Source organism: Monodelphis domestica, chromosome 3, assembly GCF_027887165.1.
Source record: "Monodelphis domestica isolate mMonDom1 chromosome 3, mMonDom1.pri, whole genome shotgun sequence".
Lineage (NCBI taxonomy): Eukaryota > Metazoa > Chordata > Mammalia > Didelphimorphia > Didelphidae > Monodelphis > Monodelphis domestica.
In genome coordinates, this window is record NC_077229.1 from 459,420,214 (window position 1) to 460,573,646 (window position 1,153,433).

At 35.0% G+C, this 1,153,433-nt stretch overlaps 1 protein-coding gene and 1 non-coding gene across 3 annotated transcripts; both read right to left on the reverse strand.

Moving 5' to 3' along the window:
* Positions 1-190,564: 190,564 nt before the first annotated feature.
* On the reverse strand, positions 190,565-894,476 carry EDIL3 (EGF like repeats and discoidin domains 3). 2 transcript variants are annotated; one of them, XM_056824616.1, is made up of 11 exons: positions 893,629-894,476; positions 745,636-745,764; positions 687,615-687,644; positions 533,472-533,600; positions 488,312-488,425; positions 419,317-419,498; positions 371,375-371,530; positions 364,174-364,318; positions 351,306-351,490; positions 229,265-229,420; positions 190,565-194,269 (listed from the first exon to the last, which is right to left on the reverse strand). In XM_056824616.1, exons 1-11 carry the CDS (start codon positions 893,693-893,695, stop codon positions 194,120-194,122), a joined length of 1,443 nt encoding a protein of 480 aa, XP_056680594.1. In that variant the 5' UTR covers positions 893,696-894,476; the 3' UTR covers positions 190,565-194,119. The 2 variants fall into 2 exon arrangements, with proteins under 2 accessions (XP_056680594.1, XP_056680595.1); XM_056824617.1 differs by lacking the exon at positions 687,615-687,644 and having other exon boundaries at positions 893,629-894,361.
* Positions 894,477-899,993: 5,517 nt separating this feature from the next.
* On the reverse strand, positions 899,994-900,095 carry LOC130458625 (U6 spliceosomal RNA). The gene has a single exon (XR_008918036.1). It is a non-coding gene; the product is annotated as a U6 spliceosomal RNA (small nuclear RNA).
* Positions 900,096-1,153,433: the final 253,338 nt, after the last annotated feature.

The window sequence follows — 1,153,433 nt, forward strand, 5'->3', positions numbered from 1 at the left end:
TTGGTATTGCATCTAGACTCAGCTACTTACTTTTGAGAGAATTCAAGACTTTTGAGGGCAAGGGACATTTTATTTTGATCATTGTATATCCAGTCATTCACAACTCTTTGTATATAATATTTGTGGAAATGAATGATCCATGTGCCATTGGCAAGCAAACATCTCTGTTCCTCACTTGTTTTCATTTTTATGGTATAAATGATGGACCTTGGAGCCAGGATGATCTATGTTCAAGTTCTGCCTTTGACACATTCTAATCTCTGCCTTTGGGATAGTAATTTAGCTTCTTGGTGTTCCAGACAATGTTCTAAATTTAAAATCCTTAGACTAGTTGTTGATTTGTATGCCAAAAAGGTTGTTCCTGCTTGGAATTCCCCACATTTCTTGAGAGAAGGTGAAGAACTAACTTCCTTAATAAAATGATAAAATAGAAGCCTTTTCCATTTCTAAAATCATGATTCTATTAAACCAGGAAATGTTTTTCTCTTAATACTTAAGATGCTTATTTACTCAATACTTTCGATTAATCATATCTTTATACAGTACTAAAAATTAATCATCTCTTTATACTAAAAACAAAGTATGCTATACCTCTCTTTATACTAATCAAATAAGAGTTATTTGGATGTTTACCATGACATTTTTTTTTGGAGGAAGTGAATGATTAAAACATGAGAATTAAGCTGTTTCAAGCAGGTAAAGGGACTATAAATGCTTTTGTAAATGGTGTAGACCTTTGTTTTAATGCTGCCCCAAATTGGTTGTGTGGACCCAGGAGGTGTCGTGGAAAACTAAAATTTACTTCTTCCTCATCTGTTAAATGATGATAATACCTTTCTTATTTCCTACATGGTTATTGTGAAAATCAAAATAGCTTTATCTAGGAATGAGAGACTCATGTTAGGGTGAACTCAGTATGGTTAGCAGAAGTTAAGAAGAGGAGGAGCAAACAGGTCCAGGTCATGGTGTGAGCTCAACCTTTACAGTAACCAGCAGAGAAATTAAAATCTGCTACATGGAACTGGGTTGATTTGGTTATGTGGTGGGGTAGATAGGGAAGCAATTTACCTCTTAGTTTCAGCCAGTGGCTTGCTATTTCAGCATTCATTTAAAAATGGAAACTCTTTTAAAAAAGAGGGAACATAGGATGGGTTGAATGAAACCCCAGAAGATTCAGGATAGGGAATGAAGGAACAAAAGGAAACAAACAAAAAGAGGAAAGATAAGATAGTAGATATCTCTCATTACCATACTTTTCTTTAGGACTAGATGTGGGGGTATACAAAGGGCAAAGTGAAAATTAGAAAACCTATGGAGCTTCTGGGAGCGAGAGAGGAAGTTAGGAGGTCTCCATTCAAGAGCTCTATTGTGATGATCTTCTGTATATAATAACTATTTCCATTACACTTCAAGGCTTACTAAAACACATTTCAAACAACTCTATGATACAGGTAGTGCAAATCTCTTATCCTCATTTTATAGGTGAAGAAACTGAGTTCAAGACACATTAATGAATACTGGGAATTAAGGAGTTTGATGTGAACTTCATGCCATTATACAAATTGGATTCAACATAGAATGTTTTTCCTCTTTGCTTTGCCACTATTTAGAAGAGCTATTGGATAGGAAAAACAACACATAAAGGTTTGCTGAATTCATAAAAAGTCTAATTCTTGTTCTCAAAAATCTATGCTGGTGAAGAGAGAGTCAAGAAGGGAAGGAAGGTTAAGTATATACCCTCCACCCCAAAAAAGTTAAAGTCAACATAGAACATGTTAGGAGTAAAGGAGAGATTTAGATTAGGTGGCCTAAGCCTGTTGAGGGAGGAGGGAGCACTACATGTGGGAAGATAAAAAAGTCATAAAGGCAACAAATAATGGAAGAACTTTATGTGTATCCCCCTCAACAATTTCAAAGTCTTAATTCATTTTCTTTAGGAATTAAATAGCAAAGAAATACTGTTACTCAGTCAAAAAGGTATTTTGATATAATGACTTGTGGTCCAGGCTTAGGACTACAAGTAAGAAATTCATTTAAACATGAAGAAAGGTTATAACTGATATTGAGACACTAGGCATGCTACAAATGTGGTCCCAAAGATCATCTAAACACAAGATGTAGTCATGAAAAGTGTCTGTTGAGTGGAGAACAGGGACACTGAAGTGTTTCCTATAAAAAGATGAATTGTGCGTGACCTTTATGATGAGAGAGGGCATCTTGGGCAAAATGTTCAACAGCTTAAAGAGAAAATAGAGGCGGGTCAACTTTGGGGCCTGGAATGAAAGAGGAAAAAAATCTTGAGCTAATAATACCTGTCCATATGAATGCAAGCAATTCTCCTAGGACTGTAAGGAAAAGAAGCAAAAGCAGTCTTCAGAAAGATATCAAAAAAATAAAGAGGGTAGATTCATATTTTAGTGGGAAGGTAAAAGAAAGAAAATAAATTACATTGCTAAGAATGGACTACATCAGGAGAACAGCAGGGAGAGGAGAAAATGAGGAGCTCTTATTTAGGAGACAGCTTTGTCTGAACTTCATAGAAGAGGAAAGGAATGGAGGGAGGCAGCAAGAACATTTGAGAAATTAATGGAGCAAGAGACCAAAGAAAACGAAAATAACAGGCAGACTCTTCATGGAATGGAAGTCCCCAAAGAAGGAGAAATAAAGGGCAAGGACAAGAATTCAGGAACACAAAAAGGAAAAAAGGAAGAGGGAGGTCAAAGGAAGCCTCAAGAGACTAAATAAAATCATATAAAAATGAATAAAGCATAACCTGAAGTAGGAAGATATAATAGAAGCAGCACATGAATACAGAAAGCTAGAGATACAGTTTCTAGAATAAGAGCTGGATATAATTTTATAACTATGAATGAGATGAAGAAATAAATGTGTGGCAAATCAAGGTACTAGGCTGGAAGCACTTTAGCTCAGTCAAAAGCTGAAGCAAGCTATCTAGGGGTCAGTTATATATTTAATCAACTTTGTGTTTGAAAGATATATGAGATCATGGTTAGAAAACCGATAATTATAGAGGTCACTTAGAAAGGTAAAGAGATTTGTGAATATATACCTACCTAAACAAATATGAATGGGAAAATCCTTTGGTACATGCCACTTTCCTTTATACAGTAGGAAATGTGATGAAAAAGGGAATTTCACCTGTAATTTTTACATATAAACCTAAAATATACACACACATACATATAATGTTATACACACAGTCACATATAAGCAGGCTTAGAGGTTATTTCAAAGATACAGGTAGATTTAGGATCTCTTCAATTTGGAAGTTCCTGCCAAAGATGCAGATGGCACCAGTCCATATCTGTCTCTTCTGAAGGTTTCTTTTCCATTTCTTCTTTAAATTTGTGATAATGACCCACCCCAATATCCTGGAGGTTTGCTTCATTTCCTGCCAACATTGCTAACAAAACAGTGAAATATTTTGCCTAAATACCTGTCCTTTCTCACCAGTGTCCTACAACCAATGAATTCATCTTGTTTTCCCATCATACAATCAATCTCTTGTTAATAGATTTTGCTCATCAGTTTTTGGATATCCTCATTGGTTATATTTCACAGCCTGCTCACTTCCATTGTGGTCAACTCTGTTGCCCTACATGTGATATCTCTTTTTAAGAATTATTCAGAGACCATTATATTCCATGTCTCAGTTCCATATAGTAATATAGGTAAAATATTGGTTTTTAAAAGAATAGAACTTTGCCTTTATGGGAAGTTTGGAGTCATTAAAGCTATGAAATTTCCAAAGGAAATCCAGCCTTCTTTTCTCATCCCCATCTGCATTCTAGATAGGGATGGACAAACTTTATCAAGAATTCTATAACTGATATTTGTAGGAGAGTAAGACAGTAAAGGTATAGAAAAAAATCTTGCATCTTATTAATATACAACAAAGATAATAATATAGAGAATAGAGCCATGGCATATAATCATAGTTAACAGTATTATCTAGCTAAAAAAGTCTAGCTAAAAATTATCTAGCTAAAATAGATAGGAGACCCAAGTGAAAACACTATTACAAAATCTTAGAGAAGAGTCTTCAGAAAAAGGTAGTGTCCAATTATTTCAGACATCAAGAAGAATGAAAATGGAGACATGGTCATCAGATTTGGCACTTCATAGGTAATATTGAAGAGAAAAGTTTCAATTTAGTAACAAGGTCAGAAGCTAGGAAGGTGCTGTGAAGTGAGACAAGAGGAAGAGAGGCATAGTTTATATGTATAAGTAGTTTAGTTTTGAGATATGATTAAGAAATGGAAGAAAAATATAGAATAATAGATAGATTGGATGGTAGTGTCTAGTGAAGGTTTTCCTTTTAAATGTGACAAAAATGTGGTCATGTTTATAAAGAGAAGCAGAGCAAGAGCAAGTAGATATAGTGAGATAATGGGGAAAATCTTCTGGAGATAATATGAGGGGATGGGCACAAAATCATGTGTAGAAGGGCTTGTCTTGGTGAAGAGATATTGCCAGTTAAAGGTGGAGGATAAGTGTATTTGTTAGAAAATAAGAATATTTAAAATAGTTCCTGTTTAAAAAAGTATATATATATATATATATATATATATATATATTTAGAGAGAGAGAGAGAGTGGCAGGGTGTTACTAATGTTAATTTCAGTTTGATAAATGAAGAAATAGAGGTTCAGAACATTTAAGTAAAACTGTCCCAGATAATTTACATATTAAGATTATATAAATTTCTATTAGAAACAAGAAAGGTCAAATACTTTAAAAAATAAATTATATAGTCTTAGAAGCAGAAAAAATTTGAAGGAGAGCATAATTAGAAAACAAATTTAAAGGTATTGGGGCAGAAACAGTAAAATCAAAGAACAAATGAGAGAATTTTACTTCAAGACAGTGATGAAGGAAGAAAGAGATAAAACAAAAAGAAAGTTACTTATTACACATAAATAGAATGCACAACAAGAAGGTGTATTTAGAAATGAACAAAATATGCAATTCTTTTCAAGAGCAATAAAGGCTACAGAAAGATGACAAATGATGTTGACTAATTGTTGCATTTCCATTAGTAAAAAATGCTTTAATTATAGCAAACACAAAATTCACAGAAGGAATTTTGGTAAAGATGGCACCATGAAAAGTCTTAGAATCTACCTGTTCTCCCACTCCAGAAAAATTCTGAAAATGAATAAGAAGGAAGACTGATGAAACCAAATAAAATTTGCTATAAGCTCTTCCATACAGTAAAGGACTGCACAAGAAGATTGCCAAGAAGCATGTAGAAAATCTGGGTAGAAACAAGTTAAGGGGACAAAAAAGCGAGCTTTTATATATGATGTCCAAAGCCAAATAGATCTGGGCCCTGGCCTGTTAGAGAAGTAGGATACATAGCTTATAACAGAATGACGTATAGTTAAGTAATATTCTGTCTCCTGGGTTCTTCTAAGAAGTCTGCTGCTATCATCTCAGCAGCCTGAACAGAAGCTATAGCAGGAAGTAAGGCTAGCATGGCACCCAAGCAGCTTTCACATTGGGATCCTTACCAGAAGCTCAATACTTGGAGATTCACATAATCTGTGACAATCCAGTAAGGATCTGTTAAGGCCCCAGAAGAGATCAGTCAATGCTAGTTGAATTCTGCTAAAGATGAAAGAGGCTGAGAAGAACCCCATAGTACCATGGTTTTTAATAAACCCAAAAACATTAATACAAGGTAAAGAACTTAATATCATACAAAAATTGTTGGGGAAATTAGAAAACAATTTGGCAGAATTGAGACAGAGCTATATCTCACATTGTAATCAGTGAAATTCTCAAGAGGCAGTACTTAATTTTAAAATAATTTATTAATTGACCTATCAAGACATTCTAATTATGATCAAAGAATTATTTCAAATTCTCTAAAAAGTCTCAAAGCTCTTGACCCAGATACCTATATGTACTTTGGAGAACTCTTTATTTAGCTCCTCCCTTGAACATCCCAAGATAGCTCTAGCTGGAAAATAGCTAATCAGGAGATGGTCCTTCAAACCCTTAGTGCTTCCTCATACCAAGAAGAGAATAACAGATGGCTTGTCACATGTGATGAGAAAGAATCATTGGAAAGCATTTCCATTAGCCAGAATTTCTTTTTTTTCTAACTTTAATTAATTAATTAATTTAGAATATTTTTCCATGATTACATGATTCATATTCTTTCCCTCCCCTCCTCCCAGCACCCTCCTGTAGCCAATGTGCAATTCCACTGGGTTTTACATGTGTCATTGATCAAGACCTATTTCCATGTTATTGATGTTTGCACTAGGATGTTCATTTAGAATCTACATTTCCAATCATATCCCCATTGACCCATGTGATCAAGCATTTGTTTTTCTTCTAGATTTCTACTCCCACAGTTCTTTCTCTGGATGTGGATAGCATCTTTCTCATAAGTTCCTCTAGATTGTCCTGGATCATTGCATTGCAGCTAGTAGAAAAGTCCATTACATTAGATTGTATCACAGTGTTATCAGTCTCTGTGTATAATGGTCTCCTGGTTCTGCTCCTTCCACTCTGCATCACTTCCTGGAGGTCACTCCAGTTTACATGGAATTCCTCCACTTCATTATTCCTTTCAGCACAATAGTATTCCATCACTAACAGTTTATTCAGCCATTCCCCAATTGGAGGGTATCCCCTCATTTTCCAATTTTTTGCCACCCCAAAGAGTGCACACTATCCAGAATTTCTGAAAGGAACACATTTCTAAGGATAAAGAAAATGCAAAAAGCAGCCAACTAGGATCTGGGACCCAGATATAGAAATATATAATAATTAATTGATTGAGGCTTTTCTAATCGAAGGTCTGGATGTAGTAATTAATGTAGAATATGAAAAACGAATTTTCACTACATCATCTATTATGTTAAATCCTAAATGGATACATGCACTAGATTTTTAAGTCATTATAAACAAATTAGAGAAATATGGAAAGAGATAAATTCACAACATAGGTCCTGAATGAATTGTTTATACATGAAAACTTCAGACCTTTGTTAATGTGGGTACTCCTTCCTGCAGGGCAGACAAAAAAGCATTCAGGCCTTCCACCTGGGCTGGATCCCTATGATGGATTCTTCTCATGGGTCCCACCCAACGTAGTGGATGCACTCTGTTAGGTCTCCTAATTGCTTGCATACTGATAAAACATGTAGACTGCTGGTCTTTTACTATAGGATTAGCTCACTTTCTTTTCCATTCATATATTTCTTGGATATCTTTTTCACTGTTTCTTGAATGGAATCTGTCATTGGTATTTTGCTGCATTTTTTAATTGTCCTTTGTATGACCAACCTCTTTGCAATGGGATAGTTTATGGTGTGTAGCCACATGACATTCCTAAAAAGATGTCAGTATTCAAACACTCTTTGACTCTAGGGGAAATGAGCTTATTGAAAGCGTGGCACAATTTCCTCAATGTCATATATCCTGCTTTCTTCTTCCTGTTCAATTCAAGGTCCAGTTCATGTTTCATCTGCAGTGTCCACACTGCATATTGTAGTATGGATATCAGCTACTGGAGTTTTTCTGAGTGGATTCTTAGGCTAAATTTTTTGAAGGACAACAGGATCTCATTGAGGGAGTTTTTCAGTGTTCTGCAGAACATACCAATCCTGAACAGGAACATCTGACATCCATCTTGTGTGGCCTTTGCTACCCATGTCTTGTGTTAGATAGTACAGACACTCTTTGATGAGCATTTCTATCCCTAGTTTATGCTTCTCTGGATATTGACAATGAGAATGTTTCCACTCAAAATTCTCTCCATTGTTGCATCTTTCACTTTATCTTAAAATATTCATAGAAGCCATCTTTTTTATGTATTGTCCTTAACTCACCATTTTGTTTTACCAAACAGAAAATGCTTTTTTAAAAATAATCAACAAGCAACTGACACTTTAGGATCTTACATTTATGTCAATTGTGTGATTCTAAATACATCACCTATATATCATTTGCAAAAGCCTGGTTTGTCCCTATTTTCATAAAATTTTCATCAAATGTCATAAATATATTTGTATATTATTTTCACAAGAGTTCTACAGACACGAGAAAGGTGTACTAGGTAAATTGTTCAAATATGAGAATATAGTATATTTGAATAGCTTTGATACACTCACAGAATAGAAGATAAAAGGACATAAAGTTAAAAAAATACAAGTAAGAACAGTTTGCCAATAGTCTTTTGTTGTAGGTAGGGTTCATAAACTCTCTCATAAGCATATATGATCAGATTCATGGGAAGCAGCATGGTAAAGGTAGAAAGAATATTGGTTCTAGAGACCTGCATACAATTTTTTCTCTTATTTTTACTACCTGTGTGACCTTGGACAAGTCACCTCAAATCTTTGGTCCTCAATTTTCTCCTCCAAAAAATTAGAAGGCTGGCCTCAATGGCCTCTGAAATGAGTTCCAGTTCTCATGAGCCTGTGAGTGGAGAGAAGCAGTTCTTAAAGATGAAAAGGAGTTCATGATATACTGAATAGTTTAAGTTCCAAGAAATAGAGGTGACCATTTGGCAATTGATGGCATTTGATGCACACTTAAAATATAAAATAGTAATGCCAGAGAAATTGGAGCAAATGCCAATAAATCAAAGTGGAATCTATAAATGGAAGACCAGAGGAGGACAATGTGATTATATGATGATGTCAAAATTGAAGCTGTCACTGAACATTTTTGCCATTTACATTGGAGATGAAGATGCAGAAAAATGGGAGAAAATAAAGTTGTAGAAATTTTAGAATCATTAGATAAAATGAGGTCGGTCAAGCAACATCTCTTACCTGTTTTATTATACATTAATTACATATAGTTCCCATCAAAAAGGCAAGTGATCTTGTTGGTGGGAACCTTTGCTGATCCCAAGGGGCAGCTGGAGCACATTTAAGAAGCAGCTTATAGATCTGCTGCTAGGTCCCTGGCAGAAATGACTTAATTTATGTGTGTGCTTCACAACTTTAAGAAGGTAAAAGAGTACCAACACTGAGGTGACAGGCTTTAAATTTCATCAGTTCATATTGAAAGATTGATGGGGAAGGAGTGTTCTGCTCAAGAGAAAAGATTAAAAATCAGAATAAAAAGGTAGCCTATGAAAACCACTGTTGAAGAAGGCAAGTGGCAGATAAAAACGGAAAAGAAAGTCATAAAAATATCAAAAGTGTCCTAAACCTAAGAAAAATAAATATTCAACACTGCATATTGACAATTGGAAATGACAAATGGTAACTTCATTTTCAAAGAAAAATAATAAAAAAAATGAAGAGAAATCCTTAACCATATTGGGGAATTTAGTGGCATCACTTTTGGTGGTGGATTTTCCAGCTCCCAAGAACTATATTTTTATACCTTCTTTTGTGTGTCAGGTTTGTCATAAATGTCTCTGTCTCTGCATGGGGAATGAGTCAGAGACAGGGAAAGAGAGGATCACACACAGAGAGCTGGAAACGGAGAGACAGAAAAAAAGAAAGATGGAAAGACAGAGACAGTCAGGGACAGACTAAGGGAGACAGAGACTTAGAGGTAAAGACAGGAAGAAGCAAAAAGTTATATAGACAGAGAGACAAATACAGGCAGCAAGACACAAACAGAAAAACAGTGATAGAAACAGCAGCATAGAGACAGAGACAGAGTCCCAGAGATGGAGTGAGACAGAAACAGAGAAAGGCAGGGGGACAAAAACAGAGAGAACAAAAGAGACAAAAAGAGAAATAGAAGCAGAGAGGAACACACAGTCAAAGACAGGTAGAGATAAAGAAAGAGATAGAGAGACAGCCTATGAAGATTTCCTCCCCACTTTATCCCTGATCATCTTAGGAAATAAACCTAATAATGGTATTGCTGAGTCTAAAGTGATACACAGTTTTATAATTTTTTGGATATGATTCCAGATTGTTATCCAAAATGGTTAGATCAGTACACAGTTCCACCAACAATGTATTAGTGGCCCATTTTTCTGCATCACCTTCAACATTTGTCATTTTGGCCAATCTGATAGGTGTGAGATGGTATCACAGAGCTGTTTTGATTTACATTTTTCTAATCAATAATGGGGTGTATGGGGTGCTCAGGGAGGAGTAATATCTTTGGTATAGCGGGCTTGTCCTGCCTTCCTAGGGCAGCTCTCCAGCCTCTGACCCTCACCTGACACCCAGCTCTCACTTGTGGTTCCCAGTAGCTGCTAGAATGCAGCAGCAGCCACACCCCAGGCAACGGCTAAACCTTGTGAGGGTAGCCATCAGGTCAACGACCCCTGGTGAACCAGGGCTTTGCTTACCCAGCATGTGAAGACTGCTTCGGCAGAACAGGCGGTAGAAACCAATAAGAAGGTTCAACGGCTGAGATGGCGACGCAGCAAAGCACTGTGGAGTGCTCAGGGCGTGTTGGAGCACAAAGGACAACACGGCCATCCAATGAAGCTGAGGAAGTCTCCAGGTGTAACGACTTTTCGTGCCACTGGACCCAGGCTTCCAACGCCGAGAGAGTGGGACTGTCTCTGTGCATCGGCTTTTCCACTTAAATCTCCTTCACGCACAAGTGTCTTTGTGCACAAAAACGCACAAAGACAATCGTCATCCTCGGTTACTGAGAGACTACCACCACAATTAATAATGATTTAGAGCATTTTTAAATATAGTTATATATAGCTCTGATTTCTTCATCCAAAATCTGTATGTTTCACATTTTCACATTTCACATTTGGGGAAGGACTCATATTATTAAATTTGACAAAGTTCTTTATATATTTTGGTTAGGTGACATCTATCTGAGAAACTTGTATTTGTTTTGGTTATCTTATCTTGGTAAATGTTGTAAAATATTAGTCTATATCTTCTTTCTGTCAGACTACTTTTCAATTTTCAACATTGATTTCATTGATCTACTTTTCTATTTCTTGTTAAATATCTGATAATTTTGATGATTTTTGATAATTTGATAATTTTACTGCTTTTAAATACAGTTTAAAATCTGGTACTGCTAGACTTTCTTCTTTTGCATTTTTTATTGAATCTTTTGATACTATTGACCTTTGATTTTCCAAAATAAATTTTGTCTTTATTTTTCCTAGTTTGATAAAATAATTTCTGGTAATGTAATTCAGATAGTATTGAACAAGTAGATTAGTTTAGGTAGGATTGTCATTTTAGTTATATTGGCTCTGCTTTCCTTTGAACATTTAATATTTCTCCAATTATTTAAACCTGACTTATATAAAAAGTGCTTTATAATTATGTTCAAGTAATTTCTGGGTTAGTAGTTACATTTTAGGAAGCTAACCAATAGATTTTCTTTTTATATGAAATTATAAATCAGCCTTAATATTGCTAAATTATTTTAATCTAATATTATAATTATTTTCAGGCAGAGGCTATATCTTATATATACTTATATCTTCCTGTAGCCTTAGCATATTGTTTTCTCATGGTAGAAAGAATGAAATTTTGTTGACTGAATAAGTGGCTGCTATTTAGCAAATATATGGGAGATTCTGAAATAGAATAGACATTTCTTGTTCCTTTTTTAATACTAAGTCATAGAATAGACAATAAATGTTTTCAGGGACTCTCAGCCAATCAAATACTGACTAGTTTCTCTCTTCCCTGAAATTTTAAACTTCAGATTTAATTTAGGTAATTCACCTAGCTACTTGTATTATCATTTACTTATTTTTTCATCATTTGATTGGTGAAATCAATCCCCATCTCTCATTATTTCTCTAAGAAAGTTGTGAGGTCTCTGTTATAAGGACAAAGGGATATAAATGCAACTTATGTCTTGTTCTGGCTTGAAAATCCATGTCACTAAATAACCAAACATGATTGATATTTTTTCCTTTACTTCTTCTGTATTTAAGATTGGAGATAGGGGCAGCTGGGTGACTCAGTGGATTGAGAGCCACACCTAGAGACCTAAGGTCCTAGGTTCAAATCTGACCTCAGACACTTCCCAGCTGTGTGATCCTGGGCAAGTCACTTGTCCCTCATTGCCTGGCCCTTACCACTCCTCTGCCTTGTAACCAATACACAGTGTTGATTCTGAGAGGGAAGGTAAGAGTTTAAAAAAAATGATGATACCATTTTCAGTGGCCAATGCACTGAAGGTTTATTTTTCTTAATTTTTTGTCACTTTTGGTATTTTTATGTATAATGCTTATTTGATTTTTAATATATGATTAAATAATATAAGTAATATGATCCAATCTATGCTTCTTACTGAGATAATTCAAGTATCTCTGATTTTGTTTCTGTAGTATATACACACAGTGTTACATATTGCAGACCCTGCTTGTTATTCATTGATGGGCTTTGAGAGCAGCTAATCACTTTGATTTAATGGATTAGGACTTGGAGCTCCAAGAATATTCACATTATTCTCAGATCCTTAGTAACCTTGTGGCCCTAGGCAAGTCACTTAATCTTTTGATTTCTCAGTTATCTTATTTGTAAAAAGGAGTTGGATTCAATGACCTCTAAAGTCCCTTCCAATTTAAAGTCCCTAATAATATGCAAATTTCTGCCAAGAGCTGTGATGCCCTGGAAGTCTTTCTCCTTTTGGAGGAGCTTCTGGTGCTTCACTGCTGCTGCCTTCAAGAGCTCAGGGTCTCTTCTATGCAATGATAAGGCATTGAATGAGGATTGACCTATCTTTCATTTTTATTTTAATGTCAAAGGAGAACACAGTAGACCTTAGTTTTATTCACAGACATGGGTCATAAATCTGACTTTTTAAACACCTCAACCAACTCAATTTTTACATCCCAACTGGCCCTTGCCTTGACAACTTCTAAGTCAAAGAGTAATAAGCCCTCTGTCAAAAGGATGATTACACAATCACATACACACATACATCCTTAAAAATGAAAATTTAAATTATTCATTGATCATGGCTAGTCTTTGTTCTTTTAGTATGTGCTTTATTTTGAATCCTCTCTGTTGTCCAAAGTTCCCACTGGCAAGAACACATGCACATTTTGATGAGAAACATACAATCAATGCAGAAGAAAATTGATCCTAGAAGCTGCTTGAACATTTCAAAAACAATTCTCTGGCACCCAAGTTTGCTTTCCTTCCTATATCCTTTATTATGATTTCGTGATTTCCTTGGGTTGTAGAAGTTTCTTTTTTCCACCTTCCAAATGAACACTAAGAATATTCAATGACCCAGACTCCATTTTGACATTTTGTTTCAAACAATTTCTCCAAAACAACTTCCTTTTTATTCTTCACTTAATCAGAAATAGATTTATTATAAGGAAATAGCTTCAGTTTGGAATCTTTAAGGTGAATTATCCATTCAGACTATATAACTACCATGGGGACATTTTATTTATATTTATATATAAATTATATTTAATTAAAATTAAATTAAATTTAATTTAATTAAAATTATATTTATATTTATATATGTATATATAAAATACATATACATAATCTCTCTGATGTTCACATACTCTCTCTTCATATTTCTCTACATACCTATCTATCTAGATTACACATATATACACACATATGTTATTATAGAGAAAATCCCATAAGGGAAACACTGTTTGGATGAGCCCTGCTCATAAAGCTTTCTCAAAAATAATGGCAATTTAGGGCATTGGCAAATACTTCACATAATTTCTGTTGGTTAGTTTATCTTCATTTTGGGAACTTAAAACCAAATCTTCTCAAAAATAGACAAGTAATTATCATACATATTTTGATAAATACATCATTAATCTGAATCTGTGATCTTTAATGATCAGCAAAACTGGAGATTTTTGCCAAGTGAAAATGAAAATGGATTATTTATTTCTATTTTTCTATTTTGTATATTTAGAAACATTTATAATTTATACTCTGAAAAGAACATGAATTATTTGCTCAGCCAGTTTCCTTCTTGTCACATTCTCTTCTCTCCCTAATAATTTTAATGACCCTCATAATTCATATATTGTTTACCAAAAGGGCTTCTGTGTCATTTAACTTCTCATTGTAGTTAATGCACTGGGAACTTGGTACAAGCCTAGTCTTTGTAGGGAGTCACCAGAATAATAAGTATTTTGACTAACCAGCATTGATTTTTAGCCAATATGATGTGAGTTATATGTGTAAACATATATTTATATATACATATAAACATACATATATTGCCATATCTGAAGGCATATAGTCTCCACTTTTTTCTCTATATATATTATGTGTGTGTGTGTGTGAGAGAGAGAGAAAGAGAGAGAGAGAGAGAGAGAGAGAGAGAGAGAGAGAGAGAGAGAGAGAGAGAGAGGAGATTAGAGAGATGGAAAACATGACAGAGAAGCAAAAGCACTTTCTAACACTCTTAAGTTGTAAAACAATTATGTTCCTTCACCCAATGCAAAACATGACAACTTTATGTATTTCTAGACCATTTGTATAAGAATTTTTCCAGGGTATACTTCAGACAATGGAGGTCTGCACCTACAGTTCATTTATAGCCTTACACGTATTCTCTCTCTCTCTCTCTCTCTCTCTCTCTCTCTCTCTCTCTCTCTCTCTCTCTCTCTCTCTCTCTCTCTCTCTCTCCATATATTGTAAAAATTAAAACTAAATCTCAATAAAATATTATATTTAGGAGATTTATTAATGATCATTATAAATAAAGGAATAAAAGGGATACAAAATAAAACCATGTGCCCATGGCTAATCAGCCTTTTTAAAACCCCTGAGTTTACCACCACTAAGGTCGCTGACAAGACTCCAAAGAGATTGAGGCCCACCAACCCATTGGCTAATACCCCCTGTCTACAGGAAGTATGTAACAACAGGAAATCAGTGGGCTCCCAGGAAATGTGGGTTTTTAGGATAACAGATTTCCAATTACACATTCCCCACTAATGATCATTCTGGGGGGCTAGTCTCTCCAATTTGATCATTTAACATAATCAACTTTTAAATTACAGCAATTTGGGGATAAAATGGAAAAAGAGCAAAACCAATGATAGGTAGGCATATTGACTAAAAGCTAGTTAGGGGGAAGTCCCCTTTGGCATAAGAGTATACATAGGAAAGAAATGCATTCAACCCCACACAGTTCAAATCACCATATCCCAAAGTTCCCTCTGGATCTTCTGGTGCGGCATACTGTCTGTGTAGGTATCTTTATGGTGTCTCCTCCAAACAGTTCACTTTCTGGATTCGGAGAGGTAGCATGTTTCTTATCCTAAAATTACTCTCAAAAAAGAATTTAAACTTTGTATTTTAGAATAACAATACATTCCCCCCTGAAGAGGGTGTTGAAAAACACAAGGATCACTTAGGAATACATGACTGAGCTATGAGGTATATGAATCAATTGGCAAGAGAAATCAAAAACATAAAAAAAGAAAAATAACTTCTGGATTAAAGTATCAAAGTCTTATGTGTCAACATTTTAAGTAAAGGAAAATAAACCTATAATAGGCCCTTGAATCAGGGCCCAATTTACCCAATCAGTAGCAAAAAGTACAGAAAGTTTGCCACACTATGAAAGTCAGAAAAGGGACTAGATTATAGGAGCCAGGTAGGAGACAAATTTGAGATACTTGGTAGAATGTGGGACAAGAAAGGCCTGCCTTTGACATATGTCAAAACAGCTGCAACCTTGAACCCCAAAACAAGTTCAAGTCCTCTTGTCTTGGCTCAAAATTTCAACAATCCCTTTGGGATTGGTTGGTCTCTATGACTTTGTGCTCAATTGGTACTATTCAGTTTAGCTTTGTGCTTCTTTGGCACTGTGCAATGGCTCTTTCCCTTCTCATGGAATCAGAAAAAATCATTAAGCAACGTTCCATAATTTTTTTTAACCATCTGTGGTATCATTTTTATAGTCTAAACATTTTTGGCTATGCATTGACATCAGTGCAAATGTATTTTAAACTTATATTACTGTAAAATCAAAAAAAGTTTCAGAACATCTTCTCAATACTGGTGGCATGTACTTCAAATACAAAAAGGAGATAAAAAATAAAACTGAAATATTATATTGCCCATGCAAGCAAAAACAATAATAAAAAGGTTTTAAAATAAAAAAATATATAGCTTACAATAATTGACATGCTGTGTCAGCTAAGGAAAGGTAGAATACAAAGGTTTCTCATCAAAAATGAGATCTATTTCCTTTTCAAACTTGGCCATCATCCACTCTGTAAGTGCAAATGATTTTCACAAAATAAGTTTTTTTTTTATAAAGAACAGTAGTACAACAGGTAATGCAAATTCAAAAGGTATCAAAATTCCCAAAGTTTTGATAGCCCATTTAATTATAATAGCATATAAACCCACTATCATTAGGATTCACATAAGTCTGCTGTATGACATTAAAAAAAAAAGCAACTTAGAAGCTAATGGACACTTGTCACAAGTTTTTTCAGGTGTAGCAATTTTTCAACTTTGGCTGAGATATATTTTAATGTATCACTGCCATCATTACAAAAATGTAGCAGAGGAGTCTAGAAAAAAAACCAAACGTCTATACTGTTGATGTTGGGTCTAAAAAGTCACCAAGAATATAGAACATTCTGGTGGAAAGGTAGAGTGAGAGGAAGAGTTTCATATGAGAGATGCTCCCTCTTGTATAAATGGAGATTTTGAACCCTAGACTTCAATTCCCAGAAGTCCTTGGTTTTTCCCAGAATTTCCTATTATCTCACCTGAGTCTCCACATGAGTGAGATCACAATTGGTATTTAACTGGCATTAACACCTCCCACGTGCTCTTCTCTGCCATTGCAATGATGTAGGAAGTATAGTGGTAAGCTAAGCTAAGAGCAGGGATTTTGAATTGGCTAATCAGGATGGGTATGTGGTTTTTATTTGTATCTTCTTTATTCCTTGATTTCTAATAATCCTTAATAAACCTCAAAAATATAATATATTTTATTATTAGAGATGTAATTTAATTTTTACAGTTAATGGCAACCACAAGATTAGATGAGAACTTCTCAATATTTTTTAAAGATAGCCTAGATATTTATACACTCTTGGGAGCCATCCAAGAGTACCATGCCCTGGGAACAACTTCCTAGCTCCTTTGGTATGAGACTGATATGTCTCATCCATTCACATTTTTATAAATGTGGAAGTGGGGATTATAACTGCACTTCATTTCAGATACTAAATGAACCCTTTACCTCTGGTTACAAATAACTCATCGACAGGCAAAATGATCAGTCAGTTTTTTTTTTAATACTTTAAGGTTTATTTATTTTTTCACTTTAAAAATTATTTTATTTGGTCATTTCCAAACATTATTCATTGGAAACAAAGATCATTTTTTTTCCCTCCCCACTCTTCCCACCACCTCCCCCATAGCCGACGCATGATTCCACTGGGTATCACATGTGTTCTTGGTTCGAACCCATTTGCATGTTGTTGGTATTTGCATTAGAGTGTTCATTTAGAGTCTCTCCTCAGTTGTATCCCCTCCCCCCCCTTTTAGTCAAGCAGTTGCTTTTCCTAGGGGTTTTACTCCCATAGTTTATCCTCTGCTTGTGGATAGTGTTTTTTAGATCCATGAAAATTGTTCAGGGACATTGCATTGTCCCTAATGGAGAAGTCCATTACCTCCATTGTACTACAGTGTATCAGTCTCTGTGTATAATGTTTTCCTGGTTCTGCTCCTTTCACTCTGCATCACTTCTTGGAGGTTGTTCCAGTCTCCATGGAATTCCTCTACTTTATTATTCCTTTTAGCACAATAGTATTCCATCACCAACATATACCACAATTTGTTCAGCCATTCCCCAATTGAAGGACATCCCCTCATTTTCCAATTTTTGGCCACCACAAAGAGTGCAGCTATGAATATTCTTGTACAAGTCTTTTTACTTATTGTCTCTTTGGGGTACAAGCCCAGCAGTGCTATAGCTGGATCAAAGGGCAGACAGTCTTTTATCACCCTTTGGCCATAGTTCCAAATTGCACTCCAGAATGGTTGTATCAATTCACAACTCCACCAGCAATGAATTAATGTCCCTACTTTGCCACATCCCCTCCAGCATTCATTACTTTCCTTTGCTGTCATGTTGAACAATCTGCTAGGTGTGAGGTGATACCTCAGGGTTATTTTGATTTGCATCTCTCTGATTATAAGAGATGTAGAACACTTTTTCATGTGCCTATTAATAGTTTTGATTTCTTTGGCTGAGAACTGCCTGTTCATGTCCCTTGCTCATTTATCAATTGGAGAATGGCTTGATTTTTTGTACAATTGATTTAGCTCTTTGTAAATTTGCCTCATCTTTCATCTCCTTTGCCTCATTTTCCAGCTGGTTGATTTTGGCTTTCAAGACACTATTTTCTCATTTTAGTTCAAGTGCCTCTGTTTCCAGATGACTTATCTTAATTTTCAAGTTCTTTTCCCAATTGTCTTCAGCCTCTCTTAGTTGTGTTTTGAGTTCTTCCACAGCCTGTATCCAATTTGCTGGGATTTCTGGTTTATCGTTTGCTCATCTCTCCCCCTCTGTTCCATTTGCTGAGTAGTAGCTGTCTATTGTAGTTTCTTTCTTCTTTTTCTGTTATTTTCTCAAATTCACCCCTTCTTTACTCCCCGTATTTGTCTGTGCTCTTGTTCCTCTCATTTTTTTTTGTTTTTTGGGGGGGAACTTCTATCAATCTCCCCTCTTGGAGCTTTAACAGAAGATCTCTTGATGTAGTCTCTGGGGGAGGGTTGTTGGGGTTTGAGCTTCCCTGTCCTCTGGAGGCTTTTGATTGGCTAAAAGTCCAGCAGTCAATGAAGATGGGTGGGGAGCCTGGGCTTCCCTGAGTTATGGAGACTTTTGATGGAATTGAGTTCAGCTTTGTTGGGCTGGGTTTACTCTGAGTTTTAAACTTCCTGGACGGCTGGAGCAAATATGGAGGATCTCCAAAGCTCTGGCCAGGCTGCCAGGTCTATGCTCCTTCTAGGCTGCCATCTTGACTCCGCCTCTAGGTTTCTGTTTTTTCAGAAGACCCTGCTCTCTAAGGGGGGAGTGGTTGTGGCCTCCCTGGGCTCTGAGGGCTCCTGATGGGATTAGGTTCAGCTGGTTTGGGCTGAAAAGAGTCCTGAAGCAAAAAAACCTCCTCCTCCACAATCTGTTTTGAATGCCTGGAGACTGGCCCAGGTTGCTTTCAAGGAATGCCCTTTGGAGCAACCCCTTTGCCCACCCTGATGTTTCTGTTCTTTCCAAAGACCCTGCTCTCTAAGTGGGGAGGGGTCCTGGCCTCCCTGGGTTCTGAGGACTCCTCATGGAATTAAGTTCAGCTGGTGTGGGCGGAATGATCCTCAAACCAAAACAAACAAATAAGCAAACAAACAAACAAAACAAAAATCTTCCTCCTCTACAGTCTGTATTGAATGCCTGGAGATAGCGCCCAGGTTACTTTCAAGGTAAGCTCTTTGGAGCAACCCCTTTGCAGGCCCAGAGTTTTATGTCCTTTCAGTAGCTCTGAGGGCTCCTGATGGGATTGGGTTCAGCTGGTGCCCTAAAGCTGGAACCTCCCTTGAGACTCAGATGAAAGGACCAAGGCAGGGGACTACAGGCTTCCCCCTTCTCTCTATGTTTCCCTACTGTCTGTGTTGGGGGCTTCAGAGACTGGCTCAGGTTGCTTTCAAGGTGAGTCCTTCAGAATAGCCAGCCCTGAGGCCCTTTTGCCGGGCCTGAGGTCCCCGCTGTTGCCATGGGCTCAGCACTCTGGGTTGGGGTGGATGGGTCCTGAGACCTTCCTTCTGCCTGCCCCTTAGATCCGAGTGATCTAGGGTTCTGGCTTTTGGGGGGGCCTTACCTTTTGATCCAGGTCTGGGAGGATGGTTCCCCGGGTCTGTCCTGTTGTTCAGCTTTCATTTCAGTGTCCTAGGAGCACACTGTTTGCGATCAGTAAGGAAGGGTTTCTGAGGTCTGAACTTTTGCTGCTTCTAAGCCTCCATCTTGACCGGAAGTCTCCCAAACTGGATAAATCTTAGAGATTGGGCAGGTATAAATGGAAAGGGTTGTAGGGAGATGAATTTCTCCCCCAAATCTCAGGCCAGATAATTGAAGGACCCAGTGAACCCAAGAATGGGTAGAAAGAAAAATCATCCTATAACTGGGAGCTGTTTAAGTATTGTCCTTCAAAGAGCATACTTGCATTTTTACTTCCTGTTTGTAAGAGTGACCTTTCTTCCCCTTCGAGCAACTTGCTTCCTCTGCCACATAGACAGGGAGTTAGGAGGCTAATTGCTGCCTAATGAAAACACATTTTACCAGCTGCCTGGAGAGCAGCTCCAAGTTTGTGATTTCTGAAGACACAGCAGTGGAGGGGCTGGGGGACTGGGGCCTGGAGTAGGAGGATAAGTGATCGGGATCAAGAAGGTCAGGAGTGGATGGCTAGGACAATGCAGGAGGCTGGATAAGCAGCAGGAGCAGGAGCAAGAGGAGCAAAAGCTCAGCAGCAGCAATGCCAGAAGCAGCAGCCAAGAATGAGGAACATGGGCTCAAGCAGATGGATGAGAGAAGTGGCTTCTCTCTTCTCCAGCAAGAGCCCTAGGCTAAGTCACTCAAACTAAAGCAGCTTGACAGGTAGGGAGGGCTACTGGGCAAAAAGTAGGGAAAGAGAAAGTAGAGAGTTTGGAGTTATTGAGGGTGAGTGAATGAAAAGCATTGAGAGGAGAGATGTGGCTTAAAATTTTTATCTAGGCTATCTTAAAAAATTGAGTTTTTTTCTCCAACTACTGGTTGCCATCAATGTAAAAATTAAAATTAGATCTCCGCAATAAAAATATTATATTTAAGAGATTTATTAAAGGATAATTAGAAATAAAGGAATAAAAAGGTGACAAAATAAAAAGACCACATGTCCCTGGCTAATCAGCCAGTTTAAACCCTTTATTACCACCACCATGCTTACTAAGAGGCCAAGACCCTCCATGCCACTGCCTAATATCCCCTGTCTACAGGAAGTATGTAATGACAGGAAGTCAGTGGGTTCCCAAGAAATATAGTTTTTTAGGGTAAGAGTTTTCCAATTACACAATATACTATAAGATTGTTAAATAAAGATAGTAATTTTTTGGAGAAAAATATAAAGACTAAATTAGCAATTGTAATCTGCACTTTTGGACGTTCTTTGTGGTTTCTAAATCTTACAAGATTTTGTATCTGTTTGTGGCTTCCCCAGTTGCCATTTCTAGCTCTTTTCTTCAGTTTATTCACATAAAACATTCATGACTGAAGGAATAATTTGAAGTATTTCTCTGTGAAGAAACTGGAGGAGCAGTTGCTTTATTTACCTATTTATTTTCACAGAAATCAAGAATCAGATTTTACTCATAAGTTATTTTTAGAGTGTGTCATGATGTAGTATATAGAAGATACATGACATGAACTGTAATTATATTTTCCAAAACTACTTTCTGGGTTATTTTGGTATAAAGAAACATTATTAAGAGTAAAGAGCCATATATTATTAAAAAAATGGCAATTTAAACTTACAATGGGTGTGCACATCTCATTTGAATGGAATAATTTAGATATGGGTCACTGTGTCCTTTTAAAAAGGATTACAACAACTGTTGATTACAGGAATTCAATAGCCATGTTGCCTCTTGAAATGAGTAGTCAATAGCTGACCACTTACTGCTCTCTTCTACATTTCAAGAAAAAAAGATCTATCTAGTGAAACATAGCCAATATCTATATTAGATGCTCATTGGCTATTTTTTGAGGTAGCTTGTTGGCTCCTTAGTGACATCTTTTTGAAAAAAAAATAATGTGGATTATGAATTAAGAGCAGGTGAAGTTTCAGATTTAATGATTTCTAGGCAGAGTGGTGGAATAATGAAATAAACATTAAATCAGTAGTCAAAGACCCTTATTGCATATATGACCATAGTCTGTTTAATTGTTCTAGGCTTTCATTTCTTCATCTAGGAAAAGAAAATTTTGGCCCAGATAATTTCCAAGGTCCATTCTTTATCCCTGTAGTGCTGAAGGCATATGTATTACGGGTGCAGCATCTCATTCATCCTGGTGGGGAAATACTCTTATATTTTGTTGGATACATTTAAAAATTCTTTAAAAAATGGAGCAAATCGGTTGACATGTAACTTCCTTTTATCCCTCTCTAACTCAAGGATGGCACAGTGAACAGAATGCTAGCCTTGAAGATATGAAGATTTATCTTCCTGGATTCAAATCTGGCTTCAGTCAGTAACTCTGTGACTCTCAGCAAGGCACTCAATCCTGTTGGCCTCAGTTTCCTCATCTGTCAATTGAGCTGGAGAAGGAAATGGCAAACCACTCCAGTATCTTTGCCAAAAAAAAAAAATCTCAAATTGAGTCACAAAGAGTTGACTATAACTGAAACAAATGAAGAACAACAAAAAACTCAAAAGCAAAAATCATTTTACTTCATGAGGACTTCACTTATATTGAGCAAGACATGTCTTGATTCAAGCATGGGCAATAGTTTTTGGAAGAATAGCCAAAAGAAGTTCTTTGTTAAATAAATATATAATTCCAAAAGCAAATATCACTTTTTGGAACTATATCTTTACAATACCTCTGAAAAACTGGGTTTCAAAAAGAAGAGTGAAAACCCATTTTTTTTCCATCATTCCAAATATTTCTGGAATTCAGGCTTTGTGCCACCACTTTCTGCTTGAGGTCAAGGAGCACCTGAGGATGAATCCTCTTGCCCCAACATGAGATGTGCCTGGGTGTTCCCTCTTAACAGCTGCATTCTGAAAGGGAATAAATGAGAACATATTCATTCATTAATTTGCCAATTGGGAGCACTCAGTGGCCCTGTTAAGTTGCTTTGATGTTATGATCCTTAAACATAACCACTAATTGTCTGGAATTGTGCCTATAATACTTAGACTGAATTGGCCATGGGCCTCCCTTGAAATCAAGTCCAGATAGGCAGCAGGAGCCCATTTACAAATCCCCACCCACAGTTGTTCCGCTATAGTTATAGATCCCAGCACACTCAGCTATTTCTCTTGAAATATACCATAGAGAAAGAAGCTACTGAAGTTAAGCTGGTGATAAAGATGTTGAGGCTCTATCACAAGAATTGTGTTTGGATAAGTGAAGTAAACATAGTAATAATCCCTTAAGGGTTATTTATAAACCAAACTAGTTTAGAGTTGGAGACATTTGAGAGGTTGGAACAAGTGACTAGAAGATGAAGTGATATGTAAATGAAGGAGAGTCACAGCCTTCTAGCTTAGACCATATTTCCTTCCCCTCTTCTTTTCATCTTCTCCCTTTGAATGAAGATTTTGCAAGTTTTTAAAGGTCTGGAAGATATTAGATATTAGATATTAGTTTTGTCATTAATGCACTCCTAGCTAGGATCAGTGACTGAATCAGCTATTTGCAGTAGCTTCATTGGAAGCTAGTCAGATTAGATGTAGATTCATGGGCTGATAAGGATTCTAACAAGGAAATATATTATTCCTAAAGGGAATTTCTTGAGTGTTCTTTTTCCATGTGTATTCCTTTAAGTTTTCTCTCACTTGTCCTTGGACTCTATCTATTTTAGAAATAATTTATCACAGATTTTTCGGGGGAATCTTTATACCAACTATTATTACTTCACCATCTCACTCAATATTCTTTTAAAAAAATTAATGAAGACTGTCTGACTAAAATGATTCTTGTTGGGGTAGAGTCAAGAGGGTAGCTTAGTAGGAGCAAAAGCCAAAGCCTATCTGACCATACCAACCTTTGAAAAGTGCTTCAAAAACACAGAAATCAAAATCCAACAAAAAGACAGTGTCATGGTACTCTCCTGATGAATACAACTTGAAAGTTGATGGAGAGAGAGAGCTAATTTCCTTGGTATAAAGAGGATAGCATAAGTAACTTGGACAGGCCAAACCACCCCCCTACCCCCAGCTAATATGCGGAGACCTGTGATTAGATGTGAGTTTAGTGTGGGATTCTGGGGCACAGGCTGAAACAAAGAAGGAACACCTCAGAAACACCTCTTGAGGTCTCCAGTTAAGACAGTGACTGGCAGGGAAGAATGTGGACCATCTGGCTAGGCACCTTGGCCTCAGTGCTACCTATGGTAAAGATTTGTTCCCAGGGCATAGCTCAACTGGCCTAGTCCAGTATACCAGCAGAGGACACTAAAGGTCAAAGATTCAGCCTCAGGGAAGAGCAGCTCCAGTAACTAGCAGAAATATAATTCATAGGAAAAGTGTGAATTTTAGATTTACTACACCCTGCTCAGTCTAACAAAACAGGAATGTCTACATCCCTACTTAAGGATTAAGTATTGAGAAGGAAGGCGAATGACAGTCGTGCTAGCAAATGACAAATCAGAAGCAATTGACAGACCCCCTGGGCTGTCCTAAGTCAAGCTTAAACTACCATTGGTACATGTGAGACACAGAAAGTGATGTAAAAATGGTCTATATATTTTGCATCTCTCTGGCCTCTTTTCGCGGAAAGGTGGTTCTGGCTCGTGTGGTGGAGAGGTGGCTGGTGGTAGCATGCTGAGCATCTTGGCATCTTGGCATGGCTGCAGCTATTTTTCAGGTTTGGCAGTGAGCGTCCTTGATACAATACTGGAAGAAGTTGAATAGCCTAGTTCAAGTGAAGCATCTTCACTGAGCTCTTTCAGAGTTTAGGCTGATTCCTTTCCTTTAATTTCCCTAAAAAAACCATCCTCCTAGGAGGCCTCTCATCTTGGAGGAGGCCTCATGGCTGGAAGGTCTCTGAACTCCCCTTGGCTCAGGCTAGGACAGAGAAATCCTATACCCTTTTCCCTCTCTCTTCTTCTTAATTCCTTCCCTCTATATTAATTAAACCACCATAAAATTTCCAAGCTGACTTGATTATTTTATTTGGGATTTGAATTAAATCCCTAGCAACCAATTAAATTTATATTCAGTCTCAACCCTAAATGTAACCTTACTATATATATATATATATATATATATATATATATATATATATATATATATATATATATATATATAGAGAGAGAGAGAGAGAGAGAGAGAGAGAGAGAGAGAGAGAGAATAAACAAAAGAGAAAAACACAGGATCAAGATAAAAGAACAGAATTAACAGTGGATGACAAGATACAGGGAACTTTAAGACAAACTTCAAAAGTTACTATGAATTGAACTTAGGCTCTGGAGGAGCTCAAAAACAAATTCACAAATGAAATGAGGCAGGATGGAGAAAAATGGGAAAAAGAAAACAGCTGTCATTTGGAAAATAGGTCATCTGGAAAAGAAGGCACATGAATATCAGGAAGAAACAGTTCCATAAAATCCAGAATTGACTTACTAGAAAAAGAGACAAAAAAGTTAAATGAAGAAAAGAATGACTTGAAAAGAAGCATGAAAATTAAAAGAAAAGAAAAGAAGCATGGACCAAATGGAAAGAGAAGATCAAAAGTTCATGGAAGAAATTCAGTCTTTAAAAATTAGAATTGATCAAATAGAAGCTAATAACTTCATGAGACATTACGAAGCAATAAAAAAAATAAAAATAATGAAAAATAGAAGAAAATATAAAATATCTCACTGAAAAAGACAACTGCTTTGGAAAATAGAGTTAGAAGAGACAATTTAAGAATTATTAGACTACCTGAAAGTCATGAAAAAAACCAAAAAGTAAAAAAAAAAACACACACCATAAAGCTTAGACATATTGTCCTGATGCTCTTGAACAAGAGGATAAAATAGAGATCAAAAGAATTCACAGATCACCTCCTGCATTAATGACAACCCCCAAATGACAACTCCCAGAAATGTTATAGGCAAATTAAAGAGCTATCAGGCCAAAGAGAAAATATTACAAGAAGCTAGAAAGAAACAATTCAGATATTGTGGAACCCTGGCCAGGATGACATAGGCTCTGGCAGCCTCCACCTTGAAGGACTAGAAGGATTGAAATATGATATTCTGGAAGGCAAGGAAACTGTATTTACAACCAAGAATCAACTACCCACCAAAACTGATTATATTCTTTCAGGGAAAAGCATGGTCATTTGATAAAATAGAAGATTTCTAAACATTTCTGAAGAAAGACCAGACTTAGACGGAAAATTTGATAGCCAAATACAAAATTCAAGAGAAGCATTAAAAATTAAGAAAGAGAACAAAATTTAAGGACTTCAATAAAGTCAAATGGTTTGTATTTCTACATAAGATGATATCTGTAAGTTAAAATTATTATTATCAGATTAGCTAGAAGAAGTATACATAGAGGGTGTGGTAGTAAACTGTTTAGGTTGACATGTCAAAAAATGAGAGGTAAAATAAGAAAGTAATACTAAGAAAAATGTGAAAAGATAAGTAGAATGCAGTAATTACATCACATAAGGAAGCATGGGGGTGGGGTGAGGGAGAAGACTAATACAATGGCAGAGTAGAAGAGATTGGCAACAGGTTATACTTAAACCTTACTCTAATTGGAATTGGCTCAGAGAAGGGAAAACAGCCAGATTCATTGAAGTATAGAATTGTATCTTACTGTATAGAGAAGTAAAAGGGGAAGAAGAAATGGGGTGGTGGGGAGGGGAGTAACACAAGGCAGGGAGAGGTTAGAGGCATAATCAAAAGCCCCTATAGTAAGAGGGGAATAAGAAAGGAGGTGGTGGGAAAGGAGTGGGAAGATTGACTAAAAGCAAAACACTGGAGGGGAGGGAAATAGTGAAAGGAGAAAGGTCAAGATTTAAGGAGGAAGCCAAAATCGTGGGGAATGCACAGATGGTAATCATAGCTGTAAATATTAATGGGACGAACTCACCCTTAAAATGGAAGCAGATAACAGAATATATTAAAAACCAGAATCCTACCATATGTTGTTTACAAGAAAAACACTTGAGGCAGGTTGGCACACACAGAGTAAAGGTAAAAGCCTAGAGCAGAATCTATTGGGCTTCAACTGAGTCAAAGAAGGCTGAAGGAGCAATCATGATCTCTGACAAAGTTAAAGTAAAAATTGATTAGATTAAAAGAGATAAAGAAAGAAATTACATCTTTCTCATGGTACCATAAACAATGAAGTAATATCAACACTAAACTTTTATGTACCAAATGGTATAGCATCCAGATTTCTAAAAGAGAAACTAAAGGAGCTTAAGAAGGAAATAGATAGTAAAACCATACAAGTGGGAGACCTCCATCTTCTTCTAGATAAATTGAATCAAAAATAAATAAGAAAGAAGTAAGAAGTTAGGGAAGTGAATGAAATGTTAGAAAAATTAGAGGTAATAGCTATCTAGAGAAAAGATGATATGATGGTATACTTAGAAATTTCTAGGAAATCAATAAAAAAGCCAATGAAAATTAATAGCTTTAGCAAAGGTACAGGATACAAAATATACCCATTTAAATCATCAGCATTTCTATATATTACCAACAAAACTCAGCAGCAAGGTTAGAAAGAGAAACTCTATTTAGAATAACAACAGACGATATAAAATATTTGGGAATCTATCTGCCAAGACAAATACAGGACACAACTACAAGACACTTTCCACACAATAAAACCTAGATCTAAATAATTGAAAAAAAAAACATTAATTGCTCATGGGTAGGATAAGCTAATATTATAAAAGTGATAATCTTACTTAAATTAATTACTTATTCATACCTATTTAACTATCAAAAAACTTTTTTATAGAAGTAGAAAAAACAATAATGAAGCTCATCTGGAAGAACAAAAGATCAAGAATATCAAGGAAACTAATGCAAAAAAATGTGAAGTATGGTGGCCTAACAGTACCAGACTTTAAACTGTACTATAAAGAAATGATCATCAAAACAATATAGTACTGGCTAAGAGACAGAAGGGTGGATCAATGGAATAGACTAGGAGTCTAACATTTCATTCACTTCTCTAACTTCAACAATCTAGTGTTTGATAAACTCAAAGGCCTACCTTTATGGATAAGAACTCATTATTTGATAAAACCTTCTTGGAAAATTAGAAGACAGTATGGCAAAAATTAGGTTTAGATCAATATCTACCTCCATATACCAACACGCATTCAAAATGGGCATATGACTTAAATATAAAAAGTATATTATAAATAAGTTAGGTGAACATGGAATAGTATATCTGTCAGATCTCTGGGAAAGGAAATAATTTAAGACCAAGCAAAAGATAGAGAACATTACAAGAAATAAAAGAAATAATTTTGATTATATTAAATTAAAAAGGTTTTGTACAAACCGATACAATGAAAATTAGAAGGAAAGAAACAAACTGTGGGAAAAATTTATAACACAATTTCCAGACAAAGGCCTAATTTCTCAAATATATAAAGAACTTAGTCAAATTTATAGGCAATCAAGTCATTCCCCAATTGACAAATAGTAGTAGTAGTAGTAGTTGTCTCTCGGTAACCGAGGATGACGATTGTCTTTGTGCGTTTTCATCTATGATAGATGAGTGTGCACAAGGACACTTGTGCATGAAGGAGATTTAAGTGGAAAAGTCGATGCACAGAGATAGTCCCACTCTCTTGGCATTGGAAGCCAGGGTCAAGGTTTATGAATAGGCAATTTTCAAATGAAGAAATCAATATTATCAATAATAATAGGAAAAAGTATTCTAAATAACTTCTGATTATATAAACACAAATGTAAACAACTCTGAGGTACAACCCCACACCTAACAGAGTAGCTGATATGACAATAAAGGAAAATAATAAATGTTGGAGGGGATGTGGAAAAATTGGGACACTAATGCATTGCTGGTGCAGTTGTGAATTGATCTAACCATTTTGGAAGGCAATTTGCAATTATGCCCAAAGATCTTTCAAAGATTGCATGCCTTTTGGTCCAGCAATACCACTGCTAAGTTTGTACACCAAAGAGATAAAAAAATGAGGATGGTAATTTTTGTACAAAAATATTTATAGCTGCGCTTTTTGTGATGGCAAAAAAATAAAAAAATGAGGGGGTGCCCTTGATCATGGAATGACTGAACAAATTGTGGTATATGATGCTGATGGAATAATATTGTGCTTTAAGGAATGATGAACTGCCTGATTTAGAAATAAGAACTGGAAAGACCTATGTGAACTGGTGAAGAATGAAATGAGTGGAACCAGGAGAACATTATACACTGTGACTGAAACTTTGTGGAATTATCTAATGTAATTGACTATACTATTAAGACCAATGCAATGATACAGTACAAGACAGAGGGACTTATGAGAAAGAATGCTATCTACATCTAGAGAAAGAATGATTGGAGACAAAATGCAGAAGGAAACATATGATTTATCACTCATTTATATGCGTATATGATTTGGGATTTTGAATTTAAGATTATTACAAAAATGAATGATATGGAAATAGATTCTGAGTGCTAGTACATGTATAACCCAATGGAATTTCATATCAACTCCAGGGGGGGGGGAGACAGGAGAAAGAGAACATGAATCATGTAAATATGTAAAAATATTTTAAAAGAAAATAAAAAAAAATATTAAAAAATAAAGTTACTCAATTTATAACCTTGAAGGAAAACATATTGATGAAAGCTTGCGCCAGTCACACTTTAGGATCTTCCCCATCTCCTCAAAGTCACCCCAATCCATTCAACTGAAATATAGTCATACCCTAAGATCTGAGTGAGATTTGTAAATGGGGGTTCAGATAAAGAACTTTATAGGAATGACACAAACATTAAGTAAAGAAACATATTATTTCAAAACTCTTCAATAAATGCGATAAGCATCAACTTTTAAAGACATTTTAAAAACAAATTCAATATGGTTGCATTGTTAGCACCCTGAAAAATATTTCAGCAGTATTTATGTAAAAGTGGAAATGACTGCTTTCAACTTATATTTTTCAGTACTTTTTGCAAAAGACAGTCTAATATTCTATCCACTTGGTAGCCTTATACTTTGTATGTAAGTTCTATTGTGATTAATTACAATTGAGTAATTAAAATTTTATAATTTCTCTCTCCTCACTTTTTGTGATGTTATATTATATTATAATATTATAGAATAATATTAATAACTAATACTTATTATTTATAATATTATTTGATAATTTTTATTAATATTTATTTCTATTTCTTAATCATGATTAATAATGTTATAGATTATTTTTTTAAAACTTGGAATAATAGAAGGAAAAGTTGTCATAAACCTCGATATTTTATTTTTATCTAGTTTTTTCTTTCCCAACTATATGTAATCAAACATTTCTCATGTTGGAAGTACTTTGGAATTGTCTTAGATCATTGTGCTGCTGACAATAGCTAAGTCATTACAAATTGATTATTTTATGATATTACTATTATTGTATATCTTTGTTTATAATTGAATTTTTTAGAACATTTTGTTTGTATACATTTTCCAGGATCTGCTCACTCATTTTGCATCAGTTCATTTACATCTTCTCATGTTTTTCTGAAATAATTTTTTTAAACCCTAACCTTCACACAGCTAGGATGTGTCTAAAGTCAGATTTTGAATTTAGGACCTCCATCTCTAGGCTTGGCTCTCAATCCACTGAGTCATCCAGCTGCTCCCCTGTTTATCATTTCCTATAGTACAATAGTATTCCATCACAATGATATACTACAACTTGTTCAGGCATTGTTTGGGGTGATTATAGGATTCCCTTTAATTTCCAATTTCATATCTTGAAATATGCTGGAGTTGTTAATTATTTCAATTAGTTTTTTATTGATTATGATTTTCCAAATATATCATCTGCTAAGAATGATAGTTTTGTTTCCTCAAGGCCTATTCTAATTTCTTTAATTTCTTTATCTTGTCTCAATACTATAGCCAGCATTTCCAGAACAATGTTGATTAATAGTACTGATAATGGTCATCCTTGCTTCACCTATGATATTTTTGGAAAAATGTCTATTGTGTCCTCATTGCATATAATACTTGTTCACAGTTTCACTTCAAAGAAAGCTTCATTTATTTCTACACTTTCTATGGTTTTTTTTAAACATTATTTTATTTGGTCATTTTCAAACATTATTCATTAGAAACAAAGATCACCTTTTTTTCCCTCACCCTCTCACCCCCCCTTCCACCCATTGGTGATGCGTGACTCCTCTGGGTATCACATGTGTCCTCAACCCAAGCCCATTTCCATGCTATTGGTTTCCGTATTCTGGTGTTCATTCAAAGTCTCTCCTCAATCATATCCCCTCCACCCCTGTAGACAAGCTGTTGTCCTTCCTCAGTGTTTTAACTCCCTCAGTTTGTCCACTGCTTGTGGGTAGTGTTGTTTTTGTTTTTTTTTCCTCCTTGATCACTGCATGTTGTTTAGGGACATTTCCTTGAGACTAATGGAGAAGTCCATTACTTTCGATTGTACCACAGTGTATCAGTCTCTGTGAACAATGTTCTCCTGGCTCTGCTTCTCTCACTCTGCATACATCCAGGGGGACATTCTAGTCTCCACGGAATTCCTCCACTTATTATTCCTTTGAGCACAATAGTATTCCATCACCAACATTTAACACAATTTGTTCAGCCATTCCCCAATTGAAGGGCATCCCCTCATTTTCCAGTTTTTTGCCACCAAAAAGAGAGTAGCTATGAATATTCTTATACAAGTCTTTTTACTTATTGTCTCTTTGGGGTGCAAAACCAGCAGTGCTATGGCTGGATCAAAGGGCAGACAGTCTTTTATAGCCCTTTGGGCATAGTTACAAATTGCCCTCCAGAATGGTTGGATCAATTCACAACTCCACCAGCAATGAATTAATGTCCCCACTTTGGCACATCCCCTCCAACATTCATTAATTTCCTTCACTGTCATGTTAGCCAATCTGCTAATTGTGAGGTGATACCTCAGAGTTGTTTTGATTTGCATCTCTGATTATCAGAGGTTTAGAGCACTTTTTCATGTGCATATTAAGTTTTGATTTCTTTGGCTGAAAACTGCCTATTTATGTCCCTTGCCCATTTATCAATTGGAGAATGGCTTGGTTTTTTTGTACAATTGCTTTAGCTCTTTATAAATTTGAGTAATTAGATCTTTGTTAGAGGTTTTTGTAATGAAGATTGTTTCCCAATTTGTTGCTTCCCTTCTAATTTTGGTTACATTGGTTTTATTTGTACAAAAACTTTTTAATTTTATGTAATCAAAATTATTTATTTTACATTTTGTGACTCTTTCTATGTCTTGCTTGGTTTTAAAGTCTTTCCATTCCCAAAGGTCTGACATGTATACTACACTATGTTCACCTAATTTATTTATAGTTTCCTTCTTTATGTTCATGTCATTCACCCATTCTGAGTTTATGTTGGTGTAGGGTGTGAGGTGTTGATACAAGCCTAATCTCTACCAAACTATCTTCCAGTTTTCCCAGCAGTTTTTGTCAAATAGTGGATTTTTGTCCCAAAAGCTAGGTCTTTGGGTTTGTCATAGACTGTCTTGCTGAGGTGACTTACCCCAAGTCTATTCCACTGATCCTCCTTACTGTCTCTTAGCCAGTACCAAATTGTTTTAATGACCACTGCTTTATAGTATAGTTTGAGATCTGGGACTGCAAGGCCCACCATCCTTTGTATTTTTTTTCATTATTTCCCTGGATATTCTTGATACTTTGTCCTTCTAAATGAACTTTGTTATTATGTTTTTTTCTAATTCAGTAAAAACGTTTTTTGGAAGTTCAATGGGTATGGCTCTAAATAGATAGATGAGTTTGGGTAGGATGTTCATTTTTATTATATTGGATCATCCTACCAATGAAAAGTTAATGTTTTTCCAATTGCTCAAGTCTCATTTTTAATTATGTGGAGAGTGTTTTGTAGTTGTGTTCATATAGTTCCTGTGTTTGTCTCAAGAGATAGATTTCTAAATATTTTATTTTGTCTAAGGTGATTTTGAATGGGGTTTCTCTTTCTAATTCTTGCTGCTGAGATGTTTTGGAAATATATAGGAACGCTGATAACTTATGTGGGTTTATTTTGTATCCTGCAACATTGCTGAAGTTGTTGATTATTTCAATTAGCTTTTTTGTTGATTTTCTAGGATTTAAGTAGACTATCGTATCATCTGCAAAGAGTGGTAACTTGGTCTCCTCATTGCCTATTTTATTGCCTTCAATTTCTTTTTCTTCTCTAATTGCTACTGCTACTGTTTCTAGTACAATGTTAAATAATAGAGGTGATAATGGGCATCCTTGTTTCACTCCTGATGTTATTGGGATTGCATCTAGTTTATCCCTATTGCACATGATGTTAGCTGGTAGTTTTAGATATATACTGTTTATTATTTTTAGGAAAGACCCTCCTATTCCTATACTTTCTAGTGTTTTTAATAGGAATGGGTGTTGTATTTTATCAAAGGCTTTTTCTGTGTTTATTGAGATAATCATGTGGTTTTTGTTGGTTTGCTTGTTGATATGGTCAGTTATGTGGATGGTTTTCCTAATATTGAACCAGCCCTGCATTCCTGGTATAAATCCTACTTGATCATAGTGAATGACCCTCCTAATCACTTGCTGAAGTCTCTGCTAATATCCTGTTTAAGGTTTTTGCATTTATGTTCATTAGGGAGATTGGTCTGTAGTTTTCTTTCTCAATTTTTGATCTACCTGGTTTTGGAATCAGTACCATGTTTGTGTCATAAAATGAATTTGGTTGAACTCCCTCTTTGCTTATTATGTCAAGTAGTTTGTATAGTATTGGGATTAGCTGTTTTTTGAATGTTTGATAGAATTCACTAGTGAATCCATCAGGCCCTGGGGATTTTTTCTTAGGGAGTTCTTTGATGGCCTGTTGGATTTCTTTTTCTGATATTGGATTATTTAAGAATTCTGTTTCTTCTTCTGTTAGTCTAGGAAATTTATATTTTTCTAAGTATTCATACATATCACCCAGATTGGCATATTTATTGTCATATAATTGGGCAAAGAAGTTTTTAATGATTGCCTTAATTTACTCTTCATTGGAGGTAAGATTCCCTTTTCATCTATGATACTGTTAATTTGATTTTCTTCTCTCTTTTTTTTAAATTCGATTGACCAGTACTTTGTCGATTTTTTTCAAAGTACCAGCTTCTTGCCTTATTTATTAGTTCAATGGTTCTATCACTTTCAATTTTATTAATTTCTCCCTTAATTTTTAGGATTTCTAATTTGGTTTTCTTCAGGGGTTTTAATTTGTTCGCTTTCAAGTTTTTTTTATTTGTATTTCCAATTCATTGATCTCTGCCCTCCCTAGTTTGTTAATATATGCACTCAGGGATATGAATTTACCTCTGATTACTGCTTTGGCTGCATCCCAAAAGGTTTGAAAGGATGTCTCACCATTGTAATTTTCTTCAATGAAATTATTAATTGTTTCTATGATTTGTTCTCTAACTGATTTTGGAGTATCATATTATTTAATTTCCAATTAATTTTTGATTTGGTTTTCCATATACCCTTACTGATTGTTATTTTTATTGCCTTGTGATCGGAAAAGGCTGCATTTATTATTTCTGCTTTTATGGATTTGTTTGCCATGTTTCTGTGACCTAGTGTATGGTCAATCTTTGTGAATGTGCCATGTGGTGCTGAGAAGAAGGTGTATTCCTTTTTGTCCCTATTTATTTTTCTCCTTATGTCTATTAACTCTAATTTTTCTAAGATTTCATTACTTCTTTTACCTCTTCCTTATTTATTTTTTGATTTGATTTATCTAAATTTGATAGTGGTTGTTTCAGATCTCCCACTAATACGGTTTTACTGTCTATTTCTTCCTTCAATGCTCCTATTTTCTCCATTAGAAATTTGGGTGCTATTCCATTTCGTACATACATGTTGATTAGTGATATTTCCTCATTGTTTATACTCACTTTTTTCAGGATATATTTGCCTTCCCTTCTCTTTTAATCAGGTTTATTTTTGCTTTGGCTTTGTCAGATATCATGATTGCTATTCTTGCCTTCTTTCTTTCAGTTGAGGCCCAATAGGTCTTATGCCAACCTTTGATTCTGACCTTGTGAATATCTGCCCATCTCATGTGTGTTTCTTGAAGACAGCATATGGTAGGGTTTTGGATTCTGATCCACTCTGCTATTCGTCTACATTTTATGGGTGAGTTCGTCCCATTCACGTTCAATGTTATGATTGTCATTTGTGAATTCCCTAGCATTTTTATATCCTCCCCTGATTCTGACCTTTCTTCTTTTGCTATAATCTTTTAGACCAGTGGTTTAGTTTAAATCAGTCCCCCTAATCCCCTCCCTTGTTATATTTCCCTTTCTGACCCCTCCTTTTTTGTTCCCTTCCCCTCCTCCCTCACCTTCCCTCCATTTCTGTACTCCCCCCCCCCCCCAGCCACCCTTAGTTTACCATTCTCCCTTACCCTGTTGGATAAGATAGAATTCAAGATCCCAATGGATCTATATGTTGTTCCCTCTCAGAGTTGATTTCACTTAGAGTAGGGTTTAAGTAATACCAATTAGCATTCTTCTCCTCTCCTTCTTATAAGAGAATTCTTCCCCTCCTCTTCCCATGTGTATCTTTGTGTGACAAAGATTATTCTATTTAATTTATTCCTGTTTCTTCAAGTATATCTTATTACCATCATAGATTCCCCCTCAGTTTTTCTTTCTTTTTCCCCTCCAAATCATGTTAATGCCCCAATCTTTCCCTGAGTTATTTTTCTGATTACTCTATTAATGCATACAATTTTTGAAAGTTACAGATAACATTTCCCCCATATGTTAGTATATATGATTGGATCTAATTGTGGCCCTTATAGAAGAGAGTTTGAGTAAGAGAAAAAAACACTTCTCTTCTTTTCCCTTTCTTTCACATGTACCTTTTCATGTTTCTCTTGCTCTTTGTGTTTGGATGTCAAACTTTCCACTGAGTTCTGGTCTTTTCTTTGCAAATACTTGGAAATCTTCTATTTTGTTGAATACCCATACTTTTCCCTGGAAGTATATAGTCAGTTTATATGGGTAGCTGATTCTTGGTTGAAGACCCAGTTCTCTTGCCTTCCTGAATATTGTAACATTTAAAAGAGTGGGAACCGTAAACTGTAATAGTTAAAATGGTTGAGGTCTTAAATTGTAGGAGATATAAGAGTGGGTGAGTAAATTTTGACCGCAGAAAATATGTTTTCACTACAGTGTCTTGTTTTAAATCAAATATAAGGTGGTCACCAGGGAAATATTCCCAATTATTAATATACCCAAGTCAACTGAGTTTTATAGAGAATTTAATTAATAATACAATGAGGAATTAAAGAAAGAGAGAAAAAGGAGATAATGAGAAAGGAATAAGCCGGCCCTGGCCAGTCCTGGCCAACCCAGGCCTAAACCCTAAGAGAAAAGATCAGTCAGTCCTTAATCATTCACCACAAGATCTGTCCAAGCAAGGATTCTAGTGACACCAGGCCAGCTCCATCTCAGCTTACTTCACCAGCTCAATCCTTAATCTGAAATGTCCCCGAGAGAGTCTTGAGAGAGACCCTTCAAGGCAGCCTTTCCCAGCTGACTGTTTCTAGAGAGAGCTTTTCGTCTCCTTTTAAAGGGCAATTTCTCCTATGTCACCTCCCCTAAGTCCTTATATCTACCAATCACAGTAGACATTTAAACGACAGACCATTCTTAGTTCACACCTGAGTAGACTAATCTTTTGAGTAATTTATACCAGGAAAGCTCTGAGTAAGTTTCCACCTCTTTGCTCCTTATAAGTTCACAAGTTGCCTGACCTTTATAAGTACTTAGCACCCCTTTGTATTAGTTATAAAAATAGGCATGGCTTAAATATAGATTTAAGTACTTTTCATTGTTCAGCAAGGAGTTTTCTCCCCTAAAGCAGGCTTAAGTACTGGTGGAGTAGAGGTCTTCACATTTCTGATCTAAGTAGAGTTCACTGCCCAAATGGGGAATGGTCTTAATCCAATCATGAAGTAGGGTCTGGGGATTTTTAAGGTTCACAACATCATGTTCCAGGCTTTGCAGTCTCTTAGTGTGTTCACTGCTAGTTCATGTGTGATCCTTATGGGGGCTCCTCTATATCTGAAGTTCCTCTTCTTAGCTTCTTGTAAGATTTTCTCTTTAGCTTGGAAGCTCTTGAATTTGGCGATTATATTCCAGGGGATTGTCTTTTGGGGATTTACTATAAAGGGTGTTCTATGAACCCTTTCTATTTCTATTTTTCCCTCTTGTTTGAGAATATCCAGGCAATTTCCTTCGATAATTTCTTATAGTATGGCATTGAAATTTTTGTTTATCTCTGGTTTTTCGGGCAGACCAATGATTATCAAGTTGTCTCTCCTTCCACTGTTTTCCTGGTCTGTCACCTTGTCAGTGAGATATTTTATGTTTTCTTCTAATTCATTAATTTTTTGACTTTGCTTTATTAATTCTTGCTGTTTTGCAAGATCATTGCCTTCCATTTGCTTAATTCTGATCTTTACGAACTGGTTTTGCTTTTCAGTTTGGTCTGCCCTTCTGTTTGAGGCTTCCAGCTCTCTCTCCAATTTTGAGTTCTTGTCTGTCAGGCTGCTGACCTCTTTCTGAAATTTTTCCCATTTTTCTTGCCAGAAGGTTTCCATCTTTTGGATAAGCTCCATTTTGAGTTCTTACAGAGCTTGTGGATAATTTCCATTTTGGGGGGCATGTTTTGATTTTGTTTGAATTTCATCCTCTTTCTCCTCTGTCACCTGCGTTTTCCCTTCATAAAAGTTTTCAATAGTCACTTTTTCCCCCCTTTCTTCTTGGAGGGTTGATCTTGGGCAATGTGAGCCATCCCTTTGGTGGTTTTCCCTTTCCTTTTAATCAGAGGTCTGGGTGATATGGGCAGGTTTTCTGTGGATTTAAGTTGCCTCAGACTAGTTCTTCCCAGCCTCCGCAGTTTGTTAGCGTGTCTGCCCCCATCCTCTGTGGTCTCTTCTCTCTGGTGTGCAGGAATCTCCTGTAAAACCACTCCGAGGGGTAGTTCCCTGGTAGCCCCTGTCAGTTTCCAAGGACCCTGGCATGCCTCCCCTCACTACAGCAAGGAGGAGAGCTCTGACTTCAGGCAGTTTCTACAGTTTCTAGAGACTCCACACTGTTAGCAGTTTGCAAGGGCCCCCGTGGTCTGCGCGTTCTCTAGTCCGCAGGGTTCTCCAGTGAAACCTCCCTGAGGGGGTAATTAACTAGCAGTCCTCCTTAGATCCCAGGGACCATGGTGTGCCCCCACCCCTAGACAGAGACATTCCTCACTCACTCGCTGTCTCTAGTGAGCTTGCTGGCCCCTACTCTGGTTCCGTGGGGGAGGTGGGGAAGGTTTAGCTCAGTTCACGTTTTTGTGCAATCTGTTCCTCCTTCTTATAGTGTGGAAATGTTTAAACCCCATGTACCTTTGTTGCTATGGCCTACTGGAGAGTCCCTCTGTTCTTCCAAGGATGATTTTTATGCTCTTTTGAGGTAGTCTATTTCGTTCAGTGCCGGGGGAGAGGAAGCAATTTGCGTTTAGATTGCAGCCATGTTTACCCAGAAGTCACTTTCTATGGTTTTAATAAGAATGAGTATTGTATTTTATCAAAGGCTTTTTTATGCACTTATTAAGATAATTATATGATTTTAAATTTTGTTATTGATATAGGCAATTATGCTGATAATTTTCCTAATATTGAACCAGCCTTGAATTCCTGGTATAAATCTCCAGCTGGTAATAGTGATCTTTGTGTTATTGCTCTCATCTTCTTGCTAATATTTTATTTAAAATTTTTGCATCAGTATTCATTTGGGAAATTGGTCTATAATTTTCTTTTTTCTGATTGCTCTCTTCTTCATTTAGTTATCATGACCATATTTGATTATGAAAGGAATTTGGTAGGACTCCTTTATCTGTTTTTTCAAAAAGTTTGTATAGTATTGGAATTAATTGTTCTTTAAATGTTTGGTAGAGATCACTTATGAATCCATATAGTCATGGGAATTTTTTCTTAGAAAACTCATTGAGGCCTGTTCAATTTATTTTTTCTAAGATACAGTAATATAAGTATTCTGTTTCCTCTTTTGACAATTTGGCCAATTTATATAGTTGAAATATTCATCCATTTCCCATGGATTGCTAGATTTATTGGCATGTAATTGGGCAAAATCACTCCTAATAGTTGCTTTAATTTCATCTTCATTGGTGGTGAATTCACTCTTTTAATTTTTGACACTAATAATTTGGTTTTCTTCTTCTTTGTTGTCTTTTTTTTAAACCCTTACCTTCTGCTTTGGGCAGAAGAGTGGTAAGGGTGAGGATGTGGGGGTTAAGTGACTTACCAGGGTCACACAGTCAGGAAGTGTCTGAGGACAGATTTGAACTGAGAACCTTTTGTCTCTAGGTCGGTCTCTCTGTCCATTGAGCTACCTGGCTGCCCCCTCTTCTTTCTTTTTTTTTTAATTAAGTTAACCAATAGTCTATCTATTTTATTTCCCCCCATAAAATCAGTTCTTAGTTTTATTTGTTAGCTTGATGGCTTTCTTGCTTTCAATTTTATTATTCTCTCCTTTTATTTTTCAGGATTTCAAATTTGAAATTTCTTATTTTTTCTTTATCTAATTTTTTTTTTAGTTTCATGCCCATTTTATTGATCTATTCTTGCTCTGTTCTATAAATATTCTATAAAGCATTTGGAGTATAAAATTTCCCCTAAGTCCTGCTTCTCATAAAATTTGGAATGTTGTCTTGTTATTGTCATTCTCTTGAGTAAAATTATTATTTCTTTGTTCTTTGACTTAAATATTCTTTAGAATTAGAATATTTAGTTTCCAATTAATTTTTAATCTATGCTTCTACATTCCTGTATTGAATATAATTTTTATTTCTTTTTTGTATGAAAAGAATGCATTTAATATTTCTGCATTTCTGCATTTGTTTGTGTCCCAATACATGATCAATTTTTTTGAAGGTGCTATGTACCATTGAGAAAAAAAAAGATATACTCTTTTCTATTCCCACTCAATTGTATACAGAGATTTTTCTTAAATTCTAGTTATCTCCTTAACTTCTTTCTTTTTTATTTTATAGTTGGATTTATCTATCTCTGAGAGGGGAAAGTTGAGGTTCTCCAGCAGTATAGTTTTATTTTTTATTTCTTCCTTTAAGAATTGGATACTATTCCATTTGGTGTATATAGGTTTAGTATTGATATTAGTTCCTTTTCTATGGTACCTTTTAGGGAAATGCATTTTCCCTGCTTATTTCTTTTCATTAGATATATTTTGACTTTTACTTTGTCTGAGATCATGATTGCTCACCTCTTTCCCGCCCCCCCCCTCAACTGGAGTATAATAAATTCTGCTCAAGCCCCTCATTTTTACTGTTTCAAATTCTTTTCCCCATATATAATACTTCTTGTTTTTAATCCCTTCTCTTATCAGCTTCTATTTTGTGAGCCAGTTCATTACATTCAAAGCCATGATTATGAACTATTTCCCTCCATTCTGCTTTTCTCATTTATCCTTCTCTGTCTGTCTCTCTTTGTTTCTCCCTATGTTGTTCTCCTGTCTCCTCTCATAATTCTGTTTTGCCTCTGACTGATACCTCCCTTAAAATGCCCTCCCTTCTATCAGCTCCCCCCTTTCTCCCCTCCCCTTCTCTTATCAATTTTCCCTTCTACTTCCTTGTATGATAGGATAGATTTCTATTCACTACTGAATTGGAATATTATTCCCTTTTTGAGTCAGTTTTGGTAAGACTAAGGTTCGAGTGCTCCCACTATTACCCTGTGTTCCCCTCTGTTGTAAAAAGGTCTTCCTTTCACATCTCTTTTTATGTGAGATATATTTTCCCAGTCTTCCTCTCCCTTCTGCCTTTTTTCCAGTCACTTCCTCTTTCTCACCCCTTAATTTTATTTTTTTGAAATCATCTCGTCACATACATCTGCTCTCTATCCGTGTATATTCCTTCGAAGAATGGTAAAGTTCTTAGGAGTTATAATCACCATATTCTCATCTAGGATTGTAACTGAGCCTGCATAATTTACTAACATGATGACCAGTTTCTGAATAACTTCACAATGATTATACCATGAATGAATGTGATCATGAGAGCTTTGCTAGGTACTTTTTCCTCTTTGACTTTTACTTTTTTAGGCATTAAAGAATTGTGATAAAAATAAGAAGGAAAGTGTGTTGGTCAATTCGGCCACAGATTAGGAATCTTATATATTCTAGCAATCAGAGGTGGCTATCAGAATAAACTTTAGTTAATTTTAGAAATATGGATTTTTATGCTCCCAAAGAAAAAGCTCCAAAGCTTGTATGGGTGGCGAGACACATAAAAAGTGATTATTCACTTCACACGGTTCAGAAACAATTTAGGGAACCATGATATGGTGGTTGTTTTTTTAAGCTCTTTATTTCTAGTCTATATGTTCCTATGTTGCTCTGCTTTTTTCCCCTCTTTAATGTTCTCATTTAGTCATTGCAATGTACTTGTAGACTGACTGGTCTTTTACCGAGCCTTTTAAATCCCTAGTCTTTGAAATATAAAGAGCTTTGTCATAAATAAGTACTTCTGGTCTGACACCTCAAGCATCATGAAATATCTAGACTACTTTCAATAATCAGGCTAAATACAAATGTAGTTTGTGAGAGGATTGCTAGTGATGTGGGCTGACAGTGGGCAGTAAGGGTCAATAATAGGAACAGAATCCTCATACTCTGAAATCTTGCATTTCTTACTATTTAGCACTAGTTAAATATCAACTGCAAAACGTATAGTTTCAGCATTAGTCAAGCATGAATTGTAGATTGTTCAATTATCCACTTAAAGTACTGAATCTGTAACATTCTAGATTAGGTACCAGCTTTATTGTTTCTCTGTTTTGTTCATTGCTTATATTATTCTTAGAAATAATTACCTCTAGAGCCTTCCAATGTACTAGCCCCCCTCCTGATGTTTCCCACTCTGGAAGGGCAGAAAGACCTTTCCCTGACCAATGATAACAAGGGGGATGATGGGGGAACATGGAACCTGTACACTGGGGACACTGTCATAGCAGAAGAAGCCCCCAGTCTTGTGCTTGCTTCTTATTCCCTATGGCAAGAAGCCCCAAAACAAGTTTGGAAAAAGGGAGACTCTAAGCAGACCCCAATAAATACGCCATCCCTGATTCACAGGGTAGGGCAGCTGTCTACTCCTAAGAGGAAGCTGCCACTCTCTAGTGGAGCTGCTCCTTCATATTATCGGCTCTAAATAGGCTACTTGACTAGCCCCTGGGCTACCTGATTAGCCCCCAGACTATTCCACTAGCTGTCATACCTCCATAAATCACCTTTCCTTCAAATGAAATTATTTTCTTCTGGACTAAACAGTTTGAGTTTCCCACTCTTGGGGAGAGACCCTGCTACAAACTTGGACGTGCTTCTCCCACGTCACTAGGATTGGGCTAACGTTCTAGATGAAAAGTAAGGAATTAGTGAAGGAATTTTAACTTAGTATAGAAGAGTTAGTTCTTTTTTTTTTTGTAGAGTTAAGAATGTTCTAGAATATATATATATATATGTCAGCTAGCAAACATTTCTTTGTCTACTGTATGACGAGCACTTGGGTAAGTGCTTTCCTTACAAAGATACAAATTGAACATAAAGTACTGTGTCAAAGAAGTTGATCCCTTCCCCCTCCTGAGCAGCTTGTCTTGCCCAAAAACATTCCCAGGTTTTGTGTCCGTGAAATGTGCTGTATATGAATAAAAAGTGAGAAGGAGGCAAGTGAAGAAAAAAGAGGAAGGGACTGGCAGGCCAGGCGACACGTGGCCAGGTTCCATAGAGGAATGAGATTTAAAATGATGATTGTACACCCTTTCTAATAAACTTTATAAAATGTATCTCTGGGTGGAAATATTAATTATTAATTAATTATTAATTAAATTATTAATGCAATATTAATTCAATTCTTACAGTACTTGTATGCTATCATGGGAGACAATAGGAATACCAAGAAACAATATGCACACATCTATGTACATGTATATGCATACAAAAGTATATATGGACATAGATGTGTATCAATTGTGTGTACGTACACAATTGATGCATGCGCACACACATAGGTATGGGTATATACATAAGATACATGAGCATGGGGGCCTGTTTTCTCTCTTTCTCTCTCTCTCTCTCTCTCTCTCTCTCTCTCTCTCACATAGTAATTGGACTGGGCAAAAAAACGAATAATGGGGAATCAAGCACAACAAGGCTGGAAAGTGCAATGGGGGCAGATGGACAAAGATTTCAATGTTCAAACCACGGGGTCTTTTGAAATTAATCTTTATGTAGCATTTTACCATTTGCAAAGTGCTTTCACCCAGATCATCTCTTTGGATCCTCACAATGATCCCCCAAAATGAGGCAGTTTTATTTGGCAGAATGTTTATTTATTTAACAAGATGTTCTAATGTTGTGATTTTCCAAAAGTCTGTAACTAATAGGCAATAGACGCAGGACTGCCACCAAGGTCTTCTGATGCATCCTCTCTTCTTTCTATTAGATCAATCAATGATTTCATTGTTTAGTTGTTGCTTTTTTAACCCCTTACCTTCTTTCTTAGAATCAATACAGTATATTGGTTCCAAGGCAGAAGAGTGGTAAGGGCTAGGCAATGGGGGTTAAGTGACTTATCCAGGGTCACACACCTGGGAAGTGTCTGAGACCACATTTGAACCCAGCACCCTCCATCTCTAGGCCTGGCTTTCCATCCACTGAGCACCCCTCTGCCCCCTCATTGTTAAGTTTTGAATGAATTCTTCAGGAGCTCAGGTAAATCCACGACGTGAAATAAAGCACATCACCTATAGCTTTTGGTATACATGAACAAACTGTGGGACTTTGGGCTCGCCTGTTTTACCTCCCAGACCTCTGTCAGTGAGGGAGTTGGGATGATGCTCTCTAAGGTTCTTCGTTGTTCTAATGTTCTGTGATTCTATATATGAGTACACATGACTGATTTACTAAAGACTCATTTCTGAATCAGGGTGCGAGCTCATCTTGGCCCTCTGTACTCTGCTCTGCTCTTAAACTCGTGCTCTCTACGGTGTCTCCTCTTGGTCTTTGTTTATTATCTCCTGTGATTAAAGTTAGTGAACATACACAAAACTGCAAGACTTTGGCTTTGGCCTTTGACCTGGGAGAGTGTATTTATAATTATTGCTCACAGGCTTCTTGTGTTGTTATGGAAACCAATAGGGTATATCGGTGGGGTGCAGACTATCTCCTCCCTCCTTTGGAGAGTAGGAAATTCAGTGAAGTGCTGTGTAATTGAAAAAAAAAAAGTCTTCCAGCTTCCAGTTTTGGAATGTGAATGTTCCTTTGAACTCATGTCCAATGGGCCTCAGGAGGCTTGACCTTCCTCAGGTGGAATGAGGGCTTCTGAGGCCTACACATGGAGGCTCCCTTAGAATGGCTGATCCTTGACTGTTACTGTGCCCTAAAAACATTTCCTTTCTCAGGGAAAAGGAGGTCATTGGTCACCAGCTATGGCTGAAAAATACAATTGGGAATTGAGAGACCACCAAAGGGATCACCCAAAGATGCTTTACCTACATTCCCAGAAGGGAGGCAGAGGCTCTGCTTTCTCAGGGCTATGTAGACAATCACCTCCTGTTCTACATGACTTTGTTATTTTAGGTGGGACCATGAATAATCACCAGTAAGTTTGGAATCCAACCTGCCCACTGGCCTTCTTACTTAAGCTCTCTGGGGGCCCCCTTTCATTTCCTTTGAAGTTCAAAGTACAACAGTAACCATGAGAGCAATTTACTTTTCAGTTATCAGGAGAGGTAAATAGCTAAGCATTGCAGAGGGGAATCATGAAGCCCATGGACCAAAGGGGAAGATGAGTTATGATGGAGCTGAGGTGGGATAATGAAGGTGGGGTTGCTCACAAGGGATACTGTTTGGTTGTAGGGAAGTAGAAACAAATTCACATACAAAAATAATAATGATAATGATAATAATAAAGTAAGGAGAATAATAATGATGTTAATAATTATTATGATAAAGATAATATAATAATAATGATGATAATGATAATAATGATAATAATAATATGTCTGAACTTAGACCTAGACAATCACATATTAACATTATCTATGAGCCCTTCTATAATTTTTATTTTGTTAATTTTTTTTTCACTTTTAAATATTATTTTTATTTGGTCAATTTGAAACACTATTCATTGGATACAAAAATCATTTTTCTATTCCTCTCTCCCCTTCCCTCCCATAGCTGACATGCGATTCCAATGGGTATCACATGTGTCCTTGATCCAAACCCATTTCCATGTTGTTGGTATTTGCACTAGGATATTCATTTAGAGTCTACATCCCCAATCATATCCCCATCCCCTGTAGTCAAGCAATTGCCTTTCCTCAGTGTTTTTACTCCCACAGCCTATCCTCCGATTGTGGATAGTGTTTTTGCTCATAGATCCCTGCAGATTGTTAAGGGTCACTGCATTGACACTAATGGAGAAGTCCATTACATTCAATTGTACCACAGTGTATCCTTCTCTGTGTACAGTGTTTTCCTGGTTCTGCTCCTCTCACTCTGCATCACTTCCTGGAGGTCGTTCCAGTTTCCATGGAATTCCTCCACTTTATTATTCCTTTGAGCACAATAGTATTCCATCACCAACATATACCACAATTTGTTCAGCCATTCCCCAATTGAAGGGCATCCCCTCATTTTTCAATGTTTTTGCCACCACAAAGAGCACAGCTATGAATATTCTTGTACAAATCTTTTTTCCTTATTATCTATTGGCTGGATCAGAGGACAGACATTATTTTAGTGCCCTTTGGGGATAGTTCCAAATTACCCTCCAGAATGGTTGGATTAATTCACAGCTCCACCAGCAATGCATTAATGTCCTGACTTTGCCACATCACCACCAGCATTCATTACTTTCCCTTGCTGTCATGTTAGCCAATCTGCTAGGTGTGAGGTGGTATCTCAGAGTATTTTTTTTTGATTTGCATCTCTCTGATTATCAGAGATTTAGAACACTTTTTCATGTGCTTATTAATAGTTTTGATTTCTTTAACTGAAAACTGCCTATTCACGTCCCTTGCCCATTTATCAATTGGAGAATAGCTTAATTTTTTGTACAATTGATTTAGCTCTTTGTAAATTTGATTAATTAAACCTTTGTCAGAGGTTTTTGTTATGAAGATTGTTCCCCAATTTGTTGCTTCCATTCTGATTTTAGTTACATTGGTTTTGTTTGTACAAAAACTTTTTTAATTTGATGTAGTCAAAATTATTTATTTTACTTTTTGTGACTCTTTCTAAGTCTTGCTTGGTTTTAAAATCTTTCCCATCCCAAAGGTTTGACATGTATATTATCCTATATTCACATAATTTACTTATTGTTTCCTTCTTTACATTCAAGTCATTTACCCATTCTGAGTTTAACTTGGTGTAGGGTGTGAGGTGTTGATACAAGCCTAATCTCTCCCATACTGTCTTCCAATTTTCCCAGTATTTTTTATCAAATAATGGATTTTTGTCCCAAAAGCTGGGGTCTTTGGGTTTGTCATAGACTGTCTTGCTGAGGTAACTTACCCCAAGTCTATTCCACTGATCCTCCCTTCTGTCTCTCAGGCAGTACCAAATTGTTTTGATGATCACTGCTTTAAAATATAGTTTGAGATCTGGGACTGTAAAGCCACCTTCCTTTGTATTTTTTTTTCATTATTTCCCTGGATAGCCTTGACCTTTTGTTCTTCCAAATGAACTTTGTTATGGTTTTCTCTAATTCAATAAAAATGGTTTTTGGAAGTGCAAGGGGTATGGCATTAAATAAATAGAAATCATTGGGTAGGATGGTCATTTTTATTATATTAGCTTTTCCTACTCATGAGCAGTTAATTTTTTTTCAATTGCTCAAATCTAGTTTTAGTTGTGTGGAAAGTGTTTTGTAGTTTTGTTCATATAATGCCTGTGTTTGTCTCGGCAGATAGATTCCTAAGTATTTTATATTGTGTAGGGTGATTTTAAATGGAATTTCTCTATCTAATTCCTGCTGCTGAGATGTGTTGGATATATATAGAAATGCTGATGACTTATGCGGATTTATTTTGTATCCTGCAACTTTGCTAAAATTGTTGATTGTTTCGACTAGCTTTTTGGTTGATTCTCTAGGGTTCTTTAAGTAGACCATCATATCATCCACAAAGAGTGATAGCTTGTTCTCCTGATTGCCAATTTTAATACCTTCAATTTCTTTTTCTTCTCTAATTGCTACTGCTAATGTTTCTAGTACAATATTGAATAATAAAGGTGATAATGGGCATTCCTGTTTCATTCCTGATCATATTGAGAATTCAACTAGTTTATCCTCATTGCAGATGATACTTGCTCATGGTTTTAGAGAGATACTGTTTATTATTTTTAGGAAAGACCCTTCTATTCCTATACTTTCTAGTGTTTTCAATAGGAATGAGTGTTTTATTTTGTCAAAAACTTTTTCTGCATCTATTAAGATAATCATGTGGTTTTTGTTGTTTTGCTTGTTGATATGGTCAATTATGTGGATGGTTTTCCTGATATTGAGCCATTCTTGCATTCCTGGTATAAATCCCACCTGATCATAATTAATAACCCTCGTGATGACTTACTGGAGTCTTTTCGCTAGTATCCTGCTTAAGATTTTTTCATCTATGTTCATTAAGGAGATTGGCCTGTAGTTTTCTTTCTCCATTTTTGGCCTGCCTGGCTTTTGGATCAGTACCATATTTGTGTCATAAAATGAATTTGGTTGAACTCCCTCTTTGCTTATTATGTCAAATAGTTTGTATAGTATTGGGATTAGCTGTTCTTTGAATGTTTGATAGAATTCACTTGTGAATCCATCAGGCCCTGGGCACTTTTTCTTGGTGAGTTCTTTGATGGCCTGTTCAATTTCTTTTTCTGATATGGTATTATTTAAGAATTCTATTTCTCCTTCTGTTAATCTAGGCAATTTATATTTTTGTAAGTATTCATCCATATCACCTAGATTGGCATATTAATTGCCATACAATTGGGCAAAATAATTTTTAATAATTGCTCAATTTCCTCTTCATTGGAAGTGAGTTTAACCTTTCCACCCCTGATACTGTTAATTTGATTTTCTTCCTCCTTTTCATTAGATTGACCAATATTTTGTCTATCTTGTTTGTTTTTTTCCAAAATACCAGCTTCTAGTCTTATTTTTTAGTTCAATCGTTCTATCACTTTTGATTTTGTTAATTTCTCCTTTAATTTTTAGGATCTCTAATTTGGTTTTCTTTTGGGGGTTTTTAATTTGTTTGCTTTCAAGTTTTTTGATTTGCATGTCTAATTCATTGAACTCTGCCCTCCCTAATTTGTTAATATATGAACTCAAGGATATAAATTTTCCCCTGAGTACTGCTTTGGCTGCATCCCATAGAGTTTGAAAGGATGCTTCATCATTGTCATTTTCTTCAATGAAATTATTAATTGTTTCTATGATTTGTTCTCTGACTAGTCAATTTTGGAGAATCATATTATTTAATTTCCAATTAATTTTTGATTTGTCTCTCCATGTAACCTTCCTGATCATTATTTTTATTGCCTTATGATCTTAAAAGGTTGCATTTATTATTTCTGTTTTTCTGCAGTTGTATGCCATGTTTTTATGACCTACTATATGGTCAGTCTTTGTGAATGTGCCATGTGCTGCTGAAAGAAGGTGTATTCCTTTTTGTCCTTATTTGTTTTTCTCCATATGTCTACTAACTATAATTTTTCTAAGATTTAATTCACCACATTTACCTCTTTCTTATTTGTTTTTTTTTATTTGATTTATCTAAATTTGAAAGTGGTAGGTTCAGGCCTCCCACAAGTATAGCTTTACTATCTATTTCTTCCTTCAATTCTTCTAGTTTCCCCATTAGAAATCTGGGTGCTATACCATTTGGTGCAAACATGTTGATTAGTGATATTTCCTCATTGTCTATACTCCCTTTTATCAGGATGTATTTACCTTCCCTATCCCTTTTAATTGGGTCTATTTTTACTTTGGCTTTGTCAGATGTCATGATTGCAACTCCTGCCTTCTTCTTTCTGTCAGTTGAGGCCCAATAGGTCTTTCTCCACCCTTTAATTCTGACCTTGTGAGTATCTACTCACCTCATGTGTGTTTATTGTAGACAACATATGGTAGGATTCTGGATTCTAATACACTCTCCTATTTGTCTATGTTTTATGGGTGAGTTCATCCCATTCACATTCAGAGTTATGATTGTCACTTTTGAATTCCCTAGATTTTTGGTATCCTCTCCTAGTTCTGACCTTTCTTCTTTTGCTATATCCTTTTAAACCAGTGGTTTACTTTTAGTTAATCCCCCTATTCCCCTCCCTTGATATGCTTCCCTTTCTGACCCCTCCCTTTTTGTTCCCTTCTTATTTTTTAGGGTCTAAGTTCCCTCCCCCCTCTCCTTCCTTCCATTTTTTTGAACTCCCTCTCCCCTACCCCCCTTAGTTTTCCCTTCTTCCTTACCCTGTAGGATAAGATAGACTTCAAGATCCCAATGGATCTAGATGCTCTTCCCTCTCAGAATTGATTTAATTGAGAGTAATATTTGAGTATTACCTACTAGCACTCTTTTCCTCTCCCTCTTATAAGATTATTTTTCCCTCCCCTTCCCATGTGTATCTTTCTGTGACAGAGATTATTCTATTCATTTTACTTCTTCAAGTATCTTAGTACCATCATAGATTCCCCCCACCCATTTTTGCATATCATTTTATAGCCTTTAATGCCCCAATCTTTTCTTACGAATGATTCTTCTACTTACTATAATAATGAAAATATTTTTGAGAGTTACAATAACATTTTCTCCATATATTAATATATATAATTTGATCTAATTGTAGCCCTTAAAGAAAAGAGTTTGAATAAAAAAAAAGATTTTTCTCCTTTCCCCTCTCTTTCATATTTACCTTTTCATGTTTTTCTTGATCTTTCTGTTTGGACATCAAACTTTCCACTTAGTTCTGGTATTTTCCTTACAAATAGTTGGAAATATTATATTTTGTTTAATGCCCATACTTTCCCCTGGAAGTATGTAGTCAGTTTTGATGGATAGGTGATTCTTGGTTGAAGACCCGGTTCTCTTGCCTTTCTGAATATCGTGTTCCAGACCTTGCAGTCCTTTGGTATGGAAGCTGCCAGGTTTTGTGTGATCCTGATTGGTGCTCCTTTGTAACTGAATTGTTTCTTTTTGGCTTTTTGTAGGATTTTCTCCTTTGCTTTAAAGCTCTGGAATTTGGCAATTACATTTCTGGGAGTTGTTTTTTAGGGGTTTAGTGTAGAGGGTGTTCTATGGACTCTTTCAATGTCTATTTTCCCCCCTTGTTCAAAAACTTCAGGGCAGTTTTCTTGGATGATGTCTTGTAGTATGGTGTCAAAGTTTCTGTTTATTTCTGGCTTCTAAGGTAGACCTGAATTCAGGTAGACAATTCTCAAATTGTCTCTCCTTCTTCTGTTTTCCTGATCAACTCACCTTGTCAGTGAGTTATTTTATGTTTTCTTCTATTTTTCAGTCTATTGACTTTTCTTGATTAATTCTTGCTCTTTTGCAAGATCATTGGTTTCTAGTTGCTCAATTCTGGTCCTTAAGACCTTGTTTTCTGTTATAATCTTTTGGTTTTTTGCTTTTACCTTTTGCTATTCAGCTATGATTTCTTCATTTTTTTGAAAAATTTCTCACTTTTCTTTCCAGAAGGCTTCCATTTTTTTGACAAGCTCCAATTGAGATTCTTCCAGTGCTTGTGGACAATTTTTTTTAAAGTTTTTCCTTTATTTGAATTTTGTACACTATTTCCTCTGTAGCCTGGGTTTTTCCTCCATAAAAATTCTTGAGGGTCACAGCCTTATTTTGGGATTTTTTAGAAGGATTTTGAGGCTCCTGTGCACAATTAGCTATTTTCCTGGACGTTTTCCCTTCCCTCATTGGACCGAAATCTGAGTCAGATGGGCAGGTTCTCTGAGTATGGAGTTAAGAAACAAGGATTTTGCCTGAAGTAAGTTCTCAAATCTCTGCAGTCCTTTGCGGCTCTTCTCAGTGCTACCTTCCCAGGGGCACTCAAGGTCTGCACTCTCCTATCTGCCTGGGTTTCTGGTTTGGATGCTTTTAGGGGTGGTCCTCTGGCTGTCCTAGTCAGATCCTAAGGACCTAGAAGTGCCCCTTGCTCACTCTAGAGGTACTCCTTGCTCACTCCCTGGTTCTGGTGGGCGTGCTGGCTCTGGGCACCTTAGGTCTGCTCTCCCTTGTGCGCTGAGGTTTCCCACCCAGCTGCTTTCATGGGTGGGTCCCCTGTGGTCTTACTCAGCCCCAAAGGACCCAGAGGTTCTCCTTGCTCACTCCAGAGGTGCCCCTTGCTTGCTCGTCTTGGCATGGGCTGGCTCTGGCTCTGGCTCTGTAGGTGGGGATGGGAGAGGGTGGATCAACTCGCATTTGGGTAGAAGCCATTTCACCCCTTATAGACTGGAAAAGCCCCAATCCCACACACCTTCAATGCTGCACCCTACTGTACAGCTCCTCCGCTCCTCTGAAAAAGATTCTTAAGGTCTTTTGGTGTAGTCCTTGTCAGTGTGTGCTGGAAAGAGGAAGTGATCCACATTTAGACTGCCTCCATGCTTACCCAGAAGTCCCCATTTAACATTTTAATATGGTTCATTGCATTTGGGAAGTGAAACATCTGTCAGCTCCTTGTTTGATGTTCTTGTTATAAAGGGATGCCCCAATGGATTAGGAACCGAAAGACCTGGATGGGGTGGAGTCTTGTTTTTTCTATTTACTAGAACAGGGTTGCCTTGTTTTTCTATTTGTATCCCCAGTCCTTAGCATAGTGGAAAACATGTAGCACACATTTAAATGCTTCATTCACCCATGTAATACGGTTTCTAATAGTCTCCTTACTGTTCTTCACACAAGATAGTCTAACATCCAACTCCAGTCATTTTTACTGGCTGCCCCTCCTATTCCTATTTGGAATACTTTCCCTCCTCAGCGCCATCTCATAGTTTCCCCGAATTTCTTCACATTCCACCTAAAATTCCATCTTTTCCTGTCTGCCCTTTGGTCCAGCCATAGCACTGATGGGTTTGTACCCCAAAGAGATAATAAGGAAAAAGACTTGTACAAGAATATTCATAGCTGCACTCTTTGTGGTGGCAAAAAAACTGGAAAATGAGGGGATGCCCTTCAATTGGGGGATGGCTGAACAAATTGTGGTATATGTTGGTGATGGAATACTATTGTACTAAATGGAATAATAAAGTGGAGGAATTCCATGGAGACTGGAACAACCTCCAGGAAGTGATTCAGAGTGAGAGGAGCAAAACCAGGAGAACATTGTACACAGACTGATACACTATGATACAATCGAATGTAATGGACTTCTCTACTAGCAGGACAATTCTGAAGGATCTATGAGAAATAACACTATCCACATCCAGAGAAAGAACTGTGGAAGTAGAAACACAGAAGATAAACAACTTCTTGATCACATAGGTTGAGGGGATATGATTGGGGATGTAGACCCTTAATGATCACCCTAGTGCAATTATTAATAATATGGAAATCAATCTTGATCAATGACACATGTACAGCTCAGTGGAATTGCACATTGACTTTTGGGGGGGGAGGGAAGAGAAAGAACATGAATCATGTAACCATGGAAAAATATTCTAAATTAACTAATTAAATAAAAAATTTCAATTCAATACAAACAAAAATAAACTCATCTCACACTCAATGGTCAAAAAAATAAAGATAATAATAAAATTTCATCTTCTAAAGAAAGCTTTTCTTAATTCTGGTGCTTTCCCTCTATTTCTGTTTCCAATTTATCCAGTGTACAGTTTGTTTGTACAAAATCATGCATATTGGACTTTCTTTTTTTTCTCATTTTTGTATTCTCAGCTCACATCACAGTCTTTGCCACAGGGTAGGTGTTCAAGAATGCTTGTTGACTCACTACTTAACAGTGGCAACACTTCCAGTAGAAAATTTCACTGTAATAGGTGACACCTAAGGTCACTTTCCCATTCTATGATTTAATGAATTTGTGAAATGGGTCACCCTACCCAAAAGAGGGGTCAATGAAGTAGCAGAAGATCCTTGGCTCCCCTTTGCAGAGAGACTTGGAAAGAGATTCCAGAACTGCTTATGTATCTAAAGGCATCATTGCATGGCAAATTATGGCCCTTTCCAAACTAACATGTCAGGTCTTCCAGGCACTTGTGGTCATTTACCCTATGTGAGTGTATCTAATTAAATATATAAATATCTTATATATACAAATATACATATGTATTATATACATATATTGAGAGACAGTTAATGGAATATGCACATATCGAGTAAATGAAATATTATATATATACATATACATATATTGGTCCAATGGTCCAATAACCATCAATACTGATCCATCTTGGATCTTGACTTTGCCACAGGAGAAGGGATGAAGGATGAAATTTTAAGGGATAAAAATGAGCTAAAGTAATGGATTCTAGTACTCTCAATTTATATTCCACATTTTAGGTGTTGATAAAATGTGATTTCAAAAAAACACACCTGCATGCATGCATGTGTACACACATATGATTCTCTAAATTAGAAATTATTTTTGTGTAGTTTTTTCATTGTTAGGGGAAAATGGTGTATATTAATATTTTAATTCAGTTTCAACTAATTGTATAAAAAGTTGATGTTTGACAAACATTTACAAATTCAATTATTTTGTATTCAGGAAATATTAGCACAAATATCATAGCATTATAGAGAAAAAATATGGAATCAGGGTCAGACAATGTAATAGTAAGTTTCAGTTTTGATCTTTATTGTATCTGTGATTTTGGGCAAATAACTTTTCTCTCTGCCTAAGTTTCCTTATATGTAAAATGGTGTTAGAGAAATATGCATTTGTTTTGTGTCTCCTATGTCTCAGGCACAGTGCAAAGTGCTTTTACAAATATATCTCATTTGATCCTCTCAACAACGTTGGAAGGTAAATGCTATTATGATCCTCATTTTACAGTTGAAGAAACTGAGGCAGACAGATATTAAATAACTTGCTTGGGTTGAACAGCTAATAAATGTCTGAGCTTAGATATACTCAGGTCTTTTTGACCCCAGATCTAGCACTCTCTCCACTAGCTGACTCTAGTGGGTGTGAAAATGCACCGAATGCCTACTGTAGAAGCTGGAATTTTCACCAATGACCAAAATCAGGCCATTTCTCTTATGTAAACTTATTATATACTCTTAAAACATCATTTGTTAATAGGGGTATGAAATTTATTAATAAAGGATGGATCAGTGGTATGCTTTAATTGCAGAGAAGGCTGACAGTCTTTTATATCAAGGTGTCTTCTGATTGATCTGATAGTCTGTCCTTTGTATTAATATTTAGTTTTTTTCTTTTCTACATTCAGGCACCGATTTTAGTAAAAGATTTTAAAAATATGTACAAAGTTCATAAATTTTGACTGCGGGTATAATTTGAAAGACTAGTAGTGCTTTTTCACAGTAAATTTTGTTTGAGGAAAATATCTACAGAGCTAATTTGGAAAGAGAATTCTCTTCATGGTTTGGTCTATGATGTTCTATTGTGTTTTTAAAGGCCTAGTCAGAAAGAAGACCTTTTTTGTAAATGAGATAAATACTTCAGATCAGCTCTGTGTGTGTGTGTATATGTGTGTGAGAGAGAGATTAAAATAAATGTAATCCAGAAGGCCTAGAGTTGTTACAAATAAATGGGCTTTTTGCCACTAAATTTGAGCTATTTTAGAATTGGTTGTTGTGCCCAAGTGATTATTCAGCTCTTTCTGGGACAACACAGTTTATTCGTTCATTGAAAATTCATTTAAAAGATGAATCCTTGCAGATATTTATAAAAATTCATGACAGAAGCAACAAATAGAATGTTTGCATTTTTCCATTTGAAATATAAATAAAAAACTATGTATTTGGGGTGGGGGTCAATAATTTCTGTAAATCTGCCCTGAGGTGTCCTTCCTTCAAAACACATATTCATTTTTCATCAGGGATTTAAATAGACTTTAAAATGTATATTCTCCAAGAATTTTTTTTTAACTTTCCTCAAAGTCCTACTCCTTTTCTTTGGGATTCCTGATGTTTATTTTGGGGAGCATGTAGTCACTGGCACTAAACCTACTCATTAAAAGATTCATTTATTTCTCCCTAGAAGAAACTATATTTAGAGTATCTTTTTCTTTCTGGCTTCTCTATTTCTGGACATATAAAGTTTTCCTCTATGTAGTTCAGTCTCGTTGCGATGGTATGTGTTATAAGGAAAGGTAATATGTTTTTGCCTTTAATAGTGTATACTCCCTCCATAGAGTATAAGTTCATGATGAAGTAAAACTTCCTTTAAGGAGAGTTTGAAGGTTTTTTGGACTGATCTGGCTTTAAAGAAATTGTAGAAATTATTTCAGGGTTGAAATTACACTTCTTCTTTGGATTCACCCTAGATTCATCCCTAGAGAGATGTCCTAAGACAGACTATTTAGGTGGAGAATTCAAAAGTGTTTCTTTGGTCTTGTCTTGGTCCAACTTTGTCTGGAATGCACCAGAATAGAACTCACATTAGAAATCTTATCTGTCAGTCAACAACTCATACATGAATGTCAAACTCCATTGAAAGCAGGCACATTTAACTTTTCTTTTGTATGTCGTGGACCTTTTGGACGACTTTAGAAGTCTCTGTGTTACTTCTCACAATAGTGTTCTTATAAACATAAAATAAAACGCATAAGATTACCAAGGAAACCAATTATGTTTGGTGAAATACAATCACCAAAATACTAAAATAATCAAAGGTATAGACCCTAGTTAAGAAATCCCTGTTGATTAAACATTATATTGACATGTAATCTGGAAAAAAAATTAAAATGAAATAAAAATGAAATCCCAGTTAAATTCCACCCAGTTAGGATGTCTAACAACTGATTCCTACTATAATTGTGCTTAATAAAATTAAAGTTAAAATCTCATAAGTCTAGAATTAAGGTGGTATAACAGAAGAGAATCTTGCCATACCAAATGAAAAGTTTGAATTGGAGACAATGCACAGGCTTATTATATTCAATTATCCTCTTTGTCATAAACTAAGATATGAAAGTTTACATAGGAGAAAAATGAGTCTAGTTAAAGAAAAATGTTAGAATTCATGATAGAGCCATGGTCATAATATCACACATTTTATAATGTATTATGCCATTTGTTTTGGATTTTTTAACTCACTAAAAATCCTTCATAATGAGGACTAAAAGAAAATGATACTGTCTTTTAGTAGTTAAAGCCCAAAGCCCTATATTTATCAATTTTTTTATTTAATTTTTTAATTTAATTTTTTTAATTTTAATTTTTTAATTTAATTTTAATTTAATTTAACCCCCACCCCAAATACATAGTTTTTTTAAATAATTGAAAGATGTAGTGTTAAATCAGAATATTATCTATTGTACATTGTTGTACTTATGAAAAGGTGAGGCTATGAATAAATGCCATCCTATTTTTGCTTTGTTTTGTTTCCCCCTCCCAGCCTTGAATTTAACCTTAAGTATGACTATTTTTCTTCATCATCAAATTATAATACCTTAGCATTGTAAACACCTTTGATAGGTCAATAACCTTCCAAATATTTAAGTTCTTAAATAGCATATAAGATAAAATTCTCTTCTTATTTTTGGATAGCTGGTGAGTATTGAAAATGCCTTTCCAGTTCCATTAGGTTTCAATTGCTTAAGTCAAAATATGTCTTTTTATTTCGGTTCATTGTAATACTTCATTTTTTCACAGCTTGACTTTTTTTTTAAGAAAAAATATAGACACCATAAAAAATTTTCCTTCACAAAATTCCTACATTAAAGAATATTTGTTATGTTAGAATTGATTTTTGTCTTATTCTTTGCCTCTGTCTCCGGGTGTTACTTGAGTTGTCAAAGATACTTCCCAGAATTATCTTAGAAACCAAAGAATTAATTTTGAAAGTTGCTACAATTTATTAGGATTGTTCATATTGTACCAGTACTAACTTTCATCTAAGAAAGTATAGAACAAGTATCATTGTCCTTCTTTATGAATATTCACAGCACTGTTACCTTGAGCTACCATTTTACTTTGCCATTTACTAAGCAGCTTGATAAACTCCAGGATTTTAGGATGTTTGATATATTGTCTTCCCTAAGGAGGGAATTGATCTCTCTATGAGAGGGATATGATTTCTTTGCTCATTCTTATGTTCCCAGCAAGACTTCTGCCACTTAAGGAACTGATGGCTGAAATAAAATTTTGAAAATATATCCATCCCTGTTCTGTTATTAATACATTCATACCAAAAAACTACAAGTAACAGTGTTTGAAAACTCAGATCCTTTACTAGCAAAAATTGGTACTGAATCTCTTTTTAAGAAATAAATTTCCCCCAGAGTATATGTTGCTATGATGTTTAATGATCATTTTCTAACATTTTGCTATCCATGTTTGCTCCCTCTCTCCCTCTCCTCCCCACTTCCTGAGACAACAGGTATATATAGTATATATTATACATGTGCTATCATGCAATACATATTTACATTTGTCATGCTGTGAAAGAAGACACATATCACACACACATATATAATATATACACATATATATTATATATAATGTCCTTGAAGGAGATAAAGAGAAAAATGGTATGCCTTAATCTGCATTAAGGCTCCATCAGTTCCATTTTGTGGGGTAGATAGTTTTCCCATCATGCATCTCTTAGAGTGTTTTTGGATCCTTTCATCACTCCTATTTGTTGTCATTCACAGATGATCATTGTACTTTATTGCATTTACTGTGTATAATATTTTCTTGGTTCTGCTCATTTCAATTTGTATCACTTCATATAAATTTTCCAGGTTTTTTTTAAGATTGTCCTGTTTTTCATTTTTATGGAACAATAGTATTCCATTACAATTATATATACAACAGCTTAATCAGTAATTCCCTAATTGGGCCTAACTGATGGACATCTCTTCAGTTTCTAATTTTGTTCCACCACAGGAAGAACTGCTATAAATATATTTGGTCAGGTAGGTCCTTTATTCCTATCTTTGATGCCTTTGGGATATAGAATAGTCGTAGTATTGCTAAGTCAAAGGGTATGGACAGTTTTATGGCCATCTGGGCATGGTTCCAAATTGTTCTCCAGAATACTTATGTCAATTCAAAACAACAATAGTTTATAATGTCCCAATTTTCCCTCTCCTACAGCATTTATAATTTTCTTTTATTGTCATATAAGCCAATCGAATGGATGTGAGGGGGTAGAGTTTTCATTTATGTTTCTCTAAGTAATAGTGAATTGGAGCATTCATTTATCATTTGGAAAATGATGTTTATTCTCATAAATTTGATTAAGTTCTCTAAATATTTGAGAAATGAATCCTTTGTCAGAGGCATTTGTTATAAATTTCCACCCCCAGTTTTTTTTTTTTTGGTATCTCTTTTAATTTTGTTTCCATGTAGTAAAATGATCTATTTTACATCTTCTATCCAATGTCTTTTAATTACATTTTAAATATCATAAACATTTATAACAGAATTTTTTGTTTTAAATTTGATTAAGTTTGACATTCTTTAAAATTGACCATTAATAATTGGGGAGAATTCATGTGTTAATAAACATCAACAATCAATTCTTATTGCAATTTGATTTTTCATATGTTTGAGATTAATTAACTACCCAGTTGGAATGTATCTAAAGAAGGAAAATGAGGACCCATGTTATAATATAAAGAATGCTAGGCTTGAAATCAGGAAGACTTGTGGTTAAAGTCTACCTTAGATATTTACAAGCTTTGTAATCCTATAAAAACCTCTAAACTTTTCCTTCAGTTCCTTATTGTAAAATGGAAGCATTCAATGGCTTCCCATGACTACTATTCACAGTGATATATTAAGATTGTTCTCAGCTTTCAAAGAGAAACTAAAAATGAATATTATACTTCCTCTAAATAATTAGCAGTATAATAGTTGTCTAGGCTATTTTATCTTATCAAGAGAAATCCATGATACTAACAATCTTATCTTTGTTAATAATACTCTTTTCACTAAGATGAGATTTATTTGGCTACTCATAAAATAGAACTTTACATATATATGTGTGTGTGTGTGTATACATATATATATATATATATATATATTTATAATATTTCTCTATTTTCCACTGTATTACATTCCTGCCCCATGCAGGAAATCTATACCTTGTAACAAAGATGGATAGATCTCTCTCTCTCGCAATCTCTCTCTTTCTCTCTCTCTCTCTCTCTCTCTCTCTCTCTCTCTCTCTCTCTCTCTCTCTCTCTCTCATTTAACTAGATCTAACTAGGCATCTCTCCACCTAACTACCAATCTATCCAACCTTTCTGAAATTTCACAATCAAAGGGTATAGACATTTCTGATACTTTGCAATATTACAAACTTTAGTTACTTCATTTAAATAATTATAAATACACATGCATGTATGCACACACATATATGGGGGAAATTGGCAAAACCAATCTACCCACTAAAAAACAAAGTTATCTGCACTGTTTCCCATTTCTTATGCAAAGAAACAAAGAGAGATATTTTTCACATTTCTTCTTTAAGCACAAATTCTGTCTTTATAATTTTGCTTTATTCCTGGTCTATGTTTTATGGTTGTTTTTTCAGTTTACATTTTTCTAGTCCATGTTATTAAGAGAAAAAAGTATGCATTTTGACCTAAGCAATTTGGAAAATACTTTAAGTCTTTTAACTCTAATGTTTCTAACAATTTATTCAATTTTGAATTTTCCCTTAAAATCACTTTTCTGTTAGATTTATTCAAAACTTGGAAGGAACATTTGTCAATCTGAGTGGTAAAGCAATAAATCTGTATATTGACTTCAGTATTATTATCATTTTTGATATATTGACATGGCCCAGACATGAGCATTGAATACTGTTCTAGCAATGTAAATGAGTCCTCAAATTGTGTTTGTGTGTGTGTATATTTATATATATACATGTATGTATGTATAAATATATATATATATATATATATATTTATATTGAGTAAGCTTTGGTACACTAACTCTCAAATATTTTATGAATGTTCCAGTTATTTTAAATGGTAATTCCATTTTGTGAATTTTGTTGTTATTATATAGAAATGTGGACTTCTATGGGTATACTTCATAGCCTGAAGCTTTGTTTAAGCTCATAATCTTCTGTTTTGTTATGAATTTCCTGAGATTTTCTTGGTAAATCATCAAGCTATCAACAAATAGTCTATATGCTAATCTTTTCTTTGCCTATCTTGATCCTTTTAACTGCTTTTTCTTGTTTCTATTGCTAGCATTTTTAGAACTATACCCTACAGTAGTAGGGAAAGGAACATCATTATTTTATTCTAGTATTTAGTAAGAGGGCTTTAAATTTCTTTTCCATTCCCTATAAAGCTTGCTTTTAGTTTTAGATAGATACTTTTTTAAAATCATATTAACAGGAGTTTCTGCAGGAGAAAAATCTTGTTGTTGTTGTTGTTGTTACTATTCTGTTGATATCATGCCTGAGTGTGGATCCTGGTCAATCCATTATTAATTCACAAGGCATTTATTTTATTGGGTTTATCAGTTTCTTCTTCTAAGAATTCAAATGGAATTGATATATCTCTGATGTAAAATTTGTCTTGTCTTGGTCTCTCTATCCTTGTCCCTGTCTCTCTTTTAGATAAGTGCAAGAGTATAGAAGAAAAACTTCCATGTTGCCATCCTGTTTTCTTTATTTTTTCAACTAATTTTTTCCCCCTGAGCAAGTGATATTTTGGATGAAGAAGGCATAATCGCAGATTTAAGGCATTTAAAGGGATTTCACTAACAATCATTTGGAATGTGGTCTTTTTAATGCACAAAAACAAAATTATGAGAAATGTGAAGGAGTTGTAAGTAAAGACTTTAGGTAAGGGTATACTTCCTAACATGCTTTGAGCTCCCCAGTAATGAAACTAGATTCTGAGAGAGAATAGAGGATCCTCCCTCCCTTTTCATATTCAAGCAAAGGCTGGATATCTCTTTTAAGTATGATGATGAGGGAGTTCTTTTTCAGTGTTCATTTAGAGTAGTTAGCCTTTAATGTCCTTTACAGCTCTTAGAGTCTATTACACAAGACCTAAATATAAGATATTACTGTTGAAAAAAATGTTGGTATTTCATTTATGGGGAGAAATAAAAGGAAATGTTTTTATTTACTCAGAAATTTTCACAGTGAAAATAGCTGTTTTATTGATCAAAATATTCTAAGACACTCTAGTGAGAAAAGATAAACTAACCAAAGGCTTTGATTTTTAAATGATTCCTGAAACAAGTTTGGTTTTTAGAAGCCAGGAATAGCATTGCTTCATGGGGAAATATTTTACTGAATGATCTGAGGTAACTTCTTTGGTGTAATGGCTTGAAAATACAAGGTAGCTGCTTTAGTGGTAATTAGTATCACATGAATGCAGAGCCATCTTTTAAGTTCATGGATGCTGAGCTTAGTGAATGGTACTCAGCTTCATCAGTGTCTTCTGGGCCTGTTATGAATAATAATGAAGAAAGAAACATCTATTTACATATCTAGGTAATGCTCTATACTGTCAGAGTCTATTGCATCCAGCAAGCCATTTCAAGCCATCTCCATCATTGCTGGCATTGTTTGATTGACATTCTAGGCTAACCTCCCCAGTAAAGTAGAGTTGCAATCAGTATGCAATGGTAAGGACCATTAGCTTTTTGACATCACTTTCGTTTCTCCTTTCTTCTAAATTTTCGCTTAGAGTAAGTTTTATTCATTCTCTATCTGTAATACATCTAAGTTTGACATTTGTTATCAGTAATTATGAAAAATCAGTAGACTGGAATTGTGGGTAATATTGTTATTATGAACTATGACTCTTGATACATCTTCTTCTATCTTCCAGATTCAGTCTTGAAAATAATAGGTAGCAATTAAACTTAACACTTTTATTATAGTATCATCCAGAGGAAACATATTTAACTGCTCTGCTGGTAGTTTGTGAAGCAAACAATTTCCCAATATAATATACTATATGGTCTAAAATGCCCTTTCTTCCTAGATCTAGCTTATCTATCTGAGATATAGTTAACCCACTTTAAATGTATTTTTGTTAAACTCAACTTAAAGACAATCTCAACCTTCTTAACTCTGGGTATATAGTCCTAGGACACATGTTTGGATTAACCCTCCCTTTTCTTTTATGTGAAAATATGGACCATTGTTACTTTAGCCAAAATTTACATAAGATTCATTGAACTGCTAGAACTTAGATATTTGACTATTAATTTCCTGCTAGACATTCCTGGAAGCCTTTTGTCATCATGGATCATTGTTCTAAATCTACAGTTAATCCTAGAGACCATCTAGTTTGACCTCTTTTTTTTTTTTAACAGAAGAGGCATCTCTCTCCAGAGACCTGTTAAGTGACAAACATTGAGACTTGAGATTTGTGATTCCAAGTTCAGTTCACTTTCTACTGCAATCTATCACAATGCTAGAATGTTTATTTAAAGTAAATATTGGAATATAAAATAAAATAAAACAAAACATAATCCATGATATTTTTCTAGTTATTTTGTTATAAATTATGTCATCAATTGAAAAATGTCAGAAAATGATTGTTAAGAATTATATATTCATGCAACCCATAAAAAATAAAAAATAAAAAAGGTTATGTCATCCTTATTTGTGCTCCTTATGAAGAAAAAGAATTCCATGAGCATTGTCATATTTCTATTTTTAAAAAGGGGAAGCCCTGACCTTCACTCTTGGATAAGAACCCAGACTTTGATTCCTAGTAATATTGTAAGCTCAGGATAGTTAGTTACCCACTTTATTTTCTCTATTCATACAATACATAAACCAGGGGTTCCTCTTTTCTCTTGGAATTACCAAAACAGGACAAATTCCCTGTCATATAATCATGATTAGTTTGAAATGGTTGGGATAAAGAGATAAAAGATCTGATACAAAAGTCCATTTTGATGAAAAATCCTAGATATTGGAAAATAGGAACTATCCAGAAACTTTAATTCACAGGGAGCAAGTGTCTTCTTTTGGAAATTGCAAGTCAAAAAAAAGATAGCTAATCAGTGTCATAGGAGTCACTGACAGTGATAGGTATAATCCCAGTACAATTGCTTCCATAGATATTGTGACTGATGAGAAGATGTTGCCAGCTTCATGTATGTGCCCTTGTCTTCTCTCTTCTATCTTGGCCAGTGGAAATGACATAATGCTTTACAGGACAGATTTTACCAGAGTACATGGTAATTTGGCTATTTCTTGCTGCGTGCCTAAGCTCTGAAGCCCCAACACATTTCTCTGTTTTCAATTGCAAGAGATCTTACACTGAGAATCGCTTCATTTACTCAGACCTAGGTTAATGTCACATTATTAGTTTCAATCAGAAAAGGGTATTTAACAAAATTCTATCAATAATGATATTGTTCTGGAAGTAAAGATATATGTCAAATGCCAAAATAATATAAAGTAATTGATTAAATTATTTTATTCTTGAGAATGTTTTTCAGATGTTACTTGAAGCATGTCATTATTGGGTCTTTAAGATATTTAGGTTATAGAGACAATTTGTTGTACTGGGATTTATATAGTGGAATTTGAGTCAGTCTTTTGAATTGATTATTTTGTAACCATAAGAGTGTTCTAGATTAGATTAGATCCCACAAAATGTGAATTAAAGATAATTAAAGAATCATAGAACATTAGTTTTGGAAGAATGTAATATGAGGCCCTCTGGTCCCACTCAAATAAATGAAAATCTCTTCTATGACATCCCTAAGAAGTAGACATTTATCCTTCACTTGAAAATACCTTGTCAAAGGGGAATTTGTTATCACTTAAGGCATTCTATTTCATTTTTGTACAGTTCTTAATTAAAGAGTTTTACTAAATTTTACATTTATACTGACAATATTCATTAGTTCCTTCTAGTTCTGGCCCCTGGGAACAAACAGAACAAGCATAATCCCTCTTTTATGTGATATATCATAAAATATTTGAAGACAGCTATCAGGCCCTCCAATATAATTTCTTTTCCAAATTAAATGCTTCCAGGTCCCCTAGTGAATTTGAAAATAAGAGGATGTCTAGTTCCCTCATTAGTTTATTTGCCCTAATCTGGATTTTGCCAATCTGTCAATTTCCTTTCTAAAAAGTAGTACTCAGTAAAGAACACCAAAGTATTTGAGGTTGGAATACAGTAAGGACCATCACCTTGGTGTGGATGCCATGCCTCTCAAGGCAGATGATGATTGCATAAATTTCCTTGGTTGTATGTAATTGTAATGACTCTTATTGAGTCATTAGCTCACTCATTATCCAACCCAAATCTTTCTCATGTGAATGGATTCTAGACTTATCTCCCTCATACGACTACTTGAGAATTTGATGTTTTAAATCATAAACATAGGGCTTTATACATATATTAAATTTATTCCTATTAGATTTGGCCTATATTGGGGTTTTCTCCTCAAACTTTGTACTTTCTTGTCTCAGGAAATTCTCTTGATATTTCTATGTATCTTATCTTTTAAAATAACCCTTCCAAGTACCGCAGAACTCTCATGCACTTGAAAAAAATTCTATCTAAATTCAACCCATGAATGATTCATGAAATCTGTGACCATAATCTGGGTAGGTTACCAAATTGCTCAGTAATAAATGAGTCTGAAGTCCATCAGAACAGACACAAAGCTCAGATCCATTAGTTCATGCAGGATGTTTATTTGCTATTGGAGCTTAGTGGAATGGATCATTCAGCTTCTTCCTGTGGAGTTAGATTATATGCTTTTTTTTTCTAATTTGACATCATTTCCTCAGAGCCATCATTACCAGGCCTATTCATAACCTTTTTAGGCATTTTCCATGGCAGGGCTTGTCACTTATCTATGAATCTTTCAAGCCCAAGTGCTGTTGTTCTCTTTGAAAACTGCTTCTCTTACCTAATCTTATTTTAATAATCATAGACTATTAGAACAGGAAGATATATTTTAGGTTATCTAGATTGTCTTTCCTATTTTAAAAAAGACAAATCTGAGACCCAGAAAGCAAAAGTAATTTATTTTAAATAAAGGAGGTAATACGTAACAGAGAAGAAAATTAAATCTAGATCTTCTGAGCTCTAATTCAGTGCCATTGCTTTCAGTTTTCTTCATCTTGTGGTTTCTAGGTTTACTGTATTGTACTTTTAATATATAGTGAAATGGACACAGTACCAATTCCAGAGATAAAAGAAGACCCAAGTTTAAATTCAGCCATAGACATTGATTAGATGTCTGATCCTTGGCAAATCACTTAACCTGTTTGTCTCAGTTTCTGCCTCTGTAAAATGAGCTTGTAAAGGAAATGACAAAGAAATACACTACAGGATCTTTTTTTCAATTTTTTGACAGAAATGGATGATGGATTTATTATTTTTTAAATTTTTATTTAATTGATTAATTTAGAGTATTCTTCCAGGATTAGAAAAATCATTTTCTTTCCTCCCCTGGCCTGAACTCCTCCGTCCCCCCCATAGTTGATGCACAATTCTACTGGGTTTTAGGTGTGTCATTGGTAAAGACCTATTTCCATATTATTGATATTTACACTAAGGTGATCATTTAGAGTTTAAATCCCAATAATATCCCCATTGACCCATGGGATCAAGCAATTGTTTTTCTTCTGTGTTTCTACTCTGACAGATCTTCTTAATGTGGATAGTGTTCTTTCTCATAAGTCCTTCAGAATTGTCCTGGATCATTGCTACTCATAGAGAAGTCCATTACATTCAATTGTACCACAGTGTACAGTGTTCTCTGGGTTCTACTACTTTCACTCTGCATCAATTCCTGGAGATCATTCCACTTCACATGGAATTCCTCCAGTTCATTGTTTCTTTGAAAACAATAGTATTTGCATCAACAACAGATACCACAATTTGTTCAGCGATTTCCCAATCAAAGAGCATTCCTTCATTTTCCAATTTTTGCCACCACAAAGAGCTCAGCTATGATTATTCTTGTACAAGTTTTTTCCTTATTATCTCTTTGGGGTACAAACCCAGCAGTGCTATGACTGGATCAAAGGGTAGGCCCTTTTAATGCCCTTTGTGCAAAGTTCCAAATTGTCTTCCAGAATGGTTGGATCAATTAACAACTCCACAAGCAATGCATTAATGACCCAATTTCGCCACATCCCCTCCAACATTCATTACTTTCCTTTGCTGTCATGTTAGCCAATCTGCTAGGTGTGAGGTGATACCTTAGAGTTGTTTTGATTTTCATTTTTCTGATTATAAGAGATTTACAACATTTTTATGTTTTTATTGATAGTTTTGATTTCTTTATCTGAAAATTGCCTATTCTTGTCCCTGGACCACTTATCAATTGGGGAATGGCTTGATTTTTTGTACAATTGATTTAGTTCTTTGTAAATTTGAATAATTAGATCTTTGTCAAAGATTTTTGTTATGAAGATTTTCCCCAAAATTTTTTGCTTCCCTTCTAATATTAAGTGCATTGGTTTTGTTTGTACAAAATGTTTTTAATTTAATGTAATCAAAATTATTTATTTTACATTATGAAATTTTTTTTCTAACTCTTGTTTGGTCTTAAAATCTTTCTTTTCCCAATGATCTGACAAGTATACTATTCTGTGTTCATCTAATTTACTTTTAGTTTCCTTCTTTATATTCAAGTCATTCACCCATTCTGAGTTTATCTTGGTGTAAGGTGTTAGATGTTGATATAAACCTAATCTTTCCCATAATGTTTTCTAATTTTCCCAGCACTTTTTGCCAAATAGTAGATTATTGTCCCAAAAGCTGGGGTCTTTGGGTTTATGATAGACTGTATTTGCTGAGGTCAATTATGCAAACTCTATTCCACTGATCCTCTTTTCTGTCTCTTAGCCAGTACCATATTGTTTTGATGACCACTGCTTTATATTATAGTTTGAGGTCTGGTAATGCTAGGCCACCTTCCTTAACATTTTTTTTTCAGTATTTCCTTTTATATTCTTGATTTTTTGTTCTTCCATGTGAACTTTGTTATAGTTTTTTTCTAATTCAGTAAAATAATTTCTTGGTTGTTTAATGGGTATGGCAGTCAACAAGTAAATTAGTTTGGGTAGGATTGTCATTTTTATTATGTTAGCTCATCTTACCAATGAGCAATTAATGTTTTCCAATTATTTAGATCTAGTTTTAATTGTATGGATATTGTTTTGTAATTGTTTTCAAATAGCTCCTGTGTTTGTCTTGTCAGATAGATTTCTAAGTATTTTATATTATCTAGGGTGATTTAAAATGGAATTTCTCTTTCTAATTCTTGATGCTGTGATGTTTTAGAAATATATTGAAATGCTGATGACTTATGTGGGTTTATTTTGTAACCTGTAACTTTACTAAAGTTATTGATTATTTCCACAAGCTTTTTGATGGATTCTCTAGGATTCTTTAAGTAGACCATCATATCATCTGCAAAGAATGATAGCTTGGTCTCCTCATTACCTATTTTAATCCCTTCAGTTTCTTTTTCTTTTCTAATTACTTCTGCTAGAAGTGATAATGAGCATCCTTGTTTCACTCCTGATCTTATTGGGAATGCTTCTAATTTATCCCCATTGCAGATGATAATTGATCATGGTTTTAGATATATACTGTTTGTTATTCTTAGGAAAGGCCCTTCCATTCCTATACTTTCTAGTGGTTTCAATAGGAATGAGTGTTGTATTTTGTCAAGGGCTTTTTCTGCATCTATTGAGATAATCATGTGATTTTTGTTGATTTGGTTGCTGATTAAAGACTATCATGTTGATGATTTTACTAATAATAAGTCATCCTTTTATTTCTGGTTTAAATCCTACCTGATCATAATGAATGATTCTTGTGATCACTTGCTGGAGTCTTTTTGTTAATATTCTATTTAAAAATTTTGCATATATGTTCATTAAGGAGATTGGTCTATAGTTTTAATTCTCTGTTTTTCAACTGCCTGGATCAGTACCATATTTGGGTCATAAAAGGCATTTGTTGAACTCCTCCTTTGTTTATTCTGTCAAATAGTTTGTATAATATTGGGATTTGTTGTTTTTTGAATGTTTAATAGAATTCACTTGTGAATCCATCAGGCTCTGGGGATTTTTTCTTAGAGAATTCTTTGATGGCTTTTTCAATTTCTTTTTCTGATACATTTAAATATTATATTTCTTCTTCTGTTAATCTAGGCAATTTATATTTTGTAAATATTCATCCATATCAGCTAGATTGCCATCTTTATTGCCATTTAATTGGGCAAAGTAGTTTTTAATGATTGCCTTAATTTCCTCTTCATTAGAGGTGAGGTCTCCCTTTTATTCTGTAATAGTGTTAATTTGGATTTCTTCTTTCCTTTTTTTAATTAAATTGACCAGTACTGTGTTTATTTTAATTGTTTTTTCAAAATACCAGCTTATAGTTTTATTTATTAATTCAATAGTTCTTTCACTTCTGATTTTTATTAATTTCTCTTTTAATATTAGGATCTCTAATTTAGTTTTCAACTGGGGATTTTTAATTTTTTCCCCTTCACATTTTTTTTTATTTGAATGGCCAATTCTTTGACCTCTGCCCTCCCTAATTTATTAATATATGAAGTCAAAGATATAAATTTCCCCCTGAGTACTACTTTGGCTGAGTCACATGGATTTTGAAAGGATGTTTCATCATTGTCTTTTTCTTCAATGAAATTATTAATTTTTTGTATAATTTGTTCTTCAACTAACAGGTTTTGGAGAATCGAATTGTTTAATTTCCAATTAACTTTTGATTTGCCTCTCCATGTACCCTTACTAATTATTATTTTTGTTGCATTATGATCTGAAAAGGTTGCATTTATTATTTTTCCTTTTTTGCCCTTGTTTGCCATGGTTTTATGCCCTAGTGCATGGTCAATCTTTGTGAATGTAATATGTGCTGCTGAAAAGAAGGTGTATTCCTTTTTGTCCCTATTTATTTTTTTCTACAGATCAATAAGTCTAATTTTTCTAAGATTTCATTCACATATATTACCTCTTTCTCATTTTTTTTGTTTTGATTTATCTAGGTCTGATAGAGGAAGGTTCGGGTCTCCCACTAGCCTAGTTTTACTATCTATTTCCTCTTTTAACTCCACTAGTTTCTCCTTTAGAAATTTGGATGCTATACCATTTGGTGCATACTTGTTGATTACTGATATTTCCTCATTGTCTCTACTGTCTTTTATAAGAATGTAATTACCTTCCCTATATCTTTTAATCAGATCTATTTTTACTTTAACTTTGTCAGATATCATGATTGTAACTCCTGCCTTCTTTTTCTCAGTTGAGGCCCAATAGATTTTGATCCAGCCTTTGCTCTTTATTGTCCGAGTGTCTACCTGCCTCATGTGTGTTTCTTGTAGGCAACATATGGTAGGATTTTGGTTTCTAATCCACTCTGCTATTTTTTTTATTTTATGGATGAGGTCATTCCATTCACATTCAGAGTTATGATAACCACCTCTGTATTCCCCAACATTTTGATGTCTTCTCCCACTTCTGCCCTTTCTTCTTTCACTGTATCTTTTTAAACCAGTGTTTTGCTTTTAATCAGTTCCCCTAATCTCCACCCTTATTATACTTCCCTTTCTTCCCCCTCTTTTTTTGTTCCCTTTTTATCATTTTTTAGTGTCTATTAAGTCCCCTCCTCCTTTTTTGTACTCCCTGCTCCACTCCCTGACTTAATTTTTCCCTTTTTACTTTCCCTGTACGGTAAGATAGAATTCTGTATCTCAATGGATGTAGATGTTCTTTCCTCTCAGAATTTATTTCATCAAGCATAAGGTTTAAGTATTTCCTATTATCACTCTCTTCCTCTCCTTCCTATAATAGTATTCTTCCCCTCCCTTTCCCATGCAATTCTTTGTGTAATATCAATTATCCTATTTTATTCCTTCAAGTTTCTTTTGGTGCCATCTTCTATTCCCCCCTCCCTTTTTATTTGTTTAGCATATCATATTAGACCACTTATTACCCCAATCTTTACCTATGAATGGTTCTTCTAATTACTATAATAGTGAATATAATTTTCAAGAGTTACAAATCACATTTTCTATATATTAATATAAACAACTTGATCTTATTGAAGTCCTTAAAGGAGAAAATTTAAATTAAAAATATTTTCCCCTTTTCCTTTCTCTTTCTTATTTACCTTTTCATGTTTCTCTTGATCTTTGTTTTTGGATATCAAACTTTCCACTCATTTCTGGTCTTTTCTTTACAAATACTTATAAATCTTCTATTTTCTTGAATGTCCATACTTTCCAATGGAAGTATATAGTCAGTTTTGATGGGCAGGTGATCCTTGGTTGAGACCCAATTCTATTGCCTTTTTGAGTATCATAATCCATGCTTTGAGGTCCTTTAGTGTGGAAGCTTCCAGATCTTGTGTGATCCTGATTCATGCTCCTTGATGTCTGAATTGTCTCTTTTTGGCTTCTTGTAAAAAATTTTCCTTAGCTTGAAAGCTCTCAATTTTGGCAATTATATTCCTGAGGGTTGTCCTTTGAGGATTTAGTGTAGAGGGTATTCTATGAACTCTTTCAATGTCTATTTTTTGCCCTCTTGTTCAAGAACATCAGGGCAGTATTCTTGTATACTTTCTTGTAGTATGATATCAAGGTTTCTCTTTATTTCTGGGTTTTCAGGTATACCAATGATTCTCAAATTCTCTCTTCTAGACCTGTTTTCTTTATCAGTCATCTCTTCAGTGACATATTTCAGATTTCCTTCTATTTTATCAATCTTTTGATTTTGCTTTATTAATTCTTGCTGTTTTGCGAGATCATTGGCTTCTTATTGCCCAATTCTGGTCTTTAAAGACTGGTTTTCTGCTATAATCTTGATTTTCCACCATAATTTTTTGCTTTTCCTTTTTTTTTGGGTTTGGTCTATCCTGCTTTTTATGGCTTCCAGCTGTTTAATTTTGGTCTTTAATTTATATATACCCTATCATTTGATTTCTGGGCTTCTTTCTCCAATTGGGAGTTTCTGTCTTTTAAATTGTTATTTTCTTTTTTGAACTATTTCCCACTTTTCTTGCCAATATTCTTCCATCTTTTTGATAAGCCCCCATTTAAATTCTTTAAGAGCTTGTGGGCAGTTTCCATTGTTTTTGGAAGGTTTGGATGCATCTATTTGTTTGTCCTCTTCTGCTATTTCCTCTGTAGACTGGATTTTTCCTCCATAAATATTATCCAAGATCAAAGCCTTCTTCTTGTTCTCTTTGGTGTTGGGAAATTATTTATCCTGGGCATTTTTTGCCATCACTATGCTAGTTTTTCCTTCCCTTTTTAGTCAGAAGTCTGAGTGAGGAGGGTAGGTTCTCTGTGTATGGAGGTAAGGAGTGGTGTTTTTGCCTGGGGCCACCTCTGGAGGCTCTGGAGCTTCTATGGTTGAGGCTCTTTGCTGCGTTATCTTTGCACCCAAGGTTTATGCTCTTCTGCCTGTTGGAGTCTCCAGTCTATCTGCTCTCAGGGGTAGGTCTTTGGTAGTCTTTGTCAGCTGCCAAGTACCTAGAGGTGTCCCTTCCTCGCTCACTCATTCTATTGCATGTTGGCTCTGAGTCTAGGGCACACTTGTTCTGAGTCTAGCACATGATTCCTTAGGTGGGGTGGGGGAGGGTAGATCAACTCAGGTTTTGGTGGAAGTTATTTCACCCCCTTATAGTGTGGAAATTTCCAAACCCCTGTACCTTCAATGCTGCATCCTAGTGTGGAGCCCCTTTGATCATATGAATTTGGTGTTTTTGTTCTTTTGAGGTAGTCTATTTTGGTAAGCATTGAGGAAAGGTAGGTTCCTGCATCTAAACTCCAGCCATGTTTATTCAGAAGACTCTACACTCCAGTATATTTGCCTGAAAACCCCAAATATGGTCATGAAGAATCATACACACCAACTTATAGTATGAGCTCACTTAAACCTACCAATCTCCTTCCCCCTTATACTCTCCTTTCCTAGCTCCCCTTTACATCTAAAAGCAAAAGCAGGAGACATGATTCACTTTAATGGTCCATATGGTCCTATTCTCGTTGTCAGTCTCAGGAAAGACACTTCTCAAAGTCAGAACTTATATTAACACTATCATCCATCACACTATTAGGGGCCTTTTTATTTCGCTTTTTAAACTTCATTTTTGAAAGTTTTCTTTTTCACTTGAATTTCTAGTGCTTTCTAAATTGGTAAATAGAAAGTTATTTTTGAAAGTTAATGGCATTCATTATAAGCTTTTTTGAATAATCTTAGTTCTTTGAAGTCATTTTATTGATCATAGCATGTGTATAACAAAGGAGTCAAAAATGTTTGAAAATGTGAAGTTGAAATTCTTATTGCAAAGAAAGAAACATCATTAATTAGGTCATTTCATATAGAGAGAAGGTAGACACAAGAAGTATCCTAAAAAGAATATTCCAATAGAATATTACAAGGAAATGAAAGATGAAAGAGAAGAAGCAGTTCCTGTATAAAGCATTATGGATACAAATACAGAAGTGAGACATAGAAAACTGTCTTCATATCTCAAATGAATATAGTAATGGTGAATGGGATACATGCTGATTCCCAGTAAAGAACTAGACCAATTAAGGATGTTTCTTTTAAGATTACTTTATTAGATATATTTTTAGGGATATGCTTTTCTTCTCTTTTTTATCATGGGAGAAGAAATTAAATGCTTATTAACTTAAAATTTCTGTATATATTTCATTAATTAAATCATTGTACTAATAGTAGGAAGGCAGAAAAGATACATGCTTGTTCATTTAAAAAGTAGGAGATTTTTTCTTTTTTTAGGATTCCATGAGTAGTATGATTTGTGTCACATTTGTGCTTATCCAGAGGAGTCAAGAGTTGCCTGTGAAAATGATATTTAAAGGGTGGAAAAGGTACCCGTGCCCTATAATATCTCCCCTAAAAGAAGAAATTACTACCATTCAAGTCAGACTGGATTAAGATAGTGATTTAAAAAATTTTTGACGACATAGTTTACTTTTAGCCAAAAAAAGTTACTATGCACTCATTTTTCATGAAGCAGACTTTATAATTTTCTTTGCTATTATATTATTCAAATATAATTTAATAAATACAAAATAAAAAATCAAGCATTATTAGAATATAGCATATTATATCCATATAATTATTGAAGTGTTAACACTCTCAGGTGACTTATCTAGAACCATTCAATTTCTTTCAATTTTTAAGTTAGAATTTTGTGGACTAATTAACAGGAGACATATATGTATATATGGATTATGTCTTTCATGTTTCCATTTTTTCAGTTAAGATCACTTGGATCACTCCCCTCCCCCTCTCTACACAGATTGAGGACATTCCTCATTTCACCCACCCCTCCACTCAGCAGTCCAATGGGAGTGCTTCCTCTCTACCTTGTGTGGGGTAATGAGGAGTAAGGGGGGGATGTGTCTGGTGCTTGGTGAGGGGGTCAGGCAAGGCACAAGATCTCTGAGAGGAGAGGGTGGACCAAGACACATAATCTCTAAAAGGTTTGTGATCTCTGTTCTATTTCTTCCTCTGATAGTCTAGGCCAGTGATGGCAAACCCTTTAGAGACCATGTTGCCATACCCTACACATGCAGTGCTCTCCCCCTCACCCTACCCCAGACAATGGATCCTATAGGGGTTGGGATGTCTACTTTTCAGGATGTGGTTGACCACCTTAGAGAGGACTTTTCAGGAAAAGCCAGGTGGGAGAGATTCCTCAGCTAGCAAGTCCTGCCACCATTCTATTGAGGGGGAGGAGAGAGAGCTTAAATATAGTTCTAGAATAAGATGAACTTGTCCTTTTATTAAAAAATAAGATCATTCAAAATGTGTGAATGACTTGAACATAAAGAAGGAAACTATAAGAAAATTAGGTGAACACCGAATAGTATACATGTCAGACCTTTGGGAAGGGAAAGATTTTAAAACCAAGCAATACTTAGGAAGTCACAAAATGCAAAATAAATAATTTGGAATACATCAAATTAAAAAGGTTTTGTACAAACAAAACCAATGTAACCAAAATCAGAAGGAAAGCAACAAATTGGGAATCAATCTTCATAAAAACCTCTGACAAAGGTTTAATTACTTAAATTTACAAAGAGCTAAATCAATTGTACAAAAAATCAAGCCATTCTCCAATTGATAAATGGGCAAGGGACATGAACAGGCAGTTCTCAGCCAAAGAAATCAAAACTATTAATAAGCACATGAAAAAGTGTTCTAAATCTCTTATAATCAGAGAGATGCAAATCAAAACAACTCTGAGGTATCACCTCACACCTAGCAGATTGGCTTACATGACAGCTATGGAAAGTAATGATTGCTGGAGGGGATGCGGCAAAGTAGGGACACTAATTCATTGCTGGTGGAGTTGTGAATTGATCCAACCATTATGGAGGGCAATTTGGAACTATGTCCAAAGGGCGATAGAAGACTGTCTGCCCTTTGATCCAGCCATAGCACTGCTGGGTTTGTACCACAAAGAGATAGTAAGGAAAAAGACTTGTACAAGAATATTCATAGCAGTGCTCTTTGTGGTGGCCAAAAATTGGAAAAGGAGGGGATGCCCTTCATTTGGGGAATGACTGAACAAATTGTGATATATGTTGGTGATGGAATACTATTGTGCTAAAAGGAATAATAAAGTGGAGGAATTCCATCGAGTCTGGAACAACCTCCAGGAAGTGATGCAGAATGAATGGAGCAGAACCAGGAAATCATTATACACAGAGACTGTGTATACACTGTGGTACAATCGAAAGTAATGGACTTCTCCGTTAGGGACAATGCAATGTCCCTGAACAATTTTCATGGATCTAAAAAACACTATCCACAAGCAGAGGATAAACTGTGGGAGTAAAAACACCTAGGAAAAGCAACTGCTTCTGCTGGGTCTGTATCCCAAAGAGATAATGGACACAAAGACTTGTACAAAAATATTCATAGCTGCGCTCTTTGTGGTGGCCCAAAACTGGAAAACGAGGGGATGCCCATCAATTGGGGAATGGCTGAACAAACTGTGGTATATGTTGGTGATGGAATACTATTGTGCTCAAAGGAATAATAAAGTGGAGAAGTTCCATGGAGACTGGAACAACCTCCAGGAAGTGATGCAGAGCGAGAGGAGCAGAACCAGGAGAACATTGTACACAGAGACTAATACACTGTGGTATAATCGAACGTAATGGACTTCTCCATTAGGGGCGGTGTAATGTCCCTGAACAACTTTCAGGGATCCAGGAGAAAAAAAAACACCATTCATAAGCAAAGGATAAACTATGGGAGTGGAAACACCGAGAAAAAGCAACTGCCTGAATACAGAGGTTGAGGGGACATGACAGAGGATAGACTTTAAATGAACACTCTAATGCAAATACTATCAACAAAGCAATGGGTTTAAATCAAGAAAACATCTAATGCCCAGTGGACTTACGCGTCGGCTATGGGGGGTGGGGGGGAGGAAAAGAAAATGATCTATGTCTTTAACGAATAATGCTTGGAAATGATCAAATAAAATATATTAAAAATAAAAAATAAAAAATAAAGGAAAAGCAACTGCTTGACTACAGGGGTTGAGGGGATATGACTGAGGAGAGACTAAATGAACACTAATGCAAATACCAACAACACAGAAATGGGTTCGAGTCAAGAACACATGTGATACCCAGTGGAATCATGCGTCAGCTATGGGAGTGGTGGTGGGAGGGAGGAGGGGAGGAAAAGAAAATGATTTTTGTTTCCAATGAAGAATGTTTGGAAATTACCAAATAAAATAATGTTTATTAAAAAAAATATAAAAAATAAGATCATCCTTTGAGGCAGCTAATCCTGATCTGAGTTCAGGTTAAGTCTGTGCTCAAGAATGGCTTTACAATGATTCTGATCTGGCCACAGTCTTCCTAGCATGAAGTCTTCTAGGTGAGGGTGGTGTTGCTGCTGATGGTGGTAGTGGTTCTCATGCTCCTCTAAGTCTTGGATGGGGAGAGTCTTCGGGTCTCCTTCCCTTCAGTGAGCCAGCACTTGCCCACTTGCTAAAACTCTCTGATGGGAGTGGGGGTCACTACAGACAGGCCCTAATAGACCCCCAGAAGTGGGGGGGTTATTGGTGCTGTAGGGGGGCCCTCCCTGGGATTTGGAGACAGTTCCTCCCAGGGAGGGTCATATCTTGAAAGCAACGAAGGAGCTCAGGGAGGGAGCAAGGAGGCTCCTAAGGCTTGGAACAGGGTTTCAGGAAGAAGTCTCCATTGCTGTTCTCTTCCTTCTTGACACCCAGTGTGGCTGCTGGCAGCCTGTGAATGGGACTTGGCCTGCTCCTCTTTGAAGGCTCTACTTCAGCCTCAGCCTCCATTCCTGAGGAAGAAGGGCCATGGAACCCAGGAGGGAGAAAGGGAGTACCTGAATGCTCCTCTTAGGGGAGGAACTAATCGCAGAGGGTAGGGGAGACATGGCAGAGAGTGGGAGGGAAGCAACTCTGCCAGAGTCCCTCTGCCTCTCTCGTAACTAACTGTACATATTTTTGGATATGACTCCCTTCTAGGTATCCATTCATTTTCTCATCCCTTGCCCTCTTCATTTACTCTTTTTTCTTAGTCCTTTAGTCACTTCAGGGGACCTAGTCCTTCCCTTATTCCACTTCTCTATACATTAAGAAGCCTTTCGCCTTTCTAGTTGTATATGTTATTCCCTTTCTAACCAGCTCTGATGAGGGCAAGTTCTAGTACTACCAGCCCTCAACCAACTCCTCCCCTTCTCTGGAGCAGGTTTCCTACTCATTCTTATTTTATAGGAGATAATTATTTGATTTTATCTCTTCCTGTTGTATTTGATGATTGTCTTTACCTCATTCTATTATATTTATCTTGACCTCAAGCCTTCTATCTATATACAGTGATAAAAGGAACCTGTGGTGGGAGTTCCCTTCCAGATACCCCCAGGACAGGTGAAAATCTGAGAAGTATCAGGAGAGGAAATAGATGGACCCTACAGTTACTGAGCCAATTAGCATCCAGGATACAGAGCCCAGCACTGGTGAGGGTCATCCATGGGTCCCCAGCTGTTGGTTAGGTGTTAGTTCAATCCCCACCCACCCCAGGAATATCATCTCTGTCTCAAGTCAGCTCAGCTTTCCAGAGGAGAACAGAAGGGATGGCTTGAGGCCAAAGGGACAGAGCCAGTTAGCCTGCTGACCAGCATGAAAAGGGCAGTGAGGGAAGCTGAGACTTTTCATCTCCTGGCTAGCTGGGCATGATAGGGAAGGACCCCTTTGTCTCTGTGCCCCACTTCTAGTGGCCCTTCCCAGCATCCTCTGTGTCCTAGGAAGTGTCTTCTTGATGTCTTCGAGAACTCATTGGCTTCAGATCCCGCTGCCCTGCTCTGTCCTACTGGCTTCTCTTCATTAGGTGTGACTCCCTGGTTTGCCAAGCCCTACCCCCTATGGCTTCTTTGCTCCCAACACTCCTGCCCACCCACATTCCAGCAGAGGCCTACCTCCCTCAGGCTCCCACTCCAGCATCTTTTCCTTCGCCCTCTTCTCCTGCTGGGGGCAGCCTCCCAGATCTCGCAAGCCCCTGCTAGGATCCCTCCACCCTTTGTTCTTGCCACAGCCTGGCTATGTGTCCATAGGCCTCATTCCTCCTCATGGCTTCTCCCTCTCCCATCCCGAATATGTGGGGAATGAACTCCAAGTGCTGGGGCTACAGGCCAGGAACCTTCAATCAGTGTTCTTCTGTCCACTGAGACCTCAATCCTGCCCCCAGCTTGTCCCCATCCCAGAGGTTTGGACAGAAAGGCAGTCTCCTTTCTTAGCCCTCCTGTGCCCCTGGATCCTGTTACTCAGCACTGCTGTCCAAAGCTCCTTGCCTGGACTTAATTGCTCTCTTGGTTGGGCCATGAGTAGGGAGGGAGTTGCTGTTGGATTTTTCATTCAATAAACTGGAGGTTTATTACCAAAAAAAAATTTCATGACATAACAAAAGCTCCACATTACAGAATTATATATATATATATATATATATATAAAACCCACAGTACAATGAAGCCATGATAAGTGAACTACAATAAAGCAAGGGGCAACTGTTTTCTCTTTCAAAGTACGCAGGTCATAATGTCATTCTTAAGGGAGATGACATTTTCCCAGATAAGAAATAAACAGTTTGCCCTTTTGTGTCTCTTATAATTGGTCTTTCATATTTACTTTATTATGTTTCTTTTTCTGGGATGGTAAGAATATTTATTTTTTATTTATTATAGTTTATTTATTATATCAGGTTTATTGTTAAGGCCGACATCATAACCAATAAAGTAATTTAGGTCTCCATGACCGTCTCTCATACCAGGGACAATCCCACATTAGTTAGGCAGTCTGATAAATAGATTTTTAGGAGCTCTTTATCTAGGCCCTCCCTTGACCATCACAAGACAACTTTAATTGGTGATAGCTAATTATGAGGTTATCCATTAACCTAATTATTCCTCCCTATAACTACATCATGGGAAATGCATATTCAGAAAAGGAATCCTTGTTCCCTTTCATTATTAAACAAATTCTATTAAAAAGCAAAATATTTTTGGATGCCTGAGGACAAGTGAATTTTTAAAAGTAGCAGAATACTTGGTCTCTCTGACAGAGAAATCCCAGACAGAGAAATACACATTAATTTTCCCTAATAAATAGGAATTAATAAAGTCTATGAACTCACAATAAGATACACCTCTTAACAAATCCCTACCTTGCCCAAAAATGTTTGGTCACTATCTATGGTGTCTAGAATAGAATACAAACTCTTTCTCCTTGCCTGGAACTCTGGGGATTTCTATAATCTTACTCAATCACACATTTCTTATAGATCAAATTTTCTATACAGATCTACATTTTCCTGAAGAATAGTCGACACTCCCTTAGTTCCTTAAATATCCATTTCCCTCCTTGTATATTATGCTCAACTTTGCTGGGTATACTATTCTTGATTATAAACCTTATAAATCCTTTGCTCTTTGAAATAGTGTTCCATGCTCTTTGTTCTTTTAGAGCTGAAGCTGCTAAGTCTTGTGTTATTCTGGCTATAGTTCCACAGTATTTATGTTGGTTTTTTTTTCCTTCTTGTTGTTTGTAGTATTTTCTCCTTAACCTGGGAGCTATAGAACTTAGCAATGATGTACATAAATGTTTTCTTCTTGGAGTCTCTTTGCATTGGTGATTGATGAATTCTTTCAATTTCCATTTTACTCTCTTTTCTTAGATTTCTAGGAAGTTTTCCTTGATTATATTTTGGAGTCTAAACTTTTTTTGATCCTTACTTTCTGGAAGCTCAACAGTTCTTTTATCATCTCTCCTTGATCTATTTTCTAAGTAAGTATTTTCGTGATAAAATATTTCTTGTTCTCTTATTTCATTTTATTCTTTTGCTTTTGCTTTGTTATTTCTTCTTGTCTTAGGAAGGCATTAGTTTCCCCAAGTCTAAGACTAGCTCTTAATGAATTCTTTTCTTCCATGTGTTTCTGGTTCTATTTTTCCATTTGTGTGACCTTTCATAATTTTCTTGACTTTCTTACATTGCTCTTAATTTTCTATAATTTTTGCTCAACTTTTCATTTAGATATTTAGGTGTTTTAAAAGTACTTTGAAAATGTCTTTTTGGGGGTGGAGACAAAATGGCAGAATAGTAGCAACAAGAGCCTCAAGTACTCTGACAATCCTTTCAAAACAATTTTTAAAAGCTACCTCATAAGGACATGACTGAAAAAGAAATGATAAGAAGGTGTGAGGGGCCTGTTCTGCTGAACACAACATGAAAGGTAAGCAGAGAGAGTTGATTTTTGTGGGTTGAGGAGGAACCAGAAGCAAAATTGCACACAGAGGAAAGCTGGATGACCTTTGCCCCCCCCCATCACACAAACCTATTATGCTAGTTTCTGTGATTGGGCATTGGTTAACTTTGGTGTCCTGCGATGGGGACTACACTAGCAAAAGAGCACCTTAGACACACCCCTTGAAGTCTCAGTCCCTGGCACCAGCCCACAGTGAGGCCCAGATGTCCATAGCACTGGGCCCTTTCAAACCTGCCCTGCCACAGTATACATATAGCCCCAAAGCAAAATATCTGAACCTGTGGAAGCCAGCAGCAAAGAAAACAGATTTAGCAAGCAGTTTTCAGAATACACAGTCCACAGGCAAAAGAAAGGCTGGGGAAAAAGAAAACCTCTTTTTTAAGCTTGTCACCATTAATCATTTTTTTTGTTGTTGTTTTAGAAGTAGGTATTTTTATTTCACTCTCTTTTGTGTTTGAACCCAGGTCTTCTCTGTCCCTATAATAGCTATCAAAAGTTAGGTTCTTGAGAGCTTTGAACACAGATGGTGGGGAAGAAGCTAGAAAGGGAGCATAGAGCTGGTATCCTGGCCAGAGCTGTGGAGATTCTCCATATTTCCTCCAGCCTTCCAGGAGGTTTTGGCCTCAGAGCACATCCAGACCAACTCAGCTGAACTTAACCCCTCAAAAGTCTTCAGAACTCAGGGAAGCCTAGGTTCCATATTGCTCCCTCATTGACAGCTGGACTTTAATCCAATCAAAAGCACCCAGAGACTGCACCAAGAGATCTTCTATCAAAGATCCAAGAGGGGAGACTGACAGAAGCCCCCAAAACCAAAAAAATGAGAGGAGCAAGAGCACAGACAAGTACAGGGAGCAAAGAAGGGGTGAATATGAACAAACAGAAAAAGAAGAAAGAAATTACAATAGACAGCTTCAATACAGTGAACAGAAGAGAGGGGGAGGGATCAGCAAATGATAAATAGGAAATCCCATAGAATTAGATACAGACTGAGGAAGAACTCAAAATGCAATTCAAAACACAATTAAGAGAGGCTAAAGACAATTGGGGAAAGAATTTAAAAACTAAGATAAGTCATCTGGAAACAGAGGCACTTGAACTAAAATGAGAAAATAGTGTCTTGAAATTCAAAATCAACCAGCTGGAAAATGAGGCAAAGGAGATGAACTATAGTAGTGGGAGACCTGAACCTTCCTCTATGAGAATTAGATAAATCAAACCAAAAAATAAATAAGAAAGAGGTAAGAGAAATGAATGAAATCTTAGAAAACTTAGAGTTAGTAGACATGTGGAGAAAAATAAATAGTGACAAAATGGAATACACCTTCTTTTCAGCAGCACATACTACATTCACAAAGATTGACCATGCACTAGGGCATAAAACCATGGCAAACAAGGGCAAAAAGGAAAAATAATAAATGCAACCTTTTCAGATCATAATGCAACAAAAATAATCATTAGTAAGGGTACATGGAGAGGTAAATAAAAAATTAATTGGAAATTAAACAGTATAATTCTCCAAAACTGGTTAAAGAACAAATTGTAGAAACAATTAATAACTTCATTGAAGAAAATGACAATGATGAGATATCCTTTCAAAACCTATGGTATGCAGCCAAAGCAGTACTCATGAGGAAATTTATATCCTTGAGTTCATATATTAACAAATTAAGAAGGGCAGAGGTCAATGAATTGGGCATGCAAATTAAAAAAAAAACTAGAAAGTGAACAAATTAAAAATCCTCAGATTAAGACTAAATTAGAGATCCTAAAAATCAAAGGAGAAATTAAGAAAGAAAATTGAAAGTCAAAGAACTATAATTTAATAAATAATTTAAGGGTTATTTATAATTTAATAAATAAGATAAGAAGCTAGTGCTTTGAAAAAAAAACAAATAAAATATAGACAAAGTACTAGTCAGTCTAATTAAAGAAAGGATAAAAAAAACAAATTGATAGTATCCAAGATGAAAAGGGAGACCTTACCTCTAATGAAGAGGAAATTAACACAATCATTAAAAACTACCATGCCCAATTATATGGTAACAAATATGGCAGTCTAGGTGATACGGATGAATATGTACAAAAGTATAAGTTGCCTAGACTAACAGAGGAAGAAATAGATTACCTAAACAACCCCATATCAGAAAAAGAAATTGAACAAGCCATCAAATAATTCCCTAAGAAAAAATTCCCCAGGTCCAGATGGATTTACAAATGAATTCTATCAAACATTCAAAGAACAACTAATCCCAATATTACACAATCTATTTGATAGAATAAGCAATTCTACCAAATTCATTTTATGACACAAAAATGGTACTGATCTTAAAGCCAGGCAGGTCAAAAACAGAGAAAGAAAACTATAGACCAATCTCCTTAATGAATATAGATGCAAAAATCTTAAATAGGATACTAGTGTAATTTTATTGGGAAAGGAAATGGGGGATTGGAAAAATGGAAGATAATCAGGGGATAATAGGAGGTTTGTTGCAGGGTATGGAGGAGTTGAGGGGAAAGAGGAAATATTGCTTGGTGAGTCAAAGGAGAGAGATACCCCCTGCTGAGAGGAAACAGCAGGGGTCTGATAAGGACTGTTTGTTGTTGAATGACTGAGCTGATATTCAGCTCCCTTTATGCCCCAAAAGATAGTCCACTTATCTGACTGTGAATTCAAATAATATAAAGATTATTAACCAGTTGGGATTAGAGAGATATCAGGAAAGAGGGGCAAGGGAGGTCCCTAAAAAAGGTTGGAGTCTGTCTCAGCTTTTGGAGGTGAGGTCAGGCCCCACAGGCTGGTGGAAAGTTTCTCCCACTCCTGTCTACTCTAATCTGTGCTAGCTTTGTCAAACTCACAATTTTAGCTGTAGATAGAAAACAACAAGAACATCTGACCTTCAGAGCTGAATGGGCCTGTGTCTTCTGGCTGAAGCAAGTAGAGGCACACCACTCCAGACTCGGAAGCCAACACTCCTCCTACCTCCAACACCAGAAAGGAACTGCAACCAGGCAGGAAGGAAGTGCTAGTTACAAGACCCAACTGCCACTCCCAGTTGCCTCTTCCCCCACCAACTGTCAGTCTTGTTTCCTTTCCATACTAGCAAAAAGACTCCAGCAAGTGATCACAAGGGTTATTCACTATGACCAGGTAGGATTCATACCAGGAATGCAAGGATGGTTTAATATTAGGAAATCCATCCACATAATTGACCATATTCACAAGTAAACTGACAAAAATCACATGACTATCTGAATAGATGCAGAAAAAGCCTTGGATAAAATACAACACCCATTCCTATTGAAAACACTAGGAAGTATAGGAATAGAAGGGTCTTTCCTAAAAATAATAAACAGTATATATGTAAAACCATCAGCAAACATCATCTGCAATAGAGATAAATTAGAAGCATTTCCAATAAGATCAGGAGTGAAACAAGGATGCCCATTATCACCTCTATTATTTGACATTGTACTAGAAACACTAGCAGTAGCAATTAGAGAAGTAAAAGAAATTGAAGATATTAAAATAGGCAATGAGGAGACCAAGCTATCACTCTTTGTGGATGATATGATGGTTTACTTAAAGAACACTAGAGAATCAACCAAAAAGTTAGTTGAAAAAATCAACAATTTTAGCAAAAGTTGCAGGATACAAAATAAACCCGCATAAGTCATCAGCATTTCTATATATCTCCCACCCACCTCAGCAACAAGAATTAGAAAGAGAAATTCCATTTTAAATCACCCTAGATAATATAAAATACTTAGGAATCTATCTGATGAGACAAACACAGGAACTATACAAACACAACTACAAAACACTCTCCACACAATTAAAACTAGATCTAAACAATTGGAAAAACATTGATTGCTCATGGGTGGGATGAGCTAACATAATAAAAATGACAATCCTACCCAAATTAATTTACTTACTTAGTGCCATACCCATTGAAATACCAAACAAAACAAAGTTCATTTGGAAGAATAAAAGATAGAGGATATCCAGTGAAATCATGAAAAAAAAAATGCAAAGGAAGGAGGACTTGCAGTCCCAGATCTCAAAGTATACTATAAGGCAGTGGTTATCAAAACAATTTGGTACTGGCTAAGAGACAGAAAAGAGGATCGGTGGAATAGACTTGGGGTAATTGACCTCAGCAAGACAGTCTATGATAAGCCCAAAGATCCCAGTTTTGGGGACCAAAACACACTTTTTGAGAAAAACTGCTGGGAAAATTGGAAGACAGTATGGGAGAGATTAGGTTTGGATCAACATCTCACACCCTACACCAAGATAAACTCATAATGGGTGAATGACTTGAATATAAAGAAGGAACCTTTAAGTAAATTAGGTGAACACAGAATAGTATACTTGTCAGATCTTTGGGAAAGGAAAGACTTTAAAACCAAGCAAGAGCTAGAAAAAAGCACAAAATATAAAATCAATAATTTTGATTATATCAAATTAAATAGTTTTTGTACAAACAAAACTAATGCATCCAAAATTAGAAGGGAAGCAACAAATTGGGAAACAATCATCATTACAAAAAGCTCTGACAAAGGTCTAATTACTCAAATTTATAAAGAGCTAAACCAGTTGTAGAAAAAATCAAGCCATTCTCTAAATGAAAAATGGGCAAGGGACATGAATAGGCAATTTTCAGTTAAAGAAATCAAAACTATTAATAAGCACATGAAAAATGTTCTAAATCTCTTGTAATCAGAGAAATGCAAATCAAAACAACTCTGAGGTATCACCTCACACCTAGCAGATTGGCTAACATGACAGCAATGGAAAGTAATGAGTGCTGGAGGGGATGTGGCAAAGTTGGGACATTAATTCATTGTTGGTAGAGTTGTGAATGGACCTAACCATTCTGGAGGGTAATTTGGAACTATGCCCAAAGGGTGATAAAAGACTGTCCATATAGCACTGCTGGGTTTGTACCCCAAAGAGATAATAAGGAAAAGGCTTGTACAAGAATATTCATAGCTGCGCTCTTTGTGGTGGCAAAAAAAAAAACGGAAAATGAGGTGATGCCCTTCATTTATGGAATGGCTGAACAAATTGTGGTATATATTGGTGATGGAATACTATTGTGCTCAAAGGAATAATAAAGTGGAGGAATTCCATGGGGACTGGAACAACCTCCAAGAAGTGATGCAGAGCGAGAGGAGCAGAACCAGACAACATTGTACACAGAGACTGATACACTGTGGTATAATTGAATGTAATGGACTTCTCCATTAGTGGCAATGCAAAGACCCTGAACAACTTGGAGGAACCTAAGAGAAAAACCACTATTCACATTAAGAGGATAAACTGTGGGAGTAGAAACATGGAAGAAAAACAACTGCTTGAATACATGGGTCAAAGAGATATGGTTGGGGATGTAGACTCTAAAGGAACATCCTAGTGCAGACATCAACAACATGGAAATAGGTTTTGATTAAGGACAAGTAATACCCAATGAAATTGCACATTGGCTGAGGGAAGAGTGGGTGGAGGGGAGGTAGGGAAATAATGTGATTATTGTAAACAAGGAATAATGTTCTAAATTAACTAAATAAACTATTCAAATAGGAAAAAAATAACAAAAACAAACAAACAAAAAAGTTAGGTTCTTTCTTCTTTGCTTACTCATTAAAAAATATATTAGTGACCAGGCCAATAAGCTTAATTAATAAGCTTTATGCTAGAGTCCCAGAGTTGATAGTGTATAGGGGATGGTGACTTAGGTTTCAGGAAATTTTGTGTTTGTTATTTCCTGGACTCTATTTAGTTCTAATTTCTATTATTCAGGGTCAGGTATAATTTTTGTACTCCACTTAAGTCTTAGGCTGTAATTCAAATCAGATGCTTCAGCCAGAGCCCTGTGGCAGTTCTACCACTACAAGCAGACAGCTCACCTCCCTATGAGATGGCAGCTAGAGACTGGGTGACCACAGCCAATATGACCCCACACTCTCAGCAACCCATCCATTAGTGTGTGTTCCCTCCTCCCTCTTTGTTTCCTGATACTACAGTCTGAAATACAGTGGATATATAGTCTACATGCTTGGACCCTGAAGTCATTCCCTGATGAGCAAGGGTAGTGAGGATCTCCAGGTAGAAGCTAAAGGCCACACAGAAACTCCCAGGCTTTGCTGCCTATTATTCCACCTATTTCTGCCACTGGAATTTAAACTCAAAGGTCCAGCAGACAGGTGAAGCTGCAGGTACTATTCTAAGTGCTTTGTGCTTATTGATTCTGTGGTGTTTGCTCAAGGCAAGGGTGAGTGATCAGTCTCCAGCTGTGGGTGAATGGAGATCTCTAAAGCTGAGGTTGCATCTGTCACAGTTGTTCCCAGGGTCTTCTCTCTGCTCACTCCACTGGCATCTGCTCCCAGGTATAGCAGACAAGGTGACACTGCCAGTTCTTCCCCTTAGGCTTTTTGCTCATTGGTTTTGTGTTCCCTGCTCTGGGACTCCACAGTGCTTGTGCTCTCTGGTGGGACTAAGGCCAGGGAATTAAAATACCTTCCTCCCTTCTTTTTCTTGTATGCTCAGCTTCACTCCTGACTCTCATATATTTTTACTGCTTTTATCATTGATTCTGAGGAATTATTTTTTGTTGCCATGGGTACTGGAGGAGCACGGAAGTTTCATAGGCTACTCTACCATCTTATCCCCAAATTAGAATTTTTTAACTGTGTTATATGTTACATTTTTACCTGCCAAAATAAATCACATTGCAAAATATATTGTGCGGTATGTATAACTTCTACCCAAAGATTGTTGAAGTTCAAGTTTATAGACCTTGTGTTCAAACAGAATGAGCAGCACAATGACCCAACTCATATCTGTCATGACCCTAGGCTGACTGATGGTTGTGGGCAATAGATCAAGACAGTTATCATCTCTACCAGCTCAATTTTTATCTTATTTGTGCATGTCTTTTAAATAATCGTTGCATGACACCCTGACTAGTACAATAAACATCTGATATTGACTCCAATGCATCATTCATACCACTGTCATAATTACCTTCTTTATGTGGAGATATAGTTATTTAATTTCTTTATTAATGTGCATTCAGTGGCTTTTCATTGCTCACAAAGTAAAGTTGACATTGCCTTGCCTGGCTTTTAAGGACCATCGCAGTTTAGTGCTACCCTATTTTTATAGTCTCATATTTCCCTTAGTAGGCACTGTTGCAGTTTAATTATGCTCTCATGTCCTGAATATGCCCATAGAATTCCTACCCAAGCTTTACAACTCAATTCAAGTGCCACTACCATGAAGCCTTCCCTGATAACTTCCCTCCATTATCACTGATTTTTCCCTTAGTTAGGACATAGTTCTATATTTCTCTAATTCACTAAGCATTTGAGGTTGATTATCTGTTTTAATCTTTTTTTCTCTAACTGTTCCATGAGATTGATGAAGACAGAAATAATTTCTTATTTAACTTCTTGACCTCCCTTAGTTCTTAACACTCAGGAAATGCTAACAAATACACATTACAAGAATAAATATATAAATTCATCAGATTGTGTAAGAATGGGACATGTGAGTGATTATGATGGAGATGCTGAAGGGAAGGATGTACTTCTTTCAAGGGGATGGCAAGTCTGGGCACTTTATTAAAATGTGTTCAGAGGGAACTATCTAGAAAAGTGAGCATACATCTAAGATAAATTTTAACTATTTCATAGTTCTGCTTAGAATCAGCCCTAATTGTTGTTTATGTTTCTGAAATCTAGCTTGGTCACTCAGCCATCAGATGTATATCTCTTTAGAGGCAACTAGATGACTCAATCAATAGAATTCTGAGCCTGCCATCAAGAAGATCTAAGCTTAAATGTGAAGACTTAACTACCTAAATGACCTTGGGCAAGTAACTTAAGTCACCTCTATTTGTCTCAGTTTTCTCAACTATAAAATGGGACTCATAATAACATCTACCTTTCAAGCTTGATGTGAGGTAAAATGAGATATTTGTAGATTACTAATAGCATAGTGCTAGACATTGTAGATATTATATAAATTCTAGCTCTCATTATCATTATTATTATTATTATTTTGGTGAATTGGATCTATGATATGCTTTTTGTGTAATTCAACTTAGCTATGTCCACAAAATTTTAGCAAATATAAAATTTTTATGCCACATTTTAATAGCCAATTTGGAATTCTTTCTTTAAATTATTTATTTATTTTTCTCAGTTACAAGTAAAACCAATTTTTGACAATTGTTTTCTGGAATTTTAACATTCAGATTTCTTCCCTCCTTCTCTTTCCCCTCTTCTCAAGGTAGTAAATAGTTTAATATAGGTTTTCTAGTGCTTTTATGTAAACATTTTTCCATATTGTTCATGTTATGGTAAAAGAAATACATAACACAAAGAATAAATAGCTCACGAACCTTTAAATGTAAGATTGTAAAAACTTGTCTACAATCAGACTCCAATATTTGTTGTTTTGGTTGTGGATAGCATTTTTCATCACAAGTTCCTTATGGTCATCTTGGAAATTTGATTTGCTGATAATGACTTATAAATCTTTTGAGGTTTTTCTGAGCTCATCTTGTTCAATATTTCTTATGGCACAATAGAATTCCATTACAACCACATATCACAACTTGTTTAGTCATCCCCAAGTGATTGACAATCTCCCATTTTCCACTTCTTCACCACTACAAAAAGAGATGCTTTTGGTACAGATACATCCTTTCATCTTATCTTTAATATCTTTGGAATATAGACTTAGTGGTTGTATTGCTGGGTCAAAGAGTAAGCATAATTTTATTAACCTTTGAGTGTGGTTCCATTTTGCTTTCCAGAATTTAGGATATTAGTTTCCCAATTTTCCCACATTACCTCCAACATTTATCATTTTATTTTTTTGGTCACATTAACCAATCTCACTGATGTGAAGTGGTATCTTAGAGTTGTTTCAATGTGAATTTATCTAATCAATATTGATTTGGAGCATTTTTCATAGAACTGCTTATTCATATACTTTAAACATTTTCCAATTGGGGAATTGTTTTTATTCTTAAAAATCTCACTCATTTCTCTATATATTTGAGAAATGATGCCTTTGTCAGAGACACTTGCTATAAATTTCCACCCCCAAATTTATTGCTTCCCTTTTGATCTTGGTCATATTGGCTTTGTTTATACAAAAGTTTCAAATTTAATCTAATAAAAGTTATCTGTTGCATTTTTCATCATTTTTTCTATGCCTAGTTTTGTCCAATACAGAATTCTTTTAGTCAGAAGAACAGAATAAATTGACCTTTTTTGGTTCTTCAAGGTTTTCCCACTTGCACAATTTCATTCCTATTTTTCTTTTTTTTTTTCTTTTTCAGTTTGCATGCAACCATTCAGGCAGTGATTTTCAAGACCCTATTTTACATATTACCTCAAAAGTTCTTTTGGGTATTCTATTTCTATTCTTCCTTCCAAAGGCCAATGCTATTTAATATTCAACCTCTCAGCTGACAGAACATGGTCATAATATCTGCATACTTTTTCATTTACCTTCATTCTGATTTACTAATGTTCCATTTTGAAAAATGCTCCTAAGAATCTTCATTTTCCAAAAGTCCAAACTTGACTTTTTGCCTTTAAATTAACATTTTTCGTTTTTGGAGTGTAAATTAGAATAGATAGATAATACATTTCCAGTGTGTTAATAATTTCTTGGCATGCTTCTTGGGCACTGAAGAGTATCTTTGTATTGCTAGAAGATAGTTCTAAATAAATTCACATTTCCCAGGAAATTCCCAGCCTCTGGTTTATCTCTTATCTAACCCATTCTTCATACTGTTATCTGAAGGATCTTATAAATGAATCTCTAGCATCAGGCCAGTCCTCTACTCAAAAAGTCTTCAGTGGTTTCTCATTTTCTATTAATAACATTTATATCTTAACCTTGCTGTTCAGGGCCCTCCACAATCTGTTTTCACATTATCTTTCATTTTGCTTTAGATCACATTCTGTATCATTTATTTAATGTTATAAACAAATTAGACTTCTGTGTTCTCATACTTGTCTTGATCTGACATGTTTTTTTTTTTCACTCAACTTTGTATTCCTGGAATAGATCTTCCCTTTCCCCATTTCTTTTTTTTTTCTTTTTAAAAATTCATTTTCCAGGTTACAGTTTTAATAAATTTTTAAACTATATTTTGTGATCCATGTTCTCACTATCCCTCCTCCTTTTTCTCCTCCCCACGGCAGCAGGTAATGTGATATAGGTTATGCATATGTTATCATACAATACATATTTCCATGTTTCTCATACTGTGCAAGAAGACATATATCACTTACACTAGAGAAAAAAATGATGAAGTAAATAAAATGAAGAATGGTATGTTTCAAACTACTTTCAAACTTCATCAGCTCCTTCATTGGTGATGGATAGGCTTTATCCTCACGAGCTCCTCATAGTTGTTCAAGATTCTTACATTGTTGAAATCTGATCTTTTTGTTGCATTTCTTTCCCTCTATCAAAGCCTAATTTAGATATTCCCTCCTCTATGCAGCCCACTCCCCACAGTGAAATTTATCTTTCCTTTGACAATTTTTTCATTGTACTTTTGCTGGGGGCTGTTCTTTGCACTTATTTTACTATCTGTAATGTCTTGGTTATTTATATGCTTTCCTTCTTACTTTGTATCTACTAATTCAGTTATACCTTCTGAGTATTCTTCAATTCCCTCTACATAGCTCAATGTTTACCTCTAATTCTATATAGTAAAGAACAGTATAGTTGGATTCTATAGATCTGAGATACGGTCTTACTATCAAACTGTAAAAGGAGGCAATTGGACTTGATAGACTCTCATTTCCTTATTACCTCCAAACCCACATTCTATTATCCCATGATAAATTTGGCCCTGAGTATAAAATGCAGGGTCCCAAAAGCAAATTTGAAACTGCAGTAAGTCTTTTGGGACACTGTAGGTATAATAATTTCCAACTCCTCTTAGATTCCTCTTTGCCTCTAATTTATAGATATTTATATTTGTGGACAAACTTTATAAACATCTACACATCAAGCAGATTCTGTCTACAGTGATTTAATCCCAATTTTACTATAGGAAGTAACTTTTAGAGGGGGAGCATTATATGAAGAGTAGAGTCCTGGGTATGGAGTCAGGAAAACTTGGGATCAAATATTGCAAACTCTACAAAATTGCAAGTCCTTGCTATGCTAAATTTTCCATTGGATAGAGTGCCAGGTTTGGAGTCAGGAAGACTTGAGTTCAAATACAACCTTAGACAAGTCACTTTAATACTATTTGTCTCAGTTTTCTCATCTGTAAAATCAAGAAATAATGGCACTTACCTCCCAGGGTTGTAAGGATCAAATGAACTAAGTATAATATGCTCAGCATAGTGCCTGGAACATAGTAAATGCTATATAAATTTTAGATATTTTTATGATACTGAATTTTAAGTGGTTTTAGATATGGAAAATAACACAATGGATTCTGATGGATCAAATGATATGGTAGTGTACCTACATTCAGAGAAGTTATTTCTTGGAAAAAAATTGGTCCTCTTTCTCAATTTCTTTTACTAGATCTTCACCAGCTCACACAAACATGCTCCTATTTATTCCATCTTCACAAACAAATAAATAAACAAACCCACTTACTTTATTCCTATTGGCTATAATCTCATGTCTCTCTTTTCATAGCTAAACCAGATAGGCTGTCTATACTGAGTGTCTCCACTATTTTCCTCACATTCTTTTCTAAATACTTTACAGTTTAGCTTTCAACATTATAATTCAATTGAAACTATTAAAACTATTAATTCCAAAGTTACCAAATGCTTTCTTAATTGCTGAATATAATTATCTTTTTTAAAATTTTCATCTTTCTTGATCTTTTTGTAGCTTTTGATACTGTGCCCCATTCTCTTCTCCTTGATTCCCTCTTCTTTCTTGGTTTTCTTTTTCTTTCTTTTTTTTAAAAACCCTTACCTTTCATCTTGGAGTCAATACTGTGTATTGGCTCCAAGGCAGAAGAGTGGTAAGGGCTAGGCAATGAGGGTCAAGTGACTTGCCCAGGGTCACACAGCTAGGAAGTGTCTGAGGCCAGATTTGAATGTAGGACCTCCCATCTCTAGGCCTGGCTCTCAATCCACTGAGCCACCCAGCTGCTCCTTTCTTGAAACTTTTCTCATACCTGTTTGATTGTTCCTTTCCATTCTCATTTGCAAACTCTTCATCCAGATTATATATGGACGTCCTCCAGGGTTGCATCATAGGCTACCTTCTCTTTTCCTTCTATACTCTCTTGCTTGGTGATCTCATCAGTTATGGAGATGATTCAGCTCTAATTTATCTCCCAAGATCTAGTCTAATGTCAGCGAATGCCTTTTTGATGTTTCAAAGGGGAAGTCCTGTAAACTTTTTAAATTCTACATGTCTATAACAGAACTCATCTCTCCTACAAAACCCTTCTGATTCCCCTATTACTGTTTGTCTTTCAATGTTGCTCTCTCCCACCTTTTCAGTCTTCTTATATCTTACACCAAATAATTTTTGATTCAGTGTCAATGACCTACTTTCTGTTCCTTGTGCAAGACACTTTATTAATCCACTCTGGGCATACTCACTGGCATTCCTCATGGCTGTTATACTCTCCTACCATATCTTTACTTCCTAAATTCCACCAAATGCCAGCTAAAATCATACCTTTTTCAATAAGATTATTTTGATATCTCTTAATGTTAGTGCCTGCTTTCTTTTAATTACCTCAAATTTATCCTATAAATAGCTGTCTTGTTCATGGTGGCTTGCATGTTTTCTCCCCCATCAGACTATAAGTTCTGTAAGAGCATAATTTTCTGCCTTTCTGTGTGTCCCCAGTGATTAGCAGAGTGCTTGGCATATTGTAGGCTCTTAATTAAATGCTTATTTACTGAGAAAATTTTCATTGCCCTCAACTACAACTGAATGCAAATTTTATTCCCTACTAAGGTTTGTTATCACTTATATTTCTTAATATAGAAAGCAAAGTGCATTCAAGTGGACCAGGCTCTTATCTGAGATGTTTCTTCCTTCCACATTGATGGCCTATGATTCAGAGCAGAGAGTTTTGCAGTTCCTACAGGTGTACTTGTCTTAGTGATCAAATAGCCTGGAGCAGGTATTCTCCAGAAGCAGACAACTGAGGTTAATTGCTGTTCACAAAGCAAATCATAAACAACAGACTAATTTTTCTGGATGAGAGAGAAATGAGTCAACAGGCTGTCAAGGTAATGGGATAGAGCTGGAAGAATATTGACTTGGCTACAACAGTTGCTGTTCAGGCATTTCAGTCTTGTCTGATTATGACTCCATATGGGGGTCGTGACACTGGTGTGGTTTATCATTTCTTTTTCTAGCTCATTTTACAGATAAAAAAAAGAAAACAGGGTGAAGTCATTTGCCCAGGGTCACATAGCTCGTAAGTATATGAGGTTGGATTTGAACTCAGGTCTTTCTTACTGACTCCAGACATGATACTCTATCCACCATGACACATTTCTGTTTCTAGTCTTAGACACTGGAGTACAAATCTTGTTTATCTTGATTGCGGAATACTGGTGTGTGTAGTTGACAATGTGAGGGGTCAGGTTGCTGTGGTGCATGCTGGCTGGTTGGACTGCAAAATGAAATCAAGCTGACACTCATTAATCTTTATTAACCGTAAGAATATAATTATTTATTCAACAATATAAATATTACCTCCTCAAGGAAAAAAAAAACGCTGACCGAATACCTCGAAGTCTTGGTAAGCATGTCTCATAGTAGTCCTCAAGGCACAGATGCTGCTTCTTACAGCTGGAGATTTTGTGTTTTCCTTAGAGCTGGTGTTCACAAAGCCCTCAAGCAAACATGGGGATACACAAGTTTCAAATGGTGGAAATACAGAAGTTTGCCCTAGTAGACATCTAGGAACAACTTGGTGACTGAGGTTTCCAGTCAGGTTTTTTGGTTCTAGCTAAGTATTATGTAGCTAACTTAAACTCTATTTAGTGGTTTATCATCTAGTTTATTCGCTAATTATTCACTACATAGTTTGATTGATAGATAGGATAGGCTAATAAAATATTTACAATAATATCTCAGTGGTAGGTTGTCCTATCTAAGGGTTTACATGTTGATCAGTTATTTAGGAACCTATGTATTTTATTTCTCATGCATATCAAATAAAGTGTTTATAATATTTTTAGAGAAAAAAAATCCACCCAGAAAAACAACTCAGTAGGGAAAACAAGTTAGTCATAACTAGACCAGAAAATAAAGTCTGTAAACAAAAGTTTTTTGCTTAGACAATAAATATTTTCACTATTGTTGGCTAATATTCAATCTTTTCTTTTCACCTTGTAATGCTGATTGGGGAGGATGTCACCGTGTAAGGTAATGTTCAACTGTTTCTCTTTCCTCCCTGCTGGTAAGGGACAGGACTAAACTCTTTCTCAGACTTTCTTAACTCATTCTTGGAGGGTTGGTTTAGTGTGATCTTTTCTATAAGTCATTGTCCTCTCCCCCACCCCCTTTTTCTCTAGAAAATTAGTTCCACCTAGGTTTGTTCTTTTATAACAATTAGTCTTTGTTTTTAAAGCAAAAGGCAATTATGATTCTTAAGTCCTATGGTCAACTACACTACCATTTCATGGAATATTTATCAGGCAAAAAATTAGTAATAAAACTAAAATGCTCATAGAGCTTAGTTAGAAAAATTCCTAATGTATAGGCAGAGGTTTGGCTCACTGATTTAAATTTAGATATATTGCTCCAGAATCCCTAATCAAAGCAAAAATCAGGATATAGGAAATACAAAAGAAGAGACAATAATGTAAAATTTAAATTATAAATGAAATTATATCTCTAATAATAAACCATTATATTTTATGAGGTTTATTAAGGATCATTAGAAATCAAGGAATAAAGAGGATACAAAATAAAAAATCACATGCCCAGAGTTGATTAGCCCATTTAAAATCCCCACACTTAGCTTACCACTATGCTTGCTAAAGGAAGAGAGCATTACTGCCAGTTAAATACCAATTGTGATCTCGCCAAGTGGACACTCAGGGGAGATTATAGGGAATTCTGGGAAATACCAAGGACTTCTGGGGAATGAAGTCTAGGGTTCAAAATCTCCATTTATACAATAACATATTATGTTTCTTACTTGATGGTTCATAGCAGCTTCTGCCTGAAATTTCCTCTTCTGAAATGTGTGTAGGGACCTGGAATAATCTTCTGGCCTTCTATCTAGTCCATTCTTTAAGTTTCTGCGTTAAGACCCTTCTTTTGGTTTCTCTCTTTTTTTTTTTTTTTGCCTAATGACTCCAAGTCTCTAATTCTTTTGGATTCTGGTTATTATGCCCTGCAAAGGACTACGGATGTTATCATCTCCCTCCAACAACTGACTTCTCATAGTGGCTACTTAGTTCCTGTAGACTCCAATCCTTTATCTACCTCTCAAGGACTTTGCATGTGTCTCTTTAAGTCCTCCTAGGAGTGATTCACGTTTGCCTTCTGGCCCAAAAAGCCTGATTTAGTTTGGAATGGGAATGAAGGAGCTCAGAGGGGAGGTACTACTATTGAAATAATAACTAGAAATGTGATTTGGGAGGATGCTAAAAAGAAAAAAAGGACCAAAGATAACCCTTTAAAACCTTTTCAAAAAATTATGTTTGAGCTAAAAAGTATATTATGTATCAACTCAGACAGACCTTGGTTTACAAAGGAGGGAAGTGAGTCCCTATGGAATAGAAATGATTTAGTCAAGGTCACAGAGTAAGGCATATTCAGTTTTTACTAAAATTAAGATAAACTGAAACAAAATAGACCCCAAATTGCAAAGATTCATAGGTCTTTGACTTTAGAGATTACTTTGTCCAATCTCCTAATTTTAATGAGGAGAAACAGAAATCTCAAATTAATGTCATATCAGGAAGTTTAATCTAGGTCTGACATCCAGGTCAGTCTTCTTTCAGTCAGATTTTTTAAATTTGACCTCCATTGGAGGCTTGGTTTTCATATGTCAACCACTGTTCTCAATCTCATGACTTAGGATATATAAATGACTAAGAATGAAAGGGCATATGTTGCTTCTTTTGTGCTTATCTTCCAAACTCAACCTCCTTTCTGTAAATCATTGGGGAAAATGTAAGCAGTTTTAAAGGTCAAACTTTATTTTGTATTCTTATTAATGGGCTCTAACTATAATGTCTTTGTGTTTCCCCTCATATATATATATATATATATATATTTTTTTTTTTTGCAAAGGTAAAGGAAAAGTCTAATTAGCTAAAGTTAAATAAGATTTAGATGGAACACCAAAATTTTAAAGGCAACCAGATGGCTTCCTAATTGATTTAGTATGTATGACTCTATTTATAGGTCAGAGAGGTTGATCATGACTTTTCAAGGTGTGAAAATCCCTAATTAGCTTGAGAATATTCTGGTGTGAAAGATATAATTCTTGTAGGTTATAATAATGGTGCACATAAGAGCATAGATTTCAGGACTAAGGAGAATCAAAATAGAACATGAGAATTTTAGTTAGAGAAATTTAGTTAGGTAAGAAGATTTAGTTAAGAGAATTTTTAGAGATTCATTAATGAGTTGTTTCTCATCTGTATGACAATGATCAAATACATTATCGAGGACTTTGACTTAAAACTTCTAATACTCCCTATTAAAAGGGGATTACCTGCAATGAATGTTCTAATCTCACCTATAATCATTAAACTTCTTTTCCACAGTGGAACATTCTTCACTTGCAGAGAAAAGTTTCATATGTTCCGAAATCACACTTTTCCTTCTCCCTTTCTTTTTTTCCTTTCCTCACTTCTGGCTTCCCCCTACCTTCCTCTTTTCCTTTTCCTTCCCTTTTTAATGTCTTTTGCATTATATATTTGCTCTCTTTGGGTATCAACTGTATACAGTTTCCAAATGTGATTGTACCTGGTGTCTTGGAAGCAGTACAAGCTTTCAAATCCAAGAATCTGGAGTGATATCCTTGCTTCTGTGATCTAGAGCAACTCTTTTAATCTTCTTAGGACTTCAAGCTTCTTTATATATGTGTGTGTGTGTGTGTGTGTGTGTGTGTGTGTGTGTGTGTGTATTTTTTTTTAAACCCTTACCTTCCGTGTTGGAGTCAATACTGCGTATTGGCTCCAAGGCAGAAGAGTGGTAAGGGCTAGGCAATAGGGGTCAAGTGACTTGCCCAGGGTCACACATCTGGGAAGTGTCTGAGGCCAAATTTGAACCTAGGACCTTCCGTGTCTAGGTCTGGCTCTCAATCCACTGAGTACCCAGCTTCCCCTAGCTTCTTCATATATTAAGTGAGAGGCTGGATTAGATAAAGATCAAGGACTTTTCTAGATCTAAATCTATGATTCTATTCCTGAATTTTTTCATTTGTTCATGACCAGGTGAGTAGAGATGTATGTTTCATTTAACCACCCACCAAAATGCCCTTATGAGAATCACATGCCTGCAGTTCCATAATACATAATTCCTACTCTGTTAGTGTGGGTGGGGCTGATGAAAATTATGTGGGCAGGTAAACATTTGAACAGAGGTAAATTTATTTTAGAACCTTTCTGCTAGGCTGTTTTACTTCTAATGATCCTTAAATATGAGAAATTGAGGTGTTAGTAGCAGGACTGAGCCAGGCACCATTTTATTCCTGCCAAGGCACAAAATTATTGCGAACTACATATTTCAGCTCTTTGCTATGGTATTTGGGATTAAGAAAAAAACACACACTAAAAGAGTTGCCTTGTTCCTCTCAGTGAGTTATTTCAATGCTATGTTTTCTTATTAATAAAATACAGAAAACCTGTCACTCATTTGTTCAGAAATTAAATGGTCCTGACAGGTTTTCTAAGACGTTGGTTCCTCATAAAGATCTACACAATAGGTTGTTCTTTAGCCAACAAGCATGGATCCCTGCTTTTATCAATTACCCAAAAACACTCAATGAGGTTGAATGGGTGAGCCAAGCCCATCAATGTTTCCTCTTCTCAGGAGAAACTAAGTGGTCATTTGAGTATAATAACAGGTGATAGTAATTGTCTAACAGGTCTGCTATGAAATGCTGGCTATAGTGCTACTGACCATTATGAATGTCAGGAAAGTGCAGGAGCACTTGGGAAAAGGGAAAGGAAAACTCTAGCAGCAAGAAATAACTTCTTTTTCAAAAGGAAAATCCTGAAGTTAATAAAAATTAAATTCCACATAAACATGTTTCCACTTGGCTGTAATGCTGAAACTAATTGTCTAGCAGTTAGGTACTCTGCTACTATTAACTCTAATGGCATTGGTATCAAATATGAGTTAATTAAAATGCTTTGCAACAATAATCTTGTGTCTATTAGTGTTAATAGAGTTCATTCTGAAAGAGGCTGTGTAGGAGTGAATTATGGGCTATTCTTTACTATGACAGGATGTCAAGAGTTGCAGAGACTAAAAGTGAGATGGAGGGGTGGTGATTCTGGTTGCCAGTGACTGAAAAGGTAGATGTGGTGGTTGAACAGAAAAATCTTCCCACTTGTGCTCTGTTAAAAAGCATTAAATACAAATCCCATCCTGAGCTACACTTCAAATGATACACTTTCAACATTACAGCACTGTTAAACGCATACTAAACATAAGTTCACACAAATACTTTTCTTACCACCATGTTATTTCAAACTCCAACACAGCTGACAATAAAAACAAATGTATCAAAACTACAAAAAGAACACCACCAACTATTTTCTTTGTCTTGAAACCATTGTCCAAAATCATGAACAATAACCTCGTATATATTTTTTTTTTAATTTTGTTTCCTTTTGTCTATTTTCCAACAGGGAGACTTTGAGGGTTTGCTATCTCACCTCTAGTACCTCAAGTAAAGACTCTATTACAAAACCCTTTGGTATGCTACAGGTTTATTTCTAGCATGTTCCCAAATGTACATGGCAAAATGTAACACACGATTTTCATTGTTACGAAAGATGTTTAAAATGGGTTCATCCTTCTCACCAGCATCAGTGCCCCGTATTAGTGCAGCTTTTTTTTTTCCAAAGGGATACTATAACATCACTTATCTTCTCTACTAGAAGGTATGCTCCCTGAATGTAGATCTTATTCATTTTTGTATGCAAGATACTATATTTTAACATGTTATAATTTCAATATATATTGAACTATGTGTGTGTATATTGGGGTGGGGAAGGTGGAAGAATGCGAGGTTGTTCTGTCTCCACTGATTAAGCTATTCTTTATTTCACACAGTAGCTTTGATGATAAAGGTCAGTAATCTTTGTTCATTCATTCATCTTACAGTTTTTAAATATTTAGGATGTAATATGCTGGATGCTTGAGGGGAGGGGAAAGGATGGAAATACATGTAAAACACAGCCTCTATCTTTAAGAAACTGTAATCAAGTCCCACTTCCAGGAATAAAGATATACTAAGTTTTTGAGCTTACTCTGTATTGCCAATTTTCTTTTGGCTTATTTAACAATAGTGTTAGAAAATATGTTTATCCTTTCTCCGCATTTGACATGGAAGGCTTATTTTTTTTTCCTCCTTAAAACTACAGTAGCACATTCTCAGAGCAACCCATTTCCCCCCAAATGCTGAACATATAACCTATTTTTAGGTTGGCTTGCTATGCCTTGCTCCCATGCAGGTTGTGGAAACTCTCCCTTTGTACAAAATAGCTTTGAGAATCAACTGTGGATATCTTTGTTTTCTGGCAGATACAAATGAAGGGGAAAAGCTCCAAACATTTAGGAAGTTGGTGGCAGTACATCCAGTTTCTCTCTGTATCTTGCTGTGTCTGTCTGTTTGTCTCTGTCTGTGTGTTTTTCATTGTGTGTCTGTGTCCTTGTGCATGCCTTCCTCTGGATGGGTCTCTCTTTCCCCCCATCTCTCTCTCTTTGTCTGTCTTAACATTTTCTTTTCTAGGTTATTTTTTGATATAATGGTAACCATGTTGAGTCCCTACATAGGAGCTAGTAAAAAATATGAGCTGAGAAAAAAAAATTGCTTATTTCCATCAAGTATTAATATTTTTTATTCTAGAGAAACAGATCCCTACAGAGGTGATGTTCAGAATCAAATAATTTAATTGATGTTTGATTGAATGAAGAGAAATATGTAATGAAGCCTTAGTAACACTGTGGCATATATTAGTGAGTAAACATTAAATATATTATATATGATATTAACCATATCAGAGCAATTAATATTTACTCATTAGCATGTAAGGAATTCATATTTACTCATAGATTCATTTAGAAGACTAGAAGTTACCTTGGGGAAAATGAGGTTATGCTATATATAAATACTCCTTGGGCAAGATCACACTTAATATCACCCCAACCAGATTAAATGATCTCCAACTTTCTAATGACCTTTGAGGAGTTTGGGCTACTTCTCTTAATATTAACAATTGTCCAGTAATTAGATATGGAAAGATTTCTGTGAATTGACATCATGTTCAAAATCAAGTCAAGTCAATGGGAATTTATTAAGCATTTTTCTGTGTCGACAGAATGCTAAGTGTAGGGGAACAAACTAAAGGAAAAAAGAAAAAAAATCCATGGACTAACTTAGATTATATTACTATACATTATAATATTAATAAAATGTCATATCATATATCATTATATATTATTAACATTATAATATATTTGTATTATATTATTATATGCCAAAGCCAGCATTCATTCACTATGAGACTGTAGCATTGGCATGTTACCTATTTACATACCCAGGAGTGAGGAAATGACTGACTTTTGGCCCTTTTTTGTGAAATAATTTTGAATACTATAATTCTGGTTAAATTCATAATAAAATTTAATGAAAAACAATTATTCTTTCCTTTTTCAAAATTGAAACTATCTTTTTTGTATTATATCTTAATTATAGATAAAAGCAAAGGAAATTACTATAATTATTTAAAATGGATTTTTGGAAGATGATGTTTTACAGAACACAATGCAATAAAAATAGTAATTAATATAAAGAACAGAAGCAAAGGCTAAAAAACCTAATTGGAGACTTTAAAAAGATATCTTAAACAAAGTCATAGAAGAAATTGCAGAAACATTAGCAAAGGAAAAGAGAATGAAAATTATAAGACTACATGTAAAAATCTTTGGTTATGATGTGACTAGTGGTCCTAGAGTAAAAAAAGAAAAACAAATGAGGATATGGATTAACAAATTAAAAAACAATATATTTATGAATGAAAATATCCTATGAATCTTTTTATGTGTTAAAGATATAATTAATACTTCAATATGGAAGGATGAGGCAAAATAAACACCTTATAACAATATCAGTGTTGAATATATGTTAAAATGTTAAATAATATCTTAGCAAAATACTAATAATATGGACAAAATATTATTTAACATAGTTGAGTCATATTTATACAAGGGTGCAAGAATGGTTCAACATTAGCAAATATATTAACTTAAAGAATTATGTTAAAAAAAAAACATTCCCTAACATGTGATTGTATGCCTAGAAGTGTAAAAATCTATAGATAAGGTATAAATTCATATAAAAATTAAATACAGGTATAGAAGGATCATTCTTTAATACAATAAATATATAATATTAAAAATAAAAGTCAACATTATTTGTAGTGGAGAAATATAGCTTCCTAATAATTATAGGAGTAAGCAAGAATGGCTCTTTGCTGGCATTTGACACTAATTCAAGATATACTAGTTTTACTGATAAAATAAGACTAAAAGATTTATCATATAAACATGGGAAAAGAAGAGACAAGATTTTCTTTATTTGCTGATCACATAAAGGTTTACTTAGGAAATCATAGTGAATCAGCAAATAAACATTCACACAATTAATAACTTTATTAGATTAGTACAACACAAATTTAGGCCAGAGTAAGCAATGGCATTTTTATATAGCAATAGGAAAATGTAGTAGGAAATAAGTGAGATTAAAAATAGCTATCTAATGCATTAAAAACTATGAAAGTTAATCTTCAGGGGTACACTAAAGACACACACACACACACATATATATATATGTACAATTTCAAAAAAGTTGTTAAATAACTACTTAAATAATTAGGGGTATATTCAAAAGTCATGATTGATCTTAATCTATATAATATAAATGCGTAGTACCTAAATCATTTTAGAGAATTAGAGCTATACAAATCAATCTCCTAAGAGAATGCCCTAGAGATATAGGCAGGATGATAACAAAATTCATTTGGGTAAAAATTCTAGTGTATCAAAATAAATGATAAGGAAACAAAGGAATGAAAGTTCATTTTTAAAAAGACCTCAAATTATACTCTAAAATGGTAGCCATTTAAACTTTTTGATACTGATTAGAAATAGAAAAGTAGAGCAGTTAACCAGAATGGAGAAGGTGGAATTGGAAACCATTGAACTCAATAACCCAATATTCAGTATAACTGAGAATATAAATTACTTGTGTAAAAAATTAATTCTTTCACTGAAACTCCTAGAAACATTAAAAAAATCAGTTTGGAAGACATTGTATTTAGTCTATAATTCACCAGAATAAGCTCATAACAGGATATCTTCTGAATATTAAAGGTAAAACTATTATAAAAATAGAAGTAGATCATATAAGGCATCTATCATAGCTCTAACTAATGTAAGGAATTAAATTAAGGGTTTGACTAAAATATGTGGGGATTCTAAAATGGTCGCAGATTTAAAATATTATAGCTCAAGTCAAAATAACTTTTAATAGTTTTTATTTACAAAAGGATGGAAAGAGTGAAAGTAGAGAAATACAAAAAGAGGGTAGAGAAGATGTCTACCCTATTACACTACATATTGGTAATGTAGTTGGTTCAGCCAGGCAGGGCTTGTTAACCCTCAACTGGAGGACCAGATGTTTCACCAAAGCCACCTCCTCCAAAAGGGGAAGGCCTCTCTGTAACTAAGGAAAGGCCAGCTACTCACTCACCCAAGAAATACTCCAAGAGCCATGGTCCAAGTTGAAACCAAGGTCCAAGTCCAAAAACACCTTCTAGAGGCAGGTCACCAGCCAGCCAAAGCTCCAAGCCCAAGATCTAAGCCAAAGTCTCGAGCAAAGCTCCCTCAAAATTTACTCCCTGAAGACTACTTCTGAAGACAACCTCCCGAAGACTATCTCCAGAAGACTGCCCCCAGCTGAAGAAATTCAGGGCTTATATAGTGGATTCTTGTCCCTCCCCCTCTTCACAGGGGCCAATCATAGCTTCCAAATTGTCTAGCACTGCCTAAAGGGGACAGTGTCTGTGGGATCCACTTCTCATCTCTGAAGGTCTTAACTCTTATCATAGGCTTCTGAAGGTACCTACTTTTTATCATAGGATTCACAAGTTTCTCACTGATTAAGGTATCATCCACTTTAGCAAATGACTTGCAAACACTCTTACTTACTGGTAAGTAGGAGTTCTTTGAGTTCTGGTGTTATCAATCATTTTAGCAAGTGACTTGTGAATTCTCTTACTTCTTCAAGTAAGTGACTTGTGAATTCTCCTACTAACAGAGTGTTAAATAGGAGTGTTTTCAGTTTTAGTTGATCAGTTTAAAAGTTGTTGATAATAGACAAAGAAAGTCTGATTCACACTATCCACTAGGAAGAGTTCTTAACTAGTCAAGGTATTGAGGTAATTACAAAGATAAAACAGGTGATTTTGATGCCATGAATTTAAAAGTTATTTCATGATAACAATGGAACTGCGTAATAAGAAGAGATGCTGTTTTGGGGAAAAAAATCTTTAAATCAGATCTCTGGTAAGCATCTTAAATTCAAGATATATACACAAGGGTATAAGAACAAGGATAAATGGTAAAAAGATATAGAAAATTTTTCAAAATAATTGCAAACCAATAACAACCAAATGAAAGGTTTTACCTCAGTGCTAATTTTTTTAAATAACATTTTTATTACTTTAATATGTAGTGTGTTGTAACATTCCATAATATTGCATACTGCTCATGTATTGGTTTAGTTACATATATTACCCTTATCTCTCCCCCACCCCCATCCCACTCCCAAATCAGGATTTAAAGATGCACTCCCCCCCCCCCTTAAAGCCCTATTAATACAGGCTTTTAAGCTTCACACATTACATAAAACAATAATGCCATGAACTAAAACAAGTAAAGGTTATTTTGCTAACAGTACCAATGTTTATTTTAATTTCATTGCTAATTGGAAAAGCTGAAAAAAAAAAGATGGGAACAATCAATGCTGGTGAAGCTGTGAAAAGAAAGGAGAATTAAGTCATTATTGGTGGAGTGGTAAATTCATATAACAATTCTGACAAGTAATTTGGAAGTATGAATATAAAATGACTGTGAAAAGATTTTGAATATGGTACCGAGAAAAGAAACAAGGACTAACAGTCAGTCATTTCCATATTCCTGGGTATGTTAATAGGTGACATGCCAATTACTCAGTCTCAGAGTGAATGAAAGGTGGCTTGGGCATATAATAGGATACATTCTCCAAATAAGAGCCCAGATCTCTTCCCTTATATTTGACTATTCTTTTTTTTTTAAACCCTTACCTTCCATCTCAGAATCATCACTGTGTATTGGTTACAAGGCAGAGGAGTGGTTGGATCATATTACTTATATTATTTAATCATATATTAAAAATCAAAGAAGCATTATGCATTAAAATACCAAAGTGACAAAAAATTAAGAAAAATAATCCTTCAGTGCATTGGCCACTGAAAATGGTATCTTCATTTTTTTAAAAACTCTTACCTTCCCTCTCAGAATCAACACTGTGTATTGGTTACAAGGCAGAGGAAAGGTAAGGGCCAGGCAATGGGGGACAAGTGACTTGCCCAGGGTCACACAGCTGGGAAGTGTCTGAAGTCAAATTCAAACCTAGGACCTCTGGTCTCTAGGCCTGGATCTCAATCCACTGAGCCACCCAGCTGCCCCCTATTTGACTATTCTTCCTGGAAAGATTCATAGAGACTGAGTTGAATGGAAGACTTAGAACAGTCAATCAATGAGTAGTCTGGACTGCACCTTTTTTCACCCTCTTATTTCCTAACATTCATTGACTACAAGGCAATTGTGATTAGAAAACCTTTGCAAATTTTGCATATGTAGATTAGATGAAATTTGCCAAACCAATTACGAGTAACAAAGCTTCATATTCCTCCCCTAAAGTGTAGTTGACCAAGCCAGTATTAGGTACAAATGAAATTAATTGATGGTTAGGCCTGGAGTCACTTTTGTTTGCTAAGCCTATCTAGTCTAACAACTGAATAATTTTTTAGTAGCTAAAATGACTATTAAATACTTTGACCTAGAGAGTCCATTCCTAGAAAATGGAGTCCACCTGACCCAGGAGGTAATTGGTGAAAAGAGAGTCTCCTTATACACCAAAATATTCATCTCAGCATTTTTCTCATAGCAAAGTCAAGTAGATGTCTATTAAATAGGGAGTAACTAAATGCATTTTACATGTAATAGTAATACAATATTAGAATATTATAAGAAATAATTGATATGAAGAACTGAAAGAGCTATATGGATTGACATAAAATAAACCAAGTAGAACCAGGAAAATACTACAAAATGGGAATAATAAAATAAATGGAAAAAAACCCTGAACTCTAAAATTATAAACATCAAGTGTGGTCTCAAAGACAAAATGAAGAAAGAAATACCCCCTTCTGCTTTGAAGAGCAGGAAGACTATGGTGTGGAACATTGCCTATATCATCATATTTGTTAACACATTAGTTAGTTTTGCTGTTTTCTTTTATCTTTTTTATTTTTGTTACAAGGGTGTTTCTTTGGGTTGGGGAGGAAGGAAATAAGTATTTGGGCATAAAGGTGATCTAAGAACAAAATTTTTCAACATATTTTTATAAAAATATATAGAGTATATCATGCCAAAGGTAAAGGACCAGTATTGTTCTGTAGGCAAAGGAAATTAACTAAAGGAAATTAATGAGAATTTATAAAAGGGAATTAATAGGAATCAAGAGTCAGAAAACATAGAACCCAGAAGTATATCTCTGACTTGAGAAGTTACCATTATCCCTATCATTCCAATTTTTCCCCTAAAAAAGAAGTTAGAGAATGATAGAAAATTAAAGAGTGGGCCTTTTGTTAGGTTACAAATAAGTTATTTGTAAATAGACTTTCATGTCTGAGTTTTTCATTTTATCTAATTTTTGTTACTGTACAAAGTCATCTGCACTAGACCAATATCTTTATAAAAGCTATCATTTATCTTCTTAAATGTGGTTTCTTTCTTCTTAATTTCTCTCACTATGATCTACTCCATCAGACTTTTTGACATTTTTAATATAATAACTAATTTAATGATAAAATGTCTTAGATTTCAAAAAAATATTCTTTTTTTTTTTGGAGGGCAGTTGGGTGGCTCAGTGGATTGAGATCCAGGCCTAGAGATGGGAGGTCCTAGGTTCAAATCTTGCCTCTAACCCTGTTTGTCTAGTCTTTACTGCTTTTCTGTCTTAGAACCAATATACAATATAAGGGTTTTTTTTTTTTAATTCTTCTTTCTTTTTAAACACATTTGCTCCTGTGGTTACAGTTCTAGAACAGATGCCATTTCTTTTTAGCTGATTACAGTTACATCATTCTTTTATTTTTTATATAACGATCATCAAGAATTAAAAAAAAAAAACAACTTACCTTTGGTCTTATGATTGACACTAACTTCCACTGTTTACCTGTCCTGATTATAGAAATTTGCTATTAAAGGTAAAAGAAAGGGCATGGTTATGAAAGATGGAGAAATTGAGACTTAGAGAAAAAGTCATTTGCCAAGGTCACCCATTAATAGAAGTAGGATTTAAATTCAGGACTCCCAATTCCTAGTTCCTCCTCTCTCAACTATATAAATTATTTCTAACATTCAATTATTTTCCATAATTAGATATTATGCAGAATATTTCAGGGGTCCATTATTTCATGAAGGTGACTATTCCTTTCCTGACTATAACTTGTCCATGATTAAACTGGTGAATTTTAAGAGCAGATGCATATTAAATATGGAGAAAAATTCATACTTTTTCCATATTTTTCCTTCTCCATGATTGACTCACCTGGCATTGACCTCATTTCCAAAATAGGATACCATCAACAAATTTTACTATTGAAATTGCTTATCAAATTTAGTAATAGAGTTTTGCTTTCTAGAGAACTTTAAAAATAAACTTTTTTCTCTGGACTGAGCATTTTCAGAAGCTTTCTCTCTATATATTATCTTAGTTGGTGACTTCATCATCTTGAACCATAGGGTTCAGTGATCACTTCTACATTTGTATTTTCTGGATCCATATTCAGAACTAGTCTCTCTTTTGAGCTCCCTATTCTCAAATTCCTTATTACTACCAAAAAGATTCTTCCTAGCACCTCAGTTTTCTATCTTAGTGCCATTATCCATTCCTCACTTTCATTTAACTAACCCACATTTCTAGATCATTACAAAATCTCATCTCCACTACCACAAAGTCTCTCATGTAAGTCCTCTTCTTTCTCACAAACTCATTACCCTAATTGAGAAGCCTCATCACTTCTCTCCTGGATCATTTAGCAGTCTTCAAATTATTTTACTCTCCTGAAGTCTAATCTAATCCTTTGCTCAGATGCTGAGATGATTTTCCTAAAATTTAGATTATGAACATGTTATGCTACTCTAAAGTTCTTTGTTCATCTAAACTTATAGCCTGGCCCTTCCCTATAGCTTTCTATTCTTATTATTTTATTCCTCAGCACACACTCATTTGATTAAGCCAAAATGCCTTGCTTGCTGTTCTCCCCACTTCATCTCCTATCTCTCTGCTTTACCTTACAGCCTTCTCCTCTAAGGTTGCCTTCTGTCTCCTCTACATCTATTTGTACACACCTACTCTTTTCCCTAATAGAATATAAACACCTTTAGAGTAGCAATTGTTTTTCCTTTCCTCTATATTCAAGCATCTACCATTTAGCTCAGTTCATTAGGTGTGTTGTCCTGCAAGTTTGGATAGCACCACTTCAAAATAAGTCAAAAATTCGAACTGGCTTTTGCAATGAAAATTCAGGGTTTTTTGAAGTGCTGTGTATATTGTATATCTTTTGGTATAGTATGAGATGTGAGGGAAGAGAGTTGGTTCATTTCTGCCTCCTTTTCTCATCTTCCACCTTGGCTCAGGCTCCAGAGTTGAAGCTCACCAAGTTTCTGTTCTCTTAGTCCTTGGCCAATGGACTTTGCCAAGTCGACATTGAGAACTGTTAAACAAAGTGTTCCAATGCACTACTTTGCATATGTAATGGTAACTGAGTTTTATCTGAGTTAAATTTGATGCAGGTGTTTTTTTTCCCAGTCATTAGCTTTCTTTCAGATCCTAATTTCATTGATTTTGTACATTATGAAATCTTTTAGTGACTTCACAATACTCCCTGAAACAAAGGTCCATCTTTCTTTTTTCTTTTAACATCGATAGCATTGATTCATGCTATCTGGTTAAGATTCATGGATATTAGTGTCCAAAGAATTAAAATCTCTTGTCACCAGAAAGCAACTTCTAACCTGGGACCCTGCATTTCTGATTGATGGCTCCCTTTCTCAGATCACTATACATTTCTTTCTAAACCCATTTTCCTCTACTTTTCCTACCTCCTTGCCTTTGCATGACTACTTTTTCTTCCCTTTCTCCCTGTCCCATTCAGGAATCTGGATCATGATCAAATCATCTGACATTGTTCCTGCATGAGATATGTTCATTCTACTTCCTTAAGTGCCTATTTACCATCATTGTAGCTTTCCCTATCAGGATACCCCAGGCTTGTCAACATTCCCCCCTGAATGTTGTCTCCCTGCCCAATAAAATATAAGGTCCCTTAGGACATGAACTGTTTTTCCTTTCTCATTTGTTTCCCAAGTGCTTAAGACAGTACTTGGTACAAAGTCAGCCCTGAATGAACATTTTTTCATTTACTCTTTCACAGGGATTTGGTCACATTTTGTTTATAAATTTATTGCATGGAAGGTGTTCTTTTGGGCCACTATGGTGACAGTCAGGGTACTTCACAATAAAGTAATACTAGAGGGCAGAGAGGTGGATCAGTGGATTGAAAGCCAGGCCTGGAGATAGTAGATCCTGGACTGAAATTTGGTTTCCAACACTCCCAGCTGTGTGACCTTGGGCAAGTCATTTTATTCCCATTACCTCACTTTTACTACTCTTCTGCTTTGGAATCAGTACACAGAAATGATTCTAAAATGGAAGGTAAAGGTTAAAAAAATAATGTTGTTGTAATGAAGGCAGTAAATATCCTTACAATAGCACCGTTATTTAGGAATTGGAGAAATTGATTTTAGATTTCTGAAGAATCTCACCTGATAAGAAAATTATTTTGATTATATTATAATGACATTGAGTTATTTTCTAGCTCTTGTTAAAACATATTCTTTCACCATTTTAATGACTGGTTAAGAACTTAAGTATCACATAATTGATAAGAAAATAGGGTATAGAAAAAGGAGTTAGATTCATGTGTCAAAAATGAAAGTGAAAAAAGGAATATTAACTAGTTTGTTCTTCTGTAAATCTAACAAAAGTGCATTTTAACCAGATTCTAACTTCTCTTTGTGTTCAACAAATATGGCTGCAACTCAGATATATTTAGCTTAACGTGAGTTTTGCTTGCATTTTGTTGGCATGCATTATTTCTTTCAGAGATGAATAGAAACCTATTTTATTTAAGGGAAGTTAAAATTCACAGAGGAGTCAATGAAAGCAAAATCTCAATCTCTTTAGGAAATATTCACTTTGAAATAGCATGACTCTCATAAAAATGGCACCCGATATGATATGCTGCAGTCCAACCAAGTTTATAGGCATGTCAGGGAACCCAACTGCATGTCTGCTCTGTTACATGCATATTTACTCCAAGAATAGTCCCAATCCTTTTTTGAGTAGGAGTGCAGAATTGTCCTCTGGTATACCTTTGAATCAGGCCCATTTTGAGGGTGTTGCTCAGCTAATTTATGCTTTTGGTCTTGTAGCAGTCATTCAGATTGGCAGCTCTACAGAGTGCAAAAGAAGTAAACCTGTGTTTCTTAAGACGGAATGGTTTGTGGGGAAATTTTGGGTCACTCTAATTACTATCACTCTAAGTTAAACATAATAGCAGGTTGCTTTTTGCTTCAAAGAATCTGACAGTGTAAAGTGATTTGAAAAATGAAATGAGCTTTCAGTTCTGTACACACAGAGAGTTGAATTGGCAGTCACCTGGGAGGGAGCTTTGAATAAAACTGACTGAAATAAAACATCTTCATTTCCATTCACCAATAATAATTATATGTGCCATGGAAGTTAATCACTGAGCATGTTTTGAGCCTCTTAAGGATTGGGAGCAAGTGAAACAAGAAGAGTTCATTTCGATCAGAAATCACAAGTTGAGGGAGTTGAACGGAACCCCTCTTCTTGGCGTGTCCCCATTTCACAGAAGTGTTTACCAGGAATTGTCACAGAATGCTCCCTTTTTGAGCTGTAACTTTGGAGGACTTGTCTACCCTGGGTCTTTACAAGAAAGGATTCTTTGAGGAGCGCCATTGTTCCCCTTCACTTTCTAATTAATCAAACTGCTTAGCCACCTCCCCTGGTCCTTCTCTGAGGGTAACATTCACTGTGCCTCCTCCAGAGATGAACCTCAGCTGGCAACTCAGCCCAGTAAGCTCAGATGAAATAAGAAAACTGAACATTTGATGTGAGAGGAGAGAAAATAGCATAAAATAAACATTTTGACACTGACAACTGTAAGTCAAAAAAATACCAGGTAAATTCATTACAACTGTATAAAACAAAATGCTGCATCAGGTACGGGTGGGAGAAGATAATTAAGGGAAGGAGTGAATGAGGGAGACCTCACAGAAGTGGTTATCAGATTAGGATTGGAGGGGGAGGCATTCTCCATTCTAGCTAGAGGGAGGGAAAGATCTAGGTCTATTTGTATGATAAAAAGCAAAGAAGAAAGTTTATTTCTAGAGTCTTGTGCATTTCCTTCAATAAGATAAAAGGGTTTAAAAGGCCAGACATGGTTAGGGGAGGACTTGGAAGGGAAGACCAAGGAGTTTGGTAATGTTAATTCGAGTAACCACAGATGCCATAGGGGATTCTCTTATTCAAAGCAGTTTCTCAGGCTAGGGACTTCCTTAGGGGAAAGAGAAAGGTCAGTTCCCTTTCTAGCTATTCCATTTCCAAGACTTTTCTCACCTCTGTTCCACAACTCACTTAGGGGTACACACATGCACAGTAATTCTAGACCTTTCCTCAGTTACCAATAAGACAATGGATGCATCTGCTAAAGACAGTTGGGAATAATCCATTTAAACTGAATGTGAACCTCAACTACAAGAATGTAGGTGGGGGTCCTCTTCTTTCTAGTAAGATTTTTTTTTTAAAGGGCAGGCTTGAATTTGGTGTATTTAAGATCCTTCTCTGCGGATGAAAACAAAATTATTCTGGAAAGCTTGAAGTGGACAAATAAACAATGTTTTTGTTTGTTTAGTTGTTTGTTTGTCGCTGTTGTCCAGATGGCATACAAATGAGAAACACTGGTTTAAGCCAGGGATACTCTTTCTTACCTGTCACATTAGGTATTAGATATGGCAGGTGCTTTCAGTTGACATTAAAACAATAGATAACAATTGAAAATGTGTTTGGCCAACCATAACACAATTATATTTGATTAGTTTGTCTGAATCAGAATAGAAATTTACACGTAGAAGGTGCCAAAAGGTAGATAATCTTCTGTGTATTTAAATTTTCCAATACATTTACAATTAGGGTGGCATGTTGTAGTAGAAATGGTAAATAAGGAAGTCCTTCAATTCAAATCCAACCTAAGAGATTTATTAATTAGGTTAACGGGGGAGTCTCTTAATCATCTTCATCCTGAGTTATCTGAATTCAATTCAGCTAGAATTATTAAATTCCCACAGTGCATCAGGTATTTTGTTAGGCTTTGTGAGTACAATACAAAAATTAAATAATCCCTACCCTTAAGGATCTTGTATTCTACTTGAGGAAAGGAGGGTAGTCAACATGTATACAGATAAATATTATAAGATATATATATATATAATTTTTCCAAATATATGCATATATGCCCATAGACTTATAATTTTGACATGGGTGTACGTGTCAATCTGGTTATATTCACACATTTATATTAAATGTAATTATTGGGGAGTGGAGAGAGCAACATTAAAACAGACTGTGTAAAGGTCTTTTTCTAGAGAGTGGCATTTGATCTGAGTCTTGAAAGGAGCTAAAGATTTTAAGAGGAAGAGGTAAATATAAAGAACATTCCAGGCATGGTGGTAGCTTGTATAAAGGTGAAGAGATAGCAAAGGGGATTTCATGTACAATTAAAATTTGGTTAGAACGCAAGGAAGTGAAAGGAAGCAATTGCAAATTAGTCAGAAAAGATATGTTAGTCAGATTATGATGACTTTTAAAATACAAATAGAGGAATTTATATTTTATTTTAGAGGTAATAGGGAGTTAGGGAAGTTTCTTGAGAAGAAGATTATGATTTAGAAGTATCCATTTGGCTGACTGTGATGGATTGAATGGGAAAGGCTGGAAATAGATAACAATTTAGGAAGGCATAGCAATGGCCCAGGAGCAAATGAGGTGTCTAAAGTATCTTATGAGTTGGAGAGAAAGGAAAGAGATTAGAACAAATCTTTCTCTTGGCAATTGAATTGAAAAAATTAGTGGTGTGTAAAAAGACTATAATATTACAAATTTCTAAGACTGTTGTGAGTGTGTGAGGTAAAATACATCCATCCTGGTGGCACCCTGATGGTGTGTGGTACAGAGTAATGTCATATCTAATGGCCTGGTGTCCCCTGGCATTAGCATGGGAACCAACATGCAACATTACCACAGAGAGGGGAGATAGCCGTGGTTTAAAATTCGAGGAAGGGAAGGAGAGTCTCTCTTTACTTTGATCTTGATCTAAAGTGAGTTGCCACCCTGCACCTGCACCGGGATAGTGTCTCAGCCATCCAAATGAAAAATCAGTTTTATTCAGGCTGATACATTAGAGGAAATCTCTCTCTCTATCATCTCTCATTCTCATTTCATTTATAAATTATTATAACTCTAGCCAGACCACCTTTTTTATTTGTTATATGAGGTATAAATAAAATAATGCATATAAAGTATATTACAAACCTTTACACTTTGATAAAAGGGTTATCTACTGAGCTTGATGGTCTGGAATGAATTTAGAACTAGGTCTATATTTTCCATAAATTTTCATCTTTCCTCTTCTCCTTCCTTCCTCTAATTGGATTACCATATATTTATCTAGATGTTGCAGTAGCTGGAAGTAGCATCTCGATTCAGAAATATCTGAGTTCAAATTCTGTTTCAAATGCATACTAGCTGAATGTCCTCTATCTGACTTAGTTTCCTCTTTTGTAAAAAAAAACAGATAATAATAACTCCAGAAATATTAACAATACCCCAACTCCTAGCATTGTTGTGAGGATTAGATGTGATATTTGCAAAGTACCTTATAAATTTTAAAATCCTATATAAATACATACAATGATATATGTGTGTGGTGTATATATGTGTTATATATGCATACATATACACATCCTTACACACATATGTGCATAAATACATATATCTCTAGCATTGTTTTTCTTTGGGGGTAAAGGGAGATCACATGGTGAACCTATGATTTAATTACATTAATGTGAAAACACTGTCCATCCAGGCAATTTAGCAGCCTTTCTGTTACTTGTTTTAGATGGTTTTCGGAGATGCTGAGAGTTTGTGACTTGCTGAGGCCATAGGCGGACCCAGAATCAAAGTGTTGACTTCATGCTTCCCTTTAAGATTCATCCTACCTTTTCCTTTTCTTTCACCATTTATTTCTGCCACAGTTACTGCTGTCATGATCACAGAGAAGATTAAACATGCAGCCATCATTCTTTCCAGTGTTGCTTTTTTACTCTACTATTTAATGATAGCCAAACTGCCCTGAACGCTCTCAACCTCATTTGATCTCAGAAGCTAAATTAAATTGAGCCTAATTAGTACTCAGGTAAAGAGAGGCTGAGAATATGAAGAGCTATATTCTTAAAATGAAAAAGTGACATGCTAAATGCAGACCTAGACCGTGGAGTCATAAAGATCTAGGTTTAAGTTTAGCTTCTGATAAATGCTAAGTATGTGCTGCTCATGGGTCACTTAATATTGTGGCAGCCCACCACAAAGTGAAATGCAGATGTCAATTTATATTATTATGGAGAGTTTCATCATTGGGAATAGTTTATGAAATCACATGCCCTGCCCAATCAAATTTCACTCTGTTTCCACAAAAAAGTCCTTTTCTAATGCTTTATCATGATCTGGAGTGGGCCCTGGGCTTATAGTAGAATAAAAGTTCTGGTATTTTTTCATTCAACAAACATATATTAAGCATTTAATATATTCAAGCATTTGAGAAAGTGAAAGCAGAAATGAAATAGTCCCTGTTCTGAAGGTTACATTCTACTAGGTGGGTGAAATAGTGCATCTAATATGTATACATTTCTATGTATATCTTAGATATCAGATTTTGATCTGAAATAATTGATACAAAGTTATTTTTTTGACAAATGACAATTTCTTTACTAACTACGCTGAATCTTGTTTTTGACATAAAACCCTTCTCATTTAATATAATTAAATTGTTTACCCCACTCCCTTGTTTGGGTAGGAATTCTTTCTTTAATTACTAAGAGAATTAGATTTTGACTTGATTAAAGAAGAAGGGGCATCTTCTTAAGTGACAGCCAAGTGGTAGAATGGATAGGGTCCTCATCCTGGAGAGAGGAAGACTAACCTTTCAGGGTTAAAATCTAGCTTCAGACACTTATTAGCTGTGACCTTGGGCAAGACACTTAACCCCATTTGCCTCAGTTTCCTCATCAATAAAATGAGCTGGAGTAGGAAATGGCAACCACTAGAGTATGTCTGCCAAGAAAACCCCAAATGGGGTCATGAAGAGCCACTCTTGACTGAAATGACTAAACAACAACAAAACCTTAAAAATTAGATTTGTAACAAAATATAACTGACTTCATTCCTGGAGAGTTTTTCTTTTTTAAATCTTGAGGATGAGTCCATTATAGCTTCCTACAAATAACTAAAAAGAGGTAATAAAGATGAATTATTTCTCATTTTATTTGGTAGAGTCTACAAAACTAAAAACATTTTATAAATTGACTCAGCAGTGTGTGTGTGTGTGTGTGTGTGTGTGTGTTTGTGTGTGTATGTGTGTATAGTCTAAGAACCAAACCAGTCACAATGGAGAACTCATTACCAAAATGTTTTGCCAGGGTAGGATGCAGGTGGGAAGGGTCACTTCAGCAAATAGTAAAGATAAGCATGAAGTCATTGAACTCAACATTTTGGGAAATAGTATTACTTTGATTAAATAATAGATTCTTGACCATGGAAATGTAGTATTGACATTTAATGTTAATATACTGAAGTAACTATTTAGCTATAAGAAGAGTCTCTTTGGAGAGGGGGGGAATATTAGCTGATTTCTAATACTTGAAAATCTGTCCTGTGTAAAAGATAACTGATTTATTTAATTCATCAATTTCTTTATTTTTATTATTGGATAGCTGCAATCCAGTGTAATTTTGTTTTGCTCATAATTCTCTGTATTTGATTTTATACATTTAAAAATATTATTCTGAGAAAGAGTCCATAGACATTATCAGACTACCGAAGTGGTCCATAACACATAAACTTTTTGGAGCTCTGGCATTAGAGAACAGAACTAGTACCAATGAATGGAAATATCAGGGAAGCAAATTCCTACTCCAAATAAAAGAGAAACTGTCTTACAATTATAGTAGTTTTCTGTTATGTTGAAAAGATCATTATACTTTTATTTTATTTTATATTACATGTTGATATAATCAATAGTAATACAGGCATCCCTCACTATATTGTGGTTAATTTATTAAGGTTTCACTGTATTGTGGGTTTAAAAATAATCTAATTCTATATTGCAGAGCTTTTGCAGTGTCACAAGATTTTGTCGACGAATACCATACTGTACCCAATGGAAATGCAGCACACCACTACTGCTTGTGCAAGTTTGCCAATGTAAGATTGTACATGTACCCTATATGCTGATGGAATGAAAGGTGACCTACCACACCTGTGTTATATATCCTAGGTGCTGATTAGCTCAGTGACTGTAGCATTGGTCTGTTTGCTCTCCTGCACTGTGCCCATATGTTCAGCATCTCTCCTTGTCACTTCACATCAATGTTTGATTGCTGTGCATAGTGTTGCTCTGTTGTATTGTGTTTTTGTGAAGTTTCCATAAAGGTTTGAATTCATTTCAAGCCCTATGCCACCCAAATGTTCTATGCCTTCTAAGGCTTCTGGCAGTGAACACAAGCGCCAGAGGAAGATGCTGCTCCTTTGTAGATTTTCACTTATCTAGGGGGTCTTTGGAATGTAACTCCAGCCATAGATGAGGGATCTCTGTATTTTCTGACATTTGGCAATCCATGTTCTTTTCCTTCCCAACCCCTTCTCAAGATTGGCAGGTAATATGATATAAATTGTACACATGCTATCATGCAATACATATTTCCACGTTCAACATGTTGGGAAAGAAGATACATATAGCTTATGCAAGGAAAAGAAAAACTCATGAAGAAGGTAAAATGAAGAATGGTATATTTCAATCTGCATTCAGACTCCCTCAGTTCTTTCTACAGCAGTGGATAGCTTTTTTTTTTGGCAAGTCCCTTAGAATTGTCTTGGATTCCTGCATTGCTGATAATAGATGTCATTCACAACTGATCATCATATATTAATGCCATCATTGTGTATGATCTTCTCCTTGTTCTACTTAGTTCACTTCATATTACTTTATGTGTCTTTCCAGTTTTTACAATTATCTCCTTTTTCATCATTTCTTATGGCATGAAAAATAAAAAGCATTTCACTTGATATGAAAGACATGAATCTGGAAAGGCAGGGACAAGATGGCGGTATAGAGGCAGTGAAAGTTCAGACCTCTGAAAACCCTTCCTTACCGATTGCAAACTCAGATCTCTAATGGACTGAAAACCAAACCTAACAACAAGACAGAGCCAAGGAACCCTCCTGCTGGACTCAACTTAAAAGGTATGACCCCCCCCCCCCCCCCCAAAGCCTGAATTTGAAATCACTCAGGTTTAAGGAGAAGGAAGAAGGAAGGTTCCAGGACTCCTCCCCCAACTAGAGTGCTAAGCCTCCAGTGGCAGCTGGAACCTCTGGGCAGGCAAGGGTGTTGGTCTTGAGGGAGTACCATGTGGGCAAAGCTGTGCCAGGCCCAGAGCATCGAACACAGATGGTGGGGAAGCAGTTAGAGAAGAAGCTCAGAGTGCAGAGCTGGCAGCCTAGTTGCAGCAGCAGAGAAACTCCATATTGCCCATCCCCCCCCTTTCTGAGGTTTTAGCCTCAGGGCACATCAAGCTCAACCCTGCTGGACTTAATCCCATCAAAGCCTTCAGAGGGCAGGGAAGCTCAAGCTCCAAGACCCCTCCTCCACAGACTACACTGAGATATTTTCTGACAAAGCTCCAAGGGATAAGGCTGATAGAAAAACCCCAAACCACACACACACACACACAAAATGAGAGGAGTAAGAGTTCAGGCAACTGCAGGGAGTAAAGAAGGGGTAAATATGAGCAAACAACAGAAAAAGAAAAAAAAGAAATTACAATTGACAGCTTCTATACAGGCAATGAACAAAGAGCAAACAACAGAGAAGGATGAGGGAATGCCTGGCAAAAAATAGAAACCCCAGTGAATTTGATACAGGCTCTGGAAGAACTCAAAATATGATTCAAAACACAATTAAGAGAGGCTGAAGACAACTGGGAAAAGAACTTAAAAAGTAAGATAAGTCATTTGGAAACAGAGGTACTTGATCTAAAACAAGAAAATAGTGTCTTGAAAGCCAAAATTAACCAGCTTGAAAATGAGACCAAGAAGATGAAAGATGACCTCCAAAGACAATCAGACCAGAAGAAGGATGACCAAAAAGCCAGAGATGAAATACAGTCTTTAAAATCCAGAATTGAACAACTAGAATTAAGTCACCTCACAAGGCAACAGAACATTATAAAGCAAAACCGAAAGAATGAAAAAAATTGAGGAAAATATGAAGCATCTCATTCACAAAACAGAGGATTTAGAAAATTGTTTGAGAAGAGACAATTTAAGAATCATTGGTCTACCAGAAGACCATGACAAAAGAAAAAGCCTGGACACAATACTACAGGAAATTATTCAAGGAAACTTCCCTGATATTCTAGAACAAGAGGGAAAAGTGGAGATTGAAAGAATCCACAGATCACCTCCTGTACTTAATCCCCAACTGACAACACCCAGAAATGTTAAAGCCAAATTCAAGAACTAGCAGACCAAAGAAAAGAAATTACAAGCTGCCAAGAGGAAGTCATTCAGATATCATGGAACCACAGTGAGGATAAAGCAGGAACTGCCTGCATCCACACTCAAGGACAGAAAGATATGGAATATGATATTCCAGAAAGCAAGGGAACTAGGTCTACAACCAAGAATCAACTACCCAGCAAAATTGACTATATTCTTACAGGAGAAAGTAAGGTCATTCAAGAAAATAGAAGAAAAAAGACCTGACCTGAACAGAAAATTTGACGCCCAAGCATAGAACTCAAGAGAATCATCAAAAGGTAATTAAGAAAGAGGGAAAAAAGAAAAACCAAACCAAAACAACAAACAAACCTTTTTTTTTGAGTCCCAATAAGTTAAAATGATATGTATCCCTATAAGAAAAAAGGTCATTGGTAACTCCTAAAAATTGTTATTATCACCAGGGCAGCTAGAAGAATTACACTTAGAGGGAACAGTGACAAACTGTTTAGGATGAAATGCCAAGACATAGATATGTATATAATATATGTATGCATAAATACATATATATGTACACACACACACACACACATATATATATATATATATATATATATATATATATATACAACTAGAGTTTAAAAAGAGGTTAATACTAAAAGAAATGGAAAAAGAAACTAAGGGGGGTAAATTTATATGTCACAAAGAAGCTCATGGCAAGAGGGAGGAGAACATTGATACACTGGAAGGGTAAAGAGGTTGGAGACAGGAAATACTCAAATCTTACATGCATTGAAATTGACCCAAAGAGGGAAGAACAATCAAATACATTGGGAGAGAGGATTGATTTGTACCCTATAGGGAACTAGAAGGGTAACAAATGGACTGGTGGGGAGGGAAGCAGTACAAGGAAGGAAAGGGTGGGGGTAGTTTAAAATACTGTAAAGAAAATAAGGGGAGAATAAGAAGGAAGGGGGGTAGAAAGGGAAGTAAAATAAGGGTGGGAATTAGGGGGACTGATTAAAAACAAAATATTGGTGTATACTATACTATACTTCTGAGACCGAAAACATGGATAAATACCTGTTTGAAATATAGAAACAAGATGCAATACAGCTTGTTCTCATCACTTAGAGCCTTTCTAGCTAATGGTCCTTGCTTTCTAAAATCAGAACTTTTATTGGGTACTATTTGTGTATCCAAGTTATATTTCTGTCCTCTACCCTTAGTGAATTCTCCTGTTCTATAGCATTCTCTTTCTCTAGCATACTTCTCCAATATCAGAGGCTGTTGAAATTTTAGGACAAGGATAGTCAAAGATTTTCTATAGTTTTAATGGTTACAGTAAGTGTTTTCCAGCAAATGTTTGGAGAAAAAAAGCAAGTACCCCTGTGGTAGGTAACTCATTCTTTATGAAGTGTTTGGTTCTTGGTAGGAGCCCCATTTTAAAAGAAAAACAGCAATTTGGCATTTTCCATCTGTACAGAAAAGTATAGAATATAAGATATGATGTTATTTCTCCCATATCAGTTTTATAGCTACTACCTAACTTAATAGAAAAAAAGGGAATGATAGCTGTACTTCATATCTTTTTATATACCAGTATCAAATATCTTAAGACAGGAAGAAGATCCAATTACCCAATAAAACTCTACATAGGGTCCACTGGGGGAAAACTTGACATTTAAATTCCCCATTCTTAATTTTCAGGGGCTTCTCATATCACAAAGAAACCACATGAATGGAAAATTCAATACCAGAAAACACCATATGAAACAAAATTCCTTCAAAATTATTTAGCATTTCTAAGTTTTCAGGCCAGGTACCTTATAAGACCTTTGTATTACCTTTGCCTCTTACTAAAACAGATGAACTATTCTAGTGTATGAATATTATATTTGCATTTGGCATAACAAGAAAAATGTAAATATAAAACTTAAGTATAACTCTTTCCTGATATGGTTTGTCTTTCTAAAAATTGTCCGCTTTTATTGATCTATGTAAGATAGAGTAAAACAAGTTCAGGGGGAAAGGAACCAAAACATTTAACTATACAATTCAGATAAAGTCACTTATGATGCAAATCCAAAAATGTTTTTTTATGCTATATTTATGTTCTGAAAGTACTAATTTATTTCCAAATTGGTTTTTAGTCTTCATTGGCACCTCATTAATTAATGAGTAAATACAAGTCCTTTAAACTGCTACTTAAGAATATCCTACCCCAAACCCTCTTTTCTAAACAGACTATATAGATCATTACTCCTGAACTTTTCCCAGCTTGACCTTTATTCTATTTATCATAACTGTAATTCCTTCCTCAGTATACCTCTCCAAATTTTGCTAACTCTTTGAGGCCATGTTGACTGGCACCTGTCTAATTTCCTTCCCCCTTTTAAAATAATTCTTCCATTGAAGGAGTCCAAATACTTGGGTGTTTAAATGTTGCAGATATTGATGGTGAAGTCTGCTTTAACATTCTATTATATCTACACATTTTCTTGCCCTCTCTATTCTTCTTTAAATACTCGAAGGTCACAGTCTTTTATAATTCCTCCTATTCCACAATTTATTTTAAAAGAAGAGGGAAAGAGTGTGAGGGAAGAAAGGAGTTCAAATGCATAAATTTTGCAAAGTATTTTACTCATTATAACATCTGTTCTTCACAACAATCTTTTGAAACAGGTGTTGTTATATCTTCATGTTACAGGTAATAAAATGAGGTTGAGAGAAATTAATTTTGTTAAGGCTTCACAGTTGTTAAATGTCTAAGGTTAGATTTAAACTCGGAACTTGGTTCATGCAAGTCTAGAACTTTACTGTATCACCTTGCTGCTTTAAGAAACTGTTGCCTACTCATGAAATCAGAAATATCGATTGAGTACCTTGACCCCTCCTTGCCTACTCCTGAGATTATGACAGAAAATAAGAACTAGATTTGGTTCCCAAGCCCTGTAAAAATCATTCGCGATGCTGGAAGGATGAACTGTGTTGTTGTGGAGCTGATGAGGCCTTAGACATCCTCCATATCAGTGAGGAGGAATGGTGAAGAGAGTTTGATTGGAATTGAATCTAGTACATTGAAGGCAGATTTTCTTTCTGGTGATTATTATTAATCCCATACTATTCTTTTGAAGTCCAATTCACCAGAGGTTCTAGTGTTTGTGTTCTTCTGATGACTGAGACTCATGTTATTTACTTTTACTTTTATTTATTTATTCATTTATTTATTTATTTATTTATTTATTTATTTATTTATTTATTTGTTTGTTTACTTTTACTCAATGTCTTCCTCATCCCTCCCATTTGACTTTCTCCCAGATGCTTCAGCTACAGGGTAGAATGCATCATAGAAAAGGACTATTACTTTATGCACCACTGACCTTTCTTAGATTTTCTCTTTTGCCCTAAGAATCTCTTTTGCCCTAAGAAAATCAATATAGCTAGCATAACTAGATTCTGTATTCTTGCATCTGTTCTTTTCTTCTTTCTCACACCTGCCTATTACATACTCTAGAATACAAAGGAAAGCTTTCTAAAGTTTACTCTCAAGGGAATCAAGAATAATACAAATTGAGAAATGATATACAAATTCAAAGTTCCACTAAGCAGCCTGGAATCAGGAAGACTCTTCTTCTTGAGTTCAAATCCAGCTTCAGACATGTACTAGCTATTTTACCCTTGGGCAAGTCAATTAGCCCCACTTGCCTCAGTTTCCTCATCTATAAAATGAACCAGGGAAGGAAATGGCAAATCATTTTAGTATCTTTGCCAAAAAAACCCCAAAAGGGGTCACAGAGAGTTGGACATGACTGAAAAATGACTCAACAGTAACAAAAAATACCAGTATAATGTAAATTAATGTGCAAATGAAAGTCTAAGACTGGTTGTCACCTATTCAATGCACCCTAGTTATTAACTAAGTTCTTCATTCCTACTTCAGTTATTGTTCTTATCATTGGGATGATCTTATATAAAATGCTTTCCTGTTACATGCAAAATGGAAGTTTATTCCTCAAGTTCACCAACAATAATCTCTTTTCTTGACCATACCACTCAATCCCTCTGTATCTCCTCAGTGCAAGATGAGTTCAGGAATTCTATTCAAATTTTTAGTGATAACACTCTATACTAGCAGTAAACATACTATATAGATTTAATGTGCATTGTATACAGTTAGGAACAAAGAATTTTAATTAGGAATGTCTAGGATCCCAATCTAGAATCACATCTTAATCAAAGTATATAGAGCTTTTTTTCCTCACTGGCCAAGCATCCCTAGTATAGCCAAGAATTTGCTTTCAAACATCAAGAAACCTGACTCTGCCCTTTGCTGATCGATGCACTCCCAGAATGCCATGGAACTAGTACTATATTCATAAGGCTCTCCAGAGAAAATGATCCCCTTTTGCAGAGCAAATGATGATTTATTGAAGGAATACTAGAGATTCAATGACAAAAAGAAAATTGGTACAATTAAATACTTAAGAAGACTAGCACGATATTAAATAAACCCATAAGAATGATTAACCTTCATATAGTTTACTAACAAAATTCAGCAAGAGAAAGGGAAAGAAAAAAACAATTAAAAAAACCATGAAATCAATGTATAATCTAACGAGACTCATTCCCAACATGTATACAACTACAAAGAATGCTTAGCAGAAATAGAGGAAGTCTTAGATAACTGGATAAAGATAAAGGAGTATGACTCTATGGCTAGAGTGGAGTTCAAAATTTAACCCACCCCCTCATTCTACAAATAAAAGAACTAAAACCCAGTAAGACTACGTGATATTAATCATTTGTGTTTGGGGCACACCATTACAAAAAAAATGTAATGATGTTATGTAAGTTAATTTAAAGATCTAGTGAAATACCAGACTTGTAGGGTTTTACTTCATAGAGCATGGTAGGTGCTTAACCAATGTCTATTAATTGGATTTTTGAGATGTATGGAAGGAAAAAATTCTCTGATAATCATCCCACTCTATTTTTCCTTTTGTATAATGTGTTGCTGGTCTACCAACTGCTTTCCTACCCTCTCCTCCCTACAAGGTCCTTGGTTGTTTTATGAAAGACCTATAGCCATCATGTTTAATTTTCTTTGGGATCCAGTTTGGAGCAGAGGAAATGAGAAAAGTTAAAGATTCATGGTTTTCTTGGTATAGCAAAGATAATAAGTTCCTGACCTTAGGTAGTAAGTTGAGTGGCAAAAAAAGATACACATACGTGAGATGTTGTGCAAAGAAAATCTTTGTTTAGTACTTACCCTCAATAATGAAGCAAATCCAGGAAGAGAAAAATAAAGGAGTCTATTGTAGTATCTGAAGCAAAGTGCTTTGTATGTGGCTCCGTGATGATTTCAAACGATTCAGTATATTTACAGACAATTTTTCACAAGGAGCAAGACAATCTTTATAGGCATGCATTTCCAAAAGGGAAACTAATAATATTCATATAATGCCTACTATTGTGCCTGTCACCATGCTGAATGCTTGACTAAAATTATCTCATTTGATCCTCACAATAACCCTTATTGGTAGGTGCTCTGATTATCCACCTTTTATAGTTGAGAAAACTGAGGTAAAAAAAGCTCAAGTGAATTATCCAGGGTCACATAGACTGCAAGTGTCTGGATTTGAGGTTGGATTTGAACTTAGGTCTTCCTGACTCCAGACCAAACCTGTTATCTGCTGCACTGCTTAGCTACACATAGGTACATTGACTCTAAAATGCTCTTAATTACCTGAACATCACCATAAATTAAATGCTTCATCTGGAGTGACACAGAGAGAATATTTTGGAGGTGAGACATAATCTGTTTTTTCCTGTCTCTCAGGCCAGGTCTCCAGCAACTACAACACAGTGGCTTTGGGGTTGGGTTACATTGTCATTTTTATTAAATGTTTGGCTTTAGAAGTACAGAAAGGTAAATGGGTTATTCATGCAACAAGGTAACAAATCTTGAATGCAATCTTTATAACAGTTCAAATTAATGCTTTAGGCTTTGTGCATAATTTCACTAACAATAATTTACATTTAAAAATTTAATACCAGCATCAGGAAAAGTCCAGCAGAGATTTCCTGTCTCATTTTCAGTTAAGCCTCAAGGTATAAAACACTAGTTGGCAACTGTAGATTGAGCATAATCAATTAGCACAGCATGCAAATTGTTCATTGTTTGATGGAAGAAAGAAAAGAGTTCTACTGGAGACTCCAACTTAGTATAATAATATTTGGTGGAAAATCATGATCAGCCCTTAGTTAAATTGTTATTTATTTTATTGTTTGTAACATTGTCATTTTTCTTCATTACCTAAATTTGTTACTCTAACAATACGGAATAACTGACACCTGAGGTTTCCCTTCTGTGACAGCAGGAAGAGATGACTTTAAGAGACAAAAGGTCTCTGTAGATTAGACGATATCAGAACGGAATATTTCAAAATGAAACTTCATATCATATCATATCATATCATATCATATCATATCATATCATATCATATCATATCATATCATGTTATGTTATGCTACATTATGTATATACTATACTATGTTATGTTATACAATACTATATTACATTACATTATATTATATAATATCACATATTATATTATAATTTCCCCAAATCCACACTGGCTTCAAAATTTGTTACTTACCACCATTCCTCATTTGTTCTTTGCCTGAACACTCTGAGAAGTAATAGAGCCCCAAATTCCATTCTAGATGCTAAGGTTTGCAACTTTGAAGTTATCATTGACTTTTCATCACTCTTCCCTACATCCTAGCCACAAATTCCATCTCTTGGCAAATCTTGCTATTTCTTTCTCTATAACAATTTCTAAATTTGTGCTGAATTGGTCTGAGTGACTTTATTGTTTGAGTCTTTCTTGTCCTTTTAGGTATATGTCAACCAATCTGTTCAGAGAGGTTGCATGTTTTGATCTCATCTCCTTATCCTGTTACATGTGATTTCCTCCCAGCCCCTTCTAGAAATGCATAACTCTCAAGATTGTCTTGCTCCTTGTGAAAAATTGTCTGTAAATGTACTGAATCGTTTGAAATCACCACTACTACGATAGTCTCCTTTAATTTTCTTTTCCTGGATTTGCTTCATTATTGAGGTTAAGTACTAAACAAAGATTTTCTTTGCACAACATCTCATGTATGTGTATCTTTTTAACCACTCAACTTACTACCTAAGGTGAGGACCTTATTACCTTTTGTTTGAACTATTACAGTAGAGTTAGAATTGATATCCCTATTTCTAGACTCTTCCTTCTCCAAATCTTGTCCTTTCCCATACAGCTACTAGAAGGATATTTCAAAGACCCAGACCTGACTCTGTCACTCTGGTTGTCATAAAGCTTCAATGATTCCTTATTGATATTAGGATCAAATATGAAATTTTCATGCTGATATTTAGAGGTCTCTCTAGTTTAGCTACCATATACCTTTTCAGGCTTATTTCTTATTTCTGCTTTTATATGTTCTCTATTCTACCCAGAGTAACTTCCCTATAACAATACTGCATTTTTTTCTGTTTTATTTCTCTGGCTTCTCACATCTACCATGCTTTCTCTCTTATAATTCCTAGTTTTCTTCAAAGCTTAGTTCAAATACTTCTTCCAAATGAAGGTCTTTCTTGATTTTTCTAGTTGCTGGTGTCCTCTCCCTCTTTGATTAAACTGCATTCACTTATCAAGCTGTATGTTACAACATGGATCCAAATCTTGAGAGCAGGAGCTGCTCCTTTCTAACCTCAGTGCTTAGAATTTAGTCTGGAATCTGAGTAGTTCATTCAGATTTGGTAGTAGTAGTAGTAGTAGTAGTAGTAGTATCATCATCACTCTCATCATTATTATTAAATTAATTTTCTTAGATCTGGATGTTGCTTCTTAGTATTTCATAGGGGGGTTTGTAAAAACTAGGCATTTTATATTGAATTTAGTTAAATATTTAAATTTGTAATCTATGTCCTGTAGAGGTCCACCCATAGGTATGTCTATATGGCATCAAAGTAACTGGGCATCTAAAGTGTTTAAAAATACATTGAGAATAAAAAAGAATACCTTCTTCTCAGCACCACATGGCACATTCACAAAGACTGACCATACATTAGGTCACAGAAACATGGCACACAGATGCAGAAAAGCAGAAATAATAAATGTAGCCTTTTCAGATCACAAGGCAATAAAAATAATGATCAGTAATGGTACATGGAAAACCAAATAAAAAACTAATTGGAAATTAAACAATATGATACTCCAAAATCGTTTAGTTAGAGAAGAAATCATAGAAACAATTAATAATTTCATCGAGGAAAATGCAATGGCGAGACATCCTTTCAAACCTTTTGGGATGCAGCCAAAGCGGTAATCAGAGGTAAATTCATATCCCTGAGTGCATATATTAACAAACTAGGGAGAGCAGAGATCAATCAATTGGAAATGCAAATAAAAAAACTCGAAAGAGATCAAATTAAAAACCCCCAGCAGAAAACCAAACTAGAAATCCTAAAAATTAAGGGAGAAATTAATAAAATCAAAAGTGATAGAACTATTGATTTAATAAATAAGACAATAAGCTGGTACTTTGAAAAAACAAACAAAATAGACAAAGTACTGGTAAATCTAATTAAGAAAAAGAAGGAAGAATAGCAAATTAACAGAATCAAAGATGAAAAGGGGGACATAACCTCCGATGAAGAGGAAATTAAGGCAATCATTAGAAATTACTTTGCCCAATTATACGGCAATAAATACACCAATTTAGGTGATATGGATGAATATATACGAAAATACAAACTGCCTAGACTAACAGAAGAAGAAATAGAATTCTTAAATAATCCCATATCAGAAAATGAAATCCAACAAGCCATCAAAGAACTTCCTAAGAAAAAATCCCAAGGGCCTGATGTATTCACCAGTGAATTCTATCAAACATTCAGAGAACAGTTAATCCCAATACTATACAAACTATTTGACATAATAAGCAAAGAGGGAGTTCTACCAAACTCCTTTTATGACACAAACATGGTACTGATTCCAAAACCAGGCAGATCAAAAACAGAGAAAGAAAACTATAGAATAATCTCCCTAATGAATATAGATGCAAAAATCTTAAATATGATACTAGCAAAAAGACTCCAGCAAGTGATCAGAAGAGTCATCCACCATGATCAAGTAGGATTTATACCAGGGATGCAGGGCTGGTTCAATATTAGGAAATGCATCCACATAATTGACCACATCAACAAGCAAACCAATAAGAACCACATGATTATCTCAATAGATGCAGAAAAAGCCTTTGATAAACTATAACACCCATTCCTATTAAAAACACTAGAAGGCATAAGAATAGAAGGGTCGTTCCTAAAAATAGTAAAGAGTATATATCTAAAACCATCAGCTAATATCATCTGCAATGGGGATAAACTAGATGCATTCCCAATAAGATCAGGAGTGAAACAAGGATGACCATTATCCCCTCTACTATTTGACATTGTACTAAAAACACTAGCAGTAGCAATTAGAGAAGAAAAAGAAATTGAAGGCATCAAAATAGGCAAGGAGGAGACCATGTTATCACGCTTTGCAGATGACATGATGGTCTACTTAAAGAATCCTAGAGATTCAACCAAAAAGCTAATCAAAATAATCAACAACTTTAGCAAAGTTGAAAGATACAAAATAAACCCACATAAGTCATCAGCATTTCTATATATCTCCAACACAGCTCAGCAGCAAAAACTAGAAAGAGAAATCCCATTCAAAATCACCTTAGACAAAATAAAATACTTAGGAATCTATCTCCCAAGACAATCACAGGAATTATATGAACACAACTACAAAACACTCTCCACACAACTAAAACTAGACTTGAGCAATTGGAAAAACATTAACTGCTCATGGATAGGATGAGCCAATATAATAAAAATGACCATCCTACCTAAACTTATTTATCTATTTAGTGCCATACCCATTGAACTACCAAAAATTTTCTTTACTGATTTAGAAAAAAACATAAAGTCCTTTTGAAATACCAAAAAATCAAGGATATCCAGGGAAATAATGAAAAAAAAAACACAAATGATGGGGGCCTTGCAGCCCCAGACCTTAAACTATTTTACAAAGCAGCAGTCATCAAAACAATTTGGTACTGGCTAAGAGACAGAAAGGAGGACCAGTGGATAGACTGGGGGAAAGCGACCTCAGCAAGACAGTATATGATAAACCCAAAGACCCCAGCTTTTGGGACAAAAATCCACTATTTGATAAAAACTGCTGGGAAAATTGGAAGACAGTGTAGGAGAGATTAGGAATTGATCAACACCTCACACCCTACACCAAGATAAATTCAAAATGGGTGAATGACTTAAAAATAAAGAAGAAAACCATAAGTAAATTGGATAAACACAGAATAGTATACATGTCAGACCTTTGGGAGGGGAAAGACTTTAAAACCAAGCAAGAAATAGAAAGAATCACAAAATGTAAAATAAATAATTTTGACTACATCAAATTAAAAAGCTTTTGTACAAACAAAACCAATGTAACTAAAATCAGAAGAGAAACAACAAATTGGGAAAAAATCTTCATAGAAACCTCTGACAAAGGTTTAATTACTCAAATTTATAAAGAGCTAAATCAATTGTACAAAAAATCAAGCCATTCTCCAATTGATAAATGGGCAAGGGACATGGATAGGCAGTTCTCAGATAAAGAAATCAAAACTATTAATAAGCACATGAAGAAGTGTTCTAAATCTCTTATAATCAGAGAGATGCAAATCAAAACAACTCTGAGGTATCACCTCACACCTAGCAGATTGGCTAACATGATAGCAAAGGAAAGTAAGAAATGCTGGAGGGGATGTGGCAAAGTAGGGACATTAATTCATTGCTGGTGGAGTTGTGAAGTGATCCAACCATTCTGGAGGGCAATTTGGAACTATGCCCAAAGGGTGACAAAAGAATGTCTGCCCTTTGATCCAGCCATACCACTGCTGGGTTTGTACCCCAAAGAGACAATAAGGAAAAAGAATTGTACAAGAATATTCATAGCTGCGCTCTTTGTGGTGGCCAAAAATTGGAAAATGAGGGGATGCCCATCAATTGGGGAATGGCTGAACAAATTGTGGTATATGTTGGTGATGGAATACTATTGTGCAAAAAGGAATAATAAAGTGGAGGAATTCCATGGAGACTGGAATGACCTCCAGGAAGTGATGCAGAGCGAGAAGAGCAGAACCAGGAGAAGAACATTGTACACAGAGACTAATACACTGTGGTATAATCAAACGTAATGGACTTCTCCATTAGGGGCAGTGTAATGTCCCTAAACAATCTGCAGGGATCTAGGAGAAAAAACACTATTCATAAGCAGAGGATAAACTGTGGGAGTAGAAACACCAAGGAAAAGCAACTGCCTAACTACAGTGGTTGAGGGGACATGACAGAGGAGAGACTCTAAATGAACACTCTAATGCAAATATTAACAACATGGCAATGGGTTTGAATCAAAAACACATGTGATACCCAGTGGAATCATGCGTCGGCTATGGGGTGTGAAGGGGAGGAAAAGAAAATGATCTTTGTCTTTAATGAATAATGCTTGGAAATGATCAAATAAAATATTATAAAATTAAAAAATATATTGAGAGAACTTTTCTTCTTTTCTTTGCATTATTTGGCTTTGAGTGGACTCAATCATGAAATATATGAGGCAACAGAATTGTTAGAACTCAGTTATGAGACTTTATAGACAATCTTTAGTCATTTTTTCACATTGATATGAATAAAAAGAATTAATAGAAGGAAGGGCACTAGAATTAAGGGGGGAGTTGCGGAAAGACTTTCTGTAAATGAAGGAATTTTAGTTAAGACTTAAAAGAAGACATAACCCAGAGATAGAGTGAGAGCATTCCAGGCATAAAGATTACTAGAGAAAATGTATCAAATCAAGAGGTGGAATGTTTTGTCCATGGAACATCCAGGAGGCCAACATCACTGGAGCAAATGGGTGTATGGTAGGGAATAAAATGTAAGAAGACTGGAAAAGTAAAAATGGGTTAGGTTATGAAGTGATTTATATGCCAAATGTAAGATTTTGTGTTTGATCCTGCAGGAAATGGGGAGACTTTGGAGTTTATTTATAGAGGCACTCCTCTATGGTGAAATATGACTTTCTTGTTACATTTTACTTGAGTTTTAGAACTATCTTCTCACTCTCCTGAAGTAAACTATCATAAGGAAAATTGTTTTTATGTATAGATTTGGTCATGTAACATGATAAAGTTCAAGGATCTCAACGCCCTTCATAACCTATCCATGTTCCTCATATTTCAATCCAAAGACACTGACTTCTTGTTGGTCCCACAAACCAGAGACTCTTATCTCTCAACTTCAGGCATTTTAATTTTCTTTCTTTGTTCTCCATGTCAGAAATGCTCTCCCTCCTCATTTCCACCTCTTGGCCTCCTTTAAGAAACAATGAAAATTCTATCTTTTCCTGGAAGCTTTTCTCATCACTTAGATCTAATGCTTTCATTGTTAATTTCCTATTTATTTTGTATATAGTCACCTGTGTGTGTGTTTAGTATGTTTGCACATTGTCTCCCTCATTAGGTTTTAATAAATAGGAAATAATTAACAGAAAGAAGGCACTAGAATAAAGGTAGGTAGAGAACAGGTTTCTGTAAAAGAAGGGATTGTAGTTGCTATTTAAAAGAAGCCAGAAGGCAGAGATGAGGAGGGAGAGCATTCTGGGTTGAAGAGGATAAGATTGGGGGTAGAAAAATTTTTGGTTGTTCATTTCTTTTTTTTTAAAATTTTGCTTCTTTTTGTATTCCTTGAGCTTAGCACTGTCTGACATGAAGTAGACATTTAATAAATGTTTGCCAATTGATAATGTCTTTCTTTCTATCTCAAGTAAAGTGAAAATCCATTGGTGTAGTTTGCAGAACATTCTGGAGCCTGCATAAGCATACCTTTTCAGGAGAATTTTATAACATTAACTTCCAAACACTAATATACAACCAAGCTAGACACCTTTTCTATCTTCCAAATAGGTACCTCTACTTAAAGTTCTGTTCTTTTACTAATGTCTATACCTATCATATACTTTACTTTATTCTGTTCTAATTTCCTCTTTCTTTTTTAAAACTCAGCTCAAATGCCAGTTCATCAGATAAGGTTTCCTTTATTTTCCCAGATGATAAGTATCTTTTCTGTCACATCTGACACGTGTCTTCATCATAGAGGTGATGCCCTTATATAGTATAGGTAATATTTGTTAGCACTTCATTCCCTTTACCAAAATGTAAGACTTTTGAGAACAGGAGGCCATGTCAGGTTTCATGTCAGCTATATATATCTCACAGTGTTTAGCAGAGTCCTTTGCACACAGAAAGCACATTATATTCATTCTATCATTTGCTCTAGAGTGTCTTTATTATGTCTAACTTCAAAATCTGCTGCAATTTATAGTCATATTTCCTAAAAAATTTTAGTGCAGAGATTGTAATGCCATGGTCCATCCTAAAGGAAAAGCTAAAGTTGTCCATAAAGTATGTTTTTAAGTTTTGGGAAAAAAAAAATGTTTTTTAGGTTCTCTATAAGGCAGTAGGTAGAATGGCAGTTATAGCACTGGACCTAGAGACCATCATAGCATCTGTTGTGTTTGTCCCAGCAAAGTAGGGATGGGCATAGCATATCACTTTTCAAGGCCATTGTGAGAATCAAGTGAAATACCTTTTGTAAAATAGCCCTTATTATAGTACCCAATACATTGTAGGTGATTATGTAAATGCTATTTCTCCCCCTTCCCTTCAGTATGTTGAGTATACCTTTGCTCCCTAGAGACATCTAACTTGCATTAATTGGAACATCCAAAAAGAAAAGTAATGCATCTTAGCAGAAAGAGTGGTGAATATTCAGTCAGAAAACCCTGGATTTATTTCTAACCTTGCAACTTAAATAGCTTTGGTTGTGACAGAGGGTCTACACTCTGGGAAGAGTGACAGACTAAAGATTTGATAGACCTGATCACCTCGATGGGGAAGGGGTCCCAGGAGGTCTGGAATGTTGAAAGAAACCAGAAGATTCTGTCTGGGATTTCAATTGAGATCTCTCTCAATCTTGAGAAGCCTAGGAGGAGAGGTCTGGCCATTCTCCTGGGATATGCCCATCTTTTTCCTCTCCTGGTGACTGGACAATTTCCCCCCACCCCCAATTCTCAACTGAAGAACTTATGAAGCAAGCATTTGAGCCTCAGTCAAAAATTTACCTCATAGCCCCTGGTTCCCTGGGTATGAACTGTTCCCAGGGCGTCAAAGACCAGGGTCAGTCAAATTATCTCTCAGGGTCCTTAGGCTACCAAGGTCTGAGTTCCCCCAAACTCAAGGAGGAAAGGAAAAGGGATAGTTAGAGAAGGGACAACTTCCCCATTTTCTCACCCATTCTTTCCCTGCCAGTCATTTTCTTTGTGTTACCCTAGTTGACTTAATTTATATTAAAGTAGTTATCCTTTCCCAAATTGACTCAAGTATGAGTGGGACAGTTTGAGGTGGGAGAGGGGAAGAGTAATCTCTTTGAGAAGAAACCTTTTAGACTCTTGTAGTGGAGGGGGACAAGAGCCAATCTGTGAGAGCAGTCATGGCTGAGGAGGGAAGGCTGAAGGGGGAAAATTAATCAAAACCCCCTTTCCTCTCTCTGAGCCAACCTTAAACCATCAGCCGTCTCTCCTGAATACTGTTTTCTTTTTACCACCAACCAACCCCTCCATTACATCCAGTCACCAGGAGAGGAAAAAGATGGGTATATCCCAGGAGAAAGGCATGGCCAGACCTCACCTCCTAGGCTTCTCAAGGTTGAGAGAGATCTTAACTGAAATACCAGCCAGAATCTTCTGGTTTCTCTCAACATTATAACCTCCTGGGACCCCTCCCCCATTGAGGTGATCAGATCCAATAACTCTTCAGCCTGTCACTCTTCCCAGAGTGTAGACCCTCTGACACAGTTATCTGAGCATTTCAATTTTCTGTATCCTATATTCTTATTGGTATGCTTCTTGAAGACATGGTTGAGTTTTACTTTTTTTTTTTAATGTAACCCAGGGCTTAAGCCCACTTATATAAAACTCTCCTTTTTGGTAGTGAATACAACGCTCTGTGTTCTGCATGCTTATGTGAGGAGTGGAATTAGTGAGAGCATGGGTGAGGAAAGATCTTAGCTTTTCTGTCTTCTAGCTTTGAAAAGAGACACACTTGGCTCTAGCTCTACTTTAGGGAGAAGTGTCTGAAGGGAGAGAAAGATTCTGGGAAGAGGCTGACATGTAGAGAGGCTCTGATGTCTCAATCATTTGCTTATCCCCAACTTATCAATTAAGATCCTTTATAGGATTTTCCTCCAGGTGAGACCTTTTCTCTCTCAGTTTCTGTCTGTTTCTTTCTCTTCTACCCATAACAAGAGAGCCCATTCACTTTGTGCATTGTCTAATGTATTCCAATATGTTTTGGAAATTTGACTTGGATAAATTGGTTTATTTTCTGTTCATAGTTTAAACTGCATTTGGTAGGCATGGAGTAAAAGCTTGGATATATAGCTTGGATCCCTCTTCCTGATTAAATGGATAGTAATCAGGAGCACAATTGGAATCTGAAAAGTATCTCCCCTTAATTAATAATATTCAACTAGGGGGGAATTGAGTGGATAGATATAATTTTAGCCTGTAATCCTTTCTCATAGTGGCCAAATTAAGTCAACAAATCTTTTGTTCCTTTCCTGACGGAAATCAAAATCTTGGGTGGAGTAAGAGATGGGTGGTCTAAGGAGGCTCTAGAGATATCTATTTATACTTTTCTTCCTATGAACCATACTCTCTTAGCTGAATTGAGACTCTGAGTGAGAGGAGTTTCAGATCTTACTTGAAGTGAAATTCTCCAAAGTCTTATTTTGGTAAGCTAGAAATACGGACATAAGAAAGATACCAGATTTTCTACATGTTGGCTTCTTTCTAGAGTTTTTCCCTTCTTTCATGGACTTCTATCAGAAAAGGATATGACACTGCATCTGTCTTCTCTCCAAATTGGAAGCTAGAAGAAAAATCAGAATCTCTCCTTTCCTAAAATTTCACCAACTCTAACCCTCACACACGCAGGGAACACTGAGTAATCATTCTTTGCCAATAAAGAATAGGCTTGAGTTCCAGATCACATTGGCCTTGCACCTTGAATAAAGTAAGTACATAATATTTTAGATGATTGGAGTGAAGGAAAATAGTTTTCTGCTAATCAACTCACTTCCTTTTCCCCATTTATGTTGGTTTCTTGGCTTCCTTTTGCCTGACCACCATTAATGGCCATTGGCATTTTATGGGAAACCTGGAGTCAGCTTCTGCATATCACTTTCAGTTTTCCATGATGCATTGAGAAAAAGTACTAGATTGTGAAGCAATAGGTCTAGGTTTAAGTATCATATCTTCTATGGCCCATGTGACTTAGTAACTCATTTTAAGTATACGCTCTCCCATCTATAGGTTAGGAGAATTGGATTAGATGATCCATCTCTAACATCTCTTAGCTCAAAGTGTAATATTTATTGGGAAAGGAAATAGGAAGATTGGAAAACAGGGGGATAATGGGAGGTTTGTATAGGGGTAAGGAGTAGTTGAGGGGAGAGAGGGGATATTGCTTGGTGAGGCAAGGGAGGGAGATGCCCCCTGCTGAGAGGAAACAGCAGGGGTCCAATAAGGACGGTTTGTCTTTGAATGACTGAAACTGAAGTTCAGCTCCCTCTATGACCAGAAAAGACAGTCCACTTATCTGACTGCGAATTTAAATAATAGAAAGTTTAATAATCCAGTTGGAATTGGAGTTTTTCCTTAGCTTCAGAGTATAGGGCCAGGCCCTAGAGGCTGGCGGAGAATTTGTCCCACTCCCGTCTGCTCTCATTGTTCTAATTCAGAATCTTAGCAGTAGACAGAAAGCGAACAAGAACAATTCTAACCTTCAGAAGCCTGTGTCTTTGGGCTGAACCAAGAAGAGCATGCCACTCCAGACTGGGCTGAACAAGCTCCTCTCCCCTCCAACCCCTGGAAGCAAGACCTCAGCCAGCAGGACGCCAGTGCTATTCACAAGACTCTACTGCCACTCCCAGCAGGAAGGAAGTGCTAGTCACAAGACCCAACTGCCACTCCCAGTTGGCCCTCCCCCACACAAACTGTTAGTCTAGTTTCCTTTCCACAATCATCCCCTTTTTTTGTTGTGACCTTCCCAAAGTCACATATTTATATTATAGTTACCAATTTACTAAATCTACTCTAAGGATTCTTTGCGGGAAATAAGGGTAAGGGTAATTTTGGGGTTTTACATTAAATTCAGTACAATAAATGTTGAACAAAACTATTAAAAAAATTTGAATCTTAGTGCTAATACTACTTACTCTACGTTAACTAAAACTAATACATTATTTACAGAAATTATTTACATATAATACAACAATATACATTGTTCCACATCATGATGTCAGTCAAATAGAAATATCTACTGATCTTTCTATTTGCCTAAGACCCAATGGAACTAACTATATACATATTTACATTTTGCATAAATACAATTTCAGACCCTTATTTATATAAACAAGGTCTCTCAATATGTTAGTAATTTTGTGTTTTGTGTCTAATAGTGTTGTGTTGAATTAATACTTATCAAGTTTCTTCAGATTTCCACTTCTCATGTTGACAGATGGATCTCTTCTTTCTTCCATGTTATGTAGTGATGCATGCTATTTCCATAATATGTGAAATTACTTTTGTTTTATTATTTCAACACATTCAGTCTTACACATAAGTCTCGTTTTCGATCTGTCCTCTTCTTATATAAACAAATTTACAATGTTCAAAGTCTTAGCTGTCTATTTCAGCTTTTCCTCTTTGTTTCTTGTCTCTAGCATCTTTTTTTGATGTTTTTTTCTCTGAGCTGGTTTAAAATCTTTTCCTCTGGGTTGCTTTTCCTCTGGGATGCTTTTCCTCTGGGTTGCTTTTCCTCTGGGATGCTTTTCCTCTGGGTTGCTTTTCCTCTGGGCTGCTTTTCCTCTGGGTTGCTTTTCCTCTATAATGCTTTTCCTCTGGGCTGCTTTTCCTCTGGGCTGGGAAGTTGTCTCGAACATTATGTGTCACTATTATTTCTTTGTGTTGTACTTTTTATGTTAATCAGTTTTTGTTTTCATTTCTCAGCCTTATCTGTTGTCTAATTATCTTCCATGTCTGTTACAGTGGTGTTGAACTTTTTCTGGTTTCATGTGGGAACAGTGAAACCATGAGTCTTTCCCTGCAACTTTTATAGCTGTTGGGGTAGTAAGCAATACTTCATGTGGTCCAGTCCATTTTATGTCTGTGGCCAATTTTCTATTGAAATTTTTTAAGTATACTATGTCTCCTGATGTTGTGCAAATTGTAATCCAGGAGTACTGTTTGTTGTATCAAGCCCATTTCATGCAATTCTGCTATTCTTGTCTGTAAAGCTTGTATATATTTTGTTAATTGACAATCTCTACCTATCATGGCAATGTAAGCTGGTTTACAAGTCCTTCCTTGCCAAATTGCGTGTCCACATAGCATCTCAAATGGAGAGATGTGCAAATCTCCGCTGGGTTGTGTTCTAAGATGTAACAGAACTAATGGCAGAATGTTTGTCCATTTTTAGTGTGTTTCTGCACAAAATTTTCCTATCAATGTTTTAATGTCTTTATTTAATCTTTCCACTTGCCCTGAACTTTGGGGATGATATGGTGTGTGGTATGTTGCTTGTATTCCTAGATTTTTATAAATTTCATTTAATATTGACTGAGTAAAGTGACTTCCACGGTCTGAGTCCAATTTTGAGGGAATCCCAAATCTAGGTATGATTTCTTTTAATAGAATTTTGACCACAAATGCTGCGTTATTCTTTTTGGAAGGAAAAAACTTCTGGTCATCTAGTCAGTCTGTCTATGATGACAAGGCAATACTTAAATCCTTTGTCTTTTGGCATATTGATAAAATCTATCTGTATGCATTCAAATGGAGTATATGCTAAGGGGCGACCTCCTAAGCCTTTGGTCTTATAAACTCCCTGATTGAATTGCATACAAATTTTACATTTTTGATAAATTCTTATGGCATATGAGGATATTCCTGGCATTCCAAAATCGTCTCACTGAATAGATCACAGCTTGGGTTCCACAGTATCCTTGTGCATGTATTGTATTGCACACGTGATAAAATAAATTTTTAGGCAGGATGGGCTTGCCTAGTTGCAAAAACATATTGCTATTCACAATACCCCACTGCCACTTCCAGCAGGAAGGAAGTGCTAGTCACAAGACCCAACTGCCACTCCCAGTTGGCCCTCCCCCACACAAACTGTTAGTCTAGTTTCCTTTCCACAAAGGGACAGACCAGTCAATTTCCTACATCCTTATGTTTGGCATAGGAATAACTCCATGAAGAAGAACTAGGCATAGACTGATAGGAAATTGGCATATTTGTTTATTTCTCAGATGAATGAAGAAAATATTTCTTTCCCTTTGTGCCCGGGGAGGACATGGCATTTTAACTTCCACATCTAAAAGGGGAAATAACTCTGAACCTAAATTTTGAGAGAAATAAAAATTAGACTTACTATTAAATTAATTATAATAATCACCTAAATGGCAGCTGTTGATTTTAATTAGGAGATCTCGGGAGATGGCACTTTGGAACTGTCCCCTGACATCGAGGCATTTTATACGGTTAGTTCTTTGACATGCTGTATTACAACTTGTGATGAGAGATGAGATGACAGATATCAAGACCAATTTTATTGTGGCTAACAGTTTTTAGCTTCTCTAGTGAAAGGTAGTTTTTCAGATTTTCTTCTCTCTTAATAAAAAAAAAAAAAGCACTCTCTCCAGATGATTTCTTATCCTTTCCTGGCTAAGTCAGAACTTGCTGTCTGGCCTTGCATTTTTGTGGCCAGAAAAAATGTCTGTGGTCAAACCAGGCAAAAAATTCTTGATTTGGGGTTGAAGAATATTTAAAATGCTTTGTGCCAGTCTTCATATAACTTCTACAGGCACAGTGAGTTCATTTCAAATTGCTTTCCAAGCAGTTTATTTTCCCCACTCTTTGTATTTTCAGGCATAAGTTACCCTCGACCTACTGGTCAAATTAAAGTTGTGGATTAATTTCCCCACATCACTGAGTCAATGAGCTTGTCCTAGCTCCTGAGTCTGCATTTAGTCTGCAGAAAATATTTAAGGAATGTGACCTTTAGAATTAAATATATCCTCAGTAAAAAGTAATATATCAGAAGATTGCTCTCCTGGCCAAACTATAATTTTCAAATATTGAAAAGAAACTTCAAGGCATTCTTAGATTCTATAGATCCTTTTTGATGAAATGATGGTAGCTGTACAGTGTATCATAGTACTTTGCTTCTTCCCAGTGCATTGAAAATCTGTTTTTTATGATAGTCATTTGTGTATATATCTCCTCAGACACAGGGACTCAATTTTAGAAGAAAGTATTATGTTTTAGAAATGTCACAGGATCACATATTTAGAGCTAAACAAGACCTTAAAGGCCATCCTGTCCAACCCTCTCATTTTACAGATGAAGGAACTAAGGCCCAGGGAGGGAATTGAATTGACTTGCTCAGTAATTTTTTTAAAAAGGCAATATTTGAAACCAGATCCTCTGATTCCAGATTCAGGGCTCTATTCACCATCGCATAGAGCTGGATTTATAGTCATATGAGGCTTTAGTTTGCATCTCCCTCTGATAATAGCTGAGAGGAGATGAGCAAGCCATCTAACCCTTTGAATCCCCAGTTCCTTATCTATCAAGTGGGGATAATTGTATTTTAGTTACTATGGTACAAGGTTGTTGTGAATGTTGAATGAAAAAGTTTATTTAGTGCTTAGTACCTTAATATTCTGTGCAAAATTATTATTATTTAGATTTATATTATATATCTCTTCATAGTTACAGTATATTCCACATATTAAGCATTTAACATGTGTTTATTCTGATCAGATATTGCACCAAAAAATGCATGATCTTAGAAAATATTAAGTTGAAAATTCAGACTTTTTAGAACTGAAAGGAACCTAGAGATTTTACAAATGAAGAAAGTGCTTGACCAAGGTCACAACATTACCAAGTGGTAGGTTTAGGATTTGAACTTTGGTCTTCTGATGCCAAATCCATTTTTAAAAGCACCTTGAAAATAACTTTGTGAATTTGGGGATGTTTTTCAAAGTCCTCCTTTCAATAGATGTTAAAAATGGAAAATGCTTAGCTTAGCCAAGATGTTGGAATGCATGAGAGGTAGGGCTGAGGTTAAAGACCAAGTGACCTGACTCTAGTCACTAAATGATACTGCTTCCATTCAGGAGGGCTCTGTGCAGAACACACCTAGAGGATTCTCTCTATAATTAAATACACTAGGATACTCCCTGTTGAGAAACAGTTCTGTTTCAAGTTCTGCTTTTTGAGGTTAAACATAATTTAGTCAACTTACTAAACTTACACTTACTCTATAATGCTTCACTTGTAGGCATTAAGAAACAACAACTAAAAATTATGGCAATACGAAAATTCCTTTTAAGGAGGATGATTGTCAGCCAGTGCTGGGATACTTAATAGGAACCAAGCCTCCTGTGGGGCATCTAAGTATGACTGGGAAAAAATGGAGCTGGGATGTTGAGTGGCTAGAGGTGAAGAATAATGACCATCATCCTCCAGTGCTTTGCTTTATTCCAGCTTGTTCTCACTTACTGAATCAGCACAGTTCCATGGAAGATACGGGGGATTTGGCAACAAAGGACCCAGGTTCAAATTTCAGATTCCTTATTTATTATACATGTAACATTGAGCAAATCACTTAGTCACTCTGGATCTCATCTTCTTCATCCATAACATTTCTAAGGTCCCAACCATCTCTAAAAGTCTTATTCTTGTCCTAAAATATTTTAAGATTTCCCAGTAAGCCATGAACACAATTATGTTTGTTTATGAAGATAGGTATTCAATAGCTTTTCAAAAAATAGCAACAAACACAGACCACTGGCAGAATGAGTACTTCCTTACTTTTTTTGAATATCATGAAAAAGAGACTTTTAGCCACTTCATATTAGCATTAATGCATAGATATGCATGCTTATTGTAGAACTGAGGAATGTTCAGAAAATTGGCTGAGGATTAGGTCTTCTTTGTCCAATAAAGAACAAAAAAAATGCAAATTAGAAGTGACATAATTCAATGTCTGCTATGTTGACCTAAAGAATAAAGGAAAGAAGAGAACCAAAATATCAATTAAGTTACTCAGTGGATTGAGAGCCAAGCTTAGAGACAGGAGATCCTGGGTTGACATCTAACTTCAAGTACTTCCTAGTTATGTGAACCTGAGGTAAGTCACTTACCTCCCACTGCCTAGCTCTTACCATTCTTCTGCCTTGGAACCAATACACAGTACTGATCCTAAGATGGAAAGTAAGGGTTTTGTTTTGTTTTGTTTTGTTTTGTTTTTTAAAGAACGAATTGAACCACTATTGAGAAGAAAATACCTGTTTTGATTGCCATTTGGGCATAACCCTCATGTCAAGAAACCAAGGTTTTCCAAGTTTAGTTCTTGAGAAGAAATAGAAGGCACCACATTCTCCTTTTTGAGAATGTCAGAGTCTAAGGGAGTGGAGAGTTTCATATAATTTTCTTCTCCTGTGTTTTGGTTAATTTTTCTGAACTGTTTGTCATCCTCTTTTTTATTCTTTATTAAAATACATGGTCCCCTTTTTCAGAAACTGGACCATTGATATAACTGATATGGGGAACTCCTAAAAAAAGAAACTCCATTTATTAATGCAGATTGGCACTTTCTTTTTAAGTTATAATCTTAAGCAGTTTTCTAGATCACATATGTTGGTTTATATATAACTTATAACACTCATGAGTGTAGCCTGAACCAGATTAAATATATAATTGAGAAATATTTAGCAAAATAAATAAAAATATAATAAAATCTAGACATAATATTTAAAAACTAAGGCAAAATGTAGCCAGTAGAGATTCTTCAATATGGATTAGTGGATCCATTTATTTATTTTGCATTTGACATCACTGGTCTAGAGCATTGAGAGATTAATTAATTTTCCCTAGGACATGCAGGTAAACTGAGACAGGATGTAAAATTCTAGATTCTAAAATCAGCTCTCTTTTTCCAAAGTATTATTGCTAATAAATATAGATGATAATTTTTTAAATTAAAATATTTTATTAAATTGAACAAAGTTAAAAAAAAAAAGAAGAAACACAGGGCTGCATTCTTTCTTTTGGGTCCATTAAGATACTACTACACAGACCTAAAGTGAGAAAAATGATATGGTACTAAGTTTACATACTATTAAAAAGATGAATACTAATCAGTCATTCAATAATTTATTAAATGCCCACTTTGTTCTAGGCCCTTTACTGAGTTCTGACAATCCAACAAAAGGCAAAAAATAGTTTCTGCCTTCAAGCAGCACAGAATTTATTGAAGGAGAAAACATGCAAACAACTATATATAAACAAGCTTTGTATAAGGAAATTAAATTAGTAGATATTAAGTGATCAACAGTGGGATGGTCCCAGAATTTAAAGGTATTAGGATGGATTTTTATAAAAGGTTAGTTTTTGTTCTTCCTTAGTTATTTGCAACCCTGTCTAACTTTTTGTGACTTGTTTAGGGATTTTCTTGGAAAAGAAACTGGAGTGGTTTGCCATTTTATTCTCCAGCTTATTGAACAGATGAGAAACTGAGACATGTTGGCTTATGTGACTTGCTATGCAATTAGTAAGTGTTTAGTAAGAATATGGATAATAAAGCCAGGTTCAAATCCCTCTAGGCCTGGTACTCTGTCCACTGTGCCATTTCTCTGAGATTTTATCTGGTACTTAAAGGAAACTCAGGACCAGGAGGCAATGATAAGGGAAGAGAACATTTCATTCAGGAGGGACAGGAAATGGAAATAATTGAAGTTGGGAGATGAAGTCCCATTCCAGCAATAGCAAGAAATCCAGAATAACTAGATTGAAGAGTATATGTGTATGGGGATTAAGAAGACTAGAACGAGTTCCAGGTAAACATGACTACAGCTTAGATGCAGGAATCTACCTTTCCTCAATGCCTACCAATATAGACTACCTCAAAAGGACAAAGAAAACATATTCATATGAATGAAGGGACACCACAGTAAGGTGCAGCATTGAAGGTATGTGGGATTTGATCATTTCCACACTATAAAGGGATGAAATAGCTTCCACCAAAAAGCAAGCTGATCTACCCTTCCCCGCCCCACCTAAAGGGGCAGTGCACTAGATTCAGAGACAGTTCAGGTGAGCAAGCCAGGGGTACCTCTAGGTCCTTGACAGCTGACCAAGACCACCAAAGGCCTACACCTAAGAGCAGCTAGACTTGAGATCCCAACAGGGGAAGAGCTCAGATCTTGGGCACAGAAATAGCACAGGGAAGGGCTGCAAACAGTAGAGGCTCCAGAGACTCCAGAGGTGGTCTCAGGCAAAACTGGCTCCTTAGATCCATACACACAGAGAGCCTTCCCTCCTCACTCAGACTTCTGACTGGATAGGGAAGGAAAAACCAGCATAGTGATGGCAAAAGATCAACTTCCCAACACCAAGAAGAGCAAGAAGAAGGGTTTTACCCTGGATAATTTTTTTTTTTTAGTTTTTAAAACATTGTTTTATTTGGTCATTTTCATACATTATTCATTGGAAACAGAGATCATTTTCTTTTCTTCCCTCCCCCCACCCCCCACCACCCCTCAGCTAGCCAACAAGCGATTCCACTGGGTATCACATGTGTCCTTGCTCCGAACCCATTTCCTTGTTGTTGGTATTTGCATTAGGGTGTTCATTTAGCGTCTCTCCTCAATCATATCCCCTCCACCCCTGTTGTCAAACAGTTGCTTTTCCTCAGTGTTTTTACTCCCTCAGTTTGTCCTCTGCCTGAGGATAGATTTTTTTTCCTTATAGATCCCTGCAGATTTTTCAGGGACATTGTAAAGCCATTAATGGAGAAGTCCATTATGTTTGATTATGCCACAGTGTTTCAGTCTCTGTGTACAATGTTCTCCTTGTTCTGCTACTCTCACTCTGCATCACTTCCTGGAGGTTGTTCCAGTCTCCATGGAATTCCTCTACTTTATTATTCCTTTTAGCACAATAGTATTCCATCACCAACATATACCACAATTTGTTCAGCCATTCCCCAATTGAAGGGCATTCCCTCATTTTCCAATTTTTGGCCACCACAAAGAGTGCAGCTATGAATATTCTTGTACAAGTCTTTTTCCTTATTATCTCTTTGGGGTACAAACCTAGCAGTGCTATGGCTGGATCAAAGGGCAGACAGTCTTTTATCGCCCTTTGGGCATAGTTCCAAATTGCCCTCCAGAATGATTGGATCAATTCACCACCCCACCAGCAATGAATTAATGTCCCTACTTTACCACATCCCCATCCAACATTCATTACTTTCCTTTGCTGTCCTGTTGGCTAATCTGCTAGGTGTGAAGTGATACCTCAGAGTTGTTTTGATTTGCATGTCTCTGACTATAAGAGATGTAGAACACTTTTTCATGTGCTTATTAATAGTTTTGATTTCTTTAACTTAAAATTGCCTATTCATGCCCCTTGCCCATTTTTTCAATTGGAGAATGGCTTGATTTTTTGTACAACTGGTTTAACTCTTTGTAAATTTGAGTAATTAGACCTTTGTCAGAGGTTTTTATTATGAAGATTGTTTCCCAATTTGTTGCTTCCCTTCTAATTTTAGTTACTTTGGTTTTGTTTGTACAAAACCTTTTAAATTTGATGTAGTCAAAATTATTTATTTTACATTCTGTGACTCTTTCTAAATCTTGCTTGGTTTTAAAATCTTTCCCTTCCCAAAGGTCTGACATATATACTATTCTGTGTTCACCTAATTTACTTATAGTTTCCTTCTTTATATTCAGGTCATTCACCCATTCTGAGTTTATCTTGGTATAGGTTATGAGGTGTTGATCCAAACCTAATCTCTCCCACACTGTCTTCCAATTTTCCCAGCAGTTTTTATCAAATAATGAATTTTTGTCCCCAAAGCTGGGATCTTTGAGTTCTTCATAGACTGTCTTGCTGAGGTCAATTACACCAAGTCTATTCCACTGATCCTCCCTTTCTGTTTTTTAGCCAGTACCAAATTGTTTTGATGACCACTGCTTTGTAATATAGATTGAAATCTGAGACTGCAAGACCACCTTCCTCTGTATTTTTTTTTCATTATTTCCCTGGGTATCCTTGATCTTTTGTTCTTCCAAATGAACTTTGTTATGGTTTTCTCTAATTCAGTAAAAAAGATTTTAGGTAGTTCAATGGGTATGGCACTAAATAGATAGATAAGTTTGGGTAGGATGGTCATATTTTTATGTTATCTTGTCCCACCCATGAGCAATCAATGTTTTTCCAATAGTTTAGATCTAGTTTTAATTGTGTGGAGAGTGTTTTGTAGTTGTGTTCATATAGTTCCTGTGTTTGTCTCAGCAGATAGATTCCCAAGTATTTTATATTGTCTCAGGTGGCTTTAAATGGAATTTCTCTTCCTAATTCTTGCTGCTGAACTGGATTGGAGATATATAGAAATGCTGATGACTTATGCGGGCTTATTTTCTATTCTGCAACTTTGCTAAAGTTGTTGATTATTTCAATTAGCTTTTTGGTTGATTCCCTAGGATTCTTTAAGTAAGTCATCATGTCATCCACAAAGAGTGACAGCTTGGTCTCCGCATTGCCAATTTTAATACCTTCAATTTCTTTTTCTTCCCTAATTGCTACTGCTAGTGTTTCTAGTAAAATATTAAATAATAAAGGTGATAATGGGTATCCTTGTTTGACTCCTGATTTTATTGGGAAGGCTTCAAGTTTATCCCCATTGCAGATGATGTTTGCTGATGGTTTTAAATATATACTGTTTATTATTTTTAGGAAAGGCCCTTCTATTCCTGTACTTTCTAGCATTTTTCTAGCAATAGGAATGAGTGCTGTATTTTGTCAAAGGCTTTTTCTGCATCTATTGAGATAATCATGTGATTTTTGTCGATTTGCTTGTTTATATGGTCAATTATGTGGATGGTTTTCCTAATATTGAATCATTCTTGCATTCCTGGTATGAATCCTACCTGATCATAGTGGATAACCCTTGTGATGAATTGCTGGAGTCTTTTTGCTAGTATCCTATTTAAGATTTTTTCATCTATATTCATTAGGGAGACGGGCCTATAGTTTTCTTTCTCTGTTTTTAACCTGCTTGGCTTTGGGATCAGTACCATGTTTGTGTCGTAAAAAGGATATGGTAGAACCCCTTCTTGGCTTATTCTGTCAAATAGTTTGTATAATATTGGGATTAGCTGTTCTTTGAATGTTTGATAGAATTCATTTGTGAATCTGTCTGGACCCAGGGATTTTTTCTTAAGGAGTTCTTTGATGGCTTGTTCAATTTCTTTTTCTGATATGGGGTTGTTTAGGTAATTTATTTCTTCTTCTTTTAGTCTAGGCAATTTATATTTTTGTATCCATATCACTTAGATTGCTGTATTTGTTGCCATACAATTGGGCATAATAGATTTTAATGATTGCCTTGATTTCCTCTTCATTAGAGGTGAGGTCTCCCTTTTCATCTTTGATACTGTCAATTTGGTTTTTTTCTTTCTTTTTTTAATTAGACTGACTAGTACTTTGTCAATTTTATTTGTTTTTTCAAAGTACCATCTTCTAGTCTTATTTATTAAATCAATAGTCTTTGACTTTCAATTTTATTAACTTCTCTTTTGATTTTTAGAATTTCTAATTTAGTCTTCATCTGAGGATTTTTATTTTGGTCACTTTCTAGTTTTTTTATTTTGCATGCCCAATTCATTGACCTCTGCCCTTCTTAATTTGTTTATATATGAACTCAAGGATATAAATTTCCCTCCGAGTACTGTTTTGGCTGCATCCCATAGGTTTTGAAAGGAGGTCTCACCATTGTCATTTTCTTCAATGAAGTTATTAATTGTTTCTACGATTTGTTCTTTAACTAGCTGGTTTTGGAGAATCATATTGTTTAATTTCCAATTAATTTTTGATTTATCTATCCATGTACCCTTACTAATTATTATTTTTATTGCATTGTGGTCTGAGAAGGTTGCATTTATTATTTCTGCTCTTTTGCACTTGTTTGTAATGATTTTTTGCCCTAATACATGGTCAGTTTTTGTGAATGTATCATGTGCTGCTGAAAAGAAGGTATATTCCTTTTTGCCCCTATTTATTTTTCTCCATATGTCTACTAATCTAATTTTCTAAGATTTCATTTGCTTCTCTCACCTCTTTCTTATTTATTTTTTGGTTTGATTTATCTAGTTTGGATAGAGGAAGGTTCAGGTCTCCCACTAGTATAGTTTTTCCATCTATTTCATCCTTGAGCTCCTCTAGTGTCTCCTTTAGAAATTTGGATGCTCTGCCATTTGGTGTATGCATATTCAGAACAGATATTTCCTCGTTGTCTATACTGCCTTTTATCAGAATGTAATTTCCTTCCCTATCTCTTTTAACTAGATTTATTTTTACTTTGGCTTTGTCAGATATTATGATTGCCACTCCTGCCTTCTTTTTATCAGTTGATGCCCAATAGATTTGGCTCCATCCTCTTACTTTCACCCTATGCATATCTATCTTCCTCATGTGTGTTTCTTGCAGACAGCATATGGTAGAGTTTTGGATTCTAATCCACTCTGCTATTCACTTGCGTTTTATGTGTGAGTTCATTCCATTCACATTCAAAATTATGATTACTAGCTGTGTCTTTCCCAGCATTTTGATTTCTACTCCTTGTCCTGCCTTTTCTTCTTTTGCTATTTCCTTCCACACCAATGTTTGTTTATATTCAGTCCCCCTAGTTCCCCCCCCTTTATTTTACTTCCATTTCTACCACCTCCCTTCTTATTACTTCCCTTATTTTCCCCTGTAGTCTTTTTAACCCCCCCACCCTCTCCCTCCTTTGTACTGCTTCCCTCCCTACCAGTCTGTTTTTACACTTCTACTCCCTTATAGGGTGCAAATCTATTCTCTTCCCCAGTGGATTGGATTGTTCTTCCCTCTTTGGGTCAGTTTCAAAGCATGTAAGAGTTGAATATTTCCTATCTCCAACCTCTTTACCCTTCCAGTGTATCAATGTTCTCCCCCCTCCTGCCATGAGCTTCTTTGTGACATATAAATTTACCCCCATTTTTTAGCTCTGGGTATACACACACACACACACACACACACACAAATACTATATACCTATTTATGTCTTGTCCCCTATACAGTTTGTCACTCTTCCCTCTAAGTGTAATTCTTCTAGCTGTCCAGGTGAAAGCAACAGTTTTTAAGAGTTACCAATGACCTCTTTTCTTATAGGGATACATGCCATTTTAACTTATTAAGTCTCTTTAAAAAATTTGTTGTTGTTTTGTTTTGTTTTCCCCCTCTTTTTAAATTACCTTTTGATGATTCTCTTGAGTTTTGTTCTTGGACATTAAATTTTTTGTTCAGGTCTGGTCTTTTCTTTATGAATGCTTGGAATTTTTCTATTGTGTTGTATGACCATACTTTCCCCGGTAAGAATATAGTCAGTTTTGATGGGTATTTTATTCTTGGTTGTAGACCTAGTTCCCTTGCTTTCCAGAATATCATATTCCATGCCTTTTGGTCCTTCAGTGTAGATGCAGCCAGGTCCTGTGTTATCCTCACTGTGTTTCCATGGTATCTGAATGACTTCTTCTTGGCAACTTGTAATATCTTTTCTTTGGTCTGATAGTTTTTGAATTTGGTTATAACATTTCTGGGTGTTGTCAGTTGGGTATTAAATACAGGATATGATCTGTGGATTCTTAAAGTCCCCACTTTCCCCTCTTGTTCTAGGATATAGAGACAGTTTTCCTGAATAATTTCCTCTAGTATCATGTCCAGGTTTTTTCTTTTGTCACAGTGTTCTGGTAGTCCAATGATTCTTAAATTGTCTTTTCTTGAATGATTTTCTAAATCTTCTATTTTGTGAATGAGATGCTTCGCATTTTCCTCAATTTTTTCATTCTTTTTGTTTTGTTTTATGGTGTCCTGCTGCTTTGTGAGGTCACTTAATTCCAGTTGTTGTATTCTGGTTCTTAAAGATTGGATTTCATCTCTGGCTTTTTGGTTCCTTTTCCTTCTGGCCTGATTTTCTTTGAAGATCTTCTTTCATCCTCTTTACCTCGTCTTTCATCTCCTTTGCCTCATCTTTCATCTCTTTTGCCTCATTTTCCAGCTGGTTGATTTTGGCTTTCAAGATACTATTTTCTCATTTTAGTTCAAGTGCCTCTGTTTCCAGATGACTTATTTTAATTTTTAAGTTCTTTTCCCAATTGTCTTCAGCCTCTCTTAGTTGTTTTTTGAGTTCTTCCACAGCCTGCATCTAATTCGCTGGGATTTCTGATTTATCTTTTGCTGATCTCTCCCCCTCTTTTCCATTTGCTGAGTAGAAGCTGTCTATTGTAGTTTCTTTCTTCTTTTTCTGTTGTTTGCTCAAATTCACCCCTTCTTTACTCCCCATATTTTTATGTGCTCTTGTTCCTCTCATTTTTTTTTTTTGCTTTTTGGGGGCTTCTATCAGTCTCCCCTCTTGGAGCTTTATCATAAGATCTCTTGGTGTAATCTCTGGGGGAGGGTTGTTGGGGGCTTGAGCTTCCCTGTCCTCTGGAGGCTTTTGATTGGTTTAAAGTCCAGCAGACAATGAGAATGGGTAGGGAACCTGGGCTTCCCTGAGTTCTGGAGACTTTTGATGGGATTAAGTTGAGCTTAGTTGGGCTGGGTGTGCTCTGAGTCCTAAACTTCGTTGAAGGCTGGAGCAAATATGGAGGATCTCCAAAGCTTTGGCCAGGCAGTCAGGTCTATGCTCCTCTAGCTCCTTCCCCGCCATTTGTGTTGGTCCCTGTAAACTTGGCCAGCCCTGCTCTCAAGCTCTGCCCTTCAGACCAGCACCTTTGACCACCCAGAAGTTCCCGCTGCTGCTAGAATCTCAGCTCTCTGAGTGGGAGGAGGTAATGGGTCCTGGGACCTTCCTTCTGTCTTCTCCTTAAACCCGAGTGTTCTCAGATTCTGGCTTTTTGGGGGGCATACCTTTTGAATTAAATCCAGCAGGAGGGTTCCTTGGCTCTGTCTTGTTGTTAAGTTTGGTTTTCAGTCCCCTAGGAGCATTCAGTTTGTGATCAGTAAGGAAGGGTTTTCAGAGGTCTGAACTTCTGCTCCTTCTCGGCTGCCATCTTGACTCCCTGGATAAATTTATGGAATGAAAATCCAGACTACAGAGGAAATAGCAGAACAGGACATTCAGATAAATGCATCCAAACCTTCCAAAAGCAATGGAAACTGGCCACAAGCTCTTGAAGAATTTAAATAGGAGTTTATCAGAAATATGGAAGAATATTGGCAATAAAAGTGGGAAATAGTTAAAAAAGAAAACAACATTTTAAAACACAGGCACTCCCAATTAGAGAAAGAAGCCCAGAAATCAAGTGAAATGATAAATAAATTAGAGACTAAAATTAAATACCTGGAAGCCATGAAAAGCAGGATAGATCAAACCAAAAAGGGAAATTGAAAGATCATAGCAGAAAATCAAAAGATTATGTCAGAAAACCAGGCTTTAAAGACCAGAATGGGCAATTAGAAGCCAATGATCTCTCAAAACAGAAATAATTAAAAAAAAAAGAAGAATCAAAAGATTGACAAAATAGAAGGAAACATGAAATATCTCACTGAGAAGAAGACTGAACACAAAAAGTGGTCAAGAAGAGAAAATTTGAGAATCATTGGTCTACCTGAAAACCCAGAAAAAAAGAAACCTTGACATCATACTAAAAGAAATTATCCAAGATAACTGCCCTGATGTTCTTGAACAAGAGGGCAAAATAGAGATTGAAAGAGTTCATAGAACAGCCACTACACTAAATCCTCAAAAGACAACCCCCAGGAATATAATTGCCAAATTTGAGAGCTTTCAAGCTAAGGAAATTTTTTTACAAGAAGTCAAAAAAGAGACAATTCAGATATCAAGACGCACCAATCAGGATCACACAAGTTCTGGCAGTTTCCACACTGAAGGACCACAAGTCTTGGAATATGATATTCAGACAGGCAAGAGAACTGGGTCTTCAACCAAGGATAACCTACTCATCAAAACTGACTATATCCTTCCAGGGGAAAGTTTGGGCATTCATCAAAATAGAAGATTTCCAAGAATTTGAAAAGAACAGACAAGAACTATGTAGAAAGTTTGATATCCAAACACAAAGGTCAAGAGAAACATGAAAAAGTAAATAAGAAAGAAAGAGGAAAGAGAGGGAAAATGTTTTCTTCTTTAAGGGTTCAATAAGATCAAATTGTTTATATTTATATCTGGAAAATATTATTTGTTACTCAAAATTATATTCACTATTTTAGAAATCAGAATTCTCATTCACAAGTAATGATTGGTGTAATAAGTGGTCTAAGATGATATGCAAAAAAAAAAGAAAGAAAAAGGGAGGGGGAGATAGAAGATGGCACCAAGAGAAACTTGAATAAATAAGATAAATACGGTAATCTATATCACAGAACAAATTGCATGGGAAGGGGAGGCGAAGAATACCATTATAAGAAGGTGAGGAAGAAAGTGGTAATAGGAAATACTTAAAACTTACTCTCAGTGAAATCAATTCTGAGAGGGAAGAGCATATAGATTGATTGAGTTATAGAAATCTATCTCACCCTACAGGGAAAGTGGGAAAGGAAAACTAGTGGGGGAGGGGAAGTACAAAAAGAGAGGGAAATATATGGGGGAGCGAACATATCAGACTCTAAAAAAATAAGAAGAAGGTAACAAAAAGGGAGGGGGAGGAAAGGAAAGTATAATAATGGTGGAGATTAGGGGAACTGGTTAAAAACAAACCACTGGTTTAAAAAGATATAGCGAAATAAGAAAGGACAGAACTAGGAGAGGATATCAAACTGTTGGGGAATACAGAGATGGTTATCATAACTCTGAATGTGAATGGAATGAACTCATCCATAAAACAAAAGCAAACAGTAGAGTAGATTAGAAACCAAAATCCTACCATATGTTGTCTACAAGAAACACACATGAGGCAGGTAGACACTCGGAGAATAAAGATCAAAGCTGGATCAAAATCTATTTGGCCTCAACTGAGAAAAAGAAGGCAGGAGTTGCAATCATGATATTTGACAAAGTTAATGTAAAAATAGATCTAATTAAAAGAGATAGAGAAGGTAATTACATTCGGATAAAAGGCAGTATAGACAATGAGGAAATATCAGTAATCAACATGTATGCCCCAAATGGTATAGCATCCAAATTTCTAAAGTAGAAATTAGTGGAGTTAAAAGAGGAAATAGATAGTAAAACTATACTAGTGGGAGACCTGAACCTTCCTCTATCAGACCTAGATAAATCAAACCAAAAAATAAATGAGAAAGAGGTAATATATGTGAATGAAATCTTAGAAAAATTAGAATTAATAGATATGTGGAGAAAAATAAATAAGGACAAAAAGGAATACACCTTCTTTTCAGGAGAACATGGTACATTCACAAAGATTGACCATGTATAGTGGTAGTCTCTCAGTGATTGAGAATGACTATTGTCTTTGTGAAGTTTCATCTACAGTGTACCCTCATGTGGCTTTGAAGTCCAAAGACTGAGGCGCAGAGTTTGTGGCACATGGGACATGGAACGCCAGTTGTTACGGGAGGTGCGGTTGTGGCCTGGTGTTGGCGTTCATGCGCAGTGGCAAGACGTCAACATCGTTCATCTTCAAAGGTGGCGGTGGCATGGTTAATGTGGGTTCGCCAGCTGCTTCTGTCAGAGGCAGCGAGTTCTAGTTGCTTTGGTGTAATGCCAGCCCACTTCAAGTTTGACTTTAGCTGATCCTTGAATCTTTTCTTTGGTTGGCCTTGTTTCCTGAGTCCAGCTGACAGTTCACCATAGAATGCCTGTCTTGGTATTCGCTGTGGGTCCATGCGGATGACGTGTCCAGACCATCATAGCTGGCTTTTGAGGACCATTACTTCGATGCTGGTGGAGTTGGCTCTGTTGAGGACTTCCTGGTTGGTGATTCGGTCTTGCCATCGGATCCTCACGATTGACCGGAGGGAGTGTTGGTGGAATTGCTCCAGCTGTTTCATGTGCTTCTGGTACAGTGTCCATGTCTCGCAACCATACAGGAGCGAGCTGAGGACCACTGCGTTATATACTTTGAGCTTCGTCGCAGTGTTTACACTGCTGTGTTGGAGGACTTTGCAGCGCAGCTGCCCGAGTGCCTGGCTGGCCTTTTGGATCCTGGCATTGATCTCATGGTCTAGGGACCCATCGTTGGTGATGGTGCTGCCCAGGTACTTGAAAGTCTTGATGTTAGAAAGCTGTGTGCCGTCGATTATAATGCAAGGCTGGTTAGTTGGCCTCCCTGGGGCAGGTTGGAACAGCACCTCTGTTTTTCTTTTCTTTTCTTTTCTTTTCTTTTTTAAATTTTAATATTATTTTATTTGGCCGTTTTCATACATTATTCACTGGAAACAAAGATCGTTTTCTTTTCCTCCCCTCCCCTCCCCCCCCCCCCCCCCGCCTTTCCCTCTCCCATAGCCGACGCATGATTCCACTGGTTATCACATGTGTTCTTGACTCGAACCCATTTCCCTGTTGTTGGAGTTTGCATTATAGTGTTCATTTAGAGTCTCTCCTCAGTCTTATCTCCTCCAACCCTGTAGTCAAGCAGTTGCTTTTCAGCGGTGTTTTTACTCCCACAGTTTATCCTCTGCTTGTGGGTAGTATTTTTTTTTAGATCCCTGCAGATTGTTCAGGGATTGCATTGATACTAATGGAGAAGTCCATCACCTTCGATTGTACCACAATGTATCAGTCTCTGTGTACAATGTTTTCCTGGTTCTGCTCCTCTCACTCTGCATTACTTCCTGGAGGTTGTTCCAGTCTCCATGGAACTTCTCCACTTTATTATTCCTTTTAGCACAATAGTATTCCATCACCAACATATACCACAATTTGTTCAGCCATTCCCCAATTGAAGGGCATCCCCTCATTTTCCAATTTTTGGCCACCACAAAGAGCGCAGCTATGAATATTTTTGTACAAGTCTTTTTGTCCATTATCTCTTTGGGGTACAAGCCCAGCAGTGCTATGGCTGGGTCAAAGGGCAGACAGTCTTTTATCGCCCTTTGGACATAGTTCCAAATTGCCCTCCAGAATGGTTGGATCAATTCACAACTCCACCAGCAATGAATTAATGTCCCCACTTTGCCACATCCCCTCCAGCATTCATTACTTTGCATAGCTGTCATGTTAGCCAATCTGCTAGGTGTGAGATGATACCTCAGAGTTGTTTTGATTTGCATCTCTCTGATTATAAGAGATGTAGAGCACTTTTTCATGTGCTTATTAATAGTTTTGATTTCTTTGGCTGAGAATTGCCTGTTCATGTCCCTTGCCCATTTGTCAATTGGAGAATGGCTTGATTTTTTGTACAATTGATTTAGTTCTTTATAAATTTTAGTAATTAAACCCTTGTCAGAGGTTTTTATGAAGATTGTTTCCCAATTTGTTGCTACCCTTCTGATTTTGGTTACATTGGTTTTGTTTGTACAAAAACTTTTTAATTTGATGTAATCCAGATTATTTATTTTGCATTTTGTAATTCTTTCTAATTCTTGCTTGGTTTTGAAGTATTTCCCTTCCCAAAGGTCTGACATGTATACTATTCTGTGTTCGCCTAATTTTCTTATAGTTTCCTTCTTTATGTTCAAGTCATTCATCCATTATGAATTTATCTTGGTGTAGGGTGTGAGGTGTTGATCTAAGCCTAATCTTTCCCACACTGTCCTCCAATTTTCCCAACAGTTTTTATGAAATAGTGGATTTTTGTCCCAAAAGCTGGGATCTTTGGGTTTGTCATATACTGTCTTGCTGAGGTTGCTTGCCCCCAGTCTATTCCACTGATCCTCCTTTCTGTCTCTTAGCCAGTACCAAATTGTTTTGATGACCGCTGCTTTATAATATAGTCTGAGATCTGGGACTGCAAGACCCCCTTCCTTTGTGTTTTTTTTCATTAATTCCCTGGATATCCTTGATCTTTTGTTCTTCCAAATGAACTTTGTTATGTTTTTTTCTAAATCAGTAAAAAAAATTTTTGGAAGTTCCATGGGTATGGCACTAAATAGATAGATGAGTTTGGGTAGGATGGTCATTTTTATTATATTGGCTCGTCCTACCCATGAGCAGTTAATGTTCTTCCAATTGTTCAAGTCTAGTTTTAGTTGTGTGGAAAGTGTTTTGTAATTAGCACCTCTGTTTTTCTGAGGCTGATAGTGAGACCAAACAGTTTTGTTGTGGTAGAGAACCTGTCCACAATGTTTTGAAGATGATTTTCTTGGTGGGCCATGAGAGCACAGTCATCTGATTGACCATTTACTAGGGCATAAAAACATGGCAAACAATTGCAAAAAAAGGAGAAATAATAAATGCAACTTTTTCAGATAATAATGCAATAGAATAATAATTAGTAAGGATACATGGAGAGGCAAATCAAAAATTAATTGGAAAGTAAATATATGATTCGTTAAAGGACAAATCATAGAAACAATTAATAATTTCATTGAAGAAAATGACAATGATGAGACATCCTTTCAAATCTGTGACTCAGCCAAGGCAGTATTCAGGGGGAAATTTATATCCTTGAGTTCATATATTAACAGATTAGAGATGGCAGAGGTCAATGAATTGGGCACGCAAATCAAAAAACTTGAAAGGTATCAAATTAAAAATCACCAGGTGAAAACTAAATCAGAGATCCAAAAAATCAAAGGAGAAATTAATAAAATTGAAAGTAAAAAAAAACTATTGAATTAATAAATAAGACTAGAAGACTAGACATATTTTGAGAAAACAAATAAAATTGACAAAGTACTGGTCATTGTAATAAAAAAAGGAAAGAAGAAAACTGAATTAACAGTATCAAAGATGAAAAGGGAGACCTCACCCCTAATGAAGAGGAAATAAAGGAAATCATTAAAAACTCCTTTGCCCAATTATATGGCAATAAGTATGTCAATCCCAAAGATATAAAGAAATAAAGAAATAACCAATAACTTTAGCAAAGTTGCAGGATACAAAATAAACCCCCATAAGTCATAAACATTTCTATATATTTCCAACACATCTCTGTAGCAAGAATTAGAAAGAGAAATTCCATTTAAAATCACTTTAGATAATATAAAATACTTGGGAATCTACTAGCCTAGATAAAAACAGGAACTATATGAACACAACTACAAAACACTTTCCACAGTATTAAAACTAGATCTAAACAATTGGAAAAACAGCAAATGCTCATGGGTAGGATGAGCTAACATATTAAAAATGACCATCCAAACCAAACTTATTCATTTATTTATTGCCATACCATTAAACTACCAAGAAACTTTTTTACTCAATTAGAAAAAAAAAACAACTATAACAAAGTTCATTTGGAAGGACAAAAAATCAAGAATATCAATGGAAATATTGGGAAAAAAATGTGAAGGAAGGTGGCCTAGCAGTACCAGACCTCAAATTATACTATAAAGCCATAGTCATCAAAACAATATGGTACTGGCTAAGAGACAGATGGGAGGTTCAGTGGAATAGACTTGGGGTAAGTGACATTAGCAAGCCAGTCTATGACAAACCAAAAGATCCCAGGTTTGGTAAAAAAAAATCCACTATTTGACAAATACTGCTGGGAAAATTGGAAGACAGCATGGAAGTAATTAGGCTTAGATCAACATCTAACATCCTAAACCAAGATAAACTGAGAATGGGTGAATGACTTGAATTAAAGAATGAAACTATGAGTAAATTAGGTGAACACAGAATAGTATATTTGTCAGGAAAGATTTTAAGTCTAAGAAAGAGTTAGAAAAAATTACAAAATATAAAATAAATAATTTTGATTACATTAAATTAAAAAATTGTACAAACAAAAGCAATGCAACTAAAATTAAAAGGAAAGCAACAAATTGGGGGAAATATTCATAACAAAAACTCTGACAAATATCTAATTAGTCAAATTTATAGAGTTAAATCAAAGATACAAAAAATCAAGCCACTCTGCAAGTGATAACTGTGCAAGGGAAATGAATAGGCAATTTTCAGATAAAGAAATCAAAACTATCAATAAACACGTAAAAAATGTTCTAAATCTCTTTATAATCAGAGAAATGCAAAACAAAACAACTCTGAGGTACCACCTCACACCTAGCAGATTGGCTAATACGACAGCAAAAGAAAATAATAAATGTTGGTGGGGATGTGGCAAAATTGGGAAATTGATGCATTGTTGGTAGAGTTGTGAATTGATCCTACCATTCTGTAAGGAAATTTGGAAGTATGCCCAAAGGGAGCTAAAAGACTGCCTACCCTTTGATTCAGCCATAGCACTACTGGGTTTGTACCCCAAAAATGAAATAAGGAAAAATACTTGAACAAGAATATTCATAGCCATGTTCTTTGTGTTGGCAAAAAATTGGAAATGAGGGGATGCCCTTTAATTGGGGAATGACTGAACAAATTGTGGTATCTGTTGGTGATGGAATACTATTTTTCTCAAAGAAACAATGAATTGGAGGAATTCCATGTGAACTCGAATGACCTCCAGGAATTGATGCAGAGTGAAAGGAGTAGAACCAGGAGAACATTGTACACAGAGACAGATACATTGTGGTATAATCAAATGTAATGGACTTCTCTATTAGCAGCAATGCAATGATACAGGAAAATCCTGAGACCTGTGAGAAAGAATGCTCTCCACATCCAGAGAAAGAACTGTGGGTATAGAAACACCAAAGAAAAACAACTGCTCAATCACATGAGTCGAGGGAGGTAAGATTGGGGTTATAAACCCTAAATGATCACCCTAGTGCAAACATCAATAATATGGAAATAGGTCTTAACCAAAGACACATGAAAAACCTAGTGTATTTGTGCATCAGATATTGGAGGAGTTTGGGGACAGGAGAGGGGAAGAACATAATTTTTGTAATCCTGGATAAATGCTCTAAATTAATCAATTAAATAAAATTTTAAAAAGAATAAAAAAGTAGACTAGAAAGGGTAGGGTAACATAAAAAGTTTTTATATTAAAGGATTTCATATTTGATCCTGGAAATGAGAGGGAGCCATTGGATTTTATCTCCTGTGTGTTGTCATGGAATGGGGATGTGGCAAAGTGTGAGGTGGTAGTGACAGTGTGTGATCTGGACTTTAGGCAAATCAATTTGTCAGTCTAGTGCAAAACAGATTTCAATGGGGAAGAGATCTGTGGTAGGCAGATCAGCTAGCACTGATGCCAACAGGTCAAGCAAGAGGAAAAGAGATTTTTAACCAGGGTGGTGGCAGTATCAGAGAAGAGAAAAAGGGAATGCTACTTATGAGATTTTATGAAGGTAAATAAAATCAAATTGATTGTGTTGGTAACATTGGATTTAGGAGATGGTCAATAGTGAATAGTCAAGGATGCTACATAGGTTCAAAGCCTGTGCAACTAGGAAGTTTGTGGTATCTTCCATAATAATAGGGGACTTTTGTGTGTGTGTGAGAAAATAAAGGAGAAAATAAAGAAGTGAAGTTTCTATCTTCTCAGGAGAATTGATTTCTCAGAATATGTCTCCTAATGGACCTTTCTAGCACTAAATTATCCTTTCTGTGGGGCTTCTAGGCAAGTAACTGGGCAAATCAGTGACTGAAGTCATAACAATTCTGCCTATGCTTTTTCTAACGTACTAACACCGGAGACTATGTTATGGTAACCAAAGGCCTACAGTGATGAACACTGGAGTAAGGATATCTTCAAGTTGAAGGAAACAAAGTTTGACAAAACACCTGGCGGCTTTCAGTGAAACTCTCATGGTTTTTCATTTGTTCCCTCCTTAACCTTTACTTGGTAGGAGACATAGCTATACTGGAAATATTGATAAATGATCATGTGGGTGAACTGGATAAAAAATGTAATAAGGAAGAATAATAGCTTTAGGTAAAGCAAAGGGAAATAATGTCTGGATACTAATACAGGTAGGAATTAAAGTTACAAACTATTTTTACTCAAAGGACAAGAGTGGATGACAGACTAGATTAAATCACTGTAGAATAATGGTAAACAACAACTAATTCAAAACATCAGGAAGACATGATTCAATGAAATCAATAGAAATATACAATAACATATGATTATAACAGGGGCAGGAGAAGACTGCAGTGTAGCTTAATGAATATAATGGCATGTTTTCAGACTTTATCAATGCACCATAAACTCATTTCCCCTAACTTCTTTGCTGTTTATTTAGCCTTTTCTATGAAACAAAGCCCGTGGGGGAAGAATGGGCATTGATGACTTCTGAGGCTCCTTCCAGCTCTAAATATATGATCTTTGGGTCCCATCTCTTTTTTTCAAAGATCATTTCGGTTCAATAAATGATTTAGATACATTCAATTTGTGTAGTTATTCTGAGACCCAAGAAAGCTATAATGGAGGAGGCAAAAATCTGATTTAGGGATGACATCGGTTTGACACAGACACTTAATAGGATGCAAAGAATGATTGCCAAATATTCTGAGTGTTTTTCTGGGTCTTCATGCCAAGTTTAGATGCAAAACCATCTCCCTACAATTATAAGGTTCCCAGAGCCTTAAAGTTCTCAAATGCAAATGAGAAGTTTCAAGGAGCTGAAACCTTCAACCTCAAAAAGAAACCCTAACCCCACTTTTATTTATTTCACTTGTACCACCAAAAGGTTCACAAATGAAATTTAAAGCTGTAAAGGATCTTAGATAGCATCTAGTCCAATGCTCTTATTTTACAGATGGAATATATGATATTGTAAGCAATAGAGGCATAATTAGAACTCTGGCCCTAAGGGTAGTGCCATTTAAAAAAATTATTTATTTATTTAATTTAGAATATTTATCCATTGTTATATGATTTATATTCTTTCACTCCACTCCTCCCTCCCTGCTCCTTGGAGCTGATGAGGAATTCCATTGGGTTTTAAATGTATCATTGTTCAGAACCTATTTTCATATTATTAATATTTGCAATAATCATTTAAAGTCAACATCTCCAATCATATCCCCATGAACCATGTGTTCAATTGTAAGTTTTTTCTTCTGCATTTCTACTCCCACAGTTCTTTCTCTGGATGTGGATAGCATTCTTTCTCATGAGTCCCTCAGAACTGACTTGGATTATTGCATTGCTACTAGTAGAGAATTACTTACATTAGATTGTACCACAGTTTATCTGTCTCTTGTATAAGGTTTTCCTGGTTCTGCTCCTTTCACTCTGCATCAATTCCTGGAGGTCATTCCAGTTCACATGGAATTCTTCCAGTTCATTATTTCTTTTAGCACAATAATATTTCATCACCAACAAATACCACAATTTGTTCAGCCATTCCCCAATTGGAGGGCATACCCTTATTTTTCTAATTTTTTTATCTCCATAAAAGGCATGGCTATAAATATTTTTGTACAAGTCTTTTTATTTTTTCTTATTATCTCTTTGAGATATAAACCCAGCAGATGCATAGCTGTATCAAAGGGTAAGCAGTCTTGTAATGCCCATTGGGCATCATTTCAAATTACCCTTCAGAATAGTTGAATTAATTCATCATTTCAAATTACCCTTCAGAATAGTTGAATTAATTCACAATTCTACCAGCAGTGTATTAGTGTCCCAATTTTGCCACATCTCCACCAACATTTGTTACTTTTCTTTGCTGTCATATTAGCCAACCTGCTAGATGTGAGGTGGTACCCCAGAGTTGCTTTGATTTGCATTTCTCTAACTTTAAGAAATTTAGACCACTTTTTATGTGCTTATTGATAGTTTTGATTTTTTTATCTGAAAAAATGCCTATTCATATTCCTTGCTCATTTGTCAATTGGGGAATGGCTTGATATTTTGCACAATTGATTTAGTTTCTGTCGCCAACCTCTTCTACCCTTCTATTATAATGGTCTTCTCCCTGACTTCCCCCATGAGCTTCTTTATGAATTATATATTTACCCCATTTCATCTCTTTTCCCATTTCTCTTAGTATATCTTCTTTTTTTACCCCTATCTTTCTATATTTTCTTGACTTGTCATCCTCTAGTGTTTGTTACTGCACCCTTTAAGTATACTTCTGATGATATACCCTGATAATAATAACAATTTTTCTTATAAGAATACAAATCATTTGAATTTACTGGTCCCATAATTGTTTTTTTTTTCCTTCTCTTAATTACCTTTTGGTGATTCTCTTGAGTTTTGTGTTTGGGCACCAAATTTTCTGTTTAATCAGGTCTTTTCTTTAGGAATGCTTAGATGTCTTCTTTAATAAAATATATTAAATCACCATACGTTTCCCTGCAAGAAGATAGTCAATATTTCTGGGTAGTTGATTCTTGGTTTTAGACTCAGTTCCCTTGCTTTCCAGAATATCATATTCCATGCCTTCCAGTCTTTCAGTGTGGATACAGCCAGGTCCTGTGTTATCCTAACTGTGGCTCCATGATATCTGAATGGTTTCTTTTTAGAAGCTTGTAGTGTCTTTTCCTTGGTCTGGAAGTTCTTGAAATTGTTTATAATATTCCTGGGTGTGGTCCATTGAAGATGTAATGCAGGAGGCAATCTGTAGATTCACTCAAACTCTATTTTACACTCTTGTTAAAAAAATCAGGGAAGTTTTCTGGGATAATTTCTTGTAGAATGATGTCCAGGTTTTTTCTTTTGTTATGATTATCTGGCAATCAATAATTTAAAATTGTCACTCCTGGATTCATTTTCCATGTCTATTGTTTTATCAATGAGGTGTTTCACATTTCCCCCAATTTTTTCATTCTTTGATTTTATTTTATAGACTCTTGCTGCCTTGTGAAGTCATTTGTTTCAGAAAGTTGTTGGAGTCTAAGTTTTAAAGACAGAATTTTATCCCTGACTTTTTGGTTATCCTTTTCATTTTGGTTTTTTTTCTTTTAGGTCATCTTTCATTTACTTTGCCTTGTTTTCAAGCTGGTCAATTCTGGCTTTTAAAACGTTATTTTTTTTTTTTTTGTTTTAGTTCATGTGTCTCTGTTTCCAGATGACCTATTTTACTTTTTAAGTTCTTTTCCCAATTGTCTTCAGCCTCTCTTAACTGTTTTTTGAGTTGTGTTTTGAGTTCTTCCAGAGCCTGTGTCCAATTCTCTGGAGTTCCTGAGTTTTCACTTAGTGTTCCTTGGTCCTCCTCTGTTTCACTTGTTCTTTGTTCATTATCTGAATAAAATCTGTCAATTGTCATTTCTTTTTTCTTTTCTGTTGTTTACTCATATTTTTTTACTTCTTTTCCCCATCATTGACTGCTTTCTTTCTCCTCTGTTTTTTTTTTTTTTGCTGGCTCTGTAGATTTGGGCTTTTCTGTCCTGAAGGAGCTTCTTCTCTGCTTTGCTGATTAACTGGATTAGGCTGATGGAGGTGGCCTGTTTTATTAATGAGTCCTAAGGACAAATCTTTCCCAGCTACCCGTAGAAGCTGAAGATGAAGGTGAAGGTGTGGAGGCTGAAGGTAGTTACCTTCATCCTCCTGTATCCATTTTCACCACCTGCCTCCTTGCCATCTGTTTTTAGAGCCCTGAGCCTTCACCCCAAGATCCCAACAATTGCTGGAGTCTCAGCATAGTAGGAACCATCCTTCTTTCTTTTCCCTAAACCTGAGAATTCAATCTTCTCTGTTTACCTTTTAAGTTAAATCAAGCAGGAGGGTCCCCAGGCTCTATCCTGTTGTTGGATTTGGTTTTGTGTACCCATCAAAGCACTTTTTAAAAATAAATAAATGGGTTTATTGAGAAATCCTGGCAGTAAGAACCCATCTGAGAGGTTAGATATTATGAATTTGTAGGGGAACCAATTAACATTGAGTTTTATGAGATTATTCTTCCTGGCAGCCTGATGTAATCCATAATGCTGCCACACTGATTTTCCTAAAACACAAATCTGATCAGATTATTCCCTCAGGAAGCTGAAGTTGCTCCCTTACCTCTAGAATAACATTCATATTGCCTTTCACAAGCTTCCCACTTTTCCAAATTGATCACACATCCTCTATCATTCATTTCACATTTCAAACAAATTGTCCTACTTACAGGTTTTCAGACATTGTATTCCATATTCTGCCTCTATATTCAGGTCGACCCCCACCATACTTGGAATGATCTGTATCCTTACTTCTTGAAACCTCTAACTCCTTTCAGGGATCACCTGGAGCATAATTTCCTAGTATGATCATCATCACTCTCAGACCATGTTGTTTTTCTTCCGTTATTATTATAGGTTGCTCAAACAAAGCTTATTCATTACTCTTGAGTAGAAAATAAACCAAGTCCCTGAGGCTGCTAGAAAGCACACAGGTGAGGGGAAATTTCTTTTTTCAAAAGTATGATTTCTTATTTTCATTTTTGTTGTTTTGCTTTTGGTTTCTTTTAATAAAACATACACACACACACACAACACAATTCGAAGAGAACAGTTGGGATAGGAAGGGGTGAAGAAAAGAAGCCTGAGGGAGCAGAAATGGGGCCTGACACAAAGTTCACCTCAGATATGGAGCAGAGGGAAGAGTGCTGGCTCTCATGGTGAAGGCTCAGGACTGGCTTTACTGGGCTCTGTGACATGCTGATTCCCCATGGCCACCTGGACCATATCATCAGTGCCTAGGAAAGCTCTTGAAAAGCACTTTGTTTTTTGATTGGTGTGCAAGGGTTTTCAATGAGGATTTGACTTTTGCTTTTAAGTCACCATCTTGACTCCTGAGTGCCAGCACTATTTTTGTTATTGATATGATTTTCAATAATCTTTTATTGACATTTTTTGATTCATGTTCTTTCCCTCCCTCCCACCTCTTCATACTTCCCAAGAGGACAGGTAATATGTTATAGGTTATACATGTGTTATCATATAATACATATTTCCATTTTTGTCATATTGTAAAAGAAGACACAAATTTACACTAGAGAAAAAAATGGAAACAAAGTTTAAAATGCTATGCTTTAATCTGCATTGTTTCCACCAGTTATTTTTATGGTAGAGGATAGCCTTTTTCATTCCAATTCTGTGGAACCTTGCATTGCTAATAGTAGCTGTCATTCATAATTGATCATCATATTTTATTGCTGTTACTGTGTGCAGTATTCTCCTGGTTCTGCTCATTTCACTTTGTGTCACTTCATGTTAAGTCTTTCCAAATTTTTTTCGTGATCATCTTGTTTGTCATATCTTACAGCTCAACAGTATTCCATTACTATTATATTCTACAACTTGTTCAGCCATTCCTCAATTGATGGACAGCCCTACAATTTCCAGTTCTTTGTCACCACAAAAAGAGATTCTATAAAGACTTTTGTATCCAGCACTCTTTAAACTATATACTATATGTGGGCTTCTATCAACATGTGAGTTTTAAAATGTCTCCATAGAGAAAGTTTATGCAGAAAAGAGGAATTATCCATATTATTCCAAACTCTTTCTATCTTTTCTTGTTAAGATTTTGACTTAGTGCTAGAAGGACTGTTGGAGGTCATTGAGGCCAATAGCCTTATTTTACATAGAGGAAACAGTCTTAGGTGAAATGACTTTTCCTTGATCAGTAACATCAAATCAGTAACAGTCAAAACTAGGATTAGAACCTGGATTCTTTGATTCTGAAGTTTTTCTATTCAAAACCCAGAAAATGAGAGTTGGATAAACTTATTTTTCTAGAGGTTAATTATTTTTCTCTTTCTTTGCAAATGGATGGCCAAAATACACTTCACCATTTCTTGAGAGATTTAATATAAATTGACAGCACTTGGCTTGCATTTCCTTCATATGAATTTCTTTCTCAGCTTCAGTAGACTTAACTTGTGGTCATTCAGTTATCATTCTGCCTACTTTAATTGAAGAAATTATAGTAGTCTCTGAAAGGGATTGATTTTCCTTTCCTTAGGTTGCTTCTCAAATCCAGTCACATTAGTCCTGCACCTTTATCATGGCTCAGTCTGAACACTTCTTCCCCCTCTTCATGTGTGACTGCTCTTAATCCTCCAACTTTTAATAGCCAGAATGCATAAAGAGATCAACTACTTCAATTCAAAACTGCATTAAACATTAGTAACCTGTCTGCTAAATCTATTTCCTTTAATGATGAATACTATTTGAAAACTACATTTATTCCTAAATGCCTTTATAAATTTATTATCTTTGATAAGTTAGTCAGAAAAAGACATGAAATTAATGGATATGTACATATCTTGTTGAAAAAGATTCTGTGGTCAAAGTGTATAAAAATATGATTACTAGTAATGGATGACTGAATAAAGTTATGGGATTTGTTTTTGAAAAGCTTGAAAATCTTTTTTTATCCTTTTGCAACAATTTAATCTTATCCTTTTGCAACAATTTAATCTGATGTCTATGAAGTGGGGAATTCAGGCAAACTCCTTCAATCTCTGTTCAAGGTAGAGAATAATTCTCTAACAGATAGAAAGCTTGATCTGACAAAGGAAAAAAAGGCTTGGTTTCACTCTTCAGAAGGTTTACTAGAAAAATCTTGCTAATGTCTAGTGGAAAGCCATTTTTTCCTGAAGAATACTGAATGGGGCTTCTTTTCAGGTTTTCTGCCACCATGATATGTCCCAGGTTATGGTATTTGTGCTAAGCTGCTATCCCACACCTCACTCATTATTCTATCAAATGGAAATATCCTCTGGATGGATCATCAATAACACTTTCCAAATACAACATTAATGAAGGGGAAAAGCCCAACATAAAACAAGGGGATAATAGTCCTTTTTCATGAGCTCATGGCCTAAGTCATAATCAGTGAATAGAATGTTTATTCTTGCCAAAGCTCAGGGTTTTCTGTAGCTTAGATCTGTGAAGTCTGGTTATTGACACAACCACTCATCAAATAAAACTGGACTTTATCTGAGGGAAAAACATTGTATCTGGAATTTGAGGCTGATTCTGAAAAAAAAAAACAACAACAAACCCTTGCAACTAGCAATAAGTATTTGATCCTTTTGTTCCTTCTCTGAGTTTTCAGCTTTGTAGTATGGGCGGAATTAGAGATGTTGATGCCTCTATAAAAGTTCATCACAGTATTGACACTAGGATAACATTTATTTCCATGAATACTATCAAAATGTATATCCCTTTTCTTGGATACCACACGGTCTATCCGTGTGGTATCCAAGAAAAGGGTTATTATATATATATATATATATATATATATATATATATGTGTATATATATATGGGATATATAAATACATAGAAGAATATGATAGTAGCATAGATTTCTATCTGAAAAGGATCTTCAAAGTTATATAGTCTAACCCTCTCATTTTATAGATCACAGAATCATAGATCTAGAGCTTCCAAGTTTGTGCAGATTAGGCACTTAATGAAACTAAGAGGGAAAGAGAAGGGAAAAGATAATGTTAATTTAGAGTGTTCTATATTATAGGCATTGTGCTTATCACTTTATTTCTTTATTTTATTCTTTAATTAATTAAAAATATTTTCCATTGCTTACATGATTCATGATCATTCCCACTTCTCTTCCATTCCCCTTTCCAGAGCCAACAAACAATTCCACTGGGTTATACATGTATCATTGTTCAAAAACTACTATTTCCATATTATTAATATTTGCAATGGAGTGATCTTTTTTTTTTAAATCCTTACCTTCCATCTTGGAGTCAATACTGTGTATTGGCTCCAAGGCAGAAGAGTGGTAAGGGCTAGGCAATGGGGGTCAAGTGACTTGCCCAGGGTCACACAGCTGGGAAGTGTCTGAGGCCAGATTTTAACCTAGGACCTCCTGTCTCCAGGTCTGACTCTCAATCCACTGAGCCACCCAGCTGCCCCCAATGGAGTGATCTTTTAATGCCAAAATTTGCAGTCATATACCCATAGAACCACATGATCAATCATATGTTTTTCTTCTGCCTTTCTACTCACAATTATTTTTTTGCATGTGGATAGCATTCTTTCTTGCAAGTTTCTCTGCTAGTAGAAAGTACATTCATTTGTGCCACAATGTATCAGTTTCTGTGGTTCTGTTCCTTTTGCTCTGCATCAATTCCTGTAGGTTTTTCTAGTTCACATGAAATTCCTCCAGTTCATCATTATTCAGCACAATAGTATTCCATCACCAATAGATACCACAATTTGTTAAGCCATTCCACAATTGAAGGGCATCCCCTCATTTTCCAATTTTTTGCCACCATAAAAAGTGTAAGTATAAATATTTTTGTACATATCTTATCCCTTATTATTTCTTTGGTGTACATTCCCAGCAGTGGCATGACTGGATCAAAGCAGTCTTTTAAAGCCCTTTGGGCATCATTTCAAATTGCCCTCCAGAATGGTTGGATTAATTCATAACTCTACCAGCAGTGTATTAGTGTCCCAATTTTGCTGCATTCCCTCCAACATTTATCACTTTCCTTTGCTGCCATATTGGCCAGTCTGCTAGGTGTGAGGTGATACACCAGAGTTGTTTTTATTTGCATCTCTCTAATCAGAAGGGATTTAGAACAGTTTTTCATGTGTTTATTGATAGTTTTTATTTCTTCATCTGAGAACTGCCTATTCATATCCCTTGTTCATTTCTTGATTGGGGAATGGCTTGATTTTTCATAAATTGTTCCTTATATATTTGGGAAAATAAATCTTTGTCAGAGAGTTTTTTTTATGAAAAAATTTTCCCAGTTTGTTGCTTTCCTTCAGATTTTGGTTGTATTGGTTTGCACAAAACCCTTTTAATTTAATAGAATCAAAATTATTCCTTTTACTTCTTGTAATGTTCTCTACCTATTGTTTGGTTTTAAATTCCTTCTTTTCCCACAGATCAGATAGTATACTATTTAATGTTCACTTAATATATTAATGATTTTACTTTTTATGTCTTTTACCCATTTTGAATTTATCTTGTTTTAGGGTACGAGATGTTGATCTAGACTTGATTTTTTTCCATACTGTTTTCCAATTTTCCTGTCCAATAGTGAGTTCTTGTCCCTAAAGCTGGGAACTTTGGGTTTATCAAATACTAGCTTGCTGAGGTTATTTACCCTTAGTCTATTCCATTGATCTACTCTTGTCTCTTAGCCAGTACCATATTGTTTTGATGACCACTGCTTTATAGTACAGTTTAAAATCCAGTACTGCTAGGCCCTTATCCTTCACATTTTTTCACTTTTTCCCCTTGATATTCTTGATCTTTTTTTACTTCCAAATGAACTTTGTTATAATTTTTTCTAATTCTATGAGAAAAAAATTTTTTGGTAGTTTGATAGGTATGGCACTAAATAAGTAGATTAATTTTCATAGCATTGTTATTTTTATTACATTAACTCATCCTATTGTAAAGGATAATTTTAGCATTGTGACCAGGAGCAATTAATGCCTTTCCATTTAATTAGATCCAGGTTTAATTATGTAAAAAGTGTTTTGTAGTTGCATTCATATAATATTGGAACAATGTTATGCATTGGTTCCAAGGCAGAAGAGTGATAAGGGTTAGGCAATGTGGGTCAAGTGACTTGCCCAGGGTCACACATCTAGGAAGTATCTGAGGCCAGATTTGAACCCAGGACCTCCCATCTCTATTCCTGGCTCTCAATCCACTGAGCCACCCAGCTGCCCTGTCTAGAGTTATTTTAAATAGAGTTACTCTTTCTAAACCCCTGTTGCTGAATTTTGTTGGAAATATAAAGAAATGCTGATAATTTATGTGGGTTTATTTTGTACTCTACAACTCTGCTAAAGTTGTTAATGATTTCCACTAACCTTTTAGTTGATTTTCTAGGATTCTTTAAGTAGACCATCATATCATCTACAAAGAGTGATAGTTTAGTTTTCTTGTTTCCTACTTTAATCACTTCAATTTCTTTTTCTTTTCTAATTGTTATGGTTGGTGTTTCTAATACAATATTAAATAACAAAAGTGATCAATGGACATCCCTTCTCTCTTGATCTTATTGGGAAGGTTTATAACTTGTCCCCATTAAAGATGAAACTTGCTGATGGTTTTAAATTTATACTATTTATTATTTGAGGTAAGGCCCAGCTATTCCTGTGCTTTCTAGTGTTTTTAATAGGAATGGGTCTTTTCTGTATCTATCTATTCTGTATCTATTTATGTATCTATGATCATGTGATTTCTCTTCCTTTGATTATTGATATGGTTAATTATGTGGATGGTTTTCCTAATACTAAGCTATCCTTACATTTCTGATATAAATTCCATCTGGTCATAGTGGATATTCCTTGTTATAACTTGCTGTAGTCTTTTTGCTAGTATTTTATTTAAGATTTTTGCATCTATGTCCATTAAGGAGATTGGTCTATAGTTTTTTTTCTCTGTTTTTGGTCAGCTTGACTTTGGAATCATTATCATATTTATGTCTTAAAAATAATTTGGTAAGAGTCCTTTGTTTATTTTGTTAAACAATTTGTATAGTATTAGGATTAGTTGTTCTTTAAATATTTGATAGAGTTCACTTGTGAATCCTTCTGGCCCTGGTAAGTTTTTCTTAGGAAATTCCTTGATGGCATTTTCAATTTATTTTTCTGAGAAGGAATTATTTAAGTATTCTATTTCCTCTTTTGTTAATCTAGGCAATTTACATTTTTGTAAACATTCACCCATTTCACCTGGATTGTCATATTTGTTGCCATATCATTGGGAAAAATAGTTCTTAATAAATACCTTAATTTCTTCATTAGAGGTGAGATCACCCTTTTCATCTTTGATAATGTTAATTTGATTCTTTTCTTTCTGTTTTAATTAAATTATCCAGTACTTGGTCTATTTTATTTATTCTTTTTTAAAGTACCAGCTCCTAGTCTTATTTCTTAGTTCAATAGTTCTTTTAATTTTAATTTTATCAATTTCTCCTTTAATTTTCAAGATTTCCAATTTAGTTTTTGTCTGGGGACTTTTAATTAGTTCTTTAAAAAAATTTTTTTTTAACTTGCAAACCCAATTCACTTAACAGAGTGTAATTTCTTTCTTTATTTCTTTTAATCAGATCAATTTTAGCTTTTTTCTGATATCATCATTACTACTCCTGCTTTTTTACTTTAGATGGTGCCCAATAAATTCTGCTCCAGACTTTTACCTTGAATCTGTGTGTATCACCCTGCCTCAAATGTGTTTCTTGTAAACAACATATTCTGTTTTTTCAATATACTCTGCTATCCATTTCCATTTAATGGGTGAGTTAATCCCATTCATATTCAGCATTATCATTACTAACTGTGCTTTGTCCTCCATAGTATTATTCCCTTTTGATCCTGCTCTATTCCCTTTCACTCTGTTCCTTCTCAGCATTTTGCTTTTTGTCACCTCCCTCACTTCCTCCTCCTTCCAATTACCTCCCTCTTCCCTTGTCTCATTCCCCTTCTACTTTTCTGTGGTATAAGATAGAATCTATACCCCACTTAGTAGGGTAAGAGAGAATTCTTGATCACTTTAGAAATACTGTTTTACTTGATAGTGAGTATCCAGATCAACTCCCTCATTTTCCAGATGAAGAAACTAAGATTTAAAGAAGTTAATGGTTTACTCCAAGTAACACATGTCTATGGTGGTTAAACTAGGATCTGAATTCAGGACTAGGTTCCTTCCTGGAAAAGACTTTAAAGTTCATCTTATCAAATGTCTTAATTTTATACATTTGGAAGATGAGACTCATAAGGTTAAAAGACTTGCTCAAAATCACACATATAGTAAATAAACTTTAGATTTGAGTCTTCATGTTTTGACTCTGAACTGGGCATTCTCCCCATTGTGCCATCTTTCCTCAATAAGAAAGAAGTTGGCCACCATTCAAAAGTGTCATACTGAGGTTATGTCCTCAGTTCTTCTAGTATATAGTAGGGATGAAGTACATGCTAAGTGAGGGGTAGAAAGAGAAAGAGTGTTACTGGGCTGACTTTTATTGAAAATAGAGACCCACAAGAAACTACCACTGGCTCACTTTCAAGTAAGAATATTCCTGGAAATTATCATGATATATCTGATACATGTTGTGAGTTTCCAGATTCTGAAATAGATTTATTATGTTTTTAAACCCTTATCTTTCTTCTTAGTATCAGTACTGTCTATTAGTTCCAAGGCAGAAGAGTGGTAACATCTAGGCATTGGGCATTAAATGTCTTGCCCAGTGTCACACAGCTAGGAAGTGTCTGCGGCCATATTTGAACCAGGAACTTCCATCTTTAGGCATGGTTCTCTTTCCTCTGAGACACCTACCTGCTCTGTGAAATGGATTTACAATCTATAATCTTCATGGCATGATTTTGAAGGACAATATGTAGTACTCCTGAGAAACCTACCTTGACACTCTAAGAATGGGATGTTTACAGCCATCACTCCTTATAATTGGAACAAACTGGCTGAAACCAGTTTCCTTCATACAGACAGAGAATCTTGCATGAGACCTGTCAATCAATACTATAGCCACCTGCATCAACAATTCACATGCAGCTATTGCAGGGAAATAGACTGACACGTACAAATTATGAAAGGCCATGTACATCTCCCAACTCATACTGAAGAGTGAGGGAATGTGATGGCAATGCCTTGATGATTTTCACCAGCCTGTCTGGTCTGTGTGGGCAGGAAGCAGCAGCTCAATCTTGAAAGCACCAGCTTTTCCTCTGTCCCTCAAAGCAAATAGCCTAAAAAAAGTTTCCTTGCTCTGAGGAAGTCTAGATAAGGGTGTGATAAAGAGGGAGAGGGCTGTCTGTTGTGTCTGTCAGTATGACACCTGAAGGAAGGCAGCTGGCTATCAGGGAGTGATAAGGCTGAGGTTACTGAGGCAAAGATAAAAAAAAATCTCAGCCTGACAAAATACATTAGAAAGCCAGAATAGGCACAGACAGCAGTGTTAGAATTGCACCCCAAGCCTTTCCCTAAAAAGTGAAAAGTCTATTCTCATTTATGAGCATATGTAAGGGGCAAATTCCATGAAGTGAAAGCACAAATCCCTGATACAGTAAAGAGACCCACACACAAATACTTGAGAAAACTACCTAGGAATTAATTTCATTAGATTTTGGAAACTAGTCCTTTTCACACCAGAATCTTGCAGAGAAAAAACAAAATTAATGAATCGTGTTTAATAAATGGATCAACCCTGTGTTTAAAGGCCCCCACAATCTGCTTTATTTCATGCTTTCCCCCTTCATGTACTCTACATTCCAGCCAAATTAGACTACTAACTCTTTCAAACTTCAGTGCTTTTTACCTGTAGAGTGCTTGGTAGGCACTAACTACTAAGGTATTCCTTGAAGATTGATTGGTGTCCATTCACCTTGTTTGTATTCCATCTTTAAATCTCTCTCAAAGAATTTCTCTTCCTCATTCACAGATGAGGAAACTGAGATTCAGTGTCTCTTTTGTAGTGAGCATTGGAGGTAGGATTTAAACCCAGCTCCTCCCACAACAAATTTAGTTCTCTACACTGATTTGGATCCTCCCTACTCTATGACATTATTGTGATCCTAATGTTATTTGTGTTTGTTTCTACCTCATTTTCTTTGCATACTTGTTGCATATTTATATGTTCTATCATGCAAATAGAATCTTAACTTTTTGTGGGAAGGGACTATTTTGCCTTTGTTTCCCTTGCATGTCATACATAGTAGGCATATATACATTTATTGGCCTTCATGGAATTCTATCAAGGCAATGAAATCTTTATTGGGCAGCTTAACAGCTAAAGTTGTACAAACCTTTCTCTAAAATATCTAAAATCTCATTAAAATTAGGAATTGTTGATTCCACTTTTTTATTCTGGTTCCCACCCAAATTCCAGCATTATTAAACATTCAGTAAGGACCAATTATGTGCCAGATACTGTGCTAAGTACTGAAGATACAAAGAAAGATTGAGGAAAACTGACTAAAATGCTAGAGAAGAAAGAGACACAACTCTTTAGTCATGTAGAATACCCATGGATGATTACTTGTTGTTTGACAAAGGCATTTCTGAATTAAAAAGCTGTTTGATAAAAGATTCAAGTGTAAAAATAATAGCAGTAGTAGGAGTGTATATGTAGAGGACTTCAAAGGCTGGAGATAAAGTATTAGAATACTTTAAAAGTGATCAGAAAGCAATGAAGGAAACTCATATTCAGGAAATTTATGTAAATTAAGACACATTGAATTACAATCCACACAAGTTCAACTCTTTTTTCTTATTTTTTGAAAGGAAATTGTAATAGGAAATTCCTATTAATTTCAGCAGTTAAATTAACCTAATTGCTTTTTGCAAGTTAGGCCAGGTAATAGCTATTATTTCATTTGTTCAACAAGGAAAAACAAAGTTCACTTCCCTTGTACCATTAGAAAACCAGTATGTTTGAAAGATGAGAACTCTGATGTGGGTTCTTTAATGCACAGATTGGCTTCCAGGGTATTGTAAATGTCAGAGGGAGCCCCTGTAGAGGTAAGAGAATTTGGTTCTCCTTTTACAAGAAGGAGCTGTCAAAAGATGTAACATGGTTAGATCTCCTAGAGCTAAAATGGGAGAATTAACCTCATTATTTGTATTTGAAATAAAAGAAATAAGACAAAAAATCTCTCTTGCTTAGATATTCTTAATAATTTTGTACCTATATATTTCTGATCACTGTTAACAGTGTCAGAATCCTTGAGGTATAGGAATAACTCACTCTCTAAAAGGGAAGGGTAGCAGAGGCAAGAATATTACTCTCAAATGTATTACTGTTTTTTATTAAAAGTTAACTCATAGTACTAGAACCACTCTAGCGGAATGAATCTATTCCAATAAACGTTTTGGGTATTAAAGCAAATTTCAACTGAAATAAAGTCATGATTTCAGGGCTCAGTTTGGTGATGGGGGCCAATTATAGTTTTATTTGTGCAATACTACATAAATTCTGAAAACACCAAAGAGCATTCCAACAGGAAGAAATATGGTTTATAGAAGGGAAAGCCTCTCTTTCTCTGTCTTGGTTGTGGATAGGGAACGTGCTAACATTAAAGGCTAGTACAAGATACAAGTGCCTTTGAAACCTTCAGGATCCTGACTGGGAATGCCATTCTTTTACTCATTTCATGTCACTATTCTACCAGTAATTTATGTTAACTTCATTAATCCCCAAGAGAACTGTGCTGCTCTTCCCTTGAATCATGGGGAAAAAAAGAAGGAATGCATTATAGTACCTTTCAATCAGTCTTCTTTTTGGTGACATGCAATTAGGCCATGTACAATTACACAACATGTAGCATGTAAAACTATTCTGATTCATTTGCATTTTGGCTATCTTTTTCTTGGGCAAGAATCCAAAATATGTGCAACAAAAGGGAAAAAAAGTAGTTAAAATGGTTAGCATATTGCAGACAAAAATATCTAGCAGTCATAGATGTTTCTGTTAGACCCCACAATTTCAGAGAAGAGTAAAAAATGGGAATATGGGCTATGCCTCTATAAGAAAACTAATTTGAGAGAGATATTTTGGTCTGTCTGGTTTGCTCTAGCAAGTACCTATGGCATCATGGTCAGAAATACCAACAACACAAGCAGCTTTTGATTTTGACAACTTGAGTAGAGATTCTCAAAAGATATGCTGTTTACACTATGGTGTCACAAGTTTCACATAGGTGTGCCATGAAACTCCTCACCATACCCCAAGAAATCCACATTCTCCAGCTCCTGGCCCCCGCTGTGGGTTGCTATTAATTTTTCCAGTTTAACAAAGAGGAGCTCTATAGCAGAAATGTCCTCCCTTTAGAGACTGGGGGCAAGTGAAGAAAGGTAAAGGAAAAAAGGAAGCAAACATTTATTATGCACCAGACACCATACAAAGTGCTGGGGAAAATTTTGCAAAAGAAAGATTTGAATAGGCAAGGACAACATACTGAAAGGAGGGAGCTAAAAAGCAGGATTTGGGTGATAAAGTTATCCCACCAGGATTTTGAAGTCCAAAATGTCAAGAACAGAATCAGAAGTGAAATAAAAACAGTCCATATTGTGTCCCATTCACAAAATGGAATCTCAGGAGGAACTCACCAATGAGGGAAGAGATTCCATCAGTTTGATCAGGTGAAACTAGTATTGGGATGTTGTGGGTGAGAAGATCCCAGGTAATGAGGAAGTTCCAGAATCTGTAGAGGTATAATTCTGAATTACAGAAAATCTGGAGGAGGGCCAGGATAGGTAAAGAGTGAAGGGGTGAGTGAAGAAAAGGAGAGGCAGAAGAATCCCAAGGCTTGGTTAATGGATTCCGAGATCCAACTACTCAGAAACTTTTCTGATTAAATTAAAATTTTTATTAATTATTATAATTATTATTCTATAATAATTATTATTTATATATAATTATATAATATAATATCTCATATATCATATAATAAAAATAATAAATAATAATAAAATAATTTAATTTAATAAAAAAATTCTGGTTAAATTAGTTGCTCAGTGTGCTATAGTTCCCTACAACAAAGAATCTGGTGCCATAAGGAAAAGGGAAAATGTAACAAAAACTTTAAGTTTAACCTCATCTGAACAGTAGACAATGGATTGTCTGTTCTATTTCAATTTATTCCCTATGTGATTGGTACTGACTGAGACTGCTTTGGCCAAGATGTTTTAAGGCACTTTTTAAAAAACCATTACATTTTATCTTAGAATCTATAATAAATATCCGTTCAAAGGCACAAGAATGGTAAAGATTCAGCAATTGGGGTTAATTGACTTGACCAGAGACACACAATTAGGAACTGTCTGAGGCCAGATTTGAACCCCAAGACCTTTCATCTCAGGGCCTGGTTCTCTATCTATTGAACTATGTAGTTTCCCCATTCAGAGCACTTTTTGAAAAGTCTACTCCTATCACTAGAGGAATCAAATAATACTTTTCTCTCATATACCTATAAACCCTGGAGTTCTAAGGAAAATAAATTTGAGGAACCCTAGTTACCCAATTCATATTAATTTCCAACTCACTCTCTAGATTTGGTTCATTCATATCAGTTATCTTGCCCCTCCCGTTTATCTCTTGTCTTCTATTATAATGAAAGGTCTTTGGGATTAAGGACTCTTGTTTCCTTATTTTTGTAGTCTTAATATATATATATGTATACATATATATATATATATATATATACACATACACACAATGGATAGAATAGTTCTTGGAAAGAGCATGGAAGGTTTATTCATGTACAAATTAACCCATGACCTGAGGAAATTAAAAAAAAATAATCATCTATATTGACTTTCTCTCATTTAGTAAAAGTAGATGAAGAAATTGTATATGTTTGCACATGTTATACATAATAAATAATGTCTGTCCTCATTGAACTTTTGCCTAATCAGTGTTTATATAGAGGGAGTCTAATCAGACATAAGACCTAGGAGTGTCTCATTTTTCTTTAATGTTTTGTTGATTTTTTTAAGCCTTTACTTCCTGTCTTAGAATCAATACTATGGATTGGTTCTAAGGCACAAGATTGGTAAAAGTTATGCATCATCGCAGGGTCCAGGATAGTGAAACATGATAGGACTGGACCAAAATGGAAGAACAGCTCACTAATAGAAGAAGGGGGCAACTTGGGTGGAAAGAGCAGTCAGATAAAGCATGGTGGCAAAATCCAGAGAGGGAAATCAAACATGATTGTAGTTTATTCATTAATATTTATTACAGAGGCTAAAGAGGTGGAGAGATTCTGGGAAAAACATGATAAGGTCACACCTATAAGGTAAACATATGATGGATTCTAAGTTTGCTTGTTTGTTTCTTTGTTTTTGAGAGGACATTGAAGACCTAAATCTATGATAGTATACCTTCAATGACAAGGTTAAGGTTTGCAATGGGGAAAGAGTGAAAACTAAATGGAAAATATAGTTTAGCATCAATGAATGTTGTATCAAAACCTTGTAGATTATTTTAAAGTATCGTGCCTATCCATCATGGGCTTTTTTGTTTCCAAAAAGAGTCATAAAACATTTGATATAGCAAATACCAAATTATATCACACACCACAAAACTGGCTGTGCTTTAATAGACAGAAAATGACAGGTTATAGATGGAACAGTATCAGTTGTCTTCATGTAACCAGATTTACTGGTTAAAGCAAAGTCAGAAATAAATACTAAATTAGAGGACACTATATGTGTTTATAGCAACACTAAACCAACATGTTTAAACAAGAAAAACAAAATAGGAAAGGAATAATCATAAAGGACCCCTATTGTAATGTTTGAGGTGTTTACTGCAAAATAATCACCAAAACAAAGAAGCTGGTCTTTTTATCAAGTAGACAGGCAAGGAGACTAAAGGAAACAATCTAATTTGCACAGCATCACGGAAAAAAAGGGGGAGAAGATTTAGGTCATCAACACATCCACTAACAATTGAAAAATAATTGAGGAGAACTGGAGCTTGCAGAGATGACATGAGTTCTAGATAAGCCCAAATCTTCTGTAAGTAATTATACATTAAGCCAAGAAATCAGTGAATAGCTGTAAGTTGAAATATATTTGCCAATCTTTTCATAATGACCAAAAACTATTATTGATAATAATGATATCATTATATTTGAACTCTATCCCAGAACTGCTGGTGAAAAAAAGCATTTTCCTGTTGATAAGTAATTGCTACACATTTCTCTCATTATATCTTGCTAAGAAGTCAGGTTATTTATTTAATTATTTAAAAAGTAAAAAAAATAAATTTATTTAGGAATAAATAATTAAAGAAAGTATATGTATTTTTTATTATGAGAATTTATCCTCATTATTTTGCCTACTTATTTAAAAAATCAATTTATTGTTTCTTTATTGTTAACATTTGTTAAAAAATGAGTTTTTAATTCTTTCCCTCTGTGGCACCCACTGAGAAGGCAAGAAATGTGTCAGCAGTCATACATATGCAATCATACAAAGCATATTTCCAAATTAGTCATATTGGAAAAAAAAAAACTAAGCAAGAAAAATAAAGAGAAACAAATATGTTTCAATTTGCATTCTGATACATAAGTTCTCTCTGGAGGTGTGGAGAATTATCTTGGATCACTGTGTTGATCAGAATAACCAACTCACAATTTGTTATTTTATAAAATTGTTGTTATTTTTTGTTATTGTATGTTCAGGTTCTATTTACCTCACATTGCATCCGAGTACATAAGAATTCAAAAGGTTTTTTTCTTTTCTTTTCTTTTTTCTTTTTTTACCATCCTATGTGGCTCAGTGGATTGAGAACCAGACCCAGAGATGGGAGGTACTTGGTTCAAATCTGACCTCAGATACTTCTTACCTATGTGACCCTGGGCAAGTCACTTAACCCCCATTGCCTAGCTTTTACCACTCTTCTTCCTTGGAACCAAACCATAGAATTGATTCTAAGACAGGAGGTAAAGGCTTTAAAAACAATCAATAAGACATTAAAGAAAAATAGGATACTCCCAGATCTTTTGTCTGATTAAGCAAAAGTTCAATGAGGACAGGCGTTATTTATTATTTTTCCACTTCTGGCAATATTTTGTTTTTCCCCCAACTACATGTAAAAATAATATTTGGCATTCATTTCCCAGTATTTTGAGTTCTAGTTTCTTTCCATCTCTCCTTTCTCTCTCTCTCTGAGATGATAAGAAATTTAGTATTGATTATATATGTTCCATTATGTAAAATATATTTTCATATTCATCATATTGTAGAAGACACATTTTTTAAAAATCATGAAGAAAATAAATGAACAATACTCTGCTTCAATCTGTTCAGACTCTATCAGTTCTTTTTATGAAGGTAGTTAGCATTGTTTCTTCTTGAACCCTTTGAGATTGTCTTGAATAATTTGCTGAGAATAGCTATCTTTCATAGTTGTTCATCATGCAGTATTGCTGTTAATATGTACAGTGCTCTTCTGGTTCTGCTCACTTCACTTTACATTAGTTTATTTAAGTGTAGATTTTTCTGTAATCCTCTTGTTCATTATTTCTTATAGCAAAATAATATTATATCATAACCATATATCACAATGTGTTCAACCATTCCCCAATTGATGGACAACTCCTCAATTTCCAATATTTTTCTACCATGGAAAGAGTTGTGTTAAATATTTTTATACAAATAGGTCCTTTTCATTTAAAAAAATCACTTTGCAATGCAGACCTGATAACAGAACATTCTTTATTCTCCCTTAATCTTATTGTAAAGGCTTCTAGCTTATCCTCTTTACCGATAATGCTTGCTGATGATTTTAGATAGTTTATATTTATCATTTTAAGAAGGGCTCCATTTTTTCCTATGATTTCTAGTGTTTTTAGTAGGAATGATTATTGTATTTTGCCAAAAGCTATTGATATAATTGTATGATTTTTGTTTTTTTTTTGTTTTTGGTCTAGTCAGCTATGTTGATAGTTTTGCTAATATTGAACCAGACCTACATTTTTGGTATAAATCTTACCTGACTACAGTCTATGATCTTTGTTACATATTTTAATAATTGCATTGCTTGTATTCTATTTTAAAATTGTTGCTTCTGTTGCAGTGGCAGCCTCTAAGACTTACTGCTGAAGTTGGTGTTGCATGTAGATTACTCTGGTCTTTACCTCAGTGTTTTAGACCTCTCTTCCTGACTTCCTGCATTGTCTTAGGCAGGAAAATATATTTTTCTTACCTGAACCTTTTCCTGCTTTGGCACTTGAGTATTAAATTTGAAGAACTATTTAAAGTTGTTTGGAAGAGAATATTGGTAGAGTTTAGCTGAATTCTTGACTCTTTGCCATCTTGGCTTAGCTGCTGTTATTTTACCTATTTTAAAAATTGTTGCTACTTAAATTACATATGTTACATAGCTATTAATTTGCTTGTTTTTACATTTTAAAATATGATTTCTTAAAGTTTTCATAAAGTTTTACTTTCTTTTGAATTTCTAGGTATAGTAGTCTTAGTGGAAAAGAGCAAATCAGAGAGGTAAATACAGAAAATGACAGGGAGCATGATAGATCTTTATCTTTATGTACACTTTCTTTTTTTCAGTGTTATCTAGAGAAAAGCATTTTTGCAAGAGTCATTATTTATTTTTTGTTGTTTCAAAATTTTATGGTCATGTTTGTGAAATATATTATGTGTATGTATTACATATGTGTATATATATATATGTATTACAGGTGTTTTTCACAATAATCTATTTCTTTAATAATGAATCAGATATTAACCTATTGTCTCTTACTCTTCCTACCTCACAAAAGATGGAAGATAAAATGGAAAAGATATCAATGATTTATATATAAATGACACGACAAGATAAATAGAGAGCAGGTATTCAACTCAGGAACACCTGGGTTCAAGTTTTGCCTTTGATACAAATTGGTTTTTATGAATATGGGCAAATCCCTTTAACTTTTAAGATTATAAAACAATGAAAATGTTTTTCTACTTTGATAAAGAATATTTCTTACTAAGAGCTTCTGACACTGTTCAAATGAGAGGTTCAGTAAAATAAGAGAAAAAATAAATTACAAATAACCATGAGGAGGTAGTATGTATATTGGGCAGGGCACTGGTTTTGGAGTCAGAATGCCTTGATGCTTTTTTTTTTTTGATGGGTCACATACTAAATGTATGACCTTCTATAGAAGTTCCTAACTTCTGTAAAAATAAGTGACATTAATTTAATTTTTAAGAATTTGATACACATTTCCTACTTGATTTTCAAGACAATTGTGTGAGGTGGTCAAGTTGTTATTTTCCCGATTTGATAGAAGAGGAAATGAGCTAAGAGGGGTTAAATGTCTTGCTGATAATCATATAGGTCTATGCATATATAACTTTATAACTATGAAACTATATAAAAGAAAGTTGTAATTATTAAATCATCATATGAAATTTTCATAGAGAGGATACTGCCTACTTATTCTCTATTTTCTTTTCTTTTTTTTTTTTTAAACCCTTACCTTCTGTCTTGGAGTCAATACTGTGTATTGGCTCCAAGGCAGAAGAGTGGTAAGGGCTAGGCAATGGGGGTCAAGTGACTTGCCTAGGGTCACACAACTGGGAAGTGTCTGAGGCTAGATTTGAACCTAGGACCTCCCGTCTTAGGCCTAGCTCTCAATCCACTGAGCTACCCAGCTGCCCCTTCTTCTTTTTTTTTTTTTCTTAAGCCCTCACCTTCTCTCTTAGAATCAATAATGTGTTTTGGTTCCAAGATAAAAGGGTGGTAAGGGCTATGCAATGGGGGCTATGTAATTTGCTTTAGTTCACATAGCTAAGAAAGGTCTGAGATCACTTTTATTCTCTATTTTCAATGATATTAAACTGCCAATAAACCTATTTTTTGCAACAAAGGAACCTTTTATATTATGGGGAAAAGCCTCTTGACCAAAACAGATATTAGGTACAGAATTGGGTAGGGTTTAATTTTTTACCTTTGCATTATTTAAGAATGAGATAGGCACAATTCATGTATAAATGGGTAGCTTAAATTCAATATTTCCTGGAAGCTAGGAAATTATGTCCCCTTATTAGGTCAAAGTAGTGTAAGAATCTTTTGAATAAATTCTGTTTTTTATATGTAAAATTAATTTCAAGTTATCACCGCATTAAGCTAAGGGATTTCTATTGATTCATTAACTGGAATTAATCAGCATTAATTAAGCTATTAGTTCTACCAATTAAAAATTTACTGGACAATACAGTAGGAAATACTGTCCATTTGTTTTCCCTGAAGTCCATTCATTGATCTTTTTTTCAGGTCCCATCTTTTATTTTCCAAGACATCACACTTTACTCAAGTTCCTTATCATGTCCAAATGTTTATAAGCCTTTAAATACCAACCTTAAGAATTTAAAACATTGTGAAATACTCTTGTTCAAGATTTTAAAATGGTTACTAAAGTAAAAGCATATCCTTGCTGTCTATCATTCCTCTAGCCCACAGAATCTTTTATTTCCATCTTTCCTTTCTTAAGTGTAATTAATTTTGATGGATGTTCTGAAGATCCCATGCTCCATTTACTTGATTCCTATATAGAACAGTCCATTTGCAGTGTCCTGAAATATTAGCATATTAAGAAATCTTGTGCTGATGCCTTTCTTTCTACAGAATTAATGGCATCAAGTAATTGATGTATCTTGACCTATACCAGGTGTTGATTCATCTGCAATTATTTTTCTTCATTTAGTCCTGTGAAGGTTGACACTATGTTTACCTAAAAAGAATGTGATGCCAATTTTGATGTGTTAATTTTGAGGCCATCAGAAGTTTCATGCCCTGAAAAGAATGAGTAGTTGGTGTGATTCTTTGTATAAGGCCATGTTTTGTGTTAGCATTGGCCCCCTAAAGATTTCAGAATAATATAATTAAAGATTTCTTAACCTTTGTCTTTTCAAGGATGCATGGCTGAAGTTGAGTTTAAATAGTGTGGGGATTAATAAAGCTAATCATGAACTAGTATGAAAGGAAGTGGGGGAGTATGGATTTGAAATTGGAATTAATGATAGAAATCTAGTGCTCCATATCCTAATGAAGGTCAAAAGTCTTGTTTCAGTCAGAATCCAAAATTTGCAATGGGACAGAGAGTTCTTCACTGAGCACTCCAACTACCAATTAAATCAGAGGTCTAGTCCTTGTCTATAATATTTTTAGTGTCTTTTATTTGTACAACCTAATCGAATTGCTTGTCTGTTCTTTGAGAAGGGAAGGAAGAGGGGAAGAAAAGAAAATAAATCATGTAAATATGGAAACAATTTCAACATTAATTAAATTAAATTAAAAAATTAAATTAAAAATATTTCTTGTGTCTTTTAACAAGTAGCTGTCAAGTAATGATTCAAATCATGAATATTCATCTTCTTTAACCAATGGAGTATGAGAAGTTTTTTTTGAAAAGAAGAAATGGATGAGAAATATTTTTTTGGTATAGAGTTGATTTTCGTAATATGGATAATTTTTAGATTGCAATTTTACTTTTCAGTGCTAAAACTGTTAGCACATGAATTCCTGATCTCTTTCATATTCATTAAAACTGGATCCTTAAATATGATTTGAAAATGCATTGAAGGAATGATCCTGTCATAAACACCTGTTAAAAATGAGTTATAGATCAAATACTCTAGAAGTGTGTAGTGAGGGATAGGAAAGGGTGGTAACTCACCAATGAATATATGGTTTGCTGTGGCTACTTGGCCTTGGCAAGTCTTGCTTGCAAATTTTGTCGGCATCAGGTATTTTGCTTAAGTATTTTTCCTTAAAAAGAAAAGAAAGCAAGTGCTTTCTTTTTTCCTCAATTACAAGAAGTAAAAAATTAGCATTTGTTTGTTTTTATGTTTTGGGTTTAAAATTCTCTCCCTCAAAACTTTCTTGAGAAGTCAAGCAATTTGATGTAGATTATACATGTGCACTCATAAAAAACATAATTTCATATTAGCCAAGTCACAAAAGAAAACATAGAACCTCCTACAAAAGATCAAGAAAAATGAAGAAAGTTTAAAAAGAGTATATGCTTGGACTGGTATTAAGACACATCAGTTCATTTTCTGGAGTTGGATAGCATTTTTCATCCCAAGTCCTTAAAATCTGCCTTTGATCATTGTATTGCTGAGAATAGTACAGCATTCTCTTGTTTCTGCCTGAATTCATTTTGCAATAATTCACATAAGTCTTCACAAGTTTTTTTCTGAAAGTATCCTTCTTGTCATATTTTTCTTCATCACTATTATATACCACAATTTGTTTAGCCCATCCCTAATAGATGAATATCTCCTCAATTTCCAATTTTTTTACTGTTTCTATAAGAGCTGCTATAAATACTTTTGTACATATAGATCCCTTTTAAAAATTTTCTTTGATTTCTTTGGGATATGGATCTAGTAATGACATTGTGTAGGTCAATACCCACTCTAACATTTTTTCATGCTTAGTACATGTAAAGAATACATTTTTCTTGTATCTGTGTTTATATTGTGTATATATTTATTTTTCATATAGCTTGTTTTCACTTAGTAGAATATGTTCCATAAATACAGATTTTTTTTATTGTGCATTCAATAGAATAGTAATTAGGAAGCTGGTGTTAGAACCAGGAAGACCTGGATTCATGTCCTACTTCTGACATGTACTGACACTGTGAGACTCTAGGGAATTTATTTAATTTCTCAGTGCTATAGGTACTTTTTAAAGTTATTGAGAAGATGCTGACCTGCATTGGTAAAGGGAGTTTCCTCGCCAGAGGGTTCCCTCTATCAGTGGGTTCTGTATTTGAGGAATTGTTTATTTGTAACCAAGGGGTCCAGTCTTTCAGTATATATAGAGTGGAGACCCCCTCTTCTCAAAGTGGGGTTCAGGGGAGACAGCTGATGTTTAAAGTTGGCTCAGAGAGAGGAGAGGGGGTTTTGAAGATTTCCCCCCTTCTGCCTTCCCTCCTTAGTTATGGGTGCTCTCCCAGATTCACTCTTGTCCCTCTTGTCCCCCCTCCACTGCTCAAGATCCTTGATCTGTTCACTCACACTTGTTCACAGCTTGGGGAACAGATAACTTTTAATATCAACTCAATCAGAGTAATACAAAGAATAACTAGCAGGGAAATAATGAGAGGAAAGTGGCAAAAGGGGGTCCCTGTCTCTATCTAAACCCTTTCCCCTCCCTCCTCGAGTTTGGGGGGAACTCAGGCCTTGGCAGCCTGAGCCCCCTGAGAGAAAGTCAGGTTGGCTCACCCTGGGTTTGGCCCCTTGGCCACAGTTCAGACTCAGGGCAACAGGAGCTGAGGTAAAGTCTGACAGATATTTAAAATGTCTTTCTCAGGTTCCCTTTTCAATAGTCTTTTCAACTGGGAAGTGTTGGGAGGAAGGGTTTCCAGTCACAAGCAGGAAAAAGTGAGTAACCCTCAGGAGAAAGTCTTTTTTCCATCTTCTCTCTTCGGCTTCTCAAGACTGAGATACCAACTCCTCTCCCATCCAGAGTCTTCTCCTCCACAAGATTCCAATCCCTTGGGGTCCCTTCCCCATCAAGGTGATCAGTTTCACACACTCTTCAGCCTGGCACTTTTTCTTCAGTGCCAGCCTCTGTCACAGTTCAGTCCATTTACATACACAGTTATGATTAGTAATTGTCTTTTGCTCCATCTTTCCCCCTTCTTTATCTTTCTTTTTCCTTTTAGACCTTCCCTGTTGGGAAATGTTTTGCAACTGACCATCACCTGCAGCTTATCCTCCCTTTATTCTCTCTTTTTCCCCCCTCCATTCCCTTTCCCTATTTCATAAGATAGATTTTTATAGACAACTGAATATGAATGTTATTCCCACTTTGAGCTGATTTTAATGTGAACAAGGTTTGAACATTGTCCATCGCTCCATTTTCTACTCTGCTGTGTCAACTCTTATATGCTTCTTTGTGTGGAATAATTTACCTCCTCACATCTCTCTTCTTTTTTTTTCTCCCAATGTGTTCCTCTTTCTTTTCCCTTAATTTTTTTTTGGATATTATTCTCTCCTATTCTACTTACTCCCTTTTTTGTATGTATATACATTATTACTGGCCTAATAATTCTTAAGTCTCTTAGTACCCTCAGTATGTTGAGTACCTTAAGTACCTTAAGCTTTTCATATATCATAGATATCTTAATTAATATCTTACCATGTGGAAATTTGACCTTGTTGAAATTCATGTTTTCACTATTTACCTTCTCTTAAATTTCAGATTTGCTCATCAAATTTTCTTTTCATATTTTTTGGTTATGGTTTTGTGATGCCTGGAAGTCCTTTGTTTTTTAAATACCATTTTTTTCCTCCTGGAAGAATATGCTCACTTTTGCTATTTCATTCTCAGTTGTAATCATAAATCCTTTCCCTTTTGGAATATCATATGCTACATCCACTGGTCCTTGAATGTGGAGGCTGCTAGGTTCTGTGTAGTTCTGACTGTGACTCCATGATAATTTATTTTCCTTTTGGCTGCTTTTCGTACTTTTTTCCCCTTAGACTTGGAATTGAAGTCCTGGGTTGCTTTATTTTGGGGTCTCTTTCAGGAAGTGATTGGTGGATTCTTTCAGTTTCTTTTTTCCCTAGGACATCAGGGTAGTTTTCTCTGATGATTTCTTATAATATGAAGTTCAGGCTCTTTTTTATCATGATTTTCTGGGAATTCAATGACTGTTAGTTGATCTCTCCTGGATCTATTTTCCAGGGCAGTATTTTTTACCCAGCAAAATATTTCAGATTTTCTTCTATTTTTTCATTATTTGGAATTTGTTTATTGTTTCATTCTTATGGAGTCATTAATTTTCATTTACCCAATTCTAATTTTTAGGGAGATATTTTATCCCTTTGTGTTTTCATTTTCATTTAGCCAATTCTACATTTTAAGTTTTGTTTTCTCCAGTGTATTTTTTAGACTCTTTTTCTACTTGGCCCATTCTAATCTTTAGAAAGTTGTTTGCTTGACTGAATTTTTCTCCAAGCTGTTGACACTCGCTGTCAATGATCTAATTACATGGTTTTTAAAACTTCTTTTCAATTTCTTCTAATGTTTCTTTTGGTGGACTTGGAATGCTTTTATACTTGGAGGCTTCATACGTTTCTGTTTTGGCATTGTTTCCCTCTTTTGAGTTTATATTCTGGTCTCTCTTGTCACTAAAATAACTAAGATCAGGTTTTTGTTGTGTTTTGCTCATTTTTCAGCTACACTGATACCTTTCCTTCAACTGTATGCAGGAGGCTAGTTCTTGCTTGGCTAGTACCCTTCCCCTGGCCTGAATGAGTTGGGCTGATTTTTGCTCTGCTGATACCTTTCCCAGGCCAAATGATGTGGGCTGGTCTCTGCAGGTACCTTTCCCCAGACAAAGTGAGGTGGGGTGGTTCCTGCTAGTACCTTTCCCCAGGTTGCATGGTTTAAACCACTCCCCATTGTGCTGGTTCTCTCAGTGTCTAATATGCTGATCTACTCTCCCTTCTCACCCCAGTGATATGGGTTCTTCCTGCTTTCCTTAGTTTTGAGGCTTTTAAAAATCTTTTTTTTTGTTTGTTTGATTATTTGGAGATGGATTTGGGTGAGTTCAAAGCATTCCTTACTTTGTCATCTTAGCAGCTTTCTTCCATAGAGCAGGAAGTATTTCTCATATTTCCTGATGTATTTATGCTCTACCCATAGCTTTTCAACTAGTTCAAACTAAAAAATGTTTATTGAATGAAAAAAAAATAAGCATCCTGTGGGATGCTCTATTCTGTTACATTTATGGTTAGGACCACAATGTAAACTCCTAAGCTTCTGGAACATTGGGAACAAATTAAAGGAATGGAATTTTACAGGGACAAAATGGGACTGCTATTAGAATGTTCTTAAAGAGAAAATCAACATGTCATCTTTCCATTTCCCCCTCATACCCATTGATAAACTACAATGGTTCTCAATTACTTCTAAGATCAACTGGAATTCCCTCTGACTTTTAAAGGCCTGAATAACCTAGCCTCTTCCTATGTTTCCACTCTTGTTACACTCTCCTCTGCTCCACATACTCTGTGATCCAGTGGCACCATTCCTCATACACATTTCATCTCTTGGGGCCAGGTCTTTTTAGTGGCTGTCCACCAGGCTCTACGCCCTCTTCTAAGTCCTGATTTCCCCTGCTTGCTTCAAAAAGTAGCTCAAATTTGACCTTGAAAGATGTATTTTCATGATCCTCACTCCCAACTCCTTTAAGTGCTGTTCTATTTGAGGTTGCCTTCCATTTATTCTGTATCAGTTTTGTATACACAGAGTTATTTATGTGTTTTCTCTCTCATTAGAAGATGAGCCCTCTGAGATCAGGTACCATATTTTTACCTTTCTTTGTGTTTTTAGTCTTTCATACAGTCTAAGGAAAATGGCAAATACTTAATAAATGCTGCTTGTTGTTATAATTTATGATGATGTTAAAACTGAAATGCATCTTGGCTATTATGTGATTTCATTTCATGGTAATGATAAGGCTGAAGTACAGGTAGACCACAACAGCTGTCACATCTGTTTTCTTTGCCCACCTTATCAGAAAATGATAATCTGCCTTGTGAGTTTCTGAGATAATGTTGAATGCTCTCAAAAAGAATTTTGTTTGTATTGATTGGACAGTTTATTTTTCATGAAAAGTAAGGATTTTTCTTCCCACATTTCTAATAATACTTCTAGCCAATATAGCTTTATGAGATTTTCAAATACTCAAAATGAATCTCTGATCTTATCCCTATGCATGTTCCCTCCAATGATAAGACTGAAATTTGTTCATGCCTATCCAAACTATTCCAATCTATTCAATGAATGGTCATGTATGTTCACAACAAGAATTTCACTTGCAGTGCCAAAGGCCTTCTTTGTAATCAGTAGAAGGCAAAATAATTACAAAAATAACTATGAATCTCTTTTGTATTGGTTTTAAGACTGAATAAGTTCAGTCATTTATCACCCAAAACTGTCAAACCATTCTTTTCTTTTTATGCATATCACCTACTGTCAGCTGTCACAGCTTTAATTCTCTAAAGTACTTTGGCCTCCAGTATTTGGACCTGTTTTCACTTTAGCCAGGTGGGATGCATTATTTCAAGCTGCCATCAATCTCCTTGCCATCACTTCCCTTACCAGTGGCAGCAGGTAGAAGGATAAGCAGCAATTAATCATCATTATTAGCTTATATGTGCAAATACGTGCCTGGCACTGTAAAGGTAATGTGAGATTTTGACAATCTATGGAAAAGATGTGAGCCATGTGTTTGAAAAGGGTGTGATTTACATTAAACTAGCTGATAAAATCATGTATATTCCCTAACTCTAGAGTATCCTGTCAATTGCCTGATACAACTATACTATATGTAACAATATGAGCATATTATGTGGCTGCTGAGAGAAGAAACTATAAAATCACCAAGGAATTTTCTTGCTTTCAATCGTCACCATGAAATTCAGCTAATAACAAAATATTATGTGGAAGCCATTTGTTTGCTATGGAGAATAACATGGTAGCAATGTTGAAATACCCATAATGAGGTACAAACATTGTCATATAATCAAGAATTTCCTTCTCATCCCACTCTCATCCGGCAAAATCAACAATGAATTGCTTCTGAAATTACCTGTCCACCTTTTGTTCAATAAGTGGTACCATATTGAATTTCATGATAGTTCAGCTACTGAAATTGTGAGAGGTGATGGTTCAAGAAAAATAACTGAAGAAAATGTTTTAATATACCATTTTTACTAAGGAGTCAGGCACTAGCTCCTCTCAAATCTCAAGGGCCAGAGGCAATATTTTTCAACATAAAATGGAATCCAAATATGAATGTTAATCTTTTTTTTAAAGGAATTAGTCTTTGGGAGCAGAGACATACAGAAAGCAATAATTTTGTGACATGAGAGTGCCCCATTACTATTATCTTTACTTAATGCCTTAGAAATCTGCATTCAATGCTGTGGTGGTAAACATGTTTCAATTTTCAGTTCTGTACTGGTTTATTTAATGTATTGTATTGGCCACACTCCCTTCAGTTTTCCTCATGTGCAGGGACAACTTGAATTTCAACCACAACCACAGTTCTCTACTTAGCATCGCCCTCCAAGCTACCTACTTAGTTTTCTTTCATTTTGAAAGTCTTATGTAAAAAGGATTTAAAGGATCTCTAGTAGAAGAACTATTTTGAATAATCATGCTTCTGTCTCCATGCATTCTTGGTCTGTGTGAATAATGTAATATGTCTCTGTGGGCTTCACTGAAAAGTATACTTATGATTAATAATATGTTGAAAAAACATTTTATGCAGAAAAATGCAAATAGCAGAATGAAGTAACAATTAAATAAGGATATGGTTTGTGCTTGTGCTTATCACAACAAGCATATTCTGAGGGTCAATGGAGTTATTGAAGCATGTTAGGCATCTTATTATGCTTTTCTTAAGATTTTGAATCTAAAGATTTGATAAACTGTTGGAAGTACTATGAAAACATTTCCTTTAGAGTCTCTCTAGTGATAACCAAAAAGCCAGAGATATCATTCCTAAAGGTGACAGACTCGAAAACATTGATTCCCTTTGAGCAATCACTTCATCCACTTTTTGAAAGAAAATGTTACATTGATAAATGCCATATTGTCTGAGGACAATCTTATGTAACTAGTGAAGAGGAAAGTCATAGCTTTATTACACCACTGAAGCCTTTACTAATTGTAAAAGCTACAAACATAGCTGACAATATTATCAGATTAATAAAATGAAAGAGAAAGCATGGCCTAATGGCTAGAGTGCTGGGTTTAGTTTCAAAAATACAGATTCAGATCCCCCTTGTGATACTAATTAGATGTGAAAGCCAAAGGAAGTCATTTGACCTCTTGGTTTCCCCAAATACTGTCTATTATTAGCTTGTAATCTACACTGAAGTAATAACAGGTAAGAAAGTATGGCACACATTTCATGATATTTGAAACCAAATATTGTACTTTAAGGCAGTTGGTAGCTCAATGGATAGAAAGCTGAGTATGGAATCAAGAAGACCTGAGTTCAAATTGAGGCTGTGTCCCTAGGCAAGACAAGTCATTTAGTCTCTATTTATCTCAGTTTCCTCAAATGTAAAATGGGCTTAATAAAAGCACCTTCATAGGTTGTTAGAATCAAGTAAAATAATATTTATTAAAAATAATTAATGCAGTGCCTGGAACACAGTAGAGACTATATAAATGCTCATTTATCACCTCTCATCTTCCCTCCTTTTCTGGATGAGAAACAGCTTTTCTAGATGAGAAATTTAGTTAATTCTAATTTCTATTACCAAAGGACCATGAGAATTCTACTGATTTTAGTATATTTGTAGTGGACCTTTTATTAATATTAATCAGTACTTGAAGGTCAGTATAATTGATTTTTACTTCCCTGTATATTCAATTATATATATGAAAAATAAATGAGCCAAAAAATGTATAATCAATAGTAATAGTCATTCATGTTCAGACAACTTGTGCATTCTTATAAATGTATTTAATTACAACTGCTTCAAAAGTATCCTAGAGTTTCAAAAGTTTTATTGTAAGTTTGAAGACTAGACAAGGTCATACTGCTTTTACATCATTCTACATGATTTAAGTATATACAAAAACATCTGAATATTACACAGCTTGAAAGGTTGCAAAAGTCATGTGTCTCAGATCGCTCTGTACTTAATGACACATCAGAAGCCAGCACTGAATATTATAGTTCATAATTTGTTGTCTAGCAAAGAAATACTCATTCATACCCTTAGGTCTTCTGAATTCATACTAATCTGTATGTAATCATTCCATGAGAGAAAGTCAGTGTAAAGATCAGATCCCAAGGCTGTGATAAAAGCTTTATTAGGACATAGATAAAACCCATGTGTGTGTCTGTGTGTATGTGTGCGTGTGTGTATTTTTGAATTTCCAAGCCACAGAATCAACTTGTATCAAGCCCTGGAGAGCTAGAGTGGAGACTTTTCTGTGTGATTTGCCTACTCAGATTTAACGGACTTAGTGTGAAGTTGAAATGAAACATTTTTGCTCCAGTTCAGGGTCATTATACAATTAACACAAAAGTTAAGCACAACTTCAGCATATTTCTCAACTTTTCTGTGGATGGAAACTCCACTGTTGCCAGCAAATAAGAAAAGGCAAGTGACACGTATGTCATATTTGCTGTTAGTGTCAGTGAACAATGTGTGTACCCAGTGAAGAAATACAAAAGCAAGATAATAGAATGCTTTCCAACATATTACTAAATTTACAGTTGTAGCTTTAACCAATGTTTCCAGCAAACGGATAATAAAAAAGAATAGTATTACTAGAAAAAAATCCCAATATAGCATCTGATGGCACTATAAGTGATGCTTTTGCCTCCATAAATCATCACAAAGCCTTAGTCATAACATTTTGAGCTCTCTCTGCAGGCTCTTAGGGATAAAGCTATGGAATACGATCCACAAAAGAGATTGGTAATAAATGCTGTGAGAAAGGAATGAGTTTGAGAGAAAAAGGACTGCAGACTTGACATTTCATTGTGTGTTTCATGAACCAAGGATTTTGTATATGAAATAAATAAAAAATAAATTCTACTTCAACTGGAAAATAACATATCTGGGCAAATACCTAATATTGAAAAATGGCAACCCAATTTTTGAAGCTAATGGGAACAAATCATCATTTGAGATATTGTAAAACAAAGCTTCACCACTAAAGCCTAATGTGATACTTTTGAGGCTACTGGTCAATAACCAACTTCTATAGTCCCTCGATACACCAATAGCTTTTGTTTTTGGAAAAAATGCCATTATGATTGACTTTCTCTTTTAAATTGTTCACTGCGATTGAAGACCACTTTGTATATATATCATTAAACAATGCTGTTAACACACTTATAGACAAGACAGTAACAGTCTAGTGGCTTTTGTTATGCAGCACAAATGAAGAAAAAAATAATTAACAGTGTTGCACAGGACTGTAACATATTTGTACACATACCATACTTTCTTTTAACCTTTAAAGGACCCTTAAATCAAGTCTTTGAAAATTCTATGTCTAAGCCTTACAAAATAAATACTTATATAAATACACTTTGAAGGACCAGTACTGTTATGGAGACATCTCTGCTTCTTCATTCTTCTTTTATTTTTTTCCCAAAATTCTGGACCTTTTTGTCCTTGGGGATATTCCTTTCCCCCTTTTCCCCAACTGAGGCTTTTGAAATTCCAATGTCAGTGATATTTTACTTTATTTTTTTGAAATGCAGTAAATAACCTACAACATGAGTATTTTGAACAAAATTCTGCTTCACCGTACTTCAATAAACATTCTTCAGAATAGCATTATTGATTTGGGGTCCTTGAACTTGGCTTTTTGAATATTTTGAATGATTTAAACAAATTACAGTATATGAACATGAAGGGATATCATTGTTTTCTAAGAAATGAGGAAAGAGACAGCTTTAAAGAGACAGGGATAAACATATATGAACTGATGCAGAGTAAAGTAAGCAGAACCAGGAGAATGATTTATAACATCAATATTAAAAAAAATGAACACATTTGAAATATTTGTGAACTCTGACCAACTAAATGACCATGATTCTAGAGGACAGATAAAGAAGGACATCATCCACCTCAACACACATACATTGATATGCAGATAGATTGATATGCAGAATAAGAAATCTATTTTAGAGCATGGCCAATGTAGGGATATGTTGGACATTGTTTTTCTTGATTGTGACTGTGGTATGAGTTCCTTCTTTCCTTCCTTTCTTCCAAGTGGGTAGAACAAGATGAGAGAGAGAAATTAATAATAGATAACAAAAATATATAATGACTTGATAAAGATTTAAATATAATTGTTTTCCTTTGTAATCCTATGTATTTTATTCTGTGCATTTAAAAATATTTGTTTTTTTCTGAGAAGGGGGTCTCTAGGCTTTTCCAATCTACCAAAGGAGTCCATAGCATATTAATGAGGTTAAACACTTCTGATGTAGCATAACAGCAAACTGGGTTTATAATTATCCTGCTAAATTAAAAAAAATCAAATGTATATTGCCAAATGATAGTATGGTGGAGGTTATTTGATTATGGCATTTGTCTTGGTAGAAAAAATAAGTGTAAAAGAGCGCAATGCCACTTTTCTAATTGTCCTTTGATAATTATATTGCCGAAAGATAGTATGATTGAGATTGATATTGGCATTTCTACTGTTATGGCTTCTTTTCAGAATAAAGCCATGGAGATCCCTGGGTCAGAATCAGGGATTTTAGAAGAGCTTTATATTGAGCATATGAACAAATATACCCCCCCCTCCTCCCACCTCCAGAAAATAAAAGAATGAGGTTTAACTGAAAAAGGTTAAGTGTATTGGGATCATACACCAATGAAAGAAAACTGAATGGAATTGTATGGGAGAGAAATTTCAATAGTTTTAGAATTAAATGAAGAATAGATTTGGAAGGTAGTTTATAATATCAAAGAGTGCACATCACAGATGTTCTTTTTTAAAAGGTACAATAAATACTGACAATGTTTGCTTGGCATAAGGAAATATTAAGAAAATGTAATTATTTCAAAGGGGGGGGGGAAGAGAACAAAGCAAAATTTATTGCTAATTTGGAGTATTCCTTTTTTTACAAGTCAGAACCCCTTTTCAATTTACTTTCTCCATCTCCACATTGAGGAAACCAGACCTTTCAGCCTTCGTTGTAAAAAAAGACACTACTTTCTTTTCCTAACACATTTCAACCAGGATGAACAACTTAGAAGAATATGAGGAAGTTACTTTCATGGCTAGAGAGAATATGCAGGTGAACAGATCTTAAAGGCAAAAATTAGGTTGGACCAATTAAAGGGCAGGCTTAGACATCCTTAGAAAAGACAATTAGCAGCCTACCATTAGTTCATGAATACAAACAAACAAAAATAAAAACAAAAAAAACATTCAATTTTCTACAGATTTTGCACAGTTTATTCTATGGAGATACTTTTTCAGAATAGAGAAAGAAGAGTTTCCAAGTATTGGGCTTTGTTAGTCCTCCTCGGTACAGCCCAACAGCTCTGACCGCAAGGTGATCCTGCCATACCAGGACCAAGGAAGGATCCTTATGTGCCGTGCATAGATGGGTGGGTCAATGACATTTTTTCGGTGTGTGTCATTATCAAAATTTCCCTGGAAAACCTAGGAAAGAAGAATGAAGAACATCAATGATGCATGTCTTTTTAACATCCATTGAGAAACGAGATAACGAGGAAGGTAGTCAAGGATTTTCTAAAAAAAACACCCCAAAATAAAACCTTCCTTAGAAATATAGGTAATATATAGAAAGTGTTTCTATGCTTTAAGAGATCCTTTATTTCAGACCTATTCTAGAAGACACATAATTCAGGAAGAATGTGGTGATTTGACAGGTCTACTTTATGATCTTAACTTCCCAAAGCAATTGTGGGGTTTCAAGAGAAAAATTCTTATATACTTTTCTTTTCCATTGAAGGATCAAATGTGTACTTTGAGTTCATAAGCAAACACTTCAGTTGAATGACCTTCTTGCTTAATACTGGGACAAAACTAGAATTGAATATTTTAAACTTCCGTCAAATCTCCATTTAATAGAATAGAGAAAAGTCTTCTATTATTCATTTTTGTGTTTCCTTATAAAGATATGAACAATTAATACATTACCAGTCCAATTTGACATGCTCAATCAAATGCCAAGTTAGCTATATATCTACCTTCACTTCCATAGAAAGAGTATGAGAGCCACAGTTGTGGTTCATAATATTTGGTCCCACTATCCATATTGACAGTATAGCCAAATATTGTGTTCTTTACTCTGGTGCAAACACACTAGCATGGCACTGTGTGGAAACTTATTTCTTGATTAGTTTGCTTATGAACTTACAGGAGTTAATATAGAGCAAATCTTTTATTCTTCAAATAGCTTTGATGTAGGATCCCAAGGCCACTCATCGGAGATGTTGTTAATATAGAAATTGGGATAAAAATTCTGATTTCATGGCTATAGGGAATTCCTTGGTGAGGAAACTCCTCTCAGTGCAAATCAGTACCTTCTCTGCTAGTGTTCTAGTTGTCTAGAAGACTGAAAGATGAGTGAAATGAAAGGATTATCAGTGAAGATACCTTTGGTATATTCTGTCCCCAAGACCTGAGGGAGTTTGCCAAAGAACATTTCTCCAGGGTCATATGAAACACAAAGTAGTATAAACAGACACAGAAAAAATCCAACCATGGACCTCCACAAGGATATGCTTGCCTACAATGACAAGATCTCACTTAGATCTCTTGTTTTTCTTCCTATTAGTGCATTCAACTCTACAGAGTGAGTTTGGGAATATTAGTCTTAAGGCCTAGCATGTACATACTTGTTTATGCTGCCCAAAGAAAGCCTCAGTGAAAGAGAAACTAATAATTCACTGAACCTCTTGCTGTTAACTGCCCTGTTCCTGATTCACCATTTAAATCGTCCTGGCTCCTAAAGCTAAATGCTATCAAAGGAAAAAACTGATAGATATCACACAAAGCATTTGGTAGAATATGGAACAGATGAAAAAAAGAATTTCTCTTTTATATTTTCTTGTGTAGGAACCAGAGAGGCATATTTAGCTCTCTTATCCCAAGTTGGAATTGTGGCATTCTATTTTCAAATTTAACTTAGGGAATGGAAAGGGAAATAAGATTTTTCAGCAGTTGTTTAAGGTTGGTTACATGATTCTTAACTGGTGTATTTGAAGAACAAATCTTCAAAGCTTGTGAACTTCAATTTGTTAAGTACCTGATGGCTGCAGAAAATTTTTTTTTAATTGGTTAGAATCAAAGTTGGCCAACAGTAGACCTGATAAAACTTTGGAGAGAAAAAGTAACACCAAGACCATATAGCAGAAAAGGCAATGTATTGCTTCACTAGGACTGAAACGAAAGGTAAAAGATAAGAAAAAAAGCCCTTTAGAAGGAATTAGTTCAGTTACACATGAACAATCAAGGTGTTCTGAAACTAGAGAAAAATAAATAAAAAGACACTGCTTCAAAGCATAAGCTAGCAGTGACACTGATTAATATAAGGAACAGAAAAGACAGGATAGGTTTGCTGCTAGCTGGTGGGGAAAATCTACTTTAAGTAGATGGTGAGAGTAAAATGTCACATCCATATCTGATAGGGGAACAAATTTCAACTTGACACAAAAACTTATCTCCAAGGCCATTTTTGTGAATTAATATTTCCTGGAGATAGTAATATTGAACTCTGGCAACTGTAGAATCTTTCCTGCATCTGGATTGAAGCTTCACTTATGGGAAATTCAAATCCCTGAAATAATGTTCTCCAGGTAGGTGATAAAAACAGGTAGAGGAGGAGCAGGGAAAGAGAAGGAAAAAAAAAGAAAGATCAAGAAGGGAAAGAGGAAGAGGAGAAGAGGGAAAATGTAGCTAGAATTGCCTCATGAAGTGAAAATGATTCTGACCTTATAAACACACATAGAAAATATTCCAATTAAGGAAACACAAATATGAAACCTCCAAAGAGAATGTATTTGTAACAAATAAAGCTTTCTTGTTTCCTGACACTTCATCTGAAACACAATGTTGTTTTCAAATGACACTTTAGGGATTATGGTGCCACCATTTAATAAACAACACTAAAATCTAATTTTGCCATATTGTTGTAGAAAAAAGTGAATAACTATGGAATTCCTGGTTTAAATTCATTCTTTGCAAGATTTGCACGTCACCCAAATAGAGTTCTGCACATTTTCCATTCCAATCCACTAGTCCCTAGCTCAGATTTCAACCAGAAACTACCAGTTCCTCAAACATTTAGTTGACATAAAATTTTAAATAATGGAGGACAAGCTTTGAGAATCAACTATGTGGAAAACTGAAAGATGTCATAATATTATCAATGTTTTGGTGTATAAATGCTGGAGATATAGTAGGATTTCAATTTTTTTTCATAGATTTAAATAACTGAGAGTGAACACAAGGAAAAAATGACAATTTATGTCGAGGAGACACAATTATAGCCAAGATGATAACAGTGAAACTAAAAACAAATGAATTTATTCTTTAGTGTCTCTCGGTAATGAAGCCAGCATTATAGAAAAGTTTAAGACTACTGATTTAAAAATGCTACCTTGCACATGTGGGGCAGATGTGCTGCATATGTAGTGCCCTCCTTGCTAGGGAAAAGGGAAAGGTACTAGGGAAAGTCTGCTGATAATGCCATTACTGTGCATTACCTGGGAGAAGATTGCTAAGTCAGCATCTTTTGCTGTGACTTCAGAGAGATCTGGGAAACTTCTTTGAAAGATGTTCTAAAGCAATAAGCACTCACATTCAATTTTTGAATGACTAAGGGGGGTATAAACACTTATCCACAAGCAAAAATCCAGTGCATGCAAGAGTTAGTCTTTTACAAATAGGTGTGCAGATGTTTCAGATTGGAGAGGCTATTAGATAATTATCCGATGACAAGTTTGCCTATATATTAAAATATGGTACTGCCTGTACTCCCAACATATGGAACCCAAGGAAGACACCCAGTGTTTTGGATATGTATCATAATTGATACCATAAAAAGAAAAGCGATATAAGTCAAAGTTAAGGACTATTAGAACACTTTGCTATCTTTTGTTGCTAGGAAGATATTGGATTCAGTTCTCTTAGATCATTTGTTTATATCATATTATAAATAATGTATGTCAAAATCCTAGTAAAGAGTTAACTCACAACATATGGTAGCAAAACATATTTTAAGGAACATATTATACATAAGAAAAAAGTAGTGATCTGAGAACTACAGATTATTTTCTTTATATATCAGTACAAATGGTGTTGTAATTCAAAGACCTGTATAATATTAAGTTTCACTAAACAGGATATTGAAAACAAGTTAGCAATCATTTGCATGCCATTAGGTAAAGTTATGATACATCTTCTGGTGCCAAAGAAGTAGCAGTAGATATAGAATCTCATGTGCGTTCAACTCCTAGCTACACTATTTATCCCATGTGTGCTTGAAAGATTCATTTCACTGGACCTCAACATCCTCCTATGTAATATTATCTAGGATTATGTTTTTATCCAGTCCTATATTCTTTTGTAAATGTTTGACCATGGCCAATTCAACAATTTGTTTTGCTGGCCTTTTCATATTTGTTACAAGGGCTTTTTATGAAGGGAATGGAGAGGGTTGGGGAGAAAAAAATAAATGCATGGTTTTTTTAAATTAACTAGCAAAATAAAATAAGGTAAATGATAGTGAAGGTCATGTCTATCCCGAGTAATGGCAACTTTAAAGTTTACTTATATGTTGTCTTCTCTTGCTGGATATTTCTGGCTCTCATATAGAAACTGCTAAAACATTTGAAACTATTTATTTATATTTTGGGGTGTTTTCATGCCATTTCTTAACCATTTTGTTCATCACTATATTACTAGTTTTGACTACCCTTTAATTTAAGGGCCTGGAATTTTGTTGATGGTTAGACTTCATCTTATCTATTTCATTTATGATTTCATGGTTTCTTATCTTATGATTTCATATCTTTTACCTTTTAAAATAAGATGAGTTCTCAGATCTATTGAGTCTGTCTTCAAAAGGCAACTGTTCCTTTCCAATGATTAGGAGAGTTAATTACATGTAACTCCAGTACAAATTTCTTGAGTTTCAATGATCAAAACTACACTTACTATTCTTTAGGGTTCTATAAGTTAGAGCTGGAAGGTATCTTAGATAGCATCTAGTACAAACTCCTATCTTTATAAATTAGGAAAATGACACCTGGGAAGATTAAATGGTTTCTTTGGGGTTATGCAACAAAGAAAACCCTAAAACCTAGATCTCTACATTGCCAGTTCAGTGTCTTTTCTAGAACACAATAAAATGTATCATTAAAAAACAGGAATTATTATATTTTCCATTTTCCATTTTCACTTCAGATTTTCTTTACTGACACTTAATCTGTATGCAAGGATCTCTGGGGTTTAGGTACAAATAATCTATGGCTCTCAGATCTCTTTTACTGGACTTTCTGTATAAGTGATGGTTTAAAAACTCTACCATATATGTTTCTGATGATTTATTCTTTGCACACATTTGTCAATTTTCTGTCCATTCAAACAGACAGATGAGACTTTTATAGAGCCTACCTCCACTCTGTTGCCTTATCACTCTCTAGGATAGATTAGTATCATTCCCAAATGTGAAGCTTTGACTGTGATCCCTTTTTTATCTAGATCAATTATAAGGTCTAGACAAGAAAGGACCTTTCTAGCAATAGACTCTCCCAACCTACCCTTTATCTATCTTTATTCAGAGGAGATTTCATTTAATGATCTTTATCATATAATAATTTCTATTGAGTTAGATCTGATGGTGATTAAAGGGACATCTTGTTGTTGGGATGAAAATTATGGAAACCTTAGAGGAAAGTTCCTATAGGAGAGATCCACATTCTATAATTTACAATAATGAAGGTGAAAAAAAAGCCAAGAATAGTCTGAAAGATATTATATTTTGGAAGAGTAGTTTTAAAGGGATTTAGAGGACGGTTGGTTTGGATTCAATGTACTGAAATCCTATAAGGGAATTCAGTATTTGGGAGAAATGGGAATTGAAAGAAAATCATTTGAGAACAACTAAAGTAAAGAAATTTTAAAAAAGGGGAAAATGAGTGTCTGAGGAGGTTTATGTGGAATACAAGGAATTCACCCATGAAACTGAATTTCTCAAAGAAATGTATATGTGGTTTATGTGGTTTCTAAGACTATAAGTTACAGAGAAGGTGCCAGACTTCATTGGTAGAGGCATCTTCCTTAGAGAGCCACCCTCTCATTATATACCTGTCTATATATATCTATAAATTGCATTATAGTGCAAGTCATAGGATGAATACAATGTTAATGAGATTGATTTTCATTACTGTAAACTTTCTTGAATGAATCATTTAAAAAGCCTAGTGAATATTAAGGAAAAGGAGCAGTGATTATAAAGAGCCAAATTGGCTTCCTTAAGAATTGATCTCTGCCTGGCCCTTGGGTAAACATTTTTGTTGATGTTTATCAATGTCTAGGTTAAAGGCATAGATGGCATGCTCATCACAATGGCAGATACTTCAAAGCTAGGATGTGGATGGAATACACTTGGTAGACTCAAGGTGTAAAAATGACATTGAAAAACTAGAATATTGGACTGAATTTAATAGATTCTAATTCTAACAATTCTTGAATGAAGATAAATGTAAAGGAAAACACAAATTACATCAAATAAAAGATAGGTGAGGCATGGTGAGATAGCCATTTAACTTAAATGATCTCAAGGTTTTAATGGATTGTGAACTTTACAGGAGTAATCAGGGTGAGACTGGTAGTAAAAAAGCTAATGCTATCTCAGGCAGCATCAAGAGAGGCATGATTACAGGCAGTCTTATTGTGGATAAAATACTAGATTTGGAGTTAGGGGCTCTGGGTTCAAAGTCTAATTCTGCCATTTGCTATTTGTGTGACCTTGAGGAAGTCATCTATCTCCTTTGTTTTTGGATAATACTGAAGGTCCCATTCAAAGATATGAGTCTATGACTACTCTTTGATTCATATCATAAAGTTGTCTATCTTAGGGGACACATTGGGAGTGGCAATTTCCCTAACATCCTTCTCAGATGCAAAAAAATAGTTTGATCCTCTTTCTGCGTCAACAATTTGTCATTTCTCAGTCATCAAAGGACACTACTTTCATGTGGTAGAGAGAATACTGGCTTTTAAGGTCAAAAGGACTGGGTTTGAACCTTGTCTCTGATACTTTGTTAACTTGGACATGTTGCTTAACATTCTTTGGCCTCCTTAAGTCTTTGCTTACAAAAATAAACTCTTCTACTTCCTGGGCTTCTCTATTACCTTCATGTAGTAGTTATATCCTTAGTTTTTCTAAGATGCTATTTTCCTTGCAAAATAACCTCTTTATCTCTGCTCAGAGAAAGTCTCCATGTAGGGACATTTCTGAGCAAGAAGCATTTTGTAAATTAATTTTTGGTGGGGGTTGTAATAAGGTGTTTTAAAAGAGTGAATTTTCTACAGAAAGGACCACATTTCACCACTATTCCACTTTGCAAAATGGAACAGTTATGATGGCTTCTGGGAGTTTTCTACCTTTCACTAGTATGTCAAAATTCATTGCCTTGAGAAAACTATTCCTGAGTATTTCTTCCACATCACTTTAGTCAGCCTTTGTTCATTAGCTAGGGACAAGTATTCTATCATTAACCTTCTCACAGGTTCATAAAACACTTGTTCTAAGAAACAGCTATTTAGCATATACAGAAACTCCACCTATTGTCTCATTCCTCTATTTTCTTCACAGGATTTTCTTCTGTTTGCTTCATTGATGTAGGTGATTTCTAAAATACTTTAGATTTTTTCCTTTTCTTTCCTTATCTTTACTTTCTTGAAGATTGGCAACTGTTTAATGGCTCTCTCTATATTGATAACTTCACTATCTATGCCACCAGTTCAGACTTATGTCACAAGTTCCACTACCATGTTTCCAGCTATGTGCTAGATAGATCTTCAGTTTCAAGATCTAAAACTGAGCTAATCATAGCATCATACTATAGTACCTTAGTAAAAACAGTTCCACTTACTAAACTGCTTGGTAAAAGTGTTTTTTCCCAGCTGGAAGGCAAGAGAGAAGTATATTTGGAGGCAAAAGTTCTGAACTTTGGAACTTCATGGAGAGAAGTGGATGTAGGGTACAGATGGGCACCAGTGAAATGATCAGATAATTGCACATGAATGGTTTTGTTATCCCACTGTGAATATAATCATGAGAAATTGGATTTTAGGGGGCTCATTGACCTACTGGTTGAGGAATAAACTACAAAATTTTGCTCTTCTGTCAAACTTTTTTTAAACCTTTAGCTTCAGTCTTAGTATCAAGTCTAAAATGAAAGAGCAGCAGAGTCTAGGCAATTGGAGTTGGTTCTCCAGTTGGTTCTGGTACTCAGAGTTGGACACTGTCTGATTTTAACCAGGTCCTTCCAACTCCAGACCTGATGCTCCATGTCTATGTTGGTGACCCCTGTGGTATGTGTGCTGAAGGGGGCTGCTCCCTTCCTTCTCTCCATGTGCCCCTGAGGCACAGCACCTGCCCCTCTGCCCAGCTGCTCAATGGGAGTGCTTCCTCCCTCCCGTCTCTGGGGTAAGTCAGGAGACTCAAATTCAGTGTGAGGGTTATGGTTTGGGCACTCAGTCTCCAAAAGGTTCAGCATCACTGCTGCATCCACTGTGCTACCTAGCTGCCCCTTCTGCTCTCTTTAGGACCTGGTGAATTTATTCCTTCATCATTATTAATATGTTGTACTCTCAGACAAGGCCAGCAATTCAGAGATGATACTGACAAACACTTCTCTTCATAGATGAAACCAAAGACTCTTGAACTGCTGGAACTCCACATTAGCTTTTTTCAAGTTTTCCATCACCCTGAAAGTCACTTATCACAACCTGAGGACCATCCTTCCAGTGTCCTCAGGGCATGGAGAGGGAGAAAGAAATCACTTCAACTTTATTTACTTCAGCTCCATCCAGAGCTATGATTCCTCAGTTCTGAGTTTATATATATATATATATTTGTGTGTATATATATATATATATACACATATATCCATACATAAGTAAATAGATAGATAGATAGATAGATAGATAGAAAGAAAGATGATAGATGCAGTGTTTTAAGAAAGTTCTTAAGCACATCAGTGGGATCTATCTCTTCTCTTATATGTTGCCAGAAATTTAAGGTGATATATATATATATATCATTATAGATATAGATAATGATATAGATGTAGATATAAATATCTTAAATTCCTGAAACCTCCTTTTTGTAATATGGAACTGAATCTCAGCAATTATAATAGAATTCAAAGATAAATTATAACTTTTACATTCATGTTTTTACCTTAACCAAGTTTTCTGAAATGTATCTAAAGCAGAAAATGTGGTCAATCTGCATCAGATGGATATGTCAACTGAATATAACCAAGGTTTCTTGTTTATTTTGTGATGATGAATCTGAAAAGATCCTTGAAAGTTTTTTATAGTTTAGTGGTTAGGTAAGGTTCAGAAACCCCTCCCAGACTTTAATGTATTTGGTTATTAATTATGCTATCTGACATTATGACAATGAGTCATCACGTTTCATGGAGTCCGGAAAATCTAAATTAAATCAAAATTCTTTTGGAGTCATAGTAACCAGAAAACTTAAATTTGGCCAATATCCTTCTGTAACATTTTCCAGAATGTTCTCTATCTAACACTCACTACACCAGCAGAATTCAGTACTAGGAAAATATCTTGTAATCAGGTTAAATCACCCTTTATTCATCTTTCTTATCTCCCTCAGATGGAATGGTTGTTTTGATTACTTATTTAGGTTTGCACATTAAAGTTACAAGTAATACTCTAAACCTTAAAGTCTTAAAGCTTGGTCATAATGGTTATTGTCATGATTAAAAAACCCTTAATTATATGAATCAAAAATCAGTAATCAATAATCAACTTCACAATTTTTAGCATATTGCTACAATCCACACATCACCACTTACTCCTTGAGTGGCTTTTGATTCATCACATCTTTCCCTGAGATACACTTTCTTTTCCTAGACAAAATGTAATTAAGATTTGTTCAGGCTTCCTCTTAGAATTATCATAAAAATCAATCAAATGATATGTTATATGGGAAGCAATCTGAAAACTATAAGATAAAACTATGAAGGTAAAACCTCATTATTGTTAATGTTAACATTATTGTTGTTATATTTACTACTACTTCTACTATTAATGAAAGAGGTAAGAGATGACCAATGGACCACCTGTGCATGCCTTTGGTACCATTCACTGTCAAGAGATCTTCAGTAAGAGCCTCAATGTACATGTGGCTTTTACCATAGGAAGATAAAGACAAGAATGGCACAGGCTAGGTAACCCTGAATAGGTTTTTATCAGTTCTATTGAAAAGAAACTTTAAAGCGATAACACAAACCTATCAAAATGTGAAATGGCTGTATAAATGGTTACTGTCTATTAAGACTTCTATTCCTACCAATATATTAGCAATTCTCATAGGAAGTTAAATACATGTTCAAGAAAATAATCATTGATTTCCATTAAGAAGTTTCTTGGGTAACAGCCTTTACATGATATACCTGAAGTGTTAAAAGTGGTTTTGACATGTGACTTATGTAAGTCATTCTTATTTGATTATTGGTATACCTAATATGTATTCATTTCCCCGAAGCTCATTTTAATTTGGTAGTTTCTCTGAAATTTTGTGTAGATTCCAGAAAAAAAGAATCTAGATATATACATTCAATTTGTTTTGAGTGATAAAATGTGGACTTTGATCTACAGAAAAATGCTCTAGCTGAATTGTTTTTGCCCCATTGAATATTATTTTGCACATGTAGGAACTACTGGCAGATTCCATGGGGAACCTTCCACACCAATAGTTTGTGGGAGGGAGCTGTAATGTTGGAGACTGATTTATTTTGAGAACATCCAGGGAAATTGATATTAATTGTAAGATTAGTCAATCCCCCCCCCCCAGATTAAAAAAAATGGCATGAGAATAATAACAAGCCAATCAGAATCATTTAATAAATATGAAGGGTGAGTTATTGAGGCCACTGCAATGATTTACCTTTCCCAGAACTCTGTGGCATGGATTATGTGTTTCTATACTGTCGAATAACAAAGAGAAGGGCAGCCTTAAAAAAAAGAAAGACTTGTATTTAAGTTGTACCTCTTACACATACTGGTTCTTTGACTAAGGACAAGTTCTTTAAATTCTCATTGCCCTAGGCAAGTTTTCAGATCATAAAAGATCTGTACAAATGGAGGGAGTTTTCATATTGGGCACTTTATAAAAAGAAGTAACCACAGGTCTGGACAATGAAAGCCTCCCTCAAAATATAAAAATATTTGCTAGCATGTATTTTTGTTAATCTTCTCTACTTGGGTTGACACAGGGGTCTAAACAAATGTACTATTTAAATGAAAGATTTCTTATTTAATTATCTGCGGATTATCAATAATGAAAACATGGTCTTCAAATTTGTTTCCACTGGATTTTTCCTTGGAGAATTTAGTACTGTAAAGATCTATTTTCTACTAATTTCTACTAATATGTTCTCAAATACTTGATTCCAAAAGTAAATGTTTTCATTTTTAAAACAATGAATTTTCCTTACACAATGACAGTTTGACATTTTGGTCATTTACATCATGACACAATTACAAAAAAGCACTGGTTGTTGAGTAGATAATCTTTGACCCCAAAGACTGGGATTTAAAACAAACAAACAAACAAACAAACAAACAAACGCAATGACCAATGGGATGATGGCTTATTAGTAGTATTATTACATATGAAGGCTCAGAGATATGATAAATAAAATAAGATCTATTATCATGGTAAATTTCTAATATTTCAAGACTACCTTTTTCATCCTAGGCTCTCAATTATTCATGAAGGAATTTATCTTGAGGAGAATAGGAAATTCATGTAAAATATCCATAATTGGAAATAGATTATGATTTTCAGCAACCACAATAGTGGACTATTTTTTTCTGAAAATAGAATGATGGATTATGGCTAAAACTTCCCAGAATCTCAGAGTTGGAAGCTACTCTCCAGGCCATATAGTCCAACACATACCATACCAACTCCTAAAAATACCAACCAAAAAAGAACTTTTCATTGGCACAAGAGAACTGAAAGCTGTCATGGAATACTGCCACCTGGACAGCCTCCTGATTAGAAACTAGAAAATGATCTGAGTCCTCATTGCAGAGCAGTTGAAGCAGTTAAAGAGCCAACAGAGGAGTTAGCAGCAGGCAAACATTCCTGTATACAAGTCAGAGTTGAGGAGACTCAATTAAAATACAGGTGTAAGGCTTCCTGTGAGACAAGCTGCAAACAAGCCCTACCAGAATACACTACATCTGTTAAAGGATAATGTATATAACTAATACATAATGAACCAAATGAAATGAAGTCTTAGTTTCAATTCCAACAGGAGACAATGTGTATCTCTTTATTTATTTTTCTTCTAGGATAATTTCAAAAGGAGTTGAATGAGCTTATTATTCCCATCTTTGATACATATTGGCTGTGTGACCCTGGGTAAGTCTCTCAACTAATTCAACTAAGTGGCAAAACAGTTTCCGTTTTACATAATTAGAGTGAGTTTTGTCAGTTTCCTTCTCTAATGAAATCACAGTTCAGTACATCATTAAAAAGTATCAAGGTATATAGCTTGATTAATGAGTTTTGTTGTCAATAAACATATTAGCTGGAATACAAGCAAAAATATGTATGGAGTCATTTTTATTCTTTTTAAAATCATGCTCACATTATGCTCTTTGACTACCTCTCTCCATTTCTGGTGCTCTCTTTTGTCATATGGAGATTACTAAGAGATTAGAATGGTGACCCTTGGATGTACCATATATGATAAGGCCAGACACAAAGAAACAGAGAGAAGCAGAGAGATGCATATATTGAGACAGAGATATTTCATCTTCTTAAAGTATTATTTAAAAAAGAAACAGAATCCTGTCCCAAATGCCAAGAAATCTCTAAACAACCTATAAAGAGGTCACATCAGACATCAGAAGATTACAACTCCAATGGTCAATCAATATGAAAATGACCACCCTTGTTTATCTTTTCAGATTTGTTTCACTCTTCCTACATTTATTATTATTATTATTAAAACCCTTACCTTCCATCTTAGAATCAATACTATGTATTGATTCCAACACGGAAGAGCAGTAAAGACTAGGCAATGGTGGTTAAGTGACTTGCCCAGGGTGACACAGCTAGGAAACGTCTGAGGCCACATTTGAACCTAGGATCTCCCATCTCTAGGTCAGTTGCTCAATCTACTGAGCCACCCAGCTGTTCCCCTCCACCCCCCCCATTTATTATTATGATTATTATTACCAAAGATTGCTACTCCTTTGGCTCCAGAGTTATAATTCCTTCTATATTCTTTTGAGTTCACAAGTGAGGGAAGGAGGCAGAGAGAAAGGGATGGGTAAATGAGACACCTCCTTTTTTCCTCATGACTTTAACATTATATTTCTAATGTAGTCCAAGAACTCTTCTTTTCCTATTGTTTTAATTGTAGCTCTCCATCTCTTTCTTAAAGGTAAGCATGCACTTTCTCCTTATACTTCATGTTTCACCCATTTAGGTTACATGCCTCAGGCTTTCATTGAATCATAGAACTTTAGATAGACAGTACTCAGAAATCATCTTGTCCAACCCCTCACGGAAAAAAGAATATACAACAACATTGATTTCATGTCCTCCAGTAGATAGAGAATTTCACTGCTTCTATTTTGGGGAATTTTTGTCAGAATGTTTTTCTGTATATTTATTTAAAATTTGCTTTTCTGGCACTTCCACCTAGTGTTCCTAGTTCTACTTTCTGGACTAACTCTCTCCTCCACTTGCCAGTCCTTCCAATACTTGAAGAAAGATCAGTTTTGCGTTGCCTTTTCTTCTCTAGGTTAAACTATCCAATCCTCTTACATGATCCTCATGTGCTATGGTCACCAATATTTCACCAACCTTCTTGACTCCTTGATTTGACTACACATGCCAATTTTAAAATGTCTTTAATATATATAGCAGAGCATTTACCACACAGACAAAGGAAACTTTCATTGGTATTAGAAAATGTCTGTGCTGTTTTTTCCCCAGAAAGCATCTTTTCTCCTGTAATAATACTGCCAAGAGACTTTTCTTGAGATCTCTATTCTGGTTAAATCTAATATGGATGCCCAAGCAAACAGCTGTGATGGAACAAGGCATTAACTAGCTTAAAGCTAAATAAGCACCAAAGGGACATTAAAAACTCAGAATCATTGTGTTTGAACCATCTCAAATAGTGTTTATTCAATTAGTAGAGTTCAATTAGATTTAGAGCTCCAGGGATTCTTAGAGGTCATGGAGTCCAATTCCTTCATTTTAAAGATAAAGAGACCTAGGCTCAGAAAAGTTAAAAGGTTTTTCTAAAGTTACACAGGTAATATGTAGAAGGGACAGGAATTTAACTCAGGGTTTCAGACTTGAGAGCCAGTTATCTTCCCACTGCATCATGTTTCCTGCCATAATAGCAAATATTGAGTTGTAACACTTCCAAAGATTAATAATGTTATTGCACTCTCTTCAGCTTGTGTGGATTGATTTTACTTTTCAGAAGCAGTAGCATTTCTATGCAATGGTTCCTGCAAATATGGCTCAAATTCTTTCTTCTTTTCAATTCCCCTTATTCTGCCCACTGTATCATATTTCTAGTTATAACTGAGGAGGAAGGGGATATTTCTACCCAAAAGTTAATATATATATATATATGTATATATATGTGTGTGTGTGTGTATGTCATGTATAATATGTCTATGTCTGTCAAAATGCAATAATTTAATTTAGTTATTTAGTCTCAACTTCTGGATTTCTCTATGTGAAGAAAAATCTCCCTCAATATCACTTATGAAAATTGATTTGCCTCTTCCCTTCATGCCTTCCTTTATGTCTTCCTGCCTTCCCTTTATAGTATAGAGTTATATTTGAAACCTCCTGAGAAACTTGACTTAAATAGGATGCAGTAGCTCATTTTCTGAAGGTTAAAGAGTTGCCTGACATACATAAATAATTCTATGCCAGCACCTATTCTGGATATCAATTTTAGCTATGCTCATTTAAAAATGTTGATTTGTCCCATAAGCCCTTTTCAAAGTCCAGGTCCTTGTTGCTTCAGAGATTTCTCTGCTCTTTAAATTCCCTCATAGCCATTGAAGTTATATGAGATGTTCATATTTCCTGTCCAAAGACATACAGTCCAACAGGTCCACATAGAACATGTTTGGTCTGTGGCAAATATGTGAAGGAAAATGGGAACACAGTTCAGTGGCCTGGAATAGACCTTCTGGAGGCAACAGTGTTTGAAAAGTTAAAGTTCACTTTAAACTATCAAAATAGTTTTGTGAGTTTTTCAGAATGAGTAATGTCCACTCCTACTACTGCTCTCAGCAGAGTGCCTGGAGCACTAAAGTTTACAACCAGTGTGAGCCAATAAAATGGGGATATTTGACTTCAGGAATTGCTGCATGTCACCGAACTATTTTAGAATGGCTTTGTATTCATTGATAAAGAAAGCTCTGACTTAAAAACATCTCCTTTTGTATGTGTACCTAAAACTTGTTGCTTATTTGAACCCCAACCCCTTCTGACTTCAGCCCAGGTGTGGATTGCACTGAGGAGAAGAGGGAATGGGAGCATCAGTGGGCTTATAGCAGAGAGCTTCCTTCACAAGTTGGGGTGATAAATTATTGTGAGAACAAAACATGATCAAGAATTGGGCAGATGATCTATGGAATCAAATGGGACAGAGGCAGGAGACAGTTTCTGAAAAAAAGCAAGTTCAAAATCAGTGATAACTCTAAGTCTAAGGTAGTAGAATGGTGACTGGATGTGGAGGTAGAAGAACTAGACTGAAATACAGCCCTGTCTGTTACTTCCTTCTACAACAAGCCATTCCTAATCTCCCAAAATGCTAGTGTCTACTCTCTGCTTGTATTTTATCTGTCTGTAATTTATCCTGTATGTAGCTTGTTTGGACAAAGTTGCTTGTCTCCTCCATTCGATTTGGAACTCCTTGGGAAGATGGTGTGTGTGTGTGTGTGTATGTGTGTGTGTGTGTGCTCGGAATTTTTTGTTTTTTTGTTTAGTTGTGTCCAACTCTTTATGGCTCTATTTAGGCATAATAGGAGTTTAAAAATTCTTATTGGCTCAAAAACATATGTGATCATGAACAAAGCACTTCATGAGACCTTGATTTTAATTATTTATAAAATGTAGTGGTGGGATAAAATGAATCCCAGAATATCTACCAGAAGATTATCCTCCATCTTTTGTATCAGTGCTCCAGTGCTTAGCATAGTGCCTGACACATAGAAGATACTTACTAAATTTTGGTGACTTATCTTTCTAGTTAGAACTGAGGAGGTAGGAAATATTTCTATAAAAAGTTAATGTTTATATGTCATGTATAATTTGTTTATATATGTCAAAATGTAATAATTTAATTTAGTTATTTATTCTCAATTTATGGATTTCTCTATGTAAAGAGAAATTTTCCTCAATATCACTTCTGAAAAGTGATTTGCCTTTTTGCCTTCATGCCTTTCTTTATTGTCTTCCTGCCTTCCCTTTACAGTTATATTTGAAATCTGAGATACAGTGAACCAATGGGAGTGCTGAGAAACAGGGGAAGGGATTGGGGGTAGGGGAGAATTCTGTAACAGGAAGCTGAAAGAGTAAAAAACAAAGTAAAGCTACATTATATTTTGTTCTGGGCCATCTTGCAAATTCTCCTCTGTGCACAGACTTATCAAAGCTCTGACAAGAGACTTTTTTGGCTTCTCCCTACTTAATGGGGATATTGAGAAAAAGTAATAGGGTGGATACAGTGGGATGCTGGAATGAATAAAAGCTGTGTCAATAAGAAATTTTCTTTGGGGAAGTTGTAGTCCATTTTTAAAATTTAAAATTTACAAAAAGAAATTGAATGATTTGAAAGTCAAGATGAAAAATGTGCCAGTGTTTGAAGATGGACTAGGGAAATAAGAATGGAGGATTGGGAGAGATTCTGATCTATGTTCAGATAATTTTCTCTGGTTATCTTTGAAAAGCTGATATCTTTCAGATTTGACTTTTGAACTATAGTAACATTTCTTATGACCTATAAAATTTAGGAGGGAATCAGTTCAAATGTATAAAATAAGGAATAACCTATATTATATTTCATAAATATTAGAATCTATCCTATGAGATATATTTCCTAATTCTTTTTAAACTTAAGGGGACTTTTACCATCAAAGAAGAGAAGATATATCAGTGAGCTTCTCCTATTGGTGTACAGGCATAAGCCACAGAAGAATGCTTGGGGGCAAACAGAATGCTGGATTTGGGGGGCTTAGACATAGAACCTTTGGCATTCCTTAACTCTTCTTACAACCTATTATATCATTATTTTAATACTATATTCTAAACAAAACTTTTTGTGATTCCCCAAATCAGTGATGGTGAACCTATGGCATGGGTGCAAAGATGGCACTCAGAGGGTTCTCTGTGGGCACTCAGCTGCCCTCCACCCCAGTTCATTACTAGCAAGCCAGAGGAAATCAGGCAGATTTGCTCCCTTCTCCCTCTCCACCATGCCTGATGACATTTTTTCACATCACCTGCCCCTCTGCTCAGCAGCCCAAAGGGAATGCAGGTAAGGTGTAAGGGGTAAGGCTCACAGGCAGCAGAACTGGAGGGAAGTAGAAAACTCAGGCCACTCCATTCCCTCCCTCTACACTTGCTGAAGACATTGCCTACTTCAATCATCCCTTTGCTCAGCAGTCCATTGGGGGCCCTTTCTCCTTCCTCTGTGTGGGTTTGGAGAGGGGTTGGGCATGCATGACACTTGTTGGGAGGGGCATGGCACTAGGTCTGGGGATGGGATGGGGTGGGGGCAGAGCCCAGCACTCCATCACTTAAAGGTTTGCCATCAAATGCCCTGGGTGCTACTGTCTTCATCAAATTAACTACCTTATGATTCTTCTATATTGTCTATAATTTTATATATGAACTTCTTCTCACCTGGATAGAATAATGTAACCTCCTTCAGGGCAGGGGATTTTTTTTTAATCTTTTTTTTTTTTTTTGTGGGAGAATGCCTGCAGCTCCTATGAGAAAGGAAAGATAGAAGATTATTCCTTGGGGGAAAGGAACTGAAGCTGGGGGTGGGGGGTGAGGGGGATGGTAAGAAATGAGTCAGACACGGAATCCTATGGGAATCCAGCCGCACAGACCTATCTCAGCCCCTCATTTCTTAAGGACATGAGACAATGAGGTGACTTTAAAACAACACCATGGGAATCAGAAATGAGTTTAGAGATTGGAGGAGGGAAAAGCCACAGTCCCTTAAAGCCATGCTGTAAGTATGGACTGTTATGGCTTGATGATAGGGGATAGGGAAGCAAAGGTGATTCACATAGACAAAGGAAGCTACATAAGAAAAGCAGAGCATGGCCAGAGGCCAGGCTCTAGGAGAGAGAGAGAAAGGTGATAGATGATAGGGGTGAGGTAAGGGTGAAAGCAAAAAGAGAAAGTGGTGGGCTGGCCCTGTGCTGCTCATCTTTATTGACTTTCATATGCAAAGATACATAATACATATTAATGGAGATACAGTGGATTGTCATTGGTTCAGATGTAAATCCTGACAAGATAGGGGCATAACTTTTCTCAGCCTGGTGAGAACAAAGAAGCCCAAGTTCCTGCCTAAACCTTTAGGAATGTTTGTATCAAAGCTTAGTGCCTTACTTGCCATGTACAGGACAGAGATTGTGCTCTCCTAAGACAATCCTTACAGATTGATTATTTCCCTTGTGCATACACAGGTGTGGACTGCTACATTTTTGGTCCTCTTAAATTCTGCATGCCATAAGAAATGTCTAACATTTCTTAGAGAGCAATAGTATTCCATTAACAACATATACCACAATTTGTTCAGCTATTCCCCAGTTGATGGAAATTCCTTTACTTTCTAATCTGTTAGCAAAACAAAAACATGCTATAAATATTCTTTGTACACATACAACCCCATCTTTGCTTTCTAGTTCTCTTACACCTAACTCTCTGCCACACACTTTTTAATTTAGTGAGACTGGCCTCTTTCCTTTCCCATAAACAAAACTGTCTCTGGTTTAGGTATTTTCTCTGGTTGTGTTCTCTAACTGGAAAGCTCTCCCTCCTTATCTCTGCAACTACTACCTTCCTTGAATTCTTTGAAGTACCAACTAAAATTCCATTTTCTCTCACAAATCTTAATTCTAGTGCCTTCCTTCTGTTAAGTGTATGTGTATATAGACACACACATATGTATATAAGCATATATAAACATTATAGACACCTATATGGATACACACATTTGTATATTTTTATTTGTTTACTTGTTCTCTCCTGCATTAAATTGTGAGCTGCTTGTACATAGGGACTATCTTTGGATTATTTGTGTCCTCAGTTTTAGGTATAATGCCATAAGATGACAGATGAAAATCCCCATGAGAGCTCAATAGGCTAAAATGAAAGACTTAGAGTTATTTTAACATCCATAGAGAGTGCACCAAAAATGTTGTGTGGATCCTTGCTAGAGGTCTTATCAAGTGATTGTGCAAGGGACTCATAGGATGAAAATGTGTTTACAGGTTGAGTATTGCAATAATATTCTTTGCACAACAGTACAATTTTGGATTACACCAATGTTTTCCAAAATATTGCTTACTCCCTTACTCTAAGCTTTCTGAAGACAAGGAATGTTATGAAACCTTAATAGGTGTCTAGAAGGATTAGAGCAGTTCTAAGTATTCTGTATGAACAAATGATCTAGCATATGTAAAATCCTTTGAAAATCTTAAACTAATGTAAAAATGCTAGCTGCTTTTTTTATTAATAGCAGCAGCAAATAAATATTATCAGACTAATTAAGGTCTGATATATAAAAGCAATATTAGCATGACTGGAAAACCACTGATAAATAGGACTTCTCAGGTTCAACAAAATATAAAACCAAAAATCACACATTTTTTTTGTCAGATATTCAAAGGAGTCTGGAAGGAGGTATTAGTATCTATTATAATTTTTCATTTAATAATTTAGCTGTTGTGTTTTAAGTAAAAATATAAGAAAATAGGAGAATTAAATCCCTTTGTGGAAAGGGCTGAACATTTAGAGGGTTTTAAGTTTAACATTCCCATGAACATGCTATATTTAGTGGTGGATATTAAATTGACACATAGCCCATAGGACAAATCTTGATTGTGAGAACAAATGCCAATTTGTCAAGATGCCATTGGCTGTTAAATTACATAGATGTGGAGAGGGCTCATGTCATTTGCTGCACCCTCTTGGAAGTTGAGCCATTATTAATAGAGTTGCTTACTTCTGAAAGCCAGTGATTAAATAACCTAAACAAAATGGAAGGAAATGTTTGGTGCCTGACTGACTTGAGAATGAACAAAATCAACAGGCTTAAGAATGAACCTTCTGCTAATGTCTGCCAGCAGGTAAGAACAATGAGTAAACTCAATAATTGAGACCCTGTTTGTAGAGACAATGCTAATAATTTTGTTTGAAACAAAGCTCTCCTGCCTTAATTAGAGCCATTAGAGCTGCTGAAACAAATGATAATGTGTTTGAATTTCGATAAGTATGTTTAATCAAAGAGCTAGAGCACACCCAGAAGAGAAACCTCATGGAGATCAGAAATCTCTATAACAGTTCCTCCCCACCATCAGCTCAGGGAGGTTTGAAAAGCCCTGAGACCAAAGACAAGGGCCTGTTCCCTAAAGCCTTGATATCTCACAAAGGAACCTCATGAAGATGTCCATGCTCAGGCATCAAGTTTCTACATTATACATTGAACTCTACAGCAGATTAACTTTGCAAATCCCTGATGTGATTAGTTCTGTTGAGAGAATATCTCATACATCTATTTCCTTCTGTGTTACTTACCGAATTCTAGCATTGTAGTGCCACCGTAAGAGGTACAAGTGGCAGGTTTTCACCAAAACCTTTGCCCTGTTAAAATCACCCATGAATCAGACATGAATCAGTTCATCTATTTTCTGGTCCATTATACAGAGACTTTTGAAATCTCCATTCTAGTTTCCAGAAATTCCTCTATAGCCTTGAAATTTTCAACCAATATTTTTCTAACTCCCCAGATTAAGAGAAACTCAAACTCTCCCCTAAGGAAACCACATCTATTCTTTAATAGTATTCTTTGGTTGTCAGTCTTTTTCCTGTTTCTATTACTCAGAAAGTAAGGCGAAGACATAGACCATTCCTTATAATATTCCATCACTCAATGACATTTCCTCTTTTGAATTCAACTAAATCTAAATGGACAAACCTCTCTTCACTTTGCTGATATCATCTCTTGAACCTCTAAGTAAAATATTCTCCCCATTTAAAAAATTTATTTAGAGATAAGCTTGTAGTCTCCTTAACTACATATTTTATAATTATCATTAGAGATTTCACATTTCATATTGCCTTGCTTCAACCAAAGTAGTCAACTGACCCATAATATTGTTTCTTGAGATCTTTGGGTATATGATAAAAGAAATTGCTCTGACTTTATTTTTTCTCCCCCTCCATGAACCTATGAGCTAAGTTTTATTTAGGTGCTTCATTTTTATGTTTTCTATTTTCATTTATAGTGAGAGTATCTCTATTGATATGGTTCAGTTCCTCTAGTGACATATGAACTCATTGGATAAGGATTCAATTATGTTTATAGAAAGTCTAGAAAACTGAGCATTTATCAGAGCACCTTGAGCTCCCTTTCCTGGTTCCATAACTATAGAAGCCAAAGCAATTGGTTTGGGAATAATTTCATATTTTCTTTGATTCATGGGTTGCCATGGCCAAAGACTTCATTAATAAGTGGCTTTATTTTTAGTATAAAGTCACTCTACATTTAGTTAGGCCTATCATAAATTGTTCTAGTTATCACATTTTATGAAGACCATTCACAAGGTAGAGAATGATAAGGGGAATTAAATCAGTAACAAGGACTGAAAGAACTGGAGATACAACTCCAAAAAGTGAGGGAAAATGATAGGAGACTTTAATTATTTGAAGAGGTACCATGTAAAAAAAAAAAAAGATATTGAACTTCTTCTTCTTGGCCTTAGAAGAAATAATTATGTAGAAATTTCAAAGAGGCAAACTGTGGAAAAATATTCACACACATATATGTATCAATACAAATATGTGTATATATGTATGTGTATACAAATGTGTGTGTATGAAGAAAAGAGAGGATTTTAAATTTTCTTAACATTTAGCATTGTCCTAAAATAGAATACACTACTGTCATCAGTAGCAAATTCTCTATCACTGGGATTGAGGTTAGAAGTCCATTTGTTAGGAATGTTATAGAGCTTATTCTTTTCTAATTACAAGTAGGCAACATGAATTTTTGAGATGCTTTCTTTCTCTGAGGTTCTAAGATGGAAGGATCAGATTGTTTGCACTACCACTAGGTGGTGCTCACACATCCTCATTAGCTAGTCCAGGGTTCACCAGCTATTGCTTTGTTCTCTGGCAAAATGTTACTAGTATACAAAATGTTTACAACTAAAGAATCTTAACTTCTTACAGTTATGTTTAACAAATTGCTTCCAACCTTCCTCCTTTAATCCTTCTCTTTGTATCCTTCCTCACTCCAAGTATCTTTCTCTCTAGTTCCTGGTTGCTGCATCTTGAATCTGTAAGCATTGGTTTGCTGAGTCTATGGAGGACAGAGTCCACCATAGAGAATTTAGACTTTTTACTATACTGCAATCTAATTTGAGCTGGGAAACAATGAATTATGTTTCCAGTCTTCTACCGATTTGAAGTTCTATAAAACTCAGTTTTAAACAAATTACATTTATCATTAAAATGGCATGCAATTTTGTAACTTTTTAACTAGGTCTCAGTATATTAAGTACCAGCAATTAAAAAAAAATCTTTGAAAAAATCTAGACAGAACTCTTAACAAAGATTAATCAGGAAACTGTGTAAGCCTTGGATTTTAAAGCATAGAAAAAGTGATGGTATTGGGAAAGAATGGAATATTAGGTCATTCTAAAGAAAGAATTGCTACCTTTCTAAGAATTTTAAAATAATCTCTCTAAACAAGTTATCTATTTCTCTTGGAGATGCAATGGTTACTTAAAACAACATTTCAGCCTTCTTTTGGACAATAATCTATAAAATGCCTAGTCCTAGGGTTTGTATCTCTCTTCCCATATTTTCTGTTACACGATTGCAGCTTAAATAGCAGCCAGCTGTTGGCATACATTAGTTAACAAATACTTGTCCTCAGCTGCTCTTAATTCTATCTGGATTTTGATTGCTGTAAAAATTCTCTCTCCCTCCCTCTCTCTCTCTCCTTCTCTCCTTCTCTCCTTCTCTCCTTCTCTCCTTCTCTCCTTCTCTCCTTCTCTCTCTCTCTCTCTCTCTCTCTCTCTCTCTCTCTCTCTCTCTCTCTCTCTCTCTCTCTCTCTCTCTCTCTCTCTCTCTCTCTCTCTCTCTCTCTCTCTCTCTCTCTCTCTCTCTCTCTCTTCCCCCCCTCTCCCCCTCTCCCCCTCTCCTCCTCTCCCCCTCTCCCCCTCTCCCCTCTCCCCCTCTCTCCTTCTTCCCCTCTCTCCCTCTCTCCCTCTCTCAACCTCTCTCTCCGTCTCTCTCCCTCTCTCTCCCTCTCTCTGCCTCTCTCTGCCTCTCTGCCTCTCTCTCCCTCTCTCTCCCTCTCTCTCCCTCTCTCTGCCTCTCTCTGCCTCTCTCTGCCTCTCTCTCCCTCTCTCCCTCTCTCTCTCCCTCTCTCCCTCTCTCTCTCTCTCTCTCCCTCCCTCCCTCTGTCTCTGTCTCTGTCTCTGTCTGTCTCTCTCTCTCTCCTTCAACCCCTTCCCTCCCATTCATCCCTTGCCAATGAGGATTTTTAAACATCCTGAGTGATATAATATGGGTGGGTCTCCACTCTCATCATACAACATCATTTCCTTTTCCCCTCTCTGAACTGATTAGTAGAAAGTAAGCTTATTTAGGGCAGGACCTAGGCTGCATTTCTCTGTATCTTCATGACTTTGCACAGTGCCTGCCATATATTAAGGGCTGAGTAACTGTTGCTGTGGTTCGCTAACTTACTCAGGTAAGAGACAGTTCAGTATTTGATTTGACTTTTAAACCAAAAGCAGAAGAAATATATACGTATTAACTTTCATTCCTATGGCTTGCCTGACCTCTGCCTCCTGGAAATGTCTCCCCTTGGAAGCCTTCAAAATTCAAATTAAGTTTAAAGTTTCTGAAAGTGAATCTTTATACAGTAATGAGAGGATTCTGCATTGCCTCTCTTGTTACTGTTGGATCACAATGAATACAAAACATGATAGTCTTGGTAAAAAGAATGTATAAATGTTCCTTCTGTTCTTAATAACTTTACATTGCTTATTGAGTGAGAGAATAAAATTGGAACTTGAAGCCAGTCATGTACTGCTGCAGATCCATTCAGATCAGGGAATCTTGTGAGCAGTTTTGTAATTAGCAATTCTCAGGACTGGGGCATGAAGGAAGAAGAGGAATATGGGATGGGACCGAGATGGGAACATCATGAAAAAAACTACTGGGGAAGTGACCTCTAAGAAAGGAGACGGAAAGGGATGAGTAGCTTGTATGTGTGGGTAGTTGTGAAGTGGAAGGGGCCATAGCGTGGGTGCAGGAGAGGAGAGGAAATTGTAGGGATGCAGGGTTGAAGGGCTGAAGAGGGTAAAATGATGCTCCCTCTAAGTTTCAGTGCTATGTAACAAAGGCCTCATTGTCTCAAAATATTTTCAGCTCTAAATGTGAGGCTGGCATCTATATATTGCTGTTTTTGTTGAGTCATTTTTTTCAGTTGTGTCTGACTCTTCATGATCACACTTGGGGTTTTCTTGTCAAAGATGCTCAAAAGTTTTTCCATTTTTTTCCTCCGGCTCATTTTATAGATGAGGCAAACAGAGGGTAAGTGACTAATCCAGGGTCACTTATCCAGTAAATGTCTGAGGCCAGATTCAAACTCAGGAAAATGAATCTTCCTGACTCCAGGTCCAGGACTATATCTATTGTATCTCCCAGCCCATGTATTTTGTCTTATTTGGTTTTAACAAATTTGCATTTGATGTATTAGTCATATGAGAATTATTCAATTCAAATGATCCAATTAATTTCTGACAAATACATTTTCCATATACACAGACTTTCTACCCCACCATTATCCTTTCTTTTTGGCTCTTTTCTCATACACTTAAATGTAATATTTTCACTTCATTGTTGTTGTCCATCCTTCCTTTTAGAAGAAGACAAATGATAATAGGATGGATTTTAATGAGGCATAGACAGCTCTTTTCTCTCTTCTAGAGTCATCAAAGTCTTGTGGCAAGATAGAAGTCAAGTGATGGCCTGGGTTGCAGTGGATAACCTTAGCATATTTAGTGTCTTACTAAGTTCTAAATGCTCCACAACATTGCTTCAGCTGAGTTTGGAACAAATTGATCTCAAAAGCCCATTCTGTTTGTGGTGGTATGAATCCCCCTAGTTCACTAATAGGTTTAAAGCTCATCGGTTACTCTCATCCTGGGTTAGCTAATCTGCAAAAATGGTTTTAATGGTGTGGGGCAGTTGCTCATGCTATCATTTCTTGGAGCCATAGGTAAGAGTTGGGTGAAAAATCCTGAACAAGTTCAATAAGCCCTCTCACCAGAGGATATAGTCCTCCTTCAAGGAGGATACCCAAATTTTATACTAAAGCACTAAGTCAATAATCATTTAAGTATGATTTTTAGTAATTAATAATATTATATAAACATAGAAACATTTTAAGGAAAAACTGATGACTAATATTTTTCATTGCCTAGTAAGATTTGGTCAGGCAATGGTCTAAATATTCAACATGCAATAAATTCATTTACAGCTCTAAAATTAGGAAACATAATTCTCTTTCAACTTCGCCTATTTTGGTGGTGAGAAAATGCTTAAGCTAATGTCTGATATTAGTATGTAATCCTTCTTACAAATCCAAGGTAGGTTTATTTAAACAATATATGTATAATACATGTTATTATAAATCAGTTATATTATATTATTAGTTAGCAATTATATAATACATCTATATGATTATATAGTGTTTTCTAATGAATGACATTTTCTCTCTATTTGAATGAAAACAAAGGGGATGGGGTAAAAACAGTTTTTTTTAAAATCGTATATAATTTGCAGTACTAACTTCCAAACTGTTTTTTAGACAAGGCAGTTGTAGAGTTTAGTTAAAGTTTAAGGAGACCCTTCTGATTAGAGAAATGCAAATTAAAACAACTCTGAGGTACCACCTCACACCTAGCAGATTAGACAAAATGACAGCAAAGGAAAGCGATAAATGTTGGAGGGGAATTGGCAAAATTGGGAAACTAATACATTGCTGGTGGAGCTGTGAATTGATCTAGCCATTCTTTAGGGCAATTTGGAATATGCCCAAAGGGCTTTAAAAGAATGCCTACCATTTGATCCAGCCATACCACTGCTGGGTTTATACCCCAAAGAGATAATAAGGAAAAAGATTTGTACAAAGCTGTGCTCTTTGTGGTGGCAAAAAACTGGAAAATGAGGGGGTGTCCATTGATTAGGGAATGGCTGAATAAATTATGGTATCTGTTGGTGATGGAATACTATTGTGCTGAAAGGAATAAAGAAATGGAGAAATTCCATAGAGACTGTTACAACCTCCAGGAAGTGATGCAGAGTGAAAGGAGCAGAACCAGGAGAACATTGTACACAGAGACTGATACACTGTAGCATAATTGAATGTAATGGACTTCTCTACTAGAGGCAATACAATGACCCAGGACAATTCTGAGAGACTTATGAAAAAGAACACTATCCACATCCAGAGAAAGAACAGGGGGAGCAGAAATACAGAAGGAAAACATATGATCAACCACATAGTGTAATAGGGATGTGATTAGGGTTTTGATGTCAAAGAATCACTATACTGCAAATATGAATAACATGGTTTTGAACATGATACATGTATAACCCAGTCGAACTGCTTGTTAGCTTTGGAAAGTGTGAGGAGAAAACGAGGGGGATGAGGGAGATCATGAATCATGTAACCATGAAAAATATTCTAAATAAAAATTAAAAAAAAAGAAAAAATAAAGTTTAGGGAGAAGAATAAAAGAAGATACTTCTGCATTGCCACTTCACACCCATACTCCCAATAGTTCTTTCTGCATATAAAGAAAATCTCTGACTTAGAGTCACAGGTTCCTTTGAAGTCCCTTACTCTCTAGGTTAATGTATCTGAAAAAAATATTGTTAATCTGGAATATTCTCTAAAATTTATTGCTTATTTACTTTGTCCTGAATCCAGAAACATATGAAAATAAACAAAGAATCATTATAGTACTTTCTACTTTTTTTAAGCATTGCTTCTGCATACTGTAAAGAAACATCTTGGGAACTAGCTTCACAGCTATTAAATAAACTTGTCTTCTCTTTTATGAGTGCTAGACACCAGGACTTTTAGTACAGGAAAAAAAATGGAATCAACATTCCAGAGAAAAACAAATATAAATGTTATGAAACACAATACATATTACAAAAAATAAATACATATGGGCTGCCCTTATATTTGATTATATGTGTTATCCCACAGGACTCTGTCACCAAAAAATAGAAAAGCCACAGTAATAAAATATTTTAAGTTGACTGTTGGAGGGATAGTGAGCTACTGACCTCTAGTTGAAGAGAACAAGATAGCTATTTTACTCCAGTCAACTTCTGAAAATATATTTTCTTGCTACATACTGGTTTCCTAACTCTTAGTCAGTTCTGACTAATGGAGGACAGAGAAACCATTCATACATTCCTGGAATCTCATTTATACCACTTATAGCAAACAAGAAAAATGTTATTTCTAAATCTATTTTTCTTTTTTATGAGAGCCCTGATATTTCAATTAATGCTGGGCTTTTATGTTACTTCTATATAAACCAATTGAGGGGTAAATTGGGTGGACACACAAAAGAATTCAGAAGACTTGTTGGCTGCTGAAAAGCATCTCAACAGAGATACATGTCCTCTTTGAGACATCTTATTTATTTATCATAGCTCCATGGAAGAAAACATTTGGCTAATGTTATATGTGTAAATAAAGCTATTTTTCCCTCTTAGGAAAGTAACCATGGAAAGTCAGTAGCAAACAATATTAAGAATTAATTGGAGTTGCCTTATTCAACCTCCAGAGTAAAACTTGCTGACATCAACTGGCAATTCAGTATACCTCCATTTATGAATTAAGAATACTTATTCCTACAGATTTAAGAATCACCTGGATTTCTAAAATAAAAGTCATCCTTAACTTTTTATTTTCTTTTACTCTCCCCACCTTTATATGCATTCAGTTGCCAAGTCTTACTAATTCTGGGGCACTAGATGGCACAGCAGAGAGATCAGTGGGCTTAGAACCAGAAAGACTCATCTTCCTGACTGCAAATCTGGCCTCAGAAACTTACTAGCTGTATATCCCTGGGCAAGCCACTTAAGCTTGTTGGCCTCAGTTTCCTGAACTGAGAAAGAAATGGCAAACTGATACACTGTGGCACAATCGACCTCCAGTACCTTCACCAAGAAAACTCCAAATGGGGTCATAATCTGGCTGAAAAAGGACCAAACAACAAAAGTCATTCTATACCCTCCATACCTTACTCATCTGTATCTGTATCTGTAACAACCTCCAATTTGGGCTCTATTACTTAAGCACTAGAAGGACCAGACATATCAATTGACACAAAATTATAATGATCATTTTTTGTGAAATTATGTACAATTTTTAAAAATGAACAAAAAGTTCTTAATCATTTAAAGTTCTTAACAATCTGACTTCAGGCTTTTAAGATGATTATATATCAGCACTTCCTTCTTCCATCCTCTACATATTTTATACAAAAGGGCAACCAGGTAGCACAGTGGATGGACCTGAGTTCAAATCCTGACTCAAACACTTACTAGTTATGTGACCCAGGGCAAAGCCCTTAAACCTGCTGTCCTCATTTTCCTCATCTGTAAAATGACTCAGAGAAGGAAATGGCAAACCATTCTAGGGTCTTGGCCAAGAAAACTCAAAGAATAATAAGTAAAACTAGACTCATAGCTGTTTCCAATACAAACTCTTACATTTCCCAGCTCAGTGTCTTTGAACAAGCTGTTGGCTATGATGAGACTATTTTTTCTCTATATCCATACTTATTATTCTGTGACTCCTTTCAAGTCTCACTCCAAGTACCACTTCCTTTAAGGAATTCTTCCTGGTGTCTTCAGCTATTCTCAGTGTTTGTGCATACATTTTATATTTATCCTAGCTTTCTGTTCTTTTGTTCTTGCATGCATTTACTTATTAATTTATCCATTGATTTATTTGTTTACTTGTTCATTTTAATTGAAGTCTCAGAACCTTCCATAGTGTCTGGCACATATTAGAGACTTAACAAATTTTTGTTGCTTGAAAATAAAAGAAAATATAATGATAAAATTATTAAGATGCCTTATGTTCGTATGTAGTTTTTCACAAGGCACTGAATATCTTTTCACAGTATATGATTATTAGTCTTTTCTAAACATCTTTCAAATTGTTATAGACTGGTATAAGCCTGTTTACAGATGGTTAGCTGGTCCTCCTCAAAGGAGGTAGATTTCACAGTGAGAATTCTATAACAGTAATGAAGTCTCAGATTTGCTTTCATGATCACCTTTATTTTCTTAACATTTAAAAAAATTAAAAATCTTAAATTCTTCCATATTGCTTTTTTGATAGCTTATATTCTTACATATGCTCTTTGGTGTTGATTCCTTTTCCCCAAAATCTAAAGGCAGCAAATGTATTCAGGGCATGAAGGTAACTGCTGATTTGTTCCTTGGCCGTTAGATTTCATGCTCTAGCTTCAATTCATTTTAACAATTTATAATGAGGCAATTTGGAATAATAAAAAATTTAAAAGCCTGGAATAAGACCCTTCTTAAAAACTATTTTAACAATAACTCAATGAACTTTGTGTGTGTATGTGTGCGTGTATACTTTTTTATTATTTGGTCAAAATTCTAATTTTAGTGAAAGGTATGAATAATAATCAAAAAGGGGACATATATTTATGCTCAAAATTAATTTCATAAGTACTGATATATCAATATAACACAATATATAATTATGATTCATAATTATATATTGTAACTATTATAAGTATAAAATTATAGAATATTTATACTGTAATATTAAATAATATATCACTTTTGAAATTAAATTTGAGAATAAGCATTTTCCCCTTATTTAGTTTTCATTCATAACTTTCTCTAAAAATTATATTTTTATTAAGTGATGGAGTAGGAAAAAAGCAATGACTCCAAAGAACCCTTGCTACAAGTCTTTTACATTAGTTATAATTTGATAGTTAATTACTTATAATTATTTTCAGTAGTTATTGTGATGACTTTCTCTAAAGGTGATAGATTTAGAGAAATCCATGTAGTGCTATGTGCCTCTAATTATCTGAAACCTGTGAGTTAATGTTCCTATTAAAGTGTCCATTATGGAATTATTGAATCTAATTGATAGAGAACAACATGAAAATAATGAGAAACTAGTGTTCAGGAGGCAAACATTGAGAAATGTATTAAATTCTTAAGACTAAATACTGATCTTTGCAGCAAAAAGGGACACCACAATGAGTTAGTTATTCTAATTTCTTAGACTTCTAAGAAAAGGTAAGTTACCCACCTACCTAGTCTTCATATAGTCATTTTTTAAAATAAATTTCAGTTGTTTCAAATGTATGTGAACATATTCATTTGTGGAATGAGTTCTGATAGATCCTAGGAGATTACAGAGCTTTATATATTAGGAACCTACCTTCTTCCATAAGACATCTGTTAGTCACTAAAAACAGATCTTTATATTCATCAAATTGAAATGACCTTGACAGCTGTGGATATGGTTGTATGTCAGATTTAATTGGCTGCCAGATGAAGAGTTCCAACATCTCACTTATTCTGAGACCATAACTAACAATGATGAAGTGTAGGAATTACCCAGATGCATGGATTTCATCCCATCTTTTCTATTAATAAATGCTTCTTGCTACAGTGCAATCAGTTCTTATTAAATAAGTATGATAATAATAATAATCAATTAGCAAAAATCATTTTAAAGAAACAGATGCTACAACATTCACAAATAAACCAATTAAAAACATTGTGTCTATGTGATCTATATCTATATCTATATCTATAATGTGTAGATTATCTATCTACTGTGAAGATTGGATTTAGCTCTCCCAATTGTAACAATAAAAAATTGTAACAATAAACTTAGCTCTTCCTTTATTGTGAAGATTAAATTGAAATGCCCTATCTATTTTTAGATCTTAATCTCCAAAGTGTAAACCCAGTACTGAAAGTAGATCTACCCATTTTAACCAAAAAAAGATATGAACTAACTACAAAAAGGTGTGAACTAACCACAAAAAGGTATGAACATCCATTTCATACACTAAGTGGGAGGTCTGTGACACACCTGTAAAAGAGTGGGCAGTCCTGGAGAGAAGCAGAGCATTGGCTGTTATTGGTAGATGTAAAATTTAGGGAAGGTGACAGGAGAAAAAGGTCTTTAAATAGTGGAAAAAGGGACACAGAGATCAATCAATCACTAGGGCTTGGAGTGAAGATCATCATTCAGTCACTCGAATTTGGACTGGAGGACAGTCACTTGGGCTTGGAGTGAAGAACAGTCACTTAGAGCTGGAGGGAAGACAAATACTTGAGGAGAGACTAGAAGACAGACACTCAGATTTGGAGTGAAGACACTTGGTTGTGGAACTGGACCCCTGGAGGAGCTCCTACAGGAGACCTCAGACTACTTTTCCTTTAGATGGTCACCTTGGTGAGTGTAAATGATGACTTAGTTCCTTGCCCTTTCTGGATGTGTGAACCTCTGAGAAAGGCCCATGGTCTTGAGATTCCTTTCCCCTGACTGGTGTCTTGGAATGTCTACCTGGCTCAGAGGAAGCCAGAACTTTCTCCTCTCTCCCATTTTCTCTCTTCCTTAATATCTTCCTTCTATTGTAAAATAAACTACAGTAAATTTCATTTACTTCAGTAACTCATTTTGGTATTTAGTAATTAAGTCCCTGGCAACAACCAATTTAATATTCAATCCAACCATAATAAATTTAGCACTAAATATTATATATATAATGTGTAGATTATCTATCGATCTAGTTATTTATCTATTTAGTAATTTACTTTTGGTCTCAGATCCCATTAGACTGTGAGCTCCTTGAGGACAAAGACTATTTTTGCTTTTCTTTGTCTCTTAGGGCTCAGCACAGTGCCTGGCATAGTTTTCATAGCAATGATTTGCTTCTGAAGATATCTTAGAAGCCTAATGGCTTCTAATGGACTAAATCAGTCCAATTTCACAACTTTATGGCAGGGGAAACGGAGGCCCATAGAGTTTATGTGATTTGTACATGGTCACTTAGCTAGTAAAGGTACATGCTTACTGCTTTTTGATTGATGACTAATGCCAACATGTACAATTATATGTTTCATAGTAGGCCAAATTCAAGTAGGTGACAATTTTCATTTACTTCTACATTATTTTATCAAATTCTTTTGAGAAGAGAGTGGTCAGTACTGATTTCAGGAACACTATTAATTTATGGAGTTCATCTATCTCCAAGGGCAGGGGCTATTATTGAAATAGTAAAATTCTAATTCATGATAATTAAACTTTCAGTATATTCGATTGCTCATTTAAAAAAGTGAAATGAACTGAAGTAATCTGTAACATTATTAAAAGTACTCTAGATTCCATGTGGTTGAAAGTAGTACAGATAAAAAACTTTAAGACCACTTTTGTTGAATGCATTTGCTTCTTACTCTAATCATTATCCTCTTTCTTAGGTAGAGTGGGCATATGTTGGTCCATCTCCTAGAATGCAGGAATGGAATTTAACTATTCCACTACCTCCTGCCCCCCCCCCCCATATAATACTCTGTCTCTTAATATGAAGGAAATCTTGTAATTCAATCAATTTCAATGTCCTCTGGTAAATAATGAAAAAATTAGTCTTTTGATTGGGAGAGTCTATTTGGGACAGCTGGTTCCAAAACCAAGCCTTTTACATGATATAGAGAGAATTTAGAAAGTAATAATGGTGCATCTTTCCTTTATCTTTGTATTTCTGGATGCTCTTCAGTAGCTAAAACTGTATAGCAAGGAAGAGTCAATACTAGAAGCTGTGGATTACATTACCTAGATTGTCTAAGATAGCTATCATTGACTTTGCTTTTGATACTCTAGTTGCCAGTAAATCTAGAGAGTTCCAGAGCATAGCATTTTAATAAGAGGTTTAGGGAATGAATCTTCAATTTCCTTGGTATGGGCAAGATTCCAGTCCAAGATTCCGGGAAGAAATCTATATCTCCCGATATAGATTGATCACTAGGCACTTCATTTAGCCATCCTCTTAGAGACTTCAAAGGTAAAGTTACTTTCACAGATTCACATGGCCAATTGTGATAGAGGCAGTACCTGAAGTCAGATCTCCCATACTCCAAGTATATGTTTTAATTCACTAGACCATGTTTTCTCAACATAAAGAATAACTACAATAAAAATATGTAAAATGTAAACTTTTGTTTTTTAGGAGATTAGCTATGAAGACACAAGATGATATAGTGGAGAGAAAGCTGGCATTATATCAGGGACACTGACTTCAAAATACAACCTTTGACCAAGTCTGGCTATGTGAGCATGTTAAAATTAATATACTTATTGGTGACTCAGCAACTAAGTTTATAATTTATAGATGAGATGCCAGTCTTCACCATTGGAAGGAGTTTCCAGTCTGGGAATTATACTCAGAGAGGAAATTACAGGTCCAGACTAACTCTCTGTATTTCTGTCTCTATCTGTCTGTCTCTCTCTCCCTGACAGAGAGAGAAATGAAAAGACAATTTAATTAAAAAAGAAAAGAAAAACATGAAGGATAGTGCTCAGCTCATGAAGGTAATATTTTTCAGAAATTTTCAAAATAATTACACACCCATATATGTTTTAAAAATAGACCTACAATTTCTAACAGAACATACAATTTTATGCAGAACTACAACTGATACAGGAGGAAGAAATTTGTGAGGAAATTCCCTCTACCAATATAGATCAGAATTCAGTCTACAAATTACATGTAAAGAGATATCTTGGGATCAGGTAGCTAAAGATTTCAAAGACAAAATTGGAATTGATTCTGAAGATATCTCTCTATCCTATATTTTACTACATTGCCTCACGTGTATGTATTAATATATATATATATACACATATATGTTTTATATGCATTGCAAACACACACACACACACATATATATATATATATATATATATAATTTGTACATAAATATAGAGGAAGGAAGAGAGAGGAGAGAGGGAGAGAGATTTACTTTCTCTTTCATACAAATACATATGCATAAGTCAATACAAAAAGACCTTATACAAATCTACTTTTGTGTGCATTTGTGAGTATATCTTTACAGCAATGTCCACAAATATACCTAGTAGTTCCTTAAATGAATTCAACCAACAATTTATATAAAACAACTGGCATTTCTATATATCCTTAAACAGTTACATATTTAACTTTCTGCTAGTGTCATGAATAAGAAAAATTATGAATGATAATGAAAATATATCAGAGAAAATACTAAAATGTGCCTAGTGATATAAAATAAATTTAGACATATTTATTTACTAAGCAAAAGACAAATATATGTTTTATCAAATGATAACATGATCACCAAAAAGCAAAAGAAGAAAACATAGCCTATTTTATCAACAAAGAAAATGTACAAAATCTATTACTATCCTTGATGGGAAGTTAGTAAAAACTAATAAGGATTCCCAAAATATGGCTTCCATATATATATACATTCCCAGACCATACCCAAGCTCAGTTTCTTTCTACTGTCACAAGAAGCACACATATTATTATAAAACCCTTTCCTTTTAATACATAACACATTAAAGAAAAATATCACAAATCAAGCAAGTACATTGATAAATCATTCACATATGTTATAGTGACAAGGTATGAAAAATATTTTTTGTGGCAAAGGAATAATAGCAGAATTCTATTTTTCACCTTAAATAAGATTTAATCTGACACAATTGCTCAACATGTATAATTCCTTATCATCTGTACATTTTAATTAATTTTGATAAAATATGTCCTAAAAGGATAACATGAGTTTTCAGACCTGTAGATTGCTATGGTTTCTTTGTTGTTTCTTTGTATATGATCTTTCTAGATCATTTTGAATAATGAATTAAAAGGCTCATTTGATCTGTTCTAACAGCTTCATAAAGGGACAACCACTTTCCTCTTTATCTCTGCAGCTTTTACAAAAGCAAATTGTTTTCTTACCTTATCTTTTCTTTGTTTTTCATCTTGGTATATAGTCCAATGTTCTCCATCATTGCTATATGCCAACTTATAGGAACCTACAAACTGTACATGACCGAAATCTTTAGCTCCCTGGGTAATGATGCCAGTCACTTTGGTAGGTACTAGAAGGTCCACCTGTAAGAAAAGAATTATAATTTAATCTTATATTATCTAGTAATGCATTTTCCTTATTGTGTCCCAAGAGCCACATAACTACTCTTGCCAGAAAATTTTAGTGGAAGTAAAATCTACTATAGTATGTTTTTAATTGATTTTAAAATATAAAAATCATCTTGGTTAATCAAGGCTAACACTACCCTGAGGTCCAATTTGAATGCTCCCTCTGTCTAACTAAATTGTTCATCAGGAGATTTCTGTGCCACTGGAATATAGAATTGCTAAAATCTATAAATCAAGTGATCAACAAGCTTTTATAGAGCACCTAATATGTGAGGCAGATATATTAGCAGCTTGGGGGAATGAGTGTTTTCATGAACATGGAGAAGTCTTAACAGACTTGAAGGAAATTTGGGAGTCTCCTGGTTGAAGTGAGAAATGAGTGAATTCCATGGAATACAGTTAATGAGAAGCAGTATGAAGGGTATTTTCCCTGTCTTACATGAAGGGAAGTTACATGTAAAAAGGTTTAAAAGGTAGTTTGGAAACAAATTATGAAGTTTTAAAAATGAATTGCATTTATATATGTAATATAAAAGCTTGTATTTTATTAATATTATTTGGATTTATCTTCACAATAACTAGAGAGGGTAAACATTATTATACTCATTTTATAGATGAGGAAACTGAGATAGATAGAAGTTAAGTGACTTGCCCAGGGCCACACAGATAAAAGTTGTCTGAGGTTAGATTTGTGCACAGGTCTTGCTGTCTTCACATCCATATTCTAGCTATTGTGCCACAAAGCTGCTGAATAGACTTTAAGAGTCAAACAGGAGTTTTTATTTGATCCTACAAGTAACATGTAGGCATGGGAGTTTATAGATTAGGGGAGCAACATAAATTTTTGGAAAAAGTTACTTTGGGTACTGTGAGGAGGATGAAATGTTTCTGTATCCCATGTTGTATCACTATCTACACATATAAATATTTATAAACATAAATTTTTGCCTTTAACTGGAAGGAGCTATTGAATTTAAGATTAGGCAATATCATCATTATCATTTCATGATAATTCATTATTTCTCTGAAATAAGATATATTACCTAATAGGACAATAATTTCTCCTCTATACTCAGATTTATAGTAGCTGACCTTTCTCTATTTAATTTTCAATTCAACTTTTCCCTCTGTTTCTAGGAGACTTTCAATTTCCATATGAGGATTCTTTGACACTATCTTTAGTTTTTTTCTTTCCCATGATCTACAGATTCTTCTCTTATCCTATATGAACAGCTTACTTCCTCTACCTATATCCTCAATCTTATCTTTACTAACTACCACTGCTCTATATGTCATCCTTGAGTATCTTCAAACACTGCAGTTGTTTACATTTCATATTCTCTATCCTGTGAGAAGCAGGATATTGGAAAACCAGTTCTAGGTTAGTTGCAGGTCAAGTATGTAGGAAAGAATAGACTTTGTAGCAGAAACATTATTGTTGTGATCTATAGATTTTTAAATCTTCCTATAATAGAAATGTGGGGAAGGTGTGCAATGTGGTTGCCCGATGTGCTAACCATCATGGTAGGAATATTGATAACTTCATAATGACCTTAACTACGTTTTATGTCAAAGGCACTGATTAAACTTTCCTTTATATACTTGGAGTATACACTTAGAAGGCAACATCTCAATAGAGAGGAGCAATGGGAATAAAAATATGTAATATGTAACTTCACTTTCCTCCACTCAGGAACTTATTTCCCTTTACCTGTCCATTGGAGTACTTTAGAACCTCTTTACCTTTGTTAGGAGACATCAAATTAAAAAACTATATTTGTTAATGAGGAAGAAACCATTTTTTCCATTATGAATTTTCTCTCTCTGTTATTAGGCTTTTTTAAAAAACTTTCTAGTATATCAAATTAGGGATTTGGAAAATGTACAGAGCTTATCTGATGCTACCCCCCCACATGAACAAAGCTCAGGAATCTGCTTTGGGGACAATCGGTGATGACTTAGCATTGAAATACTTTCAAGATACTTTGGAGAGTGGGTACACATTCTGAAACTATTTCCCAGCTTCTAACTAGATAGAAGATAGCAGCCTCTTTTATTGGCTAAAGTTGGAGAATTAAGACAGAGAATTGTGTCAAAAGCATTTAGTTGGCTTCAGTCAGTTTCTTTGAAACTTTGCTCTTAGGGATTTAGTAATATATCACAAGGATCATTCACTATGACTGGGTATGATTTATATGAGGAAAGCAGGGCTGGTTTAATATTGGGAAAACTATAAGCATAATTGACCATATAAACAACCAAACTAACATAAATGACATGATTATTTCAATAATGTAGAAAAAGCCTTCAACAAAATACAATACCCATTCTAATTAAAACACTAGAAAGCATAGGAATAAAGGGGCCATTGCTTAAATGAGATGTAGTAGTTATCTAAAGCCACCGGCCAGTATTATGTGCAATTGGGATGAGTTAGAAGCCTTTCCAATAAGATCAGGGGTGAAGCAAGGATGCCCACTATCACCTCTATTATTTAACATTAGTACAATGTTAAAAAATTCAGCAAAGAAAAAAATTCAGCAATAATAGAAGAAAAAGAAACAGAAGTAATTAAAGTAGGCAATGAGAAAACTAAATGGTCACTCTTTGCAGATGATATGATAGTATATTCAGAGAAATCTAAAGAATCAAGTATAAAACTAGTTAAAATAAATAATGTTAGCATAGTTGCAGGATACAAAATAAACCCATATAAGTCATCAACATTTTTATCTATATCTATATAAATATACATAACCAACAAAGCTCAGCATCAAGAGATAGATAAATTCCATTTAAAATAACCCTGGATAATATAAAATACCTGGGCATTTACTTGCCAAGGCAAACACAGGAATTATACAAACACAATTACAAAACACATTTTATACAAATAAAGTAATATTTAAAAATTTGGAAGAAATATAAATTGTTCATGTATAGGCTGAGATAATATAATAAAGTGACAATTCTACCTAAATTAATTTTCCTATTCAGTGTCACACTAATAAAACTACCAAAAGTATTTTATATAACTAGAAAAAATGATAACAAAATTCATCTGGAAGAACAAAAAGGTCAAGAATATCAAGGGAATTAATGAAAAAAATGTGAATGAAGGTGGCCTCACAGAACGAGAGCACAAGCTTACTTTAAAGCAGTAATCATCAAAGCAGTCTGGTACGAGCTAAGAAATAGAATGGTGAGTGGAATAGATTATATACACAAATACAGGGGTAAATGACTTTAGCAATCTAGTGTTTGATGAACCTAAAGACCCCAGATTTGTGAATAAGAACTCACTATTTGACAAAAACTACTGGGAAAACTGGAAAAAATATAGCAGAAACTAGATACAGACCAATATCTCATACTCTATACAAATATATGATCAAAATGGGTAATTAAGGGAACTGAATAGTTTACCAGCAGTTCTATGAAGAAGGGAACAATTTATGACCAATCAAAAAAGAGAAATGTCAAGAAAGAATATGCCATTCCCAAATTGAAAAATAGTCAAAGGTTATGAAGAAGCAGTTTTCAGATGAAATCAAAGCTATCAGTAATTATATGAAGAAATGTTCTAAATCACTCTTGATTAGAGAAATGCAAATTAAAACAACTCTGAGTTGTTTTGAGATTGGCCAACATGATAGTTAAGGAAAGTAATAAATGTTGGAGAGGATGTGGCAAATCAGGCAAAATCAGGATACTAATTCAATGTTGGTGAAGTTGTGAACTAATCCAACTATTTTCTAAGGAAATTTGGAACTATGCCCCAATGGCTATAAAACTATGCATATTCTTTGATCCTGTAATACCAGGTCTGTATCTCAAAGAAATCATAGAAAGGGGGAAAGGACCTACTTGCACAAAAATATTTATAGCAGTTATTTTTTGTTGTGCCAAAGAACTGGAAATCAATTGGATGTCCATCAATTGGGGAATCGCTCAATCAATTGTAGTATATGGTGATGATGGGATTATAGTATTATTGTGCTATAATAAATGATGAGCAGGATGATTTCAGAACAAGCAGGAAAGACATATTTGAACTAATGCAATGTGAGATATGCAGAATCAGAACATTGTACAAGTAATAGCAATATTGTATGATGATCAACTGTAAAAGACTTAGTTACTCTCAGCAATACAATGGTATCCGATAATTCTGACGGACTCATGAGAAAGTATGCTATCCACTTCGAGAGAAAGTACTGTTGAAACAGAAAGCAGATCAAAGCATACTATTTTTCACATTAGTTTATTTATGTTTTTACTCTGGGACAATGGTTTTAAAAAAGTGTTCTCCTTCCATTAGTATCATATGCAATTTCCCTGAACAATCTGCAGGGATCTAAAAAAAATACTACCCACAAGCAGAGGATAAACTGTGGGAGTAAAAACACAGATGAAAAGCAACTGCTTGACTACAGGGTTGGAGGAGATAAGACTGAGGAGAGACTCTAAATGAACACTATAATGCAAATTCCAACAACAGGGAAATGGGTTCGAGTCAAGAACACATGTGATAACCAGTGGAATCATGAGTCGGCTATGGGAGAGGGAAAGGCGGGGGGGGGGGGAGAAGAAAATGATCTTTGTTTCCAGTGAATAATGTATGAAAACGACCAAATAAAATGTTTAAAAAAATAAAAAAGAAAGCTCTGAAAAAAAAAGTGTTCTCTTACAATAATGACCAATATGGAAATATGTTTTGCATGATAATACATGTATACCACATCAAATTGCTTACCATCTCTGGAAGGGAAGGGGGAAGGGAGGAAATTAGGATCGTTTAATTTTGTAAAATATGTTGAAAATTGTTTACATGTTTTTAGAAAAATAAAATATCTTTAAAAAGAAGAAAGAAATTTTGCTCTTGGTTTGACTCCTTCAATAATGAAAAAAAATACCTTAGGGAAAGAAGTGTTAAACCCATTCACTACAAAGCCAATATGTGACCTGTAAATGCACTTGCTCAGTTCTTTGCTGTCCTTGGTTGCTTATTCTTTTATTTTAGATGAAGGAGAGAAATTTGAGGGCTACAGATGATTTTTGAAATATCAGGAGAATGAGATATCTAGACATCCAGGTGTCTGGAAACTGAGTCACAATGATGCCTTGAAGACCAAACTTTGGACTCAGTCCCATGCTAGTTTAGATGAAAATTCACCAGGTAGTGATACCACATTTAGATATGAGCTTGAAGATACCCACGCTTTGTAGAAACTGATTTATATTTGAACCTGTTCTCTCCAGACATCAGATGATATGTGGGATAGTGTACACCCAGCTTATTGGTTAGAAATGTTCAAATTTCTTTTTGAGCTGTATTTTTGAAATAATCATCCCTTTACAAAATTATAAGTGGTTAAGTGGTTAATTAGTTATTGGTGGCAAACTATTGAAAACACACTTTGAATGGGAGCTTCCTAGCTGCTCAGTCCTGAGCAAATTATATAACTTCTCTCTGCCTCAGTTTCTTTAACTGAAATATGGAAATAACAATAGCACCTACCACTCAGAGTTGTTATGAGCAAAAATATGACATAATATTTGTAAAGTGCTTTGCCAATATTAAAGTGCCTTTTAAATGATAGATATCATTATAATAATTACTATATCCCAATTGTTCATATAGACTCTTTGTGTCCAGCCTATTCTAAGTTCCTATTAGTCTGATCAGGCACAGCTGGATTCTATTTATTGACCCTGACATTGTGATGTAATTTTGGTCCTCTTCTGGTACAAAGGACAACAACCAATCCACCAGTTATTGCTATTATCATTTATTCCCGAATCTCTCAGCTTGGTCTAAAAATTCCTCAAAATTCACCAGTTTCTGTATCTTTGTCTCTAGTCTATATACACAGGTGAGCTGGTGAATATTTAACAATCAATTCTTCTCCAAAGTTTCCAGGGTAGTAAGCTGGAGATAGAAATCTGATTGGAGTTGTACTTCCTCTCCTTGGCTTCTTCCCAGAGATATTTTTTCTCCTTTTTAGGGTCCTCTCAGTAAAGAGAATTTAGAACCATGTGTATTCTCTCTCAAACCTGGAAACCAAAGGTCCAATCTCTCTCTTTTTTTGCAGTTCTCACTGAATCTTCTCCTCACATGGTAAACAGTGAGTAATAGATTTCCATGAACGTTCCATGGCTCTAAATATCTCCTGTCTCTTTTCTGTCTCTTGACTTCTCTGGACTCTTTGAAGTCTTGGCTAAAATCATATCTTTTACAAGAAGCCTTCCCCCCTTCCTTCTTAATGCCAGTGCCTTCCCTCTGTGATTTATTCAAATTTATTCTGTACATATCATATTCATACTTAGTCATTTGCATTCTATCTCTCTCATTAGACTGTGAGCTCTTTGAGAGCAGAGTTTTTCTTGTCACATTCTTGTGGCAAATGAGTGACTTCACATCATTCCTGAAACATAATAGCTATTTAATAAATATTTACTTACTGACTAAATCTAAACTTAGGAGAGTATGAGACACCTTTTGATGATATTCAAAAGATGGAAGATATGAACAAAAAAGAGATTTCCAAAAATTAGGGATTGCTTTAATACAGGAAGGAATACAGTATTGTACATTGATCCTAGAATTTCTTATGGCTCCAAGTATCACACAGACTCTGAATTAAGGTTTCCCTTTCGTCATGGGGTGATGATGCAATGAGGAGTTTTCCAGAGTCTCCTTTTCTGTGGTATTTCTTAACATCAGTTTGATTTCCTGTTGGGTGGAGATGTTTTCCCCCTTGCTTGTGTATTTTGGCTCTTTAAGGTATGTTTTTCGTCCCACTTCAACTGTACTTCTTCTCTAGCATATCCTTGACCTAGAAATTTTTTTTTAAGATTTTTGTTCCACTTTAGCTTAGCTCTCTACTTAAAGAGTGAGCACCCAGTTTCAAAATTAATTTGGTCTCGACAAATTTTGCATCAAACTTAGTACACCATGTCTAAGCAAAACTTCCTCCAGTATAAAAATAATCAGTTACTCACAGTGGAAGTGGTGTTTCATAGGAACTTGGGGCAATCAAGTACAGAATGCTCTCTATTCTGGTACATGGAGTTCCCTCTGTGGTAGTAGGGATTCAGACACACCCAGATACTCTCCAGGTGCACCAAAGTTGTCCTGGGATTCAGAGATTCCTGTGAAGATGCTGAGTAGACAAGTAACCACCCTGGTCTCTTGACAGCCTTCTGGCTCCCAGGTGAGACCTGACCACGATGGAAAAACTGCAGACTGTAAGCCCATTCTGTCCTAGACTCAAAGCTCCCAAAGCTTTGCTTGAACTAGAATGACCAGGCAGAATATGGATAGGTATATGTAGAAACATTTGGTCTGCTGCATTCTGTTTATATGCCTGGTTCCTAAAATCAAACTACTTCCTCACCCAATTCATAGGCAGAAGTTCAGCAAATGAAAAAAAAATATTAATAATAGAAATCTTTAATTAACAACAAACAGCTGAACTTTATAGATCCCCTTAAGATTTGGGAAAATGCTTAACATGCATATTGTCTGTAGATCTTCATAACAATCCTGTGAGAATATGCCCTAGAAGCATCATGATTTGTATTACAGATTAGAGATTTGTTCAAGCTCACACAGGTATTTCTTGACAGAGCTGAAATTCAAACACTAATCATCAGACTTTCTTCAAACTCAAATTCATTCTAATGTATCATGTAGTTTCATCAAATGTATTGCTTCTTATTTTAACCTAATTGTCCAAATTCAAACTTGAGTAATTTCAAAATCAGTGATTATGTATTGTCAATATTTGTAATATGTACTGCCTGGAGGGGTGGAACCCACATTTCTCCTGACTACTTACCCAGGAATATTCCCATTATATTTTGTTTCCTCCTTTAGCCATAGAAACAAGTGATGTAGGAGGCATTTAATTCTTCTAGTAGTGATGACTAGCTGTTTCCATGCTCATATTTGTATAAAGGTAAAGGTATTATCTCCTTTTCTCTGCTGGCTTATCGCTTTGAAAGAATTAAGGAGTCAGTCAACATCTTTTTAATTGACTGAGGAAAAACTGTAAATTTGAACTTGCTTGCGAAGGTCAAGATAAAGTACAATTTCAAATAGTTGCAGAAGACCCTGGCAGATGGCTGGATAGGCTAAGATAGGCAGTCTGAGATGCTACATTCATTTTCATGGTCAGAAATTCCCAAGCGGAGAAGAAAATGAAGAGGTATACAAAAGAAGTGAATATAGAGAACAAAGAGATCTATCATAAAAACATGTCACTTGACTGCTTCTTCCAACATACTCCTGCTTTTTGCCTTTGTGCTATGTTAATTCCTCCTTTGTTTAAATATTTTATAAAGTTCATTGTGTTTTGTAAAATGAACTCATTAAACAGAAATGTCTCAAACTAACTTGCTCCTCTGCTATTTCAAATTTTCATATATCCAGGACTAGGTGAAAACTTTGATTAACTTCTTTTTGATAAAATTAAGGAATTAAACTTGATCTTTGTTATTCCTGTTATATTAATGGTCCTCAGAGTGCCACAGTAATCCCGAGATTGTCTCTAAGTCATCATGGCCAACCTCCTCCATTAGTAGGGATGCACTGGTAAATGTTTAACACCTAGATATCTGAGAAGAAAATAAAATGTATAAATGAAATACTTTAACGCTTCATCTGCATTATTAATATTTTCTCCATCACTCTCTTGAGTCTATAAAATCAGTCGAAAATAACTCAAGTTTTTATTTGTAGCTTTTGTCCTTTTCTGTAGCATAAATGCTCACATTTCAAGTTTAACTACTTCATTACATTCATCTTGATAGTCCTTTATTTAAGCCTTCTCTTAGAAAGGAAATTTTCCTAAAGAGTTTGTCCTTTTATTATTTTAAGTATTAATTAGTGTCATGGATTTGAGAAAGAACAGACCACAGAGGTCATCTGGTTGAACCTTTTCATTTTATGAATGTAAAAGAGGTAATCTAGAGAGAATATGTGACTTGCTTAAGGTCACATAGGTACTTAATAGGGCTAAGATTCACATCGGATCATCTGATTTCAAATGCTGCTTCATTAAATGTATCCAGTTCTTTAAAAAATGCCAAATATAAAAATTAAAAACCCATTCTGGTTCATTCTGGATCCACCAAAGTATTTAAGCCTTATTTGAAAGAAATCAAATAAATGTAGTGTTGAATGATCATAATAACCACAGGTAATATTTATATAGTGTTTACTATGTTCTAGGCATTGTGCTGTGATTTATAAATTTTATATCATTTGATCCTCACAGCAGTCTTGTGTTGTAGGTGCTATTATTATGCCTATTTTAGAATTTAGAATACTGAGGCAAAAGAGGTTTAGTGATTAACTCAGGGCCACATGGATAGTATCTGAGGCCCTATTTGAACTCAGATCTTTCTGATTCGAGGTCTGACATTCTGTCTACTTCTCTTATCAAAGCCACTTACTAAAATAAAATTCTGCTTGAAGTTATAAAAATTGTTTAAAAACCTATCTAAATTGGGTTTCTAAAATAATTATTTAATTGATCATTGCTTTAAATGCACGTGAAGTCATTTGAATTAATTAAAAGAAGTCTGATATTTTGATATAACATAGAAATAGTCTCATTTAAGCAAATTTATTCTGAGACTGTTAGTATATAATGAGAATATTTAAAATGAGAACTTTTATATCAGTTTATAAGAAAACTTTTGAATGCAATCTTTAGAAAATAATTCAGAAGTAATCTGAATGTTTGCTATGTCTAATTGCTTCTCATTGATATTCTAAGTAGTAAGAATTTCACATTAAAAATTCAGAGAATTTTAAAGGAAAGTTTCTAATTAATCTTTACAATGAAACATACTGAGAGTTAATAAGAGCTGTAAGCAATGGTATAAATTTTGGCTTAATGAATCCATCTGATGTCCTTCAGTCTGGACTAAAAATTACAATGGATACATGTGAATATTTATATTTTCTGACTTATTTTCTGTCAAGCCACACTTGTTTAGAGTTATATTTTTGTGATAATTTGTTATATTATGGTGGAAAAATATTCTCAAACAATAAAAGCTATAAGTAACTAAAATTGGTGTCACTGCGCCAGAAAATTAAAAAAAAATTAGCTGTCAAATATCAAACGATGAAAATTGTAATCACTAGAAATTATGGGGGAAAAGATCTTCTATGCTTAGTTCATCAAAAATATGATTACCCTGAGGTAGTCAAATTGCTCTATCTTCTCTACATGCTTTTAAAGTATGATTTTGATCAGATTGGAAACTTTGACTTCATAATTAAGAATTATGGAGGAGGCTAATTGAATTAGGTTGTAACTTTAGGGTCATTATTAATTGGTTAAATGATGAGTAGAACCACTGCTGGGTTTATACCCCAAAGAAATAATAAGGAAAAAGACTTGTGCAAAAATATTTATAGCCATGCTCTTTGTGGTGGCAAAAAATTGAAAAATGAGGGGGTGTCCATTGATTGTGGAATGGCTGAAAAATTGTGGTATCTGATAATGATGCAATACTATTATGCTGAAAGGAATATTGAACTGGAGGAATACCATGTGAACTGGAAAGAATTCCAGGAATTGATGCAGAGTGAAAAGAGCAGAATGAGAAGAATATTGTACACAGAGACTGATACACTGTGGCACAGTTGAATGTAATGTACTTCTCTACTAGCAGCATTGCAATGATCCAGGACAATTATGAGGGACTTATGAGAAAGAACGCTATCCACATCCAGAGAAAGAACTGTGGGAGCAGAAACGCAGAAGAAAAACAACTGCTTGATCACATGGGTTGATGGGTATATCTTTGGGGATGTAGACTCTAAATGATTACCCTAGTGCAAATATCAATAATATGGAAATAGGCCTTGATCAATTACATATGTAAAACCTAGGGGAATTGCATGTTGACTGTGGGAGTGTTGTGGGAGGAGTGGAGGGAAAGGACATGAATCATGTAACCATGAAAATATTTTCTTAATTAATCAATAAAATGAAATAAAAAAAATAATGAGTAGAGAAATACCATATGATGGAGCAGTATGATTACCAATAAGGATAATCCCTGAAGATCAGATTCATAATGGGAAACACTCAAAGAAATGGATTCACCTTCAAGTCCTTTTGAACTCAATTTTCTACATGAACATTTCATATGGAATGGCAATTAAGCCATTTTTAATTATTTATGTCATGTAATTTAATTTGTTTTGATAATTTTATACACTATTTCATTTAAAATCTCTCCTCTGCATCCTATAACCTGTGTGAAACTGGGAAAGTCATTTAATCATCCTGTGCCTCAGTTTCCTAATCTTTAAAATATGAGGGAGTTGGAGTAAATGGTTTTTGTGGTCTCTTTCAGATCATGATCTATGATTTCATGACCCATCAGCTAGAGTAGAGAATTGATTCAGAATGCTTAACTAATGTGACAAATGTCAAGTCAATAATCATTGGATGAATTCCAGTATCCAATTGTTTTTAGAAGAAACAAGCTGAAACTGGTGAGCAGATTTGTTATCCATGTAGTTTTGATGTGTTATTAAGCAATGTCTTCACAGAATCTGTATCTATTATATTCATACATATAAATATCCAAATTCATTAAAATATGTATTACATCATGTGTAATAGAGTTCAGGATACATGGGTAAAACTTACTAGGATAAGGTAATATACAACCAAAAGAAGAAGCCTTTGAAAGAGGAGCAATGCTTGTATAGGCTCAAAACTATCTTGTATATTTTGTTTCCATGATAGGAAAAAATATCTACAGGATCTCCAGATAGTGGGAAGCTAGGTGGCACAGTGGATAGAGCATTAGGATTGGAATCAGGAAGACCTGAATTCAAATCTTCTCTCAGATTATTACTAGCTATGTGGCCCTTGGAAAATCACTTAATCCTGTTTGAGCTGGACAAGAAAATAACAAACCACTCCAATATTTTTGCTAAGAAAGTCCCAAATAGGTACCAAAATGTCAGAGACAACTGAAATAATCAAACATAAGCAACTTCAAGTAGGGCAGTGGACAAGGAAATGGATTTGGTGCTAGGAAGATGTTTGTTTGAATATGGCCCCAAATACATTATAGCTATGTGATGCTAGGTAAGTCACTAAACTTCTTTATGTGTCAGTTTCCTCAAATGTAAAATGGAGATAATAATAGCATCCTTCCCCCAGGATGGTTATGAGGATCAAGTGACTAAATATTGATAAGGCATCTTGAAAATCTTACAGTACTATATAAGTGGTAGCTATTATAATTATCATTATTGTTGTTCAGCGATATCTGACTTTCTGAGACATCATTTGAGGTTCTCTTGGCAAGTATACTGGAGTGGTTTGGCATTTCCTTCTCCAGCTCATTCTATAGATGAGGCACTGAGGCAAGCAGATTTAAATGATTTACCCAGAGTCATACAGAGAGTAAATGTCAGAGGCTAGATTTGAACTCACCAAGATGAGTCCTGGTACTCCATCCACTGCACCACCTAGCTGACTCATTAAGGTAATTTCTCCTTATTTTTCAGAACACAAGAGTGTGAATGCTAGGTTTTTCTATCTCAGATTTTTGTAACATTTTTTAGAATACCTGGTTATAAACTAAAAATGTGAACCATAATTCCTCCTTGGTTTCATGTACTCATGCAAGGGAAGGAAAATAGCTTTCTTGGATCAATAATGAGGTAAATGTCTCAAATTACTTTGAAGCAACACACCATCATTTTTACCAGTTGAATTAACATCAGCAGAAAACATCCCATGCTGACACTGAAGAAGGAGATCAAAAGAGAGGTTTTTTCATATAAGTAAAATTGATAATTAGGAGGTTAAAAATTATAGTTAAAATGGGTGTGTAGATAGCCATGAAGGCATAGAGAGCTTTGGATATTTAGTCCCAAAGTATATTGCTGAGAATGAAAAGGCTACGAATTCATTCTATTTAGATGTGTAGTAAGTAAATGTCAGCAGTATGAAGTGTAGGTGGCTATGCCAGGTATCTGTGTATGACCGTTGTCATAGACTCAGATTGGAATGACCTGTAAGAAATTATTTAGTTGATGTCCCAATGTAAGGAAAATTTAAACAGTAAGTGTCCTAAATTTTTATTTTCAAAGGTATTTTGCAAATGGTAAATGGTACTCCTCAAAAATTTTGATTCTACATTTCAGAGTCTTAGAACCTTTACAAACATTATACAGAAATCTAGGGTAACCTGATTTTGAACCTGGATGATCCTAACAGAAACAGCTATGTTGCTGAGTGGAGAGACCACTCTGCTACTTTATATGTGTACCTTCTCTTTGAAGAGAGCTCCCTGAGGCAGTCAAAGGTTACGTGACTTTCCCAGGGTAATAGCTTGTGTATACATGTCAGTGGTAGAAATGCGGGTTTTACTGACTGAGGCCAGATCTTTCTGTCTCTCTGCTTCTCTCTGTTTCTGTCTTCTTTTGGTCTCTTTCACTCCCTTTTGCCATGCTACAGTAAACTAGGTAAACATATTTTATGTGTATGCCCCAATTATATGAAGGAAATGCAAAGCAATATCAGGTTTGAGTGCTAACAAGCAAGAAAATTAGACCATCCTTCTCAATGAGGCAGAATTTATGCTGAGCCCTAGAAGATATTGTAAGAGTTAAAGATAAAGAAAGAAGGTAGAGAAGGAATGGTGGACAGCCTGTATATACACTGGTACAGAGATGTCAATGTATGATCCATAAGTGATGAGAAATCAATCCAGAATCATGTCAGAGTCACATTGTAAAGAATATTCGATATGAAAGAGAGTCTCCATTTTATACTAGAGGCAATAAAGAACTAGGAAAGCATCCTAAGCAGAGAAATGCCACAGTTGGGTATATACTTTTTAGCTTAGAGACATATGCACTCATAGAATTGAAGTTCAACCTCTTTGACATTCCCTTTGGACACTCTTTCCAACTCTTCAGTGAGGCTCTTTTCTCCTCTCTGCTCTGTTGATGCTCTATACATCTCATTAAGTCATGGGCGCAAATCTGGAGGTAGTATACTGGCCTGTTTTAAAATTCCCATAATTCAATATGACCTCTATATACTTGTAATGAGGTAAAAAAAAGGTGTAAAAATTTAGTGTTCTGGTCTGAATATTTGGATTACATAGCCATTAAAAGATTTTGTTCTTGGCTGAATATGAACAATAAGACTCTCGTCTTGAGAAGTGACAGTATATTTAAAAGATTTTTGTATCTGTGCTTATCTCAAAACTTACATAATGACTAATTTCTTTGTGCAATCAACTCAGAACAGCCTCATATTTTTTTAAATTTCAGTCTTTCACTATAAAACCATTCATGCACTATATCCCCTATTACTATAAAATACCTCATAAACTTCAGTCTTAAATTAGGTAGAGAATTAATAAATCACTGGAAATAAACTCATCATATTTAACTTAATTTTTTGGCATATGCATTCGAGGTAAAAAAAGAAAGCACTAAGTTACAGCTCAATTCACTTTGAGACAGTGAAAAAATGTCATTGTTTTCTGTGCTTCATTATCAATATATCATAGCATTTGCTATATACACAACATCTGGACAACTTTTTCTTCATGAGAATTCAGATATTATTTTTTTTAAGAAGAGACATTTCTTCTTGTTCTCACCTTCCCTAAATATTTCAAAACAAATGATAAAGATTTAATATAATAATAAAATAAAAATACTCAAACATCCCCCAGGAAACCTGTATATAGTCACAAGAACTTTTCTGTAATTCTTTCAAAATTTTGATGGAGCAATAAACTGGATAACAGTGCAATGATTAGGAAAATTTTTAAACTTATCCCAATTGTAAAGAAAGTCCAGAACTGGGAATTAAATGTGCCACTTACTATCTTGGATAAGTCATTTAACTTCTCTGGACCTCAATTTCCTCAAATATATGATGAGGTTGGACTAAATTCTAGCTAAGGTTCCTTTCAATTCTAGATTTATGATCTTTTTAATTGACTGCACTTAGCTATTTTGAGATTGGTCAATAGTAACTTGAAAATCAAACCAAAATTAGAAAAACAAATATTTTAAAAGTCATTGGAACTATCCCAGTCTCACAGAAGAGTCATGATTATTCTTTTCAAACTAACATAATCAGTGTAAACTGACAGGAGTTAACCCTAGAAAGAAGCAGTAGTGAGAAGAAAGTATTGTGGGCATGGGAGACAGCCTGTGCAAAGACACTGATATGTGATATAGAATATATACTGTGCACAGAAAATAGCAAAATGTAACCAGAAATGAAAGCTTTATATCATATTCTTTTTTTCTCTACTTCTCCCTCTTATTTTCCTGACAAGGAATATATGATTATTGTTATGCTGTAGTAATTAAGCGGGTGCATTAAGAACTAATGGATCCTTAAACATGATTTGCATGTGTCTGTGTGCATGTTCATGGATACATATGTGTGTGTTTGTATGGTAGGGGTGATGGCCACATTGGAAATTCAATTTCAGCAGATATTGAAAGACTTGATTTTTTTCACTTTCTTTTCAATTCAAAATTTAATCACCACATGGATGATTCCAGCAAAGCACTCTATTGCCATGCATTGCATAGAAGTTGAAATTTTGGATTTTTCCTCTGATTTTTTTAGGTGTTATATTTAAACAAAGACATATTTGAGAAATAACGTGAGTAGTAGCTCTCTAATGTGATTTTAAATATTCTCCAAGGTCCTTGTATTGCCTATTCATGGTCCTAGATCAATATCCATTGGAATAATTTAAAACATTTAAAAATATCTACCTAGACTAATTTTCTCCACTAGTTTTATGGTGATACATTTGTTTTTTAAACTTATTTTTTATTGCTATTTTGTTTTTACATCATCTAGATTGTCTCATGCTCCCTTTCTTCTCTCAAAAAGTCATCCAATGTGATATAGTTCTTCTTATAGAAAAAACAAATGAAGACAAATTCAGTGAAATTATAAAATGGATACTCATCTACCCACTCTTCTACTCCTGATACACCACTCTAATACAGCTAAAGAAAAAGGAAATCTGTGTATATATAATTGTTAGAAACCAAGTTCTTGTTTTCACTATTTTTGCATTTTTACATTACTTTTTTATAGTTCCTATAGCCAAGCCACCAAAATTCAGTTATTCTTTTAAAGAATGACTTTGCCCATCTGTCAGCTGGGATTATTATGCACAACCTGCCTTCAAAGCAGAGTAGCCAGAGTTATAAACTGAAAATGATAAAATCATGTTAACAGATCCTGAAAGCAACAACAAATTCTGATCTGACACTAGCTCACTACTAAATGATATTACAAGTTTTTGGTTTCAAAAGGATATTGCTAAAGATCACCAAATGGGATGTGGGAAGGGAGGACAGGGTAACTATACAATTATATACATTCCTTAGTAACAATAATAACTTATACAATTATATATTTACATAGGAAATTTATAACAGTTTTTAGGTTATATTTTTTCAAGTATATATTAAGAGGAGTCTTTCAAGAAAGTAAGTGGAAATGTGTTTCAGTCTTTACAGTGTGTGTGTGGTGGTATTGCCCCTACCACATAGACACTATACTCTCAATGATGACATCATAATGCAATGTACTATATAATTCAATAAACATTTATTAAGTTCCTATTATATGCCAGGCATTGTACCAGGTATTGAGGATACAATAGAAAAGTGAAACAAATTCTAACATCAAGAAGCTTATAATGTAATGGGGGAAAATAAGACATAAAAGGAAGATTAAAGGAGAGATGATGGAAATGGTGGAAGATACTTTCTTCCAGTATGGGCATATGATGCTATGATGATGGGAGAAAAGAACCCAAGAGGTGTAGCTGGTGGGTCCTGAACCCTCTTAATCTGGAGGTTGTGGGGGGTGAAGTTTTTCCTCTGCCTCTCAGCTCTCTAATTAGAGGAGCAGAGTCTACTAAGGATACTTATGAAGTGTGAGTACCAAAGCTGGTACAATCTCCATGATGATGTTTTTCTTGATGATGAGCTCTTCCAGAGTGGTGGTGGGGTGAGTGTAATTTCGACAGTAGAGTTGAATCCAAAGGATATGTATGGTGGGGGAAATGTGCAACCAGGTTACCATGAAAAAACTACATCCTTAAGGGATTTCATAACAAAAAAATTAGTTAGGTAGTTGGATATCAAAAATGAAAAGCAGGCTCTAAGCTACTAAAAACAAAAGACTTCCACCCTGTTGCATGGAGCCTCTATTAAGGATTTGTGGGAAAACCGAGGAAAGCAGTGCATGAGATGAGTGAGTATAATGGAAACATTATCTGCATCATCGAGTGAAATTACCACACCAGTAAAGTCACAGTCCTATTAAGCAAATATTGTATGTATGCCCCATCTACCCAACAAAGATTTGTGCATTCCTTAGAAGTCCATAATGTGTACTTCCTTCATATTTCTCAGTCCTAAGAATAATTAGCAAATAAATCAATAACTTTTGGCCAACAAATTATTGTTCATAGATACTATCACATTTTGTCTACTTATTTTGGCTACTAAATTAAAAATAATATTTGCATGAATATGGCAATTCAATATCTATATGAGTTTTTCAACTGACATTTTAAAAGATTACAATAACTTTTCTTAGTGATCTTTTGGTGTTTCCTCTCTATTGATTTCTTCCATCTAACTGTGGCCATACTTTCTACTGACCTCTGATTTTTTTTCTTCTCCAGTCTTTGAAAGGGCTTTGAAATCTCTACAAGGATGAATGAAATATAGTCCTCTTCTTAATTTTTTAAAATTTCTCTTCACTTTATAACATGCCACTATCATCTCAAACTTGTTATGCCTTCTTTGGAGTTTCTTCTATAACATTGTTGGAGGCACTATCAATTTCTGTCTCAAGCCTATGTTCAACATGTGGGTATCTATAGCAGAAGTTCTGTGCAAAAACAGTACATAATACATCTGGCTCACTTCATTTTTTTCTACATATTGATGAAATAAGGGAACGTTTAAGAGTATTATCTACATAATTATATAACATCAGTGGAAAAAAAGGACCAAGGATAGATCAGAATGAGATTGTGTTCTATTCCAGTGGAGACCAGATATTCCTTCAGAGATTTACTTAAAGAACCACTGTAATTCAGATATTTGTTGTATAGTTAAAATTTTAGTGGCATGAAATTGTGGTGTTAATAAAATAAATATATTCGTATGTAAACATAAATAGGGATTAAATAAACATTTATTAAGTACCTACTATTGCTAGGTACTATACTAAAGCCCTAGAGATACAAATAGAGGCAAAAGACAATCCTGACTTTATGATCTAGTGGGGGAAGCAACATGCAAACAAATTTATATTAAGTGAGCTATTTATTATTGTTCAGTAATGTTCAACTTTTCATGATACCAATTGGGGTTTTCTTGGCAAAGATACTAGAGTGGTTTGCCATTTGCTTCTCCAGCTCATTTGACAGATGAGGAGACTAAGGCAAACATAACTAAGTTTCTTGTCCAGAGACACAGCCAAGGACAGATCTGAAATCAGAAAGATGAATCTTTTTGACTACAGGCTTGGCTCTTTTATTCATTATGCCACCTGGCTATCCAAGTGAGCCATATATAGTTTAAAGAAGAAATAATTTTTAAAAAGGAATTAGAATTAAGGCAGGTTAAGTAATATTTCCTAAACAAGGTGGGATGTTAACTGGAACTTAAAAGAAGCTAGGGAGGACAGTTATTGGAGTGGAGAAGTGAAAGCATCCGAGGAATAGTGGACAGCCAGAGAAACTGCTGAGAGTCAATTAAATGGAGTGTCTTCTTTGTGGAGAGGTCAGAAGGCAAGTCTCACTGGAAGAAAAAGTACATTTTGGGATGTGGAGGCTAAGAAGATCTTAAAAGTAGGAGAGGACTAGTTATGAAGTGATTTGAATACCCATCAGATTATTCCGTATTTGCTCCTTGAGGCACTGGGAAGCTATTAGGGTTTCCTTATTATAGGAGTGATATGATCCAATCTGAGTTTTAGGAAAATCAATTTAATAGCTAGATAGAGGGTGGATTAGAGTGGAGATGTACTTGAGGCAGACAGACCCACCAAAGGGCTAATATAAAAATCTAGGTATGCAGTGATGAGGTTCTGCATTAGAGTGGCAACAGAGTTAGAGAAGAAAATGGGGTATATTTGAGAGATGTCTCAAAAGTAAAATCACAGGCCTTGACAACATATTGGGTATGAGGTATGAGAGATAGTGAGGAATTCAGGATGACTCCTATGTGTTGAACCTGAGGGATTGGGAAGATGATTTTGCCCTTTATATTTCTAGGGAATTTGGGAGATAGGGGAATAGTTTATGGAAAGCAGTTTGAGATATGTGATAGACATGGAGATACCAAATTGGAAGTCAGAAAGATGTTGAGGCAGGATAGATAGATCTGAGAAACATATAGCATAGAAATGGCAATTAAATACATATGAACTGATGAGATTATCAAGTGAGGTGTAAAGGAGGGAAAAAGAGAGTTGGGCCAGGAACAGAACCCTGAGACATATCTGTCATTAAAGACATGATCTGTAGGTGAATCCAAAAGAAGAAACAAATAAATAGCAGTCAGAGGGATAAAAGGAGAACCAGGAGAGAGTGCTGTCTAAAAAAACCCAATGAGAAGAATCTATCAAGGATGAGAGAGTGATCAACAGTGTCAAAGGCTTCAAAGGAGTCAAGGGAATAAGTTTTGAGAAAAGGCCACTGGATTTGGCAACTAAGAGATTATTAATATACAACCATTCTGGAGATCAATTTGGAACCATGCCCAAAGACCCATAAAATTGCATACTCTTTGATCTAGAAATATCTCTACTTGATCTGTATCCCAAAGAGAACAAAAATTGTGAGAAAGGATGTACTTATAGAAAAAAATATTTAATGCAGCTATTTTGGGGTGGCAAGGAAGTGGAAACTGAAGGTATGTCCAACAATGGGGAATGTTTGTTAGTCTAATGTAATGGAATACTATTAAGTCATAAGAAATGAAGAACAAGACAATCACGCATGCACACACACATCCATTTGGAATGACAAACTTGAGTGATGCAAAGTAAAGTGAGTAGAACAAGGAGAATATTGTACATAGTAACAGCAATAAGATATGATGGTCAAATGTGAGTTACAACTATTATCAGCCATTCAGGGATCTAGGGAGAGATCCCAAGAGGCTCATGAAAAAAAAAAAAGAATATCTACCACTATATAAGGAACTGATGAAGTCTGAATGCAGACTGAAGTATATCATTCTTCACATCATTTTCTCCATAAATTTTTCTGTTGTGTCAGCAATGTGTCTTCTTTCAAAATATAATGAACGTGGAAACATTCATTGTGTGATAAAACATGTACAATCTTTATAATATTACCTACCATTGAAGAGGGGGGGGGAAGATAGGGAAGAGAGTAAGAATATGGAATGCACAATGTCAGAATATGATCATTGAGAATTATATCAGCATCCAATCTGGAAGGCTATTAATGATCTCATTAATGAAATATTCAGGGTTAGAGAAGGAAAATATGTTAGAGGAGATAGGATGGAATGGAACCTCTTGAACAAGTAAAGGGGTTATCTTTGGTAAGGAGTAAGGCTGCTTCATCATGTGAGATAGCAATGAAGAAGGAGAAAGTGGCAGAATTTACCTGAGTGATAGGATATAAGAGAGAAGAGGAGGGGTATCACAGTGAATGTCCAGTGTTGTAAAGGGTAGCCGAAAGGCAATGTCATCAGAGGGAAGACAGGTTTCAGTAAGAGCTAGTAGATGGAAGGAGTGAGAGAGGAAAAGATTAAGATGAAGGGAAGTTTGTTACCTATCGATCAAGTATTCCAGAGGGCACAGTGGAAAGATTGGATGGAATTAGGCTGATTACCCTCCTGAGATTTTTTTCCAGTTAGTTATTCCTTTATAAAAACCTCAAAGGATATGGTAATGCTTATAATCACAGTGAACATTCACAAGGTCAACAAATAATTTACAGGACTACAGATGATTTAATTGATATAGTTCTTCAGTTATTTTCATTAAGAAAAGCAGATCAAAGAACTGATTCATTGCCCAAAGAATCAATGAATTTAATTACTGACCATTTTAATGTTTGGGGGAAAGTGAATTCTTGAATTAAAAAAATGTTTATCTGTATCTTATTTAGTATCTTTTATATCTGCCCATCATATTTAGGCCAAATCAAAAAGTAGTGGATAAACCAGACAATAGTTGGCACAACTAACTTTTGGAACATTTTTGATAGTATTATTAATTCAGTCAACAAATATTTTATTGAGAACTTAATAGGTGCAAAATATTGCAGAGATCCTTAGTGGAGGTGGAGTAAAGATACAGTGAAGAATAAGAGAAATTCCTGTCCTCAAGAAACTGACCTACTTGTTCCTTCCGTATAACATTCTGACATCTCTTTTTCTTGGCTATGTCTACTATGCCTGCTCTCTTTACCTCTACCTCTTAAAATATCCAACTTTATTCAAAATTCAGGTCAAATGTCATGCCCTATAATAGGGTTTTAATGATATAATTTCTAAAATACAGTATGTTGCCACTCCCCACCCCATAAAGAACTTTGTGGAAATAGTCAGAAGTGATGCTTTACCTTTGAACCTTGGAGTCTAAGAGAATAATGATGCTATTAACAAATTTACAGAAGGCAAGAAGAAGAGTATATTTGGATAAAGAGGTAATGACTTCACTTTTCGTCATGTTGTGTTGGAGTTATTTCCAGAAAACTTGAAAATATAGATCGAAGGTTCCCACAATCATTAAAATTAATATTGAAGTCACAGATATTAGAAATATGCCTTTAAAATACTGTAGAAATTAAGGAGAAAAAGAGTGATAAAATTACTTTTGGTGGCTATTTTTGGAGGAGTAAGAGAAGGAACCAAGAGACAAGAATTTCAAGTTGGGGATTTTCAATAGTGTCAAATACTGCCAAGATTTCAAAAGAGAATATGAATAAGAAGGCCTAATAGATTTGGTAAGCATGAACTGTAGATTACTAATTTTAGTAGGGTGGGGGGAAGCAGGAACAAGATTACATAGGCTTTAGTAGTGAAATGAAAAAGTAGAAGAATGGGTCATATATGACTCTCCTTAGAAGTTTGTTTAATTAAAAAAAAACTTTTTTTTCAAAGGAAGATGTCTTTAGAGAGTAATAGATTAGGCAAATTCCTTTTTATCAGAGTAGGGGGAGAGCTAAATATTTTTGTTGATAAAAGGGAAGGAAGCAATGGAGAAGAAGAGATAGGAAGTAAGAGGATAAAATTACAGAACCTAGGATCTTAAGGGCATTTGAAGGTTATCATTCTAGTTCAATTCTCTTCTTTAGGTGTAATTGGAATTAGCTTTGGTAATAAAGACTAATACCTAATAAGGATTAATACATATTCTTCTAATTAGAGGACAAAGAGATACAAATATCAAGACACTTTGACATGGAGAGAACAGTGCAGAGATTAGGTGGATCCTGAAATGGAAGTCAAAGGACCTGTGTTCAAAATCAAATTCAGAATTATTTTTCCACTTACCACCTATGAGATACCGAAAGATTACCTGCAGTGCTAAATGCCATGGACTTGTTTGGACTGGGTTCTGAGTCATAACTCTGACAAAAATTGTAACTGGATAGGTTACTTAGTCTCTTAGTGACCTAGGTGTTTCTGCTTAAGTCAAGGGAGTTCCCTCCTAGTAAATTTTCTATTTCAATGAAATCACAAGCCTAGTGCAAAAGTCTAGTATTGTGCATTAGTGTAGACAGAATACTTTTCTGTTCCTGTATAATGATTTCTATAGTTTACCAAAGTTCTAGTAAGGTATACATAGAAGGCTCAATGCCAGACATATTTTGTTCGGTAAATAATTCCCAATAGAGTCTTTTTGTTTTCCTTCCCCTCCTTAATGGGGAATTCTAGTTTTTAGCCACAGGATTTAATTTAATTTAATTGTAGTGTCTGTATTTTGGTACAATGCCCAGAAACCTTTGGGAAATAGATGCATTTTATACCAATCTAATAAATAAAGACCATATACCCTCTGCTTTGGAATTTCTTGCTTATCCATGAAGGGTTTTATAGGTTGGCCTCTGGGGTACATTGAAAAATTTAAATTTTTAAGCAAACTATCCTTGATTTTATGATAATTTGGCCTTCTGGTTACTTGTTTATGCATTCCCCCCAGCTGTTGGCATTGTTTTATACTCACATTTCTTTAAGATGCAATCTATAAATTATGCAACATTCTGTTACAAGGGAATCACTTTAAAAGACTGATATATATTAATTTAAGGTCGCCAAGGAATCAGCTATGTAATTCCTAAATGAAAAACTCAAGTCAGCCGTCAGCCCTTTTGGAGTTTAATTACAATAGGAGCAAGAAAGGAATTAGAGATATATAGAGAGAGAGAAAGGGGAGAGAAGGGAATAGGGCTTAAATACCCCTTCTGTTTAGGCTGGGCCAAAAGGCCCAAGCCCTTAGATAGCTGGGGCAAAGGAAAGAGATCAGTCCCTATCACTCACGTGACCAAAATGGAGAAACAGTCTCAGAGGCCCCCACTTTCCGCTTCCTTCAGAGCAAGCTTCCTCAGAGCCCAGGAACCACCGACCAAAAACTCAACCCCCTTCAGTCTCCAGACCCTCCTATCTTTAAGGACACCATCCAAGTTGCCTCCCCTCAGTCCTCACATCTACCAATCACTCTTCATCAATTTCCCTGTCAATGGAGGCTCTCGCTTAACCCAGGACCGCCCAGAGGTTTCTGGCTTTTTGCACATGTCTGTTGAAGGTCATATTTTCCAATGATTAAATCTATACTCCTTTGCTACAGCCCTTTCTAAATCCTGTTAACTTGAGTATGGTAGAGATTGGAATAATTAAATTTTGATCTAGGCTGCAGCCCTTACTCAATCCTATTAGGACTGAATAGGGTGGAGATTTATTCCAAGTATCTCCATTGTATCAATTCTAAATCAATCAAGACTCAAAGAAATTCCTGTTCTATGCTCAAGCATAGGTCAAAGTCCTTTCCATTGTTCAGCAAAGGGTTTCTGTCCTAAAGTAATCTTAAGAAGGGAAGAGAAGGAACCTCCCATGCCAATGGAGTTCCCATTCCAATAGACTATCAGTAAGAAATTTTCCAAGTATGAAATATCCCAATGGTGAAATTTTCAACAATTATAAGTCTAAGGAAATTTGAGGTTTACAATCCCCCCTGATGATCATTGGGAGACTAGTCTCCCCATTGATCATTTAACATAATTATTTTGTAGTTCTAAATTCACTTCTAACTAAAGATATACACAATATTCAATTTTCAAAGAGAAATTAGAATAGTGAGAGAGGAAATAGAAAAGCAAAGAAAGCAAAACCAATGTTTGCTAGGCGCATTGACAGAAAGCCAAATTAGGGGCAGTCCCTTTTGGCATAAATGTTACAATAAATGTTCAATCAAAAGTTCAGTCCAATCAATCACATCCAAAGTTCATTCTTGATCTTCTTGATGAAGTGTAGGTTTTCGGCATCTTTCTGCAACAGTTCATTCTCTGGATATAAAAGTTTCAAGCTTCTTTCTTGAAGATCTTTTCTCAAACAAAATCAAAGTCTTTGAATTTTTTATAACAGTAAAATCTTAAACAAAAGTCTTGGATTTTTATAAAAATATAATCTCAAACAAAAAAAATTCAAAAATTCTTAGATTTTAAATTAAAATACAATCCCCCCTGAAGTAAGTATTAAAAAAAAAATATCAAGTTTAGCTCAGAATGCAATGTTCAGTTATGGGGTTGTATGTGTCAATTATCAAAAGAATAGAAAAAATAATCAAAAACATAAGAAAAACTCAAAATAGACCTTGTATAGGTCCAGTTTAAAGTAATTTCTATCCCACAAGTATGTAGGACAGAATACAGTAATATTTCACTTAGCCATTTGTAGCCAAGACTACAGGAAGTTGCCATAATATAAGAAGGAAAGAATTAGAATTCTATTTTGATGGGGAAATGTCATTCCCTTGTCTGATTTTTTTCCTTCAGAGATATAGGGAGCCAGCATGATAGTCAAGCTTTGTACTTGTTTGAGTACTTCGAAAGGAGTGTAGATACAAGGAAGTCCTACGACTTAAACATAAGTTAAGCGTCGCAACCTTGAGTCTCACTTTAATATTTCATGTGTGCTCTATTGGCACTATTCAGGTTTAGTCTGTGCTCCTTGTTTTTATCCCTTTTCCTGGAATCAGACACAAACATTAATCACAGTCCTATAATATTTTATCAATAAATGGCAGGTTCCCATAGTTTAAAGCTTTTAGGCATATATTGATATTATAGCAAGAGTATATATATTAACTTGTATTACTGCAGGGAAAAAATATTAATATTAATTATGTGTACCTTCAGTACAAAAATGAGAAAAAAAATCAAATATTCTGATCAAAAAATAAAAGAAAAGAAATAAGAAAAAATAAGAAAAAATCAGTAATTCAATATATTCTTGAGAAAAAAAAAATCAGCATCCATTTGTCTATGGATTATTATCTCCAATTCTTATGATAAGATAGAGTCACAATTTATATGATAGGATAGAGTCAATCAGTCTCAGCAGAAGATGCTTTCTTCACATGTGAGCAGTGAATCCAAGAGTCTCTTTCTCCAATCTTTATAGATGTTGGAGTAGTTAATAATATTTGGAATGGTCCTTCCCATGAAGGTTCAGTTGCTCCAGTTCGCTTGAAATTCTTGATATAAACTTTATCTCCTGGGTTCAGGTCATGCAGAGAAAAGTCTAATGGTCCAGCTTGTACTGCAGCTCCGGATTCATGAAGTTCACGTAGTTTGTGCTGTAACTCCTGTATATAGGAAGCAATAGTAATATCTCCCCCTAATAGCGATGTATAAGCCGGGGAGAAAGGCTTAGCCTGTATAGGCGGATGTCCAAAAAGCATCTCAAATGGTGAAATATGTAAGTCTCCTCTAGGCCTGCTTCTAAGATAAAATAGGGCCAGAGGGAGAATTTCAGGCCATTTTAAATGGGTCTCAGTGCATATTTGCCAATCATAGTCTTAAGTTCTTTATTCATCTTTCCTACTATTTGGAGAGGAGAGAAAAAAAAACTGAAAAAGGTTAATTAATATCAACAAAATCAATACAATCTAAGAAGAATCATCTTTATTATACTGGGAAGTTCCCTGGGCACCCTCCTGAAGGGCACCTCTCTGAGGATCATTAGCACCTCGAGTAATTTTTGGACGAGCACCATTTCTCATATATTGTTGAGTATTATCATTAAAATTTTCTTCAATTTGAGCATTGTCATTAAATTCCCAATTCCTATTTCTATAATTCTGGTTTCTAAAGTTCTTATTTCTATATTCATTATAGTTATTTCCATAGTCATAATTTCTAGAATTCTGGTTTCTATAACCATTATCATAATTTCTATAGTTATTATTTCTAAAACCATTATTAAACTGTGTATTCCTTCCAAACATCTTAAGAAAGGTTCTACATTCCATCATTTTGTGGCCCTTCTTCTCACAGAAGTGGCAAGTAATGGATTGATAATTGGATTTCTGGAGAGGGGCAATTGTCGTTGGTTCATTATCATGCCCACTTTCTAATTTAGTTATCCTATCTATTACACATCTCATTTTTTTCTTCATTTCCTCCATGTCATCATTATTCTCTTTCTCCTTTTCTTCGTTTCCCTTAAAAACATATATAGCTGTTTTTCGCAATTCTTCAAGGTCCATATCTGACCATCTTGAGCATTGTGTTTTAAAATAATTTTTAATTACTTTGCAAGAATTATTTACAAAGATTCTTCTAACTTGTCTTAAACTATTCTCTTTATTTAAGTCCCAATCTAAGTATCTGTCCCCAAACTCGATAATTCTGTCCATAAATCTGGAGGGTGTTTCGTTTTCCTTTTGCTTAATTTTTTCCAGTTCCATCCACTTATCTGTACTGTCCGCACATTCCTTCATGGCCGTGAGGATGGCCTCTCTACAACGGTATAGTTGTAGATAGTCCTCAGGATTATTATAGTCCCATTCGGGATCCTGAGATGGCCAATGTGCTGCATTACGCCCCCGGGTTTTGTTGACATGAGCAATTATTTTATTTTTTTCACGTTCACTTAAAAAAGCCTGTAGTAAGCTCTCAACGTCCTTGTAAGATGGATTATATTGAAAAAATATGTCTCCCATCTTTTTTGTTACTAGAAAAGGATCTTGTTCATATGTGGGGATATTTCGTGTAAATTCATTTATTTCTTGGGGAGTAAACGGTATCCTATGTCTTAAAGTCACCACATCCCCATTTCGTCCTATTTCAGGTACTTCTCTTAGAGGAAACAGGCCTCTAGTTGAATTTTGCACCTGTGGGTCAGTTTGACAAGGACAGGTTTCTCTAGGAGGACAAGATCTCCCTTGCATTGGAATTTGGTTTTCTGTAGGAGAAGGAACATGAGAAGCTGGGATTGCAGGGGAAGGGTTTTGGGGATTAAATTCAGACAAGATTTGCACTGCACGAGAGAAGCAGTCTGTTAACTGGGCTATAGGGAAGGTGTTTTCCATCTCTATTTCAGGGAAGGAAATTTCCTCATTCAAAGGTTCAGAAACAGGTCTGTTTCTGGTAGAGTGGGTGTTTGCCCATTGATCCTGTAAGAAACATTTTAGATCTTCTAATTGGGCTTGCATTTTTTCCTCAATTTTTCCTATTTTATCTTCCATATCTCCCATTTTATCCTCAATATTTCCTATTTTATCCTCAAGTTTTTCTATTTTATTCTCAATATTTCCTATTTTATCCTCAATTTTTTCTATTGTATCCTCAATTTTTTCTATTGTATCCTCAATTTTTTCTATTTTATCCTCAACATTTTCTATTTTATCCTCAATATTTTCTATTTTATCCTCATTTTGTTTTATTTTATCCTCATTTTGTTTTATTTTATCCTCATTTTGTTTTATTTTATCCTCATTTTGTTTTATTTTATCCTCAATATTTTTTATTTTTTCATCTCTAAATATAGTATTGAGGAGTACAAAAATGACAGTACCTATTAATATAAAAATTTGGAGGTATCCTTCATTCCTCAATGCCCCTACTTCTTCAGCTGCCATATAATTGTCAAAGAATGTAGTACTCATTTTTATATGTATATTTTGTAATTTCACAAAACACGTGGGGAGCAGGGCAAAGCAACAAACTTTCCACAGGGTTTTTTTTTTTTTTTTTTAATCCAGGAAGTTGTTCCTTAAGGGAAAGGATATTTAGAAACAGTTCTTCCAGCCAGGACTTTATGCTGAGATTTAAAAACAGCTGTTTTCTGTCTATCAGAGTCACACAGCTGGGAAGTATCTGAGGTCCGATTTGAACCCAGGACCTTCTGCCTCTAGGGCTGGCTCTCAATCCGCTGAGCTACCCAGCTGTCCCTTAAGATTAAAGGGAAGAAAAAGAAAAAACTGCTGATTCCAATTTAACTTAAGGAGAAAAGAGAAAAAGTTTTTTATACTCACGTGTTCTAGCAGCTGTGTCTTTAAGCCAAGTTTTTTTTTTGTTTTTTTTTTTTAAAAAAGGACTAAGTGGTGAAACAGTATAGTAAAAAGGCAAGGAAAAAGTTTTATTGAGAGGATTCTTTAGACTCCCGTGTGGTCAGCCACAATGTTACAAGGGAATCACTTTAAAAGACTGATATATATTAATTTAAGGTCGCCAAGGAATCAGCTATGTAATTCCTAAATGAAAAACTCAAGTCAGCCGTCAGCCCTTTTGGAGTTTAATTACAATAGGAGCAAGAAAGGAATTAGAGATATATAGAGAGAGAGAAAGGGGAGAGAAGGGAATAGGGCTTAAATACCCCTTCTGTTTAGGCTGGGCCAAAAGGCCCAAGCCCTTAGATAGCTGGGGCAAAGGAAAGAGATCAGTCCCTATCACTCACGTGACCAAAATGGAGAAACAGTCTCAGAGGCCCCCACTTTCCGCTTCCTTCAGAGCAAGCTTCCTCAGAGCCCAGGAACCACCGACCAAAAACTCAACCCCCTTCAGTCTCCAGACCCTCCTATCTTTAAGGACACCATCCAAGTTGCCTCCCCTCAGTCCTCACATCTACCAATCACTCTTCATCAATTTCCCTGTCAATGGAGGCTCTCGCTTAACCCAGGACCGCCCAGAGGTTTCTGGCTTTTTGCACATGTCTGTTGAAGGTCATATTTTCCAATGATTAAATCTATACTCCTTTGCTACAGCCCTTTCTAAATCCTGTTAACTTGAGTATGGTAGAGATTGGAATAATTAAATTTTGATCTAGGCTGCAGCCCTTACTCAATCCTATTAGGACTGAATAGGGTGGAGATTTATTCCAAGTATCTCCATTGTATCAATTCTAAATCAATCAAGACTCAAAGAAATTCCTGTTCTATGCTCAAGCATAGGTCAAAGTCCTTTCCATTGTTCAGCAAAGGGTTTCTGTCCTAAAGTAATCTTAAGAAGGGAAGAGAAGGAACCTCCCATGCCAATGGAGTTCCCATTCCAATAGACTATCAGTAAGAAATTTTCCAAGTATGAAATATCCCAATGGTGAAATTTTCAACAATTATAAGTCTAAGGAAATTTGAGGTTTACAATTCTCAATCTTGGATTATAATGCCATGTACATAGAGTTAGTACTGTTTTAGTCCCCAAGCTGAATTGCAACTGGATCATCACAAACCTGGTTTCATTACTAAAAGATATAGGAGGGTTCTCACTAACAAAATTATGGAATTTTGCAGGAGGACAAGGTAGTCAAAGTAAAATATATGTTTAAAAATTCAGCCTAGAAAACAAGATTAGTTTTCATTAATCTAAATGAAGAAGCTAAGCATATTGGTAAAATAGTCACAGACAATATTCACTAAAATTAAATTTCATCTAATGAGGTTGGGAGAGAAAGACTATAATTAACCTTCAGAAATGCTGAGACATTACTTCGTAAAAATAAAATTAGGGAATATACACAAAATTTTTCCTCAAATCAGTTTCAGATAGCCTAGCCAATTTCAAATGATGCTAAAAATCCAACAAATGATATTACAAAGAAATGTTTGGTATAACAAAGTTATAAACAATTATTACTAATCCATTGGGAAATTTCTGATAACTCCCTTAAAATCTCTGGGATTTGCCCTTTCTAAACTGCAAAATGAAAGATCTGGATTAAATACTTCTCAATGTTTCTTGTAGTTCATAAATTCTGAGTCTACAGAGGTCAGTCAATAGTAATTCTTCCTTTAATCAGGTTATAGCAAATTCTATAAGGCAAATAATCATTTATAGTATTTTATTACATATTTTGTTAACTTAATTCAACTCAACTAAAGAAGTTGCAGAAAGCAATATAATTATTTTCAGAGTAGTTTATTCCCTTTGGTGAAATTGGACAAGTATGTTATTTAATGTCTAATTTCTTTTGTCCTTGTATTCTTCTTTGAAAAGAACAATACTTGCATAACCCATGTCACTTGATCTGTCAGGAAAGCATTTTTTGAAATCTAAAGCTCAGTATAAAATGGTTCATTGGGTTGGAGAATTCTTTAAAAGAATATTCTCAGACTTCCGGGCTAAGATGGCCATAGAATAGAAGGATCTTCACAACTCTCCCTACTGCCAATCACAACAAAACGTCTCAAAAGGATAAAAATCAAAATCAGATTAGTGAGGGGGCTCTTCCACAGACCACAGCCTTGAAGTTAGGCAGGGTCTGTGCATTTCCACACTATAAGGGGATAAAATTACACCTAGCAAAGTGCAAGCTTATCACCCCTCCCCCACACCACTTATTGTGCCAGAGTCAGACTGAGGGCTGGGGCAATCTCTAAATTCCTTGGGGTTGGCTGCGGGAAATTCAGTCTTACCCCAGAGAACAGTGCAAACCATTGGTAGTGGGACTTGGGACCAGATACTGAGGAATGTGGAGCACAGGAGTGGAGATAGCCCACAGAGGACACCATGGAGATTGGAAAATTAGCCTCTGTGCAGCACAACTCTGTAGCTCACTACAGAGAGAGCTGCCTACTCTCTTCACTCAGACTTCTGGCTGATGAGAAAAGATAAAACTAACATAGCAATGTCCACCAACACCTAAGAACTACAATCCACATATACCCAAAAATATTAAAAAAAAAAGATACAACAGAGAAAGCCTCTGACTTTGGATAATTTCCACGGAGAAAAGGTGCAGACTTTAGAGGTGACAGCAAAGAGAGATAAACAAGCAAATACCTTCAAAACTTACAAAAAATGGAAATTGGTCACAAGCTCTTAAGGAACTCAAAATGGAGTTCAAAAATCAATTAAGAAAAATAGAGGAAAATGGGCATAAAAGTGGGAAATAGAAATTCAAGTAATTAAAAAATAGTTTAAAAAGATAGAATCCCCCACTTGGAAAAATAAACACAGAAATCACATGAAGTAATAAGCAAATTAGAGACCAGAATTAACCTGCTAGAAGTCATGAAAAACAGGTTAGAGCAAATCAAAGAGGAATATAAAAAGATCATAGATAAAAACAGTCCTTAAAGACCAGGACTGAGCAAGTAGAAGAAAATGATCTCATAAGACAGCAAGAATTAATAAAGCAAAATCAAAAGAATGACAAAATAGATGGAAACATAATATAGCTAATTGAAAAAACAACAGACCTGGAAAACAGATCCAAGAAAGATAATTTGAAAATCATTAGTCTACCTATAAATCTAGAAAAAAACAGAAGCCTCGACATCATATTACAAGTAATTATCCAAGAAAACTGCCCTGATATTCTAGAACAAGAGGACAAAATAGACATTAAAAGAGTCCATAGATCACCCTGTATAATAAATTCTCAAAAGACAATTCCCAGCAATATAACTGCCAAATTCAAGAGCTTCCAAGCCAATAAGAAAATATTGTGAGAAGCCAGAAAGAAACAATTCAGATATCAAGGAGCCCCAGGCATGATTACTCAGGATCTTGCAGTTTCCATGCTAAAGGACTGCAAGGCTTGGAATATGATATTCAGAAAGGCAAGAGAAGTGGGTCTACGACCAAGGATCACCTACCCATCAAAACTGACTATATACTTCCAGGGGAATGTATGGGCATTTAATAAAATAGATTTCTAAGTATTTGTAAAGAAAAGACCAGAAATGATGAAAAATTTGATGTGCAAATACAAAAAATCAAGAAAAACAAATGTTGTGATAAGGATTTTATTTAGTTTACCCTGTATCATTTGGAGCAGTAGTTTTAGGTCAGAGAAAGGGTTTTTGACTTTTGATCTGGCCCCTTTAAGAGAGAGGACAGAGAGAGTTTGCTATGGTCACTTGAACAGGCCTACCATAAAAAGGAGCTGGCATAGAAGTTCCAGGTCCAGACTCTCTGACTTCTCAAGGAGCAGGTTTCTGGGTCATTCTCTGAGAGGAAAATGATCTTTAGTGACTTTGAGATTATTACTTTTAGATTTGAAATACAAATCCTGATATCAGAAAGAGTGTGTTGACTGAGAGCTTTTCCCCTCTGAACCAGCGGGGGAGCTGAAGAACAGTTTTGTCAAATGAGACAGTTGGACTGGAGAGGCCTGTTTCTTCTCTGACTTGTGGGGGGAGAGAGAGAGAGAGAGAGATAGAGAGAGAGAGAGAGAGAGAGAGAGAGAGAGAGAGAGAGAGAGAGAGAGAGAGAGAGAGACAGAGAGAGACAGAGACAGAGACAGAGAGACAGACAGAGACAGAGACAGAGAAAGAGAGAGAGACACAGAGACAGAGAGAGAGAGAGAGACAGAGAGAGAGACAGAGAGAGACACAGAGAGAGAGAGAGAGAGACAGAGAGAGAGACAGAGAGAGACAGAGACAGAGAGACAGAGAGACAGAGAGAGACCACTTCAACTTCTCTCTGAAGATTAGGAGTTTATGATGCACTTACATTTCATTGTTTTAGCATAGGTTAGTAAGTTAGATTCTAACATTTAAATAAGTGAGTGTAATTGTGTATAGTTTTCTACCTTGGTAGATAGAGAAGAAGCTAAATATAAAGCAGCCAGTTTTGGTGGCTGAATTGGGGGGTTATTTAGACATTTTAGTATTAGGGTTTAAGAGATTCCCTATCTATTTCCTATCTTATTTTTATCCTATTTACTACCTCCTATGTTCCTATCAATACTGCTCCTACATAATAAATTAGAGTTGGATTAAACTGCTTCCATCCTTCCATTCACTGCCTGCAAATAGGTTAACACTGACAACTTTAATTACTTATAACAGCTAAACTACCCAACTGGCTATAAATATTCAAACCCAATATAAGATCAATTATACCTATTACACATGAAAAGGTAAATAAGAAAGAGAGAAAAATTATCTTAAGGACTTCAGTAAGGTCAAATTGTTTATATTCCTAGATGGAAAAATGATATTCGTTACTCTCAAAAACTGTTTTCACTATCATAGTAGTTAAAAGAATTTTTCATAGGTAGAAGTTAGAGTATTAAGTGGTTTAACATGATATGTAAAAAAAGGGAGGAAGTAGGAATAGAAGATGGCACCAAGAGAAACTTGAAGGAACAAGAAAAAAATAGAATAAATTATACCACATAAAGAGGCACATGGGAGGGAGAGTAGAAGAATACTATTATAAGAAGGAGAGGGAAAGAGTGATAATAGGTAATACTTAAAACCTTACTTTCTGTGGAATCAATCCTGACAGGGAAGAGTATCTAGATCCACTTTGGTATCAAATTCAATCTGACCCTACGTGGAAGTTGAGAGGGAAAAACCAAGGAGTGGAGTGGGGCAGGGGATAGCAAAGGAGAGGGAAAGAGAGGGGGAGAAAACAAGAGGGGAATAAGAAAGGAGGGGGGTGGGAAGGGAAGTAAAATAAGGGTAGGGAATAGGGGCTTGATTAAAAGCAAAACATTGCTGTAGAAGGAAATATTTAAAGGGGATAGGGCATGTCTAGGAGAGGAAATCAGAATGATGGGGAATACAGAGTTGGTAATCATAGTTCTGAATGTGAATGGGATGAACTCACCCATAAAACAGAAGCAAAGAGCAGAGTGGATTAGAAACCAAAATCCTACAATATATTGTCTACAAGAAAAAAAAAAAAAACAAGAGACAGTTAGACACACATAGGGTAAAGTAAGAGGTTGGAGCAAAATCTATTAGGCAGCAACTGAGAAAAAAGGCAGGAGATACAATCATGATTTCTGACAAAGAGAAAGTAAAAATAGATCTGATTAAAAGAGATAGGGAAGGTAATTATATCCTGATAAAAGGCAGAATAGACAATAAGGAAATATCAGTAATCAACATGTATACACCAAATTGTATAGCATCCAAATTAAAAAAAAAAACTGCTGGAAAAACTAGAAAATATTATGGGAGAGATTAGGTTTAGATCAACATCTCACATCTTACACCGAGATAATTCAGAATGGGTGAATGAATTAAATATAAAGAATGAAACTATAACTAAATTAGGTGAGCATAGAATAATATGCCTGTCAGATCTATGGTGAAGGAAAGATTATAAGAGATAGAGAATATTAAAAAATATAAAATGAATAATTTTTATTTGTTTAAATTAAAAAGTTTTTGTTCAGACAAAACCAATGCAACAAAAATTAGAAGGGAAACAACAAATTGGGAAAAAATCTTTATAACAAAAATCTCTGACAAAGGTCTAAATTTTTAAATATATAAGGCATTAAATAAATTGTATAAAAAATCACGCCATTCCCCAACTTATAAATGGGCAAGGAACATGTATTGTCAATTTTCAGATAAAGAAATAAAAAATATCAATAAGCACATGGAAAAGTGTTCTAAATATATTATAATTAGTGAAATGCAAATTAAAACAACTCTGAGGTGCCACCTCATGCCTAGCAGACTGGATAATATGACAGAAAAGGAAAGTAAAAATGTTGGAGAGGATGCAGTAAAATTGGGACACAAATGCACTGTTGGTGGAGTTGTGAATTGATCCAATCATTCGGGAAGGCAATTTGGAACTATGCACAAAGGGCTTTAAAAATGCTGTCTGTCCTTTGAACCAACCATACCATTGTTCGGTCTGTGCCCCAAAGAGATAATAAGGAAAAATAAAACTTGTAGAAAATATTTATAACTTTGGTCTTTGTGGTATGAAAAATTGGAAAATGAGGGGATTCCCTTGAATTGGAGAATGGCTGAACAAATTGGGGTATCTATTGGTGATGGAATACTATTGTGCTAAAGGAATAATGAACTGGAAGAATTCCATGTGAACTGGAATGACCTCCAGGAATTGATGCAGAGCTAAAGGAGCAGAACCAGGAGAACATTGTAAACAGAGATATACTGTGGCACAATCAGATATAATGGACTTCTCAACTAACAACAATACAGAACAATTCTGAATGGCTTATGAAAAATTATGCTACCCACATCCAGAGAAAGAACTGTCGGAACTGAAACACAGAAGAAAAACATTTCCTTGATCACATGGTTTAATGGGGATATGATTGGGTATGTAGACTCTAAATGATCTCTCTATGGCAAATATTAACAATATGGAAATAGGTATTGATCAGTGATACATGTAAAACCCAGTTGAATTGCTTGTTTGCTATGGTAGGATTGTGCAAGGAGGGGAGGCAAAGAATATGTATCATTTAACAATGGAAAAATATTTTAAATTAATTAATTAATTAATTTAATTAATTAAAAATAAATCCAGATCCCACCAGTTCAGTAACTTGTAGTCTTAATTTTTAAGAAAGTCTTGCCTGAGAGCACTGAGAGGTTAATTGACTTCCTCAAACAGTTTGGGGTAAAGTCAGGACTTGAACTGAGATTTTCTTGCTACTATCTGTCAAAGTAGAATGTTGGACTAGATGATTATTAAAGATCTTCCTGGCCCTACAAGTTTATTTTTAAATAGTCTTTATCATTTTTCTCTGCATCTTGGCAGTTCTTGTATACTAAATTGTAGATAGACAAGACACTTTGCAAACGAACTTCTTATTTCTACTCATGGTCATTAATATGATTTAATTTTTAAACAAAACTTTACTACAAGTAGAAATGAGATTAGAGATGCTTAAATTATATTTTAATGTGTAGTCACATATAAACACCCCATATCTTAAAGCCTTAGTGAAATTTTCGGCAAAGGTTAAAGCTTCAGGAAGATATGGAACATATGGCATGTCTATTATACCTACATATCTTTGTGTGTTTTTGTCTTCTATTTTATTGTACAATTTCTTCATAAGACGCTATCATCATTTTAACTAGCTGAGTCAAAGAAACATCCCCACTCCCCAATAACTCTTGGTAAAGTTTGTATCTTAACTTTAGAACTATTAGAGGTTCATGCATACCAAGATAAAAAGAGCTTCTCCAGCACTTCTGTAGCCTCCAAAAGCCTGGAAAGGAACTTTTAAAATCACCTTTTAAATGTTCTTGAAAAATGTAGATGATAAAAATCAATTTTCCATTTCTAAAAAGTGCAGATCTTTTTGTTCCTTGGCATAAATTTGAAAAGTGTTTGCTACCTATACCTTAATCTTTTAAATAGCTTATGCAATTTTAGTTTTGTTACTCTAACAGAAGTCCAATGTGCCAAGACTCAATATTTCCCCTGAAGGCTGGGAATCCTTTTTATACTTTTTCTGCAAAGAAAGGACTTCTCAATCAACATATAGTCCATGAAGGATTTTGTAAGAAATCCTTTTTCATACTTCAGTGGTTAAAAAAATCATTTATAAGGGTGGCTCAAGGGAATAAATGTGTATCTCTAGTTTATTAGGAAAAAGCCCAAGTAAAATTTGTTCTAATATTAATCAATGTCTACTAGAAAGCAAAATGTCAGATCAACTGGCATGCTAAATTGTAAAACCGGTCAACTTCTGGAGAATTCCATTTTATTCAATCCTCTGACCACATATAATGCACTCCTGTTTGTAACCTGCTTCCCATTTCCCCCATTCACTGAAATCTGCCACCTCTCTCCTTTGATGAGGTCCAAAATTGGCCATAAAAAAGATCATAAGCTCCTTAGCAAAGATATGCAGAAAAGGGATTCAACAGCATTAACACAGCTAAGATCAACATATTTATATGCTGACATTTCAAATGATTTGTATGCTTATCAGACTGCTCAATAAAATAATTCATAATTACCAAACCCACTGACACATGAAAAGGTACTAATCTTTCTAATTTTCTGACACAGGTGAATTCTATTTTATAGGAACACATTGAACAGGAACTTTTAAATGGCTAAAAGCTAAAGGTTTTTTGAATACTTAAACTTTTAGGAAATAATCAATTTAAACAGTGATTCTACAAAGGCAAAAATGCTTTTAAAAAGTCATTTTTACTGCTCTCATGCAGTTTTTCCATCCTTCCTATATTTAGCAGAGATTACTTTACTTGGCTAGTCATTGTTCCCAACAGCTCCTCAAAATGTAGGCCTTCTTACCACCCTGATTGACAATGGGAGTTAAATTCTTATTTATGCTAGAAAGACAGCAATCATTCCCTGTGCTCTTTATTACTTTTAAAAATACACTAGGATTTGGTCTTTATCACATCCAAGTTTTACTAGCATGCATGGCCCCTTACAGAGTTCATAATGTGAGTCCTCTGGACAATAAGTTCCTTTAATGTTGGGAGAAAATATCAAATGCCTTTATTAGTTAAATTGAGGCCAAACTAGGCCTGTGATAATGTAGATAATTAATAGGGCAGGTTGAGCCCAAGTACAAAAAAGGTCAGAAGTGCCTGAAATCAAAGAGGTATAATCAGAACAAAAGCTGGCAAATTGGGATGATGTTTCTAGAAAAGGAAAATGTGAAATGTAGTTTAGAGAAGAATAATCAGAAAGGGGAACTTGAGGCAACACCATCAATTTAGGAAAGACATAGCAAATCCTGAGTTTAATAGAGAAACATCTCCAAGGTTGGCACATTAGGTGAGGGCCAGTGCATAGTAGGAGCTCTGGTGGTACACTGGGCTCAAAGAGGGAATTTGACAAATGGATTATTTGATTCTCTTAGAGCTCTCCTTTACTGAGGAAGGGTATATTTGCCACATTCCTTATTATTATCCTTAACACCTATAGCTCTTGCAGAAGGACTAGGATAAAAGATAGATATTATGTTTATTGTTGATTCTATATATCATGAAAGGCAAAACATGAAACTGGATATTGCATAATTATAATAACCATGCTTGGCCCTGGAGTTGAAAAAATGCATCTCTGTCCTTTCCCTGCAAAAGAAATAATTTACATGGATGTAAATTATTGCATATACTCTCAGACATGATTGATATTTTGGTTAATTTTGCTGCATTGATTTTAAAATTTTTATTTTGAAGTCTGATGAAAGAGAAGGTTTCTGGGGTAGGGTAGGGAGGAGGCATACATTTGGATACTAGTGATGTAGAAGTCAAATAAGAGCTATCCTTAAGGAAGTTTTAATTGAAAAATAGGTAGGAGAAAAAAGGTAAGAAGTAGATGAGAATATTTATAATACAAGTTAGGAAATGGTAAGCTGTAGACAACAGAAGGCAAACTATGAGTCTAAGAAATAGAGATCATACTGAGTCAAGGAAAGTTAGTTAAGTGTTTGTTAAGGAGTAGCCAGATGCCTAAGTGGTTAGAGGGGGACCTAGTTCAAATCTGATCCTCGATACTTCCTAGCTGTGTGACCTTGAGCAAGTCACTTAACCCCCAGTCTTTTGCCTTGTGATCAATAAGCAATACTGATTGTTAGAGAGAAGGTAAGATTTTTTTAAAGTATTTATTAAGCACTTATGTTAAATTCCAGGGGCATGAAGAAAGACAAAAAGATGCCCTTGACCTCAAGGAACTCACTTTTTTAAGGGGAAGATTACATTTACATAACCAGTTATAGATAAGAGATATACAGGGAAATTGGAGGTGATCTCAGAGGGAATAGACAAGCATGGAGTAGCAAGTAGTAGATGAGGTGTGCAATGTCTATGAAAGACCTCTTCTTCAAGAAGGTCTGAAGAGTTTTGACATGAGACTTGAAGGAAGCCAGGAGGCAGAAGTGAAGAGGGAAGGTATTCCAGGAATGGGGGATAGCCAGGGAAAAGGCTCAGAATTGTAAGATGGGGTGTCCTGCAAGGAGAGCACAAAGACCATTGTGGCAGAGTGATAGAGTAAGTGGCAGATTTCTAATGGTGTATTCTTGGAATGCCAGGTAAAAACAACCTATCTTAAATGCTAAAGTTCTGATTGTTGCCTCCTATAAACATAAGACTTGCTTTCTCTGTTAGTTTTTGCTTTGGATTCTGTATGTGTCTTTCACAGCTTTGCCTACAATCCACCTGTCAACTGGTTTAGCTCCAACATTTATAATGACACCTAGCCAGACTTCTAAAATTTCATATTTCCTATAAAAAATAAAACCTGGTGGTCATATATAATAGAGAAGTCTAAAGTTGGGAAAATGTATCATATTTAAAAGCCAAAGTATATTGAAGTAAACTTTTATTTTTAATTGGAAAAAGCTAGATGTCTATGCTGGTAACCAATTATTCTCTCTGTATCTGCATCATCGATTCTCCATCTGCTTCCAGATCTCATCCAAAAACATGTTTTTCTCCTTTGTTTATACCTCATACTTCCTCAATTTTATTTACCCTCACATGTACATTAAGTGAATTAACACTTTCATACCTACAGCTCAAAGTTATCTTTGTCTTCCTGGATCTTTCATCATGTTTTCTTCATCCCTGACTTATAGCACCTATTTTTGTTCTATATTATAGGTACTTGGATTCTGCCTTCTGTCACATAACAGTTGTAAGCTGCTGGAGTCTTACTTGATGTGCCATTCAACTGTATACTTACTCCATCACAAGCTCTAGCTCAAAACTTTACACATAGTAGGTATATAGGAAATGCTGAATTTGATAAATTTCCTATGCACAAATTTTTGTAGAAGAGATCATTTATCATGACAGATGTCTGCTATAATTTCCTCATAAATTCAGGCTAATTATTCTCAGTTGATCCTAGTTATAGACTCAGCTTGAGGCAGACATGAGAATGTTGAAAGACATGACACAAGAATGTTGAGGAAGTGTTGTCATGGCATGGTTTCAGCACTGAGATAATTTTGTTGGTTTTGAGAAGATGCCATCCCAATGTTTTTGTGCCAATCTGGCTGGCCTCAACATTGAGTCCTAGGGGTTTCCTCATTATTCACCTCATCCTTAGAATAAAGGTTTAATGGAGTAGGAAGAGGTCTGGTTTTAAAATCAGAGGAACTGGGTTCTTTTCCTGGCTCTGCTACTTATTACCTTTGTGACCTTTGGTAAGTCATTCAATAACTCTAGGACTCATTTTCCTCATATGCAAAATAATCAATTGAATTAGATGATAAGACTGACATCAAAACATAGACAAACATATAATTTATTAATTGCTTATTGTATTTCTGGTACTCTCTTAAATGCTGGGGATTTATTTTTATTTTATTTTTTAAATCTTATTTAATTAGAGTATTATTTAATTAATTTAGAGTAATTTAGAGGATTACAAAAATCATGTTCTTTCCCTCCCCTCCCACAAGCCCCTCACATAGCCAACACACAATTCCACTGGGTTTTACAGGTGTCATTGGTCAAGACCAATTTCAATATTATTGATATTTGCACTAGGGTGATCATTTAGAGTCTACATCCCCAATGATATCCCCATCAACTCATGTGATCAAGCAGTTGTTTTTCTTCTGTGTTTCTACTCCCACAGATCTTTCTCTGAATGTGGATAATGTTTTCTTCTAGTAGATCCCTCGGAGTTGTTCAGAATCACTGCATTGCCACTAATGGAGAAGTCCATTACATTCGATTGTACCACAGTGTATTAGTCTCTGTGTACAATGTTCTCCTGGTTCTGCACCTTTCACTCTGCATCAATTCCTGGAGGTCATTCCGGTTCACATGGAGTTCCTCCAGTTCATTATTCCTTTGAGCACAATAGTATTCCATCACTAACATAAACCAAAATTTGTTCAGCCATTCCCCAATTAGAGGGCATCCCCTCATTTTCCAATTTTTTGCCACAACAAAGAGCATAGCTATGAATATTCTTGTACAAGTCTTTTTCCTCATTATCTCTTTGGAGTACAAACCTAGCAGTGCAATGACTGGATCAAAGGTTAGGCAGTCTTTTAGCTCCCTTTGGGTGTAGTTCCAAATAGCCTTCCAGAATGGTTGGATCTATTCACAACTTCACCAGCAATGCATTAATGTCCCAATTTTGCCAGATACCCTCCAACATTCATTACTTTCCTTTGCTGTCATGTTAGCCAATCTGCTAGGTGTGAGGTGATACCTCAGAGTTGTTTTGATTTGCAATTCTCTGATTATAAAAGATTTAGAACATTTTTACATGTGTTTATTGATAGTTTTTATTTCTTTATTTGAAAATTGTCTATTCATGTCCCTTACCCATTTATCAATTGGGGAATGGCTTGATTCTTTTTACAAGTGATTTAGCTCTTCATAAATCTGAGTAATTAGACCTTTGACAGAGATTTTTGTAAGGAAGATCCCCCCCCCCCAATTTGTTGCTTCCCTTCTAATTTTGGATATATTGCTTTTGTTTGTACAGCCCCTTTTTAATTTAATGTAATCAAAAATATTTATTTTACATTTTGTTATTTTTTCTAGCTCTTGCTTGGTTTTAAAGTCTTTCTTTTCCCAAAGATCTGACAAGTATACTATTCTGTGTTCACCTAATTTGCTTTTAGTTTCCTTCTTTATGTTCAAGTCATTCACCTATTCTGAGTTTATCTTGGTGTATGGTGAGATGTTGACATAAACCCAATCTTTCCATACTTTCTTCCAATTTTTCCAGCACTTTTTGTCAAATAGTGGATTTTTGTCCCCAAACCTGGGATCTTTTGGTTTATCATTAACTGTTTTGCTAAGGTCACTTACCCCAAGTCTATTCAATTGATCTCCCATCTGTCTCTTAGCCATTATGATATTGTTTTAATGACAACTGCTTTATAATATAGTTTGAGGTCTCGTACTGCTAGGCCATCTTCCTTCACATTTTGTTTCAATATTTTCCTTGATATTCTTGATCTTATGTTCTTCCAAATGAACTTTGTTATAGTTTTTATAACAGTCAACCTGTGGCTGTTACATAAAAGTTTTCCTTAGTGTGTTTGGACTGGAGAAGGAGCTAGGAATCTGAGAAACCGGGTGATAATAAAGAGACACAGACAAGTTAATTTAAGTAGGGAGTGGTGCTGGCCCCTGATGACATTTTCCTTAGAAAAAGAATTAAAGGAAAATGTGAGAAATAGGATAACATGTGGAAGTAAGAATTCCTAGATAGAAAGCATGTGGCCAAGAGTGGCACTAGGAAAAATAAAGAGAGACAGCAGGGAGAATTCCAGGGTTGCAGGAAACAAGAGAGGGAACCTAGCCCCTCACCCCAGGCTTTATTGTAGATTGCAAGGATCAATGAATACGTAACAAAGCATAGTTGATTCATATTGGTTGCATAAACAATGACAAGATCAGATTAGGTGGGGATTCACCTGACATGCACTTTTCAGAGAAATGAGATTTGACAAGGTGAGAGCTAAGCCTTTGTGGCTTAGGTCCAGGAATTTTCTTGCCCTTAGAACTGCCTATACATTGATCATTAACTGCTCTGATCAAGTATTTAATACATCAACCATACTTCCATGCCTGGTGTGTTACAGTTTTTTTTTTTAATTCAGTAAAAATGTTTCTTGGTAGTTTAATGGGTATGGCACTAAATAAGTAAATTAGCTTCAGTAGGATGGTTATTTTTATTATGTTAGATTGTCCTACCTATGAGCAATTGATGTTTTTCCAATTATTAAATCTAGTTTTAATTGTGTGGAGAGCGTTTTGTAGTTGTGTTCAAATAGTTCCTGTATTTTTCTCAGCAGATAGATTCCTAAGTATTTTATATTGTCTAGGGTGATTTTAAATGTAATTTCTCTTTCTAACTCTTGATGCTGAGATGTGTTGGATATATATATATGTATATATATATATATATATATATATATATATATATATATATAGAAAAGCTGATGATTTATGTGGGTTTATTTTGTATCCTGCAGCTTTGCTAAAGTTATTGATTATTTCCACTAGCTTTTTGGTGGATTCTCTAGGATTCTTTAAGCAGACCATCATATCATTCACAAAGAGTGATAGCTTGGTCTCCTCATTGCCTATTTTAATCCCTTCAATTTCTTTTTCTTCTCTAATTGCTACTGCTAGTGTTTCTAGCAAAATGTTAAATTACAGAAGTGATAATGGGCATCTTTGTTTCACTCCTGATCTTATTGAGAAGGCTTCTAATTTATCCTCATTGCAGATGATACTTGCTGATGGTTTTAGATATACTGTTAATTATTCTTAGTAAAGGATCTTCTATTCCTATACTTTCTAGTGTTTTCAATAGGCATGAGGGTTGTATTTTGTCAAAGGCTTTTTCTGCATCTATTGAGATAATCATGTGATTTTTGTTGGTTTGCTTGTTAATATGGACTATTATGTTTATGGTTTTCAAACTATTAAAGCATCCTTGAATTCATAATATAAACACCACCTCATCATAATGAATGATTCTTGTGATCACTTGCTGGAGTCTTTTTGCTAGTATTCTATATAAAATTTTTGCATCTATGTTCATTAAGGGGATTGGTCTATAGTTTTCTTTTTCTGTTTTTAACCTGGCTGGCTTTGGAATCAGTACCATTTCTGTCATAAAAGGAATTTGGTAGAACTCCTTCTTTGCATATTATGTCAAATAGTTTGGATAGTATTGGGATTAGTTGTTCTTTGAATGTTTGATAGCATTCACTTGTGAATCTATAAGGCCCAGGGGATTTTTTCTTATGGAGTTCTTTAATAGCTTGTTCAATTTCTTTTTCTGATATTGGGTTATTTAAGTATTCTATTTCTTCTTCTGTTAATCTAGGTAATTTATATTTTTGTAAATATTCATCCACATCACCTAGATTGCCATATTTATTGCCATGTAAGTGGGCAAAATAGTTTTTAATGATTGCCTTAATTTCCTCTCCATAAGTGGGGATGTCTCTCTTTTCATTTTTGATATTGTTAATTTGGTTTTCTTCTTTCCTTTTTTTAAATTAAATTGACCAGTATTTTGTCTAGTTTATTTGTTTTCTCAAAATACTTCTAGTATTACTTATTAATTCAATAGTTCTTTCACTTTTGATTTTATTAATTTCTCATATAAGTTTTAGGATCTTTAATTTATTTTTCAACTGGGGATTTTTGGTTTGTTCCCTTAAAAGTTTTTTGATATGCATGCCTAGTTCTTTGAGCTCTGCCCTCCCTAATTTGTTAATTTATGCACTTAAGGATATAAATTTCCCTCTGAGTACTGTTTGGCTGCATCCTATAGATTTTGAAAGGATGTTTCATCATTGTAATTTTCTTCAATTAAATTATTAATTGTTTCCATGATTTGTTTTTTAACTAAATGGTTTTGGAGAATCATATTATTTAATTTCCAATTAATTTTTGATTTGGCTTTCCATGTACCCTTATTAATTATTGATTTTATTGAGTTATGATCTGAAAAGGTTGCATTTATATTTTCAGCTTTTTTACATTTGTTTGCCATGTTTTTATGCGCTAGTATATGCTCAATCTTTGTGAATGCATCATATGCAGCTGAAAAGGTGTATTCCTTTTGTTGCTATTTATTTTTCTCCATATATCTATTAACTTTAATTTTCCTAAGATTTGATTCACATCTCTTAACTCTTTCTTATTTATTTTTTGGTTTGATTTATCTACATCTGATTGAAGAAGGTTCAGACCTCCCATTCATATAGTTTTACTCTCTATTTCCTCCTTTAACATCACTAGTTTCTCTTTCAAATACTTGGATGCTATACCATTTTGTGCATACATGTTGATTACTTATATTTCTTCATTGTCTATACTGCCTTTTATCAGAATATAATTACCTTCCCTTTCTCTTTTAATCAGATCTATTTTTACTTTTGCTTTGTCAGATATCATGATTGCCACTCCTGCCTTCTTTTTCTCAGTTTGGGCCCAACAGATTTTGCATCACCTTTGACCCTTATTCTGTGAGTATCTACCAGCCTCATGTGTGTTTCTTGTAGACAACATGTGGTAGGATTTTAGTTTCTAATTCTCTCTGGCATTTGCTTTTTTTATGGATGAGTTCATTCCATTCACATTCAGAGTTATGATTAACTACCTCTATATTCCCCAACATTTTGATAACCTCTCTTAGTTCTGCCCTTTCTTCTTTCACTATATCTTTTTTAACCAGTGGTTTGCTTTTAATCAGTCCCTCTAATCCCCACTCCTATTATACTGTCCTTTATGCCCCATCCCTTTTTGTTCCCTTCTTATTTTTTTAATATCTATTAAGTTTCTTCTCCCTTTTCCCTCATTTTTTGTATTCTCTGCCCCACTCCCCCCATTATTTTTTTCCTTCTCATTTTCCCAGTAGGATTAGATAGAATTATATATGCCAGTGAATCTAGATACTCTTCTCTCTCAGAATTCATTTCACTGAGGTTAAGGTTTAAGTATTTCCTATTAGCACTCTCTTCCTCTTCTTCTTATAATAGTATTCTACCCCTCCCCTTCCTATGCTTCTCTTTGTGTGATATAGATTATCCTATTTAACTTATTCCTTCAGGTTTCTCTTCATGCCATCTTCTATTCCCCCTCCCTTTTTTTCTTTTTTTGCATATCATCTTAGATTACTTATTACCCCAATCTTTACCTATGAATGATTCTTCTAATTACTAGTAGTGAATATAAGTTTTGAGAGTTACAAATAAATTTTCCATATATTAATAGAAACAATTTGATCTTATTGAAGTCCTTAAAGAAGAAAATTAAAAAAATCATTTCCCCCCTTTCCTGTCTCTTATTTACCTTTTCGTGTTTTTCTTGATCTTTGTGTTTGAATATCAAACTTTCTGCTTAGTTCTGCTCTTTTGTTTACAAATAATTGGAAATCTTCTATTTTGTTGAATGCCCATACTTTCGTATGGAAGTATATAGTCAGTTTTGATGGGTAGGTGATTCTTGGTTGAAGACCCAATTTTCTTGCCTTTTGGAATATCATATTCCAAGCCTTGTAGTCCTTTAGTGTGGAAGCTGCCAGATCTTGTGTAATCCTTTTTGGTGCTCCTTGATATCTGATTTATCCCCATTTTGACTTTTTGTAAAAAATTTTCCTTAGCTTGGAAGCTCTTAAATTTCTCAATTACATTCCTTGAGTTTTTTTTTTTTTGTTTGTTTTTTAAGATTTAGTGTAGGGGGTGTTGGCTATCCACTCTTTCAATGTCTACTTTGCCCTCTTGTTCAAGAACATCAGGGCAGTTTTCTTGGATAATTTCTTTTAGTATGATGTCAATATTTCTTTGTTTTTCTGGGTTTTCAGGTAGAGCAATGATTCTCAAATTATCTCTTCCTTACCTGTTTTCTTTGTCAGTCATCTTCTCAGTGAGATATTTCATGTTTCCTTCTATTTTGTCAATCTTTTGATTTTGCTTTTTTTAACTCTTGCTGTTTTGTGAGATCATTGACTTCTAATTGCCTAATTCTGGTCTTTAAAGACTGTTTTTCTGCTATGATCTTTTGATTTTCCTTTTCAGTTTGGTCTATCCTGCTTTTCATGACTTCTAGTTGTTTAATTGTGGTCTCTAATTTATTTATTATTTGATTTTATTCCTGTGCTTCTTTCTTTAATTAGGAATTCCCACCTTTTAAACTGTTATTATCTTTTTGAACTATTTCCCACTTTTCTTGCCAATATTATTCCATCTTTTTCATAACTCTGATGTAATTTCTTCAAGAGCTTGTGGCAAATTTGCATTGTTTTTGGATGGATTGAATGCATTTATTTGTTTGTTCTGTTCTTCTATTTCCTCTGTAGTCTGGAGTTTTCCTCCATAAGCATTATCCAAGGTCAAAGCTTTCTTCTTGTTCTTTTTGGTGTTGGGCAGTTGTTTTTCCTGAACATTGTTTGCCATCACTATGGTGATTTTTCCTTCCCTTTCCAGTCAGAATTCTGATTGAGGAGGGTAGGCTCTCTGTGTATGGAGTTAAGGAGCGAGTTTTTTTTCCTGAGGCCACCTCTCGTGTCCCTGGAGCTTCTACTGTTTGCAGTCCTTCTCTGTGCTATCTCTGTGCTCAAGGTCTACACTCTTCAGTATGATGGGGTCTTCAGTCTAGCTGCTCTCAGGGGTAGGTCTTTGGTAGTCTTAGTCAGCTGCCAGGGACCTAGAGGTGCCCCTTACTTGCATACTGATTCTAGCGCCAGCTGGCTCTGAGTCGAGCTCACTGGCTCATTCAGTGGGGTGGAGGAGGGTAGTTCAGCTCACCTTTTGGTGTAAGCTATTTCACCCCTATTGTGGAAATGCCCATATCCCAGGTACCTTCAATGCTGTGCCCTACTGTGGAGTCTCTTTGTTCATATGAATTTGGTTTTTTTGTCCTTTTGCATCATTCTATATTGGTAGGCAATGAGGAAAGGTAGATTCCTACATCTAAACTGCAGCCATGTTTACCCTGAAGTCCCTTGCAAACAGTGCTAGGAATTTAAAAAGGAGAAAGTAAGAGAGTCCCTACCATTCAGTAGTTTACATACTAATGGAAGATGCATAATGGGAGGAATGAGTGAAAACTAATGATTTAGTGGTCAGTGTGATTAGTAGGGGAAGAAATCTGCATAGTGCAGTGTGTGAAGATTGGATTTAGCTATCTCCTGATTGTAACAATGAAGACACTCTCTTTAACTAAATCAAGAATGTCTACACCCTTAATTAAGGATTAAGTATTCAGGAGGATGACGTTTAATAGACATGTGCAGAAAGAGCTGACAGACCCCTGGGCTGTCCTAAGTCAAGCTAAGCTACCATTGGTACAAATGAGGCGCAGGAAAGTGATGTAAAACCGCCCATATATTTTGTGTTCAGCCTCTTTCCCCAGAGATGTGGCTCTGACTGGTAGTGTGCTAATCTTTCTGACATCTTGGCATGGTGGCAACTATTTGTCTGGGTTTTAGCAGTGAGTTTGCCCTTGAACTAATTCAGGTTCAGACTACTTAGCTGAGCCCTTTTGGAGTTTCCTTCCTCCTTTACTCTCCAAACTTTATCTTCCTAGAAGCCTCTAATTTTCCTCCTGGCACAGGCCAGGCAGGAGAAATCCTACACCTTTTTCCTTTCCCTTCTCCTTAATTTCTTCCCTCTATATTAATTAAAATCACCATAAATTTACAGTTATCTTGGATATTTTATTTGAGATATCCCATGGTGACCAATAATTAATATAGTTTAGGTCACAATGCTAAAATTATCCTTTATAAGCGGTGAGTGGAATATTGTCGATTCTAATTCTAGGGTTCCTATAATCCCCATAATAGCTCAGTTGCTCCAAAGATGTGTGTGTAGTTTCCTTTGTTGCCCTATGTCAGAGTTGTGAGTATTTGTATGAAGTCTCTGACCATTTTCACAGCTTTAGTCAATTGATGACTATAAAAATGAAGTGAAGTAGAGACGCCAATTTTCTAATTGATTTAGTCAATATACACAATAAAACAAGATGATTCTAGTTCAAAAACATACTTTTGAAATACCAGTTACTTGTTTTTTCATCATTATATAGATTCATAGGGAAGCAATGTATACATTAAGGAGAATAAATAAAATGTTGGAAGGGATTTTTCACAATCCCATATATTAGGGCAATGTCCATTTTCCAGCTTATTTTAATTGCTTAAAATTATAAGTCTACTTCATAAAAATCTTGCGGTTTCCACAAAGGTTATGAGATACTAGAGACTGAAAACCATTGAAGCATGAAAAATATATATTCTTAGTTGTAGTTCTTTCCTTTTACTAGCAGATCAATTTTAGAAGAAAATGCAAGGTTTTTAGATGAATTTGTTCATGTTACTCAAACATACTTTTAATGACTATATCAGAATATTATAATAGGCTACAGTACATAGGCAGTGATTAAAAGATTTCCATGAGGCCAAGGCATGACAGGAAGAGAGCATAGTAGGTGTTTAATAAATAGTTTTTTTAATTATCCATAGGACCAATCATGCTGATAGACTACCAGAATAATTCAGTCATACTCTTCAATATCAGAAGCCAGAAAAACATTAGAATATTGGGTGAATCCTCCCCCATCAATAGTGAGTTTATAGGAGTACCTGGACAAAAATTGTACAGATGTGTTTTATATATATTTTATTTCATTGAAGATATTTTTCAAATTAATGAGAATATGAATCTGAGTAGTAGGCTAAATCATCATGCAGGTGAATGAAAAAGGTGTAGATTAGTCTTAAAGTGAGATAATAGATTAATGGATACACAGCTTCAGTTCACATGGACTGTTCACAGAATTATAATTATAGAATTTGATATGGAAGAAGTGGCAGGGTATGAACTCAGGTCCTTTGAAATCTAAGGCAGCGCTGTTTCCAATCTACCAATCTGCCTTTGCTAAGGAAGCCCTTTTAATATATTGGACTTAATATATTGGACTGGTCCTATAGGGAAGGCTTATGGACATATGGAAGGGCATGGATAGATTGTGAAATACATTACTGGAAGAAATATGTACATTGATGAGATCATATTTTTTCTAGCATTTTGGAGTATATTGGTATTATACTTTATACTTGGGAAAGCATAGGGTTAAAGTATAACCAATTAATGAAGAAATGTTGATTTTAAGAAATCAATCAAGCTGGAGATACTGTCCCATGATTATGGAAATATATTTGCAACATAATATTAAATGTCTTGGATGATATTCATTCTCAGAAAATTAGGTTTTGATAAGGTCTTCAAACATCTACTAGCTCATTGTACAGTCTCCAGAGAAGGTTTTTCTCATGAGAAAATTCAAAATAATCATCCTTTCCATCAACCACAACCAGTGTTTGTTCCACTTAGACAAGATGGCCTTCCTTCGACCTCAGGAACTAACCAACTTTAAGGAGTGCTTAGTACATTTTGAAATAATCCTAACTTCATTAGGTTCAGGTTAAATTTGGCCCTCTCTACCACCAAAGCTTTTAATTCTGCCTTCTAGATTCAAGCATGTTAGGCTTCATTTTTCATGGAAACCATCTGTGACAGCTTACATCCTTGGAGATATCCAGATAAGGAAATTGAATCATCTTTTATTTGACTCTTCTCAGTTATCCTTACTTTTATAAGAAATCTCACTTGACTCACTAAATTTAGGTTATTTGGCCCCTGAAAAAGCTAATTTTAATGTTTATTGAACTGAAGAGGGAATATTTAAGTTGATCATCAGATTTTCTTCATGTACCACACACTGAAATCCCAATTCTTGAGATATGCATGCTGTTTAATTTACAAAATTTTGTCTCTTCTTGTTCTGTTAACAGTCAGTGAAAACATATTATATTCTAGGGACTGTAGTAAGAGCTGAAGTTACATAGAAAAGTAAAAACATTGTCTCTTTTCTCAAGGAACTCCCTTGTATCAGTGAGACATAAAAAAAAAAAACACCTATATATACAACTTAAACAGTATGAATAGGAGATAATACCAGAGGGAAGCACTGTGCAAATTATATCTTTCTTCACATTTTGCATTTGGGCAACTTTTGATGATGTTGCATCTTTGGGTCTCAATTTTGGTACCTTTGAATAACCTTTGCCTTACAATCTTCTAATAAACTTATGAAATATTTTACATTGTAGTTGAATGTGCATGTCATATCACCGATTATACTCTAAGTTCCATATTTTCTCTCAATTTTTAAAAATTTCTCCTCCTCATGCTTAGCACAGTGCTCTACATATACTTTTTTTTTTCAGATTGAAGTAAAAAGAAATTCTTATGTTGGACAGCTCTAGACCCCTCATTGTAGAATTAGATCTGGAGAGAAACTTAGAGGACCTTAAATGTCATCAAAGTAACATTTAATGAATGAAAAAAAATGGAGGATATGAGGAAGTAAATGATTCAGTCAAGTCAATACAGATAGTAAATAGCAGAGCCAAGTTAGGACACAGAATATATAATTCTAAATAGCACTCTCTTTGTATAATGCCACCACACACTGTCAAAGCTATTCAGATGTCTGTTCATCACTACTGATTTGGGTCAGGTAAAATTACTAAAGGACTGCATAGAGTATATCTCAAAAATACCCTGTAGAAAAAATAAACAATTTTGGGAAAAATCCTATAAACGTCAGACTGTTTTATGATTGAATAAGTTGGCCCAGCCTGGGAATGTATGAGTGATCAATCATCTGTCTTCAGTTTTCACTTTTGTCAGTTTAATCATTTGTATCCTTTTTGATAGAAATGGCTCTCAGATGATGCTCTAAAATTAAGTTAGGAATGTCAAACTTAAAAAAAAAAAAGCTTTAGACAATTGAATTGTCTTTCAATTATTACATACTTCAGTGACTTTTGCTACAATAGGTCCACAACAGGATAAACAAAACCCAAAAGGAAAGGTTCATGACTTATCCAGTCACTTCTCCAAAGCACATTTGAAAGTAAACTTGCATAAACACACTGGAGAGAATTCTACACATTTCCTTGCTTTCACTTCAGTAATTTTACAGTTGTATGAAATTTCTTATTTTGCTAAAAGAATTTGTTCAAATAGTCCTGTTTTCCTATTTGAATGACAAATATGAATGTTATTTAAAGAACTCAGTCACTGGGAAAACAGGTTTTTCCTGTTTTTATCTTTAAAACACAATTGGTGAAGCAGTGAACTAGTTCAACTATTCTTGAAAACAATTTGGAACTATGCCTCCAGAGTTATTAAACTGTTCATACCTTTTAACCCAACAATACCACTACCAGGGCTATACCCCAAAAGAGAGCAAATAAAGGGGGAGACAAATAAGAGAGAGAAGTAAGCAGAACTCGAAGAACAATCTTATAAATACAATTTTGAGAGACTTAGGAAGCCTAATCAACACCATGACCAACCATAAGTTGACTCATGATGAAACATATTATCCTCATACACACTATTAATGATAACTAATAGCTACATTTACATAGTGCTCACTGTGTGCAAGGCATTGTTCTAAACACTTTCAATTTCCCTTCATCCTTACAACTCTGGAAGGTAGGTGCTATTATTATCCCCTCCACCCCAAACAAGAGGTAAAGTGGATCCACAAACCTAAAAGCATCCTCTCAATTTTTAGCACACTGAATTTGAGATGCTACTTCTCCATCATCAGAATGAGTAATACAGAAGAAAGGGAAAAAAAATCTTAAAGCTGCTGGACTACCATTTTTAAAGACTACTTTAAAAACACTAAACTTAATCTCTTTTTAATATACACTAAAATAATTCTAATATAACAGCCACAATGAGAATCACTCTAAGGACTTTTGAAAAAAATCATAATTTTGCCTGACATATTTTAATAGCTATTGAAATTTGTATGTTATCTGTTATCTTTATTAGTGGATTTATCTTAATTCATGCCTTATTACATTTTATGGCTTTTAAAAATTTATTTTCCTGCTCAGGTTATCATATGAGAATGGAAAAACTCTGTAGCTTTCATTGGGTCCTTTCCTTTATCTCTTTCCCCCAACTACTTCACAAGAAGAGTAATAATTATTTTTAGTTTCTTGATAGATGTCATTTTTATCCATAATTAAGTTAGACAACATGAATCTTAAAGTTTATTATTGCTACTGATGTCAATCAATTAGAAGGTTAAGGTTATATCCATTTTTGCTTATATTTTCCTTTGACCTGCTACTAGTAAATTTGAGCTCATTTTAATTTACCAATAAAATAGATTCAACTTTGGTAAGTCTTCGGGTGTTTTGACAGGATCTGAGTTGACTATAGAAGGAAAAATGTTGGTTCAAGATGCTGATAAACATGCCATAACCCTTCTAGTCAATGGGATTTAAAACTACAGAGCTGTCTTCACTGTCACAACATTCTCTCATCCTACATATATGATTGCTAAATCTTATACTATATACTTTATCTCCACTATTCTCATCTAAATACTTTTCTTTTTACTCACAATGCACTTTATTTAAGCTATCATCAGTCAGTCTCCTAATTAATCTCCTTGCCTCAAGTCCTTTTCCCTCTAATTCACAGCTCAAAGTAGCTGCCAAACTGACATTCCTTAAATCCAGGCTTGACCTCCCAGATGGGTTAGTATCCGTGGTACCCTCTTTTCTTCAGGATCAAATACAAACTGATTCTGGACATTTAAAGCCCTTTACAAATTGTTTCTAACCACATTACACATTCCATTCCAACATATACCATATGGTGAATCAAACCAAACTTATTTTTGTTGCTTACATGCAATATTTCATCTCCTATTTTCTTGTTTTTGCTCATATCATGCTCTTTGTCTAGATTGCCCTCCCTCCTCACCTCTGCTTTTTCAGGTCCTTACCCATATTCTTTTCTTTTCTTTTCTTTTCTTTTCTTTTCTTTTCTTTTCTTTTCTTTTCTTTTCTTTTCTTTTCTTTTCTTTTCTTTTCTTTTCTTTTCTTTTCTTTTCTTTTCTTTTCTTTTCTTTTCTCTTCTCTTCTTTTCTTTTCTCTTCTTTTCTCTTCTTTTCTTTTCTCTTCTTTTCTCTTCTTTTCTTTTCTCTTCTTTTCTTTTCTCTTTTTAACCCTTTACCTTCCATCTTGGAATCAATACTGGGTATTGGTTCCAAGGCAGAAGAGTGATAAGGGCTCCACAATGCGGGTTAAGTGACTTGCCCAGGGTCACACAGCTGAGAAGTGTCTGGAGTCAGATTTGAACCTAGGACCTTATATCTCTAGGCCTGGCTCTCAATCCACTGAGCTACCCAGCTGCCCCCCTCCCAGCTTCTTTTAACCTGGTTACAGAAGTAGATTTCAGGAATAGAAAAGACAGAATTCACACGATTCCTAAGCTAGTCTTTCTTCAAGGCTATTCTCAATGTCATAGTATTCTTATCTAGGGAAAAGTTGGATTGAATGGCTTCAGAGTTCTATACCAGCTCTGCAATTCAGTGATTCTTTGGTTCTGTGATCATAAAATCTTTTAGCCATGAAAATTTTCAAAGATCATATACTAAGTTTTAGAGAGAACATGATCTTACTTTGTTGAAAATGTTGTCCATACAAAAAAAATAGAAATGTTAATACATTGTAAGAACTAGACATTTATATATATAGATATATAATGTATTTGCCTTTGTTATTAAATTCCAAAGTTAATTAGGAAAAAAATCATATTTACTATTTCCCTTTATTCATGTAATAAAAAGACAATGAAAGTTAGGTTTTGGGGGTTAAAATCTCGTAAGTGAAACTGTAAGATAGCAGGCAAGTCATTTGTGTTATCTGAACCATTAGTGTCCTAATCTAGTGATTCCATCAGAGGATCAAAGTCATCCTGGATGTATAGAGGTTATGCCAAGAGAGTGAAAGTTCTTGCAAGTCTCAATGTAAAGATTCCAAAAGAAAGGCCACTTAAGTTGACTGAAATATCTATTGTCTGCAAGACAGCCTAGTTATGTCTAGAAAAGTTTAACCCCAGCATATGCCTCACCAGGTGATTTGTTTTTTGACCACAGAATCTTCAATGACTTTGATCTACATGGATATGAACAATACTTGAATCTGTAATGTCCTAGATCTTTAGAAGTATTGGAGAATTAATCAGAAAGCCAATTGGATGGTTCTGAATATAATTTATTGAATGCTGTGCCAGATGATGAGACAGCTGACATTATGATGCATTAGATCACAACCTAGTCAGAATCTCCATGTATTGGTTACTTAATTTCAATGGTTAGTTGTGAATTTTCCAAATGAACTCTGCTGATAATATTTTAATACTTTGATGGTTGCCACAATTCCATTAATGCCACTATTCCCTTTCCCATTGCATGTAACAACCTTTTCACACAATCAGATCCTGGTTGATTCTAACATAAAAATTCTTCATGTAGTATCTACCTTCAAAAAGGAAGTTTTCCTCTAGGACTTTTAAAAATTTAATGAGTAGTAGTGCAGTTCAAGCGCTGTTTATCTTGTATCCTATACTTTTTCTATATAACTGACCCAACTTTTCTTATCATAAATGTCCTTTATAAACACCACATGCCAGTCATAATTGTTAATATTCTACAATCCTTTGACATTCTCTATGCATCCCTCTGATGCCTTTATGTTACCAATGATTTTGTTCATTTGGATATGATTGTGTTCATCATTCCAAGCCATATAACATCAGTGGGAAAATGACATAAAAAAAGATGAATTTTGTGTCAGAGGAGTTATTTCAGAAAACAGAATGTCTCTGCAATTTTCAGAGGCAATACATTCCATTATCCTTTTTCCTGTTTAATTCTGATCCAAACTTAATGAGGATAGTCACTGCCTATCCGAGACATATATACTGTTGTGTTAAGCCAACCAACTTCCCATCCAATTGTAAGTTGAGGTCAGGTTGTTGTTTCTTCCCTGAGGGATTTTTTTAAGCCTCTTTTCCATGGTTATGAATTTCACTGATGTGGTGGTATAATATTCTTGGACTTTTATAAGTGGGAAACAATAACATCTGGTAGATCTCACCATTTATAGTGATATAACCTGTGGCTGATTTTAACAATCTAGAAAGATTTTGAGTACTGGCCTAATGTATGTCTGCTGAAGCGTTTTTAGCTATTCTCATATTTTCATCAATAATATATTCAATATTTATGTAGACCGTTTCAAAAAGATTTTGTAAAGATAAAAAACAGAAAAAAGTGACTTGCCCAGGGTCTGAGGCCAGATTTGAACTCAAGACCTCCCATCTCTAGACCTGACTCTTAAACCACTGAGCCATCCAGCTGTCCCCTTGAGGTACTTTATAAGACTAAGTTGCAGAGAAAGTGTTGAAAAGGAGTCCCTTTATTTGGGAAATCCTTGTACCAGAGAAACCATAACTAGTGTTAGACACATAGACACACACATCCATATACAATGTGTATATACATAAATGTAAAATGTATTTTTCTCAAAGGCTTGAATAAAATGTTTCAGTAAATACAAGTGTATGCCCTTTACATAATGAATATGCTACTGAAATATCATTTCGTAATCACAAATTGCCAGTGTGTATGAGCTCATTCTTGTATTGTTTTGATATAACAGTAAAACACCTGGTCACTTGTCAGTTCAGCTATAAAAACTGCCAATCCAGTTGTTTTGTCTTATACAGAAAAGGATCAGAAAAGTCTATCAGGTGAATGAATTTTTCTGCTTTCCGGCTGGTTGCTTAACATCATGATTAAGAAGCGTCAGTGAATTTTGCTTCAAGGTCACCTTAAGAACACATTAATGAATCTTCTTTATGATGTGACTTTCCTTCCACTGGAATCGCTCAGCAGAGCTTTCAGTGTCGGAGAAATAAAATGTTGGAAGCACCTGTCTGAATACGCTGATTTCTGGAATGCTTCTTTTTATTAACATCATTTTTTTTCTAAATCTAAAATCCTTGGGTCCAAATTCCTCTCCAAAGCTTTCAATGTATATTGTATCAAAACTCGTTCTCTGATTATGCAAATGTGAATGACTCTTTTGCCACTGGCTCCAACTGTTTGACTACTTTTAGTGATAAATAGAAACCAATAGGAAATGACAGAGCTATTGTTTACTCCATGACAATTCAAATGAAGCTGTAAATTTATACTGATATTGTGCTACTCCAGGATTAGTTTTCTTTTGCCTTCAAGTCAATGTTGAATTTCTTTTGACGATATAAGTGCTTTTGTGGTTTTAGTCACTTCTAAAAGAAGTAAATATTACCGACTGACAGGATGCTATAGTGGAAAGAATTCTGGATTGGATGCCCGGGTTTGAGGCTCAGCTCTGTCCCTGGGAGCCCATGTGGTGTTCAGCAAACAATTTAACTACTCTAAACCTCAGTTTTCTCTTTTGTTAAATAAGGAACTCAAACCAGTTACTTCTAAGTGTCCTTTCAGCTGGAAATCTGATATTCATTTTTTCTACACTCACATAAAACAATAATGGAGTAGACATTTTGACAGAAATACCATGAACAAGAAACTTAAAATACCCTTAAAAATAAAAAAAAAAACAAACAAACAACATAAAAATAAAACGCTGCATGCACATTGATCTTTTTCTTAAATTCCAGGATATTTTTACATCAAGCCACACTTATTATTTACTTAGATAAAGTAAAAGACAGCCAAAAGTTGATGATGATACTAGCATTTGGCTTAAATGATTCATAATTCAGAGCTCTATAAACTGGGTAAGACTACAGGAGGAGGTAGGCTGGCAACAGGGAGCCATTGGGCTGCCCTGCACGGAGGAACAATTCTCCTATTCCACAGTGGACCTGTTCCTCCTGGTGAGGAAGAGGTACACTGTTCTCCTTTTATAGCTGAATAAACCCTTGCAAGCCTTCTGGGTACTTTTCAGTGGAGCAGAGCAGTCATTTCTAGTACAGCACATCTGAGGCCCAACTAGGTCTACAGAGTGATGAGTTTTATAAGCACTTCTCTTGATGGAGTGCAAAGCACTTCTTATGTGACTGAAGCAGCCGGTTGCGGATTCTGAAGCACAGCCAAGTCATATTCAGCTAAAAGAAAGGGCAGAGGCATTCTGATGATACAAGGATTTGTTTTATTTTTAACTTTTCTTTCTGTGTGTAGACTTCAAAGAATGCAAACAAGCATTTGGTATCAGTAAGATTAAAGTTCTGTCATATTTCATACAAAATGCATTTTCCCTGTAGAAATCCTCACATTACACAGAATATGAAAATTACTTTGTTAGGAACGAAGCAGGCTCCAGTCATTTAATCATCCTTTCATGTGGAGGGATTCCAGCACAGAGCATGGCGGGGATGGGGTCTGGCCCCATTCCCTGTTAAAGACTGGATTTGAATCTATTTGCCAGTGCCTTCAACTAAAGGACTTTTCATAAATACTTAATCTATTTAGAGTTTTTCCTCAATAAAGAAAACAGACTGGGAAACCTCAAATAAATTGTAAACATTGAAAGTATAGAAGTACTCTTAGAGAAGCTAAGGTTAAAAAATTAGGCATTTAGCTTGACAGTCATCATTTAGAATGCTCATTTCCCAGAAATGCAGTATATTCTGCCCCTTTCCTCTTCCCCAGCACAGTTTGTTATGTGTTGTCCATCTGGTAGAACACATTTGCCTTAAATAACATATGAACATATTTACCTTAAACAGTCTGTGAATGGAGAAGAGGATATTTAAGCTGAGGTAAAAAGGACTCACATTGTTCATCCTCAGGCATGGCAGAACTGACTTGACTGAATGCAGTGCAGCTACTTTATCTCACTATTTCCTATTCATCCCTGAAAACCTTATTATGACCCAAAAGACATGAAATATGCAAAAATTAATTCTCTTAATATATATTTCATTTGAAAAGTTTTTAAGATCTATTTGGTATGCATGTGATTGCAGAGGCTATGGTATGACCTTTGCTCTACCAGAGGCATTTGCAGAATGTGGAGATATTTCATGAGAACCTTCCTAGGATGAGAGAAATATCTGGATGGAATGGAAATAATAACAATAACTGACATTTGTGCAAAGCTGTCCCATTTAAGGAGTGCTTTACATATGCCATCTCATTTGAACCTCACAATAATACTGTCCTCTGAGGATCATTCTATAGATTTTAATATCCCCTATTCAAGAGAAAGAAGCTCTTTCAATTTTAAACTTTCAAACTCGTATGTAGAAATGGTAAAAGTGAAAGAGCCCCAAGACTGAGATCGAAGCCCAAATTCTGTCGCCAACTGATGGTGTGTGTAACCGGGGCCAGGCAAATATGTTGCCATTCTGAATAGGGATCTTTAATTTAGGATTTGTAAACTTTAAAAAAAACCCAAAACCACAATTTTTCAAAAGAATGAGTTTCTTTTATAATTATATGTATTTTGTTTCATATTTGATAATATAATAAATATAAGAATGTTCTGAAAAGGACTTAATAGACCCCATGAGATGGCCAAAATGGTCCATGACAACTATATATTTTTAAGAACTCATGCTTTATAAGTTTTCTCATCTATAAAATGAGAAGAACAGCCAAGATAGTCCTCAGAGTCTTTTCTAGCCCCAGTGATGTGTGGGAGTTAAGAGAAATTCAAATGTGTAGCTGAAATTATGATCTTTCTATGACATTTAGGAGGCTTCCATAAGCACATTAAGAAGCCTCCTATTCATTTTTCAGAATCTACTGTAGATTGCTATATTTGATAAACCACTATCCACGAGGCAGGTTTTATTTTGGAAAACAGTATATACATAGATGTCTGGAACAGAAACACATAGTGACATCTATATGTCACTTGGCAAGCATCTTTATGCCTATTCTACACATAGGCGCTATATGATCACACATCTATGAGTATTATCTCCAAGAGACAGGAGATGCACCATGAAAAATCACTTAATGGGTGGGTGGAGTATGACACCAGCCTACAATCATTAGGTTGAATGTTCTCTCCTGGTAGGTAATAGCAATACCATGAATGATTTAAAATCATCCTGCAGTTTTCATTTCAGCAGCTGCTTTTTCTTTCATCAGTAGGTGCTGATCACAAATTTTGTGTCTGGCAGGAAAGGCAGTAAGCAAAAACAGATAAATAAATAATGTTTTATTTCCAAGCAGGCATATGTTTGATTTTAGTACATGTCATCACAAATGTCAGCTTTCATCAATATCTGGAGGATGAGACAATTCAAAGGAGGAAATGAACATTTTAACTTATCTCATTAATTAGACAGCATGGATATTCCAGGAGGCTTTGGTTATTCTGGGTGGTTAAAGGTGGAAAAGAATCATAGGTAGTGTTTCTATTCTAGTTCAGTTATTTTTCAGTCATGTCTGACATCATGACACCATTTGGGACTTTCCTGGCAAAGATACTGGAGAGGCTTGCCATTCTTTTTAAAGCTGATTTTACAGATGAGGAAACTGAGGCAAACAGGGTTAGACTTGCCTAAGGTCACACAGGGAGTAAGTGTAAGTAAGTAAGGCCAGATTTTAATTTAGAAGGATAAGTCTTTTTGACTCCAAGCACAGAACTCTATCCATAGAATCGAGTAAAAAAGCTACCAAACACGCAATTAGATATGGGTTCTACTCCTATATTTGCCCCTAATTAGTGTGGGATGTAGTGTCTGCATTAAAAATGTAACAACATTGTTATCTATTTTCTAATACCTTGAATTCTCCATATGACAAATGAAGACACCAGACAGAATCATCTCTAACAGCTCCACCAGCTCTAAAATTCTAAAGCAGATAGATCCAAAATGTTCCAGTACTCATTTAATGATATAAAACATTTAGCAATTATGGAATTGAGAGATTTTAGTGCTTTATAAACATTTCTAATGTCACCTTCATAATTTATTTCATAGTACAATGATTGAACTCTAGAACATGTTTAGCTAGACCATGGTGCCTACTAAAAATATTCTACCTTTAGATAAAAAATATATATATATATATTATATATAATAAATATATAATATATATATATATTTGTACCTACTTACCTTCATTCTTTACTTACATTAACAAAAGAAAAACCTTAGCACTATTAACAATTCACTTTTACTGAAGGGATGTTTGGCATCCATAAGAATATGTCCTGCTGAGGGTAGCTTAGTAATTTCATATTTACATGTAAAGGACAAAATTATAAATGATATCATATTAAAATAGTAGCAATAATTTAGATTTGAGATAGCAACCTGATAGTAACCAGAATATTCTTCAAATTATGAAACTTTGCTTGCAGCTTTCATTTGAACTACTAAAGTATTTATGAACTGAATAAAAATCTTACAAAGAGTTATTGGTGATAACAATAAAGCACCCAGTGTATATTGAATGTACACACTATGTAAGACTTTGGTTATAGACACATTACAGGAAATAATGTCTTTTATTTTGGAATTTTTCATTTTAACTAATGATTCAATTGATTAACCATTTGCAACTGTGGGGGACAGTTTAAGTTGCAAAAGAAATATTGTTTATTTATTTGTTCTATTACCTGTAATACTTTAAAAAATTGCTTATCTGTCCCTGGAACATTCCTTCTTCCCTCTACCTTTGTTTGTACTGATGACTCTTCTGCTTTTTTCCCTTTCCCTTCCTATCATTATACGTACTTTTTCATGATCCAATTTTATTTTTTATATATTTATTTCTTTTTTATTTTTTTTTACCAATTACATCTACTAACAAATTTCCACACAAATTTTCCCAAGTTATAGGATTGAACTTGTCTCCCTCCCTCTCTTTCCTTCCCCCAACTGGTGCTGGTAGATAACTTGGTCTGTACAATACATGCATTATCATGCAAAACATTTCCATATTGTTAATTTTTGTGAGTAATCTTATAAAACAAACACCCTGAAGCATAAATCATTTAAGCAATTGAAAAAATCTTTTGATTTCATCTGCATTCTGACTCCAACAGTTATTTCTCTGGCGGTGGATAGCATTCTTTGTCATAATCCCTCAGAATTTTCCTAGATCATCAAGGCCCGACATTAGCTCTGATTGTTGACTATTTTCCTTTTGGAGAACTATTGTACCTTCTGGTTTTCTGCATGATTCTTTTTGTTTTTCTTGGGTTGCATTTACTCTTTTCCTCCTAAAGAATCTTGACAAGATTCTGTGCTTGGTCTTCAGTCCTTCTGGAACTACATTTCGTTTGTAATTATGGTTTCAATTGTGATTTTAACCTAAACTTCAAAATTTGCATCTCCCTTTTTCTCCTCTCTACTGAGGTTTAGTTTCCAATCTCTACCTGTGCAGTAATTTCTCCAATTGAATGTCTTGTTGTCACCTCAAAATCAATATGTTTATTTTCTTTGAAAAAAAAATTAATATCCTTTTGCTTCATAATCTAGTCCTATACTTCCTACTTTAGCAAACTTAATGTGCCATGATTCCAATTCTCTCAGTCCTTTTCATCCTTCCTCCCTTTTTCCATCATTCTACTGGAGTGCTCATTTATTATTCATAATAAATTTTGCTCTTAGCTAATTTTTTAAGGCTACCATCATGGCTTAAAGAATACATTTCAAGCTTGTGGAGGGCAGGGAGGAGGGCTTGTATCTCTTTTTGCTCCCCATAGTATTAGTGCTTATATAAGACTTACTGAATTTAAGTGTTTATAGGAAACTTAAAAGGGTGTTCAACAAATATATTTTGTTTTTATTGGATATGATGACTTCCTTGAATTTGCCCTTCTCTGAAATCCTGAAACATTTATCTGCACAGTTGAACACGATTAATTATTATCTTATATCATTCCTAGATCCTCCTGCTTAAACTTTGTTTCTCCAGGCAGTTTGAGGGCAGAGACAATAATTCACATTTCTCCAGTCTAACCCTTTCAACAATGGAGTAAGCACTCAATAGAAGATTGCTGATGGATTCATTAGAATTGGACTCTTGGTACATTTCTGTATCTGTGGGGCTATACTGCAAAGAGATTTTATCAAAATGTTTTTGCCTCCACTGCAAGAAAGCTGTATGGAACATTAAGTGTAAATATAATTTTGTCCTTTGTGAAGGTAATTGATGGTACTTTGAAAGTATAGAGTGACAAAAATAAAAACCTTCATGAGGAATCAGCCCATGATTCATGAAAAGAAGAAAACTTAAGTGTGGAAAAAAGAAAAAAATGACATTATAGTAATGGTTAATATATGCAAATCTTCCTTTAAAATGGTTCAATTAGTAAATGAAATCCATGGTAGTATTCCCTCCCTCAAAAGAAAATGTGTATAAGGGTTCATCTTTCACCTAAGACTTAAAATGTGTATAAGGGTTCATCTTTCACCTAAGAATCAGTGGATTGTAGGATTATTTGTACTATCTGTATCCATCATACATACACTAAATATTGTACATTCTACTTTTTGCAAATCAGTTGAATTTTCCTTTTAGAATATTTTTCCCCTTAGTTAGTATCTTAATCAGTGATGATGAATCAGACTTTTCACATGGAAAATGCAGACCTGTTTCATTCTAAGCAATCATTTATTCCTATTTGCATAACAAACTTATCCCCAATATGCTGCTAATATTAGATAATATTTTCTCTAAAATATGTTTCATCACTTGCCAATTTCAAAAATATGAAGTTAAAATTAATTATCAACTATTAATTTTTACTCAATATACTATGCATAAGTCATCAAAGGCTTAGTATCAAAGTGCCCCAAATGCATGCCAGTATTTGGATTCTAGTTTTAAGCTGAAAAGCTATGTTTCACCAGAAATAGTTGGGTAATATTGTGACCATTTGCTTGTGTCCTTAAGCTTTTCTTCCTTAATTTGTTGAAAAGAATTAACTCCAGCATTCACTAAAATAACACAGATCAATAAACCTTCACATTACCTATCTAAATCTCACATAGATATTTCAATTTTTAGATGAATTTTGAACTTGCAGTTCAAATGGTTAAATAGTAAGGTGGACACAGAACTTGAATCTTTTTCTAAGGCTGAAATGGAGATTAAATTTGAATAATTAATTTTAATGTTTTCAGTTATGGCCTGGCATATGAAAATTTTACTTCCTGATAGTCATAAATAGTGGACCCATTTCACAGGATTTAGAGTTTTTGTTTTTATTCCATGAATAAATTTATTCTGAGGGAAAACAACAATAAAAAACAACCACAACCAACTTCTCAGGCACTTTGTAATTGCTCCCTCGCCACTCTTTCCAATCCTAAATAGCTTAGAAAAGGTTTGGATGAAACTGGAACTTTGGTGTCATGTCCTTTCCTTAAAAGTGATACTGATCTACTCACTTAGAGTGTTTTCCACCAAGTGACATGATTATCTGTTAATTTTTTTAACTTTCTTTAAATATATTAGTTTCTCTTAAATTTACTCAAAACTTCATTGTTGTTTTCCTCCTCCCTATATGCCAGCAGCAGAGGAATCAAAATACCATATAATTAAATTAAAGGAAAACAACAACAACAACATATTGCTTTCTGAATCAATAACTTGCTTGACCCAGAAAATTGCTTTATCTATAAAATGAGATGATTTTTTTTTTGGTTTTGTCAAAACGACAAAAAATACAGCAAGTCATTTTAAGGTATGTTGCAATTTAAGCTGTACTTGGCTTTTAAAACCCTTTAAATTTGGTCCTAGCCCATCTTCCTGTCTTCTTACACCCTTATCTCCTCCATGTAATCTGAGATCCAGTAATATTGAACTTCTTGCTATTCTTTGAACTCATGAAAATCTATTTCTGTACTCACTATTTTTGCTGACTATTCTCCAGACCTGGAACCCTCCATTCCCTTGATTCTCTATATTTCTTCAAGTCTGCTAAAGATCTAAATTTTTACAAGTGTATTTTATAGTTCCACTTAATATTGGTGGCCTTCTCTTTGATATCATACCCAATCCAATATGCAAGTATGTATGTTAGTAAATATAATCTAACCTGTAAACACACACACACACATATACATATATAGGTCAATATCTGTCTGTCAGTCGTCTATCTACCTATCTATGTCTGTTTTTCTGTCTGTCTCTCCATCTATCTATCTATCTGTCTGTACATAATGTTTTTCATGTAATCTCTCCTTGAGAGAAAAATTGTTTATTGGTTTTCTTTGTCAATCCTTAGAAAAGTGCCAAGTACATAATAGGACCATAACAAATTCTTGTTGACTGACTTCAAAACAAAACATAGTAAGACATGATTATGTCCATATGTAAAAAAATGTAGTCTAGAACTCAAAAGCACATCCACACCTATGTTAGCTGACTTTTCTCAAAACTTTGAAACTGTTTTATTTCCTTTTCATTCATTCTTCTGCAAAAATTTAGTTTCATAGCCATGAGTGGATGACTTTTTTTTAAAACATACTCATCAACAAGGAAAGCTCCTTTTCTGCCCTGACCTTTTGATTCATTCAGTCATCAGATCTTTTGTAATTCCTAGCTTTCTGTCTTTTTTATGCTAGATGTTATAAGAATTCATTGTTGAATGTTTCGTGACCTCCAAAACAGTTATGCTTTAGTAGGGTAGATGTCATACATGAAAGGGTGAAGAAGAGTAATGCACTGGAAGAAGGGGGAAAGGAGAGGTAGAATAGGATAAAGTATTTCACAAAAATATGTATGAAAAAGCTTTTACAGTGGAGGGGAAAATAGGGATGGTGGGATACACTTAAACTTTATTCTCACTGCAATTGTCTCAAAGAGAAAAAAAATATACACTCAATTTGGTATACAAATCTATTTTACCCTAAAGAGAAGTAGGAGGTGTGGAGAATAAGAGAAGGATGGTGCTGAGAGAAGGAAGGGTGGATTCAGACAGATGATAGTCAGATGTAAAACAGTTTGGGATGAAAGAAAGGATGAAAAGGGGAAAGAGAGAGAGGAAGGGGGGGGGAGATGGAGAAGGAAAGAAAGAAGGTTAAACAGGGAGAAAAAATCAACTGGTGGGAAATACAGTGTAATCATAAGTGTCAATGTGAATGGATGAGCTCAGTCCCCAAAATGGAAGCAGATATGATAGTGAATTAAAAGCTAGAATCCTACAATATTATATTTAAAAGAAACACACTTAAAACAGAGAGACATGTAGAAATTAAAAAAAAAAGCAGAATCTATTATAATATAGCTGAAGTTAAAAGAAAGTATAGGTAGCAAATATGATTTGGGGCAAAAGAAAAGCAAGAAGACATCTAATTAAAAGGAATAAGCAAAGGAAATACATCTAGTTAATAGATACCATAGACAACAGAGTAATTTCAATACTACACATATATGCCCCAAATTATAAAGCATCCAATTTTAAAGGAAAATTTAAATGAGATATAGGAGGAAATAGACAATGAAATAGCTAGTGGAGGCATTCAATTTCCTGGTCTCAGAAATAGAGAAACCCAACCAAAAATAAACAAGAAAGAAATTAAGGAGTTGAATGGAATCCAGAAAAATTGGATATAATAAATCTCTGAGAAAACTGAATGGGGAATGGCATATACCTTTTCTGCAGAGGTACATGGCATCTGTGCAAAAATTGACCAAGTATAAAATAGTCATTAAAACCTCACAACCAATGAAGAAATGTAAAGATATTAAGTTTATGTTTTTTAGATCTTAATGAAAAAACTATATTAAATAAAGATCTGTGGAAATATGAAGTTTAATGAAAACTAATCTAATTCAAAAGAATGAAGTCAAAGAATAACTCATAAATAAACAATCTATTTCATTAAAGTGAAAAATAACAATGAAACAGCATACCAAAATTTATAAAATACATCCAAAGCAGTGCTTAGAGGGAAATTTATATCTCTAAATGCTTACCTCAATGAAATAAAGAGAAGATCAATCAATTTGGAATTCAATTTAAAAAGTAACTTGAAAGATAACAAATTAAAACATAAACCAAATTTGAAATTCTGAAATCAAAGGAGAGATTAATAATAAGGAAAATGATTAAACTAACACATTACAGTAGAAGCTGGTTTTGTGGGGAAAAATAATAAAATAGATCAACATTGACTAAGTTGATTTAAATAAAAAAGGAGAAAATCAAATTCCCAGCATAAAAAAATGAAATGATTTCATTATCAGTGAAGAGGAAATTAAAGCTATTATTAGGAAATATTTTGCCCAATTGTATATAGATAAATTTTACAATATAAATGAAATGAATATTTATAATAATGTAAATTGCCCAGAATGAGAATAGATAAGAGTTTGCACAAATAATACCAGCTTCGAAAAATAAATTGAACAAGCCATCAATGAGCTCCTTAAAAAAATCCAGAGGATCAGATGAACTCATGAGTGAATTCTACAAAACATTTCAATTATTCATTCCAATACTATATGAAATATTTGGACCAACAGGTAAAGAAGTTCTATCAAATTCCTGTTATGACACAAATATGGTGCTGATAACTAAACCATTAAGAGCAAAACAGATAGACAAAACTATAGATTATTTTCTCTAATGAATATTGGTACAAATATTTTAAATAAAACCCTAGCAAGTTGAATACAGCAATATATCATGAATTGTAGACCATGACCAAGTGGGACTTATACCAGAAATCTGGGTATGGTTCAAAATTAAGAAAATAATCAGAATTATTGAACATATCAATAAAGAAGAAAAATCACGTGATTATCTCAATAGATAAAGAATAAACTTTTGACAAATAATAATACTTATTTCTTTTTAAAACCACGAGGAAGCCTAGGAATAAATGGAAATTTCCCTAAAATGAAAAAGTATGTATCTAAAACCATCACCTAACATTACTTTTAATGGGAATAAGCTAGAAGCCTTCCCAATTAGATCAGTGATGAAGTAAGGATACAAGTTATCACTGCCATTATTCAATATCATATTAGAAATTCTAATTTTAGCAGTAAGAAAAGAAAAAGAAATTGAAAAGTTAAAATAGGGAATGAGGCATCAAAACTATTGCTCTGCAGACAATATGATAATATACTTGACAGATATTACTAAATATTAGTTGAAATAGTTAACAACTTTAGAAAAGTTCCAGGAAATAAAATAAGCCCACATAATCATCAGCACTTCTATATATTACCAACAAAGTCCATTAACAAGAGATAGAAAAATCCTATTTATAATAACTTCCAACAATATAAAATATTTGAGAGTGTACCTCCCAAGACAAACCCAGTAACCATATGAACACAATTACAATACTTTATACTGAAATAAAGTTGTAAGCTGAGGGAAACTTATTATTTGTTGAATAATAAGAGAGGCTGCTGCAGGAACCTAAACCTGCTTATTTGTGATGGAGGGAGAACAGAAATGCTGGGGGTTGCTGCCACACACACAGAGATGTTGGTACACAGGGGACGCTGCTCTAGATAGATACTGGAGGATACTCTGGGGTTTACTCTGGGGTTTGCCTATTGATCCCTACGGATTGCTGATTGATCAATCTACTTCCTAAACCCCTTCCTCCCTCACTCCATCCCTCACCTCCCCAATCTTCCTTGGAGCCTTTGGCTCCTTCCCTCCCGCCTGAGTTGAACTATAATGATACTCTAGTTGCTTTCTCAGTGAAGGGCTTTATTAGGATAACAGGATGGGAAACTGAGGTAAGAGGGATGAGGAATTTCCCTAATCTAAATAATATAAAATTGAGGATTTGGGGACTAAAAGATTGAGAGAGATGGAGGACAACAACAGTTCAAAATCTTCTTTCTTCTTCTTCTTCACAAATCAGCCAGATCTCTCGATTTAACCCAGAAAAATAAACAGAGTTCAATGTCTCTAAGTTTCCTCTTGGCCAGCTCAACTCTCAAATAGACCACCAACTCAATAGCTTTTCAGTGTCAATTTCAACTGCTGAGAGCCAGAGACAAAGTCCAAAAGTCTCTCAGCCAGCTTCAAACCTCCAGGGAGAAAAAGTGGCTTCCAGTCAGAGACACAGAGACCAAAAGCCTCCTCTCAGCTCCAACTGCCCAGAGCCAGAGAGCCAGAGACTAAGTTCAAAAACCAAGTTGCCCCTCCAAGGTCCTTTCAGCCAGCTTCAAACCTCCAAGGAAGAGTGGCTTCCAGTCAGAGACACAGAGACCTGAAGCCCCTCCCCCTGTCAGCTCAAACTGCCACCAACCTGGGACATTCTGTTGGAACTCTGGCTTTTGCATTCTTTGCATCTTGGTCCACAAGTCCTGCAAAACCTCTCTCTTTCTGTCTCTATAACAATACACAAATAAAATCAGATCTTAAAAATTGGAAAAATATTACTTGCTAATGGGTAGGCTAAGCATATAAAATTAATTCTACCTAAATTAATTATTCAGTGGTATAAAAATCAAACAAAAATATTAAATAGAACTAGAAAAATTATAAAGCATTTCTGAAAGAATCAAAGGTAAAAAATATCAAAGTAATTAGTTTAAAATAAAAGTTGAATAAAGATGACCTGGGAGTACCAGATCTAATATGGTACTATAAAGCAGAAATCATCACAATAATCTGGTGTAGTAATTTAGTGTTTGATAAAGGTAAGGATCCTGGGTTTTTTTTTTTTTTACAAGAACTCACTTTTTAACAAAAAACAACTGATAAAACTTCAAAGCAGTTTGACAGAAAGTATGAATAGATCAACATCTCAAACAGTATATATAGTCAAAATGAATACTTGATTTAGACATAAAAAAAAGAAAATTAAGAAAGCATGGAATAGTTTACCTCTCAGATGAATGGATAAGGAAAGAATGTATGACCAAAGAAGAGATAAAGTATTACAGGATGGAAATTATATAATTTTGATTCCATTAAATTAGAAAGTTTTTGGACAAACGAAACACAGGTCACCAAGATTAGAGGTAAAGAAGAAACCTTGAAGGAAAAAATATAGGATTTCTCTGATAAAGTCCTCGTTTCTCAAATATATAGATAACTTAGTTAAATTAATAAGATCATGAGTCATTCCCCAATTGATAAATAGTCAAAGGATATGCATAGGCAGTTTTCAGATGAAGAAATCAATATTATCTATATTCATGAAAAAATGCTCTAAATCAGTATTCATTAAAGAAATGCAAATTGATATAACTCTAAAGTACTACCTCAGTGCTATCAGATTGGCTAACATAATTCAAAAGGAAAGAGACAGATGTTGAAGGAGTTGTGAACTGATCTGACCATTCTAGAAAGCAATTTGGAACTTTTGCCAAAGAGGTATAAAACTGTGCCTACCCAGTGTCCTAGCAATACCACTACTGGTTCTATATTCCAAAGAAATCAAAGGAAGATGAAAAGAGCCCACATGTACAAAAATATTTATAGCAGTTCTTTTGTGGTAGCAAAGAACTGGAAATTGAGGGGATTCCTATCAATTGAGAAATTGTTGAAAAAAGTTGTGGTATATGATTCTGATGGAATATTCTTGTGCCATAAGAAATTATGAGCAGAATACCTTCAGGAAAAACAAAGAAAAACCAAACCAAACCAAACCTAAAAGGACTTACATAAATTGTTTCGTAGTGAAGTGAGCAGAATCAGATCATTGTTCACAGTAACAGCAATACTGTGGGATAATCATGTTTGAATAACTTCCCTATTCTTAGCAATATAATGCTTCAGACAATTTCAAAGGACTTATGATGAAAAATGCTACCACCTCCAGAAGAAGAACTGATAGTGTCTGAATGTAGATTGAAGTAGTCTATCTTTTACTTTATTTTTTTGTTTTTTGGGGTCCTTTTCTTTCACAAAATGACTAGTATTGCAAATATGTTTTGCATGACCACATAATATATAATCTATATGAAGTTGCTTAATATCTTGGGTGGAGAGAGAAGAAGAGAATTTGGAACTCAAAATTTAAAAAAAGTTAAAATTGTTTTTACATGAAGTTTGAAAAAGAAAAAAATAGGCTTATTCATGAATAACCACAATATCAGGCAACATGTATTAAACTGCTCCATAACAACATTAAACAACAGAGAAGAGGTTTTTGCTGATTTTATAATATAAAATATGATCTAAAACTAGCAAAATCAAAATTTCAACCCATGTCTTTGACAGCATTTCTTTTTTGTAAATAAATAATTTTATATTTTAATTAGTTGATGCTTAAATGCTTTGTAGAATTCACTTGTAAATCCAGCTGGTTCTGATACTTTTTTTCCTTAGGAAGTTCATTTATGTCTTGTTTTAATTACTTTTTCTAAATCAACTTTATTTAGATATTTTTTTCTTGCTGTCATGGTCTAGGCAGCTTATTTTTGTAAGTATTCTCCCATTTCTCTTGCACTGTTAAATTTGTTTTTATATAATGAACAAAATAACTCCTCATAATTGGTTTGATTTTGTCTTCATTGGTAATATATTTGCCCTTTCCAGCTTTAATGCTAGTTATTTGGTTTTCTTCTCTTTTTTTTTGTCAGATTAACCAATGATTTATCAATTTTGTTGATCTTTTCATAAAACCTCCTCCTAGATTATTTATTAATTCAATGGTTTCTTACATTCAATTTTGTTGATCTCACCTTTACTTTTTAGGTTTCCCAATTTGGTATTGGGTGGAGCATTTATAATAATTTTATATTATAACCCAGAAGAAGAAATGATACACAGAGGCAGTATTGAATTAGGCCTTGAAGTTTATTAGATAATATTTTAGCCAGAGTATAAGCCATGAAAAAAATGGGGCAGGGGATGCAAGGACATGTCCAGAGCATGGTGGATAAACACAGTTTGCCTACAATAGACAGTAACTTTAGAGGAATGGTATGAGGGAAAAAAAAAGACTTTAGTTATAACCATTTTTATCACATGGAGTATAATACTGAGAAGTATTAACTTATGTTAATAAGTTCCCAAGAAATGTGAAGGTTTCTGAGCAGTGAAGCTCAGATCCTCTTGATTCATGAGTAAAACTGTATCTTATAAAGGTTAATACAACAGCCATTTGAAAGATAGCTTACAGATTGAGGAAGCCAGAGGCAAGAAGGACAGCTAGGAACCGATTTCAAAAGTCCAGAAATGAATCAATGCAAGGATAAATTACAGTGATAGCTGTGGTAAGGGAATATAAGGGAATGAATGAATAAATTATATGAATGAATTAGCTTTTTTTTAAGCACTTAACTATGTGTCAGCAGGGGTGACTATGAGGCTCAGTGTAGAGTGCTGAGCCTGTAGTCAAGAAGACTCATTGATAAGTTCAACTATGGCCTTGGATATCTACTACTGATGGGACCCTAGGCAAGCCTCAGTTCTTTATCTCCAAAATGAGCTGAAGGAAAAGGCAAAGCATTCTACTATCTTGGCCAAAATTCCAAAATGGCATCATGAAAAGTCAGGCATTAACTGAAATAACTGCACCACAACAAAATGTGCCAGAAAGTACTCTAAATATGACTAGGTTTATGAATACACAGCTGCCCTCAAAGAGGTTATTTCCTAATAAGTAAGGCAAAAGAGAGGAATTAGAGTTGGAAAGTAAGTGGATGTACCACAATACTCCTATGAATGGAGGTCTAAATTGGAAAGGACTGGAGGAAGAGGGAAGAGGACAAGAGAACAGTTGTTATGACCAGGAAGAAACATTGTGACCTTATTTCAGATAAGAAAAAGTGAAAGCTCATTTATCAGAGGTAGAGATATGTAACAAATGTCAGACAGGAAGTTATCAGTGAATTGTCTCAGAAGACTGGACATGAAGAGAGAAGAAAATACACATAAAGAGGTCATCAAAGTCCTGCATGACTAAGAGAATGGTGGAATCATTCATAATAATGAATTCAAATGTGTTTTAATGTGCTGCTAAATAATTATAACGTGTTATATTATTGTAATAGGCCAAAGGAGATGGGGGGAAATAGTTTCAAGATGGAGTAAAAAAAATAGTATCAAATACTATAGAAGGGCCAGTGGAGATAAATTCTCAGGGTAAAAGAATAAGAAGGTAGAAACAATGAACATAGAACAACCTTTGGAAAAAATAGTGGTGAAGGAAAAATTAGGGAAAAGACATTAGCTCACAAATGCTAAGAATTATTATTTTAGGGGAATTCTAAGCATTCCTTTTGACAGAGGGGAAGGATCCAGAAGAGGGAAATGAATGAATATTCACAGGAAGATTAGAGGAAGCAAACTTTAATTGAATAAAGTCCTAAGATGAAGGGAGAAGACATAGGATAGGGGATATAGACAAAAGCAAGGAAAAAGGATATCTCTTTTGAGAGTTCTTGAAGAGAAAAAGATGCAAAGAAAATTTGGGATTAAGAAGAAAGGGAAAATTTTTGCTCAAGACAAAAGATAAATGAACTGAATGCTCTTAGTAGTCTCAGTAGAGTTGCTTGTAAAAATCTTCTACTGAAAGGTAGATATGTAGGAGGTATAATTATAATTCTGAGGAATATAGCCAGATTTACACATATACCCTTCACTTTTCTCCAAATCAACTTTGGTGGATAATTAATGAGAATTATCAAGAGCATATTTTTAAGATTTGTAGTGGCAGGATACGAATAAGTCATTTTATTGTCGTTGTAGTTCTATCCACCAAAGCAGATTGGTACTTTGTAAATTGTGGTCTTAGAGAATTGCTTGGGTCATAAAAAAGTCAAGCAACTTGCTATTGGCCACATAACATATATTTCAGAAGAATCATTTTAATTCAAGTTCAATCTTCCTGATTCCAGATCCAACCACATTTTCTCTTTTACTGAGCTACCTCTCAGTACCAGTGCATAAAGGAAGAAAATTATTAGAGCACTGAGATTAATGTGAGTCAGGGCAGACAAGATAAACATTTCTGATATTCCACAAATATCTATTGAGCATATACAATGTCAAAATACTTTGAGAAAAACAAAGACAATCAAAACCCATTTCTTGAAGAGATGTAAAGTGAAGTGATCAGACTAGGAGATTATACACAGTAACAACAATAATGCAAGGTGATCCACTGTGAATGATTTAAATATAAAAGGGTATTCACCACCATAGAAATAACTGGCAGAGTTTGAATGCAAATTGAAGCATACCATTTTCACTATATCTTCTTCAGAAAAATTTCCCTAGTGTAAGCAGTAAGTTGTTTCACAACATGATAATGAAATGTGTATTGTATGATAACATATACAACCTATATCATACTATGTGGAATCATAACATATATTGTGGAAGGTGGAAGACTGGGAGGGAGAGAATATGGATCTCAAAATGTTGGGAAACAATTATTAAAAATGTTGTCAATGTGTAATCTGGAAAGAAATAAAATTTAGTCAAAAAACACTTCTTGACCTAAAGTTATTTAGTCTACTACAGAAGGTAGGTCATTAACTAAAAAACTATAAAAGAGGATAAATGGTAAAAGAGCAAAGAAAAGGGATAGTACTTATGAATAATATTTGAATAGTACTTTAAGGATTCCAAAGTATTCCCCACCCCCCACTAATATTGTGGTATCTAGCTATCTTCTAAAGTCTCACCAGCTATTGTTACTCTAAAGGATCTTTCATTCCATTATTATTCCAAGGACCCACTTACCATCCCCCACACTTTCTGGACCATAGTGTTCCTACTTAGGGACCACTCCCCTTTGTAAGTTTTCTCCCTCATTAGAATATGAGCTTCTTTAAAAGATGAACTCTTTTTCCACCCTTCTATAGCCTCTATACTTAACAAAATCCTTGGTACATTGTAAGGCTTACATTAATTCATAGCTCAGAAATGTCACAATTTCCCTCATATGAGCACTCTTACTATTGAGGAAGATTACAATTTCTTTGTATCTTCATAGAGAGCTTCATAAATTGAGGTGGAAAATAAATCATAACCTAGAATGGAAAGTTCTTGTGAAGTGTGTTTTCCCTTTTCTTTTCTTTTTTTTCTCTTCTTTTCTTTTCTTTTTGTGTATGTGATGTGTTTCTTAATACTTCTCTAGGTTGGCTTCCAAATGATAGACTATTAATGTATTGCTAGGATCCATATTTGAAATCTTTCCAAAATATCAATCAATTCCAGCTTTATAGGAACTACGAGAGAACAATTAATCAATTATCAAATTTATAGAATATGGCAAGGACTGAAAACCGTTGCAGAATCTTTAAGGAACACATCTATTATAATGAAGAAAATGCTTTAATAGAAGAATGGTTTCAGTAGTTACTGTATCATCTCCATTTTAAAAATAAGGAAACTGATGTCATTCAACTAGTGTTACTGCTAAGACCTGAAGTCAGGTCTATCATTGTCTATATTTCCAATGCTCTTTCCTCTAGACCATACTGCCTCTCAGATATAACCTAATATGTAATTTATTGGAATATTTATAGGACATAAGTTTAGAATATGGAAAAATATGAACTTAAAATTTGATGACTGAATTTTATTTTATTTTATGCGTTTTAAAACATTATTCTGAGAAAATGTTCATAAGCTTAATCAGATTTTTTAAGAAGTCCAAGGCACAAAGATATTAAGAATCTGTCAAAGGATATATAAATTAGAATACAATATAGTTATGAAAATTGAAAATAAATTCATTTAGGACATAACATTTAAATTAACCCTTAATAGGTAGGAGCCAAACAAATTGAAACAACAACAATAAACAAACAAAGTAGGGAGTAATTATTTGCTATTCTTTTTCTATATGGATTTTCCATAGGAAAATGGAGAATTAAGGTATGATTTAATAATTCAAAGAGAATTCAAAATGAGAATTTAAAATATGATTTAGTTATATAATAAAATCCATCTTTATTTAGGGTTGAAATTCACATGCATTTTTCATAGGAAATTAATAGAAATTCCTTGTGATACAGAAGAATGACATGCAAAGAGAAAGACATTTGTAGTCAAGAGAACATTAAGTTTGAATCTTGGCTGTAGAACTTATCATATATGTGATTCTGGGAAGCCTTATTTTAAACCCCTTTAGAGCATCAATTTTATTAGTAATAAAAGAAACATAATGCTTGCACTAAGGATATGTCTATTTACACTTTAAGGTGATATACTACATATAAGTGTGTGTGACAAACATAACTACTAAGAGAAAGGAAATATATTTTTGACTTTTCTTAGACTTTTATTCTACTCTTTAGCAAATTGAACAAGGAATTAGTACTATGTAGTCTGTGAACATTAATTTACTCCCCTGACCACTTTTATATTTAATCACCAAAAATGTAAGCATCCTACTTAATCATTGAGTGGGAGTGTGATCCACGTGTGTGATAGTGGGTGACAAATAAGAATCAAACTAACTGCCCTGTGAACCATCCTAAACAAAGCTTCAATTGTAATTATTATATGTGAAAGTGTAGGAAGGCACAGGAAGTTACACCAAAGAAAGTGTCTTTAAAAGGGAGTTACAACTTCCTGGGATGATTTCAGCTTCTTCTGGAGTTCTGAGTTTAAGTTGGAGGTTGGTGAAGAATCTACTGACTGGACCTGAGACCTTTCCTGGTGACTCTGTCCTTGAATCTCTTTCTTTGGACTGACATGTGGTGAGTGAAAAGAGGTGACTCTTTCCTGGATTTTCTGAAGAGACTAGCCTCAGGAGAGACCTATCATCTTGGGAGATGCTCCCTGCATCCCCAGGTCCTCAGCTCAAACCAAGGCCACTCTGGCTAAGAACTAAACTCCCCTGCCTGGGTAGAGCCAGGGGCTGGAGGAAAATACTTAGTGCTTAGGCTAAATGTCTTACCCTATCCTCTCTCTGATTTCATGTGATCAAGAACTAGTTCCATATTATTAATATTTGCAATAGAGTGATCATTTAAAATCCACATCCCAATCTTATCTACATTGAACCATATGATCAAACAATTGCTTTTCTTCTGTGTTTCTACTCCCACAGCTCTTTCTCTGGATGTAGATAGTGTTCTTTCTTATAAGTCCCTCAGAATTGTCCTGGATCATTACATTGTTGCTAGTAGAGAAGTCCATTACAATTAATTTTGCCACAGTGCATCCGTCTCTGTGTACAATGTTTTCCTGGTTCTGTTCCTTTTGCTCTGCGTCACTTCCTGGAGGTGGTTCCAGTTCCCATGGAATTCCTCCACTTTATTATTCCTTTGAGCACAATAGTATTCCGTCCCGAACAGATACCACAATTTGTTCAGCCATTCCCCAATTGAAGGGCATCCACACATTTTCCAATTTTTTTTTGTCACCACAAAGAGCACAGCAATAAATATTTTTGTAGAAGTCTTTTTCCTTATTATTTTTTTAGGGTACAAACCCAGCAGTGTTATGGCTGGATCAAAGGGCAGATATTCTTTTAGTGCCCTTTGGGCATAGTTCCAAATTGCCTTCCAGAATGGCTGAATCAATTCACAGCTCCACCAGCAATGCATTAATGTCCCAATTTTGCCACATCCCCTCCAAAATGTATTACTTTCCTTTGTTGTCATATTAGCCAATCTGTTAGCTAAATAATATCGATGTTAAGTTTATAGAATTGATATATCAAGGGTTTATGGTCACTTGATACACCACAGTAAGGATAGGTCCAACAGATCTCTTACTGGCCTGAACACTATCTGACTCTTAGACCAAGGTTTAGATATCAAATATAAAAGACATGATATATTGTTATTCACTGTAGCAGGACTGGTGGATCAGGTATTAGGAATCCTTAAACTATGAATTGTAGATACTCCTCCCTCCTTTCCTACAGGATCTACAAAGAGGCATCTTTGTCTCTTCTGGCTATCTTTTAACTACACTCTCCATCTAGGAATTCTGGCTATTCTAAGTACCTGACTAATAATCCTCCCAAATATCTTTTGGTTAGATAGTTATAGTTCATTTCTAGATGGAGAGTAACTGTGTCCTCTCTTTATATTTTCCCCACACTCTAGTATAGGGTCTATATAGTTCCACAGCATGGAGCAAAGTCCCCCTTTGCAAACTCTCCTCTTTACTCCCTGTTTGCAAACCATTCCTTTCCTTTCCCCCTCACAATGTGCTTATTGATAGTTTTGATTTCTTTATCTGAAAATTGCCTATGTCCCTTGCCCATTTATCAATTGGGGAAGGTCCTGATTTTTTGTACAATTGGTTAAGCTCCTTATAAATTTGAGTAATAAGACCTTTGTTAGAGGTATTTGTTATAAAGATTGTTTCCCAATTTGTTGCTTCCCTTCTAATTCTGGTTGCATTGGTTTTGTTTCTATAAAATCTTTTTAATTTAATGTAATCAAAATTATTCATTTTACATTATGTATTATTCTCTATCTCTTGCTAGGTCTTAAAATTTTTCCTTTTCCAAAAATCTGACAGTTATACTATTCTAGGTTCACCTAATTTGCTTATAGATTCTTTTTTTTTATATTTAAGTCATTCACCCATTCTGAATTAATCTTAGTGTAGGGTGTGAGATGTTGACATAAACGTAATCTCTCCAATATTGTTTTCCAATTAATGCAGCAGTTTTTTCAAATAGTGGGTTTTTGTCCAAAGACTTGAGATCTTTGGGTTTATCGTACATTATCTTGCTGAGGCAATTTACCCCAAGTCTATTCCATTGATCCTCCTTTTTTCTCTTAGCCAGTATCATATTGTTTTGATGACCACCACCCTATAGTACAGTTTAAGATCTGGTACTGCTATGTCCCCATCTTTCACATTTTTTTCATTATTTCTCTTGATATTCTTGATCTTTTGTTCTTCCAAATGAACTTTGTTATATATTTTTCTAATTCAATAAAAAAGTTTCTTGATACTTTGATAGATATTGCACTGAATAAGTAAATTGATGTGGGTAAGATTGTCATTTTTATTATGTTAGCTCATCCTTTCCATGGGCAATTAATGTTTTACCAATTGTTTCAATCTAGTTTTAATTGTGTAGAACGTGTTTTATAGTCGTGTTCATATAATTCCTGTATTTGTCCTGGCAAATAGATTGCTAAGTATTTTATATTGTTTAGGGTGATTTTGAATTGAATTTCTCTTTCTAACTCTTGCTGCTGAATTGTGTTGGAAATATATAGAAATGCTGATGACTTGGGTGGGTTTATTTTGTAATATGTAACTTTGTTAAAGTTGTTGATTATTTACACTAGCTTTTAGTTGATTCTCTAGGATTCTTTAAGTAGAACATCATATCATCTTCAACGAGGGATAGTTTATTTTCCTCAATGCCTATTTTATTACCTACAATTTCTTTTTCTTCACTAATTACTAGTGCTAGTGTTTCTAATACAATGTTAAATAATAAAGGTGATAATGGGCTTCCTTGCTTCACCCCTGATCTTATTGGGAAGGCTAATAATTTATCCTCATTGCAGATGATTTTGCTGATGGTTTTAGATATATACTGTTTATTATTTTTAGGAAAGGTCCTTCTATTCCTATACTTTCTAGTGTTTTCAATAGGAACGAGTTCGTATTTTTTCAAAGGCTTTTTCTGCATCCTTTGAGATAATTATTTGATTTCTGTTGGTTTGATTGTTTACATGGTCAATTATGTGGATGGTTTTCCTGATATTAAACCATCCTTGAATTCCTGGTATAAATCCCACCTGATCATAGTGCATAATTCTTGTGATCACTTTTTGGAGTCTTTTTGCTAGTATTCTGTTTTTTAAGATTTTTGCATCTATGTTCATTAAGGAAATTGGTCTGTAGTTTTCTTCCTCTGTTTTTCATCTACCTGGCTTTGGAATTAGAACCATATACATGTCATTAAAGGAATTTGGTAGAACTCCTTCTTGGCTTAGTTTGTCAAATAGTTTGTAAAATATTGGGATTAGTTGTCCTTTAAATGTTTGATAGAATTCACTTGTGAATGCATCTGTCCCTGGTGATTTTTTCTAGAGGGGTCTTCGATGGCTTGTTTGATTTCTATTGGATTATTTCTATATTGGGTAATTTAAGTATTCTATTTCCTCTTCTGTTAATCTAGGCAGTTTATATTTTTGTAAATATTCATCCATATCACCTAGGTTACTGGATTTGTTGCCATATAATTGGGCAAAATAGTTTTTAATAATTACCTTAATTTCCTCTTCATTAGAGGTAATGTCTCCCTTTTCATCTTGGTACTATTAATTTGATTTTCTTCTTTTTTTCTTAATACAGAACTTAACTTATTTTATTTGTTTTTTTTTCAAAGCATCAGTTCCTAGTCTTATTTATTAATTCAGTAGTTCTTTTACTTTCAATGTTATTAATTTCTCCTTTAATTTTTAGGATTTCCAATTTTGTTTTTATCTCGGGATTTTTAATTTGTTCTCTGTCTAATTTTTAATTTGCATGCTGTGGAAAGGATACAAGAACAAGTTCTGAACTTTCTGCCACTGTGTTGGAACAAACAACGGTGGGAATATGCATAGAAAAGGAATTGACAAGACTGACAGATGGTGGGGAAGGGGCAACTGGGAGTGGCAGTAGGTCTTGTAACTAGAGCACTTCCTTCCTGGTGGGGGAGTGGGAGGAGTCTCAGGATTGAGGTGCCTCTATTTGCTTCAGCCAAAGAGACAGCCCAATCAGCTCGGAAATTTGGAACTGTTCTTAGTGCTTGCTGTCTACTGCTAAGATTCTGAATTGATAAAACTAGCACAGATATAGCACAGACAGGAACAGGAGAAATCTTTCACCAGCTTGTGATGCCTGGCCTCAGCTCCAAAGCTGAGAAAAGACTCCAACCTTATTTAGGGACCTCCCACTTCCCTTTTCCCTGATACCCCTCCAATCCAAACTGGTTATCAAAATTTCTCTCATTAGAATATCTCAGTCAGATAAATGGACTATCTTTTCTGGGGCATAGAGGGAGTTGAACCTTAGTTCAGTCATCAAACTACCAGCAATCCTTATTGGACCCCTGCTGGGTGACCAAAGTCAGGGGAAAGGCTTGTCCCTCAGGAGGGTCCATGTTTAGCCTGCTCTGGGGCAACTTCGGCAGCAATCCAGAAAGAAGACATCCCCACAGGCTAACATAAGTGGCTAATTTCGTGGACACCCCATTTTGTTAAAAAATAGTCTCTCAGTAGGGGGCATCTCTCTCCTTTGCCTCACCAGCAGCCACATTCCCTCACTCCCTTCAACTCCTCCATTCTCTACACAAACCTTCCATATCCCCTTTTTTTCAACCCCCCCAATCTTTCCCAATAAATATTATAATGCTCAATTCATTGAACTCTTTCCTCTCTGATTTGTTGATATGTGGACTCAGGGATACAAATTTTCCCTGAGTACTGTTTTGGATGCATCCCATAGTTTTTGATATGATGTCTACTCATTGATATTCTCCTGAATGACATTATTAATTGTTTCTATGATTTGTTCTTTAACGAATCAATTTTGGAGAATCATATTATTTAATTTACAATTAATTTTTTATTTCCCTCTCCATTTATCCTTACTAATTATTATTTTTATTGCATTATAATCTGAAAAAGTTGCATTTATTATTTCTGCTATTTTGAATTTCTTTACAATGTTTTTATGCCCTACTAAATGGTCAGTCTTTGTGACTATACCACATGCTGCTGAAAAGGTGTATTCCTATTTTCTCCCATTTATTTTTCTCTACGTAGCTATTAACTATAATTTTCCTAAGATTTCATTCACATCTCTGACATATTTTTACTTACTTTTTTCATTTGATTTATCTAGATCTGATAGAGGAAGGTTCAGGTCTCCCACTAGTATAGTTTTACTATCCTTTTCCTACTTAAGTTCCAATAGTTTCTGCTTTAAAAATTAAGATGTTATACCATTTGGTGCATACATGTTGAGTACTTACATTTCCTCACTGTCTATTCTGCCTTTTATCAGGATGTAATTACCTTCTCTATCTCTTTTAATCAGATGTATTTTTAATTTGGCTTTGTCAGATATCATGTTTGTGACTCTTGCCTTCTTTTTCACAATTGATGCCTAATAGATTTTGCTCCAGCCTCTTACCTTTACCCAATGTGTTTTTCTTGTAGAAAACATATGGTAGGATTTGGGTTTCTAATCAGCTCTGCTATTTGCTTCTGTTTTATTGGTGAGTTCATCCTATTCACATTCAGACTTATGATTACCACCTGTGTATTCCCCATCATCCTGATTTCCTCTCCTACATCTGTCCTTTCCTCTTTCATTAATTCCTTCTACAGTAATGTTTTGCTTTTAATCAGTACCCCTATTCCCCACCCTCACTTTACTTCCCTTCCTACCCCCTTCCCTTCTTATTTCCCTCTTATTCCCCTAACTTTCCCTTTCTTCTGGTATTCCCTGCCCCACTCCCCTCCTTGGTTTGTCCCTCTCAACTTCCATGTAGGGTCAGATAGAATTTGATACCTCAATGGATCTAGATGGTCTTCCCTCTCAGGACTGATTCCACTGAGAGTAAGGTTTAAGTATTGCCTATTATCACTCTCTTCCTCTTCTTCTTATAATAGTATTCTTGCACACTCCCTCCCATGTGCCTCTTTATATGGTATAATTTATCCTATTTTTCTTGTTCCTTCAAATTTCTCTTGGTGCCATCTTCTATTTCTACTTCCTTCCTATTTTTTTACATATTATATTAACTACTTAATACCCCAACCTCTACCTATGAAAAATTATTCTAACTACTAAGATAGTGAAAACAGTTTTTGAGAGTAAAAATATCATTTTTCCATCTAGGAATATAAACAATTTGACCTTACTGAAGCCCTTAAGAGAAAATTTCCCCTCTTTCTTATTTACTTTTTCATGTTTAATAGGTATAATTGATCCTATATTGGGTCTGAATATTTATAGCCAGTTGGGTTATAGCCAGAGAGTTGAAGAGAGAGAGGTTTTGCAGGACAATACAAGATGCAAGAAACAAACTGGGGACCTGAACTGCCTGTCAATCAAGAAGAAGGTTCTAAATGGGATGTTCCCAGGAGAGGCAGTTGGGGGAGCCTGATGAGAGGAGAAGAATTGGGACTTTGATTTCTCTCTCTCTGAGATTTTGACTGACCAAGAGTTGGAGGAAAGCCAGGCTGAAGGAGAGACTTTTCTTGGTGGCTGGCTGAGGGGAAGAAGCCCTGAACTAATTTTGTTAGTTCTGTCCCAGGCTGAAGGACCTGGGGGGGGGTGCTTCTGGAGTTAAGCTGAGAGACATTAGTGGCTTTGTGAAGAAGAAAGAAGATTTTAACTGTTGTTCTCCACCCATATCTCTGACTGTCTCTGAGTCACAATGGTGACTTCCCACACACTCTTATCCTCAGTATAGATTAGGGAAACCCTCATCCTTCTTACTTCAGTTTCCCATCCTGTTATCCCAACAAACCCCTTACCTGAGAAAAGAAAGGAAGAAGTTTTTTCTTATAAATATCTTAGTTCGCTCAGGAGGGAGGGAGGAAGGTAAGGGCTTCAAGAAGAAACTGGGAAGGAGAGGGTTGAAGAAGGGAGGGAGTGAAGGGAGGAGTTAGGAAATAGAATGACCTATTCTATAGGTCAGCTATCAGTAGGGATCAGTAGGCATACCCCAGAGTATTCCCCTTTATCTATCTAGAGAAATCCCCTGTGGCAGCATCTCTCTCTATCTCTGTAGCAAGTGTCCCATACCAGCAGCTGCTCTCTAGCCAAGCCAGAGTACTTTCCAGTTGGCAACAATAAGACATAGTCACAACAGATTTACACTTCTATTTCAGTAGTTTAGCTGTTATAAGTAACTAAAGTTGTCAGAGTTAACCTATTTGCAGGTGGTGGATGGAAGAATGGAAGCAGTTTAATCCAACCCTAATTTATTATGGAAGAGCAGAATTGATAGGAAAACAGGAGGTAGAAAATAGGATAGAAGTAAGATAGGAAATGGATAGGGAATCTTTTAAACCCTAATACTAAAATGTCTAAATAAAACCCTCCAAGAAAACTGGCTGCTTTCTATTCATCTTCTTCTTTGTCTGCCAAGGTAGACACTAACACTAAATTACTCACTGACTAAAATAATAAGATCTAACTTACTAACCTATGCTAAAACGATGAACTATAAATACATAATAAACTCCCAAAGTAACATATATAATCTTCAGAGAGAAGTTGAAATCATTTCTCTTTCCAGAAGTCAGAGAAGAACCAGGCCTCTGACAGTCTCCCTTCACTCCAGTCCAACTGTCACCTCATTTGACAAAACTGTTCTTTAGCTCCTCCTCTGGTTCAGAGGGAAAAAGCTCTCAGTCAGCATACTCATTTTGATATCAAGATTTGTATTTCAAATCTTTTTTTTTTTTTTTTTTTTCTGTTAAATCAATTATTTTATTTATAGTCAACAAACATTAAAATACAGCGGGATCCTGTATCCTTTGTATCCTAGTCGAATGAGTGACTATAAAGACCCAGTCTACTGTGGAGTATCATTTGGGAAAGTACCTTGTCTATCTTCATTTGACATGTAAATTTAATTCCAAAATTAGAGATTAAGTGTAGAGATCAGAATAGGCTTGTAATTACTGAGAGCCTATCAATTTTAGGGAATAATCATGTCCATGATTTCTTCCAATTTTTCAGTATCTCACACTTACAAATAAATTAGTTTCCTAACAACTCTATCATGGGATTTATAGTGCAAATATTATTTTTCCTATTTTACAGATGAAAAAAACTAAGGTTCAGAGAGTTAAGTCACAGAGAGGTAAGGCAGAGCCAGGACTTCTGTCCTTTCCACTTCATACCAGGTGGGCATCAAAGTTCTCTCAAGTGCAGCTGACAATGGCACAAAATCAGTGTTTGGTTCTCATGTACACTCTGTTCTGCACAGCCCCATGGGCCAGGCCAGACTGTTCAAAGGGGCTAGTTGATGGGAGTCCATCAAAGGTAGCCAGGGCTCCATCCAACCCTACCTTTGCTCCTTTCTGTTCTAGCCTCACTCTTGCCCTAACTCTACTTGCTCCCAGCTCCAGGTTTCTCTTGGGCATAGACTATATTAACCCTGTCATTCCCAAAGCAATTTATGAAACAAAGTGGTGGAATCAATGGATGAAAGTCACCAGTAATCACTGCTTTGTCTGCTTCTAGGATGTACACTTCAGAGAACATTGATACCCTGCCTTATATAAGACAAAGCAACACAAAGCAGCTCTTCCAAATTTGTAGAAGAAAGAGACAAATGACTTTATAAATTAAGCACTTACTTTTTTACTTTAGGGAACTATTAAATTTCAACCGAAAAAAAATCATGAACATAATTATACAGCATATCCCTGGGAGCCTGGATGCTAAAGTCTTAGTCCCAGTCTTCATCTTCATCTTCGTCCTCATCTCCATTCCCATCAGGGTTATTTTCTGTTGGAGGGTCCTGGAACTGGATGTTGGCTAGTAGGTCTCGCATGGCTGCCATCAGCCTGTTCAACCCTTGGTCAAGATCCTCCTCTGCGCCAACAGGGTCTATTTCATCTGGTGTATCTTCTCCCTGAAAGGTAAAATTTGGCAACAATGATCGAAAGAAGAGAGATAATGTGCTTTCATTGGAGTAACGGGCTGCCCTTCGTGGTCTGGTGTAGGAAGTGATGGAATCCAGGGGAGGCAGTGGGTCAAACCCCATCACAGGCTGGGATGTCACTTCCAGAGGCAGGGCTGCGGTGGCCTCCTTCATCTCAGAAAGGATCACATGGCGATAGATATTTCTGGGGGCACTCTGGTACCGGACCTTCCGCCTTCTTTCAGATTCCTCCACTGTGGGTTCACCAGCATCCACTCTCTGCAGCACCTCTCTGACGTTTGTTTCTAGCCAAGCCATGATGGTAGAATCCTTCCACAGAGAGTACGTTCTCCCAATGTATAGGGCAACCAGCTGGGTCAAGGCAGGAGGTTGGCTTATCTGAGTGTTGAGTCCAAAGAAAGGATGAGCTAAAACCACAGAGTCTGGGCGCACACTGCAGCGATCCAGCAGGGGCATGAGAACACCAGGGAACATGATGAGTGCCTGCTGGATTAGGCGAGATGCATTTGCCCTTGCTGAACTGAGTTCAAGCTCTGGAAGATCATCTTGCTGACTCAGAAAAAAATATGCCAGTGGAACAGAGAAAGCAAAATTTGGGAGCTGGGACAAGTTTCGATGATTCTCCCATTCCTGGAACATACGTATTAGGAATCCATAATCCCTGGCTCGTAATGCCAGCAAATCAATGATCAGCAACAAGCAGAGGGGGTCATTGTCTGGATCAAGACTTAGGATAAGTTTGCAGAATTCTAAAGCTGTTCGGGGACAGCCTCTTCTCTCTAGGAACATCATGTGCTTGAAGAGAACCAGATAGAAAGCCCTGTTTTCAGTTCTGCGATAATCTAGTCTGCAGGTTCCACTGGTAAGACTAAACAAAGGGTGAAATGCGCATTCCAAACTGTACAAAGCTCTCTCTATAAGATCACGAGCCATCTCTTGATCCTCCTGGAGTCGACATACATCACTGAGCTGAAGTAGTGAGTCTATGTGATAAGGATTTCCCTGGAGCAGAAGCACTATATTATTTGGGTCCATGGACTCCACTGCATTTAGGAACTGGAATTGCACCTGCTGGTACTCTCGGTGGTGTTCAAATGTGAAGTGCTGAACTCCCCTTTTCGATTCCAGCACTCGCATAGTAATACCTGTTTTGCTATAGCGGGGCCAGGTGCTCTTCGGAATTGTTAGCCATGTGCTTCGGTGGTACTGACGCTGTCTCTGCCGAGGTCTCTGATCTCCAAGGACAGCTCGAGCTCCAAAGTATCTTTTCAACTCTGTCTCTGGATTCAAATGTCTGTGTTCAACATAGAGAAGAGGCCGACTCTCCATGATGACACTGCTGTGAGACTGATTTGATAGACCATTGGTAACTTCAATTTTCTCTAAAATGCTGTCAATATCCTCCAGACCATCATCTTCCGTAGTTTCTCCTATTGTGGTTTTCTTATTTTTCTTCTTCTTCTTTTTTTTCCTTGGTTTGTTATTCAGATTAGGCTGTGAACTAGTTGCTGTCTGGTTTTCATGTAGAAGACCATCTCCATCTTGTTCTTGGTTGGCCTCTAGTTCTCCATTTTTAGTGACTTCATTATTCTCTGTGCTCTCTTGTACCTTCAGTCTGTGATCTTCTCCCCCCGCTTTAGATAAAAGTTCATCCTCAGGTTCTTCACTGGTTATCAGCTCGTACAAGTTGCTAATGGCGCTGCGCTCCCTCCTCCCCCTCCTCCGGCGAGAGTCGCTCGACAGCTGCCCCACTTCTTCCTCGTCCTCTTCGCCGCCGTCATCACGATCCTCGAGGCCTAAGCGTAGGGCCCCGGGCTCCAGGGGCTCCTGGCCCCGCTGTTCTCCCCGCAGCCTCCGGAGGGCCCGGCGCGACATTGTATTTCAAATCTAAACGTAATAGTCTCAAAGTCAATAAAGATCTTTTTTTTTTCCCCTCAGAGAATGACCTAGAAAGCTGCTCCTTAAGAAGTCAGAAAGTCTGGACATAGAAATCCTAAGCCAGCTCCTTTTTACGGTAGGCCTGTTCAAGTGATCATAGTAAATTCTCTCTGTCCTCTCTCTTAAAGGGGCCAAAGTAAAAGTAAAAAACCCTTTCTCTGACCTAAAACCAGTGCTCCAAATGAGACAGGGTAAACTCAATAAAATACTTATTACATTTACTTCTGGTCTTTTCTTTCCAAATACTTGGAAGTCTATTTTATTAAATGCCCATGCTTTCCCCTGTAAGTATATAGTCACTTTTGATGGCTAGATGAACCTTGGTTGTAGACCCACTTATCTTGTCTTTCTGAATATCATATCCCAAGTCTTACAGTCCTTTAGCATGGAAGCTGCAAGAACCTGTGTAATCATGACTGGGGCTCCTTGATATCTGAATTGTATCTTTCTGGCTTCTTGCAACATTTTCTCCTTGGCTTGGAAGCTCTGAATACATCTATCTTAGCCTGGAACTCCTGGATACATTTTTAATAATTATTTTGTGATCCAGGATCTCTCTCTCCATCCCACCTCTCCTTCCTCTCTAAGATGCCATGTAATATGCTATACATCCTGTACATGTGCTATAATGTAATAATTTTTCCATATCTGTCATGTTATGAAAGAAAATACATATTGCTCATGTGAGAGAAAAGGTCATGAAAGAAATAAAGTTAAGAATAGTAAGCTTCAATCTACATTCTGACCATCGATTCCTTCTATGGTGATGGGTTGTCTTTTTCATCATAAGTTATCTCATTTCCATGTATTTTTTGATAATACTTAAGTCATTCACAGTTGACCATTTCACAGTATTGTTGTGAGTGTCTATAACATTCTTGTGATTCTACTCATTTTACTTTCATCAATTCATATAAGTCCATGCAAGTTTTGTTTTTTGAGATTGTTCTGATCAGTTCTAATGACACAATAGTATTCCATTACAATCATAAACTACAACTTGTTTATCTATTGCTCAATTGATGGACATCCCGTAAGTATGTATTCCTTGCAAACATGAAAAGAACTGCTCTAAATTTTTTTGCACACATAGATTCTTTCCCCCTATTTTTATCTATTTGGAATAAAGAAATAGTAGTGGTATTGCTGGGTCAAAGAGTATGCATAATTTTATTGTCCTTTGAGAATGGTTATGAATGGTTGGATCAATTCAAAGCTCCACCAGCAGTACATTAGTTTTCCAGTTTTCCCATAACCCCCCCAAAATTTATCAATTTCTTTTTTTGTCATTTTGGCCAATCTGATATGTGTAAGGTAGTTCTTTAGAGTTGTTTTAATTTGTATTTATCTAATTAATAGTGACTCAGACTTGTTTTCATATGATTAAAATAGTTTTAATTTCTTTATCTGAGAACTGCATATTTATATTCTTTGGCCATTTGTCAATTGGGGGAGGAGGTTAAAGCAAATTCAATTAGAAACAACAGAATAATGGAGTAGGCAAAAAAAAGTTAATGTGCTTTATCTTGAGCTACTTCAATAGAAACACAGTTTCTGGAAAAAGGAATATTTTAACAATAGAGTATCTGGAATTTAAACAATAAATAATGAGGTGATCCTCCCTCCCCCCCAAAACCCCCCATCATTTATTAATGAGTATATGCTTTCTGTTAATAAAAAGTACACCTTTTCCATTGTCTTCATGCAGAAAAAGACCCTCAGTAAGCCCTGGCTCATGCTTTTATAGGAAGTTGTTTCCTCTTTAATGACTGGTCAGAGTTCATCCCTTGGATTTCCCGTAATAATCCCCATTAGTGGATATTTTGAAAGAGGAGGTGAACCTAAAGATCTCAATTCCTCCCTCATTAAATTGTCATAGGGAAGATGGGCCTTTACCAAATAAGGAAAACACCAACACAACCACTTTCAAATGACCTTAGAAAGGTCATTTTCTTTTAAAATAAGGGCTTAAAAAAAGACTGAGATGTGTCAAGGTCTGGGAGATTTTAAAATGGCTTGTTTTAACCTAACCTTTGAAGAAGAAGGAGAGTTGGGGAAAATAAAATTATTACAGATAGGAATATTACTAATAAATAACAGAATTCAATATTAATTTTCCTCAAATGTATTTGCATTCTTCTTGGTCAACTTTCTTAAGCCCCCTAAGCTAAAAATGACCTTTTCTTCCTGGAATCATTTCAGGTTACTCTGTTAATAATTTTTTCTCATGCCCTTAATATTTCTAATCCATATTTAATGTTCATAAACATATTTATTACCTTTTAAAAGTAGTAAATTAAATGCTATCATGTTATTATAACAAAAGTGATAAAATTGTATCTCTGTATTAGATAATTGAAGACAGATTTTGAGTAGAAAATTTGAGTATGGGTTTTAAAATATTATACTATGTTACTTCCTGGGAAATAATAAATATTTCAGTTCCACAGATGGATGAAAATTTTGGAGTATAAAAGGCCATTTTATACATGTTCTGCATTTCCTCCTGTTTTTAAATGCCTCACCATGGCTCATGAGTGACTCTGGTTCAGGAAAGGACATAGCCTTAGAGAACATGATCTAGAACATACTATTAAACTAGGGTTGGGGTAGCTAGTCCAGTGGATAGAGTGCTGAGCCTGGAATCAAGAAGACTCATCTTCTTCAGTACAAATCTTGTCTCAGATATTTACTGGCAATGTGACCCTGGGCAAGTCGCTTAATCCTATTTACCTCTGTTTCTTCTTTTGTAAAATAAGCTGAAGAACGAAATGACTAGAACACCCAAAATGAGGTAACAGAAAGTCAGACATTACTGAAACAACTCCAACAACTAAAAAAATCAAACTTGAGTAGGATTTGAGATTAGTGAATACACTAATCTCAGAGAGACTCACCATGACTTTGGCTGTGAGGTGATGAAATTTCAACAGCTGTTCTTTAAAACAGTATACTGGGAGCAGCTGGGTAGCTCAGTGGATTGAGAGCCAGGCCTAGAGATGAGAGGTCCTGGGTTCAAATCTGGCCTCAGACACTTCTCAGCTGTGTTACCCTGGGCAAGTCAATTGATCCCCATTGTGTAGCCCCTTACCACTCTTCTGTCTTGGAACCAATAGCTAGCATTGATTCCAAGAAGGAAGGTAAGGGTTTTAACAGAGCAAAACAGTATATTAAGTTAGAGGACTGTGATCTGCATTGCTTTTGTGACAACCTATACTAAGAGGATGAAGTATTTTTGAAGAATTTGAAGTAGGCAGCTGGGTTTTGTAGTTTTAGTTGACTCTAAACTACTTCATTGAAGGAGGTGGTTGGTCATTTTTTAAAATTTCTGGATCCCTAGGGTCTTGCACAATATCTTACATGTAGTAGATATTTAAAGAATATTTCTTAAATTTAATTAGACAACTTTTCTACTTGGATCTGCAGGTTTGGAGCATACACATAGGGTCACAGATTTAAAGCTAGAAAGGATCTCATAGCTCAAGTCTAACCCACACATTTTGCAATGAGTATACTGAGGACCAGAGAGGTGGTCATTTTCTAAAGAGTAAATAAATGTCTGAGTTAAAAGATTCAAACCTAAGTTTTTCTTTTACTTCAATGCCAACATTCTACCATAATATCTCCCAGCTTCCTGACTTCTGATACCTTTGGAATCTTTGATTCATTCTTCTTTGCTCATATTTAATTTCTTTTAAAATTTTTTTTACAATTTACATGTTGATATAATTTTCAATAATAGTTTTCTGATGTTTTGTGATCCACGTTCTCTCCCTCCTTCTTTTTCTCCCATCTCCAAAAGAGCAGGTAATATGATATGGGTTGTACATGTGTTATCATATAATACATATTTTGAGGTTCATCATGTTGTTAAAGAAGATATATATATTGTTTTACTGGAGAAAATATGAAGGGAATAAAATGAAGAACAGCATACTTCAATCTTCACTTAGACTCTGTCAGTTCCTTCTATGGTGTTGGATAGACTCTTCCTTCACAAGCCACTTGGAAATTTCCTGGATGGTTTTCATATTTCATGGATCAATATCATCTCATTTTATCTCTATGTCCTGTTCCATGCTCAGTCATTGTCTGGGTTGTCCCTGGTCCAAACAAGAATTCTGTTGAACTGTTATTTTATAATAATGGCTGTTGAAGGTTTGCAAAACATTTTATATGGCTAAACCTAAGACTTTCTATTTCCAATCCACTGGACCACTTAGATGTGCACATACCAGTTTTGGTAATCTATGAATACCGTTTGTAGAACTGGAAAAATTACATAGCTCTTGAAGGTTTGCAAAACATTTTACAAATATCTCATTTCATTCTTTTGTCACAGCAACACTGGGAGATAAGGTGTTATTATCTCTGTTTTGTCGATGAAGAAAGAAGGTAGAAGAGACTTGTCCCAAGTCAGATGGCTATTAAGTATCTGAGACTTGAACTTGGGTCTTCCTGACTTTAGGTACTGTTCTCTTTACACACTGCACCACTTTGCTATCTTATCTACCAGTGTGACATAAAAACAAGCTTGAATACAAAAGTAAGACAAATGAAAATGACAATTTTCCAGATTGCTTTCTAAATGTATCTTTTACTGATTTTTTCATATTTCTTTTGGTTGTGTTCGCACTTTGTAGATATAGCCAATAGAAGATTAAAAAAATAAGATAATTACTCTGATCAAACATCACCTATGTTTCAGTTCATTTTTAGGCAAAAAAGCATAGTTAATATTATTTTTGCTTGAATGATTTGGTAGTTGTTACAGTTCTATAAATGGTATTCATAGATGACCAAAACTGGTGTGTTTGCATCTAAGTGGTCCAGTGGATTGGAAATAGAAAGTCTTGGGTTCAAACCTGGCCTCAGCCATTTTCTAACTGTGTGACCATGGGGCAAGTCACTTAATATCCATTGCTAGTTCCTTACTGCTCTTTGACCTTGAAATCAATACATAATATTGATTCTACGATGGAAAGTAAGGCTATTTGAAAGTACCTTTGAATAGTTTTTTCTTCAAATGTTAAGGAAATATCATCCTTGCAATTTAGTATTTTTAGTATAAAACTCACTAAACTTAGATAAAATATCATCAGGGCTGTGATGTAAAGACAAAGAAGACTATAAAAACTATAGTCTCATTAAAAAAAACTGTCAGGATTGGTTGTGTTTGTTTTTGGTAGTGTAGATGACTTTCTTATAAAAAGTCCACATAAGATTGCTAAATGCCTTTTCCTGTTTAATTATAAAGAAAAGTTCTGTTTGAAAAGGATTAAAAACAACTACTGTTTAATTAAACTGAAAACCTTTATGAGGATCACTCTTTATGCACAAAAATCAATTAGCATTCAGTTATACATCAAACATAATTACGAAGGCAATTCTAGTAATCTACCGGCATAACCTTTAAAACATGCAATGCAGTTGCATTGTTTCCATGAGACATTATAAAAAAGAGAAACCAAAATGAAGATGGCTCTATACAACTAAACAGATAATCCACATATTATTTTGGACTTTCTTTGTGTTCCTTGCTTTTATTACAATGACTGGCACTAGTAAGTAACTAATAAATTATTTTTGACCAACAAACTTTTTAAAAATCAAAATTCATTTTAAAATTAAAATAATTCAGAAAACAGAATTACCTAACCACAATCAGGAAAACTAAAGGTTCTATCCATAAGGAAAGGTTTTTTTTTTTTTAAATGTAATAGAATAAATTCCTAAAGGTAATAGGGAACAAAAGTCTATATCTCATGTCATTGAAAAGGACAGATATCCAGAGCATTTAGATTAGGTCATTCTTGATCTACCAGGCACCAATATTTTTTACAGAGGAGAAATATTTTCTACCTAAACTATTTGAGATAATTACATCAAATTGTATGTCACTTTGGCCATGGAGATCTAACAAAAAATCAACTGATAAAAATGTTCTATAAAATAAGGAATTGAAAACAATTGACATTTGAGCCCCATATATGATTTTGTCATTTTAATTTCTCTTACTGGGCCCTCACTTTCTTTTTAAAAATTATTTCTTAGGGATATTTATTTTTATGTCACATTTAGTTGTTTGCTTTTTACATTAAAATTCCCAAGTATCTCCTTCCCCTCCTTGTATTAGAGAAGCCATCATTTGACATATATATGTATGTGGGTATGTATGTATGTATGTATGTATAAAACTTTGCTTGTTTCTATTAATCATTTCTTTCTAAGGAGGTAGATATATGCTAGATATTCTTTAAGCAATATTTCTATTGGTATACATAATGTTCTCAATTGCTTTATTCCAATGTGTGATGGTAGGGTGAAAATGATACTTAAAGGTGGATGATTCCAGGAAAATGTTAAATAATCCTTTAAGAATATAAAATTTGCTTTCATATGGTATTGCTTTGTCGATTAGTATTTTGTTGAGTGTTTTGATAGTTGCATGTCATTCATGAGGTTGATTTTGTTGATAGTACACAACCTATCTTCACCTATTCATTCTTTGTATTATTCTAAATGTTCCATATACTGTTCAATATACTGTGTACTTTCCTCCAGATCTCTTGGCATTATGTAGAAAACCAGTAGAGGACAGGAGCTGTGCCTCTACTATGCCTCTATTTTGCTTTATGATTAATCAGCCCCCAATCTGTTTATATATCTCTTTGATGATGACTTTTCTCTCATTTTGTATATGCACATGACCATGGGTAATATGTTGAAGTCCATATCTACCCACACCAAGCTTCTCTTGTATAAATGGAGATTTTGAACCTTAGACTTCATTCCCCAGAAGTCTTTTGTATTTCACAGAACTCCCTCTAATCTCTCCTGTGTCTCCACATAGGTGAGATCACATTATTGGTATTTAACAGGCAGTAATGCCTCCCATTCTCTCTCTCTTCTTGCATGATGTAGCATCAGCAGTGATGGTGGGAAAAATTTGAAAATGGCTAAGCAGTCATGGGCACATGGGTTTTATTTTGGATACTCTTTATTCCTTGATTTTTAATGATCCTTAATAAACCTCATAAAATATAATATTTTTATTATTCGAGATAAAATTTTATTTTTACAATCTCCATTGTATTCTTGGTGTCCCACAATTTGTTTCTTCTTTTTGTTAAGAAGAACAATCTAAAAGTTAAGAAGAACTTATCTAAAAAACATGAAAATATTCTGTGATGTTAAGGATTACAGCTTTTAGTGACACCCATTTAATTGCAAAAATGCAGTTTCAATCAGTTTCACCCCTTTTGTGCATATTAAGACTTGCTGGAGTGGTAGGGCTACTTTCCTTTATTTCTTTTGATTTGTGTTTATTCATTACTGATATATTTTAGACTGTTAATCATAGAGCTCCCTTTTGGAATTACCAATGAAGATATTATTTGAAAGATTCGAGTTCCTGTATTTTTAGCAGAACACTGAAATTTCATTTCCTACAAGCAGAAAATGATACCCTATCAAAGGGAAAAATCTAAAACTTGCTTTTATTTCTGGATGAAAATGGGAAAAATATTGGTTTTGGTTCATTTACAAGAGATTTTTAAACATCTCACATTAAGTACACTGCTGGTCAATTGCCTGGTGAATCTGATTAGTGTAAAGACTTTTCTTTAAAGTCTTACTCCTATGGTGTGGAGGTGGCCCTTAGTTCTCAAGGCTATGCAAGCAGAGTACAGGCACTACAAAAAGGCACCACATATTGTCTCTCAGGGTAGCCAATCTCTCAGGGTAGCCAATTTCAGAAAGGATCAATACTGAAAATTTCCAGCAGATGGCAATTATTTTTGTACCCAGTGGCTTTTGAAACAAAATTCCCCCATGCACTTACACATACCCTAATTTGAGATTTTGTGGTATAAAGCCCTTGAAAAAGAATATGTCCTCTGGGTGAAGGGAGGAACATCTGGTATCTGAAATATCAGGTATCCTCTCATACGTGTAAGAAGATCCAAAGCAGGAATTCCTTTTGAGTTTATGGAAAGGTGGGCCACCTGTGAGGATGATAGTTACTGTTGAACAGTTGGGAATAGTAAGGGGATTTATTAGATGGAGTCACACTTTGAAGATTCTCAGTGACTATCCCCTATCTAGAAATAACTTGTTTCTCTGGAGCAATCTTGTTTCAGGCCATGAATTCTCCACCTACCTATTGGGATCTTTATGTGTCTGGGTCTGCTTCCTATTCACTGATCCTTCTCCAGCTCAAATCCTTATCCCTATTTTTAGACTCAGGCTTGTTGCCAGTTTGTTTGCTTTCCTTAATACTCTGAATCACACACTCTTGACCTTAGTTTGTACCCTCTAAACCTAAAGAGAGCAGGACAAGATGGCAAGATAAGAAAGATGTTGAAGTCTGTCAACCACCCTCCAGTTGACCACCAAAGAAGAAAATCTCCTCAGAAAGAATACCAGAGTGGTAGAACCAACAGATGGAGAGATAAAGTAGTGCACTAGCCCAGAACCACAAAAAGAGACAGCAAGTACTCTTCTCACAGGGGTATGAGAAGAGAGTGCTGAACAAGCCTCAGTGGAACTTGGACACAATCCAGTGCAAGAGGCAGGGGGAAGAGCACAGCCAGCCCTCTTTAGCCTCATCAGTATAACAGCAAAAACCAATGCGATATAGAGCAAGCAGCTGTGGGAGGAACTCAGCCCAACAAGGTCTAGCCTCTGTAGGATTGTGCAGAATCTCTTTTGATCCAGCTGAACTCAACAGATGCAGTCCTCCACCCAGCAGACCAACTAATTCCCATCTGCATGGCATGGGCATTGTACCCCCCCAAAACTCAGGCAAACTCTTGTGAGGGAAATTCCTCTGCTCCCTTGGGCCCTCCTGACTCCCAACCCCAAACACCTGACCCTAGAGATCACCCTCCTTTTATTGCCCCACTGAACTGAGATGGCCAAAGAGACGCACCTCCTTCATTCATCCTCCAAATCAAGAGAACCCTTGCTCCAGAGTCAAGGCCTCACTGTTGTAAAGAAGATAAAAAACCCAGAATTAAGGCTTTGGGGAGCAGCCCCCCAGTTTGCTCCACTCATGATGTCTTGCTGGCTGAAAATTCAACATTACTAATAAATCTCTCTTTAATTTTAAGCTAAGTTTCATAGTCTTGCATTCTTGAGAAAGGTATCTTTCCTGAACCCCTGGGATACACATCTGTACCCCCATAACATGCAGAAGTCTCCATCTGAGACTAAGATAGCGGAGCTGATCCCAAAGTCCAAGCACAGGAAGGGACTCCCTCCATTCCAGGAATGTAGATAAGCTTCAGTTTATAGATAAAATCAAGGGATTACACCCTGCCTTGAATTAATGGAGGTAGAAAAAAAGATATAAATATGGAATCAAAAGAGATGGGTTCAAATTTTTTCTGTGTCAAGATCTTACCTCCAGCTAAAAGGGTTTCTAAGGTAGATGTCTCATAATTTCTCACTCTCATGTACTCCTCTAACTTCATCATGCCCCTGCAGGAGATACCTGTTCTCCACTTTCCTCTATCTCTTTTCCACTTCTTTTTAAATCCCACTGGATTGTCAATGCCTCAAAAGTAGGAACTTATGTATTTATTAAATTTTTTTTGTCTTTTCTTCATACCACCAAGGTAAGCTGTTACATAGTAGGCCCTTACATGATTTTTGATTGATTGACTGACTAAATAAATGACTGTATGACCTTGAGTAAGTCTATAGGTCTATTTTTTCACCTGTAAAATGAGGAGGTTTTGACTAGATAACAATTATGATCCCATCTAGTTATAAATCTATGATAACTTGATCTCTGCCATGTTGCCTCAGACAGAAGAGTCCCAATTCTCTCCTCTGATGATTATGTTCTAGAGTATCATATTTTGGAAAGTTATAAGCAACAGGTTATTTCTAGCTTTTCATTGTTTTGAGTGAAAGAGTGATTATTTGAGGAGGGTATATAGGATATGGAAAATATGTACTGTCCAGGCCAAAGAGATTCACTTTTCTAATTCACAAATGGGAGAAATGACAGATAGTCCTGTTGGAAATAATATATTTTGGTATTATTGGATTTATTCATTGGAAATAAACATCTAGACTCCTCTTATTCTTGAAATCCTTCTACATTGTCCTTGATTTTCTTAATCATTCTTAATTAAGCACTGGGAAAAAAACAAACAAAACTACAACTGAAGTTCAAGAGATAAAGGTTTAATTTTGACTTTACTCCTGGTCAGATTATTCATGTCTAATGTAAAGCAGAGAAGATTAAATAATTTTTAAGATCTGCTCATATTCAAACATCCCATGATTTATGATTTCCACAGGGGAATATACTTATTAACTCATAAAATAATCAATTCAATTTTTTGAGAATCCTCAATCATTACAAAGTTCTTTATACTGAGTATACTGCTTCCTTGGAACTCCTATGAATTGCTTTCAGCTGTGGTTCCTTAGAACATTCCTTAATATACTTGAATATAGCTATTTTGGCTTCCCTTTAAGTCTTCTTCTTCTTCTTCTTTCTTTTTGCAATGGCATCACATCATTTTGAAATTATTTAGCAAAAAAATTGTTTTGCTCCATCATTTGAATTTACTTCTTTTAGAAGTGTAATTTTGTTACATTTTTCAAAATAGTTTAATCAATTTTACTAAAATTAGAAATGTTACACACATTGCAGGTGCATAATTATGCTTGCCATTAAACAAAAATACAGATGCATTCAACACAATTAGATGTAATCATTCCATTGAAAAAAGAAAGGTAGTTGTTTATGGTTAAGAATTTTCTAACAAAATGTTATGGCAAGTTTTTACATCTTTCCAAAATGGAATATGCTGTGTATTTCACTGTACTTATGTCTCTTAGAATTATCCAATCTCAGAGTTAAGAGAGACATTATTGGTGATAACCATCTAATAATAATAATTAAATTTTATTTTTATGGTACTTTAAAGTGTCGAATGTATTATGCCATTTGATTTGAATGAATCTCAATACAACCCTATGGGGTATGTATGACAGACATTATTATCTCTTATGGATAAAAATGGTACTTAGAGGATTTGGTTGACTTTCTCTTGGTCATAAATATAGGAATAATAAGAAGAATTTGGACTTCTTTCTGCCTGTCTCCAAGTGCAGCATTTTATTAGGTCACATCCAGTTCCTGAAAGATTTTCATCCAACCATTGCTTGGTAAGGGGAAAGAGGACAAAAATAGAAACAAAATAGCTTAATACAAAAGGCAGATTGGTCCATTTTTGAAAAATATCAACCATTGGAAAGTTCTTCTTTCTTTCTTCCATATAAGAGTGCTCTCCCTAAATATTCTTGGTTCCCTTAGTCAAATTTTAGGAATAGTATTGACAGAGGAAGATAACTTTGACACATTGTACTTCAGATACTACTTTGGTTTTGAGCAAGTCATTTTACAATACCTGGGCTTTGCTCACTAAGATTACTCTGAGTTGTAAATTGATGATCCTTTGACTTTTGGAGGTCCTTCATTTTCTAGGGTCCTATGAATTGCCCAAGTTTTGGAGAAGGGTTCAGGTATGGAGTTGGGAGAGGTGGAAGGTAGTTTTTTTCAGTAGTTTGACTTCAAAGCAAATAGCATAAACAATAGGTGAAACAGATTTAGGAAGAAACACTACCAAGTTAGAGGTAGGACTATGAGGGTTCAAGGCACCTGGTTTTTTCCTTTTGTGACTGTGTTGCATGTACATAAGCTCATGACCTTTCGGAGGAGGTGACGTACATATGGTATGTGGTTGTTTCTTGGGTGTCTGAGTAGATCTGTGCTTCTGCTGCTCTAGAGGAAGATACCTCATATAACAAATAGGGCTTCAGCTACTATCACAGCCTAAGCCTAAGAGCTATGTAGCTGTTTTGCCCCATCAAGCTGATTCCCCTCTATTTGAAGAAGGAAGTTCAGCAGCTGGAAATACAGCTTTTTAATCAAAAGTCTGCATCACTTTGCAGCATAATATTCCATGATAACCCTGAATTTTACTGAGATAAATAGAAAAAAAATCTTTCTACAGCTAGTATGATTTTTTTAGTTAAAACTGAATATATCAAGACATTCATAAAAACTCTGAGTTAAAGCAATGTATTGTGGATATCAATAGTGAAGAAGGTATTTGCTTTACTAATATATACACATTAAGAGAGAACAGTGGGCAGAGGTTATACTAATTTTTTTTACTTATGATGTATACAATTCAATACAGGTCATGCTTAATTCTTATTTTGCATGATCATATCAGAATCTTTATTTTCTTCAACAATTTTACAGAGAAAACTTTCAAGTATCTTATTAAAAGTAAGTTTTTAAAGATTTTCTTAGACAAGGCACTAGTAAATATGAACTAGCTATATATTTTTAGAATTTGGATATTTCTTAACATTAGAGTTATTTAATTAATAATAAATATTCATGTGGACACTATTTTTGAAATGGGGTAATTAGCCTAGCCCTTTCATTAGAAAGATATAGGTTATCTTTATCTACATTTCATCATTATATTTACAAATGATATTTATAAAGGACTTTTAAGCTTCTGTCAGATCATCAGTAGGTGATAGTGTCATCCATAGAAAAGAATGGTGGGCTTTGCATGATATAATTTGATGAATAAGGCTGATGAGAATCAATTGAAACTAGTTTTGGACATATGCTTCAGTTCCTAAATATATTTACCTAATTCTTGGCTTACAGGGAAACAAGCTAAAAAAATTGGAACTTCCCATTCTTAAAGAGTAGATCAATTCATAAGATTCATAGAGGAGAATATAATGATTCAGATTACTATATACATACATCTTGATATGGTATACAGGAAGCAAATATATATTTGTATATATTTGGTATTCCTGAATTTCTCTGTGTCCCTCTCTTTCTGACTCTATCTCTGCCTTTCTATCTGTCTGTCTGTCTCTCCCTCACACACATGCACAAGCTGTGGATAACACAAAGAATTAATTGATCAAAAACCTGTTTCTGACATGTACTGGCTTGTGATCTTGGGAAAGTCACATTGTCAGTGCTCTACACCAGTTTACAAAACCACAAGTTGCCAATAAATTGTTGATATGCATTGGTAGAAGGTATTTCCTGACCATGGAGATCTATGTACCAGTGAATACACAAGTCCAGTCCCTATTCCCTATCTATATCTAACTACTAATTAATTATATCTAAATGGTTCTAACTATATCTAATAACAAATTTATATCTAACTAAATCTTCTTTCTATATCTAAGTATAATTATAGTAAATCTCTATCATCTATTATATTCATGTTTATGTCTTATCTATCTCTATTATCTGTATCTGATTATATTTTTATGTCTATCATCTATGTCTTTGGATATATGTATATGTCTGTGTAATGGAGATATATATTATCTATATATATACATACATATTCACATATATCTGTGGTATGTCTGTGTCCAAGATTTTACTGCATCTATATACTCCAGATTATCACCATAATGAAAAGCGTCAAAAAACATTTCTTTACTAGGTTCTACCCTGCAATTTGATTCTTTCCATGTAAAACTATGAAATCCACTTAAATTCTTCTGTAAAATGAGGATGATGTCAGTGGGTTAGATAGTAATTTCATTTTATTTTATTTGATTTTTTAATTTAATATTTTTTGGTTACAATAATCACTTTATTTCCTTCCCTCCCCTCTACCCACACTTCACGCAGGCGATGCACAATCTTCATTGGGTATTACTTGTGTCCTTGATCAGAACCTATTTCCATGTTGTTTGCACTAGGATATTCATTTATAGCCTACATCCCCAACCATATCCCCTTGGCCCATATATTCAAGCAGTTGTTTTTCTTCTGTGTTTCTACTCTGACAGTTTTTCCTCTGAATGTGGATAGTGGTTTTTCTTGTAGATTCATTCAAATTGTTCAGGATCACTGCATTGCCACTAAAGGAGAAGTTCATTACATTCAATTGTACCACAGTGTATCAGTCTCTGTGTACAATGTTTTCCTGGTTCTGCTCCTCTCACTCTGCATCACTTCCTGGAGGTTGTTCCAGTCCCCATGGAATTCCTCCACTTTATTATTCCTTTTAGCACAATAGTATTCCATCACCAACATATACCACAATTTGTTCAGCCATTCCCCAATTGATGGGCATCCCCTCATTTTCCAATTTTTGGCCACCACAAAGAGCGCAGCTATGAATATTCTTGTACAAGTCTTTTTCCTTATTATCTCTTTGGGGTACAAACCCAGCAGTGCTATGGCTGGATAGTACTTTAAATTTAAAATTAATAGAAACTGGATTTTTAAAAAGCTTAATTGATTTACCTGGAGTCACAAAGTAAAACCAGAATTAGAATGCTCAAGGGTGGTCTCCTTGAAAGCTTTTACTTAGATTTTCTAAGATGACAAATACCAGGCATCCTCTTTTCAAAGAAATGCTTTAGGAGTTTCACTGTTCTAAGAACCAGACCTCCCAGAGAGTTTTGTAAGAGTGAAATGTAGGCATTTGATAAAGTGAAGATTTTAATAAAAACTTTGTTTAATTTAGAAAGAAGTACAAGTGGAAAGATAGAAAAGAGAAAAAAAGATTATTAATCTTATATCCTATAAATCTACCCAAACTGTCACTAATAAATAATTCCTAATAACTACCTAAATTTCCTAATACTATCTCTAACTGTCTTTTCAGGACAGGTTCTTCTTCTTGGCACACCAGGCCTAATCTGCACTATATCTGTAAAATAAAAAAAAAAGTAACTCCCTAAAACAATAGACAGCCAACTCTCACCAGCCAACTGCCAGCAGCCCCTTGCCTGAGAGCCAGACCTCCTGCTCTCTAGAGATCATGAGGCAAAAGACCCCTCCCCTCAGTGGCTACTTCCTTTATCTCCTCACTGACCAACTGCTCTTTTACCACCTTCCTGCCAGAAAGCTGTTCCTACTTCCTCTCCTCAGTTTCCTGGTCTCTTTGATAATGGAATCTTTAGTTCTGGCTCACTGCTCACTGAACCTGGCAGTTCTCTGATCTACTGAGAAACCCTGCTCTCTCCCCTCTTAAACTAGACAGAGGGAGAGATTACGAAAATCCCTTTAACTGTTTGAAGTTTTAGGGAATCCAATTTCAAAATGGGATGTCATTAAAGGTATTAGTAGTAATCTAGGATTCTAAAGCAATGAAGCTCTCTCTATCTAATCACCATCCTAAGGCTTCCTCTGGAGCAGTGTAAGTCCTAATAGCCTGCTAGGAAAAGTCATGCATGTTTCTGCAACAGTCCCACATTTAGAGAAGCTGTTCTTAGAGAGCCATGAATCTATTTTTTGCTCTACCACTACAAACAGAATCTTATGGAAATTTATTTAAAAAATGCAACCATTTAAGGAAATAATAGGGCTCTTTGGAAGACTGCTAAATATGTTCATTAATATGTACAGATTATACATAATATATGTAGGTATGAATGTACCTATATTATATATGGTATGCAATGGAACTCATAATATGTACAAATGATTCCTCATTGAGAAAGCTTATTATATAGATGAAATTCATTCTATTCCATTTATATAAATAAATATATTCATACATACACACACTTATAGGAGCTCTGACTGTCTCTATCATCTAGAAGTCACTTTAGAAGAGGATCTTTGATCCCTCTATCCACTGGATGTAAAGAAAAGATATCTTATTTCCATTAGTTTATTCTAGGATACAAAAATAGAGGGTAACAAAAAGTTACAGATTCAATTCAGGGATACATCAAACATTTATTAAACAACTACTCTGTGCAAGGTACTCTACTAAGTTCTAGAGAAACCATAATAAAATTATCTCTGTTTTCAAGGAGTAATATTTTGCTGGAAGTAAAAATGATACTAGTGATCTGAAATATGGCAAATATTCACCTCAGATATGAACATCATCAGAGAATTGCTCTTTTTTCTATTAGATAATTCCTTGTTAAAGTACTCAAGAGATCTTTGGTCATGTTTCAAAGGATGTTTGTATTAGAGGGGAATCATTATCACTATGACTGTCCACTCTCAAGGGAATTCTCTAACAGTGATGATATATTTTATGGAAAGGGGTTCAAGTTGATTAGAATAAGTTTACAATGTCTCTGTCTCTTTTTCTCTTATCCTCTTTGTGTTTTTGTTTCTATGTGTGCCTGTTTCAGCTTCAGCTATACTGTCTTAATCTGTATATATTTTTATTTTTACTTATATTTGTATTTGTGGAATTATCTTTCCTACTCATAACCACAATAAAAGGCATGATCCTCATAGGCAGATGCGTTTTTATTTTTTTCTTCCTATATTCAGGATTTACCACTTCACAAACATATGTCAAACTTAATTGAATTGTAGTGTACGTGGCCACTATTTCTTCCACTAAATTCAGTCTGGGGCCACAATAGCTACTCAAACTCAATACAGATTTCTGGCTCTAGCTATGAATTGTTCCTTGAGCATTCTGAGTTTGAAAGGAATTAAGACAATATATTAATAACAGAAATTTGAAACAATTGAATGAAATTTAACTTACTGAGATAGGGATGGCTTTTTTTTTTTGTCCCACTAATAGTTTAGTGACATAATAGTCAAACCTTCTCTGATTGAACTTTGAAGGGATGGAATGAATTCTCTCCAAAGTAGGATTAACTGTACATGTTTGATATTTTAAGTCATTTCTTCTCTCACCATGCTTTTTTTAAATTAGTTAACAAGTAGAAAAAATAACAAGCTTGTTTTACTTGCCATTTGCTGAGAAGGAATTTTTGTCTCAATGTTTGTTTCATTTCACTTTGGTAATGGAATCTAGGAATAGAAAATCATTTCAATTTTGAAGACATATCTATATCTATATTTATCTATATATACATGTTAGATTTGGATATATTGATTTGAAAATTCTATAAATAGAAGTGATAATGGAAAATATCAAAGTGGGTAAGACCCCCACAAATGACTGGAGATAAAGGAGTGGTAAAAGGATAGAGAGGCAGACTAGGGGAGAGAAGTCTACTCATAATTAGACTACAGGAATAGGATGATGAACCAGGAAAGGAGAAGAAAACAAACAAAGAACAAACCCCAAAAGCAAAACCAAGAGAGAACAGTGTTACAGAAGTCAAGGGAGGGAAGAATTCTCCAAAGGAAGCAGATGTAAATAGTGGGAAACTTGGCCAGAAAAGGAAGAAGGCTACCGAAAGATTAATGGGTTAGCAATGATGACATCCCTGGTGAGCTAGTCCTATAAGTATTTGAAGATTGAATAAGTAAATGTAAAGTAAGAGGAAGCAATGAATAGAGATTATTTTTTTATTAAGAGTGATGGTGGGAAGAGATATAGAATTTTAGCTTGGATAGATAACACAGTGAAGTTTTCATTTTGTTTTCTTTAGGAAATGGAAGGTTGGGATTTATTTATTGTGAGAATGGAGTGGGGAGAGAAAGACAAAGACAGAAAGAAAATATGAATAATAAAGAGAATAAGCACATGAGATAAGATTAAGGGTAAAAATGAATGATTGGTTTCAGAATAAGGAATTAATAACACCTTCTCTAGTAGTAATATTTTTTTCAAATTCTTATTCAATTATATTGAGAGGATCTATGAATCTAGAAATATTTTGCAGTGTATGGGAGAGAAGATGGAGGAGCTAATGTCTGATAATTCCAATCTTCTCACGTATGTAGTTCAGATTGTAAGCTTTTTGAGGGAAGGGACTACCTTTTGCCTCTTTTTGTATCTTCATGATATAGCACGGTACCTGCAGCATAGTAGGTACTAAGTACATTTTTCTGGATTAAGGTGAGCATATATGAGAGGAAGGATGTAGAGTGGAACTAGAGACTCAGAGAAAGAACTTGAAGTTGCTATGGATACTGTGATAAAACTCAATCACAGATGAATAAAAGGATGACAGTATAGTGGCCAGATGAGAGTTTAAATACTCTGGATTGCAATCAAACAAATCAAATTAATATTATGACTTCCAATAACAGTAATCAACAATTCTAGACTCAGAGAAAAGACAACTAAGATAATCTAATTTCTTTTTTTTTTGACTGAGTGAGAGGAATGGTGGTAGATTAAGGAAATGACAAAAGCAAGTAACACCTAGCTTTCAGGAAAACATTTAACACAATCTTTTACAATACTTTTGGGGGGATAGAGAAGTACAGGCTGAGTGACAGTATTGTCAGGTTGATCTGGAATTGGTTTAGATACATACCCCAAATACTGATTAATGAATCTATATTAAAAATGAAAAGAAATGAGTCATAGAGCTTGAGAGTCATAGATCTGCATTTTGCCTCATTCCCCATCTTTATGATTGGTGGAATGAAAGAATAGACAGCTTGCTTATAAAATTTGTAGATAACAGAAACCTGGAAGGAATACCTAAAACTTTGAATGACATAATTGGTATTTAACATGATCACTAGATACTATAATAACTAAATACAAGGGATGTGAAGAAATTTAATAGGGCTAAAATGTAGAATGAGATATCTTTTTGTAAACAACAAAAATGAAAATTAAATATGAAAAATATAATGTCCTCTATTTAGACTTTTCAATATTAACTGCACAGGCACATATTGGAAGAGATATAAAAGTACATGTGACAAATTACATGTCCTCAACCCCCATCTTTACCCAGAAAAATACATTAGCCCTTTTCATTTAGAAAATTCACAACATTTATTGGCTTTTTCCTGAATTCTTTTTCCCTCTATGAATATTAAATACTATGAGTATGAGTATTTCCTCTGTGAGTATTGCAGTAATCTATGAGTATAGACTATTAAATACTCTATGAATATGAGAACTGTGATAATCTGGTATTTATATCTTTCAGGGCTTTTATCTGATTCCCACCTAAGGTAGGAAAACATTCTTAAGAATAGGTAGCAGATCCCCTAATTTAAAAAAGACAAAGATTCAGATAATTTGTTACTATTGCTTCTATAATAGTTGAGTGACAAAAGTGTCTTATCACTGAACATGCAATTATACTTGTAAGCTAAGGATTTTCAAGTCAACACATGAAGGAAACTGCATAATGAGAAAAATTGTTCCCTTCTTTTAGGGTAGGGTTGCCAGAAGAGACAAAAAAGAACTACTTCTTTGAATTAAAATATAGAAGAAGGTAGATATAGCTAAAGAGATGTTATATTCCACTGAGTTCTTTAAAGTTGCTCTCATTTTTAGAATTCTCCCATTTTTTCATCGCAGAGGTTTGAGGCAGATGTGGAAAATGCTCATAGAACTCATGGAACATTCTCAAGTATCCTTCCATACCTTCCCTATCATCAGACAGTTGCCTCATTGAACAGATGGACCCCATGGTATTCATGAAAGGTCATTAAATGCTCTAAAATTAGGTATTCAAATTCCATAATGAATGTGATTAAGGAACAATGACAGACTCATGGAGATAGTAAGAATTAAAAGGGGCAGAAGAAGAGAAAAGGAATGTAAAGATTTATTTTTATCAGTCATGTTTTTCATTTTTATTAGCTTTTTTAAAGCCTTTGAGTCACTTCCATTTTCATAGCAGGGTAGAGATAGAGCCTGGAGCTAGGACGTAATTGGTATAGGTACCTCCTTCTAGGGGAAATAACTCAGTGTTGAACATTAACTTTTTGCAAATTATAATTTTAAAGAGTTGTCTATCCCCTAGGTTAGATAGACAACAACAGTAATGATAAATAGTTCTATTATTATAATAGATACAATTTTAAATAATGCTATTTTGAAATATCCTTCATTATATTAGTTTGTGGGGATGTTTCTTACATTATAGCAGATTTAAAATGTGCAACTGATGATTAAAATTTTTTATAGTGAAATATATATATTGATTCCTGGTTCACAGCCTGATTTTCATTCACATTTTGTTTTATAAATGCTAAATATTGCATTCAAATATAGATAAAAATATTAAAATAGTACAATAGTAAAATTAAGTAATGTTTACACTAAAATGGACTGTAGACATCTAATTCATTCATTTCATTTCTACATAAAGAAATACAATTTCCTTAAATGAGGAAATAAACTTTTCCAAAGTTACACATTTTGTAAGGGTATAGTCTGGTCCTCCTTTTCCATACTCTTTCCTTTATATAATATAAAAGTTAAAGCTATTAAAGAATAGATGATTGGTTCCTTGAGTAGATCATTCCTTTAGTTTCCCTCCTCTGTGATTAACTGAATTACATGATATTGGAAACATAGGAAATGAACTGAGTACATATTAGGGATTAATATTCCAGGGGACAACAATTCTAAGAAAAAGAAGTTATAGTCAGAATTTTAAAATATGAGAAGTGCAAGGAACATATTGGTAAAATAATGGTTCTTTCATAGCTCAGAGCATCATTGCTAAGCAGTAGAAAACACTGCAATCTATCTATTGCTTATGTTTAGTATTCCATTTCCATTTAAAGCAGTGAATATCCTAATATGGATTCTACATTAAACTTTAATGCATGTCAGTTGCAAAAACTGCTCTTATTGGCATGAAGAGAGAGATCTTTACAATAAACAGTCTGTCACTATGAATACTGAGGAGTCAAGATTAAAATGGGAGTAAGGTAAAATGTCTAAATGTGACACTATATTATTTTTAAATCAAAAGAAAGCAAGTTTTAAAGGGGAAATATCACATATTCCCTTTTTCCCTATAAATGAGAAGGATATATTATAAAAGTCTGCTCAGATGCTTATTGTGTCACAAAATTCCCCAAAACAATGGTGATAGAGTTCAAGCAGGTCTTGCCAAACTAGAAGCTCTATGAATGATGGACGGATAGCTGAGGGACAAACTTCCTGCATGCTTAATTCCTCAGAAAGTCTGGAGAGACTCATCACCATAGGGTGGGCCAGCAGGTGGTGACATTTTTTGGCCATAGCAACTCACTAAACCATCTGCTATGGCTTGGCTAGATGGCAATCTGTTCTCATGGAAGGCATGCTCACATAGAAGAAATAATAGCTCCTTCATATGTTGAGATGTCTACTGCTTACAGGAGAGGGAACAAATGTTCAATATCCTGGAAGAAATTAATATATAGCAATTTTATGTCAAAGAAATAAATTCTTTCACAGATGAATCTGCATCTAACAGATGACTACGTGTGACTAGAAGCACTCCACCTATAATACATTTCCCCCTGACATGAATCTTCCATTCACTCTTAGCTCGGATACATTCAACCTATTCAGGTTTTATGGAGTAAAAAGAACCACAGAAAGAAAGAACATTTTGGACCAAATTCCTATAAGCAGTATAATTAAAAAGGTTTCCCTGATATAGACATGTTCATAGCAAATGAAGAAATTGATGAGAGTATGTCTTTACCAAAAAGAAGCAGAAAGAAAAACCTTTCATAGTGATTTATAGAAGATTTATGTATCATCTTTAAGAAGTTTCCCCTAAATTTTTACTTGTATGTGTGTAAACACATATATATGTATATTCACATGTACATATATATATATATATAAATATCAAAGCATATACATAAGCAAATCATATAGTAATTCCTTGATTTCTGTATAAAGCAAAAGAAGACTGGATTTTCTTCCCTATTCTATAACATACATAAACATTCAAATGGCTTAACAATTTCATTAATTCATATGATCCCTTCTATGATACATATCATAATTTTCATTTTTGGATATCTTTTGTGATTCTTGTGTCTGTCCTTCTATATTTTTCCAGAAGAAGCTCCCCAGTGTTCTGGAAGTCTTTCTTATTTATCTTGGGGGCTACAACAAGAACACTTGGAAGGCTTCCTCACCTTTACTACAACATCATCTCTTCCAATCATACATTCCCTTAACATTATATTATACTATATTTTTAAAAGTTTTTCATTCTTTATATCCTTGCCCACACACATGTACCATTTCAATCCCCTCTCTATGATATTCATTTTCAATTCTTTGTATTTCATTGTGTTCTATGAGTCAGAGACAGATAAAAATAATTGTTTTCTGAGAGAAATTTGGGGTTATTAAGCAAGCATTCAAGTGCCTTGAGGGCAATCCAGCCTATTCTGCTCTTCCTCTTTTCCAATTTCTTCCACATGCACAGCTCATCCAAGATTGTGTTGACATTGTGTTGTGTTTTAGTCCCCTGTCACTCCCCACTTAGTATAATAAGTTTATAAGTAGCTAGTATAAGGTAATGATTGTAGAAATTAAGACTACAAAAGAGGAACACAGAAGTCACACGCTATCCTACATATTAAGGGAGTATAATAGTTACCTGAAGACTATCTTATAAATTAGGGGACCATAGGAGTCACTGCCACCTGCCTCATAAACTCACTGAGGCCACATCCTGAGACTGTGTGCTAAATTAGAGGAACTAAGCCTTACTCTAAGGGTCCAAAGATGCTATTTTTGTCTATAAGTTGCAGAAAACCTCCAGACATGGATAGTAAAAGCAGCAACACATTATGCAAATGGACTAACCCTAAGATAGTATTGGTAATATTGAGAAAATGTTGATATATTAATTAATGAAGCAGAAGGTGGCATCTATAAGAGTTAGTGCATTCCCTACACCTAAAAATATCTAAAAATGGGACTTCAAACACTTGTCTCTTGAGAATTCTATCTGCTAAAGGTTCATGCTGCCCTAGTGCTCCCATCCCTGTTTCTTTTTGTGTACCTTCCTTCACTCAATGTCTTCTCCACTCTTATTGCCTTCCTCCACCACTCTCTTTGCCTTCCCCATGTCATCTGCCTCTGTTTGCTTTGGTTTCTCTTGGCCATTTGCTTCTATTCTCTTCATGCTTTATTAAAGTATGATTGAAGTATTACTTCCTGCTTGCTATAAACAGCATCTTTACCAGAGAACATCCAAAGAACTGGGCATGCTTACCCTGACCCAACAGGACATCCTTGTTTCCTTTTCCTTAGCTTATAAACTGGAAGCACCAGGAATGAAACTAAATTCTATCATGCAGCCAGCTCAACCCATTGTTAGAAAGGAAATGTGGCCAGATGAATTTTGTGCTTACTTTTGGGAGAGATTTCCTCACTTTTGGTTCATAATGAATCACAATAAGTAAACAATTCAATAAGTCAAAAATTATAATTAAAAATTATGTTTATATTTCTACCATCTCTATCCTGAAGGGCAACCTATACTTTGTCCATCTAACTATATATCATACTATGGATAATGAACATTCTTCATTTTTCCTACATATATGACCAGACTAAACTTTTTGAGTGGTTATAGATATCTTCAAAGAAGTCAGAAATTTATTGGCACTTGATATCATGATGTTATCCAAAAAACAGGTTCAAGTAGGGGACCATTGCAAATTATTCAACTCAGTCTCTAAACTGGAACTACATCATAAAAATGAACATCTTTGGCAAACATGGGTCTATCATTTTATGTCCAGTCTGATTATGATCACAAATTAATTGAATGAGATTATCTCTAGATATAATAGTTCTCAAGGAAATTGGTGTAAATATATATATATATATATATATATGTGTGTGTGTGTGTGTGTGTGTGTGTGTGTGTGTGTGTGTGTGTGTGTGTGTGTGTACAGAATCAAGGAATAAAAACACCAAAATACAGTAGAATCTTGAATCTTTTAAATCATTTGGTTATTTTTGTGATAGCAAAAACGTCCCTCACTTTAAAGTATTTTTTTGCAAAAGTGTATTTGTTTCCTAATAACACCCTAACTGAAAATGTCTTCAAATATAAATGTGCATACATTTACAGATTATTTTCCTAACATATTTATGTAGATCTATAAATTAATATACATTTGTTTATGTTTTCTCCCTTGCCTTTAGTATCTTTAATTTGGTGTGATGTCTTATTTATTGACTGTTAAATGCACCCACTAAAAATTTCATCTCCAGTAGAGATCTCTTCATAGATGCTTGAATCTAGCCCTTCCCCACCATTTTCTTCACTTTAGTAACATGTTGATCTCCTCTACAAACATATCTTAGAATGTTAGAATTCAAGTTTTGTGGATATATTTTGTCTGATAGTGAAAAAAATCGAGGATGACTTTTTCCCTCAAATTTCCATGTTTCTGGGGTTTTGATGTCTTTTTTTCCATTTTTATTATTATATGTCCTAGAAAAACTTCTTAATTGAATCTGTCACTAAGCTTTCTTTTACCTATTTTTACTCTCCGCTACTGTTTTTTTTTTCTTTATAAGGCAATACTACTCAAAATTAATTATATTTCTTCATGCAATTTTACAAATGATTTTATATTCTCTATGTGAAGGAATCAGATGATCTGGCTCATGATATATCATTTCAATTCTTCCACCTTTGTTTCCCATGAGACTATAGGTTCTATCGAAATCTTCAATTCCTCATAACCTTTTTATTATTCAGCAGTGCTCATTTCTTCTTTTATCCATTTATCTCTGGTTTAAGGGTGGTTCCAACACAAGAGAAGCATCTGACCAGTACAGATCTTATGTTTTTATATGCTTTTGATCTTATTTTATTTTATTTATATATTTATTTTTGAGAATAACTCAGTGGGGAAATTGGAAGAGCAGCATGAGTGAAAGTAAAAACAGATTTGATGACACCAAATGGGCTTACCTACTTAAGTGTAAAATGCACAAATGAGATGGAAGAGAGGGGAAGATTTTCTAGAGGACTGGAATGACTGCTTTTTAAATAGTCAACTGGTCTTCTCTAGAAAAAGTGCCCCATGAGGTTCTAGAGAACACCTCTCTGTAAATGGCAGGTGAATGGGTCAGGATAACAGTTTTTCTGGAGAATTCACCAAACCCCCAAAAGCTTTGCCTAATCATGACCAGAGTAGGCTTGGAATAAGAAAAGGAGGGATTGGAAACAGAGGCTGGGATTTCTCTCTAGGAATTTCTTCTCTCTTTGTCATAAGGTCCATGGTTCAATTTTCCCTTAAAAAATCAGCATATATATGTGGTAATTTAATTAATCTTTTCTTGGTAATTGTACCCATTTACCCATCTTATTCTTCTGTGTATAATGTTTATAAGTCCTTCTACTCACCTCGTGGTTGTATGGTTTGTGTGTGCATGTGTGTGTGTGTGTGTGTGTGTGTGTGTGTGTGTATGTAAATGGCTGAAATGAGTTGTTGCTTAATTTTATTTCATTTAAATGACTAATCTGAAGTTAGCAAACTAATTTGGAATTTTGTCTTAAAGCTTAGGTTCCATTGCTTTTTGAAATATTATTACATTTCATTTTCTGATGTCTTTAAGTGCAACATAATCACATGCAACTTTTATAGTTCCTTTCCTTCATATTAGAAAATATTTCTCTTAGCTACTTGAAATTTTTTTTCTGATTATAATTGTTAAATGTAACCACTTCACATCTTAAGAGTTTGATATGCTTTCTTTCACTCTCTTGTCAATCTATGGAGTATTTCAGCTCATGTTTTATTATATATGCACAAAAAATCTAGACAAATGCCCCTGTCCACCCCATCTTCTATCCCTTTGCTTTATGGTATTCAGTATTTTTTATTGAAGACCTATGATCTATTTGGTATGCCTTTATTCTTGTCTTTAATTCCAGTCACTTTGGACTTACTAGTATTTTCTTTTAATATCATATCCTTTTGCTTCCTTTTTGACAATATTTACTTCACTTCAGTATTTGTGTTATAAATCTGTCAATCTTTCTTTCAAAACCTCTATCTCTTTAGAAAGATTTCCTGTCATAGACATAATCTCTCCTATTCTGTCCATTGACTTACCATTCTTTAACCTTCTATGTTCTGCATCTAGAATCTGATTTCTGACTCAAATGCTTTCTTAGTTTTTAAATTGATTTTTGTTTTTATTTTTTGAAGATCCCATTTCTCTTCCTTTTACTTCCCCCCTCTCCACTACTGGAAAAACAAGATAAGCAAAGTCTTTTACAAGCATCTGTAATCAAGCAAAACAAATTCCCATTAGCCATGTCAAAATGAAATCTATCTCAATCTGTACTGACTCAATTGCCTCTATCTGAGAGTTTTCTGCTGGAATTTTCATGTCATTTTGTGGACCAATTTTGCTAAGTCTTTCAAAACTTAAAAATTTGTTACAAATGTGTAAATAATTCCATGAGTTTTATTCTCTTAAAATATCTGGTTTCTTGTTTTTCCATTGTTTCTGTAGACTCAATGGGATTTTCCATTTCATCAGATATTTTCCTTCATACTATAATTGTCAGTCATAATTTGTTCTCTTTGTTGTATCACAGCATATAAATTCCATTTTTAAAGAATCCTCTCTAATAATTTATATAATAGCTTACTGGGCTTTTTGGGGAGACTATTTTCTTTAATATCTTTGGTGTTTTACCAATTTCTTAGATTTTCCATTTTTAATCATGTGATAAATACACCATTTTTTGTTTTAGGGCTAACCCAGTTTCCTCTTCTGGTAGAATATGAAGGATGTTGGCCTGGGTCCCTGTTCAGAGTTACCTCTGGGCAAAGGTGTGCTGATAATTGCTTAACAATCAGCTTGGATGGGGGCGTATGGTATGCATAATTCACTTTCATGTTAAAATGCATTATTAAAAATTTCCCCATCCCTTTCTCAAATCTAGACTTCAACAAAATAAGTCAATATTTTGTCTTTGTATCACTTGCTACTTCCTGAGGTATAAATACTTTCACTGAAAATTAAATAATTGGCTCTCACAAGGCAGTATCAGCTGATTCTGGTACACCTTTGCTAGGGGTGCTAGGGCTGATTTATATGTATCTAATTCTCTTTCTTCATATCTATCTAGTTTCTTGTGTGCATCTTTTCTAATCCAGTTAATTCCTCCCTCCACTATTCTAACTTTTCTTCAGGTAGTTAGGAAAAATCCCCTTTAATTCTTTCAGAGAGCATGCACACAGAATCATTGTAGCTGCAGAGGTCCTTATGCTAAGGTTGGTGTCCCAGGCACAAGATTAGAAATTTGTTTACACTAACTACAGTAGCAGAAGGTTGGGGCTAGAGGAGAGGCAGGTGATAAGTAAATGCTCTAAGTATTAAAATTCTCTAGTTCAGTTCATTATGTTTTCACTTTTCCCAAGGCTATTCTTTTATCTTGTGCATTTATTGATAATTATTTAACATCAAAATTTAATAAACTAATTTAATATTTAATAAATATAATTTAATAAAATAAATAAATTTAAAAAGCTATATATTTACTTTTTTGGAAATTGAAGGGTTATAGAGATGTTCATTTGTCATCTTTTTGACCATGTGATCAACATTTATATTCTAAACCAATGTTACCTTTGTCTGTCATCTCCCTCCAGTTACCAAGTAAGTTTGCTAATTAATGTGATTTTTAAAGGCTCTTTTGGTCTCTTTGTTATGTCAGTTCATTTATAGTAGTTCCATTTATTTATGAAATTATTATATCTAGTATTTATATCCTTTCTACTGCATAGTACTAAGTTTTAAAATGATTAGTAACACCAGTATACCAGAATTGATGTTTCAGTTGGACATCAGGTATTTCTATTATTGCTATTTTTCCTAAATGTGTACTAATTTTGAGTTGGAATTTGACAGTAAAGAGTCAGTGTTTTAACTGTAACAGATAATTAATGTAGGAATGATTTTGGGAATCTGAAATATGAACAAGCAGGTAGGTAGCTAGAGACAACACTGTTTTTGGTCACTCTGGGCAGTTCAATTAACCTCTCTGTCTCAGTTTACTCATCTATAAAATGGGGGTAATATCACTCAATTCCCAGTGTTGTTATGGTAATAAAAGCAGATATTATTTTTAAAGCACTTTGCAAACCTTCAAGTGTTATGTATGAAGAGTGCTAGGCATTCTTATTGGTACTTTTCCTTTTCTGTTAAACTTTCACCTGTTTCATTTTTTATAAAGCTATGTAATATTTGCCATGCATAAGCCTTTTAAATTTTTTCTCAAGTGAAGCATTTCATGATGTAAATATGCAAAACAAGCTGCAGAAGGGAATGACAAACTATTCCTTTATCTTTTCTGGGAAAAACCCAAATAGGATCATGAAGAGACAGACATGACTGAAAACAATGAAGCAACAATGAACACTAGAAATTAGAGTAAAAAAAAATAAATTGATAGCAAATAGGAATTCTGTTCTAATTCAGGGCACACAGGGTTTAGAAATCAATAGAAAACAGACTAAAATGTGCGACTAGAAATAGTGAGGACACATATGGAGAGGAAGTCAAGATGATAAGTCAAAGACAAGGCAGACATTCATGGGGCTGAGGAAGTTCCCATGATCTGAAGAACAGCATAAGGCAATGTACTTTAGCAAGCAACCTGAGTACCAAGGAGTCAGAAATCCAATAGCAAAATATGGGCAATAAAGCTATAACTACACAATCAAGAAGAACTCATGTGATGAAGTTGTATTACTGAATGATTCATAGCTGGAAGATATCAGCTAGCAGGCAAGGTCCCCCAAAGTACAGCAAAGAAAAGTGAACTGTTAGGTAGAACCTCTAATTCCCCAAAGAAAAAATGTTTTGTTGAACTGCCCATCAAACCAGGAAGAGATCAGCTATTGAAACCTCCTTTTTATCATGTTGTTCCACTCAACTGATTGGAGAACTTTGCCCATGGGAATACAGTTCTAATTTTATAAAAAGATAGGAAGGAAGTATTTGCTTTGTGGAAATGTACCTAATATTCACATTTATTGGTATCCTTTTATTTAAAAAAGTAAGGAATTTGAAATATCTGACTTTTTCATGAGAGATATATGATGTGCATAATTCATAAAGCAAAAGTGAAAAATTAACTTTGATTTTAAAAACCAATATCTTTGAGATCTCTCCAAGATTATGCTATATATATTTTTTCAAGTGAAAGCACTATTTTAGAAACAAGGTTCTGGAAGGAGAATATCATTCCTCCTTTTTCTAAGCTGTCTAGAAATGAAATACAATGATATTTTGGTTCTCTGGACCTAGATACTAGGATTTTAGGTCTAAATATATCATTAAATAGCTTTGTGGCCCTAAACAAGTTGCTTAACCTCTCTTGCCTCAGTTTTGCCATCTGAGGGGGAAAAAAAGCAAAATATTCCATAGCCACATGTCATATTTGGATTTTACTAATCACTAAAATTTCTGAAATACTCAGATTGTGGTATATTATGATGTCAATCCTCTTTGCTGATGTAGTTAGCATTATTTAACTATTTCATTTCCTACATATAGACTGTTTTTTCCCTTTAAAATTATACTATTCAGTTTCTTCCACTGTTTTGGCTATCAAGTACTATTTCTTTGTAGCATAATACCTGAGTTTTCCTTCAACCTTTCCATGTATAATAATCCCTTCCAAGCTTATAGAAGACGGGATCAGATTTATTATTTAATTAGTATTGAGAATATCAAGATGTAGAAATTACTTACACTAATGCATATTATCACCTTCTCACCACTTAAATTGTAGAAAGTAGCCTAGAACATTGAGATTAAGAGACTTGTCCAAATGTTTGCCAAGACTCAGAATTTTTCAGATGAAGTCCTTGAACCCTGTTCTTCTTGGCTCTGAGGCTAACTCCCTATTTACTATCTAATGACACCTCATGTCATTCGAAACATTCAAAACACTTTCTATTTTAATTTATATACATGTAAGCTTTAAAAAATGGCATTTGCTTTATTTAGTAGTGACCATTCCAGGTCATGTTAGAGATAAGATAATATTGATTCCATTGGAAAAACAGAATATTCAGCATATTATAATTAGACCTTATAACTTTACATAGCTTACCAAGAGGCCAGCATTTCCCTTAGGATTTATATGTACATAAATATATATATTTATGTACATATAAAATGTTGGGATCAGAAGTGGAAATTAAAATATTTGTTAATACTTTGTGGGGTCCTGGAGGTCATTCATTTCTTGAAAGACTTTTCTCCACTTCTTCCCTGCATAAAGGGTGACAAAGGGCACAGCCCAAGAGAAGGCAATGCCTTTGGAGCTGCTCTGAATCTGAGAGTGAAATTACTACATTAAAAATCAGAAATAAACCTGGTGTTCTACTGCCTGACTTAAATCCAAGACAAATTAAATTATTACCATAAACATTTCCATAAAATGAATATTGAAATGAAGTTTTACAGAGTCAAATGTAATTTTGAAAAGGTCAGTACTGCACTGTACATTTTAACAACACTATTAATATCACTAATACATTTTGTCTGAAATACTATGTAGATGGTCTTTATTTAGGGAATGGTATGTGAAAAGGACCAGCAAATCATTCTCCAGGTAACAATACATTTTTTCCTCCTTTCATCAGATTTAAGATTTAAATTCTAGTAGCTTTTCTATAGAATCTAATCTTATATCAGTTTCAGATTTCAGAAAAAGGGACTATGTATAGACTTTCCTTAAAACATAGAATTATGAGGTTAAAATATAATCAATCAATAAATATGTATTAAACATCTACTATATGCTAAACATTATGCCACATTTTGCAGAAACAAAGTTAAAATTAAATGGTCATAAGATATGAACAAAGAATTTTTGGATGAATAAATTAAAGCTATATAAAACCACATAAAATTCTCTAAATTATTATTGATCAGAGAAATATACATCAAAACAACTCTGATAATATAATCTCACATCTATCAGGTTAGTTAAAATGATAAAAGGGCAAAATGAAAAATGTTGGAGGGGATGTGGAAAAACAGGGACACTAAAACTCTGTTGGCACAGCTCCAACCATTTTGGAGAGTAATCTGGAATAATGCTCAAAGAATTATAAAACTATGTCTACCTCTTCTCTCAGCAAAACCACTCTTCAATTAATTTCCTAAGATGATAAGGAAAAAAGAAAAGAACCTATATATGTTCTAAATTATTTATAATAGCTCTCTTTGTGGTTGCAAAGAACTAGAAACTGAAGGGATGCCCATCAATTAGGGAATGGCCAAACAAGTTGTGGCATAAGATTGTGATAGAAAGGCCTACATGAAGTTATGAAGAGTGGAACAAGCAGAACCAAGAAAACATGTATAGCAACAGAAATATTTTTTGAAGAACAACTTGTGTATATCCACCTCCAGAGGAAGAATGGAAAAAATAAGTAGAATATAAATTGAATAGAAATAGAAATAAGTAAAACATAGTTTCAAATATACACATATCTTTTTTTTGTAAAATTATGCCATCTCTATGAGGAAAGGTGAGAGAGTTGATTGGGTATTTTAATGTAACAAACATACAAATAAATGTAAAATTAAAAAAAAAAAACAACATTCTCTGGCCTGATGGAACTTACATTCTAATAAGGTAGTCAATATGTACATTCACATGCATATAAAGAAGCACACAAAGTCAAAAAATATAATATCAATGCATGGAAAATTATGGTGATTATTGTTAGGAAAGGTTTCTGTCACAATATTAGTCAATCCTTAGGCAGTGATGCCCTTCAGGATGGTCTCTTCTGTATTTGTTAAAATGAAAATCAGCACTAGCATAATTTTTATGTTATAATAAATATCCTTTGAATTTGGATCTGGCTCTTTTCACATATTTTTTTATTTTTTTGTGTGTGTGTGCTGTGTATTTGTGTATATGTTCATGGATTTAGTTACTAATTCTGAATTGATATGAAAAGGTAAAAGTGCTATTCATCAAATTAGTAGAGAACAAAAGGAAAGAGGGAAAACTGTTTGTAGAAAGAGATCAGCTTAGAATTCTAGTAATAAGAATATAATTTGTATCCCAAAGCCCATTGCTTTGGTACTTTCTCTTTGCTGCTGGCATAAGTAGCAGTGAATCAAGGGAGAAAATCTGTACTGATAGGAAAAAACAATACTCATAGTACAAAGAAGCCGAAAAAAAGTTCTAATGTCATTGTACATGCAAATTGGAACAGTAATTCTTGTACTATATCACATGAGTCATTGTTCTTTCAACACTTGGGAATTTATAGTGTTTTTTTTCTAAGTTATACCTAACTTGATTCTAGAAAAGTTACTTAAGTCAGAAAAAATAAAAACAGTAAAGTTATTCATCTATGTTAGAAGGTCCCATAATTAAGTTCATAGAGAGAATTTCCTGAAAGGTTCAAAGCAATGATGATGAAGTTCAAAATTTAAACATTGGATATGGCTTTCCCTTTGGACTATAAGTACAGATGGAGACTGAGCATTTAGTTCAAAAATGCAAAAGAAATTTATGAATTCAAAGGAATAAACTCAGGTTCTAAATTGACATCTGTAAAAATAATGCTCAAACTGCATTGTTTCTCCTTGTATTTTTTATGAATATAGAAGCTAATTCTGAAAAGCAAAATGTTAAATAAAAATATTATAACTTGTAATAATACTGAGCATATTATCTTTGTAGGAAAATAATTAATATATTTATAAATCCATGACATTCATAATAGTAAGGGAAAAATAAAACTAAAATACAATAGGAAGATGTCAATTTGTCCTGCCTTGAAGATTCCTTCTATGTTTTATTTACAAACAAGAAAAAATACCCATTCTTGGGGAAGCATACCCTTGTACTGAGAAAATGTGCCCTCATTCCCTTTCCCAAATGCTGGTTGGCCAGAATCCATCCTAGAACTCTGGGAGTTAAGAAGATTTATTTTCCCTCATTCCCCACAATTCCAGAATGATCTAGAACTCATCTAGGCTCTCTGACTACTCACATGCTTTAAATGAGTTGGAAGTTACCAACACCATTCCTTTCTTCTGGAAAGATTAAGGAACATTCCTCCTCTTGTAGTCTCTTGCCTGACTTCTAAAATCTTCTAGGACTAACTTTCTTTGATGTATGTATCTTCTGACTGCTTAAGGTAACATCTAGAACTTGAAAACTGCCTTGCAGATTTTCAGAGTGATGAGCTCCTGGAAAGAAGGACTGTCTTGATTTTTTTACTTTTTTACTTTTTTTCTCAAAGCTTAGCACAATGTTTGGCATATTTTTTTAATGATGCTTTTCTATTAATTAATTTATTAAATAGAATCAAGCAATGTGAGCATGAAAGTGACTAACCATCTTTAACAAAATGGGAGTTGTAAGTTTTTTGATAAAGATAATAACTTTAACAACTAGCACATAATTTAAACAAATTATTTGGGCAGTAGTCCTCCAGGTTATTGCTTTGAAGTGGGTAGCAGTTAAAATGACTTCAGATCACCAAAATTTCTTGTTTATTTGTGAGATGTGGAAGAGTTTGGTTTTATTCCAAATATCCTTATACATTAAAACAATATTCCACATACAGAATTGTTCTGGGGAAATGATTTAATATTTGGAAAATCAATTATATGCATGGATTTTACACACATTCCTATTTACCTAGCAAATGAGAGACAAAAGTAATTGACCATGAAGTTGAAACTTTCACAGAAATCTAAAATTAAACATATTTGGAAGATTCACATGAAAAGTGTCTCCCCCAAATTGGATTTCTTTTTTGAAAAGTCAAATATTTGAAGTTTGAAATTTAGAATTTTTATTGCCTAGTCTATATAGTGTATTTAGATAGGCACTTTCATTTATATATAGGAGGCAGACTAGAAAAACAGGGAAAAGTGAATAACTAGACCTTAGGCTTAAAACTGAGGACTTAAGACAGAGACATTGGACAAAACTTTTTAAAAGAAGCAGCATAGAATGCTATGAGAAGGGGTTAGACTTTTATTCACAAATACCCTAGCTCAAGTCCTATTTTTCACACATACAGTCTTGTCTTTGTAACCCTGGGAAAGTTACCTAACACATTGGGGGCCACAAGTAATTATATAAACCAATATGTCATAGAGCACTTGCTAATCTCCATTGTTAATTCTTCTTCCTGAAGTATTTTCCTCACAAGGATTTTCCTATACTAAAGAAATCTCAGGTCTAAATTCTCCTTTGAAAGGCCACAAACAAAATCTCGAATTCTACTTAAACAACAATGAATGTCACCCAAAAATACTGTTATGAGCATTATTTGTTTTAGTTGTTTTTTAAATAATAACAGAAATATCTTGAAAGTTTAGTCTCAAACCTCTCATACGTATGAAATAAAGATCAATAAACAATAAGTATAGAATTGTTAACCTTCACATACTGTATGTTCCAGAATGGGGCACAATTCTTCCTTCTTACTGTTCTGGACATAAACTAATTTATATTTCAAAATCTTCTCCATTTAAGTGAACTGCAAAGTTCTTTTAAAACCTTCACTGATTGAGTTGTCAATTTTGTTAATATTGTCAACATATTGTAAATTCTTTAAATGACAGAAAACTCAATAGTGGCCATTTTCCCCTATCTATATGAGCTCAGAGATTGGAAAGCAATCACGTTGCCACAGTACTGAGACCCAACAGTAGAGATGTATATAAAGGATTAATAGTGTGTTAGGACTCCCACACACAATAAAATATGACAGAATTCATGACTACATGTGGGTGTTCAAAAATGCAAATTCACCTTGAAGCCATGGAAAAGAGATCTCTACATAGTATTATTGTACACTTTATGAAAAAGGTCCTACAAACATCAGTGAAAACCATACAGGAGTGTTGCCATGTAATTAACCCACACTTCAAATCAGTTTTAATTGGATCTAAGAGGAAGATATATTTTCAGTTAGTTTAATTACTATAGCCTTGACTATTCAATTAATCAATATAGCCTTTGGGGGAGAGGGTAAATAGATGTCCAGAAACATCTTGAAAACATTACCTGCAGCCATTGTGACTGGTCATTGTGGCCTGACGTCCAGGCATTGACTTTTCCCTGTTTATCTAGCCGGGCTTTCCTGGGTTCCCAAGTGAACATATCCATGTTAAGAGTCCTGAAGATGCTGGAAGCAGTTATCTGGTAGTCTTGTATATGTCCTGATTTCATTCCCAGAGGCTCAGAGCAACCTTAAAGAAAGTGAGAATTCTCCATGAGAGAAATCATTTATAATTCTGGAAGTTTTCTATGCTACTTTTGGATAGGCAAGAGAAACCTAAACATAATGACATACATTTTGAAAATAGCAAGTATCAACATTCTTACAGAAAAGCTTTAATCAAAAGAGCATTTGGAGTAAAATTGAAAAACAAGATAGCCAATTGAGGCTATCTTATTCTCCTGTATTTTCAAAAAAAAATTGAAAGCAAGATAGAGAATTCAAAGTATTTTACTGTGATTGAATTTTTTTTTTTGCAAAATGATACAAAGTTGAAGTTCTTTTTCTATTTTCATTACTCAGCCTCATGATGGTTTCCTGATTTTCAGCAGCCCCCATCATTCCCTTGAAAATGAGGTATTTTCTTTTTTTTTAAAAAAAAGTGTTTTTCGTTTACACAGTACCATACTACACTATTGTAAGTGCCCATAGTACAAAGTTAGATTCCTGACAATATCACTCTTATATTGAAAACTGCCACAGTACTCAGTAGTGAGATTCATTCTTTTCAATGAATATACTCCAATGTACTTTCTTAGCAATTTCTCTTTCCCTTCTATTTTCATATTATCTCAAATAGCTACTTAGAGAATTCATCCTAGAAAAGTTGGATTTAAATGGAAGAGATAAGATAAAAGGCAGAGTAAAATGGTTTAAACTGATTTTTAATTAAAACTGTTAAGAGACAAGCAATATCTGATCTCTTTTCTGACATTCTCATGATTGGAAATTACAATTTTTTCATGTTCTCTGGCTTTGCTTGTTAAGATCCCAATACTTATTTTTGAGGTTGAAAGGTAGGAAAATGATGAAGAATTTAGTTCTGAAATTCATGAGCATTCTTTGGAGAAATATAGTAAGTCAGTAGCTCATGTCTGAATTAAGTGCAACTGGGAAAGGAATATATTTTGGCAACTTTATTATTATGATAATGGAACATATTTTAAATTATTTTCTAAATGTCTTAAATCACTAGAATAACATAATGTCATGAATAAGGAATGCTTCATAAATGTCTAGTCTGCTCATCATATAGTAGTAATTTTTCCCCTTATATTTAGGATTTCTCCTTTTTGTCTAGGAAACATCCAGGCAGGTATTGACCAGCAAGGCAGAGGAGTAGGGAGAATGGGCTCCCACATTTCCAGCAATACAACCCAACTACATAGGAGATCTTTCTTGATATTCAAATGCACACCTCAATATTTTAGTCAAGTTAATGATAGTCTGCAGTAGATTAAAATTATGTCATAAGAAATGATAAACCAGGTGATCACAAAAAACCTGGAAAAAACATATGTAGTGATGCAAAGGGAAGCGTGCAGCAATAGGAGAATGCTGCACAGTTACAATAGTGTACAATGATTGACTGTGAATGATAACTATTATCAATAATGCAAAGGTCCAGGACAACTCCAAAGAGACTCAGGATCAAATAACAGAAGGAGTTGAGAGTCTGAATGCAAATTGAAAAGGACCATTCTTTAATTTAGTCCTTTCTTTAATTCTCTGTAGAGTAAGTGATGTGACTTTTTTCACAACACAAAGTATGCAAATATGTATTGTTTGATGATGCCTGTACAACCTACATCATATTACCTTTCTCCTTGGGGAGGTGCATGACATAGGAGAGGGGAGAGAACATGGATCACACAATGTCAGAAAAGAATTGTTAATTGCATTAACATATTATCTGGAAAAATAATCACAATCCTATGTGGCAAAATTTAGTATATTTATGATGATAATTTTTGAAAAATCAACTCAAATATTTATTAAATAGTTATTATATGCTAGGCACTGTGCTAAGTCCTGAGGATTCTTTTTTCTTTCTTTTTAAAGGAAAAACAGCTCCTGCTCTCAAGGAGTCAAAAGGCAAATCACTCTGTGCATGTAAAATAGATCCAGACACAGGATGTAATCTCAGATAGAAGGGAAAAGCAGGAGCCCGAAGGTCTGGTTAGAGTCTCCTCCAGAAGCTGGGATCTAAGCAATCTTGAAAGAAGGCAGAGAAGCCAGGAGTAGGAATGAGAGGGGTGGTCACTGCAGGCACAGAGGACACACATAAGGGTGGAATGTGAGCCACAGCAAGCAGCCTAGTGAAGCTAGGTGTGTGATCTGTGGTTGGTCACAAAGTGGAAGAGACTTAATACCAATCTGATGTTTTTACATCGGATCCTGAAGGTAATAAGAAGCCGCTGTACTCTGTTCAGGAAGAGGATATGAGCAGATCTATGTTTTAGGAAAATCATGTTGGCAGTAAGATGGATTAGAGCTAGGAGTGATTCTATTTAGGGAGACCAATTAGAAAGCTCAAGGATGTATTCTCATACACTGTAAAAATAAGGGATGTATCTATATTATAGTCTTAATTGTCTGAAAGATGTGAAAGAAGTTGAGGTATAAAAGAATTCAGATAAATAAGAGACACAAGTTGCTTTTTCCTCTCACTTGAATAAGCATAACATTCTAGGTTTTAGAAAATAAAAACATATTTTAAAAGACTTTGTTTTTATTTTTTCAATCCAGTTATGGAATTGTGTTATGTTTTCCTTTCTTCTCTCTAACAATGGCAAGTGATGACAATTATTACTTATCTAATCGGCTAATACAACTTAAGTTACTTTTTTCATCTAATAAATGAGCAACATATTTGTTTTAATGACCAGTTTGAAAACCTCTATATTAGGAAGCTGAAAATGATCTCACTGTTTAGAAAGCTTGGAGAGTAGATTGAATTTAGTCCTGTGGCCCAAAGCTAAAACACTCTTTCATATAGTAAATAAGGAGTTTTATACTCTAATTCTAATTCTGCGGTAAATTGGGGAAAATAATAATTTACATAGTAGCCAATATGTATCAGATACTGTGTGAACTGCTTTACAAATATTAATTCATTTTTTTTCTTCAGTCTTGCAAAATATGAGTTGTTATCCCTATTTTACAGTTTAGGAAAATGAGGCAAGTAGAAGTTAAGTGACTCACTCGAGGTCATGCAACTAGTATGTTTCTGAGGACAGATTTGATTTGAGTCTGTCTGACTTTAGCCACCATCATACCCATGCATCACCTGGCTGCCTCATGTTAATTGAGTTCATTGAGCTTCCTAAATATTCCAGTGTGGCTCTCCTTACTAATTTCCTATCTCAGTGCCATTATTGTATGCAGGAAAAGGAATTAACCCGTTTATTCATACAGATAGGATCTGAATAAAATGATATTTAACTAAAAAAGTATTATGCCCATAGAGGTGACACCCAATGCTTTTTTAAAGCATCTGCTATAAGTTATTTCTTTATAATTGAAAGCTCAAATTCACTTTGTGTGTTTGGGGAAGGTGGCTTGGCATTTTTCTTTTTCTTTTTTTTTTTAAGGTTTAGAACCAATTAAACTTTATTTCATACAACAAGAAAAATAGTAGAGGGAATTCTGTCCTATATTATTTATTGTAGCACCTACATTGATTCTCTGCCCCATCAGAACCCTTGGGTCTTAATCTCCTGATACTTTTCTCCATTTGCCCAAAGGCCCTTTTATATCATCTCTCAGTTACAACAAATTTTTCCATTCTGGGAAAAGCTTCACAAAGCATATGCCTGGTGTAAGTTTTACCAAAAGTAACCTGAAATCAAACTTTTTAATGATAAGTTCAGCTGCAGGAGGAAACAGAAACCTCGAAATATTGGCACCCATGGGCAGAGACCATGTGATACATCAAGAGACTGCTCAGTGTGACAATGGAGTAGGAGGGTGGAGGATCTGAGGGGAAGAAGCAGGTGGCATCAAATAGCTTCTTATTTTAACAAACAATTCTTGCTAACTAGTTTCTAATATCAATTGTTTTTGTATTGCTAGGTGAATATATGTTACATCAACACCATAGGACAAAGCATGCCCTTACCCTTTCTTAGTTGCAAGTCCTATTTCTTCTTGTTCTGGACCCAAACCCTTATATGTCGTGCCTCCTTCTACTGTTGATGTTTGCTTTGGGGGAATGGCCTGTTATTTAACCAGGGTAGAGAATTCCCGGTGTGGAAACTCCCTCTTCCAATGCCTTTTGGGAACAGTTTTGTGTTGCAGTTTTAGAGACATGATTGGTTGTCTGGAATGTCACATAGCTATGTGCCAGAATTTGTAACTTGAAACTCGATCTTCTTGAATTCCTGTATCATTCTGATAAACTAAACTTTCTGGCCTTTGAATTTCCTCCTAGATTTTTGTTGTTTAGTCATTCTTCAGTTATAATCAACTTTCTATGACCCTTGGATGTATATCAGGATGTGTCTTGCCTAGGTGGGATGCTTCCCCTAGAGTTCTTGGCCCAAGCATTTTTCTTATATCAAAACAAGAGGAGAGTCTCTTTAATGATGCCCTCTTGTAAATAATAGATAGCATTTATACATATTTATAAAGCTTTTTTTTTTACTTTTTAAACATTATTTTATTTGGTTATTTACAAACATTATTCATTGGAAACAATGATCATTATCTTTTCCTCCACCCGCCCCCCTCCCAACACTTCTCCCATAGCCGACACACAATTCCACTGGGTTTCACATGTGTTCTTGGTTCGAACCCATTTCCATGTTGTTGGTATTTGCACTAGAGTGTTCATTTAGCATCTCTCCTCAGTCATTTCCTCTCAGCCCCTGTAGTCAAGCAGTTGCTTTTCATTGGTGTTTTTACTCCCACAGTTTATCCTCTGCTTGTGGATAGTGTTTTTTAGATCCCCACAGATTGTTAGGAGACATTGCATTGTCCCTAGTGGAGGAGTCCATTACCTTCGATTGTACCACAGTGTATCAGTCTCTGTGTACATTGTTTTCCTGATTCTGCTCCTTTCGCTCTGCATCACTTCCTAGAGGTTGTTCCAGTCTCCGTGGAATTCCTCCACTTTATAATTCCTTTTAGCACAATAGTATTCCATCACCAACATATACCACAATTTGTTCAGCCATTCCCCAATTGAAGGGCATCCCCTCATTTTTCAATTTTTGGCCACCACAAAGAGCGCAGCTATGAATATTTTTGTACAAGACTTTTTCCTTATTATCTCTTTGGGGTACAAACCCAGCAGTGCTATGGCTGGATCAAAGGGCAGACAGTCTTTTATCGCCCTTTGGACATAGTTCCAAATTGCCCTCCAGAATAGTTGGATCAGTTCACAACTCCACCAGCAATGAATTAATGTCCCTACTTTGCAACATCCCCTCCAGCATTCATTACTTTCAATAGCTGTCATGTTAGCCAATCTGCTAGGTGTGAGGTGATACCTTAGAGTTGTTTTGATTTGCATCTCTCTGATTATAAGAGATGTAGAGCACTTTTTCATGTGCTTATTAATAGTTTTGATTTCTTTGGCTGAGAACTGCCTGTTCATGTCCCTTGCCCATTTATCAATTGGAGAATGGCTTGGTTTTTTTGTACAATTGATTTAGCACTTTGTAAATTTGAGTAATTAAACCTTTGTCAGAGGTTTTTATGAAGATTGCTTCCCAATTTGTTGCTTTCCTTCTGATTTTAGTTATATTGGTTTTGTTTGTACAAAAGCTTTTTAATTTGATGTAGTTGAAATTATTTCTTTTATATTTTGTGACTCTTTCTAAGTCTTGCTTGGTTTTAAAGTCTTTCCCTTCCCAAAGGTCTGACATGTATACTATTCTGTGTTTACCTAATTTACTTATAGTTTCCTTCTTTATGTTCATGTCAGTCACCCATTTTGAATTTATCTTGGTGTAGGGTGTGAGGTGTTGATCTAATCCAAATCTCTTCCACACTGTCTTCCAGTTTTCTCAGCAGTTTCTAATGAATAGTGGATTTTTGACCCCAAAGCTGGGATCTTTGGGTTTATCATATAATGTCTTGCTGAGGTCACTTGCTCCAAATCTATTCCACTGATTCTCCTTTCTGTCTCTTAGCCAGTACCAAATTGTTTTGATGACAGCTGCTTTGTAATATAGTTTGAGATCTGGGACTGCAAGGTCCCCTTCCTTTGTATTTTTTTTTTCATTATTTCCCTGGATATCCTTGATTCTTTGTTATTCCAAATGAACTTTGTTATGTTTTTTTTCTAAATCAGTAAAGAAATTTTTTGAAAGTTCCATGGGTATGGCACTAAATAGATAGCTAAGTTTGGGTAGGATGTTCATTTTTATTATATTGGCTCATCCTACCCATGAGCAGTTAATGTTTTTCCAATTGCTCAAGTCTAGTTTTAGTTGTGTGGAGAGTGTTTAGTAGTTGTGTTCATATAGTTCCTGTGTTTGTCTCGGGAGATAGATTCCTAGGTATTTTATTTTGTCTAAGGTGATTTTGAATGGGATTTCCCTTTCTAGTTATTGCTCCTGAACGATGTTGGAGATGTATAGAAATGCTGATGACTTATGTGGGTTTCTTTTGTATCCTGCAACTTTGCTAAAGTTGTTGATTATTTCAATTAGCTTTTTGGTTGAATCTCTAGGATTCTTTAAGTAGACCATCATGTCATCTGCAAAGAGTGATAGCTTACTCTCCTCCTTGCCTATTTTGATGCCTTCAATTTCTTTTTCTTCTCTAATTGCTACTGCTAGTGTTTCTAGTACAATGTCAAATAGTAGAGGTGAAAATGGGCCTCCTTGTTTCACTCCTGATCTTGTTGGGAATGCATTTAGTTTATCCCCATTGTAGATGATATTAGTTGATGGTTTTAGATATATACTTTTTATTATTTTTAGGAATGACCCTCCTATTCCTATGCTTTCTAGTGTTTTCAATAGGAATGGATGTTGTATTTTATCAAAGGCTTTTTCTGTGTCTATTTAAATAATCATGTGATTTTTGTTGGTTTACTTGTTGATATGGATGATTATGTGGATGGTTTTCCTAATATTGAACCAGCCCTACATCCCTGGTATAAATCCTACTTGATCATGGTGGATGACCCTTCTGATCACTTGCTGGAGTCTTTTTGCTAGTATTTTATTTAAGATTTTTGCATCTATATTCATTAGGGAGATTGGCCTATAATTTTCTTTCTCTGTTTTTGATCTCCCTGGTTTTGGAATCAGTACCATGTTTGTGTCATAAAAGGAGTTTGTTAGAATTCCCTCTTTGCTTATTATGTCACTGGGATTAAGTACTGGGATTAACTGTTCTCTGAATGTTTGATAGAATTCACTTGTGAATCTGTTGGGCCCAGGGGATTTTTTCTTATGGAGTTCTTTGATGGCCTGTTGGATTTCATTTTCTGATATGGGATTATTTAAGAATTCTATTTCTTCTGTTAGTCTAGGCAGTTTGTATTTTTGTATATATTCATCCATATCACCTAAATTGGTGTATTTATTGCCATATAATTGGGCAAAGTAATTTTTATTGATCGCCTTGATTTCCTCTTCATTGGAGGTGATGTCCCCCTTTTCATCTTTGATGCTGTTAATATTTTTTCTTCTTTCCTTTTTTTAATTAGATTGACCAGTACTTTGTCTATTTTTTTTGTTGTTTCAAAGTACCAGCTTCTAGTATTATTTATTAAATCAATAGTTCTATCACTTTTGATTTTATTAATTTCTCCCTTAAATGTTAGGATTTCTAGTTTGATTTTCTGCTGGGGTTTTTTAATTTGATCTCTTGTGAGTTTTTTTATTTGCATTTCCAATTGATTGATTTCTGCTCTCCCTAGTTTGTTAATATATGCACTCAGGGATATGAATTTACCTCTGATTATTGCTTTGGCTACATCCCAAAATGTTTTAAAGGATGTCTCATAGTTGTCATTTTCCTTGATGAAATTATTAATTGTTTCTGTGATTTCTTCTCTAACTAAATGATTTTGGAGTATCATATTGTTTAATTTCCAATTAATTTTTGATTTGGTTTTCCACACACCGTTACTGATCATTATTTTTATTGCCTTGTGGTCTGAAAAAGCTGCATTTATTATTTCTGCTTTTCTGCATTTATATGCCATTTTTCTGTGACCTAGTGTATGGTCAATCTTTGTGAATGTGCCATGTAGTGCTGAGTAGAAGGTGTATTCCTTTTTGTCCCTATTTATTTTTCTCCATATGCCTATTAACTCTAATTTTTCTAAGATTTCATTCACTTATTTTACCTCTTTCTTATTTATTTTTTGATTTGATTTATCTAAATTTGATAATGGTTGGTTCAAATCTCCCACTAATATTGTTTTACTGTCTATTTCTTCCTTCAATTCGCCTAGTTTCTCCATTAGAAATTTGGGTGCTATATTATTTGGTGCATACATGTTGATTAGTGATATTTCCTTATTATCTAAAGTCCCTTTTAACAAAATATAATTACCTTCCCTATCCCTTTTAATCAGGTCTATTTTTGTTTTGGCTTTATCAGATATCATGATTGCCACTCCTGCCTTCTTTCTGTCAGTTGAGGCCCAGAAGGTCCTTTAATTCTGACCTTGTAGGTGTCTATCTGCCTCATGTATGTTTCTTGAAGACAACATATAGTAGGGTTTTGGATTTTAACCCATTCTGCGATTTGTCTATATTTTATGGGTGAATTCATCCCATTCATGTCCAAAGTTATGATTGTGACTTGTGAATTCTCTGGCATTTTGATATCCTTCCCTAATTCTAACCTTTCTTCTTTAGCTCTAACCTTTTAGTCCAGTGATTTACTTTAAATCAGTCCCCCTTTTCCCCTCCCTTGATATGTTTCCCTTTCTAGCCCCTCCCTTTTTGTTCCCTCCCCCTCCCCCCTCTCTTTCCCTCCCCTTTTGTTTTCCCTCCCCCCTCCCTCCCTTGGTTTTCCCTTCTCCCTACCCTTGTTGGATAAGATAGAATTCAAGATCTCAATGGATCTGGAAGTTCTTCCCTCTCAGAGTTGATTTCCCTGAGAGTAAGGTTTAAATAAAAACTCTCTTCCTCTCCTTCTTATAGGAGTTTTCTTCCCCTTCCCATGGGAATCTTTGTGTGAGAAAGATTATTCTATTTGATTTTTCTTTTCCCCCTATTTACACATTACATTTTCCATATATTAATATATATATAGATTGATATAAATGTAGTCCTTATAGAAGAGAGTTTGAATAAATGAAAAGATAACAATTTTCTCTTTTTCCCTTTCCATCATATTTACCTTTTCAAGTATTCCATGCTCTTTGTTTTTCGATATCAGACTTTCCACAGAACTCTGGTCTTTTCTTTGCAAAAAGTTGGAAATCTTCTATTTTGTTGAATGCCCATACTTTCCTTTCGAAGTATATAGTCAGTTTTGCTGGGTAGCTGATTCTTGGTTGAAGACCCAGCTCTCTTGCCTTTTTGAAAATCATGTTCCATGCCTTATGATCATTCAGAGTGGAACTTTCAAGGTCTTGTGTGACCCTGATTGACATTCCTTTATATCTAAATTGTCTTTTTCTGGCTTCTTGTAGGATTTTTTTCTTTTGCTTGAAAGCTTTGGAATTTGGCAATTACATTCCTGGGAGTTGTCTTTTCGGGATTTAGTGTAGAGGGTGTTCTGTGAACTCTTTCAGTGTCTGTATTGCCCTCTTGTTCTAGGATCTCTGGGCAATTTTCTTTGATTATATCTTGTATTACGATGTCGAGTTTGCTCTTTATTTCTGGCTTTTCTGGTAGTTCAATTATTCTTAAATTATCTCTTCTTCCTCTATTTTCCAAGTCTGTCACCTTGTCAGTGAAATATTTTATGTTCTCTTCTAATTTCTTGATCTTTTGACTTTGCTTTATTAATTCTTGCTCTTTTACCTGCTCGTTGTCTTCCAGTTGCCTAATCTTGACCTTTAAAGCCTTGTTTTCCTTTTCAGTTTGGTCAAACTGGTTTTGTAGTTGCGTGAAATTCTTTTGCATTAATTCCCACTTTTCCTGCCAGAAGGCTTCCATCTTTTTGATCATTTTCGATTCAAATTCTGCAAAAGTTTGTGGAGGGTTTCCATTTCCTTTGGAAGGTTTCAGCGCATTTGCTTGTGTTTCCTCTTCTATCTCCTCTATATTTTGTATTTTTACTCCATAAAATGTGTCCAAAGTTGCCCCCTTCTTGTTTTTCTGTTGTTTTTAGACTTTTTTGCTTCTGTGCTGTTTGCCATCTCTATCTGTGTGAGGGGGGCTGGCTCTTCTGTTATCTGTCTGGTGTTCAGTGGTTTTAGCCCCAGGCAAATTGTCTTCCCCAAGAAGCCTGGAATTGCTGGTGTTTTGGTATTACTACCCTCCTCTATTCCCTCCCGATGCTTCTCTGTTGCCTTACTTCTATGCTCTGTGCCTGGCTTGACACTCTCAGATGTATTTCATTGCCTTTGCTGGCCAGAGGAGCCTGCACTCTGAGGGAGAGGGGCCTTGGCTTCCCAGAGCTCCAAGGGCTGGTGATAGGATTAACCTCAGACTGAGTATTCCCTGAGGCAGGGACCTTTGGTGAGACTCAGATGGAAGGATCTGGTCAGGGGGCTGCAGGCTCCCGCAGTCTCTCTCTCTTTCCCTGTTGTCTGGGTGCCCCTGCGACTGGGTCAGGTTGTTTTCAGGATGTGGCCTTCAGAATAGCCGGCTCCTGAGGCCCTTTTGCCAGCCCTGAGGGTTACTGTTGTTTCAGATGACCTTGCACTCTGAGAGGGAGGGCCTGTGGCTTCCAGGAGCTCTGAGGGATGGTGATAGGATTAACCTCAGACTGAGTATGCCCTGAGGGAGGGACTTTCAATTAGACTCAGATGGAAGGATCTGGTCAGAGGGTTACAGGCTCCCCTGTCTCTCTCTGTTTCCCTGCTGTCTGGGTGCCCCCGGCGACTGGTTCAGGTTGTTTTCATGGTGTGGCCTTCAGAATAGCCTTGGCTTTTTTCTTAAGATAATAAAATTCTTAAAGGGTCATAAGTGATTTATTCTCAAGATTAAAAGTAAAATATCTTATACCTTGGGTGTGTGATTATACTATATGAGACCTCAACTCTCATAAGTTAACATATTGAATAACTAGAAGAACAAGAAAAGGAAAGTGACTATTGTATCCAAAGAATAAGCTTGTATGACAGCCTTCATGGAACTAAGGTTTTCCATTGATTGCCTTAGGGTAGATAAGTGGCATGTTGTTACCACAGGCATATCAGCAATATCTTCTGATGTAACAGAAAACAATAATTCTACCATACTTTTAAAAGTCTTTATCAAGATCTGGAAATAACTTGAGAGGTGACCTCATTTAAATTCACAGATGAAGAAACTGAGTCTCAAAAAGATAAAATGACTTGATCCTCATTACATAGGTAGTATGTATGAGAGATGGGGCTTACACTTAGGTCATCTAATTCCAAATCTAATACTCATTGTATTTAACCATCTCACATGCTCAGTTTCTACACTGTAGCTCATCGAGATGCAATGTAGTGATTCAAAAAGGTGAGGAGAAATATTATTGAAAATGAATTAATAGTCCAAAATAGTATGCCTAGTTGCTTTACAATTTTTTGAATTTAGACTATGCTCTGAAAACAGTTTGTTGTTGTAAGATGTGTTCATCTGGCTCAATTAATTGAATTCCTTTCATTAAAACATTTTCATTTTCAAAAGGAAAAGAAGATGAAGGCCTTTTAATATATTTTTTTCCATTCAGAAAAGATCCCTTTCCTTACTTCAAGAATGCATCAAAGAAAGGAAAGATGGAATATGAGGGTGGCATTTAAAACCCAGAGGCCAGTGAAAAAAAGACCAAGAACACAAATGACAGTTTTTAATGACCAAAACTAATTTTCCTAAGAACACAGTGGACTTTTTCAGTTATTTCAAAATTTCATTGAATTTTTGAAGTGATACTAACCTAGAACTGAAGGTACTAGTATCAATTCACTTGGTAACAGAGTGACCATCCAAGTTATTTGAACAAAACAATCTCAGGTTACTCAGGCAAAGACTTTTCTAGCTGAGGAAACCCACCACTGACTCCAAATTCCCATAAAGCAAAAATGCCTTGAAAAGATTTCCTATTTGTTTTCCAATCTAGTGCTATATTGAAAAGGGACTACAGCAAGATTAATGCATTAAGTTTTCATGTCTAAATCTAGTTTTGATGCCCCTGGTGAGACAAGAATTATTTAACTCAGAGTCCTTTGATAGATCATCCTTGAACTTGATAACCACTTCTTTTAACATAAGCAGGGAGCTAGCCAAGAAGGATCCCAAAATGAATTTATGGTAGCAATTCTGGTGTTGAGGAATGGCCCTCTTGGGAAGTATGATTAATTTACATGTTTCATAAAATCTAAAGAAGTGAGTTCTTGCAGTGAGAAACAGAGTTGAAACCTAAAATTTCCTCCTATATATCTTAAACCTACTTGACCTTGAGAAGTAAGATTTCAATAGTTACTTTACCTTTGTCACAAATCATCAATCATTTCTACATCTGAAAAAATGATGGAAAACAAGTTTAAATCTGTTCATGTTAAATAGTAGGAATATTTCATTTGCTTTGTACAGCCGTAATTCAATTCTTTCTTAATTCTGTGTCCCAGCATCATTCTATCATTGTTCTGATTACCCAAATACATAAAAGAAATTGAGGTAGATAACTCAATTAAACCCTTGAAATTTTGTACAAAATATGCATTGCTATACATACTGACTTTTTTTTGTAGTTTAACATTAAAGCTCTGATATAATCACTTTTCTTTAAAGAAAAATGAGCTAATGTGAATCTTACCAGATAGTTCACAACCAAGAAGCTCCATCCTCAAAGTACAGTGCCGCCGACACACTTGGGGATAGAGTCGGACATACTGAGATTTTATTGGAGGAGTAAAAGAGTTGGCATAGGGTGTATTGTTGTCCACATTTCCACGGAATACCTGTGAGAGACAAACCACAAAGATCAAAATGATGAATTGCATATATTTCTGTTTTGGTTTATTGTGGGACTTTATAAAAATACTAAATCCTTGGATCATCCCTTTATAAAAATGGATAATTTATTCAAGAATATAAAGCATTTAGGAATTTGGGGTCTTTAAATTTCCTCTTGAACTCCAGGCTAATATCAGTGAACAACAAACATATACTTATAATTTTAATTAAGGGAATATGTCATTGTCCCTTAGGATATTATCCTAATTCAATTAAGAAGATTCTAATATGTGTTGTTCCAGTTCATTCTTGGGTATAAGTCTTCAGTGTCTTTTCTTTCTTCACACTCTTGTGATATAGATTTCCTTATCCTGTCACTTAACAAACTTAGCTTGTTTCTGCATGGTGTTATTTGAAGTGTTTGCACTTCTATTAAAGCCCTCCTCCATTTGACATAGAATTGTGGTCAGTTATTTCCCCAAACTTGCTCTAATTTTTTACTTTATTTTTGTCTGTCATGCCACACTGTTCACCCTCTTTCCTATGTTTAATTGTAAAGTGTCATCAGTTCTTTCTCTATGACATCTCTTGGATCTCCTCTTCACTATTCTTACTCAGTTACGACCTTAGGTAAGCCAGGGCCATTGTGAAAAACCGTCCAATTCATTTTCCTTCTCAAGTTTTTCCTGTCCATTCTCCATACATCTACCAATAAGATTATCCTAAAGCAAAGGTCTAATGATATTGCATCCTTGTTCATAAAACACTAGAGGCTTGCTACTACCTTTAGGATCAAATATAAATTCTTTTTTTGCCATTTAAAACCCCTATGACCTGGCTCTGACTTAATTTTCTGGCCTTATTATTTATTGTGTCCTTTTACACATTCTAGTCTTTTTGACCTTTCCACAAGAGGTACCTTTCCATTGCCTGCCCTCATGTGTGGAATGTATTCCTTGGCTTTGGCTCTTAATCCCTAGTTTCCTTCAAAGCTTAGCTCAAGTACCACATTGCACCTGAATTCTTTTTTCTTCCTCTAAGCTCCTTTTGCCTCCCTCTCCCCATTATTGAAAATTGTACTGACACATAATCTGAGAAAAGAAGAAAACATTTTAAAGGTCTATATGTGAATTTGGTGGTTGACTATTACCTAAGAACATTTGGAGAGAGGGTCGTTAAGATTCTCTATTACCAAAAAAAGTTACATGATCACTGGAAACCCCCTAAAAGAAGTTTGTAAGTGATTTAGACTGTTTCAACTATATGGATATGTACAAAGTATAAGTTTTTCAAAAGTGAGCTCTGCCAAAGTGGAGTGAGTACTCTTATCAATGAAATCAAAGATCTTTGAAGTATAGAAGTAGAGGTAGATTTATGAGTCTTAATTTAGAATTATTCTTCCTTTGGGCTTCTGATGTTCATATTCATTTTACAATGGGATATGGGATTCTGAGTCATATAATGAATCTATCTATGCTACCCCAGTTCACCTGATGATAAATCATTTCTTTCTTTCTCTCTGTTATATAGATATAGGATCAAAATCATGGAATGGTTCTTTTTCTTCTTTTTATGCTATTCTGAAGCTTGCTGTTTTATTTCTCTACCATTGTCAACATCTTATTTTTTTCAATCATTACTTTACTTAAATATTAGAAAGGTTCTTCAATCCTACTCTGTTTCATGAGTGCAATTTAATGAATCCAGGAGTTTAAACCAATAGGATTGGTTACATATATATATTTAAATTTGAACATTTTTATTAAAAAAGTAAACACATGATCTGAACTGACATTTAGAAAAGGGAAATATGGTACATTTTCATCTTGAGAGATCTATGAGTATTTAAAGTGAGTATTCTCTCATGCTTTTTCATCTTGTTTTCTTACATTTAATGCATAACATGAATACCCCTTATTCATTTGTCCATCATTTTCTCTTTTAACTGGTATACCTCTTTATCTGGTCATAAAACAGAAACCTGTTAAAATATAATTTTGGGAGACATCTGCAAAGGGATGATAATTGAGTGTGTGCGAGATGATTAGGTCATCAAGTAAGATAGCATTGAAAGGAAAATGAGAGGGGCTCAGTACGCAATAATGAAATGTACTCATTGTTAGCATATTTAACTCAGAAAGAAGATCTGACCAAGAAGACTAAGAATAAATTGTTGGAAAGGAGGAAAAGGAAGAAAATCAAGAAAGAAAAGTATAATTAAAACCCAGAGAGGAAGGAAAAGTTGATTGAAAGCATCAAATATTGTATAAAGATTAAGAATAATAAGGATTTTAAAAGGCCATTAGTTGGTAATTGAGAAATCATTTATAATTTTGGAAAGAGTAGCTTTAGTTGACTTATGAGGTTGGAATCCAGGTTGCAGAATCCAGGAATCCAGGTTTAAAGAGAGTAAGAGGAGAAGAAGTGAAGATATTGCTTACATATAGGTTTTTTTTCTTAAAAATTAGATGATAAGAGGATAGATACATAATGATAGATAATTTTTTAAAATTAAAGTTTGAAATCAAGTTCTCCTCTAAAAGACTAATGAATGGAGACTTGAGAAGAGATGAGAAAATTTGGAATTACTGTCATGTGGTGAGTAGGATAGAGATTAATTAGTGGGGAGTAGAAGGATCATTTTGCTACAGTGATAGTCCAATTGACATATAAAATAAATTTGTAGTAGAATTAATCAATTGGATTGTATGACTTCCTTCAGTTCCATTGAACATAATATGAATAAAAGTTAAAGAGGCAGATAGTGGGCATAATTAAAATAGCAATTTGTCTAGGTCAGTGGAGAAGGAGATTCAGGAGAGAATACTGTAAAATTAAACTGACTCCACCAAAGGATCAAATTTGGGAAGAGAGAAGAGTTTACATAATGCAGGAGAGATGGCATGGGAAGTGGAGAGGAGTCAAAGTAATTTAATGTGACTGTAGAGACAAATAAGAGGGCTACAGGTTGTAAGGCACAGAGAAATGTGGAATGGTAAAATCATGATTTTACCATTCCACATTTCTCTGTGCCTTACAACCTGCAAAATCAAGGATATTATCATCTCTTTAGCTAAGATGGAATGGAGGATATTCTGGTAACTGAAAATATTGAGGAACTTAGTAGTAAAGTTATTTGAAAGAATATCTTTATCTTTATATCTTAAGGTCTAGTAGTAAAATGAGATAGTATTCGGATAGGAGAATAGGGAGAAAGGGGAAAAAACAGAAAGGGAGTATAGTGGCAAAGAGATAAAACCAGGCATGGTACTAAGTGAGGTGGCAAAATGTACAAAGCTCTGGAAACCATCCAGAGTTTGACTGATAAGTTTGCAGAGCATGACATTTAAAGAAATAGATTTTGCTGAGTGATGAAATTAAAGGAAGAAACTAGAAAACAGATTCAAGAAATATTTCAACTCCCCTACTACTACCAGTTAGCTGTTAAAGGAGAAAAATGAAGTCATATTGTAAAAAGATTGTCTAGAAAATGAATTGTCAGGATTGGGGCAATGCTCAGTGAATGCCAGAAGTTGGAAGAGGAAAGAAAAGAAGAGCTTTATGAGGAAAAAAAGGTGTGTTAATCATAGAGTAGGTATTCCTAAAGGACCCTGGAAGAAGCAGGTAGATCAGATGAAAAATTGGGAAGAGGAGTACTTTGAGATGGATTGAGATACAGGAGTAGAAATAGATTTAGGGTATGGGGTTTGTCCATTGATAGTCATGAGCTACTGAGCTACTGAGGATACTGATCCCTGAGATAGGGAGAGTGTAAAATGTTGGGCAAATAGCCATGAATCCAGAAGTCCATTAGCCCATTAGTGAAAAGGGATAGGTTTATTGAGAAAGGACAGGCTATTTAAAAGAGTCAAAGAACACCCTCAAAGCTTGATGTAGGTAGGTCAAAAGGTGGACTGGGAGGAAAGTCCACTCAAAAACAGTTTCCCTATATTTGAGAGTCCTAGGTGAGAAGAACCATTAGTAGATACCAGAGGGCTGATTGAAAGTTATCTTTGAAAATTAGTAAGATTTCCCTGAAATTAGGATGTTCCATGATTTTCAGTCAGATATAACCATAGAGAACTTCAGTAAGCAGAGAATAGTTCAGAATCATCAAAAGTCCTGCAGTTTTCCAAATGCAATGCATCATCAGTTGCCTCCTATTAAATTCTGAAATGAGCTCATCAATCTGCAGTGCTTGTCCAAAATACATGTGTAGCAGGCATTTCTGAGTAGGGCTGTATATCACAGAATGACTAGGCTCATAGAGTAATCACTCATAGAATAAGTTGCCAAGCTTCCATTATCCCTGAGACCAGGTGCCAGTGGTACAAGTATGCACTGGGGCAAGGAAAGGGGACAGGGTTTATATATAAGTTTATTTGTCATTAGTCAACAAAATAGAAACGATGATGTGCCTGAGATGATAATGGAAGTGTTCAGGAAACCAGAGCACCCTGAGTGTAACTAATGCCCCATGAAGCAGAGAGCAGACACATGAGCTATGGCAGCACTGATGGGATTCATTGACAGTCTTAGATGAAGTATAGAGACTAAAGTTCCTAACACCATGCTTTGATTCAAGAAAGAAGGACCTGGCGATTGCTTTCACTTTTGGAATAGAGAGTTTGGAGGGTCTCCTTCTTCAGATTACTCAAGCATATGAAATTCTACTTGCTTGGGAATATGTAATACTTTTTCTCTTTGAGTTTAATATTAATTTTGATTTGACTATGTCAATATTATTATTTTCCAAGGCCTGTTAGCAACTTAATAACTAGACCTATGGTGACTTTAGAAGTTCCCATTTTTAATTAAGGGAAATGAGCCAGATGAAATGAATAACCTTTAAAAGTTTTTACGATATGGACTTTAGAATACAAGGACTCCCACTGCAGACTTCATAAGGAAGTCATGTAAAAGTGTGTCTATTTCCTTCTTATTTTTTCCTCAAACGAATTACCAAAATGCATCTATATTATTTAAAGATGTATAGTGATGAAAAATAGATATTTTGGCCTGTAGTTATTCATATTTTCTCAAACATTTTTTTTTGTTTCTCTTATAAACTTTTACAGACAAAGACAGAAAATCCAGGTGTTTTAAGAATCTGTTTTGAGACAAATTACAAATATTAAATACTCTTATTATCTGATCTTACAACACCAAGCAATGTATTAAGACTTTTGGAGAAATTAAACAATAGTTAGATAAATGAAAAGAAAATATATGATGAGTATTTGGCAAATGGAAGGAGGCTCACATATTCTACTTGAAATGCTATTGATAAGTTAACAGATAAAAATTTTTCATCAAAAAAGTAACAGGAAACACAATTTCATGGAATATGTGTTCACCATTTTGCAGTGCTTCTAAGGCTAGCCCTCTAACCATGCTTCTTTTTAGTATTTTCATCTGAAAAAGATTAATATTAGCTCATATTTATATAGAAAAATATCTTACAAAGTGCTTTACAAAAATATTATTATTTGATCTCACAAATTTTTCATTCAGTTGTTTTTCATTTAGGCCCAATTCTCTGTGACCCTATTTTATGTTTTCCTGGAAAAGATACTAGAATAGTTTTCTGTTTCCTTCTCCAGATCATTTTACAGATGAGGAAACTGTGGCAGACAGGGTTAAGTGTCTTTTTCAAGGTCACAAAGCTAATAAGTGTCTAAGGGCAGATTGAACTCAGGAGGATGAATCTTCCTGACTCCAGCTCTTTATCTATTGTCCCATGTAGCTGCTGCTTTGATCCTAAAAAATGTGATGTAAATAGTATAAATGTTATTATTTTCCCTTGATAGTTGGAAATCAAGGTTCAGAGAGGTTAAGCATATTGTTCAAAATTGGATAGAATTTAGGATATGTCCTCTGCTTTTAAATAAAGTACCCCAGAAAAATTGCTCCCCCCTTACCCACCATCAGGGGGTTGAAGAGAGAAATTCTGTTCTGGAAGTTCAACCTAAGCAAAAGTTTTCTACATTTGCCTATACTTCACCATATGATTTTTGTTATATTTAAGTGATGATACACACACGATAGCATGTATACATTTAAAAAAATCAAAAGTAAGCCTCTGAAAATAAAATGGTGTTTGTATTATCAGTCCCAAATGTGTACATGCATAATCAAGGACAATCATAGATCAACTCTTCTCTAGAGTAGAAAAATAAAGAGTCACTACTTCTCTATTGTTAAAAAGCTAATGATGTTGGCAATAACAAAAACAATAATAATAATTCCTAGTATCCTCTGCTCCATTTTCTGTTGCTTCGTCAATGACAGAGCACAGCTGGAAAAGGGTTACAGAGAAAGAAATGCCATTTGTTGTATATTTATGTCCATTTCATGGATTACTTGGCCAAAAGAGATAATCCCTAATGTCCAATTTTCTGGTCTTAGAGATTCATGTAATTTTTTGTTTGGTTCCAGTTTAACAGGCACAGGAAGCCATTAAACTTGCCCTTCAAACTTGAAGAAAGAGTCAGAGCTTAAGTTAGGTTGCAAAGACTTCTTTGATAACCCATGGTCATTTCCCTATCATAATAAGGGTGGCCCATATTAGTACATTTTTTCCCATCAAAATCTTCATTTTTGAAAGCATTTCTTTGTTTCCATTACTCCTTAAGAAACATTTTCAACTAACATTTTGAAATATATGGTTGTAAAACATGAAATCTATATATACTATCATTGAGTACTGGGATATTAGTTTTTTAATATGTTGTTTTACTGTAGAGTTAAAAGGAACTCTGCTACTCTAATAAAACTAAATTGAAACTGAAGTAATGGGTAATTACTGGTAAACTAATTAAAATGAAAATTGGTTAAGTAAAATAATCAGGATTAGGGTAAACTTGGGACAAAGTATTTATGAATCTGTCAATTAGGCACTAAGGAAGTCATACATGAAACCATATACAAATTTATTGTTCTTATTTACAAAAGAAAATGCATTATTGGATATCAGTAACTTTAAGTTTCTTTTTGAGACATTAAATTCATTTGTCAATTGATAACAGCATATAAATTTAATATAGTTTAATCAATCTTACCATGTCTTCATTGCTTCCTTTTACTTTATACATTGCCCAACTCTTTCCATCATTACTATATGCAATTTTGTAGGATTTTATATATTCTGGACTTCCAATCCTCTTAGCTCCTTGAGTGATAACTCCAGTGACTCTCATCTTCCTTTGCAAATTTATCTGTAGGGACAATATATCATCATTAATTATTTAATAATCATATTAATTTCTCAGTTCTGAATACTTAAATTTTCTTGTAAAGATGGCAATAAGAATATATAAAAGAACTCATTTGCTCTTCTATGCTTAAAAAAAATTTATCCAGTGAACAAAATGATGCTTTAACAACTTGTAAGTATTATGATGTTGAAAAGTATGAAACACTACAGAAAGATAAGATATCCTTGCTAAGACAAGAGAGACTTAATGATTTAACACCTCACAGGGAATAAGAAGTAATGAAAATGTAGTAGAATATAATTTTCTATCATTATTTCTCATATTTCATATTCTTAGTGTGGTACTTCAGAAATACGGAGTCATCTACCAAGAATTAAAATGTTTTCTGGAACCTCCCTATGTGTCCTATTCATAAAAACTTTAACAAAAGCCTCTGTGTGACAATCTGCAGTCAAAGAAAAATCGGTACCAAAGGTAGATCATTCCATTTTGGGGTAATTTTAATTTTTAAGATTTTTTTCTCCATACTGCCTACCTACTTGCCTCAGTTATTCCTTTTATGGCAAAGTGGAATAATTCTAATTCTTCTTCTATGCAGAATAATATTCCAAATGTTAAATACGAAGATGTTTGTGCCCTTCCATGAGTCTTCTCTTCTCTAAGCTATATATATATTCAGTTCCTCTGTATGATCCTTATATGCACGATTTTGAAGTCCTGTACCCTCCCGTTCACCGACCCCCAGATGGCTTGCAATGTGTCAATAACCCTTGTACAATATGACTACTAGAACTAACCACACTGTTTCAGATGTATGCCTAGTACAAAGAGATTTGTTACTTCCCTTTTTCTAGATACTATTCATTCATTCATTCATTCATTCATTACTCTGCAAATATGAAGCACTCATACAGTATTCTTGCCCTTAAGAAATATGTCATATATCTATGGAGAGATACAATATGAACACAGATAAGTATAACACATTATAATTCAAGGTGACATGCAGCATGAGGATAGCAGGGAAGGCTCCTATGAGGTACTGATGGTATACTGAGACCAGGTTATAATCATGTTATAATGATGATTCATATGATCAATTTCATGATTCATTAGGATCAGAATTCTAGATCTATTTTCATATGAACAATTTTATAATTACATATTCCACTTCCTTGTGTTAAAGTTATAAAATTCAATTTTGGAAACTCAGTACATAGTTTTGTCTTTTCCCTCAATTTCATTTTGTCTTTTGGAATAACATTTGGGTTCTGCAACACATTAACTATCCCTACCCCCACCTTCCTGCTGTGAGTAAATTTGATCAGAAATCAGATACAAAGCCTCAAAGCCCACCAGCCCCAAATGAAACTTAGACCAATTTCCTTTTAATTTTCTTTATATTTTCTGAAATGTTTATGCCTACAGGAGCCAGCATTTCTTTTTTTTTTTTCCTTAAAAAGGGGCATAGATCAGTTCACAAGTCCAACAGTGTATTTATGTCCCAAATAAAGTAGATAAGAACAACATGAATTCAACATATACATCTTTTAAAAGGGTGCAATATCTTCTCTCTTGCTACTCCTTCCCAAAGAAGATTGGGTAAAATCATGTTATTTTAAACCATAATCTCCCTAGATAGCATGTAAAAATGAGATGTCTTCACTATCAACTTCAAAATTTTTCATTTACTCTGCTTAAATATGGTCTAAAATCTACTCATTTAAAAGGAATTAATGAATTACAAGAATTGGGGGAACAAAAGTATGAGAGCAAAAACTGCTATTGAGGAAAAAAAAGGTCCTTTTAAAGCCCTAAATCATTTTTTCGGTTGTGTTCCTTTTGTGATGATTATGATGAAAAATATTTTAAAAGGATGTAACTATTGTTAAGGCCTAATAGTAAATAACATCTATATGGGAAAAAAATTAAAGGACTCAAAGTTTGAATTTTCTCTTTTTTTTAATGTCCTTAACCCAAATAACACAATTTGCCACTTAATATAAATAAGCCCTATGTCAAAAGGTGGGAAATTATTTTTGGTTGTAATTAATATTTACAAAGAGCTTTAAGTTTTCCAAGGTTCTACATAGATATCACCTCATTTTATACTCACAACAGTCCGACGAGATAAGTGCCATTTGCTATCCTGCCCTTACAGATAAGGAAACAGATGCAGAGAGAAATTAAGTGATTTGATATAGTTAGTTTCTGGGGTTGGATTTCACCTCAAGTATCCCTCACTTCAGGTCTAGAACTTTCCTCATGTGTCCACTTAGTTATCTATTTAGTCATTCATTAAGTAAGCATCAAGCAACTACTATATACTGGATAGTGTAATGTGTTGGTTGCATAGCAAGCCAGCCTTGGCTTCAGAAAGACAGATTCAAATGCAGATTATAACAGATACTGGCTCTGTGATCCTAAGCAAATAACTTTTCCTGTCCCTTATGAATGCAACTCTCTCTTTTCTTATCTCCACCTCCTAGATTCTCTGGCTTTCTTCAAGTCTCAGCTAATGTCTCAGCTTCCCTCTATTGATTATCTTAAGTTTATCCTGTGTATAGTTTGTTTATATTGAGTTTGCATTTTATCTCTTTGGGCTATAAGCTCCTTGAGAGCAGGAAGTTTGTTTGCCTTTTTTAAAAAAGATATATATTTGTCTTTTATGAGTAAACCCCAGTAAGTTCTTAATCAATGCTAATTGACAAACTCACAATCTCCCCCATCCCTTTTTCTAAAACTATAAATTTTTAAACTAAATTGTTAGAAGTTTCCTCCTTGTTGAAATCACAAGTCCAATCCACTCCCCCTAAAAAAGTGAAAACCACTGTGCAATGCAAATGCTATAGGAAGAGAAGAGAAGAGAAAAGATAAGACAAGATAAGACAAGACTAGACAAAACCAAACAGGAGAGGAGAGAAAGAAAGAAAGAAAGAAAGAAAGGAAGGAAGAAAGAAAGGAAGAAAGAAAGAAAGGAAGGAAGGAAGAAAGAAAGAAAGAAAGAAAGAAAGAAAGAAAGAAAGAAAGAAAGAAAGAAAGAAAGAAAGAAAGAAAGAAAGAAAGAAAGAAAGAAAGAAAGAAAGAAAGAAAGAAAGAAAGAAAGAAAGAAAGAAAGAAAGAAAGAAAGAAAGAAAGAAAGAAAGAAAGAAAGAAAGAAAGAAAGGAAGGAAGAAAGGAAGGAAGAAAGGAAGGAAGAAAGGAAGAAAGAAGGAAAAAGGAAGGAAGGAAGGAAAAAGGAAAGAAGGAAGGAAGAAAAAAGGAAGGAAGGAAGGAAGAAAAAAGGAAGGAAGGAAGAAAGGAAGGAAGGAAGGAAGGAAGGAAGAAAAAAGGAAGGAAGGAAGGAACAATGCTATTTCCTTTCTGAAATGTTATTGCCTTAATTGCTGTTTCTGTAGAGGGATGGGGAAAGATAATGAACATCTGATATTTTATATATCATTTTAAATGTATATACATTATAGGAGAATGTCATGAATTATTTATTTTTCTCAAAAAAAAGTAGTGAGTATTTTTAAAATTAAGCACATAGATAACATCTCCCAAATTTTAATGTTCAACACACCCTTTCTTAAAATTTGATCTTAAAATTCAATATCATCAAGATACCTTTAAAATATCATAATTAAGGGTAAAGTATTACTTTTCTACTTTTGAAAATGTTAAAGACTTTTTAAAAAACCACAACCAATCTTTTAAATAAACATGAATAGCTTTAAGAATTCAAGGACCTATCTTCAAAGATAAATAGATAATTAAAAAATTTAGACAAGTTATTGCAATTGCAAATTTGTTGTGTAATGCCTACTTTTAAAAGAAGAGGCTTAAATTTAATAAATTAACTGAGAAAATCATTTTTCTTATGCTGTTTCATTTGCTCACCCATCAATATCATGACTCAGATTGATAGCTCTTCAATTCCTTTCTTGCTTTATAAGTAAAAGGAAGAAATATTATTTATAGCTAATTTCATTCATTACTCAAGGTAAGCTTCATGGGCATGGGGTCCATTAAAGATCTGACTTAGAATGTTGGCTGTGGGATTTGAGATGCCCTAGAAACTTGTTATAATCATGAGTAATTTGTTACAGCTGTCACTAAGCACAGAGAATATGGAGGCTTGATAGTCATCTAGAGCTTTGAGCACGTAATCCATTTTCTATTGGCAATCTTTATGCCCAAATCACTTTCTATTATGTACAGCATAAACAGTGGACAATCTGAATCATGTTTGCCCCCATTTTAGAAGCCAAGTTCCCTGTTTGATATAACTGAGCATTCCCTTTTCAATTATCTTTTATCTTGTTTCAATTATCTTGTTTATACCTTTCTCTGGATGGTCAAATTATCACTGCTAGAGTTTTTGGCTGATGAGCTGAAGACTTTTGTTTGGGAGCTTAAGTAGAAGAACTATGATTAAATCAAAAATAATTTCAAAGTTCCTGATTTTCTCAAAACCACATAAAATATGATTTAAAGCTACCAGTATTTGGAAGCCTGAAAAAATATTATAGATATATTGTTACCTAGATAATCAAGCATTTATATATCTTCCATTAGGAAGTATATCTAGTTCCTTTCTGGTTCAAGTAATATTTTTAATGTAAAATTGGGAATTTCTTTTTTTGACAATGATAAATAGTACTAACACATAATTCTTAAATACCTTGAATTTAATAGGGATTTGCTTTCATCATTCAAGGATCAATAAAAATGAATAAGACTGTGATTTCTCAAAATAAGAGTGATAGATTTGATGATCTCTATTGTCACCTCCAGTTCCCAACATTCTATGATTTTATTGTCAAGGACTGGTAGATTTATATGCTGGATTTCTATTAATATGTTATCACCAATGCTTTCTAATTCTTTCAATGTTAAAGAAAAAGAAAGCTTAAGATTCATTCATTGTTGTTCTTGACACTTCTATTATGGAGTCATTACTATCTAAGGCCTTCTGCCTCAATTACTCCGTCTTGTATTAACTCATTAGAGTATTTGTGGCTCACTTGTAATGAGAGCTTGGTGAGAGGATAAAGAACTTAAAAGAAGGTTTCTCTACATGGAGTATCTGGATATGTGTGATTATGTATAAAGGGAGTGCCTTGGAGAGTCAGACTGGCATTTGACAGCTGACCATGGGTAGAAAATGAGGCTACATGGATTTGAGACATCTAAAAGACCTGGCAACTTAAGCTCTTAACTCTTTGTGTTATTCAATTCCGGGAGACCTCAATGATTCCTTCAATCATTGTACAAGTTATTTCCTATAAAATCTTCTTGTCTCCAGTTCATAGACTCTCTTCCTTATAATCATGGATCAGGTGCCACTCAATATCTAAGGCCTCTTTTGATATCCTTCATTATTAGTATTTATTTCCTCTTGAAATAATTTGATAATTCCTTGTAAATAATTGAAAATTTACTTACCTGGGTACATATCATATCCACCCACTAGATCATAAGCTTCTCAAGGACAGATAAAATTTTATTTTGGTCTTTGTATCCCCTAAAGCTAGCATAGAGCCTTATATTGAATAGGCACTTAATGCTTGCTAAATTTTATAAAATTATATGTCCAAATTGTGACCAGATGTTATCAGTACCAATAATAATGCATTTGTGGCTTATCAATACGATGGAAAATTAGGGGTTGGATGTTCATAGAGAAAAGAAATAGTCATATAAAAATGAAAAAAAAAACTTTATTTGGATTAAAAAATTCTTTACTTTCTGTTTTAGAATTGATACTGAGGATTGTTTCTAAAGCAAAAGAGTGGTAAGACCTAAGCATTTGGCACTAAATGACTTAAACATGGTCACATAGGTAAGAAGTTGGACATATATGAGTCACTCTTCAAACAATATTTTTGTTGCTGTGTATAATGTTCACTAGGATCTCATGATTTCACTCTTCATTTTATGTAGGTCTTTTCATTTAAAAATTAACTTGTCATTTTTTACATTGTAATAGTAGTCCAGCAACAATATGTTCAGGCATTCTCTAATTCCTGGGTATTCCCTCAATTTCCAGTTCTTTGACACCACAAAGAGAGCGGCTATAAACATTTTAGAACATATTGGGTTCTTTCCTTTTTCCCTGTTCACCTTAGGAAACAAAACCAATAATGATATTGCTAAATCAAAAGGAAGATGCAGTGATATAAATCTTTGGCTCAATTAACAAATGTCAGTTATTTGTGTTTATCTGTATAATGTTGGGCTAATTGCTTCACTTTCTTTAGCTTCAGTTTCCCCATCTGGAAAATGAAGGGGGGTGAGGCAAGAGAATCTTTGAGGCTGATTCTTTCCAGGTCTACTGCTATGATCCTCTGAAGCTTAGTTACAAAGGTGAATTCCAGTCTATCCAACTAGTTCTAATTCAATTTTGAAGGATTGGGTACTTGGAATGTGTAAGCCTGTGTTTAAGCACTGTGGAGAGAAAGATTTTAAATCAACATAAAGAGGAGAAAACAAGAAAAATGATATAAGGAAGAATCTGATCAACATAAACGAGAGTAAATGATTATGTGCTCCTTTAGCAACAAGGAAGGAGAGGAAAAGGGGAAGTTAGCAGAAAAGTCAGCCATTTTCCTGCATAATTGTGGAATAAAAAGAATTATGCCTCTGATACAGGGTACTCTATGAGCCAAAATTAATCCTTTAATTAAATAAGTACACTGAGAATTTGAATGCCAGGGTTTAGACACAATAGCAACTGGCTCTACACTAGGGGTAACTATTCCTAATTACAAACTGGCATTACTCATTAGGAAGTGGGCAATGAATGGCAGTAAAGGATCCAATCAAATATTGATAATTGTTATAGTAGGGTATATGATTCTGTGAATTTTTGAATTGAGGATCTGGAAACTGGGAAATCTTGAATACAGGAGAGCTTTTGCACTGGGGATAATCTTAGACTTCTATTCCTCTTTAATCTAATATGTGATGAATTGTAATTTCTTGGAATTTTCTTTCATAGAGTTTGGCAAGTCAGATATTTGCTTTATGTATTTGTGTTGAGAATAATCATAAATGCAAAAGCAAGTACCTATTCTTTTGTTGTTGTTGTTCCTGGGTTGTAGAGAAAATGACAGAGTGGAGCCTAGACTCCTAATGTCAAAAAGGGAACCATTCTAGAGATGCAAATATCCAGGGCATTTACTAACTAGGCTTGATTGAGTTTCATAATGAAATTAAATAATTAAATTAGGAATTAAATAAGGAACCAGGAAGACAGAGACAGAAAACATCAGTGGCATTGTACTTAGTAACAATGTGACAGAAAAAGCATAGTACAATGAATAGATAAAGGTGTCAGCTTTGGAATCAGGATAATCCAGGGTTCAAATCATTTGTCACACATGAACTGTTATCACAAGCACTCACTCAACCCATAATAATTACATTTCTGATTGGCTTCCTTGAGGGGTTTTTCAGGTCTGTAAGTCACTACACAAATAAGAAGCGTAGGTCTCCACATTAAAAAATGTCTTAAAAATCAAACCTATCATCTCATTGAGTATTTCTACTTAATTTATAATTTACATTATACACATATAATGTAATTATGTAATTTATAACCTGAATAAAACAATAAAAATGAAAAAAAACATACTTTAAGGGTGAATTTAGCTTCTACACAAGACTATGCCACGTACTAAAGTTAATATTCTCATGCTATTACAATGGCTAGAATGGAGTCTTTCAGTATTATATATATCAGATTACTTTCTTCATAGAGCAACACTGAGGCTTTGCTATTCTCATTTGTTTGAGTGGTTAATTTGTTTCATTTTTCTTGATGGTATGTAGAGTTGAAAATGTCCCTTTTTATCCAAAAAGTTAATAGTAATTAGCCTCATTTTTATGGCATGTATTTTCATGAAGACGATTCTCCAGTGCCTATGGTAGAGAGCTACGAATAGAAGTCAATGCTAAATAAATAGTATGTAATTATTGAGTTGGCATGATTAGAGGGACCTCATGTCCCACCCATGCTGGAAACAGCAGATCAGAGTTTATGGGTAGATTAGAATAAGATTGGGCTCTTGAGTCACTCCTGCACTTCCAAGCTACATGAGATAGGGAGATCCAGTTAAAAACACACACACACACACACAACAAAACAAAACATAATGCAATATTATTTGTGATCATGGCCCATCAGTCTTCTTTTACTATTATACTAAATAGACTAACTAATCAGGTTAGAAAATTAACCTCTTCTTTGCTAAAGACACAAGTTATTTGTGAAACCAAATTAAAAAGCATTTATTTAGGAGCTACTATTTGCCAGGCATTATGCTAAGTACCAGGGATACAAATTCAGGCAAAAATACAGTCCCAGGCCTCAAGGAACTTTTTCTAAAAGAGTATAGAAACACACAAAAGGTAAATAATTATTTTATGTATTTGTGTCAAGAGGTGGGGAGGGGAAGGAGTTATAAGAAGTAGGAGATAGGTATAGTATATATGTACAGATATCTGACCCAGAAGGGGCCTAGGTAAAATGGATAACTTTGAATAACTACTTGAAGGAAATATTTCTTTATTCATGATTAAGACCCTTTTTCTTACAAAGGTGATTTCAGACAGTATAGAACAAAAGGAGAAGGGGAAAAAAAGCATTTATTGCATGCCAAATAAGTGCTAGATACTATGCTAAACGCTTTACCCATTACCTCATTTAATTTTCAAAATATCCATAGGCATTAGGTGCCATTTAACATTTGAGGAAATGGAGGCAGACAGAAGTTAACTAATTGCCAGGGTCAGGCTAAGGCTATTTGAACTCTAGTCTTTCTGACTCCAGACCCAGAGTTCTATCTATTATGGCCCCACCTCGCTACCTCAACATACAACTAAAAGAAGCATAGAGGTTCATTAGTAGAGATGAGAATTGTCCTGTTACTAAAAGGTAGAGGAAATTTATCATCTACCTCTTTCAATAAAGAACTCTGGAAAACAAAATGGACTGTCTTCAACTACAGTTTTGCAAGACACAGAACCATTCTTCAAATAGACATTTCATATATTGATCCTCAATAAAAGCTGAAGGTATCACATTAAATCTTAGATCAGTGAAAGCATTTCTTGAGGGAGCTGAAAAAGATGGTTCCGGTAAGTAACTTTCTGATGGCATAACTTAATTTAGATGTCAAGGTTTCAGAATGAAGAACAATGTATAGTTAGCATATCTATTAGCCCATTTCTCTCAAATGGTAGTTGCATCTACTGAGCTTTTGGCAAGATATGGATCAAATGCCCAAAGAACCAATACAGGGTTGTTGAGTAAAGAGGGAGCAATTCGTATGCTTTAGATACCAGGAAGATGTTTGGATGAGTTAGACGTGCCATGGTGCCCACTTGATATTACTGTCCAGAAAGAAGGCTGTCCTACATTGGCAGGGATGTGGGCTACAGGTGTTGTAGAGAAGGATAGAAATTTAAGGAGATAAGTGAGACATGCTTTTTTCTGATTGAACTTCTCATCCAGCAAACTGACTGAAACAGATTAAAATGTAATTGGAAAAAGTTTAATAAATAAACATAAATACAATACAACATAGGTAATGTATGTTTGTGGTTTTCTGAGTCAATATCCAGCCCACAGGGATTTTTTTCTTCTGAGTTTGACAGCATTGATCTAGACAATAATTTCAGATGAAGGCTGAAATTTAGTGTAGTATCCATGGAGCCTAATATGGTATTGAAGATACTTTGTTCTTAGCAAGCTTCCAAATCAGTAAGTTAGCTCATAAACCAAAAAAGGAAGTTCTTTCTAGTGAAGGAAGTCACATTGCTTCAGGGCAACTAGGGCTTGTGATTGAAGTGTTTGCACTGTTCCATTTTTAACTCATTTTCTCAATATGCTGGAGAAAAATGTGTAGGGCTTGCCTTGGTTATCTGTTTGCTTTGTATAATCACAATAATGGCTTCAATAAAACCTAGATGATCAAGCATCCCATCCAAAGTCACACTAGCCTCTGCCTTCTCCCTCCTGCAACCTCATCCTTGTTCTATAACCATCAGCAAATCTTATTGCAAATAGCATATCTGACATTTCGTCTATGACATCATTCATCATTCTCATCATTTTCTGAAGGAAAATATTCCTCCAAGGCTTTCATTCTGCTATATATTTTCTCTCCTGCTTTCGAATTTAAGCTTTCTGAAGTCTTTGTTTTTGTATTTATGTTGCCAGTGCTTACATGCTATGTAGTCCATAGCAGCATAAACTAAAAAAAAATTTTTTTCAAAGCATTTACTCATTCAATTACATCTGCCTATCAGAATCCCTAGATTCCTCTAAGTTTTAGTTTACATGCTACTTTCAATGGAAAACTTTCATGAATCTTATGGTTTGTAGTTCTTTCTTCTCTTTCTACCCTCCCCAATTTCCCTTCTCCCTAAATTTTCCTCCAGAATGGTTACACTAGTTCACAACCCTATCAATAGTGTATTAATGTCTCAATTTTTCCAAATCCTCTCCATCATAGATAATTGTTCCTTTCTGTCATTCACAATAGTTATGAGATAGTATCTCAGAGTTGTTTTAATGCATATTTATCTAATCAATAGTAACTTATAGCATATTTTCATGCCTTTTCACACCTCTTTTTTGTTTTTCAAAAAATTTTAAATTTTAATAACAAATTACCACATAAGTCTTCTGAAGTTATATGATTTCTGTTGTCTCCCTCACTTCTCCCCTCCCCACTCCCAGTACTGACAAGCAATTCAACCTGGGTTATATGTGTATTATCATTCAACACATATTTCCACATTATTCATTTTTGTAAGTCTTATTAAACCAAAACCCCAAATGATATGTCCAAATAAACAAGTGATAAATCTTAAGTTTTCATTTGCATTTCTACTCCAACAGTTCTTTCTCTGGAGGTAAATAGCATTCTTTGTCATAAGTCACTCAGAATTGTCCTGGATCATTGTTTGCTGTTTGTAGCAAAGTGGTACATTCACTTTTCATTTTTGAGATTAGTAATTTGGTGAATTTGGTTTTCTTTCTTTTTAAATATCATTAGAATTAAAATATCAATTAAAATTAAAATCAATAAATTAATAAAAATTTAAATAAAAATTTTTAAATCAAATTTTAAAATACTTTTCTATTTTATTGTTTTTTCCCCATAATTCCAGCTCACAGTTTACTTATGAGTTCATTTTTTTCTTCTAGTTCTATTAATGTCTCTTCTGATTTTCAGGACTTCCATTTTGATGTTTAATTAGGATTTTTAAATTTCTTCTTTTTCTACTTTTTATGTGAATGTCTAATTCATTAATTTTCTCTTTCTCTTTTTTATTGATGTATACATTTAGAGATATACATTTTCCTCTAAGTGCTGCTTTAGCTGCATCCTACAAATTTTGGAATGTTTTCTCATTGTCATCCTCTTTAATGAAATTATTTTGTCTATGATTTTTTTTGACATATTCACTGCATAATATTACATTATTTGGCTTTTAGTTAGCTTTTAAATTATGCACATGTCTCTCTATTGATTGTAATTTTTATTGTATTATGGCTTGAAAAGGGTGCATTTGAGATTTTTGCTTTTTTTGCATTTGGTTGTGAAGTTTTTATACCCTAATAAATGATCAATTTGGGTGAAGATACAGTTGCTCTTTTCTTATCCCATTTATTTTTCTCCAAAGATCTCTCAAATCTAAATTTTCTAAGATTCTGTTCATGCCCTTGACTTCTTTCTTACTTAATTATGGTAAAATTCATTAATCTCTGAGATGAGAGAGTTGAGATACACCACTGGTATATTTTTCTATCTACTTACTTATAATTTTTAAAATTTTTCTTTTTCTCTATTTATTCCTTTTTATTAGGTCTATTTTTGCTTTTGTTTTGTCTGATCACATGAATTCTACCCCTTCCTTTTTTTACTTGATTGGAAGCATAATAGATTGTTCTCCATCCACTAATATTAATTCTGTGTACCTCTCTGTTTCAAAGTGTTTATTGTTGGATATGAATTTCTAATTGTTCCTGCTCTTTACTTCTGCTTTGTGTTTGAGTTCATCCCTTTCACATTCATAGCTATGATAATTAATTGTACATTTCTTTCTATCTTGTTCTTTATTTAGCTCTTATCTCTCTTTATCTTTTACTACCAATATAATGTGTTTTGCTTCTGACCATTGCCTTCTTTTATCTGCTCTCTTCTTTTATCATATGCTTCTCTTCTCTTATCCCTTTGCCTTCTCCTTTCCAGTTGGATAAGACAGATTTCTATTACCAATTTTATATGTAATTTCCCCCAATTTGATCCAATTTAGATGTGAGTGTGGTTCAAGAATTGGCTGCCCACTGCCATTACCCTTTCACACACACACACACACACACACACACACACACACACACACACACACACACATTGCAAAAGGTTTTTCCTTCCACTCTTTCAATTCTGATCTTTCTCTCTCCCTCCTCCCAGAGCATTCCTCTTTCTTTTGTATTCATTTTTTACATCACCCCTCCAAAGATACTCACTCTCTTTCTAAATAGAATCCAACTTCCCTAATAATCTAATAATGATAAAGGACTTTGAAGATAAATATATCATATTCTTATATTTAAAGGCATACAATTTAACCTAGACTCCCTTGAGATTTAATGTTTATTTTTACTTTTATATTTTTATTGAATTTTGTATTTAAAACTCATTTTTTCCTATTAGGCTCTGTTTTTTCATCAGAAATGTTTGAAAGTCTATTACTTTAAAATATTAATTTTTAACCTCAAAGTTTTTTACTCAGTTTTGATGGGTTGTTATTCTTGGTTATAATATTAGTTCTTTTTATCTTCCACAATATCATATTCCAAAACTTGGCTCATTTAACATCATGGATGCTAAATCTTGTGTTATCCTGACTGTGGTTCCATTATATTTGAATAGTTTATTTCTTGATACTAGAAGCATTTTCTCATAGACTAAAGCTCTGGAATATGTCTGCAATATAACTTGGACTTTTCATTTAGGGATCTCTTTCAGGTAGTGATTGATTGATTTTTTTTCAATTTCTATTTTATACTACAGTTCTAGGGTATCAAGGCAGATTTCCTTGATAATTTCTTGAAATGTGATTTTTAGTCTATTTCTTAGATCCTTTCTTCCATGTAATCTAATAATTCTTAAGTTATCTCCCCTCAATCTGTTTTTGAAGTCAAATGTTTTTCCTAGAAGATATATCACACTCTCTTCTATTTATTCTTTTATTCTATTAATTGTTTCTTCATATGTCATAAGTTTCCATTAGTTGTCACTTTCCTAGTTCTAATTTTATAGAATTATTGTCTTCAATGTACTTCAGTGTGATCTAGGGAGAGGTGTAATCACTATTCTATAAATCCTCATTCTAGTCCTTAACCAGGAAGGGTCCTTGATCTCTTGAGATTATGATTCAGACTGTTCTTCAGTGTCCATCCTCTAATGGGACCAGAAATTATGCTGAGAGTTAGATTTAGGACCTTAGAGTCTCTATTCCCTTGTAGCTGGGAAGTAATACTTCTTCTCAAAACTTCTACTCCCTCATGACCAAAAGTGTTTCCCCTTAAACTGTGACCTAGAAGTAGTTAGAAGCAATGATGTTGTCAAACCATTGCCCCTCAGTCTTTTCATCTTTTTTTCATTTCCTTTTAATCAAAAGTGTCCCTTTGCCATTTCTGCCCAGAAATGAGTATAGGCAATAAAGTTCATAAACATCATTTAGTCTCCCATCCATCCTTAACAAAAAAGTACACTGTAATCTCTTTCTAACTGGTTGCCGTATCCCATATCTCTACCCTGAGCTTTCCCAAAGCTGGTATTGGTTCTATCATCAGCACTATCACCATCACTCCTGTTTCATCTAAGTAGGATCTATACCAGCATCCTCCTCTGTTAGAAATGTCTATTTTTCACCTCTTTTGATTTCATAGGTTGAAAGAATTTCTTATAATGACCTTTTGTTGACTCAGCCACTTGTGAATTTGAATTGAAATATTATTTCAAGATGTTTGGATGAGAATATTGGGGCAGTTCAGCTAAGTACTTCTCTGGTCCACTATCTTGGCTTCACCCTGAGCTATCCAAGTTTTTAAGATAGGTACCTAGCACATAGGTGCTTCATAAATACTTATTGGTTCATCTTATTCATTTTATAGATCAAAGAACTCGAAGGAACCTTAAAGGTTTAGTCTGGCCCTTCTTTTTACATACAAAGAAAGTGAATATCAGAAAAATGAAGCAATTTGCCTGAGGACACAGAGCAAATAAGTCACAGAGCATGTAATCAATCCAAATCATCTCACTGATTGCAAATCAAATAAAGTTCTTACTGCACCTTTATATTCCTACCCCTTATCACAATGATATCTCAAAACTGCCCCTAAGTCTTCTGTCTCTCCTATTCTTAAATCAAATACATATCACTTTCAAAAAATTTAATGCTTATGCAAATAGATACTAAGCAGAATACTCCATAGCATCCTCACAATAGTAGGAAAACTACAACATATATAATGGATCTTTGGCCAACTGAGCTAAACTTCAAAGGATTGCCAGTTATGAATGGTATATGGTCCCCATAATTGGTAAGTATTCCTAAATGCATGAGATCGCAGATCTTTTAAAAAGAACAGCAGTGGGATAAAGTTATACTTTCTTTGGTACCCTCCTTCTCTTTCCTTACTCAGACTTTGTTGGGGTACATAAAATACATCTATATTTTGGATAAGAATAGCCAGTCTTCCTTGAATATTGTATTATTGCAAATGACAGGGGAATGGAACTTTGAGGTGAATAATAAGTCAGGATCTAAAGGAAATCAGAAAGAATTAGAAGTTTTGCCAAATAGAACAGTGATTGGATTGTTTGAATGGAAGTAATTGTCAAGGAACCAGAAAAATGTGGAGGTATTATCTTCTCTTCTTGTCCTTCCTTTTTTTTTTCTTTGAAAGATCTTCTCTTAGGTTACCAACTTTGGAGTGATATGAAAAGTGGAAAGGATATCTAAATCCCTTAGGATGCAGAAGATAGTAGGGTAAAGGATGAAGCAAAGGCTGAATTATCCAAGGAGAGGGTTCAAGGAGGACAGATTAAGTTCTATGTTCTCTTCCCCAGCTAGGTTACTCTTTGCCCAGATCACAGTTTATATGGTAGGGACATATAAGAGTCAAGCAGATTGAAATTAGGGCTTGTTATATTAGGATCTAGCTAGCTTTCAATCTCTTGATAGGGATGGTAGAATCAAGTAGCTCTCAAAGTGATTGTGATTAGTCAATTCAAGGTCAACCAGAGCCTTCCCTAGGAAATTTCTAGTAATTTTTTTCATTACCTTGCAGGTCACTGAATTCTAGTCATGGAATTATCATTCATATTCATTGAATTAGCAGCCTACACTTTGGTAGTCTTGAAACGATACCTTATATACTTGGTCAAATAGTTTAACCAAAGAGAAAACCTCTTCTCTTTTGAATTCAGGGACAAGGAGAAGAGGAGTAGTTAGTGAAAGGGAGAATGGATTGCTAGGTTACTCATATATCATCTAATTTAATATTCTCTGACTCTTAGCTGCCTCTACATATCCATGATATTAGACAATTTTGTCAGTGGGACTCTAACAAAATTTTCTATGAGAACACTTTAACAGTTCCTTTTATTGGTAATGGCAGAGAGTGTCCTGAAATTTTAACTGCCTACGTGGGATCAATTAAACATCAAGACAGAAAATTCTCACACAATAAAAAATTAGAAGAGACTTCTGGGAAATAGAATTTTGTGAAACTCTTGATTCTGAGGACTAATAGAACAAAGGATGGGAGGAGGAGACACTACTATTTTTTTAAGAGGCCAACATTGGCAACGAAGGTATCAAGCAGCACAAAAGGTAGAAAGTTTTCAAACATTTCCATTTTTAGTGCTATAGAATTTGAATTAAGTGCCTAAAATAAATAAATAAACAAACAAACAAATAAATAAATAAATAAATAAGAGTCCTAAGTGCTGAGAGTAAGTGCCTCAGTGAAAAGCATGTAGGAAGACCATTATGAAGGAATAATCTATGGTTCCACATTCTCTGTACATTTCTGGATTTATTGTGGTTTGAACAAAGGCATACTTACATCTATGCTTCAGTTTTAAATTGCCTTTCAATATCAGAACTAGAATTAAATAAATAAATTTTAGGAGGTTTGGAAATTACCCTGCAAAGCTGGAATAGATTAGCATATACTTTGAACAGTAACAAAAAGGAATAATCTCTTGTGGATTTTGTCAAGAAATTTCTTTTATGCTTCAAAGAGTTTGCACTGTTAGACACACTAAAAAAATGCTTAATTTGCTTGTGATTATTAAGTCATTACTTTTGTCCTAAAGGTACAGGTTACAAATGTCATAAACTGGAAAAGGCTGAAGTTCATGAATAGATAATTCAAGTGATTGTCCTTAATCCTGGGCTATTTTTCCTCACACAAGTAGCTCTGTTTACATTATTTCTTTAGTGTCTATACATGTATACATGGTGTGTAGTGTATATGTATATATATATATATATATACATGTATACATATGTGTGTGTTTATAATAAGAATGTGAATTTGGATTTCCACTGCATCACCTTGGGTAGTGTATGAGATTTTAGTCAAAAGCTGAATATTTAACTTTTCACTAATAGCTTTTAGAAATCATTATCATCGTCATTATTATAAGAAATGGCGTAATGGAAATGTGACTAGCCTCACAATCAGGAAAATTAGGTTTGAAATCTTAATCTTATCAAATACTTTCTATATGACTCTGGAAAAGTAATTCCAACCCTCAGTATCTAAGGCTATTCTCAAAACTTGGAAATTGGAGAGCAATTTTTGCATTGGCAGAGGGAGTTTTCCTCAATAGGAGTTCCCTACACTTGTCAAATGATAGGCTTATCCCTACAAAATACTATACCACTACTGCTACAGCTTCTATCACCATTAATAATTCTCAATTTCTACTACTGCTGATAATAATAATAAAGATAAAGTTAAATCAATAGAAACAAGAACCTAAATAAATCCATCTTAATAGTCATTGTCAAACTTTAGGAATCAATCATGGTTCTTTTAATTGCTTTCTTAATTTTTTTTAGATCCTAGTTGCTGAAGAAAAACTTCATAGTATCTATAAGTGACACAAATATTTATTTCCTGAGCTGGTGAGATGCAGAGTGATTAGTAGTTGGATTTAGAGTCAGAGAATGCTGTTTGGAATCTTGATTCTGCCTCTAATGACCTACTTGACAATGGTTAAATGAATTAATTTTTTAGGCTTCGTTTTCATCATATGTTAAATTATGAGAGTTGGCTTAGATGGCTTGTAAGGTCATCTCCTCTGAAAATATATGAATCTATGCCAAATCTCAAAACTACATAAATGCTTTCATGGCAGAAAGAACCTTTTTTACAGAAATGTTCCAAATTAATGCTTTAACTTTTCAATCTTTAAAATTAAGAGCACAATAAAATGGATGTATGAATTGCCATTTTATGAAATAAAAAAGAATAACAAATTTCCGAATAAGGTGCTTGACTTTTGTCAAACGGATTCCATAACTGTAATTCTCATTACAACCTAGAAATTCTATGACATTATATACCTTAAAGAAACCCGAAACTGATAGATTTCAGCAAGAAGGTAATTTACTTCACATTATTTCAAACAATATAATTAACCTACTATAAAAAATATAAAAGAGTGAACTGATAAAATATTTGCAGATTACAAAAAAAAGGATTCACTATCAGAGTCTTAAGCAACTATTGTATTAATATCATAAACCTCTGTTCCATAAAAATTTATCAGAGAAAAATGGGAAAAGAAGCAGGTAGAGCTAATGCTATTGACCTATTGCTAATTCTGAAAAGGATTAGAATTATCTTCTCTAGCCTTTTGTAAAGGAGGAATACTCTTAAATCTTAAAGGATTTTTTGTTTCTTAAAGCCTCAAGGGTAGATGTTTACTGTCTGCATTCTACAGGTTTTACAATCCCTATTTTTCTATCTTTAATCCTCTGCTTTTTTGGACCAGAAACTGGAAAGGAATTGATGATTGAATTTTCATTTACCTCATAGTGAAGGAGAGAATCAGAGCCATGCCTAGCAAGTTTGGCACCTAAGGTAAGCATCACCAAATTGGGCCACAAATAAACTTTATTTCATGATATGAAAATATATACAAATCCAGTTAAATAGGACTTGCAGAATTAGCTAACGTATTGGTTGGTAGCTCTTTATTTTAACTAATTATTATTGCTACAATGTTGAGCTTAGTTGTTTCTGTGCTGGTAAAGTGCATGTGAACTTTGGTACTCAAGGTCAAATGTCCCTCTTAGTTATATATCTAGAGATAATTAACCTTAATCTTTGAAAAACTGAAGAGTGAGATAGAGGAAAAAGGGAATTTTAATAATCAAATTTCTTTTTCCTACAAATTATTAAAATGTCATATAAACTATGTGTTATTACATTTTATATCAGAACAGTTATGAGGCAGGCAAGACAATCCTGTTTTGGAGAAAGCTTAAAAAAGCAAAATAGAGTTAACCTAGAGGACATAAAGACAAAACAGATCTAGAAAGAGATATAGAGCAAGTTCAGGTAGGGAAGATGGCTGAAATTGGAGATGAGGAAAAGGATTTAAATGCTAGATCTGCTATTTTAGACATGTCAGGCTCTCTATGGCTCAGTTCCTCATTTTTAAAAATGGTGATTCTGGACTCATGAATTTAGAGATACCTTTTGACTCTACATCTATGGTTTTAAGAAAAGTTACTGACATTTGCTGATATTTTTTAAAAATTAATTAATTTTTGAGGGTACATGTAGAAACATTTTTGTCAACTATTTTCTGACTTTTTAATATTTAGATTTTTTTCTTTTTTCCCTTCCCAAATCCCTCCCCAAGATAGTAAATAGTCTGATAATAGGTTATACAAATACTTTGATGAAATATATATTTCCATATTGCTCATTTCATGATAGAAGTCACATATCACACATAAAATAAATATCTCATGAAGGAAATAAAGCAGCAGATGACATGTTTTGATTTACACTCAGACTGGAAGAGATCCTTCTTTGGCTGTGGATAGAATTTTACCCTAAATCCCTTGGGGTTATTTTGGAAACTTGCTTTGCTGATAATAGTTTACTCTTTCATAATTGCTCATCATATAATATTTCTGTTACTCTACATTGTTCCCCTGGTTCTGTTCATTTACCTTTCATCACTTCATATAAACCTTTCCAGGTTTTTCTGAACTCATCCTATTCATTATTTCTTATGATATGAGTATTCCATTAAAATCATAAACCATATCTTTGTTCGGTCATTTGCTAAATTATTAACAATCCCATAGTTTCTAATTCTTTGCTGCTACAAAAAGACTTGCTAAAACTGTTTTGGTACAGGTGGGTCCTTTCCCCTTATCTCTGAACTCTTTGGGATACATATTCAGTAGTGGTGTTGCTAGGTCAAAGGGTATGCAAAGTTTTATACTCTAAAGGTTTGGTAGAATTCACTTATGAATCTATCTGGCATGGACCTTTTCCTTAGAAAATTCATACATGATTTACTTAATTTCTTTTTTCTGTGATGGGGTTCTTTAAATATTCTATTTCCTCTTTTGTTAATGTAGGTTGTTCATATTTTTCTAGTATTCCTCTATTTCACTTTGTCAAATTCATTGGCATAGAGTTAGGCAAAATAATTTCCAATAATTTCTTTAATTTCATATTCATGGTTTAAGATTTTATCTTTCTCATTTTTGATACCAGGAATTTGGTTTTCTTCTTTGTTTTTAGGTCAAGTTAACTAATCGTTCATTTATTATATTTATTTATTCATAAAACCAACTCTGTCTTATTTATATTTCAATGGTTTTTGTACTTTCAATTTTAGAAATCTCTCCTTTGATTGTTATTTCTGATTTGGCATTTAATTGGAGATGTTTAATTTGTTCTTTTTTTCTAGGTGTTTTTTTTTTCTTTATGTTGCATGCCCAGTTCAATGATGTGCTCTTTCTCTCTTTTATTGATGTAAGCACTTAGAAATATAAATTTCTCTCTAAGTACACTTTTGGCTGCATTCTATAAATTTTGGTATGCCATGTCTTCATTGTTATTTTCTTTAGTGGAATTTTAAAAATTGTTTCTATGATGTGGGCTTTGATTCATTAATTCTTTTGGATAAGATTATTTAATTTCCAGTTAGTTTTTCATTTTTCTGTTGCCTTCTGTGGAATGTAATTTTTATTGAATTATGCTCTGAGAAGTATGCATTTATTATATCTGCTTTTCTACATTTGTTTGTACAATTCCTCTCCAACCTGAGTCAAGTGACTTAGGCTGGGTCAGTCCTCTCCCCTGCCTTCTGTGCCTTCTATAGCTATTTGAATAGCTCAGCCTAGACTACTTCCTGTTCTGCAGTTTCATAGCCTCTGGTATAGTAGCTAGTCCAAGTTCTAATGGTTCTCACAGATTATGCTGTCAGACTCTCTTCTTTTTACTCCAAGGAGAGATGTTCCTCTTGTCTTCCTTGTTTTGAAATGATTTATTCTCTCTTTCTCTTTCTCTCTCTCTCATTGAGGGGGGCTTCTTTACTTTGCCACACAAAGAGTGTTCTTTACTCTGCCATCTTAGATCACAGCAACAGTTTTTGATACTTTTAAAATGAAATCATATTCTTAGAATAATGAGGTATGAAATTCAGTTGAATGTCTATATTTCTATGCATATTAACAATCTAACTAACTGAATGGCATATTTATAAACATAATCAGTATCTAGCCAAACTGCTACATCAATGTCACTTGTAGATTTAACCAGAATAAGTTCAAATGTGGCTGACTTATAATGTAGACTCATATGTCAATAAGTGTTTGGAGGTTTGTTTGTAGGGAAAAGAGAGATACTATCAAATATGATCTAATCTTTGAGTTTGGATATGATTAACCTGATCAAGTCATTTGCCTTCTTCTCTCACATAATTAGACCTGCTTTCCAGTCACTTCCTTTGATTTCTTTCCTCTCTTGCCAAGATCTCTGTGAACTTGCATAGAAGAAAGCAATGGTGAAAGTTACCAGGTCTCTGACAGTCCAGCCTCCACCAGGGAAAAAAACCCTCACCTGGATGAAAAACACCTCAGGTACAAGTTTAATTTCCTTTTGGTCACAAATAATATTCAAAATGTTATTTTAAAAAATCAAAATCAATAACATTCACTTTCAATTACCTAAGGAGTCCACAGTTCAGTGTTGAATCCAAGCAATTTAAATTGAGTATCTAGTCATCCCCCTTTCTACCATTTCCCTTCACAAATAATAAAACACATTAGAAACTATTAGAATTAAACCTTGATCTAGCCAGCAAATTCAAAATTGTTTAGAAATGTAAGGTAAAATATTGGAGAAGAAGCTTTTGGTTTTAACATTCATTATCTCTCCAGCTAAATCTTTCCTATCTAAATCTATCCTTTCAAAGGTCTCAATTATCACATTTGCCTCCCATATTTGCCCTAGACAAGTCTCATCTGAATGCTGGTGTCTGAGGAAGCTTTAAGGGCCTCTGCTGTGTTTCAAACCTTGATACCTTCTTTTACATTACAAATCTCTCTTTCCCATTCTCTAAATCCAGATTTCACTTGAATTATCCTGGAAGCTCTTCCATTTCCCAATCAAATTAGAACACTCATTATCTACTCCCTTATTGATGCATAAGTCCTCTGATAGTTTCTCTAGAGCAATAAGAGAAGTAAACTGTGCTACCTATTTGAACTACATCTCCCCAGATACCCTTTACAGATAAGTATTGGAGACTTTTCTATGGCTTCAGAAATTTCACTCTCAATGCCTGTACAACTGAAATATATAAAAAAAATGATAGTACTTTTGAATTTCAAATTCATTATCTTCATTTTGAGACAATCTTTATTTTTAATAATTTTAAGATTCTTTTTTGTTTTTATGGAACAAACACAAAAGTTAGGTGAAGAAATGATTTTGAGAGTCTTCTGCTTTATTACTTGTGATGGTTATAATAAAAGCTTTGGATATTTCCATATGGTATTTCCATATGATGAATTTGGAAAGTTGTATGTGTTCAAGTAAATCTTAAGCTCCCCAAAGAAACTATTATTTTGAGAATGGTGTTCTGGAAACATCAGATACTCTAAAATATTTTTGGTTTTCCCTTTGTTTTTAGAAGAAATTCAAGATAAAGTTTACAAAATGTTTTTTAACATAGAAATATTTTCATGTATTGTCCTTTACTAATAACAGACACATCCACTCACTTTTATTTCCTGATCATACTCAATAAGTAACTTGGTGATTAAATTCACTTCACATGTTTTGGCAAAGGAGACTACCAGTCAAAGACTCAAGAGAAATTTTAAATAAGCTACACTCTTACACAGATACATTTTTATGTTATATTTGTGGGGTTTTTTCTATTTGGAGAAAATGTCTCCAAGCAGGGAACAGTCATTAAAACCATTAGCGATCTCATTAAGGGCCACTCAATCATCTTCTCAAGAAGCATAATTACTTATCCGCTTAAGACCTTCCTGAGAATTGTCATTATGCAAAAGTCCTGTCTGCCTGTCTGCAGGTGGGACTAGGATAATATGGGCATTCATATGCACTTGTGAAGAACCAAGGAATCTCTTAGCCAGCTGTAATTACAACAACCAACTGTGGGGCTAGTTTCAACCTCAAGAAGTGTATTGGTGAATAGTTTTCTTGTTATTCAGCTCAGAGAATAAATTAAGAAATAAAACGTTGCAGGCTGAGCTAATACATTTTGTAGATATTTGAGAGGAGCAAAGAAATGCTAAGGAAAACCTGCAAAAGTAGAAAGTTTTCTATTATTGTATAACATTAAGGCAAGATGGATGGAGAAAAGGATATCAATTTCTGATATCAAATGAAATATCTTGAAAAAAGTCTCATTTCAAAATTCTATTTACATCTATTTTTGCAGCTGAGTCATAGATACTAAGAATCTTTAGACTTTAAAAACTTTCATATGCTGGATTTGACTTTAACTTCTTTGTGACTTTTTAAAAAAGAAAATAGAGGTTTTTAATTTAATTTTTCTTTTTTACAGTTCACTTCACACAAACAGGGTCCTCTTAATGTGCAGGACAGACCCTCCTTTGAGGTCATCTGCCAATGCCTCCAATCCAGCCTTTACAGCAGGCAACCAAATGACCACTCTCTGGGGTTATCCCCCCCATCTCCCGGGGGTCCCCAGGAACTATTTCTCATCATCTCTATTAAGGTTTGCCCAAACCAGAATTTGTCAATATATTAAAAAAAAATAAATCTCCTATTGATACTTGTGCTAGCCTAGGCAGCTCAAACTTACCTTGTAAAAATAGATTCTGTATCCTTAGAAAAAGCCTTTCAGGAATTATACTCTGCCTCCTGTAAAAAATGGAGACTTGAATCCAGGACTTCAATCCCCAGGAGTCCTTGCTCACTTCCCAGAATGTCTTGTAACCTCTCCTGGGCAGAGATCGAGAAGGGGTATTTAACTTGATTGGAAAGGGTTTTGGCTCTTCTCTTCCTGTCTCAGCTGGGGAACAGACGAGTCTCATGATGTGAGTGAAATTTGGGTGGGCAGCCCACCTAGCACGTGCTTCTCTTGCTTGTATTTTCTTTAACCCTTGACCTTTAATAAACCTCATAACAATAATACTCCTTGCAGAGAGAAACAAATTTCTACCTCTCAGTTTCCCCCCTAAATTTTAATCTTTATACTCCAACTCTTCCTCCCTTCCCAGCCCCCACCCACTCACCCAAGCAAGGAATGAGGATCCAGACTTTCACTACTCCCTACACCCATATACAGGAATTACATTTTAAGAGAGAACTCAAAGTCCCCCATGCCTGTTTTTCCACCATCAATAATGCAGATCATGCACTAGGAACTATCCTCAAATCATAGATCCTAAAGGACTCTTGGGTACTGTGGGCAGGCCAAAAAATCTCTCATCCAAAGGAACACAAAATTGTCAGTCATATACAGACCCTTCCAGATTTTCACTTACAGGAAACTTTCACTTGCACCCATAATGCTGCTCAGTAGCACTCCTTATTGGACAAGCAATTATTTTTTACAATTCAAGTTAAACAAGACATTATTGAATAGTTGGCAATGTGGAGAACACATCTTTCCCATATGGCTTTTATTTATTATTAATAAAAACCCTTATCTACTCTCTTAGAATCAATATTGTGTATTGGTTTTAAGGTAGAAGATCAGTAAAGGTTATGTAATGGGGGTTAAGTGACTTGCCCAGGGTCACATAGCTAGGAAGTGTCTGGGGCTACATTTGAACCTAGGACCTGCTATTCTCTAGGCCTGGCTCTCAAACCACTGAGCAATTTAGCTGTAATTTTTTTTAAATCCTTTTTTTTTTTATGAAACCAAAAAGAAATTTCAGGATAACAGATAAAATGGTGAGGTTTTAATCAGAAATCATTCTCAATATTTCCTATTCCAGATAAGTCAAGAAAAGATATGAAACTGACAACTAGATAGCATTCCAAAGGAAAAAAAAATTAGAGCTGAAAAACCCAACAAATATAAAACATTAATAATAATCACATAATCAGTTATCTTTGTAATTGCTCTCCACCTTAGAGAGTTCTTTCTTTTGCATTATTTATAATTTCTTGAACTCTTGAGAACTTGGTTTCCTTTTGGAGACACTGCAACCATGACCTTTTTTCATTATAGGTAATGTCTTTTCTCATGACTTTTGACAAAGTGACACTTTTAGGCTGTACCTTTGCACCATCACCTTTCAACATCTCCTCTGAGAGGTCATTCCATCCTCTTGTACTGCCTAGAGCCTAGGCCAATGATCCCATACATACACACTCAAGTCTCCCACAGTTGGTCCTAAAGTTCCCATAAGCTTTCTTTCTATATCTATCCTTAGTTTCTCTTTAAAACTCCCTGGAAATGTCACATCCTCATTCAGTACCTCAAATTTTCAAGGTATTGGGTTAATAATACTTGGAAGCTGATGCTAAAGATAGAATCTAAGCAAAATTTATTTTTCCTTTCCTGCCTCTTCCCTCTACTCACCTAGACATAACTTTATACTTTCTTCCCAATATCCCCTCCCATCCCCTTTTCTTTCTTCATTGCATATCCTTCCCCCTTGGCCAAATTTCCTAGCCCAAACAAAAAGAAGTACAAAACATATTCTTTTCCTAACCAGTTTCCTGATAAAGACATGATGAACTGAGGTTAGGGATTCAGACTTAATTATTCATACTCATTGCGATTTTTTTTCTTTTTCTATTGAGAAAAGAAGGGAGAGAAGAGAGATAAAATTCATTTTCATGTGAAAAAATAAACTTAATTTAAAAAGATGTAAGCTTCTTGATGGTAGAGATTGTTTCATTCTTTTTCTCTATTCCTAGTTAAATATCACACAGTGCACAGTATATAGTGAGCATTTAATAAATGCTTTTTAGTTGGTTGATTGAATTTTAACTATGTTAAATTAAAACAAGAAAAACATTTCTATTTTAAGATGATTTTGGATTAGTTTCTACCTTGAAAATTAAGATAAAAAAGATTGGTCAAGGCCACTAAGCAATACTTTAGAATGTATCAACAAAAGACTGTTTTCAGACAGGCTTTTGAATGTAACGAATTTGTTCAGTATCTAGTGAAACATAAGAGATTAGTTCATGCCATTCTAAACATCAACAGAGTATTGTCTTGGATGTTATTAAATAAGAGTCAGACTCTTTTGGTCCATCTAGACTCTCTCTTCCTCAAACCCTCAATTCTTATATTTTCTAATGTCTAGAGTTTCTTTAAAAGCTATCAATAAAATTTACTTTGCTCTCTAATGAGTCACTTCTGTTATCTTATTAGGCATCTTTGTTGAATTAGTTTCAGTAATTTATGTTAGTTTAGAATTAGTATTTCACAAGTTTTGTCCCTGTTGGCAAAGCACCTTTCAAAGAAGACAGATGTAAGATTAAACCCAGATCATTGGTGAGTACTTATGGGACTGACCACGCCTCGGAGAAAATATTCTACAGGATATGATTATGTTTCCAAGGAACATGTGTCCTTTAAAATTTCTTAATTTATTTTTTTGCACATTGATACCTTTTTAAGTCATTTTCTGACATTTTGCAATCTATATTCTATTCTGCCTTCAAACATTCGCCCTTACCAGATAGCAAGTAATGCGATACAGATTGGATATGTGTTATCACTCAATATGTATCTACACATTCATAATATTTTGAAAGAAGATGCGTCACTTACACTAGCAAAAAATTCATGAGTCTTTTAAATTTGAAAATTAATCATGTGGAGTAATAATATAAGTCCTTGGTCTGCAATGAAATGCGAAATAGAGAATACATGCTAATTGGTAAAAAAAATAGTCACATTTTAAATGATTTTGTAAAGAGTGGTATAATGTTACAGCAAGTAAATATGAGTAATCTTCACTTTGCTGGTCTATCTTAGTCTATAAGATAATGGAAAGGTATTGGGGTATCATGGAAAAAAATGAATTTGAGGTCAGACCTGGGTTCAAGTCCCTGTTTTTCACCCTTTTACTACTTATGTAAAGTGAAGGAAATCACTCCTCTTGGTCTCAATTTTCGTAACTATAAATTATAGAATATAGACTATATCATCTATGAATTCCTTTCTGGGTTTTAGATGTATGACTAAGCTCTTTTTGACACCAAAAAGTGAAAAGGTAAAGCCTTCTAAATTTCTGGCCTTTCGACGTACATTGGAAGGCAAGATAGAATTGTGAATAATTATTGGCCTCAAAGACTAGTTGATTTAGAGTACTGGCTTTGACAATGATTAGCTGTGTGACTGGACAAGTCACTTAAACTGTCTGAGAGACTCAGAGAGTCCTTCTTCAACTGTAAAGGAGAGACAAAAAGTAGGATAACATAAAGGATAAAGCACTAATGACCAATCAGGAAGACTAGTGGGTCAGATCTCACCTTTTATAGTTATTCATTAGTCATGTGACTTTGGACAAGTCACTTCAACTATCTGAGTTTTGTGATTGTTCAGTCCTTCTGTCATATTTGACCATTCATGACTTTATTGACCATAGCACACCAGCCCCTTCTATCCTCCAGTACCTGTCTGAGTCAAACCAAGTTCATGTTCATTGCTTCCATGACATTATCTGTTCATCTCAACCTGTTTTGTTCCCTTCTCCTTTTGCCTTCAGTCTTTTCCAGCATAACATTCTTTTTTTCAATGAGTCCTTTATGTAGTTCTCAAAGTACATAAGCTTCAGCTTCAGTATTTGACACTGAAGAATCTGAATAGATTTTTTAAAACATTGACTGATTTGAACACCTTGCTGTACAAGTGACTCTCAAAAATCTTCTCAAGCACTGCAGTTCAAAAGTGTTGATTCTATAAACACTCAGTTTCCCTTCTAATACAATTCTTGTGGTCAAAAGTGTCTATGCACTGGAAAAAACATACCTCTGACTATACATCAGGCAACTAAAAGTACAAATGAGAGATAGGACTGCAATCTGTGTTGCTGATCAAGTTTCCTTACCAATAAAATCTGAGTACCTTGACATATTGATATAAAATATGGATAATACTAGTCAAACTACTTAATTAGATCCTTGTGAGGAGCATAGCATACTACCTAAATACATCATTATTACTGTAGTCAGAGATAATAATTTATAACATTTACATACCTAAGTCCTATATTATCTAAAACTTACATCAAACATAAATGGAAAGTAATTAAATACGTCTGTTTGAAAGACCCTACTTCACATAATTATTTGCATTTGAACAGAAACTAATTTGAGAGGAATTTTATAGTTCTTTTGTTAAATATATTTTTAAAAAGTATATACTTTTGCAATATTGTACTAAATTTTCAACTTTTCCATTTTTATTTCATGTTACATCCTTCTATATACTCTTTTTTATTTAAACTGGCATCTTATTTTTTCTCATATACATGTAAATCTATTTCCCACATGTGTGACTTTGATAAATATCCCTCATGTCTAGAATGTATGAATTCCTCATCTTCATTTTCTAAAACCATTAATTAACTCCTAAGCTTGGCTTAGGTGCCAATTCCTTCTTGAGTTATTTCTTGATAACTCTACTTTTTTAGCATATTCTCACTCAACATTATTGTGCATTACTTTATATATATATACATATATATATATATGTACATACTTTTATATATGTGAATGTTTTGAACCTTTCCTTCATATCCAGAAAACTACTATCTAACATATATATTTTAAGTACTATATGTATGACCTTAGTAGACAAATCATTTACTATCTCTTGGATTTATTTTTCTCATTGATAGAATAAGGGAGTTTGATGAAAATATATCTAGTTACATTCAATACTGCATCCTATGTAATAGAAAGCCCTTAAACAATAGAGTTACCAGGGTTTTTCCCTAGACATCTCAAAGTTAGAGGGTGATAACTGAACTTACAATATAAATAACAGAGCTTAGTGCTTGCTTATTGAGCAAGCAGAATTACTTAAAATAGGAATATGGCAAGTGGTTCATTAGACTCCATGCTGCATAGCTGGTACCAGAGACATTGATTCAGCTCATACTAGGGTCTTTGCCTCCCTCAAAATAGAGTGATGCTATACTCTTAGCTGAAGGCCTGTTTTATTCTATTTGCTCTAAGTGTGAATTATAGTGCTTGCCCCAGGTGAAAGATGTTCTAAATGCCTCTGGTAATAGAGGAAATAATTTGCAAAATTGATGAGAGTATTTTCAAGATTATTATGATGGAAATAATGACTATATTTTGTATATTATTTAAATAAAATGTTCCATCTCTCACTCTCTACAAAGGAGGGAGTATAATTATAGTAAACACAAAATTTATGATGTTGAATTCTCCTCCAGATAATTGCTAGATAAGTCATTTAAACTAATGCCGTAGTTTACCTATCTGTAAAAGGTATGAAATGATAGCACCTACTTCACAGAATTGTGAGAATGTTATAAAATAATGATGGTAAAAAGCTATATAAGATTTAAAGTGCTATATGTTTGTTTGTTTGTTTTTCCTTTTACTCCTCTTTACCTCTTTCTCCTCCTTATTTGGACAATAGTTTGAATGAACTTGGTGAAAGGAATCAGAACTTCCATATCTGTCCTCAAAAAGGGAAAACTAGATATGTTTTAAATATAGGGTTGACATCCTTTAAAAGAATATCTGTCATATTGAAGATAAAATAAAAGAATTATCACCTGGAAAATTTGATATTTGTTGAAAAACCAACATATGATTCATGTTCTTTTCATTTTTTGTGATTTTTCTCAAGTAAGGTAAAATAGATTTGCAAAACAATGAATGTTTGACATATTGGAACTACTTACTCAGTAAATTAGGCATATTTAGCAATATGGACTGAGGAACACAAATGTTGACCCTTCCAGATGCCAACAAATGAGTTTTCATTGCAGAGATTTTCATTTCATCATCCTATATTCTACAGATGACAAGGTCTAGAGTTAAGAGGTAAGTTGTGCACTTTTAAGCTAATAAACAAGAAAATGCATGTGTACTGACATTGGAGCAATAGAATGAATGGCCAAATAATCATAGACCATATATATTTTACTCTGGTAAAGCACTAAGTCAATGTTAACTCAATGCTGTTCTTTTTTAATGCATAATAAAATAAGCATTTATTTCTAAGATACACTGATCTAGATATAAAATATCATTTTAGAAAACCAATTCACATGAATATTTCATAAGAGATTGCTTACAAGAAAAAATACTATCAGATAAAGCAATGAGCTAACATCTAGATTTCATAACTATATTGTTGACAGAAATGCATTTATTTAAATTTTTGTTGAAATATTTTCTTTGTATTCTAAGAAATAGTTAAAATGTATTAGACTATCTGGGATCAAGGTTATACACCCAGAACATTTAAGGCATGGAGGAAAAAGAAATAGCAAGAAGCAAGACTAAGCATTAGGAAATTCAGGCACATTTCATAAATCTTAGCATATTCAACAACTCTTGTTTGATTCTCAAGAAGCTCTAGGCTTCTGTCCTTATGAAGCAAACTATTGACCTCAATTCTCAGTGGGGGACCCATCATTTCTCTGTGTCATAGAAGAAGTAGAGCTAGGTTACCTGCTCCAAGTAGACCATTAAAACTATGGGCCACTGTTGAGACATATTTGAGTTTTCTAAAGCCAGCAATTTCATTCCCTATCTCTACAGTGTTCTCTGTCCCTGACTTTCAAACAAAATAATGGGATTTAACAAGCAAAGGAATGACGTTGACATCAAAATATTTAAAACAGTTTGCTTTCTGTAATCCTCTCTACTATTTATTCAAAGAACTTGAGTTTAAGATGGAGACAATAAATATTCCACTTACAAATTATATTTTAATAGAAAAATGCTAAAGCAGTTTGCTAAGTAATTGTTAAGTAATGTAAATAATAGAAAATGAATATTAACTAATATCCTCAAAGTGTTCAAGATTTAAGAATACAAGACATATCCCTTGACTCATTGAATTGGGTTTTAAACTTTTTGTGTATCATTCATGTATCCTTTGTACCTAGTACTAGAAATAATAGGTGCCTAACAAAATATTTTTTTGACTAATTAAAGGTGAATGCCCTGTTGACAACTAAGTTCCTTACTGATATGGAACAAGATTTCATGCTTTACACATCACGACTGCCTGTAATACATCTCTTGTGTGAGAATTAAAATTAATATACAATAACTCCAAATATATTGAATAAGATTTATTAAAATAACTAAAATAAAAGCTAGAGTTAAAAAGGGAGCTAATTTAGCCACAGTCTAGAGAGAAGAGAGCAAGAGGCAGAGTTCCCATCAACTATATACAAAACTGACCATGCAAAGTTGTGGAGAGAGGAGAGGAATTCTGGGAAATACAAAAGGAATTCTGGGGAATGTACTTCAAAGGTAGTTCCATTCAGTAATATTTTTTCATCTGATAACTTTTTTCCCTTCGCCTTATCCCACTATTGCCAATAAGGAGCTTTACCTCCAAAGACTCTTGTCAATGCCTCCATCTACACCAAAACAGGATTCAGACACATTCCTAAAAGTTTTTATGCCTTTTCTAATTGCAATTTTCTACTGTTGAAGTCTGTTGAAGACGTAGGCATGATCTTTCATTGCTGCAAGATACAGTTCTATTGCTATAGTCAATATGTTAAGATTATTATTGCCACCAAACAAACCACCAGAATTGTACCAAGAAAACCCATGCCATTAGTTCAAATAATGCTACCCACAAAAGTCTTAGATGTTTAACATGTCATATTTTCACAGCCATAATCTGAAGATTTAGCTTCTCTGGAGAAAGGGCCAGCCATCCTTACCAACTACCAGTTAAGTGACAATGACAGGGCAGATAAGGCCACTTAGCTGAAGCAACAAGGCATGTTAAGGGAGAGATGAGAGGCAATACAAGCCAGGTCAACAAAGCAACCACCAACAATTTGATTATCATCTCCTCTTAGATCCTGATATAGGGACAGCTCATTGACCATGAGCCCATGAAACTTGGGAGTAGTGATGCTTCTAATCCAATTACTTTAGCCATCATCATGGGAAATCAAAGCTAATAACAACATCCTAAAAGAATGTCCTTGCCACTGTCAAATAGGTCAACACCAGAAATTGACATTATTTAATAAATGGAATTGAAATTAAAGAAGAGATATCCTCATCTGTTTTGCAGTCATACCCTAAGGATATTAGGATTTTTCCATCTGACCTGTGGCTGAATCCTTCCATTTATGTTATCTTCCTTATGAGAATGTGAGCTCCTTGAGAGTAAAATCTCTCTTACTTTCCTATTTGTATACTCAATAAATAGCACAACAGTTTGTGACTCAAATCAAGCACTTAATAATTGCTTCATTCATTTATTTATATTCATTCTATTACTTATTGAATTCCTACAACCTGGATACTGCTATCTACCCCAAACACTTAAAATGCAGACTTATATCATTGCTACCCACCAATTACCTGGAATGATAATGCTGCCTTGAGTAGATATAAACTGCCATTGTTGTAAACAACAAGAGAAAAAAATGTACTGAAATCTAAAAATGTTTCAATGGTGACATATTAATTGCTTCAATATAAAAACCCAAATAATAATTTGAAAGCATTTACATGCACAATCTCAAAGAAATTACTAGAAGAACTAAAGAGACTTTTAAAAAGTGATTTAAAGAATCAAATGAGAAGTTGTATAGAAAAAATTAGGAAAATCAATGAGAGTGAAAAACAAAGGTTAAGCATAACAAGGGAATTAATGAAAAAAATATGAAGGAAGTACACCTAGCCATACCAGATCTCAAAGTCTAATATAAAATAGAAATCATCAAAACAATCCAGCACTGGCCAAGAAATAGAGTAGCAGATCAAAGGAATAGTTTAGGAAAACAACACACAGTAGTTAGTGACAGTAGTAACCTGGTGTTTAATAAATCCAAAGGCTCAAGCTACTGGGGGAAGAATTCACTATTTGAAAAAACTGTTGGAAGATCTAGAAGACAATATGGCAGAGGCTTGGCATAGATCAACATCTTATATCCTTCACCAAGACAAAGTCAAAGTATATACTTACTCTACAAAATAAAGGAAGGTACCATAAAGAAATTAGGTCAAAAGTTTGCCTGTCAGACTTTTGGATAAGGGAAGAATTAATGACCTATGAAAAGGCATAAAGAACACAAGAAAAATGAAATGGATAATTTTATTGCCTTCAATTATTTTTTTTTTTTTTTTTTTAAATATATTTTATTTGGTCATTTCCAAGCATTATTCGTTGAAGACATAGATCATTTTCTTTCCCCCCCCCCCAACCCCCCATAGCCGACGCGTAAGTCCACTGGGCATTAGGTGTTTTCTTGATTTGAACCCATTGCTTTGTTGATAGTATTTGCATTAGAGTGTTCATTTAGAGTCTATCCTCTGTCATGTCCCCTCAATCTTTGTATTCAGGCAGTTGCTTTTTCTCGGTGTTTCCACTCCCATAGTTTATCCTTTGCTTATGAATGGTGTTTTTTTCTCCTGGGTCCCTGCAAGTTGTTCAGGGACATTACACCACCACTAATGGAGAAGTCCATTACGTTCGATGATACCACAGTGTGTTTGTCTCTGTGTACAATGTTCTCCTGGTTCTGCTCCTCTCGCTCTGCATCACTTCCTGGAGGTTGTTCCAGTCTCCATGGAACTTCTCCACTTTATTATTCCTTTTAGCGCAATAGTACTCCATCACCAACATATACCACAGTTTGTTCAGCCATTCCCCAATTGATGGGCATCCCCTCATTTTCCAGTTTTGGGCCATCACAAAGAGCGCAGCTATGAATATTTTTGTACAAGTCTTTGTGTCCATTGTCTCTTTGGGGTACAGACCCAGCAGTGCTATGGCTGGGTCAAAGGGTAGATATTCTTTTGTCGCCCTTTGGGCATAGTTCCAAATTGCCCTCCAGAATGGTTGGATCAGTTCACAGCTCCACCAGCAATGAATTAATGTCCCTACTTTGCCACATCCCCTCCAGCATTCATTACTTTCCTTTGCTGTTATGTTAGCCAATCTGCTAGGTGTGAGGTGATACCTCAGAGTTGTTTTGATTTGCATCTCTCTGATTATAAGAGATGTAGAACACTTCTTCATGTGCTTGTTAATAGTTTTGATTTCTTTATCTGAGAACTGCCTATCCATTTCCCTTGCCCATTTATCAATTGGAGAATGGCTTGATTTTGTGTACAATTGATTTAGCTCTTTATAAATATGAGTAATTAAACCTTTGTCAGAGGTTTCTATGAAGATTTTTTCCCAATTTGTTGTTTCCCTTCTGATTTTAGTTATATTGGTTTTGTTTGTACAAAAGCTTTTTAGTTTGATGTAGTCAAAATTATTTATTTTACATTTTGTGATTCTTTCTATATCTTGCTTGGTTTTAAAGCCTTTCCCCTCCCAAAGGTCTGACATGTATACTATTCTGTGTTTACCCAATTTACTTATGGTTTCCTTCTTTATGTTTAAGTCACTCACCCATTTTGAATTTATCTTGGTGTAGGGTGTGAGGTGTTGATCTATTCCTAGTCTCTCCCACACTGTCTTCCAATTTTCCCAGCAGTTTTTATGAAATAGTGGATTTTTGTCCCAAAAGCTGGGATCTTTGGGTTTATCGTATACTGTCTTGCTGAGGTCGCTTTCCCCCAGTCTATTCCACTGATCTTCCTTTCTATTTCTTAGCCAGTACCAAATTGTTTTGATGACTGCTGCTTTGTAATATAGTTTTAGGTCAGGGACTGCAAGGCCCCCATCATATGTGTTTTTTTTCATTATTTCCCTGGATATCCTTGATCTTTTGTTCTTCCAAATGAACTTTGTTATGGTTTTTTCTAAATCAGTGAAGAAGTATTTTGGTAGTTCAATGGGTATGGCACTAAATAGATAAATAAGTTTGGGTAGGATGGTCATTTTTATTATATTGGCTCGTCCTATCCATGAGCAGTTAATGTTTTTCCATTTGTTCAAGTCTAGTTTTAGTTGTGTGGCGAGTGTTTTGTAGTTGTGTTCATATAGTTCCTGTGTTTGTCTTGGGAGGTAGATTCCTAGGTATTTTATTTTGTCTAAGGTGATTTTGAATGGGATTTCTCTTTCTAGTTCTTGCTGCTGAGCTGTGTTGGAGATATATAGAAAAGCTGATGATTTATGTGGGTTTATTTTGTATCCTGCAACTTTGCTAAAGTTGTTGATTATTTCAATTAGCTTTTTGGTTGAATCTCTAGGATTCTTTAAGTAGACCATCATGTCATCCGCAAAGAGTGATAACTTGGTCTCCTCCTTGCCTATTTTGATGCCTTCAATTCCTTTATCTTCTCTAATTGCTACTGCTAGTGTTTCTAGTACAATGTCAAATAGTAGAGGTGATAATGGGCATCCTTGTTTCACTCCTGATCTTATTGGGAATGCATCTAGTTTATCCCCATTGCAGATGATATTAGCTGTTGGTTTTAGATATATACTGTTTATTATTTTTAGGAATGACCCTTCTATTCCTATGCTTTCTAGTGTTTTTAATAGGAATGGGTGTTGTATTTTATCAAAGGCTTTTTCTGCATCTATTGAAATAATCATGTGATTCTTGCTAGTTTGCTTGTTGATGTGGTCAATTATGTGGATGGTTTTCCTAATGTTGAACCAGCCCTGCATCCCTGGTATGAATCCTACTTGATCATGGTGAATGATCCTTCTGATCACTTGCTGGAGTCTTTTTGCTAGTATCCTATTTAAGATTTTTGCATCTATATTCATTAGGGAGATTGGCCTATAGTTTTCTTTCTCTGTTTTTGACCTGCCTGGTTTTGGAATCAGTACCATGTTTGTGTCGTAAAAGGAGTTTGGTAGAACTCCCTCTTTGCTTATTATGTCAAATAGTTTGTATAGTATTGGGATTAACTGTTCTCTGAATGTTTGATAGAATTCACAGGTGAATCCATCAGGCCCTGGGGACTTTTTCTTTGGAAGTTCTTTGATGGCTTGTTGGATTTCAATTTCTGATATGGGATTATTTAGGAATTCTATTTCCTCTTCTGTTAGTCTAGGCAGTTTGTATTTTTGTATATATTCATCCATTTCTCCTAAATTGGTGTATTTATTGCCATATAATTGGGCAAAGTAATTTCTAATGATTGCCTTAATTTCCTCCTCATTGGAGGTGCTGTCCCCCTTTTCATCTTTAATGCTGTGAATTTGCTTTTCTTCCTTCCTTTTTTTAACTAGATTGACCAGTACCTTGTCTATTTTGTTTGTTTTTTCAAAGTACCAGCTTCTTGTCTCATTTATTAAATCAATAGTTCTATCACTTTCGATTTTATTAATTTCTCCCTTAATTTTTAGGATTTCTAATTTGGTTTTCTGCTGGGGGTTTTTAATTTGATCGCTTTCCAGTTTTTTCATTTGCATTTCCAATTGATTGATCTCTGCTCTCCCTTGTTTGTTAATATAAGCATTCAGGGATATGAATTTACCTCTGATTACCGCTTTGGCTGCATCCCAAAAGGTTTGGAAGGATGTTTCGCCATTGTCATTTTCCTCGATGAAATTATTAATTGTTTCTATGATTTCTTCTTTAACTAAACGGTTTTGGAGTATCATATTGTTTAATTTCCAATTGGTTTTAGATTTGGTTTTCCATGTACCATTACTAATCATTATTTTTATTGCCTTGTGATCTGAGAAGGCTGCATTCATTATTTCTGCTTTTCTGCATTTGTGTGCTATGTTTCTGTGACCTAATGTATGGTCAATTTTTGTGAATGTGCCATGTGGTGCTGAGAAGAAGGTGTATTCCTTTTTATCCCTATTTATTTTTCTCCATATGTCTATTAATTCTAATTTTTCTAAGATTTCATTCACTTCTTTTACCTCTTTCTTATTTATTTTTTGATTTGATTTATCTAAATTTGATAATGGTTGGTTTAAGTCTCCCACTAGTATGGTTTTATTGTCTATTTCTTCCTTCAATTCTCCTAGTTTCTCCATTAGAAATTTGGGTGCTATATTATTTGGTGCATACATATTGATTAATGATATTTCCTCATTGTCTATAGTCCCTTTTAACAAAATATAATTACCTTCCCTATCCCTTTTGATCAGGTCTATTTTTGCATTGGCTTTATCAGATATCATGATTACCACTCCTGCCTTCTTTCTATCAGTTGAAGCCCAGAAGGTCTTACTCCATCCTTTAATTCTGACCTTGTGGGTGTCAACCCGCCTCATGTGTGTTTCTTGAAGACAACATATGGTAGGGTTTTGGATTCTAATCCATTCTGCTATTCGTCTACGTTTTATGGGTGAGTTCATCCCATTCACGTTCAAAGTTATGATTGTCATTTGTGGACTCCCTGGCATTTTGATTGCCTTCCCTAATTCTAACCTTTTCTTCTTCGGCTCTACCTTTTAGTCCAGTGATTTACTTTGAAACAGTCCCCCTTGTCCCCTCCCTTGATGTTTCCCTTTTTAGTCCCTCCCTTTTTGTTCCCTCCCCCTCCCCCCTCTCTTACCCTCCCTTTTTGTTCTCCCTCTCCCCCTCCCCCCCTTGGTTTTCCCTTCTCCTTACCCTTGTTGGGTAAGATAGAATTCAAGATCCCAATGGATCTGGAGGTTTTTCCCTCTCAGAGCTGATTTCCCTGAGATTGAGGTTTAAGTGACCCCCCCCCCCTCTCTTCCTCTCCTTCTTATAGGAGTTTTCTTCCCCTCCCCTTCCCATGTGAATCTTTGTGTGAGAATGATTATTCTATTTGGTCTTTCTTTACCCCCTATTTATACATTACATTTTCCCCACATGTTAGTATACATAGGTTGATATAAATGTAGTCCTTATAGAAGAGAGTTTGAGTAAAAGAAGAAGATAACATTTTCCCCTTTCCTTAATATTTACCTTTTCAGGTATTCCTTGCTCTTTGATTTTCGGTATCAAACTTTCCACAGAGCTCTGGTCTTTTCTTTGCAAAAAGTTGGAAGTCTTCTATTTTGTTGAATGCCCATACTTTCCCTTGGAAGTATATAGTCAGTTTTGCTGGGTAGCTGATTCTTGGTTGGAGACCCAGCTCTCTTGCCTTTCTGAAGATCATGTTCCATGACTTACGATCATTCAGAGTAGAACTTGCAAGGTCTTGGGTGACCCTGATTGGCATTCCTTTATATCTAAATTGTCTTTTTCTGGCTTCCTGTAGGATTTTTTCTTTTGTTTGATAGCTTTGGAATTTGGCAATTACATTCCTGGGAGTTGTCTTTTGGGGGTTTAGTGTAGAAGGTGTTCTGTGAGCTCTGTCAGTGGCTGTATTGCCCCCTTGTTCTAGAATCTCTGGGCAATTTTCTTTGATTATATCTTGTATCACCATGTCCAGTTTGGTGTTTATTTCTGGCTTATCTGGGAGTCCAATTATTCTTAAATTATCCCTTCTCCCCCTATTTTCCAGATCTATCACCTTGTCGGTGAGATATTTTATGTTCTCTTCTAATTTCTTGGTATTTTGGCTTTGCTTTATTGATTCTTGCTCTTTTACACGATCGTTGTCTTCCAGCTGCCTGATTCTGGCCTTTAAAGCCTGGTTTTCTTTTACAGTTTGGTCAAACTGGTTTTGTAGATGCGTGAATTTCTTTTGCATTATTTCCAACTTTTCCTCCCAGAAGGCTTCCATCTTTTTGGTCATTTCTGATTCAAATTCTTCATAGGTTTGTGGAGAGTTTCCATTTCCTTTGGAAGGTTTTGGAGCATTTTCTTTTATATTATCTTCTGTCTGCTCTGTATTTTGTATTTTGGCTCCATAGAATGTGTCCAAAGTCGCCCCTTTCTTCTTATTTTTCTTGGTATTTTGGGGCTTCTGTGGTTCTGTGGAGTTTGTCATCTCTGAATGTGGAGGATTAGTTTTTCTTGTCTCTTTCTGGTGTTCAGAGGCAGTCCTGGGCAGATAGTTCTATGGGCTTTCCCTGGGTTAAACTGAATATGCCTCACTGGAACTGGAATGGAAGGGTCGGACCACGAGGCCACACTCTCCCCCCGGCTCGCTTTCCGGAAGTTGCCTTCAGAATCGCTGGCCGTGAGGCTGTTTCGTCGGCCTGCGGGGGGATGGGCTGCCGCTTCCCCAAGCTCCGAGAGCACAGACTTTCACTGAGACTTGGATAGCAGGATCCAGCCCGTGAGGCTGTCTTGCCCGCCCTGAGGGTTGCTGTTGTTTTGACCAGCTCTCTGCAGCGGAAGCCCCAGGCAGTAACTTTCACCGGGACTGTAGAAGGCCCTGAGGGTTGTTGTTCCTCAGACCCTGCTCTCTGAGCCGGCCGGGCTGCGGCTTCCGGGAGCCTTGGACTCTGCGCTCCTACCCCTGAGGTCCGAGTGATCTCGGGTTCTGGCTTTTAAGGGGAGCCGTACCTTTTGAACCGGGTCCAGGTCCAGGAGGAGGGTTCCCAGGGTCTGTGCTGTTGATCGTTTTGAATTTCGGCGCCTTAGGAGCTTATCGTTTGAGATTGGTCGGGAAGGGTTTTCCGGAGATCTGAGCTTTAGCTTTCTCTAAGCCGCCATCTTAACCGGAAGTCCGCCTTCAATTATTTTTAAAAAAAGTATTTGCACAAACAAAACCAATATAACTAAGATTTTTAGAAGGGAAACAAGAAATTGGGGGAGAGGGGAGTTTTAGTAAGTGTGACTGACAAAGGCCTCATTTCTCAAACATACAGAGAATTGAGTCAAATTTGTAAGAATACAAAGCATTCCCCATTTGAAAAACAGTAAAAACGTTTGAACAGGCACTTCTCAGAGGAAAAATTAAAACTACCTATGGTCATATGAAAAAAATTCCAAATCACTATCTTTTAGAGAAATGCAAATTAAAACAGCTCTGAGATACCACCTCATACCTATTAGACTGGCTAATGTGACCAAATAGGTAATTGATAAATGTTGGAGGGTATGTGGGAAAATTGGGACACTGACACACTATTAATAAAACTGAACTGAAATAACCATTCTGGAGGGCAATTTGGAACGATGCCCAAAGGGCTATGAAACTATGTATTCATTTTGATCCAGCAACCCAACCAGTGGGTCTGCAATTCCTGTAGTGTCAAAAATTTGGAAAATGGGGGCAGCATGTCCATTAATTGGGGAATGGGTGAATAAGTTGTGATATATGGTTCAAATAGAATACTATTACATCACAGAAATAATGAACAGGATAAATTAAAAAAAAAGAACCCTAGAATGACTTATATGAATTAATGTGAAGAGAAGTATGCAGAACCAGGAGAAGAGTATATACAGTAACAAAATTATTATGTGTGTATCAAATGTGAAGGATTAAACTCTTATTAGCAAAACGAGGGACTCATGATAAAAATGCTATCCATAGCCAAAGAAAAAAACTGTTAGAATCTCATGGCAGAACAAAGCACAACATATTTCATTTTTTTTCTTCCTGAGTTTTTATATATATGTGCTTTGTGTCTTTTGTCATGGCATGGGAACTATGGAAATATGTATTACATGAAAGCACTGGTATAACCAATATCAGACTATTTATAGCCTTGGGGAGGAGGGAAGGGAGGGAGAAAAGAATCTGAATCACAAAATGTGAGAAAATAATTTTCAAAAATAATTTGTAAATGATTGAAAAAATTAAATTAAAAAAGATATCTGATCAATGGAAGAAAATTTAAAAAGAGAATTAAAAACTTTGTAAAAGAAAAAGCCATGAAAAATATTGAAGAAAATAATTCTTTAAAAGCTAGAATTGGCTAAATGGTAAAATAAGTAGAAAGCCTCATTGAAGAAAATACTTTTTAAAAAAATTATAAGTGACCAAATGGAAGCTAATTACTCCATGAAACATTAAGAAGCAATAAAACAAAGTGAAAAGAAAAAAAATAAATTTGAACTATTTCATAGGGAAAAACTGACCTAAAATAGAATTATGGGAGATAATTTAATAATTATCAGATTACCTGAAAGTCATGAATCAAAAAATTTTCCTACATATCATGCTTTTAATAAATTGTAAAGGAAAATTGCCTTGTTATTTTAGAATCAGAAGTCAAAATTAAAATTTAAAGTATTCACCAATCATCTCATGAAAGAAATGACAAAATAAAAAAAATTCAATAATATTATAGCCAAAGTTCAAAACTCCCATGTCAAAGGCAAAATACTGAAAGTATCAGAAAAAACCCATTCAAATACAGTAGAATCAAAGTCAGCATCAAACAAGATTTAGCAATTAATACCATAAAGGAAAAGATAACATGGAAAAATGAGGAGCTAGGATTAAAACTAAGAATAATCAACCCAACAAAACCAGGCATTTATTTATGGGCAATAGTGGCTATTCAATGAAATGGAATACTTCCAAGCATTCATGATAAAAGACCAAAGCTAAATAGAAAATTTGAAATTTACAACAATATTCAAGGGAATCATAAAAGGATAAAAATATGCAAGAAATCATAAGAAAATTCATGAGGTTGAACTAGTATGTTTCTCCAAAGGGAAGATGATACTTATAGCCTCTAAAAAGTTTTACATTATTAGAGCAGTTAGAAGGAGGTTTCTTATACAGAGGTCATGGATGTGAGTCTATTATGTTGGGATAATCTCAAAAGAAAAATGAATGGGTAAGAAAGAGGGATGTATTGGGAGAAAATGGAAGGAAGAAGTAAAGGGGACTCACATAAAAGAGGTAGCAAAAGGAACTTTTACAATAGAGAGGAAATAGGAGTTTACAGGCAGTATTTGGACCTCAATGTTAACTGAAGTTGTTCAAAGAAGGAACAATATACACATGCATACATACATACACACACATACAAAATTGAATACAGGGATATAGGAAGAGAAGACAGGAATTGTTTTCTTTCTCTCTCTCTGTTTTTTTTTTTTGCATTTATATTCCCAGAGCTTAACCTAACAAAAACTAGTTTAATGTAGAAAATTAATGAATGTGTATTTTTATTCATTTATTCCTGTATCAAGTTATGGAAGTATAGGAATTCTATGGTAATATATAGGAAACTTCCATTTCATGTAGACCAAGCCCCTCATTTTATGGATGAGGAAAATGATAGGTTAAATGACTTGTCAAATGGGGTAGGATCCAACTCCAGCTACTCTGACTCTAAATCTGGCATTCATTTTGCTCTCTCACATTATATAGATGCTAAAGTTACATGATGATTAAATTGTTATGATTTTGTAAGGATATAGCTTTACAATTAACTCAGTAATTTCTCCAATCGTGTTTAAATTATGATGCTAAGTAAGACCTGGATTTATGAAGATACATAAACCACTACTTCTAGACTAACGCTGGTATGATTAGATATGATTAAGATAAATTGAAAGTATTACATCTGAGAGGCACCTTCTAATAAAAGCAAGGGGAAATGTAGTGCAAAGAAGTTAAAAATGAAAGATAGATCAGCAATCATAACTGTACCACTTACATATTGAATAGTGGTAGCAGTTACATATTAAAAGAAACAAAAAACAGAACAGTAACAACAGAAAACCAAAAATCTATTACAAAGTCCAAACTAAATTCACCAAGAGGAGGGTAATATTAGATGTACAGAAATATATTTTAGAAGAAAAAACATTATGAGAAACTGGTTAGTCCTCTAATTTTGTGAAAAAGATACATCAAAAAATTAATTTGTAGATATTATCCATTATCTAAACAAAATGGTAGTTGTGGGGCTTAATGATCTAAACTATGATATAATTTTTTGCTACAAAATTTCCTTTTATACTTAAAAAACCCTTAGCTTCTGTTCTATAATCAGTACTGCATTTTATTTTCAAGGCAGAATTCTAGGAAAAGCTAGGCAATGGGGATTAAGTGACTTGCCCATGGTCACACATCTAAGAAGTCTAAGGACAGATTTGAACCCAAGAACTCCCATCTCTAAACCTGGCTCTAAATCCTCTGAGCCACATAACTGCCCAGTTTCCTTTTATTTTAAATGAATGTGTTGTCTAAAAAGTAAAAAACTTCAAAACCCTCTTTTTTACAGGCCTACTCATGCTTTGTTCAACAAGTTATCTATTCCATAGTTGTTATCTAGATAACCTGAAACCTCTTTTATGTACTGCCCCTTCAATGAAAACCATCTCTTCTTACCAACTTCTGGGATATCTTATTCTAGATTAAAAACTTCTAGTTTTCCTCAACTGAAAGGTGTGCTAGTAAATGTTTATAACCCGTACTATTAAAAAAAAAAGAGGCTCAACATAATTTTAAGGTAATCATAAACATTGTTTTCTTCATTTTCCTAAATGTACACAATCAATAAAACAGTAAAATCAAGGCCCAATTTGTGGCATTTGCCATGTTGTGACATGAAAATGCTCATATAAAAAAATTAACAATCAGTTCTTGAGAGTCCATTTGAATTAGCTCAAGCCCATCTTTGGGTACATTGTTAGTTATGGCCTTAAGGGTGGGAAACTAATCAACTCTGCTAAATTGTGCCACCTCCTAATCTAAAATGCTTTACTGCTTGAGCTTCCATGATCCAAAATGTCCTGAGTTGCCTCACAGCAGAAACTCAGGAGTTCTACCTCATTATGAACTCCTTATATTATTACTAAAAAAATCTTGATCTCTGAAGTTATACAGTTTCTTTGCTCCTTGAAAATGCTAAATTATAGGAGTTCTTCCTGTCACATTGTTTAGAGGTTTTTGAGCTACACTACTTTGGAGGTGTCAGTCCTGTCTTCATTCTGAAGGAGTTTTATTGTTTTTTCCAGATTTAGGACTTTGCTGATTAAAGGAACCTTCTAATCAGAACAGCCAGTGTAAATTGGCTCCTGATCTACCATTTATGATGCTTCTCTTTTGTGTCTTGTACTTCACTCCTGAGTCTAATCATACTCTCTGAATTTCTAGTAAAATGTTTACCCTAAAGATGTCTCTTCCCTACGTCCCTCTCTTCTGATTGATGTTTCCCATTTCATGAAGCATCTAGGCCATGCTTAACTTTCCCCTGGCTCTATTCCTTATTCTCTGCATCTCCCCCCACCCTGCCATAAGGTATTCACAGCTACAGTTGACTCCTTTTAGAGTATTGTCTCCCCCTAGAGAATATCAACTCTGAATATAGACTATTTTGTGTTCTTTTTGCTTGCATTGTCTAGCTCAGAGTAAGCATTTAAGAAATAGCTTGCTGTATGCATTTAGTATGTATACAAGTGTTGAATATATATATATATATATATATATATATATATATGGATCTATCTAATGTATCTGTCTGGGATAGTGAGTAAGATAAGTGTGAGAGATGATATGTGAACTTAGATATTCTCGAAATAAAAACCTAACTGCATGCACCCCCTTTATTATATTTCTCTTATATTTGCTTCCTCCTCTTGTTTCTGATATTCTTGCATGTCTCCAGTTATTCAAAAAGGCATTTTTTGTATCTTCCTTGAAGCACTACAAACAAAATGACTTAATGCTTTCAGTACTGACTGGTCAACTGGTGGGTTCATCAGTGAATCCTGACAGTGCAAAAACTTTATCCATTAGCATTTGATATTCTATAAAATATTTCTATTTAAGGAAATACATTTTTAAGTCACTGATTTTAAACCTACAAACAAATGAAAAGATTAATAGAGGATAGGGAGTATATTTGTGAATTTGTTAGTTAGGGAACTATCAGTATAGCATGGCACCACCTTTGCAGTTTATTCTAGTCATAAAGAGTTGCTAAGAGCACCAGAGGCTTAGTGATAACTTGCTCTGGAATATGTAACAGTATATAAATGTTGCCTCTTAGATTTGAACACAGAATTACCTGGTTCCAAGGCTAGTTCTTTATTCAACGTAGGAAAAAATAAAGCAATAATGAATAACAACATCCCAATTCATCTTTGAATTAAAGCAATTAGTTAGCTGACAATGCTATGTAATTTTAGCGGGGTTTTACATTTTCATATCAGATATCTAAAGCTATACACCTACAAATGTGGAAGGTTCACCATTTTAGTTGGAAATAGTTCTTGGTAGTCTGGGTCACCATAATGGACTTTCTAATAATTGAAGACATGTATGTAGTTAAAAAAGTCAAAAGCCAAGCAAACTTGAAAGAGAAAGATTATTTTTTTCTCCTTAAACTGTTTTAAAAAAACATAGTCACTGACCCCTTAAATCTCAATCCAATTATAGATATTGTAGTACCATCACTAATTACATGCTGAGAGCATTAATTTAAAATGGCAGTTTCAATTTTCATTTCATCAAGCCAAGGCAGAAAATGAAGGTGCATACTAATTAGTGCATGTGTGTCATACACCTGAAAGATTAGGAGAAAACGGTGCTCATTATAAGTGAGTTATAAGCAAAGCACTCAAACCTTTCATTTGAAGGACTGCATATAAATAAAAGAATTAAGTGACAAAGGAAATTAATAATGAGTGCTCAAACACAGAAAAGTTGAGACATGATTAGAATCTGAAGAACCCCCCTAGAACACAATGTGCCTTTTAAAAATTGGGACTATTTTCCTTATTTTTTAATTTAATTTAAAAAAAATCAAGCATTATGAATTTTTAATATTCTGCTCTCCATGACTCCTCCTTGAACAAATTTTAAGCATTAAAGATAAAAAATTAGATATATTTAAAAAAATGAATGTAAGAAAAACAAAAGTTTATATAGAATCTGCAAAACTGCCAGCATTAACATTTATTAGGGCATACTATGCATTTTCCTGTGTTTTCTTTTCACAAATATAGAACTTCTTCCAATGAGTCCAACAGTTTTTATCACTGTTTTTTTCTCCTAGAAGACATTATTATCTTTAGGCTAACAAACAAACAAAAAAAATAGAAGTATTTCTCCCATCCTATGGGGAGGAGGGATTATTTCGTTATTTTAATTCATGGAATAAAGGACTTCATTTATAGTTTATATACTTCTGGCAGTAGTAAAAAAAATCAGTCCTGAAGTGCCATAGCTATTTCAGCTTATTTTTCACATCTCCTTAATTTGGAGCCATTCATGGAAAATGCATAAATGTCAAGGTTCAAGGTACACTATATAGAAGACAATTCTTTAAAGAAGACATTTGAGCTGAAAATAAAATGGGGAAAAAAATAGAGAAAGAGTTGGGTCCTACTTTAGTTGTTGTATACATGTCTAGAATCAATCTGGGTCTTCTGGTTATGCCTATAGTTTGAATTGGGATAAGATGTTTCCAATGCAAATCTCTGAAGGAACCAACCCACCATCTGGATTCTGCAATCCATATTTATGTGCTAGGTACCACAGTAGATAGAAAAATCAAATTCAGAGAATCAAGTTCAAATATGATCTCAGACATTTCCTAGTTATAGAAATTTGAGCAAGCCATTATAGTCTTAGCCTTTGTTCCTCATCTCTAAAATTAGGGGGTGGACTCAATGGTTTCTCTGTCTCTTAAAGATCCCAAGCTATGATCCTATAATTTCGCCTTTTGCTATTGATAGAAGAGATTCTCAGTGAGATTAAAAGCAATCAGAGTAATTTGACTCAGTCTGAAAATGCTAGTTTTACTAATATTTCTATCATAAATACTATGACAGGGGGACACTACGTTGGGACTTCTCTCTTAATTAGTGAAACATGCTTCTTTTGGTTTTAATTATAACTAATTGAATTCCTCTCCACCAAACTCTGCCTGAGGATGAAGGCACACCAGGAATGCAACTAGCCTTACACTGCCATTAGCTTATAGTTTCTTTGTATATGTTCTCAGAGATGAGAATATAGTGCTAGATCTGAAAACAAGAAGACTCCTCATCCTGAGTTCAAATTTGACCTCAGACATTTACTAACTGTGTCACCCAGGTCAAGTTACTTACCCCTTTTGCCTCAGCTTCCTCATCTGTAAAATGAGCTAGAGAAGGAAATGGCAAATCACTCCAGTATCTTTGACAAGAAACTCCTAACTAGGATCAGGAACAGCTAGACAGGATTGAAGCAATTGAATAACAACTGTTGCAGCTATGTGGCTTAGGGGATAGAGTGCCTGGCTTAGAGTCAGGAAGACATCTTCAGTTCCAATCTGATCTCAGACACTTGCTAGCTGTGTGATCCTGGGAAAGTCACTTAACCTCCCATTTGTCTCAGTTTCCTCATCTGTAGAATAAACATAATAATACCCTACCTCTCAGAGCTGCTGTAAGGAATGCTTGAGATGATATTTGTACGTTACTTAGAACAGTGACTGGCATATGTATAAGTATAAATGTCATCAATTATTAAAATCTGTTGATATTATTTTATTGTTTAGTCATTTTTCAGGGGTGAATGACTTCGTGGCCATATTTTTGAGGGTTTTTTCTTGGCAAAGATACTGGAGTGGTTAATTATTTCCTTCTTCAGCTCATTTTAGAGATTAGGAAACTGAGGCAAACAAGGTTAAATGACTTTCCCAAGGTCATACAGCTAGTAAGTGTCTGAGGTCAGATTTGAACTCATCAAGAAATATAGGAACTCACCATGTCACTTTTAGCAAATCACCCCCTCCTCCAACTTGTATGTGCTATGGATGCTCACAGATGAGAATAAAAAGGATTCCACAAGTGAGACACTTATTAAGGAAGAGAGATTCTGCAAGGATTCATGTTATAGCTTTGATAATAAATCATGTAATTTTCATTTTGCATCCTATATTGCTTCATGGAGAAAGAAGGAATGGAAATAATTTGTATCCCTTTGAACTGTCAGAAATTGTCTATCAGCAAACATCAAGGTTAAGTGTTAACACAGCATTAATGAACACTAATGAGTGATTTGGATTTTTTAAAAGCTTTCTTTTTGATAACATGTCTTCAAAAATCTTATTCTAAGCCCTAAGGACTCTAATGTCTTTACATGCCTTCACTGGAATCTTACTATAGAAGGTAACTTCACACTTTCAAAAAATATTTCTGCATTAGAAAGATTAAACTTAATATCTCCTCCAAACTAAATATTCCCTTTTTATTATGACAGTGAATAAAAGTCATAATGTTAGTTTATCACATCATCATCATTCCAAAATTATTTTTGCAATTGGTTTTTGCAAGTATGTTTTTTTTCCTTCCACAATTCTGTCTGTTACCTGAATCCATGGCCACCTGTCATTTTCAGCTGCAGTCCAAGCATTTACAAGTCCCTTCTTGTTAAGTCGTGCATAGTAGGGGTACCATTTTTGCAGCCCAAAAAGTGCTCGATGTGTAGATGAAGCTGTGATTTGCTGGTTGGATATGATCCCTCCTTCAATTCCCAAAGGACCAGAACATTCTGGAAATAAAAGCCAAGTGAAAAGTAAGCTCATCTCAAACAAAACTTTATTGTCCCTTTAATAACCAACCAATCAATATTTAGTGAGTACCTATTGTGTTCCAGGCACTGTTTTAAGTATCTGGGATACAAAAAGAAGCAAAAGATAGTCTCTCAAGAAACTTGAGTTTTAATGTGGGAGACAATATGCAAACGAATATTTTCAAAACAAGCTACATATAGGATAAATAAGAAATAATCAATAGAGAGAAAACTTTCTGTAGATTGTGGGCTTTTAGATGAGACTTAGAAAGCTGGAGAAGTCAGTAGTCAGAACAGAAGTCAGAGCATCTACTGCAGGAACAGTTAGAGGGAATGATGCCTGTATTTGAATGAAAAAATATCTTAATTGTTGAACAGTCAAGAGGCCAGTGTCACGTGATAGAAGAATATGTGTTGAGGAGTAAGGCGAAAGAATACTAGAAAGGTAGGAGGTGGCTAAGTTATGAAGAGTGGTTTTGAATGCCAAACAGAGCATTTTTTATTTGCTCTTAGAGGCAACAGGAAGCCACTGGAGTTTATTGAATGGGGATTGTTTGTAACATGATCAGACCTACATTTTAGAAGTGGAAAGGGGCCATTAGTTGAATTATTCTAATTACAGGTTCTCTTAAACCCTTGAAGACTTCTTTGACTTATCCTGATCATGACAATTTTTCCTTCCCACAAATGCATAGCTTTTATTGTCTGGACTGCCTATCTTCTATGTTATAGAATCAGAGATCTAAAACTAGAAGGAATCTTGGAGATTATCTACTCCATTTCCCCTCTTTGAATCTTATTTTACTGATGAGGAAACTGAGACTCAGGAAGATTAAGATTTGTTTTAGGGTCCCACAGGCTAAGAACTATCAGAGGTGGGAAGTTGAGCTCTATTCCTTTGACTCTAGAGTCAGAGTTTTAGGCATATTGCTCATATATGGTTATTTTTTTTTCATGGCTTTTCTGTTATATTATTATTATTAAATATCCATTACATCTGATCATAGAATTGCTTTATTTATGTTTTTCTTTTTACATGCATTTAGTCATAGATTTAGATATGGAAGGGTCCTTAAAGATCATTTATTCAATACCCTCATTTTGTAAGTGAATAAACAGAGACTTAGAGAGTCTTTGTAGGCTACCAAGATTGCTCAACATCACACAGCTAGTACGGGGCAAAACCAGAATATAAATTCAGATCTTCTGACCTGAAATCCAGTATTCTTTGCACTGTATCACCATGCCTCCCTAGTAGCATGCCTTAACCACAAAAAGGGGTCAATAAATGTTTGTTTACTGTTTCTTAACACAACACTTTGGATTTTTGCATCAGCAGGCATTTTTATCATATCAAAACAAACGGACCCCACCTCTAAAGAAACCTTCAACCTAAAATTTTATACTGTTGTTAAAATTGCTAATGTTTTTCTGAGAAAGTAAGCAAGTAAAGATTTTTAGTTACTTATTCTAGGTTTTTATAAGTTTTGATTTGGGATATGTATGATAGGTAAATCAGGCACATTGATAAATGAAAATTATAATTGTGTTGCCCCCCCCAAATTAGATGCGCTATTGAACATGTGTGGCTCTTTCTTCACCCAGATTTCTTTGAGAAAAATCTTTGAGAAAAATGCTTTTTTCATCTGTATTTGCCTAATCTAAAATTTGCAACTCTCTTTCTCTATTTCCCAATTTATTTAGCCTTAAATTTGATTAAGAAATTCTGTCAGGATAATTAATGTGGAAATTTAACATAAACATTGAGAATACTAAGTGATTGTTCCTACTAGTCAAAAATAATGTTCTCAGCTAACTAACTACAGTTTTAACTCAGATATTTGAATTCCTAAATAAGTGTGAAAGGCAAAATACCACATAAAAATCAAGGTATTATATCAGAAGACACACTTGAAATTTTAAATTTTCATGAGAAATTTCAGGACAATGGTTGGATTTTTCCTTTTAAGCCATATAAGTGGAAGAAAATAAGTTTAGTTAAATGACAGATTCTAAAGATATCTGAAATGAAGAGAAGTGATGAAGAAAAGTATTGTCTATTTTTCTTCTTCCATGGAGAAACAGGTACAGAATAAATTAAATTTTTCTGACTATTTCCATAGACAATTAAAAAAGTTACTAAGATGAACCTCAAGTTTAATTACAAAAATTAGAGCTTCTTTGAGAATGCTTCATCATAACTAGTATAAAGTATTCTTGCAATGTAAAATGATTAGCAACTATTATTCAGTAGCATTGAGTTAATATCAATGAAATACATTTTTTCTAGTAATTAAGAACAAGAACAAATAGGAAGTGAAAATAATGAGGTTCAAAAGTGTCAAAATGAGGCAGGCCATCATATAGGGTATTATCATTAGGAAAAATTTTTCATTGAAAATAATGTTTCCGCTCATGGCAAAAGCAAAATAACATTGAGTATATGTCCTCTTTCTTAGTCTCAATGAGCATAGTGTTGTTAAAATTTTTCTTGTGAACTTTAACCTTCACAAACTTAAAAAGGGATGTTATGGATAGAGAGTAATAATAATTTTAATCAATATTTAAATTTCTCTGTGACCTCATTGATATGGGGATTCCCTCCAAATAGTAAAGCTCACGTCACTCATAATGGTCCTTGTGTCACTCTTGTTAACACAAACACGTACACATACACATACATGCCACACACAACCATAATCATTGGCAGGAGGTCAACACAATGCACAAGGAATAATCCTTTAGATCTCCTGGCCATTCACAGGTACCATGAGACGATGCAAGCTGCAAAATGATTGTTCCTAGTTCTCGTTTCATGATCAGCATAACTTGTTTCCTGGCTATACTTCTCTCTGATGACATCTTTTATCCATTTCCTCTTCACAATTCTTTACTGTTAGTAGTTTAAAATCTATTCGTGCCCACCATCTGTCTTTATATTATTCTTTGAGTGACATACAACTTTAATTTCTAAGTCACTTTAGGATTCTATAACTTAGAGTCAGATCTCAATATTCAAAATATAGTTGTGTCAGGGAAAAATAATAAAACAAAAAAAACAACTTGGCATCACTAAAAACACTGCACAATTTTCAAAAGGCAAGCTAACCTCCAGTCTTCCTTCTGTTTGATTATGAGATCAGCTTATTATCCAATTACAATATCTACTTAAGTTATATGTGATAAAAAATGAGAATGCCCATGTATTGTTTTAAGGAGAAATGTAATGAATTGTTCCCCAGATGTTATCCAGATTCTGATTAATTAGCAGTTTCCATCCATTTGGTATTTTCTATGTCAATAGTTAGAATAAACTCTTATGTTTGATTAAAGATTTGATTTAGGAGGCCCCATCATGCCATGGGGCTTATTTAGATCAGTACAATGCCACTGATCTTGGAGAAGCTTATTATTTATAGAGAACTCCAGTTATATTTAGATTTTGCACTGTACATACTTGATGGTGGCAAGCATCATAGCAACCATACCTTTCTGTCTTTTATAACTCATGTTGTATCAATATTCATAGGGTCTGCAAAGTTGTCTCCTTCAAAAAATCTATTTATGGTTTGACAAAAAGACATATATCCAGAAGAGAGCTTTTAAAGCAACATTTATTCCTGTGGAATCCAGCACTTTTTATAGTGGATAAAATGTAAATAGAGTGAGAACAGTGAGATTTTATGTTCTTCAATTTTTGTGGCAAACTGTAAGACATGGTCAGATATACAAGATTGTTTGTGGAAGCTTGCCTTTCTTTTATCATACTTTTATTAATGATTGGACTATCCTTATGTTACAAAGAAATGAGAAATAGCTATCTCATTCAATTATTCAAACTCTCACCCCAACCTATTTAAAGGAACTTTTCATAATGAAAAATGGATTCATGGAGAGACATCAACACAGACTATTAACATTTTCTAAGAAAGCTTAGCCATTATAATTCAATTATACAATGAGAATGAACTAGCTGAGAAACTACCTCAAAAAGCAAATTTTTTTTCCATAGCAAGCATGTAGATAAAATAATAAAGTAAAATTAATATATGAATCCATTTCTATAATATCACATAAGAAAATAGTATGATATGAATAGTATTATCTCATAAATGAGCAAGAAACAGTGAAAAACTAGAAAGATAACCTCATTAAGCCTGTTTATATTGAGAGCATTTAAGACAGGATAAGAAGGAAGCAAAAAGATAAAAAAGGAAAAAAAATATGTTAAGATTTCTATTACAAACATTTTTATATTTCAGTACCAGTGGAACCATCAATAACATCAATGGCTTTGGTATGGCGCTTCCTCATTTGCTGCATGAGGAAGTAGGAATGACACTAAAGAACACAAAAAAGAAAAGAACAGCTGAATTAGAGCAAAATAGACATAAAGGTGCTCCATGCTGGGGGCAACCCAATTTTGAGGACTTTAAGGGATCTATTATAAAGATATTCAAACAACTAGAGGACACTAAATACTTGGAGGAAACCAAGGATTTCAATATTACCATAAAAGTATTACAGAAGTCTTAAATGTACTTATTAATAAAGATGTCACAATTTCGTTTTTAAACAAACACAAATATATGTGCCAATTATTTAAATGCAAAGTTCTGCAATGAGGATAAGAAACACAAATAGTTTCTAACTTTAGAAAGCTCATTACCTAATATAGGGATATGAAATGAAACAGTCATCAAATAAATGCTCCTTATAAAATTGAAGAACTGGTTGATCATTGATTTAAGCAAGCTGTAGGACCAAAAGATGTGAGGAACAACAACTATTGTAACATGTCTATAGAGATATTGAACACTTGGGCAAAATCACTTTTGAAATCTGTGAATAAGGAATCCTCTCAAGATAAGAAAAAAAATGGGATAACTAGGAGGTTCAATGGATAGAGATCCAGGCCTGGAGATAGAAAGTCCTGAGCTCAAATCTGGCCTCAGACACTTTCTAGCTATATGACCCTGGGTAAGTCACTTGACCCTAATTGTCTAGCTCTTAACACTCTTCTGCCTTTCAATTGATATTTAGTATCAAGTCTAAGACAGAAGGTGAGTGTTTTTATGCAAAAAATAAGAAAGACAAATATATGCTGCATTTCTACATTCAAGAAAAATTAAAGTTAAAAAATTCTAATGCAGATTTTTTCCTAAAAATAGATTTTTTTTATAGATCATGTACAAGAGAATTTTACATAATGCTATGTCCCTGATATTCATGGGTCATCTTAATGGGTCCTCTGGGTATGCTTAGAGTACTTAGTAAAGTAAAAGTTCATTTATTTCAATTTTCCAAATACCCAGGGAAGTTAGTTGTCTAGACACAAGTGCAGAACTGCAAATTCTTCAAGGAAGAATAATGACAGTAGCCTCTAGCTGCAGTTTGATTGCCTACATTTTCTGCCTTAGCACAATATGAACCAAGGGATCACAAAATATTAGGGTTGGAATGAACCGCAGAGGTCATCTAGTCTAAGCCATTCCCTCTCCAATATACCCAACAACCTAAGATCCACTTTTTCTGACAAGACTTCTCTTAATAGGAAAATCCTTTCCTCTGAGTAAATACACAGCACTTTTGGATAGTTCTAGTAATGACGAAGTTTTTCCTTACATAAAGCCAAAATCTGCCTCTTTCCAATGTCCACTTTATTGCTAATTCTGCCCTCTGGTGCCAAGTAGAAGAAATTATATCATGTAATTCCTAAGACTTCATCCAAGAGAAACTCTCCAACCCCCCCCCCTTTTTTTTTCCCCAATCAGTCTTTATATGCCAACTTCTTGAATCTCTTCTTTTGGTATCTCTCTTCTGGATATTATTCTGTTAATCAAATGTCCTTCCTGAAACACAATGCCTAGAAGCATACAGAATATTCCAGTTGTGATCTCATCTGTAGTCTTGGACAATATGATATTTCTAATGCAGCCTAATATATTATTAGCATTCTGGCTGTCATATCACCTTATTTTACATTGACTTATTTTCAGCAACATCTCTATGCTTTTCCCCCCCTTCCTGTTATGTATTAGTAACAGCATAGAGGACAGGAAATCCATCTAATGACACATATCGAAATATTTAGTCTATTGTTCCTTTCTGTTTCAATTGTGTCTTTTGTAAAGAACATATTCTTGCATTTTATTTTTAAGTCCATTCTGCTATACTTTTCCAGCTTGGGGGGTTATTTTTTTTGGTGGAGTTTATCTTATTCAAAGTTAGGATTGTTGTATCTCCTCTTTTTTCCCCATCCCCTTTATTGTTGATGAGGAAACTGAGGACTTGAGAGAACAAATGATATACCTAGTTACATAGGTAGCAGAGAAAGGAATCAAGGCCTCTGACTCCTTTTTTTAGGTATATAATTAATGTCATCTTATTTCTTGCCTATTCTTTGAAAGTGGCAAATGGCCATGGGAGAATTTGGTAACTATTCTATAGGAAATAATTAAACTGATTTCCTGTAAGTTGTCACAACAATAACTATTATTCATAATCATTTGAACCTCAATAAAATGAGTGATTCAAAGTAAAGAGATTACAAATTCAATTTCCCTTTGCCTACATCATCCATTTTATAAAAAGACCCATTATGTCCACAATTAAAAAAACAGAGTTGCCTCACAGAACAAAAATGATGATAAGCCTAAGTTTATATAACCTTAACAAACAAAATATAACAAAGACATATCTACAAATATATAAATGTATATGTATTATATAAATATACATAATGTAAAGATTAAATTTAACTCTCCCCTAATTGTGAAAATGAAATTAATTCTCCCCTGATTGTGAAGATTAAATTGTACCCCCTTTTTTAGATTTAATCAACAAAAGTGTAAACACTCTATTTAAAAGTTGAATAGGGAGATATGCCCATTTTTAGATTTAATCACCAAAGGTTTAAACACCCTATTCACACTTGAGTGGGGGATGTATGTGACTCACTTGTGCAAAAGTGGGTGATGAATCAGAATTAAACTAACTGCCCCTGGGCAGTCTTAAACAGAGCTTCAACTGGGATTGGTAGACGTAAAATTAGGGGAAAGCACAGGATGTGATGCAAAAGAAAGTGTCTTTAAAAGGGAGTTACAACTTCTGTAGTCAGTTCTACTTGGAGTTCTTCTTGGAGTGAAAGCTGAAGAAGAATCTGCTGACTGGACCTGAGACCCTGTTCCTGGTGAGAATGTCCTTATATCTCTTCGTTTGGAGTGACAAGTGGTGAGTGAAAAGCTGACTCAACTGCTGGATTTTTCTGCAGAAACTAGCCTCAGGAGAGACCTATCCTCTTGAGAGAGATATCCCCAGGGCATCGGCTACAAGGGTTGAGGCCTCTCTGGTTATGGAGTAAACTCCCCTGATTGCTTTGAGCCAGGGGTCAGAGTAAATTACGTAGTGCTTAGGCTAGATATCATACCCTATGTTCTCTCTGATTTCCTACTTCATTCTTTCTATATTTTGTAAATACATTTTAAATAAATCTCTTTGAAATAAATTAAATTCCTGGTGACACTATATTTAAATGTAATCCAGTAAACTTTTTTAATATAAACAAACCTCTTTCCCCTTACAATATAAAAAGATAGAATTTAGAGGTATATTGCTGCCAAATTAATCAATGAAGAAATAATAGGGAATTATACTGATGAAAGTCACATATACACACATAAAGTCTTGACTCTCCAGGTTCTGATATTTGGTCATTAAGCTATTATAGACAGCAGAAGAGGTTAAAGCAGCAAGTGAAAGAGTAGCATAAAATGTCATCAATGACTTGGGAGAATTCCAGGAAGGAAGGTCTTATGATGGTCACCAGCTGGCATGCTAATGAAACCTGACTCACATACCATCTTTGGGCAATTATGGCAAGTGTTGGAACAACCTGACTTTGTGGTGCCTTTTTCAGTATTATTCCTGTTGACAAGCGAATGCGGTTTAAAACTCTCACATCAACTTGGCATTATCACCTATAGTACATTAATGGTATTACAGGGAGTGAAATTTATTTTATCAGCTCCTTGAGGCCAGAGACTATTTCATTTTTGCTTTTGTAATCATAGCACCTAGCATAGTGCTTGTTATATAGCTGGAATTTAATAAATGCTTCTGGATACATAAGCTTTTTTTCAAATGTTCATTGAACTTAATTTCATAGATAGATCTTGAATATGTCTTCATAGAGATAGGTATTAAAAGCTTATTTAATAAACTCCAAAAACATACTTTAAGATCTAATTGTGAGACCCTGTCTAGTAATTTGCTTGGAATGATAATTCCTTAGGTTTATCTTTGAAAGTACAGTACCTGGCTGAACAAGTTGCATTATATGGTTGTCATAGAATACCATTGTACAATAAGAAATAACAAGATGAGTTTAGAAAAATTTGGAAAGCCTTATATGAACTGATACAAAGTGAAGTGAGCAGAACTAGATGAAAAGTGTATACAATAACAGAAATATCACATGAGAATCAATTTAGAAGGACTAGACCATTATCAGCAAAAAAGCCTCCAGATAACTCCAAAGGCCTCATGGTGAAAATGCTATCCACAGCCAAAGAAGGAGCTATTAGACTCTGATTGCATATAAAAGCACAGCATCTTTCACTTTATTTTTCCTTCATGACTTTTTTTATTACATGTGTTGGCATGGAGAATATAGATCTGTGTATTGCATGAAAACACTGGTATAATCTCTATGACACTTTTTACTACATTAGGGAAGGGAAGAAGGGAGAGAATGTGAATTGCAAAATGTCAGAAAACAATTGTCAAAAGTTATTTCTACATGTAATTTAGAAAAAAAGAAATCTTCCCCACAGAAACTCTGCTATCTGTATCTTCTATAATATTAATAGAGAGGCTACATCTAGGATAGGAGTTTGAGGACTAAAAGAGACCAATTGTGGCTAAGGATAAAGGAAGGGAAGCAGTTAAAGAAGAACCAAAATAATTCCAAAAGGTCAAAATATGGGTTTGTGGTGGTGTTGATTTGTTTAATAAAGAAGGAATAATTCAATTTGCCTAGAATGTAGGGCATTCCAAGGAGTGTCCTATGAATTCGACTTGCACGTAGTCACTTTGTAGGGGGCCGTAGAGGGCTGAGAAGTCTTCAACTACTGAAAGTTTTTTTTTTTTAATAATACTGTGCAATGAAAAAGAGCATTTATGTTGGAGTCAGACATGGGTTAAATTTGTTTCTGCACTACTTATTAGACATGGACCCTCCATTAAGTTACATAGTTTTAATGAGTCTCAGTTTACTCTTCAGTAAAATGAAGATTGTAACATTTGTAATAATTGCCTTATGTGACCATTTTGAGGAAAGAACTTTATAAAGTATAAAAGTTCATATTTAGAGAATTAGAAGGTTGGAATAGATTACTGCTAAGCTCCCTTCCAGTAACAAATCTGTCCATCTGTGATGATGATTTTGAGGTGTTATTGATACAATCTAGGTAGAGGCATCTAACAGAAAGTGGGAGATGTGGCTCTAAAGAAGAAATCAGGTCTAGAGATGCAGAAATCATCTCATGGTGGCCTAAGGGCCTCCTACCATTAGATAGAGGGAGTTGGGGCTTATGATAGGAAAGGAGAGAAGGAACAATATGGACTCTGAATGATGGAAATCTTTATTAGCAATGTGATGTTTGTACTAAGAAAAAGTGAGGTAGGTGTATTTCCTAATGATAAAAAGAATTTACTAAAAAGATGGACCTTTCTTTTCTAGCTTAAGAGGGCATGATGATATCAGAAACTTCAGAAAGTTATGTAGCCCCCTCCTGGGTACAGTAACAGTTCTAATTGTGCTGAATATAGTAGGAGGGACATTTTATAGCTCCTATGTATTAAGTTCTTATGTAAGCTTCTCAATATCATGCTTCCCATTTCCTTTTTAAAAAAAATGATTGAGTTCAGCAATTACCAACACCAATGGAAAATTACATTGTGTGTGTGGGGTAGGGATGATTCTCTGTCTTAAACCATATAATGATCAGGGGGATACAGAGTTTGTTAGGAGCATTTGCTGGCAACCAATAGGAAAAGAGCATTTTTTTCTGAGTCCTTTCAAAGGAAAGGAAATAACTACAGGCTATGAGGCTATGTCTGACATCCCTGGAGTGATTTCTGTCATCAGCCTGGCTGAGATGAGCATTCGAGGTAGGTCAGGGTGAAGAGTCAAGGGCCCATAAAAGTGCCACTTGTTTTCCCTCTGCAAAGACTGATGTGAATTAAACATTTCCAAAGTGAAAGGTCACTCCTTTTCCAGGCTCACCCAGAGCATGGGGAATATGTCCTTCTCTTTTTATTGATCCTGTCTGTGCCTGACAAGTGAGTAGTGCTTTAGGATGTTTCACATTCTGTTCTAAATGGTGCTGATTAAGCCTTTCCAATAAGAAAGGTGGTGAAGCTGAGCCTGTATCAGGGACATGGAGCTTTCATCTCTTCTCTAACTCTATAATCCAGGTATCTGAAAATTTCAGTCATGTAAAGGGCAAATCTGCTTCCACCATCTTCAGTCCTTTTTTCCCCTGCACCCTTTATTTTATGGAATGAAACTGCTCTTTTGTGCTTAGCATAGCATATTAATTTTGCTGAATATAAGTCCTGTCAGGAAGACGACCCATGACTTCTGAAGTTTCATGAATTAAAACTTATTCATGTAAAAATTCCACCCTCATTGCCCACCCCCAACACTCAACTCATTCTCTCCTGTCACTTTTTCTACTATAATGAATTTTATTGTTGTTTTTCAGTGGTTATAGTTATGTACAAATTTTCATGACCCCTTTGTGGTTTTCTTGGCAAATGTAGTGGACTGGTTTGCCATTTCCCTTTCCAGATCATTTTACAGATGGAGAAACTGAGGCAAATAGGGTTAAGTAATTTGCCCAGAGTCATACAGCTATTAAGTGTTTGAGACCAACTTTGATTCTTTTGAACTTGAGGTCAAGCACTCTATCCACTGTACCCACCAAAGAGCATAGCTTATTTTATTAATTATTTAGAAATTATTCCTTTAGCAAAGGTGAGGGGAAAATGTAGATCAGCATTCATCTATATATAGAGAGCCTATAAGTAAGCAAGAACCTGAAAGAGTGCTGATGCTTTTTATCATCTGCCTCTCCTTCATTCTTTGGCTCTGCCTCCTAACATGTGCCACACATGTCCAGAGCAGGACATCTGAGACAATGGAGATGGGTAAATGAAGGGGAAAAAACAGGCAATAGCAGTGCTGACCTCAAAAAGAGAGCCTCCATATACTTATTAGATCATCATGTTTGGTATTAAAGGAGGCTGGGAGAATTATGGATACTTCCTAGAGAGAGGAGTTTGTATTGGAAAAAGGAAATATCACATTCTGGAAAGAACAGGAGAGAGCTAGTTGGGATGACTCTAGATCACAGCTTACTCTTTCAAAAAGCCTCTGAGTTGATTTACAGAACCAAAAGTACCTGTTTAGCCGTATGATAAGTATTTCATTAGACTGTATGATTTCCTGATTTATTTTGAGAAAATGGATGTGTGTTAAAAAGGAGAAAATGTGCACCCAGGGAATAGGCCATTTCTGTCTCTTCCCCTTTTGGAACTTTGCTCAAGAGCAGGGAATATTTTTCAAATATGGTTCAATTATCCCTGATGAGAGCTATAACTTGTGAATGATCTTTTGGAAAAAAACAGAAAATTGTGCAAAATCACATTTTGAAATAGAAAATTATGCAAAAATAATGTAGGAAAATGTAGATGTAAAATAAGTGGCTGTTTTAAAACAAGAAACATCTATGTGGCACTTCAAAGAATTACCTATTATTAGAGGAAACTTTTTAAACAATTTTGAGATAGGCAATCTAAATGATATAAAGAAAGCCTTCATTCCAACTTATTTTTATCTAATAGATCCTATTTTTGTTTGATGAATAAGAAACTGTTTTTTTTAAAGAATATATATGCTTCTTGTAGCATGCCTATTTCCTTTTATAACTTAACTTGGTGAATTCCTCCTTTAATAAAAATATTAACTGAAATAGTAGAAATATTTCTCCATTTGGGTTTGCGATGTTACAATTTGAAATATTCTTTCTGGAAGATATATGTTTTGGAAATATATTAGGATGAACTCCAGAGGGGAAAAAACACTATTTTTAGATTATTTTCTTCAATTTTTGCAGTTACAAATGAATTTCTCTAGAGTAAATTTTTAGAAGTTCTCAGCTTAAATTATTTCCACTACAGAAAAAAATTACATAAAAACAACCTGCACTTTGCAAGCATAATTTCCTTTTATCCACACAATGTGATGAAACATAAAGAAAGAATGTTATTGTAAAGTATCACTGTTCTTAGGATTTGCTAGATTATGGTGGAATTCTCACTAACATTTCTAGATGTTTAATTATCAAAATGTACACTCAAGGTGACTATGGTTAAGCTTATCTGTCAGGTGACACCAAATGCCATGGTACTGAAAATTCAGAATCATTCCTAAGGAAATTCAGAAAAGTTAATGACAACTAGAGAGATTATCCAATGATTCCAATCTATCATCCCACAAGAAACTAATAGAAAACTTGTGATTCCTCTATATGATGTCTTCTAACAGATAAATATTAGTTTTTAATTGCATTCATCAACTTCAAAGATGTCCATGAGCTTTTAAAGGTTTTCACCCAAATTTCATCTACCAAAAAATATACTAACCTTCCTGATGAAGCTATAATTAATATAGAACAGCTAGGATTGTTCCTCAGGTGCCAATATATAAAGGCACACTTTTACTTCTTGTAATTGGGACAGTTTTATCTCTGTTGGAGTTGAGGGAGAAGTTAGGATCAGGAGTTTAGTATTATAGACTAGTAAAGGATAAGGAAGGAGGGCAGAATGCCCTTTAACAAAAGCTTTCCCAGCCTTAGGAGACTAGTTATAGAATGGGGTGAGTATATGATGCATTGAAGTCTTGTTCACTCAGGATATTAACCTAGTTAATGGAAACAACCCTCCTACTGGACCAATGAATGCCTTATCTCCTGAGTACCCAAAAGATTAATATTCTATATCCTTAAAAAGCATCTCAATCAAGAGAAAGAATTCTCCTTCTCCCAAGAATCATGGTCCTTATTTCTGGAGTTCAAGTCTGTCTTTTAATGCCCATACTCCAAAATGAGAATGAGCTCTAGGTTTCCCTCCCTGGAGTAGCCTCACCTCATTACACAGTGGGCCCTGAAACCTGAGAGTCTTCCTAATTATTATCTTAATTCTCTGCTGCCACCCCTTCACCCTCCAGAGACTGTACTCTTAGATAAAGATAGTAATGGTCTGTGCTCTACTGATTTTGTCCCAGGTGAAAAAATTCCAAGTTATGATCCTACTCAGTGGATAGAAGAAACATGTGATACTATTTTATAGACTAAAGCTACAAATCTATTTATATTGCAAAGGTGATTTAGAGAAGACTAGGGATCTAAGGAAGAGCACTGGAGAGAGAAAAGATGGGTCTCATTAATCACTCAATCAACAAACAATTCTTAAACGCTTATTATGTTTTAGATTCTTTACTCAGATATACCACATATACCTGTACAACCTTAGGAAAAAATGACATTATCATCATGAGCATCAGATTTTTTTTTTCCTATTAAAAGAAGAGGCTGAGTTAAATGACCTTGAAGGCCCTCCCAACTATACATGACAGTAGAATACAAACTATGGATAATAGCTGATCTGCAACAGTGGAAATAGTTTCTAAGTGGGAATTCCCCCATTCTGATGAGACTATGGATTGAATTAAAAAAAAAAGGTTTTGCAAAACTATTTTAAAGACTCCAAATATTCTTTTTAAGAAATCTTAAACAATCCACAATTACAGGGACTTTTTTATCCCTCAGAGACTTTGTGGGAATGTTTTTCTACGGAATTGAGGGACAGGTGGATAGTTTGTGAATTATTCACATTTCAGATTTATTTTTAATGAATATTGAGCTTCTGAAAAGATAAGTCCCATCCAACATTTTTAAAATTAAGAAATCACAAAACCATTTATATCCTATTTTAATAAAACATTTTGGAAGAACTAATTGGAACTATTATTTTGATTTAAAAAACAAGCTAAATTACTTTCCTATATTTTATTTTTCATTCTCCAAGAAAAACATAAGTAGTCCTATATTTTTGGAGGGTCCTTTCCATTTCTAATGTGGTATGTAATAAGAACATTCATTGTAAATGTTCACAAATGCAAATAAATATTCATAATGACACTTTACACTTATTTTTATTACAGGTTTGATGAATAATAAGACATAATGCAGGCTGGTATGATGTTTGACAGTGATAGAAACAACCCAAACAAGTTTATGTAGAGTTCAGTTTTATACTCATTGCCGCTTAATAAGATGTGGAAAACAACATCTTTCAAAATTTGCATCCATGACAACTAAGGAAAATACATAATTTTTTTAGACAAGTAAAATATTTTTAAAATGTTAAGACTAGAATCAAGGCAATAGCTGCTGATTTGAAAATGAAATGATTAGCTATGTTCCATGTGACTGAAAATAGTTTTCCAGACAGTAATTGCTGATCTGTTCAAAGAGAAGAAATACGTTTTTTTCTGCTGAAGCATCAGGTTAGTCAGTATACTTTTATCACAGTAGCTACTTCCCAGTTTTACCATATATTAATTATGAGCTATAAAATAAGGATAATGATGCTTATATTACATATACTACAGGGTCGATATTAGCAAAATGTTTTGTAAAGCTTGTGTCACTTTATTAGGAGTAATATTTTTTCCTAGAAATATTTTTCTAACCATTTCTTCAGAGTATCTTTTGTAACATGGACACCCTGAAGGCATCTCACTTGTATCTCACTGCTACATTAAGCAGTACCTGTGAACTTCAACATCTGGTGATCTCTCCCAGTTCACTAGATTACAAAAGAGAAGACCATTTAAAAATTGTGTTTAAAATGGAGGATGTGGAAAAGATTTGCATCTAAATCCACAACCTTTTCCATGGACATCCTTCCCTCCACAAATCTTTACTCCCCCTATAATCAGGACATAACTATCTTGTTGGGGCAGTGTTTGTGTGTAAGAGTTTATTACTTAACAGCAGGATGCTCTGACAATATGTTTTTTTTTAATTCAATAAAAATATTTATTAAGCACCTTTTATTTGCCATTGACAATTTAGTCAGTGTGGTTACAAATTTAAAATTAAAATAATCCCTGCTTTCAAGGAGCTGATATGCCACTGATAATATATAAATATTCATAAACAAATCATGGATATATATATATATATATACATAATATATATTTTGAAAAGTGGCACTAACAACAGGTAGAACCAGTTTCTGGTTATTGTTCCCCATGTGGGACTCTATTCCTTCAGGTATTTTGTGTCTATTTTGCTGCTGCTGCTTGTATTCTGCTTTGGAGGGCAATAGTAGATACTCTTGCTGTTTTTTATTGTCCTCAGCTTTAATTTCCTTTCTTATGTACCCCCTTCTCCCTCCCCTAATTTTTGGCTCTACAAGATAGTGTCAATTACCTCCTTTCTAGGTATCATGTCTCAAGCAATCTCAGCTGACAGTATTATAGCCTTCAGTGCCTCTGATGCATGGTGCACATGCAGCCTATTTAATTCTTACAGATTTATATCTGAATCTCACAGGTCAAAACTCAGTATAAGCATGTATGTAGAGAACAATCTTATTTTAGTCTACTTTCAATGGTCAATTAAAGTATTCTAATTCAAAGCTCTACTCTATACTGGTTTAGGATGTCTGTAGCTTTCCTGTTCCCCAGTCTCTCAGTATCTGGACAACACAGTCCCTGCAAGACCCTTCCATTGAATCTTTTTACATCTGGAAATTATTCCATTTCTCTTCCTTCTCTTGTATTCTTCAGGGGCTACTGAAGTAACTTATGCAAACTTCCCCAGGCTCCTTCTTTGAAGATCTCCATAAGAGTGTGGGACTGACCAACAAGTGGCTTCTTGTGGCTCTTTATAACCATTGTATATGGCACAGAAGGATAAATGCAATCCCTTGATGCACATATTCACTGAGTATTTTCTCCACTAGAAGAGATCACAACTTCTCTAAGACTTGGTAGATGGTTTTATTGTGGTTCATGTATCACTTCATGGCCAGTAATAATGTCTAATGACATTAGTCTGAAATTACTTAGGCTAGTCCTTAAGAGGGCTAAACAATATAAATAAACCATATCTGGGGCTATGTTCCAATTTTTCCAGATTGCCAATAATTTCTAGATTTGTACTCTGCTGGCAAAGCTTTTTAGAAACCAAGGTCACTTCTGCTCTATGATGAAATATTAGAGTAGGACTTGATATACGGCTAATTTATTTCAACATTCTTCATACATGTAATAGAGAGATACTTGAGGGTGTCTCTTTATTTCAATTGGTACCCTTAAAACAGACTGAATCCCACAATCCTTAGAAACAAGAAAGAAAGAGAGAGAGAAAGAAAGATAGAGAAAGAAAGAAAGAAAGAAAGAAAGAAAGAAAGAAAGAAAGAAAGAAAGAAAGAAAGAAAGAAAGAAGAAAGAAAGAAAGAAAGAAAGAAAGAAAGAAAGAAAGAAAGAAAGAAAGAAAGAAAGAAAGAAAGAAAGAAAGAAAAGGAAGAAAGAAAGAAAGAACAATGTTTAAGTAGGTTATCTTTGGAGTTGTAGTTATAGCAGATTTTTCTGGTTTCTGGGTCTATAACATACTGTACAACAAAATGACCCATATGATCTTTGACTCTATTGATTACTTTGGCAACACAACAATGTTTATACTTCAGTTACCTTTTCAAACTGAACCAATACTCTGACAGGTTTTGGTTGAAGTATAAACCCTTGTTATGGCAACCCTTCAGACTTTGACCCAATTAAAAAAGATCCTTAGATTTCTGATTCCCCAAAAGGCAGAAAAGATACTGGTTGTTGATAATAATGATTTGGAAACTGTGATAAAGAACTTGTTTGAGGAATTGACTAAGAAAAAAGGGCTTGATAATATTAAGGGCAAGGACAATGGACAGGTAGATAGTGTACCTGAAGGAAATGAAGGTGACAATGACACCAAGCCCGACAGTGAACCAGTGAAGATTTGTCCACTGAAGGAGGTCACCAAGCTATCCAGTATAACTGGTGTACTACAGTCTAAAATTCACAGGCAATTTACCTCACAAGGACTTAAATCCCTAAAAAGACATTTCCCAAAATACAAAGAACAACCTTTCAAATCACAAGAAGAACTGAAACATGCTTTTAGGATTTTTGACCCTGATTTTGAGGGTGTAGTTTCTCCTTTCAGAACTATTTAGCCCCCATGAGCAAATGCAATTTCTTGAAAAGACCAGGACTGATAGTAACTTAACTAGCTGGCCAACTGAGGAGCAAAGAGTAGATCTAGACATTGCAAACCCCACTAGCATGTCCTACCTAAGGAAATGCAGGGAAGACCTGCTCCAAGCAATTAAACAGTGCTGCTCAATGCCAAATCCATGGGCTAGGTTTGATAAAATTATGCAGAACAAAGGGGTACATCCAGCCACATAAATTGACTGAATATCAGAGATGGAAGAATCAGTTTTGGGAATAGAAGCTGATAGTGAAAAATCTTCAAGTTATGTCCATGGACAATTTTTCAAGGGTTGCACACCTCATTTATAGAACTTCTTTAAGCACTATTTCCCTAAGTATGACTTAGTCTCTATGGTCAGTCTCACTGAACTTTGTGAAATAGAAAGTTACTTACATGATAATCAGTCAGAACAAAACAAAGAGATGCAAGACTTAAAAGACAAATTAGAAATGACAGAGAAAAATCTAAAAGAAAAGGAGATAGAAGAAATCAAGAAACTAAACATGGTTAGGACTTACACAAAATCTAGTTACACAAAACCAAAACCACTGCATAGAAAAACTAGAGAGACTAGGCAATGCTTCTTCTGTCACAAGAGAGGTCACTTGATAAAAAATTGTTTTTTTGAAGAAGAAACATGAAATTAACAACAAGAACAAACAAACTAGATACAAAAAGTCCACCTGCTATTCTCATTGCATGCTAAAGTTCACTAAGCAAGCATCTGATTTACAAGAGATACAACATGCCATAAGCTCTGGAGCTAAACCCAAGTACTCAGACATGGTTAGGAAAGGATTATGAAGCCAGGCCATTAAGGTATATAGTGTGACTCATGGAGATAGAAGAAATAGTGAAAAAGAGGCTGCTGAAAATAGTAGACAAAAGAAGAGAAACAATGAAAAATTTGTGCAAGAAAGTGAATCTGTGAGTGACAGTAAATTTAATGAATCAAGAGAAAGGCAGAAACAAGTAATAGAAATAGATGAAGAAAGTAGGATTCATACCAGGGATGCAGGGCTGGTTCAACATTAGGAAAACCATCCACATAATTGACCACATCAACAAGCAAACTAGCAAGAACCACATGATTATTTCAATAGACACAGAAAAAGCCTTTGATAAAATACAACACCCATTCCTATTAAAAACACTAGAAAGCATAGGAATAGAAGGGTCATTCCTAAAAATAATAAACAGTATATATCTAAAACCAACAGCTAATATCATTTGCAATGGGGATAAACTAGACGCATTCCCAATAAGATCAGGAGTGAAACAAGGATGCCCATTATCACCCCTACTATTTGACATTGTACTAGAAACACTAGCAGTAGCAATTAGAGAAGATAAAGGAATTGAAGGCATCAAAATAGGCAAGGAGGAGACCAAGTTATCACTCTTTGCGGATGACATGATAGTCTACTTAAAGAATCCTAGAGATTCAACCAAAAAGCTAATTGAAATAATCAACAACTTTAGCAAAGTTGCAGGATACAAAATAAACCCACATAAATCATTAGCTTTTCTATATATCTCCAACACAGCTCAGCAGCAAGAAATAGAAAGAGAAATTCCATTCAAAATCACCTTAGATAAAATAAAATACCTAGGAATCTACCTCCTAAGACAAACACAGGAACTATATGAACACAACTACAAAACACACGCCACACAACTAAAACTAGACTTGAGCAAATGGAAAAACATTAACTGCTCATGGATAGGACGAGCCAATATAATAAAAATGACCATCCTACCCAAACTTATCTATCTATTTAGTGCCATACCCATTGAACTACCAAAATACTTCTTCACTGATTTAGAAAAAACCATAACAAAGTTCATTTGGAAGAACAAAAGATCAAGGATATCCAGGGAAATAATGAAAAAAAAAACACAACTGATGGGGGCCTTGCAGTCCCTGACCTAAAACTATATTACAAAGCAGCAGTCATCAAAACAATTTGGTAGAGGCTAAGAAACAGAAAGGAAGATCAGTGGAATAGACTGGGGAAAAGCGACCTCAGCAAGACAGTATACGATAAACCCAAAGATCCCAGCTTTTGGGACAAAAATCCACTATTCGATAAAAACTGTTGGGAAAATTGGAAGACAGTGTGGGAGAGACTAGGAATAGATCAACACCTCACACCCTACACCAAGATAAATTCAAAATGGGTGAGTGACTTAAACATAAAGAAGGAAACCATAAGTAAATTGGGTAAACACAGAATAGTATACATGTCAGACCTTTGGGAGGGGAAAGGCTTTAAAACCAAGCAAGATATAGAAAGAATCACAAAATGTAAAATAAATAATTTTGACTACATCAAACTAAAAAGCTTTTGTACAAATAAAACCAATGTAACTAAAATCAGAAGGGAAACAACAAATTGGGAAAAAATCTTCATAGAAACCTCTGACAAAGGTTTAATTACTCATATTTATAATGAGCTAAATCAATTGTACAAAAAATCAAGCCATTCTCCAATTGATAAATGGGCAAGGGAAATGGATAGGCAGTTCTCAGATAAAGAAATCAAAACTATTAACAAGCACATGAAGAAGTGTTCTAAATCTCTTATAATCATAGAGATGCAAATCAAAACAACTCTGAGGTATCACCTCACACCTAGCAGATTGGCTAACATAACAGCAAAGGAAAGTAATGAATGCTGGAGGGGATGTGGCAAAGTAGGGACATTAATTCATTGCTGGTGGAGTTGTGAACTGATCCAACCATTCTGGAGGGCAATTTGGAACTATGCCCAAAGGGCGACAAAAGAATATCTACCCTTTGACCCAGCCATAGCACTGCTGGGTCTGTACCCCAAAGAGATAATGGACAAAAAGACTTGTACAAAAATATTTATAGCTGCGCTCTTTGTGGTGGCCCAAAACTGGAAAACGAGGGGATGCCCATCAATTGGGGAATGGCTGAACAAACTGTGGTATATGTTGGTGATGGAATACTATTGTGCTAAAAGGAATAATAAAGTGGAGGAGTTCCATGGAGACTGGAACAACCTCCAGGAAGTGATGCAGAGCGAGAGGAGCAGAACCAGGAAAACATTGTACACAGAGACTAATACACTGTGGTATAATCGAACGTAATGGACTTCTCCATTAGTGGCGGTGTAATGTCCCTGAACAACTTGCAGGGATCCAGGAGAAAAAAACACCATTCATAAGCAATGGATAAACTATGGGAGTGGAAACACCGAGGAAAAGCAACTGCCTGAATACAGAGGTTGAGGGGACATGACAGAGGAGAGACTCTAAATGAACACTCTAATGCAAATACTATCAACAAAGCAATGGGTTCAAATCAAGAAAACATCTAATGCCCAATGGACTTATGCGTCGGCTATGGGGGGTGGCGGGGAGGAAAAGAAAATGATCTATGTCTTTAACGAATAATGCTTGGAAATGATCAAATAAAATATAATTTAAAAAAATAAAAGAAAAAAAAAGAAATAGATGAAGAAATTAAGAAAATTTCTCAAATTGCAACTGACATTAGAGACTTTGAAAAAAGCTGCATAGTAACCACACAGGAAAAAAGTATAAATCAAATCAAATCAAATCATTGTGAAAGAACTTTTTTCAATGTAGATTGGACCAAGGGATAGAATTTTGTACAAGTAAAAGAAAAGGACAGTCACAAAAAAAACTCAAGGAGGAGTTAATGAGACATACAGAGAAACAAAATTTCAATTCCCTACTGGTTACTGTTGTTAGAGATGAAGATACTTTGAAACCATTCACAGATTTGCATGGCATCTCACCAAACTCAGTTAATTTTTCCAAAATCCAAATGGCAAAGAAACCCTTAGAAATAAAATTAACTGAAATTGGAGTTGAAATTACATTTGAAAACAATAATCCTATTCAAAGTAATGGAGGTGACTTGACAGTGAAATTAGAAAAGGGGAATGGAATGGAAGTCTTAGTAACTGGAAAGACAAACAAGGATTCAAATGAAGCCAACATTCTAAGTGACAGAGGGGAATCTAGCCAAATAAACTTATATGAGATAAACAACAGCTATGATTTAAATTCATGTTCCAATGTAGTAGAGGATATAATACATTCAACCTCAAATAAAGACTTCATGGGAAATGAATCAAATCAAAAGGAATTCACTGAGTCACATATGCAGCTGGCAGAGGGTAGTAAAGGAATGACCACTGATTCAGTGGTTATAAACACTTTAGCTACACAACTAGATACATATATATGGAGTACTGTGGGAAAGAATGAAGGCACACATCCTATTGATGATGCAGGGTAACATGCAGATATACTGAACTTATTCCCAGAAGAATATAATACCATATAGGGAAAGAGTTCTATCTCTACACAGTCAAAAGACAAGGAAAATGAACATAAACCTCAGACTGGTGATAGAGTAGTACCTATGATTAATAACAGCGTTGAATATCTGCAAAAAGAAATCGATCCCATACCATCAAGTTTACCAATTCAAAATGAAAATCTAAAGCTTAGTAATGGCAAACAATCAGAAACTGATTTGGGAAGGATAAAACCTGGTGACATAGGCCTAGATCATCACACAAAGTCAGAGTTAGCAACAAAGTCTGACATAAGTTTATATGACACTGAGAAAAATCCTAAGAACACAGTGATTGAATTCAGTGAGTCAGATTCAGATACTGAATCGGAAGGAATACTAAGGTGATTTAGAACAAATGCCTTACCAATTTTTTTTATGAAGAGGTAGACGAAGAAGGGCATGTGTGGGACACAAGTGAGAAGATTGAATACTTGAAACCAGTACAATAAAAAATCTCACCAAGATTATGATGATGAGATATTCTTTGGGCACAGAACAAGTTGCACACCATTAGAAGAACTTTATGCAAGATTAGGGAATGATAATGAAGATGACTTTATAGAGAAGTTGAATTACATGGCTTGTACTGATACAGATTTTGAATGGGAAGGTGGATATCAAGGAACATGTTGAGAACTGGAGGAGGAGAGATAGATATACAATTTCACTTCTATTCTCTAACTTCACAAATATGACAAATACCATTCATGCTGTAACAGTGAAACCAAGATTAGTTGGAGTTCCATAGGGTAACATATTACATAAAAAAACCTTATGAGAATGAAGACTAGTCTTAGGCAGAAAAGAAGAACAACTAAGTAATTCAAAAACAAGAACACTCCTAAACTTGTAGCATAAAACTCCAACTTCATAACTAGAACAGGCACAAATACCTAGAATGTTATGGAAGCATAGATTCACATTAGATGAATTTGTTAACAAAGACTTTAACATCAACTTATAGTTGAGAACTGAAAAAGTTTATCTATTTCTCTAAACCTTCACTGTGAAATAATCTCTACCAATAGGAAGGGAGAGAAGGTGGTATACCATGAAGATATTACTTCATAGTTTCAGATTACCTCACTAGACAAAACAATATGATCATGTCATCAATGAAGATACATACAGATGACATCTGAAAGGAAAAAAAAAAGCCCTAGTCATGAAGAGCAACATGAATACCAAGAAGAAATAAAAAAAAACAGTCCTGTGAATGAAAGCCTATGGAAAACAAAGGAAAGCACATGAGAATACTTGTCACCAAAGTACAGACAAGAGAGCACTGCACATGTTAAAATGATAACAGGAAAGGACCCCTGAAACAAATGGCACAGTTCGAGAAAGAAATACAGCCAGTAACACAGACAAAAAGAAATATAAATTTAAAAGTTTAGCAGCCAAAGAAAAATCTTTACATACTCTATAAAGAAACAAAGTTATTTCAAATGAATACATAATTCTCTAAATTCTATCTCCAAGAAATAATTACAGTAACCATACAATAAATGTCCTTGTGAAAAAGTCACACATCAAACATTAGAAAAAAAAAACTTTGAATCACTATTATTAATGAAATTCTAAGAACTTATGCACAATACTATACTGCTTACACCCACCCATGAAGATGCACATAAGTAAAGCTTACTTGCATGCATGAAGAATAACACATTTATGTTTACTTTCACTCATGAAAATAAACACATGTAATGCTTACTTCCACACATGAAGAATAACTGAGGTATTCTGACAAGCATTCATGAAGAACTCAGCTTACTTCCATGCATATGAGAATTTCAATCTTACATACATTTACATGTAAAAACCTTACACACATGCATGTTCTGGGTTCCAGATTATTCCTGAGTTTGTTCCTGAACTGAAGAACACAGGACTACAATCAAGACTGAAAGGAGATGACTGGCATGCTGACCAGATGACAAGAGATGAAGGACCAGTAATGAAGACAGAGTTTATACAAGCCACATGGAAGGACATGAAAGGACTTTGAAAGTTTGGACTCATGATCATGAGGATATGTAAGAATGCATCATATAGGTTAATATCACATATATGCATGCACATGCTACATAGAAATATGCTTTAGGAAGATATCTCATGGAATCGGTAAATATACAACATACAGCATAGTTACAAAGCAAAAGACACACTGATATAAATTTCTGTGGAAAATTCAAACAGACTAAGATATTTCTTATCTGCATGAGTTTGCACAGAAATCTAAAAAAATGTATCTGGATATACATATGCAAATCTGCATAGGTACAACCTAAGTACACATGTAGATACTAATGAACCAACTATATTAGAATAGTTTATTAATATTCTAATGTCTAACAATAGTGATGTCTTAGTGAATTTCTTCAAAGTCTTAGGAAAGTAGAGACAGACATAGAACTACTTAGATATAGAAGTTAAGGTTGCATTGTGATTTTAGGTTAGCAATTGTTAGTACTAAAATATTACTTAGTTAAATTTATAGACATTAGGAGAGACAGTTGCACATTCAAATTGTTGTGGAATGGTTTGGAAATTGTTACATGATTTGTTATTATGTAAAAACTAGGTTCATGTAAATCCCTATTACCTAAAACATTTTCCTATACCCAATCTTAGCATAGATCTAGGAAGACAAGAATAGCTAAGATAAGATAGGATTTTTGTTATTTTGGGAGGGTAAAGGAATATTTAAGATAATATGGAGTTAAGAATAGATAGCTAGATATATAAATAAGAGGTAAGTATCATTAAACATGCAAGGTGCATTTTTTAAAGACAAAAAAGTGAGGGATGTAGAGGAAGCATGCGTGCAAGAGAGAATTTACATGCATGCAAGACAAAAAGCTGAGGACAGAGAAGCTGTCAATTAAAAGGAACATTTTATATGGAATATTCCCTGGAAAGACAGTTGGAGCCAAGCCAGGATGAACTGGGCTGAGAAGCATCTGAATGGGACCCCATTTGGCTTCTGGAACTGGGGAGAGCTTGTGAACTAAACTTTCGGCTGCTTGTGGCTGATGGTGAAGACCCTGAAGCTTTTGCTGATTGACTGAGGTTACCTGGCTGGCTAGAAGAAAAGAAGACATACAGTTGTCCCAATATCTCTGACTGTCCCTGCTAGTGACTGATTGCCATTTCCCCAATATCCTCAAGAGCAAGGCTCCTTGTATAGACTAGGGAACCCTATCCCTCTTACATTATCCTCTATCCTTATCCTGCATCCCCAATAAACCTCCTTACTTGAGAAAGGAAGAGAAAAGAGTGTTTCCTCTGAAATCTCATAGTTTACCCTGAGTGATTTGAAGGGAAAGGGGGAGGGTAAGTTGAGGCTTCTGAAGACAGAGGTAAAGGGAGGAGGGTAGGAAAACCTTTGATCCATTAGTCATCCAGTATTGATTAACAGACACCCTCAAGTATCTGTCTATTACAGAGTATCTCTCTATTATATACATAAATTAATTAGATGCTATGATCTATTCAATCATTTCATTATAATTAATATTACATATTATAATAATAGCTAGCATTTATATCATACTTCAAGGATTGTAAAGGACTTTACAAATATTATCTCATAACCTCACACCAACTCTAGAAAATAGGTACTATTATTATCATCATTTTACAAAAGAGGAAACTGAGGAAGACAGGGTTTGTTGTTACTGAGTGGTTTTAGTCATTTCTAACTCTTTGTGACACCATTTGAGGTTTTCTTGATAAATTGGAGTGGTTTGCCATTTCCTTCTCCAGCCCATTTTATTGATTAGGAAAATGACAGGTTTGATGTACAACAGGGTTAAGTAATTTTGTTAACAACAAGATTAAGTGACTTACTCAGAGTCACATGGCTAAGTTATACAAATCACACATCCAGATTTAAAATCAGGAAGAGGAGTCTTTCTGATCTTGGGCCCTGTACTCTATCCTCTGCATCATATGACTGTCCAAGTCAGAGAGAGTTAAACAGTAAGTCTAAGGCCTGATATAATCTCAGGTCTTCTTGACTCTAAGTAGAATGCTCTCTCTAGCTACTATTATGATCTATTAGTCTAAGTTTAATAGCAAAATACTTTTTTCTTTATTTAAGGAATATTGTTATATATTTCCAAATTACATGTAAAACTAATGATTTTTTAAAAATTGATTTGAAAATTATCTCCCTCCTGCCAACCCTTCCCCCTCCTTGAAAAAGAAATCTATGTGATTTTGATTATGCATGTGATGACATGAAAAACATATTTGCACAGTAGTCATGTTATTAAAGAAAAGAAAAACAAAATTAAACATTAAAAATAAAGTTTAAAAATATGCTTCAGTATGTATCCAAAGTTCATCAATTCTTTCTCTGGAGATGGGTAATATTTTTCTTTATTGATCCTTTTGCATTGTTTCAGTCTTAAGTGAGAATAGCTAAGTCAGTTAATCACCTTATTGCTGTTACTGTGAGTAATTTTCATATAGTTCTCACTTCACTTCGCATGAAATTAAATAGTTCATCCAGATTTTTATTTTTTATGAAACCTTCCTGCTTATCATTTCTTGTAGCACAATAATATTTGAATACAATCATATACCACAATTTGTTCAATCATTCCACAACTGATGGGAATGCCCTCAATTACCAGTTGTTTTCCAACATGAAAAAGAGTTGTTATAAATATTTTTATACAAAGATATAATTTTCCTTTTCTTTTTTCTATTTTGGATTCGACATCATAATAGTACTTCTGGGTCAAAGGATATGCTCCCATCATTTTCATCTCTACTGTAAAAGCTCTTCCTTGAGTACCTCTTTTTATGTGAGATAATTTTCCCTATTCTCCCTTTTTTTCCTCAAGGAATCTCTTTCACCTATCTATTATTTCTTTACATTTTCCCAACTTAATTGACTCACTCCTACATATTCTTTCTAAAAAAATTCTTTTAACTGCCCTAATAATGATAAAATCCTTACTATATATATATATATATAAATTTCCCATATGGACAGGTAAACACTTTAACCTTATTTAGTCTCTTTTGTTTTCTTTTGCATGTTTACATTTTTACAGTTATCTTTAGTCTTGTATTTGAAAGTCAAGATTTCTATTAAGCTTTGTTCTTTTCATCAGTAATGTTTGAAATTCCTCTATTTCATTAAATATCCATTTTTTCCCTTGGAAGGAAAATATTCAGTTTTTCTAGCTGTTATTCTTGTAAACCCAACTCATTTGTCTTCCAGAAAATCACATTGCAAGACTTCTGCTCCTGTAACATAGTAGCTATTAAATTTTGTGTTAGCCTGACTATGACTCCACATCTTGGAAGAGTTTCTTATTTCCTTAAGTATTTTCTCTTTGACCTGGGAGCTATGTAATTTTGTTATAAAATTTCTGAGATTTTCATTTTGGAATCTCAGTGGTGATCAATGGATTTCTTCAGCCTCTGCTTCTCAGATATCAAAAAAGTTTTTCTTAATAATTTCTTGAATTATGATGTATAGGCTCTTTCTTGGATAATGACTTTCAGGTAATCTAGTAATTCTAAAATAAAATCTACTCATCTAATTTCCAGTTCAATTGTTTTTTCAATGAGATATTTCACATATTTTCTTCTTTTGACTTTATTTTATCTTCTTGTCTCATGGAGTCATTAGCTTCCTCTTGGACAATTTTAATTTTTAAGAAAACATTATTTTAGTGAGTGTTTGAACTTCTTTTTCCATTGAGCTAATTCTGTTTTTTAAGAACTATTTTCTTTACTAATTTTAAGCCTTTTTAAATAGTCAATTCTCTTCTCAAAATATTTTCTTATACTTTCATTTCTTTACCTAATTCCCCCTTTATTTCTCAAATTGATTAAAAAACATTTTCAACTCTTTTATGAATTTGTTAGCATGTATCCAAATATTTTTTCTTGGAATCTTTACTTGTAGGTGTTTGGCCTTTGATTGTCTTCTTCTAAGATTATGTCTTGACACTCCCACTCACCATAGTAGATTTTTATATTCTGGTTCTTCTTTTGTTGTTTTCCACTTTATTTCTTGATTTAGCACTTTAATGTTGGGCTGTGTTCCTATCATAGTGGGGAGAGGTGCTCTGCCTTAACCTGTTTTATTTTTGTACTGCTACTTTCAGAACTAGTTCTAAGGGGTTGGAAGTTTTAGGACTTCCTCGTTGGTGTGATCTGGGGAGAGGTGTGGTCACTGCTCTTTTGGTTTGTACTCTTGACCTTACCCATGAAGGGCCCTTTTACACTTCATGTTGCTTCTCAGATCCTCCATTTGAACCAAATATAATATTGTTCCTTAGGGTCCCTGATCATTTGGAGCCAGAAGTGATAATACTCCTTAGGGCTTCCTTTCCCTATTACCTGAAAAATGTTCCTCTCTGCCTTTGAACTTAGAACTCAGTACAAGACATGAAGCTTCCCAATAGCATCTGACCTTCAGTCCAGTGCTAGCACAGGGTACTCTGTAATCTCTTTCTGACCAGTTTCTAGATTTCCTTACACTCTCTGGCTTCAGAGCCCTGAAGGTTCTACTGCTTGTATCCCCATTGCCTAGTCATAAAACTGTTGTTTTATCCACCAGGACTCTCAAACCTCCTTCCCCAAATCACAGATATTTTTTTCCAATCCTCTTAAATTATCTTGGGCAAGAAGATTTTCTCACTTGGCCCACAGTTGGCTCTGCCACTCTAGAATTTGATTTGAAGCATTATTTTAAATTTATTAAGGGGTGGAGGGGTGTTAGGAGAGCATAGCTAAGGGCTTTTTATCTACTCTGTCATTTTGGCTCTGCCTCTGAAAGTCCAAGACAATAATTTTCAAAGTAATTTATTGTACTATTTGAAGTCATAGTGCCAGTTAGCTTTGTGGATAGACAGATGTCATGCAGTACAGACTGCATGACATCAACACTGCCTGCAAAATCCAATAGTTCTGTGATATTGGGCAGTCTAACTTCTCTGAGTCTTGATTTCCTACTCTGTAAATAGAAGATTGGATCGGATGCCCTATGAAGTCCCTTCAACTTCCAAATCTGTGATAGCATGAAAGTTTGATACTTAATCTATGAAACTTGCCCTAGGCAACAATGTAGAATATATACACTGTGGAGTTTTCCTTAATGGACTTCCCTGACCAGCAGGGTCCCTCAAGGGAAGGGGCTCACCTTTGTGATGGGACCCGAGGAGAGGTAGGAACCGAGAACCAGGGTGGAAATGAAAGACACAGACAAGTCAGTGGTTGGATAGGGCAGGCAAAGGAACATGAGGTGGAGGAGGAGATTAAGATAGGGAATGCAGGCCGAGATGGTTACAGCCTCGGGGAAGAAGGTTAAGAGGAGAGAGAGACATAGTCATTGAGGAGCCCAGTGGAGCTCCATGGAAGGGGAGAGAAAGCCAAGAGGAAGTTCATGGGTTTGCCTCTGAATTTAATCCTGTCCTGCTTGGGCGGTACTTCCAAGCACATAGTAACCACATCACAAAGTATAGACACTTAAGATTGGGTGGCAAGGTAGAGGGAACACCTTTGGGCGTGTAGATTGCAAACTGTGCTTTCCTGGGGAATTGAGTCCAAGCATGTTAATGAGTTCATCTTAGCCAAGGGCCCCATGGCCAGTTCAAGGTTACATTCACAAGCCTCATTGGTATAACCTTATGCTTGGAGACATGGTAACCATACAGTCATTTATATTTCATAGATGTGAATATGCTTGGGATGCTACAATACACTTGAGTTGTTGATCAGAATCAGTGGAAGGAAAGAATTTACAAACTGAGAGTCTTCTATCCCAGTCAATCATAAATATGCACCAAAACATATGAGCTAGTTTTTAAGATTTTAAAGCTTTAAAGTGCAGTAGCCTTTTGGGACATGATTTAAATAGTTGAGTAGGAATGTACTAGCATTGCATTGCCACAACTTTATATTTCAGTACATCAATACTAATCTTGATAATCATTGTTTGAGGCCAAAGGAATAAACACTTCTAGATGGTCTTTGTAATACAAGATAACCCAAGAAAGGGAATGGTTTGTTTCCTGGAGAGTTGATATATATTTTATATTAAGAAAAGATTAGACAGCCCCTTCGTAAAGTGGTTATATATTAGGCCAAAGTTTAAATGCATGTCAGAAGCCCAGATAAAACTTCTATAGCTGATAGTTTGAGATGTTCCATTAATATTCTCATATGAAAGAGATCACTATGACTTTGTGAAATGCCATTATTTTTATAGCTAATATTCAACATTAATTTCTTTGCATATTTAATAAAGGACTTCTATAGTGAGAAAAAAAGAAAAAAGCAAATTATTGAAAGAAAGGACTTGGAAACATACAAATAAGTACAATTATTAAACCTAAGCAATCACTCAACTATTCAGATTCATGTTATTTCTCAGCTCTCTTAAATTGTTATTCATCATTAGATGCTTCTGCCACCTAAGCTTCCAAACTGTCAGATACAATTTTGCTTAGGGAAAAATACAGGATGTCCCCAAAATCTTAGTACAGTTCAAAGATTTAAAAGCTTAAAATTCAATAGCTTATAACTGTACTAAGTCTTTTGGGACGCCTCTGGTATAAATAGTGGTTTCTTTTAATGAATGGAAACTAAATGATTCCCCAAAGAATGGGACCAGTTTCACTAAATGTAAGAGTAACTAACCAAAATACCCACTATAATCAGAGTTCTTTTTTTTCTTATAGCAAAGACAGAGTTGAACTTAGAATGCCCACATATTATCACATGCATAAATCAAATTATCTCTAAAGAAAGCTTTCTCAATCACATTTTCTTTTCTAATCCTTTCATCAGAATGGATGGCAATTATCTTATAGAATTTAACAAAAATTAATTTCTTGAGTTTATTAATGAAAGTAAAGTTGCAAAGCATGTTTCAATGTAAAAAGTAAAAAAAAATTCACTCCCTTCTTAAGGGAATACAACAGAATGTTTAATAATATATTTCAATCAGTGATAACAGTAATATATTAAAAATGATAACAATAATTTTCATTGATCCATATGATTATTTAAAAATTAATCAATATATATTTCAATTATCCCTGGTGAGGTCTTCATCTCTTCTTGCTAAGATTGTTGTAATGAGTTGCTGAATGGGCTTGTCACAAATCTCATCTTTTTCAATACATCTTCCATAATACTGACCATATTATTTTCTTAATGAACTGTTGTATTCATGTTGTTGCTTTACCTATCTCCCACCAAATTTTGTTGTTTTGTTGCTGAGTAATATCTGATCCTTCTTGACCCCATGTAGGGTTTTCTAGGCAAAGATACTAGAGTAGTTTGCCATCTTCTCCTGCTCATTTTATAGATGAAATTTTTTTCTGAAAAAATTCATTTTACTGAAGCAAACAGGGCTAAATGACTTACCCAGGATCACCTAGCTAGTAAATATCTGAGTTTGGATTTCAACTCAGGAATAGGAGTCTTCCTGACTCCAGTCTGGCACTTTATCCACTGTGCCACCTAGTTGCCCCAAACAAATTCTGAGGCTCTCCATTACCTAAAAGATAAAATGCAAACTGCAGATCTGAATTATCAACACTCTCCATGATTTCGCTCCAACTTTATTTTCCAGGTCTAGCTCACATTATTTCTCATCATATTCTTGATGTTTTTGCTTAACTGAACTATTTGTTGTCTCCAATTTTTCTTCTATTCTCTCCTTTATGGGACCTTCATTCAAGGCTCAAATCAGGTGAAAATTTCTTCCTGAATCTACTTCTGACTTTTGATCCCCACCCAAATGAAAGTGTTCTCCCCTTAATCAAAGGTCACATAGAATTTCTCCCTATCTTCCTTGCCTTCCTATCACCATGTATTTTCCCCTTTTATTGGATTATAAACTCTAGGAGAGCAGGCACTGTCTCAGCTGTTTTTACTTTCCCACTATGGAAATAGTACCTTAATGGACTTTGCTTAGTTGAATGAAGGCAAGCAGAAAACCTTCACGAAGTATATGTCTGAGCTATAACCTACCTTCTTTCTTATTAAAGGCAATAAGAAAAAAAAATCAATCAGTGACAAATCTCTCTTCACTATCTTATGATAATGTAATGTTTTTATGGTACCTAATGTGAATTAAGCAATTAGAAAAAGGGAAGGAAAGAAAGAAAAATCCAAAATAATATCACATATATGAACAAGGGTTTTCCAAGAGCATATAGAATGGACAAAATTACATATGGTGTTGAAATTATCTATTGTGTTTATTGTTGTCTGTCTTCTATGAAGAAAAATGATTCAGTAATTTTTAGAGTTCAACACATGAAACAACAGTCAAAAATTACAAAATTTCCATGTGTTTAGTCTTTTGTGACACATGAATTAAATCTATTTCTACATATCTGTTTCTAGAGAAATTTAAATAGATATATACAGAAACATATCTATTATATGTTATAGTGTACATTACACATATATAATATTTTGCAACAGAATTTCATTAATGTATTTATAAAAGACTATTAAACAAATGAAAAAGCTATTTAAATATGTGTATAGGAGGCAGTTGGGTAGCTCAGTGGATTGAGAGTCAGGCCTAGAGATGGGAGGTCCTAGGTTCAAATGTGACCTCAGACACTTCCCAGCTGTGTGACCCTGGGCAAGTCACTTAACCTCCATTGCCTAGCCCTTACCAGTCTTCTGTCTTAGAGCCAATATGCAGTATTGACTTCAAGATGGAAGGTAAGGATTTAAAAAAATATGTGTATATATATATATATATATATATATATATTCTTAAATGCGTTGAGTATTATGTCCAAAGCACTGTATATGTACATGACTAAGTGAAATAATGTATGTGAGGTGCTTTAAAAAACTCAACATGCTATATAAATGTAAATACTTATTAATATTAATGCTGAATAATACAGATTTTATGTCTAAAATTATTCATGCTTAAGGACAAATCAGAAACATTTATAACACCCTAAGTTTGTATGTGTATATGCAAGCTTATATATATATATATATATGAAAGAAAACTGCTGGTTTTCATTGAATTTTAGAAAATTTTCATGGTGTATTGGGAAAACTATTTTGAAATGATTAAACATCTTAAACCAGAGGTTAATTTCTCTATATGTCAGTGTTTATTTTTCAGGCAGAAACAAGTTTTGAAAGATGGATTTTTTGAGACATCAAAATCTAAAAGCATGACACTTTGGGAAAAACATTAAAGACTAATAAGAAATACTACTTATGAAAATCTATGAGAGAAATATATTCTGTAAAAAGCCATCTATTTTCCCAAGAAGCATCTAAGAAAATCTATTAAGTATCTGTGATAAAATTCCTTTTGAAGCATGCATTATCTGACCCTCCCCTCTAGTGCTAGACTGGCTACAGCATTCCTCACTGTTGTTGAGGGGAAGCCTTAAGAGTTTGGGATAGTAATTTTTCTCTTTACCACAGTCCCATTGACTGTGCTACACATTCTCTCCCTCCAGCTGTCATGTGTCACTAACTCTCACCCCAGTTCTATTTGACCACTTAATCCAGAATGTCATTTACAAAAGATAATTTCTTCAAATACATAAGAACAAATACACAAACATTTTCCCTAATTCCTCTTAGGCATATGCTTCTTTGTACATCAGTCTCTGGGGAAGACTTCAAACTTTGCTTAGTGCTTACAAAGCATTAGCCCACCAACTTCAAATTTGGATGAGTCATGACTGCACAGTAAATCTTTCCCCTGGAGTGGGTACTGAAGATCACTTCTGAAGATTGCTTGTTGATGTACAGTCTAAAATAACCACCCAGGTTTCCAACTCTCCATTCCTGTGGCTCATTCTACCAAGGAAAATGCATTCCTTTCACTGAATACTGAATCATTGTTTGTCTGTCCTTAGTTTGTTTTTTTTTTAGTAACCTTTCCCTTCCATCTTGGAGTCAATACTGTGTATTGGCTCCAAGGCAGAAGAGTGGTAAGGGCTAGGCAATGGGGGTCAAGTGACTTGCCCAGGGTCACACAGCTGGGAAGTGTCTGAGGTCAGATTTGAACCTAGGACCTCCAGTCTCTAGGCCTGACTCTCAATCCACTGAGCTACCCAGCTGCCCCCCTGTCCTTAGTTTTTAAAGAGGACCAGTGACATCATGAGGTGAATTGGATGTAAGTGAGGCAGGGTTGCACGAAGTCCTCAGCCTCACTCTCTCTTCCAGAGTTATGAAAGTCCAGGAGCAAGACAAAAGTAGGGATGACTGGCAATGACCTGGGATGCTGTGGTTGACCTTGCCATTTTCCATGTCTGACCAAACTCTCTAGCACCTCATGCTGCCTGCTGTAGAGGGATTATCTTGACCTCAATATCAGACCAAGCTCTAAGCACTTCACAGCAGATGCTTCAGCTGCCTTCATGAACATTGGAACAAATTGTTCTTATCCACCCATTCAACTGGGGGTAATATTTGAATGCTTGAGGTAGACATTGCCCTCATTCGCCAAGGGGTTTGAGGCCTGCTAGTTACCCTTCACTTGGTTTAGTCCTTCTGCTGAGAGGGTTTTACCAGGGTGTGGTTGCTTTACATGCCATAGCTTCTTGAAACTATATGTAAATTTTAGGTCCAATTTTGATATCAAAGGTAGATGAGCAGTGGCATATTCTCACACCAGTCGTGCCAGTCTTCCCTGAACATCGCAAACATGTCATTGTATGGACACTGAATTGCTCCATATGTTAAAGAAACAAAAAAAGCTGTACCTGATGCTGACAGGTCTTCTTAATTGCCAGGAAAACCAGTCTGACACACTCCCAAATCCCTCTCCATAACATGGGTAAGTGACCAGAACCAGAGATAGCAAGTGTTTATGATCATAAATAACACAGGTAGTAAATTTCAGAACCAGTTTCATGGATCTGGTTAAATGATTTGGGGAAATTTAGTCTGAAGAAGTAAATAGATAGGGGGGACATAATTGCTTCTAAATATTTGAAAAGCTGTACTTTGGAAGATAAGTTGGATGTGCTTTTTCTTGTCCCCAGAGAGTATAATTAGGAGCAATGGGTGGCTTTCTGTTGAGAGGCAGAATTAGACTTGAAGTAAGGGTGGGGGGCAAATAACAAATTTTTAAAAAATAATTTTAATTATCTCAAAATAGAGTGAGCTACAATGCAGGTAGCCAGTATATTTCCATTAAAAGTCTTCATGGAACTGCTATATTCCCTACTGAATCCAGATAATAATTCCCAATGAAGGACTGATAATATGTTAGGAGGCTATATTAGCCCTTTTAAGAAACCTATTAAGCAAACTGTGCCTTCATTAAAATCCTTAAACTTTTCAGAGTTAATTGGCACTTCTAAAGATATTTAGTTGAAAGTCTACCTCTCCTACCTTCCATGTCTCTCTTTATGGTACTACAATATTCCTAGTAACTAGTTTTAAATTTTTGCAATCACCTTCAACCCTTGGTCTTCCATCATTTCTCCAACCTCTAGCCAATTCTCTTCTACAACATTTATTCAAATTTCCACCATAATGCTTCAGTTCCTCACCCACTTTGCTGCTAGTATTTTCCTTCCTATCTTCCCAGCCTCCAATCTCACTCTTCTACAATCTCTTTTTCAGAAAGAGATCAAAATAATTTTCATGATATTCATATTGAATTATATCACTTTTAGTCCCCAAAATCTCAATGGTACCATAAAGCTTCTCAAATAAAACAAAATTTCAACTTGGAATTCATGACTCCTCACTATGTTATTCTAATCTATATTTTTTAGTTTTATTTCATGTTATTCCCCTTTTAGTTCTCTACATTTCAGTCAAACTTAACAGACCAGTTATTTCTTTAAATTAATACTCAATGTCCTACTTCTGTGCATTTTTTCAGAATTTCTTCAGTATCTTGAATTTATTCTTTCTCTTCACCTCTCATAATTCAGAGCTTCTTTCAAAGCTAAGCTCTGAAGACACATTCTCCATTGCGTTTTTTGATTTCCCAATCTTTAAGTGTTAATGACCTCACAAGCACAGGTGTTCATAATTCATTCACACATTGGCTCCTCTTTATATTTCTCTAACTCTAGTATTATGATTTATTTTTAAGATTTTTTTCTCTTGAGAGAGGCTCATTGTCACATGTCTTAGGACAAATTATAGAAACTTTAACTGTAGCTAAAATGAGCTTAAAGTTTAACTATGTATCAAAAATGTTAGCTTAAGGGGAAAAGGGTAAACAAACGATATTGGTTTTTAAATTTTTTGAAATCTGTATTCATTTCCCAGTAGATACATGGTCAAATGATATGAACTGAAGATTTTCAAAGGAATAAATCTTAAGTATCAACAATCATCTAAAATGTACTAAATTACTTATAATAAGAGAAAGCCAAATTAAACCAAATTTGGGGTTCTATTGCCTATCTGTGAGAGTAAAATAGATGACAAAAGTAGAAAATGACAAATGTTTGAGAGGGTGTAGTAAAATTTCTATAACTTTCTGGAAAACAATTGGGAATTATGTCCCCAAGTTCACTAATCTGTGCATAGCCAAACATCATGTACCAGTAACAGGATCATATCTCAAAGCAGTCAAAGAAAGGAGGAACGGTCATTTATGTACAAAAAATATTTATTGCATTTTTCATGGTAGCTGTAAATTGGAAGAGAAAGGGTTATTTCCCTATTGAGGAATGGTTAAACAGGGGCTATAAATGCAATGCAATATTATTATACTGTAAGAAATAATAAAATAGAAAATGTCAGAGGAAACAGGAAGGTTTTTATGAACTGATGCTGAGAAAACTGAGTAGATGTAGAAGAATAACTTATACCTGTGATAGTGAACCTATAGAAGGTGTGCCAAAAATGGCATGCAGAGGCATATCCATGGGCACCTGCAGGCTCCTGGTTTGGCCAGCTATGAGGCTGGCCGTGCCCCCAAACACAGGGGGTGGAGCATTCTATCCTTTGTCCTCTGTTGCTGGGGCTGAAGAAGTGGCAGGTGTGGCTACTCCCCTCAATCCCACTCCCTGGATCTCAGGAGCTGAACAATAGTGGCAGCCACTCCCCTCAGATTGGAAATAGATTCTCTGCACCTATCATCCCGCAAAATGTACAAAGTTCTTTTGTATTTTATGGACCCTTACTGGGTGAATAGAACAAGTAACAGTCCTCTTTTGTAAGCAAAGAATTGATTGGGTCCAGGCCCTCCTGATTGCGCTGACCCTAATTAAACAAATCTAGGACTGAACCCCTTTCACCAAACCCTAAGGGAATGTGCTAATCAGATCTTCCCTAATCATTCAAATGTGGATGGAGAAATCAAACATCCAGACCAAGGGGGTGGGATCCGAAACAGCTAACACCTCCCTTGGAGGGTTTCCACGGAGCCATCCTATCTACCTCCACAGCTGTAAAACTGGAAGGGAAGAATACATGGACTCATATTTCTCGCATTAAACCCTTTATCCCCCCAGAAACAGGTGGTGGTCTTCTCCTAGGTTTTGAACTGTGTGCACTCAACTACTTGGGCAGATAATTTCCTAATTCAACTAGCAGTAACTAAATCAGGTTCTTCAGACTATTGGTTATGCAAGAAATTCCCACAAAGAGAAGAAAATCCCTGTCCCTAGTCCATGGTCTCTGTTCCTCAAAGACCTACCAAATGCCTGAGGCTTCCAGGAAATTTGTATCCACTCCAGTTCTAGTTGTAGACTTTCACTTTGAATATCCCCAGGACCACTGACCCTTTTCCTTTTAATATGACTCATGCACTGTATAGAAATTGCCCTAGAAACCCTGTCACCTCCAGGAAGGGAATGGGGATTTAGTCCTCTGATAGTACATACTGATATCCTAATGCAATACCAAGGGCCATGCCCCTACATGTAGTCAGGGGGTGGGGCATAACTTTGGGAGCAGAGCATGGCATGCAAGGTGGGGTGGTCACTGGCACACAGTCTGGGGGGTGGATGGGGCATGGCATGGGGTCCCCAAAAAGTTCCAAAAGGTTCCCCTTCAATGACCTATACAGTGATATTATAGAAAAAATAACTTTGAAGACTTCACATAGATGCAATTATAAGCCAGAAGTTTAAAAGAATGAAGATGAAACATGACATTCAACTCTTGTCTGAGAAGTGATAAACTAAAAAATGAAGAGATTAATTTTCAGATATGGAAAATTTGGGAATAATTGTATTGAAATAAAATATACATGTTGAGGAATTAATTCCTCTCTCAGTCTCTGTTCTGTCTCTATCTCTGTCTCCCATTTTTTCTAATCATGATTATTATATCACTGGGGGGATATACTGGATATAAATGAAATATAGAATGAAAATAAGAATAAAGGTTGAGAATGACAAGAAATCAGAATCATATCCTCAGTGGTTTTGTCATCCATTTTTGTTTTACTTAGAGTCCTAAAATTCTCCTTACAAAATATGCAAACACATTTTAAAATGATGTATATGCACAGTTCAAAATGTTCTCATTATGCATTACATATGCCCTGTTTATTAGTAGACTTGCATATTAAGTTCATCTGATAGATCCATAAAGACTCCCCAGGCCCATCGAGGCAAGAAACAGCCAGAAAAAGACATATTTTGTTAAGATCTGCCTAGACCAGGCCAGGACTGGTCATGGACTCCCAATTCTAGCAAAACTTGTCTTGAATACAGCTGCCTTCTCTTAATTGCCTCTTCTTAATTGTCTTAAAACATTTTTGATGAACTAAAATATTATTCACCAGTTTAACATAACCTTAGGCTTTATCTTGGATAGACCACCCTCCGTATTTTTTTTATACATCCTGCTATAAATTCTACTCCCAGGAAATTCCTGACTAGTTATCACAAACTTTGAGTTATATTGCAAAGTCAGTGACCTTCTTTACTCTGGTACCATCTATATCTCATGTCTTGGACAACACACCAAAGAGAAACTTTGTAGATTAGTATTGATGAATGTATTTATTCCTTTATGCAGCTGTGTACCTTCAACTTGCTTGCATAAGTTGATAGGCTTGTATACTCTTAATTGTCATATAGAAAAATATGTTTCTGACATGATATCCTTTCCTTGATGTACAATGGTGGCAATTAGCAATGTATACTTCTGACAAGTAACTTCTTTGTTCATGGAATGTGTAAATATCACTCTTAAATGCCCAATAAACCAGATCTTTGCAATTCCACTTTCACAAGCCTCCCTAGGCTTCCCATGACTCAGTTATTCTCTACATGCCCATCTCTCTGTCTTTCTCCCTACTCTCATTCTGTCTCGCTCTTTAGCTCACAATCACATACTCTTTCACTTGGAGTTTAGAACTCAGGCTGTGTCTGCTGGTCAGAACACCTTTATTGTAATTGACTCCTTTACCACCTGAGCTAGCCAGCACGGGGTTGGGCTTTCCTGCCTTCTAACAGTAGCTACCAGAGTAACCCATGAGCTGAAAATTTCTTCCAGCTTGTCACATTCATTCAAATACAGAAGCCAAGAAAAGTTTATGTACTTTTTAAGCTGGACATTTGAGTCACTTTGACTGGAAGTAAGCTCGTTTATGCACATTGATGATAACAAGTAAATAGCAAGATGCAATTGGAGAACTAGTATTATGGCATCAATATCAACAATTTTCTTTTCAGCTATGACTATTTTTTGATTTATGGCTTCAGTTTCTTTCATGGAATGGATTCAAATATTAAACAAGTTCAACTTAGATTGGACTACCTTTGTCCTTAGCCCACACATTTGGTCAAGAAGATTCTTGCTCTCTTTACATTCATGCCTTCCTTATACTTCATTTTATCTTACAAATGAACGATTCTTCATTAAAACACACAAATATGAATATTTTGATTCTTGAAATACTTGCTTGTTTTGCATATATCTTATCCAATACTACTGTTTTCATGATGGGAAAAATACTTGATTTACTAAATTCTGGTTCTGGACCTTGGTCTGTGTACTGTGGTCATTAATAGTGTGTGTGTGTGTGAAGGAGGGTGAGGCCTCAATGACTTTTAGATTCTAGATAATATATCTTTCATCTACTTTTGGAAAATTGCCTTATGTGTAATAGCAATACATATAACAATCAATACTCAGACTGGAGAAAGGTTTGGTGAATCAGTTACTTGATTCAATGATATGAAAACATCATTATAGGAAAAAAAAAAACTTTGAAGATGTTGAATTCTACTTTGCCTGATTGTTAAGTAGCACCTTAATTGCTGCTTTAAGATTCCTGTGTTTTTTTAAGGTACATGATACCATTTTACATGTTAGCTAAAATGTACAGAAGATATTCATCATTTGTTATTATTAAAGTAGATGCTGAAACAGCATTAGCTTTAGTACAGTGACTATTTGAGAAGGTTTGAATAATGAATGAATCCATTTAAAAGAGTAACTCAATTCAACAGTTGATAATTTATTTAATAAAAAGTAAACAATAAAAATAATTGGCATTTTCTATTGCTTTAAAGTTTGTAAAGTGCTTCAATGACCTCATTTGATCTTTATAACACTTCTTTGATATAAATAGTACACATATCATTTTCCTTGTCCTACAAAGGAGGAAACTAAAGAGCAGAAAATTTAAGTTACTTATATAAGATCTCAATGCTACTATTTGGGACTGTATGACCTTTAGATTGATTTCAAGGTCCTATGATTTTCCACATACTTTGAGGAAATTATCTTAATGTGTAAAGGCAAAGTGCATCAAAGTTAAATCCCAGAATTTCTCCCAGAATCGAGAAAGACTTCATTGATTTACTCAATTCAATTAGTTATGCTTTGTGATTGTTGACTAACATCCTAATAGACAGGATTCAATCCAACCCAGGTCCCTACTGACTCTAATCCTGATCTACTCTAGAGCATGTTATTGTTAATGTGAAAAAGAAGAATATTATGTGCTAGAGTACTTGACACCATGCTTCTCACACAACCCTTGATTGACATTATTTCTGTCAGCCTTCTCTCCCCTCTGATTGAAGGGCTGGGAAATGGAATATTGAACTCCTCCCAACGCCTTCCTTTATATATAGAGGGTAGAAACTGAATTCTCAGCTCACTCCATTTTGCATATGTTGCTTTGCCTGGTTCCAACTCCAAATAGGAAGATGTTTTCATTTTCTCATCCATTTTACCATCTCCTTTTGTGTATTATCCTCTACCCCACTCCTTTAGATTGTAAACTCCCTGAGAGCAAGGATAATCTTTTTATTAATCGTATCCCCAGAACTCAACACAATGTCTGGCATAAGGTAATTAATAAATATATTTCTGGCTTATACCATTTTTTGTATATATATATATATAATAACCAAATTATTGTTATTGATAATGAAACATGACAAAGACTATGTTTGCAAAGAAATTACAATTTTTGAATATAGTAATGAATTAATCCATATTGTCAAGGGGACAATGTTTTAAGTATGTTTAAAATGTTGAAATTGTTCTTTGCTAAAGCAATTATTTAAATGTTATTTTTATTTTTAAAAATTCAGCTGAATTTACTAGCTATGAGTTTATTTTGATGTCATAAGGAAACTTTTCTTATCTTCCTAACTACTTAATATTCATTAAAATAAGCCACCACAAATGAGAATCAAGATGTCAAATGAGGTCTATTAATATATAAATCCAGCACTCAATATACACCATCTGTCAAATCTAATAGAAAACACTGTATGTAAAACCATTAACATTTTTATTATATGCAGTTTTGAAAAGTATATATTAAAGTAAAATACATAGTGACCTAACTACTCTGTGTTTCATTTTGTTTTGTTTTTCTTGATATCTGCATTTTGTCAGTGGTCTTAGATAAATTTTCATAAAACTCTGCCTTTATCCTCACATTTCCTAGGTCCAAATTTTCCAATTGCTTATTATTCCTAGGACAAAGTGCAAACTTTTTTTCTTTCACTTAAATCCCTCCATAACTTAGCTCTCTTTTGAGTCTTTAGGATTTTAGGGTTATAGCTTTACAACTTAAGTTCTCATTTTACAGATTTCAAAAATATCTACTTGAAAATCCTAGTACAATCACACTATTTGAGCATTAATTATTATTTCCTATGTCAATGCCTCATGTACTCCATAAAAGTTCAAAGTTCTTAAGAATAGAGGAAGGGAAGGGAATAAGCATTTATTAAACATGTGCTGTTTGCCAGGCATTTTGCTAAGTGCTCTACAAATTTTGTCCCATTTTATCCTCCCTATAACAATGGCAGATAGAAGATCACCATTTTGCAGTTGAGGGAAATGAGACAGACAGATGTTAAGTTCTTTGCCCAAGGTCAAACTGCTAATTACTTTCTAAGGCTGGATTTTAACTCAGATGTTCTTGATTTCAGGCTCAATGTTCTATTCACCTTTCCACATTGATACTAGGACCTCTTTGTATCTCTCTCTGTATTCTCAGTAGAGTGATATCCATAGAGCAACAAGCTTGTTAGATCTCATTGCTTTTTATTCCAGGCATACAGATGTCTATGGACAATCTACTCTCTTTAGAGTACCTTAGAGGGGAAAAAGTAAGGAATAATCAATCTCATGGGATATGGCCAAAAGGCACATCTGCATAAAACATCAGTTAAATAGCATACTTGACACTAGAAAATAACTCACTTCAAAATAGAACAAATTATAGATAATACTGTATTCCCCTGTAACCTTGGAGGCTATGTTCATATTTATTGAAAACAATATTACAGAAGATGAAACATCTATGGTAACTATGTGGGTGATGAAAACTATTTATTTGTTTCCAAATTAGATGAGGATGAACTATTGTTTTATATATAATTCTGGATTTAAAAAGTAGGATTTTTTTAAGGCTTTTTATTGCTTACAGTATTTCAGTTGCTTTCCAAAATGCTACAATTTTTATGTTGAAGGTGCTCAAAAGAAATAAATGAATGAATGAATATATAAAATGAATGAATATATATATATAATTTATTAAGTGCTTATTATTAACAAAATATTCTTTTGAGCGCTAGCAATAGAAATAGATATAATTCCTGCTTTCATGGAACTTACATTCTTACTGGGTGGGCAACACATAAGGGAAGTTTCAGGTGAAAAGTCAGATAGAAAGTTTCCATGATCCCTACAGTATAGCAAAGCAGATGGCAATGTCTCTTCTTTCATGTCATTTCCACTGTTAAAATAACAATAGTTTCCTAACTATTCAGAACAGATGTTGATCCACTTGACAATCTCTAAGACTTTGATGAAAATAATTTTTTCTATATTTTATAATATTTTATAAGTCTTGAATACACATGACTATTGCTGTTGCTCCTCCATGTAGCTTGCTTTGAAGAAAGATAGTTTCAGGTAATGGGATGGATATACTGCCATCCCCAAAGTTCTTAGGTGCAGTATCCAGAACTATACTACTCAACAGGGTCTGAGGGGATGGTAGTGAAGAAGATACTTCTTCCTATATCTTCCCCAGAGTACCTTGCTGGTTAAGTTAGACTAGCAGTCAGTGGGAATGGATGGACACTTCTCCAGAGGAGATGCCTCCCCAAGTGTTGGGTGTAAGGACTTGTGTGGAAGCAGGACCAGGGGTATTAGAGTACTGTCACCTCCATAGCTTCAGGGCTTTTTTGTCTAGTAGTATACATGGTCAGTAGTTTTTGCTGTTGAAATTGAGTTGAGATATACTAAATGTAGGCTAACTTCATAATGTTACCCTAAGATATATTTCACAATAAAATGAAAATCTTGTTTTGACAGCTGTTAGGTGATCATTCATTTTCTCACTTTAGTCTAATGTTACATCTGCCTATTACATGATTATTTCTAATAAGGTGACTGTAAACAATGACAATAAGAACTAAAAGAAATTCAGATGGACAGAGTATAGAATGAATGCTTAGAATACTTTATCTTTCACTTTTTATATACTTTCCCCAGATTACATGTTAATACAATTTTCAATAATCATTTTCTGTCATTTGGCAATCCATGTTCTCTCCCTCTCTCCCTTCCCTCCACCCTCCCCATTATAGTAAAGGCAGAGAATATGATATAGGTTATACAAGTGTTCTTATATAACACATGTTTCCATATTCATCATTTTGTAAAAGGAGACACATATCATTTCCACTAGAGAAATTTAATGGAGGAAATAAAATGAAGAATAATATGCTTCAATCAGTATTCAGACTCTGTCAGTTCCTTCTATGGTGGTGGATAGTTTTTTTTACATCATGAGTCTTTTGGAATTTTCCTGGATTCTCACATTGCTGATAATAGTTATCATTCCCAATTTATCATCATATATTACGGTGTTTACTGTGTACTACATTTTCCTTGTTCTGCTCACTTCACTTTGCTAATACAAAATTTCATATAAAATTTCATAAAGTCTGAGTTTTTTAAATAATATTTTTCATTTCTTATAATTCAAAAGTATTCCATTAAGGTAAATTTTACCATTCACCCTAGAAAATTATTGTGGGATTAGGTTCCACAAGTCCCTTTGCCTAAAAGATCACTCAGGTCTACTACCACAGAATGCATCTTTACAAGGCTGGTCATGTGACAAATGTATACTGCTTTTTGGAAGGAGGGCTGAGTTTAGTGCAAAACCATCACTTTAAAACAAACTAAAAGAACAATGGCTTGATAATTTAATCTTTACCTTTTTTCATTATTATTTCTAAGAATACAAGTGAATAATTTAAAAAATTACAAAAAGTAACACAAGAAATCAAACTGAGACCCTAGCTAAGAGTAGTTGACTAACAATCAAATGGAAGCCTTTTGTTTTCCAGTGTCTTACCATTATTCTATAGAATCATCAGCTTCAGAATTGGAATTAAAAAATACCTTTGGAAGGTAGAACTTATGATCTTGTTATAAAAGTAATGAGAACCTGTATATATTTGTGAATGTCTTTAGAGAGATGTGTTTGCTTTCATAGTATGGTAATATAAGTAAGAGAAGAAAAATTAGTGTTATCCATGTACAGATGCTATTACAAAATTAATTTAAGTGAATTTAATGTCAATTTCATCAATGAAATTGGATTAGTATAGATATATAGATAATCACTTTTCACCCATTCTATTGATGTCATGTAACTACAGATCAGAATGGAAAGAATCAGAATTATTGGTGCTATAGAAGGTAAATAGAAAAAAAACATATAATGGATTGAACAAGGCTTTATTCAGGGGGATTGTGAGGTTCACATAAGATAACAGATGCTAAATATTTTGCAAACTTTAAGGCATTATATAAATATTTATAATAACATTAATATTAATTATTATGTTTATTATCATTAACCTCCAATCACCAGTCCCCCATTCTGGTGATGATATCATCATCTAATCCTTCTATTGCACTTCTGAAAAGCTCCATTAATATGTAAAGAGTAAAAGAGGGGCTTATGGTAAGTGTTAAACATCCATTTACTTAAAGAAAAAAAAAACACAAATATATACACATACACTTTTAATTTTAATCTTCATTATTTATTCTTTATTTTAGAAAATAAACAAAATAAATAAGGCTCTGATTTGTTGCAATTGTTAATGTATAAATGATGTCTAAGGTGTCAATATGAATATTTGGATGACTCAGTTTACCTCTGCACTTTGAGAAACCCCGGTACTAAGCACACCTATTTTGTTTGAAAGTTCCTGTTTGTTTTGAAAGGTTTCTGTATTGGGTAAAAGTTTCCTCTCCCGAAGCCCAGCTCCTGAGTTCGACCTTTGCCTTTAATTTGTTACAGGTGACCATTCCCTAATGTCATAGCTATTGACTGAAAAGAGGTTTCTCCATCTGTTTGTGGTTAGTCACTGTAGGTTTCCCAAAAGGTCGTAAAGAGACTCTCAGGTCCAGATACTTAGCAAGGTGTTCTCCCCCAGAGAGGAGTTGGCACTAAGAGCTGTGTCTTCTCCTAGGGATATGGTTCCCTGAGTCTCAGACCCCTTGGTTCTGTGTAGTATTTAGCTTATAACTCTGTGTGGTGGCCAGAATAATTAAGCTATTCTTTTTTCCTGATTAAAGAATGGGTTTTCCTGACTACTTGATAGTTCCACATTTATTTCCAAGTTATCAAAGGTATAAGAATTCACACTGAAAATTTAAAAATTGGCTCTTACAAGTATGATTAGAGCTGACTCTTATACTGACTCTATTACTCTGTGAATGACTTGTCAACAAATATTAACATTAAATATATTGAAGACTTGGATATTTATGACAAGGAAATGTGAGGCAGTTCTGCAGAGAGTGAAGGGGGAAAATTGGGCTAAATCTTTGAGGCCTCTAAGTTGCTGGTTAGTTTTCTTTTCTACAGAGATCTTAGACAAATATACAGAAAAGAATCCATACAAATGATATAGGTTTTTCCTAATGGTTTGATGAAATATTCCATCTTAGAAGATCTGCGATCCACCTAACCATTCATTTTTTGTTCATTCAAAGAGGCTCTCAGAATCTTGCTCATGGTCCCACAGCTAGAAAGTGTCTGAGGCCAGATTTGAAGTCAGGAAAATGAGTTTTCATGCTTCTAGGCATGACATTTTATTCACTGAACCACCTAACTGCTTCATTTTAGACAGGAGGAAAGTGAGGCCCCAAAGTTAATTAATTTGCCCATTGTCAAAGAACTTGTAAGGAGAGACAGGATTTGAAAACAGAAGGTCAAACTATTGGTTATAGCCTTCTGCTTCCATAATGAGCTCTACTAATTCCTGAGGCAATCCAGAGCAAGTAGTGTTTGGAACAAACTAACATGAATATCTATTACTTTCTCTGATTTGAGCAACTATTTTAGTTTCTTGGAGTTTTGTAGATAGATAACAGTGTTTGTTATTTATAGGGCTCCTTCTATGACTACAGTACAGTCCATTCTTGACAGAGCAGCTTTTTTTCTGTCTTTGCTCTTATTTCTTTTGGATTTTAGTGCTGAATATACTGACTTTGCTCTGGTTTTATTTCCTTTTATAGAACCATATTCCTCAACTTCAATTTATTTTTAGTTTAGGTGTTTTATGTGTCCATTCTCTTTAGAGGTTTAAAAGAAATGTGTATTATTGACTAGATAAAGCTATTAAGGTAACCATTTTGATATTCCTTTTTTAAAGCCTTGCCCAACTATAATGGTTCTCTGGGATTTAGGAAATGGTTGAAGTAAAGAGTGCTATATATAGGTAGGAAATATTCACATGTCAACTTATAACTTGCAATAGGAAAGTCCATAATGTTAAATGTTAAAATATATATATATATATATATATATCATCGTGTATAAACTAAGACTTTTAAAGTCACCTTCCATGTTTCTACATCAAAAATGATTCATAAGAGAGGTAATGTTTTGCCTGATCTAATTACAGAGTCATCAAGAGGTCTCTGGAATTTGAGAGTATTGATTTTTTTTTTCTCCAGAAGATAAGGACTTAATAATGACATAAGAACAGTATTTACAGAGAAGTATTTGCATGGATAGAGTTTTGGACTTAAGAATCAGGAAAACCTGAGTTTGAATCCAGCCTCAGACCCTTTCTAGTATTGTGACCATGGGCAGGTCACTTCACATTTCTTAGACTCAGCTTTTTCAACGTAAAATGGGAGTAATAATAGCACTTGTTTTATCGTATTGATATGAGGTCCAAATGAGATCACACTCTTGTAAACCTTGGTGCTTTATATAAATGGCATCTGCTATTAAAAGAAATCAGAAGTGGACAGAGTACTAGACTTTGTGGTATAGAAGATCTGAATCCAAATTCTACCTCAGATACTAGCAATGTGACTTATATAGCACTTAAAGTTTTACAAAGCATTTTTATATGTTATTTCATTGACCCTTACAACCCTCTAAGGTAGATTCAATGATGATGATGATGATGATGATGATGATGATGATGATTTTTTTTAAAGATGAAATCAAGGGTGACATTTCCACATCCATGAACACCAATATATGCAATAGAGCAGGGGGATGTATGTGCACATTGCTTCTTGGAGGCCAAACCTCTTCCTTCATTTTTTGCAGCATTCAATTTCAATTGTTCTATGGTGCTGTTTTCCCCCTTAGACATACATTGTTAGTTATTGTGCCCATTTTGCCTTTTTCTGCTCCAGATCATTTTTGCAGTTGAAGAACTGAGACATTAAGTGACTTGACCAGGGTCAGACATTTATTATGGTATATGGTTAATTGTATAGGTGCCTTAGATAATAAAGATAAGATAATGATTATAATAATAATATAACATGCCATGGCATAGATAAAAAGTGCCTTAGAGTATGAGAGAAAAGAATGATGCTGTTAGGATAACAAAAGGTTTAGAAAACCAATATTCAAGGTGAGTTTTATTTTATGATTGGTAGGACTTAGATGGAGGAAAACATCACATTCCCTTTTGTATCTTTAGTCATTTTTCTTTTATTGGCTCTGTCTTCCTAAACTTCCTTAAGTATGAAGTATGCATTTAGTTACTGTTCTTTGTTCTCACAATAGTTCTCTTTAGGAATAGGAGAAATTTAGACATAACTACAAACAGGGAGAGAAATTATATTCCAAATTATAATCTCTGGCAAAATTAGAAAACCAAGACAGCTCTTCTAATTGTTTGGGAATTATTTCTATCAAATTTAAAATCATCAACAAATGAGAATCTGATTCAATTTCTTAAAGAAACTTAACAAGTCCTAAATGTTCATTTTAATAAATTGTATTTTTTTCTCCTTTAGTTTATGATCATTTTAAGGTATAAAAGGTGAACCTTCAAAGTAGGAAATCTCTGTGCAAAGTTCTTGGGTAATATTTGGAAAAAATATACTCAGAAGCATGTAACTGAAGATGCTACTTTAGTGTCAGGTATGAAAAATTCAATGTAGTTTTGTTATTAAATGTAAATCTATTTATATTTGTAAATACAATAGTGTATATACTGAGATTTGAGTTATGTGTTTCCCTCTAGTGTCATCGTTACTCTTTTAACAGTATTCCATTTTCATTCACTCATTTCTACAACCTGAAGAAAGCATGAGGAAATTAATTTAAAGTAAATGGTCATCTAAAAACAATTTGTGAGTCTATTTATATACTCAACTTTTATAAGTGCATAGACTAAGTAAAAAGGAAAGGTGATCTCAGGCATGAAGAAGAAGTAGGAGATGCATATTACTTCCTAAGTACATATCTGAAGTACTTTCCTAATTTTTAAAAAACCAGCAGATATGAGGTAAATGTTCCTGTCTACAGACCAATTAAAGCTCTGTAGTCATTCTATTTTTATTGCATACTGCTACATAGCAATTCAACAAGCATATTAAATAGCCTTTATGACCAGAAAAAATAATATAAGTTACTTCAAATTCTAAAATCAGAATAAAATTTCCTTGAGGAATTTTTTCTTGGTTTTTAATTAAATTTTTTTTGTGATCTCATAACTATGAAATATATAACACATATGAATAAATAACATAAATACACATCTCAAATTTCATGTGTGGTCACCCCTCAAGTAATTTCCCCTAAAACATATAAACTGCATATGGCTAAAATAAAATAACAGCTTTTTTGTCTAGGGTAGGTATTAATTATCCAATTAAAGCAAAAATCTATATATAATTTCTCTTAATTCCATGATGTTCTTTTGTGTATTTATAAATCGTAAGTTTCTTGAGGATAAGAAAAGTGTTTACGAAGATGGCAGCTTAGAGAAAGCTAAAGTTCAGAGCTCCAGAAACCCTTCCTTACTGATCTCAAACTGAATGCTCCTAGGGCACAGAAATTCAAAACAGACAACAGAATAGACCCTGGGAACACTCCTCCTAGACCTGGATCAAAAGGTACGGCCCCCCAAAAATCAGAACTCAAGATCATTCGGATCTAAGGGGTAGGCAGAAGGAAGGTCCCAGGACCCATTCCCCCCCCCCCAACCCAGAGCACTGAATCCGAGGCAGCAGCAGGAACCTCAGGGCAGGCAAAAGGGCCTTGGGAGCCTGCTATTCAGAAGGCCGCTTCTTGCGAGAAGACCTGAGCCAGTTGTGGGAGCACCCGGACAGCAGGGAAACAGAGAGAGACAGGAGGAGCCTGTAGCCCCCTAACCAGATCCTTCCATCTGAGTCTCACCAAAGGTCGCGGCCTCAGGGCATACCCAGTCTGAGGGTAATCCTATCACCAGCCCATGGAGCTCCAAAAAGCCACGGCCCCTCCCCCTCAGAGTGCAGGTTACTCTGGCCAGAAAAAGGTGTTGAAATACATCTAAGAGTGTCAAGCCAGGTGCAGAGCATAGAAGTAAGGCAACAGAGAAGCATTGGGAGGAAAGGAGAAGGGTAGTTACACCGAAACCCCAAAACACCAGCAATTCTGGGCTTCCGGGGGAAGACAGACAATTTGCCAGGGGTTAAAGCCACTGAACACCAGACAGATGACAGAAGAGCCAGGCTCCCTCACTCAATTAGAGATGGCAAAGAGCACAGGAGCAAAAAGCCTCAAAACAACAGGAAAAACAAGAAGGGGGCAACTTTGGACACATTTTATGGAGCAAAAATACAAAATACAGAGGAGATAGAAGAGGAAACACAAGCAAATGCGCCAAAACCTTCCAAAGGAAATGGAGACTTTCCATAAACTTTTGAAGAATTTGAATCGAAAATGATCAAAAAGATGGAAGCCTTCTGGCAGGAAAAGTGGGAATTAATGCAAAAGAATTTCACGCAACTACAAAATCGGTTTGACCAAACTGAAAAGGAAAACCAGGCTTTAAAGGTCAGGATTAGGCAACTGGAAGATAACGAGCAGGGAAAAGAGCAAGAATCAATAAAGCAAAGCCAAAAGATAAAGAAATTAGAAGAGAACATAAAATATCTCACTGACAAGGTGACAGACTTGGAAAATAGAGGAAGAAGACATAATTTAAGAATAATTGGACTACCAGAAAATCCAGAAATAAACAGCAAACTCGACATTGTAATACAAGATATAATTAAAGAAAATTGCCCAGAGATTCTAGAAAAAGGGGGCAATACAGCCACTGAAAGAGCTCACAGAACACCCTCTACACTAAATCCCCAAAACGCAACTCCCAGGAATGTAATTGCCAAATTCTAAAGCTTTCAAGCAAAAGAAAAAATCCTACAAGAAGCCAGAAAAAGACAATTTAGATTTAAAGAAATGCCAATCAGGGTCACACAAGACCTTGCAAGTTCCACTCTGAATGATCATAAGGCATGGAACATGATTTTCAGAAAGGCAAGAGAGCTGGGTCTTCAACCAAGAATCAGCTATCCAGCAAAATTGACTACAAACTTCCAAGGGAAAGTATGGGCATTCAACAAAATAGAAGATTTCCAGCTTTTTGAAAAGAAAAGACCAGAGCTCTGTGGAAAGTTCGATATAGAAAAACAAAAAGCATGGAATACCTGAAAAGGTAAATATGATGGAAAGGGAAAAGGAGAAAATTGTTATCTTTTAATTTTTTCAAACTCTCTTCTATAAGGACTACATTTATATCTATCTATCTATCTATATATATATATTAATATATGGAAAATGTAATGTGTAAATAGGGGGAAAAATGAAATAGAATAATCTTTGTCACACAAAGATTCACATGGGAAGGGGATGGGAAGAAAACTATAAGAAGGACAGGAAGAGAGTTTTTATTTAAACCTTACTCTCAGGGAAATCAACTCTGAGAGGGAAAAATATCCAGATCCATTGTGATCTTGAATTCTATCTTACCCAACAAGGGTAGGGAGAAGGGAAAACCAAGGGGTGAAAGGGGGAGGAAAACAAAAGGGGAGGGAAGGAGAGGGGAGGGGGAGGGAACCAAAGGGAGGGGCTAGAAAGGGAAACATATCAAGGGAGGGGACAAGGGGAACTGATTTAAAGTAAATCACTGGATTAAAAGGTTAGAGCTAAAGAAGAAAGTTTAGAATTAGGGAAGGATATCAAAATGCCAGAGAATTCACAAGTCACAATCATAACTTTGAATGCTAATGGGATGAACTCACCCATAAAACATAGATGAATTGCAGAATTGGTTAGAATCCAAAACCCTATCATATATTGTCTTCAAGAAACACAGATAAGGCGGGTAGACACCCACAAGGTTAGAATTAAAGGATGGAGTAAGAGCTTCTGGGCCTCAACTGATAGAAAGAAGGCAGGAGTTGCAATCATGATATCTGATAAAGCCAAAGCAAAAATAGACCTGATTAAAAGGGATAGGGAAGGTAATTATATTCTGTTAAAAGGGACTTTAGATAATGAGGAAATATCACTTATTAACATGTATGCACCAAATAATATAGCACCCAAATTTCTAATGGAGAAACTAGGAGAATTGAAGGAAGAAATAGACAGTAAAACAATATTAGTGGGAGATTTGAACCAACCATTACCAAATTTAGATTAATCAAATCAAAAAATAAATAAGAAAGAGGTAAAAGAAGTGAATGAAATCTTAGAAAAATTAGAATTAATAGACATATGGAGAAAAATAAATAGGGACAAAAAGGAATACACCTTCTTCTCAGCACCACATAGCACATTCACAAAGATTGATCATACACTAGGTCACAGAAACATGGCATACAAATGCAGAAAAGCAGAAATAATAAATGCAGCCTTTTCAGATCACAAGGCAATAAAAATAATGATCAGTAACGGTATGTGGAAACCAAATCAAAAATTAATTGGAAATTAAACAAATGATACTCCAAAATCTTTTAGTTAGAGAAGAAATCACAGAAACAATTAAAAATTTCATCAAGGAAAATGACAAAGGCAAGACATCCTTTCAAACCTTTTGGGATGCAGCCTAGGGAGAGCAGAAATTAATCTATTGGAAATGAAAATAAAAAAACTCAAAAGCGATCAAATTAAAACACCCCAGCAGAAAACAAAACTAGAAATCCTAAAAATTAAGGGAGAAATTAATAAAATAGAAAGTGATAGAACTATTGATTTAATAAATAAGACTAGAAGCTGGTACTTTGAAAAAACTAACAAAATAGACAAATACTGGTCAATCTAATTAAAAAAGGAAAGAAGAAAAAATATTAACAGTTTCAAAGATGAAAAGGGGACATCACCTCCAATGAAGAGGAAATCAAGGAAATCATTAAAAATTACTTTACCCAATTATATGGCAATAAATACAGCAATCTAGGCAATATGGATGAATATATACAAAAATACAAACTGCCTAGATTAACAGAAAAAGAAATAGAATTCTTAAATAATCCCGTATCAGAAAATGAATTCCAACAGGCCATCAAAGAACTCCCTAAGAAAAAATCCCCAGGGCCCAACGGATTCACAAGTGAATTTTATCAAACATTCAGAGAACAGCTAATCCCAATACTATACAAACTATTTGACATAATAAGCAAAGAGGGAATTCTACCAAACTCTTTTTATGACACAAATATGGTACTGATTCCAAAACCAGGCAGGTCAAAAACAGAGAAAGAAAATTATAGGCCAATCTCCCTAATGAATATAGATGCAAAAATCTTAAATAGGATACTGGCAAAAAGACTCCAGCAAGTGATCAGAAGGGTCATCCACCATGATCAAGTAGGATTTATACCAGGGATGCAGGGCTGGTTCAATATTAGGAAAACCATCCACATAAAAACCACATCAACAAGCAAACCAACAAAAATCACATGATTATTTCAATAGACACAGAAAAAGCCTTTGATAAAATACAACATCCATTCCTATTGAAAACACCAGAAAGCATAGGAAAAGGAGGGTCGTTCTTAAAAATAATAAACAGTATATATCTAAAACCATCAGCCAATATCATCTGTAATGGGGATAAACTAAATGCATTCCCAATAAGATCAGGAGTGAAACAAGGATGCCCATTATCACCTCTATTATTTGACATTGTATTAGAAACACTAGCAGTAGCAATTACAGAATAAAAAGAAATTGAAGGCATCAAAATAGGCAAGGAGGACACCAAGAAGATGACATGATGGTCTACTTAAAGAATCCTAGAGATTCAACAAAAAAGCTAATTGAAATAATCAACAACTTTAGCAAAGTTGCAGGATACAAAATAAACCCACATAAGTCATCAGCATTTCTATACATCTCCAACATAGTTCAGCAGCAAAAACTAGAAAGAGAAATCCCATTCAAAATCACCTTAGACAAAATAAAATACCTAGGAATATATCTCCCGAGACAAACACAGGAACTATATGAACACAACTACAAAACACTCTCCACACAACTAAAACTAGACTTGAGCAATTGGAAAAACATTAACTGCTCATGGGTAGGACAAGCCAATATAGTAAAAATGACCATCCTACCCAAACTTATCTATCTATTTAGTGCCATACCCATAGAACTTCCAAAAAATTTCTTTACTGATTTAGAAAAAAATCATAACAAAGTTCATTTGGAATAACAAAAGATCAAGGATATCCAGGGAAATAATGAAAAAAAGAAATACGAAGGAAGGGGGCCTTGCAATCCCAGACCTCAAACTATATTACAAAGCAGCAGTCATCACAACAATTTGGTACTGGCTAAGAGACAGAATGGAGGATCAGTGGTATAGACTTGGGGCAAGTGACCTCTGTAAGACAATATATGATAAACCCAAAAATCCCAGCTTTTGGGTCAAAAGTCCACTATTCGATAAAAACTGCTGGGAAAACTGGAAGGCAGTGTGGGAGAGATTAGGATTAGATCAACACCTCACACCCTACACCAAGATAAATTCAAAATGGGTGAATGACTTGAACATAAAGAAGGAAACTATAAGTAAATTAGGTAAACACAGAATACTATACATGTCAGACCATTGGTAGGGGAAAGACTTTAAAACCAAGCAAGACATAGAATGAATCAGAAAATGTAAAATAAATAATTTTGACTACATCAAATTAAAAATCTTTTGTACAAACAAAACCAATATAATTAAAATCAGAAGGAAAGCAACAAATTGGGAAGCAATCTTCATAAAAACTTCTGACAAAGGTTTAATTACTCAAATTTACAAAGAGCTAAATCAATTGTACAAAAAATCAAGCCATTTTCCAATTGATAAATTGGCAAGTGACATGAACAGGCAGTTTTCAGCCAAAGAAATCAAAACTATGAATAAGCACATGAAAAAGTGCTCTACATCTCATAATCAGAGAGATGCAAATCAAAACAACTCTGAGGTATCACCTCACACCTAGCAGATTGGCTAACATGACAGCTATGGAAAGTAATGAATGCTGGAGGGGATGCGGCAAAGTAGCAACATTAATTCATTGCTGGTGGAGTTGTGAACTGATCCAACCATTCTGGAGGGCAATTTGGAATTATGCCCAAAGGGCGATAAAAGAATGTCTTCCCTTTGATCCAGCCATAGCACTGCTGGGTTTGTACCCCAAAGAGATAATAAGGAAAAAGACTTGTACAAGAATATTCATAGCTGCGCTCTTTGTGGTGGCCAAAAATTAAAAAATGAGGGGATGCCCTTTAATTGGGGAATGGCTGAACAAATTGTGGTATATGTTGGTGATGGAATACTATTGTGCTAAAATGAATAATAAAGTGGAGGAATTCCACGGAGACTGGAACAACCTCCAGGAAGTGATGCAGAGAGAAAGGAGCAGAACCAGGAAAACATTGTACACAGAGACTGATACACTGTGGTACAATTGATGGTAATGGACTCTTCCACTAGGGACAATGCAATGTCTCTGAACAATCTGCAGGGATCTAAAAAACACTATCCACAAGCAGAGGATAAACTGTGGGAGTAAAAACACTGATGAAAAGCTACTGCTTGAGTACAGGGGCTGAGAGGAAATGACTGAGGATAGATGCTAAATGAACATACAGTGAAAATACCAACAACATGGAAATGGGTTCAAACCCAGAACACATGTGAAACCCAGTGGAATTTTGTGCCGGCTATGGGAGAAGTGGTGGGAGTGGGTCAGGGGGAGGAAATGATAATGATCATTGTTTCCAATGAATAATGTTTGTAAATAACCAAATAAAATAATGTTTAAAAAGTCTAAAAAAAAAAAAGAAATGTGTTTACTTCTTAACATCTTCTCCAAGACCTAGAACATTGGATTTATGACAGAAAGATTAAATCTATGCTTTAATGATTTATCAGTTTTGACCAATCTATAATTTGAAATATTTGCTTATCCACTTAAGTTCTAATCACAACTGATATAATTTACATCATATTTGTCCTATTGGAATGTTTAAGCTTGGTCTGGAAGGAAGTAAACCTAGGGCAAAGGTTCTGCCCGTAAACTCTATACTCCACTGGGTTTATCCATGTTAGAATGATTGACATGTCAATACAACATCATAGCTTTGTTTAGAAAGATTTAGCACTACCTCTGCTGCAGGATATTAAATTTGAGGGTCATAGAAACTCTCACACTTTACCCATTTACTTATGATGGGTTTTCTATTTGCATTTGTGGCAGAAATATCTAAAGTGACAAAGCTATAGTCCTTGATGTCTATGTGTATATGTTATTTTCAGTTATTGAAATAGAGTGTACACACATATGTGTGTAATTGTATATGAAATTATAAATTATATATATATTCTGTTTTCATGTATACTTAAGTTATTTTATTTTTCTTTTATTAGTGATTAAAATTATTTATTTTTTATTTTTTAATTTGGAAAATTTTACTTAATTAATTAATGTTCTTTCACTCCTCTTCCCCAAAACCTCTCCCATAGCAGATGTGCAACTCCACTGGGTTTTATATGTGTCATTGATCAAGACCTATTTTCATATTATTCCTATTTGCACTATGGTGATCATTTAGAGTCTACATTCCTAATCATACCCCCATCCCAACCCATATGGTCAAGCAGTTGTTTTTCTTCTGTGTTTCAACTCCCACAATTCTTTCATTAGATGTGGATAGTTTCTTTCTCATGAGTTCCTCTATATTGTCCTGGATCATTGCATTGCTGCTAGTAGAGAAGTCCATTACATTTGATTGTGCCACAGTGTATCAGTCTCTGTGTACAATGTTCTCCTGGTTCTGCTCTTTCACTCTGCATCAAGTCCTGGAGGTCATTCCAGTTTGCATGGAATTTCTCCAGTTTGTTATTCCTTTCAGCATAATAGTATTCCAAGCGATTCCATTTTTAAGAAAAGATAAAATAAGCATTCTTTTTTATGCCAGGTTTTTTTCCCTTAACATTGCTTTTGACATTCATATTTTAATTCTCTAACAGAAGACTATTACTGTGTTTATATACAGTATAAATTTGATGATATTACCCACTGTTCTGAAAAATAACTGGAATCTTGCAACAGAGCACTGTGGAAAGAGAAATGAATTTGGAATCATGGGTCCAGGCTCCAAATATCTGCTCTGGTACTCATAACCTTGGTAACTGTAGTTGTTCTTCAGTTGTTTCAGTCATGTTTGACTTTTTCTGATCCTACTTAAGGTTTTTTTTTGGCAAAGATATTGGAGGGATTTGTCACTTCCTTCTCCAGGTCATTTTATAAGTGAAGAAACTGAGGCAAACAGGGTTAAATGACTAGACCATGGTTACATAGTGTCTGAGGTCAGATTTTAACTCAGATCTTCCTACTTCCAGGCCTGGCACTCTATCCAATGTGCCACTACTCTGCCCTTGTCACTGTAGACAAGTCAGTTACCCTCCTTAGGTATCAATTTCCTTATTTGTAAAATGAGAAGGTTGGACTAACTAACCTTTAAGGTCAGAATGATCTTTTAGACCCGGATAAGCTATCCGCATTTCTATTCTTTATTCCCTGAAACACTTCACATAATAAATAACCAACCATTGCCTACAGTAGAACTAAAGGTGACTTGGGAGTCAGGAAGACCTGAGTTTAAAACCACCTCAGATACTAACTAGATATGTACAACCTTGGGCAAGTCATATAATCTCTGATTGCCTGACAAAAGAATCCACTGAATCCCTTGGAGAAGGAAATGGCAACCCACTCCAGGATACTTGTGGTTCATGGTTTCACAAAGACTCAGACATGACTAAATGCCTGGGCAACAGCAAAGTCTTTAGTAGTATAGGTCACTGAAATAGCAACAAATAAAACTTAACAAAGTGGTTTGCTTGGGGTAGTCAGTCATGAGTCCCTTCGTAATAGTTAGCTTTCCAGGATCTTTGGGGTTACATTTTGACTCCTTTCCATTTTTTATAAGACCATCACAGGAATTTTCCAAATAAAATTACTTCCAATACATTTGCATCCAATAATATTCCAGAGAGGAGTTGCACTATAGGTAAGCACACTTTAGAAACCCAGATTATTATAAAATGTACTCATCTAGATACATTTAAAATTCTTTAAATTTAAGCAGAATGGAAACACTATATGTATATATACATAATAGATATATGTATTATATATTTATGTGTATTTTTCTGGCCTTAAAAAGCCAGAAAATGATTCATTTGATCTTAAATCTGCATGTTAAATTTTGCTCTTTTCAATACTTCTATTTATTATCCATCAAGCAAGTAAATATACACCCAGTAATAGAAGTTACATGGTGATACAGGATTAAATAAAAACCACAACTTTGTCATTTCACTAATAGCAGGAACAGAGAAACATATGCATAATTTAATACAAAGCAGGTATTCTTAGCAAATATTCTTGGAGAGGCTTAGAGGATCTTCATTATAAATGAAAAAAGAAAATAATAAGATCATTAGAGCTGGAAGGCAATTGAGAGATCATTTAATCTAGTCCCTTCATTTTGCAAATCACAAATTGATACCTAGAGAGATAAGGTGATTTGCTCAAGTTAAACATCTCAAATAGCTAACAGTAGAGAAGCTACGATTCCAATTCAAGTCTTCAACAATACAAATTGAGTTTCCTGAAAAACGTGGAAGCTCTAAGCGGTGAAGATAAAGGAAACAGAGAAAAGGGCTAGTGGTATTATTGGTCAATCTGTTAGGTGATGTATCACACTTTAACACCATTATATTGTTGCGGTTTTTGTTCAGTAATGTCTGACTCTTCATGAACCCGTTTGTTGTTTTCTTGGCAAAGATTTAGGAGTGCTTCATTACTACCTTCTCCAACTCATTTCATAGATGAAGAAATGAGGCAAACAGAGTTAAGTGATTTGCCTGGGGTCACACACAGCAAGTAAATGTCTAAGGCTAAATTTGAATTCAGGAAGATGAGCCTTTCTGACTCCAGGCATGGGATTCTATCCACTGAACTATTTACTTCCCCCCATTATATTGTTGGCTAAGAAAAAAAAACAACTCAGAACTGACATAATTTAGAAAAAAGTTTGTTAAGTCATCCAGCAGAAAGGAGAGCCAAAAGGGGGGCAGCCCAATCTCTCAAACTTCTGTAAATTATGCATGATATAGGAGTCAAACTAAGGAACAAGGGAACAGTAGCTGATTGGCCAGCATGGGGACAGTTTCTAAATAAGACACATGAGTTCCTTGAGATGTTTAGTGGAGAAAATTCCACATCTTCCTTACATAAGTCTTCAGGAACAACTACAGTTCAGGTCCAAATAACCTAGGTCCTTAGTTAAGCAGTAAACCAATCTGGTCTCCAAATAATAGGTCTGATTTCTCAGCCATGCAGGTTTAGAGTCAAACAATGCAATACCTTTTCTACACATAGTCAAAAAACTGTTATATTATGCTTTCTATGGATATGAAATGGTGGCACTGTCACTCTGCTATGGATATAAAAGGGATATGACAGACAGATCCTGTTTCAAGTAACTCAAAATATAATGGGAGAGATAACAAATATGATGAGTAAAAGAAAATGTACAAATAAGCCATATAAAAAGGAAAAAGGAAATGATTAAAAGAGGGACTAGACTAGAATTATGAAGGATTAGGAAGAGCTTCTTATACAAGAGAGCATTTTATTTAGGACTTAATGGAAGCCAAGGAAGCCATTAGGTAGAGAAGAGGGAGAACATTCCAGGCATGGAAAATAGCCAGAGAAAATGCTTGAATGAAGTATATTGATTGTAGAACACCAAGGAGGTCAGTGTCACTGGTTTGCAGAGTATGTAGCAGGTTATTTATTTATTTTTTTGGAATATTTTTCCATGGCTACATGATTCATGATTTTTCCCACCCCTCTTCCCTCCACCCCTCCTAGAGCTGATAAGCAATTCCACTGGTCTTTAAGTATGTGGCATGTTGTAAGGAAAAAGCAGGCTGGAAAAGTTGGAGGGGCTAGGTTATTAATGGCTTTGATTGTCTAAGTGTGGATCTTTATATTTGATCTTAGAACCTATAGGGAGCCACTAGAGTTTGCTGAATGGAGCTGGTCAGAGAAGTGATATGTTAGATCTGCATTTTAGGAAAATCATTTTGGTGTTTGAATGGAAGATGGTTTGGAAAGGGTAGATATTTGTAGTAGGCAGATTCACCCAAGGGTTATTATAGTAGTTCAGGGATGAGGTGATGTGGGAGGGCTAGCACTAGTGTGCAAGTGACAGTAGTAGTGAAAGAGAAGAAAATAGGACTTATTCAAAATCAGCAGAGAGATTAGGTCAGGTTATATATATATCATCACCATAGAGATGGCAATTACATGTCATTTTTTAAAGTGACATACAATTGACGGAAAAGAGAAAAGGATCCAGAGCATCATCCTCAATAACACCTATCCTTAGAATGTGTGATCTGGAGGAAGATTTAACAAAAGTTTTAGCCAAAGGAGTGATCTGACAAGTAGGAGGAGAACCAGGAGAGAGTGATGTCTTATAAATATATAAAGAAGAGAAGACTAAGGATTAAAAAATGATCATTATTACCAAAGGCTACAGAGTGGTCAAGGAGGATGAGGAGTGTGAAGATGCTATTGCATCAGGCAATTTAGAGATAATTGGTATCTTTGGAGAGAGCAATTTCAGTGGAATGATGCAATTGGAAGCTAGATTTTAAGCAGATAAGAAAATGAGAGGAGAGAAAATAGAGGCACCTATTATAGATGACCTTTAGCCATAGTTTAGAAGTTTAGCCACAAAGGGCAGAAGGTATGGAAAGATCAAGTGAGTGTTTTTTTGTTTTGTTTTGTTTTGTTTTGCAGATGAGGATAACATGAACATCTTTTTAAGTAGTAAAGAAGTAGAGAGAGATTGAAAATAAATGATAGAATAGGGTTGATAGAGAGTATAATCTTTTGGGAGAGATGGAATTTAAGGGAATTATTTGAACAAATAGAGGAATTAGCTTTGATAAGGAGGAAGGCTATCTCTTTGTGTGAGAAGGAATGGAAAATGACAGAGGGCATCTGAGTGATATAAGAAGAGAGGAGAAAATGGACCTGATAGTAAATGGTCTTAATTTTTTTCTATAAAAATAAGAGATGATGATCTTAACTGAGAGAAGCAAAGAGGAAGAGACATTAGGAGGTCTCAGGAGGAAGGCAACATTTGGAAGTGTCACTGTGGAGAGTAAAATGATGAGTAGATAGGTATAGTTGTCTAATTGAGGTTGTGCATCATAAATCGGTAGTGGGTCCAGTCAGAATATTTGCATGATTTTTTCAGGAACCTGTGTGTAGGAGATAAGGAAGGCCAGTAGTCAAAGTGATTCAAATCTGTTACTTAGAAGGATGTAATTGGTGATATGATAAAAGGATCAGAGACTCAAGAAATGAAAGCAGTGTAGAGTTGAACTGGTTTGCCAAGAGATTCAGATGAAGAAACAAAAAGAGAATAGTCAGTGTAGGGGTGATATTCTGGAAGAGACTAGAGGGAAGATTCTAGAGAGAGTATTGGTGGGCAGTTTTGTCTTTCTTTTTTCTTTTAATTTAATCCTGTAAATTTAGTTACCGCCACCATCACCTATCATCTAAGAATATTTAACTAAACAGATGCATTAAAAATTATATGCAAAACTGCAAACACCACATTGTTCACAATTTCTTTAAAATATGTACATTGTATATGTGTGCTAATATAAACAACCTCTCCTTTTGAATTCCTTTTATGTTTATTTTACTTGGATCTCTTTTTCTCTTGATTGTTTTGCTGTTAATTTTAATGTATTGCTGTATGTATTATTCTTACTCTCTTTTCTTTTCTTCATATATTTCCTAATTGTTCTGATTGCCTTTCATCATTTTGATATAATACAATATACTGAGGATCAAAGAACCAGAACTAAAACTGTAAGGACATTTGCAGACCATTTAGTCCAAAGCTTCCATTTTATATATAAGAAACTGAGGCCCATAGAGTTAAAGTCATTAATTGTCACAGGTGGGATTTGAAACTGATTTAGAGCCCTTGATCACTGCTGGGAACATTTAGGATGGATACCATATGAGACTTCCCCTGTCTCTTCTGTTTTTAAATGTTATCCTGGGTTTTAGAGAGCAGAAGGTGTGACCTAAGTGGCCTCTATGAAGCTTCTGCCTCTGTCTTGAATTTGCCTCACGACAGCACAACAGACAGAGGTAGAATTGCCAGCAAGGTTAACATTCTTAGCCAACATTGTTATTTCCATAATTTTTTTGTCAAAGTAATGAGATTTTTAAATTCTGAAGTGGGAAAAGTATTAGTAAATCTCCTGGGAAGCTTACCACATGTTTCCTAACTGTGATACTTAAAATTCTCCCTATTTCATTCTTGGCTCAAATAATTTAAACTAACAATTTCTGTACTTTCCAGAGGATCATACATTTAGAGCCTCCAATTTTATTTTATTTTTTACAACAAAGGAAAGAGAAGCCTAGAGATATTTAATGACTTATCCAATGACACACAGGTGAATGACAGTCAGAATTTGAATCAAGGTCCTCTGACTCTAAATTCAGCATTCTTTATAGTTTACCAGTCAATCTCCTTTTCAGCAGAGCCAAAACCATATTGAAGCATCTGTAGGCATAAGCCCATTTGGGAATACCTGGCCATCTATTAAAAACTGCTAAATTCCTCACTCTCATTATCTTTTGACCCAAGGCACATGAAGTAGAAATCTGATTATATTTAATACTATCTAGTCCCGTTTCAGCCTATCTGGAAAAAAACTAGAAATTTATATTTCATCTCCTTGTTTCTCTCAGTATTCCAGGCTTCCAGTTTCATAACTTCATCATCCTGGCCTCCTTTTTGCTTCATCCCAAATATGTCATCAGTTGCCAAATCTTGTCCTTTCTGCCTTCACAACATCCCTTATATTCAACTTCTTCTCTCCACTTAAACCACTTCCAATTCATTTCATTCCCTTACTACCACTTGCCCAGATTATTGAAATGGTATTCTAAGTGGTCAAGCCAAGTCAAAGTACATTTAAGTGTCTTATACGTACCAGGCACTGTGGTAAGTGCTGAGGATACAAAGAAAGGAAACACACACACACACACACACACACACACACACACACAAACACACACACACACACTCAAGTCCATGTTCTTAAGGATCTCAAAGTCTAATGGAGAAGATTTTGTAATTTTTTTGTACAAAAAAAATGATATAGACAGGATAAATTGGAGAGAAGTTCAGAGAGAAGGCACCACAATAAGGTATGATTAGGACAAGTTCCTTAAGAGTATCTCCCCATTCAAACCTATCTTATGACCCTGCCAAGGGAACTTCCTTTCAGCTTTGATCTGATTAGGTTGCTTCAGCAATTCTAGGGGTTTCTTTATTTCTAGGGTAAAATGTAAACTCTGTTCATATCTCTTCACAACCTGGTGCCAACTAGTTTTCCAGTCTCATTGGACATTACTACAGACTCCTACGGAATGACATATTGTGAATCAGTGAAACTAGACTTCTCTCAGTTGCTAACCTATAACATTAAATTGCCTAGATTGGTGCCCTGGTCCTCACCATCACTCATACCTAGAATGGACCATTCTTCTGGGGCCTCATAAAGTCTCTCTTCCTTTAAGAAGTAGCTAACCCCCAGGAGAACATTGTACACAGAGACTGATACACTGTGGTACAATCGAATGTAATGGACTTCTCCATTAGTGGTGGTATAATGTCCCTGAACAATCTGCAGGGATCTAGGAGAAAAACATTATCCATAAGCAGAGAACAAACTGTGGGAGTAGAAACACAGAGGAAAAGCAACTGCTTGACTACAGGGGTTGAGGGGACATGTCAGAGGAGAGACTCTAAACGAAGACTCTAATGCAAATACTAACAATATGGCAATGGGTGCGAATCAAGAACACATGTGATACGCAGTGGAATCATGCGTCGGCTTTGGAGCGGGGGAGGAAAAGAAAATGATCTTTGTCTCTAATGAATAATGCTTGGAAATGATCAAATAAAATATTATTAAAAAAAAAGAAGTAGCTAAACCAACCTTTTTTTTTGCCTGAAGCCTTTCCTTATTTCCCCCAATTACCAGTTCTGTCCTTTCCAAACTCTCTGATACTTAATTATTTTGTATATATATGAATTTAATCACTTTATATTCATTCTGCAGATATTTTAAATTCTATTTGTTTTCTGAATAATTAGAATGCAAACACTTTGTGAATAGGAATTGTTTTATTTTTTGAATTTGTTTCCCCTGGGGCCAGCATAATGCCTGTCACATAGAAGACACTTAATAAGCATCTATTTGATTCTTTCTAGGTTTCCTTACTTAGGTGTGGTGAGGGGGGAGGAAGGAAAAAAGAGTAGGTGAGGCATATTCCAGAGTGCTCTATCCCCCACATATTATTTAAGTAATAAATCATTAATATGGCTTCCCCTGGGCTATAACAGTCAAGAGAAAGTGACCCTACTTCCTCTCCTGATAATGTTCAGTCCAATCTATTGAAGAAATGAGGAGAAAGATAAGAAGTTATATCATCCTACCATATTTTTATGTGACCCATAATAATTTATAAATCCCATTATCATAAAATTTCTGAAGAGATCTATCTCTTACTGGACATATAAACATATACAGCTAAGGCAAATAATACAAAAGAGTAAAGCAGTTTGTTTTGGAATTTATATTCCAATTCATTAGAAGAATTTCCATTATAGAAGGACATTTTTTTGTAATGGTTACCTATTTGGTCAGGAACTAAAATGAGAATTATGTATGTTTTTCCATAAGAAAACATAGTAAGTAAGAAAGGGAATAAATAGGATGGGGATATAATTCCCTGATGTGGAAAAGAAACTAGAAATAAGTTCTAAACTTTCTGCCACTGTGTTGGAATAAGGAACAGTGGGGATATCAAGAGAGAAGAAATTGTCAAGACTGACAGTTGGTGGGGGAAGGGGCAACTGGGAGTGACAGTTGGGTCTTGTGACTAGTACTTCCTTCCTGCTGGTTTTATTTCCTTCCTGGTGTTGGAGGAGGGAGGAGCTCGTTCAGCCCAGTCTGGAGTGGAATCCGAAGATTCAGGCCCAACCAGCTCTGAAGCTTGTAATTGTTCTTGTTGCTTTCTGACTACTGCTAAGATTCTGCACAGAGAACGGGAGTGGGAGAAACCCTCCACCAGCCTGTGAGGCCTGGCTTCACTCTGAAGCTTAGGAAAAGCTCCAACCTTGTTTAGGGCCATCCTTCACTCCTCTTTTCTGATACATCTCCAATCCAAACTAGTTATTAAACTTTGTCTTATTTGAATTCTCAGTCAGCTAAGAGGACTATCTTTTCTAAGGCATAGAGGGAGGTAAACATCAGTTCAGTCATTCAACTGCAAACAGTCCTTATCTGATTTCCTCTCTGCAGGGGGCATCTCTCTCCCCTCAACTCCTCCATTCCCTGCTACAAACCTTCCTCTATCCCCCTGTTCTTCATATTTTCCCCATCTTTCCAAATAAATATTACACTGACAGAAGTAGATGGGCAAGCCGAATACCTTTTTTTCTTAATTTACTTTTCTTATTATGAGGTTTTTTTTTTCTGAGTTATTCATAAAACTCTATGTAACTGCCAAGGTCTTATTCTTTGCTACTATAATTGAGAGATTCCACACACCTTCCCTGTGAGATTTGCCCTTAGTTATGATGGCCCATTTTCATTTCTAAAAACAATGTTAGGTACAAGAATGATCTTAGCCTCATTCTTGGAATTTAATCATGTCACATTTAAATACCCAGGAGGATAATGCAGGTTTCTAGTACATAGGTACTGTGGGACACATAGACCAATATATGGAAGCACTGAAATATCCTTTTAGATTAAGGAACTAAGGACCTGTCTATTTCTATTGCTATTACTTTTCATTATCACATCATGTTTTGTTAAATGTACATGGCAAGGAACCTTCTATTCCATGGAGGCTAGATTTGCTCATTCTAGTTAATCATAATTTTTTCTGTCATGCTCTTTAAGAAAAAGGCCCTGTTGAATACTGAGGGTTTTATCATTTAGGAGTATCATGGGGCTCTAAATCACGGCTTCACTTAGAAGACTGAATTGGGTTCATCATGTAAAAGTTCAATTTCAAAAAAAATAATAAAACTTATTAGAAAAAAGCTTCAAAGTCAATACATTCTAGATAGTATTCTGACCACCAGAAGAGATGGTGTATGCCAACCAATTGCCAGAATATTCTACATAAATTTGGGACAATCAATGAAGTTACAAAATTTATGTTTAACCTAACTTATTACTAACAAATATTTGATTAGGTTTCTGTATTTTGTAATGACTATTATAATGGAGTAATTAGAAAGCCTTATGACACAAATTCCAAATAGCACTATGGTTCTCTAGAATGTACACTGATGAAAAGGATAGATTAGAGTAATGGACCCACAACCTTATTTTTAAAAGGAATTTGATAGGATTATCTAGATTGCTTAAATGTAAAGAGTAATTATTTTTTAAGTCAGAAACTAATGGATACATTTAATAAATAGAGCCAAAAGACAAAAATCAATTTCAACATAATTAATAGAAATCAAATGAAAGGGACAGTTATATCATTTCCCTTACAAGTATGCATCAAGCTAGGACTGTAATACTATTTAAAGTGTGAAGGCAAAGTGCAAGAAGAAAATAACCAAGTTAGTGATATATAGGAGTAAAGAAAACAAATCTCTTCTCATTGATGGAGAGCTAGAAAGAATAGCACATAAAATGATAAGCGACAACATAAAAATTTGTCAATATTTCTGATTATCATAATTTCCAACATGGACAATAGCTTGGATCAGTCATCACTATCATCCTAACCATTATTAAGATGGTTAAGCAAAGAAAGGTTTTAAAATAATTAGCTGGGTAGCAGATATATCCTATGAATAAAAATAGAAATTTTATTTGTTTTTCCAATTTTACAGTCACTGATGAATATCTAATGCCTTTGAATCTAAAGATGCATCAATGGTAATCAAAACTAATAAACAGTCAAGTCATAGTTTGCATACTAGGCTGTTCTAAATAGTAGCTGTCTTTGTGAAAATGTGGACACAATTTGTCTTCCACATTCATTTACCTATTGCATCAGCTCTGCAAAGTCAGAATGGTACAATGAGAAGAATGTTGGAATTGAATTTGGAGAAACTAAGCTTACATTCTGACTTCATCTTCTAAGTCATCATGACCAAGATATTTAACCTCCCTAGACTTTGGTTTCCTCGTCTGTAAAAAAGAATAGTCATTACTTAAACTATATGAAGAACCTTCCAGATTTTAACATATGCTTCTAGGAACATTATTCTCCCCTTCATTACCTTTATTTTGAGGGTAAAAGTAAATAAAGTAATCCATGTAAAAGTAAATAAAGTTCCATGAATATCTTTATTTTAAATAAATATACATATATTAGCGAATTTCCCAGCAAAGACATAATTTAATAGTCTTCAAACCTGGTCTTTGAATTCTCTGTCCTTTTCATTTCTTTCTTCCCATTCTCCTTCCCTGCTAGCCCTACATCCCCTGCCTCCCTTACCACAAACTTCTTTCATCTGTCTTTATAACACTCCAGACTCTGACCTTCTATTTATTTCATTTTCCTCTCCTTCCCCAATGAGGGAAAGAGAAGCAGAAGCAAGGGCAGAGGGAGAGGGGAAGACAGAGACAAAGAGAGTTAAATTCTGTTCATTCTCTACTGTTATCTCCGTAAGTATTTCCCATTTCCCTCCTACCTTCTTTCACCTTGTATTTTAAGTATTATACTTTTAAAAAATAAATCTCTTCAAAACTAGGTGGATTAATTATACTTTAAACTTCAATAATATCAATATATTTTATATAGCAAATTCTTGACATATTATGGAGTTAATTAATATTTGATTTTTTGTAACGTGCTGTGAGGTAGACAGGGCAATAACATACATTTCAAGTTGGAAATGACATCAGAGGTCATTTTACAAAAGAGGAAACTAAAGCCTAGTAAAGTAAAGTGATTTGTTCAGTCATAAAAACATGGTTTCTAACCCAGGTCTTCCACTCAAGATCTAACCCACTGTAAATTTTCTAGGCTTCATAAACTGCTGTGCCTTTAAGTCACATATTCAATGTCTTGTAGATAGTAATAGCAGACCAAAATTTGGAGAACATTAGTCTTCTGAATTCTTGTCAGTGGTCTTTTTACTACAGAAGACTATAGAGATCATCTAGATAAATCTCATTTTATGAATTAGGGAAATGAAGCCCATGGAGGTGTAGCAAGGTGGCCAAGTTCTCTGAAGTCATGTGGCAGAGCCAGGATTTAAATTGTAGTCCTCTTTAAGTTCAAAGTCAATGTTTATTCTATCCTTTTGCCTCCTCATCCTACCTCTCACTAAGTGTCATTTTATCATATTCTGAAGAAATGCTTCTAGTATTTTTCTTTTTTCTAATTTGAAAACTAGAGAAATGGGAGGATAGAATAGAGGGTGAGAAAGAAGGAACATCATGAGTTCATTAAATGAAATATAGCTAAAATAATTACTCACATTAGTAATGTAAACATTAATTTGAAATATTGAAATTCACATCATTGAATATTCTCTAGAAGCAAACATAAACATCATCATCAAGCTTTTTTCTTTTGTTATCTGTCAGTATTTTGGCATTTTTTCTATCATACATGGAACAGACATGATTAAAAAGTATATTTGTGATACTTACTATACTGGCAGTTTCTTCCCATAAATTCACCAGGGCACTCACAAGAGTAGTTGGCAACAAGATCAGTACAGATCCCTCCATTCTTACAGGGCTCTGATTCACATTCATTTATATCTAATAAAAAAGTAGAGAGTAGAAGAAATGAATTCTCAGAGGGGAAAATGTGGATTACAGAAAAACATAAATCTCCTTTAAGGACCATAGATAATACATTATTTAAATACCCATACGATTTCTATTAGTCTCAAAACATTTGGGTGTTTTTTTTTTCTATGTGGTGTATTTTTCTTCTTTAAGAATCTAAAAAGATGAAAAAGGCAGTCAAACAAATATATTAACAATCATTTTTTAAAGAAAGAGTTCACATACAATGGTTGGATTTCTAAAATAAACACAAATATTTTAGAAATGTTCGCCGTACCCATAAAATTAAATAAAACAAATTAATCCTAATCATGGGATAAATTAATATTACTTCCAACATGTAGAAATTTACCCCGCAGCAATAGCTGCCAACTAAGACTGTATCATTTCATCTTAATTCATTAAAATTCTAACTGACAGAGCTGTTTGTTTCTTAATAGTTCTCCTTTGATGAATGGGCTGAGAAGAAAACTGGAGTTAAGAACTAAAACTAGTTATTTCCTAAGCATAATAAATTTAGGAAGAAAAATAGGCTCTTCATTCTATTATAAACCTTCTAAAGTTTAGGAACCTCACTCTTTGATGTTCAAATATGTCAACAGCACACAAATTAAGAGAAAATGATAGTCTTAGTATATAAAACAAACAAAACTGATCCTTCCAAAGGGCAGCTAGGTGGCACAGTAGATATAGTGGTAGGCCTGGAGGCAGGAAAAAAATTATTTTTCTGAATTCTAATTTGGTCACAGACATTTCCAAGCTATGTGACCCTAAGCAAGTAGCTTAACTATTTTTGCCTGTTTTGTCATCAGTAAAATGACCTGGAGAAAGAAAATCCCAAATGGGATCACAAAATGCAAAATGCCAGACATGACTAAAAATGATTAAACCACAAAATTTTATCTTTTATTAACTGAGACAAGTATAGTTTCCTCAGTTCTTCTTTGAGTATTCAATATATGTCTAATATAGAAAAAGTTGGGGAAAGTATGGAGGAAACTATGCCATTGTGAAGTAAGATTGTGATAGGAAAGCTGAATAAGTAACCAAATATACTGAATGTTGGCTTCATAATTATTAAAACTATAGTTGAACTCATTTTATATGTACTTAACAAGAAACATATTAGTTCGAAAATTAAATTTAATGATGTAGAAATCTCTTCCCTTGAACTAATATCTACATCTAAAAAAATAACCTCTTAATTTAAAAACCCAAATGAGGATAAAATAGACAATTATCCAATCTTGCTTCCCACTTCGAACCAGATATCACTTCTTTAGCTAAATTGTACTGATATTTCCTATTTTTCTAAGGCTATTATGTAATTTATGGAGGGAGGTGAGATGATTATGTATTTAATCTAAAAGGATGCTACTTTTAAGGCTCCATGAGTCAAGAAGAAGTAAAATGATGGACTGATAGTATCCACAATAGATTAATGTAATAAGAGAAGGTGGTAATGTTAATATGAATTACACACACATACACAAACACACATGTAAAATCTGACATTATAGAGCCTCTCTGAAATGTATCATAATATGTTTTTACTTTTTTTTGGAACAGGGACATGTTAAGAAGCTGATATTCAAGTAATAAGTAATCATGATTTATAAATTAGGTTCTTTATTTTCTAAAGTTAGAGATATAGAAATAGGAAGTATTCCATGCCTTTCTCAGGCTCCCTTAATACTAAAGAATTCTTTCTGGTCTTCTATTTGTCCTGAATATATTTTGGTCCATGATCCTATCATGTTATCCCCATCATTAGACGGGGTGCTCCTGAGGGAAGAGACTGTTTTTGCTTTTCTTGGTGCTTAAGCACAGTGCCAACAATGCATTTTGCACACACTTGTTGACTTAAATTTTCAAATGATTACACTCTAAATGTCAATTCAGAAGGAAGACCAGTTAAGAGGCTACAGGCTCCAAGTTTTGCAGTTGAATAGATACATTTCACATCTTTTATAGCAATTCTTTCCTTCAATCTCTCTTCTCCAGTCAATGATGGCAACACTAAAGCACCATATCTCCTTCTTTCCCCCTCACTGACCCCATTTATAATTCATAGGACTATAGAATTTGAGTGAGATGGAAGCTTTAAAATTCATCTTGTCCAATGTTTTCATTTTTCAAATGAGAAAACTGAGGTAATATGATGACCAAAATAAATAGGCAGTAAGCAATGGATAAAATTGATCTAATTTAACAATTAATTCCTTAGGTGGCTGACAAATGTAAGACACTGTTTTAAGTTAAGTCAACTGCATAAGGTGCATCTGTCTCTATGACACACACACATTGCAATCACAAATAACTCTCTTAAAGTGATAAAACATTCATACAGGAAACACAATAATTCATGCAATAGTGTTTTCCATCTCTTGAGAATGAGCAGGTTTTTCTTATGTTTAAGATGAAAATTATCTTCCCACCAAATACTCTTATTTCTCTCCCTCTGTGGCCAAGTAGAGCAAGTGAGAGAAGACTGTGGTCTAGTGCATAGAGGATTGGACCTAGTCATTAAGATTGAGGTTTAAGTTTTGCCTCTAACCTTACTTAGCTAAGTGATCTATGTACAAGTTGCTTCACCTCTTCCTTAATTCTTTCATAAGTCTAATAAGGAAAACTGTTAATTTCTGAAGGCAGTCATTCTTTGCTTTCTAAATTTCCTTTTCTCCAAATGAAGATCCTTATTTCCTTTTTTAGATTTATAGAGGCCTGTATCTGAAGTCTCTTCAATCCTAATTTTAAGTCAGATACAGAGATCAAAGGTCTGTAAGTCTCACATTATCACCAACAAATATTTGAGGGTTTGCGTGTATGCTACCATGGTAAAATGTATAAGACTATAAGACACACTACCATCTATAAGGGTTTGCAATTTATCTCAGGAAGAGATGAGATATGAATTGATCCTATAGGAATAATAGATCGTACCATGGTGAAAAGAAGACAGAGTATTCTAGGCAAGAGTCTGTCTGAGTAACAATTTAAAATTGCAAGTATGAATGGCATACTGAAGGAATAATGACATATGGGATGAGTAGGATATGTAGAGGAAAGTATAGAGGCAGCTAGGTGATATAGTGGGTAGTGAGTGCACTGCCTCAGGTAGAACTGAGTTTAAATTCACCTTCAGTAACTTGCTATAGCAGTTTAACTCTAGGCAACTCATTTATCCTCTGAGCCTCCTCATCTGCAAAATAATATAATAATAATGTATACCTTAAAAGGGATTTGTAAAGATCAAATGCAATAATGTATGTAAAGCACTTTGCAAACCTTAAACTGTTATGTAAATGTCAGTTATGATGCCACATTACTAATATGGTCTGTGACAGACAGTCGACTGTGGTTTCAACATTAATGAAATATTTCCTTTCCTTTCAAGTTTCAAATTAGAGGATTGGTTAGTTACAAAATAGAGAGGAAAAGGGTAAGATATAAGAGGGGTAGTTATGTGCAGGAATAAGAGTTCCTTTCCCTCAGTCATTTAAAGTCAGTGGTAAACAATTTCTGTAACTTAGTCCTTGTTCCATCCTGCAAAGAGAAAGAATATTTCATTTCATTCAAATTATTCCCTAAGGGCTAAGTCCTGCCTCTGGCTATGAAACTGACTATTGTTCTTAAGGACCTCAATGACCTCCTGCTGGCAGTTATCACAGATGTTTTGAATCAAAAAAGAGGATGGAGAGAGGAGGTGGGAAATATTAAGTGGAGATAGCATTTATTAATTTTCTCTTAAAATGATGAGAATAATCTATAACAGGAAAATACACTAGTAAAGATTGTGTACAGTTAATTCTATTCCATTAGTATGACTATGAATCGGCCATTTAACCTCCCTTTTATTCCCATCTGTAAAACAATAATTGTATCCTATTTTGCTGTTTAATGTGCCCAGTCGGACAAATTCACAATTTCCACTACAGTCACACAGAATTAGACAAGCAGACATGAGGAAAATTGAGTCAAAGATGTATGAAATGCACTGAAATGTTCAGATAAATAAAAGGAAATATATATTATCTCACATTCAAGATGAAATTTGTAGTGAACAAAAAGCAAAGCCAGATTTTGCTCCCTTTCAAAGCTGACAGCACAAGGAAGCTTTCATAGTCAGCAATGAGATCACAATCAAGGGACGTTTTATGGAGTATTAATGAAATGCAAGATTGCTCTTTGCTTCATTAGATCCTTCAATTCTTTAACACAATAAACACTATTAAAAGAACATTTGAAAGAAACTCTAATCATTGAGATAAATCAACCTTTAAACCTCATGGTTATTTTTTTAGCAGTCCAGAGCTACTACCAACACTAAAGCAAATTATAATTAAGGGTATCAGATTCTAAAGAACAGCAATTAACACCTTTATCAGTGGATAAACTAGAATCTTATTTGTCAAGGTGAAGAAAGTTAACTGCCATTCTTAGCTCAGGAGACATTACTCTTTTTTTCCCCCAAATTCCTTTACATTTGCTTTCTGTAATGGCTCTTTTAAAAAAGCAAAGTACTGTCTATCTAATTTCAAAGAAATATCACCATGTTATTGTTTACCTTTGTGGTGACTACATTAAAAACCACACCATTTTATTCCATATTTGAGCATGCTTCAGTGCATGCATCATTCTTAAAAACCTTGCAATTATTTTGAATTGGGTACATCAGCAAACCATTTCTAAATGTGGTAATCCTGGAAAAATGCAAAGTTGGAGAAAGATATGTAAATTAAAGAGGAGGATTTGTACACTGGACTAAAGTAACCATATTTTAAATGTTGGGAGCCTATTTGCCCTGTGATTAATACTGCTAGCAATCTAAATGGAACCTGACCTCAATTTGTACAAATCTCATTTAATTAAAACCTGAATGTTAATGTTCATAGGGAAAATTATATATAATTAAAGGGAAATAAAGCATTGCTTTATTATATCATATATTCTGTATTGATATCAAATGTTCTGTAATTAACTGTTTTCTCCCTCCTTCCCCCAATTTTAAGGGGGGGAATAGATTCAGGACACTACATTATTCTGCTGGACCAGATTGTGGGTTTATCCATTCTAGAATCTTTGTCTCTTTTCTGATCCTTGGCAAATCCTATTGGTTCAGCTGGCTTGATTTCTCTCATATATGTCCCTAATCTTCCATAACATCTGCAAGCAGGTCAGGTATCACTTTATTACTAGAGCAGTCTCTTAAATGGGCTTCTTTCCTATGGTCTTTCACTTTCCCATTCGTAAAATTGCCAAAGTAATCTAAATGACTGCTCTGATCTCATCATTTCTCTCTGAAGAATTTTTCATTGCTTACTAAATAAAGTATAAATGAATGTTGCAGGCATTCAAGGTCTCTCTAGCCCAAACCTACTTTGTCATTCTTCTTTTACACTAAATACATCCTATTGGGACAACTCGATGGCAGAGTCAATAAAATGCCAGACAGAAAGTCAGCAATATCTGAGTTCAAGTCTGGCCTCAGACACTAGTTGTGTGACCCTGGACAAGTTGCTGAACCCTGTTTGCTTCAGTTTTCTGATCTATAAAATGAGCTAGGAAGGAAATGGCAAACCACCGCAGTATCTTTGCCAAGAAAACCTCAAGTGGGGTGACAAAGAATCAGGCAGAACGGGAATGACTGAACAAATACTTCATGTACTCTATATCTCACTTATTTGGAATATTCACTGTACACAGTTCTCATGATAAACAGTAGTTCTGCATTTTTACTTTGTTATAATTTGCCTTATACTATCTTGCATTCCTGAATGCTCTTTACCCATTGAAACCTTCTCTTTCTACAACTGCTTAGATTAAATGTAACTTGATGTAGTGGGAGAATACCAGGTCAGGACTTAGATGACATGAGTTTGAATTTAGTCCCTTTAAGATACTAGTTGTATGACTCATGAGTCCATCAATTCACCTCTCATTGACTCAATTCATCATCTAGAGGCAAATGGGCAGAACACTAGGCATAAAGACAGGAAGACCTGAATTCAAATTTGACCTCATATATTTAATAGTCATGTGATCCTGGATAAGTCACATCACCTCTTTTTACTTAGTATCAAATACAAAAGGGAGTTGATTATAGCACCTTCCTAACAAGTTGTTATGAAAAAAGCATAATATTTATAAGAATTTCTCACCACAAAGCTGGTACTGTATAATTGTTCCTCTTGTCCCAAGCTATAGATGAAATGCTAATGTTTTTTATCATCTACCTAACAATTATTATGTTGAATAGGCTATGCAAATACAGAAATTATCACCACAATGTCCTTACCTAAAAATGACCATTTTTTTCTCAGTTTTCTCAAAGCATTTTGTATTAATTTCATTTGTCATTCTTAGGTTGTTCTATGAATCATTTGATGGGTATGTCCAATTTTCTGTCCATTGCAGGCTCTCTGTCTCAGTTCATTACCATAAGACTATATTTCACTTTATTCCGCTAACTGGTGCCCAACAACTACACACACACACACACACACACACACACACACACACACACACACACACACACACATACACACACATATATTGTTAAGTATTCCCCAAATTTATCCTCTAATTTCTTCAGAATTGCTCACATAGGTGCCATCTGCTCCCAGAGATATGATTGTATTTATTTTCACTAATCTGGTTTAAACATTTTGGGTATTAACTATTTGATAGGATAACAGGAATTTAGATTTTAAGCTTGAATCTTAGTCATGCAGCTTAACATCTTTATTTAACAGATGAGGAAACTGAGGTCCATCAACTTGAGGTTATCAGGTTAATCAACTTGAATAATGCTACATACATGGTATAGGTTACAAATAGATAATAGTTAATATTTTATCTCTACTCCATCCATTCCAGGAGCAATATCTTCCTTCTTTATAAAGGCCAAGATAAAAACTTGATTTAATTAATAAACCATTTATATCTTTCCTATATCTGAGCCTACACTTGGCCCTCAAATCATCAAGTTCTGATTCTTGAGTTGGTTTCTTCCCTTTTATGTATATCAAGTGATTTTGCAAAGTCTTTTTTTTTGTCTCTATAAAGTTATACTTTGTGAATTTCCCTTTTCTCAACTGGGTTTAACATTTTTTTTTCATATTGTCTCCCCCCAAAGAAACCCCTTGATTCTAAAAATTATCCACAAAGAGTTTTTTTTTTTAATAATTGATGTTTCTAATCTTGAGGCCCCAATTGGCTTGGGTTTCAAATAAGATATCAAAACATCTCCAGGGTCTTTGTGGATTATACCCTTTTAAAGCTCTCTTTAAAATTTTCCTACTTCCTATATTTTGTCATTTTTTGTTTCCTAAAACTAAGATGTGATGTATTTCTTTTTTCTTTTCCTTTCCTTTCCTTTCCTTTCCTTTCCTTTCCTTTCCTTTCCTTTCCTTTCCTTTCCTTTCCTTTCCTTTCCTTTCCTTTCCTTTCCTTTCCTTTCCTTTCCTTTCCTTTCCTTTCCTTTCCTTTCCTTTCCTTTCCTTTCCTTTCCTTTCCTTTCCTTTCCTTTCCTTTCCTTTCCTTTCCTTTTCTGCTTTTACTTTCCAACTGGGATTTTGACAATGTGACAATGACAATGACTCACCTAAACTTGGTTTCTGTATAAACTTTAAAGTCCAATTTAAAAGCCTTCCCCTTCAAGAATTTTTCCCTAGCATAGACCTTTCTCCAATTCACATGGCTCCTTTCATGTGACTTATACATTTGGGTATGATTGTTTATTATAGCCCTCTCTGCATGTATCATATTTCCCTGCCAGAATGTAACCTCCACTAAGTCAGAGTTCATGTCTACCTACCTTTTCTCCCCACAAGATGTGGGTTCTGCACATCCTTGACACAACAAACATTTGTTAAGGATAATAGAGGGTGATTTGCTTTAACTAATAGCCAAATGTCATCTTCCTATGACCCTCTATGAAACAGAAACATTGTGGGAATATTATAATCATTGATAGTCAATTTAAATTATCCAGGACAATAATAGAAATCCTTAAAGCTGACTCTCCAAGATAGGGGCAAGCTGTCCTGAGGTCTCCAATCACAATTGTTCCCTACTGCTACCCAGACAACTCAATTACATACATAGGGGCCTATAACTACAAATATGACTATTCCAAAAGGAACCAGTTCCCCAGAATGCTCCTGTGCTATTAGTGAATAATTAATTTTTCCTCCTCTAGCTTTTATCTACTCTCTTATACATATGATTCAATTGTCCTCTGGGATGGTTGACACAGTTAGAGCACAGTGGGTATAAGCCCAAAGGTAAGAGTATCTTTCCCTCTCTGAGTTATTTACTTAGGAGGATCTTTGCAGATATGTCATAGATGTAATGTAATGTAAATGTAAGATGTAAATGAGAATGGATGCAAAATACATTGCAAAACTTAAAATGCCACATAAATGACATTTTATTAATTATTATTAATACTTTTGAGCCATCAGTTGTACAGTATACTGATGATTTTATTCCTTGGACCTTCTGTTGAATTCTTTTTGAAAACGAGCAAAATTCATGGAGGAATATAGTGTGTTAAACAATTAAAATCTCCAGAAAAAATGTACACATAATTTTAAGTTTAATCTGTGTTATTAACACTTTCCAAAGACTACAATATCAACAAAACAATAGAATAAGCTCTGATTTGTAGCAATAATGGTTTTCTGAGATGGAAATTCTTGTTTGGAAAATTTAGCTATTGTCTCTTGTGAACTGGTTAAAGCTGATTTAAGCATATGGCTGTGAGATTAAAAATGAAAAGATTAATCACAGTGGAGACAGATAAACATAAATTTCTTGTTAAAACATCTCACTAGCATTAAAAAAAATCAACTGAAAGGGTATTTCCCTCCGTATCTATTGCCTGATTATTATAAAAGCTCTGACATCGTATCTATAGTACTGAGCACATTGTTTTGTATGCAACAGAGAAGTCATTAAATGGATGGGCACCAAACATGGAATCAGGGACAACTGGATTCTATACCTGTCTCTGACACTTACAAGTTGAATAACCCTACACATGATCTTTAAACCCTGTGGATTTGGAGTCAGAGGACCTGAGTTTAAAACCTGGCCCTTCCACCTATTCCTTGTGTTACTTTGAAAAGGTCATTTTCTTTCTTAGGACCTCCATTCCCCCATTTGTCCAATGAGCAGTTAGACTAGATAGATGACTTCTGAGGCCTCTTCCTTGTCTGTTTCTAGGAGCTATTCTGCTGATATGGTTGTTCTAGATGGAAATTTGTCTAAATCTGACACTATGATCCTATTTCAGTTTAGTTAAAAAAAAAACAACATAGTAAGTGCCTCCTCTACACCAGGCATTTGATAGGGCCTAAGAATTTGTACCCTCACTCAAGGGACTGACATCCTTGGAAGTTCAAACCTATAGATGATGGTCCATTCAGATGAACCAATATTCAACATAATCTTGAATAAATAGGTATTAAATAAGAGTTAGTTTAAAAGATTTGATATAATTTTTCTAATTGATTGCCATTTAAGAAGATGATATACTAGACAACAGGCATATAAACATGAAATAGGATGACCTATGTTGAGCAATTTTTCATCTATAATACTAGCCATCTCTTCTATCTCTGAAAAATAGCCATGTGATTTGGGAAGACATTTAACTTCATGGAGCCTTAATTCCCTTTTTTACAAAATGGTTGTGATAATAAAAGGAGGGTGGAGATCAACTTTTTGATTTTCTTTATATTTCTATTACTTAACAGTACCTAGAGCATAGTAGGCATTTAAGAATGCTGTTGTTAGTTTGTTGGTTGTGGTTGTTCATTGGTTGAGATTGTTGTGCTGCTACATGGGGGGACTTTACAAAAGGTTCAAGTGATAGTCCAGATGGCAGCATGTAGGCAGCACATGTCTGTAATTTTACTGCTTTTAGGGATATTTCCCATCCTTTGTAAATATCATACATCAGTCATCAACATTTGTTAAATGCCAGCTTTGAACCAGACTGTGCTAGGTGCTTGGAAAAGTAAAAGAGGCAAAAGATAGTTTCTGCCTTCAAGGAACTAATTGAGTTGGGGGACATAGCAGGAAAAATGTGTATGATACTTACAAATATATACAGCACAGGTGAAATAAGTTATAGAATAGATAATTAGGAAATAACTAAATGAGGGAAGGCACTGGAATTAAGATTTCAAAAAGACTTTTTGTAGAAGATGGAATTTCAGGTGAAACTTAAAGGAAGCCAGGGAAATCCAGGAAGCAGAAATGACAAGGTAGAACATTCTAAGCATGGGGGACAGCCATTACAAACACCGATAGCCTAAAGATGAAGTGTCTTGTTTGTGGAAGAGAGAAGAATATGTAAGAAGAATGGAAAAATAGGATGGTGCTACATTACGAAGGGCCCTAAATATCAAACAAAAGATTCTTCTTTTTATCTGGGAGGCAAAAGAAAGTCACTGGAATTTATTGATTGAGGAAGGGAATGTGATAAACAGATCTAGACTTTAGGAAAAACAATGTGGCAATTAAATGGAGGATAGATTGGAGTAAGGAGAGACTTGAGGTTGGTGGATCCACCATCATATTATTACAATAGTCCAGGTATGAGTTAATGAAGATCTGTGATGGAGTGATAGCATTATCAGAGAAGAGGAGGCATATTTTAGCTTACAAATATGAAATTTACTAGCATCGATGACATATTGGATATTGGTGGCAGGGTGAGAGATGAATGAGATAATGAGGATGATACTTAAATTGTGAATCTGAGGGACAGGAAAGATGATGTTACCCTCCATGTTAATAGGAAGGTAGGAGGAAGAGAGAATTTAGAGGGAATAATGAGTTTAATTTTGGACATGTTGAGTTTGGACATGTACGAGAATGACAATTGGAAATAGAAGATTCAGAATTATCAGAGATGTTAGGGAAGGATAGGTTATTATGAATCATCAGAAGAGAAGAGGGCCCAGCACAGAATTTTGTGGGATACACATACTTAGGGGAATAATCCTTAAAAAATCTAATAAAGGAGACTGGAACCTTAGAGAGTTGTTTGAGATCACTAAGGAGTTCAGTGCCTTGGTTAGAGTCATACAATTAGTAGGTCACATGCAGTTCTTGAATTAAGATATTCTTGATTCAACAGCCAACTTTTTACTATGCCACACTACAAAGTGAAATACTTTTGAGAACACAGCCAATATGAAAATATTTAAACAAACATTTGCTTTTCATCATATGTGAGAATGAAATAAGAATACTTGAAATGAAAATTATATTTAAAATATAGTTTTCATAAAAGGCTTTTAAGAGTATTTAGTGTATTTTTCTCTAAGATTGACTTTAATGTCAATTAAAATGGTGAATGACTTGAAAAATGCAAAAAATATAACAAAACATACAAGCAATTTATTAGTTTGTTTTAAATCTATGAGAACAGACTATATGTGTGTAGTTTAATTTTATAAATACAGATAAAGAATTTCACTTAGCATTAGAATTGATTTCAAGGGCCATAATTCAGCTTGCACTTACCTTAGTTTTGAACTCAGATAATGAACTATGAATATCTTTTTGGTCCTCTGCTTGATGGCTTTGATATTTGATATTTTATATAGACAGGGAAAAAAAAGATGTCCCAGACAGAGAGATGTTATAAGACATTCAGAGCTTCTGGTCAAGATGGTGGCTTAGAGAAAGCTAAAGTTCAGACCTCCAGAAACCCTTCCTTACGGATCTCAAATTGAATGTTCCTAGGGCACCGAAATTCAAAACAAACAACAGAATAGACCCCGGGAACCCTCCTCCTCCTGGACCTGGACCTGGATCAAAAGGGCAGACTCACTCCAACCCAGTAGAAGTTAATCCTATCGACCATATCAACAAGCAAACCAACAAATATCACATGATTATTTCAATAGATGCAGAAAAAGCCTTTGATAAAATACAACATCCATTCCTATTGAAAACACTAGAAAGCATAGGAATAGGAAGGTCATTCCTAAAAATAATAAGCAGTATATATCTAAAGCCATCAGCTAATATCATCTGCAATGGAGATAAACTAGATGCTTTCCCAATAAGATCAGGAGTGAAACAAGGATGCACATTATCACCTCTATTATTTGACATTGTACTAGAAACACTAGCAGTAGCAATTACAGAAGAAAAATAAATTGAAGGCATCAAAATAGGCAAGGAGGAGACTAAGCTATCACTCTTTGCAGATGACATGATGGTCTGCTTAAAGAATCCTAGAGATTCAACCAAAAAGCTCAACAACTCTAGCAAAGTTGCAGGATACAAAATAAACCCCCATAAGTCATCAGCATTTCTATACATCTCCAACACAGCTCAGCAGCAAAAACTAGAAAGAGAAATCCCATTCAAAATCACCTTAGACAAAATAAAATACCTAGGAATCTATCTGCTGAGACAAACACAGGATCTATATGAACACAACTACAAAACACTCTCCACACAACTAAAACTATACTTGAACAATTGGAAAAACATTAACTGCTCATGGGTAGGACAAGCCAATATAGTAAAAATGACCATCCTAACCAAACTTATCTATATATTTAGTGCCATACACATGGAACTCCCAAAAAATTTCTTTACTGATTTAGAAAAAAACATAACAAAGTTCATTTGGAATAACAAAGGATCAATGATATCCAGGGAAAGAATGAAAAAAAAAAAACACAACTGATGAGGACCTTGCAGTCCCAGACCTCAAACTATATTACAAAGCAGCAGTCATCAAAACAATTTGGTAATGGCTAAGAGACAGAAAGGAGGATCAGTGGAATAGATTGGGGGCAAGCGACCTCAGCAAGACAGTATATGATAAACCCAAAGATTCCAGCTTTTGGGACAAAAATCCACTATTCGATAAAAACTGCTGGGAAAATTGGAAGACAGTGTGGGAGAGATTAGGAATTGATCAACACTTCACACCCTACACCTAGATAAATTCAAAATGGGTGAATGACTTAAACATAAAGAAGGAAACCATAAGTAAATTGGGTAAACACAGAATAGTATACATGTCAGACCTTTGGGAGGGGAAAGACTTTAAAACCAAGCAAGACATAGAAAGAGTCACAAAATGTAAAATAAATAATTTCGACTACATCAAATTAAAAAGCTTTTGTACAAACAAAACCAATATAACTAAAATCAGAAGGGAAGCAACAAATTGGGAAAAAAATCTTCATAGAAACCTCTGACAAAGGTTTAATTGCTCAAATGTATGAAGAGATAAATCAATTGTACAAAAAATCAAGCCATTCTCCAATTGATAAGTGGGCAAGGGACATGGATAGGCAGTTCTCAGCTAAAGAAATCAAAACTATTAATAAGGAATAATAAAGTGGAGGAATTCCATGGAGACTGGAACGACCTCCAGGAAGTGATGCAGAGCGAGAGAAGCAGAACCAGGAGAACATTATACACAGAGACCGATATGCTACGGTATAATCGAACGTAATGGACTTGTCCATTAGTGGCGGTGTAATGTCCCTGAACAATCTGCAGTGATCTAGGAGAAAAACACTATCCATAAGCAGAGGACAAACTGTGGGAGTATAAACACCGAGGAAAAGCAACTGCCTGACTACAGAGGTTGAGAGGACATGACAGAGGAGAGACTCTAAATGAACACTCTAATGCAAATGCTAACAACATAGCAGTGGGTTTGAATCAAGAACACATGTGATACCCAGTGGAATCACGTGTCGGCTATGGGGCGGGGGGTGGGGGTGGGGAAGAAAATGATCTTTGTTTCTAATGAATAATGCTTGGAAATGATCAAATAAAATATTATTTAAAAAAAAGAAATTCAGATTTAGTATTACATACTGTATAATACTCCTTTAACACTGTTTGCTTGGGGAAAATTAGGAAATTGTTCTGATGATATTGCCTCTTCATCATTTTGTATTTTTAGGATTTATTATGAGAGGTTATAAGGGATCCGTACAAGTCTCAGAGAATCTTGAGAAAACAATGTGGTAAGATGCAGAATCTAGGATTATAACTGAGACACCAGGGTCTAAATCCAGGTCTAATTACTTTGGTATTCATATTTTCAAAGGTAAATCACAACAAGAAAATCATAATGAGGGCTGAGCTAGTGATGGAGGAGAAACTGGTGTTATGCTGAAAAGAAAGAGTGGACCCAGGAGTCAAAGTATCTGAGTTTACAGTCATTCATGTGGAGATATAATACATGTGTACCACTGGGTAAGACTTTTTTTTTCTAATTTGTAAAACAGAAATAATAAAATGTACATTACCTACCTCACAGGGTTATTGTCAGGATAAAGTAAGAAAACAGATGTAAAGCACTTGGCAACTATAATGTTTTGTAAGATTAATAGATGACATAGAATCATAGAATCACAGATTCTCCAAGTTAGAAGGGAGAGTAACTCAGTTTGATAACAGGTTTCCTTTTCAAAGTGAGGTCAAAGTAATTTCTCATATAGATGTGCTAGAGTTTGAGGATAATATAGTTAAGGTGGGATAAAGCAATCCTCCTTGGAAAGACTGAGTAGTTTAATAAAATGCACTAATGGGAGGAGTTGTATTCATAAAAGTGACAAAAAGTACTGATTTTTCCCAGGTAGCTTACCTACTGCTCAACAGATTATTTCAATCACTCAGGGAAGGTTTCAAAGGAAGCTTTAAATGAAGATGAATGAAAAGTATGAAATAACAGCTTGCTTTTCTGTTGCTTCCATATTTTGGTTTCATGCTGCATTTATTTCTGATATGGCTTTGTATAAGTATTCTAAAGCACATGAAGATGTAATTAGGGTTATAGACTTCTTTACTTTATGAAATATATCTTTTTTTCTTCCAGAACCCTTGCTAATACTGAATCCATACATTATATTGTTAGTAATCTTTCCTATACAAGTAGTCTTTGTGATTTATTACATTTTCCATAATTTACATGATGAACTTTGGAAACAATATTCCCTCGATATCTTTGCTGCTAAGTATGATGTACAACTTAATAAACAAAATCCTAAATATTGAGAAATGCACTTTTTATTTTAATTACTTTTAATATATACTTAAATGGAAATCCCATTCCATTAAGTTACTTACATGTAATTTCCCACTGTAAAAGTAGGCCTTCAGGGCAACAATTCCCACCATCAGCACTGCATCTGATTAAAATAATTGACTATTTCTATAACAAGTGCTTTTACAAATAATTCTATTCTGTCAGAGAGAAACAGTTTATTAAAAATGTAATACTAGGTACTGTTATTATTTATTATGTTTTTTAATTAAAAGAGAAAATAGAATCATAGTTTTCTTCAGTAAATATAACCTGAGAATGCACTAAAGAGAAGTAATAGTTGAGTGTTACAAACTTGTACATTTAAGTTCCTATAATAGGTTGATATTAACTCCTCTTGCACTCATATTCTTTGGGATTTATTAAATTTGATGGAAATTACATGGCATAATTACAAAGTTAGGAATTTATGAATTACATTCCATAAATATTTTTGCTCTTATTAAAGTGTTCTAAATATTTGCTTCACTAGGTTGGCTAGACACAAGTCAGATTAGGTCAGTTATCACCATGCTTCACTCTTTGCCCAGGGGGAATAACCAAAATCTTCTTTGTTTCCGAGTGTCCTAGAGGAAGGTGATATAGATCTATATGAAGTGAAAAGGAAAAGTGAAATTTATTGGAAGATACTATGATGAAAGTTCCTCTGCTTTGAAGAGAGATATCTTCAGAATGTGGTGATGACTTTAGTATTTAGTATTTAGTATTGTATAGAAGAATGTATTTTTATATGAGATCTATTTTATGGAATTTTTGATAGGAAATAATTCAAAAATTGCTGCACTATAACATTCCTTTTCATTAGTATTTTAATTTTTTATGTTCATAATGCACAGATGAGACAGAGAGAAAGAGAAGCAAATGTCTGTGGCTCATCTGAGACTTGGATTCTTTGCTTGATGTGCAGACGCGTTAGTTCCTAGTAAGCTTAAGAAAAATGTGCTGTATTATTCTGATGTAGTTTTTCCTGTTTTTTTAGCTATGTTATATGGGTGTGGCACTAACTAGGCATGATAAATTATGCCCAACCTAATCTCTTCCTAAATTGGTTTACTCACACTCATCCTGTCCTCATTCTGGTACTTCAGAGGACAATGCAGGACTAAGGTGGGTGGGGTGCAATGGGGTATAAATTCATAGAGGGAGAACCATCCATATCATATCAACTCACTCTCAGGAGTCTAGGGGTAACTGACACTGGAGTGAGGGGAGTATACTCCTACTACTTGTCACTGTAGGTCTTAGACTCCTATGGATATGACTACCATTTGCACAGATCAGTCATAATGGCACCTTTAACTCTTAAGCATGACGTTTTACTGAGAAGGCTAAAACAAAAATAATAAAACAACTTTACTCAACAGAAAATAATATAAAGTTTTAAGATAAAACATATCAGTATGACCATAACTTTGGATCACACTACCCAGCTTGTGACCACTCTGTTGAAAGGAGAGAAAGTGGGCAAAAACCCAGGGAAATTTAGAAGTGAGAGACAAGAGGAGCGAAATCAATGTACCTGGAGTAACTCACAATCTTCACTAGGAGCCCAGAAATCTGTTGCGTCATTGAGAAATCATCTGTAGTATAATGCAAATAGCCCACCCTTATATCCTTTAGCTCACTTGCTGGGCAACTCCACTTCTCTGCTACTTCTTGGATTTAGTATTAAGTTCTTTTAGTACATGGTATTGTTAGGCTTATTCAGTAAAACAGCATCCTAAGTCTGAAGTCTGAAACTTTCCAAGTCTACTTTTCTGCCTGGATATTGAAGCAATATTACAGTGGTACCTTGACACACGATTTTAATTCATTCCATGGTCAAGCTTGTAATTCAACTTGCTCATGTGTAAAATAGAATTTCCCCATTTAAATTAATGAAAATGCAATTAATCTGTTCAGACCCCCCAAAACATATATATTGTTTTATAAGCTTTTAATATGAAAATGTACTTTATAAATAACAAATAAATATATTTGGAGATAATAAGAAAAAATTTAAAGAAATAAATTTGCTTATGAAATTTTATTTACCTCCAAGATCAGGAGAAGATGCTGGCAGAGGTTTTCATTTCCTACACTATGGCTTAACATGACTTACTATCTACACATGCAATGCTACATTTAAATGCAAAATTGATCTTATAAATTACTTATGATACGTAACTTTATTGCTGAATTTAATTTCTTTTTGTTTTACTTTACTTATTTATCATTATTTTCTTCATTGAATTATGGCTGTTTTGCCACACTTTCCTTGATTTCACTTAGAGGCCATTTCAACAAAAAACTTTCCATGGAAGTTTGTTTCTTCCTCCCTTTCAGAACATTTCAATAATGTGTGAAACAAATGTTATTATATAGCTCCAAAATGAGACCTGTTGCAACTATTTCTGGGTGTGTCTTTTCAATAAACTATTTAATGTTTTCCCAAATTCTCAACATTTCCTTAATCTTGCTTGTACTGATTACCTCATCCACCTCAGGCTCCTCCTCACTAATTTCCTGCAAAACATCAGTATGCTGCTGCTGCTGTAACTCCTTCAATTCCTCTGTCTTCAGTTCCTCGTTGTACTTCTCCACATTATTAACATCAAGCAAAAGCAATTCCATAGAGATGCACTCAGGGCCAGATAAACACTGAACCAAAGGAGACAACCTCCATAAATTGTGAAATCAAAATTTCAGCAGGCTATCTAGGGGAGGGTGGTGGAAGCTCATGAATCAAATATCTGCACATGAATTAAAGCAAAATATCCACAGTGTGATTGTTCCTCTCTCAAATTGTCCGTGACTTAAGGTGCTCAAGTATAAAGGTACCACTCTGTGTTACTAAATGATAAGCAATTTCCTTAAGCAAAAATTGCAAGACTCCTTAGATCCATTCTCTGGCTTCTTAGACTATGCAGAATTTAGAAGTTTCCTTCTCTTGGACTGTAGCTGGCACTAAAGAGCAATACAAATGAATCCATAATTTTTTAACCTAGAAAAATTATTCTGCCCCCTCCAATCAGCTCCCAGAAGCTACAGAAGCTACAATCAAAACAGCTCTTTGTGGCAGAGGCTGGCAGTAAAGAAAAAGTGCCAGGCTGAAGAGTGTGTGAAATTGATCACCTCAATGGGGGAGGGGCCCCAAGGGATTGAAATCCTGAGGAGGAGGAGACTCGGGCTGGTAGAGGAATTGGTGGCTCTCAGGCTTCAGATGCCAAAGGCAAAAGGTGGGAAAAGACTTTCTCCTGAGGGTTACCCACTTTTCCTTCTGGTGACTGGAAATCTTTTCCCCAAACACTTCCAAATTGAAGGGACTTTCTGAAGAGAAACATTAGCAGACTTTATCTCAGCTCCTGTTGCCCAGGGGAGAATCAACCTGACTTTCTCTCAAGGGGCACAGGCTGCCAAGGCCTGAGTTCCCCACAAACTTGAGGAGGGAGGGGAAAGGGTTTAGATAGAGACAGGGACCTCTTTTCCCACTTTCCTTTTCCCTTTCTTCCCTGCCCACTATTCCTTTTGTATAATATGATTGAGTAATTAAGTAATGAAAGTGCTTGACTTTTACAAGCCTACTCAATAGTGAAGCACTAGCCCAAGGGCAAAATAGGTCAGAATGCAGAATTCTTTAAGCCATCAGAAGAGGAGAAATAATTATCAGCTTTCAGAACTCCCAGTCCACAGGCAAAAAAAAAAGGCTGGGAATCTGGGGAAACAGCAAAAGAAAAACCTAACCATGTTAATTTTCTATGGAGAAAAACAACAAAGCATAGAGTCAATAGGGGATTGTGAGATCCAAAAAAATACATGAAAATTTCAAAGAAAAATGGTAATTAGTCCCAGGTGCTTTAAAATCTCAAAAAAATTTTTTTTAAATAAAATAAAACCAGTGGAATAAAACTAGGGAAGGAAATCAGAGTAAAGGAAAAAGAAAATAAGAGATTAAAAATAAAAAGTAGACAAGTGGAAAAAGAGGCACAAAAATCCAATGAAGAAAAGAGTTTTTTTTTTTTTTTTAGTATAATTCACCTACTGGAAAAATAAGCAAAAACATTCAATGCAGAAAAGAAATCCATGAAAAATAGAATAGACCAAATAGAAATGGAGAATCAAAAGATCATGGAAGAAATCCATTTTTTAAATTTAAATTATTCAAATAAAAGCTAATGACTTGACAAGACATCAAGATACAATAAAACATATTTAAGAGCATTAAAAAATTGAAGAAAATATCAAATATCTCATTGAAAAAAATAACTGACCTGGAAAATAGATTCAGGACAGGCAATTTAAGAATTATTAGACTACCTGAGAGCCATGATTGAAACAAAAGCCTAAATATCACATCACATGAAATTATCAAAGAAAACTGCCTTGAAATTCTTGAAAAAGAGGGTAAAAGAGAAATTGAAAGAATCCACAGATCATCTCCCTACAATAAATTCCCAAATGACAACCCTCATGAACATTTTAACCAAATGTAAGAGCTCCCAAGCCAAGAAAATACTGGAAACAGGCAGAAATAAACAATTTAAATATCATGGATCCCCAGACAGGATTACACAGGATGTGCCAGCTTCCACAATGAAGGCTTAGAAGGCATGGAATAGATATTCTGAAAGACAAGGGAACCTGCAAAACAATGTGTATCTTTCAAATTTCAACTTATCCTTCAAAAATGAATACATTCTTTGAGGGGAAATATGATCATTTAATAAAATGGATAATTTCCAAGCATTCTTAAAGAAAAGACCAGACTTAAAAAGAAACTTTGATGCCCACGTACAAAATTCGATGGGAAGCATGAAAAGGCAAATAAGAAAGAGGGAAAAAACTTAAAGGACCTCAATTATTTATATTGCTGAGATGATATTTGTAACTTTAAAATTTTTTTATCATTATCATTATCATAGTAGTTATAAGAAGTATTCATATAGGGTGTGATAGTAAGCTGTTTAGGAAAATATGCAAAAAAGGGGTGAAAAAGAGTATTGCACTAAGAAAAATAGAATAAAAGCAAAATGGGATAATTAAATCACATAAAGAGATGAATTAGGTAAAGAAAACTATTATAGTGGAGGGGAGGATGAGAGTGGTGACAGGTAATGCTTAAACCTTATTCTCATTAGAATTTACTCAGAGAGTAGAGAAAAGCCAAATTAATTGGGGTATAGGATCCTATCTTATGTTATAGGGAAGTAGAAGGGGAATAAGAAAGGGAGTATTAAGGAGGGGAATAATATAAGGAAAGAGGAAGTTGAGGGGGTGATTAAGAGACCCTATCTAGACATATGAAGGGAATATGCAGTGGGGGTGGGATGGGGAATAATATAAGGGAGGGGGAAGGCGGGGAGTGATAAAAAACATTGGTATGGAGCAACAGAGTGAAAGGAGAAAGGGCAGGATTAAAGAGGAAAACAAGATGGAGGGGAATACATAGATAGTAATCATAACAGAGTACACAAATAGGATTAACTCACCCATTAAACAGAAGTGAATAGCAGAGTAGATTAAAAAATGGAATCCTAACATATGTTCTTTTCAAGAAACATATTTGAGGTAGGTAGATACAAGCAAATAAAGATAAAAGGCTGGAGCAGAATCTACTGAGCTTCAACTAAGACTAAAAATGCAGGATTAGCAATCATGATCACAGAAATAGGTAAAGCAAAAATAATTTTGATGAAAAGAAATAAGGAAGATAATTACATCTTGATAAAAGGTAGTATAGACGATAAAGTAATATTAGTACTTAACATATATTTGACAAATGGTATAGCATCCAGAATTTTAAAGGAGAAACTAAAAGAGCTTGAGGAGGAACTAGCAGTAAAACTATGCTAGTGGGACATGTCAGTCTTCCCCTATCAGAACTAGGTAAATCTAAGCAAAAACTAAATAAGAAAGAAATAAAGGAAGTGAGAGTGAATGAAAATTTTAAAACTTTATATTTTATAGACATCTGGAGAAAATTTAATAGGGATATAAAGGAATATACCTTCTTTTCAGCAATACATGGTATATATGAAAAATTAACCACATACTAGAACATAAAAACTTCAAAACCAAATGCAGAAAAGAAGAAAAAAATACAACTTTTTCAGATCATAATGCAACAAAATTGATAATCAATAAAATTTCATGGACAAGCAAATTGAAAATTAATTGGGAACTAAGTAAACTAATTCTTCAAAAGTGGGTCAAAGAACAAATCATAGAAACAATTACTGATTTCAATATAGTGAATGACAATGAGGAGACAATGTATCAAAATTCATGGGATATAGCCATATGGGATAAAGAAGTATTCAGGGGAAAATTTATTTCCCTGACTGCTTATATCAATAAAATAAGGAAAAAGAAGATCAATGAATTGGGCATTCAACTAAAAATAATTACAAAAAAGAACAAATTAAAAATCCCCAAATAAAGACTAAATTGGAAATCCTTAAGATCAAAGGAGAAATTAACAAAACTGAAAGCAAAAGAACTAATAAACTAATATCTGATAATAGGACTTAGTTCTATTAAAAAAAACAAAAGAAATAAAAAGGTAGAGCATTGTTAATTTGATTTAAAAAAAAAAAAAGAAGAAAATCAAGTCTCCAGTATCAAAAATTATAAGGGTCCAGGCCTAAACATGGTTGGTCCTAGGGTCAAATCTGATCTCAAACACTTCCTAGCTGTGTGATCCTGGGCAAGTCAGTTAACCCCCATTATCAACCCCTTAATGCTCTTCTGCCTTGGAATAAATACACAATATTGATTCTAAGATGGAAGGTAAAAATTTAAAAAATATTAAAAAATGATTTTGCCTTCAATGAAGGAGAAATTAAATTAATCATTAAAAACAATTTTGCCCAATTATAAGACTGATAATATAGGTGAAATGGATGGATATTTATAAAAATATAAATTGCCTAGATTAACAAAACAATAAATAGAATCCTTAAACAATCCCAGCTCAGAAAAAGAAATTGAACAAACCATCAAGGAACTCCCTAAGGGAAAAAAAAAAGGACCAGATGGATTCACAAGTTAATTCTATCAAGCATTTAAAGAACAATTAATCCTAATATTATACAAACTATTTGGCAAAATTAACAAGGAAGGAATACTACCAAAATCTTTTTATGACACTAATATGGTGTTGATACGTAAGCCAGGAAAACAAAAAACAGAGAAAGAAAATTATGGGCCAATTTTCTTAATGAACATTGATGCAAACATTTTAAATAAAATAGTAGCAAAGAGACTAGAGCAGGATTATTCACTATGACCAGGTGGGATTTATACTATTAGTGCAAGAATGGTTTAATATTAGGACAACTGTCAGTAAAATTGAACTGATGAAGAGTAAAATAAGCAGAACCAGGAAAACATTTTATTCAGAAACAGCAATATTGTCTAATGATCCAATGTGATAGATTTTCTACTAATAGCATTATAATGTTTCAGAACAATTCTGATGAACTTGTGAAAAAATGCTATCGACCTCCAAATAAAGAATTGTCGGAGTCAGAATGCAGATGACAGTATATGGTTTATTACTTGTTTATTTGGATATGTTTTAGGGTTTGATTTTATTATACTATTCATTTGCAAAAATTAATAAGGAAGTATGTTTCCCATGATAATACATGTATAACCAAGATAGAAATACTGCTCCAGGAGAGGAAAGGGGAGAAGGTATGGAGACAATTGGGATCATACAACCTTAGAAAACATATGTGGAAATGTGTTATTAAAATAGTCTACACAGCAAAATAAATAAAATAATTTTTATTTGTTTAGCAGAAATAAGTTTTTCATTTCAATTCAAGAACTTGATTGCTATTTTGATGGGAAGAGAATATCCCAAACTATATATATATATATATATATATATATATATATATATATATATATATACAAAGCTTGACTACATTTAAATGCCAATTGCAAAATGAATATACATAGGAAATATAAAATAAACTAATTTATCCATACCAAATGATAATATACACTAGACAACATGCAGAGTGAAGGAACTCTCCTTTTTAGATTAATATTATCTTAGCTCAACCAAGACAAAAAGAATTTGAGTTCACCCAGGAGAAAATTCCACACAATCTTTACATAGGAATGTGATGGAACTGCCAGCTCTTCTACATATCAGCTTCTTCTTATTTTTTTCCTCTCAGGGAACTAGAAAGAATTTGAAACCATGTGTCTCCTTTCTAATTGTCAGAAATCAAAAAATGAGAGCATCTCTTCTCTCAACCTTCCACTGTTAGTCACTATCCTTAGGCAGATATCTCACTTTTTTCATTCTTTTCATCTCCCTGCTGTTTTGATTCTTATCCATCTCATGCCTTGATTCAGAATATCTCTAATTAGGATGATGCACCCCAAATCCACATATCTCTCAAGTACAGTACAATTGCTGATTTGTTATATGATAGCTACGAAATAGTATTTTTTAGTAAAGCATTTTAATTAAATCTTTCACACTATGGAAAAGTTATATGTAAATGGGACAACAATGAAAAGGCACCATTAGTTGGTATTTATGCCACTATGCTTTTCAAAGGAATTTTTTTTGTGCTTGGTATTCTCAAACAATCTATGAAACAATCTAAGACTTTTTGAGTAGTTGACTCTGAGGGACTATGTTCCTTTTTGAGTTACAACTCCCTCCCCATGCCATTGTGCTTTTAAAAATGTCCTTTATTCCCCTTTCACCAAATAAAATTTTCATAGATGAAAAGGGTGGTATCATATGCATGTATTCAGTGAAGAACTTAGAGACAGATGAGAGGATATTTTGTGAATATTAACCATTTTTGTCCCACTGTAATAAGATAACTTTAAAGATAAGATTACTTTGCAGATAAGGAAATTGAGGCCAAATAAAGGGTAAGTGACTTGCTCAAGGTAACAAAGTGGAGTCAGTATTTGAACTCAATTTCTGTGACAAATCCATCATATCATCTACTATGGTACTTAACTGAATTTCTCAAAGTAATTCTAAGAATATCCATGGATGTTTGTTTCTTTCATTAAAATGAAGGAAAAAATTCACTGTAAGCATTTTTAATATAGATTCTGAAGCATTGCTGAATAAATGGGAGCTGAAGCCCAAATTTTAATCTGTATTTTGTCACTGATTTAGAAATATCCTTAGATAAGTAACTGGATCTATATGGTTTCATTTCCTTCTGCTATAAAGTGAGAAAACTACACTTTGTGATTACTTATGTTCTCTTCAGCTCTCAATTCCAATACACAAATTTATTCTGCAAGTAAAATGAAGATTAAAAATAAACCATAAGTAGTGACTGAAATGGTAGGGCTTTTGCTTTTTTCTAAGAGAAATTCTCATAGCTTATATGTTTGCCCAGAACACATTTTTCCTGATCATTGTCTTGATGTTCAAAAGAAAGAAAAAAAGATAACAATAAAATGCACATTGGTTTTAGTCTGCAAGTCACTATCTCACTAGGACCTTACTCTGTGGACCATTGCTTTCTTATAGGAGCTTTGCTTGTGAGTCTGAGAATGGAATGCACAGAAAATATAAGAGGTAATAAAGACTTCTGAAGTGCTCAGGTTTGCTAATTCTCCCTACCCTCATAATTAACTGTTATGGAAATCTTGTTTGAATTCAAAATTATAAAATATGGAAATAGATATTTACTATATTATAAATCTGATTGTTTTTCTAAGTTAGTAAATGCATAAATATTGAGAAGGAATAATTAAAATAAAGTAATATCACAGTCTTAGAACACTGTTATATGTCCTGGCCAAATAAGATGGCATTTTAGAAAAATTTCTCGTGAAAGAAAGAGAGATCATATTAACAATATAGAAATATAGTTAAGTTCCAATAGCACATTGCTTTTAAATAAAACATTAAAAAGCATAAGTTTAAGATAATTTTAGACAGCCATTTTCACTGCAAATGAATAAAGATAAAAAAAGATTCATGTACTAATCACTGGAACAATGAATAAATTGAACACCAACATAGTTTCAAATTTATCAAATTTATATGATGAAAGCAATTTAAGTATTCTTTGGGATACTGACTTTGGATATTTTGCTTCAGATCTCTAGTTAATAAATATCTGTAAAATGATAACCAACCAATCCTGACCAGTGAAAATAGCCAATTATCAGCGATTTTAGATGAAGCCTTTACTCACACATAAGGAAATTCATGTATGGAAAACAAAAAAAGAAAAACATCAATTTCTTGTTGGCCAGGAGGTTAAACATGACTTTAACTGTACCAAATACATATGTAGAAAATTCAGTGAATTCCCAGGGCTCAGATTAGAATGATGCACATATAAAGTAATAACTCAAAATATAATTTAGCTCTTTCACGTCAGTTTGTTACTCCAGAGAATTTTTACAATAATTAAATTGAAGAAGAGGCAATTGATATTTTAATTCATATATATGTGGGTGTGTACATATATAATTCTATTCCTTCTGTATTCCAAATTCTGATTTCTCTTTTGCAAAGTGGTCTTTAAAAATGAATAAATTAAATGAATACATGAAAAAAATGTAAGCACTTACTCTGTGTCAGTATGAAAGAAATATACAGTAGTAAAGACAGTCTCTGCCTTCAAGGAGCTTATATTCTAATGGCGAAATGGAAACAACACATACAAGTGATTTTTTTTGACTGAAGGGTTACCAGAGGATAATGAGTCAGTACACAGTAAAATAAATCTATATATTCTTTCTAGAACAATGGCAGTATTGATTTGATTAAGATTCCAGGACTAGAAGTGGAGCCATTGTTTAGTTAACAATAGGCCCAAGATGGCAAGGTGACTGACAAAAAATGGCCTGGGAGGGAAGCATGAATGCTTTCCCCACCTCCCCTCACACTCAGCTTCAGCATAGAAGTTTTGGACTTGGTCTCTGATCTAGTTGGACAAAAAGATGGTTGGAGAGGGTTTTTTTTTTTGTTGTTGTTCTTTTAATTGTCTTAATAAGATTAGATCAGATATACAACGATGTTCTGAAAATGACTTTGGGTGTTGTTTATTGAAAGCTTCCTGTTCTTTTGCTGATCATTGCCTCCCACAAAAATAATAATAATTTGACCATCTCTGTTTTACCTATAAATTCCCACCCTACCTTGGTTTCAAAGCCCTCCATTTTCAAGGAAATCACTCATGTCAGTGCATGTTTCTGTCTTTCAATTCCACTCCCTATGTCTGAGGTGTTGGTTCAATAAGAGTGATTCACCTTCCCTCATTCAATCTGTGTGCCCTATTCTCTTAAATTCATTTACCACAGGGCACATAAAATCCTCCTCAGTGGTGGTTATTACAAAGGACCAAAAAAGAATAAAAAGAGAAATAATGTGTAAATTTATTGTATTTTAATGATATCCTTGTTTCTTGTATGGGTATTTTCAAGTGCAATCATTTTAACCACAGGAATCTCAAGAGACTCACTCTCTTTTAGCCAATAATACAAATTAATGAGCAGGTACTTGCATTAACATAAAGTTAAAAGATGACTAGCTATGTATTCTATGTAAATATGCATTTAGGTGCTAACCCCTTTAAAATATGAGTGTTTACTAGAGGTACTTGGCACAAATAAGTGCACATGTATCTATCTTTCTTGCTAAGTAGGTGCTCTCCCAGACATTTTATAAATATCTTGATTTGGGTATTTGTTTATTATTTGTATGCAGATAAATATATATATATATATATTTGTATATAAGTGTGTGTCTGTTTTTGTGTATATGTAATGCAATTTCGGAGGTTGACTATTAATCTTTCATGTTACATATGTCAAGACAACAGGTAATCAATACATTAATGCATAATTTCTCACCCAGTGTATAAAAATATGTTACAGAATTTGAGAAGATCTAAATACTATCTTTTCCATACTAAAAAGTTAAAAATTAAAATGATTGCTAATGATCCTCAGTTTCTTGGAGAAATTTGCAAATAAAATAAATGAAAGCAAGGAAAAGTATTTATAAGAAAATCTTAGTGAGACAAATAAGCAACTTCCTCCTGTGGGCTGTTAAGGGTTTAACTGGCAAGACATCAACAAACAGATTAAAAATGGTCAGGTAGAGTCTGTGAAGATTTTATTTAAAAAATCAACTTTTTTTCAAAATTAAAATCAGAGAAATCATCATATTTGGACTTTGTCATCACGGTCCAGGTAATCTAGAGGAAGAGAAAATGACACTGAAGAAGAAAAAAAAACTGGAAAAAAACTGAACTCGATCTCTATGCATTGGATCAGTCTATGTTGGAGGTGAGTCTATTTTCAGGGGACTGAGGGATTTAATCTTAAGATACCTAAACAAGAAGAAGATCCCAGAGGAAGGGAAGGCACCAACAGTGTGTTGGGATAATCCCAAATATTATTATTATTATTATTATTAGGCAGGAAAGGGACAGAAATATTTAGCTAAAGTCCAATAGATTCACATTTTAGTTTTTAATCTCTCACTCACTAAGTGATTCATCTTGGGTAATTATTTAGCTAACTGGAGAATTACAGTTAGTCCTTCCAGCTTCGATTTACATAAATTACATAAATTACAAGGAGATATAGAATGATAAAAAAAAGAAAGAAAAGAACAAGAAAATGATAGTCTAATTAAAGTCAAGGGGAGATTTACTAAAGAAGAAAACCAGGCAGTGAATGATAGAATAATTTTTCAGAATATTTGTTAATGAAAGGGAGAAAACACTTGAGATAAATGAATCGTTGAAGGGAATTTTTCTTGGGTTTTGTGTTTAATGACTGAGAAAACCAGCGCAAGGTTAATTGATTAGAACAGGGCACCAATGGAAAGTAAAGAATTAAAGATGCTAGAGAGAGGTAATAAATAGGGTAAAATTGAAAAGATGGCAATAAGGGATTGTATTATACTTCTGAGTGTAAGAATTAGCCCTAGCAAGAAGAATCTCTTCTCTAGAAAAAAAAGAGGAAAGGATTAGTTAAAAGCAAAGAGTTTTAAGAAGGGGAAAGAATAGTTGAGGATGCTCTTTTTAATTGATCTTGATCTTTACTTTCAAGTACAATAGGAGATGATAGCTCAGAGTGAGGAGAGAAGAATTTTGCAGCAAATACTGTGGGAAATTATGTATGTAAAGAATAATAAATAAAAACATTTCCTAATAGCAATAACTACCATTTATATATTTTGAAGTTTGCAATCTACTTTACAAATATCACATTTTATTATTAAATTGCTGGGAGTTAGTTGTTATTATTAATCTCACTTTATAGATGAGGAAATTGAGACAGGGATTAAAGATATGCTCAGAATTTCTCAGCTAGTAAGAGCCTGAGGCTGAATTTGAATTTAGGTTTCCTGAAAGGTTCAATTCTCAACATACTGTACCACCTAGTTGCAGCAATGGGCTAAATTTGTATACCATGATATGACTATTATAATAATTCCCGGACATTTTACCTGGTCTCCAAAATTGTAAAATATTTATAATTTTATTTTTCACTTGAGCTTCACAACATGCCTCTTAAAGTGTCTAGATTGTGGAGTATACAGAGCACCAGATTTGGAGTCAGCTAGATCTGAATTCAAATCTTGCCTCAGACACTTTAGCTGTTTTAATCACATTGAGTCGCTTATCCTCTCTTGGTCTTGTTTCCTCATCTGTAAAATGGGGATAATGTTGGCAACTATCTTACAAGGGTAATCTTGAAGATCAAATGATCTATTATGTGTGCAATCTGTTCCAAAGCCCATTGGTATGGAATTCTTTCCTCACTAGTGAATATCAATGCCCCTAACTTATGAAGGTTGGGCAGAGTTGGCGAGTGTGGGAGAGAAGAGAGATACATCCTTTTCTATCTGTGTTTCCCATCTAGCTTCCAGCTTTGAGACAGAAGATGATCATTCCAAACTGTCTGAATTTCTTAAGGAAAGAAAGATTCTGGAAAGATGTTGACATATAGAACTTTGATCATGTCCCCATTCCCAGCTTTCTAAACTATAGACTTTAGGGAATTTATTTCCCTTGAATGAGATCTAGGACTCTCTCTTGGTTGAGCTGAAATACCTTACTCTAAGGGGGAGAATTCCTTTGCTCGGTATTATCTGATATGATAGTTAGTCTCCCATATAAACTTTGCTAGATTTCAGTTTTGCTTATGACTTGGATAAATGGGTTTCATTGCTATTTGCTTTATGTGGAAAGGGTATTGGTTGGTTATGAGATAGAGCCTGGGGATACTTTTCCCTATTAAGGAATAGCAATCAGGAGTTCCAACCTACAAATTACATCTCCTAGATGAACAATATTTAAGGGACCAGAGAGAGATAGTATTAGCCCAGTAGCCCTTCTCTCTTAGGAGAATAGAATCCCCAAGCTTCTGACCTCAACAGTCTTCCTCCCCTCTAGGTATGAATTAAAGTTATCCTTGGATAAGATTAAGGGGAGGAACTGCTACCATATCTATTCTTGCCTCTCTGCAAGTCACACAGGACACCTCTTGCTACATAAGCAAAGTGCTCTGCAATATGTCATGTAAAACCCAGCTAGCTATTGTCATAAGTAACATATTAAAATAAGAGATATAAGTACTATCCTATTCATATTGCAGATGACATCAGGTGTCAGAGAGCTACAGTTAATTGCTCACAATCACATGGCACTTTGGTATCGAAGGGAAAGATTTTAATCTGCTGGCTCCAAATTGGCAAAGATAAAATTAGTGAAGTTTTGAGATTTTCACAAAGAACATTGAGCAGTCTTCGAATGGAGAAAGCAGATGGAAGATTAATTAGGCATGAGTGCTATCTATTTGAAATGGTGAGAGATTAATAAAGTAAGGGATTCATACCATGGTGGTGGTAAGGACATTGTTAAAATGCCAACCTATTCCTCTGATTCTGGGTTATAAGATAAAAGATCAGTGATATTTTGGGGCTTTAATGAGATAATGTATATAAAACACTTCATACATCTTAAAGAACTATAAGAATGCCACATATTATAATTATCACTAGCCTCTAGTCACTAGGCCTCCAGGATAGTGATGACTTCATTCCCTTATGCTTTTATTACTAGAGAGGGCAATGGTATTCTCCCTGGATAAGCAGTAGCTGTCATAAACTCAATGTCCAAAACATAACCCTTCCCTTCAAATTTGGCCCCCTCCCCAATCTTCTTATCTTCCATATTACTAGAAAGGGCAACACCAGACTCCCAGGCCATTAGTACACAATGCAGAAGTCATCAATGAGGCTTCACCATCTCTCATCTTTCATACCAATATGTTGCTAAGACTTCAATTTCAACTTTGCAATCTTTCTTCAATATGGCATTTCTCTCCTCTACTGCAAAGCCTTATCATTTCACACTTGGATTATTGCAAGAGCCTGGTGATGTGTTTGCCTTTCTCGATTCTCATTCCACTTCAATTCATCATCCATTTGGTTGACAAAGTAATTTTGCTAAAGTCTAGGTCCATTCACATCATCACTCTACTCAATAAACTCTAATGGCTTCCTCTCACCACCAGGAGGTAATGGCATTGAAAGTCCTTCATTTACTTCTCCCTTTCCTCCATTTCTAGCCTTTTTTACACCTCCCACCCCAGTAAGGACTCTTTGATTCAATGACACTGGTCTTCTGGCTGTTCCATGAACAAGAAGGATTTGGAACATTCTCCTAAACTTTTCCCCACACTTGGGTGGTCCTCAAGAACTCCTCTGTTCTTTCATTTCTGGCTTATTTTAAGATTCCAACAAAAAATTCCACCTTCTACACAAAGCCTTCGCCAACCCCTCTTCATTTCAGTGCCTTCTCTCCTCTGGTATTATTTCTTAATTATCCTAATGCCTATGTTGTATTTGTTTGAATGTAGTTAGCTCCTTTAGGGTGAGTACCATCTTTTGTATCTTTTTGTTTCCCCAATGTTTATCACAGTTCCTGACACATAGTACATGCTTAACAAATATCTATTGATTGATTGAATCAATGCTTATGGAGAAACAAAGGAATACAGGTAAATTTTTATCAATAAGTAAAAAAAAGTATGCATAAGCAATTTTATGTTTAATCTTCACTATCAACACTTTCTTAAATCTACATAATCAGCAAAACAATCAATTAAGAGTAAATTTGTAGCTATTACAGATTTCTGAGATATACATTTTCACACTATATATTTAACAATCTATTTGCAAGATTAGAGAGGTGGCTCTAGCACATCCTATAAGTAGAAAGACAAAATCTATAAAAATAATAAAAAGTTAAGAGACAGTTCTTGTATTTAAAGAGCTTGTGCTATAGCTAGAAAACTAAAAAAAGGAAACTATCAAAAATATTAAGTGTAACCATATAACTTTGACCTGCCAAATAATATATGTTTTAAAGAAAATGCTGCCAGTCCTTGGTCTGCATCCAAAAAGGATTGACATTCAAATGTAGGTCAGCAGAATTAATTTTAAGTAAAGAGGCACCATCTGTTAAGTTTTTTTTTTTTTTATCACTAGCTCTGCCATATAGGGATATCCTTGTTTATGGGGCATCTGTCTTTTCTTAGGACCTCCTTTTTTTAAAAAAAAAATTCCCTCCTACATTCACTCCATAACCCTAAATGCTTCTAACTTCCTTCTCCACTTATTCTTTTTTTTTTTTTTTAAACCCTTACCTTCTGTCTTGGAGTCAATACTGTGTATTGGCTCCAAGGCAGAAGAATGGTAAGGGCTAGGCAATGGGGGTCAAGTGACTTGCCCAGGGTCACACAGCTAGGAAGTGGCTGAGGCCAGATTTGAACCTAGGACCTCCCGTCTCTAGGCCTGGTTCTCAGTCCACTGAGCTACCCAGCTGCCCACTTATTCTTAAAGGCACTTGCTGAAAAGGCATGGAAGAAGCCTGATCTTTTACCTAGAGAAACTAAGTTTGTGCTTAGCAGATTAATAATATATATGCATATATATATATGAAGATGCAAAGACCTCAGGAAGAGACAAACTGCTTGCCCACAGAAATAGTACAAGAAGATTCTGAACAGAATCAAAAGACCAAACCATTTTGCCAAAAGTCAGTCTATATACAAAATCTAGGTTACATTACTTCATCAATGTAAATAGAAAGAAAAGCAACAACAAAAAAAGTGAAGTTGCAAAAAAGACCCATCTTTGTGCCAAAAAAAGAGATATTGGAAGATATGTATCTATTTCTTTGGAGTAGGGGAAAAGGAAAGGGGCATAAATAAAGAAAACTAAATATAATATCAAGCTGATTTTTTATGTTTAGGCTAGTTTTGCTGAATTTTTTTCTTCCTTTTTTAAAAATCATGTTACAAAGAATGGTTGTCTAGGATAGTTAGAGGGTGATATATAAGAATGTAGGTGATGTAAAAAGTTAATAATTTTTTTAAATTAAAAATTACATGAAGAATAGAGCTCATCCCACTGCTTCTGGCCAACAGGGTAGTAGAAACTGAGAAAAATACTCAATAAATATTTGTTTATTGACTGATAGTAAACATGGATAGCTGTTTATATGTTTATATGTTGATGCATATGGACAACAAAGATATATGTGTAAAATGCCATAGAAATGCATATTAGAAATAGTTACTCTCTTGCTCAAGAATCTCTAGTGGCACTTTATTATCTCTAGGATAAAATAAATTTCTTCTAACTGGCATTGAAAGTCTTCACAAAATGGCATAAATCTAGCTTTCCAGTAAGAACTCATGTTATTCAATCTCTTGTGGTCTATGTTAAAATCAAATTAGTCTACTCATTGTTTCACATATATATCTCCTACTGGCTGAATCTTTGCACAGGTTGTGTTTGATGCCACCAGGAACCTGGTGGAACTGAGATGTAAAAACAAACACCAATGGAAAGAAATAGTGGTGTCTGCAAATTAACTTTATCTCCAAATGGTGCCCTTCTTTGGGCCATTAGGAAAAAGGAGTATAAATGTAGTTTCTTGGACTTTGGTAAAGAACTCATGAGACCCCAGGAAAATTCTTTGCCCATTCTTTTTAATCTTGCCAGTGGTTTATATTTTATCTATATTGTGCAACTGCATTGTAGAAAACTGCTTCCACTTGAGAGCATTGGAATAGGATTTTAGACAAAAGGACTGTCTGTTTGAACCCTTGGTCTTTAAGTGGTCCACTGTACCAGATGCATAATGGCAAACTGGACACCTGTACTGATCTCTCTCTTCACTTCTGCCTCATACAAAGCTGACTTTCTTTCAAACTAGATTAGGTGACACTTCTTACCCAAGGCCCTTTCTAATTTAACTAATTCATAAGTTGTTTTTTTTTTTTTTTTGCCTCATGGATACTCATGGATTTTATGGTAGAGAAATTGTGAGCTCCTCAAGACCAGGATTCATGAGTCATTCTTCTTTGTTTTCACTAAAGTGTCCATCACAGCGCTAAGAACAAGGTTGGTAGTTTATTGATTGATTATCTGATAGGTCTCAGGACTTGTGGGATGATATTTCTTTTCTCCAGTTCTTTGACCTCCATCAACTGATAAACTGAGAGAAGGCATAGCAACCATAGATGTGCAACATTAATTTTGTAAAATGAGACTAACATCCCATTCAGGGTGATATGTGGCTTGCCAAGAGAACATTTGGTATCTGTTTTAGCAGCAGTCCTTTGTTACATGGCTTTATGAACTCTTGAAAAATGAGAACACCTAGACCAAACTCATCATCTTCAGAGAGAATTCACAGCAAATCAATTATACCTCAGAGAAAGCGTCTGTCTAGGCTGCTTCAGATTGAAATAAAAGATCATTTTAAAGTGTCCTAATTCAAGTCTTCTATGACTTATAAAATGATTAAACTATTCAAAAGATCTTTGGCTAATTTAATTTAAAAAGATATTTTATCATAAATTCCTCTAATCTTATAAATTGTAGAATGATTGCAAAATCTATCAGACTGAATGAAAAATCAATTGGAAAACATGATGGCAAAATGAATCAAAATATGTTATAGAGGCTGGCATCCCATCATTTCTTTGAATTAAGAGCTGTGTAAAGCTACTATGAACTCATCTTCATCCCAGTTAAAATGAAAATAATGGGAAAATTGGGAAAATGCTAAAGATAATTATATCATTCTAAATAATTATGCTAACTTTGACTTAAATATATATGCATGTGTATTATAAAATGCTATTTGGAATATTTTGTTTTCTCTTACCATACCCTTACTAAAGTGACAAGACAATGGCATAAGAAAATAATGAATGTACCAACCAATTAGTCTGATTATTTATGAGCCTGTTTTAAACATTATAAATGAAAGAATCAATCACTTAAATACTGTCTGTTCAGGAAGGATTAAATGATTAAATATCAATTAAGAAGGAAAGCATCCTTATCCAGAATGATTTCTTTTTGTACCTTCCTTTTCCCACATAGATTTCACAGTCATTATGATTGTCACTAAATAGTCATAATCATCAGAAAAAAACTGAGGGTCTATTATTATGCATGTGGGAAATCTATTATGTATTGAATATAGAAATTAAAAAAATAAGTTAGTTCATGTTCCCTAGAAACAACATCATGTGTCTAAAAGAGAGGTATGTTTCTTTTGATGTTGATGGTTATGGCAGTGATGATCATATGTCAGAGATGTTATATAAGGGAGTCATTTCTCCACTGTTTGTGAGATGGCTTCTTACATTCTGTTCAGGTCTAGCTGCAACTAAATGACACAATGAAAAGAGTACTGGACCCAGAGTTATGAAAATCTCAGTTCAAATTCTGCCTTGGATGCTTACTATAGTTGAAGCATCCGGAGAAAATCATTTCAACTTTTTAAGCCTCAGGTGACTCATTTGTAGAATAGAGATAAAGCTGCAGCTATATAGAGGGTTGTTGTAAGAATAAAATGGCATAATATATGTAAAACACTTTTCAAACCTTAATTGGCAACCCTGAATTCTGTGTAAGCTGTTTTTTGTTTTACTTTTAGCTTTTCTTTTGTTTTATTCATTTTTACTTTTTAAAGGAAGAAAATAAAAACTGCAACAATATTGAGTTTATTCTTGAGAAATCATAATTTTTTTTCAGAATTTATTTTAAAATTGTGTAAAATGTACTAACTCATATTCACTCTCTGAATTTTCAAATAAATTAGGCTTGGCTTACCTTTGTGTTACAAGTTTTCTCTTAATTTTATGATTTTTATTTTTTCCATAACACATGTCAGACTGATTTTAGTGAGCAATAGAAAAAATCTACATCTCTCTATCTATCTATATGACACATGAAAATATATACACATGCATGCCCATGCATTTTTTCTTCATAACTATTTGATTTTTAAAATTTTGGAGGCAGTAGATGTTTTCTGTTTTCTTCCCTGAAGTTCAGGTATAAAAACTTTTGACCAATCATAGATTGGATCATAAATTTAGAGCTGGATCAGACTTTGGTAGTCCCTGAGTACAATCTTTACATTTTCAAGTTAAGATAGCTGAGGTTCAGCTTAATTAAATGAATCACATGTACTTGGGCACACAGACACAGGAAGGAAAAGGAAGAGTCATCATTCAAAACTCATGAATCAAAGTCCTGTTTTCTTCTGCTGAAACACTGTTGTTAGATTTATGGACCACTGATCAAATGCCAATCAATCCAATCTACATGCCTTGCTCCTTTTTATAAAATGACCCATGTTCTAGACATTAAATGTCACTCAGACAGAGGAAGAAAATGAGCATTTATTGAGCCCCTCTTATCTGTCAGGCACTATGCCAAGTGTTTTTTTTTCAAATATATCTTATTTCATCCTCAAAATAATGCTTAGATGTAGATGCTCTTATTATTATCATTTGACAATATAGAAAACTGAGTCAGAAAGAAGTTCAGTGCCTTCCTGACTCCAGACTCAGCTGTCTAGTCTCTGCCACTATACCAATATTTTCCTATAATTTATTAAGTATATAGAAAAAGTGTATAGAATGGCTATTCAAACTCTTTCTCTGTATGCTTTTTTATGGCAATGCAATCCCTTGAGTTCTTGAAGTCCTGTCTAGGGACTGACAGTATTTAAACAGAGTTGGATGATGAGCTTAGTGATATAGACCAGACTACCAAAGGAGGGAGAAACTTGTATTGAGAAATTTTGGCCACACAACTCAATATGAGAGTCAGATCTTCCCCTAAGACAAAGACTGAAGTGGCAGAGAGAATATGCATGCAAACACTAATGCACTCCTATGATCTTTAAGCAATGATGTGAATGACCAACTGGTATTGAACAAAATATGGAGGGAGATTAACTCACTGAGAGATATATAATATTTATTTGCTATTAAATTGATCTTTTGAAATTAATTAATTAATTTATTTACCAGTGTCTCAGTCTTCCATCCCCTCCCTGTATCAGAGAAGGTATTATCTAAGAGACAGTTATGTATATATGTGTATATATATTATATATATGTATACATATATATATAAATTATGTCTTTCATGTATATTTTTTCAATTCATTCTCTGGAGGTGATATTCAGAAGCTATTTTTACATATTAAATCTATAGTTCTGTATAATGTTTTTTTCATTCTACTTATTTCAAAGTTCCTCAGCCAATGCAATTCTTTCTAATTAAAAAAGTATCCTACTCATTGTTTCTTATGGCATAATAGTATTACAACATAATCATATACCACAATTTGTTTAGATATTCCCCAACTGATGGGAATCACCTCCATTTTCAGTTCTTTACTACCACAAAGAGTGATGTTATGAATACATATACATATATATTCACATATATTATTTTATTCTTTACCTGATCTCCTTAGGAAACAGACCCAACTATTAAATTGTTCTTGAAAAACGTCTAAATGTCTACTTATTTTCTTTAATGCAGGAAGTCAGTGCCTCCTTTCAGCTTCTAATCACAATTCAGAACATAAAAGTGAAAAGCTTTACTCTTTACTTGGCAACTTTATTTTATCTCTTCCCTCCTGGTGAAATATATATTTTGCTTTGTAAATAGGAGTGCTTAATGCATATTTGTGGAATCTCATTCCAAGTATGATTTACATGACATTTTTCATCTTTTAGTAAAATACATAGATGTTGACACATTATGAAATGAAAGTTACTTTTTTCACTTGATCATTACAAAAAATCATATTAGCAAAACATTAGCAAAATATTAGCAAAACAGGATTTTTTGCAGACAATTTATGAGTTATATAAGTTATATATTTTCTGTTGTCCTCAATTTTGCCTATAGGATTAGTAGAAATCAAATGCTCACAGCATCATTGTGTAATAAACAAGGACACAAATATACCTTGGATCTTCTAAAAAAAACCCTGGGATTCAAAAGTGAAAGGAAGAATGATTACTAATAGGTCTGATGGCAAGATGAAGATGAACGAAAAAGATGGTTGGATGGGACTATTTATATTATATTTAATAGGGATAAGAATGGGGTTCTAATTTGGGTTTAAAATAAACTCCAAATTTACAGAATGGTTGAGAAGGCGACAAAAAGAAAGCTTTGATATTTTAGAAGAATGTTAATTCAACACAAGTCAATAGTGGAAATGGTGGAAACCAAATAAAGCTATTGTCAATTCAGTTGTTTTTCAGTAGTTTTTCACTTGTGTATGACCTTTAGTGACCTAATTAAGATTAAGATACTTGTGGATTTTATCATTTCCTTCTCCAGCTCATTTTACAGATAAAACAACAACAACAAACAGCATTAAGTGGCTTGTCCAGTGTCATTCACCTAAAAGTATCTAAGGCCAGGTTTGAATTGAAGTTGATCAATCTTCCTGTTTGTAGGCATGCCATACCATCTATTGCAGTAGTTGCATTGGGATGTCAATTCTCTACCTCAGAAAACAATTCCAGAATACAGAAAGGGACATTCTTATTGTACTCTGTTCATAATACAAGAGGTTATCATCTAATTGTGTTCACTATTGGGGAATATATTGGAGGATGGAAACCAGCAATTTGGAGTTCATCCAGTGGAAGACAATCTGAAAGTGAGGGGACTAGAGAACATTGCATGGAAGGATAAGCGAAAGGAAGTGGGAATGTGTGGTATGTAAAATAAACGAGTCAGAGAGAGATAATCTTTTATCTTCAAATATCTGAAAAGCTATCTTTTAATTTTTTTTCATTTGCTACAGATTTTAACTACATATATATGACAGTTTCAACACTGGAGAGAAAGAGAAAAATGGGTAGAGAAAAAAGATTCTGCCTTGTGTATTACCAAAGCATTTGGCTCATGAAAAGCTATCTTTTAAACACATATTCACTTTTATTTTTCTTGGATCCAAAGGGGGAAGAGCCAGAAGAAATAGATATGTTAGACAGGAAGATTTTGACTTATCTTAAGGGTAAAATCTTAAATATTGGAGCTATCCAAAAGAGGAATGTGTTGTTCTTATAGGTAATGGGCTCCTAAAATGAGGAGAATTCATCAACAAATTCTCCAAAATGGGTGAATCTTCAATTGTTAGGTAGATTATTCTTTGGTGAGATTATAGAGGAAATTGCTACTTAGTTGCAGAGTGGACACTTGAAGTTCCTTCCAACTTTAGGCTTTGATGCTTCTAAAAATGTATTAAAAGGAGAAATAGTTAAGGTAAACTGATCTCATGCAGGGAAGTCCTGCTTTTGTGATGCCTACTTTCCCCAAATAACTTGGTATATAAGATTAATAGTCCAGAGTTCTATTCAGTGTCACCTAGTTCTATCCCCTCATTTTGCAGAGGAGGAAACAGGCCCACAGAGGCTAAATGTTTTTCTCAAGATTACATAATCGATAATATTAGGATTTGAACCCATCTGCTCAGGGTCTAAATCTCAAACTCTTTCCATTAAACAATAATGACTCCAATCACCTGACAATACAGTTTAATCATCAGATGACTTCTTGAAAATTGAATAAATTTCCCTATGGGGTAGCAATCTTCTTGAATGTTAAAGTGAGACCATTGGTGTGAATTAGTGATTTTTTTACCCTGATTGCTTTCCTCCCTAATCTAGATAGAGGCATCTACACATATGGATTAGGTATTTTGAATAAATATGAATAATCTTAAATCAGAAACCTTTGGAAGTATAGGCAGGGTTAGGTGAGGTAGATGGCAGAGTGAATTGAGCACTAGATTTGGTGTCATGAAAACCTGTGGTCAAATATGGCATGTGATCTTAAGGAAGTCTCTTAACTTCTTCCTATCTTAGTTATGTCACTAGCAAAATGGAGACAATAATGGTATTTCCCCCAAAAAAATTGTTGTCAAAATAAAATAAAATAATATTTGAAAAACATTTAGTAAACATAAAAGTAATATACAAATATTAGCTTTAGATGATGATGGTAGTGGTAGTGGTGATGATGGGAGTTTCTGGGAAGATAATGGTACTTTAAAAAAGACTGGTCATCTTAGTAAAAGGATAACTAATATGAGTACGGGACAGTTTCAAAGAAAAATCTTATAACATCAACATTCTATCAAGTTATCCCTTTATATGTAAAAGAAGGGGAACTATTTTTTTTATCCCTTCTCTCAATTCTTTGCCATGAGGACATTGGATGCTACAACTCTAAAGTAGGGGCATGATTTAAAGGACCAATTTTTCTTGTACTTAAATTTAGGGATAAATAAATTTTATTCCCACTTAGGGTGAGGGAAGACAAGAAACTTCTCTGTGCAGTATATTATTTTTAAAGGGATATATATACATAACAGGATCTATGTATATCTATCTATCTATCTATCTTAGATGAAGCACAAAAAGTAATATTTCTTTGTCAATGAATTCTTGTCACAAGGTATTGATGAATTGCGAAACCATAGCAATGGAAGGAACATTGACAGTGAACCAAAGTTCAAATTTCAATTCTGTCACTTGCTATATGTAAACATGAGCAAGTCACTGAGCCTTTCTGGGCCAATGTTTCCTCTTTGATATCTTAAATCTATTATAATTTCAGGTCTTTCAATTCCATGAAATTATGACTCAATCAAGGAATCAAAGCAGAACATCTACCATGGATGCTTTAATAATACTAAAAATAAAGGATGAGAAGGTAAAGAACCATTCTTTTATTAATAAGCCTCAAACAAAGCTGAATTCAAAGCTAAAAGCTAATTGGACCCATCATAATAGTAAGGCTCAGTGATCTCCTGAGCTTGTGGAGCAAGTTAAGCATCCCTACCAAGGTGAAATTTAGCTGGTTTGTGTCCCCAGACTGTCAATTCCAATTCAGTCCCCTTTCCATTGTACGATATTGACTATGTTAGTATGGCAAATCCCACACAGTACAATTATCTAATGTTCTAAGTAAAATTCCTAAATATTCAGGAAAAGAGAAGTCAAATGAATACAGGATTAGGTTCAGACAAGTTTGTACCAGTTATGGGCTAATATAAAGCTAAACCAGAATCTCTGGCCAGCATTTCTGTCTGACATTAACTCAGGGATGAAATAATTTACAGAATTTTCAGAAACCGGCTCTTGAGTGGTCTGGTATTATAAACTGCTTCCTTAAAAGGCCTCATTTTCTGGCCTCGATTGATTAAATCTTCAGTCAGGCCTCATTATCTGACAGGACAGGGGCTCAGATGTAATCGAAAATAGATTCTCCAGGTATATCTTTGTAGGAAGTATGGAACAGCAAGCCTTCAGGGAGCTATCAACCAAAGATTTCTATGTTTGGGAGGCTTTACTTCCCCCAAGGTATTTGTTTGCTACTGGGCAACAAATAAAAATGATGATAATCTTTCCAGCAAAAATATATGTGTGTGTGTGTGTGTGTGTGTGTGTGTGTGTGTGTGTGTGTGTGGTCCAAGAAAGTACTGGCTTAAAATTTCTCCATCAAATTTCCAGGCAACTTAAGATCACAGTTCATAATATAATTGTCTTTAAGTTGAAGAAAACCCTCCCTCTTTTATAACTATAAGCACATTTTCAGATGCAATTTTCATTACTAATAAGAATAATGAGGAATTCTTTAATATACTATAATTATAATTGAAGTTAGGATTTCCAAACTCAATGCAAAGACAGTATGGCTAATAACATAGAACAAGCTTAGCTCACCTTGGAGACATTTTCTCTACTTTGTAACTTTGTATTTGTTGGCCTATGATTATAAGCTTGTCACTTTATTATCTTGACACTTTAAATGTTTTCTCATGCCCAGTTAATGCATGAGCCAAGAAGATATCCAATTAGTTACTTGTCATATGAATTTGAACTAATAAGCAAGTTCCTTTCATTGAATTTTCTGAAGTATTTCTTCAGTTATACTCTCATAAAAAATTTTATGCTGTTGCATCTAAAATAAATACAAAAATTATTCCTTTCATTTTCCTATAATGCACTTTGGATCTTTGTCAACCCAAATTTCCAGGTTTATGCTTAGTCTACTAAGGAAAAAATCCCTGAAGATATATCTCAGGACCATTGACTATTAATCACTTTTCACTAGAAGCAAATTTTCAATTTAATGAATGCATAGGGAAATTATTTGAATGTAGTCAAATTTAAGGAATAAACTGGGATGGTGTGATATTTAAAAAATTAAAGTCTGAAATATTATCTCAAATCATAACCTATCCCTGTCTATATATGCTGTGGAATGGTAATCCATTCCTTCCCAACCCAAATTCATGAAAGGGGATCTATACAATTTACTAGAGACTTTTCTCTGGGTCTTTTAGTATTTCATGGATCACTGCTGCAAAATTTTAATTGTCTATTATTCCTTGTTCTTCTTGATACAAGATTTACTCACCTACTTTTCTCATCTTAAAGGTACTTAAGTGATCATGACTTTTTCTGTCATGTCTTGAAACTGAGTGGTAAACTGAACTTACTAACTCATACTCACTGTATACCATTTCCTTTTCTCTCCTAAAATCATGTTAGGTTTGATTCTTCTGCAATTGTACATAACATAAACCTATGGTCCAAACTCTTTTTTAGTACTTGGTACAGCGCAATTCATTGTCTGTCTGTAGTACTTCAGGATAGCTATAATATTGATGGGCTAATTCACAGATCAGTATTCCTAACTGCATTTAATCATTTGAGCAAAAATATGTAACTGTTAATATCTAGTATGACTAAAGTAAAATATAATTAAATTATAAATGATATATATATATAACATAAATGATATTATTCTAAAAACTAAACTTTTAGTCATGTGTCCAAAGCTGGATATATGTAAATACATGCATATATATATATATGGTTTCCATTTCACACTGTTGATTACTAGTGAACTTGTAGTCCTCTGGTGTCATATTCAAATAGAAATTGATCCTTGTACCTTCATATTGATTTAGACAAATTAACATTATCTATTTGTGTTTTATAGGTAGCTAAGAGGAGCAGTGAAGAGTTACAGGCCTGGAGTCAGGAAGACCTGAGCTCAAATCTAGCCTCAGACACTTAATAGCTGTGTGCCCTTGGCAAGTCACTTAATCTTGTTTGCCTCAGTTTCCTCATCTGCAAAATGAGCTGGAAAAGAAAAAAAGCAAACCACTCCAGTTTCTTTGCCAAGAAGATCTCAAATGGAATCCCAAAGAGTCAGACACAAACATTTTTCAAATACTTTATACTCTGGTTCAGGTCTCACTTTGGGGATTTTCAATTATGCACTCAGGGTTAAGAGTCTGACATTTGTTTTAGTCCACTGCTCCAGGGGGTCACATTAATGATTGTATATCCCCTCTTTTGTTTAATTATTTACCATGTATGTGTTACTAGCTCAATCACTGTAGTGCTCTGACTTTCATATAATCAGCAAAAATTCATCTGTAAATAGGAGCATTTAGAGAACCTCATTATCTATAAAGAATCCCACTTGTGCTTGGACTTCTCACAAAATATGTTCATGACTTTGTGGAAGACGTTAGATAAGTATTTGTCTCACTACTTTGACTATGCATACCTCCATTAATAATGAGAATAGAAGGATTGTTGAACAAAGTTATCTCAATCATTGCATCAATCAATGTCTTGTATGTTTTTTTGTTAGAGAAAATAATTTGAAATATATTTCCATCTAAAATAGGCATAATAAATGTATACCTATAAAACAGTGTGAAGTATAATTCTCTATATTTTGCAATTAAGTGTATGAATATAAAGTTTGGTCTGGTCCACAAAATAGTCTTTGAAAGTCTACCTGATCTCTTTTCATATTATCAAAAATACCCTGGAAACATATATACATAATTTTCATAAAGTTTATGTACAGAGAGGAAATTAGGCACATTGGTTAGATAGCATCTGATTACATTTCAAGTGTTTTTAAAAATAATTAAAAACAAAATTTTGAGGTGTTCTATTCATTTTGAATTTTTCTGTTACTGAGATATAAAAAATCATTCAGTAAACCCTTTTACAATTGTATGTGACACATTAATAAATGTCTGCTGGCCTAACATGTTTTGCCTCCCCTACCAGGAGTTTCTTCTCAAATGAGGTGACATCCACAACTCCCCTATCTCTATTATCCTGACCACTGCCCTATATCTAATCTGGTACCACTTCTTTTGGATTCTACTTTCATTAAATCTCTTAAACATCCCCTTCACTCCAATGGTACTGCCACTCTTCCAACACAAATGCTCATCATACGAACTACTGAAAAAGCTTCCCAGTTGGCCTAAGTAAATCTTCTGCTCTAGTGCATCCTCAACTTCAGTGTCAAGATATTTTTTTCCCAAAACTGAAGGACTGACCATGCTCTTCACCTTTCCTCTCCATTTAAATGGTTCTCTATTATCTCTGGGATAAATAATATAATTCTCTAATAATCAAACCCCTCATGACATGGTGCCCTCTAACATTTCCCATCTTCTTTCACCTTACTCCCTCCTTTCCTCATGTAATCTGACATATAGTGACAATGGTTTCCTTGTTTTTGTTTATACACGACACCCTGCCCCCAATGATAGACATTTCCCATGCTTGTAATTTTCTCTTTTGTCACCTCCACCTTCTAGTTTTTCAAAATTTCCAGGTAAAATCCCATCTTCTAGGAGATTTCCTGGATTCCTTCCTTTATTATTGGTGACTACTTCTGGTAATTATCTGTAACCTTCCTATATATAATTTGTAGATAAAGAAATTTATTCTTTTTTCTAAAATTCAATTCCAATAACTCAAATGTATGAAATCTGGAGGGTACTACCATTTTGGAGAAACGTCAAATATAAACTCCATCACTAATAGGTCTGGGGCATCTACATGGTAAATCAGATAAAGAATTGGGCCTCAAGTTAGGAACAACGGAGTTCAAATCTGGCCTCAGACACTTTTTTAGCTCTGTGACCCTGGGCAAGTCACTTAATCCTGTTTTTTCATTTCCAAAATGAGCTGGAGAAGAAAACTTCAAACTACTTCAGTATCTTTGTCAAGAAAACCACAAATGGGGCTGTGAAAAGCAACACAAGACTGAAAAATAAGTAACAACAATGATGGGTCTGTTGTTAGAAGACTACCCTAGCTGAGTTCAGAAAGCTTCATTAACTAAAACTGGTAATTTTTTTTTTGGCTTGGAAATTATTTATTATTGCTAGTTTGTCTTAAAGTATAATTTATACTGATAGATTCAGAGATGTTTTGAATTATTGCAATATCATGTTTTGTAAATCACGAGTTAGAAGAGATTGTGGATGTTAAATCCTATCATTTTACAGATAATAGAAAGTTCCAGAGAAATTAAGTGACTTGGCCAGGATCACTTGGCATGGATATGAAGCAGGATTTGAACTTAGATCTTTCTGACTTCAAATTAGTATCCTAATCTATAAAATACAATGACTTGTGGTATGAAAAAAATTGCCATGTATAAGATTTATATACCACACATTTAGTAAAACCTTAAAAAAAACTTACTGTGCTGACAGTGGATCCCATTAAATCCTCTAGGACATTTACATATATATCCTATGAAGGTATCTCCTCGGTAAGCTTCACTGATTTCACATGTTCCCCCATTATGGCATGGATTAGGAAGACAGGGTCCTGAAAGGAAGGCAGAACACACTGATTAGCTTGTGTGTTTTTTATTTCTCTATGTCACAGTGTATTCAAATTTATAATTTTACTCATTGTTTTGCATTGAAACACTCAAAAGAAACATTGTCTGGTCATTATAAACCACCTGTCAGTGTGCCAGGAGATCTGGGTTGTGTTCTTGGTTATTTTCTTCTCCCAGATCTAACCTTTTCTATGTGACTAAAATATTCCTGAATCATAGTATCTCTTTCAAGAAGTTTTTCATACCCTTTGCCATTCGCCACCCACTAGTTTGTGTAAACAGAATGATTTATTATCATACTTGGGAAAAAAACTATAAAATACTCAAAGTGAAGTAGAGAACTGAGTTCATAATAAAGATAATTGGAGAAAGTTCTTTGAAAGTGAAATTATTTTCATTACATTTCATGCACACACATATATATCTGTATATATGATATGCCCACACAGTTGGAGGATAAATGTACCAAATGCCATAGAAAAGGTTTTGAGAATGACAATTACATCAAATTTGATAACTATGCCATTAATGGTTAGCATACAGACCAGATTCAGCAGAGTTTTTGGAATAACAATAACTAGCTAGCATTTGTACAGTGTCATAATGTGATCAAAGTACTTTACAAATATTATCTTATTTTAGCCTCACCACATTTAGGGGTATCACTTCCATTTTGCAGAAGAGAAAATTAAGACAGAGGTGAAGTGACTTGCCCAGGAACACACAGCTAATTATTGTCTGAGGTTGGATATGAGCTCAGATTTCCTGATTCCATTTTTTGTTCTGGTTTTATATATGCTTTGTAAGGGATGAAGCTAGGATAGAGACAGGAGAGGAGAAAGAGGAAGGGAGAGAGTAAAGGAAGGAGGGAGAAGAGGGCAGACTCTAAAAGAGGAAAGTGGGGAAGGGGAGAGAAAGGAGGAAGAAATGTGAGAGACATAAGGAGAAACTGAGCTTGGTATTGAAGATGGCAAACAGAAAAGTGGGAATAATGTCAATAAGTTATATAAGATTAGGCAGGAAGCTATGTAGTCCACACCACAGGTTGTAAACGTTGAGAACAAAAGATAAGCTTTTTTTTCTATTAAAAATGGGAAAGATAGAGACTTCCAGTCAAGATGGCAGCTTAGAGAAAGCTAAAGTTCAGATCTCCGGAAACCCTTCCCTACCTAACTCAAACTATATGCTCCTAAGGCACCTAAATTCAAAATGAACAACAGCATAGACCCTGGGAATCCTCCTCCTGGACCTGGAACTGGATCAAAAGGTATGGCCCCCCCAAAGCCAGAACCCAAGGTCACTTGGACCTAAGGGGTAGGCAGATGGAAGCTCCCAGGACCCAACCCCCCAACCCAGAGCACTGAGTCCAAGGCAGCAGAGGGAACCTCAGAACCTCAGGGCCAGTTATCCTGAAGGCCAATTCCTGAAAACAACCTGACCCAGTCACGGGGGCACCCAGACAGCAGGGAAACAGAGAGAGATGGGGGGAGCCTGAAGCCCCCTGGCTGGATCCTTCCATCTGAGTCTCACGGAAGGTCCCTGCCTCAGGGCATACTCAGTTCAACCCAGAGAAAGTTTATCTTATCAGGAGCCCTCAGAGTTCCTGGAAGCCTCGGCCCCTCTCCCTCAGAGTGCTGGCTCTCCGGGACAGCAAAGGCACAGAAACAAACCCCCCATGGAAAGAGCCAAGCCAGGCTCAGAGGATTGAATTAAGGCAAAGGAGAAGCATCAGGAGGGAACTGAGGAGGACAGTAACACGGAAACACCAGTAATTCCTGGCTTCCCCAGGAAGACAGAACAACAACTGCATAGAACAGACAATCTGCCTAGGGCTAAAACCTCTGAACACCAGACAGAGATAAGAAAATCTAGTATCCCCACTCAAATAGAGATGGCAAACTCCACAGACGCACAAAAGCCCCCAAATTCCAAGAAAAACAAGAAGAAGGGGGTGCCTTTGTACACATTTTATGGAGCAAAAATACAAAATACAGAAGAGATAGAAGAGGAAACACAAGCAAATGCCCCAAAACCTTCCAAAGGAAATGGAAACTCTCCACAAACCCATGAAGAATTTGAATTGGAAAGGATCAAAAAGATGGAAGCCCTCTGGGAGTAAAAGTGGGAAATAATGCAAGAGAAATTCACGCATCTACAAAACCAGTTTGACCAAAGTGAAAAGGAAAATCAGGCTTTAAAAGTCAGAATCAGGCAACTCGAAGACAAAGAGCAAGAATTAATAAAGCAAAGCCAAAAGACCTAGAAATTAGAAGAGAACATAAAATATCTCACCAACAAGGTGATAGATCTGGAAAATAGAGGGAGAAGAGATAATTTAAGAATAATTGGACTTCCAGAAAAGCCAGGAATAAACAGCAAACTCGACATCACAATACAAGATATAATCAAAGAAAATTGCCCAGAGATTCTAGAACAAGGGGGCAATACAGCCATTGACAGAGCTCACAGAACACCTTCTACACTAAATCCCCAAACGACAACTCCCAGGAATGTAATTGCTAAATTCCAAAGCTTTCAAACAAAAGAAAAAATCCTATAAGAAGCCAGAAAAAAACAATTTAGATATAAAGGAATGCCAATCAGGGTCACACAAGACCTTGCAAGTTCCACTCTGAATGACCGTAAGGCATGGAACATGATTTTCAGAAAGGCAAGAGAGCTGGGTCTTCAACCAAGAATCAGCTATCCAGCGAAACTGACTATATACTTACAAGGAAACTATGGGCCTTCAACAAAATAGAAGATTTCCAACATTTTGCAAAGAAAAGACCAGAGCTCTGTGAAAAGTTCAATATCAAAAAACAAAGAGCATGGAATACATGAAAAGGTAAATATGAAGGAAAGGGAAAAGGAGAAAAATGTTATATTTTTCTTTTACCCAAACTCTCTTCTATAAGGACTACATTTATATCAATCTATGCATACTAACATGTGGGGAAAATATAATGTGTAAATAGGGGGAAAATAAAGACCAAATTGAATAATCTTTCTCACACAAAGATTCAAACAGGAAGGGGAGGGGAAGAAAACTCCTATAAGAAGGAGAGGAAGAGAGTTTTTACTTAAACCTTACTCTCAGGGAAATCAACTCTGAGAGGGAAGAACATCCAGATCCATTGGGATCTTGAATTCTGTCTTACCCAACAAGGGAAGGAAGAAGGGAAAACCAAGGGGGGTAGGGGAGAGGGAACACAAAAAAGGGAGGGAAGAAGAGGGGGTAGGGGGAGGGAACAAAAGGGAGGGACTAGAAAGGGAAACATATCAAGGAAGGGGACAAGGGGGACTGATTCAAAGTAAATCACTGGACTAAAAGGTAGAGCTGAAGAAGAAAGGTTAGAATTAGGGAAGGGTATCAAAATGCCGGGGAGTACACAAGTGACAGTCATAACTTTGAACATGAATGGGATGAACTCACCCATAAAACGTAGATGAATCGCAGAATGGGTTAGAATCCCAAACCCTACCATATGTTGTCTTCAAGAAACACACATGAGGAGGGTAGACACCCACAAGGTCAGAATTAAAGGATGGAGTAAGACCTTTTGGGCCTCAACTGACAGAAAGAAGGTAGGAGTGGCAATCATGATATCTGATAAAGCCAAAGCAAAAACAGACCTGATCAAAAGGGATAGGGAAGGTAATTATATTTTGCTAAAAGAGACTTTAGATAATGAGGAAATGTCACTAATGAACATGTATGCACCAAATAATATAGCACCCAAATGTTCAATGGAGAAACTAGGAGAATTGAAGGAAGAAATAGACAGTAAAACTGTATTAGTGGGAGACTTAAACCAACCATTATCAAATTTAGATAAATCAAATCAAAAAATAAATAAGAAAGAGAAAAAAGAAGTGAATGAAATCTTAGAAAAATTAGAATTAATAGACATATGGAGAAAAATAAATAGGGACAAAAAGAATACACCTTCTCAGCACCACATGGCATATTCACAAAGATTGACCATACAATAGGTCGCAGAAACATGGCACACAAATGGAGGAAAGCAGAAATAATTAATGCAGCCTTTTCAGATCACAAGGCAATAAAAATGCTGATCAGTAATGGTACATGGAAAACCAAAACATAAAGTAATTGGAAATTAAACAATATGATACTCCAAAATCGTTTAGTTAGAAAAGAAATCAGAAACAATTAATAATTTCACCGAGGAAAATGACAATGGTGAGACATCCTTTCAAACCTTTTGGGATGCAGCCAAACCAGTAATCAGAGGTAAATTCATATCCCTCAGTGCATATATTAACAAACTAGGGAGAGCAGCGATCAATCAATTGGAAATGCAAATATAAAAACTTAAAAGCGATGAAATTAAAAACCCCCAGCAGAAAACCAAACTAGAAATCCTAAAAATTGAGGGAGAAATTAATAAAATCAAAAGTGATAGAACTATTGATTTAATAAATGAGACAAGAAGATGGTACTTTGAAAAAACAAACAAAATGGACAAAGTACTGGTCAATCTAATTAAAAAAGTAAAGAAGAAAAGGAATTTAACAGCATCAAAGACGAAAAGGGGGACATCACCTCCAATGAAGAGGAACTTAAGGCAATCATTAAAAATTAATTTGCCCAATTATATGGCAATAAATACACCAATTTAGGTGGTATGGATGAATATATACAAAAATACAAACTGCCTAGACTAACAGAAGAAGAAATAGGACTCTTAAATCATCCCATATCAGAAAATGAAATCCAACAAGCCATCAAAGAACTTCCTAAGAAAATATCCCCCAGTGCCTGATGGATTCACCAGTGAATTCTATCAAACATTCAGAGAACAGTTAACCCCAAAAATATACAAACTATTTGACATAATAAGTAAAGAGGGAGTTCTCCCAAACTCCTTTTATGACACAAACATGGTACTGATACCAAAACCAGGCAGGTCAAAAACAGAGGAAGAAAATTATAGGCCAATCTCCCTAATGAATATAGATGCAAAAATCTTAAATAGGATACTAGCAAAAAGTCTCCAGCAAGTGATCAGAAGGGTCATCCACCATGATCAAGTAGGATTTATACCAGGGCTGGTTCAATATTAGGAAAACCATCCCCATAATTGACCACATCAACAAGCAAACCAACAAGAACCACGTGATTATCTCAATAGATGCAGAAAAAGCCTTTGATAAAATATAACACCCATTCCTATTAAAAACACTAGAAAGCATAGGAATAGAAGGGTTGTTCCTAAAAATAATAAAGAGCATATATCTAAAACCATCAGCCAATATCGTCTGAAATGGTGATAAACTAGATGCATTCCCAATAAGATCTGGATTGAAACAAGGATGCCCATTATCACCTCTACTATTTGACATTGTACTAGAAACACTAGCAGTAGGAATTAGAGAAGAAAAAGAAATTGAAGGCATCAAAATAGGCAAGGAGGAGACTAAGGTATCACTCTTTGCAGATGACATGATGGTCTACTTAAAGAATCCTAGAGATTCAACCAAAAAGCTAATTGAAATAATCAACAACTTTAGCAAAGTTGCAGGATACAAAATAAACCCACATAAGTCATCAGCATTTCTATTTATCTCCAACAGAGCTCAGCAGCAAAAAACTAGAAAGAGAAATCCCATTCAAAATCACCTTAGACAAAATAAAATACCTAGGAATCTATTTGCTGAGACAAACACAGGAACTATATGAACACAACTACAAACCACTCTCCACACAACTAAAACTAAACCTGAGCAATTGGGAAAACATTAACTGCTCATGGATAGGATGAGCCAATATAATAAAAATGACCATCCTACCCAAACTTATTCATCTATTTAGTGCCATACCCATTGAACTCCCAAAAAATTTCTTTACTGATTTAGAAAAAACCATAACAAAGTTCATTTGGAATAACAAAAGATCAAGGATATCCAGGGAAATCATGAAAAAAAAAACCACAAATGATGAGGACCTTGCAGTCCCAGACCTTAAACTATATTACAAAGCAGCAGTCATCAAAACAATTTGGTACTGGATAAGAGACAGAAAGGAGGATCAGTGGAATAGATTGGGGGCAAGAGACCTCAGCAAGACAGTATACGATAAACCCAAAGATCCCAACTTTTGGGACACAAATCCACTATTCGATAAATACTGCTGGGAAAATGGGAAGACAGTATGGGAGAGATTAGGAATTTATCAACACCTCACACCCTACACCAAGATGAATTCAAAATGCGCGAATGACTTAAACATAAAGAAAGAAACCATAAGTAAATTGGGTAAACACAGAAACATGTCAGACCTATGTGAAGGGAAAGACTTTAAAACCAAGCAAGACATAGACTCACAAAATGTAAAATAAATAATTTCAACTACATCAAATTAAAAAACTTTTGTAGAAACAAAACCAATGTAACTAAAATCAGAAGGGAAACAACAAATTGGGAAAAATTTTTCATAGAAACCTCTGAAAAAGGTTTAATTACTCAAATTTATAAAGAGCTAAATCTATTGTACAAAAATCCAAGCCATTCTCCAATTGATAAATGGGCAAGGGACATGGATAGGTAGTTTTCAGATAAAGAAATCAAAACTATTAATAAGCACATGAAGAAGTGTTCTAAATCTCTTATAATCAGAGAGATGCAAATCAAAACAACTCTAAGGTATCACCTCACACTTAGCAGATTGACTAACATGATAGCAAAGGAAAGTAATGAATGCTGGAGGGGATGTGGCAAAGTAGGGACATTAATTCATTGCTGGTGGAGTTGTGAACTGATCCAACCATTCTGGAGTGCAATTTGGAACTATGCCCAAAGAGCGAGAAAAGAATGTCTACCCTTTGATCCAGCCATAGCAGTGCTGGGTCTGTACCCCAAAGAGATAATGGGGAAAAAGACTTGTACAAGAATATTCAAAGCTGCTCTCTTTGTGGTGGCCAAAAATTGGAAAACGAGGGGATGCCCATCAATTGGGGAAGGGCTGAACAAATTGTGGTATATGTTGGTGATGGAATACTATTGTGCAAAAAGGAATAATAAAGTGGAGGAATTCCATGGAGACTGGAATGACCTCCAGGAAGTTATGCAGAGTGAGAGGAGCAGAACCAGGAGAACATTGTACACAGAGACCAGTGCACTGTGGTATAATTGAATGTAATGGACTTCTCCATTATTAGCGGTGTAATGTCCCTGAACAATCTGCAGGGATCTAGGAGAAAAAACACTATTCATAAGCAGAGGACAAACTGTGGGAGTATAAACACTGAGGAAAAGCAAGTGCCTGACTATAGCGGTTGAGGGGACATGACAGAGGAGAGACTCTAAAGGAACACTCTAATGCAAATACTAACAACATGACAATGGTTTCGAATCAAGAACACAGGTGATACCCCTTGGAATCACGTGTCGGCTAAGGGGGTGGGGGGAGGAAAGAAAATTATCTTTGTCTTTAATGAATAATGCTTGGAAATGATCAAATAAAATATTATAAAATTAAAAAAAAAGAAAAAATGTGAAAGATAAAAAAACTTTTTGATATGATGAGTTGGACCTTAGATTATTTTACTTTTCCCTGGCTGCACCACTTTGAGGCTTCTCTGACTCTCATTCATGACCTGGGAGATCATTATTGGGAAAACCTCATCAGACCACAAGATCCTTAGTACTCTACCATGTCACTATCATTTGTCCATCCAATTGGAGTTTTAGACCTTGAACTCCAAATCCCCCATTTCAAGAGGGTGCTCAGTTTACACATCTTATTTCCCTCACATCTTAACTACTTTGGGATTTCTCTGACTTCTTCATCATTCCCTTTGAGCCATAGTCCTTGCTCATTTCCTTTTTACTCTTCCTTTTTTTGTGTTTCCTTTCCCTATTAGATTGTGCATTCCTTTTTAGTGTGAACTCTCTCTCTTTGTATTTGTATCCTTTATGCTTAGCAATGTGCCTGACCCAACACATGAACTTAAGTAATTTTTATCAATCATTCTTTATTTGGAATTAGAGGCCTTAGGTTGGTGAAGTAAACTAGTATAAGTAAAATGCCCTACTTGCAACTGTTTTCTCATCTACAAAATAAAGTATCAGAGTGTACAATCAATAAGTTATATTTGAGCTCTAAATTATATCTCTGATGCATCATCTAAAGTCAGCTTTGTGCCAAGGTAACGGCAAAGTAATATGAAGGGATTCATGCGAGGTGGTCTCAATTTTCTTTGTAAAATAACATAAGAGAGATAAGGTTATTCATTGAGAATCGGGATGAGAATTTGGATGTAGGTTTCTGCAGAAGGGATCTGAGATTATCTGAGAGAATAGAATATCTGAGTAATGGATAAAAGATTGGGTGAATAGCATCAGGGGTCAGGTTGAAGTTGCACAATGGAATTTATAATGATCCAGGCACTGTTAGGTTCAGCCTGTTCCTCCAGGAGCACTATGTAACCTAAACACAGGAATAGATAAGATGATTGAATATTTGTATATTTGAAATATTGAGTATTGTATATTTGAAAAAGCTCATCCAAACATTGAATGAGCCTTGGGTTTTAGAAAGGGTAATTTCATAGAATCTAATGTGGGTAGCAGAGCTAGAAGATAATATGATTTAGTAAATGAAAGAGATTGAATGTTTCCCCAGATCGAATTATTTCCATGCTTATGATTCTCAAATCTACTTTCTACCCATAACCTTTCAGCATACCTCCATACTCATATTGTGAATTGCTTACTGGACATATTATACTTGAAATGTCATGAACATCTTTACCTCAAATGTCCCAAACTTAACTCAGTTTCTCTTCCCCTAATACCTACCTCAGTTGTTACCTCTTGAGTTTATGAGGTTAAAGTCATATTCCAGGTCATCCAGAACGTAGGTGTCATGTTCAATTTTTCAATCTATCTTACCCTCCCATATCCAATCTTTTGCCAAGTCTTGCCAACTTTACCTTGGGACATTTTTTGCATGTACCTCCTTCTCTCCTCTGACACTGCCAACATTTTGCTGTAGCCCCTTATTAATTCATTCCTGGGCCATTATAATAACCCTCTGCAAACCTCAAGTACTTCCCCATTCCACTATATTCTCCACTCTAATACCAAAGTGATCTTCCTATAGTATAGGTTTGATCATGTTACTCCCACTCTTTGATAAACTCCAGTGTCACCCAATCACTTACAGTACAAAATAAAAAATCCTATTTCCTTTGTTGGATATCTAAAGCCCTTTCAAAACTTGATCCTTTTACTTTTCCAATCTTTTCATACCTTAAACTACCCTCTCTGCTCCTCACCTTGTACTCATTTATCCAGTGACATAGGCTTCTTTAATGGCTCCTATCCAAGGCACAACCACATCCCAGGTCTGAGTATTTTTCTCTCAGACCTGGAATTCTCTCCTCCCCATCTCTATCACCTGCCTTCCCTGGGTTTCTTTAAGCTGCATTTAAGATTTCACATTCTAGAAGGATATTTTCTCAATCTCTCTTAATTCTAGGGTTTGATAATTTCTTGTATGTTTGTGATATGAATTTTATTTGCTCATGGTTGTTTGTATGTTGTCTCTTATTAGCCTGTATGTTCCTTAAGGGCAGATGCTATTTTTTGTTTTCATATCGTGAGAGATTAGCATAATTCCTGTCACATGATAGGAACTTAATAAATGTTTATTGACTGACTGAATGAAAGAATAAATGAATTATAATAGTCTTCATGAGGTCATATGATAAATTTGAAGATGTGGTAGGTAAAAGAGCATAGGTTTGAGAAGTGAATGCCATATTAGAGATGACAGAAGTCGTATTATAGCTAGATAGACTCTGTCAGAGAGAGGTGCTGGACCCCAGTCCATCTTATTTCAAATCTTGTTAAGTAATCAAGTCTTTTTGGAAAACCATGCTAAATTACATGACATGTATAATCAATATTATTTGCTTATCTTCTCAAGGATGGGGGAGCTATGAATGAGAGGGAGAGAATTTGGAGCTAAAAAGTGATGATTAATTTTTACTTGTGGTTTGGAAATATTTATTGGAATTAGTAATACATAGGTATAAATATGCATGTTTACACATATATACATATACATATGCACATATATACATATGTACATGCTGAAAAAGATAAGTGCCTATTTTCTGTTTCTATTTTCTGGAGATAAATCTTTTCAAAAAAAGTTTCACCAATAAATGCATACACCTTATAATATAGGAAAAGGTATAAATGCATTCTGGTTGGCTGTCAATGAGATAAACTTTAATTTACTCTCAGTAATGTGGTATCACTTTAACAAAGAAAACCAAATCCTATTATAACATTCATCCACCTATCTACCAATCCATTCATTCAATAAGCAAATGTGCCTGCAGATGTAATAGTATATATAGAAATGAAGGTCAAGGGGTTATGAGAAGACAGAAAAGGGAAAAAAATAAATAAAAATCTTAACTCTTGCCCTCCAAAAGCATATATAGCCTACCTGAAGTGGGAAGACCCAGCATATATATTTGAAAATGACAAGTAACAACAAAATCTTGCTAGTCATCATTTTCAAGGGCATCCATTTTCTTTATTGCCAATTTTTGTGATTTTTTTCCCATTCCCAGTTACAAGGCTGACTCTCCGTAGGTCACAAAGTTAACCATCTACTTTCTTAATAAAAGTTGCTTAATTCTCCTCTCTAGAGATATGGAAGCAGGAATATAGAAGGGAGAAAAACTAGTTTAAAAATCCTTAACACCAAACATAGAACTAATGATAAAGGTTTGTACTTATAACCACATTTTAATTGAATTCAATGTATTTCATCATTTAAATTTTCTGTTACTTCAGTTATGCTGCATTTTCAGTATATTTACCATGCTTTGAAATATAAAGCATTTCAATAAAGCATTTAATATTTTTTTTCTTCTTATGACTTCAAGTGTCTATATTAAGTTATAATTTTGTATTTGAAGAGATAGAAGACAAGAAGAAAAAAGAACAATATAATTTTGGGTAGTAAAAACTAACTGTACTGGAAGACCAGAAAATCCAAAATGAACATGGATATGAATTCTAAGTTTTCACTAACTAGCAGTATAAAAATGGAGAAAATGTATTTAACCTGGCAGGGTCTCCTATTCATTAATGAAAAATGAAGGGATGGTGTTTAAATGAAATGGAAGCCAAGGTGCCTTCCAGGTATATTTTTATAATCCTGTCATCCTATGATTATACCAGCTATGAAAGTTAAATAGAATTGGAAGCAGCAGAAGTCATAATAGCAATGGTTGGTAGTAATTTATATCTAGATACCAGATAATACTTATAATTAAAAGCTGTTGGGCAGATTTTGTGCTCACTGAGCTACTCATTTTATCAAGAACGTCAGACTTATTATGATGCCACAATATTTTCATTCTAATTGACATTGTTCAAAACTCTAAGACTTAGTTACAACATCAAACTAGAGATTACAGGATATTAGCATGTGTGATCTTTTGTAATAAATGCAGATAGCTTAATTCTTTGGTAAATATGTAATCGAGTAAATCTAATTTCATATATCTGCTATCTAAAAACTTTGTTATAGTTTCCTGATTTGACTATTAACCTGGAAATGAAGACATGAGAAAAAGATGAAATATTTACAAGATAATACATAGCACATTAAGATGACAATTGAATGTATTTGATGATCACAGTTCATTTGATATGGAAATACTTTTGGTTTTAATGAAAGGAAACAAAAAAAGGAGAGACTTACCTAATGCCTCAATTAGGCCTCCTCCCTATTTGGTCAGAAGAGAACTTGGTAAATTTTTGAAGGATTTAGAGGACATTGGACTTCTAGTGTTCACATTGGTCTTTTTTTGATATCTTGAACTGAATATTCACTATATTTCTCAAACTGAACATACCCCCAAATGAACATTTTTCTTTCTCCTTAAATCATCCCTTCCTCCCACTTTCCCTATTACTGTGGAATGTACCTGAATATATTTAAAATGAATGGACCTAGAGTGGCTAGCTGTTTAGATTTTTCTTGTCTCTCCACTTTTTTCACCCAAAAGATTAATAGAAATAGGGTGAATGAGAGTCCAAACTAAGCAAAAGTTGAAACATTTCAAATCTTATATAAACCTTTCTTTTTCTGTTAGTTTCTTCAGCTTTATTCTGTAATTAGAGTACGACAACTTTGGAGGTCATAAAATAATATGTGAATAAATTCTTATAGTACTCTCTAACCAATTTTATGTTCTCCATGTAAAAATGAAATTTGCCAAAGTTAGAACTAGTAACAGGTGGTACAGTTTGTCATTCATACTTTACCCTCACCTTTGTTTTAGAATGAGCTATTCTTTAGAATCACAGATGGTTTATTCTCTAGCCACTCCTAATTTGGAAGAGTTGTTTTCTTTTGACGTTATGACATTCTTACCAATTCATTTCTCAGCTATTGTGAGGGACCCTATTAATTTATCCTCTTTTAGCTGAGGTATGAAAAATAAGTCCCTCAGCTCTTTCCTTAGAAATATTACTCTGTCAGAAACACATTTTTTAAATTTCTCCTTTTTTCTAGGAGTTTCTAATTTTCCCTCTCAAGTTGATTTTTGGGGAAAAAACTGCAGTTTATCAATGTATTTTGTTGACCTTTAAATCAAATTTCCTCCTAAAAATACAAAAAAGGACAAAAATACATACATTTTAAGATATTAAGATGGGTCTTATAACTCAGGAAGCATTAGGCTCAACATTTTCCTTGACCATATCTGGAGAGGAAAGTAAAAGAGGGAAGAAAAATCCACCTTCTTCTGGATGCTCTTTATTATATGTTTTCATTTCTTCTTAGATATATATTCATAGTTTATACCACAAGTGTCCCTCAAGCATTCATTCTTGGATCCCTTCTTTTTTCCCTTGAGGATATCTTGCTCAAAGATCTCATCAGCTCCCCTAGATTCAAGAATTCCCTTAATCCTGATTATTTTAGTATCTATTAATCCTCTCTCCCAACTCCATTCTCACATCACCAGTTATCTGTGGAGTGTCTAAAAAAAACTAGATATCCCACTGATATCACAAGTTCCATGTGTCCAAAAAATAATTCATTTTCTTTTCCCCAAAACTAATTTATTCTCAGTTTCTTAGTATTGTTGAGAGCACAAGATCTTAGTGTCGTCTTTGATCTATCACTCACAATCACATCAAATATAGTATGTCTCACTATCTTCTCATTTCTACTTTTCCAATATTTCTCACACATCCCCATGGCTCTACTCATATAGAAGACCTTGTTATAGGTCCTTATTACCTCATGCTTGAATTATTACTGTTCCTTCTGATTGGTCTCCCTAAGGCAAGACTTTCCTCACTCTAGCCTATACTATTTTTATTTGGTAAAGAGATATTTCTAAAGGAAAAGTCTGACAATATCACCCCCTCCTCCTTCTTAATAAATTCCAGTGGCTTTTAAAAACCTTCAGATACAAATGTAAAGTATTTTGTTTAGTTTTTAATTCTCTTCAAAACCTGGCCTCTTCTGACCTTTTCAATCCTCATATACCATACTTAAATAACATCACATATTTTAAGACGTAGCAACATAGTCCTTCCTTTTCCTCCCACATGGCACTCCATCTGTGACTTTGTGTCTTTCCATTGTCTGTCTCCAATGCCTGGAATATTCTTCCTCCTCCTCTTCCACTCAGTTTTCTGACTTTTTTCTTCGATACTTTTTTCAAAACTTACAGGAATTCTTTCCAACCATTTCATTTACCATCAGATATACCCACTATTACATTACCTTCCTTTGAGATTACTAAATCAAAAATAATTGGGAGACCATAAATGTGTGCATGTGTGTGTGTAGAACATGTATAGTTGTTGCAGGCTATCTCAGTGATTAGAATCCAAGCTCCTTGAAGACCTGATACATGTTTTTTCTCCCTTTCTTTGTATTCTCAGAACATAGCACAGTGACTGGTACATAGAACTTGCTTAATAAATTCTTAATGTTGATGATTAGGATGATGGATAATGATGAAGAGAAGTAATGAGGACTCATTATCTTTGATTTCAGTAATATAAAACTTCAGTATGATTTTTTCATTCCTCCATAGATCTGGGATTGCATTTTCTACTTCTCTAAGTAGCTATGTGTCTACTCCCAAGCTTCCCTTTTTTCCACAAATCCAAAGAGATTGCCAACATTAGCATTGTCATAATTCAAGTTCTCTCATAATCGATTGGCATACTATCTGTCATTGGGTATTTAATAAAATAGGATTTCTTTTGTCCCAATAAAACAAGAACAGAGTGTCACTTAGCTACTCTGGACACAGATCTCCTCATGTTCGTATAGAAATATATCTTGTCAGTAGGGCAATTGATGGTAGAGGTCATGGTGATATTTTTGTTCTCAGGATCCCACAAAATCAAAGAAACTTATACTTCAAGTAGGTGGGACTTTTTATGGTTTTTTGTTAAACAGGTTGTTACTTAAGGGAAGTCACACAAATCAGACCTGAGATATATTTTTGTCTTCTTTTGGTAAAAACTAGTCCCTAGGGAATGGAGAAGGATAAGGGACCTAAAACTCTCTTGAGTTGTGGGTAGGAGAAAATCAGCTTTGGCAGGGAAGTACTGGTAAAGATTACTCCTATTCCAGGTAGGCTTATCAGTCAAATTCTGACTTTCTATTAATCCCAAGGTCAGGCTATCACTCCCTGGGAGGGTTAACTAGGTGATTTATTCCTAAACCAGTAGGCATTTATTTCTAGTATCATTATCTCCTTGACATTACCTAATATAAGTGAAGCTAAGACTGCTTCAAATCACCTTAGCTGTCATAATAAGCTATTGGTAGATTTGGAGACATCTTAATATCAGGATAATATTTAGGAGAAAAGATGTACACATTCATTCACAGAGAAGCACTTATTAAAGGGCTATTCTGTGACAGGCATTGTGATTGGTGTTGGGGATACAAATATAGAAAAAAAATCCTTGAAAACAAGGTGATTACATTATATTGGGAGAAAATAATTTGAAGCAGATAAATAAATACTAATATGTAAAGTAAAGACAGAGTAATGTCTGGGGAGGGGGGAGACTGGAAACTGGAGACTGAAGAAAAGACAGGAGGAGGGACCTTGATCTATTGCTTGACTGAAACTAGAAATTATACAATTTGGAGGGAGGAAAAGGGCACATTCCAAGCCCCGTGGGAAAATATTCTTTAGGCATGGAGTTGAGAGGAAGATGAAAAGTCTTCTATCTATCTATCTATCTATCTATCTATCTATCTATCTATCCATCTAGCTATGTATCTATGTACATATGTATATATGTATCCATCCATCCATCCATCCATCCATCCATCCATCTATCATCTATCTATCCATCCATCCATCCATCATCTCTCTCCCCATCTATCTGAATATCTATCTATCTATCTATCTATCTATCTATCTATCTATCTATCTATCTATCTGAAGTGAGATGTTCATCTGGACCACAGAAAAAAGGCTGGGGCTGAATTGAGGGGAAAAAATGCCAGAATCAAAAAGAGAAGTTTACTCTTGAAACAATAAGGAACTATTGAAACTTCTTGAACAAAGCAGTATCATTATTAAATCCATAACAGCCCCTTTCATCCTCGTTCCCATTCAGCCAAATAGACCTTTTCTTTCTTTCCTCATTGTTACCAATCTATATTCAGTTTCTGCATCTCTGCATGTCGGCTCTCTTCCCCTTGTCATAGAATGCATTCCCTTTTGACCTCTGTTTCTTAGATTCATTAGTTTCCTTAATATCAAGAGTCAGCTGCTAAATGAAGCCTTTCCTGAAACCTTTTCTACTCCATCTTCTAGTATCTTTTTCCCCAAAAATTAAATTGTGCCTATCACATGCATATACATGTGAACATACACATTGTTTCCTCAGGATAGGCTGTAAGTTGTTTGAATGCAGGTAATATTTCATTTTTTTGCATTTTTTTCAGTGCCTGAAACCTATTATTCATTAATAAAATGCATGTTGATTGATTATGTCCTTAGTGATATTAGTTTGATAGCTGCATAGAGGATGAATTGGTAGTGCATGGGGAACTGGAAGAGACTGGAAGCAAGGAGATCAATGAAGATGCTATTGCAATGTCTGGGTAAGAGTGTAGTAAAAGCCTGAACTGGGGGCTTTGGGGGTTATGAGGGTAGAAAAGATGAGATCTGTTCATGACAACATGTCAAAATAGAATCAACATAACTTTGCACATGCTTAGAAATGGGAAGTGAGGGAAAGGAAGTGTCAAGGGTAACTACTCTATTCATATTAAAAGGAGAGTAGTGCCCTCAAGAGGAATAGGGATGTTAGGAAGTAGAGAGAGTTTGGGGAAAATATTGGAACTTATTGAATTTATGATGACTCTGGGATATTGAATTGGGAATGTTCAGTGAACAATTACTGTAGGTATTTTCTTTACTCATGCAAACTGCAGCATGTATGCACACAATCAGTTTATGTTTATCCTTCTTTTTAATGAAAAAAAAAATCATTGTTTAGCATCCAAATGTCCGAAGATGGGCCTTTCAAAATTTAGTTATGCTGAGTCTTGATGTCCTTTTTATAACCAAAAAAAATTCCTGATTTTTGGAGAGAAAGAGGAAGGGGAGGAGAAATGTTTGAATCCTCAACATAAAAATTTTAATATCCATTTAATCATACTGAAACACTGGTTTTAAAAAACTGAAAAAGTGAAACAGTATCTCACTTATGCTGGAGAAGAAATAAGGATTATTTTAACAAAGTAGGAACTTCTAGAACTCGTGTTCTCCTGATAAAGTTTTCCATAACTCAAAGTTCCATAACTTGGGATAGAATTATTTTGGAGGAAATGAAAAAGATCATTTGAAAAATGAATAGAAAGCTTATCAATCATTTAAAATATATAAAACCGAAAAAGACATAAAAGTACTGTTCTATTTTCCCCATAGACATTGTTTCCAAAAGATTTCTCATTATACTTGATTATTAGAAAACAAATCAGTACAACATTTATAATAAATATTAAGTGCAATCAGAATAACAAAAATTAAGGAATTTTCTTTTTTCCCATTAATATTCTTCAAGGTTCACATTTGATCAGACAATAAAGTAGGTAAACATCACTTTTAAAAGCAAAAGCTTGTAAACTCACTTTTAAAACTCAATAGGCTTCAGGGAATTTTAAAATCAATAGAGGCTGTAATACTTTTGTAGGTAATCTTTAAGCAGCTCCTAACAAAATGGGAACAGAATTTGATCTATATTAATGAACAGCTGAATTCAACATTATGCTTTCCAGGCATTTTATGCATTTTTCTATAACTAATGTCAACAAGATTAATTGCTCATGAAAAATAATAGATCTATTCAGTTTTCTATTTTTAAAATTCCCTTTCTACACAGAGGACAATGAGAAGGTGGATGGCTGATAGGAGCATCCTGCAACATTTGGCCAGTAAAAAACTTGAAGAACAGAAGAAACATGTCACAAAAGAACTCCTTGAAAGAAGGAGATGGGTGGGTCATGGGGAGAGATTGAGAAGCAATTGGTCAATGGGCAGAATGCTGCACTAAAACCCTTACTATATTGGAAGAAAGTGATCATAGACTTCAGAATATTAAGTGACTCTTGAGGACACAGATAAGAGCTACACAGTATGGACAGGCACATACATATGAGCTTCATCATTGGAGGGAACTCATAAATCTATGAGCTTATTGATCCATTTCAGTAATTGGGATTACCACTACAAAATTCAAAGATTAAGTGAATGGAATATCCATATGTGTGTTACCAGAATACATAGCAGTATACGATATTATATTCACAAGCTCTTTTAACAAATGTATTCAAATTCTAATCCACCCAATAGGAAATTTTTATAGTAATATAATCAGAGAAAATTGATTCTTCCATCTACAGTATGTCAATTCAAAGTGACATTTGTTTTTGTGAATGACAGAAACTGCTTCACACATAAGTATGTATATGTATGTGAATATGTGTGCACATGCTCTAACCATGACACATAGCAAGACTTTTACAAATGTTAATTAAATGCACCAAAATGAATTTGGGATGGTAAGTTTTCCTTCTTTTAGAAAATATGCTTAAAATCTTGAATTCTAGATATTAAGGAAGAAGAGAAATAGTGCATTGTAGGGACAAGTATAATAAATCAGTTATTTCTCCAAGACATAAAAGGTCATTGAAGGTCATATGTTTGAAAAAAAAGAGTGAGGTTTCATATTTTCAAACAGTAAAGTAAGCTGTGTGATTAACAAAACTGAACATTTTGTATAAGATATATATATATATAAATATATAATATACTTATATAAGAATATAACATATGAAGAATATATAAAATCTATAGTCTTACTCATAGTAAGAAAACTAGTGAAATTATATCTTACTAGGAGTGAGAAAAGTAATCAGATAACATCTTTAACAATCATTCCTTTTCAACAAAATTGAAATCAAAACTTTCTTTTCCCAGTATTGTCAATGATAGCTTAGAATTCTATATTGTTTCATAATATTTAAGGTGATGCCACACAAAAAATCACAGGAGGGAGGTTGTTTAAGTGTTAGAAGCATGCAGTAGCTAGTTCCCTCCTAGCTTCCTTTTTACTATGTCTACAATATGTTTGAGCATGCAGGTAGTTTAGCTTCAAACTTCTGCCATATTTCTGACCAGGTTAGAGCAAACTATTGTTCTGGGAAACATCTCATGATAGATGGTTTCAAAAGTTTTCTAGCCTATCTTTTGTTTTCTACCTAATGCATGTAGAAACCAGCCACTCAGACTGAGGTTACTTTAAAATTTAGAACACAGAGACCCTAAAGGTTTAGTAATTATTTCATTGAATTCTAAAAACTTTGTGAATATTCTGAAAAAATAAAACTTATTTAGATAAAATTTTAGAGTGAGGATTGATCTTGACTGTACTGCAAGGTCTTACATAGAGACAGAGTGAGCAGCTATTAATGTGGTAGGACTTGAGGATCCCTAAAAATTAAATTTGAAAAAAAATACTTCCCCAAACTCTCAGTTTGACCTCCCCTCACAATGGTTTTCTATTCACATACTACTAATCCTTCTGGGTTAAAAAAAAAACATAAAAAAATAGTCAAAGAAAAATCCAATGGAGAAATAATTATTACATGCAAATATCATGGCTTCAAATTCCAGTCCTGCCATTTAACCACCTGTGACACTTGGGCAAATCACTGAACTTTGCTAGGATTAGATTTCCTTATATCTGAAATGAAGACACTGACTGAGATGACTTTTTAGATCCCTTCCAGTTATATGTGAAGGATCTAGTAACTCAATCATTTGGGAAGGGGAAGTCCTTTCTCAGTCATTAACATCTACGGTAATTCAAACATTTATCCTGGGACTGGGGACTGCATTGAGTGGGAACATTTTTCCTATATACAACATGAGAATTTACCTACAAGAGACAAATATGATCTTGAGACCTGATTGGCCACAGTTCCTCCTGTTGAAGCTTCCTGCTCATCTGGGTGGAACTTGGTATAAAATGTTTCATCTGCAAGTTGTCTAGGTCTCTCAGACTCTATGGACATCTAAGACCACACAAATTACCTTACACTGATGAACTTATCAGACACTACTCCAAAATAAGCTGGAGCGGGGGGGGGGGGGGGCTGTGCAACATCCAATATTTAGTAAAGATTTAATAACTTATCATTGTCTCATTTAGTTTTCAAATTGAATTCTTAACAATGAAGTTGCTAGTATTAGAACCATATCTACAACAATGCCCTAGTTATGCGATCAGCCTTGGAATATAGAAAAGCCTCAAGAGAAAAAAACAAAAAATAGATAAATTTTATATAGATATTGATATTAGGTAAGGTGTTAAATTTGGGAATATAGAGAGAAGAGCAGCAATGGGATTTTCTGAAAAGAGATGACAATGGGAAATCATGAAAAGACAGTCTGGATAAGAGCAAACTAATGGAGGGTTTTGAAGGAGAAAAGTTGTTTAAAGAAGAATGAGGAGTTCTCAAAGACAATTTATCTACTTAATAGATTTTGCTGAATATTCACTGATGTTTGACTCAGTATGATTTTTAGGCAGTGAGATACCAAGTATAGGGAGTAGTCCTGTGCCTATACTCACAATAATATTTTACATTTTAAGTAGTAGGAGAACACTATGGTTAGACAGAAGAAGACCGTCGATTGCTATGTCATTCACCATTCTAACTTGATCTTATAATTATTCAAGCTTACACATGCATATATAAAACATATGCATATGCACATGTATGTGGATTCTAATGATTTCCCTATTCTGTATATTATGTACATATATGTGTTACTTAATCTTTCTTTACCTCAGTCCCCCCATATGAAATTCTTTGGAAATTTCTTTCATAGATCCAATATATTCTGTTGAATATTGGTCACTAATTGGTGTCCAAACTTCATCCTTATAGGACAGAACTAAATGTGAGTTATAATCAATAAACATTTATTAAGCATCCACTAGGTGTCAAGTATTTGGGTGACAAAAAGATAGTCCCTGTTTTCAGAGTCCACAATCTAATTAAGGAATTCAGGAATTGAATCTTACTGAAAAGAATGACCTTCACTAGGTTAGAAAGGCAGAAAGAAGGGTGAGGGAAATGCAAAAACTAGACAGCTTGGTAGGGTTTACTCTATTTTGAATTGGCAAGATTTGAGTTCATGGTAGTGGCACTTATCAATTAAAAAATTTAGAAGCCAGGGAAGGAAAGGAGGTAAGAAAAGGAAAGAAATTTATTGGGCACAATTTGATTTTGCCCATTTCTGGAATCTGGTACAAGATTCTAGAGAATTTAAAGAAATTTTTAATCAATGGAACTGGTAGAGATTTTGGGGGCCCTGAGAAGAGCATGAATGAGTCTTATTTACTGTAATCTATACTGTTTTATGAGAAATTCAGCGCCATTACTTTTAGTTATAGCTCATGCACATCTGCATCTTCCATACTGCTATTACAATGTTGAATGTAGAGTATGTACTTAATTGGGTGTATGGGGTGCTCAGGGAGGAGTAATATATTTGGTATGGAAGGCTTGTCGTGCCCTCCTAGGGCAGCTCTCCAGCCTCTGACCCTCACCTGACACCCAGCTCTCACTTGTGGCTCCTAGTAGCTGCTAGCATGCGGCAGCAGCCACACCCCAGGCAACGGCTTCAACAGGCCAGCTAAACCTTGTGAGGGTAGCCATCGGGTTGTAGACCCCTGGTGAACCAGGGCTTTGCTCACCCAGCATGTGAAGACTGTTTCGGCTGAACAGATGGAAGAAACCAATAAGAAGGTTCAACGGCTGAGATGGCAACGCAGCAAAGCACTGTGGAGTGCTTAGGGCATGTTGGAGCACAAAAGACAACATGGCCATCCAATGCAGCTGAGGAAGTCTCCAGATGTAACGACTTTTCATGCCAATGGATCCAGGCTTCCAACGCCGAGAGAGTGGGACTGTCTCTGTGCATTGACTTTTCCACTTAAATCTTCATACACAAGTGTCTTTGTGCACAAAAACACACAAAGACAATCGTCATCCTCTGTTACTGAGAGACTACTACTACTTAATGAATACCTGCTGACTGCTTAATTGTTTCATAGTGTTTTCAATTGAATAACATAGCAAATTAAAAAGGAAGAAAAAATAAATTTGACCACTTTCTCCTTTCTCTTTTGGTTTTTCTTTTTGGAAAGAAGTTAACCCAGCGAAACTTATTTGTCACTACTGTGTTCAGTATAACCTACAATTTTAAGTCTGTGCTTTTATTACACAAAGCCCATAAGTTTCTCAAAATTATGTGATAATAAAAAAAAAAAGATTCCAAATGAATGGAACACGAGTCTGATATTTATCAAAATAGATGATTTACTACTATGATTGCCATCTTTGACATGGAGAACAGAGTCAGAGGAGTCAGGGATTGCCATGTAGAGGTAAATAAAATCCCATAGCTTCTTTAGATCAAACACACATTTTACCATCTAGGCAAAAAGATTGAAGAATAAATTTTTTTTTATCATCTATATAATAAACTATTTCTATCTTCTCACAGGGAAAGGACTCTTCTTGCCGTTCTTGTTTCTATAGGAAGTGAATTCAATTCAATTTCACAAACATGTATTAGAGTTCTGTGACAGTAGCTCCTCTGGTTATTGGGATAGAACATTCCTATCAATAAGTTTCTTCCAAACAGAGTGCTATAGAGCAGCTACCTGGGAAACAAATACAGCTGCCAATTCATATAAAAAGCAGTTAAAAAGAGATCATAAATAGAATTTGAGGGAGAGAGAAATATCAATACATAAAATTTAATCATAAATTTGACCACTTAGTTTTTTGTTTTTATATATTTATATTTGTATCTTTGTAATATTTGTAATTTTTATTTGTATTTGTAAATTTTTTGTAATTTGTTAAATATTTATAAATGTGTAATAGATTTATAATATATATCATGTTATATTTGTATTTATATATTATATGTTTATATATATATATATAATCATATATATATTTTTTATTTTTAGAACATAATATATTTCCAAACATGTAGAGGGTAGAATAATGTTTTCTATGTTTATTTTAAAAAGTATCCATAGAATGTTGAGCTTGGATATTGTAAGACCTGAGTTCACAACCCATTTCTGACACTGATTGTGTGACCTTACATTAACCACTTACTTTTTTGGTTTCCTCTGATAACTTGTTAGAATTTATCTTCTAAGCCTTAGATCAGTTCCAAGAATTTAGAGGTTCTACATTCTCCCCTCCCCATCCCACCACACAAGGAAGTCTTAGATTCTTTCTGTATTCTCTACTATCATAAACATTAAACACTCTCACTATTCTATACCTGTAAATTGGCATCTACAAGATTTCTAGCTCTTTTATTAAATATTCCTTAATTCTTCTTTCTCCCTGCTTTTATTAACAGTATTATTACCCATACAGATATATATTTTTTTAGTTTTCTAATTGTTTTAGTTTAATTATTTTTCTAATCACACCAACTAGATAGCAACAAACTCATTCATAGTAATAATATCTTAGCTCTTTTAGTCTCCATAGTATATGTCAAAGTGAAGGGTATATAGTTGCTGATCAAAAAACAAGTTACAATAAACAGGAATTATGAAGATTAAAAAATAATTCCCCAAATCACCTAAATTCAACATGTGTGACAAACATGATAATTTTTAATTTGTAGCTCATTCCCAAAATTTTCAAATGCTGTTTAAAAGCTGTCATAAATAGAAGGCGTAGGGTCTTTCCATATGTTGTATGTAGCTTATTCTCAAAGGAATAACTTCATTATATGCATATATACATATATATGTGTGTGTATACGCATATGCAAAAATACACATACATACATACACACACACATATATATATATATATATATATATATGTAATTTAGTTTTTCCAAGTTGAGGGTTTTTATTTTTAATATTATATACATATATATATCAGTTTCATGCAATGACATTTATCTCATCTAAAATTAGAGCAACTAATTTTGAATCTGAAAGTAGGAAATGAAAGTAGGAAAATGATTTTTAATTGTGCTTTTGGAATCTGATCTCTGACACTCTTATCTTCAGTATAAGGCAGAAAGAGTACTGCCTGTTAGAAATATTCCAGTTAGACTCACAGAGGGCCAATTCCCACCCAGGCATCAAAGCTGAGTTCATTCAAAATCACAGCTGGAAAGCAGAGGTATTGTTTGTTTTGGGTCCTTAGCCTTGCATACTCTTCTTTGTTGCACTCAAGAAAGCCCAGAGTAGAGCCATGCATGGATTCTATCCAGATGGCCATCTGTTATGTCTCCCACTGTTGTAATTTGATCTTGTAGAATTTTGTTAAGTGAGCATTAAGTAATGACCATGTCAAATGGATGGCACTTTAATCACAGATTGAAAGCTTAAATTTCACTTGCCCATAATGAGGAGGAAAACGGAAATCGCTCCTGAAAATGAACAAGATAAAAACTCAAATATCAATATGTTCCCTGTATCTACTCTTGAATTTACTGTTAGGTATATTACCCCTAATTTCAACAGAAAGAAATTTAGGAGGTAAGTGGATTTTGCTCTTATTAAAATAGCTCCTGATGTTCCAAAGTGTCAATAATAAACATGTGGAAAATACTGAGGGTATTTTCAAAAATCAAAAAGAGGAAAAATCCTAGATTAGGAATTGATTTTCATTTCCTAGGTGAGGGAATTAGCATTGAAGTGTTCAGCTGAATATATCCAAAGTCACAAAAGTAGTAAATGCCAAGATTTGAACTTTGTTCCACTAATTACATAATCAGCTTGTTTTTCACCATACCACCCTACCTCCTTTTTATTCTTGCCTCGAGGAAAAGCATTAAAAATTTTATGAAAAAGCATTTAAATTTTTATAAAACTACAATGCAAAGGAAAATATAACTGTGCAATTATAACATGTTTAAGTTCAAGGATCAATCCAAAAGGAGGTGGAAAAAAGGTCATGAATTCTACTTATTTACTTCCAGAAAGATCAGCAACATTATCTTTCACCAAAGTATTTTAGGCTTCATCAAGAACTGATCACAAAACAATAGACTTTATAATTTTTTCTTGGAAACAAATATTTTAAGAAATTAATAATCTGTGACTGATGACTACTCAGAAACTAAGTAGAAGACAATGAATCATTCAATCATTATGTAAATGAATTGCCATCATCATCAACATCATTATAGGAGCTCACATTTAAAACATGCATTCACATATATTATCACATTTATAGACTAATCCTGAGGTAGATAGTATAAGTAGTAAAATTCTAATTTTATGGACTCCTAAAACTAATAAGAAGTAAGAGCTGGGCTTTGAATTTAATCTCAGGTCCAATGTTCTTTCCAATTTTTTTGTGCATGTTAAAATGAAATCCACAATTGGAAAATCACGAAATAAGGAAAGATGCATTCATTTTCCATTTCCCTACATGTCTACTATAAGAATCTTCACACAAAACTTCATCATTTATACCTAGACTCAATGTTAAGTCTCTGACCAGAGGCAGGATGGTAATCAGATGGAGTGAGTTGGAGTGGCTTTGAAGTCAAGAACACCTGATTTCATAACCTTAGTTTCTCATTTCCAAGTTTTGTGACCATAGGCAAATCCCGTAAACTCTCTAAGACTCAGGCTCTTCATCTATAAAGTGAAGTTGTAAAGGGGTTCATGATTAGTAACTTTTAAGGTCTCTTCTAGCTCCAAATCTATGTTCCTTTCCTAAACATTCCTTCCAGATTAATTTTCCTAAATTACTGATTTATCCATGTTATTGTTCTACATCTAAACCTCCACTGGAGCTCTCCATTGTCTACAAGATAAAATTCAACTTTGTACAATAATACTTCATAAAATGGTTCTTCTTGCCTATCCAAATGTCGCCCCCCCACACACACACACTTTTCTCCAGCATAACTGCTCTGCTTTCATTATGCCAGGCTAGTCACAGTTCCCCAGGTAATAGTCACAATCAATTAGAAGTTTCTGTTAATGATGTTTCTTCTTCAGTATGTTAATCAATTTACTAGTTTTTACAGTAGATAGAAAACAGAACTTGGAGTCATGAAAATCTGAATTTAAATCTAACTTCAGATACCTACCAGCTTTATAACTTTGAGTAAGTCACTGTAACTCAGTCTCAGTTTCCTCAAGTTTAAAAGGAGGATATAATAGTATTTGCCTTTTACGATCACTCAGTGGCTTAAATAAGATAAAATTGGTAAAGAATGTAGCATATAAGTTTTTCCTTCCTTCCTTCCTTCCTTCCTTCCTTCCTTCCTTCCTTCCTTCCTTCCTTCCTTCCTTCCTTCCTTCCTTCCTTCCTTCTTTCCCATCTTTCTCTATGTCCTTCCCTAATTACTCCTTTCTATTGAGCTTCTCCTTCTCTGGATTTCATCATATCTACTGACTTTGTATTAGATTCCAGTAGCATCAAGGCAACACAAATTTATTAAACACTTACTATGTGCCAAAAGCTGTGATAAGCATTATGAACAAAAATAAAGGCACATACACACATATGCTCAAATGCACAAACATACTCAAAACAAGCAAACCATAGAATCTGACATTAAGGGGCTTACATTCCAAGTGGAAAGACGATGCAAATAATTGTATATACATTTTTACAAAGTATAGGGAAGATAATCTCAAAGAAGAAGGCACATTCAATATGGAGTTATTTGCAAAAGTCTCCTATAAAACATGGAATTTGAGCTGAGTTTTGAAGGAAACTAGAATTCCAAGATGCAGAGGTAAGAAAGAAAAACATTCCAGACTTATGTATAGTGTCCTAGGGGAGGAACAAGCATTGTTAGTGCAAAGGAGAGTAAAACATGAAAATATTGGAAAGGTAGGAAGGGCCTAAATTATAAAAGACTAAATGATAAACAAAAGAATTTATATTTGATTCTGGAGGAAACTACTGAATAAATCAATCGATAAACCAAAAACATTCATTAAGTACCTACTGTATCTGAAGCACTATGTTAAGCACTAGTAATATAAAAAGAGGCAAAAACAGTCCCTGCTATCAAGGAGCTTTCTATCTAATGGAGAAGAAACCCTAAACAGAAATATATTAAAATTGATCTATATAAAATATAAATCAGAAATAATTAAAATGGAAATTAAGAGAGTTCTCTACTTCTTCTTTTAGGTGGGATTTTAGTTGTGACTTTTAGAACACCAAGGAAATTGAAGTCTGGAGAAGAGAAGGCCAAGTGTTCCAGGCAGGAAGAAAGCCAGAGAAAATGATTAGAGCTAAGAAATGGACTAACATGCTAATGGAACAGTCAGGAGGCCAGTGTCACTGAATCAAAGAGTATTTATTAGGGAGTAAGGTAAAAGAAGACTTGAAAGATAGAAAAGAACTATATTATAAAGTGCTTAATATAACAAACAGAACATTTTGTATTTGATTCAACAGGGAAGAGGAATTCATTGGAGTTTATTGAATGAAAAAGGGTGACAAGATCCAAACTTGGCATACATGAATGGAGAATGGATTGGAAGCAGGCAGCCCCACTAGCAGGCTACTGAAATAGTCTACAGATGAGGTTATGAGGACCTATACTAAAAGTGGTGGTGAGTTTTGAGAAGAGAATAGACTATAAATTTTGGTACATAGAGTAATTTATAAAATATGCACTTAATGTTTCTATTCAAATTTATTCTTTCATAAATTTATATAGCGAAAGCTTGAGAAAAAAGGGAAAACAAATAAGACAACAACATACAAAATAGTTAGATTAGGACAAAACTTAGTACTTCAGAAGTTTTAACTCTAAGACAGAAGCACGAAGAAAAGAAAAACAAGGATGGGTATAGGACAGAAAAATATAAAAATCAAAAGGGTATAACAGATGAGAAATACCAAAAAAAAGCAAGAAAAGGAAAAGAAACTTCTAAGTAAAATGAATTTATTAAAAATAAAAATTTGGAGAAAAAGAGAGATTCTTATGAACTAATTATTTTATTTTGAGAAAAAGAACAAAAAAGGAGGGGAAATAATTAAATACAGGAAAAGGAATAAATAATTCAAATAAAATTAATGATTGGGGAACTGTTAGGCAAATACAAAAAGGGGAAAAAAGAAAGATTCTGTGGAAATATATTAGCATCAGAGTTGTTTAAGCAGGGACAAAGTATTGATTATTTAAAATGGAAATAAAAAAGCAAAACTAAAAAAAACACATTAAGGAAAACTCAAATCTAACAGTCATAACTTTATATGTGAATGGACTAACAATACAATAAAAGGAAAGTATTATAATAGATGACAAACCCCAAACAACCTGATGTATATAGGAAAGGCATGTAAAATTAAAGATACCATAAGGCTGTCAGCTCCACATTTCATACTCTGCCCCTAAACCACACTCCCTCCAAATGAATGAATGAATGAATGAGAAAATGATCATTGATATTCTCATAGAAGTGTTATGACATATATCATGATAATGCATTTCATAGAAATGTTTTACATTAAGAAAAATCTTTGATCATATTAAAGGAGGGAGGGAGAATTCTTTAGCTAATCTATTACCTAATCAGGTAGATTACTTCCACAAGACAATTATAACAAACAACATTACAGTGGAGGGCTATAATACCTTTTACTTCACAAGGAAAGTCTATAAAAAAGTTCTTGGCATACCTATATGAAGAAGTGATTTCCACTAAGAGAAAGAGGGCAGGAAATGAACAAAGGAAAACCTTATGATATGAAAATGATTAATCAAAAAATGTTGTTCTCATAGAAAAGAACCAATAATTCTTCAGATATATCAAATATTATTTTGTTTCTTTTTCAGATTCCATTTCAACTGAATTATCTCTATAATTTCTCTTCCTTCTTTTATAAATGTTGTTATTCCTCTTTTAACTTGAAAAAATTTTTGGTTGGGTTATACCTTATATCTGACACAGTCCTACTGCCCTCTTGCAAACAGCCTCAGTTCAAAATGTTTTATCATTGAGGTGAAAATACCTATTGTACTGATAGATTTCTCCTCTTGCTTTGTCTTATGCCTATTCTTAAAGTCTACATAAAGTTGAAATAAAAAGAAATGTCAAAACACTAACACAGGGCCTTATGTTCATACAATGTTATCATCTTAACCATCATTTACTATAAAGAATAGCTCTGAAATGCTTCTTGGTTTCACATGAACTGAAGGATTCAGTTAGGTGTTTGAAAAGTCTAAAAAGATACATTTAAATTTTTTATAACATTAATTTACTGTCCCTGAAAGCTCTGTTAAAGATGTTGAACTATTCAGACATTTCCAATTAAGGATACTTCACTTTCTAACTCAGCAAAGTATTAAAAAATGTGCAGTGTAGATTGGCTCTGCTGTAAGAGTCTTTATTTCGACTTTCCCAGCATTATGGGTTTGGATTTGTAAATGTTATATTACATTAATCACATATATACAGATGGGTGATTTTAGATGTGTTTGTTGTAATTACATTATCAGCATAAAAGCAGACTAAAATAACATTTTCAATGACAATTTAGTACAGCAAATTGTTAAAAATTGACTACAGTTCATAAAAAGCCAAAGTTTCCTTCACAGAAGCAATCATTGGCATGTTAAGTCCTTTGCCTAACTAAAATAAAAATAAGAAAGGAATGGTACACACTCATTTCAGTGCCTTCAGAGTATGGGAGTACATTAGTACTCCATAGGGTATTGCTCTCTATTCATTACAAAGCAGTGGCATCAATCCAGTTTTGACTGCACTGCGATTAAATATTTATAATGTTTTCATGTAGCAAATGAAGCATGTTGATTAAAACGATCAGGGTGTCTCCATCTGGATAGACCAAAAAGCTGAGGTTCACACCTTGGGTAGGAAATGCTTCAGGTCATTTCTGCATATTAGCCTTTCCAGTTTTCAGGATGTTTCCATTAAATGGAACATCATTACAGAACAGAGAAATTGTGAACAGGAGACAAGTATTCAGCCAAATACCTAATTCTTAATGAAATAACTAGAAACATAATTACTGCTGACAAGTCATTTGAAGATAGCAGCTCTTTGCTGTCAGTTTTTAAGATAAACATATGAAGGTGGCAAAGATTTTCTGATTCTTTTACCATTTAATAAAAGTGATGTACTATGTGTCTCATCTTGTAGCCCACAGAGTACAAACTTCAGTGAATATTTTTCCCTGCAAAAGAGCTGCAGAAAGGAGTTGAAAGTGTTGGGTATTGGAAAAGAAATAGAAAGGTAAACATAGCAAAATCTTTCAAAATGGATGAACACAATCAAAGAGCAAAGTCAAGGTGGTAAAAGGGAGGACTGAAAGTGACAAACCTCCCATAAACCCCATATTATAAAATGAGCATATAAAAGCATAAAACTTGAGCAGAATATTGAACAGAATAATCAACAAAAGGTCACACTGGGTCATTTTTCAAGCCAAAGACAGCTTAAAAACAGGAGGAAAGATGAGATTTTGGGCTGTGGAGCCAGCTTGGACACTTGGAGTCAACTATGGTAGCAATGACATTTGGCACGCATAAAACACAGGGCTAGTAAATGTAACAAATATCCTAATACTTAGTGTAGGACTGGGGTCCATTGGGCACTCCACCTATTACTCAGTTTCAGGTGACAAGTCTAGGGTGCACAGGAGTGTTTATCATCATCAAGGAGCAGAGGCCTTATCTGTGTAGGAATAAAGGTCAGACCAGGAGGACAATGATGAGACCTCTCCTTGGATCATAATATGTTGTAAGCACCAAAACCCTTCAGGTTCATAAACCTAATCATCATTCCTTCCCATACTGAGGGCAGGAGTAATCCTAACTATAATATAAAATTTAAGATTAAAAAATAGAGTGGGAAAATGAGTAAAGAAGAAGAAGAACAACAAAAATAATCTGAACTTTAAAATCTTTTATGGTGATGAGGAAACTCAATACAAAGACTCAGAAGAAAATAATTGAATTGAAAACATCTTTAAGTAAATCCTTAAATAAAAAGGCAAATTAAATATAATCCTAACAACTACAAGTGATAAAGTCATATAAAAGAACAAAAATATTTCAAAAATCTAAGAAAAGTAGAGGAAATTTTTGAAAAAGAGATGAGAGCTATGAAAGAAAATTAAGAAAATAAATAGTTGATTAAAAAGGCACCAAAATATTGAAGAAAGTAACTTCATAAAAATCTAAATTGACCAAATAGTAATAAAACAATATATACAATCTCACTTAAGGAAATAGTTTCTTAAAAATTAGAATAGGGCAAGTGGAAACTAATGCCTCCAGGTGACATCAAGAATCCTTAAAATATTGTTAAAAGAAAAAGAAAATGTAAAATATTTCATCAGAAAAAAAATGACCAGGAAAATAGATCAAAGAAAAATAACTTAAAAACTATTTAATTATCTAAAACCTATTCCAAAAATAGACAAAATATCATAATTCAAGAAAATGTAAAAGAAAATTGCCTTGATGTTTTAGAAAAAGAGAATAAACCCCAAATTAAAATAATTCAACAATCCATTTCTGAAAAAAATTCCTAATTAATACTCCCAAGAATATTATGGCTAAATTCAAGGGCTCTCATGTCAAAGAGAAAATATTGCAAGCAGACTAAAAAAAATCATTCAAATATTATGGAGCCACAATAAAAATTACACAACATTAGCAATTACCACCTTAAAAGATTAGCAAGTTTGGAGTATGTTTTTCCCAAAGGTAAAAGAGTCAGAATTTCAATCAAGACTAACATAACCAGAATAACTAATTAAAATCTACTTGGGGAAACATGAATATTTAATGATTTAGAGAACTTTCAAGCATCCAAAAGAAAAAGGTAGAGCTGAATAGAAAATTTGACATGCAAATGTAAGATTCAAAAAAAAACATGAAAAGTAAACATGAGTGAGAAATCATAAGGCATTTGACAAGATTAAGCTCTTTATTTTCCCATATAGAAAGGTGATAATGTAACTCCTAAGAACATTATTATGATTATGACACTTAAAAGGAGTTTAGTTGAACAGAGGGCATGAATATAAATCTATTATTTTGAAATGTCTCAATGGGAGAATGGGATGATTAGAAAGAAGGATGTAGTTGCAGAAGGAGTAAGACAGAAGATGAAAGAGGCAAATTATCTAATATAAAAGTCTTACAAGGAGGAACTTTGACAATAGAATGAAAAATAGTGGTGGGGAGATTTAGCAATACTGAAACTCAGTTTTGTCTTCACTAATTCAAGAAGAGAAGAATAACTGTACACATACAGTTAGACATAGAAAGTCATCTTACCAAACAGGGAAGTAGGAGGTGAAGAGAAATAGGAAGTGGGAGGAAAGATGTGATAAGAGGGAGAGAAAATTAAGGGAAGAAATTGTCTGTAGAAAACCAGACTTTTGAGGGAAAAAAAAACAGTAGGAAAAAGGAGAAGACAAAATAGAGAAGAAAAGGATAAAGGGAAATAAGCAACAATCAAAACTGTGACTGTGAATGGGATCTGTTTACCCATAAAATGAAAGAGTATAGAAGAATATATGAGAAACTAGAATAAAAATATGTTGTTTACTAGGGACAGACTTGAAATAAAAAAGACATTCAGACTTAAAATATTGGGATAGGGCAGATTCTGTTATGTTTCATAAGATGTATAAAGGTGAAAGTAGCAAACATGTCAGACAAAACAAAAGCAAAAGTAGTCCTAATGGAAAGAGATGTTCAAGGAATCTATACTATGAAAAGGGCCATAGAAAATGAATCAACATCATTACTGAAAATATATGCATGAATTGATATAACATTCAAATTCTCAAAGAAAATGTTAAATTATTTAAAGGGAAAATAGATTGTAAAACTACTAAAAGGGGACCTCAGTCTATCCCTCTAAAATATTGGTAAATATAACCATAAAAATATAAAGACCAAGAAAAAAATATAGAGATGAATAGAATTTAGTAAAAGATTGGAATGAAAAACCTCCTGAGAAAATTGAATGGGAATGAAAAGGAATATACATTTTACTCAACTGTTCTTGGCACCTTTACAAAAAATGCCCAAACTGGCAATCAATGAGGTAAAGTAGAAATATTTAAATTCACCCTTTACAGACTATAAGGCAAAATAATATAATATGATATGATATGATATGATATGATATGATATGATATGATATAATATAATATAATACAATACAATACAATATAACATAACATAACGTAACGTAACGTAATATAATATAATATAATATAACATGACACAACATAATATAATATGACACAATATAATATAATATAATAGCCATAGAAATGTATGGGGAAAATTAATTAGAAAATTAATAATCCTGAAGAATGAATTGGTAAAAGAACAAATAATAGAAACATTCATTAAAATTAATGACAACAATGAGACAGCATACTGAAATTTATGTGATACAACTAGAGTAATAGGAGAAATTATAATATATCACTAAATATGTACATCACTAAAATACAAAAGGAACCAATCAATAAATTGGTAATGACACTACAAAAACAAAACAAAAACAAACCAACAAAACAAGAAAGAAAAAAACTAAAATCTTCAACTGAATACAAAAAATCAAAATCCTAAAAATCAAAAGAAATTAATAACAAGGAAGATTAAAAATTAATGACCTAGAAATAAAACTAAGAGTTGATTTCAAGGGGGGGGATAATAAATCTAAATATTCCAGATTTTTTGGTAAGAACTCACTATTTGACATCAGTAATATCATAAATAAATCCAGAGAAGAAAGGGGGGAAACACCTATCAGATATATGAGTAGAGGAAATATGAAATAATCACAAAAGGAAATATGAAATATCTCATTGAGAGGATGACTGACTTAAAAAACCAACCCAGGAGAGACAATTTGAGAATCATAGGCCTACCTGTAAACCTAGAAATAAACTGAAACCTTGACATTGAATGACAAGAAATTATCCAAGAAAACTGCCCTGATATTTTAGAACAGGAGGGCAAAACTGACATTGAAATAGTTCATAGATAATTCTCTATATTAAATCCTCGAAAGACAATCCCCAGGTATATAATTGCCAAATTCAAGAGATTCCAAGCCAAAGAGAAAATATTGCAACAAGCCAGAAAGAGACAATTCAGATATCAAGGAGTAACAATCAGGATTACAGAGGATCTGGCAGTCTCCACACTGAAGGGCCACAAGGCTTAGAATATGATATTCATAAAGGAAAGAGAATTGGGTTTCCATCCAAGGATCACCTACTTGCCAAAACTTACTATATATATTTTCAGGGGAAAGTGTGAGCATTTAACAAAATAAAATATTTGTAAGTATTTGTAAAGAAAAGACTGGAACTAAATGGAAAATTTGATGCCAAATACAAAATTCAAGAGAAACATGAAAAGATAACCAAGAAAAAGAGGGAAAAACAAACAAACAAACTTCTCTTAAGGGCTTCAACAAGGTCAAAGTGTTTATAGTCCTATATTGAAAAAGGATATTTGTAACTTTCAAAAACTGAATTCACTATCATAGTAGTTAGAAGAATTATTCATAGTTAGTGCTTGGGATACTAAGTGGTCTGAGAGGATATATAAAAAAAAAAGAAAGGGGGGAATAGAAGATGGCAGAAGGAATAAGAAAAAAAGGATAAATTATAGCACATAAAGAGGCACATGGGAGGAGGACATAAAGAATACTATTATAAGAAGGTGAAGAAGCTGGGAAAATTGGAAGACAGTATGGGAGAGATTAGGTTTGGATCAACATCTCACACACTACACCAAGATAAACTCGGAATGGGTGAATGACCTGAATATAAAGAAGGAATATAAAGAAAAAATGAATATAAAGTAGGAGGCGGAGTCAGGATAGTAGCATAGAGGCAGCAAAAGTTCAGACCTTTGAAGTCCCTTCCATACCTATTAATAACTAAATTCCCCTAGGGGACTGAAAACCAGACCTAACATCAGGTCAGCAAGGAACCCTCCTGCTGGACTCAATTTAAAAGGTATTTCCCCCCCCCCAAAAAAAAAGCCAGAATTCAAGAACACTCTGGGTTAAAGGGGAAGGAAGAAGAGAGGTCCAAGGACAACTCCCCCACCTAGAATGCTAAGCTTCAAGCAGTGGCTGGGACATCTGGGTAGGCAAGGGTACTGGTCTGGAGGGAGTACCTTGTGGGAAAAGCTGTGCCAGACTCAAAACATTGAACACAGGAGGTGGGGAAGGAGTTAGAGAAGGAGCACAGAGCAGGCAGCCTAGTTGTAGCAGCAGAGACCCTCCATGTTGCTCCCTCTTCCAGGAAGTATTAGCCTCAGGGCAATCCAGCCCAACTCAGCTGGACATAATCCCATCAAAAGTCTTCAGAAGTCAGGAAAGCTCAAGCTCCAACACCCCTCCCCCACAGACTGCTGGACTTTAATCCAATCAAGGCATCTAGAGAGCAAGGAATCTCAAGATCCAATATGCCTCCCCCACAGACTGCACTGAGGAATTTGCTGACAAAACTCCAAGAGGGAAGACTGACTGAAAAGCCCCCCCCCCCAAAAAAAAAAAAAAGAATGAGAGGAGCAAGAGCACAGACAACTGCAGGGAATAAAGAAGGGGCAAATATGAGCAAACAACAGAAAAAGAAAAAAAGAAATTACAATCAACAGCTTCAATACAGGCAATGAACTAAGAGTAAATGGAACAGAGGGAACACCAAGCAATAAAACATAAAACCCAGTGAATTGGACACAGGCTTTGGAAGAACTTTAAATACAATTCAACACAAATACAAAGACAGCAGGACACTATAAAACAAAATCAATAGAATGAAAAAATTAAGGAAAATATAAAGTATCTCATTCACAAAACATAGGATTTAGAAAATCTTTCCAGGACAGACAACTTAAGAATCATTGGTCTACCAGAAGCCCATGACAAAAGAAAAAGCCTGGACATCACACTACAGGAAATTATCCAAGAATACTGCCCCAATATTCTAAAACAAGGGGGAAAAGTGGATATTGAAAGAATCCACAGATCACCTCTTGTATTTAATCCCCAACTGACAATACACAGGAATGTTATAGACAAATTCAAGAACTATCAGACCAAGGAAAAAATATTACAAGCTGCTAAGAAGTCATTCAGATACCATGGAACAACAGTGAGGATAACACAGAATCTGAATGCATTTACAATGAAAGACTGAAAGGCAGATAATATGATATTCCGGAAAGCAAGGGAACTAGGTCTATGGCCAAGAATCAACTACCCAGCAAAATTGACTATATTCATACAGGGGAAAGTATGGTCATTTAACAAAATTGAAGCATTTGTAAAGAAAAGACCAGACCTGAAAAGTTGATGCTGAAGCACAGAGCTCAAGAGAATCATCAAAAAGTAATTTAAAAACAGGGAAAAAAGAAAACAAACAAACAAAAAACACTTTTTTTTAAAGAGACCCAATATGTTAAAATGATATGTGTCCATATAAGAAAAGAGGTCTTTTGTAACTCTTAAAAATTTTCATTAAATGCTGGAGGGGATGTGGCAAATTCTGGACATTAATGCATTGCTGGTGGAGTTGTGAATTAATCCAATCATTAGGGAGGGTAATTTAGAACTATGTCCAAAGAGCACTAAAAGACTGTCTGCCCTTTGATCCAAACATAGTACTGCTGTGTTTGTACCCCAAAGATATAATAAGGAAAAAAAAAACTTGTACAAGAATATTCATAGCTGTTCTCTTTGTGGTGGCAAAAAAATTGGAAAATGTGGGGATGCCTTCAATTGGGGAATATCTGAACAAATTGTGGTATATGTTGGTGATGGATTACTATTGTGCTCAAAGGAATTCTAAAGAAATTCCATGAGAACTGGAATGATCTCCTAGAATTGATACTGAATGAGAGGAGAAGAACCAGGAGAATTTTGTACACAGGGACTGATACACTGTGGTACAATCGATTGTAATGGACTTCTCCATTAGTGGCAATGCAGTGATCATGAACAACCTGGAGGGATGTATGAGAAAGAATACTATCCACATTCCGTGGAATATCTGTGGGAGAAAAAAACACTGAAGAAAACCAACTGCTTGATTACATGGGTGGAGGGGGATATGATTGGGGATATAGACCCTAAAGGAACATCCTAGTGCAAACGTCAACAGCATGGAAATAGGTTCTGATCAAGGACACATGTAATACTGTAATATTTATTGGGAAAAGAATGAGGGGATGTGAAAAATGGGGATGAGGAAAGTTGATAGCATGGTATGGAGGAGTTTAAGGGAGAGAGGGAATATTGCTTGGTGAGGCAAAGGATAGAGATGTCCCCTGCCAAGAGGAAACAGGGGTCCAATAAGGACTGTTGTTGAATGACTGAGCTAATAGTTCAGCTCCCTCTATGCCCCAGAAAAGATAGTCCACTTATCTGACTGTGAATTCAAATAAAATAAAGTTTAATAACCAGTTGGATTGGAGAGATATCAGGGAAAAAGGGAAGAGGGAGGTCCCTAAATAAGATTGGAATGTTTCTCAACTTGATGAGCTGAGGCCAGGCCACACTGTGTGGTGGAAGGTTTCTCCCACTCCTGTCCTCAGTGCTAGTTTTGTCAATACCCAGTGCAATTGCAAGTCAGCTACAGGAAGGGTGGGGGGAGGGGAATGGAGGAATAGAATATGATTTTTGTAACCAAGGAATAATCTTTGAAATTGACCAAATTAAAAAAAAAAAGAATATTCATAGCTGCGCTCATTGTGGTGGAAAAAAATCAGAAAATGAGGGAATACCCTTCCATTGGGGAATGACTAAACAAATTGTGGTATATGTTGGTGATGGAATACTATTGTGCTCAAAGGAGTAATGAATTAGAGGAATTCCATGGGAACTGGAATGACCTCCAGGAATTGATGCAGAGGAAAAGGAGCAGAACCAGGAGAACATTGTACACAGAGACCAATACACTGTGGTACAATCAAATGTAATGGACTTCTCCATTAGTGGCAATGCAGTGATCTGAACAACTTGGAGCTATCTACGAAAAAAAAAATACTATCCACATTCAGAGGGAAAACTGTGGGAGTAGAAACACAGAAGAAAAAAATAACTGTTTCAATACATGGGTTGAGGTGATATAGTTGGGGAGGTAGACTCTAAATGAACATCCTAATGCAAACACCAAAAACATGGAAATAGGTTTTGATTAAGGACACATGTAATATGCAATGAATTTGTGTGTCCCCTTCAAAAAGAGTGGGAGGAGGGGAGAGAGGGAAATAATATAATTCTTCTAACCAAGGGATAATTTCTAAATTGTCTAAATAAATTAATTTAAATTAAAAACAAAGAAATTGGGAAAAATTGTTATTATCACCCAGGCAACTAGAAGAAGTACACTTAGAGGGAACAGTGGCAATTTGTACAGGATGGAATGACGAGACATAAATATGTATGTAGACATATGTATGCATAAATAGATATATATGTGTGTATATATATATTTATACAATTAGAATTAAAAAAAGAAGTTAATATTAAAAGAAATGGGAAAAGAAACTGAAGGGTGTAAATTTATATTTCACAAAGAAGCATATGGTGTGAGGGGGAAGAACATCCAATACACTGGAAGGGTAAAGAGGTTGGGGATAGGAAATACTCAACTCTTACATGCAGTGAAATTGACCCAAATAGGGAAGAACAATCCAATCCATTGGGGCAGAGAATTGATTTGCACCCTCTAGGTTAGTAAAAGTGTAACAAATCAACTGGTGTGTAGGAAATCAGTACAAAGGGGATAGGGGGTGGGGGATAGTTTAAAAAGTCTGTAAAGAAAATAAAGGGGAAATAAGAAGGGAGGGGGTAGAAAGGGAAGTAAAATAAGGGTGGGAATTAGGGGGATTGATGAAACACAAAACATTGGTGTCAGACGAAATAGACAAAGAAGAAAAGACAGGACTAGGGGTAGAAATCAAAATGCTGGGAAATACACAGCTGGAAATCATAACTCTGAATGTGAATGGAATGAGATCACCCATAAAACACAAGTGAATAGCAGAGTGGATTAGAATCCAAAACCCTACCATATGCTGTCTACAAGAAACAGACATGAGGAAGGTATATACACACAGGGTCAAAGTAAGAGGATGGAGCCAAATCTATTGGGCATCAAACTGATAAAGAGAAGGCAGGAGTCACAATCATGATATCTGACAAAGCCAAAGTAAATATAGATCTAGTTAAAAGATATAGGGAATGTAATTACATCCTGATAAAAGGCAGTATAGACAATGAGGAAATATAAGTACTCAAAATGTATGCACCAATTGGCATAGCATCCAAATTTCTAAAAGGGAAACTAGTGGAGCTCAAGGATGCAATAGATAGAAAAACTATACTAGTGGGAGACCTGAACCTTCCTCTATCAGAACTAGATAAATCAAACCAAAAAATTAATAAGAAAGAAGTAGAGAAGTGAATGAAATCTTAGAAAAATTAGAATTAGTAGACATGTGGAGAAAAATAAATAGGGACAATTAATAAGGAATATACCTTCTTTTCTGCAGCACATGGTACATTCACAAAAATTGACCAAGTATTAGGGCATAAAAACATTGCAAATAAGTGCAAAAGAGCAGAAATAATAAATGCAACTTTCTCAGATCACAATGCAATGAAAATAATAATTAGTAAGGGAACATGGAAAGGTAAATCGAAAATTGATTGGAAATTAAACAATACGATTCTCCAAAACCAGTTAGTTAAAGAACAAATCATAGAAAAAATTAATAACTTCATTGAAGAAAATGACAATGATGAGAAATCCTTTCAAACCTATGGGAAGCAGCCAAAGCTGTACTCAGGGGGAAATTTATATCCTTGAGTTCATATATTAACAAATTAAGAAGGGCAGGGATCAATGAATTGGGCATGCAAATTAAAAAATTAAAAAGCAGAAATTCCCTAAACCGGACTTCCGGGTAATCATGGCTGCAATCTAGACGCGGCACGCTTCCTCTCCCCAGCACCGAACGAAATAGACTACATCAAAGGAGCATAAAATCACCTTTGGAGGAACAGAAGGACTCCCCAGTACCCCACAGAGGCAAAGGTACGTGGGGCTTGAACATTTCCACACTAAAACAAGAAGGAAAAGCTTGCACAGAAAAGTGAACTGAGACGCCCTTCCCCCACCCCACCTCCCCCACTAAACCAGAGTGAGCTACCTGAGCGCTCACCGGGACAGCGAGTGAGTGGGGAGCGTTTCTGTCTGGGGGGGGGGCACTCCAGGGTCCTTGGGAGCTGGGGACTGCCAGGAAAAAAAACGTCTCAGGGCGCTTTTATTGGAGAATCCAGCGGACCTGGACTCGGTGTGGGCTGCGCTGAACAACGCACGCTGATTATCTGGGCGGAGCTGTATACCTGGGCTCGGAGGCTGGGAAGAACTAGTCTGAAGCAACCTAAATTCACAGAAAAACCGCTCTTATAACCCAGACCCCAGACCAAAAAGGAAAGGGAAATAAAACCACCAAAGGGATGGCTCACATGGCCCAAAATCAAGCCTCCAGGAAGAAAGGGAAAAAAGTGACTATTGAAAACTTTTATGGTGGAAGTACCCAAGGAAAAGAGGAGAATGAGGAGGAAATCCAAAAAAATTTAGAACACGCCTCCCAAAATGGAAACTATCAACAAGCTCTGGAAGATCTCAAACTGGAACTTATCCAAAAGATGGAAACCTTCTGGAAAGAAAAATGGGAGAAAGAGATCAGCTGTCTGACAGATAAGACTGCTCAATTGGAAAAAGAACTCGAAGCATCCAATAGAAGGGCAGACAAGGCTGAAAAGCAAATCCAGTCCCTAATGACCAGAATTAAGGACCTCGAAGAAAGTGAGATGATAAAACAGCAAGAATCAATAAAGCAAACCCAAATAATTAATGAATTGGAAGAAAACAGAAAATATCTCACTGAGAAGGTCACGGACCTGGAGAACAGAGGAAGACGAGAAAATCTCCGTATCATCGGTCTCCCAGAAAAACCAGAGGTAAACAACAAATTGGATTTTATTCTAGAGGAGATTATAAAAGAAAATTGCCCCCACGTTCTGGAGCAAGGGGGCAAAATAGAAATAGAAAGGATTCATAGAACACCTTCTATACTAAATCCCCAAAAGACAACGCCTAGGAATGTAATTGCCAAATTCAAGAGCTTCCAAGTAAAGGAGAAAATCCTACAAGAAGCCAAGAAGAAGAGCTTCAGATATAAGGGGGCTCCCATAAGGATCACACACGACTTAGCGGCTAATACACTAAGAGACCGCAAAGCATGGAACACGATATTTAGAAAGGCAAGAGAGCTGGGTCTCCAACCAAGAATCAACTACCCAGCAAAACTGACTATATACTTCCAGGGGAAAGTATGGGCATTCAACAAAATAGAAGATTTCCAAGCATTTGCTAAGAAAAGACCAGAGCTCTGTGGAAAGTTCGATATCCAAGCACAGAAAGCAAGAGAAACATGAAAAGGTAAATATGAAAGAAAGGGAAAAGGAGATAAATCTTATCTTTCTCTTTAAGTCAAACTCCCTTCTATAAGGACTACATTTACATCTAATTATATATAGTAATATGTGGGGAAAATGTTTTGTGGAACTCTTATAAATTGTATCATCATAAGAGTAGTTAGAAGAAACATGCATAGGGAAAGATTGGGGAATCAAGAAGATTTGGGGAAAGTTGGGGCAAAAAAAGGAAAAGGGAGGGGGGAACCGTGATAATACTAAGATTAACTTCAAGAAATAGGGGGGGAATCAATAGAATAAACTTTCCCATATAAAGATACACATGGGAAGGGGAGGGGAATAACTCTCATATGAGAAGGAGAGGAAGAGAGCGTGAAGTGGAATTACTTAAACCTTACTCTCAGTGAAATCAAATCTGAGAGGGAAGAACATCTAGATCCAGTGGGATCCTAAATTCTATCTTATCCATTAGGGCAAGAAAGAAAGGAAAATCAAGGAGGGGGGGGGGAGGGAGTACAAAAAGGGAGGGAAGGAGAGGGGGGAGGGGAAGGGAGCATAAAAAGGGAGGGGCTAGAAAGGGAAGCATCTCAAGGGAGGGGACTAGGGGGACTGACCTAAAGTAAATCACTGGTTCAAAAGGAGAAAGCTAAAGAAGAAAGGTCAGAACTAGGGGAAGACATCAAAATGCCAGCGAATCCACAAATAACAATCATAACTTTGAACGTGAATGGGATGAACTCACCCATAAAACCCAGACAAATAGCAGATTGGATTAGAACACAAAACCCTACCATATGTTGTCTTCAAGAAACACATATGAGACGGGTTGACACTCACAAGGTTAGAATTAAAGGTTGGAGTAAGACCTTTTGGGCCTCAACCGATAGAAAGAAGGCAGGAGTTGCAATCATGATATCTGACAAAGCCAAAGTACAAATAGACCTGATCAAAAGGGACAGGGAAGGTAAATATATTCTGCTAAAAGGAAATATAGACAATGAGGAAATATCACTAATCAACATGTATGCACCAAATGGTATAGCATCCAAATTTTTAATAGAGAAACTAGGAGAATTGAAGGAGGAATTAGACAGTAAAACCATATTAGTGGGAGACTTGAACCAACCACTATCAAATTTAGATAAATCAAATCAAAAAATAAATAAGAATGAGGTAAAAGAGGTGAATGAAACCTTAGAAAAATTAGAATTAATAGACATATGGAGAAAAATAAATAGGGACAAAAAAGAATACACCTTCTTTTCAGCACTACATGGCACATTCACAAAAATAGATCATACACTAGGTCATAGAAACATGGCACTTAAATGCAGAAAAGCAGAAATATTAACTGCAGCCTTTTCAGATCACAAGGCAATTAAAATATTGATCGGCAAGGGTACATGGAGACCCAAATCAAAAATTAATTGGAAATTAAATAACATGATACTCCAAAATCGGATAGTTAGAGAAGAAATCATAGAAACAATTAACAATTTCGTTGAAGAAAATGACAACGGCGAAACATCCTTTCAAACCTTATGGGATGCAGCCAAGGCAGTACTTAGAGGAAAATTCATATCCCTGAGTGCATATATTAACAAATTAGGGAGGACAGAGACCAAGGAATTGGAAATGCAAATAAAAAAACTTGAGAATGAACAAATTAAAAACCCCCAGAAGAAAACCATACTAGAGATCCTAAAAATTAAGGGAGAAATTAATAAAATAGAAAGTGACAGAACTATTGAGCTAATAAACAAGACTAGAAGCTGGTACTTTGAAAAAACAGACAAAATAGACAAAGTACTGGTTAATTTAATTAAAAAAAGGAAAGAAGAAAGGCAAATTAATAGCATCAAGGATGAAAAGGGGATCTCACCTCAAATGAAGAGGAAATTAAGGCAATCATTAAAAACTACTTTGCCCAACTATATGGCAATAAATATACCAACCTAGGTGATATGGATGAATATTTACAAAAATATAAATTGCCTAGACTAACAGAAAAAGAAATAGTTTTCTTAAATAATCCCATATCAGAAATTGAAATCCATCAAGCCATCAAAGAACTGCCTAAGAAAAAATCCCCAGGGCCTGATGGATTCACCAGTGAATTCTATCAAACATTCAGAGAACAGTTAACCCCAATATTACACAAACTATTTGACATAATAAGCAAAGAGGGAGTCCTACCAAACTCCTTTTATGACACAAGCATGGTACTAATTCCAAAGCCAGGCAGGCCAAAAACAGAGAAAGAAAACTATAGGCCAATCTCCCTAATGAATATAGATGCAAAAATCTTAAATAGGATACTAGCAAAAAGACTCCAGCAAGTGATTAGAAGGGTCATCCACCATGATCAAGTAGGATTCATACCAGGGATGCAGGGCTGGTTCAACATTAGGAAAACTATCCACATAATTGACCACATCAACAAGCAAACCAACAAGAATCACATGATTATCTCAATAGATGCAGAAAAAGCCTTTGATAAAATACAACACCCATTCCTACTAAAAACACTAGAAAGCATAGGAATAGAAGGGTCATTCCTAAAAATAATAAATAGTATATATCTAAAACCATCAGCTAATATCATCTGCAATGGGGATAAACTAAACCCATTCCCATTAAGATCAGGAGTGAAACAAGGATGCCCATTATCACCTCTATTATTTGACATTGTATTAGAAACACTAGCAGTAGCAATTAGAGAAGAAAAAGAAATTGAAGGCATCAAAATAGGCAAGGAGGAGACCAAATTATCACTCTTTGCAGATGACATGATGGTCTACTTAAAGAATCCTAGAGACTCAACCAAAAAGCTAATTGAAATAATCAACAACTTTAGCAAAGTTGCAGGATACAAAATAAACCCACATAAGTCATCAGCATTTCTATATAATTCCAACACAGCTCAGCAGCAAGAACTAGAAAGAGAAATCCCATTCAAAATTACCCAAGACAAAATAAAATACTTAGGAATCTATCTCCCGAGACAAACACAGGATCTATATGAACACAACTACAAAACACTTTCCACACAACTAAAACTAGACTTGAACAATTGGAAGAACATTAACTGCTCATGGGTAGGACGAGCCAATATAATAAAAATGACCATCCTACCCAAACTCATCTATCTATTTAGTGCCATACCCATGGAACTTCCAAAAATTTTTTTTACTGATTTAGAAAAAAACATAACAAAGTTCATTTGGAAGAACAAAAGATCAAGGATATCCAGGGAATTAATGAAAAAAAACACAAAGGAAGGGGGTCTTGCAGTCCCAGATCTCAGACTATATTATAAAGCAGCGGTCATCAAAACAATTTGGTACTGGCTAAGAGACAGAAAGGAGGATCAGTGGAATAGACTGGGGGCAAGCAACCTCAGCAAGACAGTATATGACAAACCCAAAGATCCCAGCTTTTGGGACAAAAATCCACTATTTCATAAAAACTGTTGGGAAAATTGGAGGACAGTGTGGGAAAGATTAGGCTTAGATCAACACCTCACACCCTACACCAAGATAAATTCAAAATGGATGAATGACTTGAACATAAAGAAGGAAACTATAAGAAAATTAGGCGAACACAGAATAGTATACATGTCAGACCTTTGGGAAGGGAAATACTTCAAAACCAAGCAAGAATTAGAAAGAGTTACAAAATGCAAAATAAATAATCTGGATTACATCAAATTAAAAAGTTTTTGTACAAACAAAACCAATGTAACCAAAATCAGAAGCGTAGCAACAAATTGGGAAACAATCTTCATAAAAACCTCTGACAAGGGTTTAATTACTAAAATTTATAAAGAACTAAATCAATTGTACAAAAAATCAAGCCATTCTCCAATTGACAAATGGGCAAGGGACATGAACAGGCAATTCTCAGCCAAAGAAATCAAAACTATTAATAAGCACATGAAAAAGTGCTCTACATCTCTTATAATCAGAGAGATGCAAATCAAAACAACTCTGAGGTATCATCTCACACCTAACAGATTGGCTAACATGACAGCTATGCAAAGTAATGAATGCTGGAGGGGATGTGGCAAAGTGGGGACATTGATTCATTGCTGGTGGAGTTGTGAATTGATCCAACCATTCTGGAGGGCAATTTGGAACTATGTCCAAAGGGCGATAAAAGACTGTCTGCCCTTTGATCCAGCCATAGCACTGCTGGGCTTGTACCCCAAAGAGATAATGGACAAAAAGACTTGTACAAAAATATTCATAGCTGTGCTCTTTGTGGTGGCCAAAAATTGGAAAATGAGGGGATGCCCTTCAATTGGGGAATGGCTGAACAAATTGTGGTATATGTTGGTGATGGAATACTATTGTGCTAAAAGGAATAATAAAGTGGAGAAGTTTCATGGAGACTGGAACAACCTCCAGGAAGTAATGCAGAGCGAGAGGAGCAGAACCAGGAAAACACTGTACACAGAGACTGATACATTGTGGTACAATCGAAGGTGATCGACTTCTCCATTAGTATCAATGCAATCCCTGAACAATCTGCAGGGATCTAAAAAAAAAAATACTACCCACAAGCAGAGGATAAACTGTGGGAGTAAAAACACCGCTGAAAAGCAACTGCTTGACTACAGGGTTGGAGGAGATAAGACTGAGGAGAGACTCTAAATGAACACTATAATGCAAACTCCAACAACAGGGAAATGGGTTCGAGTCAAGAACACATGTGACAACCAGTGGAATCATGCGTTGGCTATGGGAGAGGGAAAGGCGGGGGGGGGGGGGGAAGGGGAGGGGAGGAAAAGAAAACAATCTTTGTTTCCAGTGAATAATGTATGAAAACGACCAAATAAAATAATATTTAAAAAAAAATTAAAAAGCAAACAAATTAAAAATCCTCAGATGAAGACTAAATTAGAGATCCTAAAACTCAAAGGAGAAATTAATAAAATTGAAATTCAAAGATCTATTGATTTAATAAATAAGACTAGAAGCTGGTACTTTGAAAAAACAAATAAAATAGACAAAGTACATGTCAGTCAAATTAAAAAAAGTAAAGAAATAAACCAAATTGACAGTATCCAAGATGAAAAAGGAAACCTCACCTCTAATGAAAAGAAAATTAAGGCAATTATTAAAAACTACTATGCCCAATTATATGGCAACAAATATGGCAATCTAGGTGATATGGATGAATACTTACAAAAATATAAATTGCCTAGACTAAAAGAGGAAGAAATAAATTACCTTAACAACCCCATTTCAGAAAAAGAAATTGAACAAGCCATCAAAGAACTCCCTAAAAAAATTCCCAGGTCCAGATGGATTTACAAATGAATTCTATCAAACATTCAAAGAACAACTAATCCCAATATTAAACAAACTATTTGTCAGAATATGCAAAAAAGGAGTTCTACCAAATTCATTCTATGACACAAACATGGTACTGATCCCAAAACCAGGCAGGTCAAAAACAGAGAAAGAAGACTATAGACCAATTTCCCTAATGAATATAAAAGCAAAAATCTTAAATAGGATACTAGCAAAAAGACTCCAGGAAGTCATCACGAGGGTCATCCACTATGACCAGGCAGGATTCATACCAGGAATGCAAGGATGGTTCAATATTAGGAAAACCATCCACATAATTGACCATATTAACAAGCAAACTGACAAAAATCACATGATTATCTCAATATATGCTGAAAAAGCCTTTGATAAAATACAACACCCATTCCTATTGAAAATACTAGAAAATATAGGAATAGAAGGGCCTTTCCTAAAAATAATTAACAGTATATATCTACAACCATCAGCAAACATCATCTGTAATGGGGAAAAACTAGAAGCCTTTCCAATCAAATCAGGAGTAAAACATAGATGCCCATTATTACCTCTATTATTTAATATTGTACTAGAAACACTAGCAGTAGCAATTAGAGAAGAAAAAGAAATTGAAGGTATTAAAATTGGCAATGAGGAGACCAAGCTATCACTCTTTCAGACGATATGATGGTTTACTTAAGGAATCCTAGAGAATCAACCAAAAAGTTACCCGAAATAATCAATAACTTTAGCAAAGTTACAGGATACAAATTAAACCCTCATAAATCATCAGCATTTCTATATATTTCCAACACATCTCAGCCGCAAGAAATAGAGAGAGAAATTCCATTTAAAATCACCCTAGACAATATAAAATACTTAGGAATTTATCTGCTGAGACAAACACAGGAACTATATGAACACAACTACAAAACACTTTCCACACAGTTAAAACTAGATCTAAACAATTGGAAAAACATTGATTGCTCATGGGTAGGACGAGCTAACATAATAAAAATGACAATCCTAACCAAATTAATTTACTTATTTAGTGCCATACCCAAAAAACTTCTTTACTGAATTAGAAAAAAACATAACTAAGTTCATTTGGAAGAACAAAAGATCAAGAACATCCAGGGAAATCATGAAAAAAAATTCAAAGAAAGGAGAACTTGCAGTCCCATATCTCAAACTATACTATAAAGCAGTGGTTATCAAAACAATTTGGTACTGGCTAAGTGACAGAAAGGAAGATCTGTGGAATAGACTTGGTGTAAATGATCTCAGCAAGACAGTTTATGACAAACCCAAAGACCCCAGCTTTTGGGACAAAATCCATTATTTGATAAAAACTGCTGGGAAAATTGGAAGACAGTGTGGGAGAGATTAGGTTTGGATCAACACCTCACACCCTACACCAAGATAAAATCAGAATGGGTGAATGACTTGAACATAAAGAAGGAAACCATAAGTAAATTAGATGAGCACAGAATAGTATACATGTCAGACCTTTGGGAAGGGAAAGATTTTAAAACCAAGCAAGACTTAGAAAGAGTCACAAAATGTAAAATAAATAATTTTGACTACATCATATTAAAAAGGTTTTGTACAAACAAAACCAATGTAACTAAAATCAGAAGGGTAGCAACAAATTGGGAAACAATCTTCATAAAACCTCTGACAAAGGTTTAGTTACTCAAATTTACAAAGAGCTAAATCAATTGTACAAAAAATCAAGCCATTCTCCAATTGATAAGTGGTCAAGGGACATGAACAGGCAGTTCTCAGCCAAAGAAATCAAAACTATTAATGAGCATATGAAAAAGTGTTCTACATCTCTTATAATCAGAGAGATGCAAATCAAAACAACTCTGAGGTATCACTTCACACCTAGCAGATTGGCTAACATAACAGCTATGGAAAGTAATGAATGCTGGAAGGGATGTGGCAAAGTTGGGACACTAATTCATTGCTGGTGGAGTTGTGTATTGATCCAACCATTCTGGAGGGCAATTTGGAACTATGCCCAAAGGTTGATAATATACTGTCTGCCCTTTGATCCAGCCATAGCACTGCTGGGCTTGTACCCCAAAGAGATAATAAGGAAAAAGATTTGTACAAGAATATTCATAGTTGCACTCTTTGTGGTGGCCAAATTTTGGAAAATGAGGGGATGCCCTTCAATTGGGGATTGGCTGAATAAATTGTGGTATATGTTGGTGATGGAATAATATTGTGCTAAAAGGAATAATTAAGTGGAGAAATTCCATAGAGACTGGAACAACCTCCAGGAAGTGATGCAGAGCGAAAGGAGCAGAACCAGGAAAACATTGTACACAGAGACTGATACATTGTGGTACAATCGAAGGTAATGGACTTCTCCATTGGTGGCGATGCAATGTCCCTGAACAATCTGCAGGGATATAAAAAACACTATCCACAAGCAGAGGATAAACTATGGGAGTAAAACACCGATGAAAAGCAACTGCTTGACTACAGGGGTGGAGGGGATATGACTGAGGAGAGACTCTAAATGAACACTCTAATTCAAATACCAACTACATGGAAATGGGTTTGAATCAAGAACACATATGATACCCAATGGAATTGCACATAGGCTATGGGAGAGGTGGTGGGAGGGGGGAGGGAAGAAAAGAAAATGATCTTTGTTTCCAATGAATAGTGTTTGGAAATGACCAAATAAAATAAAAAAAGAATTGGCTTAGAGAGAGATGATGAGGAAAGGGAGAGAGAAATGAGGAAAACAGATAGGGGGAAGGATGGAGGGAATGAAAGAAAATCAGAGAAACAAAGTTAGAATTATAGTGGGACAGAAATGGCTACAGAAACAAATACAGATAGGCAGAGACAGAAAGTATAAAGTTGCAGTAATTATTGTGCTTTCTTACTGAGAAGAGTGAAAAAAATTAAGTAACTATATATCTTCCTAGCAACTGTAATTAAGGTAATTGTAAATTCTACCTCTGCAAAGTCTTTCTCTATATCTTCTCTCTCTCCACATCATTACAATACTACAGGTCTTCACTACCACTTGCATCCCCAACAAATATAGACTTTTAACAATTTTTCTCAGCTGCTCCATCTTTTTTTCCAGACTATACTTCAAAATAATGCCAGAAAACTTTTTATATGTTCAACTTCACTTCTTTGCTCAAAATCCTTCAACAACTTCCTTTCCCCTAAAACTTATATTCAAATAATATGAATTCTACCTCATTTAAGGTTGTTTTCATAGTACTGCTCTCCAATCTTTGAATAATATTTTTAGGACATGCCTTTTACAACTCATGACATAACTCTTCCTCCTTCTAATCAATAACCCCTAACTTCTCATGTTGGTCCTTTCCCTTCAGCTTTTACCTTAGTTTTCAGGCACCTGGCTTTCAATTGACTTTCAAGTCTTCTCTATGCCACTTTTCTTCAAATGTGTTAATATGTTACTCTCTTTTTACTCCCTCAAGTCCCCTTTATGCATCCTTTGTCTTCCCATATTAAAATGTAAGATTATTAAAATGTGGGATTTTTATTGATTGTGTTTGTATTTCCAATCCTGCGTACAGTGACTGGGACATTTTAAGTGCTTAACAATTGTTTTATATATCTCTCTATCCAGCTACATGATTTTACCTTATTCTCTTTGACACTCTTCTTTTTTCCCATTATTCCATAATTTTAGAAGGATTCACCTCACTCCATGTAGCTTTTAAATATTCCTAAAACCTCAAAAAATCAATATTAATGCAGCTTTTTAAGGAAGTCTTCTCTGATTCTTACCTGTGTTAATGTTTATTATATTCTTTTATTTCATAGAAAACATCAAAAGAGCAGGGACCCCTTTTATTGTCCATAAAGCCTAGCAGTGATTGTTTTGCCAAAACAGATTCTTGGAAATGATTGTTGGATCACTCATTTCATTTTTTAAAAAGTCATTTTATGAAATCATGCAAAGGTCAAAGATTTGGCAAATTATGACATCTAGACATAGTTTTGCAGACCATATTTCCATAAACCATCACATAAAGTTGTTTATGGTTATTTAAATAAGATATAACAAACACTATATCCTAATTACTTTCTTCCTAAATATTTTTGGACTTTGGTTTCATGTATGTATTCCTAGGCAAATAACTTAACTGTCTCAGTTTCTTCATCTGTTAAATGAGGTGGAGAAGGAAATGTTTAATCATTTCATGTCTTTGCCCAGAAAACCCTAAATAGGGATTATGAAAAGTTGGACACAACTAAAACAACTGAACAACAATTAAAGAATCTTGAAAAGAATTTTAAATAGTACTTTCACAATGAAAACATAAATATTATATATTATTTTATTTATTTATATAATATACATTGTGTGTTTTAAATAATTTATATATTATATCAATGTATTTTAATTTTATTAAATATATATCATATACATACATAATTACAGTTTTATCTCTTTTGGGGAAGTTTGAGATGCAGCATGGTCCAACAAAGGGGGTACTAAACTTGTAAAACTAGATGATCAATTCAAGTTCTGACTCAGTCCCTTATTACATAAATTGTTTGAGAATAACCTTTCTCCAACTCAGTTTTCTCACCTACAAAATGAATCTCAACTGTTAGTTCCCCAAGGCAAATGGATTAGGACATGCCAAAGATGATAAAAGTCAAGGCTAATAGTGAAAAATTAATGTGCAAGAAAATATTTGAAAGAACATTTGTGTGTACTTTAATGCTTGACCAATATTACCATCTAGAAGAGTCAGAGCCCAAGCACACTAAATATGGTTTTAATCAATGAGTATGCCTTCTGCAAGTGTTTTCTTGCCTTGGACCTTAAAATTGTAAATCAAGAAATTGTTTAGGAACTGAATAACCAGTAAGGCTTCAATTTTTTCTGTCTATGAATACATTAGAAGAGGATGAACAGTTTAAGTTAGATACATAGCATATTTTAATTTTTCATTTCCCTTTTGGTTTAGTAAACCTTTCTTTTATCTTTTCATTTTAAAGTTTTTTTATTTAATTAATTAATTTTGATTTTTTTCCATGGTTACATGAATCATGTTCTTTCCCTCCCCTCCCACACTGCCTCCCATAGCCAATGAGCCTTTCTTTTTTAAAAGAACACATTTTACATCGTTAACATTTAAAACTCCAATCCATATTTTAAAAATAATGATACGAATCTGTTATTAAAGATATCATGAATAAATAACTATAGTCTGAGAGACATAAAACTATGCCAGAATCTGGTTTTCTTAATCTTTATTATATTCTAATTCAGTATGGCATAACATTTCTAATAACTTTTAAGCTGTTGAATTGGAAATTATTCAATTTCTATTGATTGTATGAGCATTTGATTGAATTCATTTTGGTAAATAAAATAAAAAAATAGTTATTCAATTTTCTGCAAAATTAATCATGAGTGAAAGCTACAGCTTTAAGATGTATAGTGGTGTTCACTCCAAAAATAAAACCTTCATCTCTAAGAATTATGAATTGTGTGTATTTAGATTCTCAAAACATGAATGCATTTTGATAGGAAAAATATATGAAACAACATTCTTTATTACTGATTTAAATCATCTTTCAATTAAATCAAACAATAACAAATCAATAAATAAATATCTACTAAGGGTCTATTAAGTCTAATTTAATGAAGCCAGGTTAAAGAATACAGGAAATAAAGTGAGAAAGACTTCAGTCTGATTGATCTCTATCATATTAGGCATGGCAAGTAAACCATTTAAACTCACTAAAACTAATTTTATAAGATCATCTTCTTTGTGGCATAGTCATAGCTGTAAGACATGTCATCTTTCAAAGTGTTCTATGGCTCAAGATTGATAATATGTGTTAAAAGAGTCTAACTCAAATAGAAATGGATAGATGAAGGTATATTAACTTAAAAAACTAGAAGTTAAGATTATCAATCTTGTATTTGCTTTTTATTTATTTTAATAGTTCACCAATCCATTTTAGTCTAGTCAAGATCCATTTGGGAGGGGCCATGACTATAACATCTCTAGCAATCTGCAAACTGTAGTCTTGTATAAAAGCCAATTCTTGTACCACTCTAGGAGTTGGGGGATGGGGAAGATAAACTAATGGTTTTAATATGCAGTATATGAATAGATTCATGATTCTGAGCCATAGAAAACAGTGGTCTGATTTATTTTGATCATCAAAATTTATTTTCCATTTGTCTTTGTCTAATATGGTACAGTAGATAAGAGTGCCAGCCCTGGCATGAGGAGAACCTGGGTCCATGTCTAGCCTCAGACATGTCCCTGAGAAAATTGGTACATGACCCTGAGAAAATCATCTAGCCATGTATGCCTTAGTTTTTTTCATATGTAGAATGAGCTGGAGAAAGAAATGGCAAAGCATCCCATTATATTTGCCAAGAAAACTCCAAATGGAGTCACAAAAAGTCAGATGCAGCTGAAAGGAATGAACAACAGCAATAACGATCTCAAAAAGTTAAAAAAGGTGGCAGCTGGGTGGCTCAGTGGATTGAGAGCCAGGCCCAGAGATGGGAGGTCCTGGATTCAAATCTGTCCTCAAATACTTCCTAGCTCTGTGATGCTGGATAAGACACTTCATCCCCATCACCGAGCCCCCCTTACCACTCTTCTGCCTTGGAAGGTAAGGGTTTAAAAAGAGTTTAAAAAATTTAATGAATAGTAATTTCACATTGAAAGGATATATATATATATATATATATATATATTTATTTATTATATTTTCATCTCTTTTGAGAAGTGCTGGAGCCAGCATGGCACAATAAAAGGAGGACTGAATTTGAATTTGTAGGCCATAAATTCAAATGAGCAATTAGAATAGAGGACCTTTAGGGTCCCTTCCAGATCTTGATTTGTATCTTTATAGAGTTCAGATTTTCTTATTAGCTTTAAGGGATGAAGCCCATTTAAATCTTATAATGTTATAAATAAACCTGGTTTTAGACTCAGGGAAGAAGACCCTGAATATGCAACTCAATTTAAATTACCAGTTAAAATAAAGGACTGACTCTCTCTCTCTCTCTCTCTCTCTCTCTCTCTCTCTCTCTCTCTCTCTCTCTCTCTCTCTCTCTCTTCTCTCTCTCTCTTTTTCTCTCTCTTTTTCTTTCCCCCTTCTCCCTCTCCAAAAGGCCTTCTTATTCTAAATATGCCTTCTTCATAACTGAGGAAACAAATAATAAACAATAATTATATAGCCCTTTACATATATGTTCTCATCTGTGACTCATAACAATTTAATGATATGGATATTACAGTGATCATCATCTTCAAATGACAGAGGAGAAAATTAAGGTTATGATTTGACAATGGTCACACAGGAAGAATCAGAGACAATATGCGAACTCAGGGTTTCTTAACTGAAGTCTTATCTTTTACTCTACTACTCTAGTTGTGTAAAATCTCCCATCTAGGGAGACAGGAGGGATATGTGGACTTGTCTATGCATGCTTATATATGTATGGGTATGTACATATATAAACACATATATACAATATATGTGTAGGTATAGATACATATATGTGTATATATAGCTATACATATGGAAATGAATATATTTCAGGGCTGTTCATTTACGTTTCACCCAACTCTCACCTGATTGATTCTATAAGAAGCTATCACATTTGCATTGGCCACATCTGAGTAAAACATGTTCAGAAAATGGGCTGAGAAAGATGGAGGTGACCAACTGGCTTTAAAACGTATCACTGAGTTAGGGGGATGTCAACTGCAAACATGTAAAGACTTCCTTTACTGGAATGGGTGAATAAAAACACTTTGTTTCAATGACCCTGAAGCCAGCTGAAGCATGTATTCCAAGGGTTCTAGAGCTTGATCAGATATCAAAGATGTTAAGATAATCTAATAAATCTTGGGCCATTAACAGTTATAATAACTTGTCTTGTCATGGACTTTGTTAACTCTTGAAGAAAGAGTAAGGTTGATGACTATGTGCAATTCCACCTCACTTAAATCCAGTTTGTGCGCAAGTCAAGACTACACCCTGTGGAGAGACAAGATGATGGAGAAGGTACATGGGTACCATCTGATCACTACCTAATTACCCTCCAAAAATCCATAATATAACACCTCAGAATGAACTATGGAGCAGCAAAACTCACAAAAGATGGGGTGAAATATATTTCAGCCAAAAAAAAACCAAACATTCTTAAGATGGTTAGCATGAGGGATCTAGTGCTGCTGCATAGAAGAATGTTGTAAAGCAGTACATCCATGTAAGCCCTACAGTGGCAACAGCTTAAGCAACAGCAAAGTCTTCCAGATGTCTCAATAACATATGATAACGGGGGCAGGGTCATACAACTGCTCAGAAGGAGATTGAATTGGTCCCTTTGCTGACTCTGAGTGCAAGGCTCTTTTTGCACTGCCTATAAGCAGATCCAAGTAACAGTCTTGGGGAAATGTTTCAGAGCGATAAAGAACATCACTATCATATACCAGAACTTGCAGTCACAGAGGAACAGAACACCATGGTCACAGTTCCAAGGAGTAAAAGAGTGCTTGTGGTTACTGACAGATGAGAACACAAGCCAAGAAAATGTTAAACATGTATCTCCTTATATCATGACACTCTAGAAGAACTGAAAGCTTATGGATTCTCCAGAGTCAGCTCTGAAGACACAAAGAACCTGAAACTTGGAACAGTGCTCCCTTCACAGTTAAAGAGACCAAATGTAACAGTGTTTTTTTTTAATTAAAAGAAAAGAAATGAAAAAGCCTAGAAAAAGAGCAAACAGCAACAATAAAGAGACTCAACATATAAAGTTATTTTGGTGACAGAGAAGACCAAAACAGAAACTCAGAAGAAAACAGTGTATTTCTGCATTCAAAACCTCCATGAAAAATATGAATTGATCTTAAGCCCAAAAAGAATTAATGGAGAAGCTCAAAAAAGGATTTAAAAATCAAATAAGTGAAGTAGAAGAAAAATTGGGACAAGAAATTAGAGTGATACAGGAAAATCATGAAAATAGAGCCAATATCCTGGTAAAGGGAGCACAAAAATACTGAAGAAATTAATATATTAAAAACCTATAGGCCAATTGGTAAAATACACACAAAATTGCAATAAATATAACAGCTTCCTTAAAAGCAGAATGGGCCGAATGGAAAAAGGCAGAATTGACTATATGGGAAACGGGTACACAAATTCATTGAAAAAAAGAACTCTTTATAAAGTAAAATTAGACAAATGGAAAAGCAACAAAAGTTACTAAAAAAAAAATCATGCTTTAAAAATAGAATTGACAAAGTGGAAGCTTTGTCTCCATGAGAAATCAAGAGACAATCACACAAAGTGCATACTGGGAAAAAAAAAAGAAAAAATGTGAAATAATTTATTGGAAAAGCAACTTACCTAGAAGGTAAATCCAAGAGAGATAATCTAAGAATCAGTGTACTATTTAAAATCCATGATAAAAAAAAGAGCTTAAACATTATATTTCAAGAAATTATCAAGGAAAACTATTCTGATATTCTAGAACAAGAGGAAAAAATGAAATTAAAAGAATCCATAAATCACCTCCTAATAGATATCCCAAAAGAATAAGTCCCAGGAATATTATAATCAAATTCTAGATATCCCAGGTCAGGGTGAGGCTGACAGAAAATAAAAATTGGGGGGAAGTGGTTCTCAGAAACTAAACAGGAGTAAATAGATGGAGAATAAAACACAGCAATCATAATGATGCATGTTCTTTGTATATTTCTCTAATAAAGGCATTATTTCTCAAATACACAGATAAATTAGACAAATATATTAGAATTAAAGTCATTACCCAATTATAATTGATCAAAGAATATGAACAGACATTTCAGAAAACGTAACTAAAAGTCTCTTTAGTCATATAAAAATGTGGGAAAATGTTTTATATGAGTGTACATATATAATTTATGAAATATTATATATCATCTCAAGGGGTGTGATCTTGAGAGGGTGAGATGAAGAAGGGAAAAAATCTGAGATTCATTATTCTTTGACAAATATCAGTAATTGACTATACATATAGTGGTAGTCTCTCAGTTACCGAGAATGACAATTGTCTTTGTGCATTATCATTATCTATTGATGTACCCTTATGTAGCTGTGAAGTCCAAACGCTGAGGCACAGAGTTTGTGGCACATGGGGCATGGGACACCAGTTGTTAAGAGAGGTGTGGTTGTGGCCTGGTGTCGGCATTCACACGCAGCGGCAAGACGTCAACGTCATTCATCTTCAAAGGTGGTGAAGGCATGGTGAATGTGGGTTCACCAGCTGCTTCTGTCAGAGGTAGCAAGTTCTAGTTGCTTTGGTGTAATGCCAGCCCACTTCAAGTTTGACTTTAGCTGATCCTTGAATCTTTTCTTTGGTCAGCCTTGTTTCCTGAGTCCAGCTGACAGTTCACCATAGAATTCCTGTCTTGGTATTCACTGTGGGTCCATGGGGATGACGTGTCCAGACCATCATAGCTGGATTCTGAGGACCATGACTTCGATGCTGGTGTAGTTGGCTCTGTCGAGGACTTCCTGGCTGGTGATTTGGTCCTGCCATCAGATCCTCATGATTGACCAGAGGGAGCGTTGGTGGAATTGCTCCAGCTGTTTCATGTGCTTCAGGCACAGTATCCATGTCTCGCAACTGTACAGGAGCGAGCTGAGGACCACTGCGTTATACACTTTGAGCTTCATTGCAGTGCTTACACCTCTGTGTTGGAGGACTTTGAAGCGCAGCCGCCCAAGTGCGTGGCTGGCATTTTGGATCCTGGCATTAATCTCATGGTCTAGGGACCCGTCGTTGGCGATGGTGCTGCCCAGGTACTTGAAAGTGTTGATGTTGGAGAGCTGCATGCCGTCGATTGTAATGCACGGCTGGTTAATTGGCCTTCCTGGTGCAGGTTGGAGCAGCACCTCTGTTTTGCTGAGGCTGATAGTCAGGCCAAACAGTTTTGTTGTTGTAGAGAACCTGTCCACAATAGTTTGGAGATGATTTTCTTGGTGGGCTATGATGGAGGCATCTCTGAGTTCTGGGGGCATATCTTCCTCTTCCCATATGCTGGTCAGCACTATTTGGAATGCCTGGAGTGCCTTTCCATTTAAGGCCTTGTACATCTCAGTTGGGATCCTGTCTTTACCGGGTGCTTTGCCTGCACTCATTTGTTTAATGGCTTTTTGGACTTCCTCTATTGAAGGAGGGGCATCAAGTTGTTCAATGGTGCGGTTTTGGGGGATCTGGTCAAGGGAGCTTTGGTCGACTGAAGAGGGAAGGTTGAGAAACTGACTGAAGTGTTCTTTCCACCTGTTGCTGATGCCTTTTTTTATCTTTTATGGGAGTGTCACCATCAGAGGATTGCAAGGGAGTGGTGGTGGGTTTTAATAGCCCATAGACAGTCTTGAGGGCACTGAAAAATTGTTTGTGGTTTTTTGTATCAGCAAAGCATTGGATTTTTTCTGCCTTTTTTCCCACCATCGGTCTTGCATCTTCTTGATCTCACACTGTGCTGTGGCTTGGAGAGACTTGAATTTGTCCTTTTAGGAGCAGAGTTTGGGTTATTTTGCCACTCCATGAAGGCTTTGTTCTTTTTGCTCAATAGGTCTTCAATAGCAGTGTTGTTCTCGTCGAACCAGTCCTGGTGGTTGTGTTGTTTGGGGCTTAGGACTGCCTTTGATATTTCCTTCACTGCGTCTCTGAACTGGATCCATTTCTCGGTTGAGCTTCCAGTGATAAATTGGTGAAAATAAAGTAAAATTTAAAAAGACAGTAACTGTGATGTCATATATGCATGTTCGTGTATGAGTGTATTTGAAACAAAAAAAAAACTGAATCCAAGTGGCAGAGAAATAATTTTGATGGGGGGGGGGTGGAGTCAAGATGGTGGCGTAGAAGCAACAAAAGGTCAGGCCTCTGAAAACCATTCCTTACCAATTACATACTGAATGCTCCTAGGGGACTGAAATTCAAACTTAACAACAGGACAGAGGAGGGGAACCCTCCTTCTGGACTCAAATCAAAAGGTATACCCCCCAATAGCCAGAATCCAAGAATACCTGTATCTAAGGGGAAGGCAGAGGAAAGGTCCCAGGACTCCTCTCCCCCAACCCAGAGGACTGAGCCCCCAGCGGCAGTGGGAACCTCTGGGTGGGCAAAAGTGCTGGTTTGGAGGGTCTACCTTGTGAGCAACGGGCCGCCGGGCTTGGAGTGTCCAGCTTGGACAACGGGGAGGAAACCAGGGAAAGACCTGGGCCCATGGCTGGGTCCTTCCATTTGGCTCAAGTCTCACCCGGGGGTTTTTGCCTCAGAGCACATCCAGACCAATCCAGTTGAACATAATCCCATCAGGACTCCTCAGAGCTCAGGGATGCCAGGACCGCTCAACCCCCTAGAGTGCAGGGCCTCTGGCAAGGGCAGGAACCTGGGGCCGGCAAAGGCACTGGGGAACCTTGCGGACAGAGGAGAAGCAGCTGAAGACAACTGGAGAGAGCCTGGGCGACTCAGCCTTCCAGGAGTCTATGGCCTCAGAACACATGCAGCCCAACCCAGTTGAACTTAATCCTATCAAAAGCCTCCAGAGAACAGGGAAGCTAACATTCCTCCCCTAGAGACTGTGCCAAGAGATCTGAAAAAGCTCCAAGAGGAGAGATGGAGAGCCCCAAAACCAAAAAAAAAAAAATGAGAGGAGCAAGAGCATAGACAAATACGGGGAGCAAAGAAGGGATAAACTCGAGCAAACAACAGAAAAAGAAGAAAGAAATTACAATAGACAGCTTCTGCACAGGTAATGAGCAAAGAGAGAACAAAACAGAGGGGGGAGGGATCAGCAAAGGAAAAATCAGAAATCCCAGTGAAATGGATACAGACTTTGGAAGAAATCAAAATGCAATTCAAAACGCAATTAAGAGAGGCTGAAGACAATTGGGACAAGAACTTAAAAACTAAGATAAGACATCTGGAAACAGAGGTACTTGAACTAAAACAAGAAAATAGTGTCTTGAAAGCCAAAATCAGCCAGCTGGAAAATGAGGCAAAGGAGATGAAAGATAAGGCAAAGCAGATGAAAGATGACCTCCAAAGAAAAACAGACCAAAAGGAAAAGGACGACCAAAAAGCCAAGGATGAAATCCAGTCTTTAAGAACCAGAATACAACAACTAGAATCAAGTGACCTTACAAGGCAGCAGAACACTATAAAACAAAACCAAAAGAATGAAAAAATTGAAGAAAATATGAAGCATCTCATTCACAAAACAGAGGATTTAGAAAATTGTTCAAGGAGAGACAATTTAAGAATCATTGGTCTACCAGAAGACCATGACAAAAGAAAAAGCCTGGACATTACATTACAGGGAATTATTAAAGGAAACTGCCCTGATATCCTAGAACAAGAGGAAAAAGGGGAGATTGAAAGAATTCACAGATCACCTCCTGTACTTTATCCCCAACTGACAACACCCAGGAATGTTATAGCCAAATTCAAGAACTATCAGACCAAAGAAAATATATTACAATCTGCTAAGAAGAAGTCATTCAGATACCATGGAACCACAATGAGGATAATGAAGGATCTGGCTGCATCCACACTGACAAAAAAGAAAGGCATGGAATATGATATTCCGGAAAGCAAGGGAACTAGGTCTATGGCCAAGAATCAACTACCCAGCAAAATTGACTATATTCATACAAGGGAAAGTATGGTCATTGAACAAAATAGAAGAATTTCAAGAATTCGTAAAGAAAAGACCAGGCATGAACAGAAAATTTTAGGTCCAAGCACAGAACTCAAGAGAATCATCAAAAGGTAATTAAAAAAAGAGGGAAAAAACAAAACAAAATAAAACAAAAAAAATTAAGAGACACAATAAGTTAAAATGATCTTTATCCCTATAAGAAAAGAGGTCATTGGTAACTCTTAAAAACTGTTGTTATTACCTGGGCAGCAAAAAGAAATACACTTAGAGGGAACAGTGACAAACTGTATGAGATGAAAGGACAAGACATAAATAGGTATATAGATATATGCATGAATAAATAAATATACATGAGTATGCATATATATATATACATATAACTAGAGCTTAAAATAGGTTAATATTAAAAGAAATGGGAAAAGAAACAAACAGAGGTAAATTTATATGTCACAAAGAAGCTCATAGAGGGATTGGGGAGAACATCAATATACTGGAAGGGTAAAGAGATCGGAGACAGGAAATACTCAACTTTTATGTGCTTTGAAATTGACTCAAAGAGGGAAAAACAATCCAATCCATTGGGGGCAGAGAATAGATTTGCACCCTATAGGGGAGTAGAAGGATAACAAATGGTCTGGTGTGGAGGGAAGCAGTACAAGGGAGAGAGGGGTTGGGGTTAATTTTAGAAAGACTACAGGGAAATAAGTGGGGGAATAAGAAGGGAAGGGGGAAGAAAGGGAAGTAAAATAAGGGTGGGAACAAGGGGGACTGTTAAAAAGCAAACATTGGTGCAGAAGGAAATAGTGAAAGAAGAAAAGGCAGGAAAAGGACCAGAAATCAAAATGCTGGGAAATACACAGCTAGTAATCATAACTCTGAATGTAAATGGAATGAACTCAACCATAAAATGAAAGCGAATTTCAGAGTGGATTAGAATCCAAAACCCTACCATATGCTGTCTACAAGAAACACACATGAGGATGGTAGATACACATAGGATGAAAGTAAGAGGGTAGAGCCAAATCTATTCACCATCAACTGACAAAAAGAAGGCAGGAGTCACAATCATGATATCCGACAAAGCCAAAGTAAAAATAAATCTAGTTAAAAGAGATAGGGAAGGTAATTACATCCTGATAAAAGGCAGTATAGACAATGAGGAAATATCAGTACTCAACATGTATGCACCAAATGGCATAGCATCCAAATTTCTAAATAAGAAACTAGAGGAGCTCAAGGAAGAAATAGATAGAAAATCTATACTAGTGGGAGACCTGAACCTTCCTCTATCCAAACTAGATAAATTAAACCAAAAATCAATAAGAAAGAGGTAAGAGAAGTGAATGAATTCTTAGAAAAATTAGTTAGTAGACATAAGGATAAAAATATATAGTGACAAAAATGAATACACCTTCATTTAACAGCACATGGTATATATACAAAGATTGACCATGTATTAGGTCATAAAATCATTGCAAACAAGTGCAAAAGAGCAGAAACAATAAATGCCACTTTCTCAGATCACAATGTAATGAAAATAATAATAAGGGAACATGGGGAGGTAAATAAAAAATTAATTAGAAATTAAAAAATACAATTCTCTAGCACCAGTTAGTTAAAGAACAAATCATAGAAACAATTAAATTCATTGAAGAAAATGAAAATGATGAGACATCTTTTCAAAACCTATGGGAGGTAACCAAAGCAGTACTCAGGGGGAAATTTATATACTTGAGTTCATATATTAATAATTAAGAAGGGAAGAGGTCAATGAATAGGGCATGCAAATTAAAAAATTAAAAAGCGAACAAATTAAACATCCACAGATGAAGACTAAATTAGAGATCCTAAAACTCAAAGGAGAAATTAATAAAATTGAAAGTCAAAGAACTATTGATTTAGTAAATAAGACTAGAAGCTGGTACTTTGAAAAAACAAATAAAATAGACAAAATACATGTCAGTCAAATTAAAAAAAGGAAAGGAAAAAAAATTTACAGTATCCAAGATGAAAAAGGAGAACTCACCTTTAATGAAAAGTTAATTAAGGCAATCATTATATAACTACTATGCCCAATTATATAGCAACAAATATGGCAATCTAGGTGATATGGATGAATACTTACAAAAATATAAATTGCCTAGACTAAAAGAGGAAGAAATAAATTACCTAAACAAACCCATATCAGAAAAAGAAATTGAACAAGCCATCAAAGAACTCCATAAGAAAAAATCCCCAAGTCCAGATGGATTCACAAATGAATTCTATTAAACATTCAAAGAACAACTAATCCCAATATTAAACAAACTATTTGACAGAATAAGCCAAGAAGGAGTTCTACCAAATTCATTTTACGAAACAAACAAGGTACTGATCCCAAAGCCAGGAAAATCAAAAATAGAGAAAGAAAACTATAGACCAATCTCCCTAATGAATATAGACACAAAAATGTTAAATAGGATATAGCAAAAAGACTCCAGGAAGTCATCACGAGGGTCATCCACTATGACCAGGCAGGATTCATACCAGGAATGCAAGGATGGTTCAATATTAAGAAAATCATCCACATAATTGACCATATTAACAAGCAAACTGACAAAAATCACATGATTATCTCAATAGATGCAGAAAAAGCCTTTGATAATATACACCACCCATTCCTATTAAGAACACTAGAAAGTATAGCAATAGAAGGGCCTTTCCTAAAAGTAATAAACAGTATCTATCTACAACCATCAGCAAACACCATTTGCAATGGGGATAAATTAGAAGCCTTCCCAATAAGATCAGGAATAAATTAAGGATGCCCTTTATCATCTCTATTATTTAACATTGTACTAGATACACTAGCAGTAGCAATTAGGGAAGAAAAAGAAATTGAAGGTATTAAAATTGACAATGAGGAGACCAAGCTATCACTCTTTGAGAATGATATGATGGTTTGCTTAAGGAATCCTAGAGAACCAACCAAAAAGTTACTCGAAATAATCAACAACTTTAGCAAAGTTACAGGATACAAATTAAACCCTGATATGTCATCAGCATTTCTATATATCTCTAACCCATTTCAGCAGCAAGAATTAGAAAGAGAAATCCCATTCAAAATCAACTTAGACAAAATAAAATACCTAGGAATCTACCTCCTGAGACAAACACAGGTACTATATGAACACAACTACAAAACACTCTCCACACAACTAAAATTAGACTTCAGCAATTGGAAAAACATTAACTGCTCATGGATAGGACGAGCCAATATAATAAAAATGACCATCCTACCCAAACTTATTTATCTATTTAGTGCCATACCCATTGAACTACCAAAAACTTCTTCACTGATTTAGAAAAAAAAACATAACAAAGTTCACTTGGAAGAACAAAAGATCAAGGATATTCACGGAAATAATGAAAAAAAAAACACATATGATGGGGGCCTTGCAGTCCCAGACCTTAAACTATATTACAAAGCAGCAGTCATCAAAACAATTTGGTACTGGCTAAGAAACAGAAAGGAAGATCAGTGGAATAGAATGGGGGAAAGAGACCTCAACAAGACAGTATACGATAAACCCAAAGATCCCAGCTTTTGGGACAAAATCCATTATTTGATAAAGACTGCTGGGAAAATTGGAAGACAGTGTAGGAGAGATTATGTTTGGATCAACACCTCACACCCTACACCAAGATAAATTCAAAATGAGTGAATGACTTGAACATAAGGAAGGAAACTATAAGTAAATTAGGTGAGCACAGAATAGTATACATGTCAGACTTTTGGGAAGGTAAAGATTTTAAAACCAAGCAAGACTTAGAAAGAGTCACAAAATGTAAAATAAATAATTTTGACTACATCAAATTAAAAAGTTTTTGTACAAACAAAACCAATATAACTAAAATCGGAAGGGAAGCAACAAATTGGGAAACAATCTTTATAAAAACCTCTGACAAAGGTTTAGTTACTCAAATTTACAAAGAGCTAAATCAATTGTACAAAAAATCAAGCCATTCTCCAATTGATAATTGGTCAAGGGACATGAACAGGCAGTTCTCAGCCAAAGAAATCAAAACTATTAATAAACACATGAAAAAGTATTCTACATCTCTTATAATCAGAGTGATGCAAATCAAAACAACTCTGAGGAATTACCTCACACCTAGCAGGTTGGCTAACATGACAGCAAAGGAAAGTAATGAATGCTGGAGGGGATGTGGAAAAGTTGGGACATTAATGCATTGCTGGTGGAGTTGTGAATTGATCCAATCATTCTAGAGGGCAATTTGGAAATTTGCCCAAAGGACGATAAAATACTGTATGCCCTTTGATCCAGCCATAGCACTGCTGGGTTTGTACCCCAAAGAGATAATAAGGAAATAGACTTGTACAAGAATATTCCTAGCCGCACTCTTTGTGGTGGCCAAAAATTGGAAAATAAGGGGATGCCCTTCAGTTGGCACATGGCTGAACAAATTGTGGTATATGTTGGTGATGGAATAATATTGTGCTAAAAGGAATAATAAAGTGGAGGATTTCCATGGAGACTGGAACAACACCCAGGAAGTGATGCAGAGTGAAAGGAGCAAAACCAGGAAAACAATGTACACAGAGACTGATACATTGTGGTACAATCGAATGTAATGGACTTCTCCATTAGTGTCCATGAAGTGTCCCTGAACAATCTGCAGGGATCTAAAAAACACTATCCATAAGCAAAGGACATACTGTGGGAGTAAAAACACTAACGAAAAGGAACTGCTTGACAACAGGGGTTTAGGGGATATGACTGAGGAGATGCTGTAAATGAACATTATAATGCAAATACCAACAACATGGAAATGGTTTCAAATCAAGGACACATGTGATACACAGTGGAATCATGTGTTAGCTATGGGAGAGGTGGTGGGACAGGGGAGGAAAAGAAAATGATCTTTGTTTCCAATGAATATTGTTTGGAAATGACCAAATAAAACAATATCTTAAAAAATAAATTTTTCAAAAAGGGAAAAAAAAGAAATATTTTTGATGGAAGAAAAGCATAAGAATCATTGAACCTTATTAGAAGAGATAAGGGGGAAAAATCACTCTTCCCTCCTTACCTCTCCACAAGAAAGAAGAGAGAGATACTTGGAAAGGGAGCAAAACAAAAGAATTTGCTAAATTTTTATTGCCATCACAGGTGAAAGAGGATTTAAGGAATCATAGCATCCAGCTGACAAAAGTTCTCTCTTACATTGAATTCCCATGCATTCCATTAAAAAGGTGAGAGAAGACTTCCGGTCAAGATTGCGGCTTAGAGAAAGCTAAAGTTCAGATCTCTGGAAACCCTTCCCGACAGATCTCAAACCATACGCTCCTAAGGCGCCTAAATTCAAAATGATAAACAGCATAGACCCTGGGAATCCTCCTCATGGATCTGGACCTGGATCAAAAGGTATGGCCCCCCTAAAAAGCCAGAACCTGAGATCACTCAGACCTAAGGGGTAGGAGCACAGAGTCCAAGGCTCCGGGAAGCCGCAACCCTGCACCCCTCAGAGAGCAGGGTCCTCTGAAACAACAGCAACCCTCAGGGAGGGCAAGACAGACTCACCAGCTGGATCATGCTATCCAAGTATCAGTGAAAGTCACTGCCTTTGGAGCTCTGGGAAGCCGTGGCCCCTTCCTCCGCAGAGAGCAGGGTACTCTGAAACAACAGGAACCCTCAGGGCTGAAAAAACAGCCTCACAGCCAGCTATTCTGAAGGCAACTTCTGGAAAGCTACCTGACCCAGTCCAGTCGAGGGGGCACCTTAGCAGCAGGGAAACAGAGAGAGCCAGGGAGAGTGTGGCTCCCTGGCCCAACCCTTCCATTCCAGTTCCAATGAAACTCATTGTCATCAAAACAATTTGGTACTGGCTAAGAAACAGAAAGGAAGATCAGTGGAATAGACTGGGGGAAAGCAACCTCAGCAAGATAGTATACGATTAACCCAAAGATCCCAGCTTTTCAGACAAAAATCCTTTATTCCATAAAAACTGCTGGGAAAATTGGAAGACAGTGTGGGAGAGACTAGGAATAGATCAACACCTCACACAATACACCAAGATAAATTCAAAATGGCTGAGTGACTTAAACGTAAAGAAGGAAACCATAAGTAAATTGGTTAAACACAGAATAGTATACATGTCAGACCTGTGGGAAGGGAAAGACTTTAAAACCAAGCAAGACATAGAAAGAATCACAAAATGTAAAATAAATAATTTTGACTACATCAAATTAAAAAGCTTTTGCACAAACAGAACCAATGTAACTAAAATCAGAAGGGAAACAACAAACTGGGAAAAAATCTTCATAGAAACCTCTGACAAAGGTTTAATTGCTCAAATTTATAAAGAGCTAAATCAACTGTACAAAAAATCAAGTCATTCTCCAATTGATAAATGGGCAAGGGACATGGATAGGCAGTTCTCAGATAAAGAAATCAAAACTATTAATAAGCACATGAAAAAGTGTTCTAAATCTCTTATAATCAGAGAGATGCAAATCAAAACAACTCTGAGGTATCACCTCACACCTAGCAGATTGGCTAACATTACAGCAAAGGAAAGTAATGAATGCTGGAGGGGATGTGGCAAAGTAGGGACATTAATTCATTGCTGGTGGAGTTGTGAACTGATCCAACCATTCTGGAGGGCAATTTGGAACTATGCCCAAAGGGCGACAAAAGAATATCTGCCCTTTGATCCAGCCATAGCACTGCTGGGTTTGTACCCCAAAGAGATAATGGACAAAAAGACATGTAGAAAAATATTCATAGCTGTGCTCTTTGTGGTGGCCAAAAATTGGAAAATGAGGGGATGCCCTTCATTGGAGAATGGCTGAACAAATTGTGGTATATGTTGGTGATGGAATACTATTGTGCTAAAAGGAATAATAAAGTGGAGGAGTTCCATGGAGACTGGAACAACCTCCAGGAAGTGATGCAGAGCGAGAGGAGCAGAACCAGGAGAACATTGTACACAGAGACTAATACACTGTGGTATAATTGAACGTAATGGACTTCTCCATTAGTAGCGGTGTAATGTCCCTGAACAATCTGCAGGGATCTAGGAGAAAAAAACACTATTCATAAGCAAAGGATAAACTATGGGAGTAGAAACACCGAGGAAAATCAACTGCCTGAATACAGTGGTTGAGGGGACATGACAGAGGAGAGACTCTAAATGAACACTCGAATGCAAATATTATCAACATAGCAATGGGTTCAAATCAAGAAAAAATGCATTGCCCAGTGGATGTACGCATCGGCTATGGGGGGTGGGGTGGAGGAAAAGAAAATGATCTATGTCTTTAATTAATAATGCTTGGAAATGATCAAATAAAAAAAAAAAGGTGAGAGAAAAAAACTTTCATTGAAGCCACAAATCAGAATATCCATTACTATAATCATTACCTCCATGTTACTAATGCCCTAATCCATCTCAAACCATAACTGTGAGGAATAGAATGTTGAATAGCATGTAGCTCTTGAATACATATCTGGTTTTAAATTTGTTTCAGAACCTGTGATTTTTTTAAATTTCTCTGTGTTGCAATTACCTCTTCTGCTAAAATGTAAAATGAGGATAAATATAGCCATAGTACCTATGCTAGTGAAAAATATTGTGATAAGGATAAGAATTGCATTTTTTTTAATTTGACATGGAAATCACAGATAAGAAAACATTCTCTCAATACAGGCCAGCATTTTCTCTTCAATTTCTAGTTTTGGAGAAATATTTAGTACACTGGGAGTTTTATTTCCTGCTTCAGGGTCACACAGTCAGTATAGAAGCAAAAGAAAATTTTCAGTTCAGGACTTCTTTATTTGAAGACCAGCTCCTACTGATTATACTAAGCTGCAGGTGAGCGATGTTATAAGAAAGCTCAGTGTCCATAACTCAGTGGATAGAATGGCAAACGTGGAGTTAGGAAGGCCAGAGGTCATAAACTTCCTTCATCACTTATTAGCTATTCCTGCATCTCAGCCTCAGTTCCTTAATCTGTAAAATGGCAATAATAATAACACCACCCTCCAATATTGCTGCATAGATAAAATTATGTCATGCTTGTCAAGAATTTTGCAGACCTTAAAGTGCTACATAAATGTGGGCTATTATGATACTTAAATTGAATAATGCATCTAGAAGAATTGAAGAATTTTTAAAGTGTCTTTCTAAGTGCCACTTATTGCTATTATCTCTTTCCTGAGCTCCAGTCTTCTATCTCCTATTGCCTAGGGTTTTATGTCCAGGATGTTCCATCAGAATGTCACCCTAAACATACTGAAAATTGAATTTACCGTTGGTCTCCCTGGAGCTGACCCCTCTAATTTCTAACTTCTCTAATTCTATTGATGGCACCATCACCCTTTACTTCATTCAGGCTTAAAACATAGCAGTTCTAATTTGATCATCGTTTCTTCCTCATTTCCTACAATTAATAATTTGCAAAGTCTTTTGAGTCCTTCTGCAAAATTAAAATTAATATACAATAACTAAATATTATATTTTATAAAGTTATATCAATAATAACTAAAGCAAAAGGAACTGCCTGAATTCAGCCCAATTGCAGGTCAAAATGAGCACATGGGAAGAGCATACATCCACTTAAATACCAATAATGTGATCTCACCAACATGAAGATGCAGGAGAGATTATAGGAAATTTGGGGAAATACTAAGGACTCCTAGGAAAAGAAGTCATAGGTTCAAAATCTCCATTTATACCCTTCTCTACATTATATCTCATTACTCTGTGAATATTTTATATATGTCTCCATGTGCAACTCCTTATTACCTATTGCCCTTGCAATAACCTGCTAAACTACCTCTCTGACTCCACCTTTTCCTCTCTTGTCTCAACTCAATTCTCCACATGGTTGTTAGATAATTTCATTTTGTACACATCTGCCTTTGTCAATCTCCTACTAAAAAAAATAATAAATCTCCTTAGCTGGACATGAAAGCTCTATTGAGGCAGGATATTACATATCACTATCTGTACTATAACAACCAGAGGGCATTATCAGATTCATGGAAATCATTATTTGACTCAATGGCCCAATGCATTTTTATAAGAATAAAGCTTTCTTTAGAGGTTTTACAATGAGGTACTATTTTTGAAATTTCTGCTACAAGCTCTTAGAACTGCCTTGTGTATTTCTATTTTTTTTCATTACACATTTATGAGCAGTACTTATGCTAACTAAGAAAGAAACACCGAATCTCCCTTTCTTTTCTCCAAAAATTAAAATGAAAAACATCAGATCTAAATTAAAAGTTGATGCCAAAGGACTTACAAATCAAAGTATTTTGTGCGAAAGTGGTAAAATAGGATATTTTTCAGACCCTACCCCATTCATATTTCTGTCCTTTCTTTGGCCATACATTTTCCCTTATGTAATTTTCATCACATACAAACTCTACTCCACTGGTTGCTTTGTGACATGATGCTTTAACACTTCCAAGTAAAAGCTTTTCTCATAGAAAAACCCAGAATTTATTGTAAACTGTATAGAATTGCTATTTTTCAAGAAGATATTAGCATTTTATCTTAGCACAAATTAAAGGATTTTAAACTTAATCTGGTAGGTAGAACATCATCAATTCCTTCAGTCAAGAGAGCTTCCTTGTTGTCTTTAAATCTCATCCTATAAGTAAACATCACATAGAATTTAGAATAATAATTACCTTAGATATCAACTAATGTTTTTGCAGTAAATGAAAATGTGAAAAGGTAAAATTACTTGTCCAAGTTCAAAAAAATGAATAAAAGAAAATCCAGGATTCAAACCCGCATCATCAGAATCAAGACCCAATAATATTTCCACTCTAGGAATCTATGCTACTCAAATTTCATTAGTACAAAAGTCTATGAAACAGTTATACTATTAGTATATACTACCTAAAATATATAATATATTATCTACTATACTATTAGTTATACAATAAGGTGAGAAAAGATGAAGAGAAAGGTCCCATATTATTTTTTTCAAAATTTGTAACAAATAATTAAAGCAAAGAGATGTCTCTTCACATTCAATTCTGTAATTGTGAAATTCTAGTCTACCACAACATATTATTGTCAAATGATTTCTTTTCTCAAACTTTCATCAAAGATGCCAAAAGCATATGATTAGGTTGGTCTTATAGTTAACTACATTTGTAAATGGTAACATTAATACATGAAATCCATAGTATTTTCTATTTTCTTTATCAATTTTCTTGAATAAAAATAATAAATTCTGTGAAATGAAGTTCTTAACAGAGAAGTCATGTAGATAAGACATTTTCCCACATTATTCTATGATGAAATTTGAATTCCATTGGGTGTCTTGCTCTGTTAAACAATTATGTTCCTAAAAGACTATAATCCTTAATACTGGATCACAATATTTGTATCAGATGAATAGTATAAGGGATCCTCCTAGAAATTCTCAATTGCAATATAATAAAAACTTTAATTCAGTACTCATAAAGATGAGTTATGATAAAATGTATAAATAAGAAAAAAATTAGGTTCTCCCAATATTTTGGAAATGGAAATGAAGAACTTTTGGCTAGAGAAGATTTTTGATATTTCAAGAACAATTGTTAACACTAGGAGCATCCTGATACCACTTGCCTTAAAACATCTTTGAGCACTTCTGTTTCTAGATTCCCTTGGCAGTAAATTTTACATTTGCCCAATTAAAAGTCCCAGGATGAAATTAAAAAAATGTGAATGTAAGGACATTTTACAGTTTGAAGTACCTTCAGCAAACTTTTAATATGCAGTTACATATTCCTTTGCCAATTTCATAGAAATTATTCACAATTCTCTCACTTAACTGGATTCTATAGCTAGAAAATAATTTCAGTTCACCTGTTCTGTCCATAGGGAGATAGACTTTTATTACTTTGTCATACTCCAATAGCTAGTAAAAGCAAAACATCAGACACCATTCCACGTTTGTGAATAATGTTTATGGCTTTAATAGGGCACTGGTGAATCAACCTAATAACCAATTCAATGAAAATTTCTTGAAATATTTCATTAGAGGATTAAAATTACTTTCCAAAGTAGTTACTCTGAATTTATATAAGCCTGACAGCTTAATTCACATGCATATATCACAAGGAGACGTGACCATGGCACAGCTCTTGGAATTGACAATACAAAAATAAAAATGAGAATTCAGAATTGAGAGAAAATGTGTATGTTGGCTACCATTTATATTTAATTTAAATTTGATTTGGAAATTTGTTGTGAAAGGTACATATGAAAAATTAATTTTCTCCTAATTATAATCAAGATGTTTACTATATATTCTTGACCTTCAATAAAATATTTTGACAGATTATTTTCTTTTGTTTTCTTTTATTCTTAACTTTATTTATAATGATCTCTACTTAGCTTCACCACACTTTCCATCCTACAAGCTTATTCTACACTGTCCAGTTTATTTCCTATTTTAATATTATTGACCATATTTTTATTTTGTCTTATAATACCAATCCACTGAAAAATTCAATCAGACCTTTTAATATCCAATTCAAAGACTATCAAATGGTTTTCTAGTTTTTATTCTGTTCATGTTACCTCTTTACAGAAAGCCTCACAATATTTCTAAGAATTACATTCTTTATTATGTCCATTTTAAATTCACAAGTGCAAATTCAAAAGGTCTGTGGTAGACTGCTAATGAATTAGTGCTTGATTTAAGGTTAAAATGGATAAATACAAATGCTACCAGGAAAAATTACATCATTTTTCCTGTATAATTTTTGCAGAACTTTGTACAGGCTTTTAAAATAAAATGTTCCTTTAACAAACTATGAAACTGATATGAATATTAAAATGTAGAGTCAAGTATGTTATGAAGCCAGAAAGGTCTTATTCCTTTCCTTAAAAGCAAAAGAATGTGTAAACATTAAGGTTATGGCTCTCTTCAAAAGTTAAACATCTTTGATATCTGATTCCTATTAAAACTTGGTCACTACCATTTAAGATGAGCTATAGAGATAGTGTTAATGTTAGGAAATTCAATAATTGTATAATAGGTATTTACTGAGTGTATTGTACACAGTACATAGCTATTATAAAAGTGCCTTGGATAAATTATGAAACATTTTTTAAATGCATTTATGATATTTTTTCACTCTGATTTCCTATTATTTTTTGGCTATTCTCACAAGTTACTCAACACAATGATTTCCCAGGAGGCAACCTCAGTTTGTAATGAGACATTTATCTCTTGTTACCTGAACCTAGAAAGGATTTAGACTAGTATAAATGCATTGTAATACTCCCTTTATCCCCTGTCACTTTACAATGAAGTCTTCAAACAACACAGCAATGTTGGTTTGACAACACTATTGATTTATACTCGGCTTTAAACCTACCTGTTGAAAATGAGTAGAGAAATGAGATTTCCTTTACCAGTGTTACAGGACTCATGATCTGTCATTAAATTGTTAAGTGTTCTGGGTTCCATTACAATATGGTTGAGCTTTGGCTCCTAAATTGCTCACAGACATTTTGTTTAATGATTACTCTAATTTACGAGAGTAAATGTTTACTCACAGGGGCTCAAAACAAGTAGAGGGTGTTGAATTGATTTTCTTTGCCAATATATGATAGTGCTGCCATGGAAAAGAGATGGAGTTTATTTCATGCTTTGTAATTATGTGTTAAATCTCTTCCTGTAACTCTGCCGAACTGGGTAATACAAGCGTGTATGTTCAACTTCTGCAATCTGGAGCAGTCCTTTCCTTATCTTGGTTGTGCAGATTAATGAAAGTCACATTAAATTTGAGTATGTGAATAACAGGAGCATTAAGTAACTTCAGAATTTTTTAATGTATTTTGTGTACTTTTTAATGTATTTTTAAAGTATTTTTAAGGTATTTAAGAGGATCCTGTCTGATATTGATTGGGCTTTTTGAAAATAAGAGAAAATGTCTTCATAATGGTCCTTGCAATTTTCTCCATATTTTTCTTTATTTATTGACCTCTCTTTTCCCAAGTACCCACTCATTGGTACATTTAGAACTCTCTCTGAAATCAAGGACCATTCCACCTATATTTTGTTGAGCCTTTCAAAACATACATAAGGAAAGCAAGTGTGCCCATTACCCAACACCATTCCATCTTTTAGCATAAGACATTTTTAAAATAAAAAATACAGGATTATATATTTTACTGGTTAACACAGAAATTATTTCCGTGATTTCATGAAAAATTATTTCATATTTTAGGGAAAATTAAATTGTAAATGTTTAGTTAACATTTAATTATAGAAAATGAAATCTAAACATGATTTTGCTGTATATACAGCATTTTCAGCTATAAAAAATCTTTTCTTGCCCATCTGTTCATTGTTCCATGTCAACATGAAATCTAGAAACCCCAAACTTGTAGCCTAGTAAGATCTGATGAGCTCCAAGTTTTAGAACTAGGTTGTAAGTTGGAGACCCCAAAACTTGTACTTGTTCCCTCTTCCTGTGAGAATCCATCCTGAAGGGAACCTCAGGCTAGCAGTTTCTGATTAAATGATGGACCTTAAGGTAAATGACAATCTACTTCAAGTGTGGGTCTAAGCCTAAGCCTAATGATTCTTCTTACCTCCAGAAGCCTTTCCCAATATATCACACCCTCCTTCTGAGGATTGAACTCAGAACCTTCACTTTACAAGACTGACACACTGCCTATCCTAGAGTCACTGAGCAGAACAAAGAGAATAATATATAAAATTTAAAAAAATATTGTAAATACAAACAACTTTGAAATATTTAAGAATCCTGATCAACACATTTGGTTTAAAAGATTACTCTACTAAAATGAATAATATGGAAATAGGATTTGAGTGATAATATATGTATAAACCAGTGAAATTGCTTGTCAACTCTGGGAGGGTAGAGGGAAAAGGAAGGGAGACAAGAAGAATCATGTAATCATGGGAAATTTTTTAAAAAAGAAAAGAATTCTGATCAACACAATGACCAACCAAAAATCTGATGGCCTCATAATGTAGTACTTTACTATCAAACTCCTTACAGAAAGGTGATGTACTCTGGCATGATATTGAGAAAGATATTTTTGAATATTTTAATATGTTAATTTGACTTACTTGGCTATGAATATTTGTAACAAGAGTTTTATTTTTCTTCATTTGTGATTAAAAATTGCCTTTGAATCTCCATAGTTGTACACAGTATCTGAGTAAGAGGATCTTGACTTAATAAGTTCTTTTTGAAGATGACAGAGTAGAAGCATAGAAAAATTTAAACCATTCTGAGAATCATTCCTACACAACTTTAAAATAGCACATTTAAACAAATATAGGAGGCACAGAACCAACAAGGGGATGGAGTGAAGTAACTCTCTTGCAGAAAACAACTTGAAATGTAGGCAGAGAGGGTCTAGTTCACTGCAGCCAAAGCCAGAAGTCTCTCACCCCCCAACTTACTGCACCAGGTTCATAAATGAGGAACAAGCTATCTTCAGGATCTGGGACCTTGCCAAAGCAAACAGCAGAAAACCTCACTCCCACCCCTTGAAGTTGCAAACCCTGGCACAAGCCTACACTGAGGCATCAAGTCTATGGCACCTTTCCTATTCAAGCCTATAGTGAGGCCCCCAACCTCCTTTACAGGGTAGTCCATATCTCACCAGGCTCATATAATCCCAGAGTGTGTCTCAGGGCTTCTGCCCAAGACAGAAGTGAAGACCCAAACCACAGAGAAGCCTCAGAGTAAGACTGTCCCTGCTTGCCTGGTATTAGACTAAGGGGAGGCCAACTACCCTTCTCAAGCCTGCACTGAGGTTTCACATCCCAGGAAAAGGTAAATCAGAGGCCATGAGTCCTGCAAACCATCAGCAAAGCCTAAAATATATTGAATCAGCAGCAAGAAGTGGCTTCCAGAGCTCCCAGCCCACAAACAATCATACTACCTTGGAAGAATTGAAACTTGCAGAAAACCAGAACTAGAACTGAGGGTAGTAGCAAGGAAAAACTGAAGTTTAAGAGAGTGCCTCTTTACTTTGACAAGAGAGATCACCTATGAGATAAAAATGAAAGTTAATAAAAACAAAACTCTGGGAAAATGAGCTAACAGAAAAAGAGAACATAACCACATAAAATGTTTCTGAAGATAAAGAAAAGTAAGGTAGAGAACAGTAGAGGACAGTGAGATCAAAGCAGCCATATGCAAATAGTCAAAGGAAATGAAAATGAGTCTCGGTCTCTGGAAGAGTTAAAAAATTAATTCAAGGATTAAATAAGAAAGATAAGAGAGGAAACTTCTGGGTAAACATGGTGGCAGTTTAGTCACAAGACTCATCCTCTCCTCAACACCCACCAATATAGACTACCTCAAAAGACCAAAAAACAAACAAACAAACAAACAAAAAACAAATTCATAAGAACAAAGGAACTCTACAGTAAGGCGCAGCATTGAAGGTACTTGCGATTTAGGTATTTCCAAAATAAAAGGGGGTAAAAAAAACTCCAACTAAAACATAAAATGATCTACCCTCCCCCACCCCATTTATGGAGCCAGAGTCAGAGCCAGCTCATGCAAGAATCAGCGAGTGACTGTGGGGCACTTCAAGGGTGAGTAAGGGACAACTGTAGGTCTTTGGGAGCTGAATAAGACCACCAAGGACCTACCCCGAAGAGTAGCTACACCTGAAACACCAGCAGCCTGAAAAGCACAGACTGTGGGCGCTTGAAGAAAAATAACACAGAGAAGGGCAGCAAACAGCAGAAACTTCAGAGATTTGAGAGCTTGCCTCAAGCAAAATCCTTGCTCCTTAATTCCTTACACAGAGAGCCTGCCCATCTTACTCAGATTTCTGACTAATAAGGGAAGGAAATACTTCCACAGTCATGGCAAATGGTGCACAGGAACAACAACCTCCCTTCACAAAAAAAAAAAAAGAAGAGGGGGTTTACCCTGGAAAATGTTTATGGAAGAAAACCCCAAGCTACATTGCAAATATAGGAGGAAATTCAAATACACCCAAAACCTTCCAAAAAATGGAAAGTGTCCAAGAGATCTTGAAAAATTTAAATTGGAGCTTATCAAAAAGATGGAAGCCTTATGGCAAGAAAAGTGGAAAATAGTTCAAAGAGAAAATAAGTTGTTTTTTTTAAACACTTACCTTCCATCATGGAATCAATACTGTGTATTAGATCCAAGGTAGAAGAGGGATAAGGGCTAGACAATGGGGGTTAAGTGACTTGCCCAGGGTCAAACAGCTGGGAAGTGTCTGATGCCAGATTTGAACCTAGGACTTTCCATCTCTAGGCTTGGATTTCAATCCACTGAGCTACCCAGCTGCCCCCAAAAATAATAGTTTAAAGGACAAGAACTCCCAATTGGAGAAACAGGTGGAAGCCATGAAAAACAGCATAGACCAAACTAAAAAGGAAAACCAGTATTTAAAGACCAGAATTAGGCAACTGGAAGACAACGATCTTGCAAAACATCAAGAATTAATAAAGCAAAGTCAAAAGACTAACAAAATAGAAGAAGACATAAAATATCTCACTGAGAAGATGACAGATCAGAAAAACAGAGCAAGGGGAGAAAATTTGAGAATCATTGGTGTACCTGAAAAGTCAGAAATCAACAGAAATATCAACATCATACTACAAGAAATCATCCAAGAAAACTGCCCTCATGTTCTTGAACAAGGGGGGAAAATAGACATTGAAAGAGTCCATAGAATACCCTCTACACTAAATCCTCAAAAGACAATTCCCAGGAATGTAATTGCCAAATTCAAAAGCTTTCAAGCTAAGGAGAAAATTCTACAAGAAGTCAAAAATAGACAGTTCAGATACCAAGGAGTACTAATCAGGATCACAAAAGACCTGGTAGCTTCTACACTAAATGACCTCAAGGCTTGGAACATGATATTCAGAAAGGCAAGAGAATTGGGTTTTCAACCAAATATCACCTATCCATCAAACTCACTATATACTTCCAGGGGGAAGTATGGACATTCAAAAAATAGAAGATTTCCAAATATTTGTAAAGAAAAGACCAGAACTCAGTAGAAAGTTTGATATCCAAACACAAAGATCAAGATAAACAGGAAAAGGTAAATAAGAAAGAGAAGGAAAAGGGGGAAAATATTTTTATACAAACTTTCTTCTTTAAGAGCTAAAATTAGATCAAATTATATATATATATATATATGCATATATATTAATATTAGGGGAAATGTTATTTATAACTCAAAATTATATTCAGTGTTATAGTAATTAGAGGAATTATTAACAGAAAGAGATTGGGGTATTAAGTGCTATAAGATGATATGCAAAAAAGGAAAAAGGGAGGGGGAATTGAAGATGGCACCAAGTGATACTTGAAGAAATAAAATAAATAGGATAATCTCTATCACACAAAGATATGCATGGGAAAGGGAAGGAAAGAATACTCTTACAAGAAGGAGAGGAAGAAAGTGCTAATAGGTAATTTTTAAACCTTATTATCAGTGAAATCAATTCTGAAGGGGAAGATTATCTAGATCCATTGGAGCCTTGAAATCTATCTTATCCTACAGGGAAAGTGAGTAGGGAAAACTGAGGGTGGTAGGGATGAGAGAGTACTAAAAGGGAGGGAAAGAAGAGGGGGAACTTAAAAGACCCTAAAATAACAAGAAGGGAACAAAATGGGATGGGCTAGAAAAGGAAGCATATTAAGGGAGGGAATTAGGGGGGTTGATTAGAAGTAAACCAATGGTTTAAAAGGATTTAGCAAAAAAAGAAAGAGCAAAACTAGGAGAGGATATGAAAATGCTGGGGAATACACAAGTGACAATCATAACTTTGAACATGAATGGGATAACCTCATCCATAAAATGAAAACAAATAGGAAAGCAGATTAGAATAAAAAATCCTACCATATGTTGTCTACAAGAAACACACCTGAGATGGGTAGATATTGACAAGGTTAGAATTAAAAGTTGAAGCAAAACCTCTTGGGCCTCAACTGATAGAAAGAAGACAGGAATTTCAATTATGATATCTAAAAAAGCCAAAGTAAAAATAGATCTGATTAAAAGGGTTACGAAAGGTAAATACATCCTGAAAAAAGGGAGTATAGACAATGAGGAAATATCAGTAATCAATATGTATGCACAAAATGGTATAGCATACAAATTTCTAAAGGAAAAACTTGTTGAATTGAAGGAGGAAATACATAGTAAAACTATACTAGTGGGAGACCTGAACCTAACATGATATAATTTAGATAAATCAAATTAAAAAAATGAATAAGAAAGAGGTAAAAGATGTAAAAGAAATCTTAGAAAAATGAGAGTCAATAGACATAAGGAGAAAAATAAATAGGGACAAAATGGGATACATCTTCTTTTCAGCAGTACATGGTATATTCACAAAGACTGACCATGTACTAGGTCATAAAATATGGCAAACAAATACATAAAAGCAGAAATAATAAATGCAAACTTTTTAGATCATAAAATAATAAAAATAATGATCAGTAAGGGTATATGGAGAGCCAAATCAAAAATTAATTAGAAATTAAATATGATTTTCCAAAATTGGTTAGAGAAACAATCATAGGAACAATGAATAATTTCATTGAAGAAAATGTCAATGAGGAGACTTTCTTTCAACATCTTTGGGATGCAGACAAAGCAGTACTCAGGGGAAAATTTATACCCTTGAGTTCACATATTAAGAAATTATGGAGGGCAGAGGTCAAGGAATTAGACATGCAAATGAAAAACTTGAAAGAAAAGAAATTAAAAATCCCCAAAAGAAAACTAATCTAGAGATCAGAAAAATAAAGGGAGAAATTAATAAAATCCAAAGTAAGAACTATTGAACAAATAAATGAGATGAGAAGATGGTATTTTGAAAAAAACAAACAAAATAGAAATAAGTACTGGTCAATCTAATTAAAAAAGGAAAGAAGAAAACCAAATTAACAGTATCATAGATGAAAAGGGAGACCTCACCTCCAATGAAGAGGAAATTAATGCAATCATTAAAATTATTTTGCCCAATTATATGGCAATAAATATGCCAATCTAGGTGATATTGCTGAATATTTACAAAAATATAAATTGCCTAGATTTACAGAAGAAGAAATCAAGTTCTTAATTAATCCCTTATCAGAAAAAAAAATTGAACAAACCATCAAAGGACTCCTGAAGAAAAAAATCCCCAGGACCTGATGGATTCACAAGTAAATTCTATCAAACTTTCAAGGAACAGCTAATCCCAATACTATACAAATTATTTGACATAATATGTAAATAGGGAATTCCATGAAATTCCTTTTATGACATAAATATGGTATTGATTACAAAGGCAGACAGGTCAAAAATGGAGAAAAAAAACTACAGACCAATCTCCTTAATGAACATAGATGCAAAATTCTTAAATAGGATACTAGCAAAATGACTCCAGCAAGTGATCTGAGGGTTATTCACTATGATCATGTGGGATTTATACCAGGATAGCAAGGATGGTTCAATATTAGGAAAACCATCCACATAATTGACCACATCAACAAGCAAACCAACAAAAATCACATGATTATCTCAATAGAAGCAGAAAAATCCTTGACAAAATACAACACTCATTTCTATTAAAAATTTTAGAAAGTATAGGAATAGAAGCATCTTTCCTAAAAATAATTAACAGTATTTATCTAAAACCATCAGTAAACATCATCTGCAATGGGAATAAACTTCCTGAAAGATCAGGAGTAAAACAAGGATGCTCATTATAACCACTATTATTTAACATTGTTCTAGAAACACTAGCAGTAGCAATTAGAGAAGAAAAAGAAATAGAAAATATTAAAATTGGCAATGAAGAGACCAAGGTATCACTCCTTGCAGATGATATGATGGTCTACTTAAAGAATCCTAGAGAATCCACTAAAAAGCTAGTGGAAATAATCAACAACTTTACCAAAGTTGCAGGATACAAAATAAACCCCAATAGGTCTTCAGTATTTCTATATATTTCCAGCATATCTCAAAAGCAAGAATTATAATAAGAAATACCATTTAAAATCACCCTAGACAATATAAAATACTTAGGAATCTATCTGCTGAGGCAAACACAGGAATTATATGAACATAACTACGAAAGACTTTCCACACAATTAAAACTAGATCTAAACAGTTGTAAAACCATTAACTGCTCATGGGTAGGACAAGCTAACATAATAAAAATGACCATCCTAACCAAACTTATTTACTTATTTAGTGCCATACCAATTGAACTATCAAATTTGTTTTTACTGAATTAGAAAAAAACATAACAAAGTTCATTTGGAAGAGCAAAAGATCAAGGATATCCAGGGAAATCATAAAAAAAAATGAAGGAAGGAGGCCTTGCATTACCAGAACTCAAACTATCCTATAAAGCAGTGGTCATCAAACAATATGTTACTCACTAAGAGACAGAAAGGAGGATCAGTGGAATAGACTTGGGGAAGTGACCTCAGCAATATAGTCTATGACAATCCCAAAGGTGCCAGCTTTTGGGACCAAACTCAAATATTTGATAAAAACTTCTGGGAAAATTGGAAGACAGTGTGGGTGAGATTATGTTTGGATCAATACCTCACACACTACACCAAGATAAACTCACAATGTGTGAATGACTAGAACATAAAGAAAGAAACTCTACATAAATTATGTAAACACAGTCAGACCTTTGGGAAAGGAAAGATTTTAAAACCAAGCAAGACTTAGAAAAAGTCACAAAATGTAAAGTAAATAATTTTGATTACATAAAATTAAAAAGTTTTTGTACAAGCAAAACCAACGTAACCAAAATTAGAAGGGAAGTAACAAATTGGGAAACAGTCTTCATAAGAAAAACCTCTGACAAAGGTCTAATTACTCAAATTTACGAAGAGCTAAATCAATTGTACAAAAAATCAAGTCATTCTCCAATTGATAAATGGTCAAGGGACATGAATAGACAATTTTCAGTTAAAGAAATCAAAACTATTAAATAAGCACATGAAAACATGTTCTGAAACTCTTATAATCAGATACATGCAAATCAAAACATCTCTGAGTTATCACCTCACACCTAGCTGATTGGCTAACATGACAGCAACAGAAAGTAATGAATGCCAGAGGGGGTGAGGCAAAGTTGAGACATTAATGCATTGCTGGTGGAGTTTTGAATTGATTCAATCATTCTGGAGGTGAACCGGAAATTATGCCCAAAGTGTGCTAAGAAACATTCTGCCCTTTGATCCTGCCATAGCACTGCTGGGTTTGTACCTCAAAGAGATAATAAGGAAAAAAGTGTACAAGAATATTCATAGCTGCACTCATTGTGGTGGTAAAAAAAAAATGGAAAATGAGAGGATGCCCTTCAATTGCAGAATGGCCGAACAAATTGTGGTATCTGTTGTTAATGGAGTACTATTGTGCTCAAAGGAATAATACACTGGAGGAATTCCATGGGAACTGGAACAACCTCCAGGAAGTGATGCTGAGCCAGAGAAGCAGGACCAGGAGAACTTTGTACACAGAGACTGATAAATTGTGGCACAATCAAATGTAATGGACTTCTCCATTAGTGGAAATGCAGTGATCATGAAAACCCCAGAGGGATCTATGAGAAAGACCACTATCCACATTTAGAGGAATAACTGGGAGTAAAAACATAGAAGAAAAACATCTGCTTGATTACATGGGTCGAGGGGGATATCATTGGGGATATAGACACTAAAGGAATATCCTAATGCAAATATCAACAGCATGGAAATAGGTTCTGATCATAGATACATGTAATACCCAGTGGAATTGCGTATTGGCAACGGGAAGGGCTGTGGGAGTGGAGGCGTGGAATAGAATATGATTTTTGTAACCAAGGAATAATGTTTGAAATTGATCAAATGAAATAAATTTTTTTAAAAAAGAAAGTCAAGTAAAAATGGGGAAAATAAAGTAATGCAAAAAGAAAATAGCTTAAAAATTCAGATTGGCCATGTGGAAAAAGAGGCATAAAATTCCAAAGAAAAGAGTTTTCTAAAAAGTAGAATTGACAAAATGGAAAAGAAGTTTCAAAAGGTTATGGAAGCAATTATCCTTGAAAAGTAAAATTGGTCAAATATAAATTAATGACTTCATGTGATATCAAGCATTAATGAAACAAAATGACAAGAATTAAAAAAGTAGAATATGAAATATCTCATTGTTTAAAAACAATTCACATGGAAAATAGCTCCCGAAGGGATGATCTATGAATTATTGAACTATTTGAATGTCATGATAAAAAAAAAACCTCCTAGACATCATATTATAAGGTTATCAAACTGTCCTGATATTCTTGAAGAAGAGGGCAAAAGAGTTTGAAAGAATCTACAGAACACCTCCTGCAATAAATTCTCAAATAACAGGAACATTATAGTCAAATTCAAGTGTTCCCTGGCCAAGGAGAAACTACTAAAAGCAACCAGAAAAGCAATTAGATCAGAAAAAGGACATTGAAGGTATTAAAATTGGCATTGAAGAGACCAAGCTATCACTCTTTGCAGATGATATGATGGTCTACTTAAAGAATCCTAGAGAATTAACTAAAAAGCTAGTGGAAATAATCAACAACTTTAGCAAAGTTTCAGGGCACAAAATAAACCCACATAAGTCATCAGTTTTTTCTATTTATCTCCAACACACCTTAGCAGCAGGAATTAGAAAGAGAAATTTCAATTAAAATCACCCTAGACAATATAAAATATTTAGGAATCTATCTGCAGAGACAAACACAGGATCTATATGATCACAACTATGAAACACATTCCACACAACTAAAACTAGATCTGAGCAATTGGAAAAACATTAATTGCTCATGGGTAGGACGAGCTAACCCTATAAAAATGACCATCTTACCCAAACTTATCTATTTATTTAGTGCCATACCCATCGGACTTCCAGATCAAAAGGAGCAGAGCCAGGAGAACTTTGTACATAGAGACTGATACATTCTGATATAATCGAATGTAATGGACTTCTCCATTAGTGGCAATGGAGATCCTGAACAACCTGGAGGGATGTATGAGAAACAGCATTATCCACATTCAGAGGAAAAACTGTGGGAGTAAAAACACCAAAGAAATATCAACTGCTTGATTGCATATGTTGAGGGGAATATGATTGGGGATGTAGACTCTGAATAAACATCCTAGTGCAAATACCAACAGTATGGAAATGTATTCTGGTCAAGGCCACATGTAATACCCAGTGGAATTGTGGGTCAGCTACAGGAAGGGAGAGGAGGGTAGAGGGGAGGGAGGTATAATAAATTATTTTTGTAACCAAGGAATAATGTTTGAAATTGACCAAATTAAAAAAAAAATTTTAAATTTGAAAAAGTAACCAGAAAAAAAAGAAACCAGTTCTAATCTGATAGAACTACAGTTAGGATTACACAGGATTTGCTATCTTCTACATTACAGGATCAGAAGACTTGGAATATGATATTATAGAAGCAAAGAAATGAGGTTTATAACCATAAATATATCTACCCTTCAAAACTGACTATATTTGTTCAGGGGTAAAATGGTTATTTAATAAAACAAAGGATATACAAGCATTACTAATGGGAAGACCAAACCTACACATAAAATGTGATATCCAAATATGAGACTAAAGAGAAGGATAAAAAGGATAACAAGAAAGAGAAAATTTAAGTGACTCAATAAGTTCAAACTGATTATATTGCAAAGATATTTTTATTTCAAATTGTTTTTATCATTAGAGCAGTTAGATGGAGTATACATAGATAGAGGTTACACAATAAGCTGTTTGGATGTCATTAGATGCAAAAAATAAGGGGTGAAAAATGGAATCGTTCTGAAAGAAAATGGAAGAGAGAGGCAAAATGGGGTGAATTATATCACCTAAAAAGGCATTGGGGAAAAAAAAAACAATTACATTGGAGAGAAGGATGGGTGTGGTGTTAGACTTTAACCTTACTTTCATCCAAATTGGCTGAGAGAAGGAATAACAGCCAGACTCATTGTGGTATAGAATCTATCTTACCCAATAGAGAAGTAGGAGGAGAATAAAAAGGGACAGATTGGGGAGGGAGTAATATATGGGAGGGGGTATAGGGGATTGATTAAAAGCAAAAACACATTGGTAGAAGGAAAAGTGTGAAACGAGAAAGAGCAGGATGAAAAGGGGAAAATAAGATGGAGGGGAACACACATTGCAATCATAACTGTGAATATAAATGAGATTAACTCACCCATAAAATAGAAATTGTTAGCAACTATTAAAAAGCAGAACCCTACAATATATTTTTACAAGAAAAACATTTGAGATAGGCAGGCATACACAGATTAAAGTTAAGGGAATAGAGCAGAATCTATTGGGGTTCAACTGAGATTTTAAAAAAGCAGAAGTAATAATCCTGATCTCATACAAAGTTGAAGAAAAAAGAGATCTAATTCAAAAGAGACAAGGAAGGATATTGCATCTTGATTAAAGGTACTATAGACAATGAAGTAATATCAATAATAAATATATGCACCCTCCAAATTTTAAAAGAAGAAATTAATGAGCACAAGGAGGAAATAAACAATAAACTTTACTAGTGCAGAACCTCAATCTTCCCCTCTCAGAGCTAGATAAATCTAAACAAAAAATTATTATGAAAAAACTCAATGAAATTAAAGCAATTTTAGAAAAGTTAGATTTAATAGGTCTCTGGAGAAAACTGAATGGAGATAAAAAGGAATATAACTTCATTTCAGCAGCACATGATATATACACAAAAAATGGACATGTACTGAGGCTTAAACACATCACATAACAAATGTAGAAAACCAGAAAAAATAAATGCAACTTTTTCAGATCCTAATACAATAAAATTATAATAAATAAAGGTTTATGTAAAGATAAATTAAAAATTAATTTGAAACCAATAATCTAATTTGTAAAAAGATGTGGGTCAAAGAACAAATTATTCAAATAGTCAATGATTTCATTAAAGAGAATGTCAATGAAAAGAAGATATATAAAAATTTATGGGATACTGTGAAAGCAGTAGCTTAGGGAAGATTTGTATATCTGAATATTGAATATCTTTCAATAAAATAGAGAAAAAGCAGATCAATGAATTAGACAGAATTATTTATTAAAAAATCAGAACAAATTAAAAATCTTCAATTAAAGACTAAATTGGAAATCCTAAATATCAAAGGATAAATTTTAAAAATTAAAGTAAGAGAACTATGAAACTAAAAAATGATACTAGGTATTAGTTTTATTAAAAATAGGTAAATGGAGAGCACTGGTTAATTTGATTTAAAATAAAGAAAAGAGAAAATCAAATTACCAGTATCAAAAATGAAAAGGGTGAAATCACCGCCAATGAAGAAGAAATTAATGCAATCATTAGGCGCTATTTTACCCAATTATATGACAACAAATATGACAATCTACATGATGTGGATGAATCTTTATGAAAATATAAATTGCCCAGATTAACAAAAGGGGAAATAAAATACTTAAATAATCCCATGTCAGAAAAAGAAATTGAACAATCATTGAACTTCACAAGAAAAATATCACCAGGGACAGATGGATTCACTAATGAATTCTATCAAACATTTAAAGAACAATTAATCCCAACACTATATAAAGTATCATAAGCAATGGGGGTAAGTTAGAGACTTTCCCAAAAAGATCTGGAGTGAAACAAGGCTATTATCACCACTATTATTTAATATTGTACTAGAAATGTTAGCTTTAGCAATAAGAGTAGAAAAAAATCAAAGGAGTTAAAGTAGGTAATGAGGAAACTAAAATATCACTATGGAAAAATCTGTACTATCTAATTTAAAAAAAAGAGTATGTGAATGGAATAGATTAGTGGTAAATTATCTTAGCAATCTAGTGTTTGATAAAACTAAAGATCCTAGCTTTGGGGATCAGAATTTACTATTCAACAAAAACTGCTAGGATAACTAGAAAACAGTATGACAGAAACTAGGTATAGACTAATGTATCTTAAATTTACCAAGATGAGGTCAAAATGGGTATATTATTTAGACATAAATGGTGATATAAGGAAATTGGGGGAATGTAGAATAATTTACCTGTCAGATTTGTGGAGAAATGAAGAACTTTTGACTAAATAAGAGATAGCAAGCATTACAAGATATAAAATGAATAATTTTTACTATAATAAATTTAAAATATTTTTTACAATCAAAACCAATAAACAAGATTAGAAGAGAAATAACAAATTGGGAGAAAATCTTAAAACATTTCTCTGATAAAGGTCTCATTTTCCAAATATATAGATAATTAAATAAAATGTATAAGAATTCAAGTCATTTCACAATTGACAAATGGACAAAGGGTATGAATATGTTGTTTTAGATGAAGTTAAAACTATCAATAATTATATGAAAAAATATTGTAAATCATTCTTGATTATAGAAATGACTCTAAGTTACAACCTCACACCTATCAGATTGGACAATATTACAGAGAAATGTTGGAGGGAATGTGGCAAAATTGGGGCAGTAAGTCATTGTTGGTGGAGTGAACTGATCCAACCATTCTGGAGAGCAATTTGAAATTATACCCAAAAGACTATAAAACAATACATATCCTTTGATGCAATAATACCACTATTACATCTGTATCCCAAAGAGATAAAAAAGGGGAAAGGATCTATTTGTACCAAACAATTTACAGCTGCTCTTTTTGTGGTGACAAATGATTGTAAATTGAAGTGATATTCATCAGTTGGGGAATGGCTGAACAAATCATGGTATGTGATGATGATGAAATATTATTGTGCTATAAGAATTGATAAACAGGATGATTTCAAAGACAGATGGAAAGTCCTACATGAAATGATGCAGAGCGAAATAAATAGAACCAGGAAAACATTGTACATAATTATAGCAATATTGTAGAATGATCTACTTTAATAGATTTAGCTAATCTCAACAGTACAATGATCCAGGACAATTCAGAGCATCTTTTGACAAAGAATGCCACTCATCTCTAAAGAAAGAATTTCTGGAGATAGAAAGCAGATCAAAGCATATATCCTTTCACTTTTATTTATTTAGGATTTTGTGGTTTCCATTTTATTTTTTTATTTTGTTTAGTCAATTTAGAATATTTTTTTCTTGGTTACAAGAATCATGATCTTTCCCTCCCCTACCTCTAACCCCTCCTGTAGCTGACACACAATTCCACTGGGTTTTACATGTGTCCTTGATCAAAACCTATTTCCATATTGTTATGTTTGCACTGGGATGATCATTTAGAGTTTATATCCCCAATCATATCCCCATCGACCCATGTAAACAATCATTTGTTTTTCCTCTGTGTTTCTATTCCCACAGTTTCCCCTCTGAATGTGGATAGCATTTTATGTCACAAATCTGACCAAATTGTTCTGCATTGCTGTTAGTAGAGAAGTCCTTTACATTGGATTGTACCATAGCGTATCAGTCTCTGAATACAATGTTTTCCTGGTTCTGCTCCTTTCACTCTGCATCAATTCCTGGAGATCATTCCAGTTCACATGGAATTTCTCCAGTTCATTATTGCTCTGAGCACAATAATATTCCATCACCAACATATACCACAATTTGTTAAACTACTCCCAATTTGAAGGGCATCCCATCATTTTCCAATTTTTTGCTATGTTTATTCTTGTACAAGTCTTTTTCCTTATTATCTTTTTGGGGTACAAACCCAGCAAATGATTATTCTCTTACAAAAAAAATGGAAAAAATAATACATGTATATCCCAGATAGAATTTCTTGCCCGTTCTGGGAGGTGGGGGGAAGGGAGAGAAGGAAATAACTGGATTGTCTAACTTTGGAAAAATAATTTGGGAATTTGTTATTTTATATAATTGGTAAACTACAATATCTTCATCATAAAAGAAAAATAAATCTAAATCTAAATAAGAGGAGATTAATAAATACTCATTGATTGATTTAATAAATTAAATGGAAATGATTAAAGACTAGAAACATTAAATTTTGCTTCTGAAGAGGCTGAGACACCAACATAGTTATTATTATGTTTATTTTTTTAAAATTTTATAATATTTTATTTGATCATTTCCAAGCATTATTCATTAAAGACAAAGATCATTTTCTTTTCCTCCCCCCCCAACCCCCAGTAGCCGACGTGTGATTCAACTGGGTATCACATATATCTTGATTCGAACCCATTGCCATGCTATTAGTATTTGCATTAGAGTGTTCATTTAGAGTCTCTCCTCTGTCATGTCCCCTCAAACACTGTAGTCAGGCAGTTGCTTTTCCTCGGTGTTTCTACTCTCACAGTTAATCCTCTGCTTATGAATAGTGTTTTTTCTCCTAGATCCCTGAAGATTGTTCAGGGACATTACACCGCCACTAATGGAAAAGTCCATTACATTCGATTATACCACAGTGTATTAGTCTCTGTGTACAATGTTCTCCTGGTTCTGCTCCTTTCGCTCTGCATCACTTCATGGAGGTTGTTCCAGTCTCCATGGAATTCCTCCACTTTATTATTCCTTTTAGCACAATAGTATTACATCACCAACATATACAACAATTTGCTTAGCCATTCCCCAATTGATGGGCATCCCCTCTTTTTCCAATTTTTGGCCAAAACAAAGAGCACAGCTATGAATATTTTTGTACAAGTCCTTTTGTCCATTAACACTTTGGGGTACAGACCCAGCAGTGCTATGGCTGGATCAAATGGTAGATATTATTTTGTCACCCTTTGGGGATAGTTCCAAATTGCCCTCCAGAACAGTTGGATCAGTTCACAACTCCACCAGCAATGAATTAATGTCCCAACTTTGCCACATCCCCTCCAGCATTCATTACTTTCCTTTGCTATCAAGTTAGCCAAACTCCTAGGTGTGAGGTGATACCTCAGAGTTGTTTTGATTTGCATCTCTCTGATTATAAGAGATTTTGAACACTTCTTCATGTGCTTATTAATAGTTTTGATTTCTTTATCTGAGAACTGCCTATCCATGTCCCTTGCCTGTTTATCAATTGGAGAATGGCTTGATTTTTTTAACAATTGATTTGCTCTTTATAAATTTGAGTAATTAAACCTTTGTCAGAGGTTTCTATGAAGATTTTTTCCCAATTTGTTGTTTTCCTTCTGATTTTAGTTACATTGGTTTTGTTTGTACTAAAGCTTTTTAATTTGATGTAGTCAAAATTATTTATTTTACATTTTGTGATTCTTTCTATGTCTTGCTTGGTTTTAAAGTCTTTCCCCTCCCAAAGGTCTGACATGTATACTATTTTGTGTTTACCCAATTTACTTATGGTTTCCTTCTTTATGTTTAAGTCATTCACCCATTTTGAATTTATCTTGGTGTAGGGTGTGAGGTGTTGATCCAAACCTAATCTCTCCCACACTGTCTTCCAATTTTCCCAGCAGTTTTTATCGAATAGTGGATTTTTGTCCCAAAAGCTGGGATCTTTTGGTTCATCGTATAATGTCTTGCTGAGATCGCTTTCCCCCAGTCTATCCCACTGATCTTCCTTTCTGTCTCATAGCCAGTACCAAATTGTTTTGATGACTGCTGCTTTGTAATATAGTTTAAGGTCTGGGACTGCAAGGCCCCCATCATATATGTTTTTCTTCATTATTTCCCTGGATATCCTTGATCTTTTGTTATTCCAGATCAATTTTGTTATGTTTTTTTCTAAATCAATAAAGAAATATTTTGGTAGTTCAATGGGTATGGCACTAAATAGATAAATAAGTTTGTGTAGGATGGTCATTTTTATTATATTGGCTCATCCTATCCATGAGCAGTTAATGTTTTTCCAATTGCTCAAGTCTAGTTTTAGTTGTGTGGAGAGTGTTTTGTAGTTGTGTTCATATAGTTCCTGTGTTTGTCTCAGCAGATAGATTCCTAGGTATCTTATTTAGTCTAAGGTGATTTTGAATGGGATTTCTCTTTCTAGGTTTTGCTGCAGAGCTGTGTTGGAGATATATAGAAAAGCTGATGACTTATGTGGGTTTATTTTGTATCCTGCAACTTTGCTAAAGTTGTTGATTATTTCAATTCGCTTTTTGGTTGAATCTCTAGGATTCTTTAAGTAGACCATCATGTCATCTGAAAAGAGTGATAACTTGGTCTCCTCCTTGCCTATTTTGATGCCTTCAATTTCTTTTTCTTCTCTAATTGCTACTGCTAGTGTTTCTAGTACAATGTCGAATAGTAGAGGTGATAATGGGCATCCTTGTTTCACTCCTGATCTTATTGGGAATGCCTCTAGTTTATCCCCATTGCAGATGATATTAGCTAATGGTTTTAGATATATGAAGTTTATTATTTTAAGAATGACCCTTCTATTCCTATGCTTTCTACTGTTTTTAATAGGAATGGGTGTTGTATTTTATTGAAGGCTTTTTCTGCATCTATTGAGATAATCCTGTGGTTCTTCTGGTTTGCTTTTTGATGTGGTCAATTATGTGGATGGTTTTCCTAATATTGAACCAGCCCTGCATCCCTGGTAAAATCCTAATTGATCATGGTGAATGATCCTTCTGATCACTTGCTTGAGTCTTTTTGCTAGTATCCTATTTAAGATTTTTGCATCTATATTCATTAGGGAGATTGGTCTATAGTTTTCTTTCTCTGTTTTTGACCTGCCTGGTTCTGGAATCAGTACCATGCTTGTGTCGTAAAAGGAGTTTGGTAGAATTCCCTCTTTGCTTATTATGTCAAATAGTATGTATAGTATTGGGATTAACTGTTCTCTGAATGTTTGATAGAATTCACTTGTGAATTCATCAGGCCCTGGGTATTTTTTCTTAGGAAGTTTTTTGATGAATTGTTGGATTTCATTTTCTGATATGGGATTATTTAAGAATTCTATTTCTTCTTCTGTTAGTCTAGGCAGTTTGTATTTTTGTATATATTCATCCATATCACCTAAATTGGTGTATTTATTGCCATATAATTGGGCAAAGTAATTTTTAATGATTGCCTTAATTTCCTCTTCATCGGAGGTGATGTCCCCCTCTGCATCTTGGATACTGTTAATTTGCTTTTCTTCCTTCCTTTTTTTAATTAGATTGACCAGTACTTTGTCTATTTTGTTTGTTTTTTTCAAATTACCAGCTTCTAGTCTTATTTATTAAATAAATAGTTCTATCACTTTCAATTTTATTAATTTCTCCCTTAATTTTTAGGATTTCTAATTTGGTTTTCTGCTTGGGGTTTTTAATTTGATTGCTTTCGAGTTTTTTTATTTGCATTTCCAATTGATTGATCTCTGCTCTCCCTAGTATGTTAATATATGCACTCAGGGATATGAATTTACCTCTGATAACTGCTTTGACTGTATCCCAAAAAGTTTGAAAAGATGTCTCACCATTGTCATTTTCCTCTATGAAATTATTAATTATTTCTTTGATTACTTCTCTAACTAAAAGATTTTGGAGTATCATTGTTTAATTTCCACTTAGTTTTTGATTTGAGTTCTATGTACCTTTACTGATCATTATTTTTATTGCCTTGTGATTTGAAAAGGCTGCATTTATGATTTCCTCTTTTCTGCATTTGTATGCTATGTTTCTGTGACCTAATATATGGTCAATTTTTGTGAATGTGCCATGTGGTGCTGAGAAGAAGATGTATTCCACTTTATCCCTATTTATTTTTCTACATATGTCTATTAATTCTATTTTTTCTAAGCTTTCCTTCACTTCTTTTATGTCTTTCTCATTTATTTTTTGATTTTATTTATCTAAATTTGATAATTGTTGGTTTAAGTCTCCCACTGATATGGTTTTACTGTCTATTTCTTCCTTTAGTTCTCCTAATTTCTCCATTAGAAATTTGGGTGCTATATTATTTGGTGCATACAGGTTGATTAGTCATATTTCCTAATTATATAAAGTCCATTTTAACAAAATATAATTACCTTCCCTATCCCTTTTGATCAGGTCTATTTTTGCTTTGGCTTTATCAGATATCATGATTACCACTCCTGCCTTCTTTCTGTCAGTTGAGGCCCAGAAGGTCTTACTCCATCCTTTAATTTTGACCTTGTGGGTGTCAACCCACCTCATGTGTGTTTCTTGACGACAAAAAATGTAGGGTTTTGGATTCTAATCCATTCTGGTATTCGTCTACATTTTATGGGTGAATTCATCCCATTAACGTTCAAAGTTATGACTGTCATTTGTGGACTCCCTGGCATTTTGATAACCTTCCCTAATTCTAAACTTTTTTTCTTAGGCTCTACCTTTTAGTCCAATGATTAACTTTAAATTAGTCCCCCTTATCACCTCCCTTGATATGTTTCCCTTTTTAGTCCCTCCCCCTCCCCCCTCTATTTCCCTCCCCTTTTGTTTTCCCTCACCCCCTTCCCCCCCTTGGTTTTCCCTTCTCCCTACCCTTATTGGGTAAGATAGAATTCAAGATCCCAATGGATCTGGATGTTCTTCCCTCTCAGAGTTGATTTCCCTGAGAGTAAGGTTTAAATAAAAACTCTCTTCCTCTCCTTCTTATAAGAGTTTTCTTCCCCTCCCCTTCCCATGTGAATTTTTGTGTGAATAAGATTATTCTATTTGGTCTTTCTTTTCCCCCTATTTACACATTACATTTTCCCCACATGTTAGTATACATAGATTGATATAAATGTAGTCCTTATAGAAGGGAGTTTGAGTAAAAGAAGAAGATAACATTTTTCTCCTTTTCCATTTCCTTCATATTTACCTTTTCAGGTATTCCTTGCTCTTTGATTTTCGATATCAAACTTTCCACCTACCTCTGGTCTTTGCATTGCAAAAACTTGGAAATCTTCTATTTTGTTGAATGCCCATACTTTCCCTTGGAAATATATAGTCAGTTTTGCTGGATAGCTGATTCTTGGTTGAAGACCCAGCTCCCTTGCCTTTCTGAAAATCATGTTCCATGCCTTATGATCATTCAGAGTGGACCTTGCAAGGTCTTGTGTGACCCTGATTGGCATACCTTTATATCTAAATTGTCTTTTTCTGGCTTCTTGTAGGATTTTTTCTTTTGTTTGAGAGCTTTGGAATTTCGCAATTACATTCCTGGGAGTTGTCTTTTGGGGGTTTAGTGTAGAGGGTGTTCTGTGAGCTCTGTCAGTGGCTGTATTGCCCCCTTGTTCTAGAATCTCTAGGCAATTTTCTTTAATTATATCTTGTATTACAATGTCGAGTTTGCTGTTTATTTCTGGCTTTTCTGGAAGTCCAATTATTCTTAAGTTATCTCTCCTCCCTCGATTTTCCAAATCTGTCACCTTGTCAGTGAGATATTTTATGTTCTCTTCTAATTTCTTGGCCTTTTGGTTTTGCTTTATTAGTTCTTGTTTTAAGGCCTGGTTTTCCTTTTCAGTTTGGTCAAACTGGTTTTGTAGATGCGTGAATTTCTTTTGCATTATTTCCCACTTTTCCTCCCAGTAGGCTTCCATCTTTTTGATCATTTCTGATTCAAATTCTTCATGGGTTTGTGGAGAGTTTCCATTTCCTTTGGAAGGTTTCGGAGCATTTGCTTGTTTTTCCTCTTCTGTCTCCTCTGTGTTTTGTATTTTTGCTCCATAAATTGTGTCCAAATTTGCCCCTTTCTTCTTGTTTCTTTTGGATTTTGGGGGCTTTTGTGCTTCAGTGTTGTTTGCCATCTCTATCTAAGTGGGGATGATTAGCTTTTCTTATCTCTGTCTGGTGTTCAGAGGTTTTAGCCCCAGGCAGATTTTCCTTTCTATGTAGTTGTTGTTCTGTCTTCCTGTGGAAGCCAGGAATTGCTGGTGTGTCCCTGGGTTGAATTGAGTGTGCCCTGAGCCAGGGACCTGAGACTGGGATGGAGGGATCCAGCCAGGGGGTTATAAGCTCCCCCCGTCTCTCTGTTTCCCTGCTGTCTGCGTGTCCCCTCGACTGGGTCAGGTTTTTTTCAGGAAGAGGCCTTCTGAATAGCTGGCCCTGGGGTCCTTTTGCCAGCCCTGAAGTTTACAGATGTTTCTGAAGACCCTGCTCTCTGAGGGGGAGTGGCTGCAGCTTCCCTGAGCTCAGGGAGAGGGCTCCTGTTAAGAAGATTAGCTTTCCCTGGGTTGAACTGAAATTCTGATGGAAGGTTCCAGTCAGGGGGTTATGAGCTCCCCCATCTCTCTCTGTTTCTCTGCTGTCTGGGTGCTCCCTTGACTGGGTCAGGTTGTTTTCAGGAAGCGGCCTTCTGAATAGCCGGCCCTGGGCTCCTTTTGCCAGCCCTGAGGGTTACTGTTGTTTCCGAAGATCCTGCTCTCTGAGGGGGAGGGGCTGCAGCTTCCCAGAGCTCTGGGCGAGGGCTCCAGATAAGAATATTAGCTTTCCCTGGGTTGAATTGAGATTGGGATGGAAGGATCTGGCCGGGGTTATGAGCTCCCCCGTCTCTCTGTTTCCCTGCTGTCTGGTTGCCGCCACGACTGGGTCAGTGTGTTTTCAGGATGTGGCCTTCAGAATAGCCGGCCCTGGGCTCCTTTTGCCAGCCCTGAGGGTTACTGTTGTTTCCGAAGATCCTGATCACTGAGGGGGAGGGGCTGCGTCTTCCCGGAGCTCCGAGGGCTCCTCCCAGGGGTTTACAAGCTCCCCCGTCCCTCTCTGTTTCCCTGCTGTCTGGGTGCCCCCTCGACTGGGTTAGGTTGTTTTCAGGATGTGACCTTCAGAATAGCAGGCTGTGGGGCTCTGAGGTTGCCTCTGCTGCCTCGGACTCGGCGCTCTGGGTTAGAGGGGATGGGTCCTAGGACCTTCCTTCTGCCTGCCCCTTAGGTCCGAGTGGTCTCGGGTTCTGGCTTTTGGTGGGGGGTCATGCCTTTTGATCCAGGTCCATGTCCAGGAGGAGGACTCCCGGGGTCTATGCTGTTGATTGTTTTGAATTTCGGTGTCCTAGGATCATTCGGTTTGAGATCAGTAAGGAAGGGTTTCAGGAGATCTGAACTTTAGCTTCTCTAAGCCGCCATCTTGACCAGAACTCTCTATTATGTTTCTTAAAGTCAGAAATCAATGGACTTCTGTTGATTTCGATTTGCTTAATTTCCTTCAGTAGAAGAAATGTTGATAACATAATGTACTATTTTGAATTTAATAAAGTTGGTGGTATTTAGGTAAAGGCATCTACCCTCCAAAAGCTCAGGATCACCTCTGCACCACAAAGAGATGTGGGAGTCAGGTTTTTATAAGACAAAAAAACATATCTTTGAGATGCAAAATGGTTACATTAAATGGAGAATAAATTATCAGATGACAAAATGCATTTTACCTTATAAAGAATGTAATAATATTCAATATTTGGTGTTTTGGTGATTACACAAAATATAAGACTATTTTCAAGCATTATATAATTACCAATGATTCATAAATTTTGCCCAAAACCTACTCATTAATTCAGAGAAAATCAAAGGCTTTAGAGCTCAAAAGAACCTTAGAAACTATCTAGCCAAAGCCTACTCTGAAAGCAAAGACACATCTAGAAAGATATATTGATGTGGCCATGGCCATGGAGGGATTTATGGGACCTTTTGTCTCTAACCTAAGTATCTTTCCACATGAAAGTTCTTTTAAGTTTTAACTTCTTTTCCTGTTGATTTCTTTCTCAGTATGCCATATTGCTTCTCTATACTGGAGAAAATGATTTAGTTTAACAAAGAAACAAACATTTATTAATGACATATTGGGTGTAGGGTGAGAAAGTGTGGATTAAGAGTTGCCCTAAAAAACAAAACAAAACAAAAACAAAAAACCTGGGTTTCACTTCAGTCTCTATTACATATTAGCTGTATGACCTGTTACCAGTCTAGAGTACTCTAAGACAATGGGTATCAAACTCAAACAGAAATGGAGCAATTAAACTGTATATAAGGATCCCTTAAAGGTACATATTAACCCAGGAAATCACTTCTTAACACTCTCTTTGTTTTATAATCTGAATAACTAAATCCAATCTCAGACAGTAGCTGTAGGACCATGGACAAGTCATTTGATTCTACCTAAATTTCCTCATCTGTAAAAAAAGTTGGAGAAGGAAGTGGCCAACCACTCTACTATGTTTGCCAAGGAAACTCCAGAGAGGGTAAAAAAGAGTCAAACATGACTGAACAAGAACACATTTTTTAGTTTATATTTTTGTTCAAATATTTCACAATTGCATTTTAATCTGGTTGTAGGATGATGCTGACAATGGTCAGGGTGTTTGATATTTCTTCTTCTGGAAACTCACAACATTATAAATTGTAAAAGTGGTAACTGTCCTGGAAATGGGAGTTTCCTGACTCCTGGAGTTCTCTACAACAATGAAGTCACAGATTACAGGTCTTGGTTCCATCTCTATAAGTGCTAGGTTTACAATGAAAACATTCCTGGTCCTCAAAGAGCTTACATTCTATAGAGGCGAGGAGGACATATATAAAATCTATGCAGAGAATTAAGTACAAATTCATTTCAAAAGAAAGATAATGCAAGTTAAGATCCTCTGACAATTCACTGCTTTGTCACACCCCACTGTTCCTGATTACACTTGTCTCTAATATAGGATTTTTAAGACATTTGAAAGACTAAGCCAGAAAATCAGCAGAGGATTTTCTAGTCAAAGGTTAATTGCCCTAAGCAATTCATTAAACAGAAATAGGGAAAATAATTAAAAACAGAATGGGAAATAGAAGTGAAGCCTTTTCTAAACCCTCTGAAGTGAGAAAAGGGATGGGAAGGAGGGGGTTAGACAGGAAGAGACACATACCCACTTCTGGCTTCTCAAACATTTTGATGTCTGCTCATGTGGGAGGTTACCCATATTGTTAACTTTGATTTTACATTCTGACATCTCACTTTTCCCCCAAAGACTGACTGTGAGTTGATTTGTCTTTTTATCTTAGCCATTCTATAAACAGGATTTTAATACTGTTTTGTTGTCATTTTAGAAAGGAATTGGGTGGTTCCTTCAGACTCCAGCTGTGAACCCATTCTCTTGTCAATTACTAGGTTTGGAAAAGGAGTGGGAGTAAAAGGATAAACACAGGCATTAGGGGTTTCTTCACATAAAATCATGCCCCCTTACAGACTTTAAAGCTTCTAGTCTCTTTTCCCTTCATTTGTCTATGATCAGAAGCAAATAATAAATTAACAAATCGCTGCCTCTGAAGTCCAGGAGAAGTTAATAAAGCTTAACTCCACAAAACCCAGATTAAAAACTAGAAATTACTGACAGTATTTATGTTCTAAACTTCCAGAACAGCCATTTGTGCCCAAAGGACTAAGTTTATTCCAGGAAAAAACAAACGAAAAACTACACTCAGGAGCCCAGGTTTCTCCAATTGTATCTCAGACTTCTGACCTCATCTCTCCATTAAAAGAACATGTGACATTTGTTCCTAGAGTTTCATTTGTTTTGCAAAACTCTTTAGATATAAGGCAGAATAAACTATCCAAGGAAATTAAGTTACCTGCCTTTTTATTGGGGAGAGAAAAAATCATAACTCAATTATAGCAATAGATTTTTAGGGATAGAAGATTATATAAAAGTGCATGTTTTTATTTCTTTCATGGAGGAAGTGTTGGTGAGTGACACATATGTGACATAACATGTTATTAGCAAACATCACAACAACAATATCTCATTGAAATAGGCCATAAAATTAGACTGCCCAAACACCAAGTCCCCAGAACACGTTGCTGCCCTTTGGACTTATCCTTAACCAGGCTCATGCTGTGCAAAAAGAGCAAGCTTGAGAATTATAACGCCAAAGGTGAAATGCATCAAGAAACATTGATTCAGTGCCTATTGGTGAAAAGCACCATTACACAATTAAAAATAAAGTTTAGAATGTTTGAGCTGAAGGAGACCTTAGAAATAACTTGGAATATTGACCTTAGTTTGGAGAATAGGAAATAAGTTTAGTAAATCAGGAAGTCATTCATGAAGAGCTTACTATGTTCCAATTGAGTGCTGGGAATACAAACAGAGAAGTAAGAAAGATCATTCTTACCCTCAAAGAGTGTGCATTTTTATGGAGAAAGATAATGCCTAACAGGAAGCTAAAGAGGCAGGGTAAGGATCACATGGTGAGGAGCATAATAAAAACCATCAAAATGAAAAGGAGGAGTAAAGAATGAAGCCATTAAAGACAAACATATATCTAAGACCACATAATTACTTGGAGAAAGATCCAAGAGTAGAATTGCGGTCTTCTGACTGGCAAAAATCCTGTTATAGTCTACCTACATCCTTCCATACGCTCAAGAAATGTATTTAATATAAAACAAGAACATATAATAATTATAATTGTCTATGAGTAGTGCCTTGCAGTTTACAAATTGAATGTATCCATGATCTTTTCACTATGGATTTCCCTCTACAAGTACAGATGCTCCATCCATACTTTCTTGCATTGCAAAATTATTGAGGCTGTCCTTTCAAAAATGCTCCATGAAGTATCTATCCAATGTGGATGAGGCCTCAATCATGTCTTCATAAACAAATAAACAAACAAACAAAAAAACCAGTGCAATTTTAATGCTACTCATTTTGTTTCTGACATTCTTGTTATATTGCTGTCACATTCTTTTCCCAATAAATGATTGTATATGATACATGATATATTTATTATTACACTCTGGATGACAATCATTAAACATGTTTCCGGCATATATTATTTATATTATTGTATAGAGTGATGGAACAAATAATTTGGTTATATCAAACAAGCACTTCATATGTGTCTACTGTATATTAGACATTGTGCTAAGTTCTGAGGATAGAAAGGCAAAATCAAATTTGCTAACCATTAATTTGCTAGTCTTCTTTATAAGTAAAAACTAAATTTGCTAACCTTCCATTCTACCGAAATAAAAGTAAAGCAGACTTTCTGTCCTGAGTATGGCATCATATTAACATTGCATATTCTCCACATCCTTTGGCCCATGCACATTTAAATTCTTTTGAGAATAAAGAATTCCTTTCCTAGAGGCAAAATAGAATCATGAGGAGTATACTAATGGACTTCTGTGGCAAAATTATGATAGCTTTTACAATATTTATCCACTGTAGTATACTGTTTGTAGTGTGCTACAGCCTATTCACACATACCCTGGGTGTCTTCTCATGGCCCTCTGATGGATATGAACTTTTAATTCAATTACTGTTGTGTACCATGTCTTAAAGCAGTACAAATAATGATATTCAAAAATAGAGATTTTCATTTCATGGTGAAATGTGAGGTCACTAAAACAACCCTCTCCTTCCCCCCAAAAAAACCTTAGCTTTCTTTATCATCTCTTTCTACCAAATTGTGGATGTCTGACCAAGATTTAATACACACACACACACATCACAGATAAATTTCATAGGTTGTTCATGCAAGTGCTTTTCATAGTCTAGATAACTGGATAAACGTTCTTTATTCATTTGATTTTCCACTGTATGGAAAGAGAAGTCAAATTCTTTCATTAATTGTGGTTGTCATCCAGGAGGTTCTGCAGTGGTCAAAGATTTGATTCAATCAGTGCAATATCAACTAGACATGGAAGTATGTGGAAGATCTAAACTTATTTGATTTGGTCTGTGTCCTAGACTACTTCCAGGATGGAGGTGATAATATTTGTCTCTGTTTTACATCTCCTTTAGCAACATGAGAGTTATAAAACAGTTATTTTTGTTATTCCAACTCAAAGTTTCTTTTATGATTTGGGAAGATTTAGGGAAGACAACTTTTTGGCTGGGAGCCATTAATGTGCTTTGCTTATGAGTTGTCAATAATGTCATTGTCTACATTTTTTATCCATTTCTTATTTTTTTTATAGTCAGGAGCTTGAGCTTTTAATAGAAAGTGTTGGGGCTGTAATTACACAGAGGTTTTTTGCAATTTTTATACTGTGGTATTGGATATTTTTGCCTTCTAACTAAGTGATAAAATGACTTCAAACAGAAAAAAATTGTTTCTTAAATGACACATCAATAACCAATATTTCATTATATAACTAATTTTATTTTAGTGATATTGTTTGTTGTTCATTATGTTCAGTGTCTTTCTACTTTCTTCTTGAAGAATATATATTCACAATAAATAATTTACTAAGTAAGAAGAGCATTTTGCCTTGATCTTAAAGTGCATGGAGAGGAAGAATGCTAAGAATACAGAAGGTAGGTTGGGGGGCAGGTTATAAAGATCTTTGAAATCTAAACAGAGAAGTGAATATGTAATAAAAATGACAAATGAAGTTCATTGAATAGGGGACCAATATGGTCAATGCTGATTTAGAAATATTTATTTGGCAACTATATGATGAATGAATTATAGAGAGCAGAAACTTGAGATACTCTTGCAATAATAAAGTTGAGAAGTGATGAAGGTATGAACAAGGATAGAGGCTGTTTGAGTAGAGGCAAGAGGATGGATGAGAAAGATGTTGTGGAGAGAGGAACCATAAGATATGCCTACTGATTGACTATGTGGAATGAATGAGAGTGGAGTCAAAGCTAAAGGTGAGAATCTATAATAATCTATTATTTCCAAATCTACTTTCCTATGAATTATCTTGCTGTGAGTACATTTTTCTTTGTATTCATGGGGACTTACGCTTTGCATAAATCCTTGATGAGGAAGTGATTTGATGTCATAATGAAGGAATAATACAGAAGCAATGAATAATGAAATAGGAATTCTGGTCCTAAGCTGTCCCTGTTCAGCTGCAAGTAGAACATTATCAGTCTGTGATGAACTTTAACTTCAGACATTATTAAATCCAAGTGTCTAAAAAGTTTTGTTGGTTCATTAGTGCAAATACACAACAAAATATATACAATAGAAGAGCCATCTATTTTTATTTGTAAGTCTTATTGATTGGGGTCACTGAACAACAGTTGAGCTTTAACTTCTGTGAGAAACTGAAGGGAAAGGACATGTAAATTATACATTTAGAAGAACTCAACTTGAAACCTACCTATAGGAACATTGCATTTTCACTTTTTAAAGAAATCAGAATCACTGCTTCCAAACCTGAATACTCTCCACTGAGTATTAGATATTTTAGAAGAGAAAATGTGGGGTGTACATATTTGAAATCTCCAAAAATCTGAAGGGTTGAAATGAAAAGAGATTAGGCATATTGTATTTAGACCACAATGGCAATATTAGAAAAGTTAGGTGTGACAAAGTGATAGAGTTCTTTTTCCTAAGATGGAAGATGGTGTGGTAGAGTGGAAAACAATAATAATAACTATTTACATAATAGTTTATATTTTGCAAAGAACATATATTGTCACACTTTATTTTCATACAAAGCCTATGAGGTAGGTGCTATTATTATCTCCATAAGATGAGGAAAATGAAGCTCAGTTCCTAAGTGACTTGCCTAGAGTCAGCTGGCCAGTAATGTTGTGAAACCAGATTCTAGGTTGAGTATTGCTGTCATCAACCACAACAAGCTATCCGGTCCACCAACTGGCTGTATTTGGAATGATGATCTGAAAACTGACATGCCTAAAACAATTTCTCAAAGTATGTTATTTTAATGACTTATATTGGGTCTAGAGAAGAAATAAGGGAATACACTCATCTCCTTTCACACACACATTTGAGGTAAAGTTAAGTGAAGTTTTATGTGGCAGATAGTTATATTTAACAATCCCTAATTACTTATTAATATTAAATAAATCCTTAAACTTAAATAAATACAGTAAAAGCTTGTCACAATTTAAAAATGTAATTCCTATTTCATATTAAATCTTTGTATAATTTTCCTTCTTTAAAGATATCTTTGCTATATATTAAATTTCCTTTAATTGAAATGAAAACAATTTAATATCTTAAAAAAAAAAACAAACCTCTGGGGCCAGCTGGGTTTCTCAGTGGATTGAGAACCAAGCCTAGAGATGGGAGGTCTTAGGTTCAAATCTGGTCTCAGCCACTTCCCAGCTGTGAGACCCTGGGCAAGTCACTTAAGCCCCATTGCTTAGCCCTTACTACTCTTCTGCCTTGGAACCAATACACAATATTGATTCCAAGATGGAAGGTAAGGGTTTAAAAAACAAACAAACAAAAAACCTCTTAACTTCTGCCTTAGAATTAATACTAGCTATTACTTCCAAGATAAAAGAACTACTAGTAGAAGGCAACTGGGGGTTAAGTGGCTTGCCCAGAGTCACACAGCTAGGAAATGTTTGAGCCAAATTTGAACCCAGGATTCCTGTCTCTAGTTCCTGGCTCTCTCTCAACTGAACTGCCTAGTTACCTCAGTAATTTAATATCTTAAACATTTATTTTTAAGGCCCCTTATATGTCACAAATATTTCTAAACTAACTTTCTTAAATTTCTTTTAGTGATGTATGTTTAAACTGCTACATAAATTTGCTAAATCACAGCAGTTGTTCAATAGTAGGTAATAGATTAATACATCCAATTACTGCTTAGTTCCTCAGCAAATATAAGACAAACATGAAAATACCTAAATTCAGAAACTTTTATAGCAGATATTCCAGAGTACTTCAATAAAAGGAAAGGAAAATATTAGGCACTGAGTCCAAAAGGAAGAGTATTGGTATGTCCTGAAAAGAAGAGGGAAGGGTCTTTGAAAGTAATGAATTATGATTGCTAGGGTCACAGGTGCTGTATTCCATAGAAACTTAATTCTTATTCTAGAATGAGTGAATCTGTCTCTCTGAGCTGATCAGCCACATTTCTTACATGCCAGGCTTCTTTGTGGGCTGAAGTGTCAGAGAGACACAGTTCGTAGAGTAAGAGTTTCTCTTCATTAAAGATCTCTTGATGATTGTCAGTGGGAGACACCTTGGAAAAGGAACCAGAAGCTAAATTTAGCAGTTAGTTCACCACTGCTGCTCTGGTCCCCAAATGAGATAGGTTGGCATACAGTTAGCTGATCTACAGTATTGTAATTATTGATGACACTCTAACCTTCCCTCTACATATACTTTTCTTTTGATTCCCTCTTTATTTCTTCCTTCCTTACTTCTCTATTGCCTTTACATCCCTCCTTTTTTATTCTTCCCTTCCTTTCTGAATTTTTATCCTCCCAGATGCTCATAAATACCCAAGGAGACTTGCTTATTAGCTTTGTCTATGTAATTGAAGCAAGAGTAGTTTTATTCTAAGATGGAGTAAATGGCTGCTCACAAATCATGGCTTGAGGGATTTCAAGAGAGTCATCCTGCCAACACCATTGCAAATATCTTTTTTACACTGCTGGAAGGTTTGGTTTTCCTTCTGTCATATCACAACATTACAAAAAGTTCACAGTTAAGGATGCAATCATTCCATTGGTTTTAAAACTATTCTTTTTTAAAAAGCAATAGCCTTTCAGGGAAGATTTCATTATTTGCCTTAATTTGAGTTAAAATAATTCAAATGCATTTTCTCCTAAAAAAACAACAGAATTAGAATTTTGGTGTTTGGGCAAGGTAGAGGGGAATGGAGAAAGGGGTTAATTACAAAATATCTCAGGCATGCAATTATCCTAATGGATGTATCAGTAGAGAAAGGGATAAAGGTACATAGAGAAGGTTGAAGGGTTCCAAAAATAAATTACTTCATAGACTACTCAAGAATCAGAGTTGCTCACTAAAGTGTCCTAGCCCACAAAGGATTTCAGTCATATCCAACTCTGCCTGACCCCTTTTGAAGTTTTCTTGGCAAAATATTAGATTGGTTTTCCATTTCTTCCTCTAGCTTATTTTATAGATGAGGAAACTGAGGCAAAGAGAGTTAAATGACTTGCCCAAGGTTACATACCTAGTAAATATGGCTCAGGAAGACTCAATCTTTCTGGCTTCAGACCTTAACAATCTATTTACTCACCAGCTAGCTACCCAATATTGGTTTGGCTAAAATCACTTTTCTTCCATAAGTGGAACAAAAATCTATGTGTTTTATTTATTTTTGCACACAACCTGTCGTCCTAATGATTTTCTCATTTGGCTTCCAGTGGACTAGCAATTACAATACAATCATCTTCTCATTTGATCCTCACTTCTACATAGTGTAATAGATTTGTAAGGCAGGAATCTCCTTCTTTGCAGGTGAGAAATCTGAGACCATGTGGTTGAATGACTTGCTTATGGTCACATAGCTAGTAGGTGGTAGAGTAAGGATTCAACGCCAAGTCCTAAAGGCTGCAAGTCCAGTGCTTTCTCTACTAGCCCATATTTCCTCTCTCTGTAAGTAATAGGTAGTTCTACTCTCTAAACAAAATATATTCAGTGGAGACTGCTCTTTCCCTCATGATATCTTCAGACAATCTCCTCTATTGCTATATTCCCTTGAAGAAACTACACCTGTAGAAATATTATAACAAGCATAAATACTCCTGCAAAGAGCCCTTAGGGGCATAAAAAGTAGGGGCTCCCTCTCTCTGGGGAAGTGTTTAGTTTGTAAATAACAGGTATACTGGGGAGCTCTTGCTCAAGCTCTTTCTAGAGGGCTCAGAATTGAAACAAACCACTGTTGTTAATCTAAAGATCCTATACCCCCCCCCAGATGAATAAATGTGAAGCTGATTGAAAGCTAGAGACCATACAATCAGAGATAAACCCATGTTCATGGAAACTCTACCTTCAAAATAAAAATTGTCAGTGAAATAGTGAGAGTATTATCTGGAAAATTATAAGGGCTATTAGGCTATAGCATTGACATATATAAAGCTTCTCAGGGTAGACCTATTTGACTATTTTAAAAAATCATTTCCTTAATTCTAAGAGAAAGACATAGATGGTTGAAACTTAATCCTTGATGGCTTTTTCCTCTCTTTCTGACCCTCCTGAACATGTTACAAGTGACTTGGGGTTAGTGATGGACTTGGATGGAAGAAATAACAAGAGATAGAGAGACAAAGTTTGAAAATACATGTTATCTGAGAACATTTCAATTTTCTTGGCCTATAAAGTTTCAAAAGTAATAAAAGTCATATTGAGAAGACTTAGAAAGTGTAATATCAGACTTGGAACACAATACTACTCTAAATTCTTCACTTATTTTTTTCCTCTTTCCATCCAGTCTCATTTAGAGAAATGGCATTCTTTTGCTTAAACTAAGGTCTGCATCTGCACCCTTTGATTTGGTTCCTTCTTGTCATCTTGTTTTACCAGTCATTTCTTCTCATGTAGCATTTTTTCTTCCTTCTGCACTCCCCTAACTCTTTTCAGGCTGCTGGAGAAAACAAGAACAACAATACTTTCCCTTATGCCTGATATCTTTTAAAGATATCATAACTCACCTTTATTGCCAAACTTGTGTAAATGGGCATTTTCTGTGCCATGAATCACTTTAAATTTGATAGTTTTTTATTCCCTCACATTTTCTGACCTCATTATGAAGAATTTGTTTTAAGAATGTAGATGATCTCCTTGCTATTCTCTCTTTCCTATATTTTAATCCCCACTTCTATCTTTCTGACTGCTCTTATCTTCCTTACTGGCTCATCATTTTCCCTCTCATCCTTAAAAAAAAATATATATATATATATACCATCCAATATTGTGTCCTTGAACATTTTCCCTTCTCTCTCTATCTGTTACCCAGATGGTTTTACTCCTAGGGTTTACCTATATGTTTATGTAGATCTTTCCTCATTCACTTATATTTTACTAATCTCTCTCTAAGATACAGTACTCTAACTCCAATTGCCCATCCCTACTGGAATGCTTGGAAAATTTATTTTTTCCTTCTCTACAAAATTTGCCCTTCTTCCATATTTCTATTATGCTATCCTAGTAATCAAGATCATAATTTATATAAATCATCCTGATGGTTTGCTCTCCCTTGGTCAACTTTTCCAAAAATACAGAAATCTTATCTTATTCACACTGCTACATGGAGTAGATTAAATAATCTTTCTTGAATCTTTACATTGCAAATCTGCCTAATATTTCTAGTAATTCTAATGCATATAAATTGTTAATTTCTAGTAATATTTTAATTCATTAAACAAACCACGCCACTTCTTTACTCAAAGATTTTCCCATAGCTAACTAAATAAAATATGAATGAATTAAAAATATTAAGCATTTAATATGTGTCAGGTGCTGGGCAAGTGTTAGGAATTCAAATACAAAAGAGAAATTGTCCCTGCCCTCAAAGATATTTTATTTGAATAAGGGGAGACAATACATATGAATGAAAATGAAAAAATGAAGTTAATGGGATGAGATGCTCAATGACAAGACAATTGAATGCTATGCCATTTGTAAAAATAATTATAGTGTGATAAATTAAATTCTCCAGAGGTTATATTTTTAGTTTTAAGATTTCTCAATAGCCAGCAGACTCCCTCCACATTCTGAAAGGATAACAGAAATCTGAAATGGGGCCCAAAAGGAAAGATATTAGTGAGAGTAAGTAGGCAACTAGGTTAGACCAGAGTAATAGAGGCGTAAAAGCAAGCAACTAACAAGCTACTCTGGGTGAGAAGAAAGAGACAAAGCCAGAATATAGGGGCAAAAGAGTCCAACTTCCTCTCCTGCATCTCTTATATGGTGACATCATCATACAGTCCCTTCCCAGGACATACTAACAGGTCTCAAGGAGGTAGAATCAGAGATGAGAATTCTTTCATTACATGAAGAAGAGGGTTCCAAGGATGGTAAGTATGAGGATGATATTAGAAATTATGTCTTGTTATATTATTTTAGAAATAAGAAGTAGAGAAGCTGGCTTGAGAAAGAATTGGAGTTTCAAACAGAACTGAGACAGTGTGTCAGTTTCAAGTCTAAGAATTTTTTTTTTCCTGTGGTAGTTGGTCTCTGGAAGTTGGCAGTCAGACTTTCTCTGAAGGTTTGATGGAGTTAGCATCTCTCTCTCTCTCTCTCTCTCTCTCTCTCTCTCTCTCTCTCTCTCTCTCTCTCTCTGAGGTTGAAGGAAAGGAGGGAAATACCTGAAGGAGCTTAGTGTTTTCTTTTCCCACCTTAGGAAACACTATTGACTACCTACTGCTGTTTTTATGGATTGTTTTAACTCTGAGAAGACCATAGAAAGACCTGGTCTTTGGTTTGGACTCTGAGTCTGCTAAGGCTAACTTGGTTCTTGCTGAGACTTAATCAGCTAGTCTTTGTTATTTTTATAACTTGGAGACAAAGATAAGAATTATAAGGATAATGGTGTTAATTTATTTAGAATATTAAAAATTTGAGTTAGTCAGATCAGAAAGGATCAGTGGACACAGGACAAGTGGTTCCTTGTGGAACCAGGAAGTTTTATTTGGGTGGAGTTAGAATCATTTAAAGTTGGAAATTCTTTTTATCCTTATATTTTCAATAAACATTTTATTTTGTTATAACAAGAGTCTCCTTAGCGTTTTTGCACCTGGCCCTGAAGAAAAGTTCAATTATGAGCTTCACTTCACTGATATAAACTGAAGATACTTTGTAGGCCCAGCAAGCAGAGTATATGAAATCAGTTTATAATAAATTATCAATCTATTGTTTTATTAGTGTTACAGTTTTCACTTTTATTTTTACACAAGAGACTCATCACTTATTCAATCAAGCTTGATAGCCTAGGAAAGAGACCATTTTGTAGTTTTAAAATCAAACTGTTTTTGGGTGTTAGAGGAAATCACTTCTCAAAAAATTATCCTAATTTAATATGAATTTTCTGTAATAATTATATGATTACTGCTCACAAAACAAGGGATAGGAAGCAAAGCTTGGGGGGGGGAGAGGAGGAGGAGGAGAGCTACTTAGTCATGGGGACTTAGCAGAAAGACAGCATGGGTAAATGTGTTGAACAGTTAGATGAAGCATGATCTCCAGGAATCAGTGTTACTCCAGGACTGGAACTAGAGGGTTTATTGAAAGGGCACATGGAAGGAGTGGTAACAAAGTAGTTGGAAGGGGAGGAAGATGGCTAGATATAATGAATACTTACCTATTATCATGCTCCTATGATGAGAGCTAGAGATCTAGTTATAAAAGAGCACTGGAGGAGTTTATTCTTTGGCTGTTCAAAGGGCAGGCTAAGTAGCTCACTTCAAACTCAGATACAAAAATTTCCATTGACTCTAAATTCTTATGTCATGATACTGCTCTGGTAAGCTTCTCTTGATCAGGAGTTTTGATACTGTTTCCCTTTCTCTTCATAACTTTGCTTACATTTCCTCTTAAGATTGGAAGGCCCTTCTATCAGCTGTAGTTCTCCCCTTTCTCCAAGTATCATTATAGACATGACTTTCTCCATGGAGCCTCCTTTGATCATCCCATAAAAAAAGTCATTTTAACCCAATTTTTTACTTTGTAATAAAGTAATAGACTTTGACATAATGTTATACATAATGACATAATGTTATACATTATGTTATGACATAATGTTATACATAATAACGTTATAATGTTATGACATGTTATGACATAATGTTATACATAATAAAGTAATAGACTTTGACATAATGTTATACCGATTAAATGATAAGGCTTCACCAAGACACTGATAGGAGGAGAAGGAAATTATCATTTTATACTACCTTAAAATAGCTAGTTTTGAGGTCAACCACTTCCTAGTGCTTACAATAGGTGTTTAACAAATATTTGTTAAAGTGAATTTCTGCATTGGTGACAGTCTCTTCTAACTTTTAAAAGTCATGTATTTTTTTTTTATCATTCTTAAGAAGCTTTCAAAATAGTTCCCACTTTTACTAAATTAAGGAGGACAAAATAGCATATTGCCTCTTCCAAATGTAGTCCTGGGGAAAGCTTATTTAATATGGCTCTTTTCTTTTTTCAGAATGTTTGAAATACTGTCGAAAGTATTCACTTCGAGTAAGAAACTCACTAATCAAATAATAGGAAGGATGTGGGAGGAATTAAATGTAAAAAACATAATTTGAAGTTAAATTAACACTTTTATAAGGAATAACATGATGTGTTTTAAAGAAAGACTGTTCTACCTACTTTAATTTTTTTAATGACCAAGACAATTACTTTTGGACTAGAAAACACAGAACAAAAATGACCAAAAAGTTTTTTCAGATCTACTTATCTGTCCTTGTTGAGTTTAGCACCTTGTCCAGATGAAATATATCTATCAATAAATATCTATATCTATTTGCATCTTTATCCAAATATAACTATTCTCAAGAACTGAAAGAATTGTCAGATGTGAAAGTGGAGTCAATATTAGTAATCTCTCAAAAATGTGGAGAACAAAGTTATATCTGAATATTTGAAAAGGGCAAATGTCATTTTGATTTTTTGGAAAAAAAAAAGAAATTGGAAGAGCTTACAAACTATAGGCCAGTTAGTGTGATTTCATTTGTTTGGGCAAAATCATAGCCTAATTAGTGGCTACTGAAGGAGGGGAAAAAGGTGGAAAATACAAGAAACTAGCATGACTTCAGCAAGAATGGGTCTTGTCAGTATACCTAACATCCATCCTAATGGGATTATTACATTGAATGGTCAGATAAATACTACAAGTATGGTTTATCTATATTATAGGGAAAATGATAAAATACCTTTTTCTAGTATTTTTAAATGTAGGATTTTTTAAAGAATGAATAGTGCCCATGACTAAGGACATATGAGACCTTATATTCTGGTCTGATAGAAGTAATGTTGTACTTCTAATGGATTAAGGAAAAGGACAAATTGGTAGGTTCCTTTCTCCAATACTGTAGGGTAATGATACACTTAGATTAATTCAAAACTTGTTAATACCCCAAAATACCTGTAATTATTTTGAGATCAACCTGACAAAAGGTCTCAGGAAACTTGCTCTGGGCTTCTGTAGTTAGCTCTGTGCTCTGACATTTTTATCAAAAGTCCAGATAAGGTCAAAGACAGCAGACACAGGTTTCTCAAAAAGCTAGAAGGTACAGCTGTGTTACTGGAATAGGGATTCCAAAAGTTCTAAATAGTATGTTCTAATAAGAGGAACTATAATAGGGATAAATATTCCTTCTTACATCTTGATTAACTATAATGGTTGTCATCTATATAAGATAGAGGCATGGGAAAGAAGGAAGGAAACCAGCATTTATTAAGCATCTACTATGTTTTGGGATCAATGATAAGTGCTTTAGAAATATATATTTTTTGATTCTTAAAAAATAATGAGAAGATAGATGCTACTATTATTATTATTGAAGTAACTTGCACAGGAAGGTTAACTGACTTGTATTTTCCACCTTTTTCCCCTCCTTCAGTAGCCACTAATTAGGCTATGATTTTGCCCAAACAAATGAAATCACACTAACTGGCCTATAGTTTGTAAGCTCTTCCAATTTCTTTTTTTTTTTCCTAGGCTGTTGAGCCACTTACCTGCCTCTGTATACTTAGAACTCACACACACACACACACACACACACACACACACACACACACACACACACACACACACATACACACACACACACACACACACACATTTGGGGATTTTAGAGGATTCCAAACTATGAATTCAAGAGTGTGATGTAGCCGATAAGCCATACCTTGGAAAAGGAAGTATATTTAGTCCTGCTGTGCTAAGGGTACCTCAAATTATGAGTTGAGTTATAGGCATCAAATTTTGGAAAGAATATTAATACAATGGAAAATAATGAAACAAGGGCAACCAGTGATGAAATAGCTTAATTAATTCCATTAAAATATTCAAGTGAAAGAAAAGGAATTCTTTAGTATTGAATAAGAGAAAGCTGTGGAGTGATATCCAAATACATGAAGAATTATGATTTTCAGTTTCAGCATGACAAATTTTTAAAAGTTCAACATTGAAAATAATCAATTACAATTATATACTAAAAGAGACAATTCTAGAGTTCTATCATCTTTGGGGGGGGGGTTAAGTTGAAGGCTTGATGAAAAAGAAAGGTACAAAAGGACAGCTTCCCAAGTTCCCTCCTAGTTTCATGATTCTATAAAAATTTTCCAAAGGAAAAAAAATAGAAAGGAACCATCACATGTATCTAACTGGATAGCACTAATTTAAAAATATTAGGCCCTTCTTTTCCTCCTTCTCCCAGAATTTCTGCTTTTTACAATCATCATTAAGGCATTTACAGAATCAAGATCTGAATTTTTAAAACTCAATTTCCTTTGTTAATTTGTAGGGTATTTATTAACAATGAAACTATCCTTAAAAAAAAGCATATTATTCTAGAACTTTGTTATTTGTTCTTTCATGTGAGCTTCATAAATGTTAACTTGAATTTTACTTTTGTAGCCTCCTTAGCATATACTTATGAACAAGGATATACTTGATAAAATAATTAGTCAAGTTGCCATAGGCAGCAAAAGGCAAAATATGCAGTTCCCTGTAAAAAAGCAGAAAAAATTACCAACATTAAGCCAAGTCAAATGAGGAAGCAAAGCTGTATTTCAGAGCCCAAGGGAATAAAGTAATATGATCAGAATGCAAAAGCAGCTCCTGTCCATTAGAGGATAATATGGAAAGATACATCACCTCTTGAAAATGCATGAACTACGGGATTATTTTGCATACTTCACCCTGCAGAAGTTATTTAACTTCCAAAAAACCACTGGAAAAAGGACTAACAAATTCAAGACATGGTTATCCAATCCCAAAATATAACACAGAAGAGAGTAATGTTTTTCAGGAAGAATTCAATTTCCCTTTTAGAAGGTTAAGACATAGCACATAATTACAACGTTCCTTCTTGTGTACCATTGTGATTCTTTAATGCCTATTTTAATTGCCATAGAAACTATGGCTTTTACTCCCTATTCCTGTCACCTAGAATTATACTACAATGGTATATTTTTTTCTCTTATAGGTCATCAATGTCATCTAGATTCTTGTTATGCAAATGGAAATGCTTACTTTCCAAAAAGATTTCTAAATTTTAGTTGATTTAATAGGAATTGTAAAAAGGGTGAAGCACCAGTAAGATATTAAATGCATAGATGCAGTCACTATTTTCCCCCTCTTGCTCTAATGATCAGTTAAGTATTCAAAGTAGTTTTGATAAATCTGTATTTATCAAAAAATAACAAACTTAGTTTGAAGGGTAAATGCATTCAACATTTGCTTTCTCTTGGCTGTGAAACCCAACATTACTGCCAAATGCAATCAAATGTTAATAAGAAAAATATATAAAACTATATTTGAGTGAATTTTGAGAAATTATATCTCTATGGCTACATGAAATGAAATATGGAAATGGGATTTGTATGAATTTAGATGTATTTATTAACATTTTCAACCTACATAATATCTACAGGTAAATAGGCTAATAAAAGATAAGAAAGTTCAGTTCATTTGGAAAAAAATACAAATTTGTCAGACAACTCTTTGGTTTTCGACCAAACAATTAAATTATTTGCTACTTTTTTGTTACTTAATAATAATGTTTTTTTTATTTTTGTTTGCATTTATTAATCATGTCATTGTCCTTAAGTTATAGAGATAAAATTCATAGATATTTTGAACTTAATTTGATCCCATTGGGCATCCTTTCCCACTTTTAACATTTTAATATTTTTTTCTAGTGTGGTATTTCTTTGAAATACCATAGAAAAGTATGTGTGTTTATATGTATGTGTGTGAGGGAGTGGAAATGAAATAGATGATAAATTAAGAACAAAAGAAGTGAATGAAAAGGATGCTTCACTAAATATAAAAATAAGAAACAGATTTAACATGCATGCCAAAATATAATTTATTGCTGCATTTTCTACCATTTATTTCACATTTATTTTGTTGTAGGTGGTGGGAGAATGGTGTTGGAAGAATGTTAGCATAATCTGAATTCATGAAATAAGCACATTGATGGTCATGCTGCATTTGGAGTATGATGAGTGTGGGACTTGGTCCCATGATATAAAATATTAAAATCATCCAAATGTACTCACATAAGTATGTGGGGAACTCCCCAAAGGATCAGATTCCCTACCCTCCAGCAAATATGGAGGTTTTGTAAAGAAATAATACTTGAAGAGCTAAGTAGACAGAAGTTTATTAAGAATTCTGCCTCCACTTCTGGGAAAGCATGGCTGCAGAATAGATGTGGCTTGCTTCCTATTCTCAGACCCAATGAAACAGACGACCTCAAAAGACCCTCCCAAAATAAAAAGCAACCATCCTCATAAGAACGGAAAGACTCCACAACAAGGCAAAGCTCTGAAGATTTCTGACTGAAAAGGGGAGGAAGAAAAAAACAAACAAAGCACAGATATGGAAAACCGTACCCAAGAATACCAACACCCCAACAACAAGAAAAGCAAGAAGAAGGGGGTGACATTTTATGGAGGAAAAACACAAAAAAAACAGAGGAAATAGCAGAAGAGGAAGTGCAAACAAATGTGCCAAAACCTTCCAAAAGAAATGGAAATTGTCTACAAGCTCTTGAAGAATTTAAATTGGAAGTTATCAAAAAGATGGAAGCCTTCTGACAGGAAAAATGGGAAATAATGCAAAAGGAACTCAACAATCTGAAGCACAAAAAATATGCAATTACAAAAACAGCTTGAAGCCTCAAATAGCAGGATAGACCAAACTGAAAAGTAAAACCAGGCTTTAAAGGTCAGAATCAGGCAACAGGAAGATAATAATCTTGCAAAAGAGCAAGAATTAATAAAACACAGCCAAAAGACTAAGAAATTAGAAGATAACATAAAATATCTCACTGATAAGGTGACACACCTGGAAATTTGAGGAAGGAGAGACAATCTGAAAATAATTGACCTACCAGAAAAGCCATAAATAAATAGTAATCTCGACATCATAATACAAGATATCATCAAAGAATACTTCCCAGAGATTCTAGAAAAAGGGGACAATACAGGCATTGAAAGAGTTCACAGAACACCCTCTACACTAAATCTCCCCAAAAATAATTCCCAGGAATCTAATTGTCAAATTCGAAAGCTTTCATACAAAAGAAAAAATCTTACAAGAAGCCAGAAAAAGACAATTTAGATATATAGGAATGCCAATCAAGGTCACACAAGACCTTGGAATTTCCACTTTGAAAGAAGATAAGGTATGGAACATGATTTTCAGAAAGGCAAGAGAGCTGTGTCTTCAAAGAAGAAACAGATATCCATCAAAATTTACTATATACTTTCAGGGGAAAGTATGGGCATTCAATAAAATAGAAGATTTCCAAGTTTTTGCAAAAAAACAACAGATCACAGTGGAAAGTTTGATATTCATACACAAAGAGGAAGGAAAACTTGTAAAGGTAAATATGAAGGAAATGGAAAAGGAGAAAAATGTTATCTTTTTCTTTTATTCAAACTCTCTTCTATAAGGTCAACATTTATATACATTTATATATATTAATATGTGGGGAAAAGGTAATGTGTAACTCTCAAAAATTGTATGCATCATTAGAGTAGTTAGAAGAATCATGCATAGGAAATGATTGGGGCATTAAGACAATATGGAGAAAGAGGGGGTGAAAGAAAGAAAAAGGGAAGGGGTGAATCATTGATGGTATTAAGATATACTTCAAGAAATAGAAAAAAAAATAAATAGAATAATCTTTCTCATGAAAAGATACATATGGGAAGGGGAGGGGAAGAAATTTCCTATAGGGAGGAGAGGAAAAAAGTGCTAATTGGTATTACTTAAACCTTACTCTCAATGAAATCAACTTTGAGATCATAGAACATCTAGATCCATTGGGATCTTGAACTTTATCTGATCCAACAGGATAAGAGAGAAGGGGAAATTAAGGAGGGGTGGGAGGTTGTATAAAAAGGGATGGAAGGAAAGGGAGGAGGGGAAGGGAACAAAAGGGGGGGCTAAAAGGGAAACATATCAAGGGAGGGGACTAGGGGGACTAATCTAAAGTAAACCATTGGTTTAAAAGGTTATAGCTGAAGAAGAAAGGTCAGAAAAAGGGAAGGATATCAAAATGCCAGGGAATCCTCAAGTGACATCGAAACTTTGAACGTGAATGGTATGAACTCACCCATCAAAGGTAGACGAATAGCAGAATGGATTAGAATCCAAAACCCTACCATATGTTGTCTTCAAGAAACACATATGAGGCAGGGTGATACTCACAAGGTTAGAATTAAAGGATGGAGTAAGACATTTTGGGCCTCAACTGATAGAAAGAAGGCAGGAGTTGCAATCATTATATCTGACAAATCCAAAGAAAAATAGACCAGATCAAAATGGATACTGAAGGTCAATATATTCTGTTAAAAGTGAGTGGGAATTATCACTAATCAACATGTATGCACCAAATGGTATAGAACCCAAATTTCTAATGGAAAAACTAGGAGAATTGAAGGAGGAAATAGACAGTAAAACCATGTTAGTGGGAGACTTGAACCAACCACTATCAAATTTAGATATATCAAACCAAAAAATAAATAAGAAAGAGGTAAAAGATGTGAATGAAATCTTAGAAAAATTAGAGTTAATAGACATATGGAAAAAATAAATAGGGACAAAAAGGAATACACTTTCTTCTTAGCACCACATGGCACATTCACAAAGATAGATCATACACTAGGTCCCAGAAACATGGCATACAAAAGCAGAAAAGCAGAAATAATAAATGAAACTTTTTCAGATCATAAGGCAATAAAAATAATGATCAGTAAGGGTAGATGGAGAGCCAAATCAAAAATTAATTGGAAATTAAATAATATAATACTCCAAAAATTGGTTAGTTAGAGAACAAATCTTAGAAACAATTAATAATTTCACTGAGGAAAATGACAATGGTGAAGAATCCTTTCAAACCTTATGGAATGCATCCAAAGCAGTACTCAGAAGAAAATTCATATCCTTGAGTTCATTTATTAACAAATTAGGGAGGGCAGAGATCAATGAATTGGAAATGCAATCAAAAAACTTGAAAGCAAACAAATTAAAAAGCCCCAGAAAAAACCAAACTAGAGATCCAAAAAATTAAGGGAGAAATTAATAAAATCAAAAGTGATAGAACTATTAAACTAATAAACAAGACTAGAAACTGGTACATTGAAATATCAGTCAAAATAGACAAAGTACTGGTCAATCTAATTAAGAAAAGGAAAGAAGAAAGGCAAATTAACAGTATCAAAGATGATTAGGGGGACCAGACCTCCAATGAAGAGGAAATTAAGGCAATCATTAAAAATTATTTTGCCCAATTATATGGCAATAATTATGGTGATATGGATGAATATTTACAAAAATATAAATTACCTAGACTAACAGAAGATGAAATAGAATTCTTAAATAATTCCATATCAAAAAAAATTCCAAAAGGCCATTAAAGAACTCTCTAAGAAAAAATCCCCAGAGCCTGATGGATTCACAAGTGAATTCTATCAAACATTCACAGAACAGCTAATCCCAATACTATACAAACTATTTGACATAATGAGCAAAGAGGGAGCTATTCTACAAAATTCCTTGTTTGACACAAAGATGGTACTGATTCCAAAGCCAGGCAGGTCAAAAATGGAAAAAGAAAACTATAGACTAAACTCACTAATGAATATAGATGCAAAAATCTTAAATAGGATACTAGCAAAAAGACTCCAGCAAGTGATCAGGATGATCATTCAATATGATCAAGTAGAATTTATACCAGGAATGCAGGGCTGGTTCAATATTAGGAAAATCATCCACATAATTGACCATATCAACAAGCAAACCAACAAAAATCACATGATTATCTCAATAGATGCAGGAAAAGCCTTTAATAAAATACAACACCCATTCCTATGAAAAACACTACAAAACATAGGAATAGAAGGGTCTTTCCTAAAAATAATGAACACTAAATATCTAAAACCATCAACTAACATCATCTTCAATGGGGATAAACTAAATCCATTCCCAATAAGATCAGGAGTGAAACAAGGATGCCCATTATCACCTCTACTATTTAACATTGTAATAGAAACACTAGCAGTAGCAATTAGAGAAGAAAAAGAAATTGAAGGCATCAAAATAGGAAAGGAGGAGACCAAGCTATCACTCTTTGCATATGATTCTAGAGAATCCTAGAGAATCAATCAAAAAGCTAGTCAAAATAATCAACAGTTTTAGCAAAGTTGCAGGATACAAAATAAATCCACATAAGTCATCAGCATTTCTATATATTTCCAACACAGCTCAGAGGCAAGAATTAGAAAGAGAAATCCCATTCAAAATCACTGTAGACAAAATAAAATACTTAGGAATCTATCTCCCGAGACAAAAACAGGAACTATATGAACACAACTACAAAACACTCTCCACACAACTAAAACTAGACGTGAGCAATTGGAAAAACATTAACTGCTCATGGGTAGGAAGAGCCAATATAATAAAAATGACCATACTACCCAAACTTATTTATCTATTTAGTGCTATACCCATTGAACTTCCAAAAAAATTTTTTATTCACTTAGAAAAAACCATAACAAAGTTCATTTGGAAGAACAAAGGGTCAAGGATATCCAGGGAGTTAATGAAAAAAAAATACAAAGGAAGCTGGCCTTGCAGTCACAGATCTCAAACTCTATTCTAAAGCAGTGGTCATCAAAACAATTTGGTACTAGTCTGACTAAGAGACAGAAAGGAGGATCAGTGGAATAGACTTGGTGTAAGTGACCGCAGTAAGACAGTATATAACAAACCCAAAGACCCCAGCTTTTGGGACAAAAACCCACTATTTGACAAAATCTGCTGAGAAAACTGGAGACAGTGCGGGAGAAATTAGGTTTGGATCAACACCTCACATCCTACACTAAGATGAAGTCAGAATGGATGAATGACTTAAAGAAGGAACCCCTAAGTAAATTAGGTGAACACAGAATAGTATACATGTCAGACCTGTGGGAAGGGAAAGACTTTAAAACCAAGCAAGACATAGAAAGAATCACAAAATGTAAAATACACAATTTTGATTATATCAAATTAAGAAGGTTTTGTACAAACAAAACCAATGTAACCAAAATTAGAGGCGAAGTAACAAATTGGGAAACAATCTTCATAAAAACCTCTGACAAATGTTTAATTACTCAAATTTACAAAGAGCTAAATCAACTGTACGAAAAATCAAGCCATTCTCCAATTGATAATTGGGCAAACAAAATGAAAAGGCAGTTCTCAGCCAAAGAAATCAAAACTATTAATGAGCACATGAAAAAGTGCTCTACATCTCTTATAATCAGAGAGATGCAAATCAAAACAACTCTGAGGTATCACCTCACACCTAGCAGACTGGCTAACATGATAGCAAAAGAAAGTAATGAATGCTGGAAGGGATGTGGCAAAGTAGGGACATTAATTCATTTTTGTTGGCATTGGGAATTGATTCAACCATTCTGGAGGTGAACTCAAAACAATGCCCAAAGGGCCCTAAAAGACTTTCTGCCCTTTGATCCAGCCATAGCACTGCTGGGCTTGTACCCCAAAGAGATAATAAGGAAAAAGACTTGTACAAGAATATTCATAGCTGCTCTCTTTGTGGTGGCCTAAAATTGGAAAATTAGGGGATGCCCTTCAATTGGAGAATGACTGAACAAATTGTGGTATATGTTGGTGATATAATAGTATTTTGTTAAAAGGAATAATGTAACAGTCCACCCATGTGTATGTACAAGGTAGATGTTTAATCTGTAAGGAATGTGTAGGAAAACACATGGTCAGTCCTGCGCATGGCAGGAAAGGCATTGACCTTTGATCTCAGAATTTTTTAAAATAATATTTTTTTTGATAATTTCCAAGCATTATTCATTAAAGACAAAGACCATATTTTTCCTTTCCCTAACAACCCCCCCCCATAGGTGACGTGTGATTTCACTGGGTATCACATGTGTTCTTGATTCGAACCCATTGTCATGTTGTTAGTATTTGCATTAGAGTGTTCATTTAGAGTCTCTCCTCTGTCATGTCCCCTCAACCACTGTAGTCAGGCAGTTGCTTTTCCTCGGTGTTTCCACAACCACAGTTTGTCCTCTGCTATTGAATAGTGTTTTTTCTCCTAGATCCCTGAAGATTGTTAAGGGACATCACACCCCTACTAATGTAGAAGTCTATTACGTTCGATTATACCACAGTATATTAGTCTCTGTGTACAATGTTTTGGTTCTGCTCCTCTCGCTCTGCATCACTTCCTGGAGGTCGTTCCAGTCTCCATGGAATTCCTCCACTTTATTATTCCTTTTTGAACAATAGTATTACATCACCAACATATACCACAATTTTTTCAGCCATTCCCCAATTGAAGGGCATCCCCTCATTTTCCAATTTTTGGCCACCACAAAGAGAGCAGCTTTGAATATTCTTGTACATGTCTTTTTCACGATTATCTCTTTTGGGTACAGACCCAGCAGTGCTATGGCTGAATCAAAGGATAGACATTCTTTTATCACCCTTTGGGCATTGTTCCAAATTGCCCTCCAGAATGGTTGGATCAGCTCACAACTCCACTAGCAATGAATTATTGTCCCTAATTTGCCACATCCCCTCCAGCATTCACTACTTTCCTATGCTATCATGTTAACCAATCTGCTAGGTGTGAGGTGATACCTCAGAGTTGTTTTGATTTGCAACTCTCTGATTATAAGAGATGTAGAACACTTCTTCGTGTGCTTATTAATAGTTTTGATTTCTTTATCTGAAAACTGCCTATTCATGTCCCTTGCCCATTTATCCATTGGAGAGTGGCTTGGATTTTTGTACAATAGATTTAGCTCTTTATAAATTTGAGTAATTAAACCTTTGTCAGAAGTTTTTATGAAGATTTTTTCCCAATTTGTTGTTTCCCTTCTGATTTTATTTACATTAGTTTTATTTGTACAAAAGCTTTTTAATTTGATGTAGTCAAAATTATTTACTTTACATTTTGTGACTCTTTCTATGTCTTGCTTGGTTTTAAAGTCTTTCCCCTCCCAAAGGCCTGACATGTATACTATTCTGTGTTTACCCAATTTACTTATGTTTTCCTTCTTTATGTTTAAGTCATTCACCCATTTTGAATTTATCTTGGTGTAGGTGTGAGGTGTTGATCAATTCCTAATCTATCCCACACTATCTTCCAATTTTCCCAGCAGTTTTTATCAAATAGTGGATTTTTGTCCCAAAAGCTGGGAACTTTGTGTTTATCGTATACTGTCTTGCTGAGGTCTCTTGCCCCCAGTCTATTCCACTGATCCTCCTTTCTGTCTCTTAGCCAGTACCAAATTGTTTTGGTGACTGCTGCTTTGTAATATACTTTGAGATCTGGGACTACAAGGCCACCATCATTTGTGTTTTTTTTTTCATGATTTCCCTGGATATCCTTGATCATTTGTTATTCCAAATGAATTTTGTTATGTTTTTTTCTAAATCAGTAAAGAAATATTTTGGTAGTTCAATGGGTATGGCACTAAATAGATAAATAAGTTTGGTTAGGATGGTCATTTTTATTATATTGGCTCATCCTATCCATGAGCAATTAATGTTTTTCCAATTGCTGAAGTCTAGTTTTGTAGTTGTGTTCATATAGTTCCTGGGTTTGTCTCGGGATATAGATTCCTAGGTATTTTATTTTATATAAGATGCTTTTGAATGGGATTTCTCTTTCTAGTTTTTGCTGCTGAGCTGTGTTGGAGATATATAGAAATGCTGATGACTTATGTGGGTTTATTTAGTATTTTGCAACTTTGCTAAAGTTGTTGATTATTTCAATTAGCCTTTTGGTTGAATATCTAGGATTCTTTAAGTAGACCATCATGTCATCTGCAAAGAGTGATAACTTGGTCTCCTCCTTGCCTATTTTGATGCCTTCAATTTCTTTTTCTTCTCTAATTGCTACTGCTAGTGTTTCTAGTAGAATGTCAAATAGTAGAGGACATAATGGCATCCTTGTTTCACTCCTGATCTTATTGGGAATGCATCAAGTTTATCCCCATTGCAGATGATATTAGCTGATGGTTTTAGATATGTACTGTTTATTATTTTTTAAGAATGACCCTTCCATTCCTATGCTTTCCAGAGTTTTTATTTTTTTTTAAATATTATTTTATTTGGTTGTTTTCATACATTATTCACTGGAAACAAAGATCGTTTTCGTTTCCTCCCCTCTGCTCCCCCCCCTCCCCCCGCCTTTCCCTCTCCCATAGCCGACTCATGATTCCACTGGTTATCACATGTGTTCTTGACTCGAACCCATTTCCCTGTTGTTGGAGTTTGCATTATAGTGTTCATTTAGAGTCTCTCCTCAGTCTTATCTCCTCCAACCCTGTGGTCAAGCAGTTGCTTTTCAGCGGTGTTTTTACTCCCACAGTTTATCCTCTGCTTGTGGGTAGTATTTTTTTTTAGATCCCTGCAGATTGTTCAGGGAAATTGCATTGATACTAATGGAGAAGTCCATCACCTTCGATTGTACCACAATGTATCAGTCTCTGTGTATAATGTTTTCCTGGTTCTGCTCCTTTCGCTCTGCATCACTTCCTGGAGGTTGTTCCAGTCTCCATGGAATTCCTCCACTTTATTATTCCTTTGAGCACAATAGTATTCCATCACCAACATATACCACAATTTGTTCAGCCATTCCCCAATTGAAGGGCATCCCCTCATTTTCCAATTTTTGGCCACCACAAAGAGCGCAGCTATGAATGTTTTTGTACAAGTCTTTTTGTCCATTATCTCTTTGGGGTACAAGCCCAGCAGTGCTATGGCTGGATCAAACGGCAGACAGTCTTTTATCGCCCTTTGGACATAGTTCCAAATTGCCCTCCAGAATGTTTGGATCAATTCACAACTCCACCAGCAATGAATTAATGTCCCCACTTTGCCACATCCCCTCCAGCATTCATTACTTTGCATAGCTGTCATGTTAGCCAATCTGCTAGGTGTGAGATGATACCTCAGAGTTGTTTTGATTTGCATCTCTCTGATTATAAGAGATGTAGAGCACTTTTTCATGTGCTTATTAATAGTTTTGATTTCTTTGGCTGAGAATTGCCTGTTCATGTCCCTTGCCCATTTGTCAATTGGAGAATGGCTTGATTTTTTGTACAATTGATTTAGTTCTTTATAAATTTTAGTAATTAAACCTTTGTCAGAGGTTTTTATGAAGATTGTTTCCCAATTTGTTGCTACCCTTCTAATTTTGGTTACATTGGTTTTGTTTGTACAAAAACTTTTTAATTTGATGTAATCCAGATTATTTATTTTGCATTTTGTAATTCTTTCTAATTCTTGCTTGGTTTTGAAGTATTTCCCTTCCCAAAGGTCTGACATGTATACTATTCTGTGTTCGCCTAATTTTCTTATAGTTTCCTTCTTTATGTTCAAGTCATTCATCCATTTTGAATTTATCTTGGTGTAGGGTGTGAGGTGTTGATCTAAGCCTAATCTTTCCCATACTGTCCTCCAATTTTCCCAACAGTTTTTATGAAATAGTGGATTTTTGTCCCAAAAGCTGGGATCTTTGGGTTTGTCATATACTGTTTTGCTGAGGTTGCTTGCCCCCAGTCTATTCCACTGATCCTCCTTTCTGTCTCTTAGCCAGTACCAAATTGTTTTGATGACTGCTGCTTTATAATATAGTCTGAGATCTGGGACTGCAAGACCCCCTTCCTTTGTATTTTTTTTCATTAATTCCCTGGATATCCTTGATCTTTTGTTCTTCCAAATGAACTTTGTTATGTTTTTTTCTAAATCAGTAAAAAAAATTTTTGGAAGTTCCATGGGTATGGCACTAAATAGATAGAGGAGTTTGGGTAGGATGGTCATTTTTATTATATTGGCTCATCCTACCCATGAGCAGTTAATGTTCTTCCAATTGTTCAAGTCTAGTTTTAGTTGTGTGGAAAGTGTTTTGTAGTTGTGTTCATATAGATCCTGTGTTTGTCTCGGGAGATAGATTCCTAAGTATTTTATTTTGTCTTGGGTAATTTTGAATGGGATTTCTCTTTCTAGTTCTTGCTGCTTAGCTGTGTTGGAATTATATAGAAATGCTGATGACTTATGTGGGTTTATTTTGTATCCTGCAACTTTGCTAAAGTTGTTGATTATTTCAATTAGCTTTTTGGTTGAGTCTCTAGGATTCTTTAAGTAGACCATCATGTCATCTGCAAAGAGTGATAATTTGGTCTCCTCCTTGCCTATTTTGATGCCTTCAATTTCTTTTTCTTCTCTAATTGCTACTGCTAGTGTTTCTAATACAATATCAAATAATAGAGGTGATAATGGGCATCCTTGTTTCACTCCTGATCTTAATGGGAATGGATTTAGTTTATCCCCATTGCAGATGATATTAGCTGATGGTTTTAGATATATACTGTTTATTATTTTTAGGAATGACCCTTCTATTCCTATGCTTTCTAGTGTTTTTAGTAGGAATGGGTGTTGTATTTTATCAAAGGCTTTTTCTGCATCTATTGAGATAATCATGTGGTTCTTGTTGGTTTGCTTGTTGATGTGGTCAATTATGTGGATAGTTTTCCTAATGTTGAACCAGCCCTGCATCCCTGGTATAAATCCTACTTGATCATGGTGGATGACCCTTGTAATCACTTGCTGGAGTCTTTTTGCTAGTATCCTATTTAAGATTTTTGCATCTATATTCATTAGGGAGATTGGCCTATAGTTTTCTTTCTCTGTTTTTGGCCTGCCTGGCTTTGGAATTAGTACCATGCTTGTGTCATAAAAGGAGTTTGGTAGGACTCCCTCTTTGCTTATTATGTCAAAATGTTTGTATAGTATTGGGGTTAACTGTTCTCTGAATGTTTGATAGAATTCGCTGGTGAATCCATCAGGCCCTGGGGATTTTTTCGTAGGAAGTTCTGTGATGGCCTGTTGGATTTCTTTTTCTGATATGGGATTGTTTAAGAAAACTATTTCTTCTTCTGTTAGTCTAGGCAATTCATATTTTTGTAAATATTCATCCATATCACCTAGGTTGGTATATTTATTGCCATATAGTTGGGCAAAGTAGTTTTTAATGATTGCCTTAATTTCCTCTTCATTGGAGGTGAGATCCCCTTTTCATCCTTGATGCTATTAATTTGCCTTTCTTCTTTCCTTTTTTTAATTAAATTAACCAGTACTTTGTCTATTTTGTCTGTTTTTTCAAAGTACCAGCTTCTAGTCTTGTTTATTAGCTCAATAGTTCTGTCACTTTCTATTTTATTAATTTCTCCCTTAATTTTTAGGATCTCTAGTATGGTTTTCTTCTGGGGGTTTTTAATTTGTTCATTCTCAAGTTTTTTGATTTGCATTTCCAATTCGTTGGTCTCTGTCCTCCCTAATTTGTTAATATATGCACTCAGGGATATGAATTTTCCTCTAAATACTGCCTTGGCTGCATCCCATAAGGTTTGAAAGGATGTTTCGCCGTTGTCATTTTCTTCAACGAAATTGTTAATTGTTTCTATGATTTCTTCTCTAACTATCCGATTTTGGAGTATCATGTTATTTAATTTCCAATTAATTTTTGATTTGGGTCTCCATGTACCCTTGCCGATCAATATTTTAATTGCCTTGTGATCTGAAAAGGCTGCAGTTAATATTTCTGCTTTTCTGCATTTAAGTGCCATGTTTCTATGATCTAGTGTATGATCTATTTTTGTGAATGTGCCATGTGGTGCTGAAAAGAAGGTGTATTCTTTTTTGTCCCTATTTATTTTTCTCCATATGTCTATTAATTCTAATTTTTCTAAGATTTCATTCACCTCTTTTACCTCTTTCTTATTTATTTTTTGATTTGATTTATCTAAATTTGATAGTGGTTGGTTCAAGTCTCCCACTAATATGGTTTTACTGTCTATTTCTTCCTTCAATTCTCCTAGTTTCTCTATTAAAAATTTGGATGCTATACCATTTGGTGCATACATGTTGATTAGTGATATTTCCTCATTGTCTATACTTCCTTTTAGCAGAATATATTTACCTTCCCTATCCCTTTTGATCAGGTCTATTTGTACTTTGGCTTTGTCAGATATCATGATTGCAACTCCTGCCTTCTTTCTATCGGTTGAGGCCCAAAAGGTCTTACTCCAACCTTTAATTCTAACCTTGTGAGTGTCAACCCATCTCATATGTGTTTCTTGAAGACAACATATGGTAGGGTTTTGGGTTCTAATCCAATCTGCTATTTGTCTGCGTTTTATGGGTGAGTTCATCCCATTCACGTTCAAAGTTATGATTGTTATTTGTGGATTCGCTGGCATTTTGATATCTTCCCCTAGTTCTGACCTTTCTTCTTTAGCTTTCTCCTTTTGAACCAGTGATTTACTTTAGGTCAGTCCCCCTAGTCCCCTCCCTTGAGATGCTTCCCTTTCTAGCCCCTCCCTTTTTATGCTCCCTTTCCCTCCCCCCTCTCCTTCCCTCCCTTTTTGTACTCCCTCCCCCCTCCCCCTCCTTAATTTTCCTTTCTTTCTTGCCCTATTGGATAAGATAGAATTCAGGATCCCACTGGATCTAGATGTTCTTCCCTCTCAGATTTGATTTCACTGAGAGTAAGGTTTAAGTAATTCCACTTCACACTCTCTTCCTCTCCTTCTCATATGAGAGTTCTTCCCCTCCCCTTCCCATGTGTATCTTTATATGGGAAAGTTTATTCTATTGATTCCCCCCCTAATTCTTGAAGTTAATCTTAGTATTATCACGGTTCCCCCCTCCCTTTTCCTTTTTTTGCCCCAACTTTCCCCAAATCTTCTTAATTCCCCAATCTTTCCCTATGCATGTTTCTTCTAACTACTCTTATGATGATACAATTTATGAGAGTTACACAAAACATTTTCCCCACATATTAATATATATAATTTGATGTAAATGTAGCCCTTATAGAAGAGAGTTTGACTTAAAGAGAAAGATAAGATTTATCTCCTTTTCCCTTTCTTTCATATTTACCTTTTCATGTTTCTCTTGCTTTCTGTTCTTGGATATCGAACTTTCCACAGAGCTCTGGTCTTTTCTTAGCAAATGCTTGGAAATCTTCTATTTTGTTGAATGCCCATACTTTCCCCTGGAAGCATATAGTCAGTTTTGCTGGGTAGTTGATTCTTGGTTGGAGACCCAGCTCTCTTGCCTTTCTAAATATTGTGTTCCATGCTTTGCGGTTTCTTAGTGTATTAGCCGCTAAGTCGTGTGTGATCCTTATGGGAGCCCCCTTATATCTGAAGCTCTTCTTCTTGGCTTCTTGTAGGATTTTCTCCTTTACTTGGAAGCTCTTGAATTTGGCAATTACATTCCTAGGCTTTTTCTTTTGGGGATTTAGTATAGAAGGTGTTCTATGAATCCTTTCTATTTCTATTTTGCCCCCTTGCTCCAGAACGTGGGGGCAATTTTCTTTTATAATCTCCTCTAGAATAAAATCCAATTTGTTGTTTACCTCTGGTTTTTCTGGGAGACCGATGATACGGAGATTTTCTCGTCTTCCTCTGTTCTCCAGGTCCGTGACCTTCTCAGTGAGATATTTTATGTTTTCTTCCAATTCATTAATTATTTGGGTTTGCTTTATTGATTCTTGCTGTTTTGTCATCTCACTTTCTTCGAGGTGCTTAATTCTGGTCATTAGGGACTGGTTTTGCTTTTCAGCCTTGTCTGCCCTTCTATTGGATGCTTCGAGTTCTTTTTCCAATTGAGCAGTCTTATCTGTCAGACAGCTGATCTCTTTCTCCCATTTTTCTTTCCAGAAGGTTTCCATCTTTTGGATAAGTTCCAGTTTGAGATCTTCCAGAGCTTGTTGATAGTTTCCATTTTGGGAGGCGTGTTCTGAATTTTTTTGGATTTCCTCCTCATTCTCCTCTTTTCCTTGGGTACTTCCACCATAAAAGTTTTCAATAGTCACTTTTTTTCCCTTTCTTCCTGGAGGCTTGATTTTGGGCCATGTGAGCCATGCCTTCGGTGGTTTTATTCCCCTTTCCTTTTTGGTCTGGGGTCTGGGTTATATGAGCAGTTTTTCTGTGAATTTAGGTTGCTTCAGACTAGTTCTTCCCAGCCTCCGAGCCCAGGTATTCAGCTCCGCCCAGATAATCAGCGCGCATTGTTCAGCGCAGCCCACCCCAAGTACAGTTCCGCTGGATTCTCCAGTGAAAGCGCCCTGAGACGTTTTTTCCTGGCAGTCCCCAGATCCCAAGGACCCTGGAGTGCCCCCCCAGACAAAGACGCTCCCCACTCACTCGCTGTCCCGGTGTGTGCTCAGGTAGCTCACTCTGGTTTAGTGGGGAAGGTGGGGTGGAGGAAGGGTGGCTCAGTTCACTTTTCTGTGCAAGCTTTTCCTTCTTATTTTAGTGTGGAAATGTTCAAGCCCCACGTACCTTTGCCTCTGTGGGGTACTGGGGAGTCCTTCTGTTCCTCCAAAGGTTATTTTATGCTCCTTTGATGTAGTCTATTTCGTTCGGTGCTGGGGAGAGGAAGTGTGTGGTGTCTAGATTGCAGCCATGCTTACCCGGAAGTCGCAGAGTTTTTAATAGGAATGGGTGTTGTATTTTATCAAAGGCTTTTTCTGCGTCTATTGAGATAATCATGTGGTTCTTGTTGGTTTGCTTGTTGATGTAGTAAATTATGTGGATGGTTTTCCTAATATTGAACCAGCCCTGCATTGCTGGTATAAATTCTACTTGATCATATTGAATGATCCTCCTGATCACTTGCTGGAGTCTTTTTACTAGTATCCTCTTTAAGATTTTTGCATCTATATTGATTAGGGATATTGGTCTATAGTTTTCTTTCTCTGTTTTGACCTGCCTGGTTTTGGAATCAGTACTATGTTTGTGTCATAAAAGAGTTTGGTAGAACTCCCTCTTTGCTTATTATGTCAAATAGTTTGTAAAGTATTGGGATTAACTGTTCTCTGTATGTTTGATAGAATTCACTGGTGAATACATCCGACCCTGGGGTCTTTTTCTTAGGAAGTTCTTTGATGGCCTGTTGGATTTCATTTTCTGATATGGGATTATTTAAGAATTTTATTTCTTTTTCTGTTAGTATAGGCAGTTTGTATTTTTGTATATATTCATCCATATCACCTAAATTGGTGTATTTATTGCCATATAATTGGGTAAAGTAATTTTTAATGATTGCCTTAATTTCCTCTTCATTGGAGGTGATGTCCCCCTTTTCGTCTTTGATTCTGTTTACTTGCTTTTCTTCTCTCCTTTTTTTAAGTAGATTGACCAGTACTTTGTCTATTTTGTTTGTTTTGTTTTTCCAAAGTACGAGTTTCTTGTCTTATTTATTAAATCAATAGTTCTATCACTTTCGATTTTATTAATTTCTCCCTTAATTTTTAGGAATTCTAGTTTGGTTTTCTGCTGGGGGGTTTTAATTTGATCGCTTTTGAGTTTTTTTTATTTGCATTTCCAATTGATTGATCTCTGCTCTCCCTAGTTTGTTAATATATGCACTCAGGGATATGAATTTACCTCTGATTGTTGCTTTGGCTGCATCCCAAAAGGTTTTAAAGGATGTCTCGCCATTGTCATTTTCCTCGGTGAAATTATCAATTGTTTCTATTATTTCTTCTCTAACTAAATGATTTTGGAGTATCATATTGTTTAATTTCTAATTGGTTTTAGATTTGGTTTTCCATGTACCATTAGTGATCATTATTTTTATTGCCTTGTGATCTGAAAAGGCTGCATTTATTATTTCTGCTTTTATCCATTTGAGTGCCATGTTTCTGTGACCTAATGTATGGTCAATCTTTGTGAATGTGCCATGTGGTGCTGAGAAGAAGGTATATTCTTGTTTATCTCTATTTATTTTTCTCCATATGTCTAGTAATTCTAATTTTTCTAATATTTCATTCACTTTTTTACCTCTTTCTTATTTATTTTTTTATTTGATTTATCTAATTTTGATAATGGTTGGTTTAAGTCCCCCACTAATATGGTTTTACTCTCTATTTCCTCCTTCAGTTCTCCTAGTTTCTCCATTAGAAATTTGGGTGCTATATTATTTGGTGCATGCAGGTTGATTAGTCATATTTCCTCATTATCTAAAGTCCCTTTTAATAAAATATAATTACCATCCCTATCACTTTTTATCAGGTCTATTTTTGCTTTGGCTTTCTCAGATATCATGATTGCTACTCCTGCCTTCTTTCTGTCCGCTGAGGTCCAAAAGGTCTTACTCCATCCTTTAATTCTGACCTTGTGGGTGTCTACCCGCCTCATGTGTGTTTCTTGAAGACAACATATGGTAGGGTTTTGGATTCTAATCCATTCTGCTATTCGTCTACATTTTATGGGTGAGTTCATCCCATTCACATTTAAAGTTATGACTGTCACTGGTGGTCACTGTGGCATTTTGATATCCTTCCCTATTTCTAACCTTTCTTCCTCAGCTCTTCCTTTTAGTCAAGTGATTTACTTTAAATCTGCCTCTCTTGTCCCCTACCTTGATATGTTTCCCTTTCATGTCCTCCCTTTTTGTTTCCTCTCCCTTCCCCCTCTTCTTCCCTCCCTTTTTTGTGTTCCCTCCCCCTTGGTTTTCCCTTCTTCCTTCCCTTGTTGGGTAAGATAGAATTCAAGATCCCAATGGATCTGGATGTTCTTCCCTCTCAGAGTTGATTTCCCTGAGAGTAAGGTTTAAGTAAAAACTCTCTTCCTCTCCTTCTTATAGGAGTTTTCTTCCCCTCCCCTTCCTGTTTGAATCTTTGTGTGAGAAATATTATTCTATTTGGTCTTTCTTTTCCCCCTATTTACACATTATATTTTCCCCACATGTTAGTATACATAGATTGATATAAATGTAGTCATTATAGAAGAGAGTTTGGGAAGAGAAAAAGATAACATTTTTCTCCTTTTCCCTTTCCTTCATATTTACCTTTTCAGGTATTCCATGCTATTTGTTTTTCAATATTGAACTTTTCACAGAGCTCTGGTCTTTTCTTTTCAAAAAGTTGGAAATCTTCTATTTTGTTAAATGCCAATACTTTCCCTTGGAAGTATATAGTCAGTTTTTCTGGATAGCTGATTCTTGGTTGAAGACCCAGCTCTCTTGCCTTTCTGAAAATTATGTTCCATGCCTTACGGTCATTCAGAGTGGAAATTGCAAAGTCTTGTGTGACCCTGATTGGCATTCCTTCATATCTAAATTGTCTTTTTCTGGCTTCTTGTAGGATTTTTTCTTTTGTTTGAAAGCTTTGGAATTTGGCAATTATATTCCTGGGAGTTGTCTTTTGGGGATTTAGTGTAGAGGGTGTTCTGTGAGCTCTGTCAGTGGCTATATTGCCCACTTGTTCTAGAATCTTTGGGCAATTTTCCTTGATTATATCTTGTATTATGTTGTTGAGTTTGCTGATTATTTCTGGCTTTTCTGGAATTCCAATTATTGTTAAATTATCTCTTCTTTCTCTATTTTCCAAGTCTGTCACCTTGTTGGTGAGATATTTTATGTTCTCTTCTAATTTCTTGGTCTTTTGGCTTTGCTTTATTAATTCTTGCTTGTTATCTTCAAGTTGCCTGATTCTTTCCTTTAAAGCCTGGTTTTCCTTTTCACTTTGGTCAAACTGTTTTTGTAGATGCATGAATTTCTTTTGCATTATTTCCCACTTTTCCTCCCAGATGGCTTCCATCATTTTGATCCTTTCCGTTTCAAATTCTCCATGTGTTTGTGGAGAGTTTCTATTTCCTTTGGATGGTTTTGGAGCATTTGCTTGTGTTTCCTCTTCTATCTCCTCTGCATTTTGTATTTTTTCTCCATAAAATGTGTCAAAAGTCTCCCCCTTCTTCATGTTTTTCTTGTTATTTTGGGGCTTTTGTGCTTCTGTGGAGTTTGCCATCTCTATCTGAGTGGGGAGGACTAGCTTTTCTTATTTCTGTATGGTGTTCAGAGGTTTTAGCCCTAGGCAGATTGTCCATTCTATGCATTTGTTGTTCTGTCTTCCTGGGGAAGCCAGGAATTGTTGGTGTTTCCATGTTACTGCCCTCCTCTGTTCCCTCCCGTTGCTTCTCTGTTCCCTTACATCCATGCTCTGAGCCTGGCTTGGCCCTTTCCTCGGGTTGTTTGTTTCTGTGCCTTAGCTGGCCAGAAGAGCCAGCACTCTGAGGGGGTAGGGGCCGTGGCTTCCCAGAGCTCTGAGGGCTCCTGATAAGATTAACTTTCTCTGGGTTGAACTGAGTATGCTTTGAGGCAGGGACCTTGAGACTCGGATGGAAGGATCCAGCCAGGGGGCTTCAGGCTCCCCCTTCTCTTTCTGTTTCCCTGCTGCCTGGGTGCCCCCGCGACTGGGTCATGTTGTTTTCAGGATGTAGCCTTCAGAAGAGCCAGCTCCCGAGTCCCTTTTGCCAGCTCTGAGGGTTACTGTTGTTTCAGAGGACCCTGCTCTCTGAGGGGATAGGTGCCGTGGCTTCCAGGAGCTCTGAGGGCTGTTGATAGGATTAACCTCAGCCTGAGTATGCCCTGAGGCAGGGACCTTTGGTGAGACTCAGATGGAAGGATCTGGTCAGGGGGCTACAGGCTCCTCCTGTCTCTCTCTGTTTCCCTGCTGTCTGGGTGCCCCCTCGACTGGGTCAGGTTGTTTTCAGGAAGAGGCCTTCAGGATAGCTGGCCCTGAGGCTCTGAGGTTCCCTCTGCTGCCTTGGACTGAGAGCTCTGGGTTGGGGGGATGGGTCCTGGGACCTTCCTTCTGCCTACCCCTTAGGTCAGAGTGATCTCGTGTTCTGGCTTTTGGGGGGGGTGTACCTTTTGATCCAGGTCCACGTCCAGGAGGAGGATTCCCAGGGTCTATGCTGTTGTTTGTTTTGAATTTCAGTGCCTTAGGAGCATATAGTTTGAATTCGGTAGGGAAGGGTTTCCAGAGAACTGAACTTTAGCTTTCTCTAAGCCACCATCTTCAATCCCAGCATTCTTAAGATTGTGGCTCAAACATAGCTTTCTTTGTGCTCACCTGGCTGAGGTAATCCACACCTCTGCCTTGTTGTAATTTTTACACCTGAACAAATGGCAATCCATTGTGTCTTCATTAATATGTATTATGTATCTTTTACATCATCATGTCAATAAATAGGAGCAGAGCACAGAGAGCCCTCCTCTTTACTTAATCCCTTTTACCTTTCTCTCTCTTACCTGGAACTTGGCCTCAAGCCAGGAACTGCTTTTCTTATGGAACTCCCTTGATCTTTGTAAAGACCTTTCCTTCTTAATCTCCTAACCTCAAGGCAATGTGGTCTGCACTTGGAGTGTAAGCTCTAAGCTATCAGAGGTTATTCTTTCAACTGATCTCTATTCTAATTCCTGACTTCTGTATTGTTGATTTAAGGTTATCTATCTGTCTTGTGTCCTTGCAAAGTTAGATAACTGGGGCTCTCTCTGTGTAGCCCGCTCTTTTGTTTAAATTGCTTATGTGTCTGGCTCTATTCTTATCCATTCCCTTGGCTTCAGCTCTTCCCTCAAGGTCTAATCAACTAATCCTTCCTTTCCTATAATGGCTGCTGGACAGCAAATTATAAATAAATAAGTGGAGGCATTTCATGGAGACTGGAACAACCTCCAGGAAGTGATATAGAGCGAGAGGAGCAGAACCAGGAAAACATTGTACAGAGAGACTTAATCACTGTAGTACAAGAGAACGTAATGGACTTCTCCATTAGTGTCAATACAACTTCCCTGAACATTCTGCAGGGATCCAGGAGGAAAAAAAAAACTATCCACAAGCAAATGACAAAGGGTGGAGGTAAAAACACCGAGGATAAGCAACTGCTTGACTACGGGGTGGAAGGGACATGACTGAGGAGAGACTCTAAATGAACACCCTAATACAAATACCAACAACAAGGAAATGTGTTTGAATCAAAGACACATGTGATATCCAGTGGAATTGTGCATTGACTAGGGGAAGGGGTGGTGGGAGGGGGGGAAGAAAAGAAAAAGATCTTTTTTTCCAAGAAATATTGTTTGAAAATGACCAAATAAAATAATGTTTAAATTAGAAAAAAAAAATAAAAAAAAAAGAATTCTGCCTCCAAATTGAAAAGCACAAGGGAAAACCGGAGTTTGGAATTAGGGCATATGGGAAGGGAGGACATGAGGACCTAAGAGATTAAGCAGACCTAGTGAATTAATCAAGCCACCCAGTGATCATACTCAGTCAAAGTATAATCAGCCTCCATATGCGTCATTACTGAATTTACATTCCAATGCAGGCTTGAGAAACATAACAGGGAAAAAGAAATTTGAACTGACCAAGTCTAGGGATGTCTTGTTGTCAATATATATCATGGTTGTTTGTGAAACACATATGTTGCATGAGAGGCATATTTGAAATTAATGCTGACTTAAAGAATAAGGAATATTTCGTTATTTGGTCAGACATCTTTCTCCTGCTTTTCTACTCTAAAAAATAATAGTCCTACATGTTCATGGAACTAAATGGTCAAGGAAGAAGTATTAGCACTATTGAGAGTAGGCAATAATATGTTTCCAGTGGAAAATTGTACAGGTGTTTTGAATAAAGGAAGTTAAAAAGGAGGTAGAATTTTAATGAAGTGCAAGAATTAGCAGATTGATCAGTCTTTCAATAAGCAGTTTTATATACTATAAAGTTCTGGAAAGCTCCCTAAGGGGTCATATCTCTCTGTCCATATTTAATTTTCAGGATATATGGAATTCAAAAATTACTTGAAAAAAGTCCACAAAGAATCAGGTTCTTGGATAGGATAATTTGGGAAAACTGGGATTTAGAATTAGAGTCTCTGAAAAGAGAGGGCATCAAGGTGTGAGGTCAGATGAAAAAAATTGTGCCAAGAAATGCTAGAAATATAAAGACAAAAATCCAATAATTCCTTTCCTCAAAGGACTTACATTTCATCAAAGGAGAACACATGGTCATAAATAAGTAAATAAAGGTCATATACAAAATACATATAAGATTACGGATCCTATCAACTGAAAGGATCAAATGAGGCTGTACATAGAATGTGGCATGGGAAAACATAATTTAGAAGGAAACAAGGGATTCTGGGAGAGGGAAGTGACATGGGACTTCAGTGGGGATCAGACAGAAGGCTCAGAGATTGAAGGTGTAGTACTGCATCTGAGGAACTTAAAAAAAAATCAAGTTGATTGACCCAAAAACCCTAGAAGAGAGTAATACATTTGAAATTTGAAAGGTAGGTCATTCATGTTAGAAAGGATTTCAAAATCTAATCAATGAGTTTACATTTGTTTCTGGACTCAATAGTGAACCCTTGGAATATATCAAGTAAGAGTGGCATGGTCAGATGTACAATTTAGGAAATTATTTTGGACAATATATTGGAAGAGGGACAGAGAGACTAAATTGTAGGTGAGTAGTCTAGATGAGAGAGGAAGCCCTGAACAAAAGTGGTCACAATATGAATTTTTTAAAAAAGTGGAAAATACAACAAATATTTTGGAGGTAAAAACAAAGTTTGACTTTGAATTGGCTACATGGGATTGGGAAGAGTAAAGAGTCAAAGATAAGGCCAGAGGTATTAGTCTGTATGTCTAGAAGCATGGAAGTTCCTTGCACAAATAAGGAAATTTGAAAATGAGGCTGACTTGAGGAGAAGAGAGAGGGAGCAGAAGCAATGAGTTCAGCTTTATATATGTTGAATTTGATATGGTTCCTGTATGGGGAATGTGCTACCTGATTTGAAAATGGTTCATATTTTTATATTGCTTTAAAGTGTCCTGGCACTTGATGGATGCTATGGGATTTGATAGTCCCAATAACATTTTGAAGCAGGAGCTATTACTACCCCCAAACGTTGGTTAGAGAACTGAGGTCTTGAGAATTTTACTTATTTGTCCTGGATTGAATAATAAGTGATATGTCAGGTTTGACACTTAATGTTACTGACTCTGCATGATGATTTGTCCATTACTTCCTGCTGCCTCTCAAATTAGTGAGGGTTAGTCACCTCTAATGTAAATATATGATTAATGCAAATACCTACAGGACTTGTTTTTGATTGCTTAGAATGGAAAATTAAAGCAATGTTGGTGAACCATTAGGGAATCATTCTTTTTGAATTTTCTTCAGGGATGTGCAGCATTTTCTTTGAGTTTAAATCAGTGCTACCATGTGGTCATAACCTAAATGAGGCTACAAAGATTAGTCAAGTACCCTGGTTGTAAGTTGGCCCTGGAAGTAGTTCTTCAAAAGGTATTCCAAAAAAGCTGGAACCTTGGCTGCTTCCTTGGAAAGAAAGTATTCCATTTTCTGAGGCTACTACTTTGAAGGACAATATTGCTTTAAAGGTTGAAGTTATGACATGTTAGAATACTGTTCACATATCATAATCTAGTCAGAAAAAATCCTGTGAAAAATGTGGACAGGTTTTTACATTCAAGGAAATAAAATGTTTAAATATCTGGGAATAAGATTCCATGAGAATAAATGTTTCAAGTAAGAAGGTTCCCACTTCCAACAAGCAGGTGCTAGGAGAAACCACCACCACATCTCTATGAAGCTACAAAGCTTCTTCCTTTAGATTAAAGCATCATATCATAGCATTTCAAGTTGAGAAGGATTATCAAGTTGAATTGGCTAGATTCAACAAGAACACAAGCACTTTGGACCAGAAATAGAGACATAAACTGTTCGTTATTTTAATTCAAGTAATTCAAAATGTTAAATATGCAAGACAGGATAAAAGCATTTATGATATAAGATCAGGTTAATGATCTGTGATTTTAAGGCCTTTCATATCGGTTTTTGATAAATATATAAAATGTGTATAGCATGTATTTGGAGTAGAGAGGAAAACTAAGAAGTTAATTTAAATGAATAATCACTATAGTTATTGCTCAATAGCCATTACTCAAAATATAAAATAATAATAATAGATTATAGCATCTGGTATTGCTTCTCAAAATAAATTCATTCGTCCAACCTGTTTCAGACTTTTAAAACTCCTTACAACTGAAAACACTGAGTTCTCTATGATTTTTATTGGCAAATTGAATTCTAAATGCTGCCTTGTACATATGAAGTATGAACTGAACAAAGCTTGATCATTTACTTTCATAGGAAGTGCAAATGGCTTTTTCCTTTGGCAAACTAAACATTGAGAGGAATTTAGATATTTTTGGAACAACTTGCATATTTTAGAAAGAATGCTAGACTTGGATTCAGAAGATCGCGATTTTATCTTTAGGTCTGTAACTTACTCACCTTACTCAAGTCACTTGAACTCTCAGAACCTCAATTTTTATCTATAAAACAGGTATAAATTGTATAAGTTTACCTGAGGTATATGTGGAAAGAATGTTATAAACATTTCATGAATAAAAAGCCCTAATGCTCTTAATTTTATTCTGTGATATGGTCAACAGAATGTTGGGCTTAGAACTAGGAAGGAGTTCAAAGCCTTCCTTACTTCCAATTGGACCTGTGACCATAGGCAATCCATTTAAAGTCTATTCTTTGGACAATTTTTTGGAAATTATTTTCTATATCATAGATGGTTTTGAAAACTTAAAGTTGGGCTGAAATATGGGAATGTAAGCCAAATGAGAGAAACCTCTGGCAAGGAAGAAAACAGTAAAACAGGAAAACATGAGTAGAGTTAATTTAAGGTAAATCAAAAACTGACTTTTCTTCTTACTTTAAATAGAAGGAAGTCCCACCAATACAGAATCTGGTCAATGAAGGTAGAGAGGGAGAGAGATAGAGAGACAGACAGACTGACAGAGAGAGACAGACAGAGGCAGAGATAGAGACAGAGACATAGCATGAAAAGGCATGTTCTGAGAGGAATAAAAGAAAGGAAATGTGGGGCAAGGAATAAATCAGGGGATAGAAAGGACCCAAGAAGGGTTTCACATTTACTACATTAGATAGGAAAATGCTTTCTAGTAGGGTTAGAATATAAATCAAGGTTTCCTAGTCTCGTACATCTTGCATGTTGTAGAACACACAGAAAGGGATTGTAATTGCCTAATAGAATGCTGGCAGGATACTGTGTACTTGCTTGAGGAGCAAAGTCAGTGCCAGAGTGTTAGAGAATGAGAGAAATGTAAACACGTATTGTTCTGAGCTTTTTTTTTTTTTCAGTCCTACTCCATGGGAAAGAGAAAGATTTTTGAAGTTGTAGACATGTAAGGAAAACTTGCTTATACAAATCTTCCCCATTTCCAACTTGCCTCCCTTGACATTTAAGGCAGAGAAACAGAGAATTTCCTTTTTTTTGCTAAAATGAGGCTTTTTCATTCTTAATGCAAGCTGAGATCTTATCTCACACCCACCAGGAAAGCCCATTCACTCCTGTATTTTTCTAATGTTTTCTAATCCATATAACTTCTCGAATTTCTTTTTCTATTTTGCTTGGATAAATGTTTTTAGTTGTTGTTGTTGTTGTTGCTGTTTTGCTCAGATAAATGAATTTTTGCACTGTGTACCGTATGGGATTATCTTTTGCATAACCAGTGATTGGTGGGAGGAAGTCAAGTCAGCAACTATAATCTTATAGCTGCTACCTTCCTACCTTGAAGCTTTGTAACTAGAGAATTGGATTTTGTTTTGTGAATTTACTGAATTACTAGACTAACAATATTTTTTGGGGGTAGCAGATAGAAATATTTCTAGTAGAATTCTCTTCTAAAAATTGGAAAAAAGAATGACCAGCTTTCTAGTCACTCTCTTACTTTAAGGCAAGAATCAGAACTTCCTTAAAAGAGGGGTAGATAAGATTCCAGAGATGTTTACCTATGCCTTTCATGAACCACATTTATATAATCCATGAGAAGATACATATCTTACATGGGCATTACATATTGCATTAAAATTAATAAAGAAGAATGTTTTTTTTCTTTATTATTTCTTGGGATATTTTTCTGTCTGTGTTTTCACTTGCAACAAGATGGTATGGGAATATGTTTTCCATAATTTGACATGTAATATTAATGTTTTATTGTTTGTCTTCTGAAAAAGGGGGTGAATGAAAGGGTTTGAGAGAATTTATAACTCAATTTTTTAATGAATGTTAAAAATTTTAGATGTAATTGGAAATTATTTAATGAAACAAATAAAACATACATTTTGGAAAAGAGACATATTTGAAATTATTCTAGATATAACTCTAGAAATCAAAAGAAAAAGGGCTATTGAAAGGTTAAAATTAAAACAAAAATATTTGTAAAGTGCTCTATAAATGCTACTGGTTATTAATATTAAACAAGTTAGATGCAAAAATAAAGTTAAAAGAAGTGGAGTGATATGTCAGGGAGTGAAATCTAAGAGGACTGGAGGAGAAGAGGGGTAGGTTATGAAAAGCTTTGAATGCCAAGCAGAACATTAAAAAAGTAAATTTTTAGGCATTTTGAACTGAACATTCAGCAGACACCTTAAACAATATTTCTCAAATTGAGCTTATTTCTCCTTATCATCTGCCCACTTCAGTCTTCCCTGTTATTAGATCAACACCATTTTCCCAGACCCTCAAGCTCACAACTTGGATTTCTTACTATCTCTTAATCTGTTACAAAGACCTATTGATTTTTCCAACATTTATCAACATTTCTATAATAATCCATCTTTCCTCTGACATAGTCACAACTCTAGTACAAACCCTCATCATCTCACACCTAGACAACTGAAATAGCCTGCTGTCACTTGCTTACTTTTTATTAAACCCCAGTAGTTTCCTACTGCCTCCAAGAACAAATATGAATGTTCTTCTCCAGTCTTCTTGGATTTCACTCCCTGACATACAACTTAACTTTCTTTTTGAGTCTAACTTGTTTAATAATGATAAGTGGTAGCATTTATAGAGCACTTTACAAATATTTTGTTTTCCTTTAAGCCTTTCAATAACCCTGGGAGGTAGTATGATTAATACAATTTTAAAGTAGGAAACTGAGGCAGATACAATTTTAGCAACTTGTCCAAGTTCATGGAGACAAAGATCTGAGAAAGACCTCTGGGCTTCCTGACTCTAGGTCCCACACTCCATTCATTGTATCACTTGGCTGCCTCTTTTTACAAATAATATACCATTTTTCTAATGTTCCAGTGGCACTACAGCTTTAACTATAAGAATGGCATTGAGTGCTTTACTTAACCTTCCTGAGACTCATTTTTCTTATCTATAAAGTAAATAATTTTCCAGAAGTAATTTTAGGACTATTTCATATTCCCAATTGATGATGATGTTTTTTAATACATGTTAAAATATTTTGGGCTTGAAATAAAAAATATACATGAATAATTTTCTTTAAATTTAAAGCTTTTCTTCTTTCTATGCTTAATTTCTTTACAAATAAAATGTTTCCCAAAAGATCTAGGGCTCTTGTATAGCTGAGTACCTAAATGATCATGCTCAGGTCACTTAGGTGTCTTAGGGCCATTTTCTCATCTAATAATTTACAAGATTGAATTAGGTGTCTTTGAAGGTCAAACTAATCCATCACATATATTAAAGCCTTTGAATGAAATATTTCCTCCAATTAAAAGTGAAAATATTTGCTTCATTTTCTAGTCTTAATAGAAAAAGAATATCTGATTTCTTCAAATTACAAAGCACCCTAATGTTCGTAAAATTGGTAAATCAAATTGTTAAACTAAAAATTTCCTTAAGAGTACTTTTGCTCCATTACTCTACAAAGGCTATGGTAAAACCTCAAACATCAACATTAGCTCATATCTTCAAACAAAATTATTAAAAACACAATTTAAAAATCTAATATGTTTACATCAATTCACAATTAAAATCAACATGTAGGTGAAAATAATGTATTGAATGAAACAAAGCAAAATAATTACCATGGTAATTTAATTTTTAAAGGTAATTACTGTGTTTTTAAAGCAATTTATGTCTCTGTAAAACTTGAAGTAGCTTACTAGTTTGAACAATATTAGTTTTTTTTTTTTTTTTCCCAGTAATCACTTTATTTATGAAGCCATCATGGTGGTTATTTCCTTAATATGAACTCCTTGAGGACAGGACTTATTTTTTCTTTTCTTTGTAGCCCCATGACTTGGCACAGTGCCAACAGAAAGATAATACATACACACTCTCTTCCTCAGCTCTGCTCTTTCTGTAGTAATATCATTCCAAAATGCACACAGTTCTCTTTCCCTTTCACCTTTGAAGGTAGAGAGAAAGAAGCAGGATGAAATTTGAGGAAAAAGGAAGAGAGCACTTGAATTGAGCAGATGGCAATAAAATGGAGAAATGTACAATAAATCCACCTGCCTAGACTGAGAAAAGTGGTATTAAGTATTCTGTCTATGAAATAAAGAGGAGGGAAAAAAACACAGAAGAAAGAAGAAGAAGAAGAAAAGAGGGAACGAGGGTAAGATAAGCTTCATTGCTCTACTCCTTAATTATGTTATAATTATTATAAAATTTAAAAAAGTATTATAAGATAAAACTTACTGGAGGAAGGAAGGGTTGTCAGAAAAGTCATATATTCAACATTAAGAAAACTTTTTGTATTGCCATACAGCATGGGGTCAAATAGATATAATTGCCATTTTGAAAGAAGAGACATTTTAAATTCATAAAGAATAAGGAAGACAGTAATTAATCTGATCATCTATGGCTAGGAATAACAGCTGGAATCATGATAAATTGTGAAAAGCAAAAAAGTTTAGAGTCTCAAAATGACAGAAATACACTGCTACTTCTTGAAATACTGCCACGCTTCATAAAGTGATTTGAGAAAGTTGATTAAGCCTCTGGTTTCTATGATCATCAAGAATTCATGGATGGTGCTCTTAGAACAAAATCTTACAAAACAGGTTTATTCAGGTTAATGTTTTGTCCAGGACCACTCTTGTCCTATATATGTCAAGTAACTTTTCTGACAGGGTCCACTATCAAACTATCTTATGCAACCTCAGCTGAACTTTCACTACTATTAGACAATCCTAATACATTTCCTTTATCTGTTCACTATTGAATTCAACATAGTAGCTTTTCCAAACCTTGACATCCCTCCTCGAAGCTCCCATGTTTCTCATAAACCCATTCTTTTATCTGAAAACTTTACCTCATATTTTAAAAATTCATATATTTATTTTTAATATTTACCAATTATGTGTAAAAATAAAGTATTTTTAAATTGTGAATTCCAAATTCTCTTCCTCCTTCTCACCCTTCCCATTTAGAAGGCAGCAAATATGATATGAATTATACATGTGGAGTCATGCAAAATATATTAAAAAGGAGAAACAGTACTCTTCAATATTCACCCAGAGTTCATCAGTTCTGTTTCTTAAATCAGATAACATTTTTCATCATGGGTCATTAGGAATTCTCTTAGATCATTGTATTGATTAAGGTAACCAAATCATTCATTACTGATTATTCTTAGTGTTATGACATTACAGTATATTATGTTCTCCTGGTCTTGCTTATTACACTTTGCATCAGTTCATAAAAACGTCTTTCTACATTTTTTAAAACATCTTGCTTGTTATATAGCATATTAGTATTCCATTGCAATCATAGTAGTAGTAGTAGTCTCTTGGAAGCCGAGAATGACGATTGTCTTTGTGCATTATCATCTATTGTCTATTGATGTACCCTCATGTGGCTTTGAAGTCCAAAGACTGAGGCGCAAAGTTTGTGGCACATGGGGCATGGGAAGCCAGTTGTTATAGGAGGTGTGGTTGTGGCCTGGTGTCGGCGTTCACGTGCAGCAGCAAGACATCAACATCATTCATCTTCAAAGGTGGTGGAGGCATGTTTAATGTGGGTATGCCAGCAGCTTCTGTCGGAGGCAGCAAGTTCTAGTTGCTTTGCTGTAATGCCAGCCCACTTCAAGTTTGACTTTAGCTGATCCTTGAAACTTTTCTTTGGTCAACCTAGCTTCCTAAGTCCAGCTGACAGTTCACCATAGAATACCTGTCTTGGTATTCACTGTGGGTCCATGTGGATGACGTGTCCAGACCATCGTAGCTGGGCTTTGAGGACCAGGACTTCAATGCTGGTGGAGTTGGCTCTGTCGAGGACTTCCTGATTGGTGATTCTGTCCTGCCATCGGATCATCATGATTGACTGGAGAGAGCGTTGGTGGAATTGCTCCAGCTGTTTCATGTTCTTCCAGTACAGTGTCCATGTCTCACAACCGTACAGGAGCGAGCTGAGGACCACTGCATTGTACACTTTGAGCTTCATTGCAGTGCTTACTCCGCTGTGTTGGAGGACTTTAGAGCGCAGCCACCCGAGTGCCTGGCTGGCCTTTTGGATCCTGGCATTGATCTCATGGTCTAGGGACCCGTCGTTGGCGATGGTGCTGCCCAAGTACTTGAAAGTGTTGACGTTAGAAAGCTGCGTGCTGTTAATTGTAATACACGGCTGGTTAGTTGGCCTCCCTGGTGCAGGTTGGAACAGTACCTCTGTTTTGCTGAGGCTGATAGTCAGGCCAAAGAGTTTTGTTGCAGTAGAGAACCTGTCCACAATGGTTTGAAGGTGATTTTCTTGGTGGGCCATGAGAGCACAGTCATCTGCAAAGAGAGCTTCCAGGATGAGTCTCTCTGTTGTCTTTGTTTTTGCGGCCAGGTGGCAAAGGTCAGATAGTGAGCCATCCAGTCGGTATTTGATGTAGATGCCCAGGTCTAGATCCATCATAGCATGTTGTAATATCTGGGTGAAGTTTAAGTTGAATAGCACAGGAACAATGATGCAGCCTTGTTTCATGCCATTGGAGATGTTGAAGCTGTGGGAAGTCTCTCCACCAGAAAGGACTTCCCCTGTCATGTCGACATGAAAGAGCTGGATCAGTATGATGAATTTTGCTGGGCAACTGAGCTTGCTAAGGATCACCCACAATGTGTCCCTGTTCACTGTGTCGAGCTCCTTAGGTCTATGAAGACAATGTAGAGACTCAGGTTCTGCTCAAGGCATTTTTCCTGCATTTGCCTCACCATGAAGACCATGTCGATAATGGTGCTGCATTCTGGTTGGAAGCCACATTGTGATTCAGGCAGGTTCTGCTCTGAAACAGATGACAGGAGTCTGTTGAGTATAACACAGGCACGGATCTTTCCAGCAGTGGAGAGTAGTGAGATGCCTCTGTAGTTGTCACAGACTGCTTGTGTGCCTTTGTTTTTGTATAGGACTATGATAGAGGCATCTCTGAGTTCTGAGGGCATGTCTTCCTCTTCCCATATGCTGGTCAGCACTATATGGAATGCCTGAAGCACCTTTCCCTTTAGGACCTTGTACACCTTGGTTGGGATCCCATCTTTACTAGGTGCCTTGCCTGCACTCATTTGTTTAATGGCTTTTTGGACTTCTTCTAATGAAGGAGGGATGTCAAGTTGCTCGATGATGCAGTTTTGGGGAATCTGGTCAAGGGCCCTTTGGTTGACTGAGGAGGTTAGGTTAAAGAACTGGCTGAAGTGTTCTTTCCACCTGTTGCTGATGCCTTTTTTGTCTTTTATGAGTGTCACTGTGAGAGGATAGTAAGGGGGGGGTGGATTTTAATGGCCCATAGAGAGTATTGAGGGCACTGAAAAATTGTTTGTAGTTTTTCGTGTCAGCAAAGCACTGGATTTCTTTTGCATTTTTTTCCCACCATCAGTCTTGCATTTTCCTGATCCCACACTGCGCCATGGCTTGGAGAGACTTGAATCTGTCCTTTTTAGGAGCAGAGTTTGGGTTATTTTGCCTCTCCATAAAGGCTTTGTTCTTTTTGTTCAATAGGTCTTCAATAGCAGTGTTGTTCTCCTCGAACCAGTCCTGGTGGTTGTGTTGTTTGGGGCCTAGGACTGGCTTTGATGTTTCCGTCACCGCGTCTCTGAACTGGTTCCATTTCTTGGTTGGTCTTCCAATAAGTGATCCCTTGGCAGACAGTTTATTGTCCAGACAGGACTGGAATGTTTGCAGATAAAATGGATCTCTGAGACGACTCATGTTGCAAGATGTGCGAACTGTCTGGGCATGTTTTGGATGGCAAGGTGCAATCCGTATTTGAAGAGTCACTCTAACCAATCGGTGGTCTGTCCAGCATTCAGCTCCTCTCATAGCTCTGGTGATCTGTACATCCTGGATATCTCGCTGGCGTACAATGATGTAGTCAATGGGATGCCACTGCTTTGATTGTGGACGCATCCACATTGTTTTATATTTGTTCGCCATTCTGAACACAGTGTTCATGATGGTGAGTTTGAACTCTGAGCATTTGCTGAGTAGCAGTAGGCCGTTGTTCATTTTGCCCACGCCATGTTTGCTGAGCACTCTTTTCCATCTTTCATGGACCTGGACAAAGCGGGCATTAAAATCTCCCAGTAGTATCAGCTTGTCATTTGTGGGAACTGAGTGCAAGATGGGGCTCAGGTCAGAGTAGAACTACTCGATGGTCTCCTCTGTGCTGGTCAGTGTTGGGTCATATGCGATGATGATTGTGGCATACCGGTTTTTGATGAGAGGTAAGTGGCAATCATATGCCACAACTAATTCAGTCATTCCCCAATTGATGGGCATAGCCTCAATTTCCAACTATTTTCCAACAAAAAAAGAGCAGCAACCAATTTTTTTTGGCAAATAGGTCCTTTTTCTCTTGTCTCTTTTAAGGAAACAGGCCTAGGAGTGACATTGCTTGGACAAAAGATATGCATAATTTTATATCATATTCCAACAATCCTCCAAATTGTTTTCCAGAATTGTTGATCTGTTTTGTAACAGCACCAACAGTGCATTAGGGTCACAGTATTCCTTCATCTTTTACAGCATTTGTCATTTTCCTTTTCTGTCATAAGACAATCTGATAGATCTGAGGTGTTATCACAATTGTTTCAAGTTGCATTTTACTAATCAATAGTGATTTAGAATATTTTTTTCATTTATATACTGAAAGATTTCATTTTTTCTTCTGAAAACTGTCTCTTCATATCTTTTGACTATTTATCAATTCAGTAATGACCCAGGGTTTTGTTCTGTTTTTCTAAATTTGGGTCCTTTCACTGAGAATAGACTTGAGAAATAAAATTTCAGAGAAAATTGCTGTAAAATTTTTCCTAGTCTCCTGTTTTTCATCTAATTTTGGCTATACAATGTTTGTGTATATGTATGAAAAAACTTAAATTTCATGGAATCAAAATTATTCATTTTATTATTACAGGTGTATTTTTCATGGTCACCTAATTTATTCATGATTTCACCCTATATGTCTAAGTCATTTATCCACTTTGATGTTATCTCAATTTATGGTGAGATGTTCATATCTGTAGGCCTTGTTTCTTCCAAACTGTTCTCCTGTTTTCTGCATTTTTTATGATCATTACTTCATATTTTGCAGAAAAATTCTATTCATTATAAGATCATCTCTCTTATTCCCTCTTCCTCAGCTATCACTCAGGTATGTTCTGCCACTAATTTCTTTACCTCTATCTCATATGATAAGGTAGATTTTTATCCTTTATCAAGGATAATTGTTCAAGGTACCTATATATTTTTCTCCCATTAATCTATTTAACTTGTCCCATACTCTCTGCTCAGTTCCAACTTTGCATCTTCAACTTCAACTTAAATTGAATGTTCAGGGGACATTGTAAACTCAGTGTGTCCCAAACATGAAATCCCGTATCCATTGTCTCTAGAACTTAGTCAGGCAGTATGAGCAATCATGAGGCCATGGGGAGAATGAAGTGGAGACAAAGCATTATAGCATCTTTGAATTTTATAAAGGGCACATCAAGAAAAATTTCTTCTGTAACATCTAGCATGTAGTCAGCCATCCATGGTATAAAGGCTACTTCTCAGGAGGAATCTTCTGAAGTAACACTCTACATTTCTGGTGGCTTTAATGCTTAGAAAGTATCTGTCCAGGAAACTTCCGGGTAAATATGGCTGCAATCTAGATGCGAATCACTTCCTCTCACCCGGCAACGAATGAAATAGACCACCTCGAAAGAGCATAAAAAACATCCTTGGAAGAACAGAGGGAGTCTCCAGTATACAACAGCAATGAAGGATGAAGGTACATGGGATTTGAACATTGCCACACTATAAGAAGGAGAAAAAGTGTACACAAAAATGTGAACTGAGCTGCCCTCCCCCAACCCCCCCAAGGAACCAGAGTAGGGGCCAGCGCACTCACCTGAGACAGCGAGTGAGTGAGCAGCATCTCTGTCTGGGGGGGGGGGGCACACCAGGGTCCTTGGGATCTAATGAGGACTACCAGAGAACTACTCCTCAGGGTGATTTCACTGGAGAACCCTGCACACTGGAAAATGTGCAGACCGTGGGAGCCCTTGCAAACTGCAAACACTGTGGAGACCATAGAAACTGTAGAAACTGCCTGAGGCCAAATCTCCTCTCCTCACTGAAGGGAAGGGGGGGCATGCCAGAGTACTTGGAAACTTACAGGGGCTAACAGGGAACTACCCCTCACAGCAGTATTACAGGAGAGTCCTGCATATAGGAGAGAAGAGACCACAGAGCACGGGGCTGGCCAGCACACTAACAAACCCCGTAGTCTGGTAAGAACCAGCCTGAGACAAAAAAACTTCACCACTTAAATCCACAGAAAACCCGCCCATAACACCCAGACCTCTGACCAAAAAGGAAAGGGAAAACCACCAAAGGAATGGCTAATAGTACCCAAGATCAACCCTCCAAGAAGAAAGGTAAAAAAGTGACTATTGAAAACTTTTATGGAGGGAAAACCCAGGCAACAGAGGAAAAAGAGGATGAAATTCAAACAAAATCAAAACATGCCCCCCAAAATGGAAATTATCCACAAGCTCTGGAAGAACTCAAAATGGAGCTTATCCAAAAGATGTAAACCTTCTGGCAAGAAAAATGGGAAAAAATTCAGAAAGAGGTCAACAGCCTGACAGACAAGAACTCAAAATTGGAGAGAGTGCTGGAAGCCTCTAACAGAAGGGCAGACCAAACTGAAAAGCAAAACCAGTCCTTAAAGAATTGAGCAATTGAGCAAAAGAATTAAGCAACTGGAAGATAATGATCATGCAAATCAACAAGAATTATTCAAGCAAAGTAAAAAAAAATTAATGAATTAGAAGAAAACATAAAATATCTGACTGACAAGGTGAAAGACCAGGAAAAGAGAGGAAGGGGAGAAAACTTGAGAATCATTGGTATACCTTAAAAACCAGAGATAAACAAAAATCTTGATGCCATACTAAATGAAATCATCGAAGAAAATTGCCCTATGTTCTCAAGCAAGGGGGCAAAATAGAAATAGAAAGGGTTCATAGAACATGCTCTATACTAAATCCAAAAAAACAACAACCCAGGAATGTAATTACCAAATTCAAGAGCTTCCAAGGTAAGGAGAAAATCTTACAATAAGCTAAGAAGAGAAACTTCAGATTCAGAGGAGCCCCCATAAGAATCACACATGACCTAGCAGTGAACACACTAAGAGACTGCAAAGCCTTGAACACGATATTCAGAAGGCAAGAACACTGGGTCTTCAACCAAGAATCAACTACCCACCTAAACTGACTATATACTTCCAGGGGAAAGTATGGGCATTCACCAAAATGGAAGATTTCCAAGTATTTGCAAAGAAAAGACCAGAACTCAGTGGAAAGTTTGACATCCAAACACAAAGGGCAAGAGAAATATGAAAAGGTAAATATGAAAGAAAGGGAAAAGGAGAAAAGTGATTTTTTTTTCTTTTATTCAAACTCTCTTATATAAGGGCTATGATTAGATCAAACATATATACTAACATATGGGGGAAATATTATATGTAACTTTCCAAAATGGTATGCAATAATACAATAATCAGAAGAATCACTCATAGGGAATGATCGGGGCATTAACATGATTTGGATGGGAAAAAACAAAAAGAAAGAAAAATGGAGGGGGGTAAATGATGTTACTAAGCTATACTTGAACAAATAGAAATAAAATAAATAGGATAATCTTTGTCACACAAAGATAAACAAGGGCAGGGAAGGGGAAGAATTCTCTTATAAGAAGGAGAGAAAAAGAGTGCTAATTGTTATTACTTAAACCTTACTCTCAGTGAAATCAACTCTGAGAGGGAAGACTATCTAGATCCATTGGGATCATGAATTCTATCTTATCCAACAGGGTAAGGGAGAAGGGAAAACTAAGGGGAGTTGGAGGGAGAGAGAATACAAAAAGAGTGGAAAGGAGAGGAGGGAGGGGAAGAGAACTAAAAGGGAGGGGCCAGAAAGGGAAGCATAACAAGGGAGGGGACTAGGGGGACTAATTTAAAGTAACCACTGATTTAAAAGGTGATAGCAAAAGAAGAAGGGTCAGAATTAGGGAAGGATATCAGAATGCTGGGGAATTCACATATGACAATCATAACACTGAATGTGAATGGAATAAACTCATCCATAAAATGTAAACGAATAACAGAGTGGATTAGAAGCCAAAACCCCACCATATGTTGTCTTCAAGAAACACACATAAGGCAGGTAGATACATACAAGGTGAGAATCAAAGATTGGAGTAAGACCTATTGGGCCTCAACTGACAGAAAGAATGCAGGAGTAGCAATCATAATGTCTGACAAAGCCAAAGCAAAAATAGACCACATCAAAAGGGATAGGGAAGGTAAATACATCCTGATAAAAGGGATCATAGAAAAATCATAGAAACAATAATTTCATTGAAGAAAATGACAATGGTGAGACATCCTTTGCAACCGTATGAGATGTAGCCAAAGCAGTCCTTAGAATAAAATTTGTATCCTTGAGCGCATATATTAACAAATTAGGGAGGGCAGAGATCAATGAATTGGAAATGCAAATCAAAAATCTTGAAAGCAAACAAATTAACCCCCCCCAGAAGAAAACCAAATTAGAAATCCTAAAAATTAAGGGAGAAATCAATACAATTGAAAGTGATAGAATTACTGAATTAATAAATAAGACAAGAAGCTGGTACTTTGAAAAAACAAACAAAATAGACAAAGTACTGGTCAATCTAATTAAAAAAAGGAGAGAAGAAAAGCAAATTAACAGTATCATAGATGAAAAGGGGTAATTTTACCTCCAATGAAGAGGGATTTAAGGTAATCATTAAAAACTTCCTTGCCCAATTATATGGCAGTAAATATGCCAATCTAGGTGGTATGCATGAATACTTACAAAAACACAAATTGCCTAGACTAACAGTAGAAGAAATAGAATTCTTAAATAATCCCATATCAGAAAAAGAAATCCAACAGACCATCAAAGAACTCCCTAAGAAAAAATCCCCAGGGCCTGTGGATTCACAAGTGATTTCTATTCAACATTCAAAGAAAAGCTAATCCCAATACTATACAAACTATTTGACATAATAAGCAAAGAGGGAGTTCTACCAAATTCCTTGTATGACACAACCATAATACTGATTCCAAAGCCAGGCAGGTCAAAAACTGAGAAAGAAAACTATAGACCAGTCTCCCTAATGAATATAGATGCAAAAATACTACCAAAAATACTCCAGCAAGTGATCAGAAGGGTCCTTCATTATGATCAAGCAGGATTTATACCAGGAATGCAGGACTGCTTCAATTTTAGGAAAACCATCCACACAATTGACCATATCAACAAGCAAACCAACAAAAATCACATGATTATCTCAATAGACACAGAAAAAGCCTTTGATAAAATACAACACCCATTCCTATTAAAAACACTGGAAAGCATAGGAATAAAAGGGTCTTTCCTAAAAATAATGAACACTATATATCTAAAACCATCAGCTAACATCATCTGCAATGGGGATAAATTAGACACATTCCCAATAAGATCAGGAGTGGACAAGGATGCCCATTATCACCTCTATTATTAAACATTGTATTAGAAACACTAGCAGTAGCAATTAGAGAAGAAAAAGAAATTGAAGGCATCAAAATATGAAAGGAGGAGACCAAGCTATCACTCTTTGCAGATGATATGATTGTCTACTTAAAGAATCCTAGAGAATCAACCAAAAAGCTAGTCAAAATAATCAACAGTTTTAGCAAAGTTGCAGGATACAAAATAAACCCACATAAATCATCAGCATTTCTATATATTTCCAACACAGCTCAGCGGCAAGAATTAGAAAGAGAAATCCCATTCAAAATCACTGCAGACAAAATAAAATACTTAGGAATCTATCTCCTGAGACAAACACAGGAACTATATGAACACAACTACAAAACACTCTCCACACAACTAAAACTAGACTCGAACAATTGGAAAAACATTGACTGCTCATTGGTAGGAAGAGCCAATATAATAAAAATGAACATCCTACCCAAATTTATCTATCTATTTAGTGCCATACCCATTGACCTTGCAAAATTTTTTTTTACTGAATTAGAAAAAAACATAACAAAGTTCATTTGGAAGAACAAAGGATCAAGGATATCCAGGGAAATAATGAAAAAAAAATACAAAGGAAGGTGACCTTGCAGTCCCAGATCTCAAATTACATTACAAATCAGTGGTCATCAAAACAATTTGGTACTGGCTAAGAGACAGAAAGGAGGATCAGTAGAATAGACTTGGGCAAGTGACTTCAGCAAGTCAGTCCATGACAAACCCACAAACCCAAGCTTTTGGGACAAAAATCCACAATTTGACAAAAACTGCTGGGAAAACTGGAAGACAGTGTGGGAGAGATTAGGTTTGGATCAACACCTCACACCCTACACCAAGATAAACTCAGAATGGGTGAATGACTTGAACATAAAGAAGGAAACTATAAGTAAACTAGGTGAACACTGAACTAGGTGAACATGTCAGACCTGTGGGAAGGGAAAGACTTTAAAACCAAGCAAGACATAGAAAGAGTCACAAAATGTAAAATAAACAATTTTGATTACATCAAATTAAAAAGGTTTTGTACAAACAAAGCCAATGTAACAAGAATTAGAAGGGAAGCAACAAATTGGGAAACAATCTTCATAACAAAAACCTCTGACGAAGGTCTAATTACTCAAATTTATAAAAAGCTAAATCAATTGTATGAAAAATCAAGTCATTCTCCAATTGATAAATGGGCAAAGGACATGAACAGGCAGTTTTCAGTCAAAGAAATCAAAACTATTAATAAACACATGAAAAAGTGCTCTATATCTCTGTTAATAAGAGACATAGAAATCATAGAAATCAAAACAACTCACACCTCACACCTCGCAGATTGGCTAACATGACAGCAAAGGAAAGTAATGAATGTTGGAGGGGATGTGGCAAATGTGGGACATTAATTCATTGCTCGTTGAGTTGTGAATTGATTCAACCATTCTGGAGGGCAATTTGGAACCTTACCCAAAGGGCAAATGACTGTCTGCCCTTTGATCCAGCCATAGCACTGATGGGTTTGTACCCTAAAGAAATAATAAGGAAAAAGACATGTATAAGAATGTTCATAGCTGCGCTCTTCAGGTTGGCCAAAATTTGGGAAATGAGGGAATGCCCTTCAATTGGGGAATGGCTGAACAAATTGTGGTATATGTTGGTGATGGAATACTATTGTGCTAAAATGAATAACAAAGTGTAGGAATTCCATGGAAACTGGAACAACCTCCAGGAAGTGATACAGTGTGAAAGTAGCAGAGCCAGGAGAACTTTGCACACAGTGACTGATACACTGTGGTACAATCGAACATAATGGACTTCTCCATTAGGAGCAATGCAATGTCCCTGAACAATCTGCTGGGATCAAGGAGAAAATAAAAACACTACCCTCAAGCAGAGGACAAATGGGGGAGTAAAAACTCTGAGGAAAGGCAACAAACACCTTGACTATAGGGTTGGAGGGAATATGATTGAGAAGAGACTCTAAATGAACACCTTAATGAAAATACCAACAATATGGAAAAGAGTTCGGACTGAGGGCACATGTGATACCCAGAGGACTCACGCATCACCATGGGAAGGGGTTTTGGGAGAGATTGGGGGAGAAAATGAAACTGATCTTTGTTTCTAATGAAAAATGTTTGAAAATGACCAAATAAAATTATGTTTAAAAAAAAAAGAAAGTATCTGTCCAACAGTTATTAGACTTTCATTTGAAACTCTCCAAGTTTCACCCAGTATTCTAAATCTTTCCTCTGAGGCCACCACAAAAGTAAACATAACTTTTAATATACAGTGGGTTCCTTGTTTCACAATAAGTGTATGAGAGCATGGAGCAAAGAAGTGCCTGATTTTGATATCAAAAAGATTTTTAAATATATTTCAAAAATAATTGTTAATTTTTAGTTAACCAACTTTGATCCATGAATTGCAAAATTCTGTGAAATAATATCAGTAGAACGAATCACAGACAGAGTGAGAGGGCATGAGTTTGAACTCAGGTCTCCTATTTGTCAGCTGTGTGACTTTGGAACAGTCACATAAACTCTCTGGGAATCAGTTTCCTCAATTTTCAAAAGTAAGAAGAATAAGTTGCCTATAATGTAACTTTTAGATTTTAATCTTTGTTGCTTTTTCATATAGATCCTTGTGATTTAGTCCTGATGTAAACATATTGTTTAGTAGTCAGTTCACAATTCTACTATAAACTTGTCAAGGGGAGTTATTTGGCTCTTTTCTCTTATATCCATTAAATTTGAAATCTGTGGCCATCTAACTCCCTACCTACAAGCTTTTATTATAGCTTACTTTGTGACCAATCTGTCCCTAAGTTTAAGGGAAAATGGCCAATAGAAAAAATAGCTGAGAATTAGTTTTGCCTCATTGGTGGGTTTTGCTCTTCCTCTGGCATTCAGGTTTCTGTACTCAGAATTTTCCTCATTCTACTAAGATCAAGCTGAATCTCATCTAATTCAGGTCTATTTTTAGTTTCTCAGGAAGTAGTCTACCTTTTTATGACTTCTTTCCTATCATGCTTTCAGCCATTAGTATATTTTCCTAAGAATCCAGAATTCATGACTTATTAGTACTATTTGATACTAGACTTCTCTGAGGGATCCCTACCTGAAACACTTCTGTAATGTTATACTTCCTTGATATTAAATAATTATCTGCCTGGATCTTAGGATTATAGATTGAGAGAAGGATGTAGCTTTGGAGGTTATGTAATTCATCATTATTTTCACAGATGAGGAAAGAGGCCCAAGGAAGTTTAAGCATCAGATGTGGGGTATGAACCTATATCCTCTTACTCCATTGTACCATGCTTCCTCCTAATTTTATTGAAGTAGCTTGCATGCCCACCAACTGATTCCCCTACCCATGTAGGTTTCTCTTATATCCAAGTGTTAACAACATACAGTTTAGGTTTTACCATTTCTAACTGAACCCCAGTTCCGAAATCACACTGTTTATTTCATTAGTATTCTCTATAAGACCATTTCTGGAAGAAATCAATTATTCCATTTTTTAAAAGTCATTAAGCCTTTTGCTGCTTACAAAGTATCAAGACTTTACAAAACTGACTGCATGTAACCCCCAAAAATGTCCATGAAAATTAAAGACTACTTTGTCTGATTCATTAACATTCATTGATAGGAATGCTCCTTTATAAAGTAATATATTTCACATTCTCTTTTTATCATTATTTTTAGAATTTAAATGCTTTCATCACTTCTATTCTCTTCAGCCTCAGCCTTTCTTACAGCATCCCTTCTACAAAAATGTAAATGGAAAGAAAAACCCCCACACAAAAAATAGAGAATGAATATTTCAAAACTACAAAGAACAAGCAGGTCCTGAAAGAAAACCTAAAGAAAGTTGGCCTCTACACACAGTCCTTTGCAAAAGTTGCAGGTCTCTTTATGTGGAAAACGGCATGTTTTCATTGTTTTCAATATATTGATTCATTTCACTTGCTTTTCCCTGTTTCTATTTTCTTTAAAATATATTTTGTTACATAGCATGACTCTTTGAGAGAGATGCAAGAAATGATAATATAAATTTAAATAACATAAAATAAATTTTGTTAATAAAATTTTATTTTTAAAAAGAAAGAAGAAAGTGGATCGCAATGCCATCAAAGCAAAACTATGTAATAAAAATGTATGTTTTCACTAATGCCAGTTATGTTCACATTTCAGGGAAATAATTTCATATATATGTTACTAAACATGGATACTATTAAGAAAAAATAAACCAATATCATTTACCTGCTGAGGTTGGCTCTTCTTCATCTGATGCTGCATAAAAATAGGAGTAGAAGGAAGAGAGAAAAGAAAGAGAGAAGATAGGAGGGGAGGGAAACAGAGAAAGAAAGAAGTTAGAAAAATGTGGTACATTCCTAAACAAAGTTTAATGTCCATTTAATGATAACCTGATACACCCATTTGGACTCTATAATTATACAGTGATATAGAAGCAGAAATAACAGCATCTATCTTCCACATTTTCTGATTTTATGTTTAGTCAAAAATATTACATCATTTGATTTAACTTCTAGTTTGTAAGCAAATTTAATTGTAGTTAGTTTTATTTAAATGTGTATTTTTACATATGCCTTTAACCAAACAATTATTTTTAGGAACACAAATATCTTAAATAATGTTTAGTTTATGAATAACCTTAAATATTGAAGTCATGGCAACTAATATATTGACAGAAACATATCCAAAAATGTCAATTAGTCAGTAATTGTAAGCATATAATATCCTTTTCTTTTTACATTTATTTTTATTCAGTGTTTTGTTATGAACTTAATTGGTTAGATAACCAACAAATGTTTCTTTTATTTCATAAATATCATAACACTTTTTGAGTCCCTCCCCTCAGGGTGCTTTTTAGGATTCTTTGGGGAAAAAAAGAAATCACTAGCTGATGGGACTATGAACTGATACAACCATTCTGGAGAGTATTCTTGAACCATGCCTGAAAGGCCATCAAACCATGTATATCCTTTGAACCAACAATATCCCTACTAGGTTTGTATCTAAAAGAGATTAAAGATAGGGAAAATGAGCCTACCTTTACAAAAATATTTTTAGCAGTTCTTTTTTGTGGTTGAAAATAACTGTAAACTGAAGAAATATCTATTAATTGGAAAATGGCTAAACAAATGGTCTGAGCTTGTAATGGAATACTTATTTGCCATGAGCAAGAAAACGAGATGATCACAAAAAAAACTGGCAAGATTTCTATGAAGTGATGCAAAGTAAAGTGAGCAGAACCAGGATAATGACAATAATGTATGATAATCAACTATGAATGACTCGACTATTATCAAGCAAGAATATGGCACAACTATAAGAGACTTATGACAAAAAAGGATATCCACTGCCATAAGAAGGAACAGATGGAGTCCAAATGCAAATTGAAACATATCATTCCTTATTTTACTTTCTTATGAAGTTTTGTCTGGTGTAAGCAATATGCCTTGTTTTACAACAATGACGAACATGGAAATATGTATAAAAATACACAACTTATAACATTTTGCCTTTCTTCTTGGGGTGGGGGGGACATGTCAAAGGAAGAGAACAAAGATTACACAATAATTTTTAAATTTATGAAATTGTATTGACATATCTGTAAAAATAATTAAATGAAATTAAAAAGGGAATCACTAAAAATGAGGAAGGCAAATGTCAGAGTTCCAAAATTTACCCAGTATTTAACCATTAATCTTCATCTGTATATGGGCAAAAATTGTGTACACTGATATCCTGGTCTTTTAGAAAAGTCAGTATCAAATTCAGTTTGCTTACAATGGTAGGTACACAAGCAGAAGCATCTTAAATGTAGCCTTTCTCCATGCAATTTAAGTTTAACAAGAGTTAACTGTTGTTGAATTTTATGTCATAGGCCAAAATTATTTGGCATGATTTATGAAGATTTACTTGTTAAGTGGATCAGATTTTGTTACCTCCAAAGCTTTGTTCTCAATTAACTTGATAATAAAAGTATCACTGAAGAGCTGAGAAATATTTTCAGGGTTAGTTAATTGTAGATGTTGTAGTAATGATAATAATAATAGTGGGAATTTATATGATGTTTTAGGTCTTGCTAAGAGCTTTTCATAAATTTCCTACATGGGTTTAAATTAAAGGCATTATTGGTTTAAGGTGTCATTTGTCTTTAACAATAAAAAACAAATTCTGTTTTTTTTAATCTTGTTTTTTCTTGCTGTTTTTCTTTTATAATACAGTCATTTTCCTTTAACCCTCTCTTCCAGTCCTCTTTTTGTAAGAAAGCCCATCTATCTATCAATGAATAAACCATTATGAAGCCATTTCTATTTGTCAGACACTACTCAGGAACATGGGATTTCAATCCAGAAGTTTAACATTTCCTGCCCTCTAAGAGTTTTTACATCCCTCTAAATATATATATATATATATATATATATATATATATATATATATATGACATATAGAAGACAGTGGATTTACAGATAAGTAAATATAGGATATATAAAAATGAATGCATAGTTAAGAAGGATATTGATAATTGAGGGAATGTTTTATGATTTATGATAATTACTGAAAAGAACTAGAAATTCCAAAATAGGAGAGATAATGGAGATGATTCTGATCATGGTGGAATACTCCATGCAAAGTCATAGAGTATTATTGGAAAATAATTGCTAAAGCTGTATACTGCTTTCCATTTCTCTGGTAGCCAGGTTTTTTTTTTTTTGAGAGGAGGAAAATTTGTTTCCCAATGAGTTCTCTAGGACTAAGAAAGTTATAATCATAAGAATTTAACTGCCCTATCATGCTATTGTTTACTTTATTGTAATCCTTGTGTACATTTTTAACTTGGTTCTGTTTTCTTCAGACTGTCAATTCATACACAAATATTAGTATATATTCTCACATTTCTCTGAATTCTCCACATACATTGTGTGATATTAACATCTATATAAATCAATAAACATTTAAGTGCTTACTACCTATTGTAAAAATGGAGACTTGAATCCAGGACTTCAATCCCCAGAAGTCCTTGCTCCACTTCCCCAGAATGCCTTGTAATCTCACCTGGGCAGAGAGAGAGATGGGGTATTTAAACTGGTTGTAAAAAGGCTCTGCCCTCTTTCCTACTTCCACTTGGGAGCAGACATGGCTCTCTACCTAGCAGGCAAGATGTGCGTGGTCATGAATAGCCTCTTTGAGCCTAGACACATACCTCTCTTGTATTTTCTTTATATTTTAATCTTCAATAAACCTCTAAAAATATAGTACTCCTTGCAGAGAGAAACTAATTTCTACCTGCCTCAGTTTCCCAAAATTTAAATCATAACAGATGAATTTTAATCTTTACAGTTTGGCTTACCACATCGGGAAAACAAAATACTCTCAATCTTCTGATTCTTTTCTTTACTTATCTTTAGTTCAGTCTGTAATAGTTATTGCCTAGACATTTTTTAAGCCACATTTCTCCAAGATGCTTTTTTAGAAAACCATCTTGATTAACTCCTGCTGGCAGCCATCCACTTCAGACTTTCTTGAGCCCTTCCCTCCGACCGGCTCAGCTGCTTCTCCCTGCCTGGGTGCATTCCTGCCTGCAGCCCCCTCTCCAGACCTCTTTGCTGCTCACCTGGTTCCCAGCTGCTTTGTTCTGCCTGCCTGTTTCTCCGGCAGCTGCTGCTCCTGGTCTTTTGCTCATCTATGCCACCTCATCCAACCCAGATCTCTATCACCTGGTGACCCGCCCGCAGGCCCCAGAAAAACTCTAGCCTTAGAGCAGGACTCGTATCTACCAGCCTGTAAAAACAGGGTAATTTTCCCTTAGGCTCAGATTAGCCACATGGACTGGGGCAGGAGGTGGTATTGGAGAGACTTATGAATAGGAACTTAAAAACATGGCAATTTTACAAGGATATCTTTTAATTGCATTGATCCTTTTATTAACTTCACCTGAAGAAAATTCAGCTTCCTGTATCCTTTTAGCTAACTTTGGGGAGGAAGCTGGGTATCTCAGTGGACTGAGAGCCAGGCCTAGAGATGGGAGGTCTTTGGTTCAAATCTGTCCTCAGATACTTCCCAGCTGTGTGGCCCTAGATGGGTCCCTTAACCCTCATTGCCTACCCCTTACCACTTTGCCTTGGGACAATAGACATTTAAATGGATGAGAACCCAAGGAACTTAAAGACTGGAGGTTATATATTCTAAGGCATTTCAGACTCCAATGGTTTATAAAAAATCTCTGTATTCTATTGCATTTGACTGTTTGCTTTGTTTAAGGTTTAACTTTGTGATTTTAAATTCATATATTACTGCATTCAATATTATTCTGTTACACTGAATCATTTTAATGTACTGGATTAACTACTGTTAAATTCTGTTGCTTTTCCCCTATAACCATATTGAGATCATTGTAATTAAGCCCATTTATGAAAAAAACAGCCTTTCTATTTTTGCCTTTGTAAATTGTCACATAGAGGATAGATGGCCTTCATCAGAAAAATTGCTATAATAACCTTTGGAAAATATAATGTGCTAAATACCTCAAATTGATTTTAAGATTTTTTTAAACATGAGTCTTGGGATTTTTCTTAACAATCTCTGGTCATTTTTGCCTGCCCCTACCATGAGGTAAGGCCCATTCTAGTAGCTGAAGTAAAATATATCTTATAACCCCCAACCCTCCCACATTTCTAAATATGTGAATGGAAGTTGAGGCAGTTAATCTCAAGGCATTTGTACCCCTAAAAAGCCTCCAAAAAGGAGCACCCTTCATTTATATTCTTCAGCTCACTACTTTACTTCCACCAGAATGATATTTCTTGATTATTTTCTTAATCCAAGATGAGTTTTACTTTGTTTAAAAACATCTTTATTATCAAGGTTGAAAGATTGCTACATTTGTAAAAACTTGTGACAAATATCCATCAATTCATAGGTTTTTTAAAAATGCCATACAGCAACTTATGTGAAATATGATAGTGTGTTTGTTTGCTATTGTAATTAATTGGACTATTGAGAATTTGGGGATATTGATAACTACATATTTATACTACTGTTCTTTAACAATGAAAAATGTTACCTTGTTCAATTCATTTGCTCATATTTACAGTGGATCATGGCCAGATATAAAGAGGAAATGGATCTCATTTTTGGTGAGAAAGCTTGTATTCTATATTTTCTTAGCTGACACAGTGTGTCAATGATTATAAGCTACATTTTTGAATTTTTAAAACTCTTTTATTATTATATTTTTCTTGCATGTGCAATATACTATTTTTTCTCTCTCCTTTTTTTATTTCAAGCACATGTCACCAGCTTTAAGATTTTCTTTAACTTTTTGATTTTTCAGTACTATAAATTTAAAATACATTTTAATTTTGGATATATTGGTTTTGTTTGTACAAAAGCTTTTTAATTTGATGTAATCAAAATTATTGATTTTACATTTTGTGATTTTTTTCTAGCTCTTGTTTTGTTTTAAAGTCTTTCCTTTCCCAACATTCTGACAAGTATACTATTCTATGTTCGCCTAATTTGCTTATAGTTTCCTTCTTTATATTCAGGTCACTCACCCATTCTGAGTTTATCTTGGTGTAGGGTATTTAGAAATTTCAGAATCAATGGGCACCCATATATCAAAATGTTTTAAAAAAAAGGAAAGTGATTAGTTTTATCATTCAATCAAACAATCACTTAGTCAACAATCATTTATTTAAGCACTTATTATGTGACAAGTACCTTGGTAAGTACTGGGGCAAAAAAATCAAGAAAATACTTTATTGGCCAGACTACAAAAATTACAAAACTCTAGTATGATGAATCATTCTTAATAAAAGAATTGATACTATGAACTGGTAGCATTTATTACTAAGGAAAGAGAAGGTTAAGCAAAGTATAAAAGACTATGTGAGATTTCATAATTCTAAGTTTGGAGTATCAGAAAGAAGACTGACTAAATAGCTTCTATGTTTGTATAAGCCAGTTTACTTGTAGACAGTCATAGAGAAAGACAGTTTGTCAATAAAAGAAACTATATAAAAAGTTATTTCTCTATTGAAGACTTGTGAAAAGTACTTATGCTGGTAAGACAGACATGGCTACATGTCACATACCCTATCCAAAGTGTTAGGATAATTGAAGGCTTAATGCCTGAAGTGAAGGAGAATATCCTTAAGTCATCTACTTTCCACTTCTCTGATGCTGGCATAAGCAGAATGAAAGGTCTCAGCAGAGACTTAATAAGTCTGAAAATAAGGATTCTCTCAAGCCTTTAAGACTGAAAGCAGTTAGTAGCTTTTATTTTATTTTATTTATTATTTTTTTAAACCCTTACCTTCTGTCTTAAAATTAGTACTGGGTATTGGTTCCAAGGCAGAAGAGTGGTAAGGGCTAGACAAAATGGGGGTCAAGTGACTTGCCCAGGGTCTCACAGCTGGGAAGTGTCTGAGGCCACATTTGAACCCAGGACCTCCCATCTCTAGGCCTTGTTTTCAATCCACTGAGCAACCCAGCTGCCCCTTAGTTAGTAGCTTTTAAAAATCCGAGTTGTAGCCAATTGCATTTGACCAGGGCTGAATCATAACACTTTGTAAATTTCTGATTAATTAATAAGCTAAACACAGATTAACTACAAATACTAATATTGGTTCCAGAAAGCATATGATGAAGCAGATTTGATTATCTTCAGTAGAGTAATGGCAGGTTATTGGTACTTAATCATGCTCCTTTGCTGGAAGAGGCACCCTTGTTCATTAGTTTGTCTTAACATTTGTTTTTTTTTCCTTTGTTAGGAAGACATGGTTCTATATTCAAAAATGATTATGACATACAACATGAAAAGTGCCAACATTATTTTTAAATAAAAAAGTATTAGGACATAAGGAATAAGTATATAATCAAAACTTATATTTCTATCTTTTTCTTTAACAGGATAACTGACCAAGTAGCCTTTACTTGCTGGACAAGCCATCTTAAAGTCTGGTTCTAAGAAAAAAGAAATATTTTGTATACAATTGTTTATGTGTTGTCTCCCCTATTAGATCATAAGATCCCTAGGGCAAGGCCTATATTTTATCCTTTTTTGTATCTGTAGTGTCCAGCACAGTGCTGGGCACATGGCAGCCACTTAATAAATGTTTTTAATTGAATTGAATATTTAAAATGTAAGCATGAATTCAAGAAGGTAAAAAGCAATCTAGAAAGTAGGAAAGCCTATATTTCCAATCCTATATTAGTAACACAAATACCATAATTAATTTATCTTAATTCTTAAGAGATTCACTTGCACTCTTATTTTAGTGATTGGACTGGGCATGATTGGACAGACACTTATAAGAAGTAAAAGTTAGTTTTCATTTCAGTAATCTGTCTAGAGAAAAAGATACTTAATGAAGTAGCACTTTTCTAAAGTTCTGAGTGAGTTGCAGTGTCTTGGCAGAACATTGTAGGCTCTGGTTTATGATGATACTATTTATATACACTTTTGAAGACAGCATGGAAAATCAGAAAGAACACTATCTTTTGACTCATAGGACCATGGTTCAAATATAACCCCTAAAGATTATTACAATGAGTGATATAGGGCAGGTCACCTTAAGTTTCTTGCTCCTTGGATTCCTCAACGATAAAAGGAAGGGCTTGGGCATAGTTGAAGTTAGAAGAGGTTATTTCTATTTCTAAATATATATTTATATAAATATAGGTCTGCTAAATCTTGCCTTAGTATAGATTCTATTTATATGTGATAATCCCTTAAAACTACAGGTACATTAGCTAACAGACTTAAAAATGTAAGTACAGCTAGCTAAAGGGGTTGGAAAAACGATGGAATTAGTGAAACCATTCAAATCTGAAACCTGTAAGCTTAATTAATAACCACCAAGTTGTTGTCTTCATAATGGTTTCATTGACAAAATGTTTGAACACTGGCATAGACTTAAGTTTACAAATAATAATTTTGGCTCCTAAATAAAGCAGCCCAAAACATGCCTTCTAATGAACTTTATAATCTATCATGTAAAAATGCAGGAAACAAAGCAATTGGGTTGAGGGTGAGGAGAGTTAACTGCCTGAGCTGCTATTACTTACATCCTCTAAATTTCAGTCATTCCCCTATTGACAATTCTGTGTCAACATAACCTTAATTGACGACTTGTGAATGTTTTGTCTAGCAACCTCTACTGTAAATGAAGAGGCCAATTTAAAGGCAACATTTATTTTAGTGATATGCTTTATTGACATCTAAATGTAAAAATATTTCTGAGATTATGCTGGACTGTGAAGAGGGCTTGGGTTTACCATTTTAAAATATGTTAATAAATGTTTATATTTAAACTGAGAATAGGGAAGAAAGGGGTAAATGTATTCTCATAGATATAACTTTAATGTCCCTAAATACCTTATTCTTCATAGTCCTTTCCTGCCCTGACATTATTAATCATGTCTTCAAAACTGAGCTACATTTATTAATAAAATAAATAATTCCTATTTTTACAGGTTTTGTCACTGGATGAATCCTCAAGTCTGTCTACTGTCTCTATTTTGTCTTTTGGAAAGCTTAAGTATCTCTTCTATAACTTGGAAAATGTAAACCCTGAATAATAGTTCTACATGGTAACCAACACACAGAAAGCCCTTAATAAGTACCAATTGACTAGTTAAGTCAAAATATTTTGTGCTTAGTAGCTGTTCACATCTGAGATCACTTTGTTCTTGACTGTTCTAATTTTATTTCCTATAGCCTCCAAGGATCATAGATTTATAGCTAGAAGGGATATTAGAGGTGATTTAGAACAACCACTCTAATTCCAAATATATATGTTCTTTGTCCTGACACATCAATTACTTTGCCCAAGCCATTGCTCAAACCCACTGAATTTCCTCCACGTTCACCTTTGGTCCACCCTACTCCATTCATGACTAATCTTAAATATATCATCATGCCTATTCCTCAGAATTCACTCTATAATATCTTATGGGTAAATATATCCTTATCAAGTCATGTATTCTTCTTATTTCCAAGTTTGATTTTCCCAGGTCAATGTTCCAAAACACCAATCAGTATACACCAACCTAAAGTCTATTTCCTGACTGTGATTGCCTAAATTAGGCCACCAATAAACAAGGAGCAATTAGTAAGTAGGAAGTTTCCTTGGGTGGCTTCCATGGGTGCAGGCATGGATTCTTTTGAGATGGGGTGAAGTCTCTTTGAGCAGTACTTAGGGATTGTCCTCCTTATGCCTCAAACCTCATTTGAATATCTTTTTTGACCACTTTCACCTGGAATTAATAAGTTACTTATAGAAAGCTGTACATTATTAGAAGAAACCCCCATTTTACTGAAAAATTGTATTTAATTAATTTAGAATATTTTTACATGGTTCCATGATTCATGTTCTTTCCCTCCCTTCGCCACCCCCAGCCAAAGGGCAATTCCATTGGTTTAGGAAACCCCTTTTTGATTTGATTTCTGTAATTAGAAGTACCCCAGAACTTCATTTCCCAGAATCCCACTTTCATCCTCATGTTATGTCCTTACATTTTGGAGATGAAGTTTCAATCCCCGTCACCCCCTTCTCTCTCTTCTACCATAATGCAGTCAGGAAAACTCTTTACTCAGATGTTTTGCTTTTGTCTTTTTATTTCCTCTATTTCAAGTGATTATTAATAAATATTATAAAATATAAGTTATCATTTGTTAATCATAATCTTATAGATTGTAAGTTCTCCACCCTACCCACCAGTGCTTCTGTGTGTCAGACCATAACAAACCACTTCTTTCAGGACCCTGATGCTCCCTAAATATGCCAAATAGAGGCAAAATATTTGTGCCCTTCTGGCAAGCAAACTAATAATAGCAAACTGAGAGGAATTCTTCTATGATAGGATATATTAATTTTTTTTCTTTTTACTTCTAGATGAACTAAATCCTTTGGTTTTAGGCAATATTCCAACATAATCCAAACCACTATTTGACCTCTTTTTGTTTTCTACTACAGTCTGAGATAGACATGGCTATAGTCCTATAAACTAGTCATCATTTCATAAGTATACCATCATATTTTGACCCCATCTATGCCTTCACCTATATTGCTGATTATTTCTCTGAAGCTTTTCCTTAATGCCATCTTCCCCAATTAAGAAATAATATCTAACTCAGTAAATATTCAGTTTTTACTACATATCTTTTATTCATTTCTCCTAATCTACTTTGTATTTCAAGTTTTTTAATTTTAATTATGTAAAATATTATATCATTAAAATTGTCAATATGGACCCTATAAGGTATCCCTATTTGTGGATTAGGGGCCCCTGATTTTCTTTGAGAATGTCACCACTCTTTTAGTTCATCTGCTATCATTGTATAAACATCTGAGTTTCTAAATTTTGTTTCAAAATCCTTTCCTGAATATTTTCTTCTCTTGATTCTGGGGGTCTCTACCTGTATTCTAGCACTACTTTCTCTGGTAACCAATTTTGCAGATGTATCCAATTTAGTTCCCACTTCTCCCTTTTCAATTCGAAACTCTATATGCAAGATTCCTGGCAAATTTATATTTACTACCTCTTTTGAGCCACACTCCATTCCTGACCAAAAGCTTATCACAGTGTGAGAATTTACTTTGCATATACTATATTAGTTCCTATTTATTAGGGAAAATTACTATGTATATCTGTGGCTCAGATTTGGGTCACAGATACCATCAAGTCTGTAGCTTTTTGCCTTTTCTTTGTCCTTTGGAATCCCAAGGAATATCTTTCTTTTTTGACACAATTTGATTATTTAATGAAGAAGACAAGGGTCCTTTTCTAATGTACATGACTTGTTCATATATGGGGATAGGGAAAGGTGGATAAGTTGATGAAACATCTCTTAATTAGCTATCAGTATTTAAAGATGTCTTGGGATGATCAAGGAAGGGGCTGAAAAATGAGCTCCTGAAATCTATTTACTTTGCTGCCTGAGCCAAGTTAGGTTATCCCTAGCTGTTAGAGAGCCACTTTATCAGTTATGATGCTAGCCTAACCAAAATACTTACATTCTCTCCCCAAAATCAGTGTCTTGAGGTAATCTGAATCCTAACAATACTGTTTTCCTTTTTTAAAAAATGGTCCAGAAATATAAAACCTCATCTCAGATACTCTTTGCTTAAACAGCTCTTCTCTTTCCAATTCTGTCTTTATATTTTTAATTCCTAGATCTGAATCAATAGCAGTGATTAGTATACTACTCAGGTTGCCAAACTCTTAGCCCAGGTTACTTTCTTTCATTTGTTGTGTCCCTTTTACCAAATTACTCTCTTTCAATAATTTTCTAATATTTCTCTTATTTCTTTTCCCAGTTTTCCCTCCACCACTCTTCTCTGTTTTTTTGAAGTATATTTTTGCTCTCTTTAGATCTTACAAGAATTCTTTTTGACCTTGTGTCCTAATATTTTTATGAGGTTTTTGTAGCTCTTTTCACATTGCTATCTTATTTTTAGTTTGTGTTTTTATCTTTCCTGTTATCATTAACATTTTGTTGTTGATATTTGCTATTTTTCCAGTCTATTTCTTGACTTTGAGCTTCATGTTAAATTATTCTCTACCTATGTGGGGGATAGGGTGGGAAGTCAGGGACCTGTCCAAAAATTCAGGCTTTACATTGACTTTTTACACAGATAGTTTTAGGAGTTTGTAAGTTTTTGGTGCTTCCAAGATGATGTTCTATGAGGAGAGGTGTGGTCATTGCTATCTTGGTCTGTTCTTTGGTCCTTACCCAAGAAGGGTCCCTGAACCTTTATAGTCACAAATACTACTGCTCTTCCCTTCCCACTTTAAACAGAGCCCATGCTCCCCTGTGACCACAGGCTTTCCTCTCCACCCTGAAATTGTTACCTAGAACTATATATCTGAAATAGTTACCAAATAGCATCTGATACTGTGTTCAGTGCTATCAGAGTGGTCTCTTACAATGTCTTTTTGACCAGTTGTCTCATTCCTTCTCAGCCTATAGCATAAGAGCCCCTGAAGAAGCTACCTCTGCTATTGCAGAACCCTCCAGAGTCCAACAATGATGTTGGCACAGCTCTTGTTGCTAATGTATATACTCAGGCCAGCCCCATCACTGGTGTCATAGACATCTCATTCTGACTTCTTAAGTTCTCTTGGAATACAAAAAATATCGCATTCTGGCTTTTTGTTAGCTCTGAAACTCCAGAATGTAATTACATGCATTATGTTAACATTGTTTGGAAGAGATTGTTGGGAGAATTCAGCTATATTTCTTCCTCCACCCTGCCATCTTAGCTCTGACTAGTTTATTTATTTCTGTCTAATAACATCTCCAGCTTACTTCAAAATCTCACATAGGGGCAAACTGCTCTAAGATTTTCCAATTTAAAAAATGTAAATTTCATTAAATTGCTTATTCCAAATTCTTTCCATTCCATCTTCCCCTACTACAAATTGAGAAAGTGAGGGGAACAAAACCCAATTACAAACATGCATAATCAAGTAAAACAATCTCCCACATTGCCCATGTCAAAAAATAATCTGTCAGTCTTCACACTGAGTCCCTATCAGGAGGGGCATCGCATGTTTAATCTTAAATTCTCTAAATTACAATTGGTCCTTGTTGCAAACATGCCTTTCTCTTAAAATTACTTTGTGCTACTTTATACATTGTTTTCATCTATGAGTTCATGTAATTCTCCTCCCTAGCTTTATATCCTAATGACAGTGGAAAGCAATTGTCTTGAGGGCAAGCAGTGCTTCCTTTTTATTTTTGTATTTAGCAAAATACCTAGTACAGTATAGGACTTAATGTTTGCTAAATTGATTTTTAGCTCCCACAAATCCACAAAGTAGGTGGCAACCATTCAGTTTGATAATTCTTCTTGGGAGATTCTCTTGTACTGTCCCAGGAAGACAGCAGATTTCTCAAACACTCATATCAAGTTCATCGTCTCTTTCAAGTCAGGCTAGTTCTGTTCTCTATTTTTCAGCTCCAATAGACTGAAATTGATAGGTTTCAGAATTAATATATATGAAACCTCAAAGGGGAAGGAACTGATGGAGAAAGGATGACTGATGAGTTCTACGGTTGCTGGAACTCAAGCAGGATTTAGTAGTATGAAAGAAATCCTGGCATACTGGTTCCTCCAGGAGAATCTAGGATGGAAGCAGAACCCTGACACTAGAAGTTTGGAGAAATCCTAGAAGGTGGTATTCTCTCACTCAGGCTAGATACTGGACTGGATCCCCTGCTCCAGGAAGAAGCATCCCTCTCATTTCAAACTGCTTCTGGGGGCTTCCAAGGACAGATGTCTGGGCTAGGCATTGGGGCGAACAAAAATTGGGGGAACATTTCTGAATATATTAATTAATTAATATAAAAATTAATATTTTTATGTTTTATTTCCACTTTTAGACAATAAACTCATTGAGGATAAATGTTGGTTTTTTTTAAAATTTCTTTATTTCCTTCAGTGCTTGTCAAGTAGTTTCATATATTGTACACTTTACATAAATGATTATTGATTGAATGTAGGCCTGGGGCAGTGCTCTCAGAGACTCAATGTACATAGAAAAACTCTACCTACACAAGTGAAATAAGACAAACAGGTGCTGAATTACCTCTAACTGCAATAGTGCAAGCCTAATTCAGAGATGAGAAAGGTTAGTATGAAACAGGAAAGTTTGATTTTGTCAACTGTGGAAGAAATTCAGGTGGGCATTAGAGGCAGAGGAAAAACAGCATGAGCTGTTGCAAATGCTGGGGAGGCCTTGAGAGATATTTTACTGAACCAAATTGTGATTTAGGTCTCTTGTTGCTGTCAAACTTACTACTTTAAAGATCTTTACTGTCTCTGTTAAGTCAGATATTGTGCTCCACTTTATGTGTGTAAAAGACTTTATAATGCTAGCTGGGGATATGAGTGCAGGCTTTAGAAACCATCCCTTTAAGAGTTTTCTGACTCTTATGCAAGCTTCCCAAAATCAGCAATGCCAAAACAGGTTGGATCAAGTCAGTGAAGCAAAAGAATGTCTTTTTTCTTCCCTGTTACTTCCCCCTCTTTTTATTTCTTTTCTAAAATTATCAAATCATGAAATTTATAGCTAATTTCTATGAATGTAATTTTCTGAATAGGTAGTTCTTAAAAAATACCTTAAGCTAAATTTACCTTGTAAAATAGAAATATGACTCTCTGCTTTAATGAACTAAATAAGAAATTAAGCAATGATATGGTTTTGAAACCAGGATAAAAATGTGAGGGTATATGCATATACATATATATATATAGAAAAAAGTGAATGTTCTTTTAACAAATCTATGTGTGCATGGGTATACATATATACATGCATGTAAATGGGTACATATGCATGTATATCTGTATACATCTGTACATGTTTTACACATGTATGCATAGGGGTTTTTACAGATACCTCTCTACTACTATCTTATCCATCCCCATAGGATTAAAATATTCATCTCAGTGAGGAGAAGGTAGAGTATTCATTCACCTTTGTTTGACAAGGAGTAGCACTTTGGAGGGTAAGGCAATATGCCGATGACTGACCTAATGGATCACTCTTTGAAGTAGTGATCAAGGCAATTGTGAGTTTCTCTGGGTCATTCCAGGGGGATCAGATTACAAATTTACTTCTGGCCCCAATTTGTTCTAGGAGGTCAATAATGCATTTGAAAACTCTTGGTATCATTTTTTTTGCTCTTTTTTAAAACAAATTATGTTGTTTGCTCCTAAAGCTGTGCTACAACTCTAAAAAGACAGGCAGAATTCCCAAGTTACCTCATAGTCTGGGATTTTGAGTGATCTCCTTTGTGTAGGAAGACACTCACATGCTAAAATAATTTGAGAGGTCTCTTTTCATTCTTTTCTTATAGCATGAGCAATGATGCCTTCAAAATAATGAGACTTTTTTCTCTCTACACCATGTATTGAGGAAAGAAATGTTTTTTTTTTTAATTTCAGGATAGGTTTTATAGCTTCTCTGACTCAATTCAAGAATTATTGAATGCTAGTTTTGTTTCTTTTCTCCTTCTGTGATCAAACATACACATATATATGGAGACATGCATGTGTATATATCCTATGATAAATGATTAAATGACTAAAATATGAGATGATTGTACTTTTCCTCTCTCTCTCTCTCTCTCTCTCTCTCTCTCTCTCTAGAAAAAAAAATATATATATAGAGAGAGAGTTTGTATATGATTATGTACATACTTACACACATAAACACTTAGGAAATTTTACTGTCTTTTTTAACTTATAATAGGATATATCATACTCTTGTACACACATACACATATAAATACTTGCAAAGATAAGGATGAACATCTAAAAATTTTATCATGTTTTGTGCAATTAAAAAGAAATGAAAGTTATTATTATATATAATGTCAGAATATTAGTAATATCTAAATTCTATAGTTTCTATTTTATTGGAAGAATATACTACATAGATTCTTACATACTAGGAGAATATAATTTAACCTATGAGGTTAAACATTTAGGATGGCTGTGGGTTGTGAAGATCAAAGAGAGAAAAAGGTCATTGAGATATTAAGTAATAATTTACCTACTTTCTGAGGGGAGATTAGTTTACCCACTGAGCTTTGGAGCTCTATTTTGAGCTTCTATGAGCTAATGATTGTCCCTTGGTCTGGAAAAGTATGGTCAGATGTCCTTGAATTAATGTCTATAATTGCTAGAAAAAATGTAGCTGGGAAATCAACCCATAAGGAATTAAGAAACATTGCTTCTCAAAAGTAGATGTCCCTATTCTAACAGTCAACTGGCACATGAATAGGTGTGTATATGTGTTCACATGTGCATGTGTATGTGTGTGTGTATGTGTGATAAGCCTCAGTATTCTCCATTGATCAATACCAAGATTTGGGAGTCAGGAACAAAAAGAACACTTCCAATATGGTCCATCTGAAGAGCAGCATTGTAAGAACCCAAGTATTTAAAAATAGGAGAGTGTATCAGAGGGGGAAAAGTCAATGTGGACACAGAACTCATAGGGTGATTAAGAGTAATGAACATGCGTGAATGGATCTGTAATAGCTCTATAGTGTGAGTAGTGATCTGAAAATCAATTATCTAAATCAATGCAGAATATTAAGAAAGCATTAAAATGCTTTTGAAACTATCTTCTTTCATGACACCTTTATTATCTCTTTCTTGAAAAAATATATTTGATCCTTTTGCAGGAGAAAGTCACTGACCTAGAATAAATTCACAGAAGCAGAGACACTGATTTTTTTTCAAACCTCTGAAACATGAGTAATCATTTACTAAGCAATGATTTTTCAAGGTACTAGTAGAAAAAATATCTTTCCCAACAGAATCTGAACTTATAATTATACGAACATTCACATTACTTTGGATGTCTTTTTTTGAGTTGCTGTTGCTATAAAATGGATGAAAACCACTAGAAGTCAGTCATTGAAAAGAAAAACTTTAGCATTATATAGTAAAATACTTCAGAGTGGTTGAGGTCATTTAATTCTTACTCAAATCCAAGATTTTATCCTTCTCCCTCTTTTGAGTGATATATAATGAGAAGCAATTGCTTTTGAGTCTAGCATATGATTTTATAATATCTAGCTGAGAAGCTGAATAAGCTTGCCACTGAATTAAATGAACCAATGAAGAATCTGAAGGAAATAAAACTGAAATCACTTATTTTTAGACTTTTGCACAATAGAAGTTAAAATAGTGTTACTGTAGTTGATTTAACTTTTAAAAGAAATATCATTCACCTTAGAAGTAAAGATTCTTAACCTTGATCCATAAATTACATATTTATATATTTTTGAAAAACAATGTTTACTATGTCAAAAGAATGTATTTCCTTTATAATCCTATTTTATGAATTTTCATTATTCTGATAAGGGATTCATAGTTTTTACTACATTGCCAAAGGGATGTATGACAAAAATGTAGGAAAGAATATTTATACCTTAAACTTCTTTGTAAGATATTTTCCATTATGGTAATATGTTTATAAAAATGATCTTTTCTTTGAAAACTATCTATATGGAAATTTAGAAAACCTAAATGAATTTTAAATGCCCTATGTTTCCTATTTTTGTTGAGAATTCTATGTTGAATTATGTTGTAATGAAAAAAATCACCATCTAATTGATCTACTTTAGAAGTGTTGATGTTTGTAGATACTATTTTTCTTGAAGGGGGGAACAGATGTACTTTGAGTGCAGGTGAAATTGGAAGGATGGTTTATTGTTTTTCTAAGAGAGTGTTGAATGTAAGGCATTGATTCACTAGTAGTTATTAAGAAACATAGTAGGGCTATTATGATGAATATAAAATTAGGTTTCTTTTTTGCAATTTAATGGCTTAAACCTTAGAGAAATTATATATGTCTCCTTGATAGTTTTTGGAATTTCCTCATGAATTTCATTTGCATAAAATACAAGATTAAAAATAATTTGGTTTGTAATCACAAAAACTAAATTTATTTATTCAATATAGAAGATATTAGACAATATTGTTTATGATTCAAAAATTTATGAAAAAACATTAAGTCCAACAAAATAGCTTTGATTCCTTTCCTTCTATTTCTAGACATTGTGGATTAGTATATTTAGTAGAAAATATTTTCTTGCAAGTGTTTATCTGATAGGAGATACTGTCTTAAAAACTAAATTCTGTAATTTAAGAGTTTCTGCTGATTTATATGTGCATAGTATTAAGGTAAGTCTCTCCAAATTGGACTTTTTTCTTTTTTACTAAACAGTAGATATGTTCAAGAAAGTAAATTCTTAAAAACACACACATACACACATAAGATCATGAAAATTTCATTAGGTTCAATTTACTTCATAAATATTTTATTTTCTGAAGAAGAATTTATTTGTAATTTTCTATATATATATGCACTGTGCATGCTACATTCTCTCACTTTAATAGAAAGTTATGAGTAAAAATTGACTGATTGGTAACAAAGCTTGTGGAATTTAAGTATAGTTTTCCTATATACTAGCAGATAAAAAAACTCAGAAAAAAGTTCATTGTATCATAGTTGTGTATTGAAAAACATTTGTGGAGATTTTGTTTCCTTAGATTGTTGATATTTTTTATTGATTTTCTTCTGTGCTCTGGAGATTTTAGGAAGGAAAAGATTGTTTTGCAAAAGTGAAATTGTTTAACTGAATTGAAGATATGTTTACATAACTTCAAATGAATCATTAAACTATGCATTTCTGCTTTGTTATTCAGTATCCCTTGAACTATTGGGGAATAATGAAATATTTTAAATTGCTTCTACCCAATAAATAGAACCCTGGTTTGCACCTTGGTTTAATACTTTCACAAAGATTCTAAAAGTCACAATAAGTTTAACCATAGCACACCTTCTGCAGGGAAAAGAGATTTAATTAGCCACAATCTCCTTCTTCAGTGTTTACCTCTACATTCATCTTATCCCCAAACCATTTTGACCAAGGGTTTATCACCTCAAAGGATACCTTGAGCAATCTTAGGAGTGACCACAGAGATTAAGCTATGGCTTTAGCTATTGAAATCACATTAGTTTTGACAGTGAACTTCAGTACTCCAGCACAATAGGTTTAACCAGCAGAAATGTGAGAAAAGGCAGCAGTATAGAATACAAAGACCAATGGATTTGTAGTCTGAGAATCCATCAAATAATTCCATGGAAGATCCATCTCTTCTATGTTTTCACTTTTTCCAAGATATGGAAGTTGAAATCAATTATTTATATATAGTTTTCTCACTGTAAATGCTATGATTATTAGTATTTATCAATAAAAAACACGCATTAAGTATCTAAGAGATTCCAGGCACTGCATTAAGCACTGGAGAATATAAAAAGAGTCAAAAGATAGTCCCTGCCCTCAAGGAGCTTACAATTCAACAAAGTCAACATGTAAACAGATATTTATAAATAAGCTATCTCACATATGAAAAAATAATTAATAGAAGAAAGGCATTAGACTTAAAAGAGCCTTGCTGTGGAAGGTAGGATTATAGTTGGAAGCCAGGAAAGTCAGATGACAGAGGTGAGTAGATAGAATATTACAAAAATGGAAATGTACCAGATAAAATACCTGAAGTGAAAATATGGAACATCTTGCTCATGGACCAACAAAGAAACCAGTGTCACTGAATTGACGAATATGAGGATATAGCTTATGAAGGACTTCAAATGACAAACAGCAACTCGTATTTGATTCTAGAAGCAATTGGGAGCCAATGAAGTTTATTAGATAGCAGAAGAGGAGTTATGGGATCAGATATATGCTTTAGGAATATTACTTCTCTGGCTCAGAAGAGGATGGATTGGAGAGTTGGGGCAAGTGAACCCTACCAGTAGGCTATTAGCAGGCAAGAAGAAAGGAGATGAGGGCCTACACTAGAGTTATAGTAGTAGTCTCTCGGAGGCCGAGTATGACTATCATCTTTGTGCATTTTCATCTACGGTGTACCCTCATGTGGCTTTGGAGTCCAAAGGCTGAGGCGCACAGTTTGTGGCACATGGGGCATGGGACGCCAGTTGTTACAGAAGGTGCGGTTGTGGCCTGGAGTTGGCGTTCACGCGCAGCGGCAAGACGTTGACGTCGCTCATCTTCAAAGGTGGCGGCGGCATGGTTAATGTGGGTTCTCCAGCTGCTTCTGACAGAGGCAGCAAGTTCTAGTTGCTTTGGTGTAATGCCAGCCCACTTCAAGTTAGACTTTAGCTGATCCTTGAATCTTCTCTTTGGTCGACCTTCTTTCCTGAGTCCAGCTGACAGTTCACCATAGAATACCTGTCTTGGTATTCGCTGTGGGTCCATGCGGATGACGTGTCCAGACCATCGTAGCTGGGTTTTGAGGACCAGGACTTCGATGCTGGTGGAGTTGGCTCTGTCGAGGACTTCCTGGTTGGTGATTCGGTCCTGCCATCGGATCATCATGATTGACCGGAGGAAGCGTTGGTGGAATTGCTCCAGCTCTTTCATGTGCTTCCGGTACAGTGTCCATGTCTCACAACCGTACAGGAGCGAGCTGAGGACCACTGCGTTATACACTTTGAGCTTCATCGTAGTGCTTACACCTCTGTGTTGGAGGACTTTGGAGTGCAGCCGACGAGTGCCTGGCTGGCCTTTTGGATCCTGGCATTAATCTCCTGGTCTAGGGACCCGTTGTTGGCGATGGTGCTGCCCAAGTACTTGAAAATGTTGACGTTAGAAAGTTGCGTGCTGTCGATAGTTATGCACGGCTGGTTAGTCGGCCTCCCTGGTGCAGGTTGGAAGAGCACCTCTGTTTTGCTGAGGCTGATGGTCAGGACAAACAGTTTTGTTGTGGTAGAGAACCTGTCCACAATGATTTGAAGATGATTTTCTTGGTATGCCATGAGAGCACAGTCATCTGTGAAGAGAGCTTCCAGGATGAGTCTCTCTGTTGTCTTTGTTTATGTAGTCAGGTGGCGAAGGTCAAATAGTGAGCCATCCAGTCGATATTTGATGTAGACACCCAGGTCTAGATCCATCATAGCATGTCGTAATATTTAGGTGAAGTATAGGTTGAATAGTACCAGAGCAAGGACACAGCCTTGTTTCACACCATTGGAGATGTTGAAGTGATTGGAAGTCTCTCCACCAGATAGGACTTCCCCTTTCATGTCGACATGAAAGAGCTGGATCAGTTTGATGAATTTTGCTGGGCAACCAAGCTTGCTGAGTATCACCCACAATGCGTCCCTGTTCACTGTGTCAAACACCTTAGTTAGGTCTATGAAGACAATGTAGAGACTCAGGTTCTGCTCAAGGCATTTTTCCTGCATTTGCCTCACCATGAAGACCATGTCGATGGTGCATGTGATCTGGTCAGAAGCAGCATTGTGATTCAGGCAGGTTCTGCTCTGAAACAGATGACAGGAGTCCGTTGAGTATAACACAGGCGAGGATCTTTCCAGCAGTGGAGAGTAGTGAGATGCCTTTGTAGTTGTCACAGGCTGCTTGTGTGCCTTTGTTCTTGTACAGGACTACGATAGAGGCATCTATGAGTTCTGAGGGCATGTCTTCCTCTTCCCATATGCTGGTCAGCACTATATGGAATGCCTGAAGAGTCTTTCCCTTTAGGGCCTTGTACACCTCGGTTGGATCCCGTCTTTACAGGGTGCCTTGCCTGCACTCATTTGTTTAATGGCTTTTTGGACTTCTTCTAATGAGGGAGTGACGTCAAGTTGCTTGATGATATGGTTTTGGGGGATCTGGCCAAGGACCCTTTTGTCGACTGAGGAGGGTTGGTTGAAGAACTGGCTGAAGTATTCTTTCCACCTGTTTCTGATGCCTTTTTTGTCTTTTATGAGAGTGTCACTGTCAGAGGATAGTAAGGGGGCGGTGGCAGATTTTAATGGCCCATAGAGAGTCTTGAGGGCACTGAAAAATTGTTTATAGTTTTTCGTGTCAGCAAAGCACTGGGTTTCTTCTGCCTTTTTTCCCCACCATTGGTCTTGCATTTTCCTGATCTCACACTGCGCCTTGACTTGGAGGGACTTGAATCTGTTCTTTTTAGGAGCAGAGTTTGGGTTATTTTTCCTCTCCATAAAGGCTTTGTTCTTTTTGTTCAATAGGTCTTCAATAGCAGTGTTGTTCTCCTTGAACCAGTCCTGGTGGTTGCATTGTTTGGGGCCTAGGACTGCCTTTGATGTTTCCGTCACCGCATCTCTGAACTGGTTCCATTTCTCGGTTGGGCTTCCAATGAGTGATCCCTTGGCAGACAGTTTATTGTCCAGACAGGACTGGAATGTTTGCAGATAAAATGGATCTCTGAGACGACTCATGTTGCAAGATGTGCGAACTGTCTGGGCATGTTTTGGATGGCAAGGCGCAATCCGTATTTGAAGAGTCACTCTAACCAATCAGTGGTCTGTCCAGCATTCAGCTCCTCTCATGGCTCTGGTGATCTGTACATCCTGGATGTCTCGCTGGCATACAATGATGTAGTCAATGAGATGCCACTATTTTGATCGTGGATGCATCCACGTTGTTTAATATTTGTTCGCCATTCTGAACACAGTGTTCATGATGGTGAGGTCAAACTCTGAGCATTTGCTGAGTAGCAGTAGGTTGTTGTTGTTCATTTTGCCCACGCCATATTTACCGAGCACTCCTTTCCATCTTTCATGGTCCTGGCCAACGCGGGCATTGAAGTCTCCCAGTAGTATCAGCTTGTCATTAGTGGGCACTGAGTGTAGGACAACACTAGGTCAGAGTAGAACTGCTCGATGGTCTCCTCTGTGCTGGTCATTGTTGGGGCATATGTGCTGATTATTGTGGCATACCAGTCTTTTCTGAGAGGTAAAAGGATCTTCATGAGCCTCTCACTGATGCCCACAGGCAAGTCTGGCAGCTATTTGAGGAAGTTGGTTTTGATGGCCAGGCCAACACCGTGGATTCTGTCTTCACTTGTGGCTCTACCTTTCCAGAAGAAGGTATATCCAGTGGTGCATTCGCTGAGTGATCCCTCTTCTGGTAAGTGTGTTTCTAGAGTTATTGCAGTGTCAAAGCCAGAAGGTGACATAGTAAAGGGATATAGTAAATAGTTAAGGATGACTCCCTGCCTAAGGGAGTAGGAGGATAATATTGGCCTCAATAGCAATATGGAAGTTGTGGGGAGGAAGGGTTAGGGGAATGATAATGAGCTCCTTTTTGGACAAATTGAATAGTTTGAGTGCAATGGTAATGTTGCCAGACTATAAGGGGTTAAGAAAAGAGTGAGAAGATATAAAGTGGTAGCATCTAATGTAGAAGGCATATACAAGGAATTTAGCTACATAGGGTAGAAAATATAAAGGAAAACCAGGATGACTATTGAACATCCAGGCTGAGACATCTAGAAAGTCCAAGATGAAAGACTGAAGGTCATCAGAAAGTTGGAGGAAGGATAAGTAGATTTGAGAATTATAAGCATTGAAATGGAAATTTAATCCCTGGCAGTTGATGGGATCAACAAGTGGAGTACAGAGGAAGAAGAGAAGAGTACTCAGTGCAGATCCCTGAAGGACACTTATAATTAGAGAGAGCAATCTAGAAGGAGATACAGCAAAGAATACAGGGAAGTGGTCATATAAGTAGGAAGAGGACCAGTAAAGGAAGGTGCTCTGAAAATCTAGAAAGAAAAAAAAAAGTGTCAAAGAGGAGAGAGTAATACACAGTGTTAAAGACTGATAATATATATCAGAAAGCATGAGGATTGAGAAAAAGTCCATTTGGATTTACTTCTAAGAGATCGTTAATAACTTCAAAGATGAGTTTTGATGGAATGATAATATAGGAAGCCAGATTATAAGGGTTGAGAGTGAGAGAGAGAAGAAAAAGTGGTATCTATTATAAATAACCTTTTCAAGAAGTTTAGTCACAAAGGCTAGAAAATGTGTAGAGTAATTATTACTGGGGATGAAAGGATTAAGTGGATTGTTGTTGTTGTTGTTGTTGTTGTTGTTGTTTTTCAGGATAGAGCAGACAAGGGCATGCTTTTAGGCAAAAGGGGATAAACCAGAGACAGGAAGAGAGATAAGTGAAAATAAGTGAGAGAGTGAAAATGATGGAGAGAGCAATTTTGGGTGAAGACAGAATAGAATGTTATCATCTGAACAAGTGGAGAGGTTAGCTCAGTAAGGAGTAAGGCCATTTCATCATGTGGTAGAGAGGTGAAGGATGAATTAATGGTAGAAGACCTCCAAATCATCAAAAAGACCCTAATACAATGAATTAACATTTTATCAATTGCCTAGTTCCTCTGCCCTGACAAGAGCATGAAAAATAGAAACACTCTATTTTACTCAGAATTCCATAAGGGTATGAACATCACAAGCACACATCAGGAGGTAAAGTTCTTATAAGATAGAATGCCAAACCAAAAATGTGCTATTATACAAGGAAATGGATCCCTTAAGGTATTTAAAATAGCACAATAGAATTGGGAGGTGGAAAGGACATTGGATATCAAAAAGTACAACTTTCTTTAAATTTGTTATAGAAAATTGTTAAGTAAGGAGTATGCAGCAGATTTGGATTTTGACACAAGTACTCTGTCCAAGATTTCCAAACTGCCCTCACTTTTTCTGTCTTATTTCACAAGTCCTGCAATTATCACATTCAGTCCCATGTTCCTATTAAACTGTATTATTCTATGTCCCCTGAATACATCTCACATGTTTTTATCTTTGTGACTTCATTCACCTTATTTGCTGCATTTTGAACACCCAAACCACTAGTTGAGACCATCCTTGAACATCATGACCCATATTAAAAATTACCTTTTCCATACTCTGGTTCAACAATTAGTGATAATGTTTCTTCAATCAAAAATTCAATAGGACTTTGCAATTACTATGTATTCCATTTGGAGAGGCAGCATGTCATAACAGATAGTGAATTGACTTCAAAGCTAGGAGGATTGATATTCAGACCCTGCTTTTGACATATACTTGATGTGTGACATTCACAAAGTTATTAAAGTTCTCAATGCTCTGGATAATTGTATAAGACTATAAATTGCAGAGAAAGTTCCAAATTTATTTGAGAGCAGTTCTTCATAAGGATCTCCCTTTTCATTCAGTCATCGCAACCCTGTCTGACTCTTTATGACTTTATCTGGGGTTTTCTTGGCAAAGATACTTGAGTGATTTTCCATTTCCTTATTTTGCTTATTTTACAGATGAGGAAAGTGAGTCAAATAGGGTTAAGGGATTTGACCAGAATCACAGAGCTAGTAATTGTTTGACACCACATTTGAATTTAAGAGGACAAGTCATCTTAAGTCCAGGTCTCTACAGTGCCATCTAGGGAGCTTCCTATATCAAGTTAATCACAGGTTCAGTCCTTATCCCTTATTATTCAGTTTTGTATTCTAGTTATTTATGTCCCTGCTTTATTTTCTTTACTAGCTCATTGAAGTGAGCAACTGGTTTTCTTTTTATGCTTTTTCTTAAACTTTTTTTCTCCACTAGTGATTGCCATACTTATTGCCCAAAGTAGGTGCTTAAAATTTTATGCTGAATTCAAAAAATAACCAAAACTTACATTTTTTACCCTTGACAAGAAGTATAACAGATTAGAATAGATGGACTTTTCTTATCTGTTGAAAGCCAGAATACTATTTTCAAGTGCCTGTTGAACTTCTAGTGATCTTTATATGGCTTTTCAGTGGAGCTGATTCATATAATTCAATTTATCTGAAACAGTTTCAAAATGATATTCAATGATTCAAATTAAAGAGAATACCTCTAATTTTATCTCATTTTGTTCACTTGATCATAAAGTTGAACACCAAGCTTCATTTACTTTGTTGATCAAATCAATAAATGATGGAATACCTTAATAATATAAAATATACAACAAGAAAAAATAAAAATTCAACATCTTCTGAACAATATATTTTATCTCATTTACATGGACCAGACTAGTTAAGTTTGGAAAGTTTTGCCTTAGAAGACTATCCACTTGGTGATGAATTGTTTGGTCAAATTTGCCAATCCATATTATAATACATGTAATAAGCTATTTGTAATGTATACAAAGTAATTTTCTAGATACTTTGGGAGAATCAAAGTTAGGCTAAGCATGGTTCTTGCTTTCACGGTACTTTTAGTCTACTATATGTTCACATTTGTCCATATACACATAAGAATAATAAAGTCAGCTGGTTGAAGCAGAAGGGCATCCTGAGGAAAACACAAAAGGTAGCATGTGTTGGGCAAAACACATCGCCATAACCACACTAGATCACCATCTCCCCTCAGTAGTACATCAGAAAGGGGAGTTTCCTCCAAACTACCTGACCTAGTCCAGTCCAACCCCTGATGTCATCGTTGATTGAAGAAATCACTGTGGTAAAGATGTCCATCTTCTTAATCATCAATAGCAACAACTTTTAACCAACTGATACCCACAGATAAATACTAAAAACCTCGGACTGGACACGTCCCCCTAGCCTTTACATTCATCCTCTGTGGAAATTACTTTCATAGGGAAGGTGCCACCCAAGATCCCTACGAACATAGGGCAGGCAAGCTAAAGTAAAAAAGGTATCAAAGCACCCCAAGCCCCAGGAAGAAATATGAATTAGTCAAGTCAATACCCCACCACCACCCTGATCAAAACACTCTTTTGGAAATAGCAAAGGCCTCTGAATTTGGGAGGCTAAAAAATCAGCAAAATTTCCAACCAACTACTTATGTTCCTGGGAAGCAACACCTGTGGAAATGCAGCCTGGCAACTGTTCCTGCATGTACCATAGTCACATGTATTGAAGACAAAAAAGAAAGGACTTGCCTCCATAATCCTTGACACTATCAAATCATTCTACATCAGGCATTCAGATTATTTGATTTGTAGATATAGCATGAAACAGAAGAGTTACCATTTGTTTTGCTACTTTATTCTACTGCATCACATCGTAGAGAAAATCTTATGTTTCTTTTAGCTCTTCAAATAAAATGTGATCTCCTTGGAAGCAGAAACTTTCTCCATTTTTATTTATATCCGCAGCACTTTGCAGATAGGAAGCACTTAATGAATGATTAATTTATTCAATCTTTCACAAATTGAGAGTAACTTCAATATATCAACAGATTTTAAAGTCTAGCATTGTCATAATTTCAGTTTTATAAATGGAACATTTGCCTATTTATTATGCATTTGTATATATTTCTACATTTTATATTGGCCAATATTCTAGAATAGATATTATTTTTATTAGTTTTTATTAGTCAGAAGTTTGAATTAGAAGACTTCAAAGGTCCTACATTTGTCATCCTTTGAAACATGATAAATCAGTGTTAGCGTCTGAATTTCTTAAAGATTTATACAATGGCTCTAAAAGGAAAAGTCCTCCCAATAAAAATGGTAGACCTGTATTGCATAAGCCATTTACTTCTATCTTGTTTAAGGAATATTTTCTCTATATAATTTAATTTGATCCCAATTCCATGAACAAGATGGAACTGATCTTTGCTTGCCTGTGAATAGCTGAACTAAGCTAATGTGCCCTTGACTTGGTTCTGCACTGAGTTAATGATTGCTGCAGATGTTTCTTTTTTTTCCTGCCAGCAAAAGTAAAGACTGAAATTAAATGCCTTCTTTTCAGAGTCATTAGGCTCTTCTTTTAAAAATAGCCAATTTAGCCATATTCTTGTGTAAATCAAACAGCATTGACAGTGTAATTTCCCTATCTGCAAAACTAGTCTCCCTGGGCTAAATTTTTCCTTAATTGAAAAGTCTTTAGAGAACTCAACAGACTCAGAAACATGTGGACAAGCTGAACTTTAAAATAATGAATTGGAACAAAGAAACAAGATCTTCACAAGGAGGGCTTCAACTCTAGTTGTTAACTTAAGCAAACATTGCTTAATGATTGGTAATTTCTATCATGGGCTTCCAGTCAATGAACATGATGTGAAAATAGAACACAGTACTAACATCCCATTCAAGTGCAGGAACTCTTTTTGAGGGACCAATAGGTTGTGATTGATCATGTAAAATCATAGGTAATTATAGAAGTAGCTAGGTATTTTCAGGGAGAACATGTTGGACTCTCATTTTTCCAATTTCAATTCTCTTCCTATTATGGTCCATCCCTTACTGCTAACAAAGTGATCTTCCTAAAAATGTCAGACCATGTCAAAGACCACCAGTCATACTGCCTTCTCACTCCTGTTATTAAAAGTAACAACAACAAACAAACAAACTGGTGGTTTCCTATTACGTAAAAAATTAAATATAAAATTCTCTCTCTGGCTATAACCAGGTCTCTTCCTACCTTTTCAGTTTTCTTACACTTTACTTTCCCCTAAGAAAGCTACAATTGTTGTTGTTCCTTGCACAAGACACTCATAAATACATTCCCTTTTATTTGTTATCCATCATGCTTAGAATTTTCTCAGTCCTAAACTATGCCACTTGGTTTTCCTGTCTTCCTTCAAATCTCAGCTAAAATCTGTATTTTATTTTGTTGAAAGCCTTTCCCATTCTCCCTTAATGTTAGTGCCATCCCTCTGTGATTTAACTTCAATTCATTCTGTATATATTTTGTTTATATCTAGTTGTTTACACATTACCTCTAAGCTCCTTGAAGACATAGACTGTCTTCACCTTTGTTTCTTTATCTTTATTGCTTAGTACACTGCTCTAGAACATGATTACACTTGGGATCTGTGGGACCATTGATTGCTCATTTGATTTCCATCAGTATTCCATTATACACAGCTTATATGTGTAAAACTACAGATCCAGATGGATTTTTTGAGAAAATAAAATCATTATATATGAGGCAACTACATATCTACATATATACAAATCAAGTATTATTACTAATACGTTCTTTTTCAGAACTAAATATCTGCTATTCTGGATTTTCTTCTCTCCTCTAGAGTAACATGAAATAAATGGATGCACTCTTTCACATGAACCCAGGTTAAATAATTGATGACAGCTATCATTTCTCCTCTGTTTTTCTTACATAACACAATTTTGAATTCTCTTAACATGATAGAAACCTTCCTCTGAAAGTATGTCTGTTCATTTGTGCTTATTTAAAAATAAAATGCTCAGAATAGAAAGTAATCTTCTAAGTATAGAGAAGGGGAAAGCTGTTGGGAATATTTCCGTTATATTAGTCTGGTCACTTCCTCACCTTGCAACCTTTACTAAATCCACTGAGTTAGTAATTAGCACTCACTTGCACTAATATGTCAAACTCAAGCCCCTTCAGTACAACCTTCAAATTCTCTCCCCTGGAGTTAAGACTTTCTTGCAGAAATCCCTGCTGAGAGCAACCAAGATAATTAATTTTTTTAAATAACAGATTTTTCTTCTGAAGGAGTATAAACTCTTAAAGAAACCAAGAAATAAAGTATACAAGAATATAGAAGGATGAAATAGAACATGATAACTTTCTGGATATATATTAAACACAGGTGATGATACTTAAATTAGGTCAAATTTATCAGAGACAAATATAAGTGAAAATTATGTGAGTATAAACCCCTAAAAAGTAATAATCAATTAATCAATCAAAAAATAGGCATTAGGAGCCAGCTCATTGTGCTCTGTGCCCAGGATACAAAAATAAGCAATCCTTATTAGCAAGAATATTACAGTCTGATTCCCCCCATCAGACTGTAATATTCTTGCTATACATAGAAAGCAAGAATATAAATTTATGTAATGATTGATTACAAAATAATTTCAGAGGAAGAACAGTGTTGGGGGATGAAGAACCATTTCAATGAGAAGATAGTGCTTGAATAATATCCTAAATAAAAAGAAAAGAGTCTGTAAGTAGAAATAAGGACATAATTTTAGGCATAGGGGATGGTTGGTGCAACAGTGGAGATATAGGAGATAAAACACCAGGTATGAAACTCAGAGAATCTTAATTTAATAAGATTTCATTGTATGGATGGAGAAGTAATGTTCAATGAAGCTAAAAACACAGATTGTGGCCAGATTAATGTGGTTTTAAAGGTTAAGCAAATAGCAAGTATCTGAAAAAGAACTCATTTCTTAGATATATAGAGAACTGAATCAAATTTATAAGAACATAAAGCATTCTTCAAATGATAAATGATCAAAATATATGGGCAAGTAATTTTTAATTGATGAAATTAAAACTATCTTTAGTTCTATGAAAAATGCTTCAAATCACTATAAATTTGAGAAATAGGCATTAAACCAGTTCTTAAATGTTACTTCATGTCCATTAGATTGCTTAATATTCTAGAAAAGAAAAATAATAAATATTGGAGGGGATTTTGGAAAATCAGGACATAATGCACACTGTTAGTGGAACTGTGAATTGATCTAACCATTCTAGAGAGCAATTTAGAATCATAAACACTGAGGCCATAAAAATGTTCATAGTCTTACTCAGAAAAAACAGTACTAAGTTTATATCTGAAAAAGATCAAAGATAGGTGAAAAGCAACTACTTATTCAAAATTATTCATAGCAACTATTTTTATGATGGAAAAGAATTTGAAATTGAAGGGATGTCCAATAATCAGGAAATGGCTGAAGGAACAGTGGTATATAATTGTAATAAAATTACATAATAAACAGGATGATTATAAAAACCTGAAATGACATATGAAGTGATGCAAAGTGAAGTCAGAAGAACCAGGAGAATGTTATATACAGTAATAGCAATAATATATGATGATCAACTGTGAATGACAGCTATTATCTGTAATACAAAGATCCAAGACAACTCTAAGAGACTCATAATAAAAAGAGGTATACACCACCATAGAAAGAACCGACAGAGACTGAATGAAGATTGAAATATATAACTTTTCATTTTATCTCATTCATCTGTACTTTTTGTGTTGTGTCTTCTTTCATTACATGATGAATATGGAAATATGTATTACATATTAATGTACATATAACCTGTATCATATTACCTGTCATTTTAAGGAAGGGAGAGTAGAGAGGGGAAAAGAGAGAACATAGCACAAAAGGTCAGAAAACAATTATTAAAAATTCCATTGACATATAACAATTAAAATCAAATTTAACAATATAAGCAAGGGAGTTAATATTTTAATACTGAATCAACAGGAGTTCAAAGAAGTTTATAGAGTAAGGGTATCAGTAAGATCAGTACTTAAAGAAATTTAGATTTGCAATGGTTGGTCATTACACTGAAGAAGTGAGATATTTGAAGGAAGGAAAACAAATAGAAAGTTGGAATTATCTAGATGAGAAGGGATTAGGATTTGAATTAAAGTTATAATTTATGAATGGGAAAGAAAGTGTAAGATTCTTGAGTTTCTGTTAAGTTAGGAAGAACAAGATTTGATAAAAGAGGAGGCAGCTGGGTAGCTCATTGTATTGAGAGCCAGACTTAGAGACAGGAGGTCCTAGGTTCAAATCCATCCTCAGACACTTCCCAGCTGTATGACCCTGGGCAAGTCACTTGACGCCCATTGCCTAGCCCTTACCACTCTTCTGCCTTGCAACCAATACACAGTATTGACTCCAAGATGGAAGGTAAGGGTTTAAATAAGTATTTATATGTAGGGTGGGGTGCAGGGTCAAGTAGGTAAATTAGAAAAATCAAAAATTGATTCCTCTGTGAATACCCTTTCTCACCAATCCAAAACAAAATGCTTCAAGCAGGATAGAAAAGCAAATCCAACAAGGCAGAGCTGTAGGACCCTTGTGTTGAAGATTGAATTCTTGGATATAAGGTAAAGAAAAAAGGAAGGTCCCAGTGCTCCTCCCCCATCTACTGTGCTGAGACTCAGGCAGAAAGTGAGATCTCAGGGCAAGGGCTCCAACCAGGACAGAGTACCTTGCTACTATAAGTACACAAAGATTGTTGCTCTGAGCACAGATGGCAGGGAGGCAGCTAGAGGAGAGATTCAGAGGAGAGAGCAGGCTAGTTACAGCCTTCAGACACCACACTTCCATCTTAGGCCTTTGTTGTGGGAAGTTTTGCCCATAGGGCACATTCAGCTCTGCAAATCAGCTCAACTGGCCAAATCTAGTATAGCAGTAGGTCAGAGGATTAGACTCTAGAGGAGAGAAAAGCTCAAACGCATAGAACCAGCAAACAACCAGAGAAGCAAGTATACAAGGAAAGAATAGGAGTAAACAAAAGAAGGAGGGAAAGGAAACTATGATTGAAACTACTATTAAGAATAAAACAAAGAAGAGATGGAACAGAGATGGACCAAGGAACATTAAGCAAAACCTCAGAAACTCCAACGAACTGGATTCAGGTTCAGGAAGAGCTCAAAAAACAATTCAAAAAACCAAACACAGGCTGAAGAAAACTGGAAAAAGAACTTGAAAAGCAAAATAGGATACCTGGAAAAATACGTGCTTGAATTAAAACAAGAAAATAGTGCCTGAAAAGCCAGAATTGACCAGCTAAAAAATGAGCCAAAAAAAAAATAAACTAAACAAACAAAAAAAACTAAACCAAAAGCCAAAGAAAATCAGTTAAAAAGAAAAATAGTTAAAAAGGAAAAGAAGGATCAAAAAGTCATGGGTGAAATATGGTCTTTAAAATGAGAATTGAACTAGAAGCTAAGGATTTTGCAAGGCATCAAGATTTTATAAAACAAAATCAAAAGAATGAAAAAATTTAAAAAAAAATCTGAAACACCTTATTGGAAAAAAAAACCCCAAACAATTATGGACCTGAAAAATAGATTCAGAAGAGACAATTTAAGAATTTTGGGGCTAATGGAAGGGCATGAAAGAAAAAAAAGGGTTGAAGTCATACTATAGGAAATTATCCAAGAAAACTGCCCTGATATCCTTGGATAAGAGGTGTGGACTGGTCTATCACATCTCAGGAATCAAACATAGTTTCTTTAATTTGTCTGGCATGACCCCTGGGGCAGTGCCTATGGGGTCCACCTTCCATCCTTTGAGTGTATAAATATTTGTGAAAAGGATCCTTAAGTTCCTGACTAAGTTTAAAAGGGTGGAGCACACTAAGTACTTGACTGATTAAGTTAATATAAAAAAAATCCCTTTAACAGAGGATGAAGTAGAGATTGAAAGAATCCACAGATAACTTGCTGCATTAAATCCTCAATTTACAACTCCCAGAAATGTTATAGCCAAGTTCAAGAGCTACCAGACCAAGGAGATAATAATACAAGTAGCTAGAAAGCAACAATTCATAAATCAAGGAATCCAAGTCAGGATACCACAGGACCTGGCAGCATCCACACTGAAGGGCTGGAAGGCTTGGAATATAATATTCCAGAAGGCAAGAGAACTGGATCTACAAACAAGAATCCAACCCAGCAAAACTGACTATAGTCTTTCAGGAGAAAGTATGGCCATTTAATAAAATAGAAAACTTCCAAAAATTCCTGAAGAAAAGGCCAGACTTGAACAGAAAATTTGAGGCCCAAACACAAAATTCAAAAGAAGCATAAAACTGTAAACAAAACAAGGAAAATTTTAATAGCTTCAATTAGGTTAAAGGGTGTATATTCCTATATGGAATTATGATATATGGAACTCTAAAAATGTTTTATCATTTCCATAGTAGTTAAAATCAGACAAAATATATCACATAAAGAATCACTGGGGGTTGGTGAGTGGAAAACCAATTCAATGGAAGGGGGGGGGTGGAGATTGGTGATAGATAATACTTAAATGATACTCTCATTGGAATTGTTTCAGAGAGAGTATCACCAAACCCACTGTGGTATAGAAATAGATTGTGCCATATAGAAAAGTAGAAGGGGAATAAAAAAAAGGGTAGGGGTTAAAGGAGAAATATAAGAGAGGAAGAAGCAGGGTGGAGCATTCTAAAAGACCTATAATAAGAGCTAAGAAGGGAGAGGGGAGATAAGGAGAGGAATATAATGAGAAGGGAAACTGACTAAGCAAAACACTGGAGGCAAGGGAAAGAATAGTAGGAGTAAAGTTAGGATTAAAGGAGGAAATTAAAATAGAGAGGAATGTACAGATGGTAATCATAAATGTGAATGTGAATGGGATTAACTCACCCATAAAACACAAGTGGTTAGCAGAGTGGATTAAATAAATGAATATTATATGTTGTCTACCAGAATCACACATGAGGCAGATAGACACACACAAAGTAAAGGTAAAAGGCTAGAGCAGAATCTATTGGGCTGTACTAATACAAAGAAGTCAATAGTTGCAATCATGATTTCAGATAAAGCTAAAATTAAAAAAGATTCAATTAAAAGAGACAAAGAAGGAAACTACTTACATCTTGATAAAATATAACATAAACAATGAGGTAATATCAGCACTTGACTTATGTGCACAAAATGGTACAACTTCAAGATTTTTAAAGCAGAAATTGAAGGAGCTCAAGGAGGATATATATATTAAAACCAAACCATTAAGGGGACCTCAACCTTCCCCTATGAGAACTAGATAAATTGAACAAATAAAATAAATTAAAAAGAAGTAAAGAAACTGAGTGAAATGTTAGAAGAATTAGAGCTAATAGGAATCTGGGGGAGGGGGAACTGAATAGAGATAAAAAGGAATATATCTTCTTTTCTGCAGTACATGGTACATATAGAAAGATAGACCATGTACTAGGGCACAAAATCACAGCAAACAAATGCAGAAAAGCAGAAATAATAAACATTTTCCTCAGATCATTATGTGATAAATGTCATAATTAATAAGGGTTCATGGAGAGGCAAATGTAAAAGAGATTGGAAATTAAATAATATAATTCTTCAAAACTGGTGAGTCAAAGAACAATCAAAGAAACAGTTACTGATTTCCTTGAAGAGAATGACAATGAGGAAAGAACATATCAAAATCTATGGGATGCACCCAAAACAATAGTCAAGGGAAAATTTATATCCTTAAATGCCTATTTCAACAAAATAGAAAGGGAGGAGATGAATTAATTGGGCATTCAACTTAAAATGATTAAAAAAAGAACAAATAAAAAAATTTCAGATAAAACCTAAATTAGAAATCATAAAAATTAAAAGAGAAATTAATAAAATTGAAAATAAAAGAACCATTGAACTAATAAATAAGACTAGAAGCTGGTTCTTTGAAAAAACAAATAAAATAGAAAAAAGTTTTCATTGACATATTTTTTAAAAAGAAAAAAGAGAATCAAATCAACAGTATCAAAGATGAAAGTGCCTCCAAAGAAGAGGAAATTAGGACAATTATTAAGAGTTATTTTTCCCAATTGTGAGAGAAGAAATATGATGATCTAGGTGAAATGGACAAATATATACAAAAATATACATTGCCCAAATTAACAAAAGAGAAAATAGAATATTTAAGTAATTCCATACCAGAAAAATAAATTGAAAAAGCTATTAAAGGAGTCCCTAAGAAAAAATCCCCAGGGCTAGATGGATTCACAAGTAAATTCTATCAAACATTTAAAAAACAACTAATTTCAATATTAAACAAACTATTTGAGAGATAAGCTAAATAGGATATTATCATTTTTAATAATAAAAATATGATACTGATTCCAATAACAGGAAGACCAAAAACAGAGAAAGAAAACTAAATTCCAATCTTCCTTAGGAACATAGGTGCAAAAATTTTAAATAAAATATTAGGAAAGAGACTGTAGCAAGTTATCACAAAGATTATTCACTATGACCATGTGGGATTTATATCAGATATGCAGGTCTGGTGTAAAATTAGGAAACTCATCCACATAACTGACCATCTAAATAATGAAACCAAGAGATCACAAGATTGTCTCAGTAGATGCAGAAAAAATGTTTGACAAAATACAACACCTTTTCTCATTGAAAATACTAGAAACTTTAGAAATAGAAGGGCCTTTCCTCAAAATTATAGAGTATATATTTAAAACCATTAGCAGGAATCATCTGTAATGAGAACAAATTAGAAATTTTCCGAATAAGATCAGGTGTGAAGTAAGAATGTCCATTATCACCTCATTATTTAATATTGAACTAGAAATTATAACAATGACAAATAGAGAAGAAAATGAAATTGAAGGGATTAAAGTAGGCAATGAGGAAACTAAACTATCACTTTTTTCAGATGATATGATGGGATACTTAAAGAATCCTAGTTATTAACTAAAAAGCTAGTAGAAATAATTAACAAACTGGCAGGGTACAAAACAAACCCAAATAAATCCATAGATTTTCTATATATTTCCAGCAAAACTCAACAGGATGCATTAGAAAGAAAAACTCCATTTAAAATCACTCTAGACAATAAAAAATATTTATAAATCTAATAACGAAGACAAAGGAACAATTTGAAAACAACTACAAAACACTTCACACAATTAAAACTAGATCTAAATAATTGGAAAAATATTAGTAGTACATGGGTTAGATGAGTTAATATAATAAAAATAACAATCCTACCCAAATAAATTCATATAACAAACTCCAAAGAAACTTTTTTTATAGAATAAGAAAAAAAAACACTGTAACAAAGTTAATCTGGAAGAACAAAAGATCAAGAATATCAAGGGAAATAATGAAAAAAATGTGAAGGATGGTGACCTAGCAGTACCAGATCTTAAACTGTGATATAAAGCAGTAGTCATCATAACAATATATGGTACTGGCTAAGAGACAGCAGAGTAGATCAATGCAATAAACTAGGGGTGAGTGACCTCATCAGACTATTGTTTGATAAACCCAAAGAGCCAAGCTTTTGGGACAAGAACTCACTATTTGACAAAATATGCTGGGAAAATTGGAAAACAGTATGGGGAAAATCAGGTTTAAACCAACATCTCACAACCTATACCTAGATAAACTCGAAATTGGTAAATGACTTAAATGTAAAGAAGCAATCATAAATAAATAAGGTGAACATAGAATAGTATATCTGTCAGATATATAGGAAGGAAAGGAATTTAAGACCAAGCAAGAGGTAGAGAACATTACAAAATGTAAAATGAGTGATTTTGATTATATTAAATTAAAAAGGTTTTATATAAATGAAAAACAATGCAACCAAAATTAGAAGGAAAGCAAGAAGCTGGGAAAATATTTTTATAACAAAATTATCTTAGAAAGGTTTAATTTCCTAAATATATAAGGAACTAAATCAATTTTACAAAAAAAACAAGCCATTCTGCTATTGACAAATGGTCAAGGGATATGAAAAGGCAGTTTTCAGATAAAGAAATCAATAATATCAATACTCACATAAAAAGTGTTCTAAATCCCTCCTGATTAGAGAATTTTAAATCAAAACAAAACTGAGATACTACCTCACATGAGCAAACTGGCCAATATGACTGCAAAGGAAAACAATAAATGTTGGAAAATTGGGAAGTTAATGCACTGCTGGTGTAGTTGTGAAATAATCCATATTATGTATTTATGCATGCATATATCTATATACAGATTTATGTCTTGTCCTTTCATCCTATACAGTTTGTCACTGCTCCCTCTAAGTGTAATTCTTCTAGATGCCCAGGTGATAGCAACAGTTTTTAAGAGTTACCAATGACCTCTTTTCTTATAGGGATACAGATCATTTTAACTTGAGTCTCTTAAAAAAATTTATTGTTGTTGTTTTGTTTTGTTATTCTCTTCCCCCTCTTTTTAAATTACCTTTTGATGATTCTCTTGAGTTCTGTGCTTGGACATTAAATTTTCTGTTCAAATCTGGTCTTTTCTTTAAAAAATTTTGGAATTCTTCTATTTTGTTGAATGATGATACTTTCCCCTGTAAGAATATTATCAGTTTCACTGGGTAGTTGATTCTTGGTTGTACACCTAGTTCCCTTGCTTTCTGGAATATCATATTCCATGCCTTTCAGTCCTTCAGTGTGGTTGCAGGCGGATCCTGCATTATACTCACTGTGGTTCCACGGTATCTGAATGACATCTTCTTGGCAGCTTGTAATACGTTTTCTTTGGTCTGATATTTCCTGAGTTTGGGTATAATATTTATGGGTGTTGTCAGTTGGAGATTAAGTACAGGAAGTGATCTGTGGATTCTTTCAATCTCCACTTTTCCCTCTTGTTCTAGGATATCAGGGCAGTTTTCTTGAATAATTTCTTGTAGTATAATGTCCAGGCTTTTTCTTTTGTCATGGTCTTCTGGTAGACCAATGATTTATAAATTATCTCTCCTGGAACAATTTTCTAAATCCTCTGTTTTGTAAATGAGGTGCATCATATTTTACTCAATTTTTTTCATTCTTTTGGTTTTGTTTTATAGTGTCCTGCTGCCTCGTGAGGTCACTTAATTAGTTGTTGTATTCTGGTTCTTAAAGACTGGATTTCATCCCTGGCTTTTTGGTCATCCTTTTCCTTCTGTTCTGATTTTCTTTGAAGGTCATCTTTCATCCCCTTTACCTCGTCTTTCATCTCCTTTGTCTCATCTTTCATCTTTTTTGCCTCATCTTTCATCTCCTTTGCCTCATTTTCCAGCTGGTTGATTTTGGTTTTCAAGACACTATTTTCTTGTTTTCGTTCCAGTGCTTCTGTTTCCAGATGGCTTTTCTTAGTTTTCAAGTTCTTTTCCCAATTGTCTTCAGCCTCTCTTTTTTTTTTAATATATTTTATTTGATCATTTACAAGCATTATTCGTTAAAGACATAGATCATTTTCTTTTCCTCCCCTCCCACCCCCCATAGCCGACGCGTAAGTCCACTGGGCATTAGATGTTTTCTTGATTTGAACCCATTTCTTTGTTGATAGTATTTGCATTAGAGTGTTCATTTAGAGTCTATCCTCTGTCATGTCCCCTCAACCTCTGTATTCAGGCAATTGCTTTTTCTCGGTGTTTCCACTCCCATAATTTATCCTTTGCTTATGAATGGTGTTTTTTTCCTCCTGGATCCCTGCAAGTTGTTCAGGGATATTACACCGCCACTAATGGAGAAGTCCATTACGTTCGATTATACCACAGTGTATTAGTCTCTGTGTACAATGTTCTCCTGGTTCTGCTCCTCTCGCTCTGCATCACTTCCTGGAGGTTGTTCCAGTCTCCATGGAACTCCTCCACTTTATTATTCCTTTTAGCACAATAGTATTCCATCACCAACATATACCACAGTTTGTTCAGCCATTCCCCAATTGATGGGCATCCCCTCATTTTCCAGTTTTGGGCCACCACAAAGAGCGCAGCTATGAATATTTTTGTACAAGTCTTTGTGTCCATTATCTCTTTGGGGTACAGACCCAGCAGTGCTACGGCTGGGTCAAAGGGTAGATATACTTTTGTCACCCTTTGGGCATAGTTCCAAATTGCCCTCCAGTATAGTTGGATCAGTTCACAGCTCCACCAGCAATGAATTAATGTCCCTACTTTGCCCCATCCCCTCCAGCATTCATTACTTTCCTTTGCTGTTATATTAGCCAATCTGCTAGGTGTGAGGTGATACCTCAGAGTTGTTTTGATTTGCATCTCTCTGATTATAAGAGATTTAGAACACTTCTTCATGTGCTTGTTAATAGTTTTGATTTCTTTATCTGAGAACTGCCTATCCATTTCCCTTGCCCATTTATCAATTGGAGAATGGCTTGATTTTTTGTACAATTGATTTAGCTCATTATAAATATGAGTAATTAAACCTTTGTCAGAGGTTTCTATGAAGATTTTTTCCCAATTTGTTGTTTCCCTTCTGATTTTAGTTATATTGGTTTTGTTTGTACAAAAGCTTTTTAGTTTGATGTAGTCAAAATTATTTATTATACATTTTGTGATTCTATATCTTGCTTGGTTTTAAAGCATTTCCCCTCCCAAAGGTCTCCCACTAGTATGGTTTTATTGTCTATTTCTTCCTTCAATTCTCCTAGTTTCTCCATTAGAAATTTGGGTGCTATATTATTTGGTGCATACATGTTGATTAATGATATTTCCTCATTGTCTAGAGTCCCTTTTAACAAAATATAATTACCTTCCCTATCCCTTTTGATCAGGTCTATTTTTGCATTGGCTTTATCAGATATCATGATTACCACTCCTGCCTTCTTTCTATCAGTTGAGGCCCAGAAGGTCTTACTCTATCCTTTAATTCTGACCTTGTGGGTGTCAACCCGCCTCATCTGTGTTTCTTGAAGACAACATATGGTAGGGTTTGGGATTCTAATCCATTCTGCTATTCGTCTACGTTTTATGGGTGAGTTCATCCCATTCACGTTCAAAGTTATGATTGTCATTTGTGGACGCCCTGGCATTTTGATTGCCTTCCCTAATTCTAACCTTTTCTTCTTCGGCTCTACCTTTTAGTCCAGTGATTTACTTTGAATCAATCCCCCTTGTCCCCTCCCTTGATGTTTCCCTTTTTAGTTCCTCCCTTTTTCTTCCATCCCCTCCCCCCTCTCTTTCCCTCCCTTTTTGTTCTCCCTCTCCCCCTGCCCCCCTTGGTTTTCCCTTCTCCTTACCCTTGTTGGGTAAGATAGAATTCAAGATCCCAATGAATCTAGATGTTTTTCCCTCTCAGAGTTGATTTCCCTGAGATTGAGGTTTAAGTAAACCGCCCTTCCTCTCTTCCTCTCCTTCTTTTAGGAGTTTTCTTCCCCTCCCCTTCCCATGTGAATCTTTGTGTGAGAACCATTATTCTATTTGGTCTTTCTTTACCCCCTATTTATACATTATATTTTCCCCACATATTAGTATACATAGATTGATATAAATGCAGTCCTTATAGAAGAGAGTTTGAGTAAAAGAAGAAGATAACATTTTTCCCCTTCCTTAATATTTACCTTTTCAGATATTCCTTGCTCTTTGATTTTCGGTATCAAAGTTTCCACAGATCTCTGGTCTTTTCTTTGCAAAAAGTTGGAAGTCTTCTATTTTGTTGAATGCCCATACTTTCCCTTGGAAGTATATAGTCAGTTTTGCTGGGTAGCTGATTCTTGGTTGGAGACCCAGCTCTCTTGCCTTTCTGAAGATCATGTTCCATGCCTTACGATCATTCAGAGTAGAACTTGCAAGGTCTTGTGTGACCCTGATTGGCATTCCTTTATATCTAAATTGTCTTTTCCTGGCTTCCTGTAGGATTTTTTCTTTTGTTTGATAGCTTTGGAATTTGGCAATTACATTCCTGGGAGTTGTCTTTTGGGGGTTCAGTGTAGAAGGTGTTCTGTGAGCTCTGTCAGTGGCTGTATTGCCCCCTTGTTCTAGAATCTCTGGGCAATTTTCTTTGATTATATCTTGTATCACCATGTCGAGTTTGGTGTTTATTTCTGGCTTTTCTGGGAGTCCAATTATTCTTAAATTATCTCTTCTCCCTCTATTTTCCAGATCTATCACCTTGTCGGTGAGATATTTTATGTTCTCTTCTAATTTCTTGGTGTTTTGGCTTTGCTTTATTAGTTCTTGCTTTAAAGCCTGGTTTTCTTTTACAGTTTGGTCAAACTGGTTTTGTAGATCCGTGAATTTCTTTTGCGTTATTTCCCACTTTTCCTCCCAGAAGGCTTCCATCTTTTTGGTCATTTCTGATTCAAATTCTTCATGGGTTTGTGGAGAGTTTCCATTTCCTTTGGAAGATTTTGGAGCATTTTCTTGTATATCTTCTTCTATCTGCTCTGTATTTTGTATTTTGGCTCCATAGAATGTGTCCAAAGTTGCCCCTTTCTTCTTATTTTTCTTGGTATTTTGGGGCTTCTGTGCTTCTGTGGAGTTTGCCATCTCTGAATGGGGAGGATTAGCTTTTCTTATCTCTGTCTGGTGTTCAGAGGCTTTAGTCCTGGGCAAATTGTCGGTTCTATGAGCTTTCCCTGGGTTAAACTGAATATGCCTCACTGGAACTGGAATGGAAGGGTCGGACCACGAGGCCACACTCTCCCCCCGGCTCTCTGGGTTGCTTTCTGGAAGTTGCCTTCAGAATCGCTGGCCGTGAGGCTGTTTCGTCGGCCTGCGGGGGGATGGGCTGCAGCTTCCCCAAGCTCCAAGGGCAGGGACTTTCACTGAGACTTGGATAGCAGGATCCAGCCCGTGAGGCTGTCTTGCCCGCCCTGAGGGTTGCTGTTGTTTCAGACAAGCCTGCTCTCTGCAGCGGGAGCTCCAGGCAGTGACTTTCACTGGGACTCGGATAGAATGCCCTGAGAGTTGTTGTTCTGAGGACCCTGCTCTCTGAGCCGGGCCGGGCTGCGGCTTCCCAGAGCCTTGGACTCTGCGCTCCTGCCCCTTAGGTCCGAGTGATCTCGGGTTCTGGCTTTTGAGGGGAGCCGTACCTTTTGATCCGGGTCCAGGTCCAGGAGGAGGGTTCCCAGGGTCTGTGCTGTTGATCGTTTTGAATTTCGGCACCTTAGGAGCTTCTAGTTTGAGATCGGTCGGGAAGGGTTTTCCGGAGATCTGAACTTTAGCTTTCTCTAAGCCGCCATCTTAACTGGAAGTCCTTCAGCCTCTCTTAATTGTGTTTTGAATTGCATTTTGAGTTCTTGTACTGTCTGTATCCAATTTGCTGGGAATTCTAATTTACTGTTTGCTGATCTCTCCCCCTCTGTTCTGTTCACTGAATAGAAGCTGTCTATTGTAATTTCTTTCCTCATTTTCTGTTGCTTGCTCATATTCACCCCTTCTTTGTTCCCCATATTTGTCTGTGCTCTTGCTCCTCTCATTTTTTTGGGCTTGGGGGCTTCTTTCAGTCTCCTCTCTTGGATCTTTGACAGAACATCTCTTGGTGCAGTCTCTGCGGGAGGGTTGTTGGGGGTTTGAGTTTCCCTGTCCCTGAAGGCTTTTGATTGGATTAAAGTCTGGTAGAAGGGGTGTGGAGCCTGCCCTTCACTGAATTCTGAAGACTTTTGATGGGATTAAGTTCAGCTTGGGTGTGCTCTGAATCCAAAACCTCCTGGAAGGCTAGAGGAAATATGGAGGATCTCAACAGCTCTGTCCAGGCTGCCAGGTCTATGCTCTCTCTCTAGCTCCTTCCCCTCAGTCTGTATTCGAAGCTCTGAATTTGGCACAGCCCTGCCTGCAAGGTACACCCTACAGACCAGCACCTTTGCCTGCCCAGAATGACTTCCCCTTAAACCCAAGTGTTCTTGGATTCTGGCTTGGGGGTGGGGGATCGTACCTTTCGAATTGAGTCCAGCAGGAGGGTTTCTTGGCTCTGTCTTATAGTTAGGTTTGATTTTTAGTCCCCTAGTAGCATTCAGTTTGTGATCTGTAAGGAAGGGTATTCAGAGGTCTGAACTTCTGCTCCTTATAGGCCGCCATACTCTATTTAGGCATTTCTTATCGTTCAGATTATGAGTTACAATGTTTCCTACTCAAAGTGTAGTAATTTGTCAAATTTTGTTTGGAAAAAATGTCATTATTTGAAAAAAGTATAAAGCTGATATCTAAACTGCCACTAGCTTTTCCTATTCAAGCCTACAGACAATATAAACCTTGATATAAAGACAAAGGTCAAAATAAATTAAACAGATTATTATTATTATTAACCAAATTAATGTAATACAAATTTCCAGAATAATCTGTTTGATTGTATTCAGAAATTTTATATTGAATACATGCTTCATTTTTTTAGAAGAAATTTAATTTTGTATAGGGAGGGAGTGAGGGAGGGAGAGAAGAGCATGGCATAGGGGATAGAAAACTGGAATTCAATGTAGGAAAACCTAACTTCTAATTGCTCTTCTGAAACAAACTGACCTTTAACACAAGGAAGCTATTTATCCTTGTGATTCTCTAGACAGTTCTCAAAGACTGTAAGTCTCAGAGAAGGTATTGTTCTGAATTGTTAGAGGTAGCTTCCTCACTCAGGAGTTTGCTCTAACAGTAAAATAACAAGTCTATTACCTTTCCCTATTCTATATAATACATTCAAATGTGTGCAAATTACATTATAAATATATACTATAGACTATACATATTTAAATATGTAATAGAGTAAATATATGTATGAAAAAAGAGTATATAGGTATGTATATATATTCCTTGACACTAAAATATAATTATATATGCTAATAATCTATTATATATTTATTCTCACACAAATAGCTAAAGAAAAGAAGTGGTACACTTTGTAATTTGTCCTCCATTAGCTCATGGGTTAAAGTAATAATGTCCCCCAAGAATATTATAAATACTAGTTATTATATTTCTCAAATTCCAATTTAAATTTTCTTTTTTCAAAAGACTGGTAGAAGAGAAGGGACTATATGATCTTTAAAAATAACATAACAGATAATTCAGTCCATTTGTTATATTAGAGGCTATCTAGAACAGTAGAATGAGTGCTAATTTTGAAGTCAATGGGCGTAGATTAAATTCTCACTTCTGATACTCTCTCCCTGTGTAATCTTTAGCAGATCGTGACTTCTCTAGCTCTCATGTTCTCATTTATGAAATAACAGAGTTGCCCTAGATGGTTTCTAGAATAACTTCTAACACTATATTTCTTAAATCTATGATTGTATAATCTTATCACCATCAGTCTCATGATGCTAGCTACTTCTGAAAAAATATTACCTTCTTCCAATTTTAATTATAAGGCATTGTCTTTTTCTTTCCACACTTTAATCAGTCACTCTCAGTACTCTCTTTATCTAAAGTTCTTGAGATGTTTTTGAAAGATTTTGGAACAATATATACAATCATACCATATTGATCTAACACTAGTTCCTTCAGAAACAAATATACCTTTTAAGCACTTTACTCCAATCAATTTTAAATATTGAATAAATTCCAAGGAAACCCTCACAAAGAGAAAACCCTCTGCATTTCCATTTCCTTTAAGGCAGTGACTACTCCATTCACTTCTTTTCCATTCCCTACCAGCCTCTAGCCTGGGAAACCCCAAACTTCTTCAAAGAAATGATCAGAAAGTCTTCTCAACTCTCTAGAAAGTATTTCTAAAAGGTAAGAGAAAGTTAAAACCTATTCTAATTGCATCTGCAGAGAAACTGAAGGGCATATGCTCAACATCATTTGTGTATTGTCCTTCCATGTCCTACAGTACTTGTTCCCAATCCATGGTTCCTGACCTTCTGCAGGACATGGATTTAGCTTAATAAGTTCATATTAAACATGCATTTTTAGAATCAGTAATCACTAATGGAACAACTATTACGTAAAGCATATTAAAATTTTTGACATAAAAGTGTCTATGTTTCAAAAGGTTGATTTCAGCTGCATTAAAAAATTATTACAAACTAACTTGGGCAGGTAGGTTGTGCAGTGTCTAGAGTGCTAGGCAGGATTGAATGCATAGAAGAGTTCAAACAGGGTGGTTTGGAGAATCAAGAGAAGTTCAAGAAAAGCATTATGAAGAAAGTAGCATCTGAGCTGGGTCTATTATCTACTATCTGTCTCCAGTGGCAGGATTCCAATCCTTGATTGCTTCCATTATTAATTATCAATAAATTACTAATACATTTTTGTATGCTGGGAACTTTAGACTTGGTAGCTAATGAATCTAAATGTAGAAAGGCTTACATAATAAGTATTATCTTTTAGTATCTTTATGAACCAAGTTACTATTGATCTGGAAGTTAAGAATATATAGCAATGACACAGGGTTTTACAAATTGGAGAACATGGTTTAAAGATATTGTAAGTCACTTTAAAAAAATTCTCTGTAGTTTGTGCTTTGCTGGCAGGGAAAGAATTAGCTTGCTTGGATGAATCTCTTACCTAATAAACAGCAAGTGTTCCAAGAATTGTTGTAAAAATTGGCACTTTGGAAATGTCAGGTTTTTTTTCTTCTTTACATATATACTGCTCAAAAGATATAAGGGCTTCCAGGTTCCTTATTAAAGAACTCACTTAACTTGTGCCCATGGAAACCCCTGTCTTATCACAAATCCTTTGGCTTTCCCCCTTTCCTACATCCAGGGAGATCGGGCCAAATAGGACCTATAACATAGAAAAGGAAAAGATAGGGACATGGCTTGAGCTCCTCAATTTGAAGTCTTTGAGAAAGGATTGCTACAAATTTGCTGAAATGACTTAGAAGATTCAGAGGGAATTGGTTACAAGAATGGTCTTAAAGATTGCTCTTAATTATTTCAGTACAACACAAAATATAAGCAATCAGATGGTAGAAATGGTGATTTAGTGGAATGGGCCTGGGAGAACCCATATACAGACTCACAGGGTTCATATATCAATTTTTCCCTCTGATCTCCTTAGACTGGTAGCAGCCTACTGTCCAGACATTTTTTACATTACAACCTTTGTTCTGTATATTCCAGGCAAAATTGTCCCCTAAATTTAGCATTGTATTTCCCATAATTATGCCTTTTCACAGACTGTTTCTTATTGACATATTCAGTTGCTGCTCACTTCTGTTTCTTACAATCCTTTCCTACTTTTTGGACTTATTTCATATACCCAGATCTTAAGGGAAGCTTAATACTCCCTAATCTTCATTCTCTCCTCAACATACATGATATTCACGTACTGTTTATATGTTGGATGTCTGAATCCTAATGTAAAATCCTAGAAGGCAGGGAATCTTTTTTGAAATTTTTACCTTTATATGACTTCACCCTTGCACAGTATTTTGCAAATGGTAGCTCTTAAATTCACATTTGTTGAATTGGATTAAATTGATTAAATTGGAAATATCATCATTCTACTTTGTTTTAAATACAATTCCACATCTAATAATATAATTTTATTTCTATGTTCTTATCTTTTTTGAAAATTTTAAGTAGTTTGCTTTAAAGAATATTTAGTTGGATCAGTTTCCCAATGCTCTTCACTCATGATAAAGGTTAACCATTACTCAATTATTCAATTAAATCAAAGATTAAAATAGTATAAGACACATAAGATTATTGTTAAAAAGAAAAAGATAGCAAAAGCTCTGATTCTTTCTCTTTCTTAGTCTCTGTCCTCTTTTCTCTCCCAATATGTTTCAATCTCTCTGTGTTGCTCCTCTTTGTCTGTGTTTCTCTCTTCCTTTTCTGTCTCTATATTCTTCTAATTTTCTTTATTGCTGTCTCTCTCCCTCTCTCTTATCTTCTCTTTATTTTTGTCTGTATGTCTTTTTGTTTCTTACCCATACACAAAGACACAAATATACTATCAGTCTCTGAATTTATTTCCCCTACCCATAATCATATATAGAATACATGTTACATATATTCATTAATAGGTTTATTATGATTTTGGTTTCATCCAAGTAAATTTACAGAGGTAGCACAAAACAAAAAATAAATCATTTTAATCTAAAGTATTCAGAAAGCATTATAAAAACTCCTTTAATTGTTCAGACACTATCTTATCAGTGGCTTCACTTTTTCTGAATCAATACTAGCTGAGTCTTCCCTGTGTATTATAAAGAATACAATAAATAAATAATGATTCTTGGTGTCACTGATGATTGTTCAGCCACATTGCTGCAGGCAACTTGGAAATGTCTCAGTAATCACTCCTGGCTAAACAGCTTTGGATCAACTACTTTTCCCACTATAGACTAACTCTAATTAAGACAATGTCAGGGAAGACTTGACTCAATCAGAAGCTCTTCTCCTTTCATCCAAGAGTCAATCTTAAAAAGACCTGACATCTCCTTCTTATTATATCATTCACTATGCTGACAACCTCAGTGAAATTTGCAGAATCTTCTCATTTGGTATCCAAAGTTCTACCTTCCAAAAATAGCTAAACCTAACCCTAGAAATCTACTCAAATTTGTTGCCATCCCAACACTGTTTGACCACTAACCAGGGGTCTTTAAGATGCATAGTCAATCTGTGTTGCATTACTTGGAATGCAGATACTTACCATCTATAAAAAGACAAAGACATTGTGAGAATGGTCTGTGAAATTAGTCAGTGGAACTTGATATGAGAAAATAATAGATATAACATAACAGGGCCATCTTCATTTTTCCTAGTAAAAAATACAATAAAGATAAATCTAATGAAATAAAAGTAGGGCACTATGTTAGGTAAATGAAATCTAATATGACATGAAAAGAGGGTAAAAAATGGATGCTATATTATTGGTAAGGAGCATGGCATAGTGGATAGAGAGGACAGTTTAGAACAAGAAAAATTGGGTTCAAATCCTTCTTGTGAAAGATTTTGTCAGTGTGATCAAGGGCAAGTTATTAAATCTCTTATTTCCTAGGCAAATATTTAAGATAATAAAAATGATAATAATTATTTTATATAACACTTTAGGTTTGGCAAAGTGATTCATATATGTTCACTCTTCTGATAATCACAACAATAGTGTGAGGTAAGTGCTAATAGACAAATTGAAGCTCAGAAAAGTTAAAGTGACTTGCTTAGGATCATATAGCTAGTAAGAATTTGAGGTAGCATTGGAACTTTGATTTCATGGTTTACACTGTATCTGCCATACCACACTAAAAGTTAAAGAAGAATTCCCTAGAAAGAATTTCCTTACCAAACAGTCTCTATACCAATGAAATGCTGTTCATCCTGAATTTTGAGGAGGTCCAATGACAGCACAAGTGTATGCTCTAACTTGTTTATGATTTGGATGTAAGTGAGGTAGAGCTACACAATGTCATCAATCTTATTCTCCCTTCTGGTCATCCAAATCCAGTGGCAAAACAATAATCAAGATGACAGGCAATGGCTCAGGATACAGAAGATGAATTTTCAATGACTGACCAAGCTGTAAGAGCTTCACAGATTCTGTTTCAGCTGACTTTATAGCCTTTGGAATAACTTGTTCTCATCTACCCTTACCACTCAAGGGAGTCTTCTTCACATTCTTAGAGTAGACCTTCCCCTAAGTCACTGCTGGGTTTGAGGCTTATAAGTTACCCTCAACCTGGTAAATCAAGCCCATATGCTGAGATGGTTTACCAGGGTGTGGGAAACTGTATATGCTACAACATATTTGAGTTACATTTCAGAGTTCAGTGAAAAGTGGAGACACAAAAGTGCATAAGTAACTAATGAAAGTAAAAAGTCCAGGCCAAACTTATTATTTCTACTTAGGTTCAAGTGACCTTTTGAGAAAGATGTAAAAATATCAAGGCAATGAAGTATAGAGAACAGAATATTGGGTTCACAATAAAGAATGACTACATTTGAATTCTATCTTGGATGCTACTTTTTCATTACTAAGAAAGTGATTTAAGTTCTTGCTCTCATTTTTCCCCTTCACCAAATAGGAAAAATAATAACACAAATCTCACAGGAATATTGTGAGAATGAAAGAATATAAATAATTTAAAAGCCAATTGCAAACCTCAAAGTTTTATATAAATATGAGCTTTTATAACTATTATTATTATTATTATTATTATTATTATTATCAAGAGAATAAGCTTTTAGTCCTTCATATGACATATTACATTCTTTATGATCCTGGGTATCAATTAATACCTCAGAAATTTTGATCTGTCAAAGTGTAATTCAAATGACTAACATTAAGTGCCAGTTTCATATGAGGGGAGGGAGGAAGAAGAGGACAATTGTTAAAGCACTATGCTAATGTGATCTATATGGAAGAAATAAAGGGAAACTAAGATAACAATTACACTGATGTATTCTTTGTATTCAAAGATGATATCACTGAGCTTTATTATATATATATATATATACACACACATATATATATATATTTTTGAATCATATTTCCAAGAGTGCTCACCTTTTGAAACTTCTTCATCTATACCTTCTAATATGCAAAAGTCTATTTTGGAAGGATAGGCCAAAGAGTTTGAAATATTTCTTCATTCATTTTCTGATTTTTAAAAATATAGCATATGAATTATTTTAATTTGTTGATCATGAAGACTGTATTCTCATTACTAAAGTAAAGTGAAATTTAATGTAGTATTACTGCTAAAATATTTACTCATATTTAAGTATCCATTTTAGAAGTCCCCAATCACTTAATCAATAAATATTGACACTAAGGCAGGACAGTACAATCTATGTGTTGTCAAAAGTCCTGGGGATATGAAGACAAAAAAAAAATCCTATTTGATCTCAAGGAGCTTACATTCTACCAGGGGAAACAGCATGCACATATATAAGTATATATAAAAATTGCATATTTAAATGTGGGTGTGAATGTGTGTATCTCTCTCTCTATGTAGATACACACACACACACACACACACACACACATATATATATACATATACATATACACACACAATATTGGAGGAAGGAAACACTAACAGCTGAAGGAATTAGGAAAAACTTAATGTAAAATGTGAATTTTAAAAGAAACTAAATACTCAAAGTGGCACAGATGAGGAGTGAATTCATTCCTGACATTGGGCATAGTCAATTGAAATGGATAGGATATGGCCTCAAATGATGCCACACTGATTTTTATATATTGGTGTTTCATATATAAAACATATACAAGCATATATATGTGCATACAAACATACATAAATACACATTTCAGTATATATATTTATATTTATTTATATAGTTATTAAGTCATTCATTCATATCTGACTCTGAGACCCCAAATCATAGCTATCCATGGAATTTTCTTGGTAAGGAAATTGGAGCATTTTGCTATTCCCTTTTACACACACACAATGACATATACATACACATGTGCATCCATGCATACATGCATACATATATGCACCCTCAGAAATCTGCATATAAATACATACATGTATGCATGTTTGTTTTGTGTGTATTTATACAAACCTTACTAGATGATTCTCATGTGGAATTCCATATATGCTCCCCTGTCTATCAAGTAGAGACAGAAGACTACCAATACACAAGACCAAGTCTACATATCCATTATAAGAAATTTTGACTGATACACAAAAATATTCTTGTAGTGAGCAACACAATGGTCAGCCATTTGTTACTCTGGAGAATTGCTATTGTGTTCAATAAGTACCTAAAGATAAACCTGGCTAAATATAAGAAATTTCAGAAGATAGAATTGGACAGTATTCTTTTTCCTTAGAGAATCATATTGTTAGTGCATTTGAAACAGTAGTTGGAAAGTGAAAAAGTCATTCTACTCTCCAGCTCATAAATGGTCAACACATATGAATAGGCAGTTCTCAGATGGAGACATTAAAACTATCTTTAGTCATATGAAAAAAAACAACTCAGTTCCCTTTAAATTTGAGAAATACAAACAAAAGCAACTCTGGGTTACAACCTCATACCTATCAGGATGTATAATGTGAAAAAAATGAAAATGATGAATGTTAGAAAATTGGAACATGAATACATTGTTGGCAAAGCTGTGAAAATACAATAAAACATCTCTTTTGAAGTGGAAAAAAGACTGAAAACTGAATGGATGCTCATCAATTGAGAAACAGCCAAACAATTTGTGTTACATAATTATAATAGAAGACTATGGTGCTATGAGAAATGACAAAACAGTATGATCACACACACACACACACACACACACACACACACCACAAAACAAACTATGAAATCATGAAAAGTGAACAGAATGATGGAAATGGCTGCCCACTATCAAAGAAAGAACTGATGGAGTCTGAATGCAGATTGAGGCATAACATTTTTCATTTCAGTTCCTTCATGTGTTTTTTCTTCTAAAATCAATGTGTCTCATTTCAGAAATGAGGAAAATGTAAATATATATTTCATGATAGCCTATGTACAACCTGTATCATTTTAAATGCCATATTGAGGAGAGGGGAGGGAGAGGAAGTGGGAGAGAATAAGGATTGCCAAATGTCAAAAAATATGATTTTAAAAAAAGAAAAGACATTCTAGGGATATCATTAATAAGCTTTGATAAAATTTAAAAACCTAAATAGTCTACCAGATCATGCAAAGGGTTATACAGAAGTAATTAGAGGCAACAGAAAGATGAACACATACTTTTGGAGGGGGACATATTTGCCTCTTTAACAGTGAACACAAACTCAAACTCAAATTCAAGCCAGTGAGTATCTCCAAAGCTCCTTTTGACACAGATGGGCATTACATAAGGGAATTATTGATTACCAGTGGGACCAAAAAACTTCAGACTTAAGAACTTGATATGTTTTGAAGACAGAATAAAACTACAAAATTAGATAAGAATCTTTTTGAAAGAATTATCCTTTAATACTATACAAACTATTTGACATAATAAACAAAGAGGGAGTTCTACCAAACTCCTTTTATGACACAAACATGGTACTAATTCCAAAGCCAGGCAGACCAAAAACAGAGAAAGAAAATTATAGACCAATCTCCCTAATGAATATAGATGCAAAAATCTTAAATAGAATTCTAGCAAAAAGACTCCAGCAAGTGATCAGAAGGGTCATACACCATGATCAAGTAGGATTTATACCAGGGATGCAGGGCTGGTTCAACATTAGGAAAACTATCCACATAATTGACCACATCAACAAGCAAACCAACAAGAACCACATGATTATCTCAATAGATGCAGAAAAAGCCTTTGATAAAATACAACACCCATTCCTACTAAAAACACTAGAAAGCATCGGAATAGAAGGGTCGTTCCTAAAAATAATAAACAGTATATATCTAAAACCATCAACTAATATCATCTGCAATGAGGATAAACTAAATCCATTCCCATTAACATCAGGAGTGAAACAAGGATGCCCATTATCACCTCTATTATTTGACATTGTATTAGAAACACTAGCAGTAGCAATTAGAGAAGAAAAAGAAATTGAAGGCATTAAAATAGGCAAGGAGGAGACCAAATTATCGCTCTTTGCAGATGACATAATGGTTTACTTAAAGAATCCTAGAAATTCAACCAAAAGGCTAATAGAAATAATCAACAACTTTAGCAAAGTTGCAGGATACAAAATAAACCCACATAAGTCATCAGCATTTCTATATAATTCCTACACAGCTCAGCAGCAAGAACTAGAAAGAAAAATCCCATTCAAAATTACCTTAGACAAAATAAAATACTTAGGAATCTATCTCCCGAGACAAACACAGGAACTATATGAACACAACTACAAAACACTTTCCACACAACTAAAACTAGACTTGAACAATTGGAAGAACATTAACTGCTCATGGGTAGGATGAGTGTGAGATTTAAAATGGTTGAGGTCTTAAACTGTAGTGATTAAAATAGTGGAAGATATAAATTGTGATAGATATAAGAGAGGGTGAGCAAATTTGACTGCAGAAATATGTTTCACTACAGTGTCTTGGGTTTTAAAATCAAATATAAGGTGGTCCCCAGGGAAATATTCCCAATTATTCAAATACCCAAGACAATTGGGTTTTATAGAGATTTTAATTAACAATACATTGAGTAATCAAAGAAAAAGAGAGAGAGTAAGAAAGGAATAAGTATGAAGGTCCTCAAGCCAATATGGCCTAGACCTTAGTCTTAATAGAGAAATCAGTCAGTTTTTTATAACTCACCATAAGATCTGTCTAAGTGAGGATTTCTAATGACACCAGGCCAGCAGCATCTCAGCTACTTTCACCAGCTCCCTCCTCCATCAGAATGTTTCAGAATTAGTCTCCCCAGAATGAGTCTCTCCAATCTGAATGTTTCAGAATGACTTCCCAGCTCTTCCCTGAGCTCTTATTTTTAAGGGCAAAATCTTCTCTGTCACCTCCCCTAAGTCCTTACATCTACCAATCACTGTAGATGTTTCTAAAGGACTGCTCATTTTGAATTCACAGCTGAGTAGTTTTAATCCCTTTAGTAAGTCAGGAAAAAAATGCTGCTGTGTCGACAAATTTCATTAGAAAAAACCTCTGAATAAGTTATCACCCATTTAGATTTAAGTAGTTTACAAGTTACCCCACCTTTATAGGTACTTAGTATCCCATTGTATCAATTCTAAAACAGTCATGACTCAAAGAACTTCCTGTCCCTTCCATAAGCATGGAAGCAGTCTTAAGTAGGGTGGAGCTGGGACACTCCCATAGCTAGGAGCCCCCACACTCAAGTAGAGTTCTCACCATCTGCTAGGGAATTTTTTTTTATGTAGAAGATTCCCCAATGGGGGAAAACCATAACATTCATAAGTCTGAGAAATTTTGAGGTTTACATGAGCCAATATAATAAAAATGACCATCCTACCCAAACTCATCTATCTATTTAGTGCCATACCCATGGAACTTCCAAAATTTTTTTTTACAGATTTAGAAAAAATATAACTAAGTTCATTTGGAAGAACAAAAGATCAAGGATATCCAGGGAAATAATGAAAAAAAAAATACAAAGGAAGGGGGCCTTGCAGTCCCAGATCTCAGACTATATTATAAAGCAGCGGTCATCAAAACAATTTGGTACTGGCTAAGAGACAGAAAGGAGGATCAGTGTAATAGACTGGGGGCAAGTGACCTCAGCAGGACAGTATATGACAAAGCCAAAGATCCCAGATATTGGGACAAAAATCCACTATTTCATAAAAACTGCTGGGAAAATTGGAGGACAGTGTGGGAAAGATTAGGTTTAGATCAACACTTCACACCCTACACCAAGATAAATTCAAAATTGGTGAATGACTTGAACATAAAGAAGGAAACTATAAGAAAATTAGGCGAACACAGAATAGCATACATGTCAGACGTTTGGGAAGGGAAAGACTTCAAAAACAAGCAAGAATTAGAGTTACAAAATGCAAAATAAATAATCTGGATTACATCAAATTAAAAAGTTTTTGTACAAACAAAACCAATATAACCAAAATCAGAAGGGTAGCAACAAATTGGGAAACAATCTTCATAAAAACCTCTGACAAAGGTTTAATTACTCAAATTTACAAAGAACTAAATCAATTGTACAAAAAACAAGCCATTCTCCAATTGATAAATGGGCAAGGGACATGAACAGGCAGTTCTCAGCCAAAGAAATCAAAGGTATTAATAAGCACATGAAAAAGTGCTCTACATCCCTTATAATCAGAGAGATGCAAATCAAAACAACTCTGAGGAATTACCTCACACCTAGCAGATTGGCTAACATGACAGCTATGGAAAGTAATGAATGCTGGAGGGGATGTGGCAAAGTGGGGACACTAATTCATTGCTGGTGGAGTTGTGAATTGATCCAGCCATTCTGGAGGGCAATTTGGAACTATGCCCAAAGGATGATAAAAGACTGTCTGCCCTTTGATCCAGCTATAGCACTGCTGGGTTTGTACCCCAAAGAGACAATAAGGAAAAAGATTTGTACAAGAATATTCATAGCTGCACTCTTTGTGGTGGCCAAAAATTGGAAAACGAGGGGATGCCCATCAATTGGGGTAATGGCTGAACAAATTGTGGTATATGTTGGTGATGGAATACTATTGTGCTAAAAGGAATAATAAAGTAGAGGAATTCCATGGGACTGGATCAACCTCCAGGAAGTGATGCAGAGTGAGAGGAGAAGAACCAGGAAAACATTGTACACAGAGACTGATACATTGTGGTACAATCGAAGGTGATGGACTTCTCCATTACTGGCAATGCAATGTCCCTGAACAATCTGCAGGGATCTAAAAAATACTATCCACAAGCAGAGGACAAATTGTGGGAGTAAAAACTTAGATGAAAAGCAACTGCTTGACTACTGGGGTTGAGGGGATATGACTGAGGAGAGACTCTAAATGAACACTCTAATGCAAATACCAACAACAGGGAAATGGGTTCGAGTTAAGAACACATGTGATAACCAGTGGAATCATGCATCGGCTATGGGAGAGGGAAAGGTGTTGGGAGAGAGGACGGGGAGGAAAAGAAAATGATCTTTGTTTCCCGTGAATAATGTTTGGAAATGACCAAATAAAATAATGTTTAAAATTTAAAAAAAAGAAAGAAGTATCCTTCAAATATCATGGAAGTGCTACTGTAATGTAATAAGGTTTAAGTTAGAGCATGGAGAAGCTTTATCACTAAGAATAGCATGAATTTTAAATGTTCTGCCTCCAGATGTGCTGTAATAAGGAGATTAGATGTCTGACTGCATTTTCCTTCCCATGCACAAAAGCAGAATAATTTTCAAAATTGGGATCAAATTTTTTTTTTGTCCTCTAGCACATTCGAGGAAGAACTATTTTCATTCCTTTGGAATTAGAGAAATGTACTAACCTGGGAACAAGGGACCTTAGAACTTCACAGAATGTTAGAATTTTAATGCTGAGCTAAACCAGACCTTAAAGACCTCTCTCTCATCTTTGGGGATTCTATATTATTAAAAACATAGCTATCACTGGGACTTCAAGAAAGTTCAAGTATTCTTTTCTTTTCTTTTTTTTAAAAGAACTTATCTTGAAACACCAAATGCTGCTTGTTTATGTAAAATTCTAGCCTGCCTCTGTGTTTTGCACTGGGCCCTACCTAACAGCATGGAAATAATCATCTGAATAGAGCAAGTCCAAGAAAAGTAGATGATTCCTGAGCTAAAAACACACTTTGGTCTTTAATGAATTAATGATGCAAATATTTTGTTCCTATAATCCTATTCAATGTCTGATATACTTCAGATGTTTATTTTTAATGGAATATAATGCATTTTCTAATGCCAAAGTGCTCATTGATTGATTCATTTATTCATTTGCTCAACAGACACTGGATGAACACTTATTGACTATGTAGCAAGCACTGTCTTATGTAGTTTAATGGTTAAAAGGGGGCATAAGACATAGACTCTAGCACCATTATTTATTAATTTCTGAAACTTCCAACTCAAGTAGGAGAATTAAAGTGAATTTAAACTTGGACTATTCCAAAGAATATTTGGGGAAAAAATTCACCCATGTACACTGTATGCTAGGGTCTCTAAAACTTAAGTCCTGCAATAAGTGTGGGGTCACTACATATACAGACAGACTCAGATATACATAATGTATACCTAGAAAAGCATATAGATTTCTTTTGAAAACAGGAGAAATGCATTTAATTCAAATTAATGAAATAATAAAATCCCTGTGCATTTTTAGATGTATGTTAAAGTTATTGAATACTATCCCATTATTTTGTATAAAACCAAAATTTCTAGGTGGCCTGGATGATGATGATTCAAATGCAGTTTAAATCCTTTTCTTCAAAGACCCTATAGATAATTCCAAAGCATCCAGGGGTTACATAGAACACACCATGAAAATCACAATCCTGGATAAGAATTTTAATTTTCAATTACTATAAATCTGAACAAACTCAAGAATTTCAAATAATTAACCAAAATGCAAAATTTGCAAAAGAAATAATAATCCAATATATAATTATAGAGTATGGTATGCTTAGTGTATGAAAGGTTTCTGGTGAATAATATTTCTCATAAAATGAGTAAGATTTCTTTTTGTTCTTTTGAATATAATGCAATAGTCAAATATTTTGCTACCAGTGCCCTTTATAAAGCATGGCAATCAAACGAAAATCATCTCTCAATCTTTAAAACAAGTTTGTCTATCTAGTTTGTTATCTATGGCGGGCTTTGGCTTTCTCCTAATGATATAAAACAGAACAAGCAGTCACCTCTATCCTTGTAGGAGCCAGAGGTCTTTTCAACCTGGGGAGAGTGGTTGCAGTTACTTCTTCGGATTGTGTTCATTTTACCATAATGCTTGACACTATGTAAATGTTCAATATTCCTTTTCTTTGTTTTTATTAAGTTTTATTAAGTGCCTTCCCCATTCATTCATTCATTTATTCATTAATTTCATGAAAAGAACTGACATAATTTGCTTCAGAAATATGAATTTTTTTTCCCCTTGAAAATGACATTCTCAGATGAAACTGAACTTTAATTGCTCCATCTATCCTCTGTTAAAGATTGGTGCACAGGGGATTTGGCATTCTCCTTTTCTAGCAAATAACAAGAAACCCTGAGGTTCTAGCAGCTTGCCAATAATCTTAGAATGACATCTTAGAACTGAATTAGAATAAAGTTCTATTACTCATTTAGAGCTTAGTGATCTTCTAAGCAATAATATATAAACAGGGCAATGGTAAAGCAAAGTAGTCATTTTTTTTTTCTAAATTCTAGTAACATCAAGCCTTGAAACCAGTGGCAAAATACAAAGTGAATACTTTTGCACTTGATGAAGTGGCAACCATAACCTTTGACTCTTATTCTTCCCAAATGATGCAAATCCCTCTTTTCTGCTTCAAAACATATTTTCTTCATAACTTGGATCTCCAAAAAGTATGCTCGAAAGCATTATGATAACTGGAACAGCATTAAGCCACCAAGGTCACAATTTTAATATTTTAAAAATGTGATGTTTTCCTCCTCAGAGCTAACATGGAAAAGGGAGGATTTAGGTATGCTGATCAAATGTGTGCTTGTAGTCAGAGAGGAAATTATGACTTGTTTGTATTATGCCATTTTAAAAGGATGATCATTTTCCAGAGAATGATTTAGTACATAAATGTGTCCAGAGGGGGTCACTTTGAATCATTTCAGAAGAGAAAAAGGTTTTCAAATTTTTTAATTGAAATGAAAATGATAATACCACAAACACTTATAGCAAAGTAAAATTTTGAAAAATATTTTTTCAATATTCTAGTAATGGAAAGGTTGTATATGATTATTTCATTAGAAAGTGATAGGTTGATTCATTCACAGTAACATTCTAAATAAGCTTTTTAAAGTCTATTTAGGTACAATGTCTATTTCTAATTTTATGCCAATGTGACCAAAATTTCCTTTTTATACACACTTAGAATTCATTCAGTTCTTAAGATGTGAAATAATAATGTATTTCATTTGCCCTTTTAAATGCCTACCAAGGAAGTTGTATTTATCATTCTATAGGTTTAAAAGTAAATAAAAACAATCACAAAGGTTATAATCTAACACAGAAAAGACAGCCAAGGGTTATAATAGAGTGACAAATACACAAAATATGCCTGAATCATCACCAAACTCACAGCATATATTGAATAAAAAGATAAATAAATAACCATTAAAATATTCAAATCTTGCACTTACCAACCTCCACAACACTAGAGCAATTGGGATCTGTGAAACCATCTGGGCACTCACAGGAAAAAGATTCTGCAGCCAGTCCTGTCAAACAAATTCCTCCATTTTCACATGGATTGGACTCACAAATATCACCTGTGGATTGAAAGAACAGGTACAGATATTTTCATCTATCCCATTAATTCCATCTAATACAGTATTCATTAGTAGGCAGAGATTCTATATTATTCAACTTTATGCAAGGAACTCTCTCTAGGTCTTATTTGATGACAATTCCTCCTAGAATAAAGATTCCATGAAATGAAATTCACTTAGATTTGTGTTTTGAGTTGTTAAAGTAAAACAAAGACATTCCTTTAAAGATTGGAAGCATCATGTTAACTTTATGAGCACTTATACATACTTAGTAAACATTTTATTTCAGTGTTTATTTATGTCTACATGTATATTCTATTTTCAGATTTAAAAAATAAACCTTGATTGCATTGATATAAATAATTATGATTGAGAAATGCCTTCTTCTTGCCAGACTGGCCACTTTTCTCCACCTTACTTTTGTATAGAGCGTAGTCTGTATCATTGAGAAGAATTATATATATATATATATATATAATTCAGGCCTTGATTCTAGATTCTCAAGTCAGAGACAAATCTTATTTCCATTTTACTACCATCTTTCTTATGTACTGAATTAAAAAAAAACATAAAACTCTTACCTTCTATTTTAGAATCTATGCTATTAGTTTCAAGACACAAGAGTGTTAAGTGCTAGGCATTTGGGGTTAAGACTTACCCAGGATCACATAGCTAGAAAGTGTATGAGGCCACTGAAGATGAATCTCAAATCATTCACAGATAAATTCTACAATCATTTGTATAATAACCTAATAAATTTCATTGTAACAATGCTTCACAGTACATCTGATTTTGCCTGTTTTTATATGAGTATGTTATATATTTGAAAGTATTCTGTTCAATTTTCCTCACTACCATTTTGATCACTAATAATAGCATTTATAAAATATTAGCAATTTTAACTGATCACATAATGGATCTCAATCTCATAATGGTTCTCAATCAATTAATATAAAATAATTTATCAAATACCTACTATATATTTGAAGAACTGTGCCAGGTACTGTGATATAAAGACAAGAATGCAATAGTATATACCCTCAGAGATCTTTTTTTGAGAAGACAAATTTGAGTATGTAAACACTCACATACTGCTATACACACACATATATAAATACATATATCAGAAAAATGGTAAAATAGGAAGGGATCTAGCAAGTGTAGTAGATCAGGACATGTGATGTTTGAAGTATATTTTGAAGGAAATGAAGCATTCTTTGAAGTGAAGTGAGGAGAAAGTGGATTATTAATACTGGAGATGACTAGTACATTGAAGCTATGTCCAAAGGCTCTAAAACTGTGCATATCCTTTGAACCACCAATTCAACTACTAGATATTTATCCCTAAGAGATCAAAGATAGGGGAAATGGACTTGTATGAAAAAATACTATTTTTTTTGTAGCGTCAAAGAGCCGGAAACTGAGGAAATGTCCATAAATTAGGGAATGGCGGGATTAAATGGTGACAGAAAATTTTGGAAAGTATTATATGGGGTGATTCAAAATGACGTTAACAGAACCAGGAACTCTTCATAAAAAGGAAATGGAATGGATTGTGAAATGTCAGAAAAATTATTATTGCATATTGTATTGATGCATAATTTGGAAAGAAATTTAAAAAGAGATGACCAGCCCAATAACATAGATATGAAGGATGAAGTGTCAAACTGTGGGAAACAAAGAGATGGTCAATATGACTGGGTTCTCCAGAAAGGAGTAAAATGAAATGAGACAGAAATACAGGTTGGGACCAGACTAGGAAGGGTTTTAAAAGATCAACAGAGTCCTTTTATTTGACTCTGTAGAGAATAAATTTGAATAGAGCAACATTAGGCCCACTCTGCACTTAAAAAAAATCAACTTGATATTTATGCAGAAGATGGATTGGAGTCAGGAGAAATCTGAGGCTGAAATAACAATCTGGAGGCCATTGAAATAGTCCAGGCAAGAGGTTATGAAGTGTGAACTTAATGAATCACTTAACGAATAGAAACATGGGATTGATTGTGAGATATTGAAGATGAAATGCCAAAATATCAATTCATTGGATATTGTGGTATGAAGGAGGATTACAGAAGTAAGACTTTAAGGTGGAGGAGTTAACAGGAAGCCATGAGGAGGTGAAAGGAAGTAGACACCCCTTGTTATATATGGGAAGTATCCTAATTAACCCTATCAAGTTGGGTTCATAAAGCAATAAATTCTTACATGACTGTTTCTACTTTTACTGTTTTGCATTTTATCATTAGGGTCACTCCAAATTTCTTTATATTCCTAAATGCTCATTTTAAAATTTTTATTACTTTAATATATCACTGTTTTCATTATTTCTATACATTAGACAATTAGATTTTTCCACATATTTTCAGTGTGGAATTAGGATTCAAGGTCTATTTTATTTTCTTGTCTCTTTAGAGAGCTTGACATTATTTCAAAATATCATTTGTAGGTTAGACTTTGTTACCCTGAAGGACTATGAGAGATTATCTTTCCTAAGGAAATTTTGCTTATGATCAACATGGTGTAACTGTATCATATTGATGTGATACTTGTTTCTGAAATGTCCCAAGGATATTTAACTCAACTTTGCACTCCCCTCATTTGTCTTCAAAGTTTCCACTATATCATTGATCTAATTGTCTTGTCAAAGCAGTTTGAAAAGATAGAAAAATATATCTTTTTCTTGGTCAGGTTGGTGAAGAATTTGACTTTTAAATGTGTTAGTACGCCAATTGTCCAATTCTTTCCTTACAAAGGAATGTTTTAATTAAGTAGAAAATTCAGATATTTAATCAATTATTCAATAAAAATTATAAATAAAGTTACTATGAAAATATTTGAGAGATAACTTTCTCTTCTTACACTTTTGTGGTATATTCCTACCAGTTGAATTACTGAGTCAAAAGGTATAACTATTTTTGTAACTTTTATTCCATACTGCCAGATTGTTCTCCAGAGCCTTATACATTTGTAATTATATACTCAGAAGCAGCATAGTATAATGGATAAACCAGTGGACTTGAAGTCCAGAAATCACAGTTTAAATTCGAGTTGCTTAATTACTGGTCTTAAATTTTCTTATTTGTAAAATAAATGATTGGACTTGATGATCTCAAAGGGCCTTCAAGCTCTAAATCTATAATTCTGAAATACAAGTCTATATACCTATAGCTTTGCAGGCCAGTAAGAAATTAATTTTATTTTTTTAATTACTATTTTTCATGCCTCTGACTTAATAGCAAATTGATTTGAACAGACTAAGCATTCTCTGACTGTCACGCATCTGTAACAATTGGGGAAATTTGATATCTTTATAATATTAGATCTATTATATTCAATGTCATTTTCTCTAAAATTACATTCCACCTTAGCAGTCTAAATATGTCCTTTCTATTCATCCAGATTTAAATTACACCATGTTAAAAATCTATATGCTCTGGGAATGTGACCATCAACAAAGAGATAAAAAAACCCACACATATAAATGTTTATAATAATTTCTTAGAGAAGTTTAGCTAATATAAAATTTTCACAAAAAAAGGATCCCCCAAAGCCCAGAAATTGCCTCATTGGGAAACATCTAATCTACTTACCAGGCTGAGGGAAATAAGTGTAAAATGGAGAGAAAATAAATTTTTGTCTTTAAAAAATACATTAATTACAGCTTAATCTTGTTTGGAAAATAAAACCCAAGACAAGAATAAAGGGATAGAATGGAGAATGAAGAAAGATTTCAAATATATCGCCTCAAAAAGTGGAGAAGTTTTTGGGTAATACAGAAAATTTAGCTGAAATCCAACAAAGATGAAACATTTAGAATTTTTCTTAGATGAAATGCAGAAAAGAACAATAAATCATGTAAAGCCTAAGTCAGCATTGTTACAGTAACCTATTCTTATCATCTTTTTAATTGAGATGGGAAGGAGAGATGGGAAGGAAAGAAAATATATTAGTTGCAAAAAGGATAAAATTAAATTTGAGAAAACACAATAGATGAAAACATTAGATTCAAAGATGCTATGATTTTCCTAAGGTCATCTAGTGTGATATAATTATAGCAGAAGGATGACATTTGAAGTCTAATGATTTAATTTAATTGAATTAAATAAATATTTCTTGTAGATCTAATATGTTTCAGTCAGAGTGCTAATATCTCAGAATTGAATAGATTATATACAGTAGTTGAAACAGTGTTTAAGAGGTTGAAGTCAGAAGGTTCTAGTAGAGCAACCTTGCTAAATACAGAAGAAATCTATTACAGAGACAGCACAATTTTAAGGCATTGAAGGATCAATTTTCTAGATATTTCAATGAGGATAAATTTCCAAAAGAATTGAAGAGATTATAAATGATTTCACTGAATCCATCTCCATTCAACTCCTTCCTTACTCTCCCCTAGGTGATCGATAAGACATGAGCAATTTCAGGCTCATAGGTCTAATTTCTCATTTCTAGAAAATCTTTATGAGAATGATCTATATATTTTCTGAGGATACCCTTCATGAATGTATGAGAAAGGAAGAATCAGGCTTCGAAGATGATTTCCTACTTAATATCTCATCTTTGAGTATATACTTGATAAAAAGCATTCTATCCACCTCCTGCCAGAATACATACACACACACACACACACACACACACACACACACACTCACATTCACATACACACACTTTTTTTCATATCCAGTGTTGAAGTTTGTTTTATTTTTAATTTGTAGTGGGGAGAGATGGGAAGGAAAGAAAATATATTAGTTGCAAAAAAGGATAAAATTAAATTTGAGAAAACATGATAGATGAAAACATTAGATTCAAAGATGCTATGATTTTCCTAAGGTCACCTAATGTGATAAAAGCAGAGCTGAAACAAAAAGAATACTCTCTAATTCTAGTTTAAACATTTATTCCCTTTATCCTTTGAATCACCTTCTCTAGCCCCTGGAATCTTTCTAAGTCTCAGAATTGTTAGGCAAATAAAGAAGCCCTATAGCTGTAGTAATTTGAGGTGAACATTGAAAGAAAATAGATTGGGAATCATTGATGGACCATATTTAGGAAAGGATCCCAAGTCTTGATAAGCTTATACTTCATTCTTAAGCCAGTAGTCTTTTTTCTCTTTGTTAACAATCCTCTACTTGGTGGTATAGATTATAGGATAATATATTTAGAGCAAGAAGGCATTTTCAACACAATTCCTTCCATTTAAACATGGAGCTCAAAAGATGAAACAACATGTTCAATGCAAAATAGGTAGTAATAAGTGGAACAGCTGGTAGTCTAACCCAAGTCCTCTGACTTGATAAATAACTTCACTTTCCCCTTTCTGGAAATCAGCTTCCTCCTCTGTAAGATTCAGGAATTAAATTAAATTTATTCATATTTTTTCTACTATAGATCGATGGTCATATAACCTCCTATCTTATGATTTCACATCCATCATTCTTTCCACTATACCATTGTGTTGACAGTCCTAAGAGAGAAAACAGCTCTTCTCAGATGAATTTTACTTCTTTTATGGGAAAGAAGATGGTTATGTGTTGTCTGAATTATTATCCTTAGAAATACCAAGGATTTTGGTGATCTATTAAGTATTCTTTTGGTTAAAACATGGATGAGATGATTCAATTCCAAAACCAATTAAAAAACACTTCAGAGACTCTTGACGCCCTGTGGTGTCAATTAATTTGGGGAAGTGTCAGCTTAGGTAAGAACTTCTGATTGAAATACAATAAAATCTTGCACTGCAAGCATGGTGATTTTTTGGGGGGTTCTTTTATTTTTCTTTCCAGTTATTATGTTGGCATACAAGGAGGATGGACTGAGCAAAGATAACAGGACAATCCAAAATTCTGTGGCTGCAATCTTTTATCCAGACACAGCTAAAATGCAACTGTGCACAGCATAATCCATGAACAATGTTATACCTATCTATTTCCTGGTTGCTTTTCATCTGTTTTACATTAGGGCAGATAGGTTTAATTTGAATCTAACTATGTTTTATGATTCTGCCTCCCATTTTTGGCAGATGCAGGCAAATTACACTGATGCCTATTTGCCTTTTGGCAATAGCATGAAGCAATTATTTTCCCCAGGGGCAAAAAAATCATTGCCTACTATATTTAACTTATTGTTTGTCTGCTTCCCCCCACCCACTCTCCAGGTTTCTAAGTTTACTGTGAAGTGCCTGCCTGGATTCAATGTCATCTTCAGACAAAGCTCTGGCCTTCCCTACATTTTCAGCTGACATATTCATAGTGACTGATAACTTGCCTTATATTTACTTTTATAAATAAACAGTCTCTGACCTTTAGATCTTGATATATTATATAGATTATATGGATATAAAGACCTTGATTAATAGATATTTAGATCTTACTATATTGTTAACATGCTAAATAATGTTTTAAAGCGTCATAAAGGAAAAATGCAAAGATTTTGGTTGTTAAGCCCAAAATCACAGTTCAGACACTTCACTTTATGATGGCAAATACTCTGAATGGATGGAGTGATTTTGATATATAAATTTATATATAGATGTATATTGGTATATATAGATATATAGATATAGATATAAAGTCTAGCAAAATGCCTTTTTATAAAGTGTTAAGTGCAAGTATAATTTTCCCTATTTACAGATAATAAACATGACTTAGAAACTAATCTCAGAGTTACCTGAAGTCACACAAGTCATGTTTGAATCAGGTTTCCAATTTAGTTCTCTTGACTCCAGATCCAGCACTCTTCACTATGCCACATCATTGCGTCTCTTTTGCAGGGAAGTAAATTGTCCCCTCCTCACTTTTCTTGATGATATAAATTGATAGTTGGATTCTCCCAATTAATGAAAAAACTAAATACTATATATAAAATACTGTATTAATTGTTTGGGATAAAATAAGGCAAGACAGTCCCTGTTCTTAAGGAGTTCACATTATAATAGAGGAGACAACACTTATAGATTTTAGCTGTTGTCAGAAAGGAGGGCCCAGTGATCCTTATGATAAAGTAGCAAAGTATATAAAAATACATCTTCTTTTGTATCATTTTAATTGAAAAAAACATATCTTTCTGTTACAATAGTTAAATATACTAAAGACATTGATTATGAGAACTTATTCTCTCCATTGCCCCTCTCCCTCCCCATCTCTATGGGTCTTTGGCTACTGTGGCTGCTGAAGAGGTAAATATTACAGTCTCTGGAGAGAGAGTTGACAGATGACACCCCAAAGGAATTATTTCTCTGTATCCATGCTGTCAGCCTTTCATTCTTATATATACCTGTGGAGGACTTTTCTACTTAACTTTTCCCAACTTTAGTTGTTGATACTCAATTTCCCTCATTTCAAAAGCCTAGTATGAATATGAAAGGTGACAATCTTAAGTATGTGCAAAAGGGCAAAAATAAGACAGCCATTTTCTTGAGGAGTTTACATTCTATTTAAATATAGATCTATAAGACATCATTATTGCCATGAGTATACCTTTAATGGGGCAGGGGAGATGTGATTCCTGGTCCTCATGCATATTAAATATGCTTAGTTTTACATATTGTAAATGAAGATTTTGAGAAGTGAAAAATGCATTTGCAAAGAGAAAAGGAGCTCAGAACTTTGTGAAATGCCAATCAACTGAGATGAGGATAAAGTTCCATGGAACCTTGGAAAAAAGCAGTTAAGCAGCTTGAGTTAGCTGAAAGGTTCCTTCTCTGGCTGTTGGACCAGAAGGTGGAATATAAACTCTCTCTCCAGCTATTGTCTTTTCCATAAGACTGTGTGCTGAACGACTTCTTGGGTTTTAGCACAGAACAAACCTGTCAGCATTGCTTTTACATCTCCCCTTAGGGAAAGATAACTTTGTTTCCTGAATTTGAATATATCTTGAAATATTCAATCAACAGGATAACTTAGAAAATTTAGGGAGACCTATTTTCCTCTCACTCTTCCCTTCTTACCTCCTCTACCCCAAAGAATAAAAAAACTTTTAGTTAAAGCATTTGATTGTGGGATTTGGTTACTAGAGGAAAACCTCTAGTTTAACATCTCTGAGAACATTTCTAAGACAGTTGAAAGGGAAGAGGAGTAGTATAGGTGGAGGGGCTTAAGATCCAGTCTTTTCCCTGGTTTGCTTCTTGGAGTTACTGTTCTAACATTTCCCCATTACCATAATTCCCCTAGTATCAATATCTACTACAGTAGCAAGTATCTACTGAATTCAAAATGCTTTCCAATGCAAGTTTTCTTTATGCATGTAATACTTTGAATTCTTTAGACCTCTAAAGTCCTATACATATATAAAACACATTTAATTTATATTATATTCAAATAGTTCAGTAACCCAGCATTATAGATATAATCAACATGCAATACTGCTTATTGAATGAAGTCAAACTGAAAAAGATATCAAAATATTTCTATGGGTAAACCAATGATAATATGATTTTCCCACAATAATAAAGTCAGAATGTCACTGAAAACACTTAGAATAATAACAATGTAGAATTATAGATTAAAAACTGAAAGGAACTACAGATGTCACTAGGTTCAACCTCCTTACTCTATAGATGAGAGAATAAGGACCTGGAGGGGTAAAATAACTTGCCCAAATTATCAAAGTTATTTAGGCAATTGAGAGGCAAACCTGGGACCTGAACCTAAATCTTCTGACTCCAAATCTAGTATTCTTTCCTATCCTCTGTAGATATCAAAAACTTAGGTGCCAAATAATACTTCTATTGATTTCTACCTGTGTGTGATCATGGGAATCTTTCTTAATTTTTTTTACTTAATATTTTCTTTAGCCATGAAATAAAGGATTTAGATTAATCAGATCATAAATTTAGATTTGGAAGCAACTTTCAAGATTCTCTAGCCCAAACTAATATTTTTTTTTCAAATAAGGATACTGAATTTCATTTAAACAATTTGCAAGGCTTCTCATGTAGAATTTAAACCCGGTTTTTCCTGATTACAAGCCCAGTCAACTTTATCTACTTCCTAAAATTCTAAGATACTTTTCAGCATACTTTTCAGCTCTAGATCCTATGACATTATCCCAGATATTCTATTTCCAATCCAATGTACTCTACATTAGACTAAATTGTAAACGACCATATTACTCTAAAATGAAACAAAAAATAGAAAAAATGCCTTCAATGGTTAAAATAAAAATTTGAACTACCCTATGAACAATGCACTTCCCCAAATGAGCAAACTCTAACACACAAGTGAGCAATAACACTACTTAAGATGAGATAAAGTTCATGAGAATTTGCATACTCAAATTAGCAAAACTCACTGAAAATGTTAGCACCCTTATGACTTACTGCCTGTGAAATTACACAGAACAAAATAAATGTCACTTTTTGAATCAACAATCTGCCTCTCAATTTGCATTTGTTCCTCATGAGAGGCCATTTACATTGAAATAGTGCAATCTGATTTGTTACATGGTCTACTCAGTTTTGACACATAGACTGATTTTGAGGGATATTCTCACAAACTAAAGCATAAGGATACGTTATTGATAGCAATTTATCCCAATATATTTTAGTATTTTAAAGTTTAATAATATTTTCTTTTATTCACATTTAAAATATATTAAATTTGAAAAAAACTCTGTGTAATCAGGAAGATAAAATAACACACAAGAAGATCTATATTTCAATAGATTCAACTTTATATTAAAGTGTCCATTGATGTTTAATAATTGGATTACTTTTTTGAATACTCTGTCCAATTACTCTATTTGGGATTTAACTGGATCAACACTATAAACCAGGATGGGAAAAAATGTATCTTTATTTAATTCTCAATCCATTCCTTGACCATGCTATTTTAGTCAGAGATTCTTATCTCTCAACCTGTTTTCCTTCTTACTGTTGTCTAATGAATTCTTACAAGAAACTATAAAGAAGTTAGAAAATGATCAGAACAGGAAACCAGGCATTAGTAGAAATTTCCCCCCAGAAAATGGCAGAAACCAGTAGGACTTACAATTAAACATGCACTACTATGTGAAATTTATATTCCTGGGCACAAAAGCCCAAATGGTCTATGACAAGACTAAAGTCAAGCTATTCAGTTATTGTACATAGGAAGCTAAGAAACTGGTATGACAACATGAGTGCCAGTATTAGTGGGCATAAAGCAAGTTATAGACTCCAAATCCAGCTAGTCAATAAAGCATCAAGCATTTGTTAAGTATCCATTATGTACTAAGTATTATATTAAACCAGGATACAAATATGCAATTTGAAAAACTGGATCTCTTATAGAGCTTTACATCATACTGGGGGATATGACATGGTCATAGATAAATATATGCAGAATAAGTACAAAATAAATTAATACCAATAACTTAAAATATCTTTCATGTACTAAAAGCCTATTTTTTCTGAATTAAAATGTTAAATATACAGTTCAATTCAAATTACCTTCTCCAGGAGGTATTTCATCATGTCTAGAATTTATCAGAGTAATTTGTCTATTGTAGTTTCTTAAAGTTTGTAGAAAATAAGTTTCCCTTTTAAATGACCTTCTTATTTTGACTCATTATGTAATATTTTAATGCACTTATATAATTTGTATTGTAGCAATCTGGGTTGGTTCACTGTAAATACCATGAATTCAAGGACCATATTTCATTTAAACTTTACAAACACAAATTGTAATGTTCTGCACATAATAGGTGCTTGGTAATGTTATAGCTGAAAAGAATAGTTCTGTGGAAAGGACTTTGAACTTTGTAAATTTGTTTAATAGCTGTTAGAAAGAAGAAACAAAGGTAAAAAGCTAAAATGGATAGATAAGACTTTGAACTCTGTAAAAATTTGTTAATATAAGAAGAGGACAGATGGAAAACAGAACATATATGTAAGACTGAGTGCAGCAAAGGCTTAAAACAAAATTAATTTCACATATTAGGGAAATAGCATGCAACACTATATAACTTGGAAGAAAGAAGAGAGAAGAGAGCCATCAGTCAACATGAGAAGTGGAAATGAAGAAACTTGGTAAGTATCCATTCAATACAACACTATTAGTTACAAAACACAAAATCACATACTGACATGTATTAGCGGACCTCGTGTAAATAAATGAGTGTCTGAAATTGTCCTTATGCAAAATGTAAATATGTATATATTAGTTCCATAAGGTCTTAGGCAAATAGAAAGATCAATAGATATTTCTATTTGACTAACATCAGGATTTGAGAACAATGTATATTATTGCATTATATGTATACAATCTATAAATAATGTATATGCCATAATTAGATTAATAACATAGAAAAGGTCTGCAAATATGTAACATATCATGTATATATGTTGTACATAAGATTAGGTTATAGATTAAACTAGATATTTAGAGAATAGTTATTATAAGTAGGGAATAGATTAAGAGTAAGTTAAGCATAGCATAGATAGTTATATTTAGGAATAGATTTAAGTTGCATTTGCAGATAGTAAACTTTTAATTGTTTATTATAAAGCTGATGCTGAAATTGTGTTTAATGGAAATATATAGAGATAAAATAGTTGTGAATAATTATACATAAATAAAATAGGAAAATGTTTGTATTAGTTTAACTTAGCAAGAGTAAGTAGTATTAGCATTAAGATTCAAATTCCTTTGTAATGGTTTTGTTGAACATTTATTGTACTCAATGTATTGTAAAACCCCCAAAACTATCCTTACCCAAAACTTTCTTGCAAAGAATTCCTTAGAGTAGATAACGTTAACATAGAATAGTGATAGAGTAATTGAGGGAAGTTTATTATTTTGGGGGAGTAGTTAGAAAGTAGATTTAGTAGCTTGGTAAGTATAATAAGAATAAGTGACCATGGGAAGGTTACAACAAAAAAGGGGGACAATTGTGGAAAGCAAAACTGAAGCAAGCATTGGGCTTTTCTGCCACTCACATGGAATAGACAGCAATTAGAATGTTGGAGTGAAGATATTGAAAACAATGACAGTTGGTGGGGGAGGGGAGAATTAGAGAGTGACAGTTGCTCTCTAGTGGTGTCTCTCTTTCCTGGCCTTTGTACTGGAAGGAGCGCTCTCTCCCTGTATCTGGATAGAAGTACCTCTATTCCTGATTTTTACCAACTGTTTGCTCTACCTGGATTCCTGTGGCCCTGTCATCTAACAAAAAGATTGAAGGAGAGAGGTTTGAACTTAAAACTGATCTTTAGGGCTTTAGCCTGAAGAGACAGGCCCAGCCAGTTCTGAAGGTCAGAACCTTTTCTTCCTCTTGTCTTCTGCTAAAGACTTTGAACTTAAAAAGCTAGCATAGCATCGCATAAGCATAAACAGGAATAAAAGCAACCCTCCACCAGCCTGCAAGGCTTGGCCTAAGCTCAAAAGCTGAGAGAGACTCAACCAATCTGGGGGAAAATATAGGGCAATCCTTAATTCCCTTGACCCTGATTCCCTCCCAACCCAAACTTGTTATTAAATTAATCTTGAGTTAAGTAAGCTGCAGTCATATAAGAGAACTATCATTTCAGGGGGACATAGAGGGAGTGGAGCCTAAGGACAGTCATTCAACCATAAATGGTCCTTATCGGACCCCTGCTGGGCAACTTTGGTGGGGTTGGAGGAGGCTTGTCCCTCAGATGGGTCTGGGCTTACCTGCCCTGGGGTATCTTCAACATCAATCAATAGAGAAGACACCCCCTCAGGCTATCATAGTTGGCCCATTTCTCAGGAACCCCATTTTTCAAAGACAGCCTCTCAGCAGGGGATATCTCTCTCCTTTTACCTCACCAGCAGCCATATTCACTCTGTCCCTTCAAGTCCTCCATTCCCTGTTACAAAACCTTCCTCATCCCCCATACCTCTTCAATTCTCAATTATTCCTTTAATTATTACAGTTTCTAGTTAAGATAAACAGTTGAAAAATATATCATTTAGAATCAGAAATTCTGGTTTCAAAAATTGCCTCTGCTATTTGCTTTCTGGGTAATCACTGAAAAGTCATTTAATCTCCCTGTGTTTTAGTTTTCTCATTTGTGGAATGAAGAAAGTATAATATAAAATTATGTAGAAAAATCATTTCAATGATTCATCTGATGATCTATACTGTTAAACTCTATATCAATGCCTCTTCAAAGCCCTGATATAGAACTCAATTTAATTTTTGTTCCATTGCTTTTTCTCTGAGGACTAGGACTGTGTCTTCCTTACTTCTATTCAATTGTAGGTGCATATAAACATAAGAGCAATGTAGTATTACTGCATCATAAAAATGAATTTAAAATGTAATGTAAATATGAGAGAATACATAAACTGATGCAAAAAGAAACAAGCACAGGTGCAAAAAGAACATACATAATTATCATAATAAAAGACAAAAATAACAATGAAATAAAAATGAATGTTGTACAATTATGATGAGCAAATGAAAAAAAAAACTCATTGCTATGCATTAACTCTAGAGATGAAAGACTATAGCTATAAATATCTACATATTCTCTCAGGGTCAATATATGTACCAAATACCTTTGCTGAACTCTTTTGCCTCTTTTATTTAATCTATTTTTTAAAAAATTAACAAAGGAAAGTTTACACCATATGAGAGGTAGGTAGAAATAAGTAAGGATATGAATATAATTTTAAAACAAAAAAGCACTTAAAAAACAACAATAAAGAATCAAGGTTCAGATTCAGCTAATTGATCATCATCTTTTTTCTGACTCTTAAAAGTGAGAAGATTGCTGGATAGAAAGGAAAATTCTTCTTACCAAAATGTGACTATATTCTTGTCCATAACACAGCACCAAAACCATCTCCCATTTCTCTATAATTTTTAACTACAAACTTCAACAACTCTATTTGATGAATTGGTATATTTCTTACCACATACTTAAATTTCTTCATATGTACAAAATCTAAATTGTACAAAGTCTAAATTAGCCTTTTCATAGCCTCATAATCCTATAAATGCAGGAAAAACTTTTTTGTTCAGGTTTTAACTGCCTAGAAATATATATATATGTATACTATATATATCATTTTTAATTTTATTGTTATAGACTCCTTACTGCCCAAAAAGTTTTATTTAAATTTTTTGAGGTACACATTAACAGTGTATATATAATTATACTCTTTATATTATTAAAATGTTTTAAACATCTGTATGTAAAAAAGTGAACTTATTAAGTAAATGAGCATTTTTTTATGAAATATATCAAAGAAATTGTAAAATTTTCCTTTCCCCAGAAAACACTACAATGATTACTTTGGGAGATCTATTAAAAATAATTGGCATTGGATAATAATCTAAAATGTGTGTTTGCACCTGTGTATCAAGGACTCTTGGGATTTGAGGAGATACTTTAAGGGTTATCAATTAATTAAAGCATTTGTTATTTTAATCTTAATTCAGCTACAACAATATACAACATGTGACTCATGATAAATAAGCCAACATATCTCTTATGTAAGAGATTAATATATTGTGCAGGTATATGACTCATTTTCAAAGCTCATCTGGTGACTAATAAAATACAGATTCATGTGAAAGAATGCTGAATTAATGTCAGCTGTTAATTATTTTTTAAAATTGGCTAATTGAAACCAATCATATAAATACCATTGTTTGGATGTCAAGGATATTTTTAATTTAAAATGACTTCTTAAAATTCAAAAAAGTTAAGAATTATTTATTTAGTGAAAAAATAGCAAAAGACTTAGTGGATCAAACTTTCCTTAGTAACTACAATTAATTTTAAATAAGGCAATAAGTGGAAGATGGGCACACTGAGGTCTAGTGTATCCTCTAAAGTCCTTTTTCTGCCTCAACAACAATCTATTGTAAATTTCAAACTGGAGGCACCATAGGCATTACCAATTCAATATTTTTTAAAACTTTATGTAATTAATTTAGAATATGTTTCCATGGTTACATGTTATTTCCGTTCCCTATTCCTTACCCCCTCCAGGAGCCAGAAAGCAATTCTAGAGGGTTTTATCACTGTTCAGAACTTATTTGCATATTATTCATATTTGCAACACAGTGACCATTTAAAGTCAACATTCCCAATCATATCCCCATAGAACCATATGATCAGTCATATATTTTTCTTCTGCATTTCTACTCTCACAGTCCTTTCTCTGGATGTAGATAGTGTTCTTTCTCCTAAGTCCCTCAGAATTGTCCTGGATCCTTGCATTGTTGCTAGTAGAGAAGTCCATTACCTTGATTGTGCCACAGTATATCAGTCTCTATGTACAATGTTCTCCTGGTTCTGCTCCTTTTACTCTGCATCAGTTTCTGGAGGTCTATCCAATTCACATGTAGTTCCTCCATTTCATTATTCCTTTCAGCATAACAGTATTCCATTACCAACAGCTACTACAATTTGTTCAGCCATTCCCCAATCGAAAGGCATCCCCTCATTTTCCATTTTTTGGGACTACAAAGAGCATGGATATGAATATTTTTGTACATGGATTTTTCCCTATTATCTCTTTGTGGTACAAACCTAGCACTGGTATGTATGGATCAAAAGGCAGGAAGTCTTTTAAAGCCCTTTGAGTATAGTTCCAAATTGCCTTCCAGAATAGTTGGATCACATTAGTGATGTGATGCAATGCATTAGTGTCCCAATTTTGCCACATCCCCTCCAACTTTTATTCCTTTCCTTTGCTGTCATATTGGCTAATCTGCTAGGTGTGAGCTGGTACCTCAGATTTGTTTTGATTTCATTTCTCATTTCTCTAATTATGAAAGACGTAGAACACTTTCATGTGCTTATTGATAATTTTTTATTTCTTCATGTGAAAGCTGTTTATTCATGCCCCATGCCCATTTATCAATTGGAGAATGACTTGCTTTTTTGTACAATTGACTTAGCTCCTTATAATTCTGAGAAATTAAGATTTTGTCAGAGGTTTCCTTTATAGAGAATTTTCCCCCAATTTATTGCTTCCCTTCTAATTTTGGTTGCATTGATTTTGTTTGTACAAAACCTTTTTAATTTAAGGTAATCAAAATTATTCATTTTACATTTTGTAATATTCTCTATCTCTTGCTTTGGCCTTAAATTCTTTCCTTTCTCATAGCTCTGACAGGTATACTATTCTATGTTCACCTAATTTACTTATAATTTCCTTCTTTATATTGAAGTCCCTGACCCATTATGAATTTATCTTGGAATAGGATGTGAGATGTTGATCTAAACCTAATCTATCCCACACTGTTTTCCAATCATCATAGCAGATTTTGTCAAATAGTGGATTTTTGTCCCCAAAAGCTGGGATCTTCGGGTTTATGTTGAGGTCATTAACCCCTATTCTATTCAATTGATCCTTCCTTCTATCTCTTAGTCAGTAACATATTGTTTTTATGACCACAGCATTATAGTACAGATTAAGGTCTGGTTTCACATTTTTTATTAGTTCCCTTAATATTCCTGATCATTCGTTCTTCCAAATGAGCCTTTTACAATTTTTTCTAATTCAATAAAAAAAAGTTTCTTGGTAGTTCAATGAGTTTGGCACTGAATAGGTAAATTAATTTGGTTAGAATTGTCATTTTTATTATATTAGTTCATCTTATCTTACCCAGGAGCAATTAATTTTTTTCCAATTATTTAGATCTAGTTTTAATTGAGTGGAAAGTATTTTGTAGTTGTGTTCATATAATTCCAGTGTTTGTCTTGGCAAATTGATTCCTAAATATTTTATATTGTAGAGTGATTTTAAATGGAATTTCTCTTTCTATCTCTTGCTGCTGAGTTGTATTGGAAATACATGGAAATACTGATGACTTATGTGGGTTTATTTTGTATCCTGCAACTAAAGTTGTTAATTATTTCCACTAGCTTTTTAGTTGATTGTCAAGGATTCTTTAACTAGATAATCATATCATCTGCAAAGAGTGATAATGGAGTCTCCTCATTGCCTACTTTAATCCCTTAAATTCCATTTTCTTCTCTAATTGCTACTGCTAGTGTTTCTAGTACAATGTTAAATAATAAAGGTGATAATGGTCACCCTAGCTCATTCCTGATCTTACTGGGAAGGTTTCTAATTTACCCCCATTGCAGATGATGTTTGCTGATGGTTTAAATATATACTGTTCATTATTTTTAGGAGAGGCCTTTCTAATTCCTATACTTTCTAGTGTTTTCAATAGGAATGAGTGTTGTATTTTGTCAAAGGCTTTTTACTGCATCTATTGTGATTTCTGTTGGTTTGGTTGTTGATATGGTCAATTATATGGATGGTTTTCCTAATATCAAACCATCCTTACATTCCTGGTGTAATTCTTACCTGATGATAGTGAATGATCCCTGTGATAAATTGCTAGAGTCTTTTTGCTAGTATTCTATTTAATATTTTTGCATCTATGTTCATTAAGGAAACTAGTATATAGGTTTCTTTCTCTGTTTTTGGTCTGCCTGGCTTTGGAGTAGGTACCATATTTGTGTCATAAAAAAATTGGCAAAACTCCTTCTTTATTTATTTTTCAAATAGTTTGTAAGACCTGGCATTAGTTTTTCTTGATCTGTTTGATAGAATTCACTTGCAAATCCATCAGGCCCTGGGGAATTTTTCTTAGGGAGTTCCCTTCAAATTCTTTTTCTGAGATGGTATTGCTAACATATTCTATTTCCTCTTTTGTTAATCTAGGCAATTTATATTTTTGTGACTATTCAGCCATTTCACCTACATTGTCATATTTTTGCCATATAATTGAGCAAAAAATAGTTCTTAATAATTACCTTAATTTCCGCTTCATTAGAAGTGAGTTTTCCCTTTTCATCTTTGATACTGTTATTTTTATTTTCCTCTTTCTTTTTTTCCATTAGATTAACCTGTGCATTATCTATTTATATATTTTTTCAAAATTATTCCTAACTTATTTATTAGTCTAATAGTTCTTTTCATTCAATTTTATTAATTTCTCCTTTGATTTTTATGATTTTCAATTTAGGTTTTATCTGGGGATTTTTTTTTAATCCTTACCTTCCATCTTGGAGTTAATAAGCTAAGCAATGGGGGTTAAGTGACTTGCCCAGGGTCACACATCTGGGAACTGTCTGAGGCCAGATTTGAACTTAGGACCTCTCATCTCTAGGCCTGGCTCTCAATCCACTGAAACACCCAGCTGTCCCCTAATCTGGGGATTTTTAATTTGTTCTGTTTCTGTTTTTTTAAGTTGCATGCCCAATTCATTAACCTCTTTCCTCTCTGTTTTGTTGATATATGTACTCAGGGATTTAAATTTTTCCCTTAGTACAACTTTGGCTGTATCCCATAGATTGTGATAAGTTGTTGGTCATTGTGATTCTCTTCAATGAAATCAGTTCTTGTGTCTTTGATTTGTTCTTTGACCCATTAGTTTTGAAGTCTTAGATTATTTAGTTTCCAATTATTTTTAAGTTTACCCTTCCACAAATCCCTATTGATTATGATTTTTACTGCATTATGGTCTGAAAAAGTTGCATTTATCATTTCTTCTTTTCTACATTTGTTTGCAATACTTTTGTGCCCTAGTACATGGTAAATCTCTGTATATGTGCCATGTGCTGCTAAAAAGTAGGTATATTTCATTTTATCACTATTTCTTTTTCTCCAGTTATCTATTAGCTTTAATTTTTCTAACATCTCATTCACTTCTCTCACTTCTTTCTTAATTTATTTTTGTTTTTATTTATCTAACTCTGATTGCAGAAGGTTCTGGTTTCCCACTAGTATGGTTTTACTGTCTATTTCTTCCTTAAGCGCCTTTAGTTTCGCCTTTAGAAATCTGAATGCTGTACATTTGGTACATATATGTTGAGTACTAATATGTCTTCATTATTTATACTGCCTTTCATCAAGATGTAATTACCTTTCTTATATCTTTTAATCAGATTTATTTTTGTTGCAGCTTTGTCTGAGATCATATTTTCTACTCCTGCCTTCTTTGTCTCAGTTGCTGCCCAGTGAATTCTATTCCACCCTATTACCTTTATCCTGTGTATATCTACCTGCCTCAAGTTGTTTCTTGTAAACAATATATGGTAAGATTTTGGTTTTTCATCCATTCTATTATCCACTTCCTTTTTATGGGTGAGTTCATCTCATTCACTTTCATAGTTATGATTACCATCTATGTAATCCCCTCCATTTTGACTTCCTCCTTTGAGTCTGCCTTTTCTCTTATCCCTTTTACCCTCCCCTCCACCCTTTTGCTTTTAGTCAGTCTTCTCCCATTCCCCTCCCAAATGTTACTCCCCTTCCCACCCCTCCCCTCTTATTTACTCCCATTTTACTATACTGCCTTTTCAATGACTCCCCCTCACCCAAACTCCCCCTTCCTTTCATTGTTTCCATCCCCACCAGACCATTTATTACCATTTTATTTCTCTATAGGGCACAATTTAAATCTCTGCCCCAACAGATGATTGTTCTTCCCTCTCTGAGTCAATTTCGATACACATGAGTTTTAAATATTACCTATCACCAACCTCTTCCACCTTTCCATTGTATTGGTCTTCTCCTCACCTCCATATGCTTCTTCATATGCTTTATATAAATATATATATATATACACATATATGTTTACCCCATTTTATCTCTTTTCTCATTTCTCTTTGTATTATCCTCTTTTTTAACCCTAGTTTTATATATATATATTTTTTTTGACATATCCTATACAGTTTGTCACTATACTCTCTAAGTATTCTTCTTCTAGCTATCCTGATGATAATAACAATTTTAAGAATTACCAATATCATCTTTTCTTATAGAAATACAAATCATTTGAACTTATTGGGTCCCTTAATTTTTTTTTCCCTTTCTTAATTACCTTTTGGTTATTCTCTTGAGTTCTGTATTTTGGCATCAAATTTTCTGTTTAAATCAGGTCTTTTCTTAGGAATGCTTGGAAGTATTCTATTTTATTAAATGTTCATACTTTCCCCTGCAAGAATAGAGTAAATTTTTTGGGTAGTTGATTCTTGGTTGTAGACCCAGTTCCCTTGCTTTCCAGAATATCATATTACATGCCTTCTGGTACTTCAGTGTGGATGCAGCCAGGTCCTATGTTATCCTAACTGTAGCTCCATGATATCTGAATGGTTTTTTTTAGCAGCTTAAAGTGTCTTTTCCTTTGTCTGGAAGTTCTTGATCTTGCCTGTAACATTCTCGAGCATTAACAATTGGGGATTTAATTCAGGAGGTGATCTGTGAATTATTTTGATCTCTATTTTACCCTCTTGTTCAAGAATGTCAAGGCAGTTTTCTTGGATAATTTCCTGTAGAATGATGTCCAAGCATCTTCTTTTGTCATGATTTTCTAGTAGTACAATAATTCTTAAATTATCTCCCTTAGATCTATTTTCCAGATCTGTTATTTCATCAATGAGATGTTTCATATTTACCAATTCAAAATATTTAAAAGAGAATATTCCATCCTTTCTGTAATCTCTTTTCCAAAAATCCTCTATTCTATCTCTGGTCATCAGTATCATTCCATTTATACAAGTTTTTAATCTTGCAACTCCTCAGTTTGTCCTACCTCCCTTTTCTTCAAACATTTCTATTCTGTCTCAAGAATATCTTTCAGATTCTTCCTTTCCTCTTTGTCAGGAAAAAATGTATACATGAATATATGTGCATATAAATGCACATATGGATAAATATTACTGTATGTAGTGTACATGTGCACATAGCACACACATACTATATCTATATCTATATATCTATATCTATATCTATACATATATATATATACTATGTATACCAATATAACTTCCTTTTTTATGTGGGTATGCATATATATAGTGTATATACATATATATGTATATATTCCCATTTATATCTTTTAAAGTCCTTTACACTATATGGTCAATCTATATTTTCATATTGGTTTCACATTACTATTGAAATATGCACTCTAAATTTTAATTCTCTGTATATAATATTCTATCTACGTGAATCTCCATGGCCATGTACAAGTTGTCCCTCTCCTCACCTCAGCCTCATGGAGTGCCTAGCTCCAAAGTTCTGCTCTGTCCTACTTCCTACTTGAAAGTTTTCATATTCTCCTCAAGGGCTACTATTTCTCTCTGAAATAAATTTTTGTAAAGAGAATAGTGTAGTGTAGTTATTGAACAAAGCCTTTATTTGATATATGGATTGTTTAATTTGTAATGGAGGAAATGGGAAACAATGGTTAGAGAGTTAATCTTGGACTCATAAAGACTTGGGATTAAGATAGGCCTCTAAAACATTGGATGAATGATGCACATGATTAATTAACATTTCAGTGATCCAGATAACTAAGAATATGAATTGTAGAATTACATTGTTAACTAAGTTTCCTTTTCTGAGAGTCCTCAATATCAATCAGCTTGCTGGTCTTTTCACTCTCATATAACTTTTTAATTATTTTCTAATCTTTGTTTCCGTTTTTGTCACGACTTGATCAATTCCTCATCTATGTGGTCAACAAAATGACTTAACTACTTTGATAATTTTAAAGATAATTTGGTTTAATTAAGTACATAGTAGAAACCAAATGTTTGAAAAATATTTCTTATCTAATGTCAGGCAGTAGTAAGAGAACAGCTTGCCTTATCCTGGAGAAATTGTAGAATGATTTTAATGATACCAAGTTTCTCTCTGAAATAAAGATTTAATTGTCTTTCCTACTTCCGACGTCAACCACAGTGTCATACCACTTTCAATTCCAGAAAAAAAAAATTAAAACTCTCTTTGCTTCTCTATCCTTCTCAGATACACACACTTTAGCAATAGGAAAAACCTTTAATTTTAATTCTTGTACCAACTAATTGATATCCCATGCATTAATCCAACATTTTAATCTATATATTGTATTTACTCACTAATTAATTTTTAACAAAACACATAGGTCGTCATGTCACCATAATCTTAGTTGTATAATGGGGGAAAAACAAACAAACAAACACATGTTCCAATCAGGGGAATCAATTTTGAGGCTGAGCTCTGATATTTGCTAAGAGCCATTTCATTTCTCTAATCTTCAGTTTCCTGAAATATTGTGGCAAAAATACTAGGACGACTTACAAGGTTAATGTGACAAAAATGCTTTGTAAAGTATAATAACACCATATAAATATTAGCTCTTTTGATAGCAGTCCAAGTAAATCAAACTGAAAAGCAGCATTGTATCTGTCACCTACTATGTTTTAATTATTAGAAGAAAACTTGTAATTCTATGAGAATTGGCAATCTTCATAGACTTTCCCTCTAAATAAACATAATACAACAATTATCCAAATAAATGTGTGTGTATTTATATATGTGTGTCTGTATAATCTAATACAAAATTATTGGCTAAAATGAAATTGTATATACATATAGATATGAATTTGTATACATGTATGGGTGTGTATCCCAAACATTCCTGTTCTATTTGGCCTGAGGATGGTGACAATGTAGAACAATCTCTATGACAAAATGACTGCACAAATTTGCTACAGTATTGCTCTACTGTACTAACTAGATTTAGCCAATGGTATGTTTTCTGCTGAAATATTGCTATATAGGGAATAAAGTTGTGAGAAATCCTCCTTTTTGTAATTCAGCCACCTCTCCAGTTACAATTGTGTAGAATTAATACTGTTTTTCCCAATCGCAACCAAGATATTTTAGTTGGTAGCTAATATGACAACTAATTAGTTGTGGTGTTTTTTAAGTTAATATTCATATAATACTTTAAAGTTTATGAAGCACATTACAAATATTAATCTCCTTTTCCTCATAGCATCCTTGAGAAGTGCTACTATTCCTCAATTTTATAGATGTGGAAACTGAGGCAGAGAGAAGTTCTACGAATTGTCTAATGTCACATTGCTAAAATGTGTCTGAGACCAGTTATGAACTTATGAGTTCCTTATTCATGGTTCAGTGGTGTATACACTATACCATGTAGCAAGCCTATAGTCATCTAAGGATTCCAAATTGCTTTGTTTACATTTTCTTAATTGGCTTCACCACAACCTTACCAGTTGGCACTATTACTACCCATAAGTAACATTGGATTTAATCCTGGAAGGCTCCTTGGACATCATCTACTTCAACTTCATTAGTTTAGAGAAGACAAAAAAAACAGAGCCAAAATTTGGACCTAGGTCAGGTTCCATATCTAGCATTTTTTCTGCAAAGCTTTTCCATCCAACAATGAGACACTAAGTTAACAAAGCATTTCAATACAGGTGTAATAGGAAAAGTAAGTGCAAGGTGGTTGGGCTAGAGGCCCTTTAAAGTCTATTTCAGTTTTAAATCTATGACCAAATACTATAAATCAAGAAGCAGTGATCATATATACATATATATGGGCTTACTTATACATATATATCAATTTATATGAACACATGCATAGATTTATACACACACACACACACACACACACACACACACACACACACATATATATATATATATCACTTTCTTGTCCTTCATTACATTTAATCCTATGAAATGTTAGCCCCGGAAGCTAACCCTCTATTTTAAGGTAGTGTCGTGATATCTTGACTTCTTTAAATATTCATACTGCTTCAACAGTGGGAAATATACTACATGTATTTTTGGTTCTTTTAAAATAATCTTTTAATACCCTATATCTTATAATCACACAAAACTATGGGTGTCAATAAGGCTCCTTCTCAAAAACTTGCAGGGCATTGGTTTACAGCAAAGGACACCCTGAAAGACAGAATTCAGCTGCTGTACATAAATAATGCAGTATATCATGATGGCAACATTTAGTCCATCAATCCCTGTCATGAAAGAGAAGCATACAAACTCATTCTGGCTGGAGTAGAACAATCAGGTGATGCAAAGAAGGCTGAATTCATTGTAAGGTGTGACCAAAGACTTTTCAAAACTCCTCAAATATATCATATTTTTCAGATCATTTATTTAATATTCCAAATGTGACTTTTTATCAGCTACATAAAAAGAAGCAACTCCAAGAAAACTATTATCTTTGCTCTTTTCAAGGAAAATCAGCAGGATACAGAATGGGAAGTGAATTTTCCTTATTAGCACTGAATATACTATTTAATGATCATTTCCAGTTATTAATTTTTTTATTAATTATTGAAACCATGAAAATTCCTAATACTATTTGCTTGGACTTGTTTTTGAATTGAAGATACTGTTCATTTTCTATTATTTAAAGTAAGTAGAAGGATAATGATGTCTAAAACTGGATTATGTAAAAAGCAAAATAAGAGATTATTCTCTCTTTTAAGCATAGCTACAACTAAAAGTATAACCAGAATGGTTATATTAGTCAGTCACCCACAGACAGAACAAGTCCACACATGGCACTTATACTAAGGAACTATGCCCCTGAGTGTAACTGTGCAAGTCTACCCATCTGTCCTCTTCATGCCCAAAATACCCACAGCCACTTAGCAACAGTAGCTTTGCAATCATCTGTGAAAGTCAGATGTTCGACTTGATTTTCTTTTTTTATTTTCAAGAGAAATGTTTTTATTTTCAGCATCTAGAGGCAGTATTTTGACAAGAAAATACCACTTTCTGATGCAGCTCATGGATTGCCTAATGCCTGATAATCTCCAAATCTTCAGAATTCAAATCTCTTCTTTTGTTTTGTTTTTTTCTGCAGTCAAAACATTGTCAGGGCCCAGAAACATAAATCATGTGGAGAGGGCACACCTCTGTAGAGATGCTAACTGATAAACATGAAAACAAATGAGCTCTTTAATTCTTTTAACAAACACCGTAAACTGTTGTTCAGACTTAATAGCTAGATGGCTGATTTGTTTTCCTAATGCAAAGGAGTTCCTGACAAGGAAAGACAGCTGAGTAATTAACTCAGTAGTATTCATAAATGATGAGAATTTTAGGCACCTTCTTGATTTTCAGCAGGAATCACACTGTTGCTGTTTTAATATAGGCATTTGCATCTTTATGGGCCAGAGCCTGGTAGGAAAGGATGAAATATAAGGAAGGTACAAACCTCTTCATGAATCTCAGCTACCCCAATGGAACTTGGTTTAGTACAACATCGGCAGCTTGAAAAGTAAATAATTCAGGGAAAGCCTTAGAAAATGGGACATTGTTTTTTTCTACTGACCTATCCAGAGAGAGATTTAACCTACCAGAAAGAAATCATTAAATTCAAAAGTCCTTGTTGAAAGCAAAATGTGTGGCTCATTGCAAGGGAATGAACTTGTTTCTAAGAGTACAACACACCCATCATATAAATATTCCCAAATTTTGTCTTACCACTCGTTCTCTCCCTAAGCAAGATCACCCACAGGTGACAGTAAATATTAGAGTAATAGAACTAGCAGGAATAAAGCTCCAGGCCAAATAAAGATTATACACCATGTGTGAAAATACTGAAGTCTGTGAATATTGCAGAGGAATCCATCTTCATCGTTCCAGAGTTGCCAACAGGAATAAACTAGTTTAGGGATGGAGTAATTCAGATTGTCTTGGACAAGGCTCAATTTTGGTGCAATAATTAAAAAGCCTCATACTGCATCTGGTAAATTATGTAAAGTTGGTAGATCAGCCCTTCTGGAGTCTCCTCAGTTTCTATAAGGTGAAGTAATATATATATATATATATATATATATATATATATATATATATGTAGTCTGGGCTTAAAAAGTAGATTGAAGGAGAAAGAAGTCTTCATGAATGATACTAGGAAAATTTAGCCTCAATCCCTAATATGTAAAATCTGAGGTTTTCACTAGATGGCCTTTAGGAGAATTTCTAGCTCTTATTGTATGATTCTCTTACCCTATGATTAGAAGTCAGAGACTCTCTATTGTAAAATGTATAGGGAAATATGGGGGATTGGAAAAGCAGGGGATGAGGAAGGTTTATAGCAGGGAATGGAGGAGTTTAAGGGAGAGGGAATATTGCTGCTGGTGAGGCGAAGGTGAGAAATGCCCCCTGACAAGAGGCAGCAGCAGGGGTCTGATAAGAACCATTTGTCATTGAATGACTGAGCTGATGTTCAACTCCCTCTATCCCCAGAAAAGATAGTCCACTTATTTGACTGTGATATTCTAATGAGAGAAATTTTAATAACCAGTTTGGATTGGAGAGATATTAGGAAAAAGGGAAGAGGGAGGTTCCTAAATAAGATGGGAGTCTTTCTCAGCTTTGGAGCTTAGGTCAGGCCTCACAGGCTGGTGGAGGGTTTCTCCCACTCCTATCTACCCTATATCTGTGCTAGTTTTGTCAATTTCAGAATCTTGGCAGTAGACAGAAAGCAACAAGAATAGTTCTAACTTTCAGAGCTGGTTGGGCCTGTGTCTTCAGGCTGAATGGAGTAGAGGCACTCCTAATCCAGACTGGGAAGCCAACACTCCTTCCACCTCCAACACCAGGAAGGAAGAAAAGCCTCCAGAAGGAAATCAGGAAGGAAGGAAGTGCTAGTCACAAGACCCAACTGCCACTCCTAGTTGCCCCTTTCCCCACCAACTGTCAGTCTTGAGAATTTCTTCTCTATGAATATTCCCACAATTGTTTATTCCAACACAGTGGCAGAAAGTTCAGAATTTGTTCTTGTTTCCTTTCCACAATATTTAAGCCAGGTTCAGGGATAAATTCCCTGTCTGGCAATTGGCAAATCACTTAACCTTTCTAGGCCTATTTTTTTCATTTCTAGAAAAGAGATTTTCTAGCTCTAATTTTTAACACCAACAATAATAATTTTTATAAGAGGTTTCTTGTACATATGTGACATGCAAAGTAAGATGCAGTCAAAGTTGTTTTTGCTTAACATTTTCCTTCTTAGAGGAGAAAGTTATTTGGGGGGGATTCATTTTATGAAACAATGTAAACTGATAATTCATCAATGAAACTTATTTTTTAAACCCTTATAGTGGTATGGGCTAGTCAATTGGTCTCAAGTCACTTGCCCAGGGCCAGTCATCTAGAAAGTGTTTGAGTCAGATTTCAATCCAGAATCTCCCATCTCTAGGCCTGGTTTTCATCCACTGAAACTCCTATATGCCCTTTATTTAAAAAGTTTCAAACAAGTATATCTTACATATAACCTAATGCAGAAAAGTAGAAATATTAAATGTATCTATTTCAGACCATAATGTTATAAAAATGTGTTAAACAAAGGGCTGGAAAAAGACTACAATTAATTGAAAAACAAATAATCTTAAAGAATAAGTGGGTTAAAGAACAAATCATAGAAATAATTAACAATTTCATTAAAGAAAATCACCCCACAAGGAGAAAACATGCCAAAATTTGTGATATGCAATGAAAGCATTTAGGGGGAAATTTCTCCCTCTACATATTTATATCAATTAGTAGACAAATACTAAATCAATGAATTGGGTATACAACTAAAAACAAACTACAAAAAGAACGAATTAAATCCCTTAATTCAGTTCCATATTAGAAATCCTGAAAATCAAAAGAGATGAATGAAATTATAAGAAAACAATTTTACCACCCACAAAGATTTAAAGGAAATTGGAATTCAGACAAGGTTGAATATTTAGGAGAAAGCCTGGACACAAAATATAGGCTGGCTATTAATAAATATATTAATCCACTTCCGGTTAAGATGGCGGCTTAGAGAAAGCTAAAGCTCAGATCTCCGGAAAACCCTTCCCGACCAATCTCAAACGATAAGCTCCTAAGGCGCCGAAATTCAAAACGATCAACAGCACAGACCCTGGGAACCCTCCTCCTGGACCTGGACCCGGTTCAAAAGGTACGGCTCCCCTTAAAAGCCAGAACCCGAGATCACTCGGACCTCAGGGGTAGGAGCGTAGAGTCCAAGGCTCCCGGAAGCCGCAGCCCGGCCGGCTCAGAGAGCAGGGTCCTCGGAAACAACAACCCTCAGGGCCTTCTACAGTCCCGGTGAAAGTTACTGCCTGGGGCTTCCGCTGCAGAGAGCTGGTCAAAACAACAGCAACCCTCAGGGCGGGCAAGACAGCCTCACGGGCTGGATCCTGCTATCCAAGTCTCAGTGAAAGTCTGTGCTCTCGGAGCTTGGGGAAGCGGCAGCCCATCCCCCCGCAGGCCGACGAAACAGCCTCACAGCCAGCGATTCTGAAGGCAACTTCCGGAAAGCGAGCCGGGGGGGAGAGTGTGGCCTTGTGGTCCGACCCTTCCATTCCAGTTCCAGTGAGGCATATTCAGTTTAACCCAGGGAAAGCCCATAGAACTATCTGCCCAGGACTGCCTCTGAACACCAGAAAGAGACAAGAAAAACTAATCCTCCACATTCAGAGATGACAAACTCCACAGAACCACAGAAGCCCCAAAATACCAAGAAAAATAAGAAGAAAGGGGCGACTTTGGACACATTCTATGGAGCCAAAATACAAAATACAGAGCAGACAGAAGATAATATAAAAGAAAATGCTCCAAAACCTTCCAAAGGAAATGGAAACTCTCCACAAACCTATGAAGAATTTGAATCAGAAATGACCAAAAAGATGGAAGCCTTCTGGGAGGAAAAGTTGGAAATAATGCAAAAGAAATTCACGCATCTACAAAACCAGTTTGACCAAACTGTAAAAGAAAACCAGGCTTTAAAGGCCAGAATCAGGCAGCTGGAAGACAACGATCGTGTAAAAGAGCAAGAATCAATAAAGCAAAGCCAAAATACCAAGAAATTAGAAGAGAACATAAAATATCTCACCGACAAGGTGATAGATCTGGAAAATAGGGGGAGAAGGGATAATTTAAGAATAATTGGACTCCCAGATAAGCCAGAAATAAACACCAAACTGGACATGGTGATACAAGATATAATCAAAGAAAATTGCCCAGAGATTCTAGAACAAGGGGGCAATACAGCCACTGACAGAGCTCACAGAACACCTTCTACACTAAACCCCCAAAAGACAACTCCCAGGAATGTAATTGCCAAATTCCAAAGCTATCAAACAAAAGAAAAAATCCTACAGGAAGCCAGAAAAAGACAATTTAGATATAAAGGAATGCCAATCAGGGTCACCCAAGACCTTGCAAGTTCTACTCTGAATGATCGTAAGGCATGGAACATGATCTTCAGAAAGGCAAGAGAGCTGGGTCTCCAACCAAGAATCAGCTACCCAGCAAAACTGACTATATACTTCCAAGGGAAAGTATGGGCATTCAACAAAATAGAAGACTTCCAACTTTTTGCAAAGAAAAGACCAGAGCTCTGTGGAAAGTTTGATACCGAAAATCAAAGAGCAAGGAATACCTGAAAAGGTAAATATTAAGGAAAGGGGAAAATGTTATCTTCTTCTTTTACTCAAACTCTCTTCTATAAGGACTACATTTATATCAACCTATGTATACTAACATGTGGGGAAAATGTAATGTATAAATAGGGGGTAAAGAAAGACCAAATAGAATAATCATTCTCACACAAAGATTCACATGGGAAGGGGAGGGGAAGAAAACTCATATAAGAAGGAGAGGAAGAGAGGGGGGGGGGTTACTTAAACCTCAATCTCAGGGAAAGCAGCTCTGAGAGGGAAAAACCTCCAGATCCATTGGGATCTTGAATTCTATCTTACCCAACAAGGGTAAGGAGAAGGGAAAACCAAGGGGGGGAGGGGGAGAGGGAGAACAAAAAGGGAGGGTAAGAGAGGGGGGAGGGGGAGGGAACAAAAAGGGAGGGACTAAAAAGGGAAACATCAAGGGAGGGGACAAGGGGGACTGTTTCAAAGTAAATCACTGGACTAAAAGGTAGAGCCGAAGAAGAAAAGGTTAGAATTAGGGAAGGCAATCAAAATGCCAGGGAGTCCACAAATGACAATCATAACTTTGAACGTGAATGGGATGAACTCACCCATAAAACGTAGACGAATAGCAGAATGGATTAGAATCCAAAACCCTACCATATGTTGTCTTCAAGAAACACACATGAGGCGGGTTGACACCCACAAGGTCAGAATTAAAGGATGGAGTAAGACCTTCTGGGCTTCAACTGATAGAAAGAAGGCAGGAGTGGTAATCATGATATCTGATAAAGCCAATGCAAAAATAAACCTGATCAAAAGGGATAGGGAAGGTAATTATATTTTGTTAAAAGGGACTATAGACAATGAGGAAATATCATTAATCAATATGTATGCACCAAATAATATAGCACCCAAATTTCTAATGGAGAAACTAGGAGAATTGAAGGAAGAAATAGACAATAAAACCATACTAGTGGGAGACTTAAACCAACCATTATCAAATTTAGATAAATCAAATCAAAAAATAAATAAGAAAGAGGTAAAAGAAGTGAATGAAATCTTAGAAAAATTAGAATTAATAGACATATGGAGAAAAATAAATAGGGATAAAAAGGAATACACCTTCTTCTCAGCACCACATGGCACATTCACAAAAATTGACCATACATTAGGTCACAGAAACATAGCACACAAATGCAGAAAAGCAGAAATAATGAATGCAGCCTTCTCAGATCACAAGGCAATAAAAATAATGATTAGTAATGGTACATGGAAAACCAAATCTAAAACCAATTGGAAATTAAACAATATGATACTCCAAAACCGTTTAGTTAAAGAAGAAATCATAGAAACAATTAATAATTTCATCGAGGAAAATGACAATGGCGAAACATCCTTCCAAACCTTTTGGGATGCAGCCAAAGCGGTAATCAGAGGTAAATTCATATCCCTGAATGCTTATATTAACAAACAAGGGAGAGCAGAGATCAATCAATTGGAAATGCAAATGAAAAAACTGGAAAGCGATCAAATTAAAAACCCCCAGCAGAAAACCAAATTAGAAATCCTAAAAATTAAGGGAGAAATTAATAAAATCGAAAGTGATAGAACTATTGATTTAATAAATGAGACAAGAAGCTGGTACTTTGAAAAAACAAACAAAATAGACAAGGTACTGGTCAATCTAGTTAAAAAAAGGAAGGAAGAAAAGCAAATTCACAGCATTAAAGATGAAAAGGGGGACAGCACCTCCAATGAGGAGGAAATTAAGGCAATCATTAGAAATTACTTTGCCCAATTATATGGCAATAAATACACCAATTTAGGAGAAATGGATGAATATATACAAAAATACAAACTGCCTAGACTAACAGAAGAGGAAATAGAATTCCTAAATAATCCCATATCAGAAATTGAAATCCAACAAGCCATCAAAGAACTTCCTAAGAAAAAGTCCCCAGGGCCTGATGGATTCACCTGTGAATTCTATCAAACATTCAGAGAACAGTTAATCCCAATACTATACAAACTATTTGACATAATAAGCAAAGAGGGAGTTCTACCAAACTCCTTTTACGACACAAACATGGTACTGATTCCAAAACCAGGCAGGTCAAAAACAGAGAAAGAAAACTATAGGCCAATCTCCCTAATGAATATAGATGCAAAAATCTTAAATAGGATACTAGCAAAAAGACTCCAGCAAGTGATCAGAAGGATCATTCACCATGATCAAGTAGGATTCATACCAGGGATGCAGGGCTGGTTCAACATTAGGAAAACCATCCACATAATTGACCACATCAACAAGCAAACTAGCAAGAATCACATGATTATTTCAATAGATGCAGAAAAAGCCTTTGATAAAATACAACACCCATTCCTATTAAAAACACTAGAAAGCATAGGAATAGAAGGGTCATTCCTAAAAATAATAAACAGTATATATCTAAAACCAACAGCTAATATCATCTGCAATGGGGATAAACTAGATGCATTCCCAATAAGATCAGGAGTGAAACAAGGATGCCCATTATCACCTCTACTATTTGACATTGTACTAGAAACACTAGCAGTAGCAATTAGAGAAGATAAAGGAATTGAAGGCATCAAAATAGGCAAGGAGGAGACCAAGTTATCACTCTTTGCGGATGACATGATGGTCTACTTAAAGAATCCTAGAGATTCAACCAAAAAGCTAATTGAAATAATCAACAACTTTAGCAAAGTTGCAGGATACAAAATAAACCCACATAAATCATCAGCTTTTCTATATATCTCCAACACAGCTCAGCAGCAAGAACTAGAAAGAGAAATCCCATTCAAAATCACCTTAGACAAAATAAAATACCTAGGAATCTACCTCCCAAGACAAACACAGGAACTATATGAACACAACTACAAAACACTCGCCACACAACTAAAACTAGACTTGAACAAATGGAAAAACATTAACTGCTCATGGATAGGACGAGCCAATATAATAAAAATGACCATCCTACCCAAACTTATTTATCTATTTAGTGCCATACCCATTGAACTACCAAAATACTTCTTCACTGATTTAGAAAAAACCATAACAAAGTTCATTTGGAAGAACAAAAGATCAAGGATATCCAGGGAAATAATGAAAAAAAACACATATGATGGGGGCCTTGCAGTCCCTGACCTAAAACTATATTACAAAGCAGCAGTCATCAAAACAATTTGGTACTGGCTAAGAAATAGAAAGGAAGATCAGTGGAATAGACTGGGGGAAAGCGACCTCAGCAAGACAGTATACGATAAACCCAAAGATCCCAGCTTTTGGGACAAAAATCCACTATTTCATAAAAACTGCTGGGAAAATTGGAAGACAGTGTGGGAGAGACTAGGAATAGATCAACACCTCACACCCTACACCAAGATAAATTCAAAATGGGTGAGTGACTTAAACATAAAGAAGGAAACCATAAGTAAATTGGGTAAACACAGAATAGTATACATGTCAGACCTTTGGGAGGGGAAAGGCTTTAAAACCAAGCAAGATATAGAAAGAATCACAAAATGTAAAATAAATAATTTTGACTACATCAAACTAAAAAGCTTTTGTACAAACAAAACCAATATAACTAAAATCAGAAGGGAAACAACAAATTGGGAAAAAATCTTCATAGAAACCTCTGACAAAGGTTTAATTACTCATATTTATAAAGAGCTAAATCAATTGTACACAAAATCAAGCCATTCTCCAATTGATAAATGGGCAAGGGAAATGGATAGGCAGTTCTCAGATAAAGAAATCAAAACTATTAACAAGCACATGAAGAAGTGTTCTACATCTCTTATAATCAGAGAGATGCAAATCAAAACAACTCTGAGGTATCACCTCACACCTAGCAGATTGGCTAACATAACAGCAAAGGAAAGTAATGAATGCTGGAGGGGATGTGGCAAAGTAGGGACATTAATTCATTGCTGGTGGAGTTGTGAACTGATCCAACCATTCTGGAGGGCAATTTGGAACTATGCCCAAAGGGAGACAAAAGAATATCTACCCTTTGACCCAGCCATAGCACTGCTGGGTCTGTACCCCAAAGAGATAATGGACACAAAGACTTGTACAAAAATATTCATAGCTGCGCTCTTTGTGGTGGCCCAAAACTGGAAAATGAGGGGATGCCCATCAATTGGGGAATGGCTGAACAAACTGTGGTATATGTTGGTGATGGAGTACTATTGCGCTAAAAGGAATAATAAAGTGGAGAAGTTCCATGGAGACTGGAACAACCTCCAGGAAGTGATGCAGAGCGAGAGGAGCAGAACCAGGAGAACATTGTACACAGAGACAAACACACTGTGGTATCATCGAACGTAATGGACTTCTCCATTAGTGGTGGTGTAATGTCCCTGAACAACTTGCAGGGACCCAGGAGAAAAAAACACCATTCATAAGCAAAGGATAAACTATGGGAGTGGAAACACCGAGAAAAAGCAACTGCCTGAATACAAAGATTGAGGGGACATGACAGAGGATAGACTCTAAATGAACACTCTAATGCAAATACTATCAACAAAGCAATGGGTTCAAATCAAGAAAACATCTAATGCCCAGTGGACTTACGCGTCGGCTATGGGGGGTTGGGGGGGGGGAGGAAAAGAAAATGATCTATGTCTTTAACGAATAATGCTTGGAAATGACCAAATAAAATATATTTAAAAAAAAAAAATAAAAAAATAAAAAAATAAAAAAAAAAAATAAATATATTAATCCTTAAGACTTAAAATATGTGCCATGGTGGGAGGGGTTCCTGCCCCCTCATTTTGGTAAGGATTTGAGGGAAGGGGTCTTCTGAATTTAAGGTGGCAGGATATCTCATAGGAATCTAGATTTAGAGCTTTAAAAGCCTTTAAAGACTATAAAGTCCCACCTCATCATTTTATAAGAAAGAAAATATTCTAAGATAAAAAGGAACTCAAGCTTAGCTTAAGAAAGGTCACATCATTAAATATAAAAGGGAAGATTTGAACTTGTGTCTTTCTAACTCCAAGAACAGCACTTTATGAGTTAGATTTGGTTATTTAGTCATTTCAGTCATATTTGACTCTTAGTAACCCTGAGTTTTTCTTGGCAGAGATACTGGAGTGATTTACCATGACCTCTATCTCATTTTGTGGATGGAGAAACTGAGGCAAATAGGGTTTAGTGAATTGCTAAGCTCACATATAGTGAGTGTCTGAGACCAAATTGATTTGCACGCAGAGATATGAGTCTTCCTGAATCCAGGCATGACACTCTATCTACTGTTCTACCTAGCTGTACATTGGCTAGATGGGAGAATAAATATTGCATTATAGGGAATAAGAAACTAAAGAGGTATTTAATTATAGCAATTTTCCTATTTTTATTTTGACTTGGGTCTTTTGTTTCTTCCTCAGTTGTTACTACTTCTACAACAGAGTCAGTAGAATGAACCTTAATGATTACAATTGTGGCCAAGCAAAACCTGTACTCAGTACCCATATCTGACTCTTCATTTTGGTCTAAATGACTCTCACCCATGAGGCCTTGTAGTTGCAGTACATGGACCATGACAACATGTCAATGATTTCTCATTAAATCTCCTGAGAAAGGGTTCTTTTTTTCAAAATGTTACTTTCTATCTTAGAATTGATGCAAAATATTAGTAGCAAGGCAGAAGTTCAGTAAAGGCTAGGAAAATGGGGTTAAGGGAAATGCCCAAGGTCACACAGCTAAGATGAATTGGAAGTGGGATTTGAGCCCAGAACTCCCTATCCACATGCCTGGCTCTCTAACCACTGAGGAACCTAGGTCCCCTTAAAAAAGGGGTTCTTAAACTTTTTTATTGTTTCTGTAATTGATCATGTCTGGTGAAGCCACTAAACTCCTTCTGAGAATAATGTTTTTAAATTCATAAAATAAAATACTTGGGATTACAAAGGAAACTAATTATATCGAAAGTTATTTATAAAAAAACATTCACTGATCCAAGATCAAGGATACTTATTCTAGAGTAGTTCATTCTTATTTTAGAGGAGTATGGCCACCTGAGCTTAGTAAGTCCTGGCTAAGGAGAATGGCACAATCAGCCACAAGGAAGCTAAGTTTTGGGGGGAGAAAGATGAAGTTCCTACATTTGAACTGGAGAAGATGCAAAGTGCACATTTCAATAGCAAGGTGGCCTGGAAGAGATACAGATAGGTCTTCCCTAAAGGGAGCTTGCTGGATGCTTAGTATCATATTCTGGGGGCACTAAAATAGAAATAGGGTGGGAATAAAGAATGGCATCTCTTTTGTAGTCTTTGCTCAGTTAGGGAGGATTTCAAAGGAAAAGCAGCCAATTGGCTGTTTACTCAGCATGAAATCTCATTCTCTGGTGGGCAAATGTATGGCTCTCTGATCTATGTTATGTCTCCTTCCAAAAAATCAACTGTTTTTAGATTTAAAACAATGTACACTTTGAGAAACATATATGTTACTCCTTCAAAAACTGGAACTCAGTTGCATTATTTTAAATTTGAAAATGCTATTCATAGCATTTAAGTTGTCAAATGCTGTTTTAAAATCATATTCTGCATATTTTTCATAAGCTGATTCAAAGAACTGCCTCTTAATGATATTCCTCCCAAGTTCCTCTCTTATATTTGATTTACCCTATCTCATTTGATGATTTCATCAACTCTCCTGGATTCAATTATCTCTATGCAGATGATTCCCAAATCTAGCCATATTCTCTCTTCTAGTTACATATCACCATTTTTTACATCTCCAACTGGAAGTCAAATAAGCATCTCGAGCTCACCCTGCCTAAGATAGAATTTATTATTAGCCTTTCTGAACCTTTTCTTCCTCTCTTCCAATCCACTTCTTTTCAAATTCAAACTTCCTTATTGTTGACAAGGATATCATCATCCTTGTAGGCAAGTTGGGTCACAGTTTTGGTGTTATCCTAATCATCATTTTCTTTTATCTCCCGTATTCAATGTGGGCCAAATCTTATCTTCATAGCATCTTTCCTACATATCCTCTTTTCTCTATTCAGAAGTAAGAAATCTAATAAAGGCCCTCAGAGCCTCTTATTCAGACTGTAACAAAGCCTTGTTCTCCTCACTCCAAAATGGCCCCTAATCAGTGCCAAAGTACTTTTTTTTCTTACACATAAATATGGCCATGTTACCTTAGCCTAACACACTCTAGTGTCTCCCTGTTACCTATGTGAGCACATAAAGATTTGTCTATCTGATATTTAAAGTTTTTCATGATCAGTCCTCTACCTAACTTTAAAATTTTCTTATATTTTACCCCCACATGCACTATATCATCCAGTAAAGCCACCTACTTATAGTCCTAACAGAACTCTCCATCTCACATTTCCCATCTCCCTTATTAAAATTCATATTAAATTAAGGGCAGGAATTAATATTATTATTGACTCTTATGGTATTGTAGTGTTTATAACAGTGCTTGATAAATAATAAATGCTTATTTACCAACTTGTTGATCAAGATTGTCTTATTTGATGTGGTCAGATTGCATTGTCTTTGATATAAATAATCTATCCTATAGACCTTGTTATTCTGAATTCAAAGTTGTTCTCTCCTCCCTTTTTACCTCAAATATAAGTAACTCTCATCAAAATAGAGAGAAGGACAAAAATATGAGAGAATCCAAGAATATAATCCACAAAGAGACACACTCTTACAAAAATGTTTATGGACTCAAGCAGCCAGAAAAAATCTTTCTGTTTTCTTTTTCTTCCCCAGCCTGGACTATGTCCAAACTATCTCCGGCAGATAGTGTCAATCTTATTTTTAAAGGTAGGTGGCATTAGGCCTGGCCATCAATCTTGTTTATGGTTTCCAAGGGAATTGACAATCTTATAAGGTGGCTGCTCTCCTATAATAGGGGACAGTTTACAATGTCATCTATTCTTCTATCCAGTTAAATTAGAAGTCTTTGCTGCCTGGCAGGCATACATCGAGGAGCACATGTTCATTTAGTCTGAAGGAAGCAAAGGGTAAAGAAAGTTATAACTCCATGAGCATCCTGAGGGAGAACCCATAATAATAAAAAGGACATCTGTTCTTAAAATCTATGGGTTGTTGATCTGGTCTAGAAGATAAGGAAGGTGGCCCAATTAGAGAAAAGGGATATTAAACTATTTGCAATAGCCTTATCTTTCTTCCTTTCACATCATGAACTTAGTACAATAGTTTATAATGATTTCATCTACCTACTATGCAAATATTAATGTCCAAAGCCTACTTGGTGGATGAGGAGGATAGAAGAGAAAGCTATTAGGTGAATGATAATTATTATTTCATCTGATCCTACCAAACTGGAAAGTAAGTATTAGTATGATCATCATTTTACAGATAGGAAAACTGAGGCAGACACAGGGAAAGTGATTTACTCAGGGTTACACATTTAGTATCTGAGCTCAAATTTGAGCACAGGACTTCCTGATTCCAGGCCTAGTGTTATAAATCTCCAAAGTTATTCTTTATCTGCTTTATATATATATATATATATATTTCTGTATTGACTTTTAATGACATGATGTATTCCCTTTCTAATCTAAGAGCATCGCGAACAGAGAATTTTGTCTTTATTTCCTCAACATTTAGCAATGTGTCTTGGCATATAATAGATGCTTAATAAAAATATAATGGATTTTTGACTAAAAGGTACAGAAAGGTTAAATGACTTCTCCAAAGTCACACAGTTAACTACATGGGATAATCTACATTACTTCTATTATTCCTCGTAGAGGAGGAAGTCACAAGATATGATATAATGACATTGAATAGAATCAACTTTTAATCTAATGTGCAACATAATTTGCTCCTACCAGAATGTCTGAATTTCTTGGCTACTTCTCATCAATGGTCATTTGGACTTTGAGAAAGAGATCAGAGGAGTCTCTGTAAACACTTAACAAGCATAAGATCAATAACACATAACTAGAAAATGAAAACCAGGGAAAATAAACTTAATGGGCAGTTCAAGGTCAACTAAAAAGTTCATAAAACTGTCATCTTGACTAAAAATTTTCTCTTCTTGAAACTTGTTTCACTTTTGTCTTTCAGGCTGTCCAAGAGGAAAGTTTTTACTATTAAATATAATACCCTATCATTAAACTCATTATGTCCCGGTAACTCAAATAGGTGATTAAGATTGTACCATTGTTGATTGGGAGTGCGTATGAGAGACTTATTGCAGCAATACAAATACATTAATTTGATCCTTGGAGACTTGTTAATGATTTTGAAAAATTCAGACTTTAAAACAAAGATCTGATAGGTGAAATGCAATAATTAGATATTAAGTATCAACATTTTCCTAACCAAACAGGGTTATTAATATTAGTCTGATGACTCCTTTTGGCAATTCTGAACTTTTCTTAAATTTATCATTTCCAGCAGGGAAGTGTAATACTGTTTCTTTTTTCCTATTTATATAATTATAATAATATTTTTGCACATTTTATATAGTCCTGTTTTTTGTCACTTCTAGATATCCAAAAACACTCTTGGACTTTTCTTACAGTATTTATTTTATGACTACTGTTATCTTTTGCAATAGGCTTGCTTGAATCACACAATGAAGACCTGAGATATCTGCCATTTCCTTTTTTGTTTCACCTCAATTCCTTTGCTTGAAGTGCTACTTTTTTTTCCTTGCATTAGTTCAAAACATTTTCCTTTGAATTTGTTTTGATGGTATATAAATGCACTCAGAAAAAAAAATCTAGCCTTCCAGTCAAATACCATTTACCCTAAGGAGCCATTTTACATAAATTCAGACAGAACATTTAGAAAAAAAAATTCATGCTCTCCTGACTCCAGCCTCATATCTCCAACTTCCTGCTAGATATTTCAGATTGGATATCCAAGACAAAACTCAGACTCAACATGTCCAAATCAAAGTGATAATTCATATACAGATCTTCTCTGAAATATAGACATTTTGGTACAGGTCCTTATCCACTCACATGTGGACTAGTGAAGTCGTCTGTAGCTTGTTTTCTCTGGCTCAAATGTATCTCAACTCTAGGATATTCTTTATTTACTGGTCAAATGTTTCTTCCTAAAGCAGAGATCTGACCATATCATGCCCTCTCATTCCCTACCCCCAACCCACATTCAACATATTATAGCGACTTCATAATAATTCTAGACTCAAATATAAAGAAAAACAATTGGCTATTAAGGCCTTTTATGGCCTATCTCCTTTTATTAGTTTTCTTACACCTTACCTTCCTCTTCCTAGCCCTAGCATTCTTGCTATCTCTCTCATAAGAAAAATCTCTTCCAACTTGATCAATATCTCCTGATTATTGCCCCCACCATGCCTATCATGCTCTCTTTCGATCCTTGCCTCTTGGCTTCCCTGGCATTCTTCAAGTTTGAGCATTTCCCAGCCCTCACTAATGCCATTACCTTCTCTCTAAAACATTCTACAATTTATCTTGTTTATATCTTGTTTGTACTTTGTTGCTTGCATTATATCTCTTAAGTAGACTGGCATCTTGAGAGCAGGGGATGTGTCTGCCTTACTTTATATCCTCAGTGCTTAGAATGGTTACTAGCATATAGACACTTAATAAATGATTTTTTAAAATTTGAATTGAATACAAATTTTCTCTTTAGTAATATACTGACATATTCAATCTGCTTTTACAGCATTACAATCTTTGTAATCTGCTCTTTTCCCCTGTATGAAATCATCGTACAATCAAAATGATAAGGAAAAAAAGACATCAAGACAAAAACACTGAATTCAGAACTCATCCCTACCACTTACAAGACTTTGGGTAAACCATTTACCCTCTCTGACCCTGAAAATGGAGTAAAAATCTTTACTGCCTATACTTCAGAGCTGTTGTTATGGATCAAATAAGTCAATGAATACATGTTGTTAGAAGTAGGTACATAAATAGATATGCTACAATGATTAAGCACTTACTATTAGTACTCCAATAGCTTTTCCATAGCCTTATGGTATTTGGTTTCATATTTCCTATCAATTTAATTAATTTCTGGTTCTTGTTACCAGTGTTTTTTTCTTTAGAATCTTGATTTTTTTTATGACCACGTATGTTCTAACAAGTGATATTTAACTTTACACATCAGTTTCTAAGGAAAAATTAAATTCAATGAAATTAAGATTCTTGTTTCACTCTCTTTAATCTTAGCTTATAAATACTCTGTGGCTACACATTGGTAACTATATGAATCCAATATCATGGGGAAATTACACAGTTATTTCATTTATTTTACCTTGACCATTTAAAGAATCAACTTGTCATTTGTTATTCATGTGTGTTACACAGAATGTTGCATTTTAAAGTATTTCATTAAAAACTATTTTCCTCTGGTAAGTTACTACAGAGGGAATGGCTATGTTATGCTTGAAAAGCCTTTTTTAAAACTGTGCACAACTAATGGTTCATAATTCAGACTCAATTCATTATTAATACCATTGTAACTCAATGGCATCCCTTTCTCCTGAAAAGTCTATTGAAACAAAGAATAGAATCCCTTTAATTCTTTCCGTGTATAAATTATAGTTATGTTGCACTGAATGTGATTCCAGTGGTCTGAGAATTGGCATACCTCACGAAGTAATTAGTGATTGATTTATGTTTTAGGAGAATTGGGATTCCATCTATTATTACTATAATCTCAATTATAGAGCCCCAGCAATCAATTTTCTATGCATTAATGTGATTAAATTATAAAAATATCTGGGAATATATAACATAATACAATAAAAGTCCTAAGATATTTCCAAAACAATCATCTTTTTATCATACAATTCAACTCATGCAAGTTCCCCCTCTTTCCTCAATTTTACTGTCTGAGAAATTTAGTCAATGTAAAATTACTTTTCAAAGTCATACAAGTAAACAATATTACCTATGAAACCAAGACCTCAATCTCCTGAATTATATTTCAATTCTATAACAATTACCTAAAGCATTAATTTAAAAAAATTCAAGAGTGAGAATGAATGTAAATAACATGGCAAATTAAAAGATAAATTTGGAATACACACTCATTGTCCTAATTAGCAGAGAAACTTCATATCATTAAGAATATGATAAAGGCAGTTCTGTTATTTAAAAAAAATAAATTCCATCTACTTTGCTTTGTTTTGGTTTCCTTCCCCCACAATCATCTTAATAGAATGATTCTCCACTGATTAATGTCAAGTTAACATTTATAAATAACACATGATTATTGTTCCATATTCAATTTAATGACATGAAAGAAAGAGAAATACAAATCCTAATGGAAAGGAAGCTACCTTTCTAGATTGGTGTTTTATGCTTATTTTTTCCCATTAGGATTTGTATTATGCACACATACACACACACATGTACTTGTGAAATATGAACATTACTTCATAAAGAACTAAGAACCCCCATTCAAAAAAACTTTGAACTATCTGTGAGAAATAATTTGACCCCTATCCAATTTGAGTAGGATTCTCCCCATCCTAAATCATTAATTTTATCTGTATGTTCATATCCAGTCATTATTATTCAATTTACTGTGATTCTATAGAAGTAGTGACTAATTTTTTCTATTACTATCATTGATATACATTTAGTGAGAGAAGGATAAGTGAGTAACCTCAATTTTACAATGCAATTATGAGTAATTATCTTATTATAGACAGCTGACTAGATTTCTTTATGTTAAAATATGAAGATTCTTAGGGTAAAAACGTGGTCATCATCTTAGTTTTGATCTCCCAAGTTCCTCATGTCATAGGATATCACACGGTAGTTTCTCATGGTCAGTATAAGAGTAGAAGGAAAGTCCCTGGTTATTTTTAGAGCCCTCTAGTCCTACTCCCTTCAATTTATTGGGTAGACTTAAGAAAAAACATGACTTTCTCAATGCTGAAACAAGGGTCATTTGCTACACATACCAACCTTGGAGAACATGCCTCATTTCCAGAGATATTCGGTCATCCCTAATCCTGTGTAATTTTAATCCACCAATGAAAATATATATTCTTCTAGATATACCATTCTAAAAGAGAGTGTACAATAGATTACTGTTTGAACTTAAAGATTATTAATGTACCTTGAAACAAGGAGGATTCCAAGACTGCAAGGAAGATCTGGAGCCCTACTTGTTAAAAGGGACTTATTCCTTAAATAATTATTGGCTTAGAACCCTGCCTCAGAAAGTTTATTTACAGGTTGAAGAATTTTGGCATATGTCCACATACCCCTGACATGTCAGAAACATTTCCAGATTTCTTGCCATTTTTAAAAAAATTCTATAGATACTTTATCTTTGAAAAATACACTATTGACAATAATTGTTAGCTATTGACTCCACAGACAGTTGTAAAGAAAGCATTTTGTTAACACTAAAGGATCATGAATATATTATTTTTTTAATTATTACTCTTGTTATTATAAATATATGCCCGAAAAGATCAATGTGGAATGAATATTACACTGAAAACTTGCAACCATATTACATATTCTAATAATTATGAAAATCATAAAATATAATTACCTGGTTTGCTACATAATGAATTCTTTTGTTGCTAGGTAAATCTCTCATAGAAAATGTATTGGAGGATATGATTAATACACTTTTTTTCAACATCAAATGTTTACTTGGTGTCCTCTTATTTCGTGAGACTATCAGAACACAAGAAAGCCTTGTCCCTCAGGAAGCCAGAGGAATAAACATAGGAAGACTTGATATGAACATGGATTTTAGGTTAAGATCTATTGGGAAAGGAGACCTTCCCTACATTCTATTTCATACTCAGAAAATCAAAGAAGCTTAGATGGAGGAAAACACACATACACATACATGGATAAAAACATTATTTCCATGGGATGATATTACTATGGAGTAGAGGTCATGTAAATATTATATATATATATATATATATATATATATATATATATATGTGTGTGTGTGTGTGTGTGTGTGTGTGTGTGTAAGTAAAGGAAACCCACACACATACACCAGGGCTCTGCTTATGTTAGCTAATGTTTTGAGTATTGCAATCTTCAGTTAAAATAAAAGCAACAAACAATTGCAAAGAGTCTTTGAAAAATTTTCGGGGTTTCAACTCAAATCTGAGAACATTGACCCTTGTAGTCTATTCCCAGGTTGACCTGGCTGCCATTCTCATGTCAGCTTCTAGCTTGAAGGGGCTGGTTTTACAGAGTATGAAGTTGCAGGATAATTTGAGATGCTCATTGTTGGCAAGCATGCTGCCATCTGTGAGGCTACAATCCATCAAAGTATGGATGAAAATGCATATAGGATTCCTTAGACAAAAGCTTTGTCAGGATGCCTGCTCTTTCTGGTGCTGACTTTGTTACTATATAAATGTGTGTGTGTGTGTGTGTGTGTGTGTGTGTGTGTGTGTGTGAGACCTTAGACAAGATATTTACCTTTATTTCCTTCATTTGTAAAGCCTGATGACTAATCAAAGTCATCTCTAAAGTCTCTACCATTGTTGACATGCTACAGTTTATCTAAATAGCATATTTTTTGTTCATATAAAATCATTTTTAACTAACATGAATTATCTTTTCTCCTACTGAAGAAGGGAAAAAAATACAACTGTAACATATATGCATAGGCAAGGGAAGAAGACTATCATTCTATACTTGTCTCCAATGCATATTTAGTCTCTGTCAGGAGGCATCTATTTCTTAAGGATGCACTGGATTTTTGGTCTTCTGGAGCCACGGATGTTCATTGTCTTGGACAGACTTCTTAACACTTTTAACTGTTGAAATTTCCAATTTTGAAGTTATAATATATAATAAATTGTTTCAGCCTTGGAATTAGAAACTTTCTCATAGAAGTACTGATTGCAATGTTTCAAAGTAAGCAGGGAATTGATTGGAATGAAAGCAAGTTGTTAAAATGTATATGAACAGATAATATGTGTATTAATTTATAAATTACATTATCTAGTCAAAGAGAACATTAGAAAATGAGTTCTATAGAAGTCTCATAAATGGTTTACAGTTTCATTCCTGATATATGGTTTCAAGTTGACCTTAATAAATGGTTCAGGCAAACAATAACTTTAATGATTCACTTACTTTAGTTAAATATTCATGAACATATTCTAAGGGTACTGACTGTGTGGAAATGGCCCTGGTTGCTGGCATTGTGCTTGGGGCTGACTATTCTTTGTTTGAATAAGAGTAATTAAATTGTACTCAGCTTGCCTCCATTCTCATTGCACAATCATGAAATGAACATATTCATTGATTTTACTTGATAACTATTTTGGATTAAAAATAATCATTTCATGGATAATTTTCATTTTAAAAGGTCAGGGTGATCATGGATTTTTTTTAAAAAAGACCATACTAAACAACCATCATTGGAATATATTGAAAACGTTTTTTATTTTTTTTTTTAATTTTACTCTGATCACTTTTGTGGTCAAGTTTCCAGACAAACTAACATTTGTAAAGAAAGTAATCAATGATTAATTTATGGGGTTTTTTCTTTCTTTTTGCTTTTTACCCTCTACTTCCTCTATGAAATGGACTGTCTCATTTCAGATATTGAAGAATAGCTTTGACTTTTTTTTTATTTTAAGATTTAAACTTTAATATCATAATTAAGAAAAGCTCCCCAAAATACAGTGAAAACTGTCTTAGGGACTACAAAGATTAAAAGATGAAATTGGAAATAGCTATAGCTACTGTTTTGTGAGAATTATTTTTGTTATGAAAACAGAACTGTTCCATTCTTCTCAAACACATGTATATTTGTATATTAATGTACATCTCTTTCTATCTATATGCTTATATATGTCTATATATATAACAGCCTAGAAATAATGAAAAAATTCTTAAAGATATTATTTTGAAATGACCTGGGTAGTAATGGAGGTTTTGGTGATGGATTAAAAGTAATTCATTTAAAAAACAAAATCAAGTAACTAGAATTTGGATAATCATAAGCCCTATCCTAAAGTAAAAGTATGTAAACTCAAGCTCAACATCATTAAGCACATACTCAAGTGAAAGTAAGACATTTTTATATTTTTAAAAAGAAAATAATCAGCTTATTAATGTCTGGGATTTCTATTTTTGAAAATATACATGAGGAGTCATTTTTAAGATTTCTCAAACCCATGGGTAAGCATTACTCTGCTAGCACCAATAGTTGTAGAATTAGTAATTGCAGGTGATGAAATATGAAAAGCTATAGGTATAATAGATATCATGTAAAAATGTCAAGGTGGTTATTAAGTAAGTCACATTAGGGATCTCCTGGCCCTGATTAATTTCAGTTGCAGTACTTTACATGATACTTGGAAAAAACTGAAAGCACAAAATTGGAAATATCTCATTACATTTACTTCTTTTTGCCCGTATGAATATAATTGCTGTAGGCCAGAATCTCAACCTTTATAACTCCATGGGAATTTTTCCATGGATTTACCTGAGATGCAACTCTTGTTCTGTATCTTTAAATGCTGGCTTTAGCTCTAGGCTTATCATGAACTCTGTAGTCAGACTGCGTAAATATTCTTGAGCTTTGCTTTGTGCTCTAAGCTCTCCTGAGAATAGCACAGACAGTAGGCTGCAGCACAGATTGCTTTAAATGTTTGAATCTCTATGATATAGAATAGCTTTAAATTAAAATATTAACAAGCTTCAAAAGTACACTTGGTTCTTTGGTTTGCTCAATATACAGAGTGAGTAAACCAAAGAAACAAGTATGTGTGTGTATGTGTGTGTGTGTGTGTGTGTGTGCATGTGTGTGTGTAGTTAGAGGAAGGAGGAGAACAGAACTGAAAAGATAAGCTGAGATGCATTAACATCCCAAATTCAGGAACAGTAAAAGCTGATTAATGGAGGACAGAACAACTAAAATAAATTGTCTATTTAAAAGCCAAAGAAATGAGAACATTTAGAGATAAATCACAATACAGACTGAAATTAAATCTGAATGTCTTCATAGCAATGCTTTTAAAAATACCGGACAAATGGCTACACAATGAATCAAGAAAAATACTTACTGCTTGCTATGAATTTTCTTGCTTTTTGAACCTTGAATCAGAAAGACTGGGCTTCTTGAACACAACTTATACAGTTAACCTGATTACATAAGGGAACACTGATGGTTCTTTTTCGAAATTTTATAGTTACCTAAGTAAAGCAGGTTTTTTTTTTTTAATGCCTGCGATGAAAACTGTTCCTTTCAATTTTCTGAAGGTCTCCTTGTCTAGAATTTGCCCAAGGCAAAACTTTGAAATCACCAGGTTTTTTTTTCTTTGTCTAATTCTCATTTACCTGTATGATAATTTCTGTATCCTTAGAGATTTTCACTATTTCAGAATCAAGGCATAACACCTTTTGCCCAGCTTCACCTATTCTTTCCCCACTGCCCTAGCTCCTCAGGGATGGTGGTCTGACATGAGCAATCTACTCATTCCTGACATCCCATATTTATTGCCCGTGCTGGTGCTTGGCTATTCATATTTCCTCATCATTATGTTTTTCTCATACTTTCTACATCTCCTCCTTCCCAGTCCCAAGATAAGAAAGTTATGATAATGGCAACAACTACTATGGGTTTATTCAGGACTTATGGCAAGAGAACCTATTACACAACTAGAAATTCATCACGAATGGCCCAAGAAGACTAAAAGGACCCTGATATATAGGCTAATTGATGCTGGTGGTGTTGTTGCTATGGTTTTCTTTTCTTTGGGAAAAAAAACTGGAAACTTTGATGACACCCATTAATTGAAAAATAACAAGTTGTGGCAAATGATTGTGATGGAATACTACTATTCCATAAGAATGATGAGCAGGTTAATTTTAAAATGACACATAAAGACCTGGATGACATTATGAAGAGTGAAATGAGCAGATCCAAGAGAATATTATATTAATCAACAGAAATATTATTTGAAAAATGACTTGTGTGTGTCCATCTCAAAAGAAAGAACTGATAAACAGAAATAAGCAAGATATAGTTTTATATATACATATTTCTTTGTAAAATTACACCTTTTCTTGTGAAGAGAGGGGAGGAAGAAAGAACAAGAGTTACCTGAAAATTTTAATGTAACTTTTTTTAAAAGAAAGAAATTAAACTGTCCTTGAGACCTACTTGTTGAAGGGTACTGAGGCATAAAACCTTTTGATGTAGCTTTCTGTTCACCCAAGGCAAACACAAACACACACACACACACACAAATAGTGGGGCACCTCAACCTTGATAGACTTGCCAAAGTTATCAAAGCACATCATTCTTTATTCTTATTGAGAAGGCAAGCATGTCAAACTCAGAGATGAAAAAATGTGGAAGCAAGGGAAACAATATTTACTGATTACCTTTTCTGTGCTATTATTGATAAAACTTTCTTTTGTTAAAGATCCTATAAGAAGAATGAAGAGAAATAATACATATGAAGGTTGAAGGGTTGGCTAGGGCTAATTAGTAAAGTACCAAATTTCAGAGCTTTTATTTAAAATGAGAGTTAATAATGAGTCACTCCAATTTACTCCCTTTGAGAGCATAACATAATCACACCTGTGTTTTAGAAATACCCATTTATCAGGCTGGGCAGATTATAGAATGAATGTTGAATGACTTGAATGATTCTCAAGCACACTGGTGAAGTGGTTGGTCCAATAGTTTTCTTTTCTCCTGAAGTAGATTCTACTTCTATACTGATATTTCTTAACAAAAACATTATCATTTATTTTATTAGATGAACAGATTTCTCTCACTAAATCCCTAATCTCTGATCCTTCTAACCTTAAATACTTTCTACATCTTCAGATGGTCTCTTTCTTTTACTTTAGTCTCAGAGAATGGAGTGGCCATTCTTGATAAGGCAAATTGCCTAGTACCCTTGATCCAATCACCTCACACATCCTCTGAAAGCTAAACTCAAGGATAATTTAATGACAGTAATAAAATACTTTATTAAGCATAACTATGTAAAAAAACTGTGGGAGCAGCTATTTGAACAAATGCAAAAATTATTGCTTTTAAGACATTTATATTTAAATGAATAGATGTTGGAAAGAACGATGGGCACACAGAAAGTAGGCATAAGTTAATTTGAGGAGAAAGAGAGTATTCTTTTACTCTCCCATTTCCTTCTCTTCATGTTACACATATTTCTAAGCTCTGAATCCTCATTCCTTTCTCTTCTGTAAACATTTATTTTCTCTCAAACTTTTGTCCTTGTGCTATAAAAATCATGTTTTATGCTCCATAGTAATCTCTTCCAAATCTATAGATTCAGATGTCATCTTTCAAAGAATCAAAAAAAAATGACTTGAGGCCCCTTGTCTCCTCTCTCTCCTTGCTTGTACAAAGTCCTAAAAAGTATCTATACTCATTATATCCTTCTTTTCCCACTTATTTACTATTCAATTCTCTCTAATTGAATAGTAAATTCAATTTACTATTCAATATCTCTAAGGTAACCACTCTGCAGAAACTGTTCTTTCAAAGAGTTACTTTCTTCAACTCCATTGCAAATTATTTACCTCATATTTTCAACTCTGTCAAATATCCCATCCTCTTGGAGACTGGCTTCTCCATCACTTCTCTTTAATATTCCTCCTCCTACTTTTTTCTTACCATTCCTCATAATTCTACTTTGCTGGATTACTTTCCATCACTTACCCACTAAGGATAGGGATACCACAAAGAATTTATGTTGCCCTCTTCTCTTTCTTAAACTCTCAAAGATATTACCTTAGCATGATAAATACTAACTATTTGAAATCAAGTTCTGAAATTCTATATAATGAAAAATTGCTAGATTCCTTTCCAACAGTATTAATGTAAGGTAGGTTCCAACCTGAATTTCCTTATATGTGACTTTCCTAGATCAATGAAATAAAAGATTCACAGTCTATTTCTATTTTCAGGTTAAAGATATATATTTTTTTAGATGTCAGGAACTATCTATCTTAGAAATCAGTCTTTGTGGACTGGAAGTTAAGAATTCAAGAATGCGTAGGCTATACATAGTATTGAATTGTTTTTAGAAGTTAATAGAATTATATTTTGGGAAATGGAGGCAGAGCCAAGATGACAATCCTTCCAAACCAATATTCATATCACACATCAAAGCAAAATCCAAACGCAACAAGAAGAAATCACGAGACTCTACTACTGAAAACAACTTGAAAGATAGGCAATAGTCCATCTATTTTCACAGGAAAAGGGAGACACACTGTCCTCCATCAAGTGAGCAAAGACCTGTGACAAGATTCAGCTGACCATGTGAACCAGGAACAGAGATAGTAGCCCAGCAGGGTTGCCTCTGACCTACCCCAGGTCACCCAGGGCTCTGATAATGACTGGCAGGGAGGAATTTGGGATGCCACCAGGTGGGACATTGTCCCCTTCCCCCATATTTGAAGAACTAGCTGTTTGAGTAAGACCTGTGCTGATGCTGTAGCTATGAAGGTTCCTCCCTGATCCACCTCACACAGTCCAGGACTATAACAAGAACTGGCAGGGAGAAAGTGTGGGGGTGAAGGGGAGACTTAGCTGGGAGACAGACCCTCAGTCTGCTGGCTACAGTGAAAATATGACCCACAGCAGGCCAGCTTAGAAGGTTAGCTCAACCAGTTGAATCCAGTTTACCAACAAAGAACTGAGAAAAGAGAAGATTCAGGCTCAGGGTGGAAAAGATCAACACTCTGGTTCAATAAATCAACAGAGGGGTAAATATATATAGTTGATAGGCAGAAGAAAAATAAGTACAATGCATAAACAAGAGAGAAAACATTCTACAATGGAAAGCTTCCTTAGGGGTAAGGACCAAAGGACAGAACCAGTGGATGAGGATGAGATCCAGGAAATGTCAAGCAAAGCCTCAAAAAACAACAACAACAACAACAACAACAAAACAAATGAGAATTGGATGCAGGCTATGGAGAAACTCAAATATGAATTTTAAAATCAAATAACATTAGTGGAAGAAAAATTTCAAAAGGAAAATAGTAACCTGAAAAGTAAAATAAGTCATCTGGAAAAAAAGGCAAAGACATTAAAAGCCAGAATTGATCTGTTAGAAAATGATACAAAAAAAATTAGAAGAGACGAATGACTTGAAAGCAATAATGGACCAAAAGGAAAAGGAGAATCAGAAAGCTATGGAAGAAATTCACTTCAAACAAAAAATAAATGAGGAAAAAAGTAAGGTAAGTAAATGAAATATTGGAAAAATTAGAGCTAACAGATATCTGGGGGAAATTGAACATGGATAAAAAGGAATATACCTTCTTTACTGCAGCACATGATATTTATACAAAGATTGACCATGTGCTAGATCACAAAAAACCCATTGCAAACAAATGTAGAAAAGCAGAAATAATAAATGCATTTTTCCAGATCATAATACAATAAAAAGCATACTTAGTAAGAGCTCATGGAGATGCAAACATAAAATTAATTAGAAATTTAATAATCTAATTCTTCAAAATTTGTGGGTCAAAGAACAAACCATTGAAAGAATTACTGATTTCATTAAGGAGAATGACAATGAAGAAACAATATATGAAAATTTGTGGGATACAAAGAGGTAGTCAGGGGAAAATTTATTTCACTAAGTGCCTATATCAACAAAATAGAGAAGGAAGAGATTAATGAATTGAGATTACAAAATATATAGCTAGAAAGAGAACAAATTAAAAATCCCCAGATAAAAACTAAATTGGAAATCATAAAAATTAAAGAAGAAATTAATAAAATGGAAAGTAAAAGAACTACTGAACTAATAAATAAGACTAGAAGCTGGTACTTTGAAAAACAAATAAAATAGATAATGTACTGGTTAATCTAATAATAAAAAAGAAAGAAGAGAATCAAATTAACAGTATCACAGATGAAAAGAGTGATATCACCTCTAATGAAGAGGAAATTAATGTAATTGTTAAGAACTATTTTGCCAAATTATATGGTAATAAATATGACAATCTAGGCAAAAAAGGTGAATATTTACAAAAATATAAATTGCCTAGATTAACAATAGAGGAAATAGAATATTTAAATAATCTCAGTTTAGTAAAAAGAAATTGAACATCGAGGAACTTCCTAAAGAAAAATCCCCAGGGCCAGATGGATTCACAAGTGAATTCTACCAAACATTTAAAGAACAACCAATTTTAATACTATACAAATTATCTAACAAAATAAACAAAGAAGGAGTCTTAACAAATTCTTTTTATGACACAGATGTGATACTGGTAGACAAAAAACTGAGAAAGAAAACCAAGAACCAATCTCCTTGATGAACATACATACAACAATCAAATAAAATCCTATCAAAAAGACTATAGCAAATTATAACAAGGATTAATCACTATGACAAGGTGGCTTTTATACAAGGAATGCAAGGAGTAGGAAAACCACCCACATATTTGACCATATCAACAACCAAACCTTGTCACACAGTTAAAACTAGATCTAAATAATTGGAAAAACATTAATTGATCATGGGGTCAGAATGAGGTAATATAATAAAAAATGACAATCCTACCTAAATCAATTTACTTATTCAATGCCATACATATCAAAATACCAAAATTTTTTTAGAATTAGGAAAAAAAACTATAACAAAGTCCATCTGGAAGAAAAATAGATCAAGAATATCAAGGGAAATAATAAAAAAGTGAAGGATGGAGGCCTACCAGTATCAGATCTTAAACTGTATTATAAAGCAGTGGTTATCAAAACATATGATACTGGCTAAGAGACAGAAGGGTGGATCAGTGAAATACATTGGAGTAAATGATCTCAGCAATATAGTGTTTGACAAACTCAAAGATCCCAGCTTTTGGGACAACAACTCACTATTTGACAAAAACTGCTAGGAAAATTGAAAAACAGTATGGACAAAATCAGGTTTAGATCAACATCTCACACCCTATACTAAGATAAAATAAATGGGTAAATGACTTGAAAATAAAGAGTGAAATTATAAGTAAGGTGAACATAGAATAGTATACCAGTCAGATCTGTGGGAGAGGAATGAATTAAAGACCAAGCAAGAGATAAATATTACAAAATTTAAAATGAATGATTTTGACTATTTCAAATTAAAAAGTTTTTGTACAAACAAAACCAATGTAACCAAAATTAGAAAGAAAGCAACAAACTGGGGAAGATTATTTATAACAAAATTCTCTGAGAAAGGTTCAATTTCCAAATATATAAAGAACTAAATCAAATTAACAAAAACAACAACAAAAAAAAAAAAAAACAAGCTATTCCCCAATCAAATTCATGTCAAGGGACATGAATAGACAGTTTTCACATGAAAAATCACAACTATCAATAAGCACATGAAAAAGTGTTCTAAATCCCTCCTGATTAGAGAAATGTAAATTAAAACAGCTCTGATGTACCACCTCACACCTAGCAGATTGACTAAAATGACAGCAAATGAAAGTAATGAATGTTGGAGGGGATGTGGAAAAATTGAGACATCAATGCATTGCTGGTGAGTTATGAATTTATCCAATCATTCCGTGTGACAATTTAGAACTATGCCCAAAGGGTTTTAAAAGTCTGTCTGCCCTTTGATCCTGCCATACCACTGCTGGGTTTATACCCCAAAGAAATAATAAGGAAAAAGATGTGAACCAAAATATGCATAGCATTTTTTTTTGTGGCGGCAAAAAATTGGAAAATGAGGGGATGGCCTTTGATTGGGGAAGGGTTGAACAAATTGTGGTATCTGTGGGTGATAGAATACTATTGTGCTAAAAGAAATAAGGAACTTGAGGAATTCCATTTAAACTGGAACAACCTCCAGGAATTGATGCAGAGTGAAAGGAGCAGAGCCAGGAGAACATTATAACCAGAGACTGATACACTGTGGTACAATCAAATGTAATGAATTTCTCTACTAGAAGCAATGCAATGATCCAGGACAATTCTGAGGGACTTACGAGAAGAATACTATCCACATCCAGAGAAAGAACTGTAGGAGTAGAAACACAGAAGAAAAAACAACTGCTTAATCACAGCAAGTCAGTGGGGCTATGACTAGGAAAGTAGACCTTAAAAGATAACACTCAGGCAAATATTAACAATTTGGAAATATGTCTTGATTAATGACACATTAAAACTCAGTGTAATTGCTCATTGACTGGAGGGGGGTTAACAGGAGGGGAGGGAAAGAATATGAATCATGTACTGGTGGAAAATATTCTAAATCTATTAATTAAATAAAATTTTCAAATAAAAAAATCACAACTGTCAATAATCACATGAAAAAGTATTCTAAATCTCTCCTGATTAGAGAAATGCAAATTAAAACAACTCTGAGGTTCTACCTTACACCAGGCAGACTGGCCAATATGCCAGTAAAGGAAAGAAATAAATATTGGTGGTGGAAAAATAGGGACACTAATACACTGCTGGTAGAGTTGTGAAATGGTCCAACCATTCTGGAGTGCAATTTGGAATTATGACCAAAGGGCTTTAAAAGGATGTGTACCCTTTGATCCAGCCATATCACAGCTGGGTTTATACACCAAAGAGATAATAAGGGGAAAGACTTGTACAAAAATATTTATAGTACACTCTTTGTGGTGCCAAAAACAATTGGTAAATAATGGGATGTTCATCAATTGGGGAATGGCTGAACAAATTGTGGTATCTGATGGTGATGGAATACTATTGTGTGGAAAGGAAAGACTATCTGGAGAATTTCTATGTGAACTGGCAAGACCTCCAGGAATTAATGCAGAGTGAAAGGAACAGAAGCAGGAGAACATTTTTCACAGAAAGTGATACACTGTGACACAATCAAATGTAATAGATTTTTCAATTAGCAAGAATGAATCCAGGACAATACTGAGGAATTTATAAGAAGAAACACTATCCACATCTAGAGAAAGAAATGTGAGATTAGAAAAATAAAAGAAAAATATCAGATTGATCTCATGGCTTGATGGGGATATGATTGGGGTTTTGGCTTTAAAAGATCACTCTGCTACCAATATAAATAATATGGAAATAGATTTTGGACAATGTATAGCATAGAAGAATTGGTTGTTAGCTCTGAGAGGGGGAGGGAAAAGGGTGGGAAATAGCACAAATCATTTAACCATGGAAAAACATTCTAAATTAATGAATAAAAAAAACTAAGTTTCAGTTTCTGATAATTTGATATGGTTCTTCCCTTGTTTGTTCTTGTCTGATTTAGCTGATGTGTGTATCATCTGCAGATGTCTCCAAGGAACTGCAATTAGGGAAGACCCTCTTATTTGTGTCTGTGAGTCATTGAGGGTTTTACAGAGATCACTGAAATATATTCGCTTATTTTGGGGTTTTCATTTTTGCTTTTCTGTTCAATAAAATTGTATTGATATATATATATACATATATATATATATAACTCTCAATTTGCAAGTATATATGATGTGTTATAATATATACTTGCAAATTGAGAGTTAATCTAGGTGATATCATTGAAACATGACAAGGTATTGAAATTGTTCAAAATCTGGATGTTAGGATGAATACTAAACTGTATTTTGACTTTAGGAGAAGAAATGCAAGATTATAATAGGTTTTAGAGGACACCAAAAATTTAAATAAATAGTAATTTAAATACTTAAATGATGATGGGGATGCAACAATTTGGTAACTCATTTTATTTTTTAAACTTTGCTTCAAATTATATTGTATCTTAAAATAATATTCAAACTTGACTACCTATTGTTTTCTGTCTCCAATATTATTTAAAGAAAAGAACATTTTAAAGGCAAGATACCATATATTTATAAAATGGACCAATATATTAGTGATAGAAATACTAATTTTTGTATATAGTTTCACAGTTTATTTTTTCTTTTAAACTGAGAAAATTGAAAGTAGTTAAAGGATCAGTAAGAAAAAATTTTATTGTAATTGTTATCAGTTACTTGCAGACCTCATATTCCAGAAAATCTGTTGTAATTATACAGAGAAGTTGGTGTGATGGCAGACAGTTTTAAAACAATTTGAATTCAAAGAAATACTCTTCCTTTCTTGCACTTGAAATATCTAACACCTTGATATTTTGTGGAGTCCTGTTTTCTTCAATATGAAATTACCTTAAGTTTGCTTAAAGAATACAAGTAAGGAGAGATCCACTACCTCACAGGACAATCCCACTGAAATCAAAGCTCTTTTGAATTATTGAATAAATTAATATAAATATACATATTTTTCATAAATATATAAGCATTATCTTTTATCTTTGAAATTGGGAAATCATACCATTAGACACTTCCATCACTTAGTAGCTGTGTGACCCTAGGCAAATCACTTTCCTATCACTATATTTAGTTTCCCTTATAGTTAATAATGATACTTAAAAATATCACAAGTAGATTCCAATCCTAAAGATACAGGAAAAAGTACTTTTCATACAAAAATATATTTGTAGTAGCTCTTTGTGATGGTAAAGAACTGGAAATTGAACAAATGTCCATCAATTGAGGAATGGCTGAACAAGCTATGGTTTATGGTTGTAATTGTATACTATTTATACCATCAGAAATGACAAACAAGGTGATCATAAATAACCTGAATATTTACTGTTAAAATATGAGATAAATCAGAGTCCTAACTAATATATTTGTTAATAACCCAGAAAAAATTAAGATCAAACAAGATACAAAGAGTATATGTCATAAAATGGATAATTTTAATATATTCAATTTAAATGTGTTTGTAGAAATAAAAGAAATACAAGCAAAGTTAGAAGGAAAGCAGAAAATTGGGAACATTTTTGAAGCAAGTATCCCAGATAAAAAACTAATTTCTCAGATATATAGAAAAGTAAGTAGCATTCTTAAAAGTAAAGTCATTCTCCAATTGATCAATGGGAAAAGGAATGAACAGGCAGTTTTCATATGAAGAAATTAAAGCCATGTATAGTCATATAAAGAAAAATCCTATAAATCATTCCTTATTAGAAAATTGTAATTTAAAACAATTCTGAGGTATCACCTCACACCTATCAGAGTGGCTAATATGACAGAAAAAGAAAATTATGAATGTTAAAGAGGAGGCTAGAACATTGGAATACTAATGGAATACTTAGTGGTGTTGTGATCTGAACCAAACATTCTGGAGGACATTTTGAACTGGAGGACTATGCTCAAATACTCTAAAACTTTACATATCCTTCGACCTTTAAACACCATTAATAGGTATTTGTAAAAAAATTATTTATTACAGTTCTTTTGTGGTAGCAAAGAGTTAGAAATTGAAGGCTTGGGCATCAATTGGGGAATGGCTGAACAAATTGTAGTAGATAACAATGGAATACCATTGTGCTATAAGAAATGACAAGTAGGAAGATTTTAGAAAAATCTGAAAAGACATATTAACTGATGCAATGTGAAGTAAGTAGAAGCAGAACACTATACACAGTAACATCATTATTTCCTGATAAACAACTGTAAATGATCTATCTATTCTCAGTATTTCAATGATCTGAGACAATTCCAGAGAGACTCATGATGAAAAGTTCTATCTGATCTTGAAGAAGGAACTGATGGCATCTGAATAGAGACTGAAACATACTATATTTCGCTTTTTCCTGTCTCAATTTTTTTCCTCAACTGAGATCTCTTTCACAAAAATGACTAATATAGAAAAATATTTTACATGATTACAGATGCAAAATCAATATCAAATTGTTTACTGTCTCAGGAAAGAAAGAGGGCAAGGAAGGAGTAAGGCCATGAGTAAGAAGAAGGGAGAGAGCTTGGAACTCAAAACTAAAAAGTGAATGTTAAAAATTATTTTTACCCCTAGTAGGGAAAAATATATATTATTTTTAAAATCTAAGATGGCAGAGAAGTCTAGATAATAGTAGTAGATGACTACAATATCTTCTCAAAATTGGACACATCTAATGGAAAGATAAACAAAAAGGCAAAAAAAAAGTTTTAAAAATATTGGAGAAGAAAGCTAAAAAAAAAACTTATACAAGCTCTTACTTGTATTTTTTACCTATAAGTTTCAATATCATGTATTTTTTCTCCTTGTATTGTTATAATCTGTGGGAAAGCACAATTCATGTGTACATGAAAAGGATCTCATTTTGTTGTTTTATATGCTCTGGTATTTGATTTTAATTTTTATTTAAAAATAATACTCCCTTCCCTTTGCCAAACATGTCATGATTTGACTTTCCCCAGGGTGAAGAGCCAAATGAGCTCCATCAGAGCCAGCCAATTAAAAGCAACCTCAGTTAAAGATTTTGGTATAGTGACATGCTCTGAGACTTTATGGTTTAAAAAGACACACTCAAGCAGATCCCATCAATGCACCATATGTGTATTTAGGAGTAGTTCCTGTGTTTCACAGGCTAATATGTAAGACAGGGAGGTGACTAGAGCAGTAAAGTTCTGATTCTCTTTCTTAGTACATGTCAGTATTTCATTTGTATATATGATTGCTCACTTTATTATTGTTACCTATTTGAGTAATAGAAATGTTCCAGAAAACTCCCATGAGCTCTTCATTCTTGGGAAATATTCCAATCATATAGGAATATTTTAAAAAATCTCTTTGTTATTAGTTAGCGAAAAGGGTTCACAAATAATGTAATTTTACTTAAAGATCCAACAACATATTTGCAGCTAACTCTGAATAGGATAGTCCACTCTACACCAATGCATGTGACAGAGTACAGCCCTCTGCCTCTTCAAGCAAATATATATTGCTAATTACATAAAGTAGTGGCACACATAAGGTGGTTACTGAAACATTTCAAGTTTATGAACTCAGAGGTGATATGTTCTAATATAGGTATATTTTCAATCAATGCACATTATTCTATTCATTAAATGAGGTCTGGTAAAATTTAATTCAGCATCTATTGGATGACATTTTAGCCAAAGTATTGATACAATTTAGAGAATTTAAGAGGATATAAATATTCTGAAATAAAAAAAAACCTGAGCTCTAGAAGTAATCCAGAAACATGTCAGACAAGATCATAGTAGCCAGAAAAATTAAATTTAATACACAACTCTTTTACACAAAATTTCTGTTTTACAAATATGTATCTCTAACTTGACTGTGAAGTTAGGTTCCTAAATCCCTCAACTTGTGCCAGGATGATAGGCTCTACTTTGGGAAAACCAACAATAACTTATCTCTTTATTCTGTGCCTAACCATCAAGGGTGTCAGTTTGGGGAAAAAATAATCTAAGGTTGTTTTTCTTTTTTGGGGGAGGACTGTTCTAGTAGTATTAGGTCTCATTTCTGCAAATAATCTTGGGTTCCTAAAGCTTTTGAAGATAAACTATTAATTTAAGAAATTATTATTTATAGCAATTTAATTTCAGGGCAGATAAGATTGTACCAATCAAAGATTGTATGGGGTTCAAGTTCTGAAGTCTGTCTGTATAAAAGGCAAACATTACCCACAAAAATACCTAAAATTGTCCATGAAATTAAATCCAGTATTATTAAACAACTGAAATTATAAATTAACTTAGGTCTCCAAAAACATGGCAATCATTGATCCATGTTAGACAGCAATTAGATCTGAAACAACTGAATGTAAATTTTATTTTTTACAATAACCAGGTATCTATTAACCAGGTGGGAAACATGAGCTAAGATTCAATTCAATTTTTTAAGGAAAAAATAAAATAAGTAAACCTTTAGCTGGCAAGAAAATTTATGACTAGCAGAAAAAAATGTTTTAAAGTGTTTCATGGATAAAAGTGACTATATCAGAATGTAATCATATGATTTTTTTTCTTTCCTGCTTAACAGTGAGGCAAAGAGCTCACAAATAAATCAAGAGCAACAAAACAGAAGTCAAGAATACAAGGAAGGGGGTAGCTAGATACTACAATAGATAGAGCTCTAGGTACAGAGGGCCTGGGTTCAAATGTGGTCTTATAAACTTCTTGGCTGTGTGAACCTGGCCAAGTTACTTCGCCTTGATTGCCTAGCCCTTACTGATATTCTATTTTACAATTAATATAAAGAGAGAAGGTAGGGGTTTAAAAAAAAAGAATACTAGAAAGGACAAATGAAGTTATTTCTATCATAGACTAAGAAGAATGGATTGTATATGAGTATGATTATGAGGTGATTTTTTTATATCATACTCAAAACAGCATGATGTTCACACTGAGGGGCTTGTGGGAACTGAGAAACAACTTCATGCCTCTCATTTCAAATAAATTCATGCATATAGATATATATATATTCATTAAATGAAATAATTGGTAAAATCACTCATGCATTTAGCTTTTCTCTCTCACTCTCTATTGTTTGTTTTTCATGTTACCTTCTCCAACTCCCTTTACAGAAGAAAAAATTGAGGCAATCAGGGTTAAGTGACTTGCCCAGGGTCACACAGCTAGTGTGTGATGTCAGATTAGAAAATGACCAAGCACAATTTAATTTTTATTTACTATATATCATGTAGGAGTTAAAAGACATATAGGTTGTACCTTTGACTTCTGCCCTCTCTCAATACCTATTTGCAGTTTATTGAGGGACCTTACATTCTTAAAACCTATCCCTGCACAGTACAAGCTTTGTTTTATCAATCTGGAAAGGCTTTCACACATTAGCCTAGCAACATACTCTCTCTGCTATTTAAATACCAGTCTACCTAGAAACATAGAGAATAGAAAATTAGTCTCTAATAGATTTTTGGGACAGGAGTATCAATAAAATACACATTTACATAGACCACAACATGATCCTCAGTTCAATGTGGTTCTTTTCCATTTTGACAACTGACTGTCAGAAAAGGAAGCAGAAGGTACTATAAATCATTTAATCCTCCAAATATCAACATATTTTACTCTGAGTATCTTTAATTCATTTTATTATGCAGTTAGGTGGCACAATGTATAGAGTCATGAAGACCTGAATTCTAATCTAGCCTCAGGTGCTAACTATTTGCATGAATCCTTGTGTCACTCAATAGCTGTTTGCCTCAGTTTCCAAATCAAGAAAATCAGGATAATAAAGCACCCAACTCACAGAGTTGTGGAAATCAAACAAGGTTTTTTAAAATGTTAAGAACTTGATTGCACAGTGTCTGAGACACAGTAAGCATGATGTAAATGTTATTTATCATTGTTAGTATTAGTCCGCCAATGATTGGATACCTTTTTGGAAGAATTAAGCCAAATCTTCAATAACTTATAACCTACAAATTAAACCAGAAGGCAAGTTAAATGTTATAGCTAAGTGGAAAGATGACTCAGAAATTCTCATCAGAGTAGTTAATAAGGGAGTTTATAATATTGATTTCATTGTGTGTATGTAGATTTTTTTTTGTCAGAGAAACAATCCAGGGAAAACAAAACAAAACTTTATATAGATACAATCTGACAACTACCTCTATAAGATATATAGTTCCCAAAAAGAAACTCCTAACAATTACAGTCCTTGATACCATCAAGTACTTTTGACAATTAAAAAAATACTCTGAAAAGATGCATTAGAATTTATGTTACTGTTGTAGGAGGTGTCTAAATCTTGCCAGAGCTGAAAGTGCAGATATACCTATGTGGTTAAAGCTAGAGACAGTCACACAGGAAATCAGAGGCATAACAACAAAGGGACTGACAGTTATATTCAAGAGTATTGGAGGGGTCAGAGTCTGTCATTGCTACAAAATCCGAGATTAAGAATTAAAGCTGTCAATATAAATTATCAGAAGAAAATACTGTACACAGTGAAGAAATAATGGTGAGTTGAGAGATGCATAAAAAATAAATCCAGAAGTCAGTGACTCCAAAACAATAATAATCAGAACCTTAGAGTGAGAAAAATGGTTGGCACAACAATAACAAAGATGAATTGGGAGAAATTTAAAATAAGACTTTTGGAGTCAAAGTTGGAAAATGAATAAATTACATAGAATAAAAAGTGGGAAACATTAAATAAGTAACAATTAACTGAAAAACAGTATAAATAGTACTCAAGAAATCCAGTAAATAAGAAATAAATTAAAATAAACAAGAAAAACAAAATAAAATGAAAACATCTGAAAGATGAGTTGAAGAAAGGTAATTTAAGAATGGTTGGGCCCTGAAAACCATAACAGTGCTAAAAAAATCTAAACAATAACTTTCAGGAAATCATAAACGGAAATTGCTTCTATCTATGAGAACCAGAAAGGGGGAATGAAAATTCAAATTGGTCACAAAGAAATCCAAAATTATAAACATTCAGGGAATGTTATCACTAAATGCCCAAGCTTACTCTTAAAGAAAAGAAAATGCTACAAGTAGTCAGAAAGATTTTTAAAACTACATTGTTTGACAGGGTTTCATGAATGCTTATTCAGTGATTTAAAAAAATTCTATTTCCTTAAATCTTTCCAAATTATATGTAAAAAATGAACAATCTTTTAAAAATTTTGAGATCGAAATTCTCTACTTCTTATCTACCCTTCCATGCACCTTGAGAAGGCAAGCAACTTGACATTGGCTCTATATGTGAAGTCATAAAAAAAAATACATGTTAGCTATGTTGCAAAAGAAAAGAGTAAAAAATTAATACAAGAAAAATAACATAAAAATATGATTCATTCTGTTCTCTCTGAGTGTAGATTTTTTTTTCCTAAGGGAGCCTTTCGAGTTATCTTGGATGATCATATTGATTAGAGTAGCTAAGTCTTTCATTCTTAAGATATTGCTGTCATGATTGATACCCTGTCTTTTTTCTTTCTTTTTTTTTTAAACTTCAGCTGTAGCATAATAGATTTCATTCCAAGCCCTTATTTTCACTGCATGTTTTTCTGTTTGAGATGTGTTGCTTGTAAACAATATATAGCTGAATTCTGATTTCTATTCCATTCTGCTCTCCTCTTGTATATTTTTGCTTTAGCTTTGTCAGATATCATGATTGCAACTCCTGCCTTCTTTCTCTTAGTTGAGGCCCAGAAGGTCTTACTCCATCCTTTAATTCTGACCTTGTGGGTGTCTACCCGCCTCATGTGTGTTTCTTGAAGACAACATATGGTAGGGTTTTGGATTCTAATCCATTCTGCTATTCATCTATGTATTATGGGTGAGTTCATCCCATTCACATTCAAAGATATGATTGTCACTTGTGGACTCCCTGGCATTTTGATATCCTCCCCTAATTCTGACCTTTCTTCTTTAGCTATAAACTTTTAAGCCAGTGATTTACTTTAAATCAGTCCCCCTAGTCCCTTCCCTTGATATGTTTCCCTTTATAGCCCCTTCCTTTTCCCATATTCTTGATAATTGCAAGAAGGTGATCATTTAGAGTCTACATTGCCAATCATATCCCCATCGAACCATATGATGAAGGAGATGTTTTTCTTCTATGTTTCTACTCCCACAGTGTTTCCTCTTAATGTAAATAATATTCTTTCTCATAAGTCCCTCCAAATTGTTCTGGATCACTGCATTGCTACTAGTAGAGAAGTCCATTGCATTCAATTATATCACAGTGTATGATTCCCTGTGTACAATGTTCTCCTGGTTCTGCTCCTTTCACTAATTCTGCATCAATTCCTGGAGGTCATTACAGTTCACATGGAATTCCTTCAGTTCATTATTCCTTTGAGCACAATAATATTCCATACCCAACAGAAACCACAATTTGCTCAGCCATTCCACAACTGTAGGGCATGCTCTCATTTTCGAATTTTTTGCCACCACAAAGAGCGCAGCTATGAATTTTGTTGTACATGTATTTTTCCTTATTATCTCTTTGGGATACAAACCAAGGAGTGGTGTGGTTGGATCAAAGGGCAGAATGTCTTTTAGAGCCCTTTGGGCATAGTTGCAAATTGCCTTCCAGAATGGTTGGATCAGTTCACAACTCCACCAACAACGCATTAATGTCCCAATTTTACCACATCCCTTCCAATATTTATTACTTTCCTTTGATGTCATCTTAGCCAATCAGCTAGGTGTGAGGTGATACCTCAGAGTTGTTTTGATTTGCATTTGTTTATTGATAGTTTTGATTTCTTTAACTGAAAATTTCCTATTCATGCCTCTTGCCCATTTATCAATTGGAAAACTGGCTTGATTTTTTGTACAATTGATTTATCTCCTTATAAATTTGAGAAATTAGACTTTTGTCAGAGGTTTCCCTTTTATTTTTTTCCAAATTTGTTGCTTCCCTTCTAATTTTGGTTGCATTGGTTTTGTTTGTATGAAAACTTTTTAATTTAATGTAATAAAAATTATTTATTTTATATTTTTAAACTTTTTTCTAACTCTTGCTTGGTCTTAAAATCTTTCCTTTCCCAAAGATCTGAAATGTATACTATTCTGTGTTTATCTAATTTACTTATAGTTTCCTTCTTTATATTCACATCATTCACCCATTCTGAGTTTATTTTGGTGTAAGGCATGAGATATTGATCTAAATCTAATCTCTCATACTGTTTTCTAATTTTCCCAGCAGTTTTCATCAAATACTGGATTTTTGTCCCAAAAGCTGGGATCTTTGTGTTTATCATATACTGTCTTGCTGAGGTCACTTGCCCCAAGACTATTCCATTGATCCTCCTTTCTTTCTCTTAGCCAGTACCAAATTGTTTTGATGACGACTGCTTTAAAATACATTTTGAGATCTGGTACTGCTAGGCCACTTTCCTACACATTTTTTTCATTGATCTTTTGTTCTTCCAAATGAACTTCATTATGTTTTTGCTTTTTTTTCTAAAAAAAAAGTTTCTTGGAAAGTAGTTTGGGTAGGATTGTCATTTTTATTATGTTAGCTCATCCTACCCATGGAACAATTAATGTTTTTTCCAATTATTTAGATCTTATTTTAATTGTGTGGAAAGTGTTTTGTAGTTGTTTTCATATAGTTCCTGTGTTTGTCTTGGCAGGTAGATTCCTAAGTATTTTATATTGTCAAGTTACATATTTTCTAAAGCATTTTAATTCTCAAGCCATGCAAATAGATGCATATCTGTTCATGCAGTTGCTGAGGTTTCATACAATTTAAGACATACCACAAATTTTTTTTAAATACATATTGAGTATTTAGTAACAAAAGATAAAGTAACTAATCTCAGAATTACTAAATTCCAATCAATAATTTAATTGTCTATCCATTATTGGTCTTCTAATATATTAAAGGAGCATTTCCCTGCTTTTCAAAAATCATAAATTAAAATATAAGAAGTATAGATCACTAGTAGAAGGAATGTCAAAGTTTATGTTAGTCAAATCCCTTTGTTTTCCAAACAAAACAAAGCAAGACAAACAAAAGCAGAGAAACAGTTATGATAAACATCTTCTCTGAGGTCATCTAGGTAGTATCAGGGGTTAAATTTAAACCCAAGTATCCTGACTGCAGGGCTAATGCTTTTTTCCTCTATATCAGTTTTGTTTCAGAGAGGCTCCCAAGGACCAAAATATGAATATTAATACAAGTATGTACCTTTTTTGAAGGTTAAATGTCTCTTTGACCTATATCAACACTATCTCTTATGCCTTATTCCTACATCATTTTTTCCTACTAATTTCTACTCTTAACACTTTTTTTTTGCTTAATCACTCCCAAACACTCAAATTACTGCTGTTACTAAGTGTCCCAGGAGTTTTAGTTATAGACTGTAATCTACTAGCTTAATGAAGCAGTATCTCTCTGTGGATCTCAACAAAAGTTTGATTTGGTGATTCTCTATAATCAACTACTTCCTTGGCTATAATTTTTTAACATATTGGTTAGATATTAGTTATTAGATAATTTTCCCTTTACATTTTGGTTCACTTATTTTCAGATTATTTGGCTTATGGATGAAAGCACGTAACTTAAAATTCACTGAATATTGTAGTGGTTAGACTACTTAGTTTGGAGATAGACAATCTGAATTATAATTTGGAATTTAATAACTGCATATTTGGCAAAGTCAGACACTTGAGCCCTCAGCTTCCTCATCTTTAAAATGAAGGACTTTGCTATTTGATCTCAAATGTCTCTTTCTTCTGGCTTTGACAATTTTCACTCTCTTGAACCATCTTTCAATACTATACAGGGAAGAAAGAATCCTTTTCTACATATGCTGTGGGAAATGAATCAGTTTTACATTACAGCTTCGCTTTTTATGATCCATGACTGCTCAGAATAATGTCAAGGATTAAATGCAAAAGGACCAAATGACTAAAAGTAGATAAAGTAAGATAGCTTAGAAGATGTGGGTTCAAACTCTTCCTCAGAAACTTTCAACTTAAGTTTCCTCATGTATAAAATGAATAATAATTATTACCCAAACTGACATAATATATAAAAAGTAACTTAAAAATCCTTTTTTAAATTTTTATTCATTTTAATTTTATTTAGTCAATTTAGAACATTATTTCTTGGTTACAAGACTCTTTTTTCTTTCACTCCCTCCCCTTGCCCCAACCCTTCCCATAGCTGACACTCAATTCCACTGGGTTTTACATGTGTCCTTGATCAGAACCTATTTCCATGCTGTTGATGTTTGCACTAGGATGATCATTTAGAGTCTACATCCGCAACCATATACCACTCGACCCATGTAATGAAGCAGGTGTTTTTCTTTGGTGTTTCTTCTCCCACAGTTCTTTCTCTGGATGTGGATAACATCCCTTCTCATAAGTCCCTCAGAATTGTCCTGCTAGTAGAGAAGTCCATTACATTCTATTGTACCACAGCGTATCAGTCTCTGTGTACAATGTTCTCCTGGTTCTGCTCCTCTCACTCTGCATCAATTCCTGAAGGTCATTTCAGTTCACATGGAATTCCTCCAGTTTATTATTCCTTTGAGCACAATAGTATTCCATCACCCACATATGCCACAATTTGTTCAGCCATTCCCCAATTAGAGGGCATCCCCTCATTTTCCAATTTTTTGCCACCACAAAGAGCACAGCTATAAATATTCTTGTACAAAATCAAAGAATTTCTACTTCCTTCCTGATTAATGCTTTCATTGACAAGTTAATGATCAGTCATCAAACATATATATCAGATTGTTAGGAAAATGTGTTTTTCCTGATTTGAAAAGTAATTTTCAGTTTTTTCCATCTCATGACTCTTAGAATAAATGAACAGATAATGAAATTAATTAAAGTTAAATTTTTATATGAATGGAATTCACTGAAGTGAATCAACTCCATTGAGTTTTCTTAAAGTCCAATGTATTCAATCAAATTGATCACCTGACATATGGTTACTTATAAAAACCACAGTTATATAATGATAGAAAAAAGTGAAACATAGCATAATATATTTCGATAATATATTATCAACTGCAAATGAATCATCAAATAACTCAAATATTGGGTACATATGACTAAATAATAGAGACTTAATGGAGAAAATAATTTTTTATGCCAGCTCAGCTGACATTTATGTAAAACTTTAAGTTTTGAAAAGTATTTTATATAACTCATTTCCTTTAATCATCAGGTCAACTTAGGTAGATATTTATCATCCACTTTAGAGAAGAATAAACTAAGACTAAGAAAGCTCAAATATTTTGGATGTGATAATATACCTAAAAAAAGATGAAATTCAAACTCATGCTTCAAGACTCTCTGACCAATATTTCTTCCACTTTTTGGGGGTATAGATTATTGGAAAGGGAGTTGACAAAACTTTCAAATAAATAGTACAATACTCATAATCCCTATAGGACTGAAGGAATATAAAAATCAGGGAAGATATGTGGTGCAGAGGATCTAGGTTCAAGTTCAACTTTAATTCTTACTACCAAAGTGAAACTGGGTAAATCCCATTGTGTTTATTATTTGTTGAGTTAAAAAACTCAGTAGAAGAAGCACTGCCAAAAAACTCTTTAATAACAAAATATCTCTATTCCATTTGCCAAAATTATTGAAGATTGCTTTAGAGATGTAACATAAAGATAAATTAGCTTAATTGAATTTTGATAAAAATATCAAGGGATGCAGAAAACAATAAAATACATGCTTTCCCAAAAGTATTAGACTAGGTAATACAAGAATTGGAACAAAGAATTTACATCAAGGAAGAATGATCTGTGGATGGTGAAGACTTCCAGATAGTCTTTTTCACATGTGACATTTTTTTTGTTAAGTGTCAAGACACTGCAGAGCTTTGTGGAAGAGATATGTAATCATTCAAAAGAGTTCAATCTTTCTATATACACAGGAAATACCAAGTGGTTGGAGAATATCTACTGATCAGATTTCAATGTGTATATAAAAGGATACAATATATATTTTCCCCAAATAATATATATATATATATATATATATATATGTACATGGGACAGACAGATGAAAAACGTGTTTTCACCAAGTTTAAAAAAGAGAAGAAATGTGGCATAAGTTGTAGTATCAGTGGGTTTATTCATCCAAAGTTTCTCACAAGAGCAAAGTCCAACATTTTTAATATTTTTTTTAAATTACCTGTGTGACAATATGAAAGTGAAATTAACTCTGTAGAGCTAAAGATGAGCATCACACACAGGAAAATGGAAAGGTACATTATCATATTAGCAGGCTACCACATATAATCAGTGATGGTTCTTGAGGAACAAGAGTAAAGATGTTATCAAAGAATTTTATGAAAGAAAAGGAAGGGCATAATAAGAACTAGGGATTATGACAGATATTTCCACTGATACCATTCCAATGTTTGGAGAAGCCCTATATCATGTTTGATTGACCCCTTTGACAAACTTTTGGGAAAACATGAATCAGAGTCACATATATTGGACAGGCACTGATGAATTTGGCAACTAAATTACTGAAATAATCTCTACAATGAAGAACATTGGGGACTTACATAAGTATTGAGAAAAGGTGCTCAACAAGATAGAAGTCACCTCGTTAGAGCAGCTGTGAATTGTGCTTTTTTTTAATAGAAAATAAGATGGAAATACACATTAAGAGACAAGCTTAAAAGCTGTTCATGCTATGGGAGTGAGAATCTCATTACTGGTATTAAGCCTTAAGGGAATTATTGAGAGGGTTAAAAAGCTGTATATGTATGAAAATATCCATGGAAGTTTTGTTTGCGAAAATGAAGAGATGAAAAGGAAAGAAAAAGAATAAGAATACTACTATGATTACTTAAAAAATAACAACCACATGAATTTGGGACACTAATGCATTGCTGGTGGAGTTGTGAACTGATCCAACCATTCTAGAAGGACATTTGGAATAATGCCCAAAAGTCTTTAAAAGAATGCATGCTTTGTGATCCAGCAATGTCACTACCAGATGTGTCCCAAAGAGATTTAAAAAAAAATGAAATGATCTCTAAGTATAAAGATATGTTTAACTGAGCTTTTTGTGGTAGCAAAAAATTTGGAAAATGAGAGGATGCCACTCAATTGGGGAATTGTAGAGCAAATTGTGATATATCATGGTGATGGAATACTATTGTGCTATATGGAAATGGGTTTTGAACAATGATACATACATGTAAAACCCAGTGGAATTGCTTGTTGGCTCTCAGAGTGGGTAAGAAAGATGGGAGGGAAGGAACATGAATCATGTAACCATGAAAAAATACTCTAAATTAATTAATTTTAAAAATATGGAAACCTTATATTTGACAAAAAGCATAAAGCTAAGTTTGGGGAATAAGAATTCACTATTTAAAAATGTTGGGACAACTGGAAATTAGTGTGGCAGGGACTAAGTATTGATCAATATCTTCTAACACACTAAGATAATATCAAAATAGATACATTATCTAGATAGAAAAGGAGGTATCATAAGTAAATTAGATGAACATGGAACACATGACCTACCAGATTTATAGACATGAGAGGAATTTATGAATAACCAAGAGATTGAGAACATTGTCAAATGCAAAATGGATAATTTGGGGTACATTAAAGTCAAAAAGATTTTGTAGAAATAAATGTTACCAAGATTACAAGGATAGTAGAAAATTGGGAGAAAGAAATTTATACATACCCTCTCAGCAAGAGGTCTCATATATAAAAATATATTGAGAACGTTGTCAAATTTATAATAAGAGGCATCCCCTAATTGATAAATGAGTGAAAGATATGAACAGACAACATTCAGATGAAGAAATCAAATATAAATATAGATATATGAAATAATGCTCTAAATTACTACTGATTGAAGTCATCTTGGTTCCTCACGCAGATGCAGAAGTCACGTGAAGCAGGCAGCCAATGGCACCGCATGGGCGTGGTTGCCCCAGCAGGTGAAGTGCAGGCAGGGACCCTGGGAAAGGTTCTGATTTTGCCTCAGCTCGCGGTTCAGGCAGGGGCCCCATTGCCCTGCCGCGACTGCTCCAGTTCCCATTTCTGGTGCCGGAAGGGATGGCGGGCATTCTGAGGCCCAACGCCCTGATTCAACTCTGCTGGGGCTCAGCTTTTTCATCCTTCTCAGCCGGCAGCATGGGTGCCTTCAAGGCCACCTTCACCAAACTGGCTCTGAAACCCACAGTGTCCCAGGCACCGTAGGAGGACATCGAGGGGCAGGAACAACCTTACTGGCCAGCCATGCAGGCCTGGCTGACCTTTATGTTTGGACTGATGGCCTTTTCTTTGATGATTGTTAGCAACTCGCTGATGTGGGCCTTCTTTTCCAAAGGACTCAGCATTTCTTCTTCTGCTACAGCATCAAAGACAATGACTCCTCCTAACATCACTGACTCTGCCTTCCTGTGTTACCTGTTTTATGGAGAATACTATGCCATGATGTGGCAGGCTGGTGTCCTCCTGACCCTCAATGGGCTTGCACTGATGCACATAAGCCTGCTGGTCCATGAGGAGGTCGAGGAGAAGAAGAATCAGTAGGGGCAGGCCTGAAGCTGAACCTGTTCCTCATGCTATTGTCAGCCCTACAGAATCCCAAGCCTCAAGAAGGCGGCTGATTTCTGGGGGAGCTGTTAAGCCCTGTTGTTATTTTTATTTTTTTATTCCTATCTATGGAAGAAACCAATGCTAGACATCATCTGATTGACTCATGCTTTAAGGATCTCTTCAAGCAGGGTGTGTTCATGTCACTAGGCCTCTTTTCCCTGGGAGACCCAGTCTCTGGCTAGTGGATTTTTGCTTCAGACTTAGTTGAGAAATTCTGCTAGATGTCTAGAAACCCAAAGGAGAAAGAAAGCAGTAATCTTGCTGGAGTTGATGTTGAGATTTTTCTGTTCCTTGTGCCTAGGGAACAGATCCCAAGAAAAGGCTTGGCCTCTGGTCAGCATTTCTCCTTGAGATGTCCTAGAGAGAGTGGAGAAGGCTGTCCTTGGGACTGATCTTGGGACTGAGTCTTTCTTGTTCTCTTTCTGTGGAGCCCCAGGAAATCCAGTAGTATGTTTATCACAAACCATAAATGTTAATTTAATTGGGATTTATGGTCAGTTGGTATCTATATGTGTCAATAACAATTCCTAAGTGGCTAGGATAGATAAGGCCCTAGGGCAACAATGCCATTCCCTGTCCTCAAAAGGTAAATAGTCTATTTATGAGGAAGACAAGGTCACAAAGAAGAATACAGAATAGAAAGTGATAAAGCAAAAAAAAAAAAGACAAGAGCAAAGTAAAGGTCTAAGAATAGGGTTTCTTGATCTTTTGGGGGACATGGGCCTCTTTGACAGGCTGGTGAAGCCTTTGGACCCCTTCTTAAAATGTGACTTTTTAAAATAATAAAACAAAATACAAAAGATTACAAGGAAACAAAATTGAAATTCAGTTAGCAAAAAAAAAAAAATTAAATAATACATGGACACTCAGTTTTAGAACCCTTCATCTAAGACAATGTACCATAAGAAATTTAAAGAGAGTGCCCAGGTTAAGAACTCCTAGTCTAATATGTGCCATAAGAAATATGAGGAGAGAGAAGTCACTTTCAGATGGCGCAAGGTCAAGGAAGCCTCTCCAGAAGAGGTGGTGGCTGAGTTGGGATATAAGGAGGATTTCAGAAAGAAGAAATGTGGAAGAAATGAGTTGCAGGTATGGAAGAGCCTTGAAAGATAGAATGGGAGAATGCAGAGCAGCTACTTGTTTAATTTGTGTAGAGGTAGAATTCATGGAAGAAGGTAGTCTGAAAACAGGCTCAATAGGTAGGGAAGAGCCAGACTGGAAAGGATCTTAAAATGCCAGGGACATCCGTTATGGGTCTCCCAAACCTCAAGTATGACTGTGTGCCATGCACAGTGCTAGATGCCAATGAAACCAAGACAGAAAATGAACTGCCCCTTCTTGTTAGGAGCTTGCATTCTAATAAGAGAGACAAAGATAAATGTGACTGCAAATCTATATAAAGCAGGTAGGGTTCTACTCCCTATCTCCCCACCACTTCTAGATTCTATGGTCTTCAAAGGACAATTAGAATTTCCTCTTAATTGCATTTGATAGTACTTGTGGTTCTGAGAGTGATTTGAACACCCCAAAAGTGTATTAGGAATATTCTCCAGTCTGACTCCTGTCTTGCCCTGAAAGAAGTCACCCCAAAAAGGAAAAGAAAAGCAGACAGATTCTGTTAAGAGAAGTGTGGAATGTGATTACAATGGATAGTCAAAGAATAATTGCAATGTTAAGAAAAACTGAGTTCTTTAAAAAACCACAATACAATTGATAAACATACAATTGACACCAATCTGGTACCTCCTCAATTTACTGGAGATCCCCATTTCCTGAAGAGCCCCCCAACCATGCTTGTGATTGCTTCATTCCTAGCTCTCTCTCCCCCCACTGCTTTGCCTGCTTAGCAGCCTCAACCCCAGCTTGATTACCCAAATTCCATCCCCAACCCCCTCTTCTGGCTCCCCTTTATGTGCTGTATTCCTGCAGTAGGATGTAAGCTCCTTGAGAGGAGGAACTTATTCATCTATTTGTATTTTTATAGTATAGTGTCTAGCATGTAAGTGCTTAATAAATCTAGCAATCAAAACAAATAAATTACGACTGATTAGAGAAATGCAAACCAAACAGCTCAGAGATATCATCTCATACTTTCAGGTTGGTTAAAATTACAAAAGGGCAAAAGGACAATAGTGGAGTGTGAAAAAAAAGGGGAACACTAATAAAGTGTTGCTGGAGCTGGAACTGACCCAACCAATTGGAAGAGCAATTTGAAATCATATCCAGGAAGTTATCAAACTCTCATTTGGTGGATGAATCTCGTGATCTATTTCATATGGTAAACCCTTTGAGGGCATGGACTTCTTGCTTTTTTTTTTTTTAGCTTTATACAATCTTTATTTTAAACAAAGTAAATCTTACATTTGCTTAATTTTGGAATTTCTAAATTAATCCTTTTAACAGTTAAATATATGCAATCATTGCTGGCCTGAAAAAAGCAAACGAACCTATATGTTTCAAAATATTTATAGCAGCTCTCCTTGTGTGTTGACAAGAAACTTGAAATTGGGAGGATGCTTATCAATTGGGGAATGGCTAAACAAATTGTTTTGTAAGATTGTGATGGAATACTATTGCATCATAAGAAACAGATAAACAAAAATCTTGGAAAAAACTACATGAGATAATGAACAATGAAATAAGTAGAACCCAGAGAACATCACACATAGCTACAGATAGTTTTTGAAGAATAAATCATGAATGTTATCTCCAGAGAATGAACTGAAAGGTGGAAACATGAAAGGCATAATTTGCTGAACATGTCTATCTCTTATCTACCTTCTGTAATGTGGGGAGGATGGAGAAGGTTTGTAATGCTTGTGGATAAATCCTATTAATAATAAAAACATATTTATTATTAGATAGACTAAGAGCTAGAGAGACCAACCTTCCTTTAAGTCCTACCTCTGACCCCTGACAAATATTTTCAGAGTAACTTTAGCATCTCAGGAATCTAGACTACTCTCGTAGCCAATGTAGATTAGGAGAGGGAATTTCATATTCTGGAAGTTCACCATATCAATAAAAGTAACAGATTCAATCCTTATTCATCTGTTAATAAACTTTGTTTAATAGGAATACTATTTCTGTGGATATCAATACATATAAATTAATTATAAGAATCTAAAATAGAACTACTACATTCTAAGCAATTGAAATATTAAAAATAAATTTATTTATTTAATATATTTATTATGTTAATTAATTATTAATTAATTATGTTTAGTATAAGTGTTTAATATAAAGTATTAAAAATAGATTTATTGATAGTTTAAAATTGATTCTACATGAGTTCCTCAGTTTCATAGATAGTATGCACATTTTAAAATTCAAAATACCATAATGTTTAAAGTAGAAAATGAAATGAAACCTTCATCCTGGATAGTGACTTTAAATATCATATTTGTGATTATTCCTTTAGTTATATGTTAGATTTCATTTATCAAGGATTTCCTAGATGTTTTGCTAAAGTCTCTTAATATTTCAAGTTGGTATACTTTGACAGATCATTTTATTCAGATTGGTTCAAAGAAAATGGATGTTATTTTGCTAAATCACCTTCCCAAAACATATAATATTATGGGTTTTTTATTGCATCTAAGATTTAATATAAACATATTCTAGTGCTTGAAGGCCTATGTAATATACCTTCAGTCTTTCTTTTATGCTTTATTTCATACTATTCTTGATAAAAATTTACATTTCAGGGGGTAGTTGGGTAGCTCAGTAGATTGAGAGTCAGACCCAGAGATGGGAGGTCCTGGGTTCAAATTTGGCCTCAGACACTTCCCAGCTATGTGACCCTGGGCAAGTCACTTAACCCCCATTGCCTAGCCCTTACCACTCTTCTGCCTTAGAATCAATAGATTCTATAGAATCAATAGAATCAATGTATTGATTCTAAGACAGAAGGTAAGGGTTTTATAAAAATATATTTCAGGCAAACATGAATTACTAGCTAGCATACAGTATTGTCTTATTATTCATACAGAGACAATCCCTTATGCCTAGAATGCATTGCATCCAAGTTTTTCTGTTTTAGAATTATCTCTCCTTGAGATCCAATTCCAATGCTATCTCCTGTAGGAAATCTTTGATTATCATTAATGAAAATCATTTTTTTTCCTACTTAAAAGTTTCTTGTCTTACATCTATTTCATATGTTAAAATCTTTGAGGGCATGGATTTTTTTTATTTCTTTCTTTTTGTATACTCAGGATCTTAAATATAATCAATCTTGTTTTCTAAATTTTGGAATTCTTAAATTGTTACTTGTTAATAATTGTTAAATTATTATTGTTAATTGTTAATTATTGTTAAATTAATTACAATTATAATAAATAAATCATAATAATATAATGACTAAATTACAATAAAATCATAATAAATAATAATTATTATAATAAAACTTGTTAATAATTGTTAAATCAATCCTTCTAAACACTAAATATCTCCAGTTACAAAGAAAATAATTCACCCCATTATATAAAATGGTTTTAATCTCTTGAATGTCTTTGTTGCCTTTCTCTAGGTATATTCTAGCTCTAAAATGCAGCTCCAAGAACTGAATTTTGTTCTGTACTTAAAATGATATAGTACAAACGCACTAGCATGCTTCACACTGAGTTTCTGTTAATATAACTTAAGAACACATTAATTCTTCTGTTTACTATATTGCAGCATTCTTAAGTATTCATCTTCAAGTCAAGTCAAATCTCCCCATCAGTCCAGTCATCCCCCATTCTGTTTTCCTGCTATTTAATTTTTGACTTAAACATAGGCCTTTGCATTTATTCATCATCTGATTTAATCTATCAATATATCCTTTAAATATTTAGGTGATTCCACTATTCAATGTGTTAAGTATGCCTCTAATTCTTAGATTTATATGTAATTTTTCAGTGTGCCTACATCCAGGTCACTGAAAAAAATGTTAAACAGAATATGAATAGATGAAATATCCATATTGGTAAAATTATATATAATTTAAAATATAATTACTTTTTTACTTCATGAATTTAATCATCACTGAAGGCATAATCAGTCTACATTTCTCTAATAAGATTACAAAAGATATTATGACAGTTTTGTTAAAGTTTTATAATTTTTACCTCCCTGATAAAATCTAGATATATGAAAGCTATGGCATTCACCTTATATGCCTATCTTACTCCCAATAAATTTCTGGTAAGATATATTTTCATCTCTGGAATTTTAGAATTTAACTTCCTGATGTTGCAATTGCATCTACCAATTATTTCAGAATCATACAAAGTAGTTTACCTGACACTGATGACTTGGTATAATATTGTTTCAACAAATATTGTTATTTATTAGTAAGAATAAGTTATTAATTTTATTTACAATAATAATTAGTAAAAATAGTTAAATAATAATTATAATTACTATTTCAGTTTAGAAAACTGGTTCTTCTTTGACAATACACGTTAAATGAATTAGCCCAATTCATGTAAACAGAAACTCAAAACTGAAATTTTCTTTTACTCTATTTTCTTATTTAACATGATCAAAATTCCTTACTGCCCATACCTTCAGAGGTATAATTTCAGTAATATCAGGTCTTTTTCTTCTACATGTCATATTTTTATCAAATCTTTTCTTTACTCAAATTCAGAGCAATGTTTACTTCCATAATTTAAAAATTTGAGTGGATACTCTGTCCAATACTACATATGAGGAATACCATATAATTTAATGTCAAAAACTTCAGCAATTCTTTGACCAAAAATCCCATGCTGTTGTGGAAAAATTTTTGATGAAGGTTTGATGAAGGTTGCTCAACAGAAGGAGCCTGGTCTTTGAATCACCAATGTATGGTCCAATTCCAGGGCAGTATAGATTTTTTCTATTACTATGTACTTTCTAAAGTTACTGGTTTATAATGTGGAGACAGTCTAATGCTAGAAATAGATAGTAAATCCAAAGGAAATTAAAATTCTGTTCATGTGATTCATCAAAATCTTAAAACTGGCAAACCTTGCTATTTAATTTCTTCAAGTATAGCATTCCATTTCCCATCTTTGTTCTTCTTAGCTAGGATTTCTCTATAGTTAATACATAGTACTTCACTTTTGTCATATTGAATCTTTAGCTTGACTCAGCCCAGTGGCAGTAACAGGTCTCTGAGGAAAAAATCCTTATACTTTCAGATGTACATGATTTCTCATCATCTCAGAATTTATTTTAAATATATATTTTTATTAGAGCATCAACATGACATTAACAATCAAGGAAATAAAATTTCAAGTCTTATTTTTATATATAACATATATGTGACTCTATGCAAGTGACCTTTCCTCTCAATAGCCACAGGCAAATATTTTTATTTTAAAAAAATTACTGAAGAGGTAGAGTCAAGATGGCAGCATAGAGGCAGCAAAAGTTCAGACCTCTGAAAACTCTTCCTTACCGATTAAAAACTAAATGCTCCTAGGGGGCTGAAAACCAATCCTAACAACAGGACAGAGCCAAGGAACCCTCCTGCTGGACTCAAATTAAAAAGTATGCCCCCCAAAAGTTTGAATTTGAGAACACTCAGGTTTAAGGGGAAGGGAGAAGAAAGGTCCCAGGACCCCTCCCCTACCTAGATCATTGAGCCTCCAGCAGTTCCTGGAACCTCTGGGCAGGCAAGGGCCCTAGTCTGGAGAGAGTTCCTTTTGGGCAAAGCTGTGCCAGGCTCAGAGCTTCGAACAAAGGCGGTGGGGAAGAAGTTGGAGAAGAAGCACTGAGCTGGAAGCCTAATTACAGCAGCAAAGACACTCATGTTTCCCCCCTTCCCGAGGTTTTGGCCTCAGGGCACATCAAGTTCTGCAAATTCAACACAGTTGGGATTAGTCTCATGAAGCCTTCAGATGACAGGGAAGTTCAAGCTCCAATACTCCTCCCCCACAGACTGCTCTGAGAGATTTGCTGACTAAGCTCCAAGAGTGAAGGCTGACAGAAAATCCCAAAATCACAGATCCAGGACACAATGAGAGGAGCAAGAGTGCAGGAAACTACAGGGGGGGGGGGGAAGAAGGAGCAAATATTAGCAAATCAGAAAAAGAAAAAAGAAATTACAATTGACAGCTTCTATCCAGGAAATGAAAAAAAGAGCAATAGGAACAGACAAAGATCAAGGAACACCAAGCAAAAACACAGAAACTCCAATGAATTGGAAACAGGTTTTGGGAGAATTCAAAACACAATTAAGAGAAGCTGAAGACAATTGGGACAAGAACTTAAAAAGAAATGTAAGTCATCTGGAAATAGAAAATAGTGTCTTGAAAATCAAAATTAATCAGCTTGAAAATAAGGCAAAGGAGATGAAAGATGACCTCCAAAGAAAATAAAACCAGAAAGAGGAGAATCAAAAAGCCAGGGATGAAATCCAGTCTTTAAAAACCAGAATACAACAATTAGAAGCAAGCAACTTCACAAGGTAGCAGGAAACTATAAAACAAAATCAAAAGAATGAAAAAAATTGAAGAAAATATGAAACACCTCATTCACAAAACAGAAGATTTAGAAAATCGTTCCAGGAGAGACAACTTAAGAATCATTGGTCTACCAGAAGGCCATGACAAAATAAAAAGCCTGGACATCATCCAACATGAGCCCCTGCCCAAGTCAGAGGTCAGGCTCCAGTCTCAGCACAAATTGTTTCACAGTGTTATGAGCCCTGAAAGCCATCAGCAGGACCTTGTAATGACTAAATCAGCAGTTGTAGGTGTCTTTTAGAGCTCCCATCCGCAGGCTATCATACTAACTCGTAAAAACTAAAACTTATAGAGAACAAGATGTAGAGCTGAGGATAGCATCATGGAAAAGTAAAGTTCAAGATAGTGCTCCTCTACCATGAGGATAGAGCACATCTTCAAGATAAAAACAAAAGTAAAAAAAAGTTAGGAAAATGAGCAAATGTAAGATAAAAAATAACCATAGAAAATTTTTATGGAGACAAAGAGCAAGCCACATACTTAGGCAGGGACAGTGAGATCAAAGCAGCTGCATGCAGTTCTTAAAGAGAAGATGAGAATTGGTCTCAGGCCTTGGAAAAGTTGAAAAAGGACTTTAAAAATCAAACAGAGAGGCAGAGAAAAATGGGGAATGAGAAATGAAAACAATAGAAGAAGAAAATAACTTCTTAAAAAGTAGAATTGTTCAAATAAAAAAAACAGATTCAGTAAGTCAAAGAAGAGTTTCTTAAAAAGTAGAATTAGTCAAATGGAAAAGGAAATTCAAAAGGTCACTGAAGAAAATAATTCATCAAAAATAAGAGTTGGGCAAGTAGAAGCTAATGAGTTCATGAGACATCAAGAAACAATCAAACAAAATGAAAAGAATGAAAACTATGAAAGGAAATATGAAATATCTTATTGAAAAAGCAATTGACTTGGAAAACAGGTCCAGGAGAGGTAATTTAAGAATTATTAAGCTTCATGATAGCCAGGATCAGAAGAAAAAAGAAACAACGTAGACATCATATTTCAAGAATTTATCAAAGAAAACTGCCTGGATATTCTTGTACAAGATAGTAAAATAGAAATGAAAAGAATCTTCCAATCACCTCCTGAAAGAAATTAAAATTTAAAAAGCTATGAATTATCTTTAAGAATGCTATCCAGAATTCAGAATGTGATTATCCAAAAGAAATAATGTGTATTTCACACTGAAAAAAAAAAAACACATTATGCCTGGGGTCACAAATATTGGAAGTGTCTGAGGCCAAACTTAGATCTCCTGTATTTAGGTCTGGCTCTCAATCCACTGAACCACTTAGCTACTTTCAAGTATTTTATCTTAGTCTGAATACTTTTTAGCAGGTGATTATATTGTCAGATATGAGCTTTAGGAAGTTAGTAGGTTTTTTGTTTTGTTTTGTTTTGTTTTTTGTTTTTTTTTGTTTTGTTTTTGCCAGAAGTGGTGAAGACAAATTGGAAAAAGAAGAAACTGGAAGTGGGGTGAAATCTTGATTGATCAAGTACCTTAGCAAATGAGACAGATAGCCTATAGGAAGAGAAAGAATGCAATAATGTAAAAGATATAATGGAAAAATTAACAAAATTTAGCAAGTAATTAATTGTTCGGATGAGGAGGATAAGACAGATGGAAAAATGAAGGATGAATATGAGGTTAAGATCCTTGGTGATTATGAGGATAGTGGTGTCTTTGGCAAAAATAAGGAAGCTTTGAGAAATAAGTTGGGAGAAATATGGCTGCAGAAAGGGTTCTATATTTATTTATTTAAAATATATATTTAAAATATTCAGTGTGAACTGCCCTTACAACATCCAGTGCAGTTGTCAAGCCAGAATTTGAATAGGTTCAGAAGTAAAGAGAGAAATTAATGTTTTTAATATATCAATTTCAGTGTAATTTGCATAAAGTTGATACTTGAACCCCTAAAATCAGATGAAACCTTGAGGAAACAGAAGAAAGAATGAAAACAGTGAAAAAAAATTAAATGGAGGAAGAGGTAGAAGAAAAGCAAAAGAATAGAGAAAAGAGAAAGACAAAGAGATTTTTAAATATCCTCAGATAAGGTGATGGAATGAGAAATGCTCAATAATCTGGTGAATGTGACTGAAAAGAATAAGGAAGAAAGTAAGGTCATAAGGGATGAGGGATGAAGAGAGAAAAGTCTATCAACTTGAGTAATAAAGAGGTTTTTGGAACTTTTGAGAGAGCAGTTGCAGTCAAGAAGTAGTCAAACAACTGATTGCAGTGATTTGAGAAGTAAGGAGAGAATTATGTGGTAGCTTTGAATTTTTTCCAATAATTGCCTATAGATTGATCATCTGAGAACTAATCTATCTAGATTCAGATTTTTCTACTTCTTAATTTGTTGGTAAGGTAATGATAAGCAAGTCCTAGATATTGGCTTCTAAATTTTATACATCATATCATGTCACTCTCTCAACTCTGCTGCTTCTAGGATATAATATTGTCATCTGTTTGATATTTAAAATTCATCACAGTTTGCTCCCAATTTTTCTTTCCAAAATAATTCTTCATTACTCTGCCTCATGCATTCTATATTCTGGCCAAAACCTTTTCTGTTCCCTTTATAGGATATTCAATTTCCCGTTGCACAGGCTGTCACCCATGCCTAGAATACTTCTCCCTTTCACTTCCATGTCTTGAAATCTCTAGCTCCTCCTAAGACTTAACTCCACCTCATTCATTAATTCCACTCATGGTCAGTTTGCTCCTATTTCTTCTCACCTTAACATACATAACTATTATTAATTAATATTTTCTTTGCTTATACAAAGTGAATTTAATAGAAACGCATTTGCTGTGTACATGTTGTTTTGCTGTAGGTTTTATTTTAATTCCAGCCCCAAGAGAAGTGTCTGAAGCACACAAAGAGCTGAATAAATATTATCAAAGCTTCTTTTCCTATGAATTAGGCCAGCTTTTGTTGCCAAAAGAGAAGTCTCTTGGGATAGGGATAGAACTAAAAATCTCATTGTGAAGATGGAATCTGTTATTGTTACTATCTTTTTATCCATGGGGAAATTATGGAATTGAAACATGTCAAAATAATTAGATTTAGAAATCTGTTTATTGGTCTTTATTTATGGATTAGGGATCCTGGGATGGTGGTGTGATTTGAGAAGTGTTAAAAATATATTGGCTATTTTAATACCTGAAACGGAATCATATTTTGGTTTAAAATGCTATTTTCAACATATTCCTGTTATATTGTCATCTCTTTGTTACCTGAGAAGAATAATGCAATGGCTCACTCTCTTATAATTAAAAATGGGAAAGATATATGATTTTATTTTTATGGAAGTTCCTTATGTATATTACTACTTTCATCAGTAGAAAGAGAAGTTCATGCTCAAGAGTTTCAGTGGCTGAAAAAAAAGTATGAGTTCATGGTGAACTTCTCTAAGGTTAGGTAGACTGGTGTTCAAATGACATATACGTATTTCATCTCTGGACTGGACTAAAATTCCCAACATGGTGGGGCCTGCTATAGATTATTTGCTACAGAAAAAAACAGGGTAACCTCCAAAATGCATAAGTAGAAATTAGTTCATTAGTATGAAGTAGAATTTACTAGCTGTCTTTTACCAAGGATATGTTATTTGAAGAAGGATGAACTCATATGGATGAAGGAGGCAGAGCAAAGAATACCTCTTGCACATGAGCACTCAGAGTAAAAGTATGAAGTTATTGAAAAAAACAATTATTTTTCACAGAAAAGTAGGATAAGTATCTCAGCATTTAAATACTTACCTTATAATAATGATTCATTGTTTTTCCATGTCAAGAACCAAATATTTCTAATGTTCCTGATTAACTTGCTCTATTTAAACTTATTTAACACTTTATTTCCACACAAATACATGCATATGGAAGGGTGAATATTTTAAAGAGATGAAGAATGTTTTGTTGACAAAAAATGCTAGAACATTTAAGCTAAAAGTTTTCTAATAATTCACAAATTCAACTAAGCCATTTATTTGTATTTGGAGAACAGTATATCAATCTCCATTTACCAAAGCACAATGAAGCATTTTTTTTGTTACTTAATATTTTTCAATGCTGTTTTCTAATTTTAAGGTGTCAGATTATTAAAAATTACTAGCCTAATTATGTTTTTATTCAATATAGTCACTTTTCAAACTATAACCTTTAAACTTTGTGTGTAAATGATGTAAATGTGACAATTTTTTGTCAATTCATTTATAATTAGGTATGTGTATAATACAGCAATCAATCAGATAGTCAAAGGATTTGGAGAGGAAATTTAAGAGATTACATTTTTAGAACATTCCTATGATTTTCAGGCAGCTGAAATAAGGAATAACTTTATTTCAAACAGGTCTGTGCCAATAATACCTTTATTAGAATGAGTTTTCAACCGTGTTCAAACAAGAAGTATTTATTAAGTGCCTACTATGTATCCAGACACAACAACAACAATCCAAATACTTCTTGTCCTTGAAAAGCTGTGGAGGGAAACACTACATACAAAGAAAAATAAATGTTCCCTCTCTCTCTCTCTCTCTCTCTCTCTCTCTCTCTCTCTCTCTCTCTCTCTCTCTTTATATATATATATATATATATATATATATATATATATATATATATATATAATATGTAATTGAATTGGTACAGGGAACACCCAAGGAAGAAACTCTCTCTAATAATGTAAATAAATAATTCTTCTATGCTAGTCTTAAAGAATTCCCTGGGGGAAACTAAGATTTCAGTGGCGTGCTTAGGGTCACACAAAAAACATGAATCAGAAACTAGAAGATATAAATTTTCTGACTTGGAATCTTTGCTCACAATACCTGTGTAAGCCTTAAATATATAACGCAAAGATGTATGTGGAAGGCACTAATCTGGGCAATAAGAAAAGGTCTTTTGTAGCAGGTAGCAAAATACTTGAGTATTGTTTGTGGCTAAGAGAACAGCCAGCTAGAAATAGTGGTAAGGAATAGTAGATTTAGTACTGGAATACATTTTCATGATTTGAATTTATAATTTAATCTACTATTTAACTAAACATCTGTTGTAACTACCTAAAACATTTAATTGACAGACTGAGGAATTTTCCAGAATGACCAAATTAGGTGAACAGTCTTGATAATTCATTTATATTTTCAATGAGAAAGGTTTTCCCATATATTATTTTGATAATTGACTAAATTGTACAAGGACAGCTTAAGAAAGAAAACTCTTCCTGAATGACAGAGTATTTCTATGAAAAAACACTTTTCTTTCTATTCTTACAAAGAGAGGGGAAAGGATCAGTGAAGGCAATGAAATATAGGCAATGAAGAGAGGAAATAAGTTGTCTACAGTTAATTGCCTGAAGAAAAAGAGAGTTTGGGCTGAAAATAATTTTTTTTTAATTTATAACATGTGAATGACCTCAAAACCCTGTTTATTAATAAATCATGGAGTCATAATATTTCAGAGCTAGAAATGACATTACAGATATCTATCCAGGACTTCTTAATTTACATATTAAAAGCCTGAGGTCCAAAGAGTTGAAATTATTTCCTATATGTAGTTTCTCTGGTAGCAAAACCAAGACTAATGACCAGATCTTCATTGCCTATACTTCACTGTCTTCACTGACCTCTTTCCTTCTCTTTGGAGGAATGGAGAGAAGATTTTTTTCCTCTCAGAAAAACCTATGTCATTCAGGCAAAGTTGTCTTTCTTGAGTTGTCATTATAGGGTGTAGACAATTACCAAAATAATGAAGAGGAAAAACTATTTTATTGCAAACATAAATGAATTATCAAGACTGGTCACCCAGTTTGGTCATACTGGATAGAAAGGAAAGAAGGAAAGAAGGAAGGGAGAAATTAAGAAAGGAAGAAAGGAAGAAAGACAAGGGAGGAAGGAAGGGCAAAAAGAAAAGTCAGTCTCCAATGGCTCACAAATTTCCTCAGGGAACTCTGCTGAGAAAATCATCTTTTGAAGAAAGAGTGCTTTCCTGATAGTGAGTCTGCTGCAGACCCAATTGTAGGAATGAATTAGCACTAAATCATTTCTTTCTACACTGAAAAGTTCATTATCTGCCTATTAAGATGCCTCCAAGCTAACTGCTGTCATGGTGAATATTTCTTTCTAATGATAAATGTGAAAAAAAATGTCTTCTTTGAGGGCAAGAAAATGGACTTACATTTTTGCTACTATTTTCCTATTAAAAGATCTGAAAAAAGAACTCTATGTCTAGCTCCACCCTTTCTTGATGTAACAGGTTTTTCTCTAGTAACTTGTATGATTTTGGAGGGACAGAAAAATGTGTTATTTTTTTTTTCTGCAGTGCAAAGGGAGATATTATGCTACAGTGAAAGATGAATGAATTTACAATAAAAGATCTGTGTTAAAATTCCAACTTTTACTTAATATCAAGGCAATCTTGAAAAAATCACTTCAGCACTCTGGGCCTAGTTTGCAAATGAGAGATTTGGTCTCCATGACTTCCTTTCTAGATTTTGATCTGTGATCTTATGATCTTTTTCTACTCACTTATTGTCATAATCTTTTTTTCTGGATTCATAGACTGAAGGCAAAATGGTGTAAGATATATGATTATTCCTAACATTTAGACTTAATATTCTTTGGATGATGCTGAAGAAAAATCTCTTATTTTTCCTTAAAGAGTAACACTTTCCCTCTGAGTTTTCTATTCCCTATCCTCATTTTGACTATGAAAAAAGACATTTTCTTCATGTATATACATGTTGTACTGTGATGACCTCAATACCCACCATAATAGTATGTGTTTGCATATTTCATTAGTTGCCTATCTCCTATCCTCACACTTCATACACTTAGTCTTCAAGTATCATCAATTTTACATGTGAAATGAAACTTTTATCTATCTTATTGATTCAATAAAAAATATTTAAATGCCTTTAAGCATAGAGGACGAAACTCCTCTTGTCCTGTCACCTCCTTCCCACAGGAATCTCTGTGTTCCTCCAAACACACAAAAAATTGTGGCAGTTGTAAAAGATACTGGAAAGTCTTTTATATTACATTTTCCTTCTAGCTTCAAAACTTTGGGATAATTCTCTAAACTGAAGCAATTAGCACATGTCCTGCTCTAATAAGTAATCAGATATCAGTCATGGGGATTTCCTCATTTTGTATCTTATACCTTTGCTATAGTGTGCTATGAGTACTAAACATGCCTGGAAGCCTCAGGTCCAAATGTGCAGTCTCTCTCATTGGCAAGGTGGTAGCAGGAGAATCCACTGAGGTAGTGGAGACTGATCTTGTGCGGAAGTGCCTACATATGACAATTCAAGCACCACCAGAAAAGATTATCTAAGCAGGAGAAAGAGTGGGTTGCTGCTAATTAGAGAGTGGGCATTACAGAGAAAGAAATCACTAGAAAGAATATCCAGATTGGTATGTGATCAGACTGTGCTCAGTAAAGATAAAATGTGAAGTGGCTAAATAGGAACTTACCAAGAATATTCCATGTCCCAAGAATTCTTGAAAACCAAGAATCCTCTAAAATAATTCTTAGAACTGATTCTGCTAAAAATTAAATTTTAAAAACTGATTTAGCTACAGTGGTAATTTACTGAAAGTTCTTGGCATTCTGTAATATATACTATGAATCTTTTGTACTTAGGATTTTCTTTTGCATGTGGAAATAATCTGTCTCACACCTGAGAAAGAAAGGAGAAAAAAGTATATGACTGAATGAATTATTGCTATTGCAGAAATTCTACATATTTTCATTATTATATTATTTATTAAATATTCATATAGGATATTGTGCAAGATCATTTATTCATAAGGTATTTTTCCTAGGATTATACAATTTAGTATTTCGGTCACTAATTCTGTGGCAAATACTCTATGGCTGGTATGGGATGAATATACATATATATATATGTATATATATATATATACACACATATTACATTTATTTCTAAAACCCTTAATATTGAGATGTCCATTTCTTCTTTAATGAATACCTTCTAATCACCAATATAAGATGGTCAATATACCAAGATTTCATGTAAATTTCAAATGAGGCATTTTAAAATACACAACAGACTGTGTTCCTAATACACCTTTTCAATCAGGTTGCTTTTTCATTAGAATCCATTTTGCCCTGGAAACATCTTGACAAGTGGTAGTTAGGATTTCAGACTAACCTGTAAGTTCCTAAATAAAATCAAATGTGTCTGAAATATAATAAAATGGGGTATTATAAATCATAGAGTACTGCTTTCACATAATTAGGCACACACAAAACTAATAATTATAGGAAGAGAAATGGAAAATGATGGATAAGTTCAAAGCTTAGGATTCTCTTCAGTAGCTCTTGCAATGTTTTATTAATTTTTTTCTGATTTTATCTTTAAAACATTTAAATGCCAAGGGAAATTTATTTTTTCTAAGTATATTATTTCCCTTTAATCAATAAGCTTTCCATGAGCTTGTTGATCCTATATTTAATATTCTTTTGTACTCCTATAGCACATACTTAGTATACTGCTGAGCATTCAGGGAAACACACACTAATGTGTGTGTATTTTTTATTTTAATTTTTAAATATTTTCCCATATTTACATTATTTATTTCCTTTCCCTCCCCTCTCCCAGAGCCAACAAGCAACCCCAGTAGTCTGTACAAATGTTACCCTTGATACTCATTTCCATATTACTTATCTTTGCTAAAGAGCAATCTTTTAAAACCTAAACCCCAAATCACATACCCATATGTTGTTTTTATTTGTTTTTATTTTGAATGTCTGTGGGTGTGTATTTTTGTGTGTACAGAGTGTAATTACATTATTCTCCTATAAAATAATGGGTTAGTTGGTGCAAATTCTGTGAATGAGGTAAGCTATCAGAACACTTGAAAATTTGTCAAAATTTGACCAGCTAACATAATAGAGCAGATTATTTGATGAATGTATGTTAGAAATTCAATAATAGCCACAATTCACAAAAATAAAATTGAATGAATGTGGTTATGATCAATGTTCTATGATAGCAATTCCAGAGAATTAAAAATGTTATTCTAATAATAAAATTTCAGTGTTCCCTAACACTACTAAGATATAGCTAATGGCATAACAAGTCCATAGACCAAGTTCACACAAAATATTATGGCTTATAACACTTCCAAAAAACTAGTTCAGATTAGTCCTCTAGTGAGGTACATGGAGAAGTTAGAATTAGATAGCATTAATGATGATTTTCAATATATAGATAAATGTTGACTTAAAAATAAATTCTATTTATCCCAATACAAATAATGACTACTATAGAACACAAATTATTGTAGTCTGGTTATACTAGTTTGTTGCATTTGTTAAAAAAAAGACTGTTTTCCTTTAGCTGACATCAAAATGCATAGGCCTTAATAGCTTCAGACCTTCTATATTATATCTGAATTGGGCTGATTGCCTGGGTGGCAGTTACATATGCTGTTTCATTTTTCAGTCAAATAAAAGTCATGTGCAGGAATGGCATTTATGTGAAAACATATATATTCATTCATATTTTTTGCAAGATGGAGTATCCTGCCAGTGTTTTATAAGCTATCAACAAACTCTAGTTAGTGTAAGTTTGGTTTCTTAGGAAAAAAAGAAGAGATTTCAAGGGATATGTAAATTTGAATGGGAATATAAGTTCATCTTTATTTTCACTAGTTTCAAAATTAATTTAGTCTTTATTTAAATTATGAATTAAAAATGATTATGAAGTCCACAGTCTTCACCAGAATGTCAAAAGGCCCTTTGACTAAAACAAGTTAAGAAGCTTTGGTATAGAATGAACATTTATCTATTTTCTTGGAAATTCTGTCCCTTAGCAACACAGAAAAAAGTAAAATTATTGAAAGCCTGAGAAGTTATCAGTTTGTAGATAAATTTATTTAATTCTCAAAGTCCAGTAATAACTTCAATTAATGAATTGATCAATAATATTTATTAAGCATCTACTCAGTACTATATTATTGTGCTTTTCCTTTAAAGGGCTTACATTTTACCCCATTAAGTCACTAACATGTATAAGTGAAAGTAGTCTCAGGGTATGGCAAAGATAAACTTAGTCTTTCAATTGTAATACCACATGAGATATTATGAAAATTTTGGTGAAGACTGAGGAATGATCAAATTATCCTCACATTCAAATCTCATTGGCCAAAAGTGATCATTGTTTACCTGTTAAATTTGAGGTTTCCTTTGTGGTTTAAGTTCTGGGCAAATTATCTCCTTTCCCTATATATCATTCTTCTATCTGCCATAGAATGGATTTGATTATATGTAGATGAATATATATATATATGCATGTGTGTATAATGTATAATATATATATATTTATATATTCTCCAGAGTACTCACATATTCTTCAAATCTGAAATTAAATATGTTAGTAAAAATTCTGTAAATGAGGTAAGCTTTTAGAAGACCAGGAAACTTGCTGAAATTTGTTATCTAATATGAGGGAAAATATCATTTGTTGGATGTAAGATGGAATTCTAATAATAAATATAATTTAATATTAATATTAAATAAATTAAATTAAATATTAATTAATTTAATAATAAATATAATTTTAAAAATAAAGTAGAATGAATACACTGATGACTAGATTTCTGTCACAAAATTCCATAGAATTCACAACACAGTCTTTATTATATTATCTCGGCTTCCTACCATTCTCTGAAATTTGAATGTGTCTCATACAGCAATATATAAAAAAGTCCATACAAAGCACAATGATATATGATCAACCAATAAATTGATAGATAGATAGATACATAGATAGATACATAGAAAGAGAAATGGATGGATGGATGGAAGGATGGATTCATGGATAGATGGATGAATGGACTGATAGATATAGAAATAGAAAGATAGATTCATTGATTAACAGGTGATGGGTGTCTGCAATATATCTACTCTCTTATAAGCTGAAACTTCTAAAGGTTGCAGTAAGAAGAGTCTGAGAAGTGATGATACTTAGTTGGATTATGTTCTCTTCCTTTGTCCTTCATAGTGATTTCTGCTGTATATGCACAGGTCATATGGATGAACTAAGATTTTCTTCTCACAATGTGACTAAATGGCTATTTACTCAGTGAATTAGTCTCCTGGACTCCAACACTGGAAAGACTACCTTCCACCCTATCTAGTGGGTGGATGTTGGGGAATGGTCCACAGAATGCAGAAAATAACATTTCTTCTGATACAAGTTTTTCCTGCTCTCCACACACATATGTCAATAGATTTGGTGTATCAATGCCCTGTATTGCTACTGATTACAATCTATGTCTCTATTATAGCCAGAACAATGGTAAGAAGGCTAAGACAAAGTTATAAACTTTAGCATCATTTTCAAGTTAATAGGGATGGATGTAGGGCTCAGTGTTAAAAATAACCAGGGTAGACAAGAAGCAGAGATTCCTAGTACTAGAAATTGCTAACTATGTAAAGGACAGAAGAATAAAGAGCCAGGCCCATATCAGTGGCTCTTCTCTCTATGAAATCCTTTTTACTTTTCACAATTTTACCTATAAGATCCAGAGCTAAAAACATGGATACACTCCCTCCTCTCTATTAACCACTCTAAGAAAAAAAGAGGGTAGGATTCTAGATTTCTTTTAGCCACTAAAAAGCAGAAAGGAAGTAAAGGGATGTTTTGTGAAATGAAACATGAAGTGCTTCAGGGAAGACCACTTAACTAATTTATTTACATATTTGATAAGCATAATTAACTAAGTGATCATAGAATACTGAGGGCTTAGGTCTTATGGATGTGTGCAGATTTTTTAATGGAGATCTAGAAGTCCAAATGCATAATTGTGGTGGAGCTTTAGATTTAAATGATCGAAATCATTGACATTTCTGGATCCAGGATTATATTAAAACTTTAGTTTAGAATCAGAGGTTGGATACAATAAAAAAAAAAAAAGCCAGTCAGGCAGTAACTGGGTTGTGGAACAGAAGATAGAATCACTGAATGTTCACTGGCTCAGTGGCTGCGTATGTATGAGTATGTGTGTGTGCTTGTGTATTTGTGTATGTTTCTGTGACCATTGGTCATACTGGAGCTTTCTGGAAGGATATTACACATTAAAAGCAGCATAATTTTAAGAGGACCACTTGCCTGGTACCCTTATGTTTACACTGTCACTTTAGGATAATTAATATAATGATATATGCCTTCCCACACATTTAATGGAGAGAAGATGTGAACTAATGAGGGTTGTGTGCTACCAGTAATATATTGCCTATTTGTCACATGAAACCTACATTTCTGTCACACACACACACCCACACAAACATGTGTGAATCTGATGTTGGGGAGAGACATAATAGATAGAGAGTAGTAGGGAATATATTATTTGGATTTAGATATCTATGTATGGAGAAAAGGATTATAGGAGGAGAGGTTGGTTGTAGCCAACTCAAAACAAAAAATCAGAAAACTGTTAGAGGCAGCCCTTAGTTAAAAATGTCACTAAGAAGGAGCATGATATAATGAACTAAGAACTAGTCTCTAGGTCAAGAATAACAGTTCAAGTAACATTTCTGACACACTAGCTGTATGGATTTAGTCATATCCCTAAAATATCAATGCTTAAGTAATTATCTAATTCTACATGTTGGGAAATAAGTAAGTAAATAAGTAAATAAATAAATATCAACCTATATTTGTAGACCAGATTCGTCTTAGGGAAGTCCTTATATAGACATAGAAGAAATAATATGTCTGGGACAAACACACAAAAATTGGGTCAACAAGAAATAGTCCTCTCAAGGGGATAGAAAAACTAGTCATATATCCATCTATATGATAGATATTAGCATTTGTCTTTAAAAGAAATATGGATAATTGTAACAGAAAAGATATTTTTATTAGACTAAACATTTGTATTTTGAAAAAAAAAATAATACCTTGAGAGTCATTGGAGGGTCAGCCTTGGAGTCTGGAAGTCTAGTTTCAAATTCTGCTTCTGATACAGTCTAATTTCATTACAAGGATTAAGTCATTTATTCTTACATTGCTTCAGAAAATTCTCTAAGACTACAACTTGCAAATGACTTCCTGATATGGAATATAGTGACTTTATAATTTTTTCCCTAATTATATGAAAATATTTTTATTTAATATTTTTATTTAAATTAATATATCTAGTCAATTTAGGACATTATTCCTTGGTTACAAGTATCATATTATTTCCCTCCTTTCTCTACTCCAACCTTTACCATAGCTTATGTGCAATTTCACTGGGTATTACATGTGTCCTTGATCAAAACCTACGCCCATGTTGTTGGTGTTTGCATTAGGATGTTCATCTATAGTCTACATCCCCAACCACACCGACGGACCCATGTATTCAAGCAGTTGTTTTTCTTCTGTGTTTCTAATCCCAGATTTTACTCTGAATGTGGATAGTGTTTTTTCTAGTATATTCTACCAAGTTGTTCAGGATGACTTCATTGCCAGTAATGGAGAAATACATTACATTCAATTGTACTACATTTTGTATCGGTCTCTGTGTACAATGTTCTCCTGGTTCTGCTCCTTTCACTCTGCATCAATTCCTGGAGGTCATCCCAGGTCCCATGGAATTCCTCCAGTTTATTATTTCTTTGAGCACAATAGTACTACATCACCAAAATATACCACAATTTGTTCAGCCATTCCCCAGTTGAAGGGCATCCCCTCATTTTCCAAATTTTTGCCACCACAAAGAGCACAGATATGAATATTCCTGTACAAGTCTTTTTCCTTATTATCTCTTTGGGGTACAAACCCAGCAGTGCTATGGCTGGATCAAAGGGCAGACATTCTTTTAGCACCCTTTAGGCATAGTTCCAAATTGCCCTCCAGAATGGTTGGATCAATTCACAACTCCACCAGCAATGCATTAATGTCCCTACTTTGCCATATCTTCTCCACCATATTACTTTCCATTGAGGTCATGTTAGACAATTGCCTAGGTGTGAGGTGATACCTCAGAGTTGTTCTGATTTGCATCTCTCTGATTATAAGAGATTTAGAACACTTTTTCCAGTGTTTATTAATAGTTTTGATTTCTTTAACTGAAAATTGCCTATTCATGTCCCTTGCCCATTTATCAATTGGAGAATGGCTTAACTTTTTTTTTTGTACAATTGATTTACCTCTTTATGAATCTGAGAAATTAGACCTTTGTCAGAGGCTTTGTTATGAAGATTGTTTCCAGTGTGTTGCTTCCCTTATAATTTTGCTTGCATTGGTTTTTTTTAAATTTTTTTAATTTGATGTAATCAAAATTATTGATTTCACATTTTGTGATTTTTTTCTAGCTCTTGCTTGGTATTAAAGTCTTTCCTTTCCCAAAGATCTGACATGTATACTATTCTGTGTTCACCTAATTTGCTTATAATTTCCTTCTTTATATTCAAGTCATTCACCCATTCTGAATTTATCTTGGTGTAGGATGTGAGATATTGATCCAAACCTAATCTCTCCCATATGGTCTTCCAATTTTCCCAGCAGATTTTACCAAATAGTAGATTTTGGTCCCCAAAGCTGGGATCTTTGCACTTATTATAGACTGTCTTGCTGAGGTCACTTACCCCAAGTCTATTCCACTGATCCTATTTTCTGGCTCTAAGCCAATACCAAATTGTTTTGATGACCATTCCTTTATAGTATAGTTTGAGATCTGGAACTGCAAGGCCTCCTTCCTTCACATTTTTCCCCTGATTTACCTGGATATCCTTGACCTTTTGTTCTTTCAATTGAACTTTGTTATTTTTTTTCTAATTCAGTAAAACAGTTTTTGGTAGTTCAATGGGTATGACACTAAATAAGTAAATTAATTTGGGTAGGGTTGTCATTTTTATCATGTTAGCTGGTCCTATCCATAAACAATCTATGTCTTTCCCATTGTTTAGATCTAGTTTTAATTGTGTGGAGAGTGTTTTGTAGTTGTGTTCATATAGTGCTGTATTTGTCTTGACAGATAAATTCTCAAGGATTTCATTTTGTCTACAGTGATTTTAAATGGAATTTCTCTTTGAGATGTGTTGGAGGTATATAGAAATGATGTTGACTTATGTGGGTTTATTTGTATTCTGCAACTTTGCTAAAGTTATTGATTAGGGACTTCCAGGTAAGCATGGTGGCAGTATAGACATGGTACACTTCCTCTTCCCATCACACATCAATATACACTATTTCAAATGTCCTTAAAAATCATTTTCAGCAGAAAGGAAGAACTTTACAGTAGGGTGCAGCATTGAAGGTATGTGGGATTTGGGCATTTCCACACTATAAGAGAGTGAAAATACTCCCACCCAAATATGAGCAAATCTACCCTCCCCTACCCCAGCTATGGAGCCAGAGCCAAATCATGCCAGGACCAATAAGTGAGTGAGGGGCACCTCTAGCTCCTTGGGATATAAGTAAAAATAAAAAAAAAATAAAAATAAAAAAAAGTAAAAATAAGAAATCACCGGGGACCTACCCCTGAAAGCAGCTAGACAGGAAAACCAGGCAGGCAGGGGAGCACAGGCCTTGGGCATCCCTGGGAAGGTAGTGCAGAGAAGAGCTGCAAAGGACTGCAGAGATTCGAGAGCTTGCCACAGGCAAAATTCTTGTTCCTTAACTCCATACACAGAGAACCTGCACAGCTCACTCAGATTTCTGACAAAAAAGGGAAGCACCCATAGTGATGGATAATTGCAAACAGGAGCCTCAAAATCCTTCCAAAAAAAAAAAGAGACAGTGACCCTTGAAATTTTTTACAGAGAAAACACCCAGGCTACAGAGGAAATACAGAATGTAATTCAAACAAAGACAAAAAGTTCTAAAAAAAACCAGAAATTGTCCACAAGCTCTGGAAGAATTTAAATTGTAACTTATCAAAAACATGGAAACCTTCTGGCAAGAGAAGTGTGAAATGGTTAAAAAAAAAAAAAACACCAAGAAATCATAGCTGAATACCAAAAGGTTAAAGCAGAAAACCAGGCCTTAAAGACCAGAATTGAGCAACTGGAAACCAATGATCTTGCAAAACAGCAAGAATTAATAAAGCAAAGTCAAAAGACTAACAAAATAGAAGAAAACATAAAATATCTCACTGACAAGATGACAGATCAGGAAAACAAAGGAAGGAGAGAATCATTGGGCTACCTGAAAAGCTAGAAATAAACAGAAATCTTGACATCATACTACAAGAAATCATTCAAGAAATTTGCCCTGATGTTCTTGATTTTTTGTAAAGTTGGCTTAGCTCCTTATATATTTGGAAATTAAACCTTTGTCAAAGAGTTTTGTTATAAAGATTTTCCCCAGTCTGTTGCTTTCCTTCTAATTTTGATCATGTTGGTTTTGTTTGTACAAAAGTTAGCAACTCTTTAACATTTTATTGTACATGCTTTCCTTCCTGGGAGTTCCCAATCTTCATTAGAAGTTTCCATACCATTCCCTTTACACGTTTCTGAAACTTCCTCTCCTTTTCTCTTCTCCTCCCTTCCAATGTCAATAGAAATAATGGATAATAAGTTTATATCAATGCCATTTCAGTGAGAAAAATACAGAGAATACTAAGGAACAGGGGATTTAATTAGAATCTTAGGATGAAGAAACTTTTTACTAATGCAAGTCAGCATTTCCTCAACTTATAGTCTGAAGAGCTTTGTACAATATTATGGGTTTTAGTAGCTTGACTAGAGTCACACAGTCAGTATATGTAAGAGATGGTACTGGAACTCAGGTTTTCTTGACTTCAAGGCCAGAATACTATCCAGTACACCATGCTGCTTCTCTTTTTAAGGATACTATTAACAAAAAAATACACATCTGACCTCAAATATTCATTTAGGTTATTTTTTTTTTTGGAAAATGTAGCATTTGGTTACTGTATGAGAGGTTGTGTGTTGCTTCACAGGAAAGCAACTGAAGTTATAGTAGACATTCTATGCCAGTGTAAGTGAGAATTATGTATTTTTTTATCCTAGGAAACAAATTTTAATTACTAATTTAATTCACAATATTATTGTATTCTTAAACCCTACAAACAAAATTTTCATCTGATGTAGTTTAAAAGTTTTCTCTTATTGCACTTTTGTGATTTCTTTCTGTTTTTCCTACAAACACATTTGGTCAGAAAGAATTTCAGAAATTTGCCCCTCTTACCTCAAATAACACCTACCATGTTTTATTTGAAATAGTTTGGGGTTCAAAGGGATTTTTGAAACCTGCTATATGCTAGAGAATCTTGCATCTGCAGGTATTCTAGGTACAACCTCTCTGTTCTTGGAAAAGTCAGCTAAGCGCCATGACTTCTGAGAGTGCAATAATTCCTTCCCACCAAAAGAACAGAGGTAGGTGTCAGTAGACATTTGGTTCCTTTTATCCTGAATCATTTCATGAAAGACTGATGCCCTTGCTTGAGAGCCAGTGGAAGGAATGGAATTATTCTTCTTCAAAGAACACTAATAAAATAAAGAAAAGATTTTTTTCCTTCCAGGTTCAAAGTATAAATTCTGGCTAAAAGACATATATACCCACATACATGTATATGTACATACATACACCTACCCATGAACACCTACAGGTACATGTATATAAAAGAACATGAAACTTTGTATATTTAGGTATGTTTTTCTTACAAAATTAAATTCAAAGAGGTATAATCAGATACCCTTTATTTCCATTTCTATTCTTCATTCTGGCATTTCTTTCTTTAGTTAGGTTTCCTTTTCTCATTTTTGAAGATACATATCTTACTAAATAATTATGTATTTAAAGTATTTTATAGTTTTAAAACATTGTATTTATTTCTCAATTTTAACAGTATGACATTTTGATTATCTAGTACCACTATCAAAAACATAATGGACAAATATATTTCTTTAATGCATAAAAATTATTAAAAAAAAACAACAAACGTCTCCTATTTATGTAATGCTTTCCTTAAAACATGATAGCAGAATACAGTTTTATCTCCATTTTGTAAGTTTGAAAATCCTGCTTCAGGTTAAGTTACTTATCCAAGGTCACAAAATTAATAAATACTAGTAGAGGGTCTAGAAACCATTTCTTCTAACTCCAGTATTCCTTCTAAAATTGATAAACCAATCTACATTTAATGCTATGTTCTAGGCATTGAAAATATAAACACAAAATTTAAGCAGATTCTGCCCTCAAAGAGCCCACTTTCTGATCAGAGGGGAAACCATCATAATGTGTAAATGTGTTCCTGATCTGCCTTCCCCGAATCATGGGATTTTCCATTTTTTTCCTATATATTTCTAAACCAACTGGAAAAAAATCAAAGGATCATATATTTAAAAGTGAAATGGACCTTATAGATCCTCTAATTCAAACCCTTACTTATTCCTTTCAATCCTACTATTTTTTGAGTCATCTTTGAAAAACAAAACTATTGGGTTAGAATTCTAGCATACTTTTTGATTCTGACATTGCCAGTTTAAAGAAAATGGGATGAAGTATAAGTTTAAAAAATAATGATTTTTTGTGAGAATTTCATGCTTCAACATATAATTTTTGGTTGATCTAGCTTACTTGTTTAATAAGAAATAACATTTACATAGTATTTTAAGGCACACACAATTCTTTTTTTCATTGAAACTGACCAAAGCAGATAATAAAAATATTATTACCATCCTTATTTTACAATTGAAGAAAGTAAAATTTAGATAGATATATTGACTTTTCCAAAGTCAGAAATGGAATATGAATCACAACCTGGAGAAGTAGAAAGATAGCATTGACAATTTTCTTCCAAAAAGTTACTCACTTAACTTCCCTGTGTCCTCATTTTTTTTCATCTGTAAAGTGGAGAGAGAAGTGGGCTGGATTTGATGTCCTCAAAGATCACTTTCTATCTCTATTTTCTGCTCTCCTGATTCTACATTCAGCAGCTTCTCTGTGATATCATCCTGCCATTGTTATTATTAAAATGGAAAATCTAGACATATTGCTTAATAATGTTCCAGCTATAATGATAGTCTCAGGGGTATCTGACTTACAAACAGGTATATTTTAATTATGCATTTTAAGTTTATTTAGAACTTGGAAAATATTTTGGAAAGGAATATTTTTAGATGATAATTAGGTATCTGGATTAGCCCACAAAATTTTCTTTAATCCATATGTGCCCAAAATATTATCTAAATGTTGCCAAAAATAGGGCTATAGTAGAATGTTTTCAGTGGGAACACATCTTTAACTTTCTTGCTTTAGATTTCAGGTATACATGTCCATCACTAGAGCCCTGGAAACTGCAATTGGCACATTTAATCTCTTCCCTCTGCCCACTGGAGAAGAGAGGATATATTCATCTCTAAATTAGTAATGGGGTCTCCCCCTACATGGGAAAAGAGCTTACACAAGACAGAAAGGATAGTTACAGATCGTAAGGATCAAGAGGAAAAGAGGGTTGGGGCATAATGATGTTGTTAACCATCTGAAAATACACAGTATTGAAGAAGATTTCAGAGAAAGTAGAGTCCTTAGTGATGATTAAGTCTAACTCCCTCATTTTATAGATAAGGAAATCAAATTCCAGATATTTGTAGTGACATGTAAATCAGTACAGCAACTGTTTCACCACTACCCTCAACTTGAAGTGATAAGAGGGATTCCATTGCTTAGAAACAATGAAGAAACAGGTAGGCTAAATAAATACACAATAATAATATATTGTTTTATACAATTATATATCACATATGTTATGTAATATACACATTAAATTAATATATATGTATGCAATATACATATATGGATACATAATATATATATACATATATTTATATGTTTTATATAATAATAATAATAATAAAGGAGGGTATATTTCAAAATATCACAAAACACCAAAGGCTCCAATTAAAATTGTCATAGATATAAGGACCCTGATTTTTATAGTACTACAATTGTATCCTTTCCCAACTTTTCCCTGTCCCCTACACAAAAGCCTCTTTTTTAATACTCAGGGCATACTTCTGAGTTACCCTCATTTTTTTAAGAATAATTTTCCTTTATTCCTATTCAACTTTTTAATCCCATCTTCCATCCAGACACTATAGGAAGTGATCTGCTAGTAAATGGTTAACAACTCAGTCTCCAAAACAATTGTGCTCAAGACATACTATTTTAGGTAAAACATACATCATTAACAAATTCTCCATCCCTTTCTTATGTATGGAAAATCAATAAAACAATAAATCAAACTCTTATTTGTGGAGTGTTCTAATTTTCAAGAAATAAATGCTCAAACTGAAAATGTAGTAATCAATTCAGAGCTGGTATCAGTTGGAACCAACATACCTGTCACATAAATATATCAAGTGATAATTATGGAGCTTGGTATAAAAATTAAATAAAATAGGATTAGTTTACAGTTCAGAGGGGAAATTTTAGATTATTTCTTCCTTCCTTAAAAAAAGTTAGGCATCCCTTACAGGAATGAGACCATGATTTGGGGATAGGAGAAAAAGGATTTTTTATTGGAGAGGTTGGGTAAGACATGAGGAAATATAAATGATGTGTGATATTTAAAATGAGGTATACACAGAAATATTGCTTCCCCTTCCCCTTCCCTTGAAAATGAGACTGATATTCCTTCTTTACATGAAATAGTGATAGAAACAATTTCTGGCATATTCAGGGACTCCTGTTTCAAAATTCCTTCATTAACTAATTTTGCTTCTTTTACATTCCTCCTCCCTATTTCTCCTTTACCCTTTCTGCTCTTTTAACTACCAAAAGTTCCTTTCATTAAAGGATTTTGAGACCGAAACATAAGTTGTTCATGTCAGTGAACAAGTCTCCTGATCCCAAGATTAATCAATGTGAATAACACTGAAGGAATCATTGTTCATGAAAAAGCTCCTTGCTTGAAATCTTTTCTTCTGAGGAGAGGTGACTTTACTATTCCATGGGCTATGCCATTTGAGAAATCTTAGAGATTTGCTCCAGAGATAAGTAGTTACTCACTCAGTGGTCAAAGTTTATAGTGACTGAATGCTTTATCTTGAACATTCCCCTGGAAATAAGTTCAATGATTCATAGCTTATTAACTCATTCTATTTAATATACAGTGATCTGAAATTTTGATATCTTTTTTAGTTCTGCAACATTGTTCACATTTTTTCTAATTTATACTTTAAGCCAAAAAATAATTTTTAAAATCTAATTAAGTAAATAATACTTTATATACAGTTATTCAACCTTTATCAAAGCAAAATTATAATAAAATGAATATTAAAGAATATTCATTTGGGAATAAACCCTAATGAAATCCTAATCTTCACTGATACCAGGAGATAAAACTAAGAATTAAGGAAGATGAGGGAATGTGTGAAAAGCTTTAAAGGAATCCACTTTGAAGGCATTTTAATCAATGAAAATATTGGGGGTTTTTGTCTTTTCCATTTCCTCTTTAGTGTATTCATCTATTTCTTGATCATTTTAAGTATTGAAAAAAGATAAAAAAGAGAAAAAGAAACAAATTCATAAAAAGGACATTATAAAACATATTGAAATGAAACATTCATCTATTTATCAAATTATAGGAGAATAATAATTTCCTTTCCTAAAATATGAAGCACTTTAAATTTGTGAATAATCACAAATCTTAGAGGTAGAAGGGAAATAATCTGACCCTTTGGGAAATGGGGGAAGAAGATGGAACTAGAACAAACATTTATTCATTGCCTACCATATTTCAGGCACTGTGCTAAACATATTATAAATATTATCCCATGTAATCATCATAATAGTCCTGTGAGGTAGATGTTACTGTCATCCCAAGGTTTTTTTGTTTGTTTGTTTGTTTGTTTTAAGTGAGGAAATAAGGCTAACCAGACTAGAGCCATATATCAGGTAAGTGTCTGAGGACAGATTTGCATTTGTATTTTGTGGACATAGTACTCTATCCATCACTATAGTATACAAATGCCTTTACTGTGAAGATAAGAAACTAAGGCTTGGGGGAATTCAGTGAGTTAGCTAAGACTAATAATTCAGAATATATTCATTAAGTGATCACTACGGTATTTATGCTAGGTTTTAATGCAATGACAAATTTCAAACAGTCCTAGCCCTGAAGATGTGTTTATGTATGCTAAAAGTAGAGACACCACACACATGTAAGGGTATATATATATAACACATACAGAAGAAGTCAAAGGTAGGCTTTGAGGAAAAGATCAGCAGGGGAGAAGCCAGAAAAGGACTTAGATGGGATAGAGTCCTAAGGTTTAGTCTTGAAAAGAAACAAAAATTCTAAGAGATTCAAGTGAGGAAGTGTAGCTTTAGAGACACAGGGAATGACTAGTGCAAAGTTGTGAAGAGGAGAAATGCAATATGGTGTGTAATGAACAGTGAGAAAGAGAGTATAGCCAAGCAATAGAGTTTGTGAAAAGGAGTAAAGTGTAATAAGTCTAGAAAGGTAAGATGACTCCAGGTTGTGAAGAACATTAAATGACAAATAATGAAGTTTATATTTGATTCTAGAAATTAATAGAGAATCATTATTTAAAAAAACACTTTGGAAATTGTGTAAAGTATTCTTTGTGGTGGAAAAATATGACAGGGAGGGAGATCAATTAGAAATCTACTCTAATAGTACATGTAAGAGGTGATAATTGCCAGACTTAGTTTGGCAGAAGTTAGAGTAAAGAGAAGGGGATATATTCAAGTAATTCTGTAGAGGTGGAAATGATAAAATTGTGCAATTCAATACATGTTCCTTATACAATTGAAATTTAGTGGTTAAGCTCAGTTTTGAATACAGATCTTGTTGAAAATCCAGCACTCTCTTTATGGCTTTTGGTCTTGGTCAAAAATTATCAATTTGGTTTGCTTCTGTGTTGTCTCTGTATGTATTCAGGCCATAAAAACCCATGAATGTAAAACATTCTGCTGTGATTTCACAAGTTAATAATAGAAGGTATTTTCCTGAGATACATAGTTAATTGGTCATGATTTTTCTGCAAGTAAATGAATGATTCACATTTTAAAACTGAGATCATGCTCCATATGTGCAAGCCCTTACCAATAAAATAGTGGCTATTTATATTTGTATTTAATAATATTATCATGATTCATGATATTTTATGAACATATCTTACTTTCAAGTCCATTAATATCTCTTACTTGGATTAATTGTACTTAATTCATCAATTGTTTATCATGTTATGAACCTAGCACTGATAAACTTAACAATTCCTTCAAAGTACCCATCACATCACATAATGTCATTTTCATTTCCACTGCCCCTTTTGCTTCATGTATGAAGTATTAGTTTAATAAATTTTCTAGTGTATTATTTCTCCTGTTTTACCTTTCCTGTTATCTATCCCTTAAGCCAGTGCCAAATGAATTACATTTTCCTAAAATGTCACTTTCATCATGTCATTCTTCTGCTCAGAAGTATTTACTGGCTCCCATTTTCCTGCTAAAAAAAATCAAACTCATTATTTTGGAATTTGACTGTTTAGTACCTGGTATCATTCATCATTTCCAGTTTCTTTTCTTATTAATCACTTACATAAATATTTTATTTCACCCAAACTGGTCTACCCACAACCTCCAAACATTTCTCATTTTTTCAACTCTGCTCACATAAATTGTCTTGTAAAACATTTACAACAACATTCACATGTCCATACCCACATTTCAAATCTCAGTTCAAATCACTGATTTTCAATGAAGCATCACTTACTCAACTTTCTTCTCTAAACTTAATATTTTACTTTACATTTACAGCTTGTAATGAATTATTTGCCTCACCTATCCATGATGCTTTATAGAATGACTTTGTCCTCAAAATATTCCAGAGGGGATAAAAGAATGGATTAATGTTCCAAGTTTTAATATCAGGAACTGAAACATAGAAAAGGTAAATGATTTCCTCATCATTATGTAGCCAATAAGTGTTAAATCCAGGATCAGAACACAGATCTTCTGAATCCTCATCTTACATTCTCACCATGATTAGTTCTTTTTATTCAAATAAACATATCTTGTAAACTATATTTAAAATTTCTTAAGGGCAAAATCTTGTCTTCATTTTTTGTCATCCATACAAACAGAACTGTAATGTTTCTTATGTGCCAAGAGTTCAATATACATTTATTGATTAACTGTTAGCACACTTTGAATAAAAGTAGTGATGTATAGTTATTTTGATACTTTTGTGATATTTCCTAGTCAGTAAACATTAAGTTCCTGTTTTGTGCCAGACACTACTCAGTTCTGGAAATTAAAATGAAAACATATGGAACACACTATCTACACACAAGGAACTCTGTCTAATAGGGAGGGCAAAATGTAAACAGTTTTGGAAAAAAACTAAATATATTCAGGATAAGTTGGAGATCATAAATTGGGAGAAGATATTAGGATTGAGAGAGATTAAGGAAATCTTCCCACAGAAGGCAGGATTTTGGCTGAGAGTTGAAGGAAGTCATGCGATTGGAAGACATCAGTGGAGAGAGAGAATTCCATGCATGGGGAAGAGTCAGGGGAAATTGGTCAAACTAGAAGATATAATATCTTATGGGAGGGTCAGAAAAGAACACAATGTCATGTAGAGGGGGTTAAAGTTTAAGTAGAATGAGGGGGTGAATGGGGACAGGTTTTAAATGGATTGCATCCCAAATAGAATATGGGGGGATAACAGTACAACACCCTTTGATCCAAAAGATCCACCTGAATTTTTTGGCTCTTCATTCATACCAGAGAAGGTCTGATTTTTTTCTCTTATAGTGTATTTATAGTAACTTATTGTAAAATTAGAGTTAAGTATAGAGGTCAATGTGAATATTTCTAGTCCATGTATAATCTGCTAGATTTTGTATTCTTTTCATAAACTTTTACTTTTTTACTTATTTTCACTTTAAAAAATAAATTGGGTATATTTATAGTAATAAAAGAAAAAAAATTATTTATATTACACAATACTATATATATATTTTACACATTTCTGAGTTCTGAACTTTTCCTGTTTCACCTGCTATCCTTCTCTTGTCATCTGTGCCTTCTGCAAAACTTCCTAAAAATTTCCCATTTAATTTTGTATGTTTACCCATAATAAACTGAAACCATTATAGAGGAAGTCATGATGAAATATTTTATATTTGATCCTGGAAATTACAGGGAGCCAAAGGAATTTTTGAAGTGCAGGAAGATATGGTTAGCAAAATGCTTTAAGATCAGTTTAATAGCTGAATAGTCAAATAAATCCCTCAGAAAAATTAGCTTGACAATTGATTACAGGATGGACTGGAGTAGGAAGATAGGGAGATCAATGGACAGACTATTGCAAGAGTTGCAATGAGGTGATGAAAGCCCATACTAGGATGATGGCAGTGTTAAGGAAGAGAAGGAAGTATGTAAAAGTCATATTAACAAAGGTAAAACTCAAGGGAGTTTAAAAGAAAATAGGCTATGGGGGAGAAATGAATGATGAATCAAGGTGAATGGAAGGATTATGATGTCCCTGAAAATAACTGGAAAATTAGGAAGAGGGGGAAGCTTAGGGAGAGATAATGAATTAAATTTGGAAGTGCTTAATTTAAAATGTCTATGGAGCATTCAATTTGACAGCTGAAGATTCAAGACTTTACTCCAGGAGAGTAATTTGTGCTAACTAAGAATTATCAGCAAAGACATGGTCATTGATTCCATGGGAGTGCATGAGTTCACCAAGGGAAATAGTATAAAGTGAAAAGAGAAGAGGACTGAGGACAGGAACCTGGGTGTCATGAACAGTTGGGAAGTGTGACCTTGATGAAGATCAAGAAAAGGATATTAAAAAGATCATTCAGATGTATAGGAGAACCTGGGTGGTGTCATGAAAACTGAGTGAAATCAGAGTATAAAGAATAAGTTGATCAACAAAGCAATGGGTTCAAATCAAGAAAACATCTAATGCCCAGTGGACTTACGCGTCGGCTATGGGGGGTGGGGGGGAGGAAAAGAAAATGATCTATGTCTTTAACGAATAATGCTTGGAAATGATCAAATAAAATATATATTAAAAAAAAAAAAAGAATAAGTTGGTGAGTACCAGTGTCAAAGACTATAGAGAAGTCAAGGACAACTTATTGGATGATGGAGGAAGATAGTGAATTTAGAAATAGCAATGGAGCACAAGGAGTATTCCAATTATCCTATTTCAACAACTATGTCAAAAGGAATGAGTAAAAGTGAAACCAGTCCCGGAAAGCATGACCAAAAAGAATATGTCATCAGGCGGGAGCCAACTGTTAGGAATAACGAAAGGATTAAAAAAAAAAAGAAAAGAAATATATAAGATGAAACAAAGTTTATTCTTTCACTTAGCAAGCATTCCAGAGAACACAGTGGAAGGGATGGATAGCTTTATAGTGGGACATTGAGAAGTTGGGGTTGAGGTGAATGAAAATAAAGAAGAAGACTGTGAGGAACTGAGAATAAGGTTTGAATATTGAAAGCCAGTTCAGAGCCACTGAAATGGGGAGATTATGACCAAGTAAAAATTTGTTATCCTTATTAGAGCTTTAGCTTCAGTGTATAGTTTTTTCAGGGGTTATATATCTAAGGAAAGAGGATCAGCATGTGGATCCAGTAGGAAGTTTCTTTTTTCCTACTCTACTGGCCACACAGGGCAGGAAATCATACAGAAATTGTCAAGAAGCATCTAGATCTTTCATTTTCTGCTGCGAGATAACAAATCTTAGAGAAGTGTACCCAAAAGGATAAATAGAAGAGGTTCTTGGCAATCTAAAGCTAGGAATCACTGTCCTTACAAAAAGAGTATGATGGAACTCCAAGAAAAAAGAGCACCTGCTAAAGAGAGCACAGGAACAACTGGTTGAGGAAGAGGATGAAGAGGCTTAAGTTCAGAGAATTGAGATCATACTAACCAGCAAAGACATCATTCCCTGTCTATCTATAACCCATTACCGAAAGTCGCAGTTGACTGATCCAGAGCTTGTTTCTGTACAGTTTGGCAATATTATCCAGTAGGACAACAACCTGTACTACTCATTTTGACATCACTTCTTTGGCCAAATAATCTAACTTGCATAGTTCAACCATAGTCATATCTAGTTTGGAGCCATTTCATTTATCTGCTTGAGCCAACTGAATTTTTTTGGGGGGAGGGGGAGATTTTTTGGTGGTTGTCAGTCATGTCTGACTTTTCACATCCCTAGTTGGGATTTTCTTGGAAAAGACACTGAAGAGCTTCACCATTTCCTTCTCCAGATCATTTTACAGATGAAGAAACTGAGGCAAAAAAGATAAAATGACTTTCCCAGAGTCACACAGCTAGTAAGGACCTGAGGCCAGATTTGAATTCAGTAAGATGAAACTTCCTGATTTTAGACTGAGTATTCTACCCACTATGCCACCTAGAAACCAACTGAGATGCTATGCCCTGAAAATATCTAGCCATCTAAGAGGTGGGGGAAACTGCTCATTATGAATCTCATGACCTCATTTAATTTTGTAAGGACTTTGTGTAACCTCTGAAATGTATTTATACTCTCTAATCCAATTTTCTTGGCTGCAAAATGAAGAATTGAGCCTGAATTTCTCTTTTCCTTCTTTTTATAGTTTTATGACTAAAATTTCCCCATCAACTAAAATGAAGACATACAAAATGAACCTGATCTTTTTCTATTGATTTCCCACAGACACTATTTTTGACTGAATCAAAGAAACTTAGCAATACTTAATGGAAAGGGCTTTAACTTGATAGTCAGAAAGAAAATCACTCTAATATGCCTCACCTTGAACTAGACTCTTTTCACAGTCAACTGATGAATACAAAGAATCCTTCACTCTTTATTATGTTTGATTAGTCTGGTGAAAGGAGATGGTGGCAATTCTTTTCCTATTGCCATCGATACTTAAATTCTTATCAGTTTATTCATTGGATAAATCTTTTTGAGCAACAAAATTTAAATCCCTTTCTATGTCCAAAGTAATGTGTTTATGCTGGAAATGTAAAAATGAAGTACTACTGTTCCTGCCTACATGGAACTTATAATCTGGAAATTAGAAAGAATACTTGATACAGAGTCAAGGATTTCCAACAAAATTCATTAGCAAGAATTAGAAAGAGAAACTCCATTTAAAATCATTTTAGATAATATAAAATACTTAAGAATCTATCTGCCAAGACAAACATAGGAATTATATGAACACAGGTAAAAACACTCTCCACACAATTAAAATTAGATTTAAACAATTGGAAAAACATTAATTGCTCATAGGTAGGATGAGCTAATATAATAAAAATTACAATCCTACTCAAATTAATTTACCTAGTCATTGCCATATCTATCAAACTACCAAAAACATTTTTATAGAATTAGAAAAAAATAACATAACAACATTCATGTGGAAGAATAAAATATCAAGAATATCAAAGGAAATAATGAAAAATGAATACATTATACTAGATTCCTTTCAGTTTCAAAACCTTTAAGATAGCCCATAGCTTGATATTTTTGCCAGGATGACAAAATACCAGCAATTATAAAATAAACTAAAACATCTCTTAATAAATATTTATGTAATAAATTACAGGTACAAGTGAAAAGATTACTTCTCTGCAGGATGATCAAATATATCTTAGTATCCTTTTTAATTAGTTGCATTATTAATTTCTAACCAAGAATATACAAATACAATAAAACCATAGACATACTCATAATATCTTTTTAGTACAATGTGAAAGAATAATTAAGTTCCATAATTCCATTGTAGAATTTTTATTTTTTTCTTTAAAAAATACATTGGTAAAATCAACTTCACATACAGCTTGCTCTGAGTTTGCTTCTTTCTTGGCATCATTATTTTCCAAAATAGCCAGAGTAGCACAACAATCTTCTTATGTTAAGTTTTCTATCCCTCTTTCTAGTTTGGCACATTAGTTCTCGGCTCAGGTGTAGTTTGGGGAATGTTTTCCAGGATTCTTTTCCAGCTATTAAAGACAAATTTGTGCTTAACTCCTCATTATACCTTTCTCCAAAAATCCTGACTCAGAATTACTGCCAGATGACCAAAAGATCAGAAAATATTGAAGCTGAAATTTCTTAAAGATCAACTGTGTCCATATATTTTGAATATGATTTTCCTTAAAAGCATTTTGGATTGTTGTATGGCAAAGCTGACAGAATAACATTTGTATTTTCCCTTATTAACTCTGATTTCTGGATTTGAAAGATTTTTTCCTTTCCTTCTCCTACTATTCAAAAAGACTCAAAACTTGAGATTTTGACAGTTAGTATCAGAGTCATGCCCAGAACCAAAGCCTTGGCAATGCACCTTGAATTATAACAATCAATCAGTCAGCAATCATTTATCTAGTATTCACTGGAGGCCAGAAACTGATAGTAAAAAGTTTAAAAATGAAGCAATCTCTTCTCTACCATCAGCTCACATTTATTGGATTTGGAATTACAGATACATAAAAATTATAATATATTGAAACAAAGCAATATTGAAGAGAAGGGACTAATAGGAATTATGGAGATCAGGATTAATTCCTTAAATGAGTAGGCATTTGAGGTGTATACTGAAAGAAATTAGACTTTCTTTGAGATAGAGAGGGAAAAGGCAAGGCATTTTGGAATAGGGGATAGGCTGCACATAGCCATGGAAATGGGAACTGTGTCTTATCAATTAGTCAGGAATCATTTTTAAGCACTTATTTGGTGTCATGCATTCTGAGAATATCAAGAAAGGCAAAAGAAGTGACATTTCCATGAGTTCATAGTGTGAGGAGCATCATGGAAGAACTAATGGATAGAAATTAAGATGTTGGAAAGACCATAATGAAGAATAAAAATGAAAACTAGAGGCTGGAGCTTCCTGCAGAGGAACATGGCTTTAGAATGCAAATGAACTTTTGAGGTCAACTAGTACAACCTCTTCAATTTATAGATGAAAGTGATTTATCTAAGGTTAAAGAATCAAGAATCCTTGTAAACTAACTGTATCAAGTTGTGTCTGTACAAGTAGGAATTAGTTCATATTTATTCATTAATCTGTTCCAATTTACTCCTTTTTTGGAACTCAAAATGGCATAATTTTATGTCTACAACTCCAGATAAGTTCTTTCTCCAACAGCACCAGATCACTATGCACTCATTCTAGTGACCCCGAGATGTCTTCTCCCTTACACATTTTTCAACTTCCTTTTATTCGTGTTTTCTTCTCCTGTTAACTAATTTAAATAACCCCTTTGTTGTAAGGTATTTTTTCAGGAACAGGAAATCCTGCAAACCAGAAAGTCATACAAGGCAAACCAGGAAGTCCTGGAGATCAAGGAGGATTCCAGAATGTTGGGGAAGAGAGGCTGTGGCTTTTCCCTAACCGTCAGGAGAGAGCCCATAGGGTTCTCAGTCTGGTTATTCCGGGGTGAACCCAGAGAGCCAGTGATTCCCTCTCCTATGGGCTTTCTGGAGACTCTGCTTATCTATTCAGCTGCTCCAGGTGAGGAGTGGATGTTCAACAGAGCTGCTAATGACTTCCTACTGAGACTGCTGATTGACTCAAAGAAGGACTCCAGTTGTGTGAGATCCACTTTAGCCTTGTTCTTGCCCCTACCAAACCCTCCCTACTATTAATTGATAATTTAATGAGGTAGTTTATCATAGTTATAGGAAGTTATAAGGGTTTTAATCTCTGTTTTAGGTAAAAAGTTAGTTATTCCCTGATCCCCTTTCCCATCTCCCTTTAGTTTAATAAACCTGTTATTTTGTTATATACTTATAGTTTTAAACCCTTATTCTACCCACCTCTTTCACCTTGAACACTGAGACTGTCCTATTTTTGTTTGTTTGTATGCCCAATGTTTAGCACAATGCCTGACAAATAGTAGGCACTTAAATGTTTACTGAAATTAATGAACTGAGACTTTTATTTTATGGTACTTTCCAGGTTACCCCCAGACCCCAGTGATTCTAAAACCTACTGAAGATGTTCTAGATATTCAAAAGACCTGATTTTTTAAATTTTCTGCCCAATTCACAAATTAGAGGAAAAATTTTTGTCTTTCTTTTGAAAACCTAGTTTACAGAGAAACACATGAATAGCATGCTCTCCATCACTAAGAAGTTTACATAACAGAAACTTCAAAATAAATGTAAAACTCTGTCCTCAACTACATTTCTTCTTCTCCTGCCAACATTCAATAAATAAACAAGGAAATCCTAACTTAAATAATCTTTTCTAAATAAATTTTACTTGCTCTAGCATTTTGTATTACAGTGAAAATAAATATGCTTGCTGGGGAAGAAACTGCTCATGAGCATTTTTTATGCTTGGTTTTACAACCTATTGTGGTTTTTATTCCTGCTATTGGTCAAAATTAATTATATTAACTGAATAAAAATATTAAACCTGTGAAGGCACACAGCTGTGGTCTTTATGTAAAATTCCAATTTTATTGTTCCTCTTACTGAAGACTTACTCATCTTTGTTTCACAATGTTCTATAATTTATCAACTTTCCATAATGGGATAAAGAACAAAAGCTGAATAAATTTGGGGAAAAGAATATTAGTTTCCCTTTGGGACCATTTTCTTGATATTTCTCATAATATATTTATTTAATTTATTGTAATGCATGACATATCCAGCATTAATTAAAGTAACCATATTCAGGTCAAGATTGCTTATTATTTTCCTTAAAAAAATCAGCATTTGTTTCTGAAAAAAAAGCAATCAATTGTTTTTAGTGCCTACTATGTGTAATTCACTGTTCAAACTACTATAAAAGAGATGAAGACCCAGAAAATAAATTAGCTTCTGGCCTGTCAACTAATTTGTTACAGTCTAAGTACAGAAACAAAGACAATATGGTTCTAAGAACTCTTAGGGAAAGTTCTTTTAGGAGGGTATCTTTAACCAACACAAAAGGATGAATTGAATAGCTAGCCCTGGTAAATATCAATTTTGTGGACACCATTTTCATTGTTTTAACTATCTTTCTCATCACAATGTGGATGAAGATGTCACCATGTTGATGTAAACTATACCACATTAATATAAGCTTAGCAGTTCCTACCAAGCTAGAAAATCTTTGAGTATTGTCTCAATAAAAAACTTAAATCAGTCATTGACTCATTGAATATTTTACAGAAGTTTATGTGACTGTTTTCCCCCTGGAATCATCCTGCTCATCATTTCTTATAGGGAAATCAAAATCCATTACAAATCTACACCATTATTTTTTCATCCATTTCCCAAATGTTGCATATTCCCTCAATTTCCAATTCTTTGCCACCACAAAGAGATGTTATAAGTATTTCAATATACTATGTCATTTCCCCTTTTTCATTTCTTTGGGGTACATACCCAATAGTGGTATTGCAGAATCAAAGGCTAGGAACAGTTTTATAATCCTGTGGGCACAGTTCAAAATTACTCTCAAGGATGGTTAGATCAGTTCACAACTCCACTGAATTTATAGCCTAATTTTGTCACATCTCCTCCAACATTTCCATTTACTATCATATTAGTCAATCTGGTAGATGTGCCTTAGATTTGTTTTAATTTGCATTAATATAATTCATAGTGATTTAGAACTTTTTTTCATTTGTTTATATATAGTTTTGATTTTTTCATCTGAAAATTGCCTATTTGTCATTTGGGAAATTACTGATATAAATTTGACTCATTTCTCTATATATTTGAAAAATGAAGCTTTTATCAAATAATGTGCTGTAAATTTCCCCATTTTCCTTCTAATCTTTATTGCATTGGTTTTGTATGCACAAATATCTTTTAATTTAATATAATCAAAATTCTCTGTTTTTACAAGGCATTATGTTATCTGTGGCATAAATTCTTCCTTTAACCTTAGTTCTGACAGGTAAACTATTCCATATTCCATAATTTGTACTTGGTATCACCCTTTATGTCTAAATCATATACCCATTTGACTATATCTTAATAAAGGGTGTGATATTGGTCTATACATAATTTCTGCCATAATATTTTTCAGTTTTCCCAGGAGTTTTGTCAGACAGTAAATTTTTATCCCAAAGGGTGGGATTTTTTGGTTCATCAAACATAAGATTGCTATGGTCTTTTTCAACTAGATGTTGTGTAGCTAATCTTTTCCATTGATCCAAAATTCTATTTCTCAGCCAATACTAGATTTTTTGATGATTACTATTTTATAGCACAGTTTGAAATCTCTAATGGCTAGACCACCTTCCTTTATTATATTTTATTTATTCCTATGATGATTATGATTTTTTGTTCTTACAGATGAATTCTTTTATTATTTATTCTAATTCTATAAAATACTTTTTTGGTAGTTTTATTGGTATGGCACTCAGTAAATTTATTTTGGTAAAAGTATCATTTTTATTAAATTGGCTTGACCTGTTCATAAACTATTAACATTTTTCTAATTATTTAGATCTGACTATTTGTATAAAAAGTATTTTGTTTTTGGGCTTATATAGTTCCTATGCTTGTCTTGGCAAGTTCACTCCCAGGCATTTTCTATTGTCTAGAGTTATTTTAAATAGAATTTCTCTTTCTATCTCCTGCCACTGGACTTTGTTGGCAATATATAAACATGCTGATGATTTATGTGGGTTTATTTTATACTACCATACATTCCCAAGTATACAACTGGATGTAGGATCTCATCACTCCATTAATCTCTTACTACAAAAATGTTATTTGACTCTATGGTTAAAAAGAATTAGCTCAACTCTATGCTCCTTCCTTCTACCCAAGCCAACTTGAATACAAGTGAAAAGAACTCCTAAAATACTTCATATTCTGTCACTTAAGAAACTTTAATGAATGAACTTTAATGAAGCATATCATTAAAAAGACTCATTTTAAATCCCACTTCCAATCTTCTATTTTCTTTCCACATTTATATAAGATTTAATTTCCCCTTACTCCTGGAAATATAAACTCCAATTTATTTTTTCTAGTCTTCTCAAAGCTTTACCAACATTGAATTCTAACTTCTTTTTTCCCAATTTTTCTGACTTTTTTTTTTGACTGAGCTTTCAATTTAATTGTTACTGAGAACATTGGGTGAGGACTCAGCAAAGAAGTTATCTGTTATGGAATTTATCACCTTATGGAATTATTTGGTCTTCTAATGTATGGTATAGATTCAATAAACTAATAATTAAAATATTCACTAAAATATATATTAAGAATCTAAGCATCAGCTAGTAGGTTTAGATTTAAATCCTGCTTCAGACATTTATAATCGATGTGATTTTGGGCAAGTCATTAAACTACTTTCTCCCTCAATTTTTTATCTGTAAAATAAGGATAATAATAGTACACCATTCACAGGGTCATTTTAAAGATAAAATGAGTAATATTTGTAAAGTACTTTGCAAACTTTAAAATACTATATACATGTTGGTATATATGAAATAATCCTACTATTGTTTCTCTGGATGGAGTCAAATTATTTGAAATATAATTGAAATTTTACTCATCCTATTGTTCTCTGGCATTGTCCAAAGTGAAACTATTGATTTAATATAGCACCCTATGCTTTGCCACCCTTTACATACCATAAGTGTAAGGAAGTGTGCATTCCCAATTAATACCAAGCAAGATTTGTATTATATTTTTATATGTCTTAAATTACATATTTTATAGAAATCTTCAATGCAACTTATTATCTATACCCACAAACTTTTCCCTCTTCCTAATATTCATATTACTATCAAGGTTAATACCATCAATTAGTCAATAATTATTAATTGCCTTTGATGTTTCAGGAATTATCCTAAGCCCCAGAGGAACTTGGGATACAAAAAGAGGTAAAAATAGTCCCTCCCTCATGGAGTTTACTGTCTAATAGGAAGGATATTATGCAAACAAACACATACAAAGTGAAAAATATTCAGAAAAATAGGAGTTAATTAAAAGTGTGAAGACACTTGGAACTGAGACTTAGGGAAGGCTTTCTGAAAAAAAAAAAAAACAGGATTTTATTTGGGACTTAATGGAAGCCAGGAAGTTCAGTAGATAGAGGTGAGAATTGAGTGTGTTTCATTCATGGGGAACTGTGAGAAAAAATGCCAAGACAAAAAAATGGATTGTCTTTCTTAAGGAATAGCTAGGAAACTAGCTTTTTATCAGAGAGTACCTGTTGGGAAATAAGTTTCAAGAAGACTGGGAAGGTAGGAGGAGGCATGATTTAAAAAGGTTTAAATGCCCAACTTCTGTTTGAATTTGAAGGCAACAGAAATCCCCTGCATTTTAATTGAGGAGAAGGCCGACCTGATTGGATTTAAGCTTTTTGAAAACTCCTTTAGTACCTGAGTGGAAGATAGATTGGAGTGGGTAGGGACTTGAAAGAGGAAAACATTCCAGCCAGTTATTGCAGTAATCAGGAAATAAGGTAAGAGCTAAAATATTTTTGTATGTGGTTATTTTCCTTATTCTCAGATCTCTTTGGGAAATGAATCTATTAGTGATGTTGCTTGTTCAAATGTTATGCCTAGTTTTATGGCTCCTTGAGCATGGTTCTATATTGCTGTCCAGAATAGTTTTCTCAGATCATAGTTCCACAAACAGAATGTGTATCCCATTTTTCCCACATATCCTCCAACATTTATAATTTTCCTTTTTGGTCATGTTAGGTCATATCTCAGAGTTCTTTAATTTATATTTCTCTAAACAAGAGCTATTTGGAACATTTTTTTTTATAAGATAAAAGACAGTTTTAATTTCTTCCTCTGAAAACTGCATATTCATATTGTTTGATCATTTTTTGACTGGGGAATGGTTTTAAATTTTATGTTTGGCTAAGTTTTCTATATATTTGTCAGATATTTGCTATATTTTCCCCCCAGATTTGTTGTTTACTGCCTAATCTTAGCTGCATGAGTATTGTTTGTAGAAAAACTTTTTTAATTTAATACAATCAAAATTATCTATTTAATTTTTTGTGGTGTTTTATTTTTCTTGTTTGGTCATGAATTTCATTCTTAATCATGAAGTCTGAGAGTTAAACTTTTCCATGTTCCCTTAATTTGTTTATGGTATCATCCTTTATTTATTCTTTATCAATGCGAAAAATACTTTACGCTTATTATGATATTAATTTTAACAATATTTTTACATTTACATACTTTACAGAATATTAGATTCTTGTAGATTATCATAATTATCTCAGTGTTTGTGTAGTATGCCCATCAAAAGCAGGTACAATAAATCCTCAACTTTTGTGGGGATAATATTCCTAGAAAATACTATGAAAATAATCAATAAAATGTAGTGCATAAAATAAAATCAGTAACAATCAAAACATTCCCCACTAGAATTTTTCTCCTTTATAGATAAATTGAATCATCAATTAATTGATATCAAATTCATGATCAGTAGTGGTTACAGATATTCTGCCAGAATGTTTATCTAACACCTTTATTTTCTCATTAAGCCACTGGACTTTGCATACTTGGGCTTAGAAGCCAAAGAACCTGCATTATATATTGGATCATAATTATCTCCCAACATGCCTCTTGTTCTTCCTAGTTGAACCCAAATTTAAGTAGGAAATGGAAATATCTGAACTGCTCCAACTCAGCATCACCATTACTGGTTAGTGTGGATTCCTGAAGGAATGAATGATGCATAGGTGTTATCTCACTTTATTAAGAGAAGTGTCCTTTTTCCATTGGATTTGATAGGGAATAAGCAAATCTTCAAATTCAGGAAGGCTGGTAAGATAAAGGACAAAGAAGTTCCAATGCACTAACTTAAGCTTTTGAGGTGAGAGTTTAGAAATCAATAAAAAATTCTTGTTGTTAGGGTACCCAAGAAGGAACTGGTGCCCTTGTAAACATAGTCTCTAGACTACATTCTTTGTAAGTCTAAAAGCATCACCAAGCTCTGTTGCTGAATGAAATCAATTTCTGAGTTTTTTATGAAAGTTTTTTTAGGTGGTTCCATGTCACAATATGAATTGAAAAAAAATTCTGATACTCAACTGAAGTAGGACATGCCAACTCTTGCTTTATCTTGAAGATAGCCAAGTTCTCCTTTTACTACATAAGAGTTAAACTTTAAATTTGATAATTAATTATATGAAGGTTCCTTGCCACCTCTGAGAGTACAAACAAATAACTTTTTTATTAACTTTATTTTACTTTACTCCTATTGGTCATATCAATTGCTTACTTGGTCATGAAACCCTAAATTTGTAAAAACATTATCTTTTTCTCCTAGTAACTCCTAACTCAAATTTCTTGTGCCAAAGAAAATTCATATTCTCTTCAGTGAATATACTTAGTTTCCTATGAATTATAATTTTTTTAAAGATAGATGGCTCAGGGACTAGATAAGGGCCTCATTGGATTTATTAGATCCAGGCCTCAAGATGGGAGTTTTGGGGTTCAAATCTAGAAAATTCCTAGTCATGTAACCTTGGGCAAGTTGCTTAACTCCCATTGCCTAGCTCTTAGTGCTCTTCCGCCTTGAACCAATACATCACTTTCAAGACAAAATGTAAGAGTTAACAACAACAATGACAAAACTTAGGTTCCATTCTATATTACTAATATAGTTTACAAATCTGAGTTTTACTAATATTAAAATAACTAAAGATTTGTCTATTGTTAATCACTGAATATAAGAAAGGAAAGGAAAAAAAAGCAAATTTGTCAATATCTTAATAAATTTAATATACACCTATTGTTTATTAAAACTGTATATAACAGAAATTATGAGGTTTATATAATCCTTTATTCTTGATGTTAATATATTTAAATGATACAGTTTGTTGATGCTTAAATTCTTAATGAAACATAAAGTGAAATGAATATAATTATCTATATTCACTAATTTTAAAAGATGTCCTTTGGTTTTTTAAATGTAATATAACCTAAGGAGATCATTATCAAAGATATAGATATAGACATGGATCTATTAAATTTCTCAACTTATAATAGCTTTCTAATATTGGATTTTAGTTATTAATTATTCCAAAATAATTCATTGTAGTATCCTAAAAATAAAAAAAAATAATTTTATAAAGATAATTCATACATTTAATAATATGCTCCAGTCAAAATTAAATCAGCAAACTAAAAAACCCAAATCCAAATAGAATTTTTATGTAGTGATTTTTCAACCATGGAAATATGTCCAAGTATTTTTCATTATGAAGGAAATTATACATATGTATATATATACTGACTTTACAATTAAAAAGATGAAGAAACATTACTTCAATTTCTCAAGAAATAGATATTTTTACTAATTTTCTTTTTCCATTTTTGTATATTTGTATATTATATTTGTATATTTGTATATTAATTTTTAAAATGCCATCGCTGATGAACTCAATTACCCAGTTCATCAATAATAATTATTATTGCCTTTTTATAATAGGTTTGAATTCTAACAATAAGAGATTCATCTGCTTCTTTCTTGCTAGAAGATGTTTACATACTGCCAAAACAAAACATTTCCAATTATATCAGGCATTTTGAGAGTAGGGTTTCTAAGAAAAAAAATTTTTATTGAGGAGATTGAAATCCAAGGACAAAAAGTTTTCTTTTTGATGAAAAGGTGTTCTCCAGGATATATTTATAAGTGAATGGCTTTGCACTTGGATTTAAAAAAATAGAAACAGGTATACTTCAGATATTTTCAACATTAATATTTCTTCTAAATCTAACTGTAATTTATGACATTGTCATGAGGAAGTTCTAGTTGCAACAACCCTGGGTTCCAGAAATGAATTGCCTTAAATTTTCCATAGGAAGAAATATTCTTCTAGTTCCCTCTAAGTTAGAAAGGGTGAAACAAACATCTATTAAGTATCTACTATATCATAGGCAGTCAGCTTTGGAATGATGATTTTTTTTAAAAAAGTAAAATTATCCCTTGTTGACATTATACTGGCACAATGTACAAAAAATTATATATGTATAAGAGAGAATATTTATCAATTTTTTAAAAAAATGATCTTCCCTGATGAATGATTTTGGAGAGTATAATGAAAATCATGGAACAGCTACCAAAATTTGGTGGAAAAATTTTTTTCATTTTTCTGATTCTAATGAAAAGATGCAAAATAAAGAAAAAAATAAATTTCCCCTCAATATTTCAAGAATCTTTAAACATCTAAAATTTTCTTGGTGTTTGTAGCCCCTCCCCTTACAAACAATGAAATTCTATAAGTTAATACATGTTCTTTAAAAGGAGTTAAGCTTAATTTGGTCAACTTTGTGACATACACAGAATTTCTTCACCAGTTTATTCAAAGAGTCTTTCAAGATTCAGAGAATCATACAGTATTTGTGTTCCATTAGGAGGCACTAAAAAAAATCTTGAGTAACCTGCATATTACCATGATATATAGAACTAAGACACTACAGGATAGAGAAAATAGAGATATAATTCCACAGGAAGTATTATATAATGAGTTACCATATTTCATCTTTTCTAAACCTACATCAAAATGTCTAGAACATAATAGTTTAGATTCAATATATTCTTTTTTGGGATATTTTATGTCAGTTAGTTTTCCAATGTTATTCCCTCCACTATGAAATCACAACTAAGCAATTTTACTTCTGCGAAGAGAAGCCTTGTATGACTTCAAATGCTTTTGGTATGAAAAAAAGCTTTGGGTGTCTAATATCAGTTATATCCAAGAAAGAATTACATTATGATGTCTGAACAAAACTTCAGAAACACTTGAGAAAAGCACCATAAATATATACATATATATATATATATATATATATATATGTGTGTGTGTGTGTGTGTGTGTGTGTGTGTGTGTATGTGTGTGTGTGTGTGTGTGTGTATGGTAAAGACAAGCTAAGATATCTCAATATTATTTATTATTTTTTAAATTTTTATTTAGTCAATGAAGAACATTATTCCTTGGTTACAAGAATCATATTCTATCCCTCCCTCCCCTAGCCCCACCCCTTCCCATAGACAACACACAATTCCACTAGGTATTACCTGTGTTCTTAATCAGAACCTATTTCCATGTTGTTGATGTTTGCACTGGGATGTTCATTTAGAGTCTATATCCACAATCATATCCCCTTCAACCAATGTAGTTAAGCAATTGATTTTCTTTGGTGATTCTACTCCTACAGTTTTACTTCTGAATGTGGATAGTGTTCTTTCTCATAGTTCCCTCCAAGTTGTTCAGGATCACTGCATTGCCACTAATGGAAAAGTCCCTTACATTCAACTGTACCACAGTGTATCATTTGTTATGTATAATGTTCTCCTGGTTCTGCTCCTCTCACTCTGCATCACTTCCTGGAGGTTGTTCCAGTCCCCATGAAATTCCTCCAATTTATTATTACTTTTAGCACAATAGTATTCCATCACCAACATATACCACAATTTGTTCAGTCATTCTCCAATTGAAGGGCATCCCCTCATTTTCCAATTTTTGGCCACCACAAAGAGCGCAGCTATGAATATTCTTGTACAAGTCTTTTTCCTTATTATTTCTTTGGGGTACAAACCCAGCAGTGCTATAGCTGGATCAAAGTGCAATAGTCTCTTAGTGCCCTTTGGGCTTAGTTCCAAATTGCCCTCCAGAATGGTTTGATCAATTCACAACTCTACCAGCAATGCATTAAAGTCCCAATTTTGCCATATCCCCTCCAGTATTCATTACTTTTCTTTGCTGTCATGTTAGCCAATTTGCTAGATGTGAGGCACTAGCTCACAGTTGTTTTGATTAGCACCTATCTGATTATAAGAGATTTAGAACAATTTTTCATGGGCTTATTATACTTTTGGTTTCTGTAACTCAAAATTACCTATTCATATCCCTTTCCAATTTATCAATTGGTGAATGGCTTAATTTTTTGTACAATTGATTAATTTCTTTATAAATTTTATAAATTAGATGTTTGTCAGCGGTTTTTGTTATGAAGATTGATTTCCAATTTATTACTTCCCTTCTAATTTTGGTTGCATTGGTTTTGTTTGTACAAAAAGTTTTTAATTTGATGTAATCAAAATTATTTATTTTACATTTTGTGATTTTCTTCTAACTCTTGCTAGGTTTTAAAATCTTTCCTTTCCCAAACATCTGACAAGTATACTATTCTATGTTCACCTAATTTACTTATAGTTTCTTTCTTTATGTTCAAGTCCTTCACCCATTATGAGTTTATCTTGGTGTAGGGCATAAGATGTTCATCCAAACCTAATCTCTCCCACACTGTTTTACAATTTTCCCAGCAGGTTTTATCAAATAGTGGATTTTTGTCCCAAAAGCTGGGATCTTTGGGCTTATCATAAACTGTCTTGCTGAGGTCACTTACCCCAAGTCTATTATACTGATCCTCCTTTCTGTCTCTTAGCCAGTCTCATATTGTTTTGATGACCACTACTTTATACTATAGTTTGAGATCTGGTACTGCAAGACCTCCTTCATTCAAATTTTTCTTCATTATTTCCCTGGATATCCTGGATCTTTTCTTCTTACAAATTAACTTTATTTTTTTTCTTATTCAGTAAAAAAGTTTTTTGGTAGTTTGATGGGTATGGCACTAAATAATTAAATAAGTTTGGGTAGGATGGTCATTTTTATTATGTTAACTCATCCTACCCATGAGTAGTTAATGTTTTTTCCAATTGTTTAGATCTAGTTTTAATTGTGGGTAAAGTATTTTGTAGTTGTGTTCATATATTTCCTGTGTTTGTCTCAGCAGATAGATTCCCAAGTATTTTATACTGTCTAGGGTGATGTTAAATGAAATTTCTCTTTCTAATTCTTCCTGCTGGGATATGTTGGAGATATATGAAAATGCTGATGACTTATGCAGGTTTATTTTGTATCCTGCAACTTTGCTAAAGTTGTTGATTATTTCTACTAGTTTATTAGTTGATTCTCTAGGATTCTTTAAGTAGACCATCCTATCATCTGCAAAGAGTGATAGCTTGGTCTCCTCGATGCATATTTTAATAGCTTGAATTTCTTTGTCTTCTTTAATTGCTCCTGCTAATGTTTCTAGTACAATGTTAAATAATAGAGATGATAATGGGCAGCCTTGTTTGACTCCTGATCTTACTGGGAAGCCTTTGAGTTTTTCTCCATTGCAGATGATGTTTGCTGATGCCTTTAGATAAATACTGTTTATTATTTTTAAGAAAGGATCTTCTATTACCATACTTTCTAGTGTTTTTAATACGACTGAGTGTTGTATTTGTCAAAGGCATTTTCTGCGTCTATTGAGATAATCATGTGATTTTTGTTGGTTTGCTTGTAGAGATGGTCAATTATGTGGATGATTTTCCTTATATTGAACAATCCTTACATTCCTAGGATAAATCCTACCTGATCATAATGAAAAACCCTCATGATGACTTGCTGGAGTCTTCTTGCTAGTATTGTATTGAAGATTTTTGCATCTATGTTCATTAAGGAGATTGGTCTCTAGTTTTCTTTCTCTGTTTTTGATCTGCCTGGCTTTGGAATCAGTAACATATTTCTGCTGTAAAATGAACTAGGTAGAACTCCTTTGCTTATTCTGTCAAATAGTTTTTTTTATAATATTGGGATTAGTTTTTATTTGAGTGCTTGATAGAATTCATTTGTGAATCTATCTGAACCTGGGGATTTTTTCTTTGGGAGTTATTTGATGTATTGTTCAATTTCTTTCTCTGATATGGGATTATTTAAGAATTCTATTTCTTCTGCTAATTTAGGCAATTTATATTTTTGTAAATATTCATCCATATCATACACATTGCCTTATTTTTGCCATATAATTGGGCAAAATAAGTTTAATGACTTCCTTAATTTCCTCTTAATTGGAGGTGAGGTCTCGCTTTTCATCTATGATACTTTTAATTTGGTTTGCTGCTTTCTTTTCTTTAATTAGATTGACCAATATTTTGTCTATATCATTTTTTCAAAGTACTAGCTTCTAGTGTTATTTATTGAATCAATAGTTCTTTGACTTTCAATTTTATTAATTTCTCCTTTGATTTTTAGAATCTCTAATGTAGACTTCATCTGAGGATTTTTAATTTGTTCACTTTCCAATTTTTTAATTTGCATACCTAATTCATTGACCTTTGCCCTCCCTAATTTGTTAATATATGAACACAAAGATATAAATTTCCCCCTTATTATTGCTTTGGCTACATCCCAAAAATTTTTAAATGATATCTTATCATTTCCATTTTCTTCAATGAAATTATTGTTTCTATGAATTGTTCTCTAACAAATTTTGGAGAATCATATATAATTTCCAATTAATTTTTGATTTGCAACTCCGTGTTCCCTTACTGATTATTATTTTTATTGCATTATGATCTGAAAATGTTGGATTTATTATTTCTACTTTTCTGCATTCATTTGCCATGTTTTTATGCCCTAGTACATGGTCAGTCTTTGTGAATGTACCATGTGTTGTGGTAAAGAAGGTGTCCTTTTTGTCCCTATTTATTTTTCTCCATATATCTATTAAATCTAATTTTTCTAAGATTTCACTCTCTTACCTCTTTCTAATTAATTTTTTAATTTGATTTATCTAAATTTGATAGTGGTAAGTTCAGGTCTCTTACTAGTATAATTTTACTATCTATTTCTTCCTTCAACTCCACTAGTTCCTCATTTAGAAATTTGGATGCTATACCATTTGGTGCATACATGTTGATTATTGATATTTCCTCATTGTCTATACTGCCTTTTTTCACAATGTAGTTGCTTTCCCTATCCCTTTTAATTGGATCTATTTTTACTTTGGCTCTTCAGATATCATGATTGCAACTCCTCCCTTCTTTCTATCAGTTGAGACCCAATAGGATTTGCTCCAACCTTTAATTCTAGCATTGTGTCTACCCACCTCAAGTGTGTTTCTTGCAGAAAACATATGGTAGAATTTTGATTTCTAATCCACTCCTATTTGTTTATTCCATTCCCATTCAAAGTCATGATTGCCACTTGTGTATTCCCCAGCATTTTGATATCCTCTCCTAGTTCTGTCCTTTCTTCTTTTTCTATATCCTTTTAAATCAGTGATTTGCTTTTGATCAGTCCCCCTAATCCCCACCATTAATAAGCTTCCTGTTCTGCCCCCTTCCTTTTTGTTCCCTTCTTATTTGTTAGGGTCTGTTAAGTTCCCTCTCCCTCTCTTTCCATCCCTTTTTATACTCTCTTCCCCCTCCCTCCCTTAGTTTTCCCTTCATACTTTCCTTTCAGGGTAACATAGAATCTAATACCCCAATGGATCTAGATGCTCTTGTCTCTCAGAATTAATTTCACTGAGAGTAAGGTATAAGTATTACCTATTAGCACTCTCTTCCTCTCATTCTTATAAGAGTATTCTTCCCCTCCCCTTCCCATGTGTATCTTTGTGTGATAAAGATTATCATATTTATTTTATTTCTTCAAGTATTTCTTGGTGCTATCTTCGATTCCCCCCCTCCTCCCTTTTTCTTTTTTTGGATATCATCTTATAGCACTTACTACCCCAAGCGCTTCCTTTGAATGATTCTTCTAATTATTATAATACTGAATATAAATTTTTAGAGTTACAAATAACATTTTCCATATTCTAATATAAATATAATATAAATCTTATTTTTAAACAATATTTTATTTGATCATGTCCAAACATTATTGATTGGAGACAAAGATAATTTTCTTTTCCTCTCCCCCACCTCTCCCATAGCTGACACACAATTCCACTAGGTATCGCATGTGTTCTTGATTCGAACTCATTTCCATGTTGTTAGTAATTGCATTAGAGTGTTCATTTAGAGTCTCTCCTCAGACATGTCCCCTCAACCCCTGTAGTCAAGCAGTTGCTTTTCCTCCGTGTTTTTACTCACACAGTTTGTCCTCTGCTTGAGGATAGTGTTTTTCTCCTAGATCCCTGCAGATTTTTCAAGGACATTGCATTGCAACTAATTGAGAAGTCTATTACATTTGATTGTACCACAGTGTATCAGTCTCTGTGTAGAATGTTTTCCTGGTTCTTCTCCTCTTGCTCTGCATCACTTCCTGGAGGTCACTCCAGTTCACATGGAATACTTCCAGTTTATTATTTCCATGAGCACAATAGTATTCCATCACCAACATGTATAACAATGTGTTCAGTGATTCCCCAATTGAAGGGCATCCCTCATTTTCCAATTTTTTGCTACCACAAAGAGTGCAGTTATGAATATTCTTGTACAAGTCTTTTTCCTTATTATCTCTTTGGGGTACAAACGCAGCAGTGCTATGGTTAGATCAAAGGGCAGACAGTCTTTTATCGCCCTTTGGGCATAGTTCCAAATTGCCCTCCAGAATGGTTGGATCAATTCACAACTCTATCAACAATGCATTAATGTCAATACGTTGCCACATCCCCTCCAGCATTCACTACTTTCCTCTGCTGTCATGTTAGCCAATCTGCTAGGTGTAAGATGGTACCTCAGAGTTGTTTTGATTTGCATGTCTCTGATTATAAGAGATTCAGAACACTTTTTCATGTGCTTATTAATAGTTTTGATTTCGTTATCTGAAAACAGCCTATTCATGTCCCTTGCCCATTTATCAATTGGGGAGTGGCTTGGCTTTTTGTACAATTGATTTAGCTCTTTGTAAATTTGAGTAATTAAACCTTTGTCAGAGGTTTTTATGAAGATTGTTTCCCAATTCCTTGATTCCCTTCTGATTTAGTTACATTGGTTTTGTTTGTACAAAAAGTTTTAATTTGATGTAGTCAAAATTATTTATTTTACATTTTGTGACTCTTTGTATGTCTTGCTTGGTTTTAAAGTCCTTCCCTTCCCAAAGGTCTGACATGTATACTATTCTGTGTTTGGCCAATTTACTTATAGTTCCTTCTTTATGTTCAAGTCATTCAACCATTTTGAATATATCTTGGTGTAGGGTGTGAGGTGTTGATCCAAAACTAAGCTCTCCCACACTGTCTTCCAATTTCCTCAGCAGTTTTTATTGAATAGTGGATTTTTGTCCCTAAAGCTGGGATCTTTGGGTTTATCATATACTGTCTTGCTGAGGTCACTTGCCCCAAGTCTATTCCATTGATCCTCCTTTCTGTCTCTTAGCCAGTACCAAATTGTTTTGATGACTGCTGCTTTGTAATATAGTTTGTGATCTGGTACTACAAGGCCCCCTTCCTTTGAAATTTTTTTTTCATGATTTCCCTGGATATCCTTGATCCTTTTTTCTTCCAAATGAACTTTGTTATTTTTTTTTTCTAAATCAGTAAAGAAATTTTTTGGAAGTTCAATGGGTATGGCACTAAATAGATTAATAAGTTTGGGTAGGATGGTCATTTTTATTATATTGGCTCATCCTATGCATGAGTAGTTAATGTTTTTCCAATTGCTCAAGTCTAGTATTAGTTGTGTGGAAAGTGTTTTGTAGTTGTGTTCATATAGTTCCTGTGTTTGTCTCAGGAGATAGATCCTAGGTATTTTATTTTGTCTAAGTGATTTTGAATGGGATTTCTCTTTCTAGTTTTTGTTGCTGAGCTGTGTTGGAGATATATAGAAATGCTGATGACTTATGTGGGTTTATTTTGTATCCTGCAACTTTGCTAAAGTTGTTGATTATTTCAATTAGCTTTTTGGTTGAATATCTAGGATTCTTTAAGTAGACCATCATGTCATCCACAAAGAGCGATAACTGAGTCTCCTCCTTGCCTATTTTGATGCCTTCAATTCCTTTATCTTCTCTAATTGCTACTGCTAGTGTTTCTAGTACAATGTCAAATAGTAGAGGTGATAATGGGCATCCTTGCTTCACTCCTGATCTTATTGGGAATGCATCTAATTTATCCCCATTGAAGATGATATTAGCTGATGGTTTTAGATATATAATGTTTATTATTTTTAGGAATGACCGTTCTTTCCTATGCTTTCTAGTGTTTTTAATAGGAATGGATGTTGTATTTTATCAAAGGCTTTTTCTGCATCTATTGAAATAATCATGTGATTCTTGTTGTTTTGCTTGTTGATGTGGTCAATTATGTGGATGGTTTTCCTAATATTGAACCAGCCCTGCATCCCTGGTATAAATCCTACTTGATCATGGTGAATCACCCTTCTGATCACTTGCTGGAGTCTTTTTGCTAGTATCCTATTTAAGATTTTTGCATCTATATTCATTAGGGAGATTGGTCTTTAAATTTCTTTCTCTGTTTTTGATTTGCCTGCTTTTGGAATCAGTACCATGGTTGTGTCATAAAAGGAGTTTGGTAGAACTCCCTCTTTCCTTGTTATGTCAAATAGTTTGTACAGTATTGGGATTAACTGTTCTTTGAATGTTTGATAGAATTCACTTTTGAATCCATCTAGTCCTGGGGATTTTTTCTTAGGGAGTTCTTTGATGGCATGTTGTATTTCATTTTCTGATATGGGATTATTTAAGAATTCTATTTCTTCTTCTGTTAGTCTAGGCAGTTTGTATTTTTGTATATATTCATCCATATTGCCTAGATTAGTATATTTAGGCAATAGGCAAGGTAATTATATTTTGTTTAAAAGGACTTTAGATAAAGAGTAAATATCACTAATCAACATTTATGCACCAAATAGTATAGCACCCAAATTTCTAATGGAGAAACTAGGAGAATTGAAGGAAGAAATAGACAGTAAAACCATATTAATGGGAGACTTGAACCAACCATTATCAAATTTAGATAAATCAAATAAAAAATAAATAAGAAAGAGGTAAAAGAAATGAAAGAAATCTTAGAAAAAATAGAGTTAATATACATATGGAGAAAAATAAATAGGGACAAAAAGGAATACACCTTCTTCTGAGCACCACATGGCACATTCACAAAGATTGACCATACACTAGGTCACAGAAACATGGCATACAAAAGCAGAAAAGCAGAAATAATGAATTCAGCCTTTTCAGATCACAAGGCAATAAAATAACAATCAGTAATGGTATATAGAAAACTAAATTGAAAATTAATTGGAAATTAAATAAAATGATACTCCAAAATTGGTTAGTTAGAGAATAAATCATGGAAACAATTAATTTCATCGAGGAAAATGACAATGGTGAGACATCCTTTCAACCTTTTGGGATGCAGCCACAGCAGTAATCAGAGGAAAATTCATATCCCTGCGTGCATATATTAACAAACTAGGGAGGACAAAGATCAATGAATTGGAAATGCAAATTAAAAAACTTGAATGCGAACAAATTAAAAACCCCAGAAGAACACCAAACTAGAGATCCTAAAAATTAAGGGAGAAATTAATAAAATTGAAAGTGATAGAACTATTAAACTAATAAATAAGACTAGAAGCTGGTACTTTGAAAAAACAAACAAAATAGACAAAGTACTGGTCAATCTAATTTAAAAAAGGAAGAAGAAAAGCAAATTAACAGCATCAAAGATGAAAAGGGGGACTTCACCTCCAATGAGGAAGAAATTAAGGTAATCATTAAAATTACTTTGCCCAATTATATGGCAATAAATATACCAATCTAGGTGATATGGATGAATATTTACAAAAATTTGATCTTATCTAAGCCCTTAAAGAAGAAAGTTTGAATAAAATTTTTTTCCTGTTTTCCCTCTCTTATTTACCTTTTCATGTTTCTCTTCCTCTTTGTGTTTGGATATCAAACTTTCCAATTAGTTCTCATCTTTTCTTTACAAATTCTTGGAAATCTTCTATTTTGTTGAATGCCCATACTTTTCCTCTGGAAGTATAACATCAGTTTTGATGGTTAGATGATCCTTGTTTGAAGACCCAATTCTCTTGCCTTTCTGAATATCATATTCCAATCCTTCTTGTCCTTTAGTGTGGAAGTTGCCAGATGTTGTATAATTCTGATTGGTTCTCATAGATATCTGAATTTTGAATTTGGCAGTTACATTTTTGGGACTTGTTTTTTGAGGATTTTGTGTAGAGGGTGTTCTATGAACTCTTTCAATGTTTATTTTTCCTCCTTGTTCAAGAACATCTGAGAAGTTTTCATGGAAAATTTCTTATAGTATGATATCTTGATTCCTGTTTATTTCTGGGTTTTCAACTAGACCAATGATACTCAAATTGTCTCTTTGTGCTCTGTTTTCCTGATCTCTCATCTTTTCAGGGAGATATTTTATATTTTCTTCTATTCTGTCAGTCTTTGACTTTGCTTTATTAATTCTTGTTGTTTTGCAAGATCATTGGCTTCTAATTGCCTAATTCTGGTGCTTAAGGACTGATTTTCCACTATCATCTTTTGATTTTCCTTTTCAGTTTTGTCTATCCTGCTTTTCATGGCTTCCATCTGTTTCTTCAATCGGTAGTTCTTATCCTTTAATCTGTGATTTTCTTTTTGAACTATTTCCCACTTTTCTTGACAGAAGGCTTACATTTTTTATAAGCTCCAATTTAAATTCTTCAAGAGCTGTGGAAAATTTCCATTTTTTGAAAGGTTTTGGTGCATTTATTTGCATTTCCTCTTCTATTTCCTCTGTAGCCTCGTTTTTTTTTTTCCATAAAATTTATCCAGGGTCAACCCCTTCTTTTTCTTTTTCTTGGTGTTGGGAAGTTGTTGTTCCTGGGCAGCATTTGCTATTACTGTGGTGGGTTTTCCTTCCCTTTGCAGTTAGCAATCTGAGTGAGATGGGGAGGCTCTCTGTGTATGGAGCTAAGGAGCAAGTATATTGGCTGAGGCCAGCTCTCATGTCTCTGCAGCTTCCATTGTTTGTTGCCTTTGCCTGAGCCCATGGTCTATGCTTCTCAGATTGCTGGGGCTACAGATCTAGCGGCTCTCAGAGGTAGGTCCTCAGTGGTCTCAGTCATCAGCCAAGGATTCAGAGGTGCCTCTTGCTTGCTCCAGAGGTGCACCTCTCTCAGTCACTGATTCTAGCTCAAGCTGGCTCTGACTCTGACTCCATAGATGGGATGTGGGAAGGTGGATCAGATTGCATTTTGATGGAAGCTTTATCACTCCCTTATGATGTGGAAATACCCAAATCCCACATACCTTCAATGCTGCTCCCTGCTGTAGAGTCTCTTCATTCATATGAATTTGGGTTGTTTTGGATTTTTGAGGTAGTCTATATTTGTAGGTGGTGAGGAGAGGAGTCCTGCGTCTAGGTTGCTGCCGTGTTTACCCAGAAGTCCTATGACTGGATTTTAACTCAGCCTGTTTCAATACTCAGTTAGATATCTCAATATTAATAACATAGAAAGTGGAAAATCTGCTCCTCAAACACAAACCATTTGACATAAAGTCCAGTCCCTATTTTCATAAACTATGCTGTCATTATATATGACATAACTTCCTTATCCTATATTCCATGGACCCATAATGGCATCCATGTTACCTATATTTGGAAGTAATATAGACTATTTCTATTATCATGTTCATTAATTAGAACAATTCTCATGTTCAACTTCAGTAGAATAGGCAACTATTGATTATAAATGGGCCCTGAAGTACTGGGAACACTGAAGTTGTCTGAAACAGAGGGGACGGGTTATACAGAAAGAAGAGGGAAAGACTGGTGCAAGGCTTAGCTCCTACTCTACAAATAAAAGGAAGGGACTCCCAAATAAACAAAAGGATAGCATCAACAACACAAGGGGAAAAAAGTAGTATTTTTGGTAAAATGGCTCTGATAGGTAATTTATGAACTCTGCTCTACTACATGATCTCAAAGTGTTAAAAAGAAATCAGAGTACTATATTAAAAATAGATAACTAAGAATACAAGAAAAAATTTCAGATGTTATTAAAAATAAAACTGAATGTTTTAGCATTAAATTTTTGATAATTTCTGATAAAAACAAGGTAAATAAGTAGAAGACACCATACAAAATGAAAAGAGAACAAGAGCATAATATCCAAAATTTAGAAGACAAAGAGAAAAAATAAAACATATAAAAAAGAATAGATTATGGACTTATTAAAAGGGAAGTAAAATGACACAGGGGACAATGCATATTTTGCCAATATAAAAGTCTCTTTAAAAAGAGAATAAAAAATATAGCAATAGTACAAAATGGATAGCAAGTTAACTTTAAAATATCTTATAAATTATATTTAAGTTATATACAAGCAAAGGCAAAAAGTACTGTGAATCTTAAGCCACCAAAGAGAATTTATAGATTATAGTTATCTCAGAAACACAAAATAATAGCTACATTTTGGGAGCTAAGATGGTGAAGTAAGGTACACCTGTTCACCTAAATCTTCAAAATACAAAAAATAAATACATGAATAGCCTCAAAACAAAGAAAATAAAAAAGTACATATTGCACTGGGGTGAGAAAGCAGTGACCCAGTGAATGCAGCATTTGGGCAACCCACAGAACTTGAGCCAGGTCAAATTACTTCCATATAGTCTGAACAGTGAAACAAAAGAGAAAGAAGCAGTCCAACATGTTAAGTAATGAAAAGGCAGAGTGAGGGGCCACCCATATGACCTTAGGCAAGGAACTGGCAGACAGAGAATAGACCAGAAAACAAAACATCAGGGGAACTAGGAGCATTGGTAAATGAATGCAGATGAACAAAACAATAACAAGTCTCTGTACAAGAAGCTAGCAAGTTCATAGCTTTGAAGTATACACTGTGGAACCCAAAGATAACTTGGCCTATGCCTAACACTAGAGAATGTTATACTGAAAGTCTGGAATATTGACATTTCCACCTCAACAGATAGGCAAAGAATTAGGGGTGGGGGATAACCAAAAAAATGAGCAAAAGATAAAGGTAAATACCTAATCTTAGGAAGTTACTTCAGTGTCAAGGAAGAAAAAAATAAAAAGTAAGAATAGGACAACAATAGCAAAAAAGAAACATGTGAAGCTCCAGAGAAAAATTTAAAAAAATCAAATGTATGTGAGGCCCTAAAACAACTCTTAAAAGAACTTAAAGAGGAGTTAAAATTAAAATAATAAAATATATGATAGAAAAAACTCTACAATTTGGGGAAAATCACTGAAGAAAACAATTTCCTAAAGACTATAATGGGCCAAATGGAAAAAGAGGTTAAAAAAACTGAAGAAAATAACTCTTAACAGAGTATGATTTGCAAAATAGAAAAAGAAAAAAAAAGTTCATAAAAGAAAATGCCCTAAAATTAGAATTAAGCAAATGGAAGCTAATGGTTCCATAAGACATTAGGAAACAGTAAGGCAGAATGAAAAATATGAAACAAATAGAAGAAAATTTGAAATATCTTACTAGAAAAACAACTGACCTTGAAAAATGTATACATGAGGGACAGTCTAAGAATTATGAGAATACCTTAGAGCTCTAATAAAAAAAGACTCTGGATACCATATTTCAAGAAATCATCATGAAAAATTGCACAAATATCCTTGAACAAGAGGAGAAAATAGAAATTGAAGGAATCCACCAATCACATTCTAAAAGACATCCTAAAATAAAGCACCCAAGCACTATTACAGCAAAATATAAAATCTCCTAGGACAAGGAAAAACTAATACAAGCAGTGAAAAGGAAACCAATCAAATATATTATACAGACCTGGTAGTTTCTACATTAAGGGACTAAAAGGAATGGAATATAATATTCTGAAAGGCAAAAGATCTAGGATTACAAACCAGAATCATATATCCAATGAAACAGAGCATAAATGTCCAGGCCAAATAAAAAAAAAATTAAGTGGTTTAATGAAATGGATTTTTAGGCATTCCATACAAAATAAATAAAGACCAGTTCTGAAAAGAAAATTTGATGAAAAATTCAATTTTCAAATTGAATGCCTCAAAAGAGGCATAAAAGAGTAAACAGAAAAGTGAAAACTTTAGGGTTTCAATAAGGTTCAATTGAATTCACTCATAACAGTACATATAATTTACATAGTTTTGATAGCTATTATACTTGAACTGATTAAGGTACTTAAAGTATTCAAGATACCTAAAGTACATAAAGTACATACTTAAGAACTTTACCAGTATTAGGGCCAGGAGAAGGAGTATACATAGAAAGAAGGAAGGGAGTAAACTTTATAGGATCAGGTGATATCCAAAAAATATCAAAGAATGGGAAAGAGGAACAGACGTGGAAAAAAAGGATAGAGAAAAGGGAGGAACAGCTCACATGAAAAGGCACATAAATGTGAATAGATTAAAGGGGAAGATGGGGATAGGTAGCAGGCAATGTTTGAACCTTACTGTTATCAGGAGTACCTTAAAGTGGAGGGGGGGAAGGGAGGGAGGGAGAGGAAAAAAGAGGGGGGAAGGAAGGAGGGGAGAGGGAGAGGAGGAGAGAGGGAGAGAGAGAGACAGAGAAAGAAAGAGAGAGAAAGAGAGAGAAGAAGGAAGGGAGGGAAGGGGAGAGAGGGAGGAGGAGAGGAAGAAAGGGAGAGGGAGATAGAGAGGGAGAGACAAAGAGAGAAAGAGACAGAGAAATAGAGAGGGAGAGGGAGAGAGAGAGAGAGAGAGAGAGAGAGAGAGAGAGAGAGAGAGAGAGAGAGAGAGAGAGAGGAAAGAGAGAGAGAGAGAGAGAGAGAGAGAGAGAGAGAGAGAGAGAGAGAGAGAGAGAGAGAGAGAGAGAGAGAGAGAGAGAGAGACTGGAGACTGTATAATATAAATCAATAATGATGGCCAACCTCTTAGAACCATTATTGAACCCCAGAGACCAAGTACCCCACCCCAGCTTCCTTACCCCAGACAGGGGGTGTGTGAAAAGGGAGTGGCCCAAGTGCTCTGCTCAGGAGAGGAAGTAAGCAATTCTTGGGCTGCTGGATAGAAGGAGGATGATGAGAGACACATGTAGAGAGGGGAAGGCGAGTGGCCAGAGTGCACCACTCAGGGGAGTAAGAGCTTCCATTGGGCTGCTGGGCAGAGGTGCAGGGGAGAGGGAGAAGTTAGCAGTTCTGCCCATGTCCCTCTGCCTTTCTAGTAACTAACTGGTGGGCAACAACATGTTTGCTCACAAAGAGGTCTTTATGTGCCATGTTTGACATGCATTTCATAGGTTCACCATCATGGGTATAGGATATATATATATATATATATATATATATATATATATATATATATATATATAAATTCTTTACATTACAGACCCTCATCTCAGACCATATAGAAAGATAAAACCAAAATAGATATTTGATCTAGAAATAAAGGGATACCATAAACAAATTAGAGGAACACAGAATAAATTATGGATGGATAAGGGAAGAATCTTTGACCAAATAAGACATAAAGAACATTATGAAAATGAAATAGAGAATTTTGATTGCACTGACTTAAAAAGAGTTTTTGTACAAACAGAACTAATGCAACCAAGATTAGAAGGGAAAAATAAATTGGAGAATAAATTATGAGTCTCTGATAAAAGTCTCATTTCTCAGATATATAGAGAAATAAATTAAATTATAAGAATATAAAGCATTCTCCAGTTAATACATATCCAAATGATATAAACAGACAGTTTTCAGAGGCAGAAATTAAAACTATCTATAGTTATATTGAAAAATGATCCAAATCACTCTTGATTAGGGAAATGTAAGTTAGATAACTCTAAGACATGACTTCACACCTATCAGGTTGACTAATGTTACTGAAAAGGAAAATTATAAATGTTGTTGGAGATATGGGAAAATTGGGACACTAATACATTGTTGGAGGAACTGTGAACTGACATAACCATTCTGCATAGCAATACGGAACTATGCCCAAAGAGTCACAAAACTATAAATACTCTTTGACCCCAAAATACCATTACTGGGTTTGCATCCCAAAGACTTCAGAAATAGGAGGAAAGAATGTGCTTGTACCAAGGGAAAAAAAAAACTATTTTAGCAGCTCTTTTGTAGTGGCAAAGAATTGTAAACTGAGAGAATATTTGCCAATTGGGGAATGGCTGAAAAAGTTGTGGTACGGTACATGTTTGTAATGGGATATCATTGTACCATAAGATGATAAACAGGATAAGTTTAAAAAGCCTAGGAAAATTTATATGTGAACTGGTTCATAATCAAGTGAGTAGAATGAGAACAGTATTTACATTAACAAAAATATTGTAATGATCAACTGTGAAGGACTAAACAATTATCAGCAAAACAAGTTTCCAAGATAACCCTAAGGACCTTATGAAGAAATATACTATCCATAGCCAAAGAAGTAACTCTTGGAGGCTAGTTACAGATGAAGGCATGTCATTTTTCCTTCTATTTCCTTAATTAATATTTTTATTGTATGTGTAATATGTGTCTTCTTTCATAGCATGAGTAATATGGAAAAATATTACTCATAAATAAATATGAAATAAAAACACTAGTATAACCTATAACAGACCATTTACCATCTTAGAGAGGGTGAAGGAGGGAGAGTGAGAGAATCTGAATTGAAAAATACCAGATAGGAATTGTCAAAAATTGTTTCTATAAGTAATTGAAAAAGTTAAAATTAAAATAAAAGTCATATCCAAAAATATGTGATGAACCTTTTTTTGAATATGACATTTTAAGAAAATATGAAAAATGCAATCTAGAACTATCAAAAATAGGAGAAAGTATAGATCACTGATTCCCCCAACTATAGCAGAGAGAAACCTCCAGGTTAACTGAGGGAGAAAACTTGTGATAAATCATTAGAATGTCAAAAGTGAGGAATAAATTTTAGTACTGAAGAAGCAAAGAAGGCATTTATTTACCAACTTTATTCCTCACTCATATGAAACCAAAGTATGCTGGAATATGATATTTTGAAAAAACAAGTATAGCACATTTCAATCAAAACAATATATCATGCAGAATAGTATGATATTCAATGAAAATATATGGATTTTCATGGGAAAACAAAATAAATGTGACTGTTTTGAAGAAGTCATAGGTAAAAGTAGTTTGATGATTAAAACCCATCAAATAAAAAAATCATAGAATAAAATTAAATAAAATGAAGGGACCATTATGTTATATTAATGATTTTGTAATTGTAGGTATAGACAAAGATACTTTTATTTAAGAAAGTCCACATTGTTCAGAAATCATTAAAAGAATGAAAAGAGAACATCTATGTATGAACTTTAAAAATATTGTCTATACAAAGAATGGAATTAAAAAGTCTTGGGTCAGCACCCATGTTCCCTCTGGAGACATGTAATATATTTATGTCATTCCCTTTATATTACAAGTACAAGTGAGATAAGGAGGAGAGAAAGAACATATGCAATAAAATATTTTTAGAATTGAAAATAATCTTGCTATTCTAAGGAGTAACTGTCCTATATTAAGGAAAAATACACATGTATACATTATATATATATATATACATATATCATATGTACACAGATATTTTACACACATATATACTATATATGTATGTATATATATATATATATATATATATAATTGGTGGGGGAAAAAGAGGAAAAGATAAATCTGACATGAGTGTGTAAAGGAACATAGAAATGTGTTTGATCAGAAAAATCAGAGTACTACTTGACATCTTGGTTCTAGTTCACTGTTCATCTTTCTCTACTAAGAGTCTGGGATAACACTCTGAATGTGACTACAAAATTGCAGTTTTACCTTGGAATATGCCTATAGAATAACCATCTTGCTGCATTAGAAAAGTAACATCTGATTTTTAAAATATGTTCAATATGGAGATTTATTTTCCACAACTATGGGTTTTTTATTGGTCATTTTTGTTTTGTTTTGTTTCGTTTTATTTTATTTCCATGTAGGGGACATAAATGTTTTCATGGAGAGAATATGACTTTTGGTGGGAAAAATGAATTAAAGAAGAATTGATTCAAAATAGAATAGCAATGTCCATAAATTCCTATTTGACTGACAAGTGACAATCTCATTAGTTAGGTCATTGGTCAAACATCAAAAATCTGCATTTGGGCAATTTTTGGCAAATATGCTTTTTGTTGTATACTTTTGGAAATGCTTCTAAAGAAGCTTCTTGCTTTCTCAAGAAACTTTTATTTTCCTTTAAAAACCAACCAAACAAAGAAAAGCATGGAAGCTTAGTACTTACTCTACTGAAATTCATATGATTTTGATGTCAAATTTCCAACATAACTGGAAAAAAATAGAGCTGGTAATGATAAGGGATTTGTTTCTCAACACAAGGGGGCATAAAAGGAAGAAAAAAGAACAATTTGGGGGACTGACTTTAAATGACCTGGCTGGAAGGACAGCTTCTGATTTCAGGGCTTTCAGACTAGTAGTGGAAATCACACAATTTACTGAGAACACATCTGTACAGACTGTTTTAAAGCTAGTGAGTCACTTAAGAAAGAGAGAAATAGTGGCCCAAAGGAAAATCAGCAGCATCTTGGCATGCCTTACAGAATGTCACTGCAAAAGTAACTCTAAATAGGGCTTTTAGCTCCTGGGGCAGACAAAACTCTCAGGTGTTCCTCTTTCTCTTTGCCAAATACTTATGTGTTCATCCAGGTGTGTGGGCATGGAGGGAGGTAGAAAAGCCCTTATAGTTAGGAGGAAATTACCTATGGTGGAGCCTTTGGGGATGCTTGACAAGGTGCTGGGGCAATTAGAAGATCAAAGAGGCACCTGCAGCCATTTCACCTGACAACTTGCAGCTGTGAATAGCTCTTTGGTTTCAAAACCTTCCCCATGAGCACCCTGGGCCTCCCTTTTGGGGAATACCACTCTCTTTCCATACAAAAGTAATGTGCTGTCTCAGAAGCTCCTTGCTTATCTTTTACACACAGTAATTACTACTTTATTGTTCTTTGATGCTATGAGATAAAAATAAGTCACATTCTCCTTATGTTCTGTAGATAAACTACCTACTTTGGGAAGACAAATTTAGTACTCAGTCTACCTGAGTATTTATTTACTATGTTCCATTGTAGGATGTGAGTACAATACTCACTTCTTTTAAAATGATTTACTGATTTGCTTTTACCTACATCATTTAAAAAATACTACTCCAATGTTCTAAAACAGTTTATGCACTTCCTACAGCTACTTATTTTCCCACCAGGAAAAGGTTTATACAATTAGAGATCAAATTAGACATTTCCCCATTTCTTTATTGTTACATTAATTTAAATGAGCTTTTCTCCCTGTTTTGTCAAGGGAACAGATGATAATTTAAAGAACCAAAAAGCCAAAAAATTTGCAAATTTGGGGAAATTTCTCTAGGGATAACCTGCAGGAAATTGAATATGGTTTTCTATTATATAAAAGTTATGTTAAGAGCATAAAAATAGAAACAGCACATTAATGTAATCTGCAGGAAATGATAAGTTATTCTAAGAAGTGTAGACAGAGCAACCCCCCCCAATAATAGTAACCATAGTGATTGTAAATACAGATGGATGTGAGTAAAATGATTCAAAGGACTGGAAAATGCAAACCAAAATAGATACAGAAGAAAAGAAAACAAAAATGGAATTGATATTTGATTATTGGAGGATAAAAAGTCCAATAGTCAAGATACCTAGCAGAGACAGTAGACCAAAAAAATATAACTGTGATCACAAAATTCAGAACCAAAAATATATACTATAATATGGGTGACAATTCTGGGTAGAACATCCTTGAAATATGCTGTTTACTCTTTGACAGTTTGTAGAACAAATATGTAGGCAAGTTAGAATGATTCCAAAGCAAACAACCCAAAGGGTGTAAGGAAAGACCTACAATTAAAGATTAAGGGGGAAAAGTGGATAACATGGGCATGTAAAGAACCAAAGATGATTCTAGTTTAAAAATATTTGAAATACATAAATTTGAAGAGAAAGAATTCATTAATATTGTCCAAAGTTGCATTTTCTTCAGAAAGCAAAGGATTTTATTCCCTTCGATATTCAATTTGTGTTTTTGTTTCATGATGGAAAATGTTCCAATGTTTTTCTAAATGTATATTTTTGAACCTTATCATAAGTCTCTCCACCTAGTATGATTCAATGTCCTCCCACATGTAGGTCCTGCATACTACCTTGTGGTATCATTTCTCCCTGTCCATACTGAAGCCATGCAGCACTGGAAACAGCTGGCATATATCCAGGGTGGAGCTGACTTAGAGAGTCTTATTCAGAGCAGAACTGCAGAAATTTTCACACTCAGCAGTGAATTTTCAAAAGCCTCCTGATAGATAGGCTTCTTGGTTCCATGTGGATAAAATTGGTAATATCCTACAAATGATAATAAAATACTAACAGATATGTAGTTCTGAAAACACATTATTTCACCTGATTCAACCACTTTGTGAGATAGGTGCTATTATTACACTCTATCCATCTCATGAAGAAGGAAATAAGGAAACAGGCTCATGGAGGTTCAGTGACTTGCTGTGTATCACATATGTAAAGAAACTGGCAAATCTTAAAGTGTGATATAAATACTACAACTACTACTGCTACTGCCACTTCTATTGCTACTACTACTATTATTATTGCTTCTGCTACTCCTGTTGCTTCTGTTATTACTACTACTACTAAGTTTAAAACAGGCTATGGAAACAGTTTATCCTGACTTCAAATACAATACCTAGTCATTACACAATCATGCTCTATTAAAGCTAAGCCTTAAATGAAAATCCCTTCCATATCATAATTTTTTACCATTCTGATTTTGATATATTGTGGATCAGCATAAAAAAACAAATGGAAATTTGGGGGGATTTGTGCAGGAGCTGAAGATAACACATAAAGGTCGTCAGATGACCCAGAAAAAAATTAGAAACTCAGAAATACACAAAATATATGTATAGAATTGCATAATATGAATATATTTTATTTTTCAATACCATAAATATACACATTTCTTTTAAAAAGTTAAAATAAGTAAAGCTAATTGGGACATGATAAAATTCCCAAATGAAAAAAAATTGATTCAAATACCACCACCGAGGCCTTCAATTTTGCCTTTGTTATTACCATTAGCAAGTTGTTGAACTCTCTAGGGCACCATTTTGTATTCCATTGGAGAGTGACAAACTGGTTATTGTAAAATATTATATTTTTTCTTCAAGCTCTAAAAAGGATTATGCAAAAATGGATGTATATCCTTCATTTATCACAATACCCCATCACATTTAAAAATGGTAAGTTATTGTTCCCTTTTTTGTCATGGCTAATAGGATCACATTTTTAGTCATTAACACACAGGGCTAGTTTTATTTCAGTCTCCTTACACAGTAATTTTCCTAGATTAACTACTTTAATCAATTTAACTGCCCTGATCTTTGGACTTATGGAGCAAGTACTGAGGAAAAAATGGAGAAGTGCTAGAATGAAGCCTGAACATTTATCATTTTTGCATAAGAATTAAAGTGAATTAGTACATTCTAAATTGGCTCTAACAAAGGAAGGTATTATTGGTGGGGTTTTTAATTTTTAAATTAGTTATCAATTATCTTTCTCAAATATAGAAAGCACTTTTTCATATGTTGCCTTTATTAAGAATCACAAGTTTATTGCTAGAAGTGACTTCAGAGGCTAAACAATACAAACATTTAATTTTTATAGATGAGGAATATGAAAGTACAAAAAAGGTGACATATTTTGCTAAGGGTTACACAACAAATATCTTTATTTTTATCTTGTATTTTGGTGGTACTCCCCTATTTTGATTCAGTGAGAACTGTACTCAAAGTAGGTTCATATTATGGCACAAATTGTAATAAATTTGTACATTAAGTAAGAAAACATTTTTAAAGTTTATGAAACTACTCTGTGACCTACTTTTTATGTTAAAGTAATACCACAACTAAAACCATACAGGAATTCCCAGACTAAGGAATTCTATCTGTATTTAAAAAAAATTCCATACAGCAGTTTGGCATATTATATCAGAGAGGGTTGAGGGAACAGTCACATTTAAAAGCCAGTTAAAGTGAGGGAAAAGTTTCCTTACAATGGGAATTCAGGAATTCAAAAAACAATAAATAAACATCTAAGACATTTTTATTTTCATTCTTTCTTTTAGAATGGACTGTTTTAAAATGAGGAATGTATGGTCTCACATGTCCATTTTGGTCAACTCAAAGGATTCATTATTCATGTGAATTTGTGGATTGAAAACTTTTCACTTCTTTTTTCTTTCCTCCTTTTTCCTTTTTCACATCATACAATATGCTAGCAGTATGTGGGCACAAAGAACAAAATAAAATACTAATTTCAGAAGCAGTTCTCTTTCATTTTTTGTGAACTACTTTCTGAAAGTCTTAGTGAGAAATGGAATTGGCTGAAATAGAATTTGAGAATTCTTGTGGTTCTGAATTTATGGATTAAATTTATCCATGTTATTTCTATCTCCCATTAAGAAAAAAATATTGAAAGCTGAATATTTCCTTCAATCTGTTTTGTAATATGAGGAAAGAGAACATATGGTCTTAATAAAGGCAATTTAAAGAAGCCCACTTTTAGTTGAAGTGAAACTACTCAATGTTGAGAAAATAATGGAAAATAGACTAGGAATGAACCATTCTGACAGGAAATTGTGGTTTGAAGATAAAGTTGAGTCAGAGAAGGGAGAAATAAAAATGTGTCTCATTGAAGTGAATATTGAGAGAAAATACACTGTGTTAGGAATAAGTTTATTATAAATTCCCATTAAGAGGTTAGCCAAATGATAGAAAAGATTTAAGCAATGCTACATTTGTCATTTAATATAGGTAGTCTTGTTCTTTCAATAAAACCATTTTGAGTCTACTTCACACTTTTTTTTCTTTTCATATTTAACATCACCTCAAAGTTGTTGATCTGGACCTTAATTTACTATCTTGGTTGACAATCCATTCAGTTTCAGAACCAAATGCAACCCTGATTGGCTGGTCAGCACAAGGGCCATCAAATCTGATATTAGACTCCAGATTAAGCTGATAGCTTAACTCACACTTTATTCTGATCACTTCCTTTGCCATCCAACCTCTCATTTACTTCCACCTTGTTTTATTTGTTTTGCTCTAGGAAAAGTGACAGAAATCAATTTTATTACTTCTGTTAAGATTATGTCAGTTGATACCCTTATGTCTCCATTCACTATCCCTATGACTTCCCAAAGAAAATACTATTCCATGACTATACTACATTGTATTTGCTGTCTTCCTAGAATGTAAGGTTCTTACAGGTAAGAACTATATTTTGTGTACAAGGCTTGGCTTATAATAAGCCATTTCACTAATTCTTCTCCTCTTTCTCTTCCCCTTTGCCCTTCCACCACTACTCCTCCTTCTCTTTCTTCATCCTCTTCTTTTTCCCATTCCCCTTCCCATTCCCTTTCCCCTTCCTCTTTTCTTCTCCCTTCACTTCCTCTTCCTCCTCTTCTCCTCCTTCTCCTCTTTCTCTATCTGTGTCTCATTCCACCTCACTCACCTCTACATTAGGAACTCAAGGAAGTCCTTCCTTGAATAGACAAATTGCTATTAGAAAGAGTTGCCAGAGTAAACCAATGATTAAGTGGTTTTTCAATAATGAAATACAGTTAAGTACACAGCATATTAAAAGTCATTCATGGATTTATTTTATGAATCAAAGCCCAGTATCCATCCACTATACTATACTGATACTCTTCAATAAATATTACTCTAACATAATATGCCAAAACTGAAAAAAAAATACTAAGGGCAGAATATTTGGAATACTTGGTCATGAGGGACCATAGATGATATAACAGTTAGTTCAAACTATCCTGTAGTATCCCTCACCTTCTATGGTTAAGTAAACAAACTTCATGTTACACACTAGAAAAAGATAACAAAACACTCTTACTGCCATCAAAGAGTTTACAGTTGAGCAGAAGAAATAAGATATATTCACAATTTAATAAATTATGCAGCAGAATTTAATGTGTTATGGAAGAAGTGCAGGTAAAGTACTATGAAAACAAGGAGGATAAGATTTCTCATTGAAATTAAACTGTTGAACTTTTTATTTTATTTTTATTTAAGAAACTCAATTATTTTTAAAATAAATTGGTGATAATATAGTAAGGGATAAGATAATCTCTTTCTTAGAAAATTAGACTTCAAGCTTACCTAAAAATGATATTGAACTTGAACCTTGACATGATGTTAGAATGAAAAACTTCACCTCAAACTTAGGCTCAAAATCCTTCTCTCAGTTTCACACTCTATGTTACTTATTTACAATGCTAGATATAATCATTACCATCATAAGTAAGCCATAGTCTGAAAAGAAAAATAAAACACAATGCATATGTCTTCAAGAAAATAAAATTGAATTTGACATGAGAACATTTTCAAATCTTTTGTGATGCTATTTTCTTTTGAAGTATACATATCTGACTTATGTGACCATCTTAAATATCAATGATATATCAGAATTAAATCCATTAAAACTATTAATGGATTAATTTAATTTTTAAAATTTAATTTATTTAGAACATTTTTCTATGGTTACAGGATTCCTATGCTTTCCCTCCCCTATTTCCTCCCCACTCCTGGAGCTGATGAGCAATCCCACTGAGTTAGACATGTATCATTGTTTAAAATCTATTTCCATATTATTAATATTTGAATAGAGTGACCATTTAAAGCCCAAATCCCCAATCATACATCTAATGGATTCATTTAAAATATCATGTTTTTTTCCTATCACTGAAGTATTTGATAAGTGATTTTTTAGACCACTGAATCTGGGAAAATGGGAATTATAGTTAGATGAGGAAGAAGAAAAAAAGGACAAACTTCAAGTAAGAAAGACTAAAGTACAAATACTATCTTAGATTTTTACTAGCTGTATTACTCTAGGCAAGACAGTTAACCTCTTCTGGCCTTAATTTCCTAATCTGAAAAGTGGGGATAATAACAGCACCTACCTCACAAGTGCTGACACATTATTGAAAGGATCAAATAATATGCATGTTTTTGAGCCATTAACTACTAGCGGGCATAAATATAGCTTCCTGTAATTTAAACATTTTTGGATAGAAAGCTTCCTGAAATTATCTATTTCCCTGCCTTTTCAACATTGATTAATATTTTTTTAATTTTTATGACTCAAGAGTTTCATCATGAACACCACTTAATAAACATAATAGTAAAACCTTCAGAGTTCAATGCTTTAAAGGTTCTTTGACCTTTTATTTCATCACTCCAGACTACTACCTTTCTTGTTTCTTTTTATGTCTTATTTCAGTCCTATCCTTCAATGCAAGATTTTTCTTTTTGCTGTCAGTGTTCCTGTCTTTAACGGGACTTTATATCCCATTATCTACAGCTTCTAATCTGCTCAAATTGCGAAAATAGACTTTTGGGGTAGGGACATATATTGAAACAAGTAAATACTTTATAAGTGAAGAACTAAGCAAAGGAAATGTGCTTCAATACATGAAGACAGTGAGTTATGCTTACATCTCTTTTTGGCATACTTCCAAGTTTATGGTTGTACACAGACTATTTGAGATTGCTAGATAATTAGTTTCTAATAAATAGGTTATTAATATATGCAATTTGTTTTGTATTAGACAAATGTATAGCTAATTAACCACTACAGGCAAATCAGACCCCAAATGGTCTGTTCTATTACATGTTTCAAATCCCACTTAATGTTTGCAATAGCAGATGGGGGAAGGTCTTCATGGCCTCAGCTTTTTCAGACATAATAATTAGTTTACAATATCAAGTATATTTAAATCATTTTACTATTTTCATTATAATGGAATTGCATATCTGTTCTACTACAGAATGCTTTTTTACTTGCCATCCTTGTATAAAGATGATAAACTAATTTATTTTAAGAGCTCTTTCAGCCAGAAAAGATGTCATTTAGGATACAATGCTTGACATGTTATCTGCAAATGTACACAAACTGGAAAAACTTGCAAAAAAGGTGTAATAGTATGTCTTTTGCATCATTCTTAAGAGCTAAATCAGCAGTTTCTGCAAACAAATTTGAAAGGAAAAGTCATTTGGTTAAAAAAAAAGGAGGGATATCAAGGCAATGACAGTTGATGTAAAATTAGGCACTTGGTGGCATATTAGTTCATTGAGATAGAATGACAAAATTATAAGACACTGTCTTGCAAAGTTGAACTGCTATACTCTGTTTTGTCTTTAACATTATTTAATATACCTAGACCATTCAACTCATTTTAAGATTTCATAAAAATTTGCTAAAATAATGCTTCATAAACTTGACTTTTCACTTAGGGAGAAAATGGTCTCTCTGAAAAAATATCTTATGTGTTAAAATATGTGATGCAAATATGTTATATTTAGTTCATTCTACTTATTACTATGTTCCAGGCTGGAGAAATACTAGTGGAAATTGTTTAACTTGTAAAAGGAAAGAAAAATATCTGAAAAATCATTGGTGGATGTGTTACTACAAAATTCTTATCATGATTAAATTATTTTTCATTCCCATTTCCATATCTATAAAGTATAAAGCTAACTGGAAGGCTTCTTGTGTAAAATAGTTAGTAAATGTAGACCGATAATATGCTAGACAGTGACAGTTAAAAAATTATTCCCAAACACAGTAGATATATGATGCAGTACTGTATACATGAAATGGGTCAAGTGATAATGTTGAAGGATTGTAGGATAAGGTGAACAAGTAATAAACTGGATCTTAAAAGAAAACTAGAAGCTGATGAGGACACCAAAGAATCAGTAAGACAAGTCAATGACCTGACACTTTAGATGAGCATAGCAACATCAAATATGAGGTAATGTTTTGATGTTCATTGGAATCTGGGTTCACATTGTGACAAGCAAGAGTGACTATAATATGGAACTGAACCCTATCCTTTATAAAGAATATCAATTTTTCCCCTCAGGATAACTTGGGTTTAGTAGATCACAAAGTTATTATTTTGCATTTGAAAGGATTTTCTCACTTTACCTCTTTCTTGCCACAGCATGTCTTTCTAAATTATCTCCATTGATTATCCTGACATCTACTGGTGATGGTACATCTGATTTCTGTTTGGTTTCTCTCCAGGCTGAATTCTTTCAAAGAGACTTGATAACTGGTTGGGGGGAAGGGAGAGCCTTTCTAAGTTCTGTTGAGTTGTAAATAATTTAATGTCTAATATCATCTTTCAAAAGGAATCTGATAGTAAATACTATTTTAGTCATTTTCTGTTGCTTCAAATGTTATATAAATATATACACATATGTATATAATTTAGAGCAACAAATTTCTATATGTATAGTCTCTATATGGATACTTATACTCTGTGTGTATGTGTGTATATCCCATAAAGAATCAAGCTTCTAAAACTGGAGTCGTAAGAGCTGCATTGGGTTTGCTTACTAATAAAACGTGTATACAAGATTTTTCACATTTTTCTCTGATTGTTTTCAGGTGAAATTTAAATTCTAAAGTCTGTAATTGTATTCTGGCTAGTTTTCAATGAAAATATTGCATCATAAATCATTTTTGCAACAATTGCACCTGTAAGTATATTCTGTAATCAAAAAAAGTATAAGAATTGCTTTTCCTGAAATTTAACATTCTATTCTTATGAAATTTTACAATATATGCAATGTGCTGTTTTGGCAATATTAAGCCTGTCCTAAACATAAAATCTTAACATAAACATAAAAACATAAAAGACTAAGAGTTTTTAGTAAAAGGCACACATTTATTTGAGGTTTTTGGCCATCGTTTATCTAATTGGTTCTAAACAGAAGGAAAGCATTTTATTTGAAAGAATATCTTGAAGTTCTCAATAAGAAAAAATATGAAATGTGACATTAGGGTATTTTGAAGTCTAGCCATCTGTTTTAATTCAACCATAATTCATCACCACCATAATTTAATTTCCCCTAGGGAATTTTTTAATCTTGAAGCAAAGGATGGAATGACTGACCATTTTAATAATAACACCATTATTCCTTTTTAATAATCTAAGTTTGATAATTTTTCAAAAAACTGTACTTTTTAAATGGAATACATTGAAATTTAAGGAAAATGTAGGAATATTAGAAAATGAGTTTTCAGAGTGCAGAAATGTATGGTACACTATGATAGTCCTTTCTAGGATCCGACAAAGTTGAGTCACTTACTTTAAAATTAATAATTATATACAATTCTATTAATGCAGATAATTGAAGAAGTGAGTGTTTTACTAGAGTTGAAATTAATACTGACTTAAAGCTATAAGTTTGATGTGCTCAGAAACTTGATCTAATTATTAACATGTAAGAAGGAATAGAAAAACCACTGAAAGTACACATTTGAATAATTTTGCTGTGGTAAGTCTAAGAAGAAAATGCAACTAGCAGATTTTGAATTTTTGTGCATCCGCATTTTGAAAGTATCTGAAAGTAGTTGGAAAAAGCCTTTAATTTTGAAAATTCAAATAAATTCCAAGGATGCATATTATTTATGGCATGTCTAGACTTTAGATACATTGTCTTTTATTTAAAGATTAGGCACAAACTGCAGGCACAGGGACAGATTGCATAAGGTATCACGTGCTTTCTGCAACTGTATGAATGTTATTGGATTTTTTAGAGCAACTCATAACAATGAATAATTTAAGAGCTAATAAAATATTCAATCTGACTGATCCATTGTTTTAATTTTAAAATAATAAAAAAAAACTACTAATAAAAAGAGTTACTGTTCCTCACAGAGTACAAGGTTTGATTAACTTAAATTTAGGTGACACTATTGAGGGAAACACGATGTTAAAAAAAAAAAAGGAGGCACCACAGCAATGGCATCTTTTTGGGCTACCCAATAAGATCTCAGTGCCATTGGTTACCACGGAGTTTATTCGAAGTTTAAATGGTCCGTGCTGAACCCTTTGGGTATGTGGGTAAATAACATGCAGGCGATTCAAGTTTTAAAGGACCTATTGAAAAATGGGATCATTTCTTCATTCTTCCATTCTCCTATTCCTTCTCAGAAGCTGCGAGACAAGAAGGAAGGCATTAAAGAATATGGAGTATACAGCTGCCAGACCTTCCTTTAGGATTTGGAAAGGAACGCCTACGCGAGATTCCAGGGTTTCCACTACATCCCAGAGGTTTCAGACTGTGTCTGGAAGACCGTTGGACTCTGGGACCCTTTGCAAGTTGTGTTGTAAAAGAGAAGGAAACTCGGTACCCGAACCGACCTGGTGCACCGACCTGGTGCACCGACCTGGTGCTGGCCACATTCTCCCTACAACAGGACTCCGGGAAGTGGAAGGGGAGGTTGCAGATCTAGCAAATAGCTCTCCTTTCTCCTTCCTGGGCGCTGTCCTCCACCCCAGTACAAGATAGAGGGACAGATGGTGGTGGTAGTGTTTAAATGTGTACGTGTGTACGTGTCTCTGTGTTTTCTGTATTTACGGGTGTGTATTGGAGAAAAAGAGGTGTAGAAAGAAGGGGGAGCGAACAGAAGAGAAAAGGATCAGTTTCATCTCTTCCTTCCTTTCCCTGCCAACCAAGGGATCTAAGTGCAGGGGAAATACACAGAATAAAAGGAGGACAATTCCTTGGAAAGGAAAGCAGATCTCTCAGTCTCTCTGTCTCTGCTGTCTCCATCCCCCTCTTTGCCCTCTCCCCCCCTCCCCCCCCCCCCCCCCCCCCGCAAACTGCAAAGCTAAGTCTTAAACCTTGTTGCCGACCCTTCCTGATAACTGGGATACTTTGCTAAATGTAGCACGCACGCACACACACACACACACACACACACACACACACACACACACTCACGCGCGCGCGCGCGCGCGCTCTTAAAAATGCCTGATTTAAAAGGGGAAGGGCGCAGTCCTCATTAGATAGGCAATCCTGCTCATCAGGAAAGTCTAGAATAAGCTGGTCAGCACAAACCAGTTGGGGAGGATGAGTCTCAGAAAGGGGTAAGAGGATCAATAAGCAAAAAAGGATAATACACTTTTCCTTAAAATAAAGGAAATTTTAAATATGTTTTAATCATAGGTTTGTTCACATCTTGGAGTAATTATTAACTAAACACTTTAAAAATTCAAGCCGATATCTTCATCCAGTTTTGCACTGCAATAAACTCTATATTTGCCCCCCTCCCCGGATTTATTACCTACTAAATCACAAAAGAGATGCTGCTTCGCATTCTCAAGGGCTCAAAGAGCAGAGACCCCCCCACACACACACATCCAACACCCACCCCATCTCTTTTGACACATATATTCTACATCCAGCTACCAGATACCTCTTCCACTCCGCATCTCTTTGCAGCATAAACTTAAGCACCAACCAGCCTGGAAAGCCAATCACACTTTTATTTTACACCTCTATACTTGTTCTGTAAAGTGCTCTGAGAAAGATAAGCAAGGACAGCCACTAGCCTCCCAGTATTCAAAGCCCGATATTTCCCCAAAAAAGCTTCATTTAGTCCTCAAGTCAAGAGAACACAACAGTAGCAAGCAAGCTTTTGCAACTTTTATAAATGCAAAATAAGATTACGGCGGTGAGGTGCAGTATAATATATACATATATATTAAACATGCATAGCTACAGATATATATGTCTTTAGTGATGCAATCTGGATGGAAGTATCAGGACATATCTGAGGCTTATTCAGGGAGGAAATAATTTTGTATTTTACTTGAACTCAAGGAAGCTTTATTTTGTTCTATATTTCGGATAGAGCATGTCCTAGTTAAGATAGACTAAGGAAGACACTGATAGACCCATGCAGTTTAATAAAGATATACAAACATTCAAGTGTTTTGAAATGTTTGCAAACTGTTTAGCACTGGGATGAAATTTAAGAACCAAGTGTCCCTTCTTCACACACACACGCAAACACATACACACATGAAAAGGGGATGGTGAATTGCTCTGCGGATTTGAAACCCTGGTATCCACTCAGTTGGATGACGTTTAAACTCTTACACAGTCTCCTCTCCCCCCCCCCGCCCCCCCCACCAATAACTCCGCTCAACCTGGACTAATTACATCCAATGAAGATATTGACAACAATTGCCCTCCCCTTCACTTTCGAGAACACCTCCAGAGACTTTGGGTGAAGTGAACTGCAGAATCCCCGTGGTGCTCCCATGCTTTCCCTTCTCTTCCCACCGCCCCCTCTTTTCCTCGATTTACACCCTTCTGCATCAGTGTCCTGCCCGCCCAGCACACTTCACTTTAGACTTTGGGATCACTTCAAATGGTCTGTACCCCCATCCCCAACAAGGGCACAAAAGCACATAAACACACACACACACACACACACACACACGCAGCAGCAACAGTAGCCTGGGCAGTATCAACCTTGGCATCACAGGGAAGCAAGATACCCCCCCTTTCCTCGTGACCTGGCAGCTGCCCCCGCCCTCAAGTACCCCTGTCTCCAGCCCCACGGGACTGCCTCACACCCACTTGTACAGTGGCATTGCATTTCCTCCAACCCGCAGAAAGAAGAGCTTTGAATCCCTTCTTTTTCCTTGTTCCTTAGCGGATGCCCCCCCCCCCCCCAAACCCCATCATCTCACCTTTGGTGAATTGTGGAACGCAGAGACTCAAACAGAGTAAGAGCCAAGCGACTACCGAATGGTTCATGGTCGTTCCACCACTGGAGCAACCCCTGGTGCAGAAGGGGTCGAGGAACGAGAGAATGTCTCGACGTTGAGATTCTCAAAAATAAAGCTCTGGGTGTCAGGCGATCCCTCACACTAAAATGTCTTATTTCCTCAAACCTTCCTTAAAGAATGAGAAATAAATCTTTAAAAAAGAGAGGAAGAGGAGAAAGAGAGAAATCTTCACTCTTCTTCTTTTGCCGAATCTTTGGCAAAGGGCGGTGAGTAGAATCCGGGAATAACCCAGAGTGGATCAGCCAAAGTGCTGCAACTCAGTCATAGCTAGGAAGGAGAGAGGAGACCAGTCCTGGGAGGCGGGATGTGTGTGGGAGAGCGACTCCGCGCTGTGCCGCTCCCGGTGGCTTTCCTTGGGTAAACCTGGGGCGGTGAAGAAGCCGGCTGCCGTTGCGCAGCTTTCCTTAGGCTGTTTTCCCTGCCACTGCAGCGGGGCTTCTGACTTGGAGAACAATGAAGCCAGAGAACAAGAGTAGAGAGCCTTGCCGGCTGAAGAGCGCACTGTATACAAACAGAGGCGGCGTGCGTATGAGCTGAGAGCTTTAAAGTCTCTCTCCCCAATCTCCGGGCTCTCTTTCCCTCCCCTCTCTATCCTCCCTCCATCCCTATTCCCCCTTCATTCTGTCTCCCTCCCTCCCTCCCTCCCTCCCTCCCTCCCTCCCTCCCCTCCCTCCGTCCCTCCCTCCCTCCCTCCTCTCTCTCTCTCTCTCTCTCTCTCTCTCTCTCTCTCTCTCATCTCTCTCTCTCTCTCTCTCTCTCTCTCTCTCACTTCCCTCTTCACAGAAGTGGCTCCTTCTGCTGGAAGAGAGAAGGGAAACAACCGCAGCCACACCCTGGCACCTGCTACCAGCCTCCAATCTCTTAAACTACCTTTATACATTCCCTCACATATGCTTTAGGTTTTTGAGGTTAATGGGAGACCCCTAATAATATCCACATTCCTATATGTTTTCAACAGTGGCTCAAATTTGCCACTAGGAAACTTCCTTTGGAGCTTTTCCTAGGTTTTGTCAGGAAAGGGGAGTTAAAAAGATTTCCTAAAGTTGCTTCTTTGTGGGAGAGAGATTCTGCTAGAGAGAGGCAGCAATCTAAAAGGAAAATGCTGTACCTTTCCAATAAATATGAGCTCTTCAACCAGCACGGTCAAAGAATTAAAAACCTTACCAGGGAGTTCCAATCTCTCCTGTATTCATTCAAGCAACCAGCATTCTTTCAAGTCCCACTATGTACCAAGGGCTCTATTAGGAACCCTACTGCAGGAGACTGGATTAATTGTTGCCTTGCCTATATACTCTATTTATTCCAAGGGCTAGAGTAGAAGGGAATAGAGCTGGCTCTCTGGGTTAATAAATAAAAAACAAATAAATAAATAAACAAACAAATAAATAAAAAACAAAAGACAAAGTAGATGTTTAGATATAGGATTGTATTTTGATTATGGATAAAAGAGAACTATGTTACAAGTAAAGGAATAGAACATAAATACAAGCAGCCTTAAGGAATAATGTGAAGTAGATCAGATTCCCCATCCTCAAATTTTTTTTTTGAAGCATTAGATGCAACAAATAGGTTTATATTGTGAGGAAATTGTTATCCAGTCTGTTATCCAGAGTTGAATCAATGCCTGGTTTAGGGGGTGAAAATACTAAGATTTCTCTATCCACCAAACAGAACTCAGTACTATATTGTTTTTGAGCTGCTGGTACTGAAAAGAAATACCATTCAATTCCTTCTTGTGTCAGTAGAGGTAGCCTGTGCATGTAGGGAAAATAGGAAAAGGGGAGGGAGAAGATGAAAGATCCTGTAATAAGTGAAAGTGGTGAAAAGAAGATACTCTAATGTTTAACAAGACCAATGTAGCAAATAGAAGTTTAAATATCCATTTTCTCACTTTACTTTTTCCTTCCAATTTCTAATTTCTGTTTGAATGATAAATTTAGAGTAAGGATTAGGAGATGGGGAAAGTCAACATAGGACAAGACTGGAAACATTAATGTTATACTTGTCAGGTCAATACCTAAAGAAAATCTGGGGTCTTGTGTATTATTAGGTGATATAAGAAAATCTGGGAAACAAATCATTTTAAGTGAAAGGATAGTTTTAGATTATTCTGTGAGTATAAACATTAAAGAGTGTGGTTTTAGCACAAGCAAAATAATTGCTACTTTAAGAGCAATCAAATCAAATAGCACAGAATAGTGGATAGTCCTGGAGCTGGAATCAAAAACTTCATCATTCTAATCAAATATCCATTGCATACTAGCTGTGTGATAATGGACAAGTTATTTAACCTCTCTAAATTGGTTTCGTCATTTGTAAAGTAAGGATAGACAGTCTATCTCATAGAGTTATTAGAGAGGTTTAAATGTGTAATATATATTAAGTGCTTTATACAATTTTAAGCATTATAAAAATATCAGACATCATGAATATAGGGTAGGGCTCCTGAAATTATCATGTCTCAACTCCTTTGCTTTGAAATATTAGTCAATTTTAAAACTGTGTTTTAGTATTATGTTGAGGTGCATTCCTCATAAAGTATCTTTATATTTTAAAAGATTAGTTGTCTTTAATTTTTACTGAAGAACACTTTCTAATACAACAGATTCCTAAAATGAAAAGAAAATAAATGATTTTCCATTTTCTTATAATTAATGCTATTTAAAGGTATTATAGAAAAGTGATATGTACAGGTTAAGGGTCATAATATTGTTCCTTGAAAGTCATCTAAAGAATCCTTTTTTAAATACAAAAATAGCTGTTATGAAACAAAACCACACAGACAAAATGGTAGTCCATTTCTGAAAGGTATTAATTGATACCCCCAGAAGCCTTCAGTACTCCATTTACAATTTAGTTTGACATATTCTCTTGGAGCCTGAATCCTTAGTCCATGACATTAAAGCCTTCTTTTTTCAAACAAATGAAACAGTCTATTGTTAATGACTGTCTAGTTCTTTCATTCCACTGACTCCAGGCACTTTACCAAACTTACATTTATAGGAGTCATTTCACCCTAAACTGAATTGCAACCTCTTTGGAATTGGAATGCAGAAACTGTTTAAAGGACCAAAACAGAGAGGGGGGAGGAAGGAAGGAAGGGAGGGAGAGATGGAGGGATGGAGGGAGGGAGGAAGAAAGAAAGAAAGAAAGAAAGAAAGAAAGAAAGAAAGAAAGAAAGAAAGAAAGAAAGAAAGAAAGAAAGAAAGAAAGAAAGAAAGAAAGAAAGAAAGAAAGAAAGAAAGAAAGAAAGAAAGAAAGAAAGAGAGAAAGAAAGAAAGAAAGAGAGAGAAAGAAGGAAATCACATATGACTTGGTGCACCGTTTTGCAGCTTCTCTCAATTTTGCCTTAGAAAGAAAGACCAAGTAGAATCCATGAAACTTGTAAAAGCATTAGTTAGGGAAGTAGAGAGAAAAGACAAACTTCAGAGGACTGTACAATTAGCAAGGCAATTCGATTAACAAAGACATGCAAACTAGATAATCTGAATACTGAATCTCCATTTTCTTCCCTCTATATTTTTTCCCCTTTATGCTCAACCAAATTAATTGGTTATTTCTTTAGTTCCCAATTCATGTTGCCAAGCAAACAGTAAAAAGTTAATGCATCAACCACTTGATTTTCTCTTAAGTCATTGCATTCTATTTATACCTTTGTTTAGCATTATTTCATGTGAATTATATTATCCTTAGGAAAATTCCAGACATTATTTCTAGTTCAATTCCTCTAGAGCCAATTTAAAAAAATTAGCCCTTCCACATGATGACTATTGAAAAATTTAAAATGTTATCACCCTCATAAAAAAGCTTTTATTTTTCCCTGCTAAACATTCCTAGTTCCTTTGACTGATCCTATGTTATGTTTATTTTTCTTCTCACCCTGTTCTGGACATGCTCCATTTTCTTGATGCCCTTACTAAAATTTGTTTTGATGGGGACAGGACACATTTCAATGTAACTATCACCTCTTTCACTGTGAACACTATGCCCCACTTAATGCATCTAAAGAATGAGTAAGCTTTGTTGGCTGCCATTCCACATCATTGTATGTGATGTCCACTTTAATAAAAATAACCTCATAAATAATAGAATTATAGAATAATATATTTAAATATAGAATAAACCTTTTTTCTTCACTGAATCCCAGGTATTTTGATTCTAAGTACAATGACCTTTCTCTATACTGCAAAACATCAGATAATATGTCCACCTAAAATCTGTATATGATGTCACAATTAAGACAAAATGGAGATTATATTTTGAAATTTTAATATTTTATTAAATTTCTGAATTTCACTAGATGTAAAATTAACCTTAATAGATGTTATCTCTTCCTTGTAGACACTTAATCCCATAAAGTTACATAACTACTATTGCTATACATACACATTTAGTCCTTGGAAATATACATGGTGAGCTGGTAAACATTAATTAGCCTTTTGAAATATCTTTAATATGGATTGCCCTTATCTCAAATGAATGTTTCCCTAAGATAATTATTTCCTTTTATTTTGTGTTTAGCTTGACTCTTATATGTGCTTGCAGGTGGTTCTTTCCATTATATAATAAGCTCCATGTGGGCAATGTAATAGCTTTTGTATCTTTTTGTAAATCAAACACTTAGCCCAATAACTACCAGAGAGTAAGCTCTTAATAAAAGTTTATTGATTGATAGATTGGTGTTTATTTTAATTAAATTGGTAAGCATATCATCAAAAGTTCCAAAAAATGATTCTTAGATGATATCATTATTATTTAAATAAAAATGTCAGCCCTTCTAAGGTCAGTGGAGTTGCTACAAAAATTTCTGGTGAGAGATGACTGAATGATGAATTCTAAATAAATCCCTAAAGAGGCTTTCATAACAAAAAATTAAAGACCTTTCAAAATAATCCATTTTTTAAAATTGTTGCCTGTATATGTTGTTAAACAAAAAATATATTTAGAGTATTGTTCACCATTTACATGTTTGTCTCTTTCTTCTAAAGTCACAGAAAAAGAGGAATACAACTCATTAAGGGTATAGTCATTCATTTAACAAATGTCAAGTGCCTTCTGCATAGAACAACAGTATGCTAAAATTGGGAAGATCTAAAATAGAGGGAAGTCATTATCCATGACTTTATAAAGTTTGTAGTCTAAAAAACTGATGGTATAAAAACCCATATTCTCTACCAAAACTCTTATTTGTTTACACATTTTGGTATGGATTGATTCCAAGTTCCTTAATGCTAGGCTAGGGCATCTTAAGCCAGTTCATGTTGAACTAAGTTGAAAATGCTTCACAAATGATCTCAGTTGATGTCATCTAGGAACATTGGAAATAATGTTGTGCCTAGAATCAGAGAAATCTGAGCTCAAATCCAGGCTCAAACATATATTAGATTTATGATTCTGGGTAAGTCACTCAACCTTTCTGTGCCTCAGATTTTACATTTTATAATGTAAAATCAGAATAATAAAAAAAACACCTAACTCTCAAGGTTGTTATTAGGATGAAATGAGAGTAATGTAATGATCTTAGCACAATACCTGGTCCATATTAGGTGCTATATAAATGTTAGGTATTTAATTTGCTTCTGTTGTTGTCATTCAGTTTGTTCAGACATGTCTGATGCTTTGCAATCCTAAATCAGATTTTCTTGGCAATGATACTGGAGTGGTTTGTTATTTCCTTCTCCAGTTCATTTTACAGGTGAGAAACTGAGGTAAACAGGGACAAGTGACTTTCCCAGGGAAACAAAGTATTTAATAATGCTACCTTTTAGTGAGGAGGTTTTCTGTTGGCCAGATGTGGTCAGAAATGGACATTGGTAGGCCAATCACAGAATAATGCAACTCTTTAGAGTTGCAGATTATCTTCTGAATTTTAAAAGTGTCAATGTGCTCTCCTTAACAAAATCCTGAATCCTTAATGTAATAATATCATGACTCATATTAGTTAATTTCTTAATATTTATCAAGTGTTTTCCTCCTAATAAATTTGAGAGAAAGGCAGCATTTATAATATGCCCTCCATTTTGTGAAGTCTCAGGAAACTGAGGGTTAGCAAGACAAATCATTTACCAAGAGACACAAAGCTTTTAAACATTAGAGACAGAGCAAAAATCCATAATAAATCCTGATTATTTTCATTGTTATTTTTACTACACATTTCCCCTCCCCAGAAATAAAATTAAAAAGAATTATTAGATTATTAGATTATATATGAATTACAGAGTAATAAATCAAATTGATATACTGAATTTGAAGCAGAAGGTCATTAGAGAAATATAGAATATTTCAAGAAAATTCTTGTAACCTTTCAGCAGGGGCCATGCTAAACTTTTCTATATTTTTCCATATTTTAGTACATTCAGAGTCAGAATCAACAAACTCTTACTTAGCATCTACTTTGTGCCAGGAGTTATGTTAAGCTCTGAGCATTCAAAGAAAGCCATTAAATAGTCCTTGTCATCAAGAAGCTTACAATCTTATAGAGAAAGACATTAAATGGAAGAAAAGGAACATGCATGGGAAAACTTCATGGAGCTCAAGAAGTCCAAGGGGACAGAATGTAACCTTGATGGGAAATGATTTGAAAAGGTGAAGTTATGAAAATTAGTTTTACCTTGCTAGATGATGAGTTTCTTGACACCATGAACTCCAAGAGAACATCCAGATGGGAAAGGATGAGGTGAATGCCCTGGTAACCTTCTGTATAGAATAGAGGATCTCACTAATGTATACCCTCCAAACACTATGCTGAGAAGGAGGGAGAAGCCCTATATTAAGACGTTCTAAGGAAGTATGAGTTTCAAAGCTGATATCATACAAGATGATGAGTTTCTAAAGACTGAAAATTCAGGAGGTCAACTGGGTGGAAAATGATGGAAGTGAACATATTCAAGAAAAATACATGTTCTATAGACATCAAAATAGATAGATCACATGAACAGAGATATCAATATTAAATCTGAAGATAAAAGCTAGGACTACTGCTTTTTATGTATATTCATCAATCAACAAACTTTTGTGCTAAGTGCTAGAGATAACAAAGAATTCTGGATGAGGACCAACAAAGACCTCCTTCAGAAAGTGACTTAGTTGCTTTTTTTGAAACTTAAAAAATAACATTTTCTTTCCCCCTATTTCATGTTAGAAAAACAATGTTTAACATTCATTTAAAAAAATTAAGGTCCAAATTCTCTTCCTTCTTTTGATTCTCCTTCTGTCACTCCTTGTTGTCCCCTCTTCCTGAGATGGCAAGCAATCTGATATAGATTTTACATATGTAATCATTTAAACATTTTCCTATTTTAGTCATTTTATGGAAGCATTCTCAAATGGAAACTAAAAAGAGAGAAAATTAAATATAGTGTTTTTCAGTTTCCATCCAGACACCAGTTATTTCTCAGAGGGCAGATGACATTTTTTATCATCGATCTCTGGAATTGTCTTAGATTACTGTAATGCTGAGAAGAACTAGGTCAATGACAGTTATTCAACAAGATATATTGTTGTCACTGTGTATAATCTGGTTCTTCTTACTTCATTTTGCATCCATTCATGTAAGTCTTTTCAGATTTTTCTGAGATTATCCTGCTCATCATTTCTTATAGTACAATGGTATTCCATCACTATAATATACTATAACTTCTTCAGCCATTTGCCAATTGATGGACAAACCCTCCATTTCTATTTTTTTCTTAACACAAAAAGCTACAACAAACATTTTTGTGCAAATAGGTCTTTTTCCTTTTTTATTGGTCTTGTTAGGACACAGATCTGGTAATGATATTGACATACCACAGGGTATGCACAGTTTTAAGAGTCCTCTGCATAGTTTCAAATTGTTCTCCAAAATGGTTGGATCATATCACAACTGTAACATCAGTAAATTAGTGTACCAATTTTCCTGTATCTCCTCCAACATGTATCATTTCTCTTTTTTCTTCTATTAGCCAATCTGATAGGTGTGAGATGGTACCTCAAAGTTATCTGAATATGCATTCAATGGTGAATTTGAACATTTTTTCATATGATTATAAATTACTTTAATTTCTTCATTTTAAAACTACCCATTCATTATTAATTGGAAGATTACTTTTATTTTATATATTATATATAATTTGTGATTGAGTTATCTTAAAGAAACCACAGATTTAATGGTCTGCTGTAGCCAGATGGTATAGGCTCAGAGAAGTAGTGCTTTAATTTTCAGTGTAAGTATTTACAACTCAGAAATTTGCAAATGCTAAAAATCAGAATTTTCTGAATTATTTTGCTGATTGCCTAAAATTAAGAAGGTTATGGCAAAAATGTTAATGGAGATTGCACCTAAAATATATAGGAAGAACATTTCAGGAATAAAGTACAATACAAAAGCAGGAGTGTAGGAGTGTGAATGTCATGTAAGAAGGAGCAAAGAAGCCATTTTATCTAGATTGCAGAATGAATAGATTGGTAAAGAAATGAAAGAGGTCTTAAAAGATTGAATTAGTCCTAGTTGTAAAGAGCTTTAAAAGCCAATTGAAAGACTTTGTATTTGATCCTGAAGGTAATAGAGAACCACTTGTGTTAATTAAATGTGTGGCAGTGAAATAGTCAGATCAGATGAGCGAATATGCTAGTTCCTTGACCAAAACAACTCAAAATATCCATTACCCAAGTGAATATCAACAGAGCCAATATAATCACTATCATTGCCAACAAATTTGTAAATTCCATCTTGTGAAAATGGTAACTATTTATAATTAATTTTCATTTATGTTTTGCTCTTTTATTCTTTAATTTTATGCGTTAGGGGAAAGTAAATTTGGGTTTTATTTAAAATTGATGGTTTTGTATTATAATATTTTAAAATGTTATTGATATATTGCTTTGAGACTTTTGTCTTTAGCCAACAAAGAAAAGGCTAGTAAACACCTGTTCTCTGCTGTCCCTTAAAGAGATGAAGCAAAACCATATCATTGATGATTCACATAACTTTACATTTTTGTTGTTAATTCATTCTTTTTATCTTTAATTTTAAATTTTATATTTTATTTGATCATTTCCAAGCACTATTCATTAAAGACATAGATCATTTTCTTTTCCTCCCCCCACCCCCCATAGCCGACGCGTAAATCCACTGGGCATTACATGTTTTCTTGATTTGAACCCATTGCTATGTTGTTAATATTTGCATTAGAGTGTTCATTTAGTCTCTCCTCTGTCATGTCCCCTCAACCTCTGTATTCAGGCAGTTGCTTTTCCTCGGTGTTTCTACTCCCATAGTTTATCCTTTGCTTATGAATAGTGTTTTTTTCACCTAGATCCCTGCAAATTGTTCAGGGACATTACACTGCCACTAATGGAGAAGTCCATTATGTTCGATTATACCTTGTATTGTCTCTATGTACAATGTTCTCCTGGTTCTGCTCCTCTCCCTCTGCATCACTTCCTGGAGGTTGTTCCAGTCTCCATGGAACTCCTCCACTTTATTATTCCTTTTAGCACAATAGTATTCCATCACCAACATATACCACAATTTGCTCAGCCATTCCCCAATTGATGGGCATCCCCTCTTTTTCCAGTTTTTGGCCACCACAAAGGGCACAGCTATGAATATTTTTGTACAAGTCTTTTTGTCCATTATCTCTTTGGGGCACAGACCCAGCAGTGCTATGGCTGGATCAAAGGGTAGTAGATATTATTTTGTCACCCTATGGGCATAGTTCCAAATTGCCCTCCAGAAAGGTTGGATCAGTTCACAACTCCACCAGCAATGAATTAATGTCCCTACTTTGCCACATCCCCTCCAGCATTCATTACTTTCTTTTGCTGTTATGTTAGGCAATCTGCTAGATGTGAGGTGATACCTCAGAGTTGTTTTGATTTGCATCTCTCTGATTATAAGAGATTTAGAACACTTCTTCATGTGCTTATTAATAGTTTTGATTTCTTTATCTGAGAACTGCCTATCCATGTCCCTTGCCCATTTATCAATTGGAGAATGGCTTGATTTTTTGTACAGTTGATTTAGCTCTTTATATATTTGAGTAATTAAACCTTTGTAAGAGGTTTCTATGAAGATTTTTTCCCAGTTTGTTGTTTCCCTTCTGATTTTAGTTACATTGGTTTTGTTTGTACAAAAGCTTTTTAGTTTGATGTAGTCAAAATTATTTATTTTACATTTTGTGATTCTTTCTATGTCTTGCTTGTTTTAAAGCCTTTCCCCTCCCAAAGGTCTGACATGTATTCTATTCTGTGTTTACCCAATTTACTTATGGTTTCCTTCTTTATGTTAAAGTCACTCACCCATTTTGAATTTATCTTGGTGTAGGGTGTGAGGTGTTGATCTAGTCCTAGTCTCTCCCACACTGTCTTCCAATTTTCCCAGCAGTTTTTATCGAATAGTGGATTTTTGTCCCAAACCTGGGGTCTTTGTGTTTATCATATACTGTCTTGCTGAGGTCGCTTTCCCCGAGTCTATTCCACTTATCTTCATTTCTCTTTCTTAGCCAGTATCAAATTGTTTTGATGACTGCTGCTTTGTAATATAGTTTAAGGTCAGGGACTGCAAGGCTTCCATCATATGTGTTTTTTTTCCATTATTTCCCTGGATATCCTTGATCTTTTGTTATTCCAAATGAACTTGGTTATGGTTTTTTTTCTAAATCAGTGAAGAAGTATTTTGATAGTTCAATGGGTACGGCACTAAATAGATAAATAAGTTTGGGTAGGATGGTCATTTTTATTATATTGGCTCGTCCTATCCATGAGCAGTTAATGTTTTTTCCATTTGCTCAGGTCTAGTTTTAGTTGTGTGGCAAGTGTTTTGTAGTTGTATTCATATAGTTCCTGTGTTTGTCTTGGGAGGTAGATTCCTAGGTATTTCATTTTGTCTAAGGTGATTTTGAATGGGATTGCTCTTTCTAGTTCTTGCTGCTGAGCTGTGTTGGAGATATATAGAAAAGCTGATGATTTATGTGGATTTATTTTGTATCCTGCAACTTTGCTAAAGTTGTTGATTATTTCAATTAGCTTTTTGGTTGAATCTCTAGGATTCTTTAAGTAGACCATCATGTCATCCGCAAAGAGTGATAACTTGGTCTCCTCCTTGCCTATTTTGATGCCTTCAATTCCTTTATCTTCTCTAATTGCTACTGCTAGTGTTTCTAGTACAATGTCAAATAGTAGAGGTGATAATGGGCATCCTTGTTTCACTCCTGATCTTATTGGGAATGAGTCTAGTTTATCCCCATTGCAGATGATATTAGCTGATGGTATTAGATATATACTATTTATTATTTTTAGGAATGACCCTTCTATTCCTATGCTTTCTAGTGTTTTTACTATGAATGAGTGTTGTATTGTATCAAATGCTATTTCTGTGTCTATTGAGATAATCATGTGGTTCTTGTTGGTTTGCTTGTTGATGTGGTCAATTATGTGGATGGTTTTCCTAATATTGAACCAGCCCTGCATCCCTGGTATAAATCCTACTTGATCATGGTGAATGATCCTTCTGATCACTTGCTGGAGTCTTTTTGCTAGTGTCCTATTTAAGATTTTTACATCTATATTCATTAGGGAGATTGGTCTATAGTTTTCTTTCTCTGTTTTTGACCTGCCTGGTTTTGGAATCAGTACCATGTTTGTGTTGTAAAAGGAGTTTGGTAGAACTCCCTCTTTGCTTATTATGTCAAATAGTTTGTATAGTATTGGGATTAACTGTTCTCTGAATGTTTGATAGAATTCACTGGTGAATCCATCAGGCCCTGGGGATTTTTTCTTAGGACGTTCTTTGATGGCTTGTTGGATTTCATTTTCTGATATGGGATTATTTAAGAATTCTATTTCCTCTTCTGTTAGTCGAGGCAGTTTATGTTTTTGAATATATTCATCCATATCCCCTAAATTGGTGTATTTATTGCCATATAATTGGGCAAAGTAATTTCTAATGATTGCCTTAATTTCCTCTTCATCGGAGGTGCTGTCCCACTTTTCATCTTTAATGTTATTAATTTGGTTTTTTCCTTCCTTTTTTAAATTAGATTGACCAGTACTTTGTCTATTTTGTTTGTTTTTTCAAAGTACCAGCTTCTTGTCTTATTTATTAAATCAATATTTCTATCACTTTCGATTTTATTAATTTCTCTCTTAATTTTTAGGATTTCTAGTTTGGTTTTCTGCTGGGGGGTTTTAATTTGATCGCTTTTGAGTTTTTTCATTTGCATTTCCAATTGATTGATCTCTGCTCTCCCTAGTTTGTTAATAGAAGCATTCAGGGATATGAATTTACCTCTGATTACCGCTTTGGCTGCATCCCAAAAGGTTTGAAATGATGTCTTGCATTGTCATTTTCCTCGATGAAATTATTAATTGTTTCTATGATTTCTTCTTTAACTAAATGATTTTGGAGTATAATATTGTTTAATTACCATTTGGTTTTAGATTTGGTTTTCCATGTGCCATTACTAATCATTATTTTTATTGCCTTGTGATCTGAGAAGGCTGCATTCATTATTTCTCCTTTTCTGCATTTGTGTGCTATGTTTCTGTGACATAATGTATGGTCAGTTTTTCTGAATGTGCCATGTGGTGCTGAGGAGAAGGTGTATTCCTTTTTATCTCTATTTATTTGTCTCCATATGTCTATTAATTCTATTTTTTCTAAGATTTCATTCACTTCTTTTACCTCTTTCTTATTTATTTTTTGATTCAATTTATCTAAATTTGATAATGGTTGGTTTAAGTCTCCCACTAATATGGTTTTACTGTCTATTTCTTCCTTCAATTTTCCTAGTTTCTCCATTAGAAATTTGGGTGCTATATTATTTGGAGCATACATGTTGATTAATGATATTTCCTCATTGTCTAAAGTCCCTTTTAACAAAATATAATTACCTTCCCTATCCCTTTTGATCAGGTCTATTTTTGCTTTGGCTTTATCAGATATCATGATTACCACTCCTGCCTTCTTTCTGTCAGTTAAGGCCCAGAAGGTCTTACTCCATCCTTTAATTCTGACCTTGTGGGTGTCAACCTGCCTCATGAGTGTTTCTTGAAGACAACATATGGTAGGGTTTTGGATTCTAATCCATTCTGCTATTCATCTACGTTTTATGGGTGAGTTCATCCCATTCATGTTCAAAGTTATGATTGTCATTTGTGGACTCCCTGGCATTTTGATTGCCTTCCCTAATTCTAACCTTTTCTTCTTTGGCTCTACCTTTTAGTCCAGTGATTTACTTTGAATCAGTCCCCCTTGTCCCCTCCCTTGATGTTTCCCTTTTTAGTCCCTCCCTTTTTGTTCCCTCCCCCTCCCCCCTCACTTTCCCTCCCTTTTTGTTTTCCCTCTCCCACTTCACCCCTTGGTTTTCCCTTCTCCCTACCCTTGTTGGGTAAGATAGAATTCAAAATCCCAATGGATCTGGATGTTTTTCCCAATCAGAGTTGATTTCCCTGAGATTTAGGTTTAAGTAAAAAACCCTCTCTTCCTCTCCTTCTTATAGGAGTTTTTTTCCCTCCCCTTCCCATGTGAATCTTTGTGTGAGAAAGATTATTCTATTTAGTCTTTCTTTACACCCTAATTACACTTTCCATTTTCCCCACATGTTAGTATACATAGATTGATATAAATGTAGTCCTTATAGAAGAGAGTTTGAGTAAAAGAAGAAGATAACATTTTTCTCCTTTTCCCTTTCCTTAATATTTACCTTTTCAGGTATTCCTTGCTCTTTGTTTTTCGGTATCAAACTTTCCACAGAACTCTGGTCTTTTCTTTACAAAAAGTTGGAAATCTTCTATTTTCTTGAATGCCCATACTTTCCCTTGGAAGTATATTGTCAGTTTTGCTGGGTAGCTGATTCTTGGTTGAAGACCCAGCTCTCTTTCCTTTCTGAAGATCATGTTCCATGCCTTACGATCATTCAGAGTAGAACTTGCAAGGTCTTGTGTGACCCTGATTGGCATTCCTTTATATCTAAATTGTCTTTTTCTGGCTTCCTGTATGATTTTTTCTTTTGTTTGAAAGCTTTGGAATTTGGCAATTACATTCCTGGGAGTTGTCTTTTGGGGGTTTAGTGTAGAAGGTGTTCTGTGAGCTCTGTCAGTGGCTGTATTACCCCCTTGTTCTAGAATCTCTGGGCAATTTTCTTTGATTATATCTTGTATCACGATGTTGAATTTGGTGTTTATTTCTGGCTTTTCTGGAAGTCCAATTATTCTTAAATTATCTCTTCTCCCTCTATTTTCCAGATCTGTCACCTTGTCGGTGAGATATTTTATGTTCTCTTCTAATTTCTTGGTATTTTGGCTTTGCTTTATTAATTCTTGCTCTTTTACATGATCATTGTCTTCCAGCTGCCTTATTCTGGCCTTTAAAGCCTGGTTTTCCTTTTCAATTTCATCACACTGTTTTTGTAGATGCGTGAATTTCTTTTGCATTATTTCCCACTTTTCCTCCCAGAAGGCTTCCATCTTTTTGGTCATTTCTGATTCAAATTCTTCATGGGTTTGTGGAGAGTTTCCATTTCCTTTGGAAGGTTTCGGAGCATTTTCTTGTATATCATCTTCTATCTTCTCTGTATTTTGTATTTTGGCTCCGTAGAATGTGTCCAAAGTTGCCCCTTTCTTCTTATTTTTCTTGGGATTTTTGGGCTTCTGTGCTTCTGTGGAGTTTGCCATCTCTGAATGGGGAGGATTAGCTTTTCTTATCTCTGTCTGGTGTTCAGAGGCTTTAGTCCTGGGCAGATTGTTGGTTCTATGAGCTTCCCCTCGGTTAAACTGAATATGCCTTAAGGCAATAACTTTCACTAGAACTGGAATGGAAGGTTCGGACCAGGGGGCCACACCCTACCCTAGTTCTCTCTGTTTCCCTGCTGCGAAGGTGCCCCCTCAACTGGTCTGGGTCGGGTTGCTTTCCTGAAGTTGCCTTCAGAATAGCTGGCCGTGAGGCTGTTTTGTCGGCCCTGAGGTTTGCTGTTGATTCAGAGGACCCTGCTTTCTGCGGGTGAAGGGGCCGTGGCTTCCTGGAGCTCCAAGGGCAGTGACTTTCACTGAGACTCTGATAGAAGGATCCAGCCCGTGAGGCTGTCTTGCCCGCCCTGAGGGTTGCTGTTGTTTCAGAAGACCCTGCTCTCTGACAGGGGCGGGGCTGCGGCTTCCCGGAGTCTTGGACTCTGCGCTCCTACCCCTTAGGTCCGAGTGATCTCGGGTTCTGGCTTTTGTGGGGGGCCATACCTTTTGATCCAGGTCCAGGTCCAGGAGGAGGATTCCCAGGGTCTGTGCTGTTGATCATTTTGAATTTTGGCGCCTTAGGAGTTTATAGTTTGAGATCGGTCTGGAAGGGTTTACCAGAGATCTGAACTCTAGCTTTCTCTAAGCCGCCATCTTGACCGGAAGTCTGTTTATTCATTCTTAATGGAAATGAAAGATGTATGAATTCACTTTACTACCTTAGCGTCAATGTTGGCCATTGCATTTCAAAAAATATTGTTCCTTTGAACTGTTTTCTTCATTTTATGCTTGTGGTCATTGCTTTTATTGTTGCTTTGGTCCAGATTCCTTCCCTTTGGAATACTTTACTTTAGTTATCGACCTCTGTTAAGATCTGCCCCAGAAATCACATAAATGCATTAAATGCAATGGAGAATGGTTCCTTCTATAGAATAACATGACAACTTTCATTTGGTAACAAGTGCATTAAAAAGTTCACAAAGCACCAGACAAATACTGTCACTTACTTAATAAGGACACTGTGGATTCAGCCACATTAATAAACTAACATATGTTTCATTAGTTCCTAGTAAGAGACTTTAATAAGAGGGAAGAATGAAGAGTAGATAAAATATGGATATTAAACTTTCAGGGACACCTTGAACTTTACTAAGTAACTTTATTAATAAAATTGGTGATAAACTTTTCTTGGGGGGGGGAGATCAATTTTCTTAGCTCTATTTAAAATTTCAAAATAAATGCCTTTCATTATGAAATTCAAAATTATTGATTAGTTTAAATTCTTTGTGGTTCAACAAATATGTTGACACAAAGAATATAGCTTTTAATACTGCAGATACAAAGACAATTTTTTAAATGATCCATTTTCCTTTGAAATTCTAGTTTTATCCCTACAAAATTGCTTCCAAACATCTCTTCTTTGCCTTCCCTTAAAGAAGTGAAGTACAACATTCAAGGAATTAATATTTTTGCAACATAATCTATAGAAACATAGAGATGTGCAAGGCAATTTGAGAAGAGTTAATGCAAAAATAGCTGGAAGTGGAAGAGAGGTCATCAGGGAAGGCTTAATATTGGATGTACCACCTGATCTGTCCCTTGATGGATGACAAAGATTAAGAACTTTGGTCATAAGGATGGAGGACATGGTATTCCAAACATGAAAGACAACTTCTTCAAAAAAGAATGAGAGACACATGATTTTCAAAATGAAATTATAAGTCCAATTTGTCTGTAATGTAGTTGGCTTGAAAGGTAATGACTTTTCCCTCATCTAGTTTTCAACTGAATTTTTCTCTTTTCTCTCTACTTTGCATGCTGCTGGGAAAAAGGGAAGAGTTTTATTTGTCTCAAGTTGCTGTAGAATGTCTGTACCTGTATTTGAAACATAACATAATTAAATCAAACAGTAATATTAAGGAAAATCTTGGAACTACCAATTAAATAAAGACTTAAGAAAAGATAATAATGTCTGGTTATTTTAGGTATAAAAGCTAGAAAAATTAACTTAAAACCAGTGGTCTTTGGCAATATTGTGTTTTCTGCATGGTTTGCCACTGGCTTATAAAAGATAAAACGTTTAGAGGAATTATAGAAAAATGTCAAATTAACATTACATTCCTGGAATTACAGAACTGTGTTGATTTATGTGGCTTGAACACATCACTTTACAAAAGACAAACCTTATATATTAAACATGTTATTATGGGATTATATTATTCTCATCTCCAGATAATTTGGTCACAAAACATTTCATTGCACAGGGATATGTCATTTCATTAGAGATCTCATTAAATTAAATGTTCATGGTGTCCTATATCAACAGTGGTAACCTGTACTAAAATAACATTTAATTAACACTATATTACAAATTTAATTCTCAGAAACAAAAAAAAATCTATTTGCAAACATGCTCATTTATACAGTAATAATTAAATCTAAATGGTGATGGATATGTATCATCTTCTCACAAGACCTGATCTTCTATTCCTTATAGTGCACTAAAAATCTAATATGTAAATTTTGAATGAGTCTTCTTGTCACTTAGAAAAAACAATAAACTTTGTTACTTCATTGTAGATACATGAGGGTTTTTAGTATTAGTGAAGTATTGGTGTCAGAAAATGAAAAGGAAATTAATGACATTTCCTATATATAAGAATATTATGTGACATTGAATTAATTATTCACTAGGACATGAGCCCATAAATTTTGTTATCATAAGATAGGGGTTATTTTTAGTTCTATATATTTTTATATTTATTTTAGTAATGATGGAGCATCCATAGACAATCTCAAAATGCTAAAACTGCCCAAATGCCAAAAAGGAGTTAATAATCCTTGGTCTAGAGATCTAGGGTCCAAATTCCTTTATAGTTCTTTTATGACTACTTTCACTAAAGAGCAAAATATACTTAGGGAAATAAATTGCCTTTTACATGTGAGATTTATAATCCCATGAATTGACATTGTTCCCAACGCTTGTGGTATTGGAATATAATAGCACTAAAGTTTATCCTCATTTTATCCATTCTTCAACAGTACAAGAGTAAAGATGGAAAAAAATCAATTTTGAATTCAATTGAATTTTGATCATTCTTTCACTCTGTAATGTTTTCCACCTAAAAAGATCCCAATGTATTTGCAGCATGATAAAGTAATGGGAAAAAAACCTTCATGAATGTGAAAATACGGATTGTATGTATTTCCAAAATAAATATTAAAAAAAAAACTTGATCTTTTGAGAGTGCTATATAATTCAGATTTGGGAGAATGAATGAATTTAAACATATAAACTATTTAAAATATTACTTAATTATAAAATTCAATTTAATTAACATGTTAAAATAAAAGTTATCAGTCATATGGTATAGCAATTACGCTCTGGTTCCTTTGTCAATTAGAAGTTGATCATTGAATAATAAAATGTTTCAGCAGAAGAACATTTTAGAGATACTTTAACAGCCTCAATTTAAAGATGAGGAATCAAAGGCTTAGACATATTAAATGACTCTTTTAAACTCATCTTAATAGTTTTGATAGATGCAATGATTGAAACCAGATTTCTTGAATGCTAGATCACTATCTGCTATACTATCATTTAACCAAATTTATTAAAATGATAGAACTGGGCAGTATTTTAAAATTTATATTTCAAAAAACCATTTTTCTCTTCCCTGAGAACATTTTGGACTGTATCCCTTTCTGAACAGAGTCACAATGAGAATTTCAAAAGAAGAACTTATAGCCTGAGAAAGGGCAGACTGACTAAAAAGGTTATCTAAGAGTTGAGAAACAGAAACAGTGGGCAGGTAATGTCCTCTGACTCACTCAGAACTTAAGCTGAGGTAGAAAGAATTAATGACACAAGATCAATGAAGTAAAAAAGGAGATGAAAGGATACCTTCCTGTGGCAGAGCATGAAGAGGTCAAAGTGGGCAATCAGGCCCCAACAAGCATCTTGAAACAGAGAACATGACTGCAACTGCTGGTAACAATCACCTTTGAGGGAAATTCCAAAAGGTCTACATTTTTTTAACATTCTCACAATCTGTACCTGTTCAGTTTCATGCCAAAAAATAAAATAAAACAACAAAACTTATCCTTGTTTTTATCTGAATATCTTCAAATATAAAGAAAGTAGGATTTATAGGAAAACATGGAATGCAAATTACGTCAGAAAGCCAAATCTCTTTTTTCAATAAAGATATTCCTAATTAGGGGCTCTGAGCTACTGTCGTTGAGTTAATAAATATTCCTCTAATTTAAACTCCATAAAAAGCTGAGAAAAGCACCACATGGTCTTAAGGACCATATAATATACCTACTTTATAACAGTTATAACAAGGTAAGCTGATTTAGTCTTCACAAGATGTAGGCCAGAGTAGAAAATATGGTAAAGAAAAAAAAAGATCACATTTTATTTTATTTTTATTTAGAATATTTTCCCATGGTACATGAGTCATAATTCCCCTCTCCCCACTCTTTCCTCCCCCCTCCTGAAGCCAACAAGCATTTCCACTGGGTAATATATGTATATGTTAAATATGTTCAAAACATATTTCTATGTTTTTCATATTTGTCATAGAGTGATCCTTTATCATCAAAACCCTAATCATATCCCCATCTCACTACATGATCAAGTATATTATTTTCTAATGAATTTCTGGTTCCACAGTTATTTCTCTAGATGTGGATAGCATTCTTTCTCATAAGTTCCTCTGGATTGTCCTGAGTCAGTGCTTCGCTGCTAGTATAAAAGTTTATGACATTTGATTGTACCACAGTGTATCAGTCTCTGTGAACAATGTTCTTCTGGTTCTGCTCATTTGGCTCTGCATCAGTTCCTGATCTTTCCTGTTCACGTGGAATTCCTTCAGCTTTCAACACAATAGTATTCCATCACCATCAAATACCACAATTTATTCACCCATTTCCCAATCAATGAACACCCCCTCATTTTCCAACTTTTGCCACCACAAAGAGGGAGACTATAAATATTTTATACAAGTCTTTTTCCTTATTATCTCTTTGGAGTACAAACCCAGCAGTGGTATGGCTGGATCAAAGGGCAGACATTCACTTAAAGACCTTTTCATATAATTCCAAATTGCCCTCCAGAATGGTTGGATCAATTCACAACTCCATCAGCAGTGTATTAGTGTTCCAATTTTGCCACATCTCCTCCAACATTTATCACTTTCCTTTGCTGTCATATTGACCAATCTGCTAGGTGTTAGATGGTACCTCAGACTTGTTTTAATATGCATTTCTCTAATCATAAAGGATTTAGAACATTTTTCCATGTGCTTATTGATTTCATCATGGGAAAACTTATTTGATTTCATTATGTGAAAACTCCTATCCATGTCCTTTGACCATTTGTTGACTAGGAAAAAGTTCACATTTCAAATCACTACCAAAATTCAGTTCAACTTCTTCCAATTTAGTAAGTTTATTTAGATGGTGCTGAAAAAAAATGAGTTCAGGAAGATTTGAGTTAAAATCCTACTTGAAACATTAATAGATGCAAGTTTTTTTTTTTAACTCTATGAGCCTGTTTCCACATTCATGCATATGTGTATATGTATAGACATAATAACATAACCACCTGCATACATATACACACTCATATTTAAAATATATCACCTGCCTCAAAAGATTGTGGTGAAGATAAAATCAGAGAAGACTATATTTATACACATATGCATATAAACACAGATAGTTCCAATACACAAAAATATTTTATATAACATATGCAATATATAATTTACATGTAGATATATAATTTTGCAAACTTTAAATCTCTAAATATTTACTATCATTTTCATGTTTTTGAAAGGATAATTCAGCTAAAATTTTAAATTTTGTTTTGTTTGATAGTACATGTATAAACCAGATTGAATTGCTTCTAACCCAGATTGAATTGCTTTTCAACTCTGGGAGAGGGAGAGGGAAGAAGGGTTGGAGAAAACATGAATTATATAATTTTGGAAAAAAATATTTTGGATATTTGTCATTAAAATAAAATAAAGACAAAACATGAAAACATGCCTGATACAATTGACACGGTAGAACTGGAGGGATCTTAGCTGGTCAGCTATGCAAGTCATTGGGACATTGACACCTAGATAACATTCCCAGAGTGGCTTGGAGACTAAATTTATATCTCCTGGTTCTCAATCTTAGCTACTTTTCACTTCATTATATGACCTATAATAGAAGGTTGTAGTCATGGAATATATTGATAAGACTGTCATTTTTTTCATTTGATTTTGTATATTTGTGACTGCTATGAACTATTTTTTCCTTAAAAGTGTGCTAAATAGTAAATTGTCATACTAATTTTAGAGCAAGACAATCCTCATGAAAATTATCTGGTTTTAGCCCAATCAGAACCTATAAAATTTAGGCTATCAAGACCAATGATGTACAAAACCCAACATGGTTACCAAATGTAGTTACTTGCACCATGTCATATCTCAGAATATGCATGAAATAACCATGTAGTAATGAAATGAGAATTAAGCCTAAAGTTAGAGGTATTAGATTTGTATCTAAATACTATATTTATTAATTGTTTAATTCTGAACAAATTACTCAATCTGTCAAATCCCCACTTTTGACATCTCTAATACAGGATAAAATTGCAAACCACAAGGGATTGTTTCAAGAATAGATTATAATAACTTCCGGGTAAACATGGCTGCAATCTAGACGCCACACGTTTCCTCTCCCCGGCACTGAATGAAATACACTACATCAAAGGAGCATAAAAATCACCTTTGGAGGAAGATAAGGACTCCCCAATACCCCACAGAGGCGAAGGTACATGGGGTTTGAACATTTCCACACAATAATAAGAAGGAGGAAAAGCTTGCACAGAAAGGTGAACTGAGCCGCCCTTCCCCCCCAACTCCCCCACCAAACCAGAGTGAGCTACCGGAGCACTCACTGGGACAGTGAGTGAGTGGGGAACTTCTCTGTCTGGGGGGGACACTCCAGGGTCCTTGGGAAGTAGTGACTGCCAGGAAACATCTCAGGGAGGTTTCATGGGAGAATCCTGCTCTGAGCCAGGGGGCCCACGGAGCTGTACTCGGGGCGGTTGCACTGAGCATCTGGGCAGAGCTAAACACCAGGGGCAGACCAAGCTCTGATTATCTGGGCGGAGCTGAACACCTGGGCCCTTGAGCTGTGATCAAGGGCCCCATGCTCTAAGAAACCTTGGAGGCTGGGAAGAACTAGTCTGAGGCAACCTAAATTCACAGAAAACCCACCCATATCACCCAGACCCCAGACCAAAAAGGAAAGGGGAATAAAATCACCGAAGGGTTGGCTCACATGGCCCAAAATCAAGCATCCAGGACGAAAGGGAAAAATGTGACTATTGAAAACTTTTTTATGGTGGGAGTACCCAAGGAAAAGAAGAGAATGAGGATGAAATCCAAAAAAAGTATCATAACATGCCTCCCAAAATGGAAACTATCAACAAGCTCTGGAAGATCTCAAACTGGAGCTTACCCAAAAGATGGAAACCTTCTGGAAAGAAAAATGAGAGAAAGGGATCATCAGTCTGATAGATAAGACTGCTCAATTGGAGAAAGAGCTGGAAGCATCCAATAGAAGGGCAGACAAAGCTGAAAAGCAAAACCAGTCCCTAATGACAAGAATTAAGCAACTCTGACTTCCGGTCAAGATGGCAGCTTAGAGAAAGCTAAAGTTCAGATCTCTGGAAACCCGTCCCTACCAATCTCAAACTATATGCTCCTAGGGCACTGAAATTCAAAACGATCAACAGCATAGACCCTGGAAATCCTCCTCCTGGACCTGGACCTGGATCAAAAGGTACAGCCCCCCTCAAAAGCCAGAACCCGAAATCACTTGGACCTAAGGGGTAGGAGCTCAGAGTCCAAGGTGACAGAGGGAAACTTAGACCCGAGATTGTAACTGCCCTGGCCAGATCCTTCCATCCGAGTTCCAGTGAAAGTCACTGCAATCAGAGCTCCGGGAAGCCGTGGCCCATCCCCCCTCAGAAAGCAGGGTCTTCTGAAACAACAGTAACCCTCAGGGCCGGCAAGACAGCCTCACAGCCAGCTATTCTGAAGGCAACTTCCGGAAAGCAAACTGACCCAGTCGAGGGGGGCCCCAAACAGCAGGGAAACAGAGAGAGCCGGGGGAGAGTGTAACACCCTCGCTGTATCCTTCAATTCCAGTTCCAGTGAAAGTAACTGCTTTAAGGCATACTCAGTTCAACCCAGGGAAAGCTCATAGAACGGACAATCTGCCCAGGACTAAAACCTCTGAACACCAGACAGAGATAAGAAAAGCTAATCCTCCCCATTCAGAGATGGCAAACTCCACAGATGCCCAAAAATGCCAAGAAAAATAAGAAGAAAGGGGAGACTTTGGGCACATTCTATGGAGCAAAAATACAAAATACAGAGGAGATAGAATACGATAAACAAGAAAATGCTCCGAAACCTTCCAAAGGAAATGGAAACTTTCCACAAACCCATGAAGAATTTGAATCAGAAATAACCAAAATGATAGAAACCTTCTGGGAAGAAAAGTGGGAAATAATGCAGAAGAAATTCATGCAACTACAAAACCTATATGACCAAACTGAAAAGGAAAACCAGGCTTTAAAGGTCAGAATCAGGCAACTGGAAGACAATGATCATGTAAAAGAGCAAGAATTAATAAAGCAAAGCCAAAATACCAAGAAATTAGAAGAGAACATAAAATATCTCACCGACAAGGTGACAGATCTGGAAAATAGAGGGAGAAGAGATAATTTAAGAATAATTGGACTTCCAGAAAAGCCAGAAATAAACACCAAATTCAACATCGTGATACAAGATATAATCAAAGAAAATTGCCCAGAGATTCTAGAACAAGGGGGTAATACAGCCACTGACAGAGCTCACAGAACACCTTCTACACTAAACCCCCAAAAGACAACTCCCAGGAATGTAATTGCCAAATTCCAAAGCTCTCAAACAAAAGAAAAAATCCTACAGGAAGCCAGAAAAAGACAATTTAGAAATAAAGGAATGCCAATCAGGGTCACACAAGACCTTGCAAGTTCTACTCTGAATGATCGTAAGGCATGGAACATGATCTTCAGAAAGGCAAGAGAGCTGGGTCTTCAACCAAAAATCAGCTACCCAGCAAAACTGACTATATACATCCAAGGGAAAGTATGGGCATTCAAGAAAATAGAAGATTTCCAACTTTTTTCAAAGAAAAGACCAGAGTTCTGTGGAAAGTTTGATACTGAAAAACAAAGAACAAGGAATACCTGAAAAGGTAAATATTAAGGAAAGGGAAAAGGAGAAAAATGTTACCTTCTTCTTTTATTCAAACCCTCCTCTATAAGGACTACATTTATATCAATCTATGTATACTAACAAGTGGGGAAAATGTAATGTATAAATAGGGGGTAAAGAAAGACCAAATAAAATAATCTTTCTCAAACAAAGATTCACATGCGAAGGGGAGGGAAATAAAACTCCTATAAGAAGGAGAGGAAGAGAGGGTTTTTTACTTAAAACTTAATCTCAGGGAAATCAACTCTGAGTGTGAAAAACATCCAGATCCATTGGGATCTTGAATTCTATCTTACTCAACAAGGGTAGGGAGAAGGGAAAACCAAGGGGTGAAGTGGGAGAGGGAAAACAAAAAGGGAGGAAAGAGAGGGAGGAGAGGGAGGGAATAAAAAGGGATGGACTAAAAAGGGAAACATCAAGGGAGGGGAAAAGGGGGAGTGATTCAAAGTAAATCACTGGACTAAAAGGTAGAGCCAAAGAAGAAAAGGTTAGAATTAGGGAAGGATATAAAAATGCCAGGAAGTCCACAAATGACAGTCATAACTTTGAACGTGAATGGGATGAACTCACACAGAAAAAGTAGACAAATAGCAGAATGGATTAGAATCCAAAACCCTACCATATGTTGTCTTCAAGAAACACGCATGAAGCTGGATAACACCGACAAGGTTAGAATTAAAGGTTGGAGTAAGAACTTCTGGGCTTCAACTGATAGAAAGAAGGCAGGAGTGGTAATCATGATATCAGATAAAGCCAAAGCAAAAATAGACCTGATCAAAAAGGACAGGGAAGTTAATTATATTTTGTTAAAAGGGACTTTAGACAATGAGGAAATATCATTAATAAACATGTATGCACCAAATAATATAGCACCCGAATTTCTAAGGGAGAAACTAGGAGAATTGAAGGAAGAAATAGATAGTAAAACCATATTAGTGGGAGACTTAAACGAACCATTATCAAATTTAGATAAATTAAATAAAAAAATAAATAAGAAAGAGGTAAAAGAAGTGAATGAAATCTTAGAAGAATTAGAATTAATAGACATATGGAGAAAAATAAATAGGGATAAAAAGGAATACACCTTCTTCTCAGCACCACATGGCACATTCAAAAAAATTGAACATACATTATGTCACAGAAACATAGCACACATATGCAGAAAAGCAAAACAATGAATGAAGCCTTCTCAGATCACAAGGCAATAAAAATAATGATTAGTAATGGTACATGTAAAACCAAATCAAAAATTAATTTTAAATAAAATATGATACTCCAAAATCGTTTAGTTAGAGAAGAAATCATAGAAACAATTAATAATTTTGTTGAAGAAAATGAAAAGGGCGAGACATCCTTTCAAACCTTTTCGGATGCAGCCAAAGAAGTAATCAGAGGTAAATTCATATCCCTGAATGCTTATATTAACAAACTAGGGAGAGCAGAGATCAATCAATTGGAAATGCAAATGAAAAAACTCAAAAGCGATCAAATTAAAACCCCCAATCAGAAAACCAAACTAGAAATCATAAAAATTGAGGGAGAAATTAATAAAATTAAAAGTGATAGAACTATTGATTTAATAAATAAGACTAGAAACTACTACTTTGAAAAAACAAATAAAATAGACAAAGTACTGGTCAATCTAATTAAAAAAAGGGAGGAAGAAAAGCAAATTAACAGCATTAAAGATGAAAAGGGGGACAGCACCTCCGATGAAGAGGAAATTAAGGCAATCATTAAAAACTACTCTGCCCAACTATATGGCAATAAATATACCAATTTAGGGGATATGGATGAATATATACAAAAATACAAACTGCCTAGACTAACACAAGAAGAAATAGAATTCTTAAATAACCCCATATCAGAAAATGAAATCCAACAAGCCATCAAAGAACTTCCTAAGAAAAAATCCCCAGGGCCTGATGGATTCACCAGTGAATTCTATCAAACATCCAGAGAACAGTTAATCCCAATACTATACAAAGTGTTTGACATAATAAGCAAAGAGGGAGTTCTACCAAACTCCTTTTATGACACAAGCATGGTACCTATTCCAAAACCAGGCAGGCCAAAAACAGAGAAAGAAAATTAAAGACCAATTTCCCTAATGAATATAGATGCAAAAATCTTTTTTTTTTAAATATTATTTTATTTGGTTGTTTTCATACATTATTCACTGGAAACAAAGATCGTTTTCTTTTCCTCCCCTCCCTTTCCCCCCTGGCCCCCGCCTTTCCTTCTCCCATAGCCGACGCATGATTCCACTGGTTATCACATGTGTTCTTGACTTGAACCCATTTCCCTGTTGTTGGAGTTTGCATTATAGTGTTCATTTAGAGTCTTTTCTCAGTCTTATCTCCTCCATCCCTGTAGTCAAGCAGTTGCTTTTCAGCGGTATTTTTACTCCCACAGTTTATCCTCTGCTTCTGGGTAGTATTTATTTTTTATTAGATCCCTGCAGATTGTTCAGGGAAATTGCATTGATACTAATGGAGAAGTCCATCACCTTCGATTGTACCACAATGTATCAGTCTCTGTGTATAATGTTTTCCTGGTTCTGCTCCTTTCGCTCTGCATCACTTCCTGGAGGTTGTTCCAGTTCACATGGAATTCCTCCACTTTATTATTCCTTTTAGCACAATAGTATTCCATCACCAACATATACCACAATTTGTTCAGCCATTCCCCAATTGAAGGGCATCCCCTCATTTTCCAATTTTTGGCCACCACAAAGAGCGCAGCTATGAATATTTTTGTACAAGTCTTTTTGTCCATTATCTCTTTGGGGTACAAGCCCAGCAGTGCTATGGCTGGATCAAAGGGCAGACAGTCTTTTATCGCCCTTTGGACATAGTTCCAAATTGCCCTCCAGAATGGTTGGATCAATTCACAACTCCACCAGCAATGAATTAATGTCCCCACTTTGCCACATCCCCTCCAGCATTCATTACCTTGCATAGCTGTCATGTTAGCCAATCTGCTAGGTGTGAGATGATACCTCAGAGTTGTTTTGATTTGCATCTCTCTGATTATAAGAGATGTAGAGCACTTTTTCATGTGCTTATTAATAGTTTTGATTTCTTTGGCTGAGAATTGCCTGTTCATGTCCCTTGCTCATTTGTCAATTGGAGAATGGTGTGATTTTTTGAACAATTGATTTAGTTCTTTATAAATTTTAGTAATTAAACCTTTGTCAGAGGTTTTTAAGAAGATTGTTTCCCAATTTGTTGCTACCCTTCTGATTTTGGTTACATTGGTTTTGTTTGTACAAAAACTTTTTAATTTGATGTAATCCAGATTATTTATTTTGCATTTTGTAACTCTTTCTAATTCTTGCTTGGTTTTGAAGTATTTCCCTTCCCAAAGGTCTGACATGTATACTATTCTGTGTTGGCCTAATTTTCTTATACTTTCCTTCTTTATGTTCAAGTCATTCATCCATTTTGAATTTATCTTGGTGTAGGGTGTCAGGTGTTGATCTAAGCCTAATCTTTCCCATACTGTCCTCCAATTTTCCCAACAATTTTTATGAAATAGTGGATTTTTGTCCCAAAAGCTGGGATCTTTGGGTTTGTCATATACTGTCTTGCTGAGGTTGCTTGCCCCCAGTCTATTCCAATGATCCTCCTTTCTGTCTCTTAGCCAGTACCAAATTGTTTTGATGACCGCTGCTTTGTAATATAGTCTGAGATCTGGGACTGCAAGACCCCCTTCCTTTGTATTTTTTTTTTCATTAATTCCCTGGATATCCTTGATCTTTTGTTCTTCCAAATGAACTTTGTTATGTTTTTTTCCAAATCAGTAAAAAAATTTTTTGGAAGTTCCATGGGTATGGCACTAAATAGATAGATGAGTTTGGGTAGGATGGTCATTTTTATTATATTGGCTCATCCTACCCATGAGCAGTTAATGTTCTTCCAATTGTTCAAGTCTAGTTTTAGTTGTGTGGAAAGTGTTTTGTAGTTGTGTTCATATAGATCCTGTGTTTGTCTCGGGAAATAGATTCCTAAGTATTTTATTTTGTCTTGGGTAATTTTGAATGGGATTTCTCTTTCTAGTTCTTGCTGCTGAGCTGTGTTGGAATTATATAGAAATGCTGATGACATATGTGGGTTTATTTTGTATCCTGCAACTTTGCTAAAGTTGTTGATTATTTCAATTAGCTTTTTGGTTGAGTCTCTAGGATTCTTTAAGTAGACCATCATGTCATCTGTAAAGAGCGATAATTTGGTCTCCTCCTTGCCTATTATGATGCCTTTAATTTCTTTTTCTTCTCTAATCGCTACTGCTAGTGTTTCTAATACAATGTCAAATAATAGAGGTGATAATGGGCATCCTTGTTTCACTCCTGATCTTAATGGGAATGGATTTAGTTTATCCCCATTGCAGATGATATTAGCTGATGGTTTTAGATATATAATGTTTATTATTTTTAGGAATGACCCTTCTATTCCTATGCTTTCTAGTGTTTTTAGTAGGAATGGGTGTTGTATTTTATCAAATGCTTTTTCTGCATCTATTGAGATAATCATGTGGTTCTTGTTGGTTTGCTTGTTGATGTGGTCAATTATGTGGATAGTTTTCCTAATGTTGAACCAGCCCTGCATCCCTGGTATAAATCCTACTTGATCATGGTGGATGACCCTTCTAATCACTTGCTGGAGTCTTTTTGCTAGTATCCTATTTAAGATTTTTGCATCTATATTCATTAGGGAGATTGGTCTATAGTTTTCTTTCTCTGTTTTTGGCCTGCCTGGTTTTGGAATCAGTACCATGCTTGTGTCATAAAAGGAGTTTGGTAGGACTCCCTCTTTGCTTATTATGTCAAATAGTTTGTATAGTATTGGGATTAACTGTTCTCTGAATGTTTGATAGAATTCGCTGGTGAATCCATCAGACCCTGGGGATTTTTTCTTAGGAAGTTCTGTGATGGCCTGTTGGATTTCTTTTTCTGATATGGGATTATTTAAGAAAACTATTTCTTCTTCTGTTAGTCTATGCAATTTATATTTTTGTAAATATTCATCCATATCACCTAGGTTGTTATATTTATTGCCATATAGTTGGGCAAAGTAGTTTTTAATGATTGCCTTAATTTCCTCTTCATTTGAGGTGAGATCCCCCTTTTCATCCTTGATGCTATTAATTTGCCTTTCTTCTTTCCTTTTTTAATTAAATTAACCAGTACTTTGTCTATTTTGTCTGTTTTTTCAAAGTACCAGCTTCTAGTCTTGTTTATTAGCTCAATAGTTCTGTCACTTTCTATTTTATTAATTTCTCCCTTAATTTTTAGGATCTCTAGTATGGTTTTCTTCTGGGGGTTTTTAATTTGTTCATTCTCAAGTTTTTTGATTTGCATTTCCAATTCCTTGGTCTCTGTCCTCCCTAATTTGTTAATATATGCACTCAGGGATATGAATTTTCCTCTAAGTACTGCCTTGGCTGCATCCCATAAGGTTTGAAAGGATGTTTCGCCATTTTCATTTTCTTCAATGAAATTGTTAATTGTTTCTATGATTTCTTCTCTAACTATCCGATTTTGGAGTATCATGTTATTTAATTTCCAATTAATTTTTGATTTGGGTCTCCATGTACCCTTGCCGATCAATATTTTAATTGCCTTGTGATCTGAAAAGGCTGCAGTTAATATTTCTGCTTTTCTGCATTTGAGTGCCATGTTTCTATGACCTAGTGTATGATCTATTTTTGTGAATGTGCCATGTGGTGCTGAAAAGAAGGTGTATTCTTTTTTGTCCCTATTTATCTTTCTCCATATGTCTATTAATTCTAATTTTTCTAAGATTTCATTCATCTCTTTTACCTCTTTCTTATTTATTTTTTGATTTGATTTATCTAAATTTGATAGTGGTTGGTTCAAGTCTCCCACTAATATGGTTTTACTGTCTATTTCCTCCTTCAATTCTCCTAGTTTCTCTATTAAAAATTTGGATGCTATACCATTTGGTGCATACATGTTGATTAGTGATATTTCCTCATTGTCTATACTTCCTTTTAGCAGAATATATTTACCTTCCCTATCCCTTTTGATCAGGTCTATTTGTATTTTGGCTTTGTCAGATATCATGATTGCAACTCCTGCCTTCTTTCTATCGGTTGAGGCCCAAAAGGTCTTACTCCAACCTTTAATTCTAACCTTGTGAGTGTCAACCCGTCTCATATGTGTTTCTTGAAGACAACATATGGTAGGGTTTTGGGTTCTAATCCAATCTGCTATTTGTCTGCGTTTTATGGGTGAGTTCATCCCATTCACGTTCAAAGTTATGATTGTTATTTGTGGATTCGCTGGCATTTTGATATCTTCCCCTAGTTCTGACCTTTCTTCTTTAGCTTTCTTCTTTTGAACCAGTGAGAAAGTGTCAGTCCCCCTAATCCCCTCCCTTGAGATGCTTCCCTTTCTATTCTCCCTTCCCCTCCCCCCTCTCCTTCCCTCCCTTTTTGTACTCCCTCCCCCCTACCCCTCCTTGATTTTCCTTTCTTTCTTGCCCTAATGGATAAGATAGAATTCAGGATCCCACTGGATGTAGATGTTCTTCCCTCTCAGATTTGATTTCACTGAGAGTAAGGTTTAAGTAATTCCACTTCACGCTCTCTTCCTCTCCTTCTCATATGAGAGTTCTTCCCCTCCCCTAGTCAGTCAGTTTTTTAACACTCACCACAAGGTCTGCCTAAACAAGGATTCTAGTGACACCAGGCCAGCTCCATCTCAGCTGACTTCACCAGAGAGAGCTCCAGAGAGACCTCCTTAGAGATTTCCCTCCAAGAGCTTCCCTTCTCCAGAGCCTCTCTCAAGAGAGTCTTCCCATGCTGTCCTCATCAGAGATCCTCCAAAAGGAATTCTCCAAAAGGAACTCCTCAAGAGATTCTGCTTTTTCTTATATAGGGGTTTTTCTCCCATGTCACCTCCCCTAAGTCCCTACATCTACCAATCACTGTAGATGCTTTCCAAAGGACTGCCCATCTAAATTCCTGCTAATTTGACCAATGTCCTCAGTAAGTCTGAACAAGAGAAAACACAGCTGAGTCAACTAATCTCATCAAGAGAAAACCTGCCTGACCCTTTTAGGTACCTAGCATCCCATTGTATCAATTTTAAAAACAGGCCTGGATCAAAGAACTCCTTGCCCCACCATAAGCATGGATCCAAGTATTTTCTTTGTTTAGCAAGGCATTTTCTCCCCTAAAGCAGTCTTAAGTACGGGTAGAGTAGAGGTCCTCCCATTTCTGATCCTGGTGAGTTCTCACATCAAAATGGGGAATATTTCTCAGTAGGGAATTTGTTCCAATTAAGAATTCCCTGATGGGGAAATTTTTAACATTCACAAGTCTTAGAGATTTCAAGATTTACAGGTTTTACATCACCTCACACCTAGCAGATTGGCTAACATGACAGCTATGGAAAGTAATGAATGCTGGAGGGAATGTGGCAAAGTAGGGACACTAATTCATTGCTGGTGGAGTTGTGAGTTGCTCCAACCATTCTGGAGGGCAATTTGGAACTATGCCCAAAGGGTGAAAAAAGACTGTCTGCCCTTTGATCCAGCTATAGCACTGCTGGATTTGTACCCCAAAGAGATAATAAGGAAAAAGATTTGTTCAAGAATATTCATAGCTGCACTCTTTGTGGTGGCCAAAAATTGGAAAACAAGGAGATGCCCATCAATTGGGGAATGGCTGAACAAATTGTTGTATATGTTGGTGATGGAATACTATTGTGCTAAAAGGAATAATAAAGTAGAGGAATTCCATGGAGACTGAAACAACCTCCAAGAAGTGATGCAGAGCGAAAGGAGAAGAACCAAGAAATCATTATACACATAGACTGATACACTGTGGTACAATTGAAGGTAATGGATTTCTCCATTAGTGTCAATGCAATGTTCCTGAACAATCTGCTGGGATATAAAAATACTATCCACAAGCAGAGGATAAACTGTGGGAGTTAAAACAAAGAGGAAAAGCAACTGCCTGACTATAGGGGTGGAGGTGATAGGACTGAGGAGAGACTCTAAATGAACACTCGAATGCAAATACCAACAAAATGGAAATGGGTTAGAAACAGGAGCACATGTGATAACCAGAGGAATCGTGTGTCGGCTATGGGGGAGGGAAATGTATTGGGAGGGGGGGAGGAAAAGAAAATGATCTTTGTTTCCAGTGAATAATGTTTGGAAATGACCAAATAAAATAATGTTAAAAAAAAAGAATAGATTATAACATACCAATTAAAAATTGTCTAAACCAGGGGGCAGCTTGGTAGCTCAGTGGGTTGAAAGCCAGGCCTAGAGATGGAAGGTCCTAGGTTCAAATCTGGCCTCAGACCATTCCCTGCTCTGTGACCCTGGGCAAGTCACTTGACCCCCATTGCCTAGCCCTTACCACTCTTCTGCCTTGGAGCCAATACACAGTATTGACTCCAAGATGGAAGGTAAGGGTTTAAAAAAAATTGTCTAATCCACAACCATTACAAAGATTCAATCTAAATCTCATATCCTTTAGCAATTATTGATGGCATATTTTCTTTGCCTTTAAAATAAGAATGGAGTGAAAAAAGCATAAAGAGACAGTCCCATTTTTTCTATTATTGCATAAATTCCTTTCCCTTACATGAATAGTAGCAATGGATTTTATGTTGTCTTTAAGAAATCTAATCCAGTCCTATGAAAAATTGGGCATTTACCTTTAAGATAGCATGCACCTTCCATAGTTGCCCTGATAGGAAGAGTAAGATTAGAAAACAAGTTTTTAATTTACCTAAAATAGTAGCACAATACACTGTGCTAGATACTGAGAATATTGAGATTTTAAACAACAAATTTCCTCTTATCTAGAAGTTTAATGTGTTTCTAGATAGCAAAACATGAACAAATAATTTATAATACAAGTTAAATTGCAACATACTCTTTTAAATGAATAGATATAGAAGGATGAACATTTAAGAAGTGTAGATTACTTCACATTGGGGAAAGGAGGGAGAAGAAAAATCAGGAAATACTTTAGGAGCTGGTGGCTTACACATTTGAAAGAGAAAACATTCCTCCAGAATGAAATATAGAGAAATTCTTTAGAAACTCTGCTTCATGACCTGGTACCATGAGAAATGACCAAATTTTTCCAATACTATGTGTACTTGGGTGACTATATATATATATATATATATATATATATATATATATATATATATCTTACCTTCCATTTTAGAATAGAATCAATAGTATATATTGGTTCTAAGAGAGAAGTGTAGCAAGGGCTAGCCAATGGTTGTTAAGTGACTTGCCCATGGTCACACAGCTAGGAAGTGTCTGAGGCCAAATTTCAACCCAGGACCACCCATTTCTATGGCTGGCTCTCAATCCACTGAGCCACCCAGCTTCCCCTAAAATATAGTTTTTGAGACCTAGCATGAAAAGGTCAATTAGGCTTCATATGTAGGGAAATACCTTCCATGAAAAATGATGATTATTTCATACATTTTACTGGAAAAATGGTAGATGATTTGGGTGCTGAATCTGGGGAACATAACTTGTGGCAGAACTACAATAAATACATCCAAAGACTATTTCTGCCCTTTAAAGAAGAAATAGTAGTAAAACTCTGAACTCACTGTCTTTGGTAGCTTGAGTTTATGTAAGCTAACAGAAAACATGAAAGCCTTTCCTTATTTTACTCTGAAAGAGAGGACCTGGACTTAATCTGACAGCAGAACAGAGTGATAGTTGGTGATGGATTCTTTGACCACTGGGGTGCCACTGTAATATAGCTGCAGTATGAGGGCAGAGAGAGAGAGAATTGAGTCTTCCCTCTTTGCTGTGTCAAGACCAGAGTGAGGTGAAGGTGGAGTTGAGTTAAGAAGAGAGAGAGGGTGGATTGTCTTCCCTCTCAGTTCTCCCTGACAAAACCCACACTGGTTGCCTTTTCCAGATCTTAACTTCTCTTCCCTCAGAGACCTTGACTAAATGAGCTTGATACAGTTAGGTTCCCTTCCCCCAACTTCAAATCTCTCTCTAGATGTAATGGAGTTAGTCACTTGTTTTTATTAAACTGTTTATTGTAAGGGAACAAGATAAGGAATAGGGCAGATGGGTCTAGGAATGAGGCAGAAGGTGAGAAGGAGCAGGGGATCCCTAAACTAACTGAAACCCCTTCTCCCAAGAGTCTGGTAGATTAGGTTTTCTTGGTCTGCCCCGCCACCTCTGGTCAGTTAAAAGAAGTTCTGGCTCTAACTGCCTGGATCTGGAGGAAATCTTCCTTCAGATGAACACCTTTCAGTCCTATTCACTGGTTTGTCTGGGGTATTAGGACAAGTTTTCACAGGAGAAAATTTGTTGGTAGCTTCTCAGGGAGGAGAAGAATCTTTCCCAACTGTCCAGTTCAATTCACTTCATCCCCTCTTTCCCACAATTTTCTCTCCTTCTTGCCCTTCCCCTGTCCTGCAGAACTCTCCAGCTTGTCAAATCTGCTTCTCTCTGTTCTGCTGTCAGATTAAGTCCAGTTCCTATTTTACAATTCAATACTCCAGAAGCCTTACACATTCATATCTCTCACTCATAAAGAATATAATTTCATGCTTGAGTTTAGAATCTTGACTAAGGAATGGAGAAACCAGTAGTATTTAGTCTTGTGTTTGGAGTTGGACAGTTGTTTGACCTTAACAGCAACTTATTATCTTTGAATTTCCTTATATGTAAAGTCAAAGTTTGAATCATGGGAAGAGTTGAGATCTTTTTTAGCTCTACCATTCTATGATTTACTATATGGAAGAATGTTATTTCTCCTATTTCATTTATTTATCTTAGATTTATTGTTTTTAGTCGCTTTCCAGGCATGTCTGACTTTGTGACCTCTATGAGTTTTCTTCAGAAGGATAGTAGAGTGGTTTGCCATTTCCTTCTCCAGCTCATTTTTCAGAAGAGGAAATGAAGGCAAACAAGTTTAAGCTTCTTGTCTAAGGCCACACAGCTAGTAAGTATCTAAGACCATATTTGAATGCATAAAGAAGAGTTTCCCTTCCTCTGGCCTGGTATTCTATCTGCTCTCATCTTATATTAGCTCTCCATTTTTGTAGAGATGTTTTCAATTAATTATGGGTTCTCTTTTTTAGTCTTCTTCAGTTACTGAACTATGTCTTTTATTTTATTTAGCACAGAAACACAGAGCAATTAAAACCTTTAAGAAATGCTTTGGGAAAATGAGAGTGTTTTATAATCCCTAATTATATAGTAAAATTACTTTGTTTATACTCTCCAATTATTCTTCTGTGTCAATCTTAGTATCTCTCCTATAGTATCTACCTCAAGGATAGAGATTTATTTCATTTTTATCTTTGTGCACCAGCACCTAGTACAGTACTTTGCTCTTAGAAATGACTTGATAACTCTCTAGAATTGTTGTAAAATTGAATTGAGATTGTCAGCAGCCAGTTAAAATTGCTGCCATTTATATATGTCATTGAAGTTTGCAAAAGATTTCATTCTTTAACTTTTTAATCCTCACAACTCTATGAGTTAAGTACTATTGGTATCACTATGTCAAATTTAAGCTCAGAAGGGTTAATTGACTTGCTTGTTGTCACAAAGCAATAGTTGTTAAAGATAGTAATGAAATCTAAATTTCTTTTAAATCTCAGGCTAATATTCATTCCACTACCCCAGGATATTTCTCAACTATAATAAAGAAGATTAGAAGAGAGGCTCTAATGGGAGAGATTGGCTTCTCTCTTTCCTTTTCAATATACCACAGTAACCAGATTAGTCTGCCTTAAGCATAGTTTGCACTATGCAATTTAGATAGTCTCTAATCCCCCTTACTGTCTAGCTGATATTTTTAAATTTTATCATGTAAGGTTTTTTAAGAGCTTTCTGTTTAATCAGTAACATTCTGACTTCATTTCTTCTTATTCCCAAAGAATTCTCTTTCTTAGTCAAGATAATCTGCTGAATTTTTCATGTCATCTTTATCACTAATGTCATTGCTTCTGAATAATCTAAACATTGTCCTAATTCCAATCCACCAAGTATATGCAATGCTTTCTTCAAGATCTCACTAGAAATATATTTTCAAAATATCTTCTCTAAATAATCATCTCACTCTGGATGCTTTTGGTTATTAAAATTAATTTTAATCTATATAGATATAAAGAAATGAAAATGAAAAGCACATGAAAATACCAAGTGTATATTATTAAATTTGTTTTTCTTTTTAAATATAAAAGATCCACTTGTTGCTTCCAAAACTAGCCTTCTTCTATGGGCTTTTTTCTACCTTTTCCTCTTCTCCCTTCATTTAAAAATGTATCAGTAGCACTTTTTTTCAATCTTAATTTTAATCTTCTTTTGCCTTCCAATTCTTTCCCTATTAGAAAAAAATGGCTAAAGATAAATCATTTAACAAATCACATAAATAAGCAAAGTCAATACCTACATTGACTGTGTGTGGAAATATTTGCCTTATTTTTTCATCTTAAGTCCATCATCCATCAATATATATATAGTACACTAACTCATCACTCCTCTGGCTTGTTGATTGCTTTAATTAGAGTTTTGAGGTCTTTCAAAGTTTTTCTTTCTTCTGATGAAAGTGTACAATTTTTCACTTGTTTATTTGGGTATGCATTTTGGAATTTTGTTTTTGTAACATTATTCACTTAAAAGGAATAATATGGAAATATTTTGCATGATAATGCATGTATCAGATTGAATTGCTTGCCAGCTTTAGGAGGAGAAAGGCAATAAAGGAGGGAGACAATTTGGATCATGTGACTTTGGAAAATTGACATGGAAATTTATTATTATATGTAATTGGTAATTAAAAAATAAATAAATAAACTTACAATAAATTAAATATTCCCTAATCCAAAAAATAAAATAAAAACAAAGCTGTTGTTTTTTTCTTTATAATGTTCCTCTTATTATATAAATTGATCTCCCAGTTTTTTGGTCACACTTATACTCCAAATCTTTATATCCATGACTTTTTTATATTCTCTTTTAAAAAAAGAGAGAGATCTGAGGTGGAGCCAAAATTGTGTTCTAGAGTCAGTGTAAGTTCAAGCTGCTCTAAGAGTCCTCTCCACTCAATGTTAAAATAATGCTTCAAAAAGAATACTAGAGTAATAGAACCAATAAGGGGATGAGGTTGAGCAATTTTCCTACAGAAAACCTGAATAGTAGGCAGAAGGGTATGGTTCATTGGGTTGAGAGAGGAACAGAGCCCACAGAAAGGTCTTACAGCCCTCTCCAAGGAGTATTGGTGCAAACCAAAAGTAAGCCTCCCATCCCCCAAACCCACATGTGATGTTACAGATGCAGAACTTGGGCCCAAGCCAACTTTGAGACCATGAGACTCTGCTTAAGTCAACATCAGAACATCCCATGCCCAACCCTTCAAGTTCCAAGCACTAGCATTTGCCTACATTTAGGCCCCAAATCCTAGTGTGAGGCAGTATACAGTGTTCCTGACCTCTGTGAACACAGAGTGAAATCAAAAGCCCATGCCCAAGATTGAGGTCATGTACTGATTCCCAGAACAAAGAAACTCAGTATTATTAGCCTTTCAAACCATCAACAATTCCTGGGGGAGACTGAATCTGCAGTTAGAGATGGCTTCCAAAACTCCCATTCCCCAGACAATCATGTATCCCTGGAAGAACTGAAACTTGGATAATTCCAGAACTCGAGCTCAAGGTAAAAGTAAGGAAAAAAATTAGATTTAAGCAAGTGACCTTTCTACCCTGAGAACACAGCATACCATTAAGATATAAATAAGAGTAGAGAAAAAGGATGGGAAAATTAGCAAACAAAAATAACAATAGCAACCCCAACAATATAAAATTATATGAAGACAAAGAGAGATCAAAGTAGTAACATGCAAAACTTCAAATTAAAATGCCAGTCTCTAGAAGAGCTCAAAAAGGATTTTAATTAAATTAATTAAATTCAATTTAAAAATAAATTAAATTCTATTAAGAGAGGTAGGGGAAAATGGGGAAAAGAAAGGAAAGTGATGCAAAGCAGAATTGGCCAAAAGTTAAAAAAAAGTTATATAAAAATCCAATGAAGAAAGGAACTTCTTAAAAAATAGAAATGAACAAATAGAAAAGAAGATTCAGCATCTAATGGAAGAAAATAATTCCATAAAGATTAGAATTGGGTAAGCAGAAGATAATGATTTAATGAGACATCAAGAAACAATAAAACTAAATTAAAACACAAACATCAGGAGAAAACATGAAATATTTAATTAAAAACAAACAAACAATCAAAAACAACCAACATGGAAAACAGATCCAGGGAAACAATTTAAGAATTATTCAACTACCTGAAAGCCATGATAAAAAAAAAAAAAAGCCTAGACAACATATTAATAGAATTCATCCAAAAAAGACAAAGAAAAACAAACTGCCCTGATATTCTTGAAAAAGTGGATTAAATGGAAATTAAAATAATTTGCAGATCACCTCCTGAAAAAAAAATCCCAAATGAAAACTCAGGAATTCTATAGCCAAATTAAGCACTCACTGGCCAAAGACAAAATACAGCAAGCAATGAGAGAAAAATAATTCAAATATCATGGAGTGACAGTCAGGATTACACAAGTTAGAGCACCCTCCACCTTAAAGGATCAAAAAGCTTGGAATATGGTGTTCTGGAGGGCAGATGAACTACGTTTACAACCAAGAATCACCTACCCAGCAAAACTGAGCATATTCTTTCAGGGGAAAAAGTCATCATTAAGTAAAATCGAAGATTTTCAAACATTTCTGATAAAAAGACCAGACATAAACAGAAAATGTGGCATTCATAAACAAGATTCAAGATAAGAATAAAAAGGTAAATTAGAAAGAAAAAAAATTTAAAGGATTCAATGAGATCCAAGTGCTTGTATTCCTACATGGGAACATAGTATTTATAACTTTTAAATTTTTATCAATATTAGAGCTCTTAGAAGGAGTATATACAGACAGCTGCTGTAAGAGAAAACTAATTAGGATGATATGTTATACAAAAAGAAAAGAAAAATGATGAAGAAGAGGATTGCACCAAAAGAAAAGAGTAAAGAGAAGCAGAACAGAGTAAATTATCACATACAAGAGTAAACAAAAAAAAAAAAACCTTTTAGTGGAGGGGAGGATGAAGTTGGTGACAAGTGATACTTAAACATTACTGTCATTGTAATTGACTCACAGAGGAAATAACAATCTTATTCATTTGGGTATAGAATCCTATCTTACTGTATAGATAAGTAACAGGGATATAAGACAAGGGAGGCTACTGGAATGGAGGGGAAACTGAGGAGTGGTGATTAAAAGCAAAACACTTGTGAGGAGGGACAGAATGAAAGGAGGGAAAGGGAAAATAAGATGGAAAGTATCTAATTAAAAGATGGAAAGATGGAAATATCTAATTAAAAACAAACAAACAATCAAAAACAACCAACATGGAAAACAGATCCAGGGAAACAATTTAAGAATTATTCAACTACCTGAAAGCCATGATAAAAAAAAAAGCCTAGACAACATATTAATAGAATTCATCCAAAAAAGACAAAGAAAAACAAACTGCCCTGATATTCTTGAAAAAGTGAAAACACTTGTGAGGAGGGACAGAATAAAAGGAGGGAAAGGGAAAATATGATGGAAAGTATCTAATTAAAAGATGGAAAGATGGAAATATCTAATCTAAAGGGAAAATAAGATGGAAAGTAATATATAGTTGGTAATCATAACTATAAATGTGAACAGGATGAACTTACCCATTAAAAACCATAATCCTACCATATAATGTTTATAAGAAATACATTTGAGGCAGGGAAACAAACACATAAAGTAAAGCTAAGGGGCTGAGACAGAATTTATTGTGTTCCAGTTGAAGTAATATATATATATATATATATATATATATATATATTTTAATATATATAACATATATATGTGTATATAAATTATATATATATATATATATATATATATATATATATATATATATATATATATATATATATATATATATATATATATATATATATATAATATGGTGCAGATACCTAAGATAGGAAGAGCAAAACAGAGAAAGAAAATTTTAGGTCATTTTGATTAGTGAATATAGAAACAAAAAAAGTAAATAAAATACTCACAAGGATAAAAAGATCTTTCACTATGACCATACCCAGTAATGCAGGCTTTGCTTAATATTAAACTATCAGTCTAATTAGCAATCATATCAATAACCAAACTAACAGAAATCACATGATTACCTTAAAAGATGCAGAAAAATTCTTCAACAAAATACAAGATCCATTCCTACTAGTAAAAATGAAATTAAAATCACCTTAGACAAAATAAAATACCTAGGAATCTACCTCCCGAGACAAACACAGGAACTATATGAACACAACTACAAAACACTCTCCACACAACTAAAACTAGAGTTGAGCAATTGGAAAAACATTAACTGCTCATGGATAGGAGGAGCCAATATAATAAAAATGACCATCCTACCCAAACTTATTTATCTATTTAGTGCCGTACCCATTGAACTACCAAAAAATTTCTTTACTGATTTAGAAAAAACCATAACAAAGTTCATTTGGAATAACAAAAGATCAAGGATATCCAGGGAAATAATGAAAAAAAAATGATGGGGGCCTTGCAGTCCCAGACCTCAAACTGTATTACAAAGCAGCAGTCATCAAAACAATTTGGTACTGGATAAGAGGCAGAAAGGAGGATCAGTGGAATAGACTCAGTACAAGTGACCTCAGCAAGACAGCATACGATAAATCCCAGCTTTGGGGACAAAAATCCACTATTCGATAAAATCTGCTGGGAAAATTGGAAGACAGTGTGGGAGAGAATAGGAATTGATCAACACCTAACACCCTACACCAAGATAAATTCAAAATGGGTGAATGACTTAAACATAAAGAAGGAAACCATAAGTAAATTGGGTAAACACAGAAGAGTACACATGTCAGACCTTTGGGAGGGGAAAGACTTTAAAACCAAGCAAGACATAGAAAGAATCACAAAATGTAAAATAAATAATTTTGACTACATCAAATTAAAAAGCTTTTGTACAAACAAAACCAATGTAACTAAAATCAGAAGAGAAACAACAAATTGGGAAAAAATCTTCATAGAAACCTCTGACAAAGGTTTAATTACTCAAATTTATAAAGAGCTAAATCAATTGTACAAAAATCCAAGCCATTCTCCAATTGATAAATGGGCAAGGGACATGGATAGGCAGTTTTCAGATAAAGAAATCAAAACTATTAATAAGCACATGAAGAAGTGTTCTAAATCTCTTATAATCAGAGAGATGCAAATCAAAACAACTCTGAGGTATCACCTCACACCTAGCAGATTGGCTAACATAACAGCAAAGGAAAGTAATGAATGCTGGAGGGGATGTGGCAAAATAGGGACATTAATTCATTGCTGGTGGAGTTGTGAATTGATCCAACCATTCTGGAGGGCAATTTGGAACTATGCCCAAAGGGCGATAAAAGAATATCTACCCTTTGATCCAGCCATAGCATTGCTGGGTCTGTACCGCAAAGAGATAATGGAGAAAAAGACATATACAAGAATATTCATAGTAGCACTCTTTGTGGTGGCCAAAAATTGGAAAATGAGGGGATGCCCTTCAATTGGGGAATCGCTGAACAAATTGTGGTATATGTTGGTGATGGAATACTATTGTGCTAAAAGGAATAATAAAGTGGAGGAATTCCATGGAGACTGGAACGACCTCCAGGAAGTGATGCAGAGTGAGAGGAGCAGAACCAGGAGAACATTGTACACAGAGACTAATACACTGTGGAATAATCGAACGTAATTGACTTCTCCATTAGTAGCTGTGTAATGTCCGTTAACAATCTGCAGGGATCTAGGAGAAAAAACACTATTCATAAGCAGAAGACAAACTGTGGGAGTAGAAACACCAAGGAAAAGCAACTGCCTGACTACAGCGGTTGAGGGGACTTGACAGAGGAGAGACTCTAAATGAACACTCTAATGCAAATACTAACAACATGACAGGGTTCGAATCAAGAACACATGTGATACCCAGTAGAATCACACGTCCGCTATGGGGGTTGGGGGGAGAGGAAAAGAAAATGATCTTTGTCTTTAATGATCAAATAAAATATTATAAAATTTTAAAAAATGAAATAAAAAAACAAATTTTAAAAACCTAGAAAGCATAGTAACAAATGGGTCATTCCTTAAAATAATTTGAAAAAAAATACTATCTATCTAAAAACAACAGCAAGTATCAAGTGCAATGGGGTTAAGAGCCTTCCCAATAATATCAGAGATGAAACAAGGATACACATTTTCACCATTATTACTTAATATTCTACTAGAAATACTAGCTTTAACAATAAGAGAAGAAAAATAAATTGAAGGAATTAAAGTAGACAATGATGAAACTAAACTCTCTTTGATGATGATATGATGGTATATTTAAATAATCAACTAAAAAACTAGTTGAAATAATAATTTCAGAAAAGTTACAGGATACAAAATAAGCTCACATAAATAATCAGCATTTCTATATATTAGGAACAAAGTCCAGTCTCAAGAAATAGAAAGAGAATTTTCATTTATAATAACTCTCCATATAAAATCCCTCGGAATCTACTTTCCAAGACAAATACAGGAATGACATGAACATAGTCACAAAATACTTTTCGCACAAAGGTGTGAAAATTGAATTGGAAGAAGTATTAATTGCTCATGGGTAAGCTGAGCTAATATAAAAAACCTGCAATTCTACTAAGATTAATTTAGGTATACAGGGAAATACCAATTAGACTACCAAAAATTATTACATAGAACTTGAAAAAATAATAACAAAAGTTATCTTAAAGAACCAAAAGTCAAGAATATCAAGTGAATTAAAGGAAAAAATGTGAAGGAAGGTAACCTAGAAGACCAGATCTCAAACTGTACTATATAGCAACAATCATCAAAAGTGTCTGGCACTGACTAAGAAATAGAATAATGGATCAGTGAATTAGATTAGATACACAATGTATAGGAGTAAATGACTTTAGTATTTTAGTTTTTGATAATCTCCAAGAATCCACCTTTTGTGATAAGAATTCACTGTTTGTCAAACACTAATGGGAAAATTGGAAAACTTTGGGCAAAAACTAGATAAACCAATATCTCATATGCTTTACCAAGGTAAGGTCAAAATAGGTATATGATTTAGACATAAAAGATAATGCCATAAATGGATTGGGGGATCATAAAATAGTTTACCTGTCAGATCTATGGAGAATGGAAGAATTTATGATGAAACAGGAGATATAGAACATTACAAGATGTAAGCTGAATAATATTTATTATTTTAAATTAAAAACTTTTTAAAGAAAGAAACCAATGTAACCAAGATGAGAATAGCAATAGCAAATGGAGGATGGGATTATAGCAAATTTCTCTGATAAGGTCTAATTTCTGAAATGTATGGAGGCCTAAGTCAAATTGATAAGAATACAAATGAAAAACGGTCAAATAATATGAAGCAGTGTTTTCAGATGAAGAAATCAAAGCTATCAATAATCATATTTTAAACAGTTCCAAATCACTCTTAAAAAGATAAATGCAAATTAAAATAATTCTGAATTAATACCTTAAAGGTATCAGACTGGCTAATAGGATAAAAATGCAAAATGTTAGATGTTGAAGGGAATGTGGAAATTTGGGTCACTAATACACTGCTGGTGTAGCTGTGAACCAAACCAACCATTTTGGAAATCAATATGGAAATATGTCCAAAGGGGCATCAAACTGTACAAATGCTTTAACACATCAAAATTACAACTGCATCTATAATCCCAAAGAGATCAAAGGCAGAGGGAAATAGCCCACCTGTACAAAAATATTAATAGCAGCTCTTTTTTTGTGGTGCCAAAGAACTGGAAACTGAAGCAATGTCCATCAATTGGGAAGTGGCTGAACGATCTGTGGTAAATGCTTGTAATAGAATACTATTTTGCTATAAGAAATAACAAACAAGATAATCACACACATACACACACAGACAACCTAAAAAGGCTAATCTGAAGAGATGCAAAGTGGTGAACATTTTACACAAAAACAACAATAAAATATGACCATCAGCTGTGAATGACAATTATTACCAGCAATGCAGGGATCCAGGATAACTTTAAATGTTTTCAGTCACAATCAACCAAACAAACAAACAAACAAAAAAACCACTACCATAGAAGGAACAGACAGGCCAAATGCAAATAGAAACAAATCATTCTTTATTTTATTTCTTTCATGAATTCTTCTCTAGTGTAAGCAATATATGTTTCACATTTCGCAAAATGATAAACATGGAAATACATATTTTACAACAATATATGTACAATATATATCATATTTCCTCCCTTCTTTGGGAGGAGGAAAATGTAGGAGGGACAGAGAGAATTATAGATTGCAAAATATCAGAAAATGCATATTAAAATTGGATTGATATGTAAAAATATGTAAAATGTACTCATAACTTTCTTTTAGTTAAAGAAAAAAATGGTAGAGACAGTTAACATGGTGTAAACCACATAAGGCAATTTGTTATTGGAATCAGGGTTAAATTCTCAAAGACCTGGAGTTATTTTGCTTGAAGTATAGATTTATTCTAAAAAGAAAAGTTGCAGAAGATGTGTGTATGCCTCAACAAAATGACATTCACCTTAGATGATACATTCTTGACTTTAGTAGATTTTATTATTTTCTAGAGCCCACAGAAAAGACACCAAATTAAAAAAAAAAAGATGAAACTCCACCACAATCCTGAACATTGAACCTGTAAAGTGAAGCAAACAAAGGACCTTGTGATTTCAAAATATGAAGGAGATTACTAGCATCAGAAGACCTTTAGTCACAAATCTCTCATTTTGAAATATAACATTTGATGTCAGGATATGAAAACTTTGAAAGATTTATTGCAGGATAGTGCTAGTAGCTGGCAAGATAAAAGCAATTGTGATTTCCCAAAATTTACCAAGGCATGGAAAATAAATATAGTTACAAAAATCTAGATATCTTCTTAATTAAATATCAGCTAGTTCTTATAGATAACATAGATAGATAGATAGATAGATAGATAGATAGATAGATAGATAGATAGATAGATAGATAGATAGATAGATAGAAAGAAAGAGATATATAGAGATAGATAGATGGGCAGACAGACAGATAGATAGATAAACTTGGACCTTATTCATACTTGGGAACATTTTCTTTGTTTAGAAATTGGTATGAACCATAGGTCATTGTGGGAAGTTACTTATATTTTAAACTATCTGCTTCTTTTTAAATTATGAAAATGAAGAGACTATTATTTATCCATAGCCATACGGTTGATAGAAATGCAGGGAATCAGAATTTAGGTTTCTTGGCACTTTCCTGAATCCAATATTTTAGCACAGCCCTACAGGACTATTTGTCTTAAATTCTGGTAATGAAACTAAACCCAGATAATTCTTGCCTTCTTAATGACAATTGCTCAGTATAAAAGTATTATAGCAGAGTTTAACTGTGAGTTAGAATTATGGCTAGGCTGGTCTTTGAACTCCTTCAAAATCATACTATATTCTAGACATGTTCAGAATTATAGAATCAATCTGGCTCAGGGCTGACTCAAAATGTAACATTCCAAATACTGTCATGCCCATGACACTGATGAATGTATAATTAAGAAATTAAAATCAAAATCTCTCATCCTAATTTTTATATGAACTAAATAATAGAGTAAAAAACCTAATTCACTTAAATTTTCAAGTTTGTACTTCATTCCTTAATTGAAGAGAACTTTTTTACCTTGAAGTCCATGGTTAAAGCAGATTATATTTTCCAAAAGACTTCAAGGAAATAATTTTTCTCTCAATCTATTCCCATTTCCTCATTCTCACAATGACCTAGAAAAATTTATTATAGACCTTGCATTAAAAGATGTTTTTTCTTAAAGTCATAATTCAAGGGTTCTATTAAAACAAAACTAGAAAACTGACATCACATTTGAGGTCATATTTTATAATTAATATTCCATATTTTGAATTCCCTAACATCAAAGCTACTTGACAAGTAGTTAATTATTTCTAAAACTATGTTAGCTTTTCTGTCATTTGATTGTTATAATACTAATAACATATCTGACAGAGTTAGTATGCCTTACCAAACTATCTAATTAGCTTCTAAAGAAATTCAATGAATGTATTACATACACATAGTCAGTTGTCCAGAAGTACTGGTTAGGTATCTAACTTTTGAAAGTTCCTTACAATTTATTTGGGGAAGAAGTGATGAATATATCAAAGTATGCTCTGTCATATTCACTAAAATATTAATGAAATGCATCAATTTCCATACTTTTTCTCAATGTACTGAGTCAAAAATGACAGCCTAATTTACCTTTTAAAGAATAGAATTTTTTGGAAAGAATTGAAAATCTATATGCTTGACATAAGATTAAAAATAATTTCCCCAGTTAAATATATTATTGTTTAATGTCTGTTTAAAATCAACTCTTCATTTCTGATATCAAACTCATTAAATAGTTTCATTTTTGGTGCAAGTTCCTTTAAAAGCATGATCACTCAAACACTGACCTTTTCCTGACATCCATGTTAGAAAAACATAAATCAATTCCCTTAAATTGAATCAGTTGAAGAAATGGTATACTTAAAATACCTTTAGTTAATCTTTTTAATTTCAAAGTCATTTCTTATTAATATTTGTCTTTGGGGATTTTTCATTTCGTTTTTTAATCTGAGTAATTGAATAGAGGTTACTATGATCGTTTGGTCAGTAGAGGAGCTATACTCAACTTAAGTTATTGAATTAGGGTGGGCTTTCAATTTTCTGCCATCAGAATAGTCCTGACATTGAAAACATAGTAAGACTTTTTAAAATTTTTCTTTGTTTCTTATTTGCATCAGTTAAAGAGAAGAGGCAGAGTTAGGGAGAAGGGAGAAAACCACGGATACAAAGAATGACACATCAAACTCATACAGTAATATACAGTTTTCAAAGTGCTTTGCTCATGAAAATCTTGTGAGGTAGACAATTCCAGTGCCCACACCCATGAGTACAAGATGGGAAAAAGGGGCATTGGTGGGGTTAGGTGACTTGTCTATGGTAATAAAAAAGAAGCAAATATAGAACTAGAACTCAAAATTCCTAATAACACCCAGGTCAGTGAATATTGTACTACAGTCAGTATTACTTAGCTTTTATAGATTTCAAATATTAAGCAATAAAGTAGTAATTATGGGACAAAAATAGTTTTGCATTTGTCTGGAGAAATTATTACCCCAGCTACTAAATGTAAGTAAGTTATCAAGGACTTAATGTAAGTGAATTATCTAACCATTCAAGGCCACAGTTTCCTTACTTGCAAAGGAGAATATTGAATTAGATGGCCTGTAAGAATACTCCAAATATATAATATTTATTTTATTAAAATATCAGGATTGAAACAAAAACAACTAAAATGTGATTATTGTTGGATATGTTAAAACTTTGGGTTGTTTCTTTTTTTCCTTCTTTATATTAAAAATTACAAAAATGTGATTATTTCCTATATATTTATAAATATTTTTCATATCAAAAATAAATGACTAAGATTTTATCTTAATCATGCTACATAACAATTTCAGGACTGTGAAGGCTATATTTGTTGAAAATATTCCAGATTTTTTTTATTTTTTAAATGAAACCATGAAAATTTAACCATTCTGAAATGAACAACAACAAAGAAACTGAGAGGGTCTACCTATCAGCATAATGTATTATAAACATTTTATTATTTCTTAGGGTTATATATTTAGCTGATATTTTTGAATTAGTTAAACAATTAATAAAATATATAATTATTATAGGTATATCAGAAATTCTCTACAAAGGGCAATTTAAACAAATATTGGAAAACTGGAATGTATTTAAATCATACATTTTAAAAAATGTATATGCAATGGAATTACCCATCACTTATGGCAGGGGTGGAAGGAATAAAAGATGATTTTTATAACCAAGGAATAATGTTTGAAATTGACCAAATAAAAAATTATGTTAAAAAATAAAATAAAAATGGCTTTAAGAGAATGGAGAAGAAAAAAATAATTAAAAAAAGAAAGATGGTCTCAGAACCATTCACATTCTCTTTCATCTTATGATTGACTTATTAATTGCCTGGTATAATTATGATACTATAAATGCAAATAATGAGTAGAATTCTTTGAAATGTTTATATCTATTTTATTTAGCCAAAGATATTTTTGCAATCAATGTTTTTAGCTAAAATAAATGCTATAGCATATCCTTCTTCCCACACAAAAATTTTTCTTCTCAATTACATTTGAAAAATTATGGCATGGTTTTTACTTTTGATTTTACTGTCACTATGAAAGCAATATTAATTTGGGGAAAGGTAACAGAAAGACATTTGTATTTCATCTTTGTGGAAAGAATCTGGAAAGGTCAATGAAATTTGTATAAGAAGAACTGAGTTTGATTTGCTTCTGTCAGTTACAAGGCATTTTTTAAACTCTCTGAGCCCTGATTACTCATCTCTAAAATGGAAATAATAACTACATAACTCCTATGACTGTTGTTATAACATGAACTGTTGTGAATAATTATTCATCACAGTTGTAAAGCTACAATATCCTACTACAATTGCTCTCTAAAATGAAATGGAAAGATGGAAATTATTTAGTGAATTTGAACTGTGTGACAGCTGAATGACTGAAAACCAAATTATCCACATTGAGGTCTGAATAGTCCAAAGTGGTTTTTCTCCCCAGACCAAATTCACTGTGCAATTGCTCAACCTATTTCTTCCATTTGACTGTGAGTCACATAAGAGCTTGAATTTAGATTTTTTTGGGAAAAAAATGTAATTGACTTAAATGAACCTTAACAAATAGAATACTAATAAAGAACTTTTCAAATTGAAATAATTATCAAATATTCTAACAAAGAATATATGTAAATGAAGTAGAAGAAGATTTAGTTTTTTTAATATAATTTTCTTCTTTTTCATTGTAAGGCATTTATTTAGTCATTTTAGAACATTATTTCTTGGTTACAAGAATCATATTTTATCTCCCTTCCCTACTCCCACCCTTCCTGCAACTGATGCTCAATATTTTTGGTTATTAAATGTGTCCTTGATCAAAAACTATTGTTGGTGTTTACATTAGGATGTTTATTTAAAGACTTCCTGAGAGGCAGAGTCAAGATGGCCGCATAGAAGGAGCAGAAGTTCAGACATCTTAAAACCCTTCCTTTCTGATCACAAACTGAATACCCCTAGGAGACTGAAAATCAAACCCAACAACAAGACAAAGCCAAGGAACCCTACTGCTGGAATCAATTCAAAAGGCATGCCCCCTCAAAAGTTGGAATCTGAGAATACTAAGGTTTAAGGGAAAGGCAAAAGGACCATTAATGGACCCTTTCCTCCCCTCACCTAGAGCACTGGGCCTCCAGCTGCAGCAGGAAACTATGGGCAGGCAAAGCCACTGGTCCAGAGGGTGTACTTTGTGGGCGGGGCAGTACCAAGCTCAGAGCATTGAGCAAGGAAGGAAGGAGCTGGAGTGGGAGCTGGCAACCTGGTCAGAGCTGTGAAGATCTTCCATATTGCTCCAGCCTTTCAGGAGGGTCTTGGTCTCAGAGCACACCTAGCCCAACCCAGCTGAACTTAATTCCATCAAAAGTCTTCAGAACTCAGAGAAGCCCAGGCTGCAACACTGACTGCTGGACTTTAATCCAATCAAAAACCTCCAGAGGATAGGGAAGGGCAAACTCCAAAACTCCAAAATCCAGAGATTGAACTGAGAGATATGACAAAAATCCAAGAGGGGAGACTGATAGAAAGCCCCCAAAACAAAAAAAAATGAGAGGAGCAAGAGGACAGACAAATACGGGGAGCAAAGAAGGGGTAAATATGAACAAACAACAGAAAAAGAAGAAAGAAAATAAAATTGACAGCTTCTACACAGGCAACAAACCAAGAACAAACAATACACAGGAGGATGGAAGTAATAAAACAGAAATCTCAGTGAATTGGACACAAGCTTTGGAAGAACTCAAAATGCAATTCAAAACACAACTAAAAGAGGCTGAAGACAGCTGGAACAAGAATTTAAAAACTAAAAGACGTCACCTAGAAACAGAAAATAATGTTTTGGAATTCAAAATCAACCAGCTTGAAAATAAGGCAAAGAAGATGAAAGAAGAGGCAAAGAAGCTGAAAGGTGAGGCAAAGAAGATGAAAGATGAGGCAAAAGAGATAAGAGATGGGGTAAAAAGATTGAAATATGACCTCCAAAGAAAATCAGACTAGAAGAAAAAGGATGACCAAATAGCCAGGGGTGAAATCCAGTCATTAAAAACCAGAATACCACAACTTGAATCAAGTGACCTCACAAGGCAGCAGGACATTATGAAACAAAACCAACAGAATGAAAAAATGAGGAAAATATTTCTCATTCACATCTCATTCACAAAACAGAGGATTTAGAAAATCGTTCAAGGAAAGACAATTTAAGTATCATTGGTCTGCCAGAAGACCATGACAAAAGAAAAAGCCTGGACATAATACTACAGGAAATTATTCAGGAAAACTGCCTCAATATTCTGGAAGAAGCTGGAAAAGAGGAGGTTGAAAGAATCTACAAATCACCTCCTTTTCTTAATACCCAACTGACAAAACCCAGAAATGTTATACCCAAATTCAAGAACTATCAGACCAAAGAAAAGATATTACAAGCTGCCAATAAAAAGTCATTCAGATACCATGGAACCGCAGTGAGGATAACAGAGCATCTGGTTGCATCCACACTGAAGCACCAAAAGGCATGGAATATGATATTCTGGAAAGCAAGGTAACTAGCTCTACAACCAAGAATGAACTACCAGAAAAACTGACTATATTCTTACAGGGGAAAGTATGGTCATTCAACAAAATAGAAGAATTCCAAGAATTTGTAAATAAAAGACCAGACCTGAACAGAAAACTCAGTGCCTAAGCACAGAACTCAAGTGAATCATCAATAGGTAATTAAAAAAAGAGGGGAAAAAGAAAAATAAAACAAAACAAACAAAAAAAACCCTTTTTAAGAGACTCAATAAGTTAAAATGATATGTATCCCTATAAGAAAAGAGGTCATTGGTAACTCTTAAAAACTCTTGTTATTACCTGGGCCGCTAAAAGAATTACACTTAGAGGGAACAGTGACAAACTGTATAGGATGAAAAGACAAGATAGAAATAGGTATAAAGATATATGCATGCATAAATACATATACATATGTATACACACACACACATACACACACATATATATACACAACTGCAGTAAAAAAAGTTAATACTAAAAGAAATGGGAAAAGAAACAAATGGGGATAAATTTATATATCACAAAGAAGCTAAAGGTGGGAGGGGGAGTGAAACATCAATACACTGGAAGGGTTAAGAGGTTGGAGATAAGAAATACTCAACTCTTCTGTGCATTGAAATTGATCCAAAGAGGGAAGAATTATCCAATCCATTTGGGCAGAGAATAGATTTGCACCTTAAAAGGGAGCAGAGGTTAACAAACATACTGGTGGGGAGGGAATCAGTATAAGCGAGGGAGAGGGTGGGGGTGGTTTTAGAAAGACTACAGGGAAAATAAGGTGGGGAACAAGAAAGAAAGGGGGTGAAAAGGGACATAAAATAAGGGTGAGAACTAGGGGCACTGATTAAAAACAAACATTGATGGAGAAGGAAATAGTGAAAGAAGAAAAGGCAGGACCAGGAGTAGAAATCAAAATGTTGGAAAATACATAGCTAGGAATCATAACTCTGAATGTTAATGGAATGACGTCACCCATAAAACACAAGTGAATAGCAGAGTGGAAGAGTTCAAAACCCTACCAGATTGTGTCTGTAAGAAACACACATGAGGAAGGTAGATATGCATAGTTTGAAAGTAAAAGGATGCAGTCATATCTATTGGGCATCAACTGATAAAAAGAAGGCAGGAGTCACAATCATGATATCTAATGAAGCCAACATAAAAATAAAACTAGTTAAAAGATATAGGAAAGGTAATTATATCCTGATAAAAGGCAGTATAGATAATGTGGAAAAATAAGTACTCAACATGTATGCACCAAACGGCATAGCATGCAAATTTTTAAAGGAGAAACTAGTGGAGCTCAAGTATGAAATAGATAGAAAAACTATACTAGTGGGAGACCTGAACCTTCCTCTATCAGAACTAGATAAATAAAACCAAAAAATAAATAAGAAAGAGGTAAGAGAAATGAATGAAATCCTAGAAAATTTAAAGTTATTAGACATGTGGAAAAAAATAAATGGGGACAAAAAGGAATAAATCTTCTTTTCAGAAGCACATGGTACATTCACAAAGACTGATCATGTACTAGGGCATAAAAACATTGCAAACAAGTGCAAAAGAGCAGAAATAATGAATTCAACCTTCTCAGATCACAATGCAATGAAAATAATAATTAATAAGGGTACATGGAGATGTAAAACAAAAATTACTTGGAAATTAAATGATACGATTCTCCAAAACCAGTTAGTTAAAGAACAAATTGCAGGAACAATTAATAACTTCATTGAAGAAAATGACAATGATGAGACATCCTTTCAAAACCTATGGGATACAGCCAAAGCAGTACTCAGAGGGAAATCTATATCCTTGAGTTCATATATTAACAAATTGAGAAGGGCAGAGGTAATGAATTGGGCATGTGAATTAAAAAAAAAACTAGTAAGTGAATAAATTAAAATTCCTCAGATGAAGACTAAATTAGAGATCTGAAAAATCAAAGGAGAAATTAATAAAATTGAAAGTCAAAGAACTATTGATTTAATGAATAAGACTAGAAGCTGGTACTTGGCAAAAAATAAATAAAATAGACAAAACACTAGTCAGTCTAATTAAAAAAGGAAAGAAGAAAATCAAATTGACAGAATCCAAGATGAAAAGGGAGACATCACCTCTAATGAAGAGGAAATTAAGGCAATAATTTAAAACTATTTTGCCCAATTATATGGCAACAAATATAGCAATATAGGTGAGATGGATGAATACTTACAAAAATATAAACTGCCTAGACTAACAGAGGACGAAATATATTACCTAAACAACCCCATATCAGAAAAAGAAATTGAGCAAACCATCAAAGAACCCCCTAAAAAAATCCCCAGGTCCAGATGGATTCAGAAATGAATTCAATCAAACATTCAAAGAACAACTAATCCAAATATTATAGAAATTATTTGACAGAATGAGCAAAGAAGGAGTTCTACCAAATTAATTTTAGGACATAAACATGGTACTGATCCAAAAGTCAGGCAGGTCAAAAACAGGGAAAGAAAACTATAGTCCAATCTCCTTAATGAATATAGATTCAAAAATCTTAAATAGGATACTAGCAAAAAGACTTTAGCAAGTCATCACAAGGGTTATCCACTATGATCAGGTAGTATTCATACCAGGAATCCAAGCATGATTCCATATTGGGAAAACCATCCACATAACTGACCATATTAATAAGCAAACCAACAAAAATTACATGATTATCTCAATAGATGCAGAAAAAGCCTTTGATAAAATACAACATCCATTCCTACTGAAAACAGTAGAAAGTATAGGACGAGAAGTGCCTTTCCTAAAAATAATAAACAGTATATATCTAAAATAATCTGCAAACATCATCTGCAATGGGGATAAACTAGAAAACTTTCCAATTAGATTAGGAGTGAAACAAGGTTGCACATTATCACTTCTATTATTTAACATTGTACTAGAAACACTAGCAGTAGGAATTAGAGAAGAAAAAGAAATTGAAGGTAATACAGTTGGCAATGAGGAGACTAAGCTATCTCTCTTTGTGGATGATATGATGGTTTACTTAATGAATCCTAGGAATCAACCAGAAGCTAGTTGAAATAATCAACAATTTTATAAAAGTTGGAGGATACAAAATAAACATGCATAAGTCATCAACATTTCTGTATATGTCCTACCCATTTCAGCAGCAAGAATTAGAGAAATTCCATTTAAAATCACACTAGACTCTTAGAGTTAAAATTTTAGGGAAACTGAGACAGGTAGAAATTAGTTTCTCTGTGCAAGGAGTACTATATTTTTAGAGGCTTATTAGAGGTTAAGCATTAAAGGAAATACAGAATAAGAAAACACGTGTCTGGGCCTCTGGCCTAGACAACCTCACCTACATTATGAAAAGAGCTGTGTCTGCTTGCAAGCAGAAACAGGAAAGAAAAAGAGAGAGCCCACCTATGGCGAAGACCCTTTAAATCATAATTTGCTCTCGGCCCAGGTGAGAATTCAGTGATATTACAAAGCATCCTGGGGAAGTGGAGCAAGGACTTCTGGGGATTGAAGTCCTGGACTCAACTCTCCATTTTTTCACCTCTCCATTTGATCATCTGGGAAGAAGGATTTCCCCAAAGGATCATAAAAACATAATCAATTTAAAGATTACAATAATTTGAGGATAAGAGGAAAAAAAAGAACAAAATCAATAATAGCTGGACGCATTGAGAAAAAGCCAGTTATGGGGCAGTCCCCTACGCATGAAAGCATACATACAAATAAATGTTCAATCAACCACACCCAAAGTTCATTTTTGTGCAGCTTGTGGGCTGGAGGCTTCTTCATGGTATCTTCTCCAACAGTTCAGTTCCTGGATTCATAGAGGTAGCATTTTTCTTTGCCTAAAATACTTCTAAAAAGGAATTTAAATTTTACAGTTTAAATAATGATATTTTTTTTACATTCCCCCATTAAGAAGGTGATTGAAAAATACAGGATCACTTAGGGATGCATGGCTGAGTTATAAGGTATATTAACCAATTGGTAAGAGAAATTAAAATGACATCAGAAAAATCCTAATAAAAAAGAAAAACCTCCGGATGAAAATATAGACTATCAAAGTCTTATGTGTAAAAATTCTAAGTAAAGGAAAAATAAATCTATAACAGGTCCTTGATTCAGGGCCCAATTCAAATGATTTAAGCAATGATGCATTTACCCAGTCAGTAGCCAGCACTACAGAAAGTTACCACACTATGAAAGACAGAAAAGGGACCAGATTATAGGAGCCAAGGTTGAGATACTTGGTAGAATGTGGAACAAGGAAAACTTGCCTTTAACACATGTTAAACCTCATCAACCTTGAACCCCAAACATGTTCAAGTCCTCTTTGTCTAGGCTCAAAATTACATCAATCCCACCAGGATTGGTTGGTCTCTTTGACCTTGTGATTGATTGGCACTATGCAGTTTAGCTTTGTGCTTCTTTGGCACTGTGCAATAGCACTTTTGTGTATATCTTGTCCTGGTATCAGACAGAATTATTAAGTAAAGTCCCATAAGTTTTTAAATAATTAGTGGCATCATTTTTATAGTCACGCTTTTGGGGCATGCATTGACAAATGTATCTTAAACTTATAGTAGTGCAAAATCAAAAAGTTAAAGAAAATCTTAATGCTGGTGACATGTGCTTGAAATATAAAAAAGGAGAGAAAAAATAAGTATATTGTACATGCAATAAAATGTAATAAAAGAGTTTTAAAGAATTCAAAAATGTAGCTTATAATCATTGACACACCATTTCAGCTAAGGAAATATAGAATACAAGAGTTTCTCACCAAAAATGAGATTAATTTCCTCTTCATATCTGTCCATGATCCACTGTGAGTATGAGCAAATGAATGTTACAAGGTAAAAAAGTTTCCATTTGTAAAGAACAGTAGTACAAATACGTAGGAATCATTATCCCCAAAATTCTCAATAGCCAAACTAATTACAATAGCAAATAAACACACTATCATATTTCACATAAGTTGTTGTATGGCATTTTAAAAGCCTATGAATTGATGGATATTTGTCACAAGTTTTTACAAACGTAGACAATTTTTCAACCTTGGTGAATAAACATATTTTTAATCAAAGTAAAACTCATTTTGGGTTTAGAACATCATCAAGAAATCTCATTCTGGTGGAAGTAAAATAGTGAGCTGAAGAGTATAAATGAGGGATGCTTCTTTTTTGGAGACTTTTTAGGGGTACAAATGCCCTGAGATTAACTGCCCCAACTTCAATTCACATATTTAGAAATGCAGGAAGGTTGGGGGTTATAAACTGTATTTTGCTTCAGCTACTACAATGGGCCTTACACCTCGTGGTAGGGGCAGGCAAAATAACCAGAGATTGTTAAGAAAAAATTCCAAAAATCATGTTTAAAAAACCCTTAAAATTATTTGAGATATTTAGCACATTAAATTTTCCAAAGGTTGTTATAGAAATTGTAACCAGTTCAGAAGTCCATCTATCCTCTATGTGACAATTTACAAAGGCAAAAATAGAAAGGCTGTTTTTTAATATATGGGCTTAATTAATTACAATGATCTCAATATGGTTATAGGGGAAAAGCAACAGAATTTAACAGTAGTTAACCCAGTACATTAAAATGATTCAGTGTAACAGAATAATATTGAATGCAGTAATATATGCATTTAAAACCACAAAGTTAAACCTTAAACAGAGCAAACAGTAAAATGCAATGGAATACAGAGATTTGTATAAACCATTGGAGTCTGAAATGTCTTAAAATTATATAATCTCCAGTCTTTAATGTTCCTTGTGTTATTATCCATTTAAATGTCTATTGTCCAAAGGCAAATTGATAAGGGGTAAGCAATGAGGTCCAAGCAATCTTCTCAGGGTCACACTGCCATAAAATGTGTCAGGCCAGATTTCAACTCCATCTCTAGACCTGGCTCTCAGTCCACTGAGACACCCAGCTGCCTCCCCAAAGTTAGCTATAACATTGTACAAAGCTGAATATTTTCCCTGACAAGCAGGTGAAGTCAATAAAAGTATCAATGCAATTAAAAGATATCCTTGTAAAATAGCCATGCTCTTAAGTTCCTCTTTTGAAAGTCTCTTTCTTCTCCTCTCTCTTTTCTCTCTCCCCTCCTATGATCCACCCACGTGGTCAATACCCCTGTCCATGTGGAGGCTTAGCCTAAGGGAAAATTACCCCATTTGTTACAGGCTGGTAGAAATGAGTCCTCCAAGGATCTGGGTTGAAAAGGGACTGGGTGAGCGAGAGAGAGCACTGGGGTGGGCAGGACCAGGACAGGAACTCAAGCAAGCTAGGCCGGGAGCCAGAGTGGGCAGCCAGGGTGGCCAGGTGAGATGCAATCTGGGTCAAACAGCAAACCGGTCTGGAGCAGATGGCTGCAGGCAGGCAGGGAGAAGCTGCCGAGCTGGGTGGGGTGAGCTATCTAATGGCTGGAACAAGCAGCAGCTTTTCAAGGGTAAAAAACCTTGACCAGAGAAACATGGCTTAAAAAAATTCTAGGCTAAAAAGTTTGAAAAGTTCACATCAAATCTAGTGGTTGCCATAACTGTTAGAGTTAAAATTTTAGGGAAACTGAGGCAGGTAAAATTAGTTTCTTTCTGCAAGGAGTATTAAATTTTTAGAGGTTAATTAAAAGTTAAGGATTAAAGAAAATACAGAATAAGAAAAAGCGTGTTTAGGCTTCTGGCCTAGACAACCTCAACTACATTATGAAAAGAGCCGCATCTGCTTGCAAGCGGAAACAGGAAAGAAAGAGAGAGAGCCGACCTACAGTGAAGACCCTTTAAATCATAATTTGCTCTCGGCACAGGTGAGAATTCTGTGAGATTACAAAGCATTCTGGGGAAGTGGAGCAAGGACTTCTGGGGATGGAAGTCCTGGATTCAAGTCTCCATTTTTGCAAGACAATATAACATACTTAGGAATTGTAACCACGAAAACGTGGGTTTCAAGACTGTGAATTGCCAAAACTATAAAGGCTTTGGCTAAGCTGTAAAGATAATTTTTAGTGTCTTTATTTAAACCAAAAATAACTGGTCCCATCAGAAAATTCCCAAATATGAAAATACCCAAGTGAGCTCGGTTGTTTTTTTTAATTTTTTTAATTTAATTTTATATTTTATTTGATCATTTCCAAGCATTATTCATTAAAGACATAGATCATTTTCTTTTCCTCCCCCCCACCCCCCATAGCCGACGCGTAAATCCACTGGGCATTACATGTTTTCTTGATTTGAACGCATTGCTATGTTGTTAATATTTGCATTAGAGTGTTCATTTAGAGTCTCTCCTCTGTCATGTCCCCTCAACCTCTGTATTCAGGCAGTTGCTTTTACTCGGTGTTTCTACTCCCATAGTTTATCCTTTGCTTATGAATAGTGTTTTTTTCTCCTAGATCCCTGCAAATTGTTCAGGGACATTGCACTGCCACTAATGGAGAAGTCCATTACATTCGATTATACCACAGTGTATTAGTCTCTGTGTACAATGTTCTCCTGGTTCTGTTCCTCTCGCTCTGCATCACTTCCTGGAGGTTGTTCCAGTCTCCATGGAACTCCTCCACTTTATTATTCCTTTTAGCACAATAGTATTCCATCACCAACATATACAACAATTTGCTCAGCCATTCCCCAATTGATGGGCATCCCCTGTTTTTCCAGTTTTTGGCCACCACAAAGAGCGCAGCTATGAATATTTTTGTACAAGTCTTTTTGTCCATTATCTCTTTGGGGTACAGACCCAGCAGTGCTATGGCTGGATCAAAGGGTAGATATTCTTTTGTTGCCCTTTGGGCATAGTTCCAAATTGCCCTCCAAAATGGTTGAATCAGTTCACAACTCCACCAGCAATGAATTAATGTCCCTAATTTGCCACATCCCCTCCAGCATTCATTACTTTCCTTTGCTGTTATGTTAGCCAATCTGCTAGGTGTGAGGTGATACCTCAGAGTTGTTTTGATTTGCATCTCTCTGATTATAAGAGATTTAGAACACTTCTTCATGTGCTTATTAATAGTTTTGATTTCTTTATCTGAGAACTGCCTATCCATGTCCCTTGCCCTTTTATCAATTGGAGAATGGCTTGATTTTTTGTAAAGTTGATTTAGCTCTTTATATATTTGAGTAATTAAACCTTTGTCAGAGGTTTCTATGAAGATTTTTTCCCAGTTTGTTCTTTCCCTTCTGATTTTAGTTACATTGGTTTTGTATGTGCAAAAGCTTTTTAATTTGATGTAGTCAAAATTATTTATTTTACATTTTGTGATTCTTTCTATGTCTTATTTATTTTTTGATTTGATTTAGCTAAATTTGATAATGGTTGGTTTAAGTCTCCCACTAAGATGGTTTTACTGTCTATTTCTTCCTTCAATTCTCCTAGTTTCTCCATTAGAAATTTGGGTGATATATTATTTGGTGCATACATGTTGATTAATGATATTTTCTCATTGTCTAAAGTCCTTTTTAACAAAATATAATTACCTTCCCTGTCCCTTTTGATCAGGTCTATTTTTGCTTTGGCTTTATCAGATATCATGATTACCACTCCTGCCTTCTTTCTGTCAGTTGAGGCCCAGAAGTTCTTACTCCATCCTTTAATTCTGACCTTGTGGGTGTCAACCCGCCTCATGTGTGTTTCTTGAAGACAACATATGGTAGGGTTTTGGATTCTAATCCATTCTGCTATTTGTCTACATTTTATGGGTGAGTTCATCACATTCACATTCAAAGTTATGATTGTCATTTGTGGACTCCCTGGCATTTTGATTGCCTTCCCTAATTCTAACCTTTTCTTCTTCAGCTCTACCTTTTAGTCCAGTGATTTACTTTGAATCAGTCCCCCTTGTCCCCTCCCTTGATGTTTCCCTTTTTAGTCCCTCCCTTTTTGTTCCCTTCCCCTCTCCCCTCTCTTTCCCTCCCTTTTTGTTTTCCCTCTCCCCCTCCCCTCCTTGGTTTTCCCTTCTCCCTACCCTTGTTGGGTAAGATAGAATTCAAGATCCCAAGGGATCTGGATGTTTTTCCCTCTCAGAGTTGATTTCCCTGAGATTAAGGTTTAAGTAAAAAACCCTCTCTTCCTCTCCTTCTTATAGGAGTTTTCTTCCCCTCCCCTTCCCATGTGAATCTTTGTGTGAGAAAGATTATTCTATTTGGTCTTTCTTTACCCCCTATTTACACTTTACATTTTCCCCATATGTTAGTATACATAGATTCATATAAATGTAGTCCTTATAGAAGAGAGTTTGAGTAAAAGAAGAAGATAACATTTTTCTCCTTTCCCCTTTCCTTAATATTTACCTTTTCAGGTATTCCTTGCTCTTTGTTTTTCAGTATCAAACTTTCCACAGGGCTCTGGTCTTTTCTTTGCAAAAAGTTGGAAGTCTTCTATTTTGTTGAATGTCCATACTTTCCCTTGGAAGTATATAGTCAGTTTTGCTGGGTAGCTGATTCTTGGTTGAAGACCCAGCTCTCTTTCCTTTCTGAAGATCATGTTCCATGCTTTACGATCATTCAGAGTAGAACATGCAAGGTCTTGTGTGATCCTGATTGGCATTCCTTTATATCTAAATTGTCTTTTTCTGGCTTCCTGTAGGATTTTTTCTTTTGTTTGAGAGCTTTGGAATTTGGCAATTACATTCCTGGGAGTTGTCTTTTGGGGAATTAGTGTAGAAGGTGTTCTGTGAGCTCTGTCAGTGGCTGTATTACCCCCTTGTTCTAGAATTTCTGGGCAATTTTCTTTGATTATATCTTGTATCATGATGTTGAGTTTGGTGTTTATTTCTGGCTTTTCTGGAAGTCCAATTATTCTTAAATTATCCCTTCTCCCTCCATTTTCCAGATCTGTCACCTTGCCTGTGAGATATTTTATGTTCTCTTCTAATTTCTTGGTATTTTGGCTTTGCTTTATTAATTTTTGCTCTTTTACACGATCGTTGTCTTCCAGCTGCCTGATTTTGGCCTTTAAAGCCTGGTTTTCCTTTTTAGTTTGGTCACACCGGTTTTGTAGATGTGTGAATTTCTTTTGCATTATTTCCCACTTTTCCTCCCAGAAGGCTTCCATCTTTTTGGTCATTTCTGATTCAAATTCTTCATGGGTTTGTGGAGAGTTTCCATTTCCTTTGGAAAGTTTCAGAGCATTTTCTTGTATATCGTCTTCTATCTCCTCTGTATTTTGTATTTTGGCTCCGTAGAATGTGTCCAAAGTCGCCCCTTTCTTCTTATTTTTCTTGGGATTTTTGGGCTTCTGTGCTTCTGTGGAGTTTGCCATCTCTGAATGGGCAGGATTAGCTTTTCTTATCTCTTTCTGGTGTTCAGAGGCTTTAGTCCTGGGCAGATTGTTGTTTCTATGAGCTTCCCCTCGGTTAAACTGAGTATGCCTTAGGCAATGACTTTCACTGGAACTGGAATGGAAGGTTCGGACCAGGGGGCCACACTCTCTCCTAGTTCTCTCTGTTTACCTGCTGCTAAAGTGCCCCCTCAATTGGACTTGGTCGGGTTGCTTTCCTGAAGTTGCCTTCAGAATAGCTGGCCGTGAGGCTGTCTTGCCTGCCCTGCGGGTTGCTATTGTTTCAGAGGACCCTGCTCTCTGTGGGGGAAGGGGCCGCTGCTTCCCAGAGCTCTGAGGGCACTGACTTTCACTGAGACTTGGATAGCAGGATCCATCTGGTGACACTGTCTTGCCCACCCTGAGTGTTGCTGTTGTTTCAGATGACCCTGGTCTCTGAGGGGGGAGAGGCTGCGGCTTCCCGGACACTGTGCTCCTACCCCTTAGGTCTGAGTGATCTTCGGTTCTGGCTTTTGAGGGGGGCTGTACCTTTTGATCCAGGTCCAGGTCCAGGAGGAGGATTCCCAGGGTCTGTTCTTTTGATTGGTTTGAATTTCGGCACCTTAAGAGCTTATAGTTTGAGATTAGTCGGGAAGGGTTTTCCAGAGATCTGAACTTTAGCTTTCTCTAAGCTGTCATCTTGACCGGAAGTCGTCAGCTCTGTTTTATGGAGATTTTAATTAATATAAATGAAAGAATTAAGGGAAGGGAGAGAGAGAGAAAGTAAGAGGAAATAGTAGGAAGGATCTAGGCCAAATGGCCTAGGCTTGAGCCTTAAGAAACTAGTCAGTCTTTTATCACTCACCACAAATCGTCCCAAGCAAAACACCAGTCCTTCACTGAAATCCTCAACTCCAGAACTGACTTCAGTTACCCAGCTCCTTCAAACTAACTCCAAACTCCAAATAGGTTCAGAGAGCCAGCTCCTCCAAACAACTCCAAACTCTCTCCCTACATTCCAGCTCCTTTTAAAGAGAAATTTCTCTTATGTGACCTCCCCTAAATTTTCACATCTACCAATCACAGTAGACGTTTTCCCCAGGAATGTCCACTCTTGGTTCACATCTTCTTTTGTTATCACCTTCTCTGAGTAGACTAAAAATATATACCTCTTGCCTTTTGTAAGTTGCTTGACGTTTTTAGTGATTAATTTAACCTTTATAGGTACTTAGCACCTTTTTGTATCAGATCTAAAAATAGACCTAGCTTAAGTTTTTTGCTTCAGTATAATTATGAGTTGGGGAATTTTCATTGTTTAGTAAGGAATTTACAACTTTATCTTCCCATAAAGTATTCCTATGTATGGGTGGAGTAATATTAAAATTCCCAGTGCATTCCTGATTAAGTACCTCCATTTGTTATAATAAAGGAATAGCTTAACCAAATCTTCTAAGGAAGAGTCTGAGCAATTTTAAGATTCAAAATCACCCCAATGATCATTGGGAGACTAGTCTCCCCGTTGATCATTTAACCTATTCATCTTGTAGTCCTAAACACACTTCAAACTACAGATTCATACAATATTCAATTTTCTAAGAGGAAATTAGAGTAGTTAGGGAGGAAAAGAAAGAAAGAAAGCAAAACCAATGTTTTTCTAGGAGCATTGACAGAAAGCCAAATTAGGGGCAATCCCCTTGGCATAAAAATATACATTTACAATAAATGTTCAATCAAACTTCAGTTCAATCAACCACACCCAAAGTTCATTCTTGATCTTCTTGCTGTAGTGTAGGTTATCTGGCATCTTTCTGCAACCATTCATTCTTTTGATTTAGGAGTTAGCAAGCTTCTTCCTTGAAGAACTATCTTGAACAGAAATCAAAATCTTGGATTTTTATAAAAATACAAACTCAAACAAAAAATTAAAAATCATGGATTTTAAATTAAAATGCAAAAATCTAGTTCAGCTCAGGATGCAATGTTGAGTTATGGGAATGTATGAGTCAATTATTAAAAGAAGAGGAAAACACAACCAAAAACATAAGGAAAAACATTTTAAATAGGCCCTTGTATATGTCCAATTTAAAGTAATTTCTATCCCACAAGTCTGTAGGACAGAATGCAGTAATATTTTACTTACCCATTTGCAGCCAAGACTATAGGAAGTTGCCATAATATGAGAAGGAAAGAATTAAAACTCTAATTTGATAGTGAAGTGTCATTTCCTCATCTGAATTTTGACATTCTCAGGGATATAGGGAGCCAGGATGATAGTCAAATTTTGAATTTGTATGAGTACTTCACAAAGAGTGTGGATACAAGGAAGTCCTATGACTGAACATGTCAAGTGTGGCAACCTCGAATACACATTAGTATTTCATGTGTGCTCTTTTGGCACTATTCATTTTAAGTCTGTGTTCCTTGTTTTTATCCCATTTCCTGGAATCAGATACAAACAGTAATCACAATCCCATAATATTTTATCAATGAACAGCAGATTCCCATAGTTTAAAGCTTTTGGGGTATGCATTGATATTATAGCAAGTATATATATATATATATATATATATATATATATATATATATATATATATATATATATATATATATATAACTTATATTACTGAAGAAAAAAATATTAATTGTATGTACCTTTAGTACAAGAAATAAGAAAAATAAAGAAAAATCAAATATTCTTAATTAAAATAAAAGAAAAGCAATAATAAAAATAAGGGGAAAGATCAGTAATTCAATGTGTCCTCAAAAACCAGCATCCACTTGTCAATGGATTACTATTTCCAATGCATATGATAGGATACAGTTAATCAGTCTCAACAAGAGACTCTTTCTTCACGTGTGAGCAATGAATCCAAGAGTCCTTCTCTCCAACCTTTATAGATGTTGGAGTAGTTAACAATATTTGGAATGGTCCTTCCCAGGAAGGCAGAGCTCCAGTACTCTTGAAATTCTTAATATACACTTTGTCTCCTGGGTTCAGGTCATGAAGATAAAAGTCTAATGATTTGGCTTGTACTGTAGCACTGGATTCATGAAGTTCACATAGTTTGTGCTGTAATTCCTGTATATAGGAATCAATAGTAGTATCTCCCCCTAATAGTGATGTATATGTAGGGGGGGGGGAAGTTTAGCCTGTATAGGTATATATCCAAAAAGCATCTCAAATGGTGAAATATGTAAGTCTCCTCTAGGCCTGCTTCTAAGATAAAATAGGGCCAGAGGGAGAATTTCAGGCCATTTTAAATGGGTCTCAGTGCATAATTTTCCAAACAGAGTTTTAAGTTCTTTGTTCATCCTCTCAACTTGGCCTGAGCTCTGGGGATGGTATGGAACATGGAATTTTGGAGTTATCCCCAAGCAAGAATATATCTGATTTAGGACAGAATCAGCAAAATGACTTCCTCTATCTGAATCAATATGTGCTGCAGGCCAAAGAGAGGAATAATTTCTTTTAACTGTATCTTAGCAACAAAAGCCTCTGTAGCTCGGGTCGCAGGAAATGCTTCAGGCCATCTGGTCAGTTGATCTACAATGACTAGACAAAATTTATAATATCCAGCCTTTGTCCTTGTTATGAAACCTATCTGTAGGTGCTCAAAAGTTGTGTAAACCAGAGGATGCCTACCAAAGGCTTTTCCATGAAAGGTGTGTTGGTTATATGCTTGGCAGGTAGAGCAAGCTGAACACAATTTAGAGGCTATAGTAGTTATACCAGAGCCTATCCATACTCTCTTAACAGAGTCCACGATGCCCTGGGTGCCAAAATGACCATTTTTATGAATAGATTGGCAAATATGGTAATAGAAACTTTTAGGGAGCAGTGTTTTTCCTTCAGATGATACCCATATTCCATTGAGCTGTTTTGTTTGAATTTTTGTTTCCATTTTTCCTCTTCCTTTTCATTATAGGAAAGTGATAAATTTAAATCATCAGTGGTTGTTAATGTTAAAATTAATTCAGGCCCTTCTATGGCTGCTACCTTTGCAACGGCATCTGCTCGATCAGTGCCACCTGTATGGGCAGAGCAATGAACTACAGCCAGGGCTTCAGGCATCTGGAGAGCAGAAAGAACTCCATTAATAAATTCTGCATTAGCTATAGATTTTACAGCTGAGGTTAAAAATCCTCCTAGGAGCCATAGCATTTCGACTGAGTCACAAATGCTAAAAGCATATCTAGAATCCGTATAAATTGTTGTCTTTTTATCCTCAGCAATTATACAAGCATGCTTCAGATCTATGACTTCTGCTCCTTGAGTGCTAATGTTAGAGGGTAGTAATGCTGACCACTCAGTGGCAAATTCTGAGACTACAGCAGCTCGAGTGTAGCATGTGCCATCCCCCATAAAAGAGGAACCATGAATAAATAAGATCAGATCTAGATTGTCTAAGGTAGTGTCCAAGAGATTATCCCTAAGCTTTTCTTCCATGGACATGAGTGTTTCACAATTGTGTAATGATTCTCTTGAAGTTGGTAAATCTGGAAGCAAGGTGGCAGGGTTACGTGTTGTACAGCATTTCAAGGTAATATTTTCACTATTTAACAAGGTTATTTCATACCTTGTAATTCACTGATCAGAAAATGCCTGTGTTCTATGTCTTAGCAACAATGCTTCTACCTCATGTGGGCACATAATTGTTAATGGGAATCCCAATACTAGATCAACAGTTTTTGTCATTAGTAATGCTGTAGCAGCTACTCCTCTAAGACATGGTGGTGCTCCTGATGCTACTGGGTCCAGTTGGGCAGAATAACAAGCAATTGCGCATTGAGAAGGTACCAAAGCCTGAGTTAATACACCTGAAGTTACTCCTCTTTGCTCATGTACAGACAAAGTAAATGGCTTGTAATCTGGAATGCATAGAGCAGGGGCAGAAAGGATAGCCTCTTTTAGATCTGATAGAGCTGACAATTATTCTGGCTCTAATTTGAGGGGTTCTGGAACCAAATCCTTTGGTAGTGCTATAAGGGGGTTAGTAATTTGCCCATAGCAAGGAAACCATTTTCTGCAAAACCCTGTTGCTCCTAAAATTGCTCTCAACTGTTTCTCAGTGATAGGAGAGCTTAAATTTCGAATATTCTCAATTTATGTTGGAGAAATATAGCTAGTGCCTACAGTCAGGATGAATTCCCAATATTCTACTTTAGGGATACACCATTGAAATTTATCCTTAGAGATTTTATGTCCTCTTTTGTGCAATTCCAAAGGAAGGTGTTTGCTATCTTCCTGACATGATTCTGTATCTGTTGAAGCCAAGAGTAGATCATCTACATATTTGATTAATTTGCTATTTTTAAATGTTATATTGTCTGTGTCTTGGCTCAAAATTGGCTCAAATAAACTCAGGCTTCCCACATAACCCTGGGGCAGGTGACTCCATGTATATTGTGAGCCCTTCCAGGTGAAAGCAAAAATATGCCTGCAGTTCTCATATATGGGTATGGAAAAGAAAGCTGAGCACATGTCTGATACTGTAAAGTATGCAGCTGTTCTAGGAACAGAGGAAATAATAGTATTTATGTTGGAAACTATGGAGTGTCTTTTTATAACATGTTTAATCACCACCCTCAGATTCTGTACGAATCTATAGAGCTTCTTGCCATTGGGCCCACTTTTTGGTTTTTTAACGGGGAGGATGGGCATGTTGTATTCAGATTTGCAAGGGATAATAATTCCTTGTTTAATTAATGAGTTAATAACTGGGGTAATACCCTCAATTGCCTCTTTTGAGAGAGGATACTGAGGAATGGAAGGAGGTGGGCTAGATTTAGTTTATATCTGCAAAGGAACAGCAGATTTAAGTAAGCCTACATCAGAAGAAGATGTGGCCCAAGGAGACTCCAGTATATCTTCAGGTATTTCAAAAGTTGGAGGCTCTTTTGCCTCCTGGATCTCTGAGAGAAGTACAGGAAGTAATGTAAAGATTCCTCCGGTATTTCTATTGATAAGGAACCATCTGGGGAGCAAGTTATTGTGGATTTGAGTTTGCATAGAAGGTCCCTCCCCAGCAAATTTAAAGGGGATTCAGGCATCAAAAGGAAGGAATGTTTTACCTCTAGGGGTCCTACAGACAGTATTCTAGGGGGAAGTTTATTAACTCTTTGGAGTATTCCTGATACTCCCACTACACTTTGTGAGTCAACAGAATAACAATTTAAATCAGGTAAATTCTTTAATACAGACCTGGTAGCTCCAGTGTCTAAGAGACAATCATAATAGGTGTTACCCACCTTTCAGGTAACATGGAGTTAATTAGTATGGGGAGGCCATTGGATAGGGATAACGGGTAGTAGGACATCAGGGTCCATAAAATCAAAGGTTGTGTCCTCTGATTCCTGTGCCCCAGCCACAACCCCCCAACCCCTGGACACCATCATTGTGTTTGGGACATTCATTGGGCACCCCCCTGAAGGGCACCCCCCTGAGGGGCATTAGTACCTGGAGTATTTTTTGGATGAGCACCATTTCTTATATATTGTTGTTTGTCATGTAAACATAGGTTGCTACTTTCCTCAATTCTTCGAGGTCCATAGAGTCCCAATTAGGACAGTTAGTTTTAAAGTAGTGTTCTACCACTGAACAACAATTCTCAATGAATTGCCTATGTATTTGCCTAATGTCCCTTTCTCTGGATAAATCAAGGTCCATATATGTATTTCCTACGTCAATAAGTCTGTCCATAAACTGGGAGGGGGTCTCATCAATTTCTTGTCCGGTTCTTTCAAATTTTGACCATTTTTCAGGTATATCAGAGCAAGCTATCATGGCTGTCTATAATGCTTCTCTGGCCTGGTTTAGTTTTGTGTGATCTAGTTCAACATTGGGGTTCCAATGTGGATCTTCAGTTGGCCAATGATGTCCTTTCCTACCTCGTTTCTGATTAGCCAGAGAGACAATCTTGTTTTTTTCTCTTTTTGTTAAAAATGTCTCTAACACATTTTCAACATTCATCCAAGTGAGGTCAAAAGTTGTGAATATGTTCTCTAATTTTTTTTATAATTAATAGTGATTCTTCCTCAAATGATGGAAGATCTTCCTTAAATTCATTTAAATCCTCAGGGTTAAAAGGTGTGTGATGTCTTACAGACACCAAGTTTCCATCTTTATTAAAAGTGGGTACTTCCCTTAAAGGAAAAAAGCCTATCTGAATTATTTGGTACTCCTGTTTCTGTTTCTAGGCTTCTTAATCCATTCTCAATGGGGTAGGTATGATAAAGAGAAGGGTTGGGCACACTGAAGGAGAGGGTTTGTTGTTGTTTCATGGTGCCAGAAGGATCAGAGGTAGGAAGGATCTGAGAATTGAATTGGTCAGGGTAGGAAGAAGGGGCAAATGAAAAAGGGTGAAAGGATACAGAGGTGTTAGGGTTGGAGGAATGAGTAGGGTGTGAACTTAGGGTGGAGGCCTTAGGATGGTCAGTATGGGTGTGGTGTGAACTTATTGTGGAGGTGGTAGGGTGGTCAGCATAGGTGGGGTGTGAACTTAGATTGGAGGGTGTGGGAACAGAAGCATGGGCAGGGGGAGGGTTGGGTTGGTTAGGATCAGGGGGTTTTAAGGTCGAGTTGGCAGGGGGAGCAGTGGGTTGGAAAGGAGGTTTAGTGTCCAGATCATGGTGAGACAAAGATTCTGATAATGTTCTTAACTCTCCTTTAATGTTTCTCATAAAAGCTACGATCTCCCCCTGACTTTCCTCTATAAGCTCAAACCAAGTAATTATTTCTGCATTTTGTTGAGTAGTACAAGGAACAATTAGCTGGTTTGACTGAGAAGTGGGTTTTGTAAGGAAATACAATATTAAAGCCATAACAATCAAAATCCCAAGGGGGAGTAGCATGTTGATTATACTTTGCCATAAGCTCCATGGTATGAGCAATTTCAGAGAGGCAACGAATGCAAATTTTACAAGTTTGGTCATGGAGTAGAAACACAGAGGAAAAACAACTGCTTGAATACATGGGTCTGGGTTGAAGGGATGTGGTTGAGGATGTAGACTCTAAATGAACATCCTTGTGCAAATATGAACAACATGGAAATAGGTTCTGATCAAGTACACAAGTAATACCCAATGAAAGTGCCTGTTGGCTGTGGGAAGGGTAGCTGGAGGGGAGGGAGGGAAACAATGTGTTTATTGTAACCTAGGAATAATGTTCTAAATTGACTAAATAAACTAATTCAAATGAAAAAAATAAATAAATTCTTCATGCCCAACCATATCCCCCTCGACTAATGTAGTCAAGCAATTGTTTCTCCTCTGTGTTTCTACTCCAACAGTTTTTCCTCTGAATGTGGATAATGTTCTTTCTTGTAGATCCCTCCAACTTGTTCAGGATCACTGCACTGCCAATAATGGAGAAGTCCATTACATTCGATTGTACCACAGTGTATCAGTCTCTGTGTACAATGTTCTCTTAGTTCTGCTTCTTTTGCTCTGCATTGATTCCTGGATGTCATTACAGTTCCCATGGAATTCCTTCACTTTATTATTCCTTTTAGCACAATAATATTCCACCACCAACAAATACCACAATTTCTCCATCCATTCTCCAATTGAAGGGCATCCCCTCATTTTCCAATTCTTTGCCCCCACAAAGAGTGCAGCTATGAATATACATGTACAAGCCTTTCTCTTGTATAAATTCAGTACAAACTAAGCAGGGTTATGGCTGGATCAAAGGGCAGACAGTCTTTTAGCACACTTTGGGCATAGGTACAAATTGTCCTTCAGAATAGTTGGGTCAATCCACAACTCCACCAGCAATTAATTATTGTCCCTACTTTGCCAAATCTCCTCCAGCATTCACTACTTTCAATTGATGTCATGTTAGCCAATCTGCTAGTTGTGAGTGATACATCAGAGTTATTTTGATTTGCATTTCTCTGATTATAAGAGATTTAGGGGTTAAGATGGCGGCTTAGAGAAAGCTGAAGTTCAGATCTCCGGAAAACCCTTCCCGACCGATCTCAAACTAGAAGCTCCTAAGGCGCCGAAATTCAAAACGATCAACAGCACAGACCCTGGGAACCCTCCTCCTGGACCTGGACCCGGTTCAAAAGGTACGGCTCCCCTTAAAAGCCAGAACCCGAGATCCCTCGGACCTCAGGGGTAGGAGCGCAGAGTCCAAGGCTCCCGGAAGCGGCAGCCGCGCCGGGCTCAGAGAGCAGGGTCTGAGGAACAACAACCCTCAGGGTCTTCTACCCAAGTCCCAGTCCGGGTGAAAGTTACTGCCTGGGGCCTCCGCTGCAGAGAGCTGGTCAAAACAACAGCAACCCTCAGGGCGGGCAAGACAGCCTCACGGGCTGGATCCTGCTATCCAAGTCTCAGTGAAAGTCTGTGCTCTCGGAGCTTGGGGAAGCGGCAGCCCATCCCCCCGCAGGCCGACGAAACAGCCTCACGGCCAGGGATTCTGAAGTCAACTTCCGGAAATCGAGCCAGGGGGAGAGTGTGGCCTCGTGGTCCGACCCTTCCATTCCAGTTCCAGTGAGGCATATTCAGTTTAACCCAGGGAAAGCTCATAGAACTATCTGCCCAGGACTAAAGCCCCTGAACACCAGAAAGAGACAAGAAAAACTAATCCTCCACATTCAGAAATGGCAAACTCCACAGAACCACAGAAGCCCCAAAATACCAAGAAAAATAAAAAGAAAGGGGCGACTTTGGACACATTCTATGGAGCCAAAATACAAAATACAGAGCAGACAGAAGATAATATAAAAGAAAATGCTCCAAAACCTTCCAAAGGAAATGGAAACTCTCCACAAACCTATGAAGAATTTGAATCAGAAATGACCAAAAAGATGGAAGCCTTCTGGGAGGAAAAGTTGGAAATAATGCAAAAGAAATTCACGCATCTACAAAACCAGTTTGACCAAACTGTAAAAGAAAACCAGGCTTTAAAGGCCAGAATCAGGCAGCTGGAAGACAATGATCGTGTAAAAGAGCAAGAAGCAATAAAGCAAAGCCAAAATACCAAGAAATTAGAAGAGAACATAAAATATCTAACCGACAAGGTGATAGATCTGGAAAATAGGGGGAGAAGGGATAATTTAAGAATAATTGGACTCCCAGATAAGCCAGAAATAAACACCAAACTGGACATGGTGATACAAGATATAATCAAAGAAAATTGCCCAGAGATTCTAGAACAAGGGGGCAATACATCCACTGACAGAGCTCACAGAACACCTTCTACACTAAACCCCCAAAAGACAACTCCCAGGAATGTAATTGCCAAATTCCAAAGCTATCAAACAAAAGAAAAAATCCTACAGGAAGCCAGAAAAAGACAATTTAGATATAAAGGAATGCCAATCAGGGTCACCCAAGATCTTGCAAGTTCTACTCTGAATGATCGTAAGGCATGGAACATGATCTTCAGAAAGGCAAGAGAGCTGGGTCTCCAACCAAGAATCAGCTACCCAGCAAAACTGACTATATACTTCCAAGGGAAAGTATGGGCATTCAACAAAATAGAAGACTTCCAACTTTTTGCAAAGAAAAGACCAGAGCTCTGTGGAAAGTTTGATACCGAAAATCAAAGAGCAAGGAATACCTGAAAAGGTAAATATTAAGGAAAGGGGAAAAATGTTATCTTCTTTTACTCAAACTCTCTTCTATAAGGACTACATTTATATCAACCTATGTATACTAATATGTGGGGAAAATGTAATGTATAAATAGGGGGTAAAGAAAGACCAAATAGAATAATGGTTCTCACACAAAGATTCACAGGGGAAGGGGAGGGGAAGAAAACTCCTATAAGAAGGAGAGGAAGAGAGGGGGGGGGGGTTACTTAAACCTCAATCTCAGGGAAATCAACTCTGAGAGGGAAAAACATCCAGATCCATTGGGATCTTGAATTCTATCTTACCCAACAAGGGTAAGGAGAAGGGAAAACCAAGGGGGGGAGGGGGAGAGGGAGAACAAAAAGGGAGGGAAAGAGAGGGGAGAGGGGGAGGGAACAAAAAGGGAGGGACTAAAAAGGGAAACATCAAGGGAGGGGACAAGGGGGACTGATTCAAAGTAAATCACTGGACTAAAAGGTAGAGCCGAAGAAGAAAAGGTTAGAATTAGGGAAGGCAATCAAAATGCCAGGGAGTCCACAAATGACAATCATAACTTTGAACGTGAATGGGATGAACTCACCCATAAAACGTAGACGAATAGCAGAATGGATTAGAATCCAAAACCCTACCATATGTTGTCTTCAAGAAACACACATGAGGCGGGTTGACACCCACAAGGTCAGAATTAAAGGATGGAGTAAGACCTTCTGGGCCTCAACTGATAGAAAGAAGGCAGGAGTGGTAATCATGATATCTGATAAAGCCAATGCAAAAATAGACCTGATCAAAAGGGATAGGGAAGGTAATTATATTTTGTTAAAAGGGACTCTAGACAATGAGGAAATATCATTAATCAACATGTATGCACCAAATAATATAGCACCCAAATTTCTAATGGAGAAACTAGGAGAATTGAAGGAAGAAATAGACAATAAAACCATACTAGTGGGAGACTTAAACCAACCATTATCAAATTTAGATAAATCAAATCAAAAAATAAATAAGAAAGAGGTAAAAGAAGTGAATGAAATCTTAGAAAAATTAGAATTAATAGACATATGGAGAAAAATAAATAGGGATAAAAAGGAATACACCTTCTTCTCAGCACCACATGGCACATTCACAAAAATTGACCATACATTAGGTCACAGAAACATAGCACACAAATGCAAAAAAGCAGAAATAATGAATGCAGCCTTCTCAGATCACAAGGCAATAAAAATAATGATTAGTAATGGTACATGGAAAACCAAATCTAAAACCAATTGGAAATTAAACAATATGATACTCCAAAACCGTTTAGCTAAAGAAGAAATCATAGAAACAATTAATAATTTCATCAAGGAAAATGACAATGGCGAAACATCCTTTCAAACCTTTTGGGATGCAGCCAAAGCGGTAATCAGAGGCAAATTCATATCCCTGAAAGCTCATATTAACAAACAAGGGAGAGCAGAGATCAATCAATTGGAAATGCAATTGAAAAAACTCGAAAGCGATCAAATTAAAACCCCCAGCAGAAAACCAAATTAGAAATCCTAAAAATTAAGGGAGAAATTAATAAAATCGAAAGTGATAGAACTATTGATTTAATAAATAAGACAAGAAGCTGGTACTTTGAAAAAACAAACAAAATAGACAAAGTACTGGTCAATCTAATTAAAAAAAGGAAGGAAGAAAAGCAAATTCACAGCATTAAAGATGAAAAGGGGGACAGCACCTCCAATGAGGAGGAAATTAAGGCAATCATTAGAAATTACTTTGCCCAATTATATGGCAATAAATACACCAATTTAGGAGAAATGGATGAATATATACAAAAATACAAACTGCCTAGACTAACAGAAGAGGAAATAGAATTGTTAAATAATCCCATATCAGAAATTGAAATCCATCAAGCCATCAAAGAACTTCCTAAGAAAAAATCCCCAGGGCCTGATGGATTCACCTGTGAATTCTATCAAACATTCAGAGAACAGTTGACCCCAATACTATACAAACTATTTGACATAATAAGCAAAGAGGGAGTTCTACCAAACTCCTTTTACGACACAAACATGGTACTGATTCCAAAACCAGGCAGGTCAAAAACAGAGAAAGAAAACTATAGACCAATCTCCCTAATGAATATAGATGCAAAAATTTTAAATAGGATACTAGCAAAAAGACTCCAGCAAGTGATCAGAAGGATCATTCACCATGATCAAGTAGGATTCATACCAGGGATGCAGGGCTGGTTCAACATTAGGAAAACCATCCACATAATTGACCACATCAACAAGCAAACTAGCAAGAACCACATGATTATCTCAATAGATGCAGAAAAAGCCTTTGATAAAATACAACACCCATTCCTATTAAAAACACTAGAAAGCATAGGAATAGAAGGGTCATTCCTAAAAATAATAAACAGTATATATCTAAAACCAACAGCTAATATCATCTGCAATGGGGATAAACTAGATGCATTCCCAATAAGATCAGGAGTGAAACAAGGATGCCCATTATCACCTCTACTATTTGACATTGTACTAGAAACACTAGCAGTAGCAATTAGAGAAGATAAAGAAATTGAAGGTATCAGAATAGGCAAGGAGGAGACCAAGTTATCACTCTTTGCGGATGACATGATGGTCTACTTAAAGAATCCTAGAGATTCAACCAAAAAGCTAATTGAAATAATCAACAACTTTAGCAAAGTTGCAGGATACAAAATAAACCCACATAAATCATCAGCTTTTCTATATATCTCCAACACAGCTCAGCAGCAAGAACTAGAAAGAGAAATCCCATTCAAAATCACCTTAGACAAAATAAAATACCTAGGAATCTATCTCCCAAGACAAACACAGGAACTATATGAACACAACTACAAAACACTCGCCACACAACTAAAACTAGACTTGAACAATTGGAAAAACATTAACTGCTCATGGATAGGACGAGCCAATATAATAAAAATGACCATCCTACCCAAACTTATTTATCTATTTAGTGCCATACCCATTGAACTACCAAAATACTTCTTCACTGATTTAGAAAAAACCATAACAAAGTTCATTTGGAAGAACAAAAGATCAAGGATATCCAGGGAATTAATGAAAAAAAACACATATGATGGGGGCCTTGCAGTCCCTGACCTAAAACTATATTACAAAGCAGCAGTCATCAAAACAATTTGGTACTGGCTAAGAAACAGAAAGGAAGATCAGTGGAATAGACTGGGGGAAAACGACCTCAGCAAGACAGTATACGATAAACCCAAAGATCCCAGCTTTTGGGACAAAAATCCACTAATCGATAAAAACTGCTGGGAAAATTGGAAGACAGTGTGGGAGAGACTAGGAATAGATCAACACCTCACACCCTACACCAAGATAAATTCAAAATGGGTGAGTGACTTAAACATAAAGAAGGAAACCATAAGTAAATTGGGTAAACACAGAATAGTATACATGTCAGACCTTTGGGAGGGGAAAGGCTTTAAAACCAAGCAAGATATAGAAAGAATCACAAAATGTAAAATAAATAATTTTGACTACATCAAACTAAAAAGCTTTTGTACAAACAAAACCAATATAACTAAAATCAGAAGGGAAACAACAAATTGGGAAAAAATCTTCATAGAAACCTCTGACAAAGGTTTAATTACTCATATTTATAATGAGCTAAATCAATTGTACAAAAAATCAAGCCATTCTCCAATTGATAAATGGGCAAGGGAAATGGATAGGCAGTTCTCAGATAAAGAAATCAAAACTATTAACAAGCACATGAAGAAGTGTTCTACATCTCTTATAATCAGAGAGATGCAAATCAAAACAACTCTGAGGTATCACCTCACACCTAGCAGATTGGCTAACATAACAGCAAAGGAAAGTAATGAATGCTGGAGGGGATGTGGCAAAGTAGGGACATTAATTCATTGCTGGTGGAGTTGTGAACTGATCCAACCATTTTGGAGGGCAATTTGGAACTATGCCCAAAGGGCGACAAAAGAATATCTACCCTTTGATCCAGCCATAGCACTGCTGGGTCTGTACCCCAAAGAGATAATGGACACAAAGACTTGTACAAAAATATTCATAGCTGCGCTCTTTGTGGTGGCCCAAAACTGGAAAACGAGGGGATGCCCATCAATTGGGGAATGGCTGAACAAACTGTGGTATATGTTGGTGATGGAATACTATTGTGCTCAAAGGAATAATAAAGTGGAGAAGTTCCATGGAGACTGGAACAACCTCCAGGAAGTGATGCAGAGCGAGAGGAGCAGAACCAGGAGAACATTGTACACAGAGACTAATACACTGTGGTATAATCGAACGTAATGGACTTCTCCATTAGGGGCGGTGTAATGTCCCTGAACAACTTTCAGGGATCCAGGAGAAAAAAAAACACCATTCATAAGCAAAGGATAAACTATGGGAGTGGAAACACCGAGAAAAAGCAACTGCCTGAATACAGAGGTTGAGGGGACATGACAGAGGATAGACTTTAAATGAACACTCTAATGCAAATACTATCAACAAAGCAATGGGTTCAAATCAAGAAAACATCTAATGCCCAGTGGACTTACGCGTCGGCTATGGGGGCTGGGGGGGAGGAAAAGAAAATTATCTATGTCTTTAACGAATAATGCTTGGAAATGATCAAATAAAATATATTTAAAAAAAAAATAAGAGATTTAGAACACATTTTCATGTGCTTATTAATAGTTTTGATTTCTTTATCTGAAAATTGCCTGTTCATGTCCCTTGCCCATTTTATTAGTTGGAGAATGGCTTGATTTTTTTGTACAATTGAGTTATCGCTTAATAAATTTTAGTAATTATATCATTGTCAGAGGTTTTTGTGATGAAGATTGTTTCCTAATTTGTTGCTTCACTTCTAATTTTTGTTGCATTGGTTTTGTTCATAAAAAAATCTTTTTAATTTGATATAATCAAAATTGTTTCTTTTACATTTTCTGATTTTTTTCTAGGTCTTGCTTGGTTTTAAAATCTTTCCTTTCCAGAGATCTGATATATATACTATTCTGAATTCACCTAATTTACTTATAGTTTCCTTCTTTATGTTCAAGTCATTCACCCATTCTGAATTTATCATGGTGTACAGTATGAGATTTTGATCTAAATGTAATCTTTCATACTGTCTTCTAATTTTCCCAGCATTTTTTATCAAAGAGTGGATTTTCATCCCCAAAGTGTTACAAGGGAATCACTTTAAAAGACTGATATATATTAATTTAAGGTCGCCAAGGAATTCAGCTATGCAATTCCTAAATGAAAAACTCAAGTCAGCCGTCAGCCTTTTTTGGAGTTTAATTACAATAGGAGCAAGAAAGGAATTAGAAATAGAGAGAGAGAAAAAGGGAGAGAAGGGAATAGGGCTTAAATACCCCTTCTGTTTAGGCTGGGCCAAAGGGCCCAAGCCCTTAGATAGCTGGGGCAAAGAAAAGAGATCAGTCCCTATCACTCACGTGACCAAAATGGAGAAACAATCTCAGAGGCCCCCACCTTCAGCTTCCTTCAGCGCAAGCTTCTCCGAGTCCACCACAATCACCCCGACCAAACTCCTCCACTCCCCCTCAAGTCTCCAGACCCTCCTATCTTTAAGGAAACCATCCAAGTTCCTCCTCTCAGTTCTCCCATCTACCAATCACTGTTCATCAATTTCCCTGTGCCAATGGAGGCTCTAGCTTAACCCAGGACCGCCCAGAGGTTTCTGGCTTTTGCACATGTCTGTTGAAGGTCATATTTTCAAATGATTAAACCTTTGATCTAGGCTGCAGCCCTTACTCAATCCTGTTAGGACTGAATAGGGTGGAGATTTATTCCAAGTATCTCCATTGTATCAATTCTAAAATGAATCATGATTCAAAGAAATTCCTGTTCTATGCTTAAGCATAGGTCAAAGTCCTTTCCATTGTTCAGCAAAAGGTTTCTGTCCTAAAGTAATCTTAAGAAGGGAAGAGAAGGAACCTCCCATGCCAATGGGGTTCCCATTCCAATAGACTATCAGTAAGAAATTTTCCAAGTATGAAATATCCCAATGGTGAAATTTCCAACATTTATAAGTCTAAGGAATTTTGAGGTTTACAATCCCCCCTGATGATCATTGGGAGACTAGTCTCCCCATTGATCATTTAACATAATCATTTTGTAGTTCTAAATTCACTTCTAACTAAAGATATACACAATATTCAATTTTCTAAGAGAAATTAGAATAGTGAGAGAGGAAATAGAAAAGAAAAGAAAGCAAAACTAATGTTTGCTAGGTGCATTGACAGAAAGCCAAATTAGGGGCAGTCCCCTTTGGCATAAATGTGTACAGTTACAATAAATGTTCAATCAAAAGTTCAGTCCAATCAATCACATCCAAAGTTCATTCTTGATCTTCTTGATGAAGTGTAGGTTTTCGGCATCTTTCTGCAACAGTTCATTCTCTGGATATAAAAGTTTCAAGCTTCTTTCTTGAAGATCCTTTCTCGAACAAAATCAAAATCTTTGAATTTTTTATAAAAGTAAAATCTTAAACAAAATTCTTGGATTTTTTCAAAAATACAATCTCAAACAAAAAAAATTCAAAAATTCTTAGATTTTAAATTAAAATACAATCCCCCCTGAAGTAAGTATTTAAAAAAATATCAAGTTTAGCTCAGAATGCAATTTTCAGTTATGGGTGTGTATGTGTCAATTATCAAAACAATAGAAAAATAATCAAAAACATAAGAAAAATTCAAAATAGACCTTGTATAGGTCCAGTTTAAAGTAATTTCTATCCCAGAAGTATGTAGGACAGAATGCAGTAATATTTCACTTAGCCATTTGTAGCCAAGACTACAGGAAGTTGCCATAATATAAGAAGAAAAGAATTAGAATTCTATTTTGATGGGGAAATGTCATTCCCTTGTCTGATTTTTTTTTTCCTTCAGAGATATAGGGAGCCAGCATGATAGTCAAGCTTTGTACTTGTTTGAGTATTTCGAAAAGAGTGTAGATACAAGGAATTCCTACGACTTAAACATAAGTTAAGCGTCGCAACCTCGAGTCTCACTTAATATTTCTTGTGTGCTCTATTGGCACTATTCAGGTTTAGTCTGTGCCCCTTGTTTTTATCCCTTTTCCTGGAATCAGACACAAACATTAATCACAGTCCTATAATATTTTATCAATAAATGGCAGGTTCCCATAGTTTAAAGCTTTTAGGCATATATTGATATTATAGCAAGAGTATATATATTAACTTGTATTACTGCAGGGAAAAATATTAATATTAATTATGTGTACCTTCAGTACAAAAAATGAGAAAAAAATCAAATATTCTGATCAAAAAATAAAAGAAAAGAAATAAGAAAAAAATAAGAAAAAAATCAATAATTCAATATATTCTTGAGAAAAAAAAAACCAGCATCCATTTGTCTATGGATTATTATCTCCAATTCTTATGATAAGATAGAGTCACAATTCATATGATAGGATAGAGTCAATCAGTCTCAGCAGAAGATGCTTTCTTCACATGTGAGCAATGAATCCAAGAGTCTCTTTCTCCAATCTTTATAGATGTTGGAGTAGTTAATAATATTTGGAATGGTCCTTCCCATGAAGGTTCAGTTGCTCCAGTTCGCTTGAAATTCTTGATATAAACTTTATCTCCTGGGTTCAGGTCATGCAGAGAAAAGTCTAATGGTCCAGCTTGTACTGCAGCTCCGGATTCATGAAGTTCACGTAGTTTGTGCTGTAACTCCTGTATATAGGAAGCAATAGTAATATCTCCCCCTAATAGCGATGTATAAGCCAGGGAGAAAGGCTTAGCCTTTATAGGCGGATGTCCAAAAAGCATCTCAAATGGTGAAATATGTAAGTCTCCTCTAGGCCTGCTTCTAAGATAAAATAGGGCTAGAGGGAGAATTTCAGGCCATTTTAAATGGGTCTCAGTGCATAATTTGCCAATCATAGTCTTAAGTTCTTTATTCATCCTCTCCACTTGGCCTGAGCTCTGGGGGTGATATGGAACATGGAATTTTGGAGTTATCCCCAAGCAAGAATATATTTGATTTAAGACAGAATCGGTAAAATGACTCCCTCTATCGGAGTCAATACGTGCTGGTAGGCAAAACTGAGGAATAATTTCTTTTAAAAGTATCTTTGCAACAAAATCTGCTGTGGCTCGGGTCGTAGGAAATGCTTCCGGCCATCTGGTTAGTTGATCTACAATTACTGGACAAAATTTATAACGTCCAGCCTTTGGCATTGTTATGAAATCTATCTGTAGATGTTCAAAAGGTGTGTAAGCCAGAGGACGTCCCCCAAAGGCTTTTCCACAATATGCATGTTGGTTATATGCCTGGCAAATAGGGCAGGCTGAACATACTTTAGAGGCTACAGTAGTTATACCAGGGGCTATCCATACTCTCTTGACAGAGTCCACGATGCCCTGGGTGCCAAAATGACCATTTTAATGAATAGATTGGCAAATTTGGTTATAGAAACTTCTAGGGAGCAGGGGTTTTCCTTCAGATGACACCCATACTCCATTAATTTGTTTTGCTTTAAATTTTTGTTTCCATTTTTCCACTTCCTTTTCATTATAGGAAAGTGATAAATTTAAATTATCCGTGGTTGTTAATGTTAAAATTAATCCAGGTCCTTCTATGGCTGCTAGTTTTGCAGCGGCATCTGCCCGGTCATTTCCTCTAGAGACAGGGTCAGAGCCACCTGTATGGGCAGAGCAATGAACTACAGCTAGGGCTTTAGGCAGTTTGAGAGCAGAAAGAACTTCATTAATAATTTCTGCATTAGCTATAGATTTTCCAGCTGAGGTTAAAAATCCTCCTAGGAGCCATAGCATTTCGACTGAGTCACAAATGCTAAAAGCATATCTAGAATCCGTATAAATTGTTGCCTTTTTATCCTTGGCAATTATACAAGCTTGTTTTAGAGCTATGAGTTCTGCTCCTTGAGCGCTAATGTTAGAAGGTAGTGAAGCTGACCATTCAGTGGCAAATTCTGAGACTACGGCAGCTCCAGTGTAACGTATGCCATCCCTCATAAAAGAGGAACCATCGGTAAATAAAATCAGATCTGCATTGTCTAAGGGAGTGTCCAAGAGATTATCTCGAGGCTTTTCTGCCATGGACACTAATGTTTCACAGTTATGTAATGGTTCTCCTGAAGTAGGTAAATCTGGAAGCAAGGTGGCAGGGTTAAGAGTTGAACAGCGTTTCAAGGTAATATTTTCACTATTTAATAAGGTTATTTCATACCTTGTAATTCTCTGATCCGAGAATGCCTGTTTTCTATGTTTTATCAATAATGCTTCAATCTCATGTGGGCACATTATTGTTAATGGACATCCCAATACTAAATCAACGGTTTTTGTTACTAGTAAGGCTGTAGCAGCTACTCCTCTAAGGCATGGTGGTGCTCCTGCTGCTACTGGGTCTAGTTGGGCAGAGTAATAAGCAATTGGGCGCTGAGAAGGTCCCAAAGTCTGAGTTAACACACCAGAGGCTACTCCTCTTCGCTCATGCACATATAAAGTAAATGGCTTGTTGTAATCTGGGATGCCTAGAGCAGGGGCAGACATGATAACCTTTTTCAAATCTGATAGAGCTGACAAGTGTTCAGGCTCTAATTTGAGGGGTTCAGGAACTGAATCCTTTGTTAATGCTATAAGGGGTTTAGCGATTTCCCCATAGCAAGGAATCCATTGTCTACAAAACCCTGTTGCTCCTAAAATTGCTCTCAGCTGTTTCTTAGTGGTAGGAGCACTCAATTTTTGAATGTTCTCAATTCGTTTTGGGGAAATATAACGAGCACCTGCAGTCAAGATGAATCCCAAATATTCTACTTTTTGGAGACACCATTGAACTTTATCCTTAGAGATTTTATGTCCTCTTTTGTGCAATTCCAAAAGAAGGTGTTTGCTATCTTCTTGACATGTTTTTGCATCTGTTGAAGCCAAGAGTAGATCATCTACATATTTGATTAATTTGCTATTTTTAAATGTTATATTGTCTGTGTCTTGGCTCAAAATTTGCTCAAATAAGCTCGGACTTTCGACATAACCCTGTGGCAGCCGACACCAGGTATATTGTGAGCCCTTCCAGGTGAAAGCAAAAATATGCCTGGAGTTTTCATGTATTGGTATGGAAAAGAAAGCTGAACACAAGTCTACTACTGTAAAGTATGTAGCTGTGCTAGGAATAGATGAAATAATAGTATGCATGTTAGACACTACGGAGTGTCTCTTTATAACGTGATTATTCACTGCCCTTAGATCCTGTACAAATCTATAGATGTGCTTGCCATCAGGTCCTATTTTTGGTTTTTTAATTGGCAGGATGGGCGTATTGTATTCAGATTTGCAAGGGATTATTATTCCCTGTTCTATTAATGAGTTAATAACTGGTGTAATACCCTCAATTGCCTCCTTTGAGAGGGGATACTGAGGGATAGAAGGAGGTGGGCTAGATTTAGTTTTTATCTGCACAGGAACAGAAGATTTGAGTAAGCCTACATCAGAAGAAGATGTGGCCCAAAGAGACTCCGGTATATCTTTAGGTATTTCAAAAATGGAAGGCTCTTTTGCCTCCTGGTTTTCCGAGAGAAGTACAGGGAGTAAATTTAAAGATTCCTCTGGTACTTCTAATGATAATGAGCCATCTGGGGAGCAGGTTATTGTGGCTCTAAGTTTGCATAGAAGGTCCCTCCCCAGCAAATTTAAAGGGGAGTCAGGCATTAAAAGGAAGGAGTGTTGTACCTCTAGGGGTCCTACAGACACCATTCTAGGAGGAAATCTTTTAACTCTTTGGGTTATTCCTGATACTCCCATTACATTCTCTGAGCCAATAGAATAACATTGTAAATCAGGTGTTCTCTTTAATACAGACCAGGAAGCTCCAGTGTCTAATAGACAATCATAATAGGTGTTACCCACCTTTAAGGTAACATGGGGTTCATTAGTATGGGGAGGGCAGTGGATAGGGACAACGGGTAGTAGGACGTCAGGGTCCGGGAAATCAAAGGTTGTATCCTCTGATTCCTGTGCCCCAGCCCCCACTGGACACCATCATTGTGTTTGGGATATTCCTTGGGCACCCCCCTGAAGGGCACCTCTCTGAGGGTCATCAGTACCTCGAGTATTTTTTGGACAAGCTCCATTTCTCATATATTGTTGTTGTTCACTATCATTATAATTTTCTTTAATTGGAACATTGTCATTAAATTCCCAATTCCTATTTCTATAATTCTGGTTTCTAAAGTTCTTATTTCTATATTCATTATAGTTATTTCCAAAGTCATTATTATAATTTCTAAAATTCTGGTTTCTCTAACCATTATCATCATTTCTATTGTTATTATTTCTAAAACTATTATTAAACTGTGTATTCCTTCCAAACATCTTAAGAAAGGTTCTACAATCCATCATATTGTGGCCCTTCTTCCCACAGAAGTGGCAAGTAATGGATTGATAATTGAATTTCTGGGGAGGGGCAATTGTCGTTGGTTCATTATCATGCCCACTTTCTAATTCAGTCATCCTATCTATTAAATATCTCATTTTTTTCTTTATTTCCTCTATGTCATCATTATTTTCTTCCTCCTTTTCCTTGTTTCCCTTTAAAATATATATAGCTGTTTTTCGCAATTCTTCAAGGTCCATATCTGACCATCTTGGGCATTGTGTTCTAAAATAATTCTTAATTGCTTTGCAAGAATTGTTTACAAAGATTCTTCTAACTTGTCTTAAACTACTCTCTTTAGTTAAGTCCCAATCTAAGTATCTGTCCCCAAACTCGATAATTCTGTCCATAAATCTGGAGGGTGTTTCTTCGTCCTTTTGCTTAATTTTTTCCAGTTCCATCCACTTATCTGTACTGTCTGCACATTCCTTCATGGCCATGAGGATGGCCTCTCTACAACGGTATAGTTGTAGATAATCCTCAGGATTGTTATAGTCCCATTCGGGATCCTGAGATGGCCAATGTGCTGCATTATGCCCCCAGGTTTTGTTGACATGAGCAATTATTTTATTTTTTTCACGTTCACTTAAAAAAGCCTGTAGTAAGCTCTCAACGTCCTTGTAAGATGGATTATACTGAAAAAATATGTCTCCCATCTTTTTTGTTACTAGAAAAGGATCTTGTTCATATGTGGGGATATTTCGTGTAAATTCATTTATTTCTTGGGGAGTAAACGGTATCCTATGTCTTAAAGTCACCACATCCCCATTCCGTCCTATTTCAGGTACTTCTCTTAGAGGAAACAGGCGTCTAGTTGAATTTTGCACCTGTGGGTCAGTTTGACAAGGACAGGTTTTTCTAGGAGGACAAGATCTCCCTTGCATTGGAATTTGGTTTTCTGTAGGAGAGGGAACATGAGAAACTGGGATTGCAGGGGAAGGGTTTTGGGGATTAAATTCAGACAAGATTTGCACTACACGAGAGAAGCAGTCTGTTAACTGGGCTATAGGGAAGGTGTTTTGCATCTCTATTTCAGGGAAGGAAATTTCCTCATTCAAAGATTCAGAAACAGGTCTGTTTCTGGTAGAGTGGTTGTTTGCCAATTGATCCTGTAAGAAACTTTTTAGATCTTCTAATTGGGCTTGCATTTTATCCTCAATTTTTCTTATTTTATCATCTCTAAATATAGTATTGAGGATTACAAAAATGACAGTACCTATTAATATAAAAATTTGGAGGTATCCTGCATTCCCCAATGCCCCTACTTCTTCAGCTGCCATATAATTGTCAAAGAATGTAGTACTCATTTTTATATGTATATTTTGTAATTTCACAAAACACGTGGGGAGCAGGGCAAAGCAACAAACTTTCCACAGGGTTTTTTTTCCTAATCCAGGAAGTTGTTCCTTAAGGGAAAGGATATTTAGAAACAGCTCTTCCAGCCAGGAGTTTAGAGTCCTGTTGCTGAGATTTAAAACAGCTGTTTTCTGTCTATCAGAGTCACACAGCTGGGAAGTATCTGAGGTCCGATTTGAACCCAGGACCTTCTGCCTCTAGGGCTGGCTCTCAATCCGCTGAGCTACCCAGCTGTCCCTTAAGATTAAAGGGAAGAAAAAGAAAAAAAAACTGCTGATTCCAATTTAACTTAAGGAGAAAAGAGAAAAAGATTTTTATACTCACGTGTTCTAGCAGCTATGTCTTTAAGCCAAGTTTTTTTGTTAAAAAAAAGTACAAAAGTAGGGATGTTTGGGCTTATCAGCAATTGTCTTGTTGAGGTCTCTTACCCCCAGTATGTTCCACTTATCTTCCTTTCTGTCTCTTAGCCAGTACCAAATTATTTGGATGACCACTGCTTCATAGTATAATTTGAGATCTGGGACTACAAGGCCTCCTTTCTCTTGCATACTGAACCATACTTGCATTCCTAATATGAGTCATACATGGTCATAGTGAATAACCCTCATGATCACTGGGTGGAGACTTTTTGCTAATATCCTTTTTAAGATTTTTGCATCTATATTCATTAAAGAGATTGGTCTGTAGTTTTCTTTCTCTGTTTTTGACTGGCCTGATGTTGGAATAAGTACTATATTTGTGTTGTAAAAGGAATTTGGTCAAAATATTTCTTTGCCTATTAGGTCAAATAATTTGTGTAATATTAGTATTAGTTGTTCTTTTAATGTTTGATAGAATTAACTTGTGAATCCATCTGGTCCTGGGGATTTTTTCTTAGGGAGATCTTTGATGGCTTGTTCAATTTCTTTTCCTGATATGGGGTTGTTTAGGTAATCTATTTCTTCCTCTGTTAGTCTAGGCAATTTATATTTTTGGAACTATTCATCCATATCACCTAGATTGCCATATTTAATGCCATATATTTGGGCATAATAATTTTTAATGATTGCTTTAATTTCCTCTTCGATAGAGGTGAGGTATCCTTTCTCATCTTGGACACTGTCAATTTGGTTTTCTTCTTTCCTTTTTAAAATTAGATTGACGAATAGTTTGTCTATTTTATTTTTTTTTCCAAGCACAATCTTCTAGTCTTATTTATTAAATCAATAGTTCTTTGTATTTCAATCTTATTAATTTCTCCTTTGATTTTTAGGATCTTGAATTTAGTCATCATCTGAGGATTTTTAATTTGTTCACTTTCTTGTTTTTTAATTTGCATGTCTAATTCATTGACCTCTGCTCTCCCTAATTTGTTAATATATGAATTCAAGGATGTAAATGTCTCCCTCAATACTGCTTTGGCTTCCTCCCATAGATTTTGAAAGGATGTCTCATCATTGTCATTTTCTGCAATGAAATTATTAATTGTTTCTGTCATTTGTTATTTAACTAACTGATTTTGGAGAATCATATTATTTAATTTTCAACTAATTTTTGATTTACCTATCCATGTGCCCTTACTAATTATTAATTTCATTGCATTGTGATCTGAGAAGGTTGCATTCATTATTTCTGCTTTTTTTCCACTTGTTTGCCATGTTTTTATGCCCTAGTACATGATCAGTCTTTGTGAATGTACTTTGTGCTGCTGAAAATAATGTGTATTCCTTTTTGTCCCTATTTATTTTTCTCCACCTATCTACTAAATCTATTTCTTCTAAGATTTCTTCCACTTCTTTTACCCCTTTCTTATTTATTTTTGGTTTGATTTATCTAGATCTGATAGACTAAATTTCAGGTATCCCACTAGTATAGTTTTTCTATCTATTTCATCCTTACACTCCACTAGTTTCTCCTTTAGAAATTTTGGAGCTATGCCATTTGGTGAATATATGTTGATTAGTGATATTTCCTCATTGTCTATACTGCCTTTTATCAGGATGTAATTACCTTCCATATTTTTTTGACAAGATCTATTTTTACTTTGGCTTTGTCAGATATCATTTATGCAGCTCCTTCCTTCTCTTTATCCATTGATGCTCAATAGATTTGGCTTCAATCTCTAACTTTTACCCAATGAGTTTCTTCCTTCCTCATGTGTGTTTCTTGTAGATCTCATATGGTAGGGTTGGAATTCTAATGCACTCTGGTATTTGATTGTGTTTTGTGGGTGAGTTCATTCCATTCACATTCAGAATTATGATTACCAGCTGTGTATTTCCCAGCATTTTGATTTCTACTTCTAGTCGTGCCTTTTTTTCCTTCACTATTTCCTTCTACACCAATGTTTGCTTTTACTCATTCCCTCAGGTCCTTCAGTGTAGATGCTTCTAATTGTTGTATTTTTTTAAGACTGGATTTCATCCCTGGCTTTTTGGTCATCTTTCTCATTCTGATCTTTCATGTCCTTTGACTGATTTTCAAGTTGATTAATTTTGGTTTTTAAGACACTGTTTTCTGTTTCCAGATGACTTTTTTTTGGTTTTTAAGTTGTATTCCCCATTGTCTTCAGCTTCTCTTAATAGTGTTTTGAATTGTAATTTAGTTTCTTCCAATGTCTGTATCCAATTCCCTGTAGCTTCTGATTTTTTGCTTGCTGTCCTTCATCCTTCTCTATTCCATTTGCTCTTTGTTCATTGCCTGGATAAAAGCTGTTGATTGTCATTTCTTTTTTTTTCCTATTGTTTGCTCATATTTACACCTTCTTTACTTCCTGTAGTTTCCTGCACTTTTGCTCCTCTCATTTTGTGTTGGGTCTGTGGCTTGGGCCTTTTCTGTCAGCCTTCACCCTTGGAGCTTAGCCAGCAAATCTCTCAGCTCAGTCTGTGGGGGAGTGGTGCTGGAGATTGAACTTCTCTGCCCTCTGAAAGCATTGATGGGATTATGTCCAGCTGAGCTGCATAGCTGGATGTTCCCTGAGGTCAAAACCTCTGCAAAGGGGATAGGGGACAGAAATATGGAGTGTCTCCACTGCTAAAACTAGGCTACTACTGCTCTGTGCTTCTTCTCCAACTGCTTCCCCACCACCTGTGATTGATTCCAGACCAGCACCCTTGCCCACCCAGAGGTTCAAGCTACCACTGGAGGCTCAGCACTTTAGGTGGGGGAAGGGTCCTGGGACCTTCCTTCTTCCTTCCCCTCAAACCCGAGTGTTCTTGAATTCTGGCTTCAGGGGGCATACATTTTAATTCGAGTCTAGCAGGGGGATTCCCTTGCTCTGTCCTGTTGTTAGGTTTGATTTTCATTCCCCTAGGAGCATTTAGTTTGTAATTGGTAAGGAAGGGTTTTCAGAGGTCTGAATGTTTGCTGCCTCTACTCCACCATCTTGACTCTGACTCTAATATAATTTTCTTAAGATCACAAATATATAGAATCTTTGATGTCACTCAGTCTCATGTCCTCATTTTTGAGAGTAACTGTAAAGAGTTAGCACAGTGTGAATAAGAAAGTCAGAAAGCATCTATAAGTATTTTTGATGTGTCAGTTACTACATTAAGCATTTTATGAATACTCTGTTATTTGTTCCTCATTGTAACCCATGGAGGTAAGTGCTACTATTTATTTTCTATAGTTTATGGATGAGGAAACTGAGACAGATAAAGGTTAAATGACTGACTTAAGGTGAAAGATGAGTGTGAATTTAAATGTGGACTGTCTGACTCCAGGTTAATCCCTCTATCTACTATGTCACCTGAAGAAAAGAGTACTTGATCAAGAATCAGAAAAACTGAGTTAACCTCCTGTTTCTCCTACTTCCCAAATTTGTTATTCTGGAAAATATATTTTATCTACAGGGCCTTCGTTTTACTTATTTAGAATATAAATTCGTCGAAATAGTACTTTCATAGTTATTTCCAGATCTGAAACTGAAGAATCTTTAGGCAAAATAATTAAAAAGAATAACCTTTAACCTTCCATCTTAGAATCAACATGGTGTATTGGTTTCAAGGCAGAAGAATAATTACAGTTAAGCAATGGGAACTAAGTGACTTACCCAGGATCACACCACTAGGAAGGATCTGAGGCTAGATTTGAACCCAAGACCTCTCATCACTAGGCCTAGCTCTCAATCAGCTGAGCCAACAAGCTGTCCCCAGTTTAGGAATTTGTTAATGTTACTGGATCACAGTTTGAATTATTGACACTGTTTTCCAATGGTCTTTCCATTCTTTATCTGTATTATTCAAATTTATCAAATAAGTTCCTATTTAATTTGTTTTAATTGCTTTCAGCTAGCTAAAATGAGATTTAATAGAAAAGTATATTGCTTGTGTTCCCTTATAATTCTAATTAGATGCTGCTTTTCTATTTTAATACATTCTACGTAGAACACTAAATGATCAAAATGCTATTTGAATTATTACAAAACTAGTAAATATAATTTTCCTTGAAATGCCTTCTAAGTAAAGTCTAAATAATTCAAATATAAAAAGATAAACTCAGACTTTGTTTTTTTTTTATTTATTTTTACATTTATTTATCTAGAATACTTTTTCCATGGTTAGATAATTCATGATTTTCCCACACCTCCTCCTACCCCCCTTCCAGAGCTGACTAGAAATCCCCATGAGTGATACATGTGTCATTGTTAATACCTATTTCCATGTTATTCATATTTGCAGTATAGTGATGCTTTAACATCTAAACCCTGATCATATATCCATTGTAATATGTGATTGATCATATGTTTTTCTCATGTATTTCTACACCCACAGTTCTTTCTCTGGATGGGGATAGTGTTCTTTCTCATAAGTTCCTCTGGATGGTCATTGCATTGCTGCTGGTAGATAAGTATTACATTCAATAAATGTTTGTGTACAATGTTCTCCTGGTTCTGCTCCTTTCATTCTGCATCAATTCCTGGAGGTTGTTCCAGCTCATATGAAATTCCTCTAGTTCATTATTCCTTTAAGCACAATAGTATTCCATCACTATCAGTTGCCATAATTTGTTCAGTCATTTTGCAAATGAACAACCCCTCATTTTCCAATTTTTTGCCACCACAAAGAGTGAAGCTATAAATATTTATGTAAAAGTCTTTTTACATACAATCTCTTTGGGGTACAAACCCACCAGTCGTACGGCTGGGTGAAAGGGCAGGTAGTCTTTTAAAGTCCTTTGGCCATAGTTCCAAATTGCCCTTCCAAATGGTTGGACCAATTCACAATTCCACCAGCAATGTATTAGTGTCCCAATTTTTCCACATCTCCTCCAAAACTTATCACTTTCCATTGCTATTTTGTTCAATCTCCTAGGTGTGAGGTAGTACCTCAGAGTTGTTTTTATTTACATTTTTCTAATTAAGAGAGATTTAGAACACTTTTAATGTAATTATTGATCATTTTTATTTCATCTGAAAACTGCCTATTCATATCCCTTGACCGATTGTCATTTGAAGAATGGCTTGATTTTTTGTAAATTTGATGTAGTTTCTTATATATTTGGAAAATTAAACCTTTTTCAGGAAGTTTTGTTATAACTTTTGTTTTTGCAATTTGTTTCTTTCCTTCTAATTTTGGTTACATTGGTTTTGTTTGTACTAAAACTTTTAATTTGATATAATCAAAGTCATTCATTTTATTTTTTGTAATGTTCTCTATCTCTTACTTGGTCTTAAATTCCTTCCTTTCCCAAAGACCTGACGGGTATACTATTCTTTGTCTACCTAATTTATTTGTGATTTCACTCATTAAAAGTAAATACTTTAAATATTTAAATCATTTACACAGTATGAATTTTTCTTGGTATAGAGTATAAGATGATGATCTTAACCTATTTTTCCCATACAATTTTCTAGTTTTCCCAGCAGTTCTTTTAAACCTTTACCTTGTGTCTTGGAGTCAATACTGTATATTTGGTTCCAAGGCAGAAGACTGGTAAGGGCTAGGCAATGGGGGTAAAGTGACTTGCCCAGGGTCATACAGCTCGGAAGTGTTTGAGGCCAGATTTGAACCTAGGACTTCACAACTCTAGGCCTGGTTCTCAATCCCCTGAGCCACCCAACTTCTCCCTTCCAGCAGTTTTTGTCAAATAGTGAGTTCTTATTCCAAAAGCAGGGATCTTTTGGTTTATTGAAAACTAGCTTCATCAAGTCATTTGCCTCTAGTCTATTGCATGGATCCTCTCTTCTGTCTCTTAGCCAGTACCATATTGTTTTGATAATCACTGCTTGATAGTACACTTTAAGATCAGGTAATGCTAGGCCCCATCCTTCAGGTTTTTTTTCATTATTTCCCTTCATATTATTGATCTTTTCTTCTTCCAGATAAACTTTGTTATAATTTTTTATTCTATAAATATTTTTGGTAGTTTGATAGGTATGGCACTGAAGAAATCAATTAATTTGGGTAGGATTGAAATTTTTATTATAATAGTTCATCCTACCCATGAGCAAATAATGTTTATCAATTATTTAGATTGAGTTTTGCATGAAAAGTATTTTTTAGTTGTGGTTGGAGCAATTCCACCAATGCTCCCTCCTGTCAATCTTGAGGATCTGATGGCAGGACAGAATCACCAAACAGGAAGTCCTCGACAGAGAGAACTCCACCAGCATAGAAGTAATGGTCCTCAAAACCCAGCTACGATGGTCTGGACATGTCATCCACATGGACCCACAGTGAATACCAAGACAGGTATTCTATGGTGAACTGTCAGCTGGAATCAGGAAACAAGGCTGACCAAAGAAAAGATTCAAGGATCAGCTAAAGTCAAACTTGAAGTGGGCTGGCATTACACCAAAGAAACTAGAACTTGCTGCCTCTGACAGAAGCAGCTGGCAAACCCACATTAACCTTGCCACCACCACCTTTGAAGATGAGCGACGTCAATGTCTTGCCACTGCTTGTGAATGCCAACACCAGGCCACAACTGCACCTCCCGTAACAACTGGAGTTCCATGCCCCATGTGCCACAAACTTTGCACCGCAGCCTTTGGACTTCAAAGCCACATGAGGGTACACCGTAGATGAAACTGCACAAAGACAATAGTCATTCTCGGTCACCGAGAGACTACCACTAGTTGTGGTTCATATAATTCCTATGTTTGTGTTAAAAGAATTATTCCTAAATATTTTATATTGTCTAGAGTGATTTTAAATGGAGTTTCTGTTTCTAACTCCTGCTGCTAAACTATACTGGAAATCTATAAAAATGCTGATGATTTATGTGGGTTTATTTTGTAACCTACAACTTTACTAAAGTTGTTAATTATTTCCTTTAGGCTTCTAATTGATATTCTAGAATTCTTTAAGTATAGATTCCTCTTTACCAACTTTAATGCCTTTAATTTCTATTTTTTCTCTAATTGTTTTCCCTAGAATTTCTAGTACATTATTAAATAATAGATGTGATAATGGGCATCCTTACTTCACTCCTGATCTTATTGGGAAGATTTCTAAGTTGTCCCTATTGCAGATGATATTTGCTGATGGTTTTAAATATATACTGTTTATTATTTTGAGGAAGGACACTTCTATTCCTATATATCCAAGTGTTTTTAATTTGAATGGGTGTTGTATTTTGTCAAAGGCTTTTGCTGCATCTATTGAGATAATATGATTTCTGTTGGTTTCATTATTGATGTGTTCAACTATGTGGATAGTTTCCCTAATTTAAAATAATCCTTGAATTCCTGGTATAAATCCCACCTGGTCAAACTGAATTATCCTTGTGATAATTTCCTGTAATTCTTTTTGCTAGTATTCTATTTAGGATTTTTCCTTATCAGAGGTGGAGTCAAGATGGCAGCATAGAGGCAGCAAAAGTTCAGACCTCTGAAAACCCTTCCTTACCAATTAAAAACTAAAAGCTACTAGGAGACTGAAAATCCAAACTAACAAGATAGATCCAAAGAATGCTCCTACTGGACTCAATTCAAAAATATACCCCCCAAAATCCAGAATTCAAGAATACTTGGGTTTAAGGGGAAGGGAGAAGGAAGGTCCCAGGACCTCTACCCCACCTAGAGTGCTAAACTTCCAGTGGCAGCGGGAACCTCCAGGTAGGTAAAGGCTCTGGTCTGTAGGGAGTACCTTGAAGGCAGGGCTGTGCCAGGCTCAGAACATGGAACAGAGGTGGTGGGGAAGGAGCTGGAGAGGGAGTGCAGAGCAGGCAGCCTGGTCACAGCAGCGGAGACCCTCCATATTGCCCCAGCCTTCCAGGAGGTTCTGACCTCAGATCACACCCAGCCCAATCCAGCTGGACTTAATCCCATCAAAAGTTTTCATAGATCAGGGAAGCTCAACCACCAACAACCCTCCGACACAGTCTGTGTGACTTTAATCAAATCAAAGCCTCCAGAGGACAGGGAAGCATAAGCTCCCACACCCCTCCCCCACAGACTGCACTGAGAGACCTCCTGACAAAGCTCCAAGAGGTGAGACTGACAGAAAAAATTTAAAAAAAGAGAGGACCAAGACCACAGACAACTGCAGGTAGAAAAGAAGGGGTAAATATGAGCAAACAACAGAAAAAGAAAAAAAGAAATTACAATCAACAGCTTCTATGCAGGCAATGAACAAAGAGCAAACAGAATAGAGAAGGAGGGAATATCAAGCAATAAAACAGAAAACTCAGAAAATTGGATAGAGGCTTTGGAAAAACTCAAAATACAATTCAAAACACATTTAGAAGTTGAAGACAAATGGGAAAAGGACTTAAAATCTAAGATACATAATCTGGAAATAGAAAATAGTGTCTTGAAAGCCAAAATCAGACAGCTTGAAAATGAGGAAAAGGAGATGAGAGATGAGGTAAAGAGAATGAAAGATGACTTCCCAAGAAAATCAGACCAGAAGGAGAAAGATGATCAAAAAGCCAGGGATGAAATCCAGTTTTTAAGAACCAGAATACAACAACTAGAATTAAGAGACTTCACAGGGCAGCAGGACACTATAAAACAAAACCAAAAGAATGAAGGAAAATATGAAGCATCTCATTTAAAAAACAGAAGATTTAGAAAATCCTTCCAAGGGAGACAACTTAAGAATCATTGGTCTACAATAAGACCATGACAAAAGAAAAAGCCTGGACATCATACTATAGGAAATTATCCAAGAAAATTGCCCCAATACTCTATAACAAGAGGGAAAAGTGGAAATTGAAAGAATCCACAGACCACCTCCTGTACTTAATCCCCAACTAACAACACTCAGGAAGGCTATAGCCAAATTCAAGAACTATCAGGCCAAGGGAAAATATATTACAATCTGCCAAGAAGAAGTCATTCAGATACCATGGAAACCCAGTGAGGATAACACAGAATCTAGCTGCATCTACACTGAAGGACCTGAGGGAATGAGTAAAAACAAACATTGGTGTAGAAGGAAAAAGTGATAGAAAAAAAGGCAGGGATAGTAGTAGAAATCAAAATGATGGGAAATGCACAGATGGTAATCATGAATCTGAATGTGAATGGAATGAACTCACCCATAAAATGCAAGCAAATAGAAGAGTGGATTAGAATTCAAAACCCTATCATATACTGTCTACAAGAAACACACATGAGGAAAGTAGATACGCATAGGCTGAAAGTCAGAGGAAGGATCCAAATCTATTGGGCATTGACTGATAAAAAGAAGGCAGGAATCACAATCATGATATCTGACAAAGCCAAAGTAAAAATAAACCTAGTTAAAAGAGATAGGGAAGATAATTACATCCTGATAAACGGCAGTATAGACAACGAGGAAATATCAGTACTCAACATGTATGTGCGAAATGGTATAGCATCCAAATTTCTAAAGGAGAAACTAGAGAAGCTCAAGTATGAAATAGAAAAACTGTACTAGTGAGAGACCTGAAACTTCCTCTATCAGAACTAGATAAATCAAACCAAAGAATAAATAAGAAAGAGGTAAGAGAAGTGAATGAAATCTTAGAAAAATTAGAGCTAGTAGATTTGTCGAGAAAAATAAATACAGACAAAATGAATACATATTCTTTTCAGCAGCACATGGCATATTCACAAAAATTGACCATGTATTAGGGCATAAAAACATTGCAAACAAGTGAAAAGACCAGAAATAATAAATGCAACATTCTCAAATGACAATGCAATGAAAATAATAATTATTAAGGGTTCATGGAGAGGTAAATAAGAAATTAATTATAAAACAATATAATTCTCCAAAACTGATTAGTTTAAGAACAAATCATAGAAACAATTAATAATTTTATTGAAGAAAATGAATATGATGAAGAGACATCCTTTCAAAACCTTTGGGATTCAGCCAAAGCAGTACTTGGGGGAAATTTATATCCTTGACTTTTTATATTAACAAACTAGAGAAGGCAGAGGTCAATGACTTGGATATGCAAATTTAAAAAAATAGAAAGTTAACAAATTAAAAATCCTCAGATGGTTCCAAGTAAATATGATTGCAATCTAGACGCAATGAACGAAATAGAGTACCTCAAAAGAGCATAAAAATCACCTTTGGAAGAATGGAAGGACTCTCCAGTACCCCACAGAAACAAAGGTATGTGGGGTTTGAACATTTCCACACTATAAGGAGGAGGAAAATCTTGCACAAAAACATGAACTGAATCACCCCTCCCCCACCCCCCACCAAACCAGAGTAAGCTATTAGAGAGAACACTGGGACAGTGAGTGAGTGAGGAACATCTCTGTCTGGGGGGGGCACACCAGGGTCCATGGGATCTAGAAACTACAAGGAAATGACCTCTTGGGGTGGTTTCACGGGAGAATCCTACTCTGAGCACAGGGGGCTGGGTAACTGAATTCCCAGGGTGGTTGAGTTGAGCACCTGGGCAGAGCTGAACATCTGGACAGGCTGTGCAGATCACCTGGGTGGTTGGGCTGAACACAGGGGCCCCTCACTGTAAGAAACCTTGGAGGCTGGGAAGAACTAGTCTGAGGCAAACTAAATTCACAGAAAACTCACCCATATCACCCAGACCCCAGACCAAAAAAAGAAAGTGGAATAAAACCACCAAAGGGATGGCTCACATGTCCCCAAATCAAGCCTCCAAGAAGAAAGGGGGGTTGGAAAGTGACTATTGAAAACTTTTATGGAGGGAGTACCCATGGAAAAGAAGAGAATGAGAATGAAATCCAAACAAAATTAGAACATGCCTCCCAAAATGGAAACTATCCACAAGCTCTGGGAGATCTCAAATTGGAGCTTACCCAAAAGATGGAAAACTTTTTGAAAAAAATGGGAGAAAGAGATCAGCAGTCTGATAGACAAGACTTCACAATTGGAGAAGGAGCTGGAAGCATCTAATAGAAGGACAGACAAAGCTGAAAAGCAAAACCAATCCCTAACGACCAGAATTAAGCAACTGGAAGACAGTGAGATTACAAAACAGCAAGAATCAATAAAGCAAAGCCAAAAAATTAATGAATTAGAAGAAAACATGAAATATCTCACTGAAAACCTCACAGACTTGGAAAACAGAGGAAGAAGAGACAACTTCCGAATAATCGGTCTCCCCAAAAAACCAGAGATAAACAAAAACCTCAATGCTATTCTACAGGAGATTATAGAAGAAAATTGCCCACATGTTCTGGAGCAAGGGGGCAAAATAGAAATAGAAAGGGTTCATAGAACACCCTCTATATTAAATCCCCAAAAGACAATCCCCAGGAATGTAATGACTAAATTCAAGAGCTTCCAAGAAAAGGAGAAAATCCTACAAGAAAGCCAAGAAGAGGAGCTTCAGATATAAGGGGGCTCCCATAAGGATCACACACGACTTAGCGGCTAACACACTAAGAGACGGCAAAGCATGGAAGATGATATTTAGAAAGGCAAGAGAGCTGGGTCTCCAACCAAGAATCAACTACCCAGCAAAACTGACTATATACTTGCAGGGGAAAGTATGGGCATTCAACAAAATAGAAGATTTACAAGCATTTGCTAAGAAAAGACTAGAACTTAGTGGAAAATATGACATCCAATCACAGAAAGCAAGAGAAACATGAAAAGGTAAATATGAAAGAAAGGGAAAAGGAGATAAATTTTATCTTTTCTTTAAGTCAAACTCTCTTCTATTAGAACTACATTTATATCAAATTAAATATATATTAATATGCAGGGAAAATGTATTGTGTAACTCTCAAAAATTGCATGCATCAAAAGAGTAGTTAGAAGAATCATGCATAGGGAAAGATTGGGGTATCAAGAAGATTTGGTGAATGGAGGGGCAAAGAAAGAAAAAGGGAAGGGGTAATCGTCAATAATACTAACATTTACTTCAAGAAATGGAGGGGGGGACTAAATAGAATAATCTTTCCCATACAAAGATACACATGGGAAGGGAAGGGGAAGAACTCTCATATGAGAAGGAGAGGAAGAGAGCATGAAGTAGAATTACTTAAACCTTACTCTCAGTGTAATAAAATCTGTGAGGGAAGAACATCTAGATCCAGTGGGATACTGAATTCTATCTTATCCAACAGGGTAAGAAAGAAAGGAAAAATAAGGAGGGGGAGGGGGTAGGGAGTATAAAAAGGGAGGGAAGGAGAGGGGGGAGGGAAAGGGAGCATAAAAAGGGAGGGGCTAGAAAGGGAAGCATCTCAAGGGAGGGGACTAGGGGGACTGACCTAAAGTAAATCACTGGTTCAAAAGGAGAGAGCTAAAGAAGAAAGGTCAGAACTAGGGGAAAATATCAAAATGCCAGCGAATCCACAAATGACAACCATAACTTTGAATGTGAATGGGATGAACTCACCCATAAAACATAGATAATAGCAGATTGAATTAGAACCCCAAACCCTACCATTTGTTGTCTTCAAGAAACACATATGAGGTGGGTTGATACAAGAAGGCAGGAGTTGCAATGATGATATCTGACAAAGCAAAAGCAAAAATAGACCTGATCAAAAGGGATAGGGAAGTTAAATATATTCTGTTAAAGGGGAGTATAGACAATGAGGAAATATCACTAATCAACATGTAAGCACCAAATGGTATAGCATCCAAATTTTTAATGGAGACACTAGCAGAATTGAAGGAGGAAATAGACAGTAAAACCATATTAGTGGGAGACTTGAACCAACCACTATCAAATTTAGATAAATCAAACCAAAACATTAATGATAAAGAGGTAAAAGAGGTGAAGGAAATCTTAGAAAATTTAGAGTTCATAGACATATGGAGAAAAATAAATAAATAAATAGGGACCACATGGCACATTCACAAATATGGATCATACACTAGGTCACAGAAACATGGAACTGAAATGCACAAAAGCAGAAATAATAAATGGTGCCTTTTCAGATCACAAGGCAATAAAATATTGATTGGTAAGGATACATGGAGAGTCAAATCAAAAATTAATTGGAAATTAAATAATATAATACTCCAAATTCAGATAGTTAGAGAAGAAATCGTAGAAACAATTAATAATTTCATTGAGGAAAATGACAATGGTGAGACATCCTTTCAAACCTTATGGGATGCAGCCAAGAAAGTACTTAGAGGAAAATTCATATCTATGAGTGCTTATATTAACAAACTAAGTAGGACAGAGATCTAGGAATTGGAAATGCAATTCAAAAAACTTGTGAACGAACAAATTAAAAACCCTGAGAAGAAAACCAAACTAGAGATCCTAAAAATTAAGGGAGAAATTAATAAAATTGAAATTAATAGAACTATTGAGCTAATAAAAAAGACTAGAAGCTGGTACTTTGAAAAAACAGACAAAATAGACAAAGTACTGGTCAATCTAATCAAAAAAAGGAAAGAATGAAGGCAAATTAACAGCATCAAGGATGAAAAGGGTGACCTTACCTCTAATGAAGAAGAAATTGAGGCAATCTTTAAAAACTTCTTTGCCCAACTATATAGCAATAAATATACCAAACTAGGTGATATGGATGAATATGTACAAAAATATAAATTGCCTAGACTAACAGAAGAAGAAATATATTTCTTAAATAAGCCCATATCAGAAAAAGAAATCCAACAAGCCACCAAAGAACTTTCTAAAAAAAAATCTCCAGGGCCTGATGAATTCACCAGTGAATTCTATCAAACATTCAAAGAACAAATAACTCCAATATTATACAAACTATTTGACATAACAAGCAAAGAGGGAGTTCTACCAAATTCCTTTTATGACACAAACAAGGTACTAATACCAAAGCCAGGCAGGCCAAAAACAGAGAAAGAAAATTTTAAACCAATCTCCCCAATGAATATAGATGCAAAAATCTTAAATAGAATACCAGCAAAAAGACTCCAACAAGTGATCAGGAAGGTCATTCACCATGATCAAGTAGGTTTTATACCAAGAATGCTGGGCTGGTTCAATATTTGGAAAACCATCCACATAATTGACCACATCAACAAGCAAAACAACAAAAATCACATGTTTATTTCAATAGACACAGAAAAAGCCTTTGATAAAATACAATACCCATTCTTATTAAAAACACTAGAAAGCATAAGAATAGAAGGGTGGTTCCTAAAAATAATAAACAGTATATATCTAAAACCATCAACTAATATCATCTGCAATGGGTATAAACTAGATGCATTCCCAATAAGATCAGGAGTGAAACAAGGATGCCCATTATCACCTCTACTATTTGACATTGTACTAGAAACACTAGCAGTAGCAATTAGAGAAGAAAAAGAAATTGAAGGCATAAAAATAGGCAAGGAGGAGACCAAGTTATCACTCTTTGCAGATGACATGATGGTCTACTTAAAGAATCCAAGAGATTCAACCAAAAAGCTAATTGAAATAATCAACAACTTTAGCAAGGTTGCAGGATACAAAATAAACCCACATAAGTCATCAGCATTTCTATATATTTCCAACACAGCTCAGCAGCAAGAACTAGAAAGAGAAATCCTATTCAAAATTACCTTAGACAAAATAAAATACTTAGGAATCTATCTCCCAAGACAAACACAAGAACTTTATGAACACAACTACAAAACACTCTCCCCCCAACTAAAATTAAATTTGAACAATTGGAAAAACATTAACAGCTCATGGGTAGGACGAACCAATATAATAAAAATGACCATCCTACCCAAAATCATCTATCTTTTTAGTGCCATACCCATGGAACTTCCAAAAATTTTTTTTATTGATCCAGACAAAAACATAATAAAGTTCATTTGGAAGAACAATGAATCATGGATATCCAGGGAAATAATGGAAAAAAATACAAATAAGGGGGCCTTGCAGTTCCAGATCTCAGAGTATATTATAAAGCAGTGGTCATCAAAACAATTTGGTACTGGCTAAGAGACAGAAAGGAGGATCAGTGGAATAGACTCGGGGTAAGTGACCTCAATAAGACTGTATATGACAAACACAAAGATCCTAGATTTTGGGACAAAAACCCACTATTTCATAAAAAGTGCTGGGAAAATTGGAGGACGGTGTGGAAAAGATTAGGTTTAGATCAACACCTCACACCCTACATCAAGATAAATTCAAAATGGTTGAATGACTTGAACATAAAGAAGGAAACTATAAGAAAATTAGGCGAACACAGAATATTATACATGTTAGACCTTTGGGAATGGAGAGGCTTTAAAACCAATCAAGACTTAGAAAGAGTCACAAAATGCAAAATAAATAATCTGGAATACATCAAATTAAAAAGTTTTTGTACAAACAAAACCAATGTAACTAAAATCAGAAGGGAAGCAACAAATTTGGAAATAATCTTCATAAAAACTCCTGACAAAGGGTTAATTACTGAAATTTACAAAGAGCTAAATCAATTGTACAAAAAATCAAGCCATTCTCCAATTGATAAATGGGCAAGGGACATGAATAGTCAGTTATCAGATAAAGAAATCAAAACTATTAATAAGCACGTGAAAAAGTGTTCTAAATCTCATAATCAGAGAGATGCAAATCAAAACAACTCTGAGGTATCACCTCACAACTAGCATATTGGCTAATATGACAGCAAAGGAAAGTAATGAATGCAGGAGGGGATATGGCAAAGTCAGGATATTAATGCATTGTTGGTGGAGTTGTGAATTGATCCAACCATTCTGGAGGGCAATTTGGAACTATGCCCAAAGGGCCCTGAAAGACTGTCTACCCTTTGATCCAGTCATAGCACTGCTCGGTTTGTATCCCAAAGAGATAAGGAAAAAAAAAACATGTACAAAAATATTTATAACTGCATTCTTTGTGGTGGCAAAAAAATTGGGGAATGGCAGAACAGATTGTGGTATATATTGTAATGTAATGTAATACCATTGTGCTCGAAGGAATAATAAAGTAGAGGAATTCCATGTGAACTGGAATGACCTTCAGGAATTGATGCAGAGTGAAAGGAGTGGAACCAGGAGAACATTGTACACAGAAACTGATACACTGTGGTCCAATTGAATGCAATGGACTTGTCCATTAGTGGCAATGCAATGATTCTGAACAACTTGGAGGGATCTATGAAAAAAAAATATCTACACTCAGAGGAAAAAGTGTGAGTGGAGAAACACAGAAGAAAAACAACTGCTTGAATACATAGGTAGAGGGTATATTGTTGAGGATGTAGACTCTAAATGAACATCTTAATTCAAACACCAACAATATGGAAATAGGTTTTGATCAAGTATACATGTAATACCCATTGAAATTGTGCATCAGCTAGGGGAAGTGCAGGAATAGGGGAGGGAGGGAAAAATATGATTATTGTAGCCAAGGAATAATATTCTAAATTGACTAAATATATTAATTTAAATTTAAAAATGAATAAAACAGAAAAAAAGGGTTTGAAAAAAAAACCCCAAAATGGTCAAAATATTAGAACAGATAGGTCTCAGAAGAAGGAATTAAAATTATTCATAGGTTTATAAAAATGCTCCAAATCATTATTGATTAAATAAATGTTTTAATTTATTAAAACAACTCTGAGATATCACCTCATTCCCACCAGATTGACTAACACCATCAAAATGGATATTGAAGAGGATATCAGAAAATTGGAACTTTAACACCCTATTGGTCGAGTTGTTAACTTAAACAATCATTTTGAAAAGCAATATGGAACCAGACTAGAAAGGCCACAAAACTTTGTGTGCCCTTTGAACTAGCAATATCCCTACTGTATCTGTATCCCAAAGAGATCAGAGATACGGGAAAAGGACATAATTACCAAAATCTTTTTTATATACTCTTTATGTAGTGACAAAGACCTGGAAACTGAGGGGTTGTCTATTGCTTGAGGAATGTATCATCATTTTGAGGTACATGGTTGTAATGGAATACTATTGTACCGTAAGAAACAATGAAATGATGAGTTAAAAAACATCTTATATGAACTGATACAAAGTGAAGTGAGTAAAATCAGGAGAACAATGTAAACAGAAAGTATTTGGGGAAGTTGGAACTGTAGGGAAGAAGAAATCTGTATTCCAAAATGCCAAAAATAGTCAAAAATTGCTTCTATCTGTAACAGAAAAATATTAAAATTATATTGGGAAAAATCTAAAAGAAACAACCAATTCTAGGTGACACTTTTTATACTCATAAACTGATTTATTTTATTTGATATTATTTTTTATGATTCTTTATTCTAGAGAAATTATGACATGTACTCTCTGTCTCTCTCATATGTGTACATATTTCCACTTGTATCACTCTCTCTATGCTTGTTTAAAAAAAAAGCTTGTGGTTTCTGAGGGAAAAGAATCCTGTCTAACTTTAGAATTACAGGCCAATCTTCCTTAAATCCTGAATCATTCCATGCAACTTAATTAGTATAATATATATATAGGTATATTAGCACTGATTGGCAGACAGTGTTATCCATCACATCCAGCCATCCCACACAGCTCTGTTTGCTGTCTCTTTGTGTTCATTCTTTGCCATAAAATACACTTTCTCTTTCTTTGGGTTGAGGATTCAAATCACTGATATCTGACTATCTACCATTGTTCCTGGAAAGGTGAAAGGATAATAGATTTAGAACTTGAAGATACTTCAAATGCCTTTATGTTCACCTCTCTTTATTTTACAGTTGATGAACTTCAGGCCTGTCAATAAATGAGATATCCAGTGTTAAACAGATAGGTTTCTGAGGCATGATCTGGTTACAGAATTTCCAATCTCCAAATCCAGTTATTTGCTCTCCCACTTATCTGGGGGGAAATGACAATTCATGATTCTTTTTTTTTAATATTTTAAACATTATTTTATTTGGTTATTTTCACACATTATTCAGTGGAAACAAAGATAATTTTCTTTTCCTCCTGCCCTCCCACCACCCCTACCATAGCTGATGCACTATTCCACTGGGTATCACATGTGTTCTGGATTGGAACCCATTTTCATTTTGTTGGTATTTGTGTTAATTTAGAGTCTTTCCTTAGTAATGTCCCCTCAACATCTTTAGTCAAGCAGTTGCTTTTCTTTGGTGTTTTTACTCCCACAGTTTGTACTCTGCTTATGGTAGGGTTTTTTCCTCCAAGATCCCTGCAGAATGTTCAAGGACATTGTATTGACATTAATGGAGAAGTCCATTACATTCAATTGTACCACAGGGTTTCAGTCTCTGTGTACAATATTTTCCTGGTTCTGCTCCTTTCACTCTGCATCACTTCCTGGAGGTTGTTCCAGTCTCCATGGTATTCCTCCACTTTATTATTCCTTTAAGCACAGTAGTATTCCATCACCAACATATAACACAATTTGTTCAGTCTTTCCCCAATTCAAGGGCATCCCTACATTTTCCAATTTTTCATCACGACAAAGAGCGCAGCTATGAGTATTCTTGTGCAAGTCTTTTTCCTTATTATCTCTTTGGGGTACAAACCCAGCACTATTATGGATGGATCAAAGGGCGGACAGTATTTTATCGCCTTTTGGGCATAGTTCCAAATTGCCCTCCAGAATGGTTGGATCAATTCATAACTCCATCAACAATAAATTAATGTCCTGACTTTGCCACATCCCCCCAGCATTCATTACTTTCCTTTGCTGTTATGTTAGCCAATCTGCTAGGTGTGAGGTGATACCTCAGAGTTGTTTTGATTTGCATTTCTGTGATTAAAAGAGATTTAGAGCACTTTTTCATGTGCTTATTAATAGTTTTGATTTCTTTGGCTGAAAACTGTCGCTTTGCCCATTTATCAATTAGAGAATGGCTTGATTATTTGTGCAATTGATTTAGCTCTTTATGAATTTGAGTAATTACACCTTTGTCTTAGGTTTTTATTTTGAAGATTTTTTCCCAATTTGTTGCTTCCCTTCTCATTTTGCTTACATTGGTTTTATTTGTACAAAAACTTTTTAATGTGATGTAATCAAAATTGTTTATTTTACATTTTGTGACTCTTTCTATGTCTTGCTTGGTTTTAAAGTCTTTCCCTTCCCACAGGTCTGACATGTATACTATTCTGTGTTCACCTAATTTACTTATAGTTTCCTTCTTTATGTTTAAGTCATTCACCCATTCTGAGTTATCTTGGTGTAGGGTGTGAGGTGTTTATCCAAACCTAATCTCTCCCACACTCTCTTTTTAAGATATCCCAGTAGTTTTTGTCCCAGAAGATGGGGTCTTTGGATTTGTTATATACTGTCTCGCTGAGGCCACTAACCCCAAGTCTATTCCACTGATCCTCCTTTCTGTCTCTTAGTGAGTACCAAATTGTCCACTGTTTTATAATAGAGTTTGAGATCTTGGACTGCAAGGCCACCTTCCTTTGTATTATTTTTTCATTATTTCCCTGGATATACTTGATCTTTTCTTCTTCCAAATGAACTTTGTTATGGTTTTTGCTAAATCAGTAAAAAATTTTTTTGGGAGTTCAATGGGTATAGCACTAAATAGATGAATAAGTTTGGGTAGGATGGTCGTTTTTATTATATTGGCTCATCCTACCCATGAGTAATTAATGTTTTTCAAATTGCTCAGGTCTAGTTTTAGTTGAGTGAAGAGTGTTTTGTAGTTGTGTTCATATAGTTCCTGTGTTTGTCGCGGAAGATAAATTCCTAAGTATTTTATTTTGTCTAAGGTGATTTTGAATGTGATTTCTCTTTCTTTTTCTTTTTTTATGTTTTTTAAATAATATTTTATTTGATCATTTCCAAACATTATTCATTAGAGACAAAGATCATTTTCTTTTCCTCCCCACTCCCCCACCGCCAATGCACAATTCCACTGAGTATCACATGTGTTCTTGATTTGAACCCATTTCCATGTTGTTGGCATTTACATTCGAGTGTTCATTTAGAGTATCTCCTCAGACATGTCCCCTCAACCCATGTAGTCAAGCAGTTGCTTTTCATCAGTGTTTTTACTCCCAAAGTTTGTCCTCTGCTTGTGGATAGGGTTTTTCTCCTAGATCCCTGCAGATTGTTCCGGGACATTCCATTGCCACTAACGGAGAAGTCCATTATATTCTATTGTACCACAGTGTATCAATCTCTATGTACAATGTTCTCCTGGTTCTGCTCTTCTCTCTCTGCATCACTTCCTGGAGGTTGTTCCAGTCTCCATGGAATTCTTCCACTTTATTATTCCTTTTAGCACAGTAGTATTCCATCACCAACAAATACCACACTTTGTTCAGTCATTCTCCAATTGAAGGGCATCCCCTCATTTTCCAATTTTTGGCCACCACAAAGAGCGCTACTATGAATATTCTTATACAAGTCATTTTACTTATTATCTCTTTGGGGTTCAAATCCAGTAGTGCTATGGCTGGGTCAAAAGGTAGACAGTCTCTTATCACCCTTTGGGCATAGTTCCAAATTGCCCTCCAGAATGGTTGGATCAATTCACAACTCCACCAGCAATGAATTAATGTCCCTACTTTGCCACATCCCCTCCAGCATTCACTACTTTCCTCTGCAGTCATGTTAGTCAATCTGCTAGGTGTGAAGTGATACCTCAGAGTTGTTTTGATTTGCATCTCTCTGATTACAAGAGATGTAGAACACTTTTCCATGTGCTTATTAATAGTTTTGATTTCTTTATCTGATAACTGACTATTCATGTACCTGGCCCATTTATCAATTGGAGAATGGCTTGATTTTTTTTTTAAATTGATTTAGCTGTTTGTAAATTTGAGTAATTAAACCTTTGTCAGAGATTTTTATGAAGATTGTTTCCCAATTTTTTGCTTCCCTTCTGATTTTAGTTACACTGGTTTTGTTTGTACAAAAGGTTTTTAATTTGATGTAGTCAAAACTATTTATTTTACATTTTGTGACTCTTTCTATGTCTTGCTTGGTTTTAAAGTCTTTCCCTTCCCAAAGGTCTGACATGAATACTATTCTGTGTTTGCCTAATTTACTTATAGTTTCCATCTTTATGTTCAAGCCATTCACCCATTTTGAATTTATCTTGGTGTAGGTGTGAGGTGTTGATCCAAACCTAATCTCTCCCACACTGTCTTCCAATTTTTCCAGTAGTTTTTATCGAATAGTGGATTCTTGTCCCAAAAGCTGGGATCTTTTTGTTTATCATATACTGTCTTGCTTAGGTCACTTGCCCCAAGTCTACTCCACTGATCCTCCTTTCTGCCTCTATTGTTTTGATGACTGCTTTGTAATATAGTTTCAGATCTGGGACTGCAAGGCCCCCTTCCTTTTTAATTTTTTTCATTATTTCCCTGGATATCCTTAATCCTTTTTTCTTCCAAATGAACATTGTTATGGTTATTTCTAAATCAGTAAAGAAAATTTGTGGAAGTTCAATGGATATGGCACCAAAAAAATAAATAAGTTTGGGTAGGGGGCAGTCTTCACATGTTGGGTGAGCAAAGCCCTGGTTCACCAGGGGTCGACGACCCGATGTCTACCCTCACAAGGTTTAGCTGGCCTGTTAAATCCTTTGTCCGTGGTGTGGCCACTGCTACATGCTAGCAGCAACTGGCACCCACAAGTGAGAGCTGGGTGTTAGGTGGGGGTCAGAGGCTGTAGAGCTGCCCTAGGAGGGCACGACAAGCCCTCCATACCAGAGATACTACCCCTCCCTGAGCACCCCATACACCACACCTTCTTCTGGAAAGGTAGAGCCACAAATGAAGACAGAATCCATGGTGTTGGCCTCACTATCACAACCAGTTTGCTCAAACAGCTGCCAGATTTGCCTGTGGGCATCAGCGAGAGGCTCATGAAGATCTGTTTACCTCTCAGCAAAAACCGGTATGCCACAATCATCAGCTCATATGCCCCTACACTGACCAGCACAGAGGAGACTTTCGAGCAGTTCTCCTCTGACCTGAGTGCCGTCCTGCACTCAGTGCCCACAAATGACAAGCTGATACTACTGGGAGACTTCAACGCCCGCATTTGCCAGGACCATGAAAGATGGAAAGAAGTGCTCGGCAAACACAGTGTGGGCAAAATGAACAACAATGGCCTACTGCTACTCAGCAAATGCTCAGAGTTCAAACTCACCATCACAAACACTGTGTTCTGAATGGCGAACTAATAGAAAACAATGTGGATGCACCCACAATCAAAACATTGGCATCTCATTGACTACATCATTGAAAGCCAGCAAGACATCCAGGATGTAAAGATCACCAGAGCCATGAGAGGAGCTGAATGCTGGACAGACCACCGATTGGTTAGAGTGACTCTTCAAATGCTCATTGTGCCTCGCCATCCAAAATGTGCCTAGACAGTCCGTGCATTTTACAATGTGAGTCATCTTAGAGATCCTTCTTATTTGCAAACATTCAAGTCCTGCCTGGATGACAAGCTGTCTACCAAGGTCCCACTCACTGGAAGCTCAACCGAGAAATGGAACCAGTTCAGAGATGCACTGAAGGAAACACCAAAGGCAGTCCTAGGCCCCAAAAAACACAACCATCAGGACTGGTTCAACGAGAACAACACTGCTATTGAAGACCTATTGAGCAATAAGAACAAAGCCTTTATGGAGTGGCAAAATAACCCAAACTCTGCTCCTAAAAAGGACAGATTCAAGTCTCTCCAAGCCACAGCGCAGTGTGAGATCAGGAAGATACAAGACTGATGGTGGGAAAAAAGCAGAAGAAATCCAGCATTTTGCTGATACGAAAAAATACAAACAACTTTTCAGTGTCCTCAAGACTCTCTATGGGCCATTAAAACCCACCACCACTCCCTTGCTATCCTCTGATGGTGACACTCTCATAAAAGATAAAAAAGGCATCAGCAAGAGTTGGAAAGAACACTTCAGTCAGCTTCTCAACTGACCCTCTTCAGTCGACTAAATCACCCTTGACCAGATCCCCCAAAACTGAACCATTGAACAACTTGACGCCCCTCCTTCAATAGAGGAAGTCCAAAAAGCCATTAAACAAATGAGTGCAGGCAAGGCACCCGGTAAAGACAGGATCCCAATTGAGGTGTACAAGGACTTAAATGGAAAGTCACTCCAGGCATTCCACATAGTACTGACCAGCATATGGGAATAGGAAGACATGCTCCCAGAACTCAGAGGTGCCTTCATCATAGCCCTACCCAAGAACAAAGGTACATGAGCAGCCTGTGTCAACTACAGAGGCATCTCACTACTCTCCACTGCTGGAAAGATCCTCACCCGTGTTATATTCAACAGACTCCTGTCATCTGTTTCAGAACAGAACCTGCCTGAATCACAATGTGGCTTCCGACCAGATCGTAGCACCATTGACATGGTCTTCACAGTGAGGCAAATGCAGGAAGAATGCCTTGAGCAAAACCTGAGTTTCTACATTGTCTTCATAGACCTGACAAAGGCGTTCGACACAGTGATCAGGGATGCATTGTGGGTGATCCTAAGCAAGCTTGGTTGCCCAGCAAAATTAGTCCAACTGATCCAGCTCTTTCATGTCGACATGACAGGGGAAGTCCTATCTGGTGGAGAGACTTCTGATAGCTCCAACATCTCCAATGTTGTGAAACAATGCTGTGTCCTCGGTCCGATACTATTGAAGCTATACTTCATCCAAGCATTACAACATGCTGTGATGGATCGAGACCTGGGTGTCTACATCAAATATCGACTGGATGGCTCACTATTTGACCTTCGCCGCCTGACTGCATAAAGAAAGACAACAGAGAGACTCATCCTGGAAGCTCTCTTTGCAGATGACTGTGCTCTCATGACCCACCAAGAAAATCATCTTCAAACCATTGTGGACAGGTTCTCTACCGTAACAATTCTGTTTGGACTGACTATCAGCCTCAGCAAAACAGAGGTGCTGTTCCAACCTGCACCAGGGAGGCCAACTAACCAGCCGTGCATAACTATCCACAGAATGCAGCTTTCTAATGTCAACACTTTCAAGTACCTGGGCAGCACATTGCCAACGACGGGTCCCCAGACCATGAGATTAATGCCAGGATCCAAAAGGCCAGCCAGGTACTCAAGTGGCTGCTCTCCAAAGTCTTCCAACACAAGCACTGTGACGAAGCTCAAAGTGTATAACACAGTTGTCCTCAGCTTGCTCCTGTACGGTTGCGAGACATGGACACTGTACCAGAAGCACATGAAGCAGTTGGAGCAATTCCACCAATGCTCCCTCCCGTCAATCATGTGGATACGATGGCAGGACCGAATCACCAACCAGGAAGTCCTCAACAGAGCCAACTCCACCAGCATTGATGTAATGGTCCTCAAAACCCAACTACAATGGTCTGGACACGTCATCCACATGGACCCACAGCAAATACCAAGACAAGTATTCTATGGTGAACTGTCAGCTGGACTCTGGAAATAAGGTTGACCAAAGAAAAGATTCAAGGATCAGCTAAAGTCAAACTTGAAGTGGCCTGGCATTACACCAAAGCAACTAGAACTCGCTGCCTCTGACAGAAGCACATTAACCATGCCGCCACCACCTTTAAAGATGAACGACTTCGACGTCTTGCTGCTGCATGTGAACGCCGACACCAGGCCACAACCGCCCTACCTCCTATAACTACTGGCATCCCATGCCCCATATGCCACAAACTTTGCACCTCAGTCTTTGGATTTCAAAGCCACATGAGGGTACATCAATAGATGATAATGCACAAAGACAGTTGTCATTATCTGTCACCGAGAGACTACCACTGCTTGTTGATATGGTCAATTATGTGGATGGTTTTCCAAATATTGAACCAGCCCAGCATTCCTGGTATAAATCCTACTTGATCATAGTGAATGTCTCTCCTAATAACTTGCTGGATTCTTTTTGCTAGTATCCTATTTAAGATTTTTGCATCTATATTCATTAGTGAGATTGATCTATTTAGTTTCATTTCTTTGTTTTTGACCTGCCTGGCTTTGGAATCAGTACCGTTTTTGTGTCATAAAAAGAATTTGGTAGAACTCCCTCTTTACTTATTATGTCAAATATTTTGTATAGTATTGGGATTAGCTGTTCATTGAATGTTTGATAGAATCCAATTGTGAATCCATCAGGCCATGGGAATTTTTTCTTAGGGATTTCTTTGATGGCCTGTTGGATTTCTTTTTCTTATATGGGATTATTTAAGGATTCTGTTTCTTCTTCTGTTAGTCAAGGTAATTTATATTTTTGTAAATATTCATCCATATCTCCTAGATTGTTATATTTATTGCCATATAGTTGGGCAAAGTAGTTGTTAATGATTGCCTTAATTTCCGCTTCATTGGAGGTGAGTTCCCCCTTTTCATCTATGATGCTATTAATTTGCTTTTCTTCTTTCCTTTTTTAATTAGATTGACCATTACTTTGTCTAATTTGTTTGTTTTCTCAAAGTACCAGCTTCTAGTCTTATTTACTATTTCAATAATTGTGTCACTTTCAATTTTTTTAAATTTAACCCTTAGTTAATAGGATTTCTAGTTTGGTTTTCTTCTGGGGTGTTTTAATTTGTTCGCTTTCAAGTTTTTTATTTGTATGTCCAATTCGTTGATCTCTGCCCTCCCTAATTTGTTAATATATGCACTCAGGGATATGAATTTTCCTCTGAGTACTGCTTTGGCTGCATTCCATGAGGTTTGAAAGGATGTCTCAACATTGTCAATTTCCTCAATGAAATTATTAATTGTTTCTATAATTTGTTCTCTAACTAACCAATTTTGGAGTATCATATTATTTAATTTCTAATTAATTTTTGATTTGGCTCTTCATTGACCCTTACTGATCATTATTTTTATTGCCTTATGATCTGAAAAGGCTGCTTTTATTATTTCTGCTTTTCTGCATTTTTATGCCATATTTCTGTGTCCTAGTGTATGTTCAATCTTTGTGAATGTGCCATGTGGTGCTGAGGTGTATTCATTTTTGTCCCTATCTATTTTTCTCCATATGTCTATTAACTCTAATTTTTCTAAGATTTCATTCACTTCTTTTACCTCTTTCTTATTTATTTTTTATTTGATTTATCTAAATTTGATAGTGGTTGGTTCAGATCTCCCACTAATGTGGTTTTACTGTCTATTTCCTCCTTTAATTCTCCTAGTTTCTCCATTAGAAATTTGGGTGCTATATTATTTGGTGCATACATGTTGATTAGTGATATTTCCTCATTGTCTGCAGTCCATTTTAACAAAATACATTTACCTTCCTTATCCCTTTTAATCGGGTCTCTTTTTGGTTTGGCTTTGTTAGACATGATGATTGCAACTCCTGCCTTCTTTCTATCTCTTGAGGCCCCAGAAAGTTTTACTCCATACTTTAATTCTGAACTCATGAGTATCTATCCACCTTGTGTGTGTTTCTTGAAGACAACATGTATTCTATTCCTTTCTGCTATTTGCCTACATTTTATGGTTGAGTTCATTACATTCATGTTCAAAGTTATGATTGTCACTTGTGGATTCCATGGCATTTTGATATCCTCCCCTAATTCTGACGTTTCTTCTTTAGCTAAAACCTTTTAAAACCCCTAGTCCCCTCCCTTCATATGTTTCACTTTCTAGCCCCTCCCTTTTTTCCCTTCCCTTCCCCCCTTTTCTTCCCTCTCTTTTTGAATTCCCTCCCCCTCTACTCCTCTTGGTTTTCCATTCTCCCTTACCCTGTTGGATAAGATAGAATTCAAGTTCCCAATGGATCTAGATGCTCTTCTCTCTCAGAGTTGATTTCACTGAGAGTAAGGTTTAAGTAAAAACTCTCTTCCTCTCCTTATAGGAGAATTCTTCCCCTTCCTTTCCCATGTGTATCTTTGTGTGAGAAAGATTATTCTATTTAGTTTTTTTTTCTATTTCTTGGAGCATATCTTAGTACCCTCAATGATTCCCCCCTCCCTTTTTCTTTCTTTATCCCCCTTTCTCCATATCGTCTTGATGCCCCAATCTTTCCCTATGCATGATTCTTCTTACTATTCTAATGATGCATACAATGTTTGAGTTACACATTACATTTCCTCTTTCTTTCCTATTTACATTTTCATGTTTCTCTTGCTCTTTGTGTTTGGATGTCAAACTTCCCACAGAAAGCTGGTCTTTTCTTTACAAATACTTGGAAATCTTGTATTTTTTTGAATGCCCATACTTTCCCCTTGAAGCATATATTCAGTTTTGATGGATAGCTGATTCTTGGTTGAAGACCAAGCTCTCTTGCCTTTCTGAATATCATGTTCCAGGCCTTACAGTTGTTCAGAGTGGAAATTGTTAGGTCCTGTGTGACCCTGATTGGCGGGTATTCCTTTATATCTAAATTGTCTCTTTCTGGCTTCTTGTAAGATTTTTTCTTTTGCTTGGAAGTTTTGGAATTTGGCAATTACATTCCTGGGAGTTGCCTTTTGGGGATTTAGTGTAGAGGGTGTTCTGTGAATTCTTTCAATGCATATTTTTCCCCTTGTTCTAGAATCTCCGGGCAGTTTTCTTTGATGATATATTGTATTATGATGTCAAAATTACTGTTTATTTCTGGCTTTTCTGGTAGACCAATGATTCTCAGATTGTCTCTCCTTCCTCTGTTTTCCAGGTCTCTCACCTTGTCAGTGAGGTATTTTATGTTATCTTCTAATTCCTTAGTTTTTTTACTTTGCTTTATTAATTCTTGCTCTTTTGCAAGATCATTGTCTTCCAGTTGCCTTATTCTGATCTTTAAAGACTGGTTTTCCTTTTCAGTTTGATCTGACCTGTTTTTGAGGCTTCGAGCTGTTTCTGCTTTTGCGTATTTTGGTCCTTCAGATTGCTGAATTCCTTTTGCATTATTTCCCATTTTTCTACCAGAAAACTTCCATCTTTTTGATAATTTCCAATTTAAATTCTTCAAGAGGTTGTGGAGAATTTCCATTTCTTTTGGAAGGTTTTGGAGCATTTGTTTGTGTTTCCTCTCCTATTTCCTCTGTATTTTGTATTTATGCTCCATAAAATGTATCCAAAGTCACCCTTTTCTTGCTTTTCTTGGTGTTGGGAGCCTGATCCTGAGCACTGTTTGCCATCTCTTTGGTTTTTTTCTTCCCTTTCCAATTATAAATCTGAGTGAGGCTCTCAGTCTATGGGTCTAATGATTGAGGCGTTAGCACCAGGCAAATTCTCCATTCTCCACAGCTGTGCTGTTTTCCAGGTGAAGCCCAGGGTCTGTCCTCCCCTGCCTGCCAGCATTTTGGGTGTTACTGCTCTCAGGTGTGGGTCTTTGGTGGTTTTAGTTAACTCCCAAGACCTGTGGGTGACCCTTGCTCACTTCAGGGGATCCCTTCTTGCACTCATTGATTATAGTGCACTAGTTCTATGCACCCACCATCAGAGTTCCTCTTGTCTGCCTGCCGGGGTTTTGGGTTTTACTACTCACAAGAGTGTGTCCTTGGTCATCTTACTCAGGTGTCCAGACCTGGTTCTGCCCATTGTTCAGTCCTGGGGTGCCCCTCCCTCACTTGTTGATTCTGGCCAGTGCAGACTTAAACTCTTGCTCCATCGGTATGTTGGGTGGGGAAGGGTTGGTCAGCTTTTCATTTCCTTATATTGTGGAATTGCCAGAGTCCCACTTACCTTCAGTGCTGTGCCTTAGTGTGGGGTCTCTCTGTTCTTATGAGGATAGTTGTTTTTGTTTTTGGGGGGTTCTTTTGAGGTCATCTGTGTCATTGGGTCTGAGGAGAGGAAACCAGCCATGTCTACTCTGCAGCCATGCTTACCCGGAAGTCCACCATTCATAATTCTAAGGACAAAGTTATCATTCCTCTGAATCCTCCTATACTCCATACCTATCCATCACACCATGTATCTATCAAAATATAAGTTCTTTGAAGACAAGAACTGTCTCACTTTTATATTTGTATGCTGGTTGTTTAGTGTTTAATACAGTTGCCTGTTTCATTAAAGTCAGAAATCAGCCAGAAATGATGTGAAAAAAAAAGAGTAGCAAAAATTGTTCACCAGTTGAGGATGATATTATTCCTTGAAAATAATACATGGCTGGCAATGCTGCTTCCATGTATACTATGAGATTTTACCCTTTGACTATAAGTCTATTTTTTGAGTGTTTATCTGATTTTTAAAATTATTAGGTACTGCTAATAAATCACATGACTGTTTCAAGAAACTATCTCACTCCACATATTCCCAGTTTGAGATTAAGAAAAGGGAAATCATCTGACAGAAGATAAGAGTTTCCCAGTTTTATTCAAATTTAGGACTGAACAAATAATGATAGAGGTTTTGCTAATTTAACAATCTGTGATTATTCCAGAGCATACTTCCAGATTGCTTTTGTATATAAAGAAAGAAAATTAAGGAAAAAAGACAATAGTGGAGAGGTGTTGGGTTTGGTGTGGTTGTTCCTGTGTTATTCACTCTTGGAGTTAGATAATACTCACAATAAAACATCCAAACCCTTCACCAGTCAGGAAATATATACTCTACAAGAATGATAAAGGAAAATGGAGTTCTTTTGTCTCTTTAATCTTCATAAAGGAATAATTGTGAGATAAGTGTAGTATACTCACTTAATAATTGGGAAAATAGGAATAGAAAGATTTAGTGATTTGAATACTGCCTAACAAATTTTATACAAAAGAGGTTCCAGATGCCCAAGTGTTCCATTCTATGTTCCTTCTAGAAGAATATTTTGCTAATAAATGAGACACATAGTTTCCAAAATGCATTATCAGATTAATGTCTACTTTTACATCATTTTGTTATATTCATATTTACTTAATAATTCAAATTTACTTAATTTATTTTAAACCAAAGCTATTGAAGAAACAGTTTTAAACTGGTGGAAACAACTGCCACTATTAATCAGAGTTGCTTTTGAAATCACACACAATATAGCTGCTTTTGAAATCATACATAATATAGAATACTTGAGAATTAAGTATGTATATATGTTCAAGCAGAGTAAAATTCTAAAGATTGGTATGGTTAGAGTAACATTTGACATTCCGAATTAGGTTTGGTACTCTACAGATAACTGTGGTTCTTTTTAATAAATGAATATTAAGTGAATTATGCCTGTCAATTTCATGATAATATATTTGGCATAAAATATTTATTATTTTTTATATTTGCATCCATTCTGTTCATTTGGCTGTTATAACATGTACAGTATTTTACAAACTTAATGAAAGTATGATTTAAAAAATGTATTGCTTGTTCCTTAGTTGATATTCATAAAATTATCTGAAAATCATGTATAATATGAAGGATGATAAAGAAATTTAAACATTTTATCCTGATATATGTTACAAGGGAATCACTTTAAAAGACTGATATATATTAATTTAAGGTCGCCAAGGAATCAGCTATGTAATTCCTAAATGAAAAACTCAAGTCAGCCGTCAGCCTTTTTTGGAGTTTAATTACAATAGGAGCAAGAAAGGAATTAGAGATATATAGAGAGAGAGAAAGGGGAGAGAAGGGAATAGGGCTTAAATACCCCTTCTGTTTAGGCTGGGCCAAAAGGCCCAAGCCCTTAGATAGCTGGGGCAAAGAAAAGAGAATCCCTATTACTCACGTGTCCAAAATGGAGAAACAGTCCCAGAGGCCCCTACCTTCAGCTTCCTTCAGAGCAAGCCTCCTCAGAGCCCAGGAACCACACCGACCAAAAACTCCACCCTCTCTAGTCTCCAGACCCTCCTATCTTTAAGGACACCATCCAAGTTGCCTCCCCTCAGTCCTCACATCTACCAATCACTCTTCATCAATTTCCCTGTCAATGGAGGCTCTAGCTTAACCCAGGACCGCCCAGAGGTTTCTGGCTTTTGCACATGTCTGTTGAAGGTCATATTTTTCAAATGATTAAATCTTTACTCTTTTGTTACAGCCCTTTCTAAATCCTGTTAACTTGAGTATGGTAGAGATTGGAATAATTAAATTTTGATCTAGGCTGCAGCCCTTACTCAATCTTATTAGGACTGAATAGGGTGGAGTATCTCCATTGTATCAATTCTAAAATCAATCAAGACTCAAAGAAATTCCTGTTCTATGCTCAAGCATAGGTCAAAGTCCTTTCCATTGTTCAGCAAAGGGTTTCTGTCCTAAAGTAATCTTAAGAAGGGAAGAGAAGGAACCTCCCATGCCAATGGAGTTCCCATTCCAATAGACTATCAGTAAGAAATTTTCCAAGTATGAAATATCCCAATGGTGAAATTTCCAACATTTATAAGTCTAAGGAATTTTGAGGTTTACAATCCCCCCTGATGATCATTGGGAGACCAGTCTCCCCATTGATCATTTAATATAATCATTTTGTAGTTCTAAATTCACTTCTAACTAAAGAAATATTCAATATTCAATTTATAAGAGAAATTAGAATAGTGAGAGAGGAAATAGAAAAGAAAAGAAAGCAAAACCAATGTTTGCTAGGCGCATTGACAGAAAACCAAATTAGGGGCAGTCCCTTTTGGCATAAATGTTACAATAAATGTTCAATCAAAAGTTCAGTCCAATCAATCACATCCAAAGTTCATTCTTGATCTTCTTGAAGAAGTGTAGGTTTTTGGCATCTTTCTGCAACAGTTCATTCTCTGGATATAAAAGTTTCAAGCTTCTTTCTTGAAGATCTTTTCTCGAACAAAATCAAAATCTTTGAAAATTTTTTATAACAGTAAAATCTTAAACAAAAGTCTTGGATTTTTATAAAAATAAAATCTCAAACAAAAAAAAATTAAAAAATTCTTAGATTTTAAATTAAAATACAATCCCCCCTGAAGTAAGTATTTAAAAAAAAATATCAAGTTTAGCTCAGAATGCAATGTTCTGTTATGGGGGTGTATGTGTCAATTATCAAAAGAATAGAAAAATAATCAAAAACATAAGAAAATTTCAAAATAGACCTTGTATAGGTCCAGTTTAAAGTAATTTCTATCCCACAAGTATGTAGGACAGAATGCAGTAATATTTCACTTAGCCATTTGTAGCCAAGACTACAGGAAGTTGCCATAATATAAGAAGGAAAGAATTAGAATTCTATTTTGATGGGGAAATGTCATTCCCTTGTCTGATTTTTTTCCTTCAGAGATATAGGGAGCCAGCATGATAGTCAAGCTTTGTACTTGTTTGAGTACTTCGAAAGGAGTGTAGATACAAGGAAGTCCTACGACTTAAACATAAGTTAAGCGTCGCAACCTTGAGTCTCACTTTAATATTTCATGTGTGCTCTATTGGCACTATTCAGGTTTAGTCTGTGCTCCTTGTTTTTATCCCTTTTCCTGGAATCAGACACAAACATTAATCACAATCCTATAATATTTTATCAATAAATGGCAGGTTCCCATAGTTTAAAGCTTTTAGGCATATATTGATATTATAGCAAGAGTATATATATTAACTTGTATTACTGCAGGGAAAAAATAATATTAATATTAATTATGTGTACCTTCAGTACAAAAAAATGAGAAAAAAATCAAATATTCTGATCAAAAAATAAAAAGAAATAAGAAAAAATAAGGAAAAAAATCAGTAATTCAATATATTCTTGAAAAAAAAACATCCATTTGTCTATGGATTATTATCTCCAATTCATATGATAAGATAGAGTCACAATTCATATGATAGGATAGAGTCAATCAGTCTCAGCAGAAGATGCTTTCTTCACATGTGAGCAGTGAATCCAAGAGTCTCTTTCTCCAATCTTTATAGATGTTGGAGTAGTTAATAATATTTGGAATGGTCCTTCCCATGAAGGTTCAGTTGCTCCAGTTCGCTTGAAATTCTTGATATAAACTTTATCTCCTGGGTTCAGGTCATGCAGAGAAAAGTCTAATGGTCCAGCTTGTACTGCAGCTCCGGATTCATGAAGTTCACGTAGTTTGTGCTGTAACTCCTGTATATAGGAAGCAATAGTAATATCTCCCCCTAATAGCGATGTATAAGCTGGGGAGAAAGGCTTAGCCTGTATAGGCGGATGTCCAAAAAGCATCTCAAATGGTGAAATATGTAAGTCTCCTCTAGGCCTGCTTCTAAGATAAAATAGGGCCAGAGGGAGAATTTCAGGCCATTTTAAATGGGTCTCAGTGCATAATTTGCCAATCATAGTCTTAAGTTCTTTATTCATCCTCTCCACTTGGCCTGAGCTCTGGGGGTGATATGGAACATGGAATTTTGGAGTTATCCCCAAGCAAGAATATATTTGATTTAAGACAGAATCGGTAAAATGACTCCCTCTATCGGAGTCAATACGTGCTGGTAGGCCAAACCGAGGAATAATTTCTTTTAAAAGTATCTTTGCAACAAAATCTGATGTGGCTCGGGTCGTAGGAAATGCTTCCGGCCATCTGGTTAATTGATCTACAATTACTAGACAAAATTTATAACGTCCAGCCTTTGGCATTGTTATGAAATCTATCTGTAGATGTTCAAAAGGTGTGTAAGCCAGAGGACGTCCCCCAAAGGCTTTTCCATGATATGCATGTTGGTTATATGCCTGGCAAATAGGGCAGGCTGAACATACTTTAGAGGCTACAGTAGTTATACCAGGGGCTATCCATACTCTCTTGACAGAGTCCACGATGCCCTGGGTGCCAAAATGACCATTTTTATGAATAGATTGGCAAATTTGGTTATAGAAACTTCTAGGGAGCAGGGGTTTTCCTTCAGGTGACACCCATACTCCATTAATTTGTTTTGCTTTAAATTTTTGTTTCCATTTTTCCACTTCCTTTTCATTATAGGAGAGTGATAAATTTAAATTATCAGTGGTTGTTAATGTTAAAATTAATCCAGGTCCTTCTATGGCTGCTAGTTTTGCAGCGGCATCTGCTCGGTCATTTCCTCTAGAGACAGGGTCAGAGCCACCTGTATGGGCAGAGCAATGAACTACAGCTAGGGCTTTAGGCAGTTTGAGAGCAGAAAGAACTTCATTAATAATTTCTGCATTAGCTATGGATTTTCCAGCTGAGGTTAAAAATCCTCTTTGGAGCCATAGCATCCCGACTCAGTGACAAATGCCGAAAGCATATCTAGAATCTGTATAAATTGTTGCCTTTTTATCCTTGGCAATTATACACGCTTGTTTTAGAGCTATGAGTTCTGCTCCTTGAGCGCTAATGTTAGAAGGTAGTGAAGCTGACCATTCAGTGGCAAATTCTGAGACTACGGCAGCTCCAGTGTAACGTATGCCATCCCTCATAAAAGAGGAACCATCGGTAAATAAAATCAGATCTGCATTGTCTAAGGGAGTGTCCAAGAGATTATCTCGAGGCTTTTCTGCCATGGACACTAATGTTTCACAGTTATGTAGTGGTTCTCCTGAAGTAGGTAAATCTGGAAGCAAGGTGGCAGGGTTAAGAGTTGAACAGCGTTTCAAGGTAATATTTTCACTATTTAATAAGGTTATTTCATACCTTGTAATTCTCTGATCCGAGAATGCCTGTGTTCTATGTTTTACCAATAATGCTTCAATCTCATGTGGGCACATTATTGTTAATGGACATCCCAATACTAAATCAACGGTTTTTGTTACTAGTAAGGCTGTAGCAGCTACTCCTCTAAGGCATGGTGGTGCTCCTGCTGCTACTGGGTCTAGTTGGGCAGAATAATAAGCAATTGGGCGCTGAGAAGGTCCCAAAGTCTGAGTTAACACACCAGAGGCTACTCCTCTTCGCTCATGCACATATAAAGTAAATGGCTTGTTGTAATCTGGGATGCCTAGAGCAGGGGCAGACATGATAGCCTTTTTCAGATCTGTTAGAGCTGACAAGTGTTCAGGCTCTAATTTGAGGGGTTCAGGAACTGAATCCTTTGTTAATGCTATAAGGGGTTTAGTGATTTCCCCATAGCAAGGAATCCATTGTCTACAAAACCCTGTTGCTCCTAAAATTGCTCTCAGCTGTTTCTTAGTGGTAGGAACACTCAATTTTTGAATGTTCTCAATTCATTTTGGAGAAATATAACGAGCACCCGCAGTCAAGATGAATCCCAAATATTCTACTTTTTGGAGACACCATTGAACTTTATCCTTAGAGATTTTATGTCCTCTTTTGTGCAATTCCAAAAGAAGGTGTTTGCTATCTTCTTGACATGTTTCTGCATCTGTTGAAGCCAAGAGTAGATCATCTACATATTTGATTAATTTGCTATTTTTAAATGTTATATTGTCTGTGTCTTGGCTCAAAATTTGCTCAAATAAGCTCGGACTTTCGACATAACCCTGTGGCAGCCGACACCAGGTATATTGTGAGCCCTTCCAGGTGAAAGCAAAAATATGCCTGGAGTTTTCATGTATTGGTATGGAAAAGAAAGCTGAACACAAGTCTACTACTGTAAAGTATGTAGCTGTGCTAGGAATAGATGAAATAATAGTATGTATGTTAGAAACTACGGAGTGTCTCTTTATAACGTGATTATTCACTGCCCTTAGATCCTGTACGAATCTATAGATGTGTTTGCCATCGGGTCCTTTTTTTGGTTTTTTAATTGGCAGGATGGGCGTGTTGTATTCAGATTTGCAAGGGATTATTATTCCCTGTTCTATTAATGAGTTAATAACTGGTGTAATACCCTCAATTGCCTCCTTTGAGAGGGGATACTGAGGGATAGAAGGAGGTGGGCTAGATTTAGTTTTTATCTGCACAGGAACAGCAGATTTAAATAAGCCTACATCAGAAGAAGATGTGGCCCAAAGAGACTCTGGTATATCTTTAGGTATTTCAAAAATGGAAGGTTCTTTTGCCTCCTGGTTTTCCGAGAGAAGTACAGGGAGTAATTTTAAAGATTCCTCTGGTACTTCTAATGATAATGAGCCATCTGGGGAGCAGGTTATTGTGGCTCTGAGTTTGCATAGAAGGTCCCTCCCCTGCAAATTTAAAGGGGAGTCAGGCATCAAAAGGAATGAGTGTTGTACCTCTAGGGGTCCTACAGACACCATTCTAGGAGGAAGTCTTTTAACTCTTTGGGTTATTCCTGATACTCCCATTACATTCTCTGAGCCAATAGAATAACATTGTAAATCAGGTGTTCTCTTTAATACAGACCAGGAAGCTCCGGTGTCTAATAGACAATCATAATAAGTGTTACCCACTTTTAAGGTAACATGGGGTTCATTAGTATGGGGAGGGCAGTGGATAGGGACAACGGGTAGTAGGACATCAGGGTCTGGGAAATCAAAGGTTGTATCCTCTGATTCCTGTGCCCCAGCCCCCCCCGGGCACCATCATTGTGTTTGGGATATTCCTTGGGCACCCCCCTGAAGGGCACCTCTCTGAGGGTCATTAGTACCTTGAGTAATTTTTGGACGAGCGCCATTTCTCATATATTGTTGAGTATTATCATTAAAATTTTCTTCAATTTGAGCATTGTCATTAAATTCCCAATTCCTATTTCTATAATTCTGGTTTCTAAAGTTCTTATTTCTATATTCATTATAGTTATTTCCATAGTCATTATTATAATTTCTAGAATTCTGGTTTCTATAACCATTATCATAATTTCTATAGTTATTATTTCTAAAACCATTATTAAACTGTGTATTCCTTCCAAACATCTTAAGAAAGGTTCTACATTCCATCATTTTGTGGCCCTTCTTCTCACAGAAGTGGCAAGTAATGGATTGATAATTGGATTTCTGGAGAGGGGCAATTGTCGTTGGTTCATTATCATGCCCACTTTCTAATTTAGTTATCCTATCTATTACACATCTCATTTTTTTCTTCATTTCCTCCATGTCATCATTATTCTCTTTCTCCTTTTCTTCGTTTCCCTTTAAAACATATATAGCTGTTTTTCGCAATTCTCCAAGGTCCATATCTGACCATCTTGGGCATTGTGTTTTAAAATAATTTTTAATTGCCTTGCAAGAATTGTTTACAAATATTCTTCTAACTTGTCTTAAACTATTCTCTTTATTTAAGTCCCAATCTAAGTATCTGTCCCCAAACTCGATAATTCTGTCCATAAATCTGGAGGGTGTTTCGTTTTCCTTTTGCTTAATTTTTTCCAGTTCCATCCACTTATCTGTACTGTCCGCACATTCCTTCATGGCCGTGAGGATGGCCTCTCTACAACGGTATAGTTGTAGATAGTCCTCAGGATTATTATAGTCCCATTCGGGATCCTGAGATGGCCAATGTGCTGCATTACGCCCCCGGGTTTTGTTGACATGAGCAATTATTTTATTTTTTTCACGTTCACTTAAAAAAGCCTGTAGTAAGCTCTCAACGTCCTTGTAAGACGGATTATATTGAAAAAATATGTCTCCCATCTTTTTTGTTACTAGAAAAGGATCTTGTTCATATGTGGGGATATTTCGTGTAAATTCATTTATTTCTTGGGGAGCAAACAGTATCCTATGTCTTAAAGTGACCACATCCCCATTTCGTCCTATTTCAGGTACTTCTCTTAGAGGAAACAGGCCTCTAGTTGAATTTTGCACCTGTGGGTCAGTTTGACAAGGACAGGTTTCTCTAGGAGGACAAGATCTCCCTTGCATTGGAATTTGGTTTTCTGTAGGAGAAGGAACATGAGAAGCTGGGATTGCAGGGGAAGGGTTTTGGGGATTAAATTCAGACAAGATTTTCACTGCACGAGAGAAGCAGTCTGTTAACTGGGCTATAGGGAAGGTGTTTTCCATCTCTATTTCAGGGAAGGAAATTTCCTCATTCAAAGGTTCAGAAACAGGTCTGTTTCTGGTAGAGTGGGTGTTTGCCCATTGATCCTGTAAGAAACATTTTAGATCTTCTAATTGGGCTTGCATTTTATCCTCAATTTTTCCTATTTTATCTTCCATATCTCCCATTTTATCCTCAATATTTCCTATTTTATTCTCAATATTTCCTATTTTATCCTCAAGTTTTTCTATTTTATTCTCAATATTTCCTATTTTATCCTCATTTTTTTCTATTGTATCCTCAATTTTTTCTATTGTATCCTCAATTTTTTCTATTTTATCCTCAATATTTTCTATTTTATCCTCAATATTTTCTATTTTATCCTCATTTTTTTCTATTTTATCCTCAACATTTTCTATTTTATCCTCAATATTTTCTATTTTATCCTCATTTTGTTTTATTTTATCCTCATTTTGTTTTATTTTATCCTCATTTTGTTTTATTTTATCCTCATTTTGTTTTATTTTATCCTCAATATTTTTTATTTTTTCATCTCTAAATATAGTATTGAGGAGTACAAAAATGACAGTACCTATTAATATAAAAATTTGGAGGTATCCTGCATTCCCCAATGCCCCTACTTCTTCAGCTGCCATATAATTGTCAAAGAATGTAGTACTCATTTTTATATGTATATTTTGTAATTTCACAAAACACGTGGGGAGCAGGGCAAAGCAACAAACTTTCCACAGGGTTTTTTTTTTTTTAATCCAGGAAGTTGTTCCTTAAGGGAAAGGATATTTAGAAACAGTTCTTCCAGCCAGGACTTTAGAGTCCTGTTGCTGAGATTTAAAAACAGCTGTTTTCTGTCTATCAGAGTCACACAGCTGGGAAGTATCTGAGGTCCGATTTGAACCCAGGACCTTCTGCCTCTAGGGCTGGCTCTCAATCCGCTGAGCTACCCAGCTGTCCCTTAAGATTAAAGGGAAGAAAAAGAAAAAACTGCTGATTCCAATTTAACTTAAGGAGAAAAGAGAAAAAGGTTTTTATACTCACGTGTTCTAGCAGCTGTGTCTTTAAGCCAAGTTTTTTTTTTTTAAAAAAAAAAAGGACTAAGTGGTGAAACAGTATAGTAAAAAGGCAAGGAAAAAGTTTTATTGAGAGGATTCTTTAGACTCCCGTGTGGTCAGCCACAATGTTACAAGGGAATCGCTTTAAAAGACTGATATATATTAATTTAAGGTCGCCAAGGAATCAGCTATGTAATTCCTAAATGAAAAACTCAAGTCAGCCGTCAGCCTTTTTTGGAGTTTAATTACAATAGGAGCAAGAAAGGAATTAGAGATATATATAGAGAGAGAAAGGGGAGAGAAGGGAATAGGGCTTAAATACCCCTTCTGTTTAGGCTGGGCCAAAAGGCCCAAGCCCTTAGATAGCTGGGGCAAAGAAAAGAGAATCCCTATTACTCACGTGTCCAAAATGGAGAAACAGTCCCAGAGGCCCCTACCTTCAGCTTCCTTCAGAGCTAGCCTCCTCAGAGCCCAGGAACCACACCGACCAAAAACTCCACCCTCTCTAGTCTCCAGACCCTCCTATCTTTAAGGACACCATCCAAGTTGCCTCCCCTCAGTCCTCACATCTACCAATCACTCTTCATCAATTTCCCTGTCAATGGAGGCTCTAGCTTAACCCAGGACCGCCCAGAGGTTTCTGGCTTTTGCACATGTCTGTTGAAGGTCATATTTTTCAAATAATTAAATCTTTACTCTTTTGTTACAGCCCTTTCTAAATCCTGTTAACTTGAGTATGGTAGAGATTGGAATAATTAAATTTTGATCTAGGCTGCAGCCCTTACTCAATCTTATTAGGACTGAATAGGGTGGAGTATCTCCATTGTATCAATTCTAAAATCAATCAAGACTCAAAGAAATTCCTGTTCTATGCTCAAGCATAGGTCAAAGTCCTTTCCATTGTTCAGCAAAGGGTTTCTGTCCTAAAGTAATCTTAAGAAGGGAAGAGAAGGAACCTCCCATGCCAATGGAGTTCCCATTCCAATAGACTATCAGTAAGAAATTTTCCAAGTATGAAATATCCCAATGGTGAAATTTCCAACATTTATAAGTCTAAGGAATTTTGAGGTTTACATATAGTATAACATTGAGAAATGTTAAAATAAAAATTCTTGAGGATGAATCTTAATTCATAAAAAAATAAAAAGGAGGCTAAAGAATCTAAAAGCACCAACCACATGTGGCTGGTTGTTCCCTTAGCAGTCTTCTCCTTGAATTAGCTGTACCAGCTCCAAAGCCAGACCTCTGGAATGAGATGCTCCCTTAGCCAGTTCTGTACCCAACTATGTATGCCAGACAGCAGTCCCCTAGCCAGTCCATACCCAGATTGCCTACACTGGCTTTCTTCTATCCACCTCTCTGGAGCCAGCTGTGGACAGCCACCCCAAGGGTGTACCAGTGCTTCCATAGCCAGCTCCTTTCTCACAGATTCTGAGGTAAGAAAGGCCTACTTCCTTTCCCTACTCCATTTTTTGCTTCTTCTGATGTCTCTTTCCTGAAAGCCTATGATTTGGAGTTACCTCATTATCCTTAATAGAATGGCCCTCCACAGTACCAGTAAAATATCTCCCAATATGTTTGGGAGGATCATATCCATTGTCTCAGAGAGATTCAATTTAGAGTTTCAGAAGTAATGTCTTTTACTTGAGTTGCCAAAAAAGGAGTACAGGCTAGGGTTAAACTTCCATAGAGGGTAAAATGAAACATATACCCTTTTAATCAAATAAATCTTTGGTTTTACTGGCATTAGTACATCTTGAAATTAATTCATATAGCAATTTAGATGTGTCCATTTAATAAAAAGTCAGTGTCCTCCTATTTATCTCCCACAGAAACTACCTTCTAGCTGACAGTCTCCTTCAAATTCTCTTGACATTACATGGATATTAATGGAAAATGCCAGCTCTCCTTACTTTTGCTATGTAAGTAGTCCATTTTTTTTAATTTCCTGTTTTATAAGATCAATGTGGCAGAACAAATAGAGAGAAAGCCACCTGGCTTCATGTTCTGCCTCTGACACGAAATAATTGCAAAAATATGGTCAAGTCATTTAATCTCTCATTGCTCTAGGTATCTCTAAATCTGTATATAAAAGAAAGGGAGCCAGGCTGCCCTGATAGATGGAGTCTACCCCAAATTCAGTATACCAGTGAAATCACTTTGTAAGAATTGAATTACTATTTCTACCCAGATATATATTTTATAAAGTTTATTAGAAAGGGTAGATAATCATAATTTTAAATCTCATCATTCCTGTAAGTAACCTGACCATGAGTTGCCTAACCTGCCAATGCCTTCCTCCTTCCCCCTTACCTGCCTGCTCTGTTCCTGCTTCTTCCCAAACAAAAGCCACAAGCCTCCACTTTTATTGATGTACAACACGTACACAGACATGAAACCTAGCATAACTGTGTTATGTAAGTAATGTTGACAGACAGGTCAAGCTACTCAGGAGGGGGAGGGAATGAACTTCCTTGACACAACATGTTCTCTGTCTACATTTTCCTCATAGCAACTTTTGCCTGCTTTCTCATCTGTAATGTGTTGCTGCTTGCATATATACCCACTATACACTATGCCATGGCCCTTCATTAGAGTAGTCTTTAAGTTTAGTTCTTTGTAAATTGTGGAAGACTATGGCTCAGAGTCATATGATACCACCAAATGAATAAATAACTTAGATAAAGGTAAATATAGGTATATATTTACACATATTTGTGTATATATTTATATACCTTTACCTAGTGGAAAAGTTTGGAGTCATTGGAAGAAGTACCATTTGTTGAAGGCAATAAAATGTACATTCCTTTTCCAATCAATTCTTAGTCTAGATCATTGTTTATTTATAATTATATGCATTATTTTCAGTTCTGTGAAATCCAAAACTCTTTACATGTTAATGTTATTTTTATCAAGAATGATAAAGATTTAGGTTAAGCCCAAATTAAACAGAATATGGTTGAGTACAGAAGTCATTATCTGGTTAATTTAGCACCAAAACTCTCCTGTATATCTTTATATAAAAGCAGAAAATCTTGACTAATGTGAGTATGTTTCATTCTTTATTATGCAAATAATTATTCCAATCTTTCATATCATTTTTCTATTATAAATCTGACTCAGGTAATTGCTGCTGCAGTTCATCCTTCATTTTCAAAGACCAATGGCATCACAATGTCATGTTTTCCTTTGAGTATAAATTGGATTTAAGTGAGGCAGAATTTCACAAAGCCATCAGCTTTACTCTCTCTTCCAGAGTCATTGGAATACATTTGGAAAACAAAAGTCAGGATGACTCGTGATGGGCAAGATCATTTATTACATTCTAGACCATCATCAAAGAAATTATATCCTTTCTGGAAAACTTTTATATTTTAACTATGAATGGTCAACACTAATTTTTAAATACTTATTAATTTTCCATTTATCTCAAAAAAATTCTCCTGAAAAATCATATATTTTAATCTACCTGTATGGAATAAAATTACCATGTGAATTTATGTTTATCCTATCATTAAAAAATACCAACATGAGGTCAGTATGAATTTTAATTGTGTGAGACAAATTCTGTACTTATATTATTTCATTTTAAATAAGTATTGAAATAATGTGTTATAACTCAATAAAGGAAGTTGATCTGAATAAAATGTGTCAAGACTTTGATAATTCACTTCTGTTTCCTTCAGCAAAAAGTTTTGTTAGAATTAGCTGCATAATTCTCCCAGAAATACAATTTATGTTTTAAAAATATTATAGAGTCAAGGACAGCTAGGCAGGCCTAGAGACATGAAGCCCTGGATTGAAATATGACCTCAGAAACTTCCTAGCTGGTGATCCTATTCAATTCACTTAACCCTAGTTGCCTAGCCCTTACTGTTATGCTTCAAAACCAGTACACAGTAATGACTGTAAGACAGAAGGTAATGGTTTAAAATATATATTATACAGTAACAAGGATTTTATTTTCTATCGTTTGAAAATCAACATTCAGTATGAAACATAAACCTTTGTCTCAGAATTAAATTAAAACTCAAAAATTGTTAGATATTTACTTGCTGGCTATTTTCTAATTGTCAATATATTATATTTCTTCACATTTGGTGATATTCAGTCCACTGAAAATAATATCCAAAGGCATAAGTAGGATTTGCTTTCTGTGTAATTAGATGGTTAAAAAAAAATCCCCAGATTAACCAAAATTAGTATAAATAGTAAATGATATTCCAATCTAATAGTTAAGTAAAGTAAACAACTTCAACAGTCTCACTCTATTATAGACAAACTTGTCCCTAAATTTTAAAATATCTTAATCTATTTTCCTCTGAAATCTATAGATATTATGAACATAAGCAATTTCCTTATGTATTAATTAAGTTATTGCTTTATATTGGTTTGTAAAATTCAAGTTGTGTACAATTTAAAAGAGTTTTATTGCTGAAATATATTGATGAAATTTTAAAAATATTTCATTTCTCTTAAGAAGTTGTCCAAATCTAAAATTCCATGATCTTTGATTACTGATGGAATTTTGTAACTCTATTCATGTAATTATATTTATATTGTTTGTATTGGACTTTTCTTCATTCTTTGAGCTATCTTGTATTTAATTTTTCACATGAAGAAAAAAATCAAAGGAGCTATTTCATGAAGTAAAGTTACAAGGGCAGCTAGGTGGCCCAATGACTACGGAACCAGACCTGGAGACAGGAGGTCTTGGATTCAAATCTAGCCTCAGACTCTTCTTAGGTGGGTCACTTTTGACAAGAAATTTAACCCCAATTGCCTAGGCTTTACTACTATTTTTGCTTTGGAACCAATGCTTAGCACTAATTCTAAAAGAGAAGGAAAGTATTTTAACATTTTTCTTATATAAAGCTACCAAAATAATATTTCTTGTGTATGTAGTTATTTAGGGGAAATGACTTAGTCCACCCTACATCTCATCATTTCTCAATCAGTTCACCATTCTCAATGTTTTCCTACCACCTTCAAAAAATTCACTCAATAACCATACTACTTGTTCTCGGAGGTTATTTCTTCTTATTTATAATTGTTCATCAGTATGACCCTCCAGCAACAATCACTAGGCTATATATTCTTATCCTGAAGATAATTCCCATTTCTCATTCAGCTCTAATATTTTAGTAAATTGTATTACAACAAAGTAATATAAAATGACTTAATCAATAACAAATTGGTACTTAGTACTTCATAAAAGATGCCACTGTCCAATATTTAGTGCCACTTCAGAAATTCTCAGGGAGTTTTAAACCATACAAGTTAATCCTAAAACAAAGCTATTGATTGCTCTATCTACTATAAGAAAAGAAAAAGGAATAGAAATATTTGTTTTGTGCATTGTTCCAAACATATATACATATACGTATATATGTATGTATGTATGCACATATGTATGTATGTATGTATGTGTATGAATGCCACATGCTTCTCCCTTCCCCAGACCTGGCTCAAAAGAGATATAGAACAACTAAAAAAACAGGTTCACATACTTATTTTCATTATTCCACTGATTGCAAAGAAATATCATACATTATCATCAGATGAAGATATAAATACACATCCTAAATACACATAAGAAACAGGCATACAATCACATTTCAGTTTAGATATGCATCAGAACAGAGGCTAGGGATTCCCTTTAAGCCCAGGCTAACAGCAGGTAATTTTCTAAAGGCAGTAAATGTTTTTCTTTGTTTATTTGTTTTCTTTTTGAAGGGACATAGTATGAATTAAAACTATTTCAAAAGATGTTTTCTGAGGGATAATAAATAGTACAGATTGTTTTAGTGGTAGGTTTCAAATAATATTCTATTGATTCAGCTTATTTCTTCAATTCATGTAATTGGATTCATTTATTTAAAACTCCCTGGTTGTATGTTTATATCCATGACAATTTGTCTCTAGATTTCCATTCATATATTTGATTGTTGAGTCAAATTAGCCTACTTCATATTTATCACAAATAATATCCTATCTTCTTTTTCTGTGTTTTTTTTTGTACTATACAAACTACCACAATTAAGTACCTGGATTGTGTTGCCTCCTGATTTCCATCGTAGGATTCCTAGCTTCTGCCAAACTCTGGCAAGTCCTACCAACATGGAAATTGGGTTCCATAAATAGTTTATCCTCTGTGGACCAACCTTGCTAAATAGGAAAAGGTTCAACATCAGAGGATTGGACAAAAGGTCAAAAGTTTGAACTATAATAACAGCTTAAACTGTTGCTCCAGGCATCTCACAAGGAGTAAGTACTAATGTAAATGAAAAGAGGGGTTCCTGAAGTACTGAAGCATAAGTAAATGAATAAGAAAGGATATCTCATTGAGATAAGTAAAATATCAGAGTCTGGTGGGATTAAAAGATAGCTATGGGGGAAGGGGGCAGTTGTGTGGCTCAATATATTGAGAACCAGGCCCAGAGACTGGAGGTCCTGGGTTCAAATCTGGTCTCAGATATTTCCCAGCTGTGTGACTCTGGACAAGTTACTTAACCCCCATTTCCTAGCTCTTACCACTCTTCTGCCTTAGAAGTGTGAATTTTAAAATCTCCATCTTGCTTGGTCTAGCACCCAAATTTGGACACACCTACACTACATGGGTATGCACTAGTCAATGACAAATCAGGAATAAATAACTGCCCACCTGGGTTGTTCTAAGCCAAGATTGAGCCACCATTGGCACTTGTGAGGCACAGAAAGTGAAGTAAGGAACAACATTTGGAATTTGCTCACATCCTGTGGACAGGACTAGGTGCCATTTGGTGCTAAGAGCTTGAGCAGGGAGGAGGCCCACAGACAGCTTTCCTTCAGATCGGTCACATGAGTCAAGGACTGATTCTCTTTTCTACCTTGGCCTTCGGGCCTAAACTCCCTCTGGCTCTGCCAGGAGGTTGAGTTAACCTTTTTATCCCCTTTTCTCCTCTCTCCTTCTCTCCCTCTCCTTTTTCATACTCCCATTGTGATTAAACCACCATAAACTCCATTCTGACTTGAGTGTTTCATGTTAGGAATTTCATAGGTAAATTCCTTGGAGACCATAACATCTTTAAAGGTGATTTTCACTATAACAGTTTGGCAGACTTTGAAGATTTTTTGAGTTCCCTCAATAATTTTCCTGAATTTTCTTGCCTTTTCACCCCACTTCCTCCTCACTCAGTCAGTCCTTTTTATCAGCTAATTCAGCTTAAAGACACAGCTGCCAGAAACTCTGGAGAATGGAGCCCTTGCCTCACAACAAAAACAGCTGAGTATGGCTAGGGAGCTCACTTAAAACCCATTTTCCTGTTTCCCGGCCTTTCTAGTCTTAAAAATTTAAGTGGGCTTTGCTCAAGGAAGATAGCACATGGTCCTAGCAGTTTTTGCCTGAGGGCTATAGAAAGATTTCTGGGGACCCTCCCATATACACACTTTTAAAAAGAAGGAGTTTTAACTCTACCCTTTGTTTACAGCCTATTCACTCATAATTAGCCCCTTTTCATAAGCCTCTGCCTCCAGGAATAAGGTTTTGTCTGGCTACCTCTTTACTAGTAACCCCTCCCAGACCTTTAAAATAAGCCTAGCCTAAGAGAAAAGATAGGAGAATTTACAAAAGAATAGGCCCTTGGCAGCAGGTAGTAAAGAGAGCCACCTACTGACAAGAGGGAAAAGTTATAGGCAACTTAGTAATTTGCTTAAAAAAATAATGTGGCTCCAGCCCGTACATGCTTTACTTAAGAATTGGCTTATATGTTCAATAACCAACTGCATGGGATTCCTAGTAGGTGTTCCTATAGGATGGCTCTTTTCAGAGATTATTAGTCTATACATGACCCTTGCATTCCTCTTCCTTGGGATTGTAATTGCTGAAGTTGTAATAATATACCTAATTTCCTCTAAGAGAGAACAAGTGCTTTTTCCTTCTATTACTCAACAAATTATGGAACAAAATACTTTTATTAATCAACAAATTATGGAACAGGATACTTTTATTAATCAATGATTTGTGGAACAAGATGAGCTTATGGAAGAAAGGTGGGGAGAGATCAAATCTTTTCTGCAAAACATTAAAAGAGAATTAAGGGCATCCCAAAATAAGAGTGATTTATCTCTCCATTCTCCATCATTACCAGATTCCCTGCCTTACCCTGCCCAAAACAATTTGGCTCCTAGTTCTCAAATAGCAGCCCCCTCAGACCAACCAGCTCCTCCCCCCTGACCACCCAGCCCCTCCCCCTGCCCACGACATCCCCCCCTGCTCCTGCACATCCTGCCCTGGCCTCTCACCCTGCCCATGCCTCCTACCCTGTCCCTTCAGCCCTGCCCCCAGTTACTGCCCATCCTGCCTTGGCCCTTCCCCCCACCCATGCTCATGCTCCCATCCCCAACCCTCATGCCACAACAGCCAATAATTCTAACCCTTTCCCTTCTCTTATCTACCCCATTGAAAATGGAGCAAGTAGCCTAGAAACAGTAACACCAGATAATTTGGACAGAAGTCTATTTCCATTGAGGGAAGTACCCACCTTTATTAAAGAAGGGAACTTGCTGTCTGTAAGACACTATATGCCTTTTAAAACTGAAGATTTAGAAAAATTCAAGCACAATGTTCCATCATTTGAGGTAGAACCAATATTGGTTATAGAAAAATTAGAGAATATATTCAGGAACTTTGACCCTTGTTGGTTGGATGTGGAAAATTTGTTAGATACATTAGATACATTTCTGACAAAGAGAGAGCTAATCAGAAAAGAGGTAGAGGAGCACACCATTGGCCAATTGAAGATCCACACTGGAACCCCAGTGTTGCACAAGATCACACAAAACTAGCCCTGGCAAGAGAAGCATTATTTTTTTTTTTAATTTTAATATTATTTTATTTGGTCGTTTTCATACATTATTCACTGGAAACAAAGATCGTTTTCTTTTCCTCCCCTCCCCTCCCCCCCCCCCGCCTTTCCCTCTCCCATAGCCGACGCATGATTCCACTGGTTATCACATGTGTTCTTGACTCGAACCCATTTCCCTGTTGTTGGAGTTTGCATTATAGTGTTCATTTAGAGTCTCTCCTCAGTCTTATCTCCTCCAACCCTGTCGTCAAGCAGTTGCTTTTCAGCGGTGTTTTTACTCCCAAAGTTTGTCCTCTGCTTGTGGGTAGTATTTTTTTTTTTAGATCCCTGCAGATTGTTCAGGGATTGCATTGATACTAATGGAGAAGTCCATCACCTTCGATTGTACCACAATATATCAGTCTCTGTGTACAATGTTTTCCTGGTTCTGCTCCTCTCGCTCTGCATTACTTCCTGGAGGTTGTTCCAGTCTCCATGGAACTTCTCCACTTTATTATTCCTTTTAGCACAATAGTATTCCATCACCAACATATACCACAATTTGTTCAGCCATTCCCCAATTGAGGGGCATCCCCTCATTTTCCAATTTTTGGCCACCACAAAGAGCGCAGCTATGAATATTTTTGTACAAGTCTTTTTGTCCATTATCTCTTTGGGGTACAAGCCCAGCAGTGCTATGGCAGGATCAAAGGGCAGACAGTCTTTTATCTCCCTTTGGACATAGTTCCAAATTGCCCTCCAGAATGGTTGGATCAATTCACAACTCCACCAGCAATGAATTAATGTCCCCACTTTGCCACATCCCATCCAGCATTCATTACTTTGCATAGCTGTCATGTTAGCCAATCTGCTAGGTGTGAGATGATACCTCAGAGTTGTTTTGATTTGCATCTCTCTGATTATAAGAGATGTAGAGCACTTTTTCATGTGCTTATTAATAGTTTTGATTTCTTTGGCTGAGAATTGCCTGTTCATGTCCCTTGCCCATTTGTCAATTGGAGAATGGCTTGATTTTTTGTACAATTGATTTAGTTCTTTATAAATTTTAGTAATTAAACCCTTGTCAGAGGTTTTTATGAAGATTGTTTCCCAATTTGTTGCTACCCTTCTGATTTTGGTTACATTGGTTTTGTTTGTACAAAAACTTTTTAATTTGATGTAATCCAGATTATTTATTTTGCATTTTGTAATTCTTTCTAATTCTTGCTTGGTTTTGAAGTATTTCCCTTCCCAAAGGTCTGACATGTATACTATACTGTTTTCGCCTAATTTTCTTATAGTTTCCTTCTTTATGTTCAAGTCATTCATCCATTTTGAATTTATCTTGGTGTAGGGTGTGAGGTGTTGATCTAAGCATAATCTTTCCCACACTGTCCTCCAATTTTCCCAACAGTTTTTATGAAATAGTGGGTTTTTGTCCCAAAAGCTGGGATCTTTGGGTTTGTCATATACTGTCTTGCTGAGGTTGCTTGCCCCCAGTCTATTCCACTGATCCTCCTTTCTGTCTCTTAGCCAGTACCAAATTGTTTTGATGACCGCTGCTTTATAATATAGTCTGAGATCTGGGACTGCAAGACCCCCTTCCTTTGTATTTTTTTTCATTAATTCCCTGGATATCCTTGATCTTTTGTTCTTCCAAATGAACTTTGTTATGTTTTTTTCTAAATCAGTAAAAAAGTTTTTGGAAGTTACTCTCAGTGAAATCAAATCTGAGAGGGAAGAACATCTAGATCCAGTGGGATCCTGAATTCTATCTTATCCATTAGGGCAAGAAAGAAAGGAAAATTAAGGAGGGGGAGGGGGGAGGGAGTACAAAAAGGGAGGGAAGGAGAGGGGGGAGGGGAAGGGAGCATAAAAAGGGAGGGGCTAGAAAGGGAAGCATCTCAAGGGAGGGGACTAGGGGGACTGACCTAAAGTAAATCACTGGTTCAAAAGGAGAAAGCTAAAGAAGAAAGGTCAGAACTAGGGAAAGACATCAAAATGCCAGTGAATCCACAAATAACAATCATAACTTTGAACGTGAATGGGATGAATTCACCCATAAAACGCAGACAAATAGCAGATTGGATTAGAACACAAAACCCTACCATACGTTTGTCTTCAAGAAACACATATGAGACAGGTTGACACTCACAAGGTTAGAATTAAAGGTTGGAGTAAGACCTTTTGGGCCTCAACCGATAGAAAGAAGGCAGGAGTTGCAATCATGATATCTGACAAAGCCAAAGTACAAATAGACCTGATCAAAAGGGAAAGGGAAGGTAAATATATTCTGCTAAAAGGAAGTATAGACAATGAGGAAATATCACTAATCAACATGTATGCTCCAAATGGTATAGCATCCAAATTTTTAATAGAGAAACTAGGAGAATTGAAGGAGGAATTAGACAGTAAAACCATATTAGTGGGAGACTTGAACCAACCACTATCAAATTTAGATAAATCAAATCAAAAAATAAATAAGAAAGAGGTAAAAGAGGTGAATGAAATCTTAGAAAAATTAGAATTAATAGACATATGGAGAAAAATAAATAGGGACAAAAAAGAATACACCTTCTTTTCAGCACCACATGGCACATTCACAAAAATAGATCATACACTAGGTCATAGAAACATGGCACTTAAATGCAGAAAAGCAGAAATATTAACTGCAGCCTTTTCAGATCACAAGGCAATTAAAATATTGATCGGCAAGGGTACATGGAGACCCAAATCAAAAATTAATTGGAAATTAAATAACATGATACTCCAAAATCGGATAGTTAGAGAAGAAATCATAGAAACAATTAACAATTTCGTTGAAGAAAATGACAACGGCGAAACATCCTTTCAAACCTTATGGGATGCAGCCAAGGCAGTACTTAGAGGAAAATTCATATCCCTGAGTGCATATATTAACAAATTAGGGAGGACAGAGACCAAGGAATTGGAAATGCAAGAGAAGCATTATTAAGAGCCATGAGAGATTGCTCTGATAGACCTGAAACATGGGAAAATTTGAACTGTTCAGACATGAAATTGATGAGACCCCTTCCCACTTTGTGGGCAGACTTATTTATTTAGGAAATACATATATGGACCTTGATTTGACTAGAGAAAGGGACATTAAATATATATGCAGGCAATTCGTTAGGAATTGTTGTTCAGTAGTAAAAGACTACTTTGAAACTAGCTGTCCCAATTGGGAGTCTATGGGCCTCAAAGAACTGAGGAAAGTAGCAACGTATGTCTATAAGGGCCATGCAAAAAATCTGAGACTCACAGTAAGTCAGTGAATGACTTAATGAAAGCAATTGAAAGGATACAGGAACACTTGAAAATTAAGGGAGAGACCATGGCCCCTTTGCAGGAATCCACAGATAAATCATTAATATACCCCTTAATATGCTCTTTCTGTGGGAAGAGAGGCCATGCAATGATAATAGGTTGGAGCTGGCTATGGAAAAAATGGAAATAATAACAACTTTATGAATAATAACTATAGAAACCACAATGCCAATCAAAATAATGACAGTGCTTCAAATGTGGAAAATGATAATACCCAACACAATGCCCAACAACAATATATAAAAAATGGAGCTCGACCATGCTACACTCAGTGGGAACACCCCCAACAGTGTGAAGGGTACCAAAAAACTGCCCAAGCATCCTTATGAAGGTGTGAAGGGGGGAGTGAAGGCCTTGGAATTAAAGAATGACACCTTTGATTTTCCAGACCCTGATATTTTAATGCCAATAATGCCTATACATTTCCCCCAAATAGTAAGGAACCTCATGTTACTTTAAAGATAGGAAATTCATACTATGACTGTCTTTTGGACACTGGAGAATCTAGGTCAGTTTTAGTAAGCAAACCAGATGGAAAGTGTGATTCTATTGGCTCCCTAAATGTAGTAGGTGTATCAGGAAAAACATTAAGGCTCTCAAAACTTTGTCCTCACATGGTATCTGTGGGACCCCTAACTGTTTAGCATTCTTTTCTTTTAATGCCTGGATCCCCCACAAACTTGCTGGGGAGAGATCTACTATGCAAATTACAAGCCACAATAATGTGCACCCCAGATGGTTTTCTCTCCTTAGAAGTACCCGAGGGATCCTTAAATTTACTCCCTGTACTTCTCTCAGAGAGCCAGGAGGCAAAAGAGCCTTCCACATTTGAAATACCTACAGATATACCAGAGACTCTTTGGGCCACATCTTCTACTGATAGAGGCTTACTTAAATCAGCTGTTACTGTGCAAATAAAAACTAAATCCAGCCCTCATCCTTGCATTCCTCAGTATCCTCTCTCCAAGGAGGAAACAGAGGGCATTACCCCAATAATAAACTAAATAATTGACCAAGGAATAATTTTCCCTTGTAAATCTGAATACAACAGGCCCATCCTCCCCATTAAAAAACCAAAAAGGGGGCCCGATGGCAATCACCTATATAGATTGTTACAGGATTTGAGGGCTGTAAATAATCACATTATAAAGAGGCACTCTGTAGTTTCCAACATTAATACTGTTATTTCCTCTATTCCTAGCATAGCTACATACTTTACAGTAGGGGACTTGTGCTCAGCCTTCTTTTCCATACCCATACATGAGAACTCCAGGCATATTTTTGCTTTCACCTGGAATGGCTCCCAATATTCATGGAGTTGTTTGCCCCAGTGTTATGTACAGAGCTTGAGCTTATTTGCACAAATTTTGAGCCAAGATACAGATAATATAAAATTTTAAAACATCAAATTAATAAAATATGTAGATGACCTACTCTTGGCTTTAACAGATGCAGAAACATGTCAGGAAGATAGTAAACACCTTCTTTTGTAACAGCACAAAAGAGGCCATAAGATCTGGAAGGATAAAGTTTGAGTGGTGTCTCCCCAAGGTAGAATATTTGGGATTCATTCTGACAGCTGGTGCCCGTTCTATTTCTCCCGAGCAAATTGAGAACATTCAAAAATTGAGTGCTCCTACGATTAAAAAACAGTTAAGACATCCGGGTAATCATGGCTGCAATCTAGACGCCACATGCTTCCTCTCCCTGGCATCGAACGAAATAGACTACATCAAAGGAGCAAAAAAATCACCTTAGGAGGAACAGAAGGACTCCACAGTACTCCCCAGTACTCCACAGAGGCAAAGGTACGTGGGGTTTGAACACTTCCACACTATAATAAGAAGGAGGAAAAGCTTGCACAAAAACGTGAACTGAGCCGCCCTTCACCGCCCCCCCCAGCTCCCCCACGAAACCAGAGTGAGCTACCAGAGTGCTCACTGGGACAGCAAGTGAGTGGAGAACTTCTCTGTCTGGGGGGGGGGGAACTCCAGGGTCCTTGGGATCTGGGGACTGCCAGGAAAAAAACATCTCAGGGCAGTTTCACGGGAGAATCCTGTGCTGAGTAGAGAGGGCCCAGGGAGAAGTACTCGGGCAGTTGCGCTGAGCATCTGGGCGGAGCTAAACACCAGGGGCAGACCACACGCTGATTATCTGTCCAGAGCAGAATACCTGGGCAGTGTGGCTGTGATCAGGGGCGCAGCTCCCTAGGAAACCTTGGAGACTGAGAAGAACTAGTCTGAGGCAAACTAAATTCACAGAAATCCCGCCCATATCACCCAAACCCCAGAACAAAAAGGAAAGGGGAATAAAACAACCAAAGGGTTGGCTCACATGGTCCAAAATCAAGCCTCCAGGAAGAAAGGGAAAAAGGTGACTATTGAAAACTTTTATGGTGGAAGTACCCAAGGAAAAGAAGAGAATGAGGATGAAATCCAAAAAAAAAAAAAAATCAGAACATGCCTCCCAAAATGGAAACTATCAAACAAGCTCTGGAAGATCTCAAACTGGAACTTATCCAAAATATGGAAACCTGGAAAGAAAAATGGGAGAAAGAGATCAGCAGTCTGACAGATAAGAATGCTCAATTGGAAAAAGAGCTCGAAGCATCCAATAGAAGGGCAGACAAAGCTGAAAAAGCAAACCCAGACCCTAATGACCAGAATTAAGCAACTCGAAGAAAGTGAGATCATAAAACAGCAAGAATCAATAAAGCAAAGCCAAAAAATTATTGAATTAGAGGAAAACATAAAATATCTCACTGAAAAGGTCACAGACTTGGAAAACAGAGGAAGAAGAGACAACCTCCAAATAATCGGTCTCCCAGAAAAACCAGAGATAAACAATAAACTCTATATTATTCTACAGGAGATTATAAAAGAAAATTGCCCACATGTTCTGGAGCAAAATAGAAATGGAAAGGGTTCATAGAACACCCTCTATACTAAATCCCCAAAAGACAACCCCTAGGAATGTAATTGCCAAATTCAAGAGTGTCCAAGAAAAGGAGAAAATCCTACAAGAAGCCAAGAAGAGGAGCTTCAGATATAAGGGGGCTCCCATAAGGATCACACATGACTTAGTGGCTAAGACACTAAGAGACGGCAAAGCATGGAAGATGATATTTAGAAAGGCAAGAGAGCTGGGTCTCCAACCAAGAATCAACTACCCAGCAAAACTGACTATATACTTGCAGGGGAAAGTATGGGCATTCAACAAAATAGAAGATTTCCAAGTATTTGCTAAGAAAAGACCAGAACTTAGTGGAAAATTTCATATTCAAGCACAGAAAGCAAGAGAAACATGAAAAGGTAAATATGAAAGAAAGGGAAAAGGAGATAAATCTTATCTTTTTCTTTAAGTCAAACTCTCTTGTATTAGGAATACATTAATATCAAATTATATATATATATATATATTAATATGCAGGGAAATGTATTGTGTAACTCTCAAAAATTGTATGCATCAAAAGAGTAGTTAGAAGAATCATGCATAGGGAAAGATTGGGGCATTAAGAAGATTTGGGGAACGTGGGGGCAAAAAAAGGAAAAGGGGGGGAACCGTTAATAACACTAAGATTTACTTCAAGCAATAGAGGGGGACTTAATAGAATAATCTTTCCCATATAAAGATACACATGGGAAGGAGAGGGGAAGAACTCTCATATGAGGAGAGTAAGATAGCATGAAATGGAATTACTTAAATCTTACTCTCAGTGAAATCAAATATGAGAGGGAAGAACATCTAGATCCTGTGGGATCCTGAATTCTATCATATCCATTAGGGCAAGAAAGAAAGGAAAAATAAGGAGAGGGAGAGGATAGGGAGTATAAAAATGGAGGGGATAGAAAGGGAAGCATATCAAGGGACGGGACTAGGGGGACTGACCTAAAGTAAATCAGTGGTTCAAAAGGAGATAGCTAAAGAAGAAAGGTCAGATCTAGTGGAAGATATCAAAATGCCAGCGAATCCACAAATGATAATCATAACATTGAATGTGAATGGGATGAACTCACCCTTAAAATGTAGACAAATAGCAGATTGGATTAGAATCCAAAACCCTACCATTTGTTGTCTTCAAGAAACACATATGAGGTGGGTTGACACTCAAAATGTTAGAATTAAAGGTTGGAGAAAGACCATTTGGGCCTCAACTGATAGAAAGAAGGCAGGAGTTGCAATCATCATATCTGACAAAGCTAAAGCAAAAAGAGACCTGATCAAAATGGATAAGGAAGGTAAATATATTCTGTTAAAAGGGAGTATAGACAGTGAGGAAATATCACTAATGAACATGTATGCTCCAAATGACATAGCATCCAAATATTTGATAGAGAAACTAGCAGAATTGAAGGAGGAAATAGACAGTAAAACCATATTAGTGGAGACTTGAACCAACCACTATCAAATTTAGATAAATCAAACCAAAAGATTAATGATAAAGAGGTAAAAGAGGTGAATGAAATCTTAAAAAAAAATTATAGTTAATAGACATATGGAGAAAAATAAATAGGGACAAAAAGGAATAGACCTTCTTTTCAGCACCACATGGCACATTGACAAAAATAGATCATACACTAGGTCACAGAAATGTGGCACTCAAATGCAGAAAAGCAGAAATAATAAATGCAGCCTTTTCAGATCACAAGGCAATAAACATATTGATCTGTAAGGGTACATGAAGAGCCAAATCAAAAATTAATTGGAAATTAAATAATATGATACTCCAAAATTGGATAGTTAGAGAAAAAATCATAGAAACAATTAATAATTTCATTGAGGAAAATGACAACGGCGAGACATCCTTTCAAACCTTATGGGATGCAGCCAAGATAGTACTTAGAGGAAAATTCATATCCCTGAGTGCTTGTATTAACAAACTAGGTAGGACAGAGATCAAGGAATTGGAAATGCAAATCAAAAAACTTGAGAACGAACAAATTAAAAACCCTGAGAAGAAAACCAAACTAGAAATCCTAAAAATTAAGGGAGAAATTAAAAAAATCGAAAGTGACAGAGCCATTGAGCTAATAAACAAGACTAGAACCTGGTACTTTGAAAAAAACAGACAAAATAGACAAAGTACTGGTCAAAGGAAAGAATAAAGGCAAATTAACATAATCAAAGATGAAAAAGGGGATTTCACCTCCAATGAAGAGGAAATTAAGGCAATCATTAAAAGCTACTTTGCCCAACTATATGGCACTAAATATACCAACCTAGGTGATATGGATGAATATCTACAAAAATATAAATTGCCTAGACTAACAGAAGAAGAAATAGATTTCTTAAATAAGCCCATATCAGAAAAAGAAATCCAACAAGCCATCAAAGAACTTCCTAAGAAAAAATCCCCAGGGCCTGACGGATTCACCAGTGAATTCTATCAAATATTCAAAGAACAGCTAACTCCAATACTATACAAACTATTTGACATAATAAGCAAAGAGGGAGTTCTACCAAACTCCTTTTATGACACAAACATAGTACTAATTCCAAAGCCAGGCAGGCCAAAAACAGAAAAATAAAATTATATTCCAATCTCCCTAATGAATATAGATGCAAAAATCTTAAATAGGATACTAGCAAAAAGACTCCAGCAAGTGATCAGAAGGGTCATCCACCATGATCAAGTAGGATTTATACCAGGGATGCAGGGCTGTTTCAATATTAGGAAAACTATCCATGTAATTGACCACATCAATAAGCAAACCAATAAGAACCACATGATTATCTCAATAGATGCAGAAAAAGCATTTGATAAAATACAACACCCATTCCTACTAAAAACACTAGAAAGCATAAGAATAGAAGGGTGGTTCCTAAAAATAATAAACAGCATATATCTAAAACCCTCAACTAATATCATATGTAATGGGGATAAACTAAATCCATTCCCATTAAGATCAAGAATGAAACAAGGATGCCCATTATAACCTCTATTATTTGACATTGTACTAGAAACACTAGCAGTAGCAATTAGAGAAGAAAAAGAAATTGAAGGCATTAAAATAGGCAAGGAGGAGACTAAATTATCACTCTTTGCAGATGACAGGATGGTCTACTTAAAGAATCCTAGAGATTTAACCAAAAAGCTAATTGAAATATTCAACAACTTTAGCAAGGTTGCAGGATACAAAATAAACCCACATAAGTCATCAGCATTTCTATATATTTCCAACACAGCTCAGCAGCAAGAACTAGAAAGAGAAATCCTATTCAAAATTACCTTAGACAAAATAAAATACCTAGGAATCTATCTCCCTATGAGACAAAAACAGGAACTATATGAACACAACTACAAAACACTCTCCACACAACTAAAACTAGATTTCAACAATTGGAAAAACATTAAATGCTCATGGGTAGGATGAGCCAATATAATAAAAATGACCATCCTATCCAAAATCATCTATCTTTTTAGTGCCATACCCATGGAAATTCCAAAATATTTTTTTTTTACTGATTTAGAAAAAAACATAACAAAGTTCATTTGGAAGAACAAAGGATCAAGGATATCCAGGGAAATAATTTAAAAAAATAGAAAGGAAGGGGGCCTTGCAGTCCTAGATCTCAGACTATATTATAAAGCAGTGGTCACCAAAACAATCTGGTACTGGCTAAGAGACAGAAAGGAGGATCAGTGGAATAGACTGGGGGCAAGCGACCTCAGCAAGACAGTATATGACAAACTCAAAGATCACAGCTTTTGGGACAAAAATCCACTATTTCATAAAATCTGCTGGGAAAATTGGAGGACAGTGTGGGAAAGATTAGGTTTAGATCAACACCTCACGCCCTACACCAAGATAAATTCAGAATGGGTGAATGACTTGAACATAAAGAATGAAACTATAAGAAAATTAGGCGAATACAGAATAGTACCAATTCTACCTTTGGCCCTATTTTATCTTAGAAGCAGGCCTAGAGGAGACTTACACATCTCACCATTTGAGATGCTTTTTGGACATCCACCGATACAGGCTAAGTCTTTCTCCCTGGCTTATACATTGCTATTGGGGGAGATACTACTATTGAGTCTCATATACAGGAATTGCAGCACAAACTGTGTGAGGTACATGAATCCAGAAGTGTAGTACAAGCCAGACCACTAGACTTCTCAATTCACGACCTGTCCCCAAGAAACAATGTGTATATAAAGAATTTCCAGCATACAAGAGCAACCCAGCCCTCCTAGGAAGGACTATTCCAAATATTGTTAACTACTCCAACATGTATAAAGTTTGGAGGAAAGAACTCTTGGATTCATTGCTCACATGTAAAGAGAGCATCTTCTATTGAGATTGATTGACTGTATCCTATACATGCATTTGAGATAACTACCCATTGACAAGTGGAACTGTTTTTTTTTTGTTTTTGACACATTGAATTCCTGAATTTATTTTCTTTTTTCCTTTTTCTCTTTTCCTTATTTTATTGTTATTATTCTTTTATTAAAATATTTTCTTTTCCCCCTTTTTTCTCATTTCTATGTACTTAAGGTACATACAATCAATATTAATTTTTATTCAATAATAATATTATTTTAAATATATATACTTCTTATATTATTAATATGTACCAAAACAGCTTTAGACCATGGGAACTTGCTATTTATTGATAATTGTTGTGGGACTATGAATAATGTTTGTGTCTGATTCTAGGAACAGGATCAAAAAAAGTAGCACAGAGATAACCTGGATAGTGCCAAAAGAGCTTACAGGTCTAAAAATTAAAAAAAAAAAAAGAAAACAATCCAGGTAGGATTGATGCACTTCTAAGCCAATACTAAGGACTTGAACCTAGTGTGAAACTCAGGGTTGCGACACTTGACATACTTTAAGATGTAGGCCGTCCTTGTATCCACACTTTTCTTGAAAATACTTACAGACAAGTACCAAAGGTTGGCTATCATCCTGTCAACCTCCATCCCTGAGAATGAAGGTAAAATCAGACAAGAGAATGACACTTCCCTATAAAAATAAGAATCTGGTCCTTTTTCTCTCCTATAGTATGGCAACTTCCTGTAGCCTTGGCTGGAAATGGGTAAGTGAAATTTACTGCATTCTGTCTTACAGATTTGTGGGATTAGAAACTACTTAACTGTACCCTAATACAGGGGCCTGTGAGAAAATTTATTCTTGCTTTCTCAAAATTTTGTATATTTATACATACATTTTAAATATTTTGATACTGAATTTGAATTTTTCTTTAATATAAATACATGTATATATAAAGGGTTTACATTTTCCCCTTAATCCCTCCCTTTTTTTTTGCTTTTTTGCTTTTGTTTTCATTTTTGTTTTTATTTTCCTTTTGAATTAACTCACAAACGCCCACAACTAAACCTTGCATCCTTAGCTGGATTCGATGTTTTTTCAACACTTTCTTCAGGGGGGGGGGGGGGTTGTATTTTCATAAAATCCAAGATTTAAATTTTGTTCGAGATAGATCTTCAGAGAAAAAGCTCTTTCTAACTAACTGAATCCAGAGAATGAACTGTTTGCAGAAAGATATCTAAACCTTTTCACTACAGGAAGATCCAGAATGAATCTTGGGGTGCGGTTGATTGAACATTTTTTTGAATGTACATTCTTATGTGAAAGGGGACTGCCCCCTAATTGGCTTTTGTCAATGTGCCCAGCAAAACATTGGTTTGCTGTCTCTCTCTCTTCTATTTCCCCTAATCTACAACTATTGTAGTTTTCCTCTTAGTGGGAAAATTTTTGTATACACTTGCAGTTAGAATTTTTGGGGTGCAGGACACTTATGTTTAGTTATCAATTGGGGAGACTAGTCCCCTAATCATCGTCAGGGGAGATTGTGAATTTTAAAATCTCCATCTTGTGCAGAGCAAAAGGAGCAGAACCAGGAAAACATTGTACACAGAGACTGATACATTGTGGTACAATCGAAGGTAATGTACTTCTCCATTAGTGACAATGCATTGTCCCTGAACAATCTGCAGGGATCTAAAGAACACTACCCACAAGCAGAGGATAAACTGTGGGAGTAAAAACACCAATGAAAAGCAACTGCTTGACTACAGGGGTGGAGGGGATATGACTGAGGAGGGACTCTAAATGAACACTCTGATGCAAATACCAACAACATGGAAATGGGTTTGAAACAAGAACACATGTGATACCCAGTGGAATCATGCGTCGGCTATGGGAGATGTGGGGGGGGGGGAGGGAAGAAAAGATAATGATCTTTGTTTCCAATGAATTATGTTTGGAAATGACCAAATAAAATAATGTTTAAAATAAATAAATAAATACATAAAATCTCCATCTTGCTTGGTCTAGCACCCAAATTTTTGCACACCCACACTACATGGGTATGTGCTAGTCAATGACAAATTAGAAATAAATAACTGCCCACCTGGGCTGTCCTAAGCCAAACTTGATCCACCATTGGCACTTGTGAGGCACAGGAAGTGAAGTAAGGAACAGCATTTGGAATTTGCTCACATCCTGTGGACAGGGCTAGGCACCATTTTGTGCTAGGAGTTTGAGCAGGGAGGAGGCCCGCAGACAGCTTTCCTTCAAATCGGTCTCATGAGTCAAGGACTGATTCTCTTCTCTACCTTGGCCTTCGGGCCTAAACTCCCTCTGGCTCTGCCAGAAGGTTGAGTTAACCTTTTTCCCTTTTCTCCTCTCTCCTTCTCTCCCTCTCCTTTTTCATACTCCCATTGTGATTAAACTACCATAAACTCCATTCTGACTTGAGTGTTTCATTTTATGAATTTCATAGGTAAATTCCTTGGTGACCATAAATTAATATTATAACATCTTTAATGGTGATTTTCAGTATAACAGGACCAACACCCAGTATTGATTCTAAGACAGAAGGTAAGGGTTTTAATTTTTAGATAAGTTACAGGAATATAAATGGAAAAGCTTACAAATGCAAAATAGATATTTCCAGTTCATGAAGGGATGGGAAAATCAAAGAGCTCAATTGCTTAAGGATGAACTTTTAACCTTAGCTATTCCTCAGCTACATAAAATTTATAAAAAGATATGGGAAGTTGACCTGATTGAATTGAAACAAATCACCTTAATTCAAGATAGGGTAGCTTACTGAAGGAAGTAACTCTTTGCCCCAGGAAGGATTATTGAATAGGCGAGTGAAGATATTTCCTTTCTTCTGGCTAGACATAATTTCCACTATAAAACAAATTCCTTATATGCCTTTTTTATGTGATAGAAATTTTCTAAATTATACCTTTCCATTAACTCCTCTCCCAAAACATTATATACTTCACCCTTTCATTCTTTTGAGATCATCCCAAACATAATTGATTTATATACCCTTGCCCTCTATCTACATAAACTCCCTTTAAGTGCCCTAATAATAATACCATTCTTTGGATTTAGATTAATTGGAGCTAAGATGGCAGAATAAGGAGCACTCTGAACCTATCAAACCCACATTCAAACAACTATGAAAAAGCAGAAGTACCTCCAAAAAGTACTGAAATAGGGAATCCAACAGAAAACAGGGAGAAGTAGTACTCCAGCCCAGAATATCATGAAAAGACAGCAAATTGGGCCCATATCCTTGGGGTAAGAGGGTAGAACTCAGTCCCATGCAATAAGAAAAATATGAATTCTCTCAAGGACAAAAAGAATTAATGGAGGAGCTCAAAAAGGATTTTTAATTTTAAATATCAGAAGTAGAAGAAAAATTGTGAAAATAAATGAGAGGAATTTAGGAAAATCATGGGAAATGAAACAATAACTTGGTAAAGAAGGAATAAAAATAAATTTAAATTTTAATAACTTAAAAACCGAATAAGTTGTTTGATACAAGAGCCACAGAAATCCACTGAACAGAAGAAATTCCTAAAAAGTTGAATTGGCCAAGTGGGAAAAAATATTCAAAAGTGCACTAAAGAGAAAACCTTCTAAAGGCAGAATATATCATATATAAAAGGAGGTATAAAAATTCCCTGAGGAAACAAACTGTTTTAAAAGAATAATTTTGATCAAATGGAAAAGGGGGAACAAAAACTCATTTGAGAAAATCAAGTCTTAAAAATCAGAATTGGGCAAAAAGAAGTTAATGACTCCATGAGATATCAAAAAAAAACATTCAAACAAATTCAAAAGAATAAAAAAATATGGATATCATATTGGAAAAACAAATGAAATGGAAAAAATCTAGGTGAGATAATCTAAGGATTATTGGACAACCTGAAAGACATGATGAAAAAAATGGGAAAAACTTTAGACATCATCTTTCAAAAACTTACCATGGTAAACTGCCTTGATATTCTAGTGCCAGAGAATAAAATGGAAATTTCAAGAATCCATTGTTCACTTTCTTAAAGAGATTCTCAAATGAAAACTCCCAGGAATATTATAGTCAAATTCCAGAACTTTAAGAAAATATTTCAGTCAAAAAGGAACAATTCAAATGTTTTGGATCCAATCAAAATAATAAAAGATTGAGCAGCTTCCAAATTAAAGAATTAGAAGGCCTAGCATATGTTATTAGAGAAAGCTAGGGAGCTAGAACTTCAACCAAGAATCACTTACCCCCAAAAATTTAACATAATATTTCAGGACAACAAAAGATTATTCAATAAAATAGAAAACTTTCAAACATTTCTTATGGAATAAAACAAAGTTGAATGGAAAATTTGACTCTCAAATACAAGACTCAAAAGGAGTAAAAAAAAAAGGTAAATAGGAAAGAGATATCAAAAGGCATTCAACAATAGTAAAGTTATTACAGACCTACCCGAAAATTCTTGTAATTCTTTATAACTTTATCATTACCAGTGCAATATGAAGTAGTATACATAGACAGAGGGCAAGGTTGTGAGTTGAATAACATCTTCATCAAAATATGAGAAAGAGGAATGCATTGTGAGAAGGGAAAAGGGGAAACAGAATGGCATAAATTATTTCACATAAAATAATTATGAAAGACTTTTTATAATGGAGGAAAAATTTGGGTAGGTGTGAGGGGAGCATGTGAATCTTATTATCATCAAAATTGCTTCAATAATGGAAGAACATACACAATCCATTTGGTATAGGTATTCTTACCCTTTAAGAAATTAGGAGGGGAAGAGGATGAGAAAAATTGGTAGGAGTGACAGAAAACAGGGCAAACATGGTGATGTGGTGGTCAGAAACCTAAAAGAGAGAAACAGGATAGAGATTGATGCACTGTAATTATAATGCATAAATTTTTTCCAAGTTTCTCTAATAAAGGTCTCATTTCTCAAATACATAGACAAATGAGTTTAATGTAAAATAATACAAGTGGACAAAGGATATTAACAGGCAGGTATCAGACAAAGTAATTAAAGTTCTCTGTAGCAATGCAGAGCAAAAAAATTCTCTAAGTCATTATTAATCAGAAAAATACAAATTAAAACAACTCTAAGCTACCACACCACAACTATCAGAGTGGCTATTATGACAGAAAAGGAAAATGACAAAACTTGGATAGGATATAGAAAATTGAGACTCTAATGCACTACTGGAGAGCTGGGAACTGATTCACCTATTCTAAAGAGCAATTTGAACCTATGCTAGTAAAATAGTATATGCCCTTTGGTCTAGTAATACCATTACAAAATGTGTACCCCCAAAAGATAAAAAACAAAAAGAGGAAAGACCCATAGATTAAGCAGCAATTTTTGTTGGGGCAAAGAATCAGAAAGTGAAGATATACAAATCAATTTGGGAATGACTGAGTAAGTTATAGTATATAATGGTAATGGAATACTATTTTGGTCAAAGAAATGATCAGCATCAAGAGCTCAGGAAAATCTGGAAAGACTAACACAAACTGAAGCAAAGTAAAGTAAAGCAGAACCAGGAGAACATTGTTTATAGTGGCAGAAATATTTTACAATGAATAACTGTAAATGACTTCTATATTCTTAGCAATACAATGATCCAAAACAATGTCAAAGGATTTAAAACAAAAAGTGATATCTGCTTCCAGAGAAAGAACTGATGGAATCTGAATCCAGACCAAAGTAATTTTTTTCACTTTCTTTTGTAGTTTTTGTTTAAATTTCCTTCACCAAAACTATTAAAATGAAAAAAAAGTGTTTTCTATGATTTTACATGTAAAATCTGTATCAGATTCCTTACCACCACCTCAGTTGGAGAGATGGGAAGATGGTAGAACATTTGAGACTCATTTTTTTTTAATTTTGGAAACTGGTTTACATGTAATTATGAGGATATTAAATAAAATTAAGTCAATAAGTAATGCATTCTCTGACAAAATAAAAGAGAACTCAGAAAAATCAATGGAGTTAATCTAATTAACTTCTATATGGTATAGTGATAAGTAGGATATAAGAGATCTATGATACAAGGAGTTATGTTAATTATCTTCTAATATAGTAATGCAAACAGCTTAACATTATTGAGTCCCTTTATGATTTCTCTTTCATGTTTATCTTTTTATGTTTCTCTTGAATATTCTGTTTGAATTTTAAAAATTCCTATTCATCTCTGATCTTTTCATCAGAAATGTTTAAAACTCTTCTATTTGATTAAATATCCATTTTCTCCACTGAAGAGTTATTCTCAGTTTTGTTGGGTAGGTTATTTTTAGTTGAAGTCCTAGCTCTTTTGCCTTCTAGAATATCATATTCAAAGCCCTTCACTCCTTTAATTTACCTGAAAATTTAACTGAGTCTTGAAGAATAATGAAAAATACATAGGTAGATATGAGAAAATAGATAATACTGGATATTGGGCAGAGAAAGTAGAAATGTACAATTTCAGATGTTGGGGGTCATTTTTGAGAAGCTGCAGAGGTCAGCATAATTAGAAGAGAATGACTAGGAAGTGACTGAGTTATGAAAAGTTTTAAAATCCAAACATAAGATTTTTATATTTGATCCATGGGTGATAGGAAGCACTTGGTTTTTAGAATCATGGGAATAATACATGAAACCTTGATGTGGACATGCTCATGGTTAGAATTGTACTTAATTAGCTCTTGACTTTTTAAAATTTAGAATTGACTCCATCAATATTACACTGTTATTCCTCTTTATTTAACATTTGTTTCAGTAAGGTTCACCTCGGTACCCCATATTTCCTTTTTATTATATCTGTAGCATTTGTTTCAGATAACTCACTTATTTTAATATCTATTTCTTCTTAAGCACCATACAATTAATTTTCCTTTCTTTAATATCATACTCTCTAACTCCTATTAGAAAATGTCTCATAATCATTTAGGTTATCATTTTAGGACTTTCTTCTTAAGAACTATACTTGTTATTAATAAAATTATTTGGTAATTCTTTAAAAAACCAATCATTTCATTAATATGGGTACTCTCTTTTATTTCAGATTTCTTTAAAAAGATTTCCCTAACCTGCTATGGCAAAAAATGCAAATAATTACAAATTGCTGTTTAGCCTTTTAGAGATAAGATTCTCTAAAATCAGCAAGGTAGTTTTGTCTTATTGAACTTATCATCAAATGCTTTACTTTTAGGTAGAGCCCACTAGTGTTTGAAGCCTGACTGACATGTATATACTTGGAGAGCTAAGTACAAACTCCAAAACAAGCGGAACCATGAGTGAAAGCTTAATAGAAAATTATAACATTATGTTTAAAGAAATTTTTTTCTTATCAAAAGAGTCAATGTGTAATTATGAAAATAAAATAATTGGATTTCATATTTATGTGAGGTAGATATCTTAAAGACCATTGAGTTAAATGATCATTTTAGAGATAAGAAAATTTTAGCTATATAATTTAAATGACTTGTTTAGTGGTACAGAGCTAGTAAGAGAGTAAGACAGGATTGAAACCCAGGTCTTCCTGATTCCATATGCTGTGCCTAATGAATTACATTATTCTGCCTAAACAACTCAAAAGTGTACTTGAATTCCAAGTCAATAGCATGATGCCTAGCACATAGTTGGTGCTTAATAAATTCCCATGTGATGGATGGGTCACCTTTAAAGTTTTTTTATGATTCTAGTCAACATTAATTTTATTAACAAGAGTTGTCCAGATTCTCTGCTAAAGTTATCATAAATATCCTGGAATTTTCATATTATATGTTTTCAACAATCACTCTCATATCTTTTCTATTATAGTTCTTTTCCTAGGATAGCAAATTCCTGATGCTCTTTCCAGATTTCTAGGGGTAATTAATGTCTCAATCAATTTTCCAAATAATGGCCTTGGCTGCTTGTTTTATAATGTCAAACATGAACTTTCTGTTTGTTCAAAACTGAGAAATTATCTTTCAAGCAGCTGCATTTCTTCATTTGGCATCTTTCAAATTTATTTTAAATTCTCTTTTCATTTGTGATTTTTTTCTTTTTCTTCTGACATCTAAATGGAATGGTTAGAAGTATCACAGAAATAGTTTCTTGTGAGCCAATGCATTAAAAAAAAGTTTGAATATCAAGGACTGTGTAAAAAAAAAAAAGAAGTAAATCATCAGTAAACTGAATGGCACATCTACAGTAAGATTGTTGTTGTTTAGTCATTTCAATTCTATTCACTATTCCTAACCTTTTTGGGGAATTTTCTTGTTAGAGTCACTGGAGTGATTTGCCATTTCTTTCTCCAGATCATTTTATAGATAAGGAAACTAAATAAAACAGTTAATTGACTTTCTCAGGGTCATACATCTAATAAGTTTCTGAGGCTGTATTTTATTTCATATCTTCCTGACACCAAACATGCCAGACTATCCACTATGCCTCCTAGCTGCCCATAAAGAATTAATAGGCTGAAATAAAGTTACCTAACATCTCCAGGCCTCACTTTTCTCATTAGTATAATGATAGTATTGAACTAGAATTTTCTGAGTTCCTTTCTAGGTCAAGATTCATGATCCTATGAGAAATTAATCTGATGAATACCATCTCAATGAAAAAATAAAGCTATAATAATCTAAATGCAGCCAACAAAAAATATGTTCCCTGTTGAAAATACAGTTTCTGAAAGTCCTGAGTTTCTTTTCATTATGTCATAAATCATAAAATCTTCCCATCAAATGTCAGCCCTAGGCTTGTTAGGGTCCAAAATGCTGAAATGAATTAATCAGTAAGTTGGGACCAGGTTGGGCAACTTCACATAGCTCCAACTTACTACAGATTAGAGAAACATTTTTATAGAGAGTAGATTCCTAAACATTACATCATATTTAGGAAATATTTTTCCCACAGATTATTGTTTATATAAAAGCATTACCCAAAACATTTTAGGGCTTCTCTGTAGAGTCAAGCAATTCAAAGGACCATAGTTCATTCCCGGATATCCACCTAGCTTATGTAAACAGCCTTGCTATGGCTTTCAGCAGAACACAGAGGCAACTGTGTGAAACTCATTCATGTGTCTTTTATCACTGCATCAGACCCTAACAATCCAAAATGATGCTCTTCATTCCATCTACACCATGAAGCAGAAATTTTCTCTGTAATAACTATAGCAAGTGATTTTCCAGCCTATGACAAAAGATAACAAATGATGAGAAACTCACTTCCTCAAGAAACAGTCCATTTCCTTTCACACCATAAGTGAAGGTAATTAAATTTCAAGTAATATTCAATCTAAATTGGCATATGCAACCTGCACTCATTGCCCTAGTCTTCTCTTGTGTAGCCAGAAGTAACAAGTAGATTGACATTCTACATCACAGCTTTTTAGATTTTAAAGAAAACATTTTTTTACAATCACATGCTTGATTGGAAAATATAGAAAAATATAAGATGCTGTAGTAATTCTTTTTAATTATAAAAATAATTTAAAAATTATAAAAATAGGTAGGGGAAAATGTACCCTTAAGACTAGCCCAACATATGATTGGAGTTTTGGCATTAAAAGATTACTCTATTGCAAATATGAAGAACATGGAAATAGATTTTGAACAATGATACATGTATAACCCAGTGGAATTACTTGTCACTTCCAGGAGGGAGAAGAGAAGATAGGTAGGAAAAACCATGAATCATGTAACCATGGGAAAATATTCTAAATAAATAAAATTTAAAAATACACTAAACCAAAAGAAGATTTTCATTAATTTATTTAAAATTTTATGATACATTCATTGTGGGTTTGTTCAGAAGAATTCAACAGTATGGGGAAAGGAGAAGAAAAGACAGAAAGAGGGAAGATTCATTTTTCTTCTCTAGGTTTTTGGGACACTTCTTTTTCCTGGTTCTCCTCTTACCCCTCTGACCACTCCTTCTTAGTCTTCTTTGCTGGATCTTCTATCATCTCACACCCTCTAATCAGAAATGTCCCTAAGAGTTCTGCCCTTGGACCTCTTCTCACTTTACACTCCTATATTTGTTGATATTATCAATACCAATAGATCTTATTACTATTTCTATACTATGAATCCTTATACTTACCTCTCCAATCTCAACCTCTCAGCTCATCACCAATATTTTATCTTAAATTGCCTTTTGGGTATCTCAAACAGGATATTCTGTAGATATCTTCAACTAAATATGGCCAAAATAAAACTCATTATCTTTTACGCTAAACTTTCCCACTCTCCTACCTTTATTATTATAGAGAGCAGACCATCCTCCTCAGTCCTTAAATTTATAACCCCAAAGTTACCCTTGCCTCCTCACTACTCCTTACCTGCTATATCAAAAGAATTGTTAAGGCATTTTGATTTCACCTCTGAAACTTCTTTCATATAAGTCTCCTTCTCATCTCTTGATATGGATAGTATTCATACACAGATCTTCACCTTCTCCCAATTGGTCTATTGCAATAGCCCTACTGTTCAGTTGGCCTACAGCATGTCTCTCCACCCTCCAATTCATCTTCTATTCAGGAACCAAAGTGGTTTTCCTAAAGTACATGTTTGATCATGCTTACTCAATGAACTTCAGTGAGCCCGTAGTGCCACTAAATATAAATAAACTACAAAAAAGAGTAGTCTTTTCTAAGCTAGACCTCTCCTACATTTCTAGCCTTCTTCCAATTTACTCCTTTTCATGTATTCTTCCTCCTAGTGCCACTGAAGTTCTGACTATGTCATCTATAAGACAGTCCATCTCTTGAGTGATGGAGGCCATCATACCCCAATCAGCTGATAAGGTCATGGTCTGAGGAAATGAAGTGTGCAAAGTAGACCCCAGAATGAGAGCCTCCTGCTGATCCCTCTCTGTAACTTCTCTCTCCAAAATTTCCCCACTAATGGACTTGTTATGATTATTATTCCCTACACAATACAGGAGAAATATGAGAGCAAATATTTATAGAATCAATAAATATATACCCTACTTTATAACCCATAGGTTATTACCCCAAAATATTGCAATTACAGAATTAAAGCCCAAAGATTACTGCCCATGACCCCTCCTTTCTCAAGCATAAGACATACTCCAAGGACTTACAATAAACACTGGCCAAAAGCTTGAGTACTATAATGAATCTTTTCCTACAGTTACCAAGTTCCAATGAATTTGTTGAATCAGAAGCCAAGCAGCATTGCTAGGCCCTTCAAAGTGACACAAGAAAATGTAGTAGTGGCAGTCTCTTGGTGACAGAGAATGACAATTGTCTTTGTACATTATCATCTATTGATGTACCCTCATGTGGCTTTGAAATCCAAAGACTGAGGTGCAAAGTTTGTGGCATATGAGGCATGGGATGCCAGTTGTTACAGAAGGTGCGGTTGTGGCCTGGTGTTGGTGTTCACACACAGTGGCAAGACATCAACATCGCTCATCTTCAAAGGTGGCGGCGGCATGGTGAATGTGGTTTCGCCAGCTGCTTCTGTCAGAGGCAGCGAGTTCTAGTTGTTTTGGTATAATGCCAGGCCACTTCAAGTTTGACTTCAGCTGATCCTTGAATCATTTCGTTGGTCAACCTTGTTTCCTGAGTCCAGCTGACAGTTCACCATAGAATACCTGTCTTGGTATTTGCTGTGGGTCCATGCGGATGATGTGTCCAGACCATCATAGCTGGGTTTTGAGGACTGTTACTTCGATGCTGGTAGAGTTGGCTCTGTCGAGGATATCCTGGTTGGTGATTTGGTCCTGCCATCGGATCCTCAGGATTGATGGGAGGGAGTGTTGGTGGAATTGCTCTAGCTATTTCATGTGCTTCCACTACAGTGTCCATCTCTCACAACTGTATAGGAGCGAGCTGAGGACCACTGTGTTATACACTTTGAGCTTTGTCACAGTGCTTACACCTCTGTGTTGGAGGACTTTGGAGCGCAGCCGCCCAAGTGCCTGGCTGGCCTTTTGGATTCTGGCATTAACCTCATGGTCTAGGGACCCGTCGTTGGCAATGGTGCTGCCCAGGTACTTGAAAGTGTTGACGTTAGAAAGCTGCATGCCATTGATTGTAATACACGGCTGGTTAGTTGGCCTCCCTGGTGCAGGTTGGAATAGCACCTCTGTTTTTTTTTTTTTAAATATATTTTATTTGATCATTTCCAAGCATTATTCATTAAAGACAGATCATTTTCTTTTCCTCCCCCCCCAAACCCTATAGCCGACGCGTAAATCCACTGGGCATTACATGTTTTCTTGATTTGAACCCATTGCTTTGTTGATAATATTAGCATTAGAGTGTTCATTTAGAGTCTCTCCTCTGTCACATCCCCTCAACCGCTGTATTCTGGCAGTTGCTTTTCCTCGGTGTTTCCACTCCCATAGTTTATCCTTTGCTTATGAATACTGTTTTTTTCTCCTGGATCCCTGCAAATTGTTCAGGGACATTACACCACCATTAATGGAGACGACCATTATGTTCGATTATACCACAGTGTATTAGTCTCTGTGTACAATGTTCTCCTGGTTCTGCTCCTCTCGCTCTGCATCACTTCCTGGAGGTTGTTCCAGTCTCCATGAAACTCCTCCACTTTATTATTCCTTTTAGCACAATAGTATTCCATCACCAACATATACCACAATTTGCTCAGCCATTCCCCAATTGATGGGCATCCCCTCGTTTTCCAGTTTTTGGCCACCACAAAGAGCGCAGCTATGAATATTTTTGTACAAGTCTTTTTGTCCATTATCTCTTTGGGGTACAGACCCAGCAGTGCTATGGCTGGATCAAAAGGTATATATTCTTTTGTCGCCCTTTCGGCATAGTTCCAAATTGCCCTCCAGAATGGTTGGATCAGTTCACAACTCCACCAGCAATGAATTAATGTCCCTACTTTGCCACATCCCCTCCAGCATTCATTACTTTCCTTTGCTGTTATGTCAGCCAATCTGCTAGGTGTGAGGTGATACGTCAGAGTTGTTTTAATTTGCATCTCTCTGATTATAAGGGATTTAGAACACTTCTTCATGTGCTTGTTAATAGTTTTGATTTCTTTATCTAAGAACTGCCTATCCATGTCCCTTGCCCATTTATCAATTGGAGAATGGCTTGATTTTTTGTACAATTGATTTAGCTCTTTATAAATATGAGTAATTAAACCTTTGTCAGAGGTTTCTATGAAGATTTTTTCCCAGTTTGTTGTTTCCCTTCTGATTTTAGTTACATTGGTTTTGTTTGTACAAAAGCTTTTTAGTTTGATGTAGTCAAAATTATTTATTTTACATTTTGTGATTCTTTCTATGTCTTGCTTGGTTTTAAAGCCTTTCCACTCCCAAAGGTCTGACATGTATACTATTCTGTGTTTACCCAATTTACTTATGGTTTCCTTCTTTATGTTTAAGTCACTCACACATTTTGAAATTATCTTGGTGTAGGGTGTGAGGTGTTGATCTATTCCTAGTCTCTCCCACACTGTCTTCCAATTTTCCCAGCAGTTTTTGTCGAATAGTGGATTTTTGTCCCAAAAGCTGGGATTTTGGATTTATCGTATACTGTCTTGCTGAGGTCGCTTTCACCCAGTCTATTCCACTGATCTTCCTTTCTGTTTCTTAGCCAGTACCAAATTGTTTTGATGTCTGCTGCTTTGTAATATAATTTAAGGTCAGGGACTGCAAGGCCCCCATCATATATGGTTTTTTTTTTCATTATTTCCCTGGATATCCTTGATCTTTTGTTCTTCCAAATGAACTTTGTTATGGTTTTTTTCTAAATCAGTGAAGAAGTATTTTGGTAGTTCAATGGGTATGGCACTAAATAGATAAATAAGTTTGGGTAGGATGGTCATTTTTATTATATTGGCTCGTTCTATCCATGAGCAGTTAATGTTTTTCCATTTGCTCAAGTCTAGTTTTAGTTGTGTGGCGAGTGTTTTGTAGTTGTGTTCATATAGTTCCTGTGTTTGTCTTGGGAGGTAGATTCCTAGGTATTTTATTTTGTCTAAGGTGATTTTGAATGGGATTTCTCTTTCTAGTTCTTGCTGCTGAGCTGTGTTGGAGATATATGGAAAAGCTGATGATTTATGTGGGTTTATTTTGTATCCTGCAACTTTGCTAAAGTTGTTGATTATTTCAATTAGCTTTTTGGTTGAATCTCTAGGATTCTTTAAGTAGACTATCATGTCATCCGCAAAGAGTGATAACTTGGTCTCCTCCTTGCCTATTTTGATGCCTTCAATTCCTTTATCTTCTCTAATTGCTACTGCTAGTGTTTCTAGTACAATGTCAAATAGTAGAGGTGATAATGGGCATCCTTGTTTCACTCCTGATCTTATTGGGAATGCATCTAGTTTATCACCATTGCAGATGATATTAGCTGATGGTTTTAGATATATACTGTTTATTATTTTTAGGAATGACCCTTCTATTCCTATGCTTTCTAGTGTTTTTTGTAGGAATGGGTGTTGTATTTTATCAAATGCTTTTTCTGCATCTATTGAGATAATCATGTGGTTCTTGCTAGTTTGCTTGTTGATGTGGTCAATTATGTGGATGGTTTTCCTAATGTTGAACCAGCCCTGCATCCCTGGTACGAATCCTACTTGATCATGGTGAATTATCCTTCTGATCACTTGCTGGAGTCTTTTTGCTAGTATCCTATTTAAGATTTTTGCATCTATATTCATTAGGGAGATTGGCCTATAGTTTTCTTTCTCTGTTTTTGACCTGCCTGGTTTTGGAATCAGTACCATGTTTGTGTCGTAAAAGGAGTTTGGTAGAAGTCCCTCTTTGCTTATTATTTCAAATAGTTTGTATAGTATTGGGATTAACTGTTCTCTGAATGTTTGATAGAATTCACTGGTGAATCCATCAGGCCCTGGGGATTTTTTCTTAGGAAGTTCTTTGATGTCTTGTTGGATTCCAATTTCTGATATGGGATTATTTAAGAATTCTATTTCCTGTTCTGTTAGTCTAGGCAGTTTGTATTTTTGTATATATTCATCCATTTCTCCTAAATTGGTGTATTTATTGCCATATAATTGGGCAAAGTAATTTCTAATGATTGCCTTAATTTCCTCTTCATCGGAGGTAGCACCTCTGTTTTGCTGAGGCTGATAGTCAGGCCAAACAGTATTCTTGTGGTAGAGAACCTGTCCACAATGGTTTGAAGATGATTTTCTTGATGGGTCATGAGAGCACAGTCATCTGTGAAGAGTGCTTCCAGGATGAGTCTCTCTGTTGTCTTTGTTTATGCAGTAAGGCGGCGAAAGTCAAATAGTGAGCCATCCAGTCGGTATTTGATGTAGATGCCCAGGTCTAGATCCATCATAGCATGCCGTAATATTTGGTTGAAGTATAGGTTGAATAGTACCAGAGCAAGGACACAGCCTTGTTTCATGCCATTGGTGATGTTGAAGTGATCAGAAGTCTCTCCACCAGATAGGACTTCCCCTGTCATGTCTACATGAAAGAGCTTGATCAGTTTGACGAATTTTGCTGGGCAACCGAGCTTGCTAAGGATCACCCACAATGCGTCCCTGTTCACTGTGTTGAACACCTTTGTCAGTTCTATGAAGACAATGTAGAAACTCAGGTTTTGCTCAAGGCATTTTTCTTGCATTTGCCTTACTGTGAAGACCATGTCGATGGTGCTACAGATCTGGTCAGAAGCTGCATTGTGATTCAGGCAGGTTCTGCTCTGAAACAGATGACAGGAGTCTGTTGAGTATTACACGGGTGAGGATCTTTCCAGCAGTGGAGAGTAGTGAGATGCCTCTGTAGTTGTCACAGGCTGCTCATGTGCCTTTGTTCTTGGATAGGGCTACGATGGAGGCATCTCTGAGTTCTGGGAGCATGTCTTCCCCTTCCCATATGCTGGTCAGCACTATGTGGAATGCCTGGAGCACCTTTCCATTTAAGGCCTTGTACAACTCGGTTGGGATCCTGTCTTTACCGGGTGCCTTGCCTGCACTTATTTGTTTAATGGCTTTTTGGACTTCCTCTATTGAAGGAGGGGTGTCAAGTTGTTCAGTGGTGTGGTTTTGGGGGATCTGGTCAAGGGCGCTTTGGTTGACTGAAGAAGGTCGGTTGAGAAGCTGACCAAAGTATTCTTTCCACCTGTTGCTGATGCCTTTTTTATTTTTTTATGAGAGTGTCACCGTCAGAGGATAGCAAGGGAGTGGTGGTGGGTTTTAATGGCCCATAGACACAAGAAAAACAGAACTTGTAAACTGAGGAAAACCCCCAAGTTGGCTGGCTTTAAGTCCTAACACCTAAATATGAAGATGTCTTGTTAATCTCCCAAGCAATTGTGATTGATAGTGAAAGCTGAACAAAAACACAATGATCCTCTCAGCACGTCAAGGGGTACTAACTTACAAATGACTTTATTCATATTAATCATATCTATCACAGAGTGTTGTAGAAACCTAGTAAATGATCACAGAGTTCTTTGTTGTATTAACATCACAAGAGTGTTGTTTAGGTGATTTGATAATATCCAATCAAATTGTAGAATGTCACAGATATAGAAGATTGATTGTATATCAAAGAAGCATGTACCTATATAATAAACAAACCATGATATTATGGCAGAGCACTGTGTGTGATGCCTGCATATGTTGGTTGAATGCAGAGTTTGTCTCATTTCCTTATTCCAACCATGACATCTGGGCAGAGAGACCTTAGATCCTCAGAGAGGCCAATGGACAGACTTAGCATTTTCTCTGGTTGTCCCCCTTACCTGGAATATCCATTATCCTTAACCCCACATACTTGTATCCTTTAAGTCCTAAATAAAATCTCATTTGTTTGTAAGAAGCCTTGCCCATCTCTTCTTAATTCCAATGTCTTCTTCTAGTAAGTGTTTCCTATTTATCCTGTGTATAAATTGCTTTGTAAACATTTATTTTCATGTTGCTTCTCCCTTTAGATGATAAGCTCATTAAGAGAAGGTTTTGGAGGTAACTAGGTGACTCAGTGGATTGAAAACCAGGCCCAGAGATGGGAGGTCCTGCTTTCAAATCTGACCTCAGACACTTCCTAGCTGTGTGACCCCAGGCAAATCACTTAATCCCCATTGCCTAGCCCTTACTACTCTTCTGCCTTGGAACCAATATTGGTTCCAAGACAGAAGTTAAGGGTTTATTAAAACAAAAAGAGAAGGTTTTGGCTTTTGCTTTTTTGCATCCCCAGTGCTAAACACAATGCCTGGTCCATAGCTATGTTGACTGATCAATCTAGGTATAAAACATAAAAAGATGGGAGTGATTATATGACAAAGCAAAATTAAGGCCTGTTTTGAGGTATATTTGATAATTCTGGACAGTTACAAAGACAGTTTGACCTAAGATAATAGCAGTTCTCCATCAGCCAGCACTACACAATTCATATGTGGTTACAGCAAAAGAAAAACTTTTGAATATTGTGGATAAGTTCACTTATCATAGCAAAACATGTTTCAAGGATGTATATACAGATACAATTAATGTAGTGTGAAAGAGAACAGACATTAGTCTGTCTATCAAATGGAGGGTCTATAGAGCTGCTGTGATGACTTTATTATTGTATGTCTATGAAACTTGGACTGTTTACCAGATTCACTAATAGTGAATCACTTCCTTGTGAATTATTTTAGGAAAATTTAGAAGATCATCTGGTAATATAAGGTACTAGACACTGATGTCCTGTCTTTGGCTAAACTAAGAAAAATTCAAATACAACTCTAAAGAGCACAGCTCCAATGTGCTGGGCATTTTGTTTGAATGACAACAAAAGTTTGCCTAAAACCTTTTTTATTGAGATCTCACAATAAGGTAGTCACTCACATGAAGGGCAGAAAAAACAACTCAAGGATACTCACCATGTCTCTCTCTTAAGAACATTAGTATTGATTGTGAGATATGGGAGACAGTGACATGGGAATGTTTAATATGATGGGCCTGCACCAAAGAAAACTCTGTGCTCTAAAAGCATAATTGCAATACCTCAAAAGAAAAGAGTGTTGCATGAATATAGAGACATCTCCATCCTAAATGGAACATCTCTAAATATTATAAAACACATCTACCAAAAACTATCAGCTACAGGGGCAGAGTCAAAATGAAAACAAAGAGGCAGCAAACATTCAGACCTCTGAAAACCCTTCCTTACCAATTACAAACTAAATGCTCCTAGGGGAATGAAAATCAAACCTATCAATAAGACAGAGACAAGGAACCCCCCTGCTGGATTCTACTTAAAAGATATGCCCTCCAAAAGCCAGAATTTGAGAACACTCAGGTCTAAGTGGAAGGAAGAAGGAAGGTCATGGGACCACTCCCCCTTCTAGAGTTCTAAGCCTCCAGTAGTAGCTGGAACCACTGGGCAGGTAAAGGTGCTGGTCTGGAGAGAGTACCTTGTGGGCAAAGTTGTGCCAGGTTCAGAGAATCACACAGACAGTGGGGAAGAAGTTAGAGGAAAAAATCAAAGCTCAGAGAGAGAAGTATAGTTGTAGCAACAGGGACATTCTATATTGATGCCCCCTTCCAGAGGGTTTGGCCCTAGGGCACATCCAGCAATAGAGCCAAACTTAATCACATCAAAGTCTCCAGAGGACAGGGAAACTCAAGCTCCAAACTCCCGCCCCCCACAGACTGCTGCACTTAATCCCATCAAAGCTTCCAGAGGGCAGAGAAGCTCAAGTTCCAACATCCCTCCCTCACAAACTGCACTGAGATTTTTAATGACAAAACTCCAAGGGTGAAGGTGGAAAGAAAAGACCAAAACCACACAAAAAAAGAAAATAATGAGAGGATCAAGAGCTCAGGCAACAGCAGGGAGTAAAGAAGGGGTAAATGTGAGCTAACAACAGAAGAGGGGAAAAGATATTAAAATAAACAGCTACTATACAGGCAATGAACAAAGAGCAAATGGTACAGAGAATGATGAGGAAACTCCAAGAAAAAAAAGAAAACCCAGAAAATTGGGTATAATCTCTGGAAGAACTCAAAATACAATTCAAAACACAATTAAGAGAGGCTGAAGACAACTTTAAAAGCAAGATAAGTCACCTAGAAACAGAAAACAATATCTTGAAAGCCAAAATTAATCAGCTTGAAAATGAGGCAAAGGAGACAAAAGATTAGAGAAAGAAGATGAAAGATGACCTCCAAAGAAAATCAGACCAGAAGGAGAAGGATGATCAAAATCCAGGGATGAAACCCAGTCTTTAAGAACCAGAATACAATAATTACAAGCAGGTGAATTGACAAGACAGCAGGACATTATAAAACAAAATCAAAAGAATGAAAAAAAAAATGAGTAAAATATGAAGCACATCATTCACAAAAGAGAAGATTTAGAAAATTGTTCCAGGAGAGACAACTTAGGAATCATTGGTCTACCAGAAGTCCATAACAAAAGAAAAAATCCTGCACATCATACTACAGGAAATTATCCAAGAAAACTGCCCTGACATTCTAGAACAAGAAGGAAAAGTGGAGATTGAAAGAATTCACACCTCCTGTACTTAATCCCCAACTGACAACACCCACGAATGTTATAGATAAATTCAAGAACTGTCAGACCAAGGGAAAATTATTACAAGCTGCTAAGAAGTCATTCAGATGCCATGGAACCACAGTGAGTATGACATAGGATCAGGCTGTATCTACACTGAAGGACCAAAAGACATGGAATATGATATTCTGGAAAGCAAGGGAACTAGGTCTAAAACCAAGGATCAACTACCCAGCAAAAATGACTATATTTTTACAGGGGAAAGTATAGTCATATAACAAAATAGAAGAATTCTAAGAATTTGTAAAGAAAAGACCAGACCTGAACAGAACATTTGATGCCTAAGCACAGAACTCAAGAGCATAATCAAAAGGTAATTAAAAAAGAGGGAAAAAAGGAAAGCAAAAAAAAAAACTCAACTTTTTAAAAAGGCACCCAATAAGTTAAATTGATATGAATCCCTATAAGAAAAGAGGTTTTTGGTAATTCTTAAAATTGTTATTATCACCTGGTCAGCTAGAAGAATTACAAATAGAAGGAATAGTGACAAACTGTATTGGATAAAATGTCTATATATATATATATATATATATATATGTCCATAGATATATGTATGCATAAATGCATATATATTTGTATATATGTATGTATGTGTATATATATGTATATATATGCAACTAGAGCTAAAAAAAGAGGTTAATACAAAAAGAAATGGGTATAGAAACAAAAGGGGGTGAATTTATATGTCACAAAGAAGCTTAAAACAGGAAGGGGGGAGACTATCAATACACTGGAAGGTTAAAGAGATAGGAGACAAGCAATACTCAACTCTTACATGCATTGAAATTGACTCAAAGAGGCAAGAACAATCCAATCAATTGAGTCAGAGAATTGATTTGCATCCTATAGGGAAGTAGAAGGGAAACAAATTGACTGGTGGGGAGGGAAGCAGTACATGGGAGGAAGAGGGTTGGGGAGGTAGGTTAAAAAGGTTGTAAAGAAAATAAGGAGGGAGTAAGGAAGCGGGATAGAAAGGGAAGTAAAATAAGGGTGGGAAATAGGGGCACTGATTAAAAACAAAAACAAAATTGGTGTAGAAGGAAATAGTGAAAGAAGAAAAGGCAGGACAGGGAGTAGAAATCACAAGGCTGGAGAATATACAGCTTGTTATCATGACTCTGAATGTGAATGGAATGAACTCGCCAACAAAATGCAAGTGAATAGCAGAGTGGATTAGAATACAAGAAACACACATAAGGAAGGTAGAAACTCATAGGGTAAAAGAGGATGGAGCCAAATCTATTGGACATCAACTGATAAAAAGAAGATAGGATTCACATTCGTGATATCTGACAAAGCCAAAGTAAAAATACATCTAGTTAAAACAGATAGGGAAGGAAATTACATTCTGATGAAAGGCAGTATAGACAATGAGGGAATATCAGTGCTCAACATGTATGCACCAAATGGCATAGCATGCAGATTTCTAAAGGAGAAACTAGTAGAGTGCAAGGATCAAATAGATAGAAAAAATATACTAGTGAGAGACCTGAATGAAGGTCTATCAGAACTAGATAAATCAAACGAAAATAAAAATAAAAAACAGGTAAGAGAAGTGAATGAAATCTTAGAAAAATTAGAGTTAGTAGATATGTGGAGAAAAATAAGTAAGGAATACACTTTCTTTTCACCAGCACATGGTACATTCACAAAAATTGACCATGTATTAGGGAATAAGAATATTGCAAACAAGTGCAAAAGAGCAGAAATAATGAATGCAACCTTCTCAGATCACAATGTCATGAAAATAATAATTAGTAATGGTACACTGAGAGGCAAACCAAAAATTAATTGGAAATTAAAGAATGTGATTCTCTAAAGTAGGTTAAAGAATAAATCATATAAAAAATTAATGACTTCATTGACAAAATGACAATGATAAGACATCTTTCAAAATTTATGGGATGCAGCCAAAGTAGTACTAAGGGGGAAATTCATATCCTTGAGTTCATATATTACCAAATTAGGGAGGGCAGAGGTCAATGAATTGGGCATGCAAATTAAAAAACTAGAAAGTGAACAAATTAAAAATCCTCCAATGAAGAATACATTAGAAATCCTAAAAATCAAAAGAGAAATTAATAGAATTAAAAGTCAAAGAACTATAGATTAAATAAATAAGACTAAAAGCTGGTACTCTGAAAATACAAATAAAATAGTAAAAGTACTGGTCAAACTAATTAAAAAAAGGAAAGAAGAAAACCAAATTGATAGTATCCAAGATGAAAAGGGAGACTTCACATCTAATGAAGAGGAAATTAAGGCAATCATTAAAAGCTACTTTGCCCAATTATATGGCCATAAATATGGCAATATAGGTGATATGGATGAATAATTACAAAAATATTAATTGCCTAGACTAACAGAGGAAGAATTAGACTACCTAAACAACCCTATGTCAGAAAAAGAAATTGAACAAGTCATCAAAGAATGCCCTAAGAAAAAATCCCCTAGTCCAGATGGATTCACAAATGAATTTGATCAAACATTCAAAGAACAGCTAATCCCAATATTATACAAATTATTTGACAGTATAAGACAGGAAGGATTTCTACTGAATTCATTTTATGGCACAAATGTGGTACTGATTCCAAAGCCAGGCAGGTCAATAACAGAGAAAGAAAACTATAGACCAATCTCCTTAATGAATATAATGAATCCTAATGAATATAGAGGCAAAAATCTTAAATAAGGTACTAGCAAAAAGATTCCAGCATTTAATCATGAGGGTTATTCAATATCACCAGTTAGGATTCATACCAGGAATGCAAAGATGGTTCAATATTAGGAAAACCGTCCATATAATTGACCATATTACAAGCAAATGGGCAACCCCCCCCATTATTTCAATAGATGCAGAAAATGCTTTGAAAAGATACAACACTCATTCCTATTGAAAACACTAGAAAGCACAGGAATAGAAGCACCTAAAAATAATAAACAGTATATATCTAAACCCATCAGCAAACATCATCTGCAATGGGGACAGACTTGAAGCCTTCCCAATAATATCAGGAGTGAAACAAGGATGCCTATTATCACCTCTATTATTTAACATTGTACTAGAAACACTAGTAGTAGCAATTAGAGAAAAAAAGGAAATTGAAGGCATCAAAAAAGGCTAGGAGGAGACCAAGCTATCACTCTTTGCGGATGATATGATTGATGGTCTACTTAAAGAACCCCAGAGAATCAACCAAAAAGCTAGTTGAAATAATCAACAATTTTAGCAAGTTTCAGGATACAAAATGAATCCACATATGCCATCTACATTTCTATATGTCTCCAACACATCTCAGCAGCAAGAATTAGAAAGAGAAATTCCATTTAAATCACCCTAGACAACATAAAATTCTTAGGAATCTATCTGCTGAGACAAACACAGGAACTATATGAACTCAACTCCAAAACACTCTCCACACAATTAAAACTAGATCTAAATAATTTTAAAAACATTGATTGATCATGGGTAGGGCAAGCTAACATAATAAAAATGACCATTCTACCCAAATTAATTTACATATTTAGTGCCATACCCATTGAACTACCAAAAAAATTTTTTTAGTGAATTAGAAAAAAGAAATATGACAAAGATCATTTGGAAAAAAAAGATCAAGGATATTCAGAGAAATTATGAAAAAATGTGAAGGAAGGAGTCCTTGCAGTCCTAGATCTCAAACTATACTATAAAGCAGCGGACATCAAAACAATTTGGTACTGGCTAAGAGACAGAAAGGAGGATCAGTGGGACAGACTTGTGGTAAGAGATTTCATTAAGACCATCTATGAGAAGCCCAACGTTCCCAGCTTTTGGAACCAAAACCCACTATTTGATAAAAATTGCTGGTAAAAGTGGAAGACAGTATGGGAGAAATTAGGTTTGGATCAACATCTCACACCCTATACCAAGTTAAACTCAGAGTGGTTGAATGATTTGAATATAAAGAAAGAAACCATAAGCAAAATAGGTGAAAACAGAACAGTATATATGTCATATATTTGGGAAAGGAAAGACTTTAATACCAAGAAAAAGCTAGAAAAAAAGCACAAAATGTAAAATCAATAATTTTGATTACATCAAATTAAAAAGTTTTTGTACAAACAAAACTAATGCAACCAAAATTAGAAGGGAAGCAATACATTGGGAAACAATCTTCATAACAAAAACCCCTCACAAAGGTCAAATTACTTAAATTTATAAAGAGCTAAGTCATTTTTACACATACTCCATTCCATTCTCTAATTGATAAATGGGCAAGGGGCATGAATCACCAATTTCACTTAAAGAAATCAAAAGTATTAATAAGTACGTGAAAAACTGTTCTAAATCTCATATAATCAGAGAAATGTAAATCAAAATAACTCTGAGGTATTGCCTCAAACCTACCAGATTGGCTAATATGACAACAAAGGAAAGTAATGAATGCTGGTGGGGATGTGGCAAAGTCAGGATATTAATGCATTGCTGGTGGAGTCCTGGAGTTATCCAACCATTCTGGAAAGGGTGCTAAAAGACTGTCTTCCCCTTGATCCAATTATAGCACTGCTGGGTTTGTACCCCAAAGAGATAATAAGGAAAAAGACATACTAAAATATTCTTAGCTGTGTTCTTTGTGGTGGCACAAATTTGGAATATGAGGGGATTCCCTTCAATTGGGGAATGGCTGAACAAATTGTGTTATATGTTGGTGATGGAATACTATTGTGCTTAAAGGAATAATCAAGTGGAGGAATTCCATGGGAACTGGAATGATCTCCTTGAATTGATGCAGAGCAAAAGGAGCAGACCCAGGAGAACATTGTACACAGAGACTGATACACTATGGTACAATCAAATGTAATGGACTTCTCCATTAGTGACAATGCAATGATCCTGAACAACTTGGAAGGTATCTATGAGAAAACAAAAACAAAAACAAAAAACATTATCCACATTTAGAGGAAAAACTGTGGGAGGAGAAACACAGAAGAAAAATAACTGCTTGAATATATGGGTTGAGGGGATATGGTAATGGATGTATACTCTAAATGAACAAACACCAACAACATTGAAATAGGTTCTGATCAAGAACACATGTAATACCCAATGTAATTGCATGTCAGCTAAAGGAATGGTGTAGTTTGGGGAGAAAGGTAAATAATATGTTTTTTGTAACCAAGGAATAATTTTCTAAACTGACTAAATTAATCAATTCAAAAAGCCTTAAAAATAAATCCATAAGCTAAAACAATCTGTATTGAATATAATCTGGAAACCTTCCCAATAAGATCAGGAATAAAGCAAAGATGCCCATTATTAGGTCTTTCATTTATTATTATACTAGAAATGCTAGCTATAGCAATGAAAAAATTAAGAATTAGAAGACCATGAGGGAATAAGGGGGAAAATCATCACTGCATATCATGTGAATTATATGCTAAGAAATCTTGGAGAATTAACCATAAATTATTCAAAACAATTGTTAACTTTATAAAAGTTAGAGGATATAAAATACAATCACAGAAATCAGTAGCATTTTTCTACACTAGCAATAAAGTCTAACAATAAGAAGTTAAAGGACAAATTCCATTGAAAATGCCTATAAATAGTATGAAATTATATGGATTCTATCTACCACAACAAACAAAGGGACTATTTGATTACAACTACTGAACACTTTTCTGACTGAAATGTCACATCTAAACAATTGTAAAAATATTAATTGACCATGAATAGGCCAAAATGGTATAACACATATTATGCTTCTACCTAAATTAATATATATATATATATTTATTTATTTAGTGCCTTACCAATCAAGCTATACAAAATTATTTTAGAGCTAAAAATAATAAAAAATAAAATTCACCTAAAATAATAGGAGGCCAAGAATATAAAGGAAATTAATGGGGAAAAAAAACAGGGTGTTAGCTCAGCTGTACTCGATCTCAAACTCTATTATAAAGTGAAAAAAATTATCAAAACACTCTGTACAGGTTAAGAAATTGAGTAGTGAATCAATGTAATAGATTAGGCTCTAAACATGTAGTATGGAAAAAAAATTATCACACCAATACAAAAAACTCCAAGCTGAACAGTGAAAAGGGGAATTCTTCATTCTCTTTTTCTATTTTTAATCAAACTACTTAACCCATACTTAACCATACTTAACCCATACGTAGCGTAGCTGATACTTAACCCCTGTGTAACACTTTGTTGGCCATCAAGTAAGATAATTCACAAGTCAATTATCTGAAGAGTGCCACCCTTTTAATCTAATTAATCAGAAACTTATGAATCATTTGATAAGAATTGACACCTTCAGAGGATGATAATTAAACCCCACAGACACTGCCCTGCTGGGCACTTCTAGGCAATTTGGAAGCTGAGATTGGTCCCTGTGAAGAGGGCAAAGGGACAAGTGATAATAAAATGTCCTAAAATAGTTCATCTAGGAGTCCTTTTTGGCCTGGATCTGGAGCTTGGAGGATCTTTGACTGGACTGCAACATGAGCTAGGACTTTGTACTTGGACCCCGGCTTCCATTTGAGATCTTGACTCTTGGACTGTTTCTTGGGTAAGTGAGTAACTGCCCTTCTTTTCCTGGCTTCTGGAGATAGATTAGTTCTGACATGGCATTCCCCTCTTGGAAGAGGTTGTGTGAGTGGAACACCAGGTCCTCCTATCTATGGTTAACAAGCCATGCCAGGCTGAGCAGAGCACCAGAGCAATATTTAGTGTGATAGGCTACACATCTGCTTTACCCTTTTTTTTGTATTTCTCTACTTTCACTCTTTCCATCCCTTTGTAAATAAAAGATATTAAAAGTCTTTTTGACTTGAAATATAATTCTTTAAATTGGCAACCACCACATTGGAATTCCCACATATTTAGTCAAACCCTTAATTTATATCCTAGGTTTATTGAGAGTTGACCAAAACTTCCAAAAAAGACAGACCCTGGTCAAGATCAAGACCAGAGACTCTGAACCATAGAAGACAGTTTATTTTTTATGTCAAGAAACCTGATGACACAGTGACAGCAAATACAATCAATAAATGGACAATTCTTAATTAATGATGCAAGTGCTAATTAAACTGTTAAGAGAGTTTTTGTTAATTTCTCCCTTTTTATATTTAAGAGGAAAAGGAAAAGTAATATTTTTAGTAAGAGATCCCCTGCTGTGCTGTTAGTGACAGAGAGAAGGATTTGTCCAAGGGAAGTTAGTCACTAGCATAGAATGGCAAAAGAGTTTTTTGTCTTTGGGTCTCTTGGAGAGAGGTTGTACTGCTAGCCCTCTCTGTTTGGAGACAGAGAACAGATTAAGTCCTTAGAATAATTTTATTGATTATTAATAACCTGGGTATATAAAGTAGATAAATAATGTTATATGATTAGATAATGAGAGTAAGAGAGTATGTGAGGGCTTCAGCTTAGCAGAAGATACTGCCCTCTGAGGCAGATAGATTTAGGGTTTTCTATAAAATTTAGTTAGAATTGGCATCTGGGGTAGTGTTAAAAGCTATTGTAACATTACTCTCAATTCCCTCCTTCCTATTTCCTATCTGTATTGCCTAATAATAAACTAAGTGCTTTGTGTTTAATAAACTTCTCACTGGTTTTGTTCAAACTCCTATCTCAAAAATTTAGCCCTTCACAACCAAGAAGTGTAAAAAAAAATCACCATGGGTGGTATATGTTTTTTTATTATAGCTGACCTTTCCAAGGTCTGCACAATAAGGGGTTGAGGACTAGTTGTTTTTCTGCTAGCAGTTATCATGAAATGCTAGGATACCTAGCATGTCTGACTATCTTGTTATACTAAAAAGGAAGGTGTGTCAGGTTGTGTGGTGGGCTGTGGGGTTTTCCTTAATGGACTTCCCTGACCAGCAGGGTCCCACAAGGGAAGGGGCTCACCTTTGTGATGGGACCCGAGGAGAGGTAGGAACCGAGAACCAGGGTGGAAATGAAAGACACGGACAAGTCAGTGGTTGGATAGGGCAGGCAAACCCTATGATACTCCCTTTGGTAGGAGAGTATGAGTACAAAGGAACACGAGGTGGATGAGGAGATTAAGATAGGGAATGCAGGCCGAGATGGTTACCACCTCCGGGAAGGAGAAGGTCAAGAGGAGAGAGAGACATAGTCATTGAGGAGCCCAGTGGAGCTCCATGGAAGGGGAGAAAGGCCAAGAGCCAAGAGGAAGTTCATGGGATTGCCTCTGAATTTAATCCTGTCCTGCCTGGGCGGTACTCCCAAGCACGTAGTAACCACATCACAAAGTATAGACACTTAAGATTGGGTGGCAAGGTAGAGGGAACACCTTTGGGCATGTAGATTGCAAACCGGGCTTTCCCAGGGAATTGAGTCCAAGCATGTTAATGAGTTTGTCTTAGCCAAGGGCTGCATGGCCAGTTCAAGGTTACATTCAGGAGCCTCATGGGTATAACCTTATGCTTGCAGACACAGTCGCCATACAGTCACTTATATTTCATAGATGTGAATATGCTTGGGATGCTACATACACAGTCGCCATACAGTCACTTATATTTCATAGATGTGAATATGCTTGGGATGCTACATGGGCTTAAGATCAAGATATAGACAAGATTTGATACCACACAGAACATTGTTTTTTCTTAGCTAATGTTTAAGATTTTTGTAAACAAACTATATTATTTGACTATTAACACAAGATCAATGATTATGTTATTAAAATAATCATAAAGGCTAATATTATTACAATCATAAAATGGGTAGGTGGCTTTCACACTCATAGTAGTAGAACATAAAGATTCAAGCTTTATTTTTTTATGACAGAAATAAGATCTTTTATTGTGACTTTTGAACTTAAATGAGATGAAGATAATAATGTCATTAAATATTTATTAACCATCCAAACGTAGGATATAATATAATGAATGTCAAAAGATAATTATATACTACTCCTTTCCCCCTCTTCCTCCTTCTACTTCTTTTTTCTTCTTTTTTTTAATATATTTTATTTGATCATTTCCAAGCATTATTCGTTAAAGACATAGATCATTTTCTTTTCCTACCCCCCACCCCCCATAGCTGACGCATAAATCCACTGGGCATTACATGTTTTCTTGATTTGAACCCATTGCTTTGTTGATAATATTTGCATTAGAGTGTTCATTTAGAGTCTCTCCTCTGTCATGTCCCCTCAACTGCTGTATTCAGACAGTTGCTTTTCCTCGGTGTTTCCACTCCCATAGTTTAACCTTTGCTTATGAATACTGTTTTTTTCTCCTGGATCCCTGCAAATTGTTCAGGGACATTACACCGCCATTAATGGAGACGACCATTATGTTCGATTATACCACAGTGTATTAGTCTCTGTGTACAATGTTCTCCTGGTTCTGCTCCTCTCGCTCTGCATCACTTCCTGGAGGTTGTTCCAGTCTCCATGGAACTCCTCCACTTTATTATTCCTTTTAGCACAATAGTATTCCATCACCAACATATACCACAATTTGCTCAGCCATTCCCCCATTGATGGGCATCCCGTTCTTTTCCAGTTTTTGGCCACCACAAAGAGCGCAGCTATGAATATTTTTGTACAAGTCTTTTTGTCCATTATCTCTTTGGGGTACAGACCCAGCAGTGCTATGGCTGGATCAAAGGGTAGATATTCTTTTGTCGCCCTTTGGGCATAGTTCCAAATTGCCCTCCAGAATGGTTGGATCAGTTCACAACTCCACCAGCAATGAATTAATGTCCCTACTTTGCCACATCCCCTCCAGCATTCATTACTTTCCTTTGCTGTTATGTCAGCCAATCTGCTAGGTGTGAGGTGATACGTCAGAGTTGTTGTAATTTGCATCTCTCTGATTATAAGAGATTTAGAACACTTCTTCATGTGCTTGTTAATAGTTTTGATTTCTTTATCTGAGAACTGCCTATCCATGTCCCTTGCCCATTTATCAATTGGAGAATGGCTTGATTTTTTGTACAATTGATTTAGCTCTTTATAAATATGAGTAATTAAACCTTTGTCAGAGGTTTCTATGAAGATTTTTTCCCAGTTTGTTGTTTCCCTTCTGATTTTAGTTACATTGGTTTTGTTTGTACAAAAGCTTTTTAGTTTGATGTAGTCAAAATTATTTATTTTACATTTTGTGATTCTTTCTATGTCTTGCTTGGTTTTAAAGCCTTTCCACTCCCAAAGGTCTGACATGTATACTATTCTGTGTTTACCCAATTTACTTATAGTTTCCTTCTTTATGTTTAAGTCAGTCACCCATTTTGAATTTATCTTGGTGTAGGGTGTGAGGTGTTGATCTATTCCTAGTCTCTCCCACACTGTCTTCCAATTTTCCCAGCAGTTTTTGTCGAATAGTGGATTTTTGTCCCAAAAGCTGGGATTTTGGGTTTATCGTATACTGTCTTGCTGAGGTCGCTTTCCCCCAGTCTATTCCACTGATCTTCCTTTCTGTCTCTTAGCCAGTACCAAATTATTTTGATGACTGCTGCTTTGTAATATAGTTTAAGGTCAGGGACTGCAAGGCCCCCATCATATGTGTTTTTTTTTTTCATTATTTCCCTGGATATCCTTGATCTTTTGTTCTTCCAAATGAACTTTGTTATGGTTTTTTCTAAATCAGTGAAGAAGTATTTTGGTAGTTCAATGGGTATGGCACTAAATAGATAAATAAATTTGGGTAGGATGGTCATTTTTATTATATTGGCTCGTTCTATCCATGAGCAGTTAATGTTTTTCCATTTGCTCAAGTCTAGTTTTAGTTGTGTGGCGAGTGTTTTGTAGTTGTGTTCATATAGTTCATATAGTGTTTGTCTTGGGAGGTAGATTCCTAGGTATTTTATTTTGTCTAAGGTGATTTTGAATGGGATTTCTCTTTCTAGTTCTTGCTGCTGAGCTGTGTTGGAGATATATAGAAAAGCTGATGATTTATGTGGGTTTATTTTGTATCCTGCAACTTTGCTAAAGTTGTTGATTATTTCAATTAGCTTTTTGGTTGAATCTCTAGGATTCTTTAAGTAGACCATCATGTCATCCACAAAGAGTGATAACTTGGTCTCCTCCTTGCCTATTTTGATGCCTTCAATTCCTTTATCTTCTCTAATTGCTACTGCTAGTGTTTCTAGTACAATGTCAAATAGTAGAGGTGATAATGGGCATCCTTGTTTCACTCCTGATCTTATTGGGAATGGATTTAGTTTATCCCCATTGCAGATGATATTAGCTGATGGTTTTAGATATATACTGTTTATTATTTTTAGGAATGACCCTTCTATTCCTATGCTTTCTAGAGTTTTTAATAGGAATGGGTATTGTATTTCATCAAAGGCTTTTTCTGCATCTATTGAGATAATCATGTGGTTCTTGCTAGTTTGCTTGTTGATGTGGTCAATTATGTGGATGGTTTTCCTAATGTTGAACCAGCCCTGCATCGCTGGTATGAATCCTACTTGATCATGGTGAATGATCCTTCTGATCACTTGCTGGAGTCTTTTTGCTATTATCCTATTTAAGATTTTTGTATCTATATTCATTAGGGAGATTGGCCTATAGTTTTCTTTCTCTGTTTTTGACCTGCCTGGTTTTGGAATCAGTACCATGTTTGTGTCGTAAAAGGAGTTTGGTAGAACTCCCTCTTTGCTTATTATGTCAAATAGTTTGTATAGTATTGGGATTAACTGTTCTCTGAATGTTTGATAGAATTCATTGGTGGATCCATCAGGCCCTGGGCATTTTTTCTTAGGAAGTTCTTTGATGGCTTGTTGGATTTCAATTTCTGATATGGGATTATTTAAGAATTCTATTTCATCTTCTTTTAGTCTAGGCAGTTTGTATTTTTGTATATATTCATCCATTTCTCCTAAATTGGTGTATTTATTGCCATATAATTGGGCAAAGTAATTTCTAATGATTGCCTTAATTCCATCTTCATAGGAGGTGCTGTCCCCTTTTTCATCTTTAATGCTGTTAATTTGCTTTTCTTCCTTACTTTTTTTAGATTGACCAGTACTTTGTCTATTTTGTTTTTTTTTAAATACCAGCTTCTTGTCTTATTTATTAAATCAATAGTTCTATCACTTTCAATTTTATTAATTTCTCCCTTAATTTTTAGGATTTCTAGTTTGGTTTTCTGCTGGGGGGTTTTAATTTGATCGCTTTTGATTATTTTCATTTGCCTTTCCAATTGATTGATCTCTGCTCTCCCTAGTTTGTTAATATAAGCATTCAGGGATATGAATTTACCTCTGATTACTGCTTTGGCTGCATCCCAAAGGGTTTGAAAGGATGTTTCGCCATTCTCATTTTCCTCGATGAAATTATTAATTGTTTCTATGATTTCCTCATTATCTAAACGGTTTTGGAATATCATATTGTTTAATTTCCAATTGGTTTTAGATTTGGTTTTCCATGTACCATTACTAATCATAATTTTTATTGCCTTGTGATCTGAGAAGGCTGAATTCATTATTTCTGCTTTTCTGCATTTGTGTGCTATGTTTCTGTGACCTAATGTATGGTCAATTTTTGTGAATGTGCCATGTGGTTCTGAGAAGAAGGTGTATTCCTTTTTATCCCTATTTATTTTTCTCCATATGTCTATTGATTCTAATTTTTCTAAGATTTCATTCACTTCTTTTACCTGTTTCTTATTTATTTTTTGATTCAATTTATCTAAATTTGATAATGGTTGGTTTAAGTCTCCCACTAGTATGGTTTTATTGTCTATTTCTTCCTTCAATTCTCCTAGTTTTTCCATTAGAAATTTCGGTGCTACATTATTTGGTGCATACATGTTGATTAATGATATTTCCTCATTGTCTAGAGTCCCTTTAAACAAAATATAATTACCTTCCCTATCCCTTTTTATCAGGTCTATTTTTGCGTTGGCTTTATCAGATATCATGATTACCACTCCTGCCTTCTTTCTTTCAGTTGAGGCCCAGAAGGTCTTACTCCATCCTTTAATTCTGACCTTGTGGGTGTCAACCCGCCTCATGTGTGTTTCTTGAAGACAATATATGGTAGGGTTTTGGATTCTGATCCATTCTGCTATTCGTCTACGTTTTATGGGTGAGTTCATCCCATTCACGTTCAAAGTTATGATTGTCATTTGTGGACTCCCTGGCATTTTGATTGCCTTCCCTAATTCTAACCTTTTCTTCTTCGACTCTACCTTTTAGTCCAGTGATTTACTTTGAATCAGTCCCCCTTGTCCCCTCCCTTGATGTTTCCCTTTTTAGTCCCTCCCTTTTTCTTCCCTCCCCCTCCCCCCTCTCTTTCCCTCCCTTTTTTTTTCTCCCTCTCCCCCTCACCCCCTTGGTTTTCCCTTCTCCCTACCCTTGTTGGGTAAGATAGAATTCAAGATCCCAATGGATCTGGATATTTTTCCCTCTCAGAGTTGATGTCCCTGAGATTAAGGTTTAAGTAAAAAAAAAAAAAACCCTCTCTTCCTCTCCTTCTTATAGGAGTTTTTTTCCCTCCCCTTCCCATGTGAATCTTTGTGTGAGAAAGATTATTCTATTTGGTCTTTCTTTACCCCTTATTTATACATTAAATTTTCCCCACATATTAGTATACATAGGTTGATATAAATGTAGTCCTTATAGAAGAGAGTTTGAGTAAAAGAAGAAGATAACATTTTTCCCCTTTTTTTAAATATTTACCTTTTCAGGTATTCCTTGCTCTTTGATTTTTGGTATCAAACTTTCCACAGAGCTCTGGTCTTTTCTTTGCCAAAAGTTGGAAATCTTCTAGAATCTCTGGGCAATTTTCTTTGATTATATCTTGTATCACCATGTCCAGTTTGGTGTTTATTTCTGGCTTTTCTGGGAGTCCAATTATTCTTAAATTGTGACATATGATGGTGATGAAATACTATTGTGCCATAAAGAACAATAAACTACTTGATTTCAACAGGAGCTAGAAAGGCCTCCACAAACTGATGCAGAGTGAAATGAGCAGAACCAGGAGAATTTTGTACACAGACACTGAACCATTGTGGGATGATCATTTGTAATCATCTTTGGTATTGATTTCAATGCAAAGATCCAGGACAATCTTGAGGGACTTATGAAAATGAATGCTATCTACATCAAAAGAAAGAACTGTAGTCAAGCAGTTGCTTTTCAGCGGTGTTTTTACTCCCACAGTTTATCCTCTACTTGTGGGTAGTATTTTTTTTTAGATCCCTGCAGATTGTTCAGGGATTGCATTGATACTAATGGAGAAGTCCATCACCTTCGATTGTACCACAATGTATCAGTCTCTGTGTACAATGTTTTCCTGGTTCTGCTCCTCTCGCTCTGCATTACTTCCTGGAGGTTGTTCCAGTCTCCATGGAACTTCTCCACTTTATTAATCCTTTTAGCACAATAGTATTCCATCACCAACATATACCACAATTTGTTCAGCCATTCCCCAATTGAGGGGCATCCCCTCATTTTCCAATTTTTGGCCACCACAAAGAGCGCAGTTAAGAATACTTTTGTACAAGTCTTTTTGTCCATTATCTCTTTGGGGTACAGACCCAGAAGTGCTATGGCTGGATCAAAGGGCAGACAGTCTTTTATCGCCCTTTGGACATAGTTCCAAATTGCCCTCCAGAATGGTTGGATCAATTCACAACTCCACCAGCAATGAATTAATGTCCCCACTTTGCCACATCCCCTCCAGCATTCATTACTTTGCATAGCTGTCATGTTAGCCAATCTGCTAGGTGTGAGGTGATACGTCAGAGTTGTTTTGATTTGCATCTCTCTGATTATAAGAGATGTAGAGCACTTTTTCATGTGCTTATTAATAGTTTTGATTTCTTTGGCTGAGAATTGCCTGTTCATGTCCCTTGCCCATTTGTCAATTGGAGAATGGCTTGATTTTTTGTACAATTGATTTAGTTCTTTATAAATTTTAGTAATTAAACCCTTGTCAGAGGTTTTTATGAAGATTGTTTCCCAATTTGTTGCTACCCTTCTGGTTTTGGTTACATTGGTTTTGTTTGTACAAAAACTTTTTAATTTGATGTAATCCAGATTATTTATTTTGCATTTTGTAATTCTTTCTAATTCTTGCTTGGTTTTGAAGTATTTCCCTTCCCAAAGGTCTGACATGTATACTATTCTGTGTTCGCCTAATTTTCTTATAGTTTCCTTCTTTATGTTCAAGTCATTCATCCATTTTGAATTTATCCTGGTGTAGGGTGTGAGGTGTTGATCTAAGCCTAATCTTTCCCACACTGTCCTCCAATTTTCCCAACAGTTTTTATGAAATAGTGGGTTTTTGTCCCAAAAGCTGGGATCTTTGGGTTTGTCATATACTGTCTTGCTGAGGTTGCTTGCCCCCAGTCTATTCCACTGATCCTCCTTTCTTTCTCTTAGCCAGTACCAAATTGTTTTGATGACCGCTGCTTTATAATATAGTCTGAGATCTGGGACTGCAAGACCCCCTTCCTTTGTATTTTTTTTCATTAATTCCCTGGATATCCTTGATCTTTTGTTCTTCCAAATGAACTTTGTTATGTTTTTTCTAAATCAGTGAAGAAGTATTTTGGTAGTTCAATGGGTATGGCACTAAATAGATAAATAAGTTTGGGTAGGATGGTCATTTTTATTATATTGGCTCGTCCTACCCATGAGCAGTTAATGTTTTTCCAATTGTTCAAGTCTAGTTTTAGTTGTGTGGAAAGTGTTTTGTAGTTGTGTTCATATAGATCCTGTGTTTGTCTCGGGAGATAGATTCCTAAGTATTTTATTTTGTCTTGGGTAATTTTGAATGGGATTTCTCTTTCTAGTTCTTGCTGCTGAGCTGTGTTGGAATTATATAGAAATGCTGATGACTTATGTGGGTTTATTTTGTATCCTGCAACTTTGCTAAAGTTGTTGATTATTTCAATTAGCTTTTTGGTTGAGTCTCTAGGATTCTTTAAGTAGACCATCATGTCATCTGCAAAGAGTGATAATTTGGTCTTCTCCTTGCCTATTTTGATGCCTTCAATTTCTTTTTCTTCTCTAATTGCTACTGCTAGTGTTTCTAATACAATGTCAAATAATAGAGGTGATAATGGGCGTACTTGTTTCACTCCTGATCTTAATGGGAATGGATTTAGTTTATCCCCATTGCAGATGATATTAGCTGATGGTTTTAGATATATACTGTTTATTATTTTTAGGAATGACCCTTCTATTCCTATGCTTTCTAGTGTTTTTAGTAGGAATGGGTGTTGTATTTTATCAAAGGCTTTTTCTGCATCTATTGAGATAATCATGTGATTCTTGTTGGTTTGCTTGTTGATGTGGTCAATTATGTGGATAGTTTTCCTAATGTTGAACCAGCCCTGCATCCCTGGTATGAATCCTACTTGATCATGGTGGATGACCCTTCTAATCACCTGCTGGAGTCTTTTTGCTAGTATCCTATTTAAGATTTTTGCATCTATATTCATTAGGGACATTGGCCTATAGTTTTCTTTCTCTGTTTTTGGCCTGCCTGGCTTTGGAATTAGTACCATGCTTGTGTCATAAAAGGAGTTTGGTAGGACTCCCTCTTTGCTTATTATGTCAAATAGTTTGTATAATATTGGGGTTAACTGTTCTCTGAATGTTTGATAGAATTCACTGGTGAATCCATCAGGCCCTGGGGATTTTTTCTTAGGCAGTTCTTTGATGGCTTGATGGATTTCAATTTCTGATATGGGATTATTTAAGAAAACTATTTCTTCTTCTGTTAGTCTAGGCAACTTATATTTTTGTAAATATTCATCCATATCACCTAGGTTGGTATATTTATTGCCATATAGTTGGGCAAAGTAGTTTTTAATGATTGCCTTAATTTCCTCTTCATTTGAGGTGAGATCCCCCTTTTCATCCTTGATGCTATTAATTTGCCTTTCTTCTTTCCTTTTTTTAATTAAATTAACCAGTACTTTGTCTATTTTGTCTGTTTTTTCAAAGTACCAGCTTCTAGTCTTGTTTATTAGCTCAATAGTTCTGTCACTTTCTATTTTATTAATGTCTCCCTTAATTTTTAGGATCTCTAGTATGGTTTTCTTCTGGGGGTTTTTAATTTGTTCATTCTCAAGTTTTTTTATTTGCATTTCCAATTCCTTGGTCTCTGTCCTCCCTAATTTGTTAATATATGCACTCAGGGATATGAATTTTCCTCTAAGTACTGCCTTGGCTGCATCCCATAAGGTTTGAAAGGATGTTTCGCCGTTGTCATTTTCTTCAACGAAATTGTTAATTGTTTCTATGATTTCTTCTCTAACTATCCGATTTTGGAGTATCATGTTATTTAATTTCCAATTAATTTTTGATTTGGGTCTCCATGTACCCTTGCCGATCAATATTTTAATTGCCTTGTGATCTGAAAAGGCTGCAGTTAATATTTCTGCTTTTCTGCATTTAAGTGCCATGTTTCTATGACCTAGTGTATGATCTATTTTTGTGAATGTGCCATGTGGTGCTGAAAAGAAGGTGTATTCTTTTTTGTCCCTATTTATTTTTCTCCATATGTCTATTAATTCTAATTTTTCTAAGATTTCATTCACCTCTTTTACCTCTTTCTTATTTATTTTTTGATTTGATTTATCTAAATTTGATAGTGGTTGGTTCAAGTCTCCCACTAATATGGTTTTACTGTCTAAGGGTGGAGTAGTTTTGAAATTCACACTGTTATGAATTCTACCTTGTCATAGTGAATAACCCTTGTGATGACTTGCTGGAGTCTTTTTGCTAGTATACTATTTAAGATTTTTGCATCTATAGTCATTGAGGAGACTGGTCTTTAGCTTTCTTTCTCTGTTTTTGACGTGCCTGGCTTTGGAACCAGTACCATATTTTTGTTGTAAAAGGAATTTTGTAGAACTCCTTCTTTGTTTATTCTGTCACATAGTTTGCATAATATTGGGATTAGTTGTTCTTTGAATATTTGATAGAATTCATTTCTGAATCCATCTGGACCTGGGGATTTTTATTTAGGGAGTTCTTTGATGGCTTCTTCAATTTCTTTTTCTCATATGAGGTTGTTTAGGTAGTCTATCCCTTCTTCTGCTAGCCTAGGCAATTCATATTTTTGTAAATATTTATTCATGTCTCCTAGAGTGCCATATTTTTTGCCATATAATAGGGCATCATAATTTTAATGATTGCTTTAATTTCCTCTTCATTAGAGGTGATGTCTCCCTTTTCATCTTGGATACTATCAAATTGGTTTTCTTTTTTCCTTTTTTAAATTAGATTGACTAGTACTGTTCAAAGTACCAGCTTCTAGTCTTATTTATTAAATCAATAGTTCTTTGACTTTCAATTTTATTAATTTCTCCTTTGCTTTTAGGATTTGTAATTTAATTTTCATCTGAGGATTTTTAGTTTGTTCACTTTCTAGTTATTTTTAATTTGCATATCCAGTTCATTGACCTCTGGCCTCCCTAATTTGTTAATATATGAACTCAAGGATATACATTTCCCCTTGCGTATTGGTTTGGCTGCATCCCATAGATTTTGAAAGGTGGTCAATTCAAGCTGGTCAATTCGGGCTTTTAAAACACTATTTTCTTCTTTTAGTTCATGTGCCTCTATTTCCAGGTGACCAATTTTGCTTTTGAAGATCTTCTCCCAATTTTATTCAGGCTTTCTTAATATTTTTTGAATTGTGTTTTGATTTCTTGAAAGCATATGTACAAGTCATTGAAGTTCTTGAGTTTTACTTGGTATTCCTTGTTATTCCTCTCTTCTATTTGTTCTATGTTCATTACCTGGATAGAAGCTGTCAATTGCAATTTCTTTTTTTCTTTTTTTTTGTTGTTTACTCATATTTTTTCCTTCTCTCCTCACTCCATCATTTGCTGTATTCTTGCTCCTTTGTTTATTTGCTGGATCTAAGGGTTTGACTATTCTTTCCTGTAGGAACTTCTTCTCTGATCTGCTGATTAACTGGATTAAGCTGATGGAGTTGACCTGTTGTATTAATGAGCCTTGAGACCAGATCTTCCTCAGCTATCAGCAGAAGCTGAAGGTGAATGTAAAGATGTGGAGGTGGAAGGGAGTTCCTTTCAACCTCTTCTCTACTCTTTTCTGTCAAATGCCTCCCTGGGAGTTGCCTGATCAGTGTCCTCAGCTTCCCATAGTGTTACCAATGTATATCATAGTTGCAACCTTTATCCTGGGATCTGTGAAATTTAAAACTATTCCACCTAATCAGACCATTCTTTAGAAGATGTGATTTATCTATTTCCTGATCAATAACAATAGAGTGTGGTAGGTGGGGGAGGGGTGTTAGATATTGAGCTTCCCTGTCCTCTAAAGACTTCTTATCTGCATTATTGATGGATGTAGTTAAGCCAGTTGAACTGATCTGGAGATCTGGAGATCCATGATGAAGAAGTACTGGCTGAAGACTGCAACCAAGCTGCCCTCCTCTCTGCCCCTCTCCTTCAGCTTCCTCCCTGCCAACTGTGGTCACAGTCCTGAGCCTCACTTAGCTGTGGTAGTAAGGCATTCCTACTCCACTGGAAATCTCACCCCAAAATTCCAGCAACTGCCCGACTCTCAGTAGAGTGTATAGGGGAAGGGTCCTGGGACCTTCTTTCTTTTCCTTAAACCCAAGAATTCAACATTGTCTGCTTAACTTTTAAGTGAAATTGAGCAGGCGGGTCCCCCTTGAAACTCTGTTTTTGATTGGTTTGAAAGTTTTTTTTTTTCACAGAGGACAAGATTTTGCTGTTTCTAAGCCTCCATCTTGACTCTGCCTCAATAGGTGGCAATCTTTGGGTCTAGGTCTCAGGGCAAAGAGGAGTACTATCACACACAAGCTATTGTGACCACAGGGGAGCATAGAACCCTGATCACAGTTCCAAAGCAGAAAAAAGAGTGCTTGGGTTTATTCACAGAGCAGAGCACAGGCCAGGAGACAAATAGCCATACCTCTCTTTACATCATACCACCATGGACGAACTGAAAGCTGATGAATCCCCAGTACTAGTTCTAAAGGTAGTTGTACATAGAACCTAAGTTTGAAATAGTGTTCCCATCACCACAGTTACAGAGTCCAACTTTAACAGCTTTTTAAGTTAAAAAAAAAGGAAACGGGTTACAAAAAAAGTAAATAATAAAAAGAGACACTCAAAATAGAAAATTGTTTTAATGGTAGGGACCACTAAAACATAAACTCAGAAGAAAACACTATGTTCAATACTATTGAAATGAGATGTACAGAAAAAAAATTGTGAAAAGAAATTATAATTATACTGAGTCAAGTTATAAGGCTTGGTAAAGAATGGATAAAAATTAATTTAAAAAAACAGAATAGGCCAAATGGTAAAAGAAGCACAAAAATACACAGAATTCTTTAAAATTAAGATTGGCTATATAGGAGAAGATATTAATAATGCCTTGAAGAGAATTTCTTAAATGTTAGAATTGGCCATCTGAAAAAAGTTACAAAAATTCCCTGAAGAAAAGAATTCTTTTAAAAGTAGAAATGGTCAAATGGAAAAAAAGTTAAAATAATGGATTTGGGGAATGGTTTTAGGGAAAGGGAAACAGATGATTACAGATATATATATATATATATATATATATATATATGTAAAGAGGGGTATATTTAATTTATAATGGTAAAGGGAATTAGGAGGGGGTTAGGAGTGTCTATTACTAATAATAACCCACTGAGTTAATAAATAAACTTAACTAAACTAAACTAAAGGAAAAATTCAACAGGGACTAGAATCTCATAAGTAGAGTTCTTGGCAGGTAGGTAATAGGCATTCAGCTATTGTGTCCTCAGGTATCTCAGAGGAGAGAGAGAAGACTCCTTCAAATACTCTGTCCACCAGAAATGTATGGGAAATCTCTTAGCCTTGCTGTTTCTTTCAGATGCAGTCAGCTTTCAAGATGATTCTGTCTAGCTAGAGTCAAGGCACACACACCCTCCAGGTTTCACCATCAGGTTTAGACTCTCCCTGGAAATTGCTCCTTCCAAATAGCTTAGAGCTCTGTCCCTGCCAGCTCATGAGAAATTCTAAGTCTTCAGGACTGTCAGTAAATTGTAGCTTCTACCTTCTCTTTCTACAAAAAGGAGGAACAAAAGCTGACTCAAGGAAATCACACCTTAAGAATTAGGAATAAGGAATTAGGAAAGGGGAAACTAATGTCTTCATGAGACATCAAGAAACAATCAATGTCATGGCGGCAGTGAGGTGACTAAGTGGACTGAGTGTCAGGGTCAGATATTGGAGATCCTGAGTTCAAATATGGCCTCAGACACTTCCTAGCTATGTGACTCTGGGCAAGTTACTTAATCTGCATAACCTAACCCTTACCACTCTTCTGCTTGAAACTAATATACATTATTGATCCCAAGATGGAAGGTATAGGTTTAAAAAAAACACACAAACAAAGCCAAAAGGGAAATTGTGAACTGATTCAACCATTCTGGAGACCAATTTTTGTCCCATGCCCAGATGGCTATAAACAGTGCATACCTTTTGTCCCAGCAAAGCCATCAGCCATCTTTAGGATTGTATTCCAAAAAATAAAAAAGGGTTGGGGGAATCTATTTCTTTATTGTTTTCCTTTTTTTCAATTTAAACATTGATTTATTTGGTTATTTTCAAACAATATTCCTTGGAAACAAAGATCCTTTTCTTATCCTCTCCCCCTCCCACAAACCCACCCCTAGCCAACGCACGCTTCCACTGGGTATCACATGTGCCTTTGCTTCAATCCCATTTCGATGTTATGGGTATTTCTATTAGGGTGTTCATTTAGTCTCTCCTCATTCCTGTCCCTTCCAACCCTGTAGTCAAGAAGTTGCTTCTCTTCAGTGTTTTTACTCCCACAATTTATCCTTTGCTTGTGGATAGTGTTGTTGTTGTTTTTTTTTTTCCTGGATCCCTGCAGAATGTTCAGGGATATCGTATTGTCACTAATGGAGAAGTCAATTACATACTCTTGTAACACAGTGTGTCAGTCTCTGTGTACAATGTTTTCCTGGTTCTGTTCATTTCACTTTGCATCACTTCATGGAGGTTGTTCCAGTCTCCATGGAATTCCTCCACTTTATTATTCCTTTTAGCACAATAGAATTCCATCACCAACACATACCACAGATTGTTCAGCCATTTCCCAATTGAGGGGCATATCTTCATTGTCCAATTTTTGGGCAACACAAAGAGGGCAGCTATGAATAATCATGTACAAGTCTTTCCCTTATTATCTCTTTGGGGTACAAGCCCAGCAGTGCTATAGCTGGATCATAGGGCAGACATTCCTTTATCTCCCTTTGTGTATAGTTCCAAATTGCCCTCCAGAATGATTGGATCAGTTCACAACTCCATCAGCAATGAATTAATGTCCCTACTTTGCCACATCCCCTCCAGCAATCATACATTTCCCTGGTTGTCATATTAGCAAATCTTCTAGGTGTGAGGTGATACTTCAGAGTTGTTTTGATTTGCATCTCTCTGATTATAAGAGATGTAGAACATTTTTTCATGTGCTTATTAATAGTTTTAATTTCTTTGGCTGAGAACTGCCTATTCATGTCCCTTGCCCATTTATCATTTGGAGAATGGCTTTATTTTTTGTACAACTGATTTAGCTCTTTTAAAATTTGAGTAATTAGACCTATGTCAGAGGTTTTATGAAGATTTTTTTCCCAATTTGTTGCTTCCCTTCTAATTTTGGTTACATTGGTTTTGTTTGTACAATTTTTTTTAATTTGATGTAATCAAAATTGTTCATTTTACATTTTGTGACTCTTTCTATGTCTTGCTTGGTTTAAAAGTCTTTCCCTTCCCACAAGTCTGACATGTATATTATTCTGTGATCACCTTATTTACTTATAGTTTCCTTCTTTATGTTGAAGTCATTCACCCATTCTGAGTCTATGTTGGTGTAGGGTGTGAGGTGTTGATCCAAACCTATTTTCTCCCACAGTGTCTTTCAGTTTTCCTAGTAGTTTTTTCTCAAATAGGGGGTTTTTGTCCTAGAAGCTGGGTTCTTTGGGTTTGTCATATACCGTCTTACTGGGGTCAATTACCCCAAATCTATTTCACAGATCCTCCTTTCTGTCTCTTAGCCAGTACCAAATTGTTTTGATGACCATTGCTTTATAATAGAGTTTGAGATCTGGGACTGCAAGGCCTCCTTCCTTTGAATTATTTTTTCATTATTTCCCTGGATATCCTTGACCATTTGTTCTTCAAAATGAACTTTGATATGTTTTTTTCTAAGTTAGTAAAAAAAAAATTTTGATATTAAATGGGTATAGCACTAAATAGAAAAATAAGCTTGGGTAGGATGGTCATTTTTATAATATTGGCTTGTCCTACCCATGAACAGTTAATATTTTTTCCAATTGCTCAAGTCTAGTTTTTTTTTTTTTTTGCATGAAGAGTGTTTTGTAGTTGTGTCCATATAGTACCTGTGTTTGTCTCGGGAGATAGATTACAAAGTATTTTATTTTGTCAAAGGTTATTTTGCAAGGGGTTTCTCTTTCTAATTCTTGCCACTGAGCTGTGTTGAAAATATATAGAAATTCTGATGACTTATGAGGGTTTATTTTGTAACCTGCAACTTTGCTAAAGTTGTTGATTATTTCAACTAGCTTTTCCGATGATTCTCTAGGATTCCTTAAGTAGACAATCATATCATCTGCAAAGAGTGATAGCTTGGTCTCCTCCTAGCCTATTTCGATGCCTTCATTATCTTTTTCTTCTCTAATTGTTACTCCTAGTGTTTCTAGTACAATGTCAAATAATAGAGGTGATACTTGGCATCTTTGTTTCCCTACTTATTTATTGGGAATGCATCTAGTTTATAACCATTGCAGATGATATTAGCTGATGGTTTTAGATATATAAAGTTTATTATTTTTAGGAATGACCCTTCTATTCCTATGCTTTTGAGTGTATTTTTTTTTAGAGGAGTCATTTCTGATAGCGGAGCCATCTTTCTTTCTTTTTTTTAAATTTTATTTATTTATTATTTTATTTAAACATTATTTTATTTGGTCGTTTTCATACATTATTCACTGGAAACAAAGATCGTTTTCTTTTCCTCCCCTCCCCCCCCCTCCTTTCCCTCTCCCATAGCCAACACATGATTCCACTGGTTATCACATGTGTTCTTGACTTGAACCCATTTCCCTGTTGCTGGAATTTGCATTATAGTGTTCATTTAGAGTCTCTCCTCAGTCTTATCTCCTCCAACCCTGTAGTCAAGCAGTTGTTTTTCATCGGTGTTTTAACTCCCACAGTTTATCCTCTGCTTGTGGGTAGTACTTTTTTTTTTTAGATCCCTGCAGTTTGTTCAGGGAAATTGCATTGATACTAATGGAGAAGTCCATCACCTTCGATTGTACCACAATGTATCAGTCTCTGTGTATAATGTTTTCCTGGTTCTGCTCCTTTCTTTCTGCATCACTTCCTGGAGGTTGTTCCAGTCTCCATGGAATTCCTCCACTTTATTATTCCTTTTAGCACAATAGTATTCCATCACCAACATATACCACAATTTGTTCAGCCATTCCCCAATTGAAGGGCATCCCCTCATTTTCCAATTTTTGGTCACCACAAAGAGTGCAGCTATGAATATTCTTGAACAAGTCTTTTTGTCCATTATCTCTTTGGGGTACAAGCCCAGCAGTGCTATAGCTGGATCATAGGGCAGACAGTCTTTTATCGCCCTTTGGGCATAGTTCCAAATTGCTCTCCAGAATGGCTGGATCAATTCACAACTCCACCAGCAATGAATTAATGTCCCCACTTTGCCACATCCCATCCAGCATTCATTACTTTGCATAGCTGTCATGTTAGCCAATCTGCTAGGTGTGAGGTGATACCTCCAAGTTGTTTTGATTTGCATCTCTCTGATTATAAGAGATGTAGAGCACTTTTTCATGTGCTTATTAAAAGTTTTGATTTCTTTGGCTGAGAACTGCCTGTTCATGTCCCTTGCCCATTTGTCAATTAGAGAATGGCTTGATTTTTTGTAAAATTTATTTAGTTCTTTATAAATTTGAGTAATTAGACCTTTCAAAGGTTTTTATGAAGATTGTTTCCCAATTTGTTGCTACCCTTCTGATTTTGGTTACATTGGTTTTGCTTGTACAAAAACTTTTTAATTTGATGTAATCCAGATTATTTATTTTGCATTTTGTAACTCTAATTCTTGCTTGGTTTTGAAGTTTTTCCCTTCTCAAAGGTCTGACATGTATACTATTCTGTGTTCGCCTTATTTTCTTATAGTTTCCTTCTTTATGTTCAAGTCATTCATCCATTTTGAATTTATCTTGCTGTAGGGTGTGAAGTGTTGATCTAAGCCTAATCTTTCCCACACTGTCCTCCAATTTTCCCAACAGTTTTTATGAAATAGTGGATTTTTGTTCCAAAAGATTGGATCTTTGGGTTTGTCATATACTGTCTTGCTGAGGTTGCTTGCCCCCAGTCTATTCCACTCATCCTCCTTTCTGTCTCTTAGCCAGTACCAAATTGTTTTGATGACTGCTGCTTTGTAATAAAGTCTGAGATCTGGGACTGCAAGATCCCCTTCCTTTGTATTTTTTTTCATTATTTCCCTGGATATCCTTGATCTTTTGTTCTTCCAAATGAACTTTGTTATGGTTTTTTCTAAATCAGTAAAAAACATTTTTGGAAGTTCCATGGGTATGGCACTAAAAAGATAGATGAGTTTGGGAAGGATGGTCATTTTTATTATATTGGCTCATCCTACCCATGAGCAGTTAATGTTCTTCCAATTGTTCAAGTCTAGTTTTAGTTGTATGGAAAGTGTTTAGTAGTTGTGTTCATATAGATCCTGTTTTTGTCTCATCGGGAGATAGATTTCTAAGTATTTTATTTTGTCTAGGGTAATTTTGAATGGGATTTCTCTTTCTAGTTCTTGCTGCTGAGCTGTGTTGGAATTATAAAGAAATGCTGATGACATATGTGGGTTCATTTTGTATCCTGCAACTTTGCTAAAGTTGTTGATTATTTCGATTAGCTTTTTGGTTGAATCTCTAGGATTCTTTAAGTAGACCATCATGTCATCTGCAAAGAGTGATAATTTGGTCTCCTCCTTGCCTATTTTGATGCCTTCAATTTCTTTTTCTTCTCTAATTGCTACTGCTAGTGTTTCTAATACAATGTCAAATAATAGAGGTGATAATGGGCATCCTTGTTTCACTCCTGATCTTAATGGGAATGGATTTAGTTTATCCCCATTGCAGATGATATTAGCTGATGGTTTTAGATATATACTGTTTATTATTTTTAGGAATGACCCTTCTATTCCTATGCTTTCTAGTGTTTTTATTAGGAATAGTTGTTGTATTTTATCAAAGGCTTTTTCTGCATCTGTTGAGATAACCATGTGGTTCTTGTTGGTTTGCTTGTTGATGTGGTCAATTATGTGGATAGTTTTCCTAATGTTGAACCAGCCCTGCATCCCTGGTATGAATCCTACTTGATCATGGTGGATGACCCCTCTAATCACTTGCTGGAGTCTTTTTGCTAGTATCCTATTTAAGATTTTTGCATCTATATTCATTAGGGACATTGGTCTATATTTTTCTTTCTCTGTTTTTGGCCTGCCTGGTTTTGGAATCAGTACCATGCTTATGTCATAAAAGGAGTTTGGTAGAACTCCCTCTTTGCTTATTATGTCAAATAGTTTGTATAGTATTGGGATTAACTGTTCTCTGAATGTTTGATAGAATTCACTGGTGAATCCATCAGGCCCTGGGGAGTTTTTCTTAGGAAGTTCTTTGATGGCCTGTTGGATTTCTTTTTCTGATATGGGATTATTTAAGAAAACTATTTCTTCTTCTGTTAGTCTAGGCAATTTATATTTTTGTAAATATTCATCTGTATCCCCTAGGTTGGTATATTTATTGCCATATAGTTGGGCAAAGTAGTTTTTAATGATTGCCTTAATTTCCTCTCCATTGGAGGTGAGATCCCCCTTTTCATCCTTGATACTGTTAATTTGCCTTTCTTCTTTCCTTTTTTAAATTAAATTAACCAGTACTTTGTCTATTTTGTCTTTTTCAAAGTACCAGTACAATGTCAAATAATAGAGGTGATAATGGGCATCCTTGTTTCAATCCTGATCTTATTAGGAATGCATCTAGTTTATCCCCATTGCAGATGATATTAACTGATGGTTTTAGATATATACTGTTTATTATTTTTAGGAATGACCCTTCTTTTCAAATGCTTTCTAGTGTTTTTAATAGGAATGGGTGGTGTATTTTATCAAAGGCTTTTTCTGCATCCATTGAGATAATCATGCGATTTTTGTCTGTTTGTTTGTTGATATGGTCAAGTATGAGGATGGTTTTCCTAATATTGAACCAGCCTTGCATTCCTGGTATAAATCCTTCTTGATCATACTGAATGATCCTGCTGATAACTTGCTGGAGTCTTTTTGCTAGTATCCTATTTAAGATTTTTGCATCTATATTCATTAGGGAGATTCATCTATAGTTTTCTTTCTCTCTTTTTGACCTGCAGGATTTGGAATCAGTACCAAGTTTTTGTCTTTTATTAAAGGAATTTGATAGAACTCCCTCTTTGCTTATTATGTCAAATATTTTGCATAGTATTGGGATTAGCTGTTATGTGAAAGTTTGATAGAATTCACTTGTGAATCCATCAGGCCCTGGGGATTTTCATTAGGGAGGTCTTTGATGGCTTGAAGGATTTCTTTTTTTTTTTTAACATTATTTTATTTGGTCATTTCCAATCATTATTCATCGGAAACAAAGATCTTTTTCTTTTTTTCCTTAAACCCCCTCTCACAACCTCTCCCATAGCCGACGTGTGATTTCACTGGGTATCACATGTGTTTTTGATTCGAACCCATTTCCATGTTGTTGATATCTGCATTAGAGTGTTCATTTTGAATCTCTCCTTAGTCATTTCCCCTCCACCCTAGCAGTCAAGCAGTTGCTTTTCATCAGTGCTTTTACTCCCACAGTTTATCCTCTGCTTGTGGATAGTGTTTTTTTAGATACCTGCAGATTGTTCAGGGACATTGCATTGACAGCAATCGAGAAATCCACTACCTTCGATTGTACCACAGTGTATCAGTCTCTGTGTACAATGTTTTCCTGGTTCTGCTCCTTTCTTTCTGCATCACTTCCTGGAGGTTGTTCCAGTCTCCATGGAATTCCTCCACTTTATTTTTCCTTTTAGCACAATCGTGTTCCATCACCAACATATACCACAATTTGTTCATCCATTCCCCAAATGAAGGGCATCCCCTCATTCTCCAATTTTTGGCCACCACAAAGAGAGCAGCCATGAATATTCTTGTACAAGTCTTTTTCCTTATTACCTCTTTGGGGTACAAACCCAGAAGTGGTATGGCTGGATCAAAGGGCAGAAATTCTTTTTTCGCCCTTTGGTTATAGTTCCAAATTGTCCTCCATAATGGTTGGATCAGTTCAAAACTCCACCAGCAATGAATTAGTGTCCCCACTTTGCCACATCCCTTCCAACATTCATTATTTCCTTTCCTGTCATTTTCGCCAATCTACTAGGTGTTAGGTGATAACTCAGAGTTGTTTTTATTTGCATCTCTCTGATTATAAGAGATGTAGAACATTTTTTCATGTGCTTATTAATAGTTTTAATTTCTTTGGCTGAGAACTGCCTGTTCATATCCCTTGCCCACTTATCATTTGGAGAATGGCTTTATTTTTTGAACAATTGATTTAGCTCTTTGTAAATTTGAGTAATTAAACCTTTGTCAGAGGTTTTTATGAAGATTGTTTCCCAGTTTGTTGCTTTCCCTCTAATTTTAGTTACATTGGTTTTGTTTGTACAATAAGTTTTTAATTTGATATAGTCAAAATTATTTATTTTACATTTTGTGACTCTTTTCAAGTCTTGCTTGGTTTTAAAATCTTTCCCTTCCCAAAGGTCTGGCAAGTATACTATTCTGTGTTAACCTAATTTACTTATAGTTTCCTTCTTTATGTTCAAGTCATTCACCCATTCTGAGTCTATGTTGGTGTAGGGTGTGAGGTTTTGATCCAAACCTAATCTCTCCCACACTATCTTCCAATTTTCCCAGCAGTTCTTATCAAATAATGGATTTTTGTCCCCAAAGCTGAGGTCTTTATGTTTGTCATAAACTGTCTTGCTGAAATCATTTATGCCGTCTATTCCACTGATGCTCCTTTCTGTCTCTTAGCTAGTACCAAATTATTTTGATAACCACTGCTTTATAGTATAGTTTGAGATCTGGGACTGCAAGGCCCCCTTCCTTTGCATTTTTTTTTCATGATTTCCCTGGATATCCTTGATCTTTTGTTCTTCCAAATGAACGTATTTATGTTTTTTTCTAATTCAGTAAATAAATTTTTTGTAGTTCAATGGGTATGTCACTAAATAAGTAAATTAATTTGGGTAGGATTGTCATTTTTATTATGTTAGCTCATCCCACCCATGAGCAATCAATGTTTTTCCAATTGTTTAGATCTAGTTTTAACTGTGTGGAAAGTGTTTTGTAGTTGTGTTTGTATAGTTTCTATGTTTGTCTTGGCAGATAGATTCCTAAGTATTTTATATTGTCTAGGGTGATTTTAAATGGTGATTTCTAATTCTTGCTGCTGTAATGGGTTAGAGATATATAGAAATGCTGATGACTTATGTGGGTTTATTTTGTATCCTGAAACTTTGCTAAAGTTGTTGATTATTTTGAGTAACTTTTTGGTTGGTTCTCTAGGATTCCTTATGTAAACCATCATATCATCCCTAAAGAGTGATAGGTTGGTCTCCTCATTGCCAATTTTAATATCTTCAATTTCTTTTTATTCTCTAATTGCTACTGCTAGTGTTTCTAGTACAATATTAAATAATAGAGGTGATAATGGTCATCCTTTTTTTACTCCTGATCTTATTGGGAAGGCTTCTAGTTTATCCCCATTGCAGATGATGTTTGCTGATAGTTTTATATATATATTCTTTATTATTTTTAGGATAGGTCCTTCTATTCCTATGTTTTCTAGTGTTTTCAATAGGAATAGGTTTTTTATTTGTAAATTTCTTTAAGATAATCACCATGGAAGAGAATTTTTTTAAATCTGTGTTTAAGCTGTGGAATTATTATGCTATTATTACTGTGTTAGTACATTATTAATTTGCCATCTCAGGAAGAAAATGCTTAGAGAGGAGATGATATCTTTTTTTTTCAAATACTTGCAGATTGTACTAAGAAAGAACTATTTAAAATACAACCTCCAAGTAGTATCAATTGATGAAAAATATCAGTTTACTTAGCTTCATTCATTCATACAATCACCTTCTCACCTCTTTCATATTCTAGTAATAAAATTTACATTGTAACTATACTTAGAGATATACAAAAATAAATATAACACAGACCCCTTTTTCCGGGAGTAGAAGCAAATGATGGTATGTACAAAAATATTTAAATTAAATTAATTTACACTTAGACTATGATAAGTAAAAAATAGAAACAATATATTTGTTCAACAGGTAAATGGATTACCTCAAAAAGTAATAAACTTCCTATTACCGCACGTATTCAAAGAAAGGGTAGCAAATATAAAGAATAATAGCAGAATCTTGAAAAGACTCAGCTCTTCTCTACATTATGCCCAAAATCCAGTCCTTATACAAATATATGTTGAGTGCCAAGAGAAAAAAAGTTCTGGTCTAGGAACTGATTGTCTTTAAAGTTATATAAACATTCTATTATTCTCTCTTCCCAAAAATTTTGGATGAAATATGTTAAGTACAATATTATGTTAATGCTTGTTTAATTCTCCTCAAATAAGTGGTGCATTTTGAGGAGGTTGTATTACAGAAAAATTGTCAAAATGTATGTTTATTTTATGAGGAAAAGAATAAAATCTGAATATTCAAACTCAAAGTAAAAATATACTATTGATCTCAGTCTCTGACTCCTTATTAAAATATTCTGCAAGAAGAGTAATTCACTCTGGTGCTTTTCTGGAATATTGAAGATATGAAACTCATGACTGTGTAAGTATAATCTGAAGCATCACATCATATTTGTGAGCCTTCAGGATTAAAGAAAAAATATTACTGCATATCCATTGTATTCTATAGGCCAATAAACCATCAGAATTCCTTCTTTTGAGCCCTCACTGGTATATTTATTTCTAGGCTAGCCATAAGTGTAAAAATGAGTTCAAAGAAAAGACAATACTGGCTATAAACATTAATTGACTGTTTTGTCTTCCATTTCATTTTACATGGACAGCTAGAGGGAACAGTTCAAAGAATGATGGATTTGGAATCAGGAAGACTAGAGATGACCTTGGTTAATACCCTTAACCTCTATTTGCCTTCATTTTGTGACATAATAATAATGCTTAGTTCATAAGATTGTTGGGAGGATCACATAAGATAACATATGTGAAGTGTTTTCAAAAAGTTAAAGAACTACAAAATTGTTATTATTGTTAATATCTGCAAGGTTTTATTTTATGTAGTACCTTGATACTAAAAAAGATCTATAATTTTACAAACATGAAGACTTCCTTCATCAAGGTAGATTCCAAATCTCCCTATCCCTCCCAAACAATTGTTTACTAAGTGACCAGTGTTCTGCTAGGAAAGCTTTTGAAGGAAGATAGCTTGTCCTTTGTACAAATCTATTACTTGTCCTGTATATGAAGTTCTTTCTGCTTGAAACGTCTTGTTTCACATACATGTATGTGTCTCTTTTTGCGTTTGCACATGATAGAAGCACAATGGATGGTACATAAAGTATTCTGGTAAAAATCAATGGGTAGATTATGTGAATGCATATTTAGTATTTTAAATGATAAATAGATATTTCTAGTTGTATCTTTGATTTTATAAAACATTGAAAAGAGAGTTCTTAGACAGTGATATTTCTTCAGTTATAACCTTTGCCATATCAATGTTTCACTTCAAACACCCTTTTAAGACAGTTTTAAAGATATTATTTCTAAATCATGAAACTAAATGAAGGAATGTATATAGATATGTACGTGCTGTACATACTTACTCATATAATGTATCTGTGGATATGCAGACACATATACCTTTGTCTTCATTTGGTTTAGACAATTTTCTGAGAACATTATTTGAAATTTAGTTTTACATTGAAAGTGATATGTTGATGATTGTTCCGTAACATTATAATTTTTATGTAAATGGAAAAATAACAAAATTGGAAATTATCTTTCAGTAATATCAACTGAACAATTTATGTCAATGATACAGAAATCCAAAGAAAACATTCTTTATCTTCCATTTTCATATCTGGACTTAATAAAGAATGATATAAAACTCAAAAACTCCCAAGTGTAAGTGAAAAGTAACTCTAATACTTTTCAAAATCAACTTGTGATACACACAAACATCTAAATTGAGTGACTACACATTTAAATAAAAAATAATTTATGTAAATGATATATAATTATTCAATATTAAAATTCAAAGATATGGATGTGGGTATTTATGAGTATATCTTAGAAAAAATTTAAAAATTACAGTCAGAATGTACAATAAACTAACCTGGTAAGATGAAATTCCTCACATTCTGAGCAAGCTTAATGACTGTTCTGTAGTTTCTTGATTTGATTAATTGTTTTGTGCTGAATCTCTATAACATGTATTTCCTTGTTGTGAGTATAACGGTATATTTAGCAAAAAAAAAATAAAGGCAATATGGTGCAGTGATGGAGACCTGACTTCAAGGACACTAATTCAAGCCCCATCTTTGACACAACATATCCATGTGAATCTGGTTATACATCAGTTAGCCTGTAATTGTTCCAGGCAACTCCAATTCAATACTTCAAGTTGTAGAGCAGATGCTAAATTTCCTTTTTTGGGATTTCCCAACTGCATTTTTATTATATATTAGTCATGTCTAATATACAACAAACACATATGCACATATGCATATGCATACATATGCCTATATTCACAGATATATGTATGTATTTCACATCCTTGTGGAATGGGGTTTAGTTGGTATACCTAAAAATTAGACTATTCCAATTATGTTTTACTTCCCTTTTTATCAATATTTCTTAGGAGTAAACCATCTTATTTTTTGTTTCAGTACCATCTATCAAGCATATTTATTTTCCTTCTTTTGAAGGAATATTGTATATTGTATATTGAAGGAATTTTGTGTATATATATATATATAATATATAACTGTGTTCTGATCATAAGGTGACAACAACCTGAAAGATGTTTATATATTAAAACTTCAATATCCATTTGTCTTCTTACCCTTTGCTTCATCTCTTTAAAACTACAATAAAAAGTCCCATAACTTGATATTGAGATTAACTTCTATTTAAAAAAAATACTTATGAAAGTGCCACAAACTTTTACAAAATGTTCTTGAGTATTTGCATATGCAGATATCTTTGGGATCATGACTATAAACAAATGAACGGGGAATAAAGTATGATACTGATATGATGAAATATTAAACCAATTTCACATAATTTTAGTGATCCCTCTAAACATTGCTTCAAAATGTTAGCTGATCTAAATTTCTCTTTGCCTAATGACTTTGTCTGCATAGCATATGACTAGAGCTTTTGCTGCCATAAGTATAGTAATACATCAATAAATACCCTTTTTTCTTATAACTTTAGCTAAAGCAATGGGAAAAAATAAACAAACTACAACATGGAATAGAGATTTTCAGTTGCAGAGGCCAGAGAGAATCTTAATTAAAAAAAAAAGTTCTCACGCATTTGAACAAACTGCATAACAAAGGAAGTTATAATTCACTTAACCAAGAGCATTCAAGTTTGTTCAGTGTCACAAGACTCATTTGTCATTTTTGTCTGTGCACAAAGTAAATTTATGGGGTCTGACATATTTTTAAAAAGTGCAAAATCAATAGCATTTTCATTTAAAATAAGATAAAAGGAAAACTAGACCTTATCTAACTGATATAGATGGTATACTTATACACACATAGGTACATATCTATCTATCTATCTATCTATATATATATCTATATATCTATATATACATATAAATATATATACTTGTGACATATATAAATATACTGAAATATATAATGGCATAATTGAAATAAAGACAGGGAATGAGAAGAGTTGGAAAGAGGGATATAGCTGTATATTTTCTCATATTAAATGTGGGGAAATGTCAAATAATCCATTTTTCATATTTAAATTATAATAATGATAGAATATAATATCTGAGTTAAATTTCTGTATTGTTTTACTTAGGATTAAAATGTCTATTATAAGAAATTATAAATACATGAATTATCTTATGTTCATGTGTTGTCAGATAATATTCAACAGAGACCAACCTTCATGTGTGCTAGAAATAATTTTATATAACATGGGTTAATAGCATGAGCTGACATAGAACAACTTAAAGTTAAGGAACCACTTTACATATATTAATTTATTTGATCATAACTGAAAAAAAGTATAATACTATCTCAATTTTACACAGAAGAAAATTGAGATTTAGAGTTAAGTGACTTGCTCAGGAACAAAAATAATGAGTAATATGAGATTCAAACCGAGGGATTCCTTATTTCAAGTCTAGAATTTAATCTCCAATATTACTTTTCATGATTTCAATTTCTACTTATATAATCTGATTTATTATATGAGTAAGGGAAGCTGCCTCATCTCAATTCATCATTTCTTTATGTGTGAAAGTGTCACCTTTCAATCAATTGAATTATCTGAAATTTTAATTTGTGAATCATTTTTGTTTACCAATAAGTATGTTTCAGGGATTGCAAATGGTACTGGAATGGACTGATATAAAGTACAGATGCCAATACTTTTATAACTTTGGCATGAAATAATTTAACAAAATTTAATGAAAATGATTTATTTCTATAAAGTAGCTTTTTGCCATTAAAGACAGAGAAGTAAATTTTGTGGGTGATAAAGGAAGAAGAAGTAATGTTAAATGACTGGATGGACAGGTATTATTGGTTAGTTCTGGTTAGCATGAAATGCTAATCTCTGTAATGAGGCACTGGGCAATAAAGAACAAGTTAATTAATCATGAACAGACATTTTTTTTGCCTGGTTCAAAGTCAAATATTGAAGAGTCATATTCCAAATACAGAGACTCAGATTTATTATTAAGAGATTATGAAAAGTGTTCTCATTGGTCTTTGAAACTAGAATGATAGATAATCCACAAGTCTCCAAAGGAAAACGGAGTGTGTATTCAAAACATTCAAGAAGATGATGTCTTATTCCCTCCCTAGTAGTGTTTGAGTGAAAAGAATAATGATTGCTATGAACCACTGGGTAGTGGAAAGGAAACATTCATTATTTCCCATTAAACCACCACATTTTCAGGAAAATATTCATTTCATTTCTATGTTTTGCATTCTTTATTGCTCTTAGATGAATGTGTTTTGTGAAATGGAATTTAGCAAGTTTCTACTCTATAATCTTAAAATGTTGAAAGAATCATCAGAAGTGACCTTAGCAAGTATTGTCATTTGCAGTAATGAATGGGGCTGGTAGCAAATGCCTATTCCATTTCTAATACCTCTCCAAAAAAAGAAATGTGATTGTGATTCTCCAAAAAAAGAAGATTTTGAGGATAAGAAGTTATGAGGTACCATTTGTGCCACATGTTCTTTACATTTTTATCTTACTAATATTACATTTAATTTTAAACCTACCTATTCCCAGGGTGTGTGTGTGTGTGTGTGTGTGTGTGTGTGTGTGTGTGTGTGTGTGTGTGTGTGAGAGAGAGAGAGAGAGAGAGAGAGAGAGAGAGAGAGAGAGGGAGAGAAGAATATCACTATATATGGAGGAGCTTATTTTTAATCAATTATTTCTCTTATACCTTATTAAATTTATTTTAATAAAAGTTAATTAAAGTCAAATGATTTTCCCAATAAATTGGGATAATTGAGATACAGTAATATAACATAACTGTAATAATTAAAAATTGCTTGACAAATATAAGAATTAAAAAATATTATTGTGGTCACTATTTACTAAAATAACTCTTAAATCTTAAATGAGGCTGTTAGCAGTTTCAGTAGCTTTATTACAACAGGGTTTAGATAGTAAAGAGGGAAATGTAGGAAGGTGATAAGGAAATTGCCTAGCCTACCTCTTTAAGTCTCCTCTAAAGAAATCTAGCTCACTCCCCGACAAAATTCAAATGTCTGACCAAAAGAGTCGGAGAGTCTCAGCCTCCAAAGCAGAAGTCCTCCAATACAGAAAATCCTCGCATGCAGAAACACCAAATACTGAAGTCTTAAACTCAGAAGAAGTGCCACACAGAAAAATCCAATGCAGACACCAACAAAGAGGTCCTCCCTCAGCAAGAACCACCAGTGTAACAGAAGCAGAAGCAAATCCTCAGCAAAAGCTATCAAGAAAGGGACCTGTGGGTAAGCATGGCTGCAGAGTAGATGTGGCTTGCTTCCTCTCCTCAGACCCAATGACACAGATGACCACAAAGAAGCCTCCCAAAATAAAAAAAAAAACAACCATTCTCATAAGAACAGATAGACCCCACAACAAGGCAAAGCTCTGAAGGTAGGTGGGATTCCGGCACCTCCACAATATAAGGGAACGAAAAGCTGACCCACCATCCCCTCCTCCACCAAACATACAGAGCCGGAGTTAAAGTCAGCACTGGCCAGAACCAACAAGTGAGGGAGGGGCACCCCAGGACTGAACAATTGGCAGCCCCAAGTCTGGGGACCTCAATAAGATTGCCAAGGTCCTTCTTCTGAGAGTACTAACACCCGAAATCCCGACAGGTGGTCTAGGGGAGCACAGATCTCAGGCGCCCAGAACTAGTATGCTGTAATCATCTAGTGAGCAAAGGAATCCCCTGATGTAAGCAAGGGGCACCTATATGTCTTGGGAGTTAGGTAAGAACACCAAAGACTTTCACCTGAGAGCACTAACTCCCAAAAAGCCGACAGTCAGGGGACGGCAGTCCTTGGGCCCCCCCAGGAAGACAGTGTAGCTGCAGAGAACCTAGAATTAGCCTGAGACTAAAGCCTTGACCATTAGACACTTATACTGAGTGCCAGTACTACTCATTCAGATTTCTGACTGGAAAGGGAGGAAGGAGCAAAAAAAAAACCAAAACACAGAGATGGCAAACTGTACCCAAGAACCACAACATCACAACACCAAGAAAAGCAAGAAGAACAGGGTGACTTTGGATACATTTTATGGAGGGAAAAAAAACAAAAAAAAACAGAGGAAATAGCAGAAGAGGAAGTGCAAACAAATGTTCCAAAATATTCCAAAAGAAATGGAAATTGTCCACAAGCTCTTGAAGAATTTAAATTGGAAGTTATAAAAAAGATGGAAGCCTTCTGGCAGGAAAAATGGGAAATAATGCAAAAGGAACTCAGCAATCAGAAGCATGAAAAAACACAACTACAGAAACAGCATGATTCCTCAAATAGCAGGATAGAACAAACTGAAAAGGAAAACCAGGCTTTAAAGGCCAGAATGAGGCAACTGGAAGACAATGATCTTGCAAAAGAGTCAGAATTAATAAAGCAAAGCCAAAAGACTAAGAAATTAGAAGAGAACATAAAATATCTCACTGACAAGGTGACATATCTGGAAAATAAAGGAAGGAAAGACAATCTGAGAATAATTGGCCTACCAGAAAAGCCAGAAATAAATAGTAACCTTGACATCATAATACAAGATATCATCAAAGAAAACTTCCCAGAGATTCTAGAAGAAGGGGGAAATACAGGCATTGAAAGAGTTCACAGAACACCCTCTACACTAAATCGCCAAAAGACAACTCCCAGGAATGTAATTGCCAAATTCCAAAGCTTTCAAGCAAAAGAAAAAATCTTACAAGGAGCCAGAAAAAGACGATTTAGATATAAAGGAATTCCAATAAGGGTCACACAAGACCTTGCAATTTCCACTCTGAATGATCGTAAGGCATGGAACATGATTTTCAGAAAGGCAAGAAAGCTGGGTCTTCAACCAAGAATCAGCTATCCATCAACTGACTATATACTTCCAGGGGAAAGTGTAGGCATTCAACAAAATAGAAGATTTTCAAGTTTTTGTAAAGAAAAGACCAGAGGTCTGTGGAAAATTCGACATCCAAACACAAAGAGCAAGGAAAACTTGAAAATGCAAATATGATGGAAAAGGAAAAGGAGAAAAATGCTATCTTTTTCTTTTATTCAAAATCTCTTCTATAAGGACTATATTTATATCAAATTATATATATTACTATGTGGGGAAAATGTAATGTGTAACTTTCAAAAATTGTATGCATCATTAGAGTAGTTAGAAGAATCATGTATAGGGAATGATTGGAGCACTAAGACAATATGGAGAAAAGGGGTGTGAAAGAAAGTAAAAGGGAGGAGGTGAATCATTGATGGTACTAAGATATACTTCAAGAAACAGAAATAAACTAAATAGAACAATCTTTCTCACACAAAGATACACATGGGAAGGGGAGGGGAAGGAATTTCCTATAGAGAGGTGAGGAAGAAATTGCTAAATGGAATTTCTTAAACCTTACTCTCAGTAAAGTCAACTCTGAGAGCTTAGAACATCTAGATCCATTGGGATCTTGAACATTATATTATCCAACAGAGTAAGAGAGAAGGGGGAAATTAAAGAGGGGAAGGGTGAAGGAGTATAGAAAGGGAGGGAAGGAGAGGGGGGAGGGGAAGGGAATAAAAATGGAGGGGCTAGAAAGGAACGCATATCAAGGGAGGGGACTAGGAGGACTAATCTAAATTAAATCACTGGTTTAAAAGGTTATAGCTAAAGAAATGTCAGAATGAGGGGAGGATATCAAAAGGCCAGGGAATCCACAAGTGACATTCGTAACTTTGAATGTGAATGTGGATGAACTCACCCATAAAATGTAGAAGAATAGCAGAACGGATTAGAATCCAAAATTCTACCATATGTTGTCTTCAAGACAAACATATGAGGTGGGCTGAAACACAAAAGGTTAGAATAAAAGGATGAAGTAAGACCTTCTGAGCCTCAACTGGTAGAAAGAAGGCAGGAGTTGAAATCATGATATCTGAGAAAGGCAAAGCAAAAATAGACCAGATCAAAAGGGATAGGGAAGGTAAATATATTCTATTAAAAGGGAGTATAGATAATGAGGAATTATCACTAATCAACATGTATGCACCAAATGGTATAGCACCCAAAATTCTAATGGAAAAACTAGAAGAATTGAAAGAGGAAATAGACAGTAAAACCATGTTAGTGGGAGACTTGAACCAACTACTATCAAATTTAGATAAATCAAACCAAAAAAAATAAGAAAGATGTAAAAGATGTGAATGAAATCTTAGAAAAAATTAGAGTTAATAGACATATGGAGAAAAATAAATAGGGACAAAAAGGAATACACCTTCTCAGCACCACATGGCACATTCACAAAGATAGATCATACACTAGGTCACAGAAACATGGCATAAAAATGCAAAAAAGCAGAAATAATAAATGCAAACTTTTCAGATCATAAGGCAATAAAAATAATGATCATTAAGGGTACATGGAGAGCCAAATCAAAAACTAATTGGAAATTAAATAATATGATACTCCAAAATTGGTTCTTTAGAGAAGAAATCATAGAAACAATAATTTCATTCAGGAAAATAGCAATGGTGAGACATCTTTTCAAATATTATGGGAAGCAGCCAAAGCAGTACCTAGAGGAAAATTCATATCCATGAGTGAATATATTAACAAATTAGGGAGGGCAGAGATCAAATAATTGGAAATGCAAATCAAAAAACTTGAAAGCAAAAAAATTAGAAACATCCAGAAGAAACCAAAATTAGAGATGCTAAAAATCAAGTGAGAAATTAACAACATTGAAAGTGATAGAACTATTGAGATAATAAACAAGACTAGAAGCTGATACTTTGAAAAATGTGACAAAATAGACAAAGTACTGGTCAATCTAATTTTAACAAAGGAAAGAAGAAAGGCAAATTAATAGCATCAAAGATAAAAAGGGGGACCTCACCACCAATGAAGAGGAAATTAAGGCAATCACTAAAAACTATCATGCCCAATTATATGGCAACAAATATGGCAATCTAGGTGATATGGATGAATACTTACAAAAATATAAATTGCCTAGAATAACAGAGGAAGAAAAAGAATTCTTAAATAATCTGATATCAGAAAAAGAAATCCAACAGGCCATCAAAGAACTCCCTAAAAAAAATCCCCAGAGCCTGATGGATTAACAAGTGAATTCTATCAGACATTCACAGAACAGCTAATCCCAATAGAATACAAACTATTTGACCTTATAAGCAAAGAGGGGGGTCTACGAAATTCCTTTTATGACAGAAACATGGTACTGATTCCAAAGCCAGGCAGGTCAAAAATGGAGAAAGAAAACTATAGACCAATCTCCCAAATGAATATAGATGAAAAATCTTAATTAGGATACTAGCAAAAAGACTCCAGCCAGTGATCAGGAGGATCATTCATTATGATCAAGAAGGATTTATACCAGGAATGCAGGGCTGGTTCAATATTAGGAAAACCATCTACATAATTGACCATATCAACAAACAAATAGACAAAAAATCACATGATTATCTCAATAGATGCAGAAAAAGCCTTTGATAAAATACAACACCCATTCCTATTAAAAACACTATGAAGCATTGGAATAGAAGGATCATTCGTAAAAATAATAAACAGTATCTCTCTAAAACCATCAACTGACATCATCTGCAATGGGGATAAACTAGACGCATTCCCAATAAGATCAGGAGTGAAACAAGAATGCCCATTATCACCTCTATTATTTAACATTGTACTAGAAACACTAGTAGTAGCAATTAGAGAAGAAAAAGAAATTGAAGGCATCAAAATAGGCAAGGAGTTGACCAAGCTATCACTCTTTGTAGATGATATGATGGTGTACTTAAGAAATCCTAGAGCATCAACCAAAAAGCTAATCGAAATAATCAACAACTTTAGCAAAGTTGCATGATACAAAATAAACCCTCTTAAGTCATCAGCATTTTATATATTTCCAACACAGCTCAGCAGCAAGAACTAGAAAGAGAACTCCCATTCAAAATCACCTTAGACAAAATAAAATACGTAGGAATCTATCTCCCAAAATAAACACAGGAACTATATGAACACAACTACAAAACATTCTCCATGCAAATAAAACTAGATTTGAGCAATTGGAAAAATATTAATGGTTCATGGAGGATGAGCCAATATAAGAAAAATGACCATCCTATGCAAGCTTATTTATCTTTTTAGTGCTATACTCATTGAACTTTCAAAAAAATTTTACTGACTTAGAAAAAATATAACAAAGTTCATTTGGAAGAAGAAATTTTCAGGGATATTCAGGGAAATAAAATGAAAAAAAAATACAAAGGAAGGTGGCCTTGCAGTCTCAGATCTCAAACTCTATTATAAAGCTTTGGTAATCAAAAACAATTTGTTACTGGCTAAGAGACAGAAAGAAGGATCAGTGGAATAGACTTGGGGTAAGTGACCCCATTAAGACAGTATATGACAAACCCAAAGAACCCAGCTTCTGTGACAAAAACCCACTATTTGACAAAAACTGATGGGAAAATTGAAAGAAAATGTGGGAAATATTAGGTTTGGATCAACACCTCACACCCTACACCAAGATAAAATCAGAATGGGTGATTGAGTTGAACATAAAGAAGGAAACTATAAGTAAATTAGGTGATCACAGAATAATATACATGTTAAACTTGTGGGAAGGGAAAGATTTTTAAACCAAGCAAGACATAGAAAGAGTCACAAAATGTAAACTAAACAATTTTGATTACATCAAATCAAAAATTTTTGTAGAAACAAAAAGAATGCATCCAAATTGTGAAGGGAAACAATAAATTGGGAAAAATCTGCATAACAAAAAACTCTGACAAAGGTCTAATTACTCAAATTCATAAAGAACTAAATCAGTTATACAAAAAATCAAGCCATTTTCCAATTGATAAATGGGCAAGGGACATGAATAGGCAGTTTTCAGCTAAAGAAATCAATAATATTAATAAGCACATGAAAAAGTGCTCTAAATCTCTTATAATCAGAGTGATGCAATTCAAAATAACTCTGAGGTATCACCTCACACCTAGAAGATTGGCTAATATGGCAGCAAAGGAAAGTATTGAATGTTGGAGGGGATTTGCCAAAGTCGGGACATTAATTCATTGCTGATGGAGTTGTAAATTGATCCAACTATTCTTGAGGGCAATTTGGAACTATGCCCAAAGGATGATAAACGAATGTTTGCCTTATGATCCAGCCATAGCACTGCTGGGCTTGTACCCCAAAGAGAAAATAAGGAAGAAGGCTTGTACAAGAATATTCATAGCTGCACTCTTTGTGTTGACAAAAAATTGGAAAAGAGGGGATGCTCTTTAATTGGAGAATGGCTGAACAAATTGTGTTATATGTTGGTGATGGAATTCTATTGTGCTAAAAGGAATAATAAAGTGGAGGAGTTCCATGGAGACTGGAACGACCTCCAGGAAGTGATGCAGAGCGAAAGGAGCAGAACCAGAACATTGTACAGAGACTGATACACTGTGGTACAAGAGAAGGCAATGGACTTATCCATTAGTGTCAATACAACGTCCCTGAATATTCTATAGGGATCCAGGAGCAAAAACACTATCCACAAGCAAAGGAAAAATGGTGGGAGTAAAAACACTGAAGAGAAGCAACTGCTTGAATACAGGGGTGGAAAGGACAGAAATGAGGAGAGACTCTAAATGAACACCCTAATACAAATACAAACAACATGGAAATGGGTTTGAATCAAGGACACATGTGATACCTAGTGGAATCATATGTTGGCTAGGGGTGGGGAGGTAGAGGGGAGAGGATAAGAAAAGGATCTTTGTTTCCAAGGAATATTGTTTGAAAATAACCAAATAAAATTAGTGTTAAATTGGGGAAAAAATCTATCAAGGTAGAAATAAAAATTTTGGGAGATACACAGCTAGAATGGAATGAATTCACCCATGAAACACAAACAAATAACAGAGTGCATTAGAAAGAAAAATTCTAACGTTTGTTGTCTACATGAAACACACATGAGGAAGGTAGATACATAAGGTAAAGGTAAGAGACTGGTGCAAAATCTATTGGTTATCAACTGAGAAAAAGAAAACAGGAATTGCAATCATGATATCTAACAAAGCCAAAGTAAAAATAGATCTAGTTAAAAGAGATAGGAAAGGTAATTGCAGTCAGAAAAAAAAATCAGTATAGACAATCAGGAAATATCAGTACTCAACATGTATGCACCAAATGGTATAGCATCCAAATTTCTAAAGGCGAAACTAGTGGAACTCAAGGATGAAATTGATAGAAAAACTATACTAGTGGGAAACTTGAACCTTCCTCTAGCAGAACTATATAAAAAAACCAAAAAATAAGTAAGAAAGAAGTAAGAGAAGTGAATGAAATCTTACAAAAATTAGTTAGTAGATATGTGGAGAAAATTAAATAGGGACAAAAAGGAATAAAACTTCTTTTCAGCAGCACATGGTACATTCACAAAGATTCACCATATACTAGGTCATAAAAATATTCCATACAAGTGCAAAAGATCAGAAATATTAAATGTGACCTTTTCAGATCACAATGCAATAAAATAACAATTAGTAAGGGTACATGGAGAGGCAAATAAAAATTAATTGGAAATTAAATAATACCATTCTCCAAAATCAGTTAGCTAAATTATAAATCATAGAAACAATTAATAATTTCATTGAAGAAAATGACAATGATGAGTCATCCTGTCAAAGTCTATGGGATGCTGCCAAAACAGTACTCAGGGGGAAATTTATAACCTTGAGTTCATATATTAACAAATTTGGGAGGGCAGAGGTCAATGAATTGGGCATGCCAATTAAAAAGCTACAAAGAGAATAATTAAAAATCCTAACATGAAAACTAAATTAGAGATACAAAAATTAAAGGAGAAATTAATAAAATTAAAAGTTAAAGAAATATTGTTTTAATAAATAAGACTAGAATCTGGTACTTTGAAAAAATGAAATGGACAAAGTACTAGTCAATCAATGTAAAAAATAAAGAAGAAAACCAAATTAACAGTATCCAAGATGAAACAGGAGACATCATCTATAATGAAGAGGCTATTAGGGCAATCATTAAACAATATTATGCCCAATTATATGGCCATAAATATGGCAATCTAGGAGATAAGGATGAGTATTTAAAAATATATACATTGCCTATATTAACAGAAGAAATAATAGAATACTTAAATAATCCCATTTCAGAAAAAGAAATTGAACAAACCATTAAAGGACACCCTAAGAAAAATTCCCCAGGGCCTGATGGAATCAGAAATGAATTCTATCAAACATTCAAAGAACAATAAATCCCAATAGTATACAAACTCTTTGACAGAATTAGCCAAGAAGGAGTTCTGCCGAATTTCTATTACAACACAAATATGGTACAAATTCCAAAGCCAGGCAGATAAAAAAAAAGAGAAATAAAACTATAGACAAATTTCCTCAATGAATATAGATGCAAAAATCTTAAATAGGATACTAGAGAAAAATATTCCAGCAAGTGATCACGAGGGTTATTTAATATGACCAAGTATGATTCATACCAGAAATACAAGGATGGTTCAATATTAGGAAAACCATCCATATAATTGACCATATTAACATGAAAATGGACAAAAATCACCTGATTATTTCAATAGATGCAGAAAAAGCTTTTGACAAAATACAACACTTATTCCTATTGAAAACACTACAAAGCATAGGAATAGAATGGCTTTTCCTAAAAATAATAAACAGTATATATCTAAAACCATTAGCAAACATTATCTGTAATGAGGACAAACTTGAAACCTTCCCAATAAGATCAGGAGTGAAAGAAGGATGTCCATTATCACCTCTATTATTTGACATTGTTCTAAAAACAATAGCTGTAGCAATTAGAGAAGAAAAAGAAATTTAAGGTATTAAAACAGGCAATGAATACCCTATTGCAAATACACTCTTTGTGGATGATATGATGGTCCACTTAAAGAACCCCAGAGAATCAACCAAAAAGCTAGTTGAAAACATCCACAATTTTAGCAATTTCCTGATACAAAATAAACCAAAGGGTGATAAAAGATTGTCTGCCCTTGATCCAGCCATTGCACTTGTGGGTTTGTAACCCAAAGAGATTATAAGGAAAAAGACATGTACAAGAATATTCATAGCTGCACTCTTTGTGGTGGCAAAAAATTGGAAAAGGAGGGGATGACCTTCAATTGGGGAATGGCTGAACAAATTGTGGTATATGTTGGTGATGGAATACTATTGTACTAAAAGGAATAATAAAGTGCAGGAATTCCATGGAGACTGGAACAACCTCCAGGTAGTGATGCAGAGTAAGAGGAGTAGAACCAGGAGAACATTGTAAACAGAGACTGACACATTGTGGTACAATATAAGGTAATGGCCTCTTCCATTGGTGGTAATGCAATGACCTTAACAACCTACAGGGGTACAGGAGAAAAAACACTATCCTCATCCAGAGGAAAAACTGTGGGAATAAAAACACTAAAGAAAACTAAAGCTTAATGATATCGGCTGAAGGGGATATGAATGGGGAAATAGACTCCAAATGAACACCCTGTTGCAAATACAAACAATATGGAAAGTGGTTCTGATCAAGAACACAGGCAATGCCCAGTCAAACTGTGCATCAGCTATGGGAGGGGTGTGGGAGGGGAGTGAGGGAAATAAAATGATTTTCGTAACCAAGGGGAAAAAAAAGAATTGGAAATAGAGGGGATGTCTGTCAGTGGAGGAATGACTAAACAAATTATGATACATGATGGTGACTGAATACTATTGTGCAGTAGGAAATGATGAATAGGATGATTCCCTCAAGTGCTGGAATGATCTACATGTACTGATAGAGTGAAATAGGCAGAACCAGGAGGGCATTGTACACAGTAACAACAATATTGTGGAATAATCAACTGTGATAGACTTAACTATTCTCAGCAATAACAATGATCCAGTACAATTCTGAGGGACTTTTGGCAAAGACTACTTATCCACCCCCAGAGAAACAACTGTTGGAGTCAGAATGCAGATCAAAGCCTAAGATTTTTCAATTTAATTTACTTGGGTTTGGTGTTTAATATGATTATTCCCTTATAAATATGAATATTATGGAAATATATTTGCATGATAATACATATATAACCCAGATTTAATTGCTTGCCAGTTCTAGGAAGGGGGAGGTAAGGGAAGGGGGAGAAAATTCAGATCATATAACTTCGGAAAACTTATGTGAAAATTTGTTAATATGTGTAATATGCAAAATTAAAAATGTGTATACATATGTATATATACATATATATGAAAAAATACCAACATTTCAGCGATACAGTTAAAATAGTCCCCTAAGGAGAAATTATATTCCTAGAAACACATTGATAAAATAGAAAAAGTAAGTATTTTTTAGAAAATTAAATATTGTAGGATGCATTTGCCTAGGCATGCTCACACCTCAAGCAGGAAATTGACATGTAAAAATATGACTAGGTAAGGATAACTGGGAAGTTGAAGAGATTAAAAATCATAATTTTAAAAGAAATTATTGATGAAAAAATACTATTTTTCCTGGATAAGAAAAGGAATATGGGGCCATGATAGTTGTCTTACAGGTTAAAAGACTTTCCAACTGTATGAGGAATCAGAATTCTGCTAGTATGGAAGAATTAGAAAGGACAGCAACTTCCATCTCGTTCAACTCATACCTAATTTTTTTTTCAAGGGAAAAGAGTCCCTTGGTACTTCCAATACCTTTTGAAAAATAATATTGTAAACCCTATTAGTTATTTTTCTTTCAGAAAGTATAAAGCTCAAGCATAAGTCCAGTTCATTAAAGTCCTTACTGTGCCCCTATGCTGTGATCTCTTTCATGAACTCAACATTCTTTTTGTCCAATCTACTGTTAGACCATATTATGACAAAAGTTCTGTTTTTGCAACTATTGACCTTTATATTCAATGCTGTCCACTGTGTTTCTTGATTGGCATTGAATTACTTGTCTAGACTATATCTTAAAACCCCACACTATATTTTACATATTTTGCTAATTTTAAATAAACCATACCTGTTGAAAGCCATATTCCAGTCCTGAATAAAAACTAAAAAAAAACTAAAAAATAAACAAACCCACATAAGTCATCAGTACTTATATATATATATATATATATATATATATATATATATATACATTTCAGCAGCAAGAGTTAGAAAGAGAAATTCCATTTAAAATCACCCTAGACAATATAAAATTCTTAGAAATCAATCTGCTGAGACAAACACAGGAACTATATGAATTCAACTATAAAACACTCTCCACACAATTAAAACTAGATCTAAACAATTGGGAAAACATTAATTGCTCATAGGTAGGATTAGCTAATATAATGAAAAATGACAATCGAACCCAAACTAATTTATTATTTAGTGCTATACCCATTGAACTACCAAAAATATTTTTCATTGACTTAGGAAAAAAATATAACAAAATTCATTTGGAAGAACAAAAGATGAAGGATATCAAGGAAAATAATAAAAAAAAAATATGAAGGAATGTGGCCTAGCGATACCAGATCTAAAACTATACTATAAAGCAGTGGTCTTCAAAACAGGATGGTACTGGCTAAGACAGAAAAGGGGATCAGTGAAATAGACTTGGTGTAAGTGATCTCAGCAATACTATGTCTATGATAAACACATAGGTCACAACTTTTGGGACAAAAATCCACTGTTACTACTACTAATTAGGTGAACACAGAACCGTATACTTGTCAAGTCTTCATGAAAGGTAAGTTTTTATGACTAAAAAAGAGAGGCAGAATCAAGACAGAGTCTTAGAAGCCAGCAGAAGTTCATACCTCTGAAAAATCTTCCTTACTGATCACAAACTGAATGCTCCTAGGTGACTGACAATCAAACCTAACAATAGTACAGAGCTAAGGAACCCTCCTGCTGGACTTAATAAAAAAGGCAGGTCCCCCAAAAGCTGAAATCCGAGAACATTCAGGTTTAAGGGGAAGGCAGAAGGAAGGTCCCAGCCCCCACCCCCCACCTAGAGCTCTAAGACACCAGTGGCAATGGAAACCTCTGGGCCGGCAAAGGTGTTGGTCTGGAGGTAGTACCTTGCAGACAGAGATGTGCCAGACTCAGAGTGTAAAACACAGGAAATGGAGAAGGAGCTGGGGAGGGAGTGAAGAGCAGGCAGTCTCGTCACAGGGGCTGAGACCATATATATTGCTCCAGTCTTCCAGGAGGTTTTGGCCTCAGGGCAATCCAGCCCAACCCAGCTGAACTTAATCCCATCAAAAGCCTCCAGAAGACAGGGAATCTCAAACTCCAACACCCTTCCCCCACCGGTCTTCTGTCAAAGCTCCAAGAGGGAATATTGACAGAAACCCCCAAAACCAAAAAAAATATGAGTAGAAAAGAAGGGATAAATATGAGCAAACAACAGAAAAAAGAAGAAAGAAATTAACATAGACAGCTTCTGTACAGACAACAAGAAAAGAGAAAGTGGAACCAGGGGGGGGGGGCGGGATCAGCAAAGGTTAAATCAGAAATCCCAGGAATTTTGGATACAGGCTTTGGAAGACGTCAAAATGAAAATAAAAACACAATTAAGAGAGTCTGAAGACAATTGGGAAAAGAACTTAAAAACCAAGATAAGTCATCAGGAAACAGAAAATAGTGTCTTGAAAGTGAAAATCAACCAGCTTGAAAATGAGGTAAATGAGATGAAAGATGAGGCAAAGAAGATGAAAGATGAGGCAAAGGAAATTAAAGATGACCTCCAAAGAAAATCAGACCTGAAGGAGAAGGATGAACAAAAAGCCAGGGATGAAATCCAGCCTTTAAGAACCAAAATACACTAAGTAGAAATAAGTGACCTCACAAGGCAGAAGGACACTATAAAACAAAACCAAAAGAATGTAAAAATTGAGGAAAATATGAAACATCTCATTTACAAAACAGAAGATTTAGAAAATCATTCTAGAAGAAACAATTTAAGAATCATTGATCTACCAGAAGACAATGACAAAAGAAAAGGCCTGGACATAATACTATAGGAAATTAATCAAGAAAGCTGCCCCGATATTCTAGAAGAAGAGGAAAAAGTGGAGATTGAAAGAATCCAAAGATCACTTCCTGTACTTAATCCCCAACTGACAACACCCAGGAATGTTATAGCCCAATTCAAGAACTATCAGAACAAGGGAAATTTGTTACAAACAGCTTAGAAGAAGTCATTCAGATGCCATGGAACCACAGTGAGTATAGCACAGGAACTGGCTGCATCTACCCTAAAGGACCAACAGATATGAAATATGATATTCTGGAAAGCAAGGGAACTAGGTCTACAACCAAGAATCAAGTACCCAGCAAAACTAACAATATTCTTACAGGGGAAAGTATGGTCATTCAACAAAATAGAAGAATTCCAAGAATATGTAAAGAAAAGAGCAGACCTGAACAGAAAATTTGATGTCCAAGCACAGAACTCAATAGAAGCAACAAAAGTTAATAAAAAAGAGGGAAATGAGAAAAATAAAACAAAACATAAATTTAAGAGACTCAATAAGTTATATATATATGTATATATATATATACATAACTAGAGCTAAAAAAAGAGGTTATGACTAAAAGAAATGGGAAAAGAAACAAATGGGGGTAAATTTATACGTCACAAAGAATCTCATGGCAGGAGGGGGGAGAATATCGATACACTGGAAGGGTAAAGAGGTTGGGGATAGGAAATACTCAACTGTTATGTACTTTGAAACTGACCCAATGAGGGAAGAACAATCCAATCCATTGGGGAAGAGAATAGATTTGTGCCATATAAGGGAGTAGAAGGGTAAGAAAATGGACTGGTGAGGAGGGAAGCAGTACAAGGGAGGGATAGGGTGAGGAGAAAATTTTAAAAAGAATACAGGGGAAAATAAGGGAGAGAAAAAGAAGGGAGGGGGTAGAAAGGGAAGTAAAATAAGGGGGGAACTAGGAGGACTGACTATAAACAAACATTGGTGTAGAAGGAAATAGTGAAAGAAGAAAAGGCAGGACCAGGAGTAGAAACAAAAATGCTGGGAAATACACAGCTAGTAATCATAACTCTGAAAGTGAATGGAATGAACTCACCCATAAAATGCAAGCGAATAGCAGAGTGGATTAGAATTCAAAACCCTACCATAAGCTGTATACAAGAAAGATGCATAAGGAAGGTAGATATACATAGGGTGAAAGTAAGAGAATGGAGCCAAATCTATTGGGCATCAACTGATAAAAAGAAGGCAGGAGTAGCAATAATGATATTGGACAAAGCCAAAGTAAAAATAAATCTAGTTAAAAGAGATAGGGAAGGTAATTACATCCTGATAAAAGGCAGTATAAACAACGAGGAAATATCTCTACTCAATATGTATGCACGAAATTGCAGAGCATCCAATTTTTTAAAGGAAAAACTAGAGGAGCTCAAGGATGAAATAGAAAAATTATATAAGTAGGAGATATGAACCTTCCCCTATCCAAACTAGATAAATCAAATCTAAAAATAAACAAGAAAGAGGTGAGAGAAGCAAATGAAATCTTAGAAAAATTAGAGTTAGTAGACATATGGAGAAAAATAAATAGAGACAAAAAGGAATACACCTTCTTTTCAGCAGCACATGGTACATTCACAAAATTGACCATGTATTTGGGCACAAAATCATTGCAAATAAGTGCAAAAGGGCAGAAATAATAAATGCAACCTTCTCAGACCAGAATGCAATGAAAATAATAATTAGTAAGGGTACATGGAGAGATAAATAAAAAAAATTGGAAATTAAACAATATGATTCTCCAAAACCAGCTAGTTAAAGAACAAATATAGAAACAATAACTTCATTGAAGAAAATGACAATGATGAGACATTCTTTCAAAACCTATGGGATACAGCCAAAGCAGTACTCAGGGGGAAATTTATATCTTTGAGTTCATATGCAAAAAATTAAGAAGGGCAGAGGTCAATGAATTGGGCATGCAAATTAAAAAAACCAGAAAGTGAACAAATGAAAAATTCTCAGATGAAGACTAAATTAGAAATCCTAAAAATCAAAGGAGAAATTAATAAAATTGAAAGTCAAAATACTATTGATTTAATAAATAATACTAGAAGCTGGTACTTTGAAAAACAAATAAAATAGACAAAGTACTAGTCAGTATAATTTATAAAAGGAATGGAAAAACCTAAATGGACAGTATCCACGATAAAAAGGGAGACCTCACCTCTAATGAAGAGGAAATTAAGGCAATCATTAAAAACTACTATGCCCAATTATATGGCAAAAAATATGTCAATCTAAATGATATGGATGAATACTTACAAAAATACAAAATGCCTAGACTAAAAGAAGAAGAAATAAATTACCTCAGCAACCCCATATCAGAATAAGAAATTGAACAAGCCATCAAAGAACTCCCCAGGTCCAGACAGATTCACAAATGAATTCTATCAAAAATTCAAAGAATAGCTAAACCCAATACAATACAAACAATTTGACAGAATAAGCCAAGAATGGGTTCTACCAAATTCTTTTTATGACACAAACATGGAATTGATCCCAAAGCCAGGCAGGTTAAAAACAGAGAAAGAAAACTATAGGCCAATATCCCTAATGAATATAGATGCAAAAATCTTAAATAGGATACTAGCAAAAAGACTCCAGCAAGTCATCACAATGGTTATCCACTATGATCAGGTAGGATTCATACCAGGAATGCAAGGTTGGTTCAATATTAAGAAAACCATTGACCATATAAAGAAGCAAACCAACAAAAATCACATGATTATTTCAATAGATGCAGAAAAAGCCTTTGACAAAATACAACACATATTCCTACTGAAAACATAAGAAAGTATAGGAATAGAAGGGCCTTTCCTAAAAATAATAAACAGTATATACCTAAAACCATCAGGAAACATCATCTGCAATGGTTAAAAACTTGAAGCCTTCTGAATAAGATCAGGAGTTAAACAAGGATGCCCATTATCACCTTTATTATTTAATATTGTACTAGAAATACTAGCAGCAGCAATTAGAGAAGAAAAATAAATTGAAGGTATTAAAATTGACAATGAGGAAACAAAGCTGTCACTCTTTGCGGATAATATGATGATTTACTAAAAGAATCCTAGGGAATCAACCAAAAAGCTAATTGAAATAATCAACAACTTTAGCAAAGTTGAAGGATACAAAATAAACGCACATAAGTTATCAGCATTTCTATATATCTCCAACCCAGTTAAGCATCAAGAATTAGAAAAAGAAATTCCATTTAAAGTCACCTGAGACAATATAAAATACTTAGGAATCTATATGCTGAGACAAACATAGGAACTATATGAACACATCTATAAAACACTCTCCACACAATTAAAACTATAACTAAACAATTTGAAAAACATTGATTGCTCATGGGTGTGACAAGATAACATAATAAAAATGGCCATCCTACCCAAATTTATCTATCTATTTAGTGCCATACCCATTGAACTACCAAAAACTATTTTACTGAATTAGAGAAAACCATAACAAAGTTAATTTGGAAGAATAAAGGATCAAGGATATCCAGGGAAATAATGAAAAAAAAATACAAAGGAAGGTGGCCTTGCAGTCCCAGATCTCAAAGTATATTACAAAGCAGCAGTCATCAAAACAATTTGGAACTGGCTAAGAGACAGAAAGGAGGATCAGTGGAATAGACTTGGGGTAAATGACCTCAGCAAGACAGTCTATGACAAACCCAAAGACCCCAGCTTTGGGGACAAAAAAAACCATTATTTGATAAAAATTGCTGGGAAAATTGGAAGACAGTGTAGGAGAGATTAGGTTTGGATCAATACCTCACACCCTACACCAATATAAACTCAGAATGGACAAATGACTTGAATATAAAGAAGGAAACTATAAGTAAATTAGGTGAATACAGAATAGTATACATGTCAGAACATTGGGAAGGGAAAGATTTTAAAACCAAGCAAGACTTAGAAAGAGTCACAAAATGCGAAATAAATAATTTTGACTACATCAAATTAAAAAGTTTTTGTACAAACAAATCCAATGTAACTAAAATTAGAAGGAAAGCAACAAATTGGGAGACAATCTTCATAACAAAATCCTCTGACAGATGTTTAGTTACACAAATTTATAAAGAGATAAACCAGTTGTACAAAAAATCAAGCTATTCTACAAATGAAAAATGGGCTAGAGACATGAATAGGCAATTTTCAGTTAACAAAATCAAAACTATTAATACGAACATGAAAAAGTGCTCTAAATCTCTTATAATCAGAGAGATGCAAATCAAAACAACTCTGAAATATCAACTCACACCTAGCAGATTGGCTAACATAACAGCAAAGGAAAGTTATGAATGCTGGAGGGGATGTGGCAAAGTAGGGATATTAATTCATTGTTGGTGGAGTTGTGAATTTATCCACCCATTCCGGAGGGCAATTTGGAACTATGCCCAAAGGGCTCTAACAGACTGTCTGCCCTTTGATCCAGCCATACCACTGCAGGCTTTTTACCCCAAAGAGATAATAAGGAAAAGGCTTGTATAAGAATATTCATAGCTGAACTCTTTGTGGTGGCCAAAAATTGGAAAATGAGGGGATGCCCTTCAATTGGGGAATGGCTGAACAAATTGTGGTATATGTTGGTGATGGAATACTATTGTGCTAAAAGGAATAATATAGTGAAGCAATTCCATGGAGACTGGAACAACCTCCAGGAAGTATTGCAGAGTGAGAGGAGCAGGACCAGGAGAACATTGCACACAGAGTGACACACTGTGGTACAAGGGAACATAATGGACTTCTCCATTAATGGCTTTACAATATCCCTGAACAATCTGCAGGCATCTACAAGAAAAAAGAAAAAAAAGCTATCCTCAAGCAGAGGACAAACTGAGGGAATAAAAACACTGAGGAAAAGCAACTGCTTGACTACAGAGGTTGAGGGGACATGATCGAGGTGAGAGGTTAAATGAGCACCCTAATGCAAATACCAAGAACAAGGAAATGGGTTCAGAGCAAGGATACATGTGATCCTCAGAGGAATCACACGTCAGCTAGGAGAAGGGTGGCGAGGTGGGGGGAGGAAAATAAAATGATTTGTTTCCAATGAATAATGTATGAAAATAGCCAAATAAAATAATGTTTTAAAAACGAAAAAAAAAAGAAAAGATATGTATCCCTATAAGAAAAGAGGTCATTGGTAACTCTTAAAATATGTTGTTATCACCTGGGCAGGTGGAGGAATTACATTTAGAGGGAACAGTGACAATTTGTATAGGATGAAATAACAAGACATAAATAGATATATAGATATAGGTATGCATAAATACATATACATGTGTAAATATATATATATGCATATTTATACATACAACTAGAGTTAAAAAGAGGTTAATATCAAAAGAAATGTGAAATAAAACAAAATGGGGTTAATTTAAATGTCACAAAGAAGTTCATGGCTGGAGGAGGGAGAACATCAATACACTGGAAGTGTAAAGAGGTTGAAGACAGGAAATACTGAAGTCTTGTGTGCATTGAAGGGAAGAACAATCTAATTCATTGGGGAAGAGAATAGATTCCTGCCCTATAGCAGAGTAGAAGGGTAAAAAATAGACTGGTGAGCAGGGAAGCAGTATAAGGGACGGAGAGGGTGGAGGGTAGTTTTAAAAAGACTGGAAAGAAAATAAGAGGGGAATAATAAGAGAGGGGAGTAGAAATGGATGTAAAATAAGGTTGGAAACTAGGGGACTGATTAAAAACAAACATTGGTGTAGAAGGAAATAGGGAAGAAGAAAAGGCACAAATAGAAGGAGAAATCAAAATGCTTGGAAATACACAGCTGGTATTCATAACACTGAATGTGAATGGAATGAACTCACCCATAAAATGCTAGTGAAAAGCAGAGTGGATTAGAATCCAAAACCCTAACATATGCTGTCTATAAGAAACACACATGAGGAAGGTAGATACTCATAGGCTGAAAGTAAGAGGAAGGACCCAAATCTATTGGGCATTAACTGATAAAAAGAAGGCAGGAGTAACAATCATAATATCTGACAAAGCCAAAGTAAAAATAAATCTAGTTAAAACAGAGAGGGAAGTTAAGTACATCCTGATAAAAGGCAATATAGACAATGAGGAAATATCAGTACTCAACATGTATGTACGAAATGGCATAGAATCTAAATTTATAGAGGAGAAACTAGAGGAGTTTAAGGATGAAATAGATAGAAAAACTGTACTAGTGGGAGACCTGATCCTTCCTCTATCAGAACTAGATAAAGCAAACCAAAAAGAAAATGAAAAAGAGGTAAGAGAAGTGAATAAAATCTTATAAAAATTAAAATTAATAGATATGTGGAAAAAATAAATAGGGACAAAAAGGAGTACAACTTCTTTTCAGCAGCACATGGTACATTCACAAAAATTGACCATATATTAGGGTACAAAAACATTGTAAACAAGTGCAAAAGAGAAGAAATAATAAATGCAAACTTATCAGAACAAAATGCAATGAAAATAATAATTAGTGAGAGTACAAGGAGAGGTAAATCAAAATTTAATTGGCAATTAAGCAATACAATTCTTCAAAACTGGTTAGTCAAAGAACAAATTATAGAAAAAAATTAATAATTTTATTGAAGAATATGACAATGATTCCAGTCAAGATGGCGGCTTAGAGAAAGCTAAAGTTCAGATCTCCAGAAAAGCCTTCCCGACAGATCTCAAACTATAAGCTCCTAAGGCGCCGAAATTCAAAACAATCAACTGCATAGACCCTGGGAATCCTACTCCTGGACCTGGACCTGGATCAGAAGGTATGGCTCACCTCAAAAGCCAGAACCCAAGATCACTCGGACCTAAGGGGTAGGAGCTCAGAGTCCAAGGCTCCGGGAAGCCGCGGCCCCGCCCTGCTCAGAGAGCAGGGTTGTCTGAAACAACAGCAACCCTCAGGGCCTTCTATCCGAGTCCCAGTAAAAGTCACTGCCCTCTGAGCTCCCCCTCAGAGAGCAGGGTAGTCTGAAACATCAGCAACCCTCAGGGCGGGCAAGACAGCCTCACCAGCTGGACACTGCTTTCCAAGTCTCAGTGAAAGTCACTGCCCTCGGAGCTCTGGGAAGCCTCAACTCCTTCCCCCGCAAAGAGAAGGGTCCTCTGAAACAACAGCAACCCTCAGGGCCGACAAAACAGCCTCACAGCCAGCTATTCTGAGGCAAATTCCGGAAAGCAACCTGACCCAGAGAGCCGGGGGAGAGTGTGGACCCCTGGTCCGACCCTTCCACTCCAGTTCCAGTGAGGCATACTCAATTTAACCCAGGGAAACCTCATAGAACCGACAATCTGCCCAGGACTAAAGCCTCTGAACACCAGACAGAGATAAGAAAAGCTAATTCTCCCCATTCAGAGATGGCAAACTCCACAGAAGCACAGAAGCCCCAAAATCCCAAGAAAAATAAGAAGAAAGAAGAAGAAAGGGGCGACTTTGGACACAGTCTATGGAGCCAAAATACAAAATACAGGGGAGATAGAAGACGATATGCAAGAAAATGCTCCGAAACCTTCCAAAGGAAATGGAAACTCTCCACTAACCCATGAAGAATTTGAATCAGAAATGACTAAAAGGATGGAAGCCTTCTGGGAGGAAAAGTGGGAGACAATGCAAAAGAAATTCACGTATCTACAAAACAGGTGTGACCAAACTGAAAAGGAAAACCAGGCTTTAAAGGCCAGAATCAGGCAGCTGGAAGACAATGATCGTGTAAAAGAGCAAGAATTGATAAAGCAAAGCCAAAATACCAAGAAATTAGAAGAGAATATAAAATATCTCACCGACAAGGTGACAGGTCTGGAAAATGGAGGGAGAAGAGATAATTTAAGAATAATTGAACTTCCAGAAAAGCCAGAAATAAACACCAAACTCGATATCGTGATACAAGATTTAATCAAAGAAAATTGCCCAGAGATTCTAGAACAAGGGACAATACAGCCACTGACTGAGGTCACAGAACACCTTCTATACTAAACCCCCAAAAGACAACTCCCAGGAATGTAATTGCCAAATTCCAAAGCTATCAAACAAAAGAAAAAATCCTACAGGAAGCCAGAAAAAGACAACTTAGATATAAAGAAATGCCAATCAGGGTCACACAAGACCTTGCAAGTTCTACTCTGAATGATCTTAAGGCATGGAACATGATCTTCAGAAAGGCAAGAGAGCTGGGTCTTCAACCAAGAATCAGCTACCCAGCAAAACTGACTATATACTTCCAAGGGAAAGTATGGGCATTCAACAAAATAGAAGACTTCTAACATTTTGCAAAGAAAAGACCAGAGCTCTGTGGAAAGTTTGATACCGAAAATCAAAGAACAAGGAATACCTGAAAAGGTAAATATTAATGAAAGGGGGAAAAATGTTATCTTCTTCTTTTACTCAAACTCTCTTCTATAAGGACTACATTTCTATCAATCTATGTATACTAATGTGTGGGGAAAATGTAATGTATAAATAGAGGGTAAAGAAAGATCAAATAGAATAATCTTTCTCAAACAAAGATTCACATGGAAAGGGGAGGGGAAGAAAACTCCTACAAGAAGGAGAGGAAGATAAGGGTTTTTTACTTAAACCTTAATCTCAGGGAAATCACCTCTGAGAGGGAAAAACATCCAAATCCACTGGGATCTTGAATTCTATCTTACCCAATAAGGGTAGGGAGAAGGGAAAACCAAGGGGGGTGGGGGAGAGGGAAAACAAAAAGGGAGGGAAAGAGAGGGGGGAGGGGGAGGGAACAAAAAGGGAGGGACTAAAAAGGGAAACATCAAGGGAGGGGACAAGGGGGACTGATTCAAAGTAAATCACTGGACTAAAAGGTAGAGCCGAAGAAGAAAAGGTTAGAATTAGGGAAGGATATCAAAATGTCAGGGAGTCCACAAATGACAATCATAACTTGGAACGTGAATGGGATGAACTCACCCATAAAACGTAGACGAATAGCAGAATGGATCAGAATCCAAAACCCTACCATATGTTGTCTTCAAGAAACACACATGAGGTGGGTTGACATGCACAAGGTCAGAATTAAAGGATGGAGTAAGACCTTCTGGGCCTCAACTGACAGAAAGAAGGCAGGAGTGGTAATCATGATATCTTATAAAGCCAAAGCAAAAATAGACCTGAACAAAAGGGATAGAGAAGGTAATTATATTTTGTTAACAGGGACTTTAGACAATGAGGAAATATCATTAATCAACATGTATGCACCAGATAATATAGCACCCAAATTTCTAATGGAGAAACTAGGAGAATTGCTGGAAGGAATAGACAGTAAAACCATATTAGTGGGAGACTTAAACCAACAATTATCAAATTTAGATAAATCAAATCAAAAAATAAATAAGAAAGAGGTAAAAGAAGTGAATGAAATCTTAGAAAAATTAGAATTAATAGACATATGGAGAAAAATAAATAAGGATAAAAAGGAATACACCTTCTTCTCAGCACCACATGGCACATTCACAAAAATTGACCATACATTAGGTCACAGAAACATAGCACACAAATGCAGAAAAGCAGAAATAATGAATGCAGCCTTCTCAGATCAGAAGGCAATAAAAATAATGATTAGTAATGGTACATGGAAAACCAAATCTAAAACCAACTGGAAATTGAACAATATGATACCCCAGAACCATTTCGTTAAAGAAGAAATCATAGAAACAATTAGTAATTTCATCGAGGAAAATGACAATTCCGAGACATACTTTCAAACCTTTTGGGATGCTGACAAAGTGGTAATCAGAGGTAAATTCATATCCCTGAATGCTTATATTAACAAACAAGGGAGAGCAGAGATCAATCAATTGGAAATGCAAATGAAAAAACTCGAAAGCGATCAAATTAACCCCCCCCAGCAGAAAACCAAACTAGAAATTCTAAAAATTAAGGGAGAAATTAATAAAATCGAAAGTGATAGAACTATTGATTTAATAAATAAGACAAGAAGCTGGTACTTTGAAAAAACAAATAAAATAGACAAAGTACTGGTCAATCTAATTAAAAAAAGGAAGGAAGAAAAGCAAATTAACAGCATTAAAGATGAAAAGGGGGACAGCACCTCAGATGAAGAGGAAATTAAGGCAATCATTAGAAATTACTTTGCCCAATTATATGGCAATAAATACACCAATTTAGGGGATATGAATGAATATATACAAAAATACAAACTGCCTAGACTAACAGAAGAGGAAATAGAATTCTTAAATAATCCCATATCAGAAAATGAAATCCAACAAGCCATCAAAGAACTTCCTAAGAAAAAATCCCCAGGGCCTGATGGATTCACCTGTGAATTCTATCAAACATTCAGAAAACAGTTAATCCCAATACTATACAAACTATTTGACATAATAAGCAAATAGGGAGTTCTACCAAACTCCTTTTACAACACAAAAATGTTACTGATTCTAAAACCAGGCAGGTCAAAAACAGAGAAAGAAAGCTATAGACCAATCTTCCTAATGAATATAGATGCAAAAATCTTAAATAGGATACTAGCTAAAAGACTCCAGCAAGTGATCAGAAGGATCATTCACCATGATCAAGTAGGATTTATTCCAGGGATGCAGGGCTGGTTCAACATTAGGAAAACCATCCACATAATTGACCACATCAACAAGAAAACCAGCAGCCTTTGATGAAATACAACACCCATTCCTATTAAAAACTCTAGAAAGCATAGGAATAGAAGGGTCATTCCTAAAAATAATAAACAGTATATATCTAAAACCATCAGCTAATATCATCTGCAATGGGGATAAACTAAATCCATTCCCAATAAGATCAGGAGTTAAACAAGGATGCCCATTATCACCTCTACTATTTGACATTGTACTAGAAACACTAGCAGTAGCAATTAGAGAAGAAAAAGAAATTGAAGGCATCAAAATAGGCAAGGAGGAGACCAAGTTATCACTCTTTGCGGATGACATGATGGTCTACTTAAAGAATCCTAGAGATTCAACCAAAAAGCTAATTGAAATAATCAACAACTTTAGCAAAGTTGCAGGATACAAAATAAACCCACATAAATCATCAGCTTTTCTATATATCTCCAACACAGCTCAGCAGCAAGAACTAGAAAGAGAAATCCCATTCAAAATCACCTTAGACAAAATAAAATACCTCGGAATCTACCTCCCAAGACAAACACAGGAACTATATGAACACAACTACAAAACACTCGCCACACAACTAAAACTAGACTTGAGCAAATGGAAAAATATTAACTGCTAATGGATAGGACGAGCCAATATAATAAAAATGACCATCCAACCCAAACTTACTTATCTATTTAGTGCCATACCCATTGAAATACCAAAATACTTCTTCACTGATTTAGAAAAAAAGATAACAAAGTTCATTTGGAAGAACAAAAGATCAAGGATATCCAGGGAAATAATGAAAAAAAAAACACATATGATGGTGTCTTGCAGTCCTTGACCTTAAACTATATTACAAAGCAGCAGTCATCAAAACAATTTGGTACTGGCTAAGAAACAGAAAGGAGGATCAGTGGAATAGACTTGGGGAAAGAGACCTCAGCAAGACAGTATATGATAAACCCAAAGATCCCAGCTTTTGGGACAAAAATCCACTATTTGATAAAAACTGCTGGGAAAATTAGAAGACAGTGTGGGAGAGACTAGGACTAGATCAACACCTCACACCCTACACGAAGATAAATTCAAAATGGGTGAATGACTTAAACATAAAGAAGGAAACAATAAGTAAATTGGGTAAACACAGAATAGTATACATGTCAGACCTTTGGGAGGGGAAAGGCTTTAAAACCAAGCAAGACATAGAAAGAATCACAAAATGTAAAATAAATAATTTTGACTATATCAAACTAAAAAGCTTTTGTACAAACAAAACTAATGTAACTAAAATCAGAAGGGAAACAACAAATTGGGAAAAAATCTTCATAGAAACCTCTGACAAAGGTTTAATTATTCATATTTATAAAGAACTAAATCAATTGTACAAAATATCAAGCAATTCTCCAATTGATAAATGGTCAACTGACATGGATAGGCAGTTCTCAGATAATGAAATCAAAACTATTAATAAGCACCTGAAGAAGTGTTCTAAATCTCTTATAATCAGAGAGATGCAAATACAAACAACTCTGAGGTATCACCTCACACCTAGCAGATTGGCTAACATAACAGCAAAGGAAAGTAATGAATGCTGGAGGGGATGTGGCAAAATAGGGACATTAATTCATTGCTGGTGGAGTTGTGAATTGATCCACCCATTCCGGAGGGCAATTTGGAACTATGCCGAAAGGGCGACAAAAGAATATCTACCCTTTGACCCAGCCATAGCACTTCTGGGTCTGTACCCCAAAGAGATAATGGACAAAAAGACTTGTACAAAAGTATTCTTAACTGCGCTCTTTGTGGTGGCCAAAAACTGGAAAACGAGGGGATGCCCATCATTTGGGGAATGGCTGAGCAAATTGTGGTATATGTTGGTGATGGAATACTATTGTGCTAAAAGGAATAATAAAGTGGAGGAGTTCCATGGAGACTGGAACAACCTCCAGGAAGTGATGCAGAGCAAGAGGAGCAGAACCAGGAGAACATTGTACACAGAAACGAATAGACTGTGTTATAATCGAACGTAATGGACTTCTCCATTAGTGGCGGTGTAATGTCCCTGAACAATTTGCAGGTATCTAGGAGAAAAAAAAACACTATTCATGAGCAAAGGATAAACTATGGGAGTGGAAACACCGAGGAAAAGCAACTGCCTGAATACAACGGTTGAGGGGACATGACAGAGGAGAGACTCTAAATGAACACTCTAATGCAAATATTATCAACAAAGCAATGGGTTCAAATCAAGAAAACATGTAATGCCCAGTGGATTTACGCCTCAGCTATGGGGTGTGGGGTGTAGGAAAAGAAAATGATCTTTGTCTTTAATGAATAATGCTTGGAAATGATCAAATAAAATATATTAAAAAATAAAATAAAATTAAGACCAAAAAATAAAAGAAACAATCCGACATTATTTAAAATTTCACTTTATTTACATTGATCAATGTATTTACTTGAGAATTGTACATGTAAAGAATTTTTATCCAGGCATTGTTTTATACCAAGATCCGATATACACATGATGTTAGAAATTATTAATAATATCATTTGGTCTAGTTTAACTGCAGAGAATTACCTACAGTGCAGTCTGAAGAGATGGCCCAGAGGCACAAAATAGTTGTGGTTTTCTTTCCCCCACTTCCAGGTTATGCCTTTTCTTTATAAAACATTCCTGCTATAATGCACTAAATGAACAATGATCTAAGTGAATTTCTCGCTAAGCACTTAACTTACTACCTTGACTTTGGCATAGGGGTGAATTATATTGCTTTATTTAATCAGGTGGAAGAAAATGGGTTTTATATATTCTAGTTGTACATTTTCCTAAACAGTGAGAGAAATATTTGAATATCAGTTGGTTAAGTGATAATGGAAAACTAAAATTACAAAATGAAAACCATACTCAATTTTAGCTACTGTATAGTGTCGTTTCCAATTAACCACAATTTCAATTCACTTCATCGCAAAATTAGATATTCCTTCCCAAAATGAAAAGAAAGCATTAAGAATAACAGCTCTAAATAAGAATAAATAAAAGTTGTTTCTAGAAAAAATATTATAAGAGATGTAAATTTATTTATGAGGAAACTAGGTGGCCTAGTGGATAGAGTACTGAGTCTTTCAGGCCCAGGAAGACTCATCTTCCTGAGTTCAAATCTGGCCTCAGACATTTACTAGTTGTAATGACCTTGACAGTTCATTCAAACTGTTTCCTTTAATTTTCTCATCTGTAAAAATTAATTGGAGAAGGAAATGACAAATCACTTTAGTATCTGCCAAGAAAACTTCACATGGGGTACATATATATATATATATATATATATATATATATATATATATACACACACATATACCTACACATATATATATAAAATTATAAGTATATAAAAGTAGTATAATGAGAAAGTTGAAACAATGGTTATCTTTATGATGAGGCTGTATTAAGACTATTTTCTCTAAGTAGCATTATTTCCAGTGCCATCTAGATAACCAGAATATAGAATCTAGTCCTCTACTTTAACATCATTTTGAAGTCCTCAGCACAACTTTCTGATTAAGAGCCACTAGTTCTCCAATTTCAATGTCTAGTGATAATGGCTGTGAGGAATAAATCTGATTTAATTTTATTGTGGTCTTAAATATTCCCAAAACCTAAATAATTTTTCTGGAGCTGAATAATTTCTACTTTTCTTTTAAAACAAATTTAAAGAATTATTTTTGCCAGTACTTTGCTATCTGTTCCAATTCTATTACTAGTTTGTTTCTTAATATGGCTTCCTCACAAATATTCAGTATAAATGGAAAAAGAAAATTTTCTGAGAAAAAAGAATATAACTTCTTTGTGATGATAGAGAAATATCATTAGGAAAATGAAAATAATTTTTTTTCTGTCAAGGCAGAAAATATTGCCCTAATGACCAGGTACTACTAATGCAGCCCCAAAAAGAGTTATAAAATTATTTTCATTAATTTCTTAGTCAGTAAAGCACTCCATAAAAAAAAAAAAAAGATTTACATCTGTCAGGGGACTGATCCAGGTTTTAACTTACCCCTATTAAACATCAAAACATGAGTATATTACCAAAGAGTATAAAAATTTCAAACACTTTCCTTTGGGAATGGAATGTCCTTGAAGCTATAAAGTCTGTAGTTACTGCTGCTGTACATATTTTGTTACTGAATGTATTTACACTTTTGGGGGATGTAGTAGTACTCTTTTTCTTTTATCCATTAGTAGACATTTCCAAAAGATTGGTTGAAGCTTTTATAATTAAAGAAGTATTTGAAGAGCTAATCTCATCATTCTTCATAAAATACTCATTGTTTCACAATATTCAGATACATTAAGAAATGAACTTTAAAAATTACAATGGAATCCCAAATATATCTTTTTCATTTTCTGTCTTTGAGAAACATTTTGTCTTATAGCTAAAAAAATAACAGAAAAGAAAAAAAAAGGTAAAATAGAAAAATTGCTAGTTTTAGGATCAAAGTGTTTGATTTTCTTTTAATGATTTTATTATACCTTAAACTTTACATTTTAATGACAAAATCAATTTAACAGTCTTAAAATTTTAATTTAACACTAAAAGTAAAGGGATACTTTGCAATTTTAATAACAGAAGCTTCTATATCAAAATTCCCTGTGGCAATCTATTAACAACAAAAATTCAAGACAGACTGGGACACTTTGAAAAGTGCTCAAACTCTAACTCAAAAGCCAGGCAAGGTTAACTCGAGAACTGAAATAGCATACAAGTTTAGGATAGTACTATCTTCATCCCAAGACCAAAGATGAGTTTCAATATATAGAGAACGCTGAAAGAAAAAGATCTCGCCTAGAAAAATGAGCAAAGGCCAAAGAAAAATCTTACTCTGAAAAGCTATTTCAATAACATAATTGACCAAAATATAAGCTCAGAAAAGAATGGCAATACAAAAATGAAAATATTTGAAGGCTGAAAGGAAAATGTGAAAGTATTTCAGGTCCAAAATTAGGTCATGAAAGGCCCCCAAAAGAGGTTTTAAAAAATACAAGTAGGTGATTTAGGAGATAAATTAGAAAACAAAATGGTAGTAAAAGTCAACATCTTAGAACAAAAATTCTTTGAAGAGAACAGCCCCTTTAAAAAAGAACATACAAAAGCTTAAGGAAGAGATAACTCCCTAAAACAGAAATTAAAAAAAAAATTGAAGCAGTTCTGGAGTAGAGAATTAAACTAAGTTTTTAAAACCAGGAAACTGGAAGGATAATTGTATCTCCAATGAGCAATAAAGTGGTTTGGAGGGTGGGGTGTTTATTTTCTTAATAATATTAGTTAGTATATATAAATATGTACACATATGTTCATGCATAAAAGACACATGTGTGTATCTGCTGAACTTTGTTGATAATATTTAGAAATCTTAATGATTTATGTGAATTTAGTTTGCATCTTACAATTTCATTAAAGTTTTTAGGTATTTCAATCAGCATTTTAAAAATCAATTTTCAAGAATTCCTTAAAAATACTATCATATCAATAATATGGAAATAGGTATAAAGTGATAATGTTTTTACAACCCAGTGGAATTACTTGTTGGCTCTGGGAGGGGGAAGGGAAGAAGGAAGGAAAAGAAAATGAATTATGTGAAAAATCTTTTCAAAATAAATAAAAATTAAAAACAATACTAGCGTATCATCTGCAAAGAGTAAGAGTTTTGATTCCCATTCCCTTTCTTTAATCACTAATAATTAAGAGCATTTTATTCATATGATGATAGGTAGTTTTGATTTCTTCTTTTGTAGCTGCCTACTCAAATCCTTTGATATTTTATCATTTGGGTATTGACTCTTAATTTTATACATTTGAGTCAGTTCTAACTATATTTGAGAAATGAGAGCTTTATTGGAGAAATGTTGCAATTTTTATGAGTTCATTATCTATTCTACATTTAAGAAAAATATAGTTTCAATGATTATCTCTTTTAATTTGATATATTTTTGCTTTTGCTTTGCCTGAAATCATGATCACTTCACATGCATTTTATAGTTCAGCTGAAACATAAAAAAGTCCTGCTCCAATCCCTTATTTTAACTCTCTGTGTCTTTCTGTTTCAAGTTTGTTTCTTGCAAACAACATATTGTTTGATTCTAGTTTCTAATCAATTCTGTTATCTAATTGTTTTATAGGTTAGCTAATCTTACTCACAGTCATGGTTGTGTATCCTGATTCTATATTTCCTTTCTTAAAATATTCTACTATTTATCCTTTTCTCTTTTTATTTTGTTCTTTTTTAACGTCTGTTTTGCTTCTGACCACTGTCTACATTAATCTGTCCTAATCTTTATCATCCCAAGCTCTTTTTCTTATCCCTTTCCTCTCCTATTTTACTATTGGGTAAAATAGATTACTATAGCAGATTTGGAATATATGTGTTTATGTATATTTATATATCTGTACTTACTCATGTGTGTATTTATACAGACATGTGTATATACTAACCAGTATGCCATCTACATAGTGTAGTAGATCAAGTACTAGGCCTGGAGTCAGGAAGAAACCTGAGTTCAAACTTGGCTTCAAAAGCTTACTAGCTGTGCAACTTTGCCTGCCTCAGTTTCCTCATTTGTAAAAGGAGTTGGAAAAGGAAATTTTAAACTACCAGTAACTTTGTCAAGAAAATACCAAAAAGTGGTCACAAAGAGTCAGACAGGACTGAAACAACTAAATCACTACTATAAAGATTTTTTCTTTTCTCTTTTTGATCTAATTCTGATGAGAGTAGGGATCAAACATTTCCCTTCACTACCATATTTTCTCCTCTTCTATAAAAACTTGTACTTTCATGACTTTTTTATGTATGCACTCCAGGATATCCTTAACCCCAATATGATATATCTCTCCTGTGGAACTCCTGATGTATCTTAGTCTAGAAAAATATCTTACATTTATCATTTGTTAGTTTACCCTCTCCAAAACTTATTTTGAGGCATTGTTTTAAAGTTGATTGGAGTATAATGTTGGGGGTGTTCACCAGTTTTGCTGCCTCTGACCCACCACCTTGGTTCTGCCTGGAGATATATGCATGAAAATGCAAATAACAAAAATTCTTGGTTTCAAAATTTAACCTCTTTTATTTTACTTTTTATAGTGAAATATTTGTGTTCATTTATTGATATTAACTACAAAGGTTAGTTTTCAAAAATATTTAAGAAGAAAAAGAGTTGGTCATGCTTTTTAATATTATTGCTGAGAAAATATGTAACTAATAAGAGTTAAAGGCAGCATAGCAAGTGTTAAAGACAACTCTTAATATCAAATAAACACATATTAAAGGCAATCAATTCAATTAAAAATGTTGTTAATTGACCCCAATCTGTAAGAACCATCTTGTTTCTTAAGGACACAGGGATGAAATGTGACCTCATTGGCATGAAATTATAGTATAGGAAAGGCTAACAACTTGACAAACTACCCCTGGTTAATAAACTAATTTTATTCTATTACAATGGCTTGTGTCAAATATAAAATCTAGTGTTTGACTATGAAATCCCTTTATAACATATCTAATTTATATCTTTCCAATCTTCTTATATTTTATTCACTTCTTATATAATCTAGAGATACTGGCATCCTTGCTGTTTATCACACATGACATTCAATTTTCCTATTCCTTGTATTTTCATTGTCTGCCTTTCAATGTTCTGTCATCATTTTGCCTCTTGGATCCTCTTACTACAATCCCACCTTCTATAAGAAGCCCCTTCCCCATTTCCTCCTTAAAACTCTGACTACCTTCAGTTCCTCCTGTATATATCTTGTTTATATGTAGATGTTTACATATTATCTTTCCTATTTGAATATGTGCTCCTTCCACTAAGGTACTCTTTTTGCCTTTCTTGTTACCCTTAATTTATAGTATAGATCTGGCCACAACATAATTGCTGAACTGATACTTATTGATGGACCAACTCACGTTCAAAAAAAAAGACTGGTTATTCCAAGGAAATTCCTATTTCAGAAACTATTATTTTAATGTTTAATGTTTCTTACATTCTAAATAGAGAATCCCCCCCCCCCAGGCAGTGGTTATGATTTGATTCAGAGTGTATGTGAAGTTCAGGAAGGAATAACAGTGTGAGGATCTTCTAAATGCTTATCAGGACTACTCATCTACCTTGGTTGCCTATGTGCCATCCAGTTCTTAACTGTGGCTCCAATGAGCTGTAGTATGTGTAGTAGCCACACTTCAGCAAAACTGTCATGGTGGATAGGCTATACCACTTTTAAGGTAACCCACAGGTCATAGACCCATCAGTTAGTTAATGTCTAGCCAACCAAGTAAAGACTTCTCTTGATGCAGTGGGTAAATTAGAATAATTATTTCTACTCATCTTGAAAGTTGCTGAAGAAGGGGCAGTGGAACACTTAGAGCCTGATCAGATATGAAAGATTCCAAGGGTGTTCCACTGTGAATTTCAAAACTACTCCAGCCTATTCAAACCATTCTTTAGAAGATGGGATTTAGCTACTTTCTGATCAATAACAATAGAGATACTTGGAATAACAGAATCAGGTCTTGGAAACTACAATCTCCACCCTATTCAAGGTAACAAGATTTAGGAAGGGATGCAGCAAAACTCAAAATTTAATTATTTTAGAATAAGGCCTTCAGTCACCCGAGACAATAAAAAAAACTTAGGAATCTATCTGCCTAGGCAAACACAGGAACTATATGAACACAACTACAAAACACTCTCCACACAATTAAAACTAGATCTAAACAATTTGAAAAACATTGATTGCTCATGGGTGTGACAAGATAACATAATAAAAATGGCCATCCTACCCAAATTTATCTATCTATTTAGTGCCATACCCATTGAACTACCAAAAACTATTTTACTGAATTAGAGAAAACCATAACAAAGTTAATTTGGAAGAATAAAGGATCAAGGATATCCAGGGAAATAATGAAAAAAAAATACAAAGGAAGGTGGCCTTGCAGTCCCAGATCTCAAAGTATATTACAAAGCAGCAGTCATCAAAACAATTTGGAACTGGCTAAGAGACAGAAAGGAGGATCAGTGGAATAGACTTGGGGTAAATGACCTCAGCAAGACAGTCTATGACAAACCCAAAGACCCCAGCTTTGGGGACAAAAAAAACCATTATTTGATAAAAATTGCTGGGAAAATTGGAAGACAGTGTAGGAGAGATTAGGTTTGGATCAATACCTCACACCCTACACCAATATAAACTCAGAATGGACAAATGACTTGAATATAAAGAAGGAAACTATAAGTAAATTAGGTGAATACAGAATAGTATACATGTCAGAACATTGGGAAGGGAAAGATTTTAAAACCAAGCAAGACTTAGAAAGAGTCACAAAATGCAAAATAAATAATTTTGACTACATCAAATTAAAAAGTTTTTGTACAAACAAAACCAATGTAACTAAAATTACAAGGAAAGCAACAAATTGGGAAACAATCTTCATAAGAAAAACCTCTGACAGAGGTCTAATTACTCAAATCTATAAAGAGCTAAACCACTTGTACAAAAAAATCAAGCCATTCTCAAATTGAAAAATGGGCAAGGGACACGAATAGGCAATTTTCAGTTAAAGAAATCAAGACTATTAATAAGCACATGAAAAAGTGCTCTACATCTCTTATAATCAGAGAGATGCAAATCAAAACAACTCTGAGCTATCACCTCACACCTAGCAGATTGTTCAACATGACAGCAAAGGAAAGTTATGAATGCTGGAGGGGATGTGGCAAAGTAGGGACATTAATGCATTGCTGGTGGAGTTGTGAATTGATCCAACCATTCTGGAGGGCAATTTGGAACTATGCCCAAAGGGTGATAAAAGACTGTCTGCCCTTTGATCCAGCCATACCACTGCTGGGTTTGTGCCCCAAAGAGATAATAAGGAAAAAGACTTGTGCAAGAATATTCATAGCTGTGCTCTTTGTGGTAGCCAAAAATTGGAAAATGAGGGGATTCCCTTCAATTGGGGAATGGCTGAACAAATTGTGGTATATGTTGGTGATAGAATACTATTGTGCTAAAAGGAAAAATAAAATGGAGGAATTCCATGGAGACTGGAACAACCTCCAGGAAGTGATGCAGAATGAGAGGAACAGAACCAGGAGAACATTGTACACAGAGACTGACAGATTGTGGTACAAGAGAATGTAATGTACTTCTCTAGTAATGGCTTTACAATGTCCCTGAACATCCTGCAGTGATCTACGAGAAAGAAAAAACAAACAACTATCCTCAAGCAGAGGACAAACTGAGGGAGTAAAAACACCGAGGAAAAGCAACTGCTTGACTACAGAGGTTGAGGGGACATAATCGAGGAGAGACGCTAAATAGCACCCTAATGCAAATACCAAAAACAAGGAAATGGTTTCAGAGCAAGGACACAAGTGATACCCAGATGAATCGCACATTGGCTAGGGAACGGGTGAGGGGTGTTGGGTGGGAGGAAAGGAAAATGATCTGTTTCCAATGAACAATGTATGAAAATGTCCAAATAAAATAATGTTAAAAAAATAAATTAAAAAAAAAAGAATATGGCCTTCAACAGACATGTGCAAAAAGGACAGACCTCTGGGTGGTCCTAGGTTAAGCTAGAGCCACCATTGGCACAGGTGAGACACAGGAGACAGCTGAGGAGTGCTGGGGACTACCTGTGTGGAGGACAGTTTGGTTGTTGGAGCTGGAGCTTGGAGTGGAGGAGTGTTCAGACTGTTCTCCATTTTGGTCACGTGAGTAGTAGCGACTGATCTGTTTTCTTTGCCTCGGCTATCCAGGGCCTTGGGCCTTTGGCTCAGCTTAAGCAGAGTGAGTATTTAAGCCCTATTTCCTTCTCTCCCTTCTCTCTCTCTCTTTCTCTAATACTTTTCTTCCTCCTGTTTGTAATTAAAACTCCAAAAAAGGTTGACTGCTGACTTGAGTTTTCATTTAGGAATTACATAGCTGAATTCCTTGGCAACCTTAAATTAATATGTATCAGTCTTTTAAAGTGATTTCCATATCACACTGTGGCTGACCATGGGAGTCTAAAGAATTCTCTCAATAAACTTCTGAATTTTCGTGCTTTTTTACTCTACTTTCTCACAACTCAGTCCTTTTTAACAGCTAACTTGGCTTAAAGACAGCTGATAGAACAAGTGAGTATAAAAAACTTCTTCTCTCTTCTCTTTTCTCCTTAAGTTAAATTGGAATCAGCAGTTTTTCTTTTTCTTCCCTTTAATATTAAGGGGCAGCTGGGTTGCTTAGTGGATTGAGAGCCAGGCCTAGAGACAGAAGGTCCTAGGTTCAAATCTGATCTCTGATACTTCCCAGCTTTGTGACTCTGATAGTTAGATAGAAAACAGCTGTTTTAAATGTTAGCAATAGGACCCTAAAGTGCTGGCTGGGAGAGCTGTTTCTAAATACCCTTTCCCTTAGGGAACAACTGCCTAGATTAGGAGTAAAAAAAAAAACAAAACAAAACAAAACAAAACAAAAAACCTGTGGAAAGTTTTTGCTTTGTCCTGCTCCCCACGTGTTTTGTGAAGACTGTTAGAAAAATAATTACTATATATATATATATATATATATATATATATATATATATATATATATATATATAAATGAATACTACATTCTTTGACATTTATATGGCAGTTGAAGAATTAGGGGCATTGAGGAATGCAGGATACCTCCAATTTTTTATATTAATATGTAATGTCATTTTTGTACTCCTCAATACTGTATTTAGAGATGCTAAAATGATAAAAATTGAAAATAAAATGCAAGCCCAATTAGAAGATCTAAAATGTTTCTTACAGGATCAATTGGCAAACACCCACTCTACCAGAAATAGACCTGTTTCTGAACCTTTGAATGAGGAAATTTCCTTCCCTGAAATAGAGATGGAAAACACTTTCCCTATAGCTCAGTTAACAGATTACTTCTCTCGTGTAGTGCAAATTTTGACTGAATTTAATCCCCAAAACCCTTCTTCTGCAATCCCATTTTCTCATGTTCCCTCTCCTACAGACAACCAAATTCCAACGCAAAGGAGATCTCATCCTCCTAGAGAAACCTGCCCTTGTCAAATTGACCCACAGGTACAAAATTCAACTAGAGGCTTGTTTCCTCTAAGAGAAGTACCTGAAATAGGATGGAAAGGGGATGTGGAGACTTTAAGACATAGGATACCATTTACTCCCCAAGAAATAAATGAATTTACACAAAATATCCCCACATATGAACAAGATCCCTTTCTAGTAACAAAAAAGATGGGAGACATATTTTTTCAGTATAATCTGTCTTACAAGGATGTTGAGAACTTTGCTACAAGCTTTTTTTAACTGAACATGAGAAAAATAAAATAATTGCTTATGTCAACAAAACCCGGGGTGGGGGGTAGGGATACAGCATATGGGCCATCTCAGGATCCCAAATGGGACTATAACAATCCTGAGGATTATCTACAACTATACTGTTGTAGAGAGGCCATCCTTACGGCAATGAAGGAATGTGCAGACAGTACAGATAAGTGGATGGAACTTGAAAAAATTTAGCAAAAGGACAAAGAAACACCCTCCAGATTCATGGATAGAATAATCGAGTTTGGGGACAGATACCTGGATTGGGACCTAACTAAAGAGAATCGCTTAAGACAAGTTAGAAGGATCTTTGTCAATAACGCTTGCAAAGCATTTAAAAATTATTTTAGAACACAATGCCGAAGATGGTCAGATATGGACCTTGAAGAATTGCAAAAAACAGCTATATAAGTTTTAAAGGGAAACAAAGAAAAAGAAGAAGAAAATAATGATGACATGGAGGAAATGAAGAAAAAAATGAGATGTTTAATAGATAGGATAACTATATTAGAAAGTGGGCAGGTTAATGAACCAACAACACTTGCCCCTCTCCAGAAATCTAATTATCAATCCATTACCTGACATTTCTGTGGGAAGAAGGGCCACAATACAGTACAGTGTAGAGCTTTTCTCAAGATTATAGGAAAGGGACTTCCGGGTAATCATGGCTGCAATCTAGATGCCACATGCTTCCTCTCCCCGGCACCGAACAAAATAGACTACATAAAAGGAGCATAAAAATCACCTTTGGCAGAACAGGACTTCCCAGTATCCCACAGAGGCTAAGGTACGTGGGGTTTGAACATTTCCAAACTATAATAAGAAGGAAGAAAAGTTTGCACAGAAACATGAACTGAGCTGCCCTTCACCTCCCCATCTCCCCCAACAAACCAGAGCGAGCTATTGGAGCACTCCATGGGACACTGAGTGAGTGGGGAATGTCTCTGTCTGGGGGTGGCACTCCAGGGTCCTTGGGATCTGGGGACTGCCAGGAAACAATGTCCCAGGGCGGTTTCATGGGAGAACCCAGAGCTGAGCACGGGCTGGAAAGCCTTACCCAAGGTGGTTGTGCTGAGCATCTAGGCGGAGCTAAACACCAAGGGAAGACCATGCACTTATTATCTGGGCAGAGCTGAACACCTGGGAAGTTTGGATGTGATCAGGGGCCCAGCGCTCTAAGAAATCTCAGAGGCTTGGAAGAACTAGTTTGAGGCAACCTAAATTCACAGAAAAATCGCCCATATCACCCAGACCACAGACCAAAAAGGAAAGGGGAATAAAACCACCAAAGGGATGGCTCACATGGCCCAAAGTCAAGCCTCCAGGAAGAAAGGGGAAAGGGTGACTATTGAAAACTTTTATGGGGGAAGTACCCAAGGAAAAGAAGACAATGAGGAGGAAATTTTAAAAAAATCAGAACATGCCTCCCAAAATGGAAACTATCAACAAGCTCTGGAAGATCTCAAGCTGGAACTTATCCAAAAGATGAAAACCAGGAAAGAAAAATGGGAGAAAGAGATCAGCAGTCTGACAGATAAGACTGCTCAACTTTAAAAAAGAGCTCAAAGCATCTAATAGAAGGGCAGACAAAGCTGAAAAGCAAAACCTTCCCTAACGACCAGAATTAAGCAACTCGAAGAAAGTGAGATCATAAAACAGCAAGAATTAATAAAGCAAACCCAAAAAATTAATGAATTAGAAGAAAACATAAAATATCTCACTGAAAAGGTCACAGATTTGGAAAACAGAGGGAGAAGAGAAAACCTCCAAATTATTGGTCTACCAGAAAAACCAGAGATAAACAATGAACTCGATATTATTCTACAGGAGATTATAAAAGAAAATTGCCCACACGTTCTGGAGCAAGGTGGCAAAATAAAAATAGAAAGGGTTCATAGAACACCCTCTATACTAAAACCCCCAAAGTCAACCCCCAGGAATGTAATTGCCAAATTGAAGAGCTTCCATGAAAAGGAGAAAATCCTACAAGAAGCCAAGAAGAGTAGCTTCAGGTGTAAAGGGGCTCCCATAAGGATCACACACAACCTAGGAGCTAACACACTAAGAGATCACAAAGCATGGAACACGATATTTAGAAAGGCAAGAGAGCTGGGTCTCCAACCAAGAATCAACTACCCAGCAAAACTGACTATATACTTCCAGGGGAAAGTATGGGCATTCAACAAAATAGAAGATTCCCAAGCATTTGCTAAGAAAAGACCAGAACTTAGTGGAAAATTTGATATCCAAGCATAGAAAGCAAGAGAAACATGAAAAGGTAAATATGAAAGAAAGGGAAAAGGAGATAAATCTTAACTTTTTTGTTAAGTCAAACTCTCTTCTATAAGGACTATATTTACATCAAATAATATATATTAATATGTGGGGAAAATATTTTGTATAACTGTCAAAAATTGAAGCATCATAAGAGTAGTTAGAAGAAACTTGCATAGGGAAAGATTGGGGCATTAAGAAGATTTGGGGAAAGTGGGGGCAAAGAAAGGAAAAGGGAGGGGGGAACCATCGATAACACTAAGATTTATTTCAAGAAATGAGGGGGGACTTAATATAATAATCTTTCCCATATAAAGATACACATGGGAAGGGGAGGGGAAGAACTCTCATATGAGAAGGAGAGGAAGAGAGCGAGAAGTGGAATTACTTAAACCTTACTCTCAGTGAAATAAAATCTGAGAGGGAAGAACATCTAGATACTGTGGGATCCTGAATTCTATCGTATCAATTAGGGCAAGAAAAAAAAGGACAATAAAGGAGGGAGTAGGGAGTATAAAAAGGGAGGGAAGAAGAGGGGGGAGGCAAAGGGAGCAAAAAAAGGGAGGGGATAGAAAGGGAAACATCTCAAGGGAGGGGACTAGGGGGACTGACCTAAAGTAAATCACAGGAGATAGCTAAAGAAGAAAGGTCAGAACTAGGGGAAGATATCAAAATGCCAGCGAATCCACAAATGACAATCATAACTTTGAAAGTGAATGGGATGAACTCACCCTTAAAACGTAGACAAATAGCATATTGGATTAGAACACAAAACCCTACCCTTTGTTGTCTTCAAGAAACATATATGAGGCGGGTTGACACCCACAAAGTCAGAATTAAAGGATGGAGTAAGGGCTTTTGGGCCTCAACTGATAGAAAGAAGGCAGGAGTTGCAATCATGAAATCTGACAAAGCCGAAGCAAATATAGACCTGATCAAAAGGGACAGGGAAGGTAAATATATTCTTTTAAAAGGGAGTATATACAATAAGGAAATATCACTAATCAATATGTATGCACCAAAAGGTATAGCATCCAAACTTTTAATAGAGAAACTAGGAGAATTGAAGGAGGAAATAGACAGTAAAACCATATTAGTGGGAGACTTGAAACAACCACTATCAAATTTAGATAAATCAAACCATGAAATAAACAAGAAAGAGGTAAAAGAGGTGAATGAAATCTTAGAAAAATTAGAGTTAATAGACATATGGAGAAAAATAAATAAGGACAAAAAGGAATACACATTATTTTCAGCACCACATGGCACATTCACACAAATAGATCATACACTAGGTCATAGAAACATGGTACTCAAATGCAGAAGAGCAGAAATAATAAATTCAGCCTTTTCAGATCACAAGGCAATAAAAATATTGATCGGTAATTGTACATAGAGAGCCAAATCAAAAATTAATTGGAAATAAAATAATATGATACTCCAAAATCAGATAGTTAGAGAAGAAATCATAGAAACAATTAATAATGTTGTTGAAGAAAATGAAAAGGGTGAGACATCCTTTCAAACCTTATGGGATGCAGCCAAGGCAGTACTGAGAGGAAAATTCATATCCCTGAGTGCATATATTAACAAATTAGGGAGGACAGAGATCAAGGATTTGGAAATGCAAATCAAAAAACTTGAGAACAAACAAATTAAAAACCCCCAGAAGAAAACCACACTACAGATCCTTAAAATTAAGGGAGAAATTAATAAAATCGAAAGTGATAGAACTATTGATTTAATAAATAAGACAAGAAGCTGGTACTTTGAAAAGCAGACAAAATAGACAAAGTACTGGTCAATCTAATTAAAAAAAGGAAAGAAGAAAGGCAAATTAACAGCATCAAGGATGAAAAGGGAAATTTCACGCCCAATGAAGAGGAAATTAAGGCAATCATTAAAAATTATTTTTCCCAACTATATGGCAATAAATATACCAACCTAGGTGATATGGATGAACATTTACAAAAATATAAATTGCCTAGACTAACAGAAAAAGAAATAGATTTTTTAAATAATCCCATATCAGAAAAAGAAATCCAACAGGCCATCAAAGAACTTTCTAAGAAAAAATCCCCAGGGCCTGACGGATTCACCAGTGAATTCTATCAAACATTCAGAAAACAGTTAATCCCAATACTATACAAACTATTTGACATAATAAGCAAAGAGAGAGTTCTACCAAACTCCTTTTATGACACAAACATGGTACTGATTCCAAAACCAGGCAGGCCAAACAAAGAGAATGAAAATTATAGACCAATCTCCCTAATGAATATAGTTGCAAAAATCTTAAATAGGATACTAGCAAAAAGACTCCAGCAAGTGATCAGAAGAATCATTCACCATGATCAAGTAGGATTTATACCAGGGATACAGGTCTGGTTCAATATTAGAAAAACCATCCACATAATTGACCACATCAATAAGCAAACCAACAAAAAATCACATTATTATTTCAATAGATGCAGAAAAAGCCTTTGATAAAATACAACACCCATTCCTATTTAAAAAAACTGGAAAGCATAGGAATAGAAGGTTTGTTCCTAAAAATAATGAACAGTATATATCTAAAATCATCAACTAATATCTGCAATGGGGATAAACTAGATCCATTTCCATTAAGATCAGGAGTGAAACAAGGATGCCCATTAACACCTCTATTATTTGACATTGTACTAGAAACACTAGCAGTAGCAATTAGAGAAGAAAAAGAAATTGAAGGCATTAAAATAGGCAAGGAGGAGACCAAATTATTGCTCTTTGCAGATGACATGATGGTCTACTTAAAGAATCCTAGAGATTCAACCAAAAAGCTAATAGAAATAATCAACAACTTTAGCAAAGTTGCAGGATACAAAATAAACCAACATAAGTCATCAGCATTTCTTTATAATTCCCACACAGCTCAGGAGCAAGAACAAGAAATAGAAATCCCATTCAAAATTACCTTAGACAAAATAAAATACTTAGGAATCTATCTCCCGATGAGACAAACAGAGGATCTATATGAACACAACTACAAAACACTTTCCACACAACTAAAACTAGACTTGAACAATTGGAAGAACATTAACTGCTCATGGGTAGGATGAGCCAATATAATAAAAATGACCATCCTACCCAAACTCATCTATCTATTTAGTGCCATACCCATGGAAATTTCAATTTTTTTTTTTACTGATTTAGAAAGAAACATAACAAACTTTATTTGGAAGAACAAATTTTCAAGGATATCCAGGGAAATAATGAAAAAAAATCAAAGGAAGGGAGCCTTGCAGTCCCAGATCTCAGACTATATTATAAAGCAGTGGTCACCAAAATCATCTTGTACTGGCTAAGAGACAGAAAGGAGGATCAGTGGAATAGACTGGGGGCAAGAGACCTAAGCAGGACAGTATATGACAAACCCAAAGATTCCAGCTTTTGGGACAAAAATCCATTATTTCATAAAAACTGCTGGGGAAATTGGAGGACAGTGTGGGAAAGATTAGGTTTAGATCAACACCTCCCACCCTACACCAAGATAAATTCAAAATGTGTGAATGAGCTGAACATAAAGAAGGAAACTATAAGAAAATCAGGCGAACACAGAATAGCATACATGTCAGAACTTTGGGAAGGGAAAGACTTCAAAACTAAGCAAGAATTATAAAGTTACAAAATGCATTATAAATAATCTGGAATATATCAAATTAAAAAGTTTTTGTACAAACAAAACCAATGTAACCAAAATCAGAAGGGTAGCAACAAATTGGGAAATAATCTTCATAAAAACCTCTGACAAAGGTTTATTTACTCAAATTTACAAAGAACTAAATCAATTGTACAAAAAATCAAGCCATTCTCCAATTGATAAATGGGCAAGGAACATGAAGAGGCAGTTCTCAGCCAAAGAAATCAAAACTATTAATAAGCACATGAAAAAGTGCTCTACATCTCTTATAATCATAGAGATACAAATCAAAATAACTCTGAGGTGTCACCTCACACCTAGCAGATTGGCTAACATGACAGCTAGGGAAAGTAATAATGCTGGAGGTGGTGTGGCAAAGTGGGGACACTAATTCATTGCTGGTGGAGTCTTGAACTGATCCAACCATTCTGGAGGGCAATTTGGAACTATGCCCAAAGTGCGACAAAAGAATATCTACCCTTTTATCCAGCCATAGCACTTCTGGGTCTGGACCCCAAAGAGATAATGGACAAAAAGACTTGTACGAGAATATTCATAGCTGCGCTCTTTGTGGTGGCCAAAAATTGGAAAACGAGGGGATGCCCTTCAATTGGGGAATGGCTGAACTAATTGTGGTATATGTTGGTGATGGAATAGTATTGTGCTAAAAGGAATAATAAAGTGGAGGAATTCCATGGAGACTGGAACAACCTCCAGGAAGTGATGCAGAGTGAAAGGAACAGAACCAGGAAAACATTGTACACAGAGACTGATACATTGTGGTACAATCGAAGGTGATGGACTTCTCCATTAGTATCAATGCAATGTTCCTGAAAAATCTGCAGGGATCTAAAAAACACTATCCACAAGCAGAGGATAAATTGTGGGAATAAAAACACTAATGAAAAGCAACTGCTTGACTACAGAGGTTGAGGGGATATGACTGAGGAGAGACTCTAAATGAACACTCTAATGCAAATACCAACAACAGGCAAATGGGATCGAGTCAAGAATACATGTGATAACCTGTGGAATCGTGCCTCAGCTATGGGAGAGGAAAAGGTGGTCTGAGGTGGGAAGGGGAGGAAAAGAAAATGATCTTTGTTTCCAGTGAATAATGTTTGGAAATGACCAAATAAAATAATGTTTAAATTGAAAAAAGGGAAAAAATTATAGGAAGGAATACTCAGTTTAATAACAACTACAGAAGTGATAGTTATAGAAATAAATATAATTATGACAATGAAAAGCACAACTTTACAAATGATGACTATAGGAATGGATATTGGGAAAATGATAACTCAAATGATATGACTCCACAACAAAATATAAAAAATGGTGCTCGTCCAAAAAATACTCAAGGCACGAATGCCCCTCAGGGGGGTGTCCTTCAGGGGGGCGCTTTTCAGGGTGGTGCCCAAGGAACTTCCCAAACACAATGAAGGTGTCTCGGGGGGGGGGGGTTTCTGCACAGGAATCAGAGGATACAACCTTTGATTTTCCGGACTCTGATGTTCTACTACTCATTGTCCCTATCCACTACCCCCGCATACTAATGAACCCCATGTTACTTTAAAGGTGGGTAACACCTATTATGATTGTGTATTAGACACTGGAGCTTCCTGGTCTGTATTAAAGAGAACACCTGATTTACAATGTTATTCTGTTGGCTCAGTGATTGTAATGGAGTATGAGGAATAACCCAAAGAGTTAAAAGACTTCCTCCTAGAATGTGTCTGTAGGACCCCTTGAATTACAACATTCCTTCCTTTTGATGCCTTAATCCCCTTTAAATTTGCTGGGGAGGGATCTTCTATGCAAACATAGAGCCACAATAACCTGCTCCCCAGATGATTCTTTATCATTGGAAGTACCAGAGGAATCTTTAAATTTACTCCCTGTAATTCTCTCAAAGAGTCAGGAGAAAAAAGAGCATCCCACCTTTGCAATACCTGAAGATATACCTGAGTCTCTTTGGCCACATCTTCTTCCAATGTAGGCTTATTTAAGTTGGCTTCCTGTGCAGATAAAAACTAAATCTAGCCCACCTCCTTCCATTCCTCAGTATCCCCTCTCAAAAGAGGCAATTGAGGGAATTACCCCAGCAATTAACTCATTAATTGCACAGGGAATAATAATCCCTTGTAAATCTGAATACAACACGCCCATCCTGCCCATTAAAAAACCAAAAAGAGGGCCCAATGGCAAACACCTCTATAGATTTGTGCAGGATTTGAGGGCTGTGAACAATCACGTTATAAAGAGACACTCTGTAGTTTCCAACATCAATACTATTATTTCTTCTATTCCTAGCACAGCTACATACTTTACAGTAGTAGACTTGTGCTCAGCCTTCTTTTCGATACCCATACATGAGAACTCGAGGCATATCTTTGCTTTCACCTGGCAGAGCCTTCAATAATGCTGGAGTCTCCTGCCACAAGGTTTTGTAGACAGCCCGAGCTTATTTGAACAAATTTTGAGCCAAGATACAGATAATATAAAATTTAAAAACAGCAAATTAATCAAGTATGTAGATGACCTACTCTTGGCTTCAACAGATGCGGAAACATGTCAGGAAGATACCAAGCACCTTCTTTTGGAATTGCACAAAAGAGGTCATAAGATCTCGAAGGATAAGGTTCAGTGGTGCCTCCTTAAAGTAGAATATTTGAGGTTCATCCTGACTGCAGGTGCCTTCTTGATTTCTCCCTAATGGATTGAGAATATTCAAAATTTAAGTGCTCCTACCACTAAGAAAGAGTTGAGAGCAATTTTGGGAGCAACAGGGTTTCATAGACAATGAATTACTTGCTATGGGGAAATTACTAAATCCCTTATAGCACTAAAAAGGGATTTGTTCCCTGAACCCCTCATATTAGAACCAGAATACCTGTCAGCTCTATCAGATTTAAAAAAGGCTATCCTGTCTGCTCCCACTCTAGGCATCCCAGATTACAACAAGCCATTTACTTTGTATGTACATGAGCAAAGAGGGGTAGCTTCAGGTATTTTAAGTCAAACTTTGGCACCTTCTCAGCGCCCAATTGCCTATTATTCTGGTCCAACTGGACCCAGTAGCATCAGGAGAACCACCATGTCTTAGAGGAGTAGCTGCTACAGCCTTACTAGTGACAAAAACTGTTGATCTAGTATTGGGATGCCCATTAACAATTATGTGCCCACATGAAGTAGAAGTATTGTTGTTAAGACATAAAACACAAGCATTTTCTGATCAGCGAATTAAAAGATATGAAATAACCTTGTTAAACAAAGAAAACATTACCCTGAAACACTGTTCAACTCTTAAAGCTGCCACCTTGCTTCCAGATTTACCAACTTCAGGAGAACCATTATATAGTTGTGAAACACTAGTGTCCATGGCAGAAAAGTCTCGAGATGATCTCTTGGACACTCCCTTAAACAACTCAGATCTGGTCTTATTTACTGATAGTTCTTCTTTTATGAGGTATGGCATATGATACAGTAGAGTTGCTGTAGTCACAGAATTTGCCACTGAGTGGTCAGCTTCACTGCCCTCTAACATTAATGCTCAAGGGGCAGAACTCATAGCTCTGAAACATGCTTGTATAATTGCAAAGGGTAAAAAGGCAACAATTTATACTGATTCTAGATATGCTTTTGGCATTTGTCATTCAGTCGGGATGCTATGGCTCCAGAGGGGATTTTTAACCTCAGCTGGAAAATCCATAGCTAATGCAGAAATTATTAATGAAGTTCTTTCTGCTCTCAAACTGCCCGAAGCCCTAGCTGTAGTTCATTGCTCTGCCCATACAGGTGGCTCTGACCCTGTCTCTAGAGGAATTGACCGAGCAGATGCCGCTGCAAAGCTAGCAGCCATAGAAGGACCTGGACTAATTTTAACATTAACAACCACTGATGATTTAAATTTATCACTTTCCTTGAATGAAAAGGAAGTGGAAAAATGGAAACAAAAATTTAAAGCAAAACAGATTAATGGAGTGTGGGTAGAGTCTGAAGGGAAACCCCTGCTCCCTAGAAGTTTCTATCGCCAAATTTGCCAATCTGTTCATAAAAATGGTCACTTTGGTACCCAGGGAATTGTGGACTCTGTTAAGAGAGTATGGATAGCCCCCAGTATAATTACCATAGCCTCTAAAGTGTGTTCATCCTGCTCTACCTGCCAGGCATATAACCAACACCCCTTTCGTGGCAAAGATTTCGGTGGGTGTCCTCTGGCTTACACACCTTTGAGCACCTACAGATAGATTTCATAACAATACCAAAGGCCGGACATTATAAATTTTGTCTAGTCATAGTAGATCAACTGACCAGATGGCCGGAAGCATTTCCTGCCACCCGAGCCACAGTGGCTTTTGTTGCTAAGGTGCTTTTAAAATAAATTATTCCTTATTTTGGCCTGCCAGCACATATTGATTCAGATAGAGGAAGTCATTTTACCGATTCTGTCTTAAACCAAATATATTCTTGTTTGGGGATATCTCCCAAATTCCATGTTCCATATCATCCCCAGAGCTCAGGACAAGTTGAAAGGATGAATAAAGAACTTGAAACTATGATTGGCAATTTATGCACTGAGACCCATTTAAAATGGCCTGAAATTCTCCCTCTGGCCCTATTTTATCTTAGAAGCAGGCCTAGAGGAGACTTACATATTTCACCATTTGAGATGCTTTTTGGACATCTGCCTATACAGGCTAAGCCCTTCTCCCCGGCATATACATCACTATTAGAGGGAGATACTACTATTGCTTCCTATATACAGGAATTACAGCATAAACTGTGTGAACTTCATGAATCTGGAGCTGCAGTACAAGCTGGACCACTAGACTTTTCACTTCACCACCTGAACCCAGGAGCAAGGTGTATATTAAAATTTTCCAGCGTACTGGAGCAACTCAGACTTCATGGGAAGGACCATTCCAAATATTGTCAACTACTCCAACATCTATAAAAGTTGGAGAAAAGGACTCTTGGATTCATTGCTCACATGTAAAGAGCATTTTCTGCTGAGAGTGATTGACTGTATCCTATCATAAGCATTGAAGATAATAATCCATTGACAAGTGGATGATATTTTTCAAAATCACATTGAATTCCTGATTTTTTTTCTTCTCTTTCCCTTATTTTTTTATTATTGCTTTTCTTTTGAATATTTGAATTTTTACCCCTTTCCTCATTTCTTGTACAAAAGGTACATCCAATTAATTTTTTTCCTTCTCTCTCTGCAGTAATATAAGTTTAAATATACATACCCAAACACCTTTAGACTGTGAGAATCTGCCATTTATTGATAAAATGTTATGGGACTATGATTATTGTTTGTGTCTGATTCCAGGAAATGGGATAAAAAGAAGGAGCACAGACTTTACCTGAATAGTGCCAAAAGAGCTCACAGGAAATACTAATGTGGACTCGAGGTTGCGACTCTTGACATACGTTAAGCCGTAGGACTTTCTTGTATCTACACTCTTTATGAAGTACTCATACATGGACAAAAATTTGACTATCATGCTGGCTCCCTATATCCTTGAGAATGAAAAAAGTCAGACCAGGGAATGACTCTTCCCTATCAAAATAAAATTCTAATTCCTTTCCTTCTTATAATATGACAACTTCCTGTAGTCTTGGCTACAAGTGGGAAAGTGAAATATTACTGCATTCTGTCCTACAATCTTGTGAGATAGAAATTACTGTAAATTGGACCTTTACAAGGGCCCATTATGAAGTTATTCTTGTTTATCAACATTTTATATATAGATTTTGGTATTTTTATTCTGATTTTGAATTTTTTTTCTTCCCTTTCTCCCAAAAGTTTAACTTTCTTTCATATTTTTCCCTTTATATATTTTTGGTTTTTGTTTGTTTTATTTTTATTGTTTTTGAATTCTTTTAATAACTGACTCATAAACCCCCATAACTCAACTATGCATCCTGAGCTGAACTGCATATTTTTAACAGCCACTTCAGGGAGGATTGTATTTTAATAAAATTCCAAGATTTTGAAAAGTTTTTTTTTTGTTTGAGAAACACCTTCAAAGAAGAAGATTGCTAACTCCTAAATCTAGAGAATGAACTATTGCAGAAAGATGCCAGAAAACCTACATTACATCAAGATCAAGAATGAACCTTGGGGTGTGGTTGCTTGAACTGAGGGTTGACTGAATTTATTTTGAATGTACACTCTTCTGCCAAAGGGGACTGCCCCCTAATTGGCTTTTGTCAATGTGCCCAGCAAAACATTGGTTTTGCTGTCTCTCTCTCTCTCCTATTTTTCCCTTATCTCTAACTATTGTAATTTCATAGCTAGTATGTTTACAAGACCCATCAGAGATATTAGCCTTCCTTGGGCCTCAGGGGAGATTGTGAATTTCAAAACTACTCAACCCTATTCAAACCATTCTTTAGAAAATGGGATTTAGCTACTTCCTGATTAATAATAATAGAGATACTTGGAATAACAGAATCAGGTCTTGGAAACTACAATATCCACCCTACTTAGGGTAACAAGATTTAGGAAGGGCTGCAGCAAAACTCAAGATTTAATTATTTTAGAATACAGCCTTCAACAGACATGTGCAAAAAGGACAGACCTCTGGGCAGTCCTAGGTTAAGCTAGAGCCACCATTGGCACAGGTGAGACACAGGAAGTGAGGTAGAGGACAGCTGAGGTGTGCTGGGGACTTCCTGTGTGGAGGAAAGGTTGGTTGTTGGAGCTGGAGCTTGGAATGGAGGAGCGTTCAGACCGTTCTCCATTTTGGTCACGTGAATGATAGGGACTGATCTCTTTTCTTTGCCTCAGCTATCCAGGGCCTTGGGCCTTTGGCTCAGCTTAAGCAGAGTGAGTATTTGAGCCCTATTTCCTTCTCTCCCTTCTCTCTCTCTCTCTTTCTAATACTTTTCTTTCTCTTGTTTGTAATTAAAACTCCATAAAAGGTTGATTGCTGATTGAGTTTTCATTTAGGAATTACATAGCTGAATTGCTTGGCGACCTTAAATTAATATATATCAGTCCTTTAAAGTGATTTCCATATAACACCACTGCATCCCAGATCACCACCAGCAGTTCTGATTTTTATCTTGCCAGTGGGAAGTGAGGCTTATGACATTGTATAACTCAGGCTCACTTAACTTCAAATCACAGAAAAGTCAAGACATCACCCTATGATGTTACTGGTCTTCTTTGGAAACAAAGGATGAACAACAACTACATATTCTGATCCACAATTTTATTTTTTTTATTATCCCCTCTATAGGACATAAGTCACCAAAATAACCTGGATTCTAATGGTAGAGGATATTCTCTCCATGCAGTAAAGACTTAAAACATCCATTCTCCCTAATCTTCCTAATCTTTCACAATTCTTGTTCCTGTCTTATCATGAACATGCTCGACATCTTACTATAATTCTTTTGAAATTTTCATAGTAGTAATTGGGCACTTGGCCTCTATATCCAAAACACCTAATTCATGTCATATGATTGAACCACTATCTTTTCTACTTGTAAAGTTCCTTCCCATGCCTTTAACATTATTATATTTAGGAGTAGAAGGAACCTTAGATATTTTCTCTTTTATCTCTATCACTCTCATTTTATAAATGATGAAATTAAGTATGAAAAAAATTTAGGTTGACTTTACTTAAAAAATAGCAAATCTCTCTATGAGTAAGCTATTCATATACAATGATGTAGTCTTTAAATTCATTTGACCCTCCATGCCTTTTCCATTCCCTTTTCCCTTCTTCTTTCTAAAATATCTTCAGGAATCATATAAATTCCATATTTCACAGATACAAAATTTTTAGAGAAAGCTGAATGACTTCATAATTTAAAAATTTGATTACACAAAAGCCTAAAATTTCAAATAATTGAAAAAATGAAGTACTTTAGGCACCTGCATTTTACTTATTCCAAATTTTGAGGATTTCCATCCTTATAAATTTATTTCAAATTTTCCTTAATATAAGATAAATAAATTTAAGTATCATTGAAAAAACATTGCTAGACAATGAAATCCAATGCAGAAATACCAGTTGTAATATAGATTTTATCAACAACAAAAATGTTTCTACCTGCAGTAAGTCTAGTCATTAATTTAATGCTAGGATGGGAGGGAGGGAAGAAAATTCTGATAACTGACCCATGTCACTGCTCATTTTCCTTTATCTGCAATTCACTATACTAAATAGAATTAATGCTTTAGAAAATTTAGGTCATAAGCTCCTCAGAATTTTATTTTTTTTGAAATTTTGTCACTTGATATAATTTTCAGAAGCAGTCACTTGGTGAATTGACTGTTCACTGAAGAAAGTAAAGAAGTATCATTTAAACAATAAGAGACTATAACCTGTATGTTCTATGTACTCAAATCTGGCCCATTTTACAACTTGAATTAAACAGAAAGAGTGAAAGTTTTGGAGTTAAAGTAGCAGGATTATAGCTTTACCATCTGTGTGAAGTTGGTAGGATATGTAAAGTATCTGAGCCTCAGTTTCTTCATTTGTAAAATCAGGCAGTTGGACTAGATATCCTTTAAAGTATCATAACTCTAAATCTATGAACCTCTAAGTGTTTTCCTTCAAGCACTTAGCCCAGTGCTTTGAATAGACATGACAATATATTTGTTGAACATGTGAATTAATATTTTCAAATTCTCAAATGATTTTCCTGCAGTCTGACATATTAGACCTAGTCTGATTTTCTTTCAGCTCCTAGTATGTGACTGGGCACTCAATTGTAGACATAGAACATGACATGCTCCTTCTCCTAATTGATCAGCCTGGTAAGTATGAAATTCTTCTCAGCAAGAAATTAGAATTTGCATAATATTTTTTCTCTCCATGTCAGGGGCTGTAATTTTATCCCTTCCTCATTTGACTGTTTGTCAGAGCATTTTTAGGTACTAGACCTCATTAAGCTCAATTAACTGCCACCTTTTCTGTGGATGAGAATTGAGTTGTCTCATATTTTCACAATTCATAAACTGAGGTTTTAAGATTCCACAATATATAATTCTACAAATAACTTAAAAGAAATAAAGATGTTTTTCAGAGATAGAAGTCTTTAATAATTTTATTATAAGATGGCAGGTTTAGATCTATAGAATAGAGACTACCCAATCCAATTGCTTCAGTTAACAAGTAAGGAAACTGAGACTCAGAGAGTGATTTGTCCAAATTCCCGTCTGGGTTAAGCATAAAACAATATTTGAAGCCAGATCTTTTCACTTGAGTCAGAACTTTTCCTCTTATATAAAACTGCTTCTCTATTGATGTTTGTTCCTAGTCCAATAAAATATATATACAAAATAACATTTAAAGTTGTAGAATTGGGAAAAAAAAGTTTGAGTGTATTTAAGCACCATTTTAGCTGGATATTTTAAAACAAATATTCCATTAGACCTTAAGGAAAAAGTAAATAAATTTTGCTTTCCCATCTGTAAAAAAATTCATAGGAATTCTGGGAACTACAAAAACTAATATTAAAAAATTCAAAAATATATTAAAGAGCTTCCATTCAGAGGAAAGAATTTGCATGTGTCCCTCACCCCTTGGATTTGAATATAAACATACTATAAAGAATGTGCTCCACAACTCTCAAAAATAATATTATGGAGTTCCATGTGGGTTCCATGGACATGATAAAGTGTAATAGAATGTTCCCTAGGAAAAAATCCAAAAAGATGAAATAAAAAAATTATTTATGAACTATATTTAAAATCATTACTGACCTTTATGTTAATATTTAGTGCCATACCCATTGAACTTCCAAAAAATTTTTTACTGATTTAGAAAAAAACATAACAAAATTCATTTGGAAGAACAAAGGATCAAGGATATCCAGGGAAACAATGGAAAAAAATACAAAGGAAGGGGGTCTTGCAGTCCCAGATCTCAGACTATATTATAAAGCAGCGGTCATCAAAACAATTTGGTACTAGCTAAGAGACAGAAGGAGGATCAGTGGAATAGACATGGGGTAAGTGACCTCAGCAGGACAGTATACGACAAATCCAGAGAACCCAGCTTTTGGGACAAAAATCCACTATTTCATAAAAACTCCAGGGAAAATTGGAGGACAGTGTGGGAAAGATTAGGCTTAGATCAACACCTCACACCCTACAGCAACATAAATTCAAAATGGGTGAATGACTTGAACATAAAGAAGGAAACTATAAGAAAATTAGGTGAAAACAGAATAGTATACATGTCAGATCTTTGGGAAGAGAAAGATTTTAAAACCAAGCAAGACTTAGAAAGAGTTACAAAATGCAAAATCAATAATTTGGAATACATCAAATTAAAAAGGTTTTGTACAAACAAAACCAATGTCACTAAAATCAGAAGGAAAGCAACAAATTGGGAAGCAATCTTTATAAAAACTATGACAAAGGTATTATTACTCAAATTTACAAAGAGCTAAATCAATTGTACAAAAATTCAAGCCATTCTCCAATTGACAAATGGGCAAGGGACATGAAGAGGCAGTTCTCAGACAAAGAAATCAATACTATTAATAAGCACATTTAAAAGTGCTCTACATCTCTTATAATCAGAGAGATGCAAATCAAAACAACGCTGAGGTATCACCTCACACCTAGGCGATTATCTAACATGACATGAAAGAGAAGTAGAGAATGCTGGAGGGAATGTGGCAAAGTAGGGACATTAATTCATTGGTGGAGGAGTTGTGAATTGATCCAACCATTCTGGAGGGTAATTTGGAACAATGCCCAAAGGGCAATAAAAGACTGTCTGCCCTTTGATCCAGCCATAGCACTACTGGGTTTGTACCCCAAAGAGATAATAAGGAAAAAGACTTGTACAAGAATATTCATAGCTGCACTCTATGTGGTGGCCAAAAATTGGAAAATGAGGGGAAGCCCTTCAATTGGGGAATGGCTGAACAAATTGTGGTATATGTTGGTGATGGAATACTATTGTACTAAAAGGAATAATAAAGTGGCGGAATTCCATGGAGTCTGGAACAACCTCCAGGAAGTGATGCAGAGTGAAAGGAGCAGCACCAGGAAATCATTTTACACAGAGACTGATACACTGTGGTACAATTGAAGGTAATGGACTTCTCCATTAGGGACAATGCAATGTCCCTGAACAATCTTCAGGGATCTAAAAAACACTATTCACAAGCAGGGGATAAACTGTGGGAGTAAAAACACCAAAGAAACAACTGCTTGACTGCAGGGCTGGAGGGGATATGATTGAGGAGAGACTCTAAATGAACACTCTAATGCAAATACTAAGAACACAGAAATAGATTCGAGGCAAGAACACTGGTGATACCCAGTGAAATCATGTGTCAGCTATGAAAGAGGTGGTATGGGGGAGGAAAAGAAAATGATATATGTTTCCAATGAATAATGTTTTGAAATGACCAGATAAAATAATGTTTATTAAAAAAAAAAACTTTTTTTGACTAGTTATGACTAGCTTTTTGGTTAATTCTCTAGCATTCTTTAAGTATACCATCATATCATCCAAAAACAGTGATAGCTTGGTCTCCTCTTTGCCAATTTTAATACCTTCAATTTCTTATTCTTTTCTAATTGCTACTGGTATTGTTTCTAGTACAATGTTAAATAACAGAGGTAGTAATGGGCATCGTTTCACTCCTGATCTAATAGGGAAGGTTTCTAGTCTATATCAGTTGCAGATGATGTTTGCTGATGTTTTTAGATATATACTGTTCATTAATTTTAGGCAAGGCCCTTCTATTCCTATACTTTCTAGTGTTTTCAATAGGAATGGGTGTTGTGTTTTATCAATGGCTTTTTCTGCATCAATTGAGATAATGATGTTATTTTTGTCAGTTTGCTTGTTAATATGGTCAATTATGTGAATGGTTTTCCTAATATTAAACCATCCTTGCATTCCTGGTATGAATCCTACCTGGTCATAGTGAATACCCTTGTGATGAATTGCTGGAGTCTTTTTGATTGTATCCTATTTAAGATTTTGCATCTATATTCTTTAAGGAGATTGGTCTATAGTTTTCTTTCTCTGTTTCTGACCTGCCTGCCTTTGGGATCAATACAATGTTTGTGTCATGAAATGAATTTTGTAGAACTCCTTCTTGGCTTATTCTGTCAAATAGTTTGTATATTATCGGGATTAGTTGTTGTTTGAATATTTGATAGAATTCGTTTGTGAATCCATGTGGACCTGGGGATATTTTCTTAGGGAGTATTTTGATGGCTTGTTCAAATTCTTTTTCTGATATGGGGTTATTTAGGAAATTTATTTCTTCCTCTGTTAATCTAGGAAATTTTTATTTTTGTAAGTATCATCCATATCACCTAGACTGCCATATTTGTTGTCTTATAATTGGGCACAGTAGTTTTTAATGATTGCCTTAATTTCCTCTTCATTAGAGGGGAGGTCTCTCTTTTCATCTTGGATACTGTCAATTGGTTTTATTCTTTCCTTTATTTTATGAAGGCTATGATTTCTTTTTTTTTAATTTTACAATATTTTATTTGATCATTTCCAAGCATTATTCATTAAAGACAAAGATCATTTTCTTTTCCTCTTCCCCCAGCTCCCATAGCCAACGCGTGATTCCACTGGATATCACATGTATTCTTGATTCGAACCCATTGTCATGTTGTTAGTATTTGCATTAGAGTGTTCGTTTAGAGGCTCTCCTCTGTCATGTCCCCTCAACCACTGTCATCAGGCAGTTGCTTTTCCTCGGTGTTTCTACTCTCACAGTTTGTCCTCTGCTTATGAATAGTGTTTTTTCTCCTAGATCCCTGCTGTCATACATTTAATAATTAAAGTTTAGGAGCAAAGACCAAAATTAACATCAAATTAGAAGATAAATATAAGAATTAAAAATTGAGTACAGTTATAAAACTTACATGCTTAATTATTTAAATGAGCTCTTAACTTGAAAAAAAATGGAAAACCAATGAAAGTAAAAATTTATCACAATTTCTAACTAAAATGCAACTATTATAAAACAACCATCCACAAGAGGCTAAAATGCCCATAGAAGAACATAGGCAAAAAGGGTGAAAAATGAGCAAACATCGATGGATGATATGAACTGATGAAGAAGGCCTGCAAAAGTGAGATAACACTTTATTCTTTAATATATTATCTTAAGTCATTTAGGGGAGCTAGTTGTTTAAAAATAAGTCTTGTAAATTTATATTGAAGCAAATCACTTCCCACACACAAAAATCTGTATTTATTTATATTGGGGGTTTTTAGGTCTGTGGACCTCCTTCCCTTCATTGATTCTACAAACTTCTGTTCTTGGAATAAATGCTGTCAGAATATGGTTTCAGCCAATATTTTCAAACTTGTTTCCCATACACTAAGGGTCAAAAATTTGATGATGTTTTGGGGTTTATAGTTGAAAAAGACAAACATTACTTTTCACCTCTAAAATCAGTTTTGAATTATAGTTATATTTGAGCCAGGAGGTAGAAGTGAACCACACCAAGGAGTTTTTAAAAAGATACACATAGCCTGGAGTAAAAACCTGACAGGAATGACTGGAGAGTGCAATAGCTGAGTATCAGTACCAATGAGAAGACAGTCTCTCCAGCCTTACCCTGGAATTAAATATCTTTATTAGAAAAAAAAAAACATTTAAAGAGGCAACATGTGAAGAGAGAAACTAAAAGGAGAGAAAATGAAAAGATATCAGAGAAACTAAAGATGAAGGAAAACTTTGCTTGACCACCTGTATCTTTTTTTGGAACATACATTCCTAAACAAATTGTTGTACCCATCTGTTCAAGGATAAATAGAATTTCTGAGAAAAGGTGTGCTATTTCCTTAATTTCTTCTCATCATTCCTTCCCAGTAATAGGTACTATGTTATATTCTGCTCTTTTCTATTACTTCAAACATAAAGAATTTAGTTATAAAATAATGAAAAAATATACCAGAGAATAAATACTATCTCAGTATCAGGAATTCTACTACCTGGAGGCTCCAGGTTATATAATTATTATATCATTATATCTTTAAGTTTTCTTGTCCACCTCATAAAATTTGCCTATATACCATACATTAGAAGAAATCAGTAGAAAAGATTACTAATATTAATTTGTTTACTAATTAATTGGTTTATTTTGGAGATGATCTGTTATTTCCTAATGTATTCCTAATAAGGCAACCTCCAGAAAAAAGATGAGAGTTTACTCTGAAAATTATATTCTTATATAGTTACCTGGTCCACTGAGAGGGAAAGTGATTTGCTGAGTGTTATGATGTATTTGAAAAAAAAAGCCTGAGCCCAGGTCATCCTTTCTTCAAGGCTAGCTATCTATCTTCTCCAACAAATTAACTCTCATTGTTGTAAATAGTCAAATGAATTCCTACAATATTTTTACAGGTTTTGTCTGATAGTCATTTTCTTTACCTCACACATTTAATTTAAAACAACACATTCCAAAAAGTTCAATGTAGAAAAAGGAAAAGGTTTTGTAGACAAAGAATCTTCCACTTCCAACTCAAATTCATCATTGTGACCTGAATGACAGAAACCCATTAGAGTCTCCCTCACAGACAAGAATGCTTCAGTTAGAATGGGCTTCTGATGAGCATCTCAGAAAAGTTATCCATTAGCTTAAAGGGAAAAAAGATACTAACCAACAGGTACACTAAGATACCTTTGGAAAGAGGGCAAAGAATCAATATATTTACATCTGTATTAGAAATAATTTGATTACACTTCTTTTCAAATATGAAACATATTTCTCAGTATCCAGGCAATGATACAAAGAAAGAGCTACTGGGTGCAGCCAAGGCAGTACTTAGAGGAAAATTCATATCCCTGAGTGCATATATTAACAAATTAGGGAGGACAGAGATCAAGGAATTGGAAATGCAAATAAAAAAACTTGAGAATGAACAAATTAAAAACCCCCAGAAGAAAACCATACTAGAGATCCTAGAAATTAAGGAAGAAATTAATAAAATCAAAAGTGACAGAACTATTGAGCTAATAAACCAGACTAGAAGCTGGTACTTTAAAAAAACAGACAAAATAGACAAAGTACTGGTTAATCTAATTAAAAAAAGGAAAGAAAAAAGGCAAATTAACATTCATCAAGGATGAAAAGGGGGATCTCACCTCCAATGAAGAGGAAATTAAGGCAATCATTAAAAACTACTTTGCCCAATTATATGGCAATAAATATACCAACCTAGGTGATATGGATGAATATTTATGAAAATATAAATTGCCTAGACTAACAGAAGAAGAAATAGTTTTCTTAAATAATTCCATATCAGAAAAGGAAATCCAACAGGCCATCAAAGAACTTCCTAAGAAAAAATCCCCAGAGCCTGATGGATTCAACAGTGAATTCTATCAAACATTCAGAAAACAGTTAATCCCAATACTATACAAACTATTTGACATAATAAACAAAGAGGGAGTTCTACCAAACTCCTTTTATGACACAAACATGGTACTAATTCCAAAGCCAGGCAGGCCAAAAACAGAGAAAGAAAATTATAGACCAATCTCCCTAATGAATATAGATGCAAAAATCTTAAAGAGGATACTAGCAAAAAGACTCCAGCAAGTGATCAGAAGGATCATTCACCATGATCAAGTAGGATTTATACCAGGGATGCAGGGCTGGTTCAACATTAGGAAAACTATCCACATAATTGACCACATCAACAAGCAAACCAACAAGAACCACATGATTATCTCAATAGACGCAGAAAAAGCATTTGATAAAATACAACACCCATTCCTATTAAAAACACTAGAAAGCATAGGAATAGAAGGGTCATTCCTAAAAATAATAAACAGTATATATCTAAAACCATCAGCTAATATCATCTGCAATGGGGATAAACTAAATCCATTCCCATTAAGATCAGGAGTGAAACAAGGATGCCCATTATCACCTCTATTATTTGACATTGCATTAGAACCACTAGCAGTAGCAATTAGAGAAGAAAAAGAAATTGAAGGCATCAAAATAGGCAAGGAGGAGACCAAATTATCACTCTTTGCAGATGACATGATGGTCTACTTAAAGAATCCTAGAGATTCAACCAAAAAGCTAATCGAAATAATCAACAACTTTAGCAAAGTTGCAGGATACAAAATAAACCCACATAAGTCATCAGCATTTCTATATAATTCCAACACAGCTCAGCAGCAAGAACTAGAAAGAGAAATCCCATTCAAAATTACCTTAGACAAAATAAAATACTTAGGAATCTATCTCCCGAGACAAACACAGGATCTATATGAACACAACTACAAAACACTTTCCACACAACTAAAACTAGACTTGAACAATTGGAAGAACATTAACTGCTCATGGGTAGGACGAGACAATATAATAAAAATGACCATCCTACCCAAACTCATCTATCTATTTAGTGCCATACCCATGGAACTTCCAAAAATTTTTTTTTTTACTGATTTAGAAAAAAACATAACAAAGTTCATTGGAAGAACAAAAGATCAAGGATATCCAGGGAAATAATGAAAAAAATACAAAGGAAGGGGGTCTTGCAGTCCCAGTTCTCAGACTATATTACAAAGCAGCGGTCATCAAAACAATTTGGTACTGGCTAAGAGACAGAAAGGAGGATCAGTGGAATAGACTGGGGGCAAGCAACCTCAGCAAGACAGTATATGACAAACCCAAAGATCCCAGCTTTTGGGACAAAAATCCACTATTTCATAAAAACTGCTGGGAAAATTGGAGGACAGTGTGGGAAAGATTAGGCTTAGATCAACACCTCACACCCTACAGCAAGATAAATTCAAAATGGGTGAATGACTTGAACATAAAGAAGGAAACTATATGAAAATTAGAAGAACACAGAATAGTATACATGTCAGACCTTTGGGAAGGGAAATACTTCAAAACCAAGCAAGAATTAGAAAGAGTTACAAAATGCAAAATAAATAATCTGGATTACATCAAATTAAAAAGTTTTTGTACAAACAAAACCAATGTAACCAAAATCAGAAGGGTAGCAACAAATTGGGAAACAATCTTCATAAAAACCTCTGACAAAGGTTTAATTACTCAAATTTATAAAGAACTAAATCAATTGTACAAAAAATCAAGCCATTCTCCAATTGACAAATGGGCAAGGGACATGAACAGGCAGTTCGCAGCCAAAGAAATCAAAACTATTAATAAGCACATGAAAAAGTGCTCTACATCTCTTATAATCAGAGAGATGCAAATAAAAACAACTCTGAGGTATCACCTCACACCTAGCAGATTGGCTAACATGACAGCTAGGGAAAGTAATGAATGCTGGAAGGGATGAGGCAAAGTGGGGACACTAATTCATTGCTGGTGGAGTTGTGAATTGATCCAGCCATTCTGGAGGGCAATTTGGAACTATGCCCAAAGGGCGATAAAAGAATGTCTGCCCTTTGATCCAGCCATAGCACTGCTGGGTCTGTACCCCAATGAGATAATGGACAAAAAGACTTGTACAAAAATATTCATAGCTGTGCTCTTTGTGGAGGCTAAAAATTGGAAAATGAGGGGATGCCCTTCAATTGGAGAATGGCTGAACAAATTGTGGTATATGTTGGTAATGGAATACTATTGTGCTAAAAGGAATAATAAAGTGGAGGAGTTCCATGGAGACTGGAACAACCTCCAGGAAGTGATGCAGAGCGAAAGGAGCAGAACCAGGAAAACATTATACACAGAGACTGATACATTGTGGTACAATCGAGGGTGATGGACTTCTCCATTAGTATCAATGCAATGTCCCTGAACAATCTGCAGGGATCTAAAAAATACTACCCACAAGCAGAGGATAAACTGTTGGAGTAAAAACACTGATGAAAAGCAACTGCTTGACTATAGGGTTGGAGGGGATTAGACTGAGGAGAGACTCTAAATGAACACTATAATGCAAATTCCAACAAGAGGGCAATGGGTTAAAATCAAGAACACATGTGATAACCAGTGGAATCATGCGTAGGCTATGGGAGAGGGAAAGTTGGGGGGTTGGGGAGGGAAGGAAAAGAAAATGATCTTTGTTTCCAGTGAATAATGTATGAAAACGACCAACTAAAATAATGTTTAAAAAAAATAAGATATTTTACCATGCCTGATACACAGTAGGTGCTTAATAAAGTCTTGTTTCCTCCTTTAAAAAAAAAGAAAGAGCTACTGTATCACATATAACTGCCTGAGTAGGTAGAAATTTATTTTAAGCCATTTTCATATTTTATCTATCTTTTCAGGGATTTGTGACTAAAATAGACTATTTTCTCATGAATAAGTTCAGAAAATATAGAACAGAAGTGCTTAACCTAGGTTTATATAGGACCTATGAATTTGTGTTGGGGGAAATTTTTTAATTTTAACTTAAATCATACCTTTCGTAACTCTATGTATTTTATTTTGGACATTTGAAACCATTATTCTCTGAAATGGTTTATAGTCTTTATCAGACTTCCAGAGGTTTTTATAAAGCAAAAAGGTTAAGAACTTCTGAGTAGAGATTAGTCAACATTGACTTGAACTTTGATGTATTGAAAATACAATGCTTTGACCCAAATAAGAGATTGATAATTAGTTGTTAATGGCTAATGCTTTAAAAGCACCAAAAACACTTAATTTGTAGATACTGTCTTAATGTTGTGGTTGATTTTTCTAAACCCAAGATGTTTTTAGAAACTCTTCTAATTCCATTTTCATTTTTCAACTGAAGATAAGTAAAAAGTTTTTTGAGATTGAGAATTAATCATATCAAAACTACTATTTCAATGCCAGTCCAGACTGGTGGTAGTTAGTAAATACTTTGGATGGAGAGTGCTGGGTCTAGAGTTAAGAAAATTCATCTCCCTGAGATTAAAACTGATCTAAGACACTTGCTAACTTTGCAACCATATGCAAGTCACTTAAATCTGTTTCCCTTATTTTCTTCTACTGTTAAATGGATGAGAGAAGGAAATTTGTGTACCACTTCAA

What these genes read in the sequence shown, in the direction of transcription:
- EDIL3 (XM_056824616.1), bottom strand. Translation starts at nt 893,695, where the DNA reads ATGAACCATTCGGTAGTCGCTTGGCTCTTACTCTGTTTGAGTCTCTGC. An exon ending in CTCTAGTGTTGTGGAGGTTG is followed by an intron (nt 687,645 to 745,635) that starts GTAAGTGCAAGA and finishes ATTTTTATGCAG; the next exon opens with CATCAGATGAAGAAGAGCCA. An exon ending in ACAGGTGGCCATGGATTCAG is followed by an intron (nt 371,531 to 419,316) that starts GTAACAGACAGA and finishes TTGTCCCTACAG; the next exon opens with ATAAATTTGCAAAGGAAGAT.